At 31.7% G+C, this 1,094,104-nt stretch overlaps 43 protein-coding genes and 5 long non-coding RNA genes across 95 annotated transcripts; 24 read left to right on the forward strand and 24 right to left on the reverse strand.

The window, feature by feature from the left end:
- Window positions 1–4,487: 4,487 nt before the first annotated feature.
- On the reverse strand, window positions 4,488–27,779 carry LOC115875028. 6 transcript variants are annotated; one of them, XM_030890361.1, is made up of 15 exons: window positions 18,269–18,552; window positions 16,593–17,224; window positions 16,330–16,537; window positions 14,995–16,267; window positions 14,711–14,939; window positions 9,972–12,416; window positions 9,655–9,817; window positions 9,523–9,598; window positions 9,292–9,444; window positions 8,473–9,115; window positions 8,228–8,419; window positions 7,284–8,174; window positions 6,477–6,626; window positions 6,325–6,373; window positions 4,488–6,205 (listed from the first exon to the last, which is right to left on the reverse strand). In XM_030890361.1, the coding sequence occupies exons 1-14, from the start codon at window positions 18,298–18,300 to the stop codon at window positions 6,348–6,350; spliced, it is 7,113 nt and encodes a 2,370-aa protein (XP_030746221.1). In that variant the 5' UTR covers window positions 18,301–18,552; the 3' UTR covers window positions 4,488–6,205; window positions 6,325–6,347. The 6 variants fall into 6 exon arrangements, with proteins under 6 accessions (XP_030746221.1, XP_030746219.1, XP_030746220.1 ...); XM_030890359.1 differs by lacking the exons at window positions 6,325–6,373; window positions 18,269–18,552 and adding an exon at window positions 27,492–27,779; XM_030890360.1 differs by lacking the exons at window positions 6,325–6,373; window positions 18,269–18,552 and adding an exon at window positions 22,777–22,913.
- Window positions 27,780–30,725: 2,946 nt separating this feature from the next.
- LOC115875030 (dynein beta chain, ciliary) lies at window positions 30,726–54,012 on the forward strand. Its single transcript, XM_030890363.1, has 32 exons — window positions 30,726–30,966; window positions 31,017–31,135; window positions 31,198–31,525; window positions 31,589–31,950; window positions 32,006–32,632; window positions 32,684–32,838; window positions 32,890–33,341; window positions 33,407–33,767; window positions 33,816–35,025; window positions 35,083–35,355; window positions 35,483–35,512; window positions 35,752–36,594; window positions 36,650–37,596; window positions 37,645–37,846; window positions 37,900–38,124; window positions 39,118–39,605; window positions 39,666–39,948; window positions 42,099–42,272; window positions 42,320–43,039; window positions 43,093–44,961; window positions 45,014–45,183; window positions 45,246–45,384; window positions 45,435–45,599; window positions 45,713–45,903; window positions 45,954–46,464; window positions 46,526–46,696; window positions 46,754–47,070; window positions 47,128–47,542; window positions 47,755–48,156; window positions 48,212–48,811; window positions 48,878–49,026; window positions 53,294–54,012. Exons 1-32 carry the CDS (start codon window positions 30,726–30,728, stop codon window positions 53,586–53,588), a joined length of 13,434 nt encoding a protein of 4,477 aa, XP_030746223.1. The 3' UTR covers window positions 53,589–54,012.
- On the reverse strand, window positions 53,626–63,005 carry LOC115875031 (AP-2 complex subunit alpha). Of its 2 annotated transcripts, none has more exons than XM_030890366.1 (13): window positions 62,843–63,005; window positions 62,617–62,718; window positions 62,291–62,502; window positions 62,033–62,226; window positions 61,708–61,939; window positions 61,545–61,653; window positions 61,336–61,489; window positions 60,300–61,283; window positions 60,079–60,243; window positions 59,749–60,017; window positions 59,550–59,694; window positions 59,277–59,484; window positions 53,626–54,545 (listed from the first exon to the last, which is right to left on the reverse strand). In XM_030890366.1, the coding sequence occupies exons 2-13, from the start codon at window positions 62,678–62,680 to the stop codon at window positions 54,468–54,470; spliced, it is 2,814 nt and encodes a 937-aa protein (XP_030746226.1). In that variant the 5' UTR covers window positions 62,681–62,718; window positions 62,843–63,005; the 3' UTR covers window positions 53,626–54,467. The 2 variants fall into 2 exon arrangements, with proteins under 2 accessions (XP_030746226.1, XP_030746224.1); XM_030890364.1 differs by having other exon boundaries at window positions 62,830–62,997.
- Window positions 63,006–63,565: 560 nt separating this feature from the next.
- LOC115875033 (testicular acid phosphatase homolog) lies at window positions 63,566–65,090 on the reverse strand. Its single transcript, XM_030890369.1, has 6 exons — window positions 64,872–65,090; window positions 64,724–64,816; window positions 64,435–64,674; window positions 64,073–64,382; window positions 63,823–64,016; window positions 63,566–63,765 (listed from the first exon to the last, which is right to left on the reverse strand). Exons 1-6 carry the CDS (start codon window positions 64,950–64,952, stop codon window positions 63,622–63,624), a joined length of 1,062 nt encoding a protein of 353 aa, XP_030746229.1. The 5' UTR covers window positions 64,953–65,090; the 3' UTR covers window positions 63,566–63,621.
- Window positions 65,091–66,252: 1,162 nt separating this feature from the next.
- On the reverse strand, window positions 66,253–67,751 carry LOC115875034 (cell division cycle protein 123 homolog). The gene is made up of 6 exons (XM_030890370.1): window positions 67,677–67,751; window positions 67,352–67,612; window positions 67,094–67,295; window positions 66,916–67,038; window positions 66,742–66,863; window positions 66,253–66,680 (listed from the first exon to the last, which is right to left on the reverse strand). The coding sequence occupies exons 1-6, from the start codon at window positions 67,680–67,682 to the stop codon at window positions 66,579–66,581; spliced, it is 816 nt and encodes a 271-aa protein (XP_030746230.1). The 5' UTR covers window positions 67,683–67,751; the 3' UTR covers window positions 66,253–66,578.
- A 372-nt stretch (window positions 67,752–68,123) lies between these two features.
- On the reverse strand, window positions 68,124–184,020 carry LOC115875032. 2 transcript variants are annotated; one of them, XM_030890367.1, is made up of 9 exons: window positions 183,773–184,020; window positions 142,975–143,134; window positions 110,160–110,317; window positions 83,475–83,547; window positions 80,751–81,111; window positions 77,218–77,450; window positions 69,565–69,658; window positions 68,754–68,954; window positions 68,124–68,697 (listed from the first exon to the last, which is right to left on the reverse strand). In XM_030890367.1, exons 1-9 carry the CDS (start codon window positions 183,835–183,837, stop codon window positions 68,585–68,587), a joined length of 1,458 nt encoding a protein of 485 aa, XP_030746227.1. In that variant the 5' UTR covers window positions 183,838–184,020; the 3' UTR covers window positions 68,124–68,584. The 2 variants fall into 2 exon arrangements, with proteins under 2 accessions (XP_030746227.1, XP_030746228.1); XM_030890368.1 differs by lacking the exon at window positions 183,773–184,020 and adding an exon at window positions 157,808–158,024.
- Window positions 184,021–184,801: 781 nt separating this feature from the next.
- LOC115875035 (cholinesterase) lies at window positions 184,802–189,793 on the reverse strand. Of its 2 annotated transcripts, none has more exons than XM_030890372.1 (8): window positions 189,221–189,793; window positions 188,394–188,672; window positions 187,845–187,994; window positions 187,423–187,785; window positions 186,955–187,318; window positions 186,222–186,898; window positions 186,038–186,162; window positions 184,802–185,619 (listed from the first exon to the last, which is right to left on the reverse strand). In XM_030890372.1, the coding sequence occupies exons 1-7, from the start codon at window positions 189,515–189,517 to the stop codon at window positions 186,043–186,045; spliced, it is 2,250 nt and encodes a 749-aa protein (XP_030746232.1). In that variant the 5' UTR covers window positions 189,518–189,793; the 3' UTR covers window positions 184,802–185,619; window positions 186,038–186,042. The 2 variants fall into 2 exon arrangements, with proteins under 2 accessions (XP_030746232.1, XP_030746231.1); XM_030890371.1 differs by having other exon boundaries at window positions 186,047–186,162; window positions 189,221–189,517.
- An 898-nt stretch (window positions 189,794–190,691) lies between these two features.
- On the forward strand, window positions 190,692–201,413 carry LOC115875036 (neurogenic protein big brain). The gene is made up of 4 exons (XM_030890373.1): window positions 190,692–191,110; window positions 191,875–192,001; window positions 199,975–200,194; window positions 200,364–201,413. Exons 1-4 carry the CDS (start codon window positions 190,780–190,782, stop codon window positions 201,351–201,353), a joined length of 1,668 nt encoding a protein of 555 aa, XP_030746233.1. The 5' UTR covers window positions 190,692–190,779; the 3' UTR covers window positions 201,354–201,413.
- An 871-nt stretch (window positions 201,414–202,284) lies between these two features.
- LOC115875038 lies at window positions 202,285–205,583 on the forward strand. The gene is made up of 7 exons (XR_004048959.1): window positions 202,285–202,413; window positions 203,377–203,789; window positions 203,856–204,103; window positions 204,174–204,397; window positions 204,455–204,594; window positions 204,706–204,780; window positions 204,957–205,583. It is a non-coding gene; the product is annotated as an uncharacterized LOC115875038 (long non-coding RNA).
- Window positions 205,584–214,176: 8,593 nt separating this feature from the next.
- On the reverse strand, window positions 214,177–219,146 carry LOC115875039. Of its 2 annotated transcripts, none has more exons than XR_004048961.1 (8): window positions 218,951–219,146; window positions 217,475–218,105; window positions 217,204–217,410; window positions 216,345–217,132; window positions 216,062–216,290; window positions 215,871–216,003; window positions 215,611–215,733; window positions 214,177–215,423 (listed from the first exon to the last, which is right to left on the reverse strand). It is a non-coding gene; the product is annotated as an uncharacterized LOC115875039 (long non-coding RNA). The 2 variants fall into 2 exon arrangements; XR_004048960.1 differs by having other exon boundaries at window positions 215,600–215,733.
- Window positions 219,147–219,536: 390 nt separating this feature from the next.
- Window positions 219,537–221,273, forward strand: LOC115875042 (protein FAM8A1). The gene is made up of 4 exons (XM_030890381.1): window positions 219,537–219,958; window positions 220,024–220,180; window positions 220,243–220,372; window positions 220,424–221,273. The coding sequence occupies exons 1-4, from the start codon at window positions 219,637–219,639 to the stop codon at window positions 220,742–220,744; spliced, it is 930 nt and encodes a 309-aa protein (XP_030746241.1). The 5' UTR covers window positions 219,537–219,636; the 3' UTR covers window positions 220,745–221,273.
- Window positions 221,266–364,910, reverse strand: LOC115875040 (histone lysine demethylase PHF8-like). Its single transcript, XM_030890374.1, has 14 exons — window positions 364,873–364,910; window positions 319,028–319,145; window positions 231,187–231,441; window positions 230,995–231,080; window positions 230,522–230,942; window positions 230,176–230,464; window positions 229,770–230,120; window positions 229,510–229,719; window positions 229,208–229,458; window positions 227,005–227,198; window positions 226,458–226,539; window positions 226,257–226,402; window positions 225,986–226,200; window positions 221,266–223,784 (listed from the first exon to the last, which is right to left on the reverse strand). Exons 3-14 carry the CDS (start codon window positions 231,399–231,401, stop codon window positions 223,536–223,538), a joined length of 2,709 nt encoding a protein of 902 aa, XP_030746234.1. The 5' UTR covers window positions 231,402–231,441; window positions 319,028–319,145; window positions 364,873–364,910; the 3' UTR covers window positions 221,266–223,535.
- Window positions 351,778–497,964, forward strand: LOC115875041 (forkhead box protein P1-like). Of its 5 annotated transcripts, none has more exons than XM_030890377.1 (16): window positions 351,778–352,118; window positions 370,295–370,402; window positions 418,182–418,304; window positions 475,047–475,262; window positions 476,276–476,470; window positions 476,529–476,781; window positions 477,476–477,565; window positions 478,982–479,159; window positions 488,645–488,997; window positions 489,065–489,109; window positions 490,270–490,346; window positions 490,409–490,510; window positions 491,675–491,847; window positions 495,374–495,446; window positions 495,497–495,612; window positions 495,725–496,062. In XM_030890377.1, exons 3-16 carry the CDS (start codon window positions 418,194–418,196, stop codon window positions 495,936–495,938), a joined length of 2,196 nt encoding a protein of 731 aa, XP_030746237.1. In that variant the 5' UTR covers window positions 351,778–352,118; window positions 370,295–370,402; window positions 418,182–418,193; the 3' UTR covers window positions 495,939–496,062. The 5 variants fall into 5 exon arrangements, with proteins under 5 accessions (XP_030746237.1, XP_030746236.1, XP_030746239.1 ...); XM_030890376.1 differs by having other exon boundaries at window positions 351,779–352,118; window positions 475,044–475,262; window positions 495,725–497,964; XM_030890378.1 differs by lacking the exon at window positions 491,675–491,847 and adding an exon at window positions 491,178–491,326 and having other exon boundaries at window positions 351,782–352,118; window positions 475,044–475,262.
- LOC115875043 lies at window positions 396,037–440,084 on the reverse strand. Its single transcript, XR_004048962.1, has 3 exons — window positions 439,967–440,084; window positions 406,600–406,796; window positions 396,037–396,296 (listed from the first exon to the last, which is right to left on the reverse strand). It is a non-coding gene; the product is annotated as an uncharacterized LOC115875043 (long non-coding RNA).
- Window positions 497,965–498,884: 920 nt separating the features above from the next.
- On the forward strand, window positions 498,885–505,794 carry LOC115875044. The gene is made up of 9 exons (XM_030890382.1): window positions 498,885–499,370; window positions 499,669–499,884; window positions 500,277–500,441; window positions 500,499–500,677; window positions 500,731–501,224; window positions 501,285–501,522; window positions 504,671–504,992; window positions 505,052–505,161; window positions 505,218–505,794. The coding sequence occupies exons 2-9, from the start codon at window positions 499,689–499,691 to the stop codon at window positions 505,428–505,430; spliced, it is 1,917 nt and encodes a 638-aa protein (XP_030746242.1). The 5' UTR covers window positions 498,885–499,370; window positions 499,669–499,688; the 3' UTR covers window positions 505,431–505,794.
- Window positions 505,795–506,483: 689 nt separating this feature from the next.
- On the reverse strand, window positions 506,484–509,036 carry LOC115875047. 4 transcript variants are annotated; one of them, XM_030890389.1, is made up of 6 exons: window positions 508,769–509,036; window positions 508,417–508,535; window positions 508,235–508,298; window positions 507,894–508,083; window positions 507,681–507,829; window positions 506,484–507,045 (listed from the first exon to the last, which is right to left on the reverse strand). In XM_030890389.1, the coding sequence occupies exons 1-6, from the start codon at window positions 508,913–508,915 to the stop codon at window positions 506,785–506,787; spliced, it is 930 nt and encodes a 309-aa protein (XP_030746249.1). In that variant the 5' UTR covers window positions 508,916–509,036; the 3' UTR covers window positions 506,484–506,784. The 4 variants fall into 4 exon arrangements, with proteins under 4 accessions (XP_030746249.1, XP_030746246.1, XP_030746247.1 ...); XM_030890386.1 differs by having other exon boundaries at window positions 508,151–508,298; XM_030890387.1 differs by having other exon boundaries at window positions 508,354–508,535.
- LOC115875045 (oxysterol-binding protein-related protein 2) lies at window positions 509,034–513,290 on the forward strand. Of its 2 annotated transcripts, none has more exons than XM_030890384.1 (9): window positions 509,034–509,132; window positions 510,133–510,182; window positions 510,240–510,457; window positions 510,510–510,768; window positions 510,824–511,021; window positions 511,084–511,309; window positions 511,360–511,473; window positions 511,532–511,749; window positions 511,804–513,290. In XM_030890384.1, exons 2-9 carry the CDS (start codon window positions 510,157–510,159, stop codon window positions 511,904–511,906), a joined length of 1,362 nt encoding a protein of 453 aa, XP_030746244.1. In that variant the 5' UTR covers window positions 509,034–509,132; window positions 510,133–510,156; the 3' UTR covers window positions 511,907–513,290. The 2 variants fall into 2 exon arrangements, with proteins under 2 accessions (XP_030746244.1, XP_030746243.1); XM_030890383.1 differs by lacking the exon at window positions 509,034–509,132 and adding an exon at window positions 509,728–509,889.
- A 289-nt stretch (window positions 513,291–513,579) lies between these two features.
- Window positions 513,580–518,984, reverse strand: LOC115875048 (zinc finger protein 160). Of its 2 annotated transcripts, XM_030890391.1 has the most exons (5): window positions 518,788–518,984; window positions 516,578–517,437; window positions 515,924–516,523; window positions 515,634–515,795; window positions 513,580–515,579 (listed from the first exon to the last, which is right to left on the reverse strand). In XM_030890391.1, exons 2-5 carry the CDS (start codon window positions 517,390–517,392, stop codon window positions 514,349–514,351), a joined length of 2,808 nt encoding a protein of 935 aa, XP_030746251.1. In that variant the 5' UTR covers window positions 517,393–517,437; window positions 518,788–518,984; the 3' UTR covers window positions 513,580–514,348. The 2 variants fall into 2 exon arrangements, with proteins under 2 accessions (XP_030746251.1, XP_030746250.1); XM_030890390.1 differs by having other exon boundaries at window positions 515,924–517,437.
- An 11,625-nt stretch (window positions 518,985–530,609) lies between these two features.
- LOC115875052 (regulator of G-protein signaling 17-like) lies at window positions 530,610–563,088 on the forward strand. 2 transcript variants are annotated; one of them, XM_030890396.1, is made up of 8 exons: window positions 530,610–530,921; window positions 550,798–551,075; window positions 554,982–555,023; window positions 555,078–555,160; window positions 555,435–555,598; window positions 557,506–557,697; window positions 557,752–557,952; window positions 560,430–563,088. In XM_030890396.1, the coding sequence occupies exons 2-7, from the start codon at window positions 550,798–550,800 to the stop codon at window positions 557,923–557,925; spliced, it is 933 nt and encodes a 310-aa protein (XP_030746256.1). In that variant the 5' UTR covers window positions 530,610–530,921; the 3' UTR covers window positions 557,926–557,952; window positions 560,430–563,088. The 2 variants fall into 2 exon arrangements, with proteins under 2 accessions (XP_030746256.1, XP_030746255.1); XM_030890395.1 differs by having other exon boundaries at window positions 530,611–530,921; window positions 555,432–555,598.
- A 2,795-nt stretch (window positions 563,089–565,883) lies between these two features.
- LOC115875049 lies at window positions 565,884–574,724 on the reverse strand. The gene is made up of 9 exons (XM_030890392.1): window positions 574,527–574,724; window positions 574,029–574,205; window positions 573,508–573,828; window positions 573,234–573,448; window positions 571,945–572,246; window positions 571,702–571,894; window positions 569,529–570,185; window positions 568,014–568,174; window positions 565,884–567,958 (listed from the first exon to the last, which is right to left on the reverse strand). Exons 2-9 carry the CDS (start codon window positions 574,191–574,193, stop codon window positions 567,768–567,770), a joined length of 2,205 nt encoding a protein of 734 aa, XP_030746252.1. The 5' UTR covers window positions 574,194–574,205; window positions 574,527–574,724; the 3' UTR covers window positions 565,884–567,767.
- A 507-nt stretch (window positions 574,725–575,231) lies between these two features.
- Window positions 575,232–576,934, forward strand: LOC115875051 (DNA-directed RNA polymerase III subunit RPC4-like). The gene is made up of 6 exons (XM_030890394.1): window positions 575,232–575,463; window positions 575,560–575,915; window positions 575,968–576,036; window positions 576,103–576,191; window positions 576,250–576,441; window positions 576,495–576,934. The coding sequence occupies exons 1-6, from the start codon at window positions 575,345–575,347 to the stop codon at window positions 576,612–576,614; spliced, it is 945 nt and encodes a 314-aa protein (XP_030746254.1). The 5' UTR covers window positions 575,232–575,344; the 3' UTR covers window positions 576,615–576,934.
- Window positions 576,746–583,442, reverse strand: LOC115875050 (prolyl endopeptidase-like). The gene is made up of 13 exons (XM_030890393.1): window positions 583,173–583,442; window positions 583,008–583,101; window positions 582,745–582,952; window positions 582,447–582,650; window positions 582,286–582,368; window positions 582,095–582,234; window positions 581,882–582,041; window positions 581,630–581,830; window positions 579,127–579,312; window positions 578,813–579,075; window positions 577,580–577,929; window positions 577,328–577,518; window positions 576,746–577,267 (listed from the first exon to the last, which is right to left on the reverse strand). Exons 1-13 carry the CDS (start codon window positions 583,199–583,201, stop codon window positions 577,202–577,204), a joined length of 2,175 nt encoding a protein of 724 aa, XP_030746253.1. The 5' UTR covers window positions 583,202–583,442; the 3' UTR covers window positions 576,746–577,201.
- A 1,630-nt stretch (window positions 583,443–585,072) lies between these two features.
- Window positions 585,073–587,506, reverse strand: LOC115875054 (potential E3 ubiquitin-protein ligase ariadne-1). Of its 2 annotated transcripts, XM_030890397.1 has the most exons (7): window positions 587,469–587,506; window positions 587,137–587,409; window positions 586,855–587,079; window positions 586,581–586,796; window positions 586,153–586,520; window positions 585,680–586,096; window positions 585,489–585,626 (listed from the first exon to the last, which is right to left on the reverse strand). In XM_030890397.1, exons 2-7 carry the CDS (start codon window positions 587,341–587,343, stop codon window positions 585,545–585,547), a joined length of 1,515 nt encoding a protein of 504 aa, XP_030746257.1. In that variant the 5' UTR covers window positions 587,344–587,409; window positions 587,469–587,506; the 3' UTR covers window positions 585,489–585,544. The 2 variants fall into 2 exon arrangements, with proteins under 2 accessions (XP_030746258.1, XP_030746257.1); XM_030890398.1 differs by having other exon boundaries at window positions 585,073–585,626; window positions 587,137–587,482.
- A 1,402-nt stretch (window positions 587,507–588,908) lies between these two features.
- LOC115875055 lies at window positions 588,909–601,075 on the forward strand. Of its 2 annotated transcripts, XM_030890399.1 has the most exons (4): window positions 588,910–590,704; window positions 591,854–592,015; window positions 595,864–596,253; window positions 600,145–601,075. In XM_030890399.1, the coding sequence occupies exons 1-4, from the start codon at window positions 589,401–589,403 to the stop codon at window positions 600,305–600,307; spliced, it is 2,019 nt and encodes a 672-aa protein (XP_030746259.1). In that variant the 5' UTR covers window positions 588,910–589,400; the 3' UTR covers window positions 600,308–601,075. The 2 variants fall into 2 exon arrangements, with proteins under 2 accessions (XP_030746260.1, XP_030746259.1); XM_030890400.1 differs by lacking the exon at window positions 591,854–592,015 and having other exon boundaries at window positions 588,909–590,704.
- A 6,885-nt stretch (window positions 601,076–607,960) lies between these two features.
- LOC115875056 (serine-rich adhesin for platelets) lies at window positions 607,961–624,443 on the forward strand. 2 transcript variants are annotated; one of them, XM_030890402.1, is made up of 13 exons: window positions 607,961–609,057; window positions 610,881–610,919; window positions 613,690–613,836; window positions 613,968–614,088; window positions 614,243–614,636; window positions 614,696–615,113; window positions 615,175–615,534; window positions 616,493–616,736; window positions 616,798–617,100; window positions 620,100–620,396; window positions 622,925–623,117; window positions 623,182–623,301; window positions 623,356–624,443. In XM_030890402.1, the coding sequence occupies exons 1-13, from the start codon at window positions 608,698–608,700 to the stop codon at window positions 623,543–623,545; spliced, it is 3,186 nt and encodes a 1,061-aa protein (XP_030746262.1). In that variant the 5' UTR covers window positions 607,961–608,697; the 3' UTR covers window positions 623,546–624,443. The 2 variants fall into 2 exon arrangements, with proteins under 2 accessions (XP_030746262.1, XP_030746263.1); XM_030890403.1 differs by having other exon boundaries at window positions 607,962–609,057; window positions 620,100–620,378.
- A 1,305-nt stretch (window positions 624,444–625,748) lies between these two features.
- LOC115875058 lies at window positions 625,749–630,018 on the reverse strand. The gene is made up of 3 exons (XR_004048963.1): window positions 629,675–630,018; window positions 629,252–629,614; window positions 625,749–625,868 (listed from the first exon to the last, which is right to left on the reverse strand). It is a non-coding gene; the product is annotated as an uncharacterized LOC115875058 (long non-coding RNA).
- Window positions 630,019–630,178: 160 nt separating this feature from the next.
- On the forward strand, window positions 630,179–631,979 carry LOC115875057 (ferrochelatase, mitochondrial). The gene is made up of 6 exons (XM_030890404.1): window positions 630,179–630,367; window positions 630,425–630,587; window positions 630,661–630,882; window positions 630,949–631,216; window positions 631,274–631,543; window positions 631,596–631,979. Exons 1-6 carry the CDS (start codon window positions 630,340–630,342, stop codon window positions 631,791–631,793), a joined length of 1,149 nt encoding a protein of 382 aa, XP_030746264.1. The 5' UTR covers window positions 630,179–630,339; the 3' UTR covers window positions 631,794–631,979.
- Window positions 631,980–634,609: 2,630 nt separating this feature from the next.
- On the forward strand, window positions 634,610–663,137 carry LOC115875059 (leishmanolysin-like peptidase). The gene is made up of 13 exons (XM_030890405.1): window positions 634,610–634,872; window positions 642,387–642,484; window positions 642,709–642,739; window positions 646,484–646,566; window positions 650,445–650,738; window positions 653,416–653,619; window positions 654,894–655,116; window positions 658,006–658,193; window positions 660,093–660,225; window positions 660,278–660,437; window positions 660,494–660,660; window positions 660,720–660,839; window positions 662,669–663,137. Exons 1-13 carry the CDS (start codon window positions 634,750–634,752, stop codon window positions 662,828–662,830), a joined length of 1,986 nt encoding a protein of 661 aa, XP_030746265.1. The 5' UTR covers window positions 634,610–634,749; the 3' UTR covers window positions 662,831–663,137.
- A 3,240-nt stretch (window positions 663,138–666,377) lies between these two features.
- Window positions 666,378–675,190, reverse strand: LOC115875060. 2 transcript variants are annotated; one of them, XM_030890406.1, is made up of 4 exons: window positions 674,928–675,190; window positions 672,423–672,554; window positions 671,071–671,241; window positions 666,378–667,022 (listed from the first exon to the last, which is right to left on the reverse strand). In XM_030890406.1, exons 1-4 carry the CDS (start codon window positions 675,049–675,051, stop codon window positions 666,955–666,957), a joined length of 495 nt encoding a protein of 164 aa, XP_030746266.1. In that variant the 5' UTR covers window positions 675,052–675,190; the 3' UTR covers window positions 666,378–666,954. The 2 variants fall into 2 exon arrangements, with proteins under 2 accessions (XP_030746266.1, XP_030746267.1); XM_030890407.1 differs by lacking the exon at window positions 674,928–675,190 and adding an exon at window positions 673,746–673,811.
- A 3,680-nt stretch (window positions 675,191–678,870) lies between these two features.
- LOC115875061 (cannabinoid receptor 1) lies at window positions 678,871–694,473 on the reverse strand. 3 transcript variants are annotated; one of them, XM_030890409.1, is made up of 5 exons: window positions 694,310–694,473; window positions 686,837–687,356; window positions 681,497–681,680; window positions 681,214–681,440; window positions 678,871–681,055 (listed from the first exon to the last, which is right to left on the reverse strand). In XM_030890409.1, the coding sequence occupies exons 2-5, from the start codon at window positions 687,212–687,214 to the stop codon at window positions 680,780–680,782; spliced, it is 1,065 nt and encodes a 354-aa protein (XP_030746269.1). In that variant the 5' UTR covers window positions 687,215–687,356; window positions 694,310–694,473; the 3' UTR covers window positions 678,871–680,779. The 3 variants fall into 3 exon arrangements, with proteins under 3 accessions (XP_030746269.1, XP_030746271.1, XP_030746270.1); XM_030890411.1 differs by lacking the exon at window positions 694,310–694,473 and adding an exon at window positions 687,640–687,712; XM_030890410.1 differs by lacking the exon at window positions 694,310–694,473 and adding an exon at window positions 687,427–687,712.
- Window positions 694,474–699,380: 4,907 nt separating this feature from the next.
- Window positions 699,381–702,072, forward strand: LOC115875062 (beta-taxilin). The gene is made up of 7 exons (XM_030890412.1): window positions 699,381–699,397; window positions 699,453–699,782; window positions 700,271–700,720; window positions 700,780–701,148; window positions 701,209–701,302; window positions 701,356–701,513; window positions 701,571–702,072. Exons 2-7 carry the CDS (start codon window positions 699,459–699,461, stop codon window positions 701,571–701,573), a joined length of 1,398 nt encoding a protein of 465 aa, XP_030746272.1. The 5' UTR covers window positions 699,381–699,397; window positions 699,453–699,458; the 3' UTR covers window positions 701,574–702,072.
- A 33,639-nt stretch (window positions 702,073–735,711) lies between these two features.
- Window positions 735,712–779,956, forward strand: LOC115875006 (atrial natriuretic peptide-converting enzyme-like). Its single transcript, XM_030890318.1, has 15 exons — window positions 735,712–735,778; window positions 739,667–739,775; window positions 740,337–740,514; window positions 745,937–746,650; window positions 748,593–748,725; window positions 751,065–751,406; window positions 754,621–754,773; window positions 758,152–758,367; window positions 758,771–758,912; window positions 760,339–760,517; window positions 763,475–763,664; window positions 763,722–763,875; window positions 764,720–764,936; window positions 769,016–769,164; window positions 777,984–779,956. The coding sequence occupies exons 2-15, from the start codon at window positions 739,717–739,719 to the stop codon at window positions 778,158–778,160; spliced, it is 3,003 nt and encodes a 1,000-aa protein (XP_030746178.1). The 5' UTR covers window positions 735,712–735,778; window positions 739,667–739,716; the 3' UTR covers window positions 778,161–779,956.
- A 7,519-nt stretch (window positions 779,957–787,475) lies between these two features.
- Window positions 787,476–833,768, forward strand: LOC115875063 (atrial natriuretic peptide receptor 1-like). The gene is made up of 14 exons (XM_030890413.1): window positions 787,476–787,930; window positions 791,386–791,548; window positions 791,944–792,127; window positions 792,184–792,395; window positions 792,454–792,568; window positions 793,091–793,368; window positions 793,453–793,653; window positions 793,714–793,798; window positions 793,850–794,454; window positions 797,230–797,385; window positions 804,248–804,440; window positions 817,483–817,822; window positions 822,697–823,062; window positions 832,108–833,768. Exons 1-14 carry the CDS (start codon window positions 787,685–787,687, stop codon window positions 832,441–832,443), a joined length of 3,480 nt encoding a protein of 1,159 aa, XP_030746273.1. The 5' UTR covers window positions 787,476–787,684; the 3' UTR covers window positions 832,444–833,768.
- On the reverse strand, window positions 807,359–825,080 carry LOC115875068. Its single transcript, XR_004048964.1, has 3 exons — window positions 824,994–825,080; window positions 824,842–824,928; window positions 807,359–807,379 (listed from the first exon to the last, which is right to left on the reverse strand). It is a non-coding gene; the product is annotated as an uncharacterized LOC115875068 (long non-coding RNA).
- LOC115875065 (trypsin-like) lies at window positions 832,643–845,236 on the reverse strand. The gene is made up of 8 exons (XM_030890417.1): window positions 845,124–845,236; window positions 844,972–845,066; window positions 844,787–844,920; window positions 844,183–844,298; window positions 843,933–844,116; window positions 841,673–841,881; window positions 839,487–839,683; window positions 832,643–835,250 (listed from the first exon to the last, which is right to left on the reverse strand). The coding sequence occupies exons 1-8, from the start codon at window positions 845,194–845,196 to the stop codon at window positions 835,083–835,085; spliced, it is 1,176 nt and encodes a 391-aa protein (XP_030746277.1). The 5' UTR covers window positions 845,197–845,236; the 3' UTR covers window positions 832,643–835,082.
- A 9,218-nt stretch (window positions 845,237–854,454) lies between these two features.
- Window positions 854,455–876,699, forward strand: LOC115875064 (semaphorin-5B-like). 3 transcript variants are annotated; one of them, XM_030890415.1, is made up of 11 exons: window positions 854,456–854,847; window positions 866,271–866,471; window positions 867,004–867,114; window positions 867,823–867,922; window positions 868,616–868,823; window positions 872,756–873,920; window positions 873,983–874,259; window positions 874,868–875,388; window positions 875,537–875,725; window positions 875,782–875,940; window positions 876,100–876,699. In XM_030890415.1, exons 3-11 carry the CDS (start codon window positions 867,015–867,017, stop codon window positions 876,429–876,431), a joined length of 3,051 nt encoding a protein of 1,016 aa, XP_030746275.1. In that variant the 5' UTR covers window positions 854,456–854,847; window positions 866,271–866,471; window positions 867,004–867,014; the 3' UTR covers window positions 876,432–876,699. The 3 variants fall into 3 exon arrangements, with proteins under 3 accessions (XP_030746276.1, XP_030746275.1, XP_030746274.1); XM_030890416.1 differs by lacking the exon at window positions 866,271–866,471 and having other exon boundaries at window positions 854,455–854,847; window positions 875,782–875,975; XM_030890414.1 differs by lacking the exon at window positions 866,271–866,471.
- Window positions 876,700–877,471: 772 nt separating this feature from the next.
- Window positions 877,472–878,290, reverse strand: LOC115875069 (short coiled-coil protein homolog). Its single transcript, XM_030890418.1, has 2 exons — window positions 878,222–878,290; window positions 877,472–878,166 (listed from the first exon to the last, which is right to left on the reverse strand). The coding sequence occupies exons 1-2, from the start codon at window positions 878,274–878,276 to the stop codon at window positions 877,808–877,810; spliced, it is 414 nt and encodes a 137-aa protein (XP_030746278.1). The 5' UTR covers window positions 878,277–878,290; the 3' UTR covers window positions 877,472–877,807.
- Window positions 878,291–878,548: 258 nt separating this feature from the next.
- LOC115875071 (cysteine-rich hydrophobic domain-containing protein 2) lies at window positions 878,549–880,318 on the forward strand. Of its 3 annotated transcripts, none has more exons than XM_030890421.1 (4): window positions 878,549–878,707; window positions 878,797–878,921; window positions 878,999–879,209; window positions 879,266–880,318. In XM_030890421.1, the coding sequence occupies exons 2-4, from the start codon at window positions 878,800–878,802 to the stop codon at window positions 879,431–879,433; spliced, it is 501 nt and encodes a 166-aa protein (XP_030746281.1). In that variant the 5' UTR covers window positions 878,549–878,707; window positions 878,797–878,799; the 3' UTR covers window positions 879,434–880,318. The 3 variants fall into 3 exon arrangements, with proteins under 3 accessions (XP_030746281.1, XP_030746283.1, XP_030746282.1); XM_030890423.1 differs by having other exon boundaries at window positions 878,556–878,733; XM_030890422.1 differs by having other exon boundaries at window positions 878,556–878,720.
- Window positions 880,319–880,356: 38 nt separating this feature from the next.
- Window positions 880,357–881,655, reverse strand: LOC115875070 (uncharacterized protein B0303.7). The gene is made up of 2 exons (XM_030890419.1): window positions 880,935–881,655; window positions 880,357–880,842 (listed from the first exon to the last, which is right to left on the reverse strand). The coding sequence occupies exons 1-2, from the start codon at window positions 881,553–881,555 to the stop codon at window positions 880,537–880,539; spliced, it is 927 nt and encodes a 308-aa protein (XP_030746279.1). The 5' UTR covers window positions 881,556–881,655; the 3' UTR covers window positions 880,357–880,536.
- A 170-nt stretch (window positions 881,656–881,825) lies between these two features.
- LOC115875072 lies at window positions 881,826–886,180 on the forward strand. Its single transcript, XM_030890424.1, has 15 exons — window positions 881,826–882,489; window positions 882,548–882,828; window positions 882,880–883,188; window positions 883,242–883,421; window positions 883,473–883,652; window positions 883,715–883,848; window positions 883,910–884,051; window positions 884,103–884,505; window positions 884,577–884,754; window positions 884,810–885,095; window positions 885,147–885,300; window positions 885,357–885,553; window positions 885,611–885,751; window positions 885,806–885,924; window positions 886,050–886,180. Exons 1-15 carry the CDS (start codon window positions 881,931–881,933, stop codon window positions 886,084–886,086), a joined length of 3,300 nt encoding a protein of 1,099 aa, XP_030746284.1. The 5' UTR covers window positions 881,826–881,930; the 3' UTR covers window positions 886,087–886,180.
- A 3,912-nt stretch (window positions 886,181–890,092) lies between these two features.
- On the reverse strand, window positions 890,093–907,973 carry LOC115875073 (ensconsin-like). Of its 9 annotated transcripts, none has more exons than XR_004048965.1 (10): window positions 903,180–903,483; window positions 898,851–899,363; window positions 896,830–896,970; window positions 896,293–896,595; window positions 895,140–895,596; window positions 894,587–895,079; window positions 894,294–894,533; window positions 893,034–893,200; window positions 890,895–890,990; window positions 890,093–890,839 (listed from the first exon to the last, which is right to left on the reverse strand). XR_004048965.1 is itself a non-coding variant. In XM_030890427.1 (10 exons), exons 1-10 carry the CDS (start codon window positions 907,877–907,879, stop codon window positions 890,866–890,868), a joined length of 2,538 nt encoding a protein of 845 aa, XP_030746287.1. In that variant the 5' UTR covers window positions 907,880–907,966; the 3' UTR covers window positions 890,093–890,865. The 9 variants fall into 9 exon arrangements, 8 of the variants coding, with proteins under 8 accessions (XP_030746287.1, XP_030746286.1, XP_030746288.1 ...); XM_030890427.1 differs by lacking the exon at window positions 903,180–903,483 and adding exons at window positions 905,933–905,977; window positions 907,834–907,966 and having other exon boundaries at window positions 890,093–890,998; XM_030890426.1 differs by having other exon boundaries at window positions 890,895–890,998.
- Window positions 907,974–909,034: 1,061 nt separating this feature from the next.
- On the forward strand, window positions 909,035–911,012 carry LOC115875007 (nicotinamidase). Its single transcript, XM_030890319.1, has 6 exons — window positions 909,035–909,085; window positions 909,229–909,415; window positions 909,491–909,587; window positions 909,769–910,040; window positions 910,417–910,585; window positions 910,768–911,012. The coding sequence occupies exons 1-6, from the start codon at window positions 909,051–909,053 to the stop codon at window positions 911,010–911,012; spliced, it is 1,005 nt and encodes a 334-aa protein (XP_030746179.1). The 5' UTR covers window positions 909,035–909,050.
- Window positions 911,013–913,006: 1,994 nt separating this feature from the next.
- LOC115875075 (glutamate-gated chloride channel) lies at window positions 913,007–955,566 on the forward strand. 8 transcript variants are annotated; one of them, XM_030890439.1, is made up of 8 exons: window positions 913,007–913,185; window positions 913,640–913,758; window positions 914,222–914,289; window positions 937,867–938,173; window positions 940,735–940,869; window positions 940,930–941,082; window positions 953,146–953,426; window positions 953,487–953,717. In XM_030890439.1, the coding sequence occupies exons 1-8, from the start codon at window positions 913,133–913,135 to the stop codon at window positions 953,715–953,717; spliced, it is 1,347 nt and encodes a 448-aa protein (XP_030746299.1). In that variant the 5' UTR covers window positions 913,007–913,132. The 8 variants fall into 8 exon arrangements, with proteins under 8 accessions (XP_030746299.1, XP_030746298.1, XP_030746297.1 ...); XM_030890438.1 differs by lacking the exon at window positions 914,222–914,289 and adding an exon at window positions 922,959–923,026; XM_030890437.1 differs by lacking the exon at window positions 914,222–914,289 and adding an exon at window positions 926,649–926,719.
- Window positions 955,567–956,790: 1,224 nt separating this feature from the next.
- Window positions 956,791–960,205, reverse strand: LOC115875079 (acanthoscurrin-1-like). Its single transcript, XM_030890446.1, has 3 exons — window positions 959,862–960,205; window positions 957,655–957,752; window positions 956,791–957,592 (listed from the first exon to the last, which is right to left on the reverse strand). Coding segments are annotated over exons 1-3 (348 nt in total). The 5' UTR covers window positions 960,110–960,205; the 3' UTR covers window positions 956,791–957,590.
- Window positions 960,206–964,562: 4,357 nt separating this feature from the next.
- Window positions 964,563–965,957, forward strand: LOC115875078 (glycine-rich protein DOT1-like). Its single transcript, XM_030890445.1, has 5 exons — window positions 964,563–964,726; window positions 965,045–965,239; window positions 965,298–965,495; window positions 965,555–965,659; window positions 965,728–965,957. Exons 1-5 carry the CDS (start codon window positions 964,657–964,659, stop codon window positions 965,892–965,894), a joined length of 735 nt encoding a protein of 244 aa, XP_030746305.1. The 5' UTR covers window positions 964,563–964,656; the 3' UTR covers window positions 965,895–965,957.
- Window positions 965,958–966,290: 333 nt separating this feature from the next.
- On the forward strand, window positions 966,291–968,444 carry LOC115875076 (probable elongation factor 1-delta). Of its 3 annotated transcripts, XM_030890442.1 has the most exons (7): window positions 966,310–966,434; window positions 966,500–966,648; window positions 967,042–967,116; window positions 967,602–967,680; window positions 967,735–967,992; window positions 968,058–968,299; window positions 968,358–968,444. In XM_030890442.1, the coding sequence occupies exons 2-7, from the start codon at window positions 966,562–966,564 to the stop codon at window positions 968,394–968,396; spliced, it is 780 nt and encodes a 259-aa protein (XP_030746302.1). In that variant the 5' UTR covers window positions 966,310–966,434; window positions 966,500–966,561; the 3' UTR covers window positions 968,397–968,444. The 3 variants fall into 3 exon arrangements, with proteins under 3 accessions (XP_030746303.1, XP_030746302.1, XP_030746304.1); XM_030890443.1 differs by lacking the exon at window positions 967,042–967,116 and having other exon boundaries at window positions 966,291–966,434; window positions 966,552–966,648; XM_030890444.1 differs by lacking the exon at window positions 967,042–967,116.
- A 266-nt stretch (window positions 968,445–968,710) lies between these two features.
- LOC115875008 (probable elongation factor 1-delta) lies at window positions 968,711–969,589 on the forward strand. The gene is made up of 4 exons (XM_030890320.1): window positions 968,711–968,812; window positions 968,922–969,000; window positions 969,053–969,447; window positions 969,506–969,589. The coding sequence occupies exons 1-4, from the start codon at window positions 968,711–968,713 to the stop codon at window positions 969,542–969,544; spliced, it is 615 nt and encodes a 204-aa protein (XP_030746180.1). The 3' UTR covers window positions 969,545–969,589.
- Window positions 969,590–969,755: 166 nt separating this feature from the next.
- LOC115875080 (NACHT domain- and WD repeat-containing protein 1) lies at window positions 969,756–1,092,215 on the reverse strand. 2 transcript variants are annotated; one of them, XM_030890447.1, is made up of 26 exons: window positions 1,092,138–1,092,215; window positions 1,074,682–1,074,773; window positions 1,065,984–1,066,251; window positions 1,064,958–1,065,037; window positions 1,064,257–1,064,379; window positions 1,063,337–1,063,500; window positions 1,062,665–1,062,813; window positions 1,055,764–1,055,852; window positions 1,055,595–1,055,704; window positions 1,055,386–1,055,542; window positions 1,051,463–1,052,099; window positions 1,050,930–1,051,142; window positions 1,035,583–1,035,780; window positions 1,030,229–1,030,398; window positions 1,025,132–1,025,278; window positions 1,018,718–1,018,997; window positions 1,014,093–1,014,373; window positions 1,011,335–1,011,571; window positions 1,009,561–1,009,735; window positions 1,004,823–1,005,166; window positions 1,002,866–1,003,222; window positions 981,127–981,325; window positions 980,770–980,997; window positions 980,399–980,598; window positions 979,394–979,498; window positions 969,756–971,436 (listed from the first exon to the last, which is right to left on the reverse strand). In XM_030890447.1, the coding sequence occupies exons 3-26, from the start codon at window positions 1,066,087–1,066,089 to the stop codon at window positions 971,356–971,358; spliced, it is 4,830 nt and encodes a 1,609-aa protein (XP_030746307.1). In that variant the 5' UTR covers window positions 1,066,090–1,066,251; window positions 1,074,682–1,074,773; window positions 1,092,138–1,092,215; the 3' UTR covers window positions 969,756–971,355. The 2 variants fall into 2 exon arrangements, with proteins under 2 accessions (XP_030746307.1, XP_030746308.1); XM_030890448.1 differs by having other exon boundaries at window positions 1,074,682–1,074,770; window positions 1,092,138–1,092,191.
- Between the last annotated feature and the right edge of the window lie 1,889 nt (window positions 1,092,216–1,094,104).

Raw genomic sequence — 1,094,104 nt, forward strand, 5'->3', positions numbered from 1 at the left:
AAATATCTTAGAAATGATGTATAGATGCCCGACGCACCGTGTATACCCTGTATACCAATTACAAATGTTTGTCAAGTACACATTAAATACAAAAAATGAACATTTTTTGTATTTAATGTATTTCAAAATGTTTAAGGATTTATTTGTTAATATCTCTAATACTATCAAAACATTTAATAATATCTGAGGATTATGTAAAGTGATCAGAAGGAAAACCAATAATGTAATAATATACATGGGGTTCCATTAAAAAAAGTCATTCCAATCCACTCACACTTTTTTGAGCTATCCTGTAGAATTTAAAATATTTTCCTGAAATACATCGTAGTACATACTTTAGGTCTGCACTTTGAACAAAATTCCAAAAGTTTTTCATGATAGGAGCTACAGATGCGCGACGAACTTTTGCCGGACCCTGTACAATTTAGTAATTGATGGACAAATGTGCTCAATTTGCGTGATCTACCATAAACACCTTATTTATTTTGTTTCAAGGTCTCCGTTGATTTTATAGGAGAGCTTCCAAAATTTGTTTTTCAAATTAACTGGAAGACGCTGCGTGGAATAAATATGCCCTATAATTCGCGATGGTTTCTCTAAAACGATTATCAATGTAACCGATTTTTTGTTTTAATAATAATTTTTAATTTTTTTTTTCAAGAAATGATTTTTCCACACGCCTTTTGCTATCGGATGTTTCCTTCTAAAATTACCTACTCAGAAATCTGAGCCATAATAATGAACATGTGCAAAAAATCCTTTGCCGGAGCTACACCAGTCAGCGTTAATAAAACATTTATGTGGGTAGCATCTTATTTTGTTTTAAATTTTAAGAATTTGATAAAAAATATAAGTTTTGTATGAAAATGACATTTTCATTAGTATACGTATGGTTTTCTTGATAATTAAAAAAAAGTACGTAAAGAAGATTGAAAATAGTGGTGCCGAACGTTAATAACAAAATGTCGAGTACATGCAAACGAGGAAAATTAGATTTTAAGAGCTTCACTTTAATTTCATCCCACAGGTTTCTCGAGATCAATAAGAAGACATTTTCGATGTAATTTCAAATTTAAATTAGCTTTGCTGTATTACTTTTCATATAATTTCAATATAAGATTTTGAAAACCTTTAAGGGCATTTTGTTAGTTTAGGGAAAAAACTTTATTAGAATTTTCTACTTAATAATTCTTTTTTATAGTCTAGAATATTTTAAAAGACTTTTACAGGGTGAGTCTCAAATAAGTGCAATTATTTTCAGGGGTGGTAGATTTGGATAAAAGAAACATATTTTCTCTTTACCGTTTGTCAAATAAATCCAAAATAACCGACTTATTTTACTATGAAAATTTTCAAAAAAATTATTTTTTGCTAAAATTTTGATCTTTTCTGGATTTTCTTTCTTGTAAATTTAATCTACTACCTATGTTGCCATGTGATTTAGCTAAAACTGAAAAAATTTCCAAAAAAATCCAAAAATGTTTGAAAAAATTTGTTTTTGGGGTCGAAATATACTATCCCTAAAAATATTTCCACCTATTAAAAGTTCCTATAAATGTATGTCCTAAATGCTTCGTTTCGGAGATACAGGGTGTAGATGTTTCATTTTTATTTCGATTTTTTCCATATAATTTATGAAGTAACGTCAATATTTGAACGAAAATTGGTATCTGGGAGTTTTTTGACATGAGAAATTTGATTTTGATGTCAATATGACTCCTACTAGTAGAGGGCGCCACCTACATATTTTTTAACTTGGTTGAAGAGTAATAAGTTTTTGTCCGTACCTGCATAAGATTGTTGAGTAAAAAAAACACATTTACGACAATTGATTGACTTATACGGGTCTAAAATATAAATTTCTCATTAATAATAACTATAATTACTTATTTAAATCTGTTACTTGAGGATTTACTACTATAACATGATATAAAGGAAAGGATATACTTAAATAACTGAGCTATATATTATGTGATTAAAATCTGTTTTAATTAGTAACCCACATATGGAAAAGGATTTTTGTTTATTAGTAATAATGATTTAATTTAGGCATCATAAATCAGTCACTTAAGCATATCGTTATTAGTTCAGTAGTATACGATACTAGTGTTTTCTTTATCGTTCCCTGGTAGTTATCAGGAAATATCGCCCTGTATCTGTATCTCATAGACGTAAACAAACAACAATAGACGCTGTAAAACTTGATAAACAAAGTTAATAAAAGTTCGTTCTCTCCATTGAAATCTATTACCAGTTCTGCCGTCTAGACTTGGTAATATGATTTTTTTTCGATTCAATATTATATAGAGTAGTCTTTTTGTTTCCCTAATGTATCTGGATAGAATGGGGTAAAATTAGGCAGCCTATTATATTCCTTACGAAAATTGACATCTGAAGGCTAAAGAAAATGAAGCATTATTAAGTATTATTATCGCTAATATGTTAAATAAATATGAAAATCGACCCTAGCAAGTTCTAAGCATACCCAGCATGACAAAAAGTATGATAATTGGATTTTAGCATTATGTCTAGCTCGTGGTTATATTTCATACACATTCATAGCTTATTTACTTCAAAATTTTATCTTTTTTATCATCATCATTTTTTTACCGTTTATTACAGTTTTTGACATATATATTCAGCATCATTATCATCATCATTTTCAGCTTATTCAACCGTTTAATTGGAAATGGTTTGGTTTGGTTTAGCCTCATTCACATATTTAGATACTCTCTTTGTAGTTGAACCCATTGTTTTCTATTGTTTTTTTTTGTGAGGGGTAAGAAATCTTCAAAAGACCTTACCGACCTGGTGTTCTAAAGGCCGGCGTGTGTCTCCATTATACTTATCGGGTTAAAAACTTTTCCAGTTTCCGTGCAGAATAGTCTTCTTTGCCCTTCCCATCTGCTACAAATAAAAAGTGTATGTTTGGCATCATCTTCTTCACTACAGTACAAGCACACAACGGTCTCTGATCTTCGAAATTTGTGCAGGTATTCATTGAAACAGCCATGCCCAGATAGAGCCTGGGTAACGTAGTAGTCTACTTCGCCATGACACTGGTTAATCCATACCTCTATATCCGGAATCAGAAAATGGGTCCATCGAGCTTTGCTACTTGAGTCCCATTTTTCTTGCCACTTGACCATTAAGTTATTCCTCGCTATGGTTGAACCTACTCCTGTGTACTTTTCGCGCCTTTCTATAATTTGTAGTTCCATAGGCGGTACTCGTGCTAGAACTCCAACTCCGTCTGTAGATATGGTTCTGTATGCGCTTATTACCCTGATAACAACTGCCCTTTGAAAGCTGCTAAGTTTGGCTATAAGCCTTTTATTGGAAGTTACCATAAACCATGCTGGAGATCCACAGAGGACTTGGGAATGAACCACGCTCGAGTATAATTTTCGTTTTGAAGATCTTGGACCTCCTATATTTGGCATCAGACCAGATAATACTCTTAGAGTTCTTTCTGCTTTAAGAATGACAGCCGATATATGTTCAGCAATTGTTAATTTCGTGTCCATCCATCTCACAGCATTGCTTAGGTTAACGGATACGCCTTCTAAGCTGAAGGCAATGGGTCCTATCTTTCGTTTTCTGGTCAAAAGTACAGCTTCGGTTTTTTCTGGAGCTATAGTCAGATGATGTATTGTCATCCAATTTGATACCCGCTGTAGTGCAGTATTTATTACGTCCATGAGTATTTGTATCAGGAAGTTTCTCAAAATCGTGACTCAAAATCGTAACCTATTCAAGATCAAATTACCGTTATCAATAATGGAAATAAAGCAGCAGAACCCTGTAAAACTGAGCCATTTTGTAGTAAAAATTCAAATGTCCAACCCAATATTGGTCTTTACGAAAATTTTGATCCGAAAACGGAGGCAAAAGAGCTTTTTCGCACGAGCGAAAAACACCCTTACTTATATATTAATAAATAAAATATGTTTCTTCGTTATGGTCAGTTTGTTTTTGTGGATTTGGGCCGGTTGCCTGTTTTTCCCGGGCCGGTTTCCACTTTCCCATCCACCCCTGTTTGTTGGTCTAGTCCAGTTGACGGAAGATTTCTTCTAGTGTTGTTGTAAACATCTTTGGAGATATCGCGTCTCCCGTCGTACTGCTTTGGCAGAATTTAAACTTAAGACGATAATTATTGGTGGTCCGGTATTCGGACAGTCCAGTGATGGGGATTTCGTACTGAATGGACGCCCAAATGTTAGACTGACTTAATATTTAAAACTGTACTATATGTTAAACTGTTTTTTTACTCTATAAAGTAAGCAAAGCTATCTCAACGAATCACTTTAATTGTATCCCATACTGTATGGCTTGTTGTTTATTTGGATCATAACTCTATATTTATATGTCGAGTAATTTTGCTTTCGTAGTTGAGATATAAACATATTTTTCAGTTACGTATTAAGCCATGTTGTCAATTCGAACGTTTTCTGTGTGATTTCAATGGAAAAGAATAAAACACCAAATTAGATATTCAAATAACTGTTTATTTAAAAGATATTTTTTTGGTCTACAAAACTATGTACATATTTTCCGCATCTGATTTATACATACAAGACTTATATACAGAAATACGTTTTTTCTCATTATTTTACACATATATACATACTTTAACAATAAACTGGTTGGTTTTATACCTATTATGACTTGGTTATTTATTTAATTTTGTTCATACTAAGGTGTGTTGTTGTTTACCTTAAGTTTACCTGTGTTGATTAGTTACATAAAAACCCACTCGAGATACTTTTTGATCTAAAATTAATTCAGAGAGAAATAAAATAAATCATGCGTTTAATATAAAACGCATTTGGGTCTATCGTTTTGAAAAATAGTTGGTATATATCCAAAAACCGTTCCCTTATCTTAAAATAACCAACTGTGTTTTGAAACTATCAAAGGTATCCAGGATACTAATTTTAATTAATCATTTTTTGGCTACATTTAAACATTGTTTACGTAATTTTATCCAATGAGATACTTTATTATAATTAGACCATTCATTTACATTTGCCAGCGACTATAGACTATAAAACATCAAAATATCTTTTAAATTCGATTTTTATTATTCATATACCTTAATATTATAATTCCTCAACAAAAAAAAAATAGTTTTTTTATTGTAAATTAGGAAACATCAACATGTGACATTTTAGATTTTAGTCACTAACAAGAGTATATTGCTTATATTGTAAAGGTTCACATGTTTTCTGTGAGCAAAATACTGTACTCAATTTATAACAAAGTTTTTTTTAATTGGCTGAATATTTAGGCAAAGGCATAGGCCAGAAATACTAATCAAAATACAATTCAGGGTGTATGAATCCAACAAAATTAAAACGCGAATCATATACTAATCAAAAAATTGAATTATTGTCGAGGAGTCAGTTCTAGTTTATGTATAATTTAATAAATTAACTTATCTAATAAGACATTTAACTTATTCGCTTACCGGCTATTTCTTTGAAAAGCAGAAATATAGTAAAAAAATAGAAATGAATTAATATCACATTTTTCGAAAAGAAAAATCTTATGCGCTGTAGCGAATAAATTAAAAAAAAATACGTACAGTAATAACAGTAAATTAGATTTGTTTTAAAGCAATAAAATTATAAATTTTAACATACAATAAATACTTTGTACTTTACAATAAAAGGTACACGTAACAGTAATATATTTCAGTCATTACGATGTATAATATGAGTTTAACAGTAATGTACTTGAAAAATAAAAAAGCAGCCTTACATTTATTTTATTTAGAATTGTTCAGTGAACTTGTGGCGCCTCAGTTATATTTTTCGAAAAAATGAGTATCAGACGCCTAATTTTTTTAAAATACCCTGAAAGAAGTTTATACATTTATTTTCCTATAAATCCACACAAAGATTTATATTAGAATATCAACAACCTTTTTTTCTGAATTCATTAAAATATTTAAGGCAAGTTTATAATGAATTTCTTACTATTTGAATATAATTGCCTTCTATATTATTGAACATAGACTATTATAAATAGAAAAGTAACGATTTAACATTTATTTTTGGTTATATATGGCATTTTTTCTAAAATTTCTAACTGTAGTAATTTTCACGTTGCTGATATAATGGAAGTGGTGTCACTGGCGAAGAATCTTCTTCTTCAGTGCTAATTGGCTGAGGATTCAACTGTAGTTTAGCTAAATTCTTTACTGAAAATTACGTATAATATGTATTTACAAATACTAAGTTTAATTCTGGACGATGACCAAAAATATTAAAGCATTCTGTGCATGCAGAAAAATAAATAAATAAATAAATAAAAACACACCTAATGTAATACTGTGTTATGAATCAACTGTTGTCAGCTTCAGTGCTTCCTATAAATGAAAACAAAACAAAATCAAAAACGAACAAGCCACATCATGCTGTAATAATCTAACAAAAAGTTTATTGCAATTAGTTAATATCTTGTCCATTTACCTGCAACAACTTTGCTTATTTCCATGACCTGTTTTGCTAAAATTTGGTTGAGTTGGAGAAGATGCTCCCTTTGTTTCTTCTCTTCCATAATGCTTGACGTCGATCCGCTCTTTGTACTGGTGGTAGCCTTTTTGTCAGCTGTTTTGTCATCTGTGGAGTTCCCAATTTTACATGATACAATCACAGTTTAAAGAATATAAAATATATCAGTTGACCCACTCTAAGGAATTCTATTGTTATTTTGACTTCAAAGGGCCGCCTTTGAAGTGACCCTTCGAGGTGGCAAAAAATTTGTACGTTTACCGGGTGCACCGGAAGTGCTATTTTATCAGTCAGAACGCTGGCCGTATACGAGGGATCAACTAAAAATACTAAGGAATTTTAATACAGCAAGTAGAAAAATAAAAATACAGTACTAGTTTTATTGATTAACAGTTTTAGGCGTCTTTAATAATTGATCAATATTTATTTACTTTCTTCTTAATATTATTTAATAACATATCTCATTGTTTACAAATATAAATACGAAATGAATTGAAATGTGAAATAAAAAACGGATTTTAGTTAAGTACATTATAAAACAAAAACACTATTTTTGGTTCACCCTATGCGTCGGGCCGAAAACAAAACTAAAATAAACTTGGAACGCTGTGTACACGTCGAGCAACGGATGTAGACTGACCCAAGTCTACAAGACAGGCGGGGAGCGGCGGGAGGAATTTTGATACGGGCGAAGAGTGGGTCAACTGATATATTTTATATTCTTTAAACTGTGATACAATCATCATTAAAAAAATATGTATTTACCTGTATGACTAGTTGATGGAGGAGCGCTGATGATGGCTGTATCAGACAGCATCTTCTTAATGCTTTCCACTTTTTTCTTTCGTTTTTCTTGTTCTTCCGCGCTGGGTTGTGGTAGCTGCTCAGGAATGTAACGTTCAGGTATTAAAATTTTGTTTGGAGTACTCAAAATATTATCAATAGTTTCTTCATTGTACTTGAGCTCCTTATTACTTAACGTCGAGCGAACGATATCAGGAGCATCTATTCTTTGCCTCAGAGCTCGCTCAATATCCAAGTCATCCCTTGCTCTACGACCTTCGAGGTTTCCTAGACAAACCAGATTGTCGTGGGGGGCTGTGTGATGCCGCCGCCGTTCCTTTGGCACAGCCCTTCGTTGCCCTTGAGCAGTTGGTTCCTTCTTTGACACCTCAGTTATAATCTGACGGGCAGCCTCGCTTTTAAACACAGGACTCAGTTCTGCGGGCTTGTTCCTACTTGATCTAGTGGGCAGGGAATGGTGCTGGTGATCGAAGGGTAGCTTTTGAGGCAAGGATGTCGGCCTGAAGAGAATAGAAGAGCCTTGAGAGGAATCGTCTTCTTCCACTAGCGGATCGCATTTTCCGTTGAACGTTTTTTCTCGGTCTCTCTGTCGGCGTTCAGATTCTCTTTTTACTATTCGAACTGTCTTTATTTCTTGTTTTTCTAGTTGGTTTGATGAGAGAGCAGTATCGTCGCTGGTCGAGTCGCTTGTTTTTAAGTTTCTGTCTGCGAAATCATTTCCTCCCAACGATTTCACATCGGTATTTATATATAAAGGTGTTGTGGATGAGAAACTTTCGTAACCGTGATCAATAAAGTTCATAGAGTCGAGGTCGGTTTCCCTCCAAAACGATGTAGGTCTCTTTTTATTACCTGTCGAAGAAAAATAAATTGGTTTAACCCCATTAGCAGATTTAATAACTTACCAGATTGATTTTCATGGTGATGTAGGTGTAAATTCTGGTGAGAATGCGTTGCAGTTGATTTGTCAGTCAGTTGCCGAACTTGTAAACTAAGTTCTTCTCGTTGTTTTTGCAAATCTCCAATTTTCTTTTGGACTTTTTCTAAATCAGTTTCCAACACTTGACTGGTGTCTGATAAATACGGAAGGCTTTCTCCTGAAATGTGCGAATAATTTACAAAAATATATTTTTTTAATTCCGAATCTTACCGGCATTGGAGAACTGAGGTGAGCATCTTTGATGTCTGGAACTTTGCAGTTTCTGCTTTAGCACCAAAAGCTCTTGTTCTAATCTGGCGTTGCCCGCTACTGTTTCTTCAAGTTTCTTTGAATTTTGAGCCAGCATCAGGTGAACCCTACTCAATTCATTTTCTAAAATAAATTGCTGCCTGCGCGCTTGTTCTATTTCTTCAGGATTGTTCAAGCCTCTTATGAGTCTGTTTCGTAGCCCGCTAAGAGCTCGTTCAATATCTTCTTTATCACGTTGAAGATTGTGAAGATTTCTCGATTCTTCTTGAATTAAACCATCCAGCTGGTATAACTGCCGCACTTTTTCTTGTAGTTGGATATGACTAGGTTCAATTCTGTTCCATTCTCTTTTTTCTTCGGCTAAGAGCCGGCGTTCTTGGATATGTTGGTTGAATTCGAGTCTTTCGCGGATATGTCGAGTCATGTCGTTTCTTTCGTTAGGATTTCGGTACAACGACCCAAGTTTGACCATGTTATCAACTAAATTTACCAGGGGTTTTCTTTTTTCGTATTGTTTTTCCAGCTCCAAAAGATTTTGTTTAATACGCTCGAGCTTTTGAAGATTTTCCATCCTTTGAATGTGGTCCATGTTAAGAATGTTTATCTAAAAAAATATATTATTCGTTTTTTAAGATGTTTAGTCATAGTGAATACCCAGATTGGTTAGAGAAAAGCCGAATTGTTAAAACACCGTTGCCCAGTTACTTCAGAGAGACTGTTAATGAAAAATAAACGAAGGGAAAATCAGTTAGTGCTGCTAAATCTGTGATGATCTCAAACCTGTAAAATTTCAATCTCGTCGTAACAATTTTCGATTGCCTGAAATGTTTGGGATTGTTGTCGACGCAGCTGGATCAAAAGTAAAACTAATTCTTCGTGAGTCCTGCCAAGAAGCTCTCCCGCAGACACATTTATTTTGGTTTTAGTTAGGTCCTTAAAATCAGGGTTCAAGCAGATTTATTTCAATGTCGTATAAAGAAGTGGCAATGAAAATGATTTTTTCTTACTTACATTCTGCGAGGCTTTGAAGTCCTGTTCTTGCTCGTATAGATATTGGGGATGGTTTGACCATGTTGGATAACCAGGACTAAAAAAATAAAAAATTGACGTATTCAGATATTTAAACAAAGAAAAAAGTATTACATGTTCTTGTCATTTTTATATGGGGGTCTATCTAAATTTGTAATACTTCTGGCCTGGAGGTTTGGCGGAATATTTGGAGTAATACTCCTTTTTGCTATCGCCCTTGGGAATGTGTCTCTTTGCAATGTATTATCCCTAGGATTAATCGATATCGATCCTGACGCTACAAAAGGAAACTAAACATTAATTAAAGTAGGCTCACCTAAAAAGGTGAAATAAACTATTTCATAATATGTAAAAATGAGAGTATTTTCAGATATATACAATATCGTACAATTTTTTTAAAATTAATAAATACAATGAGGAAAAAATGATACCTGTTTCTGGGTTGTTTCCATTATCGCCAGTATCACTACTACCTTCACCTAAATCTACCACCATGTGACTCTGAGGTGCCTGCGCACCTGCAATTTTTAACAACTGATCATCGGACGGTGCACTCGACAGTAAATCCCACTGCCTAAGCGTTTCTCTGTCGATTAGAAAACTCCCTTTCTTTTTGATTTCTGTTTTGGAAGTTTTAGGAGGTTTCTTGTTAGCAGCCTCATTAGGTTTGAACAAAATATCGTTCACGTAAGTAACTTCTCTCGTTATGGCCCTGGGAGGTTTCTTTTGACATATTTCTTGATCCACCTCAATACTGTCTAAGTCATCCATCGACTTCGTATGTCTCTGACTAACAAATCTCAGCTGTTCCCTCCAGATTGAATCTTCTTCCCACAAATAACTTCCTTCTGACGCCGTATTGTCACCTGCCAGAGCACCTCTATCCCTTGGGTTAGTTTCACCAGCTATGTTTTCGTTAAGGACATTTTCCAATAGCCCTTCTAGAGAATATGATTTCCTAACATACCTTTCTGTTCTCAAGTCCATTTCATCAAATTTATCTGTTTTTCTGTACACGTAGAAATTGCGCGATTCTGGATGAATGTCAAGGCTCTGAGTATCATTTACTTTTTGCCGTTTTAATGTATCCGATTCATAAATGTTCTTTTTGTCAATATTATCAGTTTTATCAGTTAGGTTTAGAAAATCCACGGACACAGATCTAGCTTCAGCAGCTAATTTATTAGTAGTGTCTTCTATAGGTGATGATCTGTCTTGTGTATTGCATTTTATGGGGTTTATAATATGTGTAATATCCTTTTTGCTGCCGTTTGTACTCTCTCTTTGATTGTTTAACGTCGAAGTTGTCTCTAAACTTGATATATTTCCAGATAGATCGGAATAGTAGTACGGAACAATTTGAGGAATATCAATTTGGCTACCAGATAACTCCAATGTGCTTACGACTGGGGTAGATCTGTTAGAATTTCCTATAAAGCTGTTAACTTCTACAGAAGCCGAGCAGATTTCTGGACAGCAGTTAGAACGAGCTTCTGCTATAGGACTGGATGAAACAAATTGTTGCTTTACTGTTTTGTCAACAGGAGTGTCTCTATCTGTCGATTCTTGAAAAGTCATATTTTTACTAATGATAAAATTTTCATACGCAGGACTGTCGGTGACCTTTGGTTCATTAGCTTGCTGTTCATCTAATTGCAAACCTTCGAAATAAGACTTAACAGCTCTTATATCCTCAATTTTACCATATTCAGTAGGTGTACTAAAGTCATCAGATACTGGTCTTCTTCTATTTTCCATTGATAAATCTGACATTTTATCATTGTTTGAAAATAATCTGTTAATACTAGTATTTTGTTCGGAATTTCTGTAACTTGATGAAGTGTCTGGATCTTTAAGTGATAGAAAACTCAAATTACTAGCTTCTAAATGGTCTTTTCCATCTCTTATTTTTCGGTTTCTGTTGTTGCTGTTAAAATATTGATCTGAGTTTCTATTCTCTAACGAAGATTCTTTCTTGGCACGTAAAGTAGGCACAAAGTAATCATCGTCTAATGGAGGAGAGCTTGTTGGAATCGGAGGAGGAGACACCAGCTCACTGTCTGAGCTGTCTTGAAATTCTGTTATAGTCTTACTGACTCCTAGGTAATAAGATGCTGGTCTAAATGTATCGGAGAGACTAAATCGAGGTTGAGATGGACTTTCTAAACATTCTAAATCCTTCGACGCTTCATCATCCGCATCTGAGCTATCAGATTTGCTGTCTTTACTTTGATGGCTTGCAGGTGATTTTAGTATATCAGGCAATTCATCGTTTTTCTTACTAGTTCTTTGGGTTTTCATTCCTGGCACTTCCATGTAAACTGGCTCAACTTTGTTTTCACCAAAACACACCATTTCATATTGTTGCTGATCGTTTGGATCAAAATCGTTAGATGATTCCATTAATAAACTGTCTACTGTACGAGTCATTTCTACATAATGATTTTCATCGGCGTCATTAAAATTGACACTTACATCACTATTCGTGTCACTTTTGGATTGCAAAATACTTTTCTTCGGGGACATTGGCATATAATTTCCTTCTTGAACTAAAGATTCTTTTATTGACGGACTTTGGAATTCAGAAAGAATTGCTTTAACTAGTGCACCGTTTGATTTGATATCAGCTATAAGGGTATTATCACTAACTTCACTGGAAATGGATGCTTGGCTATTGCAAGGGACCTCTTCTGGATGTTCCTTAGATGAAACGTCAGTTAAATTATTTGTAGATGCGACAGGCTCCTCAGTAAGCTTTAGAGTAGTGGTAGAAGTGAATGGTGCATATGCAAGTGAATCAGAGTTATTCGGAAATGTGTCCACGGTCAGTCCTGCCTGTGAGTGCATACTTGTCTTGCTTGTTCTCTCCCTATTGTCTGAACCCATAAAAAATTTACATCAAGATAAGTGTCCATTGCCATTAGAGCTTTGATTAATCTGTTAGTATTAGTTACGGAAGTTAAGGTGTTAGTCACAGATAAATAAGACTCATTCAGGCAGGAAGGACCTATATAGACTACCCCCAAAGAACCGACACCATGTACCAAAAACTAATCTAATCAAGTTTATAATGTATTTGTATAAACATAATAGCCAGGATATTATCTATTAGCACAGGATCTTCTGCAGGATTATTACGTTCATCATATTTTTATCAAAATCTGTTTTTTATGTATATTTATGAATAGAGGAATACATTTTTAACAGGCTGCCAGTCAAAAAGTTGCCGTAAATAGGTGTTGCCAAGTTTTTCCTACTACTTTATACGGGTCCGGCAACAATGCGTCGGACATCGAATAAGTTCAAACCTAAGGTATGTACCGCTAAAATTCTAAAATGCTTTAAATAAAAAAAATTTTCATTTTTTAATTCTCCAACTCTAGGGTGTCCAATTTTTTTTATATTTTAAAAAGTATGATTATGCCAATGCGACAATGATTAGAATGGTCACTAACGGAATTAGTACTGGGAGAATTGTCAGATCAGGGGCTTGGAACACCCTCAAAAAGGAAATACCACTTCTGCAACTCCCAGTGGACGATATGCCAAGAACGTACAACTTTGACAAACATGTCAATGTAGTATTGAGCAATAAGAAGGATTGGAAGAGCGAAACGCTTGCCCAGCAGTTAAAAAGACCAACCATAACTTGGTATACTGATGCTTCCAAAACCAATACGGGAACAGGGATCGGAGTGTTTGGGCCGAGAGCTAATTACTCCGAACCAATGGGCACTTACCCTAGTATCCTACAGGCAGAAATCTACGCTATCGAGAGATGCGTACAACTTATCTTAGATAGGAACTATCGGAAACAAGAAAAGCCATCTTATCTGATAGTCAAGCAGCGTTAAAGGCGATCAACTCAGTATCAATCAATTCGAAATTGCTCAAAGAATGCATTGAGAAGCTGAATAAATTAGGCAAAGAAAACAAAGTCCTCCTACACTGGGTGCCTGCTCACCAAGGGATAGAAGGCAATGAAAAAGCAAATAATCTAGCTAGGAAAGGAGCGAACACTCCACTAACTGGACCAGAACCGTTCTGCTTTCCAAGTGGTAACCAACTCAAGGCGGAACTCAAGAACTTGGAAGATTCCATCCGCAACCTGGAATGGAAATCTTGCAATGGTCTAGGACACTCGAAGAAGTTTCTGAGGAGATCTTCCTGGGTCTGAGTAAGAACAATCTTCAGATTGTCACGGGGTTTTTAACAGGACACTGTCTCCTCAATGAACACCTCAGTAGATTGAAACTAAGAAGAAACGGCGAATGCAGATTCTGTGGGGAAGATGGTGAAACACCAGTACACCTCTCATCACTGAGTGCGCCGAGACGACAACCATTCGTGCCATGAATTTTGGTACGACTGATATTGGAGATGGAGAACTACCCTCTATAAAACCGTCCCAGATACTGGCTTTTGTCAAAGCCCTGGGACTGTATGATGAGTTATGATTCAAGAAAGGGGGACACAATGGATCTGTAAGGTCGAAGTGATTAACCCCCCTCCCACTCATTCTAAATTCTAAAAAAGTATGGCATAGAATTTTGAACACCCTGTATGGTTTAAAATTACGATATTTATAGCAAAGTAAGTACAGACCCACTATAGTAAATACCTACTATAGTTTTGATTTCAGTAAATTTCTTGTATTTTTAACATTTTTGTTTTAAAAGGCTGAAAAAATATATTTTTTATTTATTTATTAACATTTTTGAAACTATCAAAACATATTTAATAATATCTGTAATTATGTAAAGTGATCAGAAAGGAAGCCAAAAAATACACTAACATACATAGTGCCCCATTTAAAAAAAAATCATCCACTCACACTTTTTTGAGTCACCCTGTAGAAGCTAAAATATTTTCCTGAAACACATTCTAATACATACTTTAGGTTTGCATTTATCCAAAATTCCTCAGTTTTTTATTATAGGAGCTACAGATGCCCGACGCATTGTTGCCGGACCCATATAAAGTAGTAGAAAAAACTTTGAACCCTGGCAACCCCTATTTGCGACAACTTTTTGATTGGTACCCTGTTAAAACTGTATTCTCCTATTGACAAATATACGTAAAAATTAGGTTTTGATTAATAATATGATGAGCGTAATAATCCTGCAGCTGGATCTTAGACTATATGAAAGTAAGACACAAACAAACTTACCTTCATCATCGGAAGAATAACTATTGTATTGAACTAAATTATGCATCGATGTTTTGTTGGGCAAAACTGATTTTTTCTGTTTCCGGTCAAGCACATAATTTTGATAGCTATAAATATTTTCTTTTCCCATACCGTAACCTTTGTAAGTTTGAGCCTGTGCTTTTCGGTTTAATGGAGATTGTAGCATCCTTTGTTTCCATTCAAGTAATCGCTTCATGGATTCCTCTCTCTAAATTATATTCTTGAGTTAAAAATAATTATTTATATAGAATATTTACTCTTACCTTACGTTCACCTTCCATACGAGTGACGCTTTCATCTAAAATTTGATCATCTCTGTTGTTTTGGGACAATCTTGCACTTGCCGAACGAATAAATTGATCGTGGTTCAACGTTGTTTTAACGTTATGTCCTAAATGTTGTTCGTGAGTCATCGGGCCTTCTCGGTTTAAGCTCTCATTTTCAATGTCTTGAGCACAAAGGAGAGAACCTTCGCTGAGAGCACTTCTACTACGAACAGGCTGAGCATTTACTCCAGCTTCTACAGGTTCTTTAAAAGGATAATTGTATCCATAGCTATTTGAAAAATCCAAGTCGTATCGCTCTCTGTGCTTTCGGTGAGTTGGATCTACCGGTTGGTATTTTAGTGGCATTTTTTGGAGATATTGAGCACTTTTTCGCATTTTCTCCGCATATCGTTCTTGAGAATAGAAATAGTCGTTGTCCCTACTCCTGTTTCCAGGATTTATAAAGTTCGATCTAGGAGCAACGTCGCAGTCTTTTGAGCACATGTTGATGTCCAGACTTGATTTAGGCCTAGCCTGTTGAGACACTGATGTGGCGGACGGATTTGGTTCTAACTTATTTGGTTTATATTCTAGAAAATCGGCACTGTGAGGCCTGGAAATGGCTTGAGCTGGAGGCTTCCTCATCGGAATTGACTCTGGATATTGAGCTCGAAGGATTTCTATAGAGGGTGGGGCGTATCCCTTAATGGGGTATCCTAAGTTTACACTTGGATATCCTTTTTTTATCAAGTTATCCGAAGCTACAGGGCTCAGTGGTCTTTTATATGCACTTTGCTCGGCATATATGTCTTCATAATCGGAAGGGTTTTTGTATTTTGTTAAGTTGGATCTTCCGTACGTGTCTGGTGTTCTTCGATCGATATTTTGAGGACCTAGAAGCATTCTTTCGCCGTATATTTGCATTCCTATACGATCAGGGTGCTCGATTTGCCGTCTGTAGGCGCTCGACGGACTTTTAGCGGCACTACTAGGCCCAGGATGGTAATTAGCGTACCTTTCGAGGGCTTCAAGACCAGGAGAGCAGTACCCGTCTGTTAGCCTTCGGGGTTTAGGAGGTGCATTTGCATAAAGTGGTTGATTGTACTGATTTAGTTCCTGTTGACTAGAGTTGCTCAAATCAGTTGTGTTGCTAGAACTATGAATGTGCATATGACTATTACTTGGTCTAGAGACGGATGTTTGGTTGACTGGACTTTTTGATGGAATTGATTCGATATGTTGAGATCTTGGATGATCGCTAGATAATTCTCTGCAATTAAAGTAAGGATCGCTGATTTTATAAAAACATTCGCGGGTTTTATAGGCACTTACATATTATTTTGAAGGTTGCAGGCTAAATTTAATATATGCACCCACTGCATCATGAGCTCTTGCGAATCAGCTGCCAATATGTACGTTCTCATATTAGCATGTTCACATTTAAAGGCAAATTTTCTGTTTACTTTATCTTCAGGTCCACAAACAGAAACTTTGTAGGATGGAAGCAAAATAGATCCTAACAATTTCTCTTCTTGGGCACCTACGATTAAACAAGTTTTAATTAAAGCTTCATTAATTAAATTAAAATACTTTACCTTTATAATAAAATAAGCAGTATTCCGATAACACAAACCACCTCTTCTTCCAAAGCATGAACCCTTCAGATCCTTGCTTATGCAACCATCCTTGCATAGCTACGGGAGCATTTGCAGGTCTTCTAGCTGAGGGCGATCTAAGTTGCTTTCTCTCACTTTCTTTCGCTTTAGGCTTGGGAGTTGGTGTTTTTGTTTGAACTTCTCTGGCTTGTTCTTGCTTTAACGATTCTTCAGCCGAATGATTATTCTGTTGCACCGTGGATATTTCGACGTTATTCTGTTGTTGATTCTGTGGTATCGTTGCTTGATTAATTTTAGGCATGTGTTGATGAGCGTAGTCGTTGGAGTTCACGTTGACGCCGTATTGAGGATAATGCTGAAAATGCCGATGAGCCGTAGTGTGAATCATCTGTTGATTGTTTATGTTCAACAACAGAGGGGACTGCGCCGGATGTGGATGGTTCTTGATTTGAAGATGTTGATGTATTAAGGGATAGTAATGCGGGCCAATTTTGTGCTGATGGACTTGCTGCTGAGATCCTGGCTCGTGGTTAAGGATGTTTTGATTATGGGACGCAGAGTTATCAAAACTTTGGGGTTTCATGCTTTTATCCATCTTAGCAGGATCAATCCTAAGAAATGAAAGTTTATTTAATATTTCTCTACATTACTATACATTCTAGATCTCGAAACATATCTTCTCATTACCGTTTTTCATATAAGTTCAAAATAACTGAGTTATTTTGCTTTCAAAATTAAAAAAAAATATATTTTGGTAAAATTTTGAGTTTCTGGGTTTTCTTTCTTGTAAGTTTAATCTACTATCTATGTTGCCATATTATAAATTGTGGTTTTTAACTAAAAACTAAAAAAGTTTCCAAACATTTCTTCAAAGAATTCTGGAGTCGAAATATACTACCCCTAAAATATTTGCACTTATTTATGACTAACCCTGTATAGTCTTATTACTTAGTAACTTTTAGAAAAAAATAGAGTTGTTAATTCATTAAAACTCTATAGCATTTTATATATATTATTTTAAATTTTTGCTGTTTTAAACAAAAAGTTATTAGAATGGGAAATAACTGGAGAGATATTGAAGTATCTTTTAAGTCAACCCTACTTGATTAAAAATTCCATCTAGGTCATAATAGAGCTCTAAGAACGTGGATAAGGGCAAATAAAAAGGTTTTAAGCAGTTTTTTTTCAAGTCATTTGCTTGAATACAACTTGAAACCAGCAGTAATATATAAAAATTGAATGTGAAAAATTTCAAACAGAGAATCTAAGTAAATACTGTTCAAACTCTTCAATATTATAATACTTTGAAACACTTCAACATCAATATCGTTTACTTCTATTTCTAAATTATGAAACAGTCGATTCGTGAAATTCAGATTTGATGAAGCAAAATTAACACAATAGGAACTAGTTTTTTTCGCAACGCTACCTAATACTTTCTTTAACTGTTTTCTTATCTTAAAGACCCCGATACATGCAAAAGACTACAAATTGCTTCTATTACTGGAAACTAAATACAATGTTACAAGCCGAAGTTAATTACCTACTATTAATATATAAGAATCTATTTGAATTCAATTTTCTAGATATGAATACTATTTTATTAAAGATTCAAGTTTAATTTAGACAAATAAGTTCTAAAAACATGCATTTACCATTCCCAAAGCTGCCACAAACACGAAAACATGATTTCTACTATTTGCTTCCTCTGGATTATAGAAAAACTCGTATCCGGTTAAATTTTTAGGGGATGGTATATGCCGCACTGCATTTTTAAGGCGACCCTGTCATTTGCCGGTTTTTAATCACCGTTCCCGGAGGTAAAAAGCGTTGATTGAGTTCTGGAAAGGGTAGTTTTGAACGTGGATCAGTTTCCGGTTTTTTTATTCAAGGATAACGCGGAAGAATAACAGTGTTTCGATACGAGGATGGGGGAAACTAAAATCTTGATACACATTGCCGGGAGTAACGCGCCAGCGCCATTTTTAGTCCAGTCGATTTTGGATGGAATCGTGGAATATGTTACCCCAATTCCATGCACAGATGCATCGTGGGAATCGATACGCTATCCTACTGGCTTGGATATTAAAAACACATAATCCTTTTATATGCATATACACATATAAGAAGTCTTACAAGATCAGATCGAGTAGAAAATTGAAAAAAAATTAATCTACTACTAATAAAAAACAGCTATTAAATTGAATGATTTGAAGGATATGTTTAGAACAGGGTAGTTTTTAATGTTGAAAAAGCAATAAATTATAAAAAAATAGTTTTTTACGTGTAACAAATAGTTTTTTTATGTGTAAAAAATAGTTTTTTACGTGTACGTATTTCTAAGACTTAGGCTGTGTCTCGCTAGTTCGTGAATTTTTACTCCCAGCACGCGTCCTTACCACTTTTCGTCTCGCGTGTCGTCTTGCTGGCTCGTGTGTCACGGCCTTGAATTTTTACGTCCAGCGCGAGTAAAGAAGTTTTATTCAAAAATTCAAAATCTACGTAATATTTCCTACATAAATTCTCTGTTTTTCTATGATTATCTTGAAAACTAAAAAAAAAATTAAACTTAAACTTTTTTCCATAGCTGAGATCAACGTTCCTCACCTCATGTGGCGCCGGCTTTAAAAATAATACCGGAAGTATGAACAGGCCATAATTTTACCCTATTGTATTTTTAAGTAAAACGAAAGGTCTTTAGACCAGTTCAAGAGTCTTTTATTGCTTTTATAGTCTCATGCTTTAGAAAATGAATTCGGCTATTTTTATCTTCATCGGGTGCTTATGTTTTATAGTATATTTTTATAAATTAATTATCTTTCGTGATTGATTTGGTGACAAGATTATCTTTAATCTTAGGTGGGGCTTTTTTATCTGAAACTTTATCGTTCTATTTTAATTTAAGTTAAGATTTGGGGAATTTTTGATTTTTTTTTATCAAAAGCAGCGACTTGATCAAAACCAACAATTTTCAGGACTACTAAAAATCGAAAAATTGACCATATTTTACATATTTTCAAAACTATAATATTATTAGGGCTTAAATAACTTGGACTGTGTAGGAATATGGATTTTTTCAATCCTTGTTTTTGACTTTTTTTGGCAGTTTAATCCCATCTTCACCTAATACTATACTGGTAAAGCCAGATAGGCCTATAGGTTTGGTGTATTATCCGCCGGTGCTGCCACCATCGGAGAATATCGTAAACAACCGGCATATACGAATACACCGGTTTAAATAGCAAGTATACGAAAAAAAATATTATTTAATAATTCTAAAAGTGTTAGGAAGTATATTTTGTGAAAATTCTAAAAATAAAAATAAAAAACTAAATATTTTGATATTTTCAGAAGGTCTAACATGTATTTTAATTTATTATTCAATTATCAATTCTAATAAAACTTTATAGAAGAGTTCAACTACGATAGCGAGCATAGTTTTACGCACCGGTTTTGGTAGTAGGGACATAGCTGGGGCTATGTCCCTACTACCTATTTTTATGCTATAACGAATTTTTTTAAAGGTACATAATTATAATTTTAGATGATCATAAAAAATTTAAGTACTAGTTGATTAAAAAAAGTATACCATTAACATTGCACAAGTTATATTTTATCCTCTCATAGTATATGCCTATTTAATTTTTTGATTACGCAATGGACACTTTGTTTACTCACTTATTATTCTTATTCCATTTTTACTTTTGATCAAATCGGTGTGAAAAGCTGTGAAGCTATAAAAGGTTGTTTCGCGAGACCTGAATATCCGGGAAAGTTGAAAATCCGGAAATTACGCATTAACACTTTTTCGACAATTTTATTTGAAATTGTCACAACACAACGCGACACTCAGTTCAAAATTGCCTTTAAATTGACTATATTTGGGTGTTTTTCAAGACTAATAGAAAAATAATAGAGACAGTGAAAAAAGTCTGAAAATCAGAGTCTTTAGTAGTTTTGAAATAACCAAAAATGATAAATTTTTCCATTTTTACGCAGTTTTAGTCACGAAAATTGACTATTTTCGTTATAAGTCACCGAGATATACTATGATTGATATGACCTTTTTAAAGGGCAATGTCCATATTGTCCGGACTAATGGGTACAAATTGTGTCTCACTGCAAAAGGGGTCAAGGAAATCTCTTCGCCTAGGATAGAAAGAGACGGAAAGGTTCTCGTCGTCACCCCCTAGCCTGGGAATATCGACGATATATTTCCACCGTATATTTCTCTAGTTCTTACGCTTGAATGGGTATTTATTAGGCCGAGGAGATGCAGTTCAGCGAAATAGGGACGTTTTGCCTTCTTGGAAGGTGCATGCAACAAATGACCCTCTTTTTCGACCAGCCAGTGTTACATATTCTGCAGAAAAAGACGGCTTAAGAGAGAGAAACCACAAAAATTTATTTTTTTATTTTTTCAAGACCAGATAATTCTACTCAATAAAAGGCATATAACACGAAAATGTAGGCTATTGTAGCCTTAGAAGTACGGTATTAGATGTAGGCAGAGTTTTAACCATACTCAAAATTTGCTTAAAATTAAGGGTTCAAAAAAATCAGTTTTCTAACAAAACCAAAGCATCTCAGCTCTCATACTTTTATATTTTCTAAAAATACATAAAATTTCCTACCAACGCTGTAATGTTCAAAATTTTATGACCGGGTTTACTACTTTTCTAGGAGTCTAAAAAACGTAAAAAAAATAGCTAAAAAATTTTTAGCTAATTAATGGTCAAATCGACTTTTTTCCATACATATACTCATGACAATTGGCGATTTTGGTCATGCCACCGATTTTGATAAAAGTACAGTTATTTACTAATTAGATGGCGTAGAATACGAAAATTTAGGCCATTCTGGCCTTTGGATTACGGTGCTTGATGTAGGCATAATTTTAACTTATATTAAAATTCTCTCGAAAGGCTTCAAAAAATCAATTTTCTGACAAAACCAAAGCACGTAATCCCTAATATTTTTTCTTTTATATTTTCTAAAAGTACATAAAATTTCCTACAAACACTGTAATTTTCAAAATTTTATGACCAGGTTTACTACTTTTCTAAGGACCTCGAAAATGGGTAGAAATTAGCCAAAAATTGGCAATTTTTCGACATTTTTCCAGACATATACCTAGTCATGAAAATTAGCGATTTTGGTCATGTCACCGATTTTGATTAAACTATTGTCATTTACTAATTAGAAGGCGTAGAGCACAAAAATACAGGCCATTCTGGCGTTGCGTTTACGGCCCTTGATGTAGGGCCAGTTTTATCCATCATCGCGTAAAAACGCGTAAAAAATAGCTAAAAATGGTAAATTTTTCGACTTTTTTTCCAGACATATAGTCATGAAAATTGGCGATTTTGGTCATTCCACCGATTTTGATAAAAGTACTGTTATTTACTAATTAGATGGCGTAGAATACGAAAATATATGCCGTTGTGGCCTTTGGATTGCGGTCCTTGATGTAGGCATAATTTTAACTTATATTAAAATTCTCTCGAAAGGCTTCAAAAAATCAATTTTCTGACAAAACCAAAGCAAGTAATCCCTAATATTTTTATATTTTCTAAAAGTACATAAAATTTCCTACAAACACTGTAATTTTCAAAATTTTATGACCAGGTTTACTACTTTTCTAACAGCCTCAAAAACGCGTAAAAAATAGCTAAAAATGGTCAATTTTTCGACTTTTTTTCCAGACATATAGTCATGAAAATTGGCGATTTTGGTCATTCCACCGATTTTGATAAAAGTACTGTTATTTACTAATTAGATGGCGCAGAATACGAAAATATATGCCGTTGTGGCCTTTGGATTGCGGTCCTTGATGTAGGCATAGTTTTAACCTATATCAAAAAATTTTCTCAAAAACAAGGGTTTGAAAAAATCAATTTTCTAACAAAACCAAAACATGTAAGCCCTAATATTTTTATATTTTTTAAAAGTATATAAAATTACGTACATACACTGAAATTTTCTAAATTTTATGACCGGGTTTACTACTTTTCCAAAAGCTTTGAAAACGTGGGAAAAATCAACCAAGAATAGCCAAATTTCCAAATTTAAAAAACCTCTAGTGAGTTTAAGAAAATAGAAAATACCTACTAAGAGAAAATATCTACTGTCTGCGAAAATATGCACATAGCGTTATACTTGCCTGCAATTAAATGCTGCGAAAAAATCTATAAATACTTGTTCAGATTTTTGCGCGCACCAAAATAATCACTGAGAAAAAAACCGAACGTTAACCGCCAAATGAAATCTTGGCTAACACTGAAATTATTTTTACGTTTCGTGTGCTTTTTTACGACTTAATCGCAGACTTAATCTTTAAATCAAACATGAAGGTTTATCAATAAATGCATTTGATTGATATAATATTGATATTGTTGTTAAGTGGTTTGCTTTTCAACTGAGAGGTAGTTGCAGGCACGTTAAATTCTCGAGAAAACTTATAGTTTTGAAAAATATCGACTATAATACGTGTAAATAAAAGAGGAAAAGTTGTAATTACTATATGTCTAACTTTAAACAATGGTATTTTATTACTGTTACGTGCTGTTTGAGTATTTTCTTAATTGAAGGACGTAGAATATGAAAATATAGGCTATTGTGGCCTTAAGAGTCGGTATTAAATGTAGGCAAAGTTTTAACCATCTTCAAAAATCGCTCAAAAAAAGGGCTCAGAAAATCTATTTTATCACAAAACTATAGTTCTTTAAGTCTTAATGTTTTTCTACATAAAGTACATAAAATTTACTACAAACCCTGAAAGTTTGAAATTTTTTTGTCTATATAGGTTTACTCTTCTTCTGAGAGCCTGAAAACTAGTTAAAAAAGTAGTGAAAATTGGCGATTTTAGTCATGTCACCCATTTTGATAAAACTGCTGTTTTTTACTAATAAAAAGGTGTAGAAAAGAAAATATAGGCCATTGTAGTCTTACAAGAACTGCATTGGATGTAGAGGAAGATTTAACTATCATCAAAATTAACTTAAAATCAAGGGCTCAAAAAATGTATTTTCTCACAAAACTAAGGCAGCTAGGTCTTTAAGGGTGTTTATTATTATATTTATTATATATTCTGAATCTGCATAAAATTTCTTACAAATCTGGAAATTTTCATAATTTTATCACTCTGTTTACTATTTTTCTGAGTGTTTTGAAAATGTTCAAAAATAGGGCAAAAATTTTTCGTTTTTTTCCATTTTCGTCATGAAAATTAGCAATTTTCGCCATGTCACCGATTATGCCAAGACTGCTGTTACTTACTAACTAAAAGGTGTAGAATAAGAAAATATAGGCCATTGTTGTCTTACGAGAACAGTAATGGACGTAGGGGATGTTTTAACATTCATGAAAAAATAGCTGAAAAACAAGGGTCCACAAAACTAATTTTCTTACAAAGCCAAGGTATCTAAGCCTTCAAGGATGTATATATTCTGAATCTACATAAAATTTTCTACAAAATCTCTAATTTTTATAATTTTATAGCTATGTTTACTATGTTTCTACGGTCTTTGAAAATGTGGAAAAAATTAAATAAAATTAAAAAAATATTAAATTAAAATTTAAATTAGAATAAATAAAATTAGTTAATATACATTTGTTTTTGTTTCTTCCTTCAAAGAAATATGTCGAATATCTAATGTCAGTACGTTAAAATAGAATATATCTGTTATGCGCAGATCCTTCGTGTATACAAATATCTTTTGCCTGTTGACATGTGACTGACAGGTAATTTGCTGTTGCCTTCTACTTGTACGATTTGCGTTTAATATTATTACTTCTAGTTCAGTGACATCAAAATGTATATTAGACGGGTTTGTTCAGAGAATTATGTTTTGATGTAAAATTCAGACTTTACGAAGATTCAGTCTTCTGAAAAATTAATTTTATATACTCTCCAAAAATATTTTATAAAATGTATATAAGGTTTAATTTTATTATTCTAGGCATAAATTTTAAATTTTTTGCCGCCATATTGAAAATATTTTTAATCGATAAATCACGTTGTGAAACAATGATTGCGAAAAACTTCCGATTTAGATATTGTAGTTCTCTAAAAACTTCAAATGCACGCCCAGCCTGGGACACCCTGTATATTCTGCGTGACAAATCTACACAAAGTTGAATAATTAAATTTTACTTTATTGTAGTTGTAGCGTTCATACTTATATAAGCAAAGATTTAAAGAAGTATAATGAGTTGTCTTTTCTCATGGCACATTAAGCTTAATGCCTCCATTATGTCGTTAACTTGTCTTTTTATTATTAAATTTGCCTCTAAAAGAAGCATTAATTACATTCATATGATGACTATTATTTGTGATAACAGGAATGGCAATTTAAAGCTATTGACATACTCTGTATATTTTAGCTGTAATTAACACATACGCGACAATAGTATTTATCACGAATTCAAATTTTAGGTGCCATTGTTTTGGCTCTGTCGTTTCAAAATATAAAATAAAGACAATAGGTGACAATAGACTATAGTTGTTTAGAATTGGAATTACCTGGGTCTTTGTCTTCAGTTAAATCAACAAAGAGTTTGATTAAACTGACATGAAAATGTTGTTCATAGACTCGAAAGTAAATATTGTCATCAGTAAGTTGTTTTTCTTTAGGAAGCTATTCAGAATATATTATTATATCACAGTTTAAACTTGATTTCTATAGCAGAGATATTTGACCTGTGTTACTTAGAAAACATCAAAAGTATTTTTTAATTTGTTGTGAAGTTCTTATGAAAATGAAACATGAACCTTTAATCACTGTTTGGTCTTGTTGGGTTTGGCCTGAAAATACCAAGAAAGGAAATTAAATGCTTGGATGGTTTTTAAATTCAGGCGTGGAGCTTTTTTGTTTCTCTAGAAAGTACTTATAGGGAATACAAATTATTTGGTATTAGATCAGTATTAATAAAAAAAATATTCATCAAAAATCGCTCACAGACATGGGTCCATAAAACCAATTTAAGTACTCCAATCTTAATATTTTTATATTTTCTAAAAGTGCATAATATTTTCTATATACCCTGGTATTTTCAACGTATTGTAATTTTATTACTACTTTTCTAAAACGGGTAAAAAATCGCCAAAAATGGTCAATTTTGAAAATTGACTATGAATGGTCTCATGAAAATAAGGGTTCAAAAAATTAATGTTTTCAACAAAACCAAAGCATGTAAGCCATGCTTTTCTAAAAGTACGATTTTAGATTTTTTTACCACGATTTTTCGACTTTTTTCCATACATGAAAACCGATTTTGATAAAAATACTGTTATTTACTAATTAGAATCCGCAGAACACGAAAATATAGGCCATTGTGGCCTTTGGTTTACGGCCTTTTATGTAGGCATATTTTTACAGGGGTTCAAAAGATCAATTTTCTAACAAAACCAAAGCATGTAAGCCTAATATCTTTATATTTTCTGAAAGTACATAAAATTTTCTACAAACGAAGTAATTTTCAAAATTTTATGACCGGATTTATTACTTTTTTAAGACCCTGAAAAACGGATAAAAATTAGCCAAAAATAGCAAATTTTCTACTTTTTTCTATTACAAAGCGTTTTTTCTATGATTTGTTTGTCGAATATTTGAGCCCATATTGAACCAATTTCTATTTATATTAAGCCTTGGGTGGGATGTTCCCAATTTGTTATTTTTCTCGTATCAATTTCAACATGACAATCGAAGCATGTTTTCTAAAAACGCTTAAGGGCATCTTCAATAGTGAAAGTATTACACTGAGCGTTATGAGTCACTTGAAATTACCTAGTTAATGATTTTAAATGACAACATAACATGCAAATAACGTATAGATCTTTAAACTAACTGTTCTTTAATGACAATGTAACAGAAGAAACTTTTCAGATATTGTTAGTTCTTTATTTTTATATAGATTTATTTTCGATGTCGTAGTCACTGCAAATATCTTTATGAGATTATTATTATTTTTATAGAATAGAATTATAAATAATAAAAATAAGAGGCTGAGAATGTTATAAGTTAAAAATGGTTTTAGAAGGTTCGAAATAATGAGAACTCAAAATAAACCACGAAGAAGTATAACAACTTATTCAGAGAATTAAAAATGTTTATTATTAAAGTTGGTATATAAACATGATAGTAAATTAAAATATCCGAAAAGAAAGTAAACCAAAATTCAATTTGAATGCCTTTGTTAATCAACTCTCGCTTATAAGCTACTACAAAAGAGGAGTATTGTTTCTCTTAATAGAGGAGAGTTGTAGTTGTTGCTTTTGTAAAAAAAAATCGTATTGAATCGACATACCTATTATGTGAATAACAATCAGTGACCTTCCCATGTAGTGTTTGGTATTTAATAACTTTAGAACATTCTTCTATTATGGACTTAACAACTTTGTGTTTGTTTTATGTACAGCGGATAGAGTCTGCAAAAGCAATATTTGCTATTCGCTAAAAATTCTTGAGTCATCTTGGATTTCCCGTCCCCAATAATGATTTTTATGAAATTTGAACCGCAAAAACATGTAATTATGAGATATTTTTCAAAAACATTTTTTGATTAAGAGGTCGATTATTTTGGGATTTTTTTGGGTCAATGTTACTGACTAAAATATCTGATGTAGCAAAAATATAATATTAATAATAACTCATATTTTTTGTTTTACTAAATATTTTATGTTGTGCAATTAAAATTAAAGGTAGAAATTGAAAATAAACCGCTCGTACCCAGGGGACAACCGTTCGAACAGCTGTGGCGTTTAAATTTAAAAAAAAGCCGTCGAAAACCCGTTGAAACCGTCCTAATGTCAGTGCCCTTTAAACTATTCAAACTTTTGGTTCTTGCGTAACAAATATGTAAAGTACCACACATTACCTTGGCGAGCGTTTCTATCCCAGATCAAGCAGCTTCAACTTTGGTCCACGGCGAGCTTCGGCAACAACAATGATACCACATCGAACATATTTGCTGGTGTTAAGCCGAAGACACTAGGACGAGTCCTTTGTCGATTTTTTCTCGTTACAGGACGAAGAATACGATTCACAATGCATTTTTGTTGGACGAAAACAGTTAAGATTTAGTTGGTTTGGCGCGGATGAAGATAAAGCAAGAACAACGTAAGAAGCAAGGCGACCATAACAGTGGAGGGGCTATGGTGTGGTGAACAGGTAGGCATTCCGCTGTTGCCCCCTCTACGCAGCACGCTTGCTTAACAGTCTAAGCACTTGCCGTGTAACGTTCATTTACAATGTGTGATTTGGTTACGTGCCTGCCAATTTTTTTCTTCACTAACTAGACACACACCGATTGTCTTTTTTTTGGGACATGATTTCTCCAAATTTCCCTTATACAATACCACTAACAAATTGTTTTGTGTCAAGATTTTTATTTAAACAATATACAAATACTGGGTGCATCTCAAAAGTGGCTCACCCCTATAACTTTTTTTATTTTTTCAGCTAAAAAGCGAGATTTGGTATGTTAGTACATGACATAAATTAGGATTGATTGACCTGTTCAAATCTTTTTGGTCACTTCCTGATTCACCGGAAATGACTACAACTTTTGATTTTTAAATGGCAGCCTCGGCATATTTTTACTTTATTCGATAGAAAATGACTTTCTGAATAGAACGACATATCATATGTCAACTTTTGCCATTCTCGCTTAATAAAAAATCGTATTTTAAATTTCAATCTAGAGTGCCATGGCTATGTTAAAAATACTAATTTTTAATCAAGGAACTTTGGAAAAATAAATTTGATCGTCTAATATGTTTAGTGTCTTGCCGGTTAAAAGATGCCCAAATCGTATTTTTAATCATATCTCAATTTTTTCAAATGGAACGAGGGTGGCTCATTAGCATATTTGGAAAAAGCATTTTTTTATGAGTAATTTGATACCACATAGTCAAATTTTCGTTATGAACCGCATGTTATAATTTCAAATTAACCATATGCGAAAATGTCAAAAGTTGACATATGATATGTCATTCTATTTAGAATGTCATTTTCTATCAAATAAAGTAAAAAAATACCGAGGGTGCCATTTAAAAATCAAAAGTTGTAGTCGTTTCCGGTAAAACAGGAAGTGACCAAAAATAATTGAACCAAATCCCGTTTTTTTATCTGAAAAAATAAAAAATGTTATAGGGGTCAAGCCACTTTTGAGACGTACCCGGTATATCTGACGTATTCTTTGTATTTTTCGGATGTATTTTTGACAAAGCCTAAAGGGAATTCTGACAATTTTTATGATTTCTACAATTACCCCGTATACAGTATCAGTCAAATCTACGGAATTAGAAATTTTCACAAAATCTGATGTATTTTTTCTTGTTTTTTTTACATACTCTACATGGTCTGTTCGGTGTTATATTTTATTTATTAACTTTCTGAACGACCAGCTGGACTTAGAAACCCGGAAACAGCAAAAGAGGGTACATGAAGGGTGCCTATAGACATGCACCGGGTGTTCATCAAGTTCACGGTCACCTGCTAGTCGAAGTACTTGCTTACATTTCACACTAACTACCTGAATTTCTTTATTTTACGTGTATTAAACTTACAGTTATATAGAGAATAGAATATTAACATCCTGTGGAATTTAAATATCGTATTTTAATATAAGATGATATAAAATCAATAAAACGATTAACTGTATATCCTTTCGATCATTTTCAGAGATGAAATTGATATTTGTACTTGCCTACTATTAATATACGACAAAATGGATAGCGATAGAACAGTTATTGTGTGAAATAACTACGGTCTGGTTAATGCACCTCATTCTAACTAGATAACTAATGTTTGTAATAAATTTCCAGTATTAATTAACGCTATTAGATATCTTCAGCAATTTAAAGTATTTTAGAGATCAGAATTTAAGTTTTATTATGATTAGAATGTAGAATGTATGATAAACTTTACAGATCTATTGTGCCCCCCATTCTTCAGTTATAACGCTCCTCTTCAGTTATTTCGCTCCTTTCCGGGTCTGTTATTTGTTGTTGTATAACTAATAAGTTTGATTATCCTTGGCTGTACATATAGATTTCATTATTATTATTACTTATCTTCTGTCATACATAATTAAATTGTTCTATTTACTGACTTGGAAATAAAGACATTTTATTATTTTTTTTTTATTTTTATTATTATTATAACTCATTATTCAGTCTCAGTGTTTTGACTAAACCCAGTATTTGAGGCGGTTTTACAGAGGTTAGTTCTCCATCTCCGATAGCAGCCCTTTTCTTACTTAAATCAGGGAAAATCTTTGATTTTTTTCGGTCGTAAGTTCTAATTTTTGGGTAGTTTTACTAAAACTTAAACTTTGTAAGTGAGTGAGGTACTTACTGTCATAAACTTATTTTTATGTGCATATTTTATCCGCTAACTTTCAGTTTTAAATAGCCGGTATGTTTCTTGTAACGCAATAATCATTTAGTGATTTAATGATACTCTCGTACGGCAAAAGGTTGCGTTTTTTCTAAGCCATTAGAATTTCCGTTTTGAAAATTATATTTTCAAATAACTGTATTAAACATTTTAAGAATTATGTAAAATAAATACCTAGTACGCTCATTAGATTTTGCATAACATAAATAGCAAATTATATAGGAATTTTATTTAGTATAGGTGAAGAAAATGGATAGAACACCAGCGACATTATTATGCATTAAATTCTGTGACTGATACGCAATTAACAAGCTCATTTTGCCGTTATTAGATGAAAGTTAAATTGGCAAAAGTTCTGTCGCGTTGTCTGCTTTTAATATTATTTATGATATTATGGCATTTATTGCGACCATCAGCGTGTCTTGGTACGGGATTTCCTTAAGCTCGACATTCCAGGAGAATCCACGCAAACCCCATCGTGATTCCGTCACACAGACACGAAGTCACTTTTTTGCGTCCTTTCCTTTTACATCAGTAAAAAAATCGCGTAATATTATCCTATGTATGCCCTTGTTAGCGTACTTCGTTAATCAACGCCATATTCAGCTCACTTTTCTCGAAAACTAGTTTAGGCGGTGCGTGACTAAATTCCTATACGGCGAAAACACTTTCTGAATAAATTAAGTTCCTTTAAACATCGCGTTGCAAAATGGACCAGCCTCCCGCAACAATTGTTGATCACCGCATGGACTTCTTGGGCACTTACGTCCAGAAATCTTTAAAACTCAAAACGGAAAAATGGACGAGGGTTATGACTACGGAAGAATACAAGGCGATGGTGATGAAATTTCTAGAAAGATGTTCGCCGAATTTGTTGGTGATTATTGTGACTCCAGCAGCTCAGCTTGTTCCATCAAATGGGTTTCCTTTGACCCAGTTAAAAAGCAAAGGTAAGGGTGTGCTGTGAAAAAAAATGTATTGGAGAGATTTGGAATTTTAGGTGTCTACTTCATCAAAAAGGAGCCCCACCCTGTATGCAAATCTACCCCAGGTCTCTCTGTCATTGTTGGAGATTTATCTCCAAAAATTATCGACCAGCTGGCATCTCTTGTAGATGAAGTGAGTTTTTATTTTTTTTATCACAAAAGTACCCAAACATTCCAGAAATATCTTCTCTACAGATCTTAGTTCCATTACTGTCAAACTCACAAAACCATGGACAGTGGCCTGTGGTAATAGCCAAGGACGTCCACAAGCACGTACACAGTTTAAGAAGTACGGTATACCAAGTAAAGGGTCAAGTAAACGGACAGACTGTCTTACCGATGCCTGTTGGAGTGGAAAGAGTTGCAGAAGTTGAAAAAGCAGCTGCGGAAAGTAATGGTCAAGTTTGCGATTTGTATTTAAAAAGTGGGATTGAAGGAGTTGTCATGAAATGGGCTGCTCAGATTAATGATGTTTTAATAAACGATTCTTCAGAACGAGTATTAAATCCTGTACCTTCTGTCGGTAAATCATTTATTTAATTTTAAGCCAGACTTTTTAGAAGATTCACTATTTTTTTCTCACCAGAAATTGAATTTTGGAGTCAGCGTTTAAGAAACTTACAATACATTTACAAGCAACTCAGGGAACCAAAAGTACGAAGTATGGCGTCAATTTTGGAAAAAACTCACAGTGCTTACTATGTTTGCTTTAAAAATCTTTTCAAAAATGTAGTAATCGCTCTAGCCGAAGCCAAAGATGTCTATTTGCATCTAACACCACTTAAGAAGCACATAACTGCTTTGGAAGAGGTGGATTTTAGCGAATGCATACCTCTGTTGGCTCCGGTGATGCACGTGGTTTGCATTATTTGGGCTACATGTGAATCATATGATCAAGTCAAATTCATAACTTTATTAAAACAAATCTGTAATTTATTGATTCTCGAGGTATTATTCTGTTTGACTTTACAAATTCCTTTGTATAAATGCTGGAATATTTTAGGCTAAAAAATTCTTGGATCCCACTACGTTATTTCATAGTGATATAGACGAGGCTATGCAGAGAGTAGAGCTCTGCATAAAAACGTTAAAACAATTCATGAGCTTGTTTAAAATTTATAAACTAAATTTACCGAGATTCTTCAAAAATCGGGCTCCGAATTTATGGAACTTCGATACGAACTTGGTTTTCCAAAGATTTTTGGCGTTTTCTGAAAGACTGCAAACCATCCAGTGGTTTTTTAATACAGTTCTAGAATTTAGTAAGCTAGAAAAAGTTGAAATAGGCGGAATCAAAGGGAAAATTCTTAGTTCGAGGGTGACAGTAATTTTTGGCGAGTTTCAGCAGTGCTACTCCATTTTTTCTGGAAAATCTTACGACGTTTTGGATCCAGACGATCCATCTTTCCTCGACGACTTTCAAATCTTTAAACAACGAATTTTCGAGATGGATATGAAACTTGCTGCGATCCTTTGTCAAGCCTTCGAGGATTGCTCTAATTTAGACAGTGTTTTCAAATTGATCAATATCTCAGGTTGTTTGCTAGAAAGACCTATAGTTAAGCTGGAATTTACAAAGAAATACATACAAATAACTGATATGCTCAAGGAGGAAGCTAGAATGGTCGAGGTATTTCAAATTTCGTGAAATATATATATTTTTAATTTTAATATATTCTAGAACGCTTTTGAAGAACAAATTAATTACAAAAATAAATTTGGCGAATTTATCCTTGATAAGTACGTCCCTCCTCTGACGGGGACATTAAGATGGACACGTAATTTGGAAGAAAGAATCTCTTCAGTTAAAACAAAACTCCAGAGTATACATCATCCGTATATTTCACTCTGTTTTTTTATACCCCGTGTTTAATAATTTATTTCTAGTATGATTAAGGAAGCGAAAACAGTGGAGGTGATTGAAACATTTGATAAAATTACCGAAAATATCCGAAAGGTTTCTCAAAAAGCACTGGTAGATTGGGCCAACTCAATCGAAAACCAAATCGAAGATAACTTAGAGTTATGTCTGCTAATCCGAAATCAAAAAAATAAAGAGCTATATCTCAACTTCAAACCGCAGCTATCAGGTATCCTAAGGGAAGTCCACTATTTGAAGCTCATGAACATAACTGACATACCTGAAAAAGCTCTCAAGTTAGCGGAAAGGAACGAAATATTCCGTAAATATATTTCAAACTTAAACTCCACTATAGCTTGGTACAACAAAATTAGAAGAACCACGAAAAACGTCGAGTTTGACTTGATTAAAAATGAAATTGGCGAAATTGATGGGAAAATTTGTTTGGGTCAGACTGGCCTTAACTGGAACTCAAATGGTATTATCTATTTTTTTTCAGATAATATACTTTTAGCTATTGCAATACGATATTATTATTTCTAGATTTGTGGGATTACATCATGAATCTTCACAGCCTAGTAAAGAATCTCCAGGATAATTTGGGAAAGTGTCAAGTTAACTTAAATAGCATAAAATCAATTCTAATACCCTTTGCAAGGAAGCCTTTGTTTGAAAGAAAAGACGGCAAAAAAGATACGTTTTTATGCATTGAAGATAGAGATGAACGAATTGCGAGAAGACATTCAGAAATAACTGAAGCAACAGAAACCATACACACACTTTTAGAGAGTAATTTGAAACTCTTTGGTATGACTGATAAAACAGAATGTCCTGAGTGGATAAACTATATTGATTTCGTTGATAAAATTGTCTTAAGTTATTTGTATCAATCTATAGGATACAGGTACAGTATTTTTGGTAGTAAATATATATTTTTATAGTAGTCTTTTAGTTTGGGCTACATAAACGAACACATGGATGCTTCCAATAATTTAGCACCGTTATTCGAATCGCAAATGTTTTTGAAGGAACCAGAAATAATGTTTGAACCTTCTTTAGACCACAATGCTCTGGATGGGTTTAGTTCCCTGATAAATGGATTGATACAGGATATTTTAGGCACTGCATTTATTGTATCTCGTTTATCCAAAACTAATGAGAAATCCTACATGGAGGAAATCGATAAGAACCAAGATATTGTCGATATTAAAACTGATATTTTACAAAACGTTGATAAGGTCTTAGAAGAAGCATACGAATTTTGTAACGGATTTCAAAATTATTCTTATCTTTGGTTGGATGACAGAGATGATTACTTAAAACAAATATTAACTTATGGACGGCAACTAACTGGAGAAGAAATTGATTTAATCGCCTTAAGAGATCCCTATGCGCCAAAACCTAGCCCTCCAAAAATGGAGACATTTCGTGAGCAAATTGATACTTTTGAAAATCTTTATGCCGAAGTGGAACAAATCCAAGAAAAAGAAATATTTAATGCTTGGTTTCAGGTTGATATCAAGCCTTTTAAACAAGCTCTTTTGAATACTATACGTAAATGGGGTGACATGTTTAAACAGCATCTTGTAAATACTGTTACAAGCAGCCTTTGTGATTTGGGACAGTTTATAAGGTCAGCTGATGAAGGCCTTCAGCAGACTGTGCAAGAAGGTGATTATCAAGCTCTTGTTAATGTTATGGGATATCTGCTTCATGTTAAAGAACGCCAAGCAACTACGGATGAAATGTTTGTACCGTTACGAGAAACCATTGAACTTTTAAAGTTCTATGACCAAGATATTCCTGAAGAAGTTAATGTGTACTTACAGGAGTTACCTGAACAATGGAACAATACCAAAAAAATTGCAATTACCATCAAACAGCAACTAGCTCCACTCCAAGCAGCTGAAGTTACTTGCATAAGAAAGAAAATTCTTGAGTTTGACAGTAAAGTCATCATATACCGCGAAGTTTTCAAGAAATATACGTTTTTTAAGTATTCATGTCCTGAACCATACAATACAATTGACAGGATCGACAAAGATCTTCGAAAACTAGAAAACGAAATGAGGTCAATTCACGAATCGGGTTCTCTCTTTGAAGTAAATGTCCCCGATTTTAAATTATTGAAGCAATGTAGGAGAGATATCAGATTACTAAAGGTAAATCAAATTTACGTTTGTATATTCGATGACATAGAAGGTGATGCATTTTTTTAGCAATTATGGGACTATGTGCACATAGTTCACACATGTGTCAATGACTGGAAAACGACGCCTTGGCGAAAAATAGACGTAGAAAACATGGATATAGAATGTAAAAAGTTCGCAAAAGAAATTAGGATGCTCGACAAGGAAATGAGGGGATGGGACACGTACACTGGGCTAGAAGCCACGGTTAAGAACACTTTGACATCACTCAAAGCAGTAGGGGAGCTTCAGAATCCAGCCATTCGAGAAAGACATTGGGATCAACTAATGTTATCTACAAAGGTAGATTTATTTAGTCCTGGCAAAGTTACTTATATAAATATACTTATTGTAAATAGCCACTGTATATATTGTACATAAAAAAAATCACTGTATATAGTGACACTAGACTAACCAATATTTGTTCCAGACCCTAGCAGCAATTCCCCAAGAATTTAAAGTAAGTTATAACATCGTGAAATTTGATTATATAGTCATACGTGAAATAGCTATTTTCTTGTATCTACATTAAAATGATTTTTCAGGATATCTAGTTGTACATAGTTCTGGTAGTTAGTTTGGTAATAGATTAGATTGTTAGCTTTAAACCAAAATAATTAAAATTTAGTTTTACACTGCAACTAGTAGAATTTCTGGACTGTGCTTTGAAATACAAATTAATAAGTGGTCTACTTTTAGGCGAAAATTGTTATGGACCACAACACGACTTTGGCCGATTTGTTAGAACTAAATCTCCATGAGTGTGAGGAAGAAGTAAAAAATATCGTTGATAAGGCCGTAAAAGAAATGTCAATGGAGAAGATACTTCGTGAGCTGAACGCTACATGGTCTACCATGGAGTTTGAACATGAAATACATCCAAGAACAGGTTGCACGTTGTTGAGAGCTAGCGAGGAGCTTATAGAGACTTTAGAAGACAATCAAGTTCAACTGCAGAACTTAATAACTTCAAAATTTATCGCCCATTTTCTGGAAGAAGTGTCCTCTTGGCAGTGCAAACTAGGACTAGCAGATCAAGTGATTACCGTTTGGTTTGAGGTTCAAAGAACCTGGATGCATCTAGAATCGATTTTTATGAGCTCTGAAGATATTAGGAAGCAACTTCCCGAAGATTCTGCTAGGTTCGACATTATTGACAGGGATATTAAAGAGTTAATGAAAGATATGGCTAAAGTCTCGAACGTTGTTGAGTCAACTAATAGACCCGGACTTCTAGAAGTCTTGGAAGAACTTCAGAAAAATCTGACTTTATGTGAAAAAGCTTTGGCGGTTTACCTAGAGACCAAGAGACTTGCGTTTCCTAGATTCTATTTCGTTTCTTCGGCGGATCTGTTGGATATATTGTCAAATGGTAATCAACCACAACAGGTTGCAAAACATTTGACAAAGTTATTTGATTCGATTGCCCGATTAAATTTTGAAACTAAAGAAGATAAATCTTTAACAAACATTATTGAAGGGATGTATGCCAAAGATGGAGAATACGTAAACTTTTTCGAAAAAACGAACTGTATTGGTGCTGTACGTTTATTTTAAAAATTTATTCAAGCAACCATTTCCTTTTTACTTATTTTAGGTTGAGGTATGGTTAAATCGAATCCAAAATTCCATGAGGTCCACTATAAGGCATTATATTGGAGAAGGTGTGCTTTCTTACGAAGAAAAACCTAGAGATCAGTGGCTGTTTGATTTCCCAGCGCAGGTTTCATTGTGTGGAACCCAGATTTGGTGGACCACCGAAGTCAATATAGCGTTTTCTCGTCTGGAAGAAGGTTACGACAATGCTATCAGAGATTACTACAAGAAACAAGTGTCTCAACTTAGTACCTTGATCTCTTTGTTATTAGGGGATTTAACTAAACAAGACAGGCAAAAAATTATGACTATTTGCACCATTGATGTCCATTCCAGGGACGTAGTTAGTAAATTAATACAGAGCAAGGTAGAATCAGCTTTGGCTTTCCAGTGGGTGTCTCAGTTAAGACACAGATGGTGTGAAAAAGAAAAACATTGTTTTGCCAACATTTGTGACGCTCAATTTAAGTACAGCTACGAATATTTGGGGAATACCCCACGACTGGTTATCACCCCATTAACAGATCGGTGCTATATCACACTGACACAGTCGTTGCATCTAATCATGGGTGGTGGTCCTGCTGGACCAGCTGGGACAGGCAAAACCGAAACAACAAAGGACCTAGGAAGAGCTCTTGGTATCATGGTGTACGTATTCAATTGTTCCGAACAAATGGACTACAAATCATGCGGAAACATATATAAAGGATTGGCCCAAACCGGTGCTTGGGGCTGTTTCGATGAGTTCAACAGAATATCCGTAGAAGTTTTGTCAGTAGTAGCTGTCCAAGTGAAGTCAGTGTTGGACGCCATCAAAAATAGAAAAGTCACATTCGATTTTATGGGAGATATGATAAACTTAGTTCCAACAGTAGGCATTTTTATCACTATGAATCCCGGATATGCTGGTAGAACGGAGCTGCCAGAAAACTTAAAAGCTCTATTTAGGTAAGAGATTCCTGAGAAGTTTGAATTTATTGTTTTCAATTCTTTTAGACCTTGCGCAATGGTTGTGCCTGATTTTGAGTTAATTTGTGAAATTATGTTGGTAGCAGAAGGCTTTCAAGAAGCCAAAATCTTAGCTAGAAAATTTATAACCTTATACACGTTATGTAAAGAGCTATTATCCAAACAAGATCACTACGATTGGGGACTTAGAGCTATAAAATCTGTATTAGTAGTAGCAGGGTCGTTAAAAGTAACTTAAAAAAATATTTGTCTTGGTGTTATTGAAAAAAAAAAAATTTATAGAGGGGTGATCCAGGCAGACCTGAAGAAGAAGTGTTAATGAGAGCTCTAAGAGACTTTAATATACCGAAAATAGTAACCGACGATACGCCGGTCTTTATGGGCTTGATAGGTGATTTATTTCCAGCACTGGAAGTGCCTAGGAAAAGAGATGCTGAGTTTGAAAGAACTGTAAAGCAAGCGGCCATGGACTTGAAACTTCAGCCGGAAGATAATTTTATTTTAAAGGTATACCGGGTGGGTCTCACCCCCTATAACTTTTTTATTTTTTCAGATGAAAAAACGATATTTGGTATGTTAGCATGTGACGTAAATTAGGATTGATTGACGCATTCAATTGTTTTTGGTCGCTTCCTGTTTCACCGGAAATGACTACAACTTTTGATTTTAAGTAAATATTAAAAATTCGATAGAAAATGACATTCTGAATAGAATGACTTATCGTATATCAACTTTAAACATTTTCGCTTAAAAAAATCGTATTTTAAATTTCAAGCTAGAGTGCTGTCGCTGTATTAAAAACATTATTTTTTAATCAAGGAGCCTTGGAAAAATAGATTTCATCGTCTAATGTTTTTCGTATCTTGTCCTGGTCGGTTAAAAGATGCCCAAATCGTATTTTTAATCGTATCTTAATTTTTTGAAATGGAACAATTTGGAAAAAGCATTTTTTACGAATAATTTGGTACCACACACTTGGTATTTCGAGTCAAATTATCGTTGTCATTTTATTCAGAGTGTCATTTTCTATCCAATAAAGTAAAAAAATACCGACGGTGCCATTTAAAAATCAAAAGTTGTAGTCATTTCCAGTGAAACAGGAAGTGACCAAAAACAATTGAAAACGTCAATCAAGCCTAATTTTTGTCATATACTAACATACCAAATCTCGTTTTTTTTATCTGAAAAAATAAAAAAGTTATAGAGGTGAACCACTTTTGAGACGCACCCGGTATCAGGGGCGGATACAGGAATTTCTTTTAGGGGGGGCCCAAAATGAAAAGCAATGTAGAATATGCTTTTTAGGGCGCCATTTTTAACCCAAAAGTCTAACATTTTACACGATTCACAGACTTTAGGGGGGGGGGCCGGGCCCCATGGGCCCTCCCCCTGTATCCGCTACTGCCCGGTATAGCTGTTTTAAGTTTTGTTTACTTACACTTTTTTAGTAATCTTCAAGTCGTTGTTCTGTAGTGTTTTAAAGAAAAGAATTAATTTCAGGTAGTTCAACTGGAAGAACTTCTGGAAGTTCGGCACTCCGTGTTCATCGTTGGTAACGCCGGCACCGGTAAAACTCAAGTGTGGAAAACTCTCTTTCGAACCTACGTTAATATCAAGCGCAAACCAATCTTTAACGACTTAAATCCCAAAGCTGTCACTAACGACGAACTTTTCGGAATCATTAATCCTGCTACTAGGGAGTGGAAGGACGGCTTGCTCTCCGTATTAATGAGGGACCAGGCGAACATTTCCGGAGATAATCCGAAATGGATCATTTTAGACGGCGATATTGATCCCATGTGGATTGAGTCGTTAAATACGGTGATGGACGACAACAAAGTTCTCACCCTCGCCAGCAACGAGCGCATTGCTCTCACTCCCACCATGCGACTTATATTCGAAATATCGAATTTAAGAACTGCAACACCTGCCACGGTCTCGAGGGCGGGTATTTTATACATCAATGCACAGGATCTCGGCTGGAACCCGTAAGATTTCCCTATTTTTATATACGCGTTAAAAACCGTTCTACCGATTTATTCTTTTAGCTATGTCACTAGCTGGATCGAAACTCGTGACAATCCAGCTGAAAAATCCAATCTTATAATGCTCTTTGACAAATATATACCCATATGTCTGGATAACGTCCGAACTAGGTTTAAGAAAATCACTCCCATTGCTGAAACATCTCATATAGAAATGCTATGTCATCTTTTGGAGTGTGTTCTAACACCACAAAACACTCCCAGTGAATGCCCGAAAGACTGGTACGAGTTATACTTCGCCTTTTGCTGTATTTGGGCATTTGGGTCTGCTATGTTTCACGAACAAGTAACTACTAGACATACTCCGTTGTCACAAATTACCTATAACAGATGCGAAAGAACACCGAATTACGCGTTCAGGTTTCTGTGACCTTCAGAAAGAGTTCATAGACAATCCGCATCAATGTATAGTTTGAGTTATTATTTGTTTGGGAGAAAATAATCTGCACCAATATGTTATCGAGGCATACAAAAAGGTCCACAGACTTCGAGACATACGAAAAATCAAGTCCATTTAGCGTGTGTCGCAATTTTCAAACCTTAAAAAATTAGTTTTTTATAGCTATAGCAACTGCAGCGACTATGAAAAAAGCTGTGTGATTTTCATAGAAAATAAGGGCACCTGTAATTCATTTGAGAATGTTATAAATCGCTAAAAGAGGTTTCAAATCTCTTGGATTTCTATTAATATTAATTAAATTTTATTAAAAATTGAACTAAAATTGTTAGTATCATTAAAAACAATTCAAATTCAAAAATTGTATCAGTCAAATTCCCTCATTTAAGGTGAATATTAAAGTAAATATAAATACAGCTCATTCTAAGCTCTACTTATCTTTAAGAAAAATTTAAATCATTGTTGCAATTGGGCCTTAATGCCATTTCGAATGAACAATATATTAATAATGTACATTATAATAATAATAATAAATTTTATATCATAGTGTGTATTAAAACTACTAAAACACTTTTAAATTGGTATTATATTAACAACTTTTGTTTTTAATCCAAAAAAATGTTACCAATTTTCTCAATCAAAATATTTGTGGTCCTGAAAAGGACCTTCGTTTTCCCATGTTCGTCAAGGTAGGTAATGGGTAAACGGTAAAAAAACAGGATAATGAAATTTAAAAAATTACAAAAATTGTTCAAAAGTGCCTCCCTCTTGCATTAAACCAAACGATCATAAAATCCCCTCAACACAATGGATAACATATCAGGTGTGACAGTGTCAAAGGCATTAAATATTTTCTGCCTTAACTGCTCCAAGTTTTGAATTTCTTCATGGCCGTAAATTTTAGATTTTATGTACCCCCATAAATCATCACCGAAAAGTCAGGTGAAATTAAACGCCAGTGTAAACAAAACTGTCATTTTTGAAAACTTGTCAAAATTTGGACACACGCTAAATGGACTTGATTTTCCTATGTCTCGAAGTCTGTGGACTTTTCTGTATAATCTCACAGTAATTTAATAGATTGCTCGTCATATTATATCAGCTCGTAGGAGATTAGGAAAAAAAAGATATTTATAGTATAAAAAATTAATTTATTTAACAAAATTTAATTAAAGATTTAATTAAAGATGTGACAAAATAATTACATTTCTATTGGTTCTATCGGACTTTTTTCGACTATATAGATCTTTATTTTTTGTAAACTTTAATGCATAAAATATTTTCAATCTAATAAATAATTTAATGATGTAAATAAGAGGAAATTTCTCACATGGGTGGTCAAATTCTATAGTTTTCATTATATCAAACAGCCTCTGAATGCTTTCTTCAGTGCAAAACTCATCAAAATTTAATATAAATAATTTTTCCAGCCTGTAAATAAAATGAACAAATTTTTCCACTTTCATGATCAAAGGCTTTTAAATGGGTAAATAATTTCGAGTTAAAAAAACTATAAAATTTGACCACCCATGTGAGAAATTTCCTCTTATTTACATCACATACATAAATGATTTATTAGATTGAAAATATTTGATGTATTAAAGTTTACAAATAAAGATTTATATAGTCGAAAAAAGTCCGATAGAACCAATAGAAAGGTAACTATTTTGTCACATTTTTAATTAAATTTTGTTAAATAAATTAATTTTTTATACTATAAATATCTTTTTTTCCTTATAAATAAACACATTTGCATCCCATTTTAATAAGATATACAAATTACCAAAACTTAGAAATAACAGTTCAAAAGTTCAACAAAAATCCTACACGCGTTTTTAAAAAGAAACATATAACCACGCACTATGTCATTCCAGCAAGCGAATACGACACAGCATAGGTTTCCGGACTAAACGACTGGTGTATTTACACCACTCAATAGGCGTGTCGGGTTTGCCGAGCGGTTTTCGATGCAGTCGCTTTCTTTCGCATCTGTTATAGGGAATTTGTGCCGTTGTCATGTAATATTTTAATTCTTTCAGGCCACAGATTATAGAGTTGAATTCACTAAATGGTGGGTAAATGAGTTTAAAACTGTGAAATTTCCTTCGACAGGAACTGTTTTTGATTACTATATCGATGATGAAACTAAACAATTTGCTCCGTGGTCTGAAAAACTAACTAGATTTGAACTAGATTCAGATACGCCGTTGCAAGTATGTTTATGTAGTATCTAGGCCGGGTTATCTTTATATCTTTTTAGGCTGTCCTCGTACATACAGCTGAATCTATCCGCCTGCGATATTTCTTGGACATTCTTATGGAAAAACGACACCCGGTAATGTTAGTAGGTAATGCAGGTTGTGGTAAAACAGTTCTGGTAACTGAAAAGCTAACCACCCTTTCCGAAAATTATGCTGTCACGAATATTCCATTTAATTTTTACACAACCTCTGAAATGTTGCAGAAAATTTTAGAAAAGCCTTTAGAAAAAAAGGCTGGACGGAATTATGGTCCTCCTGGTAACAAGACTTTGATATATTTTATCGATGACATGAACATGCCTGAGGTTGATAACTATGGAACCGTTCAACCACATACCTTAATTCGACAGCATTTGGATTACAACCATTGGTATGATAGAAGCCGATTGACTTTGAAAGATATTCGGAATTGCCAGTACGTTTCTTGTATGAATCCTACTGCGGGCAGTTTTACAGTCAACCCCAGACTCCAGAGACACTTCTACGTGTTTGCTGTAAGCTTTCCTGGAACAGAAGCCCTCACATATATTTACCAAGCTATTTTAAGTCAGCATCTCACGAATTCAGAATATAAATTTCCTTCTGTCGTACTAAATCTAGCCGAAAACATTGTTGCAGCCACCGTAGCTTTACATCACAAGGCTTCACAAATGTTCCTGCCCACAGCATTGAAGTTTCATTATATTTTCAACTTGCGGGACATTTCAAATGTATTTCAGGTGAATTATTTCCAGTTTTTCCAAGATTTATTTTAAATCAGATATTTTTGTAGGGTCTTTTATTCAGTACTACCGATTGTTTAAACCAGAACGTAGATTTAGTAAGGCTTTGGTTACACGAATGTCAGAGGGTTTATGGTGACAAACTAATTGAAGAAAAAGACATTGATGCTTTCTTCAAATTACAGTTAGACGTTTTCAAGAAAAATTTCGAAGAGATCGATGAGTCTTTGGTGTTCGAAAAACCTATTATTTATTGCCACTTTGCTGGGGGCATTGGAGAACCAAAATACATGCCTGTAATGAAATGGAGTACATTAAACAAGCTTTTAAATGAAGCCATGTCAAGTTATAACGACTTAGTAGCCGCCATGAACTTGGTGCTTTTTGAAGACGCAATGATGCACGTGTGTCGTATAAATCGTATACTAGAATCTCCCAGAGGTAGCTCGTTGCTAGTTGGTGTAGGCGGCAGTGGCAAGCAGTCTTTATCACGACTGGCAGCCTTTATTTCGTCATTAGAAGTATCACAAGTCCAGTTAAAGAAAGGATATGGTGTTACAGACCTAAAACACGAACTAGCTTCTTTGTATTTAAAGTCCGGTCTCAAGAATGTCGGAATTATGTTTTTAATGACTGATGCCCAAGTCCCAAACGAACAATTTCTTGTTCTTATTAACGATATGCTAGCTTCAGGTGAAGTTCCAGATATGTTTCCAGAGGATGAAGTTGAAAATATAATTGCTGGAGTTCGGAATGAAGTTAAAGGAGCTGGGATGCTTGACACTCGCGAGAATTGTTGGAAGTTTTTCATTGACCGTGTCAGGAAACAGCTTAAATTAGTTTTGTGCTTCTCTCCAGTTGGTTCAACGCTACGTGTGCGCTCAAGAAAATTTCCAGCTATAATAAATTGCACCCAAATCAACTGGTTCCACGAATGGCCTCAAGAAGCTTTGATTTCGGTATCATTAAGGTTTCTGCAGGAACTAGAAGTGCTTCCTGATGATTTAAGAGAAACAGCCTCTCGATTCATGGCTTATGCACACACCTCTGTAAATTCTATATCGAAAATTTATCTACAGAATGAGAGAAGGTATAATTACACCACTCCCAAGTCTTATTTAGAGCAAATAAATTTATATTCGAAACTACTAAGACAGAAATCCAAAGAGCTTTCGTTGAAAGTAGAAAGACTAGAAAATGGCTTGGATAAATTAAAAAGCACTGCCATACAAGTCGACGAGCTTAAGAAGAAACTTGCTGTTCAAGAGATTGAGTTAAAAGAAAAGAACGAAGCAGCGGACGCTTTAATTGAAATAGTCGGCATAGAAACTGAAAAAGTGTCAATTGAAAAGAAGTTAGCAGATGAGGAAGAAGAAAAAGTGGCCATGATAGCCGAAGAAGTCAGTAAAAAGCAAAAAGACTGCGAGGAAGATCTCTTGAAAGCTGAACCGGCATTGATAGCAGCTCAGGAAGCTTTAAATACACTTAACAAAGCAAATCTAACAGAACTCAAGTCATTTGGTTCACCTCCAGGTGCTGTAACCAATGTTACTGCAGCTGTGATGGTTCTTCTAGCTCCAGCGGCTAAGATTCCTAAAGATAGAAGTTGGAAAGCAGCGAAGATTACCATGGCAAAAGTAGATGCTTTTTTGGATGCCTTAATCAACTATGATAAAGAAAATATTCATCCTGAGATTATTAAAGCTATTGAACCATATCTTAAAGACTCGGAATTTGAACCAGAATTTGTCAGATCGAAATCTGCTGCTGCTGCCGGCTTGTGTGCTTGGGTTATTAACATAATAAAGTTTTACGAAGTTTATTGCGATGTTGAACCCAAAAGAAAAGCTCTCGCAGCTGCTAATGCTGAACTAGCAGCTGCCCAGGAGAAGCTGAATTCAATTAAAAAGAAAGTTGCTGTACGTTAAAATAATCATTACTTATTTTTTGTACTACATAATAATTTTTTAGTCTCTTGAATCACAATTAGCAAAACTGACTGCTGATTTTGAGAAAGCCACTCAGGAGAAATTACTGTGCCAAAAAGAAGCTGATGCTACCAATGCTACTATTGCTCTAGCAAATAGATTAGTGGGGGGATTAGCTAGTGAAAATGTTAGATGGGCTGAAACGGTCAATAAGTACGCTGCTTGAAGTTCATCTCTAACATAATTCTGATTATTAATTATTTTGTTTATCGTAGATTCATGGAGAGTGGTAAAATGATGCCTGGCGATGTATTACTAACGACAGCATTTATTTCTTATGTTGGCTGTTTTACTAAGCAATATCGATACGATTTATTGCAAAAAATGTGGCTTCCTTTCATCAAATCATTAGAGGTATCACAAACAAAATATAATTCTTTTTTATTTCTATACAATTTTTTCAGCCCAAAGTACCTTTGACAGAAGAGTTAGAACCTCTCTCCTTATTAACTGATGACACTAAAATTGCTAAATGGCAAAATGAGGGACTACCAAGTGACAGAATGTCAATAGAGAATGCAACAATTTTAATTAATTCTGATAGGTGGCCATTAATGATTGATCCGCAAGTAAAATAATTTAATTTTTTTTTTTATATAAATATAGTTTAGTTGAAAAGCTCTATTGTTATTATAGTCAATCGATTTGATTTTATAGCACTTAATAGTAATATTGTTTTAAGTTACAAGGTATTAAGTGGATCAAGCAGAGGTTTGATGATCTCAGAGTAATTCGCTTGGGCCAGAAAGGATATCTGGATGTAATTGAGAGGTCTATAAGCCAAGGGGCTACAGTTTTAGTTGAAAATATAGAAGAGACAGTTGATCCGGTATTAGACACTCTTCTAGGTCGTAACCTCATTAAAAAGGGAAAGTATGTGAACGAAATAGATTTAATAAAACCTAAAACAACCATATTTTAAGGGCAATCAAAATTGGTGACAAAGAAATCGAATACAATTCGACTTTCCGACTCATTCTTCATACCAAACTAGCTAATCCACATTATAAGCCAGAAATGCAAGCGCAGGCTACTTTGATTAACTTCACAGTCACTAGAGATGGCTTGGAAGATCAACTTTTAGCTGAAGTGGTGAAAGCTGAACGGCCAGACCTGGAAGAACTGAAAGCCGATCTGACCAAACAGCAAAACGATTTTAAAATCATGTTAAAAACCCTCGAAGATGATCTCTTGTCTCGTTTATCTTCTGCTGGTGGCAATTTGCTGGGTGATACGACTTTAGTTGAAAATCTTGAAACTACCAAACGAACAGCTGCTGATATAGAACAAAAGGTGGCTGAGGCTAAGATTACTTCAGTTGAGATTGACCAGGCAAGAGAGTATTACCGACCAGCAGCTGCTAGAGCTAGTTTATTGTACTTCATTTTAAACGAGCTCAATACTATAAATCCGATTTATCAATTTTCCTTAAAGGTATTTTTATTTTTAAATATACCACCAGGTTTTCGAAAAACTCACTTCGTTTATTTTCTAGGCTTTTAATGTAGTCTTCCAGAAAGCAATAGCAAAAGCTGATCCTGCAGACACTGTCTCAGCTAGGGTGAACAATTTAATAGATTGTATTTCATTTTCTGTTTTTCAGTATACAACAAGGGGTTTATTTGAAAGTGATAAGTTAATATTTGCGGCTCAGATGACGTTTCAGGTACGCGAAAAATATTTTTTCAATTATTCTCTGCTAAAATTTCCTGTTCTCTGATAGATTCTGTTAATGAACCAAGAAATAATGACGAACGACTTAGATTTTCTGCTTAGATTCCCCATAAAGCCCCATGTGACCAGTCCTGTCGAGTTTTTATCTAATAGTTGTTGGGGAGGAGTTTGTAGTCTAGCCACAAGAGACGAGTTTAGAAATTTGGATCGAGATATTGAAAACTCACCTAAAAGATGGAAAAAAGTCGTGGAATGTGAATGCCCAGAAAGAGAAAAGTTTCCTCAGGAATGGAAAAACAAGACTGCCTTGCAAAGGCTTTGTATGATGCGGGCTTTAAGACCTGATAGAATGCTTTATGCCATAATGTATAAAACAGACACTTTAATCTAATTGAAAAAATTGTAATATATTTTTTTCTGTAGTGCGTTTATTGAGGAGAAACTTGGAACAAAATATGTCGGAAATAAAACGGTGGAATTTTCGAAATCTTACGAAGAAACTAGCCCAACAACTCCAATTTTTTTCATACTATCTCCGGGAGTTAATCCTCTTAAAGATGTGGAAGAATTAGGGGAAAAACTAGGGTTTACTATGGAAAAACAGAACTTCCACAATGTCTCTTTAGGTCAGGGCCAGGAAACAGTAGCTGAAAAAGCGATGGAAACGGCTGCAAAACATGGCCACTGGGTTGTCTTACAAAACATACATTTGGTAAAAAAGTGGCTGCCTACGTTAGAGAAGCATTTAGAAAAGCACGCCGAAGGTGCCCATACAGATTACAGAGTGTTCATGAGCGCAGAACCTGCTGCGTCTCCGGCTGGCCACATTATTCCCCAAGTACTATTAGAATTCGATTATAACAAAATTAGCACAATCTCTAGCTTTTTTCGTTTTCCTGTTATTACCGATTCTGAACCGTCCTAGAACTGTGATGCGTATGCGCAGAAGGAAATATGAAGACATTATTTCATTTGCGCATGCGCTGCAGAGTTCTAGGACGGTTCAGAATCGGGTAATAACAGGAAAACGAAAAAAGCTTCTGTTTGTAGGGAATCCTAGAATCGTCGATAAAAATCACGAACGAGCCTCCAACAGGCATGCAAGCGAACATTCACAAAGCCCTTTCAAATTTTAACCAAGAAACTCTAGAACAGTGCAGCAAAGAAGCCGAATTTAAAGTCATCCTGTTTTCTTTGTGTTATTTCCACGCCGTGGTAGCTGAGAGACGAAAATTTGGACCCCAGGGATGGAACAAAATGTACCCTTTTAATGTGGGAGATTTAACAATAAGCGTTTTCGTACTCTACAATTATTTGGAAGCAAACTCGAAGGTTCCTTGGGAAGATCTTAGGTACTTGTTTGGTGAAATCATGTATGGGGGTCACATTACTGATGATTGGGATAGGAGATTGTGCAATACGTACTTAGAAGAAATACTTCAGCCTGATCTGGTTAAATTATGACGAATTTTTATAATTATATTCTTTTTTATTGAAGAAATTTTAGGTTGACGGTGAATTAATGCTAGCCCCAGGATTTATGGCACCCCCAAACACAGACTACCAAGGATATCATTCATATATCGACGAGATATTACCTCCAGAATCGCCATATTTGTACGGCCTTCACCCAAATGCCGAGATAGGTTTCCTAACTACTACCGCTGACAAATTATTTAAAACAGTTTTTGAAATGCAACCAAGAGACGCGGGTTCTTCGGGAGGCACTACTATAACACGCGAGGAAAAAGTTAAACAGATGGTTGATGAAATGATAGAAAAACTTCCAGAAGACTTCAATATGGTTGAAATTATGGGCAAAGTGGAGGAGAGGACTCCTTACGTAATCGTGGCCTTCCAGGAATGCGAAAGAATGAATTTGCTGACTGGGAAAATTAAACAAACTCTTAAGGAGCTTGAGTTAGGGTTAAAGGGTGAACTTACCATCACTTCTGACATGGAGGATTTAGAGAATGCTATTTTTTTGGACCAGGTGCCTCCAACGTGGTCAGAACGAGCCTACCCTTCGTTATTGGGTCTTACAGCGTGGTTTATTGACTTACTTTTGAGGATAAGAGAACTGGAAACCTGGTCTACAGATTTTGTGGTAAAAATCAGATTAACTTGGTCACCTATACCTATAAAGTATTTCGGGTTAAAATATATGTTTTAGCTACCTGCATCTGTTTGGTTGGGTGGTTTTTTCAATCCTCAATCACTTCTAACCGCGATAATGCAAAGTACTGCCAGGCGAAATGAATTGCCTTTAGACAAAATGTGCCTGCAATGCGATGTAACAAAAAAACAAAAAGAAGAATTCACGTAAGGCTATTTAAAATACTTTTTTGGACTTAAATCATTTTAATGACTTAAGTCATTTTTCGAAAGCTGACTAAGACTTAAAATTTAACTCAGTTTCATAATGATTTGTGAAATAGAAATTTAGAAGAATAAAAAATAGAAAAAGAATTAAATATTTTAAAATTTTTAAGTCTTTTTAGAAAAAACTTAAGTCAGAATTTTATATATTTTTATGATAAATTCTTATTTATGTTTTTGAAGAGTACCTTAAAATCCTCCAGCCTTTAGCTTAAAGGCGGGTTCTCACTTGTCAGTTTCGCTGACGCAGTCTGACTGATTCATTATCAATGAAAAATAAAAAACAACGATTGTATTCACACGTTTCATGTTTTGCTACATTCAGTATTCAGTTGGTCCAAACATTCTAATGTGGTGATTTCGTATAGTCACGAAAATGGTTAAAACAAAATTGAAACCAGGTGTTCGCGAAGTTTGTTTACAATTAGCAAATTAATTACAGAATATTCTGGTGAATCAGAAAAGAAAAAAAAACGTCGTAGGTGGTCAGGTCCTGGATATTGCGAAGAAATAAACGGGGTGCTAGTGAAACTATATTAAAAGAATTAATTAACTTAACTTGTAAACTGCACAAATCACGAAAATGTAGTTCTCACGCTTCAGTTTCTATTCATTATTCGATAATGATCAGTCAAAATGAAAAAAAGTAGAACTGGTTTTCACTTTAACTGAAAGTACGAATGTACTGATCATTTAACATGAAAATGTGTTCTGACGTTCATTGTTTGTTCAGTATCACTGAATCAGTCAGACTGCGTCAGCGAAACTGACAAGTGAGAACCCGCCTACATTTTCATGTTAAATGATCAGTAAATTCGTACTTTCAGTTAAAGTGAAAACCAGTTCTACTTTTTTCATTTTTGACTGATCATTATCGAATAATGAATAGAAACTGAAGCGTGAGAACTACATTTTCGTGATTTGTTCAGTTTACAAGTTAAAGTTAATTAATTATTTTAATGTATATCTCCAAAAAACTCCTTTATGGGTATTTCGCCACTGCACTGCAAGAAAATCTACAAAATAAAATAGTTATTTTTTGTAAACACTTCTGGCGTTAAACCTAAACGGACACTGCTTATAAGAAGTTATGTTTACAGTTATACAAATTGGCTTAACAAAGAAAAAAATGCTTAACGTTTCGGAAAATCTATCGTCGGAAGCAAAAAAATTCAAAGAATAAAGAAAAAAAAACTATTTAAAATATTTAAATTCAAACTATTATGAGAACACGCTTTTTTTAAAGCAGATACGTCTACAAGAAACCGTTGACGTTCTGTTAAAATAGAACGTCAACGGTTTCTTGTAGACGTATCTGCTTTAAAAAAACGTTTTCTTCTTTTCTGATTCACCAGAATATTCTGTAATTCATTTGCTAATTGTAAACTTCGCGAATTAAAAACTTCGCGAACACTGGTTTCAATTTTGTTTTAACCATTTTCATGTCTGCGAAATCACCACCAAAATGTTTGGACCAACTGAATACTGAATGTAGCAAAACATGAAACGTGTGAATACAATCGTTGATTTTTATTTTTCATTGATAATGAATCAGTCAGACTGCGTCAGCGAAACTGACAAGTGAGAACCCGCCTTAAGCCATTGAGATATTACATAGTGATCAAAATATATCACTCCTTTTTATTGGACATGTATTCGATGACATCTGATTTCTAATGGACACATATAAAGTACTACAAAATCGGTGAAATTTCATAAAGAACATACTTTTATGTTTGTAGTTACTGTGAAAATTAACCGTTTTATTTTATGTGGTTTTAGTCTCATTTGCACCTACAATAAATCTATACTGATATATAAAATCCTTAAGGGACTGACATACTGATTAATCACGATCCTGCTCAAACCACTCAACGTAAGAAGCTCAATTTTGGCATACAGGTTGATTCTAGGGTGTAGAGGTTCGATAAGAAGGGATTTTTCGAAATTCCAGTTCCAAGAGGGTGAAACCACCCCTCAAGTATTACAATATTTTTTATTTAAAAAACGGTCAAGTTTCCGAAAAAACGCTTAAACACGTATATTTTATTTTGTTTTTTTACATACTTTAAGATTTTTTAAAAATGTATACAGGGTGTTTCGAAAAATCTGGTCATTGATTAACCTTTCCGGGACCGTGCTACAAAAAGTTACGTTTCAGGCCGTGTGGGGTAACTACGATACCCCACTGAAATATTTCAAAAACTTATTTCAAAAATTTTGTCACTCAGGTAAATTATTAGTAATTATTTGTAAAGTTTAATAATAAAACGTCAATAATTTAAATATTTTGTATTTGTTTAATATAAAAACATTTAATTTTAAAACTAAACTCTTTTAGTTTTCTACACATTATTTTGGCAGTCAGAGCATAAAAACATTTTACATTCTTTGCCGAGAATATTAAAAATGGGGTTTTTGCATGTATTACATAATACTTTTGTTTTTCTCATACGTGATCTGGAGCAAAAACCGCATCTTTGGTTTGAATTAGGTTGAATCTCTTTAGCAGGATTTATAGGAACTGTGCTTTTGACAAGAAATAATTTTATTGCTGCTTTTACAGTTTTGTGAAACTTGTTACTATTTTATTTACTTCTTAGAACCTTCAGAAGTACCAGTCCTTGTGCTGAAGGATTGCTCTTAGCAGCTCTCGAAGCGAATTCGGCAGGAATTCATTTTTTGTTAGCTCATCATCAGTATATTCCTTTTGCGCCATTTTCTAATAAATACACACACTAACTTACTACATCACAGTAAATATCAACACTAAACTGAATATAGAACTTGTTTACGTCTTCATACAAAGTTACCAACACGAAAAAACATGAATAGTGCGTGTAGGACTTCAAATCACAGTAGGCCGTGCGGGGTAACGGAGGTACCCCAGGCAGTAAATTTCAGTTTTTCGCCGAAAATAAAAAAATTATTTGGCTAATTTTGTTAAAAAAGGGTTTTGTAATATATATTCGAGGATTACCTGATAGGAAAAAACTGAGAAATAAAAATTGTAAAAGTTATTAAAGAAAAAACGCATCTGGGGTACCTAAAATACCCCGCACGGTCCCGGAAAGGTTAATCACGATCCTGCTTAAAGCGCTTGACGTAAAAAGCTGATTTTTGGAAAACAGATTGACTTTCGGGTGTAGAGGTTCGATAAGATTTTTCGATTTTTCGAAACTCGAATTTTAAGGGGGTGAAACTATCCCTCAAATATTAAAATATTTTTTCTTTAAAAACCGGTGAGTTTTTCGGAAAAACTCTTAAACACGTATATTTTATTTTGTTGTTTTGCATATTTTAAGATTTTTTATAAATTTATACAGGGTGTTTCATAAAATATGACCATTGAGTAATAACGATTCTACTTAAACTGCTTGACGTTTAAAGATGGTTTTTGGCAAACGGTTGAGTGTAAAAACGGGGTGTAGAGGTTTCATAAGGAGAGGTTTCTCGAATCTCAAATTCCAAGAGGGTGAAAACGCCCCTCAAATATTACAATATTTGTTATTTAAAAAACGGTTAGTCTTTCGGGAAAACGCTTGGACAAGCATAATTTATTTGTTTTTTTTTACATATTTTGAATTTTTTTAAAAAATCGTACAGGGTGTTCCAAAAAGTTGGGTAATTTCTTAACCACGATTCTGCTTAAACTGCTTGACGTAAAAAGCATATTTTTGGCAAACGGATTTTTCAAGTCAAATTCCAACGAGATGAAACTACCCCTCAAATATTACCAAGTTATAGAATAATATCGCCATATTGTTTTTCTCATGCTGACATAAATGTGAGCAAATTTTATCCAGTTTGTATGTTAATGGAAATTCTTCCTTTGCTTTATCATTTCATTACAAATGATTAATTCGACGCGAACGAAGTCGCTGATACACGCTAGTTAATAATATAGGTAATAATGAAATCGGCAATCGGTAATACAAGAAAATTTACATTGACATTAAAAAATAGGTACTTAATTTGAATTTTGACTTAACTGGCAGATCATGATTTAAATCAATAGACTTAAGTCATAAAAACGACTTAAATTACAGCATATTGATTTAAGTCTTTACAAAAATGACTTGACTTATAAGAAAATGATTTAAGTCAAAGACTCAAGATTTAAATCATTTTGATTTTAGAAATGACTTAAGACTTTTTGAAACTGACTTGTTACAGCTCTGAGTGTGAATTTACTTAGAGAATATTTTAGGAGTGCACCCCGGGACGGTGCGTACGTGCACGGGTTGCATATGGAAGGTGCAAGGTGGGATGTCCAGGCTGGGATAATAATGGACTCTAGACTAAAAGAACTGTATCCCGCCATGCCGGTGATAAACATAAAAGCCATTACACAGGACAAGCAGGATTTAAGGAATATGTACGAATGTCCTGTGTACAAAACTAAGACGAGGGGACCCACTTTCGTCTGGACTTTTAATTTGAAAACTAAGGACAAACCGGCCAAGTGGACTTTGGCAGGAGTGGCTTTATTATTACAAACCTGAATTTTTATGTACCTAGTTTAAAATAAAGCAAGAACACTTTTTCCTAAACATTACATAGCATATATTCAAATAAGAGACTAATTACAGTATTGATAAATTATACATTTGCATGTTTTTACATTATATTCTAAGAGTGAAGGAAAAACACTTTACATCGTTTATAGAGCAGAAATAAGAGTTATTCGATTTTCAGCAGATCTTTTTCGTAAAAAAATAAACACATAAACTTATTTCAATATTAAACATTTAATGTTTTACATGGCTCTATTTTCTGTTATTGTTTAATATATTTTAAATAAAGCAACAAAATACATAAATGAACATTATCTTTCTTCCTTAACTAAATTTTAATTTCCTCTCTACGTTCCTTAAGCGTTAACCAAGAACAAAGGAGGATATTAAAATGGGTTCAACATAAAATAAACATACAAGAATGGCCTATAAATGGCATTTTGATCGGCTGCATTTCAGAGTATTTTTTAAACAACAATTTCTATCTCTTTTAATAAATAACCATATATAAATATCGCGCAAAGTAAAATGAACAACTACATCTATTACACATTTTACAAATTAAAATATTCGTCTTGTTTATACATACATTTTTGGTTACATGGGGAACTTATTGTCTATGTCAATGTCATCAAAAGTCAGTGCACAAATTGAACGACGAAAAAGCCAACTAATACAAAATATACAGTGCCTCATATATGATTTTCAAAAATAACAGAATGGTTCTTTCATTATCTCCAATATAGTCTTTTTCTCACAAATTTAACAACGAATTGTTACAATAAAGATATATTGTACAGATGATCTGATATAATTACACAGCAATATTAACTGGAATGTATTCTAACGTTTTTAGTCTAAGCCTCTTCAGAATTGTTCTGCCAACAACTCACAAATCTCTACTGATACAGGTTCTTTGCTTGAGCGCACAGTTAAACGATACATCTGTAAAAAAACGTCAAATCACCCTGATTTTCACTAGATCCAGGGAAATTTATCTAAATCTTGCAACTAGGCAGGGTTGTACTGTAGCCAAATGATTCGATTTTTAGATTATTGTGAGTGATGGGCTCGTTGAAAGACTACTAAAACTACAATTTAAAATTATTTTCAAAAGGTACAGAGTGTCCCAAATAAAGAAAAAATATAAAAGTTGTATTTTTTCAATGGAACTCCAATATATTATTAATTATTACATTTTTAGTTTCTACGTAATTTGATTAAGGTTTACCGCACTTTAATGTTACCGTTTTTGAAATACACACACCGGAAAAGTCTAGGGATATTACAATTTTATCCAGCCATCTTCAGTAATTTTATTATTTGCATTTCTGATAATAAAATTAAAATAAACAAATAGTTTACAGGACGTATTGGAAATAAAAATGCGAAATTTACCGAATTTTTTAAATTTGCCTTGATTTTTATTGAACTCAAAAAAATACACACATTTTTTTTAATTCTAAACTGTGAATTAAAAAAAAAGATAAAGGGTATGACCTCCTCTACTGTTCATTACAGCCCTACATCGTCTCTCCATGCTCCTGATCAGGTTGTCGATCTCTTCTTGAGGTACAGCCTGCCACGCTGCATTCACGGCCCGAACCAGATCCCTGAAACGAGTTTCACGAGGCATACCCATTCTCAAAATTCTTCTTTGGACCGCGTCCCATACGTGCTCGATGGGGTTGAGGTCAGGAGATTGTGCCGGCCAGGGTAAGATGTTTAATTGATGAGCATTGATAAACTCACTTACCACTCTGGCTGTATGAGGCCGTGCATTGTCATGCATGAAAATGAAGTTTCTCCCAAAATCATTAGCATAGGTCATAGGTAACAGGACAGGCTCAAGAATTAAATCACGATATGTGATTCCTGTTAGAAACCTTTCAAGAAAAACGAGATCGGTTTTTCGGCCTAACTGGACTCCTCCCAAGACCATAACTGTTCCACCTTGATAAGGGTGCACTTCCTGAACATGATCTAACCGAATAAGATTTCCCGGTTCTCTCCATACCCTAAGTCTTTTCGAATCCGGATGAATTCCAAAGCGTGACTCATCCGTGAAGAGAACATTGGCCCATTGTTCATTCGACCACTGAACATGATCTTGAGCCCACAAATATCGTACTTCTCGATTTCCTCTCGTTAAGGGTTGAGCTCTCCAGGGGCGTCTACTTCTTAAGTTGACCTCTCTTAATCTATTGTGAACAGTGTCAGGACTAACGGTTACATTATGTGTTTCCTGGAGAATTAAACTAAGCTCTGGTGCTGTAAGAGTCGGTCGGCGTCGATCATTTAATTGTAAAAAATGATCTTCCTGAGGGGTAGTAATGCGATGTCGCCCTGTGTGCCTTTCTGCAACATCACCACTTTCACGGTAGCGTGCACTTAATCGCGATATTACACCTTGCCTTGTATTTAATGCTCTAACTACGTTGATTTGGCGCATTCCAGCTTCAAGCATACCCATGGCCCTTAGCATTTCGTCTCTGTTAAGATGTCTACGCTCCATAATGTCGTTTAATACTAAACAGAGTTATTTGAATGAATTCTGGTCAGTTATCACAAAAACATAGCCAGTACAGGTTAAATTCGAACAACTGATGCTTGGTGCTTTTTATACATTTGACAAAAAATGCACAAACACTTCTGCAAATATCCCAAATTTAGAAATAACTAGTGTGACCACTTCGTTTCAATCGAAGTAGAAAGAATCGGCCTACAAATATGTAGTGATGGGTTGTTATTTAACTATCTGTTATTTTATAACAATTATTTAGAAATAACATAACGCAACCGTTACTGCTTTTAAAAAATAACAGATATAAAATAACGACACGCAGAGATCGAGTGTTCGTGAAACGAAGTCGGCGCTCTGCACCGCCACGAAATTCGATGCTGCTCGAAGCAATTCCAAAAAACAACTAGTATGGATGGAAAACCTATTATTTCGACAACCATCGATACAGGCGGCGAGATACAACGGACAACGGAGTGGGGTATGCGCTACGGCGCGGCGCGTCGTGTTGGGCTGACAACAGCTTAAAAATAATAGGATATAAAAGAAGCAGCTTTTTTGAAACAGTTGCGGGCATAACGCCTGGCTGTCGAGATAACAGGAGTGGGAAAGGAGCGCTGCTGCATCGGTCGATTGTCGATGGAGGCTCGCAACGGGTTGGAGAATAACGCATCAGTTGTTTTAGCTATGTTGTTTTTTTACCTGTTACGAGCATAACAGAACGGCGTTCGAGATAATCGGAGGTTTGAAACAGGTTGGAGAATAACGCATCAGTTGTTTTAGATACATATTGTTTTTCAACCTGTTACGAGCATAACGGGCGGAGGTCGAGATATTATGGCGCTGTATGTTTCAATACTTTGTTATTAAGTTTCAATATTTAAGTATTTATTTATTCTGAAAAATTTTCAGAATAATATTTTAAGATTTTTTAAAAATGTATACAGGGTGTTTTGAAAAATCTGGTCATTGATTAATCACGATCCTGCTTAAAGCCCTTGACGTAAAAAGCTGATTTTTGGAAAACGGATTGACTTTAGGGTGTAGAGGTGCGATAAGAAGGGATTTTTCGAAACTCAAATTCTAAGGGGGTGAAACCACCCTCAAATATTAGAATATTTTTTATTTAAAAACTGGTGAGTTTTTCGAAAAAACTCTTAAACACGTATATTTTATTTTGTTGTTTTACATATTTTGAGATTTTTACAAAATATATACAGGGTGTTTCATAAAATATGACCACTGAGTAATCACTATTCTGCTTAAACTGCTTGACGTTTAAAGCTGATTTTTGGTAAACGGATTGACTGTGGGGTGTAGAGGTGCGATAAGGAGGGGTTTCTCGAATCTCAAATTCCAAGAGGGTGAAAACGCCCCTCAAATATTACAATATTTATTATTTAAAAAACGGTTAGTCTTTCGGGAAAACGATTGGACACGCATAATTTATTTTGTTTTTTTACATATTTTGAAATTTTTTAAAAAATAATACAGGGTGTTCCAAAAAGTTGAGTAATTGATTAACCACGATTCTGCTTAAACTGCTCGACGTTTAAAGCATATTTTTGGCAAATGTGAGAAAATTTTATCCAGTTTGTATGTTAATGGAAATTCTTGCTTTGCTTTATCATCACCATTACAAATTAATAATTCGATGCGAACGAAGTCGCGGGTACAACTTAACAAGTATAGCTAGAGACGTGAGAAATATAAAATAAGAGACGCCCCCCGATGCGCAGTGGACATCCCACAAATTTGCTTCAATCAGATTTTTCGTAGCGTAACTGCATCTCTCTTCCGCCGAATGCGTTCTCTCTCTATCGTGTGCGCGACCGGTGCTATCCCCAAGTCTCTTCCTATATTTGTCAAACTGTACATGCTAGTTTAAGTGTAAAATTAATTCGAACTCTAGTGTGTAGTTGGTTTACTTATGAAGAATATACTACACATTTTCTTATATTGCTATTTTTTGACCGCAAATGGTAAAATCATAACGAAGAGCTTCTCGCCCGTCGAGTGAGATGCACCCTGTACACTGCTACGCAATTCAGAATCTACGCGGATCGAGGGGTAGGGCGTAGGTAGATCGGAATTTATAGATATAGACGAGTGGCGGCATTTTGGCTTTTTTATATCGCAATTTGTAAACAGCGCTTATTTGTAAACAACCCCCGTTTTTAGAGAGGTATTTTAGATAACAATCGATATTTAGAAATGTTATGACACCCTGGAAATACTACCACCGAGCACGTCATTGTTGCAACTGCGTTAATACGCCTGGCGGTGACCGCCTCATATTCTTTCAGATATTTAGCAATAAAATAAAGAAACCTGTTATTTTTAAGCTGTTATTTTAAGCTGTTATTTTAAGCTGTTTTTTATAAATAACTATAACAGTTTCAACTGTTATCTAAAAATAACAGTTTTGCCCATCACTACAAATATGTGGTTGTTTATTCAAGACATTTATTTTTAACTTTAATAAAATGATATCCCTAGATTTTCCGGTGTGTGTATTTACGATTTTGTGAAAATGTAGTAACAATTTTAATGCTTCATTTTCTCAAAACCAAAATCAAATATTGTACTGAAGTTTTTCTATTTACTAAATTTTGTGTTGCAGTAATAAAAATAATACTACCTTATACAGAGTGTCTAAAAATTTATATATAATAATAATTACTAGCTTTAAACGGCAATAACTTGTTTAATTTAAATCCCTGTATATCCCTACAAATTCATTTACCCACTAGTAGATATAAAAAGCATGTTTGGCAAACTCTGTCTCAAATAGTTTCTGAAAAATAAAATTAATTTTCTTAAAAAGGTCTGATTAAATTTATATCTCCGAAACTAAAGTTCCAAGAAAAGTCGTAATATATCTACAAATTCATTTACCCACTAGTAGATATTCATTTGTAGGGAAATAATCCTATATTTTACGTGAGTCAGATGCACAACTTAATTGTCTATCAAACTGTATTATGCCATTTTTTACCTATCTCTTCAACACTCTCTCTTAAATTGTAGCTTTAGTAATATTCCAAAGATCCCATCACTCACTATTTCTAAAAATCTAATTTTGTGGCTACAATACTCTGTGTCGAATGAGGTGAACAACCCCGTATAAATCAAATATTCCTTACTTCACTTACCTGAGCATTTTTATTTGGTTCTAAACGTAGTAAACACCCGACTTGCTGAGATCTCATGTGAATAATACCGGCACAAACGAAATTATCAGGGTTGGGATCAATACCATCCAAGAGCTGCATTCCAAATCCAATCATTTTTTGTCTGGATGCCTGGAGGTCCATTGGTTGGGAGGCTTTAAAAATCTTCTGGGATCTCTGTTGGTTTGCGCTGAAAACATATAATCAAATTTATGAGTATTTTTTTAGTTAGATATCTATAATTTTGAAACATACTTTCCCAAATTTTTCCACCTGGCGAAGAATGATTCGCCGTTCATTTCAGTGGGTTCAAAGAATTTGTTCAGTGTTAATGGAAGCTTGATTGTAATTTTCTGTAGAACTGCATTGTATACAAAGCTCACGACTATGTTAGGAGCGTCTGTAAATAAGGTTAAAAATTACTCTCATAAAAAATTAAGAACTTCTCTCATACCAGTATAGTCGTCTATACATTCAGCGTTGATCATTTGTTGAATTTGTGCGCCAGCTTCAAGAGTGGGTTCAACTGATTTCATTTGAACACTCAACTTTGCGGCTTGTTCTTCAGACCATAGAAGGGTAGGGACAAAGTTCTGTAAAGACGTAGTTGTTTTGTTGCCATAGAATAATCCCAATCTGCCCAAATTTTGACGGAATTCGCTCTTCACCCCAATTTGAATAAGCTCGTTTTCAAAAAGAACTCCATTATTTTTGCAGACAAATCTACGAAATATACATAATATGTTGTTTAAACAAGGCAAATAAACTATGTACATTAACTTACTTTTTGGGATCTACAACTAAAGATGAATTTTGATTACCAACATTATTATTTGGTTTACTGTATATATCCCCTAAGACATCAAGTAAGACACCGGTGTTGCTGGAATTGTTAGGCTGAGATGTAGGTGGTGTGGATAATCCTAATAAATCAGCTTGACTTGTGTTGCTGTAATTTTTTTTACAATTATACATCAATTAGGTCACCAAGAAAAGAAATGTTACCTGGCATTAATTTCATTGGTATGATTGGAAGCAGTGATGGGAGTAGGACTCTTGTTTTCTTTCACATCATTTTCTGGAACCCTTCCAGGCTTCTTTTTCTTGAGCACAGCCAAGATGGAACTTTCTCTCTCAGGAAAAGCTGGCATCTCTTCCAGAACTGTAGCTAGAACATCTGAACTAGCGATGATGCTCAACTGAAGATACTCAGAGGCCCTTTGTTGCAACTCGGCATCTGCTGATCTTAAATTGCTGTCCTGTTTAAACACTTCCTGCACTTGTGTTCTTATTTCAGGGAACAGATTAATAAACTTGATGTATGTGGATAATAAGAGAGCCCTTGTCATTGGTGAACAGAGATGGTATTTAGAATGAAGTAGTTGGAACTGTACAGCTGGAGAAGACCTCTGATCTCCGGCAATCAAATTACCAAATTCACCCAAAATATAACCACCAACTTTAACCATGTTTTCATGGCAAGCTGGGGCTTGGAGTGCTTCAAACACTGTTTTAGCAGCATATCCCTGTACTTCATCCCTGTTAATCACTATTTGGATAACTCTATACCACACTTCTTCAGAAACATAATCACCAGCAATTCTGATAAGATTAAGAATTACATCAACATACCAGGTATAGTCAGTGGCGTATTTTTCAGCTAGAATGGCAACTTTCAGCACCATCTCTTCCCTTATGGAATAATCTGCTGTTTCTAAATAATTCAGCATCTCTTGTACTATTTCCTCTGCATTGCTCTTATCACACATCGCATAAAGTAGGTCCACAGCTTGTTGTCTCACTGAAACATCTTTTTCCATTTTCATGGACAGAATTACTACCTCTTGATGTTTCTTCACAGCCTCATGAGAAAACTCCGAAGTGGCTAAATGACACATAGATTCTAAAGCTAAATATCTCAAGTTTGTTTCTCTGTTGCTTAAAAACTGGCCCAGTTGGTTACATGCTCTAACCAATAAATTCGCTTCACTAAAAATGTATGATTTATAGAGATGTCTACGTTCATGAAAAATGCCCTCACCTATCGTTATGAATTATTAAACTAATCGCCTCAAAAAGCACAGCATTTTTCGCATTAGAATGCTGTACTTTCTTAGACTTTGGGGGTTCTTGTGCTTTGTTAAGAATTGTCTCTAAACATTCATTGAGTCTCCCACGTACACCAGGGTCTTCCGCTAAAAAATATAAACAATTACAAGCAAGTACATAATTTTTGGTATCTTACTGTACCTGGTGGAGTATAATTTTGTAATAAACGTAATAACTTTACAGAGAGCCACGGAGCTGGTACAAAATAATATGTATAATCTTGCAAATCTGTATAACTAGCGGTTACAATCTGGAAAATTATTTTAATAAACTAAAATATTAATATAATTATAAATTTACTTACTCTACTGAGTCTAGATACAGCTAATGAGACACATCCTTTATACTCTTCTGGGTTCTTTTTAACTAAAGCATCTATTAAGCTGGTTGCGGCAGTAACAACACCCATATGTTGATCATTCAATAAATGTATTATCCTTGAAGTCCACTCACCTCCTGGTATTATATCCTGAGATGTTCGAAAGAGCCTCAATAGACACAAAGCTGCACTTTGCTTAACAACATCCATTGTATCTCTAAAATTTAAAAATGAAGCAGTTAGAAGACATACAATGATATTTAAGTTTAGAGGAGAAAATTTTTAATCATATATCTGATCTACCACTTACCCAGAAACAAGAAGTTTAGGTATATCATTACCAAAAGCTTCAGCCATTTCTCTACTACCAATATTTGCAATACATTGTAATGCAAGATTGACATGGATAGGGTTTCTTGATGCAAGATCATTTTTTATACTTTGGATAATAAGTTTTATAAGCTCACTATTAGTATTTACCAGAACTGATATAAAAAGGTATCCCTAGAAGTAATACAAGTGTTCCGACTTAAAAATTCAAACTGAAGTATTATTAAATGTAACTTACTATTTGTTTTTCTGAGTATTTGTTGGATGATAGTAAATTAACAGCTTCCATATGTCCAAAATCGATGTCGTGTCCCAAAAGAAATATAAATAAGAGTTTACATACATATTTCTTCTTTTGATAGCCGTCCAGAGTTTTGTCACCTTTAAATTTGCTACGTATATTGGCTAGTTCTTTATTTATTCTTTTTATTTCAGCCTCTTTGCTTTTACCTGAAAATTCAACGTTACAAATGTATGAAGGAGGACTTGTGGACCTGGTAAGGCAAGTATAATTAAATTCTTAAGTATATTTGAGGAACATGACTAAAAATTGTAGTCACTTACAATTTCTTATATCTGATATAAATACTGCTAGGCCTCGCATGCCATCACCCCTAACGGCTGGCATGATTTCTGTATCTCCCTACAGAATATGTATAAGAAGATCTAAAAATTAATAATGTTTTTGCCATTTACTTTAAAATATATAATGAGAACCTCCCCCTTATTGATAGCGGTTTGACAGACAAATATAAAAGGATATATCATGGAACTTACATAAACCTTTTACCTGTAATTTCTGATATATATTAAGAAACTTTACTTAAATCTATTTCTCTATTTCTAGTATCTATAAAAGCCCGTTTTCTATTAAATATATTCACTTAAAAATAGTTGAGTACGGAATCAAAGTGACACTGACGTTGATAACTTGGAAAACTGTGTCAAATGTCGAAAAAAATATGTCAGTGTAGCCAATCCATAATAGGTTTTCTATGGATATTCATTTTTACTAATTGATTTATATTATTTAAAAATAATAATTAATATTTAAACACTTTAATGTATTTGACTTTAAAGCAAAATTAATCAAATATTCTAATGAAGTATTGTCTTATTTTTTATTATATTTATTTTCAGTATATAGCTTAGGCAGCCAGTTAAACACACGACATTAAATATTTTTATTATAAATTAAAATATTATTGTAGTGATGTACTTTTATATATTTTATTTTGAATAATTTTTAGTAATTTATACTGAGAGTTTTTTTATTTTAAAATTTTCTCTCTAATCTCCAATAAATACTAATTTCATATTTACAATTTTAAAGTTCATGGTCGAATTTTTTAAAACGTAAACAAGAAAGTATATAAATATAGATGTGCATTATTAGATAAGGGGAACAAATTATTTCCAATTGTAAGATACTATAAATATATGTATAAACTTTTGTTTAGGCACACTTTGTAGTTTCTCCAGTAATTTTAAAGGCGTATATTAAATAACAGTATATCTCTCCAAGTATTTTATTACACAATAACTGACAATAAGTTCTTCAGTACAAAGTTATGTATACTGGCATTCCTCTGTCCAATTTGTTGGTAATACAGCCTTGAAAGCTTCACTGAATTTTTCTATTGTACAAGGATTGTTGCATTCTTTTAAAACTTGTTCTTGGGGAGTTCCATTCCAATCTGTTAAATAAAATATCTGTAAAATACGTTTGTTATAGTAGATGCGCTTTTTATTCATGTTTGGATCATTTACTTTTAAGGAGGCATTTTCGTACAGCTCAATAATTAATGTAGCTCCAAAATCAGGCTTCAAAATGTCAACCAAATTTAATGCTCTCATAATATGAACCAATGTTAAATCATGAGCAGAATAAAGATTTATAGAAGGAACTAGAGATCCATTTAAAGAGCGTTTCATCAAACTCAGCACTGTAGTTAGAAAGAAACCTAAAACAATAATTTTTAAGTCTTTTATCTTATGTTTAATGTATTGTCTGGTTTACCTCCCTTCATTTTTTTCATGTACTCAGTTTCAGAATAAATAGCTAAGTTTTGAGCACCTATTATCTTCATTTCAGCTAATAGAGAACTATTAACCCAGTCAGGTAATGTTAAGTTATTTAGTTGTTGAATGTCCAAAGTGTTATATAAAGATTCTACTGCCTCTATGTTATTTATCTCCATCCCTGTATGTTCTGTTAGATATTTGTACAGATTACTATATTCTTTATTGTATTGTTCCACTTTTGCTGAACTATGGACATCTATAAACTCCTGATCATATTTAGCACAGCTTGTCCTCATTACAATTAACTGAAAAGGGATATAATTTGATAAATACATAAACAAACAGGATATGTACTACATTATCTATATTTCTTGGTAAATAGTGCATAGGAATAGGCTGCCAGAGAAGACTTGGGTTCCAAATTTCAACATCTTTTGGTGGAAATAATCCAGAAGCTACTAGCTGTCCACTCATTAAACATCTATCAGAATAGCTACTGGTAAAGTTAACATCAAGAGGCCAATAATATTTTGGAACAAATTCACTATATATTGTCCTCAAATTTTGCCCAAGAGTGTACATTTGTAATTTTCCTCTCTGAAATTTTATTGCTTATAAATTCAATATTAGTTTATTTTACTTTTACGTTTGTTAAATATCCAACACCAGGCCATGTATAATTTTTGTGGGGATCATTAGGGTAAGTACTTGTAGGGCTTCTTTCTCCATGTCTGAAAACCTGAAAATTATTGTAGCTAACCTAATTTTGTCTTATTTTACAAAAAATTACTTACAATATGGATTTGTTTGAGAATTTCTTTGCCTTGAACTAAAGATAGTAGGTATATCGATAATAATAATTTGTGTAATATCATTCTGTTTTAGTAAATGAAAGTGTTACTCTATTTGATTATTATTACCAAAAATTTTGAAACAAATATTTACTTATAGCTTTTTATTAGGCAACCATATTAACATCATGTACCAGTCCGGCGAGAAACGGCGAAGGTGGTGACTCGACTATCGTAGATAGGTAGAGGTAGGAATCTGGCCTCTACAGGCCGAAATGTTTTAGTGGACGCTGGCGCCGTCTATATGTACGATGGTCGCACATAGGTCATTTTCGCCAATTTAGGCGGTAATAAATAATACCTTTAAAATTTAAATTATTTTTTAAAACAAAAATAATTTGTTTGGTAAGAAAATAAATAAATGCGTGGAATAATGATATTTTGTTTCATTTTATGCTTGTACAGGGTGTCTTACGAAATATATTATTTTTTTTTTCATTTTATTATATCGAACTCAAACAAAAACTGTAGTTCGTTAGTTTTTTGTAAGTGAATTTATTAGTATCTAGAAGGTTTACAGAAGATGTACTGTATTAGTAATTGAAAGTAAAAATTGGCTTGAACAATGAAAAAAACCACCTAAAACATTTAACAAATATAAATAAAATGATAATAAAACTATTTTACTAAAGAAATTTATGTAACAATAATATTCAATTATCAATAATGATCATCATCATCCTGATTAATATTTTCATCATTTTGTCCTAACTCTGATGCCTGTAAAGTACGCCCTCGAAGTAAATTAAGAACCTCTTTGATAAGTGGTTCCTTATTTGACCGTGCTCCCAGACATTTAGACAAAGAGTAATAATAATAATAATTTAATTTTTTAATAATTTCCACTATTTCATTATAATGTTCGTCGCCATCATGTTGCCCTAAGTTTAGCGTATTCAGAACAAATCGCAAAACAGATGCATTTTTTTTCCTTCAAAGAATTGCCTTCACATCAAGCAAAAAACAAGAGAGATTTTTCTATTGACATGGTACCTAAAACAATATATATTTATTCTCTTGGCACATCTTGGCAGCTAAATTTAGAATAGATTAATCGATAAAAAGATTGTGAATAGGAAAAAAATGTTCTTGAAATAAATCTGTATAAATCCTGAATTATAAACCTTTTTAAATACAAGGTTATGAAAAAAAAACTATTTTTTTCTTTTTATTAAAACATTGTATCTTTTCGCCAAGTCACAAGCTTTTTACACGGATATTATTTTTTTTAATAATAAATCTTACCTTATGGTACACAATAACACAACACTACTTTTTAAACTCACTTTCTATTCAGAACAACAAAATTCGAAACTTTATGAACTAATGACAGTAATTTTACAATGTGAAATAATTCAAACAAACTTTGATATTGTCATTCTCGCCATGGCCACCTCTGTTAATATTAAAATATAATATTGCAGAAATAATATCTATGGGGCCCTAGCTCCAAGATGAAATATAAAAAAATATTTTTTTCGACATTCAATTTTTTTATTTATTAATTCCTAAATTACATAAAATGACCTATGTGGGTCGGTCCGATCCGATGCAGTGCGCGCCCTCCTTAATAGGTATTTATTGTATATGTTGTAAAGATAAAAAGGTTAAAATTATAATCTTATGGTGTACAAAAGGGTATTATTTATATTATTCAGACACTCTGATTTTCCTGAGGGCATCTGCACGTGTCATGATCCCTATATCTGACTCCAAATATCGAAATACTGGCGCCACTTCAGCTGGTACTTCCTGTAATTTCATTAATATCAGTTTGGGCATGGATTATATTAATTTTTATTTAAATATCAACCTTATTAAGCAGGGGACCGATTTCTTTCCATGAAAATGCATATAAATTTGTTTTGGTATTCAGGGGGCCAAAATCCAAAATGACTGGTTGGTCTGGATATGAGAGTACTACATCAAAGGTATCTAAAAAAGAACAGATATTTTTTGTATCTTGCGTAGTTTATTAGAAATTTACAGTTTTTTCTAATAAATTTTTCCTTTACGTTTTCTGTGAAAAATTTCTGTAATTTTTCAATTATTTCTTGTCCTTCCTCTTTATAGTGATTGTAAAAAGTAGGCCAATCCCTAGGTGTTATACCTATAAAATATACCGAATAAAGATAAAACAAATTCATCTTTTACAGGTAACTTGCCCCTTAAAATGTTATTTATGACAATACATCTAAATTCTGCAGCAGGATGAATACAAATCCATTTCCTTAAAGCGATACAAAAAGGTATTGCTTTAACATTTGAAAAATCTTCTTGTATAATGGTTGACGTGGTAAAATATAGAATAATATCGTCTATATTTTGAGCCTTCAGTGTATTACCAACACTAAACATTTTTGCATCCTTAAAAGTAAAACTGATCGTTATAAAACTTTGTAGCTTTCCATATTATTCCATACCATTGGAGCATGCCAGTTGTTTTTCACAAAAACTGTTTTTCCTAGACAATTTAAGGCGTTTTTAAGTTTTTCTTTAAACTCATTTGGTAAAACTACCTCTTCGTCCAAAGTTTCCTCATCATCGGATATTTCTGAGGCTTCCTCATATTGGAACTTTGATAAAATATCTGCAGGTATTTCCAGAATAAGAGTTTTTATGGCAATGTGTTGGAATTTTTCGTACCATGAATCGATAGAAAAATCTTTCCAGTCTTGTGTTTCCTTTTGTAAATAAATTGTCAGTTATTTTATTAATAATCAATGATAAATATATAAATTTTCTTACCAGCATATTTTGAATTATATGGGCAAATAAGTGGGGTTATGTAGACAAATTAAATGTCAATATTTTGTTATTTTTTGAATTTTAGTGTTGGCAACATATGTTTTTAATAGATGTAACTCTGGTTGTCTATAGCATGGGCGTAATTTTTAAACTCTATAGCCTTGTTTATTAGGTTTCCAAATAAGTGGTACAGGGTATTATTTATTATAATACCGCCCTTATTGACGATTAAAATAATTATATAACAGGTATATGATATATTTAATAAATTGATTAAAAACTGTAGTTTATTTGATTAGCTGTTTGAAAACTGCATTGGATGTTGAGAAAAACACTTTAATATTATGTTTGCCATCACCATTTATTGTATAATTTAGAAAAATATCAAAGGGAATATACAAAGGTGTACTATACAGACGTAACGGTATCTTATAAATAAAATATTGCTAAAATTATAAAATATTTACTAAACGTAATCACATTATTCAAGACAAATATATGTTACTATAACATACAAGATTATATGATAACGCACCATATCTTAATATCCTATTACAAATTATTTGAGTATTTCATAAAGTAATTTTGCTAAAGGTTTTAAATATAATATTGCATTTCGTAATTCTATAGTTACTTAGAAATATTTACAAAAAACTCAATCATTAACGTTATGAGTACGGTAATTAAATCTGAAACTTATTAGTACTTAAGAAAGAAATGTAACAATTTTAAAGTCCCATAATTTTTAGTTAGCCTAACAATAAAAAAGGGTATAACCAAATGCGTTAGATTTAAATAGTTTTATGAATGGTAGAAGAATTGATTCTTGAAAAAATCAATATGTAGAAGAGCCATTTCGAGTAAAATAATATTAAAATGATGGAATGTACAATGAATTATAATATTTTTCAATCCCACTCTCCAATATACATTGTCCGAGGTTGTGGAGGTATATAATTCCTGGTAGGAATTGGTAATCGCCCATAGATTTGGTTATAAGGCGATTCCATCGCATCAGAATCTGAAATAAAGGAATACATTATTTTTTCTTATTTTGAGATGTCAAAAAAATATTACCTATGCCACTTTCATAACTCCTAGCGTGCCACATCGAATGGGGGTGGATTTGATGATGATTCATGTTCATTTGTTGATGCATCAACATTTGTTGTTGCTGTTGTTGGCTTATGGAATATCTTTTGGAAGGCATCGACTCCTTAGATTTTGTTTTTGCAAAGTTCGGAACTCGAGCTCTCAATCCACAGTAATAAGGATCATCTAATAAAAGAAATAATAATTTATATTATTTAACGAATTATATGTTATAATTAACTGTAAATAATATTTAATTACATTATTTATTTTTCATTAAAATTTACTATCTGTTTTAGAAAATGGCGAATGCGCCGGGAAACGGACAAACTGAAATTTTATTCGGTTTAAAAAAGATTTTCTATTGATGTTTTTTATAAGAAATTTTATTTATGTATTGACTTTCCATTGCTCATAAATGTGGTATTTTTTGTGCCAGTTGTTTACTTCTAATAAAAAGTCATTTTTACTCCGAATAGAACATGCTTTTTTTTCAAACGTTACAAATAATTTAATTTAAAACAATTTTAAACGTCCCAAATAATATAAAAAAAATTTAAAACTAATACCTTGTAAGTAATTATATTTCAAGAAACTATGGTTACGGCTCTTTGGATTTGACACTTTATGTCAATTTTATAATATATTTTCCTAAAATTGCTTTACTTTTATGCCTAGGTGTTAAAATGATTTTTTTATATTGTCAATCACGTCGCAAAAATTAATACTTTTGTGACGTTTGAAAAAAAAAACATTTTAAAAAATATATTTTAAAATAAAATATAATTTTGCTTACCATATTTTTTGTTATCTTTCGATTTATCCTTATTATTTCTGGATGAAGGGAACGCTTTAATCATGTTTTGTTCTTCTTGATCGTCATAATCAGGCTAAAAATTTGGATAGAAATAAAAAAAAAATTATTTATATTCATACAAAAAAAAATATTTTAAAAATTTGATAAATAATTAAATTAAAAAAGGACATTGGTCTAGCTGATTAAAATGGATATTATTATTCTATCAATAATTATTTCTTAATTGAAATATTATAAAAACAAGTCATGTCGATAGTTTTATTTTGAAATGAAAGCAAAATAAGTACTATACAAAAAGCGATATATGTAAAATGTGGTCTAGATTTATATTAAAATAAAACCAAGGTAACTGCTGAATGAAGTTGAAACAAAGTGGCTGTTATTTAATATTTTTAAATGCTTGAGTTAATTTGATTGGTTACTTAACAACCAGGAATTGATAGAGCCTAGATTATTGTTCTTTTTATTTCCAATATATATTGAGAGACGATTGAGAGCCGCCGAATTTTTGTTTAGTTTGCGATCGGTATTAAAGACAAAAGTGCTTTATTAAAATGGTTTATAGGCGTGGAAATAGTAATTATTCTGAAATCGTGAGAAAGGGTTCGCAAGACTACGACACAGGCTTGTTGAGAATGTCACGCTCCAACATTAACATTGCATAGACGTTTATAGTAACCTAGATTCGTAGAGTAGGTGTCATCAAATCGAAGTAGAATTTTAAATATTATTTTACCGGTCTTCAATCGCAGTAATTTTTTTTATATTTATTCGATATATATTTTTATTAATTTATATGTTTTAAACCATTGTTAATTAATTTTATGATGTAGAATAAGGAAATATAGAAGCCTTTGTTATTTACGAGTGCTCTATTCGTAGGCAATGTTTTAACAATCGTTCAAAAACAAGGGCTAAAAAAATGGATCCTCTCACAAGACCGAAGCATTTAAACCTTTAACGCTTTATATATTCTAAAAGTAGGTACATAAAATTTCCTACACATCCTAAAATTTTCATAATTTTATCACCGTACTTACTATTTTTCTGAGCGTCTTGAAAATGTGTAAAAAAAGCCAAAAATTCATGAAAATTATTGGCGATTTTGATCAAGTTGAAAAAATTAATTTTCTCACAAAGCCAAAATATCTAAGCCTTCGTAGGTGTATATATTCTGAATCTATACAAAATTTTCTATAAATGCTGAAATTTTCATAATTTTATGACTATGTTTACTATTTTTCTAAGGCCTTTGAAAATGTGTAAAAAATGGCCAAAAATGGTCATTTTCTCTCATGAAAATTGGCGATTTTGGCCTTGTCACCGATTTTGTTAAAACTGCTGTTATTTACTAACTAAAAGGTGTAGAATAAGAAAATATAGGCCCTTGTAGTCTTACAAGAACAGTAATGGACGTAGGGGACGTTTTAACCATTAACAACCGAAAAACAAGGGTCGAAAACATTATTTTTCTCACAAAGCCAAGGTATTTAAGCCTTCAAAGATTTATATATTCTGAATCTACATAAAATTTCCTACAAATCCTAAAATTGTCTTAATTTTATCACCATGTTTACTATTTTTCTGAGAGCCTTGACAATGTATAAAAAATTGCCAAAAATGGTAATTTTTCGACTTTTTTCCATACATAGATATACTCATGAAAATTGGCGATTTTGGTCAAGTCACTGATTTTCTGAATACTGCTGTTATTTACTAATTAAAAGGTGTATTAAATTAATAAGAAAATATAGGCCATTGTAATCCTATAAGAACAGTAATGGACGTAAGGGACGTTTTAACATTCCTCAAAAATAGCTGAAAAACAAGGTTCCACAAAATTAATTTTCTCACAAAGCCAAGGTACCTAACCCTGCAAAGGTGTATATATTCTGAATTTACATAAAATTTCCTACAATCTTTGAAATTTTCAAAATTCTATGACCATTTTTTTTTATTTTTTTGAGACCCTCGAGAACAGATATTTTTTTACTTTTATTCAAATAACTCACACTCATTACTCATACTACAGTCTTTTTGGCATAAATGTAGACAACATTTTAACCATTTAATTTCTGTAAAATCAAAAAAGCAATAGTTGTTAACAAACAGTTTAAAAATATTCTAAAGATATATGCAAATATAAATGATAAAATAATGTTTTCTTGGCGGTGAACATAACAGCAGCAACAAGACCATTTAATGAAGTAATTTAGACACACCATCGGCCATTAGACAGTCAGCGTAAATAAATTGGTGGCCAGTAAACAACAAATAAACGCAGAAATTCTTGTCGAACTTGTACATTGTTAATGGACGTAGATTTAACGACATGTACATGCAAAGAGAAATTACTAAAAGAGCCAGTGCTTACTAATAAACTCGCAACTACAAGACTCTTGTTAAGAAACAACATATTTTCATTTAAGCAATGTTTCGCCCTGTATCTAGTTGCCTGGGCGTGGAAATAATGTTTTTGTCGGCGAAATCAAGTAGGCAACGACTTTGTATCGTTCCAGATCAATGAAATAATTTTATATTATCGAAAATAATGTTATTTGTAGAGTTTTGAAGATAACGTATTTTAATTTAAAGTTTAATTTTAATTTTAAATCTGTCTATTAAATCATGTGGAAAATATAGTAAGAAAAGTTGTAACTTTGGTCCTAAAATGACGAAAATTTCAGGGTTTCTAGGAAATTGTATGCGCTTTTATTATAACCTGGCTCTACTTTTATCATTATTATTAGAACTTAATAAATTAAAAAAATATTTTTTTACGTGTAAAAAATATTTTTTTGCGTGTAACAAATGGTTTTTTTACGTATAGCAAATAGTTCTCTACTAAAACAACAAATAAACGCAGAAATTCTTGTTTTTATATCGGGTGCGTCTCAAAAGTGGCTCACCCCCTATAACTTTTTTATTTTTTCAGATAAAACAATGAGATTTGGTATGTTAGTATATGACATAAATTAGGATTGATAGACGAATTCAATTGTTTTCGGTCACTTCCTATTTCACCGGAAATGACTACAACTTTTGATTTTTAAATGGCACCCCCGGTATATTTTTACTTTATTCGATAGAAAATGACACTCGGCATTGAATGAATGACATATCATATGTCAACTTTGGACATTTTACATATGGTTTATTTGAAATTATAACATGCGGTTTATAACGACAATTTGACTCGAAATACCAAGTGTGTGGTATCAAATTATTCATAAAAAATGCTTTTTCCAAATATGCTAATGAGCCACCTTCGTTCCATTTGAAAAAATTGAGATATGATTAAAAATACGATTTGGACATCTTTTAACCGGCCAGGATAAGACACTAGACGATAAAAATCTATTTTTCCAAAGCTCCTTGATTAAAAATTAGTGTTTTTAACACAGCCAATGGCATTCTAGATTGAAATTTAAAATACAATTTGTTTATGAACAAATATGTCAAAAGTTGACATATGATAAGTCATTCGATTCAGAGTGTCATTTTCTCTTGAATAAACTAAAAATAATACCGAGGGTGCCATTAAAAATCAAAGAAAACAATTGAATACGTCAATCAATCCTAATTTATGTCATATACTAACATATCAAATCTCGTTTTTTTTATCTGAAAAAATAAAAAAAGTACGCACCCGGTATAATGTTTATAATTAGCAAGATATGTCTTGTAAAATCCCTCCATCCAATATTATTCTTGGAAAGATTATATTAGTTAATAATAGTTATATAACCAACACTGCCTTAACAATCATTACAGTCATATTGTGCATATATTTCCGTAGTTTAAAATTATTGCTAAGTCACCGGTTTGCATTGTTACTGAATTAATTATTAGAGATAAGAATAAACACTTTCATAAATAATCCATTTCAAATTCTGTTTGATTTCTTCTACAGAATCCAATTTGCAATGGCGATAAAAAAGAGCTACCAAGACAAATCCGTTGATTAACAATTTTATGAAGCACCGAGAAAGTACGGATCTTAGGCAATAATTAATTGATTTTAGCATACTTTTTTTGGTAAAATACACGAAATATTTGAGTATAACTTTCATTTGAATTATTATATGTAAATTTCATCTGGTTTTTAAGTCAGTTATAAGTCGAAAAACAATGAACAATTCCATGTCGAAACAGTTCTTTAAGCTGCGTAAAAATCGTCTACAAGTCGTGGTGATGTAAAGGTCTATCCCATCGGCAGTACATATCACATTATTGCAAATGTATACAAAGCAAAATTATTTTGTAGATCTCGAACGATAGAAACCCGGTTGCTTACCTGGCTTCGTCTTGTTGTAGTCGACGAAACATTACTTTAACACCCAGTCGGTGTCGTGGCTACAGGGTGAAACATTGCGCCAACAAACGTATCATGTTACCCAACTATAAATCTATTAGCGTAGATTAAGATGCGGACAATTCCTTTTTTTACCTCGTAACATAGGTACGGTCTTATAGATGTGTAGGTAGAGTTTTCATTATTATGAAGGGTTCGAAAAATCGATTTTCTTACAAAATCAGAGCACTTATAAGTCCTAATATTGTTATATTTAGTAAAAGTACATAGAATTTTCTATACACCTAAGAAAATTCAAAATTTTATGATTTAGGTTTACTAGTTTTCTAAGAGCTTCTAATTTTAGCATATAAAATTGGATATTTTGGTCATATTACCGATTTTGATAAAATTACTTATATTTATTAATAAAAGGCGTAGAAAACGAAAATATAGACTATTATGACCTTAGGAGTACGGTATATTAGATGTAGGCAAAGCTTTAACCATCAAAAATCGCTCAAAAATAAGGATTCAGAATTTTTTTTTTCACAAAACTGTAGTATTTAAGCTGTAATATTTTTATGCTTTCTAAAAGTACATAAAATTTGCTACAAACCCTGAAAGTGTGTGTTAAGAATCTAGTGATAATAATGATAATAATAATAATCTAGATAATAACGTATTGCAGTAGGGTAATGTCAAATAAAACAATATTAGAAACATCCTAAAAAGTGACAGCGGCCGACTAGATTTTTTCCTAAAAAAATTACAGCTGCCCACTAGATTCTTGATCTAAAAATGTTTTTTGTCCTGACATGTAATGCTTTACATTTTATTTTTTAATTTCAAATCGGTGAGTTTTATCAAAAAAACACAAGAGATAAAAAAGTTTCTAAATAAACTAAACTATCAAAATTATTTTTTTCTGCATGTGTTTGATAAGATTTTTCTTTAAATTTCATTAACAAGAATGATAGGGGTAGTTTATTTCAACCCCTTTCACTCATTTTAAAAAAGTTAAAAAATTACCAGAAAGTTTATTTTCATAACAGTAATGCTTCCGTAAAATTTCATTAGTCTATGTCTTTTCGTTTTCAAGATAAAAAATAAAAACATTATTTTTCCGCCATCTTTGTACCGCGATATCTCCCTAATGGTTGACTTTTCACCCAACGTTTATAAAGCAAACTACCCTTTATTTTGAACAAGGAATCACCCCCTGAAGTTTTTCGCATTTGTTTTGAAACACCCTGTATATAGTCGTGAAAATTGGCAATTTTCATCATGTCACCGATTTTGTTAAAATAGCTGTTATTTACTAACTAAAAGGTGTAGAATAAGAAAATATAGGCCATTGCAGTTTTACGGGTAATGGGCGTAGGAGACGTTTTAACCTTTTATCAAGAATAGCTGAAAAACAAGAGTCCACAAAATTAATTTTCTCACTAAGCCCAAGATACCTAACCCTGCAAAGGTGTATATATTCTGAATCTACATAAAATTTCCTACAATCTTTGACATTTTCAAAATTTTATGGTCATTTTTTAAATTTTTTTTAAGACCCTCGAACATTTCCAAAAAAAAAATTCTTGGATCTTTTCTGGGTTTTCTTTCTTGTAAATTTAATCTACTACCTATGTTGCCATATTATCGAGAAAGTATAGTATTTAACTAAAAAAAATTCAAAATATTTCGAATTTTCAAAAAAGAATCGCGAAAAAACCTCATAATAGTGTTTCTGGGGTGGAAATATACTTCCCCTAAAAATATTTGCACTTATTTAAGACTCACTCTGTATATGTATAAGTGTGGACTCTGTATATCGGCAAGTATCGTCAGTTTTAACAAACTGTTATGCATTTCAGGGCGATTCTCGATCTGTAAAGCTCGCTGGAAGGAGTTGAAAGGTTCAAAACACCTACTCCATTATAATAAACACATAAATAATTGGTCAGCACTTACATACATGCCACAAAACGATATTATCGGGGTTAATTATTGCCAACTAACTATCTGCTACTTTATATATATTTTGTTTTGCCTTCTTTAAACTAGTCTCTGTCTAAAAATAGCTTAGACGAACCCTTGCTGGAACCTTCCTACGTAGGAGTTGCTCTTTTTTACAATGTTTTTCAACGGCTGATGTAAAAACCGTGTCTACAAGGTGTTGCTAAAAAAGCTTTATTGATTTCAGAAGATACGACCCATGTATCCAAGTAATTTGAATAAAGAGCGTCTTAGATGACTATATTTTATTGTTAAGGAACAAACATTGGGGTGTGGTTTTGAAAATTCTTTAAAGAAGAATATTTTTTTATTCCGAAATCAGACTGCATCTATCAGATCTAATGAAAGAGTTGCGTGAAACAACCGTTTATTTACTGTATTATTAAAGTTCTATGAATATGTGGATTAGCAGTTTAAAAATGGATTATATGATTTTAATATGCGTGATCTTCGAAACTATAGTTATTTTTTATACAGGGTGTTTGGAATGTTTAGAATGAATTTTGTTTAAGAATACACGCTGTATAAACAATTTAAAAATCGCTGGTTTTCTCTTCAAGTAGAAAAAACAGTAATAAATTTTCATAGGACATTGTTAAAACGGTGAAAGAACAAAATAAGCGCTGCAATGACAGTCGGTTTCTAAACAACACCTGTTCGAATGCGTTGTATTGATTGGCCGAGTATTTTACTAAAATCTAGTTTATTTAAGAAAAAATACTGCTCTACATAAGCCGTTTTGTTTTCTAGTCTATAAATTTCATCGGTTAACTCATACAATATGCGTGTTCTTAGCAATCCCGCCTGAAAGACGTTTTATTTTATAGTTAATTATGATAAAATTTGCATGACTTATTTAGCGTACAGCCTTGGACAAAATTATAGAGCCGTCTCATAAGTTAAATTCGATTTCTTCTTTTCTTTTCGCGATATATTAATTGGCCGAGTTAAAATAACGCACGTACAGAAGCACGCACAAGATCGATGGCGTCTTTTGTGCGTTTGCCATCCTTCTTAGGCCATTTCATGGCCCATTATGGTCTAATAAATAACTGTTATTGTTGCATTAATAAAAATCTTTCACGCTGAGCCAGTTCAAGGTAGCTGAATGGCTTTATTTTCGCAGATAAATCACGTATTGTCACTAATGTATGTACATACATTAAAAAATGGAGCACACTGGCATCCATCTTCATAAGAACACTTTAGGACTTAATTTATTAACTTTATTAAAGCCCGTAAACGCTACGTTAATAATTTTGATTAATGAGTGGATCTTCGATGAATTACGTCAATTTTAATTATTCGTGATTTAGGTTTATTCTTACCTTAGGTATATCGTGCGGGTACATATCTCTAGGTGGTAATTTTGGAGGCTTATCGCCTCGTCTTTGAGCGTGCTGTTGACTCTGGAGCATCAACTGTTCTCTGGTAGCGGCAACGCTGCCTCCCGCAAAACCGGAACTTCCGGAAGAGCCGCTTCCGTTTCCGGCAATGCTGTAGGGATCTTCGTCGGGTATGGGGATGCGTGGTCTGTTCTTTATATCCATTACTCGTTGTACTGAAAAGGGAGATTATTATCTTTAGCTTATCCTAAGTTTATTTTTTGGTATTTTTGAAAGGCAGTTCAAGATTTGACAATTTTTGGACTTGTTATTCACTAATTCTTAAGATGTGGGCAAAGTTTTAACAATTAATATTTTTTTCAGAAGGAGGTGTTCCAAACTCGATTTTTTACAAAAAGATACACATAAAATATACAGGGTGTGTCTTAAATAAGTGCAAATATTTTCAGGGCTGGTAGATCTCGATTTACCGCCTTTTCAGATATTTTAAGTCCATAATAACCGAGTTATTTGATCTTGAAATTTTCAAAAAAAAAGTTTTTTGATTAAATTTTGAGAACCACTGGAGCTTTCCTGGGTTTTCTTTCTTGTATGTTGCCATATTATCAAGAAATTATGTTTTTAACTAAAAACTAAAAAAAAATCCAAAAAATTCCATTTTTTTTTGGCGAAAAAAACCTCATAATCGTATTTCTGTGGTTCAAATTACTAGCTCTAAAAAGATTTGCACTTATTAAAGACTCACCCTGTATATACAGGAAATCTACAAATACTGAAATTTTCAAAATTTTACAATTTCATTTTTACTATTTTATGATGGAATTCATGCGATCAAAGATTAGTAGCGAAAAAAAAACAGTGGGTCGATGCTACAGTAGTGTTATATCACGTCGCATTTTTTCGCCAAACAATAGAAACTTGTGTAATCTAAATTAAAAAAAACCTGAGAGAAAATCGTGTTGAAATTGAAGCAAGAGCAAACGCTGTATCGTGTATTCTCTTGCGCGAGGAGGCGTCTCATTGAATTAAAAAGATTAATTTTTGATTTGTTGTGGGTACACTGAAAAAAATATATTTATGGCTGCTGGCCTAGTTAAAATCATTTAAATTCTTGCTGCTTATCATTTTAAAAGTTCTCAAAATATTCATTTTCTTTTCTCTAAATTTTCATTTCTTCACTAAATTCCATATTAAGCTTTTAAAAACCCTTAATGCCTATTAATAAGAAAAAAAAATCGAACCACGCATACAGGGTATTTTTTTTCTCGTGTACGACGTTTCGTGTATTAATTAAACACCGATTATTAACAAGCGGTGTTTGTTCGTTTTTTTTCGCGCATTTGAAAAGGTCTGCAATTAATCTTGTTGCGATTATAATGAACATTCGGTAGGCTTTGCATTATCAGCGCCTCATCAGAATTCTGATACTTCTTTAAATTAAACTTACAAATACCTGTGCGCGCCAACAAAAATTAAACGGCATTGGGACCTTTTTTTGCGTCCGTCGTTCTAAGGCCGTTTTGATACTTTACATTAAATGGTACAGGGTGGAGCAGGTGATAATTCGCAAAAAACCCACAGTTCAAGGTCTGCCAGATTTCGATCTAATTATATATTTGCGCAGGTTTAATACTTCTTAGATTAAAGGGAAACTTACAAAGTATAATTATTTTAAGCTGACTGACGTATTTGTAGATTGTATGGGAGTGACCCCTTTTTTGAGTTATAATTCATATCACATATCATATAGTCTAAAAAGTTAAAAACTAAAGTTTTGTCATATAAAAGTACTATATAACGTTTTGTATTTAATAAAACCACTATTGAATTCTTAGGACTTGTTGTAGACAACTTGTTAAAATGGGACTTGCACATCGAAGCTTTATCAAAGAAACTAAGCGCTGCCTGTTTTGAGCTAAGATCAGTGTCTAAGGAACTTAACTCATCAACCTCTAGAATGGTCTATTATGCCCTTTTTGAGTCGCATCTTCGTTATGCTCTTCCATTCTGGGGTACTTGCTGCGCGACAAAATTTCATCGTATTTTCAAACTTCAAAAGAGAGCAGTTCGGTATTTATTGGGACTGAACAGTAGAACTCACTGCCAGAATTTCTTTAAAAATTTTAAAATACTGACTCTTCCTTCTTTATTCATTTTTTAATCCGTTTGCTTAATCCGCAAGCACATATCTGCTATTCTCGAAAGGCTACCTCACAACTATCCACTTAGGAATGCGGAGCACGATCTTTATCTGCCAACCCCTAGCTCAGAACTAGTTAAAGACTCAATACTGTACAATGCCAAAAAAATGTACAATCATCTGCCTTTGGATATCAAATCGCTTTCATTCTTTCCCGCATTTAGCAAAGCTCTGAAATCGTACTTACTGGAGAGAGCCCTTTATGCGGTAAACGACTTTTTTATTGATCAAAATAAAAACACTAAATCACCACAATACACCAAAATACTTTTACTTTTACACTGGACGCGCGTTTCGCTAACCATGTTAGCATCATCAGCAGATGATTATATACTGAGATAAACTGAGTTTATAATCATCTGCTGATGATGCTAACATGGTTAGCGAAACGCGCGTCCAGTGTAAAAGTAAAAGTGTTTTGGTGTATTGTGGTGATTTAGTGTTTTTATTTTGCTGTGTAACACCAAAGGTTCCAACCCTCAACTGTCATTTTTTATTGATGTTTAATCTTCAACAATTGTGAATTTTAATGTAATTTTTTTTGTATATTTTTTGTACTTTTGTTTGTTTTTTAAATGCTTTGTCGATGAAGCTATTTTGGCTTTTTGTACAATAAAGCTTTATTTATTTATTATATTATTTATTATAGTCTGAGGACTTTTACAGAAGCCAGTATCTGAGACGGTTTTACAGGTTTTTTTCCACCACCGATATCAGTCGTACCAAATTAAAAAAAAACTAAACGTAGATAGAGAAATAATAAAATAAGGAATTCTATACTATATTACATAGGATCACCATGTATAATTCTTAGTACCCGAGCATATAAATCATAATAATAATACAGCCGGTGTAGTTACTGAGCGTCTGTCAAAAAGCGCGAAAAAAGGTAAAGCGCAACCTGAAAAAAGGTCTCCCATGGTAGTTTTCTTGAGCGCTTCAGAGCAGCTTCTAGAGAAGAAAAATGAGGCATTACTGGAAACCGCAAGAAAAGCTTTTGTGCCAACTGCCCCACGATCATAATGAATTTGTTACGATACATCTCCGGCGCGTTGCACAACTACAATGCCACAGACCTGCATTTACGTAGTATTTATTTTAATGATGTATGGCATTGCCATTTTTTCACTACCATAAATTAACGGTATATTGTTATTTGACATGTTCGCCTCTTCGGAACCACTAACACTTCTTGAAATTCTTATTTTTTTTATTCTTTTTTAGATAATATTGTGACCATAATTATTTCTCAACAATATTATTAAAGAGCGTTAGTATTTTCTCAAGGGCAAGATTTAAATATTTTAATACCTACCTGGTGGTAGTTTTGATTTCAACATATCCATGGCGACCACATTGATAATGAGCACCCAAATAGGACATTCCAACAGTTCTTGTTCGTTTTTAACAAATGCTATTGCACTAAGACATTGACATTCCAGTCTCCTGCGGTCGGGGTATGCCCGTCTTAACTCCCTGTTCACATTTGACTGGAATTTCTTCATGTCAAACAACTTGACGGGTTTTTCTGGCTCTAACGCCGAATTGGTCAGTTTCAAAATTTCGTTTCCTATTGCGTTTTCGTCGTCTTGTCCCGTACTTTTGATATACACGTTGCACTTCGATACTCGCTTGATTAGTATGTTCCCAGCATCATCCATTTTTATTTTCACACCCTGTAAAGAAAATCAAAAACAGTTAATCTTGCACTGTAAGAAAATCTACAAAATAAAATAGTTATTTTTTTTCAACACTGACTGCTGCGTTCATCCAAAGACATCCATGTTAGACAATGACGAGCGATTCGAAGTACTTAAGCTATTGAGAAAATTTAGTAGCGTTAGTTAGGTGGAATAGATCGACAGAACAATAAGATTTTAATCTAATTACTTAAGAAGCACCCTGTATTGTTATTTTTATCTGAGTGAAATAATGAAGGAGCCCCCGTACTAGCGAGACACGGCAAGAAAGCCAAGATACAGGCTACTAGGACAAATCTGCTAGTCTTAAACGGCAATTAAAAAAGTCTTTGCGTGTCTCCCGACAATATACGCTTTGTACTTGGATAAATTTAACTCGGCTCTAATTATATTTATTAAGTACTTTTGTTTATACGAGCTGAGGACGATGCCAGCTACTCCCTCCAAGGTTAAGCATCACTGTTAGGAAATGTCCATTGGTTATCTACGTCAATACGATACTTAGAACCCTATTTTTGATTTGGAAGAACTTTTAGAGAAATTAACTGAATAGTGTATTGATAAATTCACTTAAAACCATTTGCTAGGAAGATTCTTCCTTATAAAGAAGTTGCCTAGGCATTTTTAATTCCTTAAATAAACTGAAGTAATAAAAAGACCCGACTTATATCCGTTTTTTATAGCGGCAAGTTCTAAAAATCTCTCTCAAATGCCGACAAGGGACTTCATGCTCAGTTAGCACATCGATTTTATGTAAATGACATTGAAAAGTGAAACGACACGCGAATAAATAGATGTCAAATATTTTTTCTCAATTAACACAGTCGGCAGCATACTTTCTTGAACACACCTTGAAACATCAAAACAAATATTTATAATTAGCCACTATTAGGCGTAATAAACACATTATGGCGAGCAAACCGGTAAAGAGTAGCCTTTGGCTTCATAGATCGCCAGATTACAGGCCAGTTCACTTTTTACTGGATCATTTCAGATAAGATTTAAAAATAAAACCGAAACGGAACTCTTTATGATATACGATTATTTCTACTTGTGGCATATACAGGGTGTCCCAGAAATAAGTGCAAGTATTTTAAGGGGTGGCAGATCTGGTTAAAAGAAACATATTTTTTCTTTGCCATTGAAAGTGTGAAAAAGATATTTCAAAATAACCGGATGCGTCTCAAAAGTGGCTCACTCCTATAACTTTTTTTTTTAGATAAAAAAACGAGGTCTGGTATGTTAGCATATGACATAAATTAAGATTGATTGACGTATTCTATTGTTTTTGGGCACTTCCTGTTTCACCGGAAATTACTACAACTTTTGATTTTTAAATGGCATCCTTGGTATATTTTTACTTTATTCTGAATAGAATGACATATCATGTGTCAACTTTTAACATTCTCGCTTAATAAAAAATTAATTACTTAACTTATTTTAATTTTCAATTTAGAGTGCCATGGCTATGTTAAAAACACTAATTCTTAATCAAGAAGCCTTGGAAAAATAGATTTGATTGTCTAATGTTTTTAGTGTCTTGTCCTGGCCGGTTAAAAAATACTCAAATCGTATTTTTAATCATATCTCATTTTTTTCAAATGGAACGAGGGTGGCTCATTAGCATATTTGGGAAAAAACATTTTTTTACGAATAATTTAATACCACACACTTGGTATTTCGAGTCAAATTTTCATTACGAACCGCAAATTATAATTTCAAATAAACCATATGCGAAAATGTCAAAAGTTGACATATGATATGTCATTCTATTCTGGTTGTTATTTTCTATCGAATAAAGTAAAAGAATACCGAGGGTGCCATTTAAAAATCAAAACTTGTAGTCATTTCCGGTGAAACAGGAAGTGACGGAAAACAATTGAATACGTCAGTCAATCCTAATTTATGTCATATACTAACATACCAAATCTCGTTTTTTTAACTGAAAAAATAAAAAAGTTATAAGGGTGAGCCTCTTTTGAGACGCACCCGGTAACAGATGTTGCACTATACTTAATAGTAATCTATAATCATTAAAAAATCTACATTGAATAACATTAATTTAAGTATTTTTTTGGAAATTTAAAAAGATGAACTTGAAAACTTATAAACATACAGAATGTGGATAACGGAGAGGTGGCAACATTGCATTCTCTCGCAGCACTATAAACAAGTTTTGGGAAAATGAACAAGCGGCACTCAAAAGTTTTTCAATATTTATCAGAAAATGTCAAGAAAAATATAAAATTTTCAACATGGGCATGTTTCTGGGGTCGAACTGTACTACCAGCTAAAATACTTGCACTTATTTCTGGGACACCCTGTATATTAATACTTACGTGGCCTATGTGTCTTTTGAACTCCTCTGTTTTTGGGTCTCGCATTGGATTGTCAAAACCGCACAAGCCAATTCTGAAACAAAAATTACATACTTAGGTAATTTCAACTACATCTACACATCTTATTTGTTGATACTCAGTTGACAGTTCATATTTGTAGAGCTATAAATATCTCAAATAGTTATTCTAGTTTAAGACTTTTCCGCAAGTCGACGACTGTGAGTTTTATTATCACTAAAGGAAGAGAGTTTATGGGTTTTAGGAAATTTAATGCTTGGAGAAGGTTAGTGTGTGCATACTTAAAGAAAACTGGCATTAGTGTCTCGAAAAATTCACTTATTGTAATTTAAATCTTGTTGGCAGGTCTCGGTGCATGTTTATACAAAAATGAACGTTGAAAGATAGCATTAACATTTGGGATTTTTATCTGTGTTCAAGTTGGGTTTGGTATAATCAGCGGAGCCGATCTTGTTTTATTTAAATTGATGTGAGCTGCCTTTGTGTGTAGTTCCGCCTCTGAATTTCATCTGGAATACAAAAATGCGCCGACAAATAGCTCGGCCATATACGGCATCGAAAAAATATCAGGAACAGAAGCGGTCATACAGCTAATAAGCCATTACAAAATTATAATACGTTGTATATCTTACAAGTGGTTTTGGTTTTATCCTGTCCCCTGACAATATGCTATGCATCGGCTAATTCCTTATACAGTGCCGCATGGTACACATTTTGTTTTGGCATGTCATTGTAACGCAGCAGTAGATAAATAATTTGTCTTATATAAAACCGGCACAAACGAAAAAGAAACGGTCGCTATGGTCTCGGCTCATGACAGAAAGTAAAAGTATACAGATCGCAGATAAGCTATTGATTCTAAAAGCGACTCGGCGATACCTGCATAGATTTGTCGGCTCATATTTTTATGCCCATAATAATTGTACTGTAAATGTAAAGGCTATAGAATGAACAAAAGACTATGTTATTAAGGATTAAAGATTTTGGATTTACTTGTCCTAATAGAAATATACTATAGTTTTCTAACTTTGTTCTTTAATTATGAGTTTTTGAATAGTGCCAGGAGAATTAAAGAACTTCTGAAATATTACAGCACCATTTTCAGCTTATCCAACCATTTCGCCTCCCTCACATTTTTAGATAGGTACTCTCTTTGTAGTTAGGCCCATTGTTGTCTATTTTTGGCTATGCGGCTTTGGTCTTCTTCTAGGTCTTCTAGGTCACTGGAAAAAGCTCATTGCCACTGGCAAACCACCCCCACTCAAGTGGGTCTAACTCGTTTCCTCTCCAGCTTTGTACCTGTAAATATACTCTAAAAACGTGTTGATTACTGGAGTCTTCTGTGGGAGGAAGATTTGCCAAATCAAAATTAGATCCCAAACCATGTGTTCAAACCAAAGTTCAATAAATTTGGCCTTAATTTTTCTTTGGAAATTTTCCTTTTTTGCCCTTCTTTTAAATATCTCCCATATCCTTTATTTGTCTGTAATTAGTTATACATTGTTGGATAGAGCATAGGTGGTGGTCATTAACGAGAATGTTTCTACTTCTTAATATTGTACAGAGTGTTGTATCGAATCGAAATGAAAGACTTTGAATCGAAATCGATCCAAAGTCAAAAATTTGCAAAATCTAATAATCCTAAATATCTCGAAAATGATAAATTGTAAAATGATGGTTGACCCCTGTGTGGATAGAGCTTGTGGAGCCCTACAATTGTCCCATTTAAACTGTGTTTCTAAAAAGAATAGTTTTTGAGATATTTCGAATAAAAGTTTTCAATTGTAGATTTCCTGAGATGTATTCATACGTACCTTTGAAAATTTTTTTGAATTTTTCAATTTTTTGTACTTTTTTCACCTGAAACGTGTAAAGTGCGTTAAAATATGAATATTAATAGCATTTTTATCTTTTTTTTTTGCATTATCATGTATTTTAAAAAATTCCCGAAAATTAAAAAATCGGTTTTTATTTTTTTTTTGTCGTCCTGTATACGACTTTTTGACAAACAAGGAAGTTACAGTATTTAAAAAAATATTGTGTCGGCCATCTTTAATTCAACATGGCGGAAAAAGCAAGCCTAGAAGGTGTAACTTTTTCTTACAGAGTACTATTGATGGGTACTATCATCTGTGAAAAAATTAGCTTGATTGCAAAAACTTCTCCTAAAGGCCATTATTTCACCTAACTGCCCTGGCCTATTCTGGCTGTATTTAGTTCGTTACCTAATTTGTGCTTCAGGACTATTAGTTCTTCAGGACTATTGGCAATTAGGTCTATGTGATCAGCGAATCTTAGATGGCTCAGATTCTCTATCTATTTTTAATCCTTTGTTGGTCCAGTCCAGTTGACGGAAGATTTCTTGCAGTGTTGCTGTAAACAGCTTTGGGGATATCACGTTTCCCTGTCGAACTCCTTTGCTTGTTGGGAATTCTGGGGTTGTTTTATATATCATTAATCTTGCTTTGGCTTCTTTGTATATACTGCCAAGAGTTATTTTATCAGGTCTGGCAATACCTTGTTTCGTTAGGGCTTCTATTATTGCGTTAGGATATACATACATCCATACATAGCCTTAGGATAATAGATATGAAGACGGGATGTACCAGGGTTGGAAAAAATCATGATTTTTTTAAAAAATTAAAAAAAAATCAGATTTTTTTGATTTAAATCAGATTTTTTTGATTTTAATTCAAAACAATATTTAAATCGGATTTCCAAATGACTAGGACTTATTTCCAATTAAAGTCCTATCCTAAATGGCTAAATCTATACCCCGATACCGATAACATTAACAATTCTACAGGGCGTTGTGATTTTTCCATATGGTTATAGAAATATTTTTTATAGGTTTCTAGGACACATTTTTATAACCTTTACAGTTATTTTTTGATTTATAATAAAGTTTCAATAAAATATTTTTTTTGATTTAAATCACATGATTAAAATTAAAAAAATCACTTGATTTAAATCACGATTTAAATCATGATTTAAATCATTTGATTTAAATCATTTGATTTAAATCATGCCAACCCTGGTATGTACATATATTTTAAAAATCTATTGATTAAAAAATAATATCGTAATCAATTTATTTACAATTGATAGTTGCTGAGACGTTTTAAATATATTTGTTCTTGACACATATTTCAGAGCAACAATTTTCTCGCAGATCTGAAATGGAAAGTGATGGAATCTGCATTAATCAGCTGCTGCAAGAAAATATGCATTTCATATGAATTCCATAATCCTTTTTTGCTTAGTAGATTTCTTTGACCCGCTTTTATACAATTTTATAACGAATATATTGATCATTTGTTATTTTTTGAACAATTTTCAAATAACTATATATTTTTTGTGTATAATTGCTTTAAATCTCCTTATTTATAAAACAGAATTGGAACAATCGTATAGAAAATTATTTCGACAACAAAGATCTATAGAAATGCGAAAGAGCAAGATATAAATCTGAACAGGCCTTCTAAAAAAGGGTTATCACCTAATACCAAAGTCGTATGCTAAGTAAACTGACTTTATATGTATATATGTATATCTAGTAAGCCCACAGACTACTTTGAAAAGTCTAATAAAATATCGGACCTGATAGATAGCGATCTGAAAAAAGACCCCTTTAAAACGCTTCATAAATTGTCTAGCGAACTTCAATTGTTGAACTTGATTTGTATAGTCGGTAAAATTTAAAGTAGCTTCGCAACTTACATATACAGGGTGATTGTGGGGACTGGTACCGACGCCATTGTGTCCTCTTTGCCGTATTTCAACCGGGTTTCACGCACGCCGATTTTTTAATGGCATTTGAATCGGTGTTATATCAGTAATTAAATATTTAGCGTACGAAGAAGTGAAAAAAATGCTAAATTCTTCGTTTCGAAGGCAAAGTAGACGGCCTTGCGAGATTGCCAAGGCGTCTTTAGTTGTTTTTGTCACATCCTAAAAACAGAACCGATTCCGTGTTCAGAAAACCCATTTCCAAGTCGGATTTTTGGCGTCCGCCGTATTTTTTCTTTTATCGTCATTGATTTTAGTGCTTTAAATATGTTTATGTTTCGTGTTAATGCACTTAAGTATGGCATACTTGGGATTTAATGCATTTTTTAACCTGTACATGAACAATTTAAATTTTTACAACCGATATAAACGTAAATTATTGTTAAGCGTTGTCTACAAACTTGTAAGCAGTTTATTTTTATTTTTTTAGTTAGGTTTTAGGAGTTCTATGATGTTTAATATAATTTTAATTTAGGATACATTAAGATTTATTTATAAATAAATTCGATGTTCTTAATTTCACTTAATTTTGTTTTCAATATGATTTCAATGATACTTCTTTACGCGCGAGCGGGAGTAAAAATTCACTCACATAAATTTGAAAATAAATCCCTGCGTTTCGCAGTCTTATGGATTCACACGAAATTACTTCAAAAATCGGTTCAACATTTAAATTGATGAATAGGTATTTTTATACAGTTTTATAAAATTTACAATTATTTTTCGATTTATTATCTGTTATATCTGTTATAGAATTATTTTTTATATTTTTCTAAGATAGATTTGTATAACTTTTACAGTTATTTTTTGATTTATTATAAAGTTTCAATAAAATTAATTTTTTGATTTAAATCACATGATTAAAATTAAAAAAATCACTTGAAATTAAAAAAATCACATCAATGATTTAAATCATTTGATTTAAATCATGCCAACCCTGGCCGTGATACACGAGTTAGTGGTAACGAAATGTGGTAACGGCTTAAAAATACGTAGTGTAACAGTGTGTATTTAATATTGATACTATTTTAATACCAATTTTGTGAGAGGGTTTCAAATTATTTATTAATTTTTTACTTTACGCGTATAATACTACTTGTTACTCGTAAAAAACTATTTTAAAAAATTATTTTGTTACACGTAATTTTTTTTTAATTTATTACTTTTTCAAACTTGTTGTACTTAATATCCTTTCAAAACAAAAATCTTTCTATATATACTACTTTTTTAAGTGTCTTTCAAGCAGACTGGTTTACTACTCGAAATCCAGAAGATATATTTGTTTACGTACTAATCTCAGTACAGTATGTAGATTTCTGCCGTATTCCAGGTATAGCACCAAAACCAAGGCTATGTGACGCCCACAACTATCTAAACAGATCGTACCTTTACAATTCCCTGTAATTGAAAAACAATGAACTAGAGGACTGCTAAATCAAGCCTGTACAGGGTGTAGCAAGGCCGCAGTGTAATAGAACAGAAATATTTGACGAAGTTACTAAAGATATCACTCATCCAAGAATATAAAAAAGGTTATAACATTACAGCGATGAATGTAAAGGTCAGAATTTTTGAGCACAAAAATATATTGTATGTATAAGTATAAAAAAATTTAGAAAATAAAATGCCATTTATGTTGATGTTTATGTAGGTCAAGTCTTAATATTTCTATGCAAAAGTAAATATTAAAAAAGTAATTCTAGCTAGGAGGCACTGTGAAATATGGTGTGTACGTTACAAGCATTACGAAATGAATCAATTAGTAACCTAACCATATGGATATGTAGGTAAAACAAGCGTGTAAAGGAATCCTGATCTTTGACATTTCATTAAAACATCTTCTTTCATAATATTCTCTGGGAGAGTAGTTATTTATTGATAAACGTTACCTTCTTACTGCTTACGTGAAAACAAATTTGTACAAAAACAAAAATTATGACACTATTTAAAAAACATATTCAAAAAATTAGCTCAAAAAACTTTACCCTTATTTTGAGAGATTACTAAAGCCTTATAATCAACGGTAGTTGGAATATTCAAGATTGGAAATAAGATATTTGTTAAAATAATAACATAATCAATCTAACCGATAAGGATCTGTCGAGGATGCAAACTTTTTTCGAAAAATAAACTGGTAATCAGCGGACAGAACATTAGGGCTTGGCATATACGAGATTGTTCAAGAATTCGCTGATTGATGATTATGTTCTTGTCGGCTTTATTTTTGAGGGTTAAAGAACTTCAAATGCGTCGGGCGGACACCTTTTTTTAAACTTTCTTTTGGTTATGGCTTATAATTTGCAAATTATTTTCGTTTTGATTTTTTAAGTAATTTGATAGTATATAGTGAGATAAAGGAAGAAAAAAAAAAGATTTTGTACGGAATAATTATTAGAACTTTGTGTTATCGTAACTCTATTATGTAGCTTGCAAAATGCTCCTAATGTGAATAGTTTTGTTCCGCAAAATCTCTAGCCGGCCTTGGAGACAAGGCTTTCGTTAGTAGCTCGCGCCCAATCACGATGTAATCGGAGGTCTGATTAGTGCATAGTTAGTCCTTTGGACTTTTCCTATATTTCCTATATTTGGATAAGATTTAATTATAATCCTAGGATGCTATGGGAAAAACACCAAACCTATAAAAATAGTTCAGAAGAAGAAATCCAATATAAATATCCATTTTCTTGTATTAAAGTGATTGCGATGGCTTTCTCCGTATACATATCAATCGTTTTGCAACACTTCACTTTGACATATCCGTAGCACGCGATCAACTGCCCCATTAACTTTCTTTGTTCGTGAGTTGTTGTTATTTCACACTAGTTCAGCCAGGTTTCGATACCTAAGATACTTAGAAACAGACATGATTTGAATCAAGTGATTTTTTTTAAATTTTAATCATGTGATTTAAATCAACTTCTAAAAACCTTATAATAAATTGAAAAATAACTGTAAAAGTTATAACAATGTGTCCTAGAAAACTTTAAAAAATGTTTCTATAACACATCAGTAAAAATATTTCAGTTGCAATCTGAGACAGTTCGGTTTTTGACAAAATCGACAGTGGGGTGCCGAGGGTGGTGACCGATGTGGAAAAATGACACCGTAGAATTGTTAATGTTATCGGTATCAGGCAGAGTTACGAAGATTTACCCATTTAGGATAGGACTTTAATTGGAAAGCAGGTCTTAATTATTTGGAAATCCGATTTTAATAATGTTTTGGTTTGGTTTAAATAAAAAAATCTGTTTTTTTAATATCATGATTTTTGCTATCTCTGCTTAGTAACTCGACTGGATAAGAAGTAACTAAATGACTTTACAGTAAAATTATATTCCAAGAAATTAAATCTTCGGTTAAAAGCAATAGTCGTACAAAGATATTTCTTCTATTGTCGCTGAAGAAAAAAGCTAAGAAAATATGCTTTGCGTTACATTCTTCATGGTCAGAAAGTTTCGCCCAAATAATTGCATTGAAAATTCACTTTATGGTGTTATGTAGGTCTCAGTTGGTACATGGGATTTGTCACGCACTGATAATCTTAGTCGAAAACAAAATCGGAGCCGGCCGAACACATGCGCGCATTTTGGATTATTTTTTCCCGGTTAAGCTTGTGCAAACGGCGATTATTGGCGATCGTGATCAGTTCATCAAAGACTCTAAATATTATTGTTTTTTCATCGAAATAAACAGACATGCTCTTTTATTAATTATTATTGGAATATTTTCAGTAATCCATTTTTTAAACTGAAAGAATCATAATACAGTTATCTTTAATTCTTTTACGATGTACTTTATACAGGGTGAGTTTCCTACGATGTTCTCTATGGGTATCTCGGAAACTACTGGAGATAGAGAGTCGGTTAAATGGGAAAAGAATTGCAGTTTTGTGGGGTCATAAATATGCGCCTCTCAGATTTTTGAAAAAGTTCATGGCTTACTAGATATTTCGAAAAAAACAAATTTCGGCTATTTTAAAAATTGTTCCTAACTCCATTATAAGATGTTTTAGACAAAAAGTTTTCAGATAAAAGTTGTAGATAATCACATCCTTAATGAGACTGTGCCCTCCGTTTTCTTCTAAAGCCTGTCATTTTTGACATATGACACAAACATATGTTTTTTTAAATGGAAACCATAGTTGGCCATGACTTCATAAAAAGCGCCATTTTTAAGCTTTTCAGCGATATAAGCTACAATATGTTTTCTTCGAAAAATTACTGAGTTATAGCCAATTCTTATAATTTTAAACAATTTCACTTAGTTAGCCATGGAAACAAGTTCTCAACAACAAGAGTTTTTGCTCTCGGAAATGTGAAGCTGTCACATCCAAACTTTGTAAATTAAAATAAGTAAAAATTGTAAAAATGAATTTTTCAAATGCAAAAAAGCGTGTAGGATTATTGGTTCAACTTTTCTTGACCATATATTTCCGAGGATACGTTAACCGGTGAATGTTACGTTTTTTAGAGAACGTGTTTCAAGACATGTTAGAAAAGTTACATTTAGTTATAGCCAATTCTGATCTTTCTTGATTAATTTCAATTGGATTGCATGGTATACTTATTCTATTATGATTTATAAAACTTATAAGAAGTTAGAATAAACGGTTCTTTACAATTTACATTACACAAACTAAAACTTAAAAAATAATATCACTGCATACACTGTAAGTTATTTTAGAAAATCCGCCATTGTTTTGAGTTGCATCTTTTTAAAACTGAATTACTACCTATTCTCATAGAAGGACCGGTGGATTTAATTAAACTTCTCTCGTACTGCCACTTCGAGTGCCTGTCTTAATTCACAAATTCTTTTGTAAACCTTATTGTTAACCATACCGCATAAAAAAAAATCCAAAATGGATAGGTCAGGTAATCGAGGAGGCCCATGCAATTGGTCCATCTCTTCCTATTCCTGAGTTTGCATAATTATGATGTAAATAATTTTTAACATTTCTTTCATTATGAGTTAGGGGGGGTCGTAATAAAAGTCATGTTGGAACCACTCTATTGATGCGGGAGTATCTACACGCTTTTCTTCAGTTGAAAAATTCATATTTACAATTTTTGTTTATTTTAATTTACAAAATTTGGATGTGACAGCGTTAATTTCCTTTTTCATTTGTGTAAAAAAGAGTTCAGCCAGTTTTACATAAAACGTTAATATTATTTTTTTCTTCCTAAAAATAAGCGAGTAAGTCGAAACTTCCGAGAACCAACCGGTTGGAAATGCATGAAAAAAATACTGAAATTGTAAGTCCAAGATTCGCTTTTATTTCCTCGTCGTTATTACGGGTCAGAAGCTGAAAAGTAAAACTGAAAAACCTGTTAAATTAGAGTCATTTGAACCAGTCACGAAAAGATCGCAAGTAAAAGTGTACTGAGCAGCGCTCCTCAGGGCACATAAGAATTGATCTTTCATAATTTATGCCTTATTTAAGACTACCAGCCAGTGGCGTATCTATAATGACCGATGCCGTCCTCTGCCATTTAGCAAAATGGCCCTTAACTACCAATTCAGATATTCGAACTGATTATTACATTTCGATAGTGGATCTTACGAGAAAAATTTCAAATTGAGAGCCTACAGGACACGTTGCAAAACACAAAATGTAACGAACTAACTGCGATCGTCATAATGATTCAAAACACTGAAAAGATTTAGAATTGGGACCCTGATGAAAAAAGTCATTATTATTTAATAAGAAATCTCGTATGCGATGTTGTTTCAGTTAGTAGGCCGATTTTCACTTTCAGATTCGCTCAGTCAAGCTTGAATAATGCAGATTCTTATTTGCGTGTGCCATTCGCAACTAGTGTGCTACTTCTATAAAATAATTAAAGAAAAGTATTCTAATATAGGTACACTTATAATATATATCCTTCTTTTACTATTTTAGTCTAAGTCAGAATAATATAGTAGAAATAATAAATAGTAGTCCAGGAGACAGTGAATTTTTTTTGTGCTTATTTTCCCATTGGGTGAATATACAGGGTGTCGCAGAAATAAGTGCAAGTATTTTAAAGGGTGGTAGATCTCGATAAAAGAAACCTATTTTCTCTTTATCGTTTTTCAAATAAGTCCAAAATAACAGGGTTATTTTACTTTCAAAATTTCCAGCAGCGATTTTTAGCTAAAATTTTGAGAACCACTAGATCTTTTCTGGATTTTCTTTCTTGTAAATTTAATCTAATACCTATGTTGCCATATTATTAAGAAATTATGTTTTTTAACTAAAAAAATTCCCCATTTTACTAATAATATGCTATAATTTTACTTTAACGTATTATTTGACACTATCATATAAAGCCTATAGTCAAAGGCAAGTCTGGCTGATTTATGAAATTGACAAATGAGTCTGGCGGCATTTTGAAAATTGCAAAAATTACAAGAAAATTTCATGATAGATAATACTATAATTTTATAGAAAATACACGTCTGGTTGTCATTTACAATCACGAAAGCCATAAGTAAGCCATTCAATAATTTTTTATTTCAATTTTTCACTCAGATTAGCAAGATTATTTTTTTTAATGCACAACATCTCACAAAAGATCAGTATATTTGTACTACTTTCTAACACTTTTTCCACCTCAACTCATCGGAAAACCTCTCCTTACATATATATGAAATTTGCTTAGAATAACATGTAGACCGAGAGCTGGCTACATAAAAAACCTTATCATCGTTACATGGCTAATTTTTTGTATGAAGTATCCTTTTGTGTAGCCATTGTGAAATATTCATGTCTGCCAGCGCGATTCCGGGGCTTAAAGCACACACACGCGGGGGCGGCCAATCGAAAGGGTGAAATTTTGACAGTAAAAATATTATAAGGTACACGAGTTATAATTGCCAAATAGCTTTTATATATTATTAAGAAACGTGTAAAATTGTTGACAGACATTTTTCTCGTGGCTGAAATGCCGGCAGACAACGCGAAAGAGGCATAGAATTTTGACAAAAGAAAATCATCGCATACATGCATGTCGGTTGGTGGAATGACATGTTTATTGTTAATTAATTTAAAAAGCCGTATACAAAAGGGCAGACAAAAAAATTGTTATTGAAATAATAAAAAAATATATTTATAATATAATCGTATATTATATTACAGTTGAGGGTTGGAACCTTTGGTGTTACACAGCAAAATAAAAACACTAAATCACCACAATACACCAAAACACTTTTATTTAATTATATTTATGAGTTTAATATAATATATATTTATATATATTATATTAAACTCTTTAGTTTATAATCATCTGCTGATGATGCTAACATGGTTAGCGAAACGCGCGTCCAGTGTAAAATAAAAGTGTTTTGGTGTATTGTGGTGATTTAGTGTTTTTATTTTGCCGTATATTATATGATTTATCTATACTTAAATGGATGAGGCGGGCAGCGTTCCCTGAATAAAGCGCTATAGAGTAATATCGCGCTTTTGATAACTGTCTGCAGCTGATTGAGCCACGATCTTTTTGTCTGCCCTTTTGCATACGGCTTTTAAAATAAATAAATATGACATTTCACCAATCGGCATGCAAATATGCCATAATTTTTTTCATTCTTCAAATTTCATTTTTTAATAATTTTTAAAATTTCATGCCTCTTTCGCGTTGTCTGTCGGCATTTTAGCAACTAGAAAAGTGTCTGCCAACAATTTCCCACGTTTCTTAATAATAAATAAAAGCTATTTTCGCAATTATAACTCATGTATCTAATATTTTTAGTGTCAAAATTTCATCCTTTCGATTGGCCGCCCCCGATTTAAGCCCCGGGATCGCGCTGGCAGACATGACTATTTCATAATGGCTACACAAAAGGATACTTCACACAAAAAATTAGCCATGTAACGATGATAAGGTTTTTTATGTAGCCAGCTCTTGGACTAATACCGAATAATGCTATTGGTTTTTGGGACTGGGGGGCTGACTGGGAAAATAAGTACCGAAAATCTTCACTGCCTCCTGGACTATACAAATTTATTTCAAAAAGATCATATATAAAGTGTATCATATTCCCTAACATAAGTAAGTGGTGTATCTACATTAGAAAGTTTCTAGTACAGAAAAGATAAGCGACCTACAAGCTAAAACCAGTGTTTACATGGTAAACCTATACTCCAACGACTCGTGTAATAAGCAAGTAGTAGAAAATGTGGAAAAATCGCGATTTACGTAAGCCTGGGCGGTATCTTCAGGCAAGTTATTTATTAGGTTTCAATCAAGATTGTTTAATACTCATATTATGTAGCATATTTCATGTACGGACATAAATTAAGCGTGTTTTATTTAGATCTTGCAGAAAACGTAGAACTAGGAAGATAAAGTTGGACAAGAAGCGAAGAGAACTTTTCAACCAGTTTTTTGTTAAAATATATTTTGGATTTTTATATGTTTTAAATCAGCATTTTACTTTTACTTTATCGTTTTCATTATGATGAAATTGATGAATCTCTGAGGTACAGTAAATTGATTTTGACCGAGAAATTTATTTTACTAGATACCAGTAAACCTATATTTCTTTATTACAGTTGAGGGTTGGAACCTTTGGTATTAAACAGCAAAATAAAAACACTAAATCACCACAATACACCAAAACACTTTTACTTTTACACTGGACGCGCGTTTCGCTAACCATGTTAGCATCATCAGCAGATGATTATAAACTGGAGTAAACTAAAGTTAAGATTATAAACTGGAGTAAAATCATCTGCTGATGATGCTAACATGGTTAGCGAAACGCGCGTCCAGTGTAAAAGTAAAAGTGTTTTGGTGTATTGATTTAGTGTTTTTATTTTGCTATATTTCTTTATTGTAATATATTTATTTGGATATTTTGTATGTACATAAAATTTAATAGTCCAGGAAGCAGTGAAGATTTTCAGTACCTATTTTCTCTGTCAGCAAACACTGATAGACAGAATTATTCCGTATGTTATTCTATGCAAATTTCTGACTGGGTAAATAAGTGAATGTTTTTAGTTTTTTATCTAGTGAACCCATCAGAAAATTTTAGCCAGACTTACAAATTGTCATTTAATGTCCCACTGGGAAAATAAGTACAAAAAAAACACTGCCCCTTGGACTATATTATTTTTATAACCTAAATTATTATTAGATCTGTATTTTTTTTTTATTAAGTAAGAGTTACTCATTTCATTGTTCGATTACAACATATATTATTGACGTTGATATACGAGAATTAGTACTGATTGATTGACTGACCGATTAAAAGGATATTTCTATCATCGAAATTGCTGCATAACTAGCACAAAAACCCCTTAAGAGTATAAGTACTTGGGAGCTATTAGAAGATAGTTATTATTCAATACAACCAGCGGTTCGAGCGTTGTTTTAGATCGTTCTAAGGCGATTTTCAAGCAAAATGACGCAATTATTACCACAGGCCGCAGCGGCAAATATCTGTGCCTCCACTTTTACTAACAAGTTGCAGAAAATGTGCAGTGTACCTGCTGACATTAAAACTGATAAACTAGGGCAAAGCCAATAAGAGAAAACGGCTATTTTCATAAACGATCTTGATTCGAACCTAATAAACCATCGAATAATTCGCCTCTATGCACAGCCTATTGCATAAGTCTCTCAAAAGATCTTTTTTTGGTGTTTTCCTATACAGCTGCTTGTTAACTGAATTGTTAAAGTATACCTTTTACGAATAGTTTTGGCTTCGTAATTTTTACGGAACAATTTGAAGACAACAATTTACGAACTTTCTATCTAAACTTTCATAAGCTATTTTTATTTTCATTCTAAGGTATATATTTTAAGACTTTTTTCTACACATATATTACGAGTATGCTACTAGTTATAGTCCAGGCGGTAGTGACCATACCAACAGGTATGGTAGGCTATTGAGATCGGCAAAAAAGATTTTTTTTAATTTCACTCAGTCAGTTATTTGGGTCATAAATGACCTAAATACAAAATATTTTCATGGTGTCTATCTGTCTGTAACACGATAACTCAAAAACCGCTAAACCGATTTTAACCAAATTTGGCACAAAAATACTGTGGCACCAGAGAATCTGGCTATTAGTTTTTGGTGGGGGTGAGGGGTTGGTAAGGGGGTATGGAAGGGGGTTAAAAATTTTATCGTAAGTGGCTTATCGTAACTCCAAAATTACAGTAGCTAGCGAAACGCGGTTTTCAATTTAAGATTAGGATTAATATTTGAAACAAAATTTGTAATAACATCAAAATCAGTCAAAGTCGCAGTTTTTGAGATATTCCGTGTTTCCGTAGTCCGTTTTTGAGAAAATCCGTGTGGAGAACTCCAAACTCCCATCGGACGCGACCCCAGGTGGCGGATAAGGGAAATAACCAAAAATGACCAAAATTGGAAAAATTCCTTTACTTTGAAACTAAAAGAACTGCCTACCAGTTTTTATTAACATATTTTAGTATGGGCGGCTATACGTGCCTCCCGGCGCCAATTTTTTTTGTACTTATTATAAAAGTAAGTATGTTCAGAGTCTGGTTAATACTTAGACAAGGAAAGAGAGGGGACAGGTAACACGGCAGCTAAAAGTGAGGCAAGTTGTCACCACGCGAGATTCTCCAATGGCGTAGCATCAGAAATTAGCTTGTACCTAGACGGTACAAAATATTTATTAAAACGTAAACTAATATATCGTTCATTTTTGAGTAATGCATATACAATTTTGTATTTTATAGTCTCGCCTTTATAATATTAGAATATCTAAGTCGATAATGCAAAATTTATTTAACAGTCACAGTGGACTGATTATCAAGACAATTATTTATTTATTAACGTGTGTATAATGTATAATTAAATAAAAATAATGTAATAACATATGTTTTAAACGTGTATATAGATATATACTGTATGATCGAAAAAACGGCGTCTTGTTTGTTTGGAAATGACAATTTCACAATGAATATTAAAATTGCATTATTCATTGAATCCGTAAGCAAGTGTGAAGGAATTGACTAGATTCATTATTATACCGTATAATCGAAAAAACGACGTCAGTTGGCTTGTAAATTACGATCGATGATATTCCCCATATAATTCTACATATAAAATGACATAAAAACTATACAAAACGACATCGAAAAAAGATGGCGTCAGCGATAGCTATGAAATGAAGATCGCTAGCTATGAAATGAAGATCGCTGTCATTTTATATGTAAAATTATATGGGGAATGTCGTCGATCGTCATTTACAAGCCAACTGGACGTCGTTTTTTTTTCGACCATATGGTATAATAATGAATCTAGCCATTCCCCTTCACACTTGCGTACGGATTCAATGAATAATGTAATTTTTAATATTTGTTTACCGTCAATCATAAGAATATCCTAATTTTCCACAAGAAAATAAACAACTCTAGAAGCTAGACGCTTTGTGTTATTTTATTATACATTTTTATTAATTACTCACTGAGACTATTATTATACACCTAAATTAGCAAATTTTTTGAAAGAATATTTAAAAAAATATATGTAGTAACAAGTAGCCCACCACAAGTTTGTCTACCCCCAGCAAATCTTGGCAGGTAAATTTAAGTTTTATATAACAACTATACATATAGATTTTTTATGACTAGAATTTTTAATTTTTTTTGTAGTTTACAATTATTTTACATATTTGATAACAATACTTTATACATTTTTTTACATGTAAAATATATAAACAAATGTTTATTGCAGAAATTGTATTTCTCTGATTATAATTCCCTACGCCACTGGAGAAATCCATGCTGAGTAGCATTATTTATAGATTCAAACATTAATTATAATAAAGGATATTGAAAATACTACTTGGAATTATTAAAAATAGTTTGGTTCGGATGTGGTACAAATCATATTAAAAGCATTTTACATATTTTTACTGCTATAATGAAAAAATGTACATTTTATGACCACATAACAAAAGTTGTGTATCGATTTTTATCTGTGAAATGTAATTCCAGCCACTTTTTTCTCGCTTCGGCCTTTGCAGCCATACGCTGAACATCTCACCATACTAAACAATACAGTTTATAAATTTAAAACAAAACAGTTGTCACAAAAAACATAAAAATTCTCTCGGTGTCACCTCGAAATCTTGTCACCAAAGTATGGCCGCCGATCGAATTTTGGCCTCACTAACCGATCACGGGAGAATATGCGTGTTAGCTGTCCCCTCTCTTTCCTTGTCTAAGGAATATTTTCGGATGGGTTCACTAAATAAAAAAAAACTTATTTTATTTTGTTTCAACATCCAATCCGAACCGAAAATCTTCACTGCCTCCTGGACTAATAAAAAATCTTAAGAAAACTAAAACATAAATAAATAATAATGAACTAAAACATGTCGAGTTTCTTTTTCAGATTTTATTGCTCAGCTTGACTTTTAAGAACTTTAATTTTAACTTTGTTACCTGAAAGGTCAGGGCTAGCGATTAAATATCTCTTTTAAACTGTATAATTAGCATTATATTACTTAATAGGTTCGATTAATGCAAGGAATTCTTATATAAAATATTGAATTTATTGCCTTAATATTTAATTCAAATTGATATTTGACTAAGAAGAGTCAGACTTGTAACGTTATAACGAGCATACCCACTCGAAGAGCAACCTTGCCTTACCAACAGCCCAACTATATCATAGGCCTGATTTATTGTCTTTTATATAAACAGGCAAAAGTGGTGTCATGTTCACTCGACAAAGAATATGCTACATCTATTTTATTCCTTTATAATGAAATTATAAATAAACCCCGGTTGTACCATTTTAACCTGAAGTTATTTGTCAAAGAGCAAAGTGGCACTGTCTTACTTACGGGAATTAGTTAAAGGTAACCCTACACTATCTTCCTTTCAGTTTAATTTCGTTAATTTCGTATATTTTTTAACTGAGGACCGTGTTCCATCGACCTCAGATATTGTTAATTTTTTAAGAATGACGGAATAAAAAAAATGCAAAAAAAAACGTAACAGAATTTTTAGCCCTATTTTTAGCCCTAACTGCATACAGGGTGCGTCTCAAAAGTGGCTCACCCCCTATAACTTTTTTATTTTTTCAGATAAAAAAAACGTGATTTGGTTTGGAATATGTTAAAGTATAATATAAATATAAATATGGAAGTTAGTATATGACATAAATTAGGATTGACTGATTATTCAATCGTATTTGGTTTGGTCACTTGCTATTTGACCGGAAATGACTACAACTTTTTATTTTTAAATGGCACCTTTGTTTTTTTTACTTTATTCGATAGAAAATAACACTTTGAATAGAATGACATATCATATGTCAACTTTTGACATTTTCGCATATGGTTTATTTGAAATTGTAACATGCGGTTCATAACGACAATTTGACTCGAAATACCAAGTGTGTGGTACCAAATTATTCGTAAAACATTGCTTTTTCCCCATATGCTAATAAGCCACCCTCGTTCCATTTGAAAAAATTGAGATATGATTAAAAATACGATTTGGGCATATTTTAACCGACCAGCACAAGACACGAAAAACACTAGACGTTCAAATCTATTTTTTCAACGCTCCTTGATTAAAAATTAGCGTTTTTAACACAGCCATGAATTGTTAGATTGAAATTTAAAATACGATTTTTTAAGCGAAAACGTCAAAAGTTAACATAATATGATATGTCATTCTATTCAGAGTGTCATTTTCTATCGAATAAAGTAAAGAAAAATTTTGAGGATGCCATTTAAAAATCAAAAGTTGTCGTCATTTCCGGTGAAACTGGATGTGACCAAAAACAATTGAATACGTCAATCAATCCTAATTTATGTCATATACTAACATACCAAATCTCGTTTTTTTACCTGAAAAATAAAAATAAGTTATAGGGGTGAGCCAATTTTATGAAGCACCCGGTATAACATTTTAAATTTGACGAAAAAAAATTCCGTTGCGTTTTTTTGCATCTGAGTTTATAATATTGTTGCGGGCCGGTGTGGACTCGACCTAACCTCACAATATGGCCCGCCCTCGGATGACCTTAACATCGCATAGACACCGCAATGATTCATTCGTTCGAGAAGAATCGAGTCCCACTGGAATGGACTAGTACATACGAGAACATTCGAAAACCTTCTCTACGCACCTAACGATCTATGGACAATTTAGAGTTCTTTACCTGCCGGTATAAAAGCCAGCGGCGGTGGCCTCACAGGGGCAGTTATAAATATACAGTTGACGCGCTAAAATTCAAAATAAATTCTTAGTTATAAATCGTTTGTAAATAGTTCTATAAGTCTTTTATCGTTATTATTTTTGTTAATTAGTGTTAAATAAATAGTGTTTAAATAAATTGTGACTTTCTATCCACACGGAACCGACGAAAAACGTAACAATATGTTGAATAATCTACATCGAAGCTCAGCCTGTACTTCGCCACGTATACAGACCCTATTATAAAGCAGTACTTTATTTTAATTCCTCTAAGCGCCACATGATGAAGTACTTAGAATCTCTAATTAAAATCACTTTCATTCTCAATTACCGTACAACATATTGTATGTTGTTGTAATTAAATTTCTTAACCACCCAGTGGGTGGTACATTCAGCTTGAACCGCTTTAGCTTACCAGTTGGGTTTAAAGTCTTAATCCTTTTTAAAACTAGACGGCCACACATCGTTTCTATTATGTTAAAAAGGCTTGAAAAGTTGCTGCTACATAGATGTTTCCCACAGAAATCCAACTGAAAAATTGCTAAACTGCGTTTAGATTAAGCTTTCGGTTATCGCGATGAGAGAGAAAACCGCCGGTTTCTCTGCAGCTCGCGAAGAAGACAAAAATCTAGCTAAGTTGGAAAACGCCGTGAGTAATGTCATCTAATTTCAAAAACGCATTGTAGATGACTAGTTAAAGCCGGGTTATAAATGTTACGTATATATCTTCAGTCATAATAAAGCCTTATTACAAAAACCTACCGGCCCAGCACGGTACGTTTTGTGGAGACTAATCTTAACTTCACACAAAAAATAATAATAACCCTTGCTTGGTCTTTGTAAGTGTTTAGAAGTATGACTCATTTATTAACTATAATGTCTTATTGTAACATGTAGGTACACATGCAACTGGTGACCTGATTTTTTTTGAAGAAAAAATATGTTCCTAATATGTGGACCAGAGCAACTATATACTTTTACTTTTGCACGATATATTTCTTAGAATGTACACTTTATTAAGCGTACGTTTCAGCGATTAAGGACATTGAATAATTCATAGATTACAATGATAAAATAGTCGTAGATATCTATAAATTGAAAAAACTCAAAATATTAGAAAACAAGGATGAACAAAATGATGTTAAACAGACAAAAACGAACATGAGCTGTTAATTTTAAGTGGTATAAGTTATTTTTCCATGTATCGAGATATTTGACTTTGCATTTGAATTAATTTAAAAATATTCATAAACCTTAATTGTCCGAGTGATGTTTTTAACACTACACACCTTTTAAATTTTATTATGAAAAATAACTATTACAATTCTTATAAAAAATCAACGATTTTTTAACTCTAAATGGACTAAAACCATTTTCAAAAATAAGATATTAATAAAAACAGGAGTAAATTTAAGTCCATAATTTTATAGATATTAGCTTTACTGAAATTTTTATGTAAAAAGCTGTAATTAAAATGAAGACATTTAAATACATCAGGAATAACCAAGTTTATCAAAATTAATTTCAGTTATATTAAAAGTATAAAAATAAAAATTACTTCGTTAATTTCTTTAAATAAAAAAAATGATATTTTAAACTTATTTTTCTTCTACAGTTAATATATTGAACTACGGTATGATCAAAAAAAAAACGGCGTCTAGTTGCCTTGGAAATGCACATCGAGGGCCATACCCCATATAATTTCACATATAAAATGACAGTGAGCTTAATTTCATAGCAATCGTTGACGCCGTATTTTTTTCGGTCATATTATATTTATGGCGAATAGGTATTATACAGGGTGTCCCAGAAATAAGTGCAAGTATTTTAAGGGGTGGTAGATCTCGATAAAAGAAACATATTTTCTCTTTATCGTTTTTCAAATAAGTCCAAAATAACAGAGTTATTTCATTTTGAAAATGTCCAAAAAATATGATTTTTTACTAAAATTTTGAGAATCACTGGATCTTTTCTGGATTTTCTTTCTTGTAAATTTAATCTACTACCTATGTTGCCATATTATTAAGAAATGATGTTTTTTAACTAAAAAAAATTTCCAAAAAAATATTTATTATTTTTAAATTATTAGGAATGAACTTATTCCACTTCAAAAAAAATATTTTTGTGATAACGTTTTACAGTTAAAATTCTTTTGTTGACTTTATAAAAAAAATCGTACTCCATTGAATGTATGATTATAAATATGGAAACAATGTATATGTTACGGTTTAGGTCCGAAAACAACCTAACCCAAACATTAACATGTTAATGTTGACATTAACCGGACATCGGACTTTAACCGTAACAAATACATGAAATAATATACATGTACCTAACTATGAAACTATGAACCCTTCCCGGACACAAACGGCACATTGTGAGACAGGAAATTGTAGAGAGAAACAAGCCCTATAACATAGGATACAACATTTTAATGAATAGTGCTTTCCATAAAATCAATAAAATGAAAAATATACGAAATAATATACATGTACTAATTTCTTTCGAAAATCGACAACTATGAGACTATGAACCCTTCCCGGACACAAACGGTACATTGTGAGACAGGAAATTGTAGAGAAAAACAAGCCCTATAACATAGGATACAACATTTTAATGAAAAGCGCTTTCCATAAAATCAATAAAATGAAAAATATACGAAATAATATACATGTACTAATTTCTTTCGAAAATCGACAACTATGAAACTATGAACCCTTCCCGGACACAAACGGTCCATTGTGAGAAAGGAAATTGTAGAGAGAAACAAGCCCTATAACATAGGATACAACATTTTAATGAAAAGCGCTTTCCATAAAATCAATAAAATGAAAAATATACCAAATAATATACATGTACTAATTTCTTTCGAAAATCGACAACTATGAAACTATGAATCCTTCCCGGACACAAACGGTCCATTGTGAGACAGGAAATTGTAGAGAGAAACAAGCCCTATAACATAGGATACAACATTTTAATGAAAAGCGCTTTCCATAAAATCAATAAAATGAAAAATATACGAAATAATATACATGTACTAATTTCTTTCGAAAATCGACAACTATGAAACTATGAACCCTTCCCGGACACAAACGGTACATTGTGAGACAGGAAATAGTAGAGAGAAACAAGCCCTATAACATAGGATACAACATTTTAATGAACAGCGCTTTCCATAAAATCAATAAAATGAAAAATATACGAAATAATATACATGTACTGATTTCTTTCGAAAATCGACAACAATGAAACTATGAACCCTTCCCGGACACAAACGGTATATTGCGAGACAGGAAATTGTAGAGAGAAACAAGCTCTATAACATAGGATACAACATTTTAATGAACAGTGCTTTCCGTAAAATTAATAAAATGTAAAATATACATGTATCTATTGAAATTAGTATTAACTCATTTTTTTAAACTAGACTACTTTCAAAAATAAGAGCTCAAATAGAAGTTTAAGTTATACTTTTCTTAAAATACTCCTTTTAGGTAGTTATTTATGTTTTATCGTTGAATATAATAGCACAATTAATTATTGTGGTAGCCATTTGGCGTAAGATACAGAAACATACTGTATAAAATATTGCGATAATCGTGCTTAAACGCGGGGGATATGTTACGCAACCGACTGTTTGTTGCCTTTCTAAAAGCACACACAATCGAGGCAAATTGTACTTGTGCCAGTCTGTTACCATTTCAGCTTGACTTTGTCTTACGAGTTCTTGCTGGGCCGATCCAAGAACGATAGGAAAAAAAGATTTAGACTTAGGTAACCCGAGAAAAATTATTAGGCAGCCACGCTTCAACGGTTTCGCGATATTTTTAAGTGTGTATGAACAATTTTAAGCGCAACAATGCCGCCACGTTTTTTACTGTTGGGCCTCCGACAAAAACAAAATTCAATCTCGGCCTACAGGTATCTAAATTGAAAATCGAAAGGATGCTTTCATGATCCTAACGGATTCCCAATTCGAAATTATACTTTGATTTTTCCACCAGGGCCGGATACTACACATTTTCTATTTAACTAAAAAATTATGTGTGCATTGGGGCTTGGTGCATTCTCCGCCGGTGCTGCCACCGCCGTAGAATATCGTAAATAATGAATACATACAAATACACGGGTTTAAATGGCGAGTAAACGAAAAAATTATTATATAATTATTGTATAAAAGTGTTAGAAAGTATAATTTGTGGAAATTCTAAACAAAAAAATGAAAAGGTAAATATTTTTCTTTTTAATTTTTTGATTATGTAACGAGCACTTTGTTTACTCACTTGTTTCGTCGAACTGCTTGAATCCATTTTTGCTATTGATCAAATCGGTGTAAGAAATTATGAAGCTGTAAAATGTTGTTTCGGGAGAGTTGAATTACCGGGAAAGTTGAATTATTGAATGTTATTGCACCCAACAACGCTCTAATTACGCTCTCCTTTACGCGTTAACATTTTTTTGGGCAATTTTATTAACATTTGAAATTATCACAACACAAGACACTTTTTCACTTATTTTTTACTACCGGAAACAGCGTTACATCACACAAACCTCGTACCTGAGTGTTTTATAGTCTCAATACTTTAACGTAAAACGTAAAAGAACAGCAAAAACTGGGGATATTTTTCGACTTCTTCTTTTCCCTAATATCAATCTGTTAGAATTTAACTACTAAACTACTAACTACTATTTAGCAACTATCATTATAGGCCTTCTTTTTTTTATTGTAGATCTTCGTCAGTGTTTTCGTTTCTGCCTCATCACTGTTATTAATATTTTAACCGATAAATAGCTATAGGGCCCTAGTCCGATGCTGTATTAAGTTCGTTAACCATCGTCGGTCTTAGCGGTGCAGTTTCGGTAAGTGAATTCTAGACATTGATTGGTAATCGGTGGAAAAAATGCTGCTGCACTACCATGAACTGTCAATAAAGGGGCTCACTAAATAAGAGAGTATTAGAGATAGATTTTAGTCTGTCATCTACATGAAATTATAATTGAAAATCATTTTAATTCCTACAAGAGTTCTTTTCTTCTACAGGAATGCTATCAATGTATTTAATTGTTTTTCACCCATGCATTTTTGTAGTCACATCTTAGATTAGGGCGTCACTTGGTTTTCAATTCAAGAAGTAGTATATACGAGGGTTATCTTTTATATTTTGCATATAGAAGTAGAAAAAATCATTAGATAACTTTTAAACACTATTGTTTTTCTCATTACGAAGAGAAATGCATTTTTGGATTCGTTGGAACCAACTCTGAAAGCAGATATTCCACTCGCTTGTTAGTAGCTTCAAAATAGCGTTTTTGAAGACACTGACTGCATCTTCTGGGGATTGAAACCTTTGACCTTGGAAATTAAAAAAGTCGTTAGGACTTATGTCGGGACTGTATGGAGGATGGTCCAACAATTCGATGTTTTGGTGCTTTAAAAACTTGCATTGTCTTGGTGGAGGATCATTCGTCGTAGAGGGTTGGTTTTTCGAAACTCTGCAATTACTTCCGGCAAACAAATATACAGACCGGACCACCGTAGTAGTAACATAGGCAGAACCGGACGAATTAGCGTATACCCGTCCGCCGGATAAAAAGCGGGCGAAAAAATGCGATAAAATAAAAATAGGTAGATATGTGATAAGAATGTTTCAGAATTTGTATTTATTCGTGTTTTAATAGCCAAAACGAATACATAGATTCTCGCGACAGTTCGCGTGTAAAATTTATTTTTTAAGTAAAATAATGGATGTTTACGAAGTTCGTGAGAAAATTCAAATTGTAAAATGGTATTTCCAAAATAGGTCTTATCGGGATATACAAACAATTTTTCCACATACTTTTGTAAACAGGCCAATTCCATTTTCACCTACTGTATCAAGAGTTATTAATAATTTTGAAACACATGGATGCGTGTTCCCACAAAAACACAAAAAGCCTGATGTGTTGATTAATGAAGTGTTCATTTGTGCTACCGCGGATCAAAATCCCACGTTTTCAAGTAATCAAATTGCTGAGGTGGTTGTCCTGCCCACAATGCCCGTATTGTTCAAGAATATTTGAACAATACTTTTCCCAACCGTTTAATTAGTGGATATGGAACTATTTTGTGGCCCGTTAGATCACCAGATCTTTCTCCCAATGATTTATTTTTGTGGGGTTATGTAAAATCCAAAGTGTATGGCCATAAGAGGGCTAATAATCTGGATGAGCTTCAAGTAAAAATACGAGAGGCTTTCCAAACTATTAGCCCTAATATGTTAGCCAATGTCAGACGGGGATTTTACGACCGCCTAGGCTTCTGTCTAGCACAAGAAGATGGTCTTTTTGAACACTTCTTTTTTTTATTTAGAGTAATATTTTAGTTTTTTTTTTGGGTTTAGAGAATTTATTTATTTTTAGTTTTGGCTTGTAAACACACTCAAATAATAAATATTTAAGTATTTTCATTTTAAATGTTACCTTAAGTGAAGGTAAACACTTAAAATGAAAATAATAAATACCGACCCGTCCAAGCACAACTGCAACTGCGTACTGCCTGACCAGCCGACTAGCCGGCAGTGAATCTCGAGTACGAACGTAAATTGGGTAAACGTAAATTCGTCCGGCAACTTGCTATGTTACTAGTAGCCTGGTCTTCTCTGTATATGTACCAATCAGCAGTAACAGTTCTTTGATCTACAAGTAACAGTTCTTGCATAGGAATTGTTGCTACATAACCCGTTTTTGAGACAAATGTCCCACCATCTTTTTGGAAACACTTCGAAAGGATAACTTTCGTCGGTTTTGGTTCATCTCGGAGCACCAAAACAGGCGATTAACGTTTATTTTTGGGTTCATAAGAGTAAATTCAGGATTTATCACCACTGACAATACTGTATATATTTTTTGCATTTCCTGCGTTAAACCGGTGTAAAGATTTTTTGACACCAGCTAAAACTAATTGAAGGGGTGGCTGCAATAACCAGGCAGCTCCATTTGAATAAATTTGTGGGAAATTGAAAAAGAGCTGCTCGGTTCTTGCTGCAACCCCAGAGCAAGGCAGCTCCAACTAACATCGCCATTTATGTACTGTTATATTGAGAGAACTGATTGTTGCAGGAAACGATCGGCCATTTTTTTTTAAAGGTAATTAATAAAAATCTCACTTTCGAAAAAAAGTGGAGCTGCCTGGTTATTGCAGCTACCGCTTCAATTGCTTTCTGTACTTCCGTCGACAGATGCGGTATCCAATTCATGTAAGAAATTTGGAATTGAGGTCTTTCAAACGGCCAATGATGCTTCAGTTTCACGATATGTGGCATGTCGGTCTTCTTGGATCAGCTTACGTACAGCATCGACGTTTTTCTGGGTGACTGCCTTTGTTGGTGGACTTGTTCTTGAATCGTCGCTAAATCTAATCCGTCCGCGTTTAAATTCTCCATACCAACAAGAAATTGTCGACTGACGTGATGCTTAATTGCCAAAAACAGAAACCAACTCGGCAAGGCATTCTTGTTGAGACAACTGTCTTCGAAAATTGTAATAAATTATTGCGCGAAACTTTTCGACTGAGTCGTCAACTTCAAAAATTCAATTTATGTACAGCTTTAAACAAAGCGGTCTAAAATTTTGCAATAAAAGTGAACTTCTTTCATGAGGTGAGAAAACATTAATGACGGATGGTTGGAATCTTCGAATAGTTTTCACTTTTAAATAGAATGTGGCTGTTCTGTTTACGAAATCTAGTTTACTAATTTGCATTGAATCGTTGATATAAGGGTCAGTCTCATCAAACGCAGTTGTCCATGTCTCCTTCTCTTGTTTGTAATCGGTTGTAACTTTTTTCCGACATTTCAATTTAAACAGTGGAAAGGAAAAAAGAAGGCAAAAGTACGGCCAGGCAAAATAGCGGAGAATGCATACAAAGCTGCTTCACTTTGGAATTTATTGGCGGTTTTCGATTGTTTTCAAGGACCTATCAAGATCATGCCGGGTACTCTTGTTTCTTTGACTTTTTTTCCACTGATTTAATCACAAACTTATACGTCTCTTAGTTTTATAAAAGCCTCGCTTTATATAGACACATATTCGGACGTAAATATCAGTGAAAGCATGTCATTAGCATTAAACTTCTTCAGTTGACAGAAAGTAATGTGTCATTGCCAAATATTATCTGATGACTACCGAGATTACAGATAATCGACTCTGAGGATTTCATATATTATGTTGTTATATGTTGTTGTAATAATACTGTCGTAAAAGATTAGTAATACTAAGAAGGGTGCGATTTTGATCATTCCATTTGATAAAAATCGAATGTTAACAGACCAGATCAGCTTAAAGTCATGCTTTGATTTTGGTTAATTCGGAAAAAAGCGTCACAAGATGCTATGCAGTAGGTCCGAAGCAAAAAATTTGGCCTTCATTTCGGCCTTTTTGAGACGAATTAAGAAACACATTTTTTATCACACTTTCTACAAATTTCTTTCGGTGACTCGGTGAAAATTAATGATTTTAATAATACCAGTCGTAAATTAGAATCTTAGATCATTCTGAATTGAGATATTTCAATTGTATGTAATTTATCTATTTTTTTGCAACGAGTCCAACAATTTGACTTAGACGTCCAGACGATAGAACATAATATATGTCAGAAGTCAATGAAAGGTATGCATTAAATTCAGTTTTTTTCTATATTTTATAGTAAACTTGCCTGAAACCATCGAAGCCATCATCTGATCCATTAACTGTTAAAACAGGTGCTCGGGCATAAGCTTTTGCTACTCGTCTATTTCTTTCTAAAACGATGACTTTTGACCAGATCTCGTCGTCAATTTGTGTCCATTTGTCCAAAACTTCCTGTATGTGATCCTGAAACAATATAAATATTCATGCTACAGCAAATTCCATTTGGTAAATATTAGATTGCTTTGAAATTTTATTAGCAGGGAGTGGTGTTTATTACAGTAATTATGATCATGATCTCTCTCTATTACTAATAAAATGACGTTTGGCATAACTAATTTTTATAAGTACTTCAAGTTTTTTAGTACACCAAATTTAGATTTGCTGAATAGTCTAGTCAATTTTAATTTTTTTTTAGTAGATTAACTTTAAAATTGAACGATTAAAGTGTCATATTTCATGACTTTTAAAGGTTCAAGTTCAAGCCAAAGCTTCCATTAACACGATCAAGATATGGTTTTATGGTTTTTTGATAGTTGTTCGTAATGAAATGCTAATGATATGCTGATAATTTGGATTTAGTCATAAAAAATATTCATCGTCGTTAGAATATCTTTATTTTTCCGCTTGATATATTTTGCTACATTTTTTGGACTGTGGTCAATAATAGAGTTTTCACCGGCGAAAATTTCTCTTTTCTTTTTATTTTACCACATGCCCAATAAACTGTTCGTTTCGTTCCTTGTTAGCCTAATTTCCTACTGAAATTGCAAAAACGGTCTGCGCCACAACAACATTTAAGATTCAGACGGTATATTTTATCTTGACATTGTGAAAGTTTTCAATAATGAATGCTACTAACAAGACTATTTTTATAAGAATTAAATAATGTTCTTTTTCCTTGCGCTGTCGTTCAACTCGCAAGGAACATTTAGATTTGTTACATCAGAACTATATAAAACACAATTAGACCAAACGTTTTTATTCCTATTACGTACACTATTTGACTGAAGAGAAATGTTACGTAGTTTTGTGAGTGTTTTTTTTTCTTTGCTTTCTAATGATTTCTCAGTTGCTCTTCTGTATATAGAATAGCCACTATTTTTTTACACTTTTTTTAACTTTTTTTCATACATTTTATGAAAAAGTGTTACCATTACCTTTGTTATTTTTCTAAGCTACTTGAACACCCATAAAAAATACTTAAAAAATGGGCTTTCGACTTTTTTCCATACGTATAGTCATGAAAATTGATGATTTTTATCATGTCCCGCTATTATTTACTAACTAAAAGGTGTAGAAAAGAAAATATAGGCCATTGTAGTCTTACGAGAACAGTTATTGACGTAGGGAACGCTTTAACCTTCATCAAAAAGAGCTGTAAAACAAGGGGTCACAAAATTAATTTCCTCATAAATGCAAGGTACCTAAGCCCTCAATGGTGTATATATTCTTAATCTACATAAAATTTCCTATAAATGCTGACATTTTCATAATGTTATGACTATGATTACTGTCTTTCTAAGGCCTTTAAAAATGTATAACAAATAGCCACAAAATTGGCATTTTTTCGACTTTTTTATAGTCATGAAAAATTTCTACAAAAAACGAAATTTAAAAAAAATAATTACGTATACTATTTACTATTCTTTTGCATTCTATTAATTTCTTTGTGGTTCTTCTGTACAGAATAACTATTAATTTTCAACACGCCCTGGTACGTATACTAGAAGTTCGAAAATATTTATTCTCTTGCTAGCAGGAGCTATCGTAAAATATAACAAGTTAATTTCTTTGCGCAAACTGTGCCGCATTACGGAGCAAGAGTTATTATTTTCAGTGTTTAAGGCAACAACAAGGTTTTCCAAATATTTATGGATGTAAAAAGAGCATTAAGGAACAAAAACCAGATATAAGGAGGTTATAAGAACGGGCTTAGACGGGTGCCCATACAAAATAATAAGAAGTTATCTGTATAAATACTTTGTAAACATTTCGAATTTCCAACTGTTGCTTCCATGTTCTTAAATTGTAACAGAGCTATTAGAAGAGAGTTTTAAGTATTTTTTTATTGTCTTAAATTGGTAACTTAAAAATATTTAGTTTAAAAAAACTAGTCTGAAAAGCAGCTTGCAATTTGTAAAATGTTTAATAAGAAAGCTTTTTCGTGTTGTTGAAGGAGGGCAGGTGCGTTCATATAAGCTGCAATATAACTTAGCAGTGTCTCCCTAAGAGAGTATCAGAAATTCACTAAAAAATAACAGTTCGACAGTTCGTAGTTTTAGAGATTTGATTTAAAGTAGATTTTAATTTATCAGCCAAGTGGTGAAAAAATCGGTTTTTATTTTTTTTTCTCTCTGTATGTATTTTTTTGGCAAACTATGTATACTAAAAATTAAGCTTTTAAATAAAAAAGCTTAATTTTTTTTTTATATTTTAAAATTTCTAAAAATTTTCCCGGCCAAAATTGAGCATTTTTCACTTATTCCGAATTGAAAGATTTTTGGGCGTGGATCGATGCAGATTGATTAGTTAAAATTTTTAGTATACACAGTTTGCCAAAAAAATACATACAGAGAGAGAAAAAAAAATAAAAACCGATTTTTTCATATGAATGATGATGAATACATCATAATCATAAAAATGTGATAAATATTAGTAGTTTTCTTCTAAAAAGCTTTTTTTGCTACATCATTAGAAGTAGATTATTCTGTGGGACACCCTGTAGAGAATACACTTCAAACTATACATTAATTTGCATACTTGTTAACGCGAACCCAATAAAAAATCGATAAGCAATAACAAAATCATCGCATGTTTGAAGAAAAACAAGAAGCAGAGAAGGTCGTATTCCATTACTAAGCTTTGTATTAAAAGTTTAAAAATAAAAAGTAATAACAACTTAGTAAGAATTTAATTATAAAAAAAATAAAGAATAACATTCCCAACAAGTGGTGATACGAGTCAAATAGAGAACTACAACATTTGGTGGCAGCGACTACAAGATTGGTGACGACGGTGGTCCAATCCAGGATCACGACACCTGGCGTAGGACCCATCATTTCAGCCAGGATGATTCAGCTGAACGTTACTTTGCCCCGGGGAAGGCTGTTAATTTTAGAGATGATACTGATCGGTCGATTGGTCGGTTCTTCGGACCGCCACCGCAAACATTTTTCTAATGGGTTGTGATTTATTTTATTTTTAGTTCGTTTTTACGCTCGTAAACGGCGCTCCTTGAAGCCTTGACATTTTTACCACTGATGTGTGCGGTTTCTGCTTATTCTGAATACTTTTCCGCAAAGCCAGTCGACCTTTAGGAAAAGCAGAAGGAAAATCATTCTGCTTGGAAAATATTATATAAAAGTCACATCAAAATCAAATCTTACACGAGTTTTAAAAGTTGTTAAAAATAGGCTTAGTCTATTACTTTACAGCAGTATTTATAGGAAATTTTATGTACTTTTAGATAAAATAAAAATATTAGGGTTTAATTGCTTTGATTTTAATAGAAAATTGATTTCTTGAACCTTGTTTTTTGAGAATATTTTTCATGGTGGTTAAAACTTCGCCTACATCTAACACCGTACTCGTATATTTTCATATTCAACGCTTTCAACTTTTGATGTCCATTACTGTTCTCGTAAAACTACAATGGCCTAAATTTTCTTGTTCTACACCTTTTAATTAGTATAAATGACAGTAGTTTTTTCAAAATCGGTGACAGACCAAAATCGCTAATTTTAAATGGAAAAAAGTCGAAAATTCGTCCATTTCTTGGCTATTTTTTAACAGTTTCCTAGAGTCTTTAGAGAAGAATAATAAACCTGGTCATAAAGTTTTGAAAATTCCTGTGTTTGTAGGAAATTTTATGTACTTTTAGAAAATCGAAGACTATTATGGCTTAAATGTTTTGGTTTTATTAGAAAATATTTTTTTTTACTTTAAAGATGGTGATGTCAAGAAGATGGATAAAATAAATAAAATCTGTGATATATTGACCACGACATTAGTTTTAAAGATACCTACATAAACATACATGATTTAGTAGCTTATATTGTTCTGAAAAAAATCTCTCTACCTGAAAAAATCGGGCGTTTCAGAGATTAGGGTAAACAAACATTTTGAAAACTCCTGTTTGGGTTTTTTGAGCCACACAATGATTTAAGCTTAAGGATTCTTTATTTTGAAATCGCAGATAATAAACTTTGTATTTATTTGGAATATAATAGACCATAAAAATCTCAGCTTAAGTTAAAATTACTGATCGTATATACAGGGTGAGTCTTAAGTAAGTTCAAATATTATTAATATTGACTGATATTTTATTTTTAAATTTTTTAATATAGTTTTTTATTGAGGCTACTTTCTATGCCTTATTTGAAATGTATTGTAACATAGTAATTTGTAACATTCAGTGCTATTATTTAGTATTCTATGGGTATATTTATTAGGTACTCTTGATGATGGCCCAATACTTTCTTTTTTTTTTTTCTATTGCATAATCAAATATTGTGAAAAATGTGTTGACGATAACAAAACATTGTTCATGGACAGTTTTATTTTGAATAAATCATCTTCAAGTTAAATTGAATAAATAAAAATATTTTTATTTATCAAAATTATTATGCAAAACATTGTATTTTTTTTAAATAAAAATCATAATTTAGTATAATTTAAAAATTTAATTCTAATGATAGGATTTTCAGGATCAATCAGACCTTACCCTAATTAAATTTTAATGGTCGTATTCTTAATTTATAATAAATTGACTAAAACATTGTAAAACAACTTTTACTTTTTGGTTTGGTCTATTTCTAATGTATTCCTAATTACACTACACAAAAAATACTAATTTTTAGAGGTCAATAATCAGCAGGCAGAGATAGTTATATATTATAAACCATTCATTGTAATTTTTTATTACTTAATTGCCTATAATTTTAGGTGTTACTAGAAGCTAACTTTATAAAATAATGGAAGAAAATCGAAAGTTAAACTTATTTAAAATTTTATTACGAAATAATGAAATAATTTTTATAAAAACTCTTTTGTTTGAACCCATTATTTTAACAAAGTTCATCCACTTATGGCCAATACTGTACCTACTAGGTACGTTTTAGATTTTATGTAAAATACACAAAGTTTGGTGATTTTTCGCAAGATCTGGAATTTTTTGTGAAGTCGAAAAAATATGAAGGTTTTTTAAAGCTCCGTTGAAGAAATTCACTCCAGTATAGCAATTTTTAGTTATATTGTCAACATATGCACCTAGAAATACAAGTGTGGCGGGATTATATGGTCTAGGAGTTGCGAGAGACGCAATAAAAACAGTTACAGTTTATAAATTTACAAGGCACTCAAGTGTACCAATGATACTACTGACTTACTTTTTGTAGACTTGGTATGACAAGATTTTATACGGCAGGTTCTCTGCGAACAGACTAGGATAATGGTTCCTGATTTCTAACTGTAAACTACGCGAGACTAGGTTACTAATGTCTACCTATCCTCTTTTTTTCTTAGAGTTTAATGTTTTATTTAGAATTTACACGTGATGAATCACCGCGTCAGTTGAAGAATACTAAATATTTTAAGAAAAATTGTCAGTAATCTAAATAAAATAAAATAAGATAAAATAAGTATGGTTTTTGATTTTTTTTGTACGTAATTATAATACCATGTTAAGTCCAAGCTTGTTAACAGAGGTTTCCTTACCAATTCGTTAAGTTTCTCGACATTATCTTTGCTTACTAGTCTTCGAAATAATCGTTTAGTGTCTGATTCGTTTAAAGTTTTAATTTATGATAATTTATCTTTAGAAGGTTGACTTTTAAGAATCCATTTCACTAATCCGAAAAAGTAGCAAAATAAACGTTTTTAACGTTTTTACACAAATGAAAAAGGAAATTAAAGATAAAGATTTGTACTATATCCGTATCGTACCACATTTTTAGACTTCTTTATTTTTAAGATTTTGATCGTCAAACATCAACAAAGTATTCCTTATGTTTGGACTAAATTGTCTCGAAAATAAAGACATAATTTAAAATTCCGTTACAATAAGGAAATAGATTGAAGTTTTGTGATTATAGTGATATATAATTTATATGGTTTTGTAACAAATTGTTCGCTATTTTATGACAAACGCTGAAGCTCTGCAAGCCTTAATCAAAGCACGTGTTTCGAATTTTGGGTATGTCTTAAACACGACAGGATCGGGCTAAGTCTTAGGCAGATTTCCTGAAATATAATATACAGGGTGTTTCAAAACAAATGCGAAAAACTTTAGGGGGTGATTCCTTGTTCAAAATAAAGGGTAGTTTGCTAATAATAAACGTTGGGTCAAAAGTCAACCATTAGGGAGATATCGCGGTACAAAGATGGCGGAAAAATAATGTTTTTATTTTTTATCTTGAAAACAAAAAGAGATAGACTAATGAAATTTTATGGAAGCATTACTGTTATGAAAACACACTTTCTGGTATTTTTTTTACTTTTTTAAAATGAGTGGAAGGGGTTGAAATAAACTATCCCTATCATTCTTGTTAACGAAATTTAAAGAAAAATCTTATCAAACACATGCAAATGCTTTAATTTGGATAGTTTAGTTTGTTTAGAAACTTTTTTATCTCTTGTGTTTTTTTGATAAACTCACCATTTGGAAATTAAAAAATAAAATGTAAAGCATTACATGTCAGGACAAAAAACATTTTTAGATTAAGAATCTAGTGATAATAACGATAATAATAATCATCTAGATAATAATGTATTGCAGTAGAGTAATGCCAAATAAAATAATATTAGGAACATCCTAAAAAGTAACAGCGGCCGACTAGATTTTTTTCTAAAAAAATTACAGCAGCCCACTAGATTCTTTCTCAGAAAATGTTTTTTGTCCCGACATGTAATGCTTTACATTTTATTTTTTAATTTCAAAGCGGTGAGTTTTATCAAAAAAATCAAGAGATAAAAAAGTTTCTAAACAAACTAAACTATCCAAATTAATTTTTTGCATGTGTTTGATAAGATTTTTCTTTAAATTTCGTTAACAAGAATGATAGGGGTAGTTTATTTCAACCCCTTCCACTCATTTTAAAAAAGTGAAAAAATTACCAGAAAGTGTGTTTTCATAACAGTAATGCTTCCATAAAAAAATTTTATTAGTCTATCTCTTTTCGATTTCAAGATAAAAAATAAAAACATTATTTTTCCGTCATCTTTGTACCGCGATATCTCCCTAATGGTTGACTTTTGACCCAACGTTTATGAAGCAAACTAAAACATTGAACAAGGAATCGCCCCCTGAAGTTTTTCGCATTTGTTTTGAAACACCCTGTATAGTATTTCCTTTTGCCAAACACCCGTTTTACCCGACCCCTGAGAGCGACCCGAACAGTACAGACTCTTAATACAGACTTTAAAATCTATAACATTTTTCTTGTAGTATTTTTGAGCGTAACTATATTTATGTCAACCACAGCATATATCATTTTCTAGAACTATGCGTTACAGTTAACTGATTAAATATGGAATATATATCGCATAGGTGTAGCATTTAATTTGTGATTGAAAAATGCGAGTAAACACCCATTAGATCGATGTTAAAGAGGTGGCCTTGCGAAAATTTGCATTCACTTTAAGAAGTTTTGTAATAAATCAAGATTTTTTTGTATATTAAAATAACGAGCGTTGTGTGAAATAATGCGCTTTCGGCTTTTTTTTCGAAACGAAAATTTTATTTACGATCTTGTACGGAGTATTGTAAAATTATAAAGAAGTGCTGAGGAGAAAAATCGAAAACACGGCTGCTCAAAGTCTTTTTTCCGCTTTTGCCAGAGAGATTTAGAGATAATTTAATAATATATACTGTAGCAGGCAACTTGTGCGTCCATATATGGGGTGCTGTTCGCCCCTTTTGTGTTAAATTGGACTGGTCGTTGAAATGAGCACTTCACGATATTAACGATCACAATATAATATTTTTACCTTCAACATACCTTCTCAATTTACATTTTCCAACTCTTTTTATATCTGAAAATACTGTTCCTTTGAGAGAAAAAAAAAGTCATAGTAACCTTTGAAAATTACAGTCGGGCACTGTGACGCCGTTTTTTTTTAAACTAAAACAAATAATTGCTTAATATGACTTACTCTAGATTCTTAATTGCAGCGTTGCCGTAACTGAAGTTATGCTGTTAAAACGGTTTGCATATATATTAAATCATAGCTCAAGTATTTAGGATACTAAACGACGCATTGTAATACATCATTTTTTCTGTATGGTCGAGTTATTGTAACACAAGAGCTATTTAAATTACGAAGTGTGTTAAATAATTGGAATAATTAGATAGTCTACATAATATATTAACTTATGTACAAGTTATGTAGTTCAAGATTTGAGAAACACACGTTGCTACAACCCGTCATAAATGTTATAAAATTTTTTCTTATAATTATTAAGGTTTAACTTTTATGTGCTTATCGACATATGAGGTGACGTTAGTGAGCTAGTATTTTATTAATTTGCAAGTAATGTATGAAATATTTATTTTCTAAACTTTGTAAGTAAAATAAAGTTTGATTGTGAGGAGATAAGAGGGGCAAAATGCTTTTAATACCTCTCTTTGGCTCGTTTTCTTCACTGTTTCGTGTGAATTTCGATAAAATTCAACACTGTGTCCCAACTAGGGACTTTTAAATTGTATTTATTGCATCATGAGAAAGCCGCGTTGTCCTCTTAGATTTATAGCGGTTTATTTTTGCATGTGAGCCTCCAACTTCCAGTTTTGAAGGTTAATTGGCTGCTCAGTTCATACAGAAACATGCTATAAAGTACGAAATTTTAAAAATAAATCATACATGACCAGAGAGAGTACGCGGTACATACTAATTTCAGGGTTTGTAAGAAATGTTATCTACTTTCAGAAAATATTAAAATATTAGGGCTTAAATGCTTTGGTTTTATTAGAAAATTGATTTTTTGAATCTTTGTTTTTGATCAAATTTTGATGATGGATAAAACTTGTCCTACATCAAGGGCCGTATATTTTTGTGTTCTACGCCTTCTAATTAGTACATAACATTAGTTTTATCAAAATCGGTGACATGATCAAAATCGTTAATTTTCATGACTATATGTATCGAAAAAAGTCCAAAAATTGACAATTTTTGGCTATTTTTTACCCATTTTCGAGGCTCTTAAAAAAATAGTAAACTCGATCATGAAATTTTTAAAATTGCAGTTTTTGTAGGAAATTTTATGTACTTTTAGAATATATTAAAATATTAGGGTTTAAATATTTCGGTTTTATTAAAAAATTGATTTTTTGAATCTTTGTTTTTGATCAAATTTTGATGATTGATAAAACTTGTCCTACATGAAGAGCAATAAACGCAAGGCTACAATGGCCTATATTTTTGTGTTCTACGCCTTCTAATTAGTAAGTAACAGTAGTTTTATCAAAATCGGTGACATGACTAAAATCGTTAATTTTCATGAAAAAAAGTCGAAAAATTGTCCATTTTTGGCTATTTTTTTTATCTATTTTCGAGGTTCTTAGAAAAATAGTAAACCCGGTCATAAACTGAAAATTACAGTGTTTGTAGGAAATTTTATGTAGTTTTAGAAAATATAAAGGCTTTGTTTTTTTAGAAAATTTAATTTTTGATTTTTCCTATGTCATACAGTGATTAGGTGTATGAAAGGCCGAATGTTGCTTAAGCATTGCTTCACGATCCATCATTTTTCTACACGATCTCAAGATAGGATATGTTGATTTCTCATGTTCAAATAAATTCGGTTCTTTTAATCACGCTTGATACAAGCCAGATACCAAGAGGAGGTCTTCCTTTTGTTTTGACTGATTTATCGGTCGGAGATGCTCGAGATAGTGCTAAGTAATTAATAGAAAAAAACGAGGTACAAGAACAAGATCTAGAGTGAATTGTTATTGCTTAACTTCCAAGATGAATACAAATTAACGCATAATAGCCAGCTCTAGAATTCTAAATATTTCTAGGCTTGTCTTCGCCTGACATTCTCTCTTTTGTATTATGGGCAAATTATTGGCTCGCAGCGATATAAAAGTCGGTTTCATTGATTTTTTTTTCTTATCTCAGTGACAAATAAAAGCCATTTTGCTGTTGCTATATAAAAGAAAAAGTTTTTTTAACAAACAGTTTTTTTTTTCATTTTCCGAAGATTAAAACCTAATTTAATATAAACTCACTTTATTTCTAATTAACAACAAAACGTTTTGCTGGGAGATATGAAAGAAATAATAGCAATGTTAACATCCATTTAATTTGAAATTAAATATTTGAAGGTTACTAAGAAATAGTCGGTTATGTTTTCTTTATTAATATTATTGTTTTTTCCCTCCGAAAAATTATAGCACTGTGAAAGTTTAAAAGTCAAGGTAAAAAAAGAATGTTTCTTAATTTCATTATAATTTCCTTCTTGAAAATTAAGGGGTCACAAAAACAGTAAACGTAGGCCTAAAATTTTGAAAATTACTTGCCTTTTTGGAAACTTTATATACATTTGAAATATATTGCCGTCAAACAGCTTGATTGGTTTGATTTTTTAAGAAAATTTATTTTTCCGACCCTTGTCTCAACATAGTACACACATACACAGTACTAGTTGTACTGTAATTTATTGATTAGGTTCAAACAAGCTTATATTTTTTAAAGATTTCGGAGTCATCTGTAAAATAGTAGGAAATTCTTGGTAATTTTTAAAATAATTTAACTCTGGTTTTCCAATGGGAAACACGAATAAAAAATATAAAGATTGGGCTGTATATGTAGCACAAATCGTTCCTTCTTTTTATGCATCGACTTTTTTTTGCATACAGATCTTGTTTCGATTATTATTGGAATCATGTAAACTCCTCTGGGCTGCTGATCTTGACATTTTCAATTAAAAAGGCCGCGACTACTAACCAGACAACTTTCACGTACCGAACCGAACTACGTTTATATAAGGTGCTGTCGGAAAGTTGAAAAGCAAAATAAATGCAGCCCGAACGCGAATTTTTGCCACTTTGTTTGTTTACTAGGTAAACAATCTCTTCCCTCGATTGCCATTGTGCCCAAGTACCCAAGCACATACGCGCAGACCAGCCGATTCACTTCAAACGTTAAGCCGTTTAGATTATCTAGAAAAATCATTCTCATCAGCGATGATGACAAGATAAAATACCATAAGCTTTAAATATTACATAAACTATTAGTAGGAGAGTGGTTCGCAAACCGTACAAGTCAAGTAATTTGTTTTTGTATCGTATTTTTCAGAAATTAAATAATCCTATACTTGACACAAGTCGATGATTAAAAGGCATTTTAGAATCGTTATTTAAGAAATTATCGGCTACCGTAATTAAAAAAAAAGATCTACTTAACCATCAGTGTTCTATTGTGACTAGTATTCCCCTACTAATGTAAAACTCTACTGTGTAACCGTTTAGTGTCGTATTTTCAAAACAATGGTCTTGTACTATTTTGTATTGTTAACCGATGACAAGATTTTTGTGTTAATTCTTCATTATTGTACCTCTTACCAACAACGTCACTTAAAACAGTAAAGCAATGCATTGTATTGATTTTTATCGAAATATTTTTTGACTTTAAGCTTGATGTATTTAGGGGATTTGTTTATCAGGTTGAACATACTGTGACTTGCAGAGCCGCAGCAAAAAATTTAGTTTTAAAAAGACTTAAATCTTCAGTCCCAAATCATTTCTAAAATCAAAATGATTTAAATCTTAACTCAATTTCAACATAAAGTTCAAATGATTTAACTAAGTCTTTGACTTAAATCATTTTATTTCAAGTCAAGTCATTTTTGTAAAGACTTAAATCAATTTAACTTTATAAGACGTTTTTATGACTAAGGTCTATATTTTTGACTTAAATTATGATTATCTGTAAGTTAGTAAAATAACTTAAATCAATATAGTTACTCTAATTTTCAAAAACCTCTTAAAGTACTATTTTATCTACTATTTTTGATAGATATAAGGAAATTTTAACAGTTGCTATGGAAAAAAAGAAGTGTTTTGTGAGCTTGCAGCTCTGGTGACTTGTATCTAGATTTTGCACGTATGATTATGTAATATACGCTGTAATACGAAATATCTTTTAATGGAATTAGAACTTTTATGAGCTTTTTAGTGCAATAAGAGAGGTGCTTACAGTATTACATAATAACGTTTATGGTGCTTTGGTAGCATATCTTCGGCCTGTGTCCGAACTATTCGCCTCTATCTATTATAAGGTAGGGGAAAAAATCTATTTACGATATGGTAATGCGCAAATAAATGTCCTAAGCAAGTAAATTTATAGCAGATTGGCGTTTACGAAAAATGCAAACATAAAACTAGTCATCTGATGAAAATCTAGTCGTCGTAAACTCTCTGATTTAAATTTTAAATGATATAGAGGGGTCAAGAGAAGACAAGAAAAACATTGTTGTCCCATTTAATTGCGTTCCCGTTTTTACCTCTGTCTGTACTAGGTACTATTGCTAGAGTGCCTGTAGCAGGGATTCTCATAGTTATAGTTCTGCTCTAAACGAGATATTTCATAATTATTTAACATTTTATCGTTGATTGAAGAAATAAGAAGATGCGCAACCTTGTGGGCAATTTTGTGGCACAAACCCTGTCCGAGATGTAGTTGGCGTTACCGTCAACCTGTCCGAGAATTCCGAGATTTAGTTTAGCTCTGCGCCGCCGCCGCTGGGCGCTGATAGTCGTTTACAGCTCAGCGGATAAAGAATACTGTACCGTAGTTCTGCTTTTAGGCGACAGAGTGAGTAGTTGCCGGAGACCGTGTTGCCAGAACCACTGATTAATCTGTAGATTTACGGATTTTTACGAAAATCGGCGTCAGAGTTGGTTTGGAAATTAAGATCGCTGTTATTTCATCTATAAAATATTATGGTAATACATTAAACGACTTTTTTCGACCATACGACATATTCAGTACCTAAAAAATATTTTTTATTGTTGTTGTTTTTTCTGTGTTTAACACGAATACATTTTCAATACATAAATACATCAAAAGATATTTTCGTTAAACGTATTACAGATATTACACATTTTAATACGGCAACACTGCCGCTTTCAGATCTACGTCGTCTTTGATATACCTTCACTGGCTGAATTGGAGAAAGTAAGTGTTTTATGCGTTGACTGCAGAACGATTGGTGTCATCACCGTACAGCACTTGAGACGTATATTTTTGAAGCTCAAAAAATAGTAGCCATGGTCATAAAATTCTGAAAATTGGAGTATTTACAGCAAATTTTATTTATTTTCAGAATATATAAACTATCACCTTCATTATAAGACTTGGATACTTTGACTTAATGACAAACTTGATGTTGATTTAAAATTTTACGTGATTTAAAATTTTACACACTTTGTGAAGCAACTCTTAGAGTAAAGAATCTAAAGATAATCTAATTAATTCATTTAAAATTTCCGAATTTTTTATTTAATTGTCTTTATTTTTTCTCCAAGTGTTTTCCAAAACTACTGTTAAGTGTACAACAGCCAGGCTCGACTCATTGTGTATCTCTAAGAGTCAATTTGTAATTCAAAGAGTGTTTTTCTTTTTCGATGTATTTTTAATCAGTTAAAAGAACATCGTATGTAGGAATTATCATGATACACGTTAAGGTCAGTGCTCTGTATTCCGAGCTAGTGTCACGCCGAATTTTTTTTTTGCGACAAACTGTGTTTTGCCAAAGCAAAAGGCGCTATGCTACTACTCCAGAATACCAAACAATGAGGAACGGTATCTTGCGCTTCTATTAATATTTATACCGAATCATTTCTGTTAAGTTATTATTATACAGGGTGTCTTAAATATTTTTAGGGGTAGTACGCCTATGAGTTTTTTTTCACGAACAAAAAAACAATAAAATTTCGATTTTTTTGAAAAAAATTTTGGATTTTTCTTTAGTTTTTAGTTGAAAATTATAATTTCTTGATAATATGGCAACATAGGTAGTACATCAAATTTACAAGAAAGAAAACCCAGAAAATATCCAGTGGTTCTCAAAATTTAAGCAAAACGTATTTTTTTTCAAATTTGCAAAGTAAAATATAACTCGGTTATTTTGAACTTATTTAAAAAATGGTAAAGAGAAAATATTTGCATTTATTTAGGACTCACACTGTATAAAGGCTTGCTCCATCCATTTTTCTGTGAGATACTATGCATTCTTTTTTTGTACTACTTCTATGCCAGTTAATATATGTATAACATATCGAATTTTTGTAAGTTCTGCATAAGCATAATTCGTTCTTCTCTTTGGCCTTTATACATAAATGGAACGGGTATATGTACCTATTGAGACGTATATCAAATGCGTATAAAAATATTGAAAATATTTCTTGGTAAAGTTGAAATAATACAGGTTTAGCAAGTTTAGTTTTGTCTTTCTGTCAGTAAAGAATTATTTAAAAAAATCCACAGAGTTATAAGATACAGCTATCTGGCATCTCATAATTTATACGGTGGTCCTACTATCTATATGTTTACTATGAAAATGGATCCACGTTCGTACATTGTCTGAAGGCGAAATCCATCATATTCATGATGTCCGTACAAAGTGCTTACTTCGAGGGAATTTATATGATTCTAGCCGATTTATACAGAGGCCTTAGTAACGTGATATGATACTATTTATTTCTGTATAGGACGTCGTTTCTTTCAATTTTATTGTATCCGAGATTTATGTTCTCCGGCGACGAAAAATAAGAAAAAGTCATCTGTCACTAGGCGTGCATACGCGGCAAACGCTGAAACTGGATATCTAACATGGAAAAAATCGCGGGAAAGATTGAAATACAAAAAGGAGGAGCGGTAATTGAAATATTTATAGGAGCTTATCGAATTTTTCCTCCACTGCCAGCCACTTATTAACGAGAAAATGCTGTGTAGTAGATAGGTCCTCGTGCTTGTAGATTGAGGAGAACACGCTATTCAATACACAACACAAACAGAACACAAACATCTCCATTAATTATTTTGATATAACATTAATGATGGTGCAGTAATTTGTTAATATACTCAGTGACACACTAATAAAAACAACTTTATATCCTTCATTATAAGACTTATTTTTTAACACATTTATACAGGGTCTTTTGAAAAGCCTGTGCCATCTCTCGTGAGGAGATTCCACACCTAGAAATAAGATTAATTTTTTTTAAAATTTTTAACAATGATGTTTAGTGCTACCTTCAGCAAATACTAGTAAAAAATAATGGTATTTAAAATAATTACAATAGACCCATTTTTTGAAGTTTAAACATCCTGTGACTTTTTTGATGAAGAATCAATCAATGAGTACTTACTTAACACTTTGGTCAGCAAATGATTTTAAAATTTTTTAAATCTTGCTATTGACTTGGATTAAGGGAGATTAATAAAATTGGATTTATTTCGTCAAGGAGATCAAAATCAACAAAATATCAAGAGGTAACTTTTAATTGGCATTAAACAGTCTACACAATTTTGCTAACAAGAGAAAAAAAGTCAGTGGCATACATGTTGTTTTTAGACAAATATTCCAGTTATAACCCATATGCACGTCCATGGTAAAGGTGTCTACATTGTTTTTGCTAAAATATGTCGTACTTATAGTAACTTTTACCCTCAAAATTTCATTTTCATCCCTGAAAGACAATTATAATAATCGAAAAGCACTAACCGAATTGTACCATGTTGAAATAAAAAATAAATCTTATCTTTACGCGAGGAATCTCCCCACGACAGATGGCACATGCTTTTCAAAACACCCTGTATACAAATAATTAATATACTGGAATGTTAAAATCAACGAATTGTGTGTATTCCTAATGACTAAATGTGTCTTTTTTTATCGTACGAATTGAGACGATGACAGCTAAAGATCATTATTCAAAGCGATCGCAGAAGATCATCCCAGAAGCATATTTCGCAAAAGTAAATGAGCCAAGGTCTCTGTTGTTGGCCTTCAAACTTTTATTTTCGCGAAAAATAAAGAGGTTTGATACGAATAACGAAACAGAGGCATATCCTGTTTTATATTGAAGCGTTAAGAGATTTGTCACGATGGTCTCTTCAGTTTTTTAACTGTTTTTTGCCTGAGAGGTTTCTATGTGTAGATTTTTTTTTAATTTTGTGTTTTAATATGTTGCATCATTGGTAATCTAAAAACACAATTACGGTTCATAGATGATTGGGTGTTTTTACAGTCTCTTAATTTTGTTTTAGATATTTATGCGAAATTCTTGTTGTTTTTGCTGGAAAAAAAATGCACAGTCGTGAAATAGTTAATTTTTCTGCGATTCGATACCCACGAAGCGTGAGTTATGAAGTAATGTTGATTTCCTTTCAATATGTTGCTGTTTCTTTTGCTTCGACTTATTTAGTCACGGACTAATACGAGCTGCAGGTTGAAAGTTTCGAAATTGCCTCTTTATGAACAATATTATTTAATATATTTCCAGCCTTTGTCGGTTGTTGCGCCTGTTAAATATCAAAAATTGATTCCAACAATGAAAAATCATTTATTTCTTTCGCTTTTGTAGTGGATTGTCTTCGTTTCTGTGAACAGGTATCGAGTGGCTTGGTGGAAAAAATAAATAGCGGATAAACAGCATTTAATACAATTTTTCGAAAAAAATCCTCGTGGATACCGATTGCAGAGGAGTAAAAAAATGTTTCACCACGCTCTTTCAGTTATAATTCGATTACGTTTTCTATGAAATTAATATTTTTTTTCTTTTAACCGGGTAAGAAGTTGTGTGGAAAATATTTTAATTTTATTAGAAACAGCACTGGATGGCATGGGAGAAAAATAAAGTGCATTGCACGATGATTTTCCATTTTTCTTCTTTTATATTGCAGCTATATTCTAGCAAGAACTTTTATTTTCAATATTTTATGACAAGATTTTCTATTTTTTCTAAGAGCTTGAAAAAATGTAAAAAATATGCAAAAATAAGCTTTTTTCGTTTTTCAATATCTACATATACAGTGGTGGCCAAGAGTATGGAAACTTTTTACTTTTTTAAAATATCACAGAAAATATTGCTATGCTTAAACTCTCAGGAATATAAATGAACAGCTTATCAGCAAATAAAAATAATCCAAAAATTACACAGCGAAAAAAATCTGTTTAGCAGTTTTTGTGTAGGAGAACAATAGATTTCTTGTAGCCAAAAGTATGGAAACCATAAATAAATACATTAAAATTATTTAGTTTAAGCTGATAAACGGTACGATTTGCTTCAGATAAATATAAACATCATGCCCAAGTCTAAATATTTCTCTACGGATTTAAAAAATAAAATAGTTGAATTATACAAGAGCGGTTATAAACAAATTCAAATAGTAAAAATTTAAACATTTTAAAAGGCACCGTTTCGAAAATAATTCGTAAATTTAATAAAACAGGGAACGTTTCAACAGCTTTTAAGTCAGGAAGACCAAGAAAGTTGTGCAACAGGACAATGAAAGTAACGAAGAGAATATCAATGGGAGATCCAAGAAAAACATCCACAGACATTTCTCGAGAAATGGGTGAAAGGGGAATATCGGTGTCTGCACGCATGGTGAGAAGAAGGTTGGATGACATGGGACTTTTTGGAAGAGTCGCGGTGAAGAAACCACTAATATCAAAGAAAAATAGGATGGCCCGCTTTAAATTTGCTCAAGATCATCTCACCTGGTCTTATCAGAAATGGAATGTACTGTTTAGCGACGAAAGCAAGTTTCAACTGTTTGGTGGTGACGGGAGACGTTATATCCGAAGACCAAAAGGTACACGGTACAGCCATAAGTACCAGATGCTCACAGTAAAACATGGGGGTGGGAGTATAATGGTGTGGGGGTGTTTTTCTCGCTCAGGTGTTGGTCCTCTCGCTCAGGTTGGATAATGGACCGTTTTTTGTACAAAGACATATTGGATAATAATATGCTGCCTCATGCTGATGAAGAAATGCCACTCAGATGGTTGTTCCAGCAAGACAATGATCCCAAGCACAAATCTCAGTTTGTTCAAAATTGGTTAAATGAACATAATGTTCCACTAATGGATTGGCCCTCACAGTCTCCGGATCTTAACGCCATAGAAAATTTATGGGACCATTTGGATAGGAAAATTCGAAGCCATTCTATTTCAAATAAAAATGAATTATGGGAAGTGCTAAAAACTGAATGGGCGGCCATTTCCAGTAAAGATTGTACGAGATTGACTGATTCGATGCCACGATGATGTAGATAAGTAATTAATTCAAAGGGATATTCCACTAAATATTAGTAATTTTTATATTATCTTGAATTTTAATAAACATTCTTCTTAAGTTTCCATACTTTTGACCAAGAATATATTCATAATTTTTTATATATTTTTTGATAGCTGCAATTTTTTATTTAAATGTATTAGGTTTTGTAGGAAATTATTTGTAGGTCACGATTATATAAGTCGTTTTATTTCATATTTTAATTTCTCAGCATAAATGACAAATTAAAAAAGTTTCCATACTTTTGGCCACCACTGTACATATACGTGATGTTATTATAACACATATAATTCTTACAAAAAATAAACGATTTTTTTAATTACAAATGGACTTATACCACATTACAAGAAATAAAAACAGGAGTAAATTTAATTATTTTTATAAACATTAGCTTTACTGAAATGGATTTTTTATGTAAAAAGCAATAATTAAAATGAAGACATTTAAATATAGGAATAGACTACGCTGTCTAATAGTTCCATATTTTAAATCTACATAAAATCTTACAGCTCTTAAGTTGTAAAAATGCTCAAATTATGGTAATACATTTTAGAATATTAAAATGAGAAAGCTCGTGTTAAATATTAAAAAAGACTGTTATTAATTAGAATTTTTATTTAGCACTAGGATGAATTACAGAATCAGACTAATAAAGTTTAATGAAGGCTATTAGACGGTGAACAAGTAAATCAACAACGGCAGGTCATGCATTTGCGCGGAGCCAAAAAATCCAGGAACATCTTCAAGAACATGTAGATTAATTGCCTTCGAAAAACGCTGTGTAGCAGAAGCACACAGGCATAAATATAAAAGATTACATGCAGCCTGTCCTGTCATTTTTTTCCCTTAGCAAGACCTTCTTATCACGATCGGGTTTGTCGAATGCGCACATACACAAGTGCACATACGTAGATGCGCACAAACACACTCGCACCTAACCTTTTGAACCTGCTCTTTCTCTCTTCGGTACTGTCGCTGGCCCACCCGATTAAAATCTAATTGTACCACGGTACCATGCTCTTAGCACCGGGCTTTGTGCAGCATCTGTGTGAACAGAGCTATTTTGCACACTTCGGTATAGATCTCGTTCGAAAATTAGCAAATAAATCAACGTAATTAAGGCGAAGAACTAACTGAATAGGGTAGCGTTTCTCCTAGCGTGTTAAAGTTAACAAAACATTACTTTTCATGGTTTTATTGAGTTTATAATCATACGCAAAGGTTCTAATAATAAATTTTTTGATGTAGGATAAGTTTTAATCGTCATCAAAATTTGATAAAAAAAGGTTTGAAAAAAATCAATTTTCTAATGAAACCAAAGCATTTAAGCCCTAATATTTTTATATTTTCTAAAAGTACGTAAAATTAACACAAATACTGTAATTTTCGAAATTTTATGACCAGATTTACTATTTTTCTAAGAGCCTCGAAAACGGGTAAAATATAGCCAAAAACGGTAAATTTTTCGACTCTTTTCGGGTTCAAAAAATCAATTTTCTAATAAAACCAAAGCATTTGAGTCCTAATATTCTTATATTTTGTAAAAGTACATAAAATTTCTATTGTCATGAAAATTGGTGGTCATGCCACCGAACATATTTTAAATATTCTTATATTTTCTAAAACTGCATAGAATTTATACAAATACTGAATGAAGTTAAAAATAAATATTGTCGATATTTTCCTACGAATATTAATTTTTTCGCAATTTTAGAACCATGTCTAATATTTTTCTGACAGCTCTGAAATTCTGTTAAAAAATATATCTAAATTATAGCTAAATTCTAATCAACCATTATTATAATTTAGATATTATGCGTTATTGTAATTACATTATTTATGCTAAAGTATGTAATAAAATAGTTTTTAAAGAATATAAAATCCATATTAAGCATTTTCACAGTGTCTAGTATAATTCTTTCAGCACAAGGAAAACATATGTTAAGCTAAGAAAGTAAAAAAAATACTTAAATGTCTTTGAAGTTGGGTATCTAATCTTTTGCAATAAAGAATAACACTTAAACCCAATATGGTTCTAATTACATCGACAGCAAGAATCTTCAACATCTGTAGATATTTTCTATTTTTCAAACAATTTACAATTTAATTTAATTTCTGTTTATTATCTATTTTTTAAGCCTCAGCTGTTTCTTAATTTTATCAATAATTTGTCTAAATATATAAGAGTCTCACTGTAACTAATAAGTTTTCTATTTTTACTTATTGTTAGCATAGCTAACGAGTAAAGTATCTTTTTAGATAGCCATGAAGAGAAATCCTTTAATAAACTTACTATTACAAACGCATATTGTGGTTGATGAACGGAAGTGATCGTAGTGAAGGAAATGTCTCCTGGTCATTTCTTTTATTTGCCTTTAATTATTATTCATTTTAAATTAAAAATTCTGACTCATTTTAGTTTTACATTGTCTTACAGCTGTTAAGAAAAAAAACAGTGTCATAGTAGCCATTGAAATTACTTTTTTCCATATAAATATATATTACTCAGTGATTGTTGATATTAAATCAACCTAGCAAATATAGCTATAATAATGGTTAATAATAAATTCAATATTGAAATAAAGCGAAAGGCGAACAAAAAGGAAATGAGATTGTTACATAAAGCGGTTATACATATGCAAATTAAATTTTACAAACTGTAGGTCAGTATTTTGTTTTATTATTTCTATTTAATTACAACACATTCAATATTCAATTAATGTTAATAGTGAACACAAGTTTTATTATCAACGTTTTTATATATCTCATTGTGTATTATATCAATATATAATGTGTTTTGTCTATCCCACTATTTATGATGATATAAAAGTAAAGTAATACTTTTATGTGATACAAAAGGGTATATGGGCATCACAACTGGTTTTGAATGAATTTCACTTTCCTCCTCAGAAGTGAAACCACAAAGATCACCGGAAATGAAGAAAATTGTCGCATGTGAAAAAAAGAAAACAACTGTTTATAAAAAAATATACATTTTTTTAAATCTCATCCGTTTCTTGATATTACATAAACACCTGTTATGTTACCTTTTTGGAAATATATTTTTCTGATTTTTTCTAAATTACATACTGAAAATGTTTTACAACTACAAAATATTTGTATTTAAATGGTTGTAACTAAGAAAAAAAACTAAAAGTTTTGAAAACTATCTCATTTTTATACCACTTGACCCTAGGTTGTAAGCCGATCAAGTGATTGGGTAGAAATTCCATCTGGCCCTTATCTGAACACTGAAACGAGTAAATATCTACAGGGTGATTGAAAACGGCTTTTAAAGAGGCCGGTAAGAAAATACGAGTTTGGGAATCACCGGTCGCATATTAGGCATAACGAATGGCCGAAAGGCCGGACAAGTGCCATTAAAGAATTGGATTTTGCAGGCGAACCCTTAGATAAAAGCCACTAAAACCGTTTTTTAATGGAACCGGGTACAATATTTATTCAAATCTGATGTAACATTAAAATTCCAACCTAACTGGCCGTGGTGGGTGTTTGTATAAAACCAGTCTTACCAAAAATATCTCCCGCGACTTGGACAGGAATAAACATGGCTCTCTGTCCATTTTATAGGCAGTAATTCTATTTTTGTTTGAAAATATTGCTTGTTTAGGATTGATATCAGCAGAAACACTCGCCATTCTCTGCGTAGCTCAACGCATCCGAGTTGTTTTATTCGGTTATGTAATAAAATCCGAAATAAAAGATCTTGCGGCGTGGCGGCAGCCAGCGCCGACGTATCTAGTGTCCGTAATCTACTTGGTTCTATGCCATAAAATCTGTTTATCCTCTACTTTGGTCGCGCTCACAGTTTTCCAGAAAATTATCTACACCAAACCGTAATAACATAACGCCGGGCAAAAAGGCGCCTCTTACAAGCTGAGCAGATTCGATTTAGATCAAAAAAATCGTCTTGAAACGACCGCACAAGCCAGACACCGAACGTTAGACATTTCATCGTCTTTTTCATATTTAAGGGATTTATTTTTATTTGATTTAAAAAAAATGTCCACAAAAAAGTTCTAAGTAAAATCCATCTTCTAAAAAAAGCAAGCACTCCAGACTGTTTAATAGTTTTTGATGAGAATAGTTTCACTGTAACCCAACACCATACTTCTTCAGCTAATGGTACACTGCTGATGGACACATGCCATCCAGTTCCAAGCATAACGGTCTTCCGCTTATTATACAGTTAAACTATTTCTGTTATAGTTAAATTACAATAATTTTAATAGTTTTTGATGAGAATAGTCCTTCTGCAATCTAACACCATATGTCTTCAGCTAATGGTACACTGCTGATGAACACATGCCATCCAGTTCTAAGTATAACGGTCTTCCGCTTATTATACAGTTAAAATATTTCTGTTATAGTTAAATTACAATAATTTTAATAGTTTTTGATGAGAATAGTCCTTCTGCAATCCAACACCATATGTCTTCAGCTAATGGTACACTCCTGATGGACACATGCCATCCAGTTCTAAGTATAACAGTCTTCCGATTATTATACAGTTAAAAATATTTCTGTTATAGTTAAATTACAATAATTTTAATAGTTTTTGATGAGAATAGTCCTTCTGCAATCCAACACCATATGTCTTCGGCTAATGGTACACTCTGATGGACACATGCCATCCAGTTCTAAAGTATAACAGTCTTCCGCTTATTATACAGTTAAAATATTTCTGTTATAGTTAAATTACAATAATTTTAATAGTTTTGATGAGAATAGTCCTTCTGCAATCCAACACCATATGTCTTCAGCTAATGGACACTCTGATGGACACATGCCATCAGTTCTAAAAGTATAACGGTCTTCCGCTTATTAGTTAAAATATTTCTGTTATAGTTAAATTACAATAATTTTAATAGTTTTGATGAGAATAGTCCTTCTGCAATCCAACCATATGTCTTCAATAATGGTACACTCCTGATGGACACATGCCATCCAGTTCTAAGTAACGGTCTTCCGCTATTATACAGTTAAAATATTTCTGTTATAGTTAAATTACAATAATTTTAATAGTTTTTTTGATGAGAATAGTCCTTCTGCTATCAACACCATATGTCTTCAGCTAATGGTACACTCCTGATGGACTTATGCCATCCAGTTCTAAAGTATAACGAGTCTTCCGCTTATTATACAGATTAAAATATTTCTGTTATAGTTAAATTACAATAATTTTAATAGTTTGATGAGAATAGTCCTTCTGCAATCAACACCATATGTCTTCAGCTAATGGTACACTCTGATGGACACATGCCATCAGTTCTAAAGTATAACGGTCTTCCGCTTATTATACAGTTAAAATATTTCTGTTATAGTTAAATTACAATAATTTTAATAGTTTTGATGAGAATAGTCCTTCTGCAATCAACACCATATGTCTTCTTCAATGGTACACTCTGATAGACACATGCCATCCAGTTCTAAGTATAACGGTCTTCCGCTTATTATACAGTTAAAATATTTCTGTTATAGTTAACTTACAATAATTTTTAATAGTTTTTGATGAGAATAGTCCTTCTGCAATCCAACACCATATGTCTTCAGCTAATGGTACCTGATGGACACATGCCATCCAGTTCTAAAAGTATAACGGTCTTCCCGCTTATATACAGTTAAAATATTTCTGTTATAGTTAAATTACAATAATTTTAGTTTTTTGATGAGAATAGTCCTTCTGCAATCCAACACCATATGTCTTCAGCTATTAATTTTGCTCCTGATGGACACATGCCATCCAGTTCTAAGTATAACGGTCTTCCGCTTATTATACAGTTAAAATATTTCTGTTATAGTTAAATTACAATAATTTTAATAGTTTTTGATGAGAATAGTCCTTCTGCAATCCAACACCATATGTCTTCAGCTAATGGTACACTCCTGATGGACACATGCCATCCAGTTCTAAGTATAACGGTCTTCCGCTTATTATACAGTTAAAATATTTCTGTTATAGTTAAATTACAATAATTTTAATAGTTTTTGATGAGAATAGTCCTTCTGCAATCCAACACCATATGTCTTCAGCTAATGGTACACTCCTGATGGACACATGCCATCCAGTTCTAAGTATAACGGTCTTCCGCATATTATACAGTTAAAATATTTCTGTTATAGTTAAATTACAATAATTTTAATAGTTTTCGATGAGAATAGTCCTTCTGCAATCCAACACCATATGTCTTCAGCTAATGGTACACTCCTGATGGACACATGCCATCCAGTTCTAAGTATAACGGTCTTCCGCTTATTATACAGTTAAAATATTTCTGTTATAGTTAAATTACAATAATTTTAATAGTTTTTGATGAGAATAGTCCTTCTGCAATCCAACACCATATGTCTTCAGCTAATGGTACACTCCTGATGGACACGCCATCCAGTTCTAAGTATAACGGTCTTCCGCTTATTATACAGTAAATATTTCTGTTATAGTTTAAATTACAATAATTTTAATAGTTTTTTGATGAAATAGTCCTTCTGCAATCAACACCATATGTCTTCAGCTAATGGTACACTCTGATGGACACATGCATCAGCTCTAAATATAACGGTCTTCCGCTTATTATACAGTTAAAAATATTTCTGTATAGTTAAATTACAATAATTTTAATAGTTTTTTGATGAGAATAGTCCTTCTGCAACCCAACACCATATGTCTTCAGCTAATGGTATACTCTGATGGACACATGCCATCCCAGTTCTGATATAACGGTCTTCCGCTTATTATATACGGATTAAAATATTTCTGTTATGGTTAAATTACAATAATTTTAATAGTTTTTGATGAAATAGTCCTTCTGCAATCCAACACCATATGTCTTCAGCTAATGGTACACTCTGATACATGCCATCCAGTTCTAAGTATAACGGTCTTCCGCTTATTATACAGTTAAAATATTTCTGTTATAGTTAAATTACAATAATTTTAATAGTTTTGATAGAGAATAGTCATCTGCAATCAACACCATATGTCTTCAGCTAATGGTACACTCCTGATGGACACATGCCATCCAGTTCTAAGTATAACAGTCTTCCGCTTATTATACAGGATTAAATATTTCTCTTATAGTTAAATCATAATAATTAGTTTTTTGATGAGAATAGTCCTTCTACAATCCAACACCATATGTCTTCAGCTAATAGTACACTCCTGATGGACACATGCCATCCAGTTCTAAAAGTATAACGGTCTTCCGCTTATTATACAGTTAAAATATTTCTCTTATAGTTAAATCATAATAATTTTAATAGTTTTTTTGATGAGAATAGTCCTTCTGCAATCCAACACCATATATCTTCAGCTAATGGTACACTCTGATGGACACATGCCATCAGTTCTAAGTATAACGGTCTTCCGCTTATTATGATTAAATATTTCTCTTATAGTTAAATCATAATAATTTTAATAGTTTTTGATGAGAATAGTCCTTCTGCAATCCAACACCATATATTCTTCAGCTAATGGTACACTCCTGATGGACACATGCCATCCAGTTCTAGTGATCTTCCGCTTATTATACAGTTAAATATTTCTGTTATAGTTAAATTACAATAATTTTAATAGTTTTGATAGAATAGTCCTTCTGCAATCAACACCATATGTCTTCAGCTAATGGTACACTCTGATGGACACATGCCATCCAGTTCTAAAATGCCGTCAACGGTCTTCCACTTATTATACGGATTAAAATATTTCTCTTATAGTTAAAATCATAATAATTTTAATAGTTTTTGATGAGAATAGTCCTTCTGCAATCCAACACCATATGTCTTCAGCTAATGGTACACTCCTGATGGACACATGCCATCCAGTTCTAAAAGTATAACGGTCTTCCGCTTATTATACAGTTAAATAATAGTTATAGTTAGATTACAATAATTTTAATAGTTTTTGATGAGAATAGTCCTTCTGTCAACACCATATGTCTTCAGCTAATGGTACCTCTGATGGACACATGCCATCCACTTCTAAGTATAACAGTCTTCCGTTTATTAAACAGTTAAACTATTTCTGTTATAATTAAATTACAATAATTTTAATAGTTTTTGATGAGAATAGTCCTTCTGCAATCAACACCATATGTCTTCAGCTAATGGTACACTGCTGATGGACACATTCCATCAGTTCTAAAATATAACGGTCTTCCGCTTATTATACAGTTAAAATATATTTCTGTTATAGTTAAATTACAATAATTTTAATGGTTTTGATGAGAATAATCCTTCTGCAATCCAGCACCATATGTCTTCAGCTAATGGTACACTATGGACATTCCATCAGTTCTAAATATAACGGTCTTCCTCTTATTATACAGTTAAAATATTTCTGTTATAGTTAAGTACAATAATTTTTAATAGTTTTTGATGAAATTAGTCCTTCTGCAATCAACACCATATGTCTTCAGCTAATGGTACCTCTGATGGACACATGTGCCATCCAGTTCATGTAACGGTCTTCCGCTTATTATACAGTTAAAATATTTCTGTTATAGTTAAATTACAATAATTTTAATAGTTTTTGATGAGAATAGTCCTTCTGCAATCAACTCCATATGTCTTCAGCTAATGGTACACTCTGATGGACACATGCCATCCAGTTCTAAGTATAACGGTCTTCCTTATTATACAGTTAAAACTCTTTCTGTTATAGTTAAATTACAATAATTTTAATAGTTTTTGATGAGAATAGTCCATCTGCAATCCAACACCATATGTCTTCAGCTAATGGTACACTGCCCCGTGGACACATTCCGCATCCAGTTCTAAAGTATAACGGTCTTCCCTTATTATACAGTTAAAATATTTCTGTTATAGTTAAATTACAATAATTTTAATAGTTTTGATGAGAATAGTCGCTTCTGCAATCCAACTCCATATGTCTTCAATGGTACACTCTGATGGACATGCCATCCAGTTCTAGAATATAACGGTCTTCCACTTATTATACCAGTTAAACTATTTCTGTTATAGTTAAATTACAATAATTTTAATAGTTTTTGATGAAATAGTCCTTCTGCAATCCAACACCATATGTCTTCAGCTAATGGTACACAGCTGATGGACACATTCCATCAGTTCTAAGTATAACGGTCTTCCGCTTATTATACAGTTAAAATATTTCTGTTATGGTTAAATTACAATAATTTTAATAGTTTTTGATGAGAATAGTCCTTCTGCAATCAACACCATATGTCTTCAGCCAATAGTACACTCCTGATGGACACATGCCATACTGCCTTCTAAGTATAACAGTCTTCCACTTATTATACAGTTAAAATATTTCTGTTATAGTTAAATTACAATAATTTTAATAGTTTTTGATGAGAATAGTCCTTCTTGACACCATATGTCTTCAGCTATTGGTACCTCCTGATGGACACATGCCATCCACTTCTAAATATAACGGTCTTCCGCTTATTATACAGTTAAAAATATTTCTGTTATAGTTAAATTACAATAATTTTAATAGTTTTGATGAGAATAGTCATGCAATCAACACCATATGTCTTCAGCTAATGGTACACTGCTGATGGACACATTCCATCCAGTTCTAAAATATAACGGTCTTCCTTTATTATACAGTTAAAATATTTCTGTTATAGTTAAATTACAATAATTTTAATAGTTTTTGATGAGAATAGTCCTTCTGCAATCCAACTTCATATGTCTTCCAGCTAATGGTACACTGCTGATGGACACATTCCATCCAGTTCTAAATATATAACGGTCTTCCGCTTATTATACAGTTAAAATATTTCTGTTAAATTACAATAATTTTAATAGTTTTTGATGAGAATAGTCCTCTGCAATCCAACACCATATGTCTTCAGCTAATGGTACACTCTGATGGACACATGCCATCCAGTTCTAAGTATAACGGTCTTCCGCTTATTATACAGTTAAAATATTTCTGTTATAGTTAAATTACAATAATTTTAATAGTTTTTGATGAGAATAGTCCCTCTGCAATCCAACACCATATGTCTTCAGCTAATGGTACACTCCTGATGGACACATGCCATCCAGTTCTAAGTATAACGGTCTTCCGCTTATTATACAGTTAAAACATTTCTGTTATAGTTAAATTACAATAGTTTTAATAGTTTTGATGAGAATAGTCCTTCTGCAATCCCAACACCATATGTCTTCAGCTAATACACTGCTGATGGACACATTCAGTTCTAAGTATAACAGTCTTCGCTTATTATACAGTTAAAATATTTCTGTTATAGTTAAGTACAATAATTTTAATAGTTTTTTGATGAGAATGATCCTTCTGCAATCCAACACCATATGTCTTCAGCTAATGGTACCTCTGATGGACACATACCATCCAGTTCTAAGTATAACGGTCTTCCATATTATACAGTTAAAACATTTCATTATAGTTAAATTACAATAGTTTTAATGGTTTTTGATGAGAATAGTCCATCACTGCAATCCAACACCATATGTCTTCAGCTAATGGTACACTGCTGATGGACACATTCCATCAGTTCAAAGTATAACGGTCTTCGGCTTATTATACAGTTAAAATATTTCTGTTATAGTTAAATTACAATAATTTTAATAGTTTTTGATGAGGAATAGTCCTTCTGCAATCAACACCATATGTCTTCTAAGCTAGTACCTCCTGATAGTTACATGTGCCATCCAGTTCTAAGTATAACGGTCTTCCGCTTATTATACAGTTAAACATTTCTGTTATAGTTAAATTACAATAATTTTAATAGTTTTTTGATGAGAATAGTCCTTCTGCAATCCAACACCATATGTCTTCGGCTAATGGTACACTGCTGATGGACACATTCCATCCAGTTCTAAAAGTATAACGGTCTTCCGCTTATTATACAAATATTTCTGTTATAGTTAAATTACAATAATTTTAATAGTTTTTGATGAGAATAGTCCTTCTGCAATCCAACACCATATGTCTTCAGCTAATGGTACACTCCTGATGAACACATGCCATCCACTTCTAAAAGTATAACGGTCTTCGCTTATTATACAGTTAAAATATTTCTGTTATAGTTAACTTACAATAATTTTAATAGTTTTTTGATGAGAATAGTCCTTCTGCAATCAACTTCATATGTCTTCAGCTAATGGTACACTGCTGATGGACACATTCCATCAGTTCTAAGTAACGGTCTTCCGCTTATTATACAGTTAAAATATTTCTGTTATAGTTAAATTACAATAATTTTAATGGTTTTGATGAGAATAGTCCTTCTGCAATCCAACACCATATGTCTTCAGCTAATGGTACTGCTCTGATGGACACATGCCATCCAGTTCTAAGTATAACGATGCTTCTAAAACATTATACAGTTAAAACATTTCTGTTATAGTTAAATTACAATAGTTTTAATAGTTTTTGATGAGAATAATCCATCTGCAATCCAACACCATATGTCTTCAGCTAATGGTACACTCTGATGGACACATGCCATGTTCTAAGTATAACGGTCTTCCGCTTATTATAGAGTTAAAATATTTCTGTTATAGTTAAATTACAATTTTAATAGTTTTTGATGAGAATAGTCCTTCTGCAATCCAACACCATGTCTTCAGCTAATGGTACACTCTGATGGACACATGCCATCCAGTCCTAAGTATAACGGTCTTCCGCTTATTATACAGTTAAAATATTTCTGTTATAGTTAAATTACAATAATTTTAATAGTTTTTGATGAGAATAGTCCTTCTGCAATCCAACACCATATGTCTTCAGCTAATGGTACACTCCTGATGGACACATGCCATCCAGTTCTAAAGTATAACGGTCTTCCGCTTATTATACAGTTAAAATATTTCTGTTATAGTTAAATTACAATTTTAATAGTTTTTGATGAGAATAGTCCTTCTGCAATCCAACACCATATGTCTTCAGCTAATAATTACACTCCCTGATGGACACATGCCATCCAGTTCTAAGTATAACAGTCTTCCACTTATTATACAGTTAAAAACATTTCTGTTATAGTTAAATTACAATAGTTTTAATAGTTTTGATGAGAATAGTCCATCTGCAATCAACACCATATGTCTTCAGCTAATGGTACACTCTGATGGACACATGCCATCAGTTCTAAGTATAACGGTCTTCCTTATTATAGAGTTAAAATATTTCTGTTATAGTTAAGAATTACAATAATTTTAATAGTTTTTTGATGAGAATAGTCCTTCTGCAATCCAACACCATATGTCTTCAGCTAATGTTACACACTCCTGATGGACACATGCCATCCAGTTCTAAAGATATAACGGTCTTCCGCTTATTATACAGTTAAAAATATTTCTGTTATAGTTAATAATTTTAATAGTTTTTGATGAGAATAGTCCTTCTGCAATCCAACACCATATGTCTTCAGCTAATGGTACCTCCCTGATGGACACATACCATCCAGTTCTAAGTATAACGGTCTTCCGCTTATTATACAGTTAAAATATTTCTGTTATAGTTAAATTACAATAATTTTAATAGTTTTTTGATGAGAATAGTCCTTCACAATCCAACACCATATGTCTTCAGCTAATCGTACACTCCTGATGGACACATGCCATCCAGTTCTAAGTATAACGGTCTTCCGCTTATTATACAGTTAAAATATTTCTGTTATAGTTAAATTACAATAATTTTAATAGTTTTTGATGAGAATAGTCCTTCTGCAATCCAACACCGTATGTCTTCAGCTAATGGTACACTGCTGATGGATACATGCCATCCAGTTCTAAGTGTGCGGTATTCCGCTTATTATACAATTAAAATATATCAATTATAGTTAAATTAAAAGTATTAATAAATTATTTAATTTAATTTATTAAATCCTAAGCATTTTAACCATTCCTGTTGAAATTAGTTGAGGTCAACATATGGTAGTTTACTAAAAGACTATTATTTAAATATTTTTTTTTAATAAATAATTTGCTATTATAATTTGATATACTGTAATATTAATCTGTTTTATTCCAGAGCATATGTAGAGAAAGATTATAGATCGATAATTAAGCATTTTAAATTTATTAATAACACCGAAATTTCTACTTCTTAAAGTCTATACCTTTTAAGATTCAACAAATTAGGCTTAATTAGTTCTATATCGATTAATTAGGAAAAAATTATGAAACGTATACAATATTCAGGCGATATTTGTATGTCGCTAAAGTATGTTAAACGTAGAAGAGTTAATTTTAGTGAAAGTTTTCTCGGCACCGTGCGCGCAGTTTACTTTCTTTCGGTTGAAAATTTTTGTTTGTTTGGTCCATATTGACCAATTCTGCATCTGTTAATAAGCAATATTTATGTCTTTTGAAAGCTATTTTAGCGCTACAAGATATCACCTAAAATTATTCCATAGAAAAATGAAAATTTGTCTTATACTTCGTAAAGTAACTGTATTAGTTCCTTTCATACCATTTTTTTCAATTATATTAAAGATCCATAAATAAAACTCAGAAAGTAATTGAAGCAAAAACAATATCGTATGAATTTAAAGCAATGGCTTGAGGAGAGACAGAAAACGTTTTAACTCCAGCTTTAAACTCACTTGACTGTTTAATTAAATTTAACTTACACTGTTAATCTCTTGAAATTCCCTTGGCACTTGATTTGACATAATTACATATGTTCGCTTTTTAATTTCGTAAAATCTTACGAAAGTGTTCATGAGTTCCGATTTTTTTTATATGAACATATTCATTTCGAAAAAAAACTTTTAATATGCATCACTTTTATACCTCAAGATATTTATGTCTACTACATGATTTTACAAATTTTAATTTTAACGTTGCAATGCTTTGAGAAGCGTAAATAATAGGACAGCTCCCGATTTCTAAGAATTCCAGAAGGATTAGTTCTGTGTTTTATTGAAAAAGTCCTGGAAATGTAAACAAAGCAAAATATTTTCATTTTTTTATGAAATATATTATCAAAAAATTCGAATCTATTCCAATTCAAGACCATCTATTTTATTTGATAAAAAGCCTCTAGCTTTTTTAAATATAAATTTTCTTTAAATAATAACAAAAGACTTTAGCATCTCTAAATTGAACTCCCGTTAGATTACCAGCTACATAATTTAATTTACATTTATTAAAAGATTTTGCAAAATCCAATTTTTCATGGCGATGCTTTAATATAGCGTAGATTATCTTTTAACAGTACACCACTTTTTTTTCGGCGATTTAAATAGGAGTATAATGGCCTACGTTCTGAAATACCTATTTCAAAATTAATATAGACTTTTTTTGGACCTGATTTGTTAACACACTTAACAAGAAATTCCGAGAACAGAGTTGATTTGACATTAACATTTTTTATGTACTGAAATAGTTCATTTATTATTGAATATCTTATGTGTATCATGAATTATAATTCAATACAGTTTACTTTACTGCTTGTTTTAGAATAAAACTGTGTCACCCGTTAGTTTTATGAAGAATTTTATTAGATTTTTGTCACTGTTTTTACTGAGTTTAATAGAACCGTTATATAGTTACCTTGTATAATTTTTCTTTTTGGTACCATACATCTTCTTCTTCTTCAGGTGCTTGAAAGGTGGAGTCCATGTGGAGATCATCGCGCGACCTAGACAGGATTCTACGTCTGGATACCATTTCTGACGGGGTTTCAGGTAAGGGTAGTTCTAAGGCAGGTATCCTGTAAAAAAAAATTCTATTTTATTGGTCCATCTTATACAAAATAGTATTTTTCTAAGTTTTAAACATTAGCGCAGACGTTCCAAACCCATTTTTAAGCATCTGAATCCTGTTCTTTCAGTTCTTTTAACCAAAGTATTTATATATGTCATTGGAAACATACATATCCAGTAATAGTAACTACTAATTACCGTGCAAATATACTTAATTATAAAATGCTTTTCTTGAACTTGGCGGGATCTCGCTTATAGATACATTCTCCTTGTGTTTTTCATCGAAAAAAAACCGCTAAGAATTACATAAATTGTAAATTAATCGGTTATTGCGTAACGTTCATTATTTATTGTTGATTATTTTACTTATTCAGTTGTTGTTTCGTTACTATTGTTTTTCTTTTTAATGTTTTACGCGTGGGTGCAATTGGTCTTTTTATATACAGGGTGTTTCAAAACAAATGCGAAAAACTTTAGGGGGTGATTCCTTGTTCAAAATAAAGGGTAGTTTGCTTTATAAACGTTGGGTCAAAAGTCAACCATTAGGGAGATATCGCGGTACAAAGATGGCGGAAAAATAATGTTTTTATTTTATATCTTGAAAACGAAAAGAGATAGACTAATGAAATTTTATGGAAGCATTACTGTTATGAAAACACACTTTCTGGTAATTTTTTTACTTTTTTAAAATAAGTGGAAGGGGTTGAAATAAACTACCCCTATCATTCTTGTTAAAGAAAAATCTTATAAAACACATGCAAATGCTTTAATTTGGATAGTTTAGTTTGTTTAGAAACTTTTTTATCTCTTGTGTTCTTTTGATAAAACTCACCGATTTGAAATTAAAAAATAAAATGTAAAGCATTACATGTCAGGACAAAGAACATTTTTAGATTAAAAATCTAGTGATAATAACGATAATAATAATCATCTTGATAATATCGTATTGCAGTAGAGTAATGTCAAATAAAATAATATTAGGAACATCCTAAAAAGTAACAGCGGCCTACTATAGATTTTTTCCTAAAAAATTACAGCAGCCCGCTAGATTCTTTATCAGAAAATGTTTTTTGTCCTGACATGTAATGCTTTACATTTTATTTTTTAATTTCAAATCGGTGAGTTTTATCAAAAAAATACAAGAAATAAAAAAGTTTCTAAACAAACTAAACTATCCAAATTAATTTTTTTGCATGTGTTTGATAAGATTTTTCTTTAAATTTCGTTAACAAGAATGATAGGGGTAGTTTATTTCAACCCCTTCCACTCATTTTAAAAAGTGAAAAAAGTTACCAGAAAATGACTGCGAACAGTAATGCTTCCATAAAATTATTATTAGTCTATCTCTTTCGTTTTCAGATGAAAAAATAAAAACATTATTTTTCCGCATATAATTCCAATAGTGAGACATCTCCCTAATGGCAAACTTTAAACCCAACGTTAACATGAATGAAAGGGTAGTTTATTTACCCTGTATATTCATTTTAATTTTTTTCTTTTACTTTAGCTATGTTTTGTAACATTTAGACACATTGTTTTGTGTTTTCAATAATTTTCGAATATACTGTAGATTATCTGATGGTATCTGTACCCATAAATAACATCCACATTGAGATTCGGACAAGTTTAGAATTCTGTATGGCTTAGTACCGTTGGAAACCAATTTTCTCATCATAATTCTTTATAGAACATTTTTAGAATATGTAATAATGTAGGTCACGTTGAGACACCTACCGATATATGAACAGTTATGCAAGAGAATGACCGTACAAGTGGTGAGGGGGACGCCAATGTCAGAGGTTATGACTAAGGTTCTTCTTTGCTAAATTATGCGCTATTATTTAAATGTAATTGCTCCCGAGATACAGATAGATACAACAAAGGCGGTTACACTGCTTGCCGTACAAAACATGTAGATTTTTTAAATATAAAACTTAAGAAGGTAATTTTATTTATTCAGAATTAGGTTTTTATAAAAAGTATGATGACATAATCTTAATTGCAAATTGTCCTCAAGAACTACAAGCACAAATTAACGAACTAAATACAGTCAGCCAATAAAGGTCTCAAAATGAATTTAGCAAAAACTAACTAAAACAACTAATAGACAGAAAAGACATCCTGATAAAAAATTGGCGCTGGGAGGCACGTATAGCCGCCCATACTAAAATATGTTAGTCAAAAAGTTGGTAGGCAGTTCTTTTAGTTTCAAAGTAAAGGAATTTTTCCAAGTGTTTTCCAAGTTTTCAAAGTTTGTTGCAAATATTATTCCTAATCTTAACCTTTCCGGGACCGTGCTACAAAAGTTACGTTTCAGGCCGTGTGGGGTAACTAAGATACCCCACTGAAATATTTCAAAAACTGTTAATATTTTGACAATCAGGTAAATTATTAATAATTATTTGTAAAGTTTTATAATCAAACATCAATAATTTAAATAGTTTGTATTTGTTTAATATAAAAACATTTAATTTTAAAATTAAAATCTTATTCATTTTCTACTCATTATTTTGGCAGTCAGGATATAAAAACGTTTTACATTATTTGCGGTGAATATTAAAAATGTTTTTTTTTTGCAGGTACTACATAATATTTTTGTTTTTCTAATACGTGATCTGGCGCAAAAGCCGCATCTTCGGTGCGAATTTGGTTGTGAATCTCTTTAGCAGGATTTATGGAAACTGTGCTTTCGGCAAGAAATAAATATATTGCTGTTTTTACAGTTTCGGGAAAATTGTTGTTATTTTATTTCTTTCTTAGAACGTTTAGAAGTACAAGTCTTTGTGCTGGAGTGCTTTGCGTGCAGAATTCGAAGCGAATTCGGCAGGAATCTATTTTTGTTAGCCCATCATCAGTATATTCCTTTTGCCGCCATTTTCCAATAAATACACACACTAACTTACTACAGCACAGTAAATACCAACACTAAACTAAATATAAAACTTGTTTACGTCTTCATACAAGTCACCAACACGAAAAAAACATGAATAGTGCGTGTAGAATTTCGAATCACTGCAGGCCGTGCAGGATAACGGAGGTACTCCAGGCAGTAAATTTCAGTTTTTCGCCAAAAATAAAAAAAAAATATTTGGATATTTTTTTGTTAAAAAGGGTTTTGTATTATATTTTCTAGGATTACCTGAAAGGAAAAAAGTGAGAAATAAAAATTGTAAAAGTTATTAAAGAAAAAACGCATCTGGGGTACCTGAAATACCCCGCACGGTCCCGGAAAGGTTAAATTGAAAACCGCGTTTCGCTAGCTACTGTAATTTTGGAGTTACGATTTTTTAAAATTTTTAACCCCCTCCCATACCCCCTTACCAACCCCCCACCCCCACCAAAAACTAATGGCCAGATTCTCGGGTGCCACAGTATTTTTGTGCCAAATTTGGTTAAAATCGGTTTAGCGGTTTTTGAGTTATCGTGTTACAGACGGACAGACAGACAGACAGACACCATGAAAATATTTATGGCCCAAATAACTCATTTTGAGTGAAATTAAAAAAACTGTTTTTTGCCGATCTTAGTAGCCTACCATACCTATTGGTATGGTCGGCTAAAAAACAACACTTGAATTAGTAGAAGAATAAATATATATTTGGGACAACTAAAACACAGCTCGGGATCTCTACTCCCAGAAATCAGCCGAAGAATTAAGTTAACATGGAGTACTCAGCAGAAACTAAATATTACTCAACTTTCAGGAAATCACAAAAATATCAATAATTCGGGAGATACCAACAGGCGATTGAGTCAAGAATTTTCATAAAAAAAGTAAAGGTTGAATTTCAAAATATCTATTTTTTATGATCGAAAGGGTCTGCAATTATTAATTTAACGTTGCATGTGAATTATTGCAGCCGTTTTAAGATGTATACACAATAAAATTAAAATTCACATAATTTAAAATAAGCTTTATGTCAGCTGTTAAATCGGACAATAGCAGAAAGAGAAATTGCTAAATATTTTCAAATATTTCAAAACGTAATTAGTACAGTGGTACAAGGTAAACAGACGGTGTAATTCTTATTTTCACACCGAGAAATGTCACAGCCGTAAATTTTGTGAAGAATTCTATTAAATAGACTCCTTTGTGCTCTCTATCTATTTCGCAATGGCGGGCATTATACTGTTCAGTACCGGTTGAACTTTAATTTGACCATTTTGAACAAAATGTCCTTGAATTTTCCAAATCCTGTTCTAAGAAAGGCAATTTAAATGAAAATTTCGTATTTTGTCGCTGTTTTTTTTTCCGCCCTCATATTTCATAAGGATTTTGAGCAAATACAGACACATAGCATAATAAATTTATCTAATAATCGTATTATTAACAATTAAGTCCAAAATGAGGATAAGAGATCTTGATTAACGACATAAAATTACGAAAGCTACTCGAATGACACAACAATTTAGCGCAAATGAGATGTGATCTAAAAGAACCGACAATGTTACAGTTTTTTACGGGGCCGATTCTTGCTCTAGCTCACTGATTAGTTTTTTTGTGACACTCTGTACAGCATTACTAATGAGAATAGTCGAAGAATGTCTCCCATTCATTTCTAAAAATCATTGTTCTTTTTTTTTAATGGCGTGTATCAGTATCTTATTGTTTTTCTATTGGTTTGGATGAAAAATCAATGCCAAAAAAGCTGAATAGTAGTCGTCAGACGTTATTACGCCTCAAGCTGTACTTTCACTTTAATTCTTAGCCAGTGAGATGTCTTCTTCGATGGAGGATGAACACTTTTTACGTATCTGTTATGAAACATGTTTTTATCTGTTTCATTTATTTTGTCTATCCGAGTAACTTAGCCTAAAAAGATCAAATATTCCATAGACCTTTTTGTGTTCTATTTATTTTAAATCAATCTTCATAGGCTCTAAGAATATTAGATTTTTTACTTAAGATATTCTGATAAGATTAAGATCAAGTTAAGAGTTCGTATAGCATACAATATAATTCTCATATGAAATAAATCAGAACTTTAGCACAGAATATTACAACAGAAAAATAAAATATATGCTTTAGCTAACACTAGTTAAATAATGAGGATGCATTTACTTTACCTTTAAGAACATTCTTTGACACAAAACCTACAAACCAAAATAACAACAATGCGTCTCGAACAGTAGTCTAAAAGCTATTACCTAACATCTCTGTGTTGTCTGATTTCCCTCTCCCTAGTTTGTGAAAATATTTTAAAAATCAATAATTATTTATGTATACAGAGTGTCTTAAGAATGAATTTATTGAATTAATTTAAAGAAAAATGTTTATTTTTAAATATGCGGGTCATCTCAAGTTCCAAAACCATTCATCGAAAAATTCCACTGTAAAATGAATCAGTTATGGGGATACCCAAATTACTGAAGGTCCGTATTTGGAAGTACTACTTGAAAAAATATAATCAGCCGATTCAATGTTAATATTACTGTCTCCGATAGTGAAAGTACTTCCTATGCTTTAGTTTACTATACATTATCACGAAGAGCGGCCTTGGGAAGAGTTATTTCTAATGAATTTTTTGATCTGAACTAATTTAAGTGAGTGGCATCGAAGTATTCGCATTGAAAATCTATTGTTTGAAAGGTGGATATCAGGAAGTATTTTGGGTAGATCCCCAACAGGCCAAACAGATCCGTATATTGTAACATTAGTTCGACATTCGATTGCCTTGAGTGCGAGACTTTTATTTTAGACAACCTTGGACCGTTTTTGAGACACATATTTTTCGCGTTTTTTTCTGACTTAGGTGTGGTTGTTCTCGACGGAAATTTAACTACAAAGGACACATTAGCGACGTTTGAATTTTTAATAATAATTGTCTCGATAGATTTGACGCTCTTTACCACGCAATCGATATTTTTTCAGAGCCTTTTCTAGGATACAGCAGCCGGATACTGTACCTAACGCATAATTAACACACTTATTGCGACAGAAATATACGAGGCCTCACTATTTAATATTAATTCTGTTAGACCGCACACTTTGTAAAGAAAACTCGTGATTCTACCCAGGTACAAAGCTGTAGCTCTTAATTTATCAAATTTTAAAGTGAAAATGAGATAACAGGACTACTCAATTTATCCGTCAGTTAGATAGGCGTTAAAATAACTAAATGGATAGTAATTCTTATTTATTGTGATACGTAAAGGCGAAGGTAAACGGGCATGTGCAGGAATTCGCTACTGTTATTAAGTCCTTTTCACTGGAAACTAATCGTTTTAAAATAAATAGATAGGAGACTATTTGGGAGCAATATAGCGCCTTTGTACAGAGATTATCCTCTTAAATTTTGAATTATGCCTGAAAAGGAGCTTACGAAATTGGCCAGGGATCACTGACTCCTAAAAGCCGATTTTTTCTAGAGGTACGTGCCTGATTTTTGGTCGAAGTCAATTTTCGTTTGACAATGTGACGAGAAAAAGCTGAATTCGTCTAAACAATTCGATGGATACCCGTCCTATTAAAAATTTAATTGAACTAGGTTTTGGAAAACGCCACACTATCGACGCCATTCGGTGTATTGACCTTAGAACTGTCAAATATGGACTGGACAACTGCCCACGATTTTTGCGGAAAAACATCCTTAAATATACGGCTATTAACTGACGTAATAAAGCTATTAAAACCTTTACGGAAAAATCGCCAACAATATTAGATTATAAATAACAAAACAGACCGGTTTCGAAACGCCCATGCGCAATTTGGATCGATATAGTAAATAATAAAATAAATCTAGGCAAAAAATGGGTCCAGTAGGGTGGTTAATAAAGAACAGTTTTAAACGTTTTAATTATTTTTTTTTCTTTCTATTAAATAGAAATATAACGTTAAGATACCAACTGACGATTGAGCCAGAAAGCTTATTTTCAGCTTATTCAACCATTACCAATTATGGTGTAGCCTTCCTCACATTTTTAGGTACTCTACTTGTAGTTGGGCCCATTGTTGTCTATTGTTAAAATAAAATATTATTTTTATATGATGGTTATTCAATATAAACCAAGTTTTTGCACATTTTTGACAAAATTATCAATAAAAATTACTAATAAAATATGTTAATAAAAAGTTGGTAGGCAGTTCTTTTTTTTAGTATCAAAGTAAAGGAATTTTTCCATTTTTTTATCTCAAAAACTGCGACTTTGACTGATTTTGATGTTATTACAAATTTTGTTGCAAATATTATTCCCAATCTTAAATTGAAAACCGCGTTTCGCTAGCTACTGTAATTTTGGAGTTACGATTTTTTAAAAATTTTAACCCCCTCCCATACCCCCTTACCAACCCCCCACCCCCACCAAAAACTAATGGCCAGATTCTCGGGTGCCACAGTATTTTTGTGCCAAATTTGGTTAAAATCGGTTTAACTATTTTTGAGTTATCGTGTTACAGACAAACGGACACCATGAAAATATTTTGTATTTAGGTCATTTATAACCCAAATAAGTTTCCTCATTCTGAGTGAAATTAAAAAAACTTTTTTCTTTGCCGATCTTAATAGCCTACCATACCTGTTGGTATGGTCGGTTAAAAAGTTTATTAGACATTGTACTGTTAGAAAGGGTCGGAGCCATCAACAACCAATGGAGACACGAACCCTTACAAAAAAATATTTGCTTTATGATTTTATTCATAAAATTTTAATCAGTTACTAATGGTAGGAGGAGAATATATGTATATAGAACGATATATTTTTAAAATATTTTTAATAAATTTGTGTATTCTAAGTACAAAAATAATCGGTTTCTCTAGCTGGATTTCAATTTATTACGACTTGTTATTTATTTCATGTTTTATTAGTCCGATAAAGGTTTATTTATATTTGCCAAGTAAAGTATGTAATATTTCGGCGTAATGTGTCTGTCAGTGGGCTTCGCCGTAAAGTTGAATGACTGAAATGTAAAGATTTACTCATCGAGCCCGTGCATTCCTCAACGAAATCGTAAAATCCCAAAAATACTTGGCAAATCACTCGCCGACCGCATCAGGGATCATCGTGCATCCTTCTAAAAATAAGGATTATTCAAAACTCATCTCGATACCTTTTCTTCTTTGCCACGCTACGAATCTTAATGATCACATTATTTTTTCTATTTATCTTTTAAGGCACCACGCTATTGCTTATTATAGCACAGTTTGTTTTCATCATAACAGGTTATTCTTTAAGTAAATATTTTCAGTTTAATTACAGCGGTGCTTTCGCACATGCTTGGTTATCGTTTTAAATCAATAAGGTTGTGTTTTAAGTATAAATATGCAAACCAGTGGATAATGTAGCCTTTACTATATCCCTGATTATTAAAAACTATGAGTAAATATATTCACCGTCAATAAATATTTTTTTATTATTTGCTAATTATTTAAATTTCTTCGTAACGTATTCATGAAATTTGTCGATTTTGGTCAGGTCACCGATTTTGATGAAACTACTGTTATTCACTAAATATAAGGTGTAGAATATGAAAATATCGGCCAATGTAGTCTTACAAGAACAGTTATGGATGTAGGAGACATTTTATCTATTATCAAAAATAGCTGAAAAACAAGTACCCAAAAAATTAATTTTCTCGTAAAGCCAAGATACTTAAACCTTTAAAGGTGTATATATTCTGAATCTACGTAAAATTTCCTATAAATGCTGAAATCTTCATAATTTTATGACTATGTTTAGGTACTATTTTTCTAAGACCTTTGAAAATGTGTAAAAAATAGTCAAAAAGGTTTTCGACATTTTCAGTCAGGTCAGGTCACCGATTTTGATGAAACTACTGTTATTTACTAACTATAAGGTGTAGAATAAGAAAATATAGGCCATTGTAGTCTTACGAGAACAGTAATGGACGTAGAGGACGTTTTAACCATCATCAAAAATAGCGCAAAAACAAGTACCCAAAAAATTATTTTTCTCGTAAAGCCAAGATACTTAAACATTTAAAGGTGTATATATTCTGAATCTACGTAAAATTTCCTATAAATGCTGAAATCTTCATAATTTTATGACTATGTTTAGGTACTATTTTTCTAAGACCTTTGAAAATTTGTAAAAAATAGTCAAAAAGTTTTCGACATTTTCAGTCAGGTCAGGTCACCGGTTTTGATGAAACTACTGTTATTTACTAACTATAAGGTGTAGAATAAGAAAATATAGGCCATTGTAATCTTACGAGGACAGTAATGGACGTAGAGAGCGTTTTAACCATCATCAAAAATAGCGCAAAAACGAGGGTCCAAAAAATTAATTTTCTCACGAAGCGAAGGTACCTAAGCCTTTAAAGGTGTATATATTCTGAATCTACATAAAATTTTCTACAAATGCTGAAATCTTCATAATTGTATGACTATGTTTACTATTTTTCTAAGATCTTTGAAAATGTGTAAAAAATAGTCAAAAAGTTTTCGACATTTTCAGTCAGGTCAGGTCACCGATTTTGATGAAACTACTGTTATTTACTAACTATAAGGTGTAGAGTAAGAAAATATAGGCCATTGTAGTCTTACGAGAACAGTAATGGACGTAGAGAACGTTTTAACCATCATCAAAAATAGCGCAAAAACGAGGGTCCAAAAAATTAATTTTCTCACAAACCGTAGGTACCTAAGCCTTTAAAAGTGTATATATTCTGAATCTACATAAAATTTTCTACAAATGCTGAAATCTTCATAATTGTATGACTATGTTTACTATTTTTCTAAGACCTTTGAAAATGTGTAAAAAATAGTCAAAAAGTTTTCGACATTTTCAGTCAGGTCAGGTCACCGATTTTGATGAAACTACTGTTATTTACTAACTATAAGGTGTAGAATAAGAAAATATAGGCCATTGTAGTCTTACGTGAACAGTAATGGACGTAGAGGACGTTTTAACCATCATCAAAAATAGCGCAAAAACGAGGGTCCAAAAAATTAATTTTCTCACAAAGCGAAGGTACCTAAGCCTTTAAAGGTGTATATATTCTGAATCTACATAAAATTTGCTACAAATGTAGAAATTTTCATAATTTTACGACTATGTTTACTATTTTTCTAAAGCATTTGAATATGATTAAAAAAAAGCAAAAAAATTGTCTCGAAAATTGGCGATTTTTGCATTGCCGCCGATTTTTATAAAAATCATGTTATTTACTAATTAAAAGGTGTAGATTACAAATATATAGACCATTGTAGGTAGCCTTACAAGTATCGTAGTAGATATAAGCGACGTTTTAACAATTCTCAAAAATTGCTCAAAAACAAAGGTTCGAAAAATCAAATTTATCAAAAAACCAAAACATTAAAGTTATATATCTGTATATATTCTAAAAGATCATAAAATTTTATAAACCCTTAAATTTTCATAATTTTATCACCGTGTTTACTATAAGGTAGCAGGTTATATTTCGGGTTTTCCATATACCTGGGTATTTTTTATATATGCACAAGAAACACTCTTATATCATCCTGACATGAATCTGTTTGACTTCTTGAATTTTAAAAGAATGTCTGGTCTCAGTTTCTATCGCGTTGATTAAACATTATGTAATATCTATTTCTGGATGCACAGATCAAGAAAACTCAGTGAATTATTTCACTTTCAACTTGCTCATATTTCAAAAAGCTTATCAAAAATATTTACATTGCTTGTTATAGCTGTGAGTTACGATCACAAGAACAAAATATAAATACACCCAAATTGCTTCCTCAGGGTATGTGTTCTTCTACTTCATACAGGAAAAGTGTCAGTCGTTTTACTGTTGATCTTCAATAGTAGGCATTGGTTTTTAAACAAAATATTGTGTGCTTATAATATGTTTAGTAAAAGTAAAAGTTTAAATATTTGTTGTTGCCTCACTTCTATTTAAGTTTTTTTTTTACTTTGTCCATTAACTACAATCGTGATGATTAGAGACAGTATGATATAACTGAAATGAATACGAAAAACGTATAAAAACATAATTGAAAAGTAGATAAGAGTTCTATGCGGTTAATACAAAAAATAAAAGTTAGATAATGTTGCCAAGCTTTCTTACTGGTACAGATTTATTTTTATATTATCATAATAACGTTACGAATAATATTATTATATGGATAGATATATACAAATTATATTGATAAAAAAAAATTGGCGCCGGGAGACACGTATAGCCGCCCATACTAAAATATGTTTATAAAAAGTTGGTAGGCAGTTCTTTTAGTTTCAATTATCTCAAAAACTGCGACTTTGACTGATTTTGATGTTATTACAAATTTTGTTGCAAATATTATTCCTAATCTGAAATTGAAAACCGCGTTTCGCTAGCTACTGTAATTCTGGAGCTACGATTTTTTAAAATTTTTAATCCCCTCCCATACCCCCTTAACAACCCCCCACCACCAAAAACTAATGGCCAGATTCTCGGGTGCCACAGTATTTTTGTGCCAAATTTGGTTAAAATCGGTTTAGCGGTTTTTGAGTTATCGTGTTACAGACAGACGGACAGACAGACAGACACCATGAAAATATTTTGTATTTAGGTTATATGACCTAAATACAAAATATTTTCATGGTGTCTGTCTGTCTGTCATTTTGAGTGAAATTAAAAAAACAGACAGACAGACACCACGAAAATATTTTGTATTTTGGTCTTTTATGACCCAAATAACTCATTTTGAGTGAAATTAAAAAAAAAAATTTTGCCGATCTTAATAGCCTTGGCTAAAAATTGTAAAACATTCAAATTTTGGAGCTAGTGCAATTTTACAACTATTATTATCAAAAGTTACTTAGAAACAAGGTTTTTTAATAAATAGTAAATTTTTAGGATTGTAGAACTACGTCTATTATTTTTCTGAGAGCTCTGAAGTCCTTTTAAAAAATAGCCAAAATTAATCAAATTCTTCAATTCCTTTCATATATTTCAGGCTTTCAAAAAGCTATTGCTACTATCTAATTAAAAGGCATAGAATATGAAAATATAGGCCAAATTTGACCATAATATATTTTTCTGCATTTTTGGTGAATTTGACACAATATACACTATTTTTTGTATTAATAAATTTGAATGTGCAGTAATTTGTTACTGTTTGCGTGGTGTTATAACTTATTAAGGAATAAAATAACATACTTCTGATATAAGGATATAAAGTTTATATTTTTTCCAATCAACGTTTCTTCTTGATTATGTCAAGAGTGCGGAATTTATGATATAATACGCCGAGAAAAAAACTTAAATAGCGATAAGTAGGTCTGCAAATCCTACGTAGTTAATTAAAAAAAGATTTAAATTTACAACACCGCTGAACCTACCATGCAGGATGCGCTATTGTCCCTGATTCTTACGAAAATACGAGTTTTGAAATATCCGCCTATCTAGTATCTATCTCTTGTACAAGATCATTGTTTTTATACTCTTCGTTCTACCATATATTACATATTTCTTAATTTCAGCAAATCTCATTACTAATATTTATTAATAATTATTTTATTTTTGGAAAATCCATAATATATTTTTATCTTAATAATATACCGGCTGAGTCTTAAATAAGTGCAAATATTTTTAGGGATAGTATATTTCAATCCCAGAGTTTATGGATTTTTTTCGCGAAAAAAAATTTGTTGGAATTATTTGGAATTTTTTTTAATTTTTAGTTAAAAAACATATCTTCATAATATGGTAACATATATAATAGACTAAATTTACAAGAAAGAAAACCCAGAAAATATCCAGTAGTTCTCAAAATTTAAGCGAAATATAATTTTTTTTAATTTTCAAAGTAAAATATCTCAGTTATTTTGGACTTATTTTAAAAACGGTTAAGGGAAAATATGTTTCTTTTATCGAGATCTACCAGCTCTGAAAATATTTGCACTTATTTAAGACTCACCCTGTATGAAGGACTTATTAATTCTAACGTCATATTGTTTCTTTATGACATATGAGCCTCATATGGGCTCTAGATGAAGGTAAACGTCTTCATTGTGAGACTTTTTGTGTGTAGGAATTAATTGAATTTTATTACTACCTGTAAGTGAACAGTGCAGCGCCGCGCCGGCGAGCGCTACGAGATATGCTGCCGTTTATAATTTCGCTAATAGAAATTGTCCTAATTTTTGATAACTAACGCTGTATAGATTTCTAGACAAATGATTAAAACATGCTATAGCTCGGAAAATACGCCGTGCATACGATATTTTAGTTTCTATTGCGAAATTTTATTCGTCTATTAGAAAGCGAAATTCTATAGATTTTCATTATTTTTAATTAAAGAGGATGTATTAAAATATATACATTTTTGTCGAGCTTGCTCAGGACGCCTGAGAGGTGTAAAATAAAAAAATATAGGCCATTGTAGTCTTACGAGAACAGCAATGGGCGTAGGGGACGTTTTAACCTTCATCAAAAATAGCTGGAAAACAAGGATCCAAAAAATTAACTTTCTCACAAAGCCAAGGTACCTAAGCCTTCAAAGGTTTATATATTCTGAATCTACATAACATTTCCAACAAATCCTAAATTTTTTATAATTTTATCACCGTGTTTACTATTTTTCTGAGCGTCTTCTAAATGTATAAAAAATAGTCAAAAGTGAAAATCGGCGATTTTTGTCATGTCACCGATTTTGTTAAAACTACTGTTATTTACTAATTAAAAGGCGGAGAATAAGAAAATATAGGCCATTGTTGTCTTACGAGAACAGTAATGGACATAGGGAACGTTTTAACCTTCATCAAAAATAGCTGGAAAACAAGGGTCCAAAAAATTAATTTTCTCACAAAGCCAATGTATCTAAGCCTTCAAAGGTATATTCAAAGGTATATTCTGAATCTACATAACATTTCCTATAAATTTTTATAATTTTATCACCGTGTTTACTATTTTTCTGAGCGCCTTCATAATGTATAAAAAATAGCCAAAAGTCGTGAAAATTGGCAATTTTTGTCATGTCACCGATTTTGTTACAACTGCTGTTATTTACTAATTAAAAGGTGGAGAATAAGAAAATATAGGCCATTGTAGTCTTACGAGAACAGTATTGGACAGAGGGGGCATTTTAACCTTCATAGCTGAAAAACAAGGGTCCAAAAAATTAAATTTCTCACAAAGCCAAGGTATTTAAGCCTTCAAAGATTTATATATTTTGAATCTGCATAAAATTTCCTACAAATCCTAAAATTGTCTTAATTTTATCACCATGTTTACTATTTTTCTGAGAGCCTTGACAATGTATAAAAAATTGCCAAAAATTGACATTTTTTCGACTTTTGTGTCAAATGTGTATATATTCAGAATCTACATGAAATGTCCTACAAATGCTGTAATTTTCATAATTTCACAACTCTGATGAGAATATTTTTTTATTAAAATATTTTCTGGTGGTGATCTCGCGTTCGCTTCCCGAATGACTAAAACTTAATGAATAAATATTATCAAAGAAAGCTGGAACCGTTCGTCCATCGACAGTAATGCATAAGAATTCAGTACTTGACAGTTTAAAATTCCAAAAGCACCGTACAATACCATTTACTTCGTGTACCTGACTGCATTTTAAATACATTTCGTACATACATTCTCATACTTCAATACGAAGAATTAAAAGAAAAAAATATATATTGAACGCGTATATATAATATATTGCCCCAGAGAGTGCCTGGATAGAACTGTTTTACTCCCTCGGGCGAATACAATTTAATTTTATTTATTAGAAACTTTTCTTAACTTACCAAAAAAATATCTTTCGAAAAATATATCCAAAACAAATTAAACTGAAAAATGTCCACTGCCTTTTTCACGGAGAAAAAATTGCATTTAGTTAACGAACTGTTGGTCTGGGCGCTTTGTTGACATTCGGAAAACAGCTGACAGGATTGGCGCGCGCGTTTTTCGACGTCTTCGAGTACCAGGCGTCGCAACGGTACGCGAACCGTAGACGCGGACTTACTGCTGGTACCGCACGTCGATCTGGTGCTCTGCGAAAGCATGTTGCCGATTTTTCTGGGGTGGGATCTGGCCAGTAGAAGATAGAACATGCTGTATCACATTGGCTAGACAAGGAGCATTGTTGATAGACAGGGTTGGCAGAAATTTGATTTTTATTTGAAAAAAATCATAATTTTTTTTTCGCTTTTATTTTTCTATTTTTTTGCAAGATATTCTCATAATCAAAGACTACTTATTAGACTGCAAGAGCAAGACCAAGGGAGCATTTAATATGTCAGGAGATACCAACAGGCGATTATGAGTCAAAAACACATAAAAAAATCACAAAAATACAAAAAATCTTTACTTGAAATGGGTTAAGAATTTCTAAATAAATTTAAATAGGTACATTAAAATCTAGCCGAGAGGATAAAATTAATAAAAAATATGTTCTTTCATCTGTTTTATATAGAAAGTGAGCTACATTTAAAATTTTCAGTATCTTTTAGCTCTATCTGGCAACTCAGCCTTTTGGCACGTGCAATTCTAAAAATATGACGTCAAATACATTAGCAACGTCTTATGTAGGTTAGTTACTCTCGTTTTGCAATCCTGTAGTAACTGTTCCCCAGAAAAATGCTGATCGTAGTACTTTCTTCTAAAATTTCCTGAATCAAACTAGTAAACGACTTACGTACTACAAATTAGAGAGCTTCATCAGGGATTATGAATTTTAATTAGAATTGACTGGTAGATAGTTAATTAAGTCGATGGTTATTGAACAAATTAAATTATAATCTGGGTCTTCTTCAGTTGAGTAGTTACGCTTTCTATAATTAAAATCGCATAATTCACTGTTTTCTTTGAAAAATTTCGTTGAGTTGTTTAAAATTGTACATTAGAAATGATCAACTTTGTAAATAACGGACACCCTATTGTACAGGGTGGGTCAAATTCGACGCTTTTAATGGAAACACCCTTTTCTATAGGAGATAGACGAAAACTAATATTGGCGTCTGGAGCTCAATTTTTATCAAAAACATGATGGTGAAAACCGCACATCAATATCTGTTACCGTTTCGGAGTTACGTTTTTCAAAAATGAGCATTTTAACAAATCACTGTAACTTTTTGCTATGGAAAATTTTGTATTTCTATGAAAACATGTCCAAAGCACCTTTTTACGTAGAATTTAATGGTTTAAGTATATAATTTTTTAAAATAAATAATTTAAGAGTTATCAACAGAAAAAATGATTTTTATTTGGGACACCCTCTATATTTTTAATTAACTGAAAAGAATTTAAAATTACCTTTCCAAAAATATAGCACACTTGATATTTTGTTATAGTCCCCTTCGAAATACAGAATTTAAAAAGTTCGCCACTTTTAACTAGTAGGCTTTGGACCCCTTATTGATGATATGCCCTTAATGGAACTAGAAAACATATTTTTCCAGCAAGACGACGCACCGCCTCTGAACGCTGAAGTTATCAGCAAATTTTTGCAGCCAATTTCAAGAATAATTGAATAACTAACCAAGATCCCAGCCATTGGCCGTCGAGGCCGCCTGACTTAGTGCCCATGGATCTAATCCTATGGATATATTTGCGGAAGAATAAAGGTTCCTTATTCCCTATAATCTAGACAAGAATTAGAAATACTTAGCAGTTATGAGAGGGTATCTTTCACCCCCACTGAGTTAATGAATTCCGCGAGAAATGTTCAAAAACTGCCCCGTCTGTCCATAACAGAAGACGGTCGATATATGTCGAACACCTGTAGCAAAATCTCATGTCTTGGTTTTGCTATTTATTTTTATTGTTATTAGATATATAGTTTAAATGTGTTGATGTTGGTTAAATATATTTTAAATTGTTATAAAATTCTGCATCTCTCATAACAAATATTATTTTCGTTTTAATTGATGTTCTCAGCTAGTTTTTGCATTACAGCCGGTGCCGTTCAAAGCCTACTCATTTAAAGCGGGCAAATTTTTATATACTCTATATCTCGAAGAGGAATCGAGCAAAATATCAAGTGTGTTATATTTTTGGAAAGGTAATTTTAAATTCTTTTCAATAAACTAAAAATATACAGGGTGTCCCATATAAAAAATCAAATTTTCTGTTGATAATTCTTAAATTATTAATTTTAAAAAAATTATACTTAAACCATTAAATTCTACGTAAAAAGGTACTTTGGAAATGTTTTCATAAAAATGCAAAACTTTCCATAGCAAAAAAGTTACAGCGATTTGTTAAAAATGCATATTTTTGAAAAACACCCCGTAACTCCGAAACGGTAACAGATATCGATATGCGGTTTTCACCATCATGTTTTTGACCAAAATTGAGCTCCAGACACCGATATTAGTTTTTGTCTATCTCCTATAGAAAAGGGTGTATCCATTTAAAAGCGTCGAATTTGACCCACCCTGTACATGCACAACAGATATCTTTTTAAGGATGCATTTTCTTGTTAACCGTTTACTTAAAATAGCCGGTGCGTGGCTGGGAACAACTAATTATTTTCTTATCGAATTATATCCGATAGATTAAGAATAAAATTAATTGAATTTCTTCAGTGTTCTGTATCGTTAAGTAGGGTCTTCTCCGTAGTAGAGCCTCGTATTGCTAATGCAACCCTATATTTTGCATAATCGCTGCTCTTTCTTGAATATCAATGAAAACAAACCAGAGGGAAAGAAAAGCAAAAAATAAAATATACGCGTTAAAAGTTAACTGTTAAGTCGTAATTTTCCATGCATAAATTTGGCGAATATGTCCAGTTAAGCGATATAGTCAGCAATATAAAAATCAGGTAGCGGCTGCACGTTTTAGGCACAGCCCGAAAACACTTTAGTCATCCAATTAAATAAAATACTTTGTTTTATTTTAGGCTATCTTAACTATAGAGAGAATGCCCAAAATATTTAGATTTTTTAGTTACTGTTAGGGTTTAGTTAAAACTAAAATGTTCTTGAATAGTTGTATTTAGATATTTTAAATAGTTTTTTCTTTGTTCTTTGTGCTCCGACGACGGGAAGAGATATACTTCCCGAAACCTTAGAATGTAGAATGTTTAGGAGGGGAGTTAATCACCGCGAACTTTCACAGATCTATTGCGTGTTCCTCATCATACAGTCTCAGAGCTTTATCAAAACTGAGACGGCTTCACAGAGGCCAGCTCTCCATCCTCGAGATTAGCCGTACCAAAGTTCATGGCACGAACGGTCGTCGTCTCGGCGCACTCAGTGATAAAGTGTTCTGGTGTTTCCACATTTTTCCCACAGAATCTGCATTCACCGTTGTTCCTCAGCTTCGGCCTAATGAGGTGTTCGTTGAGGAGACAGTGTCCTGTTAGAAACCCCGTGACAATCCGAAGATTGTTTTTACTTAAATCAAGGAAAATCTTTGATTTTTCTCGGTCGTAAGTTCTGAGGAACTTTTACGAGTGTCTTAGACCATTCCAGGTTATGGATGGAGTCTTCCAGGTTCTTGAGTTTTGCTTTAAGTTGGTTTCCGCTTGGCAAACAGAAAAAAAACAAACTCTGGTCCAGTCAGTTGAGTGTTTTCTCCTTTTCTACCTAGATCATTTGTTTTTTCATTCCCTTGTATTCCTTGGTGAGCAGGCACCTAGAGTAAGAGGACTTTATTTTCTTTGCCTAATTTGTTCAGTTTCTCTAGGGATTCTTTGACCAACTTCGAATTGATGGTTACTGAGTTGATCGCGTTTAGTGCTGCTTGACTATCGAATAAGATGGCTATTTCCTGTTTCCGATAGTTCCTTTCTAAGATCTTTCGGTAGCGTAGATTTGCGCCTGAAGGATACTGGGGTAGGTGCCTATTGATTCGGAGTATTATCCCGAAACGTTAAGCATTTTTTTTTGTCCGTTAGGCAAATTTGTTTATTTAGTAAATCACTGCTGATAAAAGTTGGTCTCCGTTGGATTAACGCAGTAGTGTTTACGAAAAATAACTATTTATTTTGTAGATTTTCTTACACTGTGAAGTACCGAAAGGAATTTTTTGAAGAGACGAATCCGCCACAGAGGTATAGACATTTTTTATTTAATATTGTTTGTGTAGTTATATTTTCTTGTTTATTTCTTGCGTGTAAATTTAGAGAGATTCTTCATCTTTTTGCTGGCACATGTCGACATGAAAAATATAACGGGTGTTTACTTTAGTTCAAAGCGTTCGCCTTATCGAGATACCAGGAGGGGTAAAAAAAGGAAGGTAACCACACCGTCAGACATTTTTAAGAGAACTTAATTAACGAAAAGAATCCCAAGTATCGAAGGTGAGGACTTGTATTTCACTTGCTTGTACATTAAAATTTGCTGTCTTCTTATTCGCCCAGTACTCTCCGGCAAATAAAACCGCACAAGAAACGCAACACTTAAAAAATCGAACATTATTGCATTCCTTTCAATTAAATCCTTTTAATTGTCGTGCTAAATTTTATCCTTTGACACTCCAACTCTTTTATTAGCGATTTAGAATTATATTCTCGTTTTCTCCGGTTCTTGGCCAGCCAATAAAAAATCCTGACTTATTCGGACTGACTAATCATTATTATTATATACATAGAGGGCTTGAATAAAGGATTTAATAACGACAAGGGCTTCAAGACCAGTAAGTGTTAAGAGGTTTTCCACGGGGCGTCGCTGTCGGTTGACAAATGCGAGAAAGACTCAATGCGCCAGCACGTATAATTTACTATCAATGAAGTGTGTAATTTTCTTAATTTACAATTACAACGCCTACAGATTGAGCAACTTTGCTTTTTATTTTGCCGCGCAGCCAGCGACCTCTATCTTTAATTAAACGAATAATAAACGGTAGGTATAATCGACGACCGCCAGTTGCCGCTACTGTACAATTTGTTTATAACAATTTCGAGTGAAAGTACGTTTGTCTAGTTGCATACCTTAATGACGGCACAATTTATTTATCGCACATTCATTTTAAAACCGTTGTTTTAATAACAATGTTTGGGTAGGAAAGAATGTTAAATCACCAAGCATCATTAAGATTTTTAATTATGATATACAAATTTCGGTTGGGCAACATGTTTTAAATACCAAAAATCCCGATCAAAGAATTTGTTTCGAAAAATGTTTCTTAATGACTTAATTTTTGGTATTTTTGGAACTGGAAATGAGATTGAAAATATTTTTAGACTGCTTATTGAAATAACTAACATCTTTATTGTTCTTGTAACGATTCAGAAATTTTAATGATTTTTTGGTGCTGTATAGTAAAGCTCAAGGCTGTGAGAGTGTTTTAAGATTACGACTTTGTGTTTATGAAATCAACAGTAAATTTTGTTTGTTTTTCTATGATATTTTATTAAACTGCAATTACGATTTTATTGTTTGGAACAGTGTATATTTTAGCATCTTTATTCAAAGGATGCATGATGTGAGCGCTCCTATACAGGATGTCAAAAAAAGCGTATCTAACTTCGGTGGGTTATTCTACTTGAGATTCTTAAATAAAACAAAAAGTCCCGATGCTTCCCGAAGAAATTACAGCCCTCGAAAAGATAAATAAAAATGATATATTTAATTTATTTTTAACATTGGTAAATTGTTTTTCTTTAAATTTTCTACTACACACATTTTAAAGCCAAAGCTGTCTGTCTGTCTGTCTGTCTGTTTGTCTGTCTGTTGTATCTGAGGTTAAAAATTTTAAAAAATCGTAACTCGGTAGCTAGCGAAACGCGATTTTCAATTTGTAATAACATCAAATTACACAACAGCTAGCGAAACGCGGTTCTCAATTTAAGATTAGGAATAATATTTGCAACAAAATTTGTAATAACATCAAATTACACAACAGCTAGCGAAACGCGGTTCTCAATTTAAGATTAGGAATAATATTTGCAACAAAATTTGTAATAACATCAAATTACACAACAGCTAGCGAAACGCGGTTCTCAATTTAAGATTAGGAATAATATTTGCCACAAAATTTGTAATAACATCAAATTACACAACAGCTAGCGAAACGCGGTTCTCAATTTAAGATTAGGAATAATATTTGCAACAAAATTTGTAATAACATCAAATTACACAACAGCTAGCGAAACGCGGTTCTCAATTTAAGATTAGGAATAATATTTGCAACAAAATTTGTAATAACATCAAATTACACAACAGCTAGCGAAACGCGGTTCTCAATTTAAGATTAGGAATAATATTTGCAACAAAATTTGTAATAACATCGCGACCCCAGGTGGCGGATAGGGGAAATAACTGCGGACCAAAATTGGAAAAATTCCTTTACTTTGAAACTAAAAGAACTGCCTACCAACTTTTTATTAACATATTTTTTATGGGCGGCTATACGTGCCTCCCGGCGCCAATTTTTTTATTGTATGGACGCTATACGTAAGCTTCCGTTCCGTATCAGTTCCATACTTTTTATTGTACAATTTATATCGTTATGAAAGATTTATTTTAAAAATTTGTATTTTTTGAAAAAAGTAATAGATTTAATTAAGAGGTGAAAGAATAAATAAATATCAGCAATTTTAACAGAGCTGGCACAAATGTAAGAACTTCACAACGCTGTTTTCGATGCGCTTCAGTCCGTCCGCCAAAAAATGTATGGAAGGAAAGGATATGGAACGGAAGGAAAACGGAACGGATAGTCTAGATTATCCTATTCATTTACATGATATAGTATTTTATGTAAACGGAAATGAGCTAATATGGAAGGTATAGTGAGAATCAACCTTATAGGTTCCAATGCATCGATTTTAGCATTAGCGAAATCAGGAGATTAATTTATTTAAAATATCTTTGTATTTTATCATTATTTTACTAATGCTAAAATCGATGCATCGTAACCTTTAAACGCAAGTATCTTGAAAACCGTTCACCGTTTCCAACTAAACGAAGAACACACAAGAATTTTACACGATCGCTATTGGCATTATAGTGTGTGTGGAGTAACCAAATTTCATTAAAAACCAATGTTCTTAAAAATAAACAAAATATATTGTAACTTCTTTGGGAAGTATTTTAGAGTATACATACATATGGGTTCATAGGAATTTTTTCTTTTATTTTTATCTGTAGAATGGCCTACCGAAGAGAGATTAGATAAATATTTTTTTGACATCCTGTATACAAGATGAAATTTATTTCGGCAAAAACTGACAAATGAAGAATACGAAATAGAAAGCAGATGCTTTGGGCAGGTGTAGAAATGACATGATGTAACACAAAACGTAAATACTAAATACCTATAGCGTAACAGGTTTTGAGTCGTAAAAATTATCTTATGAATATTAAAATAATTCTTCGCGAATATTTGTCTACCGAATGCGCCCGATTATTTTCACGCGCAGCGCACGTTGATTTGTTAATAAAATCATAACTGTAACGAAAATACGTCGTGCAAGTTTGAAATATCGCACTGTAACGGTTCCGTTTGGTATTTAACGGAGCTGAGAGTATTTTTCACCACCTTGAACGGCCTTGCCATTTAATTCGAAAGTCTACAATTTATCAGTGTTCCCAGTTTGCTCCCCATCGAAGCATTCAGCCTATTTTGCATTAATTTTCTTTGTCAGAGCCTTTTTTTATTTTCATTATTCGCTTTTATTTTTCAGTATTGTTTGTTTCTATATGTTTAATAGATTTTAACAAACTCTTTTGCCAATTGTTGCCTATTTTTTATCCGTTTCCGAGGCTCTTGCAAAATTAGTAATCCTAGCTATAAAATTTTGAAAATGGCATGGTTTGTAGCAAATTTTATGTATTATATTAGAGAGCCTAAAAATATTAGAGTTTAAATGTTTCGATTTTGTTGGAAAATCCATTTTATCAGCCCATGTTTTTGAACAATTTTTGATGAAGGTTAAAACGTCTCCTATGCCATTACTGTTCTCGTAAGACTACAATATCTACACCTTTTAGTTCGTAAATAACAGAAGTTTTGTCAAAATCAGTGACATGGCCAAAATCGCTAATTATCATGACCATTTTTGGCTATTTTTTTAACAATTTTCGAGGCTCTTAGAAGAATAGTTAACCCAGTCACAAAATTTTAAAAATTACAGTATTTCTAGGAAATTTTATGTACTTTGAGAAGACATAAAAATATTAGGGCTTAAATTATTTGGTTTTATTAGAAAATTGATTTTTTCAACCCATGTTTTTGAACAATTTTTGATGAAGGTTAAAACGTCCCCTACGTCCATTACTGTTCTCGTAAGACTACAGTAGCCTATATTTTCTTACTCTACACCTTTTAGTTAGTAAATAACAGTAGTTTTGTCAAAATCGCGAATTATCATGACTATATGTATGGAAAAAAGTCGAAAAATTGACCATTTTTGGCTATTTTTTGGTAGTTTTCAAGACTCTTAGAAGAATAGTAAATCCTATCATAAAATTCTGAAAATTACAGCGTTTGTAGGAAAATTTATGTACTTTCAGAAAATATAAAATATTAGGGCTTTAATTCTTCGTATATTTTTCATTTTATTGATTTTATGGAAAGCACTGTTCATTAAAATGTTGCATCCTATGTTATAGGGCTTGTTTCTCTCTACAATTTCCTGTCTCACAATGTACCGTTTGTGTCCAGGAAGGGTTCATAGTTTCATAGTTGTTGATTTTCGAAAGAAATCAGTACATGTTTATTATTTCGTATATTTTTCATTTTATTGATTTTATGGAAAGCACTGTTCACTAAATTTTGTATCCTATGTTATAGGGCTTGTTTCTCTCTACAATTTCCTGTCTCACAATGTAGGTACCGTTTGTGTCGGGGAAGGGTTCATAGTTTCATAGTTGTCGATTTTCGAAAGAAATCAATACATGTATATTACTTCGTATATTTTTCATTTTATTGATTTTATGGAAAGCACTGTTCATTAAAATGTTGTATCCTATGTTATAGGGCTTGTTTCTCTCTACAATTTCCTGTCCTTTTTGAACCCTTGTTTGAACAATACTCATTAGACCACAATAGCTTTATTGTCATATTCTACACATTCTAGTTTTATACTTGTATTTAACGATACAATTATCAATTGATCTATCTTTTCCATGTCCGAATTTCAAGAAAAAGTCGAGAATGCCCACTCGTTTATTTATTTTGAAGGCATAAATTTTCTTAAATGGCTAAAAGTCGGCCTTTTAAAACAGAAAGTGATGCTGATGTGCTATTCCGAAAGTGAAATATAAAAACGGGTTTCCATTAGAGATAAAGCTATCGCTGTTTAATGGCGTATATTATTTACTAAGTGACCAAGTTGGACTTTTTGCCGGCAGATTTAAGTGGAGATTCGCGCTGACATCTTTTGGCCATTCGGATATTTCTGTTTAATTTTCCGAATTTTTTTCCTCGAAATAATTACGTTACTTTTTTTAATCCGTTATATTATTTTAAATTTAACGTTTCAACAGGTTCTTAAATGTTACTGAAACGTAGACCAGTAATTATTAAAAGTAAAAACACGACCTTTAAGCTAAAAACCGAAAGGAATGTCTCTGGTGTGCGAGTCGGAAAGTGAAATTCAAAAACGGGTTCTCCATTAGGATACTGTTTATCGTTTAGTTACGTGTATTATTTACGATGAGCTAAAATGGGGTTTTTGTATTGATAAAGTCGAAAAAACAGTCGGGTGAAATATATTGGTTGCGAAAAAAATTCTTTGGTGGTCTTGCCAGCGAATCGGATATACGAGATGGCACTCTCGTAAACTTACGATTGCTGTAACATTATTTAACAGGGAGAAATAGTGCCTATCGACAACCTAATGCCCTAGTGTTATTTACTAATACAATTATTCAGGATTTAACTTCTCAATTTCGTTTCATTTTTGTTTTAAAATCTGTCTAAAAGTCTATATTTCTTTATTGTACGCCATTCGTCTTTATATATTGGTCGTCGAGAATAAGGCAAATAACTTTTTCCTTGAATGCACAGATTTATGTGTTTGTCGTCGATCGAACTGAAATTTCTCCCCTTATACAAAATATGAATATTTCGAGCTCCATTTTGAAATGTGTCACCTTGACGTATTTTACCGAATTTGGGCAGACGCACAACGGCCACATTAAAGTGAAAGTGGATTCTAGACGCTTGAGACCAAAATAAAAACGAAAAAAAAAAGGCAACTGCACAGGGAAGTTTTTAGGGCTTCGCTGTAAAGCGCTTGATAAAGCACGTGACACCTTATTTCTATAGACATAAAGTCGAAAGGAATAGAGTATTTTTTCACATAGTTCAGTCCACCCTGTATATTTTTTCAGGACATATACAACCCACCCGAAAACAAGATTCTTTTTTCCAAAACTATAATACTAAAGTCAGAAACTGCATTTAAAACATTTTGCTGGCCAAATATTCATAAATAATATTAATATTCCGCCTGGTTATTTTTATTGGGTGATCATGCAAATTCATTGAAAAAAAATCGTTTATTTTGGGTTGGTCCCATGGGTCTCAGCAATGCGAGAAACAGCCTGCTGCGAATATTTATGGCATTTTGTAGTAACTACCTCTTTGTATTAGCATAGATGACAAATTAACTTCACAACTCATATGTTACTTTATATAAATATATAAATCTTCGTTTTGTTTCTTGAAACAGTTTGATTATGTACTCGAATTTTGATTTTACTTAACCGAAATTAAATAAAATGTTAATATAATGGTAAGCGAATACATTTGACCGTTATAAGTTATTTTAATGACGCGACTAATGTATTAAAACGATTCTGAACCACTTCCACATTTGAACATCTTCAATAATAAACATTCATTTTACAGAAGCTAGGTAATACATAATCTATACCTTTACTTTATTAAAACAGTTGTAAAACTCGTTCCTGTATGGATCTCTGTTATCAATAGCATAGATGAAATTAAAATTTTGAATTATGAAGTAGTAGGGATGGCTAAAACTGTCGATATTAAAGAAACTATACTGGAATAATCGACATCCTTACGAAGTAACAGAATAAAAGTAAAAGAACGAACGATGCGACGCTGCAAAGAGGTTCTTTTTGGGCACTCCATGTACGATAATTACCAATCCTCGATTGCGCTGATATTTGCGGATTTACGTTATTTATATCACCCCGGTGTCGTGCTCAAAGATTTATTAGTTCAACAACCCCACGGGTTCAGATATTTCGGAAGATCTTCTGTGTAAATTGCGTAACTAATCAAGGAAAAAAATTAAGAGCCCCTATTGAAAAGGTCTACATCGCACTATGTGTTTCAAATTATTATCTTATTGATCTGTTGGTTAATACCACATTTGAAGGTTCAGATTGGTAAAGTCGCAATACCTTGCAAGTTATTGAAGATGTAGCAGATTTACTTAATAAAAAAATATTATCTAAAAAGCTATGTTGTTCTTTATGTACGGCAGCTTTTACATGTTTTACATGTTTTAGGCCATTATTTCGTGAATCTATACTAATACATAAAATCCTTAAGTGACTGACATACTGATTAATCACGATCCTGCTCAAACCACTCAACGTAAGAAGCTCAATTTGCATACAGGTTGTGGCATACAGGTTGATTCTAGGGTGTAGAGGTCCGATTAGAAGGGATTGTTCGAAATTCCATTTCCAAGAGGGTGAAACCACCCCTCAAATATTACAATATTTTTTATTTAAAAAACGGCCAAGTTTCCGAAAAAACACTTAAACCCGTATATTTTACTTTGTTTTTTTACATATTTTAAGATTTTTTAAAAATGTATACAGGGTGTTTCAAAAAATCTGGCCATTGATTAGTCACGATCCTGCTTAAAGCGCTTGACGTAAAAAGCTAATTTTCGGAAAACAGATTGACTTTAGAGTGTAGAGGTTCGATAAGAAGGGATTTTTCGAAACTCGAATTCTAAGGGGGTAAAACTATCCCTCAAATATAACTCTTAAACACGTATATTGTATTTTTTGTTTTACATACTTTAAGATTTTTTATAAATTTATACAGGGTGTTTCATAAAATATGACCATTGAGTAATCACGATTCTGCTTAAACTGCTTGACGTTTAAAGCTGATTTTTGGCAAACGGATTGACTGTGGGGTGTAGAGGTTCGATAAGGAGGGGTTTCTCGAATCTCAAATTCCAAGAGGGTGAAAACGCCCCTCTTGTTTTTTAAAAAACAGTTAGTCTTTCGGGAAAACGCTTGGACAAGCATAATTTATTTGTTTTTTTTTACATATTTTGATTTTTTTTAAAAAATCATACAGGGAGTTCCAAAAAGTTGGGTAATTTCTTAACCACTGATTCTGCTTAAACGTCAAGCAGTTTAAAGCTTATTTTTGGCAAACGGATTTTTCGAAAGTCAAATTCCAACGAGATGAAACTACCCCTCAAATATTACCAAGTTATATAATAATATCGCCATATTGTTTTTTCTCATGCTGACATACCTAAATGTGAGAAAATTTTATCCAGTTTGTATGTTAATGGAAATTCTGACGCGAACGAAGTCGCTGGTATACGCTAGTATAATATATAAAAACTTGTGGAAGTTATCATATACGATTTGAAGTTGAACTTTAACCTTCAGTAACTTTCAACCGAGTCGATTTAATGAAAAAAGATTTTAAAGTTTTTCTCCTAATTATAAAATAGGTAAAATACACGAAATTTGGTGTTTTTTCACACAATCTGGTGTTTTGTGGACTCCATTGAAGAAATTCGGGTGTTAACTTGACTTTAAAAAAAAAGGGTGTTAACTTGACTTTAATATTTTTTTCTTTGGGTGATATTTGAAACCGAAATGTATTTTGTCTAATTTTATTATTCAGACGGTATCTTGATCGCAATTACAAGGAAAAAATGCGCATTAAAATTTTATGCCGCGATTTTTTTCGCTGTAACGGCAAAAATAAACGAGCGAGGAGACGATGTGGGAGTCTTAAGCATCCCATGCACGGCAATCGTTATGCGCGCCATGAGTCCTGCCGGAATTTTCGGCAATACAATAATTTGACAATAAATCGGCCGCTTCAACTTCCTAAATCGTTGAGCTGCATGAGAGCACTACGCATCCATATAAATTTTCGAGCCGTTGCACTTTTTATTGAGGCCCGCGAGATTTTATAACAAGCTGAATTTGTCAGTATCGGTTAATTTTATTTCCGCGTTTCGATATTTTATCGCTCGTAAAATGAGCAAGATTTTCATTTAAATTAGGCTTTTTCACTGTTTTCTTTTCGAGAATGGCTCACGTACAGTCACCAAAATGGATTTTAATCATTTAAGAGGATTAATTTTCGGTTTCATAAATGTGCCTAAACATTTTTAAATATCTATTATACAAGTAAAACAGTTCGTATAAATCTATGTCCTATAAAATGCTTAGTTTCAGAGATACAGGGTGTAGAATTTTCATTTTTATTTCGATTTTTTCCTAATAATTTCTGAAGTAACGTCAATATTTGTATGAAAATTGGTGTCTGGGAGTTTTTTGACATGAGAAATTTGATTTTGATGTCAATATGACTCTTGCTTGTAGAAGGCGCAACCTACATATTTTTTAACTGGTTTGAAGAGTAATAACTTTTCGTCCTTACCTGTATAAAACTGCTGAGTAAAAAATATACATTTACAACATTTTCTACGTAAAAAAAGATCTCTTGGTAAAAATCGCTAAGAGTAATGGTTCTCGAGATATTTGGAATCGAAATTGTCAATACCTATCATCAATGACATAAATTAAACTTGTTGACTATTAGTGGCATTCTAGATTTGAACATAACTGAGTTTCTTCCATAAGTACTCCATGCTAACTTTCTTCTTCTGTTGATTTCTTTGATTATTCTATTATTTCCAGTGTTGTGTTGTTTACTAGAATGACTTTTTGCTACTTTCGTACAGGGTGGGTCAAATTCGACGCTTTTAAATGGAAACACCCTTTTCTATAGGAGATAGAAGAAAACTAAAATCGGTGTCTGGAGCTCAATTTTCATCAAAAACATGATGGTGAAAACCGTACATCGACGGTAACAGATACCGTTTCGGAGTTACGGGGTGTTTTTCAAAAATGTGCATTTTTAACAAATCGCTGTAACTTTTTTGCTATGAAAAATTTTGTATTTCTATGAAAACATTTCCAAAGCACCTTTTTACGTAGAATTTAATGGTTTAAGTATATTTTTTTTAAAATTAATAATTTAAGAGTTATCAACAGAAAAATTGATTTTTTATTTGGGACACCCTATATATTTTTAATTAACTGAAAAGAATTTAAAATTACCTTTCCAAAAATATAGCACACTTCATATTTTGTATAATCTCCTTCAAAATACAGAATTTTTAAAAGTTCGCCACTTTTAACTAGTAGGCTTTGGACTCCTTATTGATGATATGCCCTTAATGGAACTCGAAAACATTATTTTTCCAGCAAGACGACGCACCGCCTCTGAACGCTGAAGTTATCCGCAAATTTTTGCAGCCAATTTCAAGAATAATTGAATAGCTAACCAAGATCCCAGCCATTGGCCGTCGAGACCGCCTAACTTAGTGCCCATGGATCTAATCCTATGCATATATTTGCGGAAGAATGAAGGTTCCTTATTCTTCCATATAATCTAGACAAGAATTAAAAATACTTAGCAGTTATGAGGGGGTATCTTTCACCCCCACCGAGTTAATGAATTCCGCGAGAAATGTTCAAAAACTGACCCGTCTGTCCATAACAGAAGACGGTCGATATGTCGAACACCTGTAGCAAAATCTCATGTCTTGGTTTGCTATTTATTTTTATTGTTATTAGATATAGTTCAAATGTGTTGATGTTGGTTAAATATATTTTAAATTGTTATAAAATTCTGCATCTCTCATAGCAAATATTATTTTCGTTTTAATTGATGCTCACAGCTAGAATTTTTTTGCATTACAGCCGGTGCCGTTCAAAAGCCTACTTATTTAAAGAGAGCGATTTTTTATATACTCTATATCTCGAAGAGGAATTGAGCAAAATATCAAGTGTGTTATATTTTTGGAAAGCTAATTTTAAATTCTTTTCAATAAATTAAAAATATACAGGGTGTCCCATATAAAAAATCAAATTTTCTGTTGATAATTCTTAAATTATTAATTTTAAAAAAATTATACTTACACCATTAAATTCTACCTAAAAAGGTGCTTTGGAAATGTTTTCGTAAAAAAACAAAATTTTCCATAGCAAAAAAGTTACAGCGATTTGTTAAAAATGCATATTTTTGAAAAACACCCCGTAACTCCGAAACGGTAACAGATATCGATATGCGGTTTTCAGCATCATGTTTTTGACAAAAATTAAGCTCCAGACACCGATATTAGTTTTTGTCTATCTCCTATAGAAAAGGGTGTTTCCATTTAAAAGCGTCGAATTTGACCCACCCTGTACTTTAGTTTTAAATTCATTTTGAGATCTACTTTATTGCTGACTGGATATTCGTGTATAATGGCGTATATCTGCGTATACGTGAGTAATGTAGTTTTTTTTTGTTGAAAAATGGGGTAGTAGATTTTTGCTCTTTGTGAAGTTGGCATGAAATATATATCGATGTTGATATTTAAATTTGTTCTCGCTAAATGATTTCATTTCCGCATTTGAAATGATCCAAGTACCTATAAAGTGGACAGGGTTATCAGAGGTGCGTTTTAAGCATGCCATACATTGTGTTTATGTTTAAACTCTTGTACATGGTACGTGAAGACATAAAACTAAAGGAACACCGTGCCAAGCCAACAATAAAATTAGTTCTGCTATACAAACGGGTTAAAGTGTTAAAATCACTCGACTTTTTCAATTTTTAACCATAATTTGACACATTTGGAATTAGTGTTATTTCTTTTTCTAATCCCATTTCCGTATTTGCATATTTCTCAGTAAAAGACAGCTTGAGTTTGACCTTAAATTTCCACGTTTACATTTATTATTCTAATAAATGTATTTTTTTTAAACTATACCAGGATAATAAAACAAATTATTGCCTTGCTGGGATATTAATATTCAATATTTATCTCAGAAATAGGCCTTGTGATACCTATTAACACTGATTGATTTTTGACATACATACCTATTTATTAAAGGTAGGAAATAGTAATTGTAGTAAGTCTGTACTTTAAACGACAAATTCTGAATAACTTGAAATGTATACAAGGTGTCCCAATATTCCGTGGACATAAAACTATTTCGTATTTTTCGAATTAAAATCAGTTCTTTGAACACAATTTATCTCTATACAAAAGTGCTCCGTTTATCCGCTAGAGGGCATCAAAATTTTAAAAAATAAACACATTTTTTCAGATATTTTAAGAACCATTATTCCGATGTGAATATTTTACTTGTCTATGTTTTGCTAAATGCTCGAACATTTGACTTTGAAAAAATTCAAGAAAAGGTACGGGAAGGGTGAAAACTACCCCCCGCCCCCCCATTGATTTTTGTGAAAGTTAAATGTTAGAGCGCTTAGCAAAACATAGACACCCAAAATCTCATTCAAATAGAGGTAAATTGTATCCATTGAACTTATTTTGATTCCAAAAATACGTTGTAGTTCTATGTCCACGGAATATTGGAACACCCTCTGTGTAGAAAGGATACATCATTTGAATCAATTGTTAGTTGTCGTGTTTGAAACTGTGTATGAATTAATATGCAAAAAATAACGTGACATTTAAATAGGTAATTGCCAGCGTCTGTAATACGGTAAAATTATCGAGACTTATACTATTTATCTTTTGGCCTTGGAACACAACGTGAACTACTTTCCTTCAGCTCATTAGATTTGCTCACTAATCCATAGAAAGACTGAACAAGATTTTTCAGAGATAAACTTTGCTAATAAAACGCGTTCTAGTAATTCTACGTGTTTATACATTTTTAAATAACTATTATTACAGTTAAGGGCAAATTTTATTCTTATTCTTGAAAAGTATTCGTACTATTTGCCATTTAGAACAACTGGAAGACCTTTCAATTCGTCTTGTAGTTCTAGATCTCGTTTACTTAATATCACTGCAGCAAAAATGATTACTGAACTTTAGAATTTTGATTTTTCTTATCACTCAAAATGGATTTTGTTTCTTTTATTATTTATTCAAAATGCACTAGGCTTTTCCTCTACCTCTATGGGCGAGGCCTGTATAATATTAAGCCTTTCTTAAAACTTTGCGTCTGTTTCAGGTTAATTTTCTCGCAATGACTCGTTATTCCTTGCGCAATTACTATCTCTGAAAATGTATAGATTGTCGTTTAAGTGTTCTCATTTCTTGATTGCTACGAACGTTTATGAAATTTTGTTTAGAGTTATGAGCGTTTGCATAAAAATTCGAAAAAGTAGGCTTGTTATATAATGCAAATACCAGTCTCGTTGAATAGGCCATTGATTTTTTTCGGAATCCCAAATGCCTTGGAATGTATAGCGTTTCGTAATATATTTATTGGTTTGGTCAGGCTTTATTTCTGAGTTTTTTTTATAATGATCAAGTTATGGCGAGACGTAATTCCATGCAAAATATCTTATATACTACGTCTCGTCAATTAGAGCACTTGAAAACAACGAACAAGGGCTCTCCAAAACTCAATCGTCATTACGCTCAATGGGCTGAAATTTGCATTCACGCCATCTTTTAATAACCACGTAGTCACCGGCACAAATAATATTGCTTGGATTTTTTTCCACAAAGCACCATTTGTGTCCCGGTGCACCCCACCAGATATCGTAATCTTTCATTTGACTTGTGTCAAGTCACGAGGGTACTTTTGTTTGTTTGTGTTTCTTTTTGCGAAAATAAATACGCAGACTTTTCTTTGGTAGCTTTAATTTTGTTCTTCATCTGTCTAGATTAGATCGCCGCTGGAGTCGTTGATTCGTTGTGCTAAATGTGTTTTACACTTCATTACATTACGTATTGCAGTTTTTAGTAATCAACTTGAAAATACAATGTTTATTCTATTATTTTCGATGATTTAGGTGATTTTAAAGATAGTTGAAATAATATTTTGTTATGTGGCAAATGGCAAAGTCAAAGCAGAATAAATATAACAAGCCAAGACCTTTACTTATTGCTCAGCGGGGAGCCTTTTATGATTGTTATTTTTTCTTGTCGTTGTCGTATTTATGGGATTGTGTTCAGGCCCTGATAGCAGAATTGCTTTGTGACATATCGGAACTTATGCGATTGGTTTCAAAATCATGGAATGAAATACTTACTAATTATTTATTCAAAAATAGTCCTACAAAAAATAACTATTTTATTTTGTAGATTTTTTCTTACAGTACAAATGGCAAAATACTCATAGGACTATTTTTGAAGAGATGAATCCGCCACAGAGGACATTTTTTATACATATAGACAATATAGACATTTTTTACTAATTATTAACTAAATTACTTTTTTTATACAATTCCTATTACTGTAACATGTAACGAATGCTTGTAAGAGGTGCCTTGTACGTACCCAGACCATATATTTGCATGAGAACGAGATAGCGATCAAAAAACAGTTTTATTCTAGGTGGTGTACAGTAGTGCCAAAAAAACAACGCCTAAGAAAGCGACGCCTTTTATGTAAATGAGGCGAAAAAAGGACTGGAGAAAAATAAGCGCGACTGTCCAAATGACAATTGATCTCGTGATCAATTTTTAAATGGCAAAAAAGTACGATGCACTTTTAAAAAGGTGTATTCACCTTAAGAGACAAGCAAATTTATACATAATAGCTTCGGAAAGTGCTTACTGTCATCGTGTGCTCTTGACTCGTAATTTCTGACAATATACAGGATGCAAAAACCAGAAAGATATCTGACGATATGCAACTATTAATGATTCATTCAATGAAATGAATTTAGCAAAACTAAAGTATGTACAATGAACTGGTGGAAAGGAAAGGCATTCTAATAAAAACACAACACTGGAAATAGTAGAAGAATATACAGGGTAGTCCGAGAGATACAGGGTGTAGAAGCTTCATTTTTATTTCGATTTTTTCCAAATAATTTCTGAAATAACGTCAATATTTGGATGAAAATTGGTGTCTGGGAGTTTTTTGACTTGATAAATTTGATTTTGATGTTAATATGTCCTATTTGTAGGGGGCGCCACTTACATGTGTTTTAACTGCTTTGAAGAGTAATAACTTTTTGTCCGTATAAAACTACTAAGTAAAAAAATATACATTTCCGCGACTTTTTACGTAAAAAATGTCTCTTGGTAAAAATCTTTACGAGCAGCCGTTCTCAAGATATTTTGAATGGAAATAGTCAATACCGTATGTCGTTATTGACAAAAAATAAACACGTTGACTGGTTGTTTTTATTGAAATAGCAAAATTGGGAAATTTTTATTTTTTTAAATTAATCATAAATTTTCCTACGAAAAAATGTTAATAAAATAGTTTCTGTTGAACCATTGGCACAAAAACATTTCAAATTTATTATTTCAGTCTAATAACTATTTAGTCAACATGTTTATGTCAATGATGATAGCTATTGATAATTTCGATTTCAAATATCTCGAGAACCATTACTTGTAGCGATTTTTACCAAGAGACATTTTTTAAGTAAAAATCGTAAATGTATAAATTTTGTACTCAGTAGTTTTATACAGGTACGGATGAAAAGCTTTTACTCTTCAAACCAGTTAAAAATATGTAGGTGGGTGGCGCCCTCTACAAGTAGGAGTCATATTGACATAAAAATCAAATTTCTCATGTCAAAAAACTCCGAGACACCAATTTTCATCCAAATATTGACGTTACTTCAGAAGTTATTTGGAAAAAATGGAAATAAAAATTAAACTTCTACACTCTGTATATCTGTCCAGAACTAATCATTTTAGGACATAATAGGTCTGTTCGTTTTCCTGTTATTATCGATTCTGAATCGTCCTAGAACTCTCCAGCGCATGCGCAAAAGAAATAATGTCTTCATATTTCCTTCTGCGTATACGCATCACAATTCTAGGACGGTTCAGAATCGGTAATAACAGGAAAACGAAAAAAGCTAATATGTACATTTATACGAACTTTTTACTTATTTTTATCTGCAGAATATGCTGCTATTTCCTGCTCGAATTACAAACCGAAAATCCCCTGTATAGTTAATACATCTGCTGCAGTAAAGGTGTAGCGTTAAAAAAATATGAATGGTTATTTATATGGATGTATGAAAGATAATGCACATCGGGTTTTGTTATGTAACAGTTATTAACATATTTACTTGTCTTTGGGAATCCTCGCAAATGGCGGGGTCCATGTGAAATTCCTTTTAAGAATTATTAACATACTATTAGACATTTAAATGGCGTTACGTAAAACAGTTAATTTTAAACCTTAAGACATCGTTAATAAAAGGAGTAGAATAACGTCAAATACAGCATCAAATTTTTTGACAATTTTTAGTGGCGTGAAACTACAACAATAAAAAACTATAAAACTTGTAATTTTTCTGTGATATATTTTTAATGAGGTATTTGCTCCAAATGATCTTGACATACTTAACCCGAATTAGTTGTGTAGAGGTTTAACTTAATTTCCATATTTCCAATACATTTGATCACAAATATAATAAATTATTAAGTCCGCCGTTGAATCACATCGCTGTGCTACGGTGTTGAAATTTATTTCGAATATATGTACACCTCGTCCGCAGCATAGAGCCCTGTCCATATTAAATCATGCAATTTGAATACTAATTAACAAGAGTTTTAAAATCCATTTGGATTCTTACGTATTAATAAGGTTACTGTCAATGCTATTTAACTTTCTAGATCTTTTTTCAGGTCGAATTATTCGGTTTGTAGTTTGAATATTGTTGTGCTTTCTTTAATGAGCTCGAATATACAGGGTGTCCCAGGCTGAGCGTGTAACTCTATAAGTTTCTAGAGAACCACAATATTTAGATTGGAGATTTTTTGCACATCATTATTTTACAACGATTAAAAATATTTTCTAATCGATAACTGATTTCTTTCGAAAATCGACAACTATGAAATTATGATCCCTTCCCCGACACAAACGGTACATTGTGAGACAGGAAATTGTAGAGAGAAACAAGCCCTATAACATAGGATACAACATTTTAATGAACAGTGCTTTTCATAAAATCAATAAAATGAAAAATATACGAAATAATGTACATGTACTGATTTCTTTAGAAAATCGACAACTATGCAACTATGAACCCTTACCGGACACAAACGGTACATTCTGAGACAGGAAATTGTGGAGAGAAACAAGCCCTATAACATAGGATACAACATTTTAATGAACAGTGCTTTCCATAAAATCAATAAAATGAAAAATATACGAAATAATGTACATGTACTGATTTCTTTCGAAAATCGACAACTATGCAACTATGAACCCTTACCGGACACAAACGGTACATTCTGAGACAGGAAATTGTAGAGAGAAACAAGCCCTATAACATAGGATACAACATTTTAATGAACAGTGCTTTCCATAAAATCAATAAAATGAAAAATATACGAAATAATGTACATGTACTGATTTCTTTCGAAAATCGACAACTATGCAACTATGAACCCTTCCCGGACACAAACGGGATATTGTGAGACAAGGATATTGTAGAGAGAAACAAGCCCTATAACATAGGATACAACATTTTAATGAACAGTGCTTTCCATAAAATCAATAAAATGAAAAATATACGAAATAATATACATGTACTGATTTCTTTCGAAAATCGACAACTATGCAACTATGAACCCTTCCCGGACACAAACGGGATATTGTGAGACAGGATATTGTAGAGAGAAACAAGCCCTATAACATAGGATACAACATTTTAATGAACAGTGCTTTCCATAAAATCAATAAAATGAAAAATATACGAAATAATATACATGTACTGATTTCTTTCGAAAATCGACAACTATGAAACTATGAACCCTTCCCGGACACAAACGGTACATTCTGAGACAGGAAATTGTAGAGAGAAACAAGCCCTATAACATAGGATATAACATTTTAATGAACAGTGCTTTCCATAAAATCAATAAAATGAAAAATATACGAAATAATATACATGTACTGATTTCTTTCGAAAATCGACAACTATGTAACTATGAACCCTTCCCGGACACAAACGGTACATTGTGAAACAGGAAATTGTAGAGAGAAACAAGCCCTATAACATAGGATATCACATTTTAATGAACAGTGCTTTCCATAAAATCAATAAAATGAAAAATATACGAAATAATATACATGTACTGATTTCTTTCGAAAATCGACAACTATGAAACTATGAACCCTTCCCGGACACAAACGGTACATTCTGAGACAGGAAATTGTAGAGAGCAACAAGCCTTATAACATAGGATACAACATTTTAATGAACAGTGCTTTCCATAAAATCAATAAAATTAATAAACTAAATCTTAAATAACTTAAAACGATTTACTTTAGGTATAGGAACATGCATAGTCAAAAAGTAACGAATTGAAAAGCCTTTTCACTAGTGAAATAAAATAAAGTGGGTTTCCATTTGAAAAAAATGATTTATGATAATTTTTTAATCGCTCAATTCTATGACAGCTGCTGTCATTATTATATGACATTCGAACAATTTAATTTTTGAAATAGGGGTGTGGTAATCACTTAATTTGACTTTTAGGCTATACCATAGAGTTAAAAATGGCTATACACATATTTTTCGTTCAAAAATTTTAAATATTTTTTTTCTCAAAAACGGCCAATGTTAGGTATACATAGAGTGTTTAGTACTAAAATTCATAAAATTTTACAGAAAATTTAAGTATGTAATAAAAAATGGGGTCACCTATTTAAAATAAAAAAGTTGCTGTCAACTTCCGGTATTTCCGGAAATGTCGCCATATTAAAAATATTTTTAATCGATAGATCTCGTTGTGAAACTATGATGTGCAAAAAATCTTCGAGCTAGATGTTGTAGTTCTCTAGAAACTTCTACTGCACGCTCAACCTGGGACACCCTGTATATATATACGTGTTCCATACGGTATAATATGATTAAAAATGCACGAACAGCCCACCCGTCTGAAGAATTTTATAGTCATCCTCATCAAAAATATCGAACCTTGGGAGATATTATAATTTTGTTTAGTCATTTGTTGCATAAAACTGTAAAATACGGTGTTGCGTATGCGTATATTCGATGATACATCTACTGTGCATTCCAAAGGACGTCCGCACAGTGGCTGATTCAAAGATGACGCCTTTTTTGTACCCTATCTTCTTTCGATCGCTTTATGGTTTCATAACTTGTCTAATATACATCGTGCGAACGATTTACTAAATAGGTTTTCATCTTAATTGGGTTTCGAATTAATTTTTAAATGATGCTGCATTTACCGCTTATAGTTTTTTTGTTAGCTCATAGGCATGTTTACATTTTTTTTTTTCGTTAATAAATACGGTCAAATTGTTACAATATATTGTTAACAGTTAACAGAAAAGATTTTATCAGTCTTGTTTTATTTATTACAATGTCTTTTCCCTCTAGCAGATCATGGTACGTGGTACATTAATTTAGTTTTTTCTAACTTCATTTTGAGACCCACTTTATTGCTGGTTGTATTTAGTTCGTTTGTGCTTGTAGGACTATTGGCAAAATTATGACAATGTTATCAACGAATCTGGGATGGTTAAGATATTCTCCATCTTTTTTCAGTCCTTTGTTGGCTAGGACTGTCAACAGAAGAATTGAGTTTATTATAATTAATTTAGAATGCCACTTTATCTAAAGAAAAAAACATTCGACCAATGTGTACTACCAGTCATGACCTATGTATGCAAAACCTGGACATTTAAAACGGACATTATAAGGAAACTGCAGGTCGCACAACGCTCAATGGAACGAAATATACTGGGAATAACCAAAAAAGACCCTAAAAGAATAGAGTGGATACGACAAAAGACCCAAGTAATAGATGTCATCCACAGAATCACATCCCTCAAGTGGAAATGAGCAGGATACCTGGCAAGAAGGACGGACAATAGATAGACCACAAAAATTACAGCATAATAGCCACAAGGAATTAAGAGACCTAGAAAAAGACCAAACCTGATAGACCATGATATTAGGATGACTTAGACCAGCAACAGACAAAAATAGTCCCAGTACTATTACTAGTACTACACCATCGAATCAAGAATGCACTAATATAATTTGAATTTTTATATTTCGACAAATTTAATTTTTTTGTCAATTGTTAACTAAAAATTTCTTCACTGGCGTTATGTAAACGAAAATAATATTTTTTTAAGTAGTTATTCGAAAAATTATATAAACAAGGATGTGCATGCAAGACATATCGTTATAATTCAAAGGAAATTATAGTGGTGATTGCTTGGAAAGAAAGTTTGACAGAAATAGTGCGGAATATAAGAAAATAAGCGTCAATTTTTCGGTTTAATTGTCGATGAAAAATGTTTCATGACGGATGTATATATATACTTATATATTGTTTTTATTGAGAACACTTGCTGACCAGGCGGCATACTAATAAAATAATAACAGTATTATGTGCAGTTAGCCTCACGAAACTAATTCAATTATTTGACCTGGCTGTTCCTCTTAATTATTCAACAAGTGCCTTATGATTGGTGCGAAATATCGTGACCGACAAATGCTAGCTATTGGCGCGAAAAGTTCTCTTGCTTTTTACGACTGTCTATAATTTATGGACTAAATATAGGTAACAAATATTTATAGACCTTAAGGGTATGTTCGGTAAGTTATATTGCAAAAGAGAAACGATAATTGTGAGGCAGATCGGTATTTATTTGAACCAACAATAGTGTGCAAAGGATAAATTTTTATTACTTATGCTGTGTGTTACAGCAGGCTCGAACCAAACGCATATTTGCAATAAAAATTACGATGATGTTTTTGCTACCTTCACATTTAAATGTCGGTATTTTAATATCGCCAGCGAGCATAGGATTGACAATGTAATATCCTCTTCTTCTGCTTCTTTTATTTACTTTTTCACTATTCACCGTCCCCGGTCAAAGGATTTTTTTTAATATCTCCAGATTCCAAATACCTAACACATCAGTGATCTTTTTTTTATTTTCAGTAATTTTTAAAATAATTTTTTTCAAAAAAAATTTTTTTTTTTTAAAAAAATCAGTTACTAAGGATTTCAATGCAGTTTCTTTTAACAAACAATTAATATTATTTTTTAGAAGACATAGTTTAATATATTTTCGTTTTAAATTTTCAAATTGTTACGATTGTATAATATCCTTAATTATTAAATAAATTATACAGGGTGAGTCTTAAATAAGTGCAAATATTTTCAGGGCTGGTAGATCTCGATAAAAGAAACATATTTTCTCTTTACCGTTTTTCAAATAAGTCCAAAATAACCGAGTTATTGATTTTTTGCTCAAAATTTTGAGAACCACTGGATCTTTTCTGGGTTTTCTTTCTTGTAAATTTAATCTACTACTTATGTTGCCATATTATCAAGAAATTATGTTTTTTTTAATTAAAAACTAAAAAAAATTCCAAAAACTTCATAATCGTGTTTCTGGTGTCGAAATATACTAGCCCTAAAAATATTTGCACTTATTTAAGACTCACCCTGTATATTTGCTATCCAAGTGGTTTTAAATAAGACAGTTTGTTTTAATAGTTCCATGTATTGTTTACATAAAAAAAATAGAATGTTAATATGATTAATATTTTAATTAATAAAATAATTTTTACTATAGTATAAAATATAATATGATTTTTTAAGAAAAAAAAAATTTTGGGACTTACCCTTTTTTTTCTCTCTTCTTTCTACCTTTAGTGGTACCTTTGATAGTTCGGTACAAAGTAATCATTATTCCACACTAAATTAAAGTATAGGGAAAAAATAATTCACTGATGCAAAGTTTGAACCGAACACACTACGCAAAAAGTGTTTTTTTTTTACCGAAAGAACCGAAATGGGCGCGTAAATCTCATAAAGTACCGCGTGGCTTATCAAACGCCGGAACCTGCAGTGGTACCTCGTGGCTCATGCATTAAACTGTGAATATGTACTGAATAACATTAAGAGGCGCGTCGCTCTAACTTTCGTAATGCCAAAGAAAGGGGCAAGTGCCATTAATATTTTATACTTTTTACAATTATTACTTCATTCAAAGTCTATAAAATTAATACATACATATATCCACCATTTTATATTTTTGCTGTTATTAAATTTATATACGTTCTACCTACTTTGTATTTAATAATTTCAATAACTTTTTCTCAAAAGATTTTTTAAGCCATATTCCTATTTTTAATATTTTTTTAATAGTAAAAGAAAAACGAATAAATATATTATCTATTAATCCTGATAACTACAATAACGTTCTTATTTTCATTGAATTTAAATTTTCATGACCACGTTTATATTCATTTTTGCAGAAGAATATTTTAATAATAACTTTATTTATATAAAAAGGATTTTTGTGAAATTCAACATTATTAAAGTCCTTCAAGTAATGTTCTATAAACATACTATTGAATCATTATAATTTTATAGGTCTTTCTGAATGATTATTTAATTTTATAGTTGTTGATGCAAGTAGTTTTCTTTTAGAAAGATAATAAAAGCCTTATTTATGAAGTCTTTACGACGAAATATTGTGTACAATTTATTGAAAAATCTCTTTACTATCAATCTCTATTTCCGTACGCCTTTTCATAGATCATAAATTACAAATAGCATCTAAGCCTTTGATCCCTGTTGCTATTTGATTTCCCATTCATTTATTAAATGTTTTTATCAAACACATTATTCAAAAATATACACAGTTTAAAAAAAGATTACTTTATTGAGATCTATACAATGATATTTGTGTTAAATATATAGTGCAAAATGTTTTTGTTTTAATTTTCTTTGGTAGCAGTTGTTATTTTATAACAAGCTCTCATCAAAAATATAACTTTATATACAGGTATATAAAAATCTTAGTACTAACAGGTTTTTAAAATATACAGGGACGGTCATGATACTTGACTAACATTTCATGGATGAGGCATATCCAGAAAACGTATTTTCAATATGTTTTAATTACCAAAATAATCCTTTACCAGAATCCACTTTCAAAAAGTGTTTTAAGGTGTTTCTATTTAATATAGCTTCTTTGGTACCTTGTAAAAGGATATATTGTCCATTCTAATCAAAATATATACATCAGAAATATTCCTTTTCCAGCTAACGTTCTGAATATGCCACTGTTTACAGAAAATGTTGCCACAGAACACAGTGGTTTACAGAATTAGCAGAGATAAATTAGTTTGGCACTTAAGTCGTTTTTGTTCTTCCAAAAATGTCTCAAACATCGGTTTGTGGCACTCCCTGTGATAAAGTCGATTGAGATTTTGTTCTGTTTCGCTGTTCAAGTACTGGCGTTGACTTTCTTGGTAATTTGCGTTCTCCATTGGGACTGTGTGACACAAAGCTTTGTAATTCTTTTAAAGAAACAGTTTGGAATGATGAGGCACTATTGGTCCTTGCTGGAGGAACGTATTTTTCTTGGTACATTTCTGTTGACCGTGTGTTTTCAATACCATCATCGTTTTCTGTGTCTGATGGGTACAGAAACGTGTTGTTGTAGTAACGATCTGAAGACCTAAAAAAATATATATCTTTCATTAACTTCGGGGTAAAGTACGAAAGCGTAGAGCTGGCCATACCAACGTTGAAAAATAGTTTAACAAAATTTACAGTTTTTCTGTAAAGTTTTTCGGTATATTCTAAATTTACACTTTTTCTGTAAATTTACACATTTTCTGTAAATTTACAGTTTTTTTGTGTAATTTGAGATTTCTTTGGAAATGTGTAAATTTACAGAAAAAGTGTAAATTTTTCTGAAAATATTTTTCAGTGTTGCGATGGCAACTCTGCGCTTTCGTAGTAAAGAAACATAGATTCCCTCTACTGCTTACTACATTTAGATTCTACTACATACTAAAGGTTAGTAATGATATCATATATTTCTATTGTTAGGAAACTACGAATCCAAAATAATTCTTAAAAGTTTCCTTTACCTTTCTTACCTCTTTGCGTTTCTCCATAACATACAGCAAAGCACTAATAACACAATTAGCAGCAAACAAAATACACAAATGCTCCAAAATGCTATTTGCAGCGGTGTTCGAGGTTCCCACCAGAACTAAAAACAAAGTTTATTACATATTTTTTGATTTAAACTTAATTTTTTATGATATATACCTCAGTAGTAGGTGGATATGTAGGAACTAAATGCCCAACGACTCGAGGAATGTACATGGTCCAAAATGCCGATTCCGTTTGTCTGAAGTTCCACATTATTGAAGAATTGTATGTTGTATTCAGATTCAGATATTTTAACTGCCCATTTTTGCATTCTTCAAAATGTAGCCCTAATATCTGCGTGTAAGATGGGTTGCCATACCTGGCGAAATCAGTGTAGGCCTTCATGAAGAAATAGCTCATATTTCTGTCGTTATTAGTCCATCGATCTCTGGTGAATCGTTCATTAGTAGGAAGCATTTCCACATCTAGGAATGGAGCACCACACAGTAAATAGTGTTCGATGTCATGTGGCACTTTCTGCCATTCGGGTAGGTTGAACGATTCTATTGTGGTATTTAAGACGTACATGTATACAGGGACATTTTGTTCCACCAGTAACTTAATCATTTTGTCATTTGGTGCGGTATAAAGGAAATCTGAAAGAAGCTGAATGTACTTTTCCCTGATCATAGTAACATTGTGAGGGTCAGGCCAGTAAGTGTACATATACTTGATCGCGTCGAATGTTCCATTAGGATTTAATGTATAGTTATATCGTAAAACTAATTCCCAGACTTTTTGATCAAAGAACCCTTGGTCAATTTCATATGTAGGTGCTAGACTTCGGTTGGTTGCTAAAATGGTATAGTAAATAATTAATCATGTAACGTTTCTTATACTGTAGGCTAACTTATGAATGTTGCAGCTTCCTGCAAAGTGACGCTCGTCATATATCTCAGCCCACTATTAAACATACGCTTCCTTATCAAACTCTCGGCGCTTTCATCTATGAAATGCCAATCCTTTTCGTACCATCCTTCATAGTACGGCATGGACAAATTCATTTCCATCACCGGCGACCATGGAAAAATACCTACTTCCGGGGGAAATTCTGCATTTCCTATTTCAAAGGCGCTTCTTGAGTTTCTTAAACAGTTGATTAAACGCCAAGAGGACTCAATGCTGCAGCCCATTTGTCTTCCGAATACTCTACTCGTGTTTTGAGCTCTATAACGGTCGAAGATCATTGACCAGTCAGCCACAGCCGATCCACTCTGGAAAAAAAGAAATAGTTGACAAGAAATCTACCATCAGATACTGTTATAAACACAGAGGTTAGAGAATCAGATAATGTTTTATATGAAATAGTTATTATTACTTGAGCTATGACTTTGGTGACGATGTTTCTGGTTTGGGGCGCTACCATCAGCAATCCAGCAGAAGCCGCACCTGCTCCTGGACCAAATAACGTGATGCTTTCTCGGTCTCCATTGAATTTCGCTGCATTATCATACACCCACTGCAATGCCATAACTTGATCCAGAATTCCGTAGTTTCCCGGTGAGTTTATATCGCCGGTGCTGAGGAAACCTAAAGCTCCTAACCGATAGTTGAACGTGACAACTATAACATTAAAAAACGTCGCCATGATATGCCCTGGAAATGTGTTGGACGCTCCATGGATGAAGTCTCCACCGTGGATATAAACCATAACTGGATATTTTTGACCTGCACCTTCATTCTAAAAAAAATACATTCTTAAGAACTCGTAAATTAGTAAGACATTTAGTTAGAACTTACCACATTTGGGGAGAAGATGTTTAAGTAAAGACAATCCTCATCCATGTCACGGATTCCAGAGTTAGTCCCTGTGTATCTGGCTGGTTGGGGACAGGCCGGACCAAAATCAACAGCCTGAACAATTTGAAAACCTCTGTGTAGTCTTGGTGGCTTGAATATTTAGAAAATATTGTATTGAAATTAGATTGGCAAGATATATTAGTTAAAAATCAAATTGTCTTGAAGCTTTCTGATGATATTAATAAGTTTGTTAGTAGTATATTTATATAAAGTTTTAGAACCATATTTAGAACCCATTTCCAGCATATTTTCATTATATTTCCTACATATGCTGAAAATTCGAAAATGCTCTGACCTCTGACCACATAAAGTTTTTTTATATCCCTCTAGTCTGCAATAGCTGTGAGTAAACAAAAGTAAAGCACGAATACTATATTTAAAAAGCTCCACGACCACAGGCGGCTACAGCTTTTCATCGCTAGGTGGCGCTAGTCATGTTATATATTTTTTTATTTTTTGGCAAATATAAAAAATAATGAAGATGCTTACCTTAAATCGTCCTTCGTTGATGGGAGCTTGTGCATAGGGTATTCCCAAAAACACGCTGGTTACACCCATTTGTCTTTCGATGAATTCCGATCCTGGGCGATATAGGGAGTCTGGATCAGGGTTATCAAAGAGATAGACTTGGAAACCTTGGACATCTCCGTAGGTCGTTTTTACAAAAATGTCCCTTTGTAGTTCTTTGGTTTGTTCGCGTCGTTTGCCTTGGAGGTCTTCGCGCCATCCTCCAAGAATGCCAGGAAGGATAGGTTCAGCGTTTCCTTGCTTTAAAGAAAAACTCATTTTTATCTTAAATTTACTGATAATACCAATGCTTGGCCTTTTATGTTGAAAACAATATTATCTCTGTAATTTTTTCAAACATTGCCCATTACATTCTGCTTTAGTTTTGGCTTGAAAATTATCCCTTCATCATAAAATATTCGTTAAATTTATTATTCACATCCTATCATACTTACCGACAATGAACATATAAATATTAATGTTATAAATGCTCAAGTAAACATACTGAGTGTGTATTGTTTCTCTTTATTTCGAAATAAAAAAATTAAAAGAACAATAACAAAAATGCAAATTTAGATCTTTTAAATATTACCAAGTAACTTTCTCGTTTTAAATTCATTAGCTATATATGCCTACAAATAAAGTAAAAAGTATTGTATTTGTTAGTTTGAACGCTGTTTCTTTCATGACTTTTTTTCATTATGATTCTAACGGCAATTTTGGCATTTAAATAAGTTCTCAAAATTCACCGTTGTCAATACAAACATTAAATACCCAATATCTTCTTTGTGATGTATAAAAGTACTTACTCTATCGTAAGAGAATCTTTCGTCTTGGCCTCTTATTCTAGGATCGCCTGGCACCCCGTAGTAATAATTATTCTGCTGGCCATATCTTCGGCCTTTATAAACAAATGTCCTGTAATCTTTATCCCCTGGGTTGGGAATATTATATTGTGATCCACTATAATAACTTTGCTGATTTGTTTGGTAAGTTTTTGGCCTGTACCCCCCATACTCGTCGTACTGAGCCAATATTATGTCACTAACAAACACTATCACTAATAATAAAATCAGTTCGATCTGTTGTTGTCTTGTCGGCGCCATTTTCGATCGTCTATGGTTTCGTTTACCTGGCTGACGTCACTTCAGGTGAAAAAGCCCACCTTTAAAGCCATGGGTTTCTTCGCTTTACCACGAGGTACTGTAGACTAAACGCAAACGCAATACACTTTTGTTTTGTTAGTCATCTTAATACCACACCCATCAAGTGAAATTACTATATTAAAAAGTATTTATTGTATTACAGGTAGACAAAAATACTGATAGGATATGACACACTTTTCTGATATAGAGAAAAATTATCTTTGTTCTTATCAGGATAAATAAATATTATTAAGCTCGGAGAACTTCTGACTAATGTCAGCCTAACCAATGACCTATCTTGTTAATCTTAATTTCTCTTAATCAATGTTTCATTTATAAGACGTTTAATGAGCCGTTCTTTTTAGGTACTCTGTAAAATGCAAGCTTTTCCGAAAATAACTTGTTTTTATCAAGTAGGAACATTTTTATTGCAAGCCTGAATTGTTTCTGATAACTGGAATAAATTTTTATTCCATTATTAAAAAAAAATAAAATTAAATAACAAACCAAACAAAATAAAATTATAAATTTCGTTTAAAATAAGGTGTAGGGTTGTATATTTCCTAATAGAGCTTATTTATTACTATATTTTGTTTAATAGTTTTATTAGTTATAATATTAATTTAATTTTATACACAAAATGATTTGGGTTGTGAAAACCGCATGCATACATTTTGCATCGTTTTTTTATAAATTCTTGTAAATTTTGATAAAATTAATATTTATAACATAGTTTTTTTTTATTTATATTAATTTCATATTATTTTAAGAAGAAAAAAGAATATCTATTTAGCAAAAAAAGCAACTGTTGCTGACCTTGCTTCGGCGAAATATGCAATCTACTGCATGTGTCGCAAATCTGTCATCTTTAAACCAACTGTAATAATGCCAAAAAAAAAGAAATAAAGCTCACATTCCTTCCAGTTAACGATGCGCTTTGAATCGACACCACACTTATCGTTTTGTCTCCCTCAGCCTATCCAAAATAGAAAGAGAGCCCGTATGAACTTGGGTGCTTGAAGCTGAGCTTTTGAGAACACGTTCCAGCGAAGTTGACCACATGTTCGCATCGCGTTCTAATTGGCTGAAACTTAATGGTGGGGGTGGTGTTCCATTTGTCCGCTCCAATTTGAATTTGAGCCATCCGATGATTCCAGTTTGTGTCCTTCAACTCGAAGGACCCTCCGACTCTTCCGCAGTTTACTTTTAGCGCGAAATTTAAAATGACGGAAGATAATTTAAATTTCGACGTGGAAAATATAGAGTTTCATATAATAACGCTGTTCGAAAAATTGGAAGTTATCAAGAAGGAAAAATTAGCTGAGTTGGGGGCTTCGAAAAAAATTGCGGTGCGTGTCGAGCTAAGGACTTTGGAGTTTTGGAAATCGGTCATATCGGAATGTTTAGCTTCTTTTATTTATGTTTTTATCGTTTCTGGCGCTAATGCAGCGTCCAGGATGGGCAGTACCTCACCATCCAATATTTTTATGGTGACATCAATGTCGTCAGGGTTAACAATGATGTTTTTGACGCAATTTTTTGGAAATATTTCAGGTAAACACTTTAAAAAAAATAACTTCATCAAATTAAACTTTTAAACACAATTTTTTTCAAATTTCAGATTCAGTACCTCGTTCATATAACATATACTATATATAAGTTCAATATAAGTCGTTAATAAACAGTTTTTATTTACGTTTATAATTTATTAAAATGCATTGGCTCAAACGGTATTTAGAATACTTTCTTATGAAAATTTCTTCTTAATATTTTTTTGTACCAAAGTAATATATTCCAGTTGATTGTGTTGAGCTTTTTAATATTGTTATTCTGTTTTTGTATGTTTGTACATAATTATGTAACAATATTGCGAGTTAAGACGCCTAGCTCGTCGTTATTTGTGATTATACAAATTACTCATCTTCATTTATCCCTTAATTACCTTAATTTTCATCAGTGTGTTGCTATTCAGCTCATTAATTATCTCTCATTTGTTTGTTGGCTTTTGTTGTCGTTATTCCGAAAACCTTAATTAGTAACATATTCTTCTTGTAACCATTTTATTTAGAATTATTATAATAGATATTTCTATTACACCCTGCTATTATTATTATTAAAAAAAATCCTGTGTAGCAAAATAAATGCTGAGGTATTAAAAAAAATAACTTGGCTAATCTTAATTACTTTCTGGCTTCCTGTATGCTATAAAAAAACATTAGGCATTCTTTTCAATAAATTCTTTATTGACATTATTACTGAATAAGTTCGGTATTTTAAATTATAATTATGATATTAAAAATTTGTTTCTATTGTTTCAGGTGCCCATATAAATCCAGCAGTTACCATTGCAATGGGCGTAATCAAAAGAATATCTGTGCTCAGATCTTGTTTGTTTATTCTAGCTGAATGTGGTGGTGGAATTGCAGGAGCTGCATTTTTGTACGGGTAAGTTATTTAAAACCTTCTTAATATTCAATATGAAAATTTAAATGTAACAAAGGGACATGTTGAATATTTGAATGATATTTAAATCCAGTGCAAGCGTACTATTCTCCATTGTTACTGTAAATTTATTCGTCCTTAACTGATATAGGCTTGATTAGAACATAAACAAGATATTATTGATTTCGTTTGCATTGTTGTGTTATTTGAATTTTTTTTATTTCTTACGAATTATATATATAGTTGCATTTAATCTTCGACACATATTTGTGTTTTGTATCGTGTAATTTGAAAATGGAACCCGAAACCTTAAAACCATCTGTCAAGAAATGTCGGGTATCACCTGCCCATTTCAGCTGTTGTTAAAACATTCTTTTCTTCCTTTGGGTACCTCGCATACTGAACCCGCACAGTGGCGTGCACAATCTTAGTTAGATCTTTTCGTAAGGGCATTTTTATTTAAGATTTTGCCAGACAAGTTTTCATCACGTTTTGTTTTTTATTTTTAAGTAGAGAATTGACATTTTTTTGATTACTTGAAATATAGATATATATTATTATATTCCAAAATACTTATTTTCATCTTATATTTGAAATACTTTTTTTAATTTCATCTTGTATTGTGTATTTAGTTGTAAAAAAAATACTTAGTTTGCTAAAATACTTTTATTAATTATTATCTGTGCATATTCTTTTCTTTACAACATTCAATCATAATATGGACCAAATATAATACCCGTATTAGATGTGATTCTTAAAAAATTCCCTATAAGTTATTTAACGTTTAATTTAATTATTTTAATTTTAATTTTTTTTTTTTTTTATTAACAAAACCTAAAGTAGAATAAAATAGACATTCTGAAAATTTGCATCATTTTTATTCTTCTGTATCTATCTAGTTATTAATGAATGGATTAAAGAAAAGCACTTACTTAATCTTGTAACTTGTATTTCAGATACTTTTATGAGGTATCTTGTACGTCTCTGAGTAACCCTGTATACTCAGAAATAAGTGCAAGTATTTTAGGGAATGGTAGATCTCGATAAAAGAAACATATTTTCTCTTTATCGTTTTTCAAATAAGTCCAAAATAACAGAGTTATTTTACTTTGAAAATTTCCAAAAAAAAATATTTTTTGCTAAAATTTTGAGAACCACTGGATTTTTTCTGGATTTTCTTTCTCGTAAATTTAATCTAATACCTATTTTGCCATATTATCAAGAAATTATGTTTTTTAACTAAAAACTAAAAAAAATCCAACAAATTTTTAAAAGAATTTCGAATTTTCAAAAAAAAATTTTTGCGAAAAAAAACCTCATAGGCGTGCTTCTGGGATTGAACTATACTACCAGTTAAAATATTTGCACTTATTTCTGGGAGTATATTAATCTAGAGATTATACAATAAAGAAAATATAAACAAAATTTAATATTAAGCCTTCCTGGGGGTAATGTACTTGATAAAATTTCGTTTAAAAATGTACCGTTAATGTAAATTATCTAATGGAGGCTAAGAAAATATTATCACAATAAATTTACTTAATTTACTTCGTACCAAGGAAGTATGGAACGATTATTTTGCCGATAGATGTTGCGGTTAAATATTCTTTTATCGGGCCAACGTTTCCTAACTGTTTATTTTTTCAAATATTACCCGATAAAAATACAAATATTTCGATATAACGTAAGCACGAGAAGAGATCCACCCGGTCGTGAACTTAATTGAACAAAAGAAGGCCGTAGAAAATGCCCTTCTTCTACCTGAGGATAATAATTTACCTTTGGGTTTTTAATAGGGCCCAGGATGCTTGGAACATCTGTCGCTTGCTAAGGTCGCATCCTTCAGACCGGCGGGGGAGATGGCATTCCTTGATCCAACGGCAAAATTCGTTTTTGTATTATATTTGTCTAGGATACTTTTTCAATATTGTAGATGTTGCAATAGACGCAATAGATGTATAATATGCTTGCTTTTTGCTTAAATCCACTAAACTTATAATCGAACTTAATACCTTGACTACAAATGCTGACATTTTCAAAAAAGTTCATCCATTTTTACTATTTTTTTAAGAGTTCTGAAAATAATTTTGTTAATTTTCACACATGAGGCGTATAGGTATATTCTGAATCTATATAAAATTTCCTGCAAATGCTGTAATTTTCATAATTTTGTGACTATGTTTACTAAGTTTTTAAGGAATTTGAAAATGTGTAAGAAATAGCTAAAAAAATGGGAATTTTTTCGACTTTTTGTGTGCGTATAGTTGAGAAAATAGGCGATTTTCTTCATATCACCGATTTTTATAAAAATCCTGTAAGTAACTAAAAAGGTGTAGATTCCGAATATACAGGGTGTCCCAGAAATAAATGCAAGTATTTTAAGGAGTGGTAGATCTCGATAAAAGAAACATATTTTCTCTTTTTCGTTTTTCAAATAAGTCCAAAATAACGGAGTTATTTTACTTTTTTTAGCAAAAAAAAGATTTTTTGCTAAAATTTTGAGAACCACTGGATCTTTTTTGGATTTTCTTTCTTTTAAATTTAATCTAATACCTATGTTGCCATATTATCGAGCAGAATATAACATAAAAGGAAAACCATAATAAATAATCATACGTTAAGTGAAATGATTGTATTTTAGTATTAATATTTAGGATTTAACTTTTAATTTCTGAAAAAAGAAAGTTTTGTGAATAAAGATATGGGGTTTATAGAGGGACCTGAGTTGGCTAATAAATAAAAAAGGCGTCAAATGGGACCTCACACCCTAAGGTCACATGTCAGCCTCGACCATAATCACGCCGTTGTATGGTTTGTATTGTTTATTGTCGCACTTTTGCGCCCTGCTATCCAATTGTTTTCCAACGAAAGGGGGTGGTCCCACTTTTTGGGTCCCACTTGCTGCCTAAACCGTGTTGCCACATAGTCACTTTTTCAGCATAGTTTTAGTAATTTTTTTTGTTAAATATTTTTAAATCACGTAGGATTGTAATTATCGTTTAAATTTGATTTTAAGAACAACTGGAATCTGGGATAAATTTTTTAATCTCTCAAACATTGAAAACTTGTTTTTATAGTAATTATTAGTAGAAAAGAAAAAAAAAATCCTTTTAAGCAAATGTCTTATTTTATCACCTTAGAATCACGTAGAATTTGGGATAATGTTCAAATATTAGAAATATCCACTAACCTAACAAAAAAATACAAATATATTTTTTGTGCTTTACTAACATTCGTTTTTACAAAGCATCCAATTTTTGGACTTTAATCAACCAGCTATTCTATACAGGGTGAGTCTTAGATAAGGGTAAATATTTTCAGGACTGGTAGACCTCGATAAAAGAAACATATTTTTTCTTTACCGTTTTTTAAATAAATCCAAAATAACTGAGTTATTTTACTTTGAAAATTTCCAAAAGAATTTTTTTTTGCTTAAATTTTGAGCAACGCATCTTTTCTCGGTTTTCTTTCTTGTAAATTTAATCTACTACCTTTGTTGTCATATTATCAAGAAATTATGTTTTTGGACTAAAAACTAAAAAAAAATTCCAAATTTTTAAAAAAAAATCATAATCGTGTTTCTGGGGTCGAAATATACTTATTTAAGACTCGCCCTGTTAAATTCGGTATTCTTTTTCAAATTGGCAACGCTGTTAAGTGGCTCCGTATGTCGGTATATATTCAGCCACTTGTTCTTTCACCAATAAAAAACTTCTCTAACAGTTGTGCCAGTTATAAAATAAATATTTATTACTCATATAAACACCCTATCATAGGCGGTGGTTCATTTGGGTATATGTACCGAGCGTTCGAAAATTATGCATTGCACGAAATATACAGTTTATAAAAAGAGTAATTACATTTCTTTTTCTAATTTATAATAAAATTAGAAACATACTACAATAATTTATGAACTAATTTTATTCATTATCATATATTTTTTAGTTCTTTTGGTTCGTTCGAAAAAGAAAAATCTATTTTATGCAGACGTCTAAATAAAAAAATTATGACAGCTATATCAGGGGTGATCTTTTCGTTTTCCTGTCGCGCGTAGACTGCGTTTCAAGACAAAAAAAATCTGAGAAGCAGCGCACGTGTGCAAGATGTACCACCTGGCTTTTCTACCACTTGCCACCAACACATGCATCAGTTTTTCGTTACCTACAGAGTCCCTATAGTCCCTTCTTTTTAGTACATATAGTACATAGAAGCGTAGGTGCCTAAGAAAAATTATTTGTCTTGTCAATTAGTTGCTTCACCAGACCACCAGTATAGTTTTCGAAATCACTTGCTTTTGAATGATGTACTTGTAAGACCATAAATTAGCATTATTCCATAATTTTGGAACATAATAAACATATTTAATACGATATTGTATTTTTTTATTTACAATAAAATTACAAAATTTTAATAATACCTATTGTAAAACGTGCTTAACTGTTAAAAACTAATCTATACGTAGCCTTAGGTATGTTTATTTGCCTTTTGTTCTGTGGTGTGTGGATCAGGACGACAGATCTGTAAAGATGGCTTCCGATTTATTTATTTTTTGTAAAATTTCCAGCAATTTTCATTATTTTCTCGGAAAAACTTGTAGTGAAGTGGTTTTTCTGAATGTGTTTTGTAGAGAATTTTTTTCTGAATCCCCTAAGCATGTAAGTACGTCTGTACATGTTTATTTAGAGATTTTATCTTTAGTAAAAGATCTGGCCTATGCCGTAACGTATAGTTTTTGAAATTCAAGGCTCTTGGAAAAATAGTAAACATAGCTGTAAAAATCTGGAAGTTCCGAGATTTATAGGAAATTTTATGTAGATTTAGATTATATAAACATTTAAGGGTTTGAATACATTGGTTTTATTAAAAAATCTTTTTATAACGCTTATTTCTTTACATAAAAAATCAATGTTCTTCATAGTCATAAGGAATAGGTTCATGTCTACATAAAAAATATAAAAGTTAAGTTTTTTTTTGGATTGTGTGGTACTTTTGCTCAAAATGTTGAAGTACTGAAATATTTCAGCTTGTATTAAGTCTCGAAAATGGGATATAGTCGTAAGGAATAGGTTCATTAAGCAATTTAAACTGTATCTCCCTCCATTGATTTTCTCACGATACTGTAAGGTTACTGCATTTAGGGCGGATCGATTTAAAAGTAATCCCTTGACAATCAGACTCTCGGACATATGCGACACGTGCCCTATTCCCACTCTAGGGTGAGAAATTTAGATAAAGTTTTTACCCAGGGTTAATAATAATTCAAGGCATATAATGTTGAACGAATTATTAAGTCACCTCAAAATTAATCAAGTAGTAAAATACAGTTTTTTTATTAAAATATAGTTTATTTCTTAGTCTTTTTTTAGTCTAATTGTGTTATGGAAAATATTATAAATGTTTCAAGCAAAACTTTATAATGCAAAAAAAAATCAATGCACTTTTTCACTATTTTAAACGAAATTATAACATTATTGTTATGTATGTACCTACTCTAATAGGTGTTTCTAAATAAATATTAAACATGAATTTCATATATTGGATTTTTTTGTTCTTTTCTATTACTCTGAAAAGTCGAAAGTATTGAACAGAATTGCTTAGAACAATAATGATTAAGGTGTGAAAAAAATATTTTGGTTTCAAAAGGTTTTCTTTTAATTATAGAAATTAAATTAATTCATATATTATATTTTAATAGTTATTTTCTTAATAACATGAAATTGTTTAATAAGTATTTTAAATAACTCCAAAAGTATTTTCCTTCCTTATTACTGATTCAAGGTGAGAATTTCGGTATATCATCGAACCACCAAGGTTTAATATCTTGACTGTGAGCTATGCTGTCTTTAGGGCCACTTGGTATTACACTCTCGCCTGTTTCACTATGAGCAATAAATATACATTCGTTGTTATAACAAGATCCACCTTCAGGACAGTCTCTTTTCGTGTAGCATTTTACATTTTGGCATGAAAATGTTAAATCTAAAGGACTAGTTAACAATCCTTTAGGGCAAGAGCAAGTAAACTTATGATTTTCTGCCGTACAAATGCTACTTTTGTCGCAAAATGTTAAACAAGGATTCAAACACTTTCCAGTTCTGCAAGCCATATCCAGGGGACAATCCTTGTCATCCTCACAAGGCGCGTCACGAATAGAGGTTGTTGGTCTTTTACCCACGTTAGCACACACTGCTGCTGTTTTGGACGTACTTGTGGCAGACCCTATTTTATAATTCAATGTTCTCATTAACTCCCAGAGTTTATTCAGTTCGTCACATTTCCAGGGATTGGGATAAATGTGCAGTTTCTTAGCATTAATATTTTCGATGTACCTGGGTACTACTGTAAATCCATTCGAGCCAAGTTTGAACGTTTCCACAGAAAATATTTCTACATAATCCAAGTCTTCAAGAAGGTTGCTTGTAAGATCAATTTCTTTCAAAGGATATGAAAACGAGATGGCCAAGTTTCCTATTTTGTTGTTGCTGAAATTGACGCGAGATAAGTTAAGAAATCTGTTAGAATTTATAGCAATTCTCGATAACAAATTGTGGGCCAGGTTTAAACTCTCTATCGTCATCGACAAGTAATTCAGTGGAACAGTCGTTAAAGAGTTCCTGCTCAGGTTCAAGTGTTTTAAATTATATAATTCTTTAAACGCATCCTTATCTATAAAAATAATTTCGTTCCAGCTCAAGTCCAAAATTTCTGCAGATACGTTTTTAAAAGTCTGATCTCTAACCTCGGTGATGTGGTTGAAAGCCAAATTGATACTTGTTAAGTTTGGCAAGTTAAAGAATGACGCTTGGGCCAGCACTTTTATATCACTTTTTACTCCATATATATGTTTTAAACTGGGCGAATTATAAAATGCACAGGTCGGTAACAGTTCAGTTTCTAGAATTTTCACTAGAGTTGGATTTCCCTTGCTTTGGAAATATCCCATTTCGGAAAAATGGCACATATTAAGGTAACTCTCGGAACATCCCTCTACAGGAAAAGCATAAAATTTAAATTGATTGGTTGGAACACAGTTTGGAGTGAAACATTCTGTACCAGATAGAAATACGAGAACTAACGCCGTTTTAATCAACATCTTCATTGTTTTAATACTTATGCAGTACTGTTATGAACAATAGGAGGTGCATATTGTTGTTTGTTTAATTATGCAACACAAATTGACTTGCAAACTAATTTTTCTATAAATACACAGCAGTCTATTTCCATTTTTTTTCAAACTTATTACCATCAACTTTTCGCTGAACAAGAAAATATATACACTGAACTTTAAAAAAAAAATCCATTACGTACGTTAGGGCAATATCAAATTTCAGCAGATGTATGCCATAAGGAATTAATAAGACACCCAACGATGGCTCCATAAACATGTGTTGTCCTTTAAACGTAGATTTTTATTTGAAACACTTGTTGGTTGTCGAGTTATTTAAGAAGTAGTGGGCTGATTTTAACCGGCAGATAAAACACATTTGAAAAAAGAAATTAAATGTCTATATTCTGAGTGAAATTGGAGGGAATTCTTGCTAATCAAGTTTTAAGCGGGACATGAAAAATAAAGGTTATTAAAACGTATATACGCACAACCGCAAGCACTTTACAACCCCCCTGCTTTAAAGGGCAAAACGGGCCCTTTAAATCATTAAAGCGCACTTGTTCGCATATGATATGCCCATTGAAAGCGAGTTTTTCGTTTGGTTATTTGTACTCTCGTACATTACCCTCGCTTAACTCCTATTGGGGTGTAATTGTGGCGTTCTGTCTTGTCATTGACCGATCATAAAAAACTAATTCTAGATTAGTTGCCGATTTTTCAGTTCATCGAAAACCGATAAGCGTTTTTTCACCCTCTCAATTCAGAGTTTTCCTTAGTTTTAATCAGAACATGCTCTTGTACATCTATTTTTATTTTTGAGTTATTTGAAAATGCAATTTTTAAATATTTATTTAAAATTTTTTTGCAGGGTTACCGTTCCAGGATACCATAGTTACCAGGACAATCTCTCATCGGCAATTGGACATCCAACAAATATCTTTACGTCCTTGGAACGGTTTGGCATTGAGTTTACACTCACTTTTCTAGTCGTATTCAGCTACTTTATTGCAATGGACACGTATCGCAAATACACAGGCAGTGGAGCTCTTACAATTGGCGCTGCTTATTGCGCCTGCTCCTTTGTTTTTGTGAGTATATCTGTTTTTTACATTATATGTAGTATTAAGTAGTAAAGTATATACTTAGATAGATGCACGAAATTTCAAATAGCTGCCTTAAAACGGGTTTCTATAGTTTTATTTGTTTATTTTTTTGTTGTGAGTGATCAATCAAAGAAAAAAATATGGTTTGTTTCAGATGCCATATTTGAACCCTGCACGAGCTCTAGGCCCATCGTTTGTGCTTAACAAATGGGAAGCACACTGGGTTGACTGGCTAGGACCAATTTGTGGTGGAATCGCGTCCGGGCTATGTTTCGAGTACATCTTTAATCCAAATCGCGTGAAAAAAGTAAAACAGCCACGCGAAGATGAGACTTCAAGCATTCCTTCTGATGATGAGTTAAATTATGATGACTTGGACAAACCCCATATACCTAAATTCCATGGTTCAACATACAACACATATAGATCTGCTACTGGCATTGAAGCGAGAACTAATTATTGTGCTAGTTTGTTTTCCGCACCCCCAGCTAGACTAGAAAGGGTTGAGTCCATATATGGGGGTACAAAGTCCTTATGCAGAAGCCCACCCTTAACCAGGGCTAATTTGAATAGGTCTCAGTCGGTTTACACTAAATCTAACACAGCAGTTAACAAGGAACTTCTGCCCAAGCCTGGTCCCTTGGTGCCTGCGCAATCTCTTTATCCCATGCGCTTGAACCAGCAAAACCATTTGCAAAATCAAAATGTGCATAACCAAATGCAACAAAGATCGGATAAGTACATTGCCCGTGGCATTACTCCTGGTACTAGTACTTCGAGAACCGACAACTACGGAACTTCGGAGAGGCAGAACAGGGATTACTCAACAAATGAGAGGCCGCGGAGGGATAACTATGCTCCCACGGAAAGCGCGTATGGTACAAGAAATAATCCTGCTTCTAGTTCGGACAGCAGTGAGAATAATCCTCCTCAAAGGACTAGAAGGCCGGAATCAGTTTACGCTATGTTAGGTTCGCAAGCTAGAAGTGTACAGCAAAAGCAAAACGGGAGTCAGTATCCGGAGGGGAGAAGTGTTGTTGGTGGAAATACACAAGTACCTAGGTCGTCCCAGAACAGCCAAATTTTAACTAGCAACTCGAACGCTTCATATCATCATCAGCATTCGCCAAATCCACAGTATTAATTTGTTATGATTTTCGGGAAGGGAAACAAAAATACCTTATTTATCACATTTTTTGATAAATATAATATTTTCATTTAACATTATTTTTCTTCTTTTCCTCTTGGACTACTAGTTAATATTCTGTTTATTTTAAATTAATAGCAGGGGTCCCAGTTCCCATACATCACGAAAATCTGAACTTGTAAAAAAATGCTTTAAAAATAATTGAATTTACAATAAAATAGGAAAGTGAATCTCTTGGTTGTGGTTTTTAGAAGCCCTGTTTATTAAAAAACAAAAATTTTAATGACAAAATCATTAGAAAAAAATAAAATAATCAGTAGGATCCCTGTAATATGAATATCCGTTTTTTAATATATATTTCCTGTTTTCAAGTTTTTCCAGTTTCATGTTGTTTTTTGTGTACAGATCGCCATTTTTAATCATTGTACAGTACATATTATTTTATTTATGTTTTTCTATCTTGTATATAAAATATATATATTTTAAGTAAAGTGTGTACCTATTTATTAAATCCTTGAAACTATAATCGTTAAGTATTAAGTTCAGGTAGATAAAACTGACTATTACGTATCACTATTCATACATGTTACAAATTATTTTTATTAATGGCAAATTTATTAGTAGCATGTAAATTTTTAAATTTATTAATCTCTCTATATTCACTGCGTAATAAGAACTTAATTTGCTTAGTGAATAAATTCAGTATTTGTATACTCTTGCTATTAACTTATTACATTTTTTATTAAATGTATAAATCTATATTATTAGCTTAAAATTATTTTGGCCTACTTTTTAATATTTCAACCCACTGTATAAATTTGAATTAATGTTTCGGTAACAAAGACGGCTGTGACTTTCTTCTGATTGGTCGACTCGGACATATGTCATGGCGACTTCCGGAAATTGGCGTCGCGCATGTCTATTTTGAATACCAATGGATTCATATCTCTTTGTCGCCGGTATTTCAAATTATGTGATTTTTTAAATAAAAAGTGAATTTGGTGTACACTACTCCTTCGTAAATTCTTGTTTGTTCATAGCTCACCCTCTCCTAAAAGTGAGTACTTGATATTTTCATTGTATTTCATTATACCTCGATTAAAATTTTTTGCAATCTTGAACAGTCATGGCGTCTTCGTTTTTCTTCTAAAATTAATATTTTTAATTCTTGGTTTTCGATTTGTTTACGGATATTATTTACTACAGAGCATAAATATAAATATCACACATTATGTTTAAATTTTTTAACACTTTGTGCTGTTTAAGATTGCATAATTTTTTCAATTCTATTTTGGAATGCATAGCTAAAGTGGTGATTTTTTATAAATGTCCCGGAATAAGAAAAAAGCGGATTACGATTAATAGTTGATAATTTGTGAATTTCTATTAATGCGGCATAGTAATGCAGTCAGTATTCTAACAAAGAATGTGAGTACATTTTATGATACCAATTTTTATTTTTTTATTGTCTTGAAACGTTTTTGGGTATTCTAATTAATTTAAAGGGGTATATTAATTCCTTTTTACTTGTAATTTCTAAAATTTGCTATTTGTTTTTCTTAATACTTACATTAAATATCGTTTTTAGATATATTCCTTTATAATAGTTGTTTTTTTCTGGTACTTTGATAACAATTTATAAAATGATAGGTACCTTAACGAATTGAAAGATGAAACTTTTTTATTTGAGATTTTTTGGAATAAAAAATATGACTGTGTCCACTTAAGATATCTACTGTGATTTTTATTTATTTATTTATTAATCAAACATTCTACACTCATTTAACCACTCAGGGGCTCACATCTCGTGAGTACAGGTGTGGCAGGCCCGAGGTACCCTAGCTGGATAATCACTTTGCTTCAACTTGTCTTGGGTGATATCCATTCTTTTATTTTCCCTTCTTATTAACTTCCCTTTGATAATTCATTTTCTACTTTCTACTACTTCTACTACTCATTTCGACTTTTTTCTCTTTTTATTTTCACAATGGCTCTATAGTGTGCTTATTTTTCTTTCTAGGGGCAATTTAATACCACACATCAGCACACTGTCGCCCAGCAGCCGAACCGGCAGAAGTAATATTGATTAACTCGATAACAGTTAATGAAATTTGAAGTAAATTTTGCCAATGGTGTCCCGGCGAATTGGATCAAAGAGTGACGCTCCAGGGCGCGACGCTACCGTCTTCCCTAGAGGAAACCTGGATCGTCTCCTGAAGTTGATGTGTAGGTACCCAAGGGAGTCAACAGCCTCTGGTTTACGAGCTAGGTATTCTAATGCTAGAGGCTCCAGCTGGGTACGACCTGACACACAAGCTATGAAACTTTTTTATGCACCTATTGCGTGGCATCTCGGAGGCGTAGGGGACCAGATTCCTATATACCGTACCTATATATACTAGCATACCTCAGCTCAACCTAAAACCAACCCAAGTAAGTGTATTTTATTTTTCTCGGTTAAGATTTCCGAAACTGATTATTTTTTTTGTATTTTTCTAGGGTAATTTGAGTTTGTGGCCCGTTTAAATCAAAGAAGATTCCAGATGAAATATTGCAAGACGCAACTTGGTCCTAAAGCTTCTTCGGATTCTCCCAGGCACCTTCGAATATCTGGTGCCGTATTAAGTACTAACTCTAGAAGATCGTCCGATGTCCAGGCAGTTGGCGCCATGCCCAAGTGACGGTCTTTTTGTCGTTTAATTATAATGGGACTGAAAAAATACCGGCGAAAGGATATGGATATGGTGGTAAGTTCATGATACATTTTATACTTATATTGGGGTTATTCGAAAATTCTAATCATTTCTCTGTCTACAGATAAAGCAGCTGAGCCTTTAAAGAAATGAAAATCACGGTTCTCGTCCCGGCGTGGTTCCAAAGCGGTATTTAGGTACTTTCACAGCATTGTAAGACCATATTTTCGAAATATAGGAATAGAAGAGGACTTGGAAAATGGGGAGAATAGAAGAAGGAATAGAAAATTGAGACTGTAGAGGAGTTGAATGAAAATGTGTTTAAACCAGCGAAGGGAGATTTATAAGGTTGCTTTTAAACAATTTACTTACTTTTTACAGATACTTATTTGATTTTTTTTTCAGTTGAATTGCTGGTGAATATTGACAAGTCTTACGGGGAGGTTTTGCATTTTTGAGAGGACATGCAGACATTTTACGAGGGGCCAATGCAGGGCTCATTATGAGAAAGCGCTTTTCTTCAACTGAATATTCCTTCTATAAATGTAAGTTTAATAGATATCTACTTGCTTAATACTGATTACATTGGCTATTATTATTTTGGTTAAGAAAATTTTATTTGGTAAAGCTTAATAGATTGTTTTTTTTTCTTTCAGGGAATATATTGTGTTCTAAATACTCTTGGTTGGCCTCTCTGCTTTGGATAACTGGAATTTGCTGGTAAAATATTAGTAAGTTTAAATTTAATCTACTAAAAATTTCTATTGATTAGATTGAGATAATTTGAATATTAGTTTATTATGTATCATCCCATCTACTGTTAACAATTTATCTTCTAAATGTTTAGATAAACAGTTCTTTTATGTATTATAGAAATACTTGTTACTTATAGTTTTTTTACTTGTAGGTATTTATTTTGCTGCTTCTGGCTGTTGCTTCCCTCCTGCTCCTCCTCAGCTTCAAGAGGATTCAGCAAAAATTCCTCCTGCTCCTCCACCATATACCAAAAGTTTGCTTCTGTTTTATTTGTATAGGCGTTTATTTTTATTCTGGTACTGTTGTAAAACTTTGATAATCTGGACAAACGTTAAATTTTAAAAATGTCATTGTACTGCAGTAAAAGTTATATAGTAGCTGATAATTTCTCCATCATTTCTAAAATCATACTTTGAATTTCATTTAAAATGTTAATAATGTAAACAAATGATCACTTTAATTACTGTTGTTAATAATTATTTGCCAATCATATTTTTCACTTACATATTTTGACACAAATAACAATTCCAATATACTGACTACGCTGTCAGTTATTTTTTTATCTGTATTATTTTATGTACTAACTTTTGTAGTGTAATACTTATGGCACATCATTTTTTAAATTTCTTATTGGTTCTAATTAACAGCCACTAGAATATCCAGATTATCACAGTTCTTTATATTTTACTTGCGCAAAAGCGTCACTATATTCTGGCAATATGAATACATTATAAGGCATCTTTATCGTTTTGGGTAATACCCTAATTTTAGAATTTTTTATATATTTTATTGTTCCGTTTTTTTTTTTAATTAAATTAAAGATAATAAAAAAAACATATTGATATAAAACTTTTTAGAATTTTTTATATTTCATTGTTTTTTTTAAATCAAATTAAAGATAATTAATATAAACAAAAACATATTGATATAATTTTTTTAGCGTTAGTGTCAAAGCAATGAACTGTTATAACTATAAAATTTTATTGTATGTACTTGTATTCATAGAGCTCGGAATTCGTAGAGAAATAGTATTTTGAAGCAAATTATATAATTATGTACATGAAACCGACAAATGCATCGGTATAATATATTATATATTTATGTTAAATAGGAGCGATCTGAAATCTGTTTTTCTAGTGCTTTCTACCGTGATCGAAAAAAAATGGCGTCCAGTTGGCTTGGAAATGACGATCGATGACATTCCCCATATAATTTTACATGTAAAATGACAGCGATCTTCATTTCATAGCCATCGCTGACGCCGTTTTTATTCGATCATACGGTATTTCCGCGAGGTAAAATAAATATTTTAATATACTAACAATTTAATTTAAAAACCATAATGATATTATAACTCCGTTTTAGCCTTGTTTATTTAATAACATTTCTCAATATTTACGTTTTTCGCATTTGTTTTTCATTTTTTTTTACTTCATGCAATTTAATTTACTCACGATAAAAAGATTAAGTTCTGAGTATACGTCACATTTTAATATATTTTTTAAATATGAATCCAATAAGCAAATATGGAAATATAGGTTCAGAGATCGCTACTATTCAATATATTTTTATTATTTATGTTTTACTTACTGTGTAGGTAAAACAGTCTATTGTTTCTGTGTCATGGTTATATTAGGATATATTTGATATTAATAAAATGTCAGTATTTTGGTTTCTTTCAAAGATCTCATACATTGCAATTATGCAGGGCGTGTTCTAATTGAAATCATTGGTGTAGTGATAGTTCTCCAAAGCTCACCCCGTAAATTGATTAATTTATTTGGTACTTACACTTACATTTAAATAAAAATTCCACCACTTTTTGTTATGGAATTTTATATACTTATCTTTTTTATTTTTTTACAAATTTGCTTCAAACGAATTTATTTGTTTTGGTTTGATCTGAAATATAAAGTAATTATATTTTAATTCCCTTTAATATAAAATATTAAATAATAACAAATATATACATAGCTTAATATGACTTAACTAAAAAAAGAATAAATATTTATTATTTTAATTAATTTACAATTCCTTTATAATGCACCTTCATACTGTTGATGTATCTCTTAATTTATTAAAATATATTATTATTTTTAGTTAACTTGAAATAATAAAACTAAAGCAGTTAATAGGTGTATTTATCAAGCATTTTTTTACTATAGATTGGTTTTTACTCTTAAACATTTTCAGATCAAAGTTAAAACTAATAATAAATTAACTAAGGCTATGTTATCTAGAAAGCAAAGTCCAACTTTTTATTTCTAATTCTAGTTGTTTTGTTTTTAATATGACTTAACTAACATACGTCATTATTAGTATTAGACTTTGATTGTTCGATTTTGTGGGTGCAACATACCTATGTGCATATACCTATGATGAACCACCTATATTTTTATGCAAATATGTATGAGGTCTTTTATTTATGGGATATTAAAGGATCGTGCGCTGCGGTGTAGAAAAGGTAAGATTAGATAAGTGGCTGTTGTATAATATTTTTTCTTAACTTTTGCTCCACGTCTATGGTTCATTCGTTCATTATACCTATTATACCTTAAACATTATTAAAATACTCCGAATATACCAAGGGCGTAGCATAGAACTTTTTCAACTGAAGATAAAATACATAATACAGTAATACCTTATTATACGCCTAGTTATACTTTTTATTTTTTTTTTTGTAAATATTGAACACAATTTTTGCGTAAGTCATCAGGCTTAAAACTGAAATAAATCGCTTCAACTCTCACTGATTACTTACAACTTACAGTAACAACAACTAAGCTTGATCTGAACTGTGACATATTTTTTTATCATATGGTATATATTTCTTAAAATCTTCTCTATGTTAATAATGTAGCCACTATTTTTCCATGAGGTATGTTAATACGTATTTTAGATAATTTTAGAGTATTTTAGGCAACATTAATTGTTTAAATTACCTCTGAAGGTATACTAAATACTGCGGTGATTTGGTTGTAATCAACGGAAAATGACTTTACAGTAAGCGTATACTTTACAATTCGTGATATTTTGCTATCACGATATCTGTGACGATATTATGTCTATTTTTAAAGTCTAAAGTTTTTAAAAATCACAGCGGTTAGTGAGTTATTTAAAATATAATTCAAATAATATAATATAAAGCGAACCTATCTCTTCTCGCACCAAATTGTCCGTATATGGGGCAGTCCCATAGACAGACTAGATTTTGATGCGAGACGGAACTTCTAGAGCGTACAATAATCTTTGATAGTAGTTACGAAAATTCTTCTGCAATCTCTTCTAAGAATAATTTTATTACTCTATTATAAAGCACGCTTAATCATAGAACTTTTTTACCGTGTACAAGTTTATTCGCGCGAAGTATTGTAGTTAAATTATTTGGTTTTTAAAAATTATAACTGTTGGAGTAGTTAAAGGAGTACTAGAGCTACATTTTAAAGTTATTTTCAGAAAGTACAGGTGAAAAGCACTTATCATCACACTATCTATTATCTATATATCTATATATATTAGAATAGCACACTATCGAGCGATAAAGCACTTAAATTTAATTTTTTACTGAATGTCTCTAAGCGTATTTAAGTTTTTAAAACCAGATTTTTTTTCATGTTTGGTGAACCGTGTACTTTATGAAATTAATTTTTAGCTCTAGTAAGTCCCTCAACGACCATTCATAACTTCTAAATATCTAACCATTTATCTACAATAATCCGTGTCGAATAACGTGAATAAATATGTATATCAAGTTTCGTGCATTTACAATTAAAAAATTCTTCTAGTTTGGTGTATAGTTTCTAATATATAATTATTACGTGTACTGTAATGTAATTTTTCTTCAATCACACAATAACTGCTACTTACCTTTTTACGCCATTATAAGCCGATTTCAGCCTACTTATATCTTTTCTTTCGCAGTTGGCCTTGCCTACAACAAATTTTCAAATTCTGTAATGAAAATTTGTAGTAGGAGACAATAATATACAAAAAGGAGTATAAGTTTTAATAGCTTGAAACTTACACTTCTTTAGGTGGCCACCCCGGTGCAAAACCTCTGGCTCTAGCGACCCAGAGAATAGGGCGGCATCGGAGAATTCCATTCACAAGCTAACTGCCATATACTTTGGATCGTTACTGCTAGGGTCGTACTGCTGCACAATCCTTTTAGTATTCCACAGAATTTTTCGCAGTTGGCCTTGTCCGTTACAATAATTGTAGCGGACAAGGAAAACTTCTTCTGACTGTACCGAGCCAGGGACCAAGGCGGTATTGTAAAGAACTTCCATATGCCGCCTTGCTCTTCTCACAGCCATGGCAGTTCTGCTTAGAACTGTTTCTTGTAACCATCAGAGCCTACTTGATTTCATAATACTATTAAATCAAATTTATTATGAAATTTGATTTAATAGTATTATGAAATCAAGTAGGTTTTCTACTGCGTTTGTATAATATATACATACACCACAGTAGGTACTATATAATATACAGTACCTATCAGTGTACGCATATATTAATGAAAATACACGCGGCCCACTATGTACTTTCTAAGTACATTGTATGTCGCTTGTATGTATTAACACACACGTGTGTATGTATTTTATGCACATACAGCCACGCACCATTAGGTAGGTAGTATAATAAATAGTACCTACTACTCTATGCATGTTATGTGTCATAAAACATACATAACACACATACAGTAAACACTAGTTAATTTATAATATATTATACTATGTAACCTCTGTTGAATTTTTTATTATTTAATAAATCTATTTTAAGAGAATCCTGGTTTTCATTTTTTAAAATTTAAAAAAGAAATTATGCGAAAGTGGCGCCCTGTGGTGGCTAAATATTGAAACTAAATTTTTAGTTCAGAGTATTACCGCTGGGGGCGCCACTATCGCTCAAAATTTTATGCGACTTTGGCGACCTCTGGTGGCAAAACGTCGAAACTAAAGTTTTAGCTCAGCGTTTTACCACAAGAGGGCGCATGCATCGAGCCCTCTGGTGGCAAAAGTCTGAACTAAAGTAGTAAATGCAGCGCCCTCTTGAGGCAAAACGTTGAAACTAAAATTTTAGTTCAGCGTTTTGCCACAAGAGGACGCTACAGTCGCTCAAAATTTTATGCGACTTTGGCGCCATCTGGTGGCAAAACGTTGAAACTAAAATTTTATTTCAGCGTTTTGCCGCAAGAGGGCGCATGCATCGAACCCTCTGGTGGCAAAAGACTGAACTAAAGTAGTGAATGCAGCGCCCTCTTGTAGCAAAACGTTGAAACTAAAATTTTAGTTCAGCGTTTTGCCACCAGAGGGCGCCACAGTTGCTCCTAATTTTATGCGACTTTGGCGCCCTCTGGTGGCAAAACGTCGAAACTAAAATTTTAGTTCAGCGTTTTGCCGCAAGAGGGCGCATGCATCGAGCCCTCTGGTGGCAAAAGGCTGAACTAAAGTAGTGGATGCAGCGCCCTCTTGCGGCAAAACGCTGAAACTAAAATTTTAGTTCAGCGTTTTGCCACCAGAGGGCGCCACAGTCGCTTAAAAATTTATGCGACTTTGGCGCCCTCTGGTGGCAAAACGTTAAAACTAAAATTTTAGTTCAGCGTTTTGCCGCAAGAGGGCGCATGCATCGAGCCCTCTGGTGGCAAAAGGCTGAACTAAAGTAGTGAATATAGCGCCCTCTTGTGGCATAACGCTGAACTAAAATTTTAGTTTCAACGTTTTGCCACCAGGGGGCGCCAAAGTCGCATAACATTTTTAAGCGACTGTGGCGCCCCTAGCGGCAAAACTTTGAACTAAAAATTTAGTTTCAACATTTTGCCACTAGAAGGCGCCCAAGTCGCATGAAATTTTAAGCGACCGTGGCTCCCCTAGCGGCAAAACTCTGAACTAATGTCGCTCAAAAAGTAATAAAAAAAATAAATAAAACAACCAAATATTTCGAAAAAATATTTATTTATCGTTATTAAGTTAACAAAAAGAGCGTCCGGCTCTAAACTCATAACTAAAGGTTTTTGGTGTCCGTCAGTGTAAATTTTAAACACTGGGACAACGAAGTGTTGTGTTAGTGTGTGATCACGTATACATACAGTAATGTGTGAGTGGAGACATAACACACACACTACTGTGTGGTATACACACCCATACTACCACACATACTACCATATGTATATGCGTTTAGTCCACTTACAGACAAGTGTACTAAACGCACACATGGAGGAGTGTGGGTGTGCCACACTCCAACACAAAACTTCCATGACCTAGACCGAGAAAAAAAAAGGCGGCATATGGAAGTTATCCAACGTCGCCTTGGTCTCTATATAGCTCGGTGCAGACAGAAGAAGTTTTCCTTGTCCGCTACAATTGTAACGGACAAAGCCAACTGTGGAAATACTAAAAAGATTGTGCAGCAGTAACGATCCAAAGTACATATATGGCAGCTAGCTTGTGCATGGAATTCTCTGCTTGTAGCTTGTGCTATTCTCTGTGTCGCTAGAGCCAGAGGTTTTGCACTTAACGGTGCGTAAGTTTTAAGTTATTAAAGTATTAAATTATTATATTCCTTTTTGTACGTTGTCTCCTACTACAAATTTTCAGAATTACAGAATTTGAAAATTTGTTGTAGGCAAGGCCAAGTGCAAAAGAAAAGATATTAGTGGATCAAAATCGGCTTATAATGGCGTAAAAAGGGTAAGTAGCTGTCGTAGAATTTATAGAACTTCAGGTACTATACTCCTACTAATCATGAATGACCCTATACACGGCCAAAAAATTATATGATTCAGCGTGCTCTATAAGAGAATAGTAAAATTATTCTCATAATAAATTGCGCCAGAGTTTTCGTAACAATTGCCAAAAAATATTATTATACGCTCTAGAAGTTTCGTCTCGCATCCAAATCGAGTTTGTCTATAGGGCTGCCCCATATGTGCATGAGCGCTTTTTAAAACGAAAGAGAAAATATGTATGAAAATAAAACTGTAAGTACAAAATATATTTTCAAAACAACGCTATGTAAAATACGTAGAATTGCTAATAATACAAGAAAATTAAAGATACAAGAATTTAAAAAAATAAGAATTAGGATAAAAATTGCTAGCTGAAAAACTTACGAAAATATTTTTAAAAATAATAATTTATGTCCTTTTTTTGTTGAAAACAAGTCGTTAATAACAGTATTGCATTGTTACCACAAAAGATATTATTGCTATATTGTTTAAGTTTATCTGATATTAGCTTTTAAGTTTCTGCTAGTATTAAAAGATCTGTATAATTTCAAAAATTCAATAGTGTTCAATATTTACAAAAAAAAAAATAAAAAGTGTAACTAAGCGTATAATCAGGCATTACTGTATTATGTATTTTTGTTTCATTTTCAGTTGAAAAAGTTCTATATATTCTACGCCCTTGGTATATTCGGAGTATTTTAATCATTTAAGGTGTAATGAATGAGTGAACCATAGACGTGGAGCAAAGTTGAGAAAAAATATTATACGACAGCCACTAATCTAATATTACCTTTTCCACATCGCCGATTTATACCGCAGCACAATCTTTTAATATCCTACAAATAAAAGACCTCATACATTTTCGCATAAAAATATAGATGGTTCATTATAGGTATGTGACAAGCTTATATTTAGCACTAGAATAATAATTATTTATTCTATTTTTAGGTAAGTCACATTAAGCTATATGTATATATTTGTTATTATTTAATATTTTATATTCATTATATTAAACGGAATTACAATAAAATTATTTTATATTTTAGATCAAATAAATTCGTTTGAAGTAAATTTGCAAAAAGTTAACAAAGATAAGTATATAAAATTTAGCAACAAAAAGTGGTAGAATTTTTATTTAAAATATAAGTGTAAGTACCAAATAAATTAATCAGTTTGCAGGGTGAGCTTTGGAGCACTATCACCACACCAATAATTTCAACTAGAACATTCCCTGCATAATTGCAATGTATGAGATCTTTCAAAGAAACCAAAATACTGACATTTTATTAATATCAAATATATCCTAATATACATAAACATGACACAAAAACAATAGACTGTTTTACCTAAACAGTAAGTAAAACATAAATAAAAATATATTGAATAGTAGCGATCTCTGAACGTATATTTCCCTATTTGCTTATTGGATCCATATTTAAAAAATATATTAAAATATGCTGATGGACTCAATTGCATAAGATTGTATACTCAGAATCGGGTTATAATTTCATTATGCTTTTTAAATTAAATTGTTAGAAAATTAACATATTTATTTTACCTCGCGTAAATAGAGAGCACTAGTAAAACAGATTTCAGACCGCTCCTATTTCACATAAAACATATAATATATTAAATCCATGCATATTTGTCGGTTTCATGTACATAATTATATAATTTCCTTCAAAATACTATTTCTCTATGAATTCCGAGCTCTATAAATACAAGTACAACAAAATTTTATAGCTATAACAGTTCATTGCTTTGACACTAACGCTAAATTTTACTCGATATGTTTTTGTTCATATTATTATCTTTAATTTAATGTAACAATAAAATATTAAAAATTCTAAAATTAGCAACTAAAATTTTTAGAATATTACAAAAGGTGGCAAAGTATAAAGCAAACAACATTTTCAACCAAACATAAAAAACAGACTCAAATATCTTAAAATTTATGATAAAAATTTAAAAATCTAAATTATTACCAATCATCAACAAGTACCACCTTATTCTTTATACCGTTTGGCTTTAAAAAATGAGATTAATAAAGTAGGCTAATAATTAATAATTAAAAAGAACTTACATAAGGGGTTTATCAAGAAATATTTATGTATCTTTAAAAGCAATGCACTGTATACTGAAAAGACATTAAAAATGCGTACTGAGACAAACTTAAAGGTATTCATATTGCTCATAATATAGTTTTACAAAAAATTCTATTTATGTATTACTGCATTATCACCTGTAAACTGTATAACTGTACTGATGTAAAAAAATTAATTTCTAAAAAATTAATACAAATAGACATGAAATTTGAAAATTTAAAGTTGCAATAATACAATATAACGAATAAAGTATATTAGCATGAATATTACTTAACTGAAATATTACTTAACTCAAATTGAATTTACTCATTTTTAATAAAATAAAATGAATAAAGTTAATCGACATACAGAATTATACAATTGATGTATGTTTGGTTGCATAACCATTAGAGAAACCAAAAGAGAAACAAATCCATCGACGTTATAACTAATGGACTTTATATTTTATTAACATAATAATTAACTAATCTTAAATCATTAAATATACCTTTCTAAAAAATAAGTAATAATAAATTTTAAATAGTATTTATTATTATTTAAAATTTATTACTAGAAATATATACTTAAAAATTTAATTTACCTTAATTAATTAATTACATGTTATGAAAGTTTACAACGAACCTGCTTATGATTAACAATTAAAAACCTCTAGAGGCTTACTTTAATTTTTAAAAGTAGCTCTATGAATGCAAATCCCACAAATATAATTTACTAAACAGAACATTACTTTGAAACTGACTAAACAAATCTGAGTAAATGTATTAGATAAGAATTTAGTTAGTTAATTTAGTTGCTGTAATAAAAATGAGAATAATGTTTTTAATGAAAAAACACTCTTCATTACAAAATAAAATTAGCCTTTTTTGAAATGTAATTATTAATTTTTTTCCCAAGGAAAGGGTTATTAATTAAGTCGCAAGGAAGACAAAGAAATTCACTAAAAAATCTGCTTGTATGCAATATGTCTAACCAATTTATGAAACAATTTTAAAACCTAATAACGATAATAAATTGTTATGCGACAATACAGTTTATTTGTATATTATATATGTTACTTTCTACGTATGAAAAATTTACATAAATTAATATTAGAAAAATGATACACTCAGATTTACCATATAAACAGTTGAAAGCAACGAACTGTATGTAAACTGCAAGAACATTAAAAACAAAGTTTTAATGCCTTTAAAAAAATAATGTTTTCATATTACCACAATATGGTGACGCTTTTGCGCAAGTAAAATAAAAAGAACTGTGATAATCTGGAAATTCTACGGGCTGTTAATTAGAACCAATAAGAAATTTAAAAAAATTAAGTCGTGTCCCCATATAATACACTACAAAAGTTAGTAAATAAAATACAGATATATAAATAATTATGACAGTGTAGTCAAAGTATATTAGAATTGTTACTTGTGTCAAAATATGTAAGTGATATATAACTAAAAATATGATTGGCAAATAATTATTAACAACAGTAATTAAACTGATTGTTTACATTACCAATATTTTAAATGAAATTCAAAACATGATTTTAGAAATGATGGAGAAATTATCAGCTACTATATAACTTTTACTGCAGTACAATGACATTTTTAAAATTTAAAGTTTGTCCAGATTATCAAAGTTTTACAACAGTACCAGAATAAAAATAGACGCCTATACAAACAATACAGAAGCAACCTTTTGGTATATGGTGGAGGAGCAGGAGGAATTTTTGCTGAATCCTTTTGAAGATGAGGAGAAGCAGGAGGGAAGCAACAGCCAAAAGCAGCAAAATAAATACCTACAAGTAAAAAAACTATAAGTAACAAGTATTTCTATAATACATAAAAGAACTGTTTATCTAAACATTTAGAAGATAAATTGTTAACAGTAGATGGGATTATACATAATAAACTAATATTCAAATTATCTCAATCTAATCAACAGAAATTTTTAGTAGATTAAATTTAGACTTACTTATTTCTTACCAGCAAATTCCAGTTTCTGGATTACTTCATAGGTTGGACAATCTAGTATATTTTACTAAGACGTAAGACAGCATAATCTAAAGCAGAGGGCCATCCAAGAGTGTTTAGAACACAATATATTCCCTGAAAGAAAAAAAAAACACACAATCTATTAAGGTTTTCATTATGAATATATTATGCTTTACTAAATAAAATTTTCTTAACCAAAGTAATAATAGCTACTGTAATCAGTATTAAGCAAATAGATATCTATTACTTACATTTATAGAAAGAATATTCAGCTGAAGATAAGTGCTTTCTCCTAATGAGCCCTGCATTGGCCCCTCGTGAAATGCTAAACCTTCTGGCCCCTCGTAAAATGCCAAAACTTGTCAATATTCACCAGCAATTCAACTGAAAAACAAAAAAAATAAGTATCTGTAAAAAGTAAGTAAATTGTTTAAAAATCAACCTTATAAATCTCCCTCCACTGTTTTAAATACATTTTCATTCAACTCCCCTCCACAATCTCAAATTTCTATTCCTTCTTCTATTCTTCCCATTTTCCAAGTCCTGTTCTATTCCTACCATTTTCCTGCTCCATCGTTTTATTTACCAGTATATATATTTTTTCAAAATTATAAGCGTCTTTACAATAACTAAAAGAAGACAACAACTAGAAACGCCCTATATCTACTTACCTAAAAGAGAAAAACTATTATAGATTATAAAATGAAAATATTATATAAACTTACTTGATGAGGATGGCCCTAGTCCAGCTGCTATCCCCAACAATCTTTGTTCCAAAGCGGTACCAATCAAAGAGTTATGTTCAAAAATTAATATTGTTTCTTGTGGCAAAAAAAACCGTTAAATTTAGTTGTTATTCATAGGACAGTAGCAACATTAATTAAATTTATAAATTTAACAAAATAAAATTTAGTTAAAAAAATAAAATAGTTAAAAAATTTAGTTAATTTAGTAGGGTTAAATATATTTAATAGTAATTAATACCATATAAATTAGCAAAAAAATCTATGATTAGGGTACATCACATGGAACACGGTAGAGACCAATATTTTTTAGTCATAAAATATCTATATTACTATAAATTGCCCAAAAAATTACTTTAACTACTTTTTATAACATTCAAGATAATTTATTGAAAAAGTTAAAATAGAAAATGATAATAAACATTTAGGAAAATAAAAAAGTATGTAAAATAAATTTTAGATCAATGAAATAATTTTGTAAAGCATTTTAACTCAGTTACTATATAATTTCGTCAGATACATATAGTTAGTTTTAATTATTAAGTTTTCATATTATCTTTAGTATTAAAATAATGATAATGCAAAGGCTTGTAAATTGATTTTTTTTGTAAATTGATTCTGAATCATTCAATAAAATATGAAGAATTATGAGTATTAAAAAACAGAATAAAAATATATGGTCTTACAATGCTGTGAAAGTACCTAAATACCGCTTTGGAACCACGGCGGGACGCGAATCGTAATTTTCATTTCTTTAAGGGCTGCTTTATCTGGAGACAGAGAAATGTATTAGAATTTTCGTATAACCCCAACATAAGTATAAAATGTATTATGAACTTACCACCATGTCCATATCCTTTCACCGGTATATCTTCAGTCCCATTATAATTAAACGACAAAAAGGCCGTCACTTGGGCATGGCGCCAACTCCCTGGACATCGGACGATCCTCTAGAGTTAGTACTTAAACTCGCAACCAATCACTTGCGTCTTGCAATATTTCATTTCGAATCTTTTTTGATTTAAACGCGCCACAAACTCCAATTAGCCTAGAAAAGTACAAAAAAAAATAGTTCACAGAAATCTTAACAGAGAAAAATAAAATACACTTACTTTGGTTAGTTTTAGGTTGAGCTGGGGTATGTTATTATATAGCCTCTCTCTATCCAGAATCTCTAAAAAAATATTCTTCAAGTCGCGTCCGGGATGTGGTTGCCCTCTTCTGCAGATTTGATCCTTTTCGATGATTATGCCTCACCATTCACTCTGGATCCCAATTAAACAGTCTCGTCTGAGATCATCCCCTTTTCTATCGAGCGACCTTCATCGGGACCTCCTACAGGCCTCACCTCATCTTCAAATGTGTCTGTATCTTGTCCCCTACGCCCTCGAGGTGCCACGCAATACGTGCACGAAAAAGTTTCGTAGCTTTTGGTCAGGTCGTATCCGGCTGAAGCCTCTACCGTGCCTCTACCATTAGAACACCTGCTAGCTCGTAAACAAGAGGCATGCTAAATAGGTCATCGTATGGCAGAACATCAACTTCAGGAGACGATCCAGGTTTCTCCCACGGAAGAAGGCAGCGTCGCGCTCTGGAGCGTCACTTTTTAATCCAATTAGTCGGGACAGCATCGGCAAAATTTACTTAAGTAAATTTCATTAACTGTTATCGAGTTAATCAATAATATCTCTGCCGGTTCGGCCGCTGGGCGACAGTGTGCTGATGTGTAGTATTAATTTGCTCCTAGAAAGAAAAATAAGCACACTATAGGGCCATGTGAAAATAAAAAGAAAAAAAAAACGGAAAAAAAGGGAAATCAAAAGGGAAATCGATACAGAAGGAAAAATAAAAGAATGGATCTCACCCAAGACAAGTTGAAGTAAAGTGAGTATCCAGCTTGGGTACCTCGGGCCTGCCACACCCGTACTCACAAGATGTGAGCCCCTGAGGGGTTAAATGAGAGTAGATTGTTTGATTAATAAATAGAATAAAATTCACAAAAGATGTCTTTTAAGTATAACAGTCATATATTCCAGAAAAATCTCAAATAAAAAAGTTATTTCATCTTTCAATTGATTGTTAAGGTACCTATCATATTATAAATTGTTATCAAAGTACAAGAAAAAAACTCGTACTCATATTTTCAAGAGGATACACAAATAAGAATTTTCGAACAAAAAAATTACACCAAAAAAGATTCTCAAAAAACATCTACCCATTAATTTTAGAATAACAGAACAATTTCGAAAAATGGTTCTTTGTTAGGAGTTAGGATACTGCATTAATATAAATGATCAACTAATAATCGTAATCCGCTGTTTTCTTTTTATTATTCCGGAACATTATCCATTCCATAATAGAATAGAAAAAAACTTATGGAATCTTAAAACTTCAGAAAATTTAAACAACGCGTGCGATATTTAATGCTCGGTAGTAAATATTATCTTTAATGGCTTTTAAACAAATCGAAAACCAAGAATTAAAAATATTACTTTTATAAGAAAAGCGAAGACGCCATGACGGTCAAAAGATTGCAAAAAATTTTAATCGAGGTATAATGAAATATAACGAAAATACCAAGTACTCACTTTTTGGAGAGGCTGAGCGATGCACAAACAAGAATTTACGAAGGAATAGTGTACACGAAACTCACTTTTTATTGAAATGTAACATAATTTGAAATACCGGCAACAAGAAGGAATCCCTCGGCATTTAAAATCGACATGCCGACGCCAAATTCAGGAAGTAATTATGACACGTGCCAGTCAACCAATTAAAGGAAGTCATAGCCGTCTTTATTGAAAGAAATTTTACTTAAAATTTATATAGTGGGTCAAAATATTAAAAAGTGGGCCAAACTAATACAATAATAAATGGTATTGGATTTGATATTTACGAAATAAAACAGGTATAAGGTAATAAGCCTGAAAAGCCATATTATTATTATTATTATTAAAAAAACTAAATTTGATTGTTATTTTAATTGGTTACCCTTTTAAAATATTAGAGCAAGAGAGTCACTGTAGAATATTATACCTACCTTTGAAGGATTAAAATATATGATTAAAATATATAACGGAATAAGCTGTTCAAATATTATTCTTATAAATTATGAGGCAACCAGAAATACGTTCAGAAAAACTAAACTTAAAAGGCCCAGCAACCAACAATACAGTATTTACAACTTACGATAAATGTCATGCGATTTTTTCCAAACAAAAATACCTGTTAAAAACCACGTAAGCTCTTGTAAGCTTTAAAATAATTAATAATCATGGAATTCGATGGTATATTTAAGAAGGATACTAATCACGAACCAATCGATTGGGACAAAGTAAAGAAAGATAGGGAAGAGTACTTTGAAAACCTAAGGAAATGGTTAGAAAGTACCAGAGTATGGAACAACATGCACTCTGGTTTTCCACAGTTTGCTGGAAATTTAAACACGGACAGGTCTTCCACAAGTATTGGCCAAAACTCCTTTACACCATTTACTCAAAATCAACAACCGGAAGGACTTCGATTTAATAATCTACAACAGGGTCAAAATGATAATACTACTTTAAACGGAGTACCTTTCTACCAAACTTACCCATGTAAGCATCCTGATTACTGGTATTGTATTGTTGCTTGTTTAATACTTAAAGCAATGTATTTGCAGTTATCTTCCCTCCAAACTTATTTCGACCACCAACAACTTACGAATTTATTATACCACCCCTGTGGAAAAGGTTTTGTGCAGAAGTAATAGATTTCTCTATATTATTTATATTTAAGCTAATTTTAACTTTTCTATTCCTGGACTTTATAAACTTGGGGTAAGTTGAAAGCTAAGAAGTCATGTTAAAATGAGTAATACCATTAAACTACTATTTTTTAGGAATACACTTGATCTTTATGGGTTAGAAGCGATACAGAAGAGTTTAGAAGGTGCAGAAATTGCATATCCATTGGCATTCGAACTACTTTTGTTGGAATTAATTCACAGAGTTGTGGTTTGCTTTTTTGAGGTAACTAATTCATATAATCAAGTTATAAAAATAAACAAACGACAATTTTAGGCATACTTTCTCAGAGGTAAAATGTGTTCCACGCCCGGCAAAAGATGCATGGGTTTGATGGTTGTAAATGTTGAAACTATTAGTGCTGTACCAAACCCTCAGCCTGACATTGTCACAGCTACAGGAGTGAAGTCCCTGGGATGGCAAAAAGCGATGCTTCGTTCAATGTTAAAGAATCTAATTGTGGGACTGCTGTTACCTTTATGTATAACTTTTTATGTATTCCCATTTAATCGTACTAGTTATGACATGATGTCAAACAGTGTGGTTGTTGAAGTCCACCCAGAGTTCTTAATGTACCAAAATCTCATAGTAACTTAAATGTATTTGATAAGATCTAAAATCAGTGGATATCTTTTTGCTATGGACTGGCCAACCTTAAAGTGTGATTCTATAAGTTAATTTTGGGACCATTATTTGAATTGGTTTATTATACTTTGATCTGATAGTAGATCAAATTAATATATATTATTAATCTATGAGATATGTTTTTAACTTGTTTAAAAAAGAAATAGAAATGATGGCATTTTTAAAACCTTATTAACTTAGTATGTTTTACTATATTAGCCTTAATGAATTGTTTCTTATTTCTACAAGGCTTGTTTTTTATACACCCATCTGTGATACAAAATACAAATTTTGAAAGAATGTTACTTTAAATGAAATTTAGTAGGTAAACTATTTTGTTTTTATGCATACTAGTCGACATAAGAATTATTTTTCAATAGTTTGAAATGATATATATGTTTTAGTAGGGTCTCTGAAAAAGCCTAGGATATTTATATTATAGAAATATGTGTCGATTTACTGTACATTGTAGAGGATTAAAATAAAACACTATATGGACAACTAGAGTGTTCTTTGTCTATGTATACATCTACAAGTATCAGAATGTCAAGTGCTATTACTGTGTTTTGTACGCAGTTCACCCTGCTACTAAGATCCAAAAATAGTACTTTTTTCAAGTAAAAACTATATCCAAGATCTATGTTATCAAGATAACATAAATTCCTTCCTCATTGCCAAAATAGTAAAGTTATTTATAATAAAAATATAACGTAAAAATCTTTGTATTAAAAAATTTCAGAGAGCTTTGGACTTAGTAGCATTTTTTTTCTTCTATTTTTACACCTTTAGTTTGAAAATGTCTATAACCTAACTTATAACGTAAAACACAAATGTCTCAATTACATTAATATTCCTAAAGGTGAAAAAAATCCTTAAAAATACAAACATATAAATTCAGTTATAATAATGCAAAACAGTATTTTGCAAGGATCACAGAAATGTACTTGTTTATTTACATGAATAGAAAAGAAATTGAAAAACTTCCCTGAATCAATACCCTAAACATTTTTAAATATACATATAATACAATTATACATCAAAATTAAAAACTAATAATATTCTAGCTATACGTGCAAAATTTATCAAAAAGCTATAAACGCCCAATAAATTTTACAATTAGGTATCTATGAAAATATTATGTCGAATTACCGTTTTTTAACATTGAAAAAAATTACACATCACAAGTTAATGAAAATGGTTTAAAATTAAGTGGGGAGCGAGACTGGTCTTGGTCTTCTGCACAAAAAGCAAGACCAAGACCGACCAGTGTAAAACTTTAGCAAGACCAAGACTCCTGCGGTCTTGCATTTTTTTTTGCACGTTTATATGTTAAATGAAATTACTTATTTGTCCAAAATTTTTGTTTTATTTATTACAAACTGTTTTCTTGACTGTAATATATTGAACAATAAAAATTTTCGCCAGACAAATATTCTAATAATGTCTTCCTTTAAAGTTTTATTTGCATTAAATTACTATAAAGACTATAAATTTAAAAAAAAAATTCTATGCAAGAAGTGCCTCTAGCAAAATATATTAAAAAAATGCAACTTGCAAGAGCCTTGCAGCAAGAACAAGACCAAGACTACTTATTAACTGCAAGACCAAAACCAAGGGACTTTTGGTCTTGGAGTTTCATCTTGTACTTAAAGTAAAAATATATTGTAAAATCTAGAGAAAACAATATGGTTATACAATATAATTTTACCTCCGTATATATATTAAATTCATGGCGGATTTCCTATAAGGAGGCAATGAATGGTTTTATGCAGAGAGAGAGATGCAATTAAAAAAAATGCTGAACGAAAAGCAAAAGTGGAAATGGGAAATGACGGAAACCAAAATATAGGCTTTCCCAGATACGCTGTAGGAAGACAAATCTATCTCTGTCTCGGTTTAAAGTTCTGGCCTGAACACGCTATATAAACTTATTTTATATATGCGGACAAATCGCGAAAACCAATAATTTCCCATGGAATATAACAAATATTAATGTCCATTTTAAAAACAAACATTTTTTCAAAGGAATGTGTTATATGCCTTATTATTGTTTTCTCTAGATTTATAGAAATTTATACTGCTGAGAAAAAAGAGGCAAATATTTTTCAACAGTATTTTTGTTAATTACAACATGTTTATTATTATTAATATATAATAAAATTAAATTTGTCTGAAGAATATTTCAAATTATCACAGATCTAATTCTTACACTTTCTTTTTATCGTCTGCGAAATGTGTTAAACAGCTAAACTCCACTATTCATAATTTTACAGTAGAGCAAATAATGGTACAAAAAATATGTACATCTGTAGCAATTATATGCATGCGTCAATATGATAACCAAATCACAATATTTGTTGAGGAAATATTACAACTCAATATTTCGTTAAAAATTTAACATAAAAATTATGTATATTAAACGTATTATTTAATTAATGTAAAACATGGAGTTAGCAGGATTAAATACGTTTCACTGACGATATGTGGTAGTAAGTGCATATATGAATTTTTAAAATAAATATTGTATATATGTATAAAGTATTTAATTTTATACAGACAATGTACTAATTCCAGATTTTTTCCTTATGAGTAAATGGCACAAGGAAAGTGTTTTCACCAAAAAGTAGTGATTTAAAGTTGCAGCAAAACAAAATAGATTTAAATAATAGATGAGCCAATTAGATAAAAATATTTAATATAACGCGACATAAGGAAAAAATATGTCTCAATACCACCGCCAAAAGAAAAATGATAGCCTTATCGTTTAATGAATCATCTTGTGGATTTTTAGTATTTTACCTAATCGTTGCTTGACAGTCTTCATGCCCTTCCTCGGCTTGGGCGTGAGCGACTGGATTTGGGCGCTAGCACCTGCAGGCAGGGCATTCGAAGAATTACTCGAGCTGGTGCGAGGCGACAGAAGCAGCTTGGTGCCAGCACCGCCGCCCCTCAGATCTATCTTTGGTTTGGGCTTTTTCCGTTTGTACTGGCGTTTAGGTGACGCCAATAAACACTACAACAAAAGTAAAGAAGGTTACACCACAGATTAGGTATCCTATAAGTATACAGATAAAAATCTTGTCCCTAATTCGTGGTACGAAAATTGTTTTATATGACGACGTGCAAACGAGTTAAATTTCCTGTGCGCAAAAATAAACTCGCGTAAAATAACAATAAACAACGTAATAGAGAGATATCGCTAAACCAAATAGCGTGCATGGACGTTAATAAGGCCAGGTGTTATTTCCTTTACGTGAGGTGGTATTAGAGAACAACGGCATACGGTCGAGTCGGCCGCTCCTGGCACGTATACGTAGACGTAAAGAATCTTTTACGTGTATAAAAAATAGAAAATATAAGAAATGCGCATGCGTACGTAAACGTTTAAATTGTTTTGTTTACTAGGTATTTTAAAACTAAAGGGCTAAAGTGCTTATTTCCAGTGCTTTATTGTTCAACGTCTGCCAGTGGGTTTAGGACAACAAGCAACAAATTCTCTTAGAAGGGCTAAGTCGTCATCTGCTGTAAACCTAAGACCCTTTATAGGTTCTTTAGTATTGGAAGAGGTGGAATCCATAGTTTAGGCCATATTTATTTAATTAAAACTAATCCCAGCTACTTAAATGTCAAATTACCTAATAAAACTAAAGCAATAATTCAAAACAATTCAAACATAACCTAAAATAAAAGATCTCGCCGCGCCGGCCGGCTCCGGTTGTCAAATACCCGCACATGCCCATTTAAGCAATTTTTAAACGTTATCAGAGGTTATTTAGAACGAGCGCTTGGTGTAATTGATCCGCAAATTACGTCAGGCGGCAAATTACGTCAGGCGGTAACGTTGCGTTAAAAATTGACTCGCGCATATCGTAACCATGATAAGGTACGCGTAAATACTGGATGACGCTATTCGGTTTTCCGATATCTCTCTAATAACTGTACCGGTCAGGCGCTGTGCACAATTTTAGAGGCCATAAGTGGGCGTGCTATGTGCGCAAACTAGTCACCTAACTAGTGCCCGATTCCGAAAATTGAAACCACGAAAAACAATAAAGAAAAAACAAAGATTACAATCTGTATAATCTGTGGTTACACTATACGCTTGGCGCATTTCAGTTGTTTTTAAAAATTCCGACAGCAGCGCTCGATACGGCAGAAATCACAAGTTTTCGACTGTGTATTTCACGCGGTTCCGATTTGAATTTACTACCTTGTAGAGACGAGCAACAAATCGCAAACTGCGATTCAATCGCAGCGATTTTAAAATCGCAATCTGCGATTGGCTTTCATAGGAAACTGCGACAGCGATTTCTTCTATTTGCGAGATTCAATTTAGGCACCCAATAATTCTATAGTTGCGAGTTGCGATTTTATTGGAAGTTGCGATTTTGCTCCGATTGTGATTTTGTAAACTAGGATCGTGATAACCTTCTATCTGCGAGTTTTAATTTTTAGGAGTTGCGATTTGCGACTTTGTTGCGAATGTAATTTTGTGGTCCATTGAAGCATTTTATAGCAAACTGCGATTGATTTTTTTCTTTGATTTTATTTATTTATAGAGATATTTATAGGTATTATTTTCTAGGATAAAGATATAATATACCGGGTATTTCTCAAGAATGGTTCGCCCCTATAATTTTTTTATTTTTCTGATAAAAAAACGAGATTTGGTATATTAGCATATGACATAAATTAGGATTGATTGACGTATTCAATTCGTTTCGATCACTTCCTGTTTCACCGGAAATGACTACAACTTTTGATTTTTAAATGACACCCTCGGTATTTTTTGCTTTATTCGATAGAAAATGACACTCTGAATAGAATGGCATATCATTTAATTTTTTACATTTACGCTTAAAAAATCGTATTATAAATTTCAATCTAGAGCGCCATGGCTGTGTTAAAAACACTAATTTTTAATCAAGGATCCTTGGAAAAAAGATTTAATTGTCTATTCTTTTTCGTGTGTTGTCCTGGCCGATTAAAAGATGCCAAAATCGTATTTTTAATTATATTTCAAGGTTTTCAAGTGGAACGAGGATGGCTCATTAGCATATTTAGAAAAAGCTGATTTTTATTAACTTTTCTAAGCTATAGGTACACACATATAATTATATACCTAGTACAATATTTAAATATTAAAATCGCAATCGCAGGTTACAGTCGCAGCGATTTAAAAATCGCAATCGCAGTTTTGCTCATTTCTACTACCTTATCTCCACTATCCGCGGTCCTTCGAGCCGCGGCGGCTTCGAGAACTTTTTCCACGGCTTGTTTCTTCGTTCCCTCCCGCGCTGGACGGTTCATTTTAGGCAGGAGGGGCCCCACACGGGCCTTGGGATTCCAGGCCTCGTCGATTTTTGTACGGCCTCGAGGCTTGAATATGTGCACATCTTCATCGTCGGAATTGTCCAAAGATGGGTATACTGCAAGAGAAAAAAGTTTGAAAACGATTTGTTATTATTTCTAGTCAAAAAATTACTGTAATCCTCATCCTGGTGGACGTTATTCACGTCTTCCTCCGGACTGTGCTGGTAGCGGCGATTTTTTATAGGCGTCCAGTTTTGACTGATAGAAAGCATACCGGCAATGGCTTCCGAGGTGGATGGTGAGGTTCCCCCCTGGGATCTAAATAATCTCCTTTAATCATACAATAAAATTTTAAATAATATGCAGCACTTACGGCACGGATAGCGAGGCTTGGAGTAAAGATTCAATTCCGTTCGTGCTAAGATTTTCGTTGGTTTTATGTTTCTTTGTTTTGGCTGTGAAAAAATAAATGCGATTGTAAAAAGGCGTTCAAAATAAATATTTCACCTGTTATTTTTGGAAGTGGTATAAGTCCAATTTTTAAAAAAATAGTTAAATTCATTTTACTTAACTTTTTACAAAAAAAATCCATTTGAGTAAAACTAATGTCTATAAAAATATGGACTTAAAATTACTGCTGTTTTTATTTGTTCTATATGTTATTTTTCAAAGTGGTATAAGTCCATTTGGAATTAAAAAATCGTTTATTTTTTGTAAGAATTGTTATAGTTATTATTTCCTAATAAAATTTAAAAGGTGTATAGTGTTAATAACATCACTCTCTTTCTCTCTCGAATAGATCAAGGTTTACAAATATTTTTAAATTAATTAAAATCCAAAACCTTAAATATCTTAATACATGGAAAAATGGACTTATACCACTTTCAAAAATAACAGCTCTTTTCGTTCTCTTAGAGTACCTGGTAGCTTAATTTTGAGGCTGCCCTTCTTTCTTTTCGGACTTTCGTCAATGGTAAAATTAAAGCAGTCTTCATCTCTATCACTGTCATCATGAAAATCATATACGTCTTTATTTTCGAAACTGTCACCATACTCTATGGTTTGTACGTTACCATCGCTATGCACTACCGCAGGGGGCATTATATCTTTAACACTAAAAGTTTACATAGAAGTGTCATGAAATTCCTTTGTTTAAAGAACATATAATCACAGTTTAAAGAATATAAATATATCAGTTGGCCTACTCTTCGCCCGTATCAAAATTCCTCCCGCCGCTCCCCGCCTGTCTTGTAAACTTGGGTCAGTCTACATCCGTTGCTCGACGTGTACACAGCGTTCCAAGTTTATTTTAGTTTTGTTTTCGGTCCGTCGCATAGGGTGAACCAAAAATAGTGTTTTAGTTGTTTTGTTCGAATTCTGAATAAAATGTCTACTAGAAATATTTGTGCAGTGGATGGTTGTGAAAGTAGAATGACAGACAGTATATCGTTCTTTAGGTGCCCAAAAGATGAAGGAAGGTATGTGTTTATATAGTATAGGATATTAAGTATATAATAATTAAAGTATTAGACATATTAAATATATTATAATTATGGAAACCTAACTATGAATAAATGGTTTTAAAAATATACATATAAATTAAGAAAAAATTTTACTCGAAATATGCACAAAATAGTTATTTTTAACAATTAGTTTATTATTTTAGTAGATATTTTAGAGTAATAGTAGATACTTTACTATTATGTTTTGGATTTTGCAGTATTTACCGGTTTGCAAAGTGCATATTAAATTTTTATTTAAGATATTTGCATTTTTTTAAATAGCATGTTTTACTTTTTAGATGTTTGTATTTAACTTTAACTACCTACCTGGAAAGTCCAAATTTTATCGTCAGGTAATAAATTACGTGCATACAACTTCTTCTGCTATTGATAAGTTTTTTAGAGTTTTTACTAAATTTTATGTAGCAGTAAATATAACAATTAACGAGCACATGGGAAAAACGATGAGTATCCAGAAATGATAAATGTTCAGGAAACCGTTTTTTTTTAATTGAAATTACGTATGGACCTTTATATTCGAGTTTATATCGTTTTTCCCATTTTTACATGCCTGTTTCTATGTGGCCGTTATCGATATTCCCGTTTATTTAGGTACCAAAAGGTGTAGCTTTTTGGTACTTTCATTATTTTTCCCGTGTGCTCTTCAATTAGTAGTAAATACTGTAATAAGTTATATTTGCATATTTCTTAAGTTATAGCATGTTTTGCTTTTTTAGCTGTTTGCATTTAACTTGAATTATCTACCTTTTTATTAAAAGGTTATAAAAAGAGTACTTGGATACAACTTGTCTAGCCATAGTAAATTTTTTTTAGTTTTTACTAAATTTTATCGAACAGTAAAATTTATTACACAATTAACTACTAACAGTCATAATTACTGTTCATGATAATCATAAAATTTAGAAAAATTAAAAAAAATTGACAATGGCAGCACAAGTTGTATACAAAGGTACTTTTATTACCTTACGATAAAATTTAGGCTTTCGGGTAGGTAATTAAAGTAAATTGCAAACATCTATAAAGCAAAACATGCTATAATTAAGAAATATGCAAATTATATATATATATTATTAAAAAATTAACTTATTATATTTATTTAGTATACATTTTTCATATGGGGTTTCCATAATAATTATTAATAATAATTACCCTATTAACAATTCCATATTACAAAGAATTAGGATAGAATAATATATCTAATATTTTAATATTAATGTAGGTATATTTAATACTAAATACTAATAAATATTGATCAATTATTAAAGACGCCTAAAACTGTTTGTTAATCAATAAAACTAGTACTGTATTTTTATTTTTCTACTTGCTATATTAAAATTCCTCAGTATTTTTAGTTGATCCCTCGTATACGGCCAGCGTTCTATCTGATAAAATAGCACTTCCGCTGCACCCGGTAAACGTACAAATTTTTTGTCACCTCGAAGGGTCACGGGCCGCCTTTGAAGTCAAAATAACAATAGAATTCCTTCGAGTAGGCCAACTGATATATTTATATTCTTTAAACTGTGATATAATTGTGTAGTTAAAAATATAGCATTTGCTTTAGAAATGCAAACTTTTTATTTTAATAAAATATATTTACCCTAATTTAAATTTTAGAACGGTGCCTCCTTTGTATTCAGCTACGGTTTCTTGGGGGCGTTCAAAAATCTGGTTCCATATTTGGCTATTGCCCATGCTGGGTAGAGCTTGGTTATTGTATGCCACAGGACCTGCATTAGTCCTTTCGTAAGGAAACGTGGCAGGTTTTGGCAGAGTTAATTTCAAATTTGGATTGCTGGCAGATTTAGAGTATGTGGGAGGGGAAAATTCTGACTGAGGCACAGGCATGAACTACAATTAATTGCGTTTAAATTATAGAAAGAATCATGGCACACAACTTACATCAAAATTCATATTTCTAGGAGACAGTGAATAGTCGACAAAATCCTTGTTTATCGGTTTTTTTCTTTTTCTTTTGGATTCACGTTCAGGTTTTGGGGGGTTTAAATAATTAATTATTCTTTCAGCGTGCCTTATTTCCTTTCCAATATCTTTGAGCAGTTTTGGAATATTTAATCCCAGAGGTAGTTGTTCTCTTATACTTAAATTATACTAAAAAGCAAGGATATTAATTTTTTAATTGAACTCCTTACTAAACTTACATCTTTTTCACTGTTCCAATGCTTAATGGCTTGCTGGAGGGCTTTTAATCCCACCAGAATATTTTCAGGTGTCCTAGAGCTACCTGCTAAGTTTATCTTAATGATTTCTTCTAAAAGTTTCGTGGCAGCAAAGAAATTAATCATTATAAAATTGGGATATTGAAATTTCCTTTCTGTTTTTGTCTTTCTCTCAATTTCGTAACAATTTAATTGCATATTAATATTTAAACTGTGTAGAAAATTTCCTCCGAAAACTAACGAATCGGTAGGAGTGTAAACTGCATGAATCCAGCCAGTAGGAATAAACATTGTTTGACCTTGTTTTACATGACATTTGAAACACTGATCCACCTAAAAAAAGGATTTGTTAAAAAAAAACACACACACATATAAATTACAGTATTACTTGATCACCAAAAAAGGTTTCACTCTGATTTGTTGAAGTCATCCATTGAGAATACAAAGCTAAATTTGCTGGTGTAGGCTTGACAAGGAAAAAAATTTTTTCACCTTTCAAAACATGGTACCATACACTGGTTCCACCAAAATCTATATGAAAGTCTGTATAAGAGTCTTTAACACTCATCAAACAATACTTTTGTACTTGTGGCCTGCCTTCACAATTGTCTGGCCATATTGTATTAGCCCAGTCTAATTTTCTTGCAATTAGTGGTGGTTCTATTATGTGAGTCATCCTAAAATGTAATATATTATAGCATTATTACAGAATAATTCTATAATTATGCACTCACCCTGTATTTGAAAATTCTAGACTAACTACATTAAATATCCTAGTTCGATCATTATTATCAAAGTATTCCACAAATTCTGCTAACGTCATACGCACATTTGCTTGTCGACATACATCTATAACATCAATTTCTTTATCATCTCCAATTAACTTCAATACATCTATGTAAGAAAAATTTTCAGGTGGCATAATCATATCTAAACCTTCTTTATGTTCTACTAGAATAGGGTTACTAAATCCTTTACTTTTTAAAAATTCTTCTGTCAATTCATAACCAGGCATTTTAACTAAAATTTCATCAGCTAAAATAAAATGCCTGGTTCGTAGTTCTTGTATGAAAGCAGGCGTGCCAGTTTGAACAGGCTTGTGAGTGGCATTAGCGTCCCAATAATCGTGTCGATGAGAATTGTTTATAGGTTTATCTAAAACATATTTTGCTGTGGAAATATTGAACATCTTTTTATTATAACTTACATATAGATGGTCCTATAATAGGATTACACCTTGGACAGTGGTATTTATCTATCTCAATGGTTTTCCATTCCCGAAAGTTTGAACAGCTAAAAATAATAGGATTAAACGTTTAAGAAATGGAAATGTTGAAATTCCATTCTTTTGTATATATTTTTTTATATTATTATATATCGTTTTTGTTTACAAACCTACCTACTGTGGAACCAATCTTTACAGGAGTCACATTGTATCATAAATATATCTGGATTGTAGGGTTGGCCGCAAAGGCAATAGGATGGCTCGGATTCCTGGGGCACATTATAATTATTAACGTTAAACGAGGATTCGGTAATATCCATTCCAAAAATTGTATTTTGAGAATGTCGTGCCTCTAACATTTTTTGACGTTTAATCCTGTCAATTAGCATAACATTCTGTCAATCAACCACAGAAGCAGAACTTGCGAACCTGCAAAGAATACAAACAAATTTAATAAAAATATAAATAACATTGAAAATATTTAAGTCTAATTTAATCAGACAAACTACAAATTTATAAGTCGACATATACTACCCATGTTTGTTATTTACAAAAAAAAAGAAAAATTATATTTATGTTCGATGGCGCCATCTTCAATAATATATCTGAACAAAGGATAGGAACCGAACTTAACGATCTAATCTATGTGAACAGAGTTCTGTAAAATCGTACGTCTAATTTTTTAAAAATCTGAATTTTTGAATTGCTTTATCAAATGTAAGTACGAATTAAACAAGCGTCTTTGAACCTCCAAAAAAACTGTAGCCTCTTTTTGAAAGACGGGGTTCCGCTTTTTTGACAACAAGAATTACTGCATGCCAAGATTACACGCTAATTCTAAAAGTTTAAACAATAAAATGGCATAAATCAAGGGAATTAAAAGGGGGGATATAACCAAAGGTAGTATAGTAAAACGTGTATAAATAAAAGGAGGGTAGTTGATATAATAATTTGAGGGTAAAATAATAGGCGTGCCAAACTGAGCCATTCATTTCTAGGAGACAAGAACATACAAGGTAAAGGCGGAACTATTCTGTCTACGGGAATTTCAATTTTACCTCAGTCTTTGGAAAAATCCTTTTCTGATACCGCCCGCTCCAATACTCTGGGTTTAAGGAGAAGTATTCTTCACCAAACGACATTTTATTCGGGCGTTTGGTTAACTATAAATATTTTTTTCATTGTAGAAAAAACAACAGTTTTGTTGTAAAAACTAAACGATTCCGTCTTAATTCAGTTCAAGCAAAATGGACCGTTTTTTCGTCTACACACAAAGTTTTACTTGATACGTTTTGACTGAACAGGTAAGATTCGCAGGTAAAACGTTATGTGTAGACGGAGCTTTAGCAACATCATCATCATCATCATTTTCAGCTTATTCAACCATTTCTAATTATGGTGTAGCCTCCCTCACATAGCTAATTTCCTAATATCATGGTCCCATCTCAGGTTCGGTCTTCCTCTAGGTCTCTTAATTTCTGATTGGTACCATCACAGTACCATGCTGTAATTTTTGTGGTCCATCTGTTGTCCGTCCTTGCCAGGTGTCCTGCCCATTATGCCACTGGACGGATTTGATTCTGTGGATGACATCTATTACCTGGCTCTTTGTCGTATCCACTCTATTCTTTTACTGTCTCTCTTGGTTATTCCCTTATATTAAGAATTAAGAAGTTATTCCCAGCAGATTTCGTTCCATTGAGTGTTGAGTGCGACCTGCAGTTTCCTTATAATGTCCGTTTTAAGTGTCCAGGCATAACCAACATGACATACAGGCCAGAGACATCGATTTGTGACGTCACCGCACTAGTCCGGCTTTTGTATTGTGCCATATGGTACTGCATATAGTTTTTGCATAAATAATAGTATTTATTGAAAGTTTTGCCAGATATAAATATGAAAAATATTATACAGAAAGGTATTAAAAAATAACATTAACTTTTTATCGCGTTAAAGTAATTGAATAGCATTAAAATTTAGATCTAAAGCACGAATATTAATATAGAAATAAACTACAGCATAAGATGAATAAAATCTAGATAATAAAAAAGCGTGTCCTAAAATTGTGTTAGCGAAGTATTTAGCAACTAGTAATAATATACCTGTGATAAAAAGTTTCCAAATATTAAAAAAATTGAAAACTATACGTTTATCGACAAGTTAAGAGAAAATGTATTGTATATGATAACGGCAGAATACATATTAACGATTAATTAAAAAAAATAATTGTAAAAATTTGCCTAAGATATTTAAAAAATGTGAATATCAGATAGAATTAACTATTAACATTAAGTAATTTGTAGTTCGATGTTCATCAAGTAACCATCTCCATAAATCAAATAAAAAGATAAAGATATCATTTTTTATATAAAATACTGAAATAAAGTACAAATTCATTTAATTTCTTTAAAATATATTGCCATTTCATAATAATAATAATACTTTTCAATATTTATTTCATCCTGAATTTCCAAATCTTGTTTTCTTTCATCGGGACGTTTTCTCTTTATGGGAACATGCACAGAGGGTCCATAAGAGGGTAGATTTGGAAAAAAATTGTAGGCTACATCATGTTCTGTAGGTTTTGGACGTGACCTAGTTACAGTTAATATTGTTGGGAAAGAGAATGTAGACAGATCCTGAGGACTTATTATAATTGCTGCTACAAGGCACAGGCACAGAACAATGTCGCGGAATTTTTTATTTCACAAAAAGTAAAAATAAAGAAACGAAAACTGTTTTACATAAAATACACGTCACTTACGTTGGTTTAACACTATACACTAACACTAACGCTATTAATTAAGTTTTTATATAAATTCCCCTAACTTTTTTCCTAGTCGGACACACAGCCATCGCCGGTGTTACTATAATTTTTACCGAAAGTATGTTTTTTTCGCGGGTACGATATTATGAATCGGATCTAGATAGTTCACTATTCACTCAAAATTATTTAGTATAATTTTATTAGCATAGAAACGCCTAAAAAAAAGATTTGTTGAGAAACTAATGAAAACAATTGGTTTGTTTACGACTACTAATTCTGGACCACTTCGGTAGAACTGTCAAAACAGTCAGGCCTTGAATATGACGTTAGCCACGGTCCACGTTTCGCATGCATAGATCATGAATGGTGTACTAACCTATTGGTCGAATGTTTTCTTCTTGAGATAAAGTGGCATTCTAAATTTGAATATGATTGATCTGTATGTTTCTTCCGTAAGTACTCCATGCTAAATTAATTCAATTATTTTTAATTAAACGTTAATATGTATTCTGCCGTTATCATATACAATACATTTTCTTAACTTGTCGATAAACGTATAGTTTTCAATTTTTTTTAATATTTGGAAACTTTTTATCACAGGTATATTATTACTAGTTGCTAAATACTCGCTAACGCAATTTTAGGACACGCTTTTTATTATCTAGATTTTATTTTGTTCATCTTATGCTGTAGTTTATTTCATATTAATATTCGTGCTTTAGATCTAAATTTTAATGCTATTCAATTACTTTAACGCGATAAAAGTTAATGTTATTTTTTAATACCTTTGTGTATAATATTTTTTCATATTTATATCTGGCAAAACTTTCAATAAATACTATTATTTATGCAAAAACTATATGCAGTACCATATGGCACAATACAAAAGCCGGACTAGTGCGGTGACGTCACAAATCGATGTCTCTGGCCTGTATGTCATGTTGGTTATGCCTGGACACTTAAAACGGACATTATAAGGAAACTGCAGGTCGCACACAACGCTCAATGGAACGAAATATGCTGGGAATAACTTTATTCTTAATCTAAGGGAATAACCAAGAGAGACAGTAAAACAATAGAGTGGATACGACAAAGAGCCAGGTAATAGATGTCATCCACAGAATCAAATCCGTCCAGTGGCACAATGGGCAGGACACCTGGCAAGGACGGACAACAGATGGACCACAAAAATTACAGCATGGTACTGTGATGGTACTGTGATGGTACCAATCAGAAATTAAGAGACCTAGAGGAAAACCGAACCTGAGATGGGACCATGATATTAGGAAATTAGCGAGTAGTCAAGAGAATCTCAAAATATGTGAGGGAGGCTACACCATAATTGGAAATGGTTGAATAAGCTGAAAATGATGAGGATGATGATGTTGCTAAAGCTCCGTCTACACATAACGTTTTACCTGTGAATCTTACCTGTTCAGTCAAAACGTATCAAGTAAAACTTTGTGTGTAGACGAAAAAAACGGCCCATTTTGCTTGAACTGAATTAAGACGGAATCGTTTAGTTTTTACAACAAAACTGTTGTTTTTTCTGTTTTCTTCTTGAGATAAAGTGGCATTCTAAATTTGAATATGATTGATCTGTATGTTTCTTCCGTAAGTACTCCATGCTAAATTAATTCTTGTGCTGATTTCTGCTATTCTATATTCTATATTCTATATTCTTACTATTTCCAGTATTATGTTATTTATTAGAACGTCTTTTCTGTCCACTAGTTCGTTGTACATAACTTTATTTTTTGCCAAAATCTTGAGACCCACTTTATTGCTGGCTGTATTTAATTCGTTAATTTGTGCTTGTAGCTCTTGACTAGTGGCAATTAGGACTCTATGTCATAAGCGAATCTTAGATGGTTAAGATAAGAGTGTTTAAATAACTAACTAATTTTGAAACTAATACGCGTATCAAGGAAGAAAAAAATATAAGTATCGCTGCCGTAAACGAAGAATTACATTCGTTGTGCTTTCTCCGCTCAGAATATTCAAATGAAACAAGGGTGTCGATTAAAATTCAGCATTCCAAGCTCAACTCGATAAAAAATCACAAATTTTATTTCCCCGCAATGAGTTTGGAATAATGATGAAAGCGGAATAAAGATCCCCGGATTTTATTTTTAAAAAGTTTTTTTTTAATTTCTTCCCAATAAATAAAAATGGATAAATTAAAGAAATCTCAAAGACATCTGAAAAGATTTCCTAAAATTTTTCTCTATTTAAATAAACGGTTATTTTTTCTTGGAATGGTAGGGCATTATAGGCTTGGTGCATTTCAGTTGATTTCAACAAATTCCGACCGCAGCGCACTGTACGGCAGAAACCAGAAATTATTCCTATCTATTTCACGCCGCCATACTGATCGCATTAAAATAATATTGAAATCGTGGTTTTGTCATAATATTTAAGTATTTTAGTTTTTTGCTAGTGCAGTTATTGAAACTATAAAACACAGGTACGAGGTTTGTGTGATATAAGACTGTTTCGGGTAGTAAAAAATAAGCGAAAAAACGTCGTGTTGAATTGTGATTTGTGATAATTTCGTAAGTTAATAAAATTGCCGAAAAAATGTTAAGGCGTAAAGGAGAGCGTAATTAGGGCGTTGTTGTAATAACATTCAATAATTCAACTTTCCCGGATATTCAACTCTCCCGAAACAACATTTTATAGATTCATAGTTCCTCACACCGATTTGATCAAAAGCAAAAATGGATTCAAGCAGTTCGACGTTCGACGAAACAAATGAGTAAACAAAGTGCTCGTTACATCAAAAAATGAAAGACATATATACTATGAGAGGATAAAATATAATTTGCAATATTAATGGTATACTTTTTTTAATCAACTAGTGATTAAAGGTTTTATGAACATCTTCTAAAATTATAATTATGTAAATTTAAAAAAATTCGTTATAGCCGAAATAGCCCCAATTATGCCCCACTAGCAAAAAAAAAGAGTGATTAAAACTATGCTCGTTACCCTAGTTGAACTCATCTAAAAAGTTTTTTTAACTGGAATAATAAATTATAATACAAGTTAGATCTTCTGAAGATATCAAAATATTTACTTTTTTATTTTTATTTTAGAATTTTCAGAAATTATACTTCCTAACACTTTTAGAATAATTAAATAATAATTTTTTTTGTATTCTCGCTATTTAAACCCGTGTATTTGTAAGTAAGAGTTGTTTACGGGATATTCTCTCCGATGGTGGCAGCACCGTCGTATCGTAAACGAATCGTAATAACGTAATGTAACGCAAGTAAACGTCGTAATAAACGAATCAAAAATTTGACAGTATCCCTTTTTAAATGTCTCTAATCTCCCAAAAAAACCTCTTGATGTTTAGGTATTTTACCGAAAGTCTAAACGCTGTATTATATCACATTTTGGGGTTTGCAATCTGTGCGGCAAGGGGCGTCCGACCGGGGTTATATTCAATTGCTTTCAAACAGCCACCGTAATTAACACAACGTAATTAAATCAATTAAAGCCGCACAGTCCGCATGGCTGAGATTTATTTTAAACTGCTCAGGAAGACGCCTAACCCTTCCGTTTTATGCCTTCCGTCTTACAATAACTGAAGTTCGGCCCTCCCAACTGCAACAATTAATTTATATTTTAGACGACATTAGGCCTTAATTGCCAGCTCGGGTGGCCGATGTTCAACGCTCTAATAAACTAATTATATTTGTTTGTATTCGCGGTCATAGTGGCCAATTTAATTCTTTCTAGATTATTAATCATAATTTTGTGGCTTGACTCTATAATAGTGATGGGGCGTTACGATTCTTTTTAGTGAATCGAATAACACGATTCAATTTCTCATATTGAATCGACTCCTACGATTCGTTCAATTGAACGAACCACATGCACAATTTACGTTTCATAAAAACAAGAATCGTAACTGGCACTACCGGCGATAATTTGGCCGGACAATTACTTAAATAGGGACCAAAAAAAGGAATATACAGTTCTTTCATTTGTTTTTCAACATTTTCTGATACTGGCGTAATTGGATTGATTATTTTACCAATAAATATTAAATTATCAATCCAATTGATATATACTATTTATTAAAGACTTCTTAATACCAATTTAATATTTTTAGAGCCATATTTTAATTCTGATTTAATAATCATAATAAATAGTATATAATACAGCATGATCGAAAAAAAAATGGCGTCTAGTTGGTTTGGAAATGAACATCGATATTATTTTAAGAAAAATATTAACGTGAAATTCAATACCTTATATAGATAGATACTTCCGTATTAAGCACAGTATAAATAAGTTTTTTTCTTGTAAATAACCTTCTTATCGTTTGCATTTTATGCCCATGATGTCTGTTTAGGGCTTTTGTTCAAGTCTAAATATTGGTGCCTGACGTAGAAACGAACGATCGCATTGTGATCCGATTCAATTCTCACGACTCTTTTTTACGGCTCATCCTTCAAATCTTATAGATCCGTGCTGACCACGTTTCAATTGAACGAACCGTATTGTAAGCGATGAATCAATTCTCACGACTTTTTGAACAAACGATCGCATTCAATTCTCACGACTCTTTTTTACGGCTCATTCTTCAAATCTTATAGATCCGTGCTGACCACGATTCAATTGAACGAACCGTATTGTAAGCAATGAATCAATTCTCACGACTTTTTGAACGAACGATCGCATTGTGATCCGATTCAATTCTCACGACTCTTTTTTACGGCTCATCCTTCATATCTTATAGATCCGTGCTGACCACGTTTCAATTGATCGAACCGTATTGTAAGCAATGAATCAATTCTCACGACTTTTTGAACAAACGATCGCATTCAATTCTCACGACTCTTTTTTACGGCTCATTCTTCAAATCTTATAGATCCGTGCTGACCACGATTCAATTGAACGAACCGTATTGTAAGCAAAGAATCAATTCTCACGACTTTTTGAACGAACGATCGCATTGTGATCCGATTCAATTCTCACGACTCTTTTTTAACGGCTCATCCTTCAAATCTTATAGATCCGTGCTGACCACGATTCAATTGAACGAACCGTATTGTAAGCAATGAATCAATTCTCAGGACTTTTTGAACAAACGATCGCATTGTGATCCGATTCAATTCTCACGACTCTTTTTTACGGCTCATCCTTCATATTTTATAGATCCGTGCTGACCACGATTCAATTGAACGAACCGTATTGTAAGCAATGAATCAATTCTCACGACATTTTGAACAAACTATCGCATTGTGATCCGATTCAATTCTCACGATTCTTTTTTACGGCCCATCGTTCAAATCTTATGGATCCGTGCTGGCCACGATTCAATTGGACGAACCGTATTGTAAGCAATGAATCAATTCTCAAGACTGTTTGAACGCACGATCGCATTGTGATCCGATTCAATTCTCACGACTCTTTTTTACGGCTCATCCTTCATATTTTATAGATCCGTGCTGACCACGATTCAATTGAACGAACCGTATTGTAAGCAATGAATCAATTCTCACGACATTTTGAACAAACGATCGCATTGTGATCCGATTCAATCTCACGATTCTTTTTTACGGCCCATCGTTCAAATCTTATGGATCCGTGCTGGCCACGATTCAATTGGACGAACCGTATTGTAAGCAATGAATCAATTCTCAAGACTGTTTGAACGCACGATCGCATTGTGATCCGATTCAATTCTCACGACTCTTTTTTACGGCTCATCCTTCATATTTTATAGATCCGTGCTGACCACGATTCAATTGAACGAACCGTATTGTAAGCAATGAATCAATTCTCACGACATTTTGAACAAACGATCGCATTGTGATCCGATTCAATTCTCACGATTCTTTTTTACGGCCCATCGTTCAAATCTTATGGATCCGTGCTGGCCACGATTCAATTGGACGAACCGTATTGTAAGCAATGAATCAATTCTCAAGACTGTTTGAACGCACGATCGCATTGTGATCCGATTCAATTCTCACGACTCTTTTTTACGGCTCATCCTTCAAATCTTATAGATCCGTGCTGACCACGATTCAATTGAACGAACCGTATTGTAGGCAATGAATAAATTCTCACGACTTTTTGAACAAACGATCGCATTGTGATCCGATTCAATTCTCACGACTCTTTTTTACGGCTCATCCTTCAAATCTTATAGATCCGTGCTGACCACGATTCAATTGAACGAACCGTATTGTAAGCAATGAATCAATTCTCACGACTTTTTGAACGAACGATCGCATTGTGATCCGATTCAATTCTCACGACTCTTTTTTACGGCTCATCCTTCAAATCTTATAGACCCGTGCTGACCACGATTCAATTGAACGAACCGTATTGTAAGCAATGAATCAATTCTCACGACTTTTTGAACGAACGCTCGCACTCAATTCTCACGACTCTTTTTTACGGCTCATTCTTCAAATCTTATAGATCCGTGCTGACCACGATTCAATTGAACGAACCGTATTGTAGGCAATGAATCAATTCTCACGACTTTTTGAACGAACGATCGCATTGTGATCCGATTCAATTCTCACGACTCTTTTTTACAGCTCATCGTTTAAATGTTATGGATCCGCGCTGGCTACTATTCAATTGAACGAACCGCATTCTAAGTAGTAAATCGAATCTCACGATTTATTTTTAATACTCGTTCAATCTTTGCCCACCTCTACTCTATAACATACACAGACCGATCAAGATTTAGCCATTTAAGATAGAAAATAAGCCCTAATTATTTGGAAGTACGATAGAAATAGTGTTTTCTATTAAATTCAAAAAAATCTGATTTAAATAAAAAAAATCTGATTCAAATAAAAAAAAATCTGAATTGAATAAAAATTCTGATTGAAAAAAAAATATTTTCTTATTTATTTTTAAAAATCATGACTTTTGCCAACCCTGAAAAAAGAAGATTGGTATTTTTTATTGGAGATGACGGTGCACAATATTCGAATGTAGCAGTTCAGCGAGGCAACAAATTGCGCGTTTAACGGAATCGGTTTAAAGAATACCGCGAAAGACGGCTGAATCGACGCAGAGAGGGAGCCAATCAAACTATAAATCAGTCAGCTAGAAGCGTGAATGACAAAATGCAAATGATGCCGCAGTTAAAAGATACAACGAGCCCCAGGAATATATCAAAACAATTTAAAAGTCCCATTTCACGCCTGGGAATTCTTTCTGGTAGCGTTAAATATTCCAGAATAATTATAACAGCATACAGCTAGAAATTATCAGTTTGGTCTACTAAGACCAAAGGAACACACTATCTAAATTTAAATTAAGATTTCTATTAGAAAAAAATATCGGGATTTTCCTAGATCAAACAAAGAGAGGGATAAAATGCCAGACGATCTAATCAAGGTGAAATTAATCGTATTCGAGCGATGTGAGCAGAAGAAGATTCAATCCAATCCTGCAAATACATAAACTGTCTCGTACCTACGTCAGGTCAACGATACGTCCTCTCATAGACGGCTGACATTTTTAAAAATTATTGAAAATTATATTTAAATTCCCACTCACAAATATTTGGAAAAAAAGTTTTTATTGTCTTCCAGTTTACACATTTTAAAACAGTTCTTCAGTAGAATCTAGTGATATCTAGGGATGGGCGATTTATTTATTTACCGATAATTGTTGATAATTATAACTGATAGTTATCGATATGTCGAAAAAAAATCATCCTTAATCCCAGGTATCCAGTATAAAACAATGTTATTAAATTGAACAGGTTGCATCGTAATTCCCCGCACTTCTCTTCCCCGACACAAACGGTATATTGTGAAACAGGAAATTGTAGAGCGAAACAAATTCTATAACATAGGATACAACATTTTAATGAACAGTGCTTTCCATAAAATCAATAAAATGAAAAATATACGAAATAATATACATGTACTGATTTCTTTCGAAAATCGACAACTATGAAACTATGAACCCTTCCGGACACAAACAGGATATTGTGAGACAAGAATATTGTGAGAGAGAAACAAGCATAGGATACACATTTTAGGATACAGTGCTTTCCATAAAATCAATAAAATGAAAAATATACGTACGAAATAATATACATGTAAGGTACTGATTTCTTTCGAAAATCGACAACTATGAAACTATAAGATCTCTTCCCCGACACAAACGGTACATTGTGAAACAGGAAATTGTAGAGAGAGAAATAAGTCCTATAACATAGGATACAACATTTTAATGAACAGTGCTTTCCATATAATCAATAAAATGAAAAATATACGAAATAATATACATGTACTGATGACACAATTATATGATATTTTATATGTCCATATAAAATATGGACAAGCAATTTTTCAAGAAAAGAAATGGCCCGAAGAAGTGTTCTGGCGAAAAAAGAATGAATTCGATTAGAGGGCAGGCCCTATCGTTATCTGGGGGCACGCCACTGATAAAACAAGCAAAGGGGATGTGTCTCGCATTGGTATGCTGGCGCCTTGCCATACCTCAGCCACCTCTGGAAATAAATTTGCAATAATCTGCATCGTATCGCGACACGGACATTTCCAGACTAAATTCGGATTTTCCCGCTTTCTCTCAAAACATTTTCACTTTGGGAGCATTAGGAACTATATCTCTGCAGATTTGGGACTTTAATGAATATTTGTTTCTAATTTTCGAATTCAATTCTTGAAATCGGAAAGGCTTTTTTCAGTATAAAAGTTTTTTGTAGGTTCATTTTTTAATTCTGTCGATACATTTATAGAGTGTTTCAAAAAACATGCGCCATCTCTCCTGGAGAGATTCCACATGTAAAAATAAGGATAATTTTTTTATCAACATAGATCCGATTCTGCTTTGCGTTTGCGTAGCTACAGATTTTTTTTTGCGATTTATTATAATTTTCTTCCAAGTGCTTATAGCGATTCGAATGAAATTTTGAGGGTAAAAGTTATTATAAGTGTAACATATTTTAGTTCTAAAAAAATGTCGATAGTTTCACAAGGGGCGCGCATATGGATTATCACTGAAATATTCTTCTCTTGAATTGCTAGATGCACTTGAAAGAAAATTATAATAAATCAAAAAACATGAAGACTTGAACCTCCTGCAGCTACGAAACAAAGCAGAAACGGACCTATGTTAATATAAAAAATAAATGTTACTTTTACGGGAGGAATCTCCCCACGAGAGATGGCACATGCGTTTTGAAGCACACTGTATATAAAAACACTAGGGCGTACCAGCGACTTCGTTCCCGTCGAATTAATCATTTGTAATGGTAGTGATAAAGCAAAGCAAGAATTTCCATTAACATACAAACTGGATAAAATTTTCTCACATTTATGTCAGAATGAGAAAAAACAATATGTCGATATTATTATATAATTTGGTAATATTTGAGAGGTAGTTTCATCTCGTTGGAATTTGACTTTCGAAAAATTCGTTTGCCAAAAATAAGCTTTTTACGTCAAGCAGTTTAAGCAGAATCGTGGTTAAGAAATTACCCAACTTTTTGGAACACCCTGTATGATTTTTTAAAAAAATTTAAAAATATGTAAAAAAAACAAATAAATTATGCTTGTCCAAGTGTTTTCCCGAAAGACTAACCGTTTTTTAAATAACAAATATTGCAATATTTGAGGGGCGTTTTCACCCTCTTGGAATTTGAGATTCGAGAAACCCCTCCTTATCGAACCTCTACACCCCACAGTCAATTCGTTTGGCCAAAAATCAGCTTTAAACGTCAAGCAGTTCAAGCAGAATCGTGATTACTCAATGGTCATATTTTATGAAACACCCTGTATAAATTCATGAAAAATCTTAAAATATGTAAAACAACAAAATAAAATATACGTGTTTAAGAGTTTTTCCGAAAAACTCACCGGTTTTTAAATAAAAAATATTTTAATATTAGAGGGATGGTTTCACCCCCTTAGAATTCGAGTTTCGAAAAACCCCTTCTTACTGAACCACTACACCCTAAAGTCAATCTGTTTTCCAAAAATTAGCTTTTTACGTCAAGCGCTTTAAGCAGGATCGTGAATAATCAATGACCAGATTTTTCGAAACACCCTGTATACATTTTTAAAAAATCTGAAAATATGTAAAAAACAAAATAAAATATACGTGTTTAAGCGTTTTTTCGGAAACTTGACCGTTTTTTAAATAAAAAAATATTGTAATAATTGAGGGGTGGTTTCACCCTCTTGGAAGTGGAATTTCGAAAAATCCGTTGTTATCGAACCTCTACGCCCTAGAATCAACCTGTATGCCAAAATTGAGCTTCTTACGTTGAGTGGTTTGAGCAGGATCGTGATTAATCAGTATGTCAGTCACTTAAGGATTTTATATATTGGTATAGATATTCTTGTAGGATTTAAAAAAAAAATTTTTACGACAATTAAAAATGCCTTACTTTGACACACTGTGAGCGAAGTACTTTGGTATATAATTGCAATTTTAACTAAATGTCTTAACCTAGGGTGGTTGAAAGAGATCGATATTTTTGCAATTCCTGGAAGCAGAGGGGAAGTTTATCAGACGTATTCTCGCGTTCAATCAGAGAGCTGGCGACCGGGATATACAGGTCACCGAAGGAGAAGAGAAAAACACCAGGCAAACCACTTTTGTAATAAAGAAAAGATTCTAAGCGGGATATACCATGCCAGGAACGTACTTCACACATATCAATTATATTAGATATTTTTTTATGTGTATCAAATAAATCAACACTACAGTTCTGGTTTTTTAGATACTACCATTATTTTAATTAAAAATAATGTACACTAAATTTTCTAATATTGCTAACAATTTCAAAATTTTATGACCACTTCCTGTTTCACCGGAAATGACTACAACTTTTGATTTTTAAATTGAACCCTCGGTATATTTCTACTATATTATTTGAATAAGAAGACTAAGGAAGGAGCATATCAAAAATCTTAGGTACACCGCGATAGGCCTCAAATATGGCCGACTTAAATTCCGGTTTATCAGTGTCGTTCTAATTTTATTTAAAAAATTTAAAACTATGATGTAGGGTAGACGTGGGGTAGACTCAATAATTTGTTGTTTTATTTTACGTTGTGAATAAATGTTGGTAGTTATTAAAATTGTTATAAAATATATAATTCTAATAAAAATAGATAAGTTATAATAAGTATTTATTAACACAAACATCCGATACGCTACTGAAGCATGTAAGTCAAATTAACGTATCTAAATTCTTTGACATCTAATCTTTGACAAGCAATAAATAAAAGCTAAAAATGCAAGAAAAATATATAATTTAGTTAATTTAAGTGAATTTCATAAATGATCGGTTTACTACACGTATGTATATTATATAGTCACTTACTAGCGAAAAGTTGTTCCATTATTTCACTCAATTTTTGCCGAGTCTACCGCACGTTACACAACCAACTGTTTTAAAGTCTTTTTCGATAAATCGCGATAGTGTCACTGTTAATTTAAGTTCTGCCACAATTTCCATCTAGATTTACTACCTTTATACAACTATCAGTAGTAGAATAAATAATAAATAACATAAAATAAGCTCCGTAAAGACTGACTAATCCACAAAATTTCAAATCAAATTCAAATGTGTCAAATGAATCGTCAAACAGGACTGTCAAGGATCCCCACCCTAGAGTGCTTTTTCCGCCCACCATGCATGAATACATGGATGGCATTATGCTCCTTCCTTAGTCTTCTTATTCAAAGACTATATTCGATAGAAAATGACACTCTGAATAGAATGACATATCATATATCAACTTTTGACATTTTCGCTTAAAAACAAGTAGTATTTTAAATTTCAATCTAGAATGCCATGGCTGTGTTAAAAACACTAATTTTTAATCAAGGAGCCTTGGAAAAATAGTTTTGATTGTCTAATGTTTTTCGTGTCTTGTCCTGGCCCGTTAAAAGATGCTCAAATCATATTTTTAATCATATCTCAATTTTTTCAAATGGAACAAGGGTGACTCATTAGCATATTTGGAAAAGGCATTTTTTTACGAATAATTTGATACCACACACTTGGTATTTCGACTCAAATTGTCGTTATGAACCACATGTTACAATTTCAAATAAACCGTATCTGAAAACGTCAAAAGTTGTCATATGATATGTCATTCTATGCAGAGTGTCATTTTCTATCGAATAAAGTAGAAATATAGCGATAGTGCCATTTAAAAATCAAAAGTGTAGTCATTTCCGGTGAAACAAGAAGCAACAAAAAACAATTGCATGCGTCAATCAATCCTAATTTATGTCATATACTACAATACCAAATCTCGTTTTTTTTATCTGAAAAAAATAAAAAAGTTATAGGGGTCAAATTACTTTTGAGACGCACCCGGTATAGTCATGAAAAATTAACTAAAAAGTGTAGAATAAGAAAATATGCACCATAGTAGTCGTATGAGAACATGAGTAGTGGATGTAGAGGACCTTTTAACTCTCATCAAAAATAGCTGAAAAACAAAAGCCCAAAAAATTAATTATCTCCTCCCTTCCTACAAATTGCGATATTGCGAATATTTCAAAATTTTACCACAACATTTACTATTATTCAAAGGGCTTAAGCTGGTCTTAGTGCGGCCCTGCGCGTTCGAAAGTTAAAAAGAGCCAAATATCAAGCGTCTGGAGGCATTGCTTCCACCTCAACGAATTCAAATGCCTCTAAACGGCACGAATGCCGAAAATCATTGCGGATAATGACATTAAACTCATTAAATCAGAATAAGAATCTGCGACGTTTTTCGAGGACGGCTTTGTGCTCGGCTCGGGCCTAGCGCTCCGTAGTTTTGCGAAAAATGCGCCGGATAGGAAATAAAATAACCGCCAGATAGGTGCTAATTTATTATTTAGAGCCCGGAGGGTCGGATTTCGAATTAGATCCGGCTCTCGATCTCGTTTTTTTTTAAATAAATGACTTATATTTAACTACGCGCACTGTATACCTCCCGCGACTTTTTACATTTTTACGGAAATAAATTGGTTTCCGTGAGTGAAGTGATTTACCTCAAATGATGTCTAAAATTGTGGCTTAAAATTTAAAGCTCAAGTCGATTTCGGTTTCATCTAATCCAGATATAGGCTTGATGCATTCTCCGCCGGTGCTGCCACCATCGGAGAATATCGTAAACAACTAGTATATACAATACACGGGTTTAAATAGCGAGTATACACTGATAAAAAAGATAGACTTAAACTAAAGTCGTCATCGACCTTGAAAAAAAAAAAATTAGTGGCAAGAGAATTTATTTTAGCGTAAAAGATTCGAAAATTTCTCTTGAATCTATTTTCATTCAACCAAGTGCAAGTTACTTTGTTTTAAGATAATAAGAAAAATACGCTAGGAAGTACTTCATTCAAGAAATATGGCCATTTTTCCAATAGCTAAATACTCTTTTGATGAAAAATAATAACGACTAATTTGTAGAGTGATGAACCACCCCAAAAAATACCAAGGAGTGAAGAAGCAGAAATAACTACTATCGAGGAAAATAATATCACTTTACTTACTACAGACCAGGAAAACCTAAATTTATCAGAAAATAATATACCTTGTAATATATACCTTGTATATGATATATAGACTTCTCTTAGATCAAAATAAATTTTAGTTAGGTCAATAGTATTCGCTATTGGTTTAAGAAAAGTGTCTCTTTAATCAAGAAATGGTCCCTTTTCAATCAAGAATTTTTGCATGAATCAAAGAAACTATTGTTCTTGTAGCAAGAACTTCTTTGCATATTCATTTTGGGTCAAGAGTGAAATACTTTCGACAGATAGATTCTTCTATTCTCTAAGGTAATTTTTTAAAGGTTATGAAAAGATAGTTAATGCTTTGGGCAAAGAAACGTCGTTCTTGGCCCTATTGAAAAGCGCCAATCTTTTGGGTCAAAGTCATATTCATTTCGACTGAAGAGAGATCCTTTTTTTCAGTGTACGAAAAAATTATTATTTAATTATTCTAAAAGTGCTAGGAATTAGGAAGTATAATTTGTGAAAATTCTAAAAATAAAAAAGTAATTATTTTGATATCTTCAGCTTCTAACTTGTATTATAATTTATTGTGCCAGTTAAAAAAAACACTTTTTAGATGAGTTTGACTACTGTAGCGAGCATAGTTTTAATCACCGGTTTTGCTAGTGGGACATAATTAGGGCTATTTCGGCAATAACGAAATTTTTTAAAGGTACATAATTATAATTTTAGAAGATGATCATAAAACACTTAATCACTAGTTAATTAAAAAAAGTATACCATTAATATTGCGGGATTGTGGGATTTTGTCTTTTGACCCAGAAGCATTTTTATTCCGTCATCATCCACTATAGAAACAAAAGTTGGAAAAAACGATTTTTAAAAAAACAACTGCACTGAATCTATTAAAGGCTAAAATTTTCATAATTTTATGACTACGTTTACTATGTTTCAAAAATCTTTGAAAATGTGTAAAAAATTGCCAAAAATTTGTTATGAAAATTGGCAATTTTTGTCATGTCACTGATTTTGTTAAAACTACTGTTATTTACTAATTAAATAGTGTAAAATAAAAAATATAGTGGTTCATTATTTATTGTTAAGCTCAAGTTTAGTATTTTTCTAAAGATTTTAATAGGTACCACCCAAGGTACCTAAGGATCCAAAGTTGTATATATTCAGAATCTACATAAAATTTCCTACAAATACCGAAATTTTCATATTTTTACTATGTTTATAAGGCCTTGAAAAATGTGTAAAAATAATCAAAAATTTCTTTAAATCATGAAAATTGGCGATTTTCGTCATGTCACCGATTTTGTTAAAACTGCTGTTATTTAGTAATTAAAAGGTGGGGAATAAGAAAATATAGGCCATTGTAGTCTTACGAGAACAGTAATGGACGTAGGGGACGTTTTAGTTTTCATCAAAAATATCTGAAAAACATGCATCGAAAAAAAAAATGTTTCGCAAAGCCAAGTGTATATATTCTAAATTTATATAAAAAATGTCTATATATACTGAATTTTTCAAAATTTTATGATATTTTACGGCCCATAAGTAAATAAACATAATTATTAGCAGATACAAATAAGTATAAATTATAGAGTTTTTGGATGTTTTAATTCTATTACTGGTAAGTTGTTTGGCTGAGTCTATTTTCGTCCAAACTGAACTAGAGATGTTGTTATATAAACGAAAATAGGCTATTAAAGATTTGACAAATATGAGCGTGCCCCCTTAGTGTTTTTGCCGATAGGTTTCTGTCCCTTGCCGGAGTCACGAAGAGAAAAAGGGAACCATTAACGCCAACGGCAGTCTGTTCATCGTCTTTTATTATACCTAGTTGTCCAGTCAGCAAACTGTTTGGAGTTTTTGATAAAGCGAAGGCCGAGAACGACCCTTATACAATCTGATTCCGATTTTGTGGTATAACACTTCGCTTGCTTACCCGACCCACGGTAAATAAACCAATATTTGTATCTGAGCGTATGGTCCACGTATATATCCAGACGATCCGAGCCCCCTTTCAGAAAACATATTTAGTCTTCAAATATTAAATTTAGATATTTTGTGCCCGAATATTTTCCTGTCGAAAAAATATTAACGCCAACAGTTATTTTTAATTATTTACTTCCTTCAGTATTTTTATTTATTGTATTAAACAAATAAAAGATTTTTCGTTTAAAAAGCATTTTTTAAAGGTCATAATATTATTATGTAGAAATATGACATTTAATTTTAATATATATTTCGTTAAAATCGGTCTTAATTACTAATTAAAAGGCGCAGAATAAAAAAATATAGGCCATTGTAGTCTCACGAGAATATTAATAGATGTGAGGTACGTTTTAACCGTCATCAAAAATACCTCAAAACAAAGGTCCAAAAAATTAATTTTCTCACAAGATCATCTAAGCCTTTAAATAGTGTATATACAGGGTGTTTCAAAACAAATGCGAAAAACTTCAGGGGGTGATTCCTTGTTCAAAATAAAGGGTAGTTTGCTTCATAAACGTTGGGTCAAAAGTCAACCATTCGGGAGATATTGCGGTACAAAGATGGCGCAAAAATAATGTTTTTATTTTTTATCTTGAAAACGAAAAGAGATAGACTAATAAAATTTTATGGAAGCATTACTGTTATGAAAACACACTTTCTGGTAATTTTTTCACTTTTTTAAAATGAGTGGAAGGGGTTGAAATAAACTACCCCTATCATTCTTGTTAACGAAATTTAAAGAAAAATCTTATCAAACACTTGCAAAAAAATTAACTTGGATAGTTTAGTTTGTTTAGAAACTTTTTTATCTCTTGTATTTTTTTGATAATACTCACCGATTTGAAATTAAAAAATAAAATGTAAAACATTACATGTCAGGACAAAAAACATTTTCTGATAAAGAATCTAGTGGGCTGCTGTAATTTTTTAGGAAAAAATCTAGTCGGCCGCTGTTACTTTTTAGGATGTTCCTAATATTATTTTATTTGACATTACTCTACTGCAATACGTTATTATCTAGATGATTATTATTATCGTTATTATCGCTAGATTATTAATCTAAAAATGTTTTTTGTCCTGACATGTAATGCTTTACATTTTATTTTTTAATTTCCAATCGGTGAGTTTAAAAAGTTTCTAAACGAACTAAACCATCCAAATTAAAGCATTTGCATGTGTTTGATAAAATTTTTCTTTAAATTTCGTTAACAAGAATGATAACAGTAATGCTTCCATAAAATTTCATTAGTCTATCTCTTTTCGTTTTCAAGATAAAAAATAAAAACATTATTTTTCCGCCATCTTTGTACCGCGATATCTCCCTAATGGTTGACTTTTGACCCAACGTTTATAAAGCAAACTACCCTTTATTTTGAACAAGGAATCACCCTCTAAAGTTGTTCGCATTTGTTTTGAAACACCCTGTATATTCTGAATCTACATAAAATTTCCTACAAACGCTGTACTTTTCATAATTATATGGCTATGATAACGATCTTTCTAAGACCTTTGAATATGTGTCAAAAATTGCCAAATATTGCCATTTTTTTCGCCTTTTTTCCATACAGTCGCGAAAATTGGCGATTTTCGTCATGTCACCGATTTTGTTAAAGCTGCTGTTATTTACTAATTAAAAGGCGTTGAATAAAAAAAATATAGACCATTGTAGTCTTACGATAACAGTAATGGACGCAGAGGACGTTTTAACCTTCATAAAAAATAGCTAAAATATAAGAGTTCAAAAAATTAATTTTCGCGCAAAACCAAGATATCTAAGCCTTTAAAGATGTATATACTCTGAATCTGCATAAAATTTCCCACAAATTCTGAACTTTTCATAATATTCTCACTATGTTTACTATTTTTCTGCAACCTTTGAAAATGTACAAAAAAAAAGGTAAAAATGGGATTTTGAGATCCTGTGATTTTAATAATTTTAAGACTAATCTCTACTAAGATCTTTAAAAAAGTGTAACAGATATAAATTTCACTGTATTAGAAGAGTAATTTAAAAAATGTAAATAATAACATTCGGCCTCGGTCAAATTTATCAAAAAGGAAAAACTATTTGATATGTGGCCATGTTTTACGGCTTTTAGTTGAATAAGCTGTAAAAGAGGGTATTAAGCTGCAAAGGGCCACGATAGCAAACACAAACGGACTCGTTAAAGAAATTGCCCTATTGATGACCTGAGATTTCTTAGGCCACGAAAAAGCACCGAAACATCGATACTCAGCAAAAAAAGACGTAAATTTGCGGCTATCTTTATCGATCTTCTGTGGTTCTATTGGAAGCCGTTACAAGATAATATATTTCAGCCCTTTATTAGTTCCCTTAAGGCGTTAGTTATACACCACAAATACAATTTTCTATTTCTGAAAATTTATTCGATTTTTTGATGATTATTTTCGTAACTATGAACTATGAATGAGTAAAAAAATTGCCAAAAATGAGCATTTTTTTAATTCTTTCCATACATGCTATGAACATATCTGTTTACTAATTAAAAAGCTTAGACTAGGGGACGTTTTAATCTTCATCAAAAACAGCTGAAAAACAAAGGCCCAATAAATTAATTAATAATTTAATTAAATTAATTAAAATTTTTATAATTTTATCACTGTGTTTACTATTTTTCTGAGTGCTTTCAAAATGTACAAAAATAGCCAAAATTGACATTTTTTCGACTTTTTTTCCATGAAAATTGGCGATTTTTGTCATGCGATTTTGTTAAAACTGCTGTTATTTACTAATTAAAAGGTGGAGAATAAGAAATTATTAGCCATTGTGGTCTTTCGAGAACAGTAATGGACGTAGAGGACGTTATAACCTTCATCAAAAGTAGCTGGAAAATAAGGGTCCAAAGATTGAATTTTCTCAAAAAGGCAAGGTTGTGATAATCATAATTTTATGACTATGTTTACTATGTTTCGAAGGTCTTGTGTGAAAATGTGTAAAAATGTTAGCCAGTTTTTGCATATTTTATTTCCTAAAAAGCGCAGAAGATTAATTTAATATTAACTTTCCTACAAATGCTGAAATTTGCATAATTTTATGACTATGTTTACTATTTTATTAAGACCTGAGAAAATGTGTAAAAATAGCCAAAAATTGACATTTTTTCGGCTTTTTACTATAGAGTAATAAGGAAATATAGGCTATTGTAGTCCTACGAGAACAGTAATAGATACAGGGTACGTTTATCAAAAACCTTCATCAAAAATAGCTGAAAAACAAGAATCCAAAAAATTAATTTTCTCAAAAATCTGAATTTTGAATATTTCTGCGATAAGCAAATTATGGACTATTTGGCGAAGGTTATTTTAAAAGTTATTAGTGTGTTGTTTTTAATTAGTATTATGTGTATAGCTAGAAAATAAATTCGTTAATTGATTTATCGTGTGTGTTGAATTAAGAACCGACAGAATCCGTCACAATATTTAATTTTTTTCAAATATCATTGATTATTTCTAAACAAAATCGACAATATTGTTTTGAAAAATAAAGAGCGAAGAAAAATTGTGGTCGGTGACAAATAAAATATTGTCCTAAAGCAGCGTAATAAATAAAACGTGAAAGGGTGACGGGCCTTTCTTTTGTAGCGATCCGCGTTTCGTAATTGTAGAATAATGCCGTCTCCTTAGGCGGTGTTCCTTATCAAAAGGGAAGACGCATTAAAAATTAGAATAAAAATCGTCTTAATTTCATAATTTTCCGGTCTGTATAAAATATAAGAGCGCCTGTTAAAATTCCTCGTAATTTCCAGATGATGTTGTCTTACAACACTGTTTAAGGGAGAAGGCGCATTGTTAACACCGCCTGATTTGCATAAAGAAACCACGGACAAATAAGACTTACAAGATTTAAAAAACCTCCCCTTAGTTAATGTATTTATTATTAGGACGTTTAGTGTTGTATAAATTATGTTGAGCGCATAATTTTCGAAAGGAAGGTTTTTCGTAATTCCGGATAAATCTACCTGCTTGGGGGGAAATCCAGGAAGGGCCCTTTATTTATCAGCTTTGCCTTAAACGCCTCTTTGGAACTTTTCACCTAACGTTTTTGTCTCGATTTAAATAACGATTAAGACGCTTCTTCTTCGATTTAGGAACCCACTTTATTCCTTGATTGCCCTTTATTTCTCTTTTAGCAACGCCAAAGAAGAAAATAAGCTCACGAAGGCGACCGAATTTTTTACATTTTCAATTTAACCAATAGCTTCTATCAACGTTCTTATACAGGGTGGTCGGTCCATCGAAAACGTTCCGCAAGGCATAACGACCAGCGTATTTATTTTTTGAAAATATCCAAAACATGTTAATTTTGTTTGTGACGGGGAAAACTTTTGCCCAAAAATGATTGCAAAATCTTCAACCCTCTAAGCGGGGGTGTAATCCCCCAACTTTTTTCGCCGCAATGAAAAGGGCTTCTATTCTCTATATTTTCCCGCTTCGTTTTTGAAAATCGGTCGAGTCATTTTGAAAATATGAAGGATTGAAATTTGAAAAATACTTTTTGCAAAGAAAAACGCATAAATTGAATTAATTTAAAAAACTTATCTTATTAATGAAGCAAATGCTGAAAATGCCCGTCAACCTCCATACAGTAATACAAATTAGTTTCAAACCGTTCTCGAACATTCTGAAGAACTTGGGGGGTCCACTACGCGACAAACATCAATAATTCGTCTTCGCAGGTCTTCTAATGAGGCGGAGGAGTACTATACACTTTACTTTTTATGTGTCCCCTTTAAAAAATAGTCTAAAGGAGTCAAGTCGGGTGACCGGGGAGGCCACTCAATTTCACCCCTTCGTCCTATCCACCGACCGGGAAAGATATTGTTTAAATAATTACGCCCATTTTGAGAGTAATGTGTCACCGTCTTGTTGGAGGTGCACCGTCTTGTTGAAATATTAATTCCGCTTCAACGTATCCAGGATTGTCCTCTATGAAGTCAGTTAGGGCTGGGTCGATGGTATTTTCCAGTAAATCCAAGTACATATCACCTGTTAGATTTCCAGGGAGAAAAAAAGGACCTACAATAGAATTTCCAAAAATACCAGCCTACACGTTCAATTTCTGAGGGTTTTGTGTGTGCACTTCGTGAAAAACCCTGGAGTTGTCCTCAGCCCAGTACCCACAGTTGTGCCGATTAACCACACCGTTCAAAAAGAAAGTACACTCATCCGACCATTGCGGTACCTCTTGACACCCCTTCCCATTTGAAAAAAATTAGGGAATGACACCCCCGCTTAGAGGGTTGAAGATTTTGCAATCATTTTTGGGGCAAAAGTTGACCCCCTCACAAACAAAATTGACGTGTTTTTGAATTTTCTAAAAAAAAATTACCCTGGCCGTTATGCCTTGCGGAACGTTTTCGATGGGCCACCCTGTATATTTGTTGTATCGATAAATGAAATTTTATGTTTTTTTAGAATTATTAATTAATGTAGGATATTAATAAGATCTGTAGATTAAAGTAACCAAATATGGAATACCATTTAGAGTTTGAAATGAAGATCGCTGCCATTTTACGATTTTACCATTACTCGTCGCGATTTTTACCAAGTGGTTTTACGTAAAAAATGTGCTACGAGTACCTAATGGTTCTGGAGATATTTGGAATCGAAATTATCAATACCTGTCATCACTGACATAAATTAAACATGTTGACTAAATAGTTATTAAACTGAAATCATTAATTTGAAATGTTTTTGTGCCAAAAGTTCAACAAAAACTCTTTTATTATCATTTTTTCGAAAAAAAAATTATGATTAATTTAAAAAAAAATAAAAAGCTATCTACTCAACATGTTTATTTTTTTTTTTTTGAAGAATGACGTATTGACTATTTCCATTCTAAATATCTTGAGAACCGTTGCTCATAGCGATTTTTACCAAGAGACTTTTTTTACGTAAAAAATGTCGTAAATGTATATTTTATTACCCAGTTGCTTTATACCGGTACGGACGAAAAGTTATAACTTTCAAACCAGTTAAAAAATATGTAGGTGGCGCCCTCTACAAGTAGGAGTCATATTGACATCAAAATCAAATTTATCACGTCAAAAAACTTTCGTACATCCAAATATTAAGGTTACTTCAGAAATTATTTGGAAATTGAAATAAAAATGAAACTTCTACACCCTGTATCTCTGAAACACAAGTATTTTAGGACATACATTTATACGACCTTTTTTACTTATTTTTATCTGCAGGATATGCTGCCGAAGTTTTCGGAATACAGTTCGGGCCACCCTGTATAATTAATGTAGGTTTTCAGAAAAAAAAATAATAACAGCTTTAAATATCTGAAAATTATAAAATTAATTTTATTCATAGATTTATGAAAAACAGATATCACATTATGCATTTTAACCCGATCAAACATTCGGAGGTTGACGACGTACTGTAAAAACCAACTGAGATAGAGAAGGCGACATTGCCACATATCAAATTTGCGCCTATCTACTTAGTTTGATTTGCAGAAAAGGTTACTTTAAAACCTTCACCGGATATCAAGAAATCTCAATTTCTTAATTAAATTAATAGTTTATTTTTAAAGAAGCATGCGTAATAATATGTTATTAACCAGAGGATATATGCGTTACTATTAAAGGACGTGTTTACTGTTTAATGTGCTGAAACGTCTAGAACTATTGGCAACGTCGCTGCTAGTCTTCAAGAATGAAATGAGCCGTCCGTCCTACCACCCCTCGCGACGGCCCATGGTCCGTTATAGCGTACTACGTTTAGCTTACGGTGTGTTTGAAGTCGGAATCAAGTCCAAAGTGAACTTTTCAGTGTTTTTCAGTAGTTTTTGTTTTTGTTTAATGTACTTTTGAATCCGCGAATTTTCAATATGGTACGACAGTGCAAATGTGTGGACAAATAAGCTCAAATTTCCCGAATTTGTCTATTCACAGGTAGGTATTGTTTCCGCCGCGCCGTAATCGTACATAGGCGTCCCACAAGGGAGCCTCTCACAATTAAAATAATTTCTAATTATATTTGTTGAATTTTGATCTCTTAAAAAAAGAACGTAGTAGCCGGTAATTGGATTATAATTCGTCTCAATTACTACCTAACTGATGTAGATCATAACAAATTTGAATATAAACGTTACATTTGAAACTTTATTATAAGCCAGAAAGTGACATTTTTTTCTTAAAATTGCGTCGTATTTTAGTCATTATATACGATATTCTAAAGGAATTTTGCTCAACAAATAAACAAAGGTGTTTACCCGACCTTTTTTACATTTTATTGCTTTATTATATCTGCCCCTTCGGCCTTGTTTAGACAATTTTTACCACCGTACAAATACATCTTCCTAGAGTTATTTGTACGGTGTGTTTAACTTTTTTTAGAATGGGACGAACTGTAAATAATTCTTAGGCTACTAGTTTTATACATACCTATATAGAGAGTGACCCAGGCCTCCAAAAAAGCTTTTTACCTATTACGTTTTTGGTTTTTGATTTTTATTTCTTTTTTTTACATAAGATGGGGGCCATTGTAACGCACATTTTCAAAATATTTTTGTCAACATACAGGGTGATTCAAACCGCAATACATATGCTTAATACAGTTCATGAAGATTAGGACATTTAACTAAAATTTGATTATCTGATGAAGCTACCTTTAAAAGTAAAGGATTTGTAAATAAACGTAATAGGTACTTATTATTATGCGACAGAAATCCCATACTGTAGCACACAGATTTGATACTTTTAATGATAAATGCCTTCTATTGCGAGACTAAAAGGCAATTGCCTCGTATCAGAGCCATCATAATATAAGAAGAAGACCGAAAGTCAAATCTTGTCTTATTTTTCAAAAAAAAACACAATTTTCTCATTAAATATTGATTTTAGGTATAGGAAGTTATTAATAATACAAGATTAAACAACTATTACACAGTACTTCACAGGAAGCTATCGATTGCGAACTAACTAAATCGTTACTAATTAGTACTAATTTTGAAAAGTTCTTTTTAAGATAAAAAAGGTAAAACTAAAACCTAAACTATCATTTGAGATTAAACAGGAAGTTCTAATTAATGTTGCCTATTCTAAACAAGAAAAAATTTATTTATAAGTTAAGTTTTATAACATTCCTAATTAAATTTGGGCGAAAAGAATATTTCTGTTTGCTGTAGGTAATTTTCTCAGGGAAAATACCGTAAATAAAATGACTTTTAAGTCAAAAAAAGTCAAAAGGACAAGTTATTCCAAAAAGGCCTGTCCTTTTCAAAAGGACAAGTGGCAACCCTAGGTATTTCTGGAATGGAAATTTAATGGCAAATCTACAACTTTGGTTTGAAAATATGTTCCGGCCACCTATGTTTACAAAAATGTCTAAAATGTGCCTAAATGCCTCCATATTCTGAAAAAAAAAATTGAAAGAAAAGTCACCAACCACAAACCTAATATAGGACTGTTTCGGAAGCCTGAGTCACCCTGTAAATATTCAAAAGTAACTGAAAGTACTGACTAACTGTACTGACGTAACTGAAAGTAACTGAAAGTAACTGACGTTTCAAATAAGTATATGTGGGATATTAATTGTATTATTATATTAAACCTTATAACAAAACTCATCTGACGAAAAAGTGTTAATGTAGCATATTAATATGGAGTAAAAATTTTACTAATTACTTTACTTTTACTTTACTAATTAAATTCGTTCCAAAAAACGATACGCCACTGGCCATTAGAACAATCCAAATGCGCCTAGTTGCCGGGGTCGGAAATTTTAGACTTCTCTGTCTCTTCTGTCCTTGTTTGACACATTAGAATGTTTGATACACTACCAACGAGTATTTATGAATGAGATGTTCGGTCTATCTTTATAATGTCTTTGATTTTATTACATTTTTATACTATTAAATGAGTTAAAGTTAAAATATTAATTAGTGCCCCGGCCCACGTTAACTGTCATATTTTTTCTTAGGGTACAGAAATGATTCTGATTTAATGTGAGATAAAAGAATGTGTTGAAGAACTTGGTTAAAACTGCTTAATAGCCGAAAAAAAACGAGTTAAAAAGACGTATTAATATCTGAGTTTTTGTTTTGAAAGTAGCGGGGCAATCAGTATTTTATAGGGCAATAAAACGGTTAATTTTCTTGGGCGGGTTGTTGAGAAACAACCGCTAAGCCGTGTTTTCCGGAGAGAGGGCATAACATAAAAATTAACGTGTACGTAAGTACTTTTCTCGAGTTAGTGTTTAAATGAGAATGATTGCGGGGAAATTATACGCGGGGGAGCCATCGGCAAAGTGCGACGCACCGGCGTGGAGAATATTTGAACACACCCCGACAAGCAGGGTTGCTTTCCACGTCTTTTAACTAAGGATGTCGCAAAAATAAAATAAATCGATATTTTGAATCGATTCAAGATCGGACATAACAAGATCGATCCAGAAAAAAATCGGTAACCAAAGATCGATCTTATTAAATATCGATATTCGATTCTGAATGTATTGGTGTACTGGTATAATAAAAATACGATATAATCATAAAAAAATTAGATACATAAAAATCGTTTTTCATTGCTAGATGGCGGAATTTTGGAGTTGTTATTAGAGATGCACCGGAATCAAATATTCAAGCAAAACTAAAGTGTTTTTTTTTATTCTAACAAATAAATAAACCTGTAAAAATGTATAAATAAAATCGATCTTCGATTTTGAAAAAAAATCGATTCTACCAAAAGATCGTTTGATAAAAATCGATCGATTTTAATCGATATTTTCGGCAAAAAGATCGATCTTCGATTAAAATCGATTCGAATCATGCATCCCTACTTTTAACTGTTTCACGACCTTCTACGTCTCTCAGAATCTTCTTGTTCCAATAACAACTCTTCTGGTTAGATTTTAAACACTAATAAGAAAGACGGCACATGTTTTTTGAAACACCCCGTAGATAACAATTACTTAATTTTGCGAATTATACAGGGTGTCTCAGATTTTAATCGGGAAAATTTAATAGACGATAGAACTTGCAAAAATAAAACAAAAAGTTCATATCAACTTGTAAGATTTAAGCTGGATTTATAAACTCGGAAGTTGGCGTTCAATTGAGGTTCAGTTGCAGTTGGATGTTCGCGGCAGTTTAGGTTCAATATTTTTGCATTTATAAACTGTCAGTTTCGGTTGTAGGTTAGGTTTGGATTTGTGAAGATTTCGAACGTTTCTCTTTCGATTTAAAAATACTTCTGGTATTTGTCAAAGTTCAAACACAGTAATCCACGATTACGCAAAATACATCATATACCTTACGCAAAATATTCATATACCAGAAATCAATGCGTTGATGTTAGTGGTTACTTTTATTGGTACTTTTTTTGGTTTTTGAAACAAGATGAGATTTATATTTTTAATGGTCAAAAAGCAAAAACAAACATAAAATTGATAATTTTAATAATCCGTGTTGCCACCTCTAGCCCTTATACAAGCTTCTTATTAAATTACCTATCAACATTGTCTTGGGGTATGTTTTTCCCATTCTGCTAATGCTGCATCAATAAGCTGTGCGAGAATCTCTAACCCTTCTTTTGAACTGGTCCCACAAGTGTTCGATAGGGTTTAGATCTGGTGAACATGCAGGCCAGTCCAAAACTATGACATCTTCTTACCGGACAATCGTGATTTTACTACTGAACAAAAAATCGCAGCAGTCGTTTATTCCTTATTATCATGTTTATTTACAACAAAAAGCCTTAAAGTTGTATACCAATTTTTTTCCATGAAAAAAATTTAGTCAGAAATAAAGAGTGATTAAATATAAGTTTGGTTGTGTGTATATTTAGGATATACAGTAGTCCACAAAAGTTTGGAAACATCGAAAAAATTTAATAAAATATAAAATGTATTCAAAGTATTTAATGTATAAGAGAAGTGTATTTTTGTGTACTAAAAGTATATAATATAATTCTTAAATTGAGACTATAATGCCAACAAAAAACATGTAACATGTCATGAAATAAACATACATTCGAAATTCTGCAAAAATTATAACCACATAAGTTTGGAAACAAAATGTAAAAATGTTAAACAGATCCCCTATTTTAGTATTTAGTAGCAAAACCTTTTGCTTGTAACACAGCTCTACACCTATTTTGCATAGAGTTCACTAATTTTGCACATTTTTCCACTGAGAGTTTTCTCCACTCTAAGCTAATTGCAGTGAATAAATCCTCTTTATTCTTGATGTTGTGAATTCTGATATCCCTATCAATTTGATCCCACAAGTTCTCAATAGGATTGAGATCTGGAGATTGAGGTGGCCATTGCATTACACTGACGTTTGTCTCTTGGAACCAGTTTTTCACTAATCTTTCCGTATGTTTCGGATCGTTGTCTTGTTGGAATTGCCAGATCAGCGGCATATTTTCCTCAGCATATGGTAGCATATGACGTGTTAGTATATCTAAGTATACATACTGATCCATTATTTGATCTATACGGACAATTGGGCCCGGACCGGACCTTGAGAAACATCCCCACACCATGATTCCACCTCCTCCATGTTTAACTGTTGGTAACTGGTACTTGGGATCAAATCTTTTTCCAACTGGACGCCTAACAAACTTGATACCGTCACTCCCAAAGAGCAGAAATTTACTTTCGTCGCTAAATAAGATGGTATTCCATTTTGCAGGTGTCCAAGAGAGGTGCTCTCGAGCAAAATTTATTCTCTTCTGTCGATTTCTCGGGGAAATTAAGGGTTTTTTTACTTGGCGACGTCCTAGCAACCCGTATTCAACCAATCTGCGCCTTACCGTTTCAGTTGAAATATCTTTGACTAATTGCTGATCACAAATAAGCTCCTGATGAATTTGTCTGGCAGTTTTTCGTGGATTTGCTGACGAAATACGCCGTATTAGACGATCAGTATACACTGAAGTTTTCCGAGGGCGGCCACTTTTGAAAGATGTTTCGACTGTACCTTTTTCTTTATATTTTTTTATTATCTTGGAAACGGTTCCTCGATACATATTGAAATTTTTGGCTATATCACTCATTTTTGTACCATGTTGATGGCTTCAATTATTTTAGCCTTCAAATCCAAAGATAATAATTTTGTTTTTGGCATATTCACGAAATATTTAGAACCTACTTTAGTGACACCTTGACTAACACTAACCTATTGACAAAGTAAAGAATTTATAAACATTGATAAGGCTGTATATTTTTTGTTTATATGATGTTTCCAAACTTTTGTGTTTTGCAAGCCGATCAAAATAACAGTGTATGTGGCAAATTTGAAATATCAATATGTATGAGGACCGGCACCTATGGAATGAAAAGAATAATTCCTGATTATTTATTGACTATACAAGAATTTAAAAAAAATCAACTTGTATAAAATATTTTTATTATTATACTTTTAAATGTATGTTTCCAAACTTTTGTGGAGTACTGTATCCCTAGAAGAAAATCATAATAAATTTGTTATATTGACATAATTTGCGATTGTTATGATTTATTGACAAGGATCAGATTATTTTAAGTTTTCATTTAATTTAGTATTTTTGAATCTCTTTTATAACTCTAAAATAAAATGGTAAACTTTTATCATCATTTTTATAATCTTCCCCGCAACGACGTGTAGTATGATAAATCCTTGCATATACAGAACCTTTTAGCAAATAAAAGAAGGTATTTCTGAAGTTTAGTCCGAAGTCATTAATTAGGTAGAGGACTAGCAAAGCATCTGGCACACAGGTAGTTAGAAGTACATAATGAGGTTAACAACGTCCATCCCGAATCCCTTCCGAACAAATTAATTCGATCGTTTTGAAGGATCAGTCTTGTTATAATAATATTTGTCCAGGCAGGTCGCAAGATTAACTTATACGTTGAGGATATTTATACGGTAGGTACGTCGCCATGACTAAACGAAAGGCTTAAGTCCACCGACTGACCATACTGGATAGAAAGTTTCATTTGTTCCCCTCAAACCAGATGATTTTTTTAACGAAAATATAGATATTGTCTTTTAACTATTTCACGATCTTCTACATCTCTCAGAATCCTCTTGTTCCTATTATAACTCTTCTGGTTTTATTTAGACACATACAAAGCAAGACAACGAAAATATAGATAGATAAATAGATATTTTATAACTGAACAAAGACTGTATGTATTTAAGTTCACGTCAGGCTTTTTCTAAAGTCAAAATCGACTGGCTGCTTAGGGTTAATGCGATGCTGGTTTCGTCTCCGCAAAAATCTGAGATGTCTGTCTCGGATCCGACTTGCATTTTAATGTTTTATTAATTTTTCATGGCTAACGCGATTAAGACGGGATCCTTGTAATTTTATGCAAAGAGTTACCCCTTATTTATACGGCTACGAATAAATATCTCGGGGTACTTTACAGATAAGGCGCTAGCATTCGGTTTTCGATAGACTACGTTTATTATGTTTCAAAAAATTAATTTTCTCACAAAATCAAAACATCTAAGCCTTTAAAGGAGTATATATTCTGGGGGGCCTTTAAAGGAGTATATATTCAATATAATGGGCATTTTTTCTACTTTTTTCCACACATATAGTCGTGAAAATTGGCGATTTTCGTCATATATTGTTAAAGATGCTGTTATTTACTATCTAAAAGGTGTAAAATAAGAAAATATAGCCCTTGTAGTCTTACGAGAACAGTAATGGACGTAGGGGACGTTTTAACCTTCATCAAAAATAGCTGAAATACAAGAGTCTAAAAAATGACTTTCTCACAAAGCCAAGGTATCTAAGCCTTCAAAGCTGTATATATTCTGAATCTACATAAAATTTCCTGTAAATGCTGAAATTTTCATAATTTTATTACTCTGTTTCTACGGTCGTTGAAAATCAGCAAAAATAGCCAAAAACGGGCATTTCTTCGACTTTTTTCCATACACATAGTATAAACTCATGAAATTGGTGAGTTTGGTGATCTCACCGATTTTGTAAAAACTGCTGTTATTTACTAACTAAAAGATTTAGAATAAGGAAATATATGCCATTATGGTCTTACAAGAAAAATAATGTATGTGGAAGGCCTTTTAATCATCATCAAAAATAACTTAAAAACAAGAATCAAAGAGAAGAAAAAAGACTCAAAAGTCTCAGTTTTTTCTTCTTTTTGATTTATAAACCAGATCTCTTTGGAAATAATGGACGCCTTTTCTAAAATATATTTTCGATATTAGATATAGTATATATCGAAATAAAATAATAATAAATTTGCCTATGCGTCTGGAATTCAAGTATAATGAAGTTCGTATATGTTTATATAATTTTTAGGATAGTCGAGAGGTAAGGCGAGAAGTTTTTTAATAAAGATAACGAAGTTGGTATTCAAATTTTAGGCCGCGACCGGCCTAATTCGTCCTGGCACAATACACTCGTAACAATTTCCTTTTCAGACAGATAAGAAAGTATTTTCACGCAGTCTTATTAATAAACTTTGCGCAACTTTCTAAGCACCATAATAAGAACGGAATGGAATTATAATTTGCCGGGTGACCAGGTTGAGGTCTGGGGCCTCGAAAGGGGTAAAACTTGGGCCTGTTCCACCCCAGTTATAAATGAGGTAATATCCTCTTGCATCTCAGCTACATGCTTTAATCTCCCGACAATAATTAAAAACAAGGTAGTATCGTTTTGTTTTCCTTTTTCTCTCCCGTTTTCCCTTTGGCTTTTCCATTGCCGCCCTTTAATCAACCTTGCCCTTTATTTTTCTTATCTTTAATTGACAATTCATCATTTCGCCAATTATGTCGTTCGATTATTTAATCAGGAATTCATTCAAATTCCGTTTCTTCTATTAGAAAAATGTAATATAGATACACGACAGGCATATCACTACTACTACTACTTTATACAGGGTCCGGCAATAGTGCGTCGGACATATGTAGCTCCTATAATAAATAACTTAAGAATTTTGTTTAATGGTGGGTTCATACAGCCAAATAAAATAAAATAAGAATAAAATAAAATAAAATAAGAAAGTTGGTTATATGGAATACTGTACATGCGTTCATACAGCCAAATAAAATAACAAATAAAATAAAAAGTCTTTATCTTTTAACTTCTTGTTTTATTTTATGTGAAAACGGCTTTGCGCACGCTTAATTCTAACCTACAAATATTTTCAGTTTGGATTTAATTTATTTTTTAATTTCACATAAGTAAAATGTATAATATAGTAGGCAACGAATAAATAAATATACTATAAATAGTAAAATTACTATAAACAATCGTAAAAGGTAACTTTTATCCAGCCTCATCGTACTACGCATGAGCAAATATATATTTCTTATTTTATTTTATTTGCCTGTATGAACGCACACAAATAAGAATTCCTTATTTCTTATTTTATTTTATTCTTATTTTATTTTATTTGGCTGTATGAACCCACCATAAGTGCAGACCTAAAGTATGTAGAAGGATGTATTTCAGGAAAATATTTTAACTTCTACAGGGTGGCTCAAAAAAGTGTGTGGATCGGGATGATTTTTATACATGGAACACCCTCTATACCGGGTGCGTCTCAAAAGTGGCTCACCCCTATAACTTTTTTATTTCTTCGGATAAAAAACGACATTTGGTAGGTTAGTATATGACATAAATTAGGATTGATTGACGTATTCAATTGTTTTCTGTCACTTCCTGTTTCACCGGAAATGACTACAACTTTTGATCTCTAAATGGCACCCTCGGTATTTTTTTACTTTATTCGATAGAAAATGACATTCTGAATAGAACGACATATGTCAACTTTTGACATTCTCGCTTAATGAAAAAATCGTATTTAAAATTCAATCTAGAGTGCCATGATTATGTTAAAAACACTAATTCTTAATCAAGGAGCCTTGGAAAATAGATTTGATCGTCTAATGTTTTTAATGTCTTGTCATGACCAGTTAGAAAATGGTCAAATCGTATTTTTAATCATATTTCAATTTTTCAAATGGAACGATGCTGTCCCATTAGCATATTTGGAAAAAGCATTTTTTACGAATAATTTGATACCACAAACTTGGTATTTCGAGTCAAATTTCGTCGTTACGAACCGCAAGCTATAATTTCAAATAAATCATATGCGAAAATGTCAAAAGTTGACATATGCATTCTATTCAGAGTCTTATTTTCTATCGAATAAAGTAAAAAAATACCGAGGGTGCCATTTAAAAATCAAAGGTTGTAGTCATTTCCGGTGAAACAGGAAGTGACTGAAAACAAACGAATACGTCAATCAATCCTAATTTATGTCATATACTAACATACCAAATCTCTTTTTTTATCAAAAAGTAAAAAAGTTATAGGGGTGAGCCACTTTCGAGACGCACCCGGTATAACTATATTAATATAATAAATTAAAAAGTAAAATATATGGTTCTAATATAAAATCTTTGTCAAAATACATCTTGAAAAAATAATATAGACAGGAGTACAGCCCTGTCGGTGTTTCGTGTGGAAGCGATCCTAATATATTCGTGAGCGCCCAATAATAGCGAGAATATCAAAGGTGGCCCCCGAAAATCGGACTCAAGTGGATAAGTGGTTTTAGTTGTACGTCACCGGTCCATTTGTAAGAACTGACCGGTAAAAGGAACGGTCCCGGACGCTGGTCAATGGACCGCGAACCCCGATCGCTGTATTTATTCACTTCGCTATCGAACACGGATATTGACGCTATTTTATATCAAACGAATGCATTTATTTCCAGTGCCAAGTGTATCCCTTAAAAGCATGTCCTGGAATATATCTATAGACTATTAAGATATTGTTATTTCAATAAGCTTATCACCAAAAAAATAAATCGCACAGTCTTAATCAAGCTTATTTTTTTTACTATATTTCAGTTCTATAGTTTTATTATTTAAGGTTCTTAATTAAAAAAATCTTCCTAATCTTGATTCACAAGGATTAAGATAAAAAACTGCTCTTATTTACGAACTAAAAGATGTAGAATAAGAAAATATAGGTCGTTCTAGTACTACGAAAACAGTAATAGATATAGAGGACGTTTTACAATTCATCAAAAATAGCTGAAAACTAGAGTCCAAAAATTAATTTTCTCACAAAGCCAAGATAAAAAAAAGCCTTTAATGGCGTATATATTCTGAATTATGGAATTTCCTACTGGTGCTGAATTTTTTATAATTTTATAAGCTCTGTTTAATAAGTTTCTAATGCCTTTGAAAATGTGTAAAAAATAGCCAAAAATTCGGCAATTTTTCGACTATTTTTTCCATAAATATAGTCATAAAAATTGGCGATTTTCGTCATGTCATCGATTTTGTTCAAACTGCTCTTATTTACTAACTAAAAGGTGTAGAATAAGAAAATATAAGAGTCGTTCTAATACTACGAAAACAGTAATACATATAGAGGGACGTTTTACAATTCATCAAAAACAGCTGAAAACTAGAGTCCAAAAAATTAATTTTCTCACCAAGCCAAGATAAAAAGCCTTTAATGGCGTATACCATTCTGAATCTATATGGATTTCCTACAGGTGCTGAATTTTTTATAATTTTATGACTCTGTTTAATAAGTTTCTAATGCCTTTGAAAATGTGTAAAAATAGCCAAAAATTGGGCAATTTTTCGACTATTTTCCATAAATATAGTCATAAAAATTGGCGATTTTCGTCATGTCATCGATTTTGTTCAAACTGCTCTTATTTACTAACTAAAAGGTGTAGAATAAGAAAAATATAGGTCGTTCTAATACTACGAAAACAGTAATAGATATAGAGGACGTTTTACAATTCATCAAAAATAGCTGAAAACTAGAGTCCAAAAATTAATTTTCTCACAAAGCCAAGATAAAAAAGCCTTTAATGGCGTATATATTCTGAATCTATATGGAATTTCCTACAGGTGCTGAATTTTTTATAATTTTATGACTCTGTTTAATAAGTTTCTAATGCCTTTGAAAATGTGTAAAAATAGCCAAAAAATTGGGCAATTTTCGACTATTTTCCATAAATATAGTCATAAAATTGGCGATTTTCGTCATGTCATCGATTTTGTTCAAACTGCTCTTATTTACTAACTAAAAGGTGTAGAATAAGAAAATATAGGTCGTTCTAATACTACGAGAACAGTCATAGATATAGAGGACTTTGACACTTCATCAAAAATAGCTGAAAACAAGAGTCAAAAAATTAATTTTCTCACAATGCCAAGATAAAAAAGCTTTTCAATGGTGTATATATTCTGAATCTATATAAAATTTCCTACAGATGCTGAATTTTTATAATGTTATGACTATGTTTACTATCTTATACTGAAGCTTGCTTTTACTAGCTAAGTTAAATATATGAAAAGAACGATTCAGTTAATTAGCGAAAACAATAGTAAAATAGGTCGGTGTAGCAGAGAGTTCATTAATAAAAACTGGGACAAATAAAGAACAAGATAAACCTTATACCCTGTTGAGACGTTAAAAGACCGTCTAAAACAAAGTAATCAGTCTATTAGGGATGCATGATAAATCACTAGAAGTCTGCTCGAAAATAAATGCCCAGGCACAGGGAGAGGAGAGTAAAGCGGGAGTAAATGCGCTAATAGCATTTACATAGGATAAACAAAGCCTACGATTAATCTTATGTATACTTTTGAGCGGCGAAGAGCTCCAACTTGAAGAGGATGATGCTCGCTGGCTTCGAAATCCGACAGCATTTTTCGACCGAACCTTCGGCCAAATCCTATATATTTACACGGAGCGGGCTATTAATCTTAATGTTGTGAGAAATACAGGTGCTTTAAGTGATGGAGATCGCTTAACGCTGCATAAACAGCTTAAGTACGCCTTCGATAGACCTGAAGGATCGTTGCACGAAAAAAAAACACCTTTCTGTCTTCTATTTGAAGCTCATAATCATAGTCCTTTACATTTTAAGTCCTTTTAAAAATTAAAAAAAACATTTTACTATCTTTGTCATCATCATCATCATCATCATTCTCAGCTTATTCAACCATTTCTAATTATGATGTAACCTCCATCACATATTTCGGTACTCTCTTTGTAGTTGGGCCCATTGTTGTCTACTGTTGACTATGCGGGCCCAAGTTACCCTGCTAAATTCCTAATATCATAGTCCCATCTCAGGTCCGGTCTTATAGGTCTCGTAATTCGTGAGTACCATGCTGTCATTCTTTTGCGGTCTTTCCTGGTTATTCCCAGCATATTTCGTTCCAATGAGCGTTGTGTGACCTGCAGTTTCCTTATATTGTCCATTTTAAGTATCAAGGTTTCGCATGCATAGGTCATGACTGGTAGTACACATTGGTCGAATGTTTTATTCTTTAGATATAGTCGCATTCTAGAATATGATTGGTTTCTTCCATATATCGTCTGCGTTTTTAGGGTTCTTTGAGCAATTAAGTTTTTTGTCGAGTAACAGGTCGCTAGCCCGTTGCCTCAACCCCCAACCTGGAGGACCAGGGGCCTTTCTGTAGGGATGCCCATCCTTAGCCGAGAGAACCGGTTTTGAGGCGCCGGAATATCGCCTTCGCCCTTTTCCTGTTAGCTGCATAACACCCATCCATTGGATGCCATACATTACCAGTGGTCACGCGGCTCTCATGAGCCTTCGAGGACGTAGGAAATAGGACTTGCTGGCAGAGCTTCTTAACAGTGGACATTTCTCAATTTTTGATGAAATACTCCTACTCGACATTGGAGTATCTCCTTGAGATCCTTTACCAGCCTTCGACCACCGGACGATCAGGTCGTGATTGCGCAGGACTCTTTCGATCCGGAGTTCATGACTAAGAGGCTTTACCAAGAATATAACAAATGGGGACTTCAGGTTAGTCTAAAAAAGACAGAATACTTAGCTGTCAATTCCAACGCTTGTTTTGAAGTCTTCATAGATGATAACGTCCAGATTCAACAAGTAGACAAATTTAAATACCTGGGTGCTACTATCAACAACGAGGGTTTGGGCAAAGAAGAAATACAAACCCGAATTCAGAAGAGCAAACAAGTTATTGGTTGTCTTAATAGCCTCTGGTGGGACCGAAACTTGTCTGCAACAACTAAAAAGAGACTTGGACGAACATTGGTGGAGTCAGTTCTTTGCTATGGTTCAGAGCTATGGACTTTGAGTGCAGATACGAAGCGCAAAATCCAAGTTGTTGAAATGGACTATCTTAGAAGGAGCGCAGGTATATCTAGGATGGAAAAAAAGACAAACATCGAGGTCAGGCGTATCATGAATGCATCGGAGGAGACAGTGCTAGATCGAATTGAAAAATCCAGCTTAAAGTGGTTTGACATGTTCTACGTATGCCGGAGAACAGGTGGCCAAGAAAAGTTTTTCAATGGACTCCCCAGGGTAGAAGAAAGAGAGGCAGACCTAGAAAATCCTGGAACGGAACGGTTAAGGAAGCAATGGAAGCTCGTAACCTAGAAGCTGATGACGCACTAAATCGAGACGTGTGGCGTAGGGTAACGGGAAGGCAGCAATAGGCTGTAGTTGGAAAAAAGTATCAAACATTTATACCAAATCCCGTTTATATACATATTCTTCCATATATAAGTACTCCATGCTAACTTAATTCTTCTGTTGATTTCTGGTAGCAGAGATCCCGAGCTATAGTATATTAGTTGTCCTAAATATATACATTCTTCTACTATTTTCAGTGTTGTATTTTTTATAAGAATATCTTTTCTTTCTACTAGTTTGTTGTACATTACTTTAGTTTTTACCAAACTCATTTTGAGAACCACTTTATTGTTGGCTTTATTTAGTTCATTAATTTGTGCTTGTATTAGTTCTTCAGGACTATTGGCAATTAGGACTATGTCATCAGCTAATCTCAGATGATTAAGACATTCTCCATCTATTTTTAATCCTTTGTTGGTCCAATCCAGTTGACGGAAGATTTCTTCTAGTGTTGCTGTAAACAGTTTTGGGGATACCGCGCCTCCATATCGTACTCCTTTGCCAATTGCCTTCTTTGTTATAAATTTATATAAATACAGTTACTTCAATTTAACTGACAGGTAAAGCGTAACGTGTAGACGGGGCTTTGTTCTAAAAAATACTGATACATTTTCCAATAAAATCTACATTGTTTTAAAGAACTGTTTTGCATAAAGTAATTAAAACTGATAGTGAATATTAAAGAAACCAAGTTTTTTCCACAGACTTTCTGTTTGTTTTCTTAGATCATAAAGCTATATTGTCAGTTTTTGATTTTACGATCATCTTTTACGACCTGATTCATCCTAATTGTTGGTTTCTATTTTATAAATTATATCTACTGGGCGATTCTTTGAGACTTTTGTCACAAATTTAAAGAACAATAAAAGAAAAAAATCTTCAGCTGTTGTTGATGTTTGATATTTATTCTAGTTAATTTATTCATAAAATTCTGTGCGATTTGAAATGTTTTGAAGTAATATAAAAGGGAGGGGTACAATAAAGCCAATATCAAAGCTGGGGGAAGAGAAATCTTAATAAACACTATGTGATGGAACATTGATGCGCCCGATTAGCCGTCCCAAGCCCAGATTCGTAATGACAGAAATCTAAGCAACCATTAGGGCTAATTGTAGTTTTGCAAGCCCCATCAAGATTTTGTAACAGGTGTGGAAGCACTTGGGCTCACTCCCTATCCTGTTTCATTTATTTATATTACTTTTACGCTTTAAGTTAAATATTCTACTAGGTTTTAAAACAAAAGAGCAATTTTTTTAATTAATAATTTTTAATAGTAATCGTATAAATGTATTGTGATATACATATGTATATGCAAGTGAAAAGCTTTTCCAATTATAGAGAAAAAAACACACATTACTTGCAATTAGAAAAATTAACCAAAGTAAAAATTTTAGAGTTTTATATTTTAAAGTTTGGCGAAACAGTGAGCAGTCAGGAGGTACGAGTTCTTGAAATAGTGCCAGAATATTGACACGTTTTCAATATATCCCGTACCGACACCCCGATTGGTTTTTTAATAAGCTTTAGTTTTTTGTATCTGCAGCGGAATCGCGTTTGCGGAGCGCTGATTATTAATTTTATATAGAGCAAAGTTCGTTACGTTTTTATTTTCAGACTGGTAGACAATGGCTGAGATTGAATAAAGGAAGAAAAAATAGAGCTGTCCGATCGAAAAGCGATAACGTAAGTGGATGGGGAAAACTCATTAAATTTATACAGGAGTAGATTTATTTTATTTTTTTTATTATTTAAATCCGCGTCTATATATACTAAAATATATTGTCATTAAATATTTCACGCTAATATCCTTCCTGTAGTCATGAAAATTGACGATTTTGTTCAATGTAACCTTTTAAATGTTTCACTGTCAGTTAGTGATGGGTATTACGATTCTCTTTAGTGAATCGAATCACACGATTCAATTTCTCATATTGAATCGGTTACTACGATTCGTTCATTGGAACGAACCACATGCACAATTTACGTTTCATAAAAACAAGATCGTAACTGGCACTACCGATAGTGGCGAGTGGCGATAATTTGGTAGGACAATTACTTAAGGGACCAGAAAAAGAAATATACAGTTCTTTCATTTGTTTTTCAACACTTTATGACACTGGCGTAATTGGATTGATTATTTGATAGAGCAGATTATGACTATGAGAGTTTTTGTTCAAGTCTAAATATTGGTGCCGGCATTTATGCCTATATGACCGCCGGCCGGCGCCGCGCCGCGTCGTAGAATCGAACGATCACATTGAGATCCGATTCAATTCTCACGATTCTTTTTTACGGTTCATCGCTCAAATCTTATGAATCCGTGCTGGCCACGATTCATTGTGATCCGATTCAATTCTCACGATTCTTTTTTACGGTTCATCGTTCAAATCTTATGAATCCGTGCTGGCCACGATTCATTGTGATCCGATTCAATTCTCACGATTCTTTTTTACGGTTCATCGTTCAAATCTTATGAATCCGTGCTGGCCACGATTCATTGTGATCCGATTCAATTCTCACGATTCTTTTTTACAGCTCATCGTTCAAATCTTATGAATCCATGCTGGCCACGATTCATTGTGATCCGATTCAATTCTCACGATTCTTTTTTACGGCTCATCGTTCAAATCTTATGAATCCGTGCTGGCCACGATTCATTGTGATCCGATTCAATTCTCACGATTCTTTTTTACAGCTCATCGTTCAAATCTTATGAATCCATGCTGGCCACGATTCATTGTGATCCGATTCAATTCTCACGATTCTTTTTTACGGCTCATCGTTCAAATCTTATGAATCCGTGCTGGCCACGATTCATTGTGATCCGATTCAATTCTCACGATTCTTTTTTACGGTTCATCGTTCAAATCTTATGAATCCGTGCTGGCCACGATTCATTGAGATCCGATTCAATTCTCACGATTCTTTTTTACGGCTCATCGTTCAAATCTTATGAATCCGTGCTCGCCACGATTCATTGTGATCCGATTCAATTCTCACGATTCTTTTTTACGGCTCATCGTTCAAATCTTATGAATCCGTGCTCGCCACGATTCATTGTGATCCGATTCAATTCTCACGATTCTTTTTTACGGCTCATCGTTCAAATCTTATGAATCCGTGCTCGCCACGATTCATTGTGATCCGATTCAATTCTCACGATTCTTTTTTACGGCTCATCGTTCAAATCTTATGAATCCATGCTGGCCACGATTCATTGTGATCCGATTCAATTCTCACGATTCTATTTTACGGCTCATCGTTCAAATCTTATGAATCCGTGCTGGCCACGATTCAATTGAACGAACCGTATTGTAAGCAATGAATCAATTCTCAAGACTCTTTGAACGAACGATCGCATTGTGATCCGATTCAATTCTTACGATTCTTTTTTACGGCTCATCGTTCAAATCTTATGGATCCGTGCTGGCTGCGATTCAATTGAACGAACCGGCTTACAAGCAGTGAATCGAATCTTACGATTCATTTTTAATACTCGTTCAAATGAACGATTCGTTCAATCTTTGCTGTCAATGAAGCTGCCAAGAAAATGAACAAACACAAACATGAACACAAGCAAAGAAAAAAATATAGGTAACTTAAAATTTATATCAAACTGAAAAAAGAAAATAATACATGCTCACAAACTCAAGTAAAAATTTCAAGTCTATGAAATAAATAGAATGCATGAAATAATTATAAAATTTCCTTGGCAAGTTTCAACTCTGTTTATTTTTCTTCGATTAACCAAAGATATTTTTTTCTATTAACTGCTGAGCCATATCAAAACGGAACTTCCGTAATAAAATGTCAATTAATCTGAATATTTCGTGAATTTAGCAATTGAATAAAACGAGAACCGTTCGGTATTGAGGGCAGCGATTAGCGAGCCCTGTGACGTAAAGCTATTTCAGATATTTAATTACAATTAGGAGCTGTCTGCTTTATTTAAAATTTGAAAAATTCAATTTTATTAATATTATGAATACGTCCCGGGCATAATTCGAAAATAATTAGAATCTAATAAGAGCTGGGGCGAGCGGCGACAGCAAAAGAAGAAGAAGACGAAACTTTTTAATTCCCACGTGCGAAATATACTTTTTAAATTATGATTAAAGACAAATCCAGTTGGCGTTTTTAATTTAGACTGATGGATTTGTCAATTAATTGTCTTCCATCTTTATTAACAGGACGCTATTAAATATTTATTAAGAACCTGAACTTTTATTCATTACTCTTTTTTAATCCATCTTTCGAGTAAACACTGCCGTCACCTTAAATTAAAATTCCTCCCCAAATTATTCTGCAGTATCTTTTTTTATACATTACAATATTCAATCAGCTTAAATAGGTACTACGGTATTAAGAACACAGTAAATATTGGCTATGCTACCTAACTAACTAAAAGTTGGTTATAGACTCCTAGATTTATGCGTTATTTTCTTCCTCTAGCTAGGAGGTGCCAGTTTTAGTTGTCTGCACTTTAGCTGGGTATAAGAAGCATTTCATTGTCTTGTGCCTGGCTGTAGTGTCATGGCCAGGGAATTGTACCAATACGTATAACGATTCCGAATGTGATGGTCAGGTCCTCACAATAGGCATGGACCTCAAATCCAAGGAGGCAATAGAGAAAAAGAGATATATCCTTTATTATAGATTCGGGACATCACAGGTATCAGGTCTAGGAAGAGATCTGGCCTCTGTGCAGCCGTCTCAGGTACTGACTTTTGTCAAAGCTCTGAGACTGTATGATGAGTTAAAACTCGTTATAACTCAAGTCCTAAGAGTTATAACGAGTTGTATTAAAAAATCTTATTAATACAACATTAAAAACAAACTGAAAGTTTGAAAAGTTTTTAAAACACAAAGATATCTTCTTAGTTCGTCTGAGTAAAGAGACTTTTTTAATTACAAGGAGTTTATAGAAAACGAAGGCGTCGTGTAAATAACAAAGCTCAACACTTTGAGGAAAAAATCCCTGGTAAAAAACTAATTTGTCACGATGAAAAACAACACCCCCAACTGTATCTTTGTCGCATCTTCTGTCAGCTGTGCAGCCCTAAAGCTATGCGGGCTTGCAAAAAGCTCAAAACTGTCAGTGGCAACGGATCTCAATCCTTATGTCCTTCTTTTGCGGTGGATGCGATGTGTTTAGTGAAAGTCGATGCTGGTAGATAATTTTAGGATTTTTTTTCATTAATATACAATGACTTTTCTATTAACTGTTCATGCAATCGTTAGGTAAAGCTTGTTTTAATTTTTTGTTCAAACTTTTGCAAATTAGCTCGTAGAAGCTTAGCATCGTTCAAACTCAAGAGCTGATGCTTTGATGTTAATATGACTCCTACTTGTAGAGGGCGCCACCTACATATTTTTTAACTGGTTTCAAGAGTAATAACTTTTTGTCCGTACCTGTATAAAACTACTGAATAAAAAATTATACATTTACAAAGTTTTTTACTTAAAAAATGTCTCTTGGTAAAAAACGCCACAATAGTAATGGTTTTCCGAGATATTTGGAATCGAAAGTATCAATACCTATCATCATTGACATAAATTAAACATGTTGGCTAAATAGTTATTAGAGTGAAATCATAAATTTGAAATGTTTTTGTGCCAAAAGTTCAACAGAAATTGTTTTATCGTCATTTCTTCGCAGAAAAGTTTATGATTAATTAAAAAAAAATAAAAATGTTCCAAATTTATTCTTTCAGTCAAGTAACTATCCACTCAACGTGTTTATTTTGTGTCAATAATGACATGTATTGACTATTTTCATTCTGAATATCTTGAGAACGGTTGATCGTAGCGATTTTTACCAAGAGACATTTTTTACGTAAAAAGTCATGGAAATGTATATTTTTTCACTCCATAGTTTTATACAGGTACGGACGAAAAGTTATTACTCTTCAAAACAGTTAAAATACATGTAGATGGCGCCCTCTACGCGTCTACGAGTCATATTGACATCAAAATCAAATTTCTCATGTCAAAAAACTCCCAGACACTAATTTTCATCCAAATATTGACGTTACTTTATAAATTATTTGGAAAAAATCGAAATGAAAATGAAACTTCTACACCCTGTATCTCCGAAACTAAGCATTCTAAGTGTGCGAACACAGTGCAAGCAGGTTTGCCGCTTTCTGGTTGCCAGCGCCAATCTGGGCACCTATTCTTGACATCGTTCGCAACTTTGCGTATACGCATCATCTGTATTGTTTTATACAGGGTATCCCAGATATAAGTGCAAGTATTTGAAGGGGTGGTAGATCTCGATGAAAGAAACATATTTTCTCTTTATCGTTTTTCAAATACGTCCAAAATAACGGAGTTATTTTACTTTGAAAATTTCCAAAAAAAATGATTTTTGCTAAAATTTTGAGAACCACTTGATCTTTTCTGGATTTTTTTTCTTGTAAATTTAATCTACTACCTATGTTGCCATATTATCAAGAAATTATCTTTTTTTAATAAAAACTAAAAAAAATTCCAAAAAAATTTTCAAAAATTCCAATTTTCAAAAAAAATATTTAGAAAAAACCTCATTGGCGTGTTTCTGGGGTTGAACTATACTACCAGTTAAGTATAAAATACTTGCACTTATTTCTGGGACACCCTGTATATGGGTACATCTTAGCGCCGCCCCGCGCCGCCTCGCGGTTATAACCTTGAAAAATTAAAGCGTGTTATCAAATCGGCTAGTTCACAGTGAAAGCAGGCAGATGGCAGGCAGGCACCGTCAACCAGCGTTCATCGGCGTTCTCGCTTTTACCGGAACGAAAATTTATTTATTTCTGCTTTTGCACGCGCCGACGGCACACAGAGGGTATTAAGAACTAAAAGTTGGCCAAAATTATGTTTTATGATTTTTTTGCTTTTTTGCTTGTAATATTAATTATTAATTAGAGGAGAGGTTGCTAATATGGAACCCCATTTTGTTTTTCCTACACAATATTTTTTCCTCTACTCTGAAACCCTTTCCACCGATCAAATAGGGCCATTCTGTGCAAAATCAAGCAATTGGATGAGGATGCTAGAACAAGAAAGTAATTTGTATATTATAGACGATATTTGAGCGAGGATGGGTGTTATAGGGTAAAGACTATTTCCTTTAAGAATCTATTTAAATCAATGTTTTTTTGGCAGTGGCAAATATTGGCAAGATTTTTGTACATATTCCAAAGCTGGAGACTTTAAGCATTGAACGGATACTAATTTCCATGCGGAATATTGCCGAATAGTCTTACACCTTATAAAAATGCCTCTGATTTTTTAAATATAAAACATTATAAAGAAATAGAATAGAAGAAAACGTTATTTGATAGTCAACTTACGACTTAAAAAAAGCTAATAAACGCGCTTACATTTAGTATTTATAGATTTGTATTCAGTTAAGATAAAAAATGAAAATAAAAATATTTCACTTTTGGCCAGGTTTATAGACCAAATACCCCTATGTGCGACGCTGGCGCGGCGGGAGCGGCGTTTGAATATAGTTAGGTTAGGTTACTTAATCAGGTAAATTTCCTCTTAATTAACTACTTCCGAACCCTGCTCGCATCTCCGAAAAAGCCATATAACAATGCACGGCATATACGCAAAATTACGCATCACGTGTATTGTTATATGGCTTTTTCGGAGATGCGAGCTGTGAGCGATATGTGGTCAAGATAGGTCCCCAGAGACGGCGCTGGTTGCCGGAAAGCAGAAACCTGCCTCCACTATGTTCGTACCCTTAGACATACATTTATACGATTTTTTTTACTTATTTTTATCTGCAGGATGTGCTGCCGAAGTTTTCGGAATACAGTTCGGACCACCCTGTATATACAAGAATATGAGCAAGTTTATTTAGTATAAGTGGGTTATTTAGATGCAAAGATTATCCGCGAAAGAAATTAAAGGAATCCGCATATATTTATCTTTGTTACCCTTTCCGAAGCGGTAGATTTTTGTTTAGAAATATGGCGCCGCGTGCGTGATATAGTAGGCCAACCTTTCTCATAGCCCTGAAAGATAAAGAAGGGCCAGTTATCTCCTATACACACGCATCCCACATTTGCCTTACTTCTCGCCCCCCTGTGTATGTCCGTTCGGTCAAAAAGAAAATTCATATTTCGCAAGATTTATTTGCACATTAAAAATTGCCGCTAATCCATTTTGAATTTTAAGCAGCCTAAACACACAAGAGAGTGCGTGCGTCTTCTTCTGAATTAATTTGTTTTTGTAATTTCCCAGCGCCCTGTTTGCCGCCAATGTTTGTTCTGAATGATGTAAAATGGATAATGTAGATTGCCGCCGTGTAAAAAATTCATTTACACATGTCTTAGCAAAAAATGTTAACTGAAAGGGAGCCCCGCTTTTTTAATTACAGCCCCAATTTTCCTACCATTATCCCGTATTTTTTTAATTATTTTTTTACCTTTACCTTTGCTGGCTTTTTGGAATCAAATTCTTTCAGGCCAACAGATCGCGTAAACATTTCAAATCATATTTTTTTAAACTGATTTCTTTAAAAATACTCATTACATATAAATTTCAATAAAATATATTGGTTCATTATTTATTGTTAAGTTCAAGTTTAGTATTTTTCTAAAGGTTTTAATAGGTACCACCCAAGGTACCTAAGAATCCAAAGGTGTATATATTCAGAATTTCCATAAAATTTTCTACAAATACCGAAATTTTCATATTTTTACTATGTTTATAAGGCCTTGAAAAATGTGTAAAAATAGTCAAAAATTTCTTTAAGTCATGAAAATTGGCGATTTTCATCATTGTCACCGATTTGTTAAAACTACTGTTATTTAGTAATTTGTAGTCTTACGAGAACAGTAATGGACGTACAGGACGTTTTAACCTTCATCAAAAATAGCTGAAAAACAAGGGTCCACAAAATTCATTTTCTCACAAAGGTACCTAAGTCGGCTCAACTTTCGTTTAGCTGAAATCTGTTACATAAAAAATGACTTTATATATATACGTTCTAGAAGGCGTTAGGAGTACAAATATACAAAAATTTTCCTGAGGAAATGCGTCATTTTCATTTTTCGGACTTTCGTATAGCCGAAATCTGTTACATCAAAACTAGTCTTCGGGGTGTATTTTAGACATTTTTCTAAACATAAAAATACAAAAAAGTGTCTGCGGATTTTTTTTATTTTTATTTAACATAAAAAATGCCTTGACTTTAGAATAGCCGAAATCAGTTACATAAAAAATGAACTTATAACATATTTGTTTTATAGGAGCCTTTAAGAGCAAAGAAATACAAAAAAATTCTTGCGGAAATGTGTCAATGTCATTTTGTGCACTTTGTTTTTCATACATTTTTCAGTTTAGAAGCTTACGGGACCCGGTAATTAACTGTGATTTTCCAAAGATATTATAGGATTGGTTAGGGTTTCGGTGGCTTTGGTTAGCTTTTCTTTGTGGAGGGTGTTAAGCTGTGGTTTTTATATTTTAATAATTAACTGTGATTTTGTAAAAATATTATTCGATTTATTATTAGATTGGTTAGCATTTTAGACACTTTTAAGTGATTTTTTTTTGGTTCAAAAGTGATAAAAAGATAATTTTTTATGTATTTATGATTACAAAAATGGAAAATGAAAATCAAGGATTTCCTCAGAAATTTTTTATTTTCCTGAGTTTGTAAACGCTTCTAAAAGACAAAAATATATTTATTTTTTATATAACTGATTTCAGCTATTCTAAAGTCTATTAAATTTCCTCAGAAAATGAAAATAGCTTATTTCCGCAGGAAAATTTGTGTTTTCCTCAATTCGTGAATGCTTCTAAAAGGCAAAAATATATTTATTTTTTATATAACTGATTTCAGCTATTCTAAAGTCTAATAAATTTCCTTAGAAAATGAAAATAGCTTATTTCCGCAGGAAAATTTGTGTTTTCCGTGGTTCACAGTAGCTTTTTAAAGTCAAATTTTTTTTTCTAATAACTGATTTCAGCTAAACGAAAGTTGACCCCCTAAGTCTTCAAAGGTATATTCTGAATCTACATAAAAGGCTTATAAAAATTTGTAATCAATTCTTCAACTATTTTCTATACACTTAGTCATGAAAATTGAAGTTAATTAGTAACTGACTTAGTAATTTGTATAACTTAGTAATTAGTATTGTACATCTTTCATTTAAATAATCAATAACTAAGATGTGTATAGCTAGAGTTTCGAGGTCAAATAAACCTCCCCTTCAAAGAAACACACCAACTGTACCCTATTTTAATATATAGAGATTTTCACCCCTCAATTGCAAGGAAAGTCTTAACGGACTCCGGATTCCATATATAGGACAGTAGGTAAAATACATACATATCGATTAATTTCTAAAGAGATACAAAATCAAATCCTATGCGTTTAGTATTCTTATAATACTTCTCCCCTCTTCTGAGTTCTGATATTTTGCGAGAACTGGACCAATCAGGCATCAAGGGTGGTGTTTACTGGCAACACGCAAATAATAAACAGATACCAATCAATCACTTTCTCGATCTTTTGTCCAGGAAAGCGTTACTTTTCATTTTTTCCGGAAAAACAGCGCAAGAGCCAAAGGAAAACGGGGGAAAGATTGAGGAGATCTTATTGGACGGGAGATAATGATGTTGTTTTGCCAAAAAATAAATACCAATAGCTTATGATTTTAATATCGGTAAATGACACGAGAAGGCGACAGTAGCAGCCTAGCTCTCATATTGTGATCGTGAAATTATGTGCAAAAACATGGTAAGAATTTACAGCCTAATTTTTTTGTTCAAACATTATACTTAGCTACAAGTAGAACACCTTGTTCTTTCTCCACAATTTTAATGCTACTGGCGTATTATATTCCTGAAGAAACGTATTTCACCAAGTTCTGTGATTCTTCAGTAATTAAATAAAAATAAATATCTATAAACTTGCTACAAAATCTATATAAAAAGAAAAGATGTTTTGTAACAAAGAAAGACCTTTTTAACATCCCCAACTCTCTAATGCACAAGTAACATTTCAATCTACTTGTTTACTCGTATTTAGCTGATCGATACTGTTGTTTGCTATCAGCCAGAAGCATATATACGTTTAATCCGTTATCGGGACTTAGAAATTCCAGCAATTAGCTTGTAAACAGCTTAGACATTAGCTAAATAGCTTGTCTGCCCATATCCATTTCATAGTTTTACTTTAAAGTCATTTCAGTTTTAATTAAATATATTTCATATTTTAAACTTTGTTTTCTGGATTGGATGGACACTTATGACACAGGATGAGTCTTAAATGTCTGCAAATATTTTTAGGGGTATTATATTTCCACGCCAGAAACACGATTATAACACGAGTTTTTTTTTCGTGAAAAAAAATTTGAAAATTTGGATTTTTTTGGAAAATTTTGTAGTTTTTAGTTAAAAAATATACCTTTTTTATAATATAGCAACATAGGTAGTAGATTAAATTTGTAAGAAAGAAAATCTAGAAAAAATCCAGTGATTCTCAAAATTTAAGCAAAAAATCCTATTTTTTAGAAATTGTCAAAGTAAAACAACTCTGTTGTTTTGGACTTATTTGAAAAACAATAAAGAGAAAATATGTTTCTTTTATCGAGATCTACCCGCTTTGAATATATTTGCACTTATTTAAGACTCATCCTGTATATTATGACTAGGTAATGCCAGATGATGAGTAGTGTTAATTTATAAAAAATATTTTTTCTTACTGCACTTGTAATTATACTATAATGTACCTGTTATTATTTATTATAATCAATACATTTACACGTATCAAATTATTATTTTCTGACTCATATATCAGTCTGGTTCTTATCAACAATTACTTGATAGTCTAGTGTGTTTAATTTTTATAGAAAATAGAAAGATATAAAAACAGGCGATACATTATTTTTTTATATCTGATTTTTTTTACATAAGTGCTCGAACGCACTGACGATGAAGACCAGGTGGCAGCGACCAGCCAACGGCCAGGTAAATCAATCATTTGATTTAATGATATTACTGGTCGCAGCTTGGTCTCCTGGTGGTCCACTCAGAAAACCCAGAAAACATATTCCAACATATTCTGAAAAAGACTTTTATAAAAGTTAGTTCAAAATCCAGGTTTTTTTAACACTGGACGTAGAAGCTCTTGTTTGCGATATGTTTAGGTATAAGTCTGAAGTAAATGTTAAGTTATTTGTTAATTGACATGTGTGTTTCCATCAGGTTCGTCAATTTGGAGTGCGCCGCCGCTTTCCAGAGGCCAGCCAACGTTTCGGCGACGGCTATCCACAGTCTGGCACCAGCCGGCGCGTGTTCGCGTCCGTCTATTCATTCTCCCCGGCCACGTTGCCGCCTCCACGGTTACGTCGACCACGTGTCGCTCGTCCTGTACGCTGTCACGCGAGCCGGCATGCTGGAGCCACGCTGGAGACCCATCCAGGTAATTTTGGCAACGTCCAAACAATCACATTCCTCTGCCTTTCTATCGCATCTTCCTTTTGACGCTCTTGGCATCCAAGAACGTCTTAATTCTTTTTATGCACATTTTTGTTAAATTATTATTATATTACTAGACCAGATGACCTACTATACTCATCCAGGATTTTTGTCAAAGTCCAAAAGATCCCTTTTCCTATTAATTTAGCATCTACCTCATGCTCATGCTGTCCATTTTTATGTACATTTTTGTTAAATGGTTATTGTATTACTAGATCCTGGATTTCTTTGTAACGTCCAGAAAAACCTTTTTCCATCAATTTAGCATTTAATTTCATGCTCGTGCTATCCATAGATTCTTACACCTTTTGGATGTTTATTATGCACATTTTGTAATAATTATTATATTACAGGTACAGATAATTTTGGCATGTCCAATTAATTTAAACATAAATTTTTCTCATTCCTTCTTCGTTCATCTCATACAATACACGGATTGCAATGACACTCCCATTCTTATTGTGTATTTTATATATTAAATTATAAAATTACTATACAGAGGGTCCATCAATTCTTTATTCCTTTATTCTTAAGCATCTTTTTCCATGATCATAAGTTCAGCACATTTTTTCTACATGCATATCCATGTCAAGTTGGCCTGGTTTAGATTTTAATATTTCTCATAATATACAGAGTTATACAATTTGACTTTTTTACATAAAATACTATTTTTGTATGGTTTTTAAAATATGACCATTTTAGATTAAATTTTAGTCGCATTTAAGAGTTTGAAATAGCTTATTTATATTTTTAATCGGTTGCATATTGTAATAGTGTCTAAACAGATTTTAGTTTGAAATAGATTTTTTTCTAGTATTTTAAATAAAATTTGAAATTTTGAAAAAAAATGCTTCTCTACATTGCAACTTGTTTAATTTCTAGCGTAATAGAAATAGGAAGTGCATAATAAGAAGAAAAAGTTAGATAAAATACGAACATTTAATTTCAAGTAACTGAAGATTTAAATAAAAAAAACAGTGGCCCACCCTGTATATCTTAATAAATAGATAGAACAATATAAGCTTGATAGAACGAAACGTAAGAAAAACGGGAGAAATAATGGCAACAGCTCTCGGGGAGATTCGGCTGCTGCTGGAAGTTGGTTCTCCTTTTGCGCTTTGGGGCAGGTGAGGGGTGACGGCGCATTCAGCAGGGGGGAGGGGGAGGCCTCGCCTCCAAGGAGGAAGGCCTCCAAGGCGTCTCGAGGCATCAGAGCAGCTCCTCCCACAGATAGATCCTGGTGCGCCCCCCTTCGCAGCAGCAACGGTCAACAGACGCGGGCTGGCTAAGCTCCGCTTTTTAAAAATTGAGAAACTCTCTATAGTGCGAAAATATTTGCATTTGTAAATAGCCATGGGCGCGGATCTGGGGCTATCATTTATAAGAAGCCGTAAGCTGGGGTTGATGGCGTCTAGCGCAAATGCATTCGAGTTTTTTATTATCAATTTTTATTGCGGCGCTTGATAAATTGTTCTGAAGAGTTACTGTTCTAATTCCATACCTGTTTGAATAATATTTTTATAAGATATAATATGTTGAGAGAAGCAGATGAAAGACCAAGACTTAGCGATGGCCTTATAAACAGTCTTAATATCGCAGAATCCCGTCTTGGTGTAAGACACTTCCAAGTTTGCATTGTTTTAATAGATTTCTACTAGAGGCACTTTCTACACGGAAAATACTTAAATAAATATTATTTTAAGCAATTTAATGCAAATAATAAACATTTTTATTATTCAATATGATATTAGCTATCTTTAAAATTTAATACAAAACTCTGGAATCAGTTCTTATAATTTTTACATAATCTATAAGAAAGTCTTGCAAAACGTACTCTGTGGTCGCATGAATGTTACAATAGTACTAATTACTGATGAACAAAATAGTTATTTAACGGAATGAAACAAGGTATTCAGGCCATCAGATATATTGGAAATATTGCATCGTTCATACGCAAATCTGGAAATGCCAGGTGCTTTTTTCTCATATATAAGCTACTACATTGGCAAATATAAACAAACTGTATTAGATTGTCCCTGGTAATAATTCTGTTCCCTTAAATCGGATAAAAATAAAATCCAATAATTTCGATTTTTGGTATTTTATAAATTAAAAACAGTAAATGTGGCTCTTAAAAACTAAATAGGTTTATATAACATAATGGAATATACAACTGTAAAACCCCATCTACACATAACGTTTTACGTGTCAGTCTTACCGTCAGTCAAAACGTATCAAGTAAAACGTTGTGCGTGTAGACGAAGAAACTTTTTTTATATTACAATACTTTTTTATTTAAAAAAACGGTCAAGTTTCCGAAAAAACGCTTAAACACGTATATTTTATTTTGTTTTTTACATTTTTTAAGATTTTTTAAAAATTTATACAGGGTGTTTCAAAAAATATAAGGAGGGGTTTCTCGATTGTTTTTTCTCATGCTGACATAAATGTGAGAAAATTTGATCCATTTGGATGTTAATGGAAATTCTCGCTTTGCTTTATCATCACCATTACAAATGATTAATTCGACGCGAACGAAGTCGCGGGTACACGCTAGTTCCTATATAAAAATCACTACAAATTACGTTACTGCAGCAAAATCCGTCTTATATTTATTGTTATTACTGTTGCTAATTCCGCAGTTTTTCATAGGCTTTTTACATAAGTATAATATTACTACTGACAGTCCATTTCAAATCATACCTAATTTTAATAATAGTATATCTAATAATTCCAAGTTAGGATGCAAATTTTGCTGTAGCAAAACCCGGAATATGCATCATACTCAGGCCCGTTCCTGGGGTATCTGGCGCCTAAGTGCAGCATTCTTTGGTGCGCCCTTTTTATATTTAAATCAATTATATATTTTAATCTTAATCTCAAAAATTTAAAGAATTTATATTCTGCGACAAACGAGCAATATGAAATTGGAAATGTAAAAAAACTATTCTAATTAAAGTATAAAAACATTTATTAAATAAAGAAAACGAACAAAACCACAAAAATATTTAGTAATAAAAATAGTATCCTAAAGAAAAAAACTGACCCATTTTATATGGAATACATAAAAACAATAAACTAAAAATCGGAAATAATATGCATGTACTGATTTCTTTCGAAAATCGACAACTATGAAACTATGAACCCTTCCCGGACACAAACGGTACATTGTGAGACAGGAAATTGTAGAGAGAAACAAGCCCTATAACATAGGATACAACATTTTAATGAACAGTGCTGTTCATAAAATCAATAAAATGAAAAATATACGAAATAATATACATGTACTGATTTCTTTCGAAAATCGACAACTATGAAACTATGATCCCGTCCCCGACACAAACGGTACATTGTGAGATAGGAGATTGTAGAGCGAAACAAGCCCTATAACATAGGATACAACACTTTAATGAACAGTGCTTTACATAAAATCAATATAATGAAAAATATATACGAAATAATATACAAGTACTGATTTCTTTCGAAAATCGACAACTATGAAACTATGAACCCTTCCCGGACACAAACGGTACATTGTGAGACAGGAAACTGTAGAGAGAAACAAGCCCTATAACATAGGATACAACATTTTAATGAACAGTGCTTTCCATAAAATCAATAAAATGAAAAATATAGGAAATAATATACAAGTACTGATTTCTTTCGAAAATCGACAACTATGAAACTATGAACCCTTCCCCGACACAAACGGTACATTGTGAGACAGGAAATTGTAGAGAGCAACAAGCCCTATAACATAGGATACAACATTTTAATGAACAGTGCTTTCCCTAAAATCAATAAAATGAAAAATAAATAGATGAGATCAATGTGTTGCCGACAGATTGCCCTAGACTTGTTTATTCGGTGCGGCCAACGCAAAAAAGACGCTAAGCAGACTTTATCCTATGATGTATGTTTAAGTATTTGTTTATTAACAAAAAAGCGTATCGGTTTTTTGTTACAAAGTACTGATTGACACTTCACCAAAATCACACACCTTCACACCCCCAAAATGTTGCGCCTACGTGCGTGCACGCAATGCACGCTCGCCAGGAACGGCCCTGATCATGCTACAACAAAACTGGCCTGATCCAAATTATTTTTGTGTTTTTTCTCTTTAAAAATTAAATATTAATTTTTATTTCTAGAAAAACAGATACAAAACAAAGATTCCACTCAATGGACATGGTTTTTGTAAAATAACGCTTCAAACATTTGCTAAAAAAGTTTTTGTGTATTAACTCGAAACGAGTCAGTATCTTGACTTCTCAATTATTAGCACACATATTTATTATTGCTTGTATTTGGTCTATCTCTATTACGTATTTATTTACGGTGTATCAAGCAAATCCACCCTATTCCAACCCTGTAAACAGGACGACGGGTGGCGAATTCCTATTTCCCTTTCTCAACGCTGTATCACTTAACTGGTATTTAGCCGTATTAGCAGCCTCAAACTAATTATTGTGTGCTGTTTCTCGTTCGGGTAGAAATAAACAACTGGGTAATTATCCGCTTAACACGTCGCACATAAATTATAGAGATCCCTTCAACAGAGGTGTCCTTTTCAACTTGTGGCGATTTAGACAATTGACTGATAGATCTAAATTTTTTAAACAAATTTAATATAATTTTTAATTGATATTTAAAGATGTATATACAATCATTTAAGTAATGCACAGCAAGTGTTAAACATACCATTTATAACAAACTGAATCAAATTAAAATACAGCAAGAAGTGGTAGTCTTTTGGATATGACTTTACAAACATATTGTAATTAGTTATTATTATTGTTAAAACATAATATATTTGAATAATTTTCAAATCTAGTAAATTAAGATTAAAAAAATTGGCGTCGGGAGGCACGTATAGCCGCCCATACTAAAATATGTTAATAAAAAGTTGGTAGGCAGTTCTTTTAATTTCAAAGTAAAGGCATTTTTCCAATTTTTTTTATCTCGCAAACTGCGACTTTGACTGATTTTGATGTTATTACAAATTTTGTTGCAAATATTATTCCTAATCTTAAATTGAAAACCGTGTTTCGCTAGCTACTGTAATTTTGGAGTTACGATTTTTTAAAATTTTTAACCCCCTCCCATACCCCCTTACCAACCCCCCATCCCCACCAAAAACTAATTGCCAGATTCTCGGGTGCCACAGTATTTTTGTGCCAAATTCGGTTAAAATCGGTTTAGCGGTTTTTGAGTTATCGTGTTACAGACAGACGGACAGACAGACAAACGGACAGATAGACAGACACCATGAAAATATTTTGTGTTTAGGTCATTTATGACCCAAATAACTCATTTTGAGTGAAATTAAAAAAACTTTTTTTTGCCGATCTAAAAAAAAATAAAAAAAAACTGGATGTGTAATTTACACTACTTCATTTGAATTGAATAAGCTTATTGTTATAATAATTAAACTGAATTGACATAAACTATTTAAATAATAATATTATGATTACTGTATAGTAAATTTTACTACACATGCGGAAAAGTCCGAAGCAGGTCAAGGTCGTTTTCCCTTGCCTAACTTTGATTCGTTTCGGATTATCTCCGGTTGTCTCGGCTTTTTTCCAGAAATATTTAGAGTTTATTATAGAGGGTGTTATAGGAAGACTAAAAAAAAAAAAATTGGCACCGAAAAAATAAAATAACTTGATAAAGGAAACAAGAGCGTGTTAAAAATAATATATATGGAGTAAAAGCTGTTAGGAAACAATAAAAACAGTCCGAACTCTTGAGGCGAAAAATATGTAAAGTTTATAGGGTGTGTTTTCTCTAAGGGCAGAAAGAAATCGCCCCCCTGCCCTGTCCGGGACAGCTTTTAAGCAAGAAAAACACTCGAAACAGAAAAAGCAAATGTCCCGTGTCGTAGAATATCAATAATATGTAGATGCCGGGGCCCTGATAACAGAAATAAAGTAGGGAGCCCGAGGAGCCTCGGGGGTCCTATTAGGCGCCCAGTCCGATTGGAAGTCGACGTGCCCTACACCTAAATCCATGTTGACTCGCGCTAACAATGCCGCTAGTCCATATAAATGCGACGGCATCAGAGTAACGTATGGGGCTGTTACGCTGTCCTCGTCCCGTGACGTCCACAATGTGGCCGATACGTCAATTGAGGGTTTTTGCTTATTGTGCCCGTGAAAGATCATCTGCATTACAGCGAAGACACGGTTTCGTTAACCATGCTATTGCACTTTTATCTTAAAATAGTTGAGAATGTCCTGAGTTTATTTTTTTTCATTGTATTTTTATGTAATGGTTAGAAAATCAATTACTAAATACCAACAGGTGTCCAAAAACATATCCATGTCTTCAGATGTGGATGGAACATGTCACCAGTAGCATGTTTGTACTGAAATCATCAACTAATAAACTAGTTAACAACATTATGAAGAAAACAGAAGAGTAAATTGAACAACCCTAGTTCCACTGCCAGATGATGTACAAGAAAGCCTCTATGTCTTCAGATGAGGATGGAACATGCTATAATGCGCACAATGTACGAAGAACCTTATCAAGTTAACTTCATGGAAAAAATAAATATTAAAATTCCTGAGATTATCTAAGAATACACACAACCAAACTTATATGGAATCACTCTTTATTTCTGACTAAATTTCTTACAAGGATAAAAATTGGTATACAACTTTAAGATAAAGCTTTTTGTTGTAAATAAACATGATAATAAAGAATAAACGACTGCTGCGATTTATTTTCTTTTGAATGTTGTGTTCAGTAGTAAAATCACGATTGTCCGGTAATTTTCATTCAATCCAAAAAAATTAAAAAATGCCTTATGTTGGATTAATACATGTACAGAGGGGAAGCATTATTGCTCTAACCGAACAAGGAATGCTCCAGAGAGACGTAGCAGAGATAGTAGGCGTTACCCAGGGTGTTTGGTTTGGAAAGAATCGAAAACATATGCAAGGTACTTGGAATTAGGAACACGCAAAGATAGGCCCAGACAAAGTCGTCAAAGAGTCACAACTGAACAACAAGACCGCCTTGTGTGCTAAATTGCTAGAATAAAATCCAATGTTTCTCATCCAGACCTACAAAGAGAATTTATGGCAGCTACAAGTGTGAACGTTTCAGTTGAAACCATAAGAAAAAGGCTTTGTGCACGAGGGTTTTACAGTAGAGTCACGGATCCCACAGTTATCTCGGCAAAATAAAACTGACTGGCTACATTGATGCTTTCAACATCACAACTGGACAACTGAGAATTGGCAAAATGTGGGTTCTCAGAGCTCCAGGAAGACGAGCGAGACTTCAGGCTGCCAAATCTGTACCAAGATATAAAGGATGAACTGTAATGTTCTGGGGAGGTATTATACTAGGAGCAAAAACTCCATTGTTACCACTTCAACAAATTTTAACGGGTCGGAGACATGTTGATTTGGTGCTAGAACCAATCGTTAGTCTGTGGAGAGCTGCAATTGGGGATAATTTTAACTGCATACACGATAGTGCACCTCCCCATACCAGCAGAGTGACTAGAGAATGTCTTAAAACGGAAGGTGTCATAGTTTTGGACTGGCCTGTCTATTTACCAGATCTAAACCCTATTGAATACTTGTGGGACAAGCTCAAAAGAAGGGTTAGAGCTCGTCGAAACAATTCAAGAAATCTCGCACAGCTTATTGATGCAGCATTAGCAGAATGGGAAAATATACCCCAAGACAACGTGGATAATTTAATAACAAGCATGCCAGCGGGGATAGAAGCTTGCATAAGGGCTAGAGGTGGCAACAAGGAATATTAAAATTATCAATTTTCTTTTTGTTTATGCTTTTTGGCCATTAAAAACTTAAATCTTAATTTCGTTTCAGAATCCAAAAAATCCCATTTTGTTAATTTTGGGAACTGATTAATTTTTTTTAATTGCTATATGGATTATTTTTCATTAAAAGTCATTGGTAAGGACTCAGTTTTATTCATAAACAGAAAATTTTCATACATCTCAAAAATTATGAAAAATAATAGATGATTCCATATAAGTTTGGTTGTGTATATTTTTAAATACCAAGGGGTAGGAAGCTATCTATATCTTCAGATGTGGATGGAACATGCCATTAGGAGCATTGTTGTACCGAAATTTTTCTTAATTTCTAGATGAACTAGTTAATTTTTTCTTAATGAACTAGTTAAAGACTTTTCCGGCAATAATATGAAGAAAATATCTTAAAAAGAGTACATACTTCTATTAACACTACTAGAAGGTGTACAAGGAATCCTCCATGTCTTTAGATGTGGATGGAACATGTCATCAGGGGCACTGTTGTACCGAAAACCTCTCCTAATAAACTAGTTAAAGACTTTTTGGCAAAAAATAAGAAGAAGATATCTTAAAAAGAGTAAATACCTCTAGTTACACTGTCAGAAGGTGTACAACGAGCCCTCCATGTCTTCAGGTGTCGATAGAATATTCCATCAGGAGCACTGTTGCAGCGAAAGCCTCTCCTAATGAACTAATTAAAAACTTTTCCGGCAATAATATGAAGAAAGTAGATTTAAAGAGTAAAAACTTCGAGTTACATTACCGGAAACTGTACAACGAGTCCACCGTGTCTTCAGATGTGGATGCAACATGCCATCAAGAACACCAATGTACCAGGCACTTTACCAATTTCACTTCTTAACAATTTTACTAAAAAAAAATAAATTCTAAATATTGTAGAACAGTAATATTTATATATCAGGGTGTGTACAAGAAGGCATCTATGTTTCTAGATGTGGATGGACGATGAGCACCAAGAGGTGTAAAAAACCATTCAATCTTTAGCAGTATATGGAATACGCCATCAAGAGCATCACTGTATCCAGAAACTCCTAGTATAAAACAGCCTCTACACTATGAGGAGAACTCTTTGAAACAGGTCAAGGTCCCATTTCGTCGCCCAAGTTTATCGCATTTCGATTTATTTCCGGTTGTTTTGACCCATTTCTTTTTGACCCATTTGCTTCGACCTACTCTCGTTTCTTAAAAGCACTTAATTGAAAACTACTCGTGAGGAGGGCGTGGGGGGATTTTTTTGGCGTTTCCTGTTGCCTCGTTCAATTTTGTTTCCTTTTGAGCTATTTCCAAAACATGGCGGTATCTGTACCCGAGGCAAAGGATTTTTTTTCATAAATCTCAATGAAATAAGTAAACCAAAACGTGTTTAAAATAGCTGTTGTTTCGATGATATTCCGTTAATTACATCTCGTTTTATTATGCTTAATCTGGGTTAACAATAAAAAACAAACCAATCACGGCGCGTCTCGATCAATTTCAGAAAACGTGGGAACTAATTTTTATAATATGTGCTTATATTTGAGTTTACTTCTGAAAGCATTTCCAGAAATGTTTTGCGAAATTTTTCACAAAATATTTCGAGAAATATTTCGTAAAACATTTCGGGGATAGTGGCTTTTTAAGTATTGTCGTAGATAGCAAATAGAAAATAAAAAATCGGTAAAAAAACTTTTAAGTTAAACGGTTTTATCTTATGTGCACTGAAAACTAGAAAATAATAATAACAATTAGGTATTTTGAACTAGTTCAGAAATATTTTAGTACTAGGCAGAATAGCTTTTAGGCATATTAGACTAAAATAAAAACGTGGGGCCTATTAACTATTGCTGTAATACTTTCTTCTATACTAAGTGGATTGCATCGACTTACTATAATCGTAACTGGAGATTTTGACAATCAATAACCAGCCGTGGCGGCTTCACCAGCGAACGCCGAGCTCATGATCTACCAAAGTATAAAGATATGCTTTGCCATAGATAGGATTTTAGAGGGGCCCCACGTTTTTATTTTAGTCTAATATGCCTAAAAGCTATTCTGCCTAGTACTAAAATATTTCTGAACTAGAAGTTCAAAATACCTAATTGTTATTATATTTTCTAGTTTTCAGTGCACATAAGATAAAACCGTTTAACTTAAAAGTTTTTTTACCGATTTTTTATTTTCTAGTTTTTAGTATTTAATACCGAATATTCCTCATTCTATTTAATTCATTTAGTGCATCATTATTATATGGTTTTTTACCTGATAATTTATTACAATCCTGACCGAATATTCCTCTCATTCTATTTAATTCATTTAGTGCATCATTATTACATGGTTTTTTACCTGAGAATTTATTACAATCTGATGCTCAGGTGTTTCTGACGCTAACAACTCTCTCTGTCTATCGCGTTCTGATGCTAGCCTAGACTCATGACGCTCAGGTGTTTCTGACGCTAACAACTCTCTTTGTCTCTCTCGTTGCGATGCTAGCCTGGACTCATGACGCTCAGGTGTTTCTGACTCTACCAGCTGCCTTTGTCTCTCACGTTGTGCTATTAACCTGGCATCATGTTGCTCAGGTGTTTCTGTGGCTAACCGTTCTCTTCGTTTCTGTAGTCGACTATAGGTTTCATTTTCACTTTCTTTTGCACGTTTCGTTCTATACTTTTCCTTCGCCTTTTCGAGCCTTCTTTTTCGTTGTATAGCAGTTTCGTTTTTATTTTTGTTTGTTTTTTATTTATTGTTTCCATGTTGTTCCCACGAGTAATGGACATTTTAACGGTCGACCCCCCCAGAGGTTCAGTAGAGGGGCAAGGCTATAATATACAACAAGACGCGCCCAATCTTGAGGGGAAAACGCTTGCGACATTACATTTTTAGCCACCCTAATGCCATACAGTCCTCAGCACGTTTTAACCTATTACCTTAACTTGGGTGGTAAAGCTACCGCTAACTACGTAGGTACATCTAATCACCTATTTTTTTATCTGTCCTTCTAACGTCACACAATCTTGGACACAACTGTTCTGGACACGACTACTCATGCCCTCACCTAATATGCCATTTTGTAACGACGTCCATCTTGGATTTTAAATTTTGTCATAATCACAGTATTCTACTAGTGTAGCCCTTTCATTTGATACCCATATTGAGGGGGTTGTGGAAAAATATGAAATCCGCCATTTTGTACCGGCGGCCATCTTAGATTTACAATGTTATTGATATTACTATATTGTATTGTCATCGGAACTAAAGGTGTGTACCAAATTTCAGATCAATCTGACAACAGGAAGGTACTTAAATTTCAATTTCTAATTTTAACCCAAATAAACAAACAAATAAATAAATACTGTACGGGTCGAGCTAAATAAAACCGTTTAAAAATGTAAGTAGTTCCTAGTACATAACAAAACAGAGAACAGGTAAGAAATGGTGTCAGAGGTGTGATTGAATGAGAGGTAAAGCATTGTTTAATTATTATAGGTGGAATAAAGTTCGCAGGTATTTAAATGGGCGAAGAGCTACTGGCAAGCAATAAAGGATAATAGGTCTCACGTTCGGTTCGGAAAATGAAATATCCCAGTCGTAATTTATAACGTTATGTAAAGTACACCCTTTAGTTATTGGAAGGAAACTATCTAAGAAGTGACATCGGAGGTATTTCCTAATATATTCCGGGTCGATATTGCGCTCAAATTCTCCCTCTATCTTCTTAAGACGTTGCCATTCGGCTCCGCGACAATATAGCTCCCGAACTAATGCTTTTCTGACCAAACTACATAAATAATCTGCAAATAGCAATTAAGATAAGAACGTGTTTAATATTTCAATGTGCTTATAGGAATAGATTATTGAGGGCGATGCGCGCACACCACTATATATTGTCGAGGTGTTAAGACTATTCCAAATCCCCGCAAGTTTAATTAATTCCGCAGTCTCTCCCTTGTGTTGTGGCCCGTCCGGTATAGGTTGGTTACCCAAATTGGTCCCTATCCATCCCCACTCCCATTAAATACGTTCATTTTAAATAGTTCTTATAGTCTTTTTAAGCAGCAAAAAACTCGTTTAGTACAGAAGAAAAGTTATTTTACATTACAGAAAATAATATTCTAAACAAATTTTTAGACTTATTTTTTTATACAGGGTGAATCTTAAATAAGTGCAAATATTTTTAGCGGTAGTAGGTACATTTCGATCCCAGAAACATGTCTGAGATGTTTTTAGCGAAAAAAAAATTGAAAATTAATATTTTTTTTTGAAAAAAAGTTGGAATTTTTTTTAGTTAAAAAACATAATATCTTCATAAAATGGCAACATAGACAGTAGATTAAATTTACAAGAAAGAAAACCTAGAAAAGACCCAATGGTTCTCAAAATTTTACCAAAATATATATTTTTTTTAATTTTGAAAGCAATAACTCGGTTATTTTGAACTTATTTGAAAAACGGTAATGAGAAGATATGTTTTGAGATCTAGAATCCAGCATAGAATCAGGAATAAACTACCCCTAACTTAAGGGTGGTTTTTGCCCTTTAAAGGTAGTTTAAGATTGGTAAGACTATAGGTTCGAGTGAGAATGTCTTGGATTAGAGGTCGCATAAAAATTCAACCTATTTCGCGATGCGGGACTTAATATCTTACCGCTACTTTACGACAAGTCGTGTTTATATACTCTGCGCTGTGCTCGACATATTGTGGAACGACCCAAGCTCACCTGATGATGGGGTAGGGCCCCGAAACCGGTAGTGAGAGCAGGTTGATCCACATTATGTCGAACACAGCGTGAAATTAATTTCTATATTAGCAGTTCAAGGCAAGAAACTCTTATATAATTTTACATTAATTTAGGGGTAGTTCCTATTTTTTAAAGGTATCTCTAAAATTATTAACGCTATACAGTGCGAATCTTAAATAAGTGCAAATATTTTCAGGGTGGATCTCGATAAAAGAAACATATTTTCTCTTTACCCTTTTTTAAATAAGTCCAAAATAAGCGAGTTATTTTACTTTGAAAATGTCCAAAATAATATTTTTTGCTTTTTTGAAAACCAATGGAACTTTTCTGAGTTTTCTTTCTTGTAAATTTAATCTACTACACATGTTGTCTTATTACCAAAAAATATGTTTTTTAACTAAAAACTAAAAAAAAATCCAAATTGTCAAAGTTTTCTTTTGCGAAAAAACTTCATAATTCAGTTTCTGGGATCGAAATATACTACCCACAAAAATATTTGCACTTACTTAAGACTCACCCTGTATATTTCAATGGGGTGTCACTGATGAGGTTGGTCAAATAATTTAGGTAATTTAAGTTATATCTATTTATAAAACTTATGAAACGGTTCAGATTCTCATTATAGGGTAATTCATGTAAACTACTAGGTAGGGGTGCGTTTTTCCTGAACAACAAGAGACTCTTAACTTTTTTGGAGGCGAAGAAGGTATAAATTTTGAAAAAGGCCGATAAATTCATTAAATTAACAGCAGTTAAGCCTCGCCCGTTCCTACTACCTTAAACGGTTGCCAATAAAAGCAAAACAGGAGCGCGAAAATTTGCTCCCAAACATGGAGAAAGCCGAAAAAGGAAGAAGGGAAACAAATCTACCCCTAAACATTCCCGTACGCCTCCGGTATCAGACGTTAAAGTGGTTAAAAGGGCATTATTATTTTATAAATAGGTATCTTGTAAATTTATATCGGCGCCCGAGGAATGCCAACTCGAAAGTTTAAGAGCGCCTTTTGGCTATTTAGGCTTGATTTCTATGCAACAGCCGTTCCAGGCTTGGTCGCGCCGATGGGGTGAAAAGGCTCGCTCGCTTTTAGGGCAGATTCTTACTTGGCCCGATTTTTTTTACCCTGTTTTTGTTTCACCGCGCGCCGCCAAAATCACGTAGTTTCGTAATTTTTTTCCCAGCGTAATAAGGACCCTTAGTAATATTTCCACGTACTGTTTTTCAGGTTTTTATACCGCTGTACACACACTTTTTATAAAAAAAATTCTTTACCCCAAGTAGTATTGGAAAAAATCTATTATTTTCTATAAAAAACGAAACCATAAAGAAATAAAACTATACAGGGTGACGATTAAAAAAATAATAATAGGGAATATTTCTTGCACAAAGATAAGAGTCCTATAAACATCCCAACACTGCTCTTGGTGGCCTGTTCCATTCACTTCTGATTCTGAAGACGTAGAAGGGTTACTTTAATTTATTTTCTTCATATTGGTGCCGGAAAAGACGCTCATTACCTCATTAAGGGAGGATTTCGGTATAGAATGTAGAATGTAGCATGTTTAGGAGGGGAGTTAATCACCGCGACTTTATAGATCTATTGTGTGTTCCCCTTTCTTGAGTTATAACGAGTTATAACTCATCATACAGTCTCAGGGCTTTAACAAAAGCCAATATCAGACGGCTCCACAGAGGCCAGCTCTCCATCCTCGACATCAGACGTACCAAGGATCATGGCACGAATGGTATTTCGGTATAACGCTGCTCCTGATCGCCTGTTCCATCCACATGTCAAGACATTTAAGGCTATTTAATTTACTCTTTAATCTATTTCCCAAAATGGTTCAGCAGAAGTTGTCAGTATTTTTTCGAAGAAAAATTTACGATTAATTTAAAAAAATAAAAAGTTCCCAAATTTATCATTTCAGTCATTATACTCACGTAATTTCGTAAATTTATATACTCAAAATGTTTATACATATACTCAAAATGTTTATTTTTGTCAATAATGTCATGTATTGACTATTGCCATTCTAAATATCTTGAGAACGGTTGTTCGTAGCGATGTTTACCAAGAGACATTTTTACGTAAAAAATCAGAAATGTATATTTTTTCACTCAGTAGTTTTATACAGGTACGAACGAAAAGTTATTACTCTTCAAAACAGTTAACACATGTAGATGGCGCCCTCTACAAGTAGGAGTCATACTGACACATCAAAATCCAAATTTCTCATGTCAAAAAACTCCCAGACACCAATTTTCATCCAAATATTGACGTTACTTCAGGAAATATTTGGAAAAAATTGAAATAAAAATCAAACATCTACACCCTGTATCTCCGAAACTAAACATTTTAGGACATATATTTATACGAACTTGTTTAATTATTTTTATCTGCAGAATATGCTGCTGAAGTTTCCGGAATACAGTTCGGACCACCCTGTATATACAGGGTGTCCCAGAAATAAGTGCAAATATTTGAACTGGTAGTATAGTTCAACCCCAGAAACACGCCTATGAAGTTTTTTTCGCGAAAAAAAAATTGAAAATTCGGCATTTTTTGCAAATTTTTTTGGATTTTTTTTTTAGTTTTTATTTAAAAAACATAATTTCTTGATAATATGGCAACATAGGTAGTAGATTAAATTTACAAGAAAGAAAATCCTGAAAAGATCCAGTGGTTCTCAAAATTTAAGCAAAATATTTTTTTGAAAATTTTGGACTTATTTGAAAAACGATAAAGAATGAATGAAAACAAGAAAATATGTTTCTTTTATCGAGATCTACCACCCCTTAAAATATTTGCACTTATTTCTGGGACACCCTGTATATTTTTGTATTAGTAAAACCTTTTTGAACATTTTGGGAAATCTATAAATCAGCGTGGGGCATTTAAAAGATGCCTTAATTCGGCGGGGCCGTAACGGGGAGCCAAGGAATAAACAATTTTTGGACAAGGAGCGGCGTCAAAGGGCCATTGTTTGTTGGCAGATAAGTCGGAGCGGTCAGTTCCGACGCTATCGCTTCACAGTCCATTTAGTAGGGCCACGATCGGCCGCAAGCGGAACAATACAAACACGATGCACGCAAGTGACCATCGAAATTGACCGACTGCCCACCGGACGCCTTATCTGCCAAGAAGTCATTATTCTGGTGACAAAGGACCAGCCAAGTCATTTCTCACGATAAACTTATTGTTCGTTTTGAGCTGGACGCTCACGACCGACCCTCGGCCTTGTTTTAGATTTATTATTAAAGCGCAAAATCAAGCACACCTCTTTTATCTCTCACTATAATATATAAACTAATCAAAACGAATTAAGGATCACATATACAGGGTGACCCATCGAAAACGTTCCGCAAGGCATAACGTGTTGAAAAAAACAAGAGTTGCAGGGGCAGTGATTAGAATTAAACACGAGAAAATAGAGTAAAACTTAAATTTATTTTAAACTAGTGAAAAGATTCAGTTCCTCTTATAAATGCCCATTAATTATTTTGCATCCTTCTAAGTCAAAATGTACACAGTGTCCTTTAGAAACCATTTCATTCACTGACAATAAATTTACTACAAGGTTTGGAACATATTTTATTTTTGATATGCTCTGCTCAGTGCCGTGCTGTTTCAGTTTTACTATACTTGCCACAAACACATCCTGCCCCAAATCTACATCTGTTAGGTTAAAGAGCAGTTTACTGTTTCCAGTCATGTGTGACGAGGCGCCACTATCAATGTACCAGGCTGTGTCATGTACACTATTAGCACTTAAAGCTGCCACAAACAAAGCTTTTCGCCCATTTTTACTAGTGTTCTCCACCTTTGATGAAGAAGAACTTTGCTCACTTCTAGGGCACTGATTTTTATAGTGACCTTTCTGCTTACAGTTCCAGCACCATGGAGGTTTTCTTCTTATCTTCATCGCAAGTGCACAATCACTAGCATGTTTGCCGTTCTGATATTTTTTGTCCTGCAGCAACTTGGTCTTTACAAAGTCAGATGTTATTTCGACACCTGAATTTTCTAGTGCCATAACCATTGGCTCATAATCAGCTGTAAGTCCCTGCAACATGATGACGCCTAGAAACTCATCATCTATTGGTTTTCCCATAGAAATAAGTTGTTGGGACACAGCCATGACTTCATTAACATACTCTTCCATTGTACCAAAATTTTCTAGTTTTATTGAGCACAAACTTTTTAAGAGTGTTAATCGCCTGTGAAGCCCTTTATCTTCAAACGCTTTTTCGAGAGATTTCCACGCTTCACTTGCCGTTGTTGCCTGCATCACATGGGGATACGTCGACTTATCCAGAGAAAGAATTATTTTTGAGAGAGCTTTCTCCTCACGACGAGCTTTTGTAGAAGCATCTACTAAAGTGTCCCATTGTTGACTAATACAGCTCCAAAATATCCGTCTAATTTTAACAACGCACTTATTTGGAACTTCAGTCACTGTAATTTTCACGACCTTTAAGTTTTTCGACACTAAAGCCAATGTTTGCATTTTCGTTACTCGCCATTTTTATTACGACGTCGAAACACAAACCGAACAACCCGTGTACTACCGAACTTAAAACGCGTTTTCTAATCACACTTTACACACCCTGGGCCCATAACCTGTTGAAAAAACAGAGTTGCAGGGGCAGTGATTAGAATTAAACACGAGAAAATAGAGTAAAACTTAAATTTATTTTAAACTAGTGAAAAGATACAGTTCCTCTTATAAATGCTAGACAACAACTAACTACTTTCTAACACACGCATCTGGCGAAACCCTTAAAGCCATTGCCAAGAGGCCATAAAACTTTTTCCCAGAAGAAATTAAGATAAGGTCCGCCGAATCATTTATTGGTTCCTTTTTAAAATGTAAAATATGCATCTTTAAATATTGAATTTTTAACATAACGGCCAGGGTAATTTTTTTTCAGAAAATCCAAAAACATGTCAATTTTGTTTGTGAGGGGGGCAACTTTTGCCCCAAAAATGATTGCAAAATCTTCAACCCTCTAAGCGGGGGTGCCATCCCCCAATTTTTTTCAAATGGGAAGGGGGGTCAAGTGGCACCGCAATGAAAAGAGCTTTCAATTCTCTATATTTGAAATAGAAAATATGAAGGATTGAAATTTGAAAAGTTTATTTAAACATTTATCAGAGTAAATGATAAGGATAAATTCCTTCGACCAATTTGCTGTTTTTTCTTATTATTTCTAGATGTTTACGCATTTTTTTACTTGCCATAAGGTTGAACGATCAGGTGCGGTAGTTGCTAGAAAGCTGTTCTGTGACTTGTGCGTTGAAGTTCTTCTCAATATCGTTAAACCTTTTAACAATTATGGTGTACTCACTTGCAGAAAAAGTGGATATAATCGAACTTTATTTTAAAAATAATGAATGTGGCAATCGATTTGCGCAGATATTCAATGAACGCCATCCTGACAAACACCTTTATGGCAAAATTGTTCGCGATTTAGTAGCAAAATTTCACGAAACTGGTTCCGTTATGAATAAAAAGAGGCAGAGGGAAAATCCTGTAGTAAATGAAGCTATGGAGGTATTCGTATTGGGCCAAGTTGCCATGGATAGTACGCTGAGTACCAGGAAATTAGCCAATGAGACTGCGACCGGCGTGAATCGTACAAGTGTCCAAACGATATTAAAAAAACACAAGTTCCACCCGTACAAAATTCAGTTGTACGGTTACAGGTACAAGAACTCAACGAACGAAGACGATTTTGATCGTCGCGGACTGGTATTTTTGGAAATTCTATTGTAGGTCAGTTTAACGATATTAATAAAATTATATAAGGATTCTTGCCACTTAACTGATAATATAGAAATTTAATTCTACGCTGTGTTTGTCATAATGCGGATCAATCTGCTCTAACTACCGGTTTCGGAGCCCTGAATTTTATAAATGAATGGTTTTTGCTGCCGAATTACTAGAATACAATATTTCAAGGCAGATGACGGATCTATTCGATAATTTTTATTCGAATAGTTTTCAACGAATGTTTTCTTACTAACTATCGAATTATTCGAATGAATTGCAACTATCGAATGTTTCGATAGTATTTATTCGATACTTCCCACTACTAATCGATAGTAAAAGGATGGTAAAAGGTTTTTTTTCAGGTAAGCCAAATTATAAAATAGAAAACAAATTTCTTGCAGTAGAGGTATATAATAAAATTATATAAGGATTCTTGCCACTTAACTGCTAATATAGAAATTTAATTCTACGCTGTGTTTGTCATAATTAGAAGCGTTGCCTCTCGCAGCCATGACAATCACACATTCTTGTACAGAATTGAACGCTCTACAAAAAAGGTTTCTTACAATTTTTCGATACACCTACTCCTTCAAAAGTTATTCACGGTTAAAGTTGACAACTCGATAAAATCCTAAATTCTTTTTTGACGAAATTATGATTTTTTGAAAAATTTAATCTATTACGAAAGAAGAGATATTTCTAAACGCTTCATTTTTAATCAGGATGATTTTAAATGGTTTATAAGCAAAAATATTAATTATTATATAAATTCAAATTCGTTTCGTCACAATTTTTAACACGGTTTAATATTGATACAAGTTTTCTGCAGTTAGACAGTACGGAATGGTTAAAGGATCCTGGATATATGAGAGGCTTAGAAATTGTAAAAAATTTGAGAGTAGTTAATGATACTGCAGAAAGGGCTGTTAAATTATCAGAAGAATACATTAATATTTTATTTAGAAGTGAAGAGGAAAAACAATATGTGATTCAGATTGTAAGCGAGTATAAAAAAAATATAAAAATCCAACTAAAGAATGTTTATTAAAATAAATCAGCTATACTTAAATGGTTTAAACTTCATTAGACTTGAAGATTTCTTATCCAACCTTAACACCATCAGAATTGTGTATTTTTACAGTAATAGATTAAATTTTTCAAAAATAATCATAATTTTGTCAAAAAAGTTGAAGAATTTAGGAATTTACCGAGTGGTTAACTTTAACCATGAATAACTTTTGAAGGAGTAGGTTTACCGAAAAATTGTAACAGACCTTTTTTGTAGAGCGTCCAATTCTGTACAAAATCTGATTGTCATGGCTGCTAGAAAACAAGATCGAGAGAAAAAAAATTATTTGCAAAAAGTGGCAAATTCCCATGTAATTTAAATGATGAAAATGAATCGCCTTTGGAGCAAGGTTTACTGTGAATATTAAGGTTTTACAATGATCTGTTATTTTTTTAAACAATAAAGTAAAAATTTAGAGGGCGTCGTGTAACCTTGTAAATAACGGACACCCTAATAAATATTGTAGTCATTCAGAACGTAATAAAAATACAATTTTCAGCAGTTTTTTTTCAACTTTTTTCGTCATGAACACCAATGTGCATACACTACATTCAAACTTAATTCCTAAGGAACATATTGCTACGTTTATATGTTTAAAGAAATATATTTTCTTTATTTAAACGAAGTTTATCAACGTCATCCCTAATTCGTTTTGACTAGTCTATTTAATATAATAAAAAATTTCCAAATGCCTCATATAATCTTAATTGCCCAATCAAACAAAGATGCCGGTCTAACTAGCCATCTGCGCGAAATGTATATCTGTAAATTCGAATCAACTATTTTCCTATTATCTTAAAACAAATCGTTAGTCGCGCAAGTGTTAGATTACCTGCGGAATGTGTGTATTATGAACAAGTTAATAGTCAAGCGAGCTGGAGCATAATTAAGCCAAGACTTGAAGTGTATTGTCCCAAGTTCTTGAGGATTTGCTATCGGTTCCATTTAGCCGTAACTATAATACGCGGCTGTCAGTTTACTCGATATTTAGATTCGAAAGTATTTAAATCAATAATAGCCAGGCAATAACAAAGCAAATTCTCTCGGCAATGACATATGGCAAACAAGCGAAACAAGCAAATTATTTTAACAGAAAACTGAGCTGGCTCGGACGCTTCACTGTTGGTTTTACAGGATCGCATAATTATTTTAAAATAGCGCTATCCTATTTAGAGTGGCCGGCTTGTTATTTGCCATATGTTAAAAAAGTAAACAAGCCCCGCTGCTGATTACTCTCGGCTTACTCTCCATCATTTTGATCATAATCTATTGACCATTATAATGGAGTGTTTGTTCTAGATTTAGATTTTAAATAAACGCTTTGCCTTCCAGGAGCTGCGCAAGGCTGCTGTCGTTCTCAAATATTAATTACCTTTTATCTTGCAATTTATTTATATTTGTTTATCGGTATTAAGACATTTTATAATTAATTAAAGGAATACAAGAAGCCATCAGATGTGTATGGCATCCCATAAGAATAATTTTTAAATACCAGGATGTACAGGGTGGGTCAAATTCGACGCTTTTAAATGGAAATACCCTTTTCTATAGGAGATAGACAAAAACTAATATCGGTGTCTGGAGCTCAATTTTTGTCAAAAACATGATGGTGAAAACCGCATATCGATATCTGTTACCGTTTCGGGGTTACGGGGTGTTTTTCAAAAATATGCATTTTTAACAAATTGCTGTAACTTTTTTGCTGTGAAAAATTTTGTATATTTATCAAAACATTTCCAAAGCACCTTTTTACGTAGAATTTAATGGTTTAAGTATAATTTTTTTAAAATTAATAATTTAAGAATTATGAACAGAAAATTTGATTTTTTATATGGGACACCCTGTATATTTTTAATTTATTGAAAAGAATTTAAAATTACCTTTCCAAAAATATAACATACTTGATATTTTGCTCGATTCCTCTTCGAGATAATATAGTATATAAAAATTCGCCCGCTTTAAATAAGTAGGCTTTGAACGGCACCGGCTGTAATGCAAAAAAATTCTAGCTGTGAGCATCAATTAAAACGAAAATAATATTTGCTATGAGAGATGCAGAATTTTATAACAATTTAAAATATATTTAACCAACATCAACACATTTAAACTATAACAATAAAAATAAATAGCAAACCAAGAAATGAGATTTTGCTACAGGTGTTCGACATATCGACCGTCTTCTGTTATGGACAGACGGGGCAGTTTTTGAACAGTTCTCGCGGAATTCATTAACTCAGTAGGGGTGAAAGATACCCTCTCATAACTGCTAAGTATTTCTAATTCTTGTCTAGATTATACAGAAGAATAAGGAACCTTTATTCTTCCGCAAATATATTCATAGAATGAGATCCATGGGCACTAAGTCAGGCGGCCTCGACGGCCAACGGCTGGGATCTTGGTTAGCTATTCAATTATTCTAGAAATTGGCTGCAAAAATTTGCTGATAACTTCAGCGTTCATAGGCGGTAAGTCGACTTGCTGGAAAAATATGTTTTCGAGTTCCATTAAGGGCATATCATCAATAAGGGGTCCAAAGCCTACTAGTTCAAAGTGACGCACTTTTAAAAATTCTGCATTTCGAACATAACAAAATATCAAGTTCAAGTGTGCTATATTTTTGCAAAGGTAATTTTAAATGCTTTTCAGTTAATTAAAAATATAGAGGGTGTCCCAAATAAAAAATCAATTTTTCTGTTGATAACTCTTAAATTATTAATTTTAAAAAAAATATACTTAAACCATTAAATTCTACGTAAAAAGGTGCTTTGGAAATGTTCTCATAGAAATACAAAATTTTCGATAGTAAAAAAGTTACAGCGATTTGTTAAAAATGCACATTTTTGAAAAACACCGAAACGGTAACAGATATTGATATTCGGTTTTCACCATCATGTTTTTGATGAAAATTGAGCTCCAAACACCGATATTAGTTTTCGTTTATCTCCTACAGAAAAGGGTGTTTCCATTTAAAAGCGTCGAATTTGACCCACCCTGTACACCTCTAATTACACTCCCACAAAATAATAACACCTCAACAAAGTGGGAAAATAATAAACCAAGAAATTTGTCACGGCAGTTTAGTAATCATAATTCCTGCTGGTGCTGAGTCTCCTTGCGAGACTAAGGATAAACAACGGGTATAACTTAATTAAGCCAAACAGTAGCATTTTCAGTTTGTTTATGCTGGCATGAAGAAGCGTCCTCTCAGCAATTAGCGACATTAAGGTTACAGTCCCTCCCCCTTCGCTCTTCCTTCAGCAATCCCTACGTCTGGTGACGGCTAGACGAGAATCGAGCCCTATGGGTTAATAGCGAACTATCTAATTTGCATTTGTTCTTGTTTGTTCTTCGGGCCTTAGACGAGCGGCGCAAGGCGACGGCACGTTAATTTTCTCGGTTACATGTTTATGTCGAGCCGCGGAACAGCCCTTTAACATCGCGATTTGTTACTTTAATTTAATTCGAGTTGCGGCCCCTGCTGGCGCGACGCCTATTTCCTAATTTATTCTTTATTTATCTGGTTTATTGCTTGTGCGTTCGCGACAATGCTTTAGTGATTAAAAGGGTTCTCCTTGCTTTCATCTCAATCATCCCTCCTACGTATATCCCACGGGATATTTCGTACACGCAGTTTTACTACAGAACTTTCAGCTCAAAATTAAAACTTATACAATATCTTTTATGTGTCTTTTTTATACAGGGTGTTTCAAAACAAATGCGAAAAACTTCAGGGGGTGATTGCTTGTTCAAAATAAAGGGTAGTTTGCTTCATAAACGTTGGGTCAAAAGTCAACCATTAGGGAGATATTGCGGTACAAAGATGGCGGAAAAATAATGTTTTTATTTTTTATCTTGAAAACGAAAAGAGATAGACTAATAAAATTTTATGGAAGCATTACTGTTACAATTAATTTTTTCACTTTTTTAAAATGAGTGGAAGGGGTTGAAATAAACTACCCCTATCATTCTTGTTAACGAAATTTAAAGAAAAATCTTATCAAATACATGCAAAAAAATTAATTTGGATAGTTTAGTTTGTTTGGAAAGTTTTTTATCTCTTGTATTTTTTTGATAAAACTCACCGATTTGAAATTAAAAAATAAAATGTAAAGCATTACATGTCAGGACAAAAAACATTTTCTGATAAAGAATCTAGTGGGCTGCTGTAATTTTTTAGGAAAAATCTAGTCGGCCGCTGTTACTTTTTAGGATGTTCCTAATATTATTTTATTTGGCATTACTCTACTGCAATACGTTATTATCTAGATGATTATTATTATCGTTATTATCTCTAGATTCTTAATCTAAAAATGTTTTTTGTCCTGACATGTAATGCTTTACATTTTATTTTTTAATTTCCAATCGGTGAGTTTTATCAAAAAAACACAAGAGGTAAAAAAGTTTCTAAACAAACTAAACTATCGAATTAAAGCATTTGCATGTATTTGATAAGATTTTTCTTTAAATTTCGTTAACAAGAATGATAGGGGTAGTTTATTTCAACCGCTTCCACTCATTTTAAAAAAGTAAAAAAATTACCTGAAAGTGTGTTTTCATAACAGTAATGCTTCCATAAAATTTCATTAGTCTATCTCTTTTCGTTTTCAAGATAAAAAATAAAAACATTATTTTTCCGCCATCTTTGTACCGCGATATCTCCCTAATGGTTGACTTTTGACCCAACGTTTATAAAGCAAACTACCCTTTATTTTGAACAAGGAATCACCCCCTAAAGTTTTTCGCACTTGTTTTGAAACACCCTGTATATCTTCTTTTTCTAATTTTTCTATATTTTGTTATTTGTTTCTCAATTTTTCATTTTGGTGTTCCTTGTTTTATATTATAGTCCAGGAGACAGTGATTTTTTTGTAATTATATTTCCAGTCGGTGAATATACCGGGTGCGTCTCGAAAGTGGCTCACCCCCTATAACTTTTTTATTTTTTCAGATAAAAAATCGATATTTGGTATGTCATATGACATAAATTAGGATTGATTGACGTATTCAATTGTTTTCGGTCACTTCCTGTTGCACCGGAAATGACTACAACTTTTGATTTTTAAATGGCATCCTCAGTATTTTTTTACTTTATTCGATAGAAAATGATATTCTGAATAGAATGACATATCATATGTCAACTTTTGACATTCTTGCTTAATAAAAAATCTTATTTTAAATTTCAATCTAGAGTGCCATGGCTCTATGTTAAAAATAATAATTCTTAATCAAGGAGCCTTGGAAATAGATTTGATCGTCTAATGTTTTTCGTGTCTTGTCCTGGCCGGTTTAAAAATGCCCAAATCGTATTTTTAATCATATCTCAATTTTTTCAAATGGAACGAGGGTGGCTCAGTAGCGTATTTGGAAAAAGCATTTTTTACGAATAATTTGATACCACACACTTGGTATTTCGAGTCAAATTGTCGTTATAAACCGCATGGTATAATTTCAAATAAACCATAGTCGAAAATGTCAAAAGTTGACATATGATATGTCATTCTATTCAGAGTGTCATTTTCTATCGAATAAAGAAAAAAAAAACACCGAAGGTACCATTTAAAAATCAAAAGTTGTAGTCATTTCCGGTGAAACAGGAAGTGACCGAAAGCAATTGAATACGTCAATCAATTCTAATTTATGTCATATACTAACATACCAAATCTCGTTTTTTTTAACTCAAAGAATAAAAAAGTTATAGGGGGTGAGCCACTTTTGAGACGCACCCGGTATAATAGTACGTTTTGATGTCATTAAATGACAATTTCTGAATCTGTAAGGCTTAAATTTTTCGATGGTAAACCCATCGATAGATAAAAAAAATATTTTTTTTCCCAGACAGGATCATGGAAATAACAGTCTGGCACATCCCAAGTGGAGGAAAGTCAGTCTGGCTGAAGAAAAAATTTGACAGATTTTTGGAATCCGTAATCTTTATTTTCCCATGCTTGAAATTCAACGTATCACTCATACACTAGAATCAAAAGCAAGTCTGGCTGATTTACGAATTTGGCGGCATCTTGAAAAAAGCAAAAATTACAAAATTTTTGCTCTTATTTTTCCGGATTTGAAAATTTGTCACTTTATAAATCATAATACTATATTCTCTTAGACAATACACCTCTTGGGAGTGTAACTACGGTTGTCGAATTTACTCTTTAATTTCTTTTCTTCATATTGTTACTTGCATTATTTGCTTCATATTATAACCATGTATCCAAACAAATAGATGGCTTAAAAATAAAATATAACGGAATAAAACTGGCAGAACTTTTAATTACAGAGACAAATATCTAAATGTTTCTTAGAGTGTTCCTAGCAAAATACGAGACTGACAACCGTTTTATGAAACAGAACGTGTATTCCGTGTTTTAATAAACCTCTCCCTCCCCCTTACTACAAGGGACAATATCTTAAGAGACGGGCGCGAGAAACATTTGGACATTAAACGGAAGTTGCACGTAGGAATGGTCCATAATTTCGTCTCTGCCTTGTCACAGCGAAGTCGTTTGACATAACAAAGTATACAGGTGACTCTTGAAGGGGTGAGAGGCACGTACCCCGGTGATGAACTGCAAGACTAATGAAATGTGGAAATGCACGGAAATGTGACGGAATTATGAGTCTGGTGGATCAGCGCTTATATAAGGGACTGAGAGAGCTCATTTTTAGCCCTTGTTTGCGACAACCCCCGTTATAGATTTTTTGGCTTTTCTAGGTTCTATAATATGTAACTTTTATTAAAAGCAAGAATATATAAAAGTTCTAATTCTTCTTTGAATAAAAAATAAAATAAAAAAGGTGTATAGCAACAAACTTGTAGAACTATAAACTAAAAACCTTTAATTAATGTATAAGTAATATGCAACAATTGTTTAATTAATTTAATTTCAAAGAACTTGCCTGGAACACCCATTTTCAGACTTGTTTGGTATAGCTACTGGTAAATTTCGAGGTAACAGCTTGTTAATTTAACTTTTTCCGATAATAGAAAAGTAATTTGCCACCACGCAACAGTTTTAAGTTTTATTAAGTAACTTCAGTTGATTGTAAGATACCGATAACTTTTATTTGAACCACCAGAAATAAACGAATTTTTACAAGCTTCCAAAAAAAAACAATTTCTTTAAAAAAGTCCTATGGGTATTTCGCCACTTGTACTGTAAGAAAATCTACAAAATAAAATAGTTATTTTTTGTATTTTTGCAGTGGCGAAATACCCATAGGACCTATTTGAAGTGATGAATCCGCCACAGAGTTATAGACATTTAAAAAAAATCAATTTATCTACCCAATTCATTTAGTAAAATTTAAATAGAATGAACCTAAATGTACATTATATTAAACGAAATGAAGGAAGGACAATATGTTTGATGTCAATACATTGTTAATCGAGAGAGATATAGTTCCTGCAAGGGAAGTTACGGCATAACAGTGAATAAACAAATATAAACGAAATCGGAAAAAAGATAAAAGGAAAGGAATTACGAGGTCATAAAATACTATCGGAGGAAGGAAGGGAACAACAAGCTCTAAAATAAAGATCTAATCCCCGTTAGAGAAAATCGAACTCTTAACGACTACTGTTTCCCGTTATGTCTAATAGTCTTCAATGGCGTAGAATTCCGGTGCAAAATACAAATATTAGGCTATAGACAATATAATTATTACTATTTAAGTAAATGTTAATCATTAACAATTACACTGCCAGAAAATATTAAACAAAATCGAAAGCACAAACACATTAAAAAAACCTTTAAAGAAAAGGAAAAAAAAAATATTTAGGAGAGGTATATTAATGGAGTAAGGGTCTGGTTGATCTCGATTTGTTTATTTACGCCAACTGTAATTTGATACGAGCCATTCGAGGACTTTAAACAATTGTTTGTTGAGAACGTTGGACCTAAAAGGCGCGTCTACTCCGCTGGTTCCCGAAAAAGCCAAAGTTTTATTCAAGAATGGCTGTTTTGACGGCGACCAATCGATCAATTCGCGAATAATACCTAAAACGTTCTTTGCTCTTCGACTTTGCTTATAAAATCTATCAGAGATCCTGTTTTTATCCTCGGCAATATAAGTTTCGGGAACTTTTGTGTTAAGAAATGCTATTTCGGCAAAAGTCTCGGCAATAAAGCGTAGTAGAAATGGCATAGAAGGTATTGCGTTTGTTTTGTTGAGAGGGACACAGCTACATTGGCACCCTCAACTTATCCACTTTATAGGCTCTCTCAATAATTAGTCACAAGCCATTGTTCCACATTAACTTCTTTATTTTGCTTACTGCTTTATGTCAAATCAATTCAACTCTTGGTAGAAATACTTAATTTTCGAAATGATCTTACAATTTATCATCGTCAAAAATACAAAGTTGAAAAAGCAATCGTAACCGTATGCACTGTTCGGTTTTTATATGATTCAAAATAAAAAAATATATAAATTGTAAAATTAGTAATTTTTTAATGGCCATAATGCGTTCTTTCAAAATCATCGAAAAAATAAATCATTTCCGTAGATCCAGTGACGTACCGTGACTTTGAATTTTGAGACCAAAAACTGACAAATAATTTGTCAAAAAAATCATATTACAGCTATATGTTTTATTTTGCATAAAAATGTTAACTAATAAGTTAGAATAATTATATTTCTTCCCTTACTAAGTGGTTTTATCTCTAAATTTATCTAAAGCTAAGTACAACACAAATCTTAAATACGTGGACTATTTTAACAACAAATACATCGTAAAAGACTATTTTTGTAGGATTGAATTTAAACTTTTTAGAAAATAATTTAAAGGAAAAATGAACCTGCTCGCAGATGCTTGTTCCAAGTAAAATCCTAGAGCTCTATGATTAGCTTTTATAAACTCTGGCACATGATGCAGAATTGCATGGATCCTTGGAGTTATCTTAATACCTAAGTTGAGTATATCCAATCTAAATTGTTCGATGTCATGTTCAAAATGTTTGTTTAGTGCTTGACCAAAACAATTCGAAACTACTTGATTGAATGCAGAAAACACTGCAATATATTTATTCCTAAAAAAAGATGTTTAGGTTTTTGCTTCTAAAAACTTTGAATAGGATTCTTTACCGGGCGATATTGTCTTCAAAATATCCACTTTCTTTAAAAGTTGTCTGGCGTTATTTCCGTTACATTTTCCATAATGATCTAGTTTCAATCCCGCTTTTTTTATCCATTCTGTTGCAACATTGGTATTCTCCAATTCAAGACAATCAAATAGTTTTTGAACCACACCTAACAAAAGGTGAAGCTCAGGAGAGGGAATATACTTTAAGACAGGTGTTTCTTCGTCGCCAATGATTAAAGGTATGTTTATACAGTTTTCTAAAAAATAATTGCGCTTTTTTATATGGTTGGAACAACAGTTTAAAAAATACAAAAGAAATATCTCAAACAAAAACGCTTACTAAAATCTTTGATCTTGTTATATTTCCGCCAGATTGTTGCCATAAATTTGTATTTTCTGTAATACTTTTTATAAATCTGAATGATCCTTTAATTTCCATTTCCTTTACAATTACATCACACCATGGGCAAGTGTAAGTGGATGAATTTGACTGAAGACCAAGGAGAATCATAATAAGCTTAAAGTCAGCGGCAAAAGTATAGGAACAAATTCCACATCTGGACTGCAGATCTAACGTCTCAAAGAGGCTTTTAATGTTAGCATAAGATTCAGACAACTTTGGTCCTAAGCCAATTATGAATAGTTTATTAATCCCAGCACTTTTATATTTCTTGAAATATTCGGGATCATTTTCAGGGAGCACATTCAGACAAACTTTAAGTGATCCACCACCACTATCACTGCCAATTTTTAAATGAAAATCTTCAGGTAATTCTCTAATTTCCAAAATATATGATAGAAGACCAGATAAATCTGAGCAGTATACAAAAATTAATATTAACATTTTTCCTTTAAATTATTTTCTAAAATGTTTAACTTGAATTCTAGTTCAGAATGCTACCAAAATAGTCTTTTACGATGTATTTGTTGTTATAATAGTCCACGTATTTAAGATTTGTGTTGTACTTAGCTTTAGTTAAATTTAGCGATAAAACCACTTAGTTAGGGAAGAATTATAATTATTCTAACTTATTAGTTAACATTTTTATGCAAAATAAAACATATAGCTGTAATATGATTTTTTTGACAAATTATTTGTCAGTTTTTGGTCTCAAAATTCAAAGTCACGGTACGTCACTGGATCTACGGAAATGATTTAGTTGTTCGATGATTTTGAAAGAACGCATTATGGCCATTAAAAAATTACTAATTTTACAATTTATATATTTTTTATTCTGAATCATATAAAAACTGAACAGTGTATGGTCAAAAAGGCCTATATTTTCTTATTTTAGGTCTCAGTTGAGTCAATTTTCAGGACCTATGTATGGAAATTTTATGTAGATTCTGATGATATACACTTTTGAAGACCTTGACTTTGTGTGAAAATTCATTTTTTTGACCATTATTAGTTTTTCAGCAATTTTTCATGAAGGTTAAAACCTCTCCTAGGTACATTACTGTTCTGGTAAGACTACGATGGCCAATATTTTCTTATTTTACACCTTTTAATTAGTAAACAAAAGCGGTTTTAACAAAATTGTTGATATGACGAAAATCACAAATTCTCATGAGTGCATATGCTGAATGGAAAGTCGACATATTCAATAGCCTTAGACAAATAGTAAACATAGTTATAAAATTATAAAAATCTCAGCATTTGTAGGAAATTATATGTAGATTCAGAAGATATACACCTTTGAGGGCTTATATGTACCTTGTCTTTGTGAAAAAATTAATTTCGTGGACCATTGTTTTCAGCTATTTTTGATAAATATTAAAATGTCTCCTGTAGGACTAACTATGGCCTATATTTTCTTATCCTGCACCTTTTTTGATTACTAAATAACAGCAGTTTTAACAAAATCGGTGACGAAAATCATGACGAAAATGGCGAATTTTCAGGACTGATGTATGGAAAAAAGTCGAAATTTTTTTAATTTTTGACTAGTTTTTTACGCATTTTAAAATACCTTAGAAACATAGTATACATAGTCATTAAATTATGAAAATTTCAGCACTTGTAGGAAATTTTATGTAGATTCAGAATATATACACCTTTGAAGGCTTAGGTACCTTCGTTTTGTGAGAAAATTAATTTTTTGGACCCTTGTTTTTCAGCTATTTTAGATTTTTTCCTATTTTTATTGAAGGTGTCGTAAATTCGAATTAGTAGGTCTTCAGACAGCACCACTTTTATTTAACAAATGTTAGGCTATTAGGCGCTGCTTAATAAATAAGGGTGAAAATAAATGTGTTTTTGTTTCCAACTCCTATGCCAGAACCGGACTTTTGTTTGTCTTTGTATTTGTAACTTGCTATATTTTTATTTACGCAAAACGACTGTTTTTATATAAGTGATGATATTCTAAATGAAATTTGTTTGTTAGTAACAAGATAAATTCAATTTCATTCTAAGAAAGACCTATCTCTAAAAATAATCTCTGTTGTGACGTCGCCATTGAAAACTTTTAATCTCTTAAAACTTCAATTCAATTATGACGAGGCAAATAATTTTTGACGTTAAGTAGCTACTTTTTTAAAGAAGAGCCTTAGATCATAGTCACTGATTGGTTTTCGAGATTTTGTGTGTATGTGCAACTCGAGGAATGCTTAATATTCAGACTGAGATAAGATTATTTGAAAATTTAGTTGGATGGGTTTTATTAATGCATAACTAAATAATTTAATTCAATGAAGTAGCAAATAAAATATAACATCTAATGTAATGAGAAATAATTTAAAAAATTAAATCACCGATTATAATAAAATTGACGTTTTTAACTAACTAGAAGCTATTGCAAATTGTTAGAATTTTTTTTTAGAATTTAGAATGAGTGGGAGGGGGGTTAATCACTTCGACCTTACAGATCCATTGTGTCCCCCTTTCTTGAATCATAACTCATCATACAGTCCCAGGGCTTTGACAAAAGCCAGTATCTGGGACGGTTTTATAGAGGGTAGTTCTCCATCTCCAATATCAGTCGTACCAAAGTTCATGGCACGAATGGTTGTCGTCTCGGAGCACTCAGTGATGAGGTGTACTGGTGTTTCCTATTTTCCCCACAGAATCTGCATTCGCCGTTGCATCTTAGTTTCAATCTACTGAGGTATTCATTGAGGAGACAGTGTCCTGTTAAAAACTCCGTGACAATCCGAAGATTGTTCTTACGTAAATCCAGGAAGATCTTTGATTTTTCTTGATCGTAAGCCCTCAGAAACTTCTTCGAGTGTCCTAGACCATTGCAAGATTTCCATTCCAGGTTGCGGATGGAATCTTCCAAGTTCTTGAGTTCCGCCTTGAGTTGGTTACCACTTGGAAAGCAGAACGGTTCCGGTCCAGTTAGTTGGAGTGTTTGCTCCTTTCCTAGCTAGATTATTTGCTTTTCATTGCCTTCTATCCCTTGGTGAGCAGGCACCCAGTGTAGGAGGACTTTGTTTTCTTTGCCTAATTTATTCAGCTTCTCTATGCATTCTTTGACCAATTTCGAATTGATTGATACTGAGTTGATCGCCTTTAACGCTGCTTGACTATCAGATAAGATGGCTATTTCTTGTTTCCGATAGTTCCTATCTAAGAGAAGTTGTACGCATCTCTCGATCGCGTAGATTTCTGCCTGTAGGATACTAGGGTAAGTGCCCATTGCAAATTGTTATGTATGGAAATTTCATCATTTGTAAGAAGTTTTATGTAGATTCTGAATATACAGGGTGGTCCGAACTGTATTCCGGAAACTTCGGCACCATATTCTGCAGATAAAAATAAGTAAAAAAGTTCGTATAAATATATGTCTTCAAGTGCTTAGTTTCGGAGATACAGGGTGTAGAAGTTTCATTTTTATTTCGATTTTTTCTAAATAATTTATGAAGTAACGTCAATATTTCGATAAATTTTGGTGTCTGGGAGTTTTTTGACATGAGAAATTTGATTTTGATGTCAATATGACTCCTACTTGTAGAGGGCGCCACCTACATATTTTTTAACTGGTTTGAAGAATAATAACTTTTCGTACGTACCTGTATAAAACTACCGAGTGAAAAAATATACATTTACGACATTTTTTACGTAAAAAAGATCTCTTGGTAAAAATCGCTACGAGTAGTGGTTCTCGAGATATTTGGAATCGAAATTATCAATACCTATCGTCGTCATTGACATAAATTAAACTAAATAGATATTAAACTAAAATCATAAATTTGAAATGTTTTTGTGCCAAAAATTCAACAGAAACTTTTTTATCGTCATTTTTTGAAAGAAAAATTTATGATTAATTTAAAAAATTAAAAAGTTCCCAAATTTACTATTTCAGTCCAATAACTATCTACTCAACATGTTTATTTTTTGTCAATAATGACTAGAGTTGTGCTTGGTCAATTGACCGCGGTCAATTGACCGAGATTTGTGACAGATTTTGACCGGAAAGATTTTGACCAGGTCAGGTCAAAATCTTTTAATTAACGAAACCAATTTTCATCTAAATATTGACGTTTATTTTTTTAGAATTAAGAATGAGTGGGAGGGGGGTTAATCACTTCGACCTTACAGATCCATTGTGTCCCCCTTTCTTGAATCATAACTCATCATACAGTCCCAGGGCTTTGACAAAAGCCAGTATCTGGGACGGTTTTATAGAGGGTAGTTCTCCATCTCCAATATCAGTCGTACCAAAATTCATGGCACGAATGGTTGTCGTCTCGGCGCACTCTAGTGATGAGGTGTACTGGAGGAATTGTTTCACCATCTTCCGAAAGAATCTGCATTAGTTGCTGTTTTAATGTTGACTCAATGAGTTCAATGATGACTGTGATGAAGATGAGATTCCGTTGTCTAGATTAGCCTGTGCTACCACCACTCATTAGTATTTTTTTGATTGCTATTATGCACTTCTTTCCGCTACCTCAGAATGGCTTTATATTTGTTTAAAATTATTAGTCTTGTTCGGTTTCTTTTTTGTATCATTTAATATAATGCAAATGCAAACAAATCGTACGATAAGTTAGCCGCGTGTGGACCACGCTTTAGATTTAAATTAATATTAAATTTTATATAAAACTTTTTAAATTTAATTATCATTTAATGTAATGTTTCGTTCTGTTCTAATTCTTTAATTTTTGTTTACTATTTTTTAACCACTAATATACGTATAAATGTAATTTCTCCTACTTTTATTTTTTTAAAATGACGAAAGAATTTGACTGGTGCTTTGTCAATTGACCAATACTATTGACATGTTTGTCAAAGTTGTACGTTCTTGGTAATATCGTCCACTGGGAGTTGCAGGAGTGGTATTTCCTTTTGAGGAGGTGTTCCAAGCCCCTGATCTGACAATTCTCCCAGTACTAATTCCGTTGAAGTGACCATTCTAATCATTGTCGCATTGTCATATCTACCAATGACAATGTGCAGTGGTGTTAGATCTAGAATGACCTCCATTGCTGCTGTTGGACAGGTTCTCATGGCTCCTGTGATGCAAACACATGCTAGTCTCTGGACTTTGCATAGGTTTAGCCTTGCCGTCCGTTGCTCTAGTTTTGTGTACCAGGCAACTGCTCCATAAGTAATCATGGGTCTTACTATCATGGTATACATCCAGCGCAAAATGTTAGGGGAGCAGCCCCATTTATTTCCGGCCAGTCTTCTGCATATCATGAGAGCCTTTAAATATTGACGTTAAAAATGAAACTTATACACCCTGTATCGAAACTGAGCATTTTAGGACATACATTTATAACTTTTTTATTTATTTTTATCTGCAGAATATGCAGCCGAAGTTTCCGGAATAGAGTTCGGACCACCTCACTTTTGAAGACTTATACTTTTCAGACAGTCCATAAAAAGTTTCATCTAGTACTGTCCAAGTCCAGGCCTGTTTTATTTGGTTATCGAAAGGGGTTAAGGGATTTGCTAGTTTGGGGGCGGTAGTCCGACGTTTTTTGTCTCTATCAATTAATTAATTAGGAGTGTAGAAACGTGCCGCTGTCGCAACGGGCGGCGTAATTCTCCAGCGAGACTCGGAGAAGGAATAGAGATATCGGGCACCACGTCTTGCATTTTCAAGTTTGTTAACTTCCCCAATGTAGATGAATATTTAATTGCTCCACCTTAATTATTATCGGAGACGTCTCGCTGCTGCTGCTGTTCCTTCTTCCCAAAACAAAACTTTGTGTTTTGTTAATTACCTCCTTATGCGGCAAAATTAGGGACTCCTGCCTGCTTCTAAACAGCAGATGGAACAATAATGGTTTAATAATGCACGGCACGGCAATCAAATAACGTTGCGACTGTAAAGGATCGAACAGAGTTACACAGTCCTTCGCCATTCTGCCAGGATCTCTTAATTTTCTGCGATTCCGCTTTAATCGTTACCTCTGAGAAAGAAGGCCTTACGGCTTACACCTGACGTCAACGTATGTAGGCTATCAGTATTTAAGGCTTTAAAAGTTTATCTATTCTAAAAATGCATAACATTTTCTACATATCCTGAAATTTTAATAACGTTATCAATATTTTTACTATTTTTATAAGCAGTTGAAAAAATGTCAAAAACAGGACAATTTAAAGTCATGAAAATTGCGGATTTTCGTCATCTCACCGATATTGTTAAAACTGCTTTCCTAATTAAAAGGCGTAGAATAAGAAAATATGAACCATTGTAATTTTAAGAGAACAGTAAACGATGTAGCGGACGTTTTAACCTTCATCAAAAATAGTTGAAAAACAAAGGCCCAAAAATTTAATCTTCTCACAAAGCCAAGGTATTTAAGCCTTCAAAGGTATATATTCTGAATCTACATAAAATTACTTACAAATGTTGAAATATCTATACCTTGATCAATATTTATATAAGCAGTTTAAAAACATGTTACAAAAAGGCGAAAAAAAAATCGATAAATTTTGGACATTTTTCCATACGTCATACTCATGAAAATTAGCGATTTTCGTCATGTCATCGATATTGTTAAAACTGCTGTTATTTACTAATTAAAAGGTGAAAAATAAGAAAATATAGGCCATTGTAGTCTTACGAGAACAGTAATGGACGTCGCGGACGTTTTCGTCTTCATCAAAAATAGCTAAAAACAAGAGTCCAAAAAATTAATTTTCTGACAAAGCCAAGATACCTAAACCTTCAGAGGTGTATATATTCTGAATTTACATAAAATTACCTACAAATGCTGAAATTTCTATATCTTGATCAATATTTTTACTTTTTTATAAGCAGTTCCAGATGAAAAAATCGATAAATTTTGAACATTTTCGTCATGTCATCGATATTGTTAAAACTGCTGTTATTTACTAATTAAAAGGTGAAACATAAGAAAATATAGGATATTGTAGTCTTAAGAGAACAGTAATGGACGTCGCGGACGTTTTAGCCTTCATCAAATATAGCTAAAAACAAGAGTCCAAAAAATTAATTTTCTGTCAAAGCCAAGATACCTAAACCTTCAGAGGTGTATATATTCTGAATCTACATAAAATTACCTACAAATACTGAAATTTCTATACCTTGATCAATATTTTTACTATTTTTATAAGCAGTTCGAGATGAAAAAATCGATAAATTTTTGACATTTTCGTCATGTCATCGATATTGTTAAAACTGCTGTTATTTACTAATTAAAAGGTGAAACATAAGAAAATATAGGATATTGTAGTCTTACGAGAACAGTAATGAACGTCGCGGACGTTTTAGCCTTCATCAAAAATAGCTAAAAACAAGAGTCCAAAAAATTAATTTTCTGACAAAGCCTTTAGAGGTTTGTTTGTGAATCTATATAAAATTTCCTACAAATCCTGATATTTTCAGAATTTTATGGTTATTTTTACTACTTTTTAAGGCTTTTTTAATCCAAAAATTCATTCAAGTCATTTTTTCATTTTTTAAGGCCGAAAGCCATCAGAAGAAGGCGAGATAAATAGAGATATAAATATAAACTTGTTTATGAAATTCTTCATATTACCTGGTGTGTGCAGTAATTCGTTTTTGGAGCAAGTGGGGGTTGGCATTATGCTTATTGGAAAAGTGATTACCACTGGCTGGCCCCGAAGTGGGTGAAAAATAAAGTGAAATGACACCGATGGCGCAAAATGCGAGTGTTAAACGTAAAGGGGCCCATTATATCTTTTCGTAAGGCCAGGTCCGCGGCGCGAGAAAAAAGTTTTAATTATTAGGGTCGCTTATTTATGACGAAGATAAAACCGGATGAATTATGAGTGCAAAAATATTCTTTTAGTGAATATTGGATTTTTTAATTATAATACCGGGAAGAGCAAGCGCGAGAAAGAGAGAGAGAGAAAAGTTCACGAAAGGCTGAGGACAATTTATTGAAATTCATAACTTACCAGACCATAGATTCTTCGTAGTACGATTTCTTTCGTCCCTTCTTCGGAAACTAATTAAGATTTTTCCCAATTTGTTTGTCGGCTCGTTCATAATTTTTGTCTTCCACTCTTTGGGCACCTGTCGAATTTCAACAGATTTTTATTAATTTATAGAGGCCAAAAACCCACAAACCCAATCTTAAAAACCAAGTGCGCTGAATTATTAAAATATAAAAAATAATAAACTAAGAGACATGACTTAATTTTCTCATAAAACCAAGGGATCTAAGCTATTAAAGGTGTATATATTCAAAATCTACAGAAAATTTCCTACAAATGCTGAAATTTGTAGAAATATTTAAAAAAGAAAATATAAGTAGACCAGTGTAGCGTTACGAACAGAATTTTAGCTGTAGGTAAAAGTTTATCTATCACTAAAACTAAAAATTTTTAAAAAAATAGGTTAGCTATACATTTTTAGGTATTTTTCCAAAGTACATAAAATTTCCTACAAACTTTGAAATTTTCAAAATTTTATGACCAAGATTATTATTTTTGTGAATGCCTTGAAAAGAGGTAAAAAATAACCAAAAATGTACAAAGCACAAATTTACAAATATTAAAACTCTTCTATGAAAAAGGTATCTATCTACACCTGACATTATTTATATATTATTTATTATTATTATTTACAATAAAAAACACTTAATTGTGTGTCTTTGCCTTTCTGTGTTAATTCAGATTAAAATTAAAAAATAACACTTTTAATTTTGACCCCTCTTCCTGAGAGGCTCTCGTTTTGGATGTACATTTTTCCTCATTTGAGCCTTATCTTAATTAAAACCAAACAAATAAAATGAGTTTTATAACTAGTTAGTAAAATTAGGCCCAAAATAAACACTATTTACTAAAATCCTACCTTCAGATATTAACGGTAAAATAAATTGAAAAGAAGGGCTACGTACTATAACAAATACACTCGCCATTTTAACAAAAATAACTAAGTACAAACATGAGAGGAGGAAAGAAGGGTGTAAATATATAAACAGTGACTCACAGATAGGAGGGTGAGATAATCTAAAAAGGGTTGCAAGAGAATGCTTACCAAGCAAAAGAAGTGTATACTGATTCTCGTGCTTTGCATTTGTTTCATGTTTATATGTACCATATACTTAATTGTTTCTTGCACATAGTGCCTAGAAATCATTTTTTTACTAATAAAACAAGATATATTAATTAAAATTCTCATGATGAAAAAAAAACATCTCTCTATGGTAAAGGAATATTTAATAAAAAGGTAGCAATTCTGAACTACCGAGTTAGGTCAATTTTAGCTAAATAATTATAGCCAAAGTGCCTAAAGGTAGGGAATTATCAAAGGGTTGGAAAGCATAATGCAACTTATTGTATTGAGGATTAAACGTTCCTGGCTTGTAATAAAAGAAAATGGAGGATAAGGCTAGAGGAATTCAAAAAGGTATCTCCTTTAGTCCAAGAACCGATACCCATACTGTCCTATATTCTGACAGTTCATCAAATTTCTTACGTATTTTGAAAATTTTCACAATTTTATCAGTAGTATTCTTCTCTTTAGTATTTCTCTAGCTACCTATGTTAAAATTAGCTAAAAACGGATAATTTACCTACTTTCTTCCATACATATAGTCCTGAAAATTAAATTTTTTAAAATTTAAAGAGGAAATTGCAAGTATCCAATCCCTCATTACCAAAATTGTATGCTTTGCTAAAAATTCATAAACCGGACAAGTCTATGCGCCCAATTGTTTCGGCTGTAGGTTCTCCGACTTATAATTTGGCAAAATGGTTATCAAGAGAGTTCGAAAATTTACCTGATCATGAACCTTCTTTCTCAGTTAAAAATAATATTGAATTCATTAACAAAATTAAAGATATAACATTGCATGAAGGTGAAATTTTGGTCTCCTTTGATGTATCTTCGTTGTTCCCAAGTGTTCCAATTCCACATACTTTAGGCTACTTAAAGGAATTACTGAACGCAAATGGTCTCGACAACAAAACTGTGAGTGAATATATTGAGCTTACATCGTTATGTATGAAACAAAATTGTTTTCAATTTAATAACAACTTTTTGAACAGCGAGAAGGTACAGCAATGGGTAATCCATTGTCTCCATTTTTGGCTAATTTATTCATGAGCAGGTTTGAAGTGGAGGCTAAGAATCAGTTTGAGTATTTTCCAAGAGTATGGTTTAGGTATGTGGATGATATTTTGCTGTTTTTTGACACACATTCAGACACCATAGATAATTTTATTTCTAAGTTAAATAATCGTTTTCCTTCCATTAAATTTACGCATGAAATTGAGAACAACGACAGATTACCATTTCTAGATATATTAGTTATTAGAAATACTAATAATTGCCTGGAATTTGATATCTATAGGAAAAATACAACCACACGCAGATATATTCCTAATGAATCACATCATAGTGTTGAACATAAAATGGCTAGTTTAAATTTCTTAGTTCATAGATTACTTAGTTTCCCACTTTCCAACGAAAGATATGAAATAGAAAGAGATTACATTAGGAATGTAGCTGAGTGTAATGGATATTCTCCTTCACTAGTTGATAAATTAATTAGAAAACGTAGGTATAGGTTAATGATTTCTGAAAATTCGACTTTTCAAGTGGAGAAAGATACGTCTAAATATTTTTCGATACCGTTTGATAGAGAGTTATCCCGTGGTCTAAAAGGAATTTTTAAGAATGTCAATTATAAACTTGTGTATAGTGCTAATAATAAATTACAACAATTATTAGGTAATCCAAAAGATAAAACACCTCCATTGGAAAGGTCGGGTATTTATGAAATTTCTTGTAAAGATTGTAATCAGAAATATGTTGGGCAAACTAGAAGATCAATATTAACTAGATTTAAAGAACATTTAGCTCAGATAAGATATGGTAGACCGGATAAATCTTGCGTTGCCGAACATATTGTTGATAATGAACATTGTATAGATCTTAATAATTTAAAATTAATTAAACAAGTCTCAAATTACAGGCAATTAGATGCATATGAAAGCATCAGAATTAATAAATGTAAAGATAGTATGAACAGAGTCAACGGTCCAATTCCTTCAAGTTCTTTGTTCCTACTACTCTAGTGGCGGAAATCTAACTGTTACGCTCAGCTGGCTCTGACTCGGTTGGCTAGATTTTGCCACGCCCACTCGGGGCCCACTGAGCGAGTATATAAACGCTCACCTTGTAGATTGTACTTTAGTTTATAATCATCTGCTGATGATGCTAACATGGTTAGCGAAACGCGCGTCCAGTGTAAAAGTAAAAGTGTTTTGGTGTATTGTGGTGATTTAGTGTTTTTATTTTCCTGAAAATTGTCGATTTTTCACTCAGAAAACGCAGATCATGAAAATATAGACCTTGTTTTTATGGTACTGGATGTAGGATATAAGTTTTAACCAGCAATTTTTATAAAACTTCTCTTGATTAATAATTAGAAATATACAAAAGCTGCATGAAGATGAATAAACCCATAATAATAAAATAAATAAAACGAAAATTATGAGCATACGTCAGATGCCCACGTACTAAGTCCAGCCTGGCTTTTCCGCTGAAAATCTTTGGCTGTAGTTTGTAATTTTCCTGTAATTGTAGGTAAGTATAATTGCTGCAGATAATAAACGGAGAGGTTTATTTGGTATGCTGCTGGGGACCGATTCTTTTGCCTCTCCTTTCCAGAAATGCCGACGATTCTTTCGTTGCTAGCTTCCTGGCAAAAGTCTCAACGGGAATTAAATGGAAACGTTTATTATATATTATATTGTTAGTATCAGCAGTGATAATCTGCTCCTACGTGAGCAGAAGCCTTTTTAGCACGTGCGCCAACTTTACTAAAGAATATTTTATCTTCTTGCGTATGTGTTTTAGGAGGAACGCTGTTACTTTGAATACAGAATTTATAATAAATCGTTCCGCATTTGTCATGTAAATAGATGCCAAAAAGAACCTCCGTAACTTTAGATAACTTAAATGTGGATAACTGAATTTCTAATAACGTTGTTATATTCGAAAGGTCAAAAAATGCCAGAAATCGAAAAATTTTGGACTTTTTTCCATAGATATAATCATAATAGAAGCCAAAAAGAACCTCCGTAGAAATTATTGTTATTTACTAACTGAAGGGCGTAGAAATATCAATAGTAAAATAACTAAGTTAAAGAGTAAGTACATTAGAGTAGAACACACACCAAAAACAGGCAAAATATATTATCGTTCTTATATAAAAAATGAAGGAAATGGAATAAGTGAGATTTGGTGTTTCTGCAGAATTATTTTCTCTGGAATATTTATTTCCGTCTGGATTCTTAAACTTTCTTGACACATGTGTACAAAGAGCAAAACATTCTTTGCGGTGTTTAACTTCTATCAATATTTAAGCAGCTACATAAACAATGCGAACCAAGTTTTAGATGTTTAGACGTGTGATCTTTCGATTTTTGACAATGTATAAATTGGTTCGCGACGGGGAGTCCTGTAAATAGATTTTTTGCAAATGATAGAATTAAATATACAGCAAATCTCAGCATAAACAAGAAAAAAGTACATTGGAAATAAACATACACCAGACTATTTCTATTTTCACGAGTAGAAATAACAAAATTTAATAAAAAGCATTATTAATTTAATATACTTAAATAAACCCACAGAAAATAAAACACAATGTTTAAATGGAGTAAAAACAGGGTATATGAGATACAAACATCGTAATAACCTTTTTTGGCGTGGTAAATGATTGGCTGTGTAAATTCTTAACTTCACAGGATATAATGTTAACAGGGCGGCAAATTCGTACGCGTTTTTGCGTGTGTACAGCTTGAAAATACAAAATACAACCACCTGTTGTGTTTATGATGCACAAAAACGACGGCTGATCTCGTTTATTCCGGAAATCCGTGTTTTATCAAAATAATTTACGTTGACGTATGTTTCATTCACACTTTCGTTCTATTTTTTAACGCCTAAATGTTTTTGTTAACTAAATATACTCTTTTTTATTTAGAATAATAAGAATCATTACCCCAAAAATGGATATTAAAAAAAAAAAATTTATGCCCAATATACCCATAACTTTTTTTTAAAGAAATATCGTTTATATTATTGCAAATACAAAAAATCAAGAAATAATAATAGGTAAATAATACTGCTTTTACTACATTTCCAAGAACCTGGAAACCATCCCAAAAAAAGTCAAAAATTGACAAATTTTTGAAATTTTTGTAGTCATGATAATTAGCGATTTTGGTGATGTTTTCATCATGCAAAGATTTTGATAAAACTGCTGTTATTTACTAATTAGAAGGTGTAGAATAAGAAAATATAGGTCACTGTAGTCGGACAAGAACAGTAAAAGACGTAAGGGACGTTTTAACCTTCGTCAAAAATAGCTGAAAAACAAGCGTCCAAAAAATTAATTTTCTAGCAAAGACAATGTACCTAAGCCTTTAAAGTTGTATATATTCTAAATCTGCATAAAATTTCCTACAAATGCTGAAACTTTCATAATTTTAAGACTGGGTATACTATATTTCTACGGCCTTTAAATATGTGTAAAAAATAACCCAAAATGGACATTTTTCCGACTTTTTTTCATACATAGCCATGAAAATTGTCGAATTTTGTCATGTCGCCGATTTTGTTAAAACTGCTGTTAGGCCATTGTAGTCCTACGAGAACACTTATTGATCTAGGAGACGTTTTAACTTTCATCAAAGATTAGTTAAAAAAAGGACCCAGAAAATTAATTTTCTCACAAAGTCAAAGTAACGAAGTCTTTAAAGTTGTATATATTCTGAATCCAATTAAAATTTCCTACAAATGCTGAAATTTTCATAATATCATAATAAAAAAATCATAATATATAATCAAAAATTGTTAAAAAAATCAGGGTTGAAAAAATCAATAAAACCAAAAAAATTATACCTATAAAGGTTTATATATTCTAAAAGTACAGTTGAACAATTATAGGAAGAGACTGGGGGATAGCACCGGTCGCGTGTTATTTTATATTTCTCACGTCTCTAGCTATACTTGTTAAGTTGTACATAAAATTTCCTACAAATCCTGAAATTTTTTATATCTTATCACTATTTTTGAAACTTTGGTTGACGACTAAAAAAATAGATAACCTATTTACATAATCTAATGAAATAGAAAATATTTAATAAAAATTAAAAATACAAGAATAAAATAAAGTAACAATATATATATATATATATATATATATATATATATATATATATATATATATATATATATATATATATATATATATATATATATATATATATATATATATATTGTTATAACATTATATATAACAAACAGAAAGATGGGTTACCGATGGGTTCCCCAATTTCACCGTTATTCGCAGAAATATTTATGGCAGATTTTGAAAAGAAGCTATTTAAAAACAAGAGTAGTTTAATATCAAAAATAAATTATTGGGCAAGATATGTAGATGACATTTTTGTATTTGGTCAGGCACCGAGAGAAATTTAAACAGTTTTTAACATTATTAAATTCAATTAACCCAGAATACAATTTACTATTGAAAAAGGTATTAATACCATCAATTTTCTTGATGTTACAATTATAAAACAGTCTAATAGATTACAATTTGATATTTACAGGAAACCCACTACCACAGACACTGTAATACATAGTCAATCACACCAATCCTGGCAAATCAAAATGTCACCCTTTCATAGTTTAATTCATAGATTAGTAATGTTTCCACTGAGCCCAGAGAATTTTAAAAAAGAGTTAAATATTATTAAACAGATCGCCATCAACAATGGATATAAGTGTTCCCTTATTGATAATATGCTAAAGAAAAAACAAAACAAAATATTAATGAAAAATTTTTAATCCGCTAATTCTAAAGACAATAACAATTATCAACCTTTAAACTACATTCCTAATTTAACTAACAAAATATCAAATAATCTCAATAAAATAGGATGTAAAACTATTAACGTAAATAAAAGAAATTTAGGTCAAATTTTATTAAATAATAAAGACAAAACTAATGTCAAAAATAAGTCGGGTGTATATAGGGTGGATTGCAATACTGTGATGCCGTGTACATAGGCCAAACAGGTAGAAATTTAGATATAAGGATTAAAGAACATGTAAAGTATATTAATAATCTCCAGCATAGTTCTGGTCTTGCAACTCATTGTATAGTAAATAATCACAAAATTAATGAAAACTCAATTAAGTTACTACACAGAGAAACAAAAGGTAGACGTTTAAATTACATTGAACAGTTAGAAATACTAAAATCTGTTAAAAACGAAAATAATGTTAACGACCAACAAGGATTTCTAAACACATTTTTTATTACCCCTATTGTAAACTCTCTGAACCCACCCCCATAGCAAATATATATATAGTTACAGTGTAGTTAGACGATTAGTTCTTAAAAAACTCTTGAAAAAGGCCTAACAAGCCGAAACATATATGTAGAGTTAAAGTTACTCTTATTAAAAGTTTTTTGAAACACCTAAAAGCGTGCTTTATTAAAATACTAATAAGTAACAATATATTTCTGGAAGAATATTCTGAATACGGTCCTGTACTTGTACACAGCGCTTTTCCAATAAAACGTATTAATAACAAATAAAACAAAGACAATAAGGCATGTAACAGGAAATTATCTAACATCGAATATTGCGCTATTACTCGTACACACACACAAAACTATCTTTAATAAAGCCTCTTCAGCCCGTCTGGGACTTATCTAAAAATTAGAAAGTATTTTTTTAGATAATAACCTGTGCGATTACGTGATGCGTTCGTCTGATCTAAAAATATCAACACAAACAAAACGTCACGAAAGATATGATAGCGGGTTTACATAAAATGGGAAAATATAAACGATAGAGGTCGGTGTCGCTGGAATGCTGGAAAGAATAAAAAAGTGCCAGGATAAATGTAGCCATATATTGGGGGGAAACATAAATACGAAATAGAGAGATATCTTCCATCAAATTTTGACGTTTATTGCCGAATTAGAATTTTCCTGTGGCAAATGGATTATTTATTGAACGATTTGTTCAGAGTTAAAATTATTACTTTTAAAATAGTAGATACTATTCTTTATTACAATCCCAATACTTGCTTCTCTGGATAGTATGACTGAAATATAAAATAAATGTATGGAAAATTGTATAGACTATTTTTGTGGCCTATTTTTCACATTTTCTAAGCCTTTTGAAACATAGTATAGTCATAAAAGTATGGAATTTGCAGAAACTTTTTTGTAGATGAAGAATATATTCACAATTGAAGGTTTAGGTATCTTGGTACGTTTTTTATTATTCTACACCTTTTAATTAGTAAATAACGGCAGTTTTAACAATGACAAAAATCGTCCAATTTTTTTTAATGCCCAATTTTTGGCTATTTTTTACACATTTTCAAAGGCGTTAGAAAAATCGTAAACATAGTCATAAAATTATGAAAATTTCTGCATTTGTAGGAAATTTTATGTAGATTCAGAATATATACACTTTTAAAGATTTGGTTACCCTTGGCTTTGTAAGAAAATTATTTTTTTGGACCCTTGCTTTTCAGTTCTTTTTAATGAAGATTAAAACGTGCCCTACTTCTATTACTGTTCTGGTAGGACTAAAATGGACCATATTTTCTTATTCTACACCTTTTAATTAGTAAATAACTATAGTTTTAACAAAATCGGTGATATGACGAAAACTGACAATTTTCATGACTGGAAAAACGAAAAAAAGTCGAAAAATGCCAATTTTTGGCTATTTTTTACACATTTTCAAAGGCGCTAGAAAAATAGTTAACATTAGTCATAAAATTATGAAAATTTCTGCATTTGTAGGAAATTTTATGTTGATTCAGAATATATACACTTTTAAAGATTTGGTTACCCTTGGCTTTGTAAGAAAATTATTTTTTGGACCCTTGCTTTTCGGCTCTTTTTAATGAAGATTAAAACGTCCCCTACTTCTATTACTGTTCTGGTAGGACTAAAATGGACCATATTTTCTTATTCTACACCTTTTAATTAGTAAATAACTATAGTTTTAACAAAATCGGTGATATGACGAAAACTGCCAATTTTCATGAGTGGAAAAACGAAAAAAAGTCGAAAAAATGCCAATTTTTGGCTATTTTTTACACATTTTCAATGGCCTTAGAAAAATAGAGAATATAGTCATAAAATTATGAAAATTTCAGCATTTGTAGGAATTTTTGCAACCTTGCAACCTTGCTTTTAAGCTCTTTTTAATGAAGGTTAAAACGTCCCGTACGTCTTATTCTAATTTTCATCATATCATCGATTGATATGATTGATATGATGAAAATTGCCAATTTTCATGACTAAATGTATGGAAAAATGTCGAAAAAATGGCTAATTTTTGGCTATTTTTTACACATTTTCAATGACTTTAGAAAAATAGTAAATATAGTCATAAAATTATGAAAATGTCATGTACTTATAGAATATATCTTTAAGGGCTTAAATGTGTTTGTACAAAAAACAAATTTTTCCACCCTTGTTTTTGAACAATTTTTGAAGTGATCTTTTATTCATTGACCCTGTCGAGTTGGAGAAAAATAAATATTCCTGCCCCAACATTCAACTACCCCTTTAAATAATGTTTTTCGCCTTGTGAAAAATAACCGTCCTACAATGTTCTACACTTTATGTATTTTTAATTGCATATTAAACAACGTTCGTTGCAAAGAAACTACAACTATAAATTTCTGCTGTTCCTGAGCGAGGGCGCTTAATGTAATTGATGTAGTCAAGACTAGGACGCGACAAAAACTCCATAATACAACCGTTTAAAACTTTCGAAGCATTTTACGGCGGGGAAACTCTTACCAACGCTGCTGGGGCAGAAAAACCTCGGAAAAAATCGCTTAAAGCTCTCCAAACTAAAACTTTAACCATAATATATTTTGAATTTTTACATCACATCCTATTAAATTTATAATGGACACACGTTTATGTCCTGTTCTTATTATCTCATGACATTTATAGACTAAATAAAGCTAAATTATTTAAGTTTTGAATGGCACTACATTATTTTTTAAAATGGGTTAATCCGTCCCCTTAAAATAACACCTCATTTGAGTCCTCGAAATTGAAAATTTGAAAAAAGGGCGAAAAAAAAACAAAGCTTTTCGGCGAGATGTGCGAGGCTGCATTAAGTGGAAGGGCTTTCAGAATTAGGATAAAGAAAAACAACACATATTGATTGATGGCCTTTTCTTTACCCTATTTGTTTGTTTTGTAAATATTATTGGTTTATTGTTGACGGCTGTATCTCTGGGAGACAAGTTCACAGTGTTTGTGTCTGCAGATATAGATAGAAGAGATATTCCTATTCAATTTAGGAATGAGTTTTGTGTCGGTCCTTCTAGACTTAATTTTTTAATGGAATGAAAATCTTGTAAGCTTTTAGTAGACAGACATAAAATTATCAAAATTTCAGGATCTGTATGAGAGGCACCACCCTGTACAATTTCCTGTCTCACAATGTACCGTTTGTGTCCGGGAAGGGATCATAGTTTCATAGTTGTCGATTTATAATATTTCGTATATTTTTCATTTTATTGATTTTATGGAAAGCACTGTTCATTAAAATGTTGTATCCTATGTTATAGGGCTTGTTCCTCTCTACAATTTCCTGTCTCACAATGTACCGTTTGTGTCCGGGAAGGGTTCATAGTTTCATAGTTGTCGATTTTCGAAAGAAATCAGTACATGTATATTATTTCGTATATTTTTCATTTTATTCGTATATTTTTCATTTTATTGATTTTATGGAAAGCACTGTTCATTAAAATGTTGTATCCTATGTTATAGGGCTTGTTTCTCTCTACAATCTCCTGTCTCACAATGTATCGTTTGTGTCCGGGAAGGGTTCATAGTTTCATAGTCGTCGATTTTCGAAAGAAATCCAGTACACGACGTACATTATTTCGTATATTTTTCATTTTATTGATTTTATGGAAAGCACTGTTCATTAAAATGTTGTATCATATGTTATAGGGCTTGTTTCTCTCTACAATTTCCTGTCTCACAATGTACCGTTTGTGTCCGGGAAGGGTTCATAGTTTCATAGTTGTCGATTTTCGAAAGAAATCAGTACATGTATATTATTTCGTATATTTTTCATTTTATTGATTTTATGGAAAGCACTGTTCATTAAAATGTTGTATCCTATGTCATAGGGCTTGTTTCTCTATACAATTTCCTGTCTCACAATGTACCGTTTGTGTCCGGGAAGGGTTCATAGTTTCATAGTTGTCGATTTTCGAAAGAAATCAGTACATATATGTTATTTCGTATATTTTTAATTTTATTGATTTTATGGAAAGCACTGTTTATTAAAATGTTGTATCCTATGTTATAGGGCTTGTTTCTCTCTACAATTTCCCGTCTCCCACTGTACCGTTTGTGTCCGGGAAGGGTTCATAGTTTCATAGTTGTCGATTTTCGAAAGAAATTAGTACATGTATGTTATTTCGTATATTTTTCATTTTATTGATTTTATGGAAAGCACTGTTCATTAAAATGTTGTATCCTTTGTTATAGGGCTTGTTTCTCTCTACAATTTCCTGTCTCACAATGTACCGTTTGTGTCCGGGAAGGGTTCATAGTTTCATAGTTGTCGATTTTCGAAAGAAATCAGTACATATATGTTATTTCGTATATTTTTAATTTTATTGATTTTATGGAAAGCACTGTTCATTAAAATGTTGTATCCTATGTTATAGGGCTTGTTTCTCTCTATGTTTATATGGACAAAATGTCGAAATATGGACCATTTGATTCACTATTTTTGACGCATTTTCAAAGGCTTTAGATCGTAAACATAGTCATAAAATTATGAAAATTTCAGAATTTGTAGAAAATTTTATGTAGATTTAGAATATAATATACGCCTTTAAAGGCTTAAATATCTTGATTGTATGAGAAAATAAAATTTTTAGACTCTTGTTTTTCAGCTATCTTTAACGACTTTTCATGTTCTCGTAAGACTACAATGGCCTATATTTTCTTATTCTACACCTTTTAATTAGTAATTAAATCGGTGATATCGCCAATTTTCATGATTACCTGTATCTCTGGGAGCCGAGCTCACCGTGTGTCTGTCTGCACATATAGAGGAGATATTCGATTATATTTAACGATTTTTGTGTCGGTCCTTCTAGACTTAATTTTTTAATGGAAGCCAGAAAAACTTGTGCGCTTTCTGGGAAATAAAAAGTGCAAAAACGACAGCACTAAAGTCTGCCAGTCGAAAGTGATGAAATTTAAAAGGGGCAAGTCGATTAACCCCAAAGTGTCATTTAAAATTAAACCCCCAATGAAAGTGAAAAGTCCTGTAATGATAATTAGATATTTAAAGAATTTTTATTAGTCTAGAAAAAGGGTTTACCGAATTTCATTAAGCTCTAGTGTCAATTCCGTTCCGCCAAATATACAAATACTTTTAAGACTATTTCTACAAATCCAAGTTTTGTTTTCTTTCTCCAACGCTTTCCAGTTCGACCACTTAAAACGATTTTTAATTGAAAGCAGTTGAAATTAAATATTTTTTATCATTATAGCAAGCACATTTCTTTCTGTAGTTTTTCAATTCCTCTTTTTAGTAGAGACGTACTAAATCTAAATTTAAAATTTTTAATATACTAAAAGGCTGTTTAGAAAGTTAATGTATTTGGCAATAAATACAAGGAGATATTCGTTATTGATTTTTGTTTGTGTATAGAAGCGTCTTAATGTTCAAGATGGATCGAATAAACATATGGGGTGTTTACAAACTCGTTCTAAATATAAGCATTAGTTTATGTTTGTGCTTACGTAAATAAAAGCGTACATACTGAGAGTTCCTTCAGAAAATTTTCATAATAATAGATGGATTTGTTTAAATTTTTCTTTATGTAGATTTGCATTGTTGCCTCTGTTAAGCGTGCGTCCGATGTAAATCATAATATTTGTTTGAAAGTATGTTCTAATTGGTTTTCTTGTTACGTTATTTATAATTACTTCGGTTATTAATAAACAGAAATATTGCAATGACGTAATTCTATCCAGGGTTGGCATATGTAGCGTAAATATTTATATGATGCACTCACACAGTAACTTGATATGTTTATAAATTTATTTCAGATATATATTTTGTTTAAAAAAAATACTGTTGTAGGTACAAAAATATAGTTTGTTGTAGTCATCTAGAGTTGAAAAAATAGATTTTCTTAAAAACCAAAAAATTAAGCCGCTAAAAGTTTACATATTCTAAAATTATACATAACATTTCCTATGGATACCGAAGTTTTATAACTTTTATCACTATTCCTTTTAGCACCTCGAAAAAGGATTTTTTTTCGAGGGGCACTTTTTTTCCATACCCTTAGAGGTTTAAAAATATTTTTGTTGGTATAAAGTGCGAGCTGGACCAACAAAGGATTAAAAATAGAGAATATCCTAACCATCTAAGATTCGCTGATGACACAGAATTAATTGCCAAAAGTACTGAAGAACTACAAACATAAATTAACGAACTAAATTCAGCCAGCAATAATGTACGCCTCAAAATGAATTTAGCATAAACTAAAGTAAACAACGAATTAGTAGACAGAATAATTCTTCTAATAAAAACACAACATTGAAAAGAGTAGAAGAATATACAGGGTGTCCCGGAAATAAGTGCAAGTATTTTAAGGGGTGGTAGATCTCGATAAAAGAAACATACAGTGGTGGCCAAAAGTATGGAAACTTTTTTAATTTGTCATTTATGCTGAGAAATTAAAATATGAAATAAAACGACGTATATAATCGTGACCTACAAATAATTTCCTACAAAACCTAATACATTTAAATAAAAAATTACAGCTATCAAAAATTATATAAAAAATTATGAATATTTTCTTGGTCAAAAGTATGGAAACTTAAGAAAAATGTTTATTAAAATTCAAGATAATATAAAAATAAAATTACTAATATTTAGTGGAATATCCCTTTGAATTAATTACTTCTCTACATCTTCGTGGCATCGAATCGATCAATCTCGTACAATCTTTACTGGAAATGGCCGCCCATGCAGTTTTTAGCACTTCCCATAATTCATTTTTATTTGAAATAGAATGGCTTCGAATTTTGCTATCCAAATGGTCCCATAAATTTTCTATGGGGTTAAGATCCGGAGACTGTGAGGGCAATGTTTCCATTAGTGGAACATTATGTTCATTTAACCAATTTTGAACAAACCGAGATTTGTGCTTGGGATCATTGTCTTGCTGGAACAACCATCTGAGTGGCATTTCTTCATCAGCATGAGGCAGCATATTATTCTCCAATATGTCTTTGTACAAAAAACGGTCCATTATCCCATCAATTTTAAGAAGAGGACCAACACCTGAGCGAGAAAAACACCCCCATACCATTATACTCCCACCCCCATGTTTTACTGTGGGCATCTGGTACTTATGGCTGTACCGTGTACCTTTTGGTCTTCGTACATAACGTCTCCCGTCACTACCAAACAGTTGAAACTTGCTTTCGTCGCTAAACAGTACAGTATTCCATTTCTGATAAGACCAGGTGAGATGATCTTGAGCAATTTTAAAGCGGGCCATCCTATTTTTCTTTGATATTAGTGGTTTCTTCACCGCAACTCTTCCAAAAAGTCCCATGTCATCCAACCTTCTTCTCACCGTGCGTGCAGACACCGATATTCCCTTTCACCCATTTCTCGAGAAATGTCTGTGGATGTTTTTTCTTGGATCTCCCATTGATATTCTCTTCATTACTTTCATTGTCCTGTTGCACAACTTTCTTGGTCTTCCTGACTTAAAAGCTGTTGAAACGTTCCCTGTTTTATTAAATTTATGAATTATTTTCGAAACGGTGCCTTTTAAAATGTTTAAATTTTTACTTATTTGAATTTGTTTATAACCGCTCTTGTATAATTCAACTATTTTATTTTTTAAATCCGTAGAGAAATATTTAGACTTGGGCATGATGTTTATATTTATCTGAAGCAAATCGTACCGTTTATCAGCTTAAACTAAATAATTTTAATGTATTTATTTATGGTTTCCATACTTTTGGCCACAAGAAATCTATTGTTCTCCTACAAAAACTGCTAAACAGATTTTTTTCGCTGTGTAATTTTTGGAATACTTTTATTTGCTGATAAGCTGTTCATTTCTATTCCTGAGAGTTTAAGCATAGCAATATTTTCTGTGATATTTTAAAAAGTAAAAAGTTTCCATACTTTTGGCCACCACTGTATTTTCTCTTTATCGTTTTTCAAATAAGTTTTTAAAAATTACGGAGTTATTTTACTTTGAAAATTTCCAAAAAAAAATGATTTTTTGCTAAAATATTGAGAACCACTGGATCTTTTCTGGATTTTCTTTCTTGTAAATTCAATCTAATACCTATGTTGCCATATTATCAACAAATTAGGGTTTTTAACGAAAAACTAAAAAAAAATGAAAAAATGTTTCAAAAAATTTTGAAAGAAAGACGAACAGATAAACCAGTAAAATCACAGCATGGTATCAAGAGACCTAGAAGAAGACCAAACCTGATGTTTTGAAATTAGCAGGGATAATTAGGACCCTCATAGCCAACAATAGGCAACAATGTTGAAAACAAAACAAAGAGAGTATTTAAATATGTGACGGAGGCTACACCATAAAAAAGAAAAAAAGAAAAAAAAGAAAAAGAAAAAGCTAATAAATAAGCTGAATCAATGCGATAATTTTAAAAAAATCGCAATGATATTATGAAGCTCTCAGAATGAGAATATTATGGCGAACCCGCCGAGTTACAAAAGGCACAGATTCTTAAAAAGTATTTATATTTAAAATAATATATGATGGTATTGCATCGATTTTAAAGAAACGTGTAAGAAACAAACTGACCATGGATTATAAAATGGCACAAATCGATAATAATTAAAAGTCGAAACTGGCACGAGGGAGGCAAATAATGAATGCACCTACGATTAAATCCACGACGTATGCCCGGCCAAGGTCCGGCGTCTAAGGGCGAGATAAAGAGCGGGGGGTATGTCGTTGATAGGTCGCGGCAGCGCTCGGTACACAACTAGCTAACATTTTTTGTTTGTTTTCCTTCCCTTGTAAACAACATGCATGCAATCCTCTCGCCCCACAACGCCGGTTCTTCTTGCTTAGTACAAATATACTACAGTATTGATTTATTTACCCCATCCCTTTATAACAAACACGCGGTACCTACTATGTATGTAAGGAAATACAACACAGTCGTGGACAAACAGCATTTCATTACACGTAGAAATTGTCGATCGTCCGCGCGAACGACGGCTCATGTTTTTTCTTCTTTATTTGTTTCTCTTCTTCCTCTTCGTTTCTTTTTAATTTATGCGTCCGTTTATTCGGGTGTTATCGATGTGGACGTTCTAGCGGCGTTCAAAACACGCTTAAATCCGCGCTCTTTCGAAAAATATGACAGTGCGCCACGTGCTTATTAGTGCCTACACGTGATCACACACCAAGAAATATGCCGGAGTTCGTAAGTTACTCATGCAGTAAATTCCTAACCCTCCTTCAGAAAACGCCGAAAAGTTACCCTAACTACTTGCATTACACTATGTTTTGTATTCTTTTAAGTTGCTTAAATGCATTATTATGTGCAAAAGTTGTAGGTATCAGAATTTTTCTTTATTTTTTTTTCGAAATTTCGGAGAAACTATAAGGCCTAGAAAAAAAAAGTTCAAATAAAATTTGTAGTGTATCCAATTTTACATAAAAATTTTCTTTGTACTTTTTTGCTCAAATCAAAATTAATCGAGATAGAGTGGCTAGAAGCTAGGGGATAACTTTTATTGAAACATTTTTTCAAAGTCCTTACCGTTTCTCTGAAATTTGGAAAAAATACTTTATTTCTATTTTTCACCCCTTCTCCGGATGAATTTAAAAAATATTAATTGAAATTTATAACAAACAAATTGAATAAAAATGTTAAATATATGAATTTTTCTGCAACTTATAATTTTTTTAAAATATCTACTATCATCCCCTAGCTTCTAGCCATCCTATGTCGGTTAATTTTGATCTGAACAAAAAAAGTATAGAGATAATTTCTATGTAAATGTTTTTTTCTAGTTCCTCCGGAATTTCAAAAAAATAATTTCTGTTATTAATTTCACCCCTACTGGGGGGTGAATTTAAAAAAAAATCATTCACAATTCGTTTTTAGATCTTTCAGAGTAACTTCGTATTGAAAGGCCTATTTTCTTGGACTAATCTGGGGAGATAAGATTTGACATTTTCAAAATTTACGTGAGATTAACAAGATAAGTGTTTAACAAAAAATGTATTGGTGTTTCTGTCGATTTTAGACCACGAATTATAAAAAAGTTTTTTTTTATCAAATAAATAATTTCGTTGGGTGTAGAATGAATTTTGGAGGGCAGAAGACGATAATTAGAAAAAGAAATATTCGGAAAGCCGCAAAGAAAGCAAGTCGTTTGTCTAATTCCAGACAATCGAGTTGACAAAAATAAATGAAAGAGGCATAATAACGAAAATAAAGCAAAATAAAAAGAAATTGTTTCCTGCGAAGTTGGCGAATTGTTTTCGAGTGACGCCCATTTAAAAGAATTCGCAGAAAGTGCGGCAAAATTTCGGATTTGACGGCTGAAGAGCCGAAATAAATTAAATAAGCCTGGAGTGGCTGCTGCTGATATTACGGATGTATTTATTATTGCCAGCCTCTGTCACTTTTTATTAGAAAATCGAAGCCAGTCATTTGGGATGACGACAGACGCGAATTTACTTAATTTCCTGAGACCTACATGAAACATTTTTATGTTTTATCACATTAAAAAATCTAATTGTAAGGAAGTAAAATGTAGTTACAAATTAATTAAAAAGATAAATACCCTCGAAGTAAACCATAACGTCAAAACTTGCCTGCAAACGTGATTAAACCGACTAGGAGCAGGTTTAATAGGACTATACACATAGAGAAACTAACATCACCTTCAAAACTTAAGTGATGTTTTACATCCGAGTAACTACTTGGTAAATTTCATCAGAACACTCCCCCCCATGGCATATAATACATATATATCCAGCCAAATTGTACCTGTAAAACATCGAACCCCTTAAACTGATATTGTAAAAGTGAAGCCCGGATCTTGCTATATTACAAGACAATTAACCAAGGCCTAAGGGAACAATCATGAGAAATTTCAGTCGCAACTTTGACTCCGAATATCTTCGTAGAAAAGGGCTTAAGAACGGCATGCTTGCCGCTGTTATATTACCCTTTGAATTACCTTACGCTATACAGGGTGTAATTTCGATTAAATGCTGAACATTTCAGGATTATAAAGGCATTATAAAAATTTGAGTGGTACACACTAGTAGTGGGAACTATCGAATGAATACTATCGAAACATTCGATAGTTGCAATTCATTCGAATAATTCGATAGTAAGAAAACATTCGTTGAAAACTATTCGAATAAAAATTATCGAATAGATCCGTCATCTGCCTTGAAATATTGTATTCTAGTAATTCGGCAGCAAAAACCATTCATTTATAAAATTCATTCATTTGTGAAATTCATTTTATTCGTCAGGATCGATTATAATAAAATAGTAACTGAATTTTTTAGTTGTCGCCCGAAGCGACGTAGGTTTCTTTTTCCTAGAAACCCGACAGCGGTCGGTGGCAATGCTATGAAAGAAGCCGGCATCTTTGATTTTTGTGGAGTCAGATATAGATAAGGACACATTATTTTTTTTATTGAGGTGCTAGTATTTACACAGAAAATACATTATGAAGGGCGCTGTTGCCATATTTTGGTAAAACCGGCTAGTAGAAGAACTACAGTCGGATGAGATTATGGGAATGATCTCGGATCTTACACCACCAGTCAACTCTTGACGCGCACCTACAACGTCCTGTTTCCGAACAGGGACGAGTGGGATAAGCCGGGGAAACGGCTAGCTTATTACATGCGGGGAAATGTGTTGGTACACGGACGGATCAAAACGAAAAGGATCTGGCGCAGGAATTTACTGCAGCAGTCCAAAGACTGAGATCTACCACAGTCTTGGAAACACACGCACGATCTTCCAAGCTGAGCTATATGCTATTGAAACCTGTGTGCAACTGCTGGTAGAACAGCAATACACCGGGAAAACAATATGCATATTTTCGGATAGTCAAGCTGCGCTGAAAGCACTTGAGGCAACGAAAAGCACGTCTATGATGATTTTTAATGTTTTTAAGCAAAGACTGGTTTAATAAATAATAATAACAGCAATAATTTGTTATACCTATTAACAACAAAATTTAAAATGATTTAATATAAATATTTTTTTTAGTAGCAGCAAAATATAAACAACAAATTAGATGTCAAAATTATTTATATTAGATCCTATTTAAAAATAATATAGTCTCTAAATTTTTTGGCAACGTTGGTTTATTAAATAATAATAATTACAGAACTAATTTGTTATATTAACAACAAATTTTAAAATCATGAAATTTAAACATTTATTAATTTTCTAAGCATGCAGTGTAATGGAACGAAAATATAAATAAAAAATTAGAAATCAAAATTATTTATATTAGGTGCTTTATATTACTATTTAAAATTATATTTACTTTTACTGGCATTTACTTTAAAAAATAAATGAAATATTTCTTCGCAACAAACTAGTGCAGGCGCTCGCCATTCGTGGGCCTTAGAACCGACACTTAGCGTTCCCCTAAAAATCTCGCAAGAAGAGACAGGCTCTGTGAATGGGTTAGGGGTGAGACATTCCGAGACTGGAATGACGATCCCGGAATGGAGCATGCCAAGAAAATCCTAGCAGGGCCATCCAAACATAGAACAGGAGAACTCCTAAAGGCCGGTAGGGAATGGAACGCGTGTGCTCACTGCAGTGTACGGGCCACTGCCGGCTGAGATCTCACCACAGAGGACGGGGACTGGTGGAAGACGCCGAATGCCGACTCTGTATGGAAGATGATGAAACAATGAAGCACGTTATGTGTACCTGCCCTGCTAGGGTGAGCAGGACCATAGTTTGAGTTCGATAACCATTTGCTTAACCTATTAGACTTAAATATGATTATTAAGTTCAACTAATTCATATTATTAAAACATCTAAAATACAAATATGTATTTTTAAAATTAATTCAAAGTTCATATCATCTCTCTTAAAAATTGCTACTTCTCAAAATTTCCCATTAAAAAATAAATCATATACCATATAAACTACGGAAAACCATACAAATTTTCGGAAAAATTTTGACCACCTGCACATGCACACAATCGTCAATAAATAAAATTAAAAAATAACTACTATTTTAGTATTTTAACTATTTTAATAAACGCAAAAATAGCACAGTATTTATACGGCGAAGTTATAAAAATTTGGAAGAACTAATAATGCACTGACGCATACAAAAATCAAACGAATACTAAATTTCATTTTTCATTTATCAAAAGCATTCGATAGTCGTGGCGCAACGATAACCATTTGGTCGCACGGCGAGGTTGTCACATATGCTTTAGTATACAAATGAATGAATGATTTTATTCGAATAAAACCATTCGATAGTTGAAATCATTCATTCATTAACCATTCGATAGTCTAATTCATTCGATAGTTCCCATCGCTAGTACACACTCTCCTAAAGTACATAACAGAATTGTATAAATCTTGAAACTTTGAGGTTTGTAACAATTAATAACTTCTTAGAAAAAATATGTTGGCATACAAATTTTATATTTTCTTTTATCTTTCCGAGGTACAAGACCGTGAAACTGAATCAAAATAAATAAACAGAGAAATCCTATCGGTCAAAAGAAATATCTTCGGACACGGGGAGAAAGAAGGCTTGAAAATCTCACACTCGATCAGCCGTCGGTGCGATTCTCGTCGAGGAGAGGACCGTGAATAAGTCAATCGTAAAATAAACTTCTTAAAATGCATGCCGAATAGAAGTTTGGTTAGTTGACCGGGCGAATTTGCACGGACGGAATTGGTAACAGCCCCTGGACCTTGTCATATCACATCACTGCTCCTCATCAGCATCCGTTTGTTTGTCGAGATTTTGATTTAGAATCGGTGCCAGTTTATCCTAGTACAGTGGTGGATATCGTTTTTTATTCAACAAACTGTAATATAGAGGTGGGAATTCTAACTAGTTCCTTAGTTCTAGTTCCTCCATAGGAATAGTTCCTTGAACTAGGGCTTTAGTTCACAATAGTTCCCGACTAACATTGACATCTCCGTTGTTTGCTAATGGGTTTCGTTCTCAGAACTATTCACAGTATAATTTTTACAATGTACGAAATATAACGAGATGTGTAATTGCTTATGTTAAAAACATACAGGTAAATTTTATTGCAGATAAAAAAATAAAGAGAAACTCAAATCAAAGTTTAAAAAACTATATCACAAATCAATTAGAGCAAATAATACGAAAATTCCTCACTTCAAGTTTTTTGTTTTTGTCTAAAAAATCACAATATCTACTTCGTTTTATAAGATACTAGCGTGTACCCGCGACTTCGTTCGCGTCGAATTAATCATTTGTAATGGTAATGATAAAGCAAAGCAAGAATTTCCATTAACATACAAACTGGATAAAATTTTCTCACATTTATGTCAGCATGAGAAAAAACAATATGGCGATATTATTATATAACTTGGTAATATTTGAGGGATAGTTTCAACTCGTTGGAATTTGACTTTCGAAAAACCCGTTTGCCAAAAATAAGCTTTTTATGTCAAGCAGTTTAAGCAGAATCGTGGTTAACCAATTACCCAACTTTTTGGAACACCCTGTATGATTTTTTAAAAAATTTCAAAATATGTAAAAAAACAAAACAAATTATGCGTGTCCAAGCGTTTTCCCGAAAGACTAACCGTTTTTTAAATAACAAATATTGTAATATTTGAGGGGCGTTTTCACCCTCTTGGAATATGAGATTCGAGAAACCCCTCCTTGTCGAACCTCTACACCCCACAGTCAATCCGTTTGCCAAAAATCAGCTTTAAACGTCAAGCAGTTTAAGCAGAATCGATATTATTTAATGGTCATATTTTATGAAACACCCTGTATACATTTTTAAAAACTCTCAAAATATGTAAAACAACGAAATAAAATATACGTGTTTAAGAGTTTTTCCGAAAAACACACCGGTTTTTACATAAAAAATATTCTAATATTTGAGGGGTGGTTTCACCCCCTTAGAATTCGAGTTTCGAAAAATCCATTCTTATCGAACCTCTACACCCTAAAGTCAATCAGTTTTCCAAAAATCGTGATGACCAGATTTTTTGAAACACCCTGTATACATTTTTAATATTTTTGATACATATTTTTTATATGCTGCGAAATTTGTAGGTCACGTTACGAGATAAAAATAAATACTGGAAAAGTACGCCACTGCTATCGAACTTCTTCGTTTGATATTCAGTGCCATCGGCGTTGATTTTTTCGCCAATAAATCTTATGGCACCGGATCAAGATGCAAACCTACGCGGCTCCTTAATTTCCACCAACCCCCGAGTCAGTGACAAAACATTTTCCCGATCAAGGATTGGGGTGAACTCAGTGCAATAAAAGTAATACGGTAGATGGAATATTTCTTTCTTATTAGATTTATTAAAATCACAAGTAAGAATATGAGCTAGGTACATTTAAAATTTCTGAGACAATTATATCAATATTTATTTATTTTGTACGGCTTTTAAACAAAATTTCTTTTATACAGACACCCCCAATTTTGTGTATATTTTGAATTTAGGGCATAATATTTATTTTTTTATATACCTATTTATATATATTTTTTATCGCATTATACTATAAAGACAAACAACTATCGAAAACAATTATTTCTTAATAATAAAAAATATATAAGATGGAAAGTTGCAATAAAGTGAACATCAATACTCAGAAGATATGAGCTCCGCAGAGGCTCTCAGTACAAAAGTACAAATACAAGGGATGAATAATTCAAAATATACAGCAAATTTTCTTTCAAAACTATTAATATTCTAGCTCATTTGTATATACCTATTTGCTAAAAGAACATAAAAATTTATATACAGGATGTCCTAGAAATAAGTGCAAGTATTTTAAAGGGTGGTAGATATCGATAAAAGAAACATATTTTCTCTTTATCGTTTTTCAAATAAGTCCAAAATAACGGAGTTATTTTACTTTGAAAATTAAAAAAAAATGATTTTTTGCTAAAATTTTGAGAACCACTGGATCTTTTCTGGATTTTCTTTCTTGTAAATTTAATCTAAACCCTGTGTTGCCATAGCATCAAGAAATTATGTTTTTTAACTAAAAACTAAAAAAAAAATCCAAAAAATTCGCGAAAAAAACCTCATAGGCGTGTTTCGGCGGTTAAACTATACTACAAGTTAAAATACTTGCACTTACATATTTCTGGGACACCCTGTATATGCTGAAACATTCTTTTCATTCTTTTTCATTTATAAATGTAATATAAATATTACGGGGCTGATATAAATACAGGGTGAGTCATAAATAAGTGCAAATATTTTCAGGGCTGGTAGTTCTCGATTAAAAGTGAATAAATGTTAAACCAACCACCAACTGTCCAAAATAACCAAGATATTTTACTTAGAAAATTTCCAAAAAAAAATGGATTTTTCGCTTAAATTTTGAGAACCACTGGATCTTTTCTGAGTTTTCTTATTGGAAATTTAATCTACTACCTATGTTGCTATATTATGAAGATATTATGTTTTTTAACTAAAAATTTAAAAAAAAAATAATTTTAAAAATTTTCCAAAAAAAAAATTCGCGAAAAAAACCTTATAGACGTGTTTCTGGGGCTGAAATATACCACACTTGAAAATATTTGTACTTATGTCAGACTCACCCTGTATAAAACAATTTTTAGAACAAAATTTTCTTACATACGATCCTCTCTGAAAGCTATTATTATTCTAGCTCAGAGGGACAGACATATAAGGTTCAGATCTATAATCATAATATATACTTTATATACAGGGTGGTTAAAACTACAGAATTTGTGAGTTGTTCTTAAGGAGGGTCCACATTTAGTAACATGTTATATAACATTGCTATTTAACAAGCTACATGTAACATGTTAAAAAACCGGGAGCCGTCAACATTATAGTTTTCGTAGTCATGAATCGTTTTGGCGAGAAAGAGGTTCAGCTCGCAGCAGCGGCGTGCGTAATTATTTTTGAACTAAGGGAAAGAAAGTCGAGAAAAAAAGCGGTTTTGAGTTCGCCATAGCCTACCAGCAAGATCTAGATACAGTTGAACTCAATTAGCTTATCTTTTCAAAACTTGCCTCGGCTGTTTCTCGTGGTGTGTTTCTGTCTTTTAAAAACATTAATAATTTACAGTACGTCTCGTCTGCTGGATCTGCGTCTATGAAAGGAATGCAGACAAAAAACATTTAAATAAACAGCAATATATTCTATACGTCGATTTGACGAGTGCGTCACCGCAAATCGCTCCGCCCACTCATTTTATTAGCTACTTGCAAATTTGTGGAATTTTTATTGATGGGACGCGTCGTCTATTTTTTACGAAAAACATCGAGAGAATATCGTTTCCCCTCTCACGGATACCCCGTAGCTACAGAACGGACAGACGTACTGTAAAAGCAAAAGCAAACCATTTTGAATTATCCACTTCATCTAAACCATGCAGTTCCTGATTTGCATTTCTTTTGTTCCCGCTGGAACTGACCTATTAGATAACGCATTTTTTTCTCAACTTTTTCTGTTTCCAAATACATACTATGAAATTAAAATCGCTGTCATTTTATATGGAAAATTATATGGGGAATGTCATCGATCGTCATCGTCGAGGCCGACGGGACGCAGTTTTTTTTTCGATCATACGGTATTATTGACCAGTAAATAAACAAACCAATATCAGCTCACCACACTAAGATTCTGTCGCGCACGTCCCTGAAAATATGAGCGGCTAAAATAGAAATTTAGCAAGTGTGGACGCGTTGTTTCATGTTACAATAGCAATGTTGCACAACATCTTTTGATCTTTACCGACTACAAATGGATAACATCTAGCAAGTTATATAGCATCGAAATTTGCTAAATATAACTAAAAAATATGTAACATGTTATATAACTTTGCTATATATACTCTGTTTTTTTTCTCAGGTAAGATTTCGACAGACGATGACAGAAGAAAAGCAGATGACGTCCCATACCAATCTATTTATTTTACTAAAAAAAGTTTCTAATAATTTTTAAGTTATCTATGGATGGGTTTAAATATAAATCCGTCATACGTCGTGTCTTGTTGTTTTTAACCAGTTTTATTGGTTTATTTAAAAATGACAGATCGTATTTCATTTTTATTGGTTTGACGGAACGATGAACGACAAACGGACACCGATGCGTATGAACTCGCCTTTAGATTTTTGTCATTTTTGACGCTTGTCAAAGTCTTGCCAAATTATAGGTAATAATTTTCTGTCAACTTTTGTTAAATACCCTGCGTTTTGGAAGATGATGCATTTTGATTCGTATTATTACGTGTGTTTTGTGTCTTTTGAAGACCCAGAGCACAGTTTATGGTTAATACTCGCTGTCCAGGCAGAAAGTCTTATACACCAATGAAGTTGCCATCGATAAAGTTTGTAATAGTTTGTATACCATTTCGTCGTAGATAAGTGCATCTCGTATATGGTAGAAGGATCAAACTAAACATATACTAAAAACTGGAGTAGCTGTAAAATATCGACATCACACGAGAGGTAAATAATGGATTTTAGTACTGCAGAAAAATAATGTCAAAAGGTCCTGGTTTAAAAAAATTAAGATTAAAGTTAATTAATCAACCTTTAAGGTATAAAATTTGGTAGGTGTTATTATTATTAAAATAGTTTGTTTTATTTACCTATGTTGTTTTATTTATTCCTGTGGAATATTACAAATTTGTATTTGTACATAAGTTATATGGATAAATATAATCATAAATGCGGGTAGTTTCATAAAGCTTGAAAGTAAATAATAGTTCTTTTTATATTTTTTGGTATGTAGTTTCTTGTTCTTGTTTGTTTTGTATTAACACATACCGTTTTTATTAAATAAAATAACTCGATTACATTTTTTCAGTTTTATACAGTTTTTTTTACAATATTTTGAAGTAATCACTTGTCATCTTGTCAATCAAATATTAAATATATCCTGCTATGCGTTCCAGTTGTACCAACTTATTTCTTTGTAAAATAAAATAAACTACTTTGAAATTAAAATGACAGACACATCTATCACTGTCAAGGATCTTCTCGTTGGACAGACTATAGCAGTGTTATATAGCAAGTGTGGACCGTCCTTTAAACAAATTAATAACATCTCTTGGGGTTGATTAAAAACAGTGTAAAGTCCGCAAAATGGTGCACAAAGATGCCTGAAGTATTTTCCTTATTCTTCGAAGGCGATCGAGATTAAAAGTTTCCCTTTCCCCCGATAGAAACAAGAAAACAACTTGGAGGCCCCTTGGGCGCAGAAACGATTAGAATCCGCCCGGGCCTTAATGAAGTAACGGTTGCCAAAACTTTCCGCCACATTTTAATGTTCTTTTGCGTTTTTATAATGACACGGTTCGTCGCTGGTTGTCTCGTGCTACCAACTTTTCTTATAAAATAAAAGCCAATTGCCGGGGCCCGACGATTCGATATGTACCGCCCAAATTCGAAGATTAGGGCCCGGCCAGCCCTTTGTTCCATTAACTTTATTAATTAGATGTTATTCTTGCTTTTTCCTCTTTTCATAAATAAACTTGCCTTATCGATCTTCCTCGCTTTTATTATGCCGTTCTCAAATCAGCCGCATTTTATATCGTACTAAAAAATCTAATTTTGTCAAACCTCCATCGAAATTATATACAGTGTGCCCAATATAAAAGTTAGCGATGGGAACTATCGAATGAATTAGACTATCGAATGTTTAATGAATGAATGATTTCAACTATCGAATGGTTTTATTCGAATAAAATCATTCATTCATTTGTATACTAAAGCATATGTGACAACCTCGCCGTGCGACTAAATGGTTATCGTTGAGCCACGACTATCGAATGCTTTTGATAAATGAAATTTAGTATTCGTTTGATTTTTGTATGCGTCAGTGCATTATTAGTTCTTCCAAATTATTATAACTTCGCCGTATAAATACTGTGCTATTTTTGCGTTTATTAAAATAGTTAAAATACTAAAATAGTAGTTATTTTTTAATTTTATTTATTGACGATTGTGTGCATGTGCAGGTGGTCAAAATTTTTCCGAAAATTTGTGTGGTTTTCCGTAGTCCGATCTTTCGATTATTTAATTTTATATGGTATATGGCTATTTTTTAATAGGAACTTTTGAGAAGTAGCAATTTTTAAGAGAGATGAGATGAACTTACAATTAATTTTAAAAATACATATTTGTATTTTAGATGTTTTAATAATATGAATTAGTTGAACTTAATAATCATATTTAAGTAATGTGGTTAAGTAAATGGGGTTATCGAACTCAAACTATGGGGTGAGAAAATTAAAATGAAAGTTTTACACGTGCCAATTTAAAAAAAAGTTAACGATGTTTGTATTTTGTTTATGCTAATTCTCTTACATGTAGTTTTTTGCGAAGAAATATTTCATTTATTTTTTAAAGTAAATGCCAGTAAAAGTAAATATAATTTTTAAACAGTAATATAAAGCACCTAATATAAATAATTTTTATTTCTATTTTTCTTCCATTACACTGTATGCTTAGAAAATTAATAAATGTTTATATTTTATGATATTAAAATTTGTTGTTAATATAACAAATTAGTTCTGTAATTATTATTATTATTATTTAATAAACCAACGTTGCCCCCCAAAAAATTTAGAGACTATATTATTTTTAAATAGGATCTAATATAAATAATTTTGACATCTAATTTGTTGTTTATATTTTGCTACTACTTAAAAAAATATTTATATTAAATGATTTTAAATTTTGTTGTTAATAGGTATAACAAATTATTACTGTTATAATTATTTATTAAACCAGTCTTTGCTTAAAAACATTAAAAATCATTTTCCTACATCCAAAATAACAAGTATTATTGCAGTGTAACAACAGAATATTAATAAAAAAATGCAGAATATATAAACATATACTATCCCTAACTAACTAAAGTCAAACAATAATCTTTGCTAATATCAACTAATATCAAAATATGGCAACAGCGCCCTTCATAATGTATTTTCTGTGTAAATACTAGCACCTCAATAAAAAAAATAATGTGTCCTTATCTATATCTGACTCCGCAAAAAATTAAAGATGCCGGCTTCTTTCATAGCATTGCCACCGACCGCTGTCGGGTTTCTCGGAAAGAAACCTACTTCGCCGGGCGACAACTAAAATTCAGTTAATATTTTATTATAATCGATCCTGACGAATAAATGAATTTCATAAATGAATGAATTTTATAAATGAATGGTTTTTGCTGCCGAATTACTAGAATACAATATTTCAAGGCAGATGACGGATCTATTCGATAATTTTTATTCGAATAGTTTTCAACGAATGTTTTCTTACTAACTATCGAATTATTCGAATGAATTGCAACTATCGAATGTTTCGATAGTATTCATTCGATAGTTCCCACTACTAATAAAAGTCCTCTCCTCAGCAATGTAGAATGTAACAAATGTCTGTACCTCTGTGGCGGCTTCATCTCTTCAAAAAAGTCCTACAAAATAAAATAGTTATTTTTTGTAAACACTACTGCGTTAATCCAATGGAGACTAATTGACAGCAGTGGCATAATAATAGTGGCAAAAAAATACAAAGAACAAAGAGAAAACTATTTAAAATATCTAAATGCAACGAAATTCGAGAACACTTTAGTTTTTTTTACAGATGCTTCACAAAAACCGTTGACGTTCTGTTAAAAAAATAAAAAAATAAAAAATAAAAGAAATAATAAAAAAATAAGATTTTTTTCTGAAATGAACCAAAAAATAAACTATAGAGAAAAGATGAACCTAGCTGATAAAATCATTTTTAAATAACCTGCTGTCTTAACATATTCCACAGGGTGTTTCAAATTTTCACCAAAATATCAACATTTTGTTTTCCCTCGTATAATTGACAGATGTGAACTAGAAAATTTTACCATTTTTTTTAAAGTTAAGATGTTTAGGAACTATTCACATAATATCGTCATATGAAGTATTATGTGAATAGATCCAAGAATCAGCTCTTTAAATATTAAGTTTAAAATAGTTTTTGTTTCAATAATAAGAAAATTGTGGTAATACCGTTTATTTAATAGAATGGTTGAATAGATGGTGGTTGCATGGAAACGCGCGAAAGACAAAGGGATGAGGGGTGAAAGGTCAGAGGCAGGTCGGTGCGCTGTTTGCCAAGAAAGTGTACGACAAGTCAGCAAACTTAAAGCTAACTTTAACAACGCTAAAGTGGTTAGTTAGTTATGTAAAAGTACAAATACAAGCCGCGATCCCCCCGGGCTCGAACCCTAAACGTAAACATACACCGTTTCACTTGGCGGATTTCTCTGTAAGAGCTTTCCATGACAATTCCTCCACAACCATATACTTGGAGAAAAAAATAATAGACTTCATTATGTTGAAAAAAAGTATTCTAAAGTGTTCATGAATAGTTGTATTTAGATATTGTAAATAGCTTTTCTTCGGTCTTTTGTGTTTTTTTTGCTTCCGACGACGGGAAGAGATATACTTCCTAGTAAATCACTGCTGACAAGTTGGTCTCCGTTGGATTAACGCAGCAGTTTTTACAAAAATAACTATTTTATTTTGTAGATTTTCTTACAGTGCCGAAATACCCATAGGACTCTTGTGAAGAGATGAATCCGCCACAGAAGATAGAGACATTAATTTCTCATATACCAAATCTATTAATTATATATAGAATGGGGTAAGGTTAAGGCTCATATATTGTAATTCCTCTATCCTTATTATAAATAAAGAAAATCTCTAATACGGCCTAAAAAATATTGCCTCCGAAATCGGCTTTTATAAGCAACTTTTTTCTAAATAGGGTTTTGCACAGTCGATTGAGCTGACAGTAATATCGAGGCTCCGTGGGGTTGATTCCACCCTTAAACTCACATACAGCCCTTATAATAATTTCGCACCTTTGAAGATGATATCGCCAGTATAATCGCATGCAGGGGGCGCAGATCAGCTCTTTTTTCAGGAATCGTTTAATATTAGATAGATCGATAAATCAATCTATTTTTATGTAGTTTCGATTTCTTTTGAAAAGGACTGTATAAATAAGTAAAATTTTCCGAAACAAATATGCATATTTTTCTCTAAAGATGAATTGTAATTGACGTTAAAATTGATGTAAATTCTAAACCGGTCCTGTACAACTACGATATTTCCCACTAATTGATTTTATTTCAAATTTATTTACTTAAGATAAACACAATAATTTGTTGGTGACAAGCGTGGCCTTTTTTTATCTGTAACAAATAAATGTGTAAAAATTGGATGCGTGAATGCGACTGATATGTTGCCTTTTACTGTATTACAACTTTGAGTTCGAGTCTATAAAAAAGTAATAAAGTTTAATTATTTAATAAAATTTCTAGAAATGATGAGTCCCATTAAATTAATAGCGAATTCTACATAAAAAATAGAAATTTTGTAATTAAAATTATATACAAACAATCAAATTTAATCTATATTCCATAATTCAACATTTTCGTTTGTATAGATTTTTTTAAGGAAAGGAAAAAATTGGCGCCGGGGAGGCACGTATAGCCGCCCAAACTAAAATATGTTAATAAAAAATTGGTAGGCAGTTCTTTCAGTTTCAAAGTAAAGGAATTTTTCCAATTTTTTTATCTCAAAAACTGCGACTTTGATTGATTTTTATGTTATTACAAATTTTATTGCAAATATTATTCCTAATCTTAAATTGAAAACCGCGTTTCGCTAGCCACTGTAATTTTGGAGTTACGATTTTTAACCCCCTCCCATCAGACAATGAACAGAGATGGTAGATGTTAGGTAATAGCTTTGAGACTACCTTTCGAGACGCATTGATGTTATTTTGGTTTGTAAATTTTGGTTATTGTGACAAATTATGTTATTAAAAACAAAGTAAATATTTCCTCATTATTTTATTTATTTTCCTCCCTTATTTTCCTGTTGTAATATTCTGTGCTAAAGCTTTTCCTGATTTATTTCATCTGATACTTATATTGTATAACATGTGTATGTATATAATGGATTCGATTTATGCTGTTAATAATTCAAAGCCTCAGTACTTGTACTCAATTCACCACCTCAGTACCTGCAGATGGGGACCAGCTAACTAACAAAACCTCTCTCTAAAAATAATTTAATAAAATAAATAGGGCTATTTACAAATTTCAAGTCAATTGTAAGTCACAATAAAAAATAATTTTAACACAACGTAGGTTCTTTTATTTCATTTAAACTGTTTGTTATACTGCTGGTCAAAATATTACCTCTTCAACTTTGTTGAACAACCCTAGATTATTATACTACAATACAGGGTTAGTCTTAAGTAAGTGAAAATATTTTTCGACTCCAGAAACACGATTATGAGGTTTTTTTCGCGAATTTTCTTTTTGGAAATTTGGATTTTTTTTGGAAATATTTTTAGTTTTCAGTTAAAAAACATACTTTGTTGATAATATGGCAACATAGGTAGTAGATTAAATTTACAAGAAAGAAAATCCAGAAAAAGATCCTAGAGAAAGTGGTTCTCAAAATTTTAACAAAAAATGATTTTTTTTGGAAATTTTCAAAGTAAAATAATTCGGTTATTTGGGATTTATTTGAAAAACGGTAAAGAGAAAATATGTTTCTTTTATCGAGATCTACCAGCCCTCAAAATATTTGCACTTATTTAAGACTCACTGTGTATATTTTATTATTTTTATTAAAAAAATATGATAAAATTAAGTTGGGTTTTGTCATCAGCGTTACAGAATTATTGGAAAAAATTAATAATTAGAGAAAAAATGATAAGATGGAAATTTGGGTGGGAAAAAAGTATATTTTTAGTTTTTAGTTAAAAAACACATTTTGTTGATAATATGGCAACATAGGTAGTAGATTAAATTTACAAGAAAGAAAATCCAGAAAAGATCCAGTGGTTCTCAAAATTTTAGTAAATTATTTTTTTTAGAAATTTTCAAATTAAAATAACTCGGTTATTTTGGATTTATTTGAAAAACGACAAAGAGAAAATATGTTTCTTTTATCGAGATCTACCAGCCCTGAAAATATTTGCACTTATTTAAGACTCACCCTGTATATTTTATTATTTTTATTAAAAAAAAATATAATAAAATTAAGTTGTCATCAGCGTTACAAAATTATTGGAAAAAAAATAATAATTAGAGAAAAAATGGTAAAATGGAAATTCGGGTGGGAAAAAAGTGGAGTCCAGCCCTGTGCTGTGAAAATAAAGGCTTAAAGCGACCGTCAAGGATAATCCACAAATACGTCCCTGCGGGATGATATCCAGCCGACGAGGCAGGTGTAGTTGGTTTGCTTTTGCATTTCTCTAACTCTAAATATAACTGTGTAAACAACATCTCTCATACGGGTGAGGCGAGCGAGCAGACAAGTAAACAGTAAACAACACGGCACATTATGTGTGCCGCATAAGCGTGTACGTATGTATCTGTACGCTCTCAGTATGAATCCAACAACGCGCCGTCAGTTCGGTCGGCTTGCGGAGAGATTCCGAGTCCGTCGCTACTGGTCCGTATTCGGCCGTCGCCCATCCTAACCTCACTTTTCGAAAAGCCCGCTCTTTTATGCGTTACGTAACGCCGCGCGACTTTGCCGCGAGTGACACAAGTGGATGGATTAGTGACAGTTGTTTGACAGGAACTAAAACAACTTCCTCCCTTCGCTGTACTGATTTTGACAATTTTTTTGCGATAACGGTTATGTCTCGTAGGTAACACTGGAAGTAAGTACTCATATTCTCCTTATTCAGAAAAACTAATAAGGTTTAAGCTCTCCTTACTCTTATTCTTACTATTAAAACAAACCAATATCTATCAAAGATAGTTATTGTAACTCGGTCTTGTATTATACTGAAAGAAATTATTCATAATATTCCAAATACTTCACCCTATTCAGGAGAATTCAAACAGTTTAAGTACCTAACTCATATTCTTCCTACTATTTTCTTCTTTTTAGAAAACAAACCAATATCTATCAAAGATAGTTGGAAGTATTTGTAACTCATAAATACAAGAATTTTTAGGACGCCCATGTCTTTTATTATACCGAAAGAAATTATTTATAATGTTCCAAATACCTTCACCTTATTCAGGAGAATCAAAACAGAATAAATACCTAAATGTTATCCAAACTATTACTATTTTCAAAAATTTTGAAAAATTTGGAATTTTTTGAAAAAAAACTTTTTTCAGTTTTAAGTTAAGAAACTAATTTCTGGATAATATGGCAACATAGGGAGTAGATTAAATTTGCAAGAAAGAAAACCCAGAACATATCCAGTAGTTCTCAAAATCTAAGCAAAAAATCGTTTTTTTTAATTTTCAAAGTAAAACAACTCGGTTATTTTGGACTTATTTGAAAAAGGGCAAAGGGAAAATATGTTTCTTTTATTCCCTGTCAGCCCTGAAAATATTTGCCCTTATTTAAGGACCCACCCTGTATATCAGAGATGGTTAGAAGTATTTGTAAGTCATAGATCCAAAAGTCTCTGTATTGAATTAGTGTTTTTTTTATTGAAAATTTATAACAGTTGTTTAATATAAACTAACATCTTGTTTAAATACTTTACTGTCCAAAGTTACTTTCTGATATAATATTCAAGAATATTTTATCAATATCAATATTGTCAATATTAAGTCTTTATTGGTATTTACCGTATATAAATTGTAAATAATTTGAATCTCCCGCAAAAAATACTTCTTCGTCTGAAGGTGGCGACACACGGGCAGGATCGTGATCATTCTGAAACTCATATTCTATATTGACTCAATAAAATTATTTAGCGTTATCAAAATATTTCAAATTAAAGACAGTGAAAAATCATGAAGGAAATAAGTTTATTCACCGGAATCAATATATTGATCTTAAAATTGTGATTGTTGCTTCCGCCAACGGTGTAACAATTGTATTTTATTAGCAATAAAAAATTGTTTTATTAATTATTATTCATAAAATATTTATGTATGACATTGTCACGAAATAATAATGATTTTTTACGTAAATATATTTAATTTAAATCTGTACTAGATAAAATCTTTGTTTGTCAAGGCTAAATAAACCAAAAAGTCTTTGTATCTGAAACTTTCTCCTCAGAAACTTGGAAAAGCATTAAAAAGTTTGTTTTTATATAAACACATAAAGTGGAAAATAAAATTTTATTTGACAGTCCCGACTTTGAAAACTATATTTCCGTCGAGAAAAGAAGAGTTTTTATGTATATTTCTATATATTTATGTTATTTATTATAACGAAAATGTTAATATTTGTCAGCTAAACACCTTGATGCCACGTGTAAAGTTTTGTAGACAAAAACTAATAACATTTTTACTTGAACAATAATAATTTATTTAAGTAAACATTTGAATATTTTATTATGTTGTTAACAGCTTCATTAAACAATTCGCTTTATTCATGTACACATAAATTTGTGTATCTGCAAACATATTATATAAGCTTGCAAGGCATATCTTAAATATTAATGCGAGTTTCTTTAAATTAGAATAAATTAAAAAACGTTAATTAATGAGGACGTTTAGATTCGCGAGATATTTTTTAGGATTTTTTTTACCTACATACGTTTTGATGTTTCAAGAATAATATTTTTTTTTTATTTATAAGTTATAATAAACGTACATATATACAAAACGTGACAAATCTGTTGGCAAATACGGTAGGTACGTGTATATTATTTATTTATTATTAAAAATACATTTAATCTGTAAAACAATGGAAGTCAACAGCCTATTGTTTTTTTATCGTATTTATTTGTGAATTTCGAAGGAAACTAAAAATTACAAAACCAGTTGTTTCCTTACGTTGACGTATAGGCCACGACGAAACCCAGGCTCGGTTCTTTTTATTTGATTTTTCCACACTTTTTTACGTGGAGCAGTACAAACACAAAAATGTCACCCCTCAAAATGTCACTGTAAACAAAATCAAACAGCCTTCCAACTCTTTTTTCAAATGTGAACGAGCAATCGCCACAGTGGCGTGGCAAACCCTTTTTATTCTTCTTTTTCAACAATCGATCAGATTTATTCCGAAAAATATCGTATCTCTCTTAAGCCCCGGCTACACATAACGTTTAACCTGTCAGATAAGACGGTTTAAAAACTAGACTATACTGTCGAAGTTTTTTTCCTGCGGTTTTATTAATTATAGCAATGGGTTTAGTGAATATCAAAAGAAAAAAACACGAAATTCTACCGCAAATGGACATTGTGAAATATGTTAAAAATCATGAAGTATCATAAGTAAATATTATAATTATTCTGTTTTTTTTTTATATACAAAACTAGAATATTATTAGTTTTATAATACTAGGTATTTATGTTAGGGAAGTTCTTCTTTTTTAAAAGCCTCGGTATATATTTATTTTGTAGGCCCCTTTGCCCTATAAGTAAATAAAACGGCATCTGGCGTACCTATCTGAATCTAGGGCCGGGCCGCGGACCTTTTATGTTTTCAACTGCTCTGTTTTCTCATAGGCTGCAGACAAACAAAAAAGGAAAATAGAACAACAAAAACAAGCCTAGAATAATACGAAGTGAGACACACATTTTAGGAACGTTTCGGATTTCAAAACACAGCTCCGAACTGTCACGTTTGTCGACGTGTTTTTCTTTCATTTGTAAGAAAGGAAACGGAATAAATCTTATACCTGCATCTATCCCAAAACACTCTATATAACATTTTCTATTCTAAAGCCCAATGATATATCAACAAATACATATATACAGATATGGCCAAAATTATTGTATCTCCTAATATATACTCGTACTTATGAAAATTGGCGATTTTCGTCATGTCACCATTTTTTTATGGTATGGAAAAAAGTCGAAGATTTTGTCTATTTTTTACACATTTTCAAAGGCCTTAGAAAAATAGTAAACATCGTCATAAAATCTTGAAAGTTTCAGCATTTATTAGGAAATTTTATGTAGATTCAAAATATATACACCTTTGAAACCTTAGGTACCTAGGCTTTGTGATAAAATTTATTTCGTGGACCCTTGTTTTTCAGCCATTTTTGATGAATGCTAAAACGTCCCCTATATCTATTACTGTTGTAGGACTACAGTGGCCTATATTTTCTTATTCTGCACCTTTTAATTAATAAATAACAGCAGTTTCAACAAAATTCCTGATATGACGAAAATCGACAATTTTCATGAGCATATGCATGGAAAAAAGTCCCAATTTTTGCCTATTTTTTACACATTTTCAAAGACCTTAGAAAAATAGTAAACATCGTCATAAAATCATGAAAGTTTCAGCATTTGTAGGAAATTTTATGTAGATTCAAAATATATACACCTTTGAAAGCTTAGGTACCTAGGCTTTGTGATAAAATTTATTTCGTGGACCCTTGTTTTTCAGCCATTTTTGATGAATGCTAAAACGTCCCCTATATCTATTACTGCTGTAGGACTACAGTGGCCTATATTTTCTTATTCTGCACCTTTTAATTAATGAATAACAGCAGTTTCAACAAAATTCCTGATATGACGAAAATCGACAATTTTCATGAGCATATGCATGGAAAAAAGTCCCAATTTTTGCCTATTTTTACACATTTTCAAAGGCCTTAGAAAAATAGTAAACATAGTCATAAAATCATGAAAGTTTCAGCATTTGTAGGAAATTTTATGTAGATTCAAAATATATACCTTTGAAAGCTTAGGTACCTAGGCTTTGTGATAAAACTTTGTTTGAACTGTTTTTAATGAAGGCTAAAATGACCCCTATATCTATTACTGTTGTTGTATGACTACAGTGGCCTATATTTTCTTATTCTGCACCTTTTAATTAATGAATAACAGCAGTTTCAACAAAATTCCTGATATGACGAAAATCGACAATTTTCATGAGCATATGCATGGAAAAAAGTCCCAATTTTTGCCTATTTTTACACATTTTCAAAGGCCTTAGAAAAATAGTAAACATAGTCATAAAATTATGAAAGTTTCAGCATTTGTAGGAAATTTTATGTAGATTCAGAATATATACCTTTGAAAGCTTAGGTACCTAGGCTTTGTGATAAAACTTTGTTTGAACTGTTTTTAATGAAGGCTAAAATGACCCCTATATCTATTACTGTTGTTGTATGACTACAGTGGCCTATATTTTCTTATTCTGTACCTTTTAATTAATAAATAACAGCAGTTTCAACAAAATCCGTGATATGACGAAAATCGCCAATTTTCATGAGCATATGTATGGAAAAAAGTCAAAGTTTCAAAGGCCTTAGAAAAATAGTAAACATAGTCATAAAATTATGAAAGTTTCAGAATTTGTAGGAAATTTTATGTAGATTGGGAATATATACACCTTCGAGGGTTTAGGTACCTTGGCTTTGTGAGAAAATTAATTTTTCGGACCCTTGTTTTTGTAATATTATTGATGATGGTTAAATCTTGGCAAAAACTTTAAAAAAAATCGATCTCCCTCACAGAATCCCCAAATCTTTCCAATAGATAAAACCGCAATAATTTTGGCCATGCCTGTATATTTCTGTCGATAAACCTAACACAGAAAACTGTTTTATAAATTCCAGTTTTCTGAATTGGAGTCTCGAGAAACTATTTCAAAACAACTAATGCGGTATTCAAGTGTAGTAATTTCAAATTTAAGATTTGACGAAAACAATTCTAAATATAAACACAAGTGTGTTTATAATTTTGTTTATGTTCAGTGGTGTCGAGCGATGGGTCGACCGTCTAAATATTACAAATGATTATTCCGTTAAAAATAGAAACTTTCTAAGAATAATGTGTCTTTTTTTTAGTGTTGGATAATGTAGTGGATGAAGCTAGAACTATATTCATTTTTATTATAATTTCTAAGAGAGACTTGAGCCTCAGAATATAACCGCAGATTATACAGGGTGTCAAAAAAAGTAAATTCGGTGGGTAATTCTACAGATAAAAATAAAACGAAATGTTCCTATAAACATATGCTTTAAAATGCGTTCCAAAGAAGTTACAGCTCTCGAAGGGTTAAATAAAAATAATATATTTTGTTTATTTTTAAGAACATTTATAAACTTTTTTTCTTGAATTTTGGTACCTACTCTTAGACACATTTTAATGCCAAAGCGAATGGCGATAATGTAAAATTCCGTAACAGCCCTGAACAGGTACTATCCATTAGGGTAGAGAGTGCTAATGGCGGTACTTCTTTTATCCTTAGAATTTCAACAAATAATGAGAATTAGAGCTAGGATTTTTTTATGTAAAAAAGGTTCTCTTCGTTTAGTTTGAAACGGTGAACGGTTTTTTGCTACCCTGTATATAGGTGAATTATATATATAATGCCTATTGAAACATCAATAAGGACAAATAAATAGACTATCTTGTAACTTATCGATTATAGCAAGTCAAATTCGCATAAACAGATCTGCTTTATTTCATATGAGCCTTTACTGTTTGGTAACTATTTCCGAACAAAATAAAAATAAACCCGGAGGCCTTCTTTTTTCCTGAAAAATTCTAGCCGGCCCGAATAAATTAAATAGATATTGTTTATGTATTTTCATTCCCGGATCATTTGCTTTACATTAACTTTATATACCCATTTAACTGACATACAAATTTTCTTTTAGTAAATACACAAATTCAACGGAAAATACACAAACCTTCAGTTTTATTAGTTAAGGATTCCGTCTTGTTTCGCAATGCCAGACAATTTCTTGTTTGCTCAAATATTTAATATTGTTAATTTGTTAGTTTTCGTGCAAAAAAGAGTTGTATTAATGTGATAATTAATTGTTTTTTCTTTCTTTAAACCTCGACGATGTGCGACACTGGACTTTTTGTAATGTGGAAGCATGATGCCAAATGAACGGTATTATGTAAGTTTTGTTTACCGTTTATTATTTCTCTTAATAATTTTACGAGAAATAGGTAATAGATAATCTGGTAGCACTTCTGCCAAATTTCGCAGCCTAAAAAAATTTTAAAAATATGGTTAAGTATTGAAGTTCTGGAAAAAAAGTTAATGAACTCTTTGGAGTAAAGATTAGCCCTCCCAAAAAAAGGGAAAGTATAAGCTAAATCAATTTCGAAAATATTTCCCCATAATTTTATTCATTAAAGAATTCGATTGTGCCTGAACGGTTCACAGGGTGAAAAAAAATTGTAATAGCTCCGTGCCAATGGCTTGCTGGCTATATTTTGCTTTTATTTTCCTCTTACAGGGGATTAAGTCTCCCCTAATGACCTTGAAATTGCTACTTTCCCAGATCGACAGGGTGAGAACAATCATAATTATTAACCTATTTTCGAAAAAATTACCATGTTTGGCTATTTTTTACACATTTCCAAAAGCCTTAAAAAAATAGTAGACATAGTCACAAATTAACTACAACAGATGCGAAAGAACACCGAATTCCGCGTTCAGGTTTCTGTGGCCTTCAGAAAGAGTTCATAGACAATCCGCATCAATGTATAGTTTGGGTGAAAATAATCTGCACCAATATATTATCGAGGCATATAATCTCTCAGTAATTTAATAGATTGCTCGTCATATTATATCAGTTCGTAGGAGATTAGGAAAAAAAAGATATTTATAGTATGAAAAATTAATTTATTTAACAAAATTTAATTAAAGATGTGACAAAATAGTTACTTTTCTATTGGTTCTATCGGACTTTTTTCGACTATATAAATCTTTATTTTTTGTAAACTTTAATGCATAAAATATTTTCAATCTAATAAATAATTTAATGATGTAAATAAGACGAAATTTCTCACATGGGTGGTCAAATTCTATAGTTTTCATTATATCAAACAGCCTCTGAATGTTTTCTTCAGTGCAAAACTCATCAAAATTTAATATAAATAATTTTTCCAGCATGTAAATAAAATAAACAAATTTTTCCACTTTCATGATCAAAGGCTTTTAAATGGGTAAATAATTTCGAGTTATCCAGAGATTCGGATTCTTTTGCAAATTTTAGACAAATATCACATTGATGTATTTGAAGACCCTTTTTAATGATGTAGTCAAACATAATTAAAGGCATTTTGAGTTGAAAACATTTCTCAGAGGCTGTTTGATATAATGAAAACTATAAAATTTGACCACCCATGTGAGAAATTTCGTCTTATTTACATCATTAAATGATTTATTAGATTGAAAATATTTGATGTATTAAAGTTTACAAATAAAGATTTATATAGTCGAAAAAAGTCCGATAGAACCAACCAAACTATTTTGTCACATTGTTAATTAAATTTTGTTAAATAAATTAATTTTTTATACTATAAATATCTTTTTTTTCCCTATAAATAAACACATTTGTATTATATAAATAAGATATACAAATTACCAAAACTTAGAAATAACAGTTCAAAAGTTCAACAAAAATCCTACACGCGTTTAAAAAGAAACATATAACCACGCACTATGTCACTCCAGCAAGCGAATACGACACAGCATGGGTTTCCGGACTAAACGACTGGTGTATTTACACCACTCAATAGGCGTGTCGGGTTTGCCGAACGGTTTCCCATGCAGTCGCTTTCTTTCGCATCTGTTATAGGTAATTTGTGACATAGTTTTTTGTGACACATTTTTGAAAATTTCTGCATTAGAAGGAAATTTTATGTAGATTCAGAATGAGTTGAACCTCTGAAGAGACTTAGCTACCTTGGCTTTGTGAGAAAATTGTTTTTTTGGACCCTTGTTTTTCAGCTTTTTTTGATAAAGGTTAAAACGTCTGCTATATGTATTACTATTCTCGTAGGATTACAATGGTCTACATTTTCTTATTCTGCACCTTTTAATGTACTGTTCTCGTAGGATTACAATGGCTTACATTTTCTTATTATGCACCTTTTAATTAGTAAATAACAACAGTTTTAACAAAATCCATCACATGACTAAAATCGTATGGAAAAATGTAGAAAAATTGACCAGTTTTGGCTATTTTTTTACTAATTTTCAAAGGCCTTAGAAAAATAGCACACGTAGTCATAAAATTACGAAAATATCAGCATTTGCAGGAAATGTTATGTAGATTACTGTAAATAAACAAACGATTTGTTTACATTTTGTTTGTATATGTTGGGTCAAAGCATCTTAATGCATAATAACGAAGAACACGAAAGAACGTAGAGAAGGTGTTAACAATGGTCAACCCTGTATAAAAGCCTGGTGGCATCTCAGACTTAACCACTAATTGGTAACAGCTCGCCTCAACAAGGAAAAATGTTAAATATTCTAGTTCGACCCTCTTTGATTCCGACCGTTAGGGGGCGTTTTGGTTAAATCCCCACTGTGAGACACAAAAATGCTTGCTTAGTTCAGCATTCTTCTGATCTCTCTATACGTATAAAGTAATCAACGGGCCACACTGCGTATCAGGTTCTTATTTCTCTTTCACACTTTGAAAATACGAGAGTTGTCTTTTATATTTAGCATATAGAAACATAGTAGGCGCCTGTCAACATCTATCAAATGTCAAAATTAGCTGCCATCTTTACTTGACATTAAAGTTTTAGACTGCTTCGTTTAAAGCTAACTGAATTTTTGAAGTTTAGCCAAAAAAATTTTCGCTGAATAATCTTTCATAATTTTCCAAAACAATTGTCTCAACAAGAATGGCTTGAAGAGTTGGTTTCTGTTTTCGGCAATGAAGCCCCACATCAGTCAACAATTTCTCGTTGGTATGGTGAATTTAAACATGGACGGATTGGTCATAACGACGATCCAATAACAGGTCTTACGAAACGTCAGTCACCCAAGAAGAGTCAATGCTATACGTAAGCTGATCCAAGAAGATCGACATATGTCACATATCGTGAAATTTAATCATCACTGAGTATTGCAAAGACCTCAATTCAAAAACTTTTACATGAAGAATAATTATTACAGTTGGGGGTTGGAACCTTTGCTGTTACAACAGCAAAATAAAATACTAAATCACCACAATACACCAAAACACTTTTACTTTTACACTGGACGCGCGTTTCGCTAACTGTGTTATCATCAGGAGATGATTAAATTAAGTTTTAATAAACTGAGTTTTAATCATCTGCCGATGATGGGTTTCGCTAACCATGTAGCGAAACGCGCATCCAGTGTATAAGTAAAAGTCTTTTGGTGTATTGTAGTAATTTAGTGTTTTATTTTGATATAGAGTTATATAGAAAAAAATACTTGGATACGGCATTTGTTGATGGAAGAACAGAAAACAATAATTAGAGCCAAATTGGTGACAAAAAACTCAACACTGGTTTAACGCAGGCAACTCAATAATATTGCAATAATTCCTCTGCAAGATCAAAAAATTGTTACTACTGATTGGTACATTACTTTAACAAAAATTAAGAATGAACTCCGTGGACAAAGGTTCCACTCCTCAGAAGATGCAGTCAACGCCTTCAAAAACACAAATTTCGAGATACCAATAAGCAACTAGAATAGTTGCTTTCAGAATTGGTTCCAACGGATGCAAAATTGCATTTCTCTTCGTGGAGAATAATGTTTAAAAATTATCTACTGTTTTTTTTCTACCTCTATATGCAAAATATAAAAGACAACCCTCATAGTAAGTAACTTTTGAAAGAACGGGTGATTTTTTGAGGTTTACTACAGTTCCATTGTTGTTTTTATTAAATTTTTCATATTTCCTTCTGCAGGGCTATGTGAGAAATCCCGATTGCTTGGTGGCGCCCTCGCACATAAAAGAGCTACGGGTAAAAAATTAAAGGAACATATTAGGGGTCTTATCTGGAGAGTGTTTAAGCTTTCGAGGCGATATTTAGCACCCTATACGCTAAAGGCTTTAAGCATAATAAATTTCCTTATAAGAAAGCATTTTTGTCAGCAATAATTTGCACAATCGTGGAATTTAAAGCCCACCCACCCTTATAACCTGCTCATTTCATAGTATTTTTTATTAAGAGTTTTTTTATTAAGTTTTTTCTAGACTACTTAGACAGGATATGTTTCGATACTTGCCGAGTTGAACATTTTACCAACATAATAAAGTTTTTTTCTTTTTTTATTAAAGTCTTTAATTTTTGAAGTTAAAGAATAAAATATACAAGATATGTATATATATATATAATATATTTATAAACGTTCTACGTCTATATATGCCATCTCTCCATGCACCGTCTCCGATAGATCTTTCCTCCATAAACGTGTGCAATCCCTGCACCTGCCAACTTCTTCTCGGTCTACCCGGTCAACGTCTTCTTCCTGCCATCTCTTCCATTTATAATTGCTCCGGGATTCTTATTTCTGCCATTCTTTGGACATGCCCGTACCCAATGAGTTGACTGTTCTTTATGTCGTCCACTATCGTATGTTTAACTTCCATAATCTCTCTTATGCGTTCATTAGTTATTCGCTCGAGTCTTGATTTTCCTGCAGGTTTCCAGTTTATAATTTGCTTTGGGATTCTTATTTCTGCTATTCTTTGGACATGCCCGTACCATATGAGTTGACTGTTCTTTATGTCGTCCACTATCGTGTGTTTAACTTCCATAATCTCTCTTATGCGTTCATTAGTTGATCTTCTGATCTTCTCCAAAAATCCATCTCTGTAGCTTCCAGCATTCGTTTTGTTGTTTCCTTAATTGGCCAGACTTCACAGCTGTACGTGGTTATACTCTTTATGATGCTAATGTATATTAGAGTTTTGTTCTTGTTGTTTATGCTTCTGTCCCACAGTATCCCATTCAATACCGTGATAGCATTTCTTCCAAGTTGGTTTCGTTCTTTAATTGTTGTATCCAACAGTCCATCATTTGTGATTTGCATACCCAAATATTTGTATTTTGTGCAGCACTTCATTTTCTTCCCTTCTTCTAGTATTAGATCTTGTTGTTCTCCTCCGATACACATATATTCTGTTTTGTTAGTATTGATCTCGAGTCCCCATTTCTGATATTCTTCTATAAACTTACGTGTCATATAATTTATGTCATCGTAATCTTGTGCTATGATCACCTGATCGTCCGCGAAGCAAAGTGTGTAGAGCATGTTATCCCCTATGGGTACTCCCATATTTCATATTTTGCTTCCAACCTTGGAGAACTTGTTCGAGATATATCTTGAACAGTGTTGGTGAAATACAGCACTGCTGTTTCAGACCTTTGGTTCCAGTAAATCCAAGGGGAACGCTGTGGTATGACTTCTGCAGGTCCACGAACACAAGATGTAGCTCTTGGTTTATATTGCTCTTTACTTATTACTTGAGTGACTGTAAATAAGTGGTCCACCGTCGATCTTCCGGCTCCTAAATCCTGCTTGTTCTTCGGCTTCTATTTCTTGGTATTCGTTTTCGATCCTATTTGTCAAAATTTTTCCATATATTCTACTCACAGTGGCTGTTACTGATATTCCCCTGCAGTTTTCGCACTTAGTACGATCTCCCTTTTTGTATATAGTTGAGAGGTAAGCCTCATTCCATTCTTGTGGCGCATCCGTTCCGTTTATGCAGTCCTGGAATATCTTCCTTAAGTGTTCGTACAGTTTTTTCGGTCCTGATTTAATTAACTCTGCCGGTATATTTCCCGGTCCGGGTGCTTTACGATTTTTTAGTAAGGTAGATGCCTTAATTACTCCGTCCATTGATATTCTAATCGGGGATCCCATTGTTCTTATATTTGTCGTCACGTCAGGGCAGTCCATAAATTCGACTCTATTTTCCGTCATAAGATTTTCCATGTATCCTTCCCATTTTTGTGGTGTAATCGGGGAGATGATTTCTTTGCCTTTTCCCTTTCTGACATTTTTTATAAATTTCTAACTTTCTGTGCTTCTTCTACCTTCTACATATGTGTTTAGTTGATTACACTTCTTTTCCCATATCAGATTTTTCTTCTGGCATATTTCTCTTCGTACTTTAGCTTGGGCTTTTTTATATATTAGTTTGTCTTCGATCTTCATGGTGCTCAAGTATTTTGTATATTTGCGTCTTTTATCCTCTATAATATCCTGTATATCCAAGTCCCACCAGTAAGGCTTCCTTTTCCTTTCATTATTGTCGATCGTACCCAGGACCTCAGAAGCTGCTTTGTGTATGCATTCTTTGATATAATAATATGTAACATGTAAAAAAAAGAATCAAACCAATTTAAAAAAAGACCTAAATTTAGCTGTGAACGTATGTTACACAAAATAGTAGACAAGACCAACAAAAAATGAGTGCGTTACAACCACATAACCAGTATTGACTTTTATTAACATTTTCACTAAAATCACGAATGCACGATTTTAATTTAGTATTAATATTCAAAATATGCTTTGGAGGTCCTTCTTCAATAGTTTTTAATTTTTCTAAATACACCATAGAATTGAAGGATGATTGCAAAATTATTTTTATTTAACAGCCGCACTCAGAATCAGTCATCGCGACGAGCGACGATATTGATACCGCGAACGAGATGTGTTTAAAAAATCGCATCACCCACCAAGATTTTCAAAATTTTAAGACCGCGTTTTATTCTATACCTTACCTTAAATTTGGCGATTCATTATTTGTTTATTTACGAGGGTTCTCTTGACTGTTTATTACCATTCTAAGATCAGCACGAACCCCTGTTCTGTAGAATCAGCAAAGTCTGGTCTGCAAGAAAACAAAGTATATAATTGGTAAAACAACAACATATTATATCTTACGACTTTTTAATATAGAAAGCAAAGATCAGCAGTTGAAAAAGGCCTGAGTCAAGAGAGCCGGGAAAAATTCAAGTCGTTTTTGTTTTAATATGGCACGTCGACATCATATATGACTATTTACCCTTTTGCAGGTGTCAATGTTTTCTTTCAAATCTCACGACAAACACGTACTTGTGCGTCTTTCAAGGATAAACAGCCCGTACTGTCTAGATGTGTTTAATTTGAAACATTTCTACAAATCCCCTGTTCCTGAGAAATGCGCCTTCATAAACAGTGAAAAGAGTTTGGAGTTTGTTATATAAAAAAACGAGTAAAAGACAACAAGGCCTTTCTTATCTTTCACCTTACAAGGAAGAAAAGCTAAAAAAATAACGCTTAGAGCTGCAAGCTTTTATTTTATAAATAAAACACGAGAAGAAAACAATATCATTTTACTAATTCATGGTATTAATTTTGTATTAATGTTTTTGAAGCACTTAGATAAAATATTAAACATACACAAAAAAATTATGAAAATGTGAGAATATGTAGGAAATTTTATGTAGATTCAGAATATACAGGGTTGTTCACCACATACGACACGGAGTATTGTAGCTAAACGATGAGATTTTTACAAATTGTAAGATTTGGGTTCGATGAAGGACTATTAGAGGTACAATTTAAAAGTAATTTTACAAGATACAGAGTGTCCCAAATAAGTAAAAAATATCAAAGTTGTATTTTTTTAAATGGAACACCCTGTATATTATTACATTTTTAGTTTCTACGATTAAAATAAAGGTAAATTTGATTATGATTTATTATACTTAAACCTACCGTTTTTGAAATATTTTCAATTTTGTGAAATTGCTGTAAAAATTTTAAGGCTTCATTTCTCCAAGGGTATCAAAGTTTTTAAAACTAAATATTTACTGAAGTTTATTTACTGATCAGTTATTGTGTTGCAATTATAAAAATAATACTACCTTATACAGAGTGTCTAAAAATTTATTTTAAATAATTATTAGCTTCAAACGGCAATAACTTGTTTTATTTAAATGGAACACCCTGTATATTTTACGAGAATCAGATGCACAATTTAATTGTCTATCAAATTATATTATACCATTTTTTACCTATCTCTTTAAGTTGCCGTAGAAAATGCATTTTCTTGTAATTTAGAACTTAATTATCAATATACCCATGGACTATTGACATTTTAGATTATTTTTAAAGATGTACCAAATTTTTAAAGAGTACAGATACTAATATTGTCGATATAACTTATTTATTTTATTAAAAAATAAAAAAAAACTGTTTAAATATTTGTTAAAGAGGACCAATTAATATGATTCCAGTATTCAAACTACATTAACTGACTGTTTGCGTTGATTAATAATAATTGCTCCAAATACTAAAAAACTGAATTTTGTATGGGCATTAGACAGTGTGATAAAAAGTAACACCTTAAAAATGATATTTCATTTTTTAATAAATGCTTATTTATTGATTTCTGACTCAAATCCACATTTATTTATTAGTATATGGGCGGAAATAATGGTGTTATATTTAATTAATGGTATACTCTTTTATAAAGATTTAAATAGTTTTCTATTTACATACAAATGGGCTAGTAATATTATCGTTTTGCTAAAAACGATAATATTACTAGTCTGTACATTTTGTACATTTGTTGCTTTAAAACAATCTAAAATGTCAATATTCCATGGATATATTGATAAATGAGGTCTAAATTATAAGAAAATGCATTTTCTACGAAAACTTGAAGGGGTAGGTAAAAATGGTATAATACAATTTGATGAACAATTTAATTGTGCATCTGATTCTCCTAAAATATACAGGGCATTCTATTTAAATTAAAGAAGTTATTGCCGTTTGAAGCTAATAATTATTTAAAATAAATGTTTAGACACTCTGTATAAGGTAGTATTATTTTTATTATTGCAACACAATAACGGATCAATAAATAAACTTCATTAAATATTTAGTATTAAAAACATTGATACCCTTGGAGAAATGAAGCTTTAAAATTTTACTGCAATTTCACAAAATTGAAAATATTTCAAAAAACGGTAAGGTTTAAGTATAATAAACCTTAATCAAATTTACCTTTATTTTAATCGTAGAAACTAAAAATGTAATAATATACAGGGTGTTCCATTTAAAAAAATACAACTTTGATATTTTTTATTTATTTGGGACACTCTGTATCTTGTAAAAATATTTTTAAATTGTAGCTCTAATAGTCCTCCAACGAACCCCAAACTTACAATTTGTAAAAATCTCATCGTTTAGCTACAATACTCCGTGTCGTATGTGGTGAACAACCCTGTATACAGTTTTGAAGGCTTAGAACCTCTTGGCTTTGCGAGAAAGTTAATTTTTCGGATCCTTGTTTTTCAGCTATTTCTGAAAAGGTTAAAATATCTCCAATATCTATTGCTGTTCTCGTTGGACTACAATAGCCTACATTTTCTTATTCTATACTTTTTAGTCAGTAAATAACAGCAGTTTTAACAAAATCAGTGACATGACGGAAATCATCAATTTTTCATGAGCTAATTTTTGGCTTTTTTTACATATATCAAAAGGCCTAAGAAAAATAGTAAACACAGTCATAAAATCATGAAAGTTTCAGAATTTGTAGAAAATTTTATGTAGATTCAGAATATATACAGCTTTGAAGGCTTAGATACCTTGGCTTTGTGAGAAAATTAATTTTTTAGACCCTTATTTTTCAGCTATTTTTTATAAAGGTTAAAAAGTCTCCTACATCAATTACTATTCTCGTAGGACTACAATAGCCTATATTTTCTTTATTCAACACTTTTTAATTAAAAAGTAACTGCAGGTTCTACAAAATCCGTGACATGAGGAAATTCAAAAATTTTCATTGTCGAAAAATTGACTATTTTTGGGCTTTTTTCTTCAGCTGTTGCAAAAATAGTAAACACAGTTATAAAATTACGAAAATTTTAGAACTGATAGAAAATTTGATGTAGATTTAGAGTAAATAAACAGTTACAGTCTTAAATGCTTTGGTTTTCTAAGAAAATCGATTTTTCGGACTTTTGTTCTGAACGGTTTAAATTTGTTAAAAGCTTTTAGAAAATAAAGGCAGTCAAAAATATTTAAACATTTTGGTAATCATATACTAAATTTAATATAGATTTATAATAAAATAAGAGTTTAGGGTCTCTAGTACAGTGATGGTAATACATGAACATGATTGTTAATTCAATGAACACTTTTATTGAGAAAATGCGAACTGTTGGGGCTGTCAGCAACTAGAAACCCAAAATATATATATCTTTCTTATCTCTTCGCCTGTGAGAAAGGTGGAGGACTAGGCGAAAGAATAGCGCTGACGCCGAGAGCTGAAGGTTTATATTTTATAAGTTTAATGTCGGAAAGGAAATTTATACGGGACATTGCGTTTAGTCGAAAAAGATATTATAATTTCATTTGTGTAAACGCCCCCTTTCTACGCTATAAAACATAGCGATGTTCCTTCCCGTTTAGTTCCGGACTCAGTCCGGGATACGCTTTGTCCGATATTCTGGAATATCCTGGAATCGCCACTTTGAATTACGACCAGCGGCGTAACATTGCTTAAAATACATATAATATGGCATAGAATAAAAAATATTCAAGATGTGTTAGAGGTCCTATAAAATTGTGCATCTATTACTTTATAGCAGGGTCAAAATGATTTAAATCATGATTTAAATCAAGTGATTTTTTTAATTTTAATCATGTGATTTAAATCAAAAAAATAATTTTATTGAAACTTTATAATAAATCAAAAAATAACTGTAAAAGTTATAAAAATCTATCCTAGAAAACTATAAAAAATATTTCTATAACAGATAATAAATCGAAAATTAATTGTAAATTTTATAAAACTATATAAAAATATCTATTCATCAATTTAAATGTTGAACCGATTTTTGAAGTAATTTCGTGTGGATCCATAAGACCGCTAAACGCAGGAATTTACTTTAAAATTTATTTATAAAAAATTCGGTTTTCGAATACACATTCGCCGACTAGTGCCAGAACTAGATTCTTCTGATATAGACTATATCTTCATTCCCGAAAATCTATAATAGTTGTCAGAAAATATGTTGTTTTATATATTTTTTTTTGAAACGTTGGTATGTTTCCAAATTTTTACCGACATTTTATTTGCAGTAAGTACTTTACACTTTGACATTAGATAATACTAATTTCATTCTCTACTTAAGACTATTTCCGAACAATAGTGTATTGTTTTATTAAGAGTAGAAATTATACTTTTTTTTGACGACGCTGTACATTTGAAGGACCATCGTAAAACTATTCCGACGTTACAAGGAGGCACAAAAAGTACATTTTTACTCCGAATAAAACACTATTTTTTTTAAAACATTACAAATAATTTTTTAATCAATTTCAAACATTGCAAATAATAACAACCAGTAATCAAAAAAATCTGATTTAAATCAAAAAAATGCCATTTAAATAAAAAATCAGATTTTTTTGATTTTTAAAAAAAAATCATGATTTTTTTCGAACCCTGCTTTATAGTCGAAGGATCCCTTAATATTAGGATGATTTAATTAATCAGAGATGAATTGGGGCTATATAATTAAAAAACTTCTTTTCCTCTAAATAACATTATTATTTGAGAGACCCCTACACGTGCTATGTTTATCTCTAGATAAGAAAAAATAAACTGATTAAATATTTTCTATCATTCAACCTTCTCATTGAGATTTGAGAGTAAAAAAAGAATCTACTTTACTAATTTGTAAAATAAATACTTATTCAAAAGTGTGTATATTATATTAGTCAACTCTGATTATGGCAGTTTTTAATTTGATAAATAATTGATCACACTGTATAGGTCCCGCAATACAGACAATGTAGCGATTTAAGAGTCTCAAAAAAGCAAGGCGAAACTGATAAGTATTTGTGTAAACAACATATTTGTTTGTTTAAAAAATGTTCGTATTTATTAAGATATTTATAGAAAAGATATTCTTTCATATTTTTTTAAGGATGAATTTCAAATATGGGATAAAGTGCTCTGATACCACGCCATCTTTTATTGTGATAGTAAACAAAGTTTGAGGTAGTCAGTGTTCTAGACGGAGCCTTTATTTTTAACAAAGAATCCTTCTTTGAATTGACACCTTGTCTGAAACTATCTCAGAACAATCTTCTGAATTTGGTAAGATTTTTTGTACTAATTCTGTGTTTTAATTATTTTTTTAGGGCCATATAGGCGAAGTACCCTACGAAAGTGCAGTAGGTTGGTCGAAGGGTCACTATCCTGCAGCGACTAGTCCTTGGCCCTCGACCATCAGACATTCCCGATTTAGTGTAAGTGTATTTTCGATTTTTAATACAGTCAAAAAAAATGTTGGGTCACCCTTGCATTATTTTTTCGTGTAATCATCTCTATGACCGTAAAGGGTGAACTATGGACATCTAGCTGGCGATGGAAAGGTATATTTCCGGACGGAGAAATAACAGACCATTTAATTCAGAACAACATCGTTATTTCTGAAGTTTCCAAAGTGTGAAAATTCGAGGCGGGAAAGCGCATAACTTCCCCTAGAGGAAAAGTTAATACGGAATATTTTACAGATATAAACCCGAAAAAGATAAAAGAAACGACTTTAAAATTATATACAGTCTTTAAAATTTCCTTTGCGCCAAGGGTCGGGAAACAAACATATATTTTATTTTCCCGGGGATTCACCCTAACTGATATACCGTCCTCGTATTCTTCCGCTATTTTAAATAAAAAAAAAGAAAATATGAGACAATTCCTTCACTGATAGACAGGGTCACACCTTCATAAACTTGCTGAATTTTAAAATATTATAATGAAAATAAGCTGTCAACTAATTTTTTGTCTATTTATTTAAATTATGTTTTCGATGGTATTAGTAATCAGTAAGTGAACTCCGAAAATTTAGAAAATTTCAGTATTTATAGAAAATTTTATGTAGATTTACAGTACTTCAACATTTAGCTTAAGTTGCTATAGTTTCGTAAAAAAATCGAAATTCCAGGATTTGTAGGAAATTTTAAATGTTTAATATTTTTGGTTTTGTTAGAAACTTATTTTTTTGAACCCTTGTTTTTGCACAGTTTTTGATGATGAAAAAACCTTTATCTACTTCTAAAACCGTACCCGTAAGACTACAATGGGCTATATTTGCTTATTCTGCACCTCTTAATTAGTAAATAATAGCAGTTTTAACAAAAACGGTGACAAGATGAAAATCGTCAATTTTCATGACTACATGTATAGAAAAAAGTCAAAAATTTGTCGGCCTTTTTGGAATCTTTTCAACGCGCTTAGAAAAATAGTAAAAATAGTGATAAAGTTATGAACATTTCAGGGTTTGTAGGGAATTTTATGTACTTTTAGAACATATATAAACTTTTAAAGATTTATTGTTTAGGTTTTGTAAAAAAAATGATTTCTTCAACCCTTATTTTTGAATAGTTCCTGAAATTTTTATATTTTCAAAATTCTTTAAAAAATAGTATAACTAGTCATAAAACTTTAAAAAATTCAGTACTTGTAGATCATTTCATGTAGATTTAAAATATACTAACGCTTAAGGACTTAAAAGCTCTGGTTTGGTGAAAAAATCAATTCTTCCAACCCTTACCTCTGAACGATTGTTAAGATGACAAAAAAAGGCATTTCAAAGTATTCAGAGAATCAGAAACGTGTAGTTGCGAAAAAATAAAACCAAAAAACGAGAAAAACGGTATAAAAAAAGACGGAAAACCGCTTAGGCAATTACTTATGGGGGACCTTTGGTTTTCCAGTCGTAAATATCGTAACCCTTGTTTGTGTTTACGCCATAATGGCATCATAATAAGTTCGACAGTCTGGGATAGCTCGGGACAACACTGAAAAAGCATTCTCCGAGAGATTTAAAACCCAAAGGGCGGCTTATATTGCCCTTTTTTCTTGCTAAATTTTCTTTTCTCTAAAGATTCCGGTCCCCCCGATGCCGTCCGAGATTAGATATTTTCGGAATTTGTAACTTTCGACCGCTGATCACCCGCAATTAGTTTCGGAATTTACTGTATCAGCCATACATTTATATATGATAATATACAGGGTGTCCCAGTATTCCGTGGTCATAGAACTACTACTTATTGAGTAATAATGATTTACCTTAATACAAAAGTGCTTTGTTTGACCGTTAGAGAGCATCAATAAACCCGAACGTTAATTAATTTAAAATTTATTATTTTTTAAGCTTTCTATGAAGCTTATTGTCAAATATAATTTGTGGCACTAACATAAAATTTAATATTTTCGTCAACTAGATTATTAAAGCATAATAGATTTTATTCGCCGCCATAGCTTGATGGACAAAAACATTTTTGTTTGGCGTTTTTTTACAAGAGACAAAAAATGTAGTATAAATACTAGAAGGATCACTCTACGAAAAAAAAATCGAAAAAAAAATATTTTTTTGAACAGCAGTTTTAACAAAATCTATGACGAAAAACGCCAATTTTCATGACTATATGTATGGAAAAAACTCGGAAAATACCCATTTTTGTTTTTTTTTCGTAGCATTAAGTGATATGAATGTAAAACAATACTAAATAGAGCTACAATGTTTTATGCTTATCTACCAATGAATCGAATCCATATTAGTTTGTGACAATGTTTAAAAAAGCCCGAGCCAACAACCAAAATGGAGACATCGACTTTATGTAACAACAAACAAACATTAATAAATTCATTATTGATTTATACAGCACAAATATACAAAATGTGGACTTAGCGTTTTAGACGACCTTGTGTATAAAAATCGTCCGAGATCCTACAGCAGAGCTTGTTCAAACTGTATCGAACGGTTTTGCTTAAACCCAACTCAAACAGATAAACAATTTTCGAAATATGTTTAAATAGACGACAATGTACATTTAAAACTATTTTTAAGCTGTTAAACATTACTCCTCTCGTTGCAGTGATTTTCACTGTCATTTTCATTAAATATAATGCCAATTTTTCGTAATATATTCATCATTATAATATTAATCTAACTGAATGAATTTGTAAAAGTGCCTTTATCAAACACGAAATAACATAATACTTTTATAAAATTTCTATCGAAAAAGATTATTAAATTATCCGGTTAATTTCGAAAAGATAATGTTGTTAGATAACCGTATAATTATTTTATTTGAAAAGTAGGATATATTTATGCTGTATTGTTTCTTTTATGATAAATATTTATAAACAATTCAAGGTCGACAGTGATAAGACCCGTGTGTGTATTTACACATGCTTTAAATTAAAATGTAACATTTTAATAATGTGCCGTACAATTTATTAGGCTCGTGCGTATGACGGCGTCAAAAATTCGTATTTAGATATAGATTTCGAATCAATGACAAAAGCCTACATACAGACGTCTTAATACCTTTTGTTTTTTATGCGTAAACAAATAAAACGGTCGTATGTACTTGAATTTTAAGTGAATTATATACAGTGTCGTTAGTAGGCTCATTCTCGTACTATATTTTGTTACGTAGCAAATAAATGTATTACGCCAAACCATCAATAGTCCCTATACCACAGTTTAAAGAATATAAAATATATATTTTATATTCTTTAAACTGTGCCTATACTGTAACATCTTCGACAACGATAACCAATTTTCATGACTACATGTTTGGGAAAAAGTCGAAAAATTGACTATCATTTTCTCATTTTTACATGAAAATTCACAGGATTTGTAGGAAATTTTATGTAAATTTTATGTACACTTTATACGGCTTAGGTACTTTGGCTTTGTGGGAAAATTAATTTTTTGCCCATTTTTGGCTAATTAATTTTTACACTATTTCAAAGGCCTCAAAAAAATAGTAAACGTAGTCATAAAATTATGAAAGTTTCAGAATTTGTAGGGAATTTTATGTAGATTCAGAATATATACGACTTTAAAGGCTTAGATACTTTGGCTTCGTGAGAAAATTAATTTTTTGCCCATTTTTGGCTAATTTTTACACATTTTCAAAGGCCTCAAAAAAATAGTAAACGTAGTCATAAAATTATGAAAGTTTCAGAATTTGTAGGGAATTTTATGTAGATTCAGAATATATACAACTTTAAAGGCTTAGGTACCTTGGCTTTGTGAGAAAATTAATTTTTTGCCCATTTTTGGCTAATTAATTTTTACACATTTTCAAAGGCCTCAGAAAAGTAATAAACATAGTCATAAAATTATGAAAGTTTCAGAATTTGTAGGAAATTTTATGTAGATTCAGAATATATACAACTTTAAAGGCTTAGGTACCTTGGCTTTGTGAGAAAATTAATTTTTTGCCCATTTCTGGCTAATTAATTTTTAAACATTTTCAAAGGCCTCAAAAAAATAGTAAACGTAGTCATAAAATTATGAAAGTTTCAGCATTTGTAGAAAATTTTATGTAGATTCAGAATATATACAACTTTAAAGGCTTATATACTTTGGCTTCGTGAGAAAATTAATTTTTTGCCCATTTTTGGCTAATTAATTTTTACACATTTTCAAAGGCCTCAGAAAAATAATAAACATAGTCATAAAATTATGAAAGTTTTAGAATTTGTAGGAAATTTTATGTAGATTCAGAATATACAAAACCTCAAAGGCTTAGGTATCATGGCTTTGCGAGAAAGTTCATTTTTCGGACCCTTATTTTTCAGCTATTTTTGATGAAGGTTAAAACGTCCTCTATATCTATTGCTGTTCTCGTAGGACTACAATGGCCTAAATTTTCTTATTCTACACATTTTAATTAGTAAATATCAGTAGTTTTATCAAAATCGGTGACATGACCAAAATTGCCAATTTTCATGAGTATGAGTAACGAAAAAAGTTGAAAAATGCCTATTTTTGGCTATTTTTCACACATTTTCAAAGGCCTTAGAAAAATAGTAATCATAGCCATAAAATTATGAAAATTTCAGCATTTGTAGGAAATTTTATGTAGCTTCAGAATATATATACTTGTGAAAATTCATATATTTTGACTTTGTGAGAAAATTACATTTTTGGGCCCTTCTTTTTCAGCTATTTTTGATCAAGCTTAAAACGTCCTCTATATCTATTCTTGTTCTCGTAGGACTGCAATGGCCTATATGTTCTTATTCTACACCTCTTAATTAGTAAATATCAGTAGTTTTATCAAAATCGGTGACATGTCCAAAATTTGAAAATTTTCATAACTATATGTAAGAATGGAAAAAAGTCGAAAAAATGCCCGTTTGTTATTCTAGTGTATTCTTCGGTGATATTTTTTAATCAAAAACAGTTTTTCCTTGGTTTTTACTTTATAAAAGGAACTATTAATAGAAACATTAAAATATATACCCACATACTTATATGAAAGAAAAAAAATCTACGCCAATGTCATCTAATACGAGTCTTTCAGTAAAAACGGAAGAATGGTTTTTAATTTTGAGTAAACAAAGTCTTAAATCGTCTTTGGTTGAAATTCTTGGGGAACGGCTATATCTTGAGATGGGGGAACAAAGAAGAATGCTTCGAGTAATGCTTATAATACTTCACGTAAACACTCACGTTAAAAATCGCCTCCTTCTGTGGAGTAGCTCAGAAAAATTTGTTTGTCATTGTTTTTTTCTGGGTTATTACAATTTTTTCATTCCAATATTGTTGTTTACTTCTTTGAAAAAATAACAGCATCAGAAGCAGGCAGTAATTTACATTATAGCTTGGAGTTATTTGTTGTTAAACTATTATAAACTGGTTAGTGAAATTAACATTAAGATGATGAAATTACATAGACATAAAATATAAACACTTAATAGATTTATTTAATATTTTTAATGAGAAATCGGTCAATTTTTAAAGGGATAATTAAAATTATTTATTCGACGCTACTGGCCACAGAATATAAAACATTTTACTCTAGAATTATTTAATTTTTTCTCAGTTAATGGGTTCAAGTTTACAGACACATGTTGTATTATAATAAACAATGTATAAACAATTATTTCGTCATTTAGATTACTTGTTTGACCATTATAGTTTTTGTTTAATAAATAAAATGATTCGGGTAATGTGCAAACTTAGCGTATTTATGCTCCAGTTTTCGATGTTTGAAACACTCTAAAAAATCAACTATTTTTAAGATATGAAATTGTAATTATTGTATTTAAATCTATACACTTTTAGATAACAGTGAAAGTCGATAATATCAAAAACTATAAACTAAAAATTGATAACTAACTAAAATATTTTGAAACTATTTGTAATATTTGAGAAGCACAATAGAAATATTGTTATAGATCAAATGTTAGCTTATTTTTTTTTCTATGGAGAAAAAATCATTCTTCAATCCACGTGAGGATTTTTCAAGGGTAATATACGTAGGTTTTTTTTTGGTTAGTAATTAGTACAACATATTCAATGAACAAGAAAATTACAAAAGATTTAGGTGGAAATGAAATTTTTTAATTGCTTTTTCAACTGGAAACTGAAATACTTACTGTACGATTTTTTATTTTTCAGATAACATCTGCTAATTTTTTGTATTAAATGACCTTTGAACTAATTCATTTTACACTTCTGAAGGCACAAATTGAAAAAAATGAATTATATCAATATATGTAATTAATGAAATGGATAAAATCAGACAGTTCAATACACATTTTTTTTTAGTTGGGGCAACGAGAAAATTCAAAGACCTAATTTTATAACTGAATAACATGTAAAAGTTGCTTGAACCATTTAACAATAAGCGAAACGCTCTAACCTTCTCGTATTTTTAATTCTGTCATGTTGAATAAACAACTGACGTCATATTATAATAAACAAATAAACATGATGTTCAGATAAAAGATGTTTATTATATACTGCTTTTTAATAAGCGCTGTTTTAATTCTCGACCTACATAGGACACTCCGTCCTTTTCTAACGCATGGAAATCGAGGATAATGTGTGATATTGCGAGCGCCTTACCATAATAAATTAGTGTAAGTTTATTTGTGTCCCGGCCAGTGGCGTATCCCGCACCATGCCGAAGGACTACGATTGCCGCTTATCAGATGACATGATTTTTTTTGGCTATATCACTCGCTTTCGTGTACAGTGACTAAGCATAAGAAATATTTTAAAAATTTATCACATCCGCTGATTAAAAAGTAATAAGTTTTAAAAGTAATAAGAAACTTTTATTTATTGCTGTTTTTTTTCAATAAACAATTCGTTTCTGATTACTATCAAATCGATATATTATGATGCCACCAGGATTGGATTTTAATTCTTCCTCAAGCACGTTATGGTTTTGTTCTTTTTTTGCAGTGGCGTTACTAAAAATCTTTAAAATATACGAATATAGAATGAAATTCTTTTTGCGTCTTGAGAACTGCCATCACTTTTCTAGACAATCTTCCGTATTGCCTGACATGCTACACTGACTGGTAAAACGTAATATCATCATCATCATCATTATTTTCAGCTTATTCAACCATTTCGAATTGTGGTGTAGCCTCTATTATATATATAGTAATATCATCCCAATCAAGTCCCATCTTAGGTTATTAAATTCAAAAATTTGAAGGAACTGTTTGAAAAAATGTAGTTTGAAATGTTGAAAATGTAATAAATTAAAGGAATATTTTCTTACGCGTAAAAAAATAGTTTTTTATGCGTAAAAAAAGTTTTTATTCCAGAAACAATAAGTTTTTGACGCGTAAAAAAATAGTTTTTTACGTGTAACAAATAGTTTTTTACACGTAAAATTTTTTTTTTTGCGTAAATAAGTTTTTTTACCAGAAACAATAAGTTTTTGACGCGTAACAAAATAGTCTTACGTGTAACAAATAGTTTTTTACACGTAAAAAAATATTCATCAGTTTTATTCGCGTAAAATAATAAAAATAATTTTTTACGTGTTACAAATGGTTTTTACACGTAATAATTTGATTCACTTTTACAAAATTTGTATTAAAATATCAATATTTTTGATAAACACGTGGACTGCTCACAAATACACGTCGCGTCACTACGTATTTCTAAGCCGTTAACACGTTTCGTTACAACTAGCTCGTGTCAGGGCCGTCTCGCTAGCTCGTATGTCACGGCCTTGAATGTTTACTCCCAGCGCGCGTAAAGAAGTTTCACTCCAAAATGTTTCATAAATCATGTCCTAAAATTGCATTAGCAACTAGAAATATTTATATACTATTCTATTATATAATATATATCCCAAAACACTACAACATAAAAAACTATACACATATAAACTAAAATTCGTAAAATAAATGGCAAATAATAATTATTATTTTTACACACACCACCGGCACTAGCAGTAGATTGTGTTTGTCTCCGAATATACGCCCCGGCCCGTCCACAATTCAATCCCAGCATCTTTTATCTTCGTCTCTTCAACGCTAATGGCGCCGATCTCGCCTATCTCTTTCTCACAGGATTGATTGTTGGACGGGCCGGGAATCCACGAGCTTGCGACGCGCAACGTTACTAAATGACATCTTGATAGAAATTGCAGACCTGCCGCATCTTTTGCGTGTTTTTAATGGACGCAAATCGACAAAAGCCCTTAAAACGGTAAAATAGCAAAAAGCGCTTGAGACGCAAAAAACGCAAAACGCTTAAAACGCTTTCTGTGTGGCCGTGGGCTTAGATTGTTAAGATATTCTTCATCTATTTTTAATCCTTTTTTGGTCCAGTCCACTTAACGGAAGATTTCTTCTAGTGTTGCTGTAAACATCTTTGGGGTTTATTGCGTCTCCCTGTCGTGCTTCTTTGCCAGTTGGGAACTCGGGGATTGTTTTGTATATCATTACTCTTTGGCTTCTTATTGGCGATAGTTTCTATATAAGGCCTGTCAATACATTGTTTCGTTATATGTCGAGTCGAAAGCCTTCTCAAAGTCTATAAAGGCTATGACTAGTGGAAGTACGTCTTCTTTTGTTCGGCTGATAATTTCTTTGATAGTTTCGTAAGGTAATGTATAGACGAAAAAATTCTTTATATTGCTAGGTGGTTTGGTTTGAACCATTTTTGCAATAGAAAATGAAGGATTAATATAAATAAGTAGAATTTTGAGTAAAACCACGTCTGTGTGAAACATAAACAGGTTGTTTTGGTTGAGTCAGCGAGTTGCAGATCTTTCCAAATTAAATAAGACTTTATAAATAAAAATGTTCCGCTAATGGGCACGTTTTAAACAAAACAGAATGAGCTGGACAAGTCAGCGTATATATATATGACAGGTGATGGGAAGAAATACGAACACACATCGGTTAATTTGTGTAAACAATGAAAATATGGTTTCGAAGAAATATTTAACAAACATTTGTTTTGTATATTTATCTAAATCTATACAAGCGGCTTTCGTTTGGAAATATAAATATTCCTAGCGAGGTTTAGTTTTTTCTCTTCTTTTTGTTTAAACGTTAACTATGTTTGAACAAAGATGAAGCATACAGGAAAAACAAACAACTATTAAAAATGAAATGCCATTAATAGAGTGTTCTTTGGCCGCGCATATACGTATCTTTCGCCTTCTTCTCTCAGGCTGGCTCTCACATTAACCCAAAGAATCAATCTCTATCTGGCTTTCACTAATATAAACATGCGCGCTACAGAGTGAGACGGACGCTCATGCCTGCTGGTAAATATAGAAATCTTCAGAGTTAATTAATACACAGAAAAATCCGTAAAATCAACAAAACTATTATTTTTTCTTTTTTCCTGCGTTTCTCGTTTGCTACACGACAAAAAGCTCGAAAAGATAACTGAATAATGGCGCGGCTGCTTGTTCTATTGCGGCGAGTCCGTCATAGACAACGTACGTCTGTGGGTGTTTAATTTTAGTAACAGTATCAACAAACAAACAAATTTTGGTCGACAATAATAACCAGCTCGCGCTAAAGCTACCGCTACACTTAACATTTTACATGTCAGTCGTATCTGTTCAGTCACAACGTTTTGTCTGCACTGAAAAAAAATTAAATATAACTTTTTTTACAAAAAATAATATGAATATACTACAGTTTATCTTTAATGAATATATAAATGGTAATTATTAATATACACCCTATTTTAAGGTCGTAGATTACGAATCTGAACTTTTTTCCAGCAAAATTTAAAAAAAGGCAATTTAGGTTTTTGGACATTTTGGTTCGCACAATAAAAACAAGATTTTGGAAAATAAAAAATTATTTTTTTAGCTTAATTTTGCCGTTTTAAAAATTTTGCCATTGAAATTTACTGTAAAATCATGTATGAAAATGGTTTTTATTTTTTTACGCGAAAACGGTACGTCGTACCAAAAAAGGTCAAGATATCAAATTTGTTCCAAATTTAATGTAGACTTTAAAAATAATTTTATTTAAAAAAAAACAGTGGCGTACCATTTTTTTTCTTCAATAATATTTAGTTTAAATACGTTAGGGACGTCACTGATGAAAATAAAAAAAAAGTTAATAGCATCAAAAAATGTCATTTTATGATAAAACAACGTGTACCAAATTTAGTGATTTTCGGCCAACAGGGCCCTGAGATATTAAAAAAAAATCTTTTTCGGGGCGAAATTCAGGGGGCTGTAAATCAGAAAAGGGGGACCACTCGCCAAAAATAAAAAATACGGGTCACCTATTTTTTTTTCAAGAATCTATGACCAAATTTTGTTGCATTAATTTCCGGACACCCTGTATATATTATTAGTTCTATATGTACTATAGTGGAAAAAAGAAGGCATTTATCCATATCACGTCTAGATCTTTTTTAACGGAATTACTGCTGCTTTACCTCTCTAACTAATCTCGCATCAAACAAACCCGCGTATTATCTAAGAATATCGTATAAAGTAGAAATATTTTACACGGGAATTTGCATAAAATTTACTCCGCCGGTTAAGCAAAGGATGATGATACTTTAGAGGTTGTTTGTATTGTTTAATATTCGTTTAGTAAACTAGAGGGAGCTAATGAATGCGTACAGTCGTACGACGCTACTTGTTCTACGTGTTTTAATCGTGTAAACTAAGATATTTAATTTTCGAAAAAAAAACATTTAATGTTAAAATTTCTGCTTTAGAATATGTACCTCTCTTGTTTTAAAGTTTACTTTTCAGAATATTACTTTACTGGTGCTCTTATCTTCAGTAGTTTTTAAATAATTAATATTAAAAATTATGTTTTTGGGGTACCACTGTGACAGTCATTCTAGCTGACCTGTTCATTTTATTTTATTATAATTATAATGAAATTATCATCAATTTTAATAATATAAATTATAATCATTGCACTTATTTCTGGGACTCCCTGTATAATTAAATTATCCATAAGTCTAACTCTAAAAACACTCGTATAAATTAGCTATAGACTAATTACATATTGATACACCCCTGTAAGCTTGAAGGATTGGATGGCGTATAAAATATATCAGTGAGAAAATTTAATCGTTTGGAATAAAAATTATTATTTCCATTTGTATTGTAATTTCCCTGAAATTATATAATATATATTATATAAAAAAATCGAATAATCATACATCACCTGTCGAATACTGTAGGCCCGGTATTACATCATTTGTATAACTCCATTTGTAAATAGCTGAAAATTGGAAATGAAAGCAAATACGCGTAGATGGTAGGAATTTTTTTGCCAAAAATAATTACCTATTATATATTTCAATGGGCATATTTATTTACTTAATAAAACACAATAATAATTATTTCCAGTATAATATTAGGGGTAAATTTAATTTTCTATTCTATTTAATAATCTGAAACGTGTGCCAACAAATGTACAAAACGTTAACAAAACATATGCATGTAAAACAAATAAAATTAGAGTAAACACATATTAATTTCGATGGATTACATTAACATAAACTTTTTAGGATGTGTAATCAAAAACATTTTGTTTAAATTAAACTTAATAATCCTGCTTTCACACTACATGAATAAATCGAAAAAGATTTATAAAACCGTATCCGTTTATTTTATGTTGTTATTGCGAAAATAACAACATTAAAGGCGAGGAATAATTCTAACGTAAACTTTATTTCGTAAATCTTTTTAGTTTATTTCGAACATTATTTATTTTTACTTTTAATTAAAGAATAACACACCATTATTCCATTTTCCAGGCTTTTGCTAACAACGTCTTACTTTTTTCTTCGCAGTAATCATAACAAATTCCAGTAAATTGAGTTTTTGAGACAGGAATTTGAATTAATTTTATACTGGATTAATAACTAACATAGTTTCCATAAATAATAATCTTAAATATTTAATAAGAAAAAAAACAAAGAAGTGAAAATCGAGTCCAGAAAAATTATGACAAAAAGTATTACATAGTAAGGAAAAAGGAATTAAGAACTGTCTTATTCGAGGCGAAGCCCTAACAAAGAAACACTTATTATTATCGATTTAGAGTTAATTTTTGAAATAATGAAGTCGCCTGCACTTTAATGTCGAAGAGTTTTTAATTATCACTTTTAAATCCTCTTTAAAAAGGCTAAAAGGAGACAAAAGCGTTAAGAAATCAGCATCGTCCCGCTTGATGGCTAAAACCCTCTTCTCACCACTATTTCCCGGTTTTGCAGGACCGTATTCCTGTATTTCGTGAAATTACAGCGCGAATAGCTCCCCTGGAAAATACTCGAGTTAGAAAAAAAAATAAAAAAGTGCATTTCTTTAAGATAAAATTGTAAAAAGAATTCAATTAGCAATTCAAGGAGAGGCATTCATTGATAGGTATTTTTAAAATTCGTCCCTGTATGGCAGATTTTTTTGTAAATTTAATTGCGATTTTACAGGTCACTAGAGTCTCTTATATTTTAACTTGAAAACAATGCGAAAGAATGCAAAGGGTAATCAATAATAAAGTAAGCTCTGAGTTGAGGCCCTTGTATATCGTACTTTTAATTGATTTTAAATATTTAATCTTTCTTCATCGCATCCAAGTGCCTTGGAAAAAAATTCCACCGACTGGCGATTGGATATTTTAGAGCAAAAAACAACACCGAAGGAACTTCATTTGATTCTTGCGGGCATGCTGATCGGTATTAAACCTGGCAAAAAATCTTGATTGCTGGTTTTACCAGTGGCGGAGCTAGCTGAGAAGTAGTGGGTAACAATTAATTAATTTATTAAATATTAAAATTCTTACAACACACATTCTTACATACGTTTTCTTTTTGGAGAAACTATGCATTTTCCAGGAACTTCAGACTTCTTATGAAGTATACAGGGTGTCCCAGAAATAAGTGCAAGTATTTTAAGTACAGTTCGACTCCAGAAACACACCTATGAATTGTTACTTCAGAAATTATTTAGAAAAAATCGAAATAAAAATGAAACCCTGTATCTCTGAAACTAAGCATTTTAGGACATACGTTTATACGAATTTTTTTACTTATTTTTATCACCAGAATATGCTGCCGAAGTTTCCGGAATACAGTTCGGATCACCCTGTATATACAGGTGCAATGTATACCACCAAGGAAGGGACCACCCTGTATATACAAGTACAGGTGCTACAACTTCGGCAGCATAATCTGCTGATAAAAATAAGTAAAAAAGTTCGTATCAATGTATGTCCTAAAATGCTTAGTTTCCAAGATACAGGGTGTAGAAGTTTCATTTTTATTTCGCCTTTTTCCAAATAATTTCTGAAGCAACGTCAATATATAGATGAAACTTGGTGTCTGGGAGTTTTTTGACATTAGAAATTTGATTTTGATGTCAATATGACTCCAATTTCTAGGGGGCGCCACCTACATGTGTCTTAACTGTTTTGTAAAGTAATAATAATATAGATATGGACGAAAAGTTATTACTCTTCAAACCAGTTAAATAATATGTAGGTGACGCCCTCTACAAGTAGGCATCATATTGACAACAAAATCAAATTTCTCATGTCAAAAACCTCCCAGACACAAATTTTCATCAAAATATTGACGTTACTTCAGAAATTATTTTGAAGAAAATCTTCTACACCCTGTATCTCCGAAACTAAGCATTTTAGGACATACATTTATACCACATTTAACTTTTTTACTTATTTTATTTTATCTTATCTTATTTTATTTATCTTATCTGCAGAATATGCTGCGCAAGTTTCCGGAATACAGTTCGGACCACCCTGTATATTTAATAGGGTTTTGTGAGCTCCTGGAGAATAAATATAACGAAACGCCATTGATTCTGATCCGGAAAATTCGATATACTACGCATTTCCGGTAAGTTTCGAATTGACTGGCCGCTATATCCCGAAAATATGGCAATTAATTTTTCAGAAAATAAAAGAAAACCGTTCTTGCTCGTAGTCTTTAATAAAGTGAAGTCAGTTGATTTTTATTTTAGCCCGCGCCGGGCATGTAGGTTTTAATCAAATATAACATATATGCGAGTTTGTCTGGTGCAAGAAGAATGTTTATTAGTGAAGCGAAATTTTAATATTGAGAGCACGCAGAGCGGGGATGATTTGTAAAGAAAATGGGTCTGTGTTTACACTTCGGGATAATGTTTGATAATGGTGTTTTGGATTATTATTATATGCAGTTTCATCGCATATTTGTCTTTGCAATGGGATGTGCTCGAAATGTCAAATTATAACACGTATTTTAACAGTAGAATATAAAAAATCATAACCTTCCAAATAGGAAAAAAATTATTAATTTATATTTTAAAAACGTTTTATTTTTTAGGATGTATACTAAGGGCTGGCAAAGGTTAGTCTTGGGTCGAGATTTCCGTATGTAAGAAGAGTACAATGCGTTTATAATGTACTGAACAAAGAGAGGACAGTAAACACGTTGCCAAACGTATGAAATAAACCGAGAAACTGTGCACATCTCTAAGAGACGTGGAAGGGGATATAGCAGATTTGTCGCAGTTGACCGATCGACCCAATCAATACCTCTATCAGTACTTAAAGTTCTCTGGAAAGGTGTACGTCATGCGTTCAGCTTCACGATTTAATTACGTCTCGTGATACTAGATTTGTTTATTTATTAACGAGTCGTTGTAATTTTCCCTATAGCTTGAATTTTTTTAAGTGCAAGCTAGAAACACTTGCATTTTTGGTAAAAATAAATGGAACTGAGTGGGTGTTCGATAGTGGTCGCGCTATTAGAACTCTGAATTCAAAAATCGATATCTCGAAATCTATTAGAAATAATAGATTGTAGTTTTTTCAAGAACTTTGTTAATATTTCTGCTGTATTTTCTTTGTAGACAGTATGTGAAAATCTTTATCAATAAAAAAATTACACGATTGCTGAAAATTGCTATGCTCTAAAAGTAAATGGATGAATTGTTTACAATTTTTGAATGGAAAAAACAACCTTATCGAATTGTTCTTATGTAAACATATTGTATAATATCCGATCTTGAAAATAAAAAAAAGTTTCAATATCTAAAGTGGTTCTTGAGTTATGGCCTGTTATGTGTTAAAAAGTTGAGTTTTATAAAAAAAATGACACCTTAAAGATATCCTTATAATTCCATTTCAGATGCTCAGAAACATGTCTAATGATTTTATCTAGTTATCTCTTGAAAAAAAAGTCTTTTAAAAATAAGCGGTTTGCGATCGTGATTTTACTTTACTTGATAAGGAAAGGCGTATCGGCAACGCCGCAACAGCACTCCGTCGCATTTCTCTCACTCCGACTTAATAAGATCCCTATGCGATTTACTTCCACACATGTAAATGCCGACCCAAAAGTAACAGTTGCCAGCACGGTATACAGGGTGAGTCTGAAATAAATGCAAATATTTTTAGGGGTAGTATATTTCGACCTCACAGATACGATTATGAGGTTTTTTCGCAAAAAAAAAGTAAATTTGGAATTTTTTGAAAAAAATGTGTATTTTTTTTAGTTTTTAGTTAAAACACATAATGTCTTGATAATATGGCAACACAGGTACATAGTAGATTAAATTTACAAGAAAGAATACCCAGAAAAGATCCAGCGGTTCTCAAAATTTAAACAAAAATACTTTTTTGGAAATTTTCAAAGTCAAATACGTAACTCGGTTATTTTGGACGTATTTGAAAAACGGTTAAGAGAAAATATATTTCTATTATCGATATCTACCAGCCCTAAAATATTGCCATGAATATATATGTTTAATTACGCTGTATATATACAGGGTCAGTGTTAAATATGTGCAAATATTTTAGGGGTAGAAAATTTCGAAACCAGAAACACTATTATAAGGTTTTTTCTCGAAAAAAAATGAAAATGTGGAATTTTTTGAAAACATTTTTGGAATTAAGATTAAATTTACAAGAAAGCCCAGATTTTTTTTTATTTTCAAAGTAAAATATCAGTTATTTTTGACTTGTTTCAAAAACGATAAAGACAAAATATGTGTTTCTTTTATCGACATTTACCAGCTCTAAACATATTTAAGACTCACTCTGTATATACATACACCTTGAAAATCTAGTGTCTTATATGCAACTGTATTGGAACAAATTAAAAAAAGGACAAGACAAATATAATAAAAAGTAATAAAATTACACTTAACATATTTTGTATTTCTATTTGTAACTCTGTAGTATGTATTTTTAGTTTCTATGTTTTCCCTATGGAACATCCAAACATAATTCCAAGAATAACTTTCTAAAATTAAAAATACAACAGGGCTATCCAGATGAATATACCTTCTCTCTGAAGAATCTGATTTAAAATTTTTAGGATTAGATAAAAATAATGTACCAAAAATTAAATAAAAATAAGACTTTGTTTGTTTGTCAATGGAATATATATTTCTATTGAAAATTGCTGACTGTATGGCGAAGGTGAATGTTCTTGTTTGCGACAGGATAAAAATCTGTATATGTATTCCGATCGGATTTGGATTGAATTACTTGCAGTTTTATGCAGTATTAGTAAAAATATCAGACGGAAAAACAAGCAAGAGGAGAGAAAAAAAGGAAAACAACTGCCAGGATTGGTCTGCGTATATTGATGGGGAACGATTCTCTCCAGTGATGGGTTTGTTTACATTCTTTGTTCGGTAAATGCATCGGCAAGATGACTCGCTGCAATCCGCAGCTGGTCTCCCCCTGGTTCTCTTGCTTTTTCGTAAACAACAATGATTCTACACTTTTTTTGACCGTTTATTTCGAAAAATTTTAAATATTTTCCGTAACATACCTACATGAAATCTCATTTTTAATATATTTACTGTTATTTAATGAAATTAAATAAACATATAGCATATTTTTATTTTATGCATTTTATATTAAGTGCTAGATATTTTTTGAAACTTATCTGTCCAGAACTGAAAGCTTCATACCATTATCTATAGAAACTGTTAGTTTTTTAAATACGAATATTAATTCTTGTGATAGCTGAAACCTGATATATACCAAATCTCGCCCTCGATTAGTGTTCTGGTGCAGAATGGTCGATAATTAAAAAACCCATTATTTTGTTAAACTTAACTATTCAGTATTGAAAACTACATACAATTCTCTATAGAAACTGTTAGTTTTGTTTCTTAAATACCAATATTATAATTTTTATGATAGCTGAAACCTGATATATACCAAATCTCCTTCTCGATTAGTGTATTGTAGCAGGAAAATGGTCGATAATTAAAAAACTAAATATTTTGTTAAACTGATCTATTAGGGATTGAAAACTACATAAAATTTTCTATAGAAACCGTTAGTTTTATTTCTTAAATACGAATATTAGAATTTTTATGATAGCTGACACCTGATATTTACGAAATCTCCTCCTCGATTTGTGTATAGGAGCAGAAAAATGGTCGATAATTAAAAAATTAATTGTTTGGTTAAACTTATCTATTGGGAGTTAAAAACTACATAATTTTTTTTCTCTCTTTAAAAACCGTTAGTTTTGTTTCTTAAATATCAATATTAGAATTTTATGATAGCTGAAAACCTGATATATACCAAATCTCCTCCTCGATTAGTATATTGTAGCAGAAAAATGGTCGATAATTAAAAAACTAAATATTTAATTAAACTTATCTAGTAGGAATTGAAAACTACATAAAATTTTCTATAGAAACCGTTAGTTTTATTTCTTAAATACCAATATTAGATTTTTTATGATAGCTGAAACCTGATATTTACGAAATCTCCTCCTCGATTAGTGTATTGTAGCAGAAAAATGGTCGATAATTAAAAAACTAAATGTTTTGTTAAACTTATCTATCCGGAATTGAAAACTACATAAAATTCTCTATAGAAACCGTTAGTTTTGTTTCGTAAATACCAATATTAGAATTTTTATGATAGCTGAAACCTGATATATACCAAATCTCCTCCATGATTAGTGTATTCTAGCAGAAAAATGGTCGATAATTAAAAAACTAATTGTTTTGTTAAACTTATCTCTTCGGAATTGAAAACTACATAAAATTCTCTATAGAAACCGTTAGTTTTGTTTCTTAAGTAATAATCTTAGAATTTTTATGATAGCTGGAACCTGATATATACCAAATCTCCTCCATGATTAGTGTATTCTAGCAGAAAAATGGTCGATAATTAAAAAACTAAATATTTAGTTAAACTTATCTATTAGAAATGGAAAACTACATAAAATTTTCTATAGAAACCGTTAATTTTATTTCTTAAATACCAATATTAGAATTTTTATGATAGCTGAAACCTGATATATACCAAATATCCTCCTCGATTAGTGTATTGTAGCAGAAAAATGGTCGATAATTAAAAAACTAAATATTTAGTTAAATTTATCGATTAGGAATTGAAAACTACACAAAATTTTCTATAGAAACCGTTAGTTTTGTTTCTTAAATATCGATATTAGAATTTTTATTACAGCTGAAACCTGATATATACCAAATCTCCTCCTCGATTAGTGTGTTGTAGCAGAAAAATGGTCGATAATTAAAAAACTAAATGTTTTGTTAAACTTATCTATCCGGAATTGAAAACTACATAAAATTCTCTATAGAAACCGTTAGTTTTGTTTCGTAAATACCAATATTAGAATTTTTATGATAGCTGAAACCTGATATATACCAAATCTCCTCCTCGATTAGTGTATTGTAGCAGAAAAATGGTCGATAATTAAAAAACTAAATATTTAGTTAAACTTATCTATTAGGAATTGAAAACTACATAAAATTTTCTATAGAAACCGTTAGTTTTATTTCTTAAATACCAATATTAGATTTTTTATGATAGCTGAAACCTGATATTTACGAAATCTCCTCCTCGATTTGTGTATTGGAGCAGAAAAATGGTCGATAATTAAAAAATTAATTGTTTGGTTAAACTTATCTATTGGGAGTTAAAAACCACATAATTTTTTTTCTCTCTTTAAAAACCGTTAGTTTTGTTCCTTAAATATCAATATTAGAACTTTCAAACTAGGAAAAATAATATACTGGAAAATCCAGTATGTGATTATAACAGAAATAATAAGTGATATTAAGTGGTACAAAAATGAACTAAAAATATTTAGCCAGCCAGCACTGCATCCCACCCTAAGATATACATATCTGCAAACTCAGCTAAGCTCTTGATGAAACTCCTCCCCATTGTATATCTCTAATTGGCCTCTCCCCCCTTGCTTGTGCTTTTTCCTAAACAACAATGACTATGCATTTTTTTTATCGAAAATTTGTAAATACCTCACTGAAAAGCTACAGAAAAATGAAGAGTCTTAAAAATTAAAGTATAATTATTTTTGCAAACGTTTCTTACAACTATCATAGTATATGTATATAGAACTCGAGTAATTAGACTTTTCCTTTCAACAATTCATCTGAAGAATTCCTGATTATTTATAAGGTGTTTTTCTGGTTGCCGCTTTTATACTATACTTTAAAACAATTTTCATTTATTAATAAATATCACCTTTCTCTATGTATCTTATGTTATATTATTTATAATACTAATTGAATTGAGAATAAAGAATTTTATATTGCAATTAGCAACTAAATTGGCGATAAATAAATATTATTATTTACAATTGCACATTTTTCTAGGTGTGTGTGTCAACAAATAAATATTATATAAAATTTAAACAAATAAAAACTGCACTTGTTATTAAATATTTCAAAATGTGTTACTATGTAGGTCACTAGAACGCGGTAACTCTCTTTTCCTTTATGTAATATATTATTAATTATTAAGGGTATATTTATTTTATATTAGACTACTATATATTTAAAGTACAAGACTAAGAAATTATTACAGAGCCTTGTCTTGTGCGAATAAGATAAACATTCGCGATACGAAATGCGAATATGTGTGAATTATTTCGTATATTTTTTGAAGCACGTTGGCCAACAAAATTAACACATTTCAGTAATAAACCGCCATGTTTACATTGAATAAGCAAACACAATACTAATAGTTTACGAGATTTCGAATTCCTTCAAGACGAAAAAATAATATCTGGCAAAAATGATCAACCAAACGACCTAAATCACGACGAGATCTAAACAAACCTTAATTCATTTGATAATTTTGCAATCATTTACATACCTAGCTAATCCTCACAAATAAATGTCGCTAAAATATTACACTTGGTACGACATTTATAGGAGGTACTTTTAATTGAATGTATGTACACATTATTTTATGGTTCATCGATATAAGAGTAATGATATACAGGGTGTCCCAGAAATAAGTGCAAGTATTTTAACTGGTAGTAGTTCCACCCCATAAACACGCCTAGGAGGTTTTTTTCGCGAAAAAAAAAAAATGAAAATTCGAAATTTTTTGAAATTTTTTTTTGGATTTTTTTTAGTTTTTAGTAAAAAAACATAATTTCTTGATAATATGGCAACATAGGTATTAGAGTCAATTTACAAGAAAGAAAATCCAGAAAAGATCCAGTGGTCCTCAAAATTAAAAAAAACCATTTTTTTTGGTTTGGTTTGGTTTGGTATTATATAAGGAGTATGATAGGGAGATACAATATCCCCAAAGCTGTTTACTGCAATGCTAGAAGAAATCTTCCGTCAACTGTACTAGACCAACAAAGGATTAAAAATAGATGGAGAATATTTTAACCATCTAGATTCGATGATGACATAGTCCTAATTGCCACTAGTCAAGAGCTACAAGCACAAATTAACGAACTAAATACAGCCAGCAATACAGTAGGCCTCAAAATGAATTTGGCAAAAACTAAAGTAATGTACAACGAACTAGTAGACAGAAAAGACATTGTAATAAACACAGCACTGGAAATGGTAGAAGAATATTTGGGAGAATTAGTACACAGCTCGGGATCTCTACACCATAAAGCAACGGAAAAATTAAGTTAACATGGAGTACTTATGGAAGAAACTCAATCATATTCAAACCTAGACTGCCACTTTATCTAAAGATGAAAACATTCGACCAATGTGTACTACCAGTCATAACCTATGCATGCGAAACCTGGATCTTCAAAACGGACATTATAAGAAAACTGCACGACACTCAATGGAACGAAATATGCTGAGAATAACTAAGAAAGGCCCTAGAAGAATAGAGTGGATACGAGAAAAGACCCAGATAATTGATGTCATCCACAGAATGAAATCCCTCAAGTGGCAATGGGAGCAGGACATCTGGCAAGAAGGACGAAGAGTACCTAAATATGTTATGAAGGCTACACCATACCTGGAAATGATGATGGTTCATCGGTATCAAAGTTTGATGTAACATATTTCCGTAGTATACATATGTATGAATAAAGTAAAAATTTAAATAGTGAATATAGAAAAACAAAAGGAAAAAATTAGTCGGCAATCCCTCAACAAACTCGTAACCGTATACACCAGCGTACACTATTGTAGACATTCACACTCAAGCCCCGTACTCACACTTCGCTACTTCACTTCGTTCCTTCCTCGCGTCCCTTCGTCCAAAAATCATATATTTACTATGGGAAAATGTCGATTTTATGCGAGTGTGTGTTCCTTCCTCCTTCGTCAAAACGCTACTTCGTCCGTTTACTTCCTCGAAACGCTCCTTCCACGTACTGTCGGTTTTGGAGGAAGTAGCAAAGGAATTATCACGAACACAAAAAATACTAAAATACTAAAATATATAAATCGATCTTGGATTTCATTCGTAGGTAATTTCTTGATTTGGCAGTACGTCTGTACAGGGTGTCCCATTTTCGTGTGTTTTGCAGGGTTTCTCGTTTATGAGTCGAGATACAAAGATGCGGTTTTCACATTACGCTGTTACTTTTTATGAAACTAAAGATGCTACATACAGATATGTCCCAGCTCTCTTACTTCCTAAAATACAGGGTGAACCTGAAATTATTGCATTTTTTCGATCCTTTTATATCATAACATATCGAAAGGGTGAAAACGGTCTTCCCGTACAGTTTTCACGTAGAATGCAGTGTCGTAACTATTTCTTCGTTGGAATCTGTCTTTTTTTAAATAGATTAAAACTTATATGTTTTTATGCGATATTTTGAACATTATTTTATTTTCCTTGTTACGGGCTTTCTAAAATACTTATTTTCATAAACGGGGTAAAAATGCATTATTTAACTTTATTACATAGTCGGCCGGTTTAAATTAGGTAATCAAAACAATCAACTAATTTATTCGAACGTAAAATGTTGGTTATTGGCATGTTATTTAAAAGTAGCACGAGTTCAGTTTCCGTGTAGTTTATCAAAATATCACGATGCAAAGCAAAGTTATCTGGTAAAATTAAGTTAAATAAAATAAGAGCCGTTTAGCAGTACCTAAATAAATAAATATAGTTATATTTTTTTATAAATATAGTTATATTATAATTTTAGAAAGCTCATAACAAGGTAAATAAAATAAAAAATAATATATAGAGTGTCCTGTTTAAAAAAAAAGAACATAAGTTTGAGTCGTTTTTCGAAATAGACAGAACTAGTTTCGTCACTGCATTCTACCTGAAAATGAGACACGGGCGGTGGGTAAGTACTCAATGGGTAGAACAAAACAAAATCAGGCTATCCGGTATATACCTGTACATTTAGATGAACAGTCTAATTTTATAAAAGCTATTTTCAACCACCGCATAGTAAATACCCGGTATAATACCAGTAATATCAAGAATACGGAGTATATCTACAATATTCCTTATATATATATATATATATATATATATATATATATATATATATATATATATATATATATATATATATATATATATATATATATATATATATATATATATATATATATATATATATATATTGGTATATTTCTATTCCCGGTATTATACCTACCGGGTATTTACTATGCGGTCGTCGGAAACTCCTTTTATTAAAATTAGGATGTTCATCTAAATCTACAGGTAGGTATATACATATATACCCAGATTTTATTTATCTACAAATTGGGTACTTACCCACCGCCCATCGCTGATCATTTTCACCTTTTCGATAAGTTATTAGATAATCGAGATACAAAGGTTATCGAAAAATGCAAAAATTTCTACTAATTAAAAAAATAAAAAGTAAAAGAAAGAAATAAGGAATAACTCTGAACTAAGAAGGCTAGGATAAATCTGTGTGTAGCATATTTAGTTTCATAATAAGTAGAACGATGATGTGAAAACGGCATCTTTATATCTCTACTCATAAACCAGAAACCCCATAAAACACACCAAAATGGGACATCCTGTACATCTAGCAATCGCCAGTCGATATAAAAATAATTCACACACAGTAGTCTAAAAAATGGAAGAAAAAACGTATTTGTGAAAAAATACATGTCCATATTTATGTAATCGTAGCGACAAAAATAAAAAAAAATAGAAATAGTGTGCATGATGCCTTTACAAAAATATCTGAAGAAATGGGGATTGACGTCAACGTTTAATTAGTATGTCATATTTCATAGTTTCGATATAAATTACATAATAAACTTTACTCTATTGTTGTCTCGCCTTGTACATTCACACTGACATACCTTGTACATGATACTGAAATATTCGGATTTATTAAAAAACATATATATTATTAAAATTAAATTTTTATTTTTGACACGACAAAGAATTACAAGTTTGTTGAGGGCTTGCCGACTAATTTTTTCCTTTTGTTTTATGTATGAATAATATATCTTGAATAACTTTTCGTCTCCAAAAAGGTACTGACTTTTATAAAATAGATTGTCAGATAAATTACGGAATATTTTATATCTACCGGACAAATAATTTTTATTTAATTTACAGATAGTTTTGTTTTAAGGCTATTGTTTTTCTATCAACTCTGATATGACTTTTATGCAATAGTTTGTCAAAGGAAGTAAGATATCAATATTTGTAATATATTTTTTTTAATCGTCAGTAGAAAGATACTTGTGTTGACTGCCAGTGTAAACTTATTTCGTGATGTAAGAATACTGTGCTAAATGTTGTCGCTGTCTGTTTTTATTTACTTCGTAAGTATTTATTATATTTATATTCTGCCTAAATATTTTTTAAGGCGCTGATTTGTAGTTGAAGATCGATGCAAATAATCTTATTTTTAAGATTATGTATATGCCATCATCTGATTTAATTATTCACGTAGTAGTTAAATTGATAGAAATTTCGTGTCCTAATATTCATAAGTGTAGAGTATATACAGGGTGGTCCGAACTGTATTCCGGAAAATTCGGCACTGTATTCTGCAGATAAAAATAAGTAAAAAATTGCGTATAAATGTATGTTCTAAAATGCTTAGTTTCGGAGGTACAGGGTGTAAAAATTTCATTTTTATTTCGATTTTTTTCAAATAACTTCTAAAGTACCATCAATATTTGGATGAAAATTGGCGTCTGGGAGTTTTTTGACATGAGAAACTTGATTTTGATGTCAATATGACTCCTATTTGCAGGGGGCGCCACATACATATGTTTTAACTATTTTGAAGTGTAATAACATTTCGTCCGTACCTGCATAAAAATAGTGAGTAAAAAAATATACATTTCCGTGATTTTTTACGTAAAAAATGTCTTTTAATAAAAACTGTTAGGAGCAACCGTTCTCAAGATATTTAGAATAGAAATAGTCAATACATGTTATTATTGACACAAATTAAACATGTTGGGTGGATAGTTATTTGACTGAAATGATAAATTTGGGAACTTTTTATTTTTTTAAATTAATCATAATTTTTTAGAAAAAAATGATGATAAAACAGGTCCTGTTGAACTTTTGGGGCAATAACTAATTTAATTAACATGTTTAATATATGTCAATGATGACAGGTATTGATACTTTCGGTTCCAAATATCTCGAGAACCATTACACGTAGCGATTTGTACCAAGAGACCTTTTTTACGTAAAGAACGTTTCAAATGTATTTTTTTTTTACTCAGTAGTTTTATACAGTTACGGACATAAAGTTATTACTCTTCAAACCAGTTAAAAAATATGTAGGTGGCACCCTCTAGAAATAGGTGTCATATTGACATCATAATCAAATTTCTCATGTGAAAAAACTCACAGACGCCAATCTTCATCCAAATATTGACGTTGCTTCAGAAATTATTTGGAAAAAATCGAAATAAAAATGAAACTATACCCTGTATCTTCGAAAGTAAGCATTTTAGGATATACATATATACGAACTTTTTTACTTATTTTTATCTGCAGAATATGCTACCGAAGTTTCCGGAATACAGTTCGGACCACCCTGTATACACTGTCGACTCACGAGATATATATGTTTATCGACACTATGGATATGAGGGAAAGAAAGGAATGGATGCAAAGGGGCGGTAGGGCTTTTTCAGCGATCGTTGCTGCATTCCTGCAGCGAAAGATGCTGGTCCAGCACGTGCACCTTGGCTGGCGGTCCATCTGAGACGATGCTTTTCTCTTGACCGTTGCAGGAAGCCCAGGGGCGTGACGCAATATCGCGCAGTCGTCACCTGGTTGGCACGACGTTCTCGCAGCGCGCCGCCCAGCCGCGAATCCGAACGTTGCCAGCCCGGCCCACGCAACAATACAACACATTTTATTCTATTTCTTACCTACAAAACAACAAAATAGAAGTCTTGAGATGCCGTCGTCGGCGCTCTTGCGCCGTGGATCGGTCAAGCCAATGCACACACAGCTCCATCCGACAAACAAAACGACGAACCGCCATGCACCCGTCTGATTTATCTCTCTGCTACGTAACCGAAAATCTCACGCCATATGGTTCTTCTTTTGCCACGAAACACCAAAACATTTGAATTACTATTTTAGCATTTTCACCAACCTTGTGCCTACCAAATCTCGAACCCCTCCATTGCTCTAAAACACAAAAAGTACTATAGTAATCAAAGAATCATTAATTTCTTAAACTTATATATACAGGTCTAGAAAGTGCATAATATTTTCTATAGATCATGGAAGCGTTGTTTCTTAAATATGAATATTAAGTTTTTTATCATAGTCGAAATCTCATACTACATAAGTCTCGAACTCCCATTGCTCTGAAGCAGAAGAGGAACCGATAATCAAAAAATAATTAATTTCCTAAACTTATCTACACATATCTGGAAAGTGCATAAAATGTTCTATAGATACTGCCAGTTCTGTTTCTTAAATATGAACATTAGAAGTTTTATAACAGTCAAAACCTTATGCCTACCAAGTCTCCAAATCTCCCATTGCTCTGAAGCCTAAGAGAGACCGATAATCAAAAAAATAATTAATTCCTTGAACTTATCTATATAGATATGGAAAATGGATAAAATTTCCTATACATACTGCCAGTTTTGTTTCTTAAATGTGAATATTTGAATTTTTATAACAGCCAAAACCTTATGCCTACCAAGCCTCCAAATCTCCCATTGCTCTGAAGCCTCAGAGAGACCGATAATCAAAAAAATAATTAATTCCTTGAACTTATCTATATAGATATGGAAAATGGATAAAATTTCCTATACATACTGCCAGTTTTGTTTCTTAAATGTGAATATTCGAATTTTTATAACAGCCAGATACTGCAAGTTTTGTTTCTTAAATGTGAATATTAGAATTTTTATAACAGCCAAAACCTTATGCCTACCAAGTCTCGAATTCTCCCATTGCTCTGAAACCGAAGAGGGACCGATAATCAAAAAAATAATTAATTCCTTGAACTTATCTATATAGATATGGAAAATGGATAAAATTTCCTATACATACTGCCAGTTTTGTTTCTTAAATGTGAATATTCGAATTTTTATAACAGCCAAAACCTTATGCCTACCAAGTCTCCAAATCTCCCATTGCTCTGAAGCCGAAGAGAGACCGATAATCAAAAAAATAAATAATTACTTAAACTTATCTATACATATATGGAAAGTGCATAAAATTTCCTATAGATACTGCAAGTTTTGTTTCTTAAATGTGAATATTAGAATTTTTATTAACAGCCAAAACCTTATGCCTACCAAGTCTCTAAATCTGCCATTGCTCTGAAGACGAAGAGGGACCAATAATTAAAAAAATAATTAATTTCTTAAACTTTTCTATACATATATGGAAAGTACATAAAATTTCCTATAGATACTGCAAGTTTTGTTTCTTATATGTGAATATTAGAATTTTTATTAACAGCCAAAACCTTATGCCTACCAAGTCTCGAAATCTCCCATTGCTCGGAAGCCGAAGAGGTACCGATAATCAAAAAAATAATTAATTTCTTAAACTTGTTTATAGAGATACAAAAAAATGTATAAAACTGTCTATTGATACTGAAAATTTTGTTTTAAAAATATTATTTTGGAATATTTGAATATGTATCATAATTAAAAATCTGTAAAAAGTAAATGGTTCTGTATAATTCTCTACAAAGAGAGATACTAATAATTTACTTGTAAAAGGTAAAAATTCATATAAAATATAATGTGTTATACTTTTATTTTTTCTAAAGTTATAAAATAAAAATTCACCTCCCCTTAAGGGCATCCTCTGCAAAGAATATAGCGCTTGTTTTCGTATAAAATGCTATCAAGTGGCAAACGGGGGAGAAAGACGGTCTAAATTAAGGGATGATAGTATGATTATGACGTTTTTTTTCTACTGAAAAATAACTGTAGATTTTCTTTCAGAAATATTGCCCCCGTGATTTGAATAACTAAATAGTTGGCACAATGTTGTTTTATGCTAATACAGCAACGCCATAATGTATATTGCCGAAATGTTTTCGCATTTTTCTTTACGCATAATGTCCCACACATTTATCGGGATGGAAATCTTCAGGAGGTGTTTTCATTCTCTTTATATTTTCTTTTTAAACACTATAAAAAATATACTGTTCTGACAGAGATTTATTATTTCAGACCTCTAAATATTTCTTAGAATTAATCATTTGTCAAAAGTATCTCATTTCTGCTTTAGTTTCACTGGTTATATATAGTGTATATATTATATAATACGTGCAAGTATTTCATAGGATGGTAGATCTGAGTTTCATTATTTCAGTTTATTGTAAAAAAGGTATTGAAAATAGTAGACGTTGCACTATACTTAATAATAATCTACAATGATTAAAAAATCTAATGTCAATAAAATGAATTTAAATGTATTTTTGTAGAAATTTAAAAATGTGAACTTATAACTTATAAACATACAGAATGTGGATAATGAAATGTTCAACATTTTTTTTCGCTTAACTATCTATCAATTAAAATACTTGCACTTATTTCTCGGACACCCTGTATACAGGGTGTCCCAGAAATAAGTGTAACTATTTTAAGAGGTGGTAGATCTGGTCAAAAAACATTTTTTCTCCTCACCGTTTTTTAAGTAAGTCCATGAAAATTTAAACAAAAAATGCTTTTTTGCTTAAATTTTGAGAACCACTGGATCTTCTCTGGATTGTCTTTCATGTAAATTTAATCTACTACCTATGTTGCCTTATTATCAAGAAATTATGTTTTTTTAACTTAAAACTAAAAAATTTCCAAAAAATTCCAAATTTTCCAAAAAAAAATTTCGCAAAAAAAAACTCATAGGCGTGTTTCTGAGGCCGAAATATACTACCAGTTAAAATACTTGCACTTATTTCTCGGACACCCTGTATATAATATACATCCTACTAGCTAAGTTAAAAAATGTACAGGAGAGGAAGAAATTAAATGTAGCATTGTTAAAAATGAGGCTGAGGGTTCGAAGTTGACTGTATTACATAGTAGCTTGTTCAAAGCAGTGGCGAGCGCAAAGATAAGTCGGGGATGTATTATCCAGATTATCCCTTAAACGGTATAAATGACTGCGAGGGGCTAGCTTTGTGTGTGTCTGCATCTTATCAGTTTCCTGTAAATGTTTAGCGCACGATGAGGGCCCCGTGGTCATTTTTAAACGTTTCACTAACTGGATCGGCCTGAGAGGTCATTTTTCGCATGGGCGGAGGTTACAGTGTATTATAAAGAGGGACCAGAATCCAGAATAGAAGCAGTGATACTTACAGGCCTAAAAAACAACTATTAATAAAAACTAATATCTAAAAAAGAACAACGCCATTGAAATTAGGCAGAAACAAAACAATTGGTTCGGAGTATTTAGTTTTTGGCCCAAATACTCATCTCTGTCCTTGCTTTGGTTGCGGTTAGAAGCATCAGTATACCACGTTATGGTGCGGTCTTTTCCATGCCGAGCAAACGTTTCTCTCTTCCAATCCTTTTTATTGCTCAATACTACAGTGAGGTGTTGCTCAAAGTTCATTCTTGGTATGGAGTGGGAGAATTGGAATTTTGTTTTCAAGGTGGTCCAAGCTCTGCTGAGCTGACAGTTTTCCCAGTACTGTTTCTGTCAATGAGCATTTTAATCAGTCTAGAATGAGCTCCATTGCTGCTGTTGGGCATGTTCTCATGGCACCTGCGATGCAGATGCATGCCAGTCTCTGTACTTTGCACAGGTTTTGTCTTGCTGTATGTTGCTCTAGTTTTGTGTACCAAGCAACTGCTCTATAGGTAATCATGGATCTTACTATCATGGTATACATCCATATACTGGGCACACGGGATGATAATAATATATGTATACAAAAATGGTTCTAACATTTGGCTTATGATATGAAAATTATGATTTTTAAACGAATTAAATTAATAATGTAGTATTTCTTTTATGAAAACTGGCAATAATAATCCAAGCCGTATAAACTAGAGGTTTAGGCAGTTATATTTAAGTAAAAAGTAAATAAGTTCTGTTTTTTGTTTCCCAATTCTTCTTATTCCAGATCTTGTCTTTACCGCTCCCTCTCTTCGAGAGCTTTAAGCTCTGTAAAAGTTTATCCTATCGACTGATAAAACCTCAATTGTTACGGCTCCCGTGATAAAGTTTATTTCGAATCCACTTCCAAATCCCGACGGTTTTTTGCCAAAAATATGTCTTGTACCGTTTCAAATTAGATCCTCGTCGCCAACGACACTTACAATATCGGTTTAACATTAGGCAGATTTTTTTCCGTGGCAATTTATTTTCTTGTCGAAGGACTAACGCTCCTGCATTGCGTCTAAGCGGTTTTTAATACAGGATTGGCTTAGACAGGGAAATATATAAGGAGACATTTAACAAATGTCTATACCTCTGTGGCGGATTCATCTCTTCAAAAAATTTCTATGGGTATTTCGCCACTTATCCATTGGATTAACGCAGCAGTATTTAAAAATAACTATTTTATTTTGTAGATTCTCTTGCAAGTGACGAATTACTCATAGGCCTTTTTGAAGAGACATATAACATTTAAATTTGGATTTTCACCCAAGAAAACTTGTTTTTATTGTATAAAACGGACTGAAGGCGTTCTAGCCAATTTCCTCCGGAACATTCAAGAGGCTCTTCATACAATAATCATTTAATTAACCTATACGGGCGTTTCATTTTTGCCGCCAAACAAAACAAGTGTATAGAAGGCAAGGCAGCGATCCGAGGCGGCCATTTATAATTCATAACAAACAAATGAATGGGTCCCGGCCCCGGCCGTCTTAGATCGTTCACTGTGTAGCTTGGGGCGACGTTTTGACTCCTTCACTCCGTCCTTTACTTTGTGCTTATTACTGGTTCTACCCTTAACTTAATCGATAGGGTATATTTCACACTAAGAGAACCGAGAGTACTATACAGGGTTTGGCAAAAGTGTGTCGGGCATCTGTAGCTCCTATAATAAAAAATTGAAATACATGCTCGTGCATACTTTAGGTTAACATTAAACAAAATTCCCAAGTTTTTTATTCTAGGAGGAGGATGTCCGACGCACTATTGCCGGACCCTGTAATTTTAGGATTTTAAAAAACAAGGTACATATTAAATAAAGTACCCCATTAAGTGACATAAATTCTGTTTGGGGAGTTAAACAAGCCGACTAACGCTAGAAAACAGCTAAATGATGTGCGAAACCGCCATGAAAAGGACTTTATTTATTGGCGCTCGGCGCGCTTGACAAATCAAAATGATTTACGCTCCCGGCGCTAAACAAAACAAACCGAAATTTGATGTCAGTCAGAGCGGAGCGCAAAACAGCCAATTTCCCTTAATTGCTTAATAAATTTTAGCTTGAGATGTTACGTCGCTCAACTATGCCGCTGCAACATGTTGCTATAGATTTTGACAGGGTTAAATATGCCTCTCCACTTTTTATAAAGGTTCGGCTTGAATAATAGAAACATCAAAAGGAAAAATAAGCGAACAGCTGGAATTGTTTCCTTTTTCATTAATCGAGCTGTTATTTTTGAAAAGTATAAGTCCATTTTTACATGTATCGAGATACCGTATGATCGAGAAAAAACGGCGTCAAAGGCGGCTGGGGAATGACTATCGATGCTATTTTTGACGAGATAGAACTCTAGACGTCAGTTACTGAGAACTGACATAAAATTTGTCAAAAATTAATACCTTATATAGAAAAACCAGAAAAGAATAGAAAGTTTCCAGATACACATATCTGTTTCCAAAAAATTGTTTTCTCAAATGTTTCGATCTGCACCAGTTCTACTCAATAAAAAATCGATATTAAATCATCCTTAATGCAGTAAACGCCTTTAAAAATAAAGAAGAGCAAGACCAGTAAGACTCTAACCTAACTAAATCTCGTCGTCCGACAAGCCTCCGACCGAGACATTTCGACAACAGTTTTGATTATTGTATTGTTAAAATGTACGGATTAGCCTTTTATTATTGTTTCATACACACTAGACCGTTCAGATTTACCAATATTGCGTTGATTATAGCTGTAAATAAAAATGTGTGTTTAATACCAGTAAATAATCCGTTAGTTGATGGAAGAACTATCGTGTTTATCGACAAAATTAATTGTAGGCTTTTAAATTTTGCCTAATATGGTCATATTTTGCAATACTCAACTCATAATTGTTGATACTTCTGGTGGATGATGTTCAATTTATACATATATAAAATATAAACAAACCAAATTGAAGTACTAGGAGGTGAGAATAAGGTGAGATAGTTATTTTTACGAATACCTTTATTATTACTTCTTTACTTATAGAGTATCTGTTTCTGTGTATGCCTAAGTTTCTGTTTTCCAAGAAGCATATTAATTAAATGAACAAAACTGTGTCCAAGAAATAATCTATTGCATAGAGAATTTAATGAAAACAAAATTGGTGATGCTGTGTTCAAGTAAAGTTCCATGCAGGAATCAATGGTTATTGCTAAAATATTTTATTGGTGTATTGTCAATTTTATTTACTTATATATTACGTTATTTAATCTCAATAATTTTAGGCTCCTAAGTCATTTATTTACATACTTAACTTTTAACGTAACTACTGGTAGATTGTAGGAAATAATATACACATTGGAACAATTTAAGTAAATAAATGAATTAATATAATACATACATCAAGAAGTAATGTATAATTTTACAAAAAGCTGTATTAATCACTTTCGAAAATCATAATTGTTTTTTTTAGTAAGTCGCAGACAAATATTTTAGGTTTGTTATTAAATTAAATGATAATGTAATAAGTACAGATTTAGACTCTTGAACCAGGCATAGTATATTAATTAGTAGGGTTCACAGTAAAACATATTTTGTAATACCATTCGAAAGAAAATAAATACCTATATTATACTGTTTATAAAGTGAGTTTCATTGTAACATAACTTAAGAAAACAATTAATATGCATATGTCAATCATAAGAAAAGAATCTATTAATTTAATGAACTATACCCATAGTACTCGGCAAACAGTAAACCAAACCAAAGAAACTAAGACTTACAGTGTTAGATCATGTAGTATATAAATATTTTAATTTTATCATTTAATAAATAAATACAATATAAAATTTAAAATGCCAATTTTTTATTTTAAAACAAGTGATTTATATATGTATAAACAATTTACAATTATTTATCATTTAATTTATTGGCCACAGCTTCCGGGATTATAAGGCTAATATTTTGCTGCCTATAGTGCCTATATCTCAAAAAGAATAATTAAGATTAATTAATGATTAAGTATCCCTGTATTTTTAAATGTTGAATCTTATGGACTGAAAAAACTGCTGATGATATTTCTACTTTCACTGACCGAAGATGCAGAAACCTAGAAGAAATTCAAAAACAAATTGTACAAACATTTTAAGGTTTTCCTTAAATCCTCTATACAATAGACTATTTCTTGGACATAGTTTTGTTCATTTAATTTGTTTTTTAGAGGTTATACACAGCTGTAGATATTCTATAAGTAAAAAAGTAATAATACAGATTCGTAAAAATATCCCACCTTACCGTTTCTAGTACTTCAATTTAGTGTGTTTATATTTTATACATGTATAAAATTGAACATCATCCACCAGAAGTATCAACAATTATGAGTTGAATATTACAAAATATGACCATATTAAGCAAAATTTAAAGGCCTACAATTAACCTTGTTGATAAACACAATACTTCTTCCATGTATAGTAATGAACACACATAACTGGTTTACAGCTACAGTTTTACTAAATCTGAAGGGTCTAGTGTGTATTAGACAATTACAAAAGGATAATCCATACATTTTAACAGTAGAATAATCTGATTTTTGTTAACGAGTTATCGAAATGCCTGGAACTGGGACGGGCGATTGTTAGGTTAGAGCCTTTTTGATTTTTCTCTTCTTTACTTTTAAAGACGCATTTAGTATTAATTACGATTTCTGGATTTACCTAATATAGATTTTTTATTAATTAAAACTGGTATAGTTCAAATTATCAGAAAAAAATATTTTTTGGATATAGATTTCTGTATCCGGAAACTTACTATTGTCTTCTAGATTTTCTACATTTAGTATTCATTTTAATTAAAATTTAATTTTTTTGAAGATCTTTAAAGTGAAAAGAAGAAGAATTTAAATTAACTAAAAAAATCAAAATAAAGTTAATTAACTTTGAGCAGAGTTCGACCTCGTCAAAAATAGCATCGATAGTCATTCCCCAGCCGCCTTTGACGCCGTTTTTTCTCGATCATACGGTATTTCATATATATCGAGAGTCTTTTTAACTCCAAATGGACTACACTTTCAAAAATAACATATTACAAAAAATAAAAACAGGAGTAAATTTAAGTCCATCTTTTTATAGACACTAGCTTTACCGAATGGACTTATTCCACTATCAAAAAAAAAACATTTTTGTGATACCATTTAATAGTCAAAATTATTTTGTTGACTTTATAAAAAATCGTCCTCCATTGAATGTATGATTATAAATATGGAAAGAATGTGTCTATATCTTACTGAAATTATACCATTAACTCATTTTTTTTAAATTGTACTTACACCATTTTCAAAAATTCGAGCTCAATTTTTGCAATATTTATTTAACATATTATGATAAAACTGTACTTTTTGGCTGGAGTTCTCGGAAATGAATTGAATAAATCAACTTTTATTGGATTATTCCGTATTTAAATAAGAAAGTTTACGATCTGGTCGTTTCGGAGTGAAAAAAATAAAGTTCATAACCAGAGAAGGGAAAAGAATATAATACGGCAACGTAATATAATTTAGGAGAGAAGCAACTAATTTTATATATTCAGTAGTTGCAAGTGAAGGAAATGAGCTGAATTTTAATGGGACGAAATAAATTAGAAAGGCAAGTGCGCCTGTAAATGAAGTATTGCTGATTTGTGGCTGTGCGCTATTGAAAGAAGTGGGGAACAAATCGAATAGGACGGCCCAGAAGGGATGAGGGCTGAGCCACCGCGCCCGATTGCCGAACAAATAAAAAGTATAAAAACATAAATTAAAGAAAAAAAGAGCAAGGCAAAGATCCAACCATCGGGGGATCGGACCATTTACATTCATGGAGAGTCGTCAATGGGGTTGCACCGCTATTTGCAATTACAGGCTTTCTTCAGCGCGCCGACGGTGTTGCCACGTCGGAAATACCTAATTATCTTTCGTATTTTTAAAGTTCCTGCGCGTTTTTATCTCCCCGCACCATCGAGGACCTGTTTCGCGAGATAATTTCTATATTCGGGCGGTGTTTGCCACATTTCACCCCTGTTAAATTGCAGGAAGCGCCAAGATTTCCCCCACTTTTTTCTCTCCATTGTTTACATCATTTTATATTTTGTCTCTCCGTTGAGATTGTCGTCGGTAGATATGCCAATGCGAAAATGATTAGAATGGTCATTGACGGAAACAGTACTGGGAGAACTGTCAGCTCAGCAAAGCTTGGAACACCCTGGAAAGGAAAATTCCTCTTCTCCAATTCCCAGTGGATGACTTACCAAGAATGTAACACCTCACTGTAGTATTGAGCAATAATTAAAAGCTAAAAGTAATGTGTTTCACAGAGGATTGAGTCAGCTGAACTGAATGAATCAGGAAGTCTTAAATTTTCTCAAAATCGTAGCCTATTCAAGATCAAATTACCGTTATCGATAATGGAAATAAAGCAGTAGAACCCTGTAAAACTGAGCCATTTTGTCGTAAAAATTCAGATGTCCCACCCAATATTGGTCTTTACGAAAATTTTGATCAAGACAATTTAATTTTTTTTTAAACCGGAGGCAAAAGAGCTTTTTACACCTTTACTTATATATTAATAAATAAAATATATTTCTTCGTTATGGTCATTTTGTTTTTGTGGATTTGGGCCGGTTGCCTGTTTTTCCCGGGCCGGTTTCCACTTCCCCATCCACCCCTGCAGTTCAGTCTAAATAATAGACATTATATCTATGACATATTATATTTTTCTAATAATTTAGTTATGTAATATGACATAGATATAATGTCTATTAGAAAAATATAATATGACATAGATATGATTGTCTATTATTTAAACTGAACTGCATTCCCAAGAATTTCTGCATAATTTATAAATATTACAGTTCAAGAAACTAAGCTAAATTAATTATTATTTTCTATAACAACCCTGTACGTTTAGTGTAGAAATGGCCAAACCATGCTTATCGATATCATTTTTCAGACCAGAACTGACCTGTGTGGTGGACAATTATTATAAAATTGACCCCAAAACAATGACTGCCCCAAAAACATGTCTAGAATGGTAGGAAAAATTCATCAGTATAGAGGCAGGTAAACCAGTTCATAGTAGAACAGTCATCAAACACTCAATTTTTAAGAGTTAAAAATATGTTACAAAATCTTACCTAAATCGCTGGTACAGAAAATATGTGCCAGTTCTTCTTTGGAGCAAGGTCTACATTCTTCGCTTGGATCGTATCCATAGGTATTCTTTGGCAGTTGCTGGAGATCGTACTCTATTTCGATTGCTTGTCTGTCAAAAGATCGCTCGTCTGTCGCTTCAATGTAGATGGCAGCTTGGCCCTTCTTGCTATTGAAGCACCTATAAAGAAAACACAATAATATTAATTAAAGCCCATTATTACGCTTCTGTAATGTACTGTGTACTCAAATTATTTATATTAAATCTTTTAATTGATTGTGTATAAATTTTATTATTATAATAATACTATATAAATACTTTGAACCAATAGGCACCTACCCCGGCATCCTTCAGACAAAAATCTACGGAATCGAAAGATGCGTACGTTTATCTTAGATAGGAACTATTGAAAACAGGGGAAATAACTAGTAGTGGGAACTATCGAATGAATACTATCGAAACATTCGATAGTTGCAATTCATTCGAATAATTCGATAGCTAGTAAAAGACATTTTGAAAAATCTAACTGTATAAAATTATCGAATTTAATGCGTCATCTGCCTTTAAATGTTGTATTCAAGTAATTGCAAGCAGCAAAAATGCTTCATTATTATAAAATTCATTCATTTATGAAATTCATATATTCGTCAGGATCTATTATTTGGCCTAAATATTAACTGGATTTTTAGTTGTATATACGGCGATGTAGATTTCTTTCGAAATTAGCCGGCGTCTTTGATTATTTATATCATATAAAGACCTAGGACACATTATTTTTTTATTGAGGTTAATAGTATTTACATCCAAAAATACATTATGAAGGGCGCTGTTGCCATATATTGGTAATAAATTGATATGTAATTTAAAGAATATTATTGTTTGGCTTTAGTTAGTTAGGGATGTTAGGTTATTTTCTGTTAGAAATAAATTTTATTATTTTAATGTTTAATGATTTTAATGTTTTTAAACAAATTACTATACAATGAAAACTAATAATAACAGTAAATTTGCTATACCTTATTAATAACTCTTTTTAAAATAATCTGGGCTAATATAAACATTTTTACGTAGTAGCAAGATATGTACAACAAATTAGATGTCAAAATTATTTATAATAGATCATATTTAAAAATAATATAGTCTCTAAATTTTGGCATCGTTGGTTTTATTAAATAATAAAATTGTAAGAGCTAATTTGTTATATTAACAATAAACTTTAAAATCATGAAATTGAAACATTTGATATTAATTTTCTTAAATTAGCATGCAGTGTAATGGATCGAAAATATAATTGAAAAATTAGAAATCAAAATTATTTATTATTAGGTACTTAGGTTTACCATTACATATTTAAAAATAATATTTTGCTTATACTGGCATTTTTGATATTAAACTACTCTTGTTTTATAAAAATAAATGTCAAACATTTCTTCATAAAAAATTTATATGTAAGAGAATTACTTGTTTAAAATAACTATTTACAAAATCTGCCAAAATATTTCTGCGAATAACGGTGAAATTAAAACCCATCGGTAACCCCATCTTCTGTTTAAATATTTCATTGTTATAATTTCCCATTAGTTTTAGTTCATATAACAAGTTTCAAAATATTGTTATTAAATACTGAAAATCACACAATTATATTAAGATTAGATTTATCAATTGTTCATAGATAATAGAGGACAATTCATGGGTTGGGATAGAAGTGAACAGGCTTTAACATCGAAAAAAACACAGTGTTGCATTATGTGGAACTTATAATATTTTTCAAATTATCTAGCAACTCAAAAGACACTTTATGGCAAAACGAATATTAATATTTCATTATATTATATTAATAAGCTAATATATTATATTAATAAGATATTAATTAAGCCCATTATTACGCTTGTAATGTAAATGTACTCAAATTATTTATATTATTTATTATTATAATAATACTATATATAAATACTTTGAACCAATAGACACCTACCCCGGCATCCTTCAGACAAAAAGTAACGCAATCGAAAGATGCGTACGTTTATCTTAGATAGGAACTATTGAAAACAGGGGAAATAACCCATAAACTTTGGTACGGCCGATGTCGGAGATGGCGAGCTAGCCTCTATGGAGCCGTCTCAGATACTGGCTTTTATCAAAGCCTTTGGACTGTATGATAAGTTATAACTCGTTATAACTCAAGAAAGGAACACAAAATAGATCGGTAAGGTAAAAACTAACTCCTAAACATTCTACATCATTTTAAATTCTCTAACCAGATAAAATAACTCCTTAAAAAATTCTTCCCTTTTGACTTGACAAAAAGGTGGGTGGTCGAAAAAAAATTAGCAATATTACTGGGCCATAAAAGGAACATATTTCCTTTCCTTGGGACGTAATACTTTCTCAGCAAAAAATATCCCTCGGTCTAGGACGGTCGAAAAAAGTCCACGCCATCTAACGCGTATAATATAAATTGCTAGTCTTTTCTCCTCGAGAAACCCAAAACGTATTATCATAAATAATAAGAATATAAGAAAATAAAAGCAGTTTTTTATGTTTCGGCACATTTCAGGGGACCCCAATGCCTCGCGACGGTCGTTAGATACATTCGGCTTCAATTCTTCTCGCCTGTCGAGTGTTTTTCGGCCCCCTTTTTTCTTGCGCTCCTAACACCCCTACAAATTTCCAATCGTATATGTCCACTGGCTCTCACATTTCAGTTCAGGATTTAACTATTTCCTCAATACAATACAAATTTTCAGTTTTTAAATCGAGTGGTCAGAATTAAAATGGATCAAGTCCAATTTCCTACTATTTGAAGATAATCGTCTTTATACGTTTATAAAATATTGTTTTTCCAGTAGAGAAACGAATCAAGTCATACTTCACGCACTAAGCAGCCCAAGTAGCATCTATCTGACTTCGAACTAAATCTGACCTGAAGTGACGTCAGACTTTGTGCAAATTTAGGTCGGGTGCTGGTGATACGACCGGTGACGTCGCTTTCCTATTCAAAGCGACGTCGTTGGATCCGAGTCGGTAAATCCAACGATCTGTCGACGTACAAAATAACAACGTACCATTTTTATTAATTTCCCAACGTCGCACAGTGCTTCGATCATATGGTCTAGAGCCATATGATCGGACAAAAATGCAAAACTTCTCTTTTATTGTAGGCAATTTATTCAAACTAGGTTTATTTGACACATATGATGAGTACTCTCATTGTACTAAAAGGTGATATTCTTAGTCCCACGTTTATGAAAAAAAAATCTTATAAATAATAAAAACGTTGGAGCTGTGTTCCATCTAAGGAAATAATAATTTATAGTATGAAAACGTTGTAAGTATTAAATAAATCCCTGGGATAAAAAAGAATTTAAATAACATTAGAACATGATTCCTAAAATATAAGCCTAATATAAGCTAAAATGATAAAATTTCTTTAATGAAAAAGAAACATCAATGTTATATTTAATTAAAAAAAAACTTAAGATACTATAAATTTACTTTAGGACAAAAAAATGCATAGATCGTAACTACTCTGATTCAGAAGAATCACTGCTGACAGAATCTTCCAAATTTATAGTATCCAAATCACAGGTAGATGAATTATCCTCACATATTATAAGATGTTTCTGTACATCATTTTCTAATATGTTACTTTTTCGCGTTGTTTCGCGTGTTCCCTTTGTTGGTATGAGGGATTCGGATGTTAATAGTTACCTCTTTAAGAGACCATATCCATATATTATTTTTTCCTTTTCTTGGGTATGAGTTCTTATAATAAATTGAAAGATGGAAACTTTTTTTATGCGACGTTTCGCTCCAACATAGTTTCGCTCCATTTCAGGCACAAGTGGTGTCTTATTTGACTGGAAGGTTCATCAATATCTAATAAAGAACACATTTTTTGAAATACAAATAATTTTGAGTTCTTGTCCTTATGATCAAGCTAAGTATTAACCAGATCGGCATTGCTTATCAATTTTACTCCATTTGAAAAGTATTATAAAATAAAGTTCGTCGCAAGCAGACGCAGGTGAACTATACAAAAATTAAAGTGTATGAATATGACAACAAATATATTCAATAATTACGATATGTTTTGATATGTTTTTTTAAATGCCTTTTTGAAGTTTGAAAACGTAAAATTTTTATACACATTTAAGATTCATCTTAAAATATAAATAAACCTAAACAATCAATGAACTTGTTTAGAAATAAATTTAAAGTACATACCTTGTTTAACAATATCCATAGTGGCTTGTCAATGATCCATAATTTAATTAACTCCATATACACAACTACTATGAATGCTATTCTTTTCACTGCGATATAAGACAATTTCACTGATATATGATCGCATTCATTCATTTCTTAGTGAAAGGTTCATTAAAAAAAAACACGTGCTGGTCGGAAGAAAACTCACGTTAACAACAGACTATGACAACAGATTATTTTAAAATCAAGAAAAGGCGATCGTCTGAGGAACTGCTCCTACCCATAGCTGATATTTTGCCTACGAGATCTGACTATTTATAACTACAAAGTTGCACGAAAGAGTTTTGATTGCGTTGGTTTCAACTTGTTTGGGGGTTAATCTGTTGTTTTTTTATATTTTAATACGAATCTGAGTGCTTTCAATATCTTGATTTTAAAATAACTTATAATCTGTTCTTATCGTGACAGCGCTACTGTATAAGGATTTGTTCGTCCGGCGACCGGCACGTAAAATCAAGTGAAAGCAATCAGATTCGTATTAAAATAAAAAACAAAACAAAAGATTAACACACTCACGGAAAAGTTGAAACCAACGCAATCAAAACTCTTTCGGTCTCAACTCTTTTTTTGTATCATGTAACGTACCGAACGATCGAAAAAAAACGGCGTCAGCCATGGCTATGAAATGAACATCGCTGTCATTTTATATGTAAAATTATATGGGGAATGTCATCGATCGTCATTTCCAAGCCAGCTGGACGCCGTTTTTTTTTCGATCATACGGTATTATGTATATCATACAAACAAAAGTAACTTTGGCAACAATGCTTAGGCAGCTTACATCGCCAACAACAAATGGTGACAGACGGCCCCAGCGGCAAGTTTGAATCGAATGAGTAAATTGATCAGGCAAATATTACAAAAGATATCACGAACTCTATTTTTGATTTAAGACTTATTAATGCTTCTCAATGATTAATTCTGACCTTTATATTAATAAAAAATGCATATAATCGTCATATTTTACAATAATTACACGCTTATACAACTTCACCATAACCTAAAAATGCACTTTTAATTTATTTATTTCTCAATAAATTGTGGTTCATCCGCAATTTTTTTTTGCTTAAAATTCTTATTTAAGTGTATGCTTTCGATTGATATATAAATAAATGCCAAATTCGGAGGGTGTTATATCTGACAAGCACCCACATTTAAGATTCATCTTAAAAAATAAATAAAAACTAAACAATCACGAACTTGTTTAGAAATAAATTTAAAGTACATACCTTGTTTAACAATATCCATAGTGGCTTTCAATTAAGTACGTACCGTTTAACTCCATATACACAACTACTATGAATGTTATTCTTTTCACTGATATAAGACAATTTCACTGATATATGATCGCAAAACTTATTTTTAGTGAAAATATTTGCTAACAAAAAACATTGATTATGAAAAATAATATACAGGATGATTGAACATTGCTATAAGTATAAAATTACATATTCAGATATTAGTAAATTTTAACTTTTTTTTCGATTTTTGTCCAAGGGACGAAGCACTGTGCGTCGTTCCCACGTTGGCTTGCACGACGTACATATACTTGAACTAGTCCGACGTCTACCCGTTGTCCGAATAGGATACGTCTCACTGATAATCCCTAAAGTAACATCCAATTATATTTTGTTGTATTTTATGTTCATATTTATAACCTAATTTACGTATCTCTATTTACGTCCGTAAATACAATGGCTGCCCATTTTTTTAAGCAGAAAACAAAAACTAAAATATAGTCGTACAAATCCACAAATCACTGATAACGCAAAGTGAGGTTACGTGGCGTACGTTGGAATTATATACGTCATAATACGATTGCCGGTCGTCCGGTTTGATGACTTCGGTCGTGTGAGACGACTAATGTTGGAGACCCGGTTGGAATTGGTATATTGGTAGTTCATATTAAGTCGGACACAGAAATCCGCCATTCTTAACAAGTATCAGATTGTCAGCCATTTTAAAATCGTTTTTTGTTTTTAAAATTTATATTCACATTTCGATATCTAGTAGAATAATATTGATAAGGTTGAGTTTGGGGGGAACCACAGTACAGTTTTATGATTAAACCAGCTAGAAAATTAAAAAAATATTTTGCGAGTTACTTTTTTATAGATATTTTTATTTCATAAATCTACCTAATTTTGAAGGCGCTCGTTGTTTTCCGGAGTATTTTAATCAGATATATAAAAAAGTGACTTCCGTTGACAAAACTGATGTCTGGATTAATGATTCAGAATTATTATAATATGAAATTAGATAGACACTTATCGTTATATTCGAGGAGTGATTATGAATCCATTTGTAATTAGGTAGTTTGGAATATGAAACTAAACGTAACGTAAGTGCTTAGCGACGAATTTTAAGTGACTAAAATCCAACGTAATATGACGTTGGTAATTGGTAGGATTATATTCCCTATTAGGTCAGATACCGACGTCGAGGCGACCCGAATCTGTATTCCCCATATAGGTGCAAATAAGGGTCGTCAGGCGGTCGAACCGACGTTGGTACCCGACGTCGGGTTTATTGAACGCGACGTATACCCGACGTTAGATAACGTCCAAATGCTACTTGGGAGTTATAGCCTGTTTCTGTTTGGTTTCTAAATATTCTGTTGATTCCTTTCAAAAGTGAAATGGATCAAGTCCATAAAATTTAACGCTGTGCGCGATTTTAACACACGTGCTAAAGTTCAGAGCTAAAACACTTTTTTTTTATAAAAGGATGACAATGAAACAAAGTCTGAACACCAAGTGAATCAAATTATCAGCCATCTGAAAGGTCTGATTCTATCGATTCTGAAAGTATAGTTTGATTATCATTATTTTCACTATTACTACATCAATAAGTTGGCTGATTTTCTTACAAATACTTACAAGATATCTGACATATCTATGACATAACATATGTTATCATTTCATACAGATGTAACGTAAAACATTCTAAAAGGCAACACATGAAAGACCTTCCCCCCTTTATAGCCCGCCTATATACCATAATTTTTATAAAAATCGAAGAAAACACTATTAATAGACAATGTGAAGTCAACAAATCTCTTAATGACGAAGAAGAATGTACCGATGAACGAATTTATATCTAAAATTTTAAATATTTTCAAAGATAAAACGGTTCAAGTCCAAAAAAATATAAACAAACATTCATAAAAATGACCACACCGGTATTTTGAGTTACTTTAGTTTGCAATTATACAATTTAAAATATAACTGTTTTATTTTAAATAAGTAACATTAAAAAACTTTAACTCTCATTTTCTCCATAATTATCTTCTATGACTTGATCCAGTTCACTGCTGAACCCCTCAAATAATACCTAAATTTTGAACTAAAGGGCTTTATTATAAAGAGATAACAACATCAATCTTCATTCTGTTCTGTGGATGTGGACTCTCATTTTGCGTCCTTTTGAAAATGTAAATAAGACGTCCGATGACTATTTAGATGACCGCCTCTCGCTCCACGATGGACATCGGTATGAATGGGCTTGGAAAAAAGGAAAAAGCCAGCAATCAAGCGCCCTAAACGGCTTCCATTGTAAGAGCTGTGAAAAATGGCACCTTTTTGCCCTCATGCGAAACAGTATCAAGATAAGTCGCAAGGACAATGTACAACAGGCAATCTTGCTTTCATTTCCATTTCATTATTTTAAATTTTGTTAGAAGTCCCCTTTAATTGAATTTTAAAAATATATGTACTTTTTTCCATAGCAACTATTAAAATTGCCTGATAGCTATCAAAAATAGTAGATAAAATAGTACTTTAACCACAAGGGTAGATTAAATCGTCCCATTGCTGCCAACAGTCACTAACTTACTTTTTATTACTTCCGAGAAAAATGCGTCTAAAGATGAATTGCATTGCATAAAGATGTTATAGTTAGTAACTATTCGGTATTAAAATAAAACATAAATAGCCAGAAATCGTAGTTAATGACTTTTGCAATCGATTCTCCGATTGAAAATATAATTTTATTAGTGATTGAATTTGGTTGTTCGGAAAAATGTTAGTTAGTGACTTTTGGCAGCAATAGGACGAAATTATACTTTAACAACGAGGATAGGTTAAAAACTTTATTTCTTCTCGCACGTTTTTTAATTGCTTCCATTTTTGAAAATTTTTGTATTCCTTTTCGTAAGTTATTCGGGATTTAAATGGAAGTAGGGTCAATCGACCAGTGAATGAACAGTTAACCGAAGTATTAACTTTAAATAAATCACGATTTTTTATTTTATATAATATGGGGTAAAATTGGTACAAAGGCAACTATCTATAATTGAAAAATTAAGAAAATATTACCTAGACGCAAAAATAAAACAATATGGTTTCACAAATTTCAATTTTCGGCGAATAAGCGAAATATCTAGTAAATGAACGATAGAAGTCAGTGAATAAACACATAAAGACCAGTTAATGAACGTTGTATTTATTAAATTAAGCTTTACAAAAATTCAAGTTTAAATAAACATAAACTTTTAATAAACATAATCAGGTAAGAGTATAATATAAAAAACACTATGCTGCATTTACATATTAATAACAAAAGTCCCTTCAGCGCTATGAGGTATTGGAACAGTAATTTTTTTCACAATTTTATCCGAGTAATACCAATTTGATCAGGTGGTGACGGCCACTTCCAAGTGTTCTTTTTGTACTATGGATGTTTTTTATCTTTACCTCTGTCAGTGTATATATTTTGTTTATAATTTTGAGTGTTGTACATGTTTTTCTATATTCTTTTGTGTATATTTGTATACATATTACTTTTATTGTACCATGTGTTTGCCATACGATAAATAAATAAATGTACTATGGAGAGCACTTACTTTATATTCATTATTTTTAACAGCCTTTATTAGGACAGGATAATGTGAATCCTCATAGTTTAGAGACATAATCACCTTTAACAAAAGGAACACTTAAGTCAAAATTTGATGTTGATTTTTCTAAACTTATTGATAACAATTTAGGGGAAATTTTATTCTTAGTTCCTTCTTCGTCCGATTCTTCGATTTTTTGAGCATTATTACGCTTCGTCATATCTGACCATTTTTCTTGTTTTTCGTATGTTTTCTTTTTTTGTCCTTGTAGTTTCAGTTCAAATAGTGACAGATTTTCATCCGTACTTGAGGAATCATCTCTGTTAAACCATTTTGTATACTGCTGCCCGATTTTCTGATCTTTATCACACTTCCGCTTTTCTGACTTTTTCTCTTGTTTTTTGCATGTTTTTCTTTCTTGTTCTTGTTTTAGCTTTAATTCAAAAAGTGACAGGTTTTCACTCAAGTCTCTGTTAGGTCTCTTTATTTCATACTGTCGCCTGATCTTATTTTTTCGTTCTTGTTCCATTCGCTTTCTTTCTCTATCGAGTTTTCTTTTTTTAATGTCTTCCTCTTTTTGACGCTTTATTTTATCTTGTTCTTGATGAAATTCTACCCATTTTGTTGAAGTTATCGCCTAGCGGCACACTTAAGTTCATGCTGCCTGATTCTACTGCTCTGATACCCAGTGACAACTGCTCTTTGGAATATTTGAATCTAGTGTATTTCCGCTCCATCTGTACCAACAAAAAATATTTATTTTTAGTAACCGCCGAATACTTTTAATAAAACTATAATACTAAATTTAAACCTCCAAAACAAAAACTAGTGCCCACTTATCCTAATAATAATAGACAGAAATCATTTGCAAAAAGGTCTTATGCCTAATCTAGTAAATGAACAGGAACAATATCCAGTAAGTAAACGATTCAAAATCCTGTTCATTTACTGGCTGGCATTTATTTTTATTACATTTAAGGTATTTTAATGGATTTACATATGTAAACTAAGCTTAAGGGTCATTTTAAAGCAATTTCAGATAATCGAATAAAATACCAGTAAATAAACAGCCGTTCATTCACTGGAATTTGAACTTTTTTTCCGCCAGTTATTAAACACATTAAATGAAAATATAACCTAAAAGATAATAGATGTTTTACTTTTGGATTAATAACGATGAATTGTTGAAATATATATTCTCACACACTGCCAAGCTTTTATATTTTATGAACAATTAAATAGCATCATTAATAATAGGATATGTATCTACTTACCCTAAAGAAAATGGCGCTTAAAAGACTAACAACGTCAGAGCACAACTTTGAACAGCGATTTGCACGTGTCGTTTATTAACTGGTTGTATTTTAGCAAGTTAGTCGTAAACTACGCAGTGTAAATTAGATTAAAAAATGACAACAAATACAGTTTAATGGCCGTATACCTTATTAGAGCAAGATAAAGTTATTTTGTTCATTAAGTGGGTCCCATTCATTCACTGGTTGGTTTACCCTAGTTTGGATATGGCGTTTGTCGCCTCAGCCTAAATATCTGTTGGTAATTTACTTATTTCGTTTTGAGCCATTTCTGGCTCCAATTCAATCAGCAATCGACACGAAAGAGAATTAAAAAATATTGACTCAAGACTGACAACTAAAGAGGCCGCTTTATTTATTTGTCCAATTACATAGAAACCAACGCCAGACCAGCACAATATTTTCTCTACTCGTAATAAATTCTTTGAAATAATAATTTCTGTAACTCGCTATGGAAAAAAATATTGTTTTATACACGACGATAAAATTGCATTATCGTTTTCCGAAATCAATTGAAATCGAATGAAAATTAATCGTCTTGTATAAAAAATAACTATAATTTTCTAAACAACTGAAAAAACTGGTAATTTTAAATTATTATACTCATCGAAATATCATCTAGAAATCTTTAGAGGACTAATATTATCTGACCTGTCATTAAAAATAACTCCCCTACTTCCTAAATCAACACCAAACCACTACTTATTAAAGTTTCAGGAATTGGATGTCACTGCTTTTATCCTAAACAAAGAAAAATGTCAATCCCTCCATTTCAATGTATTTGCTCGGCTCCCTTAAAATGCCAATCAAGATAGTTTGCCCTCTCCGATAGATTAAACTGATTTAATACAGTAAAAATAAAGTTTCCGTACCTAAAGCGAATCTCCTAGTTATTATTTTCTCGGCAATATAAACTTTCTTTTGGCCTCCCTTAAAGGCGAAATAATTATTTTATGAGGCGTTATTTCTAAAAATGCTCTCCCTTGGCTAGATAGAGACGCGGATCCCTTGGCTACCCTAAATTATTCCAAAGCAATGTTTCGTTATAATTTCGGGTTGAGCGAATAAATTCTCCGCCAAGCAGGACTCTTTTCTTTTCGTTGTGCAATAAAATTCGGGCAAATAGAATGTCTGTTCTCTTTCCAGGATGATGGAACTATGGACCAGGATATGCTAGATGGAGGCGGTGCTATCAACCTTTCTACGTCACAGAGACCCTCAGCAGCCACGACACCGAACGATAGTTTACACCAAGACGACGTCGAACAGGTAAGAATCTTGCTTTCTCAACTAATCTTCAATTTATGTCTTCGTATTATAATAATTTCTTTTTTTTTCTCTAAAAATACAAACCAAAACTTACTAGTATGAGTTTATTTTGAAAGGAAAAGCTTCAGCGCCAACTCAAAAAAAACTTTTATTTATTGAAGGCCAGAGAATTGACTTATTATCTCTCTATGGACATTCGTTCTTGTCCTCTCCAAATACGTTGTTCTTTTAGCTCGGGGGGCAAATATACTCTAAGGACAACAAAATGGTCACTTTATTTTCAATATTAATGAAAATAAAATGTTTTCTTTCGTAACACAAAGTAGCATCATTTTTATTTGATGAAGAAAAACAGTATATTGATATGTAAGGATTGTTCGATATTTTATATTGAAATTTATAAAATATTTCTTTACCTTTCATTAAACAAAAATACCATTACTCTAGTGACACATGCAATATGCACAACGTGTTAAGTCAAGCGAATGAAAATGTGAATGACGAGACAGAAAAGCAATATTGCCCAAATCTTCGCTTATATTAATAATTTTTTTATCGATGAGAATCTCGTGTTAGTCGGTGATGGCTTTTTGGAAAGAGAACTGAGGCACTATACGCGCCTCCATATATTTTCGTAGCATTAAGACTTGACACACTTCGTTCGGCCATGCAGAAATTTTGCAGCTGCCTCGTATATTGGGGATTCACTCGATGGAAAAATAAAACCTTCCAATATATTCGCTCTCCTTAAAAACTTCGCCTTTCTTTTATGTTTGTTCTTGATTTTTTACTTCGGGTTCAGCCAAATGCATAATCTGATGTCTATAGTCAGATGAAACTGCAAAAATGCTTATGACAGAAGTCAGGAAAAGTATATTTAGAACTATTTATATTAACTTTATATATATTATTCAGTACTTGACAAGAAATTAACCATAGATAATCCTAATTAACAAAAAGAATGTAGTAACTAACTCAAACAAAATGCATATAACATCCCGTTAAATTATGTTTAATTATGAAAATTTCTGAGACTCTCAATAAAATACAAACGTCTGAAACGTCGAAATATAAACTCAGATACTGGCAGACTGGAAAACAGAACAAAAAAGGTCAGATAAAAGTGCAAAAATACTTATTATAGAAATTCAGAAAAAAATGCAAAAAGCAAGTTGTAAAATTTAAAACTCTTTATATTAATTTTATATATATTCAAGATTTGACCATAAATGAACCACAAATATTCCTAATTAACAAAACAGATGATGTAATTAGCCCAAAGAATGTTTTCAAACAAAATGTGCATCCCATCGCATTAAATTATGTTTAGTTATGAAAATTTCAATATTTTAAAAAAAAAAAGAATTCCAATAAAATATAACCGTAGGAAACGTCGAAATATAAACTCAAATTCTGACAGACTGGAAAACAACAAAAATAGTCAGATAAAAGTGCAAAAAATACTTATGATAGGAATTAAGACAAAAAATGCAAAAACAAGCTGTAAAATTCAAAACTATTTATCTATATAAATTCAATATTTGACCAGAAATGAACCATAAATACTCCTAATCAACAAAACGAATGTTGTAACTAGCCAAAATATTTTTTCAAACAAAATGCGTCTCACATCCTATTAAATTATGCTTGGTTATGAAAATTTCGACATTTTTACGAAAAAAAAGAATCTCAATAAAATATAAACGTGGGAAACGTCGAAATATAAACGCCAATGCTGTCAGACTGGAAAACAGAGCAAAAATAGTCGTCTATCTGGCTTTGTCCGTTCTAATCAGGCGCTGTTGGAAAATAGAGAGTCTCCCACTCTTTAAAACCACCCACTTGCACAAGTCGGCGGTTCTCCCCGTCGCGTCATTCACCCCCACCCTTATTTTAACCGTTCTTTCCCCTACCTATCCCCTCCTCCGCGAAGACCCCTCCCGACTCCCATCCGGACTAATGCACTGGATTTTTCATCTTAATTGAAAGAGTTTTGCCCAGATGTCTCCAATATAAAACGGAAAAGGCTCAAGGGCGAGGGGAGGTGTGTTATTTTCGATCTTTAACTTTTTTATTGTTCCTACTGCCTAAATAAGAGGAATTTCGACATTCAACAACAACAAAGGTCTAAACATGGATTGCGAGACAATATTAACATGGAAACAAGAATTCATAGAAATGCTTCAGGTAGCACAAACGTTTATAGAGCGATGAAGTTCTTACAGAAAATATGGAGAGTATTAGGAGGCACGGCAGTCCCTCGCCAAGCGTAGCACAGCCTTACCATCCTGTTCTTGAAGCGACTCGCAACAAATTTCAGATTCCTGTAGATTTAGGTTGTATGGGAGGGAGAAATTAACCACCGCATGATGATAAAACAGTTTCTGAGGAACTTTTGGCACAAAAACATTTCAAATTTATGATTTCAATCTAATAACTATTTAGTCAACGTGTTTAATTTATGTCAATCTATTGTATTGATAATTTCGATTCCAAATATCTCGAGAACCATTAGTCGTGGCGATTTTTACCAAGAGACATTTTTTACGTAAAAAACTTCGTGAATGTATATTTTTTACTCAGTAGTTTTATACAGGTACAGACGAAAAATGATTACTCTTAAAACCAGTTAAAAATATGTAGGTGGCGCTCTCTACAAGTCTCCCAGGCACCAATTTTCATCCAAATATTGACATCACTTCATAAATTATTTGGAAAAATCGAAATAATCTAAAACTTCAACAGCCTGTATTTCCAAAACTAAGCATTTTAGGACATACATTTATACGAACTTTTTTACTTCTTTTTATCTGCAGAATATGCTGCCGAAGTTTCCGGAATACAATTCGGACCGCCCTGTATAATCGTCAAGAGAAAGAGAGCATGCTCATCAGGCTGGCGCACAAATGCGTTAGTATGGAAATCAACAATATGGCAACCACTCATAAAACGCACCAATGCAGGTATTCTCAGTGGACAACCTCATGCTTGACTGCACACAAGTCCGAAATTTTTTTAATTTCAATACTGAATCATAGTCTACCACATTCAAAGTAACGCTCATTTCTTTTAGTTGGAAAGAATTGGCACAGTTATTGGGCACCGCCAGGCGAATTTTGAGAAAATTATAACCGAAACCGCTTTTTAATTTTACCGTTGCAGTTGAAGGAAAAAGGACGAGGTGCGAAAAAAGGGGCCCGGACTGGCGACACCTGGCATTTGTAAAAGTCCTTAATTAAAGTACGAGAGGCGAAAACAAGGACTGTTGCAAAATTAGCCTCGTTTCTAATTATGCAGCAGCAGCGCAAATATCTTAATTTCGAGAGACGGAAGCGAAAAACTTTATCGAACACATCTATCAAGCGGAAATATCCAGTTTTAATTTATGAAATCCGAAATCTGCTCGGCAAACGCCTCTGCAATAAGGCAAAACAGACGATTTTACGCTTCGCGTCGATTTTTCTTATTCGGTCGTCTTTTTTTCGGCGCTCATTCTCATATAACAAGGTTCTGTCTAATTGCTGCAGTCAATGATGCAGAGTTTTAGAGCGTTCTCTGTTCCCTAATGAATACGAAGAAAAGTCAACGAAATCTTTATTTTAAGTCATCAAAATTATATATTTTTGACAAAGCACTATTTCCATAAAACTGCTCTAATTGGTTAATTAAAAGACAATACTGACTTTTTTGGCCTTACGATTACGCTCCTAGATGTATGCATTGTTTTAATCAACACCAAAATCGTTCAAAAACAAGAGAGTTTAAATCTGCGATTTTTTAAAGCTGCCGTTATTTACTAATTAAAAAGTGCAGACTAAGAAACTATAGGCCATTGTAGTCCTATAGTACGGGAACCAGTAATAGATAGAGAGACGTCTTAACCTTCATCAAAAAATGCTGAAAAACAAGGATCCAAGAAGATAATTCTCTCACACAGCCAAGGTACCTAAGTCTTCAAAGGTGTATATATTCTGAATCTACATAAAACTCTCTACAAATGCTGAAATTTTCATAATTTTATGACTGTGTTTACTATGTTTCAAAGGCCTTTGAAAATGTGTAAAAAATAGGCATTTTTTCGACTTTTTTCCTTTTCATGAAAATTTCGTTATTCACACATGTTCGTTTGTCAAAACTACTGTTATTAACTAACTAAAAGGTATAGAATAAGAAAATATAGGCCATAGTAGTCCTACCAGAACTGTAATAGATGTAGGGTACGTTTAAGGCTTCATCAAAAATAGCTGAAAAACAATGGCGCAAAAACAATTTCTCACAAAGCCAAGGTACTTTAAAGGTGTATATACATATTCTGAATTTAAATAAAATTTCCTACAAATGCTGAAAAACTCCTTTTTCTATAAAACAGAACTCGTACAGAAACAATGATTAGCAAAATCCATTTTCTTAAATAATTAAATCTATTTAGTGCTTGCATATTCCAAATCTACTTAAAATTTACTACAAGCCCTAAAATTTTCAAATTTTTAGGACTTTCTCAGAGCTCTAAGGTAGACTACTTATCAATTTTACTATTTATAATTTATCTTGTAAGCCACACAGTAGGATTTCTTTCTATTTGCAAAAGACATAAATTAAAACTGGATTGGGAGCTTGAAAAAAGTTTATACGGAAAAAGCGACACACCGGCAGCAAGAAGAGACGGGAAAGCAAGACGGGAAGGCAGGAATGCGAGTGTGCTGACCAGCGTCCAGGGCGAATATCTCGCCGAGGTGTTTACCGTGGCGTTAGCCGTCCGCACGCCGACCGGTCCGGGGAGTGGCTTGCTATTTCAAGCAGAATAAACACATGGCTGTTTTCTTTGTTCCGGCAAACTAAACAACCATCCTGGAATCTAAACAAGACCGGCCAGTCCCAAATTCAATTTAGTCTTTGCATGCGGCTATATCGCGAAACGTCAACACTGTCCGCCGCCTCCCTGGGACTTGGCAGGGAGCCGCAGCCGCCTCCGTAGCTGGACCAGCGCGCCTGCAGTTAGCACTGACCACAGGAAATGGAGGACAGGACTTTCTCATTTGCATTCGGACGAAGGGAAGTTTTCCGTCACGTTTTTACGTCTTTATCATAATAATATAATACTTTATCGTGTTTTTCTTTACTAAATATACATAAAATTTCATGGAAATAATGAAAAATTTCTCAATTTTATGACCGTGTCTACTAGTTTCCAAGAGTTTTCGCGATATCTTAAATATCGAAAATTGGTTGGTTTGATCTAGACACCGATTTGGTTAAAACTGCTGTTATTAATTAATAAGAATGAGTAGAATAAGAAAATATAGGCCATTGTAGTCTTACGAGAATAGTAACGGACGTAGGGGACGTTTTAACCTTCATCAAAAATAGCTGTAAAACCAAGGGTCCAAAAATTGAATTTTCTTAAAAAAGCAAGGTACCTAAGCCTTACAAGGTGTATATATTTTGAATATACATAAACATTCCTACAAATGCTGAAATTTGCATAATTTTATGAGTATACTTACTATTTTTCTAAAGCCTTTGAAAATGTTTAAACAATAGCTAAAAATGGGCATTTTTCGACTTTTGTGAAAATTAGCGATTTTGGTCATGTCATCGATTTTAATAAAATTATTGATATTTACTAATTAAATGGTGTAGAATAAGAAAATATAAGCAAATGTGTTGCCTTTCGAGAACAGTAATGGACGTAGGGGACGTTTTAATCTTCATCAAAAATAATAGAAAAACAAGGGCCCAAAAAATTAATTTTCTTACAAAGCCAAGATACCTAAGTCTTTAAAGGTATATATTCTGAATCTGAATAATTTTATAACCATGTTTAGCATGTTTCTAATGCCTTTGAAAATGTATAAAAAAACGGGCATTTTTTCGACTATTTTCCATAATGTTTCTATATTGTTTCCATGTCACCAATTTTCTTAATAAAACTGCTGATATTACTAATTAAACGGTGTAGAATAAGAAAATATAGATCATTGTAGTCCTACGAGAATAATAATAGACTTAAGGTCATGTTAACCTTCATCAAAAATAGCTGAAAAACAAGGGTCCAAAAATTAATTTTCTTACAAAACCAAGGTACCTAAGCCTTCAAAGCTATATTATGTTCTGTCTATCTATATAAAATTTCCTACAAATGCTGAAATTTTCGTAATTTTATAACTATGTTTACCATGTTTCGAAGGCCTTTGAATATGTTTAAAAATGGGCAATTTTTCGACTATTTTCCATACATTTTTAAAACCGATTCTGTTAAAACTGCTGTTATTTACTAATTAAAAGGCGTAATAAGAAAATATAGGCCACTATAGTCCTACGAGAACACTAATGGATGTAGGAGACGTTTTAACATTTATCAAAAATAGGTGAAAACCAAAGGTTACAAAAAATTAATTTTCTCACAAAGCTAAGGTACCTAAGCCTCTACAGGCGTATATATTATGAATCTACATAAAATTTCCTAAAAATCCTGAAAATTTCAGAATTTTATCGCTACGTTTCCTAATTTTTTGAGACCTTTCAATAAAACATCCAGCTTTTTTCCTGAACTGATTTTAATTGTTGAAATTAAATTTCAACTGGGTAAACTGAAGAAAATAACCTAGAGACTGGAAAGATTCCTTTCTTTTGAGCGCGTAGGCTCTGCGGGAATCGTGCGAACGTATGTTTGTTAGCTAATTTCCCCCATATTTTGAGAGCGGAACGCAGGCTGAGGTATACGCGGCATTATGGCTGAAGGCAAATATTTGGCTTGGGTCTCTCGCGAACCGCTATTGTCATAACATAAGACAATGCGAATGCTGTATCTCATTTTTCATCTGGCCGATCTTTGTAATCTGTATTTGCATCAGCTTGTACCGATCTAATAATAACTCTGGGGAAAACTCTGAGAGAGAGCGGAGTGCCGAGGGGCCAAGTCCGCGCTCAACGAGATTCTTCAATTAAAACTTATGTTTATTTTGTATTCGTGGAGCGAGTGGCGCCGACGAATGTTTAACCGAAATAATAAGAGACAGTGACCGGAAGAATGGAAAAAAGAGTACCTTTAATATCCCCGGGACATATTTCATTTTCTTTATTGTTTACTTCGAAAATAGCCCCGTCCCTTATCCGTACCCTTGGCCCTTTTCTCGCAAAATTCTTCTCGCAAAAAATCGCTCCTTCATCGATTGCCAAATTTGCTTGGCGCTTTCAATTTTTATTACAACGCTCAGACCACATTTGTGGATTGCTTTGTCTCAGAAAAATCTTGAAGAACTACTCTTCCTTGAGTTATAACTCAATATACAGTCCCAAGGCTTTGACAAAAGCCAGTATCTGAGACGGTTTTACAGAGGTTAGTTCTCCATCTCCGATATCACTCGTACCCAGAGCTGCAACAAGTCAGTTTTAAAAAGGCTTAAGTCTTGTGTCAGTAAAATGACTTAAATCAATACTATTACCCTCAAGTCAAGACAACCAGAATTCAATAATTTAAGTACCTTTTTTTATATGTTAATTTTCTTGTATTACCGATTAGCGATTTTCTTACTTAGTATCATATTAATTTATTGTAGACTAGCGTGTACCAGCGACTTCGTTCGATAAAGATTCGTGATGATAAAGCAAAGCAAGAATTTCCATTAACATACAAACTGGATAAAATTTTCTCACATTTACATATGTCAGCATGAGAAAAAACAATATGGCGATATTATTATATAACTTGGTAATATTTGAGGGGTAGTTTCATCTCGTTGGAATTTGACTTTCGAAAAATCCGTTTGCCAAGAATAAGCTTTTTACGTCAAGCAGTTTAAGCAGAATCTTGGTTAAGAAATTACCCAACTTTTTGGAATACCCTGTACGATTTTTTAAAAAATTTCAAAATATGTAAAAAACGAAATAAATTACGCTTGTCCAAGCGTTTTCCCGAAAGACTAACCGTTTTTTAAGTAACAAATATTGTAATATTTGAGGGGTGTTTTCACCCTCTTGGAATTTGAGATTCGAGAAACTTCTCCTTATCGAACCTCTACACCCCACAGTCAATCTGTTTGCTAAAAATCAGCTTTAAACGTCAAGTAGTTTAAGCAGAATCGTGATTACTCAATGGTCATATTTTATGAAACACCCTATATAAATTTATAAAAAATCTTAAAATATGTAAAACAACAAAATAAAATATACGTGTTTAAGAGTTTTTCCGAAAAACTCACCGGTTTTTAAATAAAAAATATTTTAATATTTGAGGGATAGTTTCACCTAATTAAACGGTGTAGAATAAGAAAATATAGATCATTGTAGTCCTACGAGAATAATAATGGACTTAAGGTCATTTTAACCTTCATCAAAAAAATAGCTGAAAAACAAGGGTCCAAAAATTAATTTTCTTACAAAACCAAGGTACCTAAGCCTTCAAAGCTATATTTTGATATTCTGTCTATCTATATAAAATTTCCTACAAATGCTGAAATTTTCGTAATTTTATAACTATGTTTACTATGTTTCGAAGGCCTTTGAATATGTTTAAAAATGGGCAATTTTTCGACTATTTTCCATACATTTTTAAAACCGATTCTGTTAAAACTGCTGTTATTTACTAATTTCAAAAAGGCGTAGAATAAGAAAAAATATAGGCCACTGTAGTCCTACGAGAACACTAATGGATGTAGGAGACGTTTTAACATTTATCAAAATAGGTGAAAACAAAGGTTACAAAAATTAATTTTCTCACAAAGCTAAGGTACCTAAGCCTCTACAGGCGTATATATTATGAATCTACATAGAATTTCCTACAAATCCTGAAAGTTCCAGAATTTTATCGCTACGCTTATTAATTTTTTGAGACCTGTCAATAAAACATCCAGCTTTTTTCCCGAACTGATTTTAATTGTTGAAATTAAATTTCAACTGGGTAAACTGAAGAAAATAACCTAGAGACTGGAAAGATTCCTTTCTTTTGAGCGCGTAGGATCTGCGGGAATCGTGCGAACGTATGTTTGTTAGCTAATTTCCCCATATTTTGAGAGCGGAAGGCAGGCTGAGGTATACGCGGCATTATGGCTGAAGGCAAATATTTGGCTTGGGTCTCTCGCGAACCGCTATTGTCATAACATAAGACAATGCGAATGCTGTATCTCATTTTTCATCTGGCCGATCTTCGTAATCTGTATTTGCATCAGCTTGTACCGATCTAATAATAACTCTGGGGAAAACTCTGAGAGAGAGAGCGGAGTGCCGAGGGCCAAGTCCGCGCTCAACGAGATTCTTCAATTAAAACTTATGTTTATTTTGTATTCGTGGAGCGAGTGGCGCCGACGAATGTTTTAACCGAAATAATAAGAGACAGTGACCGGAAGAATGGAAAAAGAGTACCTTTAATATCCCCGGGACATATTTCATTTTCTTTATTGTTTACTTCGAAAATAGTCCCGTCCCTTATCCGTACCCTTGGACCTTTTCTCGCAAAATCCTATCTAAGATAAGTTGTACGCATCTCTCGATAGCGTAGATTTCTGCCTGTAGGATACTAGGGTAAGTGCCCATTGGTTCGGAGTAATTAGCTCTCGGCCCAAACACTCCGATCCCTGTTCCCGTATTGGTTTTGGAAGCATCAGTATACCAAGTTATGGTATGGTCTTTTAACTGCTAAAACTAACATTTTATTTACTAGTGGTATTGAGCATTGTTTTTTTATTCTGCAGCTTGGCCGCTGTCTAACAGTTAAAAAAAATGAAATTTATAAAATGCCTAACAGTTTAAAAAGAAATAGAAAAAATTAATGAAGAAGAAGAAGAAGAAGAAGAAGAAAAAGTAGAAGAACAAGAAGGATTCATAACCATTCGTCAATAACCATTCTAATCATTGGCATATCTACCGGCGAAATATGCAGTGGTGTTAGGTAGTGTCTTACTTACTGAAATACCGAAGTGTTTCCTGTGTCTTGCTTTAAAACTATTAATATACTAGGTACTCAATACATAACCTAAAAGTATGTAAATTAAGTTGATTCTACATCTCTTTACTACACCTACAGTATTAATTCCTTGATATTCTCCAGAATAATAATATTTATTAGAAGAAATATTACATGGATGGTTGTAGAGAGCAAAAATAATTAATGACGGATTAAAAAAGTATACGGGGAAATAAAATTAAAGCAGGGCGGAGCTGAATTTCCGAACGTATCTTGTAGAATAAAGCTTTTTGTTCGGATCTAATGCTGTTTTAGATACGAGCGACTATTAATGCGTGCAGTGGATTTCGTTTATCTAGATAAATGGATGTGCGAGTTAAAATCCGGATCGTCGACGAGCCGCCGAGAAAAGAGGAACATTTATACTTTCGAGTGTGCAAATAATGTATTGAGTGCTTCTCCGGATTGTTCCTTCTTCGCCGCTGCGAGACGGGCGGCCCAAACGAACAGGCGATTTACTTAATCCGCTGGCTTATGTTGTTGCACGTGTAATCAATCAACGGCGCTTTATATTGCTTTGTAATGGCATACTTTACGCAGGATAATGTTTACTGTCCTTCAGACTTCCTACCGCAATGAAAAACGAACCAGACTCATAGATACTTATTGGTAAAATTTAAAAAACCTACTATAGAAACTACTTGACTTGCAAAAATCCATGGTCCAAAAAATTTATTTTCTCCCAAATCCAATATAACCTAAGCCTTTAAAGGTGTAGGTATATATTCTGAATCTACATAAAATCTCCTACAAATGGTGAAGTTTTCATAATTTTATGTCTATGTTTACTATAAGGACTTTGAATATGTTTAAAAAATTGTCAAAAATTGTTTTTTTTTACTTTTTTCCTATGTATGGAAATGGTCATTTTTGTCTTAAATTAAAAAGCGTAGAATAAGAAAATATAGGCCTTAGGAATCCTACGAGAACATTAATTGATGTAGGAGTTGTTTTAATTTTCTTCAAAAATAGCTGAAAGTCAAAGGTCCAAAAAATTAATTTTCTCACAAAGCCAAGCCTTTGAAGGTATATTCTAAATCTACATAAATTTTTCTACAAATGCTTAAACTTTCATAATTTTATGACTATGTTTATGACTATTATGACTATGTTTATAAATATGTTTTATGACTCATGAAAATTGACGATTTTGGTCATGTCACCGATTTTGATAAAACTATTTACTAATTGAAAGGTGTAGAATAAGAAAGTATAGGCCATTGTAGTCCTACGAGAACAGTAATAGATATACAGGACGTTTTAACCTTCATCAAAAATAGCTGAAAAACAATGGTCCAAAAATGTAATTTTCACACAAAGTCAAAGTATTTGAATCTTCACACGTATATATTCTGAAACTACATAAAATTTCCTACAAATGCTGAAACTTTCATACTGTGTACTGGGACATACTGTATAGTCATGAAAATTAGAGATTTTCGTCATGTCACCACCAATTTTGTTAAAACTGCGGTAAAAAATTACTAATTAAAAGATGTACAATACGAAAATATAGGTCTTACGAGAACGGTAATAAGGGAGGTTTTAACCTTCATCAAAAATAGCTCAAAAAGAAGGGTTCAAAAAATTAATTTTGTCACAAAGCCAAGGTATCTAAGCCTTTAAGGGTGTATATATTCTGAATCTACATAAAATTTCCTAAAAATGCTGAAATATCGATAATTTTATGACTATGTTTACTATGTTTCTAAGGCCTTAAAAAATGAGTAAAAAATATCCAAAAATTGGCATTTTTTCGCCTTTTTTCCATGAAAATTGGCGAATTTCGTCATGTCACCGATTCCCCGCCACTGTGCTCGTTTTATTTCCACTACACAGCCGTAACGCCCACTCTCCGACATATCTAGAGCAATTTCTCGTATGATAATGAGGACAAGGGGTCCAGTAATGACTGGACATAAGATAAAACCGCAAGACGGGTGTGCCAGGGACCCGGTCCAGGATAAATGCTGAATTATCTATACCGCTGACAGATTTAATTCCAGTTAACAATTTCGCCCGTGACGCGGTTCTCTGCCTAATGCTTCCTATCGTCCCTCAAATCTGTTTTGTATCCGGTTCATTTTTTTTTCAAATAGGGTCGTTTGTGTTTTTTTTTGTCTTCGGGACCGGCGCTACTGGTCACTAGAGACGACGGGGATGTGCTGACGTGGCAGTGCAAGTTTCCCAGCTAAAATGGACAGTGCGGTCAGCTAATGGCCAAGCGGGTGCCACTTATTCGCCTCCGACTAAATTGTTAAGGATGGCAAAAAACATTCGGCTGGCTCTCTCCGCTTTGCAGAAGCGGACTTTCGCTGTCAGCGGCATTATTTTAATATAAATCAGCGATCACGGAAAATGGGCAGTTTTCAAGTCTTCAAATTTGAATTGGAGAGCTCGGGATTTAAAAGTTCATGTACTTTTATATTTATGTACTGGAACTAAATTAGTACTTCAGTCTCTCTTGGTTCTCCTTTAAAACCACCAATATTCTAGCTCAGTTAAAACTACTGTTATTATCTAATAAAAAAGGTACGAGTAAGTTTTAATTGTCATTAAAAATCCGTGAAAAACAAGGTTTTCTGACAAAATTGCAGTACTGTCTTAAAATTGCCAAAAATCGACATTTTTTGGACTTTTTTCCATACATACACAAAGTCATGAAAACTAGCGTCATGTTACCGATTTTGTCAAAACGGCAGTTATTTACTAATTAAAAAGTGTAGCAAAACAAAATAGCCATTATAATCCAATGAGAACAGTATTTAGGTAGGAGACATTTTAACCTTCATCAAAAATAGATGAAAAATAGTAGTCAGAAAATTTTTATCAGAGCCGAGATACCTAAGTCTTTAAAGGTATATATTCTGAATCTACATAAAATTTTCAACAAATGCTGAAACTTTCATAATTTTATGGCTATGTTTTCTATTTTTCTAAAGCCTTTGAAAATGTTTAAAAAAATAGCTAAAAATGGACATATTTCATGAAAATTGGCGATTTTGGTCATGTCACCGATTTTAATAAAACTACTTATATTTATACTCATTAAAATAAGAAAATATATGTCACCGTAGTCCTACGAGAACGGTAATAGATAATTTTGGTTATATATATATATATATAGGTTTTAATTAGGTTGTAATTTGGATAATAAGGGAGGTTTTAACCTTAATAAAAAAAATGCACGAAAATTTATTTTTTTTTTATTTTCTCACAAAGCCACGATAACCTAAGCCCTTAAAGGTGTATATATTCTGAATCTGAGTTTCTAAGGACTTTGAATATGTTTAAAAATAGTTAAAAATGGGTATTTTTTCGACTTTTTTACATACATATACATACATATGTCATGAAAATTTGCTATTTTTGTCATGTCACAGATTTCGGTAAAACTGCAGTTATTTATTAATTAAAAAGTGTAGAATAAGAAAATATAGGCCTTAGGAATCCTACGAGAACATTAATTATTGATGTAGGAGTCGTTTTAATGTTCGTCAAAAATAACTGAAAATCAAGGGTCCAAAAAATTAATTTTCTCACAAAGCCAAGATACCTAAGCTTTAAGGTGTATATATTCAGAATCTACATAAAATTTTCTACAAATGCTGCAACTTTCATAATTTTATGACTATGTTCACTATTTTTCTATTGCCTTTGAAAATGTTTAAAAAAAAGGTAAAAATGAAAATAGGCCATTTTGATCATGTCACTGATTTTTATTAAAAATACTGATATGTACTAATTAAAGGGTGTAGAATAAGAAAATATAGGCCATTGTACTCCTACGAGACCAGTAATTTATGTAGGAGACGTTTTAACCTTCATTAAAAATAGATGAAAATCTAGGGTCCCAAAAATTAATTTTCCTACAAAGTTAAGATATCTAAGCCTTTAAAGGTTATATATATTCTGTATCTACAGAAAATTTCCTACAAATGCTAAAATTTTCATAATTTTGTCTCTATATTTGCAATTTTTCTAAGACTTTTTAAAACCTGTTTGAATAAATAAAATATTGTTGAAAGAGAATAGGAAATTTAGTTCAAAAGATGTGAGACCAGTCCGGCACTGCTTCTATTACTCTTCCAACTACAGATCGGTTATGCAAAGAAACGCCGTCAGCGTCCTTTAATGGGAAATAATTTGAATACCATCATCGGTCCGTTTAAATCGATAAACTGGTCGAAATTAATTATCTAGCGGTCATCCCTTTTAAGTTAACTCTCCTGACTTTGTATTGTTTCATCTCCGTTACTCCCCCTTTTAATTCCGCACTCCTCATTTAATTGCTCCTATCAAGTAAATAGTCAACATCCTGAGGAAAACTAACGTTTTTTTTATTCAAAATATACTCTTTTTTATAGTATCTTATTAGTATCCTATACAGGGTCTCTCAGGCTCTGAGCGTGCATTAGAAACTTCTAGAGAACTACAATAGCTAGATCGGAGATTTTTTGCTATCATTGTTTCACAACGAGATATATCGATTAAAAATATTTTCAATATGGGCCACTTCCAGAAATATTAGAAGTTAATAGCAACTATTTTATTTTAAATGTGTACACCCATTTTTTAGTACAGACACATTAACATGACACACTTAATGTCAAAGGCAGTTAGATAAAATCAGGAAACATTTACGCTGTAAAAAACTAAATCTTAAATAACTTAAAAACGATTTATTTTTGGTATAGGAACATGTATAATCCACGAATTCAAAAACCTTTTTACTGGTGAAATCAAAAATGGGTTTCCAGTTGAAAAAAAATGTATGATAATTTTTTACTACGGTCAATATTATATGACATTCAAACAATTTAATTTTTGAAACAGATAGCCGCATGTCTTCTCCTAGGCTATACAGTTTTTTCCGCCATTTTACAGAGAACTAGGGTGTACCAGCGACTTCGTTCGCGTCGAATTGATCATTTGTAATGGTGATTTCCATTAACATACAAACTGGATAAAATTTTCTCACATTTATATCAGCATGAGAAAAAACAATATGGCGATATTATTATATAACTTGGTAATATTTGAGGGGTAGATTCATCTCGTTGGAATTTGTCTTTCGAAAAATCCGTTTGCCAAAAATCAGCTTTTTACGTCAAGCGCTTTAATCAGGATAGTGATTAATCAATGACCAGCTTTTTCGAAACACCCTGTATACATTTTTAAAAAATCTTAAAATATGTAAAAAACAAAATAAAATATACGTATTTAAGCTTTTTTTCAGAAACTTGGCCGTTTTTAAATAAAAATATTGTAATATTTGAGGGGTGGTTTCACCCTCTTGGAACTGGAATTTCGAAAAATCCCTTCTTATCGAACTTCTACACCCTAGAATCAACCTGTATGCCAAAATTGAGCTTCTTACGTCGAATGGTTTGAGCAGGATCGTGATTAATCAGTATGTCAGTCACTTAAGGATTTTATATATTGGTATAGATTTAAATATGTAATAAAAAAAAGGGCGGTACCCATTTAAAATAAGAAAAATGCTGTCAACTTCCGGTATTTCCAGAAGTGTAATCGATAGATCTCATTGTGCAACAATGATGTGCAAAAAATCTCCGATCTAGATATTGTAGTTTTCTAGAAACTTCTAATGCACACTCAGTCCAGGACACCCTGTATATCAAATTATTTGATATTTAATAAAAATCAGGCACCATTTCTGTTCTGTACACGCCTCTTCCAATGCACTGCTGTAATTCTGATAAGCAGACTCTCCCACACTCCATTTAGAAGAAAGTAATTTATGTTTAGCAAATATTTCCTTATAAAGCGAGTCGCTGGGTATAAGAATAAATATTTTCCTCATTTGCATTATCTCCAAGTTTTCACACTAGAATAGAGGCGGGGGTTCAGGGAAAACGTTTAGCAGGAAGCGGAGCAAGATTCTTTTTAATTTTGTTTAGAAAATTTTCGCATTTAAAGACAAGAAAAAAGTCCTATATACAGGGTGAGTCTTAAATAAGTGCAAATATTTTCAGAGTTGGTAGATCTCGACAAAAGAAACATATTTTCTCTTTACCGTTTTTCAAATAAATCCAAAATTACCGAGTTATTTTACTTTGAAAATTTCAAAAAAAAAATTATTAAAATTTTGAGAACCACTGGATTTTTTCTGGATTTTCTTTCTTGCAGATAAATATAATATCTACTAGATATTTTGCCATATTATCAAGAAATTATGTTTTTTAACTAAAAACTAAAAATTATCTAGATCTTCAGATTAATGATTACCATACATTAGAGCTTATTTTATGTTTTGTTTTTCTCGAATTTTCAATTTTCTTATTAAATAATCACATTCATATTCTAATCCCGCATTAAAAGATTGCATCCAATTATTACTCAGGACAATACTCGAGTTAGAGAGTCTTGAGAAGGAGAATTTCAGCCAATTTCTAAAAGATAAATAACTCAATCGACGTGTGAAATTATGTCAAAGTTTGAGACGACTTAAGGACTGATGCTAGTCGTGATCTCGAGTCTTTAGCCTTTTGTTAGAGAGACAGATTTATATTCCGAAGAAAACCTGCAAGGAAATTGCTATGAATTGGGAAAATATCAGGGTTTAGCGACTCTATTTTATTTTTCACCAGTTGTTTACAAAGGAACTTATTCGTAGGATCTTTTCTATATCAAATTTATTAGGTAGAAATATTAATATAATTTTAATTACTAAATAACAACATTCTTGCCTTGAGCTGCTATATTTTTAAATATTCGAAAATCGAAAAAAAAATTTGTATTTAGCAATTTATACTAAAAGCTGCAAAAAAGCTTTTAATTAAGTATACTTTTTTACTGTTTTATCACTAACCGCTATATGTTGTTATTTTTAAATTAACAGGTATAGAATATGGAGTTACCGAATATTGAATTTATTAAAATGATATTTTAATTAATTATTATTATTATTTTTATTTAAATTTCCTACAAATCCTGAAAATTAAATGTCTCGAAACCACTAAAATACAGGGTTGTTCACCACATACGACACGGAGTATTGTAGCTAAACGATGAGATTTTTACAAATTGTAAGTTTGGGGTTCGTTGAAGGACTATTAGAGCTACAATTTAAAAAAATTTTTACAAGATACAGTGTCCCAAATAAATAAAAAATATCAAAGTTGTATTTTTTTAAATCGAACACCCTGTATATTATTACATTTTTAGTTTCTACGATTAAAATAAAGGTAAATTTGATTAAGGTTTATTATACTTAAACCTTACCGTTTTTCCTTACAACACCCTGTATATTATTACATTTTTAGTTTCTACGATTAAAATAAAGGTAAATTTGATTAAGGTTTATTATACTTAAACCTTACCGTTTTTGAAATATTTTCAATTTTGTGAAATTGCAGTAAAATTTTTAAAGCTTCATTTCTCCAAGGGTATCAAAAATTTATTTTTAATAATTATTAGCTTCAAACGGCAATAACTTCTTTAATTTAAATAGAATGCCCTGTATATTTTAGGAGAATCAGATGCACAATTAAATTGTCTATCAAATTGTATTAAACCATTTTTTACCTATCCCTTCAAGTTTTCGTAGAAAATGCACTTTCTTATAATTTAGACCTCATTTATCAATATATCCATGGAATATTGACATTTTAGATTGTTTTTAAAATAACAAATATACAAAATACAGGCTAGTAATATTATCGTTTTTAGCAAAACGATAATATTACTAGCCCATTTGTATGCAAAAAGAAAACTATTTAAATCTTTATAAAAGAGTATACCATTAATTAAATATAACACCATTATTTCCGCCCATATACTAATTAATTACATACTTAATTGTGTTCGTTAATAAATTATTATAAATAAATGTGGATTTGAGTCAGAAATCAATATAATAATAAGTTATCAAATTAGTCTCTGTTGTTATAAATAAGCATTTATTAAAAAATGAAATATCATTTTTAAGGTGTTACTTTTTATCACACTGTCTAATGCCCATACAAAATTCAGTTTTTTAGTATTTGGAGCAATTATTATTAATCAACGCAAACAGTCAGTTAATGTAGTTTGAATACTGGAATCATATTAATTGGTCCTCTTTAACAAATATTTAAACAGTTTTTTTTTATTTTTTAATGAAATAAACGAATTATATCGACAATATTTGTATCTGTACTCTTTAAAAATTTGGTACATCTTTAAAAATAATCTAAAATGTCAATAGTCCATGGGTATATTGATAAATAAGTTCTAAATTACAAGCAAATGCATTTTCTACGGAAAGTTAAAGAGATAAGTAAAAATGGTATAATATAATTTGATAGACAATTAAATTGTGCATCTGATTCTCGTAAAATATACAGGGTGTTCCATTTAAATTAAACAAGTTATTGCCGTTTGAAGCTAATAAATATTTAAAATAAATTTTTAGACACTCTGTATAAGGTAGTATTATTTTTATTATTGTAACACAATAACTGATCAGTAAATAAACTTCAGTAAATATTTAGTATTAAAAACTTTGATACCCTTGGAGAAATGAAGCCTTAAAATTTTTACTGCAATTTCACAAATTTGAAAATATTTCAAAAACGGTAAGGTTTAAGTATAATAAACCTTAATCAAATTTACCTTTATTTTAATCGTAGAAACTAAAATGTAATAATATACAGGGTGTTCCATTTAAAAAAATACAACTTTGATATTTTTTATTTATTTGGGACACTCTGTATCTTGTAAAATTATTTTTAAATTGTACCTCTAATAGTCCTTCATCGAACCCAAAACTTACAATTTGTAAAAATCTCATCGTTTAGCTACAATACTCCGTGTCGTATGTGGTGAACAACCCTGTATAAGTGCTGTTAATAAATGACTGTGAGTTTTACAGACATGAATTATAAGTAAAATCTGAAAACAAATAGAAACAAAAAAAAAGAATGGATCCAGACGAATATTTTGATCCTGTTGGTAAAAGCTCGACGCAGAAAAATCACGCCTGCGGACTCAGACGGATAATTCCGATAATTAGCCGATATATTTCAGAAACCGAACGTGTTACCGATAAATTCTCTTCAAACTTTCGGTGTTCGCGGCCCCACCGGCGCGGCGCTCTGCCCCCGGGGCTCCGCATTTTTATCTCCGCTGCTAATCCACTTTGAATTGGAAGTAAGCAAATAATTTTGAACACGTTGCATTTTTGACCCTTTCTGTTTTCTTTTGCGAGACGGCCCCTGCAGACTTTTTACTTTCGACGATAAAAAGAAGCGTCAAACGATGACAAACGAAGTCTTCTCGGCTTTTTAACGTTTTTTATTGAAAGGTCTCAGAAAATTAGTAAACATAGCGATAAAATTATAAAAATTTCGGGATTTGCAGGAAATTTTTTGTACTTTTAGAACATGTTAACACTCAGAAGGTTTAAATGGTTTTAGTTTTGTCAGAAAGGACATTTTTTCAATCATTGTTTTTAACTGATTATTGTTGGTGGTTAAAACTTTGTCTACATATATCTAGTACCGTTCTCGTAAGACCAAAATGAAATATATTTTCTTATTCTACACCTATTAATTAGTAAATAACAGCATTTTTAACAAAATCGGTGATTTGATGAAAATTAATGGAAAAAGTCGAAAAAGTCCATTTTTGTCAATTTTATACATTTTCAAAGTCTTTAAAAACACAGTAATATAGTCATAAAACTATGGAAATTTCAGTATTTGTGGGAAATTTTGTGTAGATTCAGAACATATACAGCTTTGAAGGCTTAGTGAGAAAATTAATTTTCTGAACCCTTGTTATTCAGCTATTTTTGATGAAGGTTAAAACGTCACCTATATCTACTAATGTTTTCGCAAAACTACAATGGCTTATATTTTTTTATTCTACACCTTTTACTTAGTAAATAACAGCAGTTTTAATAAAATCGGTGACATGACGAAAATCGCCAATTTTCACCACTATACCGGGTGCGTCTCAAAAGTGGCTCACCGCTATAACTTTGTTGTTTTTTCAGATAAAAAAATGAGATTTGGTATGCTAGTATATAACATAAATTAGGATTGATTGACGTATTCAATTGTTTTTGGTCACATCCTATTTCACCGGAAATTACTACAACTTTTGATTTTTAAAAGACACCCCCAGTATATTTTTAAATTATTCGATAGAAAATGACACTCTGAATAGAATGACATATCATATGACAACTTTTGACGTTTTCGGATACGGTTTATTTGAAATTGTAACATGTGGTTCATAACGACAATTTGACTCGAAATACCAAGTGTGTGGTACCAAATTATTTGTAAAAACTGCTTTTTCCAATTATGCTAATGAGCCACCCTTGTTCCATTTGAAAAAACTGAGATATGATTAAAAATATGATTTGATTAAAAATTACTCCTTGATTAAAAATTAGTGTTTTGAACACATCCATGGCAATCTAGATTGAAACTTAAAATACGATTTTTTTTTAAGCTAAAATGTCAAAAGGTGACATATGATGACCAAACCAAACTAAACCAAACACACCAAATCTCGTTTTTTTTTATTTAAGAAAATAAAAAAGTTATAGGGGTGAGCCACTTTTGAGACGCACCCGGTATATATATGGAAAAAAGTCGAAAAATGCACATTTTTGACTATTTTACACATATTCAAAGGCCTCAGAAACATGGTTATAAAATTATGAAATTTTCAGCATTTGTGGGAAATTTTATGTAGATTCAGAATATAGACACCATTGAAGAATTCGGTATCTTGGCTTTGTGAGAAAATTAATTTTTTGGACCCTTTTGAAAACCTCCTTTATATCTATTACCGATCTCGTAGGACTGCAGTGCTACATATTTTCTTATTCTACACCTTTTACTTAGTGTTAGTAAATTAACAGCAGTTTTATCAAAATCGGTAACTTGGATATTTCTTTCTTTAACAGGACTCACCGGAGAGAAAGAACTAATTGTGAATAAAAATTGTCTCTATCCCAAACTTAACCCCGGATAATTCTTGTATAGAAGATTTGGAAATTAATTTTAGAGCAGCAGGCCATCGACTTGCAGTCGGTTAGAAATGGAGGCATGCGGGTCCGCTTCGTTAAATATTAAAAATCGTCCCCGTATCCCCAAACGATCGGTCCCCGTTTATCGATGTCCGAGGGCAGGTATTAATCAGATGAAAATCTGAACGAAGGACTTTCCACTTGCCACCCCTGCGCTTGTTTTATTGGCCAGACGGTCGCTTTTTCTTTATCTTTTTCACGCAGCCCGAGTGACGGTGTTATGGTTAAGATGGTGGTAATCTTAGGCCCTGACGTGTGACGAAGGATGGCAATCAACGGCTGGAGCTGACCGCTCACTCTCCCGCTTGTCCCGATCTTTATCCCGATCATCAATAAGCTCTCCCTTTTCCCTATTTAGTTTTAAATGGAAACGCTGCGGAATCTGACCGGTCGCTAGCGATAAGGAGATCCACCCGCATAAACATTTCTTTTATTTCGCTTATTCAAATTATTCCTTTTTTAAACCCAACAATAAAAATATACAGAACAGTTTTAGAAAGACATAACAAGTAGAGACTGTTCAGCCATCGTTTATAATAAACGAAAACTACGACCGACAGAAAATAACTCTTAGACTTTTATCAAGAGGGCCCCATGTCTTCACTGTCACTCGCGAAAACGGACTACATCTAAACTAGGCCTAGCACTAACCTGAAGCAATAGAGAAACCCTTAGTTGGAAATCAAAAAGGGAATAATCGTGGTACTACTACATCCTGGTTAAATCTATTTGTGTGTCTCAGTCCTGATGGTAGTGTCCTCAAGATCTTCGTTGTAGAGCTGCATCAGTCGTAGTACCTCATGAACTGTTACGAAAAAAGAATAAGAATAAAACTTCAACTTCAAAATTCTACGCCAAACTTTCTAAAATATAAAAAATATATAATTTTTTTCTTTGGTTAATCGTGATGTAATATTTTTTTGTAATTTGTAGAGTGATGAACCACCCCAAAAAATACCAAGGAGTGAAGAAGCAGAAATAACTACTATCGAGGAAAATAATATCACTTTACTTACTACAGACCAGGAAAACCTAAATTTATCAGAAAATAATATACCTCGTATAATATGCCTGTATATGATGTATAGACTTCCCTTAGATCAAAATAAATTTAAGTTGAGTCAATGGTATTCGCTATTGGTTTAAGAAAAGTGTCTCTTTAATCAAGAAATGTCCCTTTTCAATCAATAATTTTTGCATGAATCAAAGATACTATTGTTCTTGTAGCAAGAACTTCTTTGCATATTCATTTTGGGTCAAGAGTGAAATACTTTGGACAGATAGATTCTTCTATTCTCTAAAGTAATTTTTTAAAGCTTATGAAAAGATAGTTAATGCTTGGGCAAAGAAACGTCATTCTTGGCCCTATTGAAAAGCGCCAATCTTTTGGGTCAAAGTCATATTCATTTCGACTCTGAGAGATCCTTTTTTTCAGTGTAGACATTTTAAAAAGGATAGTATTGGAGAATGTAAACAAAGGATCAGAACTAGCGATGGGAACTATCGAATGAATTAGACTATCGAATGTTTAATGAATGAATGATTTCAACTATCGAATGGTTTTATTCGAATAAAATCATTCATTCATTTGTATACTAAAGCATATGTGACAACCTCGCCGTGCGACTAAATGGTTATCGTTGAGCCACGACTATCGAATGCTTTGCGTTGTATTTAATGCTCTAGCTACGTCGATTTGGCGCATTCCAGCTTCGAGCATACCCATGGCCCTTAGCATTTCGTCTCTGTTAAGATGTCTACGCTCCATAATGTCGTTTAATACTAAACAGAGTTATTTGAATGAATTCTGGCCAGTTATCATAAAAACATAGCCAGTACAGTACGATATTAGTTTTTGTCTATCTCCTATAGAAAAGGGTGTTTCCATTTAAAAGCGTCGAATTTAACCCACCCTGTACATGTAATTCCAATAGTGAGACCACCCCTCGCTATCGTCATAATAAAATAACATATTTATTTTTAAATACATTTTTTTACCTTGTTTATGAAAATAAATATAAAGTATATTATATTCTTAGAAAGCTGATAAGAAACCAAATGAAATAAAGAAAATAATAAGAAAACATTTACTTTACCTTTAATAACATTCTTTGTCACAAAACTTTACAAACCAAAATAACATCAGTGCGTCTCGAACGGTAGTCTAAAAGCTATTACCTAACACCTATAATTTTTTCTTGTTGTCCGATTTCCCTCTCTATAGCCTGCGTATAAGTATTTTAAAAATCAATAATTATTTAGTTATACAGACTGTCTTAAAACTAAATGTATTGAATTTAAATAGGCGGATCATCTCAATGTATTAAAAATATTTCTCTTTTTTAAACAACGAAAAAGATGAAAATCTATAGCGTAATCGTGCTTGAGGTTTTTCCTCGGGTGGTCAACATGGAAAATCCGAAAATCCTGTATGACATTCGGGCAAAACTGTTAAAAGTACGAGATCCTTCTGTTAGATATTCGCAGCGGTATCAGATCGGAGCCGATGTCCGCAGCCCTCCTTCGCAAGAAAAATGAAAAGATTGTATCTGCGAAATTGCCTTTATTTCTCCAACAGAAGCGGCTGCTGTCGATTATTTGTTAAGCCAGGCCGATCGTGAATATTGCCAAGAACGATGACTTACGACTGCTCTGCATATGTTACCTTTTTTGTCCCCTTCTGGTCACTTTCAATAGTCGAATAATATATCGTTCCTTGACTATTGATTTTGTTCTTATCAAACTAAACAAAGAAAAATCAAGATTTTATTTTATAGGCTTGGTCCATTTCAGTTGATTTCAAAAAAGTCCGACCGCAGCGCTCCGATACGGCAGAAACTAGAAATTTTCGCTTGTATTTCACGCCGTCTCGGTTACAATTCATGTTGATCGCATTAAAATAGTATTGAAATCGTGCTTTTGTCATAATATTTAAGTATTTTAGTTTCAGGTACGAGGTTTGTGTGATGTAACTAGGCGTCGTGTTGTGTTGTGACAATTTCAAATGTTAGTAAAATTGCCGAAAAAATGTTAACACGAAAAGGAGAGCGTAATTAGGGCGTTGTTTGGTGCAATAACATTCAATAATTCAACTTTCCCAGATATTTAACTCTCCCGAAACAACATTTTAGAGCGTTATAGTTCCTCACACCGATTTGATCAAAAGCAAAAATGGATTCAAGCAGTTCGACGAAATAAGTGAGTAAACAAAGTTACATAATCAAAAAATTAAATAGACATACTATGAGAGGATAAAAATATAATTTGCAATATTAATGGTATATTTTTTTAACCAACTAGTGATTAAATCTTTTTTATGAACATCATCTAAAATTATAATTATGTACCTTTAAAAAATCTCGTTATAGCCCCAATTATGACCGCACTAGCAAAACCGGTGCATAAAACTATGCTCGCTACCGTTGTTGAACTCATCTAAAAATTTTAATTTTTTTTTATTTTTAGAATTTTCACAAATTATACTTCCTACCACTTTTAGAATAATTATATAATATTTTTTTCGAATAGTCGCTATTTAAACTCGTGTATTTGTATATACCAGTTGTTTACGACATTCTCCGATGGTGGCAGCACCGGCGGAGAATGCACCAAGCCTAAAGCAACAAATTTCTAAGAGATCTAAGAGATTAATACTAATGTATCAATGTCAAATACGAATAAATATAAACATATTGTAGACGATAAATTTGAAAATACTTTAAATAGCATGGATGTCCATTTATCCAGATCAGTGCCAAGACCAGTGACTTATGACGCTTCTGCATATGTTACCTTTTTTGAGGGGTAGATATTGAAATATGTATGTCCTCTGAATATTGATTTTTTATGTTTCCTATAATAAAACTTTTTAAACAAATCTTTTAACTTTAAAAATAAAATAAAATTCTCGACTATGTTCGTACGGAATTCATTCTGTTAGCCCGTAATATTATAGCTGCAAGGCTGTTTAACCAACCATATTAAATTTAATTAACACCTTTAATTTCCCTTGTTTTACCTTTCCATGAAACTTTGATTTGCTAGAATTTTTACTTCTGTATGCAAAAACACCTATTAAATCGTATAAATGATATTTTTTGCTTTCAATAACTTTAAATAATAGACAGTTATATTAATATTAAATAAAGGGTATTTAATTAATTTTTAACTCAATAAAAAATATACCCTCTTTAAAAACAAAATTAGAGTTACTACTGCTAAAAACTAGTCGTACCTACAATTAAATTGAAATGGCGTGCTTATTTAAGAAAAGTCTGGAAAATTCTTAAAAAGTCGAAAATCAAATATAAAGTCAAAACTTCAATCCAGAAGTTACACATAAGACTTTTGCGCCTCGGCTGCATATTTATCTTAACTGCTGTTTATATACCTTTACTTCAACACGCGGTTTTCGCTTATCAACTCGGAGCGATACCATCTAATCCATTTTCTTCTTACCTGACTAAATTTCCATCAAATTCATCCTTTATGACATTGGACTAAAGATATAAAGTACAGTAGCTTTTAAAATTCAAATTTATTTGTAAAACATTTTAAAGACTACATTATTCAAGATAGATATATACCAACAGTTCAGGTAGTGAGTTTCTTTTTGTTATTATTGGGCATGAATATCAACATGAACAATGTGAAGTATTAATATATGATATAGAGATATGACAACAAATGTTGCAATAAAAAATTAAGGAATATATGTGAAATACGAAATTGTTATGTGGTGGCGTTGCATCTGGAAGCTTTGTATGCACTTGTGTCGCGGTGAACCAATAATATTAAAATTTGATTCTCAAAGATGGGGAAGAGTAAAGTCAGACTCAAATCGATAAAACGTGAATTTTGACAAACCGAAATTGTTTTTTTTTCTTTTATTTTCTTTTTCTCAAAAGAATATATTTATATTTATATGTAGAAACTCATGTCAAAGACTAAATTTTATAATATTTTATTTTAAATAAATCTTTTGAGTATACATCGTTTATATAAACATATTTTAGATATCTCCCCTATATACAGATTTGAGATTTAAAGCTATTGAAAGTGTAGGTATCTGCAACTAAAAAGAATATTGGGTAAAAAACTTATAACACTAAAAGTATCCCTCACTTTTTTGGCTTGATATGCGATATTACTTAGCCCTACGCTACATAAAATCGACCAAAGATCATTTATTGATTTTTGTATTGCAGTGACATCGAAAAATTTACTTATTTCACTCATATATAATCTTTAAAATATACAGTGTGTCCCCGGATTGTCTTTACACGAAGAAAAACTTTTTTATTAGTGGCATTTTGAGAAAAATACATTCTTCATAAAAATTGTTGCTTCTTCTAAAATGGTTAATTCCGTTTATATTTTTCCAAATTTCCATACCGTTTTAGAGAAAATTAGAAAAAAAACATGAAAATACGGTTGAATTTCCTAAAAATAAAAAGGTGCTTCTATGGTAATATAATTTCCATTTCATTCTTTGATAGATAGTTATTATTAATTTTGATTAAAGTCATGTTTTTTGTTGTTAAAGTATCACACTTTTTCCGTAGCATTGAACTAAATAAATATTGTGCTTCTTTGACATTTTAAAATAGCAAAAAATATGACGTTAATTAATATTCTATCAATAACAATCTATCAAAGAATGAAAACGAAATTATATTACCATAGAAACGCGTTTTGATTTTTAGGACTTCAAATTCAAAATTCAACCATATTTTCATCTTTTTTATATATTTTCTCTAAAACGGTAAGGAAATTTGGAAAATTTTAGACGGGACTGGCCATTTTAGAACAGGCAAAAATTTTTACCAAGAAAGAATTTTTCGCAAAATGTCAATAATAAAATAGTTTTTCTCTTCATATTTTTTAAAATACGTATTTATAAATTAAAAAATTCACTGTGAATTTAAATTAAAAAATGTTGTATAAACAGGACTGTATTTAGAACAGGCAAAAAATGTTTTACCAAGAAAGAATTTTTTCGCAAAATGTCAATAATAAAATAGTTTTTCTCTTCATATTTTTTAAAATACGTATTTATAAATTAAAAAAATTCACTGTGAATTGAAATTAAAAAATGTTGTATAAATATATATATATATATATACTTTCTGAAAAGTAAACAGAGAAAGTTTGATTTAGGAAAGATCGAAAAAATACAGCTATTCCGGCCTGGATAGAGAAAGGAGGCTCTAAATCGAGAGCAGAGCAATATATTACCACGGTATGAGCTACAGTTATTGTCGTGAATATACAGGGTGTCTTTGGGCCGTATTTTTATTTTATATATTTTCACCCCTCGAGTCATAATGTGTAGACGTTATTGAAAGGTGCCTTGTTACACATATAACATTTCCCTCAATTTTATACGATATTGGAAAACTAAAAAGAATGGCTGACTACAAAAATGATAAAAAGATCATATTTTTTATTTCACAAAATAGTGTGTTCTAGATTTTTTTTATCGTGTGCCTAAAATACTATAGCTGGACAAACGGTATATAGTCGCAATTAGGAAATTAGATAGAACAAAATAGAGAAATAGCATCAGGGTTCGCGGAGAATCCTATGCATATGGATGTATGAATATATGTAAGTGTATAAAATCCTTTCATCCCCAAACTATATCATTAGTATAATTGTTATTTGCTTGGATGGGATCTAGTTTTGCGAGCAAGCAGCCATTGTCCCGTATTATACAAACGAATCTATGAATTTGCAAATGGACTCGACTGACCGTGTCCGTTTGCCGAAGGGATTATTTATTTGTTTACTAGCCCTGTCGGGCGAACTCAGCTTTCCTTCCTCTACTTCTTATTACCCTCTCCTTATTTATCTTCCATTGTCATTGGTGCCAATTCATTTTTCCGTTGACAGTGTCGTAGTTTTTCTACTCCACCAAAAATATCCTCTAAAGATGGATTTCTTCAAATTCATTTGAATAAAAATAGTCTAGCTGACATTCAAGCTTTCCAATTAAACGAGCTAATTCAAATAATATTGCATTCAACTTAATATGAGGAATGTAGAAAGACAGACTGGTTCACAGAACAGGTTATCAAAAAATATAATTAAAAAACGATCTCACTTATTACAGGGTTTAAAGGCGTCCATTCTTCTCAAAGAGACCTTTAGAGGGTGTTTCAAAAAACATGTGACATCTCTCTTGAAGATATTCCTCACGTAAAAATAGGATTTATTTTCATATCAACATAGGTCCGATTCTGCTTTGTTTCGTAGCTACAGGGTGTTAAAGTCGGATGAAAAAGTGTAAGCAGTTTAATGCCGATTAAAAGTTGTCTCTTGATATTTTGTCGATTTCGGCCTCCTTGATGAGATAAACGCAATTTTATTAATTTGCCTTGATCCAAGTCTAATGCAACCTTTAAAAAAAATAATATCATTAACTTGCGAAAGTTCTAAATAAGTACTCATTGATTCCTCATCAAAGAATATGGAAAAAAGTTCTCATAAACATGGGTATGGAAAGACATAGTTTTAGAGTTACAGGATGTTAAAACTTTTTAAAATTAGGTTTTTTGTAATTATCTTATATACCATTACTTTTTTATTTGAAATTGCTGTAGGTTGAGCTAATAGTAATAATATTTAATAATAAATTAGTTAAAATATATAATTTATTAATTTTATTTTAATTTTAATTTTATTAATTGGGTCTAATCACAGATCATTATTGGGTCTAATCACAGACTCACAGATCAAGGAGGCCGAATTCGACAAAATATCAGGAGATAACTTTTAATTGGCATTAAACGGCCTGCACAATTTTGATATCAAAAGAAGAAAGTCAGTGGCGCACATGTTTTATTCTTGAAAAATATCCCAGTGATAACCCATATGCACGTCCCTGATGAATTTATCGACACTTTTATAGCAGTAAAATATGTAGCACTTATAGTAATTTTTACCCTCAAAATTTCATTCGAATCACGAAAAGTACTTGGAAGAAAATTATAATAAAGCTTATTAAGACTTTAACACCCTGTAGCTACGAAACAAAGCAGAATCAGACTTATGTTCATATCAAAAATAAATCTTATTTTTACGTGAGAAATCTCCCCACGAGAGATGGAAAATGTCAAAAGTTGACATATGATATGTCATTCTATTCAGAGTGACATTCTCTATCGAATAAAGTAAAAAAATACCGGGGGTGCCATTTAAAAATCAAAAGTTGTAGTCATTTCCGGTGAAACCGGAAGTGACCGAAAACAATTGAATACCTCAATCAATCCTAATTTATGTCATATACTAACATACCAAATCTCGTTTTTTTAACTAAAAAAATAAAAAAGTTATAGGGGTGAGCCAGATTTGAGACGCACCCGGTATAATATGACTCACAGATTAAAATATCAAATAAGTATTGTCATCTAAACAAAGTATGAAGCCTGTATTAAAATATCATGTTTTTTTACATCAAACACGACTAAATAAATACATATTACTAAATTTGTGAGCCGTACATGAGTGATTAGAGTTAGGGTTGTGAGAGAGAGGTCATCCCTCTTTATATGGACCTTCTGTAAATATTCACAATCCCTGATATTAGAGTTCCAGTCCATCTGGCTACGTTCCCTAGCAATTCAATATATTCATCGATTAATATCATATGCCTCACGTAAGATTAATTATAACTCAGAAAAAGAGAAATCAGAAGCCTTTTTTTATTATTTTATTAAAATCTGCATAATTTTATTTTTACAATTAGAGGAATACTAGGGACAAAATACGAGAAAGTTTTAATTTCGAAGTGTTTAATCCAATGTAACCGACGAGACAAAAAAGGCTCCCTCAGATCGCCTTCCTGTTAATGCCATTGATAGGAAAAGACACTTATTCAACGTCTTTGGAAATGTTGACAGCCTTTTTTGTCAGCGAAAGGAGAAAATAGAGATTGGGAAAAAATTAACAATACCCTTATTATTGCGTCCCTTTTTTTATTCCCCAATTGCCGACCGATATTAAAACGTCTCAACAGAGCAGATTTACATTGTGGCAGTTTTATTATAGCGAAGTATTCGTAGGTTGCCCAGAAATATTTCTTTACAAAACAATTGCTTTTATTCTTCAATTCATTTATTAAAACTGCATCAGTGTATTCTTGAATTTATTTATTATAATCCAATATTTCTAATAATCCGAGGATAGGTCAGATTTATTTGGAAAGCTTGTGTCTTAAGTAGAATAGTTTTATTTTTATATAAAGCTGGCATTACTGGTTTGAGGGTGAGGTAGTTTTTTTATTATATTTTTGGCTAGGAGGGAACCCCAAGCAATTAGAATATCACCTGTTCTGCGAGCCAATATAATGATTAGTAGTGGGAACTATCGAATGAATACTATCGAAACATTCGATAGTTGCAATTCATTCGAATAATTCGATAGCTAGTAAAAAAACATTCGTTGAAAACTATTCGAATAAAAATTATCGAATAGATGCGTCATCTGCCTTGAAATATTGTATTCTAGTAATTCGGCAGCAAAAACCATTCATTTATAAAATTCATCTCATTTATGAATTCATTTATTCGTCAGGATCGATTATAAAAAAAATTAACGGTCAGCGGTCGGTGGCAATGCTATGAAATTCAGCCGGCATCTTTGATTTTTTGCGGAGTCATATAAAGATAAGGACACATTATTTTTTTTATTGAGGTGCTAGTATTTACCTTAGTAAGGTATTTATACAGAAAATACATTATGAAGGGCGCTGTTGCCATATATTGGTATTAATTAATATTAGCAAAGAATATTATTGTTTGGCTTTAGTTAGTTAGGGATAGTATGTCTATATATTTTCAATATTTTGCATTTTTTTATTAATATTCTGTTGTTACACTGCAATAATACTTGTTATTTTGGATGTAGGAAAATTATTTTTAATGTTTTTAAGCAAAGACTGGTTTAATAAAAATAATAATAACAGTAATAATTTGTTATACCTATTAACAACAAAATTTAAAATAATTTAATATAAACATTTTTTTTACGTAGTAGCAAAATATAAACAACAAATTAGATGTCAAAATTATTTATATTAGATCCTATTTAAAAATAATATAGTCTTTAAATTTTTTGTGTGACAACGTTGGTTTATTAAATAATAATAATTACAGAACTAATTTGTTATATTAACAACAAACTTTAAAATCATGAAATATAAACATTTATTAATTTTCTAAGCATGCAGTGTAATGGAAGGAAAATATAAATAAAAATTAGAAATCAAAATTATTTATATTAGGTACTTTATATTACTATATAAAATAATATTTACTTTTACTGGCATTTACTTTAAAAAATAAATGAAATATTTCTTCGCAAAAAACTACACGTAAGAGAATTAGCATAAACAAAATACAAACATCGTTAACTTTTTTTTTAAATTGGCACGTGTAAAACTTTCAATTTAATTTTCTCACCCCATAGTTTGAGTTCGATAACCATTTACTTAACCACATTACTTAAATATGATTATTAAGTTCAACTAATTCATATTATTTAAATATCTAAAATACAAATATGTATTTTTAAAATTAATTCTAAGTTCATCTCATCTTTCTTAAAAATTGCTACTTCTCAAAATTTCCCATTAAAAAATAGACCATATATACCATATAAAATAAAATAATTGAAAGATCGGGCTACGGAAAATCACACAAATTTTCGGAAAAATTTTGACACCAATTTTGTCACATAATCGTCAATTAAAAAAAAACTACTATTTTAGTATTTTAAATATTTTAATAAACCCAAAATTGGCACAGTATTTATAAGATGAAGTTATAAAAATATGGAAGAACTAATGCACTGACGCACACAAAAATCAAACGAATACTAAATTTCATTTATCAAAAGCATTCGATAGTCGTGGCTCAACGATAACCATTTAGTGGCACGGCGAGGTTGTCACATATGCTTTAGTATACAAATAAATGAATGATTTTATTCGAATAAAACCATTCGATAGTTGAAATCATTCATTCAGTAACTATTCAATAGTCTAATTCATTCGATAGTTCCCATCGCTAATAAAATAATGATAGGTCTTTTCAGACTCCTTTTATGAGTCCTTTTATTTCAGTATTTGATTGAGAGTGAGGTAGATTTTTGATTATATTTTTGGCTAGGAAAGAGCACCAGGACGTTGGCACCAAACCATAACACAAATATGCACATTTATTTGGGAAGCTTGTGTCTTAGGCAGGGTATATTTTATTTTGATAGAAAGCCGGCAGTACTGGAATGAGAGTGAGGTGGTTTTTCGGCTATATTTTTGTCCGGGAAGGATCCCCAGGGCATTAGCATATCGGCTGCGCTGCAAGTCCATCTCGCGGCCGTATTTAGTGCGGGCCCGGGTCACGGGGCGGCTTGGCTGCATCCGCGGGGGGCGGCCGCGGAGGGGGAGGCAAGACGGGCGCAAGGTGTCGGTATTGCGCGACCGCCCCACTGCCTCCGCTGCCGCCGCCGCCTCGCGCTATAGATATACACACATACAAACAACACAAACTGCAACGGCGGCAGCGAGAGCCGGCGCATCGGCGATCTGGCGACGGGCCCGCCTACGGAGCGACGTCGTGTGGCGTCTCGGCGACTTCAATGACCCTTTTTGCGCAACAACACAACTAACTCTTGTTCTTTCTAGCGAAAAAGAAATAATTAATAGGGGGGCCGTAACCGTTTATGTGTTTAGTTGTGTTTAGGTGTTGTTCTGTGAGTGGTGTGTTTGTCGGCAGCCTCGTCGTTACGCTCGCGTTCGTGTCGCCAGTCCTCCACCACCGGCAACCCTTTCGCAAATGAAGTACTGCGAAACGCGAATGCTGGCGTCTTTTGCCCAGGTACTTGATTTATTTATTTCTTGTTTTCATAGAAACATATAACTGTCTCCAGGTATTTTTTATGTACTTTTTCTTAAACATTAAACATACGCGATTCTATATTTATTTATTTATTTTCCGAGAGATAATTGTAGTAACAAGTATTTTTCAGAATTCTTAAATATCTATATCTAAAACCGAATGCTGGATTTCCTCACAAACGTATACTATTTATTAATTTTATTACAAAAAGAAGCTGTAAACAATTTCCTTTTTTTATAAATATATGTATCTATTTATTTTCATAGAAATAGTGTAACTGCAGGTATATTTTATATACCTGTATTATTTGATTATTTGAATATTTTATATATAAAAAATATATTAGAGTTGGTGTTACACAGCAAAATAAAACACTAAATCACTACAATACACCAAAATAATTTTATCCAGTGTAAAATATAAAAGTGTTTTGGTGTATTGTGGTGATTTAGTGTTTTATTTTGCTAAAAAATATATCTTAAATATTAAAAATTTAAATATATAGTATATTATACTTAAATATATAACTGTTTTCTTTAAGTTACTATATGTAAATTGGATTCCTCTGCTAAGCTACTTTTTACTATATAAATGTGCATTTCTCTGAAATAAATAAATTTAATATTAAATATCTATGTATGAACGCGACTGCTATTTAGTTATTCATAATAGTTTTTCTAAGAATAAACACGTGATAAATAACTGTTTTAAACCACGTTAAGAATATTTTTTCTTAATTTATCGTATGTTTATCTAATTATCTTCTATGCTTATCAAGTTAAAAAAAAGTTTAAGTTTAAATGTTAATATTATTTATTACAAAATTAATCATAATACCGAACAATTAAAACTACCCCTAAAGCGCTGAACGGGAAACGAATAGAAAAAAATCGCCGCCTGACAAGCGAAAAAGGTCGAAAAATTTCGAATCAAGTTAATTGATTAACAGTCGCGATGATCGAAAACAAAACAAAGAGGCCCGAAGGAATCCTGAACGGGAGAAAAACGAAAATTCGCCGCTGCATTTTGCCAAACAACGTGAAAATGCCGCGATCCGTCGGAAAACGACGCGCTGCTACCCCAACGAACGCCGGAACGGCACTAACCCTGCACAACCCTCAGTTTACGCTGTTGTATACGATATATATAGCATCAAAACAACATATAAACATCAGCTGCTTTCCCCCAGTTTTCGGTCACTGTACAGGGCCGCATTCGCCCCGAACTGAAAACCCGGAAAATTCACTCAAGTTAAATGTTTTGGTTTTATTAGAAAAATGATTTTTTTAACCCTTGTTTTTTTTTTGAACAAATTTAGATGATGGTTAAAACATTGCCTACATAAAAGACCGCAAACTCAATGCCACAATGACCTATATCTGCGTTTTCCACGCATTGTGACTAAAATTGTGAATTTTCATGACTATATCAAGTCGAAAAAATGCCCATTTTTGGCTATTTTTTACACATTTTCAAATGCTTTAAGAACATAGTAAACAGAGCCATAAAATTGTGAAAATTTCAGCATTTGTAGGAAATTTTATATAGATTCGGAATATATACACCAGTGAAGTGTTCGGTACCTTGTCTTTGTGAGAAAATTAATTTTCTCACAACTTTTATCTCTCTTAATTTTCAAAATCAATTTTCTGTATCTATTACTATTCTCCTGCACAACAGCCTAGATTTCCCTATTCTATACCTCTTAAATAGTAAATAACAGCAGTTTTAACAAAATCGGTGACATGACGAAAATCGCTAATTTTCATGACTATACATATATGTATTGAAAAAAATCGAAAAATTACTCTTTTGGTGGTTTTTACCTGTTTTCAACGCTCTTACAAAAGTATTAAATCCGGTCGAAAAAATTTTACAATTTCAGCGCTCGTAGAAAATTTTATATACTTTTAGAAAATATATAAATAATGAGGTTTGATGCTTGTTTTTTTTTAGAATGTTGATTTTTTAAACCCTTATTTTTGAGCAAATTTTGATGATGGTTAAAAGATTGCCTACATCAAGGACCGTAAATCTAAGGCTACAATGGCCTATATTTTCGTTTTCTACGCCTTCTTATTAGTAAACAACAGCAGTTTGTCAAAATTGGTGACACGACCGAAACCGCGAATTTTCATTAGTTCATTTTTTACCTGTTTTCAAAGCCTTTACAAAAAATATTAAACCTGGTCGCAAAAATTTGAAAACTTCAGGGATTATAGGAAATTTTATTTACTTTTTGAAAATATATAAATATTAAGTTTTGAATCAGGGTTGGAAAAAATCATGATTTTTTTAAAAAAATCAAAAAATCAGATTTTTTTGATTTTAATTCAAAACAATATTTAAATCGGATTTCCAAATGACTAGGACTTATTTCCAATTAAAGTCCTATCCTAAATGGCTAAATCTATACCCCGATACCGATAACTAACAATTCTACGGGGCGTGTAATTTTTCCCCATCGGTCACCAATATATTCTGCAAAAAAGTCGTTTGCTTTAGATCAAAAGGATTTTTTTTCAAACGTCTCAAAAGCATTAATTTTTGCCATTTTAGTGCCTAGGCATAAAAGTAAAGCACTGTTAGGCCTAAGCACAAAAGTACAAAAATATATTATTAAACTGATATTAAGTGTCAAATTCAACGAGTGTACAAATTATTGCTCGATTACCTACTGTTTATATTATTTGCAATGTTTGAAATTGATTAAAAAATTATTTGTAATGTTTAAAAAAAATAGTATGTTCTATTCGGAGTAAAAATATACTTTTTGTGCCTCCCTGTAACATCGGAATAGCTTTACGATGGGCCTTCAAAGGTACAGCATCGTCAAAAAAGGATAATTTTTACCCCTAATAAAACAATACACTACTGTTCAGAAATAGTCTTAAGTCGAGAATGAAATTATTATGTATTATCTAATGTTAAAGTGTAAAGTACTTACTGCAGATCAAAATGTCGCGTCTGTAGGAATTTGGAAACTTACAACCCTTTCAAAAAAATAAATAAAATAACATATTTTCCGACAACGTTTATAGATTCTCGGGAATGAATATATAGTCTCTATATTAGAAAAACCTAGTTAAATAAATCCCTGCGTTCATCGGTCTAATGGATTCACACGAAATTAGTTCAAAAATCGGTCCAACAATTAGATTGATGAATAGATATTTTTATAACATTTACAATAATTATTTATCTGTTATATCTGTTATAGAAATATTTTTTATAGTTTTCTAGGACACATTTTTATAACTTTTACAGTTATTTTTTGATTTATTATAAAGTTTCAATAATTTTTTTTTTATATAAATCATATGATTAATATTAAAAAAATCACTTGATTTAAATCACGATTTAAATCATGATTTAAATCATTTGATTGAAATCACGCCTCCCTGGTTTGAATGCTTTGGTTGTTAGAAAATTAATTTTTTTAGGTTTTTGACCATCGGTTACTTGAGTAAATTTTTATGAGTGGAAAAAATGAAAAAAAAATCAACGGATGGACTATTTTTGATACATATTCACGGCACTTAGAATAATAATTAGCATAATGTGAAATTTTTGAAAATATCATGGTTTGTACAAAGAAAAAACGTAAATTTTGAGTGTGTAAACCCTTAAAAGGAGACACCCGTATTTTTGGAAATATAATATAGGAAATCATATAGGGGAATTCAACAGGATGAGAAATACTGTAGTCCTGTCCTGTCCGGGAAAAACAGGCAGGAGCAAATAGGGACAAATTGTCAGGAGCGGGACCAAATATCTCGGGTTTTTATCCTGGCGCTTGTCTCATCGTATTTAGCTCGAATTTTTTTCATTATCAGTTTTAAAAAGTATGCATGCTCTTCGTATTTGACGAGAGGCAGGCTACGTGGAATTAGGATGAGGCGAATAATTTGCCCTATCGCTTTTTTATCGAAGTTTTCGAACAGGGGTTCAAATTGAACGGAATGTGCTCCATCGTACGTACGCCAGCGATATTTTACATTGCTTGACACGTTTTTGTGCGCCTCAACTTTTTTTTGTTTCTTTTTATGACACGCCTAACGTAACTTTATTAATTAGTTCGATATTTGGCAGGCACACGGGAATGACAAGGGAAAATGCTGATGTTTTTCCGTAAGAGTTATATTTTTATGTGCACGATCACAGACACGAGTTTGAAAATCATATTTTATTACAAAAGCCAAATTTATAAACCCTTAAACGTTGACATATTCTAAATCTACATAACATTTCCTACAAGTTCTGATATTTTCAAAATGTACACCGTCATGTTTACTATTTTCAAAGAGTATTGAATTAGCGCAAACAATAGTCAAAAACTGTCATGAAATTGAAGATTTTTATCTAGTCATTTTGATGAAACTACTGTTAGTAATAAATTAAAATGCGTAAAAAAAGAAAATACAATCCATTTAAACCTTATGAGCACACTATTAGATGAATTATATAGTTTAAACTACAATCAAAAATTGTTCAGAAACAAGCGTTGAAATATTTTTTTTCACCAAACTCAACGCACTGAATCCTTTAAAGGTTTACATATCCGAAATCTACACAAAATTTCCTACAAAACCTGAAACTTTCAGAATTTTATAACTATGTTTACTATTTTTTCTAAGAGTCTCTAATACTGCTAGGTATTTCATAAAAGTGCATACCTTTTATTTAAGATAATATCTCAGAATAAATGTATACAAAAATATTTACTTGCATAGGGGACCCAGAAAAAGTTCCTCTGTTAAACGCATCCAGTAAAAATCATTTCACTATCACTTTTTCCCAAGAAAAACAGAAAATAACTGAAAACTTTACAAGAATTTAATAAATTGGAAGCCATATTGAGACAACTGACATTCTGGCCGCCTAGCGCCACCTATGCAAAATCTTTGAAACTATTAAGCCAGAATAAACAATATAAGTTTATTAATATTTTGTCTTTTTAATGTTTTATTGCCTACAATACCGTATTAAATATATTTATTAAATTATTATGGAAAAATAATAATTTATGGTTTTACGAGTACAGTATTAAATGTTGGACTCAAAATTAAACATCATCAAAAATCACTCGCTGAGAAGAACTCAAAAAAAATAATTTTCTTACAAAATCAAAGTTGTTGAGCCTTTATAAGTTTATATAGTCTAAATATACATAAAATGTTCTACAAATCCTAAAATTTTCAAAATTTTATAACTATGTTTACTATTTCTCTAGGACCCTTGAAAATGCAAGACAAAGCGGACATCCTTTACTTAAGATAATATCTCAAAAAAAATATATACGAAAATACTAACTTGCTTAAAGGATTCAGAAAAAGTTTCTCTGCTGAATACATCCAGAAAAATCACTTCACTATCACTTCCTTTCAAAGAAAAACAGAAAATTACTGGAAATTTTACAAACAATTAGTAAATTGGAAGCCATTAAAAAACAACTGACATACTGGCCATCTAGCGCGCTCTATGTACTATCTTTGAAACTATTAACCGGCCTGATTAATGTTATATTTTTTTTTCTTTTTAATGTTTTATTCTGCGTAATATCGTATTAAATATATGTATTAACTAACAAAATAATAGAATAATGATAATTTCTGGCTGTACGAGTACAGAATTGATGTAAAGGATGTTTTAACCATCATGAAAAATCCCTCAAAGACGCGTTCAAAAAATCATTTTTCTTACAAAACCTAAGTATTTCAGCCTTTAAAAGCTTATATGCTCTAAAATTATATCAAATTTACTACAAATCCAGAAATTTTAAACCTTTGATCTCGATGTTTACCTACTACTTTTCTAAGAGAGTTTTGCCCTCATCAACAGACAGTCAAAGAAAAATCCATTTCATACAAAATTATAGCATTTAATCTTATAACAATATATGTATTTGAAAAGTACATGAAATTACCTACAAATACTAAAATTTTCAGAATTTTGTAGTTATGTTTACTATTTTTCTAGGAGCCTTGTAAACAGCTGTTCAATTAATCGAACACCGGTAATCTTTGATATGAGATTCTCAAAATAAATATATACAAACGTACTTACATGCTTATGGAAATCAGAAAAAGTTCCTCTGCAAGCCACATCCAGAAAAACACTTCACTATCACTTTTTCCACATAATAAACGAAAAATTACTGAAGATTACATAAAATTTAAGGAAACTGGAAGCCATTGTCAAAAAAATGCCAAAGTAAAAAAGTAACACCACAGAACAAAAATGTTAAACGACTTAAGGCTCTGTATAGACTATTTTTAAACAGTAAGGCCCGGTTCACATTAGATATTAATAAATTTTCCTTTTTTATATACTTTTTTAGAAAAGAAAAGAAACTTCTGTTTAGAATTAACTGTATAAATTGTAAATACGAAATTAATAGTCCTTGCAATTACTTTACTCGATGTAAAGATATTTAGGTGAAGTTTTTTGTCCATATGAATGTTTGATGATGAAACATTCAAAAACATATCAAAAGCTCCAAAATTGACGGAAAATAAGTAACAGCAAAGATATTATACAACTTCTTACTGATTTACTGATCTGATTGGGGAAATTAAAATAAATAGAATATCTAAAACAGAATAAGAAAATTCCGAATATCTTTGCCTATATTAAAAGATTGAATGAAAAAAGTTTTGCCGGTTAAATAAGTTGTGTTTTCTTTTGTCTCGCAGCGTCTCTTTTTTATGAATTTGCAGTTGAAAGTTGAAGGGAAATAATTTTTCTCTTGAGCGATGTCAGTTGGCAAAAGTTAAGGGGCTGCGGAAGTGTCAGAGAGCAATTTAGCATCTTATTAGGTGCATGCCTTTGCTTCTGTACAGTCAAATAAGGAGGAAAAACTGAAAAGAAACATAAAACATCGGTGAGGGCGAAAGAACAATGGAATTAGGAAGGACGTTGGAGCGGTAGAAGTAAAAAACTCCCATCCGAATAATTTGCTGGAGAAAAATACAGTTGAGTAAATATCTGTATTTGTGATGAACGGTATAAGAACGGAGGGACAGGGGTAGAAAATGGGGGGATAAAGGGAGCCGGACGGGGGGGCTATACTCGTATTTACACGCACAGCAATTTAAATATAAAAGGTCGAAGGCGGGGGACTCGTTCAGGCGCCATGTTGCGAGGCAATAATCAAACCAAACCCCTCGGGAATCGCGCGACCATCTTAAGAAAAAAGCGAAGAAATGGACTAAGCGTAAATAAAAACCTAATAATGCCCGCAGATCGCTCAGCGGTATCTTTTAAAAGACTCCTTAATAAAGGCTTGATTTACTTTAGGGGTGCATAATTCCTATTTAATGTATATTTTACAGTAAAAGCCGTCAATCCATCGAAGCCGCTTTTCTTCTACACAGAGCTCTGTAATAATACTCTTCATTTAAGACCTTATATTGCCATCGCTTAAGCCAACAAAAAACACTAGCATCTACGTCCCACTAGTTTACTCAGGCACTCAACAATACCGGGTGCGTCTCGAGAGTGGCTCATCCCTATAACTTTTTTATTTTTTCAGATAAAAACTCGAGATTTGGTATGCTAGTATATGACATATATTAGTATTGATTGACGTATTCAATTGTTTTCGGTCCCTTCCTGTTTCACCGGAAATGACTACAACTTTTGATTTTTAAATAGCACCCTCGGTATTTTGTTACTTTATTCCTTTGAATAAGAAGACTAAGGAAGGAGCATAATGCTATATATGCATGGTGGACGAAAAAGCCACCATAAAAGCTCTCTAGGGTGGGGATCCTTGACAGTTCTGTTTGACGATTCATTTGACACATTTGAATTTGATTTGAAATTTTGTGGATTTGTCAGTCTTTACGGAGCTTATTTTATGTTATTTATTATTTATTCTACTACTGATAGTTGTATAAAGGTAGTAAATCTAGATGGAAATTGTGGCAGAACTTAAATTAACAGTGACACTATCGCGATTTATCGAAAAAGACTCTAAAATAGTTGGTTGTGTAGCGTGCGGTAGATCTCGGCAAAAATTGAGTGAAACAATGGAACAACTTTTCGCTAGTAAGTGACTATATAATATACATACGTGTAGTAAACCGATCATTTATGAAATTCACTTAAATTAACTAAATTATATATTTTTCTTGCATTTTAGCTTTTATTTATTACTTGTCAAAGATTAGATGTCAAAGAATTTAGATACGTTAATTTGACTTACCTGCTTCAGTAGCGTATCGGATGTTTGTGTTAATAAATACTTATTATAACTTATCTATTTTTTATTAGAATTATATATTTTTATAACAATTTTAATAACTACCAACATTTATTCACAACGTAAAATAAAACAACAAATTATTGAGTCTACCCCACGTCTACCCTACATCATAGTTTTACATTTTTAAATAAAATTAGAACGACACTGATAAACCGGAATTTAAGTCGGCCATATTTGAGGCCCATCGCGGTGTACCTAAGACCTAGATATAAAATGACACTCTGAATAGAAAATGACACTCTGAATAGAATGAGATATCATGTCAACTTTTGACATATTCAAATATGATTTATTTTAAATTGCAATTGCAAGATGCGATTCATAACGACAATTTGACTCGAAATACCAAATGTATGGTACCAAATTATTCGTAAAAAAATGCTTTTTCCAAATATGCTAATGAGCCACCCTCGTTCCATTTGAAAAAATTGAGATATGATTAAAAAACGATTTGGGCATCTTTTAACAGGCCAGGACAAGACACTAAAAATATTAGACGATCAAATATATTTTTCCAAGGCTCCCTAATTAAAAAATAGTGTTTTCAACACTCTAGATTGAAATTTAAAATACAATTCTGTTTTAAGCGAAAATTTCAAAAGTTGACAAATGATATGTCAATCTATTCAGAGTGTAATTTTCTATTGAACAAAGTAAAAATATACCGAGGGTGCCATTTAAAAATCAAAAGTTGTAGTCATTTCCGGTGAAAAAAATTGAATACATCTGCGGGTTGTAAAGTTGTACGGTCCGGATCAATCGTTCAACAAATTAAACCAAATAACAATCCAACTTTAAAATAAACCGTAAAAATAAACGTCTTTAGTTTAGCTAACAACTGAGAATCATGAAATTAAGGGACAACAAACGGCAACATTGTTGGGTGCCTGAGTAGACTAGTGGGACGTAGATTTCATTACTTGTGCTATTACGAAACACTGGCAAGTTTTACTTTATTTAACTACTAATTAAAAGATATATTCATAGAGTATATCCTTATTTATCAGACTGCATGTTTATTTGTAATTGGATAAATTCATATGGATGTAGGCACGAAGTAAACATCAGTGTTTACGAAAATTCTATTCCATTTTGCGGTACAAGACAAAAAGACGAATTTTTGAATTGATTGGAGACTACAGTTTCATCACAGGCTTTCGAGATGAACAAACAAAAACTTCCCAGCCGTTCTATCCTGATTGTCAATTTCCTATTTTGTAGCCGGGCATAGGCTACACTCTATTTTCACAAACTTGAACGTTCGATACATTGTTTTATGTTGTTTAATCGTCCTATAGAATTTTTACTGAATATGTTCACCCCCCCCCATTTATATCTTCAATAGAAAATTTACAAAATAAAATAATTCCTTTTTGTAAACACTGCAAACCAACGGAGACCAACTTATCATCAGTGATTTACTAATAAACAAATTTACCTAAAAGACAAAAAAATGCTTAACGTTTTGGGAAGTATATCTTCTAAGTCTATAAAACCGTTGACGTTCTACTCTGTGCCCTTTATCCCATGCATGTTGACAAATCTTAGATTTGTAAAAATCGTCCTTTCTTAAATAATCTTTATGTTCTTTAATACGAACATTAAAGGGTCTAGATTCACCAATATTAAATTTATCACATTCACATGGTATTTTGTACATTACATTTTTTGTTTGTTGTCCAGTGTTCATTGGTTTAGTGTGGGTTAAAATGGATCTAAGTGTATTTGGTGTTTTGAAGGACGTTCGTATGTTATATTGGTTCCTATCTTTCTTATTTTCCCCCTTTATTATTCCCAAAAATAACAAAAACACCTTGAAGTAGATGACTTGTACCCAAAGTAGTGAACCATTAATTTGTTATTTTAAAATAATCAAAGTGTGTTATAGTTTTAGTAATAAACCCTTATTTAGCTCAATTATGCACTGAACTAATCAAGAACATCTGTGAGATAATTATCAAGATCAAATATAGGATTATTTGAAGTTGGTATAGGACCCTTTAATAAAGTTTGCGATGAATTCCCATAGTTCCCAAGACGGTGAATATCTTAATAGGAAAACAAAAACTTCGGGCAGTCGTGACTACGAAATTTCGCAGTTTATAGCCGTTTGGGCGGGCCAGCTATATATCCGCACACTTAAACCTTAGGTAATTTATGAATGTCCAGTCGATGCACCATATGCTGGACGACTGGCCCTGCCAACGACAGGGGCTATTTGTAATTGCAGGGGCTAAACAAGGACCGGAGCTAAATATTAATAACTCGCACTCAATTACCTTACACTTACCGGCTAAGGATTTATATTAATTGTGGACCGTTTAACCTTCTTCTGCGTCCCTTTGCGACTAGGGCAGGCCCTTAATTTATCGCCTCATTCCTAATCTTATACACAGTTAGTATTAGCAAACATACAGGGTGTTTCAAAATCATGTGCCATCTCTCGTGGAGAGATTCCTCACGTAAAAATAAGATTTATTTTTCATATCAACATAGGTCCGATTCTGCTTTATTTCGTAGCTACAGAAGGGTGTTAAAGATCTATTATAATTTTTTTCCGAGTAATTTTAGTGGTACGAATGAAATTTTGTGGGTAAAGTTTACTTTAAATTGTACAGAATTGAACGCTGTACGTGAAAGGCCTCTTACAATTTTTCGATAAACCTACTACTCCTTCAAAAGTTATTCACTGTTAAAGTTAACCACTCGGTAAATTCCTAATTTCTTCAACTTTTTTGACAAAATTATGATTATTTTTGAAAAATGTAATCTATTACGAACGAAGAGATATTTCTAAACGCTTCATTTTTAATCAGAATCAATGGTTTATAAGCAAAAACATTGATTATTTCATAAATTCAAATTCGTTACAATTTTTTAAACGGTTTAATATCGATACAAGTTTTCTGCAGTTAGACAGTACGAAATGGTTAAATGGATCCTGGATATATGAGAGGCTTAGAAATTATAAAAAATTTCGGAGTAGTTAATGATACTGCCGAATAAAGAGGATACATAATATTTTATCTGGAAGTGAAGATGAAAAACAATATGTGATTCAGATTGTAAGCGAGTGTAAGAAGAAATATCAAAATCCAATTGAAGAATGTTTATTAAAATAAATCAGCTATACTTAAATGGTTTAAACTTCATTAGACTTGATGATTTCTTAATTCCCAACCTTAACACCATCAGAATTGTATATTTTTACAGTAATAGATTGAATTTTTCAAAAATAATTATAATTTTGTCAAAAAAGTTGAAGAATTTCGGAATTTACCGAGTGGTTAAATTTAACCGTGAATAACTTTTGAAGGAGTAGGTTTATCGAAAAATTGTAAGAGATCTTTTTTGTAGAGCGTTCAATTTTGTACAAAAAAATATATGACTGTCATGGCTGCTAGAAAACAAGATCGAGAGAAAAAAAAATATTTGCAAAAAGTGGCTATGTAATTCACACATAAATAAAAAAATTCCTATGTAATTTAAATGGTAAATAAATCGCCTTTGGGGCAAGGTTTATTTTGAATATTAAGGGTTTACAATGGTCTGTTATTTTTTTTTAGACTATAAACTAAAAATATAGAGGGCGTCGTGAGAGAAATGATCAATTTTGTAAATGACGGACACCCTAATCAGTATACCACATTATGGTATGATCTTTTACATGCTGAGAAAACTTTTCTCTCACATCACAGTATAACCCAATACTATATTACGATTACTCATTGTATATTAACTTAGGTGGATTATTACGATACGACGAATTTTCGTTTTATATTCGGTAATAAAGTATAAAATTTCGCTAATTCGGTGGGGACCAGGCAAGGCAAAAGTGGAAAATTGCCAAAGTAAGACGCAAGCAAGTTCAATTATGAGAGTTGCATAAAACGCAATCGGAGGGTGATCGGGGATGGAAAACTGCGCCAGGGCGATATTGTCTGTAGCGATAAACCAGGCCCGACGGCCTATAATATAATAAAGCACCCCTTTTACCACCCCCGAATTACAAACAGAGGGTGCCGCCGTTCCGTTCCTCCTCTTTCTCGTATTAATGATTCAATATCAATTAGTGGATACACTGAATTATATAAACTTAATCTTGGCCCTCTGCGGAGAAGAAACAACGCTAGAAGAACGGCTGAATTTTTCAGGCGCGGAAAAATTGGCCGCGGGTGTCCGAGGGGTAGAGATTCAAATAAAAAAAGTGGCTCGCAGTATGCATAAACCCTGCAGGAACCACCCTCAAGTAAGACCGATTTTTATGAAAGGCCACAGCATTCGGCTTATTATACTGCTAAAATATGGCAATTATATTTAAATTACTATATCTTTAATAGTTTTTGATGAGAATAGTCTTACTGCAATCCAACACCATACTTTTTCAGCTAATGGTACACTGCTGATGGACACATGCCATCCAGTTCTAAGTATAACGGTCTTCCGCTTATTATACAGTTAAAATATTTCTGTTATAGTTAAATTACAATAATTTTAATAGTTTCTGATGAGAATAGTCTTACTGCAATTCAACACCATACTTCTTTCAGCTAATGGTTACACTGCTGATGGACACATGCCATCCAGTTCTAAAGTATAACGGTCTTCCACTTATTATACAGTTAAAATATTTCTGTTATGGTTAAATTACAATAATTTTAATAGTTTTTGATGAGAATAGTCTTACTGCAATTCAACACCATATGTCTTCAGCTAATGGTACACTGCTGATGGACACATGCCATCCAGTTCTAAGTATAACGGTCTTCCGCTTATTATACAGTTAAAATATTTCTGTTATAGTTAAATTACAATAATTTTAATAGTTTTTGATGAGAATAGTCTTACTGCAATTCAACACCATATGTCTTCAGCTAATGGTACACTGCTGATGGACACATGCCATCCAGTTCTAAGTATAACGGTCTTCCGCTTATTATAAAGTTAAAATATTTCTGTTATAGTTAAATTACAATAATTTTAATAGTTTCTGATGAGAATAGTCTTACTGCAATCCAGCACCATACGTCTTCAGCTAATGGTACACTGCTGATGGACACATACCATCCAGTTCTAAGTATAACTGTCTTCCGCTTATTATACAGTAAAAATATTTCTGTTATAGTTAAATTACAATAATTTTAATAGTTTTTGATGAGAATAGATTTACTGCAATCCAACACCATATGTCTTCAGCTAATGGTACACTGCTGATGGACACATGCCATCCAGTTCTAAGTATAACGGTCTTCCGCTTATTATACAGTTAAAATATTTCTGTTATAGTTAAATTATAATAATTTTAATAGTTTTTGATGAGAATAGTCTTACTGCAATCCAACACCATATGTCTTCAGCTAATGGTACACTGCTGATGGACACATGCCATCCAGTTCTAAGTATAACGGTCTTCCGCTTATTATACAGTTAAAATATTTCTGTTATAGTTAAATTACAATAATTTTAATAGTTTCTGATGAGAATAGTCTTACTGCAATTCAACACCATATGTCTTCAGCTAATGGTACACTGCTGATGGACACATGCCATCCAGTTCTAAGTATAACGGTCTTCCGCTTATTATACAGTTAAAATATTTCTGTTATAGTTAAATTACAATAATTTTAATAGTTTTTGATGAGAATAGTCTTACTGCAATCCAACACCATATGTCTTCAGCTAATGGTACACTGCTGATGGACACATGACATCCAGTTCTAAGTATAACGGTCTTCGGCTTATTATACAGTAAAAATATTTCTGTTATAGTTAAATTACAATAATTTTAATAGTTTTTGATGAGAATAGTCTTACTGCAATCCAGCACCATATGTCTTCAGCTAATGGTACACTGCTGATGGACACATGCCATCCAGTTCTAAGTATAACGGTCTTCCGCTTATTATACAGTTAAAATATTTCTGTTATAGTTAAATTACAATAATTTTAATAGTTTTTGATGAGAATAGTCTTACTGCGATCCAGCACCATATGTCTTCAGCTAATGGTACACTGCTGATGGACACATGCCATCCAGTTCTAAGTATAACGGTCTTCCGCTTATTATACAGTTAAAATATTTCTGTTATAGTTAAATTACAATAATTTTAATAGTTTTTGATGAGAATAGTCCTTCTGCAATCCAACACCATATGTCTTCAGCTAATGGTACACTCCTGATGGACACGCCATCCAGTTCTAAGTATAACGGTCTTCCGCTTATTATACAGTTAAAATATTTCTGTTATAGTTAAATTACAATAATTTTAATAGTTTTTGATGAGAATAGTCCTTCTGCAATCCAACACCATATGTCTTCAGCTAATGGTACACTCCTGATGGACACGCCATCCAGTTCTAAGTATAACGGTCTTCCGCTTATTATACAGTTAAAATATTTCTGTTATAGTTAAATTACAATAATTTTAATAGTTTTTGATGAGAATAGTCCTTCTGCAATCCAACACCATATGTCTTCAGCTAATGGTACACTCCTGATGGACACGCCATCCAGTTCTAAGTATAACGGTCTTCCGCTTATTATACAGTTAAAATATTTCTGTTATAGTTAAATTACAATAATTTTAATAGTTTTTGATGAGAATAGTCCTTCTGCAATCCAACACCATATGTCTTCAGCTAATGGTACACTCCTGATGGACACGCCATCCAGTTCTAAGTATAACGGTCTTCCGCTTATTATACAGTAAAAATATTTCTGTTATAGTTAAATTACAATAATTTTAATAGTTTTTGATGAGAATAGTCTTACTGCAATCCAGCACCATATGTCTTCAGCTAATGGTACACTGCTGATGGACACATGCCATCCAGTTCTAAGTATAACGGTCTTCCGCTTATTATACAGTAAAAATATTTCTGTTATAGTTAAATTACAATAATTTTAATAGTTTCTGATGAGAATAGTCTTACTGCAATCCAACACCATATGTCTTCAGCTAATGGTACACTGCTGATGGACACATGCCATCCAGTTCTAAGTATAACGGTCTTCCGCTTATTATACAGTTAAAATATTTCTGTTATAGTTAAATTACAATAATTTTAATAGTTTCTGATGAGAATAGTCTTAATGCAATCCAACAACATATGTCTTCAGCTAATGGTACACTGCTGATGGACACATGCCATCCAGTTCTAAGTAAAACGGTCTTCCGCTTATTATACAGTTAAAATATTTCTCTTATAGTTAAATCACAATAATTTTAATAGTTTCTGATGAGAATAGTCTTACTGCAATCCAACACCATATGTCTTCAGCTAATGGTACACTGCTGATGGACACATGCCATCCAGTTCTAAGTATAACGGTCTTCCGCTTATTATACAGTTAAAATATTGCAGTTATAGTTAAATTACTATAATTTTAATAGTTTTTGATGAGAATAGTCTTACTGCCATCCAACACCATACTTCTTCAGCTAATGGTACACTGCTGATGAACACATGTCATCCAGTTCAAAGTGCGACAGCATGCTGCTTAGTATGCAGTTAAAATATTTCTGTTATAGTTAAATTACTATGTTTTTAACTCATGCTCTCTAACCCATTGTCATACTTCTTCAGTTAATGTTACATTGATGCTGGACATATTCCTCCCACCTTAGTTCTTGTAGTGATACTAAATTTTTCAGAGAATTGATTTTCGTAGAATCGATTCGAAAATTCGTAGCCAAATTGACTGGACTAAAGGAGGAACAAAAAGCATTTGGAAATCAAGCAATCCATGCATGTGATAAATGTGATTGATTTTCCCAACGCTTGCTGGCTAGAAAGGACCCGCATTAAGCTCCAGGAAGCTATGTATCTCGAAGCAATGGTCCTTTAATAATACCTGTACACCTTTTTCTTGGGGTAAACGATTTATTACCTTTCTCGTTAGGATATAAACTTGATATCAATTTATTTTATTTCTACAGTAGATTTAAACGCATTACTAGCTTAGTAAAAAGGTCAATTAAAATTCTTTTTAAGTGTTCAGAGGTGATATGTGACAATCAAGCATGTTATAAATTGAAGGTATTTTATTTTGAAGACGAAGTATAGCCTAATATGTGGAATACGTAAAAGGGGGGTCTATACCTTGAAATTTATGTAAGGGTTATACGCAGAGAGAGCCGAGGGATATTTATCTTTCTTATTATTAAAATAATATCACACAAAACAAGCACGAAGAATTACTTTTTCATTTTTATGGCGCCATATACTCGGCAGAGGGCATTATCGTTGTATAAACAAAATAGGATTCCTTTAAAAGTAGCCCGTATATTTCTTCTCCCCTAAGTAATCGTCTGAAATGAAGTATGCCTTGCGAAATAAAGGACCGCGTCTATAAAAATTCTTCTGTTTTAAGTTGAAATTACTTGGACGTGTTTTTTTTTTTGAACGGGCCCTCTGTTGTCCAAAAGTATAAAATACTGCTTTTAATATACAAAAATATGACCGTTTTAACTGTCTAGTGTCCCCTGGAATGTGCCGTAAGGAAACGTGACGCATAGGCTCCCTTTTATAAAAAGGTAAAAAGGGTGAAACCTAGGGGAAACGACATCTCCACCGGACGCAATAGTAATATTGCCCTATAAAACATATCCTTCCACTTTCTTTTCTTTATTTTGACAAATACGGCTTTAGGAAATTTATTATCCAACTGTATCATTTAAATACGTGTGTTAAGTTAGCACAACCACTTTAAAAAAAATGTATGAAACTATGTGGAATAATTGCCGTAAATTAGCCGTGAAAACGAAAAATTTGCCGCTCTTCGCTTCTTTGCAGCTTCTTGCTAATGTTAAATCGATGGTTGTGCTAAGTTAATATTAAGTTAGCACAACCACCATTGGAAATCAGTGAAACAACATAGTTAGGAAATTTATAGTATAGCAGGAATTTGCCGTTCTTAGGTACAATTAAAAGAAATATCCTCCAATCATTCTCTATCCCCTTGCAACAAAAAATGTAATAGCGTCAAGGTCACATATTAAGTTAGCAATTATTTGTCGCTCTATTATTTGTTTACAAAATCGATAATTAACGTCAACAATAACATTAAATTAGCGCGATTTTTCTTAAAATTCACTAAATGGGATCAATAATGAATTTATAGTACAACATGAATATGCCGTAAACAAGCCGTGAAATCAAAAAATTTGCCGCTCTTTTATTTCTTTATAAAATCTACAGGGTGATTCAGGCTTACGAAAAAGCTCTATGTGTGGTTTTTAGTTTTGAATTTCATTTCATTTTTTTTAATATAATATGGGGCAATGGTAACGCCCATTCTGAAAATATTTTTGTCAGCATACAGGGTGATCCAAACATATTTTCAAACCAAAGTTGTATATTTTTAAATGGAATGCTATATATATATATATTTTTAGCTCAGTGGATTTGCCAACCGTTTTTAAACTAAATTTATTGCTTATTTAAAGTTCCCTGAAAATTCTAAATTCTAAGAATTTAAAAAAAATTTAACAGGAAGTACTGAATAATAGTGTCTTCTTCAAAATTCGGTCTTCCAGAATTTGCAATCTTGTTTGATATATACAAGGTGAGTCAAAACAAAATGTTGTATTTTCATCTACTATTTTAAATGGAACACTCTGTATTTCGTGTCATAATCGAAATAAAAGAGCGACAAATTTTTTGATTTCACGGCTTGTTTACGGCATATTCCTGTTGTACTATAATGCCGTAAATTAGCCGTAAATTTGCCGTGAAAACGAAAAATTTGCCGCTCTTCGCTAAGTATGTTAAATCGATGGTTGTGCTAAGTTAATATTAAGTTAGCACAACCACCATTGGAAATCAGTGAAACAACATAGTTAGGAAATTTATAGTATAGCAGGAATTTGCCGTTTTTGTGCCGTTCTTAGATACAATTAAAAAAAATATCCTCCGATCATTCTCTATCCCCCTGCAACAAAAAATTTAATAGCGTCAAGGTCACATATTAAGTTAGCACAACCATTCCAGTAAACGTTAAGTAAAATGCCTGAAATTAGATGGAACAATTGCCGTAAATTAGCCGTAAATTCACCATGCAATCGAAAAATTTGCCGCTCTATTATTTGTTTATAAAATCGATATTTTTTTTAATTAACGTAATCGATAACGTTAAATTAGCGCGATTTTTCTTAAAATTCACTAAATGGTATCAATAATGACTGTATAACAACAGAAATATGCCATAAACAAGCCGTGAAATCAGAAAATTTGCCGCTCTTTTATTTCGATTATGACACAAAATACAGGATGTTCCATTTAAATAGTAGATGAAAATACAACATTTTGTTTTGACTCACCTTGTATATATCAAACAAGATTGCAAATTCTGGAAGACCGAATTTTGAAGAAGACACTATTATTCAGTACTTCCTGTCAAATTTTTTTTTAATTCTTCGAATTTAGAATTTTCAGGGAACTTTAAATAAGCAATAAATTTAGTTTAAAAATGGTTATATTTCAAAAACCATTAGATATAGTATATGAAATTGGGGTATTTTGAAACAGAAATTTAGTGGCAAATCCACTGAGCTAAATATATATATATATATATATATATATATATATATATATATATATATATATATATATATATATATATAGCATTCCATTTAAAAATATACAATAATATATAATATACTCCATGCTAACTTAATTTTTCGATTGATTTCTGGGAGTAGAGATGCCGAGTTGTGTTTTAGTTGTCCCAAATATATAATTATTCTTTTGCGATTTCCAGTGTTCCAGTGTGACTTTTCTGTCTACTAGTTCATTGTACATTACTTTAGTTTTTGCTATTATTATTTTTTTTATTTTTTTATTATATTTATTTATAAATTTTGTATATTTGTTGCATATTATATTATATTATCTTAAAACTGAGGAAAGATAATTATTTTGGTTTAGAAAATGAGAAAGAAGAAGATAAATATATATAGAGCAGCTCGGTAAAAAGTAAGGGCAAATAAATCAGGTTTAAAATACAGACTGATTGTAATAAGTAGATCGTGTTTTAAGATTAGACAGATCGAATCCAGTGGCTGGATCGCATCCAGCGGCCCCGGCGAGAGAATAAATAAAAGTCTAATAAAGGTTCTAATGGAAAAAGCGCCCGAAAGTGGAAAATAAAAAAGACACTGTGTAATTGACAGTGAGCCAACCGGCCAAGAGTATATTGTTGCCGGGGTGCTGGGGATTTCGAATTCTGCGGGGGATAACGAACATTTCCGATCACCAAATAACCCAGCCGCTCTCTTATCTCTTATTAGTTTTATGGAGTGACAAGAAAAAGTTCTCCCCGCAATTTTTAATTAGATCTCTGCTAATCAATATACGGCTCTTAATGCTTTGTTGAGTTTTCATTTCGCTAATGTAATTAAGTTTCAAAATAATATATCACGTAAATTAAGGGCAAATATTTATAGACCCTCTTTTCATAAAATATTCCAAGTATTCTCTTTCTTTATTTACTTTGTTCAATTTTTTACTTGTTACGGTTAGATTTTGATATTATGTATATGATTTCGTTAGAACAGACTTACTAAATACTGTGCATTTAAGAATTTTTGATGAGAATAGTCTTACTTTAACCCAAAATACTTCTTCAGCTTATGGTACACTCCTGATGGACACATGCCATCCAGTTCATTCTTTGTCACCATTTTGCTTATTATACAGTTAAAGTATATCAGTTATAGTTAAATTATGACGTTTTTAATAGTTTTTGATGAGAATAATCTTACTGTAATCCAACATCATACTTCTTAAGCTAATGGTAAACTGCTGATGGACACAAGCCATCCAGTTCTAAGTTTGACGGTATTCCGCTTATTATACAATTAAAATAATTCAGTTATAGTTACGGTACTATATTTTTAATAGTTTTTGATGAGAATAGTATTGCTGTAATCCAAAATCATACTTCTTCGGCTAATGGTAAACTGCTGATGGACACAAGCCATCCAGTTCTAAGTTTGACTGTATTCCGCTTATTATACAATTAAAATAATTCAGTTATAGTTAAATTACTATATTTTTAATAGTTTTTGATGAGAATAGTCTTGCTGTAATCCAACATCATACTTCTTCAGCTAATGGTAAACTGCTGATGGACACATGCCATCCAGTTCTAAGTTTGACAGTATTCCGCTTATTATACAATTAAAATAATTCAGTTATAGTTAAATTACCATATTTTTAATAGTTTTTGATGAGAATAGTCTTACTGTAATCCAACATAATACTTCTTCAGCTAATGGTAAACTGCTGATGGACACAAGCCATCCAGTTCTAAGTTTGACGGTATTCCGCTTATTATACAATTAAAATAATTCAGTTATAGTTAAATTACTATATTTTTAATAGTTTTTGATGAGAATAGTCTTACTGTAATCCAACATAATACTTCTTCAGCTAATGGTAAACTGCTGATGGACACAAGCCATCCAGTTCTAAGTTTGACGGTATTCCGCTTATTATTAAACTGCTGATGGACACATGCCATCCAGTTCTAAGTTTGACAGTATTCCGCTTATTATACAATTAAAATAATTCAGTTATAGTTAAATTACCATATTTTTAATAGTTTTTGATGAGAATAGTCTTACTGTAATCCAACATAATACTTCTTCAGCTAATGGTAAACTGCTGATGGACACATGCCATCCAGTTCTAAGTTTGACGGTATTCCGCTTATTATACAATTAAAATATTCCAGTTATAGTTAGATTACTATGTTTTTAATAGTTTCTGTTGAAAATAGTCTTTATTATAACACAATGTCATTCTTCTTCGGCTCATGGTATACTGCTGATGGACATTATGTCATCCACATCTTAAGATTAGTACAGTTTTATTGGTAACTTTTTTTTAAAATCATTGTTAATTATTTTCAGGAAAATGATGCAGTATTTAAGGATCGACTTGTTTTTAGCTTTTAGCTTCGCATGAAATATTTTTGCAGGCTGGTCTTTTGGTGTTTTTCCCCGCTCCCACGTCTGTTTCGACCGATCTAACGTTTCCCACTATGAAAACATGAATTTCCCGTCGGTACAGTGGCGGGAAATCTACATGAATTTGAATAATTCCGATTCCAAAAGAAAAACTTCGCCAAAAAACAAAATAAAAGACAAAGACAAACACGCGCGAGGAGATATAAATTTTCGGCCGTTTGCGAAAAGTTCGCGGGGGCAAAATATAACTTGGAAATTTTTCCGTTTTTCACAACTCAACGGATCGCTGTTTTCCTGTTTTGTTTTTCTTAAACGGTTCTTCTGACGATTTGTTTTTCATTTTTTTTTTCACTTGCCAATATTTTTCGAATCCAAAGAAACTTTACTTTTTATTATAGGTATAGAATACCGGAAGCGGTGAATCTGAAGAAGTATGAGTTGGGTTGATGTAAGATCAATCCTCACAAAATCATACTTAAAATATCAAAATTTAAATATAATAAGAACATTTCAATTACCTCGGCAGTTTGATTTCGGAAAAGGCCAATATCTACTCTGATATTCAGCGTAGAATTAGCAGCGCCTCAAGAGCATTCTGGAAATTAAAAGACAGGGGTTTCTACAATCATGACTTTTCAGTCACAGGAAAAGCTCATGAAAGAAAATGCCTTGCGTAATCATCTTCTGATGCGTGTCAGATACTCGCCATCGAGTAATGGCAGAAAATAGGTAAATATATTTTAATAGTTTTTGATGAGATTAGTCTTATTGTAATCCATCATTATACTTCTTCGGCTCGTGGTACACGTGCCATTCAGTGTATAATTATCTTCATAAAAAGCAAACAGATCTTTTTTTAAACGATTTTTGCATCAATATATTTTTATTTTTTAAATTATCGAATGTTTTTTCTGATCGAAAACCAATGAAAAATTCATTTCACCCAAAACGAGCTGCCTAGAAATCCGGTCAAAAAATTAATTAATTCGATAATTAAAAAGACCGTCGCGCGGCGCGGTATTTCAGGCACCCCCTCCCTCTTTACCCCTTTTTGCCGCCCACCCTCGCCTCCTAGTATTTAACTCTTTCTAATAAAGAGCCCAGAAAAGAATATTTTTGCATTTCGACGTCCAGGAGCCCCTAAATGAAAAATATACACGTTGGCGGCTCTGGCCAAATTTTAATTTAAATTTGCCAAAAGTATCCTCTCTTTTGAATAAACATATTTCGTTCTGGACCCTTTCCAGTGGCCCGATTTAATAAATATGCACAAGTTGGCGATTCGAAAATTTGTAGTAGATTCGAAATTTACATTTTTATATTTTGACAAAAGGGCTAAAAGATGTTGAAAATTACGCCGCTGTTTTTATTGCGAAATCAAATTTCGAAAGGTTTGAAAAAGAAAAATATTTACTCGCTTTTAAGCAGATACAGCCGCTCTTCGGACTGGTTTATGATAACTTTGGATGCAGACATATGGATATATACAATAATCCATTACAATAAGTCAAAAAAATTCGAAAAAAATCATAGTAGGTAAACTTAAAATTATACATTTGAATATTTGATTTAGTTATTGTTAGGGTGGAAACTATAAATTTGCCCTGTATAAGCAGGAAATCGACCCCTCACCCTCCATAAAACAAATTATATTTGCGGTGGGCACGCGAAAGTGCGCCTTTTTAAAGAGTTGCGAAGAAGCCGCAATGAATGATAAGATGTTAAAATGCATTACCATGATGTCACATGAAATAAAACCCATATACACTACGGCATTATGTGAAAAATATGGAAATAATATTGCCCTGGCAAGCAAAACAGCTCTTCTGCATATGAAATATGCCCCGCCCGAGTCAAACACTCTAGCGCGAAGGGGCGTCAAGTTTTTTAAGACGCCAACATGAGAATATCAATGAATTTCACCGTTGTTTCAACGTCATTTGCCTCGCTTTAAAGGGCCATCACTGGCATAAAGTTCCGTTATATGGCCCACCTAACACATAAAATATTCGTTTTTATTTTTTCCACTTTTTATATATTTATATTAAATATTCTTCTCTAATTGGAAAATGGAAAACCACATGCTTTGTCAGTAATAATAACGTCTATAGAGGAAATTCAATGTATATCAATGGAGCAACAATATTTTGCATAAGTTCCACTGTATAAATTACCACAAAATGCTACATTGCCGTTTTAAATGGTAGAGAAATGGTTTTGCCGGCTCTAAACAGGGAATGCACACGCGAGAATAATTTATATGATTCGGCTGTTTACAATCTAAACACATTTTGAAGCAAACCGCTGTTTATATTTCTAATTGAGCCGCTTTAGCTCACCTAGGGGTGGGTGGATCGAAAAAAGAAATTAAATTATCCTCGAAGGTGTTTGTCTAAGGATGGATTATGGAATCTAGCCCCGTTTCCATCGACACGCTGGCGCTGTCTTAAGCTTGTTGGTTTAAGAGTGACCAGTCTTACCCTTCCATAAGTCCAATTTCGATATCCAAACATAACCCCCGGTCATTTATCGAACGAGAAAGTCAATTAAGGTTAGATTTAAACGTGTTTTCTTTTTCTTTCCAGCAGGCGGCGTCGTTAGAAAAAGTGCTGAAGGATCAGCAGCAACATCAACAACTAGATCTCGAAAGAAGTAGTTGGGACCAAGACCGCAACGACCGGGATTTAAAAGGAAATGGAAGTATCAGTCCGCCGAATTCGGAACATCGGGTCCAAGACGACTCCCCTATACCCAATTCAGACCCGCAAAAAGCTCTCAGTGCTACCATTCCTCCAATTTCACAAGTCAGTTTAATACAATCAAAACGGAGATATTTTTGGTTAAATTTAAAGTATTATATTTTTGTTATGTTTAGACCTATTTTCATGATTTTTTAGCAGGCTGTATATAATTACATCATGTTTTTCAAAATGACAAGGCGGCTTTGAAGATTATTGTGGACTATATACCATTATGAACTGTTCATCATGTTAGAGGTTTGGGAAATGCTTAGCAGGAGGGTTAGAGGTCGCGAAGCGCTACCAGCTTATTTAAATGAATTTCACTTGGTCCTTAAATAATAATGGGAAAATACATCGCAATATGATATATGCAGCCTCAATAACAGTATGAACAGGCAGTGATAACAGCCAAGGGAGGCAATACAATGTATTAGGGTATTTTTTACAATTTTTTTTCTGTTTGTATACTTGATTATTACAGATATTTTCTTTAATACCGTTAGTTCTGTTATCGTTATTAATGTTTATTAAAACCAGGACTGTATCTTTGGTCTTTAACGTTTCTTTTTATTTTAGTATAGAGTATCCTATGCAGCGTAATATGACGTTATGACAATAGTCACCAAAACCATCTCGTCATATTAAAAAATTACATCAAAAAGTAATGAAAAAAGAAAAAATGCAAATTGATTGTAATCAGTTCATTTCGCTCTTTAAAATTAAAAGCATATTATTGACATAAATCAAAAAACAAAATACTAAGCAGTAATTTTTTTCTGACCGTAAAACTATATTTTAGGAAAATTCACACACGAAATTATTGTACAGGATGTTTTAAACATAAGGTAAAAGACAACCTTTCGATTATCCCTGTATAATATGCCAAAAAACTTAGTTTACGAATTACAGTTGATATAATTATGCACAGCTTGCTAAAAAATTCATGAAAATAGGGCTAAAAGTTATAAAAATATAACACAAATTAGCCAAAAAAATTTCCGTTGCGTTTTTTTTTGCATCTGAGTGTACATTGCACATCTAAAGGAAAAGCATAACTAAAAAATATTAATTTCCAGACTGAATCCAAACTAGCCAATGATTTCTCCCCTTACAATCAGTCTCAAGCTGCTGGTCCGCAAATGATGCCGTCTCCTGCTTCGAACCTGCACCACATGCAACAGCTGTTGCAACAGCACGTCCTGAGTCCTACTCAGTTACAAAATTTGATGAAGCAACACTCCATTTTGCAACAGCAGCAACAACAACATCAGGTATACAAATCAAATACTCTTCATTAAACGTTTTTCTTTACATTTTTCTGAATTTCAGCATCATCAGTTAGCTGAATTAGGCAAAAAGCAAATCGAGCAAACCATTCAGCAGCTTCACGAGCAGCTGCAACTGAATCTCATACAACAGACACATATCCTTCAAAGTTCGGACAAGAAGAAGGCTTCGGGATCTCTTCAGCAATTAGCCTTGCAGCAACAGCAACTCATACAGCAGCTACAACTGATTCAGAGGCAATATGTGGTCCATCAAGGTATGGGAATGCAGCCTTTGATGATAGCCCAAGGACAAGGTAATTCTCGACCTACAAGGAACATTTTTCGAACTCTTCGCGTGCGAAAACTTTAGAAATATGAAGAATAAGAACCAAGAAACTTCTTGAAGGAAGCTACATATTTAATTTTCTTATTTAAATATTATTATAATAAGTAACGATCTTGTTTGATGAACTCATTGAATTACTGAAAGTATTTTCTTCTTAAATGCGATAAAAATATAAGCTTGAGCTTGGTAGTCAAATTTAAGAAAATATATATATAAATATTCGAAATGTCAACATGAAGAGCTTTATTGAAGAGCAGGGGCAGTCAGGAAGATACATTTCCAGCTTTTGGGTAGGTATTTCACATTCCTTTTGTCCACTACACCCGAAATGGGCAATGCCAAATTTAATATTATAGGCGAAACGCCGCAACTTTCTACGGTATATTTGAGGGGAAGGGGCAGCAATCACGTGCGGTTAAAACTCAAGCCAGAGGCGACTCGTCGAATTGAGTTTTTAAAGCAGAGTTTTTGGCACGAGTCGGCACTGACAAGGCACTTGCCCATTCCCTCCATCTCCTTTTTGACCCCAATCAATCCTTCGCCTCCCTAAAAGCTGGAAATATCATTCACACTGACCGGTTTTAAGCGCACGTGACTATGACGCCCTCAATTCAAACAGCGTTTTGCTAAAAATCACATTATCAAATATTTTTCTATGTTAGGATTGAACACACGAGATGTCATGAGTCCTTGGAAGGAGCTAAATGATCAACAGCACACCTTAAATAATAAGCCCCCTTCGGAAATTAATGGTGAGTAAAAATATTTTCTAACGTAGAATGTAGAATGTTTAGAGTCTGAGTAATGTCTGAGACTGCTCGACAGAGACCCGCTCTTCATCTCCGACATCAGTCGTACCAAAGTTTATGATGGCATGAACAGTTGTCGTCTCATCGCACTCAGGGATGAGGTGTCCTGGTCTTTCTGCATTTTCCCCACAGCGTCTGCATTCGCCATTGATTCACAGCTTCAATCTACTGAGATGTTCGTTGAGGAGACAGTGTCCTGTTCGGAACCCCGTGACAACCCAAAGATAGTTTTTACTTAAATCAAGGAAAATCTTTGATTTTTTTCGGTCGTAAGTTCTGAGAAATTTTTTCGAGTCTCTTAGACCGTTGGAGGATTCCCATTCCAGGTTACGGATGGAGTCTTCCAGGTTCTTGAGTTCCACTTTAAGTTCGTTTCCACTTGGAAAGCACGACCGATTCTGGTCCAGTTAGTGGAGTGTTCGCTCCTTTTCTAGCTAGATCATTTGCTTTTTCATGGCCTTCTATCTTTTGGTGAGCCAGAGTGGGAGGACTTTATTTTATTTTCCTAATTTGTTCAGGTTCTCTAGGCATTCTTTGACCAACTTCGAATTGATGATAATTGAGTTGATCACTTTAGGTGCTTCTTGACTATCGGATAAGATGGATATTTCCTGTTTTGGATAGTTCCTAAGCTTTCTGCCTGAGGGATGCTAGGGTAGGTGCTCATTGGTTTGAAGTATTTAGTTTTCGGCCCAAATACTCCTATCATGTAATATTATAAAGTTATTGAACTGGATTTCGAAAAAAAAACGTTTGCTTATTTTTTCAAAAAACTTCTGGTGTATTTAGGTCATCGTATATATCTGGAGAAAAATCATCACGACCGCTATTTTGAATTTAACGAAAAATAAGCAAATCGGCCCCGTAAACAATGTAATGTTTAACGGTTAATAGTTATTTATAAAGCTTTAGTACGCCAGCAACAAACACTAGCCGACATTTTTGAAATTTTATTCCGGCTAGATTATTTGTTTATCGCTCGTGTTTAGATTAGCGTTTATAATTAAATTTGCAGCTTATTGTTAGTAAAACATATTTGGCGGAGTTCAGTAAGTCGGGAATGAAAAATGTGTCATTACACGCAAATTGGTTTATTTTACCACGCGAAAAAATAAACTTTTCGCGCCCATAGGAAAAATATCGACATCGCAGATACGCTCAGATGAATCACGCCAATGAAATTTCATTCGAACCGAATTTATTAACAAGTTAAAACTTATAAATCAAGATTCATCGTAACAATTTACTTTAAAAATAAACTCCACCGGAAAATGTTACGTAAAATTCTGCTTGGCGAAATGAAAAAAATTATTAATTATTCAACTCCTATGTAAATATGAACGTAAATATGTTTTATAGATAATTCCCCAGGATTGCTAAGTATGCAAAGCCGATCAGGCAGGGAAGACTCACTGATCGAAGATAAACCAGTAAGGACAACGACTCCTGATAGGGTGCACCACCATCTTTACGGTCATGGTGTCTGCAAATGGCCTGGATGTGAAACAATTTGCGAGGACCTTCAAGCATTTGTCAAGTAAGACCCATATTATTGATTATAGTTGGTAAAACAGAATCAGTCTTTTCATCCTTAAAAAAATACTACTTAGCAACTAGGGCATTCAATCCCGGGATCCCGTTTCCCGAGATCCCGGACATTTTTTCAATCCCGAAATCCCGGGATTGTCTTTTCTTTAATCCCGGGATTTTTGGGATTCATCATAACATTTTTTCCTTAATTTAAATCGTACACAAGTCTTTCATGATAGTACAATATGCGCTTATAAACAACCCTGAATGTTTGATCAAGTTTGAAGATGATGAAGATCTAGTTTGAGTGATAATACTCTTGATCTTGAGGCTTGTTTATTTTAAGAAATTTTTTCAAAAACCAAAAAAACCAAGTTTAGATCCTCATCTTTGTTACTGCATAAGTTGTTATTTTAGTATAGTAATCCTGTGTTATGCTGTATTCGATTGGTTGTGTAAATTAAATAAAAAATGTATATTTTAGTTAGTTATGTGAGAGGAAATAGCATGGTTTTCCCACGAAGACGCGAGCGAAACCGAACTTATAAATATAACCAAGCGCATTAAAATTGTCATTCTGTTCTTAACCATTGTATTCATTGTATCTGTTAAACATACTTTGTGAAAAATAAAATTTTTTAAAAAAGTATTTTCGTTGTCGAAATCCATAATTGGCGCAGTCGGTAGGATTGGTGCAGTTTGTCGCAACAAAAATCATTGAATTGATTATCGCGAAAACGCGGATTTAATCATAGTGCCGATCCGAACGAACACTTCTGGAAAGCCACGGCATCGAGTCCGATTTTCAGTAGTGTAAGGAGTGAGACATCGAAAGCCGAATACCAGAGCAGAGTCCAAATTGGTTTTGTCACCCCGTTGAGTCGGTAAGTGCCAAGTCCTTTTTGTCAATTTCTTTTACTTTCCCTGTTTAGGAAATCTCTTTTATTTTAAGTTAAGGTTAATTTAGCTATTTAAGAAAACAAAAACGATTTTTATTTTTAGTTATTTAAATAAACGAATACATATTTTACCTATATTATATTTTGCTATCGTAATTTCTCTATTTTATTTTATTTTAATTTTTATTCTTTTATGAATATTGACGATTTGACAAACGAATTTTCTAATAAACTAGTTTTAAAATCAAATAAGATGGAAAATCAAAGCCAAGCTCAAACACAAAATAATCTGCAAATGCTTAAAATGTATGTAGACATTATTCCTAATTTTGACGGAAATTCTATTACCTTACACAGTTTTATTTCTGCATGCGACTTTCTCTTTACAACTTTTGGTAATTCTAGAGAGGCGATTATGATAAATTATTTAATTAGAGTAATACAAACTAAGTTAGTCGGTAGAGCTCAACTATTAGTAGGTTGCCGATCAGAACTAGATACTTGGCAAAAAATCAAAGATGCATTGCAAGCCTGTTTTGGCGACAATAGAAGCTTAGAATGTTTAGAACAAGATCTTTTTATGGCTAAGCCAAATAAAGGAGAAACATCTTTGGATTTTGCTAAGAGATTGCAAATATTACGTAGTCAATTAGCTCAAAAATTAAACAGTCTTCCTCTGACTGAAATGCCGATTTCGACCAAAACAATTTATCAAAAGCAATACGAGCAAATAGCCCTAAGAACTTTTATTCGTAACCTCCTGGACCTTTACAAAGCATAACACGACTAAGAAGCCCCGAAAATCTCAAAGTGCTCTCACAATCATAACCGAAGAAGAAAATTTTCAGTACACTCTAAAATTTATTTAAACAACCCCAGTCCACTTTTAATAACATAAAACCACACACACCCATACCAACCACACCTCATCCATATTTCACACAAAGAGCTCATCAGTCTAATCAATCTAATCCACAATATAATTATCCGACAAATTTCCAAAACCAGTCTCCAAGATTCCCCCACCTCAAAACCAGAACCGTAATCAAATCCCCAGTCAATTTTTAAATCAAGGACCCCGAATTTTCCTTCTCAACCCATAAACATTCAGACACAATATGTGCCTAGACATTACCCGACCAACAGACAAGTATTTGGCCCTCCAAAAGATGTATTCAAACCCACGGGTCAGAAACCTTTAGATAAAGTGGAACCTATGTCGACCACGTCTCGAATCCCAAGCCTTAGACGCCCAGTTTCTAATTTCTTTAAACCTACAGGTCCGCGAAATTTTATTTCGCAGGAGTTGTTCAAATCGATAATCAATCGAACATCGATAACCCAACTGATTTACCCTTTGATGAGACCGACAACATAGAACAATACGAAACTGATAATTACGAACAATTTTATACCGATGATGGCTCACAAAATAATCAAAATTTTGAAACCTTTGATAATTCTTATGACGAAAACACCGGAAATTTTCAAGATCCTGGCCCAAGCCAGAACCAAACATAACTTTAACTGAAATGCATACCGAAATCAATAGTAATTTACCATATATTAAAATCAATAATCCACCAATAAAATTACTTATTGATACTGGTTGCTCTCAATCAATATTAAGACCCATAATTGCTGAAAAATATTTTCCTAATGAAATTTTCCAACAGGAAACCCTGATTAAGACAGGTATTGGAGAAAAATTGGTTCGATTTAAAGCGAATATACCTGCCTTTTCAGAATTAAAAATTAACGAGACAATTACATTTACACTTTTCGATTTTCATTCATTTTTTGATGGAATTTTGGGTTTAGATCAATTGAAAAAATTAAAACTTTTTATTGATTTAAAAAATAATTTCCTAGTAAATGACATTCTTAAAATTCCATTACATTTTAATAAAACGGAAAATATTTCTCACGATGTATCGGTCAATAGCTATGAGATCGCATCTGTGAAAATTCCCGTGAACGTCTACGAAGGTGACATAATAATTCCGGAGTCATATATCAACCACCTGCATTTCCCTGAAACATTGACAACAGCTGTTCGAGGCTATGCGAAAACTGAAGTTTTCAATAGAACTAACGAACATCTGATGATATCATTTTCAGAACCTGTGAAAGTGATACCATTCCCCGATTCGCGGAAAGAGAACTTTGAATTTTTTAATATCGAAACATTTTTGCCAAAATCTGAATTAAATAAGAATTTAAATATTGCAAATTTAATTCGAACTGAACATTTAAATACCGAAGAAAAGCAATTGTTAACATCACTTTGTAAGGATTTTTCCGATATATTCCATGAAGAAAATCAAAAACTAACTTTCACCAATAAAATTAAACATGAAATAAAAACTTCCGACGAAATTCCGGCTCACTCAAAAACATATCGTTATCCTTTTGTTCATAAGCAAGAAGTACAGAAGCAAATAAATAAAATGTTAGAAGATGGCATCATAAGACCGAGTCAAAGTCCATGGAGCAGCCCTATTTGGATTGTTCCAAAGAAACTCGACGCGAGCGGAAGACAAAAGTGGAGAATAGTCGTTGACTATCGGAAAATCAATGAGAAGACCATAGACGATCGATATCCGTTGCCGAATATCAACGATATCTTAGACAAACTTGGACGTTGCCAATATTTCTCAACGCTAGACCTGGCATCAGGGTTCCATCAAATTGAGATGCACCCTAACTCCATTGAAAAAACTGCGTTTAATGTAGAGAACGGGCATTATGAGTACTTGAGAATGCCGTTCGGGCTCAAAAACGCCCCCGCAACTTTTCAGCGAGTTATGGACCATGTACTACGTGACCTGCAACATAAAGTTTGTCTAGTATACATGGACGACATCATTATTTTTAGCACCACTTTAGAAGAACATATAAAAAACCTCCGCTCTGTATTCCAAAAACTTCGAGAAGCCAAATTCAAGGTGCAGTTGGACAAGTCCGAATTTTTATGCAAGGAAGTAGAATTCCTAGGACATGTCATAACACCAGAAGGCGTTAAACCGAATCCCCGGAAAATCGAGGCAATCACGAGATTCCCAATACCTAAAACAGCCAAAGAAATCAAGTCCTTCCTTGGGTTATTAGGGTATTACAGACGATTCATCAAAAATTTCGCAAAACTGACGAAACCTTTCACAAAATGTTTGAAAAAAGGAGAAAAAATCGAACACACGTCAGAATTCATCGACACCTTCGAACTATGTAAAAAGATTTTATGTAACGATCCTATACTGAAATACCCAGATTTTGAGAAACCATTTGTGCTGACCACCGACGCCTCCAACATAGCCATAGGAGCAGTGTTAAGCCAAGGAAAGGTAGGCAACGATCTTCCTATTGCTTACGCGTCCCGCACTCTAAATCCAGCTGAAACAAACTACAGCACGATTGAAAAGGAATTGCTGGCAATTGTTTGGGCCACGAAGTATTTCAGGCCATATCTTTTCGGCAGAAAATTCCTGATAGTTACTGACCACAAACCCCTCCAATGGTTGTTTAATTTAAAGGAACCGAGTTCGAGGTTAGTAAGGTGGCGTCTGAAATTAGAGGAATATACATATGAAATTGTATATAAGAAGGGCAAATCTAATACTAACGCCGATGCTCTATCTCGAGTGGAGATAAATATGGTAGAAAATGAGTCCATTATTGGAAACCCGGGAGATAGCGACGAGGATATTTTAAAATATCTAGACGACTGTTCAGCAGAAATATCTATGGACGCACTAGAAGAGCTAGAACACGCCCTTGAACTAGATAAAGGTATAGAATTACCCGAAGCAAGACCAGTAAGTGACAACGAGACTGTTCATTCCTCAGCGGAAGACCCGATTCTTAATGTACCAATAACGGAGAATCCCGTAAATTTCTACAATAATCAAATAATTATAATACAAAACGATTTAGAACGCTACTACGTAATTCGATCAAATCCTTTTGAAAATAAAAATAGAAAAACAGTACATATATCAAAAAACGTAGAAACCGACATAATAAATTCCTTCAAAGAACACGTTGACCCTAAAAAGACTTATTGCATTTTTTATCCAAAAATCAGATGTAAATTTAAATCCAAGAATTAGCGTAATATTACAACGAACATTTAAGAACCATTCTTATCACTTAACTATATCAAATTCCATGTTAAATGATGTAACAAGAGACGAACGACGTAATGAATTAATTAAGTACCACCACGAGAAAACGTGCCATCGCGGAATTAACGAAGTACTATTAGATTTAAAGAAAATTATATTTTTGGCCAAACATGAAACAGGATATTGTTAATTACATAAATAATTGTGAAATTTGTCAACAGGCAAAATACGATAGACATCCGCCAAAAATAAAATTCTCTTTAACAGCCACCCCCTCTGAACCACTTGAATCAATCCACATGGACACTTTACAAATTCAGAACACCAAATTTTTAACAATAATAGACGTATTTTCTCGATACACGCAGGCATACCCTTTAGAACCAGTATGTACAGCCGCGACAGTATACGAGGGATTTTTAAATTTTATAACACATTTTGGTATCCCAAAATTGATTACATGTGACAACGGAACAGAATTCAAAACTTCTTTATTAATAGACTTTTGCAAATTACACAAGATTTCTATTCATTTTACAACACCTGGTAATTCAAACAGTAATAGTCCAATTGAAAGAGTTCATTCATCGCTCTTAGAAAATTGTAGAGTATTAAAACTTCAAGACGAAAATTTATCTATAAAACAAACCATGCAATATGCAATTTTAGGTTACAATTCGTCTGTGCACAGTGTCACTAAACAAAAACCGTTTGATATTATACACGGACGATTAAAATCTATCGACCCTTTCGACCTTACAGACGATATTATTGTTAACCAATATATTTCCGATAGAAAAGAAAAATTAAAACTTCTTTATAATAAAATTACCGAACAAAGTAATAATTCAAAAAGAAAAGACTATTCGAAGAGAAATGAGAAACGCGAAAATCCGCCTACTTTCTCTCCAGGATCCAAATGTTATGTTAAAAAATAAAATGGCAGCAAGAAGTAAAACAAAAGCCAAACATACGAAACATACCGTCCGACAAAACTTAGAGAACAAAATAATTACTGACAAAAATAAAGTTATTCATAAGTCCCAAATTAAGAGACCTCTTAATAGTACTAATATTTCTTCACAGGACACACAAAACGAAGATGAAGTTGACCTGTCTCAACCTTCATGTAGCTATACTAACACTAATCATTAACCTATCCTTTTCTAAAGTTATAATATCCACTCTAAACTCTCCTTTGCTTCCTTTTTATTTAGGCAAGACGCGAATAACAGAACACAAACACACATTCTTACATTACGTTCAAACACAACCCATTTATGACCAGCTAACCAATATTGAACAATTTTATAATCATTTAGAAGACTCTATTTATAGATATCACAATGACTCAGTACATTCCGCAAACTACATTCATTTTTCCGAACATGCTTGCGCATGCGAAACATTTTATACTGACAGCCAAAACTAAATTAAATAATAATACGCCTCATCGCCGAAATAAGCGCGGTTTAATTAATATTATAGGCAAAACATCAAAATGGTTATTTGGCACTTTAGATAGCGAAGATGGTGAAAAATATGGCAAAGCAATTTCTATACTATCAAATAATCAAAATTCTTTGCATAAAGAAATATCTCTACAAATATCTTTAACAAGGCAACTCATTAATAGTTATAACGACTCTATAACTCTCCTTAATGAAAACCAAAAGATGATAAGAAATAAAATACAAAATTTGGAAAAACAAATTAGAAATTCTGCACAATATTTGAATATCCAAAATACATTACATCAAATAATTTTAAATTGCCAAAATTTAATTACATTTTTAGATAATATAGAAAACGCACTAATGTTTGCGAAACTTAACACCTTACATAGCGCCGTGATGTCTGCATCCGAGCTGTACTACTCAGTATCGTATTTAACTAAGTTATATGGTGAGCAAAATATAATAACGTTTAAGAATGTAATTTCGTATTATCAATTAGCTGGCCTTCAAGTAAGTTATTCAGAGGATAAAATAATATTTGCAGTTCATTTTCCAATATCGTTAAAAGAGATTTTCGATACATTTCACCTATTCCCTATTCCCATCAATCAATCGATAATTTTACCAAATCAACCTTTCCTTACACTTGGCATGAACCATCTACAATATGAAGAAGAAGAATGCCCAGTTATCGAAGACATCCATATCTGTCAAAATAAACTTCAGCCAACAAACAACGACTGTATATCGACACTAATCAAAGATGCCGAAATCCACTCCTGCCATACAGTAAAAACGTTCATCAAGAACCCAATTATAAAACCAATCAACAACAAATATATCGTCGCAATACCTACTGAAGAACCATTGAAAATTCAGCAGCAGTGTGGTGATGAAAAAGAAAATAAATTTATCAGCGATCCAAGCCTGATAGAAATCGAACCGAACTGTGAAGTAAATGTATCAAGCTATCAATTCATCAATAAATAAGAAATAATTCAAGGAATGCCCTTTACCTTACCGAAAATCTACGTTGGACCAGAAAACTCAAAAGAAGATCAACCTATCGATATTAAGTCAATAAATATCCATGAAATATCTGAACTTCAGGAAAAAAGTTAAATTACTTCAACCTTTTTAATGAAGTGATACACCCTGTAGGATGGAGTTTCGCTAGCATTGCCATTACAATTCTGGTCATCGCAATGATTTGTTGGATTACATGGTCTATCTACAAAAAAGATAGAAAAAGAAGCAACCCCGAGAGAGGAACATCCTGAAAATGATTCGCCACCCCTCACATTTTCCATTTAAGAAGGGAGGAGTTATGTGAGAGGAAATAGCATGGTTTTCCCACGAAGACGCGAGCGAAACCGAACTTATAAATATAACCAAGCGCATTAAAATTGTCATTCTGTTCTTAACCATTGTATTCATTGTATCTGTTAAACATACTTTGTGAAAAATAAAATTTTTTAAAAAAGTATTTTCGTTGTCGAAATCCATAATTAGTTCCTTTTATGTTTTTTTTTGTTAAATAAACTTATATGTTACGTTGTTTTGTAATGGAGATGACGTTTAATTTATGTTAATGTATTTTTTGTTCAATAAAATTTTGTCCCGGGATCGAAAAATTATAATCCCGAAATCCCGGGACTGAAAATTTCTTTCGGGATTGAATGCCCTATTAGCAACGGTCTAAAAAACCCAAACCACATTTGTATGTAAAATTTTATATTCTATTAGAATATGTCTCATTTTACGTTAATATGGTAACAGTTTTGAGGGAGATTCGAGCCAGGGAGAGACACAGGTAGTTTCGTGAATTTTGTCTTAAAGTTGATAAAAAAAATACGAGTATTTTTACCGTTGAAAAAAATATTAGTAAAGGTCTAAAGAAGTCCAAACTCTACCTGTCGTATGTAAAATTTTATATCCTAATAAAATATGTCTCATTTTACTTTAATATGTTAATAGTTTTGAGGGAGAGTCGAGGAGAGACACGGGTAGTTCTTTGAATTTTGCCTTAAAGTTGGTAATATATATAATTCCCTGAATATATGCAATGGTAATCTGGTTTGGGGATCATTACAGTTTTGAATTGTTTGTCTTGACACTTAAATGGTCTGATATTACATTGTGATAAAAAGTTTTTGAAACTGTTTACCGAAAAATTACGACAGTATAAAAGCCGCGAAATAAAAAAAACTTGACGGATATAAAAATGCCCCATAAAATTATATAATTGCTTTGTTTTCCAAACGGTGATGTAGTGCATTTGAAACGGAGTTCCCCTCTTAAAGTTTCGTGAATAAGGTTTACGATGTAGATAAACTCTTAAGGGGATAAAATTTATTGTGTTTGTGTTGAGTAAATGGCTTATTGATCGCTTATTGTTTGGTTAAAAATTGCCGAAGCAAAATAATAAGCTGAAAAAAGAAGTAATTAAAAACTTCCAATTTAACAATAAAACTGTCTTCGCCAGAAGTTTGGCGCGCCTAAAATACGAGCGCCTCTCTTTTATAGTAAACAACTACCAAGAATTACCGGCGAGATAAAGATGAATAAAAAAGAAGGCCGAAAAAGCGGCCGGGCTTGCTCCCTCCCTTCACCTTTAAAGGCGTTAAGGAAGTAATAAAGGCCCTGTTGAGGATTAACATTTAAATCCGACAACGCCGCAATCAAACGCCCTGCATATTAATTAAACATGGCATAATTAGAGTTTTTAAAGCGCGCAGTCTTGCCTAATTTATTCCAGGTTGGTTTTTCTTTTGTCGCCAGAACGGAGAAAATATTGTAATTTGGTGTTTTACTTAATCTCCCTCTTTTCCGTTACATATTAATCACCTCATAAAATGCTAAATATAAACCAAAATTAATGTTGACTTTGACGTCTATAGAATTCCTCCGGTTATTGTTCATTTCAAATTAAAACTGCCATAGTTTGGAGTCGTCTTCCTGTGTAAACGAATCCTATATTATTTTATCTCTACCATTTCTCCCTCGACTTAGGCATTTAAATACGGAACACACCCTAGACGATAGATCAACCGCTCAAGCTCGTGTTCAAATGCAAGTCGTGTCTCAACTGGAACTCCAGCTGCAAAAGGAACGCGACAGGTTGCAAGCTATGATGCACCACTTGCATCTATCCAAACAGATGGGATCGCCTGATCCTCACAAGGATGCAGTTGGTGGAACGCCTGGTAAGATTCAGGTCAGTACTCCTATACCTCCTCCACCTGTAAATTTGGGACCTATGGTATCAGCTGTGCGATCCCCGGTGCTCCATTCTCCAGCCTCTAACGTAGCTGGCCCGATTAGGAGGCGTCTTAGCGATAAATCTGCCCTATCGTTAGCTGGAGGTAAGTACCGTCACTTTATTACGTTTGAAGACACATTTATATGTCAAAAAATTTCATGCTGCTAAAGGTCTGCCATATATGCTTGAAAGAGCTGGACTAGATGTTCAACAAGGTACTTGACATCGAATTCTTTAACATTAATTTATGAATTTCTTTACATGCCGTTGTAAAATACGAAAGCGTAGAGCTGCCATCGCAACATTGAAAAATATTTTTAGCAAAATTTACACTTTTTCTGTAAATTTACAGATTTTCTGTAAATTTACAGATTTTCTGTAAATTTACACTTTTCCTGTAAATTTACAGATTTTCTGTATTTTTTTGTAATTTATGCGTTAGTGGCAACAGTGGTGCGTTATTCTACGAGCAGTTCCCATCGAATTCTGTTCTACGGCAGTTTATTCACAAAAGTCTTTACTAGTAAAGACAGAATTAGGGAACCACTGCGGCAATTAATTGAAGGATTGAAGACATGCGGACTATATGAAAAGATTAAGCAATATCCCAGTATATGCAAAGATATATTTTGTTCTGAAACCACACTCTCTTCAAAAATACTTGAAGAATTATTCCTCATCGTCTATACTGAACCTGGGTCTAACATAGTACAGAAAATCGGGTGATCTCTTATTTTAGGGATTATGTATTAAATTTCGAATGTGTGTGATATAATAGTATGGCATTTTTTTGTTTAATATGTTTTCTAATATGCTTTTAATCGACCCGGAAAGTATTTTCACCCTTTCCGATGCATTACTGTTTGCAAGAGGATCTGATGGCCTCCACCTCTGGGATGACGTAAACTGTCGTCTGCAAATGATGTAAACTTAGGGCATAACCATCCTCTAGCAGACATGTCAAAATTTCTTTGTGGCTTAATCCGATATGAAAGTAGGTTTTAATGTATTCATCCATAATGCCGAGACGTCATTCTCCGATGCCGAGACGTCATTCTGCTGAGTAGTAAATTTCGCATGCAATTTACAGAAAAAGTGTAAATTTACAGAAAAAGTGTAAATTTACAGAAAATCTGTAAATTTACAGAAAAAGTGTAAATCTACAGAAAAAGTGTAAATTTACAGAAAATCTGTAAATTTACAGAAAATGTGTAAATTTACAGAAAAAGTGTAAATTTAACACATACAGAAAAAGTGTAAATTTACAGAAAATCTGTAAATTTACAGAAAAAGTGTAAATTTTGCTAAAATTATATTTCATTGTTGCGATGGCAGCTCTACGCTTTCGTAGTAAAAACACTAAAATCATTTTCAGAAATTCAAAGGAATCGAGAATTTTACAAAAATGCTGATGTTAGACCACCCTTTACCTATGCCTCATTAATTCGACAGGTACGCTGAGAACTATATTAATATCAAATGATTTCGAAAAAGTTAATGTTGGTTTCTTTTAGTCTATCATCGAATCTCCAGATAAACAGCTTACGTTAAACGAAATATACAATTGGTTCCAAAATACGTTTTGTTATTTTAGGAGAAATGCAGCTACTTGGAAGGTATAGTGACAGTTTTTTATTCTTATTTAATCATTTGATAAATTTATAAGATATAAACTAGTGAGCTAAACTTAAGGATTTCGATTTTATAATGATTTTTATATATTAATATAAATATTCCTTCTTGAGCGTGAACTAATGTGACGAAGCTGTGAACTAATGTGATATGTATTTTGGTAAAGTACATATATCAATTCCATCTAGAAATCTGTCAGAAGAAATAACAGCTTTAGCTTGCATGCAATTATTCTTTTTCGTTACATATTTACGTTATTAATTTACTTTATATATGATTTTGTTTTTATTATGTATGTTTTTATTTCGAATTTTTAACCCATAACTTTTTTTAATTTTATTTTATTTATCGGATTATCTGGGAAGTTATCTCCAAGAATACTACTATCCATGAATGGACGCAATCTAGGAAAGTTATTATTGAAAATTGAGATAAATCTTGTTGAAACTGAGGAAATTGGGATGAACTTGTCAGATAATCCTAAAATTTTGTTATTTAATTTATGGAAAGCCGTCAAACCCAAAAGATATTCGTTTTTGAGCGATTTTGAGTAGAGCAAAAGTGTTTATTTTGGGTTTGGGTGGTGAGAAACGCAGCTTGCAACTAGAGCTAGGCGCGTTGTTCATTCGGAGGTGTTTGATTTGTTGTTAGAACGCAGTTCGCCACAACCTGTCGCTGCACAAATGTTTCATGCGCGTGGAAAACGTGAAGGGGGCCGTGTGGACCGTGGACGAGGTGGAGTTCTACAAACGGAGGCCGCAGCGCTGCTCCTCGGGGCCCCTCACCCAGTCTGCCGTCGGGTACGTCCCTGGTCCACTGGTGCATTTTAGTACCTTTGTGTGTTTTGTGATTTTTACATTTTTTACATCTCTTTTTCCTCCTTTTTATATTTATATTTATATCTCATTAACAATGGCTTGTGTGAAGAGAGTGAAAGTGTGTTTAGCCGGTTCAGTAACCGCATGGGCCGCGCCAGCGTAGGCTTGGGCTACTAACTGCGGGGAGCGGAGCAAAGGGGGCAGGTAATCCAACCCACCCACTTCTTAAACAGTTAACAAGGTATCTTAGAGTTGTAACAGGTCGCCAACCAACCGATGCGTTTAACTTCACTTGACTGTTATCTTTCTTTCTTGGGTCTGGGTGTGTAGAATGCGATTCGCACCAATCTGTCCCTCCACAAGTGTTTCGTACGCTACGAGGACGACTTTGGCTCATTCTGGATGGTGGACGATGCCGAATTCGTGAAGCGTCGCCACTTGTCCCGCGGAAGACCACGGAAATACGATCCCACCCCATCACCCACTCCACCCCATTGTGCACAGTAAGCACCACAACTTGAAGCGTTACGTCACACGTGACCATGCCGTGCGTGTGCTGCTGTCTGCTCGGCTCGCTCTGCTTCATTTCGCAGCGCCTTCATTCACGACAGTGATCACAACTCATCTCCAAACTATACTATAACTCTTCATACTTCTCTTTAAACTTCTCCTTATCAGCTATGTTCAATCAAGATACGTGAAGTCTTTAAAAAAATAGAATTAAGTTTAAAACATTTAGTGTTAAAGCCTAATTGGCATCATCAGTATAGTCTATAAAATGAATAACTTTGAATTTTGACCGTTATTTTTCACCAACATGGCAAATATAAAATACCTCTGTCAATAAAGTTACTGATATTCTTTAAATTGAGTGACTGAACGAATCAGATAGGTAACTCTGTTTACTTTCGTGAAATAGAAAAGGAAAATTATAAAACAAGTCACAGTTCTGCCTCTTCTTGCAAAAATCAACACGAAATGGCATAATTGTCAAAAGTCAAATGTCATCAGCTTTTGGCATTTCTAAATATCAGACCAATGCCGTCTCTAATAGAACAGCCTCGGAGCGAGATTAATAGATATGTTGTAGGATACATGGAAAACATAATTAATCCTCGTGTTTTTGGTTTGTATTTTAAAAATGATATAGTTTACATAAAATATACATAATATACAGTTAATAAATACAATATATTATATACCTATTTATAGTAATAAATACTTTGGCATATAAACTATGAACCATACAAATGCAGCAAATGTTTTACAATATACAAATAATGAATAGGTACATAAGATAATGGGTAAAATGTAAAATATATTTTAAATTTTGGTTTGAAAATCGATTTAATTTAACAAAAAAACATTCAATATCTACTAATTGTGATGTATTATTATTTGCATTCACAAAATTTATATGTATATTTTGCAAGTAGATATCAATGTTCGAAAAATTATATTTGCAAATAATACAATATCATAGAAAAAAGGCGTCAGAGATGGCTATGAAATAAAGATCGCTGTCATTTTATATGTAAAATTATTCTAAAATTTTTGATTTTCTTGGGATTTAGGTTCGGGAAAAACGCTGATTAAGTTTTCATTTGGTTTTTCATTATTTTTGTTGGTTTAAAATGAAAAAAAAATCATATGACACAGCACTGATTAAGGCTATAATGTTAGCCGAAACGTGCTATAGCAAATATTTATTTAGATAGCATCAAAATAGCATCATTATTTATTTAGAAGAGTTTGATTTAAGTAACAAAAAAATAATTTTTTAATTATTGTTACCGAGTCCCGAAAATACCGAAAGAACCGGGAATTAATAATTTCCGGTTCACTAATCAGTACATGATTGAAACTGGTCTTGTATCATCAGCTGATGATGCTAATTTGTAGAGTTCAATAAATTTAAACTTATTGGTGTGATTAATACCAGAATCTTTTATTAAAGCCGGCATCCAAAATGATGAAAAAGATCTATTGTCACCACTGTCATGAATAAAAACGCTGCATTTAGTACTGGCTCAATTCGCTACTCATTTCTTCACAAACATTGCTTAAAAATAATAACAACAAAGAAATGACTAGTGAGTTCTTTCTATGTACCATATTTTAACACATAGTCAATGTTATCGCTTTAGTTCAACCGACGATTTAATAGAATGGCTCAATTAGGCATTAAAAGATTCATTTAAATTTTAATAGAAAGTCTGAGTAGTAAAGAAATATATTTTCTCTTTTCTTTATTACTATGAAATGCTTTATTCCGACAATAAATGATATTGTTCTGTATGTTTATATACAGTGGAATATATTTATAAAGAGACAAATTTGTTTCTACAGCCAATGTTCATATCACCTTCTATTAGATCATTGGTTTGAACTCCTTAGAAGACAGTTATGCTTCAGTTTCAGTTTATGAGTCAATTTTTTAGATGCTTTTTGACGAGAAAGAAACGTAGAGTACCGATGTCAGACACACACACCCACACAAACAGCTTTAGTGCCTGCTGAAATTCCATAGTTAATCTTGCATGCTGTATAGTTTCCCCATTCAAATTATTAATATACAGTGTGTCCCAGAAATAAGTGCAAGTATTTTAAGTGGTGGTAGATCTCGATAAAAGAAACATATTTTCTCTTTATCGTTTTTCAAATAAGTCCAAAATAACGGAGTTATTTTACTTTGAAAATTTCCAAAAAAATGATTTTTTGTTAAAATGTTGAGAACCACTGGATCTTTTTTGGATTTTCTTTCTTGCAAATTTAATCTAATACCTATGTTGCCATATTATCAAAAAATTATATTTTTTAACTAAAAATTAAAAAAACTTTTTTTTTCGAATTTTCAAATTTTTTTTTCGCGAAAAAAACCTCATAGGCGTGTTTCTGGGGATGAACTATACTTCCAGTTTAAATACTTGCATTTGTTTCTGGGACACCCTGTATTATAGTGAAATAAATCCTTCGTGTTCGCGAAAATTTGGCCCAACAGAAAAACCTAACTGAACTATGATAAATAAAACTCTGATTTAATTTATTTTTTTGTTATTTAAGTTTTGATTAAAAGTTCGTAATAAAATTTGATATAAATAATTTGTTCAGATCAGTCATTTGATAATTTTGTTTTTATCGACGAATTAGTGATATTTTTTATCAATTATTTGTTTATTTTTTAAAGAAAGTGTGCCTACTTCTTTTAATCATAGGATACAATTTTTTACAAGCTGCACGTTTAATGCTGTTAGTGCGACTTAGAAACTAGAAAAAATACAGAACCAAAACATAGAGCCGGCTTTGGAATGTTTGGAATTTAGCGCATATGGTACCACACTCATATTGTTTCTGCGAAAATTACGTTTTTTAAATATGCAATTTTAAACAATATGGGCGCTAATTGTACTTGCATCTATATGTCTTGAATGAATGTGATCTAGTTCTATTAATGTACATGTGTAGATATTTTTCTAGTGAAAAAAACAAATACCAGTTACATTTCAAATTTGTTTTCTCACTAGAATTAAGTGTACCTACATATATGAAAAAGGTAAAATTATTTATATACTATTAAAATTATTAAGAAAACATTTTTATTCTTTAAAAACTATATTTTAATTATTTTTTATGAAGTCTAAATGTCGCATGAATTTTAAATTATTCTTTTATCATTATTAGATGTTCCTGTATGTTTTTAAATTTATTCTTTATTATTTTTCATATTTTAATTATTTATAAATTTAAGAATCTCGGTACAGTCAGAATTCTAAGCATCCGGATCATCAGAAAATAAGGTAATCTACATACAGGAACAAAATAGTTTTTTATTTACTTTTTTAATTAGATATAAATAGATTATAACTACCACTTTATCTATAATCTCGCACAAAACATCTCTCGGAAATGATTCTACATTAAGAGGTACGTTTTTTGAACTCTTTTTCGCCTTTTTTCTTGTTCTTTCGATGTTTACTAACCAATTTATGATCTGAAAGAGCGTAAATAGTAAAAAAATTGTTTCTTTAGGAGTGGATCATCTAAGAGTCCTACAATAAACCACAGCCCCACTTTGTACGGCGATCATATGTCAGCTAATCAGGTAACACTCCTTAAAATTTAAATCTAATTTGATTTAACCGATTCAATCAGTTTATACAGGCCTCGCTGTTAGAAGAAAACAATTTACCCTTCTTAACTAGTCCATCGATGATGCCTGGAAGGCCTAGAGACAGATCTGAGTCTCCTCCCCACGATCATCATATAAGGTATTGTAACTTTAACATTTTCTTTGCTTTAGAAATTATTTCACATACTGCGCATCAAAATTGATGCGTAGTATCTAACAAAGGATTTTACATTAGAGAAATACGTTAACAGGTCTCCAATGAATGGTGGTCTGCATATAAAGCAAGAGATGGTGAACCAAGATCACCACATCGTGAGGGAGCCGGAACAGATGCATCACATGATCAAGCGTGAAATGCAAAACGAATACGACGATGTGGATCACGAGCAGCAGTCGGACAACATGGCGGAAGACTTGACAATATCCTCCGATCACGTCGATCAAACGAACATTCTAGACGCATAGTGATTGAATTAAGTGAGTGTGATATAGACAAGAAACACAGGATCTCGAATTTTACAGACTTTAATTAATGCTGGGTCGTATCTTAGATTAAATAGTTGATTTTTTGATTGGTCGTTGTGTTGAGCGAAGTCAGAGTTTTTGTACATTTATTTGTATATAAAATGTTATAGCGAGAATGGGTATTGTTACTTGTTTAGGTATGAAATCAGATATTGATTAGTCAAGTTGAGATATAAGTTCTTTATATACAGGGTTATTTGTTAATATTATGGTGAACTGTATTCATTTTGGCTAAGCCAAAGACTCCAGGTAATGTTGCGTTGTAAGGAGACATGTAAAGGATTTCTTTTAGCATATCATTTGTGCTATTTGTGACGGTAGAACGGGAACTGCCGTTGTCTGTATGCCAAATATTTGTGTTAAAACTGCGCTCATATAGTGATGTAAAATCAGCAATATTGTAAATTATTATTATCGTAAAGCATATATTTACAAAAAGAAAATTATCCCATATCAATCTAAAATAGAAGCATATATCAGTGTATAAAAGAGTAGATAACGTTTGTGACGAAAGCATTCATTAGGGTCATTTCTAATATTAAATATTCTTCTCTCCCATTTCATGAATACACAGTATTTTTTGTGATTTTTACAGGGTGTCGTTCTCTACTCACTATAGTCAATATACCTTTCACATTCGAATGAGAAATATAAGATACACATCCTGTATAAAATTCCAATTCTATGCCAAATATGGCCTCTTACACTTGCGCTTTTTTTGAAAAATGTTTTTAGACAAATTTACATTTTTTCTGTAAATTGAAATTTTTATGTAAATTTACACTTTTTCTGTAAGTTTACCGATTTTCTGTAAATTTACACTTTTCCTGTCAATTTCTGCGTTAGTGTAATATTTATATGTGTAGTATTTACTACACACAGAATGTAAATCTTTCTTCGAAATAAAATAACTCGTAAGTCCTAGTGAACTTAGGACTACTTTAAAAAATGTAAACTTACAGAAAACGTGTAAATTAACAGAAAAACAGTAAATTTACTGAAAATGTGTAAATTTACCGAAAACGTTTAAATTTATATTTTACAGAAAAAGTGTAAATTTACAGAAAAACTGTAAATATTACTAAAAAAGTTGTTTCAACGTTGATATATTCTAAAAACATTCTAACAAAAAACGATGAATCATACTGGTCAAAATTATGCCTTTTTGTATCTGACATGCTATAGTTTCTTTAATTTTTGTTTGCGAAAAAAAACGAACTGATTTAAATAAAAACAGCGTAATTGTAAAGAGGCCTAATAAATAATTGGTATACTGGGCGTGAGTATTTCTCCCGTCCTGTATAAATGTGATAGACTCTTTAGTTCACTGCTTATAGAACATGAAACACTTTCAGAAAGTATTTTATAGATTTTCAATAAACTATCTAAATATAAAAGTTCTTTTATCATTTGGCGGATCAAAAATTTTACTAGCAATGTGTTAAAATTTACTCGTACTGTAGTAGCGTGTTATATATGACATGCCAACATATCATTGTAAAAATAGAAAGAATGGCATCTATATTTCTGCTACGAATATCTAGAATTTACTGTAGCAACGATCAGGAGCATTACGAACTGATTGGTTAGGTGTTTGTATTAAAATTTCTGACTCGTATTTAGAATTTGACAATTCCACATCTCTTAGCTTAGACTAAATAACTCTGAAATCTTCGTGATGCTCCTGACAATGATTAAAAAAACTTCCGCCTCCTGCTTAATTTGGATTTGTTTTTCCAATTTTTGTTATTCTGGGTTCAAAATTAACTTTTGAAAAAAAAATTAACTAGTACATGCTGGGTTTAGTTTATTCACGTGGTACAATAATAAGTCTATTGGGATAAAAAAAATGATCACATTATATCAGCAGGTCAAACTTTTCCTAAACCCAGCATTTTCAGCTAATATTTTTTTATAAGTTTTGTTTAAGACAAACTTTGTTTTTTTAAAAATAAAAATTGCAGTAACTTAATTTAAATAGTTATTATTGTTTTCTTCCGTCCTTACTGCTTTTTAGCACAACTTTATTTTGAACACTAATTATGTGTTGATCAAGGATCAATATTTTTTAATATATTTGTTTGTAAATACAATATAAACATTTTTATATCTTTTGAGAACGAATTACTCCTACTTTACGTATACATGGTATTTCCAAAAAGTTGTAACTTATTATTGATTATCGATGTAAAAGTAAATAAATTTAAGAAAAGAAAAACTACTTGTTTTTTATTTTTATTCACCGTCCGTCGTTACTTCGCAAAACTTCTTTCAATCTAATATAAGATCAAATCAAAATAAATCCCCTATAAAAACTTTTCCTACTCCCTGTTTCTATGAATCATCCCTTAACCCTAACGTAAATAAACGCATTCAGAAGTTTTTCACCCTCTCAAATAGGGACTGGTTCCTATGATCTCTCCGAAATACTAAAATATTTAATCGATAGCTGCCAAAAGAATGCAGAACAGTGACCTGTAATTATATCGATTTAAAAATCGATATCATAAAGTGACATCTACGAGTCTAGTATATATCCTTCAGAATATAGCAAACTATTACTGGATTATTATAAACTATTTACTGAACATTTACATAAAACTAATATCTTGATAATCATTCTCTTACATGTCTGTTTAACATTAAGCAAAAATTAAAAACAAATTATCCTGCTTCTAATAAGATATTTCTGACTTATTGTAACAAGGGTTTACAATAAGCACAAAAGTAAAATTATATTTCCAAACATACTAGCGACGGTTTCTTTAAAAAAACTTATTACTGTATACTTAAAAAAGACTTTTCATTGAGTGTTTTATCAAGAACAATATTTATTTTAAATAAATATTGACTTATTGTCAGAGTTAGGAGAACTAGAAAACAACCAGATAAAATTTTGATCAAGCCACGATAGCTAGGGTATAATTATTACCAATAACTAATTACTTCTGAAATCAATTAATTTTAAATATTTTACTTCATAGCTAGATATATTTGTTTATGCTAGAACGACCTTTAAGTTTCTACTGCAACATATTAATGCGTGGGTAGCCAGGAAAAATCGATATCCAGGCACTTTCTATCAGCCCCCCATTCCGCAAAACTCCAACGTCCAAAAGTACAGACCGAGGTGCAGTTTTGCTGACCAAAAAATTAGAACGCATACCAATTTTGACTGACTTTTTGATTCAAACAAAATGTTTAAATAAAATACCCTTTTTTTATTGATACGAGAACTGGATGCTATCGATCTAGGGGCTGGAGATTAACACTGGATTCTGCGCGTATCTCTACTCCATCTATTTTTATTTGAAACATTGCAGCCCATACAGGCACATCAGTCCATTCAGATTTTAATGAAATTTTAAAGGGGTGAGTTCAGTTTTCTTAATTCGCTATCAAAAATATTTAATTTAATGTAACAATATCTCTAAGGCTATTAATTTAATTTGAACAAATAATTATATTTCAATATTATCAGGACATTTTTTTCCAATTTCTTTAACTTAAAATAAAAAGTTGTTATTGCTAAATCACTTTCGAAACTATTTAAATATAAAAGATTCTTGAAAGGAAAATATTCAACAGGTTTTTTTCAAGGGGTGTATAGATGTATTGATCTGAATTGCCCGAATTGTCAAATTTTAAGACGTTATTTTTTTGGGTTTAGGCTGATTTCGGCAGAAAAAAATGGCCCCGTTGCTGGCCATGTTTTTTGTCGCATTATCATTTCTCGGGGATGTAGCATTGGGACAGAGCGATCTCCAAAGTGCTCTGGCAGCTCTAGATCGTCGCCAGAAAGAGCTCGCCGGATACGATGACCAACAGTTCAATTTCTCGCCATACGACCAGCCTGATGATCTGGCATTTCTTAACAACGCAGCAGGTATTTTTTTATTCTATATAAACAACTTCATCAAAGATATAACTGTTAAAAATAAAAGTATAATAACATTAAGCTAAAAATATATAAACATTAATAACAGCGATTATCAGAACAGATGGGCAAAATTACAAGAAATATTCGTTATCTTATCTCTACCGGGCTTTATTTGTAATTATTAATGATATTATAACATTTTAAACGTTAATTAAGTACCTACCGGGTTCGTCTGAAAAGTGGCTCACCCCAATAACTATTTTATTTTATGGTACCCTCGGTATTTTGTTACTTTATTCGATAGAAAATGAGTCGCACCCGGTATACAAGACGCGATAAAAGCTTCAGAGAACATTCAAACGTTTTTTTGAATAGTGATTGATTCTCATTTTTTGTAGACAACAGAATGTTTGACAGAGACTACTTGGATGAAGACGGGTTTGAACCATTGAACAAGAGGCTCACCACGTCATTTAGAGAGAGATTGGAAGAAGATAGAAAGAAACAAATGGAGGAGTTTGCCAAAAACCTCATCACCAACTTAGAAACCAGCGGAATGCCAGGTAAAACCACATATTCGCTATAAAAATAGAACTTCTATGTTCATTTATGCTGTTTAGGTGTTTCCGATGAGAATTACTTGAGAGACTTGTGGGAGCGTTATTATGGAAATGACTTTAATAATTATGGAAATGAAGTAGCAAAAAGAGTCTATTATTATCCAACCTACGGCATTGAAAACGTTGGTTTGCGCAAACGGAACAGATACTATGACGTAGACGAAGAGCCAATTTATTCTGTAAGGTTTATTTTATGAATCGAACAAAAAATATGTTTTTTGGGTTCTTTCAGATCCACCACCATGTTCCAAGAGAAGATATCCCAGAAGATTGGGTGAATTATCTAAAAGACCGTCGATATCTAGTCAAGCCTTATCCGCCATCTCATCGACCTTTCGCAAAAAATAAGCGATTCGCCATAGCCAAGAGGAGCAACGTGAATAACCATGGAGAGCAAAAAAGGTCAGTAAAGAAACAGACCGACCCGAAGGTTCAGAAAGATTTGTCAAATATTTTCAACGGGGAGCCGAAGACTACAGAAAAAGATACTCCCGGCTCTTCCACCACACAAAAACCCGATAACACAAAGCAATACCAAGAAACACCCTCCAAAACCATCGAAAAGAAAGACAGCCCTAAAAAAGAGATCAATAAAGAGGTATATGCACCTGTCGCACCTCAAAACAAGAAGTTACTCCAAATCAAGAAAAAATCCATTGACTGGTCGGACTATTTCGGTTTAGATCGTCGCAAGAAATCTGAAAACAGCGGTTTGGACAAAGAATGGTGAGTAGAAAGTATTAAAAGTTACAAGTAAATCTATTTATTTCTTTTTTATTTTCATAGGCTTTCAGAGCGGTATCATAAGGCGATTGCTGTAACAGCGAAGAAACGCAATGCTGAGCTTCCACTCCAGTCGTTCAGAAACCACGACAACCCGCCTTTGGAAAAAGAAAATGCCCGAAAAACCGAAGAGCAAAAAATTAATGAAATGGACTCGAAATTGGAGAAACTGGAAGACGAAATTGTTGAAGATGCTCTAAAATACACCGGAGCACATCAGGATGATGTCGATAGCAAAGAAGTAATAATCTCTTTCAGATAATTACTTTAAGTAATCTATAGTAATATATAAAATCCTTAAGTGACTGACATACTGATTAATCACGATTCTGCTCAAAGCACTCAACGTAAGAAGCTCAATTTTGGCATACAGGTTGAGTCTGGGGTGTAGAGGTTCGATAAGAAGGGATTTTTCGAAATTCCAGCTCCAAGAGGGCGAAACCACCCCTCAAATATTACAATATTTTTTTATTGAAAAAATGGTCAAGTTTCGGAAAAAACGCTTAAACACCCTGTATATTATAGCATTTTTAGTTTCTACGATTAAGATAAAGGTAAATTTGATTATATTTTTGGTTTATTACATCTTAAATTAACTACCATTTTTTGAAATATTTTCAATTTTGTCAAATTGCAGTATAAATTTTAAGGCTTCATTTCCCCGAGGGTATCAAAGTTTTTTAATACTAAATATTTACTGAAGTTTATTTATTGATCAGTTATTGTGTTGCATTAATAAAAATTATACTACCTTATACAGAGTGTCTAAAATTTATTTTAAATAATTACTAGCTTTAAACGGCAATAACTTGTTTAATCTAAAATGGAACACCCCTTGTATATTTTATGAGAATCAGATGCACAATTTAATTGTCTATCAAATTGTATTATACCACTTTTACCTATTCCTTCAAGTTTTCATAGAAAATGCATTTTCTTATAATTTAGACTTCATTTATCAATATACCCATGGAATATTGACATTTTAGATTGTTTTAAAACAACAAATGTACAAAATGTACAGTCTAGTAATATTATCGTTTTTAGTAAAACGATAATATTACTAGCCCATTTGTATGCAAAAAGAAAACTATTTAAATCTTTATAAAAGTGTATACCTTTAATTAAATTATAATTAATTAATATTTATTTAATTAAATATACCACCAGTATTTCCGTCCAAATACTAATTAATTACATACTTAATTGTGTTCGTTAATAAATTATTCTAAATAAATGTGGATTTGAATCAGAAATCAATATAATAATAAGTTATGAAAATGAACGTCTCTGTTGTTATAAATAAGCATTTGTCAAAAAATGAAATAACATTTTTAAGGTGTTAGTTTTTTTACCACACTGTCTAATACACATACATAATTCATCTTTTTAGTATTTGAAGCAATTATTATTAATCAACGCAAACAGTCAATTAATGTAGTTTGAATACTGGAATCATATTAATTGGTCCTCTTTAACAAATATTTAAACTTTTTTTTATTTTTTAAAGAAATAAACAAACTATATCGACAATATTAGTATCTGAACTCTTTAAAAATTTGGTACATCTTTAAAAATAATTTAAAATGTCAGTATTCCATGGGTATATTAATAAATGAGTTCTAAATTACAAGAAAATGCTTTTTCTACGGAAACTTGAAGAGATAGTTAAAAAATGGTATAATACAATTTGATAGTCAATTAAATTGTGCATCTGATTCTTATAAAATATACAGGGTGTTCCATTTAAATTAAACAAGTTATTGCCGTTTAAAGCTAATAATTATTTAAAATAAATATTTAGACACTCTGTATAACGGAGTAAATTTTTTATTATTGCAACACAATAACTGATCAATAAATAAACTTCAGTAAATATTTAATATTAAAAACTTTGATACCCTCGGAGAAATGAAGCCTTAAAATTTATACTGCAATTTCACAAAATTGAAAATATTTCAAAAACGGTAAGGTTTAAGTGCAATAAACCTTAATTAAATTTAACTTTATTTTAATCGTAGAAATTGAAAATGTAATAATATACAGGGTATTCCATTTAAAAAACACACACTCTGTATCTTGTAAAAATATTTTTAAATTGTATCTCTAATAGTCCTTCAACGAACCCAAACCTTACAATTTGCAAAAATCTAATCGTTTAGCTACAATATTCCGTGTCGTATGTGGTGAACAACCCTGTATAAAATCCTTAAGTGACCACTCAACGTAAAAAGCTCAATTTTGGCATACAGGTTGAGTCTGGGGTGTAGAGGTTCGATAAGAAGGATTTTTCGAAATTCCAGTTCTCAGAGGGTGAAACCACCCCTCAAATATCAAAATATTTTTTATTGAAGAAATGGTCAAGTTTCCGAAAAAACGCTTAAACACGTATATTTTATTTTGTTTTTTTACATATTTTGAAGATTTTTAAAATGTATACAGGGTGTTTCTGAAAAATCTGGTCATTGATTAATCACGATCCTGCTTAAAGCGCTTGACGTAAAAGCTGATTTTTTAAAACAGATTTTTTTTTAGGGGTGTAGGAGGTTCGAAACTCGAATTTTCGAAGAGGGGTGAAACTATCCCTCAAATATTAAAATATTTTTATTTAAAAACCGGTGAGTTTTTCGGAAAACTCTTAAACACGTATATTTTATTTTGTTGTTTTACATATTTTAAGATTTTTATAAATTTAATACAGGGTGTTTTCATAAAATATGACCATTGAGTAATCACGATTCTGCTTAAACTGCTTGACGTTTAAAGCTGATTTTTTTAGTAAAATGGTTGACTGTGGGGTGTAGAGGTTCGATAAGGAGGGGTTTCTCGAATCTCAAATTCCAAGAGGGTGAAAACGCTCAAATATTAATATAATATTTGTTATTTAAAAAACGGTTAGTCTTTTCGGAAAAACGCTTGGACAAGCTTAATTTATTTGTTTTTTACACATTCTGAAATTTTTTAAAAATCGCAGTGGGAATTGGCAAAACTCTAGCATTCTGTTAACTGGCAAATTGGCAGCACTATTTATGTGAAATATATTTCTTGAAAGGGAGGTGAATCTTAATTTTTGTTCCAAAAGTTAGGTAATTTCTTAACCACGATTCTGCTTAAACTGCTTGACGTAAAAGCTTATTTTTGGCAAACTGATTTTTCAGAAAGTCTAAATTCCAAAAGAGATGAAAATCACCCCTCAAATATTACCAAGCTATATAATAATATTGCCATATTGTTTTTTCTCATGCTAACATAAATGTGAGAAAATTTTATCCAGTTTGTATGTTAATGGAAATTCTTGCTTTGCTTTATCATCACCATTACAAATGATTAATTAGACGAGAACAAAGTCGCTGGTATACACGCTAGTTGACTAATATAACTAATTTCAGGTGCAGCAAATCAAGAACAACATCATATCCCGCCTAGCTCAAGCTTACAACATCGAAAAAATGCGCAACGCCCTAGAAGAGTACAAAATCGAAATCGAAAAAGCCAAAAAAGAAGTGGAAAAGAACAAGGAATCTGACGGTTTCTTTGACGATTACATTTTGGAGGAGAAAAGGTTGTCCGTTCCTAGAAAAGAAGCCGTGGATATTAGTAGAGAAAACGTGGAAGGCGATAACAACATCAAATGCACCAATTCTGAGGACTGTCACGAGCAGAACTACAAAACTCCTTCGGATATTATAGAGAATCACCTCGCAAATTTAGGTAAAATTACTGTAAATCTGTACAAAAAGATATAACAGTTCTTTTATACATTTTTTTAGATCAATGTCCAGCTATACAACGTGCTTGCAATGATGTAGCTTCAATTATAGGTCACTATGGACACGTTTTTGAGGCTGCCTGTAATATTCATCAAATGTGTCTGTTATGCGTAAGGTTTTCTCATTAGGGATCACTTGAATCACTCGATAAAATTATCGATTTCAGAGTAACAACAGCTGGTTCTCCCCAACAAGACAGTGCAACGTTTTGTTCTTATCGAAAGCTTACGAACTATGCCTGGGTAAAGAGGAATGCAAGAAGGAAGCTCGTAGATCTGTGGGTTACCTCTTGGACATAAACCGGTCCCTGCAAGCTCAGTCAGCTTTGAACGACGAATGCGAACTTCACTGTCCAGATACGGACATCGTATCCAACTAATTCGATATAGTTATTGCATGTCACCCCATTTGACAACTCCAAAAAATGTATATGTTACCGAAATTATTTGGAATAAAATAAGTGTATCTTCCGTCTATCTAAAAAACATCACATTATGCAGATGTACAAGAGAGTACACACTCGATAGCACTGTATGTTTAGAAAGCCAGAAAACCTCTTATATGTCTTAACTACTACTAGTTGTTGCTTGAGCAAGTATTATCTTAAAATTGTTGTTACTTATTAAATGAATTTAAAAAAAATACTATAAAAAAATCTTCTTGGTTGGTGTTTATGTTTGAAATATAACAAAAAATATACAATTTAATGGTAAAATTAATGTAATCATATAGGACAAAAAAAAGAAAATTATATGCATATATATCGTAAATTACGTTAACTGTGCACACTGTGCCGTTGAATTTCAGAAAGATCAGATTAATGACATGTACGACAATAATATGTATCAATCCAAGCAGTTTATCATCTCATACAGGGACTCTTGACGTTCTTTTCTCCAAAATCGTATCAGATATCAAATTTCTAACTCAAAGAAAAAATTATGGAAAGGACTGTAATAGATACTTAATCTTTCAATATATTTTAAATGTAAGACTTTAAGTTTTTTATTTCAATATTGCTTACCTATTGCTACATAAATAGAGTTAATAAAATTACTGCAGGTCACACAACGCTCAATGGAATGAAGTATGCTGGGAATAACCAAAAGAGACCGTAAAAGAATAGAGTGGATACGACAAAAGTCTCGGTAATAGATGTAAATCACAAAAATTACAGCATGGTACCGATAAGGAATTTAGAGACCTAGAAGAAGCCCGAGCTTGAGATGGAACCATGATATTAAGAAATTAGCGGGGATAACTTGGGCCTGCATAGCCAACAATAGATAACAATGGGCCCAGAGAGCAGATGAAAATATGTGAAGGAGGCTACACCATAATTGGAATAAGCTATGTGATGATAAATAAAATTACACTAAAAAAACTACTATAAATGTATGGAAAATAGGATAAAATAAAAAACCGATAACAATTTAATTAAAAAAATGTATTTCCGAAAATATAAACTTTTAACTTTCTTGTGTACTGTACATTACAGAACTTTATCAATTAGTCACTGATGTATTCCAGAAACTTATTAGAAGCAATAAAACACTTATTTGCGCCAATTAGCCAAGCCTACTTAGATAAATACAGGAAACCGAAATGACCCTTGCGGATAAACAAGTGATTACGAACAACATTTCGTAAAGATGTTTATCAAAAGAAGTGAATCACAAATAAATAACTTAATACAATTATCTCTCTTTAAATACTGCAAATGGAGGGTTTATTTACACTCTAGCTCTGACATCTCCCAATTTTATCACTCCGAAAAATGATTTTCCAGGTTCGAATAAAGAATAACGACCATCAGATAAGTCTCCGAGACTGATTTTGTCATTTTCTGCAAGATATTCAGCTCCAGCCGTATAACACGTATTTCCTTTCATCGTTCTTCTGCTAGTGTTTGAGAAAACTGTACACTGGAGTATTGTATCGTCATTTTTGTACACCCTGTAACCGATTTGGTCGTGTTCATCCAGATAATAGATCTGAAAATAATTTATTTTATTTTTTAATTGTCAGATATTACATTATATTATTTATTATATTTTTATATTATTATTAAATATATATGTTACGGTTAAAGTCCGATGTCCGGTTAATGTCGACATTAACAGGTTAATGTTTGGGTTTGGTTTTGTTTTTGGTTGTTTTGTTTTGTGTTATTCACGAGATTAACCGGGTAATGTCGATATTAACCGGATATCGGACCTTAACCGTAACATATACCTACACTATTTACTGGTGTTAAATTAAAAAATTGTGTGTGCACTATGTGCGTATGTTTGAAATGAAACTTCTTATTAACAGCTATTAAATTGAAGGATTTGAATGACATATTTGAAAAGGTTTAGTTTGAAATGTTGAAAAAGTAATAAATTAAAAAAAATATATTTTTGAAATAAATAGTTTTTGGATGTAACAAATAGTTTTATACGTGTATAATAAAAAAAACAACTAAAATTTCAATATTTTTGATAAATACGCGTATTTCTAAGCCGTCCTTGCCGCTATTCGTCTCGCTACCTTGTGTGTCACGGCCTTGAATTTTTCCTCACAGCGCGCGTAAAGAACTTTCACATTTTTCGTATTTTGTTTCAAAAATTAATCAAAAATACTATACCTGGGCGTAAATGAAATAAATTCCTGGCTCTCTTATAGTCAAATGTCCATTTTCCAGATTAAAATGACTAGACATTCCTGTTTTTTCTACCCAATTATTAGCCTTCCAATCTATAAAAGTTCTTTGAAGGTGCCTTAAATGCCCGTTGCCTATTTGGAACAACAAATAATATAATTAATTTACCTTAAAAAGATATAACAAGGATATAGGTACCGTTAAAATTTTCGTGTGTTCCGTACACGTATCTCGAAGTATCACCACTGAAATGTATCGTTGGTAGTGGTTTGATTCTGCCTGTCCTCGGGTGTTTTTCATCCAGAGTCTCCAGTCTTTGTCTGTTACGTTTTCTAGTTCCAGCATACCCATCGTTTAACACTGTATAGTCTGGACCTGCCGTATTTTCCTAAATAAAATATTTTAAACTAATTAAAATTATCTAATACAATAAAGGCGCATTTATAGAAACTTACGCTTGAATCGTACATGCCTGAATCGCCAGATTTAAAAAAGGACCTCTTAACATAATGGTCAAAATGTACTTTAGATGTACTAACCTGAACTGAGGGCTTTAAGGTTACTGAATGGTTTGGAATCCTATCCGGATTATTTAAAGGATAACTGAAAAAAATTAAATAAAACTATATATAAAAACAATAAAAGGCTGTTGTTATACCTGCCAATAAAGGATTTACGAGCAGGCATATACGTGACAGATAATCCTTTTAAATTAGGATACCTTTTGTTATCAAAAATCAAAGGTTTATGCACATTAAGATTTTCTACATCTTCAGTAGATTCAATATCCCGTTTAGTTCTTGGAGGGGATATCCTGCTATAATCCATAGTCATTACAGCCTAGAATTGAAAATAAATATTTAAAACAAGTTTATTTAAACTAAAAATATAATTAGCTTTTTGAGATTCCTTTAATTTGTGCGAGTTCTCTCTGAATCCACTTATCACAATTTAAACTATGTGATTAAAGCAATAATTAATAAGTTTTCTAAAAATAGTAAGTTCGGAATTGAACAAAACAACTTATTTTAATAAATACAAGAACTGAGAAACAGAGCGTTTTTAATACGTACCATTGTTTCTTTGAGGTCCTTTACTTCCTTCTCCAAACGATGCAATCTCATGGTATTGAAGCATGTTATAAAACTCAAACTCAAAAACCCGAAAAGGCAGAAAAAAAGCAAAATATTTTGAACAGAGAGCCTGCTTTTATCTTCCATAATTTCAATTCAGTCGTTCATACTTCACTGTGGTCAAATCAAATGATACTGGCCGCTTATCTCTTAGACCGCTTGTTTAAACTAACAAATTCTGATTAGTTCTTGTTTATTGTTTTATGAGACGACTCTTTCCATATTAACAGTTGTATTTTATAGAATCTAAAATTATTATTTAGTACAATAGTGTCCAAAGATCTCACAATTAGGTTTTATTAAGGTGAGAATTTTTTGGTCAAAATTCGAGTAAAAAATATGTTATATATATTTTTGTCAAATGCAGTTGATATTTTGATTAAATAAAAATAAATGTTTATATAGTTATATCATAGTGACAACATAAATAAAAATTATTTATATGTATACAGGATGTCTCAAAATAATATGTAGTATTTTAACTAAATTCTAAAATCTGAATATAAATTTATGAAATAACTACAAATTCTTAAAAAATATAAAGAATTTAATTATTTTTCACAAAAAGGACTATTTTGAATTCCCTGTATGAGCGTTAAGCCGAATAAAAAGGCGTCACAGTGGTCTTTGAATTGATGATCAATAATATTTTTTCACGATTTGAGACTAGAATAGAGACGTCAATTATCAAAAAATTATATTGCTTTCAACATTTTAAAAGATTTTTGATAAACCCTTGTGTTTATATTATTTGATCACCCAGTAGATTTTAATACTATTACTAAATTAGAAGACACTCAGATTAATTTAAATAAGTTACATTATTTAATTTGATGGAAATAATAATTTTGGTGGTTTTTTTATTGTTTGGCCTTATTAAAATGTGCGCAAGCCCAAGAAAATCGAACTGCTTTTTGCTAACCCTATCGCTTCTGTTTTTTTCAACATGAATATCGCCCTGTTTTGCCTTCAAAACAAATGGCCACGTTGACTAACAACAGTAAGCTTCGATTTAGTATCATCCTGTAGATTGAATTTTCATATAATGGCCTAACTCTAAGGTAAGTTCTCTTCTGTTGTAATTCTGGATACAATCGATAAAGGTGAATATGCCCTAACTGGATTTAGTACGGGCTTTGGTAACAGACTGTTGCGTAATGTATAAAATACAGTTCTGATTATGCTTTCTATAAAATGGCCTTGTCGTCCATTGTCAGTATAGGGAGTATCCAAAGTTATTTTTTCTATCAAACAGCTCTTTATAATTAGGTATATGTAGATGTATAGTATTGTTATATTTGCAGTGGGTTGTCGTACAATAGTACAGAATGGAAGAAGAGAAGAAGAAACATCGGTATGTAGATAAAAATAACAATAAGTCAATTTATAAACCTATGGAATATAATTCTAGACTTGTGTTGCCAGTGCCTATGTATCAGAGTGATTACAACATCTGGGCAGTTCTAAAAAATTGTATTGGCAAAGAACTAAGCAAAATAACCATGCCTGTGGTGTTTAATGAGCCTCTAAGCTTCCTACAGAGGATGGCAGAATACATGGAGTACGCACAATTGTTGAACATCGCATCTCAGCAGGAAGATCCCATTAGCAGACTTCAATACGTTATAGGTAAGTTCAAAACAGCACCAATAACCCATCAAATCATTTAATTTCTCTGCAGGATTTGCTGTAAGTGCATTAGCATGTAACTGGGAACGTCTTGGCAAACCTTTCAATCCATTACTTGGTGAAACATACGAATTGGAAAGAGAACACTTCAAAATAATCTGTGAACAAGTCAGTCATCACCCTCCAGTCTCAGCATTTCATGCTGAAAGTGCCGATTGGGTTTTTCATGGATCCATTCATCCGAAACTGAAATTTTGGGGTAAAAGTGTCGAAATACAACCTAAAGGCACCGTCACTGTGGAATTTCCTAAGTGAGAAGAATTAGGATAGTGTTGTTTAAGTATTTTGTATTATTTATTTTTTTAGGCGAAATGAAGCATATACATGGACCAACGTCACTTGCTGTGTACATAACATAATAATGGGGAAGATGTGGATGGAGCAATGTGGAACAATGGAAATTATAAATCATTCTCTAGGATATCGAGCCCATTTAACGTTTAAACAGGCAGGTGGTAGCTCTAGGGACCTCCACAGGGTCGAGGGATACATCACAGATAAATCGTAAGCTAACAATTGTTCTGATAAATCAATTTAATTCAAAAAATTAATTAAACGATTCGTAGAAAACAAAAGCTCTATTATGTATACGGAAAATGGACTGAGTTCATTAAATGCACGGATTATCAGTCGTATCAAGAGTATGTCCGAGAAAATGCTGCAAAATTCAAAAACAGCGATACGAAGAGTAAGAGTCCGAACGACTCGCCATCTCACACGTCCAAGAAAATGCTCCAAAAGTTCAACAGCTTGAAAGTGTCCACGTTTAGATCGCAGAATTCTACCCAAGAGGTAAAATCCAAGTTCTCAAATTTATTTCTTTCATATAATCAAATATTTAGACTGACGAAGACGAACTGGAAGATGTACCAAAAGGAGATTCAAATTTCCTCATTGATATTCCAAATTCTATAAAGATCTGGAAGGTGAATCCAAGACCACTCCAAAGCGGTGATGTAAGCATCTTTATATAAAATTTCAAAACATCTCAATAAGTACCTACCTTGTTTTTAGTACTACCAATTCACAGAATTTGCCATGTCCTTAAACGAGCTTGAACAAGGAATGAATCAAACATTGTGCCCTACGGATTCTAGGTTGAGGCCTGACATCAGAAAACTGGAACAAGGAGACATTGACGGTGCTGCTCTAGAAAAAACTCGTTTGGAAGAGAAGCAAAGAGATGCAAACAAGAGCAGGAAGCACAAGAACACTATTCAATGGACACCAAGGTATTCTCTAGTTTAAATTATAGGAACTATTAACTTAAATACGATTTTCCGCAGATGGTTTCGCCACGAGATCAACCCATATACTAACCAAGAAGATTGGATATACAATGGCAACTACTGGCAGCGGCAATTTGCAGATGTACCAGATATTTTCTAAGACCCTACAAAAGAAAAAGAAAGTATATTTAGAATAGTCCAAATTAGAGAAATATATAGACTTGTTAAACCCCTTTGTGATGTGTCCCCTAAAGTACCCCAATAGAATAATATATTTCTATAGCAAAAAATAGTAACATGACACAACTGGAATACACCTTGTGATAACCCCCCAGAACTGATTCTTTTTCTTGCCAGGCATTTTTTTTCTGGATCTTTGTAGATAAATCACAGCCTCAAAATTTCGAATAAAACTGAAATCTCCATAATCTACTCGTGGTCAATTAAATTTAAGGATTGTTGAAATATTATATTGTAGTTGAAAAATAATTATGTCCATATGACTTAGAGGAATATCTGTATGTAGAAGTTGCGCTGAAGGTATATGCGGGTGCCAAAAACTTGGAACAAATTCGTAAACAAGGCTTTTAGTGCTTCCATTTTAAAATACACATAATTTGAATTAATTACTTATATTATTTGGAGCAAAACACAACACTAAATTTTAAAAATAAAGTTAAAAAAAGTATAAAAAATTAAAACACATGGGAAAGTATAATAGAAATTCATCAAATAAAGCAAACTGTAACTATATTTATTTATTAATATTTTTGATCCCTTACATTTTGAATTAATAGATTAATTAAAATATACATAACGTAAAATATGTATAACTCAATCTAATATAAAAACAAATCTAGGAAGCTTGAATCCCCTATGAATTATATATTATAGTTATACTATACTACAAAAAAGGCAATAAATAATGTAATTTATATAAATATAAATCTTCAGTATTACTAGAGAAACTTATGCTATTTGGCCATTGTTAATTTTACCCATTAATTAGAGTAAGCAACAGCTGAAGTAGAATAGAGTCACTGCTGTGTTAGAGCTATGTATGTTAAAAGTCTGTAAAAAATAGTGTTACTAGTTGGTTCCCTATTTTTTATTTTGTACCCAAAACATATTATTTACCATATTCTTTTAAGAAATTGCTATCAGTCTGTTGACAGTTTATCTAAACAAGTTAGGAAGGTACAGCTTAGTTCAACACCTTTATTATGAAAAATTTATTAAAAAAATGTATATTCGTATACAAATATATTTTTGTATTTTATTTTTGTTTAAAGCTTAATTGTGCAATAAGAATACATTGCAATAGAAAGTAGTGTAACTCACTAGATATTATTGGTTTATAACTTGACATATATTAAGTTTTTAATATTTCTTTTCTCTATCATATTTTTGGTAATTTAGGTATAAATTTATTATAAAACCGTAGGTAAAATTATATGAAAGAAACAAAGTTTTAATTTTAACTGATAATTTCAATGTTAAGGTTGTTTTAGTGAAATTAATGAATTAAATTGAATATGAACAAACAAATATATTGTTTTATTGCACTTATTTTCAATTGTCCTTCAACTAAGTGATTTTGAAGGCTTTTTAAGACCCATTACATTTTATTACATATTTTTTCTACAGATGAATTTAATTCCTGATGATATACTTTATTAAAACTTGCATTTAAAACTTATGACACCATTGTATTTTTAATATAACATTAAAAATGGATCATTAAATGATAAATAATACAAATATAGACATTTAATCAGCATATATTTTATAAATGCAAAAACACATATCAATTATAAACACAAACTGGTTCAACAGAAATACTAGTAAAAACAATAACACCAAAAACGCAAGGTTAAAAAAATAACACATGTATTCTGTAAATAAAAAAATGAAGAAAAAACAACAATGATATTTAGTACTTTGAGTTATTTTGTAAATATGGACGTATATACAGAAACTAAAATATTTAAATAATTCACATTCATATAACAAGAAAACAAGGAAAAGATTCGAACATATTGCACCAAAAAATTCTAAACATATTTATGGCTAATTTATCGTATATTTTATAAAAACTATGATTCTTTGCATCACCGAACATTTAAGTACCCTTTTAGTATGCTACAATATTAAAATAAAATTTAAACATTCGGTAACACAACCATTCTACAGAACTCTCTATTCAAAATTTCATTTTGGAAGGTCACTTTTAGATCGATTATTTTTTTACAGTTTTTTGAAACAACTTTGTCTTCATTTGAATACTTGTAGTTGTAGTACTGAAGTGATAAATGGCCAAAACATATTAAATAATCAAATAAAAGGAGTAGTTCTCAAAAAAATATTTAAAAAAAAACAGACCAAATACACTAAACATAGAGTAACAAGAACTTAACAATAGTCGATTAATTGGCAAAATGTATTTTGTTCAAAAATCATTAACTATCAGCTCTAGAGATAAAAAAAAATTGATATTGTCAGGTCAAAAGACTTACTAATAATTATATAAAAGAATTTAACTTTGTCGAGCGACTATTATTAGTTCTTAACTGCAAAATATTTTAAAGTGAATTCATGTTTGTTAATTTGGTTGAAATGTTGGAATAATAATAGGCATGTGGTTATTAACAACATTATTGTGGATAAATGAGTGGTCGAAAAATGACATCCCCAATTTATGGGCATTTGACATATTTGCATCAGGTACGCCAACGTTATGTGAAGTATTAAAAAAGTTTGTAAACGAATTGATGTCAGTGCCAGACACACTGTCCAAAGACAAATGCGTAGCCTCCTTGATTTGTGGCATTATAACTGCCACGTTCCCCGAAGAACTTGTTGGTTTCAAACTGCTCTGTTCAGTATGAACTCTGCTAGAGTGTAAAATGGTTTGATATCGATGTTTAAAAGTCATGTTACAGTGTTCACATCGAAACCTTTTCCTGGAATGCTTCCAGTAATTATGAAGGGCCAGAGATGTTTTCGTGTGATACCGACTCACCCCATTATGCTTACAGATCCTACAGATCAGCCCTTTTCGTGTCACCAGCTGAGCCATGTACTTATCGACTAACTTGCTGGTGTTGAGTGGTGCCTCAGAAGTTAAGAACCCTTTCCACTTTCTCAGTTTACTGTTGAGGTGCCTCAGGACCTCGACTTCATCCGAATCCCAATATGGAACAACTACCTTCTTCGGTTTGCTTTGTTTCCTACTTCTTTTGTTGGAGCCAGTGCTCGGAGGCACTGGCTGCACAACAGATTTAGCTGTCAAGCTTGTGTGAACGGCCATGTGCACCATAATGCTGTTCTGTCTTTCGAATGAAGCGTTGCAGAGCTTGCAACAGTACTTGCGGTGAGGGTCAACGTTCTCCTTTGCGTCCTCGCTTTTTGCGGGAGATGTGGTGACGTGACGGTGGGTAAACTGATGCGTTTCCAAAGACAAATCGTCCTCGAACTCGCAGCCGCACGTCTGGCAGACGAACAAGGGAAGCTCTGTTTCCTCTCCTGCTTCTTCTTCTGCGTCCGGTTGACTGGTTTCCACACCTCCCGCTTCAAGAAAATCCGACTGGATTCGGTGGGTCAAGTTGATTCGGTTGGACATGTCCTCCGCCGTGCTACTCCTTGGAGGCGAGTCGGATTCGGGCTCGGAACCATCGCTGGCTTCCATGTAGTTGAAGAGTCGAGCTGCCCCGTGCTGCTTGGGAAGCTGGCTCTTCCAGGACTTTACTTCGTTGTGAAGGAAGCGGTTGTGCTGTAGGATTTGTGCTGCGGCGGCTGTCAGCTCGCTGTTTTTCAAAATGCTCGGAGCCTGACTAAAGAAAGCTTCTGTAATCGATTTATAAATAATTTATCCGTAAAACACTTACCCACAAAGAGGATTACTGTTGTTCGTGTTAGTAGTTGCCATCGAAGACGTAACTGTAGCAGAAAGTGTAGTAGATGTATTAAAAGCATTTGTCCTGAGAATATTTCCACCTGTGTTTGTGCTTGATGTTCCATTCAAAGCTCTATTTCTACTTTCCAAAGGACTGAAAATAATAAAACTATAATATGCCTTACTGTAACGATTTTAGAGTAACTCAAACACTGTATTGAGTGTGTCAGAAAGTATTTGAATTACTCCATAACCTTGCAACATAAATATTGAACAGCTTACTGTTGTTCTTGTTGATGAGCAGTCAGTTGTGGCAAGTCATCCGCTAAGAAATTGCATTTTGCACAAGCTCTTTTATTGTGCACTTTAAGCACGTGAGTAGACAGTCTTTCTGACCTTGCTGCCTTGTAGTCACAGAGACCACAGACAAATGGCTTTAAATGTGTATTCATATGCCTCTTTAAACACCAGTTGTCTACTCCAGACCAGGAGCAATAACAACAAGTAAATCTTTTCTCTCCTTTCTTTTTACTAGTCTTCGAACTTAAATTTGATTTGCCCAGAGTTTTAGCATCTGCCGGCCGAACCCCGGATATTGTTGGGCTTCTAGAAACACCATTCAATCCGGGGATTGATAGCGAACTTATAGTTGACAAAGAGTTCATTGGCTCTGGGGGTACGGCTGGGGAAGTGGAGTTATATTTCTGATAGTAGGACATCCCGGAGGCATTTTTAGGAGGATGTCTTCGGATCCTGTTCAAATCGTAGGGATGGTCACGGTGCATCCTTAAAAAATGCTTCTTAACGTGATCGGCTCGGTTGAATTGCTTCTGGCAGACGTAGCATTGGAAAGGTTTCTCTTCGCGGTGGATGTTCTCATGCCTGGTAAATAAATCTCTTCTATCTGTAGCATAAGGACAATAAGAACAACTATACCTTTTATTTGATGATAACGGCGCTTCAGAATTAGACGCACTAGATCCCTGGGAGATGTTTCCAGGAATCGCACTTGTAGAAGCTAAATTATGATATTCTTCAGAGGACACTGTATGATTCGAGGAGTTGGTTGAACCAGCTTTGCCACCGTTTCCAGCATCAATTTTATTTTTGTGCCTTTGAAGATATTTTATAATGTCTTGCAGGACAGGGTTGTCTTTGGTTAAAGCCTCGCATGACTCGTCGATATTGATGTTATGCTGTCTACCTAAATGTATTCTAACACATCTAGCCCAAGCACTCTCGTACGAACATTGAGGACAATGGAAAGCTCTTAAATTCGAATGCGTTCCTAACCAATGCTCGGCGACTCGGTGAAGGTAGCCTACCGATTCGCATTCGGAACATCTAAATAGTTTTTGTGATGGATTGTACGTAGCTATTTTTGATTGGGTCCATTGCAAGGACTCCTCGCTGCTTAACCATTTGTCTTCTAAAAGAGGAGCATTAAGGCTTAACCCGATTGCACTTTTGTGACTGGGAAACGTGCTGTTCAGTATCCCACTAGCCGAGAACCCATTTTGCATGAGGGCTGCCAGTCCGAAGGCTGTCAAATGCTCTTCGGGTTTCAAAATTGGGTTCTCCACCTCGTAGTCGATAGGGGTCAGTCCACGATCGGTTCCCGTAGACGGTAATCTTTCAGTTGTGGTCAGGTCTGGAAGCCCATCCTCACCGTACAACTTTCTGGTGATTTCTTTAAACATGTCTTCGTAGCAGTCTATTGCACTGCCAGTCATGGGCATTGCCACCTCCATGTTCTAGAACACTCAACGTCCCTTATACTATGAAACGTACAGTTTCTGAAAAAAAAAGAAGAGTAACGTATATAATATATTATTTAAGATTAACCAAGCAGTAGGATATACTTAGAAACATATTAGGTACCCTTAAACTTATTTAAAATAAACCAAAAAAATAATACGGAGTAAATTTTATTGTGCTTGTTGCGTTTTTATTACTGTACCGTGTAAGAAAAAAAGTTTTGTGTGTCTACCTTAATGAAAAGTACCCTTACAGAACTCATATGGAATTTTACACTGTAGACATTTACTTTGGCTTTAAAATGTGGAACAATATCAAATTTCAAGTAAAATGGCTTTCTAATTTTCTTAAAAATAAACAAAATATATTTTTATCTACCCTTGCAAGGGCTGTCACTTCCTGAGGAAGCATTTTAAGGAACATTTAGTTCCTTCAAAAAAGTCCTGTGGGTATTTCGCCGCACTGTAAGAAAAACTACAAAATAAAATTTTATTTTTCGTTCAGAGGCTATCGCTTCTTTCATAATAATTTTTACATTGTGAAAATCTACTCTGTGGGTTGTCTGAATTTTTTTTGTCCGTTAAGCAAATTTGTTTTTAGTAAATCACTGCTGACAAGCTGGTCTCCGTTGGATTACCGCCAGGAGTGTTTACAAAAAATAACTATTTTATTTTGTAGATTTTCTGCAGTGGCGAAATACCCATCTACAACATTTAGTTCCCGTAATAACTTATGAACTACGATATCTTAGTGGCTAAAACGAAGGCACTAAGGCACTACATAAAAGTGATTGTAAAAACAGTCTGTCTAAGAACAGAACAAACGTTCAACTTCTCAAAGGTATCAGTTCTACAATTTGAACATAATTATAAAAACAGATTGTTTCTAGAGATATATGTATCAAGAAAAAGACTTAAAATAAATTTTAACATCCTAGTAGGCAAAAAATGTATTATCTTACTTTTTAACTGTCCCAATTGATTTTTATATTTATATATTATGTAGTTTATTTATTTTTTTTACTATTGTTAGTCGTATAATAACCAGTATATGTTTTTTTTTCCTTTGTCGTGTAAATTACAACATATAATTTTTATTAATATAATGAAAAGAATTAATGTAGTGTTATTAGTTTAATTTAAGGCAAGATTCAGACATCGTGAATGCTCTCTAGTTTGTCAGTAAATTATTTTCAATTTTATTAATAGTTTGACAGATAACTATATACATAATCAAAACTTTGAAGAAGCAAGAATTGGTCTAAGAAATATAGAAATATGTAGCGAAGAAGTTGTAGGCGCAGGGTAGTATTGCACCCCGGACTATAATAGACTGTCATCTAACGAAACGTACTCGTTCTGCCCACGTAGTATCGGTAAATCACTCACCAGGCGAAAAGCGTGCTGTTTATCCATGGGCCCGAGCTTTTTCCACCAATCTCGTGCACAACTCGGTGCTTCTTGTCACAAACGGCACAAACAAACGGAATTATTGAGGACGAATCAATTAGATGCGTAGGGAATGCGGCTAAGTAGCATAAAGGGTGCATCCAGGGCCGTGTGGCCCTGTACGGGATCGTTGCGTTGTCTGACCCACCCAATACTGCGGCACCCGGCGCCCGCGACCCGCTGGGGTGGCTGGCCCCCGTCCCACACCCCACCTCAGCCGCCCCCTCCTGTTTGCCGCCCCCTCCTGCCACCCCCGAGTGGCGCGGCTCCTTCTGCACATGCAAGGCGGGGGTAGATTCCCCCATTCGCCACAGCTTCGAACCATTTATTGTCACCGATAATTTTTCTCTAAACCTTGCAAATATTTTCATCATTTTAGATTTTTTTCGATAGTAGAAAAACTCGTACTGTTTTATCAAGTTTAAGACAGAATCCGCGAGACTATCCGTGTCTCTCCCTCAAAACTGTTAACAGATTAATGTAAAATGAGACATATTCTAATAGAATATAAAGTTTTACATATGACAGATACAGCTTGGACTTATTTAGACCGTTACTAATATTTTTTTCAACGGTAGAAATACTCGTATTCTTTTATCAACTTTACGACAAAATCCACAAAACTACCCGTATCTCTCCCTAGCTCTTGCTCAAAACTGGTAACATATTAAAATAAAATGAGACATATTCTGATAGAAAATAAAATTTAACATATGACAGATACAGTTTGGACTTATTTAGACCGTTACTAATATTTTTTCAACGGTACAAATACTCGTATTGTTTTATCAACTTTAAGACAAAATCCGCGAGACTATCCGTGTCTCTCCCTCAAAACTGTTAACAGATTAATGTAAAATGAGACATATTCTAATAGAATATAAAGTTTTACATATGACAGATACAGCTTGGACTTATTTAGACCGTTACTAATATTTTTTTCAACGGTAGAAATACTCGTATTCTTTTATCAACTTTACGACAAAATCCACAAAACTACCCGTATCTCTCCCTAGCTCTTGCTCAAAACTGGTAACATATTAAAATAAAATGAGACATATTCTGATAGAAAATAAAATTTAACATATGACAGATACAGTTTGGACTTATTTAGACCGTTACTAATATTTTTTCAACGGTACAAATACTCGTATTGTTTATCAACTTTACGACAAAATCACTACCCGTGTCTCTCCGTGTCTCCCTCAAAACTGTTAACAGATTAATGTAAAATGAGACATATTCTGATAGAATATAAAATTTTACATATGACAGATACAGTTTGGACTTATTTAAGACCGTTACTAATATTTTTTTTCAACGGTAGAAATACTCGTATTCTTTTTATCAACTTTAAGACAAAATCCACAAAACTACCCGTGTCTCTCCCTAGCTCTTGCTCAAAACTGGTAACATATTAAAATAAAATGAGACATATTCTGATAGAAAATAAAATTTAACATATGACAGATACAGTTTGGACTTATTTAGACCGTTACTAATATTTTTTCAACGGTACAAATACTCGTATTGTTTTATCAACTTTAAGACAAAATTCACAAAACTACCCGTGTCTCTCCCGGGCTCTTGCTCAAAACTGTTAACATATTAATATAAAATGAGACGTATTCTGATAGAATATAAAATTTAACATATGACAGATACAGTTTGGACTTATTTAGACCGTTACTAATATTTTTTTCAACGGTAGAAATACTCGTATTGTTTTATCAACTTTAAGACAAAATCCACAAAACTACCCGTGTCTCTCCCGGGCTCTTGCTCAAAACTGTTAACACATTAATATAAAATGAGTCATATTCTGATAGAATATAAAATTTTACATACGACAGATATAGTTTGGACTTTTTAAACCGTTACTAATATTTTTTTCAACGGTAGAAATACTTGTATTGTTTTATCAACTTTAAGACAAAATCCACAAAACTACCCGTGTCTCTCCCTGGCTCTTGCTCAAAACTGTTAACATATTAATATAAAATGAGACGTATTCTGATAGAATATAAAATTTAACATATGACAGATACAGTTTGGACTTATTTAGACCGTTACTAATATTTTTTCAACGGTACAAATACTCGTATTGTTTTATCAACTTTAAGACAAAATCCACAAAACTACCCGTGTCTCTCCCGGGCTCTTGCTCAAAACTGTTAACATATTAATATAAAATGAGACATATTCTGATAGAATATAAAATTTTACATATGACAGATACAGTTTGGACTTATTTAGACCGTTACTAATATTTTTTTCAACGGTAGAAATACTTGTATTGTTTTATCAACTTTAAGACAAAATCCACAAAACTACCCGTGTCTCTCCCGGGCTCTTGCTCAAAACTGTTAACATATTAATATAAAATGAGACATATTCTGATAGAATATAAAATTTTACATATGACAGATACAGTTTGGACTTATTTAGACCGTTACTAATATTTTTTTCAACGGTAGAAATACTTGTATTGTTTTATCAACTTTAAGACAAAATCCACAAAACTACCCGTGTCTCTCCCGGGCTCTTGCTCAAAACTGTTAACATATTAATATAAAATGAGACATATTCTGATAGAATATAAAATTTTACATATGACAGATACAGTTTGGACTTATTTGACCGTTTAATAATTTTTTTCAACGGTAGAAATACTTGTATTGTTTTATCAACTTTAAGACAAAATCCACAAAACTACCCCGTGTCTCTCTCGGGCTCTTGCTCAAAACTGTTAACATATTAATACAAAATGAGACATATTCTGATAGAATATAAAATTTTACATATGACAGATACAGTTTGGACTTATTTAGACCGTTACTAATATTTTTTCAACTAGAAATACTTGTATTGTTTTATCAACTTTAAGACAAAATCCACAAAACTACCCGTGTCTCTCCGGGCTCTTGCTCAAAACTGTTAACATATTAATATAAAATGAGACATATTCTGATAGAATATAAAATTTTATATGACGAATACAGTTTGGACTTATTTAGACCGTTACTAATATTTTTTCAACGGTAGAAATACTTGTATTGTTTTATCAACTTTAAGACAAAATCCACAAAACTACCCGTGTCTCTCCCGGGCTCTTGCTCAAAACTGTTAACATATTAATATAAAATGAGACGTATTCTGATAGAATATAAAATTTAACATATGACAGATACAGTTTGGACTTATTTAGACCGTTACTAATATTTTTTCAACGGTACAAATACTCGTATTGTTTTATCAACTTTAAGACAAAATTCACAAAACTACCCGTGTCTCTCTCCGGCCTCTTAATCAAAACTGTTAATATATTAAAATCAAATGAGACATATTCTGATAGAACATAAAATTTTACATACGGCAGATACAGTTTGGACTTTTTTAAACTGTTACTAATATTTTTTTCAACGGTAGAAATACTCGTATTGTTTTATCAACTTTAAGACAAAATCCACAAAACTACCCGTGTCTCTCTCCGGCCTCTTAATCAAAACTGTTAACATATTAAAATCAAATGAAACCTATTCTGATAGAATATAAAATTTTACATACGACAGATATAGTTTGGACTTTTTTAAACCGTTACTAATATTTTTTTCAACTGTACAAATACTCGTATTGTTTTATCAACTTTAAGACAAAATCCACAAAACTACCCGTGTCTCTCCCGGGCTCTTGCTCAAAACTGTTAACATATTAATATAAAATGAGACATATTCTGATAGAATATAAAATTTTACTTCGGCAAGTACAGTTTGATAAAGTATAAGCCTGTTAAAGTTTTTATATTAACTGCAAATACGTTCTCCCGGGTTATAGATAACTCTTTAAGTGTCTTCTATTTAAAAAGTATAATTTTGTAAATACATATAAATCCCTATATCAAAGAACCAGAAACAATAAGAAAACAACAAAATCTTGATTAACATCGAAAATAAACGAGCCATGAGGTGAAATATATCAATTTTTATTCTTAAAATCCAAATATTACATGTTCAAAGGCGGCAAAATTTGTTTTGTCGAAGTTTAAGTTAATAACTCTCAAGTCGTCCGTTATTCCCCTTTTGTGTATGATTTAATTTCCATAAAATTGTAACCTTTCTAACTCTCTTAATTATATATCTTCAAAAGCTACAAAATTAAAGTTATTAACTCTCCACTTATCAAGCTTTTCTCTCCTTTCTTACATCATTCAATTACATAAAATTTTAATCTTGCAAACTCACACAATCGCCCTCAAGATATTACAAGTTACTAACATAAAAAGCTACCAATGCTTTCGAAATATTACAGGAAAATAAGCCCACAATTTTTTTCATCGATATTATTGCTAACTCATGTCATTATCCTTACGTTAGCTACCAAAATAATGTTATTAACGGCACTCATTCGATTCTACCGTTTGTCTAAGATTATTAAGTGCTAAATTTGTATAAAAAGCTATAATTCACAATAAACTGTAACATTAATAATAAAAATGCACGCTAAAAATTATACAATCAAAAAATGTAAAGCATTTATTAAAGAATTTAAATAAGAAAAGGTTACAACCCCCGAGCTATTTCACTTTCGCGCAGAATTTCATTTGAAAGAAATCATAATCTTAAGAACTTGTACAAATGCCTTTGAAATATCCTGCTCAAAAGGCACAACATTTGTTTAAAGGAATTAAGGTTATTAACTCTCAAGTTATAACCCTCAAGGTATTCTGCTTTTGTGCATGGCTTAATTTAAATCAAAAATTTATAACTCAATTCGAATCAAAATTACAGTCCAAAGACAAATATTCCAGTTGTTCATGCTATTTATTCGTAAAATGTGCTTTTATCTAGAATTTAAATTTCTACTCTTAAATTATAATAACTATTTTTTCTTTATTTAAAACTATTTCAGAACTTGTAAGCCAATATTTTCTAGATGTATGAATGAAAATATGCAAGGGCAAATCTGAAATAATTAAGCAATTTTTATTTAGCTTCAGTAATTCTGTATTGTCTTCCCCTTATTTAAAAGCCCTGCCGCGTTACTGTAAATCCCCTCCCCCAAGCGTTTCATTATATTTTCGTTACCCTGGCAACATCTACACCCCTAAAACTACCCTTACTGTTAGCTAGGGCTTGACTCACTCACTACGTTTAATTTTTTTCTTTTTCTTTCATACGTTAAATTTATTACGGCTTTTTTTTCATTACTGATATCAAGAATACAAGAATTTTAAAAATCGAGATATATAAAATAATAATATTAATATGAGAGATGGTCAGCTATACAATATTGCCTATTATCGCTCTTGTATTGTTTCGATACTACCAACTATTAATTAAATTAGGCAATGTTTAATAGTATTATTGTAATTTTAATATAAAAAATGCTTATACCTCTGTGGCGGATTCATCTCTTAAAAAAAAGTCCTATGATCTTATGAATATTTCGTCACTTGCACTCCAAGAAAATCTACAAAAAAAATAATTGCGTGTACAATGAATGAATACAATGGAGACCAACTTGAAAGCAGTGATTTACTAATAAACAAATTTGCCTAACGAGCACAAAATGCTTAACGTTTAGGGAAGTATATCTGTCCCCGTCGTCGGAAGTAAAAAAGCTTTTATAGACGTGTCTGTTGAAAAAATCTAAAGTGTTCTTGAATAGTTGTATTTAGATATTTTAAATAGTTTGTTTTATTTATTCCTTCTGTTTTTTTGCTTCCGACTGGAAGAGATACTGCCCGCAACATTAAATATTTTTTTTTGTTCGTTAGGCAAATTTGTTTATTAGTAAATCTCTGCTGACAAGTTGGTCTCCGTTGGATTAACGCACCAGTGTTTACAAAAAATAACTATTTTATTTAATAGATTTTCTTTGAGAGCAAGTGGCGAAATACCCATAGGATATTTTGGAAGCAATTTTAGTATAATTTCGAAAATATTTTTTTTTTTTTGATTTTCAAAAAAAAATTTGTGCCGCACAAAATATTACAGAAAAAAATACCTAAAATTAACTAGCGAATAAGAAAATATAATTATTACATAATTACAACTCAATTTCAGGGAAGTAATCACTTGCGCTCTTTGGATAAGAAAAGTTAATGAATCTCAGTTTATATTTAATAAAGTGTTAAAATTAGGCTCGAGTAACGATAAAGTCTGTTAGTGACAGCTCAGCCTCCAAGGAGAGGTGAAAATAAATTTCTCTTATTATATTTAGTTACCATGCTGAGCTGTAATTCTTTGTAACTATGCTAAATAAGATGTCGGGCTCCGAAATTAATACCATGTTACATTTAATAAGCAATATTAATTGAAAGTTCAACAAAAACTTATATATATATATTCGCTCCTTTTTTATATTTCTTACTATTCAAATCCAAAAAATTTTCTACTTTGATCAGGAGCAACAGAAAAAAACCTACAGTTAAGAAAAGATTAAAGACATAAAACGTACAAGAAACTTTACCATTTCGTTAAAGAAATATAAATGTTGCCATGCTTTTATTGATTTTCCAGTAATACAATTTATGGCCATTAATCGATCTTAAATCTCAGAGTTAGTTAGTTATTCGCCTTTCCACCGAAGCCAAGAGATTGGAAAGAAAAAAAACTGAAAGAAAAGCCCCTTCTGTTTGATCAATAATCGTTTCCAAATTAGTTAATGTTCTGTTTTCATATATCGTTAAATTATTCAGTAAAAAACACGTAGTCTGATTAAAAAGTTTCTGAGGTATAAAGTATGAAAAGGCAAAATAAAGGAAAGAGCGTGCCATTGGGATGAAAAACAATTAATTTGGCGAATCTTAATGACCTATATAGTATAATATCGGCAAATCTGAATATAAAATTACGTATTCCAGACGATAAACATTACAGGACATGTGTTTTTAGAAAGCTAATAACTAAGCATCGTGTTTTCCACTCGGATGAGCTCTGATGTGCCTTAAGAATGTTTAAATTGTATCGATATATTTTAGACGTATCGATGTATTAATGCAAGAGATAAATATCGATTACGAAGATCAACAATCATTAAAATAAAATACTTCTCACTGGTCTGTGATACAGGGTTGTTCACCACATACGACACGGAGTATTGTAGCTAAACGATGAGATTTTTACAAATTGTAAGTTTTGGGTTCGATGAAGGACTATTAGAGGTACAATTTAAAAATAATTTTACAAGATACAGAGTGTCCCAAATAAGTAAAAAATATCAAAGTTGTATTTTTTAAATGGAACACCCTGTATATTATTGCATTTTTAGCTTCTACGATTAAAATAAAGGTAAATTTGATTAAGGCTTATTACACTTAAACCTTGCCGTTTTTGAAATATTTTGAATTTTGTAAAATTGCAGTATAAATTTTACGGCTTCATTTCTCCGAGGGTATCAAAGTTTTTAATACTAAATATTTACTGAAGTTTATTTATTGATCAGTTATTGTGTTGCAATAATAAAAACTTTACTACCTTATACAGAGTGTCTAAAAATTTATTTTTAATAATTACTAGCTTTAAACGGCAATAACTTGTTTAATTTAAACGGAACACCCAGTATATTTTTTAAGAATCAGATGCACAAGTTAATTGTCTATCAAATTGTATTATATCATTTTTTACCTATCTCTTCAAGTTTCCGTAGAAAATTCATTTTCTTGTAATGTAGAACTCATTTATCAATATACCCATATATATACTGACATTTTAGATTATTTTTAAAGATGTACCAAATTTTTAAAGAGTACAGATACTAATATAGTCGATATAGTTTGTTTATTTTATTAAAAAATAAATAAAAAACTGTTAAAATATTTGTTAAAGAGTACCAATTAATATGATTCCAGTATTCAAACTACATTAATTGACTTGTTTGTGTTGATTAATAATAATTGATCCAAATACTAAAAAACTAAATTATGTATGTGTATCAGACAGTGTGGTAAAAATTAACACCTTAAAAATGATATTTAATTTTCTGACAAATGCTTATTTATAACAACAGAGACGTTCATTTTCATAACTTATTATTTTATTGATTTCTGATTCAAATCCACATTTATTTAGAATAATTTATTAGCGAACACAATTAAGTATGTAGTCAATTAGTACCGTATGATCGAAAAAAAATGGCGTCCAGTTGGCTGGGAAATGAAGATCGCTGTCATTTTAAATGTAAATTTATATGGGAAATGCCATCGATCGTCATTTCTCAGCCAACTGGACGCCGTTTTTTCTCGATCATACGGTATTTGGGCGGAAATACTGGTGGTATATTTAAATAATGGTATACTCTTTTATAAAGATTTAAATAGTTCACTAAAAACGGTAATATTACTAGCCTGTACATTTTGTACATTTGTTGTTTTAAAAACAATCTAAAATGTCAATATTCCACGGGTATATTGATAAATGAGGTCTAAATTATAAGAAAATGCATTTTCTACGAAAACTTGAAGATATAGGTAAAAAATGGTATAATACAATTTGATAGACAATTAAATTGTGCATCTGATTCTCATAAAATATACAGGGTGTTCCATTTAAATTAAACAAGTTATTGCCGTTTAAAGCTAATAATTATTTAAAATAAATATTTAGACATTCTGTATAAGGTAGAAAATTTTTTATTACTGCAACAGAATAACTGATCAATAAATAAACTTCAGTAAATATTTAGTATTAAAAACTTTGATACCCTCGGAGATATGAAGCCTTAAAATTTATACTGCAATTTCACAAAATTGAAAATATTTCAAAAACGGTAAGGTTTAAGTGTAATAAACCTTAATCAAATTTACCTTTATTTTAATCGTAACAACTAAAAATGCAATAATATAGAGGGGGTTCCATTTAAAAAAATACAACTCTGATATTTTTTATTTATTTGAGACACTCTGTATCTTGTAAAAATATTTTTAAATTGTAGCTCTAATAGTCCTTCAACAAACCCAAAACTTATAATTTGTAAAAATCTAATCGTTTAGCTACAATATTCCGTGTCGTATGTGGTGAACAACCCTGTATATTATAAAAATATAAAAAATACATGGAGAGAATTATTGGCCTTAGATAGCCATAGATTCGAGGTGATATTAAATACTGGAGCCAAACCTGTAACATCCCTTGTAATGGTAGATTTTCGCTGCAGACTCTACAGGGTGAGTCTTAAATAAGTGCAAATATTTTCAGGGTTGGTAGATCTCGTTAAAAGAAACATATTTTCTTAATTAAGTCCAAAATAACCGATTTATTTTACTTATTTTACTATGTTTTTGACAAAAAGTTAAAAAAAGTCAAAATTGTTCGCCAAAAAAACTTCAAAGACGTGTTTCTGGGGTCGAAATAAACCACCCCTAAAAATATTAGCACTCGTTTAAGACTCACCCTGTATATCAAAGAACCACAAACAATAAGATGCGATCTTTGTGACTATATGAGGAACTGGACTTCAAAAGACAACAGGCCCATGGGGAACAAAAAAAAGACACAGGATTTTAGATAATCACTGTGTAACCAACATGTATGATAGCGTCTAAAAATGAATATGCCGAGACGACGACCGTTCGTGCTATGAACGGCTGATGTCGAGGACGGAGAGCTGGCTTCTGTGGAGCCGTCTCAGATACTGGTTTCTGTTAAAGCCCTGAGACTGTATGATGGGTTATAACTCGTTATAACTCAAGAAAGGGGATCTCACAATAGATCTCTAAGGTCGCGGTGATTAAGTACTCTTCTCCTAAACATTCTACATTCTACAATGCAACAGACTAAAATGACGAGTCTTCTACTGAAATATTCACATCCATAGAGAATAGTCCAGTATCGATATTTAAAAAACCTCGATACCGGACCGGGATTGGTATCTTATAAAGATGTATCGATACTGGAAATGTCGATATCGATTTTTTTTAGAGGCGAATATCCCTAGCTCGTAAAAGCGTCTGGAATACGGCCCGCCAAAAAGCGTGCCAGAGGGCGCTCATATCACGACGTCGTAAATGTCAGAAGCACAAGCTGGCGGCTATGGGGACCGTGTCGCCATATCAGGGACGGCGCGGCGCGCGCCTTTAGCCCCATACAGAACCGAATCTAAGAAAGTCAAAAGGAGAAATATCTACATTGTTTGGTAGGACAGCTCCGAACTGCACATTTTTTCAACTTTCGAAATTCTAATTATTATTTTGCCAAAAAAATCAAGGCATCGCACTGATATGGAATGTATTTTCTGCAGTTTCTTCTTCAGATTGACTGACGTAGTTTTTTGATGAAATATTAAGGCAGGAAAGAACACACCGTTCAGTTGCCATCTTCACAGACAGTCCACCGGCTCTAAAAGCACTCGGTTCCACTGAGGTCAATTTTAGTCAAATACATTGTTTTTCAAATTCATACATTTTTAGAGATCAGAAGATAACCACAATAGATCAGAAAAGGTCGCAATGAAACAGCACTTCAAAAATCTAATCTCTGACAGTTTTTGCTTATGAGGTCTTAGAGGGTTCTACTATAAACGAAGAATTAGCAGCGCCTTAAGAGCATCCTGGAAATTAAAAGAGAGAGTTTTCTACAATCATGACCTGAGCAGAGAAAAGAAACTTACAGTGTACCGCCGGCACATAAACCCTTTAAACAAGTTGCAACAGAAACACCTTAGACAACTGTTAAGAATTAAATGTCTCAAACGTATCGGTCCGTCAAAAAACTAGCTGCGATAGCGCTGAAGTCATGATTGCTAAATCCCACTTTTGGTGGGCTGGTCACGTATGCAAGAAAACCGCCTACCAAAATCTCTCCTTTAGGGCGAGCTTGTAGACGGTAAGAGGAAACCGGGTGGACAACTCAAAAGGTACAAGTGCAGAAGAGATATAACATCGCGTATCGAGCTTTTTAGTCACAGGAAAGCCCATGAAAGAAGATGCCTTGCGTAACCATCTTCTAATGGGTGTCAAATACTCGTCAGCGAGTAATGGCAGTAACGAAGTAAGTATGAACAAAGAAAGTCTGAAGTGGCAGTGGATAGGACATGTGGCAAGACAGGATTCAGACCGATGGCCCCAAAAAGTAATCCTATGGAGACCTAGGGGAACAACAAGAAGTGTGGGCCGACCAAAAAAGAGATGGGTCGATGACGTCAGGGCAGTGGCGGGAAGACAATGGATAAGATTGGCTAGAGATCGCGAAGCATGGAAAAACCTAGAAGAGGCCTATATCCAACACTGGATGGAACCAGGCTGAGAAAGAAAGAAGATGAACAAAGAGCTAAACTTTGTAATTTTTACGGACTGTATATTTTGTTCGATAGAAATATAATAAAAGTCTATTCTGATCAGGAACAATAGAAAAAAAATCCTACAGTTAAAAAAGATAAAAGACATAAAACGTACAAGAAATTTATTTCGCTAAAGAAATATAAATGTTAGGTACCATGCTTTTATTGATTTTCAAGTAATACAATTTATGACCATTAATCGATCTTAAATCTCAGATTTAGTTAGTTAATTGCCTTTCCACCAAAGCCAAGAGATTGAAAAGAAAAAAAACTGAAAGAAAAACCCCTGTTTGATCAATAATCGTTTCCAAATTATATCGTTAAATTATTCATTAAAAAAAAGGAATTCTGGTTAAAAATTTCATTTGGAAAAATTTGTTTCTAAGGTATAAAGTTGTTCGATAGAAATACAGAGTTTGTTGTTGTTTGGAAAAAAAGGTGATGTGTAAGTTTGTTTGGGCGAGTGCGGGCCTGGCGCGGCAACAAGGCGCGCGACGCGTCGCGGCGTCGTCGACGGCGGGCCGTTATTCCGTGTGAAGACGGCCGTGAAACGACGGAGGCATCGCGAGCGCGAAAGCAACCGCCGTCGCGAGCTCTCCCGTTCGACGAGGCGTCCGTAGCCCCAGGCGCTGCCGATTCCACGATGGGCCCCAAACGAGCCCGATGCAAGGCCTCGGTGCGATGAGTGAGTACCTCGGTGCGAGCCCCATGGCACGGCGCTAGCCGCTCCCCACTGGCATGGGCCTGTGCGCGGCGCCCACGTGTGCCCGCCGCTCTCTTCATGGCCATTGATAAAGGTAACGTGACGTCACCGCCCAACCTAGCCTTACCTGTGCCTCTATCAGCTCCGACACCGTCAATTTCCATGCCAAACATATTACACTTCGACACCGCATACAAATAACCGCTGTCAAAACAATAGCTTGCCCACAACACTCAAAACTTCGCCTGTAAACATACAACCACTTTTATCAAGCCTGCTGTACTAACAGACACACTCGTTTATTGTTGCATGTCATCAGCTTCTTTATTATGATGTTTGACATATTTCAACCTTCTTTTTGTTAATATAGAGTCTCCAAAACCGATAATGTTTATGCCAGATTTATCGCATCGCATACAAATAGCCGCTGTCATAACATTAACTTGACCACAACACACAAATTTTCGCTAGCAAACATACAATCACCTTTATCAAACCTGGTTTTGCTAAAAAGCACACTCCTTCGTGGTTGCATTTCATCAGCTTCTTTATCAAGATTTTTAAAATGCTTTGGCCTCACTTCTGATAGTTATAGAAACTCTAAATCCATCAATCAAAACATTAGCTTGTCCACACCACACAAATCGTCTCTAGCAAACATTATTTTCTCCTTCATGCTTGCATGTTATCAGCTTCTTTATTATGATTTTTAAGATGCTCTAGCCTCACTTCTGTAATCAAAACATTAGCTTGTCCACAAGATACAAATCATACAACCACCTTGCCTGGTTTTGATAACAAAAACACTTCTTCATGGTTGCACGACATCAGCTTCTTTATTATGATTTTTAAGTTGCTTTAGCCTCACTTCTGATAATCATAGAAACTCTAAATCCATCAGTCAAAACATTAGCTGGTCCACAACATATAAATCGTTTCTAGCAAACATTATTTTCTCCTTCATGGTTGCATGTTATCAGCTTCTTTATTGTGATTTTTAAAATGCTTTAGCCTCACTTCTGACCAGTTATAAAAACTCTAACTCGCAACCAATCAAAACATTAGCTTGTCCACAACACACAAATCGGTTCTAGCAAACATACAACCCCCTTTATCAAGCCTGTTTATGATTACAAACACACTCCTTCATGGTTGCATGTTATCAGCTTCTTTATTATGACTTTTAAGATGCTTTAGCCTCACTTTTCTGCAATGCTTTTCACCAATCAAAACATTAACTTGTTCACAACACACAAATCGTCTCTAGCAAACATTAAACCACCTTTATCAAGCCTGTTTATGATAACAAACACATTCCTTCATGGTTGCACGCTATCAGCTTCTTTATTATGGCTTTTACGATGCTTTTCTCTGCTAGATAGAAACTCTAACTCCACCAATCAAAACATTAGCTTCTCTACAATTCATACAACTTCGCTAAAAATCTTACAATCATATTATAAAAAAGCTCCGGTTTTTGATAACAGCAGATTTCAGTTAAGACAATTACATTCACACTTTTATTCACCCACCAGGTTTATTAATTAATTTTGATTAAATACATAAATATTCTTCAAAGACAACCCTTGGTTTAAGGTGATTTTTAAAGCATTTAAAACACATTGAATGTATCTCCATCCGTATCAACTACCAACACCATAAATTTTATTTAATTCTAAACAAATTTTAGTTAAAACATCGACACAGTGTATAAATATCCACCGTGAAAACCCTAGCTTTTCAGTAAAATCAGTAGAAATTCTATGAAATGAATTTGTAGTGTTGGTAAAAACTATTCTGTGTAAAGCCTGATTTATCATAAATCATTTTTATTAAAAAATAGACGAAATATACAACAAGGAAGGATTGTAAATTTAATTTTAAATAATCGAATATATTTTTATAAAGGACGGAATATTCCTAGAAAGGATTTTTTTTTATTTCAATCTACCTCGGGGCTATAAAGAATAAAACTGGCAGGAATTCGAGTTTTTACATTAAATTTTTATATTAGGTGTCGGCGAAATCAAATTTTGGCCTCTTTCTTCCTTGTTTTCGGCTGCCTGGGGCGGCCTAAAGCTTTATTGTACACCAAAGAGGAGATTTCCGCTATATTCGTCGAATTCAGGGCTGCAATCAATCCTTATAGTTGACTTTCTGGCTCTGGCTTATTGCTTTTTGTTCTCAGATAGTTTGAGTGCTTTATGCAGTTGCAATAAAGCTCATTACCGGACCCTAATTCCTTACAAAGATCAACCGAAGAATTAAAATCTTAATTTTCAAAAGATCATTGTGTTTAAAATGTTGCAGGAACTACAGTAATATTACCACCATAATATGGTAAAATAAAACACAAATACTGAAAAAATTTTATGATGTTTATAAAATTGCCTAGGCCACAATGGCCTACACTGTCGTATTCTAAACATTCTAATTAGTAAATAACACTTCTTAAACTATTTTGTAATGATATGAGTAATAATCTCTATCTTCCTTTTCTTACGCACATAATTTCTATATGTATATGTAAATGTTTAGTTTAAGAACATAAGTCCGGAGATCTTTAGTCTAATAAAATAAAGTAAAATTAGAGTTAGTTTTCTTTTAAAAGCTTCCTGTTTTACAAGATCCCTTGAAGTGTCTTGGGAACAGTATCTATAACAAACCATTAATGACATGAAGAAGCTGTAGAAACTAAAACAACCTAGTTTATTTTTATGTCCCTGTTACTAAAATTTAAGTTTTATATGAATGTGATGAACTGAAACCAAAATAATTTTGTTCAGAAGCTATGTTTTCTTCTATATTATTTAAAAACATAAATTAGAAGACATAAATTAAAAACAGTAATACTCTTATTGTGCTTAAAAAAGCTTACGATGTAATACCTTTTCCTCAAGTTAACTTACACCAAAAATAATTTAAGAAATATCAAACTCGACAGCTTATAGCGCAGATGAAAAGTATATGAAAATATATAAAAAGCACCTACGCCCTGTGAATAAAAGAACGACACCATAAAAGATCTTGCAAATAATAAGGAATATATTTACGAAAGTAAAAATAGACAGGGAATAACAAAATTGGATATAATGCGAAAATCAACAACAGAAAAAGTTTATATTCTGTAAAGTTGCCCTGCGAAAAAATATCGAGCGATCTTTCATGTCCTTTGACTTTCTATTAAATTACCCTTAAAATATTAAGCTAAAAGTTAAATATATACTTTACTGTAAATACATGAAACGGCTTATTTGTATTTATATTGTACAAATATTAATTATATCTCATTAATGAAATAGGAATAAACTGGCGTATTATATTAATTCATTATGGATATTAAATTTATAATCACGGGCAGCAGTTAATTAAGAGATATCATATAAATATAAACTATTAAGCTGGAACATTTGTATTATTATTTAGATAGTCTGGAATTAGTTTTTATTTTTGAAATATTTTTAAGGCCGATTTCAAGACACTTAAAAAATCCAAGCTATACTCGTCGTATGTAGAATATAATATTCTATCAGGATATGTCTCATTTTAGGTTAATATGTCAATATTCTTGAGAAAGAGCCAGGGATAGGCCTCTATTGTTCCGTAGATTTTGACTTAAAGTTGATAAAACAGAACGAGTTGTTCGAGCGTTGAAAAAAATATTAGTAACGGTCTGAAAAAAATCAAATTCTATTTATCGGATGTAGAATTTTATATTCTATCAGGATATGTCTCATTTGAAATTAATATGTAAATACTTTTGATGGAGAGCCAGTGAGAGGCCTGCATTGTTCTGTAGACTTTGTCTTAGAGTTGATAAAACAGTACGAGTTTTTTCAGCGTTGAAAAAAATATTAGTAATGGTCTAAAAAAATCTAAACTATACTTATCATATGTAGAATTTTATATTCTATCAGGATATGTTTCAGTTGAAGTTAATATATCGATATTCTTTAGGGAGGGCCAGGGAGAAACATGCATAGTTCCGTAAATTTTGTCTTAAATTGATAAAACAGTACGAGTTTTTCCGCCGTTGTAAAAAATATTAGTTACGGTCTAAAAAAATCCAAATTATACTTATCGTATGTAGAATTTTATATTTTACCAGAATATGTCTCATTTGAAAATAATATGTCAATATTTTTGATGTAGAACCAGTAAGAGGCATGCGTTGTTCCGTAGATTTTGTCTTAAATTGATCAAACAGTGCGAGTTTTTCCGCCGTTGTAAAAAATATTAGTTACGGTCTAAAAAAATCCAAATTATACTTATCGTATGTAGAATTTTATATTTTACCAGAATATGTCTCATTTGAAATTAATATGTCAATATGTTTGATGTAGAACCAGTAAGAGGCATGCGTTGTTCCGTAGATTTTGTGTTAAATTGATAAAACAGTACGAGTTTTTCCACCGTTGAAAAAAAAATATTAGTAACAGTCTAAAAAAACGAAACTCTTCTTATCGTATGTAGAATTTGATATTCTATCAAGATATGTCTCATTTGAAATTAATATGTCTATATTCTTGAGGGAGAGCCAGGGAGAGACATGCATAGTTCCGTAGATTATGTCTTAAACTTGATAAAACAGTACCAGTTTTTCTACCGTTGAAATAAACAGTAAAAAAGGTCTAAAGGAATCCAAACTATACTTGTTGTATGTAAAATTATTGTATATTCTATTAGATGTCTTATTTTAACCTGATATGTTAGTAGTTTAGAGTCGGGGAGAGACCCTGGAATACATTAATTTGTGTTCTGTGATTAAAAATAATATTTAATCAACAAAATTTCTCTCTGATTTCGAAATCCAATTCTATTTACCCGCCCTCCCCCTCCTAGCATCATAAAATATTAAAATATAATTTAAATGTAGTCTAATTTTCCAGTTCCCATATAATCTGGCCATCGTTAAATTGTTTTTAAAATATATTATTTTAAAACAAATTGCTAAATATCACATTGCCCGTTGCCCGGTAATTCACGATCCATATTAATATATTTCATTAAAGCGACAAACGATAATTATAATTATTTTAAATTGACGTTCAGATATATTATCTAAATTCATCTCATAGGATATGTGTGCTCAAAAAAAAATTGAGGGAATATTCTTACATCAAATAACAGCTCCTGAGATTCCTTACAAGCCTGTTCATTGGTTGTCTTTTTTTCATTTGCGGCCATCACGTTCCTCATTTTCTTGTCAAGCAAATAAAAATATTTGGATGAGCCCAAGAAGCCACAAAATCAACTCCCGGCCTTTAGTAAGTGGTTTTTATTTTAAGAGACCTAATATAAAACATTTTTGCAAAACCTAGTGCAAAGCTAATAAACAACAAATGAACCAAATTAATATTTTTGCTAAAGTTAATTTCAACAGAAAATAATTGGTTTTATTTATTGCTTAAACGAAATCCCTTTTTTTCTCTTCGAAGAGATATTTTATCAAAAATAATAAGACTTTTTTCTGATGGAGCGAAATTAAATCCATCAGAGTGTTTGAAAACCGAAAGAACCAATTTATTAAGTCACTGATCCTTACTAATAGGCATCGCTGGGTCAGCAGGAAATTACAAAATTTATTTCTGCGGAAAATTTATTTTTGATATTTATTATTTAAAGAAGACTTGAGTTCTCTATCATGTGGATATCGGAAGCAACGGATTGGCTCATAAAAAATGAAAATCAAACAGCAAACAAAAAACAATATCCGAAATATAAAAAAAAGATTAGTTAAAATCCTCTACTGAGGGACAGGAGGCCCAAACTCACAGTCTTGTATAAAAAAAAAAAATTAAAATTTCTACTTTATAAAAAAATTATCGTATTTTTTATCATATCCCATTTTTTTCCACCGTTGAAAAAAATATTAGTTACGGTCTAAACAAATCCAAATTATACTTATCGTATGTAGAATTTTATATTTTACCAGAATATGTCTCATTTGAAATTAATATGTCAATATTTTTGATGTAGAACCAGTAAGAGGCATGCGTTGTTCCGTAGATTTTGTCTTAAATTGATCAAACAGTACGAGTTTTTCCACCGTTGAAAAAAATATTAGTTACGATCTAAAAAACCCAAATTATACTTATCGTATGTAGAATTTTATATTTTACTGTTATCGAAATTTAAAATTTACTCTTCATTTTCACAAAATGTGAAATATGTCAAAATCCTTAGATTTTAGGTATGCTTCTTTAATAAAACTCACTTTTATTTTTTTTTCCTAGAATTCGAAAATCAATTAATATATAGGGTGTTCCATTAGAAAAAAACACTTTGATGTGTAACTCTTTTTGGGGACACCCTGTATAATTCTATATATTTTTATAAAATGCTTTCAGTTAACCTATATATTCTGCCAAAATTTAATTTCGATATAAACTACCGTTCTCCTTGGAGCTTCCGCGTATGAGAGGCGCCACCCTGTATATATTTTTTAAATAATTTTTTTTTATACAAGACTGTGAGTTTGAGTCTCCTGCCCCTCAGTAGAGGATTTTAACTAATTATTACGTACTCACACTGGGTCGTTAAACGCTTACTTAATAAAAAAAGGGTTATAGGGGATTATAACTGATTTTATTAATTTGAAGGTAGAAAACTTGATTATTATACGCGAACAATATAGTTAAAATAATAGCGGGCCCGAAATTACAAATTCAGCTCCTTGATTGACTGACATATACATGGAATTGGCTTAATTAGCTTACAGAAATTCCTAAAATTATGGAATCGAGGGCTGAAATTAATTTCGGCACAATGGGGAGTGACGTTTTCAACTCGCTTTCATATTTAAATAGCAGCAAAGTCGAAACAACAAGCGAAATTATTCTTTGTTCCGCCGAATACATTCTCAGGGAGACTGGGAAAAAATTGTTTATTCTCAGGCAATTTGGTGGGTAGTTAATTTGAGAGAGACAAGCAAATAAAGCGGAAGAATCGTGATATTTACTCATCTCTGGCTAATAAGTTAAGATGGGCTATGCCGAGCCAAAGATAGCAGGTCACAAAATTTCCCGTCTGTATTGATCGCACGGCTTACATTGAAAGGTTAGAAAATAAGAACGATGAAATGAACAGTGGCAAAGTATCATATTTGTGCAGCACATGTGTCATTAGTAAACATGTAAAATTTCGATTTTTTTTTCACCTATATCTACAGGGCGTTTCACGAATAATTCACCACTCTTACATGTTTTTAACTCTTCGCCTAATTTACAACCACAAACACACACAAATTATATTTTTGAAATTTTACAGAACATGTAAGCGAGATCAAAATAAACGATAAGTAACTTACGATATTTCGATTTCTTTCATGAACAGGGTGGGTCAAATTCGACGCTTTTAAATGGAAACACCCTTTTCTATAGGAGATAGACAAAAACTAGTATCGGTGTCTGGAGCTTAATTTTTGTTAAAGACATGATGGTGAAAACTGCATATCGATATCTGTTACCGTTTCGTAGTTTTTCAAAAATATGCATTTTTAACAAATCGCTGTAACTTTTTTGCTATGGAAAATTTTGTATTTTTATGAAAACATTTCCAAAGCACCTTTTTACGTAGAATTTAATGGTTTAAGTATAATTTTTTTAAAATTAATAATTTAAGAATTATCAACAGAAAATTTGATTTTATATATGGGACACCCTGTATATTTTTAATCTATTGAAAAGAATTTAAAATTACCTTTCCAAAAATATAACACACTTGATATTTTGCTCGATTCCTCTTCGAGATATAGAGTATATAAAAATTCGCCCGCTTTTAAATAAGTAGGCTTTGAACGGCATCGGCTGTAATGCATAAAAAATCTAGCTGTGAGCATCAATTAAAACGAAAATAGTATTTGCTATGAGAGATGCAGAATTTTATAACAATTTAAAATATACTTAACCAACATCAATACATTTAAACTATATCTAATAACAATAAAAACAAATAGCAAACCAAGACATGAGATTTTGCTACAGGTGTTCGACATATCGACCGTCTTCTGTTATGGACAGACCGGGCAGTTTTTTGAACATTTCTCGCGGAATTCATTAACTCAGTGGGGGTGAAAGATATCCTCTCATAACTGTTAAGTATTTTTTAATTTTTGTCTAGATTATACGGATCAATAAGGAACCTTTATTCTTCCGCAAATATATCCATAGGATTAGATCCATGGGCACTAAGTCAGGTGGCCTCGACGGCCAACGGTTGGGATCTTGGTTAGCTATCCAATTATTCTTGAAATTGGCTGCAAAAATTTGCTGATAACTTCAGTGTTCAGAGGCGGTGCGTCGTCTTGCTGGAAAATATGTTTTCGAGTTTCATTAAGGGCATATCACAAATAAGGGGTTCAAAGCCTACTAGTTAAAAGTGGCTAATTTTTAAAAATTCTGTATTTCGAAGGGGATTATAACAAAATATAAGTGTGCTATATTTTTGAAAAGGTAATTTTAAATTCTTTTCAGTTAATTAAAAATATAGGGGGTGTGCCAAATAAAAAATCAATTTTCCTGTTCATAACTCTTAAATTATTAATTTTAAAAAAATTATACTTAAATCATTAAATTCTAGGTAAAAAGGTGCTTTGGAAATGTTTTCATAGAAATACAAAATTTTCCATAGCAAAAAAGTTACAGCGATTTGTTAAAAATGCACATTTTTTAAAAACACCCCGTAACTCCGAAACGGTAACGGATATCGAAATGCGGTTCTCACCATCATGTTTCTGACAAAAATTGAGCTCCAGACACCGATATTAGTTTTCGTCTATCTCCTATAGAAAAGGGTGTTTCAATTTAAAAGCGTCGAATTTGACCCACCCTGTATTTTCAATTTTTTTTTAGCTGAAATCACTTAAAAAAAAACAACAAAACAACCAGTATACAGGGTGGTCTGAACTGTATTCCGGTGACTTCGGCAGCATATTCTGCAGACAAAAATACCTATGTAAAAAAGGTCGTATAAATGTATGTCCTAAAATGCATAGTTTCGGAGATACAGGGTGTAGAATTTTCATTTATACTTCGATTTTTTCCAAATAATTTCTGAAGTAACGTCAATATTTACTCTAGGAGTTTTTTGATATGAGAAATTTAATTTTGATGACAATATAACTCCTACATTTAGAGGACGCCACCTAAATATTCTTTAACTGTTTTGAAAAGTAATAACTTTTCGTCCGTACCTGTATAAAACTATTGAGAAAAAAATATAAATTTCCGTGTTTTTTACGTAAATAATGTATCTTGGTAACCGTTCTCAAGATATTTAGAATAGAATTAGTCGATACATATCATTATTGACAAAAAATAAACATGTTGAGTGGATAGTTATTTGACTGAATTTTATTTTTTTAAATTAATCATAAATTTTTCTTCGAAAAAAATGATAATAAAACAGTTTCTGTTGAACTTCTGGCACAAAAATATTCCAAATTTACGGTTTCAGTTTAATAACTATTTAGTCAACATGTTTAATTTATGTCAATTATGACAGGAATTGGTAATTTAGATTCCAAATATCTCGAGAACCATTACTAGTAACGATTTCAACCAAGACACCTTTTTTAAGTAAAAAACGTCCTGAATGTATATTTTTTTACTCAGTAGTTTTATACAGGTACGGACGAAAAGTTATTACTCTTCAAACACCTTAAAAAGTAGGTAGGTGGCGCCCTCTATAAGTAGGAGTTGGACATATTGACTTTTTATTATATTACATTTAACTTTTTTACTTGTTTTTATCTGCAGAACATGCTACCGAAGTTTCCGGAATACAGTTCGGACCACCCTGTATAGCAGCCTCCCCAAACACAAAATCATAAAAATTTCACTGCATCATTCAGCAATCTGGAAATGCATCATTCTCTTTTTTTTGGAAATGGATTTTTCTCCGACTTTAGAATAACTGAAATCAGTTACATGAAAACATGTTCCTGCTTTACATTCTAAACTTTTTTATTTAATTAAATTTAGAATTCATTCTAGAATGAAAAACATGAAACGGAGTTTTCGTGACTTTCTATTTGGAAAACAAATATTTCTTAGATAACTGATATCAGCTAAATGAAAGCAGCCTTGATTTCAGCTATTTTAAAGTTGAAATACTAAAAATAAAGAAATATTTCTTAAATAACTAATTTGAAATTTACAGGACATGTAAAAGAACAAAATAACGGCAATATTAATACAAGATTTTCTTTTATTTTATAATTCACCATTGTCTACCACTTTCAAACAAATAATAAACTACTAGGCTGGAAATTTCGGGAAACCCATCTCTCAGAGATCAGTTACACAAACGCAGGCACGTACAAAGGACTTTAGAATTTTAATTTGGAATATTTTACAAAAGGGAATTAATTAACGTACGCATATGGAAGAGATAAAGCAAATCCATATTTCCCAGCGAATTTTTAACTATAAAACGGTCTCTTATCTGATCTCTAGACAATGCTGTTAATCCCACAGACAATTACAACTAATTTTCCCTATTTTGTCTTTCAAATCATCAACCTAGGGTGAAACTGTATGTATAAGACATCACTCCAAAAATAGATCCTATGACGTTCGGTATATTATTATATTAATTAATTTAGTTTAGCTACGGGCCTATTCATATAATTAAAATAATGACAACTTTGAAGGATCGTCAAGAATGTTTTGCATATAGGAATTATTTAACGTGATAATATATATTCCCTCAAAGCTTACTAATTGTTGTTGTTCGTACAAAATTAGTATTAGTTTGTGTTCCGAAAATAATTGTGCGTGGCTGCGGTAAAAAAAATTGTGTGTGCACTATGTGCGCATATTTGAAGTAAATCAGTAAAGTAAATTGAAGGATGTATATTTTTTTATGAATGCTTCTTGCAAACTTCAAAAAAATTATAGCTCTATAATTTTATGTTTTTCAATTTTTATTAAGTGCCGGATAGCCCTGGTTGCTGTGGCCATTAAACCAAAATACTACTACATCTATATCTCTGACTACTACTAACTACTACTAACCAACAATATGTTTTGTGTGGTCTGTGGTCTGTTTTTGTTTAAATGTTTTGTTCATTATTCATGTTGGGAATTTATTTTTAAATTAATGTTGATCGTTGGGCAAACAAGTAAATTCATAGAATATGTATTTCTTTTTCATAATCAAAATTGTCACTACAAGTTTTACATAACCAAATTGTCACTCTAACTCGCTGTCTTTTTTTAGACAGATGTCACTTGTCTTCTCATTATTCAATTCATTATTCCAATGACTAAAGAATGTAAGTATTCCTTAGACAAGAAAAGAGAGGGGACAGGTAACACGGCAGCTGAAAGTGAGGCAAGTTGTCACCACGCGAAATTCTCCAATGGCGTAACATCAGAAATTAGCTTGTACCTAGAACAAAATATTATTATATATTAAAACGTAAACTAATAAATATATCGTTCATTTTTGAGTAATGCATATACAATTTTGTATTTTATGTGAGACTATAAAATTAGAATATTTATAATATTAGAATATCTAAGTCGATAATGCAAAATTTATTTAACAGTCACAGTAGACTGATTATCAAGACATTTATTTATTAACGTGTGTATAATGTATAATTAAATAAAAAATAATGTAATAACATATGTTTTAAACGTGTATATACATATATACTGAATGATCGAAAAACACGGCGTCTTGTTTGTTTGGAAATGACAATTTCACAAATGAATATTAAAAATTACATTATTCATTGAATCCGTAAGCAAGTGTGAAGCGAATTGGCTAGATTCATTATTATACCGTATAATCGAAAAAAACGACGTCCAGTTGGCTTGTAAATTACGATCGATGACATTCCCCATATAATTCTACATATAAAATGACATAAAAACTATACAAAACGACATCGAAAAATGACGGCGTCAGCGATGGGTATGAAATGAAGATTGCTGTCATTTTATATGTAAAATTATATGGGGAATGTCGTCGATCGTCATTTACAAGTCAACTGGACGTCGTTTTTTTTTCGATCATACGGTATAATAATGAATCTAGCCAATCCCCTTCACACTTGCGTACGGATTCGATGAATAATGTAATTTTTAATATTTGTTACCTTCAATCATAAGAATATTCTAATTTTCCACAAAAAAAATAAACAATTCTAGAAGCTTTGTGTTATTTTATTTATTTTTAAATTTTTATTAATTACTTACTGAAACTGTTATTATATATACACCTAAATTAGCAAATTTTTTGAAAGAATATATAAAAAAAATATAGTAACAAGTAGCCTAACACAAGTTTGTCCACCCCCAGTAAATCTTGACAGATAAATTTAAGTTTTATATAACAACTATACATATAGATTTTTTATCACTAGAATTTTTCATTTTTTTTATAGTTTACAATTATTTTACTATTTGATAACAATACTTTATACATTTTTTTTACATGTAAAATATGTAAAAAAATGTTTATTGCAGAAATTGTATTTCTCTAATTATAATTCCCTACGCCACTGGAGAAATCCATGCTGAGTAGCATTATTTATAGTTTCAATCATTAATTATAATACAGGATATTGAAAATACTACTTGGAATTATTAAAAATAGTTTTGTTAGGATGTGGTACAAGACATATTAAAAGCATTTTACATATTTTTACTGCTATAATGAAAAAAATGTACATTTTATGACCACATAACAAAAGTTGTGTGTCGATTTTTACCTGTGAAATGTAATTCCAGCCACTTTTTTCTCGCTTCGGCCTTTGCAGCCATACGCTGAACATTTCACCTTACTAATCAACACAGTTTATAAATTTAAAACAAAACAGTATTCACAAAAAGCATAAAAATTCGCTTGGTGTCACCTCGAAATCTTGTCACCAAAGTATGGCCGCCGATCAAATTTTGGCCTCAAAAATTTTTCACTGAAGAATAAGCGTGTTAGCTGTCCCCTCTCTTTCCTTGTCTAAAAAGTATTCTTTAGTCATTGCATTATTCGAATTCTCAGGATGTTGTTAACAAATGTTTCATCTTAAAATAAAATTTTAATCAATCACAATTGTTTATCTCCATCGTTTACCGGTTTAATAATACAGAAATTACAGTTCAATTAAAAACAATTCATTATTTATAGTGATTTACAGTAATTTTATTAATTTATACGAATATTCTCGTTGATTATTGCTTTGAAATAAATATCTCATCCAATAAAAATGCGAGTTACTAACTCTAAATTCTAATTCTGAGCTGGCAAATGAGCTAGATGCTTTACCTACATAGGCTGTCCTTTTTTACTTGTAATTTTTACTCCCAGAGAAAGAAAATAAACTTTGAAGAGGCCAAATAAGTCTTTGGGGTTTACTTCAAAATCCGTTATCATCGATAAAATATCCGTATATCTAATGGGAATAAAAAAAAATACATAAACGTTTGGTTTTAGGCTTAAGATTTATTATGTTTTTGATGAGTTCTCGTTCTGCCAATATTTGTAGTCGAACTGTACGTTTCCTTGTTCAAACGATAAAAGAAAACTGTCCTTTGAAAAGCTAAAGATCTTCTGATCCTCGGGCAACTTTGCTATTTAAATAAATAATCCCTAAGAATTCGGTCTCCGCAGATGTTGACCCAATGTTTTTTTATTATATATGTATTTGTATTAGGATTTTTTTTTCTTTATAAACGGAAAGAAATAAAAATATGAAGTCGAGCTCAAACATACGGAAAAATATAAAATAAATTTATAAATGTATTTTCCTCTAAGAGCCTGGAATAATATTGCCATACTGAAAATGCCCGAGAAAAACATTGAGAATCAATCAACAGTGAAAAAGTCAGAAAATTAAATCAGCTTGTTTTAAATGTGGAATATTTTAATTTCAAAAACACTGCCAGACAATGAAGGTGCTAAATATTACGCAAATGAAGGTATTTCGGACTGAAATTTTAATAAAGGATAATTGTTCATTCAAATTACTTTACAGATGAGTAATTGTTAAAGTAAAAACATACATATATACGCTCTGATCGCGTGAATGGGATTTTTTTACATTCAAATTTCATGAACGTAGATAAAACAACCATCCACTTCTTGCACAAAAGATTACTTCCAGCTCCCTGATCTCTTTGAATATAAATTTTTTGTATATTTAACTACCGTTACATATTCTTTTTTCAGCTTTTCCTGAAGAAAATCATATATTATGCCTAATATATATGAAAAAAAATACTACAACCTTTTGCGTATAAAATTTTTCATTCTTTTTTGTGTTACAAGTCTCTAAAAGTATTATTATACAGGGAGGTCCAAATTGTATTTGGAAAACTTCGGCGCGATATTCTACAAATAAACATAGGTATAAAAGTTCGTATAAATGCATGCCCTAAAATGCTATAATATTATTTTTAGGGGGTGATTCCTTGTTCAAAATAAAGGGTAGTTTGCTTTATAAACGTTGGGTCAAAAGTCAACCATTAGGGAGATATCGCGGTACAAAGATGGCGGAAAATTAAGGTTTTTATTTTTTATCTTGAAAACCAAAAGAGATAGACTAATGAAATTTTATGGAAGCATTACTGTTATGAAAACACACTTTCAGGTAATTTTTTTCCTTTTTTAAAATGAGTGGAAGGGGTTGAAATAAACTACCCCTATCATTCTTGTTAACGAAATTTAAAGAAAAATCTTATCAAACACATGCAAAAAAATTAATTTGGATAGTTTAGTTTGTTTAGAAACTTTTTTATCTCTTGTGTTTTTTTGATAAAACTCACCGATTTGAAATTAAAATATAAAATGTAAAGCATTACATGTCAGGACAAAAAACATTTTTAGATTAAAAATCTAGTGATAATAACGATAATAATAATCATCTAGATAATAACGTATTGCAGTAGAGTAATGTCAAATAAAATAATATTAGGAACATCCTAAAAAGTAACAGCGGCCGACTAGATTTTTTCCTAAAAAAATTACAGCAGCCCACTAGATTCTTTATCAGAAAATGTTTTTTGGCCTGACATGTAATGCAAGAGATTAAAAAGTTTCTAAACAAACTAAACTATCCAAATTAATTTTTTTGCATGTGTTTGATAAGATTTTTCTTTAAATTTATAAAGAAGATAAAGAATCTAGTGGGCTGCTGTAATTTTTTTAGGAAAAAATCTAGTCGGCCGCTGTTACTTTTTAGGATGTTCCTAATATTATTTTATTTGACATTACTGCAATACGTTATTATCTAGATGATTATTATTATCGTTATTATCACTAGATTTTTAATCTAAAAATGTTTTTTGTCCTGACATGTAATGCTTTACATTTTATATTTTAATTTCAAATCGGTGAGTTTTATCAAAAAAACACAAGAGATAAAAAAGTTTCTAAACAAACTAAACTATCCAAATTAAAGCATTTGCATGTGTTTGATAAGATTTTTCTTTAAATTTCGTTAACAAGAATGATAGGGGTAGTTTATTTCAACCCCTTCCACTCATTTTAAAAAAGTGAAAAAATTACCAGAAAGTGTGTTTTCTTAACAGTAATGCTTCCATAAAATTTTATTAGTCTATCTCTTTTCGTTTTCAAGATAAAAAATAAAAACATTATTTTTCCGCCATCTTTGTACCGCGATATCTCCCTAATGGTTGACTTTTGATCCAACGTTTATGAAGCAAACTACCCTTTATTTTGAACAAGGAATCGCCCCCTGAAGTTTTTCGCATTTGTTTTGAAACACCCTGTATATAATAGTTTCGGAGAAGTTTCATTTCAGTTTTATTTCAATTTTTTCCAAATAATTTTTGAACTAACGCCGATATTCGCATGAAAATTGGTGTTAGACTGTTAATTGAAATAAATTCGATTTCAATGTCAGTCTATAGGGGGCACCACCTACATATTTTTAAGCTGTTTTGAAGAGTAATAACTTTTCGTCCGTACCTATATTACACTACTGGATAAAAATATATAAATTTCCGTCATTTTTTATGTAAAAAAGGTCTCTTAGTAAAAATCTCTACGAGTAATTGCCCTCAAGATATTTGGACGAAATATTCAATACATGATATAATTAACATAAATTATATAGTGTAACTGGATAGTTGTTTGTCTGAAATAATTAATTTGAAATGTTTTTGTGCTAGAGATTTGACAGAAACTGTTTTATCGTATGTTTGATATAAAAATTCGTGTTCAGCTTACAGAAAGAAAAAAATTCCGAAATTTATCATTTCACTCAAATACAAATAACAATTTACTCCACATGTTTATTTTTTGTCAATAATGACATGTATTGACTATTTCCATTTCAAATATCTTGAAAACGATTGTTCGTAGCGATTTTTACCAAGAGACATTTTTTACGTAAAAAAAAGAAAATGTATATTTTTTAACTCTGTATTGTAACAAAAACTTATTACTCTTCAAATCAGTAATAAAATATGTATATGACGATTATTTGGAAAAAATCTAAGTAGAAATGGAACTTCTACACCCTGTATCTTCGAAACGAAGCCATTTTAGGACATACATTTATCCGAACGTTTTAACTTATTTTTATCTGTAGAATATCCTGCCGAAGTTTCCCGAATACAATTACCCTGTATAATTTAAATGGAATGTTTATACATTCCATTTGTCAAAATAAAGATATCGTTCGTATTAAAATAATTCCCCGAAGTGAATTGTACATATTTCGTATTAAATTTTTGCTCAGATTTACCTCAAGGGTTAAAATTTTGAAAATTTCGGTTCCGCAGTCAAAGTTCCTTGGCTGAAACAATGCCGAATGTATGAAACAAAAAGTTATAGCCGATACCACAGTAAGGGAGGCCAGATTTATGAGCTTTAAGCAAAGTTATTTCTTCTTTATACATTTTAAGCGAAATAATTGTATATATATATAAAATGAGAATCGGTTTCTAAAAGGTTTTATTAGTATCGTGTTGATCGAGCTGGTGAGTAGAGCAGCTTTTTTAAAATCCAAACCATATTTCATGATCAAGCAGAGTCTAGTGTAATAAAAAATAAGGTATATAGAATATTTTATTGAAGTGAAATTTCTTTACGCGCGCTGGCAGTAAGAATTCAAGGCTGTGACACACGATAGTGGTGACGAAAAGTGGTAAGGACAAAAAAATACATAGTGACGCGACGTGTATTTGTATTAAAATATTGATATTTTACTACAAATTTTGAGAAAGAAAATTAAATTATTACGTGTAAAAAAATATTTGTTACACGTAAAAAACTATTTTTTAAGCGTCAAAAACTATTTGTTACACGTAAAAAATTATTTTTTACGCGTAAAAAATATTTTTTTAATTTATTACTTTTTCAACATCTCAAACTACACTTTTTCAAACATGTCCTTCAAAATTTAATAGCTGCTAGTAAGAAGTGTTACTTCAAATATGCGCACATAGAGCACGCACAATTTTTTTTATCTCTATATTAGGGATGTATCTCCCTTACTTCACTGTGCGTTAAATTTGTCCCATTAAAAGTGAGTTTTAGTGCTGCCAGTGACTTTTAGGCCTGCCTTTTTCGTAAGGAATCAGCCGATTCATTACCTTCTATCCTCACATGTTCTGGTACGCAAGTCAGAGTCCTTATTCTAGCCTGTTGCTTTAGGGATAGTCTACACTCACATGTTAGTCTAGATGTAAGGGTAAACGACTTGAGTCGCTTTAATGTAGCTTGATGTTAAACAATTTTTGTGGGTCCGAAATTTCTTTTATTAAAAAAATATAAGGTATGTTAAATATTATCTGTATGTATTGTTGGATATTTCGTTTTCTCTCTATTGTTTTCTTTTTTTTTAAATGAAGTTAGGTGTCCCTAAATAGATGAATGATTTATTTTGTAAAACTTTTTCACTTTTTCTTTCCTTAAAAAATAATATTCATCCCCAAATTTTGTACTTTATTTTGAAATATGTAGGATTATACAGGGTGGTCCGAACTGTATTCCGGAAACTTCGGTAATATATTCTGCAGATAAAAAATAAGTTAAAAAAGTTAAAAGTTACACGTTTCGGAGATACAGGGTGTAGAAGTTTAATTCTTTTTTTTTTAGATTTTTTCCAATTTCTGAAGTAACGTCAATATTTGGATGAAAATTGGTGTCTGTGAGTCTTTTTTACATGAGAAATTTGATTTTGATGTCAATATGACTCCTGATTGTAGGGGGCGCCATCTACATTTGTTTTAACTGTTTTGAAGAATAATACATTTTCGTCCGTACCTGTATAAAACTACTGGGTAAAGAAAATGTACATTTTCGGGATTTTTATATTGATTTATTATTCTCTTGGTAAAAATCGCTACGAGCAACCGTTCTCAAGATATTTATAATGGAAATAGTCAATACATGTCATTATTGAGAAAAAAATAAACATGAGTAGAGATAGTTATTTGACTGAAATGATAAATTTAGGAACTTTTTATTTTTTTTAAATTAATCATAAATTTTCCTTCGAAAAAATGGTTTTTCGAATTTTTCAAATTTATGATTTCAGTTTTAGAACTATTTAGAACGTCTTTTTTAAGTAAGAAACGTCGTAAATGTATATTTTTTACTCAGTAGTTTTATACAGTTACGGACACAAAGTTATTACTCTTCAAAACAGTAAAAAATATATGTAGGTGGCGCCCCCTACAAGTAGGAGTCATATTGACATCAAAATCAAATTTCACATGTCAAAAAACTAACAGACACCAATTTTTATCCAAAGATCGTCGTTAGTTCAGAAATTATTTGGAAAAAATCGAAATAAAAATGAAACTTCTACACCCTGTATCTCGGAAACTAAGCATTTTAGCACATACCTTTTTTTATAATTTTTTTTACTTATTTTTATCTACAAAATATGCTACCGAAGTTTCCGGAATACAGTTCGGACCACCCTGTATATATGCTTGTTTGTCAAACGAAGGAGCTGTAAAGAGACTTAGAACTTTAATTGAGAATAATTTTGAGGCGCCCCACAGTGGGGTATTTGACACTGATAGTTGATCGAAATTTTTTTATGTAGACCTTATATAAATTATTGCTATTTTCAATTAAAGAGGAAATAATATGAACAAAATAAAGGATAATTCGTCGATTCTAAAAAAAGAAAGAAAAATCACTGTTCCAGTGTTTCCACGGTCAGTGCCAGTAGTAATATCGCAACTACTACTACTAATGCTACGACGGATCCGCGAGCAATGCCCATACCACTAAAGTCGCTACTAATGCCAAATTGTGCTATACTGCTAATGGCACTAATGCGATCGCTTTGTACACAACAATGCCATCGCGGTTTACACCTCGCATTAGTATATCACTGATTGGCAAATTAGAGGAAACCAAGAATGTTTTTTCTCATTTTATCAGCAAAATCGCAAAAAGTCGCAGTATTTTATTTTACTGTATGAAAGCCCAATATTTACTAAGTAAAACGTATATAGACAATATGCTGAATTCTTCGAAATGCGCAACTAAATCTCTAAGTATAATAAAAATGTCACAAATTTAATCAAATTTTCTGAATGCCTAACTTTAGTTGCAAAAAAAATCGTTAGTATAGAGAATATCAAAATAAATAATACGTTTTTGTAGAATACATACCTGCAGCTTGCTGAGCCATTTTCAATCAAAACGATAATATAAACGTAAAAAGAGCACAAGAACAACAACAATTTATAATTTTAAACATAAAATTTAGCCATTTACCTCTTATCTGTGAGAAGTAACAACTTTGACGTTTCGTTGAAACAAATGAATGCAACTAAACACACCCATAGCAACGCCATTCATGGCAGAGATGATTTAACTTATCATTTATCTTTTTTTGGGAAATCTTAAACACATTTGCTTTTTCGAATTTCGATCACCTTTTTCATGCTAATACCCCACCGTGGCGCCCCCAAATAGATGCATGTCACAATTTGTGTCTGAACTCATTAAAGGTCGGTTTGAATTTGCAGATGTCGTGTAGCATTACTGAAAGGGTGAGTTCTAGTGCACCAACCACGGGAGGCAAAGTCGTCTCGGCTGTCTCGACCAGTTCACAATGTAGAAGCCGTACCGAGTCCGAAGCTCTCGCCACGTCTCCGAACTCTCGGGGAACCACCCACGGGGCCGGTACACCCAGCGGTACTGGCCCCCCTCAGAATGGACCCCACTCTTCCAGCCCCCAAGGGCCGCAATTCAGATCGAAACCGTGCGGCAGCATGCTACTCTGCTGTTGCTGCAAGTGTCCGTGGTATGTTTTAGACTTAAATTCAATTCGAAAAATTGATACAGCATGTCTGGTTAAAAAATAGTTGTTTGTTTGTAGTAATACCACTACTTTATTACACATAGGACACAATTATTGCGAATCAATTTATATTAATTATCCGACGGTACTCGAAATGTTACAGTCGACGTGCTGTATCTCTTAGAGTGTAATGATTCAAGTGTTCCGAAAAAGACATTTCAGATTATTTACAATCTATTTTACAGAAATACTGGCAATATACACTCAGATGCAAAAAAAAGTGTTATATTTTTGTTATTTTTAACTGTACAGAGTTTCTCACAGTAGCCATTCGTTAGAAGTTTTTGAGGTTAGGAAAAACTGAGAAGTTTGAAATTTTCAGACTTAGGGTTATTTAACCTTTCCTTTCATTTAAAAATATTTTTAAGGTCACACCACTTCCGGTTACACCGGAAGTCGCCATTAACTTCCTTATTTTAAATGGAACACCCTGTATATTATTTTATTTATGGATTTCTAAGAAAATTTTATGATGCGTTTCGTTAGGTTTCCCTATACCTATTTTCAACTGTTTCTCAGATATCTTGATATATTTGAAAATGTTTACAGATTTACCCCTATTTTTAACAGTCGGTCTTTTACTCATTTTGAATCGGTGATAAACGCTTCTGCGGTAAACCGAAGCAGAGGACTAATACTTTCGAAATCCATATTGACAATTAATTTATTGCATACAGGGTGTCCAAAATTTGATAACTGATTAGATTATTTCCAAACTCAAAATAGTTCAATTTTTCAAATAACCCTGTATATTTTTCGATAGTTGGATGCAGAATTCAATTCTGCATCGATTTGCTAAAACTTTCCCTATACCCATTTTCAACGGTTTTCTTGTTAATCCGTATTTTTTACTTTAATTCAATTTTTGGCAGAATCGACAATATCGTTTGTGTTTTTTAAAAGAAAATAATTATGTTAAAGTAAAGAAAATGTAATTAGAACATACGAACAAAACAGGAACAAAACAAAAGTGAAAACGTATAAAATATAACATAACATAATAAAACAAACGTATTTTCAACAGTAACGGTGAGGCATCCAAACCCTACAATAATAAAAAAAAGTTAACTCAATAATTACAAAAATTCACTTCGAACAATAATTTTTGTAATTATTGTGTTTACTTTTTTTATTATGGTAGCGATACACTAACGTCTAGTGTTAATAATTAATGCCTCACCGTTACTGTTATACGTTTGTTTTGTTATGTTATGTTATATTTTATACGTTTTCACTTTCGTTTTGTTCCTGTTTTGTTCGTATGTTCTAATTACATTCAATTTCATGACTTTAACATAATTATTTTATTTTGAAAAACACAAACGATATTGTCGATTCTGCCAAAAATTAAATTAAAGTAAAATATATGGATTAAAAAGAAAACCGTTGAAAATGGGTATAGGGAAAGTTATAGCAAATCGATGCAGAATTGAATTCTGCATCCAACTATCGAAAAACATACAGGGTGTCTCATTTGAAAAAATGGACTTTTTTGAGTTTGAAAATAATCTAATCAGTTACCTATCGAATTTTGGACACCCTGTATGAGATAAATTAGTTGTCAATATGGACTTCGAAAGTATTAGTCCTCTGCTCCAGTTTACCGCAGGAGCGTTTATCACCAATTCAAAATGAGTAAATGACCCACTGTTAAAAATAGGGGTAAAAATGTAAAAATTTTCAAATAAATTGTTGAAAAAAGTTGAAAATAGGTATAGGCAAATCTAATGAAACTCATCATAAAATTTTCTGAGAAATCCAAAAATTAAATAATATACAGGGTGTTCCATTTGAAATAAGGAAGTTAATGGCGACTTCCGGTGTAACCGGAAGTGGCATAACCTTGAAAATATTTTTAAATGAAAGGAAATTTTAAATAACCCTAAGTCTCAAAATTTCAAACTTCTAAGTTTTTCCTAACCTCAAAACCTTCTAACGAACGGCTACGGTGAGAAACCCTGTATATAATTATATCAACTTTAATTCGTAAACTAAGTTTTTTACAAACTTTAATATTTGGCATATTATACAGGGTTAATCGAGAGATTGTTTTTTTACCCTGTGCAATAATTCCTTATGTAAATTTTCCTAAAATACAATTTTACGATCAGAACCTGATTTTAATAAACATTTATAAAAATAACAGAACTATCGATAGGTATTAAAGAAAACAACTACTGTAATACTCAAATATACAAACATAAAAAAAATTGTAAAAAATACCTCAAAACTTTGTATTAGTATATTATGTTCATACTGTCATTGAGGCTGCATGTATCATATTTCGTTATGCTTATTCCATTCTTCTTTAAGAACCAAGCGAAGTTCATTTAATGAAGCTGGTACCGCTTCGGGACCTCTAAACGTCCTGCCAAGCATTTCCCAAATGTCAAACATGATGGGCAGTCATAGTAGTATATAGTTCACAATAATCACCAAAGCCGCCGTGTCATATTGAAAAATACCTTCAAATAGAAATAATAATTGAAAAAATTGAAAATTGTCGGTGGCAAATTCATTTCGCTCTTAAAAATTAACCAAGGCATGTATTGAATTGATCCAAAAAACAAAATGCTCAGGTGACATGGTTCTGACCCTAAAATTACATTTTAGGAAAATTTACACACGAAATTATTGCACAGGGTGTTTTAAAGTTAAGGTAAAAAAACAACCCCTCGATTAACTCTGTATAATATGCCAAAACTGAGTTTACAGTTTGCTGAAAAAATCATGAAAATAGAAAAATAACAACAATATACATTTTAAATTTCCAAAAAAATTTTTTTGCATCTGATACTCTAAGAGCTGGCTACATAAAAAATCTAATCATCGTTACATGGCTAATTTTTTGTGTGAAGTATCCTTTTGTGTAGCCATTATGAAATAGTCATGTCTGCCAGCGCGATCCCGGGGCTTAAAGGGTGAAATTTTGACACTAAAAATATTATAAGGTACACGAGTTATAATTGCGAAAATAGCTTTTATTTATTATTAAGAAACGTGGAAAATTGTTGGCAGACATTTTTCTAGCCGCTAAAATGCCGACAGACAACGCGAAGGAGGCATGAAATTTTAAAATTTTTTAAAAAAAGAAATTTGAAGAATGAAAAAAAATATGGCATATTTGCATGCCGATTGGTAAAATGTCATATTTATTTATTTTAAAAGCCGTATGCAAAAGGGCAGACAAAAAGATCGTGGCTCAATCAGCTGCAGACAGTTATCAAAAGCGCGATATTACTCTAGGGCTTTATTCAGGGAACGCTGGCCGCCTCATCCATTTAAGTATAGATAAATCATATAATATACGATTATATTATAAATATATTTTTTTTGTTATTTCAATAACGATTTTTTTGTCTGCCATTTTGCATATACGGCTTTTTAAATTAATTAACAATAACCATGACATTCCACCAACCGACATGCATGTATGCGATGATTTTCTTTTGTCAAAATTCTATGCCTCTTTCGCGTTGTCTGCCGGCATTTCAGCCACGAGAAAAATGTCTCTCAACAATTTTACACTTTTCCTAATAATAAATAAAAGCTATTTGGCAATTATAACTCGTGTACCTTATTGGTCGCCCCCGCATTAAGCCCTGGGATCGCACTGGCAGACATGACTATTTCACAATGGCTACACAAAAGGATACTTCACACAAAAAATTAGCCATGGAACGATGATAAGGTTTTTTTTTATATAGCCAGCTCTCGGTCTATGAGTGTAATATGTTTACTGGAAAAGATTACATTAAAAATCTCACATAGAAAACTTAATATAAAACTCTTTCGGAACATACACAGTTTAATTTTTATTTTGAGGTATTTCATTATTTTACATTCTAGGTCTAATGTTGGAAAAACTGGTGAAAATGGAAAGGATGCTACGTAAGTTTTGAAGCCTTGCTCTCGTAAGTAATACTATAAAAAATATAATTACAGTGTTCCACTGCAAGAAGTGCGTGTCACAATGGAAGAAATCCGAAGTTGGAGCAAGTCTTTCGATACACTAATGAAAAGCAACGGTAAAAACTATTTCAGCTTAGTTACATAAAATAAATCTTGTGTTGTCATGGCTGCGTACAAAATTATCACCTAATTCGCAGTAACCTGCGACTGCCTAATAGCCTGTCTAACATAATTACCTTTATTCAATTCCATTAACAAATCCAATTAACTGAAATAAATTTCAGAATATTATTAAAATATGTTACTCGTTCAGACATTTATTGTAAGACTGTTAGAGGAGAGAGAGATTTGACGATATAAAAGCGAGTTATGTCTTTTTGTTTACAGCAGGACGTAAAGTGTTTCGGAACTTTTTGAAAGGAGAATATTCGGAAGAAAACATGTTATTTTGGCTGGCTTGCGAGGACTTTAAAAAACACTCGAGCAAGGATCACATCGAGCGAAGAGCTAAACTTATTTACTTGCACTACATTCATCCGGCATCATCAACTGAGGTATATACCAGCGCAATCTCTCACGAAAAAAAACATTTTCTCGTAAACTATTATAAGTTCATTCAGAATCGACGTTTATTTTAATTAATTATAACTAGTCGGATGAATAATTTTCTAAATTTACTTGATTTGTATAATTCCAAAATAAAGTAAACATACCCATTCTTAAAATAAGTCATTTCTTATTCATTATTATACAGGGTGTCCCTATATTACGTGGACATGTATTTTTGGAATTAAAATAAGTTCATTGATCACAATTTACCTCTATACAAAAGTGCTTCGTTTGTCCGTGAAAGGGCATCAAAACAAAAAAAATACACCAAAACACTATTACTTTTACACTGGACGCGCATTTCGCTAACCATGTTAGCATTATCAGCAGATGATTATAAACTAAAATACAATCTACACTTGGAGCGTTTATATACTCGCTCAGTGGGCACAGAGTGGGCGTGGCAAGATCTAGCCAACCGAGTCAGAACAGTTAGATTTCCACCACTAGAGTAGTAGGAACAAAGAACTTGAAGGAATGGGACCGTTGTCTCTGTTCATAGTATCTTAACATTTATTAATTCTGATGCTTTCATATGCATCTGATTGCCTGTAATTTGAGACTTGTTTAAGTAATTTTAAGTTATTAAGATCTATACAATGTTCTTTATCAACAATATGTTCGGCAACGCAAGATTTATCAGGTCTACCATATCTTATCTTAGCTAAATGTTCTTTAAATCTAGTTAATATTGATCTTCTAGTTTGCCCAAGATATTTCTGATTACAATCTTTACAAGAAATTTCATAAATACCCGACCTTTCCAGTAGAGGTGTTTTATCCTTTGGATTACCTAATAATTGTTGTAATTTATTATTAGCACTATACACAAGTTTATAATTGACATTCTTAAAAATTCCTTTTAGACCACGGGATAACTGTCCATCAAACGGTATTGAAAAATATTTTGACGTATCTTTCTCCACTTCAAATTCGAATTTTCAGAAATCATTAACCTATACCTACGATTTCTAATTATTTTATCAACTAGTGAAGGAGAATATCCATTACACTCAGCTACATTCCTAATGTAGTCTCTTTCTATTTCATATCTTTCGTTGGAAAGTGGAAAACTAAGTAATCTATGAACTAAGAAATTTAAACTAGCCATTTTATGTTCAATACTATGATATGATTCTTTAGGAATATATCTGCGTGTAGTGGTATTTTTCCTATAGATATCAAATTCCAGGCAATTATTAGTATTTCTAATAACTAATACATCTAGAAATGGTAATCTATCGTTGTTCTCAATTTCATGTGTAAATTTAATGGAAGGAAAACGATTATTTAACTTAGAAATAAAATTATCCGAGTTATTTTAATATTCTAGTTGGCGAAAATATGAAATTTTATGTTAGTACCACAAATTATATTTGACAATAAGCTTCATAAAAAGCTTAAAGAAATAATAAATTTTAAATTAATTAACATTCGGGTTTATTTTTGATTGGTGCCTTCTAACGGACAAACGAAGCACTTTTGTATTAAGGTAAGTCATGCGCAATTAACTAATTTTGATTAAAAAAATACGTATTTGTTCTATGCCTACGGAATATCGAGACTCCCTGAAAAAAATTTAGTAAATACTAGTAAAAACTAAAATTTATGTAGGGGTTAGGGTAGTTTTCACCCTCCCCGTATTTTTTCTTTGATTTTTGCGAAAGTCAAATGTTAAAGCACTTGGGACACCTTGTATTAACCGTAATTTAACTCTTTAAAAAAATGTTATTTTTTGTTTATTAAAAGTATTTCAAGAAAATGGAAAATCTCGAGTTTTATTTCCACACACACGATGCTGTAAATAAGTTAGTTGTTAAATAATGCCGTAGTAACTTGTCTGGTCTTTAAGGTATCTTTAGATGCTCATGTGAGGGAGATCATTAAGAAACATCTCCCAGATCCTCAACAGCACATGTATGACGAAGCCCAATTACAGATATATACATTAATGCAGAGAGACAGTTATCCAAGGTTTCTTAGTTCATCAGTCATTCGAAGTCTTATCCAACAAACTGAGAAGAGAGGCAGAGAAAAAGTTTCGGTAAAACATTATCGGTTAACTGGTGATCGAAATTAACTGAAATTTCTTTTGTAGTTTTGGATCCAGCCTCAGAAGACGCCTTCTTTGCACACTATCGAATTGAACGAGGAGAATTTGGAGGAAGATCATGGACAAGCGAGTCAATCTACGCCCCTTTTGACAGCTGCCCATCCGGCAGCTACCACACCAGTTTCTGATTTTTCTGATAGGGACCAGGATGCAAGTTAAATTGTCTTTGTCATGATTTAATAACAGGTAAGAAGCTCAATGAACCCGAATACTAATCTACAGGGTGTTTCAAGATACATGTGCCGTCTCTCGTGGGGAGATTCCTCACGTAAAAATAAGATTTATTTTTCATATCAACATAGGTCAGATTCTGTTTTGTTCGTAGCTACAGGGTGTTAATATTTTTGCGATTTATTATAATTTTCTTCCAAGTACTTTTTTTCGCGTTTCGAATAAAATTTTGAGAGTAAATAGAAACGATTTTTTTGTGAAAGGCTGAAAATTATTTATTTTTTTATTTATTTATATACAGGGTTGTTCACCACATACGACACGGAGTATTGTAGCTAAACGATGAGATCTTTACAAATTGTAAGTTTTGGGTTCGATGAAGGACTATTAGAGGTACAATTTAAAAATAATTTTACATGATACAGAGTGTCCCAAATAAGTAAAAAATATCTAAGTTGTATTTTTTTAAATGGAACACCTTGTATATTATTACATTTTTAGTTTCTGCGATTAAAATAAAGGTAAATTTGATTAACGTTTATGATACTTAAACCTTACGGTTTTTGAAATATTTTCAATTTTGTGAAATTGCAGTAAAATTTTAAGGCTTCATTTCTCCAAGGGTATCAAAGTTTTTAATACTAAATATTTACTGAAGTTTATTTATTGATCAGTTATTGTGTTGCAATAATAAAAATAATGCTACCTTATACAGAGTGTCTAAAAATTTATTTTAAATAATTATTAGCTTCAAACGGCAATAACTTGTTTAATTTAAATGGAACGCCCTGTATATTTTAGGAGAATCAGATGCACAATTTAATTGTCTATCAAATGTGTTATACCATTTTTTACCTATCCCTTCAAGTTTTCGTAGAAAATGCATTTTCTTATAATTTAGACCTCATTTATCAATATACCCATGGAATATTGACATTTGAGATTGTTTTTAAAGATGTACCAAATTTTTAAAGAGTACAGATACTAATATTGTCGATATAATTCGTTTATTTCATTAAAAAAATAAAAAAAAACTGTTTAAATATTTGTTAAAGAGGACCAATTAATATGATTCCAGTATTCAAACTACATGAACTGACTGTTTGCGTTGATTAATAATAATTGCTCCAAATACTAAAAAACTGAATTTTGTATGGGTATTAGACAGTGTCATAAAAAGTAACACCTTAAAAATGATATTTCATTTTTTAATAAATGCTTATTTATAACAACAGAGACTTTAATTGTGATAACTTATTCTTATATTGATTTCTGACTCAAATCCACATTTATTTAGAATAATTTATTAACGAACACAATTAAGTATGTAATTAATTAGTATATAGGCGGAAATAATGGTGTTATATTTAATTAATGGTATACTCTTTTATAAAGATTTAAATAGTTTTCTTTTTGCATACAAATGCGCTAGTAATATTATCGTTTTGCTAAAAACGATAATATTACTAGCCTGTACATTTTGTACATTTGTTGCTTTAAAAACAATCTCAAATGTCAATATTTCATGGGTATATCTATAAATGAGGTCTAAATTATAAGAAAATGCATTTTCTACGAAAACTTGTAGGGATAGGTAAAAAGTGGTATAATACAATTTGATAGACAATTAAATTGTGCATCTGATTCTCCTAAAATATACAGGGCATTCCATTTAAATTAAAGAAGTTATTGGCGTTTAAAGCTAGAAATTATTTAAAATACATTTTTAGACACTCTGTAAAAGGTAGTATTATTTTTATTATTGCAACACAATAACTGATCAATAAATAAACTTCAGTAAATATTTAGTATTAAAAACTTTGATACCCTTGGAGAAATGAAACCTTAAAATTTTGATTGTAATTTCACAAAATTGAAAATATTTCAAAAACGGTAAGGTTTAAGTGTAATAAATCTTTATCAAATTTACCTTTATTTTAATCGTAGAAACTAAAAATGTAATAATATACAGGGTGTTCCGTTTAAAAAAATGCAAATTTGATATTTTTTATTTATTTGGGACACCCTGTATCTTGAAAAAATATTTTTAAATTGTAGCTCTAATAGTCCTTCAATGAACCCAAAACTTACAATTTGTAAAAATCTAATCGTTTAGCTACAATACTCCGTGTCGTATGTTGTGAATAACCCTGTATATCTGAAATTACGAAATATATTTACCTATATCTTCGGATTATGTAAAGTATTCTGAAAGGAAGCCAAAAATACAATAATATAGGGTGGTACATCTGTGTAGGGTTTGAGTGTTCCATTAAAAAAATTATCTCGATCCACTCCCACTTTTTTGAGCCACCCTGTAGATGTTAAAATATTTTCCCGAAATACATCCTAGTACATACTTTAGGTCTGCACTTAAACAAAATTCCCAAGTTTTTTATTCTAGGAGCTAAATATTAACGACGCACTATTGCCGGACCCTGTATATGTAGCTTTTTTCTATAGTATTATTATTAATGGAACTCATATTTTAGGCGGCCTAACGACATTATATATTGTCGACAATAACTGGGGACCCTGGCTTGGAGAAGCTAACCACCACAATAAACCCCAACAGTAGAGAAGAAACACCTGACATCGCTCCAAGACGATTTTTGGCTGATTGACATTGCCGCAGATTAGTAAGACAAAAAATATCGCTTTTTGGACTTTACCCAGGCCTATTAACAACCCCGCATTAGTCGTTTTATAATAATTTTCGAAGTGCTCGGTAACACGTGTTTGTTCCATAACAGCCTGGAAAGCCGTACATCGAAACCGTTGGCAACATTGCAAATCGGGAGTGAAGGCGCATCGGGAAAATTCTAGATATACAGCTGCGTGCAGAATGATAATAGATAATATCAAGGTTCCCCTTGTTTCGTCCTCAGGTTCATTTCAATCTCTGTACATATATAGCTCTGTGGATTTATTGGCTCAACTTTCGTTTAGCTGAAATCCGAAATATTTGTTTATTTAATATTTCGAAGCCTTTTTCAATAGAAAGTCACGAAAATATTTCTGTGAAAATGCATAACTTTCAGTTTCTCCACTTTAGAATAGCTGGAACCAGTTACATGAAAACGCGTTTCTGTTTTTCATTTTAGAAATCATTTGACGCAAAATATTTCTTCTGGAAGTGTATCAACTTCATTTATTGATAAAATATAACAAGTTTTGAAAAGAATTCGGCCATCGGAATTTTGCGTAAACTGGCGCGTTAGCGTTTGTTGGTTCGTTTTTCTTTATTTTATTTTTTTCTCGGTACGGTATTGATGTCTAGAATACAGTATCTACTAGGTTAAATTCATACCTACACAAGAAAAGCGTTGTTGTAGAATGCAAAGCAGGAACATGTCTTCATGTAACTGATTTCAGTTATTCTAAAGTCGGAAAAAAGAGAATGATGCATTTCCGCAGAGAAATTTTTATGATTTTGTGTTTGGGGAGGCTCCTATATACTGGATGTTTTGTTTTTTTAAGTGATTTCAGCTAAAAAAAGGTTCAAGGTTTTTGATGTAGAGAAACGTGCAATATTCATTCTGAGCGCATATGTTTGTCTATGATCGATTTTTTGCATTATAAGACGCCAAACGCATATATCGGACTAAATAAATAAAAATCAATTCAAGACTATTTGAGAGATTGTGTTCGTTAGCGATTAAATCGCCTGTATTATGTATTACGATCATAATCCTATTCTGGACAATGTAATGGCTCATATTTTAATATTAGTGTTTGTGTTCCATAACGAAAACGGTTTATCTTATTTCGAACTGTCAAAGTATTTTTGTTCGGTAGACTTTTCAGTACATTAAACTGTGTTTCCTCAAGCCTAAAAATCATTAATCTGAACGGAGTTTGAATACTGTTAGAATAGGTACTGAAGAACTCCACATCCAGAGTTTTCCAAATTATACAAAGCATATCCTATAAAAATTTTAATCGATACGATTAATATTAATAAAAATCAATTAATGAATTGGTGAAAATTGGTATGAACGTGTAGCAATATTCAAACTCTTCATTTCCAATGGGCTTTCTAAGACAGATTTTTGTGGCAACGGCAGATGTACCTATATAAATATTTTTTTAATAGTTGATACACTTGTTCAATTTTCTACTAAGCGGACATAAGAAAATCCTGCTTGTCTCTAATCATCAGGTATTCTATCGTTGTTATATGAACAAATTTAGACTGTCTAGAAACATGATTTTCTTCGTCAAAATAATAATAATAGTATTTAATAAGTGTTTGTTAAGAAGGTGTGAAAACTATTATTATAAAATAATTGTTAACAAAATCAGTGTACTGTATACTTTAATGTCTAATTTTAGGATTATCTATTACAGGTGTTAAGCAATACTGTTTTCTGTGTAGGCCACCTTTCTAAACTTTAACTTCTCATAATTTTGCTCTAAATAAAATTTAAATTTTTGACTATTATTGTCATTATTACTGCAGTTAATATTAGTAGAGTACTATCCCAGCAAGCACACCAAGTTGCTAGAACATTAAAGCACATTGTAAACATCTCACAGCTTGTAAATGTTATGTGCATGCTTGTTGGAATAGATTCAAATTTATGAAAGCACAATCAGTTCAGAGTTCTCTGAAATACGTGGCTGTTTAGTTTTGGTGGATTATTCTTTGTCTCTCCACGAGCTTTTAGATATATATTTTTTATTGAACGGATGGTGTGAATTGATATACAGGGTGGTCCGAAGTGGATTCGGGAAACTTCTGCAGCATATTTGGCAGATAAAAATAAGTAAAAAACTTCATGTAAATTTTCGGACAGGGTGTGGAAGTTTCATTTTTTCAAACAATTCCTGAAGTAACCCCGATATTTGAATCAAAATTGCTGTCTAGATGTTTTTTGGCATCTGAAATTCGATTTTGGGGGCCACCTACACCTATATGTGTTTTAACTGCTTTGAAGAGTAATAATAACTTTTCGTCTGTATTGAAAAAATATACATTTCCGTCATTTTTTACGTAAAAAAGGTCTCTTGGTAAAAATCGCTCCGACTAATGGTTCACAAGATATTTGGAATAAAAGTAGTCGATACATGTCATAATTGCAAATATTATACATGTTGACAGGATAGTTAACAGAATATTTTTAGCTTAAAATAATAAAAAGTCTCCAAATTTAGAATATTTTTAGCTTAAAATAATAAAAAGTCTCCAAATTTAGCTTTTCACTCAAGTAGGTAACTATTCAGTCAAAACGTTTATTTTTTGTCAATATTGACTATTTCCATTCTGAAGGTTTGGTTTGTCATTTTTTATGTAGAAAATTACGAAGATGTATATTTTTTCACTCAGTAGTTTTATACAGGTACGGACGAAAAGTTATTACCCATCAACTCAGTTAAAAATATGTTGGTGGCGCCCTCTACAAGTAAGAGTCAAATTGACATCGAAATCCAATTTCTTATATCAGAAAACACCCAAACACCAATTTTCCGAAATAAAAATGAAACTTCTACACGACCCTGTATCTCCGAAACGAAGCATTTTAGGACGTAAATTTATATGAACGTTTTTACTTACTTTTATCTGCAAAATATGCTGCCGAAATTTTTCGAATACAATTCTGAACACCCTGTAGAATAATTCTCTAAAACTAGGTTCACACAGAGTCATTCCAGTTCAAAGTAAGAGAACTCAACATATACCTTTTATCATAGACCGTTTATTTAGTTGTGTCCCAAAAAAGCGTATCAAATTTAAAATAAATGATGACAATAAGCAAGGGATTGCATATCTTTTGTCATTTAACTGGTTAAATATAAGGGGCCGAATGAAGTTCTGTAAGCTCGTTTAAAAATTTATGTATTTTGTATATCATAGATATAGTTTAAAGAGACAAAAATATATTTTTATTCTTTTTCCTCGCAATCCTTCAACGAAGGTTGTTGTTATCATCTTTACTTCAAAGATCGTATTTTTTGGCTTATGTAATGGTGAAATATTGCTGATATGTTCTCATGTAACCTCTTCGCATCGCTTTTGCATCCATTGTATAAACCTACATACATATACACAAATTTTCTATGCTTGTATCAATGTTTTTCTTCTAGAAAGAAAAAAAAAATTGCATCACCTAATGTTAATTATCTCAGATCACACGCAATACAATTACATAAGTAATGAGAATCTTGATTAATGTGGATACTGTGGGCACTCATCTTAAAATGCAGTAAATTTATGAAATAGCACTGCAAAAATGTCGAATTTATTAAATAGAAACTCTAACGTTAAGCTCGGAAATGATAACAGAGTAATTTAGACAGGAATGTCCAAAATTTAGATGTTATTTATGACAATTTTTCTAGGTTCTTCAGGGAAAACATTTCTTTTTCAACAACGAATATCTTTATCCTTGCGACGGTTTCACATAATATATTTTTGTTGTTTGCTGAAATCGATTTTGGTCTAGAAAGATGACCCAAACGTGTAAAATCTGTCAAAATGGTGTGAAGACTGTAAGCCAGTGTGTACGAAATAAAACGTATTGCAAAACAAAATCGGTGTTCTATCATTGTGTGTAAGTTACCAGAACAGTTATATTTTTCAAAAACATACATATACAGGGTACCAAAAAAATAGTGTAACTTTGTTGAGTGATTCTACAGATAAAAATAAAACAAAAAATTCCTATGAATATATGCCCTAAAATGTTTTCCGAAGAAGTTACAGCACTCGAAAGGTTAAATAAAAATAATATATTTTTTTTTATTTTTAAGAACAATGGTAAACTGTTTTTCCTAAAAATACTGATACTTTCCATTAGGCTAGAGATACAGTAATTTCAACAAATGACATAAAAAGGTAGAACTTTTTTACGTAAAACAGGTGCTCTTCGTCTAGTTGGAAAAGGTGAACGGTTTTCAAAATATTTGCGTTTAAAGATTACAATATAACGATTTTAGTATTAGTGAAATGATAAAATGTAAAGAAATTTTAAATAAATTATTCTCCTGATTTCGCTAAGAAGTACCACCAGTAATACTCTCTACCCTAATGGAAAGTACCCTTTCAGGGCTGTTACGGAATTCTACACTACCGCCATTCGCTTTGGCATTAAAATGTGTGTAAGTCAATTTTCAGGAGAAACGGTTTAGCAATGTTCTTAAAAATAAACAAAATATATTATTTTTATTTAATCTTTCGAGGGTTGTAACTTTTTCGGGAAGCATTTTAGGGCATATGTTCATAGGAACTTCTTGTTTTATTTTATCTGCAGAATCAGCCACCACAATTTTTTTGACACCATGTATAATTTCTCAACTTAATGCACAATGCCAACATATATATTTTTTTACATCAGTTTGTATCTAGTTTCTTTCTATCTAAGCGTAAGAAACCTTGTAATGTTTAAGCTTTCATATATATTATTGTATTATAACTTTAGTTCTACTGTTTTTATTTGTACTGTGATTTAGTAAGGTTTAAGTTTTTCGTACTTTGTTATAAATTCACACTGAATGTATATAAATCTTCGATTGAAACAAGAGATCCTAATTTTAGGCAGCCTAAATTTCGAATGTTTGATGGTGAGTGATTGAATGATTGAGTGCTTGGACCTTTGGCTGTCGTTGCCGATTTCTCTTTTCAAATTTCCTTTATTTTATTTGCCAAATGAAATCTTTCGAGTAATAAAAATGGCATTTATTTTGCATCGCATTAAAGCCATCAAAGGTATATTTTCTGCTCTACATCTAGTCAACACAACTCTGTTAGCACTATTACACAATAAGTATAGTACCTACACTACTAATCGATACACACTAATAATTCATATAAATAAATATCAAATTTAAAAACAATACTCCTAGTGTCTTTTACCTACCCTCTCAAACCATCAAGGAAAAACAATAAAAGCATTAACAATAAAACTACATCACAGATTATTATTTTATATGTATATTTTCCAGGATAACTAAAATTCAACAAAACCAATGTAAAAAATTCAGCTTAGCTGTTTTGTTTCAGTTTTTTTTTTAAATTTGTCAGACTGGATTTATTACTTAAAATAATCACATGTAACATGCCCGTGTTACTTCAGCTTGTAGCATGTATTAACTACAAAGTTATTCTTATTAAAACGATATAAAAGAACAGGAAAAAAATAAATATATATTTTAAATATTAACAGTAACAACGAAGAACAAAATTTCAAGTACAAACAGTAAGGATATTTGAAGTAATTCGAGTCATTATCGCTTAAAGAATACGCAGATAGCTCTTGAATATTTTGAATTCTAATCATCCTTTTCTAAATAATTAGAAATTTGATTGCTATTTGGCACAATTTTAAATGTAATTGAAGTTGACACATTTAAAAATTCTGTTATAATAGAAAAATACAGTAAGCCACTGAGTTTGGCTTGAAATATATCGTGTGTTAATGACCTATATTGGAATTGAGCCAAAATATCGACAATCCAACAGTTAATTGGGAAAAAAACGCCATATACTGAGCTATTATGCCACATATTTTGAAATAAAGTACTAAAATATAAAAGTATATAACGATAAAATTTTTACAATTTATTTACATAATTCAAGAGCTATCTTTTTTTAAAGTACGACTATAAACCCCCAACTCAGATTCTAATCTTTTTAATAAACTTACTGGGGTCAGCTTTCATCCTCCCACAAACCTATACTATACAGGCTGTCCAAAAATCAATCCCCAGATTGGAAAGAAAATATATAGAATAATTACAATACAGTGTTCAGGGGGCTTCATAATTTTTCGATCATTGTAGAGTTGTAGAGCTTCGGTTGTAAAAATGACAACTTTTTCTACATTACGTTCACTACTACCTAATTAACAGGTATTCGAGGCAACAAAAGAGTTAAAATGTGCTAAAAAATAAAATACACCCAGTAGTGATAGACAGTTTAACCAAATTGTGCCTCAAGAGCTAAGCTACTATAACTGTCGACACTGAAAATGAAAATTTTAACATTTCGATTACATATACTGGTAACTATTGATATAAGTTCTAATGGTCCTATTTTCTAGGAGCAGGACTAGTAGTATAACGCTATAACTAAACATCTTTAATTAAAAAAATTATTAACTACAAAAAATCTACTATCGATCTACACTAAAACCTACAATGGCATATGTGTCTGCTTTAAGTTTAAAGTTTCTCTCCCAGTTTTAAGTAATGTATAATGAAACACAAGCAACCCTTGATGTCAACTTTCTACCTTGAGTTTCAATTAACTAATACAGATAAATAATCAGTATAACTGGTCAAACGCTATGTGTTATGTATTCCAATTGCACATAATATGAGTATTAAGTACGAAGAGTTTTACTAACGAATACACTGTTAAGCTACAGGCAAGGTTCTAACATTTGGAAAAAAGGATTCAACATCACGACTTCTCATAGAAAATATTGGCAAAAATAAGCTTAACATTTATTTCCTTACAAATAGTTTGTGATAGTTAACATGTGGCATTAAAATATTTCTTTTTTTATAAGTAACAAATTCAATAAGTAATAATTATTGTATTAAATTTGTTTTAACATATGAAATACTGCAAAGGCAAAGAGTTATTATATTTACCCATATTGAATTTGTTTCTTTTAAAAATTGAATAAATCTTTCCTTCAATACACTGAATATTGTGAAACATATTGAAATGTCATAATTAGTAGGTCTGTTAAAATCTCAGATGAGTTTATTCGTTTTACAAAAATTAGATGTGTAATAGATTCCCTTTCCAGCGTACTGAAGGAAGAAACTTACAAATATGTCGGTAAAAAACTAGAAACAATATTACTCCATAATTATTAATCTTAATATTTATATTTGTGATGGGTACCTTTATAAGTCTGCTGTAACGAAGCCGAATGATCTTCTAAATTTCTTTTCAAGTTCTGTATAGTATTTAACAAAACCTGATGTCTCAAATTTTCTGAACTACCTAAACTATTCTCTAATGATAAATTTGGCATCCCGTTGTTTAAATTAAACGCGACAGTTTTTCCTGAAACATAAAACAAAGTACATTCTGAAATTCAGTGCCTTTTACAATACTTTACCATGCCCTTTCGCGACGTTAAAGGTAGTCCTTTCGCAGTATTTCTTCCTCTTCATTGGTTCACTCTGCGGGCAACTTTTTGAAAGTTTCTTCTTCGATTTATGAAAGGTCTCTTCATCCGAACTACTACTTGCCAGCGTCAGCTCTACAGCTTTTCTGTGTCTAGAAAATGCAAATATTTCCTGAATTGAAACTAAAAGAATTAAACAACGTTTCGGTCAGAAGTATCAGGGTTGTCCCAGACTTAAAAACTGTTTTAATTTTATACTGCTTGACTATTCGTCTGATCTTCACATAACCATTCTGAAGCAAATCGGTTTTAATTTTTAAGAATATGAAAAGTTGCCATATTATGGGATGTTAAACATTCTTTGTATTATTAAAAAATCAAAAAAAAAACACATGGCAAGATCTTGTAAATAAAATTAATATTGAATATGTCGATATTAATAAAATTGCTATTCTAAAATTTGTATCTTTTGTTCGTAATTTCTGGTGTTATTAAATTTTGTAGAGCCGGAAGATCGACGGTGGATCACTTATTTACAGTCACTCAAGTAATAAGTAACTCAAGTAATAAGTAAAAAGAGCAACATAAACCAAGAGCTACATCTTGTGTTCGTGGACCTGCAGAAGGCATACGACAGCGTTCCCCTTGTGAGACTTTGGGAAGCTATGGAAAAAACCAATATAAATGTAGAGCTAATAAAAGCAGTAAAATCATTATATAAGCAAACAAAAACTAGAATAAAAGTCGGCAAAAAGTTAACAACAGGATTTAATGGAACCAAAGGTCTGAAACAAGGGTGCTGTATTTCAGCAACACTGTTCAAGATATATCTCGAACAAGTTCTCAAAGGTTGGAAGCAAAAATGTAGAAATATGGAGAGACAGACTGGCATGGAGAGATGGCATCGGAAGACGTAGAACGTTTTAAACCGATTAATATATATATATTAAATTTTGTAAATATTCAAAGTCGGGTCTGGTCATTCTTGTAAAGTTTTTGAACTTATCATAGCCCTCCTCGGACACTACGTTGTTGCAGTAAATTATATCGATTTCTAAAAATTTCGGTTTGCTACCAGCGACGATGTTTTCGATTTTTCTCCTTTTTAATAATTAAGCTGTGCATAACAACGACTGCAGCCTCGACTATTTCTTGGTCGTTCATTATTTTCGCCAAAATGGATCACTTCATTCGTCAAAATATAAGGTTTTAATTTGAACGGAGCCGAGAGCGCGAACGAATGCCGTGCGCGCGCGCTCAGCTCTTGCGCTGTAAAAAAACTGTAAATTTGTCTGATGATGCTCGTATGAGCGAAACACGTGTAACAATTTAATTTTGTCGTATTAAATGTTGAGACCGAGACATAGAGTCTTAATTCTTTGGCTTTTATGTTAAAATAAATAAAGATAATGGAAGTCAGAAGTTCTTTTAGTTTCAATACTGAAGAAATGTCTACCATATTCAAAGTAATATATCGTAAATTGAGAGACATAATAAATAACTTACCTAGGACTCAGAACACCGATGTGGGCATATTCAGACTTATGCAAAATGCTTTTTGGCTTAAAACTACTATTGACTAGAAAACTATGACTAACTTCTTGCTTCTCCACGGATACCTTCTTCAGGCTTTCATCGTACTTTCTACTAACTAACGGGGAATGATTAACTTCGTCGTTTAAACCTTTTCGAACGCCTAAAGGAGACTGTCCTTGCAATTCTTTCCTGACTAGAACAGGAGAGTTGTTTATCATAAAATTTGTGATATGATTTTTCTTAGGGCTAAACCGAGTATTTTTAAGTAAATTATTGGACGGAGGTGCGTTACAGTTCGGCAACAGCGGTGTCTCTGGCTTGCTGCACTCGGTATATCTAAGAAGTTCAACCCTTTTATTCGTAGGCCCTGGTATTCTTCGAGGTGATAACCCGTTTATATTCATCGTACGTATTATTTGTTCTGCCTGACCTATGAGTTCTCTGTACTTGATGTCAGCTTCTCTGTCTCTTTTGTCTATGAGCACAGTGGGATCTCGATTGAAGCTGACGGAGTTGGAACGTTTTTTCAGGCAAGCTTCTTGTAGCTCGTAGTTTCGTGGTTTTAGGCTTGATCTTCGGACGGAAAGTGGCGTAGCACCAGCACTTTTTGAACCATCTCGGTGAAAGCTAGAACACCCAAAAATTTGTTTCAGTTTTAAACAAGTATTTAGACATATACAGGATCCGGCAATAGCGCGTCGGACATCTGTAGCTTAAAGGGACATCATAAAAAACTTTGGAATTTTGTTTAAGTGCAGACCTAAAGTATATCTATTACCACATACTAAGGGCTGGCAAAGGTTAGTCTTGGGTCGAGATTTCCGTATGTAAGAAGAGTACAATGCATTTATAATGTACTGAACAAAGAGAGGACAGTAAACACGTTGCCAAACGTATGAAATAAACCGAGAAACTGTGCACATCGCTAAGAGACGTGGAAGGGGATATAGCAGATTTGTCGCAGTTGACCGGTCGACCCAATCAATACCTCTGTCAGTACTTAAAGTTCTAGGGAAAGGTGTGCGTCATGCGTTCAGCTTCACGATTTAATTACGTCTCGTGATACTTAATTTGTTTATTTGTTAACGAGTCGTTGTAATTTTCCCTATAGCTTGAATTTTTTTAAGTGCAAGCTAGAAACACCTGCATTTTTAGTAAAAATAAGTGGAATTGAGTGGGTGTTCGATAGTGGTCGCGCTATTAGAACTCTGAATTCAAAAATCGATATCTCGAAATCTATTAGAAATAATAGATTGTAGTTTTTTCAAGAACTTTGTTAATATTCCTGCTGTATTATCTTTGTAGACAGTATGTGAAAATCTTTATCAATAAAAAAATTACACGATTGCTGAGAATTGCTATGCTCTAAAAGTAAATGGATGGATTGTTTACAATTTTTGAATGGAAAAAACAACTATCGAATTTTTCTTATGTAAACATATTGTAAAATATCCGATTCATTCCATTTCAGATGCTCAGAAACGTGTCTAATGATTTTATATAGTTATCTCTTGAAATAAAAGTCTTTTAAAAATAAGCGGTTTGCGATCGTGATTTTACTTTACTTGATAGGGAAAGGCGTATCGGCAACGCCGCAACAGCACAACGTCGCGCGCCGCGTCGGTCGGTCGCATTTCTCTCACTCTGACTTAATAAGATCCCTATGCGATTTACTTCCACACATGTAAATGCCGACCCAAAAGTAACAGTTGCCAGCACGGTATAACATATAATGTATAACATATACATATATACAGGGTGTTTCAAATAACATGTGCCATCTCTCGTCTAACAAAGATATAATCAACAAGGTGTTCCATTAAAAAAAACGAAAAAAAAAATATATTTTAGAAAGTTTGGCATAGAATTTTGAACACCTTGTATGGTTTAAGATTATGACATTTATAAGAAAGTAAGTACAGTTTTGATTTCAGGACATTTCTTGTATTTTAATAATTTTTTAAAAAAGACTGAAAAAAATATATTTTTTATTTATTTTTTTCAATATTTCTGAAACTATCAAAACATATTTAATAATAAAAATGGTAATAATATACAGGGTGTTCCATACATCCTAAGTTTTTTATTCTAGGAGCTATAGATGTTCGACGCACTATTGCCGGATCCTCTATAATACCTGTACCTGTATTTATTTTTCTCGGATGATTGCCTGTGATTTTTCTTACTAGTGTTAGATTTACGATTTCTCTCACTAGGCTCTTTAGCTCTGCGCGAAGTGCGTTTTCTTGATGATTTGCGGCGCTGACTGTCTTGTGGAATGAAATACGAACAATGTCCTGTATTATCTGTCTTACAATTTAATTCTATGTAGGAACCTAAACAGAATTTCTAAAGAAAATAATATACTTTTGTTATATTTCTATACCATTATCAATGAAGTCTAGCTCTGCATCAGCATTCTCATCTTCGTCGCCTCCGTCTTGACCAGTGTCAATATCGCTTTCACAATCAGTCGGGTCACTATCACTTAGAATGTCTGTTTCTTTCTCATAAACATAGCTTTCGTCATACTTTCCCATCATCTCGTTTAGAGTGCAATCGTCTTCGTCGCTTAGTGATCTCGGAACGCGATGATCAAATGTGTGATTGCCTGCACTCAGTGACGAGCAAGATGAAGAAGACAGGGATCTTCTATGAGCCACAGGACTTAAGTATCTATTTTGAATCCTAAAATACATGGAGTGGTCAGAATTAAAATAGATCAAGTCCAATTTCCTACTATTTTAATAATGGTCTTTAAACGTTTATAAAATATTGTTTTTTTTTTCAGCAGAGAAATGAATCAAGTCATACTTTACGTATTAAGCAGCTATAGCCTGTTTCTGTTTTATTTCTGAATATTTTGAAATGGATCAAGTCCATAAAACATAAAATTTAACGCTGTGCGCAATTTTAACACACGTGCTAAAGTTTAAAGTTCAGGGCTATTTTTTTATAAAACGGATGACAATGAAGCAAAATCTGAACCATTTGCGTGAATCAGATTATCAGCCATCTGAAAAGTCTGATTCTATCGATTCTGAAGTGTACACTTCATCTGCTGGATCTGTGTCTACGAAAGGAATGCGGACAAAAAACATTTAAATAAACAGCAATATATTTTATACGTCGACTTGACGAGTACGTCACCGCAAATCGCTCCGCCCACTCATTTTATTGGCTGCTTGCAAATTTGTCGAATGTTTATTGATGGGACGCGTCGTCTAATTTTTTCCGAAAAACATCGAGAGAATATCGTTTCCCCTCTCACGGATACCCCGTAGCTACAGAACGGACAGACGTACTGTACCTACAAATTTTCTAAAAAAACAAAAATTAACACATTTTTTGAACATAACAAAATAATATTAACTAAACAAAACTAGAAAACGTCATTTTTACTGCTTCACAAGCAAATAAAAATTAACACGTAGCCAAGAGTCATAATTCAGGATTTCTCTGGGGGGTGCCCAGCAGTACCAGGGGGTGCCCGGCACCCCCGGGCCCACCTGTAGTTACGCCAATGGTTTTATTTTAATTAAGTAACATTAAATAAAGTTTAACTCTCATTTTTTCCATAATTATCTTCTAAGACTTGATCCAGTTCACTTCTGAACCCCTCACATATTGAACCAAACTTATGTGAACTAAAATGATTGCATTGAGTGTACGTACGGACTATTTCTGTAGCTTCTTAAGGCAACTGGAGTCTTCTTCTCTTGTCTAGTCGGTAAGGGACTGGGGGCAGCACTACTTGTACCGCCTGGAAGCCATGGATTTGTCCTAATGCGATTCCGCTGTCTTGGAGATACCAAGCCAGAAGTATCTTCAATTTTCCCGAAAAACGCTGTGTGATTCCCCTTATCTTTCTCTTCTAAATACTCCTTCGCCTAATAAAAGCAACATATAATTCACCAGGAGTTCATTACATATAATTCTTCTTTGTTACCTTTGATGGAACAGGTGACGCTACACTAGGATTTGGTGGGTTTTGAACGGGTTTTGAAAAATGTTTTGCGGTCCTGGATGAAGGAGGAATGTGAGCTGATGTATTTGGTGTGTTCAGCCGATGTTCCACAGATGTTCTGTTAGTTCCGTTTAACAAATAATCAGGGGGTGCTCCAGGAGACGTCCCATCAGTGCTGTAACCAGTCGAATAGGCAGATTCAGGGGAAGACAAATTTGTAGTTGAATATCTAGAGAGCTGAGTATTGGTAACTCCGTCCTTTTCACCTTGAGAATTTCCATAGTTATTTTCACATTCAACATCCTTAAACAAAAATCGATTATACTTTTTAAATGACGCCATAAATTATTTTTCTTTAATGTAGAAATATTTTAACTGCCTCTCGTAGGTATGAGGCCAGATGTTGAATATTAACTTTTCTAAAAGTTTAAATAGAACAGTATTTCTAGTTTCTTTACAACAAACTGCCTGGTCTATATTTAGAGTTTTATAAACTAAAATACCTTTTTTTCACTATCCAATAAGCAAGTGTTCTTCCACGTTACGGTGTGAGTGTTTACGTTAGGCCTGGAGTTTTGGACGGTCGTTTTTCCTTGCTTATCTCTTCGATGCTGTTTCTTTTTAGGCCTCACAGCTTCCATCCAAGCCCTTAATTTGCTCCCAAACATTTTCCTTGAAAGCTGTAATAGTTAAAATTAAGCGCAAACATTTTAATATATTAGATAATTTAGTTAAAAAAATCAAAATAAATTTAAAATCATCTAGGGATTGGTAGAACATTTTATGTATTTTAATTATTGTATTTGAATGTTTTTCAATGCTCTTGTAAATATTACATCTTTGCTATTAGAAAGTAATTATAAACTAATAGTATGAAAAGAAATAACAAATCCTAGAGATCTTATAAAATATTCCATTTAATTCAGATAAAAATCTGGTTTACATACTATACAAAATAACATTCCGATCATGCGAACGAATCGTATTAAATCTATACATACCTGAAAAAATTACTCTTACAAATCAACTGTGTAATTTTTAAGTATAGTTTTGGAATAATTCGTTCCGCATTTTTCGAAAATATACCCAAGTTTTCGACACATGTTTAGAACGAGGCGTATACTAATTTTCTAAAATATTTTGTGAAACTCCGTTTGTGCAATGGCATGTTGAAACGTCAATGATGCAACGTCTAAAGCGGCGTCGCGACGGAAGAGCGTCCCTTTCGCTTCGTGTTTAATGTTAGGGTGAATAGCGTCAGGGAGGGTGGACGCAAATATATATTTTTTAACGTTTGACTAACTATTTGAAACATACATCTAAGTCAAATATACATATTATATTAAAACTATATAAAATATGCCTGAGCCACAGTAAAATCACACGATATGCAATCAGTTCCATACTTTTTGAGAAAATCGCGAATCCACCATTTTCTCTATGTGTTTGACTGGTTGCTTGCAAATATTTAAAAAAGTGTATAATTCAAATCCATTATTTAAAAGAGCTAGATTTATTATAAATTAAATTAACTACTAGTCTGCTTATTCGATTTTTCAGCAAAACTCTTTATTGTTATATATTATTAATTTTATATTATGTATCGATAAAAATTAGGTTCGTTCTCATCTCTAATAACTTTGACAACACGTGGCACATGGCAGATGGCAGATCAATATTATTCCACTTTGTGATTCTACTATGATTCTACTACTCTGTGGACGGGGCTTGTTGTCAATATTGTGATATTTTTAAGCTAATATTTTTTTATTTATTTATATAATATTACTACTTTCTACACCTATTTTCCAAAAGAATAATGGAGAAACGCCTTCAGTCGATCAAGTTTCCAAGGGATTTAACTTTGGGAGGTACTACAAAACAAAAGAAAATCTATACTCCTAACCTAAATGTATCCAGAAATAAAACACAGAAAGAGTAAGTAGTTTTATTTCTTTAGATCTAAGATTTAGACGTACTTATTTAACGTTTTAGTATTATAATTATATAAACTGGTAAAATAATTTGTTCCAGTCAGTTTTTACTCAACGGAGAGAAAAAGAAAAAAATCCAAAGACAGCCAAGGAATAACAAAACAGTCGCCAAATCGGAACGATTTGTTCAGTCGACCGGTATTTTTTCCGACGGTGTGGGAAATAACATTTTACGTAAAACAAGACCTGGTGAAAGAACATCATATACAACTAAAGAAGATACTGCTATGCCTGTTCCAAAAGTTAGGAAAAATGATTGGCAGATCGTAGACAACAAAAACGAGCTTAAAATATACGACAATCTTATGGGCGAAGACGAAAATACCGGCGATCACGAAGAAAAGTTGCCTTTTTCTCCGCTTCCTTGGGGCGAGTCTCACATAAAACAAAGCTCAGGTAATTTAATAAATGTTTCTTTCTCTTTTTTTCTATCTTCTTCTTCTTTTAGTTCCTTCTAGTCTTAAACTGGACGTAAAAATAGAACCAGATGAATGTGCTAGGTTAAAATTAAATAGGTGTAAGTTATAATATATAGATATTTTTTTTCATATTTAATCTTTATATATTTATTTTTATTTTTTAGTAAAAATTGAATCAAATGGTAGCATACCTCGGGAATTTAAATCGGCAAATAATTTTACTGATTCTAATCCTGCCCTTATGCTATGGAGCGTAAGTAGATGACATTTCTTATAGTGTTCTTAATATAAATGTATTTTTTATTTATTAGATGCCTGATTCATTTGCTGGAAAGGGTTTAAGTGACGACCCTAATGTAAAAACGTTATTCGACTATAAATTAAAAAATATGCTGGAAGGTGAAATAGGAAAAATTAGGATCAGGAAGTCTGGAAAGATAGAAGTATTGATAGGCTGTGTTAAATATAATTTGGAAGATAGTAAATTAAAGACTTTTTCTGAGGTTTGTATTATATTTATTGTCAAAAATTTAGATTATTTTCAATTATATTTTAGAAAATAGTGGCAATTGACATGAGTGATCCGAAAAGTACGCCTAAAAGTGCAGTTTTAGGCAGTGTTCAAAGTAGGTTTATGTTAAATCCAGACTGGCAGTTTATATTAAAAGATTTATGATTTCTGCTATTTCTTAGTCTTAATTTTCGATGACACAATTAATCTAGAATATTTCCTGGTATACAAAATCTGGTAGGTCGTGTTTTTATTTTTAACTTTTTAGGGGGTGAGGGTGGTCTATCAAGCAATAAAATTCAAAAATTTCAAATTTATTCAAATAAAATTCAATTTATAAAATTAGTGATCCATGAACTCTTTTCACACAATTACATATATGCAGATCTACAAAAATATAGAAATTTTTTATGATACTTCCTACATATTTAATTATATATAAGTATAAACCATTATATTATGAATATAACCGAAAATTAGTAAAATGCGTTTTCAATAACCCTCAGAGAAGGTACGAATAAAAATAATGAGTTTTTAGTAAAACTCTTATATTTAGAGATAATTTTATAAATATATACTTTATATGGCACTTGGAGTCGCTGTGTATCAAAAAATAAAATAAATATTAGAAAATCGAAATTAGCAAAGCGTCATATCACTTTGTATTATAAAGTACATCTTTATACAATATATCTGAAGTTTATTTTAAAAATTCTTTTAACTATCCTACTTTAATTTTATAGAAAAATTCACTATGCACTGAACGGTAAATTCAGTGCCCTGGAGATGAAACAGAATATATCTGTGAGCTCATCAATCTGAAATAAAATAAGAAAATGAATTATATTTAATACATTAATTAAACAATCATATCCTACAATTTTAGTTGTCGGTTTTCCAGCACCGTGACCAGCCTTGGTCTCGATTCGGATCAAAACCGGATTTTTTTGTTGGGGCAGTGATCCAATTTTGTGCTGCAATTCAGCAATAAATTTTAGTGAGTGAAGGGGCACCACCCTATCATCATGATCAGCTGTTAAAAGCAGCGTAGCTGGATACTGACCATCATCTAATTGATTAAAAAATATATATTCCTTTGTTAAATTTATCAAAATTCATTCAAGTGTTACCTTCAGGTATTTTGATGTTGTGTAACGGTGAATATTTGTAAAGATATCTAAATTGATCTTCTTCGTCTGCACAGCCATAGTCAGTCTTCCAGGCATATCCTATTGTAAATTTGTGGTATCTAAGCATGTCCAAGACACCCACTTGACAAATAGCGGCTCCGAAAAGTTCCGGCGCTTGATTGATGCAAGCAGCCACCAAAAGGCCCCCATTAGAGCCCCCTTGAATACTCAATTTGTCGGCGCTCGTATATTTTTCGTTAACCAAATATTTTGCGGCCGACTGGAAATCGTCGAAGCAATTTTGCTTTTTATCGAACCTTCCACCGTTGTGCCACTTATCTCCGTATTCCCTTAAAATAATAAAAATAAAATAAATAAAAATTTCTTGCAAACAGGCTCAAAAGTTTCAATTTGACTTAAAAAGATATCACTTAAAATTTGAGCCCCTTAATATTAATATTAAGACTGCTCACATCACGTTTTTCTATTTTCCATAAGAATACCATGGAAAAAATTTGTTCTGTACTTTATCGCTAGAGAATTGAACGTTCTACAAAAAAGGTCTCTTATTAATTATTATTATTTGAGACCAAAAGAAATCATTTATCGCAAATTTTAAGGTTTTTTTGGTTTGGTTTGTAATGTCCTAATGCAAGTATTTCAAATGAACGAAGAATTTTTTTTTGTCTTTAGATTAAATAAAACGAGATAAACTATGATTTCAAAGCCAATTGGTGCTAAAAATGATCTGAAAGAGTCTCACTGGTCTCATTATTGCAAAAAATTATTAACAATTATTGTCTAAGAAACTAAATTTCAGATAAACATGAATTTTTTGGGTAATTTGTTCCAATAAAACCATCAAATTTGCTGTAATGCATCAAAAACTTTAAAATTTGCGATGAATCTTGGCTTCAAATAACTCTTAAACTATTAGGTTTCTCGAAAATTCATAAGAGACCTTTTTTGTAGAACGTTCAATTCTCTACAAAAATAAGTAAAAGGATAAAATTAATAAGGTGCAGAACAAAATTTTTCCATGGTATTCTTATGGAAAATAGAAAAACGTGATGTGGGCAGTCTTAATATTAATATTAAGGGCTCCAATTTTAACTGGTATCTTTTTACCTCAAACTGAAACTTTTGAGCCTTTTTGCGAGATTTTTATTATTATTATTTTGAATCGCCCTAATATAAATATGACAAAAATATTTTGTTGAAAGGGTATCCTACCCTCCTCCACGTATATTGGCCAAGGCATAAATTCCATCAAAATTCGTGACAAAGATTAGTCTTGAGACACTAAATGAAGGTGTTAAGTTGACGTTGAAACCTCCATAGCCGTAGAGTAAGCAAGGTCTTGATCCGTCAAGAACGAAACCTTTCTTATTGATAATAAACATAGGAATATCTGTCCCGTCTTTGCTTTTATAAAACACCTGTTTCGTGTCGTACAATGATGCATCCAAATCTCCAACTTTCGTTTCGTGATAAACCTAAATAGATATTTTTTGAAACTAGTATTGGGGGATATAACTTTTACTTACCGTTTCCTTAATACTGTCGCCCTCAAACTCAACTCTATATATTGTGTTGGGTGTTAAAAATGAACAGAAACTATAGAACATTTCTGTGTGGTGTTTTTTACCAGATATCGAAAAAACAGAGCCAATATCCAATTGAAAGTCGTGCAGTTTTTTCCCGGTGGTAAGGTCGAAAATATGCATTGTGTTCTACAGAAAGATTTAAAATATACTTTAGAACTCCGTACAGATTTTTGTCTACACATATGGTTTTACTCATAGACTTAAAATAAAATATAGACTGAGCATCTCATTCATAAATAGCTGGAACATGCGGTCAGACACTGTATAACTAATAAATAACGAGTGCGACACGAGCGATAGATAGGTTGTCTCTGTCGTAACGGTCGTTCCCTGACGACTCTGCCGAGAAACACAACACTGTCTTTCGTTTCTCAAGTACACCTGAACTCTCCGTATCATAGCCGGGTAATTTTTTTATTTTAATGAAGCTATAATTAAATTAAAAATATATCGTATTTAAACTTTTTATATTTTATTAAGATTTAGGACAGTCCAAAAGGATAAAAATAATAAAATACACGTTATAGAAGAAATTTTATAATCGAAATTATTGTAATTTTTGAAATTAATAATAAATTATTAATTTTAGTCAAACATTTACAACCTCTAATATTAATCAAAACAGGATCTATTCCACAGATATAATAGAATCGGCGACAGGGAGAGAAAAAAAATATGATTGTTGTAATTTTTTTCTGGTTAAGTGATGTCTTATGTAAATTAGAGAAAACATAAATCTGTTCCATTAAAGCAAGGAAGGTGATAGGAAGTGGATAAAATGAAAACTACATTTATTTAACTCGGTACTGTCTTTATTATACCGGGTGCGTCCCAAAAGTGGCTCATCCCCATAATTTTTATATTTTCAAATAAAAAAACAAGATTTAGTATGTTAGTACATGACATAAATTAGGATTGATTGACGCATTCAATTGTTTTTGGTCACTTCCTGTTTCACCGGAAATGACTATAACTTTTTATTTTTAAACGGCACCCTTGGTATATTTCTACTTTATTCGATAGAAAATGACACTCTGAATAGAATGACACATCATATGTCAACTTTGACATTCTCGCATATGGTTTAATTGTAATTGTAACACGCGGTTCATAACGACAATTTGACTCGAAATACCAAATGTGTGGTATCAATATATTCATAAAAAATGCTTTTCCAAATATGCTAATGAGTCACCCTTTGTTCCATTTGAAAAAAATTGACATATGTATGATTAAAAATAAGATTTGTACATCTTTTAACCGGCCTAGACAAGACACGAAACCCAATAGACGATCAAAACTATTTTTCCAAGGCTCCTTCATTAAAACTTAGTGTTTTTAACAACACCATGGCACCCTGGATTGAAATTTAAAATGGGACTTGTTTTTAAGCGACAATGTCAAAAGTTGACATATGATATGTCATTCTATTCAGAGTATCATTTTTTATCGAATAAAGTAGCAATATACCGAGGGTACCTTTAAAAATCAAAAGATGTAATCATTTCGGTGAAACAGGAAGAGACCAAAAACAATTGAATACGTCAATAAATCCTAATTTATGTCATATACCTACTAACATACAAATCTGTTTTTGTTTATCTGAAAAATAAAAAGTTATAGGGGTGAGCCACTTTTGAGACGACCCGGTATATTAAAAATATTGTTTCATAATGTAATATCATTTTAAAATTTTGTATGTTATTTTAGATTCTGAAGATAATTTTAGAATAAACCGGAATATATTTTTAATAAAAACATTATTAATTATTAACAGGGTTATAATTATGATTTTGTTACAATGTAAGTAAGTAAATAATGTAATGTAAGAGAAAAATTCAGATTTTACATTTTACTAAAATATTATCTAAATAAGCGCCTTTCTACAACAACGCCACTGACTCCCAATGGGTAAATTGAGAGTTGCCTACCGGCCAAAAGTCGTTTCAAGACTTAAATGGATTATTTAAGTCAAATTTCTTGCAAATTTGGCAATGGCGAACCATATTTTATAGTTCTTGAACAGAAAAAGTCAATAAAATAAACACTGACACGTACTACAAGGTAATAAATGAATGAATAGGCTCCCTCGCCTCTAATCGGTGTTGTCATATTGTAAAGAACTTATCCTTTTTAAACAGTATCCGACTTATAATTTAGTAGTATAAGGACTATTTAATACATCTCTGGAATATTAAAACCTACTTTATTAAACTGTAGTATTAATATCTCAATATATGTGTATAACAAGAAAAAAAATATTGATAGTATTAAAGACGTGACAACATAGGCTGGATGAGGAAGGCTCGGTCGACTGTACCCAGAAGTAAACATGTGTACAAAAAATATTGTCTGTCCGCGTTGAGATGTAAATAGTGTAGTCTATATTTTATTTTAAGTCTATGGTTTTACTTAATGTACTAATTTTAATTCAAATTTTTACCTGTACATCCTTTAAATATGTAACAACCAGCATTGTATTGTTAATCACATGAGCATCATCCAATACATTTTTTGGATCCTCTTCTATTAGAGTACCCCACTCTGATTCAGAGTAGTTGTTAAAATCTATACAAATTATCCTATAATTAGGTGCATCTTTGTTTGTTCGGAAATAGAATTTGCTATCGACGTTAGTGATATACTACAAGAAATAAAATTAAAATAATAATAAAAAATGCACTTTTTTAAATACTTCATAATCGGCCTCAAATTTAGTAACAACCGGCGTTAATTCTAATTTCTTTGTGATCGTTTCATTGGGATCGATTCTGGCAAAATAAAGAAGGTAATTTTTGCACCCTTTAATCGGTGTTAAAATTAAATAAGTACCGCAGTCACTGACTTGAGCTCCTCTAAAACAGTATTTAATTAAAATATAGAAATATATATGAACGATTTTCTTTACATTCTAATTTCTTTATCGTCAAACTCAACTACTTCTACGTCTTTGGACTGATCAGTTCCCAATTCGTGGTAATAAACCTTCTGGTGTTCGCTGGAGGTAGTTTCAGATCCATCTGCCTTGCCTGTTTGGTTCAAATAACCCTTAAAATATCTATTCAAAAAAACATTCGTTAAAAATTTAAATATCCTTACCCCATAGAAAAATCCCTTGTTGTCATGCATCCAGGACATTGAGGAATACTTTACTTTCTTTAAAGTTTCTGGATAATCTTCACCTAAAATCGACAAAATAATGGAACGAAAGATGCAAATTGTTTAGGAAATTGATATTATTTTTCAAGAAATTTTTTTACCCGTATCTACATTTTTAAATTTAATTTCTCTCCAGTCTGACCCACTTGCACTCAACCCATAAGCGAATGTTTTACCGTCTTCTGAAAAACTTGTGTTAGATAAAGCAATAGTGCCATCATCAGACAATGTATTAGGATCCAGAAATATTTCTCCTTTATCCTGTAAATTATCCTGCACATATATAACACTTTGATTTTGTAAACCTAAAATTAAGCTTTGTTATAAAATATTTCCTTCCATGAAGTATTCCATTAAGATTTTCCTTCCATATGTCAATAAACATCATATAGTTCCTACCTGAATTTCGATATTGGTAATATTTGTTTCCATGTTTGAATGGAACAGAATGTTTTGGATAATTCCATAGAGTAGTGATACGACTTTTAATTGATTCCTTATAAGGACAGCTATCTATATAAGGTCGAGTAATGTTGTTTTGAGCATCTACAAAAGCCTTTGTTTCTTCTGAATCTGGATCTTCTAACCATCTGTAAGGATCAGAAACCTGCAATATAACGTCCGATATAGTGAAAAGTATATTAATGCGATAGTTTACATACCCCAATACCGAAGTAACTATCAGCAACCTTTTCGTCCCTACGGATTTTGGGGTAATCGAAAGACATATTTCTACGGAATGAAATTGGACGTAACCTAGAGAGAGATTTGAGAGTTATTTGAGGAAATTAAGAGAGAAATATGCTACTTACTATCTGTGAACCTACCTATAAACACTTCTAAAGATAAAATTCATTAAAAAGGATATTCTTTTCTATTCAAACGTTAAGGCTAAGTGGATTTAGGAATTAATATTGGCGACTTTTGCTACTGTAGTTGTTTAGATAAGTGATAAAAATCATCTGCTAGAAGGTATTTGAAAAAATATCCAGTCACTAAATAAATTAAGATAAATAAGTGTATTTTTAAGGAGAATAAAAGAAAACACTACGAAAATATAAACCTTCTCAATCTCATGTCATCCTGACATACAGACCACAGATGCATGTACAATCTGTCTATAAAATATAAAATGTCATCGTTAGTAACGAGCACATTGTGAGAGATCGATACGATTTCTTTTTTTAAATTATCGATACTTTTTGGTTTATTGTGAATATGTAAATTTCAACAATTGATTAGCAACTAGTGCAACAAAATCGTTATTTTTCCTCAAGAAAAAGTGTAAATCAATTCCTAATAAGCCTTTGATATACTTTAATAATATCTAGACGTATTAAAATGTGAATTTATATATTTAACCATTGTTCTAAACATTAACCAAGTTTTGATTAAAACATTAACACCTGTAATTACTGATAAGGTACCGTAAAAACAAATCACTTGGCTATATAATATTATATTGTCCCTGACTAAAGAAACTTCCATTAAAATTGAATATAATGTTCAATAATATTTTTTGAATAAATGGGATAGGTTCAGTAAACAGAGAACAGAGAGATATGGTTTAGGAATTTTTATTTATTTTTAGCAATAATAAACTATAATTTAAAGTGAGTTTATTTACAATTTTCTAGCAATTCGTAATACCACAAACCAATGTTACAAATTTACACCCTCTGTCAAGCCTTACAGACTCTTACAGAGAAAATAGACAATAAATTATCAAAATTTCAACCAGCTTAAACTGTTTTCCAGGGGTAAACAACTTATTAAGTATTTCCACTTATATGTATATTTTTCTTTTATATCGACAATAAAAATTAAGATAAAAAATAATTCTATGTACATTTTTTATCGAAACGTTAATTTCAATATTAATTTTAATATTAATTAATAAAAATAATTGCACACTGCATTTTTACCTGCAACAATATGTACAAGTGTGATTTAAAAATACCCTTGGTTTAATAAAATTTGAATCGTTATTTATCTAACTCTAAAATACATTTAAGTAAAAATTAAAACATCAATTACACTTTATCACAAATCGTTGTAACCAATTGATTTTCTTTGCCTCTAAAATTAAAGCATTATTTTCTCTATAACAATTTCTATGCATACACATTTAATTAAAATAACATCAGATTCGAATTTGTGTTACAAAATTAATTCGCAACAATTCAATTAAGAAATAAACACAATTCTTTTCTTGCAAATATAGAATTTATATTTGATGAGATTAATATTTTGACAACTCTAGCACGGTCTAGTATATAAAAAGAAATTAAAAGAAGAAAATGCGTTAAGAAACTAGACTAGTTGTTTTTTCACAAATAAATTCACTCCAATGTTTACTTACTGATCTAAATGATTAATTCAGTTGTATAGAAATATGATGCAGAAATATTTTTTATCAATGTTGTTTTTTTTTTGAGAATTCTAACACAATTTAAATAAATACCCTATCGTTCCTAAAGAAAGTCAATACAGAGGCAGTGAGTGGGAAGAAAATATCTATAAAAAAGATTTAGTAGTTTTACAATATCTCTATATGCGGTATATTAATTTATTATTGAAATTCAAGAAAGGCCTCAACCTTTAAAAGATTTATTTCTTTGATGAATTACAATTTCAGATATGCCCCTCCATGCTTGACTTATTTATTTTTCGTCTATTGTTGAAAAGTTGTCCAAGCCCTATTAAAAAATATAGGTGACAAAAAACTATCCCCTATTTATTAAAATAACTTAAATAAAGTGAAATTAAAATAATACATTTGTTTTAAAAATCTTTTCAAAGGTTCTTGGGGATATTTTATACATTTCACATTCAAGCCCCCCGTCTCTCTCCGTACATAACATTTTACCTCTCCAGTCAAACCCTATCAAGTAAAACCTTGTATGTAGACCAGAGGTGTAGACGAAAAAAAAACAAACGTTTTACTTGAATTAAGATAGGCCGTCTACAGAACTGACGCCCGGTTTTCTAGACGGTCTTCTTTTTTGACCGACACGCAAATCGTTACGTATAGATGGGGTTCTTGTTTTGGTATTTTTTTGTGTATATACACGCGCATATAAGAAAAAAATAAGTACAGGCAAAATAAATTTCACCAGACTGAGGTAACTAGGTGTTTTTTAAAGATCCTATAATACTACCTAAATTATTTTTCTCGGAACATTAAAATCGTTTGCGACTATTCATTGTAGTCCCACCATTCTTTTTCATACCCTTCGTAGACGTGTTCGAGTAATACTTTTCGTCGGCTATCGCAGTACCTATAAATATAAACAAAAATCAAATAAATTCAAAAATGATATCTAAAATATACCTATATTTATCTTGAACTTTTTGTTTAATATCAGCTAAGTTTTCAGACGTAATATCCCTCTCCAAGTATTCAGACAAGGTCTCTGTAGCACTCTCCAAGTCTTTCTGGTTGTCCTCAAAGATCACAGACTGATTGTTTTTCAGTAAATAATACGCAAACACGTAAGTGTACATCAACGTCTGTCTGCACTGGCAAAGAATGTCGACTGCTCGCTTTAAAAACTGAACTTCAATCCAGCTCATGTTGTGCTGCTGCATTTCTTCCATTTTCTCTTTAACCGACGCGTAAAGTTTATGCTCGAACTTCAATGAAGCCATATGATTCATGTAGCGGTTACAATAGAACAGGTAGCGCTGTAGAGCCGAGCGAGATTTTTCCTGAGCATCTCTGGCAGCCTTAGCTTCATCTTCATCGTATCTATAAATAGAAAATAAATTAGAGGTAACAATTAGAAAAAAAATGCCGTTTTTTACCTGTTACAGTTATACCAGGAACTTCCGTGAGGTTCCCAAGGTCCTAGACAAACCCAGCAGAAGTCAGCTTTACAATTCTGGTTTTTACACACCATATGATTACAGCCTCCGTCCTTTTCAATTGTAACATTACATCTTGGGCATTCCTTTGTGTTGGCGGCAATCCAGTTACTGGTTTCAGAATCGTCGTCGCACTTTTTTATCCATTTTTTCAGTAGATGACATTTAACGGGATCATGCCAGTTCTCGCCGCACGAGAAACAGAATGTGTGGTTGCATTTGCATGTTACACGGTGAGGTTCGACGTACTGGACTTTTATTGCGTTGCTGCAGTCTGGAGATGGACACCAACGCAACAAGCGGTTACACTAAAAATAAATTATTATTATTAAATTACTCCATTAATATAGATAAAAAATTTAAGTTACTTCGACGAAACTGTTAGTAATCAAATGCTGATATTTCAGTCTGACTTTGGAGTCGCGAACTAGCCGCATTACACTGGCATCATCTACTAAAATATCACAACCATGTGCTGCGCAAGCAATAGTTTGTCCTACACCTTCTTCCATGATTTTCGTTGTTAAATATTCACACCAACAGTGGATACAAAACCTGTGACCACATTCCAAACCAGTCATATGCTGCAAATAAAAATTTTATTGGGTGACAATATTTTAATGATAAATAATGATTTCTTACCGAACATGGCAGTACCATAAAACAAATTTCACATTCTTCAGTTCCGTTTGCAGTTTTTTTAAACGTTACCTTTGTCCTCACTGTAATATTTAACTTTTTGAACGGGTTAATAACTCTGGCTTCACTGAAAAGTTGGTCTTGATCTCCATCGTAAAACCGTTCCATAAGCTTCTCCTTATCCCATCGGAAATGATTTAACAGAATACGTGTTGTTGTTGCCGGAATCTAGCAATAAAAGCAGTGCATAGGGTACCAAAGGAGAAACTTCAATATATCTAATACCTCTACAACGGAGTTAACATCTTTAATAGAATCGACCATATGTTGGACTATTTCTTCAGTGCTTAGAACTTCGTAGGGGTAGTCATCGGAATCGTTTTGCTTCTCTCTATGGCCCGTAACTTCAACTTCCATAGCAAAATCAACATCGTCGCCACTCGATTCATTTCCCGAGTCGACGTCATCATATGTTTCATCTTCGGAATCCATTATTATTGGTATGTTAAAGTATACAAAGAGCAAGCAATTATGTCTCTTGTAATTAGGACTTCAATCCTAAAAAATAGATATATTTAATTTTTACGTTCTTCAAACACACATCTTTTGTTGCCAACCAAGACCACTGAATTATATAATTGACATTTGACATTTGACGCCAGAATTTGACACTGACATTTTCTCGCCATTTAAATGTCAACCACAGAATTCTATATAGATACCTGTTTCTAATGGAGTCTAGTTACTGACTAGGCGCAATAGATGTCAATGAAATGCAAGGGAGTTTTTTTTAATTTTATTATCCATGCTGGCGTTATTGGTTTATTTACAGTTTGAATTAGGTCAATTACCTCCCGTCACTAAATATCTGAGCAATTTAGATGCGCATGGTTTTTAGGTATGCGCAGTTTTTTGAGTACATGATAATTAAAATGCAAAATAGGTATAATTATTAAAAAATCTAAGCTTAGATTTTTGAAATGCCTTTATTTACATTACCTACTAATTTTTAAAAAGGAAATCTGTGTCATTGATTATAAAATAACGGGTAGATTGATTCTAAACTAAAGCTAACGTTACATTAATGAGTTAATCAAAATCATAGATCTATATCATTAATCACGAAGGATCAATGACAAATGCGCACCAGCGCATACGCAGATGTTTTAAGTAAAAACGTGACAGTTATATAACTAGCTCCTAGCTCTAAAAGCAAGAATAATTAACATACTGTAAATAGCATTCTCTATTTATTCATATTTATAATAAAAGAAAGATATGAAGAGCTTTGTTAATCTCAATTTGATTGGTTAAAGTTAATACATGTTAATGTATGGACGATTTCAGATCAAAACTATGTATAAAAAGTATAAAAAATAGCTCCAGTTACGTAAACTACATCGACTGCGCAGTCGTAAGACGGCCATCTTGTTGTGAAGTTCTATCACAAAAGTGGAAGTGGTAAAAGGGCGATGAGTCATGTTTTTAATATTCATTTATTACGTGTATGATTGAATAACTTTCTACATCAAACTTAATCAGTTGAATATGCGTAATTAAAAGTATTAAGTTAAAAAATGTAATCTGTAACCTTGAAAATGACAGTATTAAGAATTTGGCGGGAACATAACATTTTTCTTTATGTAATAGAGCAATAAGGTCGATATTCCATCTCGAATTTGAAAAACGAATCGTCTGGATGAAATAGATTTACGTTTCGATAAAGATAGCATTACTTTCGAAAAAATCTAAGCAATATGTGGTCCATCCATAGCATATAAGTTATTATTCGATACACAGTCTATCAAAATGGATATTTCTGGTAAACTATAATAGAGAAAAAACTTCCAAGTGTATATCCTTGAGTAGCTAGACCTTGGAAACAATGTAAATAGTCTCTTACAGGGTGCCAAAACGTCATCAATATAGTGTGTCGTCACACCGATTAACTGTTCCTCGAGCCTTCTGATTGGTCATGTAACGGATTCGGCGGCCATCTTCTAATGATCATGTGAAAGGTGGCTTCGTAGGAAATATAGGACCCTGTAGCGAGGCTAGCGATACGTTGGACACGGACACCGACCGAGTAGCTCGGGAAGTACGGAGAGGCCGAGCGCTGTCGATCGTAGGTTCTGTTGTATGACATGAAGACAACGCGCTTATATCCAAAAAAACGCTTATAATTAACGAACTTTGCGTATATGTGTGTTTTTAAAGTGAGAGCCCAATAACAGAAAGTGCATACATACATTTTAACTTACTAATTACTGTGTTTTGAACAAACTAACAATAATAGAGCTGGTACAACGTCAAGTGTTCCCCACGATGGCGCTATGGCCGCTTAAACAAGTAAGGAGCAAATCCGCCTTAACCTCATTCCCAGTTTTGTAAACAACGGCGAAACTAAAAAAGACCATTTAAAAGGAAATTCTCTATGCAGTTTTGGAGATTAATCGGTAATTATGTAAATTAAATCATGGAATACCGCTCTCTCTTGACAGATTTGCCAAATACATTGTTGACGAATTAATCATAAAAAAATCAGCGCAATGAATAATCATGCAAAAGGCAATTCGAATAACTCCTCTGTTAGTAATTTTTCAAATAGTAATAGTAATTCGGTTAATAGTAACGTTAAACAAGAAAGACAAGATGATCCTGAGATCAGAGAGTTGGCGGCTAAATTTGTTGAGGCTAATAAGGCTAAAATGGCAGTACCTCAGAGAAATCAACAACCCAGCACTCCAGCTATGAATATACTAAGTTTTCTATCTAGTGATAAACCCAAAGTGAAGCTTCCAGCCCAGCCAAGCAACTCTAGTGAAGAGATCAAAAACATTGATGAAGATTCTGCTAAAGGCAGGTTTGGCTGGACTTCCATGGGTAAAGTACATATTCCTTACATTATTAGAGCCGGAGATAATTATTGTGCAGTTCGTATGGTGGAAATGAAAGTCTTAAACAAGTGGCTAAACTATCTACACCAAGACTTATACAACTGTACAAATATCAGAAGCTACTACATAACAGAAGTGGAGGCGAGACTGTTAAATGAAATTAATCTTAAACATTGTGACTACCAATTTGGCAGAGAACAATTCACATCCAGAGACTTAATAGTGAGACTATCTGACGCGAACGAATTCTATCAGTTTTTAGGACATTGCTATCATAAACTAGTGAATACTATTGAGGCTGAAATGCCAAACCGTTGCGGCTTTATTCGAATTAACAGGGAATCGGTTGTTCCTTATACTGTGTATAACGATCAAAAATATGTTCCTTTATTTTATTTTGAAGGAGAAACCGACAACCTAAAACAGAGAGCCGACAAGTTAGAAGGCTGGGACCTTTCTTATTTAAAGTTTTGTTGTAAAGTTCAGGGCATCAGGAATGAACTTTTTGCCCATGATTCCTGTTCAGTGATTAGTTTGAATGATATAAAAAATTACTTTCCACCGGGAACAGTATTCGAGGATTACTGGCCCAAAAAAAATCTAGACTCTTCTCAGCTGTTGATTAGTGGCAGAACTAATGCACCCCAAAATGTTCATTGGACCAGGCAACCTGTGGCACCACCCATTACTGCACACCCTCCTCCAAGCCCCAAGCCTGCTACACAGGCCAAAGCAGCGACCAACGGGCCAGCAGGGATGCATAATGTACATGTTTATTCGAATAGCTATAGCATAGCTGGAGGACAGCCTTCTTACCATGCGGCGCAACCGAGAGCTGCCAGTTCAGCTGCAAGAGCAAGTTATCAAAATACTTCTGCCAGACATATGAGGCCTGGAACGGGATATTATGCCAACATGGGACAAGCACCTCCCCCACCTTTAGTTCGATCAGCAACGTAAGCACATACAATTTTAATTATAAATTTCATTTTAACTTATAATATTTTACTAGGAAATATTATATTTAACCAACATATTTTGATATTGTGTCCTAGGTATGGCTGTGTGTGGGTGCTTGTATTTTATTTATTTTCTTCAGTTGTAATTTACACTGCATGTCTAGATTATAATACCAATTAAAAAGAGGAATATTGTAAACAAATTGTAGCACCGTAAAACGACAATTAAAAATTTCTATATTACTTATTATTTGGGAAAGAAAATAATTGATTAAATATTGATTTTTGTTGAATAGTTTCCACGTTAATCCTGCAATCGTCTGTGAGCAGAGATTGGATGATAGTTCTTGGTGAGTTTAGTGAATTGATGTTTTGCACAGAACAGAAATGCAGTGTGATCCAACATTATTCATTTGTTCACCTAATTGACATTAGTTTCAATTCTGTTTTTTTTATTTTAGACAAGTGTCTTAAAAAGAACCCCTATCATCATATTTCACTATTTATTTGCTTGAGTGAATATTTAACGTATGATAATTATTGTATGTCTGGATTTTTAGTTCTTTTTTGTTTGTTCTGGTTTAATTTTGAGGATTTTTTTTCTGAACACGTGGGTCGTTTGGCTTCATCATTTCTTATTAGATCTAGTACGTTAAGTTTGGGTACAAGTAATTGTTTCACTTTTTTGCTTCATTATTTATTGGCGCAAAGAATTTTTTTTTAAATTTTAAATCCAGGAAAAACTACTGGATCCAATCAAATGTAAATAAAACTTCATATTTCATAAACGACCTAATTTATCAATTCATTAATAAAAAATAAAATTACAAGAAAATTAAAAGTAATAAGCAGTTCTTTTAAGTTTTTTTTTATTAAACTAACGGGCATATAAGAGATTTCATGTCAATATTTTTGACTTACATAAATATAACTGTTCATTGTAGCACATTATAATTTGCATGAGGTTACTTTTTGATTTGGTGTTGAATTTTGAGCACAACTGTTTGGATAGACCTACAAAAATTGAAAAGTCCTTCTGAAAAATACATACTTGTACAATTATTTATTCATAAGTAGTTTCTCTAGCCTAGCAAAGGAATGGTTTGAAGGTTTGTTCATTTTTACATGGGTGAAATTATATTTCAGGATGGTGGGACAATACAACACCCAAAATAAGGCTGGGAACAGTTTTATGGTGGTAGATCCCCAAAACAATTATCACCAAGCTACATCACAGGCGAACTATCCACCTCCACCACTTTTACAGCATATGAATGGAGGAATATCAAGATATGATTGCCCTCCAAGGTATATTATTAGTTAAATTTCTTCATTCAACCTTTTGGCACAATTTTTTTGTTTTACCTAAAAACAAAATTTTTAAATAACCTCTAGTGAAGACACATCCAGAATATGAATATAATTATGAATATCAGTCATAAATTCAGTTCTTATATAAAAATATTACAGCAGTGGCGACTAACATTTACCTACACTAACATTTAGGCAATTTTTTTTATTTTCAATTTTCAACTACCTGCATTGTTTTTTTTTAATTGTGTTAATCAAGTTTCCAATTTTTTAAACTTGATATCAAAAGTAGTAGAAAAATATATACCGAAAAATTTGTGCAAAACGTTAACTTTATTACATCTTATATTTTTTAATTGGATATAAGTTTATGAAATATGAAGTTCTGTTGCAAAGAAAATCAAGAGCCTAAATACTTTACTTGGCAGGCTGAAATTTTACCAAATTGAGGTTCTATTGCAAGGGGAAAAATGACAAAAAGTAAACTTTGACCCTAAATTATTAACTGATCAGTTTACTTAATGCGAGGTTTTGACATACATAATTTAGCAGACTAGAATGTCTGAGAAAATCAGTCACTTGATTACAAAAACATGATTCTAAAGCTTCGTCTACACTTAACGTTTTACCTGTCAGTTAAAGCCGAAGACAGACATTCTCTATATACACAATGATTTACTTGAACGTTTTGACTGAACAAGTAAACCCCAACGTGTAGACGGGGCTTAACAAATTATAATTCTACAAACCAGACAGAGGGATTTCCCTTGGTTGTTTTAGCATATGTAAAGTTTCAAGCAATCCCATAAAATTTTAAATTTAAAAATACCTTTATGTCGTAACTCGTAATCCATGCCGAGTAGCTTGGAAAATATTGAAATTTTTGAATTTTATGTAATTTTAGTAGTTATCCAGACCTGCATACAGGTTTTGAAAATACATATATACTTGCACCCACCATAGTTTTTTTTTAAATACCGCATATCTTTAGAGCCTAGTTGACACGGCCAAAGTGTACTTGGATGAAATACACGTCAAGTGTGTTTGATTCAAATCCACTTTGACCGTGTCAACCAGGTTTAAGAAATGGCACAGCATCGCAGAAAACTGTATAGTGTTTTATTTTTTCTTTAATTAAATATAAAGACCCAGAATTTTTCCAGGAAAGTCTATGACACGAGTCGCCACTGACTGAATAAACTGGTAAAATATAAATGATTTTGAGGGAACTCATCTGTCCATATTTTTTTTTAATTCGAATTAAAATTAGATTTAAAATGAAAAAGGTACTCTACGTTTTTTGCACTGTGCACTTTCGTTCGTATATTTTATTCCAAACAGAAACTGGAATCTTTTTGAAACTTTTTTAGATTTAATAATCCATTACTTAAATTTGTACTGGCAGCCGGCAAGAATGACAGAGAAGTTTCTGTTTGTCATGAAATATAGTTGAAGCTGATGTGTTAATGTGAAAAATGCAAGAGTACTTTTTTTGTTGCAGATTGAACGGGGACCTCAAAAATGTACAATAATTTTATGTATGTCAGTGATAAAAAATAGGATAGGATAAAGAGGTATGTCCTTGTGGTCACACAACTGTGGAATTATAATATTTTATTAAATTAAAAAGTAACGTTACACATTTTCAGTTTTTTGTTCTGTAGGTTATTTAATATAAATATTTTACTTCTAGAAAAAAAAACTAATTTACCGGGTGCGTCTCAAAAGTGGCTCACCCCCTATAACTTTTTTATTTTTTCAGATAAAAAAACGAGATTTGGTATGTTAGTATATGACATAAATTAGGATTGATTGGTGTATTCAATTGTTTTTGGTCACTTCCTGTTTTACCGGAAATGACTACAACTTTTCATTTTTAAATAGCACCCTCGGTATTTTTGTACTATATTAGATAGAAAATGACATTCTGAATAGAATGACATATCATATGTCAACTTTTGACATTCTCGCTTAATAAAAAAATGTATTTTAAAATTCAATCTATAGTGCCATGGCTATGTTAAAAACACTAATTCTTCATCAAGGAGCCTTGGAAAAATAGATTTGATCGTCTAAAGTTTTTAGTGTCTTGTCCTGGCCAGTTAGAAAATGCTCAAATCGTATTTTCAATCATATCTCAATTTTTTCAAATGGAACGAGGATGGCTCAGTAGAATATTTGGAAAAAGCATTTTTTTACGATTAATTTGATACCACACACTTGGTATTTCGAGTCAAATAAACCGTATGCGAAAATGTCAAAAGTTGACATATGATATGTCATTCTATTCAGAGTGACATTTTCTATTGAATAAGGTAAAAAAATACCGGGGGAGTCATTTCCGGTGAAACCGGAAGTGACCGAAAACAATTGTATGCATCAATCAATCCTAATTTATGTCATAGACTAACATACCAAATCTCGTTTTTGTTAACTAAAAAAAATAAAAATTATAGGGGTGAGCCACTTTTGAGACTCACCCGGTATATCCTTGCATGGTGTTTATTTATGATATAAACACCCTGGAAAGATATACTTGTACCCTTTACAGGCTCAGTCTTAAATACGTGCAAATATTTTTAGGTGTAGAATATTTCGACCCCAGAAACACGATTATCAGTTTTTTTCGCGAAAGAAAGATTTTGAAAATTTGGCATTTTTTAAAAAAAAAGATTTTTTTTAGTTCTTAGTTAAAAAAACAATTTCTTTATAATATGACAACATAGGTAGTAGATTAAATTTACAACAAAGAAAACCCAGCAATCAAACGGTAAAGAAAAAATATGTTTCTTTTATTGAGATCTACCAGTCCTGAATCTATTTGCACTTATTTAAGAGGCACCCTGTATAGCTGGGCAAAAATAAATCATTCTGCCATTGTTATTATTATTATTAATTTACCGATATCATTAAAATGTCCTCAAAATACAGACTTTTAAAACCGTTTTCTATGCCTTCATGCTAAAGTTCCATCTACACATAACATTTTACCTGCGGTTTTACATTTATTATAACATTTAAAAAATATTTTTTTTTGGTTTTTAAAAATACGTATTAAATCGTTGCATTATATATAGTCATATTATTTTTGGCAATATATAATTTTTTTAGTGCAGACAAAACATTTGCCGCACACAATATTTGACTGATACGTAAAACGATATGTGTAGACGGGGCTTACAGATTAATATACTTCTTATTTTTTTAAATCGGGGTGTTGGTGATAAAGATACTTATGTAGAGCACAAAACATTCCTCTTTAGAACTTCGTCCCTGTCATGTTAAGAAATGAAAGTAAATAAAGCGCCTCTCGTGTTTGTTCGCATACTAAAAATTTCAATTAATGCCTGTATGTATTGTTAATATTATCACAAATAAAAATATCCGACGACACTAAAATCACTGAAACTTCCGCGGCTAACAAAGAAAACTGAAAAATGTAACAGCACTTTTTGTTATCAAGATGACATTTTAGGCGGAGCTACTGGCATATATGTCATAATATTTTTTAAATATGTATATAATATAATTTATATTAATATCATGCAACTTTATACTAAGAAAACATTTATTCAGTCACAAAACACAACAAAATCTAATAATATAGTTTAAAAACAATGAGAATTGAATTAAAATTAATTAAAAGTTAAGCGCGACCCCGTATGTCAAAATTATATGATTAAATTTTCGCAAGTTTTAGACTATTTTATGACCGGTGGCGCCTCTAGTGTTTGTTTGCACGGTTAGTCTTTTACTCCCGTTTATGGCCATTAAAGAACAAGTTCTAAAGGGGGATGTTTTGCGATGTAGAACGGACTACACATTGTCAACTTCACTTTTTTTAGCAATTACGGTACAAATCGGCCTCTAGATCAATTAGTCAATCAAAATCCAGCGCACCAGGCTTCGTCTAGGACGCAAACCGCATCGGCGTCCCCCCAGGACTCTACTTCAGCAATAACCAACGGAAGGGCGCTACTAAACGCTACCCCCAACAGAAACAAGTTGCCAGAATCGCCGCCAGTCGCCACTGGCGCCACCAACATTCCATACAAAATCCAGAAGGCCCTGGTCCAGGGGAAGACGCTCAATTTGATCAATATGAAACCAAACGTCTATTCGGAACATCTGGTTACACTGGACGACTTGGTGGCGAACTTTTTTCCAGGGGTACCTCTACAAAACTGCCAACAGGTCATGGAAGTATTAGGCATTCAAATTTACTCAGCCAATTCGTAAGTTTGATTTTATTTCTCCCTATTTTAAGCGCATGATTGACATACAGGGTGAGTCTTGAATATGTGCAAATATTTTCAGGGCCGGTAGATCTCGATAAAAATACATTTTTCTCTTTGCCGTTTTTGAAATAAGGCCAAAATAACCGAGGTTTAGTAAAACGTTTTTTTGTTTAAATTTTGAGAACCACTGGATCTTATTGTAAATTTAATCTACTACCTATGTTGCCACATTATGAAGATATTATGTTTTTTTACTGAAAGTTAAAGTTAAATAGAAAATTATCATAATTATTTTTCTCTCATCATAGGCGTGTTTTTTGGTCGAAATATATTACCCCTGAAAATATTTGCACTTTTTTAAGATTCACCCTGTATTTTCCTTAGAATATACAGGGCGAGTCTTAATTAGGTGCAAATATTTTCAGGGCTAAGTAGATCTCTATAAAAGAAACATATTTTTTCTTTGCCGTTTTTTAAGTAAGTCCAAAATAACCGAGTTATTTTGCTTTGAAAATTAAAAAAAGAAATGTTTTTTGGTTAAATTTGGAAAACGACTGGATCTTTTCTGGGTTTTCCTTCTTGTAAATTTAATCCACTACCCATAATGCCATATTATGAAGAAAAACTACCAAAATTTCCAAAAAAAAAATTTAAAATAAACCTCATAGACGTGTTTCTGGGGTCGAAATATAATACCCCTAAAAATATTTACACTTATTTAACACTCACCCTGATAGAAAAGATACAGCATACATGGTTTGAAACGTCTGCAAGATATACATAAAAAAGTTGACGTAGAAGATCCCTTGCCAGCCCTTACTAGTTTTTTTTAAAAACTTTGAATAAAAAGATTAAAGAAGGGGCATCATGAACCCCCATCCTGGCTGTTCTGTTTGACGTTTCAACTGACACATTTGAATTTGATTTGAAATTTTGTTGGGCTTTCCTGAACTTATTTTATTATGTTAATTATTATTGATTCTGCAATTGGTTTTGTTTGTCTTACATTTCGATCTGCTCTACATTATATTTTTACACTGTAGTCAGCCATATTAAATCCCCGTCGCGCTCCACCTAAGTGTGTTAATATGCCGCTTCCCTGATCTTTTTATTCAAAAAAATGTTGAAACTTAATTGTATTGTGGTGACATGCTGTCTTTTAATATATGAAGGGTCCAGGGGGGAAACATGATAAGCGCCAATTGGGAAAAATAAGAAATATAAGCGCTAACAGGAAATGAAATAATCACTAAATTTTTAAAATCAGAAAAAATTTAATGAAAATGTTAACGCGCGCCTAACAAACTAAGAAAATGTTTTTAAAATACAGTGAGATATGAGGCAGTGGAGATCTTCAAGGGTACTTTCAGGAACTTACAGTTATATTGACACACAGGCATATTGATCTTGGTCAGAGATCCAGAAAGTTCACTGCTTGACATAACGATAAAAATCAAAAGTCCTAGATCATACATACTTACGTATAAGTAAATCACTATGGAAACTGTCGCAAACATATCAACGACTTCCATTTATCTTCTTTTTTGTTGTTTGTTTTTCTATTCTATCTATCCTTATCGTGGACATATCGCCCAGGCGCCAAATTTGAACATTAATTTTAAAAATTTAATTTGTAAAATGCATATATTTGAACAATAAATTGAACGTTTACTGTCACAAAAAATTAAATTATATAAAAAAATACATCGATCACAAAGCGATCCATAAAAGAGTACGTTACACAATAGAAATAAGTTTATGACATATGATTATAACAAGATTATGACAAAAGGTGGTTTCCATAACAATTGTATCATTTGTACTTTTTAAACTCTATAAAATTGTGATTATTTTGGAATTTTATATTTTAGAAAGTTTTAATGCGCATGCGCTATGTAAGGTCCTCGGAAAAGACAAACCTATTGAACGTTTCATAAGTGCAATAAAGGAAGTATGAAAATGGCATGTCGTGATGTGATAGAATAGCGCTTATGGAATATTTTCACATGGACGCGGATAAATCAATCTTGCTTCGACGAATCATCCGCGCGCGAACCTGCTATATGACGAATAAAAAACTTTGTTTCGCATGCGTAGATCGTCTGCGCGGACGGTCCACTCCATGTGAATGGCGTATAATAGCTTCACAAGGCACGCCTAAAACAACTCATGACTGTTTACCATGATACAATAAACGAAAGATAAGATCTTTGGCGGTACTCGGATAGTAATTTTCTGTTAAGTTCCGCCCACTACAGGCGTAATATGTTATCTCAGAAGATCCTTGGCGGTTGCAAACCAGTTCTCCGCCGCATGACGTCACCCGGGTAGTAATTTTCTGTTAAGCTCCGCCCACTACAGGCGTAATATGTTATCTCAGAAGATCCTTGGCGGCAGGGGCGTAGATAGGTGTATGCTATGGGGGTGGTACTATGATTAAGTCGCAAAAAAAATCACCGTCGGAATTTTTTTGTCGAATTAAAACGACGGCGATTTTTTTGTCTTCAAAAAGATATAAAAACATAACACAAAAATTAAAATATAGATTTGTAAATAACATAAACAAAAATGAAACAACGACGTTTATTAGTTAATTTTCAAAACAAAATCAAGTTTTCTAGTACGCTGTTTGGAAAACCTATCAATAACAGCATCAACATTTATTTCAATATCTTTATGGATATTGATTAGAGTTAACCGCACTAATCTGTCCTGGCCAATAAGAACACTTTGTGTGCTTTTAATTAGGTCGAACATATTATAAACGATAAATCAACATAATTAAAAGCATACAAAGTGTTCTTATATGTCGGATATTAATTAAAAAAAAATCCTTTCATAGTCAATGACTATTTCAATTCTCGTATCTCGTCAAGCGTAGGGTACTGTCCCCAATTGCTATCTACGCCCTTAGCGGCGGTCGCAAATCGATTCTCCGCGCGCATGGCGTCACCCGGGTAGTAATTTTCTGTTAAGCTCTGCCCACTACATGCGTAATATCTTATCTTTCCGTTATTGTATCATGACTGTTTACAACCACGCGGTAACGCATTAATTATAATACTAGCCGTGCTTCAGACAGGACACAGGACTCAACTTGAATAAAAGACACGCAATTAAATTATCATGTTTTTCCCATGGACCGTTCATATTTAATCTAAGTTAGTGATGGGATAACTCGAGCGAAAATGCGCCCGAGTACTCGATTGAAATAACCGACATCGCTCGATTACGAACGAGCGACGAACGCAAGCGATCCTAGAATGAAATAAATTGAAATCCGATTTTAATGTGACATACTCGATACAAAGCCGAGCGAATTTTCTACATACATTGCAGGTAGCAAATTTATACGACGTTATCCGTTGCGTTACAAAATGTTACGACCTACATCGACAATACTTTAAAGTATAATAATACAATAATAATAACAATACTGTGGTAAACTAAATCAAGCGATTACTCGTCGCTTGCTACTTGCCATTCATCACCGAAAGAATATGTGATCTGCGCACGCAACTTACTGCTGGGCGCTACGAGTTGCAAGTACAAGCGACGGGCGAAAAACCGTAGTTTTAATACAGTCGCTCGATTATTGAAATCGTTTGAAACTCGAGTACTCGATTATTGAAATTAATCGATTTTCCCCATCACTAATCTAAGTATATGTATCTGTATATACCTTTCTTACTTTTACTCTGTTGTTTACATGATTTATTATAGTTTGGCGATCTATTTTGATTTCTTGTCTTGCTCTATTTTTCCGCTTATCCAGTCATTGTATGTCTTGTTAGAAGCTTGTTCAGAATGGAAAGATCCACAGTGTGTTATGTCTAGAATAATGATTAGTAAAGAGTTGACAATTTTGAGAAAGAAATATTGTTTCAGAGACCAAATGCTGGTATTGTTACAAAGTGGTAAGTATCTATATAGAAACGAAACGGTACTACTAGTTCAAGTAAGGAATGTGATAGACTATATGCCTCAGTTAAAATATATGTTGGACGGTATGGTAACTGAAGTAGCAGCCAAGAGACAAAGAAACAGCTAGGGGTCAATGATCTGGAGGCCACCATGGACCGATGATGAGCCGCCCGCTTTACCGAAGTTCAACGAGTCGCCTAGATTCGACGTGTCGCCTAATTTTGACGTTCCGCCTAGCCTGGACGAACTGCACGCTATGGCGGAGAGCTGCTTCACCAGAGCGATGGGACACATTTACTGGGATCAAATATCTAGTTATTTTTTAAACAGCACTAGCTTTATTGGCTACCATTTGGATAGTAACCATTTCGAGGGTGATAGCGTGGAGAGGAATGTCGAATACAAGGCGAAGGGCGATCCGAACTGCAATTGCTACTGGTGAGGATTTGCGTCTCTCGGAGACTCGACAAGTTTGTTCCTATATAAAAGTGTAACATAAAACTAAAGAGACCGTGTATGGAAGTGAACCGTTTTTTGTAATATATGGTTTGTGCTGATTTATTTTTTTACGTTATCAACTTCAGAGGACTGCATATATACATGTGACATTCTTCACAGATATTTCAATTTAAATTAATTATTTATTTGCTTAGTTATCCTTTTTTTAGTTTTGAAATTTAATAATAACTTTCTCGGATATTTGATTTGGTTTTTTATTTCGACATCCTTACGTTTCTTTGTGCATCAACTACAGGGTGTACCTTAAAATTCGCAACAACTTTTTATAATTCCTCATAACTTTTTATCCGATATATCGCATAGTCCAGGAGCCAGTGAAGATTGAAACCATTGCCCTTATTTTCGTAGTCCTAAAAATTTGTCAGATGATCGTTTATATTATAATTATACAGCTGCAAATGTAATCTGGCTAATGTGGAACATCCCGAAAGCCTTCCCAGGCTCGTCCAATGCTCGGCAGGCACGTTAAATTCATACATACGTACCGTTTCCTCTCCTCATTTAAGCACCTGACTTGTGAGTCTGGTGAGTCTTTTGTGATTGTGATGAGAGCCAGACGTGTATTTTCAGTGAAATTATAGTATTATTTACCATGTGAAAAATTATAAAAAAATGTCACCGTCGACTGAGAAAATAAGTACTACAAAAAATTCACTGCCTCCTGGACTATCAGTAATTAAAGATTTCCCCATTTATGCGAACTTTTAGATACACACTATAAAAAAAATGTTTTCTATGAAGAATCTCAATTTTATTGTTACCAATGTCTTTAACAGAAAACCGTCTTTCTTATGTACAGTTATCATTAGGCCTATACTAGAAGAATCGCAAACCGATTTGGGTTCCGGTAAAACAGTTTTCAAACTATGTAATTGGATTGTGAATCTCCTAGAGCCAGAACTACTATAGTTAATTTAAAGATAAATATCTGTCGATACCATTTGTTACTATAATTATTTATTTTAAATACAAAATATATAGCTAGCTGTTAAAAAAAAGATGTGAAATGTCCAAGGTAGGGGATAATTTAGTGTTTCATTTAGTATAGTTCCATGTTGACGTTTTTTAGACTTTCTTGAGTTTCTGTTTGTTACAAGGTAATTAATTATAAGATCTGATGTGTTTTTTATATAACATAAATAAATGCGAACTTAAAAAAATTTCTCCTCTGCCTGTGATATTTGAACAGAATCAGTATTTGAAGACCTTGGGCTAAAGAATTACAAAATGTGTATTTGTTTTTCAGTCATATAGATCTTTATAATCAGAGACTTGCAATTTATGGTATCTTCACGGACTTTCTTGGCGTGATGTTAATGTGATAGATATTTGTATACACACTTTTTATAAGCGTTTCTTTATCTTTTTGCTACTCTTATTTAGCTGCGTATTTATGTTGTTTCAACTCCAACGGAATACGTCAATACTTGTAAGTTTACAGTGTATGATATGCATCTATTAGAAATTTAAAATATGAAGTTAACAAACAGTAAATTAGCGAGTCTATATTTTTTATAACGCATGATCGAAAAAAAAACGGCATCCAGTTGGCTTGGAAATGACGATCGATGACATTCACCATATAATTTTACATATAAAATGACACCGATCTTCATTTCATAGCCATCGCTGACGCCGTTGGGAACTTGGGATTCGTGCTTAAGTGCAAACCTAAAGTATATATCTACTATGATGTATCTCAGGAAAATATTTTAATATCTACAGGGTAGCTCAGAAAAGTGTGAGTGGATCGCGGTGATTTTTGAAATGGAACACCATGTATATTATTGAATTTTTGGCTTCCAAATAGTAAATATATTTCGATAGTTTCTGAGATATTAATAAATAAATAAAAAAATATTTTTTTTATGCTTAAAAAATTATTACAAATACATGAATTGTCCTGAAATCAAAACTGTATTAAGTATTTAATTTAGATGGTCTATACTTACTTTGCTATTAATATCGTATTCTGAAATTATACAGGGTGTTCAAAATTCTATGCCAGACATTCGCAAATATAAAATAGTTTTTCACCCTGTATATTATTGTATGTATTTTTTTATTAGATGGAGAATTAATCCTCAATCTATTAAAAAAATATATACAGGGCGTTCCACTTAAAAAAAGAACGAAAAATTGTTTTATATTTTAGGAAGTTTAGCGCAGAATTTTGAACGTACTGTATGATTACGTTATTAATAGCTAAGTAAGTATAGACCATCTAAATTCAATACTTAATATAGTTTTTATTTCAGGACAGTTCTTGTATTTTTAGTATTTTTTTTTATAAAAGGCTGAAAATATATATTTTTAATATATATCTGAAACTATAGATACATATTTAAAAGCTCATATCCTAGGATTATGTAAAGTGATCTGAAAGGAAGTCAAAAATACAATAATATACAGGGTGTTCATTCCGATCCGGTCACACTTTTTGAAATAGATCCTAGGACATACTTTAGGTGTGCACTTAAAGTTCCCAAGTTTTTTATTCTAGGAGCTACAGACGCCCGACGCACTATTGCCGGACCCTGCAGATATATTTTTTGCTGAGTGTCTTTGTCCTAAATAATTTCAAGTTCTCGCAATGTGATTTAATATTTTTTAGAATTTTTATATTTTTACTGGGAAAAATATGTTGGTTGTGTATTATCTGGACTTAGAACCTTTCTAATGTAGGTAGACGCTATGCATACCTGTATACAAGTTGTTAATTTACTTAATAGTAACGGATTTATTATTATTAAAGCACAGATTTTGTATTAGGCATATTTTTTCTAATGAAGGTTTTTAAATTGATCCGTGTAAGACTTATTTAAGTTGTTACCCACGTGAATTGTTAAACAATTCTTTTTCCTATGGAAATTGTTAAATATCTGTGGGCATTATGTTATTAAATATACAGGGCGAGTTAAATAAGTACAAATAGTTTTAGGGGTAGTAGATTTGGACCACAAAACACGCCTTTTTTTGAAAATTTGTTTTTTTTAGTTTTTATTTATAAAACATAATTTCTTGATAATATGGTAACATACGTAGTAGATTAAATTTATAAGAGAGAAAATCTCCAGAACGAATTTGGTGGTTGTCAAAATTTAGGCAAAAAATCATTTTTTTTTAATTTTCAAAGTTAAATAACTCGGTTATTTTGGACTTATTTGAAACACGGTAAAGAGAAAATATCTTTCTTTTATCGAGATCTACCAGCCCTGAAAATATTTGCACTTATTGAGACTCGCCCTGTATAAATAAACGAGAAGGAAGTAATAAAATTTACTTATTTTTAATCAGCAAATAAACCAAAAATCTAAGTTTAAGTACCTCTAAAAACTTTTTAGTGGAAAAAAGTTGGTAAAAATACAAAAATGTATTATATTGTAAATAAATTATTTTGACGTTCCCTAAAATAAAAAGTCTCTGATTGTAAAAAGTTGTGTTCTGTATGTTAATATCTATCCATCATTCATGTGTCATCAAAGGTACTAAATAAACTAGCTGAATTTGTATTGGATGAACTATTAACGTTGGAACTATTGAACTAAAAGATAAAATAATTTTAAAATGTTCTTATTTGCTCTCTCCCTTTTCAGACGTTACTATTTTTAAATTTATCCTAGTGTATTGTCATCCATTCTTATTTATGTTAAGTAAAATGAAATTGTATATTTCTTTGGCAAAAATTTGTTTCATATTAGTAGACTTAATGTTACTATACAATGTAAATAGTAAAACATTACTCAAATACATCTTTTAAGTTCTAATATCTAACGTGTTTACTGTTCATTCACCTCAATAAAACCATTACTATTAACGCCATCTGTCTGTTGTCTCTAATAATCTTTACTCTTAACTTATCTTTAACTCCTTGCTTAGTCCATATAACTTCTGTATTCTGCTGGCTAGTACTTCAAAATAAACAATATTTGTTGCCAAGGCTTTGCCAATAAAGAGACTAGCTATATATCACAAAAGTTCTCCACTAATTTAAACGGTTATGTGCTATGTGACCGTCCGGCCTTACCGTCAATCAGAGAGGCCAGACATGGCGGAGAGTCGACTCTGGCTTATAGAGGTGGTAGTAGGTATTAATAAGATTCAAGGCAAAAACACGTACAAAATTCATCAATCATAGAACTTCAGTACGTTCATGACGCAAGTACAAGAAATGCTCAACACATACAGTACAGTACATCTGCTGGATCTGTGTCTATGAAAGGAATGCGGGCAAAAAACATTTAAATGAACAGCAATATATTTTATACGTCGATTTGATGAGTGCGTCACCGCAAATCGCTCCGCCCAGTCACTTTATTGGCTACTTGCAAATTTGTCGAATTTTTATTAATGGGACGCGTCGTCTAATTTTTTACGAAAAACATCGAGAGAATATCGTTTCCCCTCTCACGGATACCCCGTAGCCACAGAACGGTACAGACGTACTGTAAAGTGCGTCTGCTGGATCTGTGTCTATGAAAGGAATGCGGACAAAAAACATTTAAATAAACAGCAATATATTTTATACGTCGACTTGACGAGTACGTCACCGCAAATCGCTCCGCCCACTCATTTTATTGGCTACTTGCAAATTTGTCGAATTTTTATTGATGGGACGCGTCCTCTAATTTGTTATGAAAAACATCGAGAGAATATCGTTTCCCCGCTCACGGATACCCCGTAGCCACAGAACGGACAGACGTACTGTAAAGTGCGTCTGCTGGATCTGTGTCTATGAAAGGAATGCGGACAAAAAACATTTAAATAAACAGCAATATATTTTATACGTCGACTTGACGAGTACGTCACCGCAAATCGCTCCGCCCACTCATTTTATTGGCTACTTGCAAATTTGTCGAATTTTTATTGATGGGACGCGTCCTCTAATTTGTTACGAAAAACATCGAGAGAATATCGTTTCCCCGCTCACGGATACCCCGTAGCCACAGAACAGACAGACGTACTGTAAAGTGCGTCTGCTGGATCTGTGTCTATGAAAGGAATGCGGACAAAAAACATTTAAATAAACAGCAATATATTTTATACGTCGACTTGACGAGTACGCCACCGCAAATCGCTCCGCCCACTCATTTCATTGGCTACTTGCAAATTTGTCGAATTTTTATTGATGGGACGCGTCCTCTAATTTGTTACGAAAAACATCGAGAGAATATCGTTTCCCCGCTCACGGGTACCCCGTAGCCACAGAACGGACAGACGTACTGTAAAGTGCGTCTGCTGGATCTATGTCTATGAAAGGAAGGCGGACAAAAAACATTTAAATAAACAGCAATATATTTTATACGTCGACTTGACGAGTACGCCACCGCAAATCGCTCCGCCCACTCATTTTATTGGCTACTTGCAAATTTGTCGAATTTTTATTGATGGGACGCGTCCTCTAATTTGTTACGAAAAACATGAGAGAATATCGTTTCCCCGCTCACGGATACCCCGTAGCCACAGAACGGACAGACGTACTGTAAAGTGCGTCTGCTGGATCTCTATGTCTATGAAAGGAATGCGGACAAAAACATTTAAATAAACAGCAATATATTTTATACGTCGACTTGACGAGTACGCCACCGCAAATCGCTCCGCCCACTCATTTTATTGGCTACTTGCAAATTTGTCGAATTTTTATTGATGGGACGCGTCCTCTAATTTGTTACGAAAAACATCGAGAGAATATCGTTTCCCCGCTCACGGATACCCCGTAGCCACAGAACGGACAGACGTACTGTAAAGTGCGTCTGCTGGATCTGTGTCTATGAAAGGAATGCGGACAAAAAACATTTAAATAAACAGCAATATATTTTATACGTCGACTTGACGAGTACGCCACCGCAAATCGCTCCGCCCACTCATTTTATTGGCTACTTGCAAATTTGTCGAATTTTTATTGATGGGACGCGTCCTCTAATTTGTTACGAAAAACATCGAGAGAATATCGTTTCCCCCGCTCACGGATACCCGTAGCCACAGAACGGACAGACGTACTGTAAAGTGCGTCTGCTGGATCTATGTCTATGAAAGGAATGCGGACAAAAAACATTTAAATAAACAGCAATATATTTTATACGTCGACTTGACGAGTACGCCACCGCAAATCGCTCCGCCCACTCATTTTATTGGCTACTTGCAAATTTGTCGAATTTTTATTGATGGGACGCGTCCTCTAATTTGTTACGAAAAACATCGAGAGAATATCGTTTCCCCGCTCACGGATACCCCGTAGCCACAGAACGGTACAGACGTACTGTAAAGTGCGTCTGCTGGATCTGTGTCTATGAAAGGAATGCGGACAAAAAACATTTAAATAAACAGCAATATATTTTATACGTCGACTTGACGAGTACGCCACCGCAAATCGCTCCGCCCACTCATTTTATTGGCTACTTGCAAATTTGTCGAATTTTTATTGATGGGACGCGTCCTCTAATTTGTTACGAAAAACATCGAGAGAATATCGTTTCTCCCCGCTCACGGATACCCCCGTAGCCACAGAACGGACAGACGTACTGTAAAGTGCGTCTGCTGGATCTATGTCTATGAAAGGAATGCGGACAAAAACATTTAAATAAACAGCAATATATTTTATACGTCGACTTGACGAGTACGCCACCGCAAATCGCTCCGCCCACTCATTTTATTGGCTACTTGCAAATTTGTCGAATTTTTATTGATGGGACGCGTCCTCTAATTTGTTACGAAAACATCGAGAGAATATCGTTTCCCCGCTCACGGATATACCCAGCCACAGAACGGACAGACGTACTGTAAAGTGCGTCTGCTGGATCTGTGTCTATGAAAGGAATGCGGACAAAAACATTTAAATAAACAGCAATATATTTTATACGTCGACTTGACGAGTACGTCACCGCAAATCGCTCCGCCCACTCATTTTATTGGCTACTTGCAAAGTTGTCGAATTTTTATTGATGGGACGCGTCCTCTAATTTTTACGAAAAACATCGAGAGAATATCGTTTCCCCGCTCACGGATACCCGTAGCCACAGAACGGACAGACGTACTGTAAAGTGCGTCTGCTGGATCTGTGTCTATGAAAGGAATGCGGACAAAAACATTTAAATAAACAGCAATATATTTTATACGTCGACTTGACGAGTACGTCACCGCAAATCGCTCCGCCCACTCATTTTATTGGCTACTTGCAAATTTGTCGAATTTTTATTGATGGGACGCGTCCTCTAATTTGTTGCGAAAAACATCGAGAGAATATCGTTTCCCCGCTCACGGATACCCCTTAGCCACAGAACGGACAGACGTACTGTGTGCATATAAGGCTGTAAAAAGGAGAGATAAGAGGCTTAAAATCATGTGCACTCCCCTCAGAAAAATCACAACAATGCTATAAAAATCAGAGAAGAACGGAATTCGATTACCTCAACAGTCAATTTGATTCCGGAAAAGCTTTTTTTTTTTGGAAAACTTTGCATTCTGGAAAGTAAAAGACAGAGTTTTCTACTCTGTGTAATCATGAATTGAGCACAGAAACGAAACTTGCCATGAAAGAAAATGCCTTCCATAACCATCTTCTGATGCGTTTCAAATACTCGTCAGCAAGTAATGGCAGTAAGTAAATGATACTTTTTGACTGAATAGGTAAAACTGTACGTATAGACAGTGCTTTAGAGGGATATATCGTGACCTATAAGGGCGTGAAATGAAATTTATTTAGAATAATTCTTTAAATTCTTTTAAAAATTCGTTTGAGGAGTTCATTAAAAAAATGAAAAATCAATATCGTTCAAATCCAACGTACGAGTTCGTTTCAGCGCGGATTGAGTGTAAACACAGTAGTAATGAGAGAAAAGTAAAAAGATGAAAAAAAAAGAGCATGAACACGTGCTCGGGGGGTAGGATAAAAGGTTAATGTAAAAAAAGATGCGTTGAGTAATTTGCATCAACCCCAAATCGAAATGATAGTCAGCTGAGTGCGCGTGCTACGTGCGCGGCCAAATATATAGGATATATATGCGGGCCAGTCACAATTTCGCCACTGGAATGGACAGAGTGCTGAAACGAGTCGGCCTCTCTAAAAGATCACAACCAGAGGCTGATGGCCATGTGACCGCGGAAGAGCATGTCAAAGTCCGTCGCCGGAGGCGATCCAAGTCGCGGAGGCGAGTGGTCAATGTGGACAACCGCAAGAAGTCCCGCGGTATATTTAATATCGATTGGGATGTAGTGAAAGACTGTAAATCTTGCAAGTCGCGGGCTATCACCAGGAAGTTCTGTAGCAAGAAGTCCGACAACGAACTCTACAGGTCCAACAGCTTCAAGTTCGAAAGGTTTATCAGGAACAGCGAAGATCTATCACCTATTAGGCGCAAAGTGAGTACATCAACACACTACCTACCCTTCCTTCAAAGAAATTTTTAAAACTCGACATAAACAAATCACTTACACAGAGCTGCAAAAAGTCAGATTTAAAAAGACTTAAGTCACTGCTAAAATCAAAATTGTTTAAGTCTTTGCCTTAAATCACTTTATTTCAAGTCATTTTTGTAAAGACTTAAATCAATTTAACGTTATTTAAGTCGTTTTTATGACTTAAGTTTATATTTTTGACTTAAATCATGATTATCTGCAAGTTAAGTCAGTACCTATTTTTAAAATGTTAATTAATATTAATTTTATTGTATTACCGATTTTAAAATAAAACGTTTTATTTTCAGAATAACTACAAACAATAAACAATAAAAAAATATACACATCTTACAATAAAATTAAATTTTGTGGTACTTTGTACAGCGTGTCCCAATTTTGAGTGTTTCAGGGTTTCTCGTTTATGACCAAATATAAAACATTGCGGTTTTCACATTACTGTGCTATTTTTTTATGAAACTAATGATGGTACACAGATTTGTCCTAGCCCGCTTAGTTCCTGAAATACAGGGCGAATTTGAAATTGTTGCCTTTTCTCGACTACCTCATATCCCGGATATCTTATAACATACCCAAAAGATATGAAAACCGAGTTCCAAAGACTTTTCTACGTAGAATTCAGTAGCATAACTAATATGACCGACACTTATTTTCATAAACAAGGTAAAAAACGCATTTATTATACTAGACATGTTTTACTATGACGGTAGCGAGTGTCTTTGTTTTTGATCTGCAGCCCGGCAGATCAAACCGCCGCGATCAGGGTCCTTGATAGTTCAAATGGAAATACCGCTGTTAAAATGTATCAATATATGAAAACTCTGACTTAACTCTTCTCTGAATAGACTTAAATCCTTTCTCATGACTTAAATCTTTTAAAAGATTTAAGCTTTTTTTTAATGACTTCAGTCTTTAAATTCCGGAATAAAGAGGTAATCATAAATCATTTTGAAAATGACTTCCGCAACTTTCGAAATATGACGTAAAATCAAATGGATTAAGTCATTAAAATGATTTAAATCAAAAAATGACTTGCAGCTCTGCAGTTACAACATTATTAGTACGGATCTTAAATTATAATAGTTTAAAAATTTCTTTTCTTTTCCAAAACAATTTCTATGAGTTTTGTATACATGCTGTGATTACCTTATTATTCAGCGATTATTACTTAGTAACTGTGACAATAAATTTAAATATTTTTACAGAATCAAAATCATTCAATTTTCTGTAATTCTTCTAATGTTTTTTTTTACCATACTGTATATATGATATATGCCCAAGTGTAGGTAGTAACAAGGTCAAGCCCCGTTCTCAGAACTGCGACTGTCGCCAGCGACACGACAAAAGAACCAATCAGATTTGTACAAAATTCAAACAGCTGTCAATTTTAAATTTAGTACAGCTCTCATTGGTTGTTTGAAATGTCAAACTGTGTCGCCAACGACACGACGCAGTTCTCAGAACGGGGCTTCAGGCTTGGATTAGCTACAACTCTATCTTCATTCAAGAAATCTTATTTACATGCCAACGAGATAAATTTTATATACCATGTGATTCAGAAAATGAACAGTCATTTTGATATGTATATTTGTTTTTTTATAGTCTAAATATTTAATACAATATCATTTAATCTTTCCTGAGAAAAATCAATTGGATTTTCAACATCGAACTACAACATTTTCTGTTATTTTTTTAGTTTTCTGTTATAATTAAAAATATCTATGATTTTTTTTAACACTCTGTATATATAGTGATAATTTATATTTCAGGCACTGCTTGAATGTAGCAGAAGATTCTCTAATGAATTGGTAAGTTTTATAGTATTAAGACACTTAGCTACCATAATTTTGTTTATAGATATTTGCAAAAAATAGCTCGTTGTATAAAATATATTTTTTAACCCTCGATCAGTAAAATAAAACACCAATTCACTATAATACACCAAAGCACATAAAAGCAAATTGTTTGGGTGTATTGTAGTGAATTAGTGCTTTATTTTGCAGTTGTAACGCCAAAGGTTCCCTAACCCCCTCAGACGATGAAAAAAGGTGATTCGTACTTTGTAAAATTATGATAATTTTTATTGTTGATATTTTATACTTATCCCATGATTTTATCCGATAAATAACGTTTGCGTTATCGAAAGGATTCTGCTGTTAATTGGGGGGTGGGAAAATGCTCGCCCTAGGCTATGGCAGTTTTAATTTTTCAATTTGGCGCCATTTAGCGGTGTTAACCCGTAGCCGGAAGGTCGGGAAATCGATTTGGCCACCGCTTTCCACGAGTTTTGCTCGCGCAAACTCTTCGTTGTTCCCTGATGTCACACTTGCTTCTATATATACCTATACATTAACGATGACTCATACCAAACAGAGTATTTCTTTAATCGGTAGACTTGATGGCACCCTACGTTCACCGTGTTGTGGTGGTTTTCGTTGCCACAAGTTTGTTTAATATGTGAATAGTTATTATTATTATTTCCATCGCTTTTTGCTGGTGAGTCTAAATGATTAAAGACAATAGATATACATATTGAGCATGCGGTAGATAAAATTTGAGTATTTTGGCGCGACATAATTTTACCCTTTTTTACTAAAACGTGTATAATAAACAACATTAATAAATAACATTAAGTGCATAATAATAACAGTGTAATATTTTTTAAAAAATGTTGAAATTTAAACACTACCCTTAACAAAGAAATTCGATATTTTCATTTGATAATTAATAACTCCCTTGATACAGTATTAATCACATTATAATTATTAATATTTAAAATATAAAATCCACATAAAAAATAATCATATATGTGAGACAATCGCTAATTAAAAATTAATTGAAAAATTAGTATAAAATGTAATTTTACTCTCGACGAATATTTCGAAAAAAAAAGAATCATTGTTATGCTTTGTTGACCACTTCATCATCTGATATTGATGTATACTAAATATTTTTAATAACGTATAAGAGAAAAGTACGAAAGAATGCTATTCAAAAAAGTCCTATGGGTATTTCGCTGCTGTAAAAAATTCTACAAAATAAAATAGTTATTTTTTGTAAACACTGCTGGCGTAATCCAACGGAGACCACCTATAAATTTGCCTAACGGACAAAAAAATTCTTATCGTTTCGGACAGTATATCTCTTCCCGTCGGCAGAAGCAAAAAACACAAAGAACAAAGAATTAAATTAAAAACTATTTAAAATATCCAAATTCAACTCAAAAACACTTTAGTTTTTTCAACAACGTCTATAAAAACCATTGAGGTTCTGTTAAAATAACATTATATCAAGTTAAACTAAAAAATTAGTGTTCTTGTTTTTTTTTTTTTTTTTTTTTGTTAGAGAATAGTGTGTTCTTGAATAGTTATATTTAGATATTTTAAATAGTGTTTTTTTCTTTGTTCTTTGTTTTTTTTTTGCTTCTGACAACGGGAAGAGATATACTTCTCGAAACATTATAGTTAGGCAAATTTGTTTATTAGTAAGCCATTGCTGACAATTAGTTACCGTTGGATGAACGCCAGCAGTATTTACAAAAAATAACTATTTTATTTTGTAAGATTTTCTTAAGAGTGGCCAAATACCCGTAAGACTTTTTTGAAGAGATGAATTCGTCACATATGTAGGTATAGAGATTTTATACATTTTTTAAAGAATACTATATCATTTATCTTTTTTTTTTTTTTTTGTTCAAACTTGTCTAAGATATTAATATCAAAAAGCGTAAACTAAAAACTAGAAAAATATAAGTAATGACTTTATTTTTTCTATATCATCAATTTTCTATAATGGCTATGTTTATGTTTTCTTTGCTTTTTATCTCTTTCCGACACGAAACAAACATTTACAATCCCTCCTGGAAGATTCAGACTTGAGACTAGTCTAGATAGTCTCGAAATAATTTAAGCAGAATCTGTTATAATTCGTTGTCGTTCTATTTTGAAATGATTTTTCAAAATTTGATAAATTACGTTTATCTTCTTTGTTAAATCCGATCTCAACAGACCAACAAAAAATATTTAATATCGGCCAATATCTCTGTAATGGCTTTGAAGCTCCCTGTAATGAATTCCATACATCATTCCCGGCACAAAGAAATATAAGCCCTCAGAGTTTGCCAGGGCTTCCAAGCAGTATAATAAAGTAATTCCACGCGACACTATTACTAGCCTTATAAAATATATTCGAATTTTTGAAATTCCCTTATAAAAGACTCTTTTTTTTATTTTATTTCTACGTAAGAATACGAGTTCAATTATTCATTTAAATCCCCTGACTTTTGAAGTTGATAGTTTTTGGCACTTGGAGAGTTCAAAGTTAAAGTAAAACTTTCCTAGCCCTTTTTCTTTCTTATACCCAAATAAATTAATTCGTACTGCAAACTTCAGAATTAATTTTAGATAATTCGTAATTGATACTGACTGAAACCCTAACTTGCAAAATGGTCTAGTCTGTTAAATAAATTAAATTTAGCCGTGCACGCGAATACCGAATTAAGTAATTAAGCTAATTATAAACAAACATGCTTAAGAATATTATGCAACCCTAACCCCGTTATCGCTATTTTGTTTTCAGATTTCTTTGTGTGAAGACTATAGTTTGCCTGTAGATCATTTGGCGCAGTTAGCAAGGCAGAGGCCCAATAGCATAGGGGTTTCCAATAATTGTTTCATATCTCAGAATTTTTCCGAGCTAATCCTTTCTAGTGCCGAAGAAGAACATGTAAGTGTAAAATTATTATTTTTTTTATAAACTAATGGTTGAACAGGGGCTTAAATTTTCATTGAATTTTATATCTAAATAGTAATAGCCTTGTAATGGTGATTTAATAAGAACTATAATTCTATTTTTAGGTGGTTGTGTTAGATACATATTCAACTCCACGAGATTCTCAACAGCAACTAACTCAGGAAGAAAACGATAACAAATATTTTACTAGCCCAGATAAGGAATATTCTCAACCATATACCACAGGTAAACACAACCTGTTATCTAGGGTTTTCGGAACCGGGAATTTCGGTACCGCGCTTCTTAGGAACCGAGAATTCGCGGTACTTTTGATACTGGGATTTTCCGGTTCTGGACCTACTTTTATTTATAGCATTTCTTGAAACATTTTTTGTTTTAGAGGAATCGTCCAACCCTACTTCTGACGACGACTTCGTTTATCCCTCTATAGCCAGACCTAAACCCTTGGACCTTAATTCCCCGGATAGTATTAACGAAGGTGCCAGTTTGCATGTCGCATCAGTCCTAGACGTTCCGTCGCCCAATAAACCAGACCTTTCCACCGCGAAGAGGCACCCATCGCCATACTACTACGGGGATCTTTTCAAGTATAAAACCACCGAAAGTCCGCACCAGTCTCCGCAAAATCAACTTTACTCTAGCGTAAATAAGACCACAGCTCAAATTAAGCAGCAGCCTGTTAAAGAAGAGAGTTTTAAACGGACCAGGTCCACTAGAAGACATCGAAAAGGATACAACGCTGGACAAACGGTTAGGAGTAGACCCACACTAAGGTTAGTAGCAGTATATAATTTAAAATTATATATAGAAACTCTAAACTAATTTTTTACAGACAGAAAAAGTCTCCTTCGGTCGACAGTCACAGCACGTCATCAAGGGATGCGTCGAACGACGCGGTCGAGCAGCAGTCTGCGCAGCGACAATTGTCTTCGGGCGTTTTAAATGTTCTGTCGTGTCCAGACGATGGACTAGACGACATGACACGGCAAAGACATGTTTACGAGACTGCTTTTGACTGTCGCGTCAGCAAATCTGACGATGATCTCGATCAGATCGAGCGCGTGATAAATCACCCTGTTTTGATCCAGTGGGGAGAGAAACCCAGATCGGAACAATCCAAAAATTCTCTTTTAGGAAGCGCTTCGACGTTAAACAAAAGCACCAAGTCATCAAAGAGTAAAGAAAGTAAAGATAAACCGAGCCACGCAAAAGACAATAATCAAGTACTTAATCTATCTCAAGAATTACAAGTAAGAACTAAATAAAAATTTTAAGTTTAAAAATATTTTTATTAATATCACGTTTTCTTAGAATATGCATTTGGCCAACGATGCTACAACTACTGTAACATCCTCTGGAGGTTTGCTAATTAGGGGGTACACTCCTTCCCCACCGTCCACTGCTCCGCTTCCATCCAAATTTCCAGGCAAAGAGTTGATGATGAACAGTTTACGGAGCGCTCCAAACCTGCCCTCAAACTCCAGAACGAAAGATTTGAATTTGCCAGTTAAGTCTTTGAGAGCCAGAAACCCGACCACAAGTAGTGAATCGTTACAGACTCGTCAGGGCACTGCTTTTGATATCGAGTTTGGAAGCAGATCAAACTCAAACAAACTCATTTCGGAGTTCAAAGACCGGCCTGGTAATTCCAGAGATCGTCCAGGAGAATTGGTAGGTCTTATACTCACAGCTACAACAAGTCAGTTTTAAAAAGGCTTCAGTCTTAAGTAATTCCTAAAATCAAAATTATTTTAGCCTTAAGTCAATCTCAATATAAAGTTCAAATGACTTAAGTTTTAAGTCTTTGACTTAAGTCATTTTCTTTCAAGTCAAGTCATTTTTGTAAAGACTTAAATCAATATAACGTTATTTAAGTCGTTTTTATGACTTAAGTCTATATTTTTGACTTAAATCGTGATGATCTGCAAGTTAAGTCAGTAAAATGACTTAAATCAATATAATTACCGTCAAAGTCAAGACAACCAGAATTCAATTTAAGTATATCTTTTTTTAAATGTTAATATTAATTTTCTTGTATTACCAATTAGGCGATTTTCTTACTAAGTATCGTAATTTTAATTTATTGTAGATACAGATGAGACTAAAACCATATAAAATAAAACGGTTAATTTTCAGAACAACTACAAACACAAAAATATGTTTTTTTTTGAAGAACCGATTTTGAAGTCCTTTATGTATATCCATTACAGGTTCTAAACCTGTCATCGAATATAGATGTCTATTTACTAGAAAAACTAACGTTTTATTTGCTAGTAGTATTGAATGAACATTGTTTTTTTATTCTGCTGCTTGGCTGCCGCTTAACAGTTTAAAAAATATTGCTGCTGTTAAAAATTTATCATAAAAATATATAAAAAGACTTAAATCTTTTTATATTTCGGAATACAGATTTAAATCACAAATCATTTTGAAAAAGACTTAAATTTTTAAGTCTTAAGTCAGCTTTCGAAAAAAGACTTAAGTTGAGGTTGCAGGTCTGCTTATTCTTTTATCATTAATATTGAATTCACTAAACGGCAGGTAAAACTTATTATAACCGCACGTAAAACGTCTTATCTGACTAGAAAAACGTTTTATGTGGGCGCTATCTGTATATTGAACTTTTTAGGAAGGAATATTTGAAATTAAGAGTAGGCCAAAAAATAATCTACTGAGTGGATCAAAAAGAACAAAGGATGGTGTGATAAGAAGAATTAGACATAAGTATTCGTCGACGGAAAGTATGACGACAAGCAGCAGTGGGGGAAGCATGGAGAGTATCAAAAGTAGTACTAGCGAAGGTAACAGAAGTACCAGTAGTTCATCAAGCAGGCAGTCTCCATCTTTAAGTAGCCACAGTTCTGACTCAGGAAGTACGATTAACTCTTCTAAAACTCAAGTCATTTTTTAATAATTGAACATGTTCTCTTGTAGGCACCCGTCCAATGAATTATGCAACTGCTCAGAGCAACTTTCTGACACAGCAACCCAGCAACAAGCTTCACATTTTAAGCCCCATTTCCGATAAATCTTCCCAGGAACCCATTTCTGAGACTTCTGATAATAACAAGAATAACAATTCGCAAAAATGTTCGCCCGAAACCGAGGCAGTTGCGACGGAAAACAAGACGTCGAAGAAACGGTTTCCTCAGAACAAGAATCTTCTGAGTTTAAATTTTCACGAGCGACCCGAAATCCAGGGATCAGACAGCGGAATTTCTATACAAAGCAGAGAAGGCAAGTCTTCCTTTCAATTATTGGCTCATTGGATTTTTGCATAAAGGCGCTTGCTCCATCTGTCTAAATTATTTTCCGCATTACAGTGTTGCCGCTTTGTACTAAAAGTGGCAGCATCTTGTCATATTAAATGGAACACCTGGTATATTATTACATTTTTCGAAACTACTTTCATTTTTGATTTTCTGACTCAAAAAATACCAATCTCTAGTAGTTTTCGAGACAAAAAATAAAACGTGTAAAATTACAAAAACATGATCTTGAATAAGCATTGAAATTTGGTTTAGAGGTTCATAGTCGACATATTCGATCTGTCTAAATTAACCGATTGGAAATCAAACAAGGAGATTAAAAAAAATATTTATTTTAGTTTGTTTGTTAAATATTATTTTAAATTCAAGCCTATATATATCTTTAAGAATATCGAAACACAAATAAAATTCCATTTCAATGATGTATCATGTTCCTATTCCTACACCTTCTGGTTTCTTCAGTAAAGCTATTTAAAAGATAGTAATGTTCTGTTTAAAGAAAATCGTTACCGTAACAAATATTCAAAGTTTATAAGTATCAATTAGAGTTTATTTGCTAAATTTCTATGGTAACGAAATTTTTGAAATGAGACTATATAGTAATAAAATTATTAATTTATAAAAAGCTCTACTTAACAAACCGGAAGATTTTAATAATTGAATTTAAAATAACAAAGATTTCAGCAATTTTATAACAAACGGAAATAAATTATTTTTTGGCTCTCCCTGTGTAATATCCAGTGAGTTGATTTAGACAGATCAAGTATATAGACTTTCGTTAACTCACTTCCCAAATTTCACCTTTTAAAATGTTCCAATCATGATTTTACCAACGCTTATTCAAGATCATGTTTTTGTCAATTTTATTTCTGTTTTATTTTTTATCTCAAAAAATGCTAGAGGTAGGGATAATTAGTATAAAAGAGAAATCATGAGATATGAAAGTAGTTTCCAAAAATGTAATATACCGGGTTTTCCATTTAAAATAAGAAAGATGCTACTTCTCAAATGATGCGGCACCATTGTAACGCTGAAAATATTTTAAATAGACGGAGCAGGTGCCTTTATGCAAAAATCAAAATTTTCAAAAGAATTCTATAACCGGTTCTCTATAAACGTCTAACGTACCATCGCCGTGAATCGCCCTATACAGGCCCGGCAATGGATCTCTAGGCATAGGAATTACATGCATTGGAATGAAACGCCTATAAAAAGTCTATGCTTAAACAGAGGTGGACAACAACTTCCCCGTTTCCACTTCCACTACGACTGTCTACTTAGACAAACTCCAATAAGATAACAAATTTTGGAGAAATTCCGCCACCTCCCATCCACTCTTGATACCCATCTCCCTGCCCTTTATTTATCGCCATTATTTTATTTCCCTTCCCGCGCCTCCGCACCTCGCTATTCCGACTCCCGTCAGTTCATCACAGAGTTGCCAGGTCTACCGGTTTCGTCTGTAAGCTACCGATCTACCGATTTAAAGAAAAATCTAACGATATATTCAACTGCGTCTTTAGTTTTTATAGAAGCACTTTTAAAAAGCTGACTTATTTGACTAAAAATTAAGCGACTGCCGCGTTGGAATCTGTATAATCTGACTTTATTATTGTTTCATTAAATTTTATTTAGTAATAACACACATACAGGTCATCGTTCTGTCTAGTTGCAGAGTTACAGAGATATTCCTAAAAATCCTTATTACTCCTTATTAGGCGCGGTATTGGCGACATGCCCTTGAAGAAGTTGATATCTTTTAAAAAGATTTTATTTCATTCATCTACTAAAGTTGAACCCATATTTTCCCCCAAAAATGTAAACAAAAACAAAATTTAAGTTAAGAAACAACCTAAATTCGGACAAATATTTTAGTGATTTTCCCGTCAAAAAATATATTAATATGAAAAAGAGTTGAGAGTTGCTACAGCTTTCCCATTGAAATGAAATTAATTTTAGATATCACTGATCAAAATTTGTACAAAGGTAAAAAGTGACTGCTACACTAATTTGTGACTGCTATCCCTACTTGTTATAGTTTTATATGTTTTTATTAATATATTAATATTATTTAATTCAATATTTTTTTTAATATTAAATAATATACCTAGCTATTTCTAATTCTTGTTATATTTATTATATTTGTATTTTATTTGAGTGATCTATTATTACGACACATAGGAATGCTAATTTTGGACTTAAATATTATATTTTATTTCGTTTCTGTACTTTTAATTTTTGTTGAAGATCTACCGAGAATTTTGTTCTCGTATGGAATTATAATCTAACAAACCCGGCAACCCTGTTCGTCTACTCCTTATAAAGTTTTTTTCGGCCTAATTCCTTTGTCACAGCCGCGGCTTTGTGAAGCGCCGCCGCCGACCGACTGTGTCGGGGCGACTGCTAGGAAGATCGTACAGTATTGCCATTTCATAGAATTGCACTTGCTATTTTAGAAATGATATCAAAGTTTTGCATGTTACTTTTCGTTTTAGAAAGAAGTTATGTGCCTAGAGAAAACATTCGTAAAATTGTTTCGTACTTTATTTAATATTTCATTAAGTAGGCAAGATAATGGGATTAGAAGATTTAGGATTTTGACAAGCCAACATAATTTCGATTTAATTGAATGGCAACACTGTCCGTCCTGTTTCTATTTTTTCGATTCTGTTCTATTAGTAGGCGGTAGCCCCCACACAAACGTCTTAAAGACTCGCCCGGCGCCCCCTCTCGCAGGGGCTCTCTCGTCGTATCACTTCTATGATCACTTCCCCTATACGATGGTAGGGAAAAGACACTTTATCCGTCTCTGTTGCACTGCAGTGTATTTTGCAGCCTTGCCATCTTTTTTTATCGAATTGAAAACCTCCTATTGCTAATATTCCTTTGCCAGTAGTGTATAGTTCAATCAGTATTATAGTTTCGAATATAGGTTTACTCTTGCTAATAATAAATTTGTCTCCGTAGGTATTAACAAGTCGCGTATAGGTTTTCTAGCGACAGATCTATCGGCACCTCCCTCACAGCAAGACTTCTCCGATCTCCCTTTCGACATGCCAAAGCTTAGAAGAAGGAGACTACTCCCTGATGCAGCTTGCACGTCTGGTAGCGCCACATCAGTGGACCTGAAGGATTTACCCTTTGACATGCCAAAGCTTAGAAGAAGAATGAGACTGCAAGCCGGAAACCTTGAATATAGCGTTTCGCAAGCTTCCTCCAGCCAGAGCGTTGTTGAAGTCAACAGAGGTAAATACTCTATACCTGGTGCGTCTCAAAAGTAGCTTTTTCTTTTTTAAGATAACAAAACGAGATTTGGTATGTTAGTATATGACATAACTTAGGATTGACTGACGATTCAATTGTTTTTGGAAACGACTACAACTTGATTTTTAAATAGCACCCTAGGTATATTTTACTAGTAGTTGGAACTATCGAATGATTACTATCGAAACATTCGATAGTTGTAATTCATTCGAATAATTCGATAGCTAGTAAGAAAACATTCGTTGAAAACTATTCGAATAAAAATTATCGAATAGATGCGTCATCTGCCTTGAAATATTGTATTCTAGTAATTCGGCAGCAAAAACCATTCATTTATAAAATTCATTCATTTATGAAATTCATTTATTCGTCAGGATCGATTATAATAAAATATTAACTGAATTTTAGTTGTCGCCCGGCGACGTAGGTTTCTTTCCGAGAAACCCGACAGCGATCGGTGGCAATGCTATGAAAGAAGCCGGCATCTTTGATTTTTTTCGGAGTCATATAATGATAAGGACACATTATTTTTTTTATTGAGGTGCTAGTATTTACACAGAAAATACATTATGAAGGGCGCTGTTGCCATATATTGATATTAGTTGATATTAGCAAAGAATATTATTGTTTGGCTTTAGTTAGTTAGGGATAGTATGTCTATATATTTAGCATTTTTTTTTATTAATATTCTGTTGTTACACTGCAATAATACTTGTTATTTTGGATGTAGGAAAATTATTTTTAATGTTTTTAAGCAAAGACTGGTTTAATAAAAAATAATAATAACAGTAATAATTTGTTATACCAAATTTAAAATAATTTAATATAAACATTTTTTTTACGTAGTAGCGAAATATAAACAACAAATTTGATGTCAAAATTATTTATATTAGATCCTATTTAAAAATAATATAGTCTTTAAATTTTTTGGCAACGTTGGTTTATTAAATAATAATAATTACAGAACTAATTTGTTATATTAACAACAAACTTTAAAATCATGAAATCTAAACATTTATTAATTCTCTAAGCATGCAGTGTAATGGAAGGAAGATATAAATAAAAAATTAGAAATCAAAATTATTTATATTAGGTACTTTATATTACTATTTAAAAATAATATTTACGTTTACTGGCATTTACTTTAAAAAATAAATGAAATATTTCTTCGCAAAAAACTACATGTAAGAGAATTAGCATAAACAAAATACAAACATCGTTAACTTTTTTTTTAAATTGGCACGTGTAAAACTTTCAATTTAATTTTCTCATCCCATAGTTTGAGTTCGATAACCATTTACTTAACCACATTACTTAAATATGATTATTAAGTTCAACTAATTCATATTATTAAAACATCTAAAATACAAATATGTATTTTTAAAATTAATAAAAATATATATTAAATAAAAATATATATAATAAAGTTCATCTCATCTCTCTTAAAAATTGCTACTTCTCAAAATTTCCCTTTAAAAAATAGACCATATACCATATAAACTAAAATAATTGAAAGATCGGGCTACGGAAAATCGCACAAATTTTTGGAAAAATTTTGACCACCTGCATATGCACACAATCGTCAATAAATAAAATTAAAAAAACCTACTATTTTAGTATTTTAAATATTTTAATAAACGCAAAAATAGCACAGTATTTATAAGGCGAAGTTATAAAAATTTGGAAGAACTAATAATGCACTCACGCACACAAAAATCAAACGAATACTAAATTTCATTTATCAAAAGCATTCGATAGTCGTGGCTCAACGATAAGTATTTAGTCGCACGGCGAGGTTGTCACATATGCTTTAGTATACAAATTTTATTCGAATAAAACCATTCGATAGTTGAAATCATTCATTCAGTAACCATTCGATAGTCTAATTCATTCGATAGTTCCCATCGCTAATTTTTACTGTATTCGATAGAAAATGACACTCTGAATAGAATGACATAATACCATATGTCAACTTTTTACATTTTCGCTTAAAAACAAATCGTATTTTAAGTTTCAATCTAGAGTGCCATGGCTGCGTTAAAAACACTAATTTTTAATCAAGGAGCCTTAGAAAAATAGATATGATTATCTAATGTTTTTCGTGTCTTTTCTTGGCCAATTAAAATATGCCCAAATTGTATTTTTAATCATATCTCAATTTTTTCAAATGAAACTAGGGTGGCTCATTAGCATATTTGGAAAAAGCATTTTTTTTACTAATAATTTGGTACACTTGGTATTTCGAGTCAAATTGTCGTTATGAACCGCAGGTTACATTCTATTCAGAGTGTCATTTTCTGTTGAGTAAAGTCTTAAGTAAAGTAAAAAAATACCGAGAGTGTCATTTAAAAACTAACAAGATCTAGGCATCCGGTGAAACAGGAAGTGACTAAAAACACTTGAATACATCAATCAGTGCTAATTTATGTCATACTGATATACCAAATATTGTTTTCTTATCTGAATATAAATAGTTTATTTGATATATAATAATTAAATTCGTTATTTAATGCATTTTATTGTTGCAGATCATTGTAGGCCAAAATTAACATTAAATTTGGCAGACATCGGAAACAGACAAAGGGTAGGATTAGGTTTAACACTTAGCGGTCTTGGTTTTAATGTCTGTAACGACGGCGCATCAACAAGCACTCAGTCTCATACAATGAATTTTAATAGTTGTGATATTATTGATACCAGCCAGCCTTTAGAGAATCAAGGGTAAGTTAATTTTGGAAAGGTATATTTTTCAAGTGTTAATTATAATTTATTCGATCTATTTTAGTTGGTTTCATGGATCAATTACTAGGGTTGAAGCAGAAAATGTTCTTCGAGCTCTGAAAGAAGGAAGCTTCTTGGTTAGGAACAGCGAGTCAATAAAAAATGATTACTCTTTGTCATTAAAGTATGATTTTTCTACCTGTTACTTTATATTGAGTTAATCTAAAATGTTTTTTAGGAGTGCTCGTGGTTTTATGCATATGAGGATTCAGAAGAACGGCGAGAGTGGTTCTTTTATTTTGGGCCAGTTCAGCAAGCCATTCGCTTCGATTCCAGAGATGATTAGGCATTTCTCCATAAATCGGCTCCCTATTAGAGGTGCTGAACACATGTGCTTGCTGCAACCCGTCATAGCACAACTTTTGTGATAAGTAAACGCGTTTTAATCGTTATTTTCGTAAATAAGAAATACTGTAATAAGAAAAACGTATAAGTTATGGGAATGAAGATAAGTTTCAAATATACACAGGGTGTTTCTAGTAATAATAATACTTCTAGTTTCCATAAAATTTATTATCTTAGGAAACGTATCTATAGTTTTTCCTTAAATTTAATATGAAACACTCTGTACAATATAACAATAGTACAAACGATATAAATCAAATTCTTAACAAAATCAAAAGCATAACTCCCGTATTTTATGCGTTTTTAGTACATAATTAGGCCTCCAAAAGCTGCAAAAACAATAACACTACAGAAACAAAGATTTGTAAGCTTTGTTTTTATTTATCGTCAGAAAAGTGCCATACCTTAGGGTTTAATTTATTGATGGTGTTAATTTAGAATCCTTGTTAATAATTTTCATTGCTCATACGTAAGTCCTGTGTTAAAAAGTATTTTTGTAATTGTAATGTCCTTGAGAAGGAACTTCGTGCAATAATCTATAAGTTTACAGTATTAGTTTGTTGATATTTTGTTCTTTGTTACTGTGTTAACGGTTTGAATTAGTCTTTTAAAACTTATTGCCAAAGAATATGACTGTGAATATTTTACAGACTTATATATTATATACATTTCAAAGTTATATTAGGATTTAAAGGCTAGATTGTAGGTCGGTGTAATATTTTAGAAATACGACGAGCCCACTATATTATCTATGTCATTCACCCCTTTGCTGATCATTGTAAATTTTATAGTATTTTGATCATTTTAACTATCAAAATATATTCGATAATACTTACAATTTTATCCAATAATATGGAGTAGTTTATTAATTTATATCTAAAATTTTCTTAGTTTTAGAAATATGATGATTAATGTGTTGAAAAAATATACGACTGAATAAATAATAATATAATTTAATTTTGTTTGATTTTATTTATCCCATGCATTAAGCATCTTTTGGTGGGTGGTATTGAATCACCCTGTATAAAAATATGCATTACCATCGTCTTTCTGATTACCCATTTTATATTTATCAAAAAGATTAGAGTGCAAATATCCAATCAGAAATAGAGCATTAAATATACAACCAGTAATACACGAAACTATTTTATTTTGCAAGTTAAGTTTGGACGTATTTACTTTTTCATTACATAGATAGTACATATTGTTACTTTACCGGAGATAACCCTCCCATAATATTAATATTTTAATTCCAAATTGAGTAATCTATTATAAAACAATACCATGTTTCATCAGAATAATTATTTGTCTTTAAATGGTAAAACATTTTCAGATTAAAATATTTCAAGACCATTTTATATAGTAAAATTGTACATATAGTAAACTAAATTTATTTTAAGATGGTCTAAAGTGATGCCCGTAGTGATAAGTGGTGGAAGAAATTGAGCAAATTGACGGTGCGAATTTTTATTCCCTAAAATGTGCTATCTCTAACGATTTGACCTCGTTGGCAAACTTTAACCCTTAATAACTTTTTTTGTAAGAAAAAAATACCTACTTTTTTTTCGGCCATTCGATAGAGAATTAAAAGCTCTATCTCTATGCAAAATTGCAGCTCTATCGGAGATACTTTAATTTTTCGGCTCTAGAAAAGTTGAGGCTAACCCCTTTGCTAAATTTTGCCCTAAAAATTAAAGTATTTCCGATAGAGCTGAAATTTTGCATAGAGATAGAGCTTTTAATTCTCTATCGAATGGCCCAAAAAAATGTAGGTATTTTTTTCTTAGTTTTTGAGATATTTACGGTTTTCAAAAAAAAACTAACTCTTCGAGCTCGTTGGTCATGTATCTTAATTAATTATTTTAGAAAAATATATTTTTTTAAAAAATCCTTCACCATTTTGTCAAGAAAGTCAGAATTATTTTTGTCTTGTGTAAATTTGGTAGCATCAATTTAGACCATTTTAAAATAAATTTTGTGTACAGGACATTTATTTTTATTTATTATTGTACTTATTAAAGCTTTTTTTATGCGTGCCTCGGTTTTAGACCGACTGAATTCACTTTGAATTTCGACAGACTATATTGTTAAGGTATTTGACTTTGCAAATTCTTTTAATTATTTAGGATTAATATTTTATTATATAGGGTGGAAAATAAAATATATTTGTACATATAACAAATTTATTTTTATTCATGAAAATAAGTATAACAACATTGGGTATATATTTAAGTATTACAAAAAATACAAAGTGCAGTATTAACATATCAATTAAGATTCTTCAGAGATCGAAATAGGCCGATGGTTGGTTCGCTGGTCAAATGGGCTGTTAAACTTTGGAGCGATCTAAAACAAAGAATAAAAATATGAAATAGATACATTCACAGGCATACTCAAAGGGTTTTGTTCAAAATTGTGGAGCCTTTTTTACATTATTTTAAAAAGACCAGAAGATGAAAAATTACGATACTCTACATATGATTAAAACGTTTTATGGTCGAAATGGCTTTATTATGTGTAAACGAGCTGGCTTTATTTCCCCCCTCTAATGCCCTAATATGACCGGTTTTATAATTGAGCTGACATTAATTTAATAAAATCCTTATGATCAAAATATTTCATAAGAGAGAGAGAATCCTACCTATAATACCGAACAATTAAAACATTTCTTAAATGAGGTAACTTTATTTTTTCGCTCTTTAACGCCGTACGTATGATCAAAACGTCATATAATACCTGGCTTTAAATAAGATACGTATGATAAAAATGTTTTACAATCAAGCTGGATTTAATACTATCCTCTCTTTAGTCCCTGTTATGATCGAAATGTCATATAATCAAGCTGACTTTAATTAATATTATTTCCTATAATACCCTCTTTATTCCTCTACATATCGTTGCTTTCCACACAAAGTGTCGTAACAAACATTTGGAAAATTTGATAGTAGAGCGAAAAAAACGTCTTCTAGTGTGATCTAAAAATTAACTTTGGCCTGCTACAGCATAACTGTGGGGACTGGGCACTCTGGGGGCTGTTAGATCACGCTATTCACACTAAAAGATGTTTTTGTTGCTCTACTGTAAAATTTTCAAAATGTTATTTACGATAGTAGTGGGAACTATCGAATGAATACTATCGAAACATTCGATAGTTGTAATTCATTCGAATAATTCGATAGCTAGTAAGAAAACATTCGTTGAAAACTATTCGAATAAAAATTATCGAATAGATGCGTCATCTGCCTTGAAATATTGTATTCTAGTAATTCGGCAGCAAAAACCATTCATTTATAAAATTCATTCATTTATGAAATTCATTTATTCGTCAGGATCGATTATAATAAAATATTAACTGGATTTTAGTTGTCGCCCGACGTAGGTTTCTTTCCGAGAAACCCGACAGCGGTCGGTGGCAATGCTATGAAAGAAGCCGGCATCTTTGATTTTTTGCGGAGTCATAGAAAGATAAGGACACATTATTTTTTTTATTGGGGTGCTAGTATTTACACAGAAAATACATTATGAAGGGCGCTGTTGCCATATATTGGTATTAGTTGATATTAGCAAAGAATATTATTGTTTGACTTTAGTTAGTTAGGGATAGTATGTCTATATATTTAGCATTTTTTTTATTAATATTCTGTTGTTACACTGCAATAATACTTGTTATTTTGGATGTAGGAAAATGATTTTTAATGTTTTTAAGCAAAGACTGGTTTAATAAAAAATAATAATAACAGTAATAATTTGTTATACCTATTAACAACAAAATTTAAAATAATTTAATATAAATATTTTTTTTACGTAGTAGCAAAATATAAAGAACAAATTAGATGTCAAAATTATTTATATTAGATCCTATTTAAAAATAATATAGTATACTTTAAATTTTTTGGCAACGTTGGTTTATTAAATAATAATAATTACAGAACTAATTTGTTATATTAACAACAAACTTTAAAATCATGAAATATAAACATTTATTAATTCTCTAAGCATGCAGTGTAATGGAAGGAAAATATAAATAAAAAATTAGAAATCAAAATTATTTATATTAGGTACTTTATATTACTATTTAAAAATAATATTTACGTTTACTGGCATTTACTTTAAAAAATAAATGAAATATTTCTTCGCAAAAAACTACATGTAAGAGAATTAGCATAAACAAAATACAAACATCGTTAACTTTTTTTTAAATTGGCACGTGTAAAACTTTCAATTTAATTTTCTCATCCCATAGTTTGAGTTCGATAACCATTTACTTAACCACATTACTTAAATATGATTATTAAGTTCAACTAATTCATATTATTAAAACATCTAAAATACAAATATGTATTTTTAAAATTAATTCTAAGTTCATCTCATCTCTCTTAAAAAAAAATTGCTACTTCTCAAAATTTTCCTTTAAAAAATAGACCATATACCATATAAAATAAAATAATTGAAAGATCGGGCTACGGAAAATCACACAAATTTTTGGAAAAATTTTGACCACCTGCACACGCACACAATCGTCAATTAAAAAAAAACTACTATTTTAGTATTTTAAATATTTTAATAAACGCAAAAAATTTATAAGGCGAAGTTATAAAAATTTGGAAGAACTAATAATGCACTCACGCACACAAAAATCAAACGAATACTAAATTTCATTTATCAAAAGTATTCGATAGTCGTGGCTCAACGATAAGTATTTAGTCGCACGGCGAGGTTGTCACATATGCTTTAGTATGAAATGAATGAATGATTTTATTCAAATAAAACCATTCGGTAGTTGAAATCATTCATTCAGTAACCATTCGATAGTCTAATTCATTCGATAGTCTAATTCATTCGATAGTTCCCATCGCTAATTTACGACACTATGTTACCTTTAATTCCTATGCGTATCTCCCTGTCATATCCTGCCATATTTCTGCGCAAAATTTCAGCTCAATCGGTCATACTTTATTTTTTGGCTGTAAAAAATAGAAAGAGATGTCCTATCGGGCTGAAATTTTGCACATGGATAGAGAATTTAATTCTCTATTGAATGGGCCACAACCGCACTCCGAGAACTTAAATAATTTTAGAGTTATGTCGTATGCAACCAGAAAAACACGTTTTTTTTTATTTTACAAGGGAAAATAAACATTAAGAAATAATAAAGAAAATATCAGATTACCATAAAACTTTGCACATACAGTACGTCTGTTCGTTCTGTAGCTACGGAGTATCCGTGAGAGGGGAAACGATATTCTCTCGATGTTTTTCGTAAAAAATTAGACGACGCGTCCCATCAATAAAAAAATTCGACAAATTTGCAAGTAGCCAATAAAATGAGTGGGCGGAGCGATTTGCGGTGACGTACTCGTCAAGTCGACGTATAAAATATATTGCTGTTTATTTAAATGTTTTTTGTCCGCATTCCTTTCATAGACACAGATCCAGCAGACGTACTTTACATAAATAGAGAATTTAATTCTTTATTGAATGGTCAAAAAGGCATTCTGATATTTTAATTAGTTTTGGAGATATTAATTATTAAAAAAGGTAGTTGTTTTCTAAAACTACTGAAGACCTCAAGCAACTGATTGGGGCGTTCAACATAGAATTTAATTCTCTATATAACTCCTGGTATTTTAGCTTATAAGATATAACAAATACTGATATATCGTCGCAAGAAGCCGGCTTGTCGCTCTTTATTCGCTCTTTTTATTGAGAGAACATCGTGAGTAACCTACCAAGCAAGTGAGTAGCATTTCTTGTCTTCAAAGACTTTATCTATAATCTAGGCAGCTTTGTATCCATCGACGACATCTCCCAGCCGGTCTTCCAGTCCTTGTCTTCCGTCGATGCAATTTTATAAACTTGTACTTGCTGATGAGACGAAAGGAATGATTTTATAGGCATGAAACGGCAGTGAGGTCGTTATCACAGAAGCCTCTTGTTACATCAATGGTAGCCATTAACTTAATCTATAAAATAAATTACCTAGTTTAATTTCTACCAAAGATCTTATATATAAATATTTACTCTCTGCGTCTTTTCTAAATCTGCGGATTTTGGTTGTATCAGATAATCTCTTGAAGTACATTCTTCTTTTTCTATTAATACACAATAAAAATAGTTAGTTAATGTACCAAACATTTTGTGAGATAACTTACCTACTAACAAAGGTTGTTCTTGAACTAATCTTCTGATCATTTATTTTCTGGAGTAAAGTTGATATTGAGTTTGGTAAAAATGTGTCGCCTTTACAGATTATTGCGTGAATCCCCTGCATTTACTACGTAGTACCATCAAATTCCCTCTCTGTTTTTTTTTCTGTATGTTTATCCTCTCATGCATTTATTCCAATCTTCCATCCCATATTCCTATTAGTAGCCATTAGAATTTTCTGGTCCATAAACTTCTGTAATATATTTCATTGGACAACTGATTGCCTGGAAAAAAAGAAATATGTCTCAAAAAAATATATAGAATATTTTATAGCATTAGCACAGGCATTAGCGTTGAAGTACTGCGCGTAGAATACTGAAATAATTTCAGTTTTTAATAACGCTTTATATCTACACTTCTTGACAAAATGGTGAATGCGCGCATTTGGCCATAGAAAAAAAACTACATTGTTGAAATGTGAGCCCCACAGATGTCATCTATGGATAATTGTCAAAAATTGAGGTTAACTTATTTGTGAGTTTGTTGTTATCTGCTATTTTTCTTATTGCATTAAAATTATAGTGCCTTTTTCCAAGATAAACAGTTTATTTTGGCCCAGGAATATTTAAAATACATATTTTATAAAAAAATAATCCAAATAAAACTGTAAATGTTCTCAAAAGGAACTTTGTTTATAGGTAGGTAAATACCTATAAATATTTAAACCGTTTATAAATAATTTCCAATCATTTTAGCTCAACAATGTCCAAGATACGTAAAATTCTCAAGTGCTTCCAAGCCAAAAACTGCAATTTTAATGTTAAACATGGGCGGTCCTCAACATATTGATCAAGTTCATGATTACTTGCATCGAATTATGACCGATCGAGATGTAATTCAGTTTCCTTTTGCCCAAAAGTTAGTATTAAGAGATGTTCATTTACAAGTACTATTTTTAAGTTAATGTACATCCCATACTTTTGATTTTTAGTGTTATAGGTGAATGGATAGCAAAAAGAAGAACACCAGAGGTACAAAAAAAATACCAGGATATTGGTGGAGGCTCTCCCATTTTAAAATGGACTCGGTTACAAGGAGACCTTTTATGCAAGAAACTTGATAAAGAGCATCCTGAGACAGCACCTCATAAACCATACGTTGGCTTCCGTTATGCATCACCTTTTACAGAAGAAGCTTTAGAGGAATTGAAGAAGTAAGTTTAAATTCATTTAGATTTCTAAGCTAGGAAATTGTTGATAATTACTAAATTTCGGTTTAGAGATGGTGTAGAAAGAGCAATTGTCTTTTCTCAGTATCCTCAGTATAGCTGTGCAACAACTGGATCCAGTTTAAATGTGGTATATAAATATTTCCGGGATAATGGTTTTCCTGATGGTTTAAAATTGAGTATTATAGACAGATGGTCTGTTAACCCACTACTAGCCCAATGTTTTGCACATCTTATTCGAAAGGAATTAGCATTATTACCTGATGATGTCAGAAAAGAAGCAATTATTTTATTTTCTGCTCATTCGTTACCATTAAAGGTATTATTTATCAGGACACTTCCTGCCTGAGTGTATAAAAATTAACAGACGTTTTAGGCAGTGAATAGAGGTGACTCTTATCCATCTGAGGTTGGATGCACGGTACAGCTTGTTATGTGGGACCTTCAGTATTGTAATCCTTACCAATTAGTGTTCCAATCAAAAGTGGGTCCCTTACCTTGGTTGGGACCCTTTACCGATGAATCAGTAAAAAGTTATGCGAAGCAAGGTAAAAAGGCTATCTTGGTAGTGCCTATAGCTTTTGTGAATGAACATATTGAAACATTGCATGAGCTTGATATTGAACTGATTGAAGATGCAAAGAAGGTATATGTTTTAATCATATTTATATAGTTAGTTATATATTCAACATTTACAGGCTGGAATAGAAATTATAAGAAGAGTTCCTGCTCCCAATGATCATCCCTTGTTTATTGAAGCTTTAGTAGATTTGGTCAAACATCATTTAAGGAGTAAATTGCCAGTATCACCTAAACTAATAAATAGATGTCCACATTGTGATAGTCCGAGATGCATTGAAAGCAAACAATGGTTTGCACAAAACTGTAAATTGTAATTGTATAATACTCTACAATTTGGTTGGTTGGGGATTTTAATATATAGATATTATTCTGGAAAGGCATATATATTTGTGTTATAAAGTATAATAATTGTTAATGAGTTTTATAATAGATATTTATTTGTTGTTTTAGATTTAGTTTTGACTTTTTTGTAAAAAATTTTTAAAATAAACTTACTATTTTATATTTGTTTCATCGATATTTACAGCACGATAAAAAACAGTTCAATAGATTCTTTTATTTAAATCCTGGAAAACATTGCATATTCTATTAAATTACTTCTTTCTTAAAAAAAACATTATTTTTATACACAAATTTCACCTGTTAAAGCATTACTGGTTGCCTAATAGCGAGACATACCGATATGATCGAAAAAGAAATGGCGGCGGCGTCCAGTTGCTTGGAAATGACAATCTTTATTTCATAGCCATGGCTGACCGTTTTTTTTTTCTCGATTATATTGTATTATGGTATTTTGTTGGCCTCTTGGCTCACCATTCATTGCTATACAAGTAAATACCATTGAATATAGTATGGCTTTTACCCTATGATCGAAAAAAAAACGGCGTCCAGTTGGCTGGGACACGACGATCCCATATAAATTTACATATAAAATTAAGGCGATCTTCATTTCGCAGCCATCGCTGACGCCGTTTTTTTTTCGATCATACGGTATTTTAAAAATCTCTTGTGATTTCATTTATTTATGTATATGTTGATGATTTAAGACACTTTAAAATATATGTAATAAATAATGAGTAAAATATTGTAATTCTTTAGGAATAATTTTTATAATTGTAGATTTTTTTTTATAGAAACACTACAGTTGATTAATACTTGTTTAATTTATTTAATATGATAATGTCAACTGATTGTAGATTACATAATATAACGGGTAACATTGAGAATAATATATTTTGCAACAAGAAAGGTGAAATAAGCTTATGCAGTTGTATTTTAAGGACTATTATAGATTCATATTGTATAAATCTAAATTACCCTTAAGATCATAAAAGAAGTTTAGGATTGAAAGAGTATTTATAATAAAAATTATAAAGAGATCTATTAGCCAATTTTATATCCAAATCTTAAGATTACCTGTTACCGAGTAATATTTTGTAAGAAATAATCTTAAAAAATATTCCGATATCTTTGACACATAAAATGTATTTCTTATGGAACAATAAGTATCCAAGAATATTATATTAAATAAAACTTTTCATATTATCACTTCATTTAAATCTAGTCAAATTAATTATTAAATGAGGACGTGCTTTCTTAATTACAACTAGATATTTATAACTGCAAGAAATCATTTTATAATGCATTGTATTTGACAAAAGTAAAATAAATTTAGAAAAAAACACATTTTGAAATAATTTCAACCCTTTACTAGTTTCCCACCTCTAAAATATAAACTGTAATTTAGATTTGTAGAAAAAAGCCAACTAATAAATTACGAAGACAGTAGATAAAGGATAAAGAAAAATCCTGAGGTCAATTGGAAAAGGGCTGTAATTAAATAAGTATCCTAAGGCATTACTTAGCGTACTTCCGATCTTGAAAACCGGAGATAACCAAAACCGCAGGAAGCCTAATATGAATTTTGAATGATTGTCTTAGAAGAACAAAATTTGATTTAATATCTCTCAAGAAAAATATTTTTAAAAAAATTGTTCGAACACGTGCCAAGATGTCATGACAACATTTGTTATGAAAATATATCTGTTAAGAAAAATATCTTCAAGAACATAATATGACAAGATTTCATGACCTTCGCTATGAATATATGTATATATGCTAAAAAATATTTTCAAGGCATCTGTTAGAAGAACAAATGTCAAGAAAAAAATTGTCATAGCAACGTTTGTTATAAAATATCTTCTGAAATATTTTCAAAAGACTTGTTAGAGACATATGCTAAGAAACATAATATAAACATGCCAAGAAAAAAACTGTTATAATATTATTTATTTGTGATAAATATTGTCGTGACAATATCTGTTAAGAAAAATAATTTCCAAGACATATATTTGAAAAACATGTGCCAAGGTATCTTGGGACATCCAAAGTAACATGACAACATTTGTTGGCAAGATATCTTAGCAACAATTGTTATAAAGACATCTGTTAATAAAACAATTTCAAGGCACTTGATAGAAACAAATGCCATGGAACGTATGTTAAGATGACTTGACAACAGTTATTATGAGAACACATGCTAATAATACGTATATATAAAAAAGAACATATTCCAAGAAAAAAAATGTCACAAGCTCATTTATTATGAAAACATCTGTTGCGATAAAATTTATCATGACTGCGTTAGTGAAAAAACACTTATCATGAAAACATCTGTTATGACAAAAATTGTCATGACAATGTTTGTGAAGACAACACTTATCGTGAAAACATCTGTTATGACAAAAATTGTCATGACAATGTTTGTGAAGACAACACTTATCGTGAAAACATCTGTTATGACAAAAATTGTCATGACAATGTTTGTGAAGAAAATACTTATATGAAACATTTCTTGAACATGATGAAACATTTCTCTATGCATATTTTTGAAAGGAATGGAGGTTTTAAAAATAAAACATCAATTAACATGTGTATAAGCGTGTGTGTGGGTAGTTTGTTGTTTGCGAATCTCTCCAAACAGGGAAATGGGCGACAATTGCGCCATCTAAGTTCCCCTGCCTTGATGTGATAAAAGGACATATTTATTGGGGAATATGCGAGGTAAATAGAGAGGAAAACTCTGGACAAATATTCCTATCTACTTTCACGTCTCGAAGTTGTCTCTGATTTTAGTCTGTCTTCCACAGTTGGTTGCCTCGGACGTTGTACAAGTACGAAGTGATGTAGCGATTGTAGAGTCGTACCATAACCTCACATCCGCGAATGTTTACATTTAGTACGAGTTTTTAAACAATTTTTCCGGGCACTATGGTGACCAAGCCTAAATGGAAATTGGTCAGCTTTCTCGTTCCCCTTTGCGTTTTCAGTTTTTGCAGTTGTTTGGCCTTTGGACACGAAATTTGCCAACACGCTTACCCCAAACATCATGAGGTTAGTTATCTATTATTAATAATAATATTTCCATGTATTAAAATTATTAAAAAATAAATTCATTACCCAGAAAGTCTTTAAATTCATTACAACCAATAAAATCACCGAGATTTTACCACCAACATAATTAGTACATATTTACTATATACATAGTTTGCTTAGTTAATAATAGTGTGTAATTACCTCTAAACGATATGTTCCGTTTACGGTTTCTTTTTGCGTCAGTACTTAACGCTAAATTGCTTTAAATCGGCTTTATTTTCAAGAAGAAGGTACTTAATTTTTAGTTTCTTTCGGGAGTTAGCTATTTCAAATATAAAATTTTTCCTTGGCTAAAAGCAAGATAAAATAAATGAGTAGTACCGGTAATGTATCACGACTCAAATAAAAAGGTTGCTATAATAGCTTTGCTCTTATAAAAAAGGATTTCATGGGATAGGCATAACCCTGTACTTGTTGCAAATTATAGCTTGAATATTTCACTCTTTATTTTGTCATTGATTTGTTTATTTTTAATTCCTATAAATATTTATGGTCAAAGTTGATACATGTATGTGTATTCGGGTGCACCAAAAATAATATATTTTTTTCTGTTTAATAACCGTGAAAATATCGTTCACGAGGATGAAAAAAAATTCTGGTAAAGTATGAGTTGAGAGGTGTCTCATCGTGATTTTCTCTTTCCCATTTAAATAACACGTGAAACAATTTTTTTGGAATCTTATTGCGCTATAACAAATCAACGTACAGTAAAAATCGATAGATATTCTTGTAGGCAATTGAATATTCTTCAAAAAAGGTCTGATATGATTTTTCATGTAATCGACTCGTTTGAAAGTTATTGACGGAAGTTCAACTTCAAACTGTATATGAAACTTCCACAATTTTTTATATTTTATCACGAAATAATGCAAAATAAAAACACTAAATCACCACAATACACCAAAACACTTTTACTTTTACACTGGACGCGCGTTTCGCTAACCATGTTAGCATCATCAGCAGATGATTATAAACTCTTTCTTTTAGTTTATAATCATCTGCTGATGATGCTGACATGGTTAACGAAACGCGCGTCCAGTGTAAAAGTAAAAGTGTTTTGGTGTATTGTGGTGATTTAGTGTTTTTATTTTGCTGTGTAACACCAAAGGTTCCAACCCTCAACTGTTATTTAAATGGGGAATAGAAAATCACGATATATTAAGAGCTGAAACTTTACCAGAATTTTTTTTCAATATCGTGAACGATATTTTCACGGTAATTAAAAAGAAAAAAAAACATATTTTTTTATATACACTTCAAATACTCTTACTATAAATACATTTTTATTAATGAATTTTACATAAAGTTTCAATGATATATTATAGTCGGTTATGTTAATTTTAGCTATTTAACATATGTAGGTTAATCTTTAAAGAATTTGGATAATTTGTGGCGTCAGTGTTATGCAAGGCAGAAGGATTAAGTGTTTATGGTTTCTAAATTGCTTTTTAATTGCAAAAAATAAGAATTTATTTTTATCAGGGTCAGAAATAAGCACTTCCTAAAAAGATACTTTAAAACCCCCATCAAGAACTGATTCTTATCTTAAATAAAAGAGTCTCTCCCGGGTTCTTCCTCTAAACTACTAACATTCCAGCTCAAAGTGAAACATATTATGAAAGAATATCAAATTTTACAAAGAACAAATATAGTTTCAGTACAAATACAATAGTAATATGTATAGAGTAAATATCATCGGTCTATATGTGCCAGAAACTTAATAAATATGTCAGTTGACGACATGCAATATTAGTTTGCTTTTCGAACCCCTGATTTTTTTATAATAACTACAATTTTTATTATTAATTTTGATTGCAGTATTGATGTTGATGTATGCATGTCTTATCTGACCTTTGACATAGGCTAAGTTCATATAAATTGATAAAATTTATTTTTTAACGAATATGGAAAATCATTAACTGGAAAATGTATAAAAGCCTTAATATTTCAAAAATATAATTGACTCACTGATTCAACAAACCTCGAAATTATTATTATTTGTTCAAGTACTCTATTATTCCCTTAACTCAGATTTTATTTATTCAAGGTAATAAAATTTAACCAGTAGTCTAGAAATCGTGTGAAATTTCGCCATGACAATAAATTTCGCCACAAGTCTGGGAATTGAGCGACAAATGCTTTTATTCAGCACCTGTCATTGAAGAAAATGCACTGAATAACAATCAGATGAAATTTGGTCATTGCTAGTGACCTGTTTATTAAAATTAGCATTTCATTAATCATTTAGACGAAATTTTGCAACCTGACGAAAAAAATTAGTATTCTATTTGGAAGTGATAATAACGAGTTTAAATAAATATTTCGTTCATTTAATTCACGTACGACCTTTAAAGAAAACCGAATAGGTAGTACTCCACCCACAGAAATCGTTAGGCAAAGGTACTTGAACTATAGTAGCAATAATTCTACCCGGAGGAACTTCGATTCCGAACTCAAGCTTCGAAGATTACATTTGTCATGCAACTGTTAAGTTAAATACTATATTTGAAGCAGTACCGTGAGCTGGCGAAGCAAATAAAAACTCCAAACGGTTTCAAATCATCTTTCTATTGTTTCGCAATATATCTTCTTTCACTGATGGGCTAGGATGGTTCTGGTGTGATGCGGCAAGTCACATGATTAGCATAAGAGCAGGTTGTACGAAAAGGAATGTATTTTCCGAATCTGACCTTCAGTCTTGGAAGAGATACTTGAAATATATTGTGTTGTTATTTTGCCGCGGTAATAGACAGTCACGATAATAGCTGCCTTACTCACCTGTATGTAATCGTCTGTTGAAGACCTTAAAAAAAGGAAAACCTTCAAAATTATTAATAACTTACCGCATCAGTAAACGGTACCTTTTTTAAAAAATCTCTGATCTCAGATAATTGGATATGATGACTAAAAAGCGCAAAAAAAATCTTTACGCACCTACTACCATGCTTTTTCTTTCAATTGCCGTTTGATGCCAGGCTATATAAGTACACTTCCAATCTAACATGGAATCAAAAGAAATACCTTGTTTGTTTGGTAAGAGCTTTTCTTCAATTTTCGCAATAGCATCATTGTATCACTCTTTTGCGATACAGCAAGTGATTGTATCTTGTAACAGTACGGTATGACATAAGGTTGCATTATGTATATTTTTTTCTTTATAACCTTATAATGAACATTATTAAATAATAAAGGAATTAATAGACAAAATACTCTGTAGAAGTTTGAAGAATAAAAATAAGATGATTTTTTTTAACTGAAATCACATAAAAAAACAACAAAACATCCAGTATACAGAAGTCTCCCCAAACACAAAATCATAAAAATTTCTCTAGCAAACTGTATTTCGAAGATATTTGGATACTTGATCTTAATCGATATACCAGGCAACATTTTTCCATACCGTCTAGGTAGTGTTGATACGCGGATATGATATAATAAAAATCTATTAGATAACTTGCCCTTTCTATGAAAATAAAATACCATTGACAATGTAAATTGCATTATTAATTTGTCTATAAATATTGTGATTTAATTATTTGCATATTTGAGTGCGTCAGACTATTACAACATTTATCTAATAGTGATTTAGACTTTTCAGAAATTTCAGACCAATATTAATATTTTTTGAAGCTAAATTCAAAAACTCAGGTCCTTGTACTTTAGTTTTTGAGACCTACTTTATTGCTGGCTGTATTTAGTTCGTTAATTTCTGCTTGGCCTATTGGCAATTAGGGCTATGTCATCAGTGAATCTTAGATGATTAAGATTAAGATATTCCCCATCTATTTTTAATCCTTTGCTGTAGACACAAACGATATTGTCGACTCTGCCAAAAATTGAATTAAAGTAAAAAATACGGATTAACAAGAATTGAATTCTGCATCCAACTATCGAAAATATACAGGGTGTCTCATTTGAAAAATTGAACTATTTTGAGTTTGAAAATAATCTAATCAGTTATCAAATTTTGGACACCCTGTATGCAATAAATTAATTGTCAATATGGATTTCGAAAGTATTAGTCCTATGCATAGATTTAGGAAGAACAGATATCACATTGTGCATTTTAACTCGATCAAACAATCGGAGGTTGACTACGTACTGTAAAAACCAACTGAGATAGAGAAGGCGACATTGCCACGTCTCAAATTTGCGCCTAACTACTTAGTTTGATTTGCAGAAAAGGTGACTTTAAAACCTTCACCGGATATCAATAAATCTCAATTTCTTAATTAAATTAATAGTTTATTTTTAAAGAAGCATGCGTAATAATATGTTATTAACCAGAGGATATATGCGTTACTATTAAAGGACATGTTTACTGTTTAATGTGCTAAAACGTCTAGAACTATTGGCAACGTCGCTGCTAGTCTTCCAGAATGAAATGAGCCGTCCGTCCCACCACCCCTCGCGACGGCGCTTGGTCCGTTATAGCGTACTACGTTTAGCTTACGGTGTGTTTGAAGTCGGAATCAAGTCCGAAGTGAACTTTTCAGTAGTTTTTGCTCTTGTTTAACGTACTTTTGAATCTGCGAATTTTCAATATGGTACGACAGTGTCAAATGTGTGGAAAAATAAGCTCAAATTACCCGAATTTGTCTTTTCACAGCTAGGTATTGTTTCCGCCGCGCCGTAATCGCCGTACATAGGCCTCTCACAATTAAAATAATTTCTAATTATATTTGTTGAATTTTGAGCTATTAAAACGAGAACGTAGTAGCCGATAATTGAATTATAATTCGTCTCAATTACTACTTAATTGTTGTAGATCATAACAAATTTGAATATAAACGTTGCATTTGAAACTTTATTATAAGCCAGAAAGCGACATTTTTTTTCTTAAAATTGCGTCATATGTTGGTCATTATATACGATATTCTAAAGGAATTTTGCTCAACAAATAAACAAAGGTGTTTACCCGCCCTTTTTACATTTTATTGCATTATTATATCTGCCCCTTCGGCCTCGTTTAAACAATTTTTTACCACCGTACAAATACCTCTTCCTAGAGTTATTTGTACGGTGTGTTTCTTTTTTTAGAATTGGACGAACTGTAAATAATTCTTAGGCTACTAGTTTTATACATACCTATATACAGAGTGACCCAGGCCTCCAAAAACCCTTTTTTACCTATTACGTTTTAGGTTTGTAATTTTTATTTCAATTTTTTACATAAGATGGGGGCCATTGTAACGCACATTTTCAAAATATTTTTGTCAACATACAAGGTGATTCTCGGGGTGATTCAAACCGCAATACATATGCTTAATACAGTTCATGAAGATTGGGACATTTAATTAAAATTTGATTGTCTGATGAAGCTACCTTTCAAAGTAATGGATTTGTAAATAAACGTAATATTCATTATTATGCAACAGAAATCCCATACTGTAGCACACAGATTTGATACTTTTAATGATATATGCCTTCTATTGAGAGAGACTAAAAGGTAATTGCCTCGTATCAGAGCCATCATAATACAAGAAGACCAAAAAGTCAAATCTTGTCTTATATTTTCAAAAAACACAATTTTCTCATTAAATATTGATTTTAGGTATAGGAAGTTATTAATAATACAAGATTAAACAACTATTACATAGTACTTTACAGGAAGCTATCGATTTCTAACTAACTAAATCGTTACTAATTACTAATTTTAAAAAGTTCTTTTTAAGATCAAAAAAGGTAAAACTAAAACCTAAATTATCATTTGAGATTAAACGGGAAGTTCTAAATAATGTTGCCTATTCTTAACAAGAAAAATGTATTTATAAGTTTTATAACATCTCTAATTAAATTTGGACGAAAATAATATTTCTGTTTGCTGTAGGTAATTTTCTCAGGAAAATACGTAAATAAAATGACTTTTTAAGTAAAAAAAAGTCAAAAGGACAAGTTATTCCAAAAAGCACTGTCCTTTTCAAAAATGACAGGTGGCAACCCTAGGTATTTCTGGAATGGAAATTTAAATGGCAAATCTACAACTTTAGTTTGAAAATATGTTCCGGCCCCTATGTTTACAAAATGTCTAAAATGTGCTTTACCATTGCCTCCATATTCTGAAAAAAATTGAAAGAAAAGTCACCAACTGCAAACCTAATATTGAACTGTTTCGGAAGCCTGAGTCACCCTGTAAATATTCAAAAGTAACTGAAAGTTTATATAGAATTAACTGAAAGTTTAAATTGAAAATCGACGTTGGAGCGATTTTCGAAAACTACCTACTAACGTTTCAACATAAGTATATGTGGGATATTAATTATATTATTATATTAGACCTTATAACAAAACTCATCTGACGAAAAAGTGTTAATGTAGTATATTAATATGGAGTAAACATTTTACTAATTCCTTTACTTTTACTTTACTAATTAAATTCGTTCCAAAAAACGATACGCCACTGGCCATTAGAACAATTCAAATGCGCCTAGTTGCCGGGGTCGGAAATTTTAGACTTCTCTGTCTCTTCTGTCCTTGTTTGACACATTGGAATGTTTGATACACTACCAAAGAGTATTTATGAATGAGATGTTCGGTCTATATTTATAATGTCTTTGGTCCTATGCTTCGGTTTACCGCAGAAGCGTTTATCACCGATTCAAAATGAGCAAAAGACCGACTGTTAAAAATAAGGGTAAATCTGTAAACATTTTCAAATAAATCAAGATATCTGATAAACAGTTGAAAATAGGTATAGGAAAACCTAATGAAACTCATCATAAAATTTTCTTAGAAATCCAAAAATAAAATAATATACAGGGTCTTCCATTTAAAATAAGGAAGTTAATGGCGACTTCCGGTGTAGCCTTGAAAATATTTTTAAATGAAAGGGAAAGTCTCAAAATTTCAAACTTCTAAGTTTTTCCTAACCTCAAAAACTTCTAACGAACGGCTACGGTGAGAAACCCTGTATAAGGTCTGTCAATACCTTGTTTCGCTGGAGCATCTATTTTTATTAAATATATATATAAAATAAAAATTGAAACAGTGAGGGGAAGATATAGAAACAGAAGGAAAAATTAGTCGAAAAGGCCCCCTTTAACAAGAATAGAATACTATAATCTAAAAGATAATAAAAAGTTATGTCAATTATGTATTAACTAATTTATATAAGAAAAGGTTACGACTCACGATCTTCCTTTAAGAATCGTGAGACACACTGCGGCTTCCCTTCTCATTGTATAGTATAAATTATTATATACGTACATATAGGAAATAAATTACGTGGATTTTTCTCAATGATTCAAGATAGAGAAAGCTAATGCATTATTCTTATTACGTGAACGCTACATTAAAACTATATAACATACTAATTGTTGGTTTTTATTGGCCTTGAGACATACAGGTTGTCTTAATTTTTATTTATAATAAAACACATTGGAACCTTTGTTCTGTATCGTAAACAAAGCCAGTGGGTATTAAAGATACTTTTAATTGTACACTGTATATTAAATTTATTTGTTTTTATTTAGGTGCTGCATGCTTTCGTGGAGCCACATCACGTCATAAAGAAACGTAGCATAGACAAATCTTTGAGAATTTTACTATTTTATGATCAAAGTGTTTATAGGTAAGGAACCAGTTTAACTTATATATTTTGTAACATAACTTTTTTTCACTTTCAATAATTGTATTATTGCTCCAGCGAATAAGAATTAAATGTAAAATACAGCTTTGGCAATTTGGATACTTTCACCTGAGGCATTGTTTGTGCATACTGATATTTACCAAAAAAACATTGACTCTGTATCTAACAGTTTAATATTAGATTTGCTGTCTTTTTTTAATTTTCAGGCTAGATGAAAACCGATTCAAACTGATTAATGTAAGTATACATATTTTTTTGGTTGTATTAAATTTTAAAGCGTTTATGGCAGAAAAGCCCGTTTTTGTAGTGTCCCGAAATTGGACACACGTACTCCATTAAATTTTGAAAGCAAAAAAGTTCTTTGATCTTTGTTATTTATGCTTCAAAATGTCTCTTTTTGCCTCATGAGATCTTTGCTTTGTTAAAATTTACAGAATTGCTTTTGTATAGAACCACAAAGTAAAAAAGATAATATAAATATTTTCCTGTATTTGACTGACACAAAAGGATCAAAGTATTTTAAGCTCGGAGAAATACGTACGTACTTATTTCTTTGGGACTTTATAAGAAGATATTATAAAAAAAAACGTTATAATAAATTTTTCATAAAGTTTGGGATATTAAATATTTCATAATTTGTTCTGAAGCGCCAGTCACCTTTTTTCAAGTATTATATTAATTAAGGTACTTGTTAAAATGTACAATTAATGCATGTTTTCTATAATAGATCAGAATTTTTAAGTTTCTTATCGATGCGCATAGATAGCTCTTCAAATCAATTATGCATTCAGAGACAACATAATTTCATTCTAAAGTGTTATTTGTCTATATTATTAAAACGTTATATGAATATAAACTCCCCCTTATAAAAAGACCCCCCTTTAAAAGTTTATAAAATATTTAACAAAATACATTTAACTTTTATTTTTTTTCTACAGGGTGAGTCTTAAAAAGGTGCAAATATTTTCAGGACTGGTAGATCTCGATAAAAGAAACATATTTTCTCTTTACCGTTTTTCAAATAAGTCCAAAAACCGAGATATTTTACTTTGAAAATTAAAAAAAAATCGCTTAAATTTTGAAAACCACTGGATCTTTTCTGGGGTTCCTTTCTTGTAAAATTAATCTACTATCTATGTTGCCACATTATGAATATATTAACTGAAAATTCAAAAATTTATTTCCAAAAAATTGGAAATTTTTAAAAAAAATTTTCCCCGAAAAAAACACGAGACCTGTTTCTGGGGTCGAAATATATTACCCCTAAAGATATTTGCACTTATTTAAAACTCCTGTATAAAAAATATTATTGTTCCCGATAAGGTAATGCAGTTTTCTTATCAATTTAATTTGATTATCTATTATCAGCCTTGTGTATCAAGGTTATGTAATAACATTATTTTATAGTTATGTTATTATAATATATAGGCGAAAAAAAAATGTGTATAAATGAATAGACATACATATATTTATGTAGGTATCTACCAAGCTTATAGGGAAATACACTAAATTAATGAAAATATATAGATCTTTTATTAATTATTATATGGCCATCAAGACATTGAAAAATATATCTAATATCTAATAACAGAGGGATTTAGTAAATTCTTGATAATTAAAAAGAGTGATTTAAAGCTGTATTTTAATCTCTACGTAATTTTTGATAAATTGTCATACATAAAATTTTATTGTTAATAGTCTAATTTCACAAATGTAATTTGTTGAAAATATGATTTTCAATTATTTTAAGCACTAGTCATTTAATGTTATTAAAACAATTTTTAGGTTAGTTTAATAATGATAATGTTTTTGTTTTGCTAAAATACAGAAATATATGCGTTAAACAAAATAATGTTCCTTGTTATATATTTAGCTTTACTCAGAAGATTATATTTCCCTCTTTCTTGATTAATTGTTTTGGTTGGTGTTTTCCCCATCATCCAATTAAAGTAATTTAATATTATATAACACTAGAATACCACAAATAAATGAATGTTATTAAAAAGAAGATATTCAAGTAATCAAATATGCCCTTGAAATTTTCCGGACGTTATTTTAGAATAACTCGAAAAAAAATACAATGGCATTTATTTGATTTCAGTTTATTTTGATAAAATATTTTGTCAGTTTGTGTTAACAAAACAACAATTCCCATAGCCAATTTAAACAAAAATAGGTAAAAAAGTTCAGTCATATTTCCTTAATATTTTTTATCACATTAAATATCCACAGCACGAATAATAGCTAAGTTTAGATCACAAATTTTACAGGCTTTGGTCATATTGCCTTATGGCCTTTTCTATGCCTTCTACGTCAAAAATGTCGCTGCTGGGAAGGCTGTTCTTCCTTTCCTCCTTGATACATTCTTCTTTGTCACTTGGTTTTTGTTTCTCACCACCACCAAACTCATTTTTCACTAGGGAAACATTAGTCCTTTTCTTCTCTTTCATTCTTCCACTTTTTGACAACGACAAACGCCTGCTCAATACAGGTAAATTGTCGTCTTCCTCGCTATTCGTTTTTTGAGCACTTTCTGGTTTTTCTTTTTTAATTTTGTTCTTGTTGCCACCGAAAATGTTAGAAAGGAACGTCGACATTCTCGGTTACCTGTTACCTACTTTTATGTTTTGTGAACAGCACTATATCGATTGCAAAAAAGAATTGTTGCGATTAGAAAACACAAACGTACATCATATTCCGCGATAAGATAAAACAAAAAAAGATAAGGTGCACAATGAGCCAATAAAAACCGACCACAGAAATTTATGGCCTTTTCTTTTGTTGCTGATTTTGATGGTATTAGGTCCTGGTCATATAAAATATCCCTATCATTCTTTTAACACCATGGGATAGTACCAGATATAGAGATAGAGGGAATGAGCATAAACGTTAGATCTACAGGGGTAGGTTAGAAAGTAATAGTGATTATCAGTTTCAGTTAATACAAATAATGAATAATATCTTTTTATCAAACTGTGGAAAGGGAAAATACTGTAAATAGTAAAATTACTATGGATATTAAAATGGACCACACCACTGTCTTTAATTTAATTTTTAAATAGCGTTAAAAGAATTATCGGTTGTGGCCTACTGACCATGACACTTTGTGGTTTTCTATTTTCGTTCATGTATAACTAAACGGCATTGTTTTTTTTAATTAACTCTTAAATATTCCTTTTATTGGAAATGCAATCAATCACAAACAATTCCGCTGAAACAAAATCCTTGATAAAAATTATTAAAAAATATTTTATTATTACCTGCCATAAAATGTGAAATATTTGTTATTCAATTTATTGTTTTATAGGTATAATGCATGTTCATAAAAAGTCTGATATTTTTTTTATAAATAGAAACAACATTGAGATTAAATATTTAAAGGTAATAAATTGCTTATCTCGTTCAAAGAAAATAATTCCAAAAAGAAAACTAAAGATCGATTAACAATATCTATATATTTTTATCAAGAGTTTATTATAGTAGGGGGAGCTCTACTTCATTATAGTAGAGGATCTATTGTATTGTGAAATTATATGATAAAACGGAGGTTATTTTTTCAGTGGGTGGGGGGAGGAGGCATACGAAGGGGTAGAAAATGAGAAAAGAGGAAACCCATCAGATGTTCAAAATGGGTGTTAAAAATAGTCCAAGAAAATAGGCCTCAAATACGAAGTTTTGCTAAAAAATTTGAATTTTTGATGTTATCATTCATCAGTATGAAGTTACTTTGAAAGATCTAAAAAAGAATTAAGAACTTTAAATTCACCCCTGAGAAAGGGTGAAATTTTTTTAACAAAGTAATTTTTTCGAAATTTCGGAGAAACGGTAAGGATTACAACTTATTAATAGCTATTGGTTTGGTAATCCAAAAAGACAAATTTGCCTAAAAATACACTTTGGCCTAAATGTTATTAAATTGTAGGGGATATAAACGCACTAGTTATCACGACAATATATTATGTTATTAAATATACTTTTTAGAACACTATTTTACCTGAAGCTGTGAGTTTTTGGGAACAAGCTCTATCTGTAAGAAAAGCTGACAACGTCATCCGACTGACAAGGTAAGTTATAACAACTTGAACATTAAATCACAATAAAAGGTTATTTTATTATGTATTGAATTTTATTTGGGTTTATTTCATTCAAAAAATATTACAGAATATTAATTCTTTAGATGGTTTCTGCTTTCCGCTGGTCTAGCTTTATCAAAAGAGTTTGAGATTTTATTGATTTATAATCTGATATAAACCTTATTTTTATATCGTTTTCTAGGAAGAAACACTGATAAAAAATGTACCTAATAATCCATCCAAATCAAATTATTGTTGTCGTGCCATAATGAAAAAAAAAATCTCGGCTAGATACGAATTAATTTTTCAAGTTCGTTTTGAAGTCCCCTCAAAAATTTATTTTAAATTGGTCCACTAATTTTTTTATTACGTAGGTCATATGACCGCTGTATATTTAGTGTTAAAAGATGTGGTTGTTTATTGAATTAGAAGACTATATAAAATAAAACCCCAAAGCTTTCTATGCGGTGTTACAAACATTAAAAGAAAAAGCAAGAAACGATACAAGGATTTTATTATTAAAAAAACTTAGTCTAGTAAAAATTTCCTGAAACATGAAAAACCCTAGTTTATAGTTTACTTTTAATATTTATTACGTTGCTTTGTAATTTTCAATACCGGCAACAAGGTCGATAATAGGAAGCAATAGAAGATTTTTTTATGTGCCTCCAAACGAAATTAATGAGCACTTTATGCGCTCGAAAGGACTAAATTTTTTTTTTGTGCTTCGTGAAATTGCGCTTTTTGTGTATCGATCTGTGTGATATTCACAATAACACATTGTCTAAACATTTTCAGAGTTTTTTTGCCGAAGACATGCTGCTAAATGAGCACTCATAGGATTTAATTATTAATTTTTTTTTTGCCTGTAGCACTTTTTAGGTCAAAAACTTTGCATGCTTTTCTGCCATTTAGGAGTATTCGTAATTCACGACTGTGGTGTGTAAAATAAGGATAAAATGTTTCGCTCTAATTTATATTTCTGTCATCGCATTTGTACGAAATGATATTGTTTTGTTATAAAACCAGAATTGGTTGATATTTAATTAAATTCAGGTACATAGAGTTCTAGATTTATCAAAAGTTTGCTAGTTGTAGTTTGCTAGTTCCTCTCTCTTGTTACAAAGTTTATTAGTGCAACCTCATATTGCATAGTATACCGGGTGCATCTCAAAAGTGGCTCACCCCTATAACTTTTTTATTTTTTCACATAAAAAAATGGCACCCTCGGAATTTTGTTACTTTATTCTTATTCTTATATTACAGTTGAGGGTTGGAACCTTTGGTGTTACACAGCAAAATAAAAACACTAAATCACCACAATACACCAAAACACTTTTACTTTTACACTGGACGCGCGTTTCGCTAACCATGTTAGCATCATCAGCAGATGATTATAAACTTGTAAAAGTAAAAGTGTTTTGGTGTATTGTGGTGATTTAGTGTTTTTATTTTGCTCTTATTCTTATACTTACTTAATAGAATGACATATAATGTGCCAACTTATGACATTTTCAAATATGGTTTATTTGAAATTGCAACATGTGGTTCATAACGACAATTTGACTCGAAATACCAAGTGTGTGGTCCCAAATTATTCGTAAAAAATTGCTTTTTCCAAATATTCTAATGAGCCACTTTCGTTCCATTTGAAAAAAATTTAGATATGATTAGAAATACGATTTGGGCATCTAGTAATCGGCCAGGACAAGACAGGAAAAACATGAGACGATTTTTCAAAACTATTTTTCTAATGCTACTTGATTAAAAAATAATTGTTTTTAGCACAACCATGGCACTCTAGATTGAAATTTAAAATACGATTTATTTTAAAGCGAAAATGTCAAAAGTTGACATATGATATGTCATTCTATTCAGAGTGTAATTTTCTATCGAATAAGTAAAAAAAATACCGAGGGTGCCATTTAAAAATCAAAAGTTGTAATCATTTCCGGTGAAACAGGAAATGACTAAAAACAATTGAATTCGCCAATCAATCCTAATTTATGTCATATACTAACATACGTCTCGTTTTTTTATCTGTAAAAAGAAAAAAGTTATAGGGGTGAGCCACTTTTTTGGTATGTATTAAATATTAATTTTGAGTAGCTTAGCATTTGAATATAACAGCATTTGAATATAAAATGCTTTCCTATTTGAAATAGAAATGTTACGTAAATCTTCATCTTTCCGGGGACTAAATGCTTTCAAGTACTTCCTTTTTGAACATTTAAAATAAAACCGCGATGCATTATTGAACTGGAATCATAAAAATGTCGAGAGAGAGTCAGATTTTTCATGTCTGCTATTTAAAAATAGAAAATCTTGTTTCAAATAGAAATTGATTTGAGAGCTGGATATTTTCCGAGAAGAATTTGGCTTTTAAACGATATCGCAAAGAAGAAAATGCAAGAATTATTCACCTCGACGTATGTCAGAACCATATAACAGATGTCTTACAATAGCAGCCTTTTCGTTCATATAACATTGATAAAAGAACATTTTAGACTTTTAAAAAAGAAAAACAACGAATGTATTTTATAAAATAAAATACTAAATGATACTAAATGTGATGAGTGGATTTGTGTAAAAGGGTACAGCCGGATTAATATGGGAAATCTGCCCCCGCGGCTTTTTTTAACTCGCATTTTATTTTTATTTTTATAGTAAAATTCAAAATTAATTAATGATATTTTTTTTCTAGTTCTTAGAAGTCTAAGACATGAAAAAATAATATGGTCATGATTCTTAATCGAAAAGCCGATTTTTAGCGGAGGAAAGAAAATTAAAATCTTCATTTTTTTAACCTTTGTGAAATATGTCACTCACTAAAAATCGTCAGAAAATGTCTTTTATACTACTAAAATGAAAAAAATTAAAAACTCATTTTTTTCTAAAAACTTATACTTTTTTTAGTTTAAAAAAGTGCGTCGAAAATATTTTTTTACTTCAAATTCACAATGATATTGCTTATTACACATTTTGCTAGGCAATGATTACGTAAAGACTGTGTTTTTGAAAATTCCCTTCAAGCTGACGCATTATAACGCCATTTACTGTAACACTAAAACCATAGAAAATAACATCTCATGATAATAATATATTATCTTAAAATAAAATAAAAACAATTATATTTCTGAATTATTTGATCGTAAAATGTAGATATGTAAATATATTGTGGTTTTATTTTTTATTTAGTTCATTTTATTGTATGACTTTTTTTTAAAATTCAAAAATGGTCATTTTTCGTTTTTTTTTCTATACATATAGTCCGATCTGCTGCTATAAAAAATAATAATGTAATAATGCAGAAATAAAAATCAAAGAGTCTTGAAAATATTTTGAACCATTAAAAGTAGAAAATTAAAATTTAAAAAAGTTGAAAACACTTTCAATACTTTTTTAACTCAATAAAACAAACAACAAGTGTTTGTTTTAATATAATATTTTAGCTGCATGTACTGCTTTCTAATGTCCGTTTTTATGCATCCTCTTGCAGCAAGAAGAAAAAAGGCGTAAAATTCACGTTACAATAATTTCTAATTACGTTTAAAGGTAAACTCGCTTTCATTATCAATGCCAAGTTTATTTGTTTAGCCATCCGAACAAATTTGGTTTTATGCAAGTTTACGTACATTTTTAGTAAGAAATAAAGCTAGCTAGTGTAGTTTTAGTAAATAGACAGAGCGTACAATAAAAATAAAACTTCTTAGCTCCTTCTAAAGCGCCTCGTACTTATTTTATTAAAATAAAAAACTTTAATTCTAGTTTCTTGAGACAGAGTACCTAATTTAAAAATCTTTTATTACGAAAATTACGAGTCCTTTTGAATAAGAAACTAATTTTTAATATTCTACTTAAAACAAAAGGAAATGCAACGACAGTCAGGTCTTTGTCAAGAATGGAAAGACCTATTGTATCGACCAATGCAGTGAAAATACGATATGCGGAGAAGTAGAAGTCCCAGAAGAGCATCTGGATGTTTGTAGAGTGTGCAACTCTACTGGACAAAGCTGTAGAGACTATCCAGGCTCTACTGCTGGCGAGGGGATTAAGGATTTCGACTTTGTTTTTTATGTGTCAGCAATTCAGTCCGAAAGATGCAACAAATCATTGACAGTGGCTTATGCCAGCCATTGCCAGCAAGAGAGCGGATTAGATAGGTAAGATCTTACCAATACATTCAAATATATACAGGGTGTCCCAGAAATATATGCAAGTATTTTAAGGGATGGTAGATCTCGACAAAAGAAACATGTTTTCTCTTTATCGTTTTTCAAATAAGTCCAAAATAATGGAGTTATTTTACTTTGAAAATTTCCAAAAAAATGATTTTTTGCTAAAATTTAGAGAACCACTGGATCTTTTTGAGAACTTTCTGGATTTTCTTTCTAGTAAATTTAATCTAATACCTATGTTGCCATATTATCAAGAAATTATGTTTTTTAACTAGAAACTAAAAAAAATTCCAAAAAATTTTTCAAAAAATTTCGAATTTTCAAAAAATAATTTCGCGCAAAAAGCCTCATAGGCGTGTTTCTGAGGTTGAACTATACTACCAGTTAAAATACTGGCACTTATTTCTGGGGCACCCTGTATAATTTTCTATAATAATAGGAGTAAATTTTTCTTAGTATAGGAGTAGTATTTTTAAAGCATGTAAAAAATAGCCAAAAAGGTGGATTTTCCGTTTTTTCATTCATAAATATATGTATATAGATATATAGGGTGATTCACAGCGATGGTTTATGGAGAACCGGTGATACATTTTTTTTGAAAAGTTGGATTTTTGCATAAAGACACCTGCTCCATCTATCTAAATAATATTTTCCAATATTACCACATCATTTGAAAATTGGTACCATTTTTCTTATTTTAAATGGAACACCCGGTATATTATCACATTTGTGGAAACTACTTTCATATCACATAATTTTTCAATTATACAGTTTTTGAGATAAAAAAATTATGAGAATATGAAGTAGTTTCCAAAAATGTAATAACATACCGGGTGTTCCATTTAAAGTAACAAAGATGCTACCACGTTTACTATGAAACGGCAACGATGGAGGCATCTGCTGTATGCAAAAATCCAAATTTTTGCATACAGCAGATAACTACTAGTGGGTAAATGAATTTGTAGATATATTACGACTTTTCTTGGAACTTTAGTTTTGGGAGACATAAATTTAATCGGACCTTTTTAAAAAAATTAATTTTATTTTTCAGAAACTATCAGAGACAGAGTTTACCAAAAATGCTTTTTATAACTACTAGTGGGTAAATGAATTTCTAGATATATTACGAATTTTTTTGGAACTTTAGTTTTGGGAGACATAAATTTAATCGGACCTTTTTAAAAAAATTAATTTTATTTTTCAGAAACTATCAGAGACAGAGTTTACCAAAAATGCTTTTTATAACTACTAGTGGGTAAATGAATTTCTAGATATATTACGACTTTTCTTGGAACTTTAGTTTCGGAGATATACATTTAATCGGACATTTTAAAAAAAAATAATTTTATTTTTCAGAAACTATTAGGGATAGTGTTTATCAAAAATGCTTTTTATAACTACTAGTGGGTAAATGAATTTCTAGATATATTACGAATTTTTTGGAACTTTAGTTTCGGAGATATACATTTAATCGGTCATTTTCAAAAATTAATTTTATTTTTCAGAAACTATTAGAGACAGAGTTTACCAAAAATGCTTTATATAACTACTAGTGGGTAAATGAATTTCTAGATATATTACGAATTTTTTTGGAACTTTAGTTTCGGAGATATTAATTTAATTGGACCTTTTTAAAAAAAATAATTTTATTTTTCAGAAACTATTAGAGACAGAGTTTACCAAAAATGCTTTTTATAACTACTAGTGGGTAAATGAATTTGTAGATATATTACGACTTTTCTTGGAACTTTAGTTTCGGAGATATACATTTAATCGGACATTTTTAAAAAAAATATTTTATTTTTCAGAAACTATTAGAGACAGAGTTTACCAAAATTCAGCGGTTCTCCATAAACACTAAATATACCATAGCCATGAATCACCCCATATGCAAGTCACCGTTATTGATATAGCTTTTATAATGAATAATTAAAATCTACAGGAATAAGAAAATACAGGCTTGTGGCCTTGGAAGTAAATCTTCTAAAAGTTTCAACCCTCATCAAAAGTCGCTAATCAGCAAGGATTCAAACAATCGATTTTCTGACAAAACCAAAGCTCTTAAGTCCTTAAATGTTCATACAGGCTGTCCCAATATTCTCAAAAACTATACGATCTGGCGTTTTTTACAAGAGACAAAATATGTAGTAAACACAGAGGACCATTTCACGAAAAAAAAATCAATGGTCGGTGGGGTAGGAACATATTTCTATTAAAATTTATGTAGGGGTATTTTGTTAACAAGTCAAATGTTAAAGCACTTAGGCACCCCAAATCTCATTCAAATAGGAATATTGGTTCTTAAAATATCTTAAAAATGTGTTTAAAATATCTTAAAAAGATTTTCGATATTATACCATGTTTAAATAATATTCGAGCAATATTTTCTACTTTTTTAATAAAAAAACGTTCTATTTTTGAACCTCTAAATGAGATTCTGAAAGAAGTCATATAAGATAAAAATTATATATAGTTTGAAGTACGCTATTTAAAAGGAATACAGACCCTTATAACTTCAATAAAAAATGTTATTGAAAACTGTCGTTTCAGTAGGTTCGTTTTAAAATACTGAAGTGAAAGAATTAATTAAGATTTTATTTTAAGTTAATTAACTTTTTATTGATATTCTTTAGTTTTACGCGTTTTTCTCTAAACCTTTTAGGCCAATAGCAGGACATGCAAATTTATGTCCTGAAAGCATCAGTACGAGTCGGCAAGAACTAGAAATACTACTGTCAACTGTCAAACACGAAATTCTTCACGCGCTGGGTTTTTCCGTGAGTCTCTATGCTTTCTATCGCGATCGTGAAGGCAACCCTTTGACAGAACGCAGCCCAGAGACAGGAAAACCACCCCTAAATGAGGCGTAAGCGAAATAAATAACATTTTTATTCACATAAAGGAAGATTGAAAAAAACTCCTATACAGGGTCCGGTAATAGTGCGTCAGGTATCTGTAGCTCCCATAATTAAAAACTTAGGAATTTTGTTTAAGTGCAGTTAAAGTATGTATTAAGGATGTATCTCAGGAAAATCTTTTAACTTCTATAGGGTGGCTCAAAAAAATGTGAGTGGATCGGGATGATTTTTTTTAAATGAAACACCCTGTATATTAATGCATTTTTGGCTTCTTTTCTGATCACTTTACATAATCCTAAAATATTATTAAATAAATATTTTTTCAGCCTTTAAAAAATTATCAGAAATACAAGAAATGTCTTAAAATCAACACTAGTTGGTCGGTATTTACTTTGCTATAAATATCGTAAGCTTAAGCCATACAGGGGTATTCAAAATTCTATGCCAAACTTTCTAAAATATAAAATAATTTTCTTCGTCTTTTTTTAAAGAGACCCTGTATATTATTTCTTTTTTAGATGGAGAATTAAAAAATTATTTTTTTTGTATTCAAAATATTTTAAATATTTTAGCGGTTTCGTAAATATTCGCAGTTTTGTTACATCAACATTCACTTTCAACTGTAAAATACCAGACAAAAATCACTATAATAGGTAGCTTTATAAAAAATTACTGTTGAAAAACCCATATGAAATATAATATTACGAATTCCGAAAGCCGTTAAAAATTTAGAAATGCTTTAAGTTCATTTTTTCATTCTCCTTCTAACAAAAGAATAATATACAGGACGTTCGATTTAAATGAAGAAAAACTATTTTATATTTTAGAAAGTTTGCCACAGAATTTTGAAAACCTTGTATGAGCTTAAGAAGGAAAGTAAGTACACACAGACTAACTGTAGTTAATACTAATGTCTTTGTTAATACTGTAGTATAGGTATGATTTCAGGATATTTCTTGTATTTTTAATATTTTTCTTAAAGACAGAAAAAAGTATTTGTTTTTTGTTTATTTTTTAATATCTTTGAAACTATCAAAAAATATTTTACAATATTTTAGAATATTGTAAATATTGTAAAGTGATCAGAAAGGAATCCAAGAATGCAATTTTTTTCCTGAAATACATTCTACTACATAATTTAGGTCTGCACTTAACAAATTTCCTAAATGTTTTATTATAGGAGCTACAGATGCCCGACGCACTATTGCCGGATCTATTTTTTACCATTTTTTGTGTTTTCTTTTTGTCATGTAATTCAAATATAAAATACTGTTTATTGAAGTTTGCAAACGTACCAGTGGAGCGAGAAAGTTATACAGAACTTTACACGTTCCTGGTTAGTAAAGGAAGGGTATATGACAAGAGACGTGCAAGTTATGACTACAGCAACCGTAGTGAAAGAAGCTAGAGAATATTTTAACTGTTCCTTGTTGGAAGGTGCCGAGCTGGAGGATCAAGGTGAAGAAGGAACAGTTCTAACTCACTGGGAAAAGAGAGTATTTGAGGTACAGTAAACGCTTTAAAAATATTTTTATTATTGATTTTTTTTGCAAAGCCTCAACGACAAAGAGTAAATCTTATAATATCCCGTCGCATGATAAAATATCGGAGAAAGAAATACCAAAAGCGTATAAAATCGTATTCACAATATCTCGGTATTTGGTGAAAAATCTAAACCTGCTTGAAGCTTTACAAGAAAAGAATTGGATAAAATGAAACTTCTCTATGATCAAAAATAAGTATGTTCAGAGAAGGCCCTTATTCGTTCCGATTTTACACATGGTTCCATTTTATTATAAAGCTTCAAATAGGATATTACTACCTTTGAAGGCTTTGTAGTTTATTTATTGAACTATAAATAAATGTCTTTTAGGCGTCTTAAATTATTTTTATTATTTAAAAAAATGGACTTACCTCTATAATTATATTTTTTTCGCCAATTCTTTTGATCTCTTGGAACTTGGAACACCTAAATGAAAAGTAGCTTTAGTTATAAAACATCTCTTTTCAAATTGTTTGAAGTTCAAACAATCAAAATATGTTAATTATAATTTAGTGTAGGTATATAGAACAGCGAACAGCAATTCAATATAAGGTGTTATATTACCAGTATAAAATAAATTTATACCTATATGTTCGAAATTGTAATATTCAAATTTTAGGAGTGCAGTTTCGAACTATTAATGAACCGATGTTTATAAATTATATATTGTTTGTAACTTAACTTTATTTTAAAAACGGGATGTGGCATTTTAATAAAACGCAGAGAGTAGTAGTGAATAAATAAAGTATGAGCACAATATTTGTTATAATTTTTCGGTTTATAGCATATTTAACAAATATTTTATAGTCCAGGAAGCAGTTAATTTTTTTGTATTTATTTTCCCAGTGGGTGTATAAAAGTAAGAGTGTAAATGGTAACATTAAATGATAATTTTTGAGTCTGGCTAAAATTTTCGGATGGGTTCCCTAGATAAAAAAATAAAAAAAGTCTACTTATTTTCCCAGTCATAAATATTTGACATTTATTAAAGTGAATCGTTTTATTAATGGAAATGACAGCAAAGTGGCACATCCCAAGTGGAGAAAAGTCAGTCTGGTTGAAAATTTACGGATGCAAACATTTGACAGATTTTTAAAATCCGTTACCCTTATTTTCCCGTGCTTGAAATCAAGCCTGCCTGATTTACGAAACTGGCAGATGAGTGAATGTTTGCTCTTTTAAATAGCGAAAATCTTCACTGCCTCCTGGACTATAGTCTATAAAATGAATAACTTTGAATTTTGACTGTTATTTTTTACCAACATGGCAAATATAAAATCCCTCTGTCAAAAAAGTTACTGAAATTCTTTAAATTGAGTGCCTGAACGGATCAGATAGGTAACTCTTTTTACTTTCGTGGAATAGAAAAGGAAAATAATAAAACAAGTGACAGTTTTTCCTCTTCTTACAAAAATCAACACGAAATGTCATAATTGTCAAAAGTAAAATGTCATCAGCTTTTGACATTTTTAAATATCAGACCAATGCCGTCTCTAATAGAACAGCCACGGAGTGAGATTTATGACGTCACACTAGTTAGATACTACGGATTAAAAAATATGTTGTAGAATACATTGAAAACATAATTCTCCCTCGTATTTTTGGTTTGTATTTTAAAAATGATATAGTTTACATGAAATATACATAATATACAGTTAATAAATACAATGTATACACCTATTTATAGTATTAAATACTTTGGCAAATAAACTATGAACCATACAAATGCAACAAATGTTTCCAATATACAAATAATGAATAGGTACATAGGATAATGGGTAAAATGTAAAATATATTTTAAATTTTGGGGTTTGAAAATCGATCTAATTTAACAAAAAACATTCAATATCTACTAATAGTGATATATTATTATTTGCATTCACAAAATTTATATGTATATTTTGCAAGTATCAATGTTCAAAAAAATTATATTTGCAAATAATACAATATCATAGAAAAAAAAAAAGGCTATGAAATAATGATCGCTGTCATTTTATAATATGTAAAATTATTCTAAAATTTTTGATTTTTCTTGGGATTTCGGGAAAAACGCTGATTAAGTTTTCATTTGGTTTTCATTATTTAAATTTGGTTTAAAAAACCTTTCGGCTAACATTATAGCCTTCATCAGTGTTGTGTCATATGAAAAAAATAGTGTCGAATATAATCCAAAAAATGACATATAAAATATTCAGACTACACACCACATAATGTTTACTGCAATTAATAAACTAATATAAACTTGTCAAAAGATAATTTTTAAAATTATTATTCTTAACACTAAAACTATCTACATTGACTATGGAGTACGATTTCAGCAATAGTCAATGTACCTATTCATTATTTGTATATTGTAAAACATTTGCTGCATTTGTATGGTTCATAATTTATTTGCCAAAGTATTTATTACTATAAATAGGTATATATATTGTATTTATTAACTGTATATTATGTATATTTCATCTAAACTATATCATTTTTAAAATACAAACCAAAAATGCGAGGAATAATTATCTTTTCCATGTATTCTACAACATATTTATTAATCAGTAGTATCTAACTAGCGTGACGTAATAAATCTCGCTCGAGGCTGTTCTATTAGAGACGGCATTGCGTCAGCATGGCCGCAAGTTGCTAATCTAATAAAATTAACACTAGAAAAGCCCGCGGGAATTGTCAAATTCAAAGTTATTCGTTTCACAGACTATATTATTAAATCCTATATAAGATATTTTTAAAAATAGGTCTTATATAAACATATTTTTTTTGGAGGGATACAGAGGTTCTTCAAAAAAATATTTTAATTTTTTTTTTCAAATTTTCGACTACTTGAAAATCTGTTTGTTTTTAGAACGAAGCTATGACTGGAACCCATACCCAGAACCCCATAATATCTCGTATTACACTTGCTCTGATGGAGGATACAGGGTGGTATGTAGCAAACTATTCCATGGCAGGCGATATGACTTGGGGCAAGAACTTGGGATGCGATTTCGTAATGAAAAGCTGTAAGGAATGGATCAACATGAAAGCCTCTAGGTTGGTTTACTAGTCATGATTATTGGTAGAGCATATTTGAAACTGAAAGGAGGCCTCCATTTTTTCCCTAAAATGAGGAAAGTCTCAAAGTCTCATTAAAACAACACTAGTGTGAAAATTGGCGATTTTCGTCATGTCACAGATTTTGATAAAACTGCTTTTATTTATTAATTCAAACGCGTAGAATAAGAAAATATAGGACACTGTAGTCTTACGAGAACAGTAATGGATGTAGGAGGCGCGTTTTAACCATCATCAAAAAAAATAGCTCAAAACAAGGGCCCAAAAAATTATTTTTTTCATAAAACCAAGATATCTAAGCCTCTAAAGGTGTATATATTCAGAATCTACATAACATTTCCTATAAATGCTGAAATTTTCATAATTTTATGACTTTGATTACTATCTTCCTAATGCCTTTTAAAATGTGTAAAAAATAGCCAAAAATGGTTGTTTTTTTTCCATTGAAAATTTCCGTGAAAAATGGCGATTTTCGGCATTCCATCGATTTTGTTAAAACTACTATTATTTACTAATTAAAAGGCACAGAATAAGAAAGTAAGGCCATTGTAGTCGTATTTGAACAGTAATAGATGTAGAACACGTTTTAACCATCATCAAAAATAGCTCAAAACAAGGGCCCAAAAAATTATTTTTTTCATAAAACCAAGATATCTAAGCCTTTAAAGGTGTATATATTCAGAATCTACATAACATTTCCTATAAATGCTGAAATTTTCATAATTTTATGACTATGATTACTATCTTCCTAATGCCTTTTAAAATGTGTAAAAAATAGCCAAAAATGGCCATTTTTTATTTTTTTCCATTGAAAATTTCCGTGAAATATGGCGATTTTCGGCATTCCATCGATTTTGTTAAAACTACTATTATTTACTAATTAAAAGGCACAGAATAAGAAAGTAAGGTCATTGTAGTCGTATGAGAACAGTAATAGATGTAGAACACGTTTTAACCATCATCAAAAATAGCTCAAAACAAGGGCCCAAAAAATTATTTTTTTCATAAAACCAAGATATCTAAGCCTTTAAAGGTGTATATATTCAGAATCTACATAACATTTCCTATAAATGCTGAAATTTTCATAATTTTATGACTATGATTACTATCTTCCTAATGCCTTTTAAAATGTGTAAAAAATAGCCAAAAATGGCCATTTTTTATTTTTTTCCATTGAAAATTTCCGTGAAATATGGCGATTTTCGGCATTCCATCGATTTTGTTAAAACTACTATTATTTACTAATTAAAAGGCACAGAATAAGAAAGTAAGGCCATTGTAGTCGTATGAGAACAGTAATAGATGTAGAACACGTTTTAACCATCATCAAAAATAGCTCAAAACAAGGACCCAAAAAATTATTTTTTTCATAAAACCAAGATATCTAAGCCTTTAAAGGTGTATATATTCAGAATCTACATAACATTTCCTATAAATTCTGAAATTTTCATAATTTTATGACTATGATTACTATCTTTATAAGTCCATTAAAAATGTGTAAAAAATAGCCAAAAATTGGGCATTTTTGAAAATTGGCGATTTTCGTCATGTCATCGATGTTGTTAAAACTGCTGTTATTTACTAACTGAAAACTGTAGAATAAGAAAATATCCGTTAGACCGTTTTAACCATCATTAAAAAAAGCTCAAAACAAGGGCCTAAAAAATTAATTTTCCCTCAAAACCTAGATATCTAAGCCTTTAAAGGTGTACATATTTATAATCAACATGAAATTTCCTACAAGTGCTGAGATTTTAAAAATTTTGTTGCTACGGTTACTATTTTTCCAAGTGGTTCGAAAACTGTCTACATAGTTCAAAGTCAAATAAGTCAAAATAAGATCTTACACAAGTTTTAAAATATTGTTTTAATTTTTAGGGGTTTCTCTATCCATCCATTTTGCAATAAAGTTAAGAGGGATCCTCTTCAGACCGAATGTACTGACGATAGAACATCAGTAGCTCTCTGCAATTTGATCGAACACAAGGAAGAACTACCAAAAATTTATCAGGTAAGAACAGATCTCCAGAATTTTGATATACTCAAAGTTAATTTTTTTAAAGAATTTTGATAGTATTCAGTACGTGGAAAGTGGGAAAGAGGGATTTTATGGTGGATCAGTAGCTCTAGCAGATTATTGCCCTTACATTCAGGAGTTTACTTGGAGATCCCAAAATGTTATAGTGCGAGGATCCCACTGCCAATATACGGAAAACAATCCCAGTAATACTTAAACCAAAAAAAAATCATCAGATAATAAAAATCATTTTTTTTCGCAGATCCGGATAAAAATTTTGCTCTGGAAAAATACGGAGAGAACTCTAGGTGCTTTGAGCACACCAATCACATGTGGGAGGAAAAATCCTGTGGTCAAATGAGGCAGTGGATGCACTGGGGCTCCGGATGTTACGGATATCGATGCCAAAACGGCCGTTTACACGTTCTGGTTAGTGGGCCAGTCTCCTTGAGCCGAAACCATTTAATTTACCATAATTTCCTTTCTAGGTCGGAAACTATTCGTACGAGTGTTACCACGCAAATCAAGAAATTACCATTAGGATCATGAGCAACGGGTGGTTGCATAAGGGAGGCATTATTTGTCCGCCTTGCAAAGAATTTTGCAGCGTAAGTTAATTTAATTGGCTCTTAAAATAGTACATCCTGTATATCATTCAATTTCTGTTGCTGGCGTATGTTGCGGGAGTACGGTTTTAGATGTAGACATATTTCTTTTTTTTTTCAAAAATCGCTCAAAAACAAGGGTAAAAAAATGCATTTTACACTACACCCTGTGTATTATTACCACAGTTTTCTGTTGCCAACGTACAGTATTGGCCAAAAGTGGATGAACCAATACCAATAATTGCGAAGAAAATCAGATTTGAGGTGTTAAATATCAAAATTATTTTATGTACCTTTGTATGTTAAAAGTTTAATACATTCTCACCAAAATACTACAAACAAATATAAATTCTTCTGTTAGTCTTATCATTTATAGATAAGAATTGGCAAATATTGCTTTTTGTCTTGGACAAAAGTAGATGAACCAAATATTTTTAAAAATCGTTAGTTTCATTTGTTCTGCTTTTATGAACAATTGCGATTTAAAAACATTTGAGCTCTTGTGATATATCATGCCACGTGGAATTAACTTGTCTGCAGATCTTAAGTTGCGAGTAGTGAATGCTTTTAAGGATGGTTTGAAGTAATCGGAAATCGCTAAGCAATTACGCCTAGAAAATCAGCGGTACATTATATTTTAAAGAGATATAATGAGAGAGGAGATGTCTCTATAAAAAGAAAACCAGGACGACCTAAAAAGTTGGTCCCAATATGATAAAAGCCATAAAACGAATTTCTTCACAAGATCCATTTTTGCCGTCAACGAAGATAAAAGCAAAACTTGAAGAAATCCACTACCAGGCTATCCACCAGTGAGTACAAGGACGATCCGACGTAAATTAGTTGACCAGAAGTGGTTTTTCCGAAGACCCGCCAAGAAACCACTGCTATCAAAAAAAATTGAAGGCCCGATTAGCATTTGCCAAGGAATATCAAAACTGGACTGTGGCACAATGGAAAAAGTTTGTTTTAGTGATGAATCAAAGTTTAACTTGGTGTCATCAGATGGAATTCAACATGTAAGAAGACCTCCCAACACACGATTGCTACCAAAGTACACGCGACCCACTGTAAAACATGGTGGGGGCTCAATCATCATGGTATGGGGGTGTTTTTCTGGGTATGGGATGGGGCTCTCCATAAAATTGAGGGCATAACGGATCGGTTTGGCTACAGAGACATTTTACAAAACCTTTTAGTGCCTTATTTGGAGGAAAAAATGCCAGTTGTACACTACTGCCAATATGATAACGACCCGAAACATGCCTCACAATTGGTTAAAAGGTTTTTGGAAGATGAAATGGTGACTGTTCTCAAATGGCCATCGCAATCCCCAGACCTGAATCCAATAGAAAATTTATGGGAAATTTTGGATCAACACATTAGGACCAAATTCTACAAAAATAAGCAAGAATTATTTGCAGCTTTGGAAGAGTCTTGGCACTAGACTTCAAGTAAATATAGCTCAAATTTTAATTTTAAACATATTAGGAAAAACCCATTATTTTAACAAAGTTCATCCACTTATGGCCAATGCTGTATCTAGAACTAATTTCCAATTTTTAAAAGTCAATCCAGTTGAAAAATTAATGTTTTTCGCCTTCAATCAGTCCAAAGAATAACAAGTTTAAAAAGGAATGTTTTGAAATAGGTCAGGCCATGTCAAGGAGCTGACCTATTCAAAGAATTCAAAATTTATTTCCAATAATTTAAAAGTATTTCCGTTACAAAAAGGAATCAAAATATATACGAATATGTGAATATTTTTAAATCATAATTTAATAAATGATTCAACTAAAATAAAAAAAATTATATTATGTTTTAATTTTCAGAAAGAATTCGAAAGCAGGGGGGAACATTGCAAGAAGGGTGACGAAGCACCCCCCTCGAACTTCTACCCCCGCGACGATCTACGTTGCGAGTCCGCAGTTGCCAAAGTTACAATTCCTCCTCTGACATTCCTACTACTGATATTCGCATTTAGTATAATTTAATGCCACGTTAGTTCAAAATGAATGTTTCATGTGATACCTTAAGCGTTGTTTAACGCTGAAACCCCTTTGGGAATTCCGATGTTCCATCCCCTCTTGTTGTTCAGCCCTTGCCAATAAATAAGGGAGATTGCTGTTAATGTTTTAAGAAATCTGATATATGGTGTGTATAAAGACTGATTTTTTTTCGTATCTACATGGATAACGACGTCAATACATGACTACCATTCCAATCAATTGGTGTGATCCTTCTATATTTAGCAATTCTGTGAGAGTTTTTTATATGAACGAACTCGGTTTTGTATTTCTGTTTAATACGACAATACTGTGCCATTCTAGTAATTTTAGGATGTTTAATAAAGTTTCTAGTTTAGTTACTACTTCCAAACCGAAAAGTAAACGTTAAATATTTTCCATCAAATAAAAAAAATATTCTAATTCTAGTCAAAGGTATTTTTTAAACGTAAAAGTGTCTGAAATACGTTTATTCCATTTTAATTCATAAGTATTACTATGTCTCTATATTTTTCCTCTAATTTTATGTCTTCAAACATTCTAGGTCTAAAGTATTATTACAAAATATCTGTATTTTAATATTTCTATTATTTAGTCAAATAAAAGTGATTATTGTAATTCTGGTGTTTCATTATTTACATCACAATTAATATTTTATTACTGTTAGGAAAAAAAAATTAAATAAAAAGTTACTAAAACCCAATAGTTTATTTATTATATAAATAACCATAAACATATAAAATTACAATCGAATATATCCAAGAAATTGTGTGCTTTAACAATTTTCGGTGCATTTTAGGTACTGTAGTGTTACTCCAGCATAATCTAAAATGGCTGTCATAACTATTGTGATGAGGAGACTTATACATAGTTTTTGTGAAGTACTAATAACAAAAGCTGCTCTTATAATACTAGATTTTTTGAATAGTTACTATATAGGAATCAGAACCGGGACTCGAAATTATTAATTCCCAATGCTAAACGTAGTAGTTATATTTATGTTATGTTTTTACAGGCATTTGCAATTTTAATTGAAAATGTATTTTTTTTTTCAAATTTTGTTAAGTTGGTTTATGTTGTTTGATATAAATTTTCTCATGACTGATAATAATTTTCTCTTACTTAATAATTTTATACTATTTTCATTTAAAACTCAATTTTCTATCGGTTTTACTTCTGAAAACCATTTCTTGCTTGCTTGACGAACGGCACAGTCATTGAACAAAAATTTGCTAGTACCGAAAGTACCGACAAAACCGGAAAATCCCGGTCCCTTAGAGGCATTGCACCCAAGTTCCTGGTTCCGAAACACCAGCTCCGGTTCCGGAAACACTAATTAATACTCCCAAATATGGTTCAGAACCGGAAAATCCCGGTTTTGAAAGTACCGGGAATTTCCGGATCTTTTTGGCCATCACAGAACCGGGCCTTGAAATTAATTTCCGGTTCATTCAGGGCTCGCTAACAATAATTAAAAATCTTGTTACGTCAGAAAGACCTTTGACACTTTCTAGAGGTCGAAATCAAATTCTAAATAAGGAATAATGCTATTTCATATTGTTCTTGCTCCTTTTCTCCTTTGAAGTAATGTAAAAAAATGTAAATTTTAAGTTACACACATTTTTTTCCTATTACTTAAAATAATATTTTAATTAAAAATCTCAATTTTTTACCGATTTTACTTTGGAAACCCATCTCTTGTTTTCTAGTTGATGAACTATCATTTTTACACGCACTATCATTGAACAAAAATTAGTTAGTACCGAAAAAAAGGGAAATCCCGGTTCCTAAGAGGCGCGGTACCGAAATTTCCTGTTCCAAAAAACAGCCCGGTTCCGCAAACCCTATTCCTATAATATATCAGCACTTTACAAACAATATTATATCACTAATTGTTTGTAAAAACTTCAACATATTAATCAATGACCCCCCAAATCAGCATATTAATTAAAGGGAATGAAGTTACTTATCTAGCAAAATATATATTATTTTTTTTCGTCAAAATCATATTTATAATAATTTAATCAGTATGTCTTTTTATTTAAAAATCTCAACTTTTTAGGGTTCCCTTTAGATAATACGCCCATGGGCGCCGGACAGGGGGGGCAAGAGGGGGCATTGGCCCCCCCCTGGATCACTGAATCAATAAAAATAAAAACTATCTTCTTACATCCATCTGTAAAAAAAATAATCATTATTATGAAATTGTTAGGTGTTACCTGTCAAATAATAAAAAATGTGGTAATTATTGGGAAAACTGGAAATCGTCCGATTTTCACCAAAATTGGTATACACACTATTTTGAGGTCGTAGATTACGAATCTATTTTTTTCTTGCGGTCTCTTACCGTTTTTTAGAATAACGGAAAATTATTTCAACATTGAATTTTTCTTTATTTCGGCCCTATAAAGTAATAATTTCACTATATTTTCATTATATTATAGTTTATCTAAAAGCCACACTTGATTGGGGATAGAAAAGTGTCCAACATTTTACTGAAAAACACTTTTCTTAACAAAATAGCAAAGAAAATTGAGACCAGATGGAAGTTTGACATTTGATATATCCTTCTTTCTCTCTCCTATGTAATAAGAGAGACAAATTTATTCTAGACCTAATCTAGAAATTTGAAAATTTACAACGTTGCCATATCTTCTATTTTTTCGGGTGATTACGGAATTTAAATAAATTACCTATTATGAGATCAACAATAATTAAATATACACCAATATCCACAAAATTACGCGGAAAAGTTTTGATTGCATTGGTTTTAACTTCTTTGCGGAGGAGGTTAATCTTTTCTTAGTTAATCTAATAATATAACAACAAAAGATTAACACCCTCTGCATGGAAGTTGTAACCAATGCAATCAAAACTTTTTCGTGCAACTTCGTGGGTATAAATAGTCAGATCTCGTTGGTAAAATAGCAGTTATGGGAAGGAGCCGTTCTTCTGGCGACCGCCTTTCGTAATTCCAGAATGAGCGAAAAAAACACGCTAAATTTAGGTTTAACATTGGCAACGTTGCTTTAAATGCCAGAAAGACATAAACTTACTTCGGGTTTCTCTTATTACCGATTCTGAACCGTCCTAGAACTGTGATGTGTATGCGCAGAAGGAAATATGAAGACATTACTTCATTTGCGCATGCGCTGCAGAGTTCTTGGACGGTTCAGAATCGGTAATAACAAGAACCCGAACAAAGCCATAATCTAACATTTTCAGATTGTTTACAAATTTATTTTAACAAATTTTCCTCTATTATGCATAGAATTGGTTAAAAAAGTAACAGAAAAGAGCAAAAACATTATTGATTATTGAATACCTAACAAAATATGTGCTAGAAAACCTTAAACATATGAGAAATTAAGAAAAATTCGATATTGAAATTATTTTCCGTTTTTCTCAAAAACGGTAAGAGACCGCCAAGAAAAAAGATTCGTAACGTTCAAATTCGTAATCTACGACTTCAAAATAGGGTGTATACCAATTTTGGTGAAAATCGGACGATTTCCAGTTTTCCCAATAATTACCAAAAATGTAAATTTTTTATTCATTTTTACCTTGCCCCCCTAAATTTCATTCTTCCGGCGCCCATGAATACGCCACTGGTATATTGACAGTTATATTTATTCTCACCAATTATTTGAATCTATTTGTTTGTAGATTCGCAAAATGTACTGTCGTTTTTCCTAAGATTAAAGTTACTATATTATACGATAACACAAATATATATTTTTACAGATTAAATCACTTTAATGGCCTAAAATATAAATTTGATTTACAAAATAACGTGTGATCTATAAGAAGCTGGGTAATATTATAAAATTTCTTAGATATTATATCAGCTGTGACTTATATAAAATTAAGACACACTATATAAATGTGAATTGCATTTAGAAGAATGTGAATAATGTTAGGAGTACATTCATGAGAATTCCCTATATCTAAATCTTTTTTTTTTATTCTGAATCGTTTTGTGATTTTTTACAAAAAAACAATTATGGAGTATGGGTGATAAATGATATTATAAAGCTTACAAATTAAAGACACAATAGTAGATGTGCGTTTGATATGATTTTTATTAAAGTTAAAAAAGGCATTTTATCGAATTAATTAAATATTTTGAAGATTACTACAGCTATAAGCATAACTGGTACAGTGCTCAACAGTTTTTCACCTGAAAATTAAAATATATTAGTAAATGCAATTATAACAATCTTAATCTAGTCTTCCTAAAATGCTATGTATGTTTAATGGAAGTTTCTAAAATTAATCTGCGTTTAAAATTAAAAATAATGCATTAAATACTAAGCAAATTAAGTGAGTTTCTTGGCGGAGAAGTATTGATCCAATTTCTTACAACTCCTGTAAATATGCACAACGTTTTTTTTAAATATAAATTTTCTGTTGTATAAGATTTCCACATAAAAAAACACGCCTTTCTATATCGCTCGTGTATTTAAACATCTCTTTTGAATCAATTCCCATTATTTTTTTTCTTGTAACTTCTTGATTAAACGAATAGATTAATTTTCTTTCTATTTTCCTTTGCTTTACAAAAAAATCACTTTGAATATAAGGTAGTCTTATTTTAGAATTGTGACAAGGTTAGAAGAAAAATGACATTTTAATTGAATAGAATTTTAAATATGACGCTAAAAATAATATTTCTATTAAACAGTGGGTCAAATTCTACCACTTCAGAAAAAAGAACTGCCTTGACTTGATTTTATGTTTTTCTTTTACGGAAGTTCCTCAAAACCACAGCCTGTTAGCCATTCGTTGTTGACCATGTAGTACATAGTAAGCGCCTGTCAACATACATCAAATGTCAAAAGACCTCAATTCAATTCAACCAACAAAATTGAGAAAAATAAAGTTGACTGTTTGTCTAAGGAATAGGCTGTGTTTCAAACTAAAAAGTTTTTCCTTAGAATTCAACTTGTTTAAATTTATTTTTATTTGATGTCCTCGCAAATAAGAAATCCTATCCGAAATAGCATAACGTGATGGTGCTAAATTTTCCGTGCAAATCCATGAAAGCGCAGCAATGACGCAAAGCATAAATTATCCATCTGATTTTTAGAAAGGTTGCCGTTGTATCACGAAAGAATTTTATTTATAAGATAATCAGATATGTCTTTTCGTTTTCAGCCTTATCAGATTCCTTGTTCCACTTTGCTAGATTTATAAAAATGTGGAAAAGCTTTTAATTATCATTTCTGGCAACCTCGCTTAATTGAGTTTTGATGGAAAAATGTTGGTAATTAAAAGGTAGTTTAGTTAGGAGAGTAATATTTCGTACGAACTTATATTTTTAGAACTCTAAGTGACGATTAAAAGGGCTATTTTTGTTATAAATTAATTCTTGGACCCACAAAAGCCAAAATTGAATTTTCTTGTAAAATATACTATATTTAAACTAGCAGACACGGCCATGCCTTGCTGTGGCTAAGGTCAGTGATGGGTGATGGGTAAGTACCCGGTATGTTGAAATTTGGGTAAATACCCAAGTTTTTGCACCCGGTATATACCCAAAAGGTATATTGAATTTGGGTAAATACTATTATACCCGGGATATACCCAATCATACATACGTTTTTCTAGCAATTTTTAAAAACAATATGAATTACCAATATCGCTATTAAAAAATAGGATTGATGATGTTGCTACAACCTAACCTAACCTAACAACCTATTCTCAGACCTACAGAATATATATATAAAATTTCATAAAAATCGATATAGTTAAGACGTTTCGGGGGAGTATGGTAACAAAAAATTAAAAAAAAACAACCCCTATTAAAAAATAGGGGTTGATAGTAGAAAGGTGAAAATGTAGGGTTGAATGTATTTTTTAATGAATGAAGAATTTTGTCAAATTTTTGTCCTATTCTCACACCTACTGAATATACATATTATAAAATTTCATCAAAATCGGTTAAGCCGTTTCGGAGGAGTATGGTAACTTGGTAACAATATAGTGAAAAAAAACAACCCCTATTGAAAAATAGGGGTTGATGGTAGAAGGGTGAAAATTTAGGGTTGTATGTATTTTTTAATGCCACATCATACAAAATTAAAAATAAAAAATTTTGTCCAAAAAGGCGGGGTTTTAGATAACCAATTCTCAGACCTACCGAATATATACAGAGTGTCCCAGAAATAAGTGCAAGTATTTTAAAAGGTAAAGATCTCGATATTTTATTTTAAGAGGTAAAGGTCTCGATAAAAGAAACGTATTTTTTGTTTATCGTTTTCAATAAGTCCAACATAACGGAGTTATTTTAACTTCAAAAATTTGCAAAAAAAAATTGTACTATACTACCAGTTAAAATACTAGCACTGATTTCTGGGACACTCTGTATATGGAGTTTTACCAAAATCGGTCCAGCCGTTTCGGAGGAGCATGGTAACTTGGTAACAATATAGTGAAAAAAAAACAACCCCTATTGAAAAATAGGGGTTGATGGTAGAAGGGTGAAAATTTAGGGTTGTATGTATTTTTTAATGCCACATCATACAAAAATAAAAATAAAAAATTTTGTCCAAAAAGGCGGGGTTTTAGATAACCAATTCTCAGACCTACCGAATATATACAGAGTGTCCCAGAAATAAGTGCAAGTATTTTAAGAGGTAAAGGTCTCGATATTTTATTTTTAAAGGGTAAAGGTCTCGATAAAGTATATTTTCTGTTTATCGTTTTCAAGTAAGTCCAACATAACGGAGTTATCTTAACTTCGAAGATTTGCAAAAAAATTTTGTACTATACTACCAGTTAAAATACTAGCACTGATTTCTGGGACACTCTGTATATGGAGTTTTATCAAAATCGTCCAGCTGTTTCGGAGGAGTATGGTAACTTGGTAACAATATAGTGAAAAAAAACAATCCCTATTGAAAAATAGGGGTTGATGGTAGAAGGGTGAAAATTTAGGGTTGTATGTATTTTTTAATGCCACATCATACAAAAATAAAAATAAAAAATTTTGTCCAAAAAGGCGGGGTTTTAGATAACCAATTCTCAGACCTACCGAATATATACAGAGTGTCCCAGAAATAAGTGCAAGTATTTTAAGAGGTAAAGATCTCGATATTTTATTTTAAGAGGTAAAGGTCTCGATAAAAGAAACGTATTTTCTGTTTATCGTTTTCAAGTAAGTCCAACATAACGGAGTTATTTTAACTTCGAAAATTTGCAAAAAAAAAATTGTACTATACTACCAGTTAAAATACTAGCACTGATTTCTGGGACACTCTGTATATGGAGTTTTATCAAAATCGGTCCAGCCGTTTCGGAGGAGTATGGTAACTTGGTAACAATATAGTGAAAAAAAAACAATCCCTATTGAAAAATAGGGGTTGATGGTAGAAGGGTGAAAATTTAGGGTTGTATGTATTTTTTAATGCCACATCATACACAAATAAAAATAAAAAATTTTGTCCAAAAAGGCGGGGTTTTAGATAACAACCAATTCTCAGACCTACCGAATATATACAGGGTGTCCCAGAAATAAGTGCAAGTATTTTAAGTGGTAAAGGTCTCGATAAAAGAAACATATTTTCTCTTTATCGTTTTCAAGTAAGTCCAACATAACGGAGTTATTTTAACTTGTAAATTTACAAAAAAAAAATATTTTTTGCTACAATTTTGAGAACCACTGGATCTTTTCTGGATTTTCTTTCTTGTAAATTTAATCTAATACCTATGTTGCCATATTATCAAGAAATTATGTTTTTTTAACTAAAAACTAAAAAAAATTCCAAAATTTTTTTAAATTTTTTCGCCAAAAAAAACTCAGGCGTGTTTCTGCTCATAATTGTACTATACTACCAGTTAAAATACTTGCGCTTATTTCTGGGACACTCTGTATATGGAATTTTATCAAAATCGGTTAAGGCGTTTCGGAGGAGTATAACTAAACCTGTCAAAGGAGAATTTTTATTATATTATAGTTTACAGCTCTACTCTGGATAATACTTATTTTTTTATGTCAAACTGTCAAGTTAAGGATCTCAGCCGTGGAGGTTATTATATTAAAATCATATGATGGCTTCTTTGAAGTACCGTATGATCGAAAAAAAACGTCATTTTATATGTAAAATTATATATGGGGACTGTCATCGATCTTCATTTCCAAGCCAACTGGACGCCGTTTTTTTTCGATCATACGGTACTTGGGTAATGATGAGAGCTTGAAGATATGATTTTAGAGCAAAACTTACCACCACAAGTTGCCCCAATTTCAGTATACCCTTCTTGACATCTGCAAATGCTCAAATCTGGAGTTAAGCTTAAATGTGAAATTTCCTTGGGAACTTTATTAACTTCCTTCATTGGAATACAATCAGCGTTATCTACGCAATCCTCATTTTTCGAACATATATGATTAGGACCTACGAATAAATCACGAGTTTTTGTAGGAGAGGTGAAAAATATTTTTTTAAATAATTTTCAACAAGGAATAAAAAATAAATAAAGCTGTTAAGTGAGGGTTTTACCACATTTCGCACGAAAGGCATATTAAATTTGTGACCTATCAAAATTCAAACGTTCGAACTGCCCTTATAGTTCAGGCTAAAATACGAAGATATCGTTCGAACTAATCCTGGTCACGACATAAACCACATACTCGCAAAATTCTTTTGTTGTGTTCTTTTTTTTCCTGAAGCTCGCACATTTCGTGATTAATAAGATGTAATTTTGACAACTATGATTAATATTAATGTTGCTTTCCTGATCGAAATACGAAAGGTCACAGTTAACTCTGTTTTACCTAAAAGGGTTTAGTATAAAACTCAAAAACTGATGTTGGATAAAAATAAACCTTTTAGTAAAAACTAAGTGATCTTTTAGAAAACAGAGTTTCTTATAACCTGAACTATTCATAGGTGGAGCAAACACTCCCACAACTGGATCAGAACTATTCTCCTTCTCAGAACTTACGACCGAGAAGAATCAAAGATTTTTCTATATTTAAGTAAGAATAATCGGATTGTCAAGGGGTTTTTAACAGAACACTGTCTCCTCAACAAACACCAAAGTAGATTGAAGCTGAGAAACAACGGCGAATGTAGATTCTGTAGAGAAAATGGGCAAACACCAGAACACCTGTATCATACAGATGAGCACATTTAGTGATGATCACATCAGTGATTAACCCCCCACCCAAACATTCTACATTCTAGTAACGCTCGACAAGACGAAGGAGTATACTTAACACACTTTTTGCTATAAGATATTCTCTCATTAGACATACTTTACATAAATAAATTAAACATTTATTTTTCGACGAAGTATAAACTTATGTTGGATAAAAATAAATCTTTTAGTAAAAGTGAGTGACCTGAATTAACAAGTTTTTCCAAGACGACAGAATATTAATTTGACTTGACCCAAACATAAAAATTATATCAAGTGCCAGGGTGGTAATAATGGTAGGTATTAATTACCATACGCAGTCAACAAACTTATTATTGATTTTTTTTTCTAACGAAAAGAAGTGGTTCAAGGGGGGTCTTATGCTAATTTCTGACAAATTAGATCATGGCAATTCGGTAAAAAATACTTTTCCTACCTTGCAATTGAGCCGAGCACTCTCCATTGTTAGGAGGATGATTATCACCACAGAGGCACACTCCTCGCAAACAAGTGGTGTTCTTGATTAAACTGCAATTTGTCTGTAGCGTGCATTGTTTAGCTTTCACAACTAAAACAACAAATATAGTCCAAAAAAATGCAACAATCCCAGAAAATAAACTTAAATAATTAATATTTTGAACGTTTCAAACGCCACTTGGAAACAAGTAGCTGATTTTTTAAACTACACGAAAAAAATATCTGATAACAATTGAGCTGTTATTTTTGAAAGTGGTAAAAGTACATTTTTCCAGGTATCGACATATATAAGGTTTTGCATTTGAATTAATTTAAAAATATTTGTAAACTTTAATATATTCAAGTGACGTTATCAACACTATACATCTTTTAAATTTCATTATGAAATAACAAGTACCTATTACAATTCTCACAACAAATAAACAGTTTTTTTAAACTCCAAATGGACTTCCAAAAATAACATATTAAAAGAAATAAATACAGGAGTAAATTTAAGGCCATATTTTTAGACACATTAGCTTTACTGAAATGGATTTTTTATGTAAAGAGTAATAATTAAAATGAAGACATTTAAATACACAAATAACTAAGTCTATTAAAATTAATTTCTAACAATATAAAAATAAAAACTACTTCGTTAGGATCTTTAAATTAAAAAAATATATATTTTAAACTTTGCAGTACAGTACGATCGAACAAAAACGGCGCTAGATCGCTTGGAAATGATCAATGACACTCCCCATATAATTTTACATACAAAATGACAGTGATCTTCACTTCATAGCCATCGCTGACGCCGTTTTTTGTCTCGATCATAATACTAATTTTATTCATCCAACATATTTTAAGCCAGTTTGCAATTTTTCGATCCGTATTTTAGAGATCTTCTAGATATTTCATTAAGGCTTCTTTTTTCATTTCATACAAAATGAAGTTATTTTTTTAAGCATTTATTGGGGGGGAATTATAATAGTCTTGAACAGCATACACAAAAGTAACAATAATCAGTAATAATTGCAACAAGAAAATTGTTTTAAATATAATTCTTAGAAATGGACTTATTCCACTTTCAAAAAAATATTTTTGTGATAACATTTTATACCAAGTTCTTTTGTTGACTTTATAAAAAAATGGTACTCCATTGAATGTATGATTATAAATATAGACAAAATGTGTCTATATCTTACTGAAATTATACCATTAACTCATTTTTGTTAAATATTGGACTTTGGAAAAACCACTTTCAAAAATAAGAGCTCAATTATTTGAATAAAAAACTTACCGCAACAGGAAAAAGTTATAACGGAAGAAAATACAACTAAAGAAAGAAACGCTTTCATGTCGAACATCTTTAAGATTATTGTGCCTGAAGAGAAGTCTAAAGTTTACGTAAATTTTGAATGGCTTACGGTGATATCTCCGCTATTGTACTTATTTTTCTTTGCGTGTCTTGTTATATTAATGCCAATTTCCATCAAAAATAAAAAAAAATTAAGCAATGCATTAGTGGAGAAATCTATATACATTTAGAACGATCTGATATGGCGATATTTCATCAAAATTTATTCAAAAATTTTATTTATTACAAGTATTTTCAGAAAAAGTAAAATACAGGTTTTATTTTATTAGAACACACCTTGAACATACAGCATGAAACGGTCTACAGTGTCAAACAGTGTATAGTACTAATAAAAATTGTGTCTTGGGTACTCCGAGTTAAAACACCGTCTACACATACCGTTTTACTTGCCAGTTAAGATGGATTAAAACTGTGTAAAATATTAGATGCTGAAATTTTTTTACATTCTTACATTTTGAAAATTATTTAGTACTTTATCGTTAATTTCATAATTTGTGACTGTATGAAAGCGTTTTCTTTAATTTCAAGTGATGGTTGAATTATATTTAACAGATTTGTTAATGTTGTATACTATGTCAAAATAAATGGATTTTCTACAAAAAAATATAAGTAAGTAGTTAGTAAATGAATTGGTTGATTATAAGAATGTTTCATTAGCTACGCCTCTTAATATTCTATGCGATATTATTTATTTGTTATTTGCATTTTAAATTATTAATAGGTGAAACATATCTTGTTTACTACAATTAAATAAAAATATTAAATGAGAATCTATCTCTATACAAGATAAGATATTAAATACTAAATTTAAATTTATAAGCCTTTTTTAATTTTACAATACTTTCTTTCTGTGTGATAAAAAGTTAAAAATTTTGGAACAAACAAAACTTATCTTTACAGTTCCAGAAAAAAGCCATAACTATAATTTGGAAAACAGAATTATCTGATGATTTATTTGTTTTTATAAACTATTCCTATTTAAAAAAAACTGTTCATTTTTAGTAAACAGTACTAAAAAGTACTGAAAAAAACATGTGCTGCACTACGTGCTAAATAAAAGGATCTGTGCGATTTGGTGTGATAAAATTAGAAATGAATACCTACAAGGATTATTGGGTTGTTGGTTTTGTGGATTTGATTTGCCGAAAGTTGTGAGCCCGTGAGCGTGGTTAAATCCAGCGAGAACTAGGAGCAACGGGATGGACACTGTGACGTAAAAAGCGTTCATCTTGCAGGACGGCGCTTGGTGGTCACAAAGAATCACAACCAAGTGGTCAATTTGTTCCGTGCTTGTGGCGAGAGAAACTTTAATCTTATTGTTATTCTCGCGCTTGCGCTGCCAAAGCTACACGCAAGAAGTGTGTGTGTTAGTAGGTAACGTAGAATTACTCCTTGAGGGATGGATCTTAAAGGCGATAAGGGCCGTTAGTGGCCACTGCGGCGCCTGGACATTATAGTTCAGCGGTTTCAGCCACGAAAACATACCAAGAAATTTATATATGATTATATTTATATATAGTCCAATTATGGTGTAGTACTGTGAAATACATCTCCTGGGTCTTTTGTCGTATCCACTCTATTCTTTTACGGTCTCTCTTGGTCTCTCTTGGCGACCTGCAGTTTCCTTATGATATCCGTTTTAAGTGTCCAGGTTTCGCATGCATAGGTCATAACTTCAGATAGAGTTTCTTCCATAAGTACTCCATGCTAACTTAATTATTCTTCTGTTGATTTCTGGTAGAAGAATGAAGCTTCAAACTCAAAGTAGTCACAAATTAAAGTATATCTACTATAGAAATGTTGTGTTATATATTCCGAAGAGGTAATCTTTTCAGACAGGGATTCGTTGTACACACTTACTTTAGTTGATGTTGCTGGATTAATTTCTTAGAATGACAGATATGGGAAAAATGTGAGTCTTAGTTTTAGTTGATTGTTACTAAAGCAAGTGACACCATTTCTCATAAACTACTTTTTGGCAAATATTATCCCATACAGGTTCTTCATGGACACGTGGTTGCAATGATTCATAGCCATTTGTCTTATTAGATATCAAATTTGTTCATACGGGAAAACAGGCAATCTACTAAAAATAAAATTTTGAGAGGTGTGCCTCAAGGAACCATATTGGGCCCATTACTTTTTAATATTTATGCAGCACAAGTTTCTACGGAAGTGGTTACATCTTAAAACATACTTTTACGTATGGACGACACACAGTTAAGTTATTCATTTCTATCCTAATGACATAGATAATGCTAATAAAGTCTTAAATAGTGATATAGATAAATTGGTTAAAGCTTCCAGTAAACATGACTTAATTATTAATCCTAATAAATCTCTTCAGTGTTAATTTTTGGTTGTAAACGCCAAGAAGTACAAAAGTAAATTAAAGATAATGGTTTTTAATAAAATTAAGTGCTGTGTCGTAAGCAAGAATCTGGGAGTTGAACTGGATGTGGATCTTAGATTTAAAAACATACTGCAAAGCTACTTCAGAGAGCATATATTGTAACCTTTAAGATGCTTCTTTATCCCCATCGTAAAATACTCTGATGTAACCTTAAGATGCTTTATCCCCATCGTAAAAATACTTGATATACCAACTAAAATTTAAAATTACCGATACATTAGTTCTTAGTCATTTTAATTTATTGTGATGTATTGTATGGGCCTTGTTTAGACGTTAAATATACCGCCAGAATAGAAAAAAGTTCAGAAATCTTGTTAGCGTTATATATATGGTATTCGGAAATATGGATTATGAATATCTCATATGTAAACTTAAGGAGGCAAAATGGATGAACATGGCAATCTAGGCGTAGACTGCACTCTGACTCTGTTCCATTCAATTATAATAAATAAAGTCCACCTTTACCTTATGAAAAAATACAGTTTCAGTAAAATTGATATTCATATTTTGAATTTAAGGCAATAGGGTCTCATTTCACCCACTCCGCACTGATCTGCACTTTGTTTTGAACGATCTTTACATTTAATATTTATAGTATGTACAACAATATAGATGTTAAGGTAAGAACTGCTCTTTGGGTGAATTTAAAGATAAAACAAGAAAAATACTTTCTGAATATTGGGATTAGGTTGTAATGTTGTGTGTAGGGTGCTGTTTTTTATCTGATTTTGTGGCATATTTTAGATTGCCTTTAGTTGTTTTGTTTTATTATATTTCTATCTGATTTCTTGTGGTATATTCTAGAATTGCTGTCTTTAGCTGTTTTGTTTTTATTACATTTAAATTATTTTTATATTACTTTTTTTTTTAACTTTGAGGGCTGGAACTTGATCAGCAACTGTTGCTTTTTCCAGCCTTTTTGTAGTTTTGTAAGATTATATTGTTGTTATTTGTATGATAAATGTTTTTAAAACTCATCTGTATAAATTTTGTTGCCATTGTATATATACAAACTTCAATAAATATATTTTTTTTTTTTTTTCACTGCTCAAGAACAGGTTTAAAGCTGCCTTATCGGTCCATGGGGACAAGATAAGGTGCTATTGTTAATCACCTAGAAAGGAACGAACAATGTTAGCAGCATCAAGCAGCACAGATTTCTGCTGCATTGGAAGGCGGTGGGCATTTTCAGGTATTCCAACTACTTTTAATTGTTCTTTCAGGTTGACTGGGATACCTAAAAATGGCTGACACAATCAAGGGACCACCTGGACCGATTCCATTTGCCATATATTTTTATTTCTATTCTCAAATCTTCTTTGTTATTTTTCTGTAAACTCTTGTTTTGTATATTGTTGTTGTTAGGAATAGAAAATATCAATTAAATAAAACTGTGTTTTTTAATTTTATTTATAAGCGTGATGTCCGGTCTGTTACTTCTAACGGTTTTATTTGTTAAGATTGTTTTATCCCAGTATATTTTAAAACCATTATTTCTTGACTACGGGTGGTGGATGATATTTGTAGTAGTATTTCTCATATAACAACTTAGTAAGAATTTAATTATAAAAAAATAAAGAATAACATTCCCAACAAGTGGTGATACGAGTCAAATAGAGAACTACAACATTTGGTGGCAGCGACTACAAGATTGGTGACGACGGTGGTCCAATCCAGGATCACGACACTTTGTTGGTCATCAATCCAGTTGACGGAAGATTTCTTCTAATGTTGCTGTAAACAGCTTTGGGGATATCGCGTCTCACTGTCGTATTCCTATGCCAGTTGGAAACTCTGAGGTTGTCTTATATATTATTATTTATATACATTACTCTTGCTTTAGCTTCTTTGTATATATTGGCGATGTAAATCTATATTGTTGATTAAATGCCCCTTAAAGTTTTATCCCAGAATATTCTCGTCTTATAATAACATTTACTGATAACCTTTATCCCAATTGTGTAAAAAATACCCAAAGATAACCGGAATTAAAAAAAGTTGAAAATAATAAAGAGCAAGCATTTGCTGTTGACTGGACTAAAACCTTAGGTCATGCAAGCCATTGCGTCACACCAAACCTGCAGAAATGGTTGGCTGACCTAGACTTAATCTACAAATTGTTTTTCCGCTTTATTTCCACCTAAAATTAAAGTTGCTTGTTTGGTTTAAATGTCAATCTGTAATGGCGCACACATCGGTTAGCTCCCTACTTTACAACAGCGCTAAATCTAAATGCACAATCTTAAGATTGATAAGCCCTTTAAATCCTTCTTTTTACCGCATTTCCTTTTATTGTTTCGAGGCGTATTAAAAGCTTTGCGTTTCGTTAACGTCAGCAGTGACAATGTATGTCATACATATATTAAAAAAAAGCTTTTTTTATTTGAGAAAGGTTACTAAGCCCGGCGCGTGCATAGAAGAAATCCACGTTTTTGCTGACGTCTTGAATAAATTAAAGTAGCTAACTTTTATTGATCGTTGTTAATTATACATATTTTCGGACACAGGGCCTACTAAAAATACATTTTTTCCTTTTGCGAGACGAATGTTTTATAAATAGAACAAACCGGATATAACGTACAAATTATTTTTAACTATTTATAATAGGATTCCCAAAAAATAAAATCCCCACCATAATATTTCATATTTTATTTTAGTAAATTTACAATTAATACATTAAAATGTGTTTGTTTTTATCACAAAAAAATATCAGTCTATTGTCAGAAACATACCACTAAGATATATTTGGATTACAGCACATATATTTGAATACTATTTTTTTTCTAATAATATTAAAACAAGAATATAAAATTACAAAAAAATATTAATAAAAATACATATATAGCGAGTGAACAAGTGTATATCTACATAACAAAAAGACTTTTGCAGTAATGGTATTCGTGAAGTTAACTCGTTTATTACTATATTTGAATATTTAAAAGTAATGGATGCCAAAAAAGCAAATTGTTAACTGATTTTTATCTAAAATTAAAGAGATCAGGTAAAGCGTATGACTATATGAGTGAAAATATGTATTAATGTACTTTTGAATTCAAACTAAAAGAATTTTGGACTTCCATTGTCTTTACAAGTATCACTGACCGTTATCAACCAAGTGAGCAAAGTTTTGTCACATTTAGGGAACAGTTGCGCCCTAGGCTAATAAAAATTTGGCGCCCATAAAACTAAATAAAATTGACTTGGTTTTAGATGAGATCTCTCAACATTTTACAGCAGAAAAATTGTGTTGCGAGACGCTGCGTAAGCAAAATAAATAAAGACAATGAAAGTCCGAAATTGTTTTAGTTTCAATACCGAATCATAGTCTACCACATTCAAAATACTGGGTCAATTAGATTCCTATTTTGTCTCGTATTAATTCTTTTCAAATTTTAGACCTACAATACAATTTCTTTTAATTTAAATATTAAAAAAGAGATAATCTAGTTAAAAATACCCGATTTTATATCAAATTTGTACTTAATCTAGACTTGTCACTTCTATTACACAATCTATTTGATTTCTCTGATATAAATGAGCTTTTAGCACGAAATATAAATCAGAATCGAGCAATTTATACTCATAATTTTTGAATAAAACCCGAAATAAATTATTAATATTAATTGTGCAGAGTTGGGCGTTTTTTAGGTCTAAAATTCAAAAGTATCTGTTACGAAATACCAATTCTAACCATTATAAATAATAAATTAAAGCAGTGATAGAAATTTCACCTCAGAAAATAGAATTCTGTTAGTCTTAGAAAGATGTACTGTATACTCGATAGAAGCTTAAAGCTCAGAAAGTTTTCCTTTTTCCAAAAAAAACCTAATAAAGATTTTTTTCCTGGTTTCATTTTCCGTAAACGAAATATAAAAAGAAATCTATAGTTGCCGCATTAGGCTATTCAGTTAACCTTTGGTAGTTAACGCTTGAAGATTAATTTTTAACAAACATGCAATATTTTTCGTTACACTTGGTCAATTCCGTAATTCCGACGGTTTTTATATGGGTCATGATGTTTTCGTTGCAGTGCATTCGAAGAAAGAAGAAAATCAATGAATATCTTTCCACCGTTTTTGTTTTACTTTGTACTTTAAACTACTCAAACAAATACTTTGGTTGATAGGACGGATAACTTAAAATAAATATTGTTACATAAGTCTTTTATGTCCAAAAAATACATGCTGAAGAAGTCACACATTATATACGCTAACATACTCTTAATGTTGTTAATAGTTGTTATTAATAGCTGAACACAACATCTACTTAGCTTATTACAAATTTTTTGGTACTTTCACACTTACTATCCTAATTTCAGTAAAATATACACCAGATGTATTTACATTCAGTCCTGCTGAAAATATAATACATTTTGAAAGCATCTTGTGAGTTTTGATGAAACAAGACCAAAAAAGGTGTAACATTGTTCGTAATTTTTTTTTGTTCCTCCATCGCATCGGTATAACATACCGAAAACATACTTAGGATTTTATTTGAGTTTGGTAGCCACGTAAAGCAATAAATAATACGAATAAATTCAGCTTTAAGCGCTAGGAGGTATAGGGAAGGTGGGTGCTGTGATCAACACGGAAGTGGGTGTACCTCCTGTAGTGGTCGTAGTGGTAGGGAGACTGCTGGTTGATTTCCGCCTTTTGAGAAAGCACCACGTCAACCCGAAAGTCCCTTTCTCGATATATCTCTGCAGAACGTACACGAAAGGGTCCAAAGCCAAATACACGGCCATAAGCATGTCGGCTATACCGGTAAATACACTCGATGCTTTTGATGTAATTCCCAGTTGTGCGATTGGTATGGTTATCTAAAAAAACAGTCACTTATTTCAGATCGAAATATTTCTTAAAACGTACAAACAGAGAAACTGAACAAACAAGACCATTCTATTCAATATCTTGTTCATATATCAAAGGCATATACATTTAAAAGCATTTCATCTATATATGTAGATTATTTACTTACTAGCTGTGGTCCCCAACAAACAACAAAAATGATAGAGATATAAGCCATCAGCTTAGCAAAGGCTACTTCTTCCGGCGTTTGGTGATGCCTAGGACCTCTAGCTCGGTTGTTAACTATCAAGGACCTGCTAATCCGTCTTACCAGCACTCGATTTTGTGATCTAATCTTTGACAGCTCGCATACCACGGCTATATTACATAGAGCTATGCCTAGACATAAGGTGACACCTACAATATTTTTTTAGTCAAGTGTTGTGCAAGTCTATGAATTACTACATTCTTACCAACTGAAAAAAAGAACCAGGCATAGACAATGTCTTTGAAAACAGCACCGTACCGATATCGTGTGCATTTATTTTTTGAATCGTCGTAGTAAAGACCAAAGCCAAAAAGCGGTAAGTATGTCAAAGCGAGGACTCCTAGCCATAAGCAACACAAAGTTCTCTTTAAAACATCGTAGGTAACCAGCTAAAAAAGGAAAAAAAAGACAGTTTACTTTAAACGCTCACAATATTTCTTTACTAATTTTGAAAAAAATACTGCATCCCTATGACATACAACAATAAAAATATTTTAACATTAACATAAAATATTCTACAAATGCTGAAATTTTCAAAATTTTATGGCTATGATTACACTGTTTTTAAGGCTTTTGAAAATGTGTAAAATATAATCAAAAATTTTGTTTTTTAGCTTTTTTTTCATACATATGTATATAGTCGTGAAAATTTGCGATTTTTGTCATGTCACCGATTTTATTAAAACTGCTGTTATTTACTAATTAAAAGGCATAGAATAAGAATATATAGAATTATATAAGAATATATAGAATATATATATTTTTACGAGGATAATAATGGAGGTAGGTGACCGTTTTAAAAATCATCAAAAATAGCTTAAAACAAGGGCCCAATAAATTAATTTTCTCACACAACCAAGATATATATAAGGGCTTATATATCTTAAAGGTTTGTTGTTCATTCTGAATCTACATAAAATTTCCTACAAATACTGAAATTTTCATAACTTTATGACTATGTTTACTATTTTTCTAATGCCTCTAAAAATGTGTAAAAATAAGTAAAAATGGGTATTTTTTCGACTTTTTTTCCATACATATTAGTCATGAAAATTGGCGATTTTCATTATATCACCGATTTTGTTAAAACTGATGTTATTTACTAACTAAAAGGTGTAGAATATGAAAATATAGGCCATTGTAGTCTTACAAGAACAGTAATAGATATAGGGGGATGTTTTAACCTTCATCAAAAATAGTTGAAAAACAAGGGTTCAAAAAATTAATTTTCTTACAAAGCTAGGGTAACTAAGCTTTCCACGGTGTTTATATTCTGAATCTACATAAAATTTCCTACAAACGCTGAAATTTTCATAATTTTATGACTATGACTACTATTTTTCTAAGGCCTTTTTGAAAACAGCTAAAATGGGTATTTTTTCTACTTTTTTTAATACATAATATAGTATGAAAATAGTCGATTTTCGTCATTTCACCGATTTTGTTAAAACTGCTGTTATTTACTAATTAAAAGGTGTAGAATAAGAAAATATAGGCCATTGTATTCTTACGAGAATAGTAATGGATTTTTAGCTTTTATCAAAAATAGCTGAAAAACAAGGGTCCACAAAAATTAATTTTGTCACAAAGCCAGGGTTACCTAAGGCTTCAAAAGTGTATAGTACATAAAATTTCTTACAAATGCTGAAAATTTCAAAATTTTACGTCTACAAATAAAGCGGGTAAAAATAGCCAAAAATACCATTAATTTTCGACTTTTCCATATAAAAATAATGTGTTGATTTATATACATTATACAAGATATATTAGAATTGTTTCCCTCAAATTAAACTTAACTTGTTGTCATTATTTAGTAAACCTACGCTGTATTTTTAGAATTTTGTTCGTTTAGGTCAAAGAGAAAACCCAGAGAGTCATAAAGCATTATATATAATACAAATAGCGTTTTTTTATCATCAGATCTTGAATATCTTAAGAGGTAGAAAAAATATAATGTGCCCAGCCGGTGTGCGTGTATGAATAAACTAAATTAATTATAGTTGGCGTTGACAAAAAGAAAATTCAAGGGCAGATTTTACCGGAAATCAAAAGCTATTAAAATTTTATTGGCGAGAGATGATACACCAAGTGGCTTCGATAATGATTGAAATTTTGTCATTCCTATGCGAATTATTGAACAATAATACACAAAAAATCTATAAACAAAAAAAGTACAAAATATGTACCTACATATTACTGTGATCTTTTTAAGAAGAATATTTTGATTTTTTATTTTAAATGATGTCCTAAATTTCTATATAGAGGGTGTCCCAGAAATAAGTGCAAGTATTTTAACTGGTAGGTTTTTTTCGCGACAATTTTCTTTTTGAAAATTCGGAATTTTTTGAAAATTTTTTGAGAATTTTTTTGTTTTTATTTAAAAAAATAATTTCTTGATAATATGGCAACATAGTAGATTAAATTTACAAAAAAGAAAATCAATAAAAGATCCAGTGATTCTCAAAATTTTAGCAAAAAATATTTTTTTCATTTGGAAATTTTCAATTTCTCCGTTGTTTTGGACTTATTTGAAAAACGATAAAGAGAAAACATGTTTCTTTTATCAAGATACTTATATATAGATAGATCCACCCCTTAAAATACTTGCACCTATTTCTGGGACACCCTGTACAATACGTCCTAGGATTATCGTTACAAGAGGAAAAACTTTTTATTATTAATATTTTGAGAAAAATGCATTCTTGATAAAAATATTTGCTTGTTCTAAAATGGTTAATCTCGTTTTTACTTATCCAAATTTCCATGCCGTTTTAGAGAAAATTAAAAAAACATTTTCATTTTTTTTATAGATTGTTATTGATCGAATTTAGGTTAAAGTCATATTATTGGCTCTTTTAAAATGTTAAAGAAGCACAACATTTATTTAGTTCAATGCAATGGAAAGGGTGGAAATAGTTTTCGGGAAATGTGATAGTTTAACAAACAGCAAAAAATATGACGTTAACCAAAATTAATAATGACCAACTATCAAGGAATGAAATCGAAATTAAATTACTATAGAAACGTTTTTGGATTTTTAAAACTTCAACCATATTTTCATGTTTTTTTTTAATTTTCTCTAAAACAGTATCGAAATTTGCAAAAGTATAAACGGGATTAACCATTTTAGAACAAGTAAACATTTTTATGAAGAAAAAAATCGTAGAAAAAATAGCATTATTTACCTAAATTAATCAAAAGGAAAATTTTATAGAAAAATATGTATTTATTTTCAGCCAGTGACATTCTATTTTTGTCATAATATACGATGTGTTTCGAATGTCACAATATATCTACAGACAAAATAATCTTGACCCTGGTGAGATGAAATATATTGCAAATATGTATAGTTAAAATCAGACTAATTTTAGACGAAATGAAGTATTATTTTTTAATAAAAGCTACTAGTTATTTCCTGAGTCTCATCATCAATTTAAAAACAATAAACTTAGACAAAAGTAAGAGAAATGCACAATTTAGGTCAATTTGTTACCCCATTAAGAATTATAGCTTTCATTTTATTGTTTCTCGCCCTAACATTCCTATTTATAATTTTAATAGATATCTATTTGTGTATTAGGAACTATTTATTTTAACAAAAATAAAAAAAATCGAAGATAAACTACTTATTATATAGAATACTAGCGTGTACCAGCGACTTCGTTCGCGTCGAATTAATCATTTGTAATGGTGATGATAAAGCAAAGCAAGAATTTCCATTAACGTACAAACTGGATAAAATTTTCTCACATTTATGTCAGCATGAGAAAAAACAATATGGCGATTTTATTATACATATAACTTGGTAATATTTGAGGGGTAGTTTTATCTCGTTGGAATTTGACTTTCGAAAAATCCGTTTGCCAAAAATAAGATTTTTACGTCAAGCAGTTTAAGCAGAATCGTGGTTAACAAATTATCCAACTTTTTGGAACACCCTGTATCATTTTTTTAAAAAAATTTAAAATATGTAAAAAAACCAAATAAATTATGCTTGTCCAAGCGTTTTCCCGAAAGACTAACCGTTTTTTAAATAACAAATATTGTAATATTTGAGGGGCGTTTTCACCCTCTCGGAATTTGAGTTTCGAGAAACCCCTCCTTATCGAACCTCTACACCCCACAGTCAATCCGTTTGCCAAAAGTCAGCTTTAAGCGTCAAGCAGTTTAAGCAGAATCGTGATTACTCAAAGTGATATTTTATGAAACACCCTGGATAAATTTATAAAAAGTCTTAAAATATGTAAAACAACAAAATAAAATATACGTGTTTAAGAGTTTTTCCGAAAAACTCACCGGTTTTTAAATAAAAAATATTTTAATATTTGAGGGATAGTTTCACCCCTTAGAATTCGAGTTTCGAAAAATCCCTTCTTATCGAACCTCTACACCCTAAAGTCAATCTGTTTTCCAAAAATCAGCTTTTTACGTCAAGCGCTTTAAGCAGGATCGTGATTAATCAATGACCAGATTTTTCGAAACACCCTGTATACATTTTTAAAAAATCTTAAAATATGTAAAATAACAAAATAAAATATACGTGTTTAAGAGTTTTTTCGGAAACTTCGGTGGTTTCACTCTCTTGGAACTGGAATTTCGAAAAATCCCTTCTTATCGAACCTCTACTAATCCCTACTATCGAGCTTCTTACGTTGAGTGGTTTGAGCAGGATCGTGATTAATCAGTATGTCGGTCACTTAAGGATTTTATATATTAGTATAGATTGAAAAAGTAGCTAGAATTATTGGGTGTCCTTCCTGTATTAAAAATAAATGTAACTGAAAAATACGGAGCAACAAGTGTTATATTTAATTTAGTTTACTTAAGTGACTTTTCACCAAGTAAATATTTGGAATATTAAAAATACACCATTCTGGACAATATGTGTGTTATTTATCATATAGGTTTGGAATTTTTGGAGATCAATAACTCCAACTGAAAATAAGTAATGCCAAAATATAAATAAACGAGTATACTTTGAATTTGGACAACATTTGGAAGAAATAAGATTCTAAATTTTGATATGTATGTGTCAGTACGTCATTAGATAAAATCGAAGTTTTAATAAACATACTGAATCATAATTATTATTTCATTTAAGCAAATTTGTAATTAAAAATATTGTTGTTTAGTATTTGTGTTATATATTATGCTATAAATAGACTCTATCTGACGTCACTACTTGACTACCCCCGAGGACTGGTAAATACTAAAAGCTTATAAGCTCATGTTGTTTATCCCTTCTCATACTTGAAAGTGGTTTATTTTTGAATTTACTAAATTTAATGTTTGACTCGACTTTATTTTTTGAACAACAAAAGTACCGAAATTTTATTTACAAAATTTAAACCTGTTTATGACTTTAAAATTATTTTACAATCATTTAGTTAAGATAATAGTTCAATACGAGCCACGATTAAATAAATATTGATAACTGCATAATCTAGGCTTTTATATTATATATAAAACAATATTTACATATCAGACAAAACATATTAGTTGTATTCGAAAGCGTGATTTATTTTATGGTTTCAAAAAAAATTACCTTATGATATAAAAAGGGCCTAGTAAGGGCTAGCCACCTTTCCAGGGCCATAATAAGGGCAACCCCACCTGAGCCCAGGCCAAATCCACGCACTATAACTAAGGCTGTGCAGGTCCAATAATCCGGTACAATTCCGTACCTTCTTAAATTTGTGACTGTCATCATCCCTATAGCTGCCGTCAAGTCGTTAATAGCTAACCATCTGAGCATCAGCACGTGCTTCCTGTTTCTTGTTTTAGCTGATTTGTACAAGATCACTAAAGCTGTGGAGTTGCCAATGATTCCAATTAGGAAGGAGATGGTGACCAACACCTGTAAGATGCACGACGAGTGTCCTGTGTTCTTCGCAACAGCAGTAACATTAAGTTGGTCAATCATGTTGAATTTTGCGTATTAACTCGGGTTAAATGAACGATTATTTATTTATTCGGCATACTGCCAAAAGAGACGGTAAACTGTGTGGAGTCTAATTCGCAACTGACAACCCAGACTTGATACTCTGGGATCTTCTTGATTTGATCTGCAACAGGTCATAATGATTTTTTTTTCAGTCAATTCAAGATATTTGTAAATGAATATATAATATATACCTAACTGTTATCAAATAACCGCCTGTTTGACATTGTAACCGATAAGAAAAATAGTAATTTCAAACACTGTTTAAATTAAGATAAATCACTGTTGTTACACATGCAGAAATAATGTTCCTTTTTTATGTAAAAGTAATAATCTCCAAGATAATACAGAATGAACTGATCGATTACTGAACTGATATTAGAATAATTAGTCAAAATCAATCTCACCAAGAACTAAGTCCACAAAATGAAAGAATGTATAATAACACTGGCAAGTAATTGTTTATATACAGACTAGTATACAAAGTTTTATTACTTTTATCAAGTTTACGAAAAAATATCTAATCTGTTGAGTATTTGTTGTACTTTACAGGACAAATCGACAAAATAGAGTATGACCGAATTTTATTGATAGTTTGAGTCATATGTATATGCCAATTTAAATAAAATATATTGGCAATAATAGTCTCTTCTGTGTAGGTTTCAATATGATTTGATAACCTACAGATGTATTTAATTATATCTCGAAATTTGAGGTTCTATTTGTGACTTTATTAATAAAAAACATGTGTATGAATTATGAATTGTTTTGGCTGGGATACATTGTTCAAAAATTAATATTACTGAAATTTGAGCCATACCTATTAAAATTTTTCGTTCCTGTGAGGAATTTAAACGTTTTGGCGTTGATGAAATATATGCGAACCACTATAACAGTGGTCATTTAAGAAAAAAAAATTAAAGTAAATGCAAATTTTATTGTCGGTAATCATTGTTGAATAAAACATTATATATCTTTTACACAGTTGAATTCTTAAACCGAAGAATGTTTTCGGAATGGTAAAGAAATATTTTTAGATGTTGATATGGAAATGCATTCTAGATACAGGGCGACATTTTCAAACTATCCTAACCTGAAATAATTGTTTAACTAATTTTAAAACATTATACGTGCTAATTATTGACTTAAACGATGTAACAAAAGATGAATTTTGTTCGCTTCAGTAAAAGATTCCCAATATTTGTTCATTTAATATTGATTTTCTTGTAATTTTGTAATGATAAGCAGTACTTAAGGATAATTTAATTGTGAAAACACATATCTAAATTTAGTATGCAGAAAAAGTTTTTTTAAATGATATTTTATTATATAATGTTAGCCGTTATTCGACCTTATCACTAAAAATATTTTTTTATCCCTGAACAATATGTAGTTGTGGCCAAGTTGATACTAAAATAAATTAATACATATATGTGATACATCTTTTATTAAAATATACTGTATATCTGTATAAGAAGTATAGGTACAATAGTATACTAGTTGGTTGAAAAAAAAACGTAAAATTTGTGTGTACTGAAATGTACTTTAACAATTCCAATTCGCTGTTATAATGATAACTCATCTTGTTTTGCATATTGAAACAATTATTGGTGCTTACGGAGTCTGAATATTAAGTCGGGATTTTATTGTTTTCCATTTCAATTATGGCATGGCCAGTATAGGTAGAGTTTCCTTTAAATCACTTCATCCGTAATTGATAACAATAAGCAGAAATTGATGTTCAAACTATCCATAATATTAATGTGATTTTTCTTTATGTATAATTCGGTATGCTATACCCTATTGGTGCTGATTGCTAAGACATCCCGATAATTATTATACATAATTTCTTTTTATTATATCGTTAACTATATGGGGAAATATTTATTAACAACTTTACAGTTCAGTTACTGTCATACTTTTATATGTATTAAAATAAAATATGACAAATAGTCGACTTGGCTTTTCGGTAAAGAAATATGATAAAAAAAGGTAACAAAAATAGAGTTAATTTTAATTACAACATACAAAAAAGTTAATGAATACTAAAAAAGAAGTTTACGCATATGCGAGGTATAAAAATGTAACTTACATGTTGTGTTATGGAGCTTAGACGGTAAACTAAAATATTATCCGCTTTTATCGAAATTTTCAGTAAAAATTCAATTTAAAATCCAATACAAATAAACCTATAGGCACAAAACATACACAAATTAACGTTTTATCGATGGCAATATGCCAGGAAAGTAAATTATTAATTTAATGTAAATATGGAACGCACTTGGCAAAAAGTCAATTATATTTACGCATGTAACACCCTGTACATCGATTTTTATTCGTGATGTACAGATGTAGACATTAAAATGTAACTTCCGTCTGTATGTTATCAATATATTATACACTAGCCGACACGAAAAACAGACAGGCACCTTAAAATTTTCATGTATTTTAAAGTTTCATATACATATATTGTGTTCTAGTTGACCAATTTTGATGATCTTTTAAGCAATTTGTAGGTAAATTATTTGACTTTTTAGTATCTCTTTCTAAATTGAAAATGAAAGTTCCCATCTGTAAATCATACGAGGGAAAACATAATGTTGATAATTTGGTGAGAATTTGACCCGGTGGAATATGTTAACAAAGCAGGGAATCCAAAAATAATTTTATCATCCTAACCTTTTTTTGTAATTTTTACATTAAAACCATACCTTTGTTTTTTAGATGATAAAATTATTTTCAAATTCCTTGCTTTTTTAGCTTTCACGAAAATAACATTTTCTGTTCCCTCGTATAATTGACAAAAAAAAACAACGCTTTATTGTACAAAAAGCCAAAACAACTTCATCGACAAAGCAAAACAAAAAAAGCACAAAAACAAATATACAAATAATACAAAAAATGTCATACAATACAAATCAATTCAAAAAAAAAAATGTACGTCATAAAATTACAAATAAAACATATATGGACATTGCAGAACACAGGCGTATCTAGAAAATTTTACAAAAGGAAAACTGTAAATGGATAAAATCATGTTATAATAACATAAAATCAAGAGTTATAAAATATTAAATACTAGACCTCTAACCAGTGTGTGAGATGATGTGTGTGAGATGATCAAAATATTAAAATTAAAATTCTAAATTGTTGATGATTAAACATCAACAAAAAAATCGTTTACCGCATATAGGGCTCTCTCCAGTAAGTATGATTTCAGAGCTTTGCGAAATGCGGGAAAGAATGAAAGTGACTTGATATTCGAAGGCAAATGATTGTACATTTTCTTGGCATTGTACAGTATTGAGCCCTTAACTAGTTCTGAGCTCGGGGTTGGCAGATAAATATCGTGCTCCGCATTCCTAAGTGGATAGTTGTGAGAAGGCCTTTCCGGAATAGAGAATATGTACTTGCGGATTAAGCAAACGGATTCAAAAATGAATAAGGAAGGAAGAGTCAGTATTTTGAAATTTTTAAAGAAATTCTGGCAGTGAGTTCTACTGTTCAGTCCCAATAAGTATCGAACTGCTCTCTTTTGAAGCTTGAAAATACGATCAAATTTTGTCGCGCAGCAAGTATCCCAGAATGGAAGGGCATAACGAAGATGCGACTCAAAAAGGGCATAATAGACCATTCTAGAGGTTGATGAGATAAGTTCCTTAGACACTGATCTTAGCGCAAAACAGGCAGAGCTTAGTTTCTTTGATAAGGCTTCGATGTGCAAGTCCCATTTTAAAGAGTTGTCCACAAGAAGTCCTAAGAATCTCACAGAGTCCACGACGTCAATAGTGGTGTTATTAAGTACAAAAGGTTGTATAGTACTTTTATATGACAAAACTTTAGTTTTTGAAAGGTTGAGGCATAGGAGATTAGAATCGCACCAAGATTTAATGGTGCGTAAGTCACTGGATATAGTATCATATAGTGCCGTAACATCTGGGCCACTCCAAGTGAAACTAGTATCGTCCGCAAAGAGGCAGATTTTACCGCTAATGTCTAGATTTAAATGTCGTTGATAAACACCAGAAATAAAATAGGGCCAAGTACTGAACCCTGAGGGACACCACATTCTATAGGCTTACAAGAAGACATAGACGTATCAATCCTCACAAGCTGCCTTCTGTTGCCAAGATACGACTTAAGCCATTCGATCGACAGATAGGAACTTTCATTTTAAGTTTAGAAAGAGACACTAAAAAGATAAATAATTTATTTAGCTACAAATTGCTTAAAGGAACATCAAAATCGGGCCTCTAGAACACGATATATAAAACTTTAAAATGCATCAAAATTTTAAGGTGCCCGGTTTTTCGTGCCGGTGAATGTCGTAATAAATATTCAATTTATACTGTAAAAGTTTCTTCTTTCATTATGGCGTATTGTTTTGAGAAGACTCAAAGTCAAATTAGGAGCTATTATTAAAGGAGCTAAGTATTTATTAAATTGGCTAAGGAGACCCAGATATGGTACGAAAATTACCCTATTTGGCTATTATTATTATTTATCCCGCTTGATGTATCCAACCGAAAATAAGTCTGACCCTAATAAAATATGTTTTTACTTAAAGAGACTAAAAATAGGCGTTAATGTGTTTCCATATCCACGTTATAATACCCAGATTAAGAAAAAAAAACAGACCATGTATTTGCAATTTTCCTTAAGAGCTTTTACAGAAAATTAAGAAATTTCCATGCGATTCTTCACTGTCGTTATTTTTAACAAAAATACATAACTATTATTACTTCGTTGTTAGCCACATACATACATTTAAGATTATAATTGAATTGAGTTATATAGTACATTTTTTCCTAATTTGTGTAAAGCAATTACACTTTCTGTCAAAACAGACTATAAAATATTAATCATTTATAAATCATACAATTACAAGAAATGTAACAGGAAGCCACTTCCACTCGAGCAAATGAATAATAGGATTTTTATTCACCCAAAATGATACAGTAAAAAATACACCTCTCTTATAAAAAAAAATCCTGCGGTCAGAACTGATAAATTAGTTATTTCTAGTTATACAGGGTCTTAAATAGGTGCGAATATTTTAGGGGTGGTATATTTCGACCCCAGAAACACGTTTATGAGTTTATTTTCGCGAAAATTTGTTTTTTTTCCAAAAAAAAATTGCAATTCTTTTAAATTTTAGTTAAAAATCATAATATATCGATATTATAGCAACATTTTTTTCTTAAATTTTTAAAGTAAAATAACGTGGATATTTTGGACTTATTTGAAAAACGGTAAAGAGACTATATCAACCTTGAAAATGTTTGCACTTATTTATAATCTCACCCTGTATAGAACCCTCTGGCATAAACATATTCCTTTATGTTAAAAAATCAAAACAAACAATTTTTTTTAAGTTTTTCCTTTAGGAAGAACATCTGAATATAATTTGCCATGTAGAAGCAAATAAAGTATAGTTACAAAACTACTGTTTATACAGGGTGTTTCAAAACAAATGCGAAAAACTTTAGGGGGTGATTCCTTGTTCAAAATAAAGGGAAGTTTGCTTTATAAACGTTGGGTCAAAAGTCAACCATTAGGGAGATATCGCGGTACAAATATGGCGGAAAAATAATGTTATTATTTTTTATCTTGAAAACGAAAAGGGATAGACTAATGAAATTTTATGGAAGCATTACTGTTATGAAAACACACTTTCAGGTAATTTTTTTACTTTTTTAAAATGAGTGGAGGGGGTTGAAATAAACTACCCCTATCATTCTTGTTAACGAAATTTAAAGAAAAATCTTATCAAACACATGCAAATGCTTTAATTTGGATAGTTTAGTTTGTTTAGAAACTTTTTACCCCTTGTTTTTTTGATAAAACTCACCGATTGGAAATTAAAAATAAAATGTAAAGCATTACATGTCAGGACAAAAGCCATTTTTAGATTAAGAATCTAGTGATAATAACGATAATAATAATCATCTAGATAATAACGTATTGCAGTAGAGTAATGTCAAATAAAATAATATTAGGAACATCCTAAAAAGTAACAGCGGCCGACTAGATTCTTTATCAGAAAATGTTTTTTGTCCTGAGATGTAAGGCTTTACATTTTATTTTTTAATTTCAAATCGGTGAGTTTTATCAAAAAAATACAAGAGATAAAAAAGTTTCTAAACAAAATAAACTATCCAAATTAATTTTTTTTGCATGTGTTTGATAAGATTTTTCTTTAAATTTCGTTAACAAGAATGATAGGGGTAGTTTATTTCAACCCCTTCCACTCATTTTTAAAAAGTGAAAAAAAATTACCAGAAAGTGTGTTTTCATAACAGTAATGCTTCCATAAAAATTTTATTAATCTATCTTTTCGTTTTCAAGATAAAAAATAAAAAACATTATTTTTCCGCCATCTTTGTACCGCAATATCTCCCTAATGGTTGACTTTTGACCCAACGTTTATGAAGCAAACTACCCTTTATTTTGAACAAGGAATCACCCCCTGAAGTTTTTCGCATTTGTTTTGAAACACCCTGTATATTAAAAATATTTTTTATGTAGATTGGAAGATGATATTATTAGGAGCTCCTAAAATAAAATATAAAAAAAATAAAATAAAACGTTGACAGGTTGATAAACTTGCGAATTTTCTGCGCCTTAGATTTTTTTTTCAAATTTAAGCAGATGAGAGATATAGAAAGTACGAAAAAATAGTTAATATGATGAAATGCTAACTACAGATATTTTCCTACACCAGAAATATTTCAGGTTCCTATATTACTTATCATCTTGAAGGAATATTCCCAACAGAAATAAATCTATTCAGATGAATCAAAGATCAAACTAATAGTTTGATCTAAAAAATATATAGTATACCAGGTCAAAGAAACGAAACAAAAAAAAATTAAATATTAAATATACAGACTTATATTTTTAAATGTTGATTATAAACAACAAAAAAGAGCAAAATATGTCAGTGGCATTTTGACAAAAAAATCGAAATGTTGCGAAAATGGCTAGTGTCAATTTTTCTTAATTTAATTTTATGAATATAATAAGAAAGAGTCAAACAGGCGAAAAAAACATGAAAAATAAAAAAAATGGACTTACATCCACAACAGTTTCAGTTGGCAGTCTTCACGAATGATCTCGAAAGACTATTGCACCCCATGTCATAACAATAGAGAACAATTACACTCGCGTCTTCAAGTGTTTTTAATAGACACGTGAACGCGACCAGCCAATAAATAAAGCGAAATATTCGCCGATTATACAAAGCGCTCAAAAATCTACAGCCATATCATGGCGCTCTTTGCAAATTAACGAGCCACTTGTTTTAGCAGCGCCTACAGGATGTGACAAGCTTCGCAATACGCTTATTATCTAGGAGAGGAAAAATGCTGACAGACAGTATTTAACATTCTAGATATCAAACTGATCACTGACAGACATGCCAATCTTATTTTACAGGGTTGGCAAAAATTATGAATTAAAAAAAAATCAGATTTTTATTTTATTTTAATAGAAAACATAAATTTAAATCGGATATCCAAATAATTAGGACTTATTTCTAATTAAAGTCCTATCCTAAATGGCTAAATCTTCATAACTCTGTCCCATAACGATAACATTAACAATTCTACGGCTCGTGCCAAAAGAGTCACTCGCTTCAAATCAAAAGGTTTTTTTCAAACATCAAAAAAATATAAGTTTTTGTCATTTTAACGCCTTGGCATAACAGTTGTGATAACAGTAAAGCAATTTTAGGCCTAAGCACAAAAGTACAAAAACATAATATCGTCCCATTGCTGCCAAAAGTCACTAACTTACTTTTGATTACTTCCGAGAAAAATGCGTGTAAAGATGAATTGCATTGCATAAAGATGTTATAGTTAGTAACTATTCGGTATTAAAATAAAACACAAATAGCCAGAAATCGTAGTTAATGACATTTGCAATCGATTCTCCGATTCAAAACACAGTTAGTGATTGAATTTGGTTGTTCGGAAAAATGTTAGTTAGTGACTTTTGGCAGCAATGGGACGATATTAAACTGATATATTGAGTGTCCAATTCAACGAGGGTACAAATTGTTGCTCGATATATACAGTGGTGGCCAAAAGTATGGAAACTTTTTTAATTTGTCATTTATGCTGAGAAATTAAAATATGAAATAAAACGACTTATATAATCGTGACCTACAAATAATTTCCTACGAAACCTAATACATTTAAATAAAAAATTACAGCTATCAAAAAATATATAAAAAATTATGAATATTTTCTTGGCCAAAAGTATGGAAACTTAAGAAGAATGTTTATTAAAATTCAAGATAATATAAAAATTACTAATATTTAGTGGAATATCCCTTTGAATTAATTACTTCTCTACATCTTCGTGGCATCGAATCGATCAATCTCGTACAATCTTTACTGGAAATGGCCGCCCATTCTCAATAGAATGGCTTCGAATTTTGCTATCCAAATGGTCCCATAAATTTTCTATGGGGTTAAGATCCGGAGACTGTGAGGGCTAATCCATTAGTGGAACATTATGTTCATTTAACCAATTTTGAACAAACCGAGATTTGTGCTTGGGATCATTGTCTTGCTGGAACAACCATCTGAGTGGCATTTCTTCATCAGCATGAGGCAGCATATTATTCTCCAATATGTCTTTGTACAAAAAACGGTCCATTATCCCATCAATTTAACAGGACCAACACCTGAGCGAGAAAAACACCCCCATACCATTATACTCCCACCCCCATGTTTTACTGTGGGCATCTGGTACTTTTATGGCTGTACCGTGTACCTTTTGGTCTTCGGACATAACGTCTCCCGTCACTACCAAACAGTTGAAACTTGCTTTCGTCGCTAAACAGTACAGTATTCCATTTCTGATAAGACCAGGTGAGATGATCTTGAGTAAATTTAAAGCGGGCCATCCTATTTTTCTTTGATATTAGTGGTTTCTTCACCGCAACTCTTCCAAAAAGTCCCATGTCCATCCAACCTTCTTCTCACCGTGCGTGCAGACACCGATATTCCCCTTTCACCCATTTCTCGAGAAATGTCTGGGGATGTTTTTCTTGGATCTCCCATTGATATTCTCTTCATTACTTTCATTGTCCTGTTGCACAACTTTCTTGGTCTTCCTGACTTAAAAGCTGTTGAAACGTTCCCTGTTTTATTAAATTTACGAATTATTTTCGAAACGGTGCCTTTTAAAATGTTTAAATTTTTACTTATTTGAATTTGTTTATAACCGCTCTTGTATAATTCAACTATTTTATTTTTTAAATCCGTAGAGAAATATTTAGACTTGAGCATGATGTTTATATTTATCTGAAGCAAATCGTACCGTTTATCAGCTTAAACTAAATAATTTTAATGTATTTATTTATGGTTTCCATACTTTTGGCTACAAGAAATCTATTGTTCTCCTACAAAAACTGCGAAACAGATTTTTTTCGCTGTGTAATTTTTGGAATACTTTTATTTGCTGATAAGCTGTTCATTTATATTCCTGAGAGTTTAAGCATAGCAATATTTTCTGTGATATTTTAAAAAGTAAAAAGTTTCCATACTTTTGGCCACCACTGTAATTACTTCCAAGGTATTACTTTTTATATTATTCCTGATTTACTCTATTGGTGATTACTAATTCGTGATTTAAATCAAGTGATTTTTTCTACTTAAATCATATGAATAAAATAAAGAGAAACACTTGATTTAAATCATGCCAACCATGTTATTTTAATAATATTAGTAACTATCAATAAAAAAATAATTATTGAATATCAAAAAAAAGATAGTACATTTAAATAACAAATTTTGATGATACAAAATATAGTTTGTACACCTTATAATTAAAATATAAACACATATCCTGTGTGGCAAAAAGTATTCCAAATGCGGTGGCATCTAAAATATTATTATCAGCATTTAAGGCAAGCACCACATAAGCTATTCGACGATTACTATTACTGAGTAATAAAAACTACTAGTATAGATCTTCAAATGATTTGGTTAAGCCTTATTCAGTAATTTGTTAAATTAGATGGCCTACATCAAACTTCTGTACCTATTTTCAAATATTATGTATTCTATTGTTTACACGGGTGTTATATATTAAATGAAAAATAGTTTTCAAAGATATTTGGACGAAATGCTTAGATAGTTAGGTACCTTGGCTTTGTGAGAAAATTAATTTTTTAGAACCTTGTTTTCAGCTATTTTTCATGAAGGTTAAAAGGTTCCCTAAGCCCATTACTGTTCTCGTAGGACTACAATTGCCTACATTTTCTTATTCTACACCTTTTAGTTAGTAAATAACAGCAGTATTAACAAAATCGGAGACATGAATAAAATCGCTAACTGACTGTATGCTAAGAAAATGACTGTATGCTAAGATAGTAAACAGTATTAAAATTATGAAAATAACAGTATTTGTAGGAGATTTTATGTAGATTCAAAATATATGTTTAAAGGCGTAGATATCTTTGTTTTGTGAGAAAATCAATTTTTTGAAGCTATTTTTGATGATGATTAAAACGTCTCCTACATCCATTACTGTTCTCGTAAGACTACAATGACCTATATTTTCTTATTCTACTCCTTTCAATTCCTAAATGACAGAAGTTTTAACAAAATCGGTGACATAACAAAAACTGCCAATTTTCAAGATTATGTGTATGGAAAAAAACAAAAAAAAATATGTTACTATTACTAGCAGCACACCTTGTACAGCCCGGGGTCATCAATAAATAGAGTAATGTATATGATGCCTAGGACTATTATAAAAGTAACATATTTCATTGATAATTAATCTCTAATTCTGTTTATTTGCATCACCCATCTTTCTGAGAAGAATAATAATGTTGATGGTATTTTTCGTACCTTAAATTCTTTAGGCATAGCCGTAGAATAAGGGTAAAAATAATATTTTATACAATTTGTCGAATATACATATACATATAACCATATTAAATGTATGTTCACAACACTTCGATAGTAGTAAACAACATTACTATGTTGCGGTTTTTCTTCAAAAATGACGCAGAAAATGATTTAATCTACAATTTTTAATTCTATAACGCGCATCATTACTACACCTGAATGAATATTAATATAAAAACTTAAAACATAATAAACAAGCCGAAGAAAATTTAAATTTCCCCGCCAAATTTTGAAATGTTGTGCTACATTCTCTAGGTGACATTTCTAATCTTAGCACTAGTTAAAAAAGATCTAAATATAAATGCACATTTCTATAGTTTTAACTCTTTATGCAAGGCCTGAACAAAAAGAAATATTGTAAAAAGTATTTTTTAGTATTGGAGAGAATATAATTTAATCATTTTGCCAGAGCAATTATAGGTAAGTTTTTATAGTAATAAACCGGTAACCTAATGCATCAATATTGTGATCAACCCGAAACGTGTTTTAACAGTAAATTTGTATCAATAAAATATAATACTTAAAATTTGTAGTAAAAATCAGAATTTCTTTAGCAACATGGATAAAAAATATTATTTACAACCTTCTCCATCTATAGGCATACTCGTTTAACGCCCCTTTCACAACTTACAGTATTCTATATATTTTAAGTGCGGAGCCGGGACGTTGTCAGACTTATTTAAACATAACTTTCACCAAAAGGGACAAAATATCGTACTTCTTTATGATATTTAATAAGTAACATTAATATCTAATCAATAGAAATAAGATATTTTATTTTAAAAGCCTTTAGTTTGTTCGATATCTCTTCTGTCTTCTGATCTTAGTAATATAATAACGTGAAAAGATAAGAGCTGGCAACAGCGTTAAGTAGGAAAGCATGGCCGTAGCATGGCTTAGGTGGGCAGGGCAGGAGTTAGCGTTAGGTCGCCATTTTTACTAAAAACTGCTAAAAATAAACAGCTACATAGATACAAGAGTAAATTTCATTTAAATACTGCATATACTTTTGAGTACAGTGCTTAATTTCGGTGGTATGCTATTTAGAATTATTTCTTTCATTATGCTATCATATATTTAAGTCCCTTTAACTTGTTATTAGACACTTCTTAAGATTTTTATGGTTATTTGTTGGTTAAGTCATGTCACACAACAAAAATAATACTGCTACTTAAATCTACTTGTTTAATATATATAGTATTTTTATTTTTCTCCTGATTTAAATAGATTTTTTTCGGTAACGATTATGTTTTTTTGGTGTTTTAATAAAGGTCTTATTTATTTTTGTTTAGATTGAAATGGCCGATTCAACGACCTTAATAAACAAGAAAAGAAAACATGACAAATATCGTCGCAGAGATCCAAATTCAATTGAAAATATCAGAAAAACTACCGAGGCAATGAATACCGAGGAAAAGCTGAATTTCATATCGGAACGATACGTTGAACTGTACCACGAAGCCAGGGAAATGTTCGTTAGTTTGCAAGAACGCGAAAAACAATTGCAGCTGGCCCAAAAAGACAGGAACAAAGACCATACGGAACTGACGAAACTGACTTTGGCAAAGGGCCAGCTAGAGAACCTTTGTAGGGAACTCCAAAAACAGAACAAGCTAATTAAGGTATGTACTTATTTTTCTTGGGTGAACTTGTTTTAGCATAGAAGCCTCCCCAAACACAAAATCATAAAAATTTCTCTGCGGCAATGCATCATTCTCTTTTTTCCGACTTTAGAATAACTGAAATCAGTTACATGAAAACATGTTCCTGTTTACATTCTAGACATTTTTCTTGTGTAGGTATGAACCTAATAGATAGTGTAATGTAATTTAGACAACAATACCGTATCGAGAAAAATCGAAAAAAAAACCGAACCAAAGCAGTCAAAACGCGCCTGTTTCGAGTGCTTTCAAATCTTGCTATATTTTACAATATTTTGTCAATAAATAGAAATGGTACACTTCCAACGTGTTTTCAACTATTCTAAAGTTGAAAAACTGAAAATTATGCATTTCCGCAGAAGAATTTTCGTGACTTTTTATTTGGAAAGGCTTCCAAATACTAAATAAACAAATATTTCTTTTTTTCGAAATGTCTTTTGTAAAAGTAGGAAGAAAATGTGGCACGAATAAAGGAAGAAGAAGATCGTCGTAGGGAAGTCGCAAACACCTTTACTGAACGCTTGACCGCCTTGACCAATCTGATCACAGAAAGCAAAGACAAATCAAATAAATTCAAGGAGGAAAACCAAAGTATGACAGACAAATTAACAGAGCTCTACAAGCAATACCAGCAAAGAGAGAACCATCTAGAGACTGTCACCAAACAATTAGAATTACAAAAGAAACTGGCTGAAACACAAGCGAAAAAAGTCGAAATAGAACACGAGGCTGAGCGTCAAACATTTCTGGCTCAAAGAAAGGCTCTGGAAGTACAACTGGAGCAGTATGAAAGGGAAATTGTCCTGCTTCAAGAAAAAAACCGCAGTCTGGAAGCTCAAGTTGATTTGTATAAGAGTGAATACTCTAATTTTGAAACAACCATGACCAAAAGCAATAAGGTAATTATTTCATCCAGAATTGTTTAATTTTATTAACAAATATTACTCATTTCCCTCAGGTATTTGATACATTCAAACAGGAAATGTCGAAAATGAGTAAACAACTTCACTTGTTAGAATCCGAGCGCAATGACTTACAAAAACGTTGGCAATCCAGCGTGAACTCGTTAATTGTTCTTTCTGAACAACACATGTCGCTGGCCAATGAACAAACTTCACTGGAAAAAAAACTGACTACTCTTCAAAAGTTGTGCAGGCAACTTCAAGAAGAAAGAACCACATATTTAAAACAGCTTAAAGATAATAACATAGAACCGTTAGTGCCAATATCTCAAACTCAAGATGGCGAAAAAACAGAACAAAATACTGATGAGCCGAAAAAGATGCAAGACAGCTCAAAACGTGTACAAGAAATTAATAAGATTGAAGTATGTCCATATCATATTTTAAAAACTATATTTAAATATGTATATTTTTATCTTTTTTAGAAGAAAGGTGGTGAGAATATTGCCAATTTGGAAAATAATGTTTCCAGTATAGACTTAAATTCTGACACAGTCATAGATGCCAAAGAAGAAATAAGTGAGTTTTTATTAATCTTATTAAACCTGCATAATAAATTTTCTTCCCTATAGCTTCCTCCAGTTCAAGTTCCAACACAAATTCTGAACTTAACAAACCAGTATCTCAAGTATCAACGGACTTAAAATGTTCTTCAAGTAAAACTGATGTTAGTAATGGCTCTCCACCCTCAACAGTGCTTACAGATCTTGAGAAAAATGAATCTTCTAAAGTAAGTAACATCTAAAATTATATATCGCTGGCCATACATGTTTATAATTATTTTTAGTGAACCCCCAACCAATATTCTTGGACCAGCTTGAACCTGTACTAATCACGAAATCAAGCAGACAGTTAGTTGTCACTTAATGATCTTATTGTCTCATTTTTCTGTGAATATTTTCAACTTTCCTTTTATAAAATGTTTGTAGTTTCGTTTTTTTCTAAAATATTTAGGCGTCCTTACTTAGTTATAGTTACAATTTTAATTTAAAATTCCTTATAGGAAGTACTACCGCTTTAATTATTAGTTTGTTTAAAATATGTGCTCATGAGATTGCTAACACTATTTAAAATAAAATGGAGATTATGTAAACGTGAAATTTATGAATATGATTAATGGAAAAGCCGGTGTATTTCTGTAAGATTCAATTCATTATGTACTATTTCATAAATTTCAGGAAAAACTCCAGGAGTGATTTTTTTGTGTGTTCCTTTTTTTGTTATTTATTCTAACATTAGTCAGTTGTCACTTATTACTTTTAGTGAATAAATTTATTCCTCGGCATTGAGTGTTTTTTTGAAGTGGTAATTTTATTGTTATCTTCTAAATAGGAAACTTTCATTGCTAAACTGCACTGTACTAAACTGAGACAAACAGCGCCCTCTTTTCGGAAAGAATGGAAATATCAAAATATCGATTTCCAAAAAATGCTATATTCTCCCCGAGTTTAAAACTTATCAATAATGGTTGTATTTTTACAGGAAGTGTTAAATTTGCTATGTACCTGACTTTTATGTTGAAAGATGTCGCAAATAATTATATTAAAAACAGAATATCCTCTATGAAAATGTTTGGACCTCAAATAAATCAACGTAATTAAAAGAAATCGCTTGAAAAGAATCCGAAAATTTAATAGGATTAAAAACAAAATGATTCTGGACAAGAATATTTGCGATTCATATTATTTGAAAGTTTTAGACTTGTCGTGGTCTAGAATAAGAGAGAGTCTGACTATGATTCGTATGCAACGGAAGTACCGAAAATTGAATTTTGTCTCGAGTTCCAGGAGACGAACTTTCGATAGCCAACGGACGTATAATGACGTCTACATTGATAGAGACCAGATACGTTTTTTGTTGACAAAAAATACGAGTATAATTTTGGAAGTATCTATAAGAGAGAATAAAATCTCCTGAGATGACAAATCTATGCTGATGTTTACACTAAATATTATAGTGTCACTATAAAGATTTTGGTTAGTTATAATTTTTTTTTCTGTTTTTTTTTGTTTGTAGAAAGAAATGCGTGCGCTACTGACCATCTTTAAACTTCTTCGTCACGATCATCTAGAAAGAACGTCTTTCCAAGGAAAATAAACAAAAACGCCACTCTTATTAATCACCTTGTTTGCTGTTTTCTACTTCATCCTAGAAATCGATTTACTTTATGTAGAAACAAAGAAAAAATAGTTTTTCGGGAAATTAGCAGAGACAAAAAACGGGATTAACCTATGGCAAGCCTAAATAAAATAAGAATAGGAAACAAGAAAAATAATAATTGTTAATCGTAATTTTTTTAATAAATTAATCAAAGTATCGAGAGAAGACGTACCCAGATGATAAAATGATTTTTCAATTCCTAGCTTTGTTTACATGTTCCACAGGGTGTTTCAAAGTTTTACCAAAATATCAGCATCGTGTTTTACCTCGTATAATTGACAGATGAAAACTTTTTTTTTAATTTAAAAAGAGAAACTAAAAATTCAAATAATTTAGCTACAAATTGCTCAAAAATCATCAAAATCGGCCCAGTAGAACAAAATATATATATTAAATTTTAAAATACATCAAAGCTTTAAGGTGCCCGTTTTTCGTGCCGGTGAGTGTATTATTAGATAAAATATTTGTTCAGTAAGGTTTTTGTAACATTTTTGTCTTATCATAACGTGCTAAAAATTAATGAAGATGTTAAGTAATTTTCTAATTCATTTTTAAATTTCAGAAATTTTTTTAGAATTTCTTTTTTATTTCTAGAAATTTCCAAATTGGCATTAAAGGGCTGTCTCGCCTAAAATGATCTGAATAATCTGTTTCTACATTCATTAACTTTGAATAGAAGTGGAGTGAATTGGCAAGATAAGAATCTGAACTACGCCGAGACAAGCTACGAAATTTATATTAAAACTTATGCGAAGACTTATATAACCGTGGATTTTATAGCTTGACAGCTTAGATAGACCTTTCAAAAATGTCACACTTTTTTATCTATCTATCGTTAAGCTAAACCTAAACGCTTGAAAGTCAAAACAATGGTTCTTTTTTACGTGTTAGAGGTCCTGTAATCTATATTTGAGAGATTCCTTACTCAGAAGTGGGATTTTTTTGTGTAGCTTTTAGTGTGTCTTGAACACATGAAGCCATCTGATAATTCAATAATTTCAATATTCTACCAAGCAGATTTAGAAAAAGATGCCTTACACGGGTTCTTTTTACATCTAAACAAATGGATGGGTTCTTTGATTTCATGATATTGCCAGATTTTTACATTGTTAAAAAACTACCGAACTAAAAAGTTCAAAATCATATCCAACGTTATTTACATAGAAAGTTTAAACCAAGTTTACAAAACCAGGAGGGTTTAAAACTTCCTTTCATTTTTTACTTCGTCTGCTTCTGTTTTACTTTTCAAAGTTTCGATTAAAATTTAATTCTCGATCTCTATTTGAGCTCTGTCCGAAAGCGAATTGACATTGGCAAACAGTATTTTATTTGTTTAGGATGAGGAAAAATATATTATTTGTGTGAAAAATCTATGGTATGTAACAAAATAAAATTAAAATAAAATTAAACAAGACTTCTTTTCATTAGGGTAAAGTGGTTTTAAAAATAATGATTAACAGATCATCCTCTCATAATTTGTTTAGTCTGTGTGTGATGATTCATGGAAAAACTGAGATTACAAATCCAGTGTTTCATTTTGAGGTTCAAAATTTTTTAAACTGACTCCCAAACTTTTCATCGGGTGACATCAGTAGTTACTGAGATAAATAATGTTCTGCTGAGATGTTTGTTTTGTGACTGCCTCATATTTAACTCAACATATCTTATTTTTGACTTTTTGTGGGTTAAACATGAGACACACTTTTTTGTATACTGACTTTTTTAGGGGTACTTTTGGTATATTTTTACTTTTGCAATAGCTTCGTTACCACCAAATGCCTTTTATAGAAGTAATACTTTTGTATTTAAATATAACTAAAGAAACAAGAATAAAAGTTTTGAAAAATGGCTCATTTTTTACATCATAGATAGTTAGCCTTTTTGCCTTTGTAAAACTAAAAAAGCTAATTTTGTGGTTGCTCCATCAGTTTGAAAGAGGAAAATTGTAATTTAGCAAAATAACAAGAATTACTATGCAAAACACGTCTACTCGCCATCTTTTTTACTTTTCTAGGTTTCATAAAGCTTTCACTAAAAGCCCTTTTAAAGTCCTAACTCAATACAAAGTGAAATTAGAGCCTTAGCTAGAAAAATATAATCTTATTAAAGAGATAACAAGTTTTGTGGGCAACTATATATAATTTATTAAAAATTGTCATAATAAGCCATCAAATATTCTTTGCAAAAGAGATTGACATGTCATTTGAAGATTACAGTTGGCGATTGGAACCTTTGGTGTTACAACAGCAAAATGAAACACTAAATCACCACAATACGCGTCCAGTGTAAAAGTAAAAGTGTTTTGGTGTATTGTGTTGATTTAGTGTTTTATTTTGCTTATTTTGATGTCATTTGAATGCCGTTTTTCTTTTATAGAGAAACTATACAAATAGATGTACAGGGTGGGTCAAATTCGACGCTTTTAAACGGAAACACCCTTTTCTATAGGAGATAGGCAAAAACTAATATCGGTGTCTGGAGCTCAATTTTTGTCAAAAACATGATGGTGAAAACCGCATATCGATATCTGGTACCGTTTCGGAGTTACGGGGTGTTTTTCAAAAATATGCATTTTTAACAAATCGCTGTAACTTTTTTGCCATGGAAAATTTTGTATTTTTATGAAAACATTTCCAAAGCACCGTTTTACGTAGAATTTAATGGTTTAAGTATAATTTTTTTAAAATTAATAATTTAAGATTTATCAACAGAAAATTTGGTTGTTTACATGGGACACCCTGTATATTTTTAATTTATTGAAAATAATTTAAAATTACCTTTCCAAAAATATAACACACTTGATATTTTGCTCGATTCCTCTTCGAGATATAGAGTATATAAAAATTCGCCCACTTTAAATAAGTAGGCTTTGAACGGCACCGGCTGTAATGCAAAAAAATTTTAGCTGTGAGCATCAATTAAAACGAAAATAATATTTGCTATGAGACATGCAGAATTTTATAACAATTTACCATATATTTAACCAACATCAACACATTTAAACTATCTAATAACAATAAAAATAAATAGCAAACCAAGACATGAGATTTTGCTACAGGTGTTTACAACATATCAACCGTCTTCTGTTATGGACAGACGGGGCAGTTTTTGAACATTTTTAGATTATACGGAAGAATAAGGAACCTATATTCTTCCGCAAATATATACATAGGATTAAATCCATCGGCACTAAGTCAGGCGGCCTCGACGGCCAACGGCTGGGATCTTGGTTAGCTATTCAATTATTCTTGAAATTGACTGCAAAAATTTGCTGATAACTTCAGCGTTCAGGGGCGGTGCGTCGTCTTGCTGGAAAAATATGTTTTTCGGGTTCCATTAAGGGCATTTCATCAATAAGGGGTCCAAAGCCTACTAGTTAAAAGTGGCGAACTTTTAAAAATTCTGTATTTCGAAGGGGATTATAACAAAATATCAAGTGTGCTATATTTTTTGGAAAGGTAATTTTAAATTCTTTTCAGTTAATTAAAATATAGAGAGTGTCCCAAATAAAAATCTATTTTTCTGTTGATAACTCTTAAATTATTAATTTTAAAAAATTATACTTAAACCATTAAATTCTACGTAAAAGGTGCTTTGGAAATGTTTTCATAGAAATACAAAATTTTCCATAGCAAAAGTTACAGCGATTTGTTAAAAATGCACATCTTTGAAAAACACCCCGTAACTCCGAAACGGTAACAGATATTGATGTGCGGTTTTCACCATCATGTTTTTGATGAAAATTGAGCTCCAGACACCGATATTAGTTTTCGTCTATCTCCTATAGAAAAGGATGTTTCCATTTAAAAGCGTCGAATTTGACCCAACCTGTACATTTTTAGTCTTATCATTTATACATGTCTATAGTCAAATAGAACTGACTTTTAGAAAAGGAACAAAATATAAGTAACAGTTGGATCAATAAAGTTTTAAATCGTAGCAATCGAAAGCAGAAAACGTGAAATCTAGGATGAACTTTTGTTTGGAATCTCATAATTCATGTATAATGTCAAAATAGGGTTAGGGAATTAAGAGAATTCGCATAGAAATTTCAGATTTACTCCCAGCCATTGTCCCACTTAAAGTTTCCTATTTTTGGCATTCAAATGAAGTTTATCTCTGTAACATTAATTTGTACAGCTGGTGCCTAAATAACACTAGTAGTTTTGTGTCTGTTAAATTATATAAATAATAAAATTAAATAATCCTGTAAAAAATTCTGTACGTTCTTTATTAATAACCCACAAAAGCAGTTTAGACATTTAAGCTCGGATTATTTTTTTATTTTCCATTTAATTACTAAAAACACAACTTTATAAATTAAAAAAAAGCGTTACAAGAAAAGAATTCCACTCCGGCTGGAGGACTTTTAATTTTGTTTTCAGCACTTCTTCATATAAATTCTAATCTTGGCATTGTTGGGATTGTTTTAAATAACATATACCACGTAAATAAAAAAAATCCTAATAAAATAAAATACGTTCAATTTAAAATGGCCCCCTAAGAATATTTAGTTTATTTTTTCGAGACATTTTTCTTTTTATTAAAAAAATACGGATAACTCCAGAGTAATAAAAACAATTTACTTATTTTTCTTTGAAACATTATTTTATTAATTAATTATTGTTAATTTTATCAGTTCAATACCAGTGGCGGACAAAGAAAATATATTCTATTAATATATAATTTAAATAATTATTTTTTAACTTAACCATCTTAACCAAGATTCGCTAGTCCTAATAGCTAATAATCCTGAAGAACTACAAACACAAATTAACGAACTAAATACAGCCAGCAATAAAATAGGTCTCAAAATCAGGCCCGTTCCTGGGGTATCTGGCGCCTACATGCAGCATTCTTTGGTGCGCTCTTTTTATAATTAAATCAATTATATATTTTAATCTTAATTTCAAAAATTTAAAGAATTTATATTCTGCGAGAAACGAGCAATATGTAATTGGAAATGTAAAAAAACTATTCTAATTAAAGTATAAAAACATTTATTAAACAAAGAAAACAAACAAAACCACAAAAATATTTAGTAACAAAAATAGTACCCTAAAGAAAAAAACTGACCCATTTTATATGAAATACATAAAAACAATAAACTAAAAATCGGAAATAATATACATGTACTGATTTCTTTCGAAAATCGACAACTATGAAACTATGATCCCTTCCCCGACACAAACGGTATATTGTGAAACAGAAAATTGTAGAGAGAAACAAGCCCTATAACATAGGATACAACATTTTAATGAACAGTGCTTTCTATAAAATCAATAAAATGAAGAATATACGAAATAATGTACACGTTCTGATTTCTTTCGAAAATCGACATCTATGAAACTATGAACCCTTCCTGGACACAAACGGTACATTGTGAGACAGGAAATTGTAGAGAGAAACAAGCCGTATAACATAGGACACAACATTTTAATGAACAGTGCTTTCTATAAAATCAATAAAATGAAGAATATACGAAATAATGTACACGTTCTGATTTCTTTCGAAAATCGACATCTATGAAACTATGAACCCTTCCTGGACACAAACGGTACATTGTGAGACAGGAAATTGTAGAGAGAAACAAGCCCTATAACATAGGATACAACATTTTAATGAACAGTGCTTTCCATAAAATCAATAAAATGAAGAATATACGAAATAATGTACACGTTCTGATTTCTTTCGAAAATCGACATCTATGAAACTATGAACCCTTCCTGGTCACAAACGGTACATTGTGAGACAGGAAATTGTAGAGAGAAACAAGCCCTATAACATAGGATACAACATTTTAATGAACAGTGCTTTCCATAAAATTAATAAAATGAAAAATAAATAGATGAGATCAATGTGTTGCCGACAGATTGCCCTAGACTTGTTTATTCGGTGCGGCCGCGGAAAGCAAAAAAGACGCTAAGCAAACTTTATCCTATGATGTATGTTTAAGTAATTGTTTATTAACAAGAAAGCGTATCGGTTTTCTGTTACAAAGTACTGATTGACACTTCAATTTTGCGCCTCCAAAATGTTGCACCTACGTGCGTGCACGCACTGCACGCTCATCAGGAACGGCCCTGCTCAAAATGAATTTAGCAAAGTCATACTCAAATCTAGAATGCCACTTCATCTAAAAAAGAAAACATTCGACCAATGTGTACCAGGGGCGGATACAGAAATTTATTTTATAGGGGGGGGCCAAAATAAAAAGTAATGTAGAATATGCCTTTTAGGGCGCCATTTTTAACCCAAAAGCCTAATATTTAACACAATTTACAGCTTTTAGGGGGGGACCAGGCCTCATGGGCCCCCCTCTGTATCCGCCACTGATGTGGACTACCAGTCATGACCTATGGATGCAAAACTTGGACACTTAAAACGGACATTATAAGGGAATTGCAGGTCGCACAACGCCCAATGGAACGAATTATGCTAAGAATAACCAAGAAAGACCGTAAAGAATAAAGTGGATACGACAAAAGACCCAGAGAATAGATATCATCCACAAAATAAAGCAAAGATAACTACAAAGAGAGTAGGTATCTCAATATGTGAGGGAATCTACACTATAATTGGAAATGGTTGAATAAGCTGATGAATGATAATGATAAGTACATAATTTCTAAATATTAAGGATAAAAGATATTGCAAGAGTTTGGTGAGAAATTATTTATACTAAATAATAGTCCAAAAATATATGAAAAAATCTATAAAAAAAACTGACAGGGAAAAATTTTCCGTACTAAAATATATTTAATTTTTTTTTCGCTAGCCTCTTTAGAAACATATTTTCCACGATTCAAAGATGTGTTTCCTTTCAAAATGTAATTTCCGTTTTTATGAAGCAGAAAAGGCAGAAAAACATTTTTTCTTTAGTACATGTACCTGCCAGATTTACTTGTTTATTGGTGGAAAATCAGATCTACCATTATTGGAAACGAACAATAATTCGATATACAAATGGTTATTTTACTTGTACAAGGTTTCTTTTTTAAGCTCTTTGTCGATTATATTATACTGTAGACTGTCACTGTTAGTCTTAATGAAGAATAACATAACTGATTTAATTGTTATTAACTAAATAAAACAATTTAATACTTGCGGTTTATAATCTTCGTAAAAAGGACTAAATCTCTTGGGATTTTATCTCAGATGACGCCTACCCGTGCCCTTTCGGTCTTAAGAAACAATAAAATTAAAAGGCCATGAGAGCTGTGACAATAAAAGGATCTGACATAGAAAAAATGAGTAAAATAATTTAAGACATCGTCATGGTCCAACAAATAGGAAAAATATTACTGTATTTTATATACATACATATATACAGCATCATCTAAAAAGTAAGTTTGAGAGAAACGTTTCATAACGTATCTCTTAAGATTCGCTAATATAGACAGTTAAAGCACGGCCAAAGACGCAGAGGTAAACGTATCGTTTGACATGTACGCTTGCGCAGTGAGAAATTCACTTGCGTTTACGGATACGTGATACGTATCTTTACGTGCCTTTACGTACGTACAAAACGCAAACGTATCGAGCCGAAGGAGTTTCGATTTTCACCCGAATGATGCCGAACGTACAAATTCACAAACAACTCGTTTCTACAACTGGCTAGTAATTAAGTTATTTCATAAATTTTGGGGCCAGTGTCACAGAACTGGGCCTATTTTATTACAATAAATTAGTATGAAAATATTAGGCATCATAATAAAGTCATTTTGGAATCTATTTAATTAAATGTTTGGAGCATAATGCTATCCATGTATTCATGCATGGTGGGCGGAAAAACCACCATAAAAGCACTCTAGGGTGGGGATCCTTGACAGTTCTGTTTGACGATTCATTTGACACATTTGAATTTGATTTGAAATTTTGTGGATTTGTCAGTCTTTACGGAGCTTATTTTATGTTATTTATTATTTATTCTACTACTGATAGTTGTATAAAGGTAGTAAATCTAGATGGAAATTGTGGTAGAACTTAAATTAACAGTGATACTATCGCGGTTTATCGAAAAAGATTCTAAAATAGTTGGTTGTGTAGCGTGCGGTAGATCTCGGCAAAAATTGAGTGAAATAATTGAACAACTTTTCGCTAGTAAGTGACTATATAATATACATACGTGTAGTAAACCGATCATTTATGAAATTCACTTAAATTAACTAAATTATATATTTTTCTTGCATTTTAGCTTTTATTTATTACTTGTCAAAGATTAGATGTCAAAGAATTTAGATACGTTAATTTGACTTACCTGCATCAGTAGCGTATCGGGTGTTTGTGTTAATAAATACTTATTATAACTTATCTATTTTTATTAGAATTATATATTTTTATAACAATTTTAATAACTACCAACATTTATTCACAACGTAAAATAAAACAACAAATTATTGAGTCTACCCCACGTCTACCCTACATCATAGTTTTACATTTTTTAAATAAAATTAGAACGACACTGATAAACCTGAATTTAAGTCGGCCATATTTGAGGCCCATCGCGGTGTACCTAAGATTTTTGATATGCTCCTTCCTTAGTATTCTTATTCAAAGTTTAAAACGGACATTATAAGGAAAGTGCAGGTCGCACAACGCTCAATGGAACGAAATATAGTGGGAATAACCAACAAAAAAGACCGTAAAAGAATAGGTACCCAGGTATCCACAGAATCAAATCCCTAAAGTGGCAATAGGCAGACACCTGGCAAGGAAGGATAATAGATGGACAACAAAAATTACAGCATAGTACCCACGAGAATTGTGGGATTACCAGCTGTCCAGTGCTCTCCTGCAAAATTAGTAAAATGGCGCTTATGGCATGTTTTTTCCCAAAACCCTGCAGTTGGAAATGATTGAATAAGCATAATGAAGGAAATGATGATGTTTTAAGAAAAATATGGGGCAAAAAATATAATTTATTTGGATAATATCCAAAGAAAGATAAATTATAAAATATTTAGAAAATTCTTGAATTGAGAAATGTCTTTTGTTTCTCTAAGATATCCGTTTGTCAGAAATTACAAATCGCAACAATAAAATTATCTTGTATTTTCTCTCTTTTTACGACCATCAAATAAATAAACATAATTGTTTTCCCAGCCCTGATATACTTCCCTGATATTAAAAGTAATTTAGTCGATGTCCCTTTTAATGCGGGATTTCATTTTTCATTTTAACCCTTCACTTGGCTCCTAATTGAAAATAACGTAGGTTTTCTTTTAGCATTCCTTAATCACAATAAGCCGAGACTGTAGACTTGCCCAAATAAATTTGATATTAAAAGTGGAATTAAAAAAAGGCACACCACCACAGAAAAAGAGAGAAAAAAATCTTACTTCATTTCCAAATAAGAATTAAAAACATTCCTAAATATTCGAGATAAAAAAAGAGAATTTGAGGTTTGAAAATTATTATCCATAAACAAAAAGGGAGGGAAAAATCCAGGGTTATTAAATACATCAGCAAATTTCTTCACGTTTCTTTGATTTGTAATTTTCATTTTATCCAGACGAAAAAAAAAGAGAGGATACTCGGCATTCGTAAAATATTTTAATACCTCTATAGGCTAAATGGTGTTTAAATGCCAATAAAAACACCGAAGAATGAAATCCAGTCGGCAAAATCAATAGCTTTTAATTTTCGAATAATCTAACAGGTATTAAAGCCTTCGTAATTTGTTACATAAACGACAGCGCCTTTCGAAAAACGCATTTTGTCCTCCGAACTTTATGACTTTTATACTGACAGCTCTACAGGAGAATCTCGTATAAATTTAATAAAATATATCAAAAACACATGACCTGTACAGGGTGGGTCAAATTCCACGCTTTTAAATGGAAACACCCTTTTCTGTAGGAGATAGACAAAAACTAATATCGGTGTCTGGAGCTCAATTTTTGTCAAAAACAAAATGGTGAAAACCGCATATCGATATCTGTTACCGTTTCGGAGTTACGGGGTGTTTTTCAAAAATATGCATTTTTAACAAATCGCTTAACTTTTTTGCTATGGAAAATTTTGTATTTTTATGAAAACATTTCCAAAGCACCTTTTTTACGTAAGATTTAATGGTTTAAAGTATATTTTTTAAAATTAATAATTTAAGAATTATCAACAGAAGATTTGATTTTTTATATGGGACACCCTGTATATTTTTACTTTATTGAAAATAATTTAAAATTACCTTTCCTAAAATATAACACAGTTGATATTTTGCTCGATTCCTCTTCGAGATATAGAGTATATAAAAATTCGCCCGCTTTAAATAAGTAGGCTTTGAACGGCACCGGCTGTAATGCAAAAAAATTCTAGCTGTGAGCAAAAGGAAAATAATATTTGCTATGGGAGATGCAGAATTTTATAACAATTTAAAATATATTTAACCAACATCAATACATTTAAACTATATCTAATAACAATAAAAATAAGTAGCAAACCAAGACATGAGTTTTTGCTACAGGTGTTCGACATATCGACCGTCTTCTGTTATGGGCAGACGGGGTAGTTTTTGAACATTTCTCGCGGTATTCATTAACTCAGTGGGGGTGAAAGATACCCTCTCATAACTGCTAAGTATTTTTAATTATTGTCTCGATTATACGGAAGAATAAGGGACCTTTATTCTTCCGCAAATATATCCATAGGATTAGATCCATGGGTACTGGCCAGGCGGCGTCGACGGTCAACGGGTGAGATCTTGGTTAGCTATCCAATTATTCTTGAAATTGGCTGCGAAAATTTGCTGATAACTTCAGCGTTCAGAGGCGATGCGTCGTCTTGCTGGAAAAATATGTTTTAGAGTTCCATTAAAGGCATATCATCAATAAGGGGCCCAAAGCCTACTAGTTAAAAGTGGCGAGCTTTTAAAAATTCTGTATTTCGAAGGGGATTATAACAAAATATCAAGTGTGCTATATTTTTGAAAATGTAATTTTAAATTCTCTTCAGTTAATTAAAAATATATACGGTGTCCCAAATAAAAAATCAATTTTTCTGTTGATAATTCTTAAATTATTAATTTTAAAAAAATTATACTTAAACCATTAAATTCTACGTAAAAAGGTGCTTTGGAAATGTCTTCATAGAAATACAAAATTTTCCATAGCAAAAAAGTTACAGCTATTTGTTAAAAATGCTTATTTTTGAAAAACACCCCGTAACTTCGAAACGGTAACAGATATTGATGTGCGGATTTCACCATCATGTTTTTGATGAAAATTGAGCTCCAGACACCGATATTAGTTTTCGTCTATCTCCATTTAAAAGCGTCGAATTTGACCCACCCTGTACAGGGTGGTCGAAATTTGTCTGTTTTAACAGAGAAAACATATTTCCTGACTAGATAGAGCAAAACCGACATAGATGTCATGGGCTCGATTTCTGAGAAACGTTCAATGGCGTAAACCGCCTGTTGATATTTTCTCTGCCAACTGAGATACGGGGCCTTTTGAATTTTTTACCATTCTGAAAATTGCCCATAACTTTTTTATTTTGCGGAATAATAAAATTCTGTAAAAACGTTATTAAGGCACTTTTTAGGCACAATCCAGTGGCGTAGTCAGTTTTTTTCTATGCTTGCTCTTTTTGTCAGAAATAATAAAAAATATAATTTTTTAAATGGAAATCATAGTTGGCTATGAACTTAAAAAAATGTTGGCGTTTTACCCTTTCCAATGATCTAAAGATATGGACATCTATTTCTAAGAATGAGAGAAATATTAGGTTTCTGATCTTTATATCGAAGCGGGCCTTGATTTAGTGTTGACCTATATGTCTAATTATTTTTTATCACAATATAATATTCTATATTATTATTTATCTGCATAATTAAAGACTTTTGAAAAGGTAAATTAACATTCTATATTAGTATTAGTAATTACAATTGAAATCGATACAATAAACAAAGAATAAAACTAAAAAAAAGTATTTGTAAAAAAATCATTAAAGATTTTTACAACAACTTTTTCGAACACCCTGTATGATTTCTTAAAAAAATTCAAAATATGTAAAAAAACAAAATAGATAATGCGTGTCCAAGTGTTTTGGAAGACTAACCGAAAGACTAACCGTTTTTTAAATAACAAATATTGTAATATTTGAGGGGCGTTTTTATCCTCTTGGAATTTGAGATTCGAGAAAACCTTCCTTACCGAACCTCTACACCCCACAGTCAATCCGTTTGCCAAAAATCAGCTTTAAACGTCAAGCAGTTTAAGCAGAATCGTGATTTCTCAATGGTCATATTATATGAAACACCCTGTATAAATTTTTAAAAAATCTTAAAATATGTAAAACAACAAAATAAAATATACGTGTTAAAGAGTTTTTCCGAAAAACTCACCGGTTTTTAAATAAAAAATATTCTAATATTTGAGGGGTGGTTTCACCCCCTTAGAATTCGAGTTTCAAAAAATCCCTTCTGATCGAATCTCTACACAGTAAAGTCAATCCGTTTTCCAAAAATCAGCTTTTTACGTCAAGCGCTTTAAGCAGGATCGTGATTAATCAATGACCAGATTTTTCGAAACACCCTGTATACATTTTTAAAAATCTTAAAATATGTAAAAAAACAAAATAAAATAACGTGTTTAAGCGTTTTTTCGGAAACTTGACCGTTTTTTAAATAAAAAATATTGTAATATTTGAGGGGTGGTTTCACCCTCTTGGAACTGGAATTTCGAAAAATCCCTTCTTATCGAACCTCTACACCCTAGAATCAGCCTGTATGCCAAAATTGAGCTTCTTACGTTGAGTGGTTTGAGCAGGATCGTGATTACTTCTTGTCTAGAAGAACACTTTACAGGAATTCTGAGCCTAATCAAAATAGGAACAAAATTGTCATTAGATACAAAACAAAAAAAACATGCAAGAAAAAGGTATCTAATCAAAACAGTCAAATTACCAACTTAGAAACTATTGATGTAAGATAACTGAAAGTTACTAAGAAAATGGAGTATGAGGTAAGGACCAAACTAGTTATTCATAGTGTCTCCGTATTATTATTTGATTATTTACTTGCATTTTACTGCTAAACATTCATATAATAATTATATTCGTATTGACAAATCGCTGTAAACTACCTATACGACTATGGTAAATCTGCTGCATATCCATTTTTCCAGCATCGCATGCAAAAAATGTTTCATACCTGTTAAAGCCGGCACGTGCTATCGATTTGACACTGAATCGAAAAAATCGTGTACAATAGAAGCCGGGGTATTTTAAGTATCATTTTTAAATCATTGTCGCAGTTGTATAACGCAGAAATAGTAAAAAGGTTAGCGAAAATCACACAAGTTAATTTAGGCTAACGCAACTAAGAATAGCAACACATTTTTGCATTTTTAAGCTGTGGGAGAATTAATAAAAGGCTAATAATTGAAAAGAATACATAATCAAATAAATTAGAAAATTAATAGTGAATTTATAAAGATTTCTAATAATAAAAATAAGTAAAATATTCGTATAAATTTACTTCCTAAAATACCTCGTTTCGGAGATACAGGATATTCTCGAATACAATTCGGACCACCCTGTATAGTAGGTATTTACATAAATAATATACTTCCGAAATTCGGAATACGGATCATTTAGCTAGCGCCATTTACAAATGTTCATCTGACCATCACGTTTCAGCCTAAAATCCTTTTATGAGGTGCTCTTAATTTGTGCCATTAATTTTAATCAAGAACTTTTGTGAATTGGAAATCTAAATTTCTCAGCTGGTATTTTCCCAAACCCCTTAACGCTACCTTGTTGTCCCTACGATATTATTTAATAACAAAGTATGCTGATAACCAGGGTTGGCAAATGGTTTAAAAAAAAGTACATTTTTACTCAAATAAAAAGTTCCCAAATTTACCATTTCATTCAAATAAACTTTCAACTATCTATATAATAATAATAATAAATAATGTTTATTCAAACTGATCCAATTACAAAGTATATACAAGACTTATACATAACGAATACAAAATAGTGAATAAACATAATGTACTTCTAAGGCATATAAGATTACATTATTTTTTTTTCAAATATTATATTTATTGTGAATGGTTTTTAATATTTCACATTTTGCTGAGTATAAATGTATGCATTTCGGTTATTGTTCTACCAAGTATCCATTCTTTTAGTCTTTTTTTTAAAATATTAATGTTTTGACAATTAACAATTTCTTTAGGTAAAACATTAAATATTTTAGGTTCTACATATAAATGACTTTTTTGTCCGATAGTTTTATGCATTTGAGGGACATTAATAGTTAATTCGCGTCGACGTAGTGAGTATGAAAGTGGGATTAGATTATTTTTACTTCTATTGCTTAATGTTATAGATAATGTATTAAACCAAAATAATTGTTTAGCGTCAAAAATGGCTGCTTCTTTGTATAAGCCATCAGAGGGATATCTATAGTTTTTATCGTATATTATTTTCAGCAACCATTTCTGAACTATATTTACACTTGATAATTGATTTTTGCTTGCTGAGCCCCAGGCCACAATACCGTATTGTAAATGGCTCTGAGCTAAAGCAAAATACACATTTCTTAGTAATTCTATAGGAATTATACTTTTTAAAAACTTAAATATTACAATAAGTGATCTTAACTTTTTAGTCACAAACTGAATATGATAATTCCATTTCATGTGGTTATCAAATATTACTCCAAGATACTTAAATTCGTTTTTTAAAATACACATTTCTTTATTACTTTATTTCCTTGGATTTTAAAATTAAATGTTCCTTAATGACAACTAGGTATCCAGGACTATTGATTGTACTTTTCAATAGTGTAGTAGTTCATCGAACCTGTGTTTAAAAGCCGTGCACCTCAGCCGAGATTTCAACTAGGAAATTCCGAGACTAAATTGAATGCGAGTGAAACTAGTATTTTGACGTTACACGTGCTTCATTTCAGAGGCAAAACCTTATTGTTTATTTGTCTGATTTGATTGAAATCACTCGAAAACCATTTCATCTTTGTTAGAGGTTTTATTTACAAAAAAAAACATATATTAACATATAGAGAGAGATAAATGATGAGATGTAAGGACATTGGTAGGTAATTAGTAAGAATTTGATTGTCACGGAGTTTTCTAATAGGATACTGTCTCCTCAAAGAACACCTCAGTAGATTGAAGCTGAGAAACAACGGCGAATGCAGATTCTGCAAGTGCGCCGAGACGACAATCATTCGTACCATAAACTTGGAAGATGGAAAACTAGCCTCTATAAAACCGTCTCAGATACCGGATTTTGTCAAAGCTGTGACACTCTATGGTGAGTTATAACTCGTTATAACTCAAAAAAGGGGGACACGCAATAGATCTGTAAAATCACATTCTACAAAGGATGTTACTTCCTCGGGAAGCTTCTTAGAGTATATGTTCAAACGAATTTTTGATTTCTTATCTAGTGTTGCACAAGACAAGAAATTTTCAAAGTCTTGTCTTGCAGATTTCGTGAATGGCAAAGTTTTGTCTTGTCTTGCAAGGCTCTTGACATTTCTTGCATATTAAAGTCTTGTCTTGTCTTGAAATTTTGGAAGTCTTGTCTTGAATTTCTTGCATCTTGCTTTCTGAGTCTTGGTCTTGCAAGACTTTTTCAAGACTCTTGTGCAATACTATTCTTATCAGTAGAATCGTCCACTCAAATTTGTTCGCTATTTTTTTGAAACCTTGTATATAGATCCTCCAAGATATGCATAAATAAAAGATATTTTATAATAAACTATTATATTTCGATTTTATTTCTGTATCCCCATTAGATTAAAATGAAGCAATACCTGATAAATTTTTGTGAGACGTGGCAACTGTAGAACAAATTAAAATTTTAACTTGTGGCCGGTTACACATCAAAGAAACACGAGATATTTTCATTAAATAAATAAAATGCAATACGTTCTACCTCTCTATAAAGTCATAGAGTATATTCTAGATGAAACGAGTTGTATGAAATATATTTGTTTTATATTTGAAACAAAGTTTTAGTTATAAAATAAAAACTGACTAAAAAATATATTATTAAAGGTGGAATTTTATTAGTAATACACATTAAAGTTTAACAAAAGCATCAAGGTTAATTTGTGTCATTAGAAATTACAGAAAAAAATCATTAAAAGAAAACCTATCAGGCATATTATCTAATTTCAACTAATGCTATCTGGAACAATAAAAGCGTAAAAATGGAAACAATAAAGGTGAACCATAATTTATAAAGTATATGTTAAACTGATAAAAAATAAGATTCAAAGTCGCGGGATATATTGATTTTGTCATTAGCTTAACTGTATTTATATATAGCTGGAAGTTACTGATAAAATGATATATGATTTGGAATGTGTGTGTGTGTGTGTGTGTGAATTATATTGTTTCTGCCTCTTTCAGAGCAAAACCATCCATTTTTTTTATAAGTCACGTCAAATGTTTTTATAAATGTTACATTTTCAAAGCTCTAATTTTTGTGACCAAGGGGAAGACCAAGGGGATGGGTTAATCAGCGCGACCTTAAAAATCTATTGTGTTTCCTTTTCCTGAGTTATAACAATCATACATGGGGATCTTCCTGTTTTAAAAGGGACAGGGTATTTCCCATCCTCCCCCCACAACAACTGTTTATCTTTCGAGGAGTGGACATCTACCTCCTACAGGGTATACACTAGGGTGAGCTAAAAAAACTAACCTATGAAATTTTTGGGTTAAAATGAACCTAATAACCGAGAAAAAATATCCCCGGAAAGCAGGATTTCACAACAACAAGAAGTGTGGGCCGACCAAAAAAGAGATGGGTCGATGACGTCAGGGCAGTGGCGGGAAGACAATGGATAAGATTGGCTAGAGATCGCGAAGCATGGAAAAACCTAGAAGAGGCCTATATCCAACACTGGATGGAACCAGGCTGAGAAAGAGAAGAAAAGAGAGACATTGACAGCCACAACACTACACGACGCCCAGTTCTAATTCTTTTTCACTTATTTTTTACTGCCCGAAACAGCGTTACATCACTCAAATCTCGTACCTGAGTGTTTATAGTCTCAATAACTGCACTAGCGAAAAACTGAAATACTTAATAACTATAACAAAACCACGATTTCAATATTATTTTAACGCGATCAACATGACGGCGCGCGGCGGCTTGAAATACATACTGATGATTTTTTATTTCCGCCGTTGAAGCGCTGCCGTCGGAATTTGTTGAAATCAACTGAAATGTACCAAGCCTACAGGGAGTTTCAAGTAACGAATTCGAAATATAAACATAAGGGAATTATAATGATTTAAACTTCGCCCAAAATCCTTCAGAAACAAGGGTTCCAAAATTGTATTTTATAATAATATCGTCTTGCATTTTGCCGTCACGTCTGGACCGCGCTTAACATGTTTTAATAAGTGTTTTAAATTGAGCAATAGATTTATCTTTGTATATCATTCATTCAACTGATTATACAATGCCGCCGAAATGTATGAGAAAGATCGGTTAAATTGAGCTGACTGATACAATAGAATATTTAATAATTTGGGATCCTTGGCACATCTATTGTGGAGTTCGTTTCGAAAAATTAATTTCTCTCTCACAGGCTTGTGGTATGGTATTATTGGTCTTTGACCTAATTTTGAATCTTGAGCCACTTGAGCTCCACAATTTTTTCAACCAATTATGGTCAAATGAGGTGTAAAAAAACTAAATACTAGACAAACTCAATTTGCATTGCCAAAAAAACATGTGCGATCTCTCCTGGGGAGATTCCTCACGTAAAAGTAAGGTTTATTTTTTATAGTTGTTATTCACCGGGTTATCACTAGAATATTTTTCTAAAAAAAAATGTGCGCTACTGATTTTTTCTCTCTTGTTAACAATATTGCGTAGGCCGTTTAATACCGATTAAAAGTTGTATCTTCATACTTTGTCGATTTCGGTATTTAAGATAATTAAAAAAGACAAAAAGACCTATTTTTTAACAGTTTTAACACCTTGTAACTTTAAAATGATGCGTTTCCGCACCTATGTTTATAGGAACTTTTTTTCATATTTTTTGATGAGGAATCAATGAGTATTTATTTAACACTTTGCTTAGTTAATGACATTAAAAATTTTAAAGATTGCTATTAGACTTGGATTAAAGCAAATTAATAAAACTGTGTTTATCTCATCAAGGAGACGGAAATCAACAAAATATCGAGAGACAAGATGTGATCAGCATTAAACGACCTACTCAACTGTGCTAACAAGAGAAAAAAAGTCAGTGGTGCACTTTTTTTAGAAAAATATTCCAGTGATAACCCATATGCACGTCACTGGTGAAACTGTCGACACTTTTTTAGCATTAAAATATTTAGCACTTACAGTAACACTTTTATCCTCAAAATTTCATTCCCACCTGTAGCTACAAAACAATGCAGAATCGGACCTACGTTGATATGTCAAATAAATCTTATTTACGAGGAATGGCACATGTTTTTTAAAACACCCTGTATATGTTTGGAAAGTAAATAGTTATATAATTAACTAGCGTGTACCAGCGACTTCGTTCGCGTCGAATTAATCATTTGGTGATGGTGATAATAAAGCAAAGCATGAATTTCCATTAACATACAAACTGGATCAAAGTTTCTCACATTTATGTCAGCATGAGAAAAAACAATATGGCGATATTATTATATAACTTGGTAATATTTGAGGGGTAGTTTCATCTCGTTGGAATTTGACTTTCGAAAAATCCGTTTGCCCAAAATAAGCTTTTTACGTCAAGCAGAATCGTGGTTAAGAAATTACCCAACTTTTTGGAATACCCTGTATGATTTTTTAAAAAATTTCAAAATATGTAAAAAAACCAAATAAATTATGCTTGGCCAAGAGTTTTCCCGAAAGACTAACCGTTTTTTAAATAACAAATATTGTAATATTTGAGGGGCGTTTTCACCCTCTTGGAATTTGAGATTCGAGAAACCCCTCCTTATCGAACCTCTACACCCCACAGTCAATCCGTTTGCCAAAATCAGCTTTAAACGTCAAGCAGTTTAAGCAGAATCGTGATTACTCAGTGGTCATATTTTATGAAACACCCTGTATAACTTTATAAAAAATCTTAAAATATGTAAAACAACAAAATAAAATGTACGTGTTTAAGAGTTTTTCCGAAAAAACTCACCGGTTTTAAATAAAAAATATTTTAATATTTGAGGGATAGTTTCATCCCCTTAGAATTCGAGTTTCGAAAAGTTCCTTCTTATCGAACCTCTACACCCTAAAGTCAATCTGTTTTCCAAAAATCAGCTTTTTACGTCAAGCTCTTTAAGCAGGATCGTGATTAATCAATGACCAGATTTTTCGAAACACCCTGTATACATTTTTAAAAAATCTTAAAATATGTAAAAAACAAAAATAAAATATAAGTGTTTAAGCGTTTTTCGGAAACTTGACTGTTTTTAAATAAAAAATATTGTAATATTTGAGGGGCGGTTTCACCCTCTTGGAACTGGAATTTCGAAAAATCCCTTCTTATCGAACCTCTGCACCCTAGAATCAACCTGTATGCCAAAATTGAGCTTCTTACGTTGAGTGGTTTGAGCAGGATCGTGATTAATCAGTATGTCAGTCACTTAAGGATTTTATACACATATATTAGTATAGATTATCTAAAGGGTTTTATTGAATTTCGTGGGATATGGAACAATATGTACCATATAAAGAATAAATAGTAATGTTGATAACTCGATATATTTTCCTATCGATCGTTAAAATTATTTTCCGTGGTAAAAAGAAATTAAGTATTAAATTAGGGTTAAAACGTGTACAGAATGTTACGATCAGTTCAATATAACATCCTATATCTACACAGATGTTAATAAAAAAAGTAATTTAACTTTAGATGGATAGATTCATCGCGTTAAAATAATCGATAAATCAAAGCAATTTTCCACTCTAGGAAAATCACGGTCTATGGGCTACCAGAACATAAATAATTAAACAAAACTTCCAGCCATCCTGCCTCGTACATTTCTCCTTTTCCATAATACATGTGAAAATTAACAGACTCTCGAATCAAACAAGTTAATTGTGAAAATACGCATCCTACAATGTACTGTTAACTTTAACTAAAATAACACTTATTCCACTTAATTGAGATAACTTAATTAATTCGTTCAAAGCAATCCAACAAGTCTCACTTTGTGGTGTAGGAAAATTTTCAGTTTAGAGACTGGATTACAGTTTACTTGACTTTACCATGTGTATATTGAAAAGTATACAATTGAGCGTCCGGATTTCACAACGACCTTAGCGCGTCGCCGCCGCGGGCAGCCCAGTAGGCAAGCGAGACAGCGACGCGTTGTTACGCGCCGATCTAACAAAATAAATAATTTTAAACCTGCCGTCATTTCGTTAATAATTATCGTACAGTGTTGATTTTTGCATAGAAATACTCATGAGTCTTTAGCGCTTCCGAAAAGTCTAAATAACTGGATTATTTTTTATATTTTCGATTTGTTTACATTGCCCGAGCATATTGTACTGACCATTTTTTATTTATACTCGTTATTACTGCTAGTATCAACCGATAGATCTAAATTTTGAATATGTTGTAACTAAATGTATAACTAATTAAATGATAGTATTCATATCTGTCAGTTTTAAAATTTATAACGGAGATTTTTATCTCAAAGTTATAATATGCTCGGGCAATGTAAACAAATCGAAAATATAAAAAATAATCCAGTTATTTAGGCTTGTCGGAAGCGCTAAAGACTCATGAGTATTTCTATGCAAAAATCAGCACGATACGATAATTATTAACGAAATGGCGGCAGTTTTCAAATTATTTATTTTGTTAAATCGGCGCGCAGCAAAGCGTCGATGTCTCGCTTGCCTACTGGGCTGCCCGCGGCCACGCGCTAAGGTCGTTGTGCAATCCGGACGCTCAATTGTTGATAAAAAAAAATTTTAGTAATTTTTTACACTTAATAAAAAGTTAAAATATTAATTAAATTAATGTTTTCCTCAGCCAACATTAAGATAGATATTATAAAAAGTAGGTAATTATTTAATTTTCAGCGATCTGGTATTTAACGCAATTCTCTAAAAATTATTCCAAAGAGCAAACACTTTTTTCAATTCTGGATCGTGCCATATACCCAATTCAAAATTACTTATTCTGAGCTTTTCAACACAGTAAGCCTTGTATAACAATAATATAGTTCTTTATATATCCATATAAAAAGTTATATATATATATGTATTTTTTTCAAAAAATATATCGATATACATGAAATCTCAAAGAGGAAACCTGGTACAGTTCGTTTGCTGGATCTGTGTCTATGAAAGGAATGCGGACAAAAAACATTTAAATAAACAACAATATATTTTATACGTCGACTTGACGAGTACGTCACCGCAAATCGCTCCGCCCACTCATTTTATTGGCTACTTGCAAATTTGTCGAATTTTTATTGATGGGACGCGTCGTCTAATTTTTTACGAAAAACATGGAGAGAATATCGTTTCCCCTCTCACGGATACTCCGTAGCTACAGAACGAACAGACGTACTGTACAAGAGCTTGTTTGGAATAATAGTGAGTATTCTATATCAACATATTTTTTAAAATATAGATATAAAAAGGTATATTTAAATAGATTTTTATAAAAAATGTATCGTATTTAAATACGATATACGATTATCGTGGTACTTTTACATTTTCTTTTTATAGTGTATAATATATGTATTTCTAAAAAATATATATCGATATTCATGGATATCCATGAAGATATTTGGAGAAAAAAGATTTGGACTTGAAACGTCAAAAAGGAAACATGATATATAGAACAGTATGTTTCTTTCCCAAACATGTCGATATACACTCATATGCAAAAAAAAACGCAACGGAGAAATTTTTGGTTAAATTTTAAGCGTTATTTATGTCAACCTTAATTCGTAAACTCACTTTTTTATAAACTTTAGTATTTGGCATATTATACAGGGTTAATCGAGGGGTTGTTTTTTTACCTTAACACCCTGTGCAATAGTTTCGTGTGTAAATTTTCTTAAAATATAATTTACGGTCAAAACCATATCTCCTGAGTATTTTGTTTTTAGGATCACGTCAATACTATGAATATGCTTTCGTTAATTTTTAAGAGCGAAATGAACTGGATCAGTCGTAGCATTAGTAGTAGTAGTTGCGATATTACTACTGGCACTGACCGTGGAAACACTGGAACAGTGATTTTTCTTTCTTTTTTTAGAATCGACGAATTATCCTTTATTTTGTTCATATTATTTCCTCTTTAATTGAAAATAGCAATAATTTATATAAGGTCTACATAAAAAATTTTCGATCAACTATCAGTGTCAAATACCTACTAAAATGTCAATAATACAGTGCGCCCACTCATTTTATTGACTACTTGCAAATTTGTCGAATTTTTATTGATGGGACGCGTCGTCTAATTTTTTACGAAAAACATCGAGAGAATATCGTTTCCCCTCTCACGGATACCCCGTAGCTACAGTACGGACAGACGTACTGTATATACTACTATGAACTGCCCATCATGTTCGACATTTGGGAAATGCTTGGCAGGAGGGGAGGTCGCGAAGCGGTACCATCTTCATTAAATAAACTTCGATTGGTCCTTAAAGAAGAATTGGAAAACATAACGCAATATGATATATGCAGCGTCAATGACAGTATGAACGGACTATACAGGTAGTTATAGCATGCAAAGTATTAGAGCATTTTTTACAATTTTTTTTTCTGTTTGTATACTTGAGTATTACAGATGTTTTCTTTAACACGGTTGATTCTGTTGTCGTTATTAATGTTTATTAAAACCAGGACTGTATCTTTAGTCTTTAACGTTTTTTTTTAGTATTTAGAGTATCCAATTAGGTGTAATATGACGTTACGACAATAGTCACCAAAACCATCTCGTTATATTAAAAAATTACATAAAAAAGTAATGATAATTAAAAAAATTGCAAATTGATCTTGATCAGTTCATTTCGCTCTTAAAAATTAATCAAAGCATGTATTGACGTGAATCCAAAAACAAAATGCTCAGGAATCAGGGTTCTCACCTTAAAATTATATTTTAGGAAAATTTACAAACGGTTAAAAAAACAACCCCTTAATTAACCGTGTATAATATGCCAAATACTGAGGTTTGTAAGAAACTTAGTTTTTCAATTAAAGTTGATATAATTATATACAGCTTACTAATAAAATCATGAAAATAGGGCCAAAATAACAAAAATATAACACTAAATTTGACCAAAAATTTCTCCGTTGCGTTTTTTTGCATCTGAGTATACATCGATATTTTTTAATGTCGATATTTTCGGACATCACTAAGTCAACGAGCATGGGTTTATTGCTGGGTTGTGGACGGGCAAGTAACGGTGGGATAGTTGGTGCGGGGCCCCTGTATACCACGGGACGGGCAATGTCTCATCAACTTGTCGTCTCAAACAGGTAGAAAGGCCAAGCAAGAAGCAAAATCCAGCGAAGTTGCTGCATCGAGCGCCAAAGGCAGCTGCCGGTCTCCAGCTGGGACGGCCGGGCGCACAGCCCCTCGCTTTGCGCGGTTGCCACGTCGGTCAACCCATTTTTAATCTAATGTTTTGCCCATCCATTCCGGATTAGATCCTTCGACGACATCTCGCCCGTCTCCACACGTTTTGCCAATCCTCGAACGAGCCCAGAACAGCTCCGCCGCCCCCGAAAACGTCGCAGACCTGCCATGACGAAATCAGATGTATTACCTGAGTGCGATACAGCTGACGAATCACGCATACGTTCAGATCGGAAGAGCTTCCAGCCTTTAATATTCAATCTGGCGTATTACAGATAAGAAAAATTAATATCCTACCTCAGCTTACTACTACTATATTATCCAGTAAAATTGTATCGCCGTATAGAATGAAAAAAAAAATTACGGGCAAGCTGATTTTTTCAGAGTTTGTCAGCCACTGTCAGCGAGTGTAAAATTAACAAAATCGGAAATTTTCCCCTTGCGGTTTTTGAGCAATAGGGGTGTTTTTTTTTAAACTGTACTACAACAAAATAATTAGACGCAAATTGTACCATAAGAACATTCTCTATAAGTTCGCCTAATGATTTTTTTTATAAGTTTATTATTTCCGGACTTAGAGACCGTTTCATGAGGTGGTTTTCAAAAAGTTTGTTTTACAGCAAATTTACTCGTATGAAAGTTGTTCATAATAAAAGGACAAGCAACTTTTCCTCATGAATTTTTTTGTAGCTTGATTATTTTTGGAGATAGCGTCCAGTTCATGAACAAATTAGGGTAGTTTTCAATGTTATTCATTTTTCAGCAAATTCAACCTAGGAAACTCGTTCAAAATAAGAGTACATATACCTTTACCTTTTTCTGACGACGACGACTTTACTTCATACGAAGCAACAAAAAAAAACAACAATAAGTCTGAGAAGCCAACGCCAGGTCCATCACACAAAAGAAGACGATATAAATAAAAAAAAAAATATAATATTCATTCACTTGATGAATTCCATGTTTCGTTTTGGGGAAATAAATACATATCATAGGGAAGTTTGCATGTAATTTTAATATAAACACCTTTAAGTTGGTAAATTTGTAGAACTAAACAAAAATTAGTTCATGAACTGGACGCTATCTCCAAAAATAATCAAGCTACAAAAAAATTCATGAGGAAAAGTTGCTTGTCCTTTTATTATGAACAACTTTCATAGGGGTCAATTTGCTGTAAAACAAACTTTTTGAAAACCACCCCAAAGGGCTCATGAAACGGCCGCTAAGTCCGGAAATAATAAAGTTATAAAAAAAATTCATTAGGCGAACTTATAGAGAATGTTCTTCTGTACAATTTGAGTCTAATTATTTTGATGTAGTACAGTTTTAAAAAAAAACACCCCTATCGCTCAAAAACCGCAAGGGGAAAATTTCCGATTTTGTTAATTTTACACTCAGAAGACAGTCGCTGACAAACTCTTATTTTTTTTCAAATGACAATTTTATTGGATAAATACTGGAGTACTGGATAAAGACAAACTCATTTTACATTCTATACACACTAGGGTGTTTCAAAATAAAATATTTTTTTTCTTATGGTGTTAAATAGTTGAAAGCACATTTATATTCCAAAAACAAAAATGTTGGTGCCTAGTAGAAGCCTTAATATTATTACAAGGTTTGCCTCCATTTACATAAATAACACGGATTTTTTTTTAATTCTGAAATTTAATAATTTCGGAATGGTTTGTATCCGCAACATCCTCGCGAGAAGATTTCACGCTCTCCAAAAACGTCTGAAGGTCAAAGTTCTTCAGATCAACCGTTTCAAAGATATCAACGATTTAAAATCCAATCAAAAGTTTCAAATATTTTCCAATAAAACTACAAAAAAAACATCATACTCGATGTTTATATAATTTTTCCTGTAAAATCACTTCAATTCTGTTAACCTATAACTGTAATCAATTTTTTTTTGTTAATTTACTCAACACGTACCGTTTATATATTTGTGCATTTTGTGAGCTACACATACTGATATTTTCATAATTTTATGTCCAGGTCTTGTGTATTTTTCTAAAAGCCTTGAAAGCAAGTCAAAAACAGCCAAAAATAGATACTTTTTCGGCTTCTTAAGTTACAAAATGACAATATTTAAGATCTAGGTTAAAATTATTTTTTTTACTGCTGTTATATACTAATTAAACCGTGAATGAGATGAATGAGAATATAGGCCATATTATCAAAACAGGCTGAAAAACAACGGTTCAAAAAATTAATTTTCTCACAAAGCTAAGGTATCTGAGAATTTAAAGGCTAATATGCATATCTGCTGAATCTACATAAAATTTTCTACAGATTCTGAAATTTTCATAATTTTATGAATATGTTTACTATTTTTCTAAGAATAAGAAATACAAAATAGCCAAAAATGGTCCTTTTTACTTTTTTCCAATTGGCGATTTTCGTCATGTCTCCGATTTTGTTAAAACTGCTTTGAATTTTGTTTAAACGGTATTTACTAACTAAAAGGTGTAGAATAAGAAAATGTAGACAATTGTAGTCTTACGAGAACAGTAATGGACATAGAGAACATTTTAACTTTCATCAAAAATAGCTGAAAAACAAGGGGTCAAAAAATGAATTTCTTCACAAAACCAAGATATCCATGATTTTAAAGGTGTATGTATATATTTTGAATCTACATAAAATTTCTTACAAATCCTGAAATTTTCATGATTTTATGACTATGTTTACTATGTTCCTAAGGCCTTTGAAAATTGAGTAAAAAATTGGTATTTTTTCGACTTTTTTCCATACATATAGTCATGAAAATTGGAGATTTTGGTCATGTCACCGATTTTTATAAAACTATTGTTATATATTTATTTTTGTTATATATTTTTATAAAACTATTGTTATATAATAAATAATAATTATATAAAAATAATCAAAAGGCGTAGAATACGAAAATATAGGCTACTGTAGTCTGACGAGAACAGTAATGGACGTAGCCTTTATCAAAAATAGGTGAAAAACAAGGGTTCAAAAAATTAATTTCTTCGCAAAGCCAAGGTACCTAAGCTTCCAAATGTGTATATATTCTGAATCTATATAAAACTTCCTACAAGGGCTGAAAATTTCATAATTTTATGACTATATTTACAATGTTTCTAGGACCATTAAAAATGTGTGAAAAATAGCCAATCATTTTTTGATAAATGTAGGCCTTTTCAGTCTTTTGGCCAATTCGACTATTTTGACAACATAAAAAATTGTAAACAAAAAAAAAATATTTTTTAAAGAAAAAAAAATGATCCAGTGTATTTATTCCAAACTAATCTAATAAGGAAATGTTTGAATTTGATGTTTATCTAATTAACGTGAACGTTTCGGCACTTCTAAGATCATAAATGGATAAATACTGGATATATTTGCGCTCAACACTGACGAATTAAGCGGAGCGTCCAGAGTGAATTGACTCGGTTTGGATGCGTTCGGTAAATATGTACATGGCTCATGTGGTTCATATATCTATGCATTTACTTGCATACCGATGCAGTTGATAGAGTGCTGTCGGTTCATCGAGAGCAGCCGCTTTATTGTAAATATTTTCCAGCTGGAATTATTTGGAAAATTACAAGTACGAGAAATACAGTGTTGTCTATTTTATCGTTTATCATATATTTGCTTTGGTTTACTTCTAGTATAAGTGTTGTTCTGTTTCATTGTAACACTTTTTAGTCCAATATACAATATCCACATTTGTCCAATGTTGTCTATGAGGGCCCAAGTTATCGCTGCTAATTTCCTAATATCATGGTCCCATCTCAGGTTTGGTCTTTTTCTAGGTCTCTTAGCTCTTCGTGGGCACTGTAAGCTGTAATTTGTGTATTCATTCATTAATGACCTTACCCGAGAAAACTTTTCTACTGTTTTCTTTCGAGCATTATAAAATGGAGAAGATTTCTGCCTGGAACACGGTTGAGTATATCACCTATGTTGTCATATAATCGAAATTTTCTATTTTTTTAACTAAAAATAAAAAAAAACAATTCAAGAGTATATTGTACTCTATATTTTTTATAATCTACTTAATATTAAGTATATTAATGCTATCAAAGGCGTAATCTGGCTTATTTTAAAAAACATTCTGAACAATATGACACCGTTTCTTACGCCCTGTCAAACCAAATATAAATAAATATTAATAATAAAATGAGGCAGAGCTTATATTGAATTTAGGTGTAGTCTTTATGTAATAAAAATGTGCTTCCTCGGTCATTTTGGTTTGAAGCAATTTCATTTTTCCTTTAGTACATTATTTCGCTACAGATTTATTTCTTACAAATATTTTTCCCAATATAGAATTACTTTAGAATAAGATTTAAAAGTAAATGTAAAGGAAGTCTTTTTTTTTAAGTCTTTCTAGGTTATTCCCAGCATATTTCGTATCATCTTTTTTTCCAAGTGCCATTCAAGATTTGAAATATTCGAAAATGAGTTTTTTTCATATATGTTTGTTATGAATACATAATATTCAAATTTAACTCTTCTGTTGATTTCTGGTAGTAGAGGTACTGAGCTATGTATTGGTTGTCCTGAATGTCTTTTTTGTCTACTAGTTCGTTGTACATTACTGTCTTCTTCTTATCACGCCCTCTCCTGCCGAAGGTTGACGATCCAAATGGCAATTGAGGCTCTGGAAACTGCAGCCCGGAAGATTTCCGCAGACGAGCGTTCAAACCATCTCCTCAAATCTTTTAGCCATGAGTTCTGGCGTCTTCCTACTGATCTTTTCCCTTGCACTTTGCCCTCTATTATGAGGCGCAATATTTCGTATCTACCACCTCTCATCACATGACCCAGGTATTGCATTTTTCTTTCCTTGATGGTGTTCAGTATCTCTTTTTGTTTCTGCATGCGCTGGAGTACTTCATTGTTGGTGATCCTTTGTACCCACGAGATTCGCAGCATCCGTCCGTATATATACATTTCGAAGGCTTCTATTCTCTTCTCGGTCTGTGAATCCAGTGTCCAGCTCTCACATCCATAGAGTAACACAGAGAAGACGTAGCATCTGGCCATTCGAGTTCTGAAATCCGCACTGAGGTCTCTTCTTGTAAAAAATGATTTCATTCTCACGAAGATTTTTCTCGCTTGCTCAATTCTTGAAAATATTTCTCTTTTCGGGTCGCACGGACTATTGATGTTAGCTCCTAAATACATTACACAGATTTTACTTTACTTTAGATTTTACTAAATTTATTTTGAGACTTTCTTATATAAAAAAAGTAATATCTTATAAATATTGTGAATTGAGGTGCCATATTTTCAAAAAAAATCAAATATACTGCATTGTAAATTTGGCTTATATCAATTTAGGATATTCAGAATTTTCTGCAAATATGGCTAATTTAAATCAAATATTTGAACAACTAATCGATATAATTATTCGGGTTAATATAGATTTCCATTAAATTCCAGTCCCAGTGATCTACATTATCATGTCTTTAATGTTAATTCAAAGCCATAATCAGGTATTTATTGCTATTATATGTGAATTTCTCTTTGACAGCAGCTATTTTAAATCATAATTTAACTATTTTGATACACACATACATCAAAGGATCAGTTCGAAGTATATTTCCATTTAAAAAAGGAATTACTGTTTTTTGTGCAACATTTTAATAATAACATTTTATCAATTCATTACAGACGCAACAAATTTAAATCATCTCTTTCCAAGCACGGCATTTCATTTGTTTCATTTTAAAATACCATTATGCAAAAATAAACTGATTGCTGTTCAACCAATCGAGAATTTTAAACGAGTTTTGTTTTAAAAAACTATTTTTCAGACTATTTATTTATTTTTTAATTTCCATTATCAAAGTTGTTGTGTCGTTTAAAACAATGCTGTTTCATTTTATTTGAACATTAAAAATTTAAATTGAAATATAAAAAAAAACATTATTAAGAATATATAAATGTTAACAGAAATTTCAAGCAATTTCTTCTGTAGTTTGCTGAAAGAATGACGAAATATTTTCGGCACAATGATAGGCTATGATAAAGGCCTAAACCTTTCTAAGATTAATTCTTAGGGCCAATTCACAAAAGGTTTTCAACGTCCCAAGAAAAGGAGCCCAATTAAGTTAATCTTTCACCTTAATCTTACAAGAATCTTAAATAAAACTAAATACAATCTATAGAGAATTTCGAATAAAATTTATTACTTCAAAAGTTGCAAAAATATTTATTGTATTCTACTAAGAAAATGTAATAATCTCTCACGTAATCTCATTTCACGAATTTTATTTATTTTACCAAGAAACATAAGTCGTTTTACCTGAAAATTCTCGAAAGTTTTATGTATTTTTTTTTCGGAGAAAAAGAATTCAATGTTTATTATAATTTATTATCGACCCCTTCGCAATAATATAATAGTCTACTGGTATTAAATAATTAAAAGTTTAAAAAATATATATTCTAAAAAAAATAAAAATTTAAGCCCATTAATGTTTATATTTTCTAAAAGTACATAAAATTTACTACAGATTCTAAAATTTTCAGAACTTTATGTCCGTGTTTACTATTTTTCTAAGAGTTTGAAAAACAAGAGCCGAAAAAAATAATTTTCTCACAATGCCAAAGTACCAAAGCCTTCAAAGGGGTATATAATATTTTGAATATATATAAAATTTCCTACAAATGCCAAAATATTCATAATTTTATTATATGTTTACTATTCTCCCAAGACCTATGAAAATGTGAAAAAATAGCCAAAAATGAGAGAGATCAAAAATCACACAAAAACAAGGGTCCAAAAAATCAATTTTCTTGCAAAATCAGAGAATTCAAGTTTTAAAAGGTTTATATATTCTTAAACTACATAAAATTTCTTACAAATACAGATATTTTCATAATTTTATTAGTATGTTTACTATTTTTCTAACGCCTTTGAAAATAGCCAAGTTTTTCGACTTTTTTTCCATACATATAGTCATGAAAATTGTCGATTTTCGTCTTGTCACCGATTTTGTTAAAATTGTTGATATTTACTAACTAAAAGGTATAGAACAAGAAAATATAGGTCATTTTTGTCTTATGAGAACAGTAATAGATGTAGGGGACGTCTTAACCTTCATCAAAATTAGCTGAAAAATAAGGGTCAAAAAAAAATATTTTCTCACAAAGCCAAGACAGGTAAGCCTTCAAAGGTGTATATTCTGAATCTACATAAAATTTCCTACAAATGCCGAAATAGTCATAATTTTAGAATTGTTTACTATTCTTCTAAGACCTCTGAAAATGTGAAAAAATACCCAAAAATGAGAGAGTTCAAAAATCACTCAAAAACAAGGGTCCAAAAAATCAATTTTCTTGCAAAATCAGAGAATTCAAGTTCTAAAAGGTTTATATATTCTGAAACTACATAAAATTTCCTACAAATACTGATATTTTCATAATTTTAGGAGTATGTTTACTATTTTTCTAACGCCTTTGAAAATAGCCAAGTTTTTCGACTTTTTTTCCATACATATAGTCATGAAAATTGTCGATTTTCGTCTTGTCACCGATTTTGTTAAAATTGTTGATATTTACTAACTAAAAGGTATAGAACAAGAAAATATAGGTCATTTTTGTCTTATGAGAACAGTAATAGATGTAGGGGACGTCTTAACCTTCATCAAAATTAGCTGAAAAATAAGGGTCAAAAAAAAAATATTTTCTCACAAAGCCAAGATAGATAAGCCTTCAAAGGTGTATATTCTGAATCTACATAAAATTTCCTACAAATGCCGAAATAGTCATAATTTTAGAATTGTTTACTATTCTTCTAAGACCTCTGAAAATGTGAAAAAATACCCAAAAAATGAGAGAGTTCAAAAATCACTCAAAAACAAGGGTCCAAAAATCAATTTTCTTGCAAAAATCAGAAATTCAAGTTCTAAAAAGGTTTATATATTCTGAAACTACATAAAATTTCCTACAAATACTGATATTTTTCATATTTTAGGAGTATGTTTACTACTTTTTTCTAACGCCTTAACTTTGAAAATAGCCAAGTTTTTTCGACTTTTTTTTCCATACATATAGTCATGAAAATTGTCGATTTTCGTCTTGTCACCGATTTTTGTTAAAATTGTTGATATTTACTAACTAAAAGGTATAGAACAAAGAAAATATAGGTCATTTTTGTCTTATGAGAGAACAGTAATAGATGTAGGGGACGTCTTAACCTTCATCAAAATTAGCTGAAAAATAAGGGTCAAAAAAAAAATATTTTCTCACAAAGCCAAGATAGATAAGCCTTCAAAGGTGTATATTCTGAATCTACATAAAATTTCCTACAAATGCCGAAATAGTCATAATTTTAGAATTGTTTACTATTCTTCTAAGACCTCTGAAAATGTGAAAAAATACCCAAAAATGAGAGAGTTCAAAAATCACTCAAAAACAAGGGTCCAAAAAATCAATTTTCTTGCAAAATCAGAGAATTCAAGTTCTAAACGGTTTATATATTCTGAAACTACATAAAATTTCCTACAAATACTGATATTTTCAAAATTTTAGGAGTATGTTTACTATTTTTCTAATGCCTTTGAAAATAGCCAAGTTTTTCGACTTTTTTCCATAAAACTCATGCAAATTGTCTATTTTCGTCATGTCACCAATTTTCTTAAGTGTTGTTATTTACTAACTAAAAGGTGTAGGAGACGTTATAACATTCATCAAAATTTGCTGAAAAACAAGGACCCAAAAAATTAATTTTCTCGCAAAGACAAGGTACCTAAAGCCTTCAAAGGTGGTGAAAAAATGGTGAAATTTTTACAATTTATCACTATGTTTACTATGTTTTTAAGACCTAGAAAATGGCTCTAAAAAATGTATAAAAGATTTTTTATACACCACATTATGTTCCAGAAACTATTTATCCTGGCCCCTCAAAAATACTTAAACTAAACTATAAAATATATATGTATTTTTTTTGTAGAGCTTTTTGACCTTATCTATCCATAAAATTAAACAAAATTAACTGTACATTAACGAAAAAACTCTTCTTCGGATAAAAGACGACAGAAGACGGAAAATATCTTGTCTGCCACTCTACAAATTCGCGCCAAAAAATTTATGTGCCCTTGCCAAATGAGTTATAGCACGTATATCCTTAGAGCTTTTACTCCAAACGTCCTGACACGGCAACATTGCCAACTAAGCTTTTGCGCAAGCTTGTCAAGCACGTCAGTCGCGAGTAGAGTTACATGCACATGTGCTTTTGTCGTGGTTGAGACTGCATCTACATCGCAGGAGGCCAGGTGAGCGAACTTTATCGTACCGATTTATTACTGAATTGTTCCGCGTTAAATTGTTGTGGCATCGTTGCCATCTCGTTTAAAAAAAGTATTTGAACATAATTCAGCCTAGACTTATTTAATTTAATATTTATATAACTACTTAAATACACTTTTATTTTTTTTATTATTATTAAAAAATTAATTCTTAATTTAAATTATTGCAACTAAAAAATGCATTTAATTTTTTGAATACTTAAAAAGGGGGTTTTGATCACTAAATTTCTTTTTAGCTAATTTTATTTTTATTAAATTTGTTACAATAATTCACAGAATCAAATTAAAAAAAAATAAGTTTAATATTTTAATTTTGTGTAATAATTTTACCGACAAAATTAAATGCTTTAATAACAAAACGCGCTCTTGTATTTACAAAAATAAATACAAGGAAAAGTAAGCAAAATACTGTTTAATTTTCGTTTCATGTTGTATGTTTTTCAAAGAATTGACTGACTTCGCGATATTTCGGTCCATATCAATAATATTTTAATTCGAACTTTTTGAGTCATAAGTTTATTTTTACGAAAACAGGAATTTAATTAATGTTTTTCACTGAAATCTTATTTTTAAATAATTGTTACTGTGTATTTTCCATTCAAACAACTTAAAATAAATATTTCTTTCCAAGGAAATTAAATTAGAAACTATATGATCAGGATATATTAAAAAAAATCTAAATAACATTATTGCTTTTAATTTACTTTAAGCGAAATAATGTTGTAAATTCTAGACGTAATGATCAATACGTAATAATAGTCTCAATTTTACACGGATAAAAAAAACTAAATAAAACAAACATAATATAAAACTAGAATAAATAAATGTAATATCTATTCCTCGGCTGTTCTCAAATAATTTCACATGGAATTTTGCTAGAATGTTTATTCTTGTCAAAACTCAAGAAAATAATCCCTAAATATAAATATCTTTTACTCCATCAAATTTAGACATAATATATAAATGTCTCTAAAAGCGTAAGATTTTTTTCACACAAAATATATAGTTATTAATAAACACAAATAATAAATAATATTAATAACGAATATTCAAATGTCTATTAAAGTATATGTAAACAATTCTCTATGTTTTAGAAATAAAAATATTTTTGCTTCTTTTAACCGATTTTATGCTATTTATTTTATTAGAGAAAATCCAACGTCATATTCTGAACCAAGCAACGTTTCCTTTTGAGGTATTTAGCTTCAAGATGTAGTATTGCTTTTTTTATCCTTCGTATACGGATTTACTGCCATCTCAAGTATGAGTAAAACAATATATATTTATTTGTTTGAAAATGTTTATATATCACAATTCTTAAGTTGGTTTAAAGTATAAGATTTATTTATTTTTGTACAATCAAAAGCATAGTAATTGATTTATTAACATAACTGACGGGGATATGAGAGGAACTTCATATTAAAATATCTATTTAATATTATATAATCCTATATTTAAATAAAACAATATATATTTATTTCTTTCAAAATATTTCTATATCGCAATTTTTATGTTTAAAATATAAGATTTATTTATTTTTTTTTACAATAAAAAAGAACAGTAATTGAGTTGTTAACATAACTGATTGGGATGTGAAGCAAATTTTCTATTAAAATAACGATTTTAATCTTCCCATATTTAAGTAAAACAATATATATCTATTTATTTGTTTCAAAATATTTCTATATCACAATTTTTATATTGGTTTAAAGTAAAAGATTTATTTATTTTATTAGTGACTGAGTTGATAACATAACTGATTGAGATATGAGACGCACTTTCTATTAGAGTAACTTTTTTAAACTTCATTTAAAAAATATTAACATTGAATTTTCGTAATAATACGCTTATTTTTTCATAGGTCGAGAAAACTGTATTATTTTTTGTATTGAGTGCAAACATTTTGACATTTAATGGAATTCCTATGGAAAAACAATTTTATCACTTCGATCCTATTTTACGGATATGCCTTGTCGAACCCAAAATCAAAAGAGAAAACTCGAACAAAATAGTGTTTCTTCCAGAGAATTTAAACTGAAATCCGCTCGGAATTTCACTTTTTTTTCGGAATGCCACAGTTGCTAACCTCTTAAATCCGAATATATTTTAATAAAATAGTATGTATGTACATATTTAAATTCTATTGGATGTATGTCTATCTATAGTAAAATCTGGTAAAGTCTTTTATTTATCTACTTGATCATTTTTATTTTAATCCTGGTACTTATGAAAAAATAAATTTGCTCAAGAGTATTATAAGAAAAAACGACCATCAAGTTGCGGTGAAAAGGTAAATTTTTTTTGTTAAGCTCATAACTTTTCCTGTTGGAAAAATAAACATCGTTACGGAAAATATATCAAGTGTCGAAACTTTTCTAATATAACGACTCTTAACCAAATAAAGATTAAATTCGCAGAACTGTTCCTTGCTTCACCAGAATTTTTTTGTTGTAACAACCATTAGTTTTATTTCGTCTTATTTCACTAAATATCGGTAAAAATTAAGTAATTATGCGAGATTGACCCCCAAAAAGTAAAAGTTCACAAAAAAGCTATTCAAGTTCGGGTATTGGATATCATTCATCACAATTCATCAGATTTATCGACACCAAGCCTCGAAGTATTTCTAAACGTATATTTAAAAAAGTAAGAAGTTATTTCTTTTCACCTACCAAATAAATTTTGTATCGCTATAACGTTTGTTTTATTAACGATAATGATACATTGTACGACAGAAATATGATAGAAAATTACAATCAATGAATAATAAAGTTAGTTTATAGTTACAATTTGGCTTTAATCTACAAATCATTCTCCTAGAGATAAGAGTAAACCATTTAATATTGCTGAAATAATTACAACATATATACAACGTCCAAATAACGACAGACAGAAAAATAGAAAGATAGAAAACAAGAATAAATGACAAGTTTTTTAATGTCTATATTGGAAAATTTTATGTTATCCTATTTTGAATAAAAATTAATGAATAAAATATATCGAAATTTCTTCTAAAAATGATTTTTAAAATATTATTGAGAATTTATTTGTTTTATTTAATTGGTAAAACCGTAACCACCGTAATAACGGTGGTTACGGTAAAACGCAAAAATAGTTAATGGCCAGCACGTGCACATAACTAAAATTTTCAACAAATTGATTATTTTGATCAACATTGCTAATCCTAGTATATTTACCTAAATCAAAACTTTTGATTTTCTATCTATTTTAAAGTAGGTATACTTAAGCCTACAACAACTGTAAATAACATACAGACGTAATTTATACTCATATTCTGATAAAAATAAAACTAATAATTTTGATTTAATTTCAATAATCTCGAATTTACAAATCAATTACATGTCCAAAGTTAGCCTGCCCTCTGGCTGTGTTTGATTTAAATTAACATTTTTAATAATAACCTTAAAATGAACACAGGTCTTGAGAAACATCGCATATTTTAGAAGCGCTTAGGAAATTACAGTTAAGCTTGTCATGTAATTTGCTTGATTTATATATTTACTCTATGGCTTAGAGTAAACAGCCCAGGTTTGTCAAATTATTTATCTCGTTATTTCGAAATTGCTATACAAGTACGTAAATATAAATTATTTTGTAAATAAACCGAGAAATATTTGTTGCTATTTCATTACAGACGTACGAAAATTATTACCAGCCAAATTAAATTTTATAAACGAATGTAAACTTATAACTTCTACTAGTTTAAATAAAATATGTAATTTTGCGGCATCATACGTTGGCTAGAATGTATGTAATTATTGGTTAATGCTACTGAATAAAACTTACCGATATTTCATTGGTTTTTACTGAAAAATAAATATTTATTTAATACAGGTGCAACAGGTTTAATGCTCTGAGTCTGTGGATAATGTAAATTTACAATAATGGTCGATAGACATAGAAATAGTTTCAGTCAAATTGAAGGCACAAACAATTATCACAGGTAAGTAAAATCTTATATTATAATTAAGATAATTTAATTTTAGATATATCTTTAATTAAGTAAAAAATATTGCACACTGAATAATAAAGTAATTTTAGATTAAATGGGTGTCATAATTAACGATATTATGCTAAAAACACTATGATTTTTAAGGTCTGCTTAATTAATTACGTGAAAAATACTGAAACTTTCTACAAACTATATAATTAAAAGAACAAAATCCTACTTAGAAGCCACGAACCATTTCTTTTTGAGGAAAACTACTTGGAAATAAAGTGCCATAAAAATCAATTTAAATAATCCTCCAATTTAACTTATAATAAAGAGGCTTATAATTTCCGAGTAATAACTGATCATTTTTCGCATCCCGGTCTCCTACTACACTCAAGAGAAACTATTTGATATAATTTACAGTTATCCTTCGGGAACTCGAAAGTATATCAGATAAAACGCTCAGCAAACGTCTTAAAATAAGGGCTGATTTTATCGGCCTAGAAAAATGTTGTTTGCCAACCTTTCAAAAGCTTTCACCGAATGTTAGCGCTAATGTTATTGATTTAGATGGGACTCGTACCTAATGGACAACGAGCCCAATCTGCTGGACCTTTTCAACAGTGAAAACGACACCACAAGTACGTCCTTAAAGTTAGCACCCATCAACTCAAGCCACATATACGCGCGCAGGCATTCTGCGCACGCGTGCACAGCTAACGATGATAGGAGATTAGCGAATATTAACGTAAGTCATATCTATCCAAGTCGCGTTCAATAAAAATGGAATTAGTAAAAAAAAAAGACAAGTAGCATTCAAAATTCGATTACTAACTAAACAAGTAGTCCAAGAACTTTTTTTCTAGTCCTTACCGTTTATCCGAAATTTCGAAAAAATAATTTTATTTATATATTTCGCTCCTTCTCGGAGGTGAATTTAAAAAAAATATTTCACAATACGTTTTTAGGTCTTTGAAACTAACTCATATCAAAAAATCAAATTTTTACCAAAACTTCATATTTGAAGGCTTATTTTCTTGGACTAAAGGGTTAAATAAAGTTCATATTATTATTATTGACTAAAGAAAAAAATCCTTTCTCTTTCTTTTCTCTCCCCCTAGAAGATTTATTGTCAATTAATCACTGAATGGCACATTCAGCGCGACAGATTCAGATTTAAAGGTCATTATTAATGACTAAAGTAATGTGTTAGAGACAGACACAATTTCTACTTGACTGGAATAACTAATAGCTAAAAAATCGCATCAAAATATCACTCAAGTTTAAAAATAAATTTTAAAACCATCTTAAGGTTTTAGATACAAAAATCAATTGAGGAAATAGCATACAATACAAATTTCCATTAATCTAGTACGAAAGAAATTTATTTAAAAGAAAATCTTCCCGGCCCTTTATCTTTAGAGCCGAAACCTTTAATAAGATGATCAGAAAAACATAGAGAATTATCCTCTTAAACAGGGGTATTATCGTGTTGTGCCAAGAAAATTTATGTTTTCTCCTTGTCAGGGCAGAATTTTCTCGAGGCTTTTCATAATTTGATGTGTGCGTAAGATTTGTTAAGGATTTGGAAAAAAAATGGCTTAAGCAAATACCGATGTTTCTATGATATTATCTGAGGGAAAATCCATACTATTATTTTCAATTAATAAATCAAATAAATGGACTTTCTAGTTTTTTTTTATTTTTAATCCAAGAAAATAGGTCTCCAAATACGAAGTTTTGGTAAAAATTTTTGATATAGGTTACTTTGAAAGATCTAAAAACGAATTGTGAAAAAAAAATCACCCTCGAGAAGGGGTGAAATAAATAAATAAAATTATTTTTTCGCAATTTCGGAGAAACGGTAAGGTCTAAAAAAAAAAAGTTCAAATAAAAGTTTAAATAGATTTTACATAAAAATGGTCTCTATACTTTTTTTGCTTAAATCAAAATTAACCGAGATAGAGTGGCCAGAAGCTAGAGGACAACTTTTATTGAAACGTTTTTTCCAATGTCATTCTTACCGTTTCTCTGAAATTTAAAAAAAAAACACTTTATTTATATCTTTCACCCCTTCTCGGGGCAAATTTAAAAAATCTCTTTTTTAAAATGAATTGAAATCTATAATTTTCCCAACAACTTGAATAAAAATGTTAAATACATATATAAAATTTCAGGAACTTTATATATTTTTTTTTAATTTCTACTATCATCCCCGAGCTTTTAGCCACCCTATCTCGGTTAATTTTGAAGTGAGCAAAAAAGTATAGAGATCATTTCTATGTAAAATTTCACGCTCCACAACTTTTATTTGAACTTTTCTAGACCTTACCGTTTCTCCAAAATTTCGAAAGATAATTTTATATATTTATTTCACCCCTTCCGGGTGAAATAAAAATTGAAGTTTTTACCAAAGCTTTGTATTTAAAGGCCTATTTTCTATTTAACGTTTTTCTGATACTAAGATGTTTAAAAAAGAAAACTTACTTTAGATTTGGGCTTGCTACATAATCTTGTTTTCTTATCAGTACTTCATCATTTTTTATGAAAGAAAAATAAATAAAACGCCTTTGGAAAACGGTTTAGCTGAAAAAAATCAATTCGTACAAAACCCCGAGGGTTAATGAAAGGATTGAATGTATTTAATTCTTATTTTTGCGATACCGAGGGAGCCTCGAAAAAACGAAGTGATTCCCTTTCATGACGGATTTTAAAGGTTTTAAGAAACGGAAAATAAAATTGCGGAGTTTAATAAACCGTCGTGAAAGGCTGTTGTACGAGTTTAGAAGCTGTGTAAGACTAATCTTAATGTATAATTGTTGACGTAGCAAACTGTCGAGGACAATCTGGACCGCAAAATGTAAATACTGAAGTTGTTACAAACCCCACCCTTATCCGGTCAGCGTTTATTTGCGGAACTGCCCTCTAACTCTTTTACCCGTGAAGATTTTTTCCGCTTTCAGCTTCTGCTTGAACATCGACGGCTAATTGGATTATTTCAGGAATATATCAGCCAGAAATAATAAAAAAACGTACGATAAACTTATATCTTTTAGAGATGAGCAAAAAATCGCAAACTGCGATTCAATCGCAGCGATTTTAGAATCGCAATCACAACCTGCGATTGCGACTTCTTCTATTTGCGAGTTTCAATTTAGGCAACCACCATTATTAAGGACATAGCTGTACTACCGATTTATTAAATGTTACAGATCATATATTTAGATCAATAAATGAAGACAAATTTACATTACTTGTATTACTAGATTATAGTAAAGCTTTTGATGCTCTGAATCACAAAGCATTAACTAAGATTCTAGAACATATTGGGTTAACTAGTTCAGCTGTGGATTTTTTTTTTTTAGACAGTACCTCAATAACAGAAAAACAATTTGTTAAACTGGAAAATCAGTCATCCTCATGCCGCACTCTAACTCGAGGAGTGCCACAAGGGTCAATTTTGGGTCCCATATTATTTAATATTTATACAGCAATTTTTCCTAAATTTCTAACTTATTGTAAGTCACAAATGTATGCCGATGATTTTCAACTATTTTACTCTTTCCCGAAACACTTAGTTAAAGAAAGTTGTGACAAAATTAACTATGATCTTAAGAATATTTATAGAATTTCTCATGATCATTCATTGACCTTAAGTCCCAATAAATGTGTGGCCATGCTTTTTGGTTCATCAAAATATAGGAAGGATATTACTAATATGGTCGACATTAAAATTAACAATGTAACAATACCAGTTAAATCAGAGGCAAAAAATCTTGGCTTGATATTAGATAACAATCTCAGATTTCAGTCACATGTAACGAGTAGGAAGGCAATAACTAATCTTAAAATCTTATACAACTCAAAAGATATATTAGACCAAAAAAGCAAACTACTGTTGTGTAATACTCTAGTTTTATCAAAGTTTAATTATTGCAATGTAGTTTATGGACCTGCCTTACCGCTTTTGAATCGGGACGGATACAAAAAAATCCAAAAATATTGTTTACGTTTTTTCTGCTGGGAATTAAAAGACAACAACCTGTTTCGTATAAGCTAAAAGAAGTAGGATGGCTTGATATGAAAACAAGGTGTTTTATGCATTCCTCCTTATTATTTTATAAATTAATATACTCTAAGCATCCTAAATACCTCTACCAGAAAATATATTTTAGAGAAGATGTTCACAACCTAAATTTAAGATTTAAAGGTAATCTCACTCCTCCTACCGATAGACTAACAATTTTCAACCGTTCCTTCTCATATAATATAGTCAAGATATTTAACTCATTACCTCGTACGATAACATCTGCAACGTCACTATATGTATTCAGAAGATTATTAAAAGAGCATCTCTCGCAAATAATCTAGCCCTTATTATGGATATATCTTGTTTAACTGTTTAATTAGATATTGGTAGGATTGATAGCAAATTCTATTGTTGCATTAAGTATAATTATATTACTAGAAATATTAAGCAATGTTATTATATTAATGTCGAAAAAAAATATAATTTTTGTTTAGCAGATTTTGGCAATGTTAGAAAATAATTTAATAACTATTTTGATTTAGATATTTATTGATAAGGCGTGTGTATATGTATATATGTATATATTTTTTGTTGTTTTTTTTTGGGTTGAGTGTAAAAACAGTCTGGTTAGATTTAATAGCAAGACTGCACTTTCGCCCTTTCATAATGTATCTCCATATAGTTATGAATAAAGCTTATTATTATTATTATTATTATTATTATTATAGTTGCGATTTGCGATTTTGCAAACTAGGACCGTGACAACCTTATATCTGCGAGTTTGAATTTTTAGGAGTTGCGATTTGCGGTTTTGTTGCGCATGTAATTTTGTGGTCTATTGAAGCATTTTATGGTAAATTGCAATTGAATTTTCTCTCTGATATTATTTATTTATAGAGAAGGCATTATTTTCTAGGGCCACGATCATAATATACCAGGTGTTTTTCAAGAGTGGTTCACCCCTACAACTTTTTTATTTTTTGTGATAAAAAACGAAATTTCGTATGTTAGTATATGACATAAATTAGGATTTAAAACTCCATCACCAATGGAACTCAATGTTAAAAAAACTTAACAACTGATTATTATTAACTCTTTTGAACTGTTAAGCTCTAGATACATACACAGGCAATTATATGCTTAGTACAATATTTAAATATTAAAATCGCAATCGCAGTTTCAATTACGATTCGATAATCGCACTTTTGCTCATCTCTAATATCTTTACTTTCTCCCGAACAATCTGAACCAAGCCATAAATATAACGCGCCTTTGAATTTCCTATAACCAGAAGAAACTTATCAAGCATTGTTTTGACTTTCCGTTTTTCTCCGTTATATATTTTTCCGTGAATACGCTTTTCCTTTTTTGTCCTGTTTTTTTCTTCAACTACAGGCTACGAGAAAACACCGAAATGATTTTATTTCTTTGCGTTGTTAGAAGTTATTTTTTAGATGTGCGTAAAAATAAGAGAGAAAGTTACAATAGTGTGGAAAAGAGAGTAATATAACTTCTTTGTTACCGAGCGAGTTCCCGTTTTATATTGCCTTTTATAATCACTTCACAATCTCAAATCTTTTAAAGAGCTTGTAGTTCGGATTGTGTCTACACAACACGAGAAAACACTGGTTTAGTTTTTATATCAGTTATATTTTTATCAGATTTTTCTAGAAATATGAGACTGAACATATATGATTAGAAGTATTGAGCTATCACAAATAAGTAAAAAATTAAAAAAAAGATAGAAAACAATATTTTAATTTATTAATAAAATTTATATATAAATTATTAAGATGATTTACTGTTTAGCTGATGAATTTTAGATTATCCAATTCAAATAAATTCTATAATCCAAATAATCCTAATTAGTAGTGCTGTCAAGAATCGCACTGAAATGGAGTGTTGTTGAGTGTAGAGTTGTTCTTTTTAGATATGCCCTAAATTGAATCAAAGAACATCGTATACTAAATTATGTGTATCAAAACCAATAATATTATGAAAAAAAAGATTTTTAAAGCCTGTTAATCTCTTAAGAGTTTTTAGAAATTCATAAATCACAAAAAAATCAAAAATTTTGAATGTGCTTGTCTTTTTAGTTCCAAAACCACGCACTTAAAAAAATAGAAATAATTATTTTTAGATTAAATCTCCACCTCCTATTCCCCTTCGTCCACCTCCCATCCCTAAACGCACTATACCTCCTCCTGTTTCATCTACACCTCCTATGTCGTCTGCTCCCAAGCACAGTCCACCATTAAATCCAAACGCTCACATTAAAAGAAAGTCGTCCCAGCCACCTCCATTACCACCAACACCTAAAACGCGAGCGCCTCCATTCAATCAATTGCTGCCTAGTCAAAAACCGACCTTGCCAACGACGAAAGAACACACCGGAGATCAGCATCGAAAGGCGGAAATCAGTCGATTTACGCACATGCATATCAAGTCGAACCAGACCAGTTTTCCGTTTGATAATGTGAGACTGCCACAACTAGAGAACACGAAAAAATGCAGTACGAAGCAAGAATGTAATAAGCCGATAACTCCGAACAGAATTTATAAACCCAACCAGCCCGGGAAAATGTCGATGCGGCAAGACTCAGGTATATCCACCGATAGTTTCAGCCAAAACTCTTCTCCTAGTTACACGACGAAGAGCATGGAGACTCCTCTGATACCTAAGACACCCATACACAAAATGCAGAACGGAAGTATAACGAAAATTAAAGATATAAAAGATGACGAAGGAAGTCTGGATGAAGTAAACAGCATAACAAAAAGCGTTTCAACCCCGGTGGGTCTTCAGACGGTGGTTAGGTTTCATAATGGCTCTAACATGTCGGTGCATCACAAAGTAAGTAGTTCTATTAAATTGGATCTATCTTTCACCTGTTGAAAAATGGCTAGACTCCGATGACCATTCACTATAATATTCTGTACAAAAATTTGCTTACATAACGTTTCGCTAATAATAACAGTTCAAAACAACAAATAAATAAAGACAGTGGAAGTCCGAAATTCTTTTAGTTTTAATCAGGGTTGGAAAAAATCATGATTTTTTTTTAAGAAATCAGATTTTTTTGATTTAAATCGGATTTTTTTTTATTTTAATTCAAAACAATATTTAAATCAGATTTCTAAATGACTAGGACTTATTTCCTATTAAAGTCCTATCCTAAATGGATAAATCTTAATAACTCTGAGCGATACCGATAAAATTAACAATTCTACGGGGCGTGTCATTTTTCCACATCGGTCACCAATATATTCCGCAAAAAAGTCGCTCGCTTCAGATCAAAAGGATTTTTTTTTCAAACGTCTCAAAAGTATTAATTTTTGTCATTTTAACGGCTATAGGCATAAAAGTAAAGCACTGTTACGCCTAAGCACAAAAGTGCAAAAATATATTATTAATCTGATATTAGGTGTCAAATTCAACGAGTGTACAAATCGTTTCTCGATTACTGTTTGTATTATTTGCAACGTTTGAAATTGATTAAAAAAATTATTTGTAATGTTTAAAAAATAGTGTTTTATTCGGAGTAAAATGTACTTTTGTGCCTCCTTGTAACGTCGGAAAAGCTTACGATGGTATAGCTTTACGATGGTCCTTCAAATGTACAGCATCGTCAAAAAAAGTATAATTTCTACTCTTAATAAAACAATACACTATTGTTCGGAAATAGTCTTTAGTCGAAAATGAAAATAGTATTATCTAATGTCAAAGTGTAAAGTACTTACTGCAAATCAAAATGTCGGTAAGAATTTGGAAACATACCAACGTTTCAAAAAAAAAATAAAACAACATATTTTCTGACAACGATTATAGATTTTCGGGAATGAAGATATAGTCTCTATATCAGAAGAACCTAGTTCTGCACTAGTCGGCGAATGATATGTATTCGAAAAGCGTTTTGTCACTTATAAATAAATTTTAAAATAAATTCCTGCGTTTAGCGGTCTTATGGATTCACACGAAATTACTTCAAAAATCGGTTCAACAATTAAATTGATGAATAGATATTTTTATATAGTTTTATAATATTTACAATTATTTTTCGATTTATTATCTGTTATAGAAATATTTTTGATAGTTTTCTAGGATAGATTTTTATAACTTTTACAGTTATTTTTTGATTTATTATAAAGTTTCAATAAAACTATTTTTTTGATTTAAATCACATGATTAAAATTTAAAAAATCACTTGATTTAAATCATGATATAAATCATGCCAACCCTGGTTTTAATACTGAATCATTGTCTACCACATTCAAAGAAACTAAAAACAATTTTACAGAACTGGCTATGAATTGGTAATTTTATATTGGGATACATTTTTCTTTATTTTTTGGCCCTATATTTTGCGACGCTCCGCTTTTTTTTCAGTAACTATATAGGCTAACTTTTCAAAGTATAGCCTTTGAATGATGAATTTTGTTTTCTTCTTTAAAATTCAAAGTAGGAGCTTTGCGAATATGAATCTCTAAACGAAAATTGAGGTTCATGTATATTAATTCCATCAGGGAAGTAAACACTAAAATAGGATCCCAGGACTTTGTTTTCCTACAGAAGATATCTTTTAATTGCTGTCTGTCGTCTTTGCTCCATTTTTTCCTTTCGTGAGCCTTGCGCGTTCAGTTTACAATCACGCTAAAATAAATCTGTTGATTTTTCATAGCTTTGTTGTGTTTCACTCTTTAACTACTTTACAATTAGAAACATTAAGGTTAAATTTTGTTTTGATGATGGTTTAGGTCATTTATTTCAAATTAAGTAACTTCGACGGCTGTTTCAGATATTACGAAATGCCAGGAGACCATCTGAAAGCTATAAACACAAATTTTACTGCAGATTTAAATATATACAGATGGCAGTAAACATTATCATACTTTTTGGTATTGGACTGGGCTTAACTATCTACTTTAAAGGTAAAAAATGTAACGGATTTCTTTGATCATGATTTATTAGAAGTTTCTAAAATCTCTTTCGAGTTTTGATTTAAACATGAACACGCAACGAATAAAAGATTCCAAAAGAAAGATATTGTCACTCAATCTCTTTACTCGCTGAAAAATATTGGATTTTCCTGTGACAAGTCTTTAAATTGTCTCACTGATTGAAGTCTGTCGTTCATGAGTATCTTTGACAAAAAAGCTTGTGAGACAGTGAAAACATTTTAATAATTCAATTTTCGAAAACATAGAATCTTCTAATAAATTATTGAGATCATTTCGGTTAACAGGCAGTCACAAACGAAAAGGATTTTGAAAATAATTAGACCGCCAGTCCTTAATTCGTATGTTTATACAGGGTGGCCCGGAAATAAGTGCAAGTATTTTAAGTCGTAGTATAATTCCACCCCAGTGATGTTTATTCTGCATGTTATATTTTCCTTGACAATTTCCGGAAAATATTGAAACTTTTGTTCAGTTTCCGGAAATATGTGAGAATGCAATGTTGCCACCTCCTACGTTATCCTCATTCTGTATGTTTATAAGTTACAAGTTCACATTTTTAAATTTCTACAAAAAAAATAGTTAAATTAATTGTATTCACTGTTGATTTTTTAATCATTCTACGTCTACTATAATTTAAATACCTTTTTACAGTTTAGTAAACTGAAATAATTAAACTCTAAATAATTAAAAATCTGAAAAATTATACACATTAAACAATTGTATTGTTGGTGTTTTATAAAACACTAAATCACCACAATACACTATTAGTTTTACACTGGAAGCGCGTTTCGCTAACCATGTTAGCATCATCAGCAGATGATTATAAACTAAAGTACAATCTACAAGTTGAGCGTTTATAAACTCGCTCAGTGGGCACCGAGTGGGCGTGGCAAAATCTAGCCAACCGAGTCAAAGCCCACTGTGCGTAACAGTTAGATTTCCGCCACTAGAGTAGTAGGAACAAAGAACTAGAAGGAATTGGACCGTTGTCTCTGTTCCTACTATCTTTACATCTTAATAATTTACAATTAATTAAACAAGTCGCAAATCACAGGCAATTAGATGCAAATCACAGGCAATTAGCTTCAGAATTAATAAATGTAAAGATAGTATGAACAGAGACAACGGTCCAATTCCTTCAAGTTCTTTGTTCCTACTACTCTAGTGGCGAAAATCTAACTGTTACGCTCAGTTGGCTCTGACTCGGTTGGCTAGATTTTGCCACGCCCACTCGGTGCCCACTGAGCGAGTATATAAACGCTCAACTTGTAGATTGTACTTTAGTTTATAATCATCTGCTGATGATGCTAACATGTTTAGCGAAACGCGCGTCCAGAGTAAAAGTAAAAGTGTTTTGGTGTATTGTGGTGATTTAGTGTTTTATTTTGCTGTGTAACACCAAAGGTTCCAACCCTCAACTGTAATTGTTGGTGTTTTGTTTAAAAAAATGACATAATTTTTTTAAATTTTCAAAGTTAAATAACTCGGTTATAATTAAATTATTTTAAAAATAGTAAAGAGAAAATATGTTTTTTTGGCTAGATCTACCATCCCTTAAAATACTTGCACTTATTTCTGCGACACCCTGTACTCATTTCAAAGCTTGCTTCTATGAAGTGGATTGATTACAGGTGTGCGTAGTTATTATTTCATCGTCATTATTTACAGTAAGACGCATAATTAATACACGCCACATTCGTTAATATTACGCAGTTTGGAATTTCTGTTTGACACCGAATTGTGGCAGAGATGTTTGTTGATGCTGCTTATTTGTGTTCTTATTGTATGTTTATAAAATTATATTAAAATCGCGACAACACACATGGTAAGTATCATAATAAACTATATTTTACTAACAAATAAATAATGTTAAAGCTAAACGTAAAGGAAATCAAATTTTACTATCTCCTTTTATCATAGATAAACCCGAACGTAGTTTACTAAAAGCTCGGAAAGTTAAAACTTGGTTTAAGGTAGTAATAATATTATTTAGTTCGTAAATAATGTTTCAGTACAAACTTTTAAACACTGGTCGTTGTAAACCGTTTACTGATCAAATTATTTTCTATTCTAAATAGATGCACGTCAAAATTAGAGAGTATATACATTAATTTGTTGAATCTATATTAAATTAAGTTTTATGGTATTTTATGTACCCAGAATTCTCGAAAAATCTGTCTTAAGTCGGGATTACTCAACACCTCGAGTTTAAAAAAACTCTAGCGTACTAAACAAGATCCTTACCTCTTTTGTGGCTGTCCGGTGCGTTGTATACAACAGGATGTATCTAACCTTGGATATGGTTGCAGTGAACCCATCAAATATAATAAAAATAGTCAACCAGACAATAAACGTGACAACGCCGCCAATGATAATAATAGATAAGAGCAATGACAACCCTGCCCCGGGTATTTGCTTGCCAGTCATCGTCAGCTTTTGCATCAACCACAAATTGCCATATAACTATACGGTTTACCCAAATTATGTTGGGCATTTTGGGCAAAGGGATGCCCAAATGGATCTGGAAATCTACGATGCGGTGGTTGACGTGCGCTGTTACGAACTTGCTGCGCTCTTTTTGTGCACCATTTTCGTACCAAAGTGTGGACCGGATGGTATTCTGGTAAGACCATGTAAAAGCGTATGTATGGGTAAGTAATACCTCTGTTTTATTAGGATTTGATTAAGTTTAGGTAACCTCTGATTAACTTGTGTGAACATGTTGAACTCTTGTCTTATTGTGAAAGTGTCAATTGTGCATTTATTCATGGTTACTATTTATGGTTAAATTCATGGTTAAAAGCCTCGATTTAGTGCGTCATCAGCTTCTAGGTTACGAGCTTCTATTGCTTCCTTAACCGTTCCATTTCAGGATTTTCTAGACCTGCATCTCTTTTTCCTACCCTGGGGAGCCCACTGAAAAACTTTTTTTGGCCACCTGTTCTTCGGCATACGCAGAACATGTGGTCCAAACCACTTTAAGCTGGATTTTTCGATTCGATCTAGTACTGTTTCCTCCGATGTATTCATGATACGCCTGACCTCGATGTTTGTCTTTTTTTCCATCCTAGATATACCTGGGCTTCTTCTAAGGTAGTCATTTCAACAATTTGGATTTTGCGCTTCGTATCTGCATTCAGAGTTATGAACATAGCTCTGAACCATAACAAAGAACTGACTCCACCGATGTCCGTCCAAGTCTATTTTTAATTGTAGCAGACAAGTTTCGGTCACACCAGAGGCTATTAAGACATCCAATAACTTATTTGCTCTTGTGAATTCGGGTTTGTATTTCTTCTTTACCCAAACCCTCGTTGTTGATAGTAGCACCCAGGTATTTAAATTTGTCTACTTGTTGAATCTGGACGTTAACATCAATGAAGACTTCAAAACAAGCGTTGAAATTGACAGCTAAATATTCCGTTTTTTTTAGACTAACTTGAAGTCCCCATTTGTTATATTCTCGATAAAGCTTCTATAATCATGAACTCCAGATCGTAAGAGCCATCACGACCTGATCGTCTGCAAAGCTCAGAGTAAATATTTATTATAATCGATCCTGACGAATAAATGATTTTTACAAATGAATGAATTTTATAAATGAATGGTTTTTGCTGCCGTATTAATATATTTCAAGGCAGATGACGCATCTATTCGATATTTTTATTCGAATAGTTTTCGACGAATGTTTTCTTACTAGCTATCGAATTATTCGAATGAATTGCAACTATCGAATGTTTCGATAGTATTCATTCGATAGTTCCCACTACTAGTAAATAGTGTATCGTCCCCAATGGGTATTCCCATACCTTGACATCTCCTCTTCCATTCCCTAAGGGCTACTTCAACGTAAGCATTGAATATTTGAGGTGATAAGCTGCATCCTATATAGATATAGATGTATGCAAGGATGGCTATAATAATCTGACAAAAAAAAAACTCGTATTTTGAGTGGATAAAGTGTTTTCAATTAGAACCACTCGTAGAGTAAAGTCCATTTTTTTGCGATGGGAAGTTTAAATAAAAGTAATAAAGTCTAATTATATCCAAATCCCGCAGGTATTAGCTTCACTTTCAACGTCTTTGCTCGGGTTCCCAGTACGGGCATTTCCTAAAGCGGGATTTAATCATGGCACGGGAGAATTAATGATTTATTTTTGGCCGTGGTCGAGGTTACGTTTACGGACATTTATTTTCTGTCCCCTTATATTAATATGTTAGTTTCGATCTGCTATGCCCATCCTGTTGCTCCTCTCCGTACGTTTAATAGTGTAATAGTTTAAATTCCCTTCGAATATTCATGGAATTGAGGCTCTAATTTAATAGAGAGAAGTCTAAATTTATCTTGCCAAAACATTTTCAATATCTAGAAACAATAGAATATTTGAGCTGTTATTTTTAAAAATGGTATAAGTCCATTTTTTTCATGTATCGAGATATTTAACGCTTGGCATTTGAATTAATTTAAAAATATTCGTAACCCTATTAAAGCTATACACTTTTTAATTTTATTATGAAATAATAACTATGACAATTCTTACAAAAAAAATAAACGATTTAACTCCAAATGGGCTTATAGATACCAGTTTCAAAAATAACATATTACAAGAAATTAAAAAGGGGACTAAATTTAAGTCCATATTTTTATGTAAAATGCAATAATTAAAACGAAGACATTTAAATATACGAACAACCAAGTTTATTAAAATTTATTTCAGATATTTTAAAAGTATAAAAACAAAAGTTACTTCGTTCAGATCTTTAAATTAAAAAAAAATGATATTTTAAACTTATTTTTTAAGTACCGTATGATCAAAAAAAAAACAGCGTCCAGTTGGCTTGGAAATGCACATCGATGACATTTCCCATATAATTTTACATACAAAATGACAATGATCTTCATTTCATAGCAATCGTTGACGCCGTATTTTTTTCAGTCATATTGTATTTATGGTGAATAGGTGATATATAAGGTAATAAACGTATCATGTCGTTATACCGTATGATCGAGAAAAAACGGCGTCAGCGATGGCTATGAAATGAAGATCGCTGTCATTTTATATGTAAATTTATATGGGAAATGTCATCGATCGTCATTTCCCAGCCAACTGGACGCCATTTTTTTTCGATCATACGGTATTTCTCTATACTTGTTGTGCTCCTTGAAGTTTTTATCAAGTGGTAGCATATTAATTTTGGCCAGGTTTTTTGTCTTCATTTTTTTCCAAATACAAAAATCGTTTTAAATGGAGCATTTTTTCCATACTAATATCATAAAAAAATTGAGGTTCATTGCTTTTAAACATCATCCAACACATTTTAAGCCAGTTGTTTTAAAAAACGCAAAACACAAAAATATTTTTTGAAAGTGGAATAAGTCCATTCCTAATATTTTATAGTCAAAATTCTTTTGTTGACTTTATAAAAAAATCGTAGTCCATTAAATGTATAATTCTAAATATGGAAAGAATATCATACTGAAATTACCATTAACTTATTTTTTTTTAAAAATTAGACTTCCATTTTCAAAAATAACAACTCATATGATACAGCTGAGAAAACACACTACCCAAAAAAAACAAGAAAAAATAATTAATTGACATCAAACCAATTAACTAAAGATATCTTTGCCGGCGTTCCACCGTTTTTATTAAATTAAATGCTTTTTTCCCTGTATCTCCGGTGCTCTTTTTTTCCCACACCACAAAAGAACTTGCGTTAGTTAGGAAAGAGAGTTCTGGCTCTTTGTGATCTATAGTCAATACAAAATCAACTCTGTCAACAAGGTCTTATTTGTGCGAAAATGTACCTTTTAATCAGAGGTTATATCCTAGAAAGTCGCACAAAAAAAGGATGTTCTTTTAGAAACAAAAAGGAGGTGTGGATTTTTTCTGGAGGTGTTTGGTTTGGCTTTGCCCAAATATTTAGAGTGTAGCCTATTTCCTGAATCGTCCGATGAGAACGTGTGTATCGGACAAAAAGAATATAACGAAACCAAAGATCGCGAAGCCGAATTTGGTAAGTGCAATTATTATATTATTTTAAAGAAAAAGTCATTAAAAAAACAAGCAGAAATTGAATACAATCTTTGGATGTTTATTAGCAATTAGCAGGGACTTGAGTGAAGTTCGGAGATGCCCTCTTAATGCAAAATTTTCCATGCAGCCTGGGGGTATTATTAGATAAATTCCAGTCAAACTACTTAGATATTCAAGCTGAAGAATTTTATAAAATGAAAATACGTGTTAAATTCAATTACATTCCCTCGAAACAACGCGGTTGGCTGCTCCTAAAGTCGTTTTATTTGTTAAAACTTTATTATAGTGCCGTAAAATTTCATAATCTAGTTTAATAATTCGACTAACACACTCATTAAGTGGATAAAACTTCGTAAGCTATTCGTCGATATTTGTAAATGTTGACTGGGAAAACTATTAAACATATTTAAGTTGATAGTGTATACAAGTGCTCGGTTAAATTAGAAAGTCTGTTTATCATTTATCCCTAGATAGAAGGTCGGGCCTAAGGCCACAAAAACCTTCGAAATCTTGCTCGAAATAAACGGTTTTTTGCGCGAAAATCTTGCCTACGGAACAGGGTTCGTTTCTGCTTCTCTTCACGTAAATAATTACTTATCTACAAAACTAATAGAATTATTTATATAAATTTTAATTTCACTTATATTCCTCTAACACTGAAAAATAAACTTCATTACAAACGGCATTTTCTTAATAACTGTGTGGTAAATTTGAACTCTCCCTGTTCAAATATTTAACCAAAACGATTAAATGGGGAAATTTACCAGTATTTACATACCGATGCAGAAAATACACAGTCAATTCCAGCTGCAACAGATCTTGAAGTGCAAAACGAATTTATTTCACTTTCCAAAAATAAATAAGAAGACGCTCCCCTGAAAAATAATATATAAAAATATCTATTCGCGAGTTTTCTTTAATATCTTAACACGTCAGTGTTAAACAATTAAATTTTCTCTTCAACAAAGTTCTTGAGTATTTCGCCCCTGGCACTCTAAGAAAATCTACAAAATAAAATAATTGTGTTTTAGCAAATCATTAACTTGTCAGCAGTGATTTGCTAATAAACAAGTTTGCCTAATGCACAAAAAAATGCTTAATGTTCCAGGAAGTATAGCTCTTCCCGTCGTATAAAAACACAAGGAAATAAGGAAAAAACTATTTAAGATACCTAAATACAACTATTCAAGAACACTTTAGTTTTTTCAACAGATACATCTATAAAAACCATTGAAGTTCTGATAAAATTACATTATATCAATTAAACCTAACCAATTACTTAATAAAGTAAAAAGAAAAAACTTTCTCTATACTTATTTTTTAATTTGTTTTTAATTTTTACTTATGTTATGTTCATTTTTGTCCGTTAGGCAAATTTGTTTATTAGTAAATCACTGCTGATAAGTTGGTTTACAAAAAATAACTAATTTATTTTATAGATTTTCTAGAGTACAAATGACGAAATACTAATATGGCTTTTTTGAAGAGATAAACCCGCCAGAGAGGTATAGACATTTTTACAATTAAATTTTCGTTATGAACATCAAAATTATATTAGTATACTAAATTTGGGAAAGTCAGGAGTTTTTCAAAGCACTTAATATAATATTAACCCAAGACAACTTAATTTAATACACAAATGCCCGACTTAAAATGAAAATCTACCACTTAAAATGTTTCTCTTGGTGGTATTCAAATTTCGTTTATGAATTTAGCGAAAGGAAAATTATACTTAAAGATAAAATTAACGATGGAAAATAAAAATGATTCCGCGTGGAACTTATCTTTCAGGCAAATGTATTTTTACACTTCGTAGAATTACATTCAAAAAACACGTCTAGGCGAGATAAAAATAATATTTTTTATTTTGTACATTTTCTTATTGTTTCAAACCCAATTTATGTAAATTATTAATTAACTCCCAATTTTTTTATTTTTAATTAAAGAATCATTTTCGATTATGTCAATTAAGAGGCTGGAACGGTTTGGTTCATAAGCAATGCTAATTATGGACCCTTCTGTATAATTTCGGAACGCACAATACCACTCGGACTTGCCCTAAAAGCCATCTTTGGACCTAGTTTGTTAATTAAATTGAATATTATTATTAATATCCTATCAGAACAGAAAAGATTTGTCCTAAAAATAATATTTAATTCAAAACTCCGAATATACAGGGTAGCCCAATAGTGCGAGGAAGTTCAATATCGTCGTCGAAGATATAAAAAAAGTTTGATACAGATGTCGCATAGCTATATATCCTAAAGATATTTTGTTGTATACAGGATGTGTCAAAAAAGTTACGAAAAAGTTTTAAGTTTTTTTTTTAATTTTTCTGTGCAGATTTAGATTCAAACAATTAAAAAAAAAATATCTTTGTCAACAACGACAATATTGATCTTGCTCACACTAATAGGCACACACCCTGTATATACCCAAATAATATATATTCTACGCGGCATTTAGAATAAACGTAATACTCCTTTTCTACTGAAAATTTATATGTACCGCCAACAAGCTAAAAGATCTGTTATTTCTCTTCTTGACGTCTATTTTAATAAGATATTGTTTCTCTTCCCAGACAACAAAATAAAAATGTGAGTTTTATTTGACTGAGCTTTAAAAAACCGTAAAACACGATATATGCGATGATTAATAATTAAAACGGAATTACTAAGTTTTTGAATAACTAAATCTTCTATTAGCCAAAATAATTATTTTTTGGTTAATTATAACATAATGTTCAGTTCAGTTCGCGTATTAATTAAATGAGGATTTAAGTTGTTATACATATTTCAATTTATAATCAGCTACAAATTGCAGTTTTTTATGTGGAATTACGTAAAATGTATTGAGTTTTAATGATCAATCTGTTAATAAATAGTCACAGAAACGTTTACTTTTTGAAAAGGTAAATGTACTATTTAAAAATACAAATTTGTAAAGACTGAAACTGTTTTTTTTTTAATAAATTCTTGTTGCAATCCGAAACAAATATATTAAGTAAAACTGTCAACAAGTCCAACCGATATATCAAAGCTCTTGAAGCATGTCCAATATCGCTTACTGGCAAGTAATTTAAAATATAAAATCAAACAAAAAGAAGACCCCGTTTTATTGGACCATATAATGGCCGAAGGTTATTGTCTGTTGACACCATTAAAAATTCGTTTAATTACTTTTTTTGCGTCAACTCAACAACCCCTCACGTTAAAAAATTGTATTCGAATATTTTAAATATTTACACAATTTCAAGAAATCTGATGCACTTTTCATTCTTTTTAATGACTTTTTCAAGAATGTCTAATCAGAATAATCTGGTAATATAAGATATCGTGATGTGTGACTTGCCATGCAGCTTGCCCTACTGGATTCCAGTGCGACAAAAAACGTTGTATACCTCAAGACTGGGTATGTGATGGTCACATCGATTGCAAAGACCAAACTGACGAATCCTATTGCAAGAAATGTAGCCCAGACTCCGTGCATTGCGGTTATGACCAGTGTATCAATCAGGACCACATGTGTGATGGAAAGGTTGATTGCCCTTGGGGTCAAGATGAACGAAACTGCCGTAAGTCCAATAACACCTAAAAAAATTTCTACATCTTAACAATGTAAATTCTAATAAACAGAATAACAGGAAAAATATCTTAAGGAAATAAATGAACTGACAATTATCGATTAAAATTCTAATAAATTGATATTAAGTTCTGCTGTATTTGTCCCATTTAAAATTAAATCTTAACCGCTTTCTATAATTTTCTTCGCACTAGAATTATAATTCTGCCCGAGGTAAGTATCGATTAAAATTAAAATATTTTTTATGTAACGGTTCTGAATTCATTTTCCACAATACAGTTTTCATACCATCGAAGAGGTTTTATTTTAAATTTTATTAATACAAAAACTAAGGAATAATCTGTTAAATGTGTTCTCTCTGCGGCATTTTTTTGGTAGAAAGTTTTTTTTTCCAGTGAGATTGAGTGAAAGAAATGGAGATGAAGCACGAGGGACACTGGAAGTCTTCAGACCAGATAAAGAAAAATTCATTGCGGCCTGCGTCACCCAATGGGACGAACATCTTTCCAAAAACATATGTTTCTTGCTAGGATATGCGTAAGTTAAAAAACTTCTCTATCATAATACGAAAATATACGATACGCCTCTCCTAAGAAGACGCTGTATATTTTATATAAACAAGAATGGTAAAAGATCTACATAATAAATATATAAACATTACTTTAATTGTTGCCACCAATTTTCAACCAAGCAAATAGTGATGTAAAGTATTAAATTATTCTATAGGGTTAATTAACAACTATTAGGCTGTGGTTTTGAAAGCCTTGCTGCTAATAACGAAGGCCCAAGGCTTTTAAGTCCAGTTCTAATGGATTAGCAAACGGGTACAGACCCTTTAGCAATTGACAAATAATAAATATTTGAGCAGACTTAATTGCTATATTATTTTTTTAGTTTCCACAAAAAAAAATACTTTAAATTTTAAGACATACATAATTTAATTTTATATATTTTCATAAAAAGGTATATGCATGTATATATTTTTAACTTTGACTTACGTAAAGTTAGTTTTTTTCAAATACAGTAAATAAATATCGATCCACAGGGTATCTAAATGTAAATTATCGATACAAACAAATATTCCTACGAATTTTCAAATGAACCTTTTTCAAGCATTAAATATATTGACTGATATCTTATAAAACAGCATTGTATTCATTAAAATGCACGTATAATAGTCCACTAATAGTGTAGAGAATAGAGTTCACGCGTTGTGTATGCTACAGCCACCGGAAATTGTCTCTTCGGTATAAGGTAATGGGGTATCATGGGTAACCATTTAAAATAAATCATTTCGAAGTGCTCGCTATTTATTTGTGGCGTCCAAATACCTTATGCCATGGAGGAATAACGCATCTAATATAAATGTTACAAATATATCGCACATGTCATTGTATTTTTTCAAATTACATTATAAAGTATCTTGAACTCTTTCTCCACAGAAAAACATAATTACGAATTTAAACAAGAAAACAGTAAAAGCAAAGGTAAATTCTAGTCAATATCTTCAAAGTGAAGGCAGAAGATTCCATACAAATAACAAAAAAGAAACAAAATGAACTCTTTTATACGGATTATAATCCTTCAAAGGAATGCGTTTAATATCTTAATATTGGGTGAGGTATTGAAAAAAAAACTTGAAAAAGAAAATATACCTAATTGGACATCTTTATATATTCTAATATAAAGTATATATAAAGTATATAAAACATTTTTTATATTCTAAGATATACCAGAAAGCAACATCTAATTACATATCAACATACAGGATGACTTGTTGAAAAATGAATCCAAAATTATTGACACTTTTGGTTTATTTGGCAATTAGAAAGTCTGTTTTTAATGTGTTTGGTATAAGTAATGCACAAATCACCTTGTATATTGTATTAATTGAAAATATCTGGGTTTGTGTGAGTTGTTGACAAATTTGATCGCATTTAATTGCCAATTATGTTATTTTCAGCAACACGAACTATAGCCGAGTGGTGAAAGATGGTGAAAAGATATCACCGAACGAAGTAGCGAAGTCTCGATACCCAACTAGGGAACAGAGGCCTCACAGAAGGTTCAATTTGATTAGGGAATTTGCATCTTGTAACGGCACCAACTATCCTACAGTAGACTTAATTTGTACCGACTACAGTAAGTCCATAGAGATGCGATTTCGTATCAATTTATTCATTTCGAATTTTTCGGCGTCTATTACGTGAAACTCAAACGCATCGCGACCATGTTTACTAGAATATCGAAATGTACTTCGCATTATTAAGGCATTTTCTGATGGAATATGATATAAGCCTTCATGTCTCGTTATCGATTTACGTATTATAAATCGTTTTTCTTGAAATCTGTTAAATTGATACAATTTCGCGGGAATAAATAAAAATTGTCGATATATGGCAAGGTCACGATAATTTTAATTGCGAATAATACGCCCACCGGCACGAAAAACGGGCGCCTTAAAATTTTGATGTATTTTAAAGTTTTATATATTTTGTCCCGATTTTGACGATTTTTCAAGCAATATGTATCTAAATTATTTGACCTTCTGGTAGCTCTTTCTAAATCTATACTAATATATAAAATCCTTAAGTGACTGACATACTGATTAATCACGATCCTGCTCAAACCACTCAACGTAAGAAGCTCAATTTTGGCATACAGGTTGATTCTAGGGTGTAGAGGTTCGATAAGAAGGGATTTTTCGAAATTCCATTTCCAAGAGGGTGAGACAACCCCTCAAATATTACAATATTTTTGATTTAAAAGACGGTCAAGTTTCCGAAAAAACACATATATTTTATTTTGTTTTTTTAAATATTTTAAGATTCTTAAAAATATATACAGGTTGTTTCGAAAAATCTGGTCATTGATTAATCACGATCCTGCTTAAAGCGCTTGACGTAAAAAGCTGATTTTTGGAAAACAAATTGACTTTAGGGTGTAGAGGTTCGATAAAAAGGGATTTTTCGAAACTCGAATTCTAAGGGGGTGAAACTATCCCTCAAATATTAAAATATGTTTTATTCAAAAACCGGTGGGTTTTTGGGAAAACTCTTAAACACGTGTATTTTATTTTGTTTTACATATTTTATATATTTTAAGACTTTTTATAAATTTATACAGGGTGTTTCATAAAATATGACCATTGAGTAATCACGATTCTGCTTAAACTGTTTAACGTTTAAAGCTGATTTTTGGCAAACGGATTGACTGTGGGGTGTAGAGGTTCGATAAGGAGGGGTTTCTCGAATCTCAAATTCCAAGAGGGTGAAAACCCCCTCAAATATTACAATATTTGTTATTTAAAAAACGGTTAGTCTTCGGGAAAACGCTTGGACAAGCATAATTTATTTGGTTATTTTACATATTTTGAAATTTTTAAAAAAATAATACAGGGTGTTCCAAAAAGTTGGGTAATTTCTTAACCACGATTCTGCTTAAACTACCCCTCAAATATTACCAAGTTATATAATAATATCGCCATATTGTTTTTTCTCATGCTGGCATAAATGTGAGAAAATTTTATCCAGTTTGTATGTTAATGGAAATTCTTGCTTTACTTTATCACCACCATTACAAATGATTAATTCGACGCGAACGAAGTCGCTGGTACACGCTAGTTAAAAATAAAAGTTCCAATGAAACACCCTGTGGAACAGCAAGGAGTTTAAAAATTCTTTTTAATATCTAGGTACATCTTTTCTCGGAAAATAAACTAACGAGAAACAATGCACCTAGATGATAAAATGATTTTCAAATTCCTTGCTTTTTTAACATATTCCACAGTGTGTTTCAAACTTTCATCAAAATGACGTTTTTTCTTCCCTCGTATAATTGACAGATGGGAACTTTCATTTTTAATTTAGAAAGAGATATTAAAAAGTCAAATAATTTAGCTACAAATCATCGTACAGGGTGAGTCTTCATACCAACAAAATATTTTTGGGGGTAGTATATTTCGAAGCCAGAAACACGATTATGAGTTTTTTTTCGCGAAAAAAAAAAACTTGAATATTTGGAATTTTTGAAAAAAAATGGATTTTTTTTTAGTTTTGGTTAAAAAACTAAATTTCTTGATAATATGGCAACATCTAGTAGATGAAATTTACAAGAAAAAAAACCAAGAGAAGCTCCAGTGGTTCTCAAAATTTAACCAAAAATCATTTTTTTATACATAATATCGTGGGCGTACAGCGAAAATCCACTAAGTCACATTTTTGGTTGAATTGGATTAAACACACCACTATGTCCAGTTTTTCACGGTCTTTAACATGAAAAACCCATTAAGTCCAATTTCGGCATTCCTATAATTTTATATTCCTATAATTCCTTATATTATAAGGATGCCGAAATTGGACTTAATGGGTTTTTCATGTTAAAGACCGTGAAAAACTGGACATAGTGGTGTGTTTAATCCAGTTCAACCAAAAATGTGACTTAGTGGATTTTCGCTGTACGCCCACGATATATAATTCGGATATTTTGGACTTATTTCAAAAACGGTAAATAGAAAATATGTTTCTTTTATCGGGATCTACCAGCCCTGAAAATATTTGCACTTATTTATGACTCGTCCTGTATAAAGCAATAGCAGATCTTAGATAGAAAAAAAACTTAAAAATATTTAATTTCAGTCATCACTAAAGACCAACTTTTCAGAAGTAACACTACTAATTTATTCTTTCAAGTATATCATCTCGGAGGATGGTCTTAAATATGACGAATCCTCGACGTTATGGAATAAACTTTAATTCAAAAGTTCTGGACTCCTTCCACACCAATTTAAAAAGTTACTCTTGACTGACGTTTTGAATATATTATTCAGTCCAACTTTTGAAACTTAAAGACACATTTAATTTTAATAGCTCTAATCTCAGAATGCCCCAATTTTAGTTTAAATCGCTTTAAATTTAAAGACAAGCCAAAAGACTAACGTATTTACATTATAGAGGGTGTAGTTTGAAAGTAATGATCTGAGATTCTCAAAAAAGTAGAAAGTAGACACCTAACTTGACTGAAAGTGCTTCGTAATATGACTTTCAATTAAGTTGAAATATGTTGATAAAATACTGTGACTTTTTCTGACTATTTTTAAGTTTGTGGCAAGGCTCGCAAAAGTTATGCAGAACGAAAACGAACTCCTAGGATTGTTGGTGGTGTCAGATCTAAGCCTGGGGAGTGGCCCTTCTTGGCAGCCCTTTTGGGAGGCCCCGAAGAAGTGTTTTACTGTGCTGGTGTGCTCATCTCGGATCAGTGGGTTCTCACTGCCTCCCACTGCGTTGGAAAGTAAGATTTTTTCGATTTTTAAACAACAAAAAAGAAACATCTAGATTCTTTTTCCAGTCACAGTGATGTAACGGGATGGACGATTCAAGTTGGCATAACAAGAAGATACGCGCATGCGTTCTACGGTCAAAAAATGAAGGTTAAGAGGGTTGTTCCTCACCCAATGTACAACTTAGGAATAGCCCACGACAATGATGTTGCTCTATTTCAAGTAACTTAATCCCTTTTATTACATAGAGTAGGAGTATTTTAATTTGTCTGAATAATATTTTCTTGGATCAGACAGATTATAGAGTATATAATATTAAATTAAAAGTAAACTCGAGATAACAAAAATATAAAATACTCACAAAGGAAGAAAGCTTTGTTTCTTCATTATTTGCCAATGCAGAAACCAATGATGAGTAGTTGGGTCTTATAGTTTTCGTTGTAGCGTTCGGTCCTGCATCTTTAAACAGTTTTCCCTCATTGTTATTCAGTTGCTAACTCCAAATAATACATCCATGTTTTATAGCCAGTCTCAATTGAATGTACATAACCGGATGCTGTCTTGGATTTAAATTGTTTCGGTATTTTTTACCACTCCATTATTCGGCCGAGAGAAAAATAAATAAAACAGAGGCTTACGTATTACAGTAAAATGTTTGAGATGTTATAAAGATGTTTTTCATTTTTCGATTTGTCTGTTTTAATTTGGAAAATGGTCGGGAATTAGACTGAACCGACCGAAAAAAGTATTTTTCCAATAAGGATTATATAAAGAAAAAATCATTAGTTTAAAAAATACTTTTTTGAAAAAAACTCGTACAAATTATTTTTCGTTTTATTTTTCTAGACATGACATCAAAAGGTCTGATTCTTTAGGCTCATTTACTTATTTTGTATTCGAAAATTTAGCGACATTTATCATATATTTCTGATAGAGATGAGCAGAAAATCGCAAACTGCGATTTAATCGCAGCGATTGTAAATTCGCAATCGCAACCTGTGATTCCTTTCCATAACAAACTGCGACTAGCGATTGAAACATATATCTGCCGATTTTGGATTTTTAGGCAACCAATATTACACCAGTTGCAATTTGCAATCGCAGTGGGCACGCGAACGAAGAGCTGCGAACGAAAATCACAGCATTGCGATTTTCGTTTGCACCGGCGGTGCATCGACGCGGCACTGAGAAGCCGAACGATGAGCTGGGAACGAAAATCGCAATATTGCGATTCTCGTACGCACCGGCTGGCGGCGGCGCGTCATCAACACGGCAGTGGGCAGGCGAACGAGGAGCTGAACGAAAATCGCAGCTCATCCCAGCATTGCGATTGCGATTTTCGTTGGCACCGGCGGCGCGGCATCGGGAGGGCTAACGAAGAGCGGCGATTGCGATTTTCGGCCCTGCACCTCAATGACATTTGGCTCAGGACTAGATCGCAAATCCACATTCTAATCTGGAAAATAGGCTTATATATGTTATATACCGCATAATATATATTATGTATGAATTTTAATTAAATTTTGATTAATAGTTTTAGATTTATAATATAATTATAGATTTAGAAGTTTAAAATTTTGCTTATTATGATTAATTTGAGTAGTTACAGTTGCTCCCAGGTAATGATTCAGGTAAAATAATTCATTCCAAGGACAGTTTTGAATTCACAAATTATAAAAATTGTCTATTTTTATCCTTTATTAGATATTAATGAAATGTCTTTCTTTATTTGTTATATGTATATTATATTATAAACATTTTTATAACAATCCATAATATAATATAATTTTTTTTGAATTATACTAACAGCTAGATCACAAGGTGTTAATTTAAATACATCCTTACAATCATTACTTAGAACAAACATAAATGTCCTATTTATCTAAACGAAAAGTTTAGACTTTAAATGATTGCACTGGCTTCTTTGAGTTACATATAAAGAAAATGTTTAAAAAGAAACATCTGAAGATGAATATTTTATGTGTTTTTTTTCCTTTAAATTTATTCAGTCTATTCAACCAAAAACGTTTAAAAAGGAAACTGTTGAATATTTGGTTTGATTTTTCGGTAATTGATGAAAATTTTAAGTAATCATAATAAAAAAACACTTAGTATATGGCATCGAACACCAACAGTTTTGGATTTGGTTTAAAAAATGACTTGGTTTATTTCTGCTTTTTCAAAAAATTTTGGGATTGAGCTTCCCAGTTTAGCGTACCAATTTAAAAATATCAAATTGCAATCGCAGAAGTTACAGTAGCATTTTATAAACTGTTAATTAACTATGATTGGAAAATCGCAGTTTTGCTCATCTCTAATTTCTGAGGTGGACCTGGGGATCCTTTCAGATCTACTGTGGTCCTTTTCTGATCCTTAGGTTACAATCCCCAGTCCCTATCTTTTTTAAAAAGTCTAGAATAAAAACTCGAAAACCATAAAACTCTTTAAAACCAACGAAAACGTAAAACAAAAATGGCAATTCATCTTTTGACGTAATAAATGTTCGAACATCTTAACATTTTTATCGATATATCTGAAACATAATGTTACGGTTTTTATAGCGTTTAAAGGGACCGAAGCATGTTATAAGTGCCTAAGCTTTTTAGAAAATAATTTACGAAATGTAACTGGCACGTATACAGTTTTAATATACAGGGTGTACCACGTGACATAAACCAAACTTATGATTTTTGCAAGAAGAGGAAGAACTGTCACTTGTTTTATTATTTTCCTTTTCTATTCCACGAAAGTAAAAAGAGTTACCTATCTGATCCGTTCAGGCACTCAATTTAAAGAATTTCAGTAACTTTTTTGACAGAGGGATTTTATATTTGCCATGTTGGTAAAAAATAACGGTCAAAATTCAAAGTTATTCATTTTATAGACTATACATAATGTTTATATTAAAAACTCTTAAAGGGCTGAAACCATATCAAACTAGAACAGTTCATTAACATTTCGCTTTTCTGTTTTATTTATTGTTTTGTAGCTTCCGTATAAACTTAATTGACTCGGGACTTCGATCTTTACATTCAAATATAGGTCAACTTTGCCTGGCAAGCCTGTCTTTTGTTTATTTTGCCTTCAATATTAAATTGTTCTTTTGTATTTGCTGGCCCGTGCTAAATGTGAATCAGTATAGTTTACAAGCAAAAAGGTTCTATAAAAATCGAGAAAATGCTTACTTTAATAAATCACCTTTGTGGTAAAAATAGGCCCTATTTTATTTTTACTTATGTGGTGCATCGGAACACTGGACATAGAAAATCCCATGTAAATTTTGAAATTGTCAAATATCAAGTTCCCCAGATAATTTAATAAAAAAGTTGTATTAGCCTTCTGAAAAGGCGTTAAAGTTGTACTTTCGTCTAGAATTTTTTTTCATATAAAGCCCGTGACAATCCGAAGATTGTTTTTACTTAAACAAAGGAAAGCCTTTGATTTTTCTCGATCGTAAGTTCTGAGGAACTTTTTCGAGTGTCCTAGACCTTAGACCGTTGGAGGACACCCATTCCATGATACGGATGGTCTTCCAGATTCTTCAATTCCGCTTTCAGTTGGTTCCAGCTTGGAAAACAGAACGGTTCTGGTTCAGTTAGTGGAGTGTTCGCTCCTTTTCTAGCTAGAACATTTGCTTTTTCATTGCCTTCTATCCCTTGGTGAGCAGGCACCCAGAGTAGGAGGACTTTATTTTCTTTGCCTAATTTATTGAGCTTCTCTAGGCAATCTTTAACCAACTTCGAATTGATAGTTACTGAGTTGATCGCGTTTTGTGCTGCTTGACTATCGGATAAGACGGTTATTTCCTGTTTTCGATAGTTCCTTATCTAAGATAAATTGTACCCATCTTTCGATAGAGTAAATTTCTGCCTGATACCCAAATACTTCTATCCCTGTCTCTGCTTTGGTTTTTGAAGCATCAGTATACCACGTTATGGTATGGTCTTTTACATGCTGAGCAAACGTTTCTTCCTTCCAATTCTTTTTATTACTGAATACTACAGTGAGGTGTTTCTCAAAGTTATTTTACGTAGTAACATCGACATGAATATCAGATTTTTAAAGTATTTGACCGAAAAAACGCTTGAAAATTTTTGCAATTGTTTAACTTCGCTTTAACGCCGTTTAAATATATCGACGGTATTCGAAAAAGCTCGACAGAATTTCATTTTTCGCACCCGCAACTTTACGCTTCGCCCACGGCCATTTTCCCTTTCGAATTCTCGATTAACTTTTCAAAAACAATTAAAAAATCTGTTACTTATCAAATCGTCGCTATTAAAACGAAAGTAACTTGTCCAAACTCGTTGGAGAGGTAAAAAAAACTTCGCGCAAACTTTTATTAACTTGATGGAACCAATTAAATCTGAAAAAGGAGCAGCCTCGCCAAATCAAATAAAAAGACGGCGATGGAAATATTTTTAATGCCATTCGTACTCAACTTTTAAAAGGAAATGTTTATATTTTAAAGGCGGGGAATATTTCTTTTCGGAATTTGCTTAAAAACTTAAACAAATCTTATATTAATATAAGTTAAAGCAAAATAAAAACACTAAATCACCACAATACACCAAAACACTTTTACTTTTACACTGGACGCGCGTTTCGCTAACCATGTTAGCATCATCAGCAGATGATTATAAACTAAAGTACAATCTACAAGTTGAGCGTTTATATACTCGCTCAGTGGGCCCCGAGTGGGCGTGGCAAAATCTAGCCAACCGAGTCAGAGCCAACGAGCGTGTAACAAAGTTAGATTTCCGCCACTAGAGTAGTAGGAACAAAGAACTTGAAGGAATTGGACCGTTGTCTCTGTTCATACTATCTTTACATTTATTAATTCTGATGCTTTCATATGCATCTAATTGCCTGTAATTTGAGACTTGTTTAATTAATTTTAAATTATGAAGATCTATACAATGTTCTTTATCAACAATATGTTCGGCAATGCAAGATTTATCCGGTCTACCATATCTTATCTGAGCTAAATGTTCTTTAAATCTAGTTAATATTGATCTTCTAGTTTGCCCAACATATTTCTGATTACAATCTTTACAAGAAATTTCATAAATACCCGACCTTTCCAGTGGAGGTGTTTTATCTTTTGGATTACCTAATAATTGTATATTGTGTAAAACAATTTTCTGTGGGCTTGTTTGTCAATGTTTATCATTTTAAATCATCGCATAGTCGTAGTAAAAAATGTGGCGAAACCCTACTATGCAATAACAATGCCAGCCCTGCAAAGAAATGTGAGACATGCCCTGGGACTTAATAAGGTGATAAGAAAACTTTTGAATCTACATGTATATTTGTTTTCTCATATTCGGGATAAAGAGCATTTAATTTGTGCACTTTTCAGCATCAGAATACGAACCGGAAATCAATGAAGTCGAAGTTCCGGTTTTAAGCAGAGAATTGTGCAACTCTTGGCTAGAGCATCGTGACCTAAACGTCACAGATGGAATGATATGCGCTGGATACAAAGAAGGTGGCAAAGATGCATGTCAGGTAAATAATTATTATATCCTTAAGTACCATACACGTATTTGCGAACTACCTCTATACAGGATGAGTCTTAAATAAGCGCAAATATTTTCATATCCTCGATAATAGACTAAAAGACGAAATAGTGTTTTATGCAATTCCAAAGCGGCCTCTGCTCAATGTGATAAAAAAAACGGGTCAGCTGTCATTTTATATGTAAAATTATATGGGGAATGTCATCGATGTTCATCTTCAAGCTAACTGGACGCCATTTTTTTTCGATCATGCGAAGAGTTGCTCATTACAGCCGACACGGAGTATTGTACAACGATGATTTTTTGGCTGATAGAGTTGCTATTTAAAAATATTTTTACATTGCTGAGTGTCTCAATAATAAATATCAAAGTTGTATTTAAACGGAACACCCTGTATATTTTTAGTTTTCTGATGATTAGCCGTTGCAATTTGATTAGCAGTGTTCTAAACCCAATGTTTTTGGAAATATTTAATTCTTCCTTTTATGAAATTGCAGTATAAATTTTACATTTCTCCGAGGATATCAAAGTTTTTAATACTAAATATTTACTGAAGTTTATTTATTGATCAGTTATTGTGTTATTCAGTTGTTATATTATTGTGCAATAATAAAAATTATACTACCTTATGCAGAGTGTCTAAAAATTTATTTTAAATAATTACTAGCTTTAAACGGCAATAACTTATTTAATTTAAATAGAACACCCTGTATATTTTATGAGAATCAGATGCACAATTTAATTCTCTATCAAATTGCATTATACCACTTCTTACCTATTCCTTCAAGTTTTCGTAGAAAATGCATTTTCTTATAATTTAGACCTCATTTATAAATATACCCATGGAATATTGATATTTTAGATTGTTTTTAAAACAACAAATGTACAAAATGTACAGGCTAGTAATACTATCGTTTTTAGTAAAACGATAATATTACTAGCCCATTTGTATGCAAAAAGAAAACTATTTAAATCTTTATAAAAGAGTATACCATTAATTAAATATTCCACCAGTATTTCCGTCCAAATATAATTAACTACATACTTAATTGTGTTCGTTAATAAATTATTCTAAATAAATGTGGATTTGAATCAGAAATCAATATATCAATAAGTTATGAAATGAACGTCTCTGCTGTTATAAATAAGCATTTGTCGAAAAATTAAATATCATTTTTAAGGTGTTACTTTTTAACACACTGTCTAATACACATACATAATTCAGCTTTTTAGTATTTGGAGCAATTATTATTAATCAACGTAAACAGTCAATTAATGTAGTTTGAATACTGGAATCATATTAATTGGTCCTCTTTAACAAATATTTAAACAGTTTTTTTTAATGAAGTAAACGAAATATATCGACAATATTAGTATCTGTACTCTTTAAAAATTTGGTACATCTTTAAAAATAATCTAAAATGTCAGTAATCCATGGGCATATTGATAAATGGGTTCTAAATTACAAGGAAATACATTTTCTACGGAAACTTGAAGAGATAGGTAAAAAATGGTATAATACAATTTGATAGACAATTAAATTGTGCATCTGATTCTCATAAAATATACAGGGTGTTCCATTTAAATTAAACAAATTATGCCGTTTAAAGCTAGTAATTATTTAAAATTATTTAGACACTTGTATAAGGTAGTAAAGTTTTTATTATTGCAACACAATAACTGATCAACAAATAAACTTCAGTAAATATTTAGTAATAAAACTTTACACCTCGGAGAAATGAAGCCTTAAAATTTATACTGCAATTTCACAAAATTGAAAATATTTCAAAAACGGTAAGGTTTAAGTGTAATAAACCTTAATCAAATTTACCTTTATTTTAAGCGTAGAAACTAAAAATGTAATAATATATAGGGTGTTCCATTTAAAAAAATACAACTTTGATATTTTTTATTTATTTGCGACACTCTGTATTTTGTAAAAATATTTTTAAATTGTAGCTCTAATAGTCCTTCAACGAATCCATAACTTAAAATTTGTAAAAATCTAGTCGTTTAGCTACAATACTTCGTGTCGTATGTGGTGAACAACTCTGTATACTATTTATTATAATTATTAAATCGGAATTAAAATATGGCTCTAAAAATATTAAATATGTATTAAGAAGTCTTTAATAAAATAAATAGTATATATAAATTGGATTGATAATTTAATATTATTGGTAAAATAATAAATCCAATTACGCCAGTCTCATAAAGCGTTGAAAAACAAATGAAAGAACTGTATATTTCTCTTTCTGGTCCCTTAAGTAATTGTCCTACCAAATTATTGCCGGTAGTGCCAGTTACGATCTTGTTTTCATGAAACGTAAATTGTGCATGTGGTTCGTTCATATGAACGAATCGTAGGAGTCGATTCAATATGAGAAACTGAATCGTGTGATTCGATTCACTAAAAAGAATCGTAATGCCCATCACTAATGGGTACTACAATCGATCTTAGTACAAGACAAATAAAAATTACGATAAAAAAAACTATAGCGGAAATTTATAGCATCTGTAAATCATCCTCTCTAAGGGAAAAATTCCAAACAATCTCAAATAAATTTAATTACTCCATTATAGCAAATTATATACGCAAGAGATAATTTGCTTCGTTCTAAATTTAACCGTGGAAAATCTATTTCAGTAGCCTCAACTTATCGGAACAAAAATAGCTTCCGTTATATCCATTATAAAATGAAATTGCTATTTTATTTGAAAAATGCAGGGAGCTGAGAGAGTATTGCTAAATGTTTTCGCTTTTTCCCCGAAGTCGCGTCTTTTTAAAAGCTACTAATTGTCGATAATTTTCGTTCATCTCTAATTGTAAAGTCGATATATTTTTAGAATCATTCGGGTGTTTAAAAATTGACCTTTTTTCTTTTGAAAAAAAAGCGAAGTATTGGGAACTTAACCTTGCCATGTCGTTTAATTTGTTATGAAGGATAAATTCATGACATGCTGTCACTTGAGGTTAGTGGTCACTTAATGCCAGGCTTCGATATAAAATCGATAATTCCTGAATTTTAACAACGTTTGAAAGTCTTCATTATACAAGGTGAGTCTTAATAACTGCAAATATATTTGTCGATAAGGTTTTTTAGCAAAAAAAAATATTTTTTTCAAAATTTTAATTTTTTGGAATTTTTTTTAATTTTTAATTTAAAAACAATTTCTTGATAGTATGGCAACATAGATCGTAGATTTTACAAGAAAGAAAACGAAAATAATACAGTGGTTGTCAAAATATAACCAAAAAAAATTTTTTTTTATTTTCAAAGTAAAATAACTCGGTTATTTTGGACTTATTTGAAAAACGGTAAAAGGAAAACATGTTTATTTTATCGATGTCTACCACCCTGTATTAGTTTTTTATTTACAGAAAAAAATATAAAAAGGTGAATCATATACTTGTTAGTTATGATAAATTTGACAAAAATAAAACGTCCAAATAAACGTTTGATTTCAGGTGCTTAATTTAAATGTACTCGCTATATTGTTAAGTTTATATCGCTAATAATAAAAGGAAATTGAATTCGCACAGAGCAATAATGCCAGATTGTGCCTCTGCGTCCTTTAAAACTTTATTGCTAGTCACCTAAACAACTCATTACGCTCGGTTTCTTAAAATAAACAAGCTTAACTAGGATCCAGTGCACAAACAATGCTGCACGTGTCCATTGTTGCCGATTTTACGATAGATTCTAGTAGAAATGCCTCGAACTCGGGAAGTATTTATTGGATAAATCATTGATCGAAACCAAAAAAAAAGCCGATAAAGACAATAGAAATTACAATTACATAGAGGCTTTATTGTTTTTGTTCGAAAACACATTAAAAAAGATAACAAAATGACGAGTAACCGTACAAAGCAGTACAGTAAACAGATGAACAGACGCTGAATTGTGCCTAATAACGCCACAGCGGATTTAAACGGGCGATGGGTAAATTAAAAATCACTCGTTATTTTGCTTTATTAAAAAACGGTGTAATTCCCGCTCTTTTTTTACAAGTATTCGAATGAAAAACATCATAAACCACAGGAAATAAATACAGACGGTCGGTCAATGCAATAAAAAACAAATCACATGTCAAATAAAGCTGACAAAAAAGCAAATTTAAAATTATTTCGAGGTTTAATACCATAATTATTTAATTATATGATATGTTTTATATCATATTTTAAATACGGCGAAGTATTTATTAGATTTTCCACGACGATAACAATAAAATACACTAATTTAATTAAGAAACTGATAAAAATACTCTTTCGCAATGAAAATATATTAGTTAACAGAACAATATTTTATTCTTCGGAGAAATGATAGCGAAAGCAGCATTAAAGGCTTACAAAGCGATGAAAAGAATTTTTGAAGGTGAAATTTCTTTTTTACCAAAAGCCAAACTAAGTGGGACAATGAAGTGTTTTGTAGTGTTATAAAATGCTAATGATATCGTTAAAAATACGGAATAAAAGATGATAATAAGGTAATTCTGGCGTAATTTCAACCGAATATTTTCCTTCTTAATTTCACGATATCTTATTAATGATCACTTTTTTAATGATATTTATAGTATTAAGGTTTTTTCTGTTAATTTTAAATGGTACGAGGGTTGTCTTTTATATTATAGAATCTAAACATTGGGTTGTAGACACTCAGAGAAATTTTTGGTCAAATTTGAAGTGTTATATTTTTGTTGTTATTTTCATGAATTTTTTAGCAAGCTGTATATAAAAATATCAACTTTAATTCGTAAACTCAGTTTTTTTATAAACTTTAGTATTTGGCATATTATACAGGGTTAATCGAGGGTCGTTTTTTTTTACCTTAACTTTAAAACACCCTGTGCAATAATTTCGTGTGTAAATTTTCCTAAAATATCAATTTACGGCCAGAACCATGTCTTCTAAGCATTTGGTTCACTAACGGAATTAGTACTGGGAGAATTGTCAGATCAGGGGCTTGGAACACCCTCAAAAAGGAAATACCACTCCTGCAACTCCCAGTGGACGATATGCCAAGAACGTACAACTTTGACAAACATGTCAATGTAGTATTGAGCATTAAGAAAGGATTGGAAGAGCGAAACGCTTGCCCAGCAGTTAAAAGACCATACCATAACTTGGTATACTGATGCTTCCAAAACCAATACGGGAACAGGGATCGGAGTGTTTGCGCCGAGAGCTAATTACTCCGAACCAATGGGCACTTACCCTAGTATCCTACAGGCAGAAATCTACGCTATCGAGAGATGCGTACAACTTATCTTAGATAGGAACTATCGGAAACAAGAAATAGCCATCTTATCTGATAGTCAAGCAGCGTTAAAGGCGATCAACTCAGTATCAATCGATTTGAAATTGGTCAAAGAATGCATAGAGAAGCTGAATAAATTAGGCAAAGAAAACAAAGTCCTCCTACACTGGTGCCTGCTCACCAAGGGATAGAAGGCAATGAAAAAGCAAATAATCTAGCTAGGAAAGCAGCGAACACTCCACTAACTGAACCAGAACCGTTCTGCTTTCCAAGTGGTAACCAACTCAAGGCGGAACTCAAGAACTTGGAAGATTCCATCCGCAACCTGGAATGGAAATTTTCCAATGGTCTAAGACACTCGAAGAAGTTTCTGAGGGCTTATGATGAAGAAAAATCACAGATCTTCCTGGGTCTGAGTAAGAACAATCTTCGGATTGTCACGGGGTTTTTAACAGGACACTGTCTCCTCAACGAACACCTCAGTAGATTGAAACTAAGAAGAAACGGCGAATGCAGATTCTGTGGGGAAGATGGGGAAACACCAGTACACCTCATCACTGAGTGCGCCGAGATGACAACCATTCGTGCCATGAATTTTGGTACGACTGATATTGGAGATGGAGAACTACCCTCTATAAAACCGTCCCAGATACTGGCTTTTGTCAAACCCCTGGGACTGTATGATGAGTTATGATTCAAGAAAGGGGGACACAATGGATCTGTAAGGTCGAAGTGATTAACCCCCCTCCCACTCATTCTAAATTCTAAAAAAAATTCTAAAGCATTTGGTTTTATGGATCAGGTCAATACATGCCTTGGTTAATTTTTAAGAGCGAAATGAATTTGCCACCAACAATTTGCAATTTTTTCAATTATAATTGATAAAATTATTAATTCATGAAAATAAATGATAATTATCATTTATTTTTGAAGTTATTTTTCAATATGACAAGACGGCTATGGTGATTATTGTGAACTATGAACTGCTCATCATGTTCGACGTTTGGGAAATGCTTGGCAGGACGGTTAGAGGTCGCTAAGCGGTACCAGCTTCATTAAATGAAATTCGCTTGGTCCTTAAAGAAAAATGGGAAAACATAACGCAATATGATATATGCAGCTTCGATAACTATATAAACGAACGTATACAGGCAGTTATAGCAGCCAAGGGAGGCAATACAAAGTATTAGGGTATTTTTTACAGTTTCTTTTTTCTGTTTGTGTACTTGAGTGTTACAGATGTTTTCTTTAATATCGTTAGTTCTGTTATTGTTTATTAAAACCCGGACTGTATCGTTAGTTTTTAACGTTCTTTTTAAATTTAGTATAGAGTATCCAATGCAGCGTAATATAACGTTACGACAATAATCACCAAAACCATCTCGTCATACTAAAAAATTACATCAAAAAGTAATGATAATTGAAAAAATTGCAAATTGGTCGTGATCAGTTCAATTCGCTGTTAAAAAGCTGCTCAGGAGTCTCACCTTAAAATTATATTTTAGGAAAATTTACACACGAAATTATTGCACAGGGTGTTTTAAAGTTAAGACAAAAAAACAACCCCTGATTATCCCTGTATAATATGCCAAATACTAAAGTTTATAAAAAACTGAGTTTACGAATTAAAGTTGATAATGATGATAATTATATACAGCTTGCTAAAATATTCATGAAAATAAAGCTAAAAATTAGCGATGGGAACTATCGAATGAATTAGACTATCGAATGGTTACTGAATGAATGATTTCAACTATCGAATGGTTTTATTCGAATAAAATCATTCATTCATTTGTATACTAAAGCATATGTGACAACCTCGCCGTGCGACTAAATGGTTATCGTTGAGCCACGACTATCGAATGCTTTTGATAAATGAAATTTAATATTCGTTTAATTTTTGTGTGCGTCAGTGCATTATTTGTTCTTCCAAATTTTTATAACTTCGCCTTATAAATACTGTGCTATTTTTGCGTTTATTAAAATATTTAAAATACTAAAATAGTAGGTTTTTTTATTGACGATTGTGTGCGTGTGCAGGTGTCAAAATTTTTCCGAAAATTTGTGTAATTTTCCGTAGCCCGATCTTTCAATTATTTTATTTTATATGGTATATGATCTATTTTTTAATGGGAAATTTTGAGAAGTAGCAATTTTTAAGAGAAATGAGATGAACTTAGAATTAATTTTAAAAATACATATTTGTATTTTAGATGTTTTAATAATATGAATTAGTTGAACTTAATAATGATATTTAAGTAATGTGGTTAAGTAAATGGTTATCGAACTCAAACTATGGGGTGAGAAAATTCAATTGAAAGTTTTACATGTGCCAATTTAAAAAAACGTTAACGATGTTTGTATTTTGTTTATGCTAATTCTCTTACATGTAGTTTTTTGCGAAGAAATTTTTCATTTATTTTTTAAAGTAAATGCCAGTAAAAGTAAATATTATTTTTAAATAGTAATATAAAGTACCTAATATAAATAATTTTTATTTCTATTTTTTTATTTATATTTTCCTTCCATTACACTGCATGCTTAGAAAATTAATAAATGTTTATATTTCATGATTTTAAAGTTTGTTGTTAATATAAGAAATTAGTTCTGTAATTATTATTATTTAATAAGCCACCGTTGCCAAAAAATTTAAAGACTATATTATTTTTAAATAGGATTTAATATAAATAATTTTGACATCTAATTTGTTGTTTATATTTTGCTACTACGTAAAAAAAATGTTTATTTTAAATTATTTTAAATTTTGTTGTTAATGTTAAGGTATAACAAATTATTACTATTATTATTATTTTTATTAAACCAGTCTTTGCTTAAAAACATTAAAAATAATTTTCCTATATCCAAAATAGCAAGTATTATTGCAGTGTAACAACAGAATATTAATAAAAAAAATGCAAAATATATAGACATACTATCCCTAACTAACTAAAGCCAAACAATAATATTCTTTGCTAATGTCAACTAATACCAATATATGGCAACAGCGCCCTTCATAATGTATTTTCTGTTTACATACTAGCACCCCAATAAAAAAAATAATGTGTCCTTATCTTTATATGACGCCGCAAAAAATCAAAGATGCCGGCTTCTTTCATAGCATTGCCACCGACCGCTGTCGGGTTTCTCGGAAAGAAACCTACGTCGCCGGGCGACAACTAAAATCAAAATCCAGTTAATATTTTATTATAATCGATCCTGGCGAATAAATGAATTTCATAAATGAATGAATTTTATAAATGAATGGTTTTTGCTGCCGAATTATTAGAATACAATATTTCAAAGCAGATGACGCATCTATTCGATAATTTTCATTCGAATAGTTTTCAACGAATGTTCTCTTACTAGCTATCGAATTATTCGAATGAATTGCAACTATCGAATGTTTCGATAGTATTCATTCGATAGTTCCCACTACTACTAAAAATGGCAAAAATATAAAACTTAAATTTGACCAAAATTTTCTCCGTTCCGTTTTTTTGCATGTGAGTGTATAAAACGAGAAAAAAACTGGTTTTTATTATTTTCCTAGGGAGATTCAGGTGGGCCTTTGCTTTGCAAGGAAAAAGATGATCCGGATCGTTGGTTTGTCGGCGGAATAGTCAGCTGGGGGATAAAATGCGCCCATCCGCACTTACCTGGCGTTTATGCCTACGTCCCCAAATACGTCGATTGGATACACGCACAACTACGGCAATACTCTGAATAAGGAATGACAAAAAAATAACATAACTATGACAATAACGACAAAGAATGATTGGTACAAATTATACAAGGTAAAAAACCATGGTTTTCTACAATACATTTACAAGAAAACAAGTTTATCATGATCGATAGGCATTTATAATATTATATTTGTGGTAAGGATAATCTATATACATTTCTGTTAGTGGACGAAGCATTTGTCAAAAATTTAAGTATATATGTATTGTGTGGTGTGAAATATATGGTAGTAGCCACTGAGTAGATAAAAAAAAATAGGGTAGCCCCTATAATATGATGTTACATATCTTTTTATTTTGCTACGACATATCCAGAACTATATTATATACATATTAAGAAAAAAATCGTATTTATCCGTTACTAATACAGTAAAAAAATACAAAAAAAATATTTGTAGCTCTTAAAATTTTTGACAAATAGACTAAATATGTAGAAAATACCCTGCCAGAGTTCAGGCTACGCACAATTTATAGTTTGGCCCCTAAATAGTGATATATTGTGACAATTTTAGTGTTCGAATGGAACCGCTATTAATGTGATCTCTCATTTATACTCTTTTAATATACAACCGTGAAAAACGCTCAAAAAATAACTAAAAGCTTCTCTAAACTGATACCTCTTTATTTATTTCTCGTCTCTCAAAATTACAAATAACTTATTAATAAAAAATATAGAAAATTAATTTTATAAATATATTTTTTTATTTTAATTGATCAAATTAATACCAACACACCCGGACACGCAAAAATGTTTAAATTAAACCGATAAATTTAATTTATGCGTCATTAATAAACGATGTTTTAACATGTTATATACATTTTAATTTATCGTTCAATAATCATGTTGTTCGGCATTGTTAGAAAAGTTACGAAAATATAACGTTAAATAAAATCAAATGTTCGGCCGATATATGATATAAATTTAAATTTAAATAATAAAGAGGTGTTTGTTTTACCTAAGTTAAGAGAATTTTTCACTAGTTTAAGGACTTTGAAAAAATAAAATACATCAGTAAGTTTTATTTTGTTTGATAACTCTGTTAAAGAAAATTAAAAAATATATATATTATATACTTGCGGAAGTTTAAAATTTAGAAAATATAGTATAGAATAAGTAATTAGGGGGTAAAATAAATCTTCAAAGTCCTTGAATTCGCTTTACATTAAATATTTATACCTTCTAGGAAAAAAGTAATAGTTTTCTATAGATATTTATTACAATGTTATCTACCTAATCTAAAAAAAAAATCTAGAAAACGGTAAGATATTAGTTTACAGAAATAAATCATTTAAAGTTGTTCTATGTTTTTGAAACGCCTATACAAAATCAGACCCATGTCAATCAAACGTAAAAAATAACAGTTTTATACGAGAAATCCTTTATTTCCAATTCATTTTCTACAGGGTGTTCTTAAATGTAAAAGTAAAATTGTAGCGCGCTGTTTAAAAATGTTTAGCTTGTTGCGTTGTTAGAGCAAACAAATATCTTGACTGTGGTGTTATAATAAAAAATAGTTAATTGATAAAACAATCAAAAAACAACAATATATCATTAATATCCAAAAGAATGACCTTCACATATACAAATGTAATATTACATTACTACATATCGTAATGAAATATTAAGCTCAATCTGGTAATAAAAACGTAGGTTATACATGTTTCAGTACAGATACTTTTCTTACAATTAATAGTATTCTAAAATTAAAATAATATAAAACACATTTTTATACGAGTACACAGAAAAAAACATTATCTTTGAAATAGATTTTTTTCTGTGTAATAAATAAAATAGGTGATCAATTTATATTACTAATTATTGAAAATCAGATTTTTAAATAAACTTTAGAGTAAAATAATGCAAGACTGAATTTTCATTTTGACAATATAATTAGTGGATACTGAAAATATAAACATATATACAAATTCGTTGTGAAGATAAAATTGAAAAAAAAATCAAGATCTTAAGTCAATATTAAATTAACTATATAAGTATTCTTTTGGTTGTTAATGCTGAATGATTATCAGTAGTAATTAAAAAAATATATGATATTTTAGACCTACATGCATGTGGATGGTTTATATACCGAAAGTGATATAGTATCTTGACAATATATTTTAGACAATACCAGTATAGTATTATATAAAAAAAGACAATATCATGTAGGTCCTTAAATCAATGACAATAATTGTTCAGAAGACAAATTATAGCTTTACTTTAAAAATATATAGATAAAACTATATTGTCCTCTTTTTGTTATATTTGCAACTATATCAACCGCAAAAAGTCTCCTCTAATGAAATTATCCACGTAAGCTGATACACTACCTTCTCCATGTGCCTTAAGATGCAGATTTCAAAGTCAACTAACAACTGCTAGACGTAAAGTTATTGTAGATACTTACATACAATATATACGCTTGTCTTTAAGTGACGTTACAGTAGATTTTATGAGGTTTGGCCCAAAGGAACTTATAAAACCTATCCAAATTCAAATAAAGTTCTTAACATTCTAATAACTAAGCTTGAAACAATGTTGGCTGGTTCTTTTGACTACCTAACCTCTTAATTTGTGTGAAACCTGCGGTTGGTATAGCAAAGATATATTCAATATTTACACTTCATGTTATATTACTGAATGTATATTTAGCAGATGTTATAATACGCATATGTTCCATTTATACCACAGTTAATATTTTTCTGTGATGTAAATAGTACATACGCAAAGTTGTATGGCAGAAATTATTATTTAGTGATACTTTAGAAAAATAAACTGTTACTATGTGTTCCTTATGGCTTTGGCTGGACATAGTTTATATGTGATGTCTATTAAAAAAAATATGCTTGCTATGTGCTTCCATAACAATGCCCAGAAAGGAATTTCGTCAAAATACCAAAAACATGTCCCCAATTGTCTAACTCCATTAGTGTTATTCATACATATTGCATTAAAATATTAAATAATTAATAGGTAACAATATGGGATGGGCATTGGCTGTATCCAGCTATAAAACTGTATTCAGACTGCCAGAATCTGATAATTAACTCTCATGAAAACCTGGGCATCATTCAGTTAATTTTTAAAAAACTTTTAAGCTCAGGATTGGATATAGAGAAGTGTCATAGTTTTCAAGAGAGTTCTTAGTATCTGTGGCTTTCATATCTGTGCTGTATTTTCCTGTGTTAAACTACTGTAGTTGAAGAGAATACAAGGGCATTTAAATAGCACAAACTAATTGTTTTATTTACCTCCACCATAAATAAAATAAATGAATATTTCAAATAAATTTATACTATACTTTATATTAGGTATAATATTTCTTACTATTATGTCAGTTATATAGTGCTGGTATTAAATTTAAAAAATAACGATTTTGTGTCGTCGATATTTTGAAATTTTCTGTACAAATACAGGTAAAATAACTGACATCTATTGGAAAACAATACACTCGTAGTAAATTCTAGTCTAATATTGATCATATACGTATAAAAGAGATATTTATTAACCCATATAGATTTGATATTGATTAACTAAACAGCCCCATCTATACCAAACCTCCCTAACTACTCTTCTGGACGATATCCATCGACCGAAAATTAAGGCAATGCCATCTAGATTATAAAACTGGTAAAATCATCAAAAATAGCTCAAAACAAAAGTCCAAAAAATTAATTTTTCTACAAAACCGAAATATCTAAGCCTTTAAAGGTGTATATATTCTGAATCTACATAATATTTCCTACAAATGCTGAAATTTTGATAATTTTATGGCTTACAATCTTTCTAAAACCTTTTGAAAAATATCGTGAAAATTGGCGATTTTCGTCATGGCACCGATTTTGATCAAACTGCTGCTATTTACTAAATAAAAGGCTTAGAATAAGAAAATATAGGCCATTGTAGTCTTACGAGAAACGTAATGGATGTAGGAGACATTTTAACCATTATCAAAAATAGCTTTAAACAAAAAATTAATTTTCCCAGAAAACCGAGATATCTAAACCTTTAAAGGAGTATATATTTTGAATCTACATCAAATTTTCTACAAATACTGAAATTTTCATAATTTTATCACTATGACTACTATCTTTCTCAGGCCTTTGAAAATGTGTAAAAAATAGCCAAAACTTGCCATTTTCAACTTTTTTCCATACATATAATTTTATGTCCAAAAAAATTAAAATATTAAATTAACTTAATGTAACATCAATCATTTTAATATATTGTATTTATTTTAATATTGATTTATATTAACAGAACATGTAGATTGTAGATATATAAAAACAAATTACAATTTTATTGGCAAAATCGAAATGGAGGCAATCAAAACAAAATTGATTATTATTAGCAATATAATGGATAAGTCAGAAGCTTTCACTGCTCACTAGAGATAAGCAGAAGCACTTTGTCATTACAGAAGCGAATAATTCAATCTCCTATTTCATACAGTTGGCAGTTATTTAACATTAGGCAGCTGATATACAAAAATTCCCCTCTAATATTCCATATTAATTGATAATGGAAGTTTACGTGGGTGTAATAGTTCGATTTATAAATATACAGAGTGTTTAAACAGCTAATCCACTTCACTTGTATATTTTACTGCATCATATATTATATAGAATCGTTTTACTCTTTGAAAACATTTCCATTGTTACAGACACACTTGACATAAATATACAAATACATTAAAAATCTGATGTACTTATTTAGAGTGCTCATTTACTTCAAGACTTTTTTAAATTTAAGTGTTTTTTGTCCATTCAGCATTAAATTTATACGTTTTCGAAAGTTTTTGCATAAAAACGACGATTAAAAAATCAAGACTAATAAAATAGCTTTTCAACGAAATTTCCTGTTCCTATACCTAGAAACCAGAAGATTTTTGTATATGAACATGATGATCGTTGAAAAGCAGTTTTATTTATATTTAAATTTTTTCGGCTTTATGACGAAAAGGCGTATCTCGATTTTTGGCGATTTTGAGATATCAACGTCATGACATGCCCAATGGGTCATATTTTAACATAGCGAATTTGCGCATCTCAATATTGTACCTTTTTCATTTTATATTAGTTTAAAAATTTGTCCCATCTCAAATACTACAATTCTTCGTTATGACGAAGAGACGTATGTTGAGATAGGACTCTTTGTTATATCAATTATTGTTACACCAATTGTTATACTACAAGAAAGATGGAATTTGAGATAGGTCCTTTTGTTTTAAGTTATGAAAATGCATGCGACAGAAAATAACACCATTCTACCTAATTATTTTCTGACGGTTGCTTGGGACAAAATAAAACTTCTATCATGGCAGCAGCTCTCTTTTACAGTGTGATTTTAGAGTCTATTTTTTTGCCAAAAACCATTGTTAGAATGAGCTAGACTCTGCACATAGCTTGATCGAAAGCAAAACAACGAAACGAAAATTGCTCGAATGGAAAATTTCCCGAAATCATAATTTCTCTAAGAACATTTTAGCGAACCAAAAACTTGCCCGAAAAACAATAATTTTCATCTCATTATCATTGTCAGGCCATTGGCATTGTCATCCCTACCAATTTTTGGAAAATTTTATTTATTTTGCCGATCATCATCCAGCATAAACACGTAGAATGGAAGTCGAATTTGTTATCATTGAACAGGGAAAACAGAAACTGTTACTCCACAGTTATTTGTATAAAAAAAAACGAATGAAGAAACATGTTTTGTTTTTGTTTAGTTTGGTTTTTATTATATGGACCTGAGTTTCAATGCCCTGTATTAATGCCCTCAATTAACTAAAAATGCAAAAATATATTAGTTAAACAATGCATTTTGTAAAATAAGCAATATTATAATAGTATTTTAATTGATTATTGTCTTTGCTTCTGGCATGAAAATTGTCTTTGTTTTCAGTTGATCTAATCCAACGCGAATAAAAGTATTTAAAAATATTTGTTTCTGATTTTTTTGGCGATTTTCAGATTTTTTCTTGTATGTATGTATTGTATTTTCTTGTAATTATTCCATAATGTGAATATTGTATCATTTTTTTTTCTTATTAAGAACACTTTACCGTCGTTTTTAAATTTATTTTACATGAGCGTATGTATACTATTCGTTCGGAAATAAATTTATTATTATTATAACAAAAAGGCCTATCTCTATTAAACAACTGAAAATAAATTATTTATTAGAATTTACGCTCAATTTATCTTCAGAACGTTTCCCCAATGTCTCCGTTTAAGTGTTAATACAAAAAACGCTATTAAAAAATTAAAGACTTTACATTTATTGGCCAAATAAAGTAAGTGATTTTCTTTAAATTGCTCTCCTGAAAAGTAGCAAAAATCGAAATACGCCTTTTCGTCATAAAGCCGACGATATATGAGCTTGGATTTAAAATAAAAATGATTTGAGCGATTTTATAACGGAAATATATTTTTTTTGGTCTCAAAAATTCAAATTTTTAAAAAATTCCTGTCGTCAGTTCTCCATAAACGTCTAACGTACCATGGCCTTGAATCACCCTGTATATTTGTTAGAAATAACAAATATCTGATACGTTTCACCTGCCAGGATTTAATAATTATTATTAATTTCCATATTTTCATTAACTTTATCTTGTTATCATTGTATAGTTCTATAATTACTATACCATAACTTTATTATTACTATTCAGAACCGGAATTGGAAATAACTACAAAAAAATATAAAATAGAGAAACGTACGTGCTTTGTTTGCATACGTTTTTTTTCTTTAAATTATATTTCGAAAACTGTAAATGTATCTAGAAATAACTATAAAAACGAATGTTTAGGTTTAGAGAAGCCGGGATGGTTGATTACACGAGCGCGTGAATATTTATATTAAATTACTTTAACATCAATCTTAGATATATTCAAGATTGAATTTGAAAGATCTATAAACAGATTTTTAATGGCGTATTTGCATGCTCCTTTCAAAAACCGCGAAAAAAAAATATTGAAATAGGCATAGTCGTTTCATAGATAAAAAAAAATCACAAAAAAGCTCACCAAAAATAATCTTAAATACTTTAAATGTTAGATATATACTTTATATGAAAGCCTAGAGTAATATGTACCTATAACATATGACGCGGCAAAATAAATTCAAAAAGCATTTAAACCTTTCGATGCTCCATAATTGGCAATTTACTTGTAAAGTAAATAAAAAAAAATGACCCAATACCTATGCCTCGTTTATATTCGTATTTTTGCCGACTGAGATGAAATGCTAAAATATACAGAATTTTGCTAACTAATATGCCTCTTTAAACATTTTGAAGTTCCTGAACAAAACCGCAGTGTCAATATAAAAAAGGTTTAAACCTTTATGTACCTAGGAGATAAAATAAAATAGTGTAAAATCTTAAAAATAAATATGAAACAGTACAAAGAATCAGACATGTTTAGTAATAGCACTCAATTATATCTACACAGCTTCTATATCAAAACCATTTCAAATTTATTATTTCAGACTAATAACTATCCAGTCAACATATAATTTTTGTCAATTATGACATGTTTTGACTATTTCGTTCCAAAATACCAAGAAACCTTTTTTGATAAAAATAAAGAAAATGTATATTTTTTCACTTTTTTCGTTAAGCAGTATAATACAGTTGAGGACGAAAAGTTATTACTCTTCAAAACAGCTAAATAAAATGTAAATGGCGCCCCCTATAAGTCATACTAACATCGAAATGGAATTTCCCACGTCAAAAAACACCCCCAGACACCAACTTTTATCCAAATATTAAGGTTAGCTCAAAATTTATTTGGAAAAAAAAACAAATAAAAATAAAACTTCTACACCCTGTATCTCCGAAACGAAGCATTTCCAGGACATACATTTATACAAACTACTAGCGTGTACCAGCGACTTCGTTCGCGTCGTATTAATCATTTGTAATGGTGATGATAAAGCAAGAATTTCCATTAACATACATTTATGTCAGCATGAGAAAAAACAATATGGCGATATTATTATATAACTTGGTAATATCTGAGGGGTAGTTTCATCTCGTTGGAATTTGACTTTCGAAAAATCCGTTTGCCAAAAATAAGCTTTTTACGTCAAGTAGTTTAAGCAGAATCGTGGTTAATCAATTACCCAACTTTTTGGAACATCCTGTATGATTTTTTAAAAAATTTCAAAATATGTAAAGAAACCAAATAAATTATGCTTGTCCAAGCGTTTTCCCGAAAGACTAACTTTTTTTTAAATAACAAATATTGTAATATTTGAGGGGCGTTTTCACCCTCTTGGAATTTGAGATTCGAGAAACGCCTCCTTATCGAACCTCTACACCCCACAGTCAATCTGTTTACCAAAAATCAGCTTTAAACGTCAAGCAGTTTAAGCAGAATCGTGATTACTCAATGGTCATATTTTATGAAACACACTGTATAAATTTATAAAAAGTCTTAAAATATGTAAAACAACAAAATAAAATATACGTGTTTAAGAGTTTTTCCGAAAAACTCACCGGTTTTTAAATAAAAAATATTTTAATATTTGAAGGATAGTTTCACCCCCTTAGAATTCGAGTTTCGAAAAATCCCTTCTTAACGAACCTCTACACCCTAAAGTCAATCTGTTTCCCAGAAATCAGCTTTTTACGTCAAGCGCTTTAAGCAGGATCGTGATTAATCAATGACCAGATTTTTCGAAACACCCTGTACACATTTTTAAAAAATCTTAAAATATGTAAACAAACAAAATAAAATATACGTGTTTATGCGTTTTTTCGGAAACGTAACCGTTTTTTAAATAAAAAATATTGTAAAATTTGAGGGGTGGTTTCACCCTCTTGGAACTGGAATTTCAAAAAATCCCTTCTTATCGAACCTCTACACCCTAGAATCAACCTGTATGCCAAAATTGAGCTTCTTACGTTGAGTGGTTTGAGCAGGATCGTGATTAATCGGTATGTCAGTCACATAAGGATTTTATATATTAGTATAGATTTTACTGGTTTTTATCTGCAAAATATACTCTCACGAATACAATTCGGACCACCCTGTATATTATGTAGGTAAAATATTTTTACCGATACCAATACTAAAATCAAAAATGAAAGTCAGAAAATCAATTGATTAAATAACGCTGATTATATTCTTATCAAATAAATTGGGTCATATATTGTGTTCGGTACGCCAATGGCAAAACACTCGAATCTAACGTTCGTTTCCCAAGTTTAAAAATACATAATCTAAATTTATATCTTTATTCCTTTAAGTAAGCAGCGAGCTTAGGCCATATTGCCAAGAAATGAGCGGAGGCAATCTTAGTGCTCGCCGTAATAATTCTAATAGCCTTAGAGAAGTCCAGTCCTGCAAAAAAATGTTATCGTTGTCTATCACTGCGCGGGAGGTGCTATCAATATTTGCTATCATTCACCTATCAAGCCAGTATATCGAAGATCTCTGTAAAATGAGCTACGTGTGGAAGTGTTGCTATATAATGTCATTGTCGTGACATATATGGCATAGGCTAGTAATGATACTGGAAGCAACTATGATTCTTCTAAGTCTTTCGTCTGTCTCTTCTTCTGATTTCGGCTTCAACGATGCTGTGCTCCAAATCAAACCGTGGCCTACTGAGAACTGCTCGGTGGTACCGGCGGAAACCAGATGCAAGGCTGTCACCGAGGAAAAATGCAAGATATGCAACGAGGACGTCTGTAAGCTCAACATCGTAGTGTCATTTCCTAACAGCAGTCAATACATTTTAAATTTAAACAGGGTAAATATATTTTTTTTTTGTTTATCCTCGGTTGATAACAGTTCCTTTGTTGACTGAATCGGAAAGTGCACTAGCTCAAAACGTTGTTTAGTTAGAACGAGCCGCTGATACTTATAATATTCATTGGTTTAAAATATAACCAGGACCAATTAGTAAATATTTATAGAAAGTAATTTGATTAATTAAATGGAAAATTTATAAAACATTTTAATGGACGAGCGAGTTAGTTATTATTTTATCTACAGTTACAATCAATATATTTCATCGCAACAACTACCTACACATTTTTAAAATTAAATCTTGTTTTTGAAAAGTGCCGTGAATTGTTGTTTTTAACGGATCTGCACATTTTTAATTAATCTTTTTGATGAAATATACATCGAAATAATCACCTCCGAAATTATTATGTATGCCTGTTGTAATTTTTTTTTGTTGACAAAGGTGGAGAAAAAATATAAATCTGATTAATTAAATCGCATTGCACATATTCGTCATGTGTCTCATGACAGAATCATTTTCGCTATTTTTCATTATAACTATAGATGTATTCTAAAAATAGTGGTAATCAATTTCAATTAATGATATCTAATCTTTTAAAATATTAAAATAAATGTGGAAGCACTTGAGACTCAACAAACATTTGTATTTATAGTGATTTTTACCTATAATTTTATTATTTAGGATATATTCCAGTTTCCTAATATTTTATTCAATTTGATAACTTAAAATATAATCATTTCTGTTTTATAACAGTTTTTCGAAAAATTTGGCAAGAAAAGTTTAAAAAACTTGAACATATTGCATTCTAAGAATTCTATATTAATAAAATAAATATGTGGTATTATTATTTTAATAAAACGTTCTTTAGATGTATCTTTAAAAGAGTTTTTTAAAACTAATCGTCTAATTACATCGCGGATTATTATAGAGCATAAAATTTACTAAAAAATCAATCTGAGAGTATTTTTTTTTCAATTCAATAATTCATATATTTTAAATCTTTGAAAAGTGAAAAATTCGAAATATGCAGTTTTAGTGTTTATTGATTAAAAATTTTCATATTTAGCAAAAAAAAATTGATTACTCTCAGATAATTACTTTCAGATATATTTTATTTTACTTATTATGTTTTGAAACAAAAAGTTTTGTTGTAAATGGTTTGTTTTAACAACTTTTGAGTATAAATATTTAAAAAAAAATAAGAAAAACCGTCAGACGCATACCATTTACATAACTTTTTCGGAAATCTAGACATTTGGGCGAGCTTTCAAAAAATGTATCGCCTGTGCCTCTTTTTTAATCTCTCGTCGTTTTTTTATTTTAAAGTTGACAATCCTAGTTTTGATTGAGATTATTTGATATTTTGTTAGTTAAATTAGGAATGTAATTTAATGGTCGATAATTGACTATTGTCTTTAGAATTAGAGGAATAAACAATTTTCATTAAAGTTTTCTTTTGTTTTCTCTTTAACGCTTATATTCATTGTTAATGGCGATTTGTTTAATAATATTTACCTCTTTTTTTTTTAATTCCCTGAGCTCAGTGGAAAGATTACTAATCTATGAATTAAACTATGAAAGGGTGTTATTTTACTTTGCCAGGATTGGTGTGATTTACACTGTGTGTTACAGTGTCTGTAAATTGTAATCTATTACACTGTTTTATAATTCTAATGTCAAGAAAATTGAAAAATTTCAATAGTTAAATTGGTATTCTCAGGATGATTGAGTTTAATAAGGTTGACCAAATACAGAAAATATCATATATATATATATATATAGATAAGGTTAGTCTCATTAAATTTGATACATCTAAAAGCGTGTTTTATTAAAATACTAATATTTCAACGATGTTTCACAAAAACCCAGACTCAGTACTATTTATTAAAGATATACAGAGTGGGCCACTGAAAACTTACAATGGCTATAATTTTTAAACCAAAAAAGATATCAAAAAAATAAAAAATACTGAATACTAAATATTTTTTGAACCACCCCGACCTACCCCTTAGGAGGCACCCCTACTCACTTGAAAATCTTAAATGGCAACACCCCACTTGTGGCGTCTTTTTGGAAAGCTCATGAAAAATGCTAAATGATGATCATAAGTTTTTAGGGTGAAATTGAAAAACTACCCTTACACGAACAATTAGGTGGACATTAATGAAAAAGGTGATTTTTTCAGCATAAGTTACAAATTGGGACCCAGCTAAATGACGCAAATGAAGTATTTTTCAAACCACCCCAACCCACCCCTAGGTGGCACCCCCTCACTTCTAATCTCAAGATAGCGATACCCCACTTGTGACACTTCTTTGGAAAGCTAATTGAAATTGCTAAACGATGGTCATACAGACTTAATTACTGGTTAGTGACAAGAAATGTAGGTGGGACAATTTGAAAGAAATTTAAAATGATAATTTATTTTAATAATTGGTCAAAATGACAGCCGTTTTGTTCCATACAAAAATACAAACGATTTTCAAATTCTTCTCTCACTTTTTGGAAAGTCTCTCTCGGAATATTTCGACATGCTTCAGTTCTCCTCTGCCGCAATTCTTGCAACGAACCTGGTTTTGTCTTGTAGACTATGGATTTAGTTGTAACCCCACAAGGAAAAGTCTAAAGGAGTGAGATCAGGTGACCTTGGCGGCCACTCGATTAGACACCTTCTGCCAATCCATTGCCTTGTGACAATAGAATAATGCGAAGGGGCTCCATCTTGCTGAAAGTGTATGAGGTCTTCATTAAGAGTTATAATAAATTTCTTTGTACCAGCTTTTTTTTCTCGCAATGGTTCAATGAATACAAAAATAATTCATTCTATTCATTTTGACACGTTTTGACATTTTTTTTTATTCTTAGGCTCTATTTTTATCGTTCTTTTTTATGACAGTCGTTCAGCATTTTTGTACGCTTTCCAAAGAGATGTCACAAGTGGGGTATCGCTATCTTGAGGTTAGAAGTGAGGGGGTGGCACCTAGGGGTGAGTCGGGGTAGTTTGAAAAAAACCTCATTTAGCTGGGTCCCAATTTGTAACTTATGCTGAAAAAATCACTTTTCTCATTAATGTCCACCTAATTTTTCGTGTAAGGGGTGGTTTTTCAATTTCACCCTAAAAACTTTATGATCATCGTTTAGCATTTTTCATGGGCTTTCCAAAAAGGCGCCACAAGTGGGGTGTTTTAAGCCACTTAAGATTTTCAAGTGAGTAGTGGTGCCGCCTTAGGGGTAGGTCGGGTTGGTTCAAAAAATACGTCATATGTATTCCCCCTCGATATTATAGAAAATAGAAACGGTGTTTTTTATTTTTTTGATATCTTTTTTGGTTTAAAAATATAGCCATTGTAAGTTTTCAGTGGCCCATCCTGTACGGTACTTGGCTGGATATATTATAGATTTTTCGAAAAGAAGAAAAAAACAGAAAAAAATATTAAGCAAAATATATATTTCAGGTAAGCAAATTGGTGGATGAAACGTTAACAGGAATCAATTTAGATTATGAAATTAAGGCTATTGACGATAAATGTAGTCAAGAAATAGTGTTAGGAAAGATTATAGACATAACAGAATGGTGTCCGCATGTTATCATTGGGATTCCGTGTGATTATCCAATTGGTTAGAACTTTAAATTATTAAAACACTATATTTAATTTTAAAGATGAAAATAACAGAAAATAAGATAATTGAGTGCCTAACTGTTATACGTTTAATATTAATATGCATATTACGTTCTCTGTTAGCTTTTAATTATATCTGTTTACTAGACTTACCTTATCATCAATCTTTGTAGTATTTTAATAAATGTTATATAGGGACACAATCTATTATATTACCTTACTAACCTTATGCTAATGAAAATAGATAATAATCTACATTAGATGAATTATATTACTGGTAAATTAATTAAAATAAATACTAATTATTATTCTCCAAAAGATTCTAGAAATATTTTGTTTTCTGTTAGTTTTGAATATAAAAATATAAAATCTCAAACTGACTGACATTTGTAGCTGGCGTAGCAAGAATTAGTAAGTATTTAGGAAATGCAGGAGTGCCCCTTTTAGCACCATCAGCATTTACTTACGATTTCACCGCCGAAAAAATATCTATGAGTAACGAATTTTATCATTTAATCAATATTGGCCAAGCAGACTATAGATCTTTTGCTGAATTTTTACGAATAATATTTACTAAGTACGTAAGCAATAGTTTTTAGCAATTCGAAACAAAATCCAATGAGTAAATTGTAGGTACGAATGGAAGTCGTTCCTCCTATTGTATGAAAAAGGAGACTTTTATGAAATAGGTGGAGAGAATGCATGTTACTTGACAATGTCCACTTTAGTGTATACAGAATTTGTTGGTTATAATTATGAGAGTAAAGACTTAAGTAATATCAATAGTAGTGACCCAAACAGCTATAGTGATCTCTTAAAAGAAAGTATTGGTGTCAAATATGGAGGTAAACAGCTGATTTCAGTTTTAATTTAAGAAAAAATTCATCAATAATTTTTTTTCAGTAATACTATCATGTGCTAGCCACAGTAAAATAAGAAAAGTTGTCATAGAGGCTGCAAAATTGGGTATGATGGATCGAAATGAATATATATTTTTTAACTTCGCCCTGTATAATAAGTAAGACACGTTTGTTTATACAGTATGTCCCCGCATTGTCTTTACAAGAGGAAAGAACATTTTTGTATTATTGACTTTTTGAGAAAATACATTCTTCATAAAAAAGTTTTCTTGCTCTAAAATGGTTAAGCCCGCTTATACTTTTCCAAATCTCGCTACCGTTTTAGAGAAAATTAAAAAAAAAACATCAAAATATAGTTGATTTTTTTCATAGCCCTAAAAATCAAAATCGCGTTTCTATGGTAATATAATTTCGTTTTCATTCTTTGATAGATCGTTATTGATTGAATTTTAATTAACCATATTTTTTGCTGTTCCAAAATATTAAAAAGGCACAAAATTTATTTACTGCAATGTTACGGAAAGAGTGATAATAGTTGATGATAAAATGTGACACTTTAACAGCAAAAGATATGACATTAATCAAAATTAATAATAACCATCTATCAAAGAAGATTTTTTTTTAATTTTCTTTAAAACACATTAAGTTTATTTAATTCTTAATTAATTGAATAATTTTAGTGCTAGTGAGCCTGATCTTCCATGGTATGACGCCAACGATACAGATAATAACGAAATGGCTAAGAAAGGCTTCGATTCTGTTTTAACATTTTATCCATATAGAGAAACAAATTTTAATGAGATCAAAGAACATACATTTCGAGGATTTTATTACCTCAACGACATACAAGAAGCCTTAATAATGTATGTAGACACTATTAAAGAAATTATCGATAATTCTTCTAGCGATTTTAAAGGTTGTAACATAGTGCAACGTCTGCGTGGAATGCATTATGTTAGTAAGTAAAATTATTTAAAAAAAAACGCTTGACGCGTGTCTTGTGGTTCGAAACGACTAAAAAAACATAAAAGTTGTTTTTAAGATGAGAATGGATGGAACCTGACCCTAAACTGCAACGCACAAAGGCTATCGAAGTTTGCTCTAGTAGCTCAGACCAATGGAAAATCTAAAATAATGGCTACATATTCGATTGTCGATAAAACAATAGGTTTTTGGGATCCAGGTAATTTTGTGTTCCCACCAGAGAAACCAGTCTGTGGATATGATCTCTCAAACTGTCCCAGTAAGTACAAAAAATAACCTTTTATAGAGACACATGTAGATAATTATGTTATTTTTTTAGCTTACGATAAAGTTAACATTTTATTAATAAGCTTAATTTCCGTAATTTTCTTTGGTTTAGTAATTGTATCAATTATATTCTATAGGTGAGTTTAATAAAGTGATATTTAGGAAATATTCTACATCATATATTTTAGGCATTACAAACTGAAAGCCGAAATATATTCCCAATCATGGAAAGTAAATTACGAAGACATAGCATTTTTGACTAAAGATCGAAGAAGTAGCTTACATTCTATCACCACCATCAAAGAATACGATGAAATGAGTTTAGCAGGAGACAAGCAATTATTTGCGACTATAGGATACTACAAGTCTATACGAGTAGCTATAAAAAAATTGCCAGATGTCAAAGTCAATCTGAGCCACCAACAGCTGATCGAATTAAAAGCGATGAAAGATCTGTCGAATGATAACCTAGTGAAATTTTACGGAGCCTGCATAGAAAGCCCGAACAACTGTTTGCTAATCGAGTATTGCCAAAAAGGTAGCTTGCAAGATATCTTAGAAAATCCAGAATACAACCTGGATTGGACCTTCCGAATGTCATTAATAATGGATGTGACGAGAGGAATGCACTACCTACACGGCAGCCCTATTAAATCCCATGGGGCCCTAAAGTCCTCCAATTGCCTAGTCGATAGCAGATTTGTTCTCAAAATATCTGATTTCGGTCTGCATTTTTTAAGAGGAAACGATAAAAGTGACGAAGCAGATGCTAATTCCTACCAATATTGGAAAAGTTAGTAACGAGATATGAATTATTATTTTTGAGAGTGGTATAAGTCCAATTTAAAAAAATTAGTTAATGGTCATTTCAGTAAATATAGACACATTCTTGCCATATTTATAATCATACATTCAATGAAGTACGATTTTTTGTATAAAGACAACTGATATGAAATGAAGATCACTGTCATTTTGTATGTAAAATTATATGGGAAATTAAACATTTTCTCTTGAAATTAAAACAGATATAAAATAGTACAGTACAATACAACATAATATGCTACTATATCTAATACACATTATCTAAGTACAATTTAACTAAGACTATATTTCAATTTTAAGAATCAAAATAAACGTTAAAAGAATTACCACAAAGTAATAGAATTACTTGTATGTGGAAAGGAATACAATTTAATTATGACAATAATGTTCACTGGCACTTATGAAAATTTATTTTGTATATTTTAAGTTAACTAGGTCATTAAATATATCTCTACCTCGATCAACCATCCATTTGCATACCCCTTTTTTAAAACCAGAGTAACTTTTAACATCCTTTAGGAAGTTTGGTAAGATGTTATATAATCGAGGTGCAAAAACTTTGAAGATCTTTGTCCAACAGTTTTAGAGCATAAACTAGGATAAAACGCCTTATGTCTAGTTTCATATTCATGGTCAACATGTTCAATAGATATTTTCCCCTGATAAATGAATTTTAAAACATCTAGGCAGTATAGCTGACGTATATCCAGTAGATGCGCCTGCTTAAAGAGAACGTTTGAAGAGAAAGTTTTCTTTTTATTGTAAATAATTTTTATGAACCATTTTTGAACAGAATACAAGCTCTTTAAATGACATTCAGCCGCACCACCCCACCCTAGAATTCCATATGTCAAATGAGATTGTACAAGGGATGAGTACAGGATTCTAAGCTGTTTGACGTCCAAAAAACTTTTCAAATAATTAAATTTCGGCAACAATCCTCGCAATTTTTTAGTTACATTATTAATATGAATATTCCATTTAAGATGTTTGTCGATTGTAACCCCTAAATATTTTATAAAATCACATTCCGGTATTACATTATTATTGGTTATTTGTAATCTGTCCCAATCTGGTTCATTATTTTTATAAATAGAGAAGGATATATATTTGGTTTTGTCATAGTTTAATGTTAATTTGTTTTTGATAAACCAGGTATTAATTGTCTGAAAGTCTTCCTCTGCTAATCTTTTCAAATTCGACCAAGAGTTAGATTTATAAAATATCGCTGTATCGTCTGCGTAGCTAAAAATTTCTGCTTTTGTATTAATTGTAAGTAGATCATTAATATAAATAACAAATAATAACGGACCCAACACAGTGCCTTGTGGTACACCATGCTCAATCCTTCCTGGCTTGCTATTAATATCTCCCAAATTAACATATTGTGATCTGTTCTTAAGGTAACTTTTTAAAATACTAAGGCTGTTTCCTCGTATTCCATATCTCTCTAATTTGTCTAAAAGTATTTTGTGATTTACCGTATCAAATGCTTTAGCGAGATCTACGAATATACAGAGGCTTCGATGTCCCGAGTCTAGAGCATCATAGATTGATGATGTCAATGCATGAACGGCATCCTGTGTTGATTTGCCTTCTAAAAAACCAAATTGATTTTTTGATATTATGTTAAATTTTAGAAAGAATTTTAACAAGCGTTTTTTTATAACTGTTTCAAAAATTTTAGAAAAAACTGATAATATAGATATCGGTCTATAATTGCCTATATGCTCCTTATCACCCCCTTTATATAATGGTTTAATTACACCTACTTTAAGACAGTCCGGAAAACAACCACTTTCGATACAATAATTTATCAAAAACGTTAAAGGCTTTGATATATCTCCCGAAATTATTTTAATAATATCCGAGCTAATATTGTCATAACCAGGAGCTTTTTTATTTTTTAGATTTTTTATTATGTTTATTATTTCGTCTTCGCAAGTTTGACGTAAATACAGACTGTTTTCCAGACGGTTTATATCACAGGTATTATTTGTTGAAGATATTTTAACCGCTAGTTTTTCTGCGACAGTACAATAATGATCATTTAACGCATTAGCTATCTTTAATTTATCAGTATATACGTGACCTTCAAAATTTGTCATCGATGTTCATTGTCATGTCATCGATGTTCATTGTCATGTCATCGATGTTCATTGTCATGTCATCGATGTTCATTCAAATGTCATCGATGTTCATTTCCAAGCCAACTGGAATCAGTTTTTTTTTCAATATACGGTACTTCAATATGCTAAATGTAAATGAAAAAAGTTTAACATGTTTTTTTATTTAAAGATCTTAACGAAGTAATTTTCATTTTTATATTTTTAATATAACTGAAATTAATTTTAATAAAACTTGGTTATTCGTGTATTTAAATGTCTTCATTTTAATTATTACTTTTTACGTAAATTTCAGTAAAGCTAATGTATATAAAAATATGGACTTAAATTAACTCCGTTTTTATTTCTTGTAATATGTTATTTTTGAAAGTGGAATAAGTCAAAAAATCGTTTATTTTTTTGTTAAGAACTGTAATTAGTTAGTATTTCATAATAAAATTTAAAAGATGTATAATATAAATAACATCACTCGAATACATTAAAGTTTACGAATACTTTTAAATCAATTCAAATGCAAAACCTTAAATATCTCGATACATGAAAAAATGGACTTATACCACGTTCAAAAATAACAGCTCATTTAATAAATTAATGTTAAATATTAAAATATTCTGATCCAGGATTTCTTTGGACGGCTCCCGAATTGTTACGAATGAATAATCCTCCAGCTCCTGGCAGCCAAAAAGGGGACGTGTACTCCTTCGCTATAATAATGCAAGAAATCATCATGAGAGAAGGAGTATTTTACATTAAAGGAACTTCTTTGGAACCAAAAGGTAGGTACGCCAAAAGAAAATAATTTTCTAATTAAATCTCCAGGCATAGAATCCCTAACAAATACTTAATTGACATGAAAACACCTGAACCATACTGAGGAGAATCGATTTTCGAGGCATTTTATTAAACCATAATTTTCTCCAAACCATTTATGCATAATTTCTACCGAAAAATACCTTCAATTATTTTGAGGCAATTTATTATCGTATCTATTTTGACTAAATTAAGAGTTTAAAACGACAAGTTATATAATATTTCACGCAAACTTGCTTATTAAGACGTGAAATATGCAGCGGCCAAAACAGAATTTCTAATTCAGTCATGGCAAACTGGGATAGGGAAAATCCACTCGGTAGAGCTCTAAAAATATGAAAATATTCCCCACGAAACTTTGTCTTTTCTTCAGTAGAAAAAGGTACAGGATAACGTGACTTGCGTGCAACTTATAACAAATATGTGGTTTTTATTTCCCTTATAATTTTACTTAGGAAAAATAATACAAAATATTAAAAATAATTACAATTCAGAAAATATCAAATAATACAATTTTTATAATACTTGGGAAAAATACACACACCGGAAAAATATAGGAATGTCATTTTATTAAAGTTAAAAATAAATGTTTTGAATAAACAACCACATATTTGTCGGCCGATTCTTTCTACTTCGATTGAAATGAAGTAGTCACACTAGTTATTTCTAAATTTGTGTGTTTGTGCATTTTTTGTCAAATGTATAAAAAGCACCTAGCATCAATTGTTCGAATTTAACCTGTACTGGCTATGTTTTTATGATAACTGACCAGAATTCATTGAAATAACTCTGTTTAGTAACGACATTATGGAGCGTAGACATCTTAACAGAGACGAAATGCTAAGGGCCATGGGTATGCTCGAAGCTGGAATGCGCCAAATCGACGTAGTTAGAGCATTAAATACAACGCAAAGTGTAATATCGCGATTAAGTGCACGCTACCGTGAAAGTGGTGATGTTGCTGAAAGGCACACAGGGCGACATCGCATTACTACCCCTCAGCAAGATCATTTTTAACAATTAAATGCTCGACGCCGACCGACTCTTACAGCACCAGAGCTTAGTTTAATTCTCCAGGAAACACATAATGTAACCGTTAGTCCTGACACTGTTCGCAATAGATTAAGAGAGGTCAATTTAAGAAGCAGACGCCTCTGGAGAGCTCAACCCTTAACGAGAGGAAATCGAGAGGTACGATATTTGTGGGCTCAAGATCATGTTCAGTGGTCAAATGAACAATGGGCCAATGTTCTCTTCACAGATGAGTCACGCTTTGGAATTCATCCGGATTCGAGAAGGCTTAGGGTATGGAGAGAACCGGTAAATCTTATTCGGTTGGATCATGTTCAGGAAGTGCACCCTTATCAAGGTGGAACAGTTATAGTCTGGGGAGGAGTCGAGTTAGGCCGAAAAACCGATCTCGTTTTTCTTGAAAGGTTTCTAACAGGAATCACATATCGTGATTTAATTCTTGAGCCTGTCGTGTCTCGTAGGGATCTGGTTCGGGACGTGAATGCAGCGTGGCAGGCTGTACCTCAAGAAGAGATCGACAACCTGATCAGGAACTTTGAGAGACGATGTAGGGCTGTAATGAACAGTAGAGGAGGCTATACCCTTTATTAAGTAAAAATGGTTTTATCTTTTTTTTTAATTCACAGTTCAAAAATGTGTGTATTTTTTTGAGTTCAATAAAAATCAAGGTAAATTTGAAAAATTCGGCAAATTTCGCATTTTGATTTCCAATACGTCCTGTAAACTATTTGTTTATTTTAATTTTATTATATCAGAAATGCAAATAATAAAATTACTGACGATGGCTGGATAAAATTGTAATATCCCTAGACTTTTCCGGTGTGTGTATATTAAAATTAATTACAATTGAAAAAAAAAATTAAATAATCACAATAATTAAAAAAATAAATAAGCCTGCATCGTGTTGTATGCTGCTGCACGATGACAAGCGAAATTTCAGAACCATTACAAACCTTTACAAAGGCTATGCACGGCATAATATATTAATTAAATTTTATTTTAATCTAAAATATGTTAGCTAAACTTCATCATCGCGTTTATGCATAGTTTACGCGGAAAACCTCTATGACAGCGGAATACAAAACTCACCTTATTAAGCTTTTATTTCCCTCGCAAAAGAACCCCAAAAGCACGAATTACAAGCTTTGAATTAATCAGAGGTTCTTGCCTGGGTGGCTTTTAGAGTAAACCACTCGTTTAAGCAACAAAAAAACTCTTTCCGGAGTTAACATTTAAATTATCGAAAAGTTTAGCTTTGCGGGCGTAGGGCCTTCCTGCTCAAAAGCGCTCCTCGGTTCGTATCAGTCGCAAGTCGGCAGTCGACAGAGCAGCATGTCGGAGGGCAGCTCTGAAGATGACGAGCCAGGACCCTCGCATTCGAGAGACAGGCCTAAAAGAAAACCGAATGCCGCATGGGCAAACGAACCGACCAAAGAATATTTGAAAAGTATGAATTTGTATTTGCCGGCACCGATTGAACAGTCGCCGAGTCCTGGCGGGTCATCGTCTACGAGTCCCCGACGTGCTCTGAGTCCTGCGTTGGAAGTGAAAAGACCCGTTTGCACATTGAGTTGTGAGAAATGCAAACAGATACTCGCTTACCTATTAGGAAGCGACATCGAGGGGCCGACAAGTAAATATATTTTTTATTCTTATTTAAAAATAGATTTATTTATTTTAGTATGTTTCGATTTAAATATATTTATAAAAAAAAAGTAAAACATGTTTTCATTTGCCACGTCTCACTATTCCATAACTGACGTACTGTATTTTTTAATATATTATTAAATTATATAAATTTATTACTTATATAAAATTATTACAAACCTAACTCTATAAAGTATATTAAAAATATAAACATTATAGTTAATATACCATATTTGCCGCTTTAAAAATATTTTGAATTATGTTCAAACACAATTCATTAGAGTATGAGACAGATTTCATAAAAAAAGATTGAATAACACTTTTACATTGTGTGTTTCATCTTAGAACCAACTTTTTGGTTCCAACAAGCTAAATTATTTTATAACTAACGATAATTTATTAAGTTATTGGAGAAAATTATGTATTTTTTAATATATTATAGAAAAAAAAGAAAAATAAATTTAATTTTAAAAATATTAAATTAAATTTATATAAAATTATTACAAACCTAACTTTATAATATACAAGATGAGTCTTAAATAAGTGCAAATATTTTTAGGGGCAGTTTATTTCGAACCCAAAAACACGAAATTTTTGCGAATTTTATTTTTGAAAATTTGGAAATTTTTAAATTTTTTTTTAATTTATAATTAAAAACCATTATTTCTTAATAATAATAATACAAAAAAAACAAGTAAAATAACTCGGTAATTTTGGACCTATTTGAAAAACGGTAAAGAGAATGTTTCTTTTATCGAGATCTACCAACCACAGAAAATATTTACACTTATTTAAGACTCACCCTGTATATTTAAAATATATACCATGTAGAATGTAGACACTGCGACCTTAAAAATATATTGTGTCCTCCTTCCACGAGTTATAACTCATCATACAATATAATAAAATAAATACCATAATTGCTGCTTTAAACATATTTTAAAAAGTTTTCAAACATAGGAGACTTCTGGTTTCTTTACTTATTGTTAATATAACTTGGGATTTTTTCAAATGTAAATAACTTTAGTTGTAACATAATTTTGTAGTACATGATACGCATTTTCTTTGCAAAACAAAAATATTTTTTTAGAAAAAAAAATTGATACACATTTTTAAATATAAAAACAGTTTTAAGTAACAAAATAAATTAAAAATGTACACATTAAACATGACTATGCAAAATAGGATACAAAGTTTATTTCCCAAAGTTTTTTTTATCTATGTATATACAGGGTGGCGCCACTCATACGACGGAGGCTGCAAGGAGAACTAGAGCTTGTATTGAAATGAAATTTTCTGAGCATATGTAGGTTGATTTAGAGCATTTTTTTAAAACTATAGAGTTCTACAGGGTGTCCCCAAAAAAAGTTACATATCAAAAACCCCAAAAAAAAGTTATACTTAACAAAAATTAATGTATGCAGAGTAAAATATTCAACGGTAATAAAAGATAGATACACGTTAAAATATATTTTTATTATTTCAGAATTGAAACTAGATATAAACATATAATTCATGTATCAAAGATTAGCTAGATAAAATCAAATGTTCAAAATTCTTCCATTCCTATTCGGTGCATAAAATTTTTTGATACTCTTTACAAAAGATGTTTTCATGTTAAGAGGCATGTAAAGTTCTACTTCGAAAAGCAGCCACAATCCTTTTTTCATCTTGTCAACAATAGTTGGTCGAGTTTTGAAAACACTGGCTACTAGGAAAATATTTGTTTGAGGAGTAGGCAACCTTAATAGTATTTTGAAGAGACATGAATTCCCCGTTAAATATCGGAATAAAATACGGGGTGGTCCATTCAAAATAAAAGAGTAACTTGCTTTTAAATGTGACCAATGTATCAAATCTATATATCTTTTTTGGGGACACCCTGTAGAACACCCTTAATTTCAATACAAACTATAGTTCTCCTTGGAGCCTCCCCGTCTTATGAGAGGCGCCACCCTGTATAGATAATACACACAAACTTATTAATATTAAACTGTTCTAGAAATGACACGTAATACGCAAAACAAATTTCCTCATACGTATTTTCCTGTTCTTATCCTACGTAGTATCAAAATAACATCCAAAATAATGAATATGTTAACTTTATCAACCAGCAAGAGACCGATAAAACCGATCTGCATATTCTCAGCTTGATTTAAATATCTAATAGTGTGTTTACCCTTGCAAATATAGACGGTTTAATTAAATTTTTTAACTCTTGGGGCTTGTCTCGTCTAAGGATTTGTAAAGGCCCATTTAGTCATTTAAATCGTATTGCCGATTTTCTTTAAACCGTAGTTTCCGACGAAAACAAGGACAGCTAATATTATAAGTTTCCCACTATTGATTTTTTCCTCCTAGTCAACAACTGGACGCGATAAAATAATTGTTACACCCATACGAGTCACATTATTCAAATTAGTTTAAAAAAAAGGTTCATGGTCCAAGAAGAGTTGACAAAGTTAATCATCAAAAATTACTCAAAAACAAGGGTCTAAAATTAATTTTCTCGCAAAACCAAGGTATCTAAGCCTTTAATGGTGTATATATTCTAAATCTGCATAAAATTTCCGACAAATTCTGAAATTTTCATGATATTATGGCTATGCTTACTATCTTCCTAAGGCCTTTGAAAATGTGTAAAAATAGCCAAAAATAGTCATTTTTTCGACTTTTTTTCACACATATAGTCATAAAAATTGGGGATTTTCGTCATGTCACTAATTTTGCTAAAACTGCTATTAAAATGTGCAGAATAAGAAAATATAGATCATATTAGTCCTGCGAGAACAGTAGTAGATATAGGGGACGTTTTAATTTTCATCAAAAATAGCTGAAAAAAAAATGGTTCAAGGAATTAATTTTCTCACAAAGCCAAGGTACCTTCAAAGGCGTATATATTCTAAATCTGCATAATATTTCCTACAAATACTGATATTTTCATAATATTAGGACTATATTTACTAGCTTGTTAAGACCTATGAAAATGAGTAAAAAAATAGCCAAAAATGGACATTTTTTAGTCATGAAAATTGGCGATTTTAGTCATGTCACCGATTTTGTTAAAACTGCTGTTATTTACTAACTAAAAGGCGTGGAATAAGAAAATATAGGCCACTGTAATTTTCTCACAAAACCAAGATATCTAAACGCTTAAATTTTATTAAATTCTGAATCTAGATAAATATTCCTACAAATTCTCAAATTTTAAAACTTTCATGACCAATTCTTTTCTAAGAGAATTGAATGCGTCTAAAAAATAGCCAAACTGGTCGATTTTTAGACGTTTTTTCATACATATAAAAGATCAAAACGTTATTTTTTTTAACCGAAACTATATACAAGCAAATATTTACCTTAAAATATAGAGATACTCTTTTGCGCAAGAATGGATTGCATGTTTTCTCGAGCGTAATTAACATTATACCTCAGTATTTGCTGAATTTAAATCTCTTGAACTCCAGATAAATCTACGAAATATCTGAGATACGGTGTCACAATTCGTGAGATTGGGATTCCAACCATGTGTAAATTGTAACAAGACATTCTCTAGCAATGCCTGAGGCAGAACTAATGTTGGTTATAAAGGATTTTGATAAACGCGTCGGGATAGATTAATGTTGCTTAATCAACACCAGGATCTTATATCATATCTAATTACAATTCATTATCGTAACGGAACCTAATTTAGCCCACACAGAAAGCGTTTTACGTTTTTTGAGTGTAAAGCGATTTTTGCGATTTTACCGTTTGAAACGTTTTTTCGATTTGTGCCCATTAAAAACGCAAAAGAAGCGGCAGGTCTGCAGTTTCTATCAAGATGTCAATTAGTAACGTCGCAAGCTCGTGGATTCCCGGCCCGTTCAACAATCAATCCTGTGAGAAAGAGATAGGCGAGATCGGCGCGATTAGCGCTAATTTTAAATATCCTTATACATTAATTTTTGACGCATTCTTTATACAGTTAAAATATTTGCACTTATTTCTGGGACACCCTATATAATCCTGCTATTTTGTTTTAGTCGCAAAAGACGCTGCACGCTAAAAACGCAAAAAACTCTTTCTGTGTGACCGTGGGCTTAGTCGGGCAAAAAGTACGGAATACTTTGAGAAATGAGATATATAGAGACAAATATTTTTCTGTTTCAGAAATCATTGAGATCATTAGAAGCGGACCAGACGCCAACAATGGATCACCTTTAAGACCAACCGTCTCCAGTGAAAATGTGAGTGAACAATCGGACGAGATCACGACTTTGATAGAAAGATGCTGGTCAGAAGACCCCCACGACAGGCCCGACTTTGCAACCTTGAAAACTAAACTACGACAGATGAACAGAAAGTATGTATTTTTTTGCATGTTTTGGTGTTCGATTTCGATTGAAGAAGATGAAATATATGACAATATTTGCTACATTTCTTATACTAATTTTCAATCTAGTTCAATAGAAAAGTTGAAGGATTGCTATATTACTTTTGGTAAAATTCTATGGTAAAATAATATCCATGGAAATTGGCGATTTTTGACGAAGTCATTGATTTTGTTCTCAATCAATATCATCTACTGTTATTTACCACCTAATTCAAAGGTGTAGATACAAAAAAATACGGACCTTTAAAGCCTTTTATGTTAAATGTTATAGGTTTTAGTAGCCGATTAAGCTCTTAAAGGTTTATATATTCTAAAACTACATAAAATCATTTACTACAAATAATGAAATTTTCAAAGTTTCCGCTTTACTATTTTTCTAAGAGTTCTGTACACGTTTTAAAAAATGGCTAAAATGGGCAGTTTTTCGAATATTTTCCATATACTTAAACACAAAAATTGGCGATTTTGGGCAAAGTTTAGTAATTGAAAGGCGTAGAATAAGAAAATATGGGCCATTACAAAATATAGGTCTTACAAGAACAGTAATGGATGTAGGAGACATTTTAACCATTATCAAAAATAGCTAAAAACAAGGGTCCAAAAAATTAATTTTCTCACAAAACCAAGATATCTAAAGCGTTTAAAGGTGTATATATTTGGAATCTACATAAAATTTACTGTAAATAGTGAAATTTTCATAATTTTATGACTATGATTACTATCTTCCTAAAGCCTTTGAAAATGTGTGAACAATAGCCAAAAATGGGCATTTTCTTGACTTTCACGAGATTTTCACTCTTTAGTGATATAGAGAGCGAAAATACGAGATAAATTTTTATAAATACACATTTTAAACCTCTTAAGCAGATAGTATTTATAATATAGGAAATTCAAATAATCCGTTTTCTGACAAATGGAAATAAATTGTCTGACTGTTTGACACTTTATGTCAAAGGAAGCTAGATAAAATCAACAAAAATATGTTTTCAAACTAAATCTTAAATAACATAAAAACGATTTATTTTAGGTATAGAAACATGCATAGTTAAAAAGTAACGAATTCAAAAACATTTTCACTGTATAGTGAAATAAAAAAAGTGGGTTTCCATTTGAAAAAATGATCATTTTTTAATCGTTCAATTCCATAACAGCTACCGCCATTATTATATGACATTTAAACAATTTAATTTTTGAAATAGATAGCCAGCATTATGTCACAGTGGCTGCGGTAATCACTAAATATGACTTTTAGGCTATACAAATTTTTTTGACAGGTAGTTTTTTCGTCCAAGTATAGAGTGTTTAACATCAATATTTATAGAATTTTACAGAGAATTTAAGTATGTAACAAAAAATAGGGGCACCCATTTAATATAAGAATGTAGCTGTCAACTTCCGCCATTTCCCGAAGAACCGCTATATTGAAAATATTTTTAATCGATAGATCTCGTTGTGAAACAATGATGTGCAAAAAATCTCCGATCTAGATATTGTGGTTCTCTAGAAACTTCTAATGCACGCTCAGCATGGGACACCTTGTATATAGGGTGCTCAAACATGCAGAGATTTTGGGTTATTTTAAATGACTGTGTTTATAGTATCTTCAGGAAATTTGAATAGAAGGATATAAAAATTATAATATTTTCGAAGAAAGTGTCATGGAAATTTTACTATGCAATTTTATTTTAACAATTCTATTTGAAAAACACATCTCCAACTAGAGGCCTCGATAAAACAACAATATTTATTTTAGAATAGCAAAAGTTTCATTGTATGAATATATTCATACAATCTCCTTCTTTATTTGAGTGAGATAATTGAACGTGCCATACCGACGACGGCAAGTGGAAAGCATATTTTATTTTAAGTTGAAACAAAAGCTTTCGCAAAATAAAGTAGAACAAATATCAAATAGAGAGCATAATTATATTGCGATATAACCGTTTCTCACCGAATCACCTCTACAGTATACACTTCGATTCCATCCTCGGATACAAAGAAAAGCTTATTTAAAACATATCCACGTGAATAAAATAAACAGGAATATATATTTCCGAATTCAAAAGCCTTTATTAGCTCGCCTGCTCCAGCTTGTTACACTACAACACCAACTTCTTAGAAACCATCTCGTTAACAAATTTTAATTAATAAATATTACAATAAAATCGGCGAAAACCATAATTAACAGGAAACAAAGATGTTCATTCAAAGAGCCGCTTTATTTTCGAGCAAGAAGATTCGAAATATCGTGTCAAACTGAGAATCTGCAAATTCGCCAGGAAATTCTGCAATTAAAATTTATACAAGCTAATAAAAAATTAACGCTAAAAAGTGTCACTTTCTCTAAACGGTAATCCATAATTTTCCAATTAAAAAAAACTTCGTTCAATAAAAACTTAATATAATGATGTTTTCATGCTCAGAGTAAACGATATTTACCAATAAAATGAAACAATGCGAATATTATACTGAGTGGAAAAAAGCAGAACACATAATATACAGGGTGGTCCGAACTGTATTCCGGAAACTTCAGCAGCATATTCTGCAGATAAAAATAAGTCAAACAGTTCGTATAAATGTATGTCCTAAAATGCTTAGTTCTAAATGCCGGTTCTGAATAGTATTAATACAGTTATGGTATAGTAATTATAAAACCATACAATGATAACAAGATAAAATTAATGAAAATATGGAAAATAATAATAATTATTAAATCCTGGCAGGTGAAACGTATCAGATATTTGTTAAATGGTACGTTAGAAGTTCATGAAGAACCGATGATTGTATTAAATCACCTGCTCCATCTGTCTAAATTATTTTCAGCATTACAGTGGGTGTTCTCCTTTTTTGTCACTCAGTACATTACTAAATTACTAAGAAAGACTTACCCTAAAAATGCATTTGTCAACCTAAAAAGAAGAAATATATTATTAATTAGATACACAGATAGAAAGACAGACTAGACAGGGTGTTAAAAATTCATTAAACAAAATTTCAAAAGAAAATTCTATAAATATGACAGTTTTATTTTTAACAAAATGAATTTTTAAAAAGTTCGAATTAACATGTATCTTAATAAATGATTCTGGATATTTCAATGTTTTTTTTCACAAAATACGCAAATATAAACAGGCATGAAGATAAATTCATATCCCCCTCTTGTTTCACAGAATCTCCATATTAAATAAAGCATTAAAAATATATATTATTCCATATCGATTCGATACATCCGACAAAACGATACGTTTTAGACATAATTTTATTTTACTTTAGAAACAGATGAAAATATAATACAAAAAAATACATTTGTCAGCATTTTCTTGTTTATAGAACGATATTTATGTCTCTCAAGGCAACGCCAATGAAATCGATTCATTGTAATTTTTTTGGAAATTCAAAGAAGAAAATACTTGAGGCTTCTCACCCAAATGACAATTTTTATTTATGTACCAACAGTTAAATATAACTTTAAAAAGTTTTACAAAATAGAGTTGGCAAAAATGATTTTTAATAAAAATTCAGATTTTTTTTTTGATTTTAATCGAAAACATTATTAATAATAATTAATCGGATTTCCAAATAATTAGGACTTAATTTAGATTTTAAAGTCCTTCAATAATATTTCAATATTCAAATAAAAAAAAATCACCTGATTTAAGTCCCCATAATGCCCACCCTTCACAAAAATAAAAATTAATTAAATACATTTTAAAACCAAACAATTATAATTAGGCAGGCATTTTAATTTTTTACTTGGAAAAATATCATCTATTGTCTCGTTTTAACCCGTCTTTTCGTTATTGTTAAAGACACCAGGTAAACTTGGCAAAATACATTGTTTTTGTAGCTTTTTTTAGAGCTAATTAATGATAAAATTTGCCTTTCCATGAGAAAAGCCTTTCTTGAAAGCTCTCAGACTTTCTGACAGTTTATATGGTCGAAGAGCGCCATTTAGGTTAATTAGAAAATATGAATTTAAGTCTGTATTCAATAATTTCACCGACAGTAGCGTGTAGATACAAAAAAAAAATTAAGCGAAGTAATATTATCTGAAGAATATTTTTGGTCTATTTTCCTGAAAAAAAAGTCTTTTTTGGACTTGTATCGATGTTACTCGTGGGGAAATATAGATATATAGATATGTCACCAAATAAATAGGGGAAATTATAAAATATTAATACTCTCTAAATGTCATTGAATTTGATGTAAACTTACTTCATACGTATATTAAGTTAGTTTCCAATGTTACGACTAGTTGATAAAAAATAATTACGCTCGGTTGAAAAAAAACGTAACGGAAATTCTTTTGTCAAATTTAAAGTGTTATATATTTCAGTCCTATTTTCATGATTTTTTTAACAAACTGTATATATAAATAAATTAACTTAACAGGTTAGTTGTTAGATTTCTTTCTGGCGTGCGTGGGTGAAGAAAAGCGTTTAACTAGTACTTGTGGACAATTTCCTCAAATAAACTGCCGGACATAATTATCGGGACAAGCAGCATTTTAGGGTAAATTTAAAGTGGAATATCTCTTGAACTAAAAAAGATTTTGGGATGCGGTTTGGACCAGGTTTTAGATGCATCTATTGTGATTAAGATACTATGTGGTTTTCGAAAATATATTCAGCGAATTCTCGTATACAGGGTGTTTTACAAGAGTGTGAAAATTTGACCAAGAATCTTTTTACCGCAAATTTGCAATTTTTAAAAAATCGAAATTTTTACCAAGTACGACTAATCTGTATTGAAATTAGAAAAAAAAAACAATTTGATCGGGTTTTTAATTTTTTTTGTTTTAAGGAAAATACGACGTTTTTTCGAAAAATATGCATTTTTATTCATACGATGGTCCTAAATAGTACAAAAAGCTTTGTACATTGTGCATATGCCAAAAAATTATTGATATAGAGTGTATCTAAAAGCAGATTACTAACACAAGTTAAAAAAAAACTTCAACATCAGAATAACATTTTTATTTATAAAATAAGTAGATAAATTATAATAAAATTTAAGTTTATTTAATATTAAATATATTTTTTGAACACCCTGTATACGTATCGGTCCAAATTTCTGTACAGCTAGTTTAAGATACACGCTATATCAATATATTGTGGGCCTATGCAAAATGTACAATGCCTTTTGTACCATTTAGGACCAAATGTATGACTATAAATGCATATTTTTCGAAAAAAAACTCGTATTTTCCTTAAAACAAAAATTTAAAAAAACCCACCGAATTGTTTTTTTTTCTAATTTCAATACAAATTAGTCGTACATAGTTAAAATTTCGATTTTTCAAAAATTGTAAACTTTCGGTAAAAAAGATTCTTAACCAAATTTGTACACTATTATAAAACACCCTGTATACGAGAATTCGCTAAATATATTTTCGAAAACCACATAGCATCTTAATCACAATAGATGCGTCTAAAACCTGGTCCAAACCGCATCCCAAAATCGGAGAGAAAAAAGAGCATATATTGTTTACAGTCCCGCAATTTTGCGGAACCGCGGGATTGAGTGCTTTAATCCCGCGGGTTTGCGGGATTGAGATTTTGGTGCGGGATTGCATTCCCTAGTTGGTATATTTTAAATAATAAATTGCATTTCGCTCTTAAAAATTAACCAAGGCATGCGTAGACATGAAACAAAAAAGAAAATGCTCAAAATACATGGCTCTGACCGAAAATTAATGTTTTGGGAAAATTTTCTCACGACAGGGTGTTTTAAAGATAAAGGAAAAAATAACCCTTCGATGAACCCCGTAAAATAAGCTAAATACTAAAGTTTATCAAAAACTGAGCATATATAAATTAAAGTAGATATATTTATCTACAGTTTGCTAAAAAAAATCACGAAAATAGGGCTAAAAATAATACAACACTCTAAATTTGACGTAAAAATTTTCCTTGCTTTCTTTTTGCATCTGAGAGTATAAAACTGTTTATATCGTTGCATTATGTAAAAATGAAAATGGGGAATAATTACGCTTTAAAAATATTAGAGACTGAAATGTCATAATATATCTCACTATACCATAGATATGTCTTTGTACACTTGATTAAAGATTTTGGCAAGAGTTTGGAATATTATGTGATCCCTGTAAATGTCAATTCAAAATAAACAATAGAACACAATGCGTATCTAAATTTATATAACGGGTACTGTTATTAAGATTTAACTGATAAGGTAAAATAATTTTTAGCCATAGGTTGAACTTTGACACAGCCGTATCATCTTATGAACACGGTAATTATTATTATAATTAATTGTGATTAAGCTGGGACCACATTAGGTCACACGCCCCGCCACGCCATGCCTGGCCAACCCACGTCATGAACACATGTGCGTATGTTTTTCCATTTAATTACATGTGTTGCGTACTAGAGATGAGCAGAAAATCGCAAACTGCGATTTAATCGCAGCGATTGTAAATTCGCAATCGCAACCTGTGATTCCTTTCCATAGTAAACTGCGACTTGCGATTGAAACATATATCTGCCGATTTTGGATTTTTAGGCAACCAATATTACACCAGTTGCGATTTGCAATCGCAGTGGGCACCGCGAACGAAGAGGCTGCGAACGAAAATCACAGCATTGCGATTTTCGTTCGCACCGGCGTGGCGTTGCATCGACACGGCATCGGCACTGAGAAGCCGAACGATGAGCGGCGAACGAAAATCGCAATATTGCGATTCTCCTACGCCCTGGCCGGCGGCGGCGCGTCTTCAACACGGCAGTGGACAGGCGAGCGAGTGAGCTGAACGAAAATCGCAGCTCAGCATCCCAGCATTGCGATTGCGATTTTCGTTGGCACCGGCGCGGCATCAGGAGTAGGGCACGCCAACGAGAACGGCGCGATTGCGATTTCGTTCGCAGCTCCCAACACATCGGCTAGAACTAGAATCGCAAAATCACATTCGCAATCAGGGCCCCGTAATTTTATGAAGCGTTGGAAAATGGAACTTATATATGTTTATATACCGTATAATATATATAATTTATTAGTTTTAAATTTTGATAATAGTTTTAGATTTATAATATAATTATGGATTGAGAAGGGTTAAAAAATTCTTTTGTTTCGGTTATGACTAATTATAGTTACAGTTGCTCCCAGGTAATGATTCAGGTAAAATGATTCATAAGGACAGTTTTGGATTCAAATTATAAAAAATTATCTATTTTTATCCTTTATTTACTAGAAGATATAGAGCATGGAAAAAAGTGCCCTTTTATTTATTATATTTTGTTATATATTATATTATTATAAACATTTTATAACAATCCATAATATAATATAATTTTCTGGAATATACTAACAGTTGTGGATCAGCTCACTATGTTAATTTAAATACATCCTTTACAATCAGTTTTTTCATTTTAGAGAAATTTTAAATATAATAAAATGTCATATTGTCCTTTATTTATCTAAAAGTTGGAAAGTTTGCACTCGGCTTCTTTTGAGTTACATATAAAAGAAAATGTTTTAAAAGAAAACAAGATAAAATAAACAGTTTTTTTTCTAGTTATCTGAATTAAGGTTGGCGGCAACCTTTTTATAATAAATTTTTCGTTAGTATACCTACTGTCTAAAAGCACATTCCGAATATTTTGAACATTTTATGTATTTTTAATTTCCCTTTTAAATTTATTCGGCCTGTTCTAATCAAAAATGTTTTAAAAAGGAAACTGTTATTTGTGGATTTTTTTTGGTGGGTAATTGATGAAAATTTTAAGTGCAATATGTGTGCAGCAAAAATATCATAAAAAACACGCACTACAAATTTTAAAAGGCACATGGCATCGAAAACACCCAACAGTTTCTTTGTAAGTTTTATTTAAAAAAATTATTCCGCTATTTATTCTGTTTTTTATTAGAAATTTTGGGATTGAGCTTCCCAGATTACAGCGTACCAATTTAAAAATATCAAAATCGCAATCGCAGGTTACAGTCGCAGCGATTTATAAATCACAATCGCAGTTTCAACTGCGATTGGAAAATCGCAGTTTTGCTCATCTCTATTGCGTACACACTCGGGCTCACGCAACCCCACGCCACGCCATCTCACGCTATCACACGTGTGATGGGCGATTCGTCTGTCCCAGATCTCATGTGTACACTCTTTCCCGCGTCGCAACACGTGGGTACACGTGGGCTTACGTGGGATAGCGTGGCGTGTGGCCTAGTGGAGTCCCGGCTTTAAGTCCACGTTTTATATATAACATCGTCGTATTATATATTATAATAAAATTTTTATATAGCTGTAAATAATTAATTTAGTAAAAAAATCGCTGTTCCGACTCTAAAAGGCATCAAATTGTAAAACCTGTCTTATCCCAAAAACGTAGTTTCGAGATAAAATGCAAAAACTGTTTAGGCAAATGTTTGAAGCGTTATTAAGAGGCCTTTTTACGTAAAACCGTTGTAAATGTACAGGGTAGGTCAAATTCGACGCTTTTAAATGGAAACACCCTTTTCTATAGGAGATAGACAAAAACTAATATCGGTGTCTGGAGCTCAATTTTTGTCAAAAACATAATGGTGAAAACCGCATATCGATATCTGTTACCGTTTCGGAGTTACGGGGTGTTTTTCAAAAATATGCATTTTTTAACAAATCGCTGTAACTTTTGCTATGGAAAATTTTGTATTTTTATGAAAACATTTCAAAGCACCTTTTTACGTAGAATTTAATGGTTTAAGTATAATTTTTTTTAAATATATAATTTAAGAATTATCAACAAAAAATTTGATTTTTTATATGGGACACCAGTATATTTTTAATTTATTGAAAGAATTTAAAATTACCTTTCCAAAAATATAACACACTTGATATTTTGTTCGATTCCTCTTCCAAATATAGAGTATATAAAAATTCGCCCGCTTTAAATAAGTAGGCTTTGAACGGCTCCGGCTGTAATGCAAAAAAAATCTAGCTGTGAGCATCAATTAAAACGAAAATAATATTTGCTATGAGAGTTGCAGAATTTTATAACAATTTAAAATATATTTAACAACATCAACACATTTAAACTAAATCTAATAACAATAAAAATAAATAGCAAACCAAGACATGAGATTTTGCTACAAGTTTTCGACATATCGACCGTCTCATTAATTCAGTGGGGGTGAAAGATACCCTCTCATAACTGCTAAGTATTTCTAATGCTTGTCTAGATTATACGAAAGAATAAGGAACCGTTATTCTTCCGCAAATATATCCATAGGATTAGATCCATGGGCACTAAGTCAGGCGGCCTCGACGGCCAACGGCTGGGATCTTGGTTAGCTATTCAATTATTCTTGAAATTGGCTGCAAAAATTTGCTGATAACTTCAGCGTTTAAAGGCGGTGCGTCGTCTTGCTGGAAAGGGCATATGTATCATCAATAAGGGGTCCAAAGCCTACTAGTTAAAAGTGGAGAACTTTTAAAAATTCTGTATTTCGAAGGGGATTTTAACAAAATATCAAGTGTGCTATATTTTTGGAAAGGTAATTTTAAATTCTTTTCAGTTAATTAAAAATATAGAGGGTGTCCCAAATAAAAAAACAATTTTTCTGTTGATAACTCTTAAAATATTAATTTAAAAAAAAATATACTTAAACCATTAAATTCTACGTAAAAAGGTGCTTTGGAAATGTTTTCATAGAAATACAAAATTTTCCATAGCAAAAAAGTTACAGCGATTTGTTAAAAATGCACATTTTTGAAAAACACCCCGTAACTCCGAAACAGTAACAGATATTGATGTGCGGTTTTCACTAGCGATGGGAACTATCGAATGAATTGGGGACTAATGAATGGGGACTATCGAATGGTTACTGAATGAATGATTTCAACTATCGAATGGTTTTATTCGAATAAAATCATTCATTCATTTGTATACTAAAGCATAATAATGTGACAACCTCGCCGTGCGACTAAATGGTTATCGTTGAGCCACGACTATCGAATGCTTTTGATAAATGAAATTTAGTATTCGTTTGATTTTTGTGTGCGTCAGTGCATTATTAGTTCTTTCCAAATTTTTATAATTTCACCTTATAAATACTGTGCTATAAAATATTTAAAATACTAAAATAGTTTTTTTTAATTGACGATTGTGTGCGTGAAAATTTGTGTGATTTTCCGTAGCCCGATCTTTCAATTATTTTATTTTATATGGTATATCTATATGGTCTATTTTTTAATAGGAAATTTTGAAAAGTAGCAATTTTTAAGAGAGATGAGATGAACTTAGAATTAATTTTAAAAATACATATTTGTATTTTAGATGTTTTAATAATATGAATTAGTTGAACTTAATAATCATATTTAAGTAATGTGGTTAAGTAAATGGGGTTATCGAACTCAAACTATGGGGTGAGAAAATTAAATTTTTGCTACTACGTAAAAAAATGTTTATATTAAATTATTTTAAATTTTGTTGTTAATAGGTATAACAAATTATTACTGTTATTATTATTTTTATTAAACCAGTCTTTGCTTAAAAACATTAAAAATCATTTTCCTACATCCAAAATAACAAGTATTATTGCAGTGTAACAACAGAATATTAATAAAAAAATGCAAAATATATATAGACATACTATCCCTAACTAACTAAAGCCAAACAATAATATTCTTTGCTAATATAAACTAATACCAAAATATGGCAACAGCGCCCTTCATAATGTATTTTCTGTGTAAATACTAGCACCTCAATAAAAAAAATAATGTGCCCTTATCTATATCTGACTCCGCAAAAAATCAAACATGTCGGCTTCTTTCATAGCAATGCCACCGACCGCTGTCGGGTTTCTCGGAAAGAAACCTACGTCGCCGGGCGACAACTAAAATTCAGTTAATATTTTATTATAATCGATCCTGACGAATAAATGAATTTCATAAATGAATGAATTTTATAAATGAATGGTTTTTGCCTCCGAATTACTAGAATACAATATTTCAAGGCGGATGACGCATCTATTCGATAATTTTTATTCGAATAGTTTTCAACGAATGTTTTTTTACTAGCTATCGAATTATTCGAATGAATTGCAACTATCGAATGTTTCGATAGTATTCATTCGATAGTTCCCACTACTAGTTTTCACCATCATGTTTTTGATGAAAATTGAGCTCCAGGCACAGATATTAGTTTTCGTCTATCTCCTATAGAAAAGGGTGTTCCCATTTAAAAGCGTCGAATTTGACCCACCCTGTACATTTATTTACTCAGTAGTTTTATACAGGTACGGACGAAAAGTTGTTACTCTTCAAACCAATTAAAAAATATGTAGGTGGAGCCCACTACAAGTAGGTGTCATATTGACGTCAAATTCAAATTTCTCATGTTAAAAAACTTCCAGACATTAATTTTCATCCAAATATCGACGTTAGCTCAGAAATTATTTGGAAAAAATCGATATAAAAATGAAACTTCTACACCCTGTATCTCCAAAATAGGACATACATTTATACGATCTTTTTAACTTATTTTTATTTGCAGAATGTCACCGAAGTTTCCGGAATACAGTTCGGACCACCCTGTATATTTAGGCCATTTTTTATAAATGGATAAGGCGGGTTTTGCAACTTGACGCCACAATTATTGTTCAAATAGTTCTTATACCGCTGCAATTCGTAAAAATAATACGTAAGGAGAAAATTACGCTCGAAAATCCAGAGAAATGTACAAATGTTGACGCAAAAGATGTTATTAATGCTAAACGAAACTATGTCGGAGAAATTAGAGACAGGAATTTCATTTATCTGTATATACGACAGATATATTCATTTGCTTGATTAAACATTTTGACAAGACCTCGGAATGTTATGTCTTCCTTGTTAAGTGTTAATTCCAAATAAATAATAGAAATTCTATCGGAACCGAAAATTCCTTTGACAAAAAAATGTTGCGACTTAAAGGGGGTTTCTATGGTTTTTAGGCAAGTACTTTAATAATTTAACTAGTTAAGACTTTAGTCCACGTAAAGGAATAAAAATTATTGTATATTATTGCAAAACAATTAATATAGTATTATAAGTACAAGCGCTTAAGTACCTGAGATTTTTTGAAATTTAGCTAATATGGTAAAATAAGTGTGATAGAGAAAATCTAAAGAATAGTTTATAAATCTAATATTACCAGAAAGATCACGATCCTGAAAATGAATTTACTTAATTAAATTTATCACCTGAAAATTTATTTACGAGAGCTGAATTTTATGTTTTGCATATAGAATACAGTAGGCGCCTGTGAAGGTATAATCAAATGTTAAAATTAACTGTCATCTTTAGTTAACTTAAGACCGCTTATTTTAAAGCTGTACCCAAACTGAATTTCAGTCGAAAAATGGAATTAAATCGAGAAAATGTTCGCGCAGTAATTTTTGACAATTTTCGACAACCCTCATACTGCTCCTCGAAATTTCTTGACCTTTCCTTAACATCGAATTGTTAGATATTCCAAAATTGAAAATAAATGGAAGCACCATACGTAACGCTTTTATAATATGACTTTAGCCGAAGTTTTGCTCCATTCCACATTCAAATATTTACATTTAAATTCACTTTGAAATGTTCTTATTTATCTAAAGTGTAATCCACGGATTCCGGGCCCAGCTAGAGGTTTTTTTTCATTAACGTTTGAATTTTTTGATAATTTCAACTCATTTAGAATAAAAATTGAAACAAACGAAGCTCGTAACTCGGCTGTCCGACTTTTTGACGAAAAATCCAATATGCAAATTAATTATTGAATATCATACCGTACATTAAATATATGCAGAATTGTAATCTAGTTATTAAATATATAATTACATATCCATAAATGCACTTATTACACTCGAAACTAGATTAAAAAAGCTTTTAAGGATAATATATGATATAGTAGTTTCGGAAATGCATTATAAATTGAAAACAATGCTTTTACAGAAGCCACTTAATTTTTATGAACATTATTAACTGAAAATAGGTAAAATTAAAACGGGCTTCGTGGCATAATAAGCAATTTTTTTGCAGAGAAAATGACATGAACCTTTTAGACAACTTGTTAACCCGAATGGAACAGTATGCTAATAATTTGGAAGCATTGGTACAAGATAGAACAAAAGATTACTTGGAGCAGAAGCGCAAATGCGAGGAACTATTGGACCAGCTTTTGCCAAAATCCGTTGCACAACAGCTGATTATGGGGGAATCGGTTACAGCTGAGGCTTTTGACTCTGTCACAATTTACTTTAGCGACATCGTTGGTTTTACAGCTCTATCGGCTGAAAGTACACCTTTGGAAGTTGTCGATCTATTAAATAACCTGTACGGACTTTTTGACTCTAGAGTTGAACACTATGAAGTATATAAGGTAACGAAAAATACTTATAACCAAATATTAAAGTATCTAAAAGTTTGGACTTTCTACGACATACATGAAATGCTCCCTAAATTTACAATGCTTCTCCTCAATTGCTACATATACAGAGAAGACCAGGCTACTAGTAACATGGCAAGTTGCCGGACGAATTTACGTTTACCCAATTTGCGTTCGTACTCGAGATTCACTGCCGGCTAGTCGGCTAGTCAGGCAGTACGCAGTTGCAGTTGTGCTTGGACGGGTCGGTCGTGACAGACTAGGAATACGACGCGAGGAGTATTTATTATTTTCATTTTAAGTGTTTACCTTCACTATAAGAAAACGTTTTAACAAGTGTTGAAAAAGACCACCTTCTTGTGCTAGACAAAAGCCTAGGCGGTCGTAAAATCCCCGTCTGACATTGGCTAACATATTAGGGCTAATAGTTTGGAAAGCCTCTCGTATTTTTACTTGAAGCTCATCCAGATTATTAACCTTATTATGACCATACAGTTTGGGTTTTACATAACTCCACAAAAAGAAATCATTGGGAGAAAAATCTGGTGATCTAGCGGGCCACAAAATAGTTCCATATCCACTAATTAAACGGTTAAACACTTGCTTTAACTCTTGTTCTTCATTAATCAACACATCACGCTTCTTGTGTTTTTGTAATAGTTCTTGATATAGTAGGTAAAGATAGAATTGCCCTGTTTACAAAAGTTTGTGGCAAAATTGTTTGTATATCCCGATAAGACCTTTTACAATTTGAATTTTCTCACGAACTTCATAAACATCTATTATTTTACTTAAAAAATAAATTTTACACGAGAACTGTCGCGAGAATCTATCTATTCGTTTTGGCTATTAAAACACGAATAAATACAAATTATGAAACATTCTTATCACATATCTACCTATTTTTATTTTATTGCATTTTTTCGGCTGCTTTTTATCCGGCGGACGGGTATACGCTAATTCGTCCGGTTCTGCCTATGTTACTACTACGGTGGTCCGGTCTGTATACAGTCTAGATAATTAAAAATATTTACCGTGATCAAAAAATTAAGTAAATGTTAAAATATAAGATAAATGTTACAAATAAAGACATAGTACTATTCAGTGTGAATGCTCTATCTTTTGCTCTATATTTTTAGTTTTTTTTAGCACTGCTCTAGTTTTATTTTATTCACTTTCTGAGTGGCAATTTGAGAAAACCTACTTGAAAAATTGCGAACTTTCATAGAATATATAAAAATACTATAGTATAAAGTAGTATAAATATGAATTCTTATTCGTGTAACATCTAATAAGTTCTTATGTTTAAATAAAACAAAAATGTGAATTTTTCACTGTATTTAAAAATTTCAGAAAAAAAACTCAATCTCTATTTAAATTAATTATATTAAGGAAATAATTATAATGAAGGAAAATTTAATTTCCTTATGGAATTTGAGAGAACAGACTTGAAAAACTGCGATTGTTCGTAGAGTAGATAAAAAGTATTATAGTATAAAGTAGTATAAGTATGCATTCTTATTCATGTAACGGATAATAAATCAGTAACATTAAAAATATGTATTACAGTACAGGTAAAGTTCAATCTAGATTATAAGTTCGTGTGTTTAAATAAAATAAAAAAGTGAACTTTCCTCTATCTTTAAAGGTTTCAGAAAAAAGCTCAATCGATTTAAATTAATTATATTATAGTCCATAAGGATAATAATTACAAAAAAACATTACATTAAAAATAGTAATCCTAATTAATTATTAAAGAAAATAAAAAAGGATAAATGTTAAAGAGATGAGTGTTACAAATAAACGGATGGTACTCTATACTCTATATGAAAGCTATATCTTTTACTCTATATTTTTAGTTAGTACTGCTCTAGTTTTATTTTGTTCACTTTCTGAGTGACAATTTGAGAGAACAGACTTGAAAAATATGCGAATTATAGAGTAAGTAAAAAACACTATAGTATAAAGTAGTATAAGTATGTATTCTTATTCATGTAATGTATAATAAATCGGTAATATTAAAAGTATGTATTACGAACTTTCATAGAATATATAAAAATACTATAGTATAAAGAGTATAAATATGAATTCTTATTCGTGTAACATCTAATAAGTTCGTGTGTTTAAATAAACAAAAATGTGACTTTTCACTGTATTTAAAAATTTCAGAAAAAAAGCTCAATCTATTTAAATTAATTATATTAAGGAAATAATTATAATGAAGGAAAATTTAATTTCCTTATGGAATTTGAGAGAACAGACTTGAAAAACTGCGATTCTTCGTAGAGTAGATAAAAAGTATTATAGTATAAAGTAGTATAAGTATGCATTCTTATTCATGTAAAGGATAATAAATCAGTAATATTAAAAATATGTATTATAGTACAGGTAAAGTTCAATCTAGATTATAAGTTCCTGTGTTTAAATAAAATAAAAAAGTGAACTTTCCTCTATCTTTAAAGGTTTCAGAAAAAAGCTCAATCTATTTAAATTAATTATATTATAGTCCATAAGGATAATAATTACAAAAAAACATTACATTAAAAATAGTAATCGTAATTAATTATTTATGAAAATAAACAAGGATAAATGTTAAAGAGATGAGTGTTACAAATAAGCGGATGGTACTCTATACTCTATATGAAAGCTATATCTTTTACACTATATTTTTAGTTAGTACTGCTCTAGTTTTATTTTGTTCACTTTCTGAGTGACAATTTGAGAGAACAGACTTGAAAAATATGCGAATTATCATAGAGTAAGTAAAAAACACTATAGTATAAAGTAGTATAAGTATGTATTCTTATTCATGTAATGTATAATAAATCAGTAATATTAAAAGTATGTATTACGAACTTTCATAGAATATATAAAAATACTATAGTATAAAGAGTATAAATATGAATTCTTATTCGTGTAACATCTAATAAGTTCGTGTGTTTAAATAAAACAAAAATGTGAACTTTTCACTGTATTTAAAAATGTCAGAAAAAAAGCTCAATCTATTTAAATTAATTATATCAAGGAAATAATTATAATGAAGGAAAATTTAATTTCCTTATGGAATTTGAGAGAACAGACTTGAAAAACTGCGATTCTTCGTAGAGTAGATAAAAAGTATTATAGTATAAAGTAGTATAACTATGCATTCTTATTCATGTAACGGATAATAAATCAGTAATATTAAAAATATGTATTACAGTACAGGTAAAGTTCAATCTAGATTATAAGTTCGTGTGTTTAAATAAAATAAAAAAGTGAACTTTCCTCTGTCTTTAAAGGTTTCAGAAAAAAGCTCAATCTATTTAAATTAATTATATTATAGTCCATAAGGATAATAATTACAAAAAAAACATTACATTAAAAATAGTAATCGTAATTAATTATTTATGAAAATAAACAAGGATAAATGTTAAAGAGATGAGTGTTACAAATAAGCGGATGGTACTCTATACTCTATATGAAAGCTATATCTTTTACTCTATATTTTTAGTTAGCACTGCTCTAGTTTTATTTTGTTCACTTTCTGAGTCACAATTTGAGAGAACAGACTTGAAAAATATGGGAATTATCATAGAGTAGGTAAAAAACACTATAGTATAAAGTAGTATAAGTATGTATTCTTATTCATGTAATGTATAATAAATCAGTAATATTAAAAATATGTATTATAAGTTGTCCACTTTCTGAGTGGCAATTTGAGAGAACAGACTTGAAAAATATGCGAATAATCATAGAGTAGATAAAAAACATTATAGTATATAGTAGTATAAGTATGCATTCTTATTCATATAAGGGTTAACAAATCAGTAATCTTAAAAATGCGGATTATAGTACAGGAAAGCTTCAATCTAGATTAAAAGTTCGTGTGTTTAAAATAAAAAAGTGAACTTTTCTCCGTATTTCACGATTTGAGAAAAAAAATCAACCTAATCCTTTATAATAATTATATACACAGTGTTTCAAAAAACATGTGCCATCTCTCGTGGGGAGATACCTCACGTAAAAATAAGATTTATTTTTCATATCAACATAGGTCCGATTCTATTTTGTTTCGTAGCTACAGGGTGTTAAAGTCTTAATATTTTTTCGGTTTATTATAATTTTCTTCCAAGTACTATTAGCGTTTCGAATGAAATTTTGAGAGTAAAAGTTACTATAAATGCGACATATTTTAAAACTAAAAAGTGTCCACATATTCACCAGGGACGTGCATATGGGAATATATTATCACTGGAATTAGTAATAGTACTTTAGAGTTACAGGATGTTAAAACTTTTTAAAATTAGGTTTTTTGTAATTATCTTAAATACCATTATTTTTTATTTGAAATTGCTGTAGGTTAGACTAACAGTAATAATAACTAATAGTAGTAATAAATTAGGTAAAATATATAATTTATTAATTTTATTTTTATTTGAATTTTATTAATTATTGTGATTAATAAAATTGCGTTTATCTCATCAAGGAGGCCGATTTCGACAAAATATCAAGAGATAACTTTTAATTGGCACTCAACAGCCTACACAACTTTAATATCAGAAGAAAAAGTCAGTGGCGCACTTTTTTTTTAATATTCCAGTGATAACCCCACATGCACGTTCCTGATGAATTTATCGCCACATTTTTAGCATTAAAATATTATCACTTATAGTAATTTTTAACCTCAAAATTTCATTCGAATCACTTGTAAGAAAATTATAATAAATCGAAATATTATTAAGATTTTAACACCCTGTAGCTACGAAACAAAGCAGAATCGGACCATTTTGCGTGAAGAATCTCCCCACGAGAGATGGAACATTAAAAGGTCAGTAAAGTGGTAGTACTTCTAAAAAAATGTCACTCTAATAATTGTTGGGCTTTAGGTGGAAACAATTGGCGATGCTTACATGGTCGCATCAGGTTTGCCGGAGCGCAATGGGCTAAAACACGCCTACGAAGTGGGCCGCATGGCCCTTGACCTTCTGAGCTCGGTGAAAAAATTTAAAATACCCCACCGTCCCGACACGCCACTGCGTCTACGCATAGGCCTCCACAGCGGGCCAGTGGTGGCGGGAGTGGTCGGCCACAAGATGCCTCGCTACTGTCTTTTCGGCGACACTGTCAACACGGCATCCAGAATGGAACAGAACGGTCAACCGCTCAAAATCCATATCAGCAGCGCCACAAAGGCTATTCTGGACAAGGTCGGAAGGTTCGACATTGAGCTCAGAGGAGAAGTAGAGATGAAGGTAAGATTTTAGTATTTTCTGTCTTATAAATGCACTCACCCGCACGAAAAACGGGCACCTAAACCCTCGGACAAACCCTTAACTAGTACTCGTAACTCTAGCACAGATTATAAACTTATCGTCAAAAGCATTGTTTTTCGTGGTTACAAAATTCGGAGTCGCGCACTAGTTAGGTGACTAGTTTGCGCACATAGCACGCCCACTTATGGCCTCTAAAATTGTGCACAGCGCCTGACCGGCCCAGTTATTACGCTGTTTAAACGCGAGTTTATTTCTGCGCACAGGAAATTTTACTCGTTTGCACATCGTCATAAAAACAATTTTCGTACCACGAATTAGGGACTAGATTTTTATCTGTATACTTATAGGATACCTAATCTGTGGTACTAGAGCCACAGATTAGGTATCATATAAGTATCCGTAAAATACCAATAAACAGCGTAATAGAGAGATATAGCTAAACCGAATAGCGTGCATGGACGTTAATAAGACCAGGTGTTATTTCCTTTACGTGAGGTGGTATTAACTCTCTTCATTTATAGTTATCGGATCGGAAAGAATTCGGATCGCGTCGCGTCCGCTATTTAAACTTAACCTAACTTTGAATTTAAAATTTTGAAATTGTTTTGTTTACTAGGCATTTTAAAACTAAAGGGCTCAAGTGCTTATTTCCAGTGCTTAATTGTTTAACGTCTGCCAATGGGTTTAGGACAACAGGCAACAAATTCTCTTAGAAGGGCTAAGTCGTCATCTGCTGTAAACCTAAGACTCTTTATAGGTTCTTTAGTATTGGAAGCGGTGGAATCCATATTTTGGGCCATATTTATTTAATTAAAACTAATCCCAGCTACTTAAATATCAAATTACTTAATAAAACTAAAGCAATAATTCAAAACAATTCAAACATAACCTAAAATAAAAGATCTCGCCGGCCGGCTCCGGTTGTCCAATACCCGCACATGCCCATTTAAGCAATTTTTAAACGTTATCAGAGGTTATTTAGAAAGAGCGCTTGGTGTAACTGATCCGCAAATTACGTCAGGCGGTAACGTTATTAGCGGGTGTTGCGTTGACTCGCACATATCGTAACCATGATAAGGTACGCGTAAATACTGGATGACGCTATTCGGTTTTCCGATATCTCTCTAATAACTGTGCCGGTCAGGCGCTGTGCACAATTTTAGAGGCCATAAGTGGGCGTGCTATGTGCGCAAACTAGTCACCTAACTAGTGCCCGATTCCGAAAATTGGAACCACGAAAAAGAATAAAGAAAAAACAAAGATTATAATCTGTATAATCTGTGCCCAGGGTGTCAAATATCCCTAAACAAGCATATTTAATGGCACCAACGACCTACGTCCAATGGATATTTTGTTTTAACGAAATTAGTAAAATTGCGGTACAAAATTCCGGACGATAATTTAGAAAAAGATACTAAAAAGTCAAATAACCTAACTACAAATTGTTTAAAAAATCATCAAAATCGGATCACTAGAACAAAATATAATAAACTTTAAAATACATCGAAGTTTTAAGGTGCCCGTTTTTCGTGCCGGTGAGTGTACAAGTATTTTAATTGGTAATATAGTTCGCCCCAGAAGCACGCCCATGTGTTATTTTGCGAAAAAAAAATGTAACGCTTTTATATATCTTTTTATACAACATTTTTTGATAAGTAAGCCCTAGGAGTATTCTCCCGAATGAAATGTGAAATCATGGGCTAAAAGCTATATAGGTTTTTAGCTCATGATCAAAAAGTTTTAATCAAGTTCACTTACATTTTCAACAGCAAACTAAAAATTACTTCCATATGTTTCTGTCCATGAATTGATCATGAATGAATCACTACATCGCATCAATATGTCCTAAAAAAATAGATACATATTAAAATATTATGAGAAATATAGAAAGAAATGAATGTGGGACTTACCGAATTAACATCATTAATACGGGACTTAAAAATTCTGTTCTTTCAATTCAACATCACTGAGGCTTGGTAACATCTAAAGCTAAAATAAATTATTAGAAATTAGCTAAATTTATAAAAAATTAAACAGTTAAACAAAACGAGATTTGGTATATTAGTATAAGACATAACATAGGATTGATTCAATTGTTTTTGGCCACTTCCTGTTTCACCGGAAATGACTACAACTTTTGATTTGTAAATGCCACCCTCGGTATTTTTTTACTTTATTCGATGGAAACTGACACTCTGAGTAGAATGACATATCATATGTCAAGTTTTGACATTTTCGCTTAAAAACAAATCGTTCTTGAACGTAATTTTCAATCTCGAGTGATATGGCTGCGTTAAAAACACTAATTTTCAATCAAAGAGTCTTGGAAAAATAGATTTGATCATCTAATGTTTTTCGTGTCTTGTCCTGGCCGGTTAAAACATGACCAAATCGTATTTTTAATCATATCTCATTTTTTTCAAATGGAACAAGGGTGGCTCATAATTTGGTACCACACACTTGGTATTTCGAGTGAAACTGTCGTTATGAATTGCATGTTGCAATTTCAAATAAATCATATGCGAAAATGTCAAAAGTTGACATATGATATGTCATTCTATTCAGAGTGTAATTTTCTATCGAATAAAGTAAAAACAAATACCGACGGAGTTATTTACAAATCAAAAGTTCAAACAAGAAGTGACCAAAAATAATTGAATACGTTAATCAATCCTAATTTATGTCATATACTAACCTACCAAATTTCTTTTTTTATCTGAAAAAATAAAAAAGTTATAGGGGTAGGCCACTTTTGAGACGCAACCGGTATATTTTGTAAAGAAATTAAAAATGGCATAAATACATAATTATTTTTATTTGATTCAATTTTCAAGTCTCTTAATTTCGCTTTTCATTCGCATAATATCGTTATATATTTTGTGGACCGTGTCTCATGGAAGCTGACAAACCTGAGATTTGCGAAAAAACATATTTTCCAGATCGTTTTTACGCTCTTCACTCCAAATATTTATCGATCTGGAGATATAAAATAATAAAATCTTCACTTGTTGAAAAGCTCTTCGAAACAAAATCTATTTATTTCTAATTTAAAAAATGTTTAGTCTTAATATCTTAAGTTAGTAAACAGTTGGCAAGCAGGAAAGTTTTAGGTTTAAAAGTGATTAAAATTTATGAAATAATAAGAGAATTATATTATGATATAAACTCATAATTCTACTGTTAAAACGTCTGACCCTTTTTATGCCCACCGCTGGTTTAATAATATTAATTTTTGTAAAAGTCTTTGGACTTACTGTGAAAATATTGAACTGTTCAAACAGATATATCCGAAAGGCATATCATCGTTCAGCAACAGTTGTTCCAGTTTATAATTACAAACATTTTCTTTTGTACCTTTTAAAAATGTATTAATTAAACAATTTCCGGACAGCCTTATTTAAGACAAACATTTATATTCTGTAAATATTTTGGCTGGACAATTTATTTTTTTATTTCTGAAAAATGAAAAAAATATAAAATATGTTTCAATGTAAATATATTATTCTGTTTTTTAGTCAAATTTCTACGTAAATATGATGGAAAGGATAGAATTTTTAATTTATTTTTTTATTTATTACACCGAGGGTTGTTTTTTATATGTTGCATATAGATAGAGGTAGAAAAAAAAAGTAGGTAACTTTTAAAAACTATTGTTTTTCGAAGATTCTTTGTCTCCACGAAGAGAAATGCATTTTTGCATACTTTGGAACCAATTCACTGCATCTTCTGGGGCCTGAAACCTTTGACCACGCAGTTCATTCTTAAATTTTGGAAAGGTAAAAAAGTCGTTAGGACTTATGTCGAGACTGTACCAGTTCACCTGTTGACCTGTCCTTTTATTCCGTCAACAGATGCGGTATCAACCAAGAAAACAATTTTTTTACAAATAATTCTCTATGCAAAATTTTTTCATTTTTGATTTTCAATTTCGTCAACTTCGAAAATTCATCTTAGGCACAAAGATACATCTTAGGGCTTTAAACGAAGCCGTCTAAACTTTTGGCGTTAACTAAAGATGATAGTTAATTTTGAGATTTGATATAATATATGTGTGTTGACAGGCGCCTACAATGTTTCTATATGCAAAATTTAAAAGACAACCCTCCCAATAAATAAAAGGTTCCCTGAATTTTATGAGACATTTTTATTTTCGTTTTTAGAACGTCACAAAAAATATTGAAAAAATAAATAAAAGGCGAAAATATCAGTGGGAATTTTAAGCTAGCTTTATGAATTACACCTTTACTACCGCACATACAAATAAAAAGAGTTTAGTAAAACGTGGAATGTCACATACGATATTACCTTTATTAGAAATGGAATAATTAATATTTATGACAGCGCTTTAAAAATATAGAAAAAGCCCTTTAATAGGAAAAATGAATGCGGGAGCACTTTTATCCCCATAAGAAGATTACACTAAAACAAACAGGATGAAGCTCAATTCTCTTTATTCCCTGAATATACGAGGATTACCCCATAATTCGGGAAATGTAATAAAATAATAGTAGACAAATAAAAAATGCATTAAAATTTAATAGCCCAACGCAAAAACGACTGCTCGCCTGATAAACAATTTCGGGAAAATCTCACAGCGAGTAAAACTGATACATTAAACAATTTTTACAGCACAAGATATATTGTTTTCTATATAAAATATCAAAATATCTGGACTTTTTATATAAAAATATCTATGCAGCCATCAAAATCAGAAAAAAAACCTTAGACATCACTCAAAATACCTATAATATGAAATGATGTAAAGGGAAGCCATTTGTGAGGTTATCAAAAATCTCTTCAATAGGGGAAAGAATTATAGAATTTGTTTTTTCTAACTTTACTTATTACGTTAGCTTCTAATTTAATTATCTCTAAACACAATTATATCAGTTTTTTTTAAGTTTTAGGGCTGTAAAATATATACTGCAACTACCGGTGTAATGGCGCAGGTATAAACAAACTCAAATACTTCGCTGAATAAAATATTAAGAATCACCTAAAAAGTCTAGTAGGATTAGATTTAATATGTTTTCTGTTAAAACAACTCAATAGTTCTTCAATAATAACGAAATACAGTCTGTAAAATAGTTTGTTTATGTTTGTTTTTTATGGACGCCATCACAGTTTGCGTTCTTAATTATTAAAAATATAATTGTTACCTTAAGTATTTCTGGATAACAACCACTTGGTGCACTAGTAAGTACTCGAAAATTCAGTTATGATAATGTAATAAACACTATTTAATAAGTTATATTAAAAAAATTGCGACTATACAGAGCGAAACAAGCAAATGAATGGAAAATGACGAACAGCGCCATCTGACGGTAAAATATGGGTAAAATCTTACAGGTGGTTGCGTCCTATGACGTCATGTACAGTGTACTGACTATCTAGTAAATAGGGACAAAAATCAGATAAACTTGTTTAATATAAATTCTCTCGATTTTTTAAATTAAAAAATATAGATTTTGTTGTTATTTCAAACAAACAATATTAAGAAATAGGTGTTCTGCTAGTGAGGAGATAGATTGGGCTATTTCGGCTTTAACGAAATTTTTTCAAGGTACATAACTATAATTTTAGAAGATATTCATAAAAAATTATGCACTAGTTGATTCAAAAAAGTGTATATCATTAATATTGCAAATTATATTTTATCCTCTCATAGTATATGTCTATTTAATTTTTTGATTATATAATGGGCACTTTAATTCTATGTAATACTCACTTGTTTCGTCGAACTGCTTGAATCCATTTTTGCCGCTGAACAAATTGGTGTGAGAAGCTGTGAAGCTATAAAATGTTGATTCGGGGGAGAGTTGAATATCGGGGAAAGTTGAGTTATTGAATGTTATTACACCCTACAACCACGTAATTACGCCCTCCTTTACGCGTAAATTTTTTTTTTATTAACATTTGAAATTGTCACGGCACAATACGACGCCTAGTTCGAGTTATTTTTCACTTAATTTTTACTACCCGAAACAGCGTTACATCACACAAACCTCGTACCTGAGTGTTTTATAGTTTCAATAACTACACTAGCAAAAAACAAAATATTTATATTATGACAAAGCCACGATTTCAATATTATAGCCGGAGAGCTGGCGACATATTTAGAGAACATATTTAAGGCAAGTTAGAATAACAAAAAAAAAAGTTTAATAACTTGTGAACCCAGAATCCTAAGTCTGGCTGGGGGGTTGGGGGTGTTTCGCTACTGCGCAACCCATAACATTTGCAAAAAAATAAATCCAAAAAACATTCTTTAGGCAACTTGAAATTTGTTTATTCTTAAATTTTAGCATCTATTTAACCTAGAAATAAGTGTGCCAGACTTTTTTTTCGGGTTTAAAGTGTAACCAGACCATTCCATATATGTTTAATTATTATACCTGGAAAACATACTTTAGGCATTCTAAAATTTTTACAGCGTGTTTATTAGATGATATTAAAAAATATGTTTTAATTGCCAGACGAATTCAATGGGATTTAATACTTGCCAGACGTGAATAAAGATTTTGAATGAGCGCGACAAAAAAGTCTTATGAGTATCTGTAAGCGCGAGAAAGATAGTTTATTGAGACCCGTCGGCAGCCAATGCGGCTGACGTAACAGTATTTTGAGAGTACATCAAATTTTCATAAAAACAATTTTTTTTTGGTTTCATTTCAATTATTTGCAGGCTTTTAATTCCGAGATTATTTTGTTGGAATTAAGTTACCATGTACAAATATGTATTTATAAATTAAATATTGACGTGCATAGTGTATATAGTTTAGAATAATTACTGCAAATAAATATTTTAGTAACTACTAATTTCGCTACTAACTACTAAATCACAATCGATAAAAAACATTTAAGTTGTGTAGTTTGTAAAAAAGTTACTAGTGACAAAGTTATTGTTTTTGATGCAGGCAGACTACAAAAATGCAAAGAATTTTTAAAAGTGCGCCAACAACATGGTTTGAAATTAAAGAAGTGGTTTTACCAGAAAACGTAGTTCCGACAAAAGGGTACCATGTACAGTGCTAAAAAAATAAGTATTTAATAGACTTATTCTAGCTTGCCTAAAATATGTTCTCTAAATATGTCGTCAGCTCTTAGGCTATTATTTTAATGCGATTAACATGAACTGTAACAGGGTCGGCGTGATATACATAGTGAAAACTTCTGATTTCTGCCGTACACAGCGCTGCAGTCGGCATTTTTTTAAATGAACTGAAATGCACCAAGCCTATAATAAAATTAGAGTTAATTTGACCGCTAGAGGAGCAGTGCTAAGTTCTAAAAAGGATTAAACTTAAAGCCGACACATTCTACTCTACATGAAGTTGCAATGCAGAGAGACATTTCAGTATGCAAAATGAGATTTGCCTTTTCATTTTAATGTATTTCCAACGCATAGTATAAATTTAAAAATAGGCTTAATCATAATCCTATTTTTGATATTTTAAGAACGTAGGTATAGTCTATAAAATGAATAACTTTGAATTTTGACCGTTATTTTTTACCAACATGGCAAATATAAAATCCCTCTGTCAAAAAAGTTACTGAAATTCTTTAAATTGAGTGCCTGAACGGATCAGATAGGTAACTCTTTTTACTTTCGTGGAATAGAAAAGGAAAATAATAAAACATGTGACAGTTTTTCCTCTTCTTACAAAAATCAACACGAAATGTCATAATTGTCAAAAGTAAAATGTCATCAGCTTTTGACATTTTTAAATATCAGACCAATGCCGTCTCTAATAGAACAGCCTCGGAGTGAGATTTATGACGTCACACTAGTTAGATACTACGGATTAAAAAATATGTTCTAAATACATTGAAAACATAATTCTTCCTCGTATTTTTGGTTTGTATTTTAAAAATGATATAGTTTACATAAAATATACATAATATACAGTTAATAAATACAATATATACACCTATTTATAGTAATAAATACTTTGGCAAATAAACTATAAACCATACAAATGCAGCAAATGTTTTACAATATACAAATAATGAATAGGTACATAGGATAATGGGTAAAATGTAAAATATATTTTAAATTTTGGGGTTTGAAAATCAATCTAATTTAACAAAAAACATGCAATATCTACTAATAGTGATATATTATTATTTGCATTCACAAAATTTATATGTATATTTTGCAAGTATCAATGTTCAAAAAATTATATTAGCAAATAATACAATATCATAGAAAAAAGGCTATGAAATAATGATCGCTGTCATTTTATAATATGTAAAATTATACTAAAATTTTTGATTTTCTTGGGATTTCGTGAAAAACGCTGATTAAGTTTTCATTTGGTTTTTCATTATTTAAATTTGGTTTAAAAAAAACCTTTCGGCTAACATTATAGCCTTCATCAGTGTTGTGTCATATGAAAAAAATAGTGTCGAATATAATCCAAAAAATGACATATAAAATATTCAGACTACACACCACATAATGTTTACTGCAATTAATAAACTAATATAAACTTGTCAAAAGATGACCACATATTTTTTAAAATTATTATTCTTAACACTAAAACTATCTACATTGACTATGGAGTACGATTTCAGCAATAGTCAATGTACCTATTCATTATTTGTATATTGTAAAACATTTGCTGTATTTGTATGGTTCATAATTTATTTGCCAAAATATTTATTACTATAAATATGTATATATATTGTATTTATTAACTGTATATTAAGTATATTTCATGTAAACTATATCATTTTTAAAATACAAACCAAAAATGCGAGGAATAATTATATTTTCCATGTATTCTACAACATATTTATTAATCAGTAGTATCTAACTAGCGTGACGTAATAAATCTCGCTCCGAGGCTGTTCTATTAGAGACGGCATTGCGTCAGCATGGCCGCAAGTTGCTAACCTAATAAAATTAACACTAGAAAAGCCCGCGGAACTGTCAAATTCAAAGTTATTCGTTTCACAGACTATACCTATGAAAATTTTTTTTCGTCATAAAGAAATATTTTCTTTTTTACTTATTTATAGGGTAAAGGAAAAGTAATTACCTACTGGTTAAATGGTGAAAAAGCAGATAATGTATTCCTTGGAGAAGATTTCTTGTCGCCTCATCACATTCCTATAAGTGCCAGGCCCAGCACTCCAAGACCACGAAGTATATACGATCCGGACACATCTCAAAGGAAAGTGGTAGAGTTGAGAACTGGCCTGGACGCGATCGATTTTGTCAAAGAAATAGACACAATCAAGAAGTGTCACAATCACGTGAACAAAATTGAACCAGAGCAAACAGTATTGGTGAAAATCACTCCAAGCGACGAGACAGAGGTTCCACTTCTACCTAAAACGCAGGAAAATCGATAAAGCAAGCTCGAAGAGCGATAAGGAAACATCCTCGCTCAATGTTAACGAAGCATTTTTCAATTCATTCCAACTACTAAATAGAGCAGGATCAAAAGGTTTTATGATCAAGTAAACTTTGTATAAAACATATCCTTATAGGGTGATTTTTTACAGTCAAAATCGTATAACCCTATTGATTGTAAAACTTTTTGATTGTATGGTATTTCGAAACAAACGCTTATTTCAGTGTTCTATTTCCAAAAAAAAAAAACATATTTGTTTCAATTTAAAAACTAAGCAGCATTATCTGTGAAGATGGTTATTTATAAGACATGATTGGTGGATATGTCAAACACGACTTATCTACTTATTCCAGAGGTACTGAGGTCGGGAAAATAAGCATGAATGTGCGCAGAAATTTAAGGATTTTGAATGCGCACTCGTCGAAGCTCAGTCTCCCTTCCTCCATATCTCTGACCTATTCTTTAGTGTTTTGTTGTATTGGCTTCCATAAACCTTTGAATAAAAAGTGTAAGGAAGACGTATAATGTTATCCATATATTAATGCAAGGTAAACCGAGGTGAGGATCTTTGACAGTTCTGTTTGACGATTCATTTGACACATTTGAATTTGATTTGAAATTGTATGGTTTTGTCAGTCTACTGAGCTTATTTTATGTTGTTTATTATTTGTTCTACATCTGGTAGTTGTTTAGAAGTATTAAATCTAGAAGGAAATTGTGGCAGAACTTAAATTAACAGTGATACTATTGCGACTTATCGAAAAAGACTAAAATAGTTGGTTGTGTAGCGTGCGGTAGATCTCGGCAAAAATTGAGTGAAATAATGGAACAACTTTTCGCTAGTAAGTGACGATATAATATACATACGTGTAGTAAACCGATCGTTTATAAAATTCATTTAAACTTAACTGATAAATAACTTATTTCCTCTTGCATTTTTGGTTTTATATAGTACTTGCCAAAGAATTTAGATACGCCAATTTGGCTTTTTTGTCTTCCTTAATCTTTTTATTCAAAGCTATAAACTGATTTGATCCATTGATGTTTTAAATGTTGATAACCCAAATAACGATTGGCGCTTTACTTCATTCGCTTCAATCATCGCATCAGTGTTAAATGACCCTTATCGATGTACCGAGCATGTCGATGTTAAATAAAATGGTATTTTCTATTTCTAAATGTGTTGCATGGAAAGTTATCTGTTAAATGTGCTTTTTTATTTACAATTATTGAACCAATAAATTGAAATTGTTTGGTTAATGCGTACAATTCTAAAAAAAAAGGCTGGCCAGCATTAGGTTTAGGTAAAGTCCTACAAACTAACGTTATAGGCAGTAGGTTTAACTTAGTCTAAGGATCTAGGACTAAGGATAAAAGTATCTTAAAGGGATACAATTTGAAAAAGTCTTGATTCGTTTCTTTTTAATGGTATTTTATATTATCTTAATTACTATAAATATATACAAGGTATTTTATAACTATAAAAGTGACGGGCTATCAGGGTACAAAACAATATTAGATTACAAGAAAAATTACAAAATCGGATATATTTATGATAGGTATTTATTCGTGAAAAATCCCTAAGTATATATGATAGTAATTTATGAATAGGTAGACTATTATGGTAATTATATTATACATATATACAAATACATATATTTATTTATTTGACGTTGTACTATTGAGATTTTATATAATGTTGGTATTGAAGAGATTTTATTCAGTTTGTCGTTCTATGTATATAATAAATTCCGTTATATATATTTTTCCACATAATTTATATTAAGTTTTCATATATTTTAAAAGTTCAATTATATTAATCTTTGTTGTAAATAAGAAAATATATAATATTGTTAGGTATAAGACATCACACGTTTAAGAAAACATATATCTTTTAAAAATCAGATTATATCGCTTTGTAGTTTTAGTGGCATATAATTTATAAATAAACGTTTTAAGGAAATTACATAAAGCTCAATAAAATTACATAAATCCACCAAAATACACCAAAAATCATGAAGCTGGTGATAATTATTCTTAAATAGGGAATGAAACGTATAGAGTTTAATACAAAGAAATATTTTTAATATTATGGTAGACTTGTGTAATTTTTATATAAAAAAAGGTCCCAAATTAATTGTAACAGCTTAGCTTATCAACATCTACTATGATCACTTTACCATGCTTAATGAATAATGAATAATAATACATCAAAGGAACCAACCTGGTTTTATATTCTATGTGCCGACTTTATGAATGTTACAAGATTATGAAATATCAAAATATATGGATCGATAAAAATGAAATGCCTTTTTATTTAAAAATACTTTTTAAATAAATTTTTTTTAATTTTTATTTAATAAACACTAAAAAATAATTTCAAAGGACGGTGTATAATTGTGTATGACTTATATTATTTCTGTATTAGGTCATGCTCTATTTTCACTTGTTTAATAATACAGCGAGCTGACAACAGAAGAACGAAGCATATTCTATTGAGGTGTATTCTCGTTTCCCTACTTTAACGTGTAACCAAATACAATCCAAAAAAACAGCGATAGAGTAGCCTTATTTAACACAATATCAAAAAAAAATTAGGCAAAAAAGCAAATGCAAAAAAGTGAAATAAAATTGGAATTATTCTTTAGCGATGGTATTTTTAATTATCCAAGGTATAAATTTGTCGACCCTAGTGTATATTCCAGGGTTGCCTTTATCTCCACAGCCTATACCCCAGGAAACAACCCCAATTGCTACCCAACGTCCATTTTCAAGCTGGTACATCAGAGGCCCACCAGAATCGCCCTGAAATATAACTACACTGCCTTAAACTGAATTAAATTTAATAAAATAACATATTCTTTAGGCCCGGTTGTAGAGACATAGCTTAAACATCCAGTGCACATAAACGTAGGAAGACTTTTCTTGTACTAAAAGAAGTCATTACAAGTGTACAGGGTGGATCAAGTTCGACGCTTTTAAATGGAAACACCCTTTTCTATAGGAGATAGACGAAAACAAATATCGGTGTCTGGAGCTCAATTTTCATCAAAAACACGATGGTGAAAACCGCACATCAATATCTGTTACCGTTTCGGAGTTACGGGGTGTTTTTCAAAAATGTGCATTTTTAACAAATCGCTGTAACTTTTTTCCTATGGAAAATTTTGTATTTCTATGAAAACATTTCCAAAGCACCTTTTTACGTAGAATTTAATGGTTTAAGTATAATTTTTTTTAAATTAATAATTTAAAAGATATCAACAGAAAAATTGATTTTTTATTTGGGACACCCTCTATATTTTTAATTAACTGAAAAGAATTTAAAATTACCTTTCCAAAAATATAGCACACTTGATATTTTGTTATAATCCCCTTCGAAATACAGAATTTTTACTAGTTAAAAGTTCTCCACTTTTAACTAGTAGGCTTTGGACCCCTTATTGATGATATGCCCTTAATGGAACTCGAAAACATATTTTTCCAGCAAGACGACGCACCGCCTCTGAACGCTAAAATTAGCAGCAAATTTTGGCAGCCAATTTCAAGAATAATTGAATAGCTAACCAAGATCCCAGCCGTTGGCCGTCGAGGCCGCCTGACTTAGTGCTTATGGATTTAATCCTATGGATATATTTGCGGAATAATACAGGTTCCTTATTCTTCCGTATAATCTAGACAAGAATTAGAAATACTTAGCAGTTATGAGAGGGTATCTTTCACCCCCACTGAGTTAATGAATTCCGCGAGAAATGTTCAAAAACTGCCCCGTCTGTCTATAACAGAAGACGGTCGATACATTGAAAACCTGTAGCAAAATCTCATGTCTTGGTTTGCTGTTTATTTTTATTGTTATTAGATATAGTTTAAATTTGTTGATGTTGGTTAAATATATTTTAAATTGTTATAAAATTGTGCATCTCTCATAGCAAATATCATTTTCGTTTTAATTGATGCTCACAGCCAGAATTTTTTTGCATTACAGCCGGTGCCGTTCAAAGCCTACTTATTTAAAGCGGGCGAATTTTTATATACTCTAATATCTCGAAGAGGAATCGAGGAAAATATCAAGTGTGTTATATTTTTGGAAAGGTAATTTTAAATTCTTTTCAATAAATTAAAATATACAGGGTGTCCCATATAAAAATCAAATTTTCTGTTGATAATTCTTAAATTATTAATTTAAAAAAATATATACTTAAACCATTAAATTCTACGTAAAAAGGTGCTTTGGAAATGTTTTCATAAAAATACAAAATTTTCCATAGCAAAAAAGTTACAGCAATTTGTTAAAAATGCATATTTTTGAAAAACACCCCGTAACTCTGAAACGGTAACAGATATCGATATGCGGTTTTCACCATCTCGTTTTTGACAAAAATTGAGCTCCAGACACCGATATTAGTTTTTGTCTATCTCCTACAGAAAAGGGTGTTTCCATTTAAAAGCGTCGAATTTGACCCACCCTGTACAAGTACTTACAGGTCGTTAAAGAAAATAAAATTTAAATAATAAATTAAATTTTGAACAACCGGGCCTGGTGCGTTATTATTGCCTCAAACCTTCAGATGAAAATACATTTCAAATCCTTTGCGAATCTTTAGAAGACATACTTTAATGCTACACTGATATCCGTCTAAACGATCTATTTATAAAGATCCTAGAGACAAAAATCAGAGTTATATATGAAGACATTTAAATATATTCAAATAAACGGACAGAATATCTAGCAAAGTACATGTCACATGTATTTATAATAGTAGGGGATCTCAAGATGCTAAATAAGGATTTACTCGATACTGGTGAGAGGAACAAAGAAGTTTTCAAAAATGTAAGAAATTGTCACTAAAAAATACTAGGGCGGTTCAAATATTATAGTCTATTTGTTCATGCTTGATAGCACAGCCTGGCCCATAAAACATCATAAACCATAGGCGATTCATTCAACAATAAAAAATTTAGATTTCTTCACTAATATCACAGATAACATATAGTTCAGTCATTGGGGATCAAAAAAGGAGCCTGCTTGGTAAAAAGTCCGGAAGTCTTGCCAAGATGGCGCCCAAAATCGGTATTTTGTAAATATCTCGAAAACAATGCGTTTTTCGCAAAAATGTGAAGAGAGCAAAATTAAAGAGAATAAAATTTCACATGAAAAGGTAATATAAAAATTTTCGATAAGTCAACCGTTTAGGCACAAAATCCCTGGAAATTTTACAATTTTGCGTAAAGTATGATATACAGTTCGTCTATGAAAGGAATGCGGACAAAAAACATTTAAATAAACAGCAATATACGTGGACTTGACGAGTACGTCACCGCAAATCGCTCCGCCCACTCGTGTTATTGGCTACTTGCAAATTTGTCGAATTTTTATTGATGGGACGCGTCGTCTATTTTTTTACGAGAAACATCGAGAGAATATCGTTTCCCCTCTCACGGATACCCCGTAGCCACAGAACGGACAGACGTACTGTACAGTCGATTTTCCGAAATCAAATGTCGGTTAGTGTTCACTAAAACTAGTTTTAGCTTTGGTTTTAGTTTAGTTTCTTCAATTTTGTCATGAAACAGTGGCGTATCATTAATTCGCTCATTAATTTATGAAAATCCCCAATGACTGAACTAATAATATTATATGTTATCTGTGCTAATATATACGATAATTGAGTGTATAACGGGTAAAGAAATACACAAATATTCATAATATACAGTAAACTGTATTCCGGAAACTTTGGCAGCATATTCTGTAGATAAAAATAGCTAAAAATGTTCGTATACGAGTAACTTATGTCCTAAAATGGCTTAGTTTCGGAGATACAGGGTGTGGAAGTTTCATTTTTATTTCGATTTTTTTTTAATTATTTTTTTTTTAAATTAAATAAAAAGATCTTTATTACCTATTGTTATACGAGCAACCCCTATTGTTCTGGGCAAACGTACAAGATGTGTCCATCTACAGACGTGTTGAAGCTGTCTGAATTTCATTGGAACATATTCGCTTAAAATGAAATTCGTCCCATCTTGTGGCATGTCATACTGTACACAACAAAATGCATTTATAATGAAGGTCTTGTGTTATCAAGCATTAAGAAATAGACTATAATAGAGCATGCACCCCACGTGTTTCTCCCCATATATTATTTTGGCTCGCCTTTGAGAGTAAATCCCAAAATCCTGGCTTGAGCTCCCCTACTATAAAGATTAGGCTAAACACTCAATATAAAGAGATACGCAAGATGTAAGTACTAGTAGTATACAGGGTGTCCCAGGCTGAGCGTGCATTAGAAGTTTCTAGAGAACTACAATATCTAGATCGGAGATTTTTTGCATATTATTGTTTCACAACGAGATCGATCGATTAAAAATATTTTCAATATGGCGGCACTTCCGGAAATACCGGAAGTTGGCAGCAACTTTCTTATTTTAAAAAGTGGGTTTCTATTTGAAAAAATGATTTATGATAATTTTTTAATCGCTCAATTCCATGACAGCTACCGCCATAATTATATAACATTTGAACGATTTAATTTTTGAAATAGATAGCCAGCCTTATGTCACAGTGGCTGTGGTAATCACTAAATATGACGCTTAGACTATACACATATTTTTGAGAGGCAGTTTTTATCGTCCAAAAATTTTAAATATTTTTTTTTCTCAAAAACGGTTAACGTTAGATATTGAGTGTTTAATATCAAAATTTATAATATTTTACAGAGAATTTAAATATGCAATAAAAAATGGGGGCACCCATTTAAAATAAGAAAGTTCTTGTCAACCTCCGGTATTTCCGGAAGTGCCGCCATATTAAAAATATTTTTTATCGATAGATCTCGTTGTGAAACAATAATGTGAAAAAAATCTCCGATCTAGATATTGTAGTTCTCTAGAAACTTCTAATGCACGCTCAGCTTGGGACACCCTGTATATCCTGTCCTATGAGTTGACAATAAACTGTTTTATCCCCGATCGAGGGTTATATAAAATAACCTCCTCCATCTTGATTTAAAAACCTTCGTCAAAATCTAAAAAAGACGTTACCTGACATGAATCTTTACCGCCCTCATAAGCTCCAGCACAGATGTTGGAGTCAGTAATGCGCTGTAAGAAGCTTTGGGAGCATTTACTTAATTCCCAAATTGGTACGGTGATTTGAAGCAAAACTTCTGACTCGGGACCAGCAAAATACTGTTTGCCCCACCCGGCTACGATTGCATTTTCGTTTTCATAATTCAAATCTAAATTAAAAAAGTTTTTAGTTAACAAACATCTTTTTCGATTTTGTCGGGCGCTGACTTTTTAAATATTATTTTACGCTGTGTCTAGCCTCCCGGTACCGGTATTACAATTAATCCCGATAGAGATTAATTGTGAACACCTTGTTAAAACCTAAAAAAATAATATCAGTACATACGCCTTTTAAGTTATTTTAAAAAATATTCCAAAAAATCTGCCATTCTTTTGAGTATATAAATGAATCTTTTTAAAACTGAATTTCTAGCTATTCTCACAGAACGACCGGTCGACTTAATTAAACTTATCCCGTACCGCCTCTTCAAGTGCCTCTCTTAATTCATAAGTTCTTTTGTAAACCATACCGCATAAAAAAATCTGAAATGGATAGGTCAGGTGATCGAGGAGGTCCATGCAATTGGCCCACCTCTTCCTATCCGTGAGTTTGCCTAATTATGGTATAAGGTTAAAATAATTTTTAACATTTCTTTCATTATGGGGGGTGGTCATAATGAAAGTCATGTTGGAACCACTCTATTGATGCGTCAGTATCTAAATTTAGCTTTTCTAACATGTCTTGAAAACTGTTCTCTAAAAAAAGGAAATGGAACGGAAACGGAAGGTATAGTGAGAATTATACCACAGATTAGGTATCCTATAAGTATACAGATAAAAATCTTGTCCCTAATTCGTGGTACGAAAATTGTTTTTTATGACGATGTGCAAACGCGTCAAATTTCCTGTGCGCAAAAATAAACTCGCGTAAAATAACAATAAACAGCGTAATAGAGAGATATCGCTAAACCGAATAGCGTGCATGGACGTTAATAAGGCCAGGTGTTATTTCCTTTACGTGAGGTGGTATTAACTCTCTTCATTTATAGTTATCGGATCGGAAAGAATTATGTTCGCGTCGCGTCCGCTATTTAACTTTAACCTAACTTTGAATTTAAAACTTTGAAATTGTTTTGTTTACCACGTACTTTAAAATTAAAGGGCTAAAGTGCTTATTTCCAGTGCTTTATTGTTCAACGTCTGCCAGTGGGTTTAGGGCAACAAGCAACAAATTCTCTTAGAAGGGCTAAGTCGTCATTTGCTGTAAACCTAAGCCTCTTTAAAGGTTCTTTAATATTGGAAGAGGTGGAATCCATATTTTGGGCCATATTTATTTAATTAAAACTAATCCCAGCTACTTAAATATCAGATTACCTAATAAAAAACTAAAGTAATAATTCAAAACAATTCAAACATAACCTAAAATAAAATCTCGCCGGCCGGCCCAGGTTGTAAATACCCGCACATGCCCAATTAAGTAATTTTTAAACGTTATTTAGAAATGATGAATTAGAAAATTGACTCGCGCATATCGTAACCATGATAAAGTACGCGTAAATACTGCATGACGCTATTCGGTTTTCCGATATCTCTCTAATAACTGTGCCGGTCAGGCGCTGTGCACAATTTTAGAGGCCATAAGTGGGCGTGCTATGTGCGCAAACTAGTCACCTAACTAGTGCCCGATTCCGAAAATTGGAACCACGAAAAACAATAAAGGAAAAACAAAGTTTATAATCTGTATAATCTGTGATTATACCTTCTATATCAGCTCCCTTCCGTCTCCCTTCCATTTACATAAAATATTATATCATGTAAATGAATAGGACAATGCACACTATCCGTTCCGTTTCCCTTCCGTTCCATATCATTTCCTTCCACACATTTTTTGGCGGGCGGACTGAAGCGTATCGGAAACGGTGTTGTCAAGTTCATTTGTACCAGCTCTGTTAACATTTTGCTGATTTTTATTCATTCTTTCACCTCTTAATTAAATCTATTACCTTTTTCAAAAGTTGCAAATTTTTAAAATAAAAATTTCGTAATGCTATAAATTGTACAATAAAATGTATGGAACTGATACGGAACGGAAGCTTAATATTCGGAGAGCGGTACCGGGAGGCTAGACACGGCGATAATTTTTATATGGATTTTCTTACCGATTGGAGGCAAGCATATGGGCCAAATGTAGGAATTGAAGGTGGTGGGTTGAGTTAGTTTTACAACGGCTATATCGTTCTCGTACGTCCCGCTAACAAAATCTTCGTGGTTAATGATTTCAGCGACGGCGTGATCCCTAAATCGAGTTTCGTTCGACTTGGAAAAATCGTATTCGCCTAATCTTACACGTATCTCTTGAGCGGAAACGCTGAAATTGACATTAAAGACACGTAGTGACAAAATTTCACGAGTTATACTTATTTTACTGGAATTAATTACAAACGCTCACTTCATGGAATTTTGACTCTACTAGTATTAGTATTTACACCATTGAAAAATATCAAAAACAGGACATAATATACAGGGTATCCCAAACTGAGATCGGACATTTTCTGCACATCATTGTTTCACATGTTATTACATTCTCTGTAAAATTTTATGAATTTTGATATCAAACACTCTATACCTGACATTAACTGTTTTTAATTAAAAAAAAAAATTGTTGGAGGAAAAACTGCCTGTCAAAAAAAATTGAATTGCTTAACCGTTAAATTTAGTGATTGCCACAGCCACTGTGACTAAGGAATGCAATCCCGCATTTGCGGGATCCCTCTGAGATTCCGCGGGATCAAAGTTGCGGGATTTACCGTGCGGGACCTGCGGGATCGACACATTATTACTGGGTAACCGAATCGATCTCCATCAAGGTCAAACCGCTTCGTTCCGGGCCGATGCGTCGGCGCTCGGAACCCGGGGGATTCCCCACACAGCTTGGCCATTAAAAATAAGTAAAACAAACAGGTTAGTTAGATTTCTTTCTGACGTATGTGAGTAAGTGAAGAAAAGCGTTTAACTAGTACTTGTGGACAATTTCGTCAAATAAACTGCCGGACATATGTAATTATCGGGACAAGCAAAATTTTCGGGTAAATTTAAAGTTGAATATCTCTTGAACTAGGGGTGATATCCAATAGTTGATATATTAATAATATACCATAGATCGAATCAAAATTTGCCCAAAGTTGGCTTGGAAATGACGATCGATGGCTTATTGATTTTTTTAACAAAGTGCCGCAATATGACATGGCCAGATATATTGTTTTACATCGCTTGACATTTAAGGACATTGGCTACTGTTAAAACCAGGAAAATATCCGCTTTAAAACTCAAATTTAAATAACTTAAAAACGATTTATTTTAAGTATAGGAACATAATATGTATAATAAAAAGTAACGAATTAAAAAACCTTTTCACTAGCGAAATAAAAAAGTGGGTTTCCATTTCAAAAAAATTATATATTTTTAATTTTTACTCTCTCAATTCCATGACAGTTACTGCCAATATGTCATCTCTTTATCTCACAGTGACTGTGGTAGTCACTAAATTTGACGTTTAGGCTATACAATTTTTTTTTGGAAAGGTAGTTTTTTTCATCCAAAAATTTTATTTTTTGTTCTCAAAAACAGTTAATATTAGGTATAGAGTATTTGATATAAAAATTCATAGAATTTTATAGAGAATTTAAATATGTAATAAAAAATGGGGGAACTCATTTAAAATAAGAAAGTTGCTATCAACTTCCGGTATTTCCGGAAGTGCCGCCATATTGAAAATATTTTTAATCGATAGATCTCATTGTGAAACAATGATGTGCAAAAAATCTCTGATCTAGATATTGTCGTTCTCTAGAAACTCCTAATGCACGCTCAGCCTGGGACACCCTGTATAATAATTATACCCTTCCATACCTTTTAACTAATTATAACGAATAGTTCTAGGAATTTATCTCTTCAAAAATAAATATTTTAACGTTTGCATTTAACTGGACCCAATATACGGTAACTTCCTCCGAAGTTATTTGCACTCTATATGAGTTTCTGTATAGTTTTATGGTCTCAATAAAAATGCCAATTAAAATGTTTATATGACAAACGTAACCATTTCTAAAAAGAGCCCGATAACGATCAGCATTTCGAAAAATAAAAAACGATTTTTCTTAAGTGATTGGATTTTTCTTAAATTTTACCGATGTTATGTAATAAAGTGACTCTGCGTATCAGCAGAATTTTCAATTGTCCAAAAAATATCCAGCTTTTACGTGTTTTGAAAATGACACCTCTGCAAAGAAAGTTTGAGTGTTTGTAAATGATCTTGTCGTTTTATAAAATATAAATTTTAAAAGGTTTAAATCAAATGTCTTTCTTGGCCTGAAGAACATGACCAAGACCAAAATAATCTTAAATTAATACTAATACTACCCTTGGAGGCAATGTGCTGCTGTTAAGATGTGCAAATCTGTTATAACCGCCCCACCGCAAAACTGTTGTTCCAGACCTTCTGCCAGGTCTTGGGGACGAAACAATGCAGCTAACCAAGGCCATTCTTGTACTCTGGGGGCTACACCTCCCGGAATTGCTCGGGCTTCTGAAGGCACCCCACAACCTTAAAAAAAACATCAAATCCAAGTAAATATGTAGAGAAAATTACAGCTTCAATAACATTTTTAACCTGTCAAGTTATCTTTTATATCGTAGTCTTCACCTCCTGCAGGCAAATCCATTATTAATTGAGATCCAATCATCCCTCCTAAGGCTACGTCATCAGGACAGCAAACTCCTACGAATCTATGAAAGAAAATCGTTTAATTCAGTATCGATGATTTTTCACTTTATGGTGAAGGTGCCAGTTTCACTACAAACAATTATCTGTTTAATTAGTCGTTCATAGAAATATGATTAAACTCGAACAAATTGAAAGTTATTTAAAAAATTTTCGCTGTTTGCATACATCAAAGTGTGCGTTATCACTCGACTAACAAAGCATGTTAAATGGTTCGTATGTTCTCGATTTATAAAAAAAGTGACATGACCTTTTTCTTTGAGATTTGTTTGTGAAAAACAAGCAAAGGAACTTAATAATCTCTTTTGATACGTTCAGCCTTCGGTACGTAATGAATTTCGATAGAAAAGCTGCACGATAAATTTTGAACTTTTACCCAAATCAAATATATCCAACCAATTAATAATACGCAATGTGTTTGATTGTTTATTGTTATTATGATAACATGTACGCTTGAAAATGTTTCTTTATTACCCAATTTTCGATTGCTTACGTTTTTTCAATTACGCAAAGATACTCCAGAGTGTTTCTTGTACCTGTCAGAACATCTATAGGGCAAAAAGTTAAGTGTTTGCAATGTCCCTTGGCATCCCCTGGTCCTACACATTCTTGGTACCTCTTGTTTAACTAAAAATGAAGGATTTTATTTTTAAAACCCTCGGAAACCCCGAAGTTTACCTTAAATTTCTTATTCAAGCCTAGATAACGTTTTCTCCTAACATGATCTCTATTCCAAAAGTCTCTATCTAAATCGTTTTGCGCTGTTTGTGGATCTGGAGAAATCAGGAATAATAACAAAAATAAATAAATAACATAACTTCCTAAATTACCTGTTCGGATAACAATTGTGCCGGTGAATATAAAAACATTTATTAAAACTAGTAGAAACACTGTGGATTGCATTTTAAAGTTTTATTTAAAACTAAATCAGCTCGGGTGATAAATATAGCAAAAAAGAACTTATCGTATTCTGTGGGTGGATATTTCCTACATACGTACATTATGGATATACAAATCGAATAGAAAAATATACAGAGTATTCAGTCTCAAGAGAAAGGGTTTAGCCGTGGCTTTTTTGACTCGCACTCAAGAGATCGATTTGATGTCGAATCAAAATAATTCACCTAAATTTTTAGCTTTTTAACTCAAACGGTTTTCGAGATTTTCAAAAAAACCTGTTTTTTCAATTTTATTAATAATAATAATTAATTATATCTTCATAGTCTGTAATACCCTCACCAAAAACCTAAATCCTACGATGGCGGGACCAAGAGATGCTACTAGATTATACAGATTATAATCTTTGTTTTTTCTTTATTGTTTTTCGTGGTTCCAATTTTCGGAATCGGGCACTAGTTAGGTGACTAGTTTGCGCACATAGCACGCCCACTTATGGCCTCTAAAATTGTGCACAGCGCCTGACCGGCACAGTTATTAGAGAGATATCGGAAAACCGAATAGCGTCATCCAGTATTTACGCGTACCTTATCATGGTTACGATATGCGCAAGTCAACGCAACACCCGCTAATAACGTTACCGCCTGACGTAATTTGCGATTTTAATCAATTACACCAAGCGCTCTTTCTAAATAACCTCTAATAACGTTTAAAAATTGCTTAAATGGGCATGTGCGGGTATTTGACAACCGGAGCCGGACGGCGAGATCTCTTATTTTAGGTTATGTTTGAATTGTTTTGAATTATTGCTTTAGTTTTATTAGGTAATTTGATATTTAAGTAGCTGGGATTAGTTTTAATTAACTAAATATGGCCCAAAATATGGATTCCACCTCTTCCAATACTAAAGAACCTATAAAGAGTCTTAGGTTTACAGCAGATGACGACTTAGCCCTTCTAAGAGAATTTGTTGCTTGTTGCCCTAAACCCACTGGCAGACGTTGAACAATAAAGCACTGGAAATAAGCACTTTAGCCTTTTAGTTTTAAAATACCTAGTAAACAAAACAATTTTAAAGTTTTAAATTCAAAGTTAGGTTAAGTTTAAATAGCGGACGCGACGCGATCAGAATTCTTTCCGATCCGATAACTATAAATGAATAGAGTTAATACCACCTCACGTAAAGGAAATAACACCTGGGGCGCTATTCTGTACAATCGTCGGTATCGGTAAGTTACCGACAGCTATCGGTACGTATTTGTATATAGTAAACATGTGTTGATTGTTGTTGTCATAGTTACCGATCGGCCCCTATGACAATTTCGCACCGATTTGCCGACGACTCTCGGTATCTCTACCGCGAGGTTAACAAAAGGGCACGGTAGAGATACCGATTTTCGTCGGTACAAATTTGCGATATCACCATAGGACCGATCGGTAACTATGACAACAACAATTAACACACATTTTACTATTCAAATACGTATCGAGAGTTGTCGTAACTTCCCGATACCGACGATGTTCAGTAACGAATAGCGCCCCTGCACGCTATTAACGTCCACATGCATCGCCATTCGGTTTAGCGATATCTCTCTATTGCGCTGTTTATTGTTATTTTACGCGAGTTTATTTTTGCGCACAGGAAATTTGACTCGTTTGCACATCGTCATAAAAAACAATTTTCGTACCACGAATTAGGGACAAGATTTTTATCTGTATACTTATAGGATACCTAATCTGTGCTACTAGTCTCAACCTGGGGGCAACCCATTGTATGCTGGTTCCCTAACTTCTACATGCGGGGCTCTGTAGAAGTGGACCGACTAACCCTTGCGGTGTATAACCACTCACAATAGGAATTGACCTCAAAGCCAAAAGGGCAATAGAAAAAGAGAGATATATCCTCTATAGATCCAGGACAACACCGGTATCAGGTCTAAGGAGAGACCAAGTCAAAGAGGTAGGGAAAATAGAGACTGATCCGTAGGAGGTAGATGTCCACTCTTCGGAGGATGGACAGTTGTTGTCACGGGAGGATGGGAAATACCCCGTGCCCCCTACAACAGAAAAATCCCTATACAGGGTGGCCCATCGAAAACGTTCCGCAAGGCATAACGGCCAGGATAATTTTTTTTTCAGAGAATTCAAAATCACGTCAATTTTGTTTGTGAGGCGGACAACTTTTGCCCCAAAAATGATTGCAAAATCTCAACCCTCTAAGCGGGGGTGTCATCCCCCGATTTTTTTCAAATGGGAAGGGGGGTCAAGAAAAGGGCTTTGTATTCTCTATACTTTCCTGCTTCGTTTGAAAGATCGGTCTAGTCGTTGGGAAGATATGAAGGATTGAAATTTGAAAAGTTTATTTAAACATTTATCAGAGTAAATGATAAGGATAAATTCCTTCGACCAATTTGCTGTTTTTTCTTATTATTTCTAGATGTATGCAATCGGGTTGCGCAGATATTCAATGAACGCCATTCTGACAAACACTTTTATGGCAAAATTGTTCGCCAGTTAGTAGCAAAATTTCGCGAAACTGGTTCCGTTATGAATAAAAAGAGGCAGAGGGAAAATCCTGTAGTAGAATTTTTAGAATTTAGAATGAGTGGGAGGGGGGTTAATCACTGCGACCTTACAGATCCATTGTGTCCCCCTTTCTTGAGTCATAACTCATCATACAGTCCCAGGGCTTTGACAAAAGCCAGTATCTGGGACGGTTTTATAGAGAGTAGTTCTCCATCTCCAATATCAATCGTACCAAAATTCATGGCACGAATGGTTGTCGTCTCGGCGCACTCAGTGATGAGGTGTACTGTGTTTCCTCATTTTCCCCACAGAATCTGCATTCGCCGTTTCTTCTTAGTTTCAATCTACTGAGGTGTTAATTGAGGAGACAGTGTCCTGTTAAAAACCCCGTGACAATCCGAAGATTGTTCTTACTTAAACCCAGGAAGATCTGTGATTTTTCTTAATCATAAGCCCTCAGAAACTTCTTCGAGTGTCTTAGACCGTTGCAAGATTCCCACTCCAGGTTGCGGACGGAATCTTCCAAGTTTTTGAGTTCCGCCTTGAGTTGATTACCACTTGGAAAGCAGAACGGTTCTGGTCCAGTTAGTGGAGTGTTCGCTCCTTTTCTAGCTAGATCATTTGCTTTTTCATTGCCTTCTATCCCTTGGTGAGCAGGCACCCAGAGTAGGAGGACTTTGTTTTCTTTGCCTAATTTATTCAGCTTCTCTATGCATTCTTTGGCCAATTTCGAATTGATTGATACTGAGTTGATCGCTTTTAACGCTGCTTGACTATCAGATAAGATGGCTATTTCTTGTTTCCGATAGTTCCTATCTAAGATAAGTTGTACGCATCTCTCGATAGCGTAGATTTCTGCCTGTAGGATACTAGGGTAAGTGCCCATTGGTTCGGAGTAATTAGCTCTCGGCGCAAACACTCCGATCCCTGTTCCCGTATTGGTTTTGGAAGCATCAGTATACCAAGTTATGGTATGGTCTTTTAACTGCTGGGCAAGCGTTTCGCTCTTCCAATCCTTTTTATTGCTCAATACTACATTGAGATGTTTCTCAAAGATCCTGTAGTAAATGAAGCTATGGAGGTATTCGTATTGGGCCAAGTTGCCATGGACGGTATTCTGAGTACAAGAAAATTAGCCAATAAGACCGGCGAGAATCGTACAAGTTTCCAAAGGATATTAAAAAAACACAAGTTCCACCAGTATAAAATTCACTTGGTACAAGAACTCAACGAAGACGATTTTGATCGTTGCTTGCAATTTTGTGAAGCTATGAGTGAACGAGTGGCGAATGATAATAATTTCCTATTTAATGTGTGTTTTTCGCATGAGTGTACTTTCTTTTTGAACGGTGTAGTTAATCGGCACAACTGTCGGTACTGGGCTGAGGACAACCCCAGGGTTTTTCACGAGGTGCACACACAAAACCCTCAGAAATTGAACGTATGGGCTGGTATTTTTGGAAATTCTATTGGGGCCAGTTTAACGATATTGAGAAGAACTTCAACGTACAAGTCACAGAACAGCTATCTAGCAACTACCGCACCTGATCGTTCTACGTTGTGGCAAGTAAAAAAATGCGTAAACATCTAGAAATAATAAGAAAAAACAGCAAATTGGTGGAATTTATCCTTAATTATCATTTACTCTGATAAATGCTTAAATAAACTTTTCAAATTTCAATCCTTCATATTTTCTCAATGACTCGACCGATTTTCAAAAACGAAGCGGGGAAATATAGAGAATAGAAAGCTCTTTTCATTGCAGCCCCACTTGACCCCCCTTTCCATTTGAAAAAAGTTGGGTGAATATTTTGCAATCATTTTTGGGGCAAAAGTTGTCCCCCTCACAAACAAAATTGACGTGTTTTTGGATTTTTTGAAAAAAATAATACCCTGGCAGTTATCCCTTGCGGAACGTTTTCGATGGGCCACCCTGTATATGATGAGTTATAGACAACAAGGCTAATCTATTGAAAATCGCATATTCTCCAATCTCATCAAGTTAACAAACTTTCGAAGAGAAATTTGTCAAGAAGTATTTAGTTTTACCCAAACTTTATCAGATTTTAGAGCTATATAACCTAAAACTATATCGAAGCAATAAAAGAAAACCGTAAATAAGCAACATGTCATGGTTTTTAAGTTGATTTTTTGGGTGAAAAAATAATTAAGATACGTAGTAAAAGAATAAAAGGCATTTTTTCGATTAAAACTATTTTGTGAAATGAAATTGTTTCCTGAGCTTGTTTTTCAACGTTTTTAAGAGCGGATAGTAGTTAGATTTCTTATTGAATTTTAATTAAAGTTAAATTCATTTGCGTAATCTAATTACTATTAGAGAACGCTAAAAGGTTTTATAAATTCGATTTAGAATGTCGAAATGTTATTTTCCTACGATAGGCACTCGATCAATTATAATATAAATGTAATATACAAATCGGATTTTGTAAAAACGCACGTTAAGGTGATAATAATGAGTAGGCGCTGCATAATATTTAATGACACGCTTTGAAAATCAGGTTCTCCTTTGCTATTAGACCGGGCAAAATCGACATAATTCTACACTACTTATGATCAATAAAATGTATGAAATTAGTCCAACCCTTTTCTACGAATTATTCTGGAAGATGGTTAAAATTTCACCTACAGCTAGTACATCTTTATCTGCACCATTTAATTTGGTTAACTAATAAATATAATAAAAAAAACTGTCAAGAAATACTGAATATATACCTAACCTTTGACTTAAAAATTATTTTTTTGTGCCCCTGTTTTCAGATATTTTTGATGATGGTTAAAACGTCTCCTAAATCTAGTACTGTTCTCGTAAGACTACAATGGCCTATATTTTCTTATTCTACGCCCTTTAATTAGAAAATTTAATTACGAAAAAAATTAAAATAAAATTACGAAAAACTGCCCATTTTTTTGGCTATTTTCAAAGGCCTTAGAAAAATAGTAATCATAGCTACAAAATTATGAAAATTTCAGCATTTGTGGGCAATTTTATCTAGAGTGAGAATATCTACACTTTTAAAGGGTTAGGTGAGTTGATTTTGTAAGGAAATTAATTTTTTGGGTCCCTGTTTTGAGTTATTTTTGATGATGGTTAAAACGTCTCCTACATCCATTACTATTCTCGACTAACACTACAATGGCCTATATTTTCTTATTCTACGTCCTTTAATAATTAAAGAAACTGCTGTTATTTACTAATTATTAGTAAATAACAGCGGTTTTAACAAAATCGGTGACATGACGCAAATCGACAAATTTCACGACTATATGTATAAAAAAAATTGAAAAAATGCCCATTTTTTGGCTATTTTTACACATTTTCAAAGGCCTTAGAAAAATAGTAATCATAGCTATAAAATTATGAAAATTTCAGTATTTGTGGGAAATTTTATCTAGATTCAGAAGAAATACACCTTTAAAGGTTAGATGTGTTGGTTTTTAAAAAAAATATTTTTTGGGCCCCTGTTTTGAGTTATTTTTGATGATGATTAAAACGTCTCCTACATACATTACTGTTCTCGTAACACTACAATGGGCTATACTTTCTTATTCTACGTCCTTTAATTAGTAAATAACAGCAGTTTTAACAAAATTGGTGACATGACGAGACATGAGTCGAAAAAATGCCCATTTTTGGTTATTTTTTACGTATTTTCAACGGCTTTAGAAAAATAGTAATCATAGCCATAAAATTATGAAAATTTCAGCATTTGTAGGAAATTTTATGTAGATTCAAAATATATAGACTTTTAAAGATTTTAAAGGGCTTAGATATAAATATTTATCAGACAGATAGCTTTTGGTCCTTTTTGGACCCTTGTTTTCAGCTATTTTTGATAACTGTTAAAACGTCGCCGATATTTTCTTATTCTACACCTTTTAATTAATAAATAACAGCAGTTATAACACAATCAATTTTTATTATTAGCCAAAAACATCACTTGTCTTCAAAACCCATAGATCAATAACAGGTGAAAAATGCATTAAATTAAAACAGTTTCACAATTCGTAGTAAATTTTATGTACTTTTGGGATATATAAATTTTTAGGGCTCCAATTTCTTGGTGTTCTACGAAACAACTTTGTTTACCCTACTTTTTGGTTAAAATTTAGTCTAATAGCGTGCCTGTAAGCTGTAAGACTAAAATAGTTTATATTTCCTTGATGTACACCTATTTAAGAGCAGTTAGTAGTTTCAACCAAATCCTGTTACACATCCCTGAGTATTGGTAATAAAATAAATGACAGCAACAAAGCTTATTTTAATATATTCTAATTTATTTTAGCTTTACCTCCTAGCAATTTGTTTAAATATCGGTGTGGTATAAATATATACGCTAGACTGTAGTATTGGCGCCAACACTTGATGCTATTAAAATATCTTGCATAATAGCAAACATTTTATTTAGACATTTACTTTCAACCGTACATATTCGTGAAGAGAAATTTCAAATATTAAATTTTCAATTTCTATATATTTTTCTTTTTTGTTTAAGCTAGTTACTAGATAATATTTTATCAAGGAAGTTGTATTTAGGAAGAATTACGCTAAAAATAAAAAAAGTGTCGTGTTAGTATAGTAGGTTTTTATGTGTGCAAAACGACGTCAAGCTGTCTCGATCTTGTTTTTAAACTGATAAGGAAATATTATTTAAATAAATATTAAATGTATGATATTTCTCACGTAGTCGAAAAAGGTCGAAGGTTTCGCAGAAAAATGAGACGTCAAAAGCACGAAAACATTATTTTTGTTTTAATTTCTTCTTTGTAAAGTATCCCTTTATCTTTTTCAAATTTTAATAAACAATATGTGACTTTTCTTTTGTGAAAAAATGTGCCCAAAATTGCGGTCCCGGAGCGGCAAATTAAATACAAAATTTTCCGGAGTATCGGACTGAACATGGAGAAAACACGAAAATATTTGCTCTGCCATACAACGGTTAAAACTCTACCAGAGACCTTCTTAAGGACGGCGAAATTTGCGTAATGCTTTATTAATTAAATGATTTTTCAAGTGGTCTTAGCCATATTTGGTTATAGGCCGGTTATGTCAAATTGTAATTTACAGCCGAAATGTAAGTATTTTATATCTGCAATATGTCTTTAATTTAATGATCTATCTCATATATTATAAGCAGTTTATTCAGATTTTTCTTTAGAAAGCAGATATTATGACAAATTTGTGTACAGAGAGATGTACCATGCGAAAATTAACGCGAATACAAATGAACACAAGTGAAGAAAAAAAAGTAAAAAAATAAATATAAATATAAACCAATTTGCAAATGCAAATGCCTATAAAAACATAACATAAATGTATCTAATACATTTAGCAACTTTATACTAAATAATAAAATAATATATTTAAACAATAAACATTATAGGAACTTCAAAGGAACTTCAGTCGTAATAATTTCGAGTCGTGGTTTAATTAAAATCTTAGATTTTTTTAGGTTGAATCTTAATCTCTTTTGCGAACTTAATAATCATCAAACAAGATCAAAATAAAATCTATTATTTTCCCTTGGTTCGGTTTAATTTAGCGTATCTTCTGATCTAACGGGTGTTTGTTTTTATAATCCATCTATTAACTGCTGCTTCGTCCAGTCGCAAGTCGACTTGCCACCACAAGTGAGCTAAAAAGCTAAAATCGTCTTGTACAGGTATCATTTCACAACTGGTTTGTCCCACGTAGAGATTTTGCAAACGGCATCAGGCAGACAAACACATGGCAAACAGATTTAACCATATTGTCACAAAAGCGCCATTTTTCGATACGCCCATTTAATATTCGCTAATCTACATCCATACAGACGTTATATGGGTATTAAATTTTCTTGTCCATTTTTTTAATGGCTCGTCCAAGTTAAACAAGGCTTGGTGGGCGAAGTAAAAACATATGACCTTCGGTGGTTCAGTCGAAATCTTTTATTTTTGTTTCTTCTAACTGAAGAACTTGGCACGCTTCACCAAATTATACAGCGCAGTTGATATTGATTGCTAAAACACATGTTACAGATTACCATTTTTTTTTGCTTAAGTCTAAACATCCTCCTTGAATAAAAAATATCTTACATGATACTTTGTGATTAAGTACATATACATCAAAAAACTTTTTATCGTAATCTAATATTAATATTAATTAAAAAAAATATATATAGGAGATACGTGATTTTTGACATTCGTCTTATGTATGAAAGACTAATATTTACAAGTGAAGCGCGCATTATATCTATAAATGCATCAATTTCGCAACTACAATATTAAGAGTAATAGTGTGCACAATTGCAAATGTTATTTACGAATTAATTTATATAATATTGCTTATTTGTGCACTACCCAATATTGAATAACGAATTAAGAGAGTATTATTATTAAATCCCAGGCAACTAAACATGGTTTAACCATAGTAGAAGGAATTTTTTTTAGTTTCCTTATACTATGGTTTAACCATTAGTGTACAATAATCTTATAATGTTTAGAAAATAAAAAATTGAGTTTCCTGTATGACATGGATTAAATTCATGAAACTTTTATTTGTTTATGAGTTGATATAGTGCTCAAAAATAGAATATTTCTAAAGTTAAAATACACAGGTCTATGTTGGACCTTTTTTCACCTGATCCACTCGAATACAGAATCAATCTAACCTGTTATATAGCGATGGTACCAGTCTCTGAGCGCTTGCGCTAGTACCACTTTGGAAATAAGTATACAAACCGCGTCTCAGGTCCCAGAACTCTCGACTCGACTAGTTGTGTATTGTGTACGTATTCGAGACGGTACCGTTGATACACTCGTTGTACGCCAAGCTGTATCGGGTACCACTATTACGAGTGTCAAGTCAAATCTGTAAAGGTTCCCTCAAGGTCGTTTATTCAACTCACAATTTTTTTAACTGTACCACTCGGTTTTGCATGTTCCAAGTACGTTTCTTGGTGACTTAAGACATTTGTTGTAGTACCAGTGAAAAAGAAACGCAGACTTTCAGTGATATTCGGTTGTTTTCGAGCAGACTTTGATGCAATGGATAGTTGGATAAGATATCGTGCTCTTCTTGTTTCGATATATTGCTAGCAATGCCATTTTGATCACCTGTACAATTTGTAAAATGTAAGTTGTTTTGATGTTAATTTTATTTAAGCATTTTTGAAACGAACGCGGGATTTAAATGTTTATTGACAGAAGTGAAATGTAAATGTAAACAAGTTCGAGTGACGCTTATTTATAAGCGCAGCTTATTTATAATTCTATATGCTATATTATGTATGAATATAATCATTAACTGGGTAGTATTGATTTGGAATTAGCATTATTTGCATTAATTGTTCCAAATAACACTCATATTTGTTCGGAGATAGAAGGCAATGATGAAACTAACTAATAAAAGATAAATCTTTCATCCGGGTGAATTACAATTTGAAGAGCACACGGGAGAAACGATGAAAGTCCATTTTTTGCTAATTTGATTTTAATGCATAATATTTTTCGTGTTAAAAAGCTACATCTTTTGGTACCTAAATAAACAGGAATATCGATAGCGGTCAGACAAAAACGCGTTCCTGAACATTTGTCCCCGTTTTTGGACACTCATCGTTTTTCTCGTGTGCTGTTCAATTTTTTGTGTTTAATAAAGAAATCTGTGTCCTGGGTATGTTCGAACAAATCTTCGCAAAACATTACAGTGTATATAAAGAAAAAATGTTGAAAAGACGCCAGAAACAGTCAATTTTTTTGTCGAAACCGGTGGTTCCCCCCCTTAAATTGAAATTAAATTAAAATGTTAGACAATGGAAAATAAGGTAACCGAGTGATATCAAATGGAAAGTGACTTTTTCATTTTCCTTTCATGTATTAATTCGGTTTCCAAACGAGATAATACACTTTTTTCTCTTTCACGGATAATCGTTTTTTGCTCTATAATTTTTTCACGCAAGAACAACCCTCAAAAGGTGTTTTGAATCGAAAGTTAATAAGCCAACTAACGTTGAAACGTTCACTTATTTTCTTCGACAGAACCATATTTACAATCTCCACTATCTTTATTTACAATTGTCATATTTTCCTACCTCTACTTGATTACTTTATAGCAACTATTCTGATAATTTAGGAACATGATTTACACCTATCTCTTTATTTTTTTATATTATTTAACCCATTAAGATAATTAAAGGTCGTTTTCTAATCTTATCAAGAAACAAATATAGCTTTCATTTTACGATACCGTGCAGGTTGTTTATTTATTTCCCACCAAACATTAAGTAAACAAAATATTTGATATTCATGTTGCGAGCATTGCATTTTCACAAACCATGTAAATGGTTAATAACGGCTTTTAAAATATATTGATATATATTTCTTTAATTTTGCGGTCAATGAATTCTATAAGTCATTAAACAGAAAGTTATATGAATTTCAAAGAAAGGGATTCTAATGAGACAACAATTATTACACATGTTCTTAGAATAGCTTAATGAACTTATGCAGAAGAGGTCAAGACTCTACTTGACTATTGAATGTATCGACCTTATTGATTTTATATTTTAACACGATAAAGATAAGCACAACAGTACAGGAAGTTTTAAAAAGAGGAAATTCAAGATATGCCAACTTTTTCCACATCATGGGGTCGTATAATCATGCGGAGAAATCTAAATCTTCTTTGATAAAGCATAAAAAAATTATTGACACTGATCAATAGTTTTGTTTTGTATTCAAATTAGAAATTTGTATTGTTTCTATTATTAATTATTACACATTTATGATACTGATAGTATATTGAAAAAAAATACGATAAGGATATCTATATGCACTTCGTTCGCTGATCATCATCAGACATACAGTCTAAACTATGTAATTGTTTTATGTTAAAAGTTTTTAAGCGGGCAAACTACTCAATTTTCAGGTACTTTTTCTTACTATACTACCTGCCTGTAATTTCATGATAACCTGGCACCCTAAAGGATCTAAATTTAAGAGGGGTAGTATTTTGAAAAAAGTACCCAATAAAACTATTTAAAAATAGATAGACTATCGTCCCATTGCTGCCAAAAGTCACTAACTTAACTTTTTATTACTACCGAGAAAAAGGCGTCTAAAGATGAATTGCATTGCATAAAGATGTTATAGTTAGTAACTATTCGGTATTAAAATAAAACATAAATAGCCAGAAATCGTAGTTAATGACTTTTGCAATCGATTCTCCGCTTCAAAACATAGTTAGTGATTGAATTTGGTTGTTCGGAAAAATGTTAGTTAGTGACTTTTGGCAGCAATAGGACGATATATTCTTTTTCTACGTCTTAATTAGCAAATAACAGCAGTTTTAACAAAATCGGTGACATGACGAAAATCGTTTTACCAATTTTTGGCTAATTTTACAAATTTTCAAAGGCATTAGAAAGATAGTAATCATAGCGATAAAATTATGAAAATTTCAGCATTTGTAGGAAATTTGATGTAGATTCAGAATATATACACCTTTATAGGCCTTCCATACCTTGGTTTTGTGAGAAAATTAATTTTTTGGGCCCTTGTTTTGAGCTATTTTTGATGAGGGTTAAAACGTCACCTATATCCATTACAATTCTCGTAAGACTACAATGGCCTATATTTTCTTATTCTACGCATTTTAATTAGCAAATTACAGTTGTTATAACAAAATCAGTGACATGAGAAAAATCGTCAATTTTGATGAGTGTATGTATGGAAAAAAGTCGAAAAAATTACCATTTTTGCTTATTTTTTACACACTTTCAAAGTCCTTAGGAAGATACATAAAACCATATACAAGGATAAAACTCACCAAATTAAAAATATACGAAATAAGATGCATGTACTGATTTCTTTCGAAAATCGACAACTATGAAACTATGAACCCTTCCCGGACACAAACGGTAGATTGTGAGACAGGAAATTGTAGAGAGAAACAAGCCCTATAACATAGGATACAACATTTTAATTTAATGAACAGTGCTTTCCATAAAATCGATAAAATGAAAAATATACGAAATAATATGCATGTACTAATTTCTTTCGAAAATCGACAACTATGAAACTATGAACCCTTCCCGGACACAAACGGTAGATTGTGAGACAGGAAATTGTAGAGAGAAACAAGCCCTATAACATAGGATACAACATTTTAATGAACAGTGCTTTCCATAAAATCAATAAAATGAAAAATATACGAAATAATATTATGCATGTACTGATTTCTTTCGAAAATCGACAACTGTGAAACTATGAACTCTTCCTGGACACAAACGGTACATTGTGAGACAGAAAATTGTAGAGAGAAACAAGCCCTATAACATAGGATACAACATTTTAATGAACAGTGCTTTCCATAAAATCAATAAAATGAAAACTATGGTGGTTAAAACTATGAGTTGTATGTATAAGTATCTAAACGTTTGCCTCAGTAAATTCTAAAGCATATTAATTAAATCGTTGAATAATTAGGGTTAATTTAAATTTACAGTTTCAGTGACAAGCGAAAAAAATCATTAGGATTGGTTCTTGAAACTCCGATACAGACAAGTAATTTTTCTTGTCTGCAGAGATTGACAGACCTGGCAATATTTAGCGGGCAGCTAAATGAGCCGGCAATTGTATTTACTTTCTTTTATTCCATTTGGCAAAATGCTCGTGACTTTGACTTGATATATTTCGCGTTTATAGTAATGGACACATAGCATAAATTAACTCCCATTTAGAGCTTACGTGCAGTTGCTAACTGTAGATTGATTTTTCCATCAAAAATACTGAATATTAATTCGAGAGTTTAATGTACCGTATGATCGAAAAAAAAACGGCGTCCAGAAGTGCAAATGTTTTTAAGGGTAGTATATTTCCACCACAGAACACGATCTTGATTTTTTTTTTCGCGAATTTTTTTTTTAATTTTCTAGTTTTTAGTTAAAAAACATAATTTCTTGACAATATGGCCGTATAGGTAGTAGATTAAATTCACAAGAAAGAAAACTTAAAATAGATCCGGTGTTTCTCAAATTATTTTTTTTGGAAATTTTCAAAATAAAATAACTCGTTTATTTTGGACTTATTTAAAAAAACAGTAAAGAGAAAATATCTTTCTTTTATCGAGATCTACCAGCCCTGAAAATATTTGCACTTATTTAAGACTCACCCTGTATATAACATACCAGAGTTTTTGTGGGGTACGAAATTTAATGATACCGTGAAACTTGCCCAGCGCATTTATCATTTATTTCTCAATAATAAATATAAATCTTCCCGTTCCACATATTACAATAAATATTTTTTATAGCGTTACAAATTACAAATATAGGACCATTGACTATCGTAAAATCAAAATGAAACTGATAGTGTGACATCGCAAATTATTCTTTCGACAAGCTTTGAAAATTAATCATCCTCAGAAGGAAACCTGAGATTCTTTTAAATGGCATCTGCTTGGCCAGATGTATGGCATGTGCCTTAAATTATAGTGTCAGGGCTATCACCCACCGGTTACGAAGAGTGGTTAAAAAAAGCAAATGATATTAAAAAGTAAAACAATACTTTTTCTGCTAATGTTATGAACAAATTCCTTGAAAAATTTCGACAATATCCTTGAACTTTTTCCTTGCCTTTATTGTTTATGTATTAGATAAATTTTTATTTAAAACTATGCAAATTTTTTCACATTAGGAATGTTTTTAAGCGTCTATAAGGACAGCGTTGGTGTACGTACAATGGGAGGGAAAAATTGTTGGCATTGTTTCAGTTGACAACAATTTTAAAGAGCTGTTCAGGTCAATCAAGAACGCTAAAAGAAATTAATCCCTCGAAATCGAATAAAATTCTTCTATTTCAATATAAACTAAATCGATAAATAAATTGGAATTGAGGAGATTGCCAATAGCTCGACATAGTAAGTGTTTTTGATTAAATTTTACTGTTTTTTAATCGATTCCAAGAAAATAGACACTTGCAGTACAAGCTGCCTTCAATATTTCTTGGTTTCATCCCTAAAACATGCTTATTTAGAAACCATATTTCTCTAAAGATATATTTTTGACAAAAGAAGTTAGGAGTGCCTGAAGCTCTGTAAAATTGAACCTGATGAAAAATATTATTTTGCAAAACAATATTTATATCAAAAGAACAAAACTTTATGAAAAACATACGGTAAATTGATATTTTAAAAGGGTTAAGAACCACTGAGGCTCTAATATCCCCTTTTATGAAACCTTTCTCCAAGTTAAACACAAGCTGAATATGATGTTAAAGAATAAAATTTCGTATACAAAATTAATTTCTAAATTAGCCACAGACAACAAAATTGATATTTGCAAAAGACGACATGACAGACAACCCTTTTGTACAAAATTATCGTGTATCGACCATTGGATACATTTTTACTTTTACAATAGTTTCGCCACCCCCAAATGCCTTTTATAGAAGAAATACTTGTTTTAACTAAGAAAAAAACTAAAAGTCTTGAAAAATTTCTCATTACACCACTTGACCCTAAAAACTTATGTATCGACCACTGGACTTACGATTAACATCACTATCGTATAAGCTTTCTAAGAAGAAATCTTTTATATTCCAGTGTCAAGAGTGTCAAGACGGGGAATTTGAAAAAGTTGAAATAAAGATGTTTTAATATTTCTCTGAATCAGTCTCATATTGTTTCTTTGCAAGAAACATTTCATAAGCAACCTAGAACTTCAGAGGTTGGTCAATTTATATTAAAATAATTTTGCAAATATTGGTCTAATAATTAATTAAAAGCAAACTCTGCATAGGTATTTACAGTTTGTGTATAAATTTACTAAAAGCTGTGTAAGGAACATAATTAATAATAAATATTACTTAATGTATGCAACTACATATCAAACATTCTCTAAAGTAAAGAAATATATCTTCTTCAAAGGTAAAAAACGAGATAAAAGCAACTGTTATCATAAGGTGCTAAAATATTTGACAAGGACTCATTATCACCGCCTTTCAACATAACTATTATTTCCCGCCTACCATACTGTGAAAAATAACTTTCTCAATATGAAAAACAATTCCCCTATTTTGTTATATTCGAAAATACATATTCCAAGACTTTACTTATATAATGCTCAGTTTGTATATTTAAAATTAAGTTATTTATAAGTTTGTATATCTAAAATTGAAGGAATAATAAGCTTAAGTATTTTTAATTAAGTAAGTTTTACCAACATATAACTTAAATCAAAATTATAAATATTTATTAACTTACACTCTTAATTATTACTGAATTACTCTTATTCCAACAATGCAACACAATTAATAATTATTTAAAGAACAAATAAAATTTAAACTTACATTTTCTCAAAGAATGCTTCTGTTTCTAAATTGTTTGAGCAGTTCCAAAGACATGAGTTAGCTCATCTGATACTGCTTCTTGTTTTTTTTCATAAATTCTTATAGTTGATATTCACTCAAGAAAGCTGTCAAACAAATTTTGTAAGATTATCTTTAAATTTATACGTAAATAAACATAAGACAAAAAAAGTTACATAACTTTGATATAGGTACTTATTTTGACCGTTACGAGTATATTATTTATTTTGTAAAAATATCCCTATTACGCCGTAATTTAAAATTTCAGTTTACAGTTAGATTATTATCATAAATAATCTAACAGTAATACATAAAATAAAAATCAAATCACTACTTGGGATAAACGTTATGGCCGTATCTGGGCAGGAAAATAATTAAACAGACACAAAATATTAAACACTTACTGTTTGGAGAGACTGAGCAAAGCTTACAACTGAAAACTGTTCAAAATGCATGAAGAAAACAAACTTTTTCTCTAGAAAATACTAAAAAGAATATTTGGTCGGCCATCTTTCAATTATGAACAGATAACAGGATGTCAAAACAAGGGTGACATTAATGACATTTGTAGATGGACCAATAGATATCAATATTGAAAATAGTGGCCATTTTGGATACCGGAGGCGACTTTTTGAATGAAATGTAGTATATTATAAAAGGAATGCGGAAATGCAACTTTACTACAACCACCTGTTCTGTACTACAACTACCTATTATATATATTATAATTCAATTAAGGTATCGTAGGTTTCAGATGCGCTTGTAATTGAGGTGTCGTTGGATTTAGAGGCGCATTAGGCATCAACTTATATTGGTTTCATCCCTAAGCACCTTCTATTTTAGATGTTTTAGAGGTAGTTTCTGATTTTTGATGTTTTTGGGAATAAAGCGTTTTTTTGCTCCAATTTCAGGCAACCAGTAAAACTGATCGAAGAAAATTTTAAATAGATTTTTGGATTAAAATATAGATACTTTATTATTTTTGCTCTGATATATAATTAAATTATTTTGAAATATATACTTTTCAACCAACTTTAAACTTTTTCAAAGGTTAAATTAACGCTTAGTTAAATATCAAATAATTATACTTTTCCTGCAAGTACATTGAAAAAAAATTACTCCTAAACAAATTAAAAACTTGAATAAAAAAATTAAATCATTCATTATTTATTCACTCCTCAAGAAAAATTAGGGACTCATTTTGCGAGTGCAGAAATGTTATTGTTGTAGTTATTATATTACTAATAAGTTTCAGTTCTTACAAGCTAGTAATTTTCATGTATAATATATCTTGTAATTAAATACTGCGTGGCAGTTGTTCAATGCATTTATATCTTATCTGTTTTTTTTTCTTGTGTTAAAGATCAGCGTTTGAAAACAATACCGAGCTTTTCTCTTTTTATTATGAAATAACAATCGTACCTAATTATACTTATAATGCACACACAGTAGATATACCGGAAAAAAATAATAAACGTAATCTCCTACAGTATCTTTAATATCCTAATTTATTTTTAAAGTCGCTTCAGAGTCTTTGTATATTTTACCGTCTGCTGAAAAGTCAGTGCCATTTCGAAATTTGAAAATATTCCAGATAGAGTCACATTTCTTTGAGGGATTTTAACAAAAATTCCTTTGAACGTTCAGAATATTTCTTGCGACTCTCTAATTCAATATCGAAAAGAATTTTACAAGTATTAGTTAATGTCAAACAGCCTTGCTCATATTACCATTACTTTAAGTAGTTAGAATGTTTTTCCCTTTTGAATTATTATTAATGATTGTGAGCATGCATGCTTTCCACATAAATAACTCAATTCTAATTTGTTAAGCTGCTTTTACATGAAAATAAACAAACAGATTTGTCGTGGGTGTTAATATTTTTGTAACAAAAAAAATAACTCGATTTGTGTAATGTTCAATTTACAAACACAAGCCCACAGTGCGGTGGATTTAGTTTGGCTGCCAAAAAAGGCAAAACCAAGGCTAGAACATTCCATATTCGCCCAATGATAACTGAATTTAATGTTATTGTTTACTTTTTTACAATTTTAGTTCATTTTAATAGTAAATTTAAATATGTTTTCTGCCTAGAGGCTACAATAAATAATTACACTTTACATAATGGATATTTTCCGCTGTACACACACCAATACATTTGTTATAGCCAGGAAGCATTTATTTTAATATTTCATATAAAATTCAGAATATTTTTGTATAAGTAAATACTGGCAATATAAATTTTAATCTATTTATAAAAATAAACAATGGAAAATACACATTGCATATTAATTTTCTACAACTTTTTTTGTGATGGAGGTAACTTAAAGATTTGCACATTGTTCACCTACATAAATTAATATAAATATCTGGTAAATTTATTTCCCAGTCTTATTTAATGTAGTCCTTTACAAAAGTTAAAATAAAATCCAAGTATTTATTTTTGAACGTTGTCAAAAATCTTTTTCCCCCAGGGAGAACCCACCTTGAAAAATACGGAAGATTACCTATCTTAATGTATAACATCAGACTACCACAAATTAGTATCCGGCATTGTACAATGAAGAAATGAAATAAAAAGAAGAGATAAAAATCAGAGACGCCTTATTTAACTGAAAGACAGACGTCTTGGACAGGACTAAAGTTCATTTTAGAATTTTGAAAGACGTCCTGGCGGCTTATTGAATTTTAAGTTTTATTTTTGTACTGCTCAGTGGCAGGGATGGCTCCATTCTTTAATTCCTCGACATTTTTGAATTTACTACTTAATAAATTTGAACGTCGTTAAAACCACCGCGAGCTTTTTCCTGGTTAAAATACAGTAATATTTATTTAACTGCTTAAATAATATTTTAAATAATTATTACTCCATGGAAAATGACGGACATGCTAGTTCCACCCACCCTGTTGGTTAATTTACAAGTGGCTGAAGATGGCCAGGTCAGCTTTTTACCTCTCTTTGTTCCTTTTCGTAGGTAGAAAACCGAGAAAGTCGATATCCATGAGGTTGTTTATTAGATCTTTAACAGTTTTTGAAACCAAACCTTTTAAAAACTTTTACCTTACATATTCTCGGGTTGATGTTACGATAACCATCTAAATGTTACAATAATTATAAACAGTTTTTGAAGATTATCTCTCTTTTGCTGTAATTAAAAGATTTATTGTCTGGAAGGATTTATTAACAAAAGTTTTAATTTGATCTGCAGGTACTAACTCGAGATTCTTTTTTTTCCCTCTGTACGTCCTTGAAGGTAATGAGCTATCATTGTATAAAAGTCACTTTTGTAATGGCTCGTGATATCATCTTGGCAGAGAATCGATATATACCGCCAAAAGGATCTTATTTTACATACCATAACAATACACAAACCGGCTTGTAAAACTCTCAATTATCCATTATTACCTCTCAGAAATGCTTTTTCTTGTCATAAAAAGTATCTAAATAAATACTGTGAGACTGTCTTATTTCCGGGAATTTTGTCTAAAATTACAAAAAAAAACGATTTTGATAAGAATTATGAAGAATATGCGGAGATTAATTTATACCAAGTCTTTTCAAAAATAGTACGCGAACATTGTATACCTATAGGCTTGGTGTCAAAGACTGAGTACTAGCTGTTTATCTTTGCCCGCCAACAAACAACTATTGTGACAAGATTTCTAATACGCCAAACAATAAATACTATTTCCATATATCTCAGACATTTCATTATGGTCCACCCAAACAAACACACGTTATTGGTTAACATAATCGTTGTACAATTTCTATCTTTCCAAATAAGTAAAATTTCTCTGCTATCATTAAATCCGCCTCTTTTGACAAACTTTCTTCTTATCCCATATATGTCAGAGCACGCAAGGTGTAAATCAAGGAACTAAGAAACTTGATTTTCGAAAAAAACTTCTTATTCAGTGCTAGAAGTTGCTGGTAAAATAGCAGTGCTTAAATACAATGAAATTAATAAATGTTAACAACTTTCATACGGGTCAATTTGCTGTAAAACAAACTTTTTGAAAACCACCCCAAAGGGCTCATGAAACGGCCGCCAAGTCCGGAAATAATAAACTTATAAAAAAAATTCATTATGCGAACTTATAGAGAATGTTCTTATATACAATTTGCGTCTAATTATTTCGTTGTAGTACAGTTTTAAATAAAACATGTTATAGGGCTTGTTTCTTTCTACAATTTCCTGTCTCACAGTGTACCGTTTGTGTCGGGGAAGGGATCATAGTTTCATAAACTTCGACCGGACTGAAATAACTAGCCAGAAATAAACTTGTAGAAAAAATAAAAGATAATAACAATACTTATAATGCCATCTCGGTGCGAGGACTTAAACTTGAATTGTTTAAATAAAATAATTCTGTACATTTATTTAATTTGTGTAAATTTTAAATAAAATGCTACAAAATGTTGTATCCTATGTTATAGGGCTTGTTTCTCTCTACAATTTCCTGATTCACAATGTACCGTTTGTGTCCTGGAAGGGTTCATAGTTTCATAGTTGTCGATTTTCGAAAGAAATCAGTACATGAAATTATTTCGTATATTTTTTATTTTATTGATTTTATGGAAAGCATTGGTCATTAAAATGTTGTATCCTATGTTATAGGGCTTGTTTCTCTCTACAATTTCCTGATTCACAATGTACCGTTTGTGTCCTGGAAGGGTTCATAGTTTCATAGTTGTCGATTTTCGAAAGAAATCAGTACATGTAATTATTTCGTATATTTTTTATTTTATTGATTTTATGTAAAGCACTATTCATTAAAAACCATCCCTATTGCTCAAAAACCCCAAGGGGAAAATTTCCGATTTTGTTTATTTTACACTCAGAAGACTAATCTAATTTTTGTTTCAAATGACAATTTTATTGGATTAAATAGAATGTTATAAAATATATTTATTAAGTGTCTTCTTTAAATATAAGTGTAAATATGTTATGCTCCATTTATCTCTGGAGTGTCTTGCTACATGAAAATTATTTCTGTTTACTGATAAGAACAGAAAAATTACTAATCTTAAGTCCACGTACTTTAGATACCGTCAAAACCTTCTTTTTTATCAGTTACACAGGTAGATCAATCAAACATCATATAAGTACTTCGTTTTGTAAACAAATAATAGATTTTACTATCGATGTTTTTATAGTTTTATATAAAAATTTCCTATTTCTTGTCTACAGAAAGAAAACAAATAACAAATGATAGTAATTTTCGAGTGAATGCCTTCAACGGAGGTGTTGACATTCTACCAGCTATCTCTTTCATTATTCAAAGGAGATGACATTTTTATCTCTAGCCGTTTCTTGTTCAATCTCACATAAGGGCAACAAACTTCATACTTGAGAAGATATAAGTACGAAAGAGAGGAGTAATACTAGGAGGTGAATAATAAATTTAATGCAGTTATAACTCGCTAAATATGAAAATAAAAGCAAAGAGCTATTTTATTCCATAGTATAGTCGCATAAATCTATCAACTCTGATTTAAAAATAAATTAATTTTAATCCAGTGAAATTATGACCTGCCAAGGCCACTTTTTGATATATAACTAACAGAAATATGTGTCAAAAGACGCATATTAAATAATACTCATTAAATTCAAATTAGTGTTTATTTAACTCAGCTGCTGCTTGATGAAAATTCATTAAAAAATTATAAATTCATGATAGACACTAAAAAATAATTAGTACACTTCAATCAAAGGCGTAACAACTGGGTAGGGTTGAGGAAAATAATAACCCAAATATTGATTGATAATTTTTATTATTAAAACATATTATTAAGCAGTTGTTTAAAGAAATGACGACAGTTTTATTTATACTAACATCAATTTAAACATTGTAATTTTCAAACAATGTCTAAAACTCCAAATATCTGTCTTATTAATTACCTTCGTTATTTTTTGTTTTCAGAAAATGCTATAATGGTAATCATGCAGCTAGAAATTCTTATTTCCATTTTTTTAACATCAATAAGTTCCGCTGTCATCACGAATCATGATTTCAGATTCATATCATACAAAGGTAAGAGGTTTTTTTATAAAATATATTTTTTTTCAATAATCTTGAAACTACTCTAGTAGATAGGACTGTTGTGATATATAAAAATCTGAAATAAAGTAATAATAATGTACGGTTTTCTGTATTAAGTTTCGAGGTTTTTTTAAAAGGCATATATCAAAAATAATCTTAATCAAACAACTCTTTACTGGTCTACTACTACTACGTATGTACAAAATCGCTGTCGAGTGCTATCAAAATAAAATACATATAATTTCGTATAATCCCTGATATGAAATAATGAGGACGCTAGAACATTTTAATAGGTACAACATTAATAATAAAATATTACATGACAACACATGTAAAGCAAATATTTAAAGCTAGCGTAAAATAAAATATAAATAAGCCTATCTTTCTGGATTTAGTGTCTTCGAGTTAACGCCTCATAAAGATTACGAATCCTTTTGTATAAAGAGCTTAACCACAGAATATCTAGCTACGAATAATCTAGCTAGATATTCTGTGGCTTAACTTTAGGAAACATCGACCACAAGATAAAACTGTTGTATTTCAAACTTGACTAACTGCATATATTTATCGCATTTTAGCTTAAGATCAATATTATACATACACCATGCCAAAAAGTAGCTTTTTGGATTATGAACTTTGAAATTTGTCAAAAGTAATCATTTGCAGTCATTGTAGAATTTCATTAAACATTGTTTTCAGATTTAAATCCTTCAGTGCACTGGTTTCCGCTAGATGGAGTAACTGCACACTCACAAATGCTGTTTGATGTTTCAAGAAATCAAATTTTTATTGGGGCGAGGTAAAAAATACATTATTATACTAACTTAAAGCATTCTTATATGTACACAAAGGTAATCAATACCTTTGTTAGGGCTATGAAACTATTTTTCGATTAATCAATGAGCTATGTTTTGAATAAACATGCCGCAAAATTAATGTTGCGTATGTTCGCTATACCCGATTGTCTATTGGCTGTCAAATAATTTCCACAAATAGCCAGGCACATTCCTTTTTGTTCGGTTGTATGTTGCATTATAGCCACAACGCAATAGCAAATTATTTCACTACCGCCAAACCTCTGTTTGCAGCATTTTTACTTCTCAGGAAGCCCATAATATATTGATCACGTAGCGCACAAGCAGAAAAATTAAATTTGCTGCATTGTTATTCAAAAATCACGTACTTAGGAGTACAATGATTAACGAAACAACATTCCCAAAAGTATCATAGTAACTGGAGAGAAGATAAAAGCCCAGTTTCAATGATGTAAATAATTAGAAAGTGTTTTTTATATTTAAAAATCGGATTCATCCCATACTTTTGAAGGTAGATTATAAAGCGAGCCAAGCCAGGTCTGAAAGGTTTTGTTTAAATAATAATTATCCAAGAAACCCCTGTCAATCAAAATAACAGTGATTAAGATTGTTGGAAGCCGGCGTGTGTTATTAAATGTTACGCTGCTGGTTGTTGAATTAAGTTTTTGACTTTTCAGGGATGCGTTGTACAAACTGCATTTATCTAAATTGGAATTGCTGGAGGTGGCGCATTGGGAGGCAACGCAGGACAAGATTACCGCTTGTATATCGAAAGGACAGGACGAAGAAAACTGTCATAATTTCATTAAGATTCTCTTGACAAATGGAAACCAGATTTTTGCCTGTGGAACGAACGCTTTCTCTCCTTTGTGCTCTTTGAGGAATGTGAGTCATTTTAATAATTTATCATCTATGTTAAGCAAATTTGTAGCTGATAAAAATTTAACATTCTTATATAATGTGTTCTTTTTTTATAAATTGGATTAGGATCGAAAGAAATCAACAGAAGTCCTTTGTTTTAAATTTGTCGACGTTTCGCAAAATTTATTTGCATCTTCAGGACACTACAAAGTTAAGAGAGCAAAAAATACAATCAAATAAAAGTTTTTTCAAAAATTTTAACAAACAACTTAAAATACATATCAGTGGAATTCCACACATATACAATTGGTAAAACTACCCTAATGTTAACAATTAAATAAAATATATGTATATGTTACTCACATTTAAATCTGGACTTTCTTAGTCATATCCATTAATACACGGATGGTATAGAGGGGAGTGGTATATATCCCTTTTTTCCTTTTAAAACACATAACACACTTACATAAAAAAAAACATATAACACAATTATGTATAGAGAAATATCACGAAAATCTTTTCCTTTCACAGACAAGCAGTGCAGATGTACCTACGTTGACCGTATACAGAGAGCAACTAATTCTAGTTGATAAAATACTAATATAATTTTTACCTGGAGATAAAGAACAGTTGAAAAAAGAAACATATAAAAATATTATTTGGATTTAAACCATTATTTTGAAGTTATATTATTTAATTTTTGAAAGAATATTAAAATATGCTGTACTCAGGTTTTCTACGTCTGTTCTTTTATTAACGCAATTTTTGTTTTTTTGGATTTCTATCATCTCTGCAAATAATCTTTTCTTATAATTAGATTGTGTTTGTAAAATAGTGGTATTGTCAAAATCGAAGTTATGGCCTGTCTCTATTTTGTGTTCTACTAATGCGGTAGGATTAGATTTCAAAAGAAAGTTCCTTCACTATCAAGAGCTACATCACTATCATCAATTAATTTTCATAATAAAAATTTAAAATATATCGAAAGCAAGTTGATTAAAAATAATTATCCAATATCTATGATTAAAAAAATTCTTAACAAGAAAACCGTTGTAAAATCTACTAACCAAAATGATAGAGAAGTTTATTGTAAAATACCTTATATCGACTGTCTGTCAGAACAAATTAAAAACACATTTAAGGGTCATACTACAAAAAAACAGGAAAAAATAAAAATTACAACAAGGAGTCATAACACCATAAAGAGACGGTTCTTTTCAAAAACAAAATCAAAGAATAAAAAAAGAACTGAAATCAGGCATAATATATAACATTCCTTGTACTCAATGTCCTAAAAGCTATGTTGGGCAGACCGGTAGATATTTAAAACAAAGATTGAATGAACATAAAAATGATCAAAGGAACTTTCTTTTGAAATCTAATCCTACCGCATTAGTAGAACACAAAATAGAGACAGGCCATAACTTCGATTTTGACAATACCACTATTTTACAAACACAATCTAATTATAAGAAAAGATTATTTGCAGAGATGATAGAAATCCAAAAAAACAAAAATTGCGTTAATAAAAGAACAGACGTAGAAAACCTGAGTACAGCATATTTTAATATTCTTTCAAAAATTAAATAATATAACTTCAAAATAATGGTTTAAATCCAAATAATATTTTTATATGTTTCTTTTTTCAACTGTTCTTTATCTCCAGGTAAAAATTATATTAGTATTTTATCAACTAGAATTAGTTGCTCTCTGTATACGGTCAACGTAGGTACATCTGCACTGCTTGTCTGTGAAAGGAAAAGATTTTCGTGATATTTCTCTATACATAATTGTGTTATATGTTTTTTTTTATGTAAGTGTGTTATGTGTTTTAAAAGGAAAAAAGGGATATATACCACTCCCCTCTATACCATCCGTGTATTAATGGATATGACTAAGAAAGTCCAGATTTAAATGTGAGTAACATATACATATATTTTATTTAATTGTTAACATTAGGGTAGTTTTACCAATTGTATATGTGTGGAATTCCACTGATATGTATTTTAGTTGTTTGTTAAAATTTTTGAAAAACTTTTATTTGATTGTATTTTTTGCTCTCTTAACTTTGTAGTGTCCTGAAGATGCAAATAAATTTTGCGAAACGTCGACAAATTTAAAACAAATGACTTCTGTTGATTTCTTTCGATCCTAATCCAATTTATAAAAAAAGAACACATTATATATTATTGGATCGACAACAATAAAAATTATTCTTATATAATGTTCTTATTCTTATATAATGTGCTAATTGGTCAAAAAGGTCTCTATCTTCGTATTCAAGACTTTTTATTAAGTTATAATAACAATAGAATAGTCAATTTTCATGACTTTGTAGAATAGAATGTCGATAAGTTGGTTCTTTTTTGTACATTTTCAAAGATATTAAAAAAATAGTTAATAACTTAGTTACAAAATTACAAAATCTTCAGCATTTGTAGGAATTTTTATGTAGATTCCTAGTGTTAATAATTGCCATACACCTTTAAAGGCTTTTATTAGATATCTTGGTTTTGTGGAAACTTGTTTTTTGGTCCTTATTTTGAGCTATTTGGTTAAAACATCTTCTGCATCCATTACTGTTTTCGTAAACCTACAATGGCCTATATTTTATTATTCTACGCCTTTTTATTTGGTTTGGTTTTAACAACTTATTTTCTGCAGGCCTTATTTTCTGCAGGTACCGTAAAATGGGGTGAATAGAAACAGTTTCGTAGGCTATTAGCGATATACCGGTTGATAAAAATGTGGTATTATTTCCCCGAATATTTTAAAACATGGGTCTTTGTTTGTTCTTTGCGTATACATATAATTTGATTTTTGAAAAATATGCATATAAATATTAAATAAAAATAACATTTGTGTTTCTATTCACCTGCTATTCGGGAGAATAGAAACACACATTGATGTTAAGGTTTTTATCTATTCTATTTCCAACAACGTGATTAGAAACAGTAAATTATTACATATTTAAGTAGGTTTAACAATAATTAACAATACATATAATATAACAACTTGCATGTACCAGCTTATGTATTACTTTAAAAATAAATATTTTATTTATAAAGTTTTCGCGCCATACAAAATAGGTGATAAATCGATCTCACATTTATTGATCAGCTGATTGACAGAAACAGTGCTGCCACAGATAAAAATATAGTTTTTACATTTTATTGTGCATTACCAATGATAGAAAAATTAGATATGTCGACTCTTTTTACTTTGAATATTTTTAATCGCGATTTGATTTTTTTCAGAAATTTTGTTTCTATTCACCACTATGTTTCTATTCCCCCTATTTTACGGTACTATTTTCAAAGGCTTTAGAAAGATAGTAACCATACTCATAAAATTATCAAAATTTTAGCATTTGCAGGAAATTGTAGATTCAGAATGGTATACACCTTTAAAAGTTTATATATCTTGGTTTTGTGGGAAAATTATTTTTTTGGGCCCTTTATTTTGAGCGATTTTTGGTAATGGATCTGTATGGATCTATATTTTCGTATTTTACGAGTGCTAATTAGTAGTAATTAGTATACGGGGTGCGTCTCGAAAGTGGCGCACCCCTACAATTTTTTTATTTTTTCAGATAAAAAAACGAGATTTGATACGTTAATATACATATGTATGTGACTTAAATTAGTATTGATTTCCGTATTTAATTGTTTTTGATCACTTCCTGTTTCACCGGAAATGACTGCAACTTTTGATTTTTAAATAAACCAACTGAATACGTGAATCAATCCTAATTTATGTCATATACTAACAAACCAAATCTCTCTTTTTTATTTGAAAAAATAAAAAATATAGAGTGAGCCACTTTTGAAACGCACCCGGTATATAAGTAGTTCCATTAAAATTGATGACTTATGGCAAAATCGTAAATTTTTATCGAAGAAAAATGTCTAATATTAATTAAGGTGTATAACTAACAGTGATTTCGTCTATTTCAGATCGATAACATATCGAACGTGACGCTTGTCGTGAACGGTATTGCAAAATGCCCCCACAATCCAGCGGCTAAAGTTACCGGCTTCATATCCGACAACTCTGAATATTTTTTCGGCGGAACAACAGATTTTTCCGATTCCGACTATCTCATCTCTAAAAACGTAATCAACGGTCGCACTTTGAGAACAAAACAATACAACAGCTTCTGGTTAAACGATCCCCAGTTTGTCGGATCGTTCGAAACATCGAAATTTGCATACTTCTTGTTCAGAGAGACGGCGGTCGAGTACATAAATTGTGGCAAAGTCGTTTACTCAAGGATAGGCCGCGTTTGCAAAAACGACCAAGGCGGCCACACCATGCTCAAAGAAAACTGGACAACCTTTGTAAAAGCCCGCTTGAACTGTTCGATTAAAGGAGACTACCCATTCTATTACAACGAAATACAAAGCATTCACTACGTCGCCGAAGAGAATATTGTCTACGCCACTTTTACTACCCCCAGAAACAGCATCGCCGGCAGTGCGATTTGTGCTTTCGACATGTCAGCCATCGACGAGGCCTTCAACGGCCCTTTCAAGTACCAGCACGACATGGACAGTGCTTGGAAACCTCACAACGTTCCTCACAGAGAACATTTAGAATGTAAAATTTCGAAATACAACAATCTCCTCGAAACCTCCAAATACCAGCTAATGGACAACGCTGTTCAGGCAACCACCCCAAGCCCACTCTATACGTCAAACTTAGAAAGATTCACACATATAACCGTGGATATCGTGTCCATCAAACACCACAGGATTCCTGTATTGTATGTAGCAACAGAAGAAGCGCTGGTGAAGAAACTAACCATTCAGCACAAGCAGGAAGCTTGTTTGGTCGAAATTTGGCAAGTTGCTTCGGAGTATCAACCTGTAATTCAAAACATGCAATTTCTGAAAGGGACTAGCTCAGTATACGCTACTACGGATAGCGGGTTGATCAAAATAAACGCAGCTCACTGCTCAAGGCATTCCTCAAAAGAAAGCTGTTTAAATGCCATGGATCCTTATTGTGGCTGGAACGAATTAGAAGATAGATGTACCACGTCTCCTGGAACTGATCGTCATATATACTGGAAACAACTCATTAATTCATGCCCTATTTTAAATACACCAATTAACGGAGGTGAGTTATTAGCTATCTGCTTTATAGAAAGAATCCTCAATATTTTTTTTTTCAAATCACAGGCTGGAGTAGTTGGTCAGAATGGCATCCGTGCAACTACAAGACCTCAGCTGCAACGGACAGTGATCAGTGTCTTTGCCAGACGCGTCAATGTAATAATCCTGCACCGGCTAATATGGGATTACCATGTGAAGGAGTAGCTATATCTGTGACGAATTGTACAGTCCATGGAGGCTGGACAGAATGGTCACCATGGTCAGCTTGTTCCAGTTCCTGCGGAATAGCAGTCAAAACTAGATTCAGAACGTGTACGAATCCTGAACCTGCTTTTGGAGGAAGGTATGTAATAAAATTAATTATACGAACGAATAATAAGTCAAATATATTAAGAAATACACATAAACCGTTGTGTCAAAGTAAACTGTCTGGTTAAGTTAAAACAGTTCTTACATCAGAAGATAATTTTTATTTATGTTTACTTGCCCTGAAAAAATATTTACAAAATATTGTCTCAGATAAAATTGAATATTACCAAGCCTCGCATTACTATTTGGGTGAAAAAAAATCTCAGAAGGTTTTAGCTATTTAATTCAGCTTCAATAAAAAGAAATTAACGTAAAAAATGAGAAAGGAAATGGTTCTTTAATAATTCTAAGACGGATCGGCTAGCATCAAGGTCAATTTAGACCATAAAATCTTAAATTATCAACACATTTTTTGTACTGAGCTTACTTACAAATGGATATCAATATACACCAGCAAATTGCCATCATTATTTGCAATTATTTTCTTACCCTGAACCAGTCACTTCTGAAATTATTGTGATTCCTAAACCTTCGGGCTTATAATACATATGTATCTAAACATAAATACTCTTTATTGGCACTCCTTTGCGCACTGAACATATTTATTTAAAAAAAATAACGGTTATCTATTTAATTTTCCAGAGTCTGCGTTGGACAGGATATAATGGAAGCCTCCTGCGACCTTCCTTCGTGTCCAACACCTAAAATAGACGGCGGTTGGTCAGCTTGGTCCAGTTGGTCACCGTGTTCAGCAAGTTGCGATGAAGGCTTCAAGTCGCGATATCGCAGATGTGATCATCCGGTACCCCAAAACGAGGGCCACTATTGTAAAGGAAACGATGTTGAATACAGCATTTGCAACAGACAGCCATGCGAGGATCAGAGGAAACAGCTGCATTCAGAGTGGATTACCGATTACAATATATCCAGAAAAGGATACCACCAGAAAAGGTTTAGATTTATATGTAAGGCACCGGTGAAGCACTCAAACCATATTAAAATTATTGTAAAAGAAGAAAACCAAGTGTGCCTTTCTAATAAATGCGATAAGGAAGATGAATACACTGGATGGAGCTCATGGTCCTTTTGGAGCGAATGTTCCGCCAGTTGCGGAGGTGGGACACAATTCCGCACAAGACAATGTCTTAAAGATAATTGCCTAGGTAATTCATAAAAAAATTAAATATTTATATAAATAAGTTACTATAAATTAATCTACATTTATAAATTAGTATCATTAAACTAAAATAAGATTCAGCACTTATAAGATTCTCTCTTCACAAAGAAAAATATTCTTTCATTATATTTCAGGTGTACCGACTCAAACAAGAGATTGTAATAAGCACGATTGCATCGATAATTGGGGATGTTGGACAGAATGGTCACCATGTAACGTATCCTGCGGATGGGGTATCAAAACAAGATACAGAAATTGTTTAGGACACAGGTGTAAGGGAGCAGACAGACAAGAAGAATCCTGCCAAGATCAGCCTTGTGAAAGTATGTGATAAAACTAGCATAATCGGATTCCCAATAAACTTTATAATTTTTTTTAGATATTCTAGGATGGGGAAATTGGACTGAATGGTCCGAATGTGACCAGGAAAACTTACAATACCGGAAAAGGACTTGCTTCACCGAGAATCCCGATCCCTATATGTGCCAAGGCAGTTCGGTTCAGACAAGAATGTGTGTAGGCAACCAGTTAAAAGACGGTATGCCTCCAAATTTTATTTATTCAGAATTTGCGGTGAGGGGTTTTTGTTTATAAACTTTCAGTGCGTAGGACTGCATAGCTGCATATTTTAATATTATAATTTTAAACAACATAGTTCAGTTAAAAAGTAGTTTAAATATACTTTTTTCTCTTTTAGATTGTTCCTGTTTATCTGTAGGATTAAATATGTTTTTCGTGGGAATTATAATAGGACTTACCCCTGGAGTACTTTGGCTGGGCAACCAGATTAGGATTAAAAAGAGGAAAAATTATGTACCTAGCTCGCCACATTATATAACAACAGCCAATGCCAACCCTTATGTTGCCATAAAAAGGAAATCCCAACTCAATAGGCAAAACAGCCATAGTGGAAGTAGTACTCTAAAATCAAAACTTGATCTTATGGGTACCTTAAAGAGAAATAGTAATGATATTAAAAATGGAAATATTAAGGCTTATCATGACAGTGATAACCACTTGTTTGAATGAATAAGGGAGAAATCTATGTTGTATTTGGCTTATACACTACAGATACCCCAAAAAACGCGAGACAGGCTCTTTGGATGGAATCCTTTAAGAGATACGAGCAATGTAGTTGCTCATAGACCATCAACAAATATTTATAGAATAAAATTGAATTACTTATGCTTGTTAAATGTTATAGGTACTTTTCTATATTAAAATACATAAGACCCTGCATGAAGCAGCATAATAACATAAAAGCCACATAAAAATAGTAAAAGCATTTTCCTATTAGGAAAAAAACAGGAATGATAACAAAACATCAACAGAATATATGCAACTTGTTATCCTAAATTACATTAGAACCATATATAATATGTGATAATATTTTTGTTGATACTTTTTATATTTTTTATATATTATTCTTTAAAACCAAATTTCTATATGCCATTATTTTGTAAATAAGAATTAAATATGTGATATTAAAATTACATTTTATAGATAGATTTAAAAAAAAATCATTTGATGAGGATATAAACATAAATTTTACAGGTATTTATTTTGGTTTCTGTTCATTGACTGAAATACGACAAAATCCATTTTTTTAATAAATTATTCTCACAAATTAGTACATCGTATAAAATTAATATTAGAGAAGCATTAATACTTGCATGTAAGCCCTTTAATTATAGTGAGTTAAATTTACTGTTATTCTCATATATATTTTTGTCAGAGTACCTGCTTTAATAAAATTAACTATAGGACTAATTCATCAGACTGCCATACTAGAGTAAAAAGAAATATGTACATATTTAACTTATAAGAAAATTGTATAGTTATATTATTTATAAATCAATAGTCCCATCATATATTAATTATTGTTTTGTTATATTTTTCATAATTTTATCTCTTTCATAAATAGAAGAGCAAAATTGAACTAAGTGACTAATGATTTATAAATAGTTTTATTTTCCTCATATTGAGGAGAGCATATTTTACTAAATAAAATTTTATATTAAATGAGTTGGTATATCTACAATTCCCATAATAATCAAACACATCCTTTCTTAGAGTAATTTATTTATATGGCAAGCTAATATAATTTTTTTAACGTAAACTAACTGCACCAATTAATAAATATATAAAAATTATGTTACAAGTCATAGAAACATATAATAATACAATCACAGGCAATAGAAAAGTGCTTCTATGGTATAGAGAGTGTTAGGTTCATGAAGAGTTTTATGAAATGATAAATATGCACTTTAAAATCTCTGAATACAACATTTTCAAATATAATATAGAAGTGAGTTATCTTTAATCACATCGATAAAGCAAAATCATAAATAATCAGTTACAATACTACTACAGATCAGTATATCCTTAGAGTAAAACTTATTCCTTCACTTCTTTTTAATTTTTGGTGAAGTAGATTGAAAGACACTAGAGGCAGACATTAAATTCTCTATATATTGCCCTAATACTTGATTTTCTGAACGCAACTTTAGGTTTTCTTCTTTAACACTGTCAACCCTTTGTGATAAATCATCCAAAGTATTTTGTAGTTCCAAAACTTGCGAAATGAGTCTGGCTTTTTCCTCTTGTTCATCAGGACTGGTGTCGGGCTCCAAAGAATTGTGCTGAGGGCTAGAGCTTCCATTAGTAAAGGTTGATTGTATGGAGTCCATACTTCTACCATGGATCATGCTTGAAGAATTTGCATCAGATGTAGAATTAAGTTCTAGATCATCATTGATAATGACTAAAAATATGACCATATTTTTCAAAAAAACATTAGCTATAAGCTTAAGTTATACCTTGGGGATCATCGTCAGCTAATGGTATATCATCTTGCACTTTAGAAACAGACATGTTGGATATTAGAACGCTATACTAATTGTTAAATTCTGATTTAATTGAATCAACAAACCACGAGTACAATAAATTATAAATCAAGTTATAAATTATCAACATTAAAAGGCAAAATAAGCTGACACAACCACTGACGGCTGACGGCACTCACACCACAACTGACACTGACAGACAAATATGACAGTAATTCTCTTTAGTATAGGCAACTTTTAATTCATTTCACCATAGATGTACATAATTATCGACAAAGTGACAGAAAACCTGACATTAGAGAGTGACACTTTATTTCTTTATATAATCATGGCTGCAAGTTTTAAGTGTAGAAGGTAAACAAAGAAATAATCTACATGTTTATCAAAGTTTTATTCGTATGAAATAATTTAATAGTATCCAGATTTCATAGAAAAATACATCTTTATCAATAACATAACGTAAGTTCAAAAGGTATAATGGAAACGTAATATAGCTCTAAAATAACATTAGAGTTTTTTTGCATACAACCTTGTTTTTAATTTTTCAGCACATGGAAGGTTTTGATGCAATTTATTATGAAGAAGAAATTGAAAATAATGAAGAAACTGAACCTGCAGATGTGTCTTTGGTTCCTGATCCAGTAATTATAAGAGGAGCTGGAAATATGACAGTGTAAATAAATAATAGTACTATTAAAATGTGCACGTTATAAGTTATAACTGATACAAAATTACTTTGTATTCTTTCAGATTTGGATTAAGTAATCGGTTTAGTACAGAATTTCCTAGTGGTTTGGTATCAAGGGTGGCTCCAGAAGAATTTAAAGAAACAGTAATGAGGATAAATGGGATTTTAAAAAAGACTTTACCAGTAAATGTAAAATGGTTATTTTGTGGATGTTTATGCTGCTGCTGTACTCTGGGTTGCTCCCTTTGGCCAGTTATATGTCTTAGTAAAAGAGTAAGTATTGCAATTGTATCCTTGATAAATCTACTTAACAAAAATATTTGTTTTAGACTCAACATTCCTTAAATAAACTGTTAGAATGGGAAAATAGTTATTTATATAATAAACTTGGTTTACATTGGAGATTAAGTAAGCAACAGTGTGATTCGTCTTCTATGATGGAGTATGTAATTTTAATTGAATTTTTGCCTAAAGTTCCAATTTACCGACCCGATTAGCAGAGATATAGTGTCAATTAACCGAATCTCGTTGATTTTGTAAATATGATGCATGTGATAATAGACATACTGTATTTTTCATAATCTTCATGTTTCCATTAATGTAACATTCTATTTTGTTAGTACTGCACATGTTATATAGCATTTAGTTATTGTTAAAACTGCGTAACTCAAGTTTTACTTCGAACCTTTCTACTAGTTTATTAAAAAATACTTTTGAGTCTGCCCATCAGAACTGATGCATATCATAAAGGTAATAATTTTTTCATATTGTTTAATCTAAATTCTGTAGTAATTCTAAAGCTTGATTTAAACTAAATTCAAGATATAAGTAAAACATAATTTTAAATCTTCCTCTTCTAGTTTATAGCAACTAAATTTATTTAAGGATGAGTTGATGTTGACTTGCTGCATATGTAACATAAGTATTAAGTTTTGTCAGATGCGGTTATATTTAGTACTTACTAAAAGGAATTAATTACGTATATAAAGATATGCAATTAATATACTAATTTAAACTATGGCGCAACAAAGCAAGTTTATGGTTCCTGTTAAGAATGTTCTTTTATTTAACTGCTAACTCCTTGTGATGTCCAAAAAGTTAAGACTTTAAAATAATTAAGTTCATTTGGAAATTGTTATTAGAATTTGCATTATTGTAAATAAAATAGAATAAAAGTTGTTTTATAAACTTTTTACATTACATATTTAATTAGATATATTTAAGGTCAATATAGGGTAATCAAGTATCCTGTATGTTTTTACTTACTTCTAGGTATTTTCTGTTAGCCAAGTATATAGTATCTTGAAATACTCTTATTAAATTTGTAGAAATCATACTATTTCCATCTAGCTAGTTTTTAAATACATAATTTTATTATCCAACAAAAAATAAATAATTAGTACAAAATTGTTTCATAGTTATTTTATTATTCATAAAAATAAAACATGAGTAACATTAGATTAGCCTATATAAAATATAACAAATTATGCCTTAAGTAGAGGCACTCAGTATCACATTTTGTGTTATAAATATACATCACACATTGAATAATACTCCTAATTGTGTTACACTGATGCAAAGGTTATTGTCATAGATTCAATTATAACTTTGTAGGTACTCTGTTAACAAAATTACTTGGAAATTGTCCAAATTTTCCATTAAGTTCGCCATATAGCCATTCTTCCGAAATTTTTTTGGTAACCTTTATTTTCTGACCTTCCTTAAAAGATAAATCTTCAGGCACTTGCCCTGAAAAGTCATAGAGTGCAGTTACTGTGTTTTCTTCACCTTTCAGAGGTACTTTTACATCCACAAATTGTTCAGGAAAAATCCCTTCTTTATCAAGAACTCTTCCATGGATCCAATCATCATTTATTCTTCCTAGGAAAATAACCACATCGCCCACCTACAATAAAAATAATAAACATAAATCCCGATACATTGAAAAATAAGCAAAAAATCTATGTTGCATTATATATCATGAAAATATTTACATACTTGTAAGCCAAGGTCGCTTGTGTGACTTGCTGGATAATCATATAAGGCTATTCCATAGGGAGTTTCAATTTCAGTTTCAACTTTAGGTGGACTGGGAGGTGGAATACTAGGCATGGGAGGCGATCCAGATGTAGAACAGTCTTCAGTTTTCGTTTTTTTAATGTGTGGACGTATAATAGTTGGAACCGTTGTTGAACCAAAAAACAAAGGCACATTTAAACTTGAAGAGTATCCAGACTTTGTACTAGAATTGTTAGTTATTGGAGTGATGTAACTTTGAAAACTTCCTCCGTTATTTTGGGGCACTGAATTGCTACTTGCTTGTATGGGCCACACATTATTTGATATGGGAAGTTCAAATTCGAATGATTTTTTACTAGAAGCTAAACTGCTAGTACTACTACTAAATGAGCTTGAGACACTGCCGCCAAATTGTCGAACTCTTTCTATCTTCGGTGAATTCGGTGGACTCCATTCAATAAGGTTCACATTTTGGTTTGGTTGATTTAAATTTAATGTCGACTTACTTTTGTATTTCCCAAAGTTAGGGGGTGGTGGTCTAGGCGGTGGTTTTTTCTTTACAGTTACTGTGGATTTCGGTTTATGCGATGTAAAAGGCATAATATTAATTTGTTTAAACCAGCTAACTTTAAAATTTTGTACAACAAAAAGTAATAATATAATTTTGACGTTTACATGACATCACATTTTGAAAATACCTAATGCCATAGAAAAAAAGAAACCATCATCACTATCCATATAATAATATTTCTAATTGTATTTCTGGTTATATATCCAGTCGAAATAAAAATATGGCACCTAGTTACCTCTTATCTATGATCCAGTCAAATTACCACAGATCAGCATCAACTAGCTAACCTAGTTTTTTGTTTTTTGTTGTCATGTTTTGTTTTCTATCAACAATCAACAATTATATTTTGTAATGCTGTATAAGTTTAGAGAATCTATTGTTTATAGTTTTTAAAAGCTAGAACGATGAATTTTATTGAAACACTACAAAATTACTTCGACAAGCTCCCACAAACGACTGTAATAACGCACTTATGGAAGGAAATAATAAAAGGAAAGAAATATGAAATTTCTCAAGACCACATTATTGAATATAGTTTTCACTATCCTGTAGACACCGAATTATATTTAGAAGAATTAAATCATAAATTTGACGATTGTACAAAGGACGAATTGAAAACTATTGAAGGCAATTTAAAGGCTTATTTGCAAACATTTATTTATTACTGTATGATTTCAAATGATCGGATATCTATCCGTACAGCACTTTATGCTGCAGAGCTGTATTTGAAGATAATTAATTTACCTCCAGATATTGAGAAGCTGTACTTTGAAAAGAACATTTACATTGTTGTTTTACAAGTTTTAAATAATGTTTCCCAGAAACAGAGTCTATCAGATAGCCATATAATGAGAATTTTGGAATATATTTGTAACTACTCATCTAAAAATGAGATGCCCATTGATTTAGTTCAAGGTACTGCAAATATGTATGGTAATATTATCAGATTTAGGGTTGAATCAGGTGATATGAAGTTTATAGCTTTTATAAGATTTATTTGAATATATTGTTTATATTTCAGATGATGACAAGTTGGCTAAATACAGTCTAGAATGTATAAAGAATCTACTAGGAATTAAAGAGCATCCAAAAGAAATTAAACATATAATGGGAAGCATTTTAAGGTGTTTGAGAAGTAAGGCATGTGAAAATATATCAGTAAATCAGCGCACTTTATCAGTAAATGCATCAAAATTGTTTGTTGAAGAAGTTATGTTTAAAGAATTCGACCCAGACAAATTGCAATATTTTATAGATGCCTTGTTTTCTATTTGGGGAATGCCAGACTTTGATTTGATTGGGGTATAGAGATCAATTTATTATTATACAATTTTAAATTTTTACTAATTCAAGGACTGTGTTGATATGATAAACATGTTGGATGAAGAGAGATACAAAGAGCTGCTAAGAAGGATTCCCAATTATTTAGAGTCTAAGAATCATGACAAATTTTACATAAATTTAATGAAAATTATATATGAAATGTTATTGAAGCCTCACCCTGGGAGGTTTAATAAATTAGGTGTTCTGTTTTCTATATGTTTCAGAGATATTCTAATGCATTTATTGAATAAGAAACGCCAAATACAGGAAAGAACTATTGAAGTCCTATCAAAAATCTGCTTACTAGAAAATAATTCTATGATGGACAGTATATTTGATGTAAGAACTAAGCAATAAAGAGTAACATAGTTGTATACTTATAATATCTTCAGGCAGTAAATGAAACAGGAAAATTTGTCACCATCGAGATTGTTGGCGTATTTAGAGCTGTGATAAAAATACTAGAAAACAATAAATATACAAGCAGTCCTATTAGAAACAAGAGCATATTAAATATTCTATCTAGGATATTAGTTTCAGTTAATGTTGTTGATGGTAATATAGCAGCTGAGGTATAATATTGTTGCTGAAGTGTCTTAAAATTTAACAATATTTATTTGTAGATAATATATTTGGTATGTAAAGATGGAACTCCTTATAGTATAAAACACATATTGCCCAATCTTCATGAGCTATATTTGAAATTATCAGAGAAATCTGAAAAACATGTAAGACTAGCAATTTTGAGGGTATTCCACAAAATGGCAATGCATCAAGATACTTCTTCTGTGCAATTTTTAGAGGTATATTATAAATGCATATATTCATAAATTAACTGAACCAATATATTTTCAATTATCTGCAGCATTTATACAACCATACAGTATTTTCTTCAAATTTAAATGGTAAAAGGTATGGCCCTGAGTGTTATTCAAATTTATTACTCTCAGATGAATTTGAATATACTATATTCATGACAAAATGTAGACATCTAATAAAGTAAGTATATTTTTTATCTTGTTAACTTTATATATATAAATGCAATTCTTTTCTTCCTTAGATATGATCATGTCTATCATACTATTGCCAATTTAGACTTCAAAGAGCCTGGCCACTGTGTCCTATTAAATGTTCTTTTAGAGTTCATAAAATATAAGGAATATAATATTCTTACTCAGTATATGTTAGATAACTATGAAGAGGTAGGACATTGTATGTAATTAAAATTAGAATATTATATTGTATAATTGCAGATATGTTTTGTGGACAATGCTGGCCATCTGTTAACAGCATTCAACAAAATCCTAGTTAATAGCGGGGTATATACTGTTGAATATTTTCCAAAGTTTGATGCAATTCACAGCCTGCTGTGGGACTCTCTATTTAAACAACTATGTGGCATTATAAATATCAAACCCACGTTCGTTTTGATAGATAAACTAAAGAGCATTTTACAACTGGAGGACGATGAACCTCAAAGATCAAATCTATTAACCATTGCAAGCGAGAGAGCATATAGAGCTTTGTCTCTGAATCAGTTTCATCAGGGCTCTATCATGCACCTCACTGAAATTTGTATATCATTAAAAAGAGCCCCACCACCTCAAATATTAACAATTTTTGAAAATGTTATGGACCATCCAGACACAATGACATGTTAGTTATCTTTCTATGACGTTTATTTTTAATTTTTAGCATAATATCTAAATAATAGAATGTGTTTTTAGTGCTCAGGACTGAATGTAAAGATACCTTAATACAGCTAATAGCATTTTTTGGTACAATATCAATGATGAACAGAAGTAAAATTCCTATAGCCTGTAAACTTTTTAGAGTGGCATTGGAAGTAGAAGATCCTGTAGTACAACTAACTGCTATCAAAATGTATTACAATCTATGCACAGAGTAAGCCCCAAAAAAATAATTATAACGATATAACAGCTGTATTTATTTTTTTAAGAATAACACACGAATTTGAAGATATAATAAGGTTCTGTCTAGATCATATTTCTACTACACACCCAGTCCTAAGTAGGGTGTGTATTTTAATTTTGGAAGAATTGATTCATGATAACTACGTCCTTTTAAATTCAGAAGACTTCTTAAGATTTGTGCATCGATTGGGATCGTACAGTTTACACGATTTTATGATACACACTTTAGAAAATAGATTTAAGTTGTCAAATAAACATGACATTGGAAAATTCTATATGACCACTTTAGTATACTTAAGTGGTTACACTAAAGTAAGCAATATTGGAGTCATTAAGCAGATAAATAATAAAATTAAATTTTAGTTTGACAATTACCCAATTTCAAGCAGCTTTAAAGACGATTTGTTAGTGATGAGATCATTAGTAGACTGTCCGAACGACTTAATTAAATTCTTATTTAATTCAATCCAAATCAAAACAAGGTTTAATATTTTAAAAGAGATGAGCTCCATTTTCGGTAATTTCTACTTGAAATTAGTATCAATGCCTCTAATTTAAACAAAATTATTTAAGGTGTATTGGTCGCTGGGAAATGTAAAGTTGACTTGGCATTTTTCCAATATTTTCACTACTCTCTATACACATTCAAAGTAATGTCAGGCAAAATAGAGTTTGACTACAAATTAAACTATTATGGAAAAGTCATCAAATGTATAGAAAAGCAGATTTTGAAAAAGGACCCGAAGTTTAATGAGCTTGCATTTTATGGAGTAATATCAAAAAATAATTTAAACATAGCAGTTTAATATACAAATAAAATATTTTAGGAGTATGAGGCTGACGTAAGGTACTGTACTTTGTCTCTATTAGACCTTCTGTTTTTCGCCAAAAACGAAGAATCAATGAAAGATGTCTTTTATCCATTATTTGATGTGGTCCTTTGCTGGATTGATCATGTAAAATCGGAAGTACGTATTGATTTTTGCCCCTTTTCATCTCTTTATAAGTATTTATTTTTACAGTTAGTCCATTATGTGCATGATCAAAAAGGTAAAGAATATGACAACATGCTGAAGAAATTGGTGCACTATTACAAAACTAACAAACAGAGATTAGAAAACTTCATCAACAATCAAGAAAGGTAAACTTATATTTTTCATTATTTGCGCCACCGAAATTAATTTATTAAATAAATTTGTAACGAAATAGTAATAAAATTAATTTCATATGTATTATACATGTCTGATTATTTTATTTTATTTTTAGTTCTCCATTAGCTGTTTTAGTAGAAGCACCATCATAATCAAATTATTTATATCATCATAATCAAATTGATTGGCTTCCAGGCTTCTAGTATTTTGTAATGATTACAGAATATATCTTTTTATACATTTTAATATGTTTATTTTTTAATAAAAATACCTGTACAGGGTGTCCCATTTTGGTTGAAATCATAAGGTATCTCCGTTATTAGTGAAGATAGAAGGGTGCGGTTTGCACAAACCTGTCCCACTTTTTCGTCAAACGGAAGATGCCGTAAACAAAATTTTCATAGCCCTCTCCGTTTCCGAGCTACAGGGTCTTTTTGAAAATTTTGCAATTTGGGACACCTCCTGTATCTCTGTTATTGTTAAAGCTATCGCGAAGGTGAAAACTGTTTATTGTAGAACTTTTTACGTAGAATACAGTGGCGTAGTCTGTTTTTCTACCAAAGTAATATTTTTGAAAATATGAACTAAAGTTATGTTTTTTTAAATGGAACACCCTGTATATTTATAAATCATATGATCTGTCTTGCCATAAGCTTCTCAAAAATATATATCACTCTATATTTATGTTCACTATTTACTGCAATATTTAAAAGTTTTTATTAAAATATCATATTTATTAAAAATATCATATCTTGGAATACGTGTATACGTAAGAATAATCTATCGTATCGGAAATTTTAAATATTCCTTTAGCTAATTTACGTGAAATATACTTTCAGCAAGATGGGAAACATTCCCCCTCATAACTATGGAAATATTAGAATACTGTTAAATTATTATTTTTCAAATCAATGAATTGGAACCAATGAACGCATATTGATAGCCTCCTCGATTCCCGGATTTCGCCGTTCTCGATTTCTGATTTTGGGGATTTTTGAAATACGAAATATATGGTGGGCACTACAACAATGTCGAACACCTGAAAAATGCTTTAATAATTCAAGATTTAGATATTTGCAAACCCATCCCGTTATAAAAAAAAAGAAAAATATATTCACAGTTTCAGTGGTAACAGTTATTTCAAAAGTAAAATATATCAATCCCAAATAAATTTTAATATGTGTATGACTATTTTAATAAATACCATTTTGATATTTTGTTATTTATCACGGCCTACTAATAAGTAGCGATGTGAACTATCGAATGAATTAGACTATCGAATGGTTAATGAATGAATGATTTCAACTATCGAATGGTTTTATTCGAATAAAATCATTCATTCATTTGTATACTAAAGCATATATGACAACCTCGCCGTGCGACTAAATGGTTATCGTTGAGCCACGACTATCGAATGCTTTTGATAAATGAAATTTAGTATTCGTTTGATTTTTGTATGCGTCAGTGCATTATTAGTTCTTCCAAATTTTTATAACTTCGCCGTATAAATACTGTGCTATTTTTGCGTTTATTAAAATAGTTAAAATAAATGAAAAAAAAAATTGTGTGATTTTCCGTAGCCCGATCTTTCAATTATTTTATTTTATATGGTATATGGTATATGGTCTATTTTTTAATGGGAAATTTTGAGAAGTAGCAATTTTTAAGAGAGATGAGATGAACTTAGAATTAATTTTAAAAATACATATTTGTATGTTAGATGTTTTAATAATATGAATTAGTTGAACTTAATAATCATCTTTAAGTAATGTGGTTAAGTAAATGCGGTTATCGAACTCAAACTATGGGGTGAGAAAATTAAAATGAAAGTTTTACACGTGCCAATTTAAAAAAAAAGTTAACGATGTTTGTATTTTGTTTATGCTAATTCTCTTACATGTAGTTTTTTGCGAAGAAATATTTCATTTATTTTTTAAAGTAAATGCCAGTAAAAGTAAATATAATTTTTAAATAGTAATATAAATAATTTTGATTTCTAATTTTTTATTTATATTTTCCTTCCATTACACTGCATGCTTAGAAAATTAATAAATGTTTATATTTCATGATTTTAAAATTTGTTGTTAATATAACAAATTAGTTCTGTAATTATTATTATTTAATAAACCAACGTTGCCACACACAAAAAATTTAGAGACTATATTATTTTTAAATAGGATCTAATATAAATAATTTTGACATCTAATTTGTTGTTTATATTTTGCTACTGCTTAAAAAAAATATTTATATTAAACGATTTTAAATTTTGTTGTTAATAGGTATAACAAATTATTACTGTTATTATTATTTATTAAACCAGTCTTTGCTTAAAAACATTAAAAATAATTTTCCTACATCCAAAATAACAAGTATTATTGCAGTGTAACAACAGAATATCGATAAAAAAAATGCAGAATATATAGACATACTATCACTAACTAACTAAAGCCAAACAATAATATTCTTTGCTAATATCAACTAATACCAAAATATGGCAACAGCGCCCTTCATAATGTATTTTCTGTATAAATACTAGCACCTCAATAAAAAAAATAATGTGTCCTTATCTATATCTGACTCCGCAAAAAATCAAAGATGCCGGCTTCTTTCATAGCATTGCCACCGACCGCTGTCGGGTTCCTCGAAAAAAAACCTACGTCGCGACAACTAAAATTCAGTTAATATTTTATTATAATCGATCCTGACGAATAAATGAATTTCATAAATGAATGAATTTTATAAATGAATGTTTTTTGCTGCCGAATTACTAGAATACAATATTTCAAGGCAGATGACGGATCTATTCGATAATTTTTATTCGAATAGTTTTCAACGAATGTTTTCTTACTAACTATCGAATTATTCGAATGAATTGCAACTATCGAATGTTTCGATAGTATTCATTCGATAGTTCCCACTACTACTAATAAGAAAATGATATATTTTAAATATTGCAGTAAATAGTGAAAATAAATATAGAGTGATATATATTTTTGAGAAGCTCATAGCAAGACAGATCATATGATTTATAAATATACAGGGTGTTCCATTTGAAAAACATAACTTTAGTTCATATTTTCAAAAATATTTTTTTGGTAGAAAGTTCTACAATAAGCAGTTTTCGCCTTCTCGATACCTTTAACAATAACAGAGATACAGGGGGTGTCCCAAATTGTAAAATTTTCGAAAAGGCCCTGTAGCTCAGAAATGAAGAGGGCTATGAAAATTTTGTTTGCAGCATCTTCCGTTTGACGAAAAAGTGGGACAGGTTTGTGCAAAACGCACCCTTCTATCTTCACTAATAACGGAGATACCCTATGATTTCAACTAAAATGGGACACACTGTACATTAAGAATGAAATGACTTGATGAAGTACAGTTTTTTATTGTTAATCTAAGAGTACTGTACGTCTGTCCGTTCTGTAGCTACGGGGTATCCGTAAGAGGGGAAACGATATTCTCTCGATGTATTTCGTAAAAAAACAGACGACGCGTCCCATCAATAAAAATTCAACAAATTTGCCAGTAGCCAATAAAATGAGTGGGCGGAGCGATTTGCGGTGACGCACTCGTCAAATAGACTTATAAAATATATTGCTGTTTATTTAAATGTTTTTTGTCCGCATTCCGTTCATAGACACAGATCCAGCATACGCACTTTACATCTGCTGGACGATCTGCTATTTGACGAGTACGTCACCGCAAATCGCTCCGCCCACTCATTTTATTGGCTACTTGCAAATTTGTCCAATTTTTATTGATGGGACGCGTCCTCTTTTTACGAAAAACATCGAGAGAATATCGTTTCCCCTCTCACGGATACCCCGTAGCTACAGAACGGACAGATGCACTGTACTGTACGTTAATTTGAACCTGACTCAATCAGATCATAGTAGTGTTAAGAAGCCTAAAATTAATGCAAGATAAGTTTTGTATATGATGAAATAATCATAAACATATTCTGAGGAAAGTGTGCATTATCTTGCATTAATATTAAGTTCTTAATACTTAACAAGATATCTGTGTCCTAAGCATAGTGGAAACAAATAAAACTACAAAAGAATCATAAATAAATTTTACATTTATTAAGCACTTTTTAACAAGCAATGTAAAGGGCTGAATTTCACATTTAAGTATAAACAATTTAAAAGAGATATGAACCTATAATTGCCTCGTGATAAATTTTATTCAATATTATTATAATTATATAAAGATAAATGACAGTTACAATGGAAAAAATGTATTCTAATTAATATTTGTCACAGTCATTGTTATAATTAATTTTCTTTCTCTAAAGCTATACAAAACCTATGTAACTTTCTAACTTGTTTAATTTTTCCGTAATTAATCGAAAATATATCATTTAATCTAACAAAAAATGACCTTTTCCCATCAACATAATCTATCGCTCGAATAAAGTCAACAAAATGGCGATTTCTTTAAAAAAACGTTCAAAATGCAGACAGGCATTTTAAAACAAAACCGCAATAAAAAATATATTAGTTAAACTACACTGTTTTATTACAACAGCAGAGTATATTAGATAACATTATACAACAATTTAACATACAAGATGACTAGTACAGACCGAGTTGTTAAATTAAACAAAAAAAAATAAAGTGGAAGATAACTCTCCTGATCGAAAAAAAGCGGAATACTGATCAAAACAAGGCTGTTTTTCCATCAGGACGGACCTTGTCCCGTCTCAGTCGAATATAACCAATTAACGTAAGGGTAGAACGAGTTGCCGTCTCTATAAATATTTTATTCTATCACCTCAAATTTACAACCGTTTTCCGTAGTCAATACAAAATAAATTACTTTAAAAAATATTAGGACAAGGACTAATATAATCTAGCTAACGTTTAAATAATATAAAACTGCGCTCAGCTCACATCTATGAATCTGAAAAACACAGATGGAGTCACTCTTTAACTATTATTATTGTATAGGAGGTTACCGTACTGCTGTGTTGGCTGCCACGCGCTGTTTGAGTTTATTGAGTCCGAATTTAACGTGTCCGTAACCGTAGTGTTGGCATTCTTTAGACTATCATCTGGAATTCTACAAATTACTATTTTATTCATCTTTTCCCGCTGGTACTTAACACTAGACACTCTCATGTTTTAAGATAATCCATTAAAAAAAAATAAGCGGACTCCTTGGCCTGAACAGAAAAGCGTTTTAAAAGAAAGATTATTCAATTGGTAGTCCACTTATTTTCTTGTTTAAGATATATTTCAAAAAAGTGTAAATACACTTCTCCAATAAATTAACCTACCAAATTATTAAATTAGGTTTATTGATATTAAAAAAACGCCATATAATAGTTATTTAAAGTTCAAATTCTAAAAAATGAAAATTCTTGACAAAAACATTTTTAGAAGCCAGTGTTTCCACCTGTGGCACGAATAACATATTGGCATCATTGATTCATACTTAAAATATGCTGCCTTATTTCGTTTTGAACCAAATCTACCCAGATTCTACCAGATTGTTTGATTCGGGTGGTGGTGATCTTAACCCAAGAACGGTAAACTAAAAGGATTGCCCATCCCCATAAGACGTACGTTCGCCTCTTCCCGCGCTTCAACTGACAGTTGTGACGTCATTGTAGCCCTTGTCAAAGCCTTCGTGGCCTTATCATGATAGTGTGTATTATTAGTTGCCTATGGTAAACTTATAAAAATAACAGCTGAGAAATTTTGAGTTAATTATTTTGTCAATTTTAAATGTGAAAAAGGTGTCTTTAAAGTTTTTAGAGCTATAGAGTGTATAAATACGTTCATTTTGTGTTGTGGATTGTGACAAAGTGCATACTAAGTGCCCACGATTTTGTTTATTAATTATTTTAAAGCACAATATGGAAGTACTCTAAAAAGAATGCTTGCAAAAGGTGATGCTGGGACCTGCTGTTCTTAAAAATGCATTATCCGAGTATTTAATACGATTTATACAGTTCATTTTCTTTACTGCATACATATAAGGTGTTTAAATAAATAAACTATTAGGTTAACTGTTCTTGATCTTAACCTATTAAGGCTGATTCATGGTACACCGGGCCGTACCCGAGCCGGGCACGGACGGGGCACGGACGCCTTTCGGCGAAGCTCGGCCCGTGCCCGGCTTAGCATGAATGCATACGTATAAATAACATTTGACAATATTTGGCCGTGCCTTCACCGTCGCACGGCCCCGGCCCATCACGGTGTACCATGAATCAGCCTTTAGTCTATTTAAGATATACCACAGATTTTCAGTATGATTTAGATCTAGACTACGAGCCCTCCATGTCAGGGTGTTCAATTGGGGATTTGCTACAACTAGATAATTTCTGACAACTTGTGCATTCAAAGTGGTGCGTTAACTATTTGAAGAAGTGTATTTTTATGAAGCATTTACAAAATATTAATATTTTATTTTAGTAGTAAACATAAGGCCACATATTTGTTAATTAAAATTTTATAATTTGCGACACTCTAGACAAATATTCCTTGGTTAAATGATTTACAAGGCAAATACATTGAATATAGCTTGTTTATTACAGCTTATTCTTTTATGAATGTGACTAATGAAATAAACATATAAGAAAAATCAGAATATATGTGCTTATTACTTTAAGCAATTTTTTTAGATATTCTTTATGAATAAACATTTAACCTTTTCAAAGTTAGTTTCATAGATTTTGCCAGAAGATTCAACTGTCATAACATAGTAAATATTTATGTGAAATTGGCCTTAAACAATCTATACACGTAAGAACAAAAGTTTGAGAATAAAAACTGAAATATACATATAAGAATTTAAATATACACCATTAATATGTTACAAAATATGTTTGAAAACATATGGCCAAATATTTCATATTATAATATTAATTTATATAGTCGTTAAATAAGTTGAACAGGTAAATTTGCTTTATAGAAAATCCATAGCTGAAATAGCTTTTATATAGGTACCATATTTTTCCACAAATTCTCTATGATGAGTAACAGAGGTTTACTAAAATGAATAGAACGCCCAACGCTTATTTAACAACTTATGTTTATGTATGCGTTATTGAAATCATGAACCTTATTAAATTTTTATAGATACATACATATTGTCAACAATTCCCATATCCTTGCCATTCTTGGTGCTAGTGTCATTCGTCCCATTCTCTTGCTGAGATCCATTTAATTTATTCTCATTAACTTTGTTATCTTCATTAAGTTTATCTTCTTCTGTCACCTGTTTGTTTTCAGGCTTAGTTTTATCTTGAGAATTCTGAAGAAAATATTTGTTAAAAGGCATATACAGTGTGTTTCAAAAAACATGTGCCATCTCTCGTGGAGAGATATCACGTAAAAACTGTAGATTCTGCTTTGTTTCGTAGCTACAGGGTGATAAAGTCTTAATCTTTCGATTTATTGTAATTTTCCTCCAAGTACTTGCAGCGATTTGAATGAAATTTTGCGGATATAAGTTACTATAAGTGCTACATATTTTAATGCTAAAAAAGTGTCGATAAATTCACCAGAGACGTACATATGGAATATTTTTCAAAAAAACATGTGCGTTACTGACTTTTTTCTTTTGATATCAAAACGGTGTAGGCTGTTTAATGCCAATTAAAAGTTATCTCTTGATATTTTGTCGAATTTGGCCTCCTTGATGAGATAAACGTAATTTTACTAATCACAAAAATCAAAATAAAAAGAAAATTACATTTTACCTAATTTATTATTAAATATTATCACTATTTTGTTGTTATTACTATTAGTTCAACCTATTTCAAATAAAAAAAATAATGGTATTTAAGATAATTACAAAAAAAAATAATTTAAAAAAGTTTTAACATCCTGTAACTCTAAAAAACTATGCAATTCCATACCCATGTTCATAGGAACTTTTTTTCATATTTTTTGTTGAGGAATCAATGAGTACTTATTTAAAACTTTCTCAAGTTAATGATATTAAATTTTTTAAAGGTTCCTATTTGACTTGGATCAAAGCAAATTAATAAAATTGCGTTTATCTCGTCGAGCACGCCGAAATCGACAAAATATCATGAGACGACTTTTAATCGGTATTAAATAGCTTGCTCTATTTCGCTAACAAGAGAAAAAAAGGTCAGTGGCGTACATGCCTTTTCTAGAAAAATATTACAGTGATACCCATATGCACGTCCCTTGGAAGAAGATTATAATAAATCGAAAAAATATTAAGACTTAACACCCTGTAGCTACGAAACAAAGTACAATCGGACCTATGTTGATATAAAAAATAAATCTTATTTTTACGTAAGAAATCTCGCCACGAGAGATGGCACATGTTTTTTAAAACACCCCGTATAATATTTTTTAAACCGAAAACCAACCTGTGAGGGTAAGTTAGCATTGTTCTTCCCCCTTGTTCTGGACATGATCATCTCCACTCTTTTTCTCCGCTCTTCGCGCTCTTTCTCTTCATTCTCCAATTTCTTTTGAAGTTCAGCCTTCTGCCTCTCTGCCTCTTCCTTAGCTTTTTTGTCGGCCTCTTCCTTTAATATTTTCTGTCTAGCCTCTTCTTCTCTCCTTAACCTTTCTTCCTCTTCGCGCCTCTGAGCTTCTCTAATGGCCTAAAGCATAAAAATCATGTTATAAACTGTCTCTATTAAGAAAATAAACGTACCTCTTGTAACCTTTCTTGCTCGGATTGCCTTTGCATTTCAGCAAGGAGCCTTGCCTGCTCTTCTTCCCTTTGTTGCCGCTCAAACTCTGCCTTTTGTTCAGCTTCAATCCGTTGTCTTTCCAGTTCTGCTTGCCTTTCAGCTTCCTCTCGAATAAGACGTCTCCTTTCAGCTAAAGCAGCCTTAGCTTCCTCTTCTGTAGTTATCCTTGGCTTGGAAATGGACGTAGTCATTTCTGATGAAATTGTGTCGCTATTATCCTGCTTCACATCTTTAGTTTCATCCTTTTCTTCATGTTTTTCATTGTTAGATACGATAGCTGAATTTTCATCCGTCTTCTGGACGCCTACAATCTGTTCTGCTGCTTTCCTTTCTGAATCTATGAAATTCTGAATAATGTTATCTTGCTGAGGGGACAGTTGTTCTGTTGTAGTAACTTTCCGATCTTCCTGATGCTGGGCAGTGGATTCTATAACCTGAGACTTTGGTGCTTCTCTGTAAAGAATATTTAACAAATTAGCTGTGTGCCAAAAATTATGAAATCAAAATATTTACATGTCTTGTGTAGCAATCAATGGTGGCGGTGATGGCTCCTTAGTTTGTACTTGCGATACATCTAATTCTTTTTCTGGAGGAGAAGCCTCAACCCTCTGAGGCAAAGGCTGTACCTTTTGGGGTCCAACTTCTTGTTTTTTCTCGGTTTTATCTTCTTTTTTCTGTTCCGCAGTGATCTTAGGTGCTGATTCTTCGGCAGGAGATTTAGCAGGTTTAGTTTTTGTCTTCTCGATCTTTTCAGAAGTATTTGTTTTCGACAAAGGCTTTCTCGTTTTAGGCAAGGGAGGTTTATGTTCGCCTTTATCAATGCTATTTTTGTCGTGTGTAACTCCAGTTATCGCAATACTCGCTGGACGTGGTCGGCGTGGTGTAGTGGACAGGCGGTGTCTAACATTCACTGAACTTGTTACGCTATTTGTGCTTTGTTGGCTCATAGCACTACTCGGTCTAGAGGAGGCTACACGGAGGAATATCTCAGGTTAGAATATAATCAGTCTATAGCTTTTATAAAACTTGAAGCAAAGTCTGATTCCGCTCCAAAGTTTTACATACTTCAAATTTTATATTTCAAAATTAGATGTTAAATACATTAAAACGTCTAAAAAAGTACCCTAGCACTTTACAAATAATTTTACATCAATCTTTTAATATATAGCTTATATCCTAACTAACCATAAAAATTCTGGCATAAATTGAAACTAATTATATGCAAAGATAAGCTTGTCTACAAATAAAAAGCTATACTGTGTCGCATTAGTGTGTAAAAAAATGTGCAAAGTGCAGTGTATTTTAAAAGGTAAGTGCCCCTGTAAATGGACCACCACCAAAAAAAAAATAAAAATATACATTTCGACGTGTACCCGATTGTAAAAGCTACACAAATTGTCAAATGGTACAAATTGTTAGTAAGATTACAGGTATTAATAAAATAAGTAGATCCCAAATACTAGTAGATTCAAGGTAGGTAAAATGATGCTTCCACCTGATTTTCATGTGTGATACTGTTTAAAAAAAACTCGATAAACTATGGTACTGCATAGGATGAATTCGAATTGTATCCCAAAACCTCTAATATGATTGAAATAGATTAATAAGAGGCGACACTAATAACCCTCGCCGTGTTTAATGGACAACAGAAGCGTAGTAGCCATACCCTCGCTGGCACTACTGGACTGTTGGGCCAAAAGCAACTTCTGCTGCCTTAGCTGAGTGGCTCGATTGACCCTTGGCGGAGCTATGGGCGGGTGAGCCGCATCAGGGCTCAGATGGTGCATGCTGCGGCTGTCCGTCTTGCTCAAAGGCTTCCTCGGACTCAGTTTGGTACCTACGTGCGCCAAATGGCTCATGCTGCGCGTCACCGAGCTCTTGGGCGCCATGTTTGACTCGTTTAGGGCCGGCAGTACCGGCTTCCTTGGCTTTGCCAGTTGATCTAAGCGAGACATCGAATACGCCCTACCTATTGGGGGATTTTCAGTTGTTTTCTATTGTTAAACTTAATACCAAAAATATTTCGATGATATAGAATAAAAAAGTATAGAGATTTGGGACATTTTGGTTTGTTTGTGAACGTGACTGATCATCTCTATAGTTTTATTGTCTAAGATCGTCGATATATTTAGGTGGGTTTTTGTTGTCGGTCGAATAATGGTTAAATGTAAAAAAATGAAAAGCCTTAGCAAGGTGACTGTACCTGGCGAATGGTTGAGGGACTTGCGTGATGTGGACGAATGAAAAGAGGAATCTCTCGAAGGGATTGTCGGTACTAAGTCTGTTCTGCGCCGTCCAATATATCCGCTGGCGCAGCCTGCGGGCGTCGTGGGACTTATCAAACCTAAAAAATTCACCCCTCGTGCTATGTGATCACCTTCACGCCTTGCAATTCTAGTCTTAAGCTCCTAATTCATGAATTTATAGGACTAATATACGCAACGATAAAAATCATAAATAATTTTTCAAAAAAATCAAACTGAAATTTAAGGTCTCAATAAAAATCTAGTATATTAGTCCACCATGTTAAAGTAAATAGTAAAAAGGGTTTGTGTGCTAGGAAAAGTGATATATCACAAGGCCCTTGAAAAATAAACCTTATTACCGTGTGGGAAAGTAATGATTGCCCTTTGAACACAATTATGCGATATGTAGTGCTAAAGAAGTAGGTTATATTTACATTTAAGAAAGGAATACCTAAGGTCACAATTTTTACGTAGTGTAACCCCTCCCTTCAGAAAAAAAACGCATTTTATACGCAACTATGAGCTCAAAATGCGGACAAACCATAAACCTAATTTTCTAACTGGATATATACGTTAATTTTGAGAGAAAGTTTTTTAGATGGATTTTAATAATTGCATTATTCTTGCAGCGAGATTTTATTTAATATTTTATTCGATCTAAAGTCGCTCGGTATAGTTTATGACATCCTCGACTGCAATTAAGCTCATACCGAATTGGAACTTTCACTATTCAATTTTCTATTTGATTTTTTAAAGATCATTAATAATATCTGTAATTGCATATAAACAAATACTCTTTTCCTTTATTTGTGGAGCTTTTAAAAATAAATTTAAACAGAAAACAGAATATGTAAACTATTTGTGCTGTTTCACAAATAAATTAAATAAAATATCCATGCACTAACCAATAAAACATACATCGCCAAATAAAAAATAATTTCCTTTCTAATAAAAAAATATCCCACAATCATGCAGTCTACTAAAGTTTATTTTTCCCCAACTAGTTAAACGAAAAACAACAGTTTTCTTCGTTCAGATATAAATTCGAAAAAAAAAACATTGAAACAACGACAATATAAGTTACTAAGGTTCTTGCATATAAAAAATACTAGGAATTAGGAATTAATAAATTACGGGTATTAACTAATTTTACAACCATGTTTACTATTTTTCAAAGCGCTTTGAAACATTACATGGCAAAAATTTCCATTTATGCACAAGGGCTCAAAAAATATCTTTTTTTTTGTCGCAAAACCAACGCACTTAAAAGTTTATATAGGTACTTTAAAGGTACACTAAATTTTCTTCATATACTAAAATATTAAAAATGTTATAACCGTGTTTACTATTTTTCAAAGACAAAAATTGACATTTATCCATATTTTTCAAGAAATCAACTCATGTAAGCCCTTAAAAGTTTATATATTCTAAAGTATATTACATTTCTTACATATACTTAATTTTTCAAAATGTTATAAGCAGTTTTCCTATTTTCCTATGAGCCTTGGAAAGTTGCTAAAACTTATGAGCCTTGGAAAGTTGCTAAAACTTATTAAGTAGTCCAGATCTTTTACATAAGGTAAAATCCCCCAAAAAATGTATACAAAGGTATTTACGTGTTTAAGAGATTCAGGAAAAAATCCTCTGCAAAACACATCCAGAAAAAGCACATTACTATCACTTATTCCACGAAAAAAGAACTGGAAGCCATTTTAACACATTTGTTATCCTGACACCATAGAGCAAAAAAAAATGTGGAAGCACCTCAGGCCGTGTATAGACTATTTTCAAACTGTTCAGCACGGTTTACATTCAAATTCTATTAAAAATTTAAATTTTTAAGATTTTGTTGCAGAACATCTTTTTGTGACGCATACTGAAAACGTGGAATACCTTTGAAAAAGTGAAAGGTATGCTGGTACTTTCAATGCAAGAACCTAATATAATGTCAACCAAAAAAAAATTAAAAATAATGTACCTTCAGCGGCGCGTTCAAGCCCTCCTGCCGAAGTAGCTCTTTTCTTACTGCTAGCGTCCAGGTCTCTTTCTGACTGTCTTCTGGTCAAAGAGCTACCGGACGATGATATAGTAATGTTCTGAGTCGAAGTGGCCCTCCTATGGCCCCAAAATGAGACCGTCACGTCCGTAGGATCCAGCATACGAGGCGTAGAAGAGCCAAACGCAAAAACTATGCTACTTCGTTCGTTCCGCTTCTTAGCTTCTATTCTGGCATCCCTTTCCTGATTCCTGCGTAAAATCGATTCCAGTCTGTCCCTTTCAGCTTCGTTTATGGCTTTTTTCCTTTCTTCGACCAGATGCCTGCGTTGGTCATCTTTCACCCTCATGTCCTCTAGGCGTCTTCTTCTTTCGAATTCCTTTTGCTCTTTGAACCTTTGTGCTGCCAGTGCTTGTGCCCGTAACTCCTCCAGTTTCTTCTGCCTTTCTTCATTTTGACGCTCTTTCAATCCGCGCAATCTTGCTTCCTTATCAACTGCAATAATATCGGAAGCACATCAAGACAACCAAAGTCAAAAAAGAATACAATATGATACCTCAAATCAAAATGTCACAGCTCAAAATTAACTGGATATACAGGGTGTCAATAAATAGTGTATGTACCTCTGGTGGATGTTTCTACAGATAAGTTCAAGATTTTTAAAAAAATCAAAACATAGTTTTTTATTATTTCGTTTTTATATTATTTCGGATTATCGGATGTTTTACCGATACTCTTAAAAATAAAAAAAAGTAAAATAAAGATTTCAGTTAACGTCGCCTTTCTGCTGCCAGGGCTAATCTGGACGGGGCCTACTTTGTTTACGCGGAATCCGAACCGCGGTCCTCGACCATATCATGGTCAATGGCCTACCGACTTGGCAAGTATCTAAATCGACTCTTACTCACGAGATATCCGATCTCATTCGGCCTCGAAACGGCGTGAATGAGCAGTGTGTGTCAAAAGATTTTACACTTTTGCCTTTTTTTGGACAGCAGCACGATACAGAGTTTCGAACCGCACACCCGTCCATCCACTAGTATCGTCTTACGTCGCTTAACTTCGGTGTTCTAATGGGAACCAGTGTTTCGACGTAGCTGGGCCGTTGCCCTTAAAAATAAACAAAATATATTATTTTATTTACCCTTTTGAGGGCTGTAACTTCCGCGGCAAGCATTTAAGGGCATATGTTCATAGAAACTTTTTGTCTTATTTTTATCTGTCGAATCAACCACCGAAGATACACCATTTTTTGACACCCTGTATAAACAGAATTTTTTTGTTATGTTCAGTAAAAATTAACTATTTTAAGAAATGTTTCTTTCTGACTGAAGGTGTCATATATAAAACAAGTTTACTAGTTAGAAACAAATGTTAGTTGGTAGTTGGGTGAGTCGAACTCAAGTTTAAAGGAAAAAGTAACGAGTTTATTGAACTACTGTGGCTATAATGTCGACTACTATTTTTAAAGACGTGCGAGTTCTTTTAACTACTGATTTTTGACCCCTTTTATTCCAATATCTCCAAATATAATTATTATTAAATACAGGGTACAATACACACATCATTACTTTCGCTAGATTATTAAAAGAATCTTTTATGGTACTATAAATCACTACAAGCAAAGTTAATAAGCATTACTAATTGAAATAGCACTTTTTCCCAAATGACGCATAACAAGCTAAGTAGAAAATCCATATTTAGAACATAGAATGTAAGTACGTATTTCCTCTATATACGCAAAGCAATATATTTCAGCATCTATTGAAAATAACGTAAAGGATACGTATCAGTATATATCTATGCAACTTAATTCGCATTCCAAACATAATTCCCAAAGGCTATAGAAACCAATTGCGTTCAAACTATTCATTTAATTCAATTTCGACTTTTAATAAAACAGAGAGCATTTTAAGCAACGAATTTTTATTGAATTGATTATTACAAACACTTAATTTTTGTTTTTTCCTTCACATTATGGACGTAAGTAGTTATTGAAAAACAATAATTTTAATAAACTAATGTCAAGGTAACTTGCACAACCTTGATAAAATATGTAAAATATTCGTTCAAAGAAATGTTATAGTATTTTCCACACACACCCTACTAAAGAATACACCAAACATTATTGATTTTTAGTTATACGTTAGTCATTTTGATCAAAAAAGATTAATTAATAACTTTTTAAAAAGAAATGCACTATGTATCGAAAAAAGATAATAGATTATAAATTAATTAGATTTTATATCTACAGACACACATTGATGGATAGGTTCAAAAATGATAGTAGATTACACAGTGCAAGTGCAAAGTACTATAAATTTTTGATAAAAGACAGTTTTATATTCATTGATTCGCACTACTATCGACATTTTAAAAAGTTAATAATTAAACATTTGTTTGTAGGTGTTACATTATTATGTTTACCAACAAACAAAGACCACACGAAATGTGAGTTTATGATGTTATTGTATTTGTTTATTACCAATTTTATAACTGCATGAACTAATATTGTATATTATATCTTTCCTGTTACATTGTGTGTAAGAGTTTACTTTCCTTAAAGACATAAATGAAAAAAAAAATTATACGTCTTGCCGTGTAAATTTTTCTATTAAAATTTGGGGATTTTAAAAATATCTCATGTACCCTTGAATTACTTTTGCGTATTGACAGATGATGTCCCCTTGAACTCTGTAAAAAACATTTATTGTTCCAATTTCGTTTATTTTTTGACCATTTGCCAATTCCCGCTTTGTTCCTGTATAGTAAAATTTTCTGGCGGTATTCGAAAGGTGAATGAATGTGGCAAAAAGATTTTTATCACTTCCACCAAGCAAAACAATTACCTATAACAAGATAGAAATGCATTTCTATGCGGTACTGATTTGAACAAGCCGCAAAACAATGTTTCTTTTGCAACAGAAATAATAATGTGTTGAGTCATAGAGGCTAATTTGAATAGTTTTTATTGTCTGTCATTCGAACTCTTTGTAGAACAGAGCGACAAAAAAATATACGATGCAATCTAGGAATGCAGATTATCAATTTTCAAGATGCTAAAGAAATTCCATCACAGCAGACTTAAAATAAAATAATTTTTTAAAGTTCATTAAAATCAAATGATGGCATATAAGTGTGTCAGTAGTGTTTATTATTTTGTTTTTGTTCACGAAAAAATTGTATGAAAGTACTGTGCTCCAATTGTCACAAGAACACGCTTCTTTATCATTTATTTCCGCTATATACGTTTACACACTGTAATTAAAAATAATAAATTATATTCTCAGGTGTCAGGGGCGTGAATATATTTAGCACCAACCATATTTTCACGAGATATTAAAATATTAATGAAAAGCAGAGATTGTACGCACCCTGTATATATTGGTCGACCGAAAGAATCTGAATCTCAGACCTTCAGAAGGTCACTTCTAGTCTCAGGTAGCTTTGTCATGTAGATATCACGCAAACCCATCCGATGAAAATTTTAAATTGTAATTTTTCAATGTCTAAATATAGTTATGACAAGAAAAGTATGAATATATTACGAAGTGTATTACGACACCGATGCTATAAGATGGATATAATGAATTATCCAAGTAAATAGACACCAAGGAAGTTTGAAAGGTTCGTTTTTTAAGACACTCTGTACAAAACTAATTATAATAATCGTGCACGATTCTTGCCCAACACATAAACAAATAAATCTTAAGGTCGCCCATAGGCTATCAATATTTTATTCAGACTTTGAAAAAACACCCACTATATAGCCACATTCAAAGCCTTTACTCTAACAAGGAGTTAATCATTTTATAACCAGTTGTATATCCCACTTTGTGGGTCGTATCTTCACTACATTTCTATATCTACTATTAACTATTATAGGTATAAGTTTGTTTATGGTTTTTAACGATTTTCTGAAAGTTCAGATCACAATGTTATAGGTCAATGTAAATAAAAGAAAGATATATAACAATGGAATTTCACCAAAATCTCATAATCACAACAAAAAACTTATTTATTTCTCTTATTCCAGGTACGGTAGTTTTAAATTAGAAAAACTAGCACTGCACGAATTCGAAGAAGAAATAAATTATTAACATGGTTGAATAATTAGATAATATATTCAATCAAAGAGTAAATTCAACATTCCGACAAGGTATTTGAATTGCAAACATCCTATTTGAGACCGAACATATTCAAAAGGAAATAAATACCATAGATAATGATAAGAAAGACAAACGAAGTGTTGAAACGACTGAAAAACTAATTGTAGATCATTTTTTGTGCATGTGATTTAAATTTACATACCTACATGTTTGACGGTGGTTTTGTTATTGCCGTAATTTTTATCGAATCGTTTCACTTTCAAGACGTCGCTTTTTGACACATTTTCGGAAGACAGCGTCTTGACTAGGATGCTCCTGATGCAATTGATGTGCTCACTGAAGTTATCGTTGTGCATATAACCCGGTGACATTTTTCTGGCACTGTAATCTGCCTCACAAACCGATTTCTAGGTTTTGCACCATCGGATATCACGTCGAAGTACACTGACATTCCTACTTGGAATTACACAACTCAACTGAAACATTTGTTTATCGCTGGTCGCGCTTCATAGATAAAACCCGATGAAAACATTCAACAAACAAACAAAACCTGCGCGAGCTGATTATTGTTTTTAAATGACCGTGATGACCATTAGCGTTTTTCGATATTTTACACCTTGATTCCTTTACCTGACGTAGGTAGACCGATTGATGACTTAAGACTGTTTGCACAATAGCACAGTACCACTTCCCCCAGTGTCATTATTAAACTGTTTAAAATTTCACTAAAACCGTAGTTCTTTTAATTATTAAAGAATTGTTTTAAATAGCTTTCGTTTGTGATTAAGAGACACCTAGAATTTATGGTCTTGAACAATTTCTCTCTGTAATTTTTCCTTTATCGTTAATGATTTTTACAAAAAAAATTTTTTTAATGCTTGTTATCATCGAAAAAAAACGGCATCACGGTAGTCTTTGAAATAGGAATAAATGAAAAATTCTATCGAGATAACCCTTAAATTTTTGTTTTATTTTAAGCTGTTAAATATTCTGTAATAATTTAGCTTTAAAAAAATTTGACACTTTCTTTATCATTTTTAATAAGTAGAAAATTGGTGTTTGCAATAATAAAATTGTATAAGATGGTTTAAGGTATCTCTGAAGAACCAAACCAAATCACAATTCAAATATTAATTTTCTCTATTGTTAAGCCACAGTTTCGAAATATCTCTGTTCATCAATCAATAAAAAACACAAAAAAGACGTTATGTATTTTTAGATAAAAAATACTAGAGATACTAATTTATCGATGACTCTTTAAAAAAAAACAAATACATTTTTTTAAATATACATTCATACATTTAAACGTTAATTTAATTACTGCATTCGGTTAAGTGCAATTAAATTGATCGATTTGATGTCATTAATAGGGCAGAATGGAATTAATAATCGAATTATTGGGTCAATTAAACTATGAAATCGATAGCTGGCTAGTACATGACGTGTGATTGCATTACTGCTCTAATTTTCAAAACTCTATTTCAGAGTACATTTTGTCAAGTTAATTTTGGTTTATACATAATTTTTATTTAATTTCCAAGATATAGGTACAGACAAATTCAGTGACAGAAGATATACAAAAATTCTCAACTTAATCTCGAGATTTGCTTGTACGTAAAGATTTCTATATTTAAAAATTACTAGGCTGCTCGGTATACAAATATTATTCATGGCTTTTCTTAGATATTACTTTTTCCTGATTATTTCCAATATTAACTGATTTGCATAAAAAATTCGAACTTTCAAAATTATGTTTAAACTCTTTCAAAAAGTTCTACGCTTGGATTTTTCATTGTAAAATGAAATGTCCTGTGGACTAAAACTTTAGGCGTGGTATATAAAACATCGATAAACAGAAAACACGCAAAATGAGTATTATTCACTGTCAAAAATAGAGAAAAAGAAGAGGAATATTCAAAAAACACTGTATTAAAAATAGATTCATTATCGAATCAACATCAACACCCGCAGTAATAATCTATCGAGGTAGATAATAGGGGGTATAATGTGTTAAAATATAAATATATCAAACCAAACATTAGGTGATATATTTATAGGAAAGATAAGGTTTACTATATTTATGTTTTAAACTATGTTACTATATTTATGTTTTAAAAATGTACATATAGCAATTTTATAAAATATAATAAAATGAGATAAGCTCTAAATTTATACATAAAAAAAATATGTTCTTCCTACTTAAAAAAATAAATAAAAAAAAAGATTCCTATTATACAAATAATACTCTATAGCTCTTTTCTTTATTAAGTGCTTTTTTAAGACAATTAGAACAAAACAGTCTCTGATGTAGTAACTAAAAACCTTGATGAATCATGACCTTCGTGTGCATTTTAAGGTAAGTTCAGGAAATATGCGAATACGCTATTAATAGTAAAATAACAATTTTACTAATGTTTTTTTTTCAACTCTCTGCGCATAGTAAATTTTTCAAAGGATTTGCTGATTGATTAAACCGAATTTTTGTTTGAGAACGGCTTGAAAGCTGTGTCTAATCCGTTGAAAATCGTCGGTATAAAGTGGGTGTGTTGTTTCATTGAGTAATTTTCCAAATATTTTCTATCTACAATGTATAATTGTTAAATATAACGCTAAAATCGTGTGCGCAAAATCATAAAAACTCTACTTTTAATTAGAATGCCTCGCCCATGCACTGGTCTCTTGCTAATGTAGTCTAATAAAATAAAAATATATTTTTAATTAAAAAAAAAACATTAATAATAACACAAAATCCTTAAATTTTATGCTTTTTAATTATATTTTATAGTATACATATATAAAATGGTTCTCAATATACTACTTAAGAAAAACTATAAGTCTAATCTACTAAAATTAAAAGAATATCGCTATATACAGTGCGGAATTAGTAAAGAAAAACACACAACAAATTCGTTGTTAGTGGTTAAAAAAAAATATCTATTTAAGTATATATCTCACCATCGTGCTCATAACTATTGCTAGAAAAATTCAGGGGATGGGGATCTGAAATTAAACACAAGTATAGAAATTACACTAAAGCATTCGATAGTTTTCTTAAGAAACGAACCATCTATCGAAAACAATAAATATTTAACCATGACGACAACAAGAACTAGCTTGCCTTATCCATCAAACATCTCCAGAACTAAAATACCTCACTTGGTGCATGTGTAATTTTAAATATACACTGCAGAGAATCTGAATATAGAATATAAAACCAAAATAACAAAAAGACGGAATACTGTAAATTTCAGAGCGCGTTTTCGGACTTAAAATACATTTACAAGACATAAATGTAGTGTTACAACTGCTGGATCTTAGCTGCACACTATTTTATTTCCGTATATTTATTATATAACTTGAGGTATTTGAAGGTTAACAATCAAAATTCAAATTAAGTATCTCATTTTCATAAATTTCAACATTCTACATACACGATTAATTTAATATACATATGTGGGTAATTGTATGAAGTAAAAGGCTTAATAGGTGGTCTCAGATCTTAATCTAAACGTCTTAAAATTATCAGGTTTTAAAAGGCTTCATTTCAGACCACCCTATAGGTACGTTCGAAACTTAATCCATATAGTGTACACTTTATAATATGTAAATGTAATACGTTATTACAGGGAAAAGATATATAGAAAATAAATTGGCATGAATGAATAGACGATTCAACATCTATTTATTCTACTGCTAATAAATATTTGGTCAATGGTCGTCGATTAACGGAAGATGCTTCAAAAAAGTGTCTAACCGTGCCAAAATAAAGGATTATTGCCTGAAAATATTAATTTTAAGTATTGATTTACTTCGTAAAAACTGATAAAAACATATCAATGATTATTTTCAAATATTCTAGCACTGTCACTGATTTTATTATTTCTAGAAATGATTTAAATGCATTATTTCTGTATTGATCTTTTATTCAAAGCATATTTATTTAAAGAGACAGGTTGAAGGACTAGTCAACTTTAGATTTTATTCAAGATTTAGTTCTTTTCTTCAATCATAATTCCATTAACTTTAAGTGAAAGATCAGCTGTTATTCAGAACTATTAGAATGTATGTCTTGTAAGGCACACTTTCTGAATTCTTTTAAAACTAAACCCAACCTAACAATATACATATATAATTTGTATATCCCGGTAAAAAAAAGGTTGTTCTATCTATACATAATGAAATTTATGCAAATATTGTGGAAACCGGTTTGTGTTACACTTGCCAAAAATACCATTTTAATATAAGGATCCAACATCAATTTTGATAAGATAAAAGCGAATATTGTTTTGCTCTCATAAAAACATTCTAATTTATGAGAAAGGAACGTATTTATAATTTATTAAACATAGTATATGACTAGAATTTTCCTAAAATATACACGTATCAAGGAAGGTAAATAAATAGGTACCTATATCTAAAAACTTTGGAAGATCGTTACCCTTGAAGGCCTTGAGCTGGACAGGCTGCTTAAAAAGGAATATATCAAAGCCTAGTGTTTATTTGTATAATATATTTTTTATTATGACACTCCGGAAAGATAATATAATATGCTTAAATTTAAAGAGGTTTGTATTAGAAAATAATGGGTGTCAAAAGTTGTTGCCTAGTTGTCATTTTGAGATGAAAGCAAAGCTGTAGATTGAAAGAGGCCCCAATTCGTACAGCTCTTTCTGTTGAAGCACTAGTTCAATTAATTAAGCTTATTTCTTGATAAAAATTGCTAGAAGGGCCTACAGATGGTCTCTATTTCTTACTTATATAATGGATTCTGTCCCTTCAGTACAGAGCCCCAATTATGACTTGCATACTCTTAAAGCAAGGAAACGATCCCAAAGTCTTTTATAAACTATTCTAACCTGTATTTCTTGGTTTTTCTAGAATTTCTTGTCCATTTTCTGCCATTTTGGCACCACTAACACTACACACTATAAAATCAACGACATATCACATCTACCAGACCGACCATTTCAACGCAATTGACAGATGAAGTTTCAAAGTTGTCATATTTGCCACAGAGGGAGCCATCTCTCAATGCAACATTAAATCCATAGATCATTAAAGGGTAGATACAGAGAGATAATATAGATAATCAATTAATAGAATATAGAGAATAAATAATAATCAATCTAATTTTTTATATATTAAGTAACAAGAAATGGAGCTAATATGTTTTAAAATTTATTAACGCCAATTTTATAAGGTACAATGTATTGGAGCGATTTAAAAATATACATTGCGTCATGGTTTTTTTATTAATTTAATGCAAGCCATTCATATACCTACCTACATTTATGTATATGTTTTAGAAAGTTACAATTTAAAAGCTCAAAGTTTTAAGAAGCACATAGTTTTAATCAAATAATTTAAGTTTGCCCTGTTTATTTTTAAATAAATTACCAAGGAAATATGCCCTTTAAGTTACTTTATGTTTTATTTGAGAAATTTTAGGTTTGCGCAAACAAAAATTAATAAGTATATTTCAATCTCGATTACTTAGTTTATTTCTAGAGAATTTAATTAAATAAACTAAATTAAATTTAAATAAAACATATATTTAAATTATTTTAAAAAATAACATCTAGCGCCATCTGTTGATGAGTAGCTAAATCATAATATTAAGTATTTTGAAAATTAGGATTTCGGTTTCGAAAACTTATCGGTATAACAGAATACTGTAGATCGCATTTTTGAAAAGAGATTGGCGCTTAAATTTAAGAATTTTGCGTGTTCCTACGAGAAAAACGGCGCTCTCCTATTATTCTTTGTTTTAGATATAGTGAGTAAGGTATTTAATATATTTATTTATTAACTAACTCCAGAGTGGTGTTTTATGGATAATTCATTTCACTGGCGCGCAATTTAGTTTGCCTGTTATTGGAAAATTGAATTTCAGACGCTACATTTGATATCGGTGCCACGTTGTGCCACCCTCAAAATAAATTTCCTACATTGAATTGCTTTTAACGAAATGTGCTCCAGTTTTGTCGCGATGGAGCCTTTCTACATTTTTTAACTATGCAAAATTAGATTATTTTAGTTTTGATCAACTTAAAAGCAGCGCATATTACTGGCTATGGATGCTTGTTTTCAAGCATTTGATAAAGATGGGTAAGCAGTCGCTAATTCACTAATATAATGGTATTTATATTTTATGCTTCAAGAATTTGTAGGAGAGGATTTTTTAATGTAATCTCCTACTGAGTTTATATAGATTGTAATAAATAAAGAATGATAATAAAAGAATATTTCAGTGATGGATATTTAAACGTGGAAGAATTTCGGTATTTAACTCGGGCACTATTTAGAAACGATAGGGGTAAAATTTATCACTTAGAAGAACGAAAATTGGTTGAAACTTTTAACGTTTTCGATACAAATGGCGATGGAAAAATTGATAAAGACGAATTCACTTTTTGTTGGAATCATTGGATAAAGATTGTAAGAGATGAATTTATTCTAACAAAAATAGCTGCTCAACTTTGCAAAAAGAAAAATAATATTTTTTTATTTTAGATCGTGCGTCCGATATCTGCATTTCTTATAGTTGATGTTCAGAACGATTTTATATCTGGTACATTGAACATCAGCAACTGTTCAGCTCAACAAAATGGTATAGTAATATTATGTACTCTGTGTTCATATTAGTACAAAATAATATTTCACAATACAAGCACGGTATACATGCGATTGAGATATATCTATATTACTTTGTAAATTTAGAATATTTCTTTTTTTTTAATAAAATTATATATTTTGAAGCTATAGGATAGGAGACTCTGATATTTCTTTAGGTCTGGATGTGATAGAGCCAATTAACAAATTGCTGGACACTGTAAAGTTCGATGCTGTATTTTACTCCCTAGACTGGCACCCTAGTGATCACGTATCCTTTATAGAAAATATTGCAGAGCGGGAAATTGACCCCAGCAGTCCAGTGACAGCAGAAAATGCCCAAACTTATGACACGGTCGTTTTTTGTGGTTCACCGCCACAAAAACAACGATTGTGGCCAAGGCATTGCGTCCAAGACACTTGGGGATCTGAGCTACATAAAGATTTAAAAGTACGACATTTTTTTATTACAATATATACGAATAAAAAATCAATTAAACTCTGTAGGTAAAATAATCACTTTTTTTGTTCCTTCAATTTTTTTGCAAACTTGGCTCTGGAGCTGAAGCTAATTAATTATGGTTTATATTTTTAATTCATTATTTTGTATTTTGATAAAAAACGTTCAAAGCGACCGACAAAAGGTCTTCCAGCGTGCTTTTGTCGAGTGTCGAAAAAAGAGTTTTTGTTAAATAAATTATTTTTTTCTTTTATATTTCTTTTTCCCATAAATGTTTCGTAAAATAACGAATTTTAGTAGTTGCTAGAGTCAGAAATAGACTGACAGTACAAAAATAAATAAAATAATAAACAGGTGCTTATTTTAGGTTCTTCAAAATGCAATTAAAGTGTATAAAGGTACAAATCCGGATGTGGATTCGTACTCGGTGTTTTGGGACAATAAAAAAATGACAGATACAACCTTGTGTGCTCAGCTGAGATTACGGAATGCTACAGACATCTACATATGCGGATTAGCATATGATGTATGCGTCGGTATGCAAAAAACTGCTTCAATGCAGTTCTTTTATTTTATTCAGTCGAAGTATTTTATTAAGTATTATCGCAAGACAAAATACTTACAGATGAATATTATATATTATTATGATTTTTAAATAATTACTGTCTGATTTTACACAAGCTTCCCCTAGAATTAATGCGCTAATTATAAATTTAAGGTGCTACAGCGGTGGACGCTTTGGCAATTGGGTACAGGACAATATTGTTAGACGATTGTAGTCGTGGTGTGGACTTGACGGATATAGAAAAAACCAAAAACACTGTCATAACCAACAGCGGTGTTATAGTGAATTCGTCACAAGTAAAAGCTATGGTGGAAGGCCGGGATAGGCGGCCAGAACTGGGTTATAAATTGGCTATGGAACTGAAAGCAAGTATATGTGAAAAAAACGAGGAAAACTAAAAATGAAGATACTACTAATATTGTTATTATCAATAAAATTTTAAAAATTTTACATATTTCTATAGAACATAGAGCAATTTATCAAAATATCCTTTATATTATCGTGTTATATAAATAAATATGTTGTTAATGTTAATCAATAAAATAATAAGAAGTTATTTAGTTTTTTTAAACATTGGCAATACCTAAGACCTTCGAAAATAGGAATACTATATTTAAAATATCGATAAGTTAATGTTACGATATTCATAACTTAAAGACTAAGAATACAATATGTCAAAATGTATATCCTCTCCTGGATAAAACAAAATAAGAACATTAAGCCCTTTACATCGTCTGTTTATCTTAGGGGCATCCGAGCAGAGAAAATCAAAAACTGATAAATTTTCAGAGGAAGGCATAAAGCAAAACACGAGATGACGGCATAGCTACGGCCCGTGACGTCATTGCAATCGTATTCCTGTCAAATTCGAATTAGGTCGACTCTAACCAAGAGCGAGAAGGGAAGAAAAACTAAATGAATGAAAGGAAATTAAACAAAAGTCGGAAGTTCGGTAGCGAGGAGTGGTAAATTGCCTATCTGCCTGGTAAATGTAAAGGAAATCAAAAGAAATTGTATAAAAGTTGAACAAATAAGGCGCGAATTTTCAGCGTTCGGAAAACGGAGAGGCGCTCCGACGGAACGATCAATATAGTTTGCAAGTCCCGCCTCTAGAGATGCAGAACTAGCTCTAAACATCGATAACGCTTAAAATACACCTAGGTTTTAAAAAAAACACCTATTAACTTTAAAACACCCTATGTATTCCGATTTTTCTATAGAATTTGAAAAAAATAGGGAGACAAATAATTAAAGTAAATTATTCACGACAAACCACTTGTATTCTCAGTGTAAAGTTTTTAATACTTGATATTCTAGAGAAAAAAAAATAAAACAATTAGATTTTGTGTAAGAAGAATTTTTAAAAAATCAGTATCTTCCTAATTAATGTCACTAGCTCCTTAACAAAAGTTTGACCTGTGTATTTTTTCATAAAAACTATAGTAAATGCCCATTACATGTCCTCAGATGTGGAGGAACCATGGCATCGGGAGTACCAATGTACCACAACACTTGACGTATTTAATTTTTTAACAACTTTTTTCAGTAAAATGGAGGAAAAATAGCAATTACTTCAACAATACCTTGTTAAAATTTTAGGCTCTCCGAAAAGACGCCTATGTCTTCAGATGTGAAGGAATCGCGTCATCAAGGGTACCATTGTATCCAATATTCCTCCTATTTTTGTTAACAACTCTTTAAATACAACAAATATAGAAATAAACAACAAATTCAAAAACAACTTCTGGTTCCCTCCAATGGTCTAAGACACTCGAAAAAGTTCCTCAGAACTTACTACCGAGAAAAATCAAAGATGTGGGGAAAATGGGGAAACACCAGAACATCTTATCACTGAGTGCGCCGAGACGACGACCGTTCGTGCCATGAACTTTGTACGGCTGATGTCGTCAGCTGGCTTCTGTAGAGCCGTCTCAGATACTGGCTTTTGTTAAAGCCCTGAGACTGTATGATGAGTTATAGCTCGTTATAACTCAAGAAAGGGGAATACAATAGATCTGTAAGGTCGCGGTGATTAACTCCTCTCTTAAACATTCTACATTCTACAAACTCTTGGTTAAAATACTTGGATGTCCAGTCAGAGTCCATGTCTTCAGATATGAAGGAAACGTGCCATCACGAGTATCATTATGACAACATCTCAAAACCCGACTTATTTAATTTTTTTAATAACATTTCACAAAAAAAAGAAGAAGAAAACAATAAATTCAACAACTCGTAGTCAAAAAGCAAGGCACTTTTCCAAAAAATTCGAACGCGAAAACGTACATTAAGTATCGAATCGCTATTTTTGATCTGTCGACTTATCCCGACCGTCCCTATCCTCGATCCTCCAAAAGCAGAGGGAAATGAGTAGAGGTAGACAGTGTCCTGCTGTACAGCACTGAATGTTCTGCACTTCAGCGAAGAGCTCCCGCATTCTACTTTTACGTCCGATGATGTTTGTGACTAATTAAAATTTAAATATTTTTCTCAATTAAATTTTTTTCTCAAGCTCAACATGGTCAGCCACAATTTCTTCAGTATTTTTCTGCCAGTATTTTACTTTATTACGTAAGTAAATATTTTTTTTACTCCCCAGATATTTTACTACTGCCCTTTACTACAAACATATTTTTTTCGTCGTTTCTGTTTTTAGATCGTGTAGGAAATGTTTTATTTTTTCTTCTTTATTTTGAAGGCTTTATATTTTATTGTGTTTTGTTAAATCAATGTTGTTACACTAAATAATGTTGTCGTCTTTTTCTAACTGCACTTGAATGCAGGTCATTTAACTCTTCGTAAAATAGTCTTTTTCGGGACTGTAATTTTTGTAAGTTTAATTGGAAAATTATTTTGAAATTAATTTCTTGAACTAATTTTAGTTTAATACATAGAATGCTTTCTATTTTTTTTTGTATTCGAATTTATCTTATTTTAACTTCATAAATAACAATGAATTAGAATAATTGAAAAAAAAAATGAAATTGTATATAATAATCTAGTACTGAAATATGCATAATTTCAGTTGCGTATCTTCGACAAATAAGATCAATTTTCGGGAAAAAGAGAAAGAGGTTCTGGACAAAATTTTGGGACCTGGACGGTACGATGCCAGAATAAGGCCGTCTGGAGTAAATGGAACAGGTGAGTAATTTTTTTCTTATACACGCACCTATTTAGCGTACGACGAAGTGAACAAGCAAGAAAAACGTATCCAGATACCAAGACTAATAGTTCACGCAGTGCTGCTTGTATATATGTACCATGTAAATGTACCTACAGTTACATACAGGGTGTTTCGATTACGCCTAGATAAAAATCCAGTTTGAGTATTGATCTACAAGTCTAGAAATGGTTAGTTGCTGATGTTTTACTGCAAAAAAATCAATTTTATCAAAATCAAAATCGAGTTAATTATATACATCTAAACACCCTGTATATAGCACAAATCGGGTGGAAAGAATCAGACTACGAGCTTATCACAGTTTCTGATGCTTTTCTACACGAACTACTTGAAATTATTCTGAGTGTTCGACAAGAGAAAGAAAGAAAGCCAAGAGTCGAGATTTCAGAATAAATGTAAACGTAAAACCCCTCGTATCTATAGATGGGCCAGCGATAGTACGAGTTAACCTGTTTGTTCGAAGCATTACGACCATAAGCGACATTAAAATGGTAAGTGGAGGTCACCCCCTTCTTGTAGGTAGCATAGAGGTGCTCCACGGGCCAATGGGGGCTCTTGCCAGTGGCCCCTTTGATAAGCACGATCGCCTGAAACCTTCCACACATTCTAGACACCCAAAAAATAGCATTTGGACTAAAATGACCTCTCAAAAGCATCTTGCTCGTGTACAGTAAGTACTATTATCTCGAGAACCTTTACTTTCAAAACAAAAAAAGTACACAGACCACGAGTTTTTAATATGGTCTAAGCAGAAAATTTGATGTCAGCCTCATGTCAAGTGGTTCCGAATTGATTCTCAAATTCATAAACTGTTTTTTTCAGAGAAAAAATCCATGGAGGAGATGACATTTTTATTATCATCTTCAAATTAGATTCTTGCTTGAGTAAGAGCACTAAAATTTCCATATTTTCTCTCTAACTAAACTGAATTTGAAAATAACATTGTTTTTTGTTTGTTTGTACTGAATTTTTTGAATATAAGTTGGTAACATAATAATATATATTCCTGCAAAAATTAAATTAAAAATTATTTTTTTGCAAAGAACCTACCATGGACTTTTTTTATTATATTATACATAAAACGTTTTCTTTTCTAAAGACAAAAGCGAGGGATAACATTCGGATTTTGCTGTAAATTTCGATTTCGTTATTCCGCTGCAGGTTCTCGACATACAAATCATGTAAGGGATTTTATTTCGAAGATTTAAATACAATACCCAGGCAAAAGAACAGTTTTCAAAGGCACCTACCAAAATTTATATCACAAAATGTATTATTTTTTTTTAAATCCCTTGGACTATATACGCATAGAAAAATGTTATAGATAAATAGTTGACTTTTGTGGTAGTTTTTTTTTCAAGGCCCCTAGAAAAATAGTAAACAAAATCATGTCGAATTTGTAGGAAATTCTATGTGGATTTAAAATATATAGACCTTCAAGGTTTGAATTGTTTTTGTTTTGTAAGAAAATCGATTTTTTGGACCCTTGTTTTCGAGCAACTTTTGATAAAGGATATAATTCCGCTTACATTGGCCTATATTTTTGTGCCCTACACCTTTTAGTTGGTAAATGACAGCAGTTTAATTAAAATCGATAACCTGATCAAAATAGACATTTTTTCTAAGTCTATGTATTGAAAAAAATTGAAACATAGGCGATATCCTACTATTTTTCAGGACGTCTAGAAAAATAATAAAAATAGCCACACGGTTATGATTTTACTCTTTGATTTAAAAAAAAGGAAAGTATAAAATAAATAAATACACACACCGGAGAAGTCTAGGGATATTACAATTTTATTCAGCCATCGTCAGTAATTTTATTATTTGCATTTTTGATATAATAAAATTAAAATAAACAAATAGTTTACAGGACGTATTGGAAATCAAAATGCGAAATTTACCGAACTTGTCAAATTTACCTTGATTTTTATTGAACTCAAAAAAATACACACATTTTTTTTTATTCTAAACTGTGAATTAAAAAAAAAGATAAAACCATTTTTACTGAATAAAGGGTATGGCCTCCTCTACTGTTCATTACAGCCCTACATCATCTCTCCATGCTCCTGATCAGGTTGTCGATCTCTTCTTGAGGTACAGCCTGCCACGCACACGGCCTGAACCCAGATTCCTACGAGTTTCACGAGGCATACCCGTTCTCAAAATTCTTTCTTTGGACCGCGTCCCATACGTGCTCGATGTAAAAGGTTTAATTGATGAGCATTGATAAACTCACTTACCACTCTGGCTGTATGAGGCCGTGCATTGTCATGTATGAGAATGAAGTTTCTCCCAAAATCATTGGCATATGGTAACACGACAGGCTCAAGAATTAAATCACGATATTTGGTTCTTGTTAGAAACCTTTCAAGAAAAACGAGATCGGTTTTTCGGCCTAACTGGACTCCTCCCCAGACCATAACTGTTCCACCTTGATAAGGGTGCACTTCCTGAACATGATCCAACCGAATAAAATTTCCCAGTTCTCTCCTTACCCTAAACCTTCTCGAATCCGGATGAATTCCAAAGCGTGACTCATCCGTGAAGAGAACATTGGCCCATTGTTCATTCGACCACTGAACATGATCTTGAGCCCACAAATATCGTACCTCTCGATTTCCTCTCGTTAAGGGTTGAGCTCTCCAGGGTCGTCTGCTTCTTAAGTTGACCTCTCTTAATCTATTGCGAACAGTGTCAGGACTAACGGTTACATTATGTGTTTCCTGGAGATCTAAACTAAGATCTGGTGCTGTAAGAGTCGGTCGGCGTCGAGCATTTAATTGTAAAAAATTATCTTGCTGAGGGGTAGTAATGCGATGTCGCCCTGTGTGCCTTTCAGCAACATCACCACTTTCACGGTAGCGTGCACTTAATCGCGATATTACACTTTGCGTTGTATTTAATGCTCTAGCTACGTCGATTTGGCGCATTCCAGCTTCGATCATACCCATGGCCCTTAGCATTTCGTCTCTGTTAAGATGTCTACGCTCCATAATGTCGTTTAATACTAAACAGAGTTATTTGAATGAATTCTGGCCAGTTATCATAAAAACATAGCCAGTACAGGTTAAATTCGAACAATTGATGCTAGGTGCTTTTTATACATTTGACAAAAAATGCATAAACACTTCTGCAAATGTCCCAAATTTAGAAATAACTAGTGTGACTACTACGTTTCAATCGAAGTAGAAACAATTGGCCTACAAAATATGTGGTTGTTTATTCAAAACATTCATTTTTAACTTTAATAAAATGATATCCCTAGATTTTTCCGGTGTGTGTATATAGTCCAAATGCTTACAGTACCATTTAAGTAGACATACACCAAAATTTTATGTTAGTGATAGAAAATAATAAATTTTTTAAAATACTAGGATATAGTCTAGCTTATAGCATCACAATAGAGTACTACTTTCCATAGAATTCATATAAATAAATTATAACCATATTATTTTTCTTGCTGTTTATTTAATCAAATCACTTCCTTTTCAAATAAAGTATTGGTTTACGTCGTCTTCATTTGAATAACTTGACGCGGGATAATTAATTTAACGTGTAATTACGTGTAATACACAATTATAAACAGCTTCTATATGCCCATATAATAATATTGTTTAATACGATTGAGTGGTAGGAGAAAAATGTACAATCCGTAAAAGCTCTTGTTAAATGTGATGAAGGACTGCTACATACAGAATAATCATCTCTTATTCTACCATCCCATGTCCCTTTTACATTAAAAGGAATAATTAATAGCTTTAGCCTGAGCATAAACTTTATAATAAACCGATTATCTTTTACTGGGTCTTTTGTAAAAACAAACAGTAATTTAATAATATGAGCTTTCTTCACTCTTGATTAAGCCCAACATAATTTTTTACACGAAAAATGAATAAAAAATATTAAAAATAAAATAAAATAGAAGAAAGTGACATAAAAAAATAAACAGTAAGGCTGGATCTGTATATCTGCATTAAAAAGTCTAGGAAATAGTTGATTTTCTTTGCAATCTTCAGTAGAAAATTTAGTGTTTTATTATTTACCACCAAGGAAAAATTAAATCCATTATAAAGGGATTGACGTAGGTTTCAGCGATAAACTGTACAAAGCCTTTTCTTATTTTTCAATTTTTATACCTATCATAACTGCATAGTCAATTTAATTATTTCGACATATTTTTTGCAAAAGAGAATTTTAATAAAGCGGGAAGTTTTGGAATTTAATATTTTCAACACCTTGTTCAATCCACTTATTTTTCTTTATAAAATAACATCAAAGAATTTCGTATTTTTTGTTTGAAAAAACATGTATAATATAGGGGATTAAAATATCCTTTTTAAATTTGTAATTTGCTTGTATAGGGCTTATTGAAAGGTTGCATTAAAATAGACAACGTATAAATATGCGGAGAAGCTCTTTTATTGGATAAATATTTGAGGGATACTTTGTTGATCGTGTTGTGCGGTATATTTGTGGACGATGTGCCCTTTTTCCAAAGAAGTTAGTGTGCTTTTGGGTATGTCAACAGATGTCTCATTTGATTGATAGAAAAAAAAAAATATAAATATATGGAAAACATGTCCTTTTCCTTCCTAACAAATGATCGTTCTACATTTGTAGGCATAGGAAACATTTTTTTTCAATGGAAAATATGCTAATTTGTACGATAACACGACTCGTGGTGACACTAAAGCATTTCTCATGCCAAGGTATTTATTTATAGACGGGAATATATTTTTGTTACATCCAAAACTTGACGGTGTGTATTTGACACAATATGAAATTTTGTAACAGGCGATCGTGCAAAACACTGGGGTGGAAATGCAAGAGCGGTTTAACCCCTTTCTAGCTTGCAGGGTAGCAGTTTGCTATAGTCGCGTTTTGAATGCTGAGAATGCTGTTTTGGGGGTTGACGTTAGGCATATTTTTTATCACAAAAAAACCTTTTTGCTAAAATTATGCAAACGTTTTACTCGTGTCCAGGACAAAATGTAATTCTTTGGTTTGCTCAAAGCGTAAAGTTAATTAAAATTATAACATTTTATTTTGGTTAGAAAAAATACTATCGCGTTTTAAATCACTTAAACTATCATTAATTTTCTCACTACAAATACATTTAATACGATATTCTTCAATAAAACATTAATAATTAAAATTTTAAATTAAGTTGAATGGTAAAACCATAAAATAATTAACTAGAAAGAAGTGTCAACTCTGTGTTAAATCGTGGAAACACGATACGCCACCGAAAGCCTTCGTTGTCGTCTGGAGAACTAACTTTCCAATTGACAGGTTGACATGATGGCTTAATTTTCATTTCCGTTTCCGGTTATTCAATGGCGGGCCCTCTTTCTGTTCAAATGTAATTTGTATTTTTTCTTTCATAAATAAAACCAAAAAATAATTTATTCACATATATTTATTTGAAATATGGAACAACGTGACTAAATAAATATAAAAATATAGAGGATTGTATTGTTTCAATACCAATTAGTTAATTATATGCACTTTTAACGTAAATTAGTTAAGGTATAAGCATGACTTACAGTAATTTGTAAATAAACACACGCATTCGCAAACTTCAAGGACAGAAAACGGACACAGGAACATGAAAACGGGAGCCTTATACAAAAACCTGAAAACAGAAAAACAATTTTTTTATACAAAAATTAACAATGTAAAAATATCAATAGGTATAAAATATAAATAAACTGTTTAAAAAAAGCGTCCATTATTCCCAAAGAACCTGGCTTATAAATCAAAAAGATGCAAAAAGAGACTTTTAGTCGGATAACATAATCAGATTATCAGTCCGATTTATTGCTTTATTGACAATAAATCGCACATACTGGAGATAACTAATGTTGGCTATAGTTAAAAATGATCTTACCTTGCTGTAAATTGTTTCCATTTTCAAAAAAATCGCCGATCAAAGAGATTATAACACCATTTTCTTGCATCTAAAAAATGTAAAAACAGTGTTTATTTACTACCTATTTTTGATATACATGGGACATACCTACTACTGCAGAAACGTCATTTTCTCCAGGATTCTTCATGTAATTTATATTTTATATACTTTATTACCTTTATATTTATAAATTTCAGCCGAAATATTAAATTGAACTTCCAAAACGAAACTAAACGGAATGAATTAAAATGGCGTCGAATATTTTCGAATTTGTTCTAGAACAAATCTGAAGTTGTCTCTGAAACTGAAATCTGTCAATTCTAAACTGTGAAGTTAGACAATAGTTAGACAAAAACAATGCTGTCCTTGTCTAGGCGGCCATACTTGTCGTGAGGAGAATGACAGGAATGACACTAATGACTGTTTCCAATTTTCCTATTTCACTGTCACCCCCCTGGGTAAAACTAGTGAATACACGGCCTTAGGTGCTTCTACAATTTTGCTCTGTGGTGTCAGATGACATCTGGGACAAGATGGCTTCCAAATTGTAAATAATTTATTAAATTTCCAGTATTTTATGTTTTTCCTTGTTTTAAGTGACAGTGAAGTGTTTTTCCTGGATGTGTTTTGTAGAAGAACTTAAGAAGTAAACGATTTGGACTGTTTAATAATTTTTAATACATTTTCTAGGCTCTTAATAATATATGTAAATATATTTATTAAAATTTAAAAATATTAGTAGGTGTAGAAAATTTTATGTACTTTTAGGTAATATAAACTTCTTACGGCTAATTGAGATGATTTTGTGAGAAAATTAATGTTGGGTATGGGTATCCTTGTGAAAATTAGTTACTTTTTGGCAACTACATGTGTTTAAAGCTTCTTGGAAAATAGTAAACATGGTCAAAGAATTTAGAAAAATTCATTATATGAAGGAAATGTTATGTATTTTTGTTTTTGAGAGTTAGTTTTGAAGAGAGTTAAAGTTTAGACTACATTATTGGCTAGTGAATCTAAGATCAAAATGGCCTGCGCTTTCTTTCCTTCTACATATTTAATTTTTTTTAAAAGGGTAGTTGTTATTCAATTATACTATAAAAACCGATGTTTTGGCCAAAATCGACAGTTTTCATGACTATACGTATGTTTAGAAAAAAAATAATTATAGTGGACTTTTGGTTATTTTTTCAAAGGGTCTAGAAAAATAGTATAATATATAGTAATAGATCTTAGCATTTGGATAACAACACAAAGAATATATAGGTATTCTAAAGTATAACCATAGGTATAACTTCTTTGTCCTCTTGAGAAAATCTATATGGCTAATAATAATTTCCTTATATCTAACATCTGTATATCTGTATATCTAACATCTATATATTTTTTGTACCATTTATACGTCATTCTAATTAGTTAGTAACTATTGAATAAATATATAGAGGCTTGCTTAACTGTCTTGATGTTTTGAGAAAATATTTTTTGGAAACCATTATTCTTTTTGAACGATTTAAAAAAAAATTCTATTAACATAAACACGTTTTGATTTATGCTACGTTTTTGTTCTTATGCCAAAGCTATTATGTTCAGAAACAAAATACTTGTAACTTTAAGCAAGCGACCTTTCCAAAAACTGTATTGTATTTTGTTTGTTTTCTCTAATTAGTGTTAATTACAAATTGAAAATAAAGACACAGAGTATCATTGTTTGTTTATTTAAACGAATGATGAATATTTTGATTTACAAAAAGAGCTTTTATCTTGAATTTGAAAATATTGTTCTCATTAATTTTATTTATAATTAATATTCTGCCGGAATTTGGAGTTTATTTGGAACAGCTTTGTAAAATTCATTATTTCCCAATTATGCAAGATAGATTGCAACTTATTTTAATATAAAGTACTGCATACAATTCTATTTGAACTTTAACTAGATTCTGAAAACAAGTATAAACTGTTAAACTAAAACGTGAACTATGTGGACCAACAAGCACTTGAGAATTAACGATCTATGATTAGTTTCGGGTGAACTTTGTTTTAGCTGAAATCGCTTATAAAAAAAACAACATTTCTTATATTCAAAGGTAGTGTTATTTGGGATAAAGGCAAGGAAGGTTTTTGAACTGTGGTGAACACGTCATAAAGATGTTTATAGGCAGTTATATGTTATATAGCAAGTTATATGTTTTTTTTTTGCTAAAATACATTTTTTTTCAAGTAAATTTTGAAACGTTTCAAAGCACATAATCTCGTAAGATATCTAAGAAGTAATTTTTTGACACAGCGTATGGCTTAAATAGGTACGTTTTGTCATTTGCCTAGCTCTTTGCTTTGTAATTGAAGCTGTGTATGTTTAAGCCTATCTGATTGAACTATACATAATTAATTTTCGCAACAATAAACTCCCACAAATGTTTCGTGCGAAATCAGATTAAAATAGATTTTGCAAATATATTTATTCGTTTAAATTTTAATAATTATTGGTGGGCGATCGATAAATAGTCTCCATACCGATGAAATTATTCAGATTTCATCCCCGTTTTATTCAGGAAAATAAATTTCAAAATAAAATAGTAGGATATAATTGTCAGCTGACATTTCTGATAGAATTACCCTAGTTTCAATCGTTAATGTTGGCAGTAAGTTCATTACCGAATTTTTTGAGCACTCTATTTCACGGTCAGCTCTCATGTCAAACCAAACTAAAGAATTATATTTTTTCCTATATGTACGCGAGAAAAAAAAGTGATACCATTGAATACAGGTAGTTAGTGAAAGGGTTTGTGTGGCTCCAACACAATTTAGATTAAAATTAGGTTCTAGTAAGCTGGTGCCGGTGCCTTTATAGCCACAAACGTTTCAAAGAACCAAAAGCGCGTGTTGAACTAAATCGTGCGGATGTTCTCCGGTATTTCTCGTTTTTCCTTTTGGGTAATTTGTGAAAAATAAAGTAAAAAGCACCCGTAAAGGAAAAAAGGTTCTGAAAAACGACCGGCCTTTACCGGGGCTTTACATTAAAATATTAAAATTTTTATTCCATGTATTCCCTCTGTCCTTTTTTATCCGACTTACGCCAGAACTCTCATATTTTATTAATCTTAAAAATACGACTACACAAACATAACAAGATGGCGTATATATATTTTTTTATTTAAAAAATCTCAATATATTTTCGGTGAAAATATACCGGAGGCTTCACGCAAAAAGCGAAATAATAATTTTTCCCGTTTTTTTTTCTGTGAACGATAGATGGCCCTGCTATAGTTCGTGTCAACATATTTGTGAGAAGTATCTCAAAGATTGATGACGTTACCATGGTAAGTGTCTTTTTCACCAGAGAATGGGACTGACTATCTCTATTTGTGTAGTTGTGGATGGTAGTCTAGTTCATTCTATGAAAAAGTTTCAGGCCTTGTCAAATGTTTTCTTCCACAACTGATTCTTAGCACATTCGAGACATACATACAGTGTGACCCACTCAAGACCGGGCACCCTCCATAAAATCTGTGTTTATAGTTTATAGTCCGATTTTGATGATTTTTTTTTCAAATATAAAGTTTCAAAAAATGTACTTTAGGGCTCAATGTCATGTTATTTCACAAAAAACAAGGCCTACTTAATAAAGTTTTTGTGGTGAAAAATTTGCTAAATCATATTAGCGATTTTTTTTCAAAAAATTTGAGTACACCCCTACATTCGGCATCCCCCAAAACAGTTCTGTACCAAATTTCGTTTAAAAATATTAATTATTAATAATTCTGCAGTTAAATTAAATAATTCCCTATTTTGCCAATTTAACGATGAGTTATCAAGTAACCCTTGAAAAAAACAATCCACGATAACGAGTTTTATTACAAACAATGATAAAAATACTATAACCGAATAATAAGTTAAACATATTCAAATAATTCTAGTTGCTTCTACCAGCCCTCCATTCAGTTCAATACATTTGTCGCATCTTTTTCTTAGGTTAACAGTTACATTCCTAAGCTGCTGTGGTGTAATATTTGCAGACGCCTCTGTAATTCTAATACGTAATTCATCTACAGATTGAGGTCTAGACTTGTAAACTTGTTGCTTTAAGAAACCCCAAAGAAAGAAATCAAGGGTGTTAGGTCCGGGGATCTCGGTGGCCACTCAATTAGCGGGCTATTTCGACCTATCCACTTATTTTCAAAATTTTCATTTAACCATTCCCTGACAACTGCCGCGTTATGCACAGGTGATCCGTCCAATTGAAATTTTAAATTCAAACGGGTTTGGCATGGTAAATTATGTATTGCATCCCAAAAGTCATTAATCAGAAAATTCAAAAACGTTGGACTATTCAAATTTCTCTCAAAAAAATATGGACCAATGATTCTATCATCAAGTATGCCACACCACACATTTAATTTCTGAGAATACTGTCTTCTTGTATTGATCACCCATTCAGGGTTTTCGACTGCCCAGAATCGCGAATTTTGAGAGGATACTACTCCGTTTGTACTAAATGTTGCCTCATCACTAAATAAAATTTCTTTTAAGAAATTTCTATTATTTAAATACTCTGCTTGAGCCCATAAGCAGAATTCTAATCGTCTAACATCATCTCCGTTTTCCAAAGTGTGTAAAATCTTTGGTTTAAAGGGTTTAACTTTATTAGTTCGCAAACATCTCCTAATATTTTCCCTTGGTATATCCAAATCAACACTGGCGCCTCTAATGCTTGCACGAGGATTGTTACGAAAATATTCTAATATTTCCTCATTCCGCCTATTTATTCGATGTTCCGGCCTTCTGTTTTTTAGTAAGTATTTTGACACACAACCAGTTTCATTAAAAACTCTATTTATTCGTTGAACCGTGCTTCTACTTACTGCAGGTCTGTCGGGATGTCTGTTGTTAAATTCTCTGGCAGCTTCTCCTGCTTGAAGATAGTTATCACCCACTAAACGAATAATTTCAATTTTATCCCTAATATTTAATTGTTCCATAATGCAAATAATATTTCTTGATACAACACTTTTCTGCGTGCTATTAAATTAATATTCAATTCTACGCTGCAAGAATTGACAGCTAATAAAACCCATTGTTGTGGATTGTTTTTTTCAAGGGTTACGTGATAACTCATCGTTAAATTGGCAAAAATAGGGAATTATTTAATTTAACTGCAGAATTATTAATAATTAATATTTTTAAACGAAATTTGGTACAGAACTGTTTTGGGGGATGCCGAATGTAGGGGTGTACTCAAATTTTTTGAAAAAAAATCGCTAATATGATTTAGCAAATTTTTCACCACAAAAACTTTATTAAGTAGGCCTTGTTTTTTGTGAAATAACATGACATTGAGCCCTAAAGTACATTTTTTGAAACTTTATATTTGAAAAAAAAATCATCAAAATCGGACTATAAACACAGATTTTATGGAGGGTGCCCGGTCTTGAGTGGGTCACACTGTATATACATTTCAGTTTTTGTTTGTAGCAGCCAATGCGCTAAATGACTCGACTCTTTTACCATTATTTTGGCCTGGTATTTATCAGAAATGCATCATTTCGACGAAAACTCTAGTTACATGGAACTAAAACTAACCGAGACTAGGATAATCTAAATTTATTTTGTGCTTATTATAGTGGCTGTATTTGGTTATAGCCTATCGAAAAATTTTGCATTTATCTGTATTTTTTATTGAGCATATCTCAGATACAAGATAATTAACAATATGATAATGTGCAACAGGATTCCTAACAAAATTTTACCATAAATTCATTATTTTCAAGAGAATTATGTTAGGAAATTCTAAAATTATTGGTATTCAGCTTTCCGTAAACTTCTTTTTTTCCTTCTTTCTCAGCCTGGTTCCATCCAGGGTTGGATGTAGGCCTCTTCTAGGTTTTAAAGATCAATGAGCTTTATCATGTTGTTAAAAACCTTTTATTTGAGCTATATTTCATACTAAAAAAAAGAAACGAAAGATTTTGGAACCTGGTCTCATACTTTTACGGTTATTTGCTTGTCTTTTTTTGGTTAGAATATTCTGATTTTCTCACAAGTTGGACTGTTCTGACCGTTTCCCATCAAGTTAAATGAAATATATCCATACTTTACGAGCGAATATTTTGAGTTGGATGTGCTAGATTTGCTTATTTACTGCGTAAGCTGGGTTTACAACATATTTTTATTTTCTACCGAGACTCGTACTTTAGTATGAATAGATATAATCAATTTTATTAGTTTTTCCTATCATATTTCTCTTCTCCATATTCAATAAACTTTCATCTATTGAAGCAAGATACAAAACAAAGTGATATGCCTTTCTTCAATACCGTCATCTCATACCCATTCTTCGGCATACATGCATTTCAAATTTTGATTGCATTGGTAGTATAAGACAAGATTGAATGCCGGAGTCAGTTGTAACGAATGTTCAGCCCATTATCATCTTCAAAGTATTTAGAAAATCATCTGGATCTAGAAGATACATGTTAAAATATACTATTTGATTTAATGTAATTTTACACTGATAAAATTGCGTCTTGGTTTGTTTTATGTTATGGACCTAGGTATTTTTGTAAGAGCTTATGATGACAGATTTGATTAGATAAGTTGTAAAAAGGTTGAAGACAATGTCTGAAAATACCTAGGTCTTTTTTTATGAGGACAGTTTGAAAAGAAACAGGATGTGCTGTGGTGGTAGTCGGGCATGGCCATGCCAATTTCAGGTACATTCCGCCAATGCGAGATGTGATTGGCTACCCGAGACCATACCACGCCATTTGGAACTTAAATCACCACTGGCGCTTAATTTAGTCCATTCAATAGACTTGTTTACGAAATTTAAGCTCTAACCGAAATAAATCAAACAATATCCTGGTTTTATAGTAAACTAGGCTATTAATTGGACTAATTACAATCAGTAATTGCAACTTTTTTGATTTTCACACGCCATTGCAGGCGATAACCCAACCGTAGTTAGGATCAACATCTTCTTGCGATCTATCAGCAAAATTGACGATTATAAAATGGTGAGTGTGCGGTCTTGCCAGTCATGTCAAGTATTGATGAAAGAGCAGATAAGTATATTCAAACTTATGAACACGGCTTTGTATATAACGCCCCACAAAACCAATTTAATAAGTGTATTTTCAAAAGCACCTTCACTAACGGTTTGTACCATAGACTTAAAATAAAATATAGACTGAGCATCTCATTCATAAATAGCTGGAACATGCGGTCAGACAATATCTTGTTATAGTTGTGTTATTGTTTTAGGTTATAACGAGTGCGACACGAGCGATAGATAGGTTGTCTCTGTCGTAACGGTCGTTCCCTGACGACTCTGCCGAGAAACACAACACTGTCTTTCGTTTCTCAAGTACACCTGAACTCTCCGTCTCATAGCCGGGTAATTTTTTTATTTTAATGAAGCTATAATTAAATTAAAAATATATCGTATTTAAACTTTTTATATTTTATTAAGATTTAGGACAGGTTTTTAAATAAAAGTTTAGAAAAACGTCTTAGAGTCCAAAAAGGATAAAAATAATAAAATACACGTTATAGAAGAAATTTTATAATCGAAATTACGTAATTTTGAAATTAATAATAAATTATTAATTTAGTCAAACATTTACAACCCCTAATATTAATGAAAACAGGATCTATTCCACAGATATAATAGAATCGGCGACAGAGAGAGAAAAAAAAATATGATTGTTGTAATTTTTTTTCTGGTTAAGTGATGTCTTATTATGTAAAATAGAGAAAACATAAATCTGTTCCATTAAAGCAAGGAAGGTGATAGGAAGGGGATAAAATGAAAACTACATTTATTTAACTCGGTACTGTCTTTATTATACCGGGTGCGTCCCAAAAGTGGCTCAACCCCATAATTTTTTTATATTTTCAAATAAAAAAACAAGATTTAGTATGTTAGTATATGACATAAATTAGGATTGATTGACGCATTCAATTGTTTTTGGTCACTTTCTGTTTCACCGGAAATGACTATAACTTTTAATTTTTAAACGGCACCCTCGGTATATTTCTACTTTATTTGATAGAAAATGACACTCTGAATAGAATGACATATCATATGTCAACTTTTGACACTTTCGCATATGGTTTAATTGTAATTGTAACACGTGGTTCATAACGACAATTTGACTCGAAATACCAAGTGTGTGGTATCAATATATTCATAAAAAAATGCTTTTTCCAAATATGCTAACGAGTCACCCTTGTTCCATTTGAAAAAATTGACATATGTATGATTAAAAATATGATTTGTACATCTTTTAATCGGCCTAGACAAGACACGAAACCCATTAGACGATCAAAACTATTTTTCCAAGGCTCCTTGATTAAAACTTAGTGTTTTTAACAACACCATGGCACCCTGGATTGAAATTTATAATACGATTTGTTTTTAAGCGACAATGTCAAAAGTTGACATATGATATGTCATTCTATTCAGAATTCTATTATCATTTTCTATCGAATAAAGTAGAAATATACCGAGGGTGCCTTTAAAAATCAAAAGATGTAATCATTTCGGTGAAACAGAAAGAGACCAAAAACAATTGAATACGTCAATAAATCCTAATTTATGTCATATACCTACTAACATACAAATCTGTTTTTTTATCTGAAAAAATAAAAAAGTTATAGCGGTGAACCACTTTTGAGACGACCCGGTATATTAAAAAATATTGTCTCATAATGTAATATCATATTAAAATTCTTGTATGTTATTTTAGATTCTGAAGATAATTTTAGAATAAACCGGAATATATTTTTAATAAAAACATTATTAATTATTAACAGGGTTATAATTATGATTTTGTTACAATGTAAGTAAGTAAATAATGTAATATAAGAGAAAAAATTCAGATTTTACATTTTACTAAAATATTATCTAAATAAGCGCCTTTCTACAACAACGCCACTGACTCCCAATGGGTAAATTGAGTTGCCTACCGGTCAAAGTCGTTTCAAGACTTAAAAGGATTATTTAAGTCAAATTTCTTTGCAAATTTGGCACTGGCAGGCTTTCCCATATTTTACTAGTTTTTGAACAGAAAAAAGTCAATAAAATAAACACTTAAGGACTACAAGCTAAGAAAATGCGTTTATACAGCCGGGAGATAGCGGCAACAAAGCTTTACCGCACGTGCGACACGTTACCTACAAGGTAATAAATGAATGAATAGGCTCCCTCGCCTCTAATCGGTGTTGTCATATTGTAAAGAACTTATCCTTATTAAACAGTATCCCACTTATAATTTAGTAGTATAAGGACTATTTAATACATCTATGGAATATTATAACCTACTTTATTAAACTGTAGTATTAATATCTCAATATATGGGTATAACAAGAAAAAAAATATTGATAATATTAAAAACGTGACAACATAGGCTGGATGAGGAAGGCTCGGTCGACTGTACCCAGAAGTAAACATGTGTACAAAAAAGGTTGTTTGTCCGCGTTGAGATGTAAATAGTGTAGTCTATATTTTTTTTAAGTCTATGGTTTGTACACAGAATGTTACAATTATCTTCCTCGTTTCATTTTCTGCAATACCTTAGTCATATATTGCTACCAAAATTATGTCACCATCAAGAAGAGTTTCCAAAAGCACTTTTCATTCCTTTCCATATATCATATCTTTTCAGCAAACAGCTAAACATTTTATATTCAGAATTGTTTTCATGGTTGTAGCAACTGTATTAAAAAAATAATAAGTACTAATATTAGTAACAATAGTTGATTGTGAAAAATTATCAACTAATCTAAATGTAGTGAAGTAGATGATTGGTTGGAATTAACGTTGAGTGTGTTAAATAAAATTATTTACATCTGGGTAGTGATGATTCTGTTTTAAATTACAGCAAATATGAAGAATTAGGGTACGGTTTCAAAATAAATGGAAGCCTAACATAATTTTCGAACTTTATAGAGTTTTGATTCTAATTTTGTATGTAATATTATTAATGTTGCCCTTTAAACAAGTGAAATCTTGTTATTGTAATATAACTATAAGTAGATACATCGTGTTATTTTATTATCATTTATGTATAGCAGCAAATATTACATTAAAATCTAAATTTATTGAAAACGAAACACAATTAGGCCCTACTAAATATTAATTTTATCGCTACGTGGAATTACAAATACATTTTATTCGTTTTAGAGTAAATTTGGAGTAAATGGAATTTTTCGAGAGGTGATTTTTAATTATATTTTGTAAAAGCAAACGAAAATCAATTAATTAATCAGTCAAAATTATCTTGTACAAATTGAAAAGGAAACTCGATATGATTCAAAAATATTTCGAAGGCAAAGAAGTTTTAAATTGGGCAAATTCTGGAGTATTTTATGATTAAAGCGTAAGTGTATTTGAATTACTTTATTGTTTGTTACTTTTGTAAGTTTAAATTGAAGTTGCTATAAACATGATTATCCAATATACATTAAAACGTCTTAAACATATAGAAAAGGTTATATTTCTAAACTAAATTTTATAGAGAAAACCAGAAAACAGCTTTCATACACCTGCTGGTCACTGTTTCACTTAGCTTAGCTATCACATATGCATAATTATTGTTTTATTGTCAATTGAGTCTCAAACAAATTTCATTGTATTCTTTTATACAATACAGGGTGGGCCACTGAAAACTTACAATGGCTATAATTTTTAAACCAAAAAAGATATAAAAAAAAATAAAAAATACCGTTTCTATAATACCGAGGGGGAATACATATGACGTATTTTTTAAACCACCCCGACCTACCCCTTAGGCTGCACCCCTACTCACTTGAAAATCTTAAAATGGCAATACCCCACTTGTGGCGCCTTTTTGGAAAGCCCATGAAAAATGCTAAACGATGATTAAAAAACTACCCCTTACACGAAAAATTAGGTGGATATTAATGAAAAAACGGATTTTTTAGCATAAGTTACAAATTGGGACCCAGCTAAATGAGGCAAATAAGGCATTTTTCAAACCACCCTGACCCACCCCTAGGCCATTGTAAATGAGGTTCAAAATCAAAGAGATTTGAAAGGAAATTTAACTCTTAATGAAGACCTCATACACTTTCAGTAAGATAGGGCCCCTCCGCATTATTCTATTGTCACAAGGCGGTGGTTGGATAGATATTATCCAAAGCAATGTATTGGCAGAAGCGGTCCAATCGAGTGGCCGCCAAGGTTACCTGATATCACTCCTTTATAGACTTTTTCTTGTGGGGTTACACTAAATCCATAGTCTACAAGATAAAACCAGGTTCGTTGCAAGAATTACGACAGAGGATAACTGAAGCATGTCGAAATATTCCGTGAGAGACTTTCCAAAAAGTGAGAGAAGAATTTGAAAATCGTTTGTATTTTGAGCAATTGTTAAAATAAATTATCATTTTAAATTTCTTTCAAATTGTCACACCTACATTTCTTATCACTACTTACCAGTAATTAAGTTGAAGTCTGTATGACCATCGTTTAGCAATTTCAATTAGCTTTCCAAAGAAGTGTCACAAGTGGGGTATCGCTATCTTGAGATTAGAAGTGAGGGGGTGCCACCTAAGGGTGGGTGGGGGTGTTCTGATAAACACCTCATTTGCCTCATTTAGCTGGATCCCAAATTGTAACTTATGCTGAAAAAATCACTTTTTTCATTAATGTCCACCTAATTTTTCGTGTAAGGGGTAGTTTTTCAATTTCACCCTAAAAACTTTATAATCATCGTTTAGCATTTTTTATGGGCTTTCCAAAAAGGCGCCACAAGTGGGGTGTTGCCATTTAAGATTTTCAAGTGAGTAGGGGTGCCGCATAAGGGGTAGGTCGGGGTGGTTCAAAAAATACGTCATATGTATTCCCCCTCGATATTATAGAAACGGTAATTTTTATTTTTTTGATATCTTTTTTGGTTTAAAAATTATAGCCATTGTAAGTTTTCAGTGGCCCACCCTGTATAGCACCATACGTGAATAAAAAAGTTCATAAAAATAGCAGGGCTATTTACAGAATTGCGGGGAAAAGAAAAACAATCTGCACTGCCAGAAAACGGACTATTTTTGTCTAATTCAGGATGAATACTCTCGTTAACTTGATCTATCTTTAACAGTTGGGAAATAATATATTTATCTGCTCTTGCGGGTTGATGAGTGTCATGTAACAATGTACCTGTATATAAGTATTTGATATAAAATGTCTGTACTTGTTCCGGTTGCCATTTTGCATATTCTTTGCACAGGGCCAAAATCTGGTGAATGGTGAAGGCACCAGCACCACAGCAAGCATGTATGGCGTCGGAGATAACACGTTATGTCTAACTGGGAGACTATTTGACGTTTAGTGTTGTTGCATGCACTATAGGATGTCCCAACAAAAACATACGACGATTTGACCATTTCGATGACATAACCAATCACACAGACCTAATAGATATTATAGAAACTATCTGTGCTGCACTATTATTCTTATAATATCTCTATTATATTCTGTACATATATAAAACAAGCGGATTAAAAAAATAGGATATCCATATTTACATAGTTTTCCTTATCTAAAAGCACATCATTATATCAAGTCAGTATTATATTGATTCTTCTCTTCTATCTTAAAAACTGAAATTTTCTATCACAGAAATCTGAGAATGCCACTATTAACTCTATAAATTCGGATAGAGGTGAATTAAATTTGCCATGTTACGTCACTGAGAAGAAATATTGTAGTTTCAGTTGAATATAAATCACTTTTGACATAATTTGGTTTCTATGTAATGCCCTATGCAAGGCCCATCAAAACAAGACAATATTTTAATCTTTTTAGCTGAGATTCGTTTTATATATCGGAAAATATATTTAATCTCACAAAACATTGATATTCTTATTGAATCTGTAAAGAGTATGATTTTTATATGTGTTCAGATATGTAAGACACTTTGTTTACAATATATTTTGAATGTAATTGTTGTCGAAATGCTCAAAGCTAATTTCTCAGAAAAAAAGTTAGTTTTAGGTAGATAGCTTAAATTTTTCGTACAGTAAAGTTACCGCTATTGAATATTTTCAGGCTATTTTTTTAAATAGCTTACTCCGCTGACACATTTGAACGTATTTTTGCTTTTTTTCAGGTATCTCTCTGGTTTTGGTATCTATCTAACCCAGAGTTTTCGTTGGAACACCCTGTATATACTAGCACATCTACTTTTACTCAGTACTATATCACAGCACATCCAAATTTCGATAAAAAACTATTTCATACATTATAGAGGTTTCGTTAGCCAAGGCTGTGGGAAATTTTGAGGTGCTGCGGAATTTTGTTGATCTGTCTCTTTCTATTTGTGATGTTAATTTTGACTCCTTTGTGATATATGTGTTGTTATGTTTGTGAAACTTCTGTGGGCTACCTTTGAGAAGTGTTCAGCATGATTTTATTTTGTTTTCCTGTGACCTTTATGTGCTGTAATTCATTTCTATTGATGTTTTATGGAATATATACTATTTAAAACTCGTGTTGATAGTGTTTTTGATAGAATTGTTAATTAATGAAGAGAAAATAAATACTTAATTCTAAGATACATAAAAATTACTACTCAAGTTTCAAGTTTGCACAGAAACTTTAATGTTTGAGGGCTTAATAAAAAGAGCTGGACCAATATTTTACTACTTAAAATAGGATATGGCTTATTAAAAATTAATTAGCTAGTTAATTTTAACTGACATTGTTGTTTTTCAATTGGAAGTTATATAAAATCTGAATTAATTGTTATAACAATTGTTTTAATGAAATATGTTACGAAATGTATAGAAATATAATTAAATATTTTATAAACAAAGGCAAAAGCAAATTAAATTTGTTATTTGATTTATTAAAATGAAAACGAAATACGACAAAGCTTAAATAATAAATATAACAAACGTTACGATTAATTTTTTAAATCAAAGAAAAAAAGAAAATAAGAATGGTTATATACATTAATTGGAAATTCTTTGAAGTTAATTATATTTTTTCTTGCGCTATGTTTGTTGGAAGTATTGAATTTGAACTCAATCGGTATAAACATTTATTATTGTGAAGTATTTTCTTGTTGGTTCTCATTAAAAATAGCTTTATGCCTCGGTTATATTAATCTTAATTCTTGCGTTTTATTTAGCCACTTTACCGTAAGGAGAATTTTACTGCACTCTTCGCTTTTAGAACTTAATAGCTTCATTGGTTAGCTTCGTTAGCTTTTCAGAAAACATGTTTATAGGCCATCCACAAAGTAGAAAACAACCCCGACTTTTTGCTTTGTGTTACGTAGTGTTGTATATTTGTACATATTTTCTTAAAAGTACGTCGATTTAGTGGCCTATATTTTTAATATATACAATAGATCATAGAAAAGTATATAAACTACGAACATTTTCTTTAATAATATTTTTATTTGAAAATTCGAATGATTTATTTATTACAAATTTATTTCATATATGAATGCTTTATTAGCGGGATTTTTAATTTTATTTCTGTATACTCTATTGCCTTAAACTTCATTTTTTTTGTAAAAACAGCATATTTATAATATTATTTGATTTAATTCTTTAAGCATGAAGCATGGAAAAGTTCTTACAAAAACGTTATTATAACTTTGATCTTAACGTATAAAATAAAATTAGTTAAAACTTGCAAAATAAGATAAAAAAATCATGGCACAAAAGATTCGAGATTTAAAAAACAATTTTCGAGCGAATAAATGTGCAACAATGAAAATATATATAGTCTGTGAAACGAATAACTTTGAATTTGACAGTTCCCGCGGGCTTTTCTAGTGTTAATTTTATTAGGTTAGCAACTTGCGGCCATGCTGACGCAATGCCGTCTCTAATAGAACAGCCTCGGAGCGAGATTTATTACGTCACGCTAGTTAGATACTACTGATTAATAAATATGTTGTAGAATACATGGAAAAGATAATTATTCCTCGCATTTTTGGTTTGTATTTTAAAAATGATATAGTTTAGATGAAATATACATAATATACAGTTAATAAATACAATATATATACCTATTTATAGTAATAAACACTTTGGCAAATAAATTATGAACCATACAAATGCAGCAAATGTTTTACAATATACAAATAATGAATAGGTACATTGACTATTGCTGAAATCGTACTCCATAGTCAATGTAGATAGTTTTAGTGTTAAGAATAATAATTTTAAAAAATATGTGGTTATCTTTTGACAAGTTTATATTAGTTTATTAATTGCAGTAAACATTATGTGGTGTGTAGTCTGAATATTTTATATGTCATTTTTTGGATTATATTCGACACTATTTTTTTCATATGACACAACACTGATGAAGGCTATAATGTTAGCCGAAAGGTTTTTTTTAAACCAAATTTAAATAATGAAAAACCAAATGAAAACTTAATCAGCGTTTTTCCCGAAATCCCAAGAAAATCAAAAATTTTAGAATAATTTTACATATTATAAAATGACAGCGATCATTATTTCATAGCCTTTTTTCTATGATATTGTATTATTTGCAAATATAATTTTTTGAACATTGATACTTGCAAAATATACATATAAATTTTGTGAATGCAAATAATAATATATCACTATTAGTAGATATTGAATGTTTTTTGTTAAATTAGATCGATTTTCAAACCCCAAAATTTAAAATATATTTTACATTTTACCCATTATCCTATGTACCTATTCATTATTTGTATATTGTAAAACATTTGTTGCATTTGTATGGTTCATAGTTTATTTGCCAAAGTATTTATTACTATAAATAGGTGTATACATTGTATTTATTAACTGTATATTATGTATATTTCATGTAAACTATATCATTTTTAAAATACAAACCAAAAATACGAGGGAGAATTATGTTTTCAATGTATTCTAGAACATATTTTTTAATCCGTAGTATCTAACTAGTGTGACGTCATAAATCTCACTCCGTGGCTGTTCTATTAGAGACGGCATTGGTCTGATATTTAAAAATGTCAAAAGCTGATGACATTTTACTTTTGACAATTATGACATTTCGTGTTGATTTTTGTAAGAAGAGGAAAAACTGTCACTTGTTTTATTATTTTCCTTTTCTATTCCACGAAAGTAAAAAGAGTTACCTATCTGATCCGTTCAGGCACTCAGGGATGACACAGGGATTTTATATTTGCCATGTTGGTAAAAAATAACGGTCAAAATTCAAAGTTATTCATTTTATAGACTATATAACTTGTTTATTTCACTATTCAAATCAGCTTGGATGTCGTAGAAGACATTTTTTTTGTAAATGAGAGATCCAGCAACTTCTATTAAATTCATACGCATCAATAAAACTTTTTGGTTCTCTAGATTTCCTCTTTATTTTTGCGTTAACATTTTTTGGCCTATGTTACAAATACAGTGTGAGTCTTAAAAAGGTGCAAATATTTTTAAGGGTTGTATATTTCGACCCCAGAAATACGATTATGAGGTTTTTTGTTCGAGAAAAAATTTCGAAAATTTCGAATTTTTTGAAATAATTTTTGGAATTTTCTTTCGTGTTTTTAGTTAAAAAACATAATTTCTTGACAATATGGCCGTATAGGTAGTAGATTAAATTTACAAGAAAGAAAACCCATAAAAGATCCAGTGGTAAAAAAATCAATCATTTTTTTCGGAAATTTTTAAAGTAAAATAACTCAGTTATTTTGGACTTATTTGAAAAACGGTAAAGAGAAAATATGCTTCTTTTATTGAGATCTACTAACCTTGAAAATATTTGAACTTATTTAAGACTCACCCTGTATACCGGGTGCGTCTCATAAGTGGCTCACCCCTATAACTTTTTTATTTTTTTAGTTAAGAAAACGAGATTTGGTATGTTAGTATATGACATAAATTAGGACTGATTGACGTATTCAATTGTTTTTGGTCACTTCCTGTTTCACGGGAAATGACTACAACTTTTGATTTTTAAATGACACCCTCGGTATTTTTCTACTTTATTCGATAGAAAATAACACTCTTAGTTCTCGTATTCATTATCTATTGAATGACATATTATCATATGCGAATATATGGTTTATTTCAAATTATAACTTGCGGTTCGTAACGAAACTTTGACTCGAAATATCAAGTGTGTGGTATCAAATTATTCGTAAAAAAATGTTCTTTCCAAATATCCTAATGAGCCACCCTAGTTCCATTCGAAAAAAATGAGATATGATTAAAAATACGATTTCGGCATTTTTTAACCGGCCAGGACAGGAACACATTAGACGATCAAATCTATTTTTCCAAGGCTCCTTGATTAAGAATTAGTGTTTTTAACATAGCCATGACACTCTAGATTGAAATTTAAAATACTTAAACTTAATTTTTTTTATTATGCAAGAATATCAAAAGTTGACATATGATGTGCCATTCTATTCAGAGTGTCATTTTCTGTCGAATAAAGTAAAAAAATAGTGAAGGTGCAATTAAAAAATCAAAAGTTGTAGTCATTTCCGGTGAAACAGGAAGTGACCAAAAACAATTGAATACGTCAATCCTAATTTATGTTATATAAAATAAAAAAGTTATAGGGGTGAGCCATTTTTGAGGCGCACCCGGTATACTGAAAACCAATGAAAATCTTCAACTTATAAATCTTTATATAGTTTTCTTTAACAAAAGAAATTAATTAAAGAAATATTATTAATAAAAAATTTATTATTATTATTTTTTTTAAATTAATAAATAAAAATATTGACGAAATCTATTTAAGAAAGTAACTTGATCGATATTTGTAGAAACAATTCTTTTCTTTGATTGGCACAATATTTTTTTGGGTCTGTTGGTAATTTTCTAAAGTCAGTCTTAAAATAATGTAATTCTTATAAGATCAAGAAAACCTGAGCACAGAGATTATTTTTTCTATTTAGACGATACAAAAGAAACACAGTCTTAACTCCTACCTTTGCGAAGGTTATTTAAAGAAGCCGTCAAATAAAATTACATCAGAATTTCGTTTATTTTGCACCCCTAAGTCTGGAGACGGAAAGCAAACAATTCGAGACGTTGCTTTCGCCTTCTTCTTCCATCTCTTCGCCTCGTATATCAAATCAGAACGTTTAAGATCAAAGTAATTGATTTGACAAAAATCAGTGGAGCAGTAACGAGTTGCCGTTTTCAGGAATATTCCGTTCAATTGACGTTTCGTGAGCAGTGGCTCGATGAGCGACTCAAATTTAACGACTTCCATGGACGGCTAAAATATCTCACCCTGACGGAAGCAAACAGGGTCTGGATGCCTGACCTTTTCTTTTCCAATGAGAAGGAGGGCCACACTCATAACATTATCATGCCTAATGTCTACATCCGTATTTTTCCATACGGTTCAGTTCTGTATAGTATTCGAATATCGTTGACTCTATCGTGCCCAATGAACTTAAAGCTTTACCCTTTGGACAGGCAGATTTGCTCGTTGAGAATGGCTAGCTGTAAGTCACCAGAATTGTTTCTTGCTGATGCAGGGTGGTCCGAACTGAATTCCGGAAACTTCGGCAGCATATTCTGCACATGATGTATGTCCTAAAATGGCTTAGTTTAGGAGACATACAGTGTAGAAGCACAAATTACCTATAACAGATGCGAAAGAACACCGAATCACGCGTTCAGGTTTCTGTGACCTTCAGAAAGAGTTCATAGACAATCCGCATCAATGTATAGTTTGGGTTATTATTTGTTTGGGTGAAAATAATCTGCACCAATATGTTATCGAGGCATACAAAAAGGTCCACAGACTTCGAGACATACGAAAAATCAAGTCCATTTAGCGTGTGTCGCAATTTTCACACTTTAAAAAATTAGTTTTTTTTAGCTATAGCAACTGCAGCGACTATGAAAAAAGCTGTGTGATTTTCATAGAAAATAAGGGCACCTGTAATTCATTTGAGAATGTTATAAATCGCTAAAAGAGGTTTCAAATCTCTTGGATTTCTATTAATATTAAATAAATTTTATTAAAAATTGCACTAAAATTGTTAGTATCATTAAAAACAATTCAAATTCAAAAATTGTATCAGTCACCTTTAAGTGCATTTAAGGTGAATATTAAAGTAAATATAAATACAGCTCATTCTAAGCTCTACTTATCTTTAAGAAAAATTTAAATCATTGTTGCAATTGGGCCTTAATGCCATTTCGAATGAACAATAGTATTAATAATGTACATTATAATAATAATAAATTTTATATCATAGTGTGTATTAAAACTACTAAAACACTTTTAAATTGGTATTATATTAACAACTTTTGTTTTTTAATCCAAAAAAAAGTTACCAATTTTCTCAATCAAAATATTTGTGGTCCTGAAAAGGACCTTCGTTTTCCCATGTTCGTCAAGGTAGGTAATGGGTAAACGGTAAAAAAACAGGATAATGAAATTTAAAAAATTACAAAAATTGTTCAAAAGTGCCTCCCTCTTGCATTAAACAATAACCCAAACGATCATAAAATCCCCTCCTCACATTGGATAACATATCAGGGGTGACAGTGTCAAAGGCATTAAATATTTTCTGCCTTAACTGCTCCAAGTTTTGAATTTCTTCATGGCCGTAAATTTTAGATTTTATGTACCCCCATAAAAAGAAATCATTCACCGAGAAGTCAGGTGAAATTAAACGTCAGTCTAAACAAAACTGTCATTTTTGAAAACTTGTCAAAATTTGGACACACGCTAAATGGACTTGATTTTCCTATGTCTCGAAGTCTGTGGACTTTTCTGTATAATCTCACAGTAATTTAATAGATTGCTCGTCATATTATATCAGCTCGTAGGAGATTAGGAAAAAAAAAGATATTTATAGTATAAAAAATTAATTTATTTAACAAAATTTAATTAAAGATGTGACAAAATAGTTACTTTTCTATTGGTTCTATCGGACTTTTTTCGACTATATAAATCTTTATTTGTAAACTTTAATGCATAAAATATTTTCAATCTAATAAATAATTTAATGATGTAAATAAGAGGAAATTTGTCACATGGGTGGTGAAATTCTATAGTTTTCATTATATCAATCAGCCTCTGAATGTTCTCTTCAGTGCAAAACTCATCAAAATTTAATATAAATAATTTTTCCAGCCTGTAAATAAAATGAACAAATTTTTCCACTTTTAAATGGGTAAATAATTTCGAGTTATCCAGAGATTCGGATTCTTTTGCAAATTTTAGACAAATATCACATTGATGTATTTGAAGACCCTTTTTAATGATGTAGTCAAACATAATTAAAGGCATTTTGAGTTGAAAACATTTCTCAGAGGCTGTTTGATATAATGAAAACTATAGAATTTGACCACCCATGTGAGAAATTTCCTATTATTTACATCATTAAATGATTTATTAGATTGAAAATTTTTGATGTATCAAAGAATATCAAAAGTTGATCAAAAGAAGAATATCAAAAAATTGAACAAAGTCCGATAGAACCAATAGAAAGGTTCAAATGACAAAAATCACATTTTTAATTAAATTTTGTTAAATAAATTAATTTTTTATACTATAAATATCCCTTATAAATAAACACATTTGTATCCCATTTTAAATAAGATATATAAATTACCAAAACTTAGAAATAACAGTTCAAAAGTTCAACAAAAATCCTACACGCGTTTTTAAAAAGGAACATATAACCACGCACTATGTCACTCCAGCAAGCGAATACGACACAGCATGGGTTTCCGGACTAAACGACTGGTGTATTTACACCACTCAATAGGCGTGTCGGGTTTGCCGAACGGTTTCCGATGCAGTCGCTTTCTTTCGCATCTGTTATAGGTAATTTGTGGTAGAAGTTTCATTTTTATCTCGATTTTTTTTTCAAATAAATAATAAAAAAGAAACTTTACACCTTGTATCTCCGAAACTAAGCATTTTAGGACATACATTTATACGAACTTTTTTACTAAAAGTACTTGTTTTACTTAAAGAAGTTTCCGGAATACAGTTCGGAGCACCCTGTATAAGAAAATTACTATAGGAAATCCCTTTTTCCAGATGGATGGACTACTGACGACTTGGTTTTCCTATGGAAAGAGGGCGACCCAGTACAAGTTGTAAAAAACTTACACCTACCTAGGTTTACATTAGAGAAATTTCTTACTGACTACTGTAACAGCAAAACGAATACAGGTGAATATGTTTCATTCAAATTTTGGACTTTAAAAAAATGTATGTTTTATTTGTATTTAGGAGAATACAGTTGTTTGAAAGTGGATTTGCTGTTCAAAAGAGAGTTCAGTTACTATTTGATCCAGATCTACATACCCTGTTGCATGCTGGTCATCGTCTCTTGGGTGTCTTTTTGGCTGGACCAAGGAGCTGTGCCTGCAAGAGTGTCTCTGGGTAATTATAATCTATATTAAACTTTTTTTGCAGTTTCATGATTTTAAGTTTTAGAAATGTATTTTTTTATTATATTGTAAAGAATTTTAATTTTTATTGTCGAGAAATGCTTCACGAAATTTCAAAAAATTAACAGTTAAGTAGTAAGTTATTTTTTTAAACCTCTCTTCATCGAAAGATCAAGTATTAAACCATATTAATATTTACTTTATGAAAATCTGGGGACATGTTAACTAAATAAAAGGCTTTACCTTGTCTGGGTAAATATACGTGGTATTGTTTTTCAGAATTTCCTTTCCAACTTTGTCCTTCTGTCCTAAAATTTTAATTAATCATTTCGAGTTGAATGTAAAATTGAACAAAAGACTTGAGGATATTTGGACCTATGTAAATTCAGCTAAACGATTTTCTGTTTACTTAATAACTAACTTCGTACACGTTAAACTGCAAAAATGATTCTCAAAATACTTCGAAATCTCCCAGTTTGGATATACGAGGGTTGTCTTTTATGTTTTGCGTATAGAGGTAGAAAATATGTCAAAAATGACAGGCTTTAGAAAAAAACGCAGGACACAGTTTCATTAAGAATGTGATTATCTAAAACTTTTATCTGAAAACTTTTTGTCTAAAATAGCTTATAATGGAATTAGGGACAATTTTTAAAATAGCCAAAATTTGTCTTTTTCGAAATATCTCCCAAGCAGCATTTGGACGTCGGGACAACGTTGTGTCACGCGACCAAACGTCGGGGCGCAACGTCGGTACAACCTCGTGCCAACCCTAGTCTGCACTAGTTTGGAGAATAATTTTTGGGTCGAAACGACGTTGGATACCGACGTTGGCTAGAAGCCTAATTTAGTACAAACTGCAACGTTGTTTAAAATCCTAATTCACAGAAATACAAAACTAATATGGCGTCTAAGTCGCGTTTTATCCTAAATTGGGATAATTATAGTAAAAATATTATATTTATAATTTAGTTAGAGACATATGTCAGATGGCAGTGAAGGAAAACAAAACAAAAGTATTTAAGTGTGGAGGATGTTTGAAGATCATAATTATTGAAACACTTTAACCGACTCTGTAACTCGTTACCCAAGGTAAAAAGTTAAACGCAAACAACTTTATTGATAAATGTATTGTTTCTACTTTAAAAAATACTAATGGGCCTTGAAATTAAAGAAGTTTTAAAAATTTTCTTGAATTTTTTTTTTAGTAAAATGAGAATAATTTATTCGCATTCGAAAAAATTGTTTCCGCGTATTTTTTAGGGTCAAATATTTCAAGTTAATGTATTCAAAAAGCAGGAATTGCTATTTTAAGAACGAAACATTTTCTTATTTAACAACATGGCGGCTTTAACTTTGTTGTTTTGGAGATTAAGATGGAGTAGTTCGAGTAGTCGCATACTGGACTAATAAAGTCGCAGTTCGGCCTTAACAGGTAGTATACTAGTCGCAAGATTGCCTAATTTAGTCATTCTAGAGTCTAGCTTGTGCCGCCCTCTATAATCTAAATAAACGAGGAAGTGTCGGTAATATATGTCGATGTATATTTAAATTTAGTTTTATATGTACCTTTCTTATGTCCCATTTTAATTAAGTTTTTTTTTTATAAAAACAAAAACAGCACTGAACTGTCTGACTGAACAGAACAATGAATTGAAAATTTAAGATTTAAGGTTATGGTTCAATACAGTTGCAAAAAGGTAGTGACTCTACGTCCTACCAACGTAAGAATAAGGAAATCTAAACAACGTTGGAATTAGTAAAACAGACGACGTTTGCATAACGTTGGAATAGGTCCTGAAACTGACGTCGGAAAACTCTATATTATCCAACGTTGTAACTACGTTGTCCAAATCACCTAAAGATCACTTAAGCAAAAAAGGTTACAAGACAACGTTTATTCGACGTCGCAGAAGCTTCTACTTTGCTGTAGTACTAGTCCAACGTCGGCACAACGTTATAAAAACGTTTAAATTTATTTTAATACCAAAGGTAGGGAGCTAACTATTTTTTGTAACTAATCCAACGTTGTGTTTAGTAAACATGTGGTCGCAAGTCGTGAAAATGCTACTTGGGTAGTAAGCCATGAACTTTTTCAAAAATCCAAAAGGCGCATATTTATGACCCCACAAAACTGCAATTCTTTCCTCATTTAACCGACTCTCTATCTCCTGTAGTTTCCGAGATACCCATAGAGAACATCGTAGGAAGCTCACCCTGTATATTGAAAGACGCGTACTATGTTTCTATTTGCAAAATTTAAAAGACAACCCCCGTATTTTTCGTTGAAATCCTGGATTCGCAACTGCATGTAACACGTTAATTAAAATTATAATAGGACCCGGAGAGAATGGGCGTTTTGCTATATATGTAGGCATGTTTACGTACGTCTCTGTGTATCTTTATAAAACGCAGTTATGTTATAAACAAAGTTTTGTAGCCGTGACATTGCTTTATGTTCGGAATAAGCAAATGTCAAATTACTGTTCGGTAAATTGTTGAGTTTGCACATAACTAAATTGGAGAAAGTTTCCAGCGAACTTGCTACGGTATATTGTACCAAAATGGAAATACCTAACTAAATCTCATTTTCTCAGCCTCTCCTCTACACACAATCGTAAAAACACGATTGGACTGGGCAAATTTACTTAATGGCGGAACCACACTTTCCTGAACAAATTTACACTTATTTGCTTAATGTTAATTTATCTTTTTGAACCAAAAATAATACGCGAAATTCAACTAAAAATGACCCAAATCTATGCAGGTTTATTTAAAGCCTCTCGTTCTGACCCTAAAATGTCCCTAATAAACTTAAAACCAGGGTTGGGCATGATTTAAATCAAATTATTTTTTTAATTTTAATCATAAATATTTTTTTAAAACTTTACAATAAATCGAAAAATAATTGTAAAAGTTATAAAAATGTGTCCTAGAAAACTATAAAAAATATTTCTATAACAGATATACCCTATATCAATTTATTAAACAGCTGTATATTGATCAAGATAACTTCTGCCTTCATCAATTTATCTTCTAGTTCTTTCCAAATTTCTACCGACATTTCGACCTGCAGTAAGTATTTTACGGTATCAACTGTCGATAGTAAATAAAGGCTTTTTTCGGCTAGCCAAAATTATATAATGGAAAATAAATTTCTTGCAGTTTTTAGGTATATAATAAAATTATATAAGAGTTTCTTGCCTTGAACTGCTAATATAGAAATTAATTCCGCTATCTCGCGATGCGGGACTTAATATCTTACCGCTACTTTACGACAAGTCGTGTTTATATACTCTGCGCTGTGCTCGACATATTGTGGAAACGACCCAAGCTCACCTGATGATGGGGTAGGGCCCCGAAACCGGTAGTGAGAGCAGGTTGATCCACATTATGTCGAACACAGCGTGGAATTAATTTCTATATTAGCAGTTCAAGGCAAGAAACTCACAAACTCAAACAAAAAGAAAAATTTATTTTCCATTATATAATAATTATTGTTATCAGTATCGGGCAGAGTTATGAAGATTTAGCCATTTCGTACAGGATTTTAATTGGAATGAAGTCCTAATTATTTGGAAATCCGATTTAAATAATGTTTTCTATTAAAATAAAAAAATCTGATTTTTTTTAAATCATGATTTTTTCCAACCCTCTGAACTCAAAACAAAGATTTTCTTAAAAAATTCTTACAACCTGATCAAACATTCCTAAAGAAGGAACCTTTTACACTCAAATTAATGACCCTCTTTTACGTTTATTCAAACTTTTTGTAATGATCCTAAAATTCCTCTTGTAATCTTCGGATCTTCTTCGAAAATTTCGTACAACCCCGTAAAACATTCCTGAAGAACATACGTTTATACTAGAATTAATTAATTTATATGTAACCTGACCCTCCTCTACGTTCATTTAAAACTTTTTGTTGTGATTGTAAAATTCCTTCCCAATTCTAAACTTGCGATTTCCTCGGCCTATTTTAAACAATCAGATAAAACATTCCTAAAGGAGGAATTTATTAATTTGCGTATAAACTGTTTTATTTTCGTAGCTACGTCCACATTTGAAGGACTCTATTTATTATTTATGCGTCAAATATTAAATTTAATTAAATTTTAGTTTACCGGGTGCGCCTCAAAAGTGGCTCCTCTATATCTTTTTTATTTGTTCAGATAAAAAAAAACAGATTTTGTATAATCGTATATGACATAAATTAGGATTGATTAGTGATGTAAGGCTAATATTCCCGCGATAATATTACCTGTAATTTTGGTAATATTACGTAATATTACCGCATAATTAGTAATAAGGAAAGGTCGGAAAGCTTACTTATATTGCCCATAATTATAATTTACTAAACGGAGAAGAATATCAAAGAATGGTCGAAGCTGCTGAGAAATAAATGGAAGAAGAAGAAGATGAGAAACAAGAACTAGAGGACGAGATTGAGGATGATATACCATTATCTACTCTATTACGTACTACAACGTTGATTCCAATCAAGGTTGGTCACGATGTGGCAAATGTTCATCTGTCCAACGTTGGAAGGTGTTTGCCACATCGTGTGGGACCGGCTTAACATAGACCACTTTGACTATGACTAGTTTAAAAAACGTTCTTTTCATTTTTTGGAATATTTTTACAGTTTTGAACTGTAAAAAAATAATATTTAAAAAGCTGTTTTTTATAAATTACCAATGTTACCGTAATATTACCGGTAATATTACCGATTTATAAATTACCGGATTTTACATCACTAGGATTGATTGAAGTATTCAATTCTTTTTGGTCACTTCTTGTTTCACCGGAAATGACTACAACGTTAGATTTTTAAATGGCACCCTTTATATTTCTACTTAATTCTTTGAATAAGAAGACTAAGGAAGGAGCATAATGCTATCCATGTATTCATGCATGGTGGGCGGAAAAAGCGCCATAAAAGCACTCTAGGGTGGGGATCCTTGACAGTTCTGTTTGACGATTCATTTGACAGATTTGAATTTGATTTGAAATTTTGTGGATTTGTCAGTCTTTAAGGAGCTTATTTTATGTTATTTATTATTTATTCTACTACTGATAGTTGTATAAAGGTAGTAAATCTAGATGGAAATTGTGGCAGAACTTAAATTAACAGTGACACTATCACGATTTATCGAAAAAGACTCTAAAATAGTTGGTTGTGTAGCCTGCGGTAGATCTCGGCAAAAATCGAGTGAAATAATGGAACAACTTTTCGCTAGTAAGTGAGTATATAATATACATACGTGTAGTAAACCGATCATTTATGAAATTCACTTAAACTAACTAATTATATATTTTTTCTTCCATTTTTGCTTTTATTTACTACTTGTCAAAGATTAGATGTCAAAGAATTTAGATACGTCAATTTGACTTACCTGCTTCAGTAGCGTATCGGATGTTTATGGTTATAAATAATTATTATAACTTATCTATTTTTATTAGAATTTTATATTTTTATAAAAATTTTAATAACTACCAACATTTATTCACAACGTAAAATAAAACAACAAATTATTGAGTCTACCCCACGTCTACCCTACATCATAGTTTTACATTTTTTAAATAAAATTAGAACGACACTGATAAACCGGAATTTAAGTCGGCCATATTTGAGGCCCATCGCGGTGTACCTAATATTTTTGATATGCTCCTTCCTTAGTCTTCTTATTCAAAGACTTAATTCGATAGAAAATGACACTCTGAATAGAATGACATATATATGTCAACTTTTGACATTTTCGCATATGGTTTATTTGAAATGGTAACATGCGGTAACATGAAATTCTGTGATACCAAATTATTCGTAAACAAATGCTTTTTTTAAATATGCTAATGATATTTTAACCCGCCAGGACAAGACACATTAAACGATCAAATCTATTTTTCCAAGGTTTCTTGATTAAAAATTAGTATTTTTATTACAGCCATGGATGGCACTCTAGATTGAAATTTAAAATACGATTTTTCTTTAAGCGAAAATGTCAAAAGTTGACATGTGATATGTCATTCTATTCAGAGTGTCATTTTCTATCGAATAAAGTAGAAAAATATACCGAGATATGCCGATATTAAAAATCAAAAAATTGTAATCATTTCCGGTGAAACAGGAAACGACCAAAAACAATTGAATACGTCAATCGATCCTAATTTATGTCATATACTGACATACAAAATCTTGTTTTTTTATCTGCAGAAATAAAAAAGTTATAGGGGTGAGTCACTTTCGAGACGTACCCGGTATTTATATTGATAGACACGTATTTTGAATTGATTGTAGATATTTCGGTCTCACTATTCGAAAAATTTAATTTTTTTATGGTTTTTCCTTTACAATGCATTTTCTGGATAAGGGTGTGAGCCATTTGTGAATTTATTTCGTTATTGCGTGATTCAATCATATTTTCCTATTTATATGATTCTTTTTAAAATTTATTTATTTTCTCGACAGGCTGTATAACTAATAAACCTGTACAAAGAGATTTAGTATATGAAAAAGGAAATAAACTCTATTGAAGTATTTTTCTGTTTTAGAAAATAAAAACTGACAACTTTTCTACCTTCAGATTTGTCCGCTGTATTTTCTGACAGGAATTTAATTTATTTTTGTAATTGATTTAATTTCTGTTGCTGAAAAGTTTCTGATTATTCGCATCCAAACCAGTGTTCGTTATTTATCGGCATTTTTATTTCTCAATTCCCTGTTCAGTTATTTCGAATTTGTTCCTGAACGGGAAATAAACATTTTCAAAGGCTCTCTAGTAATTACGAAGCTATTTTAAGTGGGCGACGTGTTTGTGCTCTCTTTTTTTGTCAAACCGATAATTGTTTAACATTTTTGATTGAACAGATGAATTGCAGTAGTTTTTTTTATAAAGTTTAGCTTAAATATGTTCTATAAGTGTTTTCGTTCGAATAAAATAAAGATGACATTTACTTACGAGGGCGAATTTCCAATAAACTTGCTCTAACTGTCCTTGTGACAGCTTTCAAACTAATTTTAGCTACTTCCTTTCCCTTCAGTTCAGTTTTCGTTTTATTGTATCAGATGACAAAAATGGACTTACGTTTAAAAGCTTTTGGATACATCCTTCCTTATATGAAATCGCTAGAATTTCTTATTGACGCAGTCTCTACTTACAATTTGTACTATTTTAGGCTGTTATTAATATACAGGGTGGTCCGAACTGTATTCCTGTAACTTCTACGGCATATTCTGCAGTTAAATATTTCGTATAAATGTATATCCTAAAATGCTTAGTTCCGGAGATACAGGGTGTAGAAGTTTTTCCAAATAATTTCTGAAGTAACATCAGTAATTGGATGAAAATTGGTATCTGGGAGTTTTTTGACATTTGATTTGGATGTCAATATGTCTCCTACTTATAGAGGGCGCACCCACATATCTTTTAACTGGTTTAAAGACTAATAACTTTTCGTTCGTACCTGTATAAAACTACTGTGTAAAAAAATATACATTTACGATTTTTTTTACGTAAAAAAGGTCTCTTGGTAAAAATCGCTACGAGTAATGGTTCTCGAGATATATGGAATCTAAATTATCAATACCTGTCATCACTGACATAAATTAAACACGTTGACCAAATAGTTATTAGGCTGAAATCATAAATTTGAAATGTTTTTGTGTCAAAAGTTCAACAGAAACTGTTTTATCATTATTTTTTCTAAGAAAAATTTGTGATTAATTTAAAAAAATAAAAAGTTCCCACATTTATAATTTCAGATAAATAACTATATCTTGCGAGTTTAATTTAAATTTTATTTACTCAAACCCGAGATAATTGTGAAAAAGTGGCATTAAAAACTTAAAAAGCTGTGCTGTGAACTGTGAACTGCAAAAACCATCGTGGATCGTGGCATAACGTCGGCCTCCAATGTTTCATAGGTATTTCATACATGTTTTTAAATGAAATAAAGTCTCTTGTATGCAACACACTGTATTTTATTTATAAAATTCAAAGAAAATAATAATAAATTTGAATAAACAATATTTGGCGACATAATTCCGGAAAAAGCCGAACCGCACCGAAATTATCAAAAGCTTTCCCAAGTAGCAAATTTTATTTTATAAAGGCTGTATAAACAGCTATGTGATCATTTTTATAGGTTACGTTAATTCGTATAACGTGCTATAAGACCGTAATATGATAGCTTTACAACCAAAAAGGCCCATTTTTATACAACCGATTAGTAGTATAGAAGTTCTATAAAAAGGGTATACAACTCTTATGCTACTATTTTACACAGCGTTATATAACTATTATAAAACTAGTTTTATTGTGTATTACGTGGTCACATCTAAGAAACAGAACAATAAAAACATTTGATCATTTAGCGAGGTAAAAGAGTATTTTATTTTTTACCGAAGAATATCGGAGGAGCAAATTATATTTTAAGCGTGTCGTAAAATGAATCTGGAGGATGTGGATTGTTAAAAAGGAGACTTTACTCGACGGTGAAAATGGCGGGTAGAGCCAGAAGGTACAACAGATATGTAATATAAAAAATCATTGGGTTTGAAAAGTAGGGACAATTTTGTTGCGCCGAAAATTTTACTGGTAGATTAGGTATGTATTTGGCAAAAAATTAAAGCGCTTTAATTTCGATTTAGGTTTACGTATAAATTTAAACAATAAAATAAAATAAAATTTTCAAAAATTCTTGTTTTTAATTTAATTAAACAGTTTATTACTGTATGTGGGAATCTTATCACAAAATAGTTCTCAAAAAAAACATTTTACAATTTATTTTGATGTTTTTAATTTTGCTTCATATAATGGCGGCCATAGGCCATACAAAAATTCTGCCTTAAACATGGCGAATTATAATGCAACCATTTTATTATAAATGAATCCCTTAAATAAGTCTTTGTGGTAAAATAAAACGGTATAAGATAAATATCTATCATTACGCAGAATTTCCAGGCACTATAGAACTATTTTTGACATATTGAGATTTGTGACAAATGGATGTTGGCAAATCTCATTTGATTAGTATTTAAACTAACAAACATGATCAGGTTTTCATGGATTTATGCACGCAATGCATTTCATGCATGCCCGACGAGTGAGCGGCAACCTAAGGACTTGGAAAAACAACAATAAAACAATACAAACATTACTACAGTAAAACTTTTACATCAACGTGGCAACAATGCTTTGAAGAAGCCAGACAACCCGAGAGGTTTTGGCTTTTGGGAACCCAGGGAATTCTCGGGATTATTTGCCGTAATTTCGATGAGTTTTTTCTTACATGCTCTTTATAACTACCACTGCGTATGTTAACTTTTTTCCAACTTTGTCCAGAATTCATAATAGCTGTGATTGATTATACTCGTACGTAGATATTACTTTTGCAACAACAACAATAACAAAATAAATAACTACGTATACCATTTAATTTAAAATGAGGTTATATTATACATTACCAGTTTTATAATGCAGATATTACAGCGAATTTATTTTGTTAATCACAATTTTATCATATAAGGCTATATAACTAGTGTTGTATACAGCACCGTAGTTAACGCAAGAAAACATTCTATCATACAACGTAATACAACTTTAATAAGACAAGTTTAAGTAACTATTATATGATCTTGTGACTACTAGTTATATGAATATTATAGAACTCTTACATGGTGGGTATAAGAGTCTAATAAAATAATATGTTTGTTATCATATAGCATTGTCTTATTAAGTGTTATATCATACTAAAAGAAATTATCGTTTAATGCGTTATAAGATACGTTGTAAAAACCACTAGAAAATAGTTTAATATGACAACTTTTATTAAAAAACAGAATGGTCGAAACCAAACGCTTAATAAAATCAAGTACTCCTTAAGACAACTATTCGACTGTTATAAAATAATTCAATCCTTTTAGAATTTCTTTTTGCTACTTGGGTTAGGTCGCGACTGTTGCAAGAATAGTGCCAAATAATATTTACATTATCCTTATGGACACTTTGCAATCTAAACTTGTTTTATTTATCTATTTTGGAAGTGTTGTCCACATAATATAATTTTAATACCATCAAAAATAAATCCTCTTCTGGGACCGACGGGCTAACTTTAAAAATGTTTTCGAATCTGCCAGAAAGCACTCTGAATCACCTAACAACTTTAATAAACATGTCGTTCCAAAATGGTATTTTTCCAAAATGTCTTAAGACGGCAATAATCATTCCACTGCACAAAGGCGGAGACAAAGATGAAGCTTCTAACTATCGCCCAATTGCACTCCTTCCAACGCTATCTAAGATCATAGAAAGGTTGGTTAAAAGAAGGCTGGTATCTTTTGGAAGGCTTTTCTGTTTAAGTACAAAATACTTACTGAATATCAATTTGGATTTCGAAGCAACAAGTCCACAAATGACGCTATGTTTTCCCTGCTTAATAATGTTTACTCCAGCCTAAACAACCATCATTCTACAGCAACAATTTTCTGTGATTTTTCTAAGGCGTTCGATTGTGTAAATCATAAGATCTTAATTAATAAACTGCAGCACTGTGGGTTCAGGGGATCATCTCTCGAATCGTTTAAGTCGTATCTGAGCGACAGAAGTCAACTTGTGAGGGTGGATACCACGTTGTCTTCTAGCAAGCCAATAGAATGTGGAGTACCACAAGGCCCAGTACTAGGCCCTATTTTGTTTCTTCTTTTTATTAACGACATTGCTAACATAAACATCAGTGGCAAAATATGTCTTTTTGCGGATGACACTAGCTTCACTTGGAACAACAAGGACATCACGGCACTTCATAGGATTATATCAAATGACTTAATCACCATTAAATCTTGGTGCGATTCGAACCTCCTGACTCTCAACATTTCTAAAACTAAAGCTTTGTCGTATAAAAACTCGTTGCAGCCTTTTGTACTTAACAACACCACCATTGACGTCGTCAAATCTGTAAAGTTCTTGGGGCTTGTTGTGGACAATTCTCTGAAATGGGACATACATATCGAAGCTTTGTCAAAAAATTGAGCTCTGCCTGTTTTGCATTAAGGTACTGTTTCTAAGGAGCTTAACTTGTCAGTGGCTAGAACTGTTTATTATGCACTTTTTGAGTCGCACCTCAGGTATGCCCTTCCATTCTGGGGTACGTGTTGTGCGACTCAATTTGACCGCATTTTCAGGCTCCAGAAGAGAGCTGTTCTATATTCACTGGGACTAAACAGCAGAACTTTTTTAAAAAATTAAAAATATTGACTCTTCCTTCCTTATTTATATTTGAATCCATTTTCCTAATAGGTAAACATGTATCAGCTTCTCAAGGAAGGTCATCTCACACTTATCCACTCAGGAACGCGGAGCAAGATCTTTATCTACCTACCCCACGCTCAGAGTTAGTTAAAAGTTCAATACTATACAACTCGAAAAAAATGCACAATCACCTGCCATTTGAAATCAAATCCATAACACATTTTTTCATTTCGCAAAGCATTGAACTCTTATTTACTAGACAAGGCTTTCTACGCCGTTAATGAATTATATTTGAATTGAAAATCGAATTTGATCTTGAAAACACTGGTCTAATGTTTTGCTATTGCTGTATTTACTAATGACATCGAAATTAATTTATTTGGAGGTCATTGATATTTTACTGCTATAAACTGGCTAAATATTTTTTGAATATTATTTTAATTTTTTTTGTTCTTTGACATTGTAAACATTTATATATGTTTATTTTAACAATAAGACTGACAATATTATTTGTATAATGTTTTGTATTATCTTTTGTTTGTTTGTTTGTGTACCTTGTTTTTTTTTTTACTATGTTTGTTAGTTTACCTTTGTCCACAAATTGAAAAATTTTTTGACAATAAAGGCATTTATTTATTTATTTATTTATTTATTTAATAACCACTGGAAGTATTACCAAGGTGTATTCGGATAAACAAACGATGGTTTCCTATGTATATCTTGCGGACGTTTTAAACTAAGATTGCTTTAAGTTAATCCTGATTCGTATACATTTATTTCATGTTGTTTTTTTTGTTATTTTGAAGGTGTGACTACTTTGCTGACGATGGCAACGCAAACGTCCGGAATAAACGCTTCTCTTCCGCCAGTGTCGTACACCAAAGCTATCGACGTATGGACAGGGGTATGTTTGACGTTTGTCTTTGGGGCTTTGCTTGAATTCGCTTTAGTTAACTACGCCTCGAGGTCCGATATGCACCGTGAAAATATGAAAAAGCAACGAAGACAGTGCGAGCTCGAACATGCCGCTTCTTTAGACGCTACTTCCGATTTGATCGATACCGAAAGCAATGCAACTTTTGCCATGGTAAGAAATGCCACTGTTCAAAATCACATTCAGGCTAATAACCGTTCTCCTTTGCTTCAGAAACCTCTCGTACGGCATCCGGGTGATCCGATGAGTTTAGAAAAGGCTCGCCACTGCGAGGTTCACATGCAACCAAGACCCAACTGCTGCCGGTCTTGGTTGTCTAAATTTCCGACAAGGTCTAAACGCATCGATGTCATTTCCAGAATCACCTTTCCTCTGGTGTTCGCTCTCTTTAATGTTATTTACTGGTCGACCTACCTGTTTAGGGAGGAGGCCGAGGAGTCTTAAGTTGGTTGTCGAGTTTTCTCGGGCTTATTACACATACAGTGGGAATCCTATTTGTGATGTGGACTTAATGGAAATCAAATTGTTATCCTTGCTTTCGGAAGTTGCATATTCTCCATTGTTGTTAACCCGTCGTTTCAACGTACTTGTTGCAGTTGTTCTGGAAATAGTTTTTAAGCAATAATAAAGGTTGTTTAGTCTTTGCTCAAATATATCTTGCACAGTTCGCAATAATCACTTTTTTCGTTCCTTGTTCCATCCATTTAAAGAAGAAAAAAAACGTAGAATATACTGAACATCAATTTTTCTCTATTTTTTTTTGTTTTTCACAGATCAAAATATATTTTTCTGAATCGAGAGTAATTTCTCTTACTAAAAACATTTTTCATGTACGTATTTATGTGTAAATTAATTCGTATTTTATCTAATTAATATAAGCGTATAGATAATTAAAGGCAAGAAAATAGACTGTGTACTTATGGAATAATTATATACGTAATAAATAATATTTGCTCTTTGCGACATGAACATGTACATTTTCCTTTTATGTATATATAGAGTTGAGATTTCTGTGCTCTTGAATTCAGAAATATATTTTGATCAGTGTTATAATATGAGCCCTCGCAATTTTGATTTATTGAAATTGAACGCTTTTGGTGCCAAAACTGGATACAACAAGTATATATACATGTATTTTAAAAGTAATTGTAAAAAAGTGTATCGTAATAAGTATTATTCTGTAAATAACTCAACGTAAGTTTCGCCAGAAATCGAGAGATGTACTTCTAGCACAAAATATTACTTCAACTCTTAACTCTATCAAGACTTAGATTTTGTAGGATTGTAAATTATTCCTGCTCTTGCAGACTAAATGTTTTCGAGAGTATATTTCTGCTCAATATATTAGCCTCTCTTAAGGTCTATATCAGAAATTAAATTCTTTTTCTTTTTTTTTTGAGAACTTGAATATTACATAGTGCCAGTACACCAATGAATAGTATACCCAAATGACTCTGAGAGGAAAACATTCCAAAATGTGATATATTTATATCTAGAAGTTAACAAAAGCGTGCAATATGCAACTTTTCCGATGTAATTTGAGTTTTATTCAATTTAATCAGAGAGTATCCTAGATAAATCAGTAAAGTATCCAATCCAGGAATTTTGAAATTCTATATTTTTCGACATTCCTCGGAGACCTCTTTGATTTTTAATTGTTACTCTAGCATATTGTTTAAGAAAACCAATTTTAAACGTTTTTTAGAGTTTTTAGTATCGAAAAAGGATTTTTTCCTCATTTTTATATATAGTACACTGTAATAATATATTTTGGCTAGATAATACTGTTATCTATTTCTGTCTGTCTGTCTCGTATATATATGTAATGTGAAATGAATGTTTTCTAAAAATCTGGATGTCTTTAGGGCTTTTACCCCGCTGTTAAAGATCCTTTTTTATCATTGTCACGTATACATACGAGAAAAGCCTCAATGTATTCTGAAAATATCAAATTTCTAAAAGATTGTTAAATATAGCTAATCTAATTTGATTTGACTTTGTATTATTGTGGTCACTAACCCTCGAAATCTAATATTTGTACAACAGTATTTGATCAATGATGTATTATTAGCAGACATAAAATTGCGAGGTTTATCGCTGAGTTGCTTTTTATACAGGGTGACAAGAATTAGACGACTCATTTAACTGAAATAATATACCCAAACTATTTTTATATTGTAGTCAATACATTTGTAGTAAAATGAAGAAGTTTGAATGATTTTGTACATACTATTTGTAGGAATTAGGTAAATGACTTTTTATTAAGACACTTTGATATGTATAAGAGTTTCTTTCAGATGAAAAAAAAAATATATGCATTTTACTATTAATGTAATTAAACCTATAGAAATAATAGTTGGGCTTTATTTCTTCCCTATCTATCCCTTCTTTTCTACCCAGGCAAGTATTTTATTAATAATTAAATCTAATTGCTTCTGACCACTAGAGGAAATAAAATACAATATTACTTAAAGGCAACAAAAATTTATTAAATATTAGTACTACAAAATAAGCGTAAGATACGTTTGTACACTTTGTCTGGCTGTTAAAGATCCTCGACTGAGCTCGATGCTTTTCAGTTTTAAATAAATCGGACTTGGTTTGTAAATTCCATTGGGCGTGGTATTTTTATCATTGTCACGTATACATACGAGAAAAGCCTCAATGTATTCTGAAAATATCAAATTTCTAAAAGATTGTTAAATATAGCTAATCTAATTTGATTCGACTTTGTATTATTGTGGTCACTAACCCTCGAAATTAAAATATTTTGTACAACAGTATTTGATCAATGATGTATTATTAGCAGACATAAAAATTGCAGAGGTTTATCGCTGAGTTGCTTTTATACAGGGTGACAAAAAGAATTAGACGACTCATTTAATCTGAAATAATATACCCAAACTATTTTATATTGTAGTCAATACATTTGTAGTAAAATGAAGAAGTTTGGATGATTTTGTACATACTATTTGTAGAATTAGGTAAATGACTTTTTTATTAAGACACTTTGATATGTATAAAGAGTTTCTTTTCTTTCAGATGAAAAAAAAAAAAAAATATGCATTTTACTATTAATGTAATTAAACCTGTAGAAATAATAGTTGGGCTTTTATTTCTTCCTATCTTATCCCTTCTTTCTACCCATGCAAGTATTTTATTAATAATTAAATCTGATTGCTTCTGACCACTAGAGGAAATAAAATACAATATTACTTAAAGGCAACAAAAATTTATTAAATATTAGTACTACAAAATAAGCGTAAGATACGTTTGTACACTTTGTCTGGCAGAAGTTGTGGACTTCATTTCTGTGAAAAATAAAAAAGAAATAAAATTAAGAATATTAATTAAGTAATTGAGCCTCACTTACACCAGTCATAGTAGTCGTGATAGACTACATGTACAGGATGGCTGTATCCATATCTGTAACCACCATATCCATATCCACCATAGCCTCCGTATCCACCACTAAAAAATATAACAAATAATTTTTTATTTATTTAATATGTGTAATGTGAAATGAATGTTTTCTAAAAATCTGGATGTCTTTAGGGCTTTTACCCCGCTGTTAAAGATCCTTGACTGAGCTCGATGCTTTTCAGTTTTAAATAAATCGGACTTGGCTTGTAAATTCCATTGGGTGTGGTATTTTTATCATTGTCACGTATACATACGAGAAAAGCCTCAATGTATTCTGAAAATATCAAATTTCTAAAAGATTGTTAAATATAGCTAATCTAATTTGATTCGACTTTGTATTATTGTGGTCACTAACCCTCGAAATCTAATATTTGTACAACAGTATTTGATCAATGATGTATTATTAGCAGACATAAAAATTGCGAGGTTTATCGCTGAGTTGCTTTTATACAGGGTGACAAGAATTAGACGACTCATTTAACTGAAATAATATACCCAAACTATTTTATATTGTAGTCAATACATTTGTAGTAAAATGAAGAAGTTTGAATGATTTTGTACATACTATTTGTAGGAATTAGGTAAATGACTTTTTATTAAGACACTTTGATATGTATAAGAGTTTCTTTCAGATGAAAAAAAAAATATGCATTTTACTATTAATGTAATTAAACCTGTAGAAATAATAGTTGGGCTTTTATTTCTTCCTATCTTATCCCTTCTTTCTACCCAGGCAAGTATTTTATTAATAATTAAATCTAATTGCTTCTGACCACTAGAGGAAATAAAATACAATATTACTTAAAGGCAACAAAAATTTATTAAATATTAGTACTACAAAATAAGCGTAAGATACGTTTGTACACTTTGTCTGGCAGAAGTTGTGGACTTCATTTCTGTGAAAAATAAAAAAGAAATAAAATTAAGAATATTAATTAAGTAATAGAGCCTCACTTACACCAGTCATAGTAGTCGTGATAAACTACATGTACAGGATGGCTGTATCCATATCTGTAACCACCATATCCATATCCACCATAGCCTCCGTATCCACCACTAAAAAATATAACAAATAATTTTTTATTTATTTAATATGTGTTATGTAAAAAACATGCTTCACCAACAAAAAATTAAATGCAAATTTATTATAAACTTGGTATTGAACTTGACATTGATATGGAGATGTTAAAATTAGATACAAGTATGTATTTTTTCGGTAGCTTTAGTACCACTTTCATATTAATTTTTATAGTATTTAAAGAATTTTAAAAAATGGAAAAAAAAATTTATAGAATTATTTTTTACTTGTCTTACAGAAAAATAGTAGGTTCTTTTAAAACATTACTAAAATCTAAACATTTATAGACATTTTTTTCTACGTTTAGTATATAGGCAGAAAAAGCTTCAATTCGCTGGTTTTATAAGAAAATTTATTTTTCGAACCCTTGTTTTAAATTAAAAATGAAAAGGGGGTAATGAGTACATATTCTAAAAAGTTTAAATACACAGGGTGATTCTCAAATAAGCAAGGCAAATATCTTCAGGGCTGGTAGATCTCGACAAAAGAAAAATATTTTCTCTTTACCGTTTTTCAAATAAGTCCAAAATAACCAAGTAATTTTACTTTGAAAATTAAAAAAATGATTTTTTGCTTAAATTTTGAGAACCACTGGATCTTTTCTGGGGTGTTTTTCTTGTAAATTTAATTTGCTATACTCTGTTTTTTTTCTCAGGTAAGATTTCGACAGACGATGACAGAAAAAAAGCAGATGACGTCCCATACCAATCTATTTATTTTACTATAAAAAGTTTCTAATAATTTTTAAGTTAACTATGGATGGGTTTAAATATAAATCCGTCATGCGTCGTGTCTTCTTGTTTTTAACCAGTTTTATTGGTTTATTTAAAAAATGACAGATCGTATTTCAATTTTATTGGTTTGACGGAACGATGAACGACAAACGGACGCCGCGCCGATGCGTATGAACTCGCCTTTAGTTTTGACGCTTGTCAAAGTCTTGCCAAATTAGAGGTTATAATTTTGTGTCAACTTTTGTCAGTTTTGTCAAATACCCTGCGTTTTTGAAGATATGCATTTTGATTCGTGTTATGACGTGTGTTTTGTGTCTTTTGAAGTCAAGTGAAGGAAAAATCGAGTGAAAATTAACTGTAAACCCAGACCCAGAGCACAGTTTATGGTTAATACTCGCTGCCCAGGCAAAAAGTCTTATACACCAATAAAGATACCATCATTAAAGTTCGTATACCATCTCGTCGTAGATAAGTGCATCTCGAATATGGTAGAAGGACCATACTCTAAACACATACTAAAAACTGGAGTAGCTGTAAAATATCGACATCACACGATACGTAAATAATGGATTTTAGTACTGCACAAGAAAAATAATGCCAAAGGTACTGGTTTAAAAAATTAAGATTAAAGTTAATTAATCAACCTTTAAGGTACCTATAAAATTTGGTAAGTGTTATTAATTATAAAATAGTTTGTTTTATTTATGTTGTTTTATTTATTCCTGCGGAATATTACAAATTTGTATTTGTGCATAAGTTATATTAATAAATATAATCATAAATGCGGGAAGTTTCATAAAGCTTGAAAGTAAGAAATAGTTCTTTTTTATATTTTTTTGGTACGTGGTGTCTTGTTCTTGTTTGTTTTGTATTAACACATACCGTTTTTTATTAAATTAAATAACTCGATTACATTTTTTCAGTTTTATACAGTTTTTTTCACAATATTTTGAAGTAATCACTTGTCAGTCAAATTTTAAATATAATAATTTCCTGCTATGCGTTCCAGTTGTACCAACTTATTTCTTTGTAAAATAAAATAAACTACTTTAAAATTAAAATGACAGACACATCTATCACTGTCAAGGATCTTCTCGTTGGACAGACTATACCTATGTTGCCATATTATCAAGGAATTGTGTTTTTTTTAATTAAAAACTAGAAAAAAATTCAAAAAAGTTTTCAAAAAATTCCAAATTTTAATTTTTTTTTCGCGAAAAAATATACTACCTCTAAAAATATTTGCGCTTATTTAACATTCACCCTGTATGATAAAGTTAGAAATATTACAAAAATACTTAATTGAAAATATATAACAACAGTATTGTAAAAATAAGTAAAAAAGATACTTACAGACTCCTTCCAACAACTCCTCCAATGACTGCTCCTTTGGCTAGACCAACTCCTAGGGCGCCTGCTCCCAGAACTCCAGCACCAAGGAGTCCTGCCCCTATTGCACCAGCCCCTAATGCTCCAGCTCCTAGGGCTAAGCTTCCTAGGACCGGGGATCTTTTTTCTCTAATCACCTCCGGTGTGTAGACTGAGGCTGCGTTCGCAATGTAGATGGCACAGGCGAAAGCAACAAGCAATGAAATTTTCATGATTCTTCGGTGATTTTGTCTTGACTAAAAATGAAATAAAAAAAAGTGGCGAGACTGTTTTTTGGCTTAAACAGCGGAAAGTGATACTGATCTCTTTCGGACAAGTGGCCAACCTTTTATAGGACCTGAAGGAATATCTCGCTGTGCTGTCTGTCTCCCGAAGGTCGTCCGAATTAACATAGCTGCTGAATCGGCTATGATTTTACAAAAATTTGACCATTAATCAGCATTTCTTTGCTAGGTGTTAGAGAAATGCTTCCTTAAAAATTCTTCTTCAATAACTCTTTCTTGTAGCATCAACTTTTATAAAAATGTTTTAGAAAGATAGGAAACATAGTTCTAGAATCATGAAAATATCAGTATATGTAGGAAATTTTATGTAGATTCTGAATATATACACCTTTAAAGGCTTAGATATCTTGGTTTTTTGAGAAAATTAAATTTTTGAACCCTCGTTTTTTTATGATGGCTAAAACGTCCTCTACATCTATTACTGTTCTCGTAAGGTTACAATGGCCTATATTTTCTTAATATACACCTTTTACTTAACAAATAACAGCAGTTTGAATAAAATCGATGACATGACGAAAATCGCCAATTTTCACAAACAAAAAATGCCCATTTTTTGTTACTTTTTACTCATTTTCAAAGGTCTTAGGAAGATAAAAAACCTAGTCCTAAAATTATCAAATTATCACTATTTGTAGGAAATTTTATGTAGATTCAGAACACATAGACCTTCAGACGCTTAGATATCTTGGTTTTGTGAGAAAAATTATTTTTTGAGCCTTTGTTTTTGAGCTATTTATGATGATGGTTAAAACGTCCCCGGCATCTGTTACTGTTCTCGTAGAACTACAATGGTCTATATTTTCTCATTCTACGCCTTTTAATTAGTAAATAACGGCAGTTTTAACAAAATCGGTGACATGACGAAAATTGCCAAGTTTCACGCCCATTTTTTGGCTATTTTTACATATTTTCAAAGGCCTTAGAAAAATAGTAATCACAGCCATAAAATTAAAAAAATTTCAGCTTTTATAGAAAATTTTATGTAGATTCAGAATATAGACTATATACCTTTGGATGCCTAGATGCCTTTTTACACACTTTTGATGAAACGTTTCCTACATCCATTACCGTTCTTGTAAGACTATAATGGCCTATATTTTGTTAATCTACGCCTTTTTGTTAATATCGCGAATTTTCGTGAGTGCGGAAAAAAGTCGAAAAAATGCCCAATTTTTGGCTATTTTTCACACATTTTCAAAGGCCTTAGAAAGATAGTAATCATAGCCATAAAATTGTGAAAATTTCATTTATGGGAAATTTTATCTAGATTCAGAATATACCTTTAAAGGCTTAGATATCTTGGTTTTTTGAGAAAATTAAATTTTTGAACCCTCGTTTTTTTATGATGGCTAAAACGTCCTCTACATCTATTACTGTTCTCGTAAGGTTACAATGGCCTATATTTTCTTAATATACACCTTTTACTTAACAAATAACAGCAGTTTGAATAAAATCGATGACATGACGAAAATCGCCAATTTTCACAAACAAAAAATGCCCATTTTTTGTTACTTTTTACTCATTTTCAAAGGTCTTAGGAAGATAAAAAACCTAGTCCTAAAATTATCAAATTATCACTATTTGTAGGAAATTTTATGTAGATTCAGAAGACATAGACCTTCAGACGCTTAGATATCTTGGTTTTGCGAGAAAATTTATTTTTTGAGCCTTTGTTTTTGAGCTATTTATGATGATGGTTAAAACGTCCCCTGCATCTGTTACTGTTCTCGTAGAACTACAATGGTCTATATTTTCTTATTCTACGCCTTTTAATTAGTAAATAACGGCAGTTTTAACAAAATCGGTGACATGACGAAAATTGCCAAGTTTCACGCCCATTTTTTGGCTATTTTTACATATTTTCAAAGGCCTTAGAAAAATAGTAATCACAGCCATAAAATTAAGAAAATTTTATGTAGATTCAGAATATAGACACCTTTGGATGCCTAGATACCTTGGTTTTGTGAGGAAATCAATTTTTTGAACCCTTGTTTTTTACCCACTTTTGATGAAACGTTTCCTACATCCACTACCGTTCTTGTAAGACTATAATGGCCTATATTTTGTTAATCTACGCCTTTTTGTTAATATCGCGAATTTTCGTGAGTGCGGAAAAAAGTCGAAAAAATGCCCAATTTTTGGCTATTTTTCACACATTTTCAAAGGCCTTAGAAAGATAGTAATCATAGCCATAAAATTGTGAAAATTTCATTTATGGGAAATTTTATCTAGATTCAGAATATACCTTTAAAGGCTTAGATATCTTGGTTTTTTGAGAAAATTAAATTTTGAACCCTCGTTTTTTTTATGATGGCTAAAACGTCTCTACATCTATTACTGTTCTCGTAAGGTTACAATGGCCTATATTTTCTTAATATACACCTTTTACTTAACAAATAACAGCAGTTTGAATAAAATCGATGACATGACGAAAATCGCCAATTTTCACAAACAAAAAAATGCCCATTTTTTTTGTTACTTTTTACTCATTTTCAAAGGTCTTAGGAAGATAAAAACCTAGTCCTAAAATTATCAAATTATCACTATTTGTAGGAAATTTTATGTAGATTCAGAAGACATAGACCTTCAGACGCTTAGATATCTTGGTTTTGCGAGAAAATTTATTTTTGAGCCTTTGTTTTTGAGCTATTTATGATGATGGTTAAAACGTCCCCTGCATCTGTTACTGTTCTCGTAGAACTACAATGGTCTATATTTTCTTATTCTACGCCTTTTAATTAGTAAATAACGGCAGTTTTAACAAAATCGGTGACATGACGAAAATTGCCAAGTTTCACGCCCATTTTTTGGCTATTTTTACATATTTTCAAAGGCCTTAGAAAAATAGTAATCACAGCCATAAAATTAAGAAAATTTCAGCTTTTATAGAAAATTTTATGTAGATTCAGAATATAGACTATATACCTTTGGATGCCTAGATGCCTTTTTACACACTTTTGATGAAACGTTTCCTACATCCATTACCGTTCTTGTAAGACTATAATGGCCTATATAATAACGCGAATATTCGTGAGTGTGGAAAAAAGTTGAAAAAATGCCCAATTTTTGGCTATTTTTCACACATTTTCAAAGGCCTTAGAAAGATAGTAATCATAGCCATAAAATTGTGAAAATTTCATTTATGGGAAATTTTATCTAGATTCAGAATATACCTTTAAAGGCTTAGATATCTTGGTTTTGCGGGAAAATTAATTTTTTGGACCCTTGTATTGAGAATGTTCATGGACTGCTCGGGTCTTTATGAAAATTGATTTTTCGAGCGTTTTGGTGGTTAATTATTATTTAAATTATAATGACTGTATATTATATTGAATAAAAAAGGAATATTTAAGAGGTTTTATAATAAAGATATGATTATTATCTAAACAAATTTTTATATAACCGGATTTTATTTAACATTTTAGAATTTAAAATTCAGGTGTATCACAAAACTGTAATCATCTATTCTATAATAAATATGCTAATATATAGACGGTTTTTGGATAGGTCGTTAATATTTTTGTGGATTTTCCGGTAAAATCAGATACAGAGTGTTATGACAATAGTAATAATAAATTTAAAAAAAAAAACTTTTGATTTTAGGACGTTAAAATGTTAATTTTTTATTAGCATATCTAGTTTTTTAATCGTTTCACCTGGTCAAAATGGTTTATTTTTAGTATATCGTATTTATTACACAATTCAAACGACTTGTGCTGCTTCTAATAAAATATAGCTTTCAGTGAGATGATAAGATGTGCAGATACTAAAAGGCTTATACTAATATTTATTATCTTATAGAAAGTAGTTCACAAAATTTGATACTTCCTGGAAGTGAAAAAACCTTAATGGGACTCCATGGTTATGATCTTGAAAAAATATACCAGATATACTGGTAAATATTGCCTACAGCAGTCTGCAGGGATGGTATTATCAATACCGTTCAGTTTTTCATGAACTGCTTTAATTTAAGGTTTAGCCTTGTCGTAATATTTTTTCGGTGAACGCAGTTAATCATTGGGTAGGTCAAGATTATATTTTTACAGTGCATTTTTGTTACATTGCATTTTGTAATTAGTTAGACCATGGATTTGCACTGAGAAGCTGATATTGTAAGTTCAAAGAGTCTTATTTTTAAAAAGAATAAAATAAATAAATAACTACCTGTAAAGGTAAATTGTTTTTTGAGAAATGAATGAACATTGCTATGGTGACGATAAGAAATCCCAAATACGTTATTTCCAACAACTCTGTAATAAGAAAATAAATTAGCATATTGAATGGCTAATATTACCTTGTTGAGATGAGCTAGTATTTATTTAAGATTTTTCTAAACGGGTTTTTGGATGTAGATGATGGTAGTTCCCTAAGTCTGAGATCAACAGATTTTTTATGTCTGGTGGGGAAACTATTTACTTTGCAATTTCTATAAATATATACCGTCATATATCTGTTATTACACAAATATTTTCATAATGAAGTTTATCAAGTTCTTATCCGTGCTGTGTTTAGTGGTTGTCTGTTGTAATTCAGCCCCTTACGAATGTAAGTATTTTCACAAATTATTTTAAATAATTTTTAACACTCGTCAATGATACTTTAAAAACCGGAATTTTAACAGAAACACATTAAGAAAATTAAAACTAATACCTTGTGGAATTTTCATAAATTTGATATTCATTCGTGTGGAATAAATAAGTACATTTAAAATTTATGTAAATTTTTTAAATAGGCTTTAAGATTTTTTGTATCCTGTATCTTATTAGTAGATAATACCACACATAACATGGAATATATTACCCTGTGATAATATGTACTACAAAATATAGGAAACGTGTTTATATTTTCTATGTCCGCATCTAGATATTCCTGGTATTGAATACAATGGAGACATATATGTTCCTTTGGAATTCGCTCCTGGTATACGAGTAGTCCGATCTCCGAGGCACCATCATGGAGGATCATCTGCAAATGCTGATGCAAACGCAGAGGCTGGTAGTCTCAGCGGTCCTTTTGGAGGAGGTGATGCCAACGCCAAAGCTCAAGCCAGTGCCGATGGTAACACATACATATTAAACAATAATAACAAGTTAATTGAATGTTACCTTTAATGTAGCAGGTGGTTTTGTCTTCCCTGGCCAATTTGGAAACAACGAAGGAGGATTTAACAAACTAGGAGGTTTTGAAGGTCCAGGTCCAGGCTTTGGAGGACCTGGCAGTCATCATGGCGGTCCAGGTTTTGGAGGACACGGGCAGCCAGGTTTCGGACCACCAAGACCAGCCGGACCTGGTGCATTTGGAGGGCCTGACTTTGGTAATTATGTTATATTATGATGTAGTTCTTTTTTAAATTATTAATTTGTAAAATTCAAGGAGGATCTAATGCGGAATCTAACGCAAATGCCAATGCCGGAGATGGTTCTTCATTCCACGGTGGACAGGCAGCTGGACACAATGGACAAGGAGGTGCCAATGCGGGTAAATATATAATAAATAACGCATAGAACTTCGTCTGGGGCTGTGACTTATTTTTTTGTATGATTTAGGTGCTAGTGGAACTGGAGAAGCCAATGCTAATGCACAAACCCAAACATTTACTGGGAATGGCTTTACTGCGACCTCATCCTCCGCAAGCAGCTCCAGCAAAAGCCAAGGTGGTTATAATGGAGGTGCAAACAGCGTAGCTACGGCCAATGCTGTTGCTAGTAGTTAAATTTTAAATGTTATATTTATTATTTTTATATATGTTTTAAAATAAATCCCACCTGCACCCTAATTTTATTATTTGTTTTTTCTTAACCTTTTCATTTGAATTGCCGCGTTACTATACAATTATGTCGGGATTTTTCTAATTACGTGCCATCTATGCAGAAATGATCAAATTAGGAAATTTAACTCCACCCTTAGGTCACTGTAATTTTCTAATCCTTGTATAAAATTATTGAATATTAAGTACTAAAAAAATGAATAATTCAACTTTAACTAGTATTTAGGAATTTCTACAGTAAATATTTTAATAATGTTTATTCAACAGATCAATAATTTAATTTTTAAGTCGTGTATGTCTGGTTGCCTGCGGTATTTAAACACCATTAAGGTTGGCAATAAAGAATAAGTAACTAGGTTCGCGGTTGGCAATCGTGAAAACAAAAGACGACACATGGCGTCCTTTTCTCTGGTTACGTGTCACATGTGCGTCTTTTTTTGAATTCAAAGTTCTTGGCCAAATATATTTCTAAAAAAAGACTAAAAGGTGAGAGAGTGCTTTTTGGCACACATTTGAGATTTAAAATTTATATATTTTTGTTTATTTTACAGTTAACAGTATAGCTTTTCAACTACAAACTAAACCATAACCGGTATTTTTTAGGAACTACAAAATGAAGAATCTTGCTTCAGGAGATATTTGGATTTCTAAAAAGATCTACGACGATGCAGAAACTGCCTACTATGAAAATGCTGCCAAGGTATGTTCTATTATTTACATCTGTTGATTTTAAGAGTTTAACTGTTTATTTTGGCTAAAGCTAAAACTATGTGTTAGTATCCGATGCCAAGGTTTTATTCAAGAATATTCAGTATTCTAAACGCTTCAAAACACACATGGTAATTTTATGTTCTATACTTACTATATCTGCTTTTCATATAACAATACATTCATTTAAAGGCAGTGGTATTATTTCTATAATCATCTTGTTTTTCTGTATAAAAACCTTGTATATTAACCTAAACTGAACCAATACTATCATCCTAAAGTAATTTATATTTCATTATTGCATTTCTGAAGTACCATGCAATTTAATGAAGTTATAATGAACATATCAGGTTGAATTAATTAACTTTAAACTTTTTTGGTGCAGGCAGCTCTAACTCCTTTGGCTGGGGAAGTGGCCAAAGCACGACAGAAGTTGATTGAGAGTAGAGATACATTTTCTGTGAGTAATGTTTATATTTAGTTCTTTAAATCTTTATTGGTTTGGTTTCTGTATTGGAGTTGCTTAACTTTTATACTTTTATGTGAACATATGTTTTGCAAGTGCTTGAAAGTATGTTTTAATCATTAACAAATAATTTAACAATTATTAATAGTCGGTACAAAAGTTTGATAATCACTATTGTAATAATCTGTATATTAAAATATATATGTGTCTAGCATGTTATTCATTAGTCTATTAACATTAATACATATCATTGAGTAATATTGCATGTATTTTGTGGTATGGGTTATTCATGGTCCTTGGTTTCTGTGTGTTCATGTCATCTCACCCTGCACTGCATTTGCTTAGCTTCCCTGATTTGAGTAAGTATTTGTTAGAAATTTAACAATAAAATAAGTTTTTTTGTTTTAGATAGTGAGAAAATTATAGTACTAATTTGTTCATTTAAAGTATTATGTTATGATTATTGTTTTTTTTTCTAGAGTGATGTAGCCAACATTCTATCAGTTGATGTTGGAGCAATCAAATTCATCGAAAAGAAAGTTGTTGCATTAGAAAAAGGTAATTTAAAATTTTTTCTTGGTCAACTTCTTATTGAGGTTTTTTTGTCTAAAGTTTTTAGTGAGGTCTTAGACAAAGTGAAATTGCTCGAGAGTCGATTAACTGTTTTGGAGAAAGCCAATGCATCTGTTCACTCGGTCCATGAAATAAATGTTCAAAAAGCTCCACAGATTGAAGAGACTGCTTCTAAGCCTGCAGATGAAGATGATGATGATATTGATTTGTTTGCTTCTGATTCAGACGAAGAGTCTGCTGAGGCTGCCAAAATTCGAGAGGAAAGACTTGCTGCTTATGCTGCCAAAAAATCGAAGAGTAAGTTGCTGCAATTGGAAATTTGAAATGTTTTGTTATAATACATGATAATAATTTTACTATAGAACCAGCCCTCATTGCTAAATCAAATATTATACTTGATGTGAAGCCTTGGGATGATGAAACTGACATGAAAGTCATGGAGGAAAATGTCAGAAAAATTCAGACTGATGGTTTGTTATGGGGTGCTGCAAAATTGGCACCTTTAGCTTTTGGAATTCATAAGCTTCAAATATCTTGTGTAGTTGAAGATGACAAGGTTTCTATAGATTGGTTAACTGAACAAATTGAAGCACTCGAGGATTTTGTAAGAAATAAAAGTTTTTAAAATAATTCTTGTATTAATTTCTCGATTTTTTTTTCAGGTTCAAAGTGTCGATATAGCTGCTTTCAATAAAATTTAAACTAATTTAATTAATTGTTTCATTCTTAAAATAAAGTATTTTTCAGTTTTTTTGCCGTTTAGTTACCTTTTGGTTGTAGAATTGATAATAGGCTCCTTCACCATTTTATCAACAAATTGCAAGAAACAAATTGAAAGGTCCTGGGGAAAAACTTGATAAGCGCCAATTTTTTAATTTTAGGATTTTACGATACCGTCGCGACAAAATGTATAAACTATACAGGGCAATAAGTTGTTTAATCCTATGCCTAGTAAAAATATAGAATATACAGAAAGAACCTGATACCCACCAGCTGTACAGGGCTCACATGTAAAATGGCGCTTATCATGTTTGTTGTTTCTCCTGAATCCTTCAATTTTAATGCATTAAGTTTTTCTCAAATGTTTTCTAGGAATATAAGGCAGATAGTTTGGAAAGTACTAAGCTAATTTCTAACCTTTTTATTTTTAGGTACACTGACATTCTAGTACACATATTAACAACTTTTATATGTTGTGGTTCATTTGGTAATTAATTTTTTTCTAGATTGATGTAGCCAATATTCTATCAGTTGATGTTGGAGCAATTAAATTCATCGAAAAAAAAGTTGTTGCTTTAGGAAAAGGTAATTTTATATTTTTTCTTGCTCAACTTATTATTGACTTTTTTGTCAAAAGATTTTAGTGAGTTCTTAGACAAAGTGAAAGCGCTCGGGAGTCGATTAACTGCTTTGGATAAAGCCAATGCATCTGTTCACTCAGTCCATGAAATAAATGTTCAAAAAGTTCGACAGATTGAAGAGACTGCTTCTAAGCCTGCAGATGATAATCATATTGATCTGTTTGCTTCTGATTCAGATGAAGAGTCTGCCGAAGCTTCCATAATTAGAGAAGAAAGACTTGCTTATGCTGCCAAAAAAAAGTTCCTACAATTGGATATTTGGCTAACTGAGCAAATTAAAGCTCTGGACAAATTGAAGCATAAGCTCCAAATATCTTGTGTAGTTGAAGATGACAAAGTTTCTATAGATTGGCTACTGCTTCTTAAGCAAATTGAAGCTCTCGAGGATTATGTAAGGGAACAAGTTACATTTAAAATAATTCTTGCATGGTTTTTTGATTTTTTTTCAGGTTCAAAGTGTTGATATAGCTGCTTTCAATAAAATTTAAATTAATGTAATGTATTGTTTCGTTCTTAAAATAAAGTGTTTTTCAGTTCTCTGCTGTTTAATTACGTTTTTGTCGTAGAATAGATTATAATACTTGTGGCTCCTTCACCATTTTCTTAACAAATTGCCAGAAATTAATTTTAATGAATTAAGTTTTTCAAATGTTTTCTAGGAATAAGAGAGATGTTGGATTGGAAATAAAAATACTAAGATAATTTCTAAACCTTTTATTTTTAGGGACACTAACATTCTAGTACACATATTAACGACTTTTATATGTCGTGGTTCATTTGGTATTTAATTTTTTTTCTAGAAAGTGATTATGCAATAGTCAGTAGATTATTTATTGCTCAATAGAATAGAGACCTTCTTTTAGAATAAATTTTAGGTTTTAAGTAGCACAGTTGATTTTAAACAATTAAAGGAGGGTATAGCCCATGCAATTTTAGTCACTATTTCAATTAAGTTCAGTGTTTAGTTCAGATCACGTGTCACATGCAACTTAACGAGATATTTATATTAGTTCCATGAGACACATATCTTCATTTTGTTTTAAATAAATTGTTTTATGGTAATATATATTGTAGTATGTATTTTCTGTTTTAATCAGTCTTACCCAGCAATCACAGAACAAATCATCTAAATATTTTTCTCAATTTTATTTCAATAACATATACATATTTATGTGCTTACTGGGCAACAGTCACAATAAGAACTGTATATTTTATTTTTATTAAAGGAAAACTATACATTAAGTAAATTCGATATTTGCCATATAATCTGTTATTGATTTAAATTGTTCAATTCCGTTCTACATATAATAATTTCCTTGATATGTATAGTTTTATCGCAAGATATAAAACCTATAGGACTTACTGGAATTAACCTGTCTTCTAAAACAGAATATACATCTTTACAGACTATTCAACAAAAGACTGCAATTTTATGTTATGTTTTTTATCGAATCTTACGCATTTGTGTAACAAATTTCATATAAAATTTTTAGTATAAACTTAAATATAAAAATATATTAATAGTAGGCATTTAATAACATGAAACCAGGGTACTATACAAGTTCTGATTCGTTAGAAGTTTCTGATGCTTTTTTTACCTCTTTAAATTAAATTATTAATATTTTTATTTTTATTGCCAATTTTCGTGATTTATTGAAATTGAAACATAAGAAACTTCTAAGATCTTTTTTGTGAATAACCCTGTATATAAAGAGTATTTTTGCTTAAAGCTAAGGGACCCTTTTTTGAAGGATTTTATAAATATGTATATGACTACGAACGATAGCAGTTCGAGGATAGATTTTTTTTAGGTAATGGAATGGATTCACTTACTAACTCTCTGTGCAACATCATATAATACTTATTTCTATTATCCTAGGAGGAAAGAAGGACCCGAAAAACATCAAATATATCGTTTTATTCCAACAATTTTTTACTTAACGCGTTTTAAATTTCTATCAAGGTTTATTAAGACAAATGGATTTATTGTCCAGCAGGGAGGTCTAAAGATTGATGTTTTTTCGGAGCCTCTGAACAAATATAGAAAAGTTGTAACTAGGAAACACTCATTTATATTATGTTAGAGAAGAAGCACTTTATCGATAATAAATATTGTTTTTTTGTTAGACAATGATTTTTTTGGGGAAAAAGTTTTTTTTTTGAAAGAAACAATGGCGATATTCGAATATTAAACAATACCGTAGGTTTATAAAACGATAGAAAAAGGTTTATTTGAACTTCGATTTCCATTATAAATAGTTTGTTTTAAAACAACGTTAAAATGAAGCAAAGAATAAAATTATGATTGTCCGGCGTCTAAGTGTTCCTCTTCGGAAGAATATATTTGCGATTCAGCCAGAGATGACTGCTTTGATAAACTCTGGAAAAGAAATGTGTGTTATTTCCTTTGTACCGAACGAATATTTTTGCGTTTTCTGTTCAGCCGTTTATTTGTATGTCGTTCTGTTTGTCTTTGAAAAAGAAATATTCTAGCGATGGGAACTATCGAATGAATTAGACTATCGAATGGTTACTGAATGAATGATTTCAGCTATCGAATAGTTTTATTCGAATAAAATCATTCATTCATTTGTATACTAAAGCATATGTGACAACCTCGCCGTGCGACTAAATGGTTATCGTTGCGCCACGAGCCACGACTATCGAATGCTTTTGATAAATGAAATTTAGTATTCGTTTGATTTTTGTGTGCGTCAGTTGCATTATTAATTCTTCCAAATTTTTATAACTTCGCCTTGTAAATACTATGCTATTTTTGCGTTTATTAAAATATTTAAAATACTAAAATAGTCGTTTTTTTTTTTTTAATTGACGATTGTGTCGAAGTGGTCAAAATTTTTCCGAAAATTTGTTTGATTTTCCGTAGCCCGATCTTTCAATTATTTAATTTTGTATGTATATTATGGTTAGATTAGATTACATTTTTTAATGGGAAATTTTGAGAAGTAGCAATTTTTAAGAGAGATGAGATGAACTTCCAATTAATTTTAAAAATACATATTTGTATTTTAGACGTTTTAATAATATGAATTAGTTGAACTTAATCATCATATTTAAGTAATGTGGTTAAGTAAATGGGGTTATCAAACTCAAATTTTGGGGTGAGAAAATTAAATTGAAAGTTTTACACGTGCCAATTTAAAAAAAAATGTTAACAATGTTTGTATTTTGTTTATGCTAATTCTCTTACATGTAGTTTTTTGCGAAGAAATATTTCATTTATTTTTTAAAGTAAATGCCAGTAAAAGTAAATATTATTTTTAAATAGTAATATTAAGTAATAAAAATTAATATAAATAATTTTGATTTCTAATTTTTTATTTATATTTTCCTTCCATTACACTGCATGCTTAGAAAATTAATAAATGTTTATATTTCATGATTTTAAAATTTGTTGTTAATATAACAAATTAGTTCTGTAATTATTATTATTTAATAAACCAACATTGCCATTTAGAGACTATATTATTTTTAAATAGGATCTAATATAAATACTTTTGACTTCTATTTGTTGTTTATATTTTGATACTACTTAAAAAAAATGTTTATATTATTAAATGATTTTAAATTTTGTATAACAAATTATTAGTGTTATTATTATTTATTAAACCAGTCTTTGCTTAAAAACATTAAAAATAATTTTCCTGTATCCAAAATAAAAAGTATTATTGCAGTGTAACAACAGAATATTAATAAAAAAATGCAAAACATATAGCCATACTATCCCTAACTAACTAATGCTAAAGAAAAATATTCTTTGCTAATACCAACTAATACGAATATATGGCAACAGCGCCCTTCATAATGTATTTTCTGTGTAAATACTAGCACCTCAATAAAAAAATAATGTGTCCTTATCTTTATTAGACTCCGCAAAAATCAAAAGATGCCGGCTTCTTTCATAGCATTGCCACCGACCGCTGTCGGGTTTCTAGGAAAGAAACCTACGTCGCCGGACGACAACTAAAATCCAGTTTATATTTTATTAAAATCGATCCTGACGAATAAATGAATTTGATAAATGAATGAATTTTATAAATGAATGGTTTTTGCTGCCGAATTACTAGAATACAATATTTCAAGGCAGATCACGCATCTATTCGATAATTTTTATTCGAATAGTTTTCGACGAATGTTTTCTTACTAGCTATCGAATTATTCGAATGAATTGCAACTATCGAATGTTTCGATAGTATTCATTCGATAGTTCCCACTACTAAAATATTGTTCTAAACAACTATACAGGGTGGTCCGAACCGAACTGTATTCCGGAAACATCAGCAGCATATTCTGCAGATAAAAATAAGTAACGTCAATATTTGGATGAAGGTTAGGTTGTAATAGTCAATACATGTCATTATTGACAAAAAATAAACAGGTTGAGTAAATAGTTATTTGACTAAAATATAATCTAGGAAATTTTTATTTTGGTAAAGGTGTGGATCCGGTGGCTGACCTTGAAGCCCATATTTGCTGCATTTGATCATCGATTCTACGCAAGCGCACATCATCGATGTTGCCAAATTGCAGTTTATTTTCGAATTATTTGCAGTTGAAAAAATTTTTTTTGAGTGTTAATCAATAATAATACAAATTCTATAATTAATTTTATAATTTCAGATTTATCTTGATATCCAAAATTAAGGTAAGAAGGATAATGAAGATTGTGAAATGAAAGTATTATGAATATATAATTTTTTTTAAACCTTTATTTAAACATTTATTTATTTACATTAGAATTAAAAATTATCATTTACGGATTTTTTCTTAATGGTTTTAAACTATTAGAAATGAGAACAATACACGTCAATGGGAGATAGAGGTAATATTTTACCTATAATGTTTGTATTTTGTATCATAATTTCTTAAAAATATCAAGTTAGTGGATTAATAGCAATTTTAGACATATATTTTATCGAAGAGTATGTGTGTTGATAAGACTAAAATAAGCTTTATGTTTTATCTTTTTCTCTTTAGAAGGGAGATGGTTTGTGTCGTAGAATAACATTACAGTATTTAATATCGTGTACTTTGATACGCTTTTCTTAATTTACTGTAATTTCTTGTTTCCTATAATGCCAAATCTTGACAATATGGTGAAGGTTGAGTTTTGATTTTATTAGTTTTATACCTGTGTTTATACAAGACCAAATTAAGACTTAGTTTGTGATTTATATTAAGATCTTTCTTATAATATTTGTTATGTCTGAATCTTAATACTATATTATGCTTTGTCTGGAAAATAAATGTTAAAATATTTTTTTTGCATATCCTATTCCATCCGTCCATTAGGAAAAATATGGTTTATAAATCATATTATGCTAAGAAAATCACATAAATTAGGTGTAAGAATAGAGAAATCTACAGATAGCACAAAAATTTATGCAATATATGTATAAGCAGAATATTAAACAAGGTAACTGTTAATGTTGCTGAAGCTGATTCTACAATTTTATAAGGCCTCCGTAGTTTTGATAGAATGTTAAAAAAACATGTTATGAACATGACATGGAGCTACAGCATTTAAAAATTAAAAAAAAAAAGAAAAAACTTGGACATATCCCTTTTAATTTCCCGAATTTTTAATATAGCACTTTTAAGGATAGCATAATAATCTAGAGCAATTAGATTAATTATAGGAATCTAGAGTTTTATTTCTATTTAATTTTATTGACTATCAAAATACATAATAAGCGTTCCCATGTTGTGCGAAATATTAAAATAATATAAATAATATACCGGGCGTACTATGATTGAAAAAAATAGCGTCAGCGATGACTATGTTATATGGGAAATGTCCTAAATCGTCATTTCCCACCCAACCGGACGCCGTTTTTTCGATCATACGGTATATATATATTGACAAAAAACCCTGAAAAGCATATATTTGGTTTCTACTGAAAATAATTTCAAAATAACTTGCAATCTGGCAACATCAAAGATGTGCGCATGCGTATTGTGTGTGACTATATGCAGCAAAAACTCGTTTCAAGGTCAGCCACCGGATTTATTTTTTTTAAATTAAATAAAATTTTTTTCTTCGAGTTTCTTTCAGTTAAAAAATATGTAGGTGGCGCCCTCTACAAGTAGGTGTCATATTGCCATCAAAATCAAATTTCTCATGTCAAAAAACTCCCAGACACCAATTTTTATCCAAATATTAATGTTACTTCATAAATTATTTGGAAAGAATCGAAATAAAAATGAAACTTCGACACCCTGTATTTCCGAAACTAAGTATTTTATGACATAGATTTATTCGAACTTTTTTACTTATTTTAATCTGCAGAATATGCCGCCGAAGTTTCCTGAAGACAATTTGGACCACCCTGTATATTATGATAAATACGACAGTTTTAAGGGTTTCAATTTTACTAGCAAGGAATTACTTTACGAGAAATAAAAATATCGTTAAACTACCAGGGATGTCCAAGAGTCTATCCACAGGGTTGGGTATGTAGAACATTTTACATATTATACCGTATTTTCTACACTGACCGATTGTCTACATTCAGTCCAGATGTAGAAAATTCGTTTTGTAATTTTAAATACTTTAATACAATGGACAAGAAAGGACTAATTATTTTATTTATTATTTAAAAATAGATAATAATATATATTAAAACCTTAATAATGAATTTTCAATTTATCTGTCCAACGGAAGGGCCCAACAATGACTTGCTGTGATTCGTTGGAGGGGTTATAGCATGGTTTAGATTTACCAAAAACTACTTCTCAATAGTAAAGAAGAAAAAGAAATGGACTAATATATTGATAAAAATAAGAACATGAACTACAATTATTATTATATGTATACAGTATATACGTATTATTTTACGAAATATTTTCGAAAGGAAGTGCAAATTTGTGTCTCGAACGTTGGCAAAGCTTTGCTTTAGCCGAGCGTCAAATTTTGTTACTCTCCCTATAAAAACCATTATGTTTTAAAAGGCGAACGAATAGCGAAGCAAAAGAAAAACAAGCTAATCCCTTAAAAAGATAAAGATTACGAGGAAGGGAAGAGAAAGGATACCTGAAACATTTCATATTTTTGCTCTAGGTGCGCCAGAAGAAAAGAAAAAATACGAACGCAAATGATAGGCCTCGTGAATGCTTCTAAAATTGCCAACTTTTCGCCTGATGAGCTTTTTTCAGATTACGAAAATTGGAAAGCTTGCATCTTTTCATGCTAGTAGCAGGGTTGGGTACCGACGCGTAGAAAATTGATTTTCTACGTGTATGTAGAAAAGTGCGTAGAAAATGTAGAATATTAAGTAGAAAATCTATAAAATCTGAGAACAGGTACAAAATTAACTTTGTATATTTAAAACTGTTTTTTTCACTTTAGGAGTTTCTTCCTTTCTATTTTCTTTAAACTCTAAAGTGTTAAAACTGTAATATGTGTACATGCGCTATCTCTATTCCGTGACGGTACTAACTCCCTGAAGATAAGAAACTGATCGATCTGAAGACTATTATTTTTTCTATTTAATCTGAAGACTGTACAGAATAGTCTAATTTTTTTCTTAGAAAGTTTTTGTTGTTCTTTTTTTATTATAGAAAGCCTGTAGTTTCATGAACTATACAGGGTGAGTCATAAACAAGTGCAAATATTTTCAGGGCTGGTAGATCTCGATAAAAGAAACGTATTTTCTCTTTACCATTTTTTAGATAAGTGCAAAATAACCTAGTTATTTAAGTTTGAAAATTTAAAAAAATGATTTTTTTTTGAAAAAAATTTTGAGAGCCACCGGATTTTTTCTTTATCTTTGCATCCCTTTTATTGCCGTAACCATAGAGTAAAGCCGTAACTATGGTAACATCAGAGATTAAGAAATTATACCGTGGGAAAATTTGCGGTGAATAGGCAGTTCTAAAAAGTTTTCGAAAAATATACAGGGAAATTTAAACGAAAATGCACGATTTTCAACATCTTTTTTTAGCGAAAAAAATTTCCACTTGTAGAAAATACCGTAGAATATATAAAATTTTCTACCTACCCAACCCTGGTTAGTAGCGCATTTATTAGACGTGTATGTGCCTCTGTGTATTCATTATAATGAAACAATAATTGTTCGGTAGAATAGGAATATTTTTTTGGATACAAGATATGTTTTTTTCTTGTGATTTCTAAGCTGTTTTAGACGAAGTTTTTAACTGGTAGTATAGTTCAACCTCAGAAAGACGATTTTTTGAAAATATTTTTACTTTTTAGTTAAAAAACATAATTTCTTGATGATACGGCAACTTAGGTATTAGATTAAATTTACAAGAAAGAAAATCCAGAAAAGATCCGGTGGTTCTCAAAATTTTAGCAAAAAATCATTTTTTTTAAATAACTCCGTTATTATGGACTTATTTGAAAAACAATAAAGAGAAAATATGTCCCTTAAAATACTTGCAGATATTTCTGTGACACCCTGTATAGTTCGCTTACACAACGTTTCGCTCGTAAGTGTTATTTCCTTTAGTTTCAATACTGAATCATTGTCTACCACATTCAAAGTAAAGTTATTTTGCTTTAATTTTTATAAGAATACACCGTTATGAAATTAATATTATTATACAACGAAAAAAAAAACAAACACATGAAATATTTTTCAATAAAAATGATCAAATTGAAAGGAAGTTTATTAAGATACAGGGTGATGCAAAACTCTTGAATCAATGTGTATATTTCGAAAAAAAAACAAACACATGAAATATTTTTCAATAAAAATGATCAAATTGAAAGGAAGTTTATTAAGATACAGGGTGATGCAAAACTCTTGAATCAATGTGTATATTTCGAAAAAAAAAACAAACACATGAAATATTTTTCAATAAAAATGATCAAATTGAAAGGAAGTTTATTAAGATACAGGGTGATGCAAAACTCTTGAATCAATGTGTATATTTCTGAAATTTCTGTTTATTAGGAGGAGTTGTAAATAAAGCAATAAAACTAAGCGGAGGCATTGTAGGGGATATTACGTAAACAGCGAGAATTGAGTTATGGCTTTTTCTGGAGAGGTATAATATGTGAGATTGCGGCCAAACTGTTAGTCCCGACAGGCTTATATATCTTAATTGGTAGAAAACAAGGAAAGAAAAAGGTTTGGGAATAAATTTCCTCTGGTTTTCGCCGTACGTGACCCAGAAATGCGGTATGTTTAAGCCTAAACTGTCTCGAAAAGAATATAAAATCGTCGTAACTCCAAGCAGGATGAGAATTTATAGACCATTAGACTTGAAAATAAACATAATGCATTTTTGCTTTTACAGGGTATATCAGAAACATATTTTTTCTTTACCATTTTTAAAATATATTGAAAATGACCGAGTTGTTTAACTTTGCAAATTTTAAAAAATAATGGCAACATTTTGAGAGCCGCCGGCAACAATCGATAATCAGCCGCAAATACCAAGCAATTACCAGAATCTCAGCTTGTTCGACACCTAGAGTTGACACATCGACTAAAATGATTTAAAAACGACTTGGAAAATTCAGATTTAAATTGAAAAACTTATCTAACATTAGAATACGATAGATAATAATATATTAAAGAATTTATAGAACTAATTAAAATATAGAAATATTTAAAAAAATTGTATAATAAAATTATTTTTAGAGGCTTATCTTAGATTTGCCTACTTTTTTAGTTTTGCTAGAGGTTTACTGTTTTGAGTAAAATCTCAAATGAATTGGATAACCTAAAAGTGCAAAAAAGTTTACATATCTAATAATAGGTGATTCTGATCTGCTGAAAAACTGCTATAATTGTTTATTATTTAGTTTCATTATTTTAGTTTACTAAACTGTAAGAAAGGTATTTAAAATATAGTAGACGTTGCACTATGTTGATAGTAATCTACAATGATTAAAAATTCTACAGTGAATAAAATTAATTTAAATATTTTTTTTGTAGAAATTTAAAAATGTGAACTTATAAACATAGAAAATGTGGATTGGATAACGTAGGAGGTGGCAACATTGCATTCTCTCGAAGCACTATAAACAAATTTCCGGAAACTAAACAAGCGGCACTCAAAAGTTTTTCAATATTTTATGGAAAATGTCAAGAAAAATTTCAAATTTTTTTTTTCGCAAAAAACCTCATGGGTGTGTCTCTGGGGTCGAACTGTACTACCAGTTGAAATACTTGCACTTATTTCTGGGACACCCTGTATAGTATCTAGTATAATCACACCTTAATAATTAAACATTAATTTTCACTATTTAGTGTCTTTCAGAAATAAAAAAACAAATAATTAAAAAACTCTTATCTGGCTTTTCTAAAATATTTCGTGCCCGCTCTGTGTAATTCAAAACTTACCTGATGTAATTTTCTTCGATTGGGTGGCGATCTTTTATTCCAAAGGGCTTCGAGCTGATCGAAATGCTGAGATTGAGCCAGGGATGCCTGTTTTGACCCCATGCCCTAATAAAACGGAATCCCTTATTAAAAAAGCTCGCTCAGGGGGTTATTAAAAAACTCAGCGAAGCAGATAATAGTAAATAACCTTTAAAATTACTTTAATTAATTAATAATTCGAGATTGGACGGGATTTCTTGAGAGTTATGATATGAGTTTCACGTGATATTTATCAGATAAAACGAACAAGTCGTGGAGTGGGACTGAATGTTTTTAGGGCTTTGTCGAGAGTTTCCAAAACTGCAGTGGAATGGGCAATAAAGAGACGGCTTTTATATTTTCTCTTGTTGAGGTGCCGCGAAATCAATTTTGCGACATGTGACGCGGACTTGAAAAATGACAGCGAATAGGAAATTGGAAAAGTTTTATAGTTTTCGAATTTTATTTTTTAATAAACAGAATACCCAGAACTTAGACGCATAAATCATGTTTTTTTAATGACAATTCCCACAAATTAGTTCTTCAATCGTTTATTAAAATAATCAATAAATACAACAATAGCTCAGTAACTGTACTTCAGAGATGTGACTTATTTCAGATACAAGTATTTGAAAAGCAAAATACGTATTTTCATATTATATTTGAAATACTTTAATATGCAGCCATAGATTGAAATTTGAAAGATCATAAGAAAATTTGTTAAATTTGCATTTTGAGCTATAGAAAATTATTTATTGAGCTTCAGATGCTGTGGGTTCGAATTACAAATATCGTTTGATCGTATTAGAGCGAATTATGCATTCTGTGCGTTAAGGTATTGGAAATCCAGGCTGTATAGTCATGTTTATGATTATCGTAGTACGCAACATAATTTTCTACCGTTTGATATTAATAAATGGAGTCGATTTGTACAATACCAGCCGAAATAAAGACACGAAATTTGAGTCAATTGCTTAAAGTGATTACCTTTTGGTCGTTCTGGGGTATTTTAGATATTTCTTCCATGCTAGCTGATACAGAAAATCGCCTTTTGAACCTTTCGTCGATGGATGGTATGACCAGGTTGGAAGTGAGATGGGCGTATTTCTTCTGCCATGTATATGTGTCCAGCGAGACTTCTTTCTTGAGCAACCTCTTCATCTGACGTTTAGGTGCGGGTTTCGGATCTATATTTTATTACAAAATATGTTTTTTAATTAATTGAATGAGTTTATCTATCGAAATGAAAGGAATTAACTAAACCAGTCATGAGGTTTTGTGATTAACAGAACTGTGTATTCATTCCGACATTTCAATAGGTGTTATTACGTTCCGCTATTGTTTCAAATTGCTCTTACTCTCTATAATATCCTTATCAGGGGCACAATACGTTGGTAATTTGACATATTTGGCGGGAGTATTGTGGAGGCAAATAATAGGGCTGTATTGAGTATCTTTCAGCAAAACTGCTATTCTGGAAAAGTCGGATGTTGGCTCTACACCGACGATCGGGTAATGCAGCTGAAGGGATGTTAACTGTAAGCCCTGCTTTGTATCCCAGATAATTATACTTTTGTCGTCCGAACCTGTAAAGTTGATTAAAATAGTTATCTACAGTTCACAAACTTTCACCCTTTATTACTATACAGCAGGGTTAGCAAAAATCATGATTTAAAAAAAAAACATTTTTGGGTTACCAGAGTTACGAAACTCACCAGATATGACTATGCTTCCATCTCCACTCATTTTACAGCAGCTGACGAAGCTCAGATGAGCTGAAAGGGTGTGTAGATCAGCGCCAGTGTTGATATCCCATACAATAAGGTTATTGTCGCAACTTCCTGATACCAAGTGAGTTTTGTCTGACACAGCCACCGCCACACAGGTTACTGTATCAGTATGACCAATTAAGACCTTGCAAAAAGAAAGAGAAATATATATTTGTCTCTTCTCCTTCAAAAAGAAATCAACAAAGGTTCAAAAAAAGGCAATTTTTTATCAAATATAGGCAATTAAGGTTTAGTTGTTTATATAGTCTAAATCTATATAATTTTTTTTCTAAATGCTGAGATTTTAAAAACTTGATGTTTTATTTTCCTATTTTTCTAAGGACTTTGAAAATAGGGGAATCTGTTTGTGTAAAGTGAGTTTAAAAAAATGGTGCATTCATCGATGTGAGCACATGAAGCACAAGACAGGGAGTTATGGAGACAAACTACAAACATCGCTTAACCATTACATTCTTCTTGTAGGAATAAAGTCGGATAGAGAAGCATTGATGTGCCAAAAATTATTCATTTATACAAACAGGGACACCCTGTATATAGGGTGGACCAAACTGTATTCCGGAAACTTTGGCAGCATATTCTGCAGATAAAAATAAGTAAAAAAGGTCGTATAAATGCATGTCCTAAAACGCTTAGTTTCGGAGATACAGGGTGCAAAAGTTTCATTTTTATTTCGATTTTTTCCATGTAATTTCTCAACTAATATCAATATTTGGATGAAAATTGGTATCTGGGATATTTTTGACATGAGAAATTTGATTTTGATGTCAATCTGACTCCTACTTGTAGGGGGCGCCACCTCCATATTTTTTTACTGGTTTGAAGAGTAATAACTTTTCGTCCGTACCTGTATAAAACTGCCGAGTAAAAAAATCTGCATTTACGACGTTTTTTACTTAAAAAAAGGTCTCCTGGTCAAAAATCGCTACGACTAATGGTTCTCGAGATATTTGTAATCAAAATTATCAATACCTGTCATCATTGACATGGATTAATCATGTTGACTATATAATTTGAAATGTTTTTGTGTCAGAAGTGCAAAAAACTATTTTATCATAATTTTTTTTTTTCGAAAAAAAAATCATTTTAAAGAAGTAAAAAGTTTATCATTTTATCAAATAACTATCTACTCAACATATTTATTTTTTTGTCAATAATGACTTGTATTGACTATTTCCGTTCTAAATATCTTGAGAACGGCTGCTCGTAGCGATTTTTACCAAGAGACATTTTTTATGTAAAAAATCACGGAAATGTATATTTTTTCACTCGGTAGATTTATACAGGTACGGACGAAAAGTTATTACCCTTCAAAACAATTAAAACACACGGAGGTGGCGCCCCCTACAAATAGCAGTCAGATTGACACCAAAATCAAATTTCTCATGTCAAAAATCTCACAGATACCAATTTTCATCCATAACTGATGTTAGTTCAGAAATTATTTGGAAAAAATCGAAATAAAAATGAAACTTTTGCATGTATACGACCTTTTTTACTTATTTTTATCTGCAGAATATGCTGCCGAAGTTTCCGGAATACAATTTGGACCACCCTGTATATATTTTATTTTGTTTTGTTGTACCGGCTGCAGGTGATGATCTTCCAAAATGTTAATTAATTTTTCGAATGGAGCTGTCACGACCATCTTTCAGTGAAGATGTACTGAAAAGAAAGCTTTTAAGATAAGAGGCAGGCGTTAAATTTGTTTTCGAGCATCATTTCGAGCTGCGATTAATCTATCCCCTTGCTGGTGTAAAAAAAGTCGTAATATAGCAGCTAAGGGTAGGTTTTTCGCGCGAGTTTACATCAATCTTGTCTATTTGAATGTGCCCGCGTTCCTATCGCGTCGTTTAAGCTACCGATATACGGCTGTCTGGTTGAAATTTCTTCCTGCGAGTCGATTCATCACGCTTGTATTGAGGATTTTCACTGGCGCATCCTTTCGACTCGAAGGACCAAGTTACGCTCTAACTAAAGCTTTGCCCCAATGATTTTCTCTTTAAGGATTTAATGCTAACAGTCTGGTTTTCGTCTCCTTGCCCCCCTCCTTCGCGGTGTTGACTTCTTCTACGTCAAAAGGACCTTTGAGCTAAACTGCCGTTCAAACTTACATTTATTTTCGTGCTTATATATATCCGGACATCCTTAATCTTTAAAGTTTCAGTTTAGATTTGCCAGTTTATTTTTAAGGTTCTAATTTAGTAGTTAACTATATTTTTCCTTCTTTAAAAGATAGAATCTTTAACGTTTTTTGGGGAAAATTGACGATTTTAGAATAGCAAAACTGCTGTTATTTACTAATTAAAAGGCATAGAATAAGAAAATACGGGTCACTGTAGTCACACAAGAACAGTAGTAGATATAGCGGATGTTTTATACTTTATCAAAAATAGCTGAAAAGGGGTCCAAAAAATTAATTATCTGACAAAAGCAAGCTGCCTAAGCCTTCAAAGGTGTGAATACATTCTGAATTTACGTCAAATTTCCTACAAACGGTGAAAGTTTCATAATTTTATGACTCTGTTTACTATGTTTCTGAGGCCTTTGAAAATCTGTTAAAAAATGAACATTTTTTCGATTTTTTTCCATACACATACATAGTCATGAAAATTGGCTAGTTTTGTCATGTCACCGATTTTATTAAAACTGCTTTTATTTACTAATTAAATGGTGTAGAATAAGAAAATATAAGCCATTGTAGTCTTACGAGAACAGTAATGGACGTAGGGGAACGTTTTACTTTCATCAAAAATAGATGAAAAATAAGGGCGCAAAAAATTAATTTTCTCACAAAGCCAATATACCTAAGCTTTTAAAAGTGTATGTATTCTGAATCTACATAAAATTTCCAATAAATCCTGAAATTTTCATAATTTTATGGATATGGTTACTATTTTTCTAGGCCTTTGATAATAACAGTAACTTACTAATTAAAAGTTGTAGAATAAGAAAATATAAGCCATTGTGGTCATACAAGAACAGTAATAGATATAGAAAACGTTTTAACCTTCATCAAAAATCGCTAGAAAACAAGAGTCCAAAAAATATTTTTTTTCAGAAAGCCCTCAAAGGTGTATATATTCTGAATCTAAATAAAATTTCCTACAAATGCTGAAATTTTGATGATTTTATATCTATTTTTACTATTTTTCTAGGGTCTTTAAAATGTGTTGTCTCTATATCACACACCTAGCGGTTATTATTCATTGTGTATACCGAAAACATTCTTCTGCGGTCTCAGCAGATAACTTTATACTATATTAGGCAGCGAATTCTACTATTACTATGGAAACTCTAGTTTTGCAAAGCACAGCATGTTACAGGAAACTTGCGGGAAGGAATGAAAATATTTTATGCATTCAGACTGACAAGCTTTATCTTACAACAAAGTGAAACTTCAGCAAACAAAGCTTATTTTATTTTTCGAATACGAAATATTGTGTCTAATTGAAAACATTTTATGAGAATAAAGGAAAAATAAGGAACTAATACTATGACAATGGCACTCTACTCTCAATTCTGTAGTTTCTTCTAAGTTGTAGGATACGTTTAGACGATTTAATCGTTTACAGACAGTTTGTAATTCGAGAATGAGAAGTTGCATTAAGGAAAAAGTAATTTTAGAAGTGAACGCTTCCATTTAGCAGAACCGAGAGGTTCGTTTTAGTAATTGTTACCGCTTGTTACGCTTGTCGAGGAAGAAAAAGCAACTTTTAAAACCGTTTTCTTTATAATTAAAAAGAAACAAATTTTTATCTCGAAAAAAAAACATAATTTTTGAAGCTCTCTTTTTCCTAATTCTATTATTAAAAAAAATAGCTGTCATCATTATCATTATAATTTTCAGCTTATTCAACCATTTTCAATTATGGTGTAGTCTCCCTCACATATTTGGATACTCTGTAGTTGGACCCATTGTTGTCTATTTTTGACAATGCGGGCCCAAGTTATCCCTGCTATTTTCCTAATATCATGGTCTCATGTCGGGTTTGGATAGGGGTCGTCATTTTCTTGACAACTTCTTGATCTTGTCTTGATTTCAAGACAAGAAATGATTTTTGGTTTTCAAGACAAGACAAGAAATTACTTCTCAAGATGAAGATTTCTTGACAAGAAATAAGAAAATCTTGAAATTTCTTGAAAATATAAAATAAAAAAGAAATACGCATTTACTTAGGTATTTGTAAATATTGTAATTTGTTATAATATATCAATATTAATTGATGGATACAAAAATTATTAACCAAAACATATTTGTACGAAGCGGCACTTTTTCGGATGTCCAATGTCCAAAGTTAACATAAGTACGTCTAAAGTCGGATGTCCAAAGTTGGCATACTGTGGGCCAAATTAAATTAAAACCTTTTTAATGCCTAATAATTTTTTAATTTTGAAATGTTTTTTTATAATTTTTTGGATATGTTATGGCCTACGATATTAGAATAGAAAAAAACTTTGCAAAGCGGGTCTACTTCAGTGGCATACAGACTTTTTGAATTAACGTAAAACTTTTAAAATAAAAAAAATTATACATTTTAATGTACGCCACTGAAGTAGAGTAGCTTTTATCATTGTTGTTTTGACTGTTTTTATCTGTAGTAGTATTATCACCGTCACTACTGTCAAAGTCACTAATTAAACTTCTCCGTCCAGGTGTCTGAGGTGGTAGGTATTCTGAACCAGATTCAATTACGAACGGCTCAGATTTGCTGCTCAACGAACCATCGCAAGCACTCATTTTAATGTTAAATAATAATAATAATAATTAACAAAATTATGTAAATCTGATGATTTTGGCTACTGTAGTTTTTGTAGCCCAAAGTTTTTGATTTTTTTGAAAATTAGATGCCTGACCCTCGATTTTACGCATAAAGCATAAACATCACATTAACCAATCTCACCGCGACTCTTAAACGGGGGATTCCCCTTTAATAAACGAATTTTAAACGGTCCAATGTTTTTATTGGTCGAATGTTTTCTTCTCTATATAAAGCGGCATTCTAAATTTGAATATGATTGCATGCTAATTTAATTCTTCGGTTGATTTCTGGTAGTAGAAATCCCGAGCTGTGTATTAGTTGTCCCAAATATACAGAGTGTTTCAAAACAAATACGAAAAACTTTGGGGGGTGATTCCTTGTTCAAAATAAAGGGTAGTTTGCTTCATAAACGTTGGGTCAAAAGCCAACCATTAGGGAGATATCGCGATACAAAGATGGCGGAAAATTAATGTTTTTATTTTTTATCTTGAAAACGAAAAGAGATAGACTAATGAAATTTTATGGAAGCATTACTGTTATGAAAACACACTTTCTGGCAATTTTTTCACTTTTTTAAAATTAGTGGAAGGGTTTGCAATAAACTACCCCTATCATTCTTGTTAAGGAAATTTATAGAAAAATCTTATCAAACAGCAAAAAGAACATGCAAAAAAAACTAATTTGGATAGTTTGGTTTTTTAGAAACTTTTTTATCTCTTGTGTTTTTTTTTGATAAAACTCACCGATTTGAAATTAAAAAATAAAATGTGAAGCATTACATGTCAGGACAAAAAACATTTTTAGATAAAGAATCTAGTGGGCTGCTTTAATTTTTTTAGGAAAAAATCTAGTCGGCAGCTGTCACTTTTTAGGATCTTTCTAATATTATTTTATTTGACATTACTCTTCTGCAATACGTTGTTATGTTATGATCAATTAATTATTCCGAAGCCTGTTTATGATCTATTTAATTGCGTAAAAAAAGGAGTTTTGACATGTAATGCTTTACATTTTATTTTTTAATTTCAAATCGGCGAGTTTTATCAAAAAAATGCAAGAGATAAAAACGTTTCTAAACAAACTAAACAATCCAAATTATTTTTTTTTGCATGTGTTTGATAAGATTTTTCTTTGAATTTCGTTAACAAGAATGATAGGGGTAGTTTATTTCAACCCCTTCCACTCATTTTAGAAAAGTGAGAAAATTACCAGAAAGCGTGTTTTCATAACAGTAATGCTTCCATAAAATTTCATTAGTCTATCGCTTTTCGGTTTCAAGATAAAAAATAAAAACATTATTTTTCCGCCCTCTTTGTACCGCGATATCTCCCTAACGGTTGACTTTTGACCCAACGTTTATAAAGCAAACTACCTTTTATTTTGAACAAGGAATCACCCCCTGAAGTTTTTCACATTTGTTTTGAAACACCCTGTATATATTCTTCTACTCTTTCCAGTGTTGTGGTATTTATTAGAATTCCTTTTCTGTCTACTAGTTCGTTGTACATGACTTTAATTTTTTCTAAGTTCACTTTGAGATCTACTTTTTGCTGGCTGTATTTAGTTCCTTAATTTGTGCTTTAGGACTATTATTGGTAGTTAGGACTATCATCAGCGAATCTTAGATGGTTAAGATATTCTCCATCTATTTTTAATCCCTGTCGGTCCAGTCCAGTTTCTTACTGGTCCAATCAGTTAAAAGAAAATAACTGTATTGTTTCAAATATATTAGTTTTAACGGTTGTTTTCCTTGCTGCAAATCTTCGCAGTAGACATTTTCCACCTGATTAAATCCTTTAAAAGCAGTTCGTAATTTAAGAGTGGAAAGCTGCATTAACAGAAAAAGCAATGGTGCTTTAGTTAAAGGAAACGTTTCATTAAACAAAATAAACTTTTTGCAAGGTCCTGCTTTAAGAAGCGTTTAATGCTGGCTTTTACTATGTTTCAAAGCTTAATCAAGGTCCACTTTAGCATAACAGAGCGCTTTAGGTAAGATAAACTAACAGTATTCTGTTATATTCCTGTCAGGAGCAGGAACGAGTTATTCGGTATTTTAAATCAACGTTATTGTTGTTTTTTGGTATAACAACGTAACTTGGATAATTTATTTTTACACTAAGTAAATTTATGAATATCCATTACCAATTTAACGATTTTCTCGTCAATTTCAGATGCATAATTAATCACTCAGCAGAGAGAAAATTAGGTTTAGCTGAATTTTTGTTCTAAAGATACGCAGTTTGTTATAAAATACCTATTTAAGACTGAAAAGCATTTTTTTAAATATGCTCATTAATTTTTCTTATAATATGAACTTTGAAAATATTTCAAATACCTATTAAATTTTCTTTTCACTGATAATATCACAAGAGCTTAAATTATTTTCGGAAATTTTTTTGAGGGCACGAATATTTTGAAAATTATCCCGAGTCGAAGACGAGGGATAATTTTCCTAAAATATTCGTGCCCGAAAGAAAATTTCCAGGAATAATTTAAGCTTGCGTGGTATTCGGTAAGAAAAATTTCACACCTAAATTTGAAAAAAATATTAATCCAACATGACATTTTAAAATAATTTCAATTTGTTAAGTTGGCCAAGGTATTGATGTTTTTGACATATTATGTGTTTTGTCATTTTTGTTTGCGATTCTGTCATTAAGCTATTACTAGTTTTAAAACGTCTGTACGTAGAGTAAGAAGTGTATAGCGAAATGTCGCGATTTGGAAAAGTAAACCAACAAGTCATTAAAGAAGAAATTGAAAATATAAAACCAGATAACACCCGAAAATCAAAATCAAGTGTATATCCATCATATTTCGTTAAATAGAAAAATACCAGCTTTAGTTAAATAAAGGCGGCAGAACTATATTTTTTAGAACATGGCAATTTCGAAGAAATTCATATGTAGGTATATCTAACATATTTCCTTAAATAAAAAATATTACCAACCTTAGTTACATCAAATGCTAAAACTCAAAAGGGTAATATTTCAATATATAGACATTGTAGTTCATTCACATTATGATTGTAGATCTTATGTTTACCTTTTCAACTGTCAAAAAATTTCCACTAAAGTTTCGTGGCGCCTCGAAAAAATTTCCGGAAATTTTTTCAGTTGCCATGGTAACTAGTCAACATTAAAGCATTGGTTGAAAAGTAGAGGTGTGAAATTTTCCTAAAATATTCGTGCCCGAAAGAAAATTTCCAGGAATAATTTAAGCTTGCGTGGTATTCGGTAAGAAAATTTCACACCTAAATTTGAAAAAAAAAATATTAATCCAATATGACATTTTAAAATAATTTCAATTTGTTAAGTTGGCCAAGGTATTGCTTAAACTCAAATGGGTAATATTTCAATATATAGACATTGTAGTTAATTCACATTATGATTGTAGATCTTATGTTTACCTTTTCAACTGTCAAAAAATTTCCTCTAAAGTTTCGTGGCGCCTCGAAAAAATTTCCGGAAATTTTTTCAGTTGCCATGGTAACTAGTCAACATTAAAGCATGTTATTGGTTGAAAAGTAGAGGTGTGAAATTTTCAATATAATTTCATCGTATGAGTGTTTTAATAATATTAGTATTATTTTATGTATACAGTTTATTATAATAAACAATTGCATGGATGGTTTAGCATTTTATGGAATACGAAAGATAAATAAGTTTGCCGGAATAAATGCAATTTTCTCTTTTATTTTAATACAGTTTTGTTTTCCTGGCTGTTGAATATCTAAATGGCCTTTATGAATAACTGAATTCGATGCTGGTAGTGACACAGTTTCGCAGCGAGAATTCGTACGAAAGTAGTTTCGATAAGGAGGTTTCAAATTTAAAATTTATGTTATGTACAGTTTTACCTTGGACCACACAGTTTCCGATAGCACAGTTTGTGGTCTCTTGCAGGCGATATTAGAAAATACGAAACTTCAGCATGGAAATCAGACATTGTAAATTAAGCAAATTATTCTGTAGGACTTTATAAAAAATATTTTTTAAGATATGATTGTGAAAACCTGGGTGGTAATTCGAATACGCCTATTTTCAAGAGTCTATTTCAGTATTGATAGACACTAAAGGGAATAGTTTTCGTAGTGGGATGTCGTGTTATCAAATATTTAACCAGACAGAATTATGAGGAAGGTCAACCGGAAAAAAAATATGACCTCTAATATACAGGGTGGTCCGAACTGTATTCCGGAAACTTCGGCAGCATATTTTGCAACTAGAAATATGTAAAAAAGTTCGTATAAATGTATGTCCTAAAATGCTTAGTTTCGTAGATACAGGGTGTACAAAATTTCACTTTTATTTCGATTTTTTCCAAATAATTTCTGAAGTAACGTCAATATTTGTATGAAAATTGGTGTCTAGAAGTTTTTTGGCATAAAAAATTTGATTTTGATGTCAATATGACTCCTACTTGTAGAGGGCGCCACCAACATACTTTTTAGCTGGTTTGAAGAGTAATAACTTTTCGTCTGTACCTGTATAAAACTACTGAGTTAAAAAATATACCTAACCAAATCAAACAGTAACTGTTTTGTCATAAATTTTTGGAAGAAAAATTCATGATTAATTTAAAAAAAAAATAAAAAGTTCCCAAATTTATCATTTTAGTCAAATAACTATCTACTCAGCATGTTTATTTTTTGTCAATAATGACACGTATTGACTATTATCATTCTAAATATCTTGAGAACGGTTGCTCGTAGCGATTTTTACCAAGAGACATTTTTTACGTAAAAAATCATAGAAATGTATATTTTTTCACTCAGTAGTTTTATACAAGTACGGACGAAAAGTTATTATTCTTCAAAATAGTTAAAACACATGTATGTAGGTGGCGCCCCCTACAAATACGAGTCATATTGACATCAAAATCAAATTTCTCATGTCAAAAAGCTCCCAGACAACAATTCTCATACAAATATTGATATTACTTCAGAAATTATTTGGAAAAAATCGAAATAAAAATGAAACTTCTACACCCTGTATCTCCGAAACTAAGCATTATAGAACACTAAACGTTCTCTAACCCAGTGTGATGACATTATAGAACATACATTTATACGAACTGTTTTACTGACTTCTATCTGCAGAATATGCTGTCAAAGTTTCCAGAATACAGTTCGGACCACCCTGTATATGTTGGGTGGAAAAAACATTCTCAATATTTTTGAACTGTCACCGATGATTTAATTGAAACTATGTATTATTAAATAATTAAAGAGCATATAGTATTTATCCACCAAGAAAAATCGTTTAAAAACAGGGGTTCTAAAAATACTTGTTGTCTAAAACACAATGTTATTAAACTTTAAACCATTAACAGTTTATACAGGGTGTCCCAGAAATAAGTGCAAATACTTTAAGGGGTGGTAGATCTCGATAAAAGAAACATATTTTCTCTTTATCGTTTTTCAAATAAGTCCAAAATAACGGAGTTATTTTACTTTGAAAATTTCACACCTCTACTTTTCAACCAATAACATGCTTTAATGTTGACTAGTTACCATGGCAACTGAAAAAAATTTCCGGAAATTTTTTCGAGGCGCCACGAAACTTTAGTGGACATTTTTTGACAGTTGAAAAGGTAAACATAAGATCTACAATCATAATGTGAATGAACTACAATGTCTATATATTGAAATATTACCCATTTGAGTTTTAGCATTTGATGTAACTAAGGTTGGTAATATTTTTATTTAAGGAAATATGTTAGATATACCTACATATGAATTTCTTCGAAATTGCCATGTTCTAAAAATATAGTTCTGCCGCCTTTATTTAACTAAAGCTGGTATTTTTCTATTTAACGAAATATGATGGATATACACTTGATTTTGATTTTCGGGTTTATCTGGTTTTATATTTTCAATTTCTTCTTTAATGACTTGTTGGTTTACTTTTTCCAAATCGCGACATTTCGCTATACACTTTACTCTACGTACAGACGTTTTTAAAACTAGTAATAGCTTAATGACAGAATCGCAAACAAAAATGACAAAAACACATAATATGTCAAAAACATCAATACCTTGGCCAACTTAACAAATTGAAATTATTTTAAAATGTCATGTTGGATTAATATTTTTTTTCAAATTTAGGTGTGAAATTTTTCTACAGAATACCGCATAGCTTCAATTATTCCTGAAATTTTCTTTCGGGCACGAATATTTTAGGAAAATTATCCCTCGTCTTCGACTCGGGATAATTTTCAAAATATTCGTGCCCTCAAAAAAATTTCCGAAAATAATTTAAGCTCTTGTGATATTATAAGTGAAAATTTCTAAAAAAAAATGATTTTTGCTAAAATTTTGAGAACCGCTGGATCTTTTCTGGATTTTCTGTCTTGGAAATTTAATCTAATACTTATGTTTTCATATTATCAAGAAATTATGTTTTTTAACTAAAAACTAAAAAAATTTCCAAAAAAATTTTCAAAAAATTTCGAATTTTAAATTTTTTTTTTCGCGAAAAAAACCTCATAGGCGTGTTTCTGGGGTTGAACTATACTACCAGTTAAAATATTTGGACTTATTTCTGGGACACCCTGTTGAAAGTACATAAATTTTTCAATAAATACGGAAATTTACAATATTATACAGGGTCCGGCAATAGTGCGTCGGGCATCTGTAGCTCCTAGAATAAAAAACTTGAGAATTTTACAGTTGAGGGTTGGAACCTTTTGTTAAATAAATAAACATTAATCACATATGAATATAACAAAACACTTTTACTTTTACACTGACGCGCGTTTCTCGCTAACCATATATTATCAGCAGATGATTATAAACTGAGTTTATAATCATCTGCTGATTAGAGAATTATTATTTTTTTATAAACTGAGTTTATAATCATCTGCTGATGATGCTAACATGGTTAGCGAAACGCGCGTCCAGTGTAAAAGTAAAAGTGTTTTGGTGTATTGTGGTGATTTAGTGTTTTATTTTGCTTGAGAATTTTGCTTAAGTAAAACTAGGATAGCCAGAAAATATTTTTACTTCGCTATTTTATAGGGTGGTAAGTGTGAGTGATGGATGATTTTTTTAAATGAATTTATTATTAGATTTGAGGCTACTTTCATGATCACTTAGATAGCAATTATGAGCTGATAGTTTCAGAGATATTGTCATAAATCAAAATATATTTTTCAGTCTCTCTAAACATTATTAAAATACAGAATCCAGCCTGAAATCAAAATAGTTCAGTATTGTTTCAGACTGGTCTTCTGCTATCAAATATAACATGTCGTCATATTATGGGATGTTCCAAATTTACATAAAACTTTCTAAAAATAGTGGGTTTTTCTTTGTTTTTTAAATGGAACACCCTGTATATTAGCTATTTTTTCAAGAGACGGAGAATTAAACGAACAATTTTTAGAGTTTAGAGTATTTCAAAATTTTTAACGGTTTCGCAGATATTTGCGGTTTTATATTTCATATGGCATTTTCCACAGTAAATTTTTATCAAAGCCACCTAATAATTTATCTCTCGTATTTTACCATTGAAAGCGCCATATGAAATAATACTGCGTGTATCTGCGAAACCGTTAAAAATTTTGAAATACTCTAAATAGAGAAAATGTTCATTTTTTAACTCTCCATCTAATAAAAAAATAATACACAGAGTGTTCCATTTAAAAAAACAAAGAAAAAATATTTTATATTTTAGAAAGTTTGGCGTAGAATATTGAACATCCTGTATGATTTACGATTACCATATTTATAGCAAAGTAAGAACAGACCATCTAAAGTAAATATCTAATATAGTTTTGATTTCAGAACAGTTCCTGTATTTTTAGGGGTGAAAAGGGCTGAAAAATATATATTTTTGATTTAGTTTTTAATATCTCTGAAACTATCGAAATATATTTATTCATATCTTAGAGTTATGTAAAGTGATCTGAAACAAAGCCAAAAATGCAATAATATACAGGGTGTTCCATTTAAAAAAAATTATCCAGGTCCACTCACACTTTTTTGAGCCACCCTATAGAAGTTAAAATATTTTCCTGAAATACATCCTGGTACATACTTTAGGTCTGCACTTAAACAAAATTCTCAAGTTTTTTATTCTAGGAGCTACAGATGCCCGACGCACTATTGCCGGACCCTGTATAAGTATGGTTACTATGTTTTTAGGACTTTTGAAAAGATTAAAAAAAATAGCTGTTAATTTTTTATTATGAAATATAACAGGCATTACTCTCTTTATTTCTCCTGTTTTAATATTCACTTATTTTTTTTCAGGTCTCCTCGAGTGATTTGTGAAGCTTATATGTTGTTCCGGATATATCCAGGCGCTGATCTCAATGCTTGACACATCCAGATTGATTTTACCATTTTAAATACCTTTTGATTCCCTGATCTCAGTGATGTTGAGATTCACAGAACACACTGGCAATGTTGAAAATGAAGACAATAGATAGGCCCTTAAGACCAGCAATATTTCTTTCTATTCCTCTAATTCAGTAATAGTAATTGGGAGAAACAGTACACCTTATACCAGGATAAATCTTAGTGATGTAAGTCTGACACGCATTTTTTCCTCTATTTTTCATGTTTTAATATTCAAGCATTTTTTAGGACTGCTCGAGTCATTTTGAAGCGTTGATGCTGTTTCAGATATATGTATATGCAGGCGCCTATCTTTATTCGTGAACCATTCAGTTTCGATTGTAAGTTAATTATAAGACTTTTTTTGAAATACACAGAATCTCGAGTATCGCTATATTCGCGGACGCGCCGCGGCCAGGATGGACGGTAGGGTAAGGCCTTCCAGTTATGTTGGATTTATCAAGAATTCATCATGATCTTCCGGTCATGTTGCATTTGGATGAGTTCATCATAACCTAAGAATATACACCCTGAGCTGTGCTAGCCAAGTGGATGTTTTTCGAGATCTTCATTTGGACACCGTCGATTCGTCCTGGCAGATTCTGTGTATCGAAAAATTCGTTTCTCATATTCGGGCTGAAGTAAAATCATGGAACATATGGATAAGACGTGTTTTTAGCTCTTAGTTTGAAATGTAAGTGAACTTGATAGCATATATTTTATGGTTAAAAAGGTTTATGAAAGACCCTGCTTTGAAGTCCGACCCTTAACATACTCTAATGTAATTTTTTCTAAGAATTTTTTTATATTGGATCTCTTGTTCATAAAACTTTTTAATCATAGGGTATCTACCTGTGTTAGTTTTTCACTTTTTAATTTATTTAGAACAGTGCTCCCAGTGCTAATTTTTCAAAATTTTGTTTAAAAATTATTTTTTTCAATCAGTTAATTTTTATCACTAATAATACTACCTCCAGTTTTATTCTAAAATATAATCGATATTGAAGTTTTATTTGTATTTCTTTTCAGTAATATTTGCTCAAAACTCTTGAAGCCTAATGACGTATTTATCCACTAGAACGAAGATCTTGGGAATTCTAGCCATCAGGATTGAGGCCCAGAACGAGATTTAACCAGGTATGTTATACGATTACCTCATTTTTTTAATTTCCAACTAACGGCTTTTCCCTATTGTTTCAGGTTAGTGCTAGGTCTACCGCATTAGATGTCATCCGCCAGAGAAGCCAGAGAATTTTTTTCTGTCGGTCGTCGTTTTCGTTTATTTCATACATTATTAATTTTTCAGTTCAGGTATTCCTAGGTGTGAGTCGTACTTTAAAGGGGCTAATGTTCCCCTTATGAGTCCTCACTGAAGCAAAGAATATGTAGCTGAACTCTAAGGGGGCTCTTGTTAGGATCGCTTCGAATTTCATTGTTATAGAGAAGATATGTCATCTTGTTAGGATAGGTTCGAATTTTATTGCCGGATTGCCGATTTGCCGGGATGATATCTATAGGAGATAGTATTGCAATAGCGCGATTATTAGAAATGTTTTTAGAGAAGATGTCATCTTGTTAGGATCGGTTCGTATTTTGTAGGTATTAAGGTAAACTGACATCTATCGGAGGTGGTATGGCGATAAAGGTTTTTAGGGAAGATATCTTGTTAGGATCTTTTCGAATTGAGTCCTCATGGAAGCAAAAATTCTCTTTGGTGTAGTTCATCTCCAATGTTCCCCTTACGAGTCCTCACTGAAGCAAAGAATATGTAGCTGAACTCTAAGGGGGCTCTTGTTAGGATCGTTTCGAATTTTATAGGTATTAAGGCAACATTTACCGGGATGACATCTATCGAAGATAGTATTGTATCTGCGCGATTATTAGAAAGGTTTTTAGAGAAGATGTCATCTTGTTAGGATCGGTTCGTATTTTATAGGTATTAAGGCAAAATTTGCCGGGATGACATCTATCGAAGATAGTATTGTATCTGCGCGATTATTAGAAAGGTTTTTAGAGAAGATGTCATCTTGTTAGGATCGGTTCGTATTTTATAGGTATTAAGGCAAAATTTGCCGGGATGACATCATCTATCGAAGATAGTATTGTATCTGCGCGATTATTAGAAAGGTTTTTAGAGAAGATGTCATCTTGTTAGGATCGGTTCGTATTTTATAGGTATTAAGGCAAAATTTGCCGGGATGACATCTATCGAAGATAGTATTGTATTTGCGCGATTATTACAAAAGTTTTTAGAGAAGACGTCACCTTGTTAGGATCGGTTCGTATTTTATAGGTATTTAGGCAAAATTTGCCGGGATGACATCTATCGAAGATAGTATTGTATCTGCGCGATTATTAGAAAGGTTTTTAGAGAAGATGTCATCTTGTTAGGATCGGTTCGTATTTTATAGGTATTAAGGCAAAATTTGCCGGTGACATCATCTATCGAAGATAGTATTGTATCTGCGCGATTATTAGAAAGGTTTTTAGAGAAGATGTCATCTTGTTAGATCGGTTCGTATTTTATAGGTATTAAGGCAAAATTTGCCGGGATGACATCATCTCGAAGATAGTATTGTATCTGCGCGATTATTAGAAAGGTTTTTAGAGAAGATGTCATCTTGTTAGGATCGGTTCGTATTTTATAGGTATTAAGGCAAAATTTGCCGGGATGATGACATCTATCGAAGATAGTATTGTATTTGCGCGATTATTACAAAAGTTTTTAGAGAAGACGTCACCTTGTTAGGATCGGTTCGTATTTTATAGGTATTTAGGCAAAATTTGCCGGGATGACATCTATCGAAGATAGTATTGTATCTGCGCGATTATTAGAAAGGTTTTTAGAGAAGATGTCATCTTGTTAGGATCGGTTCGTATTTTATAGGTATTAAGGCAAAATTTGCCGGGATGACATCATCTATCGAAGATAGTATTGTATCTGCGCGATTATTAGAAAGGTTTTTAGAGAAGATGTCATCTTGTTAGGATCGATTCGTATTTTATAGGTATTATGGCAAAATTTGCCGGGATGACATCTATCGAAGATAGTATTGTATCTGCGCGATTATTAGAAAGGTTTTTAGAGAAGATGTCATCTTGTTAGGATCGGTTCGTATTTTATAGGTATTAAGGCAAAATTTGCCGGGATGACATCACCTATCGAAGATAGTATTGTATCTGCGCGATTATTAGAAAAGTTTTTAGAGAAGATGTCATCTTGTTAGGATCGGTTCGTATTGTATAGGTATTAAGGCAAAATTTGCCGGGATGACATCTCTCGAAGATAGTATTGTATCTGCGCGATTATTAGACAGGTTTTTAGAGAAGATGTCATCTTGTTAGGATCGGTTCGTATTTTATAGGTATTAAGGCAAAATTTGCCGGGATGACATCATCTATCGAAGATAGTATTGTATCTGCGCGATTATTAGAAAGGTTTTTAGAGAAGATGTCATCTTGTTAGGATCGATTCGTATTTTATAGGTATTATGGCAAAATTTGCCGGGATGACATCTATCGAAGATAGTATTGTATCTGCGCGATTATTAGAAAGGTTTTTAGAGAACATGTCATCTTGTTAGGATCGGTTCGTATTTTATAGGTATTAAGGCAAACTGACATCTATCGGAGGTGGTATGGCAAGAAGGTTTTTAAGGAAGATATCTTGTTAGGATCCTTTCGAATTAAGTCCTCATGGAAGCAAAAGTTCTCTTTGGTGTAGTTCATCTCGAATGTCCCCCTTATGAGCCCTCACGAAGCAAGGAAGCGATGGAGGAGGTGAATTGACAGGCTTGAAATTATATTTTTTTAATAGCAAGTATATACATAATCAACAATAACAATTTTTTCCAAAGTCTCAGTATGTTATTTGTCACCAATAGGTACAATTTTTATTTCTTTAAATGCAACATTTTTACCATTTTCTAATACAGCTATCAGAGAAAAAATGGTTAATTAACAAAATATAAGTCTTGTTTTTAAATTTAAATAAAACATATCAGTAGTATAATATTTAAAAATCTATTATAGTATTTTCCAAATCAATTTTAAAGTACATGAGAACACATTCTACAATGTCTATTCAACTCCTCCTAGGACTTTTTATGAAGAAGAAGGAGCTGTATATAAAAGGTATTTTTTTTTAAATTTATTATATTAAGTATTTGTTGGATTTTCGGGAGTGAAGTGATGGGGGCCCCTAGAAGAAACCAGACGAACACTGACTATTTAAAACAAAATATATTGTAAGAAAGCAGTAATGCAGTGTACTGTAAGTAGTTTCTATATAATTTGAGCTACATTATAAATATCTAATAATTTGTTTTATTTTTTAGGCCACAAAAGTTACCTAGTAGAATTAATTTTAACCATAAAATTTCCCTTTCTTTTTTATATACCCTTCTTGCAAGAATTTGAAGATGAGATGACACCGCAAAGCATCATCAATAAAAAAAGAAGTATGTGTATTTATGTGATTAATTTAAAATTATAATACTTAATGATATGATCTCTTTTTTTAAATAATTGTAGATCTACACTAACTGAATAAAAAATCAGACATATACAAATTGTTCAAAATAAGTAGAAGATTGTAGGGACGATACCCAGTCCCTAATTTCTGGAGTCCCTGATGGCTTTTGATTCTTGAAGACATATTAATGTCTAGAAAACTTATGTTAATCTTGTAAGTTTATAATTTATAACTATATATTGTATGTTAAAAAAAATAAAATCACACTCGAGTATCCAATAATTAAAATGTCATAAAATCTTACAAAACATGTCATTAATTCGTAAAAACATAAAAATCTGCATTGATCAAAAATCGTTTCGAAACAAGAGTTTGAAAAATGCATTTTCTTAAAAAACTGGCGCATTTAAACCTTTAATTGTGTACATATTCTGAAAGAACATACATTTTTCTATAAATACTGAAATTTTCAAAATTTTACTAATACGTTTACTATTTTTCTAGAAGCCTTCTTATGACCATAACCGCGCTATGTCGAGTAGGGTCTCGTTGGATTCAGAGTCGTAAAAGGCATCGATTGGGAATAGTTTCAACCCTTTGCAACCCTTATTTTGGAGGGTAGTTTTTCTTTTTTTAAATTACTTTTTTCATTACCGTCCTGTACATAATATTGACTGAGTGTATGGGTGTTTAAATTAATTGTAAATCCTTACACGTAATTGAAAACGTAAGGAAATCACGGGGCTAACAGTGTAATTTGTGTCAAAATTTACATTGGGCTTTAAACTTAGAATTCATAGCGTCACTCCGGGAGATGAAGTTTCCAGATTATAATATCTTTTACGTCTAATATTAAAAATTACGATTTATATGGACACTAGGGGAACATTTTTTTTTACTTTGTTTTTAAATTAAGTTAGTAAAAGGGTAATTTGATTTCGACCACATGTTTTAATTCTCGTGTTATGTTGATATGAAAATCTCTTAAACCAAAATCAATTTATAAACTTAGCAATAAGTATCACAAGTGAATGTGTTAAATCGGATTTACATCCGAATAAATATTCTTTCTAAAAGATAAATTGAACGCCGTTAGCATGCATCCTCATTACCGAGTAAGCTGCCTTACCTTTGAATTGAGTTTTCAATGCCTGACGACTTATACTGGATCTAGTTGACGATATTTTATAAATTCGAACGCGGTTCGAATACTTCGAATATTAGTTATAGTAAAAGCTTATACACTCAGTTGCGAAAAAAACGCAACGGAGAAATTTTTGGGCAAATTTAAAGTGTTATATTTTTGTTATTTTTAGCCCTATTTTCATGATTTTTTTAGCAAGCTCTATATACTTATATCAACTTTAATTCGCGAACTCAGTTTTTATAAACTTTAGTATTTGACATATTATACAGGGTTAATCGGGGTGTTGTTTTTTTACCTTAACTTTAAAACACCCTGTGCAATAATTTTATGTGTAAATTTTCCTAAAATATAATTTTACGGCCAGAACCATGTCTCCTGAGCATTTTGTTTTTTTGATCATGTCAATACATGCCTTGGTTAATCTGTAATGGTGCGTTTAGACTTGGGCACGCACGCACTGATCCTCCGCGAATACTCAAGTGTAAACGGCTGTGCGCGCACGCTCACTCTGAATCTGTCTGTGCGCGAGCAGCCTCGAACGTGAGCCGTCTGGTGTCGGTTTTTGGTTCGTGCTCAAAGGGATTTTATGTGTGTGCGAACGCTCAGTTTGAACCAGGTGGATGACACTTCTTATGGGAGAACTGGCAATGGTTGAAAACTTGACTACAAGCGATTTTCTAGGAATCTTCCTTACCGATAAATTATTGACAAGAGTGACAGATAAAACGTTGACGTTCTTTCAGTATTCCAGTTCATCTCTTTTTCTTTCTAAAGTGTGCGTTGAAAGGAGACAAAAACAATTTTTGGTGACCCATAATTTGTTATTCGAACACCACTTTTCTCCTTGTCGGGTCGTTGACGTTGACTTGTCGCCATTTTATTTCTTTTGTTTACACGCTGCATTTTGCTTTGCAAATTTAATACATAAATTATTTAGGCAAATATATAGGTTTTTAATAAAACTCCTCGGACTAACGTGTAGGTAAGTGTTGATAATTTTTTTTTCATCTTAACATGCTCATTGTCGTTCTCCTGATTTTAGGTGACAGAAAAGGATCATCAAATCAAATTGAATTTTATATTTTCCTTCCTATTTATCCTTCCTAAATATCAACGAGATGAGCCATCGGAAGAAAGGGACCATAGTACAAAACAGAAAGGTGATCTTTTTTCTTTCCACTTCGGATATTGAAATTATTATATACTGTAGTCGTGTTCGGCATTATGCTCTGAGAAATATAGATAAACAAAGAACAACAGATATAAAGCATCCCAGAGGAAAAGAGAGGCAATACCTGTATGTACTCTCTCTGATATTTGTGAAAGTTACAGCAAAGTATTGTTGTAAATGTCATCTTTTTGATCGACCTGAAAACTTCGAGCAAAAAGATGACACTTTCAACAATACCCTGACAGATATCAGAGACGATACAGGTTTTTCCTCTCTTTTCCCCTGGAATACTTTTAATTTATTATTCTTTGTTTATCTAGATTTCTCAGAGCACTATGAACGAACTCAGCTTGTATGTTTGAAATAATCGTCCAGTTGGCTTAAAAATGATGATCGAAGACATTTCCCATATAATTTTACTTTCAAAATTATGATATATCTTTTATTTCTAAGCCATCTATGACGCCATTTTTTTCAGTTTTGTTATAATTAATTTTGTCTCTTGATCTACTTGTAACATTATTCTTTTAATTTTATTAATTTATTGTGGTGAAATTAATTTCTGTTGTATATTTGATATTGATATTAAACATATTTTTAAAAAATGGTGTATTTTTTGTGTTTTTGTGTATGTCATAATTAAAAATAAATGAAGAAATAAAATTTTTTATTTTTTAAACTTCCCGCCATGTGTGACAATTTAGTCCGTAGTTCCTACAAGCGAAATTGGGGGCGCTAGTAGCAGTAGACTTGTCAACAGTGTCAAATTTAAACGTCAATTTCACTTTCCAATATTTAGCAAGGCGCTCGCACTTCTTCTTGTGTATGTGTTTTGTGGTTTGAACCGGCAATTTGTTTTGTCTGCGTCCGTGCGTGCGTGTGTGATTTTTTTTCGTTTTCTTTATTAAAATTATGGAGTGGATCAATGAACCTTCGTTATTATTAATTGAAGAATATGAATAGTTGCCTATATTATGGGATGTTAAACATTCTTTGTATTATTAAAAATAAAAAAAAAACGCATGGCAAGATCTTGTAAATAAAATTATAATATCGAATATGTCGATATTAATGAAATTGCTATTCTAAAATTTGTATCTTTTGTTCGTAATTTTTGGTGTTATTAAATTTTGTAAATATTCAAAGTCGGGTCTGGTCATTCTTGTAAAGTTTTTGAACTGATCATAGCCCTCCTCAGACACTAAGTTGAGTATTACAGATGTTTTTTTAATATCGTTAGTTCTGCTATATTTATTAAAACTAGGACTGAATCGTTAGTTTTTAACGTTGTTTTTTTTTTAAATTTAGTATAGAGTATCTAATGCAGGCGTAATTTGACGTTACGACAACAGTCACCAAAACCATCTCGTCACATTAAAAAATTACATCAAAATGTAATGACAATTGAAAAAATTGCATATTGATCGTGATCACTTCATTTCGCTCTTAAAAATTAACCAAAGCATGTATCGGCATGAATCAAAAAACAAAAGGCCCAGGAATAATGGTTCTGACCGTAAAATTATATTTTAGAAAAATTTACACACGAAATTATTACACAGGGTGTAAAGTTAGGGTAAAAAAACAACCCCCCGATTAACCCTGTTTAATATGCGAAATACTAAACTTTATAAAAAACTTTTTAATAGGGCTAAAAATAACAAAAAATATAACACTTTAAATTTGACCACAAACTCCGTTGCGTTTTTTTTTGCATATGAGTGTATTTTTTTGCTAAATTTAAAATATTTTAATTGGATCTACATACCTGTGACAGTTTTCCACCACTAACTTGCCAAACTTTCAGCGACATATCTTTCGAGCCTGTGACAATGTGCTGAGAATCTGTAGTCAAAACGAAGCAAGTTATTTCTTCTGAATGTGTTACAGTGTATCGTTCGTCATCTTTTACTAAAGACCATATTTTTAAAGTCGTGTCGCCGTTTGTAGCAACAGCATATTTCATGTTTGTCGTTGTTTTGACGCATTCGCTTGGTCCAGAGTACGACTGAAGCACCGTCCCATTGTCGGCATGCCAAATATAAATTGTATCGTTAATATCACTAGAAATAATTCTGCTAGAGTCCATGAGGACGAATACTGCGGTTATTGATGTCTGGTGTCTCTGAAAAAAAAAACATGTGGATAATTTAAATTAGTAAACACATCTTGTGTTTTTTTTCTTTGTTACGTAGAAAAACTAACCAATTTTGTCTATCCAGGCGAGCAAATGAGATTTTGGGAGGCTAGTAAGAACCGATCTCCCAGAAGTCATTTAAATTTTAGATGCGAGGGGTCTCTAAAAGCTTACATCTGTTGTTTCCAAAATTGATCTTTCTTCTATTTCGAGTTTGATTTCTTTAAGGGCTTCTGCCTAATTTAGTAAAGCGGCCCTCTCTGGTTTTTCTTTTTGTTCAACTTTTGTCTATCATTAATAAAGTTACTGTTTGTTTTGTTTTATCGAAAATTCAATAATTTTTGAAGGTACCCGTATTTTAATCTAATATTTCTAATAAAAAAAACCAGCGTGGAATCAAAAAACGTTTTAAATTAAAAATAACTAAACGCTGGCCGATACAGATAGAATTTCGAGCGTTTGTTTTAAAATATCAATTAAAGAACAGACCTTTGTTGTTTATTGAATTGAATCGTTTGGAATTTGTTCTGTGCAAATATCGGAAATTCAGTTTTGTAAAGTTAATTAAACAAGCTCGGATACAGGGGGTGAAATACTTACCAAACCAAACTGTATTCCGGAAATTTCGGCAGCATATTCTGTAGATATAAATAAGTAAAAAAGTTCGTATAAATGTATGTCCTAAAATGATTAGTTTCAGAGTTTCAAGTAACGTCAATATTTAGATGATGTGTCTGGGAGTTTTTTGACACGAAAAACTGGATTTTGATCTCAATATGACTCCTATATAGAAGGCGCCACCTACATGCGTTTTAACTGTTTTGAAGAGTAATAACTTTTTGTCCGTACCTGTATAAAACTACTGGGTAAAAAAATAGACATTTCCGTTATTTTTTACGTATAAAATGTCTCTTGGTAAAAATCGCTACGAGCAATTGTTCTCAAGATATTTAGAATGGAAATAGTCAATACATGTCATTATTGACAAAAAATAAACAAGTCGAGTAGATAGTTATTTGACTGAAATTATAAATTTGGGAACTTTTTATTGTTTTAAATTAATTATAAACTTTTTGCATAAAAACATTTCAAATTTATGATTTCAGTCTAATAATTATTTAGTCAACATCGTTATTTAGTCAACATCAATGACAACCGGTATTGATAATTTCGATTCCAAATATCTCGTGAACTCGCAGAAATGTTTACCAAAAGTCCCTTTTTATGTAAAAAACGCCGTAAAAGTATATATTTTTACTCAGTAGTTTTATACAGGTACGGACGAAAAGTATTACTCTTTAAACCAGTTAAAAAATAAGTAGGGGTGTCCTCTACAAGTAGGAGTCATATTGACATCAAAATCAGATTTCTCATGTCAAAAAACTCCCAGAGACCAATTTTTATCCAAATATTGACGTTACTTCAGAAATGATTTGGAAAAAATCGAAATAAAAATGAAACTTCTACACTACACCCTGTATCTCCGAAACTAATAGGAACTTTTTTACTTATTTTTATCTGCAGAATATGCTGCCGAAGTTTCCGGAGTACAGTTCAGACCACCCTGTTTATTCTCTCTTTTACTTACCGAAAACGTCAATACAAGTGTTCCTAATGTCAATCCCCAAACTTTGACTGTTTTGTCTTCAGACCCTGATGCAACGAATAATGCACTGGGTGCAAAGCTCACTGCTGTAACAGGTCCCGTATGGCCGTTCAGTGTCAGTACTAATTCCTGATTATTTAACTGCCATACGTTCAATAAATTGTCTGACGCCCCGGTCACTGACAACTGACCATCTCGGGAAATGTCCAAGCAAGATATAAAACCACTATGGGCTGTCAAGTGATGATGTGTCTTTTTCTTTAATTTTAAGAAACTCTTTATGTGGTCGGTGCTTCGAAAAGGGTAGAACAATATTCGATTACCTCCTGAAAAAAATCCAAATGCGATTAAACGTCGAAAAACAAATATAAAGCATGAAATTAAAGAGGTTAAAGCTAGGAATTTTCTTCAGATTGGTATAAATCGTGTTAAATCATATCTCACTGAAGTTTACAATTCAATTTGTATTATAATTTACTTCGGGTTTCTATTTCTAAGCATTTAACGAGAAGTTTTGGCCGAGTTTTATAATTTGTAAATATGATTTTAATCGTTTTCAAAGTGGAAATTATGACTTTCTTGATATAAAATCTTTTAAAAATATTATTCCTGACAGTTATTTAGTTTTCGGTGACAACTAGGTTTTTATTAGCATTTTTGATTAAAAATTTAAAAGTAACTCTTCTATTTTTTTCTGGTTCAGTTTTGAATACAAAGTCACTAAAAAAATAGGAACTTATATGAATTTTATCGTAAACCTTACTAGGAAAAAATATGTAAGTGAAAAGAGAATTATTAGAAACGACTTAAGTAAAAGCCTTGTATATATATTTTTAAAGCAGATCAACCTAAGACGTTTATGGACTAAGACTACTAGATGGCAGGACCGGTTTCCCTCCAGAAATATTTTTTTTGTTACTCTGAATTTTGAAGCTACCAATAAAAACAGAGAAAATAAAAATCGATAATTTTCGGACTGTGCCAATTGGTTACTAATCGACCAGATACTTTTTATCTATTAGATATGCTATAAAAGCTGGCAATTATACAATTCGACCATTGTAAATACCCGACAAATTCTTCAAGGCCGACAAGGCCGATGCTTCTCACTGATAAGAAATAAAAATGTTTGTTCAGATAATTTTCCAGGTATTTTTTCTTTCTGAATGCACATTTTAAAGTATTTAATATTCTTTGTCCCCTTGACCTATTATCCTGGTCGCACGTATGGAAGTTCTGTTCCTTCTAGTTTTAGAAAATGTTCTTATTTCTTTTTTCTTTGCAGTTGTAGTTGTAGTGTAAAATTAGATTAATTTATTAAGTTTAATTAAAGTGTTTAGTGTAGCATGTTAGTGTAGCCTACCAAAAATAGTTTAGTAGTGTTTTTATAGTTTATTTTGTAGTTAAGTAGTAGGTGAAGGGATAATTTTGTTATTTTTTCTTTTTATTTGATAAATTAGTAAGTTTGATAATTTGTTCAGTGTAGAATACAAGAATAAGTAGTTGTGTAGTGTTTTAAGAGATTATATTCGTTTATTTTGTAGTTGAGTAGTAGGTGAAGGGGTATTTGGGTACTTCTTCTTTTTGTTTTTCTTGTAATAATTGTAGTAGTTCTATTAAGTATTGTGATAGATACACAATATCTTCCTTCAACTTCGTTGAATAGTGCGTTATCATATAATCTTGGTTTTCTGGTAGCAGAATATACGAAAAAAAAATCTGATCAAATTTATTTGAAATTAAATTAATCTAGCCTTATTAATCAAATTAAACTAGTCAAATAATAACAATAGTTAGGTTCAAAATATTATACAGGGGGAGTTTCCTACGATGTTCTCTATGGGCATCTCGGAAACTACTGGAGATAGAGAGTCGGTTAATGGGGAAAGAATTGCAGTTTTGTGGGGTCATAAATATGCGCCTTTCGGATTTTTCGGAGAAGTTCAAGGCTTATTAGATATTTCGAAAAAAACAAATTTTTGACTCCGCCCCGAAAGGTTCACGATTTGTCCTCCAGTTAGCAGCACATTTTGTCTAGTCGGTTGACCAACTTTAAGAATATATAAACAAGGGTAAAAGTAAAAGAAAAATAAATAAAGAAAAATCTAGATTTATTTATGTCCATTGCTGTATATCGAATCTGGCAGCGTCTTAAGAGTTTGAGCCAGGTTGATTCGAAGGTTATACAATGGGGTTCTGATAAAAGGCCATTACTGATCTCTGGATAGCATCAGGTCCAGAATTTTAAATAAAGCCAAGAAAATTATCAGCTTTCGTCTCGTGATTCGGGGGAATTCTCTGTTTTTTCTTCCTTTCCGTTGTTTTGTCCGAGCAAAAAAAAAACAATTTGGGTTGGCGCAGTAAATTAGAAAGTGGGAAATATCACCAGAGCGTAATGCTGGGGGTGGGGAATGGATTTTGGAATTGGAAACAGAGAAAGAAAATATTTTAATTTTTTTATTACTCGGTATTTTTATGAGACGAATAATTTAGATACCAGAATATAATAAAAAATTCTCTTTCTAACGTTAATATGATAAATAGTCCGGAGTAGTAAATACGGCGTTTAATATTCTACTAACCGATCAAACTTTATAAGGGATAACCTTGAATTAAAAGGTTTTCGTAAGTTTTTTCTTTTCAAACAAGTCTGTAAACTTTGTTACACCTTTCAAATAGTTTTTTTTCTTTTTGCTCAGTTTAACTAAATAACTATTTGACCTCTTGAATTTTTTCTTTTCTATTTTTTTTACGCTGGATTAGATCAATCAAATGAATAATTCTTTTTGTCGAATACCGTATTTTCTCCACGTATTTTACCCTAAAATTTACATAAAAAAATATAGAAATAAACATGGAATATCCGATAGAAATACGTCATGTTTATCAGGATACGGGGCGAGGGTGACAAGAGCATTTTTTTTTTGGTTTTATTTGAAGGTGGACAGTATATAAAGGGACCATATTTTCCACTTATAATTCCAGACACACTCCGAAACGCCTACAATCTTTCTCAGGAATTTTTTAATATGTCAGGTATCTCTCATCCATCCATCTTTTTATCTCTTAATATTTTGTTCTTGTTATACAAGGTAATATTTATATATTACAAAAAAAAAAGAAATAAAAGAGGATTTTTTAATCTAATCTAATATAAATAAATGTATTGCACTTTGATTTTTTGATTTTAATAAAGATAATTGAAAAATAATCATATACAGAAAGGTTAAGATAATTGTTATCACGAGTAATAATTGTTAGTTGAAAGTTTTACTTCCTATAATGTAATTTTAACAGAACATCAAAGGTTTATAATAGACCGTATCTGTAAAAAAACTAAAGTATTTTTGAGTAGTTGTATTTAGATATTTTAAATATTTTTTTTGTTTCTTTCCTTTGACGATGAGATGATGTATACCTTCTATTGTACTTAGACAATACAATCAACGCAGTGGTGTTTTCAACAAAAAATGACTTAATAAAAAAAATTATAAAATTATTTTTTTATTATTTTTTATTTTTTTAATAATTTCTGTAAATTTTCTTCCAGCGGTGAAAATCTTTTTATGAATTATTATGGTGAATTATTTCCAAGAAGATATAAATAGTTAAATATAGCTTTAGCTGGTTACATACGTAACACATATACACTCAGATGAAAAAAAAACGCAACGGATAAATTTTTGGTCAAATTGGCAAGCTCTATACCGGGTGCGTCTCAAAAGTGGCTCACCCCCTATAACTTTTTTATTTTTTCAGATAAAACAACGATATTTGGTATGTTAGTATATGACATAAATTGGGATTGATTGACGTATTCAATTGTTTTCGGTCACTTCCGGTTTCACCGGAAATGACTACAGCTTTTGATTTTTAAATGGCACCCTCGGTATTTTTTTACTTTATTCGATAGAAAATGACACTCTGAATCGAATGACATATCATATGTCAGCTTTTGACATTTTGGCATATGGTTTATAAGTGAGTAGAAGTATCTTCTAAAAGTGTGTGGTATCAAATTATTCGTAAAAAATGCTTTTTCCAAATATGCTAATGAGACACTCTCGTTCCATTTGAAAAAAAATGAGATATGATTAAAAATACGATTTGGGCATCTTTTAACCGGCCTGGACAAGGCACTAATAACATTAAACGATCAAATCTATTTCTCCAAGGCTCCTTGATTAAAAATTAGTGTTTTTAACACAGCCATGGCACCCTAGAAATTTAAAATAGAATTTGTTTTTGAGTGACTATGTCAAAAATTGACATATGATATGTCATTCGATTCAGAATGTCATTTTCTATCGAATACAGTAAAAAAAACCGAGGGTGTCATTTAAAATCAAAACTTGTAGTCATTTCCGGTGAAACCGGAAGTGACCGAAAACAATTGAATACGTCAGTCAATCCCAATTTATATCATATACTAACATACTAAATATTGTTGTTTTATCTGAAAAAATAAAAAAATTATAGGGGTGAGCCACTTTTGAGACGCACCCGGTATAATTATATCAACTTTAATTCGTAAACTCGGTTTTTTATAAATTTTAGTATTTGGCATATTATACAGGGATAATCGAGGGGTTGTTTTTTTGCCCTAACTGAAATAAAAATAGGTCTAAACATAACAAAAATATAACACTTTAAATTTTACCAAAAATTTCTCCGTTGCGTTGTTTTTGCATCTGAGTCTATAAACAATTTTTTTTCTTACCTGCTGTGAGTAGAAAATCATCCCTGTCAGTTACTTTAACTGAAGAAACCTCCCCAGTTTGACCAGACAGGGTTTTAATTAATTTTGCACTGTGAATATCGTAAATATAGACTTTTTTGTCTGAACATCCCATCACAATTCGACAACTATCTTGAGTTATACACAGTGATCGTACCTGTGAATAAACCAGAACAAGACATTACTTATTTATTTAAAAATTGTTATTATATAATTATTATTAAATTAAAAAACGATAGACACAAGATAGTTTCTTTACAGTTTTACCCTATTTCCTTGTGTGGAACTTTTTTACTTAAGTTCGAACGGCATTTAAGTTTTTATCTTGAAAATTTTGACTTTTACAACCCACATCAATTTTACCAAAGTGGGTAGATATGGGTCTTTATGACCTTTCAACTAACACATCAGGAAATAGGGTTGCCATTTGAAATTTTAGGAAAGGTACAGCTGAGGCAGTGAAAGTGTGAGATATAAAATTTAATAAATGATGCCTGGAAATTGTATTTTTCATGTATTAAATTTCATAATTTATTAAAACGCGTTTGTATATGAAGAATAGCTTCGAATTCAAATCGGAATATCTAAAATAGGATTTTTAATATTTAAAAAAGTTTTATATTATTGAATGAAATTCGAATATACGCTTTTTAAGTGTTATTAAAACAAGTCTGTACCAATATTCGTGAACTCCATTTACTATTTTTCATCAAATTTCTAAGAACTTTGAGACTCGGAATTTACATATATATTTTTATATTAACACGGATTTTTTTTTTAATATTTAAGCCGCACTTTTTCTAACGACTCGTTGATTTCCAGGTGTATCGATAAAAATATAATAAACTGTCATAAAAAAAACAGAGGTAGAAGCAAAAACGGGAAATCCCTTTATTTCGGACAATACGTTTTGCGTTTCCATCGGCATTCAATTTGTTTGTTTTTACAAGTATATATCGATGCAACATTTATAGGAAAACAAATATTCAAATGAAATGAAAATACGCCAAAACCCATTATCCCAATGTGAATGAATTTATTGCTACTATATTTTCCCACATCCGTACTTTCGTATTTCTTTAGAATACGGCTTGATTATTTTGTTTATTATTAAAGTCACGTGATTTATACAGGGTGTCCCAGAAATAAGCGCAAGTATTTTAAGGGTTCGATCTGGCCAAAAGAATCATATTTTCTCTTTACTATTTTTAAAACATATTAATAAGATTCGAGTTATTTTACTTTGAAAATTTAAAAATAATGTCAACATTTTGAGAGCCGCCGGCTGTAGTCGATAATCAACCGAAAATACCAAGCAATTACCAGATTTTTTGTTTCTGGGGTCGAATTATATTACAAGTTAAAATACTTACACTTATTTCTGAGTAGGCATGGGGACACTTGAGCCCAAGGTCAGCCCATATTTTTCCCTAAATTTAGGGAAAAATTTTGGGCTCAAGTGCCCCCATGCATGTAAATCTTATAACATGGGTTATATGTAAATTCCCTAAATCTACTGATTTTTAGATTTGGCAACGTCGCATTTCTCTAAACACACGGCAAGTGATGCCGTGTGTTTTAGAAGATTTACATGCATTGGGGCACTTGAGCCCAAAATTTTTCCCTAAATTTAGGGAAAAATATGGGCTGACCTTGGGCTCAAGTGTCCCCATGCCTACTTTTCTGGGATACCCTGTATTTATAAGTAATTTTAATAGTTAGGATATTGTTCTTGGTTGATTTTAAAGATTCTTACCTTTGCTTTGTGTTCTAAAATAATTGTGTGAACATCCGTTCCAGTTGCTACAGTTTTGATGTAGACTTTGTTATCCTTGCAACAAGCTACTAGCCAAATGCAATCCATGGATACGTCTAGCATTTGAACTGGAGAGGTTATCATTATGGTGTTTAGCAAACTGTAATTGTTTAATGACCATAGACAAACTTTTCCATCTTTACTGCCAGAAACCATTATGTCACCATGAGATGTCACCTACCATAGACATGTATAAAAGCAACTAAGCATTGATTTGTCTTGACCCAACAAAAAATGTTATGTTAAAAACATTAGACGGTCATTTTTATTCAAAGCGAATTATTGATTCAGAAACATAAATAAAAGAGGTGTAGCGACCAAATCGTTATAATTTAATGAAATACTATAATCATTACATAATGATCATATATAATCTGCGTTAATAAACTTATTTAATAAATAAATTTAACAATTTTAATTATTTAATAAATAAAATTGTTATAATTTATTGAAATACTATAATCATTACATAGTAATCATATATAATCTTCGTTAATAATCTTATTTAATAAATTCAATAATTTTATTTTATTAATTTTAATTATTTAATAAATAAAAACGTTATAAATTAATGAAATACTATAATCATTATACCGGATGCGTCTCAAAAGTGGCTCACCCCCTATAACTTTTTTATTTTTTCAGATAAAAAAACGGGATTTGGTTTGTTAGTATATAACATAAATTAGGATTGAGTGACGTATTCAATTGTTTTTAGTCACTTCCTGTTTTACCGGAATTGACTACAACTTTTGATTTTTAAATGATACCCTCGGTGTTTTGTTGTTTTATTCGATAGATAATGACACTCTGAATAGAATGACATATTATATGTCAATTTTGGACATTTTCGAATATGGTTTATTTGAAATTGCAACCAAACGACAATTTGACTCGAAGTACCAAGTGTGTGGTACCAAATTACTCGTAAGAAAATGCTTTTTCCAAATATGCTAATGAGCCACCCTTGTTCCATTTGAAAAAATTGAGATATGATTAAAAATACGATTTGGGCATCTTTTAACCCGCCAGGATAAGACACGAAAAACATTAGACGATCAAATCTATTTTCCCAAGGCTCCTTAATTAAAAATTAGTGTTTTTAACACATCCATGGCACTCTAGATTGAAATTTAAAATTTAATTTTGATTTAAGCAAAAATGTCAAAAGTTGACATATTATGACATGTCATTCTATTCAGAATGTCATTTTCTATCGAATAAAGTAAAAAAATACCGAGGGTGCCATTTAAAAAGTTGTAGTCATTTCCGGTGAAACAGGAAGTGGCCGAAAAGAATTAAATACGTCCATCAATCCTAATTTATGTCATATTCTAACATACCAAATCTCGTTTTTTTATCTGATAAAATAAAAAAGTTATAGGGGTGAGCCACTTTTGAGACGCACCCGGTATAGCGATTCTCCACATACGTTCACCACATACGACACGGAGTATTGTAAAGCTAATGATGAGATTTTACAAATTCTGTTTACATTTGGAGTGATGAAGGGACTAGGTATGTTACAATTTAAAAATTCTTTTACAAGATACCAGAGTGTCCCAAATAGTAAAAAAAATATCAAAAGTTATATTTTTTAAATGGATTCCTTGTATATTAATAATTTAGTTTCTACGATTAAAATAGTTTGAAATTTGATTAAGATTTATTATACTTAACCTGGCGTTTTGAGAATAATTTCAATTTTGTGCTGCAGCAACAATTTTAAGGCTTCATTTCTCCAGTGGCTGGGGCCCTGTGGTGTTCTATTTTGGTAACGACCACTCCAGTGTACTAAATATTTACTGAAGTTTATCTACTGATCAGTTATTGTGCAGTGCAATAATAAAATAATACTACCGGTAGGTAAAAATGGTATAATACAATTTAATAGACAATTTAATTGTGCATCTGATTCTCCTAAAATATACAGGGCATTCATTTTAAATTAAAGAGAGTTATTGCCGTTTGAACCTAATAATTATTTAAAATAAATTTTTTAGACACTCTGTATAGGGTAGTATTATTTTTTATTATTGCAACACAATAACTGATCAATAAATAAACTTCAGTAAATATTTAGTATTAAAAACTTTGATACCCTTGGAGAAATGAAGCCTTAAAATTTTTACTGCAATTTCACAAAATTGAAAATATTTCAAAAACGGTAAGGTTTAAGTATAATAAACCTTAATCAAATTTACCTTTATTTTAACCGTAGAAACTAAAAATATAATAATATACAGGGTGTTCCATTTAAAAAAATACAACTTTGATATTTTTTACTTATTTGGGACACCCTGTATCTTGTAAAATTATTTTTAAATTGTACCTCTAATAGTCCTTCATCGAACCCAAAACCCGAAATTTGTAAAAATATAATCGTCTAGCTACAATACTCCGTGTCGTATGTGGTGAACAACCCTGTATATAATATTCGTTAATAAAGTTATTTAATAAAATAATGACGCCCTAGCAATTTTCTGTTTACATTTGGTGTGTACATCTTGGGTATGTTCGTTTTTCTCATTTTTGTTTTGTATTTTCGTAAGAAGCCTTAATTAATTAGGGTGATTCTTGAGAAATAATGTGGTGTTCTCTAATTGTTGAGTTTGAACTGTTAAATGTGTTTGCTAAACTACCTCATGGGAAGTATTTGTTGTTGGAAATTGCTCGTGCTGTAGCATACAATATTTACCTTTATAGCAGTAACAGGGCCCCTGTGGTGATCTATTTTGGTAACTACCCTCCCAGTGCCTAGGGAACTTATAATAATACTGCTGTCTTCACCCCCGCTTATAATGACGGAATTGTTCAGGGCGCTGGTGATACACAGTACCGGCGCTATATGCTCCGATATTTTTAACTTGAGATTTAATCCCTTCAAATCCCAAACTATTATGCTGATATCGTCTGATCCGGTTAGTAAATATTGGCTCTGCTTGGTAACTGCCATACAGTTTACTTTGTCCGCATGACCTAAAATTTCCATTATTTTTATTCAATTTTATCGGCAACTCTCGCAGTTTCAACGTCGAAAATTGCCCCAAGTTAAATTTGCTTAGTTTTCAATAAGAAAAATAGTTTTAATTGAATCTGCTTCGTTCCGTAAAGTGCTCAAACTCTTATTATTTCACTGTAATTTAGTCGACTGGTGTATCTAACGGAAATATTTAGTTTCTATAGGGCCGATTTTCCCAAAGGCTTTTATAGATAATTAGAGAGTTGATTTTTCTATTACAACATACAGTTAAAACAGAGTTCTGGCTTTTTTTCCCAACGACACGCGACGTACCCAAATAACCAATCGCCCCTAAACGAAAAATAAAAGAGTTTTTTTTTAATTCAATCTATAATATAAATAAATAATATTGCTGTAACGGTGAGTCTTTGGAGGTTTTCTTCTAGTGGCGATAAATTCAGAGCTTTTTTTTGAAGATACAGTTCAAAATCGAAATATCATTTGTTTTTATAACAATATCCGAATATTTTTTTCGAAAATCTCTTGAAATAACAATGTCTTGTTATTCATAGTCTGAAATTTTAACCAAAAATGAAATCACTCTAAGCAGGGTTGGGAAACGACGCGTAGAAAATTAATTTTCTACGTGTATGTAGAAAAGTGCGTAGAAAATGTAGAATATTAAGTAGAAAAGGTATAAATGTATCATTTTAATTTCTTGCTTTCTATTTCTAGTTTCTTCTGAATGTTTTATAATAATGATTATTGTAGTTTGCTGTTCTTACTTTCATTATGTTCGAGGGGGGGTTCTGTTTGGGGGGTTAACAGAATTACATAGAATTATTATAAAAAAATATCTCTAAGAAACATAATATAATGTTATAATGTGTAAAAATTCTTAGTTATTTTGATTGGAGTCAGCGTGGTTGAGATGAATTTCCTTTGCAAGCTTTAACACCAATTAGATTTGCAGTGTTCATTAATTCATGACCAAGTGAAAAATAAACCAATTCAAAGAGTAAAAGTAGCGGGAGATTATTCCGTTGACTTTAAAATGAACCTAATAGAGATGTCGAAAAACTTTCTTAATTCCCGACAAGAAGACGATGGCTTTCGAAATTTATGCTGCAATTTTTCAACTGGTCAACAGTCTTATTTGACTACATAAAGAGGTTTTTGTTCTGCATTTTTATAATCTTTCTTTTTACATAAAATTGAACCGATATTTTAGTTTTTTACGTCGTATTCCTTTATATTCATTGAAAAAAAATTGTTTTTCGACTACTGTTCTCTACTTATGCCTCTGAATTATTCAAATCTGATCGATATACGTTGCCCAAACAGTCTTGCTATATTATTTTCTTGAATAAGCTACCGAGCTTATTGAGGTGTTAATACACGTTAAACACACAGCATGGCTTGTTAGATTGGCTTGTCAATTAAGTCTACTCTGATTTAATGTTGACAACTGTTTGCCAGTCTATTACGGATTTGTATGCTACTGAAATTAAATACTTCGTTCCATGTAATTAGGCCTTAATTTGACTTGAAGTCGATTAGGGTTTTTGCTTCTAAAAAAATTGACGCAACGATTTGCTTGCGTCCACATAACGTTGCAGATAAAACTTAGCATGTGGACAGTAGACTAAGAAAAAATATTACCTTTTTTCTATACATATAGTCACGAAAGGTGTCGATTTGGTTACTTACTCACTAAAAGGTATAGAATAAGAAAATATAATCCATGGAAGTCTTAAGATAACAGTAATTCATATGGAAAACGTTTTATCCTTCATCAAAACTATCTAAAAAACAAGGGTCCAAAAAATTAATTTTCTCACAAAGCCAAGGTACCTAAACCTTCAAAGGTGTATATATTCTGAATCTGCATAAAATTTTTATAATTTTATGGCCATGATTACTATCTTTTTAAGGCCTTTGAAAATGTGAAAAAATAGCCAAAAATGGTCTTTTTGTTTACTTTATCCATACATATAGTCATGAAAATTGGCGAATTTCTTCATGTTACCGATTCTCTTAAAACTGTTATTTACTAATCAAAATGCGTAGAATAAGAAAATATAGGTCATTGTAGTCTCAAGAGAACAGTAATGATATAAGGGGATTTTTTTAACCATTATCAAAAACAACCCAAAAAGAATGGTTCAGTAAATTAAAATTCTCACAAAACCAAGGTACCTAAGCCTTTAAAAGATCGCGCACACTATACCTACACGGACCAGTACGGACCAGCACAGCACAAACCTGCATCCTGCATGACATCGCACACTTTACCGCCACAGACCAGCAACATAAGCGAGAGTTTCGAAAAAAGTACATTTGTCAAGGCTCAACTACTTCTATGTTGCACGCTAACATAGAAGTATTGAAAATGAGTAGTTCAGAGGAAGAAATTATTATTTTAGCCATGTTGTGTGAAGAAGAGGAGGAAGAGAAGGAAGCTAAGAAAAAAAAGAAGATTTTGGGTTCACCCTATAAATCAAAAGAGAAAGCAATATGGCGAATTTCATCATTTGTTTCCTGAATTAAAAAGATTCGAAGAAAAGTTTTTCCAATATTTTCGAATGTCACAAATCAAATTTGATTATTTTTTTTTGCTATCGACTCCCATATTGCATCTTTTCTTTCTTGGTCTCTATATATAAAATGCTTGGCTCGTATCGCACAGCTCTGAATACTTTTGTACCAGTAAAATAAGCTTTTTTTCATTCATATTTAAAACGATTTAAAGGTTCGAACAAAAATAAACGAAATCTAACCTACATCATGCAACTTGAGCCAGCTAGCGTACTCGAAATACTGACAAACCCTTCAATATTTGCATGTTTGGGAGGTGTGCTGGTTCGCCGGTGCGCACATTAGGTCGGACCAGCACGACCAGGCATAAATATTGCCGGTCATATTTGTCCCTGACCGACACGACCTATTTTGACGGTCGTGGCTTGTGGCGGTACGTGCTGGTACTGGTCTAGTGTGCTCTACTCTATTAAATAACACGGTCACCTTCACCGGTAGATTTTACTGGTCTGGTCCGTGCCGGTCCGTGCAGGTATAGTGTGCGCGATCTTTAAAGGTGTATATATTCTAAATCTACACAAAATTTCCTACGAACTCTGAAACATTCATAATTTTATGTTAAAGTGTACTATTTTTCTAAGCTCTTAAAAATAAGTTTCATACCAATCATAAAAATATATTTTCTGTATTTTTATTTTACTATATATGTTATATCGGGCAACCGTGTATTATTAACAATAAAATCTACTGACATTTCGCCTTTTTATTGGGGCAATGTATTAAAACAGTCATAATATTATTTTTGACAGTAAAAATGGTGAAAATGGCTCATGAAAATTGGTGGTTTTCGTCGTGTCACCGATTTGGTTAAAACTGATGTTATTTACTAACTAAAAGGCATAGAATAAGAAAATATAGTCCATGCTAGTCTTACGAGAACAGTAAGAGATACGGGGGACGTTTTATTCTTCATCAAAAATAGCTGAAAATAAGGGTCCAAAATAATAATTTTCTCACAAAACCTAGATAACTGAACTTTTAAAACTGTATATATTCCGAATCTACATAAAATTTCCTACAAATGCTGAAATTTTCATTATTTTATGGCTATGATTACTATTTTTCCAAAGACCTTTGAAAATGTGTAAAAAATAGGCAAAAATTGGCAAGTTTTTCGACTTATTTCCATATAGGTATGAAAATTGACGGTTTTCGTGGTGTCACCGATTTTGTTAAAACTGATGTTATTGACTAATTAAAAGTAGAATAAGAAAATATATGCCATGGTCGTCTTACGAGAAACAACGAACCAAGAAATTTATATTTTCTCACAAAGCCAAGGTACCTAAACCTGTAAAAATCTGCCCTTTTCACCTGCAACGTTTTGTCGACGCAGTCAAATCTTACGATAAGTTGTTGCGTCTGGACCACGCTTAAGGAAAATCTAATTTGAGAAAAATCTACAAAATAAATATTCTACCTTTTTCCGCAACTGACATTTTTTAAAATGTTTCATAGTTATTTCGAAATAAACAGGAATAATTGAGTTTTCAATTGTTAAATCTAGGAATGAGACATTCGAGGGCACATATTTCTAGTGGATAGATACGTTGGAGGCATTCAAGTAAAAAAATAATTGCCCAGCTTTTCATTCGTTCTCTTAGGTTTATTTTTATTTGACGTTCGAATATATTCTGCTAACAAAACCTGAATTCTGATCTCTTTCTTAAATGTTATTTATTTACGATTTTATTTGTTGATCTTGTTTGAGTGGAGCAGATTGTTAATTCTATTTTTACTAATCCAGAAAATCATTAACTTACCTTTAAACACATGAACTAACTGATTCGTCATAATGTGCCATAGTTGTGGATCTGTATCAACTACAACGACTACATGTTGACCGTTTGGAGTGCATTCAATTAGTCTAACATCTGGCGTAGTCATTATTTTTGATTGTGTCGGTAGAGGCGGTTGTAACCAATCGTTTAACGGAACTACTAACGGAAGGGTGAAACCGTCGCACCATGCCATCGCCGACGTTACTAAGTCGCTCATTAATCCACCACCTTTCTCTGTTACAGGCCTTAGCCATGATATAAGCTTAAAAAGACCAAAAGGTATTTTTCATAATCTGTCAACATATGATGGCCAATTCATTTTCTAGAAGAATACACATGAGAGCTAAAACTTCAAAAATTATTATGAATCCAGTGACGTAATACATTGACCGGTGTTAAAAATGCAATACAACATTGTCCAATAAATGGCCGTGTTTACATTGGGTCTAGACATACTTGTTAATGGTGCACCCACACTGATCTGCATAGAAGCAACTCATAAAATAACCCATTAATGTTTTTATTGCACATCAACATTGTATCCGTCCAGTAGAATAGAAATATTTTTGTTAGCGCCATTTCTTTAATATGTATACGTGTGTTTTATAATTGAGATAAAACAAAATTTAAATTTGTTCTATAAGAGACTACGTACAAAATATAACAATATGCGAGGTACAACTCGAAATTTTTGATATAATCATATGCTTTGTGTTCGCTGGAAAACATTCATGCATATTTAAATTACTTCTTTGCGTATATGTATATATTTGGCAGAAATTTAATAACAAGCAAATATGTTTTATTCAAATGCATATATATTTTTATGTGTACGCAGTTATACATCAATTAATGTGTTATATTAAATATAGTGTCAACAGAAGATAAAATAAAGGAAATTATAGAATGAATGATACTAAAACTCGCGTTAACTAAATTACGTGGTACTTAATAAGTGCTTAGTAATATTACTTTTTTCTCCAATGCGTTTGAAAATTATTAGAAAAATATAAAGTGTAATTCTTGCAAAGTTTTCTAAAAATATGATCCATTATAAAGAAACCATTCAGTTACTTAATTCTTTTATAAATTGTCAGTAAACAAACGATGCATTCAGCGCATGTAACTCGTAGGGATTGAATGTTGAGAGCAAATACTTTTGTCTTGAAAAATAAATTCTATTTTTCTCGGAACTAAAAATGAAACGTTTAGTACAAATGTAGAAAATATTATTTTCTATGGACGTAAATAAAATCTGAATTTATTTGAAAAATGATTTGTTGGAATTAAACATTGGTTAACTGAATTTTATCAGGCTTATAAGTTATTAATAATTCGCAACGTTATAAAACAATATTGCGTAAATTAATATTTAATAAAGTTTGATATGGGGGGGGGGCTAAGCAAATAACTGTATAATAAACCAAACCAATATACACGATAATAATAATAAAATTTGATATCTCATAATTAGGTAATAAAAGGGATGGTTAATTAAACCCTATTCATAATACATTGAAATAGTATCGAGCAAAATTTAATAACGTTAAATAAAATAAATTAATTTTAGATATAAACTATCATTATCAAACCTACTAATCAACTAGGTATCTGTATTTTTTTATTAAGCTTAACGATTTATTTTTGGGCACTACTTATGGTATTGAAATTTAGCCCTTTGCGTTTTAGGGACTTTTAAGCTTTTCGTTTGTCATCTCTTATTTATACATAATGCCCAGGAGTGGGCTTTACAAGCTTAGTGATTTTTAAATCCGTTTTTTCGTTGAGTAAAACTCTTTAATGTGATTATTTTTGTTTTCATTTCGAATGCCTCAAAGGACACCCTGGAGCGGTACGAACAATTGTTTGCGGAAGATCCATTCAGCGATCAAATCATCACCTGCGGAACAGCTTTAATGACAGCTCTCAGCGAGGCACGTTAGAAGAAATGGATAGAAACCCTGGATAGAATGGACATGTCTCATAGTAGTAAAATAGCTTGGAATCTAATCAAGAAACTGGATGGTGACCCAAAGCTAAGCAAGGCCCCTGCCAATGTAACACCCAATCATGTGGCCAACCAAATCCTTCTAAATGGCAAATTCAACTCCAAACGCCAGAAAACCAAAATCAAACGCATAATACCAACTGAAAACACCAACTTCCAGAAATCATTTACCATGAAAGAGTTGAACAATGGTATAAATACCATGAAGAATGGAAAAGCCGCTGGGATTGACGATATGTGCGTGGAACAGATCAAAAATGTCGGTCCTGGAACCAAAGAATGGATACTTCAACTTTTCAACGTATGTCGCGAAACCTTTCAAATTCTAAAACTGTGGCGGAAGTCAAAAGCTCTCCTTAAACCCGGAAAAATCCAGAGTCTCCGAAAAGCTACCGACCCATATCCCTCCTTTGCCATCTGTTTAAGCTCTACGAAAGACTAATCCTCTACAGAATAGAGAAGACCGTCGATTCAAAGCTGATTCCACAACAGGCAGGATTCAGACCTGGAAAGCACCAGTCAAATCCTCGCATTGACAGAACATATCGAGGAGGGTTTTGAGAATAAACACATCACAGGGCTGGCCCTAGTCGGCCTAAGTTCCGCCTATGACACGGTAAACCACAAGATATTACTGCATAAAGCCAATGAGACCTTGAAAGATTACCACCTAGTCAAGATACTCGAATCCTTGCTCTAAAACGCAGTTTTTCGTGACGCTCGAGGGCAAAAAGAGTCGATGGCGAAACCAGAAGAATGGGTTGGCACAAGGGAGCGTGCTGGTACCAATTCTTTTCAACATATATACAAATGACCAACCTATTCCAGATAACACTAGAACCTTTGCATATGCAGATGACCTAGCAATAACAGTTGAAGGCAATGGTTCGAAGATATCGAGGAGAAACTAGAAAGCGCCCTAAAAACAAAGTCAACCTATTACAAAAAGAATTCTTTAAAACCCAACCCCACCAAAACTAAAGTGAGTGCATTCCACCTTAATTCGCGACAGGCGACCCGCAGACTTAATGTTACATGGGACGGGTCACTACTAGAACACACAGATAAGCCTACCTATCTTGGCGTCGTGCTGGACAGAACATTGACTTATAAATATCACTGCGAAAAAACACGCAAAATAGAAACACGAAATTCCCTTATAAGGAAGCTGACCAATAGTAAATGGGGAGCCAAAAAATTAATTATTATTAGAAAATACTGTTACGTTAGCCGCATCGGCTGCCGACCGGGTCTCAATAAACTATCTTTCTCGCGCTTATAGATACTCATAAGACTTTCTTATCGCGCTCATTTAAAATATTTATTCGCGTCTGGCAAGTATTACATCCCACTGAATTCGTCTGGCAATTAACACATATTTTTTAATATCATCTAATAAACACGCTGTAAAAATTTTAGAATGCCTAAGTATGTTTTCCAGGTATAATAATTAAACATATTTGGAATGGTCTGGTTACACTTTAAACCCGAAAAAAAAGTCTGGCATACTTATTTCTAGGTTAAATAGATGCTAAAATTTAAGAATAAACAAATTTCAAGTTGCCTAAAGAATGTTTTTTGGATTTATTTTTTCGCAAATGTTATGGGTTGCGCAGTAGCGAAATACCCCCAACCCCCCAGCCAGACTTAGGATTCTGGGTTCACCAGTTAATAAACTATACATTTTTAGTTATTCTAGCTTGTCTAAAATATGTTTTCTAAATATGTCGTCAGCTCTTAGGCTATCAGTAGGTTGAAGCTAAGAAACAACGGCGAATGCAGATTGTGTGGGGCCCAAACGACAACCATTCGTGCTATATACTTTGGTACTGCCGATATTGAACATGAAGAATTAGTCTCTGTGAAGCTTGTCAAAGCTCTGGGGCTGTATGATGAGTTATAACTCGTTATAACGCAAGAAAAAGGGGCACACAATAGATTTGTAAGGTCGCGGTGTGAACCCCTTTCCCAAATATTCTACGTTCTAAATGTTTTAATTTAAAAAAGGGTGTTTTTTTTGGCTCCGATATCTTAGGAAACACTGTTTTTAACGATTGTTTTTCCTTAATGCTGGAATTCCCACAGGTAAGACACTAAAGTGGTTTTCGTTTTATTTTATTTTGATTCTGTTTCAGCACATTTTAGGTTTCAATCTGAAATCGATTTTTAATTCCATGTATTTCCCTGTCGTTCTACAAATGCTAGTTCTTATTCCTTGTTCGAAAATGCTGTTAAATCAACACACGCGAAGGGTTCATAATAATTAATTTTAACAGAATTAATTATAAAGAAACATGCGATTTATTATACTGAAATGTGTTTTACAGGGTGACTTGTTGAGTTTCGTTTATATTAAGAAATAAATTATTTGCTGCAGAATATAATACAAACAGACTCAACGCCTTTCAAACAAGTGATAGGAGTTTTAGAAAACTCCAAAGCTGCGAACTTTATCTTACACCGAGTTTACGCTTTTGTATGTAATTCCAGACGCTTGCACAATAATAACTGCGCAGCACATATTATTGATAGTGTGCGGTAGCCTTCACTATGTTCTATTCAGTGTAGTAAACTTGGCATTAAGTTGATAGAACACGTAATAATACGTCAACTGACCCCAAAGGATAAATCTTTGCTTGAGCAAGCCTTTGCTTCAAAGGACATGTTGTGCTGTTGGTCAAACTGGCATAATCGCTTTAGACCAGCATTCCTAATTTATATTATACAGGGCGTCTCTTAAATAAGTCACCACCTTCTACGTTTTAATCGTATCAGGGTGCATTACTAGGAACTCCAAAAAAACGCACTACGTATTTTTTGCTACGAGGGTTGTCTTTTATGTTTTGCATATAGAAACATGGAAGGTGCCTGTCAACATACAGGGTGGTCCGAACTGTATTCCGGAATCTTCGGCAGATAAAAATAAGTAAAAAAGTTTGTATAAGTTTATGTCCTAAAATGCTTAGTTTCGGAGATACAGGGTGTAGAAGTTTCATTTTTATTTAGATTTTTTCCAAGTAATTTCTGAAGTAACGTCAATATTTGGATGGAAATTGGTGTCTGGAAGTTTTTTGACATGAGAAATTTGATTTTGATGTCAATATGACTCCTACTTGTAGAGGGCGCCACCTACATATTTTTTAACTGCTTTGAAAAGTAATAATTTTTCATCCGTACTTGTACAAAACTACTGAGTGAAAAAATATATATTTCCGTGACTTTTTACGTAAAAAATGTCTCTTGGTAAAAATCGGTACGAGCAACCGTTCTCAACATATTTAGGAATGGAAATAGCGAGGGGTGTCTCACTCAGGTAAAAAATGTACACGTACTGCCAAAATATCCTTCCACTGCTAAGCGACTGCCAATGACTATGAAGAAGACTGCCTATGACTGCCATGTAATTATTATAGGCGACTGCCATAAGACTGCCAATGACTGCCAGCGACTTCCGAGAAAATGTACAGGTAATTCCAATAGTGAGACACCCCTCGGGAAATAGTCAATACATGTCATTATTGACAAAAAATAAACACCTTGAGTAGATAGTTATTTGACTGAAATAATAAATTTGGGAAATTTTTATTTTTTAAATTAATCATAATTTTTTCTGCGAAAAAATCAGGATAAAACTGTTTCTATTGAACTTTTGGCACAAAAACATTAAAATTTATGAGCCTTCAAATTTATGATTTCAGTGTAATAACTATTTAGTCAGCATGTTTAATTTATGTCAATAATGACAGGTATTGATAATTTCGATTCCAAATATTTCGAGAATTATTACTAGTAGCGATTTTTACGTAAAAAAACACTTTTTTACGTAAAAAAACGTCGTAAATATATATTTTTTTATTCAGTAGTTTTATACAGGTACGTGCGAAAAGTTATTAGTCTTCAAACCAGTTAAAAATATGTAAGGGCGCCCTATGTAGGAGTCATATTGACATCAAAATCGGATTTCTCATGTCAAAAAACTCCGAGACACCAATTTTCATCCAAATATTGACGTTACTTCAGAAATTACTGGGAAAAAATCTAAATAAAAATGAAACTTCTACACCCTGTATCGAAACTAAGCATTTTAGGACATGAATCTATACGAACTTTTTTACTTATTTTTTACTTTTTATTATCTGCAGAATATGCTGCCGAAGTTTCAGACCACAGATACAGTTCGGATCACCCTGTATATTAAATGTCAAAATTAACTATCATCTTAAGTTAACTTAACAGCAAAGTTTTAGACCGTTGTGTTTAAAGCTGTACCTAAATTGAATTTTTAAAGTTGACTGAGTCACTCGAAAATGGAATTAAGCCGAAAAATTTTTTCGCGCAAAAAAATGGTACTTAATTATTTAATAGAATTTATTAAAAAAAATACTTACCTGTGTCCCTAACTGGAATGTATCTCTAGTAAGGACATCTGTGGATTTCCTTATAGAATAGTACACTAGTTCAATTTCTCTTTCTAGCAAATAGCAACGTACGTGTTCTAACAAGCATCTGAGATAGCTTACGGAAAAGGTTTGCAGCTGGAAATTAAAAATTTATCTTTCAAGATACAGGCCGGAGCGGCAGTAGCTTTATTAAAATTTAACGATGCTTTAAAATTACTACTCCACTTCTAAAGTATTACTTGGACGAACGTCTCGTATTTATTGTGAGTAATTGCTTTGCAATTTTTAATATCTCCTTTCTTACTTGCTATCTTTTACATCGTTAAATGTTCATTATTTGATTTTTTAACCAGTAATTTACAGGGTGTAATTTAGATTGATGGCGCTGGACACAATTGAGGAAAAAATAATTCCTTTGGACATGCTTAACTTTCTTTCCTGTAGCCAATGACTAAAGAATACAAAGACACGTAACGCCCATATACGGACTGCAGCAGAATTTGTGACGTTAGACGCCATTTTCTTGGATGTAACGAATGAGTCATCAGTTGGTCATCAGCGACAATTTTAGCGATTTTTAATAGTTTGTGCGTGTATAAACTTGATTACACTGGTGATTAGTTGTCCATCTTTCAAGTGTAAAAGCTGCAGTGATAAGAAAGAGCCAGGAGTTACGTTTCATAGGTAAATAAACAGTCCACTCCACCTTTTTAGCGTTTTCTTATTGAAAACTAAAGTAAAGATTTCAGTTAACGTCTCCTTTTTGCTGCCAGGACTAATCTGGACGGGGCCTACTTTGTTTACGCGGAATCCGAACCGCGGTCCTCGGCCATATCATGGTCAGTGTCCTACCGACTTAGGAAGTATCTAAATTAACTCTTACTCACGAGATATCCGATTTCATCCTGCCTCGAACCGGCGTAAATGAGCAATATGTATCAATCAATAGATTCGAATATATAGAATAGAGTTTCGAACCGGTCACCCGTCCATCCACCAGTATCGCCTTGCGTCGCTTAACTTCGGTGTTCTAAGGGGAAGGGTGTTTCAACGTAGCTAGGCCTTTGCCTCTTTTCTTATGGAATTCGATAATTATTTTTCTGATATTATTTGTACTTGATATGTATATGTGCTATACGTCGATACTAGTTTTGTACCTTTTGTTAACATTTTAATACGTTTTTTTCGTAACTAATTAGTATGATACCACCGCATACACCATAAGCGTAGTCAAAACATTTTTTAAAAATATAAATATCTCTTCAAGCAGGTAAGTTAAGAAAAATATGTGCCACGGCACTGTTTGGAGGTATGGTAACAACTTGGTCTCGGGTGTTATTAGTCCTTGTATTCTTTAGTCATTGCCTGTAGCGCTTTAATTATTAAAGGTAGCACTGCAATGAGAATGAAAGGAAGAAGAAAGAATGGAATTTTTCGTAAAAGCATTCAAAATTTTGTACAATTTTTAAAAAGCAAAAATTAGCAAAAATTGTTCTTTCTGATATATACATAGGTCTAAAGGTGTTTTCCTTTTTTTGTCATTCAGTATATTTCATACTATACTGACCATGCTATAAACATCAACATGGCGTTCATAGTCTCCAAAATTAGTATGCCACGTTGTTTTTGTTGTTTCTTATTCGAAAAGATTGATGATGCTATTAAGAGTGTTCAGACCTATGTCACTTACGGCCTCATATATTTTTTTATTTCTCAAGGATATCTTCTAGACAAAAATACTATGTAATTTTCTTATTATGTTATCAACATAGCCATTAGTTACTAATACAATTTTTTATTAGTTAATGCCTAGTTCTAAGATAATTACGATTATATTTTTCGAAAGAAATAGGATAGCTCCAATTTTCGTTAAAAAATCATTTTCCATCAACATATGATACCAAATAAATAGAAAATGAAAAATATTTTTAAATGTAAAATAACAATAGCAACTGGCGATTTGTGTATGTTCGTTTGTATTTTTAACATAAATATTATTAATAAAGCTTAATAATTACTGAAAACGGTTTGTTTTAATACAATTTCTTGTATCAACAAGATCGTCAATTTTAACAGTGCCCACGCTTATTTTTACACTAAATTTAATTTATTAACATGGCAAAATATTAAATCATTATTTAATGGAGAAGCTCTAATTAATTGTAAAATGTTATTTTAGTTAGATAAATGAATATTTCTTTTTTAATCGGGTATTTATTTTAATAAATGTTAATTTATATTGCTTTACTGAGGATATTTATTTTTGAATTGTGATCGATTGTTTTATGATTTATGTCATTTAATTAACATAAAATGATCTCTAAAAGATGAGAGCTTCATTCTTTATAGGAAGAAAACAAGAATTTCGCCGTGCAAGCTTAGAAGTAATTTCATTAATCGGGGTGAATTATGAAACGCAGGGAATTTGCCGAGTTCCCAAAATAATCCCAAGAAATTTTTTATTGTTACGCAAAAAATTACTTTTTTACGACGTCTTTTCGTATATATTTTTATTTTTCTCGAGGAATCCGCGACGAATTTAATTTAGGAACACCTTAACTCAAATGATTATCATTTCTCTTTATTATTGCATAAAATAATCTATGGAAATGGCTTGATTCCTTAGAGAGAGAGAAGATTTAGAAAGTTTTAAATGAATTTTTGAAAGATTTCATTGACTCTTGAGAATATAGAAAGAAAAATGTCCTTTTGTTTCTTGTATTTTTCAAGTAGGCATAACAATAAAAGGCGCAGAGTAGGAGAGCCCTTTAGGTGGTAATTTAAAGGGAAGTAGAGAAATTTTCTTAAAAGTGCGAATGGCAGAGGACAAGGAGAAAAATCTCGAGATTTTCTTGAAAAATATCAAGTTACTCTCCACAAAAATATCCTTGGTTTTATATATCTAATATAAATTTAAAGAAATTCTTAAGCTATTTAACACCGACAAAATCAAAATACCTGTAACTATTTTGAGATCACTTAATAATTGACGTTAAAGTTTCATGGTTTATGTCTAACCCTACATTGCTATTTGTTATGTATCATATTAAATACAATTTCATATTCTAAAATGGGGGAATAACGAAATGCAAATTGACATACACTCAACGGCACGAAAAACAGGCACCTTAAAATTTTCGGGTATTTTTATAGTTAGTTGATCTTTTAAGCAATTTGTAGCTAAATTATTTGACTTTTTGCTTCTCTTGTCAAATTAAAAATGAAGGTTCCCGTCTGTCAATTATACGAGAGAAAACAATATATTAATATTTTGGTGAAAGTTTGAAAAACCCTGTGAAATATACAGGGTAAGTTTCCTACGATGTTCTCTATGGGCATCTCGGAAACTACTGGAAATAGAGAGTCGGTTAAATGGGGAAAGAATTGCAGTTCTGTGGGGTCATAAATATGCCCCTTTCAGATTTTTGAAGAAGTTCATGGCTTACTAGATATTTCGAAAAAAACAAATTTTGGCTATTTTAAAAATTGTCCCTAATTCCATTATAATCTATTTAAGACAAAAAGTGTTCAGATAAAAGTTGTAGATAATCACATTCCTAATGAGTTTGTGTTCTCCGATTTTTTCTAAAGCCTGTCATTTTTGACTTATGACACAAACATATGTTTTTTTAATGGAAACCATAGTTGGCCATGCCTTCATAAAAAGCGCCATTTTTTAAGCTTTTCAGCGATATAAGCTATAATATGTTTCTTTCACAAAATTACTGAATTATAGCCAATTCTTATCTTTCTTGGCTAATTTCACTTAGTTAGCCATGGAAATAAGTTTTCAATGGTGTTCTAATTTTGTTATGATTTATTACTTATAAAAAGACAAAATATATTATTAAACGGCTCTTTACAATTTGCATTACATAGACTAAAATTTAAAAAAAATAATATCACTATAAGTTATTTTAGAAAATTTTCAAAAAATCCGCAAATGTATCTTTTTAAAACTGAATTTCTAGCTATTCTCACAGAACGACCGGTCGACTTAATTAGACTTCTCCTGTTCCACCTCTTCGAGTGCCTCTCTCAATTCCAGTTCTTTTGTAAACCTTGTTTTTGACCATACCGCATAAAAAAATCTAAAATGGATAGGTCAAGTGACCGAGGAGACCCATGCAATCGGTCCACCTCTTTCTATCCCTGAGCCTACATAATTATGATATAAATAATTTTTTCAAAACATTTCTTTCATTGTGTGTGGGGGGGGGGGATGGGGTTGGTGTGTCATAATGAAAGTCATGTTGGAACCACTCTATTAATGCGCGAGTATTAATAAATTTACCTTTTCTAACATGTCTTGAAAACCTTTCTCTAAAAAAAACGTAAGTAACGTTCACCGGTCAACGGTCAATGTATCCTCGAAACTGTATGGCCAAGAAAAGTTGAACCAATAATCCTACACGCTTTTCTTCATTTGAAAAACTCTTATTTACAATTTTTGTTTATTTTAATTTACAAAGATTGAATGTGACAATTTCATATTTCTGAGAGCAACGACGATTGAACTTGATTCCATGGCTAACTAAGTGAAATTAGTCAAGAAAGATAAGAATTGGCTATAACTCAGTAATTTTGTGAAAGAAACATATAGTTTATATCGCTGAAAAGCTTAAAAAATGGCGCTTTTTATGAAGTCATGGCCAAAGATTGATCTAGATGATAAAATGAGTTTTAAGTTCCTTGCTTTGTTAACATCCTCGTTTAATTTAGAAAGAGATATTAAAAAGCCAAATAATTTAGCTACAAATTCATCAAAATCAGTCTACTAGAATACAATATATAAAACTTGTGCCCGTTTTTCATGCCGGTGAGTGTATAATGTAATCCGTCTAAATTTTAAACGGTACCGTTTGATTAATTTTGTCGTTAAATATGATTATTTCTCGTTGTAGTTGGAAATATTGACAGTTATAGTTCCAAACTAATGGAAAATAGTACCTGAAGCTATATTATTTTCCTCTGAATTGAAGGAAAAGCGTTTTCATCTCTGGAAAATCTGGGATTGTGCTAAAGAGAATCGTATTTTAGCGCGTTTTGAAAGGAAGAGGTCGTAAATCTTTCGATTTTACTTACCGCAGCGAGGAGAAAATCGTAGTTACACATGCAGAGATTTTTCAGTTTGATAATATCGCCACTTTTTAGCAAATGAATCCAGGCTTCCTCCACGTGCCTTAGCCTGTAAGTTACATCTTTATGCAAGGTCGATTGGAATGGCGTTTCTTTTATCTCAGACAGCAATGGTGCTGAAATATAATTAAACAAAAAAAAATTCCCATTATGTTATCCTTAAAGATATTTATAGACATTAGGGTGTTTCAAAATAAATAAAAAAAAATCTTATGGTGTTGAAAAGTGTATTTAGTGTTAAAGTGAAAGTATATTTAAAAACAAAAATTTTGGCGCCTAGCAGAACCCTTAATATTAATACACACACCGGAAAAGTCTAGGGATATTACAATTTTATCCAGCCATCGTCAGTCATTTTATTATTTGCATTTCTGATATAATAAAATTAAAATAAACAAATAGTTTACAGGACGTATTGGAAATAAAAATGAGAAATCTACCGAAGTTTTCAAATTTACCTTGATTTTTATTGAACTCAAAAAAATACACACATTTTTTTTATTCCAACCTGCGAATTAAAAAAAAAAGATAAAACCATTTTTACTTAATAAAGGGTATAGCCTCCTCTATTGTTCATTACAGCCCTACATCGTCTCTCCATGCTCCTGATCAGGTTGTCGATCTCTTCCTGAGGTACAGCCTGCCACGCTGCATTCACGGCCCGAACCAGATCCCTACGAGTTTCACGAGGCATACCCATTCTCAAAATTCTTCTTTGGACCGCGTCCCATACGTGCTCGATGGGGCTGAGGTCAGGAGATTGTGCCGGCCAGGGTAAGATGTTTAATTGATGAGCATTGATAAACTCACTACCACTCTGGCTGTATGAGGCCGTGCATTGTCATGTATGAGAATGAAGTTTCTCCCAAAATCATTGGCATATGGTAACACGACAGGCTCAAGAATTAAATCACGATATTTGGTTCTTGTTAGAAACCTTTCAAGAAAAACGAGATCGGTTTTTCGGCCTAACTGGACTCCTCCCCAGACCATAACTGTTCCACCTTGATAAGGGTGCACTTCCTGAACATGATCCAACCGAATAAAATTTCCCAGTTCTCTCCTTACCCTAAACCTTCTCGAATCCGGATGAATTCCAAAGCGTGACTCATCCGTGAAGAGAACATTGGCCCATTGTCCATTCGACCACTGAACATGATCTTGAGCCCACAAATATCGTACCTCTCGATTTCCTCTCGTTAAGGGTTGAACTCTCCAGGGTCGTCTGCTTCTTAAGTTGACCTCCCTTAATCTATTGCGAACAGTGTCATGACTAACGGTTACATTATGTGTTTCCTGGAGAATTAAACTAAGCTCTGGTGCTGTAAGAGTCGGTCGGCGTCGAGCATTTAATTGTAAAAAATGATCTTGCTGAGGGGTAGTAATGTGATGTCGCCTTGTGTGCCTTTCAGCAACATCACCACTTTCACAGTTGCGTGCACTTAATCGCGATATTACACTTTGCGTTGTATTTAATGCTCTAGCTACGTCGATTTGGCGCATTCCAGCTTCAAGCATACCCATGGCCCTTAGCATTTCGTCTCTGTTAAGATGTCTACGCTCCATAAGGTCGTTTAATACTAAACAGAGTTATTTGAATGAATTCTGGCCAGTTATCATAAAAACATAGCCAGTACAGGTTAAATTCGAACAATTGATGCTAGGGTGCTTTTTATACATTTGACAAAAAATGCACAAGCACTTCTGCAAATATCCCAAATTTAAAAATAACTAGTGTGACTACTTCGTTTCAATCGAAGTAGAAAGAATCGGCCTACAAATATGTGGTTGTTTATTCAAAACATTTATTTTTAACTTTAATAAAATGATATCCCTAGATTTTTCCGGTGTGTGTTATTAAGGTTTGTCTCAATTTATTTATTGTTTTTCCATATAAAAAACAGGGATTTTTTTTATTTTTGAATTTTAATAATTTCGAAATGAACACTATAAAATTTCATATGAAAAGTCGTTTTTTAACGTTTAAACATTTATTTTTAACTTATTAATTTTAAATTATTAATGTTAAACATTTATTTTTAACTTTAATAAAATGATATCCCTAGATTTTTCCGGTGTGTGTTATTAAGGTTTGTCTCGATTTATTTATTGTTTTTCCATTTAAAAAACAGGTTTTTTTTTATTTTTGAATTTTAATAATTTCGAAATGAACACTACAAAATTTCATATGAAAAGTCGTTTTCTAACAGATATAGGTAGATCTGATTTTTTTGATGAGAATCAAAGAAACTAAAACTAAAAGTTATATTTAAAGAAAGTTGTTGATACTGAAATCTATCCTTCTTTTTTATTTCTTAGCTAACCAAAACTTTTGTAATTTGTGATGATATAATTTCAACCGCTATTTATTATAAACAGTTCTTGGCTTAGTTTTAATTAGCCAGTAGGTAAAGTTGCGACTTCTTAACTTTTTTGGCTCGGATTTATATTTTCTACTACGAAATATCTATTTTTGATCTAGATTTCTGACAAATTCAAGGAACTGCGTTTCCTTTTTGAACTATCCTCTTTCTGTAAGGAGATCCAGCGTAAGAATTTTAAAAAGAAAATCGAAATTTATCGGTATAGTTGGTAATACTGTATTTTTCTTGTAGTTCTTTTTTCACTTGACAATAATAAGGGGATTTTTTTTCTTTTCTCAATGTAGCGTAGAGAGAAAAAAAATATACGTTTATTTTCAGTCAGTGAAGTTTAGGAATATAGTTAGCTATTTAAAGGGAGGCTTTTAAAAAAGCTGCTGAATTTGGCTGCGTGCCATTTAGCCTGTGTAACATTTCACGGCATAACTTTAGTTGGGATTTACGCGACAGGAACGACAAAACGTTAAGTAGATCAATTAGTCACATTAATCATTTTATAACGTTGAGTGTCATGAGCTTTCCGTTGAATAATTATTCCGACTGGGCAAATTACCTCAGTTTGTTCTAGTCAAAGTCAAGATTATTAAATATATTTTATAATGAAATATATAATGTTAATTCTTATTGGTCTTGAATTTGTCATCATATTATAGTTCTTGATCTTAAAATGATCCTAATCAAAAATCGTTCGAAACAAAATTTCGAAAAATTTATTTTATCACAAAACCATCAAATTTCAGATCTTCAATGTTTGTATATTCTAAATTTACATAAAATTTCTTAAATATATAAAAATTTTCATATTATGTCCCCTATTTTTCTATGGCCCCTGAATATCAGTAAAAAATTGCCATATGTGGTCATTTTTTCGATTTTTTTTTCATACATATAGTCGTGAAAATTGTCGAATTTTGTCATGTCACCGATTTTGTTAAACCTGCTGTCATTTACTAATTGAACGGCTTAGAATAAGAAAATAGAGGCCATTGTAGTTTTACGAGGATAGTAATGAATACAAGGGATGTTTTATATAACCATCATCATAAATAGCCCAAAAACAAGAGTCCAAAAATTTTCTTTTCTCTCAAAACCAAGGTACCTAACCCTTTAATGGCGTATATAGTCTAAATCTACATAAAATTTCCTACAAATGCTGAAGTTTTCATAATTATATATATGGCTATGTTTACTATCTTCCTAAGGCCTGTGAAAATATTTAAAAATTACCAAAAATGGTAATTTTTTCGACTTTTTCCATGTTTTGTCATGAAAATTGGACATTTTCTTCAGGTCACCAATTCTGTTAAAACTGCTGCTATTTACTAATTAGAAGGTGTAAAATAAGAAAATATAGGTATTGTAGTCTTACGAGAACAGTAATAGATATAGGGGGAGAATGGTTCAAGAAATTAAAATTCTCACAAGCCCAGGGTACTTAAGGCTTTAAAGGTGTATATGCAGTGGTGGCCAAAAGTATGGAAACTTTTTACTTTTTAAAATATCACAGAAAATATTGCTATGCTTAAACTCTCAGGAATATAAATGAACAGCTTATCAGCAAATAAAAGTATTCCAAAAATTACACAGCGAAAAAAATCTGTTTAGCAGTTTTTGTAGGAGAACAATAGATTTCTTGTGGCCAAAAGAAACCAATAATATCAAAGAAAAATAGGATGGCCCGCTTTAAATTTGCTCAAGATCATCTCACCTGGTCTTATCAGAAATGGAATACTGTACTGTTTAGCGACGAAAGCAAGTTTCTACTGTTTGGTAGTGACGGGAGACGTTATGTCCGAAGACCAAAAGGTACACGGTACAGCCATAAGTACCAGATGCCCACAGTAAAACATGAGGGTGGGAGTATAATGGTATGGGGGTGTTTTTCTCGCTCAGGTGTTGGTCCTCTTGTTAAAATTGATGGGATAATGGACCGTTTTTTGTACAAAGACATATTGGAGAATAATATGCTGCCTCATGCTGATGAAGAAATGCCACTCAGATGGTTGTTCCAGCAAGACAATGATCCCAAGCACAAATCTCGGTTTGTTCAAAATTAGTTAAATGAACATAATGTTCCACTATCTGTCTCCGGATCTTAACCCCATAGAATGTTTATGGGACCATTTGGATAGCAAAATTCGAAACCATTCTATTTCAAATAAAAATGAATTATGGGAAGTGCTAAAAACTGAATGGGCGTCCATTTCCAGTAAAGACTGTACGAGATTGATCGATTCGATACCACCACGAAGATGTAGAAAAGTAATTAATTCAAATGGATATTCCACTAAATATTAGTATTCCACTAAATTTTTATATTATCTTGAATTTTAATAAACATTCTTCTTAAGTTTCCATACTTTTGACCAAGAAAATATTCATAATTTTTTATATGTTTTTTGATAGCTGTAATTTTTTATTAAAATGTATTAGGTTTTGCAGGAAATTATTTGTAGGTCACGATTTTATAAGTCGTTTTATTTGATATTTTAATTTCTCAGCATAAATGACAAATTAAAAAAGTTTCCATACTTTTGGCCACCACTGTATATTCTTAATCTACATAAAATTTCCAACTAATTCTGAAACATTCATAATTTTATGTTAAAGTATATTATTTTTCTAAGCTCGTGAAAACAAGTTTCATACCAAACATAAAAATCTGTTTCCCATATTTTTTTAATTTTATTATAATATTTACTTGTTATATTGGACAACCCTGTAGTATTAACAATAAAATTTACTGACATTTCGTGTTTTTATTGGGGCAGTGCAGTAAAACAGTCGTAGCATTATTTTTGACAGTAAAGAGCAACGTAAAATTTAAAAAATAATACAACATTATATCTAATAAATAAAAGTTTAATTCTATTATTTATGAGATAAAAAAAAAATGTAGTTTCTGAATCGTTTATTTACCTGGTTCTCCTTCGGACGCCTCATCGTCACTATTTTCTTCTAAAAATTCGCTGAAAAATAACGTGACCATTTCCCCATGGATATTTTTGGTTGTTTCGGCGTTTGGCAAATATCGACTTTTTGTTAACTCTTTTATCATAACATGCTTCCATTCGATCAGCAATTTTCCGCTCATGATTTTTTCACGTATTAAAGGTGCTACAACAATACAAGCCACTTTAAACCTGAAACGTTTTCAAAAAACTTTCTATTCTAGACAAAAATTACTAATTATCACATTCCAAAATTTCTTGACATATTTTTTAATTGTATATCTGTAACTATACAGGGTTGTTCACCACATACGACACGGAGTATTGTAGCTAACGATGAGATTTTTACAAATTTTAAGTTTTGGGTTCGTTGAGGGACTATTAGAGCTACAATTTAGAAATAATTTTACAAGATACAGAGTGTCCCAAATAAATAAAAAATATCAAAGTTGTATTTTTTTAAATGGAACACCCTGTATATTATTAAATTTCTAGTTTCTACAATTAAAATAAAGGTAAATTTGATTAAGGTTTATTATATTTAAACCTTACCGCTTTTGAAATATTTTCAATTTTGTGAAATTGCAGTAAAAATTTTAAGGCTTCATTTCTCCAAGGGTATCAAAGTTTTTAATACTAAATATTTACTGAAGTTTATTTATTGTTCAGTTATTGTGTTGCAATAATAAAAATTATACTACCTTACACAGAGTGTCTAAAAATTTATTTTAAATAATTATTAGCTTTAAACGGCAAAAACTTGTTTAATTTAAATAGAACACCCTGTATATTTTTCGAGAATCAGATGCAGAATTAAATTGTCTATCAAATTATGTTATACCATTTTTTACCTGTCTCTTTAAGTTTCCGTAGAAAATGCATTTTCTTGTAATTTAGAACTTATTTATCAATATACCCATGGAATATTGACATTTTAGATTATTTTTAAAGATGTACCAAATTTTTAAAGAGTACAGATACTAATATTGTCGATATAATTCGTTTATTTCGTTAAAAATAAAAAAAACACTGTTTAAATATTTGTTAAAAAGGATCAATTAATATGATTCCAGTATTCAAACTACATTAACTGACTGTTTGCGTTGATTAATAATAATTGCTCCAAATACTAAAAAACTGAATTTTGTATGGGTATTAGACAGTGTGATAAAAAGTAACACCTTAAAAATGATATTTCATTTTTTAATAAATGTTTATTTATAACCACAGAGACTTTAATTTTGATAACTTATTATTATATTTATTTCTGACTCAAATCCATATTTATTTAGAATAATTTATTAACGAACACACAATTAAGTATGTAATTAATTAGTATATGGGCGGAAATAATGGTGTTATATTTAATTAATGGTATACTCTTTTATAAAGATTTAAATAGTTTTCTTTTTGCATACAAATGGGCTAGTAATATTATCGTATAATACACAGAGTATTTCAGCAATATTTTTTTCAAGAACATACAGGGTGTCAAAAAATAAGGTGCCAAATTCAGATAAAAGTAAAACAAATAGTTCCTATGAGCATGTGCCTTTAGATGCAGCTAGAATACAGTTTAAAGTTCAGAATTAAACACAGAGCTGAAACTTTCTCAGATAGAATTAAACAGATCGTCTCATTTCCAAATATCAGTTTTAATTTTGGTACACCAACTACCAATTTTCTGCGAAAGTTTAATAGGTTTGGATGTAACCTGAGACATGTTTCAAATTTTTACGCCAAGCCGCAACAATCTTCGCCCAAGTTAGTTTGCCGAACTTTCCCAGACTTAAAATAGGGAAAATTGTTCCGGAATTATCCAGAAGTTGAGTTATATTGACCTGACATCAAAGTTTACCATGTTAAAACGAACTACAGATTAATTGAATAATAATAGGAAATGTATTTGTCGGTATTAATAAGAAAATGGCACTTTTTTGTTATTTTTATCTTAAAAACTAATTATATTTATATTTTATTCTAAAAAAGTGGAAGATTTTGTATTTTCTCCAAAAAAAAAATTCAAAATATTTAAATTTTTGGTAAAAATGTATAATATTTTGATAATATGGCAACAGAGTAAATTTTGAGAAACGAAATTTTTGATACCAATTTAGTGGATCTGAAAATTTAAGAAAAAAATATTTTTTAGAATTTTAAAGTAAAACAACGTGTTTATCGAGATTCTACCAGCCAAAATATTTGCAGTTGTTTAAGACCCACCCTGTATGAACTATAATAAAGATTTTTCGTTGTTTTCTCTGTAATGAAAAAAATTAAATTAAGCAGCGAACCTGTAAGTTTTTTTATGACGGTATAATGCAAGCCTTGGGGGTAATTTAAATTTAAACCACGTAAAATTGCTATAAATTATCCAGAAGTTAAGTTATATTGGGGAGACGTGAGAAGTTTTTACGGTACACCCGAATTTTGATTAATTGAATCAACCTCAAAGTTTTCCAGAAACTTTGCAAATAAACTGAGTTATGCAAGAAACGTTATGCAAATAGCTATTCAAAGGCTTTCTAATAATAATTCATGTAATTGGGAAGGGTTCCCGCCATCTTAGCTACGTACTGTCGATATAAATTATAATCATAAATAGACTAGTTCCCCTTTTTTCCCATTCACTGTACAGGGTGTCCCAGGCTGAGCGTGCAAGTTTCTATAGAACTAAGATATCTAGATTGGAGATTTTTTGCACATTACTGTGTGTCACAATGAGATAGATCTATCGATTGAAAAAGCCATCTTATCTGATAGTCAAGCAGCGTTAAAGGCGATCAACTCAGTATCAATCAATTCGAAATTGGTCAAAGAATGCATAGAGAAGCTGAATAAATTAGGCAAAGAAAACAAAGTCCTCCTACACTGGGTGCCTGCTCACCAAGGGATAGAAGGCAATGAAAAAGCAAATAATCTAGCTAGGAAAGGAGCGAACACTCCACTAACTGGACCAGAACCGTTCTGCTTTCCAAGTGGGAACCAACTCAAGGCGGAACTCAAGAACTTGGAAGATTCCATCCGCAACCTGGAATGGAAATCTTGTAATGGTCTAAGACACTCGAAGAAGTTTCTGAGGGCTTATGATCAAGAAAAATCACAGACCTTCCTGGGTCTGAGTAAGAACAATCTTCGGATTGTCACGGGGTTTTTAACAGGACACTGTCTCCTCAATGGACACCTCAGTAGATTGAAACTAAGAGGAAACGGCGAATGCAGATTCTGTGGGGAAGATGGGGAAACACCAGTACACCTCATCACTGAGTGCGCCGAGACGACAACCATTCGTGCCATGAATTTTGGTACGACTGATATTGGAGATGGAGAACTACCCTCTATAAAACCGTCCCAGATACTGGCTTTTGTCAAAGCCCTGGGACTGTATGATGAGTTATGATTCAAGAAAGGGGGACACAATGGATCTGTAAGGTCGAAGTGATTAACCCCCCTCCCACTCATTCTAAATTCTAATTCTAAAAATCGATTGAAAATATTTTCAATATGGCGGCACTTCCGGAAATACCGGAAGGTGAAAACAACTTTCTTATTTTAAATGGACACAACCGTTTTTTATTATATATTTAAATTATCTATAAAATTTTATGGGTGTAAATTTTTATATCAATCACTCTAACATTAACCGTTTTTGAGGAAAAAAAAATATTTAAAATTTTTGGAAGAAAAACACTGCCTGTCAAAAAAAATGTACAGCCTAAACTTCAAATTGTGGTTATCTGATTCAAAAATTAAATTGTTTGAATGTTATAGACCTAATATTGGCTGTAGCTGTCATCCTTATTTCCATGATAGCTATGGCCAGATTAAAAAATTGTCATAAATCATTTTTTTCCACGTGGAAACCCACCTTTTTTATTTCACTAGTAAAAAGGTTGTTTGATTCATTACTTTTTGATTATGCATGTTTCTATACCTAAAATAAATCGTTTTTAAGTTATTTAAGATTTATTTTTAAAGTTTTTAGCCAGTAGCCTATGACTTTAAACGTCAAGCGATGTAAAATAATATATCTGACCATGTCACATTGCGACACTGCCAAAAAATCAATATGTCATTGATCGCCATTTCCACGCCAACTTTGCACCGTTTTTTTTCGATCATATGGTATATTATTAATTAACAACTATTAGATATCACTAAAATACGATATATGTTTTTATAAATTCACTTTATAAAGTTTTAGCAGCAGTATATACAGGTTGTTAATTTGTTTATTACTCGCGGCAAGAGCTTTATGGTTGAAATATGGCAACCTCGGCCCGCTCGTCGAGAGACGACGAACAGTGCTTCGAACATATGGCTCTAGAGGACAAAAATCCAAAACTTCTCTTTTATTGTAAGCAATTTATCCAAACTAGGTTTATTTGACACAAATGATGAGTACTCTCATTGTACTAAATGATGATGTTCTTAGTCCCACGTTTATGAAAAAAAAATCTTATAAATAATAATAATGTTGGAGCTGTGTTCCATCTAAGCAAATAATAAGTTATAGTATGAAAACGGTGTAAGTATTAAATAAATTTCTGTGATAAAAAGAATTGAAATAACATTAGAACATGATTCCTACAATAAAAGCCTAATATAAGATAAAAATGTTTTTCTTTAATGAAAAGAAACATTAATGCTATATTTAATTAAAAAAAAACTTAAGGTACTATAAATTTACTTTAGGACAACAAAATGCATAGATCGTAACTACTCTGATTCAGAAGAATCACTGCTGACAGAATCTTCCAAATTTATAGTATCCAAATCGCAGGTAGATGAAATATCCTCACATATAACATATTTCTGTACATCATTTTTCATAATATGTTACTTTTTCGCCTTGTTACTGTTCTTTTTGTTGGTATGAGGGGTTCGGATGTTAATAGTTACCTCTTTAATAGACCATATCAATATATTATTTTTTCGTTTTCTTGGGTATGAGGTTTTATAATAAATTGAAAGATGGAAACTTTTTTATGCGACGTTTCGCTTCAAAATAGTGTACTTTTTCAGGCACAAATGGTCTCATTTGACTGGAAGGTTCATCAATACCTAATAAGGAACACATTTTTTGAAATACAAATAATTTTGAGTTCTTGTCCTTATGATCAAGCCAAGTATTAACCAGATCGGCATTGCTTATCAATTTTACTCCATCTGAAAAGTATTATAAAATAAAGTTCGTCGCAAGCAGACGCAGGTGAACTATACAAAAATTAAAAGTGTTTGAATATGACAACAAATATATTCAATAAATACGATATGTTTTGATATGTTTTTTTAAATGCCTTTTTGAACTTTGAAAACGTAAAATTTTTATACCCATTTAAGAATCATCTTAAAAAATAAATAAAAACTAAACAATCACGAACTTGTTTAGAAATAAATTTAAAGTACATACCTTGTGTGTTTAACAATATCCATAGTGGCTTTCAATTAAGTACGTACTAACTCGTTTACGTTTAACTTCATATACAGAACTACTATAAATGTTATTCTTTTCATTGATATAAGATAATGATCGCAAAATTTATTTTTAGTGAAAATATTTGCTAACAAAAAAACGCTGTTTATGAAAAATAATATACAGGATGGTTGAACATTGCTATAAGTATAAAATTACATATTCAGATATTAGTAAATTTTAACTTTTTTTCGATGTTTGTCCATGGGACGAAGCACTGTGCGTCGGGACGAGTCGGCAGCTTAGCATAGTACTCATTTGGAATGTAGGCAGTGTTGCCATTCTGTTCCCCAATAAGTAACCGTCCAGTTAACAATCTGTATAATGTACCTACTAAATTCAAGTTATTAGTTTTTCACAGAAGGAAATAAATTGTCTGATTGTTTGACACTTAATGTCAAAGGAAGCTAAATAACTAATCAAGAAACATTTACGCTGTAAAACTAAATCTTAATAAAAGAAAAGCTTTAGTATAGAATCACAACAGGAAAACAAAATAATATGATTTAGTTAACATTAGTTAAATAATGAGAAAACATTTACTTTACCTTTAATAACATTTATTCTCACAAAACTTAGGAACCAAAATAACATCAATGCATCTCGAATAGTAGTCTAAAAGGTATTATTTAACAACCATTATCTCTGTTCGTCGCCTGATTTCCCTCTCCCTAGTTTGTGAATAATATTTTAAAAATCGATAATTCTATTTATGTATACAGAGTGTCTTAAAAATTAATGTTTTGAATTTAAAGAAATATGTTTATTTTTAAATAGGCGGTTCATCTCAGTCCATTGGACGCTCAGCCTGGGACATCCTGTAAATCTAATTTTTATTTATTTATAACTAAAGCTAATAAAACGAAGAAGACTGAAACTAAAGTATTTCGTTAAAGAGGCTGTCAAGTACAGATATTTAGAACTATTTTAGATTTAGCTCTGACGTAGTTTTCAGTTACCTGGACTGAATAATCTTAATAATCATTTATTAAAGTCGGTATATATTAAATTAGAAACCTAGAACTTATTTTACAAAATTTCTAGCATTATTTAGCTTTTAAAATGTGCTTATAGAAATTCCATTCCATAGTAAAAGGCAGGGTGAGAAATTATTTCTAATATCAAATATCTCGTGCCTGAAAGGACATATTTCACAATTTCTGCTATTAAACGAAATCTGTTTTGACCAACCGTTTATTAATGTTTCTAAAGAAGAATTAGTGAAACATTTAAGTAAAGAATCTGTTTCATTGACATTTATAAAGAAAAAATAAATGTCAGTCTATGTTTTTTGGAGCTCTTTATTACTTTGGGAAAGCTTCTATTTATCACCCAATATTAATTAAGTTTTCTGGACTTTGGGAAAAAATGTGGCTAAACAAGCTCTAAAGACTCATTATCTCCCCTCCGGATGAGATTTCTTTAAAAGGAAACCTGACGGCTATTTTCTTTTATTTCGTTAAGGAGAAAAAGTGCGAAATTTAATTACTGGAATTTCGCAACACTGCCAACTCTAGAAAATACCAGCCCTAGCAATTAACTACCTCGACATATTTTTGACAAAGTTTTAAATGGCACATTTCCTTCAAAATTCTATAAATTTATGTCTAAATTATATGATTTTTTGAACAGGTAACAATGCACGCATTGAAACTTAAGGTATGTTGACATTTATTTGGTTTTTGCATTGTTATCTGTTCAGTTTTAGTTTAAAACGAGTTGCCCAAAATTGTTCAAATTTGGCATGTGTTTTCAGCATACGCAGACCTTAAAAGAGACCTAAAAAACTCTTTACCACTTCGCTGTGAAATCGGTAGGGGAGCTAATATTTGGATAGTTTCCTGTTTCCGACGAACGATGTACCACCCAGTATATCGTACGCTACTATGTAAATATCAAGAATAGTTCAAAAACAGAGGTTCAAGAAGTTTATTTTCTTATAAGACTAAAGAATTTAAGGTCTTAAAAGTTTATATATTCTAAAACTGCATAAAATTTCCTTGATGTAAGGAAGTTTTCTTTGTACGGAACTACTATTATTAACTTATTAAAATGTATCGATCAAATGAAAACATTTAATGACTGTATTAAAACTATGGAGGCTAGAAGGAGGAGGCGAATCGACAATGGGCATATTTGAAATTTCTGTCCCTACTTTAAAGCAAGTTTCTCGGTTTGACACCAGAGGCACTGTAAGCGGGTTAGATTGATCATTTGCATTGTTAGAATGCGATTTAACTGTGTTTTTACTATTTTTTTTTTAATTTATAGTTATTTTATTGAACTATTAGCAATGTAATAATGAGTGTGATTAAAAAAAAACCCTATATAATAGATCTTGCTTCGTACCTGGCTGTATTAAGTGGGACTTACAGTGGAAAAAAGGCAAATAAAGAACGGGGTGAAAGAAACCCAAGTCTTTTCAAAGGTCCTAATATAAGTGGTATAACTATTTATTTAAAAAAATATGGATAGATGTTAAGAAAAACATTCAAATTATATACTGTCAGTGTACAGATTAATTTTAAATTCAAATTAATAGAGAATATAGCCTAAAATCAACATCTGCGTAACATAACCTAGGAGGCCTTGTTATAAAATAAAAATAATTTACCTACTAGCTGGTGGCTAAAATTTCCTGTTGATCTGTATTAACCACCATTTGAACAGTGCTATTGAAAGTGAATTTACGCCAAAGCAATCTAATATAAAAAGTATTCTAATATAAAATAATTTACTTACCCGAGATGCTTCATTTAAATTGAAAAATAATGTACAGTGGTTGAAGGACTTTTGATTGTGTATATAAACCATTTAGAATAGTTTTTTATGAATAAGCTCTTTAAATTAATATGTAGGTATATTGTAGCCAGGTATTTATTTAGAATGCATATTTTTAAATTATAATTCTTTGTGTTCTTGATATAACTTGCTCCTGTTATATTTTTTTGGTATAGGTGCTAAATTGTATATTAAATTTATATACTGTATATTTTATTTATTAAATTTAGTGGAATTAGTCAGTTAAAAACAAAAGTTGTAAAGTATTAATATTGCTAAATAAATAAATATATGATGAAATAAGTCAGTGTATATACATATTTACAACTCTTTTAAAATAAATTGAGTTCATTATTTATTCATTAATATTTTATTTACAAAAATTTACCTTCACAATTATTAGGTGACGTTGAATATAATACATCTTGAATTTAATTGTCTACGAAACAGTGACAATTTGCAAAACTTTGCTAATGACATTAAAACTCAAATTCAGAAAATCTAAAGAAAAAACACTATTGGACACAGGAAACATTTCAGCTTAATGTACCTATTCTCTGGTTTCAGCTATAAAAAGTTATAGGATAGATAACACTGATCAAAGGTTGCAACAGTAGTGTTATTTTCACTTTCCATTGAAGTTATTCCTGATAAAATACTTTTAATTTTCGTGATTCAGTTCCTGTCAATTGCGGTAAAACCACTACTAGTTTGTTACGAAAGTTTTTAATGTTTATTAAAATGATATCACACTGAACTGCTGGTAAACATATCAATTTCAAATGTTTTTATGAAAAACTATTAATAAATCAGTAACAAAATCACACCATAAACTATTTAATTCGCATTTGTCATCAAGAAACAATTACTGTTTAGATCAAATCAAAGGTTGAACTGGTGATATTTGTTGCTGGAAATTCTTTTTTGTACAACAGTTATAGGGAAGATTTATTTTAGCAGCTTATATTTTTCTTCGGTCGTGTATGCACTAAAAAGAACCATATAATGAAACAATTTTATAATAACAACTTAGAAAAAGAATATCTAAAACCGGCATCTGATATAACCTAACTTCTAACTTACTTTTCAAACTCAAATTTAAGGTTTTGTATTCACAATTTTAGTCACACACATTGCTCAATTAGAAAAAACACGTTTCTAAAAGCTAAATCTGGTAAAAATATGCCCAAATATTAGCTGAACTCTATAATTTATAACAAAATAGTAATTCTTGCCATAAGAAGCTGTGTATTTCTCAATCTGTCGGATCACATGCGCCCCTAACGGCGATTTTCGAACTTCATTTAGATCTCAAAAACTGGGCCCATAATTTTTGCGTTCGATTCGCCTCCTCCTTCTAGCCTCCATAATTAAAACTACGGTTATCATATAAAATTCAAAGTTAATCATAACCATACGACAAAGCGGAAATACAAAGACATAACCATATAATTATTGTTAGTTATTTCATCAAAGAAAATGGCAAAGACAAATTGTCTGACTATCCGAGAATAGGGTTAATTATAGAAGAGTAGGAATAATTTCCTGGAAGGTATAATAAGGGATATTATAATTTGAGCATACTTTAATAGAGAACATTTGTTACAGTAATTAAATTTCAAAAATCAATTATTGAAACACCAAATTCTATACCTACTTTAATTATAATAAAATTTAGGAATTTACTGATGAATGAATGGATTTTTAAAAAAGAAATACTATTTCAATGAAAAATGCTTCCTTTTTAAACGATTTTCCGGTCTAAATATTTTATTTTTAAAATTTCTTGCATATTTTCACGCATATCGATCATGTTTATTTAAAATACGCTACTACGAAAATTCTTGAAATTCTTTATATTTAGACTTGTAAAAGTGTATCGTGGATAATAACCAACGCAATAAAATAATTTATTAGGATATAAAGTCCATTTTATATTACTTTAGTCCAGTCATTTTTAATGATATAGCCAGTGGTCAGTGGTATTATGCTTTCATCTTATCAGAGGTCTCACTATTTTTATCATCATCATCATTTTCGGCTTATTCAACCATTTTCAATTATGTTTTAGCCTCCCTCACATACAGTACGTCTGCTGGTTCTGTGTCTATGAAAGGAATGCGGACAAAAAACATTTAAATAAACAGCAATATATTTTATACGTCGACTTAACGAGTACGTCACCGCAAATCGCTCCGCCCACTCATTTTATTGGCTACTTGCAAATTTGTCGAATTTTTATTGATGAACTGTGAAACTATGATCCCTTCCCCGACACAAACGGTATATTGTGAGACAGAAAATTGTAGAGAGAAATTGTTGTTTGGTGTACTCCTATATCTTCAGCAACACCACTTTGGAATCCCGGGTCACCCACGTAACGAAGAAAAATTCTCATTTTTTCAGTAGCCCTTAAAGCACCACCTCTATACTTTCAAATTCGTCTCTTAAGAAATGCTCAGTCAACCATTCTACGCTATTTCTTATTAATCTATACAAAACCCCCGATAATCAAGCATCTCGACAGTTTCTTCGAAATTTATAATATTTTCGTGCACGAGCAATGGGCACTTACGTTACGACAGATTACCATTCTAGATGTATGAGTTATTAGAAATATTAATAATTGCCTGGAATTTAATATCTATAGGAAAAATACGACCACACGCAGATATATTCCTAATGAATCACATCATAGTGTTGAACATAAAATGGCTAGTTTAAATTTCCTAGTTCATAGATAACTTAGTTTCCCACTTTCCAAAGAAAGATATGAAATAGAAAGAGATTACATTAGGAATGTAGCTGAGTGTAATGGATATTCTCCTTCACTAGTTGATAAATTAATTAGAAAACGTAGGTATAGGTTAATGATTTCTGAAAATTCGACTTTTCAAGTGGAGAAAGACACGTCTAAATATTTTTCGATGCCGTTTGATAGAGAGTTATCCCGTGGTCTAAAAGGAATTTTGAAGAATGTAAATTATAAACTTGTGTATAGTGCTAATAATAAATTACAACAATTATTAGGTAATCCAAAGGATAAAACACCTCCACTGGAAAGGTCGGGTATTTATGAAATTTCTTGTAAAGATTGTAATCAGAAATATGTTGGGCAAACTAGAAAATCAATATTAACTAGATTTAAAGAACATTTAGCTCAGATAAGATATGGTAAACCGGATAAATCTTGCGTTGCCGAACATATTGTTCATAAAGAACATTGTATAGATCTTAATAATTTAAAATTAATTAAACAAGTCTCAAATTACAGGCAATTAGATGCATATGAAAGCATCAGAATTAATAAATGTAAAGATAGTATGAACAGAGACAACGGTCCAATTCCTTCAAGTTCTTTTTTCCTTCCTACTACTCTAGTGGCGGAAATCTAACTGTTACGCTCAGTTGGCTCTGACTCGGTTGGCTAGTTTTTGCCACGCCCACTCGGTGCCCACTGGGCGAGTATATAAACGCTCAACTTGTAGATTGTACTTTAGTTTATAATCATCTGCTGATGATGCTAACATGGTTAGCGAAACGCGCGTCCAGTGTAAAAGTAAAAGTGTTTTGGTGTATTGTGGTGATTTAGTGTTTTTATTTTGACGCTATTTCTGTTAAATCTATACAAAACCCCCGATAATCAACATCTCGACAGTTTCTTCGAAATTTATAATATTTTCGTGCACGAGCAATGGGCATAAATTCGGCCATCACTTACAAATGCAGGAGTATTATTGATTCTAAGCATCCCACAGAGGTACCTTAAAATAATGTGAGTATCTGCTTCACTTTTTAGTATGTGCTCAATTTTATTCATACTAAAATTAAAGTAGGTACTCGCTGTTGAGTAGATACTTAAAATTAGAGCAGATGCTCTATAATTTAGCATCTTCTCCATCATTTTATTCATACCAAATGAAGTACCTGGTACAAAAGTTTAAGCAAAAAGTACGAACTTAATTTTATTCATATCACCCATTGTTATGGGATAAAAACACTAGAAAAAAGTTTTTTTTTCTATAAATGTTAACATATTTTTTATGAAAATTGAAAATTTCTACAAGGCTATACCGGAAATAATATATCAAACTACGTTAACCGTTTGTCATTTTTTTATTCTGCTATTCTCCAAGTAACCACCATAAATCATAACGTTATGGCGAGCTCGTACACTTGAAGTGACAAAGGAATATTCTCTTAGTTTTTACTAGGTTCATCTGGAAGGAGTTTTATCATTCTGTACTTCCAGGACAGTAACTAATAGGTTATATTTAGGATCTGACATAAAATTATTATAACGCCTCGGAGGGACCGCAACAATTCCAGAGACATATTTTTCGAAATATAGGAGCATAAATGCAACAAACATAATTTTTGCATCAATTAAGATAAATTGTAACCTGTGTGTCCACCTTTAAGCAAATATTCATCAATTTCAGAGTGTTGGTATTAGTAAATAGCAGGATTGGCATGATTTAAATCAAGTGATTTTTTTTATTTTATTCGAGTGATTTAAAAATAATAATTTGTATATCTATGTGATTTTAATATCTGTATCTAAAAATGACAAAATAATTCTTTTGTGACATTTGGAAAAAAAAATCTTTTTAATCTGAAGCGGGCGACTTTTTTGCAAAAAATATTGGTGACGATGTGGAAAAGTGACACGCGCCGTAGGATTGTTAATGTTATCGGTATCGGGCAGAATTACGAAAATTTAGCCAATTAATTAGGATAGGTCTTTAATTTGAAAAAAGTCTCAGTTATTTGGAAATCCGATTTAAATAATGTTTTCTATGAAAATCAAAAAAATCTTTTTGGCAACCCTGTAAATAGAAAAAAAAGTATTTTAAATGGCGATTTTTAATGTCGTGATTCTATTATTCAGGTTAACTTCTACTTAGAGTTTTAAGTGGTATGGTAAATAATTTGCACTTCACTTTCGAACTCAAAGAGAACAGCTCTGCTTTCTGTGTCTTTCTTAGAGAATTTTAAATCACAGCCTTTTTAAAATTTCGATTTTCGACCTTCTCTTATGCTTATAATACTTTGAATACGAAAATTTCGGTTTAATAGCTTTAAAAATCTTTAAGGGCTTGATCAAACCGCGAAAGATAAAATGTCTGTTTTTCAAACCGTTTAAAGACAATAAATGAATCAAATGCCTTCTACGTTTATGGCTTCTGTGGGGCTAAATTTGAATTACTCGTATTAAAAATGATAAATTAACAAATCGATGAGATTTTAATGGCACGGAGCCATGTGGAGGTTCAATTAAAATACGCTCTTCTTTAGATATAAAATTTAGATTTGTAGCTAAAATTACACAAAATTTTATCATCATTGTTTTTAGCTTATTCAACCATTTCCAATTATGGTGTAGCCTCCCTCCCATATTTAGATACTCCCTTTGAAATAGGGGCCCATTTGCTATTTTTATTATGTGGGCCCAAGTTATCCCTGCTAGTTTTCTAATATGGTCCCATCTGAGGTTTGGTCTTCTTCTAGGTCATCTTAGAATGTCTATTCAGTCTACTAGTTCGTTGTACAGTGTATATTACTTTAATTTTTGCTAAATTCATTTTGAAACCTACATTGACCTACGGGCACTTAACTAGGTATTTATGACAGTTTCATAAGGAAAGAGACAGTAAATATCATATTTTATAGTTTAAATATAAATTTTCTGGACCTAGAAAGTTATTTATAGAACTAATTTGATATGTCTGGAATAAATTTTAAACAAAAATAAACTGGCTCGTACTTCATGAATATTAGAGGTATAATAAAAGAGCTTTTCTGAATGCATTGTAATAAAATGCATAATAACCGTGCATATGTTTAAAAGTGATGTTTCGGTTCGGTAGGTTGATTTAACCAGAAATAATTGCTTTGCCCAACTTAATAACTTATTTTCTGAAATTCGAATTATACAGGGTGAGTCTTAAATAAGTGCAAATATTTTTAGGGGTAGATAAGTTAAAAATTATATCTTCTTAATATGGCAACACAGGTAGCAGATTAAATTCACAAAAAAGAATACACAGAAAATATATAGAGCTTCTCAGAATTTAACCAATAAATATTTTTTTATTAAATTTTTAAGTAAAATAACTCGGTTATTTTGGAGTTCTTTGAAAAACGGTAAAGAGCAAATATGTTTCTTTTATCGAGATGTACCAGCCCTAAAAATATATTGCTTATCAACTCACCCTGTATAACGATTTAAAAACCGCACAATACAAAGTCCATTAAGTGAAATGTTATTCAATTTGATCACTGGTTTGTTTTATCGATGTAGCACGGGAATTGTGATTTTTTGCGCCAATCGTTTGCACGAAAAATTAAGGAAAACAATATTTTTTAACGATCTATACGTGTTCAATTAAAACTCAGGTTAATTTAGGTGTAAAGCTCGCGGGATTCGAACTTTATTGGCAAAAACGATTTTAATACAGTGTGGTTTTTTATATTTCCTCATTTATTTCAAATAGATAGACACAACGTTGCATTTACAGTATTGTACTTGTACTTTACTAACGTTTTTTGTGATACCCTGTGCTTATACAGGGTGTGTCAGAAATAAGTGCAAGCAAGTATTTTAACTGGTAGTATATTTCGACACCAGAAACACGTCTATTTTTTTTGACATTTTTCGGGAAATTTTAAAAAACTTTTTAGTACCACTTGTTTATTCACCTGAAATTTCTGAGGTATCTAAACTGTGCAGTGTTGCCACCTCCTACATTATAAATATTCATCATATTTGTATTGACTGATATTTTAAATTTCTACAGAAATTACGAAGTATTAATATTTTAATCTTACCACTGTCTATTATTAATAATTCTAGAAAAAAACACACTAATTATTTTTACGCATACAACATTTTTACAGTTATTTTCAGCTAGATATACTGAAAAAATAAATTTTAGCATTGCTATATTACGAAGTAGTTCGTTAGTGGTTCACATAATATGATGGAACGATATACCAAGAAATAAAACATTCTAAATATATACAAATACTTTATATTAAATAAAATATTTACCTACCCAATTTCTGTTTAACGCTGCACAAAGACGAAAAATTAAATTTAGCATCTTTTATGGAAATTATAGCTTCGCTGTCAGAGGTAGGCATCAGAATTTCTAAGATTTCGATTTCTGTAAGTCCATATTCGGAGCATGTTATCAGTGATGCCAACCTGGAAATAGCCTCCTTGCCATATAATTTTTCCAAGTTATCCAGTGCCTTATTAACACACTCTAAAATGATAAAATTTACTAGTATAACGTCCGATTAGGTACAAGTAAATTCAAGCAATAGTTAGTTTAAATTGAACATCTCGCCAATTGCTAAACTTCAGATCCGCATTAAACATTAAAATGAATAAAAAAGAGGGTTTTCTTAATTCAAAGTAAATTTATCCTGAGAGTTCCCCTGGGAGTTTCATATTTTTTTAATTACTTATCTAATTACAATCAAATCGAGGAAGATGTCAAATTACAAAAGGTCTTTTTTCCTCTACTTAATTAAAACTAATGTTTCGTATCGATTTCCCAGAAGATAAAAGGAATTAACTCACCTACATGTGACTGGGCTAGAGCCATTTCGATATAGCACTCGGGCTGTCTTAATTTATCTTTTTGAACCTGAGTTAGTCTCATTAAATCGATTGGCACGCCTGACGTGCACACTATGTGAACGTTCTTGGGTAGACTGATAGGTAACCAGCTCAGGGTGGACATCATGTCGGAATCTAGAGGATTTATCAGGTGCAAGTCGTCCAAAAAAATTCCCAGAACGAAATTCAGCTCCTCGAAAGTTCTCAGTAAAGTTTGAAACCAATTGTTCGTATACAACGGATCAAAGCTAGCGTCCTTTGGCAAAAACCCTTCGGGTAACTTAAGAGCGATGCAGATCTGCTGGCAGATAATTCTGAGGAGTTCTAAGCTGTAAGAGGATCGGGGGGTGCTGGCGATAAATCTTACGATCCTCAACGTTCGGCATGAGAACCACTGCTCGAAGCTGCGGTACACCGTTTGAATAAGGGACGTTTTTCCAGAACCCTGATTACCATAGATTAGAATTGGGGGGTGCCTGCGCTGGTTACCGTCCTCTATTAACTGTTTGATTTTGTCGTGCAGCTCGGAATGGGAAAAGTCCGTCTTGATTTCGTCGTAGCACAGTGTTAAATGTGTAATGTTTTCTTGGAAATTCTCCTGAAATGCAAGAAAATACTATTTTTAAACCCAAAAAAATATTCGAGGCACAAATGATGAAATGGCTATAATAACAAGCTGAGTTATGCAGAAAACATGATGTTTCTGATATACATATTTCTGTTGAATAACAGTTAAATATTCCATTTAGAGAAATTTATTTTAGGAAATAAAAAAATTTGAGAGCGTTACTATCAAAAGAGTCGATCTTTCGTGAATGTTCTTGATTAAAGAAACTAAACGAATGTTTGTTTTATCGCTACACATTTGAATATCTAAATCTAGTTTCCAAAGGGTGAAATACTAATATATATCTTAATTAATACAGAAAATAATAGCATACACGCTCTATATTTTCGGATAAAAGGTCGAAAACTAGTAATTTTTGGCAATTTGTTACTTCTTTTTATAAATAAATGCCTTTATTGTCAAAAATTTTTTCAATTTGTGGACAAAGGTAAACTAAGAAACAAAGTAAAAAAAACAAGGTACACAAACAAACAAACAAAAGATAATACAAAACATTATACAAATAATATTGTCAGTCTTATTGTTAAAATAAACATACATAAATGTTTACAATGTCAAAGAACAAAAAAAATTAAAATAATATTCAAAAATATTTAGCCAGTTTATAGCAAAATATCAATGACCTCTAAATAAATCAATTTCGATGTCATTAGTAAATATAGCAATAGCAAACATTAGACCAGTGTTTTCAAGATCAAATTCGATTTTCAATTCAAATATAATTCATTTACGGCATAAAAGCCTTGTCTAGTAAATAAGAGTTCAATGCTTTGCGAAATGAAAAAAATGTGTTATGGATTTGATTTCAAATGGCAGGTGATTGTGCATTTTTTTCGAGTTGTATAGTATTGAACTTTTAACTAACTCTGAGCGTGGGGTAGGTAGATAAAGATCTTGCTCCGCGTTCCTGAGTGGATAAGTGTGAGATGACCTTCCTTGAGAAGCTGATACATGTTTACCTATTAGGAAAATGGATTCAAATATAAATAAGGAAGGAAGAGTCAATATTTTTAATTTTTTAAAAAAGTTCTGCTGTTTAGTCCCAGTGAATATAGAACAGCTCTCTTCTGGAGCCTGAAAATGCGGTCAAATTGAGTCGCACAACACGTACCCCAGAATGGAAGGGCATACCTGAGGTGCGACTCAAAAAGTGCATAATAAACAGTTCTAGCCACTGACAAGTTAAGCTCCTTAGAAACAGTACCTTAATGCAAAACAGGCAGAGCTCAATTTTTTGACAAAGCTTCGATATGTATGTCCCATTTCAGAGAATTGTCCACAACAAGCCCCAAGAACTTTACAGATTTGACGACGTCAATGGTGGTGTTGTTAAGTACAAAAGGCTGCAACGAGTTTTTATACGACAAAGCTTTAGTTTTAGAAATGTTGAGAGTCAGGAGGTTCGAATCGCACCAAGATTTAATGGTGATTAAGTCATTTGATATAATCCTATGAAGTGCCGTGATGTCCTTGTTGTTCCAAGTGAAGCTAGTGTCATCCGCAAAAAGACATATTTTGCCACTGATGTTTATGTTAGCAATGTCGTTAATAAAAAGAAGAAACAAAATAGGGCCTAGTACTGGGCCTTGTGGTACTCCACATTCTATTGGCTTGCTAGAAGACAACGTGGTATCCACCCTCACAAGTTGACTTCTGTCGCTCAGATACGACTTAAACGATTCGAGAGATGATCCCCTGAACCCACAGTGCTGCAGTTTATTAATTAAGATCTTATGATTTACACAATCGAACGCCTTAGAAAAATCACAGAAAATTGTTGCTGTAGAATGATGGTTGTTTAGGCTGGAGTAAACATTATTAAGCAGGGAAAACATAGCGTCATTTGTGGACTTGTTGCTTCGAAATCCAAATTGATATTCAGTAAGTATTTTGTACTTAAACAGAAAAGCCTTCCAAAAGATACCAGCCTTCTTTTAACCAACCTTTCTATGATCTTAGATAGCGTTGGAAGGAGTGCAATTGGGCGATAGTTAGAAGCTTCATCTTTGTCTCCTCCTTTGTGCAGTGGAATGATTATTGCCGTCTTAAGACATTTTGGAAAAATACCATTTTGGAACGACATGTTTATTAAAGTTGTTAGGTGATTCAGAGTGCTTTCTGGCAGATTCGAAAACATTTTTAAAGTTAGCCCGTCGGTCCCCAGAAAAGGATTTATTTTTGATGTATTAATTGTACTGCGAAGCTCTTCAAGAACTACGGGCGAAAAAAAGAAACTGTGTAAGTTTACATTATCATTAGAGAGATAAGAAAGTGGATCATGAGGAGGACATATGGTATTAGTTAAGTTTTTCGCTACATTTACAAAATAATCGTTAAGGTTCTCAGGCGAGGTAGAGATATTGCTAGAAAAAAAGCTTTAAAGGCGAAGAGAGCATAAAATTTGCTATAAATAAATTAAGTTGTTTGTTATATACAATTTTTATCATAGCTGAAATTGCAATTATACCAAACTTATTACACTAGATAAATTACATGGTAAACAGTACAGACACATAATAAGCACCACAGAAAGTTTATTAGGCTTTATTTTGTTCACTTATTTTGTGTGTTAGAGTAGTTTCCATTGGCGCGTGATCCAGTCTATTTACTTACGTAAGTGTCTAGCCTCTGTCGAACTATTTACCCTATGTTTAGATTTGTAACTGTATTATTGTAAATTGTTTACATGTCGAGCTACAGAGATTTCTATATTACCAACTAAGGGCTAATATTTTGAAATCTCACTTTACTGATGGTGCTTTATTAAATCATTAAAATAGATTTCTTAGATAACATTTTTTTCTTAATAAAAGTTACTTATCTTTTATAGTAACGACTTGCCTGCTTTCTGACTGTACTTACCCTGTCCCAAGGCAGAAAGAATTTAACCATGAAGCCTGTTAAAGGGTAGAAATAGGACTCAAGGGAGGTTTTTTCTCTGGGGTTTGGCTATAATCAAAACTGTGCAGAGATAACGTGAAATTTTCTTTTTCCCAAAATTTTATTTCGAATTTTCACACTTATATGTTTTATTAAATAGCTTAACCAAACGTGGCGTATTTTGTTAGCTCTCATGGAGAAAATTAGATATCCTTATAATCCGATTAATTACAAATTGATGCGAAGGGGGATGTAAGTAATGTATAAACTAACGTGAAGTTTAAGGTAACTTTGTTAATGCGTTAAAGGAGGAATTAAAGACTTAACTGAGAGACTTAACGATATATTATTAAAAATAACTGATAGAGATACTTACTTCAACGATTTTTTTCTTTGATTTTAACTCGGGGTCGTCTTCTAAACTCTTACTGATCATTGCTTTGATTTTATGAAACACGCTGTTCTTAAATTTGTTTAGATATGATTCGTGATCAGGCTCGCTGTGATCTAACTCACCATCTTTCCACGGCACGCTGAAACGGACGTGTATAAGACTTAATTTTAGTTTTGTTAGACAAGACTTACTGGAAACACAACCTATTTTCTTCGGGTATGATATTTTTTATGTGAGATCTGAAGGCCCGCAGCTGTGATTGACAGTAGCTCCTTACTTCATCGGAATATTGCATTTTATTCTGAAATAAAACGAAAATAACCTGAAAACTGCACTTTTAGTGTTACTAACAAAATTTACCTTATAAAAATCGTATTTCTCGCTAGAATTTTCACTCTCATACTCCCTAGTAACATTTATAACATGGTAAGCTGTGCCTGGAGCCAGCCCTATAACAAAACGTAAAGATAAACTCTCGATTCTGATATTTTAGTAACATAATCACCGAGCCATTTCTTTGATGACGAAAATTCTATGATAAAATGGAACATCGTGTACTTTTGACGTAAAATCTTTCAAAAAGAGAGAGTTATTTGAAAGAAGTCAAATTTACGAAAAGAAGATTAAATATAATAAACGAAAAAATCCAACATCAAAGGAATCCTTCAGTTCAAATAAAGAAAATATAAGCAGATGCTTTTACTTTTTAATGACATTTTTTCTCTCTCAATGTCTGTTGTTATAAAGTATACTTTATTCCATCAACTAATAAATACCATAAACTGGAAAACATGCTTTAAGCATGGATACAAAACAAATTAAATATTGATAGCTATGTAAGCGAAAGGTATAGTTAACGTGTTAGTTTAACAACTGTTTGAAAGAGATTAACATTTTATAGTAAATAAAACTATTAAGCTCTGTAAACGCCTTCATCAATTTGGAGTCGTTTGTGCGGCATTACTTATATTTGCTAATTACATTTAGTATTTAAACCCTAACACATTCGTGGATTTTGTTAGACATTGTTAACAAGATATAAATAAACCGAACTATATAGGGTGAGTCTTAAATAACTGCAATTTTTTCAGGGATAGTATATTTAGTTTGGTTGCAGAAACCTCAGAAAAACGATTATGAGGTTCTTATCACCAAAAAAAACAATGAAAATTTGGACTTTTTTTAGTTTTTAGTTAAAAAACATAATTTCTTGATAATATGACATTATAGCTAGTAGATTAAATTTACAAGAAAGAAAACCTAGGAAAGATCCAGTGATTCTCAAAATTTAAGCAAAAATTTTTTTTTGCAAATTTTCAAAGTAAAATAACTCGATTATTTTGGACCTATTTGAAAAACTGTAAAGAGAAAATATGTTTTTTTTTATCTAGATCTTTTACCAGGCTCTGAAAATATTTGCACTTATTTAAAAAACTCACCCTGTGTGTACCATATTTTCTAAAGTGTTACTAAAATTATTGAATATGTATTATGCTGGTTTATAATAACAAGTACAACAAAAGTTAATTTAGCAGTATTCCCATTTAATTTTGCTGAGTATAATAATTACATCAACTCATCGAGCGATCGTATTGTTTATTGTTATTTATTAGTGCTAAGGCTAAATTTCAAATATAGTTTAATAGTAACCTAATTATTCAATCTGTAATTTTAGATAAATGTTTATTTATTAATTTGACTATATTTATATCAAATAACACTTACAAACGTTTTAAAACTTAAATCATTTTGTGTTTAAATATTCTCATGTAGATCTTTGGTCTCACGAAGTGGCATATCTGCCTTTAAAACCAAGCATTTTTTATTTGTTGTCTCTCCTGTTAAATCATACAGACTTGGATACATTTCTATAAAGAATTTAAACTAAAATTAGCCACTTCTCAACTTTTAATGGAAAGATTTACCGCAAGTAGTACTTTAGCTATTCAAAGTGTGAACTGGTTAGGTAATAGGAATGTTAGAAATAGGTTTTGGAAGTTGAAAGCGTTGGTTAAACTTTAAGTGTCACTTAAGCATATTACTTGTCTCGAGAATACTAAGCTCTGTCCGGAACTTCAGGCATAATTTATGATTATCATTTTTCATAAAAATGTTATTTAATATCCAGGTAAAGGTACAATGGGTTGTTGAAAAGAAATTATTTTAAATAGTTATTATAATGTGGGAATCATGTATACGTATGTTGTGACAGTGAACTAACTGACCAAAATTGACAATTGTCATAACTATGTTATGTATCGAATAATTGTCTTTTTTGTCTATTTTTGCCTGTTTTAAAAGCTCTTAGAAAAATAGTAATAAGGAAATAGCCATTTTATCCGATAGTCAAGCAGCATTAAAAGCGACCAACTCAGTAACCATCAATTCGAAGTTGGGTAAAGAATGCATAGACAAGCTGAACAAATTAGACAAAGATAATAATAACATCCTCCTACTCTAGAGAGATAGAAGGCAAGGAAACGATCTAGCTAGAAAAGAAGAACCGTTCTGCTTCTTCAGTGGAAACCAACTTAAAGCGGAACTTAAGAACCTGGAAGACTCCATCTGTAACCTGGAATGGGAATCCTCCAACGGTCTAAGACACCCGAAGACATTTCTCAGAATTCATCACACAAAAAAAATCAAACATTTTCCTTGAGTCAAGTAAGAAGAATCTTCGGATTTTCACAAGACACTGTCTCCTCAACGAATACCTCAGTAGATGGAAGCTAAGAAACAACGGCGAATGCAGATTTTGTGGGGAACATGGGGAAACACCAGAATACCTCTTCACTGAGTGCACCGAGACGACAACCATTCGTGCAATGAACTTTGGTACGACCGATATGGAGAACTAATCTCTGTAAAACCCTGAGACTGTATGATGAGTTATAACTCAAGAAAGGGGGATACAATAGATTTGTAAGGTCGCGGTGATTAACTCCTCTCATACATTTTACATTCTAGGCAAATAGTAGATATATACATATATTATGGAAATATTATCAAACATAAAATTATGGAAGTGTCAGCCATTGACAAACTTACATCTCTCTCAAAATTTTTCACACAGTTGATGACTCCTTAAGCGAAATAAATCATATTTCTATAATTAGACGTGCACCTTTTTAGCATAAAATTGAGTGTAGTCCAGCAAGAATTAAAACATCCCGTGGAAGCGCAAAGAATTCGTCCCCATTTTTATGAGAACCTGTGGTGTGAAATATTGATCTGGTCTGCGTTAGCCGTACTAAATCATCCAATTAAGTCTCGCATAGTCTTTTTCGCCGGTTGTCAGCACGGTCTGTAATTAACAAAAAGTTGTGCTGAAAAGAATCAATAGAAAACGGAACTCGAGTGCAAAGTCGCGCCATTTTTTGCCCTCTAATTTACTGGTCGCGAAAAAATCAGCCCTGAACCGCCTATGGTCACGCTATTACGCAGTTCTAGACAAACAAAACATTCCAGCTTGCCATTAATAATTTGTTACTTTGAATGTATCGACTCAAATGTGAATTAATGATCTTTGAATTGAATAGGAGTGTCGAAAGACCACAAAATACATGTATTGGTAGATATAGATTAGTTTTTGCACTTCTATACTTAAAACCTTTTTAAAAAATATTAAAGTCTATGCTAAAGTGAAGGTAATGCAAACTATAAATCTAAACATTGAAACATTTATCGTTGATAATCAGGAAGTAATTAATACAGGAATTCGTAAATGGTTCTGTTTCTAATTGAATATTGGCTATTTGTGGCAGATATGTTACAACATATATGTTTAATAACAAAGCATGAAAGCCCAATTCTACATGATTACCTATCCAGTCAGAAACATTGCTGCCTGCGGTTTACATTACGGAAATTTCGTATCTAATTCTAATTATGTGATGGCTTACTGCTCATTGTGTATTAACGTATTTACTGATTATACATTCAAAGCGATAAATACTGTAAAACCTTTAGTGTTACAAGATATTTAAAATTTCAGCAAAAAATGAGGAAAATAGTAAAGGCAGAAAATTGATACTGAAAACCAGTTGTTCTCTCATTGTAATAAGCGGATGTAGGTTGATTTCTACACTGCTTTAATCTCTAGCAAGCCAGCCGAGGCCCAAAAACATCGTAACTAACTTCAGAGCACATAACCTTAACGAAGATATTCGTTTACACGGTTGGCAAATTGAAATTAAGGCTTTGTATTGTACAAAGCTTCTTATTTGTGAAATAAATATCTGTTAATACTTGTTGTTACTTGTGCTAAGCTGCTCTTTGCAATTAATGATTCAAAGAAAAATAGTAGAGTAAAAGTACTTTTTGAAAGTACAATGTCATTCAAATATAAACTTCTTTATGTTGAAAAAACAAAACTTATTATTGGATTGTTCTGTAATGTATTTTTAATCAAGGCCTTCGCATCTTGAAGAATTCGTTACTTTTGGGGATTAGTTTCTTTTAATAATTCCGTTCTCTAAAGTTCCTAGACCGCAGAAAAGACCGCAAGAAAATGAAATTTCTTGTAAAAACTATTATCTTGGAAACCATTATGTTTTTTTCTTTATTCTGTAGGACATTAAGAGTCGAATGCTAAATTTACCGTTATTGCGGTCAAACAAATGAATTTTTAAAAGAGGTTCAACCAGACGAACATTAAGGAGATTTTTTGTCAAAACTCAATATATATAAGTAAATTTTAGGATTGTGTCAGATATATACTGACAGCGTACAGCGTTCCTCAACACATAGGTCTTTGTTGAAATGCTATACGCACGATTAAATGAAGATTAGAATAGGATCATTAGGATAATAGCTATTTGTAGAGGATATGTTTAAAGCATATTATCTGGAACCTTAAGCTCTATTCCAAGTAATTATCTGATTATCTGTTCATTTTGAAACGCTGATGTGTATTGTAATTGTTTATACCCTGGAAGTACTTATGAGGTTTAATTATAAAACAGATTTATCCCTAGATTCCATCTTGGTAGCTATTTTAAGGGATTATACACTCTGAAACCGGCTTAAAATTATTTTTTTATATGTAAATTTATTTCTATTAACTTTTAGAGGTCTGAATAAAGCATTAATAAAGAAATTTGAATCGTATCCTCCAGAGTTATAACAAAATATTAATAAGTATCAATTTAAGGTGATGAAAATGATGACAGTATAGTTTTATATAAGTAAAGACTGGTCTTTGTGATGAACAAAGGCAAAAGCCGAAGGTATAAAATGTTTACTGGTTAATATCGGATGTTATATAAGCTCCAGTCATTGCTGTTAAATTTTTTAATAAAAGCTTACTAAATCCCTTTATTTTCCTTTAATATTTAAGCGCTTAACCAAGATTTGTAATTAATATACTTAAATTAATTAAACAAAATGCAATATCGTTAAGCATTCAAATGTAAAGCTTAGGACATAATAATTAATATTGTATTATTTAACGGCATGTACTGAAATATGAATTAATAAGCTCTTAATGGAAGTTGAGAGTAGAAGTATGCCTCTTGATGAAACAGCAAAATCTTTTTTGTTTTAGTTAAACATTAATTTATTAGGAACAAATAAAACATATTGTCTTGGGATAAGATTACTAAAGTTTCATATTTCGAAACTTCTATTTGAATTTAACAATTATTATCTTAAAATTTATTGCTGTATTTTATGCAGTTTTATCTAGCATATTATAATTAAATTAACTGCTTATTTTTTAAGCGTGTTGGTTCTAGATAGTATTAAAACTTTTAATGGCTAAACTGTTATCTGCTAGCGGGAGACTTTACAGTGTGTATATTATCAATTTATTATTTTAGAAGCATTATTTAATAGGACATTGAGTGCCAGTGAGAGATGTTAAGACATATTGTGTAACGACGGAACATCAAAGTTCCATTCCAGGTAATTATCCATTCAGCTGGAAATACCGCTAAACAGGGTGTCCCACAAATAAGTGCAAGTACTTTTTTACTGGTAGTATAGTTTGACCGTTCCTGGGGTCCAGTTTTTTTGCGAGAAAAAAATGTTGAAATTTTTATATTTTTTGACGTTTTCCGGAAAATATTGAAAAACTTTAGAGTGCCGCTTATTCGAGAGAATGCAATGTTGCCACCTTATCCACATTCTGTATGTATATAAGAAGTTCACATTTTTAAATTCCTCCTAACCTAACCTAACTTAACTTAGTTTTATTCACTGTAATTTTTTTAATAATTGTAGATACTATTAAGTATAGTACAACGTCTACTGTATTTAAATGCCTTTTTTACAATTTAGTAAATTGAAATAATGAAACCAATTTACAATTACAATTATAGCAGCTTTTCAACAGTTCAGAATCAGCGCCCTCTATTAGATATGTAAATAGTCGACGTTTATGTAAACGTCTGACCTACATTTAAACAGATCAGCATTTTTAGGGTATCCAATTCATTTGAGATTTTACTCAAAACAGTATACTTCTGAAAAAACTAAATAGAGAAATGTAAGATAAGCCTGTAAAATTTTTATTATTCAAATAGAAATATCCAAACCAAACAGAGGGGCTTAAATTCTCAAAAAATAATCCTAAATAATTCAGAAGGCATATGAATGTATTTTGTGTCAAAATAGTGCTGTCAAGAATCGCAGTGAAATGAAGTGTTGATAAGTGTAGAGTTGAGGTTTTAACTAAAGTGATAAAAAGAAGTTTTTTACTATTAATCTGAATTTTCAAAGTCGTTTTTATATCATTCTAGCCGATATATCAACACTGGGCGTCGAACAAGCTGAGATTCTGGTAATTGCTTCAAAGTTAAATAACTCGGCTATTATTAATTTATTTTAAAAATTGTTAAGAGAAAAGATGTTTCTTTCGGCCAGATAAAAAAAATCCCCTTAAAATAATAATAATAACTCCCTTTAAAATACTTGCACTTATATCTGGGACACCCTGTATTTTAATCGGTATTTATACAACGGCGATTTAATACTTAGTTCTAAAATTACTAATTTCAAACACGTGTACTGTTTATTTGTTAAGTATACCTTTGTTGATATCAAGTGAATTGGACATGAACAAAGTAAGAGTTAACACAATTTAAAAATAATTAGAGATATTTTTTAGTGTTTTAGAATAAACTGTCTTGTGCAGGGGATGGTTACAGCCCCAGATGTTAGGTTGGGAATTGTTTCTAGTTTCCGACACAAGGCAAATCCTCTTATTTTCTTTTTTGACAGGACAATCAAGAACCCAATTGACAAAACACTCTATACCTACCCAAGGCATAATCCAGCTGCTGTTCGACAATCGAATGTAGGATCTGGCCTACTTTTTTTCGAGATGTATCGGCCATTCTTTCCATGCATGCGTGTATGAGGTTTAATATTTCCGACGATTGAGTTTTCCATTCTTCTGAGTTCATATCTCTAAAAATAAATTATAAAAATATAGATTACAGTTTTGAAAAACACCTAAAAGCAGATGTAAAAACTTTCTTGGTTGGTTGTTTTATAAAGAATTAAAAGCCATTCTAATAAATCGTCAAAATTATATTTTTAATAGGAATAACAGAGGCCTTGGATGCTTTAGGGATACGTGCACGTGTAAATTTTAATTTAGACGCTTTAGATATTGAATGCGGTACAAGTTGAAGGGCGACTATATGAAAATGAATGTGTTTTCCGACATGCGAAAATTCCGTGAAAGTTAATAGATAAGGCAAACATTTTTGCAGGGTCGCGCTGCTCTAATTTAAATAAATGACAGCTTATTGTTCGGTTGCCATAGAGCGGCACCTAGCAGGGCTTTCCATTGTTTTGACAAAGAGCCGCCTTTTGTTTTTAGACTTGGGGGCGAACCCAACAAAACCTGTATTACGTTCAATCTCGTATCGCACTAAATTTCCTCTTTGCCTACTACTAAAATGAAATTAAATGAAAAATTAAATACCTAATGTCAGATAATACATATTCTTCGTTCCTTTTAAGGTAGAGTCTTTCTAATAACTCAAAATTATGGCCTAGGTCTTGTGCTACGTTTGATAGTGACAAAAATATGTCTTTGTCAAACTTTTCAGGAACGATTAAGGGACCATATTTATCTCCAACCAAACTCTGAAAAACAATATTTTATTTATAGAGTTTTTTTTTAATTGCTTAGCTTCTTAACGATAAACGACTTTAAGGTGTATTACTTCGGTTGAAGTTTAAAGGAATCGTCAGAAATTCTTATCCTTACAAGTCAAATAACATATTAAAATTTTATTGAATTTCCGAAGTTCCAGGAATCTATTAAAAGCGTGCCGTGTCATTTTGCGTGCAGAAGTTCGCTTAAAAAGTTTTGGCCTTTCATTTCAGAATAAGAATGGACTCGTTTTTACTAATAACTTGGTGGAAAGTTAAATCGATTGTTGACAGTCGCTTAAAGGACGGTAAATACTTTGTTGCTTATCGTGTTTCTTGCTATATTTGCCTACAATAAATTCATTTAAGATATCACGTAACTTAATCAAGATGATTTAAAATTACTAATTTTCTCAAGTAAATTAATGTCAACCTAAAGTAGATAGAAATCCAGATAGAATCAAAGGTGACGACCCTTTTCATAAGATGCCCAACTAATACCAAGTCTATTTAAGTATTCTTTGTAGTCTCTAGTATTCTTTGTATATTTTTACTCAAGAATTATACTAAACTCTTTTTTTTGCGTTCAATGGCCTAGGTAAATTTCTGTCAACAAATTATCTATAATCTAGAGCCAGCAGTGAATAGAATAGACTATATCACGCACATGTATCGATAGGATTGTCCTCCAACATGTATGCCACGATTCTGTGAAATATTTATTTATTTTAAAAATACATTACTTACCAGAAAGAAACAACCCCTAGATATTTTATGACAATTTCGGATCTCTTGTAAATGATCTTTGAAAATCCAAGGATCATACAATTCTCTTTCATCAGAACCATAATGCATATCAACTAATTCTACCTAAAATAGATAACAAAAACGCATTTCAATATATTTAATTTATGTTTCTCTTGTAATTTAAAATTAGCTCATTTTATAAGCAATATTTTTATTTTTCGTTTGGGATTTTCAAATTTATTGATTAAATTCTATAATTGAGATGTTGTCGGAAAAAGTAATTAACAAGCGAACAAAAAATCCATTGGTTTCAGGTTTAATTTGGGATGGTTGTTGACATGACAGCTGATTTTTTGATATAACTCTTTATAAGCCTGAATATATCGAAGACCGTTGTATACAGCTCTCGTACTGTAATGGTTTTGACCCTATTTTACGTCATAAAAGATGTCCACTACTAATATAATTACTCTTTTGCCCTTGAGTTAATTACTCCCAAGGGTGTTTACTCGTACTATCCCTAATAAAACAGTTTCTTTTACTAGACATTCATGTAAATAAATTAGGTCTTTTATAATGTATATTTTTTTAACGACCGAGTCATAGAAGAAGCATATGCATACATTATAATATGTGTATCATATTAACGAAAATTATGATAAATAAACGTAGGAAAAAAATAGATAGAGATAGATACTTGCCTCAATCTGATGATCTTCAAATACTGAATGTAATTCAGGTCCTATATTTTCTAAAAGTATTCGTCTCTCGTTAACAAAATCTAAAAAATACGAAAAACGTTTTTTTAGATGTTTTGAACTTGGTCAATAGTATATTTCTTCGGGAAACGTAAATACACAAATCCTTTCCTAATAAACCTGTAGGTGCTTTCTTTTCTTTTAGAGAAAACTAAATCGAAACTTTCCCGGTTTGTTAATAATAATAATTATCAAAACCTGTACATAACGAATTCTATTTTAATACAGAATAAATTCAGTCTTATTGACTGTGGTTTCACGCAACTTTTTTGCCATACATTTTCCCTGCTCCATAAAGTCAAAACTTCGAGGCCCCAGGAGCTTTTTTTGGCTGAAATATGGAGACATTTCAAAATTAACATTGAAGTTTCCAACCAAGCCACCTTCTGTTGAAATCTGCGCTTTGTATTCCCATCAAAAACCGAATTGATTTACATATATCTTTTATAAATGTCCCTTGTGTCATAGTCTCCCGGGATGGTTTTTTAAAAAAGAACGCCACTCATTTTTTCATTACGGAATTTATTAACGCGTTATTTTAAAAAGTAAATTTTCCAGAAGTTTTGAAGAAAGTGTATTTAAACAATTAAAAAACTAATTTGAATGTATGTACAGGTCTGGATTAGTTTTGTTATTTAGACCAATTTCATCGGATCTCGTGTTGCTAAATAAATGCGTGTCTTTGTTTATCTCGTTCCCACCAGTGGATTAACAAAGAAATAAATGGAAAAACAACTTAAAATAAACATAAATTCATTACTCTCTTCCGCGGGACTAAAATTACAGCTGGTGTTAAGGCTTAAAACCAATTTCTTTTCCTTTAATAATTCACATTCTAAATTAAAAACATCCAAGCTGATCTTTATCGTGAGGATTTGTGTAACGATGTTTCTTCTAAATTAAGTTTCGACATTTTGTTTAAAAGAAATGTACTATATTTTGTATTATTATTAAGGTAGTTGTTCTTACCTTCTTTGCTACTTGAAATAAAAATCTTGACAAGTTTGGCGCTAGGCCATTTGCTAGTTTTGTGCCCTTGCAATATTTCCAAAATAGTTTCGTCGTTATTTTTCATTTTGTCTTTTAATTTAACAACAGTATACGATTTTAAAAACTATTGTAATTTATTATTAACTTTTATTATATATCGATTGTCACTTGAAGGTCTTTATTTTTCTTTAAATGTAATAAAAATAAGATTTATTTACTTATATCTTCCATGGCGTCTCCAGTCAACCTAAAAAGCAATTTTATCTCTTACGGTAACATTTATACTTACTTTTGAGTACTTTTAATGGAGTCGTGGCAAACTTTTTCCCTAAAAAGTTTTTTTTAAATGTCCTAGCACATGGGTGAGCTTGATACATATATTGTAAGTTCGTTTTAATATTTCCACGATTGTTTTCATAATAGCTTTAATCGGTATCCATTTCAATGGACAATATACGCCATTTAATCTGAGCTTTCTGCACGTCTAATAGCTAAACCGGGTTTTATGAAATTGGATAATGTTGCACAGCAAACTGATTGCGTTTAGTACATAAGCTGAGGCGAATATTCGGTTAGAAACTTGGACAATAAAGCTAAAATTTTCTTGTCATATTTTAACGTAATAATTTCTATGGCGAGTGAAGAATATGATTGTTTTATTATCGCGAAATGCGTGTGACGCATTTATAATTAATGCTGTCACAATTTCGTAAAATCATATTCAAATTTAAACAAAAAATAAACCAATATAAATAATATTGTCGGTGAACCTTTGTATATATATTGATAAAAATGTCAAACAGCTCAATTATTCAAACCGAAATAACTACTTCACTTGATTAAATCGGCAAATCTGTTTTATTTTTGTTTAATCACTTCTAAAACCACAGGACTTTTTTACACATGATTTTAGGGTCTTAGATTTGCTAATAAAACAATATCCGTCATATTCTCGGTGAAGTTTTGTATTAATATTATGAATATTTTGATAAAAACATCAAACAACCCAATTATTCAAACCGAAATAACTATTTAATTTAATTAAATCCGCAAATCTGTTTTATTTTTGTTTAATCACTTTTAAAAGCCAGGGGATTTTTTACACAAGGTCTTAGTGTCTTAGATTTACTAATAAAACAATATGCGTCATATTCTCAGTGAAGTTTTGTATTAATATTATGAGTATATTGATAAAAACATCAAACAGCCCAATTATTCAAACCGAAATAACTATTTAATTTAATTAAATCCGCAAATCTGTTTTATTTTTGTTTAATCACTTTTAAAACTCGGGGAATTTTTTACACAAGGTCTTAGTGTCTTAAATTTACTAATAAAACAATATGCGTCATATTCTCAGTGAAGTTTTGTATTAATATTATGAGTATATTGATAAAAACATCAAACAGCCCAATTATTCAAACCGAAATAACTGTTTAATTTAATTAAATCCGCAAACCTGTTTTATTTTTGTTTAATCACTTTTAAAACCCAGGGGATTTTTTACACAAGGTCTTAGTATCTTAGATTTACTAATAAAACAATATGCGTCATATTCTCAGTGAAGTTTTGTATTAATATTATGAATATATTGATGAAAACATCAAACAACCCAATTATTCAAACCGAAATAACTATTTAATTTAATTAAATCCGCAAATCTGTTTTATTTTTGTTTAATCACTTTTAAAACCCAGGGGATTTTTTACACAAGGTCTTAGTGTCTTAGATTTACTAATAAAACAATATGCGTCATATTCTCAGTGAAGTTTTGTATTAATATTATGAGTATATTGATAAAAACATCAAACAGCCCAATTATTCAAACCGAAATGACTATTTAATTTAATTAAATCCGCAAATCTGTTTTATTTTTGTTTAATCACTTTTAAAACTCGGGGGATTTTTTACACAAGATCTTAGTGTCTTAAATTTACTAATAAAACAATATGCGTCATATTCTCAGTGAAGTTTTGTATTAATACTATGAATATATTGATAAAAACATCAAACAGTCCAGTTATTGAAACCGAAATAACTATTTAATTTAATTAAATCCGCAAATCTGTTTTATTTTTGTTTAATCACTTTTAAAACTCTCGGGGATTTTTTACACAATGTCTTAGTGTCTTAGATTTACTAATAAAACAATATGCTGCTCAATTATTCAAACTTTTATTTTTCTTTAATCACTTTTAAAACTCATTTTTTTTCACAGGGGAGTTTTGTATTAAAATTATGAAAATATTGCTCAGAACATCAAATAGCTCAATTATCACATCAAAATAGCTATTTATCTCGATTAAACGATAATTTTTCTTAATTGAACTATTTTTGTATTCTTTACTTATATTGTATAAATTCGTATTTTTTCCTCAATGGTGTTAATGTTTTGTAACTCGCCCCAAAGGTATAGGCATTAAAGTTTATTCATAATAATCAAAAGGGGTCTTTTACATCGTAATATCTGATTTCATTTCAAAAAAATGTCAGCGAAGGCCAGATAAATGAATCTGGTTATTACGACACAATCTATTATCATCGGCTTTTTGGTTTAAGCGTTTGAAATTTCAACACGGTTGCAACCACTAATACGTCTCGTTTAAAATCAAATGTTTTTTTTAATACGCTTTACCACGACAAAAAACAGTTTCACAAAAGATAAAACTGCAATCTCTTCTTCAAAGGATTTGATTTTAATTGCAGCTAATGAAGAGTGGCTCGAAACTGTTTCTTTTATGAAACCTATTTTTTTGTAAAATCGTGCAAAATTAAATATTATATTGTACTCTCGAGTTTATAGAAAATTGTTTTCCCACAAAATAAGAAAAATATAACCGTCAAAAATAACAGGAAATTCTAAAATATGTTGTTTGTTTATATTATAAGTCTTTCGATTTGGTTCAACAAAAACAAATTCGCTGCACGTCAGGACAATGAATCTGGTTATTTCGACACAATGCATTATCGGATTTTCGCTGTCAACGTTTTGAAGTTTCAACGCAGTTGCAACCACTAATATCTTTTGTACAAAGGACGAAGTTTTTTGTTCGGAACTTTACGATACAACTCCTTCAATCTCATCGTCGATTATTTTTAGTAGCGGTATTTTTTGTTTTAACACTGAAGGAATTGACCGTTTTAATCACCTCTACCTTAAAAATCTATTTTGTCCCCCTTTCTTGAGTTATAACTCATCATATTATAGTCTATAACTCATCATACATACAAATTTTAGAATTTTTAAACTATATTTCAAAGAACTTTGGTCACATGTAATAATCAAAAATTTACTTTTTTAAACAGTTGTTCGTTCATAACCTGGATTTCCTGGCAAAGCTAAAGCATTTCAAAGCCTTTAAAAGTTTGTATATTATAAAATTTCTTCCGTGTGTTAAAGTTTTTAATCTTTAAGACAATATTTACTATCTTTCCAGGAGCTTTGAAAATATGTAATAGCCTAAAGTTTACTATTTTTAAATATAAGTGGATTTCCGTATAAAATCAAATCATTTTTTAAAATTTTCAATACTTTATACCTATGTTTGCCATTCTTCAGACATTTTAAAACATCTAATAGTCAAGGATTGATATTTTCCATATGAGGCTTTCGAAAATGGAAAAATCACGTAAGCTCCTAAAAAGGTACATATTCTAAAAATACATAAAATTACCTACAAGAACTGAAATTTTGAGAATTTTATTGGCATGCTTACCATCATTCAAACCATTCCAAATATTCTAGTTCTAAAAATAAGTTCTTATCAAGGTTAGGACAGACAGGTGAAAACGCCTATTTCTATGCGAAATTTCTTTTTAAATGAAATTTCGCGGGGATTCTACCGTTTTTCGCATGTGTAATTTAATTAGCAATTTTAATTAGGGAAATTGCAAGTAATTTTCATAAATATGTCTAGTCTAATTATATTTCATGGGACCTCGTTTATGGTATGCCATAATGTGACAAGCAGTATAATTATTTATATGCAAATGATCTATTTATTTGATAATTTTATTATTTTTTTGATTTTTTTTTATTAATAATACGTCACAATTATATCAATATTAACAAATGTCTGTAACTCTGTGGCGGATTCATCTTTTCAAAAAAAGTTCTATGGTTATTTCCCTACATTCTCTAAAAATTTACAAAATAAAACAGTTATTTTTTGTAAACGCTATAGCGTTAATCCAACGAAGACCAACTTGTCTGAAGTGATTTACTAATAAATAAATTTACCTAGCGGACAAAAAAGATGCTTAACGTTTCGGAAAGTATATCTCTTCCAGTCGTAAAATATCTAAATACAACTATTCAAGAACACTTTAGTTTTTTTCAACGGTCACGTCTATAAAAAACGTCTGTTAAAATGACATTATATCAGGTTAAACTTCAAAATTAACAATAAAATTACTACCTGATAACAATTATTTTATGAGATAAAACCAAAGAACACAAACTTTCTGTATATGATTTTTTTTTATTTGTTTTTAATTTTTACTTATGTTTATTTATGTTATGTTCATTAAAATCAGAGAAGCGATAACCATACATTACTAACCTCTATAGATGCCTGAGCAGTACATTTATTTATATTAGACTTTGTTTCTATTTAATAGCGATGGGAACTATCGAATGAATTAGACTATCGAATGGTTAATGAATGAATGATTTCAACTATCGAATGGTTTTATTCGAATAAAATCATTCATTCATTTGTATACTAAAGCATATGTGACAACCTCGCCGTGCGACTAAATGGTTATCGTTGAGCCACGACTATCGAATGCTTTTTGATAAATGAAATTTAGTATTCCTTTGATTTTGTATGCGTCAGTGGCATTATTAGTTCTTCCAAATTTTTATAACTTAGCCGTATAAATACTGTACTATTTTTGCGTTTATTAAAATAGTTAAAATACTAAAATAGTAGTTATTTTTTAATTTTATTTATTGACGATTGTGTGCATGTGCAGGTGGTCAAAATTTTTCCGAAAATTTGTGTGGCTTTCCGTAGTCTGATCTTTCAATTATTTAATTTTATATGATATATGGTCTATTTGTTAATGGGAAATTTTGAGAAGTAGCAATTTTTAAGAGAGATGAGATGAACTTACAATTAATTTTAAAAATACGTATTTGTATTTTAGATGTTTTAATAATATGAATTAGTTGAACTTAATAATCATATTTAAGTAATGTGGTTAAGTAAATGGTTATCGAACTCAAACTATGGGGTGAGAAAATTAAAATAAAAGTTTTACACGTGCCAATTTAAAAAAAAAGTTAACGATGTTTGTATTTTGTTTATGCTAATTCTCTTACATGTAGTTTTTTATGAAGAAATATTTCATTTATTTTTAAAGTAAATGCCAGTAAAAGTAAATATAATTTTTAAATAGTAATATAATGCACCTAATATAAATAATTTTGATTTCTAATTTTTTATTTATATTTTCCTTCCATTACACTGCATGCTTAGAAAATTAATAAATGTTTATATTTCATGATTTTAAAATTTGTTGTTAATATAACAAATTAGTTCTGTTATTATTATTATTTAATAAACCAACGTTGCCGCACACAAAAAATTTAGAGACTATATTATTTTTAAATAGGATCTAATATAAATAATTTTGACATCTAATTTGTTGTTTATATTTCGCTACTACTTAAAAAAAATATTTATATTAAATGATTTTAAATTTTGTTGTTAATAGGTATAACAAATTATTACTGTTATTATTATTTATTAAACCAGTCTTTGCTTAAAAACATTAAAAATCATTTTCCTACATCTAAAATAACAAGTATTATTGCAGTGTAACAACAGAATATTAAGAAAAAAATGCAGAATATATAGACATACTAACCTTAACCAAAGTTTACAGAATATTCTGTAAACTTTGCCTTAACTAACTAAAGCCAAACAATAATATTCCTTGCTAATATCAACTAATACCAAAATATGGCAACAGCGCCCTTCATAATGTATTTTCTGTGTAAATACTAGCACCTCAATAAAAAAAATAATGTGTCCTTATCTATATCTGACTCCGCAAAAAATCAAAGATGCCGGCTTCTTTCATAGCATTGCCACCGACCGCTGTGGGGTTTTTCGGAAAGAAACCTACGTCGCCGGGCGACAACTAAAATTCAGTTAATATTTTATTATAATCGATCCTGACGAATAAATGAATTTCATAAATGAATGAATTTTATAAATGAATGGTTTTTGCTGCCGAATTACTAGAATACAATATTTCAAGGCAGATGACGGATCTATTCGATAATTTTTATTCGAATAGTTTTCAACGAATGTTTTCTTACTAACTATCGAATTATTCGAATGAATTGCAACTATCGAATGTTTCGATAGTATTCATTCGATAGTTCCCACTACTACTATTTAACAATTCTTTCATATTAATTTTTGCGTTGTTAAAATCTACTCTGTGCCCTGTGTCCCATGAATGCTGACAAATCTTAGATTTGTGAAAATCGCCCTTTTTTAAATAATCTTTTTTTGTCTAGATATTTTACCAATAAAAAAATTATTGGTATTATTTTACTAGTATTTTCTATATATTACATTTTTTGTTTGTTGTCTAGTGTTCATTGGTTTAGTCTGGGGTAAAATGGATCAAAGTGTATTTTGTGTTTTGAAAGATGTTATATTGTTTTCCTATCCTTCATATTTTTTCCAAAACTTTAGGTAGTTCTTTGTATCTATTAATATTGATTTACAGATAAATATACTTCTGAAAATAAAAAAAACAAGAATGTTAACTTTCCTGTTGAAATATAGACTGATTTTTTAAATCGCTTTATTGGAAATGTGAGCTTTTTGAACTCTGGGAAAAAACCTCAATGAATGGTGCTTAATCCATTAGTGCGGATTCTTTTCAAAATGAAATTCAATCTTTTATTTTTTATCTGCTATACGGCATTTTGAAGTATAGGCCAGAATGCGTTCGATCCTGTTATTAAAAAGAAAATAGCACATGAATTTTTCATCGAAACTATGATATGAAAATTATGGAGCTGCAATTTACAAGAGGAATTTTCTGGGTAGTGATCCATGAAAGTATATAATTTTTGATTAAATGAAGATTTTTTAAAAAATATTGGTAATTATCAAGAAAAAGTAGAACCAATGATTATTGCAGGTAGAATATTTTCTTTATTCAAAAGAGAACTAAAAAAATACCAAATTATTCTAAATTAGGCCTGTCCAACGAGTGGGGAGGATTTTGACAAAAAACTACAATATACTCAGTATATTATGTAGTATTTATATTTAGGATAATTTATCTTGTTGAAAGTCTGAAAGAAATGCATAAAATTCTATAAATTTTAATTTACTAATTTTAAAGATATTAATTGGATGGTGTATTTTTTAGATGTGCTTATAGTTCTAGTTATCAATTAAAAAGATTGTTATTATATAACGTAACCCCTATTACCGGTACATATAATGAGCCTATATACAGGGTGGCGCCTCTCATACGCCGCGGAAGCTCCAAGGAGAACGGTAGTTTATATGGAAATGAAATTTTGGAAGCATATGTAGTTTAACTGAAAGCATTTTATAAAAATATATAGAATTAAACAGGGTGTCCCCAAAAAAAGTTACATATCAAAGTTGTGTTTTTTCTAATGGAACACCCTATATATTAACTGATTTTCGGATTCTAGGAAAAAAATAAAGGTTAGTTTTATTAAAGAAGCATATACCTAAAATCTAAGGATATTGACATATTTCGTATTTTATAAAAAAGAAGAATAAATTGTAGATTTTAAAAAAAAAGTTCCTATAAACATGGATATGAAAATACATAGTTTTAGAGTTTTTGTAATTATCTTAAATACCATTATGTTTTTATTTGAAATTGCTGTATGTTGGACCAATAGTAATAATAACTAATAGTAACAATATTTAATAATAAATTCGGTAAAATATGTATATAATTTATTAATTTTATTAATTGTGATTAATAAAATTGCGTTTATCTAATCAAGGAGGCCGAACTGGGCAAAATATCAAGAGATAACTTTTAACTGGCATTAAACGGTCTACATAATTTTAATATCAAATGAAAAAGTCATTGGCGCACATGTTTTTTTGTTAATATCCCAGTGATAACCCATATGCACGTTTTTAGCATTAAAAGTACTCGGAAGAAAATTATAATAAATCGAAAGATTATTAAGACTTTAACACCCTGTAGCTACGAAACAAAGAAGAATCGGAACTATGTTGATATGAATAATAAGTCTTATTTTTACGTGAGGAATCTCCCCACGAGAGATGGCACATGTTTTTTGAAACACCCTGTATATTTTGAAATAGGTTATATATTATTTAAGGTTTAAAATTAAGTTTTTGCGAACATATATGTCGTAAGTTGGGGAATTTCCTGGAAAATGGGCTAATTTTAAGTTGGAAATTGATGGGCTGTCATTTACTTATCGCATCTAAATTCCAAACTGTTCCCTCGAACTTATAACGTTTATAATTAGTTTGATAAGAATGTCATTTAAAATTCATGAAATTGAAGAAACTCCCCTAGAGTTTTTTAGATGGGCATAAAAATAATTCTTCATTAATATTATACAAAACTTCAACTGATTTAAGTGGCAAACTGTAACAGTATCAACATTTACAGCACTTACCTTTGCAGATTTTTTTCAGTATTTTCTTATCACAGCTGCTCTTCAATAAATGTGAGAATTACTTACGAATCATACTGCCATGTCGGTGTCTTCTGTAATAAAATACATAAATATAGTGACGGTATTAAAATAAAACACTTTGGTTGTAGTTATCCAAAAACTTTTTTAACAATTTAATATTATAGTTCCAGAATTTCATATTTAATTAAAATATACCTAACAACCCTAAGTTGTTTATCCTTCCAACAAATTTACCTTAATTATCAGAGACTAATGATCTGTAATCCAAAACAGGGTCAAATAAACAAAACTTTGGAATTTCTCTGACTACCGCCAAAAAAATAATAAACTTTTAACAGAATTAACGTAATCAGAGTAAAGGTATCGTACAAGAATATTTACATAAATTTCTGTTTATGTCGGCATTAAACATAGTTCAATAAAAATGCATTTCTTGGCAAAACGAGATCATTGAGGCCCTTAAAAGTTTATATATTCCAAATATACGTAAAATTTCCTAGGCTTACTGAAATTTTCAAAATTTTATGACCATTTCTACTGTTTTTCAGAGAGCTTAAAATAGCCAAAAATTTATTTTATTCCATACAAGGGTTTTCAAAATGGATTTTTTCACAAAATTAATTCGTTTATGCCCTTAAAAGTTTGCATTTTCTAAAAATACGTAAAATTTCCTAGGCCTACTGACATTTCCAATATTTCATGACCATATCTACTGTTTTTCAGAGAGCTTTGAAGTCGTAAAATAGCCAAAAATTGACTTTATTCCATACAAGGGCTTTAAAAATGCATTTCTTTGCAAAAACAAATCCTTGGGACCCTTATAAGTTTGTGTATTCCAAAAATACTACTGTTTTTCAGAGAGCTTTGAAATCGTAATATAGGTAAAAAATTATTTTATTCCATAAGGTTTTAAAAATGGATTTTCTCACAAAATTAAATCGTTTAGCTCTTAAAAGTTTGCATTTTCCAAAAATAAATAAAATTTCATACACTGAAGTTTTCAAAACTTTTAATAGTCGAAAAATGACTTTCTTGAGTTGTAAACCGTTAATTTATCGTGTGATAAACTAAATATTAGAAATATAGTTCTATAAATCAAGTTGCAATAGAGGATTTTAATGGTAAATTTTCTAGCAGTAGCTAAATTATTCCTAATGAATTTTTTTAATCACAAATTAAGAACGAGACAAAATGTTCTATCCGATTTTAATTACTGTTTGACGTTTTCACGGCACTACGGAGCGTCCGTAATCAGCTCACCCCACTCGAATTTTAATCTTCTATTGTAATATTCATAAAACAACGAAAAATAATAAGCTTACGTTGTGGGATTGTAATGAAATGTCTTTAACCGAGAAAGGACTAGGATCAAAAGGATATATGGCGAAGGTAACAAAGGAATAATTTTCATCTAGATTTATTATTTCCCCGCTTAACACAGAGTTATCTTTTATATTTAAATTAACTCGGTCTCAGCTTTATACGGAATGGAGTAAAATTTAAGAAAAACACTTTAAATCGCAATTGCGTGATTTTTACTTTTTTTGCTTTGGTTGGGCATGTTGACTATTTTTCAATGGGCTTTGAAAACATGTAACCTCAAAAAATTTACCTTTTTCTATTAATATAAGGGTTCAAAAGATGTATTTCCTCACAAAACCTGAAGTCATTAAAGGTTTATATACTATAGAAATACATAAAATTGCCTATATGCACTGAGATTTTTAAAATTTTATGAGCTGATTATTTTTGAAAAAGCTTTAAAACCATACAATAGATAAATAAAAACACTAAATCACCACAATACACCAAAACACTTTTACTTTTACACTGGACGCGCGTTTCGCTAACCATGTTAGCATCATCAGCAGATGATTATAAACTAAAGTACAATCTACAAGTTGAGCGTTTATATACTCGCCCAGTGGGCACCGAGTGGGCGTGGCAAAATCTAGCCAAGCGGGTCAGAACCCACTGAGTGTAACAGTTAGATTTCCGCTTTACATTTATTAATTCTGATGCTTTCTCCAAGTCGAATTTTCAGAAATCATTAACCTATACCTACGTTAATGATTTCTGAAAATTCGACTTTTCAAGTGGAGAAAGATACGTCTAAATATTTTTCGATACCGTTTGATAGAGAGTTATCCCGTGGTCTAAAAGGAATTTTTAAGAATGTCAATTATAAACTTGTGTATAGTGCTAATAATAAATTACAACAATTATTAGGCAATCCAAAAGATAAAACACCTCCACTGGAAAGGTCGGGTATTTATGAAATTCTTGTATTCTTGTAAAGATTGTAATCAGAAATATGTTGGGCAAACTAGAAGATCAATATTAACTAGATTTAAAGAACATTTAGCTCAGATAAGATATGGTAGACCGGATAAATCTTGCGTTGCCGAACATATTGTTGATAAAGAACATTGTATAGATCTTAATAATTTAAAATTAATTAAACAAGTCTCAAATTACAGGCAATTAGATGCATATGAAAGCATCAGAATTAATAATAATGTAAAGATAGTATGAACAGAGACAACGATCCAATTCCTTCAAGTCTTTGTTCTTACTACTCTAGTGGCGGAAATCTAACTGTTACGCTCAGTGGGTTCTGACTCGGTTGGCTAGATTTTGCCACGCCCACTCGGTGCCCACTGGGCGAGTATATAAACGCTCAACTTGTAGATTGTACTTTAGTTTATAATCATCTGCTGATGATGCTAACATGGTTAGCGAAACGCGCGTCCAGTGTAAAAGTAAAGGTATTTTGGTGTATTGTGGTGATTTAGTGTTTTTATTTTGCTGTGTAACACCAAAGGTTCCAACCCTCAACTGTAACCATACAATATTCAAAAATTTATGTTTTAATAATTATCAAAATTTTAAGACCATGTCTTATTTTTCTGAGATCTTTGAACACAAGTAAATAAATAGCCAAAACTTCTAACTAACTTTGTCCTTTACATCAATTCACCTACTGTGTGTCTCCTATATTAGATTAAATTTTTCAAATATCCATCATTGCGACATATTTTTTCCTGGAGGGGCTTTATGAATTTTTCACGCGGTCTGGGAATAAAAAAACCGGAAAATAGATGATGTTACACCGTCTGTGACCGAAGAAAGGGAACATTTCCCGAAATTTTCCAACTGGATTGATAGTTTTATGTGTAAAAAACATCGAGGCTAGCCCGCTATAAATTATGCGGAAACGGATGAAACGATTCTTTGAAACAAAACACTGGCCAGACACATTACTTAGTGGCCGCACAACTTTGCTTGTTCGTAATGAAAATATACAAGCTAACATAATTTATAGAGTTACGAGTCGCACGTCTTTATTTTAGGGCTAACCCGGATTGCGCATTTTCTTCAATTTGTAAGTTTACAAAGAAAAAGGCTTTTATATTAAATAAACTGTAATAACCCTATGTCAGGATTTTATCAAAACTAAATGAATTTCGGACTTCCATTGTCTTTATTTATTTTTGCTTACACAACGTTTCGGTCAGAACTATCACTGACCGTTATCAAGTGTCATTCAAAGTAACGATTTTACTAAATACTTTGTTGCTAAGCCAGTCGAATTTTACAAAAATTAGGAATTCTTGTCAAAGTAATTTCTTTTGTCATCCTAATAAATTTCTACAGGGCTTCTGGTTTGAATATACGAATTTGTAAGGGATATAACATAGGCATTAAAATGCATTCATATTTCGTATGCCCTGTTTTAGCCAACGCTTCGGCCAAGGTATATCGTTAAAATTAGCATATATTCTGAGTTTATGGAAATAGAAGACCACAACGTGAAAATTCTATTTCATAAAACAATATTGATGTATGAAACGAATTATTTTGCAATTTATGCAGCAAGAACGCCTGACAAAATGAGTTATTAAGATTTGTAAGCAGGTTTTAATACCATATAAAATTGATCTTTTTAAGATAGAAAAAACTCATATTATTGGAAGTCGATCAACCACTTATATCTTGACTGCGGACTTTTGAATTTAATTATGAAAGTTTTGTTCTTTCGAGGAGATAATATCGCGATAAAGTATATTTAATTAAACGACTTTATGTGTTTTCAACGGGCTCTGTTTGTTCAATTAGGAAATTGCAAAAATGAAAGAACAGCAACTACAGTGCAATTAAAACATTTCTCTTTCGCTTTGTTAACTTGTTTTTTATTTTTTGTAGATTGATTTTATTTAAATTGTTTTATTACTTTTGCTTATAATTTGTCTAAACCTAACTACAAAGATATTGGCTTGGTGCATTCTCTGCCGATGCTGCCACCGTCGGAGGATACTGTAAACAACGGACTAAACAAATACACCGGTTTAAATAGCGAATACACGAAAAATTTGGTATATTATTATTATAAAAGTGTTGTATAATTTGTGGAAATTCTAAAAATAAAAATAAAAAACAAAAAATTTTGATATCTTCACAAGGTCTAACTTGTATTATAATTTATTAATCAAGCTATTAAAACTTTTTAGATGAACTCAACTACGGCAACGAGCATAGTTTTACTATTGCGTATTCATCAAGGGTTTTACACGGTAATGGGACTGCGTGAAATACTATAGTCGGAATTAGTAGGAAATTTTAAAATCAACTGAAATGCACCAAGCGTATAGACAATACATTTTTAATTTTCTTTTTAATTGTATTTGGTTATAATATAACATGATGTAAACAAGGATATTACGAACCATTTTCATAGCTATTATTGGGCCTAAACATGCGTTTCATATGTTCTCTGCCAAATTAATGACTAGTCCAAAGTGTGAATTACCTTTAAAGTCGATTAACCTCCAAATTTAATCGTAACGATCTATGTAACGTAGTCATTGTTATTTAATATGCGTTCGTTATTACCAAACCAATAATTTAGGGCATCATTACCAGGAATTTTGTTACATTATATATGTAATTAATTATAAATCAGAGAACTGATTCTGTTCATTATTTATATTGGTCATTCAGCTCGATTTCGAACGTACTCTAAGTACTGTTTTGTGCTTTTTATCAACATAAAATTTCCTGCAAATATTGAGACGTTCATAATTATTTATGTTATTTTGTGTTTAGTTTTTTTTTCTAAGGGCCTCGTAAACAAAAAAAAATAAGAGCTTTCAATAACCAAAAATTGACTTATCAGTTTTCCAGTAAATCTCTTTATCTCCTAAAATAATTTTGAAATTTTGTCAATATCTAAAGATTATTTTTTCGATTCCTTTTTAGATCCACAAAAATTTTGGGTAAGCCGCGTAGCTTTTTAATATAATTTCAAAAGAAGTATATAATCTTTCGGCACTTTCATGTCAATCCCGTTAGAAATACCTTTTTTCGGAATCTGTTACAGAAAAAAACGATAATATTCTTCCCCTAAAATAGCGTTCCACTTTTTTCCGTATATATATTTTTTTGCTCGGAGGAAAAAAATGAGGAAAATGCACAGGTATTATAATGCTTGACGAAAGGTGCGAAAATACCGATCAATAGTTGTGAGTTTTAGCATTGGGCACACTAGCAAAGTATAAAATAATATGCTAAATACAGGGTATCTAAAAAAAATCATGTAAAGTTTACATGTACTGAATTTTTAAAACTTTATTACAGTGTTTACTAGTCAAAAATGCATTTTTTTCTATACAAAATTAAGTTATTTAAACCCTTGATAATCTACATATTCTAAAAATTCATAAAATTTCCTAGAAGCACTGAAATTGTCAATATTTTCCCTTTACAAATTCTGAAATTTTTAAAATTTTATTGATTGATCTTTCCTAGAAAGGTTCAAAAAATGCCATATCTACAAAAGATCACGTCGTTAAAGTTCTTAAAGTCCCTTTTAGACGAACTTGCTAAATGTCAACGTAAAAAATTATATTTTTTAAAAATTTGTATTTTTCAATTGCCTTGTTTTTAAACTTATTGAGTTGTACGTCATATCTTGTGTATCTTGAAAAAAAAACATCTTACATGAAAGAAAAAGAGAAAACAAAATAGAATTAAAACAGACAAAACTAATTATCTAGAAAAGTTAGATTTTATACGTCCACAAGAGTTTCTCCAAGTTTACGAGTTATATAAATATATATATTTTTTGTTGTTTGTGACGGGGGTCTTAAGTTAAATATTTCTTTTTAAAAGTTTTAAATATGAAAAAAAAACAGAAATATTTTAAGTAAGATTACTAGCTATCTTTAATGGTAATAAAGTTCAAGAAAATATTATTTATCCATTAATACTTTTTGACACGCCACCAACACATTAAGATGGATAGTTTCTATCCATTCCTTTGGAATTAGCTAAGTGTTTAATAAATAATATAAAATACATGTTTGCGCATGGTATTTTAGGCTAAATTATGTTTTTTATCAATACTTGTCACTCTAAAGCTTTGTTATTAATGTGCCCTATTATTTGATGCCTGTTTGGGGAAATAAATATCTGAACACGAACAGATTTCTAACAATTTGCAGTCACAACATCAATTTATACGTAATTTTTGTTTATATATGTATGCCACAATCGATATTTCATCCATACACAATAAATCTTGACTTTCATACAAAAGTAATTTTGAAAAAAAAATTATTGACATATCACAGAGTACTAAGATCTATTTTTTTAATAAAAACATTTATTGACTTAGGGCCAATAAAAAAACGTTATTGGCTTCTTAGACGGTCGAATGATTTCTGACCAATCCACTTATTGAGGCTCGTTCAGGTTTTTCAATATAACCATAAGTGGATTCGGTATAAAGAAAATACATTTAAAGGAGTTTGTACTATCCTTCATTCTGTCTTCCAGATGTAATTATTTTTTCAGGAATATTAATATTACTAAAACTATTTTTTTTAATTTTTCGACTTTTTTCCATACATATAGGTATAGGTAGTCGCGAAATTTAGCAATTTTCTTCATGTCACCGATTTTGCTAAAAATGCTTTTATTTGGTAAATAAAAAGCGTAGAATAAGAAAATATAAGCCATTGTAGTCTTACAAGAACAATAATGGATGTAGGAGGCGTTTTCACCATCATCATAAATATCTCATAAACATGAGTTCAAGTAATAACTGTTCTCACAAAACCAAGATATTTGAGCCTTTAAAGGTGTATATATTCTGAATCTACATAAATTTTCCTACAAATACTGAAATTTTCATAATTTTAGGGGCTTTTTCGACTTTTTTCCATACTTATAGTCGTGAAAATTAGCAATTTTCTTCATGTCACCGATTTTGCTAAATAAAAGGCGTAAAATAGGAAAATATAAGCCATAGTAGTCTTACGAGACCAATAATGGATGTAGGGAACATTTTCACCATCATCAAAAATATCTCATAAACATGGTCCAAGTAATTAATTTTCTCACAAAACCAAGGTATTTAAACCTTTAATGGTGTATATATTCTAAATCTACATAAATTTTCCTACAAATACTGAAGTTTTCATAATTTTTCTGGCAGGTTTACTATTTGTCTAAGTGTCCTTGAAAACTTGTAAAAAATAGCCAAAAATGGGCAATTTTTCGACTTTTTTCAATACTTATAGTCGTGAAATTTAGCAATTTTCTTCATGTCACCGATTTTGCTAAAAATGCTTTTATTTGGTAAATAAAAAGCGTAGAATAAGAAAATATAAGCCATTGTAGTCTTACAAGAACAATAATGGATGTAGGAGGCGTTTTCACCATCATCATAAATATCTCATAAACATGAGTTCAAGTAATTACTGTTCTCACAAAACCAAGATATTTGAGCCTTTAAAGGTGTATATATTCTGAATCTACATAAATTTTCCTACAAATACTGAAATTTTCATAATTTTAGGGGCTTTTTCGACTTTTTTCCATACTTATAGTCGTGAAAATTAGCAATTTTCTTCATGTCACCGATTTTGTTAAAAATGCTGTTATTTGCTAAATAAAAGGCGTAGAATAAGAAAATATATGCTATTATAACCTTACGAGTACGATTCTGGATGTATAGGCAATGTTTTAACCACCAGAGAACGAAAACAATTAAGCCTTAAAGAAAGGCTTATTTATTTAAAAATAGGCACATAAATTTTTTTTAAAATTTTATCTATTTTTCTAGTTGCTCTAGGAACGTTTAAATATCGATTCTTTCAACCATCTTGGGAATAGTCTCGGCTCATTTCAAACTAGGAGAGACAGCTAATTTTCCTTTCGATATTAATATTCCATGCCTAGAACGTGTCCTCAAATACAGAAATTTCACTGTATATGTTTCTGCCTAAACGGGCAACTCAAGTCAGTAAAGTTCTGTTACTTAGATTACCTCGAAATACAGAATTAATAGACAAGCTGAATTCTAGACCTACAGAGGAAGAAAGTCTATTGCAGCAAATCGAATGGCTTGATATTATACTGCTGTTATTTTAGTTTTCATGGCGAATGAAACAAACGGGAATTTAACATACAACACTAGATTTTATTTAATTTGTTGCAATCATATATATAAAACCTGCACATGAAAAGACAAAGGAGTTATATTTTCCTTTTATCTATATTATTCTATGTTATGTGAAGTTAAAAGGTATGTTTCCTTTATCTCTCCGCTTTCGGTTTAGTATACTACTTTATTAAAATGTTAGACCATATTTTCTGTCTTTCAAAAAGCTTTGAAAACGACTTTTTACTTTGAAAAAGTAATAGCCAAAAATTGCCTTTTTTGTATAGTGTTTCAAAAAACGAATTTTCCCTCAAAATCAAGTCACTTATACCTTTAAAAGTTTATATATTCTAAAGGTGCGTATTCATTATCCGAACGAACGAACGAACGAACGAATGAAAGTGCGGTATATTTAGACGGGGACCGAACGCATGCGGCCGTTCGTTCGGTCGTGCGCTCGACCATCCGCTTCTAGTCGCTACATCAAAGGCGTTCGCCTGCGTGCGCTTTCAGATTTAAGGTGCGTATTCATTATCCGAACGAACGAACGAACGAACGAACAAAACCAAACGAATGAAAGTGCGGTATATTTAGACGGGGACCGAACGCATGCGGCCGTTCGTTCGTTCGTGCGCTCGACCATCCGCTTCGAGTCGGTACATCAAAGGCGTTTAGATGTCATGGTACAAAAAGAATACAAGGTATGATCGATAGCGGCTCCAATTTCGTTCAGTTCGCGCATACCACCTGTGACGTCACTTGGAAAATAATGAATAAATAAAAAATAAAGAAAAGTTGACAGGAGATCTGCATTTTTGAGGGTTATGGTTAAGAATTGTTTATTTTTAAGACTTTTTAGTTCGTTTAATTTAATAATTACTAAAACCAGCAGTTCCAAAAATATATTTAAAAATAATAATTATCTATTAACATGGATTTGGACGATAATAGGTAAAAACACTAAATTTATTTCTATATTCGGTATAAAATTGTTAATTAGGTTTTTAGTTTGCGATGTTTATGGTAAATAATTTTCATTTTTATTGCCTCTGAATTCACATGAGAACAGAGATGAGGATATCTATGGAAATGTAACCACAAGAGGAATTCTTACATCATTTAAAAATGTTGGGAAGTTTATTGTGTTTCCCATCGAAAAGTAGAAAATGCCAATGCAGATGAACGTATTGTAATTGTGATAGAAGTAATTCCAAGGGTGAAGTTTATTATAATTAGTGGAAGTAATACCAAGGGTGAAGTTTATTATAATTAGTGACCTGTGCTTCTTTTTATATGTAGATGTTTCTGGTTTTGAGAATAAATCGGTTGAACCACACCTTAAAAATTTAAAGGAAGTATTTGCATACCCAGAATATGCCCATCAAGGGTTATATAGCTCAAATTTCCTTTAATGGTGGCAATTATTCAATGCAAATTAACTTTTAAGCGACTGAAATATTAAATAGTTTACAATATGGTATATCACTAAAAATATATTACTTTTAGGTACAATTAGGGCCCGATATTATTTCAAAAGTAGAATATTATTTTTTATATTAAATGAGGTATTGTACTAACAATCAATTTATATTAATAACGGAGATTAAAAAATAACAGAATAAATAGTTCTTTTTCTTATACTACAAAAATAAACTATATAATACAACAGTATTTAAAAAAAAAATAAAAAGTGATGTTCCGGCCGAGATTCGAACTCCGGTCTCTCGCTTCCTAGCCCGCCTCCTTATGCACTGCTCCATAGTAACTTGCTTAGCGATAATTCAATGACGGTATATAAACAAAAAAAAACAAGTTTTAGAACAATATCTTGACGATTTGAACTGGCGCGCGAATGAAGAAATGCGTGCGGTCTTCTCGTACATTTCTATCGTGCGGTCCCCGTCCATACCACTAGCGAACATTCGTTCGTTCGTTCGTTCGTTCGTGCGGGTAATGAATACGCACCTTAAGAAAACATAACATTTTCAACGGACTTTATTTTCAAATGTTTTTTCCAGACTAGTGTTCAAAATATTGGATATGTTAAAAAATTAGTAATTATAGATTAAGTTTCTCTCTCTCCTTTTAAATAGATAATTCCATGTTATGTTAAAAGTAAATTTTCCTTTATCCATTAGGGATAATAACCGCTCTATTTAGTACACTACTTTATCAAAACCCACTGAGAATGTTGTGACCCTAGTTATAAGCTTTATTATTTTATACAACAACTGAATTATTAATAATTAGTCACACTTAACCTACAGCAGATTTCAAATAATGTTTAAAACCTCTATACACAGGGTTGTTCACCACATACGACACGGAAGATTGTAGCTAAACGATTAGATTTTTACAAATTGTAAGTTTTGGGTTCGTTGAAGGACTATTAGAGCTACAATTTAAAAAATATTTTTACAAGTTACAGAGTGTCCCAAATAAATAAAAATATCAAAGTTTTTTTTTTTTAAATGGAGCACCCTGTATATTATTACTTTTAGTTTCTACGATTAAAATAAAGGTAGAATTTGATTAAGGTTTATTATACTTTAAACCTTACCGTCGTTTTTGAAATATTTTCAATTTTGTGAAATTGCAGTATAAATTTTAAGGCTTCATTCCTCCGAGGGTATCAAAGTTTTTAATACTAAATATTTACTGAAGTTTATTTATTGATCAGTTATTGTGTTGCTGTAATAAAAATTTTACTACCTTATACAGAGTGTCTAAAAATTTATTTTAAATAATTACTAGCTTTAAACGGCAATAACTTGTTTACTTTAAATAGAACACCCTGTATATTTTATGAGAATCAAATGCACAATTTAATTGTCTATCAAATTGTATTATACCATTTCTTACCTATACCTTCAAGTTTTCGTAGAAAATGCATTTTCTTATAATTTAGACCTCATTTATCAATATACCCATGGAATATTGACAATTTTAGATTAAGTTTTATAGCAACAAATGTACAAAATGTACAGACGTAGTAATATTATCGTTTTTACTAAAACGATAATATTACTAGCCCATTTGTATGCTAAAAAGAAAACTATTTAAATCTTTATAAAAGAGTATACCATTAATTAAATATACCACCAGTATTTCCGCCCAAATACTAATTAACTACATACTTAATTGTGTTCGTTAATAAATTATTTTAAATAAATGTGGATTTGAATCAGAAATCAATATAATAATAAGTTATGAAAATGAACGTCTCTGTTGTTATAAATAAGTATTTGTCAACAAATTAAATATAATTTTAAGGTGTTACTTTTTACCACACTGTCTAATACACATACATAATTCAGTTTTTAGTATTTGGAGCAATTATTATTAATCAACGCAAACAGTCAATTAATGTAGTTTGAATATTGAAATCATATTAATTGGTCCTCTTTAACAAATATTTACACAGTTTTTTTTATTTTTTTAATGAAATAAACGAACTATATTGACAATATTAGTATCTGTACTCTTTTAAAAATTTGGTACATCTTTAAAATAATCTAAAATGTCAGTATTCCATGGGTATATTGATAAATGAGTTCTAAATTACAAGAAAATGCATTTTCTACGGAAACTTGAAGAGATAGGTAAAATGGTATAATACAATTTGATAGACAATTAAATTGTGCATCTGATTCATAAAATATACAGGGTGTTCCATTTAAATTAAACAAGTTATTGCCGTTTAAAGCTAGTAATTATTTAAAATAAATTTTAGACACTCTGTATAAGGTAGTAAAGTTTTATTGTTGCAATACAATAACTGATCAATAATTTCAGTAAATATTTAGTATTAAAACTTGATACCCCTCGGGAGAAATGAAGCTTTAAAACTTATACTGCAATTTCACAAAATTGAAGATATTTCAAAAACGGTAAAGGTTTAAGCGTAATAAACTGAATCAACAACTTTTATTTTAATCGTAGAACCAAAATGTAATAAAATATATAGGGTGTTCCATTTAAAAAATACAACTTTGATATTTTTTATTTATTTGGGACACTCCGTATCTTGTAAAAATATTTTGAAATTGTCTAATAGTCCTTCAAAACTTACAATTTGTAAAAATCTAATCGTTTAGCTACAATACTCCGTGTCGTATGTGGTGAACAACCCTGTATATATTAATGGAGGAATTCAGAGTTTTATTGAGATTGATTTTGTTAAGAGTTACTTTGAGAGTGTGTATGGGAATATTGAAGTTCATACTTTTATTGATATTAGTTCAAGTACTAAAAATACGCTATTAATTCTTTAGATAAAGTTACTTTGCGGAATTTTATGGTCGATATATTACGTCAAAGGAAGCAAAATATATTTACAAGCCGAAATTTGTTAAAACAATAAATATTTAGGTTAAATCTGAGCAGTTTGGGTAACACACATGTACATAATTTCGGCCTTCGGGCCGTAATTGTTACAATAAAACTATTGAAATCAAGAAGTCGCGACAGAATATTGGACTGAATCATAAAAAATTTATATTTCTACTGAAGCGAACGGGGAAATTATTATAAATGTTGTTCTGATATTACAGGCAGCTGCTTATTTCCCAAGGAAATAAATTTTCCTTTAATGAAAGGAACTTAAGGCGGAAAACAATGCTTACAAAATAAAGACGAAAGATGTAAAAGAAATCTGAATGATGAATAAGAGAGTAGCTATAAGCAACGGGAATGAGACGGTGTTTAAAAAGTTAAAATTAATATTAATTTAACAAAATACAAGGGTATAAAGAATTATTTCAGATAATAAGAATAATATTTATTTTAACTTTATTATAAATAACTGTAATTATAAATAACTGATAATTAATCTCATTGAATCGGGTTTTTTTAAAGTCAAAAACATGGGTCCAAATAATTAATTTTCTCACAAAACCAATATTACCTAATCCTTTAAAGATGTATACAGGGTTGTTCACCACATACGACACGGAGTATTGTAGCTAAACGATGAGATTTTTACAAATTGTAAGTTTTGGGTTCGATGAAGGACTATTAGAGGTACAATTTAAAAATAATTTTACAAGATACAGAGTGTCCCAAATAAGTTAAAAATATCAAAGTTGTATTTTTTTAAATGGAACACCCTGTATATTATTACATTTTTAGTTTCTACGATTAAAATAAAGGTAATTTGATTAAGATTTATTATACTTAAACCTTACCGTTTTGAAATATTTTTCAATTTTGTAAAATTGCAGTAAAAATTTTAAGGCTTCATTTCTCCAAGGGTATCAAAGTTTTTAATACTAAATATTTACTGAAGTTTATTTACTGATCAGTTATTGTGTTGCAATAATAAAAATAATACTACCTTATACAGAGTGTCTAAAAATTTATTCTAAATAATTATTAGCTTCAAACGGCAATAACTTGTTTAATTTAAATGGAACACCCTGTATATTTTACGAGAATCAGATGCACAATTTAATTGTCTATCAAATTATATTATACCATTTTATCTCTTTAAGTTTCCGTAGAAAATGCATTTTCTTGTAATTTAGAACTTATTTATCAATATACCCATGGACTATTGACATTTTAGATTATTTTTAAAGATGTACCAAATTTTTAAAGAGTACAGATACTAATATTGTCGATATAATTCGTTTATTTTATTAAAAAATAAAAAAACTGTTTAAATATTTGTTAAAGAGGACCAATTAATATGATTCCAGTATTCAAACTACATTAACTGACTGTTTGCGTTGATTAATAATAATTGCTCCAAATACTAAAAAAACTGAATTTTGTATGGGCATTAGACAGTGTGATATAAAAGTAACATCTTCAAAATGATATTTCATTTTTTAATAAATGCTTATTTATAACAACAAAGACTTTAATTTGATAACTTATTATTATATTGATTTCTGACTCAAAATCCACATTTATTTATAATAATTTATTAACGAACACAATTAAGTATGTCATTAATTAGTATATGGGCGGAAATAATGATGTTATATTTAATTAATGGTATACTCTTTTATAAAGATTTAAATAGTTTTCTTTTTTGCATACAAATGGGCTAGTAATATTTTCGTTTTGCTAAAAACGATAATATTAGCTTAGTCTGTACTTTTTGTACATTTGTTGCTTTAAAAACAATCTAAAATGTCAGTATTCCATGGATATATATTGATAAATGAGGTCTAAATTATAAGAAAATGCATTTTCTACGAAAACTTTGAAGGGATAGGTAAAAATGGTATAATACAATTTGATAGACAATTTAATTGTGCATCTGATTCTCCTAAAATATACAGGGTATTCCATTTAAATTAAAGAAGTTATTGCCGTTTGAAGTTAATAATTATTTAAAATGTAGTATTATTTTTATTATTGCAACACAATAACTGATCAATAAATAAACTTCATTTAAAAAAATACAACTTTGATATTTTTTATTTATTTGGGACACTCTGTATCTTGTAAAAATATTTTTAAATTGTAGCTCTAATAGTCCTTCAACGAACCCCAAACTTACAATTTGTAAAAATCTCATCGTTTAGCTACAATACTCCGTGTCGTATGTGGTGAACAACCCTGTATATTCTGAATCTACATAAGATTTCCTATAAATCCTAAAATTTTTATAATTTTATGACTATGTTTACTATTTTTCTAAGGCCTTTGAATATGTGCAAAAAATGAAAATTGGCGTTTTTTGTCATGTCACCGATTTCGCTGAATATGCGGTTATTTACTAACTAAAAGGTGTAGAATAAAGAAATATAGGCCAATGTAGAGTCACGAGAACAGTAATGGGGGGACGTATTCACCATCATCAAAAATAGTTCAAAAACATTGGTCCAAATAATAAATTTTCTCGCAAAACCAGGATATTTAAGCCTTTAAAGGTCTATATATTCAGAATCTACACAAAATTTTCTACAAATACTGGAATTTTCGTAATTTTCGGTGGTATATTATTTCTCTAAGGGCATGGAAAACTTAAAAAAATAGCCGACTTTTTCCCAACTTAAAAGCGGAAAAAAATGCTTACAAAATACTGACAAAAGCTGTAAAAGAAATCTGAATGATGAATAAGAGAGTAGCGCCCAATGGGAAATGGGAAATGATGTTTAAGAAGTTAAAATTAATATTATTTTAACAAAATATAAAGGTATAAAGAATTATTTTAGGTAATAAGAATAGACAATAATATTTATTTTAACTTTATTATAAATAACTGATCTTTAATCTGTTTGAATAATTTTTTTTTTCAGTTCAAAGTACACACATTAGCTAGAAAAATAATCTCAGTCATTACACCTATATATTTTTACTTGATATTTTGAAATTCATCTCAATAAAAACACATTTGAACTGTTATAAAGTATTTCTTAAATATTTACACATCAGTTGGATAGGTATGTTTTTAATAACTTATGTTAAGGTATGCTTATTTTTTTATACCTATTACAGGTACCTAGATAGATAAACTTCTCTGATAATATTTAGAATTGATAACAATTTATATGATTATATTATTAATAAACAATATTACCAATTAATCTGCTAGCATTATCTTTACTGGCTTTGGTTTTGTACCTCCATAAGTAATATAGTAAAAAATCTACATTTTTTATAAAATTCTATAAAATAATTATAATTACACCTAAATTGTACGTATTTTTGCATAAATTGAGTTTTATGCCATGGAAATGTTAATATTTGTGACAATTATTTGTCCGGCGTAAATTATAAACATGCGTAGCATGTAATTAGGCTGAATATATTTTAATTTTAGGATATTTCAATTATGAATTAACAACAATGCCAATAATTTACATAAATGCATATATAATTTCATATTTTTATTGAATATTTGTCGAGTCTTTTGGCGACGGCCCATTTGAAAATTAAATGTTTTTATTTTCGAATCGGATAAATATATAATAAATTTATTTTGAATATAAAATAATAAAATAGTAGACCCTTCTGCAACTATTATTAATTCTATTATTCGACTTTTTCTATTAGAAGAATATTTATTTTTTGAATTAAGGAAATTGCGAAAATAAGATATATTACTTTTCTAATGGAAATCCATCTTAGTTTCCCCACATTTCTTTTACTACTTTAAGTTACTTTCTATTTTTATCACACAATCAATCTTCTTCTAGTTTTTGATTCCTTTGTCCACTTAGAAGACTCTCTAGTTATTTAAAATCTTTTTTAGGAAGATCCTGTTTAGAAATATTTTATGGAATTGTATGTGAAACCCCCAAAGGGAGAGAAATGATTTAAATAATTAATTGACTTATTTAGAGGCATTTAAATATAAAGCTCTCAATTATGAACGAAGGTTTGGTTAATATTTGTCGAAAAGTAAATATTGTTTATTTTTAGAATTAATTATTTAAATTCCGTTCACAAGCATGTTTACCGCATGAGAAAATAATAAATTAGTCGAACTTTAAGTTTGAGAGGAAAAAATAAATATTATTTAGAATCGGCTATATAAAAATAAGCAATTTTTATAGGGATCTAGTTTATGCTTATTATGAAAACACGGCACATACTGCTCTCATACTCATATACGCATATTTATATATTTAAAATTCCTCAAATTCTTTATCAAAATTTATACGACTTGTTCATTTGGTCGTGCCTTCTTTATTCATTTCTTTTTGAAATCTTCGATTAATATATTTTATCTCAATATTAACCACATATAAAATAACATAATTAAAAAATATTAACTTCATGTAAATATTTCTTGGATTATAAAAATTATAATATATTATATTAACTTAATCAATTAAATTTAAAAAATGTATGTTATTTTCTGTTAAACATAAAAAAATTATTATTAATTTAAAAAATTTGAAAAAAGTAAAACTAGGAAAAAAGTGTAGAGAAAAGTAAGAAAATTATCGGTTAGGAATGTGGTACTGTCGATAAAAAAATTTGGAATGTGTCTAGTTATGCGCGAGAATTTTTTTGTTGTCATTATTACCTTTAGACGCTCGGAGCGATGTTTTTGGGAGCAGGCACTCACGAACCTCTTGCGGCAGGCGATGCAACTAGAACTGAGCGTAGTAACGGTAAATTATGAGACGGGAATACGGGATCAGAGTCCCGGAGGCGAACATTGATCTGCGCACCCTCCGGATTTAGCGCGGCTGTTAACCACGCGAGCGTCTCATAGATAAAAAAATGTATTCTCATCATGCCCTGCACCTCCTAACTTTGTTTCTCAACCCCGCAAATCACCAACGCATATACTTCCAGGTGCGGACATTGAGATGCAACGATCAGAGCACTTTCAGATGAGATTGCAATCGGTAAACTGTCTAAGACACTCGAAGAAATATCTCAGGACTTGCGACCGAGAGAAATCAAAGTTTTTCCTTGATTTTAGTAAGAACAATCATCGGAGTGTCACGGGCTCTTTAACAAAACACTGTCTGTAAACAACAACCATTCATGCCATAATCTTTTGGTACTACTGATGTTGGAGATGGAGAACTAATCTCTGTAAAACCGTCTCAGATACTGGCTTATTTCATTTCCTTGAGACTACAAACTATTTCGAATTGATGCCGCATAATATATTATTTTCTCTCAATATATTATCAACATGTATTATTTACGGTACTTCAGGTTAAGATACATAAATATACAGGGTGTTTCAAAACAAATGCGAAAAACTTTAGGGGGTAATTCCTTGTTCAAAATAAAGGGTAGTTTGCTTTATAAACGTTGGGTCAAAAGTCAACCATTAGGGAGATATCGCGGTACAAAGATGGCGGAAAAATAATGTTTTTATTTTTTATCTTGAAAACGAAAAGAGATAGACTAATGAAATTTTATGGAAGCATTACTGTTATGAAAACACACTTTCAGGTAATTTTTTTACTTTTTTAAAATGAGTGGAAGGGGTTGAAATAAATTACCCCTATCATTCTTGTTAACGAAATTTAAAGAAAAATCTTATCAAACACATGCAAATGCTTTAATTTGGATAGTTTGGTTTGTTTAGAAACTTTTTTACCTCTTGTGTTTTTTTGATAAACTCACCATTTGGAAATTAAAAAATAAAATGTAAAGCATTACATGTCAGGACAAAAAACATTTTTAGATTAAGAATCTAGTGATAATAACGATAATAATAATCATCTAGATAATAATGTATTGCAGTAGAGTAATGCCAAATAAAATAATATTAGGAACATCCTAAAAAGTAACAGCGGCCGACTAGATTTTTTTCTAAAAAAATTACAGCAGCCCACTAGATTCTTTCTCAGAAAATGTTTTTTGTCCCGACATGTAATGCTTTACATTTTATTTTTTAATTTCAAAGCGGTGAGTTTTATCAAAAAAATACAAGAGATAAAAAAGTTTCTAAACAAACTAAACTATCCAAATTAGTTTTTTTGCATGTGTTTGATAAGCTTTTCTTTAAATTTCGTTAACAAGAATAATAGGGTAGTTTATTTCAACACCTTCCACTCATTTTAAAAAGTGAAAAATTACCAGAAAGTGTGTTTCTCTTAACAGTAATGCTTCCATAAAATTTAATTAGTCTATCTCTTTTCGTTTTCAAGATAAAAAATAAAAACATTATTTTTCCGCCATCTTTGTACCGCAATATCTCCCTAATGGTTGACTTTTGACCCAACGTTTAGGAAGCAAACTACCCTTTATTTTGAACAAGGAATCACCCCCTGAAGTTTTTCGCATTTGTTTTGAAACACCCTGTATACCTAATCTTCAGAAGAATTTGGATAGTTTTTTCAAGTAATAAGATATCTATACCCAGATAGGACCCCGAATATAAGTTGTTTTTCCGAATCTCCAAAGCTACTTTAGAACTTGTATCAACTCTGGCTATAAATAAGTGTATTTTTAGAACGCATATATGCTACTTTTCCGATAAAAGATACTTTATTTGTGCTTTTGATACTGAACTTGCATCTTGCA

This window comes from Sitophilus oryzae, unplaced genomic scaffold (assembly GCF_002938485.1).
Source record: "Sitophilus oryzae breed Bouriz unplaced genomic scaffold, Soryzae_2.0 scaffold_1318_pilon_pilon, whole genome shotgun sequence".
NCBI lineage: Eukaryota > Metazoa > Arthropoda > Insecta > Coleoptera > Curculionidae > Sitophilus > Sitophilus oryzae.

Coding starts and splice junctions, on each gene's coding strand:
- LOC115875080 (XM_030890447.1), bottom strand. CDS start 1,066,089: ATGAAAAATAACGACGAAACTATTTTGGAAATATTGCAAGGGCACAAA. Junction 1,055,705..1,055,763: donor AGAAATACGATTTTTATAAG/GTAAATTTTGTT, acceptor GTTTTATTTCAG/AATAAAATGCAATATTCCGA. Junction 1,009,736..1,011,334: donor TTTTAGAACACAAAGCAAAG/GTAAGAATCTTT, acceptor GTTTATTCACAG/GTACGATCACTGTGTATAAC.
- LOC115875073 (XM_030890425.1), bottom strand. CDS start 903,348: ATGTCACCGGGTTATATGCACAACGATAACTTCAGTGAGCACATCAAT. Junction 899,364..903,179: donor AACCACCGTCAAACATGTAG/GTATGTAAATTT, acceptor ATATTATTGCAG/TTGATAAGGAAGCAAGATTG. Junction 896,596..896,829: donor GTCCCTCAACCATTCGCCAG/GTACAGTCACCT, acceptor ATCCCCCAATAG/GTAGGGCGTATTCGATGTCT.
- LOC115875069 (XM_030890418.1), bottom strand. CDS start 878,276: ATGTCTGTTTCTAAAGTGCAAGATGATATACCATTAGCTGACGATGAT. Junction 878,167..878,221: donor AGCTGACGATGATCCCCAAG/GTATAACTTAAG, acceptor TCATATTTTTAG/TCATTATCAATGATGATCTA.
- LOC115875045 (XM_030890384.1), top strand. CDS start 510,157: ATGGAAGAAGAGAAGAAGAAACATCG. Junction 510,183..510,239: donor GAAGAGAAGAAGAAACATCG/GTATGTAGATAA, acceptor ATATAATTCTAG/ACTTGTGTTGCCAGTGCCTA. Junction 511,022..511,083: donor GGATACATCACAGATAAATC/GTAAGCTAACAA, acceptor AACGATTCGTAG/AAAACAAAAGCTCTATTATG.
- LOC115875047 (XM_030890385.1), bottom strand. CDS start 508,915: ATGGAAGATAAAAGCAGGCTCTCTGTTCAAAATATTTTGCTTTTTTTC. Junction 508,536..508,768: donor AGGACCTCAAAGAAACAATG/GTACGTATTAAA, acceptor TTTCAATTCTAG/GCTGTAATGACTATGGATTA. Junction 507,830..507,893: donor AACACACGAAAATTTTAACG/GTACCTATATCC, acceptor TGTTCCAAATAG/GCAACGGGCATTTAAGGCAC.
- LOC115875030 (XM_030890363.1), top strand. CDS start 30,726: ATGGACCAGCCTCCCGCAACAATTGTTGATCACCGCATGGACTTCTTG. Junction 31,526..31,588: donor AAATCCTGTACCTTCTGTCG/GTAAATCATTTA, acceptor TTTTCTCACCAG/AAATTGAATTTTGGAGTCAG. Junction 35,356..35,482: donor AACTAATGTTATCTACAAAG/GTAGATTTATTT, acceptor TATTTGTTCCAG/ACCCTAGCAGCAATTCCCCA.
- LOC115875036 (XM_030890373.1), top strand. CDS start 190,780: ATGACGGAAGATAATTTAAATTTCGACGTGGAAAATATAGAGTTTCAT. Junction 191,111..191,874: donor ATTTTTTGGAAATATTTCAG/GTAAACACTTTA, acceptor CTATTGTTTCAG/GTGCCCATATAAATCCAGCA. Junction 192,002..199,974: donor GGAGCTGCATTTTTGTACGG/GTAAGTTATTTA, acceptor ATTTTTTTGCAG/GGTTACCGTTCCAGGATACC.
- LOC115875035 (XM_030890371.1), bottom strand. CDS start 189,517: ATGGCGCCGACAAGACAACAACAGATCGAACTGATTTTATTATTAGTG. Junction 186,899..186,954: donor GGAAGCTGCAACATTCATAA/GTTAGCCTACAG, acceptor ATACCATTTTAG/CAACCAACCGAAGTCTAGCA. Junction 185,620..186,046: donor TTATGGAGAAACGCAAAGAG/GTAAGAAAGGTA, acceptor ATATTTTTTTAG/GTCTTCAGATCGTTACTACA.
- LOC115875033 (XM_030890369.1), bottom strand. CDS start 64,952: ATGATATTACACAAATTATTATTATCGATATACCTACTATCTTTAGTT. Junction 64,675..64,723: donor GTGTTGGATATTTAACAAAC/GTAAAAGTAAAA, acceptor ATAAAATTTCAG/AGAGGAAAATTACAAATGTA. Junction 63,766..63,822: donor ACGAAAATGCCTCCTTAAAA/GTAAATGATCCA, acceptor CGTATTTTACAG/ATATTTTATTTAACAGATTG.
- LOC115875079 (XM_030890446.1), bottom strand. CDS start 960,109: ATGAAAATTTCATTGCTTGTTGCTTTCGCCTGTGCCATCTACATTGCG. Junction 957,753..959,861: donor GGAGTTGTTGGAAGGAGTCT/GTAAGTATCTTT, acceptor TATATTTTTTAG/TGGTGGATACGGAGGCTATG.
- LOC115875034 (XM_030890370.1), bottom strand. Junction 67,296..67,351: donor ACAACTGGCATGCTCCAATG/GTATGGAATAAT, acceptor TTTACTTTTAAG/GATGCAAAAATGTTTAGTGT. Junction 66,864..66,915: donor AAAATTTATTAGAAAAAACT/GTAAATTTCTAA, acceptor GTTCTTTTTTAG/ATACCTTTGATGTAGTACTC.
- LOC115875008 (XM_030890320.1), top strand. CDS start 968,711: ATGGCGCTTATCATGTTTGTTGTTTCTCCTGAATCCTTCAATTTTAAT. Junction 969,001..969,052: donor AGTTGTTGCTTTAGGAAAAG/GTAATTTTATAT, acceptor TTTTGTCAAAAG/ATTTTAGTGAGTTCTTAGAC. Junction 969,448..969,505: donor TTGAAGCTCTCGAGGATTAT/GTAAGGGAACAA, acceptor ATTTTTTTTCAG/GTTCAAAGTGTTGATATAGC.
- LOC115875050 (XM_030890393.1), bottom strand. CDS start 583,201: ATGAATTTTATCTTTAGAAGTGTTTATAG. Junction 583,102..583,172: donor ATCTTTAGAAGTGTTTATAG/GTAGGTTCACAG, acceptor ATCTCTCTCTAG/GTTACGTCCAATTTCATTCC. Junction 579,076..579,126: donor GCGACAGTATTAAGGAAACG/GTAAGTAAAAGT, acceptor ATATCTATTTAG/GTTTATCACGAAACGAAAGT.
- LOC115875064 (XM_030890415.1), top strand. CDS start 867,015: ATGGTAATCATGCAGCTAGAAATTCTTATTTCCATTTTTTTAACATCA. Junction 873,921..873,982: donor AAATACACCAATTAACGGAG/GTGAGTTATTAG, acceptor TTCAAATCACAG/GCTGGAGTAGTTGGTCAGAA. Junction 875,726..875,781: donor CCAAGATCAGCCTTGTGAAA/GTATGTGATAAA, acceptor AATTTTTTTTAG/ATATTCTAGGATGGGGAAAT.
- LOC115875049 (XM_030890392.1), bottom strand. CDS start 574,193: ATGTTTGGGAGCAAATTAAGGGCTTGGATGGAAGCTGTGAGGCCTAAA. Junction 573,829..574,028: donor TATTGGATAGTGAAAAAAAG/GTATTTTAGTTT, acceptor TTTTTGTTTAAG/GATGTTGAATGTGAAAATAA. Junction 573,449..573,507: donor CGTCACCTGTTCCATCAAAG/GTAACAAAGAAG, acceptor TGCTTTTATTAG/GCGAAGGAGTATTTAGAAGA.
- LOC115875040 (XM_030890374.1), bottom strand. CDS start 231,401: ATGCTAATTGACAGGATTAAACGTCAAAAAATGTTAGAGGCACGACAT. Junction 229,720..229,769: donor ATTGGAACAGTGAAAAAGAT/GTAAGTTTAGTA, acceptor CTTGCTTTTTAG/TATAATTTAAGTATAAGAGA. Junction 223,785..225,985: donor CCGCGGATAGTGGAGATAAG/GTAGTAGAAATG, acceptor CTTTTGTTGTAG/TGTTTATTGGCGTCACCTAA.
- LOC115875060 (XM_030890406.1), bottom strand. CDS start 675,051: ATGAACGCTTTTTACGTCACAGTGTCCATCCCGTTGCTCCTAGTTCTC. Junction 672,555..674,927: donor CCAACAACCCAATAATCCTT/GTAGGTATTCAT, acceptor TTGTTGTTTTAG/TTGTGAAAGCTAAACAATGC. Junction 667,023..671,070: donor AATTGGGGCAACTTGTGGTG/GTAAGTTTTGCT, acceptor TTTAATTTTCAG/GTGAAAAACTGTTGAGCACT.
- LOC115875078 (XM_030890445.1), top strand. CDS start 964,657: ATGAAGTTTATCAAGTTCTTATCCGTGCTGTGTTTAGTGGTTGTCTGT. Junction 964,727..965,044: donor TAATTCAGCCCCTTACGAAT/GTAAGTATTTTC, acceptor GTCCGCATCTAG/ATATTCCTGGTATTGAATAC. Junction 965,660..965,727: donor ACAAGGAGGTGCCAATGCGG/GTAAATATATAA, acceptor TGTATGATTTAG/GTGCTAGTGGAACTGGAGAA.
- LOC115875059 (XM_030890405.1), top strand. CDS start 634,750: ATGGTGACCAAGCCTAAATGGAAATTGGTCAGCTTTCTCGTTCCCCTT. Junction 634,873..642,386: donor CTTACCCCAAACATCATGAG/GTTAGTTATCTA, acceptor GTTTTTATTTAG/GTGCTGCATGCTTTCGTGGA. Junction 642,485..642,708: donor TATGATCAAAGTGTTTATAG/GTAAGGAACCAG, acceptor TTTAATTTTCAG/GCTAGATGAAAACCGATTCA.
- LOC115875007 (XM_030890319.1), top strand. CDS start 909,051: ATGGATGCTTGTTTTCAAGCATTTGATAAAGATGG. Junction 909,416..909,490: donor GGAATCATTGGATAAAGATT/GTAAGAGATGAA, acceptor TTTTTATTTTAG/ATCGTGCGTCCGATATCTGC. Junction 910,041..910,416: donor AGCTACATAAAGATTTAAAA/GTACGACATTTT, acceptor TGCTTATTTTAG/GTTCTTCAAAATGCAATTAA.
- LOC115875072 (XM_030890424.1), top strand. CDS start 881,931: ATGAATTTTATTGAAACACTACAAAATTACTTCGACAAGCTCCCACAA. Junction 883,189..883,241: donor TGATGGACAGTATATTTGAT/GTAAGAACTAAG, acceptor TAATATCTTCAG/GCAGTAAATGAAACAGGAAA. Junction 884,052..884,102: donor TGTTAGATAACTATGAAGAG/GTAGGACATTGT, acceptor GTATAATTGCAG/ATATGTTTTGTGGACAATGC.
- LOC115875032 (XM_030890367.1), bottom strand. CDS start 183,837: ATGATTACTTTGTACCGAACTATCAAAGGTACCACTAAAGGTAGAAAG. Junction 77,451..80,750: donor GAAATCAAAACTACCACCAG/GTAGGTATTAAA, acceptor CTCCCTTTTCAG/TACAACGAGTAATGGATATA. Junction 68,698..68,753: donor GAGTTATGAAAGTGGCATAG/GTAATATTTTTT, acceptor CCTTTATTTCAG/ATTCTGATGCGATGGAATCG.
- LOC115875056 (XM_030890402.1), top strand. CDS start 608,698: ATGCGGGCCAGTCACAATTTCGCCACTGGAATGGACAGAGTGCTGAAA. Junction 613,837..613,967: donor CTAGTGCCGAAGAAGAACAT/GTAAGTGTAAAA, acceptor TTCTATTTTTAG/GTGGTTGTGTTAGATACATA. Junction 617,101..620,099: donor TTCTATACAAAGCAGAGAAG/GCAAGTCTTCCT, acceptor TTGTCTCCGTAG/GTATTAACAAGTCGCGTATA.
- LOC115875075 (XM_030890433.1), top strand. CDS start 913,133: ATGGTCAGCCACAATTTCTTCAGTATTTTTCTGCCAGTATTTTACTTT. Junction 913,186..913,639: donor CCAGTATTTTACTTTATTAC/GTAAGTAAATAT, acceptor GCATAATTTCAG/TTGCGTATCTTCGACAAATA. Junction 940,870..940,929: donor TAACAGCAAAACGAATACAG/GTGAATATGTTT, acceptor ATTTGTATTTAG/GAGAATACAGTTGTTTGAAA.
- LOC115875062 (XM_030890412.1), top strand. CDS start 699,459: ATGGCCGATTCAACGACCTTAATAAACAAGAAAAGAAAACATGACAAA. Junction 699,783..700,270: donor AACAGAACAAGCTAATTAAG/GTATGTACTTAT, acceptor TTGTAAAAGTAG/GAAGAAAATGTGGCACGAAT. Junction 701,149..701,208: donor AAGAAATTAATAAGATTGAA/GTATGTCCATAT, acceptor TATCTTTTTTAG/AAGAAAGGTGGTGAGAATAT.
- LOC115875061 (XM_030890409.1), bottom strand. CDS start 687,214: ATGATTGACCAACTTAATGTTACTGCTGTTGCGAAGAACACAGGACAC. Junction 681,441..681,496: donor CTGGTTCTTTTTTTCAGTTG/GTAAGAATGTAG, acceptor AAAATATTGTAG/GTGTCACCTTATGTCTAGGC. Junction 681,056..681,213: donor TTTGTTGGGGACCACAGCTA/GTAAGTAAATAA, acceptor CTGTTTTTTTAG/ATAACCATACCAATCGCACA.
- LOC115875065 (XM_030890417.1), bottom strand. CDS start 845,196: ATGCAATCCACAGTGTTTCTACTAGTTTTAATAAATGTTTTTATATTC. Junction 841,882..843,932: donor GCAGCACATTGCCTCCAAGG/GTAGTATTAGTA, acceptor TGTCAATTTCAG/CGTTTCCGCTCAAGAGATAC. Junction 839,684..841,672: donor CATATGCTTGCCTCCAATCG/GTAAGAAAATCC, acceptor TTTTTAATTTAG/ATTTGAATTATGAAAACGAA.
- LOC115875054 (XM_030890398.1), bottom strand. CDS start 587,343: ATGGATTCCGAAGATGAAACATATGATGACGTCGACTCGGGAAATGAA. Junction 586,797..586,854: donor TTATGGTACTGCCATGTTCG/GTAAGAAATCAT, acceptor TTTTATTTGCAG/CATATGACTGGTTTGGAATG. Junction 585,627..585,679: donor AAAGTTCAAGATAAATATAG/GTATATTTTAGA, acceptor TTATATTTATAG/GTACTGCGATAGCCGACGAA.
- LOC115875071 (XM_030890421.1), top strand. CDS start 878,800: ATGGAAGGTTTTGATGCAATTTATTATGAAGAAGAAATTGAAAATAAT. Junction 878,922..878,998: donor GGAGCTGGAAATATGACAGT/GTAAATAAATAA, acceptor GTATTCTTTCAG/ATTTGGATTAAGTAATCGGT. Junction 879,210..879,265: donor TTATATGTCTTAGTAAAAGA/GTAAGTATTGCA, acceptor TATTTGTTTTAG/ACTCAACATTCCTTAAATAA.
- LOC115875006 (XM_030890318.1), top strand. CDS start 739,717: ATGGTCGATAGACATAGAAATAGTTTCAGTCAAATTGAAGGCACAAAC. Junction 739,776..740,336: donor GGCACAAACAATTATCACAG/GTAAGTAAAATC, acceptor TTATTGATTTAG/ATGGGACTCGTACCTAATGG. Junction 763,665..763,721: donor GCCTCCCACTGCGTTGGAAA/GTAAGATTTTTT, acceptor TTCTTTTTCCAG/TCACAGTGATGTAACGGGAT.
- LOC115875070 (XM_030890419.1), bottom strand. CDS start 881,555: ATGCCTTTTACATCGCATAAACCGAAATCCACAGTAACTGTAAAGAAA. Junction 880,843..880,934: donor CAAGCGACCTTGGCTTACAA/GTATGTAAATAT, acceptor TTTTTATTGTAG/GTGGGCGATGTGGTTATTTT.
- LOC115875031 (XM_030890366.1), bottom strand. CDS start 62,680: ATGCCAGCCGTTAGGGGTGATGGCATGCGAGGCCTAGCAGTATTTATA. Junction 61,490..61,544: donor ACAAAATTATACTCCACCAG/GTACAGTAAGAT, acceptor TATATTTTTTAG/CGGAAGACCCTGGTGTACGT. Junction 54,546..59,276: donor AACCAAATAAAAATGCTCAG/GTAAGTGAAGTA, acceptor GTTTTTTTACAG/ATGTATCGTTTAACTGTGCG.
- LOC115875028 (XM_030890357.1), bottom strand. CDS start 18,300: ATGTTTTCGTGTTTGTGGCAGCTTTGGGAATG. Junction 9,445..9,522: donor ACTTCAAAGCCTCGCAGAAT/GTAAGTAAGAAA, acceptor CCTGATTTTAAG/GACCTAACTAAAACCAAAAT. Junction 8,420..8,472: donor ACCTCAGTTCTCCAATGCCG/GTAAGATTCGGA, acceptor CGCACATTTCAG/GAGAAAGCCTTCCGTATTTA.
- LOC115875041 (XM_030890376.1), top strand. CDS start 418,194: ATGGACCAGGATATGCTAGATGGAGGCGGTGCTATCAACCTTTCTACG. Junction 418,305..475,043: donor ACCAAGACGACGTCGAACAG/GTAAGAATCTTG, acceptor TTTTCTTTCCAG/CAGGCGGCGTCGTTAGAAAA. Junction 477,566..478,981: donor GCCCCCTTCGGAAATTAATG/GTGAGTAAAAAT, acceptor TATGTTTTATAG/ATAATTCCCCAGGATTGCTA.
- LOC115875042 (XM_030890381.1), top strand. CDS start 219,637: ATGGAATTCGATGGTATATTTAAGAAGGATACTAATCACGAACCAATC. Junction 219,959..220,023: donor TTTCTACCAAACTTACCCAT/GTAAGCATCCTG, acceptor ATGTATTTGCAG/TTATCTTCCCTCCAAACTTA. Junction 220,373..220,423: donor TTGTGGTTTGCTTTTTTGAG/GTAACTAATTCA, acceptor CGACAATTTTAG/GCATACTTTCTCAGAGGTAA.
- LOC115875063 (XM_030890413.1), top strand. CDS start 787,685: ATGATACTGGAAGCAACTATGATTCTTCTAAGTCTTTCGTCTGTCTCT. Junction 793,369..793,452: donor GCGTGGAATGCATTATGTTA/GTAAGTAAAATT, acceptor GTTGTTTTTAAG/ATGAGAATGGATGGAACCTG. Junction 804,441..817,482: donor CTACGACAGATGAACAGAAA/GTATGTATTTTT, acceptor ATTTTTTTGCAG/AGAAAATGACATGAACCTTT.
- LOC115875048 (XM_030890390.1), bottom strand. CDS start 517,392: ATGGAGGTGGCAATGCCCATGACTGGCAGTGCAATAGACTGCTACGAA. Junction 515,796..515,923: donor GCTCATCAACAAGAACAACA/GTAAGCTGTTCA, acceptor TATTATTTTCAG/TCCTTTGGAAAGTAGAAATA. Junction 515,580..515,633: donor AACAGTAATCCTCTTTGTGG/GTAAGTGTTTTA, acceptor AGCTTTCTTTAG/TCAGGCTCCGAGCATTTTGA.
- LOC115875076 (XM_030890442.1), top strand. CDS start 966,562: ATGAAGAATCTTGCTTCAGGAGATATTTGGATTTCTAAAAAGATCTAC. Junction 967,993..968,057: donor TGCTGCCAAAAAATCGAAGA/GTAAGTTGCTGC, acceptor ATTTTACTATAG/AACCAGCCCTCATTGCTAAA. Junction 968,300..968,357: donor TTGAAGCACTCGAGGATTTT/GTAAGAAATAAA, acceptor TTTTTTTTTCAG/GTTCAAAGTGTCGATATAGC.
- LOC115875055 (XM_030890399.1), top strand. CDS start 589,401: ATGAATAATCATGCAAAAGGCAATTCGAATAACTCCTCTGTTAGTAAT. Junction 592,016..595,863: donor AGATATGATTGCCCTCCAAG/GTATATTATTAG, acceptor CACTTTTTTTAG/CAATTACGGTACAAATCGGC. Junction 596,254..600,144: donor CAAATTTACTCAGCCAATTC/GTAAGTTTGATT, acceptor ATATTGTTTCAG/AGACCAAATGCTGGTATTGT.
- LOC115875051 (XM_030890394.1), top strand. CDS start 575,345: ATGGAGAAACGCCTTCAGTCGATCAAGTTTCCAAGGGATTTAACTTTG. Junction 575,464..575,559: donor AGAAATAAAACACAGAAAGA/GTAAGTAGTTTT, acceptor AATTTGTTCCAG/TCAGTTTTTACTCAACGGAG. Junction 576,442..576,494: donor AATTAAAGACTTTTTCTGAG/GTTTGTATTATA, acceptor ATTATATTTTAG/AAAATAGTGGCAATTGACAT.
- LOC115875044 (XM_030890382.1), top strand. CDS start 499,689: ATGGCCCCGTTGCTGGCCATGTTTTTTGTCGCATTATCATTTCTCGGG. Junction 499,885..500,276: donor ATTTCTTAACAACGCAGCAG/GTATTTTTTTAT, acceptor CATTTTTTGTAG/ACAACAGAATGTTTGACAGA. Junction 501,225..501,284: donor AGCGGTTTGGACAAAGAATG/GTGAGTAGAAAG, acceptor TTATTTTCATAG/GCTTTCAGAGCGGTATCATA.
- LOC115875057 (XM_030890404.1), top strand. CDS start 630,340: ATGTTCTCAAAAGGAACTTTGTTTATAG. Junction 630,368..630,424: donor AAAAGGAACTTTGTTTATAG/GTAGGTAAATAC, acceptor CAATCATTTTAG/CTCAACAATGTCCAAGATAC. Junction 631,544..631,595: donor TGATTGAAGATGCAAAGAAG/GTATATGTTTTA, acceptor CAACATTTACAG/GCTGGAATAGAAATTATAAG.
- LOC115875052 (XM_030890395.1), top strand. CDS start 550,798: ATGTCGTGTAGCATTACTGAAAGGGTGAGTTCTAGTGCACCAACCACG. Junction 551,076..554,981: donor TGTTGCTGCAAGTGTCCGTG/GTATGTTTTAGA, acceptor TTTACATTCTAG/GTCTAATGTTGGAAAAACTG. Junction 557,698..557,751: donor GAGGCAGAGAAAAAGTTTCG/GTAAAACATTAT, acceptor TTTCTTTTGTAG/TTTTGGATCCAGCCTCAGAA.